We start from the raw sequence: 1,153,433 nt of genomic DNA on the forward strand, positions 1-1,153,433 counted from the left end.
CACGCATAGAAAGAGCAAAATGCCATGGATGATTGTTTATGTGCAGGAAGGTGTCCCTTCATGCATATAAACAATCATTCCAAAATGATGCTTTGGTACTTCTATGTGTGCTCCATTCTGCAGCACACATAGAAGTGCCACGTTGTCATTATAGATTGTTTATGTGCAGGAAGTGGTACCTCCCTACACATAAATAATCTATCCCCTCAACGCAGACACCCTTGCACTATGGCGAAAGAATGCCTGCGTTGGTGCAGGCAGCATAATTCAGCGCAGGCACAGAGGAAAATGAAGAGGTGTGCCGTATTCCTGTAAATACTGTGCATCCCTGAGTTTCTAAAGTGGCGTGACACTGCTATTTTTGGCGCAGCACCATGCTGCACCACTTGGAATAATCCAGGTCCTAAGCCCCAGTGCTCTGGGGCACAGAAAAAGGGAACACATGCACTATTATGTAACATGGCCCCAAAGGATGGTGGCCCTTGACTGGAACATTGGTTGCAACTTGGGCACATTCACGTCTGACACTATTCAATATTTACCTGTATGGGTAAATGAGTGATCATTGCTACTTATGTAGTGCTAAATAGAAGTATATCACCTAACACATTTTCGACCTCCCCAATTAAAACAGAGTCGTTTCTTGAGGTGGTTCACTGTAGATGTTGGTTGCCTTATCCCTAGGTGCGAAGGTGATGGTCTAACGACAGCTTTCCTTTAGCCACTGCCCCAGATACACCTTCAACCAAGATAAAAGCTGATCCAGCAAAGGAACGTCTTATTACCCTAAGGGGCTCCCTTAGCCAGTCATCCCACTGGTCCCAACTGCTCAGAACACTAAGAAATATGAGGTTGAAATAAATACACCAGCGTATGCTGTTCCTTTGAGCTTCCCACAAGCATGACCCCCAAGCACTGCCACCCCCCCTGCATCCATATATCTGAAAAAATGCATTGGTTAAAATGTCTGTTGTGTCACCCATCCTAACTATTATGCAAACAGAAAGAAAGCTAACTGAGCTCATATATCTTGAACATTCAAATTCTAAACACCATTTTAAAGTTGCACAGTCTGTCAGCTTGAGCAACAACAAACAGGGAGAGAACAAATTCCAAACTGAGCCTCCACTGGGCTAAGATTGGCATGGACATGTCCGTCTTTGGCATGGGCTTTGCCGGTTCTACGTCTGCACTACAATTAGGCAACTGGAAATTTGCGAGGCAAGTAGATGTAGCATGAAGATTCTTCGGTGCATAATACAGCCACAAGAACTTGTGTCTACTATTGCCCATCCCTTCAAGGTCAACAGGGCTGTTGGCTGGAGCTGTGTTTGGAGAGGGGAGGCGAAAGAAGACACTTGAAGAGCCTGTCTCCACAGTAGCAGGATCCACGTTTGCTACTTGAGACCTTGGGCTGTATCACATAAAATGAACATTGGCAGAGATAAGGTAAGGCAAAGCTTCTACCACAATTTTGGGCTGAGTGGTGTTATAAGAAGCTGAAGAGCTGGAGCAGTTCTATTTGGTAAATAGTTGCTTGTCACAGGAACTTTCAAGGCATGGTCTACATTTGGCTGAAAACATAGCAGCATATGCTAACATACTTAAGGTATACAACTGAAATGACACATAGTAACATAACAAAACAAACAAAAGATAACACAGCATCCTACAATAGCCAAAACATAACGCAACACAACTTCAGTATAATACAACAAAACCACACAACAGTAACGTACACGCACAAAACATAAGAACCCATCATCACTACAATTAATTCCACACTGAAAGTGCATACAAAGGTTCTTGTCCCACATTACCACCTCCAGATGTTTGACATTAGCAACACAAAGTCCACGCTTCAGGATTCGTTTTTGGTGCAGAAAGGCAAAAATACAGAAAGTAAATACCCAATATGAGATGTCTCTTAATATATGTGAGAGGTGTCTTATTAGCGCTTATGAAGTCGAAGTTAACATGGCAGCGTCTTTAAATCATGACATTTCTGTCGACAGAAGCGTGCTTGAAATCATTAAAACTAAAATTGGTTGCTTCTAGTTGAAAAAATACCACTAGCTTTTGTTTGTTTCTTAATTTTCGTGTTAAATGTTTCAGTAACTATATATAGACCAGCTGTTGCATTGGTAGATTGGTAGACACTGGATACTGTAAGTTTTATCAACTATACTCCAGGGTGACAAGGCCCTGAGTCCCTAACTTTGATATCCTTAAAAAATCTAAGACCTATATCTGCAAACATAGGAATGTCAGTTCCTTATTTCTATTAAAACAGTCTTGCTCAATATATCTGCATGGATGTTACTAAGAAGCATTTCCTACTATGATAAAATATAGATTGCACTCTCGTGTATTGGGGGTGCATGAGGTGACGTTCCAGACACACCCTTGGCAAGTGTGTAGTTGCCCTGATAGTTGAAATGCAAACTAGGTCATTTTGACTGGGAAAATTAAAGTCACGAATGGAGCCGAAGAGACAGAAGCGACCACATAGTTTAAAGTTACGGTTTAGAATATCTATGTATTTGTTGGAATTACTGTTCACATTTTGTGTTTATTTATGTATTCATTAATTTTATTTTGTTATCTTGTTTATCCATTTTACAAGTGCACCACTGCATACTGAGCGAAATAACAGGGAATGTGATACTAAAATGATGTAAAAACGAAGCCTCGTTGTCTCTTGAAAATTCCAAGAGTGAATTGTGATATAATAAATCCTTAAAGTGCATTACAGTGAATCCAACTTCCTTGCTCTGAAAGTTGAATTAATTACTAATGACTTTGTTTATTAATAAGTAAGATTTTGCATAAAGATTAGGAATGTAGGAAATAATGTGGACTTGGAAAATGTGCACACTTGAGTGGCTGTCATTAATTACGTAAATGCTATGAGTGAATGCATATTATTATTAATCATAGTGCACGTGCAGAAGGAGAAATGTAGAAGTATATCACATTAAAAGATTTATGTTATGTATCTGATTTATTGACTGTAGGCCATAAATTGGTGCGGTTTGGCCCTAGCCTGTGAGGCCTAATGTCAAGCCGCAATGTTTAATAAAATAGTGGGAAATGTATGGCCAGAGAATTACTAACTGCATTGTTCACTCTGTGCTGACCAAACAATTTGTAGATGTACTTTCCTTTCTCATGAGAACTGCTTGTAGAATCATGTTGTACTCGAAACAATACAAATGTTAACTTGATGCATGAGACTGAAATGTTCCAAGGAATTAACAATGGATGGACTGACTAGATTAAGGAATGCAACAAAGAAGATACCTGACAAGCCTGACGATGGGAACAGGAGAAGAGGAGCCAATCATTGACGTGTGAAAGACAGTTTAGTTACAGCTTAGATTTGGGTTCTCGTTTCCATTGGATCAACTGTAACTGTCTGATTTTCTGACCAATGATGATGTGGGAAGATGCTTTGGGAAAGCATAACTTAGCCTGACTGCAGACAAAGTTCTGTGCCATTCTTTCACCATTCTCCTTTTGTGCATTGTTTTATTCTGATTTGGGAGCTGAAGAGCTCCTCATGATCTTTTGTTTAATAACCATCCTCATAGAGTAGATTTGTGTTAATGATGATTCCTTAGTTTGCTAAATTTGTAAGTCAGAAGCTTACAGCCCACTATGTCTGAACCATTTTCCTTTCACTGCCCATCACCGAAGCTGACCAGACAGACAGATATCCAACTGACGAAGAGAATCGCAGCTTGCTGATCCTTTCGAGGAGAAGTATAATGAAATGCTATTGTTTGTTTTAGGTTTTGTTCTTTAAATTCCTAGGTACCAACCGCTATTTTGGTAGAGCCATAGTTAGATGTTTTCCAAATTAACTTTTGATGAAAATTGCTTTTGCATGAAGCCCAAACATGCTTTTCTAATTAGAGGGTTAGTGAGAAATCCCAATACTGACTAAAGTGACTAATTGTGAATTCAACTTGTTCACCTGCTGAAGCCAGATGTATGTTATTCCTATTGCCAGTTTTTGTTACTGTTGATTTGTACTGTAACTCTTGAAGGCTTAATTGTGAATGTTTTAGTTAAATTGAGATTCTTTAGAAGATTTGGTCCACCAGTGTTATTCATCTATGTTTATGAATTGGTTTTGAGACTAATATATGTGCTGCTAGCATTGTTAATATAGGGAAATAAACTTTCTACTCCTACTAAAGGGTGTGGTTATTCATGGCCACATAGGGCATGATGCATGGCGTTTACTGACTAAAGTTTGACAAGTCGATTGTGTCTATGTTGTGGGTCCTAAATTGTTCTTGAGGAAGGTTGGATGTAATGATGGTGAGATTCCTTTAAGTGCAGTTAAAAGGTCTATCGAACCTTAACACATCCACGTATAAAAAATGTATAAAAGACCAAATAAGGCCATATGCGCTCACACTGCTACTTACATTCCTTTTTCATCACAGGATGAATCAACCCTGAAGAAAGACAAATTTGCCTGGTCTTAAATTAGAACAAAAAATCTGCCTCCTCATGGAATATACTGCATCAAAATGTATTCACAAACCTTATCTCAATATCCAAGAATGGTTCTGATTACAAATCATTCGGAGCAGATTTTGTGTATGGAATCCCACTCCGTCTGGTTTTGAGTGGGCAGGTTGTCCTTCAACTATTTTTAACTAGTGTTTGAGAACCAGAACCAATTTTTCCAGCCAAATCTGCGTTTTGAACAAAGTCTGTATTCTAAACTTGGGTTCACAAACTCTGTAGCTTTGGAAAGAGTGATAACCTAGCAAATCCTGATTAGTCCATTGTGTAGGTGCGCCCACAGGTGCTCCTTCAACCCATATTCAGCTCCTGAAATACAACTGCAAACTAATGCAGACTGGTTCATTCATCAAACTGGTGAATGACACACTGTTGATAGCCATTTTTGGATTGTGATAAGAAAACCAAAAGCATCCCCCTTCCCCAACCCAGCATGGCAATCTAAATGAGGACAACATTCAACTGGCACTCAACAAAGGGACGCCCCAGAATCAGAGATCATGGCGTAAGCGAGCATGGACGTCGATTCACCAAAATACCATGGGTAGCGGAAATGATATCACACACCCTTTGACCCAAGTACCATCACAGGAAAGTGTTGTCACAAGATTGTTGACACATATGACACGACATGATGGGCCTGATTTATACTTTTTTAGCACTGCATTTGCATAATTTATTTACGCAAAAGCAGGGCAAACTTACAAAATATATTTGAATTTTTTAAGTTTGCGCCACTTTTGCATCAAAAAATGATGCAAATGCTGTGCTAAAAAAGTATAAATCAGGCCCGAAGTGACTTCATTGTAGTTAAAAACAACTGCTGATAATGGACAAAAACGATACTAAAATAGATATAAATGTATTTTAGTTACCAACCACGCATTAACAAAGCTGATGTCATGATTTCACAAGAGTGTAACAACAGAATGCCACGAGGACAGCCATCTTATATAAGGGGACAGGTGCCATATGTGAGAAACAGTCATCATATTTCTAAACATAAATTCATATATAGTCTTATGGTAACCACAACAATCATTTTACTAGGCACAACTACATTATGCCTTAACATGGCCTCAAATGCCTCATTACAGTCTCAAAAGCCCAGCCTTTAAAGCCCAGACGAATATCTGATGCCAAGACAAAACCAGTAAATGTGCAGTCATTACTACATATGACCAGTGCTGCCTCATAAGAGGACACTCATGAAACAGGAGCTGGTCCGGAATGGTGTACATGTGCAGGTTGTACTCTATTGTACAGACCCACACACAGGCACAAATATCCAGTCAAAAAATGCACTACTGAGCTAACAGACTTTTTCAAATTCTGTGCCATTCTCCTCTGACAACGGACTGCATGCACAGGACACCTGCGTGCCTAATCTGCTAAGAACATTTTTAGTTTTATAACTGCTTGGTTTCACATGCATATGGGGTACCCATCATAGGTCAAGGAGAGCTAGACCCATGGCAGAGTTTCTTGAAAAAACACTGACTTTGCAAGTCAGTTGCATTTAGATGAATTCAGTGTACATGTGTGTTTTTTGTGGATGTGGCCATACTGAATATATGTTGTACACCCTTTCATATACTATAGTTGTGTTAGCCCTGTTGAGAGCACATGACAAAAACGGACTTGCCTCTTTGCACTTTAGTAATACGTGTTACCCCAAAGAAAATGTTTAAAAAATTCAAGACTATGGCGGTCATTCTGACCGCGGCGGGCGGCGGTAGCCGCCCGCCATGCGGTCACCGCCATTTGGCTGCTCCGCGGTCAAAAGACCGCGGAGGCCATTCTGGCTTTCCCGCTGGGCCTGCGGGCACCCGCCAAAGGAGCGCCCGCCGGCCCATCGGGAACGGCCCTGCAACACAGAGGCCGGCTCCGAATGGAGCCGGCGGTGTTGCAGGGGTGCGACGGGTGCAGTTGCACCCGTCGCGATTTTCACTGTCTGCTATGCAGACAGTAAAAATCATGCTGGGGCCCTGTTAGGGGGCCCCTTCACTGCCCATGCCAGTGGCATGGGCAGTGCAGGGGCCCCCTGGGGCCCCACGACACCCGTTCCCGCCATCCTGTTCCTGGCGGTCAAAACCGCCAGAAACAGGCTGGCGGGAAGGGGGTCGGAATCCCCATGGCAGTGCTGCTTGCAGCGCCGCCATGGAGATTCAGCCCTGCCAGGGGTATTCCGGCGGGAAACCGCCGGATCCCCTTTTCTGACCGCGGCTTTACCGCCGCGGTCAGAATGGGCAATGAAGCACCGGCAGCCTGTTGGCGGTGCTTCCGTTGCCCGCGGCCCTGGCGGTTTAGGACCGCCAGGGTCTGAATGAGGGCCTATATGTTATATATCTTCCACAACTCATAGCTTGGCTTATGACTTTTTGTCCAAACCCTCCAAGATTTTTGAAGGATTTGCCCTTGGGAGGGAAACCTCAAATATTTGAGGGACTTTTATGTGGAAGGGATAATGGTGAGGTTTGCTAATTTCTGTAAAACATGGGGTTTGGAACAACACATTTTCAGTAATATGCTTTATTAGCGGCGGCAAACAGGCAGCAATGGCCAGCATTTCCACAAGAGCCAGAAGTTAGTGCAGTGAATCAGGTACAATTGGAATTACAGGAAGGGGAGAAATTGATCTCTATGCTAGATATGGTTCTCTTACCAAAAGGGAGAAAGTTGAAAAATTGAAGGCACATTGGAGCAAGGATATTGGGAAGATATTGGCAGAACAGTATTGGTGTAAAGTGTTTCAAACCTGCAGGACAGTGACCTGAAATGCAAAATTGAAATGAATTCATTATTGTTGTGCGCACAGAGTGTATGTCACCCCATATCTATTTCATAAAATAAACCCTGCACTCCCAGAAATATGCCCCAAATGGGGTTCAGGCACAGGGTGGTGGCACATGAAGGGCAATAGCCAGGCAGACAGCATGAGACATGCACTGCAAAGGCATCACATATGAATCCATGAAGGGACAGGAGCAGGATGAGTAGTGCGTAATGCAGGTTGTTGGGGTACTCAGGTAGTGATATGGATTAATTGGCACGAGAGCTCTGTGGCAATAGGGGGCCACAGAATTCAAGGGAAGGTTCACAGATGGGATTACAGACAATAAATCTCAAAGAGTCAAACAAGCTGGGAAGCGGGTCTGGTCAATTCTCCCCTTTGGCAGTAATTTAAAAGACATTTCCTCCCGTCCCTGTCCCTGCCTTGCCTTGCCTTCCTTTAAGACCAATGAGGCTCCTTGCCTCCCCAAGACCTCTCCCTTCCCCTTTAAAAAGTCCCTCTGACTCCTCCTGTTGTTTCTTGTCTAGCCTAACTAGACTTACCTTCTCTTTCTCCTCCACGGTGGGGACTGGAGGGGAATCATTTTGCCTCACGGCGGGTGCGGAGCTCCTCACGGTGGGGTCCCGGCCGTAGCTTCTTCCTGGAGGTGTGCTGGGCTGCCTTGCCGGATGCTGCTTCCAGGACGGCTGAAGGAGTCGGTCGGCTCTGGTGGCTGGGACTCTGCTTCCGGATCTTCGCCTCGTGTCGCTTGCCGAGTTTGCCGGTTGGTTCGTCTTCTCTCTCCCAGTAGGGCGGGTTGTTTAAACCCACCTTTTTCTTCATTTTGATTCATTAGTGTTGGGACTGTGCCACATTTTTATTTGCTGATGGGGGGAGTTTCTCTCCCCTATTTAGCTGGCTGCTGTTTGGGGTAGCATTGGATATTTGGTCATGTCGGTGTAGGGACGTGGAAAGAGACGCCAGATTGTATCTTCCTCTTCATCCTCGGAGAGGGAGGCTGTTGTTGTTCCCGTTCAGCCATCTGGTGGGCGCCAGATTACAATGGGGAATCCTGCCCCTCTCATGTCTAGAGAGGAGGTTCAGGACATGATTTAGGTGGCTGTGTTCAAGGCTCTTCAGACTGGGGCGACCCGCCCTGGGCGTCCTTCTACCTCTCAGCCCTCGGTGGTGGCGAAGAGGTCCTCTTCCTCGGAGGATGACGCTCCTTCTACATCTTCCGGTGGGAAGCATGTCTCCAGGGAGGAGATGTGGGATGTTCTGGCTTATGTTCGTGACAACTTGGGCTTACCTGTTTTTTGCTGGGGCTGACTCCCAAATGTTTCTGCAGTATGTTACTGCTACTCAGTTTGCCATGCCTTTACAGTGCCCGGCTAAGGATATGGTTTTCCGTGAGTGTAAGGAGGTGAACAAGGCCCAGGTTCCTCTATTTCTTCAGAAATTATACTTGCTGGAGGGGAAGGAGACTTTCCTCAATCCGGAGGACTGTATTCCTGCTGATGCCACTGACAGAAAAGTGAATTCTGGTGTGAAGAGGGCCTTTGCTGCAGAAAATTTGGCTCTCAGGGCTGGTATTTTCTCTGCATATTTTGCACAATCTTTGGTTCAGGACTTTGACAAACTTGCGGTGGCAGTACAGGAGGGCTCTGAATGTTTGGAGCTGCTGGCTGTTATGGAACAGCAGGCCAGGTTGTTGACTGATATGTCTTCTGATGTGATACGCACTTCGGCTCTGATGCCTGTGGCCTTGATTGGGGCCCGGAGGTCTATCTTGTTGCGTATGTGGAAGGCTAATCCTGGGAGAAAGCTGCTCTCCTGCGGCTTCCCTTTGAAGGTCAGGCGCTGTTTGGAGATCAATTGCCTTCCATGGTTTCCAAGACTTTTAAGGAGAGGAAGCACACCTTGCCTTATAAGGGTGGTTCCTCGTCGAGTAAAGGTTGGCAGAAGTATTCTCGGTCTTCTCCCAAGTTTGATTCCAAGTCTTTTTCTTCCAGGAAACGCCGTTTTCAGCCCCGTTTTTCTCCTCTGAGGTCTGGTCCTTCTGTTCGGTGTGGCCTCAAGAAGGGCTCCTGACAATAACTGTTGGACTGGAGGTTGGAAGGTTGGGGGTCCGCTGAGACACTCTCTTCCAGTTTGCCAGGGGGATGTCACCGATCGCTGGGTGCTGGACATTGTGGAGAATGGCTATGCCATCGACTCCGATCTGGTTCCTCCAGATACTGGGGTTCGTCCGACGCCCTTGCCTGCAGCCGGTACAAGGAGGGCGGCTTTGATGGAGGGTGTCCGAGACTTGCTGTTGAAAGGGCCATCTCCAGGGTTCCTGTCAGGGAACGGGGTCAGGTTGCTTATTTCCTCTTGTTCTTTGTCCAGAAGGTGTTGGGGGTTTTCGTCCAGTCCTGAATCTAAAATGGGTAAATTCCTGGATCAAGACTGTACACTTCCGGATATTGTCCATTCAGGCGATTGTTCCTCTGATCAGTCTGGGGGATTTCCTTAGGTCTTTGGATCTGCAGGATGCTTACCTGCGCGTACCTGTCACCCTGTCCTCTCAGAGATTCCTCTGCTTTGCAATAGGCCCGGAGCATTTTCAGTTATGTGTTCTTCCATTTGGCCTCAAGTCCTCTCCCAGAAGAGGGTGTTTGTCTATCCGTATTCGGAAGATATTTTGATTCAGACTCCCAGCAGGGAATAGTTGGGGGTTCATGTGTCGAGAGTTTTGCTGATCCTCCAGGGTCATGGGTTCTTGGTAAATTGGGGGAAGTCAGGTTTGGTTCCTTCCCAGGACCTGGTGTTCATTGGAGCCTGGTATCTGACTCTGCGGGGGTTGGTGATGTGTCAGAGAGGAGGCTCTGGGCCTCCTAGCACAGATGATTGCTGTTTTATCATAGGGGACACCAAGGGCTCTTCAGTAGTTATGCCTGCAGGGTCATTTGGCTGCCATGATTTTTCTGGTGCCTTGGGCATGGTTTCATCTTCTTCGTCTGGTCAACTGGTTTCTCTCCTGATGGTCTCCGGATCCGTGCGATCTTCAGACGAGGATTTCTGTGTCAGGGTTCATTTGCAGGGAGTTGGGTTGGTGGCTGGTGCCAGCTCATCTTCAGTTGGGGGTGCCTATGCTCCCTTCGGTGCCTGTGGTGGTGACGACGGATGCCAGTCTCTCCGTTTGGGGCGCATTGATGGGGTTGGAGCAGGTACAAGGGTGTTGGTCTCTCCAAGAGTCAGTCAGGTCCTGGAATTGAAGGGAATTGAAGGCGGTTCTTCTTGCTCTGGTGCATTTTCAGGTGCTCCTGCGGGGCAAGACTGTGCTTCTCCGGACGGACAACTTGGTCACCAAGTGTTACATCGCCTGGTAGGTTGGGACCCGGTCTCTGTTTCGGATTTACGAGGAACATTTTCGTCTGAGCTCAGGGCTGGGTTCTGTCTTTTCAGGCCACGTACATTCAATGGATGGTCAAAGTTCAGGCGGATCAGTTGAGCAGGGTTATTCCTTCCTCACAGGTTTTTTTCCCCCCGGTTGTCTCTGTTGCATCGCCTGGTACAGATGTGGGGCCGTCCAGTGCTGGTTTTGTTTGACTCCCCAGAGAATGCAAAGAAGATATGCTTCTGCTCCCGGTTTCGGTGCCCTCAGGCTTTGGCGGTGGATGGGATGTCTTGTCAGTGGCCACGGGGTCTTCATTATGCATTTTCCCCTTTTCAGTTGCTCCGTGCCTTTCTGGTGCGGGTCCGCCTGCTGGAGGTGAGGGTTGTTTTGATCGGTCCTCGTTGGCCTAAGGAGAATTGGTTTCCGTTGCTTCGGAAGCTGGCCCCCTGTCAGGAGTGGACTCTTCCTCTCCATCCCTCTCCTCTGATGTTTCCTTACTTCTCCCGTGGGTCGTTGCGAACGGTTGGACTTGAAGGCTTGGAGGTTGAACAGTGGGGGTTGATGGGGTTGAGGGTTCCTGGTCCTTTGACTATGACTTGGCTGGCCTCCAGACGTTGTTCTACGTTGTTATCCTATGGTCATCAATGAAAGGTGTTTTCATCTTGGTGTCTGTGTACCAGGTGGATCCTACAGTGGCCTCTCTGTGGTGATGCAGTTTTTGCAGGATGGGGCTCACATGGGGTTGTCTGTTGCTACTCTGCAGGTGCAGTGGGTGGAAATTCAGGCTTTTAGGGGACCTTGGCGTAATCTGTCTGATGAGGGGCATCTGATGCCTACATTTTTTCAAGATCTTCTGAACTTGTTTCCTTGTCCGGTGCATTCTTTTCCTACCTGGAGTCTTCCGTTGGTGTTGGAGGTCTTGTTGGGCCTTCCTTTTGAGCCTCTGGTGGCCTGTGATTTGCATCATCTGATGTTGAAAACCTTTTTTCTGGTTGCCATCACTTCAGCCCAGTGTTTGGGGGAGTTGGGGGCGTTGGCCTGCACTTTTCCTTTTTGCAAGATTTTTCCGGATCAGGTTGTTCTTGTGCCGGGTCCCTCTTTTTTTTTTTTTAAGGTGAATTCGGCATTCCATGCTCATCAGAAGATGATTCTCCCTGCTTTTTGTCCTGACCCTTCCTCAGATGAGGAAGTCCGGTTGCATTCCTTGGATGTGCATCAGGCCTTGTTGGAGTACCTGATGGTGGTTGCTCCATTTCGGAAGGGTGATTCCTTGTTTGTTCGTTTTTGGGCCGCTCGGAAGTGGGAGAAACCGTCTACTGCTTCTTTGAGTCGCTGGGTCTGCTCAATGGTTTTTCTGGCCTATTTTTTTAAGGAGGTGTGCCTCCCCCAGGCATTCAGGGGCATTCTACTCTGGGTATGGCTGCTACAGTGGCTGAGTTGCAGGGTGCCTCTGTGGTGGAAATTTGTAGGGCAGCTACTTGGGCCTCTCCCTCCACCTTTGTTCGTCATTACAGAATTGCGGAATTGGGATGTTTGGAGTTGGTGTTGGGATACCGGGTATTGTCCTCTATGATGTAATAGAGGTGTTCCTTTCTGGTGTCCTGCCTTGTGATTAAATATGTTTTCTGCTGCAACTCAGTGTTCGTCTCCTGTTTTTCTCTTGCTACATCTCATTGGTCTTAAAGAAAGGCGAGGGAGGGATGGGGAGTAATGCGCCGGTAATGGCATTACTGCTAGTCCTACTCCATCACCTTCCTTTCCGTTCCCTCCTGCCCTCATGGAACGGGATACCTGAGTTGCTTTTTTGGGATTGTTTCTGTGCAGGAGGAGTCGGGCAGGGGGACTTTTTAAAGGGGAAGGGATGGGTCTAGGGGAAACAAGGAGCCTCATTGGTCTTAAAGTAAGGCGAGGGAGTAGGACTAGGAGTAATGCCATTACCGGTAAGTAATAGACGCTTTGAAGGGGGTCCTCTAGGGCCTATACTCTTGTCTTAAACTTTACAAGCAAAGACACAGATTTCTTTCTCCACTTTGGGGGTCATTCTGACCCCAGCGGTCTCAGACCGCCGGGGCCAGGGTCGGCGGGAGCACCGCCGACAGACCGGCGGTGCCCCGCAGGGCATTCTGACCGCGGCGGTTTGGCCGCGGTCAGACAAGGAAAACCGGCGGTCTCCCGCCGGTTTTCCGCTGCCCTTGGAATCCCCCATGGGGGATTCTGACACCCCCTACCGCCATCCTGTTCCTGGCGGTTCGCCCGCCAGGAACAGGATGACGGTAGGGGGTGCCGCGGGGCCCCTGGGGGCCCCTGCAGTGCCCATGCCAATGGTATGGGCACTGCAGGGGCCCCCGTAAGAGGGCCCCACTGTGTATTTCAGTGTCTGCAATGCAGACACTGAAATACGCGACGGGTGCAAACTGCACCCGTCGCACATACCCACTCCGCCGGCTCCATTCGGAGCCGGCTTCCTCGTGGGGAGGGGTTTCCCGCTGGGCTGGCGGGCGGCCTCCTGGCGGTCGCCCGCCAGCCCAGCGGGAAAGCCTGAATGGCCTCCGCGGTCTTTCGACCGCGGAGCGGCCATATGGCGGTTCCCGCGAGGCGGGCGGCGGTGGAATCACCCCCTTTGTGTGCAAGAACCCTTAAGGCTAACCTGTGTGAGTGATGAAGTCCCTGTTAATTTTTCACATTTCGTTTCATACTGTTTGGTATATGTGTCCCCTTTTACAACTAGAATTTTCCCTGCTGTTTCTTTAGTTTTCATTTTCCATGCAACATAAGGATCATGTATAAGGTACACTGCAGACTGATGTAAATCTGAGTTTCTGGGTGAGTTCACATGGCACTGTAAGACATGAACTGACAAAAATCACAGTGAGTGACTTTAAATATTTTCCACCATTCCGAAAGTGATATTCTAAATAAAGTGTTGCCAGGTGCTGACCTGTGCATTATAATATCCCAAACAAACCTTCAAACCTGTTGATAAAGTGTGAAATAGCATAATGCTGTAACCTTCCATGAAAGCCACATTTTGTGGAGTTTGTGTGATAAAAAATTTAAATGAACTGGTGGTGAAATTCACAGCTTGTGACTCTGAAGAGGTTTGTAATGTTAAAAGATGAGTCCCGATATAACTACAATCAAGTTTTTCAAATGTGCTCGGTTATATTCTAAAATAAAGCCCTTCTTTGCAAAACGTGAACTGGACTTTTTAAATGTTTTTTTTTTTTTCACTAACTGTACATCTTTCTACAGCAGCTCTTACCGGGGCAGCCACAGGGAAATAGCCAGAAGTTACTTTGAGTCATGGCATGGTGAAGGTGGCTTGGGGTGGAGGGGGCGGTAGGGCAGTGGACGCAGTAGGGTGACCACCCGTCCGTGAATTTCACGGACTGTCCGTAATTTTGCCCTGCTGTCCGTTGTCCGTGATGAAAGCTTTAACGGACGGCATTTGTCCGTAATTTTAGCCTTTCACCTAAAGGGCAAGGGAGGCAGGGCGAAATTACGGGCAGAGGAGTTTCCCCAGCTGGGCTGGAAGGCAGGGGGTCTCCTGTGCTCTGAGGGAGGGGCAGACAGATAAGAAAAGGCCTTCTTTCCAGGGGGTCTCCTTCCCTAAAGACATGCAAATGTGGGCAACTGGTAAATCTGCAAATACAAAGGGGCTTGAAAACCTGCATTGACTTTACTAAAAGGAGTCACTTGAAGTTTTCTGGTGGCAAAGATATTTCTTTCAGAGAGGTATTGTAATGGTGTTCCAAGGTGAGCTGTGGAGTGTGTGGTTTTAATGGAGTGTTATAATTTTTTTTAGCACTAGGTATAAACTGTATATTATTCAAATCTGTATTTGAGAAGCACTTTTTTTTTTATTTAACCGAAATGTATTTGCGCATTTTGTAGCAGCCTTTATTATGATGTAATTGTATTTTTCACAGTTCTTTCAGGTACCTCAGTACCTCATAGTACTAACAAACATTGGCAAAGCCAATAGGTCTCATCTACAAAAGATTTATTGGCTTTGCTAATGTGTTTTAGCCATTAGCCATGTTATACACCAGAGTAGCTGCTGTTCAGCATGGCTTAAAGCTAGTGGCATAGTGGTGTGGAGTGGAGTAGAGTAGCATAGGAGCAGTGGCGTAGAGCCCAGTGGTGCAAAGTACAGTGCAGTGAGTTACAGTGCAGTTGTTTAGAGTGCGTTAGCGTAGAGTGCAGTGGTTTAGAGTGCAGTGGCATGGAGTGGCATGGGACAGAGTAGGGTGGCATAGAGTGCAGTGGAGTAGAGTGGCATACAATAGAGTAGCAGAGAGAGCAGTAGTGTAGAGTGGTGCAGTGGCATAGATTGCAGAGTAGACTCACATTGCAGGGAGTGCAGTGGTGTAGTGTAGAGTGGTGCAGAGTATGGCAAAGTGCTGTAGAGTGGAGTGATGCAGAGTAGAGTGGTATAGAGTGCAGTGGCATAGAATGCAGTAGTACATAGTACATTGGTGTATAGTACGGTGGTGGAGAGTGCAACACTGCAGAGTAGAGTGTCAGTGCAGTGATGTGGAGTGGAGTAGAGTGGCACAGAGCAGTGGCGTAGATTACAGTGGTACAGAGTAGAGGACAGAGGCGTACAGTGCAGTTGTTTAGAGTGCATTGGCGCAGAGTGCAGTGGCATAGAGTGGCATGGGGTACAGTTACATAGAGTGCAGTGGAGTAGAGTGGCATACAATAGAGTAGCAGAGAGTGCAGTAATGCAGAGTGGTGCAGTGTCATAGAATGCAGAGTAGACTGGTGGCATACAGTGTAGTGGTGTAGAGTGGTGCAGAGTGTAGTGGTGTAGAGTGGTGCAGAGTGGAGTATTGTAGAGTGGTGTAGAGTATAGTGCCTAGAGTACAGTGGCATAGAGTAGAGTGGTGTAGAGTGCAGAGTTGCAGAGTAGAGTGTCAGTGCAGTGGTGTAGAGTGGTACAGAGAACAGTGGCATAGAGTACAGTGGTGCTGAGTAAAGGGCAGTGCAGTTGTTTAGAATGCACTGGTGTAGAGTGCAGTTGCATAGAGTGGCATTGGGCAGAGTAGAGTGGCATAGAATGCAGTGGAATAGAGTATATTGGTGCAAAATGCAGTAGTACAGGGCAGATTGGTGTAGAGTATAGTGGCGGCCAGAGCAGTGTTGCAGAGTGTCAGCTTGCAGTGGTGTAGAGTGCATTGAACTAGAGTGCAGTGGTCAGAGTGGTATAGAGTACAGTGGCGTAGAATAGATTGTTTCAGAGTAGAGTGCAGTTGCATAGAGTGGAGAGGTGCAGGGTAGAGTGCAGTAGCATAGAATGCAGTGGCACAGAGTGCGGTGGCATAAAGTAGATTATTTCACAGTAGACTGAGGTGGCTTAGAGTGGAGAAGTGCAGGTTAGAGTGGAGTTGCATAAAGTGGCATAGAGTGTGATGGCATAAAGTAGTGTAGAGTGCTGTGGCATTGAGTGCAGAGGTGCAGAGTAGATTAGAATGATGTACAGTGTATTGATGTAGAGTGCAGGGGCATAGAGTTGAGTGTTACATAGTAAAGTGCATTAGCATAGAGTGTATTAGCTTAGAGTGCAGTGGTGTATAGTGCGCGTTGCAGAGTGGCAGAGAGTGGAGTTGTGCGGATTAGAATGGTGTTGCCTAGACTGGAGTGGTATGGCGTGCAGACGAGCAGAGCGCAGTGGTGTAGAGAGGCGCAAAGTGCGGTGGCTTAGAGTAGATTAGTACAGAGTAGAGAGGCATAGTGTGAAGTAGCATAGAGAGCCGTGGCATAATGTGGAGTGGTTCCGAATGGAGAAGAGAACAGTGGCATGGAGTTGCGTAAAGTGGAGTGATACAGAGTAGGGTGCAATTCTGATATATTCTGAAGTCTATTTAAATGTTGTCATGTGATAGAAAAAACTCTTTCCTAACCCCAGTATCCAGCAAGATTGTTGCATAAATCCTCTCACTTTGAAGTCAGAGAAAGGAAAGTAAACACTAAGGGGGTCATTACAACCCTGGCGGACGGTGTTAAAGCGGCAGTAAGACCGCCAACAGGCTGGCGGTCTTATTTTTGGAATTATGACCATGGCGGTTACCGCCATGGTCATCCGCCGCTTCTCCGTTCCACCCGCCAAGGCGGAGACGACCGCTGGGCTGGAGACCTGGGTCTCGAGCCCGGCGGCCGTGACAATACCGCCGCCGGTATTTTGACCCGGCTTACCGCCGTGGATTTCCAGCGGTAGGAACCGCCATGAAATCCATGGCGGTAAGCACTATCAGTGCCAGGGAATTCCTTCCCTGGCACTGATAGGGGTCTCCGCCACCACCCCACCCCCACCCCGACTCCCTCCCCTACAATACCCACCACCCCTGCCACCCCCCAAAGGTGGCAGGACCCCCGTCCCCACCCCGCCCCGACATTACCTTACACACACACACCCGACACGCATGCAGGCACCACCAACACACATACACACACACACACACCGACACACATGCCAACATCCACACACACAGTCAGACATGTACACCCACATTCACACATTCACGCATACATCCACACAGACATACCTACATACATACACGCACTCATTCCCAAAACACGCAACACCCCCGCAAGCATGCACGCACTCACACCCCCCCTACATACACTGAACATATTAACCGGAACATATTAACTTCCGGTCATTCCTCTGGAGGGACTAGGGGCGGAATATAGGGCTGAGAGTTCCAAAGGCCACTTTTTCAGCTGCTGTAGAGTGGGACAAGGGGCAAGATCTACTTTCTTCTCTTGATGCTTCTTGCTCCCTCTGAGCCAGGGGTCCCAAGGACAATCCCGGGGGGCACAAAGGGCAAGGTAGGCATTGCAGATGTGACGCCTGGCAACCTCTAATTGATGTCCATGTGGGAGAGTGTAACACAGTAGCAATGACCAGATCAAACTGCCTTCTGACTCATTATTTGCCACATTTGGTATGACTTTCTTAACCTGCCTTTTATTACCCTTGGATCCACTGAGACCATTTTATTGCACTCTTGTTCTCCTTAGTAGTAGGTTTGCGTTTAACAAAACTATAAATGAAGTTGAAAAGAACATGAAATCTCCTATCTTCTATGCACCCAGGGCAGCCCAGCTGCCAGCTTCATTACTTTTCTTATTTAAATATCTTTATTGCCATTTTTAAAATATTATCAGTCGTCAATCTGTAATCGGAGGTTGGGTATCCAGAAGGTAACAGGTGTTCATTAGCATACATCAGTTATACTTTGCAGATAACAGACAGATGTGTTGTAACAAGGATAGCAGACAACTATAATGTCAATCCATTACAACTAGCACGCCCGTGCTTCTCATACTTGAGAATAACATAAACTTCTGTTCATTTTATCATAGTTTCCCATTGTGGGCATCCCGCATGAACGGTGAGAGTTAGTTTTCAGACAGTGTAAGAAGTCTTGCATTATGAAAGGGAGTGGAGATACCATTGTCAAAGCCAATAGAACTAAAACAACCTGTGAAACACAGAAAATCAAGATTAAGCAATAAAAGAACTAACGGTAGGTTCTCTGGCTACCAGACCTTAATTAACACCAGGGTAGGAACAGGCAGCGTGTCAGAGAAGAGGCATCCATTTGAATCATTTTGTGTCATCGTGTCCGGTTTCCTGTCTAGTAGTGGGGTCCTTGGGTGCTTCAGGTCCCCAGTAGGAATGATTGTGGGGAAGAACATGTGATGGGCTGCATCGTATCATATAGCCCGTTTAAGTTAAGTGTGGGCTCCTGTTCCTGGTATCTCCCTGACATTAATGTCAGTAGCGCTGCCCTGATCTAAATCAGTGGCTTCAGCAGGGCACTACCAAGTACTCAAGAATTCGCTCCACAGATCAACCTTAAGGGGCCTATGTATCCTCCTATTGTCTTCAGTTTGGAGCATCCCCTCCTCTGCCCCTGCCCACCTCGTGACATCTTACACCCAATCCTCAAATATAGGACCAGCTCTATCCTTCCAGGCCACCATAATACGGTGCTTAGCAAGTGCCAGCGCTAGGTCTAGAAATCTAGTCCCCCCCATCGGGTATCGGGAAGGTGCCCAAAATGCAGGTCTCCATTCCTTGAGGAATATGTTGTCCGATTGCAAGATGCAACCTACACAAAACCACCGTACAGAACACATGGAGAACTGAACAGCTCCAGATCATGTGCAAAAGTCGACATCCAGGTGTCCGCGAGTGTCGTAAGGTCTGAAGTAAAACCCTTTGTCTGCCCCATCCCAAACCAGGTCTCTGAGCAGCACATCTACTTGTTTAAACCAATTAGCAGGGATACTTAGTGGTAGATTTACAAAGTAATACAGGGGGTGCGGAAGAACCAACAGTTTAGATACAGCAACTCGCTCCATCAGTGACAGTTTCAGTAATCTTCAAAAGGAAACATCAACCTGAATGGACTGATACGCCCTTCCAAAGTTTCCTTTGCATAGGACATCTACTGAATGGTAAACATTTATGCCCAAGTATTTAAAGGAAGAGATTTCCCATCTAAGACCTTCTGGCCTGTCCTGGGGCAGGGCATATAAGCGGCATAGGGAAATAGACAGGTCTTAGATTGGTTCAAGCGAAGGCTGGACACTTCCCCAAGCTCCTCAAGCTGTGCCACCGCTCTACTTGCCCCTCACATGCACGGTGCTACATATACCCGAAGATCATTGGCGTAAAGCGATATGATGTGCTGAAATCCGTCCACAAATATTCCCTTCCTATCACCCTCCTTGTGGAGCATTGCTGCTGGGGGTTGTATGGCCAGGGCAAACAGCAGGGGTGACAGAGGGCAGCCATGCCTTGTGCTCCTATAAATGTTATATTTGGAGGATGTTGTATTCCCAATCTGCAGTCTAGCAGTCGGGTCTGTGTAGAGTAGCATGACCCAACTAATCCATGCCTCCCTTAAATTCATTTTTTGCATGACCTTGAGGAAATCCCACCTGATAGAACTGAATGTCTTCTCTAGATCTACTGACATGAGCACAGCCTGGGGTTGAGTTTGCATGTCCTGGTGATACAGGACATGGAATAGCCTTTGTAGGGTAAGGGCCGTGCTCCTGTTTGGGATAAATCTGTTCTGGTCTTCATGCACCAATTTCAGCATGTAAGGTGGAATTCTATTTGCCAAAAGTTTGCTAAGAATTTTGTAATTCATGTTAAGCATTGATAAAGGCCTAAAAGCAGTAGTCCGCATACCTTGGAGTTTGGTCTTGGGAAGCAGTACCACCAGAGCATCCCTGGTAGACTCAGGAAGGTGGCCCACGCGTGGTGCGGTTGTGTAAAAAAGTACTAACTTTAGGCCAGTAGGTCTATGTAGGTCCAGAAGAATTCAACCGGGAGGCTGTCTGGACCTGGCGTTTGACCAGAGGCTAACTCTTTGGCCACCTGTTTTATCTCCTGTATCGTACTGGGTACCCCTAATATTTCTTTAGCCCTGGAAGGCAGTTGTGGTAAGCAGATACATGCAAGGAAGTCAGATTTGCCTGGGCAGATAGGCCATCGGGATGTACACACGAGGTCTCATAATACCACCGAAACTCCTCATTAATGGGCCCCAGGGCATGAATGTGTGACCCAGAGGAAGTGGTCAAATGGGTGATAGGGACACCACCGGACTCCGGGCGTATCAGCCATGCCAGGAGCCGACCTGACTTGCCCTGTTCAGCATGTGCCTTGGTTAGGTAACTTTTGCAATCAACACATTTCAGCCTGTGCAAAATGTAATTGTATCGTTTATGGGTTGCATTAAGTTTTAAGCCAGTGGTTGGATCTGTTTGCTTGCCTGTTTCCAGAGTGTGAATGGGAGTTCCTAACGTATATAATTCTTTGAGTAACTCTCGGCGAATGCCTATGGACTGACTCAGGCATTGTCCTCTAATCACTATTTGAATGCCTCCTATTCCACAAGCAAAGATGAAGCAGTCCCTTGATTCAATTCAAAGTACTCAGTAATCTTTCTGCTCAGTACTTCCCTATACCTGTCATCTTCCAACAAAATGGGTTGGAGTCGCCATTGAGGGGTCGCGGGTATATTGACCAGGGGATGGAATGCTACGAGGAGAGGGCTATGGTCTGAGAGGGTGCGTAAGTGAGCATCACATAGTTACAAAGTCTCTCAGAACAAAACACTCCATCTATTCTGGTGTGCAAATAGTGGGGGTCCAAGTTGTATGAGAAATCGTGCTTCTGACCATTCTGGAGCCGTCATACATCTATTAGTGCCCAGTGGTGTAACCAATCCCTGAACCCCACTGCAAGCTTGTGGGTCAGGGCCTCCCTGAGGGGTGGAGTTGATCGATCCAGAGTGACATCTCCCACACAGTTAAAATTGCCACTGAGTAAAAGATCCCCCTGCATCAACAAGCCCAGCGGTGCCGACAACGAGTGGAGGAAGGCCAGTTAATCCTGATTCGGGCATATATGGAACCAGTAATCACCTTTTTACCCATTAATCTGCCATGAACCAGGACATATTTACCATATTTGTCGATCAGTTCCCTAATGAGTTCAAAGGGGATTCCGGCCCTAATCCAAATCAATACCCCTCGTGCGTATGCTGAATTGGAGGTAGCATATAGTTGCCCATGCCACCTCCATCGGAGACGCTCAATTTCAACTCTCATGAGATGACTCTCCTGCAATATTGCCATTGGACTCCCAGATGTCACAGAAAATGGTGGAACTCATAGCGTTTCATAGCAGACCCCACCTCGCGGACATTCCACGTTATACAGTAGATATCTTGCAGTGAACTCACCATCTAGGTATAAGTCTTCTTGATTTCCATCTCAGGGATGCCATCCCCAACAAGCCTGTTAAAGAGTCACATATCCAATTATCCACTACCTAGAGAGAACCAAAAAAAACATAAACAAACAATTCAAATCCCCAACTATGATCTCCCTCTCCCCAGGGACGAATGGCAACGGCCAACAGCCCAAGCATGATAAGTTCCAAAAAGAAAACAAAGTCAGACTTATGGGTCCACCACACCCTAATAAAAAGTGAGGCGATGGGAGGGTGGTGTGCATGAGCTGTCGAGCATTAAGTCAATTTGGCCCAGTAAATTTACTTATAGCCAGGGCAATGGGCATCGAAGGCACCAAAGATCAGGCCTGCTTCCACTGTCTTCTGGCCTCTGCAAGGTGGCACCCCTGCCCACACCCCACACCAAGGCGGCAGCACAGGGTGTCTCCAGGTCACAGTACTTGAAAGCAGGTGCCTTCTATGAAGTACGGAATTATTTGTGGACCAACAAGCCGGGTGGCAGTGTCACCGTATGATAACCCCAACCAGGGGCATGGGCGAAGAGGACATCAAATCAGGTCATCAATGATTTGGGGGGTCACCGCCGGCAGGTCCTCTTCCCTCAGGGTGGACCGTTCCGTGTCTGAGTCTGTTGCCATTTTGTTAGTGTCCATTCCTGAGTCATGATCTGAGCCCTGATGGGCGGCAAGGTCTGCTGCAGTCCGAATCGCTGCCTCCCTCTCCTCCTCTGCCTGCTTCTTAGTCAGTTTAGGTAGCTGATGTGTGCCTCTGGACTTCCGAGATTTCTTGTTCGGTCGTTGCTGTCTTCCTTTTGATTTGCATTGCCGTCCCTTACAAGGGGTACCAGCCATATAACTCTCAAACCAGTCCCATGCATCTTGAGGGGTTTTACATAAATGTGTTGTCTCATGAACAATAAGTTTCAGTTTAGCAGGGACAATCAGTGAGTATTAAATACCTTTAGCCCTGTGTGTATTTTAACTTCAGCATACGAGGCCCGTTGAGACTGGACAGCCATTGCGTAATCAGGGAACACAGTCACCTTGCCATCCCCAACTTGGTGACGGCCTTCCAGCCTAGCGTGTCGCCCGAGAGGGTCCCGTCGTGGAAGAGGAGCAACTTGATAATCACTGTGCACAGTTGTCTACCAGGTGCAGGTGGCCTCAATGGTACTATGTGGGCTCTTTTTATTGTGAAGAAGAGAGTTTGGTGAGCCTGAACCGTGAGTGATCTGATCCAATTTTCAAGATATGTCACCATCTCTGCCCACTCAATGCTTTTGGGAAGCCCACTATTCGGATGTTGTTCCATCTGTTACGTCCTTTGGCGTCCTCAGCTCGGTGTTCCAAAACATGCACTCTGTCTGTCAGGGAGGTGAGTTGGTACCCAAGATCTTTCTGTGCCGGGCGAACTTCCTCGTATCCCTTTTCCACCCTGTGCAATCTATCAGCCAGCTTTTGGTGTCCAGCACATAGCAGGCCCAGGTCCACAGACACTGCGCTTATGTCTTGCTGAAGACCAGTCTTTGTGTCCACTATAACCCCCAGTATTTTCTTGAATTGGAGCTGCATAGAGGACGGCATAGTGACTGTCTCTCCTGGCAGTTCTGATGCAGGTGTTTGCAGTTTGTGAACTCCCTGATAGGGGCCAGAGACTGTCTGGTCCGGGACGTCCCATACTCATTATAGTGATGTGTTACCTCCTGTTGTGCAGAAGTAGGAGCCGCCAAGTCGTGCTGATCTCTATTAATAGATATGTTCAGGAGGAGTCAGCTGCCCGCAGCAGCCCCCGCAGGCCGGGCGGGCCGTCACCTCTCCAGGGATGCACAAGACCCGCAGCGTGGCAGTCAGTATGCCCCCCCGGAGCGCTTCAAGTGCAGACACGGTCACCCTCCAGATTGTACCAAGTCCAGCAGTGGCGATCCTGGCCAAATGAGTACTAAGTGCTCTCTCTCGTGTCGCAAGCCCAGACACCAGTGCAGCCCCATGCCAGCCCTACCATTCTCCAGGACCGTACTGGCAGTCACAGGCAGTGGGTGGCAGACATCCCCCAGATGGGGTTCAGTCCCCAGCACAGAGAGGGCGTTCCGCAGGAGGTCTTCTAGGTGCTGTCCACACGGCAGTCCCTGCTCCACATGGTTGGGCAGCACCCAGCCTTTCCACACATCTCCCATGGAGCACCATGAGGAGAGGCAGTCCTGCTGGAAGCAATCTCTCCAACCAATCCAGAGATCTCAACACCTGCCTGTTCACCACTGCTCCGCATGATGCACCAGTTCCAGGAACAAAGTGGGGCAAGTGCCTCTGCCCCCTGATCCCCTAACTGCATCAGTGGCAGGTCCTGTTCACATGTCTCCTCCGGCCGTGATTCAAACGGGAGGCCGCTCAGCACGCGGTCCCTCCACAGCAGGCCCAAGTGCCCCCGACCGCATCTGACGGCTGGTTCAGTTCCTCATTGCAACCTAGGGGGGGGGGTGGTCTTCGATCTCCTTGGCTCCCTCGGATGCCCTGCAGCACCCTATCCAATGGAGAAATCCCACCAATCCAGAGATCTCAGCGCCGGCCCTCTCACCACCTGCTCAAAGTCCTTGCAGGGCACTCTGGTTTGGCAACAAGCTGTAGCATGTGACTGGTATTTCGTTTCACAAAGAGTGTTTTTTATTCTTGCATTCAAGGAGGAAAATGTTGTTTCCATTTAACACGTGCATTAGCACTGGAACTGAAGGTTGGAATTTATGTCTCAATGAACTAATAAATACATTGCAGGTATGTGTGTTTGATCTCCCTAGTCACTGATTTGAGTCCCAAAGGGTCCACTTAGCCTTTCATCTTGTCAAGGAAGGTCAGAAAAAATTAGTTGAGTAACAATAAACATATGTTAATTGTTGCCAGGATGCCCACTGGTGATTGTTTGCTTTAAAAATGCTTTATATCAAGGCCCAAAACTGAGGTTCGTACAGTTTCTTCCCTTTGGACCTACAGAGAATTTCGCATTGCATTGTACTTAATCACTTGCATATCGCTTCATAACACTGGCGAGACCCCGCTTTTATTTCTTTTACTACATGGTAAGAGATGACTCAACGAGTTGTGCATAGCTAATAGAATGTATGTTTGTGGTATGTTCTATGTGAAAAGCTCTGGGTGCCGGACAAGAGGGTCAGATGGGTGCTCGAATTGGATTGCTGCAGATTTGTTACATTGCCTATGCATTTCAGTAAAACTTGGGAATGGAAAATAGAAAGAGATACCATTGAACATGTATACCATTATCCTCTGGAATCCCTAGCCTTGTCACTAGGCATCCGTTTTTGAGGCAAGTCTATTTTGAGGGGTGGTCCTGGTTGTGCAGCAGGATCAGGTGGGTGGAAGCCAGGTCTTGTTAGCTCTTCAGAAGTTATGATGGAGCTTAGCATGTGTGGAGCTGAACACTTCTTGCGCGCTTTGACGAGTGACATAGGTGTTGGGCAGATGTAAGTATTTCCAGTGTCTAAGGAAGGAATTTTTTTTCCTAGGTTGCTTCTTCTGGCACAGTAGCCTTTTGATTGACAACATGCCGATGATACATCAACACACTGCACTATCCCAATTCCTGTAACTCATGGGAGCCAATAGCAAGTTGTGTATAGTGGTGTCACCTGGGGTGATACATCCCCGCATGGTTCCATTTTCCTCCGGTTTTAGGAATGCAGGAGGAAAATGTGCCCAGGAAAGGGCCGGTAATCAGAAATCTCCTGTGGTTATATTGCAGGTAATTCTAGCTTGGCATGTTATTCCTCTTGTCCGTCCTAACAGTTCATGATGTCTGGTAAGAGGAGGAGACTCCTTCAGTTACAAGCCATTGTGACATCCTGGGCATACCGCTTCATGCAACTAGTAATAAGATCCCTTGAACTCCACACTAGTTCTCGAAGCAACAAAAACGGTAGAATACATGCAATCATAATGCGTCTTTCAACATATAATACATCATCAAGCTTCACACCTGAGTTTTACTTTGCTGTGACTATAAGATTAAGGGACATATTTATACTCTGTTTGCGACGAATTTCCATCATTTTGTTTAATGCAAATTTGGCGCAAACTTTGAAGTTAGCCCCGTCTAACGTCAAAATATTGGAGTTTGCACCATTTTTTAGATGCGTGAACCTACCTTGCGTCAATGACATGCAAGATAGGCGTTCCCATCTAAAAAATTGTGCTAACTCCATAGCCCCATATTTATCACCATGCTAAAATGCCACACGGGCGGGAGGAGAGGCTCAATAATGGTGCAAAGCTTGCATTACACCATTATTTAACGCCTGGATCAGACCAGGCGTTAGGGGACCTGTGGACCCAATTCCATGGTTAAACAACATGGAATGGGTCCACAGGTGCCCTCCTCAAGCCCAAGAAACATCCCCACCCACCCCAGAGGGTAAGTATAGGTAAGTATTTTTTTTTAATTAAAGTGCCATTGGGGTCCAGCTTTGGGCCCCCTGCATGGCACAGGGTTCAATGGCCATGTCCAGGGGACACTGGTCCCCAGTGCTGGCCAGTGAGGAGGTGGGCATGACTCCTGTCTTTTCTAAGACAGAAATCATGTGATGTGGATGGTTTTGTGTCAGAAAATGACGCTATGCTGGTTAGAGGCATTTTTTTTGCCTCTAATCAGACTAATGTCTTTTTTTGGCGCAAAACCCCCTTCTCCCATACTGCCATCCCCACCCGGCTAATGTCTTTTCTTTTTTTACGCTATCTCACCCTTTGCATCAGCCTGCGCCATTCCATAAATATGGCACCCGGCTGGTGCTCCGGAATAGCGCACAGCCGGTGCTAAACTTTTTGATGCAAAATTGCGTTAGTGCTGTTTTGCATCAAAAAGTGTAAATATGCCCCAAAATATTTCAATGAACAGATCCAAGCAAACTATTGCATACTACAGGATGGGAAGAAGGGGAAGGAGCTCGAGCGTTATGATTTCAATCACATTGTTTTACTTGGAACAGACCTAGTCATGTTCTTCAAAGATCCTCAAAATGTTTGGCTCTATTTCAATAGAAACCATAGTTCAAAGCAGTTCTTCTGGAAGGCGTCTTAAGAGGTGAAGTAAGAGTTTAACAGTGCAGCATGATGCGCAGGCCAACATTTCAGCTTGATTACAGTAAGCTACACATTCCAAAGGTGCCGGTTTTGTTTCCAGAATGCAAATCCAGTTTAACCAGCATCAGATAACGCGCTTACAGAGAGACAGGGCTGCATGACTGGAAAAAACTGGCAATAACAACGATTGCATCTTTTGTATAAATAATAAATTTTTTGTGAACCAACTATTCAGGGACCCGGCGTAGTCTAAGACTCCGGAGTATATTGATAAGTGTATGAGACACTTGGTTTATGTTGTAATTTGCGCGGTTTAGTAGGTCAATCGGGCGTGGTTAACGAGTCGAGTTTGAGTCAAAATGTGTGAGTGAAAACCTTCAATGGAGATTTGGTAAGTTCTAAAATGCACTAGGACGAGTCATTGACAAGTCGAGAGTGAAATTTGCGGGTCAAATTTTGCTTGCGAGTGCAGGATCTGAGAAGGAGAGAGTAGCGGCTGAGGCTTCAAGTGAAATTTCTGTAAAGTTCTGAAGCGATTGTGTTACCCTTCCTGTAGTAAACCGGCGAATTTGAGTTTGTTGTTAAGGTGCTCGCAATATACTGCATTAGGTTGTGTGAATAAAGAGTGAGGAAGACAAGCCATGGGGCTTTGTCAGCTGCAGCGTGTGTGAGTGTGACGTCATTGGAGCAGCGCTGGGATAGGTCAGCTAGTAAGAAGGGTCGCGCAGGGATTGGCACCCGTCCATGAGAGGCAATTGGTTGAGAAGGTAGGCGAAGAGTGTTCTGGGAATTAAAGTCTCTTCCTGATTCAGTTATAAACGAAATAAGAGACGCAAAAAATGAAGTTCTTGAAGGCTCTAAAGAGAGCTTTGAGGGGAGATGTGTACATTACAGCAAGTGTGGAAGAGCCTACACCGCCAGAGGATACTCCGGCTTATGCCGTAGTGGAGGAGAAGGGAGTCATGCCATGTCTTTGGCTAAAGCAATGGTGCAAATTAACAGAGAAAGATGGGTGTTTGGCATTTCCAGAGAATGGAACCTTTAACATAGGGGTTCTAGAGAATTTGCGGAAAGTGTTAAATGAGCAAAAGCCGCCTCCGAGACCAGCTCAGTTTGAGACGTTAGCGATTTGGGAATTAATGGCCATACGACAGAGGCAACAGAAATTCGAGAGGAGAATGAGAAAAGCAGAAAAGACTCTAGCAGAGGCTAGATGGGATAGCGAGACCAGAATGTGGAGAAGGGAAATAATAGACGGAGTTAGGATGTTTCCGGCAATAACTCAAGAGGCCGTTACACAGGGGAGAAAGGCCACTTGTAAAACAGATAAGGGCTCTAGTAAGCAAAAGGAGACTCAGAAGTCTCGGGTAGATGCAGATGATTCAGATGATGATGAGTTTCTCAATCAGTTGTTACATCATCGACCACCACCATATGCCATATATGACAATAGACCGAGTACTAGTGCAGGTACTGTAAGTTTGGCACAGAATCAGGGGATCGCAAATACGGTACAGACAAATAATGTTACCACATCAGCTCCGATACAGAATGGTGCTAGTGTATCCACTGCACCCGAGACGCAAATACAATTGCAGCCACCACCAGTTCAGAGGCTCTACCCTGATGTCCCAGTATTAGAGACGACTACAAATTTGATGGTGTCGCCTGATCCTATACACACGAGATCAAAGTTAGTGCAGATTGAGCCAACTCCACATTTGCTGCCCCAGCCGCAGCAACAGGAGGTTCCGAATTATACTTCGGTCACAGGACCGCAATCAGTTACAGCACATATAATGAATCAAGCTATGGGAGTCAATGCCCCACCGGGATTGGGACACGGACAGGCACCAGCTGCTATATCTTTGCCAATTACTGTTGGTCCGCCAGTACCACTGTATGCGCAGGCGAAGCTTAGTGTGTGTGACCAAGGAGTAATGACTCAAGAGGTGGTAAGAGGAGGGTTCACAGGAAGCTCCCAAGGGATGACACCGTAAGAACAGACAGTGGAGAGGTCTAGGTCCTTGTTGGACTTCAGTCCGATTGGGGTTCCTTTAGAAATAATGAGACAAGCAGGCTTGGGCCTACTGACTCCACAGGTATTGGGTGCAAATACGTCACAAACTCCGATGGTGCAGGCTGGAAATATCTCGTTGCAAGGTTTGACAGCGCAACAATTGAATGAATGGCTAGAAAAGCTTAACACTCCACAGACCACTCCTGTGACAGCAAAGCAATCAGAGAGAGATGAATACCTGAATTTTGTGAGGTTGGGGGTGGAAGCAGCTGAGCTAGTTGAAGGGAGCATGGGAGTGAACAGGTTAGAATCATACACTGAAGCAGAGTTAAGATATCTGTGCCCAAAAATAACCAAAGAAGTGAGTAAGGTACACCAGAGGTTGGCAAACCTAGCAGACAAATATGGCATAGACTTAGACAGTACTAAGCATCTGAAGAGGAGTTATAGGTTAGACTTCGAACCTAAACATTTTGATCATACGAGGTCTACTGGGATGAAGGCACACCTTAAAGAGATACTGCAGAGTGCTCAAGTTTGGGGAGCATTAGACAAGTGGGAAGGCAGATGGGCAAAGAAGAGAGATAAGAGGAAAAGCGACTGCTCAGAACAGCAGCAGGTGAAAGCTGTGCCAGACACGGGAACAATAAGGATGTTACCGATGAGAGAAACAGCTGGAGGGGTTCTAGATCATGTACCATGGTCTAGAGGTGACATTTTTTCATTCACAAATGATTATCCCAGGTTGAGGGAAAAGCCGATAGAATAGTTTAAGCAAACGGACCGGTTTGTGAAGCTTGCGAAATGTCTTTGGGAAGACTTGAATACACTGTTTGAGAGTATAGTTCCAGCTGATTTGTGGCTTGAGTGCAAGAGGAGTGTGGATTGGCCGACAGCTGAACTGCCAAGGGACAGGGCTACAGGAGCACCATCTCCTGAGGTGATGAAGTACTACTATAAGGTGATTGCGTTCTTGAAGCAGAAAGTGTCGCCGAAAGTTACTGACTGGCAGAAAGTTTTTTGAATGGCACAAGAAGGCAAAGATCGATACGTGCTTACTATGAGAGTTTGTTAAAGGCGTTCAAACACTACAGTGGCACAGAGGTCATAGAACCAAAAGACATGAATCACCTTGTGTTCAGGTTCGTTGAAGGACTGAGGCCAGAGATTAGCCAGATGATTAAGAATCATTTGATCTGTTGGCAAGCAAAGCCGATTGATGAGGTATTACAGTATGCAAAATACTGCAGTGATGAGATTGAGTTGAAGCAGAGAAAGCTGAAAGAGAAGGTGATGCAGATTAAGGCAGCTCAAGCAGGGATGCAGGGGAATGGAGTACAGCAGGTGGTGCAGCAACCACAAGGAAACGGAATGTTCCAGCGCAACCGAGAGGCAGAGGTCGGGGAGGTTTTGTGAACCATGGTCCAGACTTGAATACTGTTGTGGTTCAAAATGATGTGCAAGGGATGAAAAAGATGTCACCATGCCATGCGTGCGGGGGCGTGGAACACTGGAAGCGGAAATGTCCGATGATGGTTCAGGATGGTGTTGTTCAACAAAGCAATGATGTCAGAGCATTGCAAAATGTGAGGGGTCCAAGAATGAGGGGTCCAAACCCGAACTTCCAGAATAACATGGTTCAGATGCAGGGTCTCCAGCCCATGCAAGAAATGCAAATGCCACATATTCAACCAGTGCAGGTGCAGCAAGTACAACAGCAGATTCCCATGGTACCTAGACAGCAAATGCAGTTGCCTTTAGCTCCGATGGGACAGCAACAGGTGATGCTTCCTCAACAGGTCACAGGTCAAACAATGAGTCAAAATAATGCAGTACAACAGTTCCCATTGCGTGGTGAGAATGGAATAAATGATGAATGGTCGGATTACTGTTCGGATAGTGAGGAGTGCAGGCTTGCAGCATCCTTAGAAGTAGATCAGAGAGGACCTTCTGTGCAAGGGAAGGTGATGGGTCACAAGGTCTCATTTTTAGTTGACACAGGAGCTACACGCTCTACAGTCAGAAGTGCAGAGGTACCGAAGCTGCCCCTTTCAGGGCGCACTATAAAGGTGGTAGGAGTAGCAAACCAGCTCCTGACTAATCCAATTACAGATCTGGTCCAGGTTGAGATTGGTACCTTCCAGGGATTACATAGGTTTGTAGTCTGTGATTCAAGTCCTGTGTCCCTATTGGGAAGAGGCTTGCTGTGTAAGATGAGGTGTTCAATCACCTGTTCCAATGAAGGAATTGAGGTGCAGACAAACAGTGAAGATGAAGGGGCCTATGGTCAGATCTCAGAGCCTGAGACGGAGACCACAGATGAGGAGTAGCCTTTGATGAGCTTTTTCCTGAGGTTCACCATGACCGATTTGCCAATCGAATTGCAGGGGACAGTAACAGAGAAGGTGTGGGATTTGACAGGAAAGGAAGTGGGACTGATAAAAGGAGTAGAACCAGTCAAAGTAGACGTGAAGCCAAATGCCGTGTTTCCCCAGGTACCAAAGTACCACATGGCACAATATGTCCTTATATAGGTGACGCAGATAATTGCAGACTTTGTGAAGCAAGGGGTCTTAAAGGAAGTGATGAGCAGCCCATGTAATTCGCCAGTAATGGGATTGAGAAAGCCTTGTGGGAATGTTCGAATTGTTCAAGATATGAGCAAAATTAATGAGATAGTGGTAAAATGTTGCCCCATAGTGCCAAATTCAGCCGTGATCATGTTCCAGGTTCCATGTGATGCAGGGAGAGACCCCTGACCTTTTTGGCCGGAGCTCGCTCCCCTGCGCCGGCAGCACCACCTTGCTGTGCCGCTCCCACGACACCCGCCCACGCGGCCGATCGCCGGTTCGAGGCCCTCCTCCACCCGCAGACACCCGTCTGCACCTCATCCCTGGCGTCCAGTGGACACTGGTAAGCACCACTAGGCTCTGCATTGTACTGTGTTTCTCTTTGTGCCTCTCACTGTTTTGTCTTGTTTTTGTCACCGTAGCCTTCTCCTTCCATTTTTATCACCGTAGCCTTTCCTCCTCTGCTTTTGCCACCGTAGCCTTTTTCCCCCTGTTTTTGTCACCGTAGCCTTTTCCTTCTATTTCTATCACCGTAGCCTTTTTCCCCGTTTTTGTCACGATAGCCTTTTCCTTCTATTTCTATCACCGTAGCCTTTTTCCCCCTGTTTTTGTCACGTAGCCTTTTTCCTTCTATTTCTATCACCGTAGCCTTTCCTCCTCTGCTTTTGTCACAGTAGCCTTTTTCCCCCTGTTTTTGTCACGGTAGCCTTTTCCTTCTATTTCTATCACCGTAGCCTTTCCTCCTCTGCTTTTGCCACCGTAGCCTTTTTCCCCCTGTTTTTGTCACCGTAGCTTTTTTCCTTCTATTTCTATCACCGTAGACTTTTTCCCCCTGTTTTGTCACCGTAGCCTTTTCCTTCTATTTCTATCATCGTAGTCTTTTTCCCCCTGTTTTTGTCACCGTAGCCTTTTCCTTCTATTTCTATCATCGTAGCCTTTCCTCCTCTGCTTTTGCCACCGTAGCATTTTTCCCCCTATTTTTCTCACCGTAGCCTTTTCCTTCTATTTCTATCACCGTAGCCTTTTTCCCCCTGTTTTCGTCACCGTAGCCTTTTTCCTTCTATTTCTATCACTGTAGCCTTTCCTCCTCTGCTTTTGCAACTGTAGCCTTTTTCCCCCTGTTTTTGTCACCGTAGCCTTTTTCTTCTATTTTACTGTGATCTTGGGCCATTTCGACCCTTGTGCGCTCCCCCGGCTTCTTTTCCCCGCTGCTGCGTCCCGCGGCCCGCCCCCCTCCCACCCCCATTCGCTCTCCAGTTCCCGCCCGCCTCCCAGCTGATCCTCCCTCCCACCTCCCCCTCTTAATGGCGGTCGCTGCGCGACGCAGGTGAGAGACCCCTGACATTTTTGGCCAGAGCTCGCTCCCCTGCGCCGGCAGCACCACCTTGCTGTGCCGCTCCCACGATCCCCGCCCACGCGGCCGATCGTGGGTTCGAGGCCCTCCTCCACCCGCAGACACCCATCTGCGCCTCATCCCTGGCGTCCAGTGGACACTGGTAAGCACCACTAGGCTCTGCATTGTACTGTGTTTCTCTTTGTGCCTCTCACTGTTTTGTCTTGTTTTTGTCACCGTAGCCTTCTCCTTTCATTTTTATCACCGTAGCCTTTCCTCCTCTGCTTTTGCCACCGTAGCCTTTTTCCCCCTGTTTTTCTCACCGTAGCCTTTTCCTTCTATTTCTATCACCGTAGCCTTTTTCCCCCTGTTTTTGTCACCGTAGCCTTTTCCTTCTATTTCTATCACCGTAGCCTTTTTCTCCCTGTTTTTGTCACCGTAGCCTTTTTCCTTCTATTTCTATCACCGTAGCCTTTCCTCCTCTGCTTTTGTCACAGTAGCCTTTTTCCCCCTGTTTTTGTCACGTAGCCTTTTCCTTCTATTTCTATCACCGTAGCCTTTTCCCCCGGTTTTTGTCACCGTAGCCTTTTTCTTTCTATTTCCATCACCATAGCCTTTCCTCCTCTGCTTTTGCCACCGTAGCCTTTTTCCCCCTGTTTTTGTCACTGTAGCCTTTTCCTTCTATTTCTATCACCGTAGCCTTTTTCCCCCTGTTTTTGTCACCGTAGCCTTTTTTCCTTCTATTTCTATCACCGTAGCCTTTCCTCCTCTGCTTTTGCCACCGTAGCCTTTTTCCCCCTGTTTTTGTGACCGTAGCCTTTTCCTTCTATTTCTATCACCGTAGCCTTTTTCCCCCTGTTTTTGTCACCGTAGCCTTTTTCCTTGTATTTCTATCACCGTAGCCTTTCCTCCTCTGCTTTTGCCACCGCAGCCTTTTTCCCCCTGTTTTTGTCACCGTAGCCTTTTCCTTCTATTTCTATCACCGTAGCCTTTTTCCCCCTGTTTTTGTCATCGTAGCCTTTTTTCTTCTATTTCACCGTGATCTTGGGCCATTTCGACCCTTGTGCGCTCCCCCAGCTTCTTTTCCCCTCCGCTGCGTCCCCGCGGCCTGCCCCCCTATCGCCCCCATTCGCTCTCCCGTTCCCGCCCGCTTCCTGCCTCCCAGCTGATCCTCCCCCTCTTGATGGCGGTCGCTGCACGGCCGCGCCGCTGGCGTGCCAGAGGCAAGCCCGTCTGCGCCCGTCCGTGCCTGGACCGCGCCCAGCGCCAGTCCCCCTGGCCCTCCTAGCCAAACTCCCCCTCGACTACACTACCAGCCCCACTCCCTCAACTCCGGAGCCCGCCCCACCTGCATTCAAACCAACCCCACACACACACACAAGGCCCCTTCTCCTGCCGCACCTGCCTATTCTCCTGCTCCACCTCCCACGTACCCCACACTGAGACCCTACGCAACAACCCCCACACAACAACATCCGCACCCACCAAAAAAACTCACAACCAGCACACGCCCCATGCCAATACCACCTCAAACCACAGCAAAGCCTCCAACACCCCTGCCAACACAAACACACATCACAACAACCACACCATTCGCAACCATCTCAGCTGCCTATTACTAAACACCCGGTCACTACACAAACATGCCATTGAAATCTGGGACCTCATCACATCGCACTCACCGGACATCGTCTTCCTCACAGAAACCTGGACAAACCTCTCATCCAAATCAGATATAGCCACAGCCAACAAACTCCAGCGCAAAGACCGCCTTAACAAACCAGGAGGCGGCATCGCCATCATTCACAGAGACACAATCAAGGTCACCACCAACACCCCCGACACCCTCAACAACGCAGAAAACATGCACTTCCTTATCCACATCAACAACACCACCACCCTCAGAGGCACACTCGTATACAGGCCCCCAGGACCACGCCCCCCCCTTCTGCGACACCATCGCTGACACCATAAGCACGCACGCTCTCATCTCCACAGACTACATACTCCTCAGCGACTTCAACTTTCACCTGGAAAACCATCACGACCACAACTCCTCCTCCCTCCTAGACAACCTCACCAACCTTGGACTCAAACAAATGGTCACAGCCCCCACCCACTCGGCTGGACAAACACTTGACGCAATTTTCACCTCAAGAAAACACATCACCTACACACACACCACCAAACTCCAATGGACGGACCACCACTGCGTCCACTTCTCCTACAACAAACCACCCACACACCACCACCAACACTCCACCCCCTACCGAATGTGGGACAAGATCCCCACAGAGCGCTTAAACTCCCAACTGTCACAAACCCCCCCCAACACCACCGCACACAACCTCAACAGATGGATCACCACCTGTGCAGACTCTCTTGCGCCCCTCAGAAAAAACATCACCACCCGCAACATCAAGAACGCCCTATGGTTCACCACTGAGCTCCAAGAGTCCAAACGCAAATGCCACAAAGCAGAGAAAACATGGAGGCAAGAACCCTCCACCACAAACTTCTCCGCCCACAGAACCACCACACGCAACCACCACCAACTCATACGCACCACCAAAAGAGCACACTACAAGGAACGTATTGACAACAACTCCCAAAACAGCAAAGAACTCTTTACCATCATCAAAGAGCTCTCCAAACCCAAAGCCAGCAACCTAGACCCCACACACACACAGACCCTCTGTAACTCCCTCTCAAATCATTTTCACCGCAAAATCCAGGACATACACAACAGCTTCATACCACACACACCTTCCACACGCAACCCCCATCCACCCAACACCCCCCCACCACACACACCCCCCAACCTACTCACCACCTGGACCCCCACCACCGACGAAGAAACTGAAAAGACTATGAACTCCATTCACTCTGGCTCCCCCTCTGACCCCTGCCCCCATCGAATATATAACAAAGCCAGCCCCACCATTGTCCCTAAACTCCGTGCCATAATCAACAGTTCATTCGAAACCGCCACCTTCTCAGACCCCTGGATACACGCGGAAGTCACCGCTCTCCTAAAAAAGCCCTAAGCCGACCCAGACGACCTCTCCAACTACCGCCCCATCTCCCTCCTCCTTTTCCCAGCCAAGGTCACGGAAAAACTAGTCAACTCCCGCCTATCCCACTTCCTCGAGGCTAACCACACACTCAACCCCTCCCAGTCGGGGTTCCGCAAGAACCACAGCACAGAAACCGCTCTCATCGCATGCACCGACGAAATCAGATCCAGAATCGACATGGGAGAGACCGTTGCACTCATACTCCTGGACCTCTCCGCAGCCTTCGACACTGTCTGCCACCACACACTCCGCACACGCCTCCACAAAGCTGGGATCCGCCACAAAGCCCTTGACTGGCTCACCTCCTTCCTCATCGACAGAACCCAAAAAGTCCGACTCCCACCCTTCCAATCCCCCGCCACCAAAATCACCTGCGGAGTCACACAAGGCTCCTCGCTCAGCCCCACACTCTTCAACATTTACATGGCCCCACTAGCCAACATCCTCAAATCCCACGGTATCACCATCCTCTCAGATGCCGATGACACACAACTCATCTTCTCCCTCACCCGCAACGCCACCACCGTCAAAATCAACCTACACGCTGCACTCCTTGACACCGCTGCATGGATGACAGCCAACCACCTCAAACTCAACTCCAACAAAACCGAGGTAATCATTTTTGGGCCACACAAAAACACTTGGGACTCCTCCTGGTGGGCCACCACGTTAGGCCCCGCGCCCACCCCCGCCAACCACGCATGCAACCTCTGCATCATCCTGGATCCCGCCCTCTCAATGACCCAACAAATCAACGCCATCACCTCCTCATGCTTTAACACACTCCGCACACTGAAAAAAACATTTAAATGGATCCCCACAGAGACCAGAAAGACAGTCACCCACGCACTCATCAGCAGCAGGCTAGACTACGGCAACGCACTCTACGCCGGCACCACACTCAAACTCAAGCGCAAACTACAGCGAATCCAGAACGCAGCAGCACGACACATCATTGACCTCTCCCGCCATGAACACATCTCACCACACCTCAAATCCCTCCACTGGCTCCCCATAGACAAAAGGATCACCTTCAAGATCCTCATCCACGCACACAAATCCCTCCACAACACCGGCCCATCCTACCTTAACGAAAAAGTGACCTTCCACATCCCCACACGCCACCTCCGCTCCGCCGACCTCTCTCTAGCCACAGTCCCCCGCATCAAAAACACCACCACTGGAGGCAGATCTTTCTCTTATCTGGCCCCCAAAGCCTGGAACACCCTCCCCACCCACCTCCGCAAGACCCAAGACCTCCTACTCTTCAGGAAGGGCCTTAAAACCTGGCTTTTCGAACAGTGATCGACCGCCACCTCCTCCCCTCCCCCCAGCGCCTTGAGACCCTCAAGGGTGAGTAGCGTGCTCTATAAGTCTCTTTGATTGATTGATTGATTGAGAGTGGTTCACAGTCGTGGACTTGTCCCAAGGGTTCTTTTCTGTGCCTCTTCCTGAGGATAGCCAATTTATTTTCAGTTTTAAATTCTTGGACAAGGTTTACAGTTGGTCTTGAATTCCTCAAGGGTTTTCGGAATCTCCTTCCATCTTCAATCAGATATTGAAGAAGGACTTGGAATCATCAGAATTGCCTTTTAATTCGACTCTAGTGCAGTACATTGATGATTTGTTGATTGCGTCCAAAACGAAAGATGACTGCAGATATGACACCATTGCCTTACTGAATCATTTGGGAAAGAATGGACATAAAGGGGGTCATTCTGACCCTGGCGATAAAATCCGCCAGGGCCAACGACCGCGGGAGCACCGCCAACAGGCTGGCGGTGCTCCCTTGGGCATTCTGACTGCTGCGGTACAGCCGCGGTCAGAAACGGAAAACCGGCGGTGTACCGCCGGTTTTCCGCTGCTCTGGGGAATCCTCCATGGCGGCGCAGCTTGCTGCGCCGCCATGGGGATTCCGACCCCCATACCGCCATCCTGTTCCTGGCGGTTTTGGCCGCCAGGCACAGGATGGCGGTATGGGGTGTCATGGGGCCCCCGTAACAGGGCCCCACCAAGATTTTCAGTGTCTGCCATGCGGACACTGAAAATCGCGACGGGTGCAACTGCACCCGTCGCACCCCTTCCACTCCGCCGGCTCCATTCGGAGCCGGCATCCTCATGGAAGGGTGTTTCCCACTGGGCTGGCGGGCGGCCTTCTGGCAGTCGCCCGCCAGCCCAGCGGGAAACCCAGAATACCCGCGGCAGTCTTTTGACCGCGCAGCGGTATTCTGGCGGTTCCAACCAGGCCGGCGGCTTCCGCCGCCGGCCGGGGTCAGAATGACCCCCAAAGTGTCCCAAAAGAAGCTGCAGTACTGTCAGAAAGAGGTGAAGTACTTAGGCCACCTGATTGAGAAGGGGTCAAGGAGAATATCCAAAGAAAGAGTGACAGCCATATTACAGATGAGTCCCCCGAAATCCAAGAGAGACGTTAGGATGTTATTGAGAATGGTGGGCTACTGTTGCCAATGGATTCCCAACTTCTCAATTATCTCTAAGCCTTTGGTGAGGTTGACCGTTAAGGAGATTAAGGATGGCCTGGATACCCTAACTATGTCCGAGAAAGAGATGAGGGCATTCATTGAACTGAGAGAATGTATGTGCAGGGCTCCAGCTTTAGGTATGCCTGACTACACAAAGCCTTTTGTCCTGTTTTGTCATGAACGTGATGCTTGTTCTTTGTCTGTCCTGACACAGGTCCATGGAGGTGCAAATCGCCCAGTAGCATATTTTTCAGCTACTTTGGACCCAGTTGCAGCAGCCTTATCGGGTCGCCTGTGTGCAGTTGCAGCAGTTGGTCAAAGCCTCACTAAATGTGAAGGTATAGTGATGGGACATCCCTTAATAGTAATGGTCCCACACTCAGTCGAAATACTACTCACCCGAACTAAGACGCAGCATATAATGAATGCCCGTCTGACCAAATATGAAACGATTATACTGGCGTCACCTAATGTGTCACTAAAAAGCTGTACTGTGTTAAACCCAACAACTTTGCTTCCTAATGAAAATACAGATGTTGATGATGCTGAGGAACTAGAACATGATTGTCTTGAGGTAACAGAACTGTGCACCAAACTGAGACCTGACATTAAAGATATCCAATTGGAAGAAATGATTACATTATCTTTGTTGATGGTTCATGCCTGAGAGACTCAGTAGGAGTACTGAGAGCCGGCTATGCTGTATGTACAATAACTGGTATCCTGGAAGCATCTTGGCTCGAGAGAGTGTACTCTACTCAAGTGGCTGAATTGGTTGCTCTTACTAGGGCATGCCATGCCGCTGACAAATTGAAAGTCACTATCTATACTGATAGCAGATACGGATTTAGAATTGTTCATGATTTTGGCCAGTTATAGTCACAGAGGGGTTTCATTACCTCTTCTGGTTCTCCAGTGAAAAATGGTGAAAGAATAAAGGAGTTGTTGCACGCAATTCAGTTACCTCTTGAAATTGCCGTGGTGAAATGCAATGCTCATGTGAAATCACAAGACTTTGTGTCAATGGGAAACGGATATGCAGATCAAGTCACAAGGTTTGGTGCATTGAACTGTATATCGTTCAAAGATCAGTGGGAATTGTTACCTGAAACAGAAAATGAGACATGCACAGGTTACGCATTGAGAGTGGTTGACACAATGAAAGAATTAATATTGTTACAGGGTCGTGCTAGCAGGGAAGAGAAACACTCTTGGCTTAAAATGCAATGTGTACAAAGACCAGATGATTTGCGGGTTTCAGATGAGGGGAAAATGGTTTTCCCAAACAGTCTCTTGTCACAGTTTGCAAGGTTTTGCCATGGTCAAGCACATATTGGGAGAGACACCATGATCCGGTTGTTCAAAATCGATTGGTTCAATCCAAAATTCAGGCAAGCTGCAGAAGTAATCTGTCACAGGTGCTTCATCTGTCAACAGATGAATGCAGGGAAAGGGACCGTGGTGAATTTGAGCCACATTGGGAGAGCAGGCGGTCCATTTAGCAGAATGCAATTGGATTTTATTGAGATGCCTGTGTGTGGAGGTCTGAGGTACGTGTTGGTAATTGTGTGCATCTTCAGTCACTGGATTGAAGCTTACCCTACATGTAGGAATGACAGTCTCACAGTAGCGAAGTTGCTGCTTAGGGAGTTGATACCACGTTTCGGGTTCCTTATCTCTTTAGAATCAGGTAGAGGAAGTCACTTCAACAATGAGGTGGTTAAGCTCTTGTGTGCCGCACTGAACATTGAACAGAAGTTGCATTGTAGCTACCGTCCTGAAGCCTCAGGACTAGTGGAGCAGATGAATGGTACCTTGAAGTCGAGAATGGTGAAAATGTGCGCAGCTACCAATTTGAAATGACCAGATGTATTGCCCTTAGTGCTAATGTCAATGAGAAACACACCCAACAAGAAAACAGGACTGTCTCCTCATGAGCTATGAGATTGCCCGCAGTGCCTGCAAATGCTCTTGTGAATATCACGGATAATATGGTGTTGGACTACTGCAAGGGTCTGGCTGACGTGGTCCGCTTTTCTCTCACCAGGTGGAAGCAACCACACTGCCACCGATAAATGATCCAGGTCACAATCTGAAAGCCGGTGACTGGGTTGTTGTCAAGAAACATGTGAGGAAGTCGTGTTTGGAGCCACGTTGGAAGGGGTCGTATCAAGTGATACTGACAACTACTACTGCTGTGAAATGTGTGGGAATTCCAAACTGGATCCATGCCAGTCACACAAAGAAGGTGACGTGTCCAACTGATGAGGAACTTGAGTAGGTGAAAATAACAGCCACAGAAAAGGAAGTCTCACGGCTGGAGAGTAATCAAAGGGGAGCTGAGACTGAAGGAGAGCCCGTTGACAACGGCTTGGTCACTCAAACAGCAAACAAGATCCAGAAGGGTGACGGGGAGCCTATCTCAACTGAGGCACCAGGAGGACCAACCCAAAGAGAGGCTCTCCCAGAAGCAGACGGATACAGGTTTGAAGTTGAACCCCTGACAGACCCAGAAGGCGAAGGAGTTGAGGCAGACAACAGTCAAAGTGTTCATACTCCTCCCGAGCCACTTGCAAATCCATCAAGAGAAAACACCATAGCACAAGAGGAGGGCATTGAACAGCAATCTGAAAAGCCGAACAGTAAAAGGACGCTGAGAGGAGATAAGTGTCGAGAGTCACAGGCTGCAAAAGGGAAAGTGGTCATCAATGAAACAATAGAGGAAGAGGTCGATACCACAAGGAAAGAAGATCTGAGTGAAGGAGAATTGCAGGGTGACCGCAAGTTGAAAAGAAAGAGAATAGCAAACAGAAGATACGCAGGTCCTGAATGGGCTTATGCAACATCAGCGGAGTGGCAACAGGAGTTCTTGGCGTTTTATTTTTATCGTGAAGTTCCAGGTCAATATTATGCTACTTGAAGTTGGCAACAAATAAAAGAGACTGTGTTAAGCTGAAATTGAATAAAGGGAAACCTGAGAGAAGAGAGTGATAAATTATCGGATGTGACACTGTTAACCTGAATTGACTTTTGAAAAATCGATTGTGACAAGCTGCTAACTGGATTGACAAAAGACCCTGGGAGTGAATGAGAAAGCTGTAAATACTTGCTGAAGAAAGACCTTTTTGCTTAGCTCTATTGAAAAACAAAAAACAAAAAAAAAGAGAAAGTTATTAACCATCCTCATATTAGTTGATTACATTTATAGTACTTTACTTTCTGATTCTTTATAGATCATGCCTAGGTCAGGAGATGACGTTGAGGGGAATAAGCGCTGTAAATATTTGGGTGTTGCTCTGGGTGTTATGTGTGTGATATTTATTATAGCTTTGTTTGTAGAAATGTGTTTGGTGGATGAGAGTGAAGCTAACAATGCTACAGTTTCTGAGACTGCTACCCTAACACCATGGGAGAGGTTTGAGCAAGATACGAAATATCTGCATGATGAAACTAATACAAAAGGGGAGCTGTCTACTAACGTTTTCTATCGCTTGCTGAGTGAGTATGTTACACTATGGATGCGAAGACGTGTTATGTGTGTGCACAAATTCCTCTTTCAGTCCAAGAGGGAGTTGCATATCACAGCTTGCCATTAACATACGGGATTAGTTGTAGTCTGCTACAACCAGGAAGAAGTGCAATATTTTTACTCAAACTACGAAGTGCCTATCAGAAGATTTGAATAGTGTAGCTAAGTATTATGCTATAAAGCTGATTAAGGGATTTTTCGAGCCTAGAAAGACAATTAGTACTTCATATGCGCACCGCAATAATTTGACATGCTTGCTTACATCCATAGAGAAGAGCTTTCTAGATCACACTGAAGATAGAAGGAGGGTTTTAAAGGGGAAATTAGAAAAGGGCTTGCAGCAACGATCATTTCTTAGTAATAGCAATAACGGGATTAGGGAACAAGGGAAGCTAGCTTTAGATGCGAAACATGTAGGTAGGCTTTGCATTACACGACCAAAATCATATTATGACAATGTGTTTGTGGGAACGAGTGAGTGTAAGCATGTGTTTTTGTTTCAGTATAAATGGACTTTCATGCTAAATGGAATGGATCAAGCGATCCCAGGGGTCTATTATATTTGTGGACTTAGTGCTTATTACCGTCTTTCAAAGGCATGGTATGGGACATGTTATTTAGGAATAGTTTTCCCAAAGATCTATCAACTAGATGATTTAAAGAAATTTCCGAAAGTGACAGAATTACTTTGAGCTAGACAAAAGAGAGAAACTGCTGCTGGTGTAGTAGGAGACATATTTGGAGCAATAATTCCTTCAGTGGGAGTTGTTTTGAACTCCATAAAGATTCGAAAGTTGTCTACTATTGTGGATAACATGCTGACAAACTTCACAGGAGCTATACTCCTGATGGATACTGAACTTGCTGCAGAGAGGGCTATGACTCTTCAAAATAGGCTTGCTTTAGACATTCTTTTAACGAAAAGTGGCGGAGTCTGTAAGATGCTTAATGAGAGGCACTGTTGTGCCTCTATACCTGACAATAGTAATGAGATTAGAAGTATGCTTACTAACCTAACAAGAGATAGCGCAGATTTGAAGGAATTGAAAGAACCAGGAGTCTGGGAAAAGGTTGGAGAGGGATTTGCGCATGTGGGAAGTTGGTTTAGTAGTCTTTGGCATGGGTTCTTGGGAAAATTAATACAGGGAATAGTAATTGTTTTGGCTTGTTTATTTGGATTATGGGTACTGTGCAAAATTTGTGAAAGGGGTAAAGAAAAATTGGCAAAACATAAAGCGAGGAGGGAAGAAAAGAAAAGGGAGAAAATGTTCAGAGCAAAATATGAAAAGGCGAAACAAAAGGAAGAAATTGAGATGAAAGACATGAAAAGGGGAAGGGGTTGTTAAAGAATGGATTTGTGTGATGACAAGTGTCATCAGAGGAGGGATTGTTGGAGTGTAGTTATTATAATAACAAATTAACATGAAATGCTTGCAAATTAATGTATAATGATGTCGCATAGAAAATTGTATTAATGTGCTTTTAACATAGGCGCTTGAAATGTGCCCACGAGGAGTGGCCACCAATGGAGACGATGATAAATGAAATTGACTAATAATGAATCATTGATGTACTATTGTGTGGGTTTGTATTAGTATTAAGAGTTATATGTTAAGATTTTGCTAAAATTAATTACTAGGCCTTAGTTAGCATGAGTCGGTACCTAGCTGCTGGTCTCATATTAAATGTGTTTTTCTAACGTGCAATGTGCTGACTTACTGAAGGACAAGTAGCCGTACTTTTCCAGAAGCTAGAAGATGTGCGTAACTGTAGTAAATTCTTTCTCATGAGACTCGACATGCTCAAGGAGACATTCTTGCCGAATGCAACAGTGTAAACTTGCAACAGATACAAGGTCACCTGAACTGGTAAAGACAATGGAACTACTGACTGGGGCCGCGAGAATAAAAGTTTGTACCTGACATTCTACCTGTTGGAGACGTCAATTACAAGAGCCAATAAACTACTTGAGAACTGTACTAAAGTGAAAATCCTAATGAGGTGACAACCCACTTATTGGTTGGAGATAAGGATGGACCAAAATTTGCCCAATTGGAAATTAGGAGACTGTACAACAGGATTAATATAACCCCGTGTCACAAGGAGAAATCAGCCATTCCGAGCCACTGTTTGCCATTGCCATTACGTGCCATTCTTTGCTAGCACCTAGCCACTTTGTCACTCTGTCTTAAAGACTTGCTGTTTGACTCTTCAAACCATCCTTACCCTTGCCTTGCCCGTTCTATACTTTTCCTCCTTATGAGGGAGGTGTTCCTTATTGCTCGGTCTTGCTGAACTTTGCTGTGTTTCCTGGCTGATGGCAAATCAACTGATGTCCTGAGGACGAAGACTGACTCTGTATGCTGACCCATAACGGAGGGTAACTATATAATAATGAAATTGTAATTGTCTGTTTGCCTTTTCCTTCTAGGTACCAACTGCTTCTTTTGATAGAGACCATAGATAGATGTTTTCTAAATTTGTGTTGCTAAATTGTTTTGCATGAAGCCGAACATGCCAATGCTAATTCGAGCGAGTTAAGGGGTTCACTAAACGGACACAAATAGACAAATGACTGAATCGATGCTTTGTTGAATATATGCGCTAATGATACTCTGCTACAGTTAATCCATGTTGACGTCGTGCTTTGTTCTAATGTTTATGATCTTTGCTCTGATTAAATCTTATTTGAGTTGCCATATTGTGACAGTGCCGATGTGTTTTCTGGTATTGAGATTAATAAACTTGCTAGAAGAGTGTAATCAATAGGGAATAAATATCATAAATCTTACTAAATTTTGTGTGGTTATTTATGGCTGAAAGGCCATGGTGTGTTCCGATTCTTATTAATGTCATTAACTAATTTGATTGATTTGATATTGTGAATATTGATGAGGTTACCGATCTATTGATTGACATGCTGATTTGTTATCTCGCCTTAAGGTATCTCCAATCAGGGTCAAAAGATTCATTGGCCTAAAACGAGTCCCAGACTAAGCAAATTATCTAGGGTGGGACACGTTATCAGTTCCATGGCATCACCGCATTTTGCTGTCATGACCTCCATGCCTAAAACCATCATTACCCTATGGAATGGCATACCTAGGCCTGATGACCTACACGGCGCTCATTGAGTGGTAGCCTCTAGAGAAGACAGAGGTTAATTAATTCATATCGTTAATTGGCAGACAATTTGAGCCATGATAGGAAAAATTGGTACATAAAACGAAGCAAGTCCATTCCACCAAGCGTGCTGCTTGAATAATGAAGAAAGAAGTAGACAGACTTTTCTAAACTTGTCTCAATTATCATCCATAAAGTGTTGAAATGAGGGGGGAAATGAACCCAGTGTTTTTACACTGTTTTTGCTTCTTACCAATTAAGATGAGACTAATGTGAAAAACATTTTCTGTGTTGAAACAGTTTGACCTATTCCATTCAATCAGAACATGAGGCTGAGATGTCCCACAAGGTTGTGTTTTATGTCCTCTTTAATTGTGTCTTTACATGCTTCCTCCTGCGCCCCTATTTCATCTTTAACCACTTTCTTTACATCCATGACGTGCAGTTTAAATCAAAGATTTTGGGTGATTTGAATGAGGTTGCAGCCTGGCTGTTTGAGTGCCTTCCACAGGTGGGGAGCAGGCTGATTTCTTACCATCTAAAGCTTAATGGCGACAAGACGTAGATCCTCTGCCCCTTCAGACCCCCTCCTTTTTAGAATCTCTCTTTTTGGCTTTCTCTGTCTCGTCTAAAGTTCCCTCCGGCTACCAGTGTGAAAAACCTGGATATAAAAATTTACTCTGCCTCATCAATGGCGGAGCAGTTTAAGGACATTGTTAAGACTTGCTTCTTTCAACTACAGACGTTCTAGGGCAACGGTACTCAAAGTACGGCCCGCGGGCCGCCAGCGGCCCCACGGACCTAGCTTGGCGGCCCGCGAGACGCACACCAAACGCCATATCATAATGGCAGCAGTATGTAAACATAGAAGAGGGCCGCGGGAGCATGCTCCTCTATGTTTACATACGGCGGCCATTGTTTATGCCGTTGCCCTAACGATCCTGGAAGCCAAAGCCCCATAAAAGTCAGCGCTTGCAGCTAACTTTTATGGGGCTTTGGTCGTCTGCTTCCTGTCACCGGCTCCACGTCTGCTGCCCGCCTGCCTGCTGTTCCACATTTGTGGCATCTTTACAGTGCTTTGAGTCAGGTAAGGCTCTTTGGTTATTTATTTATTTGTTTTTAATGTAGTGTGTGTTACTGGGGTAGGCGTGAGAGCAGATTGCGCTGTGTGTGTGCGATGTGTGTGTGTGTTACTGGGGTAGGCGTGAGAGCAGATTGCGCTGTGTGTGTGCGCTGTGTGTGTGTGTTACTGGGGTAGGGGTGAGAGCAGATGGCGCTGTGTGTGTGTGTTACTGGGGTGGGGTGAGAGCAGATGGCGCTGTGTGCAGATGGCGCAGTGTGTGTTACTGGGGTAGGGGTGAGAGCAGATGGCGCTGTGTGTGTTACTGGGGTAGGGGTGGGAGCAGATGGCGCTGTGTGCAGATGGCGCAGTGTGTGTTACTGGGGTAGGGGTGAGAGCAGATGGCGCTGTGTGTGTTACTGGGGTAGGGGTGAGAGCAGATGGCGCTGTATGTGTGCGCTGTGTGTGTGTGTTACTGGGGTAGGGGTGAGAGCAGATGGCGCTGTGTGTGTGCGCGCTGTGTGTGTTACTGGGGTAAGGGTGAGAGCAGATGGCGCTGTGTGCAGATGGCGCAGTGTGTGTTACTGGGGTATGGGTGAGAGCAGATGGCGCTGTATGCAGATGGCGCTGTGTGTGTTACTGGGGTAGGGGTGAGAGCAGATGGCGCTGTGTGTGTTACTGGGGTAGGGGTGAGAGCAGATGGCGCTGTATGTGTGCGCGCTGTGTGTGTTACTGGGGTAGGGGCATTGTTTTGAAAAAGGGGGTGGGGTGGTTGTTCCCCCTCTAAGCCCCGCCCCCTCTAAGCCCCGCCCCCCGCTGTCACTTCAGTGCGGCCCTCGGCCGCAAACCATACTGCAATTTTGGCCCCCGAGAAAAAGTTTGTGAGTACCCATGTTCTAGGGCATTCTGTGCTTAGTTCCTTTCTCACGCAAGATCCATATGTTGAAAGCAGTTATATCGCCTGGATAATTGTAACTCAGTCTACCTCGAATTGCAAGCCAATTTGATGCACAAACTGCGTTGAATCAAAACTATGCTGTAAGGCTTACTTTAGGGTTGAAGTTAAGATATCACGGGCCGGATTTATGAAAGTAAGCGCCATTTTAGCGTCATTTTTTTATGCAAAAGCAGTGCAAAGTAAGTTTGCGTCCCTTTTCCATCAAAAAAAGATGCTAAGGCGGCGCTACCTATTCATAAATCAGGCCCCACGTTTTTCCAGCCTTACCTACGTTGCATTGGCGCGCTATAAAAGACCATTTATTTTTAAATCTGAGTGCTTTGTGCGCAGAGCTTTAGGTTCTTCAGGTCTGTCTCCGTTGCGAAAGTGTTTTACTTTGCACCACCATAAAAGAGATCTCAGATTGGATCCATTTTCTTCTAGACATTTTCAGGAATTAGTACACAGCTTTGGTGGTCGGGGCTTTTGCAGATGCGTCTGCAATTAAAATGAATTCTTTACTTCCCCATTTGTTTCAAAGAGGATTTGTGTCTATGCAGGAAAGCTTGAAAGACGTGGGCTATACGCACTGGAAGTTGGGGGTGCAGTGTGCCCCAGCACTACCAAAATAACCAAGCTGGAGTTCTGAAAGTGAATGAGCAGTAAAGATGCTTTTAAATTCAGGTTTTGCCTTTTTACATTCCTTGTGCTTTCAGACACAGAGGTCAAATGCCAGGCTGTCTTCTGACAAATTGCTGCTTTTTCTAGGAAAAATTGAAGTTTTGTGTTGTCTTTCTCTGACTCCAGGCGAGAGGGTTTTGGAAAGTGAACTATGTGAACTTCTTGCTGGGATACAAAGAGTATGAAAGGAAAGTCAGTAAGATGTAATTTTGTCCTACCTCACAACAGCATTTAAATACCTGTAAATTAACTGTAGAAACAATTCACAATGGATGACCATTTAGGAAATCACAAACGAAGCACATTTTTCTGTGATTCTGAAGTGTGATGATTCTATTAAGATCAAAAGAAATCAAGACACTTTATTTGGTGATGAACACATTTTAAATATTCACTGAAACCCAACACCAAACCTTATTGTTTGTGCCCTATATCCTTTTATCAGTAAAACTGCATGCCTGTGCAAATTCTTTGGCGATAATAATGGAAAATGTGCTGACTATAAATAAAAGTGCTCTACCACACCATGCTTTATCAATTTACTTATGGCAATGTGCTCCAAAATGCACCTGCTGAATGGGGGTGATCCATTTACTACACTTGTTCTTTTTGGTGAAGCTTGAATTTTTCACAATGCCTGTGACCTAAGTGATGTAACAGTGATGCAAGCACCTCCATTTTCAAAATTGTTCTAGCACCACTGGGCAGTGGCGTAAAAAAAGCACCCCCCCGCTAGTGTGACCAGAATTGTAAGGCAGAAAACTGGAACATTTCACACAAAATAGAAGAAGGACTACAAGCACACAGAATGACAGATCTCATTAGCACAGAATTACAGAAGAGGAACTAAGAACATAAATAAAATGCAATTTTTAAAGCCAGTATAATGCCTGTTAATTAGATTGCTTTCGGTTAACCCCTGCTAACTATTTAGAAAACAAAAAAATCACCTCCCACAGTTTTCAGGTGACCCTCTCTAAAAACCTGGACGTGAGCTAAATTTCCCGAAATCTACTGCAACAGCTGGTGAAAAAATGGGACAGTCCCGTAAATACGGGATGCTGGTCACTGTACCTCCAGCCCCTGAGTTCCAAGGGCCTCTTCAGCAGAGTACCCTGGCCTAAGAGCTCCATATTGAGTCTGGAGGGGGGCCTCCATGTAATTTGCAAGGGGGCTTCTTAAAGTTTTGTTGTGCCAGTGCCGCTGGACATGGCTGTTTGACAATTTTTATTAATCTCTATTTGTCATTCAGACAGTTACTGTAGATTTCATAATTGCTGATAGTGCTTTAGCACCAAGATACCCTGCTCAGAATGAATGATGTACTCTATAAAAGAACCTAACCTGATGTGATCTAACTCATTAGTAATTAAGAAGAATAGGAGTATATCGTTAATTTCCTTTTTTTCACAGGTGCAAAAAGCATTGTGCAAAAGAGTGTACAATCAAAATGTTGTTTGCCTCATTGTTTATAATGAAATAAGAAAACGTGGTGAAAAATACAGTTTTCTTTTTTTTAACACCAGTGCAGACTGTATTTACCTTCAAATTAGGTTTAGCTTTAGCCAAATGTCACACAGCAGGTCCCGATTACAAATGGTTTCTCCTTGATCCAGTGAGGATAAATGGGTTTATAGACATTGGTCTATCTTTGTCAAGTGTTATGATCTGTAGAAACTCTTTTTAAAAACACCGAGTGAAATGAGTGAAATAAACATATGCATCTTCAGCTAAGGTAAGGGATTGTGCCACTGGTTTGTGACTGCAATTAATTGCAAACCATTGGTCAGTTACTGAGACCAGAAATGGGTCAGTAAGAGATTTGTAAAGTGTATTTCCATCTTTTTAATTGTGACTGCTATGATTGGTGGTAGCATACAGTGTTCCAAGGGACCGCTTTATGCCCCACAGTGTTGCTCCCTGAATTCCAGAATTTATTTTGAAAGCATCTCCTAAGGAAACCTGTTGTCCCTAGCAGCCTTCATGGAGATAGTAAAGGGTCCTCTGTTGATTCACATCAACACACAAGAGTTATTGTGATCTGCAAATGGATAGTTTGTGCTTTGGCTAGTTGGCTAGTTAGTTAACAGGTAAATGCAAAAAGTGGAAAAGTGGGGGTTAATTCTGTATGCAACTAGTTCTCTGCAATAAGACAACCAATCCTTATAGCCCCATAAATCAATCCAGTACATTTAATGCACATAGTTTAATATTGCCACCATCCATAATATCCTTCTGAGCTCCCAGGACCCTGTACTACATTTCTTAGAACAATAACCATCGAAAAACCCTATTATTATCTACATAATTCTCAAACACATCCATATTCTCTTGTCCCATCCAATGGTTTATCTTGTGGGTGTCTAAATTCTTAGTCCATATAACCGTCTACCATAGAAGTAGTCCACCATCACGAGGATCACAACCAAAACCTTCTCAAATTGTTAGTCCTCCTTTCACGTTGCTTGATCACTTATTTTTATCTGTATCAGACTCCTCTAAGTACCGTCAATGCGTTTCGGCTTTATCCAATTATGACATCCTCAGGGCAGAGCAGAAAAACAAGAGGTAATTTGCCTGTAGCAGAATATTGGAAAATTGGAAACACTCAGTCAATCCTCACTACCAGGGCCGTAAAAGCCAGCATGTGCACCATTGTGTGAATTCGCAGTGGAATATTGGTGCCTCCTGCACAAATCCCAACTAAAACCATATATCATATATGGTCCAGTAATGGCTAGTTTATATGAACTTGGTAGTACTGACTGTTATTTTAGTGCTTAAGATCAAACAGACATCTTCCCGATGACTAACACCAAGCTGTTTGTACCCATGACTCAAATCATTACCACCTTGCATCAATAGTCTGTATTCTTTATGGCCCTGCCCAAGACAACAAGGGTTCTATTTGAGTTTTCCACCTTTTACTGCCAACTGGATAGTAATTGGCGCAAACAATCTTTCATATTTATAACAAGGACCAACATCAAGGCCCATATATGTGTTCAGGTATTTGCAAAGAACGCGGAGACTGACATTCAAAAATAAAATAAAGACATCTTTTTAATTGTGCAAATGAAAGCCAAAGTTAACCCTGATGTCACAGTACCAGACACAGAGTGGTAAAGTGTGTCTTTGTGATGTCGTGGAAACAAATGCGGTAGACTCTCTTATGCTCATGTTTGTTTCCAGTGATGTTTCAGTACAGAAGAAGAAAAGTGAAACTATTCTTATGAAATCATATTTCATCATGCTTTGGAAGTTCCACTTCCTTGCTAAATAAACCCGTTCTGTATTTTTTTGTGAGAAACCAGGGTTAACAATTAATGTGGGGGAACTGTAGCTTGTTTCTGTTCCTCGAATTGCGTGACTTCTGAGTGAAATACAAAACTATTCTCTAGCTTGACAAATAAATGAAGGCTCGTGTAATGAGGCGGGCGAGTCAAGGCAGACCCCCACACCCTTCAAAAGTCTGGCTGTGCTCCAGATATGTGGACCAGTTCAAGGATGGGCGGCAGACACGCCTGGGCACCCACTCCCTTCCCCTACTTTGTGCAGTTTTGTAAAGAAAAAAAACATGTATAATCCTAAAAAATTAAAGACATGCAGTCACAAGTATTTTTCAAATCAACGACTAAGCTATGCGGATACTGATCGTATGCAGCACCCAAGTGGTACATCAGGTCCGTGCAACACTTAACCACAAAATTATAACTGGCAACTTAAATGTGTGAGCCAATACTATGAACCATCTGTCAGCACTAGACAGAAAACATAGAGTTTAATTCAACAAAGTTTAGAATGGACATTGACTGGTAAAATCACCTTTTATAAACACATTGGACTGATGTATTAATTTCCTGTTAGTTACATTTTCAGCCAAGTGTGAAAGAGATCAAAGAGACTGGGCCACGTAAAACCCGCAGTCAGTTTGAGAATTTAACTGAGGCAGATCTTGTTCCCTTATTGACGCATTTAAGTAATCAGACAAAATACCTGTCTGCAGAGAGTTCAGTCTTTCATTTTCATACTGCATTTAGTTAATTCCTTGATCACTTATCACTGCAAAAATCTCACATAAGAAGAACATTTCAGCTTCTGTGAAATAAATGGTATTCACTTTGTTTAAACCCAACTAAGGGCAAATTACTATAAGGTGCTACTAGCGGCAAAAGACTGGTTCAAAAATAGGTAAAGATCAAGTTAATTAAGTAAGGTGAAATTATTACCCCCAAAACAACAATCACTTATACGTATAAAACACTCAAAGGCAATACCCACACCGGAGGTCTTGAATGAGGCCAGTAACGACAGCAGCTGTACCGCATATAAGGAAACGATCGCCTACCACCTTCAGGCTTCTTTCCGGAGCAAGTGTGCATAAACCGTTCAACTATAAAAAGTATTTATTGAACCTTAGCTCATACAATGACTTTACTGTCCCCGCTCTTATCATAAAGACATCTGAGTCCTATGTAACTAAGGAACAAATGCAACTACCAACTTTTGCTTTTAGGCCAGTGGAAGTTTCTATGAGAGGGCAGGGGAGCATTCCCCCCTCGCCCTCCCCCCCCCCCCCCCCGCACCTGCTGAGAGCTGCACATGAAAAAATAAAATGGCAATAAAATGACTTAATTGCAATTTTATTTATTACCACACAGCAGTGTCTCAGAAAGAGACATGCTGGGCGTGGCCTCTGCTACCGATTGGCAGCATGGAGGACTGGAGCTGTGGCGGACTGGATGCTCTAAAGAGTGCATGTCAGTTTGGCCTGCTGTCTTTCGACAGCGAGCCAAACATGCCCACTTTGAAGCTCTCCATCACAAGCTGTCTTAGACAGCTGGGTGGAGAGTAAGCACAGGCCACCAAGGCCTCAAGGAGCATCCAGCCAACCCACTCCAACCAATCCTGGTGCGTCTCTGATGCGGTTTAATAGCATCAGAACAGTGTTTTGATTGGTTAGGGGAGCTCCACAGAAGACTGCAGTTTTCAAACACCAAGGAGGACGTGTAGCTGTGGATAAGTACAATTTATTTTAATTTGATTTATTTTACATGTTAGTGTAGTTTTAGTTTGCGCTTCTTGGAGAGAGAGGTTGTTTTATTATGGGCTTTTGGAGTGAGGGGTGCTTTATTTTTGGCTTTTAATGGAAGGGGGTGTTTTATTATGGGGTTTTGGAGGGAGGGGTGTTGTATTTAATATTTTTGGAAACGGTGGGCACTTTGCTTGCCCCACGACTTTCAAAGATTACCAGCTGCCCCAGCTTGAGGCCTGAGATAGAAGCTGTAATCTGTGACTTTGTTAAAACTATGAATTCTACTACCTATCTTTGAGATCTTTCTCACTACATGTTCAACAAATATCACACAGTGAAGCTGGTACCTATGATATCCCACATCATCAAGCAGTCCCTCCTGGAGAGCTAAGTACCTTAGCTCTCTAAACTGTTGGAAATTGCCCTTATGGTTATCACCAGACCTTTTGCCTTCCTCCTCCCCTTTTGGCTAAATCTTTGCCACTGCTAAACAGTGCTAAAGTGCATGTGCTTTCTCCTTAAAACTTGGTAGAATTGGCACATAACCATTTTGCATATTTAATTTACTAACTCCCTAGTAAAGTGCACTACACATGCCCTGGGCCTATAAATTAATGCTACTAGTGGGCCTGCAACACTGATTCTGCCACCCACTTAAACAGCCCTTTAAAAGTGTCTCAGGCCACGCACTGCAGAACCTGTGTGTGCAGTCGTAAATTGCCATGTCGACCTGGCAAAGTTACATTTTGCCAGACCCAAACCTAGACGGTCCCAAGGGCAGGGTGCAGTATATTTAACATGTTGAACATGCTCTTTCAATTGTCATATGTCCTGGTAGTAGAAAACTCTTAAATTCATTTTTCACTACTGCAAGACTGTCTGTCTCTGATCACATGTCTAGGGTGGGGTAACGGCTAGGCTTTGTGTATTCCTACTAGACAGCCAAACACAATGGGAGCTTAGGTGTGAGTTGATGGCCCTTGATAGGCCACCCAGGGCAGGATGAGGGGGAGGAGTTGGGCACAGGCTCATTTACACCAAATCAGACTGTGCCCTGTCCACACACAAAGGTGACCTGGAGCCAGAGCAGAAAGGGCAGGGACTATGTTCATTTCAAATGCATGTCTTTGAAATCCCCCCCACTTCAATGGCCCAACTGTGTATAAGTACTGGACCTCTGACATCACCACTTCAGCACATTTCTGGACCTGTGGGTACTCTGTCAGGGAAGGAGGACTGCTGTGCTGCTGAAGGCCTGCCACTGTGCTGGACTGCTGTTCGCAGGACTCCTGCTTTGCTGTGCTAGCCTGTGCCTGTGCCTCTTATTCCTAAGTCTCAGGGTCATAGAAGCTTTCCAGCCACCCTGCTCCTGGACTCTGCCATCTGTGAGTCTGTCCTGCAAAGTGGTGCCGCCCTAGTCCTGGACCCTTGGAAGTGGGCCCAAGGTGCTTGCTTCAGTGGAACCAACTCATTCACTGCTGCAGGAGCAGAAATGGTGTATTGCCACTAGAGTATGGGGAAAATCAACACATCACTTCTGTTGCATGCGCCGAAACTAGCGCAACTAGGATTGAACAGCAGCTGTACCTCACATCTCAATACCAGTGCATCATCCTCAAAACCAGCACTGTGGTGCTTTTCTTGGCACAAGGTCCTCACATCCCCATTGACGGCAGCCTAGACGGTGATGTCAAAACTCTGCATTGCAGCCTCTGTGCTTATCAGAGCTGATGCATCACCGTGACTGCTGTTGTGTGGGAAAAAGGAGCGCATCCTCTCTACTATTTGGTTCAGAATCAGCGCATCATCACGCAACCCAGATTTAAGGTACTTTTGTTCAGCAGGCCCGAAAGGCTCCCTGTACCCAGCCCGAGCTCCACTGGGGTCAGCCTTAACATTTTACTTTGTCCCAGTCCGGTGCGACCAGCTATCCCGTTTGGTGCTTTTTGCTTCCAACGCTATTTTACAGTTTATGGTTTAAAAATTCATAACTCAAGTTCTAGTTATTGGAATTTTGTCATTTTGGTCTTGTTTTATTTATTAAATTAAGTTCTATTTTTCTAACCTGCTGCGGGATCCTTTTGGTCTGGTGTTTTTTGCTGTTTTACTGTTTGAAGTGTTGCACAAATACGTTACATATTGCCATCAAGTAAAGCCTGACTGTGGCCAAGCTACCAGAGAGTGGGCGCAGCTTATTTTGGAGTTTGCTTGTGCCTTACACTGAGAAGAATTGTGGTTGCTGCTTGACCAGGACTCACACGCCAGTCAGCCAACAACCCAATTTCTCATGTAACCAAGCCATGGAGACATTGTTAGTAAAAGAAGGCATCGGTAGATCCGATAGGCTCAGCTAGATATCGCCCGATAGCTGGAACAAACTACTGGCAAAATTATAAATATGATGTTAACTTTCCATCTTTGTAGTCATATGAAAATCCAGCGTCTATGGGCTCATGGATTTTGGCCTTTCAATCAGACTGAGGTATATGGCAGCTTGATGCTAGAAGATAGCCGCTACAGGCGGCCCAAAATGGTTCAGATGTCCTTTTTGTAATAGTGGACCAGTTAGCCATATTTGATGTGATAGATCATTAAATCTTGCTGGGGCATTTAACAAAAGTGGCTAGGGTGACTGATTCCTCTTTTTAATTTTGTTGCACTATTGGCTGCCAATATGGTATGCCCTGCCACATTGAAGTCCAGGACAGGAATTTACATTTTCAGTGGTGAACATTTTACTATGTAGGAGTTAGAGGAACACATAAATGTTGGCATGATAAGTCTAGAGAAAGAAGACTCTATCAATAACCTTACTAATGATTAGTTAGGTTATTGATAGAATCATCTTTTTCTAGACTTACCCTGCCAACATTTCGGGAGGCTGTCTTCCCTTTCATGTTATGTGTATTTGAAAAGGACACTATCACCCGCTAGGGTATTTTGGCACTGAGCAAGTATTGAGCTATATGATAAAAAAATGACCAAAACCTGAACGTATATATATGAAAATTTGACTCTGACTGTACTTATTAGATTTCTGTCTTAGTGCATTAACATTCCAGAATTGGTCAGAGATGTGGATAGCAGTAGCCAACATGTATCAAGATCTATTGAATAATTTATTATGATGGATGGGCGCATCAATGAAAATGAGCATTGTTCATTACCATGAGTAAGCAATATAGCTCCAGCGGGTAGTGAGAAAAGGGTGACACATCCTAAAATGAATTGAGCTGACAGCATTATGTCTCCCCTAGTGGGTAATTCTCAATAAGTGTTTGTTCTACTCAGAAAAGCTGACAAAGCCACTCAGGCCCTTATACATTGATGGTTGTATAGATGATGAAGGAATACTGATCAATTTGATATGCGAAGGTGAAAAGATGTAGAGGGGGCAGAGGTAAGCCTTGACTGACGCACTAGGCATGCTGTGCCGCACCCGACCTGCTCACAGCTACCTTTGGCCAAACAGGATGCCTCCTAGGGAACCTTTGGGCACTCCACCACCTCTTGCCATCCAGGGATGGGACCGTAGCCTGCCATCAGTGCCTGTGCTGACTCTTCTTCTGGCTGCTCGGAGTGGCCTCCACTTTGCTGTATGGCACTGTTGCACACTGTGGCTGCTCCTCCTGATAGCCCCATAGGACCAGAGCCTTAACGTACAAGGGCTTGCAGGTGCTAGTGCTGCTGGCTGCACATTGCACCAGTAAGCTGCATGCCTTGCTCCTGCATTGCCAAAGTTGGGGAGCTGCCTCCCAGGCCTCTTCACTTTTCCCAACAGCCAAGCACCAGCCTGGACTATCCATTTTCACTTTTGCTGGCTTCATCAGTGGGAGCACTTGGGTGCTGGTGCTACTGAGGGGTAAGGGTGCCACTCCCAGCAAGCCACCTGATTTCCTCCCCTGCCTCACTCACCTCCTTCATTTTCCTGGGGAGTCACCTCAGAATTTCAGCAGCCATTTTGGATTGGAACAGTTGTCCTAACCTGCGGTCTTTCTTCAGCTGACCCTTTGGTCCCAGTTTTCAGCCTCTGAACTTAATGAGACATTACCATTCAAGCCTCCCTGCTGGCTACACCTGCCTCTCCAACTTTCTACTTTGGGGGTCCCCTTTCTTTTCCAGGCAGCCTTTTTGGATTGGGACAGACACATCTGTTGCTTGCGTCTTGCCACATTGCCCTACTCTCACACTTTTTGTGGTCCTGCTACTTGACCTACAAGGGTAATACCCCTCATTGCTATTCTTTCTGTATCAAAAGGTCTATGCCAAAAACCGCTGCCAACGTTCTTCGCCATCTTCTTCTCTCTCAGGCAGTAACAGGCCAACACCCATTTCTGGCTCATGTCCTTTCTCTTGCAATGGATTCAACTACCTTACATGCGATCCTTGCAGAACTAAAGTTTATCAAGGTGGCTGTAACAACAGTGGAGCAGACCACATCAGCGGTGGTCACAGAGCTTAAAAGTCTATTCAAACTGATTCAACTTGTTTCCAATTACAAATTGCTTGCATCAATGCAAAAGGAATGGAATTGGAGGCAAGAATGGATCACCCTCCAGACTTGGACTCACAGCCATAAAGCCTACAATGACGGATGATGAACCTGGAAGATGGTAGCCAGCGCAACAGCGGGGTCCAGTAAAATGCAGAAGGTCCTGATGCCATTCTATTCCTGCCTATCTGGTTGCCAACCCTATTGTATTCCACCTTTGACCCACCGTTGGAGTTTCAGAGGGTGCACTGCCTTAAGATGAGATGAGAACCCATTTCGGATAACACCTATCCAATTATAGCCTGTCTCCTGCGCCATGGCCAAGAACGCACCATCCTTCAAATGCTAATGTCACAATTACAGGGGAATCACAATGGCAGCTAATTACTTCCTTGATATCAGCTACTGGCTCTACGCCCACGACTTAAAGTTAAAGGCCTTCTTGACTCAGCATTCATAATTATTACACATAAAGCTGTTACCTGCGAGTATTCTGTTCCCACCTTTCTGGAACTGTTCATAGACACGATCGAGGACTCCTTGATAGATGCAAAAGGGACTTCCTCTTCTGCACTCTGTGACATACCCAGTGCAAGCCCTCCCCCACTTCTTGGGACATCAGAGGACTACCAATACCCACCTGGGGATCTATATCACCAATGCTCCAGCTCCTCCAGATCCTGCAGGCATAGTGGCCATTTCCAGGGTGACAGGAATAAATGTCCATCCCTGCTGAAATCTAACAGAGACTTCGCCATCGGTGTCCCTTGATTGCTCCGGTGCACCTATGTTGACCAACTTCCTACTTTGTTAGGTGGGAGTGGCTACTACTCACTAACTAAAGTTTACCCAATTGCAATCACCACACCAATCTATGTTACTGGTTTTTATTTCCTTTCATTCGTCCTTGGCTTCAGACTAGTTGTAAGACACGTTCATGGGCCTGCACATCTCTACTTAGGCCACTCGCTTGTTTGGCTGCCTTTGACCAAGCCATGTCAACCTCTGGCTTGACAGTACTCTCTCCCAACACCCAAAGCTTTAATAAATACATCAAATGCAAGAAAGTGCTAGCCTTCATGGCTGCTCATAACCCAGATAAAGTGTTGCTTCATGGAACGCATCAGTGGAAAACTGAATCCCAATAGCTAAAATGAGACTGGGTAGGGACTAGTATGCAGCACATCCTCCAAGATAGGGGGCACTGCTGTAATACTGCACAAAGGATTGGCCAGCAGAGTCATACCAACCTTGTCAGACAAGGAAGGCCACTACATGATTACCAAGTTGGCCGCACAATCATTCCATCTTAGTGTGGTGAGCATTTATGCCCCTAAATGTCCTAAACGCACCTTCTTCTCCCGTCTTCATCGGCTGCTTGCAGTGTCTGGATGGACAGCGGTCCTAGTGGATGGAGACAGGAGCATAGCCCAAGATGCTTGATTGCACAGATCCCCCAGAGCTTAGACCCAGAGAAGACCAAATGGAATTACTGGACCAGCTTATAGATCACTCTCTTTTGGATCACTGGAGGCTTCTACACCAAGAGATTGTGACTACACTTTTTAATCTCACTTGTATGCCTCAGAATCAAATATTGACTTTTTTCATCTTGTAGGTGCATTAAACCCCCAGATTCCAGGTCTGCAGCATTATCCTTGACACTGTCTTGAACCATTCCCTTTTCAGAATGCTTTTGGACCTGGCCATTGTTTGTCCACCCAGTGGCCTCTACAACTTGTTGACATGGAAGTTCAGAGATCCCAAGGCTAAACAAATGCTTTGTGCCCACCTTAAACAGTACTTGTACTTCAATGGTGGGTCTGTGGAATGCAGTCAAACACTGCAGGCAACTGTCTGCCATTTATGTATCGTCAACTAATAAAGGAATCAACATTGCAATTATGCTGAGGTCCTCCACAAAACAATTGTAATGAACAATCCTCTCTTTACAGCAACCTTGCACATGAATCCAACTCAAGACAACCACCAACAACTCACACAGGCCAAGATGGACTCAAACTCATCATACACTTCTCTGAAGGAGAAAGCGCTGGCCAGAGTCAAGCACTGCCATTAGGAGTTTGGTGAAAAAGATGGATGTCTGTTGATGCAACAGCTTAAGCAAGCAGATTCTCAAAGGGCTATCCCAGGCATTAAGGTGGCCTCAGGCACACTTACACATCCCCAACAATTCACAAATCAATTTCTTGCTTTTTCTAAAGAGATCTAAATAGCCCACTGGGGATAGGTGCCTGACCTGACTGAACATGCCTTTTATGATTACATGGCTCTACCCCACCTCAATGAGGAGGCTGCTGAGGCACTGGAAGCTGGAGGCGGAAATCCTAGAGGGTATAAAAGAAATGCCCACCTGTAAAGCATCAGGCAACAACAGTTTCCCTTCTGAATTCTGCAAGATGAACACTATATTCCTGACCCCTCTAATAGCGAAGGTGTTTATGCATATGTTGAAAACCTCCTAGCTTCACCCTGAATTTAATGCAGCAACCATCATCTTATGCCCTAAACCAAATAAGAACTTGCAACTCACCTCACTGAATAATGGAGATACGAAGATCTTAGCAAAGGTCTTAGTCATAAGGGTCTGAAAATGTATCTCCCTACTGATACACAAGTTGTAAGTGGGTTTTGTGCCTCAGAGATCCTCCCCATTTCATATGTGGCTCCTCTCCCATGTCATCTGGCAGGCTCCCAGAAGTGGGGACCAGCAAGTGTTGGTCTCTGTTAATGGTCAAAAAGCATTTGCCCACAATGAATGGCCCTACCTTTTTCACACTCTGGAGAGGGCTGGTTTCCCTGACCGCTTCATCCAACTAGACAAACTTCTTTAAAACTTCCATATGTACGGATCATCAGCAATGGCTTTTTGTTGAACTAGTTTGCCATCACCAAGGGGAGAAGACAGGTTTGTCCCTCTCTCCACTCCTCTTCCTCCTGTGACTTGAGACTCTGGCAATCAAGATTCAAATGGCTGCACAGATCTCAAGCATTGCTGTTGGACAAAATCAAGCTCCTTCTTGATGCAGGAAACATCCTTAAACTTTTGTCAATGGTGGACTCCTCCTTCCTGCCACATAGGGAAATGATGGCTGATTTTGGTCACTTCTCTGGGTACAAGACCAACTGGGCAAAACGTGAGATGTTTCCCCTGAATTACTACACCGCTCCAACCTTGCTAGCCAATTCACAATGTCAATGGGTGACAGACAAATTAACCTCCCTAGGGACCTGAATCAGCAATGATCTCTGTGTTGCCGCACATGAAAACATGAAGCCTTTACTGGTCACCACAGTTCAGGACTTTAGGAAATGGTCCCACCTCCGCTTGTCTCTCTAGGGATGCACCTAGACGATCAAAATGGCTACAGTTCCCTGATTCAATTAAGTGGTTGACATGATTCCTGTGGGTATCCCGAGACACCTACTATATTGAAAAGGCATGGCTCTCTCGGTGGGCGCTATGGCCATCCTGTGATGATGGAAACAGTGACTGCCTGCAAAGCATAAGGACTGGAGGGGCAACAGGGTAGTTGCCACTTCCCAGGAACAGATAATCTACCGACTAAAGGACCGACGGGACACTTTTGTGGACATATATTTCCCTTTCCTCCAAGGTCCACCATGACGTTTATCCCTTTTCACTCTTAGGTAATTTCTGCTCTCCCTCATGGAAGTGTTGTTTAGACCAGGTGCAAAATCACCTTGAATCCCGCATCATTGAGCCTCGCCTTTCAGGTGCTAGCGCAGGTGCTTTATGTGAAATTTATTAATGAGTGTTTATGTAATTTGAATAATGAATTATGTAGAAAATGAATAACGTAGAAAAATAATGCACATGTTTGAAAATGTGACCTCGAAGAATGGCCACCAGTGTTCACGAAATGTACTAACTGATGATTAATACTTAAGAAATATTGAAATGTATTAGACTAATGTAGTAGTATGTCATATTAAAGGATATGAAGTGTGCTCCAGCTTTATTAATTGTAGGCCTTAACTTATCGATTGTCTTGGCCTAGTCTTGCCAGGCCTCATGTCGAAGCTGTATTTCTTAGCGGTTAATAAAAATGCTGACAGAGGGAATTAAACTGTGAAATGTTCATTGTCTTGTTAAAAGTGCTTTACAGAAGCTTTTTGTGAGAACCGACTGCAAGGAGATGATGTACCCGCTAGTGTAACAACTTATGTCTGATGTGTGTGAGATGTACTTTCCCAGGACGAGAACAATGAAGATACCGACTGTAGCTGAAGATGCAACAATATTGTTACCTGACGAGCCGGATGATGAGGACATCGTAAAGTGACCCAATCATCTTAATGTGAAGAGTGAAATATTAGAATTCATAGATTTGGTGTCAAAATGTTATTGGATAAAGTATAAATGTACGATTAACTGACCAATAGGGAATTAGGGGATAGTTTAGGTGGGTTTGATATAACAACACAAGAGAGGAGAATTATTCACAATTACTGTGATTTTGACAGAAGAAGAGACTTTAGGAGAGATTCGAGATTCATTCTGTCATTGGGCTCATACTCCCTGACTAAGAGCCTGATGCCTTGCTGATCGATTGATGACCAGAGGACAAAGACTGATTCTGCTTTGCTTACTCATACCGAGGATAGGTAGATATGATGAAATGTGACTGTTATGCATTTTAAGCCTTTTCTTTCTAGGTACCAACTGCGCTGTTTTGACAGATCCATAGCTAGATGTTTTTCTAATTTTGTGTTCTAAATTGTTTGCATGAAGCCCAACGTGTTGATGCTAATCTGACGTTAGTTAAGGGCACTAAATTTGACTGACAATTACAAGGACTAATGATTGATGAGTTATTCTTTTGAATTCTTTGTATGTTGTTACTTTTACTCTATTATTGATATGCATTGTAGCTGTAGATTGTGTCGTGATTCAAGCTTTGAACAACCAGAATTGTTCATATATGTGTTTCATTTGATTTTGAGATTAATCTACATGACTTTAGCATTGTTAATATAAGGAAAATAAACATACTAAACTTTTACTAAAAGTGTGGTTATTTATGACTGAAAGGTCATGGTGCGTGACATTTACTGACTCCATCGAATATTGATTTTATTGATTACTAATGATTGTTGATTATCGTGTATTAATTATTGACTCATGTACTGGAGCTATGGTAAGAACTTCTTAATACGAGTCAAAAGGTTCATCGACCTATTTGCGTCCCCTGGTAAGTTTACTTATTAAGGTCTGATGCGCTAACACAGGTCAGACGGTGTCATGTTTGTATTTTTTGTGTCATTGCTCCCACTTGTCATTTTCTGGCATTTGTTTGCTATACAGTTCATGTACTTGTGACCCCTGGCTCATTGCACTAGTTTCCTAGTGAGCTGTTTCATGTCCCCTCTTTTCCACCGTTTTCCGACTGTACATTGTGCCACCTTTTTTTGTACTATGTACTCTTTTACATGCCGTCAGCTTTGATTACTATTTTGAGTGTATTTCTTGCTTAACATGAAAATACAATAAAGCATAATTAAAAAAAGAAAAAAAGTGATGTGGAGAGCTCGCCCTATGTCTCATTTAATCTTCAAACCAATCTTACTGAACGTAGCTATGATACCAAAAATGATCAGGTGTGAGCTTAGCCTATCTCTCAGACCCTACAATGATGTTGAATTGGCTGTGATGCAACTGCTCAGACAGTCACAAGCACTGTGCCTATAGAAAGGGACAAAAAGAAGGAAAAGAGAAGGTTTAATTTCCCTTGTGGAGAACTGCTTAACAAATTAAGAGATCTCACTAAGAAGGTGAGGATCTGAATGACTTTGTTAGAGATGCTGGTACAGTGGCTGTCCTGAAGGCTCTGAACTTTGCTGAGCCAGCGCCATGCTAGTTTAAAAGGTTTGTCAAAGGTGTTTTTTTCATTTTTCAGAAACAAAGTCCCAAAGCGGGGAACTAAAAAGACAATGGCCCTAACCTGGTGTGTAGGTTTCTCTTTGCACGCCCAGTCATTGTTTTTTCCCTTCCCTGGGTCACCGTCAGCGCAGCCCGTCCTTTAGGGCGCAGGGGCCACGTCCCCCCACCTTTTGACCCTCATGAAGAGTGTCTGTCAGGCTGAACAAAGGTCAGCCTGACAGACACTCTTCATTTTCAGCTCAGACAGCCAGGAGTGAGACATGCGCGATTTGCGCAGACTCCTGGCTGCCTGAGCTGAACTTGCTGGGCTGAGCAGGTCACAGCTCCTATGGGCGTTACCTCCTCAGCTCAGCAAAGGTGCCTCGAGGCCCTCCCCTGGGTGATGAGGAAAGTGTCACCCATTGACTTCGACCTGGGTGCTTTAGGTTTAAGCCCTGAAGCACCCAGGGCGAGTGTCAATCAGTGACACTTTGTCACAGAGTGGGGTGGGGTCAGCAGTCTCACTGACCCCATCCCACTCTGTGACGAGGCTGGGACTGCTGCCTCGTCACAAGGCTGAAGGTAGCAGTCCCAACCCTCCTGGGACCTCGAGGCTGAAGGTAAGTGTGTGTGATGTTTTAAAATGAATGTTTGGTGCGTGCGTGCATGTTTGAATGTTATGAGTGTTGTTAATGGATGTGCGTGCGTGTGAAAGAATGAGTGTGTGTGATCTTTTAAAATGAATGTTTGGTGCGTGCGTGCATGTTTGAATGTTATGAGTGTTAATGGATGTGTGTGTGTGTGAAAGAATGAGTGTGTGTGTGATGTTTCAAAATGAATTTTTGGTGCGTGCATGCATGTTTGAATGTCATGAGTGTTGTTAATGGATGTGCGTGCATGCGTGTGTGTGTGAAAGAATGAGTGTGTGTGAGTGCTTCCCGCCTGCCCCCCTCCCTCCCTACTGGTCACAGTGTCTTTCATGGTAGTAATAGCCTGGAATCTAATGATGTACACAATCTCCCGGTAGGGTTAGAGAACATTTACTATTAATTGGTGACCCAGTGAGGGATAGACTGCTTGGATAGAGGTTTATGCCAGCAGAGCGAGTTAAGGCTTTGTAGGTGCATTTTCTCCACATCTAAACGAGATGGGGGAACCACTATTTTGGTGGAGTGGGAATGTCACAATTTAACACCAAGGATTCTGCTCTGATAAGCTCCAAATGATGCCCATAGTCCCTGGTTGCTCAAAATAATGCCATTGTTAAGATGCTCAAAAAGTCCCTCGCCTGAGATGATGAAGGAGGTGGTTTTCAAATGCTACAAAGCCGGACGTAGCAGTACTCACCTGATTTGGCCATAGTTGTGATGGGGACTGAGAGCGGTTAATACTTTTCCTACTTCCCTCTTCTAACTCCTTGGTCATATTACCATGTATCATGCTGTTGCGTGGGTGGGCAGGCGATGTCTCTTACACCACAACTTCCCTAGGCTGGCTTGTGGTATTCCAAACGTGCCCGTCTTTCCGTATAGGTGTCTTTGAGCTCTGATTTCCCCATCACGAGGCAGTTTTATAAGATAAATTTTTTGACCTCATTGAATTTCGGCATCTTTTGTGGACTGGTAGTTTTGATGATGCTTTATGCATTCAAAAAACACAAATAGGGGGAAACTGCATTACTTTAGATCCTTTATCTGCCGTCCCAGAAATACCTACAACACCCGTTGTTTATTAAAGCCAACAGTTTTCAAGAAATATTTACTTCTTATTCAATACCTTTACTTTTTTCTAGTTTTTCACTCAGCAGTTAGTTTCTATCTTCAAAATCATTTTTATACCTACCCACATCAGATTTACTTTTTCTATGCTTTAGAACCTTTTGCTCTTATGCATCAACAAGACAGTGCTCACACCATTTTTGGTGCTTTCTATAGTAGCGTAGCCAGTGTATCATGGCCCCTAGTGCAAAGAGTGAAATTGATGCCCTGGCTGCTGTTTGAATGATAAAGTACAGCAACAATCGGGGTTCAGAGGGCATCTCAAGCTCATGGGACCAGGTGCCTCTGCACCTGCTGCACCAATGGAAGGTGTGCCCCTGACTTCCGAGGCGGCACATGCATTAAAGGGTATCTTTTGATTTGAAACCTGGGTGAGACTCACACCTTCAGAAAGTCAATATAAATCTTCCTGTATCAAATCCAGGTATCAAAGGGGCACCGTTTCCACTTCAGGCACCCCCTGTAAATAGTTTGTTAATTTTAGTTTTTGTTGCCTTTTCTTTTCACCCCAGCACACCAGTTACTTACTTTTCAGTTAATAATGCAAGGGAAACATTATACCTACTGAAGGACATCTACACTCTATGTAATGCTCTTTTCGAGGAGATATGCTGAACAGTCACTTGAATGCTAATCCATGTCTAACGTCAGCACCTTTGCATAAATTTGCATAAACAATTTCATCAGGGTCTGCCAAGGCATGATAACAAAAAAACATGATTAATAAATTTTGGAGTGTGTCTTTAACATACTTTGAGTAATGAATTTGCAATATTCGAGTGACCAATGTGGACAAATTTTTCATCCTTTGCAGGAATCAAGGGTGCAACAAGGTCGACAGCCTTTGGACCCGGAAAGATGTGTGGTGAACCATCCACAATATTTAAACCCCCCGAACAATTTAGACACCATGACCAATGTGGCCACAGAAGTAAAAATCTAATCAGGAATAAAGTTGAAAGATTTATTACAAAGACAAGCCTAAAGTAGACAATACACAAAACAAAATCATAAAGATGTATATTCACCAAGCGTTGCCAAAGGTGACAAAATAAATTCAGGTTAACTAACATTAATAAAACAAAGGGGCATATTTATATTCCATTTGCGCCAAATTTGCGTCATTTTCTTGCGCAAATTCAGCGCAAAACTAACTCCATATTTACATTTTGAGGCTAGATCCGTCTAACATCAATATATTGGAGTTTGCACTATTTTTCAGATGTGTGAACCTACCTTGCGTCAATGAGATGCAAGGTAGGCGTTCCCATCTAAAAAATGGTGCTAACCCCATAACCCCATATTTATCCCCCCATGCTACATGATGCATGGGTGGGAGAAGGGCCTAAATAATGGTGAAAAGCTTGATTTGCACCATTATTTATTGCCTCGGTCAGACCAGGGTTTAGGGGACCTGTGGACCCATTTCCATGGTTGAACACCTTGAAATGGGTCCACAGGTGCCCTCCTCAAACACCAGGGAAAACCCCCACCCATACCAGAGGGACATCGGAGGATGGGGGACCCCATCCCAGGTAAGTAGGGTAAGTATAGGTAAGTATTTATATATTTTTTAATTAAAGTGCCATCGGGGGTCCAACTTAGGGCCCCCTCCATGGGACAGGGTTCCATAGCCATGCTCAGGGGACCGTTGTCCCCTGTGCTGGCCATTGGGGTGGTGGGCATGACTCCTGTCTTTTCTAAGATAGGAATCATGTGGTATGGATGGTTTTGCATCAGAAAATGACACTAGGCTGGTTAGAGGTTGTTTTTGCCTCTAGCCAGCCCAATGGCATTTTTTAGTGCAAAACCTCCTTCTCTCATACCGACACCCCCACCCCGCTAACGTCAATTTTTTTACGCTATCCCACCATTTCGCCAGATTGTGTCATTCCATAAATTTAGCACCCGGCTGGCATCCTTGAATGGCACAAGGCGGCGCTATATTTTTTAACACAAAACTGGGCAAACGCAGTTTTTTGTCAAAAAGTATAAATATGGGCCTAAGTATTCAACAAGAATAATACATAAAAGTCAATAAGAATATCTGTGCTACAGATATCACATGATGCTCAGAATGTACAATCATTAGGCAATTCAAATTTAGCAGAGTCAAAACTTTTTGGCAAGGCGCAGGTCAACCCTATAGCTAAATCAGGGAAATACACGTGTGGAGTGGAACACATGCAAGCAAAATGCAAAAAGTTCAAAAAGGACAAAAATAATTTGGAAAAAGATAATCTTGGACTGCAGAACACTTACTAAGTTAGGCAAAAAAAAAGTAGAAAGAGAAAGCGTCAGTATATCAGAAGCTCAGGCACCCGTCTTCTGAAAGAGCAAAATAAAGGATTACTAAATCTACAAAAGTAAATTTCAGGGATAGGGGCAATGGCAGAGAGGTAGATACCTCTCCAGGAGCACAGCATTCAGAGAATTTTCATCAGCAAAGCATCTGATCAGCAAGACATCTGCAAGTGTCAGGAAAGTGTCTGGGGCTGACCAAGATTGCTCAAAGTTTCAATTGTGCATTGATATTTTAAAATGCACATCACAATCTGATTGGTCAATTTACATCAATTCATGTCATGCTGAAGGGGCATCATCCAATTAGAATTCATCACCAGACCCCAAGTAGCAACAGTACGACAAAATCCCAAGCCTGTCATAGGAACATCTTCTTTCCGTGTGACTCCAAATTGATTTGAAACAAATGTATACAATCTCAGTCCATGTTCCTGCACTGTAATAATTGCAAGGACAAATGGGTATGTTTATCCAAGCTTTACCAATGAACTTATTACAATAGGACTTTGCTTTTCATGGGAAACAAATCTGAAAGAAGACTTCACATTATGAAAAAATAATTCAACACTTTTACATGACTGCAAAATGCAAGCTCTGTAGGCCTTACTTATGCTAACATAAGAAAAAATATAAAATGTTTTTAATTAATATGTTTTAGCAAAACACATATACCATGCAAACATATAAATTCAACATTAATAATATTTAATCAGTATGATCAATACATTTCATTTGAAACAAAAAGGCTTTGTTGTTATATTCTATTAAGTATAACAGAGAAGTGCATTTTTCTCATTATGCACACATTTTTAAAGCCATTAATCTTTCATAAATCACAAGAAATTTAACATTGTTTCTATATGCACTGTTAGTCTAAAGTCTAAAATAGCATCAGCAACAGCATCAATTTTAACTAGCAAAGCATGCGATTTAACTCAAAAGCAGCAGCAGCCGCTGCAAATCTCAAGGGGAAAGGCATGGAGAGAATGGTACGGGGTGGAAATAAAATAATATAAAAAAGAAAAAAACTTACCTAATGCATCCGGCCACCTCTATCCTCTTCCTGTGATTATGTAGGTGTCCCAGCATTCCCTGTAACACCAGCACAGTCTCCCCAGCAATCTTGGTGCTGCTCTCATGCTAAACCTAGCATGGGAGCAGTGTCAGGATTGGTCTGAGCGGCTTGTTCTGACACTCAGTCAGTGCATTGTGGACTGCTCATTTTCTCCAACCCGGCTGTGCAACACAGCCAGGTTGGAGAAACCTAAGACGGCTGGCCAAACTGACATGCACACTTAGAGCATACTGACTTCACACCCCTTCGTTCCCCCCCCCCTTCCATGGCCCAGCCCCCCCTTCCTGCACCTGCTGGCTGAGCCAGCAGCTGAAAAATAAAATAATATTAGAATATTGTTCTATTTTTCAGCTGCTGGCTCATCCAGTGGGGCGACCCTCCTTCGCCATTGTGAAGGAGCCGTTCCTGCTCAAATGGCATCTAAGTCGAACTTTGAACTACAAGCAGATTGCACATTTAAATGTATGTCAGTGCAGCTTTCTACGTTAGTTTTTCCACTCTTTTACTTTCATAAGCTAAAACTTCAGTGACACGAGGGACAGCAATCAAATTTACCCTCTATGACCAATTATCTGAAAGTTACATGAATCATTAATAGTGCATGTTGGTTTCGCAGTTGACAGCATGTTGATGTGGTCAGATTTGCATAGACCAGTTTCTCTAGAAAAATATTTCGATTAAAAATGTATCTGTAAAGGTAAATGTCTCAGTGAGGAACTTTCTAGACACAACAAAGTTGTGGAAACCTTAATCTCTCTCCCTCCCTGCACATAACATCTTTAATTGTCGCCACAGAGAGACGTGCACCAGACCAATCCTTCTACCCTTGCTGTGTTTACCCTTACTTCTGCCTCAAACAAGGAGCAGATTGCTGGGTACAGAAATTGCTGAAAATATAACTGTTCCGAGTTGCATTTACTGTTGTTTTTTTTAGGGCATGCATTCTGCTTTGTGTTTCTGTCTTCCACATGTAGTACTTCCTGATCTGATTTCACCAATAAGATTCATGTTGCCTTGCCACACCAGACAGTGTACTGCACCCCTATGCTCCTTCCATGACCTCTTTGACCTTACTTAAAGTCTCTATCCAGGGCAACTTGCTCGACCATATAGACAAAAGGGCAGATAGGTTAAAGAGATTTCCTATGAGGATTTCCCATGTTGGGACTTAGTTTTGTGCCAACACCACTGTCTTCCTCTGGTTTCTTTCCCTGAATGCCACCCCTGCTCACACCAAGTTGAACTTCATACAATACTCCTGATTGACTCAACAGCATCACAATAAGGTTGGCTCTCTGTCACCCTGGGGTGCACCCTAAATAGCACTCTTTTTCCAACAGTGACTTCAATGGGTTTCACTCTTCTGGCTGACTTGATATGCCTAAGTGGACCCCACTGATGCACATCAGCAATGGTTTGCTCGTATGAAACCATCCACCCGAAAGATGGTATGTTTCTGCATGTGCGAGTGCATCACACTCACCACAACACACACCCTGCTTATTCTCTACAACATTTACTTTCACCACATAGTCAAACTTCATTACCTTGCCCCAACAAGTCTCTTACAGGTGCAATTACAAAGCTCACTCTTTGAACCTTTCTCTCCGAAGGGCCCACATGTTTTTGATGCAAATCTGAATGCTTCACAACCTCACCAGCGGTATGAATCCATTTTTAAATAATGCAAGTGGATCACTCATTGGTCTATTTTCTTGTTAATATGGATTTGGCATATCTACATAATTTCCTCTAATCTTAAATACACACAACGAGAGCATAAGTGACTGCTCCCCTCATGGCGATGTTCAGAGGCAGTCAGGTACCCAATTGTGTCCTTTGGACAGATCTTGCATGGAGCAGGGTGCCACTAGACACTGCAGTAAATGCTGTTATCAGGGCACCTTTTTGATTAGTGCACATGGTCAGAGCTATTTCTGATTAAGTGTGCCTCACAGTGCTTAATTTGTAATAAAATAAGTGCCAGGGCCCTCTTTACGAGGCCACTAAAGCTTGCACCACCTATTGCTTCTGCCAGAACAGTCAATGACAGTACCGTCAATACTACTAATCATCGTCCTCCTATAAGTGTGAAAATTCAGACTATTCCAGGAATCCTGAGCCCAAAAAATTGTTTGGGTGGCCGGTATTGATCATTTTAATGTATGATGAATTAATAAACAACTGCTGTTGTGTTCATTTCTAAATTAGACAAAGAGTACCATAATGTGGCAGACTGTCCTCAATGCCGATGTTCACAACTAAGTGCTGGTGCCGAGCACTGGAAACCACTGGAACAAAATAAGCACTGGTTCTTCATAAGCAGGCCACTGAAGTTATGTGAATCTGGAGCCACAACTTCTTTTGCATAATTATGACATTTCTGCAATTGCAATATAATTCATCATCTGATGCATAATCTGCAGATTTTAACAAAAATCAGTTTTGTTTCTAGCTCAAACCGATCAAAAGTTACTGAAAACGCAGCAAAATGTGTTCACATGCAGTGAAAGACCCTTCTCAAAGGTTAAATAGTCGTCTTTCATTTGCTTTTTTCTGTACCTGGTTGTTAAAGCGGTAGTAATGAGGTTACATCTTTTCCCAGACAGTATTGCAATCCGTAAAAATAACAGAAGAATGGAGTAATACTACCAAAAAATGTGCCATATTATGCCGCATAATTTCCCGTTTCTTGCTGTATAATTTAGTCAACCCTGCAGCAGAATTCCAGTAGCTCTGCTCATAAGTAACTACTGGAATGAGGAAAGCGGAGATAATGCCTGGTTTACTTACCAATAATGTCCATTAATCCTAAATCGCTTATTCCTGGTCTCAGTCTTTACATTCTTCACCCACCCTTTCAGATTGGAAACTGATCCAAGAAGAGTCTGAGTATACTGCAGAAGTGTGGCCCACCTTTTTTCCTACACTCACGTTGGGTAGACAGCTCATCCATTAAACAAAAAAGTATCCTGCCTCGAAAGTTGGATTCAGCTTATATGAAAAGTCAGCGACATGGGAGTACAGTAATAGTTGCAATAAAGATTAACAGTACAAGTCGTTAGTGTGAGCGCTGAAATTAACATTAATAATTATTTACATGTATTTGTGCATTTGGTTTTAATATATGAGATGTATTAACGTTGAAAATTAACAGGTGACACATGATTGGTCAGCATCATATGTAAGACCCTGTGTATATGGTCTTTCCCAAATAATGTACTAATATTGTATTGAGAATTCTATTCATTTTTAAATGCATTGCTCTGTTATATTAATGGTTAAATAATATGAGTTTTATTTGTGCTAATGGCAGAGCCTCAAGCAAGCAAGGCCACAGCTAAAGTTGATTGTCTGCCAATGTACTGAAAGATGTAACTTAGGAAATCATTCCATGTCCGTTGTATAACAGAATTCTATTGTTTGAATTGCATTTCTGTCTAGAAGTTGTGCACTAACAAAATGTATTTCTTTTGAGCAACTGACGTGTTTTTGAAGGTTTCTGCAGTCTCGGTAACCACTGTCTTGCAGCATATTTGGAGCGGGATGATACATTTAGTATAGTTTGGAGTTACACAAATGGAGAAGACCCAATCATCACATTGCCAATGATTTGTTGTATCTTTTCTAGTACATTGCCGATATTTAATGTTCCTGTAATTGGATGATCTTTTCTCGCCTGATGTTTCTGACCAATAGCAAACGTGTGTTAGTTTTAATTTAACAACTGTGCGCTGGGAGTTTTAGAGAGACTTCACTTCCAATTCTTATTGTGACCTGTCACTTTGACATTTCATGCCTTGCCAGTCAGTCTACTGATATTCTGGTACTTTATTATTTTCTGAGTTTACTTTGCCTGTTCAATACTGAACTAATGATCTGATGGTTTAGTGATCTTATAATCCAAATTCTAAACTGGCTCCCTTTCCCTGCCTCTTGTCCTGAAGCTGATTCTGCTGACCCACTGATGAAGCTAATGCTGTTTTGCTGATTCCTTAAGGATAGGTAATATGAAAACACTGTGCATTGTTGTTTGTCTTTTGTTTTTCAGGGACCAACTGCTGCTGTTTTGAGAGCATCATAACTAGAAGTTTTCTAAATTAGTGTTACTAAAGGTTTTGCATGCTAATGCCAATCTGAAGTTAGTGCGGTGTTTTCTCGATACCTATGATCTGACATCCTTCTGTAGTTGAACAAATGTATGTTATTTCTCTTGCTCAAATATTACTGCTATTAATTAGTGTTTTCGATATTGAAATTATCGATCTTATTGCTTTGTTTAAATTGAGATTTTTTAGGCGTTTTTCGGGCAACCTGTTATGTTTCTTTACTTGTACCATTTGGTTTTCAGACTAATTTTCGTGACCTTAACATTATTAATATAGTGAAATAAACATTTTAATTAACATCAAAGGTGTGGTTATTCATGGCCAAATGGGTCATGGTGCATTCTTTCCTGACTCTCTAATGATTTGTTTTGTTTGATACTGTTGTGCCTTTCATATAGCTCCTGTATAAATGTAAACAAGCCAGAAGGTTCATCGACCTTGGGGATGTGTCCACTTACTATTAATATAACATGATAGATAAGCCAAGTACGCACTAACAATTTTGGTTGCAGAGCTTGATGGTTATGTCTCTTAAAATGTTATTAGGTGGTGGTTTGATTTCTGTTTGAGAATTTGTTGAATTTATTGATGCAGAATATGGAACAGATGTGTCCCTAAACACCCACGGTGACTTTCCCCAGTCCTTGGAGTTTGTCTATATTTGTGAGGAGAGTTCTCAGTGTTCTAATGACGGGTTGAATGAAGGGGATTATACGCTTGCACAGCTTTTGCAAAACGCAAATGAATTGAATTGTTTATGAGGATTTAGGGAGTTTGCGTACGCCAAATAATTTTATACAAGGGGTTTGCATACTCCGAAGTGTGAGAGTAGGGAAGTCAGCGAACTTCACATGTGTGTGGTCCTTGGTGTTCAAAATTTGTCCACATGGTTGTTGGTATATGGGCCCTGCGAGGTCTAAGACTCCGAAGTATATTAAAAGTGTATTGAGACACTTAGGGGCATTTTTATACCCCACTTGCACCAAATTTACATCATTATTTTACGCAAATTCGACACAAAACTACCTCCATATTTATTTTTTGATGTTAGACCCTTCTAACATCAAAATATTGGAGTTTGCACCATGTTTTAGATCCGTGAACCTACCTTATGTCAATGAGATGAAAAATAGGTGTTCCCATCTAAAAAATGGCGCTAACCCCATAGCCCCATGTTTATCCCCGTGCTAAAATGATGCGCGGGTGGGAGGAAGGGATAAATAATCTAGCAAAGCTTGCTTTGCACCATTAGTTAACACCTAGGTCAGACCAGGCGTTAGGGGACCTGTGGAGCCATTTCCATGGTTGAACACCATGGAATGGGTCCACAGGTGCCGTCCTTAAGCCCCAGGAACACCCCACCCACACCAATGGGACACCGGAGGATGGGGGACCCCATCCAGGTAAGTATATAGGTAAGTATTTTATTTTTTAAATTAAAGTGCCATCGGGCCCAACTTGGGGCCCTCTGCATGGCACAGGGTGCAATGGCCATGCCCAGGGGACACTGGTCCCCTGTGCTGGCCATTGGGGTGGTGGGCATGACTCCTGTCTTCTCTAAGACAGGAGTCATGTGGCATGGATGGTTTTGTGTCAGAAAATGACGCTAGGCTGGTTAGAGGCATTTTTTTGCCTCTAACCAGCCTAACGTCATTTTCTCGGTGTAAAACCCCCTTCTCCCATACCGCCACCCCCACCCGGCTAAAGTCATTTGTTTTTACGCTTGCCTATCCTTTGCACTGGCTTGCACCATTCCATAAATATGGCGCCCAGCTGACGCTCAGGAATGGCGCAAGCCGGTGCTAAACTTTTTGATGCAAAACTGCATTAGTGCAGTTTTGCATCAAAAAGTACGAATGTGCCCCTTGGTTTTTGTTGTAATTTGTCTGTTTAGTAGGCCAATCGGGCGTGGTTGGCAAATTGAGTTTGTGAGTTGAGTTAAGTTAAAGGTCTTTTCAACTGAGATTTGTGGAGTCCTATCTGCACGAGGACAGACCCATTGATCAGTTGAGAGTAAAATATGCGGGTTGAATTTTTCTTGCAAATCTGGGGAACTGAGAAAGAAAGAATAACTGCTACAGTGAAAGCCGTCAGTGAAAAATCCATAAGGCTTCTGAAGCAATTGTATTTACCTACCTGTAGTAAACAGACAAATTGTTTTTTTGGTTTTGTTGATGTGCTCGCAATAATTTTGCATTAGTTTTGAGTGTTTTTGAGTTTAGGAGGTCAAGACTTTGTCAGCCGCTGTGTGTAAGTGTGATGTAATTTTGTGCCGCACTGGGATAGGTTGGTTAGTGAGAAGGGTTGCGCATTGATTGGTGGACAACTGTGAAGGCAATTTGGTTGAGAAGGTAGGCGAAGAGGATTGTGGGATTAAAAGTCACTTCCTGATTATTGATTTTTGACATAAATGTGTGAAAATGAAGTTCCTCAAAGCTTTAAAAAGCGCTCTTATGGGAGATGAATATATTCCAGTTAGGGTAGGAGAAATCTGTCTGCCAGAAGGTACTCTGGCATGTATCGTAATTGAAGATAAAGGTACCGGAGCATGCCTTTGGTTAAAACATTGGTGCAAGATTACAGGAAAAGAAGGAAGCTTAGCGTTTCCTGAAAATGGAACCTTTAATTTGAGAATTTTAGAAAATATGAGACAAGTAATGTATGGTTTAAAACCTCCGCCAAGACCAGCTCAGTTTGAAGCATTAGCAATCTGGGAGCTAGTAGCCAGATAACAACAAGCATTGAGATTTGAGAGAAAAATGAGAAGAGCAGAGAAGACAACAGTGGAAACTAGGTGGGATAGTGAGCAGAGACAATAAAGATTAGAGACCTTGCAGGGTATTATAATGTTTCCTGTGATTTCACAAGACAGCGAGAAAGAAGCAAAGAAAGCTTCTAAGAAATTGAAAGGGAGTTCATATTTAGATGAAGAGCAGAAATCAAAAGAGGCTAAGAAGTCTTTAACTCCTGATGAGGATTCAGACGATGATGAGTTTATTTTACAGTTATTGAGAAATCGTCCGCTACCATATGTGGCACAAGAGGGTCCAAGTACTAGTATGAATCCCTCTGCACTAACACCCGTTAATATGCCACAGAGTCCTGTACAGAGTAACCCTAACATAACTGGATGTTCTGTACAGGTTGATCCTAATGTGATCTGCATCTGCAGTGTAGAATCAAATACCACCACAGAGTACTCCTAGGATTTATCCAGATGTGCCTATTGTAGATGTGGCAGCCAATCTAATAATGCTAACAGGACAGGTTTATCAGAAACCAATGTTGGTTCAGACAGAGCAAACTCCATTATTATTGCCTCAAATACAGCCACAGGCAATTACCAAATACACTCCTATAACAGGCATGCACACGGATATGTCTGTATTAATGAGTCAGAGCACAGGTGTAATGCAGTCTCAGAACACAACTGCTAGACCAAATCCAGATGCTGTGACTGTACCTGTCACTATTGGTCCAGTTATACCATTGTTTGCTCAGGGTAGCAATGGTACAAATGTTCAGGGAACCCTAAATCAGCGTTTGATGGGAGAAGGAATCAGTGAAAATACCAGGCTAGTCTCACCTGTGGGACAGAATTTTGATGGAACAGTGTCATTGTTAGACCTGAGCCCATTCACAGCTCCTTTGAATACTGAAACAGGGATGCACATTGGGACCAACATGAAATTACTGACACCCCAACCTCTGAGTTTAACTGTACAACCGCTGCCTAGTACTCAGTCTAATAAAATCTCATTGCAGGATTTGACAGCTCAACAATTAGCCGAATGGTTAGAAAAGCTGAATACTTCACAAGATGCTTCTGGTGGACGGAATTATTTCAACTGTACTAGGCTTTCATTGGAAGCGGGTGAACTTGTTTAGGGAACTATGGGTGTAAATAAACTAGAGTGTTACACTGAAGTAGAATTGCAATACCTGTGCCCGAGAATTTCAAAAGAAGCGGATAAGGTACATCAAAGGTTAGCAGAGATAGCAGATGAATATGGGAAAAAGTGAAACGTTTGAAAAGAATTTACAGGTTACATTTTGAGGCAAAAGACTTTGATCACATGAGATCTGCAGGAATTAAAACACACCTTAGAGAGTTGCTTCAAGGTATCCAGATATGGAGAGCATTAGACAAATGGGAAGGCAGATGGGTGAAGAAAAGAGACAAACAGAAAAAGGGTCATGGTACTCCCCTTGCAGAGGCGCTGCAGAATAAGGAAGCAGTGAAAGGTTTACCAATGAGAGAGATTCTAGGAGGGAATTTCGCACATGTCCTCTGGAGTAGGAGTGACATTTTGTCATTTAAAAATGATTATCCCAGGCTGAGGGAGAAACCAGTAGAATGGTACCAGCGAACAGACAGGTTTGTGAATCTTGCAAAATGCCTATGGTAGGATCTGAACACTCTTTTAGAGACAGTTGTTCCAGCAGAATTATGGATTGAATGCAAAAGGAGTGTAGATTAGCTAACAAGTGAGCCGCCAAGAGATCCAGCAACAGGTGCACCATCCCGTGAAGTAAGGAAAGCTCACTATAAAGTGATTGAATTTTTGAAAACGAGAATTTTGCCTATGAACATTGATTGTCAACGCATGGACAGGACAGCTCAGGAAGCGAAAGAATCAATTCATACATACTATGAGAGATTGTTAAAAGCATTTAAACATTACATTGGTACAGAATCAATTGAACCGAAAGACATGATTCACTTTGTGTTCAGATTTGTTGCGGGGCTCAAACCAGAAATTAGTCAGATGATTAAGAATCATTTGATTTGTTGGTAAGCCAAGTCGACTGATGAAGTGCTGCAGCATGCAAAATACTATAGTGATGAGATTGAATTGAAACAGAAAAAGTCGAAAGAGAAAGTGATAGTAATGCAGATTAAGGCTGCTTAGACAGTGATTCAACAATGTTTTCAGCTTCAGCAGCTTCAGGAAAACATGCCGTTTCAGACTGTAGGCAGATGGAACAGTCGTGTTGGAATGGGAAGTGTTATTCATGATCCTGATTTGAATACAGTAGTAATACAAGGAGAGCCACAGGGGAAGAGAATGTTCTCATGTCACCCTTGCAGGAACATCGGGCATTGGAAAAACGAGTGTCCGATGGTAATTCAGGGAAGAGTTGTTCAGCAAGTGAATGATGTCAATTCTTCACAGGATGTGAGAGGACCAAGAATGAGAGGTCAAGTTCCAAATTTTCAGAATAATGTAAATCTGTTGCAGAGTTTCCAACCTTTACACCTCATGCAAACTATACAGCCATTACACGTATAAATGCCCCAGTTACAGCAGATGCAGCCACAGGTGCAAATGATGCCTGGACAACACATTCAAATGCCTAGACAGCAAATTCAAATACCTCAAGCCCCTATGGATCAGCAGCAGGTGATGCTTTCTCAGACGGTCACAGGTCAAAGAGTGAATTAGAGTAATAATACTGTACAACAATTTCCACTACACAGTGCGGATAAAATAAATGATGTTTGGGTGTCTGAGAGTTCGGATGAAGAAGAATGTGTGTTGGCTGCTTCTTTAGAAGTAGAACAGAAAGGTCCTTATGTTAAAGAAAAAGTGAATGGTCCTAAAGTCTCATTTTTGGTTGACACTGGAGCTACATACTCGACAGTGAGATCTTCAGAGGTTCCAGACCTGCCTTATCAGAGAAGACAGTTCAGATTGTAGGGGCTGTTAATCTATATTTGACTAAGCCAATTACAGAACCAGTCTTGGTTAAAATTGGCAATTTTAAGTGTTTGCACAAATTTGTGATTTGTGATTCAAGTCCTGTGTCCTTGCTGGGAAGGGATTTATTGTGCATAACAAGATGCTCAATTACCTGCTCAGATGAAGGCATTGAAATTCAAACAAACAGTGATGATGAGGAAGACCCGATACTTACTGTTAACAATTAGTCAGTGACCGAAGAATTTCCTTTGATCCATTTTGATGAGCCAGTGAATGAGGAAGCTCCTTTGATTAGTTTCTTTCCAGCTTTTGCAGTGAAAGATCTTCCTGCTGATTTACAGAAAAGTGTCATGACCAAGGTTTGGGATCTTTCAGGAAAGGACATTGGATTGATAAAAGGAGCTGAGACAGTTAGAGTAGCAGTTAAGCTCAATGCAGTTTTCCGTCAGACTGCAACAATACCCCATGGCAAAATATGCAATTGGGGGTGTGAAACCGTTAATAAGAGAATTTGTGAAGAAAGGAATTTTAAAAGAAGAGTCGAGCAGCCTGTGTAATTTACCAATAATTTGATTGCACAAGCCCTGTGGGAAAATTTGACTTGTGCAATATTTGAGAAACATAAATGATATTGTAGTCAAGTGTTACCCAGTAGTGTCAAATCTAGCTGTGATTAGTTTTCAAATCCCATGCAATGCTGAATGGTTCACTGTGGTGGACCTATGTCAGGCATTCTTTTCTGTGCCTCTTCATGAGGATAGCAGATATCTCTTTTGTTTTAAATTCTCAAACAGGGTCTACTGTTGGTGTAGAATTCCACAAGGGTTTTCAGAGTCACCATCTATTTTTAATCAGATCTTGAAAAAGAATTTGGAATCATTTGTGATTCCTTATCAGTCAACATTGGTGCAATACACTGATGAACTGCTGATTGCCTCCAGGAGAAGAGAAGGGTGCAAATATGATACAATTGCATTGTTGAACTTTTTTGGGAGACAGTGATCATAAAGTATCCCCGGCTAAATTACTATATTGTCAGAAAGAAGTGAAATACTTGGGTCATTTGATTGAGAAAGGAAATAGGAAAATGTCTAGAGAAAGGGTTGCAACTTTTTTGCAAATGCCAGCACCAACTACTCAGAAAGATGTGAGGATGTTTTTGGGAATGGTGGGTTACTGCAGCCAATGGATCCCGAATTTTTCAGTTCTCTCAAAGCCCCTACAGAAGCTGACCCATAAGGATGTTTCCGATCCTTTGGTGCTGGATGAAGACTGTATGAAAGCATCTACTGATTTGAAAGAGAGTTTGTCCCAAGCTCCAGCTTTGGGGATGCCTGATTACACCAAACCTTTTCTGTTGTTTTGTCATGAATGTGATGCATGTCCTTTGTCGATTTTGACTCAAACTCATGGCGGTGAGAATCGCCTAGTGGCATATTTTTTAGCTGCTTTGGATCCGGTCGCAGCAGCTTTACCAGATTGTTTGCAGTCCATTGTAGCAGTTGAGCAGAGCCTCGCTCAGAGTGAGAGTATAGTAATGGGTTATCCTCTTACTATAATGGTTCCCCATTCAATTGAGATTTTGCTTACTCGGTCTAAAACTCAGTATCTGACCAGCTCTAGGATGGCCGGTTATGAGACTGCAACCCTGGGATCACCAAATGTAACAATTAAGAGATGTACAGTGCTGAACCTGGCAACTTTACTTCCAAATGAGAAAGATAATATTGATAAAATGGATGACACTGAACATGACTGTCTGGAAATTCCAGAATTATGCACAAAACCCAGATCTGATATTAGAGATACTTGCCTGGAAGAGAATGACCAAATTATTTTTGTTGATGGTTCTTGCCTGAGAGATAATGTGGACATATTAAGAGCAGGATATGCAGTGTGCACTATCATGGGCATACTGGAAGCTTCATGGCTTCAAGGAGTGTTTTCTGCACAAGTGGTAGAACTGGTGGCCCTTATTAGAGCATGCCACATATCAACTCAACTGAAAGTCGCTATTTACACAGACAGTCACTATGGATTCGGCATTATGCACGACTTTGGCCAGTTGTGGTCACAGAGAGGTTTCTTGACCTCTTCCAGCTCACCAATAAGAATGGGTGAAAGAATACGTGAGTTGTTACAAGCGATTCAAATGACTGAAAAGATTGCTGTGGTAAAATGCAGTACAAATCAGAGATCAAAGGATTACGTGTCAATGGGTAATGCAGATGCAGATCAAGTCGTAAAGTTTTGTGCCTTGAATGGCATGTCCTACAAGGGAGAATGGGAATTGTTGCCTGAAAATTATGAGATTTATACAAATTATGTAATGCACGTTATTGACACTTTGGAGGAGTTAAAAACTCTACAAGATAATGTTTCCAAGGATGAGCGCAGGTACTGGTTAAAAATTAAATGTGTCCAAAGGGACGATGATGTGTGGGTCTTGGGAGAAGGTAAGGTTGTACTGCCCAACAGTCTACTGACTCAGATGGCCAGATACTATCATGTTCAGGCACATGTGGGGAGGGAGGCCATGGTCAGGACTTTAATGCAAACTTGGTTCAATCAAAAATTTAGACAGGTTGCCGAAGCAGTTTGCCACAAGTGTGAGGTGCGTCATCTGCCACCAGATGAACGTGAGCAAAGGAACAGTGGTCAATATGGAACATATTGGCATGGCTGAAGGATCATTCAGAAGAATGCAAATGGATTTCATTGAGATGCCTGCGTGTGCTGGTTTGAAATATGTGTTGGTGACTGTGTGCATCTTTAGTCATTGGGTTGAGGCTTACCCTACATGGAAAAATAACAGTCTCACAGTGGCAAAGTTACTACTTAGGAAGTTAATTCTACGTTTCAGTTTTCCGGTCTCTTTAAAATCAGATATGGAAGCCATGTCAAAAATGAGGTGATTAAGTTGCTATGTTCAGCTTTAAATATTGAGCAGAAGTTTCATTCTTGTTAACGCCCATAAGCCTCAGGAATTGTCGAACAGATGAATGGTACTTTGAAGTAGATTGGCAAAATGTGTGCATCCACAAATCTGAAATGGCCTGATGCTTTGCAGTTGGTTCTAATGTCAATGAGAAGCACCCATGACAAGAAAACAGGATTGTCGACCCATGAAATCCTCATGGGGAGAGCCATGAGATTGCCAGCTGTGCCTGCAAATGCTCTTGTGAACATTACAGATGATATGGTTTTCCACTACTACTAAGGTCTAGCTGATGTGGTTCACTCTTTCTCTCATCAGGAGGAAGTCACCAAACTGCAACCGCCCCAAAGTCAAGGACACAACCTGAAAGCAGTTGATTGAGTTGTGATTCTAAAGCATGTGAGAAAATTGTGTTTGCAGCCTCGGTGGAAGGGTCCTTACCAGGTGGTACTAATCACTACCACAGCTGTGAACTGTGCTGGACTTCTGAACTGGATCCACACATGCCATACTCAGAAGGTGAATAATCCAACAGAACAAGAAGAGGAGCTGTTGAGGTTACCACCACTTAGACGTATTCCAGGGCAAGACAGAAGAAAAAGTGAGCTGGAGACAGTGCCTGAACATATTCCAGTTGACTTGCCCACTCCTGTGACAGACGAAGTGGAAGGAATCCTGGAAGATGAGGATGAGACATCCTCAATGTCCTCAATGAAACAGTAAGAGAACCGGTCCAGACAGAATCTGTCCAGAGAGAACCTGTTCAGAGGAGGGTGTCCTCAGAAGCAAATGGTCTGGGAAACCAGACTGAACAAGTGACTGCCCCCAGTGGGAAAGGAGTTGAGGAAGATCTCAGCCAAAAGGATTTGACTCCTCCTGAACCAGTCGAAGGAGAAGAACTCGTGTCCAATACTGAAAAGAGCATTAACAAGAAAACCTCTGAAAGGTGACAACTGGCCAGAAACAAGATCAAAGACAAAGAAGACAAATCTGGTGCCACCAATTCAGACAGAAGTCGATACCACCAGAAGAGAAGATCTGAGTGATGGTGAATCAAGTGATGGTCGACGATTAAAAAGCAAGAGAGTTGCCAATCAAAGATTTTCAGGTACTGATTGGGCATATGTAGCTACCAAGGAATCGCAAGAATAATTTTAAAAATGTTGTTTTGATGGAGACATTCCCGGTCTATATTTTGGCACATGAAGAAAATTGATGAAACATTTGTTGGGAAAATTGTGAATTTGAAAACTAAATGAAAGAGACTCTGTTGAAAATATTTTGAAAAGACTTTGATAACCTGATTTTGGCAAGCTGATAAACTGAATTTGACAACTTTACTGAGGTTCCTGTATGAATTAAGCTGTGAATATTTTGAAGAAAAAAAATGAAAACAATAGGGAGGGATTAAAGATTGAAGATTGAAGAAGATTGACGATTGAAGACTTGTAAAATATGTTTTTGTTGTTGTTTTTTTAAGTTTTTGACTTTTTTGCTGCATAGCTATATTCTTGTATTTGTTTCTACGTTCTAATTCTTTACCGACCATGGGTAGCCACAACCAGCAGAACACTAAAAATAGATGCTGCAAATATATGGGTATTGGTTTGGTGATTCTTTGTGCAATGTCTGTTTGTTATTGATTGTGGGTGTAACAGTCTTTGATAAGAATGGAGCCAACCATACCATAGCTGTAAAAATAACTGCTACATCTTCAGAGTTAGCGACTACTTTTTCACAATAGATAGATTTAAAATAGATGAGAAATATTTGCATGTGGGTAATACACAGGGAGAACTTTCTTCTAATGTCTTCTATTGCTTATTGTGTGAGTCTGTTGATGCAATGGATGTGAGAGATTGTTATGTTTGCACACAGACTCCAGCCTTGGTTGAGGAGGCAATAGCTTATCACAGTTTGCCACTAACCTACGGCATAAGTTGCAGTATTTTACTAACAAGATTTTATAACCAGGAGTATATCCAGTATTTCTATTCTAATTTTGATGTAGTATTTTCATTTGTTCCTGTAATTAAGGATCTTAATAATATAGCTAAGGACAATATGTAGAAATAATGAGGAATTTCTTTGAGCCTACTGTAACATTTTGAACTGTTTATGCACATAAGAACAATTTAACTTGTTTACTCTCACCCTTAGAAAAGAACTTTTTAGATTACACAGAAGATAGGAGAAGGGCAATGAAGGCTAAGGTAGATAAGGGATTAGTTTCATGTAGATCTGGGAACGACTATGCATTTACTGACATTACTAAACAAGGGAGACTAACTTTAGACACCCAACATGTAGGAAAGCTTTGTATATATAGGCCACAATCTAGGATTGATAAAATATCTGTGGGAACAAGTGGATGCAGACATGTGGTTTTGTTTCAGAATTAGTGGACATTTATGTTGAATGTTCAGGACCCACCAGTGCCCGGAATTTATTACATCTGTGGGAAAAATGCATATTACCTTCCTCCTAAAGGATGGTGTGACATGTGTTATTTGGGAATAGTCTTCCCGAAAATGCACCAACTTGATGACTTGAGTAAACCTCCTAAAATGACTAAATTTCAAAAAAAGAGACAAAAGCAAGAATCAGTTTCTGGCATTGTTGGAGACATATTTGGAGCAATAATTCCTTCAGTGGGAGTCCGAATTCTATAAAAATTCGACAATTGTCTAAAGTTGTGGATAATATGCTGACAGATTTTTCAGGAGCCATTATTCTTTTGTATACAGAGATGGCTGCGGTAAGAGCTATGACTCTTCAGAACGGCTTTGCGTTAGACATCCTCTTAGCAAAAGAGGGCGGAGTTTGTAAATTGCTAGTTCCGCGTAATAGTTGTTCATATATTCCAGACAACAGTAAAGCAGTTAGAGGCTTGATTAACAGTATAACAAAAGATGAAACTGAATTATAAGAACTAACTGAGCTCACTATTTGGGAAAAGGTTGGCAAAGGGATGACTGTTGTGGGAAATTGGCTCAGCAATCTGGGAAAAGGAATGTTAATGAAAATAATACAAGGGGTTTCAGTTATAGTGCTTTGTCTAATTGGAACATGGGGAACGTGCAAATTGTGTAATATGATTAAAAAGAGAAAATTGGAAAAGAAACAGAGGAGAGTAGAATTTCAATTAGAGGGATTATATAGGGAAAATTCGAAGAGAAAGAAAAACTATAAAAATGTGCGGGAATCAAAATTTTAGAAAATCTGCATAGTTAAATAAATAAATGTATTTGAGATGTAAGTGTGATGACATATATAGTCATCACAGGCGGGATTGTGATCTCTGAAATTAACATTCATAATTATTTTCATGTATCCATGCATTTGTTTTTAATATATGAGATGTATTAACATTGAAAATGACACATAATGGGCCCACTTGATTGGCCACGATCATATGTAAGACCCCGTGTATATGGTCTTTCACAAATAATGTACTAATATTGTTTTGAGAATTCTCTTTGTTTTTAAATGCATTGCTCTGTTATATTAATGGTTAAATAATATGAGTTTTATTTGTGCTAATAGCAGAGCCTCAAGCAAGCAGGGTCACATGTAAAGTTGATTGTCTGCCAATGTACTGAAAGATGTAGCTGAGGAAATCATTCCATGTCCTTTGTATAACAGAATTCTATTATTTGAATTGCATATCTGTCTAGAAGTTGTGCACTAACAAAATGTATTTCTTTTGAGGAAATGACGTGTTTTTGAGGGTTTCTGCAGTCTCTGTAACCACTGTCTTGCAACATATTTGGAATGTGCCAAACAAAAAGGGCCTACTGATCGCACACGAAAGGAAGATCGGGAAGATACGTTTTTCTATAGTTTGGAGTTATGCAAATGGAGAAGACCCAATCATCAAATTGCCAATGATTTGTTGTATCTTTTCTAGTGCATTGCCGATATTTAATGTTCTTGTAATTGGATGTTCTTTTCTCGCCTGATGTTTCTGACCAATAGCAAGTGTGTTTTCGTTTTAATTTAACAACTGTGCGCTGAGATTTTTAGAGAGACCTTACATCCAATTCTCATTTTGACCTATCACTTTGACATTTCGTACCTTGCCATTCAGTCTACTGACGTTCTGGTACTTTATTATTTTCTGAGTTTACTTCTCCTGTTCCATACTGAACTAATGATCTGATGGTTTAGTGATCTTATAGTCCAAATTCTAAACTGGCGCCCTTTCCCTGCCCCTTATTCTGATGCTGATGCTGCTGACCCCCTGATGAAGCTAATGCTGTTTTGCTGATTCCTCAAGGATAGGTAATATGAAAACACTGTGCATTATTGCTTGTCTTTGGTATTTCTGGTACCAACTGCTGCTGTTTTGATAGCGCCATAGCTAGCAGTATTCTAAATTAGTGTTACTAAAATATTTGCATGAAGTCCAACATGCTAATGCCAATCTGAAGTTAGTAAGGTGTTTTCTCGATACCTATGATCTGACATCCTTCTATTGTTGAACAAATGTATATTAGTTCTCATGCTCAAATATTGCTGCTATTAATTAGTGTTTTCGCTATTGACATTATCGTTCTTATTGCTTTGTTTAAATTGAGATTTTTTTAGGCATTTCGGGCAACTTGTGATGTTTCTTTACTTGTACCATTTGATTTTGAGACAAATTTTAGTGACCTTAGCATTGTTAACATAGACAAATAAACATTTTAATTGATACTAAAGGTGTGGTTATTTGTGGCCAAATGGACCATGGTGCATTCTTTACTGACTCTCTATTGATTTGTATTGTTTGATACTGTTGTGCCCTATATATAGCTCCTGTAAAAATTTAAACAAGTCAAAAAGTTCATCGACCTTAGGGATGCGTCTGGGATGCGTCCGCTTACTATTAATATCACAAAATATATAAGCCAAGGGGAGCTCACATTAGGACACATCATCAAGATGTTAATGCTTTGCAGACAGAAAGAACAAAAAGAGTGCTGGGCAGTTTGATATTGTGTGAGGGTATTCCAAAGTCATCTTCTGACACCACTTATCTGGAGCTTCTTACAGCTGTTCATAATCTTCATAAATTATATAAACAAACTAAATACAAATTGAAATAATATAATACACATTTGAAAAGGTTTTCTTTTACAACTGATGATTTCTTTAATCCTCTTTCGCTCAGCGAAACCTGCGATTTTATTGGCACAAAGCAGTAGGAAGAGACATATGAAGAGAGACTGACTACATTGTTAGCAGGTTAGATGTGATGTCTGTTGTGTCCACATAGTAGAACTTATTACTTATTACTTCCTTAATTTTAGTAAATATCAAAGGATCTGTGTTTCTCTGGTGATAAAAGTTAATATTATTGCAAGTGGTATGTAAGTGTATGTTCCTCTTTAAAAGGTTTGCATACAATACAGTCCAGTAGTCTCTTCTGTTGTGGAAATCCTAGTTTTACCAGAGACCCAAGACCCGTTGACAAAAGTTCAAAGCAGTGTATTGAAAATTCCCTGCTACTGCCACAGTTTCAAAATATAAATGTGCAATACAGACAGAGCAGAAACTAATTAAAAAGCTGAAAATAAAAACAATTGTCACTTTTTGGGTTAGATTCTTGTGAAAACGGATTCTTTGTGGCATTCACCTCATTGCCATCATTGATGTTAAACTTAAACATAATAATTATAAGAGAATATCAAATTATACAAATGGAGAAATTATTCCAATTCTATATTTATCAAGAATTGATTAAACCATATCCATGCTCACCTAAACATTCATGTGCCCATGCAAACAGAACAATATACCCACTCATATTCCTTTGCACACGGACAAATAGGCCTACAGACAGACACATACTTACACACTTATACCTACAGGCAGTAATGAACCTCATTGACAGCTGCACTAGCATGCCACAATTGTCTGAGGTGGAAATAAACCTCAATCACCAAAATGTGAAATTAGCAGCAAATGCCCATGAAGAAATGGGTGGTCCCAACCAGTAATGACCCACAAAGGTCACATGCTAGGCTCTCAAACTCACTGTCCAGGGAAATGACAGCCACTGATATCCATTTTGACTTGGCTAAGTGTTGAGAGGCACAAAAGGATGATGGACGGAGTGCTAAGCAATGCAAACACTCACCCCCAGTCAAAGATCTGGGTTTAATCCATCATTCTTTTGCTCACTATGCCACCCCAGTTTGGACCCAGCCCTATGCAAATCAGTCTTGACCCTGTTCCTCATGGGAACAGTCCAGCCCAAACTGCCAAGCTAGGTCCTCCCTGGACCGGAAACAAGCATCATGGGATCAGTTTCGAGGTTTCACCCTTCATCAGCCAGGCTAGCTTGAATCCAGTGGCACAGTGAGCAAGGGACCCACGTCTGGGCATAACCTTCCAACTTAGGGCAACTTTAGCAACTCAAAAGGATGATGAACGGAGTGCTGAACAATGCAAACACTCACCCCAGTCAAAGATCTGGGTTTAATCCATCGTCTTTTGCTCACCATGCCACCCCAGTTTGGATCCAGCCATATGCAAATCAGTTTTGACCCTGTTCCTCATGGGAACAGTCCAGCCCGAACTGCCAAGCCAGGTCCTCCCTGGACCGGACACAAGCATCCTGGGACCGTTTTCAGGGTTTCACCCTTCATCAGCCAGGCTAGCTTGAATCCAGTGGCACAGTGAGCAAGGGAAGTGTTGAGAGGGCCGACCCATGGTCTCCAGACAGGATTTTCCTTCTGCCAAGATGTCCTTGCGTAAAAGAGCACTCTAGTAATGTTTGTCATATCATATTGATGGAGATGGCCCTTTTTGAAAGGTCCATCCGTAAACTTTTTGCCTCCTTCATCCTAGTTTGTCTGACCTGTTTTTGTTGGCTTTAGGACTCTGGGCACTTTACCACTGCTAACCAGAGCTAAAGTGCAGATGTTCTCTGTGTAAACTGTATTGTTAATTGGCTTATCCATGATTGGCATATTTGACTTACTAGTAAGACCCTAGTAAAGTGCACTAGAGGTGCCAGGGCCTGTAAATCAAATGCTACTAGTGGAGCTGCAGCACTGGTTGTGCCACCTACATGAGTAGCCCTGTAAACATGGCTCAGACCTGCCACTGCAGTGTCTGTGTGTGCAGTTTTAAGCTACCAATTCAAGTTGGCAAGTGTATCCACTTGCCAGGCCTAAACCTTCCCTTTTTATACATGTAAGGCACCCCCCAAGGTAGGCCCTAGGTAGCCCCATGGGCAGTGTGCAGTGTATGTTAAAGGTGGGACATGTACTGATGTGTGTTACATGTCCTAACAGTAAAATACTGCTAAATTCCGTCTTCACCGTTGCAAGGTCTAGCTCTCTCATAGATTAACATGGGGGGTGCCTTTAAATATTACTAAAGTGCAGATTCCCTTTAAGAACAGATAGAAATGTGGAGTTTGGTGTCTCTGAACTTACAAATTAAAAATACATCTTTTAGTGAAGTTGGTTTTTAGATTGTTCGTTTAAAAATTACACTTTTAGAAAGTAGTCATGTTCTTGCTTAAACCATTCTGTGACTCTGCCTGTTTGTGGATTCCTTGTCTGGGTCAGTTTAACAGTCAGTTTAACAGTTGGGCTGTTTGTGAATCCCCTCTAGACAGGGAGACAAAGGGAGCTGAGGTGTAGCTTGCATATACCGATGAGCCATCTATGCTAGAGTGGAGGGAGGAGTGGTCACTTAAACCTGAATGGGCTTTCCCTGCCCTCTCACAATGCAGTCTCAACCCACTGGTGTGTGTCTGGGGCCTGGCCTGGGAAAGGCAGGATCTTGTGAACAACAGAGACTTTCCTTTGAAGTATGCCTACTTCAAAGGCAGAAAAGGGTATAAGTATTGGACCCAAAGCCCCTGAAAATTATATCACTGCTGGAACTAAGAGGAACCTCTGCCAAGGAGAAGAGCTGAAGAGCTGAGGAGAAGTGCTGTCCTGCATGTGACTGTGCTTTATTGTGCTATCCTACAGTTGCTGCTTCTGCCTGTAAAAGGGGACAAAGACTGGACTTTGTTGTACATTCCTGCTTGAGAAGAATCTCCAAGGGCTTGAACTGAGCTTGCCTCTTGTTTTGAAGCCTCAGGACCATCAAAGACCTCCTCTGCCAGCACCTAGACTCTTTGCTGAGACTCCTGCCCTGCCAAGTGGTGCCCTATCCAGTCCTTGGGCCCTTGAAAGGTGAGGTTGGCAGAACAAGAGCTGAAATCCACGCACAGAATCTACAATGCTGCTGATAAACGATGTGCCACCAGCTTTGCAGCTAAAATTGCTGCTCCCACAGCATCGTATCTGGGAGATCGACTCATCTCGGCTGTAGAAACGGTGCCCAACACCAGCTTGCACCTGCTGATAATGATGCAAACCCCACACAGCGGGGTTTTCACCGTGCGACTGGATTTTCCACACATCGTCCCTGTGCGGCAAAGTCATCCCAACTCTGTGCGGATCTGAGGTGCCCCATCCAGAAATCGACGCATCGCTCTCTTGCGAGGGAGAAAAACAATGCATCGCCGACCCGACCAGAGAAGAAATGACTCATGGCTTCCTTTGTGAGAAAGGAATAGATGCATCGCTGACTTTTCCAACACACGCTTGCCCATATGGCTTTATTTGTTACGCTAACCAGGTACTTTGTACAAAATCATTGTTTCCATTGTTTTCTATGGAGTAAGACTCTTAGGCCCTCATTTCAACCTCGTGGTCTTTTCCAGAGACCGCCGAGGTTCCGTCGGGCCGAAGACCGCCAGTGTTGGCGGTCTTCCGCCAACCATATTATGACTGCTGGCAACCCTCTGCCCTTTTTTGGACGGAGAGCCACTAGCAGCCATACTGGCGGTCGGCGCTGTAGTGGAGGCTGCTCCACCATCACCGCCACGTCATCAGAACACCGCCCACCGAATTACGTCCCAGTATTCGGCATGGTGGTGTTCTGGTGACGGGGTGCTGGCGGCGGAGCAGCCCCCATGGATCCCGTTCCCTCCCGGAGGATCACCCAAACAGGTAAGGTGATTGTCCTTTAGTGGAGGGGAGTGGGGGGTGTTGTGTGGTGTGTGCGTGCATGGGGGTGTGCGTGTGAGTGTGTAGAGGGGTTGCGTGAGTGTGTGTATGTATGCGGGGGTGTGATGTGTGTAGCGGAAATGTAAGGTGTATGTATGTGTGCATGTGTGCATTTATGTGCGCGTGTATGTGTGTGAGTGGTGTGAGCATGCGCAAAGGGGGTGTGGGGGATATGTTTGGGGGGTCTATGAGGGTCTGGGGGTGGATGTGGGGAGAACGTCCTACTAGCTTTGGGGGTTGGTAGGGGGGTCATAGGTGTTGGGGTGGACTCAGGGGAGGGGGAGGGGAACAAATTCCCTGGCATCGATGGTGCATACCGCCATGGATTTCGTGGTGGTTGAAAACCCCATGAAATCCATGGCGGTATGCGGGGTCATGATTCCGCCGGCGGATTAGTGACGGCCGCCGGGCTGGAGACCGTTGTCTCCAGCCCGGCGGTCGTTACCGCCGTGGCAGACGGTGCGGGACATTGCGGTTTGGCATATGCCAAACTGCCAATGTCATAATGGGGCGGTACTGACCGCCGGCCTTTTTGCGGTCTTACCGCCCTTTATGCCCCACCCGCCAGGGTCGTAATGAGGGCCTTATTCTTTTGAAAATTAACATCTTGACTTGTGTATTTTGGACTTTTGTTGTCTTGGTCTTTGATTGATTTAGATAAATATTGCCTATTTTTCTAAACTGGTGTGGTGTCCATTTTGTAGAGTTTTCACTGTATTACTCTGTGTGTTGGTACAAATACTTTATACATTGCTTCTGAGTTAAGCCTTCCTGCTCGTGCCAAGCTACCAAGGGGGTGAGTGGGGATTAACCAGGTGTGTTTCTCCTTTGACCTGACTAGAGTGAGGGTCCTTGCTTGGACAAGGGGTAACCTGACTGCCAACCAAAGGCCCCATTTCTAACACATATCATATCACATAGTATCATATCACATAATTTGAGATCATATCATATTGAGTGTTTGCCTTAGACTGGAAGACAGCATGAGTCAGGGAAGGGGTGCATGTTTATCCATCTGTAAAAAGGTCGGTCAGAGGTCTTAGAGAAAAGCTGGTATGATTTTGCCGAAGGTTTAGAGCAGTGATTTGTACAATACGATCTTGCATTAGGAATGGCTCTGATGTATATGCTGGGCTCACTGACTGAGGAAGAAGTTTGGGGACTCAATTATGGATGCTCAGTTGGTGCCCAGTCCACTGTTCTACCAATAGCACGGAAGACTAGGAGTTCCCAGAGAGGTGGAAAGATGTCAGAGTTCCAACATGCAGAGAAAAACACACAAAGCAGACAGCACAGGGAACATGGAGTGTTTTCAAGCCCTTTGCCAACCAGACAGCAAAAGCAGTTGACTAAAGAACAGCACAAGCTTCTTGCTGGCACAGACAGTCCTGAATACATCCAATGCCAGGCAAGGTGGAGCTGGAGAGGGAACTAACCATGCTAGATGTACCCAAGAAACACACAACTACCTGAAATGTGACTACAGCACCTTACAAAGTTTTCATAAGACAAGAGAGGGCAATTGTTGCATGGTGCTGTGTTGTAAAATAAAGTCTCTGCCAGTGAGGAAGGCAGCAGTCCCAACCAACCTTGGACCTCCGAGGCAGAGCTGCGCAGGTGTGACTTTTTTAAATGTTTGGTGCATATATGAATATATGTTTGGTGGCTACATGTATATGTGTGTGTGTGTGCATGTGTGTGTGAATGCATAGGTATGCACCAATGTTTATATGTGTGTTTGTGTCTCATCCTCCCATCTCCCTGCTATAGGTATTTGCCTCCAGTGAACAAATGTGGGATTCTTCTGTGCTTGTGTCTCAAAGGCACAGTCCCTTCTTTATTTTTAGGTACATAGATATTGGCTAAACTCAACTTTGTCTCAAATGCCTCCTGGCTTCAGCTAGAATCTATTAAAGCTTAGTGTCATCAATGACTATTAATTGGTTTGGCACTCTTGAGTTTAGAATTATGTAAAGATCATACTTGTGTGACTAATGCAAAATTCATTTGTGGCCTGTACTTTGCCACATAAATCTTTCCATTGACAATTCTATATCTGAACATAATATCAGCCCACATGGAACCTAAAAGGTCAATGGCACTACCCTAATATCCTTGAGGTTTGATATATTTAAGATTTAACTTGACCCCTGGTCAAGAGGCCTCAAACACATCCAGTGGTACAATCATGCATAGCGAACCACAGTCTACCATCAAAGCTTCATCTTTGCCTCTCACACAAAATATTCTTCCAAGCATTTTTGTCTTCTCTGTTCATGCCCCTGACCATCAACATTCAGGACTCGTTGACTAAATAGGTTGTTCCCTGCTTCCACAGCTGCCAAGTGTGTCTGCTGTTATCTCTACAGACACAAAAACAATGCCCGTTCCTTCTCCACAATCAGCATACCTTCCTGATAGTGAAGCAGTGTTTCAACGGGCTCCATGATATAGACTCCTTCATCTGCGGTAAAGTCTAGAAGCTGTTTTCATTATAAAGTTACCACTTGTTTCTGTTTTCATTGATAGCATTTTTACTATTTTTTGTAGATCACATTATCCTCGTTGCTTGAATCCTCAGTGACAGCCTCTTCATATTTTTTTCTTAAATCTATTTTATGCATCTCTTGCTGGCAAATTTCAGACTATTCCACTACCTTGGCAATGACTATATTGCTTCCTTCAAAGATGGGTTACTGCCAGCCCATAAACATTCCTTTGATGCTTGTGCACAGCACAATCATCTGATCCTAAATACGCTCATCATTCATTCCCCCAAATTGGCACTGGACAGCCGGTCCTGGAGTCTTGCTACAAACTCGACCACTATTTCATACCTTGCCTTTACAGCTGCAAATAAAATTTATGTCTGGATATGTCCACATTTACAGACTTTGAAAACCTTCCCTTTAGTTTAATTTCAGCCTCTTTGTAAACATTTGTAATGATGACTTTCTGTGATACCACTGATGGCAAACTCTTAAAAACATTCTGGTCCTATTGTAGTTTTTTAACACCTCAATTATTTCTTTCCATTTAATACTTGGTATCCCTGGAGATGGGAGGAAACTGGGTGGAGGTATAATAGCTTGATCTGTATCCATAGTCAATAAAATGGTTACCACAGAGTGTCAGGTCAAAGAGACTTTGGACAAGTGATCGAGGGGGCACTTTTGGGGCAAAAACCTGTGAATGATGTTTCGATATCCATGTACACTATATTTTTTTCATAGACGTTCGTGGAACAGTACTGGCTCTTCAGCATTATTTATTGAAGGGGTGGGCATAATTCGCGTAATTCGGTGTAGCATAACAACGTAGAATTGCATAAAATGTATGCAAGATTGCTCTTTAAATATATGAGAATTCATTATATGAGAATAGCATTCAGTGTTTTTTCTTAAATTGACACCAAACTGCATTTTGCGCTATGTGCAACAGAACCTGAATAGAAAGCACAAGCGGCCGCTCCCGCTTGCTAAATTACTCTTGGGGGTAGGATTTTCCCCTAACTTACTACTGATATTTAGCACTATTTTCTTAGCGTAAAATGCACCCTTTTAGATGCAAGGATGCATTTTATGCTAAGGTACATTGCTAAGCGCCCCAGAACAGAAACAACAAGGATTTTTACCCTTAATTCCTCTTAATTGTGAGAGGAGGAGTAATTGCATAATTATTGGTAATTCCACATCAAAGAGTAAAATGCGAGATTACTGAAATTACTCTATTTACACTGCGTAATAGATATACCACTCAAGTCTAATTATTTAGCCACAAGATAGCAGCAAAGTGTTCAATTAATCTCATGTCTGACCTTACTCATCCAGTTACAACCTCATCAATCCTCCTTGATTTCCATGAATCAGATGCCAATGAACTTGCAGGTCTGATTTGATGGAGGGCAGTTTCTGTGATTTTCTTGTCTCATAATTGCACCCTGGGCTTCAGACCTGTCATGCTAGGACACACCCAGGACTGTGATAGATGTTTGATGGTCAAATGTGGTGGTAAATTCTGTGCCTAAAAGGGAACACAGGGTCACGAGGGCCAGTGCCCTCAGTAAACTAGTAACCAAGTTAGAAAATTGTGCCATCTTTGACCTTAGGGTTATCCTTAAACACTATCAAAAGCACATACTACTGAGAACAGTTTCCCCTTCGTTTTTCAAAATACTCGAAGCTCCAGTCCCCAGAACTTTAATCTTTTCAAAGATATCAGCCTATCTTCTTAATTTGTATTTTAAGGTCAAAGTCTACCTAGCTAATGATTCTTGTGGGCATTCGGAAAATTTTGTGGGAATGCATTCCACCCAATGCTTAACATAGGTTTTGTGGTTTCTATCTCACATTTGCTTGCTTTCTATTTGCTGGCTTTATTTTTTTTAGGAAGTCCGGCTTGGGTTTGTCCCTTCCCTCGTCCGAACCCTGTAGTCTTTGACCAATACTGAATTTCTGTAAATAGGCCTTTGAAAATTGTGCTTATCTTGACACATTTAGTCTACATTCAAATACAGAGGTCAAATGTCAGGCACGTTCTTCCAGAGAGCTTGGTTTTTACTTTTCTTTCTCTGACTTCAAAGTGAGAGGATTTATGTGACAAGCATGCTGGCTGCTTTGGGTGTACTGTACAATGCAATTTTTACTAGCACAGAACAAAATTTAAATGAAGTAAAGGAAATGTGCAGATATTTCAGAATATAGGAAGAACAAATGAAGCAGATTTTTGGAAATTCTGAAGTGTTGTGGAAACAAATACTTTAATATGTTCAAAACAAGTCAATACATTTCCATACGTTATCATTTGTGCTCTGTATTTATCAGTAAAACTGTATGTTGGTGCAAATATAATGCTCATTTCAATTGAAGATGTTATTTTAATGGCAAAGCCTTACCACACTATGCATATTCCACTTTACCACACTCCACTCTAGTCTGCACCACTCCACCCTACCACAATCTACTCAGCACTCTCCACACTGTGCCGTTCCATGCTACTCCAATCACTGTGTCACTGCACTCTACTCTGTAGCACTCCACTCTATGCCACTTCACTAGACTGACATTTACTCTACCCAACTCTACTCTATACCAGTGCACTCTACCACAAACTATTCTACTGTGCACCACTGCACTCTTTGCCACTGCACACCATCCCAATCCACTCTAAACCCCTCAAATCTACTCTGCACCACTGTACTCTACAACCCTTTACTCTACTTTGAAACAATCTACTCTATGCCACTGCGCTCTGCAGCACGCTATTCCAATCTGTGCCATTCTACTGCATGCTACTCCAATCTATACCAGTGAAATCTAACCTGCACCCCATTACTCCATTCTACACTACCCCTCTGCACTCTATGCCACTCTGTTCTGCGCTGCTGCACTATTCACCTCTGCACTCTAAGCCAATGCACTCTAAACCCTTTTACACAAAACCAATACATTCTATGCCACTGCACTCTATGACAATCTATCTTGCACCACTGCACGGTACACCACTATAATCAACTCTATAATTCTCTACCCTACTCCACTGCGCTCTAAACTAATGCACTCCATGCCACTCTAATTTACACCATTGCACTCTACAACATTCTACTGTGCAACACTGCACTGTTTGCCACTGAACTCTCTTCCAATCTACTCTGCACCACAGCACTCTATGCCAATGCATTTATTCTGAAACATTAACTCTACACCACTCTACTGCACTCACCTGTTGGCTGTAGCCGCTCTTTGAAAATCTGACTGACAGTTCTTCCTGTATCATCTCCAATTGGTGTGGGTCACTGCAGTTCATGTGAATATGCAGGTTCTTTGTATAGGGTATGTTGTATTTCAATTTATTGGGGTGGAAGCTGCTTGCATGCAAGATGATATTGTTTGCTAATACTTTTCTAAAAGTTTTAGTATGTATCCTGCCTTGTTCCACATATACTGGGAGGTCTAAGAAATTTACCTGTTGCTAGCTCATCATGGCAGAGAAGTGCAAATTTAAATCATTGTCAATAATTCTCTCCCCAAAGTGGTGTGCCAATTGTTCTGTGCCTTTCCAAATTAGGAAAATATAATCTATGAAACGTGCCCATAGAATGATATAATCAGAGCACTTCTGCTCATAATCCAGGGGTAGCATCTGCTCCTCCCGCCAGCCCATATGCAAATTAGCATAATTGGGGACGAAGCAGGTGCCCATCGCCATTCCTCTCAATTGCTTGAACACATCCTCACCAAATAGGAAGAAAATGTTTTCCATGCACCAACGTACCATAATGATCAACATTTGGGTGTGTTTATACAAAGAGCTCAGTCTAGTGCCAAGAAAGTATTGTAGAGCCCTCAAACCATCACCGTGCTCTATGCTGGATTACAAAGAGGTTATGTCTAAGGTGATCAGAACAAAATCATTCTCCCATCCAACATCATATACTTTTTCTAAAAGTCTCCTATGTCTAAGATATGGGAGGACAAATTTGTAACATACGTTGAAGAAAGAAATCAATATAACGAGAAGTATGCTCAAAGAACCCTCCTCTAGCAGAGATGATAGGTCTGCCCGGTAGATGGCTGGCGTTGTTATGGATTGTGAGTATCAAATATAAAATTCGTAGCATGGGAAAGCCAGTCTTCAGAAACTGGTATTCCCCTTGTGTAATCAAACCTAACCCCCTTCATCCTGGCAGCACTGTCAAATATGCTACATTCACTCTTTTGACTTCACTGTGGTTAGTTCCACAATAACAGTTGACATTATTCAATTGTGGAAGTGCTTCATGTGTGTACATCTCAAAACGCCAAAGAACAATATTGCCTCCCTTGTTTGCCTGTCACACTACTTGTTTGCCTGTCACACTACAACATCTTTTTCTGTTTTTAAGTTTCATCATCAATGCACTATATTTAAATATACCTTCCTCTTGTCATGTTCTATCTCTCTTTCTCATCTCCATTTGCAAATTCTTAAGCTCACAAATCACTGAGAGTCAGAAAAAATATCAATGGAATCTCTAGGCATTGATGGACTAAACTTGGACACCGGCTTAAATAGGGCCCTAGAACTCTCATACACATCCAAACCTTGCTCTTGAAATATTAGCTCCTCAGCAGTGGCCTCTGCACCTATGGCCTCTGCGCCCTCAATCTCTCTCTGTAAGGTGGCCAGTTCCTTTATGACAACGCTATCAGACACCAATAATTTACGTGAGTATCCCTGAGAAGCTGAAGGCAATTTTGTACCAGACCTTGGTTTGCTAGTATAAAATGTTGTTAATTTAAGTTTTTTAAAGAATTTAAATAAATCAATCCTTATTTGACTTTAATTCAACTGAGATGGCAAACAATAGGTGAGGCCCAAAGATAAGACCTGTAGCTCTTCCTCAGTCAAAGACAAATTCAACAAATTGATCACACTTTGCGAGTTCACAGTCATCACTTTCTCAAGGGGGTTTTCTTCAATCTGGAGAGTTTATTTGTTCCTACAATATCTTCATTTTTTCCTTTTTCTGTTCGTATTCCTCCTCCTCATAAATTTCTTTACCGACTTGGAAATGGTATGAGGCTGCAAGTCCAGTCTATACATAAAAAACGAAGCCCATCTTCAACTGCAGGGACATTCTGATTCACTCGACCTTCATCAGCAATCTTTTCCAACTCTGAGATAAACTCTGAGCTGGTATCCCTTTGGACTTGTTTCACTTCACTCAGCACATCATCTGTCTCGGCACATTGTCAAAACGTCGAGAGAAAGTAAAGATTTGACCCCTCATTCCAATTGGGTCTTTTAAATTTTAATGCTTTCCTGTCCTTAATGGATTGTTCGTATTAACCCATTCATTTGTCTCAGGGTTATTAGCCAACTCTCGATTCGGATTTTCTTCCAACATGGCTCGTATTGCCTCTATTTCTTCCATAACCGTGTTACAGTCTATCTCGGCATATTTAGTCAAAATTTCCACCATCCTTTTCGAAGACTCCAAATTGTTTTCTGTCCATTCTTTCAACATATTAGGGTTAGGATTTTCACACGTTGGTGCAATCAGTATACGGATCCCCCTCGGGACTCTTCCTGCATACATATAGCTGCAGAGAGATTTACTCTCCCACCATTTAGAGACCTCTCTTTTTTGGAATCTTTTCAATTGTCTTACGAGATTTCTCACATCACCTTTGGGTGCTCTATGCACTCGTGCCTCGCTCACGGTATCGTCCTCTAGAATATCCTTCTCACAGAAAAAAATTTCATCAGCACTCTTCCTTTCTTTCAGCCAATCCCCTGCTATGACCAACAACAGAATCCACTTTGGCTAGCAATGCTCTGTTGTGCGAACCAATGCCTCTTTCCTCTAGTAACATCCAGTTAAACTCACTTACCGTTGTTCCAGGTGTCCTCTGACACATCGGTCACGCTTGCCTTTCTGCTGATGAATATCTGGCTGGGGGGTGGGAGGAGAGGCACTGCGGTGTGTCCGCATAGACAATCCTCCTCTAATGGGCCAGCAACCACAGTGCTCCAGATTGAGAGGGTGTGTCGTCATCTAGCGCCGGCTTGCCAAAACTGTATTCAGTTAAACGCTCATCAACCAATTATTGTGACGGGCAGAGACACGCTCAGGTGCATGATGCCGCAGAGTTTTATTGTTGAAACATAAACCAAGATGATTAAGGCATTTCAACAGTGTAAGCGGTCTTCATCAAAATCATCTGTAATCACAAAAACAAATTAATTTATAGTCATCTAGTCTCACTCTGATGACATTGTGCCTGACTCATAAACACTGACAAGATACTCACAAATAGGAAAACAAAGTTCACATTTTCCAAAAAACAAACATTCTTCTCACCTATGTAAGTTACATTTCTCATAATTTGCATTTAAATCTCATGTAGACAAGGTAAATAAACCACAATTCTTCACCTTCCATTTTTTAGAAGTCAAACTGTAGGAAAGTGCCCCTTTTGACATGGTTAACCCCCCACGTTTTGCCTGACATGGATGCTGACTTAATTGAGAGTGTGCTGGGATCCTGCTAACGAGGCCCCAGCACTATTGTTCTTTCCCTAAACTGTATCATTGTTCCCACAATTGGCATACCCCTGGCACACAGCTAAGTCCCTTGTGAAAGGTATCAGCAGTACCAAGGGCTCTGTGACCAGGGAGGGTCCCTAAGAGCTACAGCATGTATTGTGCCACCCTAAGGGACTCCTTACCGAGCACATGCACACTGCCATTGCAGATTGTGTGTACTGGTGGGGAGAAAAAGGTAAAGTCGGCATGGCATCCCTCTCAGGGTGCCATGCCCACCAACCACTGCCCGTGGCAATGGTAAGTCATCCCTCTAGCAGACCCTCCAGCCCTAAGGCAGGGTACACTATGCCATAGGTGAGGGCATAACTGCATAAGCAATATGCCCCTACAGTGTCTAAGTCCATTCTAAGACATTATGAGTGCAGTGTGGCCATATTATATACACGGGCTGGGAATTTGTCATTACAAATGCCACAGCTCCATGATAGCTTCAATAAAGCCTGGGAAGTTTGGTATCTGACTTAGAACAATAAACCCAAACTGATGCCAGTTGTGGATTTATTGTACAATGCACCCAGAGGGTATCTTAGAGAGGCTCATGTATTTTAACCAACCCTTTGGTGTAAGGCTGACCAGTCTGTGCTGGCCTGCCACTAAAAGACGAGTTTCTGTCCCCATGGGGTGAGGGCCTTTGTGCCAGCTTGAGTCAGAAACAAAGCCTGCTTTGGGTGGAGGTGCTTCACACCTCCCCCCTGCAGGAACCGCAACACTTGGAGGTGAGCCTCAAAGGTTCAGGCCTCCTGTTACAGTGACCCAGGGCGCTCCAGTTAGTGGAGATGCCCGCCCCGCCCGACGAAACCCCACTTTTGGCAGCCAGTCTGGTGGAAAAATTAGGAAAAACAAGGAGTGACCACTCCAACTAGGACCACCCCTAATGTATCCAGAGCTGAAGGGACCCCCTCCCTGGAGAATCCTCCATATTGGTTTGGAGGACAGGGACCAATAGGAGGAGGGCACAGGAAGGGTACAGCCACTCTCAGGGGCAGTACCCATTGACTACTGCCCTCTGATCCCTGTAAGGCCCCTAAATTTAGGATTTAAGCGCACCCCTGAACCTAGCTCACCAGATTCCTGACGACTTTGAGAATAAAAGAGAGAAGCAAGAAGAAGGACTGCTAAGCCGACCCCAGCAAAGAAGACTCCAGACACCAAAGGGCTTGGCCCCAGCCCTACTGGTCTGTCTGTAGCTTCAGAAGCCATGTTAGAAAAAGGCGATGCATCCAGCAGAACCAGCAACCTCTACTAGCCCCCATAGGACTGCCTGCCCACCACAGGACCAAGAGCTCCAGAGGACAGCAACCCTGTCCACAAGAAACTCCAGAAGGACTCCAGATCCGCCTCGGATTGGCGAGTACTGCCCACTCTGCACCCAAAGCCCACAGCCCAGGTCTAGGTGGCCAATCAGTCCGCAGCAGGTCCACAGGCAATTCTGACCTAGTGTCCACCCTGGGTTGACCCCCCCGACCAACTAAAAAATGCCTGCAGCCTAAATCTGGAGGAGCCTTCTGCCCACAAAAGAACCAGACGAAGATACCCATCACCCAAAGGTACTCCTGCACCCGCTGCCCCCTGGCCTTGGGACATCCAACCAACAGTCCAGCAACATTCAGTTCTCCTCCTTGTCAAGCCTGTAGTTTTCCAAAACCGACCCCCTGGACCGAGCCTGCAGCATCTTTGTGACCTTGAGGTTCCTCCATTGAAAAGCATTGGGATCCCGACACTGTGTTTACACCTAGTACCCAGCCGCCCCTGTGCCACTGAGGATGTGTGTTTGGTGCTAGCCTGTGACCCTCCTAGTGCTTACCCAAACCCCCCAGGTCTGCCCTCCAAAGTCGTGGGTACTTACCTGCCAGCAGATCTGTTTTCGAGTGCCCCCAGGCTCCCTATGATCCCATTCTAAATCAAATACCAACTTTGACCTCTGCACCAGACCGACCCTGTGTTTCTGGTGGTGTATGTTTGGGGTCATTTTGAACCTGGATCAGTGAACATCCTATCCCCGGGAGACTGGAACTGTAAGTCGAGTATTTACCCCAGAACTACACTAACACTTTTCTTCCCCTAGCACTGTTCTGAAAATTGCACTGTCAACTTTTGAAAATGAAAAGTGTTACTTGCCTGTAAACTGTTTTATTTGCCAAACCCAAACCAAGTACATTTGATACATATGCTTGATACATACTTACAACTGTGATACCTGCAACAAGAATCTTTGGGTTCTAGAAATAAAGTAACAAATATATTTTTGCTACATAAAAACAATTGGCCTGGAGTTAGTCATTGAGTGTGTGCCTCATTTTTTGAATGTGTGTACAACAAACGCCTTGCACTACTCTCTGATAAGCCTAGCTGCTCGAACACACTACCACAAAAGAGAACATTAGTATTATCTATTTTTGCCTGTGAAGCCTCTGGGGAACCCCTGGAATCTGTGCACACTATGGCCCTCATAATGAACATGGAGGCAATCACCGCTCCGCCAGCGGTGGTGGTAACTACCGCCAACAATCTGGTGGTCTGGACCGCAAAATAATGAAGCACATGAGAAACAGCCAGCGGGCCATCCACACACCGCCACGATTGGAGTGCCGAAATCGACAGAAGATGCCGCCCACAGAGTGACGGAAAGGCCCCACCTGCCCAACAAATAATGAAGCGCAAGTCCGCCGTCAGTTCCGGGGCAGAACAGAAACTAACCAAATAAAAGGAAACACTCACCGTAGGCACACACAACACACCAAAGCAGACATGGAGAGAGATTTGCAAATAATTCCAGTCCTGCTCCTTGCAATATACCTCCACGACAGTGACCGCCAACGAAGATGACGATGGTAAGTACCGCAACCTAGTAAACAAGGGAAGAAAGGGCACAGTTACATAACCCTGCAACGCACCCTCAACCCGTCACACCATCACAAGCCATACACACCAGAATAAGAGGTACTTACCCCACACAAGGCAAATAAAACCTGCCCAAAGTACACATATGTGCACACCACACCCCCACAATGAAACGATGAACCACACCTCCATATTGTGCCAACAGCACCACTGGGCAAACAAACTTTAATTCAAAACAACATAGGAATGTCCAAATAAGGCCATTGGCTAGTCCATGATAAATAGCCCGAAGGGCCCAAATGGGCTGAACTTGACTCCCACATGTGCACAAGGTACTCCACCGCAAAGGGACATCAATGGGGCTGCCAGGCACCTCGGGGAACAGGGGCAGGGGGTGGCGGGGGTGGGGACTTACAACTGGGAGGGGGGCTTGGGCTTACATTTGGGAGGTGGAGGGGGTTTGGATTTGCCCTTGGAAGGTGGGGGAGGGGGCTTAGACCGGCAGGTGGCAGATGGACCTGGAGCAGCACGGGGCTTCTTCCTGTCTGGGGAAGGGGCATGGGAGTGGGAAGGACAGACTGGGGTGGACTTAGACGAGGAAGGACTGGACAGCGCAAGGAGATGGGCACGTTTAGGGACGAGATAGGGTGGGCCAGTGGGTTCAAAAAGGTCAACACAGGACAGGAAAAGGTTTTAGGGACAGTTGGGGTGGATATGGAGGAAGGTGTGGGAGTGGAGGTAGACGGAGTGTATGTAACAGGTGTAGGTGTGCTGGACGTGGATGCAAATGCCTGTACAGTATGCTAATGTGTGGTGTGTGGTGGATGTGTGTTGAGTGTGTGTCTGTGAACATTTGAGTGTCTTGGGAGGAGGGGGGGTGGACACAGTGGGACAAGACAGGCTGCCAGTGTAAATGGATGTTGTGTGAGTGTGTTGCATGTGTCAGTCAATGTCGTTGTGGTGAGTGCAGGTGTGGTGTCTGGGGTGGATAACTGGATGTCAGATGTTGTGGTGACTGTAAGAATGGGGCCAGTAGCACTGACTGAGGGTGCAGTGGTTGTGGGTGTGCTTGTCGAGGTGACAGACAGGGAGGCAGGAGAGGTGGACGCACTGGGGGAAGTGGATGTTGTCGTGTGTGCCTTTGTATGTTGGCTTTGTGTATGCCTGTGGTGGGAAGTGTGGTGCTTGTGTTTCACTGTGTGCTTCTTGTGTGTTGAGGTGTGTGCATGGCTGTCTGAACATGTGCTTGGGATGGATGATGGAAGTAGGGTGCTTGAAGGGGTAGAGGTGGTTGGAGGGGGGACGGAAAGACCAGGGACACTGGCTGCCTTCAAAGAGGAGGCCAGAGTCTGAAAAGATCTCTGTAGGCCAGACATGGCACTGTGAATGCCTTCCAGGTATGCATTGCACTGCTGCATCGGGGATGCTAGCCCCTGGATGGCATTCACAATGGTTGTCTGCCCTACAGAGATGGTCCTCAGGAGGTCAATAGCCTCCTCCGTGAGGGCAGCAGGGCTGACTGGGGCAGGGGATGAGGTACCTGGGGTGAAGGAGAATCCCACCCTCCTGGGTGAGTGGGCACAGGCAACTGGGTGGGGAGCAACTGGAAGGGCGGTGATGGTATGGGGGTGGTGGAAGATGAAACAGACTGGGTGGACCCATTAGGGTCTGTCACCACCAGGGAGCTCCTATCAGAAGAGGTATTAGAGTCACTACCGCCAGTGGTAGTTGCCTCCCCCATGGTACTCCCCTCGCCCTCCAACCCACTGGTCCCCTTGGTGTCGATCGACTCTGCCTCCTTGGAACCATGGGTTGCTGCATCCCCACTCGCCGGTGCCACTGCTCCCTCGCCAGATGATGCTGATGTACACAAAGAACACAAGAGCACAGGGGTGGGGAGGCAAAACATGAGAGAAACTGTAAATACCAGAATGGAATGACATACTTGGTGCACACACACTCCCATCCAGCTTACACACCTGCACACAGACGTCTTGACTATGGCCCTGGCTAGTGGCCACTATCCCAGTTAAAAAAAACACATTTCCCACATGAAACACAGACCTGATGAACTGTGTGGACTACACACATGGGGGACCATGGCCAGCCAATGCACCCACTAGTCCATGTGCCCACAAAGAACCTTACAGTACAGGAAGATCAATCCCCAAGGGCCTATTGTGACTGTTTAGACCTGCCCCTAACCATTTCTGTGCCCATGGGGGGCAGGATTGCTGGAAGACACCTGTCAGAATGCCTGGCACTAGACAGCATACATAACAGAACACCCAAACACATCCGTCAATGTGGTATGAAACAGTGTTGGTACTCACCCCCTTGTGGCTGCTGTGCTGCCTTCAAGCACCCATCCAAATCCGGATATGCCACCGCCAGAATGCGGGACATTAGGGGGGTCAGGGTCTGACGGGTACCCTTCCTCTTTGGGAGGCCTTCCCCAGCTGGGCCTCACGGGTCTTCCTGGCCCAGCACCGAAGGTCCTCTCACTGCTTCCTGCAGTGGGTGCTCTGCCAGTTGTAGACCCCCAGGGTCCACACCTCCCTGGCGATGGCCTGCCAGAGTCCCCTCTTCTGATGGGAGCTGACCTGTATGGGAAACACAGAGAAGAAAAACAGACGTCAAGATATGCCCATCTGACACAACTGACATGTCGTCCCCAATGGGATGTATACTTCACAGGAACATTTTACCACCTCAATAACAGCACTTGCCACACAATCTACACCTGTGCAGTTACAAATCAACCACACATGCATACAGGCATCTGCCACCACACACACATCCATGCAAGACAACCGCCAATTCACCTGCTCCTCTGGTCGCCCATATAACTTGGCATACAGGGGTAGGACCCAATCCACCAGCTTCTCCAGCTCCTCCGTGGTGAAGGCCAGGGCCCTTTCCCTTGTGACATGTGCCATTGGATAACCATAGTCAGGACACAGCAGCAAACTCGGTGGAGTACTTGCATGCACGGGTTTCGGGAGTCAAGTGAAACTAGGGTGACAACATGGTGTGCGCTCTCTCGGCGGTGTGTACCGTCACTGCAGGCGGCGATCATGATAGGCCCAGTTTCCCTATTGACAACCATGCAAACCAATGAATGGGTGCACAGCGGTGAACACTGCCTTCTGCCATGACAACTATCGCCAGCGGAATGATGCCACTTCCACTTCTTCATATCTGAATGGCAGGAGGCTGCTGGCACCATGTACATATTTCCTGGTCATGGGCCTCATTCAGGGCCTTCAGATCCCAGCCCTTAGTCGCCTGCCCACGTGAGTGTCTTTTCCTCACATCAGTCCAGAGGGATCATTGCATACATGTCCCTAAAGTTGTACTTCATATATTGCTTGTGTGTGTAACCTACGTATTGTACAGCAGTTGTTCATACACAACATGTTTTGCATGTGTATGTGTGTCCCTCATTTGTGTTCTTTACTCCCCCATAGGTACAGACCCATGTGGAGAGGGAGGGCCTCATCTGTGTACAGACCTCTTGTTGATTTGGATACCATGGTGGAACATCACATCATTGTCACCTAGAGACTCAATTGCACAACAATCCAGGACCTATGTGTTTTACTGTACCCTGTACGGAGACTGGGTAATCGGAATGAGCATGCCATCCTTACTGAAGTGCAAGTGCTCTCTGTACTCCATTTCTTGGCTACGGGCTCATTTCAGATGACAGAGGGCATGGGTGCAGGGTTCTCACAGCCAATCTTTAGCCTCGTCCTGTCAAAAGTCCTGGATGCTTTTGTACAACCCATGCAGACATATGTCAAGTTTCCCCAAAGGGCTGAACTCCCTGACATCAAGTCTGAATTTTATGCCTTTGCTAACATTCACCATGTGATAGGTGCCATTGATGGCTCCCACATAGCTCTCATCCCCTCAAGAGTGAATGAACAGGTGTACAGGAACAGACAGAACTTCCACTCAATGAATATACAATTGGTGTGTACTGCTGACCAGTACATATCACATGTAAATGCCAGGTTTCCAGGATCAGTTCATGATTCCTTTGTCCTGAGGAAGAGCAGTGTGCCACACATGATGGAACAAATACAAGGGGACAAAGTATGGCTCATAGATGAATGTGTATGTGCATAGCTGTAAGCAGGCTGTATGCAAGTAGTGGCAGTTTGGTACAGTCCTGTTTCAACCACTTTTGCAGGTGATTCTGGCTACCCCAACTTGCAATGGCTCCTGACACCTGTGAGAAATCCCAGGACAGATGCAGAGAGGAATCATACTGAGGCCCTTAAACGTACTAGGAGGGTGATTGAGCGCACTATAGGTCTCCTGAAGGCTAGATTAGGTTGCCTCCATCTCTCTTGGGGATCCCTGTGCTATGGCCCTGAAAAGGTGTGTAGAATAGTGGTGGCCTGCTGCATGCTACATAACTTGGCTGTGAGGAGAGCTATCCCCCTTCTAGAGAAGGAGGGTGCTGTACATCCAGACCTGCTACCTCTGAGAGGGGACGAGAGTGATGGTGAGGATGAAGAAGGGGAAGATGTCCACTACAGGAACCAGGTGATCCACCTATACTTCCAGTGACTCTGAGGTACTGTTCACTGATAATGTTGTCTGCACTGCATAATGTTTGTCTGACTCATTTGTTTGGGGATGTGGTGTCTGTAGTCATTGACACTGTTACCTGAAGACTAAGGTGGCATGTTCCATGGAAAGACACGTGGTGTAAATTTTGCTTTACTCCAGATGATGTTGTGCGTGGGGTACCATTCCTGCAATAAAGGTATGAATATGGAATTGACTGGCAAATGCATTCACACTCACAATTGAATATTCATAATGACAGGGGACATACGGATTGGTGTAAATGTGTTTTATTATGTGTCACAATTGCATAGGTGTGCTGTACAGTGATAGGGAGTGGGCTCATGGTGGATGTCCATACCAGGTACATGGGCTCAGTGATTGGTGGCAGTGGGTATTGGTCCATATGTCCCTTGCAAGTTGTTATGTTGCTATTGGCGGGTGAGGATGGTAGCACAGTGGCACACATGGGAGACAGTTCATGTCAAAGTCACTTCTTTGTGGGGGCCTTGGTCTCGGCTGGTGTTCCAGTGCCATATCTTGGTCTGAGGACACATATGAGTGTCTGGTGCTGGGCTGCATGGGTAGGGGTGCTGGTCTCTTTCTTGTCCCCTGCCAGTGAAACCAGTTCAGTTGCTGCTACAGATATAGATGGCAGGTCTGTGTCCTGGCCAGTGGTAGGGGCTTCCAGGTTTGTGGGGGTCTCAGGCTGGCTTGGGTAGTGGTGCTGCAGCACCCCTGCAATTGTGGCCATGGTGGCATTGAGTTGTTTCCACTGCCCCATGGTCTCTTGGTGTTGGGCTATCTGCAGCATTTGTCTCTGCCCATCCTGTCTTGGGTATGGTGGTATCCACCCAGGACCTCAGGGATTACCTACTGGGCTACAGCATCTATCCTTTGGCCCCTGTGCCTGTGTCCCCTGCACAGGTCTGGCAGTCCCACTTGCACTGGGGCCATCATCATCCTGCCTGTTAGTTGGTGGTAACTCTGGCCTCTGTATATGTGGTCTGCCAGTCTGTGGCCTGGAGACACTGGTGTGGGGTCATTTGGCCTGAGCTGATGGTGGTGGCTGGGTCGTAGGGGTGTCAGTGGTATCCTGGGTGGGGCTGCTGGAGGGTGACAGCCCAGGACTGTGTGACGGGCCAGGGTAACCCTCACTGTCTATACATCCCTCTCCAGTCTCCTGAGTGGGGCCTCTGTCTCCATGTGGGGGGCTGGCACTCCTTGACCTTTCCGTCAGGGTGGCACGGGTGGTGGTGCCTGTGGGGAGGAATGAACATGTATGTTACATGTACTAATTTGAATAAGGATGCACAGCTCTGCCCTATTTTGTGCTGTTTACCCCCCTGTCAGGCCATGCAGGGACCTATTGTGGGGTTGTCCTTACATTTTGAATGGGATGTGGAGGGGCATTGTGGGTGCCGTAGTGCCATTGTGATACCTTGCAGGGGTAAGTGGCTGTGCATAGGGGGAGGGACGTGGGCCTGTTAGTGGGTTTGTGGGCATGCAGGGTGACTGGATGTAGTGATTGTGGTCTGGGTGGGGTAGTGATCCTGGTGGGAGTTGGAGGGGTGGGGTGGTACATGCATTACAGGTGTGGTGGATATGAAGTAATTGTAGTTGACTGACCCAAGTCCAATCCTCCAGTGAGTCCAGTGAGGCCCTCAGGGTGCAGGATAGCCAGTACCTTCTCCTCCCAGTCAGTGTAGTCAGGGGGTGTAGTTGGGGGTCCTCCTCCAGTCTTCTGGACAGCAATGTTGTGCCTTGATGTCATGGACCTCACCTTCCTGGCGAAAGGTGTGTGCTGGACCTGTGCCCCCAAGATTTGTGGCTCGACCTTCAGTATTTTGTCCACCATTGTTCTTAGCTCCCTATCTGTGAAGCGGGGGTACTTAGGGGGTGCCATTGTATGTGTTTTGGGTGGTGTGTTGTAGGATTATTGATGAGGATGCTGTTGTGTGGTTGGGTGTGTGACTTGTGTGATGTTGAGTTCAGTGTATGCCTGTTGTGTTGTCAATATCTGTGGTGTTGCAAAGGATTGTTGGGGTGTATATTTGAGTGTTTTATAGTGTTGTGGAAGTGTGTCAGGTGTGTGGGTTTCAAACTTGCCAATGTGTGCATTTTTTGCTGTTGGGTCCCATAGCTGGCTGTGTCTGTCCGTACCGCCAATGGTCGTTCGACATCCACTATCCGCCGCGGTGATTTGTGCATCATTATTTGGAGGGGTGGGGATTTGTCTGCTTGGCGGTGGCGGGGTGTACAACCTTTCCGCCAACAAGGGATCTGCAGGTGGCTGGTGGTAGCAGACTTTTTGGAGGTTTCTGTATTGCGCATCATTATATGGCGGTGTGCTGTTCACCGCCAATGGCGGTCCTCTGTTCACCGTCGGCACAGAGGTCGGCGGTGTTTCTCGCCAAGTTCATAATGACCACCTATATCTCATTTTGATAAAGCGTATACAGAGCCATCTTCTTACATTGGTTGAGCAGTGGTGCGGTCTACGACTTTGCATTTGATGGACTACTCAGCCAATATCTGATCACACAACAAAGTTTCAAAATTGCCTTTAGATTCAACTGATTTTTTTGAATCAACAATTTGGCCCTCCTTTTGAACACGGCGGGATTTCCCGCCGTGTTCAGGCTGGCGGTCTTTGCATCGACCGCCAGCCCCCTGGAAAAAACGCCAGCTGTATTATGTTTCCCCCGCCAGGCCGGCGGGCGAAGACAATGTCTCCGCCCGCTGGCCTGGCAGAGAACACGGCTGTAACATTGAGGGCGGCTCCATTAGGAGCCGCCGCTAAGGTTGGTGTGCGTCGGGTGCAGCAGCACCCGTAGCGCATGTCACTGCCTGTAAATTGGGCACTGACATGCGCTACGGGGGCAGTGCAGGGGCCCTCTGCCAGCCTTTTCCTGGCGGGATATTCCGCCAGGAAAAGGCTGGCGGCATATGAAACATTATCCGCAGGGTAGCGCAGCTACCCTGGAGGATGGTGTTTCATCCCGCCGCCAGGCTGCCTGGTGGCGGGAGCATGGCAGTGGGTGACGGCTGCTGTAGCCAGTTCATTATGTAACCAAGTGGTTCGCAGCCTTTTAGAGGGCTTGTGGAACCAGAAGACTGAACAACTCTCATTGGGGAGCTCTCCTTTGGGGACTGTTCACTGGTAAGTGTAGAGATAGGCTCCTCACACTCACTGGGGCAGATGCTGACTCCTATGACCACATGAAGGCTACCCTGATTGAGGACTTTGGATTCACCACTGACGGGTATAGTGTTAGGTTGAGGGGAGGCTCACAAATCCTCAAGCAGTCCTGGGTTGATTTTGTGGACTACACAGTGAAAACACTAGATGGTTGGATAACTAGCAGTGGAGTGCATGACTATGATGGGTGTTATAATTTATTTGTGAAAGAACATCTTTTAAGTAACTGTTTCAATGACAAGTTGCATCAATATCTGATAGACCTAGGCCCAATTTCTCTCCAAGAATTGGGAAAGAAAGCAGACCTTTGGGTCAAGAATAGGGGAACAAGATGTCCCTGGGATGACCAAAAGAAAGGGGTTACAAAGCCTCCACAGGGGAAGGGTAGTGAAACACCTTAGGACAAAAGTAAAGAGTCTTCTCAAGGGCCCCAAAAACCTGCTCAGGAGAGTGGGCCCTGAGCCTCTTCACAATCTTCACATTGATATTAGGGTAAAAACTTTGATCCCAAAAAGACCTAGGCCCTCATTACAACCCTGGCGGCCAGTGTTAAAGTGGCAGTAATACTGCCAACAGGCCGGCGGTAAAAAAAATGAGATCACGACCATGGCGGAAACCCCCAACATAAACAGCCCCTTTAACATTCCGACCGCCACGGCGGTAGAAACAAACACCGCGGCCGTAACCACCAACAGACAGGCGGAAGACAAGGTTCCGCCCACTGTATTACAAGAGGCCTATCTGCCACCTTTTCAAGGGCGGTACCAATGACATCAAAAGCACGGCGGAAACAGTCTGTGGAACGGAAACCACTCACCTTTCAATACCCAACGAGGACCTGTGGTTCTAAAAATTCTGGACCCATGTAATTTACTTTGCCACAGCAGTACGATTTTAGTATCAAAAGACCGATAATGACTAGTACACTAAGCATGAGCATTTTCGCTCAATTCCAACAGCGTTTTCACCTCGAAATCGCCATTTTCGTCCTGCACTCGTGGCTCCCATTTTATACACGGCAGCCATTTTAAAAAGTTGCCCTCACATAGGCTTATAATACAGTCAGATTTGATTCCAAGGACACGTACACCTTGATTGACTTTTCTCTGACCTGGGCAAGCTGGAACCATTGCCTCAGGCCAAACCTGTTTGGTCAGTCCCTCTCCCAGTGGCCGAATCAGATAGCATCAAGGCACACCATGCCATAAAACCCTTATTATCGCTCACACACCCTGCCTAATCTTGCTCACACCTGCACCTGCTCTTTTCTTCTTCTTACTTTACGAGGGGGAGGTGCCCGTTTTTATTGGGGGTCCACACTTATCTGATGTAAAATACTAGGCCTTGCCGGGTAATTTATTATGGGTTGGATGACATGAAATATGAGGTTTCATCATGACACTGTTTTTTCCTTTGTAGTGAAAACATGTGAATGACCAACCAAAATGTCAAGAATGTTTGCCTGAAGCTTAAAAAACCGTATATAAGGAAACCTGACTTTGCATTGACACACAGTCTCCTGAGAACATACAAACCGTGCTGTTGTACTTCTAGGACGCTTGTTACTTGGTTGCAGCCAATAAATTCGATCTTTGACTTCACCTAGAAGACTCTGAGTTTCTGTGGTCTGAATCAGGAAAGTACCCGAGGTCTTTGGGTGTACCCTGGCACTGCTGGGTTACCGGATCAGTACCGGTTCTGAAAAACCCAGTACCTCAGACCCAGGACGTCATGGAGCCCGAGTTACAGGTCCTATCCATGTCGCTTTACCTCCTCTTGTATCAGGAGAAGCAAAGACGCCGGCGATGACCACGGTGAGTACTACACCTAGCACACAGGGGGGGAGGGGAAAGAGTGTGACACACACACGCAATACGCAACACCCCCACCCCCACCCTCACCCACAACACCATACACACAAATACATGCAGCAACATTACATATACAACCCGTCACCCCCTGGAAGAACGCAAGGACAAAAGGAAATGATTGTAACAAGCGTAATCATTGAAAAATCAGATAGGTCAAATTAAAATATCAGTATATACAAATATGTACACCAATTACACAAGTCTGGATATGAATGACATAATTGTCCATGGATCAGTGTCCCAAAATGCATGGGCGAGGCCTACACAAGATACCTGACTCGAAACAGAGAGAACACTGCAGGGGCATCAGATGGAAAATAAACAGGCACCTCAGGGGGAGGGGGGCACCTCAGCCGGATGAACAGACGACGCCACTGCTTAACGAGGGGGCTCCATGCCCACAGTTTGGTCCTGGGGAGTGCAAAGCCACAGTCTCTCAAGTCTCTCCGGTGGGTGGTTTGCCCACTGCTGTATCGTGGGGATTGCAAAGCCACAGTCTCTCAAGTCTCTCCATTGGGATGTTTACCCACTGCTTTATCCTGGGGAGTGCATAGCCACAGTCTCTCAATTCTCTCCAGTGGGTGGTTTGCCCACTGCTGTATCCTGGGGAGTGCAAAGCCACAGTCTCTCAAGTCTCTCCAGTGGGTGGTTTGCCCACTGCTTTATCCTGGGGAGTGCAAAGCCACAGTCTCTCAAGTCTCTCCAGTGGGTGGTTTGCCCACTGCTTTATCCTGGGGAGTGCAAAGGCACAGTCTCTCAAGTGGATGTGATTCTCCACTGGTTCTGGAGGTGGCATTGTGCCCAGAGTGCTTCATCCTGCCAAAGGCAGAGGTAGTGGATGTGATTCTCCTCTGGTTCTGGAGGGGGCATTGTGCCCAGAGTGCTTCATCCTGCCAAGGATTAGGTGAGTGGATGTGATTCTCCACTGGTTCTGGAGGGGGCATTGTGCTCAGAGTGCTTCATCCTGCCAAGGGCAGAGGTAGTGGATGCGATTCTCCGCTGGTTCTGGAGGGGGCATTGTGCCCAGAGTGCTTCATCCTGCCAAGGATTAGGTGATTGGATGTGATTCTCCACTGGTTCTGGAGGGGCATTGTGCACAGAGTGCTTCATCCTGCCAAGGATTATGTGAGTAGATGTGATTCTCCACTGGTTCTGGAGGGGGCATTGTGCCCAGAGTGCTTCATCCTGCCAAGGACAGAGGTAGTGTAAGTGATTCTCCACTGGTTCTGGAGGGGGCATTGTGCCCAGAGTGCTTCACATGCAGTGTGGCAGGTCCCATTCCCTCACCTGGGTGTGTGTGCCATTGAACACCATGGAATGGGTCCACAGGTGCCGTCCTTAAGCCCCAGGAACACCCCACCCACACCAATGGGACACCGGAGGATGGGGGACCCCATCCAGGTAAGTATATAGGTAAGTATTTTATTTTTTAAATTAAAGTGCCATCGGGCCCAACTTGGGGCCCTCTGCATGGCACAGGGTGCAATGGCCATGCCCAGGGGACACTGGTCCCCTGTGCTGGCCATTGGGGTGGTGGGCATGACTCCTGTCTTCTCTAAGACAGGAGTCATGTGGCATGGATGGTTTTGTGTCAGAAAATGACGCTAGGCTGGTTAGAGGCATTTTTTTGCCTCTAACCAGCCTAACGTCATTTTCTCGGTGTAAAACCCCCTTCTCCCATACCGCCACCCCCACCCGGCTAAAGTCATTTGTTTTTACGCTTGCCTATCCTTTGCACTGGCTTGCACCATTCCATAAATATGGCGCCCAGCTGACGCTCAGGAATGGCGCAAGCCGGTGCTAAACTTTTTGATGCAAAACTGCATTAGTGCAGTTTTGCATCAAAAAGTACGAATGTGCCCCTTGGTTTTTGTTGTAATTTGTCTGTTTAGTAGGCCAATCGGGCGTGGTTGGCAAATTGAGTTTGTGAGTTGAGTTAAGTTAAAGGTCTTTTCAACTGAGATTTGTGGAGTCCTATCTGCACGAGGACAGACCCATTGATCAGTTGAGAGTAAAATATGCGGGTTTAATTTTTCTTGCAAATCTGGGGAACTGAGAAAGAAAGAATAACTGCTACAGTGAAAGCCGTCAGTGAAAAATCCATAAGGCTTCTGAAGCAATTGTATTTCCCTACCTGTATTAAACAGACAAATTGTTTTTTTGGTTTTGTTGATGTGCTCGCAATAATTTTGCATTAGTTTTGAGTGTTTTTGAGTTTAGGAGGTCAAGACTTTGTCAGCCGCTGTGTGTAAGTGTGATGTAATTTTGTGCCGCACTGGGATAGGTTGGTTAGTGAGAAGGGTTGCGCATTGATTGGTGGACAACTGTGAAGGCAATTTGGTTGAGAAGGTAGGCGAAGAGGATTGTGGGATTAAAAGTCACTTCCTGATTATTGATTTTTGACATAAATTTGTGAAAATGAAGTTCCTCAAAGCTTTAAAAAGCGCTCTTATGGGAGATGAATATATTCCAGTTAGGGTAGGAGAAATCTGTCTGCCAGAAGGTACTCTGGCATGTATCGTAATTGAAGATAAAGGTACCGGAGCATGCCTTTGGTTAAAACATTGGTGCAAGATTACAGGAAAAGAAGGAAGCTTAGCGTTTCCTGAAAATGGAACCTTTAATTTGAGAATTTTAGAAAATATGAGACAAGTAATGTATGGTTTAAAACCTCCGCCAAGACCAGCTCAGTTTGAAGCATTAGCAATCTGGGAGCTAGTAGCCAGATAACAACAAGCGTTGAGATTTGAGAGAAAAATGAGAAGAGCAGAGAAGACAACAGTGGAAACTAGGTGGGATAGTGAGCAGAGACAATAAAGATTAGAGACCTTGCAGGGTATTAGAATGTTTCCTGTGATTTCACAAGACAGCGAGAAAGAAGCAAAGAAAGCTTCTAAGAAATTGAAAGGGAGTTCATATTTAGATGAAGAGCAGAAATCAAAAGAGGCTAAGAAGTCTTTAACTCCTGATGAGGATTCAGACGATGATGAGTTTATTTTACAGTTATTGAGAAATCGTCCGCTACCATATGTGGCACAAGAGGGTCCAAGTACTAGTATGAATCCCTCTGCACTAACACCCGTTAATATGCCACAGAGTCCTGTACAGAGTAACCATAACATAACTGGATGTTCTGTACAGGTTGATCCTAATGTGACCCAGATCTCAGTACAGACTATTCCTCCTCTTGCGCAAGTACAAATGCAGAGCAGCTTTAGCATGCCCACTGCATCTGCAGTGTAGAATCAAATACCACCACAGAGTACTCCTAGGATTTATCCAGATGTGCCTATTGTAGATGTGGCAGCCAATCTAATAATGCCAACAGGACAGGTTTATCAGAAACCAATGTTGGTTCAGACAGAGCAAACTCCATTATTATTGCCTCAAATACAGCCACAGGCAATTACCAAATACACTCCTATAACAGGCATGCACACGGATATGTCTGTATTAATGAGTCAGAGCACAGGTGTAATGCAGTCTCAGAACACAACTGCTAGACCAAATCCAGATGCTGTGTCTGTACCTGTCACTATTGGTCCAGTTATACCATTGTTTGCTCAGGGTAGCAATGGTACAAATGTTCAGGGAACCCTAAATCAGCGTTTGATGGGAGAAGGAATCAGTGAAAATACCAGGCTAGTCTCACCTGTGGGACAGAATTTTGATGGAACAGTGTCATTGTTAGACCTGAGCCCATTCACAGCTCCTTTGAATACTGAAACAGGGATGCACATTGGGACCAACATGAAATTACTGACACCCCAACCTCTGAGTTTAACTGTACAACCGCTGCCTAGTACTCAGTCTAATAAAATCTCATTGCAGGATTTGACAGCTCAACAATTAGCCGAATGGTTAGAAAAGCTGAATACTTCACAAGATGCTTCTGGTGGACGGAATTATTTCAACTGTACTAGGCTTTCATTGGAAGCGGGTGAACTTGTTTAGGGAACTATGGGTGTAAATAAACTAGAGTGTTACACTGAAGTAGAATTGCAATACCTGTGCCCGAGAATTTCAAAAGAAGCGGATAAGGTACATCAAAGGTTAGCAAAGATAGCAGATGAATATGGGAAAAAGTGAAACGTTTGAAAAGAATTTACAGGTTACATTTTGAGGCAAAAGACTTTGATCACATGAGATCTGCAGGATCTCATTGCAGGATTTGACAGCTCAACAATTAGCCGAATGGTTAGAAAAGCTGAATACTTCACAAGATGCTTCTGGTGGACGGAATTATTTCAACTGTACTAGGCTTTCATTGGAAGCGGGTGAACTTGTTTAGGGAACTATGGGTGTAAATAAACTAGAGTGTTACACTGAAGTAGAATTGCAATACCTGTGCCCGAGAATTTCAAAAGAAGCGGATAAGGTACATCAAAGGTTAGCAGAGATAGCAGATGAATATGGGAAAAAGTGAAACGTTTGAAAAGAATTTACAGGTTACATTTTGAGGCAAAAGACTTTGATCACATGAGATCTGCAGGAATTAAAACACACCTTAGAGAGTTGCTTCAAGGTATCCAGATATGGAGAGCATTAGACAAATGGGAAGGCAGATGGGTGAAGAAAAGAGACAAACAGAAAAAGGGTCATGGTACTCCCCTTGCAGAGGTGCTGCAGAATAAGGAAGCAGTGAAAGGTTTACCAATGAGAGAGATTCTAGGAGGGAATTTCGCACATGTCCTCTGGAGTAGGAGTGACATTTTGTCATTTAAAAATGATTATCCCAGGCTGAGGGAGAAACCAGTAGAATGGTACCAGCGAACAGACAGGTTTGTGAATCTTGCAAAATGCCTATGGTAGGATCTGAACACTCTTTTAGAGACAGTTGTTCCAGCAGAATTATGGATTGAATGCAAAAGGAGTGTAGATTAGCTAACAAGTGAGCCGCCAAGAGATCCAGCAACAGGTGCACCATCCCGTGAAGTAAGGAAAGCTCACTATAAAGTGATTGAATTTTTGAAAACGAGAATTTTGCCTATGAACATTGATTGTCAACGCATGGACAGGACAGCTCAGGAAGCGAAAGAATCAATTCATACATACTATGAGAGATTGTTAAAAGCATTTAAACATTACATTGGTACAGAATCAATTGAACCGAAAGACATGATTCACTTTGTGTTCAGATTTGTTGCGGGGCTCAAACCAGAAATTAGTCAGATGATTAAGAATCATTTGATTTGTTGGTAAGCCAAGTCGACTGATGAAGTGCTGCAGCATGCAAAATACTGTAGTGATGAGATTGAATTGAAACAGAAAAAGTCGAAAGAGAAAGTGATAGTAATGCAGATTAAGGCTGCTTAGACAGTGATTCAACAATGTTTTCAGCTTCAGCAGCTTCAGGAAAACATGCCGTTTCAGACTGTAGGCAGATGGAACAGTCGTGTTGGAATGGGAAGTGTTATTCATGATCCTGATTTGAATACAGTAGTAATACAAGGAGAGCCACAGGGGAAGAGAATGTTCTCATGTCACCCTTGCAGGAACATCGGGCATTGGAAAAACGAGTGTCCGATGGTAATTCAGGGAAGAGTTGTTCAGCAAGTGAATGATGTCAATTCTTCACAGGATGTGAGAGGACCAAGAATGAGAGGTCAAGTTCCAAATTTTCAGAATAATGTAAATCTGTTGCAGAGTTTCCAACCTTTACACCTCATGCAAACTATACAGCCATTACACGTATAAATGCTCCAGTTACAGCAGATGCAGCCACAGGTGCAAATGATGCCTGGACAACACATTCAAATGCCTAGACAGCAAATTCAAATACCTCAAGCCCCTATGGATCAGCAGCAGGTGATGCTTTCTCAGACGGTCACAGGTCAAAGAGTGAATTAGAGTAATAATACTGTACAACAATTTCCACTACACAGTGCGGATAAAATAAATGATGTTTGGGTGTCTGAGAGTTCGGATGAAGAAGAATGTGTGTTGGCTGCTTCTTTAGAAGTAGAACAGAAAGGTCCTTATGTTAAAGAAAAAGTGAATGGTCCTAAAGTCTCATTTTTGGTTGACACTGGAGCTACATACTCGACAGTGAGATCTTCAGAGGTTCCAGACCTGCCTTATCAGAGAAGACAGTTCAGATTGTAGGGGCTGTTAATCTATATTTGACTAAGCCAATTACAGAACCAGTCTTGGTTAAAATTGGCAATTTTAAGTGTTTGCACAAATTTGTGATTTGTGATTCAAGTCCTGTGTCCTTGCTGGGAAGGGATTTATTGTGCATAACAAGATGCTCAATTACCTGCTCAGATGAAGGCATTGAAATTCAAACAAACAGTGATGATGAGGAAGACCCGATACTTACTGTTAACAATTAGTCAGTGACCGAAGAATTTCCTTTGATCCGTTTTGATGAGCCAGTGAATGAGGAAGCTCCTTTGATTAGTTTCTTTCCAGCTTTTGCAGTGAAAGATCTTCCTGCTGATTTACAGAAAAGTGTCATGACCAAGGTTTGGGATCTTTCAGGAAAGGACATTGGATTGATAAAAGGAGCTGAGACAGTTAGAGTAGCAGTTAAGCTCAATGCAGTTTTCCGTCAGACTGCAACAATACCCCATGGCAAAATATGCAATTGGGGGTGTGAAACCGTTAATAAGAGAATTTGTGGAGAAAGGAATTTTAAAAGAAGAGTTGAGCAGCCTGTGTAATTTACCAATAATTTGATTGCACAAGCCCTGTGGGAAAATTTTACTTGTGCAATATTTGAGAAACATAAATGATATTGTAGTCAAGTGTTACCCAGTAGTGTCAAATCTAGCTGTGATTAGTTTTCAAATCCCATGCAATGCTGAATGGTTCACTGTGGTGGACCTATGTCAGGCATTCTTTTCTGTGCCTCTTCATGAGGATAGCAAATATCTCTTTTGTTTTAAATTCTCAAACAGGGTCTACTGTTGGTGTAGAATTCCACAAGGGTTTTCAGAGTCACCATCTATTTTTAATCAGATCTTGAAAAAGAATTTGGAATCATTTGTGATTCCTTATCAGTCAACATTGGTGCAATACACTGATGAACTGCTGATTGCCTCCAGGACAAGAGAAGGGTGCAAATATGATACAATTGCATTGTTGAACTTTTTTGGGAGACAGTGATCATAAAGTATCCCCGGCTAAATTACTATATTGTCAGAAAGAAGTGAAATACTTGGGTCATTTGATTGAGAAAGGAAATAGGAAAATGTCTAGAGAAAGGGTTGCAACTTTTTTGCAAATGCCAGCACCAACTTCTCAGAAAGATGTGAGGATGTTTTTGGGAATGGTGGGTTACTGCAGCCAATGGATCCCGAATTTTTCAGTTCTCTCAAAGCCCCTACAGAAGCTGACCCATAAGGATGTTTCCGATCCTTTGGTGCTGGATGAAGACTGTATGAAAGCATCTACTGATTTGAAAGAGAGTTTGTCCCAAGCTCCAGCTTTGGGGATGCCTGATTACACCAAACCTTTTCTGTTGTTTTGTCATGAATGTGATGCATGTCCTTTGTCGATTTTGACTCAAACTCATGGCGGTGAGAATCGCCTAGTGGCATATTTTTTAGCTGCTTTGGATCCGGTCGCAGCAGCTTTACCAGATTGTTTGCAGTCCATTGTAGCAGTTGAGCAGAGCCTCGCTCAGAGTGAGAGTATAGTAATGGGTTATCCTCTTACTATAGTGGTTCCCCATTCAATTGAGATTTTGCTTACTCAGTCTAAAACTCAGTATTTGACCAGCTCTAGGATGGCCGGTTATGAGACTGCAACCCTGGGATCACCAAATGTAACAATTAAGAGATGTACAGTGCTGAACCTGGCAACTTTACTTCCAAATGAGAAAGATAATATTGATAAAATGGATGACACTGAACATGACTGTCTGGAAATTCCAGAATTATGCACTAAACCCAGATCTGATATTAGAGATACTTGCCTGGAAGAGAATGACCAAATTATTTTTGTTGATGGTTCTTGCCTGAGAGATAATGTGGACATATTAAGAGCAGGATATGCAGTGTGCACTATCATGGGCATACTGGAAGCTTCATGGCTTCAAGGAGTGTTTTCTGCACAAGTGGTAGAACTGGTGGCCCTTATTAGAGCATGCCACATATCAATTCAACTGAAAGTCGCTATTTACACAGACAGTCACTATGGATTCGGCATTATGCACGACTTTGGCCAGTTGTGGTCACAGAGAGGTTTCTTGACCTCTTCCAGCTCACCAATAAGAATGGGTGAAAGAATACGTGAGTTGTTACAAGCGATTCAAATGACTGAAAAGATTGCTGTGGTAAAATGCAGTACACATCAGAGATCATAGGATTACGTGTCAATGGGTAATGCAGATGCAGATCAAGTCGTAAAGTTTTGTGCCTTGAATGGCATGTCCTACAAGGGAGAATGGGAATTGTTGCCTGAAAATTATGAGATTTATACAAATTATGTAATGCACGTTATTGACACTTTGGAGGAGTTAAAAACTCTACAAGATAATGTTTCCAAGGATGAGCGCAGGTACTGGTTAAAAATTAAATGTGTCCAAAGGGACGATGATGTGTGGGTCTTGGGAGAAGGTAAGGTTGTACTGCCCAACAGTCTACTGACTCAGATGGCCAGATACTATCATGTTCAGGCACATGTGGGGAGGGAGGCCATGGTCAGGACTTTAATGCAAACTTGGTTCAATCAAAAATTTAGACAGGTTGCCGAAGCAGTTTGCCACAAGTGTGAGGTGCGTCATCTGCCACCAGATGAACGTGAGCAAAGGAACAGTGGTCAATATGGAACATATTGGCATGGCTGAAGGATCATTCAGAAGAATGCAAATGGATTTCATTGAGATGCCTGCGTGTGCTGGTTTGAAATATGTGTTGGTGACTGTGTGCATCTTTAGTCATTGGGTTGAGGCTTACCCTACATGGAAATATAACAGTCTCACAGTGGCAAAGTTACTACTTAGGAAGTTAATTCTACGTTTCAGTTTTCCGGTTTCTTTAAAATCAGATATGGAAGCCATGTCAAAAATGAGGTGATTAAGTTGCTATGTTCAGCTTTAAATATTGAGCAGAAGTTTCATTCTTGTTAACGCCCAGAAGCCTCAGGAATTGTCGAACAGATGAATGGTACTTTGAAGTAGATTGGCAAAATGTGTGCATCCACAAATCTGAAATGGCCTGATGCTTTGCAGTTGGTTCTAATGTCAATGAGAAGCACCCATGACAAGAAAACAGGATTGTCGACCCATGAAATCCTCATGGGGAGAGCCATGAGATTGCCAGCTGTGCCTGCAAATGCTCTTGTGAACATTACAGATGATATGGTTTTCCACTACTACTAAGGTCTAGCTGATGTGGTTCACTCTTTCTCTCATCAGGAGGAAGTCACCAAACTGCAACCGCCCCAAAGTCAAGGACACAACCTGAAAGCAGTTGATTGAGTTGTGATTCTAAAGCATGTGAGAAAATTGTGTTTGCAGCCTCGGTGGAAGGGTCCTTACCAGGTGGTACTAATCACTACCACAGCTGTGAACTGTGCTGGACTTCTGAACTGGATCCACACATGCCATACTCAGAAGGTGAATAATCCAACAGAACAAGAAGAGGAGCTGTTGAGGTTACCACCACTTAGACGTATTCCAGGGCAAGACAGAAGAAAAAGTGAGCTGGAGACAGTGCCTGAACATATTCCAGTTGACTTGCCCACTCCTGTGACAGACGAAGTGGAAGGAATCCTGGAAGATGAGGATGAGACATCCTCAATGTCCTCAATGAAACAGTAAGAGAACCGGTCCAGACAGAATCTGTCCAGAGAGAACCTGTTCAGAGGAGGGTGTCCTCAGAAGCAAATGGTCTGGGAAACCAGACTGAACAAGTGACTGCCCCCAGTGGGAAAGGAGTTGAGGAAGATCTCAGCCAAAAGGATTTGACTCCTCCTGAACCAGTCGAAGGAGAAGAACTCGTGTCCAATACTGAAAAGAGCATTAACAAGAAAACCTCTGAAAGGTGACAACTGGCCAGAAACAAGATCAAAGACAAAGAAGACAAATCTGGTGCCACCAATTCAGACAGAAGTCGATACCACCAGAAGAGAAGATCTGAGTGATGGTGAATCAAGTGATGGTCGACGATTAAAAAGCAAGAGAGTTGCCAATCAAAGATTTTCAGGTACTGATTGGGCATATGTAGCTACCAAGGAATCGCAAGAATAATTTTAAAAATGTTGTTTTGATGGAGACATTCCCGGTCTATATTTTGGCACATGAAGAAAATTGATGAAACATTTGTTGGGAAAATTGTGAATTTGAAAACTAAATGAAAGAGACTCTGTTGAAAATATTTTGAAAAGACTTTGATAACCTGATTTTGGCAAGCTGATAAACTGAATTTGACAACTTTACTGAGGTTCCTGTATGAATTAAGCTGTGAATATTTTGAAGAAAAAGATTGACGATTGAAGACTTGTAAAATATGTTTTTGTTGTTGTTTTTTTAAGTTTTTGACTTTTTTGCTGCATAGCTATATTCTTGTATTTGTTTCTACGTTCTAATTCTTTACCGACCATGGGTAGCCACAACCAGCAGAACACTAAAAATAGATGCTGCAAATATATGGGTATTGGTTTGGTGATTCTTTGTGCAATGTCTGTTTGTTATTGATTGTGGGTGTAACAGTCTTTGATAAGAATGGAGCCAACCATACCATAGCTGTAAAAATAACTGCTACATCTTCAGAGTTAGCGACTACTTTTTCACAATAGATAGATTTAAAATAGATGAGAAATATTTGCATGTGGGTAATACACAGGGAGAACTTTCTTCTAATGTCTTCTATTGCTTATTGTGTGAGTCTGTTGATGCAATGGATGTGAGAGATTGTTATGTTTGCACACAGACTCCAGCCTTGGTTGAGGAGGCAATAGCTTATCACAGTTTGCCACTAACCTACGGCATAAGTTGCAGTATTTTACTAACAAGATTTTATAACCAGGAGTATATCCAGTATTTCTATTCTAATTTTGATGTAGTATTTTCATTTGTTCCTGTAATTAGGGATCTTAATAATATAGCTAAGGACAATATGTAGAAATAATGAGGAATTTCTTTGAGCCTACTGTAACATTTTGAACTGTTTATGCACATAAGAACAATTTAACTTGTTTACTCTCACCCTTAGAAAAGAACTTTTTAGATTACACAGAAGATAGGAGAAGGGCAATGAAGGCTAAGGTAGATAAGGGATTAGTTTCATGTAGATCTGGGAACGACTATGCATTTACTGACATTACTAAACAAGGGAGACTAACTTTAGACACCCAACATGTAGGAAAGCTTTGTATATATAGGCCACAATCTAGGATTGATAAAATATCTGTGGGAACAAGTGGATGCAGACATGTGGTTTTGTTTCAGAATTAGTGGACATTTATGTTGAATGTTCAGGACCCACCAGTGCCCGGAATTTATTAGATCTGTGGGAAAAATGCATATTACCTTCCTCCTAAAGGATGGTGTGACATGTGTTATTTGGGAATAGTCTTCCCGAAAATGCACCAACTTGATGACTTGAGTAAACCTCCTAAAATGACTAAATTTCAAAAAAAGAGACAAAAGCAAGAATCAGTTTCTGGCATTGTTGGAGACATATTTGGAGCAATAATTCCTTCAGTGGGAGTCCGAATTCTATAAAAATTCGACAATTGTCTAAAGTTGTGGATAATATGCTGACAGATTTTTCAGGAGCCATTATTCTTTTGTATACAGAGATGGCTGCGGTAAGAGCTATGACTCTTCAGAACGGCTTTGCGTTAGACATCCTCTTAGCAAAAGAGGGCGGAGTTTGTAAATTGCTAGTTCCGCGTAATAGTTGTTCATATATTCCAGACAACAGTAAAGCAGATAGAGGCTTGATTAACAGTATAACAAAAGATGAAACTGAATTATAAGAACTAACTGAGCTCACTATTTGGGAAAAGGTTGGCAAAGGGATGACTGTTGTGAGAAATTGGCTCAGCAATCTGGGAAAAGGAATGTTAATGAAAATAATACAAGGGGTTTCAGTTATAGTGCTTTGTCTAATTGGAACATGGGGAACGTGCAAATTGTGTAATATGATTAAAAAGAGAAAATTGGAAAAGAAACAGAGGAGAGTAGAATTTCAATTAGAGGGATTATATAGGGAAAATTCGAAGAGAAAGAAAAACTATAAAAATGTGCGGGAATCAAAATTTTAGAAAATCTGCATAGTTAAATAAATAAATGTATTTGAGATGTAAGTGTGATGACATATATAGTCATCACAGGCGGGATTGTGATCTCTGAAATTAACATTCATAATTATTTTCATGTATCCATGCATTTGTTTTTAATATATGAGATGTATTAACATTGAAAATGACACATAATGGGCCCACTTGATTGGCCACGATCATATGTAAGACCCCGTGTATATGGTCTTTCACAAATAATGTACTAATATTGTTTTGAGAATTCTCTTTGTTTTTAAATGCATTGCTCTGTTATATTAATGGTTAAATAATATGAGTTTTATTTGTGCTAATAGCAGAGCCTCAAGCAAGCAGGGTCACATGTAAAGTTGATTGTCTGCCAATGTACTGAAAGATGTAGCTGAGGAAATCATTCCATGTCCTTTGTATAACAGAATTCTATTATTTGAATTGCATATCTGTCTAGAAGTTGTGCACTAACAAAATGTATTTCTTTTGAGGAAATGACGTGTTTTTGAGGGTTTCTGCAGTCTCTGTAACCACTGTCTTGCAACATATTTGGAATGTGCCAAACAAAAAGGGCCTACTGATCGCACACGAAAGGAAGATCGGGAAGATACGTTTTTCTATAGTTTGGAGTTATGCAAATGGAGAAGACCCAATCATCAAATTGCCAATGATTTGTTGTATCTTTTCTAGTGCATTGCCGATATTTAATGTTCTTGTAATTGGATGTTCTTTTCTCGCCTGATGTTTCTGACCAATAGCAAGTGTGTTTTCGTTTTAATTTAACAACTGTGCGCTGAGATTTTTAGAGAGACCTTACATCCAATTCTCATTTTGACCTATCACTTTGACATTTCGTACCTTGCCATTCAGTCTACTGACGTTCTGGTACTTTATTATTTTCTGAGTTTACTTCTCCTGTTCCATACTGAACTAATGATCTGATGGTTTAGTGATCTTATAGTCCAAATTCTAAACTGGCGCCCTTTCCCTGCCCCTTATTCTGATGCTGATGCTGCTGACCCCCTGATGAAGCTAATGCTGTTTTGCTGATTCCTCAAGGATAGGTAATATGAAAACACTGTGCATTATTGCTTGTCTTTGGTATTTCTGGTACCAACTGCTGCTGTTTTGATAGCGCCATAGCTAGCAGTATTCTAAATTAGTGTTACTAAAATATTTGCATGAAGTCCAACATGCTAATGCCAATCTGAAGTTAGTAAGGTGTTTTCTCGATACCTATGATCTGACATCCTTCTATTGTTGAACAAATGTATATTAGTTCTCATGCTCAAATATTGCTGCTATTAATTAGTGTTTTCGCTATTGACATTATCGTTCTTATTGCTTTGTTTAAATTGAGATTTTTTTTAGGCATTTCGGGCAACTTGTGATGTTTCTTTACTTGTACCATTTGATTTTGAGACAAATTTTAGTGACCTTAGCATTGTTAACATAGGCAAATAAACATTTTAATTGATACTAAAGGTGTGGTTATTTGTGGCCAAATGGACCATGGTGCATTCTTTACTGACTCTCTATTGATTTGTATTGTTTGATACTGTTGTGCCCTATATATAGCTCCTGTAAAAATTTAAACAAGTCAAAAAGTTCATCGACCTTAGGGATGCGTCTGGGATGCGTCCGCTTACTATTAATATCACAAAATATATAAGCCAAGGGGAGCTCACATTAGGACACATCATCAAGATGTTAATGCTTTGCAGACAGAAAGAACGAAAAGAGTGCTGGGCAGTTTGATATTGTGTGAGGGTATTCCAAAGTCATCTTCTGACACCACTTATCTGGAGCTTCTTACAGCTGTTCATAATCTTCATAAGTTATATAAACAAACTAAATACAAATTGAAATAATATAATACACATTTGAAAAGGTTTTCTTTTACAACTGATGATTTCTTTAATCCTCTTTCGCTCAGCGAAACCTGCGATTTTATTGGCACAAAGCAGTAGGAAGAGACATATGAAGAGAGACTGACTACATTGTTAGCAGGTTAGATGTGATGTCTGTTGTGTCCACATAGTAGAACTTATTACTTATTACTTCCTTAATTTTAGTAAATATCAAAGGATCTGTGTTTCTCTGGTGATAAAAGTTAATATTATTGCAAGTGGTATGTAAGTGTATGTTCCTCTTTAAAAGGTTTGCATACAATACAGTCCAGTAGTCTCTTCTGTTGTGGAAATCCTAGTTTTACCAGAGACCCAAGACCCGTTGACAAAAGTTCAAAGCAGTGTATTGAAAATTCCCTGCTACTGCCACAGTTTCAAAATATAAATGTGCAATACAGACAGAGCAGAAACCAATTAAAAAGCTGAAAATAAAAACAATTGTCACTTTTTGGGTTAGATTCTTGTGAAAACGGATTCTTTGTGGCATTCACCTCATTGCCATCATTGATGTTAAACTTAAACATAATAATTATAAGAGAATATCAAATTATACAAATGGAGAAATTATTCCAATTCTATATTTATCAAGAATTGATTAAACCATATCCATGCTCACCTAAACATTCATGTGCCCATGCAAACAGAACAATATACCCACTCATATTCCTTTGCACACGGACAAATAGGCCTACAGACAGACACATACTTACACACATATACCTACAGGCAGTAATGAACCTCATTGACATCTGCACTAGCATGCCACAATTGTCTGAGGTGGAAATAAACCTCAATCACCAAAATGTGAAATTAGCAGCAAATGCCCATGAAGAAATGGGTGGTCCCAACCAGTAATGACCCACAAAGGTCACATGCTAGGCTCTCAAACTCACTGTCCAGGGAAATGACAGCCACTGATATCCATTTTGACTTGGCTAAGTGTTGAGAGGCACAAAAGGATGATGGACGGAGTGCTAAGCAATGCAAACACTCACCCCCAGTCAAAGATCTGGGTTTAATCCATCATTCTTTTGCTCACTATGCCACCCCAGTTTGGACCCAGCCCTATGCAAATCAGTCTTGACCCTGTTCCTCATGGGAACAGTCCAGCCCAAACTGCCAAGCTAGGTCCTCCCTGGACCGGAAACAAGCATCATGGGATCAGTTTCGAGGTTTCACCCTTCATCAGCCAGGCTAGCTTGAATCCAGTGGCACAGTGAGCAAGGGACCCACGTCTGGGCATAACCTTCCAACTTAGGGCAACTTTAGCAACTCAAAAGGATGATGAACGGAGTGCTGAACAATGCAAACACTCACCCCAGTCAAAGATCTGGGTTTAATCCATCGTCTTTTGCTCACCATGCCACCCCAGTTTGGATCCAGCCATATGCAAATCAGTTTTGACCCTGTTCCTCATGGGAACAGTCCAGCCCGAACTGCCAAGCCAGGTCCTCCCTGGACCGGACACAAGCATCCTGGGACCGTTTTCAGGGTTTCACCCTTCATCAGCCAGGCTAGCTTGAATCCAGTGGCACAGTGAGCAAGGGAAGTGTTGAGAGGGCCGACCCATGGTCTCCAGACAGGATTTTCCTTCTGCCAAGATGTCCTTGCGTAAAAGTGCACTCTAGTAATGTTTGTCATATCATATTGATGGAGATGGCCCTTTTTGAAAGGTCCATCCGTAAACTTTTTGCCTCCTTCATCCTAGTTTGTCTGACCTGTTTTTGTTGGCTTTAGGACTCTGGGCACTTTACCACTGCTAACCAGAGCTAAAGTGCAGATGTTCTCTGTGTAAACTGTATTATTAATTGGCTTATCCATGATTGGCATATTTGACTTACTAGTAAGACCCTAGTAAAGTGCACTAGAGGTGCCAGGGCCTGTAAATCAAATGCTACTAGTGGAGCTGCAGCACTGGTTGTGCCACCTACATGAGTAGCCCTGTAAACATGGCTCAGACCTGCCACTGCAGTGTCTGTGTGTGCAGTTTTAAGCTACCAATTCAACTTGGCAAGTGTATCCACTTGCCAGGCCTAAACCTTCCCTTTTTATACATGTAAGGCACCCCCCAAGGTAGGCCCTAGGTAGCCCCATGGGCAGTGTGCAGTGTATGTTAAAGGTGGGACATGTACTGATGTGTGTTACATGTCCTAACAGTAAAATACTGCTAAATTCCGTCTTCACCGTTGCAAGGTCTAGCTCTCTCATAGATTAACATGGGGGGTGCCTTTAAATATTACTAAAGTGCAGATTCCCTTTAAGAACAGATAGAAATTTGGAGTTTGGTGTCTCTGAACTTACAAATTAAAAATACATCTTTTAGTGAAGTTGGTTTTTAGATTGTTCGTTTAAAAATTACACTTTTAGAAAGTAGTCATGTTCTTGCTTAAACCATTCTGTGACTCTGCCTGTTTGTGGATTCCTTGTCTGGGTCAGTTTAACAGTCAGTTTAACAGTTGGGCTGTTTGTGAATCCCCTCTAGACAGGGAGACAAAGGGAGCTGAGGTGTAGCTTGCATATACCGATGAGCCATCTATGATAGAGTGGAGGGAGGAGTGGTCACTTAAACCTGAATGGGCTTTCCCTGCCCTCTCACAATGCAGTCTCAACCCACTGGTGTGTGTCTGGGGCCTGGCCTGGGAAAGGCAGGATCTTGTGAACAACAGAGACTTTCCTTTGAAGTATGCCTACTTCAAAGGCAGAAAAGGGTATAAGTATTGGACCCAAAGCCCCTGAAAATTATATCACTGCTGGAACTAAGAGGAACCTCTGCCAAGGAGAAGAGCTGAAGAGCTGAGGAGAAGTGCTGTCCTGCATGTGACTGTGCTTTATTGTGCTATCCTACAGTTGCTGCTTCTGCCTGTAAAAGGGGACAAAGACTGGACTTTGTTGTACATTCCTGCTTGAGAGGAATCTCCAAGGGCTTGAACTGAGCTTGCCTCTTGTTTTGAAGCCTCAGGACCATCAAAGACCTCCTCTGCCAGCACCTAGACTCTTTGCTGAGACTCCTGCCCTGCCAAGTGGTGCCCTATCCAGTCCTTGGGCCCTTGAAAGGTGAGGTTGGCAGAACAAGAGCTGAAATCCACGCACAGAATCTACAATGCTGCTGATAAACGATGTGCCACCAGCTTTGCAGCTAAAATTGCTGCTCCCACAGCATCGTATCTGGGAGATCGACGCATCTCGGCTGTAGAAACGGTGCCCAACACCAGCTTGCACCTGCTGATAATGATGCAAACCCCACACAGCGGGGTTTTCACCGTGCGACTGGATTTTCCACACATCGTCCCTGTGCGGCAAAGTCATCCCAACTCTGTGCGGATCTGAGGTGCCCCATCCAGAAATCGACGCATCGCTCTCTTGCGAGGGAGAAAAACAATGCATCGCCGACCCGACCAGAGAAGAAATGACTCATGGCTTCCTTTGTGAGAAAGGAATAGATGCATCGCTGACTTTTCCGACACACGCTTGCCCATATGGCTTTATTTGTTACGCTAACCAGGTACTTTGTACAAAATCATTGTTTCCATTGTTTTCTATGGAGTAAGACTCTTAGGCCCTCATTTCAACCTCGTGGTCTTTTCCAGAGACCGCCGAGGTTCCGTCGGGCCGAAGACCGCCAGTGTTGGCGGTCTTCCGCCAACCATATTATGACTGCTGGCAACCCTCTGCCCTTTTTTGGACGGAGAGCCACTAGCAGCCATACTGGCGGTCGGCGCTGTAGTGGAGGCTGCTCCACCATCACCGCCACGTCATCAGAACACCGCCCACCGAATTACGTCCCAGTATTCGGCATGGTGGTGTTCTGGTGACGGGGTGCTGGCGGCGGAGCAGCCCCCATGGATCCCGTTCCCTCCCGGAGGATCACCCAAACAGGTAAGGTGATTGTCCTTTAGTGGAGGGGAGTGGGGGGTGTTGTGTGGTGTGTGCGTGCATGGGGGTGTGCGTGTGAGTGTGTAGAGGGGTTGCGTGAGTGCGTGTATGTATGCGGGGGTGTGATGTGTGTAGCGGAAATGTAAGGTGTATGTATGTGTGCATGTGTGCATTTATGTGCGCGTGTATGTGTGTGAGTGGTGTGAGCGTGCGCAAAGGGGGTGTGGGGGATATGTTTGGGGGGTCTATGAGGGTCTGGGGTGGATGTGGGGAGAACGTCCTACTAGCTTTGGGGGTTGGTAGGGGGGTCATAGGTGTTGGGGTGGACTCAGGGGAGGGGGAGGGGAACAAATTCCCTGGCATCGATGGTGCATACCGCCATGGATTTCGTGGTGGTTGAAAACCCCATGAAATCCATGGCGGTATGCGGGGTCATGATACCGCCGGCGGACTAGTGACGGCCGCCGGGCTGGAGACCATTGTCTCCAGCCCGGCGGTCGTTACCGCCGTGGCAGACGGTGCGGGACATTGCGGTTTGGCATATGCCAAACTGCCAATGTCATAATGGGGCGGTACTGACCGCCGGCCTTTTTGCGGTCTTACCGCCCTTTATGCACCGTCCGCCAGGGTCGTAATGAGGGCCTTATTCTTTTGAAAATTAACATCTTGACTTGTGTATTTTGGACTTTTGTTGTCTTGGTCTTTGATTGATTTAGATAAATATTGCCTATTTTTCTAAACTGGTGTGGTGTCCATTTTGTAGAGTTTTCACTGTATTACTCTGTGTGTTGGTACAAATACTTTATACATTGCTTCTGAGTTAAGCCTTCCTGCTCGTGCCAAGCTACCAAGGGGGTGAGTGGGGATTAACCAGGTGTGTTTCTCCTTTGACCTGACTAGAGTGAGGGTCCTTGCTTGGACAAGGGGTAACCTGACTGCCAACCAAAGGCCCCATTTCTAACACATATCATATCACATAGTATCATATCACATAATTTGAGATCATATCATATTGAGTGTTTGCCTTAGACTGGAAGACAGCATGAGTCAGGGAAGGGGTGCATGTTTATCCATCTGTAAAAAGGTCGGTCAGAGGTCTTAGAGAAAAGCTGGTATGATTTTGCTGAAGGTTTAGAGCAGTGATTTGTACAATACGACCTTGCATTAGGAATGGCTCTGATGTATATGCTGGGCTCACTGACTGAGGAAGAAGTTTGGGGACTCAATTATGGATGCTCAGTTGGTGCCCAGTCCACTGTTCTACCAATAGCACGGAAGACTAGGAGTTCCCAGAGAGGTGGAAAGATGTCAGAGTTCCAACATGCAGAGAAAAACACACAAAGCAGACAGCACAGGGAACATGGAGTGTTTTCAAGCCCTTTGCCAACCAGACAGCAAAAGCAGTTGACTAAAGAACAGCACAAGCTTCTTGCTGGCACAGACAGTCCTGAATACATCCAATGCCAGGCAAGGTGGAGCTGGAGAGGGAACTAACCATGCTAGATGTACCCAAGAAACACACAACTACCTGAAATGTGACTACAGCACCTTACAAAGTTTTCATAAGACAAGAGAGGGCAATTGTTGCATGGTGCTGTGTTGTAAAATAAAGTCTCTGCCAGTGAGGAAGGCAGCAGTCCCAACCAACCTTGGACCTCCGAGGCAGAGCTGCGCAGGTGTGACTTTTTTAAATGTTTGGTGCATATATGAATATATGTTTGGTGGCTACATGTATATGTGTGTGTGTGTGCATGTGTGTGTGAATGCATAGGTATGCACCAATGTTTATATGTGTGTTTGTGTCTCATCCTCCCATCTCCCTGCTATAGGTATTTGCCTCCAGTGAACAAATGTGGGATTCTTCTGTGCTTGTGTCTCAAAGGCACAGTCCCTTCTTTATTTTTAGGTACATAGATATTGGCTAAACTCAACTTTGTCTCAAATGCCTCCTGGCTTCAGCTAGAATCTATTAAAGCTTAGTGTCATCAATGACTATTAATTGGTTTGGCACTCTTGAGTTTAGAATTATGTAAAGATCATACTTGTGTGACTAATGCAAAATTCATTTGTGGCCTGTACTTTGCCACATAAATCTTTCCATTGACAATTCTATATCTGAACATAATATCAGCCCACATGGAACCTAAAAGGTCAATGGCACTACCCTAATATCCTTTAGGTTTGATATATTTAAGATTTAACTTGACCCCTGGTCAAGAGACCTCAAACACATCCAGTGGTACAATCATGCATAGCGAACCACAGTCTACCATCAAAGCTTCATCTTTGCCTCTCACACAAAATATTCTTCCAAGCATTTTTGTCTTCTCTGTTCATGCCCCTGACCATCAACATTCAGGACTCGTTGACTAATTAGGTTGTTCCCTTCTTCCACAGCTGCCAAGTGTGTCTGCTGTTATCTCTACAGACACAAAAACAATGCCCGTTCCTTCTCCACAATCAGCATACCTTCCTGATAGTGAAGCAGTGTTTCAACGGGCTCCATGATATAGACTCCTTCACCTGCGGTAAAGTCTAGAAGCTGTTTTCATTATAAAGTTACCACTTGTTTCTGTTTTCATTGATAGCATTTTTACTATTTTTTGTAGATCACATTATCCTCGTTGCTTGAATCCTCAGTGACAGCCTCTTCATATTTTTTTCTTAAATCAATTTTATGCATCTCTTGCTGGCAAATTTCAGACTATTCCACTACCTTGGCAATGACTATATTGCTTCCTTCAAAGATGGGTTACTGCCAGCCCATAAACATTCCTTTGATGCTTGTGCACAGCACAATCATCTGATCCTAAATACGCTCATCATTCATTCCCCCAAATTGGCACTGGACAGCCGGTCCTGGAGTCTTGCTACAAACTCGACCACTATTTCATACCTTGCCTTTACAGCTGCACATAAAATTTATGTCTGGATATGTCCACATTTACAGACTTTGAAAACCTTCCCTTTAGTTTAATTTCAGCCTCTTTGTAAACATTTGTAATGATGACTTTCTGTGATACCACTGATGGCAAACTCTTAAAAACATTCTGGTCCTATTGTAGTTTTTTAACACCTCAATTATTTCTTTCCATTTAATACTTGGTATCCCTGGAGATGGGAGGAAACTGGGTGGAGGTATAATAGCTTGATCTGTATCCATAGTCAATAAAATGGTTACCACAGAGTGTCAGGTCAAAGAGACTTTGGACAAGTGATCGAGGGGGCACTTTTGGGGCACAAACCTGTGAATGATGTTTCGATATCCATGTACACTATATTTTTTTCATAGACGTTCGTGGAACAGTACTGGCTCTTCAGCATTATTTATTGAAGGGGTGGGCATAATTCGCGTAATTCGGTGTAGCATAACAACGTAGAATTGCATAAAATTTATGCAAGATTGCTCTTTAAATATATGAGAATTCATTATATGAGAATAGCATTCAGTGTTTTTTCTTAAATTGACACCAAACTGCATTTTGCGCTATGTGCAACAGAACCTGAATAGAAAGCACAAGCGGCCGCTCCCGCTTGCTAAATTACTCTTGGGGGTAGGATTTTCCCCTAACTTACTACTGATATTTAGCACTATTTTCTTAGCGTAAAATGCACCCTTTTAGATGCAAGGATGCATTTTATGCTAAGGTACATTGCTAAGCGCCCCAGAACAGAAACAACAAGGATTTTTACCCTTAATTCCTCTTAATTGTGAGAGGAGGAGTAATTGCATAATTATTGGTAATTCCACATCAAAGAGTAAAATGCGAGATTACTGAAATTACTCTATTTACACTGCGTAATAGATATACCACTCAAGTCTAATTATTTAGCCACAAGATAGCAGCAAAGTGTTCAATTAATCTCATGTCTGACCTTACTCATCCAGTTACAACCTCATCAATCCTCCTTGATTTCCATGAATCAGATGCCAATGAACTTGCAGGTCTGATTTGATGGAGGGCAGTTTCTGTGATTTTCTTGTCTCATAATTGCACCCTGGGCTTCAGACCTGTCATGCTAGGACACACCCAGGACTGTGATAGATGTTTGATGGTCAAATGTGGTGGTAAATTCTGTGCCTAAAAGGGAACACAGGGTCACGAGGGCCAGTGCCCTCAGTAAACTAGTAACCAAGTTAGAAAATTGTGCCATCTTTGACCTTAGGGTTATCCTTAAACACTATCAAAAGCACATACTACTGAGAACAGTTTCCCCTTCGTTTTTCAAAATACTCGAAGCTCCAGTCCCCAGAACTTTAATCTTTTCAAAGATATCAGCCTATCTTCTTAATTTGTATTTTAAGGTCAAAGTCTACCTAGCTAATGATTCTTGTGGGCATTCGGAAAATTTTGTGGGAATGCATTCCACCCAATGCTTAACATAGGTTTTGTGGTTTCTATCTCACATTTGCTTGCTTTCTATTTGCTGGCTTTATTTTTTTTAGGAAGTCCGGCTTGGGTTTGTCCCTTCCCTCGTCCGAACCCTGTAGTCTTTGACCAATACTGAATTTCTGTAAATAGGCCTTTGAAAATTGTGCTTATCTTGACACATTTAGTCTACATTCAAATACAGAGGTCAAATGTCAGGCACGTTCTTCCAGAGAGCTTGGTTTTTACTTTTCTTTCTCTGACTTCAAAGTGAGAGGATTTATGTGACAAGCATGCTGGCTGCTTTGGGTGTACTGTACAATGCAATTTTTACTAGCACAGAACAAAATTTAAATGAAGTAAAGGAAATGTGCAGATATTTCAGAATATAGGAAGAACAAATGAAGCAGATTTTTGGAAATTCTGAAGTGTTGTGGAAACAAATACTTTAATATGTTCAAAACAAGTCAATACATTTCCATACGTTATCATTTGTGCTCTGTATTTATCAGTAAAACTGTATGTTGGTGCAAATATAATGCTCATTTCAATTGAAGATGTTATTTTAATGGCAAAGCCTTACCACCCTATGCATATTCCACTTTACCACACTCCACTCTAGTCTGCACCACTCCACCCTACCACAATCTACTCAGCACTCTCCACACTGTGCCGTTCCATGCTACTCCAATCACTGTGTCACTGCACTCTACTCTGTAGCACTCCACTCTATGCCACTTCACTAGACTGACATTTACTCTACCCAACTCTACTCTATACCAGTGCACTCTACCACAAACTATTCTACTGTCCACCACTGCACTCTTTGCCACTGCACACCATCCCAATCCACTCTAAACCCCTCAAATCTACTCTGCACCACTGTACTCTACAACCCTTTACTCTACTTTGAAACAATCTACTCTATGCCACTGCGCTCTGCAGCACGCTATTCCAATCTGTGCCATTCTACTGCATGCTACTCCAATCTATACCAGTGAAATCTAACCTGCACCCCATTACTCCATTCTACACTACCCCTCTGCACTCTATGCCACTCTGTTCTGCGCTGCTGCACTATTCACCTCTGCACTCTAAGCCAATGCACTCTAAACCCTTTTACACAAAACCAATACATTCTATGCCACTGCACTCTATGACAATCTATCTTGCACCACTGCACGGTACACCACTATAATCAACTCTATAATTCTCTACCCTACTCCACTGCGCTCTAAACTAATGCACTCCATGCCACTCTAATTTACACCATTGCACTCTACAACATTCTACTGTGCAACACTGCACTGTTTGCCACTGAACTCTCTTCCAATCTACTCTGCACCACAGCACTCTATGCCAATGCATTTATTCTGAAACATTAACTCTACACCACTCTACTGCACTCACCTGTTGGCTGTAGCCGCTCTTTGAAAATCTGACTGACAGTTCTTCCTGTATCATCTCCAATTGGTGTGGGTCACTGCAGTTCCTGTGAATATGCAGGTTCTTTGTATAGGGTATGTTGTATTTCAATTTATTGGGGTGGAAGCTGCTTGCATGCAAGATGATATTGTTTGCTAATACTTTTCTAAAAGTTTTAGTATGTATCCTGCCTTGTTCCACATATACTGGGAGGTCTAAGAAATTTACCTGTTGCTAGCTCATCATGGCAGAGAAGTGCAAATTTAAATCATTGTCAATAATTCTCTCCCCAAAGTGGTGTGCCAATTGTTCTGTGCCTTTCCAAATTAGGAAAATATAATCTATGAAACGTGCCCATAGAATGATATAATCAGAGCACTTCTGCTCATAATCCAGGGGTAGCATCTGCTCCTCCCGCCAGCCCATATGCAAATTAGCATAATTGGGGACGAAGCAGGTGCCCATCGCCGTTCCTCTCAATTGCTTGAACACATCCTCACCAAATAGGAAGAAAATGTTTTCCATGCACCAACGTACCATAATGATCAACATTTGGGTGTGTTTATACAAAGAGCTCAGTCTAGTGCCAAGAAAGTATTGTAGAGCCCTCAAACCATCACCGTGCTCTATGCTGGATTACAAAGAGGTTATGTCTAAGGTGATCAGAACAAAATCATTCTCCCATCCAACATCATATACTTTTTCTAAAAGTCTCCTATGTCTAAGATATGGGAGGACAAATTTGTAACATACGTTGAAGAAAGAAATCAATATAACGAGAAGTATGCTCAAAGAACCCTCCTCTAGCAGAGATGATAGGTCTGCCCGGTAGATGGCTGGCGTTGTTATGGATTGTGAGTATCAAATATAAAATTTGTAGCATGGGAAAGCCAGTCTTCAGAAACTGGTATTCCCCTTGTGTAATCAAACCTAACCCCCTTCATCCTGGCAGCACTGTCAAATATGCTACATTCACTCTTTTGACTTCACTGTGGTTAGTTCCACAATAACAGTTGACATTATTCAATTGTGGAAGTGCTTCATGTGTGTACATCTCAAAACGCCAAAGAACAATATTGCCTCCCTTGTTTGCCTGTCACACTACTTGTTTGCCTGTCACACTACAACATCTTTTTCTGTTTTTAAGTTTCATCATCAATGCACTATATTTAAATATACCTTCCTCTTGTCATGTTCTATCTCTCTTTCTCATCTCCATTTGCAAATTCTTAAGCTCACAAATCACTGAGAGTCAGAAAAAATATCAATGGAATCTCTAGGCATTGATGGACTAAACTTGGACACCGGCTTAAATAGGGCCCTAGAACTCTCATACACATCCAAACCTTGCTCTTGAAATATTAGCTCCTCAGCAGTGGCCTCTGCACCTATGGCCTCTGCGCCTTCAATCTCTCTCTGTAAGGTGGCCAGTTCCTTTATGACAACGCTATCAGACACCAATAATTTACGTGAGTATCCCTGAGAAGCTGAAGGCAATTTTGTACCAGACCTTGGTTTGCTAGTATAAAATGTTGTTAATTTAAGTTTTTTAAAGAATTTAAATAAATAAATCCGTATTTGACTTTAATTCAACTGAGATGGCAAACAATAGGTGAGGCCCAAAGATAAGACCTGTAGCTCTTCCTCAGTCAAAGACAAATTCAACAAATTGATCACACTTTGCGAGTTCACAGTCATCACTTTCTCAAGGGGGTTTTCTTCAATCTGGAGAGTTTATTTGTTCCTACAATATCTTCATTTTTTCCTTTTTCTGTTCGTATTCCTCCTCCTCATAAATTTCTTTACCGACTTGGCAATGGTATGAGGCTGCAAGTCCAGTCTATACATAAAAAACGAAGCCCATCTTCAACTGCAGGGACATTCTGATTCACTCGACCTTCATCAGCAATCTTTTCCAACTCTGAGATAAACTCTGAGCTGGTATCCCTTTGGACTTGTTTCACTTCACTCAGCACATCATCTGTCTCGGCACATTGTCAAAACGTCGAGAGAAAGTAAAGATTTGACCCCTCATTCCAATTGGGTCTTTTAAATTTTAATGCTTTCCTGTCCTTAATGGATTGTTCGTATTAACCCATTCATTTGTCTCAGGGTTATTAGCCAACTCTCGATTCGGATTTTCTTCCAACATGGCTCGTATTGCCTCTATTTCTTCCATAACCGTGTTACAGTCTATCTCGGCATATTTAGTCAAAATTTCCACCATCCTTTTCGAAGACTCCAAATTGTTTTCTGTCCATTCTTTCAACATATTAGGGTTAGGATTTTCACACGTTGGTGCAATCAGTATACGGATCCCCCTCGGGACTCTTCCTGCATACATATAGCTGCAGAGAGATTTACTCTCCCACCATTTAGAGACCTCTCTTTTTTGGAATCTTTTCAATTGTCTTACGAGATTTCTCACATCACCTTTGGGTGCTCCATGCACTCGTGCCTCGCTCACGGTATCGTCCTCTAGAATATCCTTCTCACAGAAAAAAATTTCATCAGCACTCTTCCTTTCTTTCAGCCAATCCCCTGCTATGACCAACAACAGAATCCACTTTGGCTAGCAATGCTCTGTTGTGCGAACCAATGCCTCTTTCCTCTAGTAACATCCAGTTAAACTCACTTACCGTTGTTCCAGGTGTCCTCTGACACACCGGTCACGCTTGCCTTTCTGCTGATGAATATCTGGCTGGGGGGTGGGAGGAGAGGCACTGCGGTGTGTCCGCATAGACAATCCTCCTCTAATGGGCCAGCAACCACAGTGCTCCAGATTGAGAGGGTGTGTCGTCATCTAGCGCCGGCTTGCCAAAACTGTATTCAGTTAAACGCTCATCAACCAATTATTGTGACGGGCAGAGACACGCTCAGGTGCATGATGCCGCAGAGTTTTATTGTTGAAACATAAACCAAGATGATTAAGGCATTTCAACAGTGTAAGCGGTCTTCATCAAAATCATCTGTAATCACAAAAACAAATTAATTTATAGTCATCTAGTCTCACTCTGATGACATTGTGCCTGACTCATAAACACTGACAAGATACTCACAAATAGGAAAACAAAGTTCACATTTTCCAAAAAACAAACATTCTTCTCACCTATGTAAGTTACATTTCTCATAATTTGCATTTAAATCTCATGTAGACAAGGTAAATAAACCACAATTCTTCACCTTCCATTTTTTAGAAGTCAAACTGTAGGAAAGTGCCCCTTTTGACATGGTTAACCCCCCACGTTTTGCCTGACATGGATGCTGACTTAATTGAGAGTGTGCTGGGATCCTGCTAACGAGGCCCCAGCACTATTGTTCTTTCCCTAAACTGTATCATTGTTCCCACAATTGGCATACCCCTGGCACACAGCTAAGTCCCTTGTGAAAGGTATCAGCAGTACCAAGGGCTCTGTGACCAGGGAGGGTCCCTAAGAGCTACAGCATGTATTGTGCCACCCTAAGGGACTCCTTACCGAGCACATGCACACTGCCATTGCAGATTGTGTGTGCTGGTGGGGAGAAAAAGGTAAAGTCGACATGGCATCCCTCTCAGGGTGCCATGCCCACCAACCACTGCCCGTGGCAATGGTAAGTCATCCCTCTAGCAGACCCTCCAGCCCTAAGGCAGGGTACACTATGCCATAGGTGAGGGCATAACTGCATAAGCAATATGCCCCTACAGTGTCTAAGTCCATTCTAAGACATTATGAGTGCAGTGTGGCCATATTATATACACGGGCTGGGAATTTGTCATTACAAATGCCACAGCTCCATGATAGCTTCAATAAAGCCTGGGAAGTTTGGTATCTGACTTAGAACAATAAACCCAAACTGATGCCAGTTGTGGATTTATTGTACAATGCACCCAGAGGGTATCTTAGAGAGGCTCATATATTTTAACCAACCCTGTGGTGTAAGGCTAACCAGTCTGTGCTGGCCTGCCACTAAAAGACGAGTTTCTGTCCCCATGGGGTGAGGGCCTTTGTGCCAGCTTGAGTCAGAAACAAAGCCTGCTTTGGGTGGAGGTGCTTCACACCTCCCCCTGCAGGAACCGCAACACTTGGAGGTGAGCCTCAAAGGTTCAGGCCTCCTGTTACAGTGACCCAGGGAACTCCAGTTAGTGGAGATGCCCGCCCCGCCCGACGAAACCCCACTTTTGGCAGCCAGTCTGGTGGAAAAATTAGGAAAAACAAGGAGTGACCACTCCAACTAGGACCACCCCTAATGTATCCAGAGCTGAAGGGACCCCCTCCCTGCAGAATCCTCCATATTGGTTAGGAGGACAGGGACCAATAGGAGGAGGGCACAGGAAGGGTACAGCCACTCTCAGGGGCAGTACCCATTGACTACTGCCCTCTGATCCCTGTAAGGCCCCTAAATTTAGGATTTAAGCGCACCCCTGAACCTAGCTCACCAGTTTCCTGACGACTTTGAGAATAAAAGAGAGAAGCAAGAAGAAGGACTGCTAAGCCGACCCCAGCAAAGAAGACTCCAGACACCAAAGGGCTTGGCCCCAGCCCTACTGGTCTGTCTGTAGCTTCAGAAGCCATGTTAGAAAAAGGCGATGCATCCAGCAGAACCAGCAACCTCTACTAGCCCCCATAGGACTGCCTGCCCACCACAGGACCAAGAGCTCCAGAGGACAGCAACCCTGTCCACAAGAAACTCCAGAAGGACTCCAGATCCGCCTCGGATTGGCGAGTACTGCCCACTCTGCACCCAAAGCCCACAGCCCAGGTCTAGGTGGCCAATCAGTCCGCAGCAGGTCCACAGGCAATTCTGACCTAGTGTCCACCCTGGGTTGACCCCCCCGACCAACTCAAAAATGCCTGCAGCCTAAATCTGGAGGAGCCTTCTGCCCACAAAAAAACCAGACGAAGATACCCATCACCCAAAGGTACTCCTGCACCCGCTGCCCCCTGGCCTTGGGACATCCAACCAACAGTCCAGCAACATTCAGTTCTCCTCCTTGTCAAGCCTGTAGTTTTCCAAAACCGACCCCCTGGACCGAGCCTGCAGCATCTTTGTGACCTTGAGGTTCCTCCATTGAAAAGCATTGGGATCCCGACACTGTGTTTACACCTAGTACCCAGCCGCCCCTGTGCCACTGAGGATGTGTGTTTGGTGCTAGCCTGTGACCCTCCTAGTGCTTACCCAAACCCCCCAGGTCTGCCCTCCAAAGTCGTGGGTACTTACCTGCCAGCAGATCTGTTTTCGAGTGCCCCCAGGCTCCCTATGATCCCATTCTAAATCAAATACCAACTTTGACCTCTGCACCAGACCGACCCTGTGTTTCTGGTGGTGTATGTTTGGGGTCATTTTGAACCTGGATCAGTGAACATCCTATCCCCGGGAGACTGGAACTGTAAGTCGAGTATTTACCCCAGAACTACACTAACACTTTTCTTCCCCTAGCACTGTTCTGAAAATTGCACTGTCAACTTTTGAAAATGAAAAGTGTTACTTGCCTGTAAACTGTTTTATTTGCCAAACCCAAACCAAGTACATTTGATACATATGCTTGATACATACTTACAACTGTGATACCTGCAACAAGAATCTTTGGGTTCTAGAAATAAAGTAACAAATATATTTTTGCTACATAAAAACAATTGGCCTGGAGTTAGTCATTGAGTGTGTGCCTCATTTTTTGAATGTGTGTACAACAAACGCCTTGCACTACTCTCTGATAAGCCTAGCTGCTCGACCACACTACCACAAAAGAGAACATTAGTATTATCTATTTAAGCCTGTAAAGCCTCTGGGGAACCCCTGGAATCTGTGCACACTATGGCCCTCATAATGAACATGGAGGCAATCACCGCTCCGCCAGCGGTGGTGGTAACTACCGCCAACAATCTGGTGGTCTGGACCGCAAAATAATGAAGCACATGAGAAACAGCCAGCGGGCCATCCACACACCGCCACGATTGGAGTGCCGAAAACGACGGAAGATGCCGCCCACAGAGTGACGGAAAGGCCCCACCTGCCCAACAAATAATGAAGCGCAAGTCCGCCGTCAGTTCCGGGGCAGAACAGAAACTAACCAAATAAAAGGAAACACTCACCGTAGGCACACACAACACACTAAAGCAGACATGGAGAGAGATTTGCAAATAATTCCAGTCCTGCTCCTTGCAATATACCTCCACGACAGTGACCGCCAACGAAGATGACGATGGTAAGTACCGCAACCTAGTAAACAAGGGAAGAAAGGGCACAGTTACATAACCCTGCAACGCACCCTCAACCCGTCACACCATCACAAGCCATACACACCAGAATAAGAGGTACTTACCCGACACAAGGCAAATAAAACCTGCCCAAAGTACACATATGTGCACACCACACCCCCACAATGAAACGATGAACCACACCTCCATATTGTGCCAACAGCACCACTGGGCAAACAAACGTTAATTCAAAACAACATAGGAATGTCCAAATAAGGCCATTGGCTAGTCCATGATAAATAGCCCGAAGGGCCCAAATGGGCTGAACTTGACTCCCACATGTGCACAAGGTACTCCACCGCAAAGGGACATCAATGGGGCTGCCAGGCACCTCGGGGAACAGGGGCAGGGGGTGGCGGGGGTGGGGACTTACAACTGGGAGGGGGGCTTGGGCTTACATTTGGGAGGTGGAGGGGGTTTGGATTTGCCCTTGGAAGGTGGGGGAGGGGGCTTAGACCGGCAGGTGGCAGATGGACCTGGAGCAGCACGGGGCTTCTTCCTGTCTGGGGAAGGGGCATGGGAGTGGGAAGGACAGACTGGGGTGGACTTAGACGAGGAAGGACTGGACAGCGCAAGGAGATGGGCACGTTTAGGGACGAGATAGGGTGGGCCAGTGGGTTCAAAAAGGTCAACACAGGACAGGAAAAGGTTTTAGGGACAGTTGGGGTGGATATGGAGGAAGGTGTGGGAGTGGAGGTAGACGGAGTGTATGTAACAGGTGTAGGTGTGCTGGACGTGGATGCAAATGCCTGTACAGTATGCTAATGTGTGGTGTGTGGTGGATGTGTGTTGAGTGTGTGTCTGTGAACATTTGAGTGTCTTGGGAGGAGGGGGGGTGGACACAGTGGGACAAGACAGGCTGCCAGTGTAAATGGATGTTGTGTGAGTGTGTTGCATTGTCAGTCAATGTCGTTGTGGTGAGTGCAGGTGTGGTGTCTGGGGTGGATAACTGGATGTCAGATGTTGTGGTGACTGTAAGAATGGGGCCAGTAGCACTGACTGAGGGTGCAGTGCTTGTGGGTGTGCTTGTCGAGGTGACAGACAGGGAGGCAGGAGAGGTGGACGCACTGGGGGAAGTGGATGTTGTCGTGTGTGCCTTTGTATGTTGGCTTTGTGTATGCCTGTGGTGGGAAGTGTGGTGCTTGTGTTTCGCTGTGTGCTTCTTGTGTGTTGAGGTGTGTGCATGGCTGTCTGAACATGTGCTTGGGATGGATGATGGAAGTAGGGTGCTTGAAGGGGTAGAGGTGGTTGGAGGGGGGACGGAAAGACCAGGGACACTGGCTGCCGTCAAAGAGGAGGCCAGAGTCTGAAAAGATCTCTGTAGGCCAGACATGGCACTGTGAATGCCTTCCAGGTATGCATTGCACTGCTGCATCGGGGATGCTAGCCCCTGGATGGCATTCACAATGGTTGTCTGCCCTACAGAGATGGTCCTCAGGAGGTCAATAGCCTCCTCCGTGAGGGCAGCAGGGCTGACTGGGGCAGGGGATGAGGTACCTGGGGTGAAGGAGAATCCCACCCTCCTGGGTGAGTGGGCACAGGCAACTGGGTGGGGAGCAACTGGAAGGGCGGTGATGGTATGGGGGTGGTGGAAGATGAAACAGACTGGGTGGACCCATTAGGGTCTGTCACCACCAGGGAGCTCCTATCAGAAGAGGTATTAGAGTCACTACCGCCAGTGGTAGTTGCCTCCCCCATGGTACTCCCCTCGCCCTCCAACCCACTGGTCCCCTTGGTGTCGATCGACTCTGCCTCCTTGGAACCATGGGTTGCTGCATCCCCACTCGCCGGTGCCACTGCTCCCTCGCCAGATGATGCTGATGTACACAAAGAACACAAGAGCACAGGGGTGGGGAGGCAAAACATGAGAGAAACTGTAAATACCAGAATGGAATGACATACTTGGTGCACACACACTCCCATCCAGCTTACACACCTGCACACAGACGTCTTGACTATGGCCCTGGCTAGTGGCCACTATCCCAGTTAAAAAAAACACATTTCCCACATGAAACACAGACCTGATGAACTGTGTGGACTACACACATGGGGGACCATGGCCAGCCAATGCACCCACTAGTCCATGTGCCCACAAAGAACCTTACAGTACAGGAAGATCAATCCCCAAGGGCCTATTGTGACTGTTTAGACCTGCCCCTAACCATTTCTGTGCCCATGGGGGGCAGGATTGCTGGAAGACACCTGTCAGAATGCCTGGCACTAGACAGCATACATAACAGAACACCCAAACACATCCGTCAATGTGGTATGAAACAGTGTTGGTACTCACCCCCTTGTGGCTGCTGTGATGCCTTCAAGCACCCATCCAAATCCGGATATGCCACCGCCAGAATGCGGGACATTAGGGGGGTCAGGGTCTGACGGGTACCCTTCCTCTTTGGGAGGCCTTCCCCAGCTGGGCCTCACGGGTCTTCCTGGCCCAGCACCGAAGGTCCTCTCACTGCTTCCTGCAGTGGGTGCTCTGCCAGTTGTAGACCCCCAGGGTCCACACCTCCCTGGCGATGGCCTGCCAGAGTCCCCTCTTCTGATGGGAGCTGACCTGTATGGGAAACACAGAGAAGAAAAACAGACGTCAAGATATGCCCATCTGACACAACTGACATGTCGTCCCCAATGGGATGTATACTTCACAGGAACATTTTACCACCTCAATAACAGCACTTGCCACACAATCTACACCTGTGCAGTTACAAATCAACCACACATGCATACAGGCATCTGCCACCACACACACATCCATGCAAGACAACCGTCAATTCACCTGCTTCTCTGGTCGCCCATATAACTTGGCATACAGGGGTAGGACCCAATCCACCAGCTTCTCCAGCTCCTCCGTGGTGAAGGCCAGGGCCCTTTTCCTTGTGACACGTGCCATTGGATAACCATAGTCAGGACACAGCAGCACACTCGGTGGAGTACTTGCATGCACGGGTTTCGGGAGTCAAGTGAAACTAGGGTGACAACATGGTGTGCGCTCTCTCGGCGGTGTGTACCGTCACTGCAGGCGGCGATCATGATAGGCCCAGTTTCCCTATTGACAACCATGCAAACCAATGAATGGGTGCACAGCGGTGAACACTGCCTTCTGCCATGACAACTATCGCCAGCGGAATGATGCCACTTCCACTTCTTCATATCTGAATGGCAGGAGGCTGCTGGCACCATGTACATATTTCCTGGTCATCGGCCTCATTCAGGGCCTTCAGATCCCAGCCCTTAGTCGCCTGCCCACGTGAGTGTCTTTTCCTCACATCAGTCCAGAGGGATCATTGCATACATGTCCCTAAAGTTGTACTTCATATATTGCTTGTGTGTGTAACCTACGTATTGTACAGCAGTTGTTCATACACAACATGTTTTGCATGTGTATGTGTGTCCCTCATTTGTGTTCTTTACTCCCCCATAGGTACAGACCCATGTGGAGAGGGAGGGCCTCATCTGTGTACAGACCTCTTGTTGATTTGGATACCATGGTGGAACATCACATCATTGTCACCTAGAGACTCAATTGCACAACAATCCAGGACCTATGTGTTTTACTGTACCCTGTACGGAGACTGGGTAATCGGAATGAGCATGCCATCCTTACTGAAGTGCAAGTGCTCTCTGTACTCCATTTCTTGGCTACGGGCTCATTTCAGATGACAGAGGGCATGGGTGCAGGGTTCTCACAGCCAATCTTTAGCCTCGTCCTGTCAAAAGTCCTGGATGCTTTTGTACAACCCATGCAGACATATGTCAAGTTTCCCCAAAGGGCTGAACTCCCTGACATCAAGTCTGAATTTTATGCCTTTGCTAACATTCACCATGTGATAGGTGCCATTGATGGCTCCCACATAGCTCTCATCCCCTCAAGAGTGAATGAACAGGTGTACAGGAACAGACAGAACTTCCACTCAATGAATATACAATTGGTGTGTACTGCTGACCAGTACATATCACATGTAAATGCCAGGTTTCCAGGATCAGTTCATGATTCCTTTGTCCTGAGGAAGAGCAGTGTGCCACACATGATGGAACAAATACAAGGGGACAAAGTATGGCTCATAGATGAATGTGTATGTGCATAGCTGTAAGCAGGCTGTATGCAAGTAGTGGCAGTTTGGTACAGTCCTGTTTCAACCACTTTTGCAGGTGATTCTGGCTACCCCAACTTGCAATGGCTCCTGACACCTGTGAGAAATCCCAGGACAGATGCAGAGAGGAATCATACTGAGGCCCTTAAACGTACTAGGAGGGTGATTGAGCGCACTATAGGTCTCCTGAAGGCTAGATTAGGTTGCCTCCATCTCTCTTGGGGATCCCTGTGCTATGGCCCTGAAAAGGTGTGTAGAATAGTGGTGGCCTGCTGCATGCTACATAACTTGGCTGTGAGGAGAGCTATCCCCCTTCTAGAGAAGGAGGGTGCTGTACATCCAGACCTGCTACCTCTGAGAGGGGATGAGAGTGATGGTGAGGATGAAGAAGGGGAAGATGTCCACTACAGGAACCAGGTGATCCACCTATACTTCCAGTGACTCTGAGGTACTGTTCACTGATAATGTTGTCTGCACTGCATAATGTTTGTCTGACTCATTTGTTTGGGGATGTGGTGTCTGTAGTCATTGACACTGTTACCTGAAGACTAAGGTGGCATGTTCCATGGAAAGACACGTGGTGTAAATTTTGCTTTACTCCAGATGATGTTGTGCGTGGGGTACCATTCCTGCAATAAAGGTATGAATATGGAATTGACTGGCAAATGCATTCACACTCACAATTGAATATTCATAATGACAGGGGACATACGGATTGGTGTAAATGTGTTTTATTATGTGTCACAATTGCATAGGTGTGCTGTACAGTGATAGGGAGTGGGCTCATGGTGGATGTCCATACCAGGTACATGGGCTCAGTGATTGGTGGCAGTGGGTATTGGTCCATATGTCCCTTGCAAGTTGTTATGTTGCTATTGGCGGGTGAGGATGGTAGCACAGTGGCACACATGGGAGACAGTTCATGTCAAAGTCACTTCTTTGTGGGGGCCTTGGTCTCGGCAGGTGTTCCAGTGCCATATCTTGGTCTGAGGACACATATGAGTGTCTGGTGCTGGGCTGCATGGGTAGGGGTGCTGGTCTCTTTCTTGTCCCCTGCCAGTGAAACCAGTTCAGTTGCTGCTACAGATATAGATGGCAGGTCTGTGTCCTGGCCAGTGGTAGGGGCTTCCAGGTTTGTGGGGGTCTCAGGCTGGCTTGGGTAGTGGTGCTGCAGCACCCCTGCAATTGTGGCCATGGTGGCATTGAGTTGTTTCCACTGCCCCATGGTCTCTTGGTGTTGGGCTATCTGCAGCATTTGTCTCTGCCCATCCTGTCTTGGGTATGGTGGTATCCACCCAGGACCTCAGGGATTACCTACTGGGCTACAGCATCTATCCTTTGGCCCCCTGTGCCTGTGTCCCCTGCACAGGTCTGGCAGACCCACTTGCACTGGGGCCATCATCATCCTGCCTGTTAGTTGGTGGTAACTCTGGCCTCTGTATATGTGGTCTGCCAGTCTGTGGCCTGGAGACACTGGTGTGGGGTCATTTGGCCTGAGCTGATTGTGGTGGCTGGGTCGTAGGGGTGTCAGTGGTATCCTGGGTGGGGCTGCTGGAGGGTGACAGCCCAGGACTGTGTGACGGGCCAGGGTAACCCTCACTGTCTATACATCCCTCTCCAGTCTCCTGAGTGGGGCCTCTGTCTCCATGTGGGGGGCTGGCACTCCTTGACCTTTCCGTCAGGCTGGCACGGGTGGTGGTGCCTGTGGGGAGGAATGAACATGTATGTTACATGTACTAATTTGAATAAGGATGCACAGCTCTGCCCTATTTTGTGCTGTTTACCCCCCTGTCAGGCCATGCAGGGACCTATTGTGGGGTTGTCCTTACATTTTGAATGGGATGTGGAGGGGCATTGTGGGTGCCGTAGTGCCATTGTGATACCTTGCAGGGGTAAGTGGCTGTGCATAGGGGGAGGGACGTGGGCCTGTTAGTGGGTTTGTGGGCATGCAGGGTGACTGGATGTAGTGATTGTGGTCTGGGTGGGGTAGTGATCCTGGTGGGAGTTGGAGGGGTGGGGTGGTACATGCATTACAGGTGTGGTGGATATGAAGTAATTGTAGTTGACTGACCCAAGTCCAATCCTCCAGTGAGTCCAGTGAGGCCGTCAGGGTGCAGGATAGCCAGTACCTTCTCCTCCCAGTCAGTGTAGTCAGGGGGTGTAGTTGGGGGTCCTCCTCCAGTCTTCTGGACAGCAATGTTGTGCCTTGATGTCATGGACCTCACCTTCCTGGCGAAAGGTGTGTGCTGGACCTGTGCCCCCAAGATTTGTGGCTCGACCTTCAGTATTTTGTCCACCATTGTTCTTAGCTCCCTATCTGTGAAGCGGGGGTACTTAGGGGGTGCCATTGTATGTGTTTTGGGTGGTGTGTTGTAGGATTATTGATGAGGATGCTGTTGTGTGGTTGGGTGTGTGACTTGTGTGATGTTGAGTTCAGTGTATGCCTGTTGTGTTGTCAATATCTGTGGTGTTGCAAAGGATTGTTGGGGTGTATATGTGAGTGTTTTATAGTGTTGTGGAAGTGTGTCAGGTGTGTGGGTTTCAAACTTGCCAATGTGTGCATTTTTTGCTGTTGGGTCCCATAGCTGGCTGTGTCTGTCCGTACCGCCAATGGTCGTTCGACATCCACTATCCGCCGCGGTGATTTGTGCATCATTATTTGGAGGGGTGGGGATTTGTCTGCTTGGCGGTGGCGGGGTGTACAACCTTTCCGCCAACAAGGGATCTGCAGGTGGCTGGTGGTAGCAGACTTTTTGGAGGTTTCTGTATTGCGCATCATTATATGGCGGTGTGCTGTTCACCGCCAATGGCGGTCCTCTGTTCACCGTCGGCACAGAGGTCGGCGGTGTTTCTCGCCAAGTTCATAATGACCACCTATATCTCATTTTGATAAAGCGTATACAGAGCCATCTTCTTACATTGGTTGAGCAGTGGTGCGGTCTACGACTTTGCATTTGATGGACTACTCAGCCAATATCTGATCACACAACAAAGTTTCAAAATTGCCTTTAGATTCAACTGATTTTTTTGAATCAACAATTTGGCCCTCCTTTTGAACACGGCGGGATTTCCCGCTGTGTTCAGGCTGGCGGTCTTTGCATCGACCGCCAGCCCCCTGGAAAAAACGCCAGCTGTATTATGTTTCCCCCGCCAGGCCGGCGGGCGAAGACAATGTCTCCGCCCGCTGGCCTGGCAGAGAACACGGCTGTAACATTGAGGGCGGCTCCATTAGGAGCCGCCGCTAAGGTTGGTGTGCGTCGGGTGCAGCAGCACCCGTAGCGCATGTCACTGCCTATAAATTGGGCACTGACATGCGCTACGGGGGCAGTGCAGGGGCCCTCTGCCAGCCTTTTCCTGGCGGGATATTCCGCCAGGAAAAGGCTGGCGGCATATGAAACATTATCCGCAGGGTAGCGCAGCTACCCTGGAGGATGGTGTTTCATCCCGCCGCCAGGCTGCCTGGTGGCGGGAGCATGGCAGTGGGTGACGGCTGCTGTAGCCAGTTCATTATGTAACCAAGTGGTTCGCAGCCTTTTAGAGGGCTTGCGGAACCAGAAGACTGAACAACTCTCATTGGGGAGCTCTCCTTTGGGGACTGTTCACTGGTAAGTGTAGAGATAGGCTCCTCACACTCACTGGGGCAGATGCTGACTCCTATGACCACATGAAGGCTACCCTGATTGAGGACTTTGGATTCACCACTGACGGGTATAGTATTAGGTTGAGGGGAGGCTCACAAATCCTCAAGCAGTCCTGGGTTGATTTTGTGGACTACACAGTGAAAACACTAGATGGTTGGATAACTAGCAGTGGAGTGCATGACTATGATGGGTGTTATAATTTATTTGTGAAAGAACATCTTTTAAGTAACTGTTTCAATGACAAGTTGCATCAATATCTGATAGACCTAGGCCCAATTTCTCTCCAAGAATTGGGAAAGAAAGCAGACCTTTGGGTCAAGAATAGGGGACCAAGATGTCCCTGGGATGACCAAAAGAAAGGGGTTACAAAGCCTCCACAGGGGAAGGGTAGTGAAACACCTTAGGACAAAAGTAAAGAGTCTTCTCAAGGGCCCCAAAAACCTGCTCAGGAGAGTGGGCCCTGAGCCTCTTCACAATCTTCACATTGATATTAGGGTAAAAACTTTGATCCCAAAAAGACCTAGGCCCTCATTACAACCCTGGCGGCCAGTGTTAAAGTGGCAGTAATACTGCCAACAGGCCGGCGGTAAAAAAAATGAGATCACGACCATGGCGGAAACCCCCAACATAAACAGCCCCTTTAACATTCCTACCGCCACGGCGGTAGAAACAAACACCGCGGCCGTAACCACCAACAGACAGGCGGAAGACAAGGTTCCGCCCACTGTATTACAAGAGGCCTATCTGCCACCTTTTCAAGGGCGGTACCAATGACATCAAAAGCACGGCGGAAACAGTCTGTGGAACGGAAACCACTCACCTTTCAATACCCAACGAGGACCTGTGGTTCTAAAAATTCTGGACCCATGTAATTTACTTTGCCACAGCAGTACGATTTTAGTATCAAAAGACCGATAATGACTAGTACACTAAGCATGAGCATTTTCGCTCAATTCCAACAGCGTTTTCACCTCGAAATCGCCATTTTCGTCCTGCACTCGTGGCTCCCATTTTATACACGGCAGCCATTTTAAAAAGTTGCCCTCACATAGGCTTATAATACAGTCAGATTTGATTCCAAGGACACGTACACCTTGATTGACTTTTCTCTGACCTGGGCAAGCTGGAACCATTGCCTCAGGCCAAACCTGTTTGGTCAGTCCCTCTCCCAGTGGCCGAATCAGATAGCATCAAGGCACACCATGCCATAAAACCCTTATTATCGCTCACACACCCTGCCTAATCTTGCTCACACCTGCACCTGCTCTTTTCTTCTTCTTACTTTACGAGGGGGAGGTGCCTGTTTTTATTGGGGGTCCACACTTATCTGATGTAAAATACTAGGCCTTGCCGGGTAATTTATTTTGGGTTGGATGACATGAAATATGAGGTTTCATCATGACACTGTTTTTTCCTTTGTAGTGAAAACATGTGAATGACCAACCAAAATGTCAAGAATGTTTGCCTGAAGCTTAAAAAACTGTATATAAGGAAACCTGACTTTGCATTGACACACAGTCTCCTGAGAACATACAAACCGTGCTGTTGTACTTCTAGGACGCTTGTTACTTGGTTGCAGCCAATAAATTCGATCTTTGACTTCACCTAGAAGACTCTGAGTTTCTGTGGTCTGAATCAGGAAAGTACCCGAGGTCTTTGGGTGTACCCTGGCACCGCTGGGTTACCGGATCAGTACCGGTTCTGAAAAACCCAGTACCTCAGACCCAGGACGTCATGGAGCCCGAGTTACAGGTCCTATCCATGTCGCTTTACCTCCTCTTGTATCAGGAGAAGCAAAGACGCCGGCGATGACCACGGTGAGTACTACACCTAGCACACAGGGGGGGAGGGGAAAGAGTGTGACACACACACGCAATACGCAACACCCCCACCCCCACCCTCACCCACAACACCATACACACAAATACATGCAGCAACATTACATATACAACCCGTCACCCCCTGGAAGAACGCAAGGACAAAAGGAAATGATTGTAACAAGCGTAATCATTGAAAAATCAGATAGGTCAAATTAAAATATCAGTATATACAAATATGTACACCAATTACACAAGTCTGGATATGAATGACATAATTGTCCATGGATCAGTGTCCCAAAATGCATGGGCGAGGCCTACACAAGATACCTGACTCGAAACAGAGAGAACACTGCAGGGGCATCAGATGGAAAATAAACAGGCACCTCAGGGGGAGGGGGGCACCTCAGCCGGATGAACAGACGACGCCACTGCTTAACGAGGGGGCTCCATGCCCACAGTTTGGTCCTGGGGAGTGCAAAGCCACAGTCTCTCAAGTCTCTCCGGTGGGTGGTTTGCCCACTGCTGTATCCTGGGGATTGCAAAGCCACAGTCTCTCAAGTCTCTCCATTGGGATGTTTACCCACTGCTTTATCCTGGGGAGTGCATAGCCACAGTCTCTCAATTCTCTCCAGTGGGTGGTTTGCCCACTGCTGTATCCTGGGGAGTGCAAAGCCACAGTCTCTCAAGTCTCTCCAGTGGGTGGTTTGCCCACTGATTTATCCTGGGGAGTGCAAAGCCACAGTCTCTCAAGTCTCTCCAGTGGGTGGTTTGCCCACTGCTTTATCCTGGGGAGTGCAAAGGCACAGTCTCTCAAGTGGGTGTGATTCTCCACTGGTTCTGGAGGTGGCATTGTGCCCAGAGTGCTTCATCCTGCCAAAGGCAGAGGTAGTGGATGTGATTCTCCTCTGGTTCTGGAGGGGGCATTGTGCCCAGAGTGCTTCATCCTGCCAAGGATTAGGTGAGTGGATGTGATTCTCCACTGGTTCTGGAGGGGGCATTGTGCTCAGAGTGCTTCATCCTGCTAAGGGCAGAGGTAGTGGATGCGATTCTCCGCTGGTTCTGGAGGGGGCATTGTGCCCAGAGTGCTTCATCCTGCCAAGGATTAGGTGATTGGATGTGATTCTCCACTGGTTCTGGAGGGGCATTGTGCCCAGAGTGCTTCATCCTGCCAAGGATTATGTGAGTAGATGTGATTCTCCACTGGTTCTGGAGGGGGCATTGTGCCCAGAGTGCTTCATCCTGCCAAGGACAGAGGTAGTGTAAGTGATTCTCCACTGGTTCTGGAGGGGGCATTGTGCCCAGAGTGCTTCACATGCAGTGTGGCAGGTCCCATTCCCTCACCTGGGTGTGTGTGCCATTGAACACCATGGAATGGGTCCACAGGTGCCGTCCTTAAGCCCCAGGAACACCCCACCCACACCAATGGGACACCGGAGGATGGGGGACCCCATCCAGGTAAGTATATAGGTAAGTATTTTATTTTTTAAATTAAAGTGCCATCGGGCCCAACTTGGGGCCCTCTGCATGGCACAGGGTGCAATGGCCATGCCCAGGGGACACTGGTCCCCTGTGCTGGCCATTGGGGTGGTGGGCATGACTCCTGTCTTCTCTAAGACAGGAGTCATGTGGCATGGATGGTTTTGTGTCAGAAAATGACGCTAGGCTGGTTAGAGGCATTTTTTTGCCTCTAACCAGCCTAACGTCATTTTCTCGGTGTAAAACCCCCTTCTCCCATACCGCCACCCCCACCCGGCTAAAGTCATTTTTTTTTGCGCTTGCCTATCCTTTGCACTGGCTTGCACCATTCCATAAATATGGCGCCCAGCTGACGCTCAGGAATGGCGCAAGCCGGTGCTAAACTTTTTGATGCAAAACTGCATTAGTGCAGTTTTGCATCAAAAAGTACGAATGTGCCCCTTGGTTTTTGTTGTAATTTGTCTGTTTAGTAGGCCAATCGGGCGTGGTTGGCAAATTGAGTTTGTGAGTTGAGTTAAGTTAAAGGTCTTTTCAACTGAGATTTGTGGAGTCCTATCTGCACGAGGACAGACCCATTGATCAGTTGAGAGTAAAATATGCGGGTTGAATTTTTCTTGCAAATCTGGGGAACTGAGAAAGAAAGAATAACTGCTACAGTGAAAGCCGTCAGTGAAAAATCCAGAAGGCTTCTGAAGCAATTGTATTTCCCTACCTGTAGTAAACAGACAAATTGTTTTTTTGGTTTTGTTGATGTGCTCGCAATAATTTTTCATTAGTTTTGAGTGTTTTTGAGTTTAGGAGGTCAAGACTTTGTCAGCCGCTGTGTGTAAGTGTGATGTAATTTTGTGCCGCACTGGGATAGGTTGGTTAGTGAGAAGGGTTGCGCATTGATTGGTGGACAACTGTGAAGGCAATTTGGTTGAGAAGGTAGGCGAAGAGGATTGTGGGATTAAAAGTCACTTCCTGATTATTGATTTTTGACATAAATTTGTGAAAATGAAGTTCCTCAAAGCTTTAAAAAGCGCTCTTATGGGAGATGAATATATTCCAGTTAGGGTAAGAGAAATCTGTCTGCCAGAAGGTACTCTGGCATGTATCGTAATTGAAGATAAAGGTACCGGAGCATGCCTTTGGTTAAAACATTGGTGCAAGATTACAGGAAAAGAAGGAAGCTTAGCGTTTCCTGAAAATGGAACCTTTAATTTGAGAATTTTAGAAAATATGAGACAAGTAATGTATGGTTTAAAACCTCCGCCAAGACCAGCTCAGTTTGAAGCATTAGCAATCTGGGAGCTAGTAGCCAGATAACAACAAGCGTTGAGATTTGAGAGAAAAATGAGAAGAGCAGAGAAGACAACAGTGGAAACTAGGTGGGATAGTGAGCAGAGACAATAAAGATTAGAGACCTTGCAGGGTATTAGAATGTTTCCTGTGATTTCACAAGACAGCGAGAAAGAAGCAAAGAAAGCTTCTAAGAAATTGAAAGGGAGTTCATATTTAGATGAAGAGCAGAAATCAAAAGAGGCTAAGAAGTCTTTAACTCCTGATGAGGATTCAGACGATGATGAGTTTATTTTACAGTTATTGAGAAATCGTCCGCTACCATATGTGGCACAAGAGGGTCCAAGTACTAGTATGAATCCCTCTGCACTAACACCCGTTAATATGCCACAGAGTCCTGTACAGAGTAACCCTAACATAACTGGATGTTCTGTACAGGTTGATCCTAATGTGACCCAGATCTCAGTACAGACTATTCCTCCTCTTGCGCAAGTACAAATGCAGAGCAGCTTTAGCATGCCCACTGCATCTGCAGTGTAGAATCAAATACCACCACAGAGTACTCCTAGGATTTATCCAGATGTGCCTATTGTAGATGTGGCAGCCAATCTAATAATGCCAACAGGACAGGTTTATCAGAAACCAATGTTGGTTCAGACAGAGCAAACTCCATTATTATTGCCTCAAATACAGCCACAGGCAATTACCAAATACACTCCTATAACAGGCATGCACACGGATATGTCTGTATTAATGAGTCAGAGCACAGGTGTAATGCAGTCTCAGAACACAACTGCTAGACCAAATCCAGATGCTGTGTCTGTACCTGTCACTATTGGTCCAGTTATACCATTGTTTGCTCAGGGTAGCAATGGTACAAATGTTCAGGGAACCCTAAATCAGCGTTTGATGGGAGAAGGAATCAGTGAAAATACCAGGCTAGTCTCACCTGTGGGACAGAATTTTGATGGAACAGTGTCATTGTTAGACCTGAGCCCATTCACGGCTCCTTTGAATACTGAAACAGGGATGCACATTGGGACCAACATGAAATTACTGACACCCCAACCTCTGAGTTTAACTGTACAACCGCTGCCTAGTACTCAGTCTAATAAAATCTCATTGCAGGATTTGACAGCTCAACAATTAGCCGAATGGTTAGAAAAGCTGAATACTTCACAAGATGCTTCTGGTGGACGGAATTATTTCAACTGTACTAGGCTTTCATTGGAAGCGGGTGAACTTGTTTAGGGAACTATGGGTGTAAATAAACTAGAGTGTTACACTGAAGTAGAATTGCAATACCTGTGCCCGAGAATTTCAAAAGAAGCGGATAAGGTACATCAAAGGTTAGCAGAGATAGCAGATGAATATGGGAAAAAGTGAAACGTTTGAAAAGAATTTACAGGTTACATTTTGAGGCAAAAGACTTTGATCACATGAGATCTGCAGGATCTCATTGCAGGATTTGACAGCTCAACAATTAGCCGAATGGTTAGAAAAGCTGAATACTTCACAAGATGCTTCTGGTGGACTGAATTATTTCAACTGTACTAGGCTTTCATTGGAAGCGGGTGAACTTGTTTAGGGAACTATGGGTGTAAATAAACTAGAGTGCTACACTGAAGTAGAATTGCAATACCTGTGCCCGAGAATTTCAAAAGAAGCGGATAAGGTACATCAAAGGTTAGCAGAGATAGCAGATGAATATGGGAAAAAGTGAAACGTTTGAAAAGAATTTACAGGTTACATTTTGAGGCAAAAGACTTTGATCACATGAGATCTGCAGGAATTAAAACACACCTTAGAGAGTTGCTTCAAGGTATCCAGATATGGAGAGCATTAGACAAATGGGAAGGCAGATGGGTGAAGAAAAGAGACAAACAGAAAAAGGGTCATGGTACTCCCCTTGCAGAGGCGCTGCAGAATAAGGAAGCAGTGAAAGGTTTACCAATGAGAGAGATTCTAGGAGGGAATTTCGCACATGTCCTCTGGAGTAGGAGTGACATTTTGTCATTTAAAAATGATTATCCCAGGCTGAGGGAGAAACCAGTAGAATGGTACCAGCGAACAGACAGGTTTGTGAATCTTGCAAAATGCCTATGGTAGGATCTGAACACTCTTTTAGAGACAGTTGTTCCAGCAGAATTATGGATTGAATGCAAAAGGAGTGTAGATTAGCTAACAAGTGAGCCGCCAAGAGATCCAGCAACAGGTGCACCATCCCGTGAAGTAAGGAAAGCTCACTATAAAGTGATTGAATTTTTGAAAACGAGAATTTTGCCTATGAACATTGATTGTCAACGCATGGACAGGACAGCTCAGGAAGCGAAAGAATCAATTCATACATACTATGAGAGATTGTTAAAAGCATTTAAACATTACATTGGTACAGAATCAATTGAACCGAAAGACATGATTCACTTTGTGTTCAGATTTGTTGCGGGGCTCAAACCAGAAATTAGTCAGATGATTAAGAATCATTTGATTTGTTGGTAAGCCAAGTCGACTGATGAAGTGCTGCAGCATGCAAAATACTGTAGTGATGAGATTGAATTGAAACAGAAAAAGTCGAAAGAGAAAGTGATAGTAATGCAGATTAAGGCTGCTTAGACAGTGATTCAACAATGTTTTCAGCTTCAGCAGCTTCAGGAAAACATGCTGTTTCAGACTGTAGGCAGATGGAACAGTCGTGTTGGAATGGGAAGTGTTAATCATGATCCTGATTTGAATACAGTAGTAATACAAGGAGAGCCACAGGGGAAGAGAATGTTCTCATGTCACCCTTGCAGGAACATCGGGCATTGGAAAAACGAGTGTCCGATGGTAATTCAGGGAAGAGTTGTTCAGCAAGTGAATGATGTCAATTCTTCACAGGATGTAAGAGGACCGAGAATGAGAGGTCAAGTTCCAAATTTTCAGAATAATGTAAATCTGTTGCAGAGTTTCCAACCTTTACACCTCATGCAAACTATACAGCCATTACACGTATAAATGCCCCAGTTACAGCAGATGCAGCCACAGGTGCAAATGATGCCTGGACAACACATTCAAATGCCTAGACAGCAAATTCAAATACCTCAAGCCCCTATGGATCAGCAGCAGGTGATGCTTTCTCAGACGGTCACAGGTCAAAGAGTGAATTAGAGTAATAATACTGTACAACAATTTCCACTACACAGTGCGGATAAAATAAATGATGTTTGGGTGTCTGAGAGTTCGGATGAAGAAGAATGTGTGTTGGCTGCTTCTTTAGAAGTAGAACAGAAAGGTCCTTATGTTAAAGAAAAAGTGAATGGTCCTAAAGTCTCATTTTTGGTTGACACTGGAGCTACATACTCGACAGTGAGATCTTCAGAGGTTCCAGACCTGCCTTATCAGAGAAGACAGTTCAGATTGTAGGGGCTGTTAATCTATATTTGACTAAGCCAGTTACAGAACCAGTCTTGGTAAAAATTGGCAATTTTAAGTGTTTGCACAAATTTGTGATTTGTGATTCAAGTCCTGTGTCCTTGCTGGGAAGGGATTTATTGTGCATAACAAGATGCTCAATTACCTGCTCAGATGAAGGCATTGAAATTCAAACAAACAGTGATGATGAGGAAGACCCGATACTTACTGTTAACAATTAGTCAGTGACCGAAGAATTTCCTTTGATCCGTTTTGATGAGCCAGTGAATGAGGAAGCTCCTTTGATTAGTTTCTTTCCAGCTTTTGCAGTGAAAGATCTTCCTGCTGATTTACAGAAAAGTGTCATGACCAAGGTTTGGGATCTTTCAGGAAAGGACATTGGATTGATAAAAGGAGCTGAGACAGTTAGAGTAGCAGTTAAGCTCAATGCAGTTTTCCGTCAGACTGCAACAATACCCCATGGCAAAATATGCAATTGGGGGTGTGAAACCGTTAATAAGAGAATTTGTGGAGAAAGGAATTTTAAAAGAAGAGTTGAGCAGCCTGTGTAATTTACCAATAATTTGATTGCACAAGCCCTGTGGGAAAATTTTACTTGTGCAATATTTGAGAAACATAAATGATATTGTAGTCAAGTGTTACCCAGTAGTGTCAAATCTAGCTGTGATTAGTTTTCAAATCCCATGCAATGCTGAATGGTTCACTGTGGTGGACCTATGTCAGGCATTCTTTTCTGTGCCTCTTCATGAGGATAGCAGATATCTCTTTTGTTTTAAATTCTCAAACAGGGTCTACTGTTGGTGTAGAATTCCACAAGGGTTTTCAGAGTCACCATCTATTTTTAATCAGATCTTGAAAAAGAATTTGGAATCATTTGTGATTCCTTATCAGTCAACATTGGTGCAATACACTGATGAACTGCTGATTGCCTCCAGGACAAGAGAAGGGTGCAAATATGATACAATTGCATTGTTGAACTTTTTTGGGAGACAGTGATCATAAAGTATCCCCGGCTAAATTACTATATTGTCAGAAAGAAGTGAAATACTTGGGTCATTTGATTGAGAAAGGAAATAGGAAAATGTCTAGAGAAAGGGTTGCAACTTTTTTGCAAATGCCAGCACCAACTACTCAGAAAGATGTGAGGATGTTTTTGGGAATGGTGGGTTACTGCAGCCAATGGATCCCGAATTTTTCAGTTCTCTCAAAGCCCCTACAGAAGCTGACCCATAAGGATGTTTCCGATCCTTTGGTGCTGGATGAAGACTGTATGAAAGCATCTACTGATTTGAAAGAGAGTTTGTCCCAAGCTCCAGCTTTGGGGATGCCTGATTACACCAAACCTTTTCTGTTGTTTTGTCATGAATGTGATGCATGTCCTTTGTCGATTTTGACTCAAACTCATGGCGGTGAGAATCGCCTAGTGGCATATTTTTTAGCTGCTTTGGATCCGGTCGCAGCAGCTTTACCAGATTGTTTGCAGTCCATTGTAGCAGTTGAGCAGAGCCTCGCTCAGAGTGAGAGTATAGTAATGGGTTATCCTCTTACTATAATGGTTCCCCATTCAATTGAGATTTTGCTTACTCGGTCTAAAACTCAGTATCTGACCAGCTCTAGGATGGCCGGTTATGAGACTGCATCCCTGGGATCACCAAATGTAACAATTAAGAGATGTACAGTGCTGAACCTGGCAACTTTACTTCCAAATGAGAAAGATAATATTGATAAAATGGATGACACTGAACATGACTGTCTGGAAATTCCAGAATTATGCACAAAACCCAGATCTGATATTAGAGATACTTGCCTGGAAGAGAATGACCAAATTATTTTTGTTGATGGTTCTTGCCTGAGAGATAATGTGGACATATTAAGAGCAGGATATGCAGTGTGCACTATCATGGGCATACTGGAAGCTTCATGGCTTCAAGGAGTGTTTTCTGCACAAGTGGTAGAACTGGTGGCCCTTATTAGAGCATGCCACATATCAACTCAACTGAAAGTCGCTATTTACACAGACAGTCACTATGGATTCGGCATTATGCACGACTTTGGCCAGTTGTGGTCACAGAGAGGTTTCTTGACCTCTTCCAGCTCACCAATAAGAATGGGTGAAAGAATACGTGAGTTGTTACAAGCGATTCAAATGACTGAAAAGATTGCTGTGGTAAAATGCAGTACACATCAGAGATCATAGGATTACGTGCCAATGGGTAATGCAGATGCAGATCAAGTCGTAAAGTTTTGTGCCTTGAATGGCATGTCCTACAAGGGAGAATGGGAATTGTTGCCTGAAAATTATGAGATTTATACAAATTATGTAATGCACGTTATTGACACTTTGGAGGAGTTAAAAACTCTACAAGATAATGTTTCCAAGGATGAGCGCAGGTACTGGTTAAAAATTAAATGTGTCCAAAGGGACGATGATGTGTGGGTCTTGGGAGAAGGTAAGGTTGTACTGCCCAACAGTCTACTGACTCAGATGGCCAGATACTATCATGTTCAGGCACATGTGGGGAGGGAGGCCATGGTCAGGACTTTAATGCAAACTTGGTTCAATCAAAAATTTAGACAGGTTGCCGAAGCAGTTTGCCACAAGTGTGAGGTGCGTCATCTGCCACCAGATGAACGTGAGCAAAGGAACAGTGGTCAATATGGAACATATTGGCATGGCTGAAGGATCATTCAGAAGAATGCAAATGGATTTCATTGAGATGCCTGCGTGTGCTGGTTTGAAATATGTGTTGGTGACTGTGTGCATCTTTAGTCATTGGGTTGAGGCTTACCCTACATGGAAAAATAACAGTCTCACAGTGGCAAAGTTACTACTTAGGAAGTTAATTCTACGTTTCAGTTTTCCGGTCTCTTTAAAATCAGATATGGAAGCCATGTCAAAAATGAGGTGATTAATTTGCTATGTTCAGCTTTAAATATTGAGCAGAAGTTTCATTCTTGTTAACGCCCAGAAGCCTCAGGAATTGTCGAACAGATGAATGGTACTTTGAAGTAGATTGGCAAAATGTGTGCATCCACAAATCTGAAATGGCCTGATGCTTTGCAGTTGGTTCTAGTGTCAATGAGAAGCACCCATGACAAGAAAACAGGATTGTCGACCCATGAAATCCTCATGGGGAGAGCCATGAGATTGCCAGCTGTGCCTGCAAATGCTCTTGTGAACATTACAGATGATATGGTTTTCCACTACTACTAAGGTCTAGCTGATGTGGTTCACTCTTTCTCTCATCAGGAGGAAGTCACCAAACTGCAACCGCCCCAAAGTCAAGGACACAACCTGAAAGCAGTTGATTGAGTTGTGATTCTAAAGCATGTGAGAAAATTGTGTTTGCAGCCTCGGTGGAAGGGTCCTTACCAGGTGGTACTAATCACTACCACAGCTGTGAACTGTGCTGGACTTCTGAACTGGATCCACACATGCCATACTCAGAAGGTGAATAATCCAACAGAACAAGAAGAGGAGCTGTTGAGGTTACCACCACTTAGACGTATTCCAGGGCAAGACAGAAGAAAAAGTGAGCTGGAGACAGTGCCTGAACATATTCCAGTTGACTTGCCCACTCCTGTGACAGACGAAGTGGAAGGAATCCTGGAAGATGAGGATGAGACATCCTCAATGTCCTCAATGAAACAGTAAGAGAACCGGTCCAGACAGAATCTGTCCAGAGAGAACCTGTTCAGAGGAGGGTGTCCTCAGAAGCAAATGGTCTGGGAAACCAGACTGAACAAGTGACTGCCCCCAGTGGGAAAGGAGTTGAGGAAGATCTCAGCCAAAAGGATTTGACTCCTCCTGAACCAGTCGAAGGAGAAGAACTCGTGTCCAATACTGAAAAGAGCATTAACAAGAAAACCTCTGAAAGGTGACAACTGGCCAGAAACAAGATCAAAGACAAAGAAGACAAATCTGGTGCCACCAATTCAGACAGAAGTCGATACCACCAGAAGAGAAGATCTGAGTGATGGTGAATCAAGTGATGGTCGACGATTAAAAAGCAAGAGAGTTGCCAATCAAAGATTTTCAGGTACTGATTGGGCATATGTAGCTACCAAGGAATCGCAAGAATAATTTAAAAAATGTTGTTTTGATGGAAACATTCCCGGTCTATATTTTGGCACATGAAGAAAATTGATGAAACATTTGTTGGGAAAATTGTGAATTTGAAAACTAAATGAAAGAGACTCTGTTGAAAATATTTTGAAAAGACTTTGATAACCTGATTTTGGCAAGCTGATAAACTGAATTTGACAACTTTACTGAGGTTCCTGTATGAATTAAGCTGTGAATATTTTGAAGAAAAAAAATGAAAACAATAGGGAGGGATTAAAGATTGAAGATTGAAGAAGATTGACGATTGAAGACTTGTAAAATATGTTTTTGTTGTTGTTTTTTTAAGTTTTTGACTTTTTTGCTGCATAGCTATATTCTTGTATTTGTTTCTACGTTCTAATTCTTTACCGACCATGGGTAGCCACAACCAGCAGAACACTAAAAATAGATGCTGCAAATATATGGGTATTGGTTTGGTGATTCTTTGTGCAATGTCTGTTTGTTATTGATTGTGGGTGTAACAGTCTTTGATAAGAATGGAGCCAACCATACCATAGCTGTAAAAATAACTGCTACATCTTCAGAGTTAGCGACTACTTTTTCACAATAGATAGATTTAAAATAGATGAGAAATATTTTCATGTGGGTAATACACAGGGAGAACTTTCTTCTAATGTCTTCTATTGCTTATTGTGTGAGTCTGTTGATGCAATGGATGTGAGAGATTGTTATGTTTGCACACAGACTCCAGCCTTGGTTGAGGAGGCAATAGCTTATCACAGTTTGCCACTAACCTACGGCATAAGTTGCAGTATTTTACTAACAAGATTTTATAACCAGGAGTATATCCAGTATTTCTATTCTAATTTTGATGTAGTATTTTCATTTGTTCCTGTAATTAGGGATCTTAATAATATAGCTAAGGACAATATGTAGAAATAATGAGGAATTTCTTTGAGCCTACTGTAACATTTTGAACTGTTTATGCACATAAGAACAATTTAACTTGTTTACTCTCACCCTTAGAAAAGAACTTTTTAGATTACACAGAAGATAGGAGAAGGGCAATGAAGGCTAAGGTAGATAAGGGATTAGTTTCATGTAGATCTGGGAACGACTATGCATTTACTGACATTACTAAACAAGGGAGACTAACTTTAGACACCCAACATGTAGGAAAGCTTTGTATATATAGGCCACAATCTAGGATTGATAAAATATCCGTGGGAACAAGTGGATGCAGACATGTGGTTTTGTTTCAGAATTAGTGGACATATATGTTGAATGTTCAGGACCCACCAGTGCCTGGAATTTATTACATCTGTGGGAAAAATGCATATTACCTTCCTCCTAAAGGATGGTGTGACATGTGTTATTTGGGAATAGTCTTCCCGAAAATGCACCAACTTGATGACTTGAGTAAACCTCCTAAAATGACTAAATTTCAAAAAAAGAGACAAAAGCAAGAATCAGTTTCTGGCATTGTTGGAGACATATTTGGAGCAATAATTCCTTCAGTGGGAGTCCGAATTCTATAAAAATTCGACAATTGTCTAAAGTTGTGGATAATATGCTGACAGATTTTTCAGGAGCCATTATTCTTTTGTATACAGAGATGGCTGCGGTAAGAGCTATGACTCTTCAGAACGGCTTTGCGTTAGACATCCTCTTAGCAAAAGAGGGCGGAGTTTGTAAATTGCTAGTTCCGCGTAATAGTTGTTCATATATTCCAGACAACAGTAAAGCAGTTAGAGGCTTGATTAACAGTATAACAAAAGATGAAACTGAATTATAAGAACTAACTGAGCTCACTATTTGGGAAAAGGTTGGCAAAGGGATGACTGTTGTGGGAAATTGGCTCAGCAATCTGGGAAAAGGAATGTTAATGAAAATAATACAAGGGGTTTCAGTTATAGTGCTTTGTCTAATTGGAACATGGGGAACGTGCAAATTGTGTAATATGATTAAAAAGAGAAAATTGGAAAAGAAACAGAGGAGAGTAGAATTTCAATTAGAGGGATTATATAGGGAAAATTCGAAGAGAAAGAAAAACTATAAAAATGTGCGGGAATCAAAATTTTAGAAAATCTGCATAGTTAAATAAATAAATGTATTTGAGATGTAAGTGTGATGACATATATAGTCATCACAGGCGGGATTGTGATCTCTGAAATTAACATTCATAATTATTTTCATGTATCCATGCATTTGTTTTTAATATATGAGATGTATTAACATTGAAAATGACACATAATGGGCCCACTTGATTGGCCACGATCATATGTAAGACCCCGTGTATATGGTCTTTCACAAATAATGTACTAATATTGTTTTGAGAATTCTCTTTGTTTTTAAATGCATTGCTCTGTTATATTAATGGTTAAATAATATGAGTTTTATTTGTGCTAATAGCAGAGCCTCAAGCAAGCAGGGTCACATGTAAAGTTGATTGTCTGCCAATGTACTGAAAGATGTAGCTGAGGAAATCATTCCATGTCCTTTGTATAACAGAATTCTATTATTTGAATTGCATATCTGTCTAGAAGTTGTGCACTAACAAAATGTATTTCTTTTGAGGAAATGACGTGTTTTTGAGGGTTTCTGCAGTCTCTGTAACCACTGTCTTGCAACATATTTGGAATGTGCCAAACAAAAAGGGCCTACTGATCGCACACGAAAGGAAGATCGGGAAGATACGTTTTTCTATAGTTTGGAGTTATGCAAATGGAGAAGACCCAATCATCAAATTGCCAATGATTTGTTGTATCTTTTCTAGTGCATTGCCGATATTTAATGTTCTTGTAATTGGATGTTCTTTTCTCGCCTGATGTTTCTGACCAATAGCAAGTGTGTTTTCGTTTTAATTTAACAACTGTGCGCTGAGATTTTTAGAGAGACCTTACATCCAATTCTCATTTTGACCTATCACTTTGACATTTCGTACCTTGCCATTCAGTCTACTGACGTTCTGGTACTTTATTATTTTCTGAGTTTACTTCTCCTGTTCCATACTGAACTAATGATCTGATGGTTTAGTGATCTTATAGTCCAAATTCTAAACTGGCGCCCTTTCCCTGCCCCTTATTCTGATGCTGATGCTGCTGACCCCCTGATGAAGCTAATGCTGTTTTGCTGATTCCTCAAGGATAGGTAATATGAAAACACTGTGCATTATTGCTTGTCTTTGGTATTTCTGGTACCAACTGCTGCTGTTTTGATAGCGCCATAGCTAGCAGTATTCTAAATTAGTGTTACTAAAATATTTGCATGAAGTCCAACATGCTAATGCCAATCTGAAGTTAGTAAGGTGTTTTCTCGATACCTATGATCAGACATCCTTCTTTTGTTGAACAAATGTATATTAGTTCTCATGCTCAAATATTGCTGCTATTAATTAGTGTTTTCGCTATTGACATTATCGTTCTTATTGCTTTGTTTAAATTGAGATTTTTTTAGGCATTTCGGGCAACTTGTGATGTTTCTTTACTTGTACCATTTGATTTTGAGACAAATTTTAGTGACCTTAGCATTGTTAACATAGGCAAATAAACATTTTAATTGATACTAAAGGTGTGGTTATTTGTGGCCAAATGGACCATGGTGCATTCTTTACTGACTCTCTATTGATTTGTATTGTTTGATACTGTTGTGCCCTATATATAGCTCCTGTAAAAATTTAAACAAGTCAAAAAGTTCATCGACCTTAGGGATGCGTCTGGGATGCGTCCGCTTACTATTAATATCACAAAATATATAAACCAAGGGGAGCTCACATTAGGACACATCATCAAGATGTTAATGCTTTGCAGACAGAAAGAACGAAAAGAGTGCTGGGCAGTTTGATATTGTGTGAGGGTATTCCAAAGTCATCTTCTGACACCACTTATCTGGAGCTTCTTACAGCTGTTCATAATCTTCATAAATTATATAAACAAACTAAATACAAATTGAAATAATATAATACACATTTGAAAAGGTTTTCTTTTACAACTGATGATTTCTTTAATCCTCTTTCGCTCAGCGAAACCTGCGATTTTATTGGCACAAAGCAGTAGGAAGAGACATATGAAGAGAGACTGACTACATTGTTAGCAGGTTAGATGTGATGTCTGTTGTGTCCACATAGTAGAACTTATTACTTATTACTTCCTTAATTTTAGTAAATATCAAAGGATCTGTGTTTCTCTGGTGATAAAAGTTAATATTATTGCAAGTGGTATGTAAGTGTATGTTCCTCTTTAAAAGGTTTGCATACAATACAGTCCAGTAGTCTCTTCTGTTGTGGAAATCCTAGTTTTACCAGAGACCCAAGACCCGTTGACAAAAGTTCAAAGCAGTGTATTGAAAATTCCCTGCTACTGCCACAGTTTCAAAATATAAATGTGCAATACAGACAGAGCAGAAACCAATTAAAAAGCTGAAAATAAAAACAATTGTCACTTTTTGGGTTAGATTCTTGTGAAAACGGATTCTTTGTGGCATTCACCTCATTGCCATCATTGATGTTAAACTTAAACATAATAATTATAAGAGAATATCAAATTATACAAATGGAGAAATTATTCCAATTCTACATTTATCAAGAATTGATTAAACCATATCCATGCTCACCTAAACATTCATGTGCCCATGCAAACAGAACAATATACCCACTCATATTCCTTTGCACACGGACAAATAGGCCTACAGACAGACACATACTTACACACATATACCTACAGGCAGTAATGAACCTCATTGACATCTGCACTAGCATGCCACAATTGTCTGAGGTGGAAATAAACCTCAATCACCAAAATGTGAAATTAGCAGCAAATGCCCATGAAGAAATGGGTGGTCCCAACCAGTAATGACCCACAAAGGTCACATGCTAGGCTCTCAAACTCACTGTCCAGGGAAATGACAGCTACTGATATCCATTTTGACTTGGCTAAGTGTTGAGAGGCACAAAAGGATGATGGACGGAGTGCTAAGCAATGCAAACACTCACCCCCAGTCAAAGATCTGGGTTTAATCCATCATTCTTTTGCTCACTATGCCACCCCAGTTTGGACCCAGCCATATGCAAATCAGTCTTGACCCTGTTCCTCATGGGAACAGTCCAGCCCAAACTGCCAAGCTAGGTCCTCCCTGGACCGGAAACAAGCATCATGGGATCAGTTTCGAGGTTTCACCCTTCATCAGCCAGGCTAGCTTGAATCCAGTGGCACAGTGAGCAAGGGACCCACGTCTGGGCATAACCTTCCAACTTAGGGCAACTTTAGCAACTCAAAAGGATGATGAACGGAGTGCTGAACAATGCAAACACTCACCCCAGTCAAAGATCTGGGTTTAATCCATCGTCTTTTGCTCACCATGCCACCCCAGTTTGGATCCAGCCATATGCAAATCAGTTTTGACCCTGTTCCTCATGGGAACAGTCCAGCCCGAACTGCCAAGCCAGGTCCTCCCTGGACCGGACACAAGCATCCTGGGACCGTTTTCAGGGTTTCACCCTTCATCAGCCAGGCTAGCTTGAATCCAGTGGCACAGTGAGCAAGGGAAGTGTTGAGAGGGCCGACCCATGGTCTCCAGACAGGATTTTCCTTCTGCCAAGATGTCCTTGCGTAAAAGTGCACTCTAGTAATGTTTGTCATATCATATTGATGGAGATGGCCCTTTTTGAAAGGTCCATCCGTAAACTTTTTGCCTCCTTCATCCTAGTTTGTCTGACGTGTTTTTGTTGGCTTTAGGACTCTGGGCACTTTACCACTGCTAACCAGAGCTAAAGTGCAGATGTTCTCTGTGTAAACTGTATTGTTAATTGGCTTATCCATGATTGGCATATTTGACTTACTAGTAAGACCCTAGTAAAGTGCACTAGAGGTGCCAGGGCCTGTAAATCAAATGCTACTAGTGGAGCTGCAGCACTGGTTGTGCCACCTACATGAGTAGCCCTGTAAACATGGCTCAGACCTGCCACTGCAGTGTCTGTGTGTGCAGTTTTAAACTACCAATTCAACTTGGCAAGTGTATCCACTTGCCAGGCCTAAACCTTCCCTTTTTATACATGTAAGGCACCCCCCAAGGTAGGCCCTAGGTAGCCCCATGGGCAGTGTGCAGTGTATGTTAAAGGTGGGACATGTACTGATGTGTGTTACATGTCCTAACAGTAAAATACTGCTAAATTCCGTCTTCACCGTTGCAAGGTCTAGCTCTCTCATAGATTAACATGGGGGGTGCCTTTAAATATTACTAAAGTGCAGATTCCCTTTAAGAACAGATAGAAATTTGGAGTTTGGTGTCTCTGAACTTACAAATTAAAAATACATCTTTTAGTGAAGTTGGTTTTTAGATTGTTCGTTTAAAAATTACACTTTTAGAAAGTAGTCATGTTCTTGCTTAAACCATTCTGTGACTCTGCCTGTTTGTGGATTCCTTGTCTGGGTCAGTTTAACAGTCAGTTTAACAGTTGGGCTGTTTGTGAATCCCCTCTAGACAGGGAGACAAAGGGAGCTGAGGTGTAGCTTGCATATACCGATGAGCCATCTATGCTAGAGTGGAGGGAGGAGTGGTCACTTAAACCTGAATGGGCTTTCCCTGCCCTCTCACAATGCAGTCTCAACCCACTGGTGTGTGTCTGGGGCCTGGCCTGGGAAAGGCAGGATCTTGTGAACAACAGAGACTTTCCTTTGAAGTATGCCTACTTCAAAGGCAGAAAAGGGTATAAGTATTGGACCCAAAGCCCCTGAAAATTATATCACTGCTGGAACTAAGAGGAACCTCTGCCAAGGAGAAGAGCTGAAGAGCTGAGGAGAAGTGCTGTCCTGCATGTGACTGTGCTTTATTGTGCTATCCTACAGTTGCTGCTTCTGCCTGTAAAAGGGGACAAAGACTGGACTTTGTTGTACATTCCTGCTTGAGAAGAATCTCCAAGGGCTTGAACTGAGCTTGCCTCTTGTTTTGAAGCCTCAGGACCATCAAAGACCTCCTCTGCCAGCACCTAGACTCTTTGCTGAGACTCCTGCCCTGCCAAGTGGTACCCTATCCAGTCCTTGGGCCCTTGAAAGGTGAGGTTGGCAGAACAAGAGCTGAAATCCACGCACAGAATCTACAATGCTGCTGATAAACGATGTGCCACCAGCTTTGCAGCTAAAATTGCTGCTCCCACAGATAATGATGCAAACCCCACACAGCGGGGTTTTCACCGTGCGACTGGATTTTCCACACATCGTCCCTGTGCGGCAAAGTCATCCCAACTCTGTGCGGATCTGAGGTGCCCCATCCAGAAATCGACGCATCGCTCTCTTGCGAGGGAGAAAAACAATGCATCGCCGACCCGACCAGAGAAGAAATGACTCATGGCTTCCTTTGTGAGAAAGGAATAGATGCATCGCTGACTTTTCCGACACACGCTTGCCCATATGGCTTTATTTGTTACGCTAACCAGGTACTTTGTACAAAATCATTGTTTCCATTGTTTTCTATGGAGTAAGACTCTTAGGCCCTCATTTCAACCTCGTGGTCTTTTCCAGAGACCGCCGAGGTTCCGTTGGGCCGAAGACCGCCAGTGTTGGCGGTCTTCCGCCAACCATATTATGACTGCTGGCAACCCTCTGCCCTTTTTTGGACGGAGAGCCACTAGCAGCCATACTGGCGGTCGGCGCTGTAGTGGAGGCTGCTCCACCATCACCGCCACGTCATCAGAACACCGCCCACCGAATTACGTCCCAGTATTCGGCATGGTGGTGTTCTGGTGACGGGGTGCTGGCGGCGGAGCAGCCCCCATGGATCCCGTTCCCTCCCGGAGGATCACCCAAACAGGTAAGGTGATCGTCCTTTAGTGGAGGGGAGTGGGGGGTGTTCTATGGTGTGTGCGTGCATGGGGGTGTGCGTGTGAGTGTGTAGAGGGGTTGCGTGAGTGCGTGTATGTATGCGGGGGTGTGATGTGTGTAGCGGAAATGTAAGGTGTATGTATGTGTGCATGTGTGCATTTATGTGCGCGTGTATGTGTGTGAGTGGTGTGAGCGTGCGCAAAGGGGGTGTGGGGGATATGTTTGGGGGGTCTATGAGGGTCTGGGGGTGGATGTGGGGAGAACGTCCTACTAGCTTTGGGGGTTGGTAGGGGGGTCATAGGTGTTGGGGTGGACTCAGGGGAGGGGGAGGGGAACAAATTCCCTGGCATCGATGGTGCATACCGCCATGGATTTCGTGGTGGTTGAAAACCCCATGAAATCCATGGCGGTGTGCGGGGTCATGATACCGCCGGCGGACTAGTGACGGCCGCCGGGCTGGAGACCGTTGTCTCCAGCCCGGCGGTCGTTACCGCCGTGGCAGACGGTGCGGGACATTGCGGTTTGGCATATGCCAAACTGCCAATGTCATAATGGGGCGGTACTGACCGCCGGCCTTTTTGCGGTCTTACCGCCCTTTATGCACCGTCCGCCAGGGTCGTAATGAGGGCCTTATTCTTTTGAAAATTAACATCTTGACTTGTGTATTTTGGACTTTTGTTGTCTTGGTCTTTGATTGATTTAGATAAATATTGCCTATTTTTCTAAACTGGTGTGGTGTCCATTTTGTAGAGTTTTCACTGTATTACTCTGTGTGTTGGTACAAATACTTTATACATTGCTTCTGAGTTAAGCCTTCCTGCTCGTGCCAAGCTACCAAGGGGGTGAGTGGGGATTAACCAGGTGTGTTTCTCCTTTGACCTGACTAGAGTGAGGGTCCTTGCTTGGACAAGGGGTAACCTGACTGCCAACCAAAGGCCCCATTTCTAACACATATCATATCACATAGTATCATATCACATAATTTGAGATCATATCATATTGAGTGTTTGCCTTAGACTGGAAGACAGCATGAGTCAGGGAAGGGGTGCATGTTTATCCATCTGTAAAAAGGTCGGTCAGAGGTCTTAGAGAAAAGCTGGTATGATTTTGCTGAAGGTTTAGAGCAGTGATTTGTACAATACGACCTTGCATTAGGAATGGCTCTGATGTATATGCTGGGCTCACTGACTGAGGAAGAAGTTTGGGGACTCAATTATGGATGCTCAGTTGGTGCCCAGTCCACTGTTCTACCAATAGCACGGAAGACTAGGAGTTCCCAGAGAGGTGGAAAGATGTCAGAGTTCCAACATGCAGAGAAAAACACACAAAGCAGACAGCACAGGGAACATGGAGTGTTTTCAAGCCCTTTGCCAACCAGACAGCAAAAGCAGTTGACTAAAGAACAGCACAAGCTTCTTGCTGGCACAGACAGTCCTGAATACATCCAATGCCAGGCAAGGTGGAGCTGGAGAGGGAACTAACCATGCTAGATGTACCCAAGAAGCACACAACTACCTGAAATGTGACTACAGCACCTTACAAAGTTTTCATAAGACAAGAGAGGGCAATTGTTGCATGGTGCTGTGTTGTAAAATAAAGTCTCTGCCAGTGAGGAAGGCAGCAGTCCCAACCAACCTTGGACCTCCGAGGCAGAGCTGCGCAGGTGTGACTTTTTTAAATGTTTGGTGCATATATGAATATATGTTTGGTGGCTACATGTATTTGTGTGTGTGTGTGCATGTGTGTGTGAATGCATAGGTATGCACCAATGTTTATATGTGTGTTTGTGTCTCATCCTCCCATCTCCCTGCTATAGGTATTTGCCTCCAGTGAACAAATGTGGGATTCTTCTGTGCTTGTGTCTCAAAGGCACAGTCCCTTCTTTATTTTTAGGTACATAGATATTGGCTAAACTCAACTTTGTCTCAAATGCCTCCTGGCTTCAGCTAGAATCTATTGAAAGCTTAGTGTCATCAATGACTATTAATTGGTTTGGCACTCTTGAGTTTAGAATTATGTAAAGATCATACTTGTGTGACTAATGCAAAATTCATTTGTGGCCTGTACTTTGCCACATAAATCTTTCCATTGACAATTCTATATCTGAACATAATATCAGCCCACATGGAACCTAAAAGGTCAATGGCACTACCCTAATATCCTTTAGGTTTGATATATTTAAGATTTAACTTGACCCCTGGTCAAGAGGCCTCAAACACATCCAGTGGTACAATCATGCATAGCGAACCACAGTCTACCATCAAAGCTTCATCTTTGCCTCTCACACAAAATATTCTTCCAAGCATTTTTGTCTTCTCTGTTCATGCCCCTGACCATCAACATTCAGGACTCGTTGACTAAATAGGTTGTTCCCTTCTTCCACAGCTGCCAAGTGTGTCTGCTGTTATCTCTACAGACACAAAAACAATGCCCGTTCCTTCTCCACAATCAGCATACCTTCCTGATAGTGAAGCAGTGTTTCAACGGGCTCCATGATATAGACTCCTTCACCTGCGGTAAAGTCTAGAAGCTGTTTTCATTATAAAGTTACCACTTGTTTCTGTTTTCATTGATAGCATTTTTACTATTTTTTGTAGATCACATTATCCTCGTTGCTTGAATCCTCAGTGACAGCCTCTTCATATTTTTTTCTTAAATCTATTTTATGCATCTCTTGCTGGCAAATTTCAGACTATTCCACTACCTTGGCAATGACTATATTGCTTCCTTCAAAGATGGGTTACTGCCAGCCCATAAACATTCCTTTGATGCTTGTGCACAGCACAATCATCTGATCCTAAATACGCTCATCATTCATTCCCCCAAATTGGCACTGGACAGCCTGTCCTGGAGTCTTGCTACAAACTCGACCACTATTTCATACCTTGCCTTTACAGCTGCACATAAAATTTATGTCTGGATATGTCCACATTTACAGACTTTGAAAACCTTCCCTTTAGTTTAATTTCAGCCTCTTTGTAAACATTTGTAATGATGACTTTCTGTGATACCACTGATGGCAAACTCTTAAAAACATTCTGGTCCTATTGTAGTTTTTTAACACCTCAATTATTTCTTTCCATGTAATACTTGGTATCCCTGGAGATGGGAGGAAACTGGGTGGAGGTATAATAGCTTGATCTGTATCCATAGTCAATAAAATGGTTACCACAGAGTGTCAGGTCAAAGAGACTTTGGACAAGTGATCGAGGGGGCACTTTTGGGGCACAAACCTGTGAATGATGTTTCGATATCCATGTACACTATATTTTTTTCATAGACGTTCGTGGAACAGTACTGGCTCTTCAGCATTATTTATTGAAGGGGTGGGCATAATTCGCGTAATTCGGTGTAGCATAACAACGTAGAATTGCATAAAATTTATGCAAGATTGCTCTTTAAATATATGAGAATTCATTATATGAGAATAGCATTCAGTGTTTTTTCTTAAATTGACACCAAACTGCATTTTGCGCTATGTGCAACAGAACCTGAATAGAAAGCACAAGCGGCCGCTCCCGCTTGCTAAATTACTCTTGGGGGTAGGATTTTCCCCTAACTTACTACTGATATTTAGCACTATTTTCTTAGCGTAAAATGCACCCTTTTAGATGCAAGGATGCATTTTATGCTAAGGTACATTGCTAAGCGCCCCAGAACAGAAACAACAAGGATTTTTACCCTTAATTCCTCTTAATTGTGAGAGGAGGAGTAATTGCATAATTATTGGTAATTCCACATCAAAGAGTAAAATGCGAGATTACTGAAATTACTCTATTTACACTGCGTAATAGATATACCACTCAAGTCTAATTATTTAGCCACAAGATAGCAGCAAAGTGTTCAATTAATCTCATGTCTGACCTTACTCATCCAGTTACAACCTCATCAATCCTCCTTGATTTCCATGAATCAGATGCCAATGAACTTGCAGGTCTGATTTGATGGAGGGCAGTTTCTGTGATTTTCTTGTCTCATAATTGCACCCTGGGCTTCAGACCTGTCATGCTAGGACACACCCAGGACTGTGATAGATGTTTGATGGTCAAATGTGGTGGTAAATTCTGTGCCTAAAAGGGAACACAGGGTCACGAGGGCCAGTGCCCTCAGTAAATAAGTAACCAAGTTAGAAAATTGTGCCATCTTTGACCTTAGGGTTATCCTTAAACACTATCAAAAGCACATACTACTGAGAACAGTTTCCCCTTCGTTTTTCAAAATACTCGAAGCTCCAGTCCCCAGAACTTTAATCTTTTCAAAGATATCAGCCTATCTTCTTAATTTGTATTTTAAGGTCAAAGTCTACCTAGCTAATGATTCTTGTGGGCATTCGGAAAATTTTGTGGGAATGCATTCCACCCAATGCTTAACATAGGTTTTGTGGTTTCTATCTCACATTTGCTTGCTTTCTATTTGCTGGCTTTATTTTTTTTAGGAAGTCCGGCTTGGGTTTGTCCCTTCCCTCGTCCGAACCCTGTAGTCTTTGACCAATACTGAATTTCTGTAAATAGGCCTTTGAAAATTGTGCTTATCTTGACACATTTAGTCTACATTCAAATACAGAGGTCAAATGTCAGGCACGTTCTTCCAGAGAGCTTGGTTTTTACTTTTCTTTCTCTGACTTCAAAGTGAGAGGATTTATGTGACAAGCATGCTGGCTGCTTTGGGTGTACTGTACAATGCAATTTTTACTAGCACAGAACAAAATTTAAATGAAGTAAAGGAAATGTGCAGATATTTCAGAATATAGGAAGAACAAATGAAGCAGATTTTTGGAAATTCTGAAGTGTTGTGGAAACAAATACTTTAATATGTTCAAAACAAGTCAATACATTTCCATACGTTATCATTTGTGCTCTGTATTTATCAGTAAAACTGTATGTTGGTGCAAATATAATGCTCATTTCAATTGAAGATGTTATTTTAATGGCAAAGCCTTACCACACTATGCATATTCCACTTTACCACACTCCACTCTAGTCTGCACCACTCCACCCTACCACAATCTACTCAGCACTCTCCACACTGTGCCGTTCCATGCTACTCCAATCACTGTGTCACTGCACTCTACTCTGTAGCACTCCACTCTATGCCACTTCACTAGACTGACATTTACTCTACCCAACTCTACTCTATACCAGTGCACTCTACCACAAACTATTCTACTGTGCACCACTGCACTCTTTGCCACTGCACACCATCCCAATCCACTCTAAACCCCTCAAATCTACTCTGCACCACTGTACTCTACAACCCTTTACTCTACTTTGAAACAATCTACTCTATGCCACTGCGCTCTGCAGCACGCTATTCCAATCTGTGCCATTCTACTGCATGCTACTCCAATCTACACCAGTGAAATCTATCCTGCACCCCATTACTCCATTCTACACTACCCCTCTGCACTCTATGCCACTCTGTTCTGCGCTGCTGCACTATTCACCTCTGCACTCTAAGCCAATGCACTCTAAACCCTTTTACACAAAACCAATACATTCTATGCCACTGCACTCTATGACAATCTATCTTGCACCACTGCACGGTACACCACTATAATCAACTCTATAATTCTCTACCCTACTCCACTGCGCTCTAAACTAATGCACTCCATGCCACTCTAATTTACACCATTGCACTCTACAACATTCTACTGTGCAACACTGCACTGTTTGCCACTGAACTCTCTTCCAATCTACTCTGCACCACAGCACTCTATGCCAATGCATTTATTCTGAAACATTAACTCTACACCACTCTACTGCACTCACCTGTTGGCTGTAGCCGCTCTTTGAAAATCTGACTGACAGTTCTTCCTGTATCATCTCCAATTGGTGTGGGTCACTGCAGTTCCTGTGAATATGCAGGTTCTTTGTATAGGGTATGTTGTATTTCAATTTATTGGGGTGGAAGCTGCTTGCATGCAAGATGATATTGTTTGCTAATACTTTTCTAAAAGTTTTAGTATGTATCCTGCCTTGTTCCACATATACTGGGAGGTCTAAGAAATTTACCTGTTGCTAGCTCATCATGGCAGAGACGTGCAAATTTAAATCATTGTCAATAATTCTCTCCCCAAAGTGGTGTGCCAATTGTTCTGTGCCTTTCCAAATTAGGAAAATATAATCTATGAAACGTGCCCATAGAATGATATAATCAGAGCACTTCTGCTCATAATCCAGGGGTAGCATCTGCTCCTCCCGCCAGCCCATATGCAAATTAGCATAATTGGGGACGAAGCAGGTGCCCATCACCGTTCCTCTCAATTGCTTGAACACATCCTCACCAAATAGGAAGAAAATGTTTTCCATGCACCAACGTACCATAATGATCAACATTTGGGTGTGTTTATACAAAGAGCTCAGACTAGTGCCAAGAAAGTATTGTAGAGCCCTCAAACCATCACCGTGCTCTATGCTGGATTACAAAGAGGTTATGTCTAAGGTGATCAGAACAAAATCATTCTCCCATCCAACATCATATACTTTTTCTAAAAGTCTCCTATGTCTAAGATATGGGAGGACAAATTTGTAACATACGTTGAAGAAAGAAATCAATATAACGAGAAGTATGCTCAAAGAACCCTCCTCTAGCAGAGATGATAGGTCTGCCCGGTAGATGGCTGGCGTTGTTATGGATTGTGAGTATCAAATATAAAATTCGTAGCATGGGAAAGCCAGTCTTCAGAAACTGGTATTCCCCTTGTGTAATCAAACCTAACCCCCTTCATCCTGGCAGCACTGTCAAATATGCTACATTCACTCTTTTGACTTCACTGTGGTTAGTTCCACAATAACAGTTGACATTATTCAATTGTGGAAGTGCTTCATGTGTGTACATCTCAAAACGCCAAAGAACAATATTGCCTCCCTTGTTTGCCTGTCACACTACTTGTTTGCCTGTCACACTACAACATCTTTTTCTGTTTTTAAGTTTAATCATCAATGCACTATATTTAAATATACCTTCCTCTTGTCATGTTCTATCTCTCTTTCTCATCTCCATTTGCAAATTCTTAAGCTCACAAATCACTGAGAGTCAGAAAAAATATCAATGGAATCTCTAGGCATTGATGGACTAAACTTGGACACCGACTTAAATAGGGCCCTAGAACTCTCATACACATCCAAACCTTGCTCTTGAAATATTAGCTCCTCAGCAGTGGCCTCTGCACCTATGGCCTCTGCGCCTTCAATCTCTCTCTGTAAGGTGGCCAGTTCCTTTATGACAACGCTATCAGACACCAATAATTTACGTGAGTATCCCTGAGAAGCTGAAGGCAATTTTGTACCAGACCTTGGTTTGCTAGTATAAAATGTTGTTAATTTAAGTTTTTTAAAGAATTTAAATAAATCAATCCTTATTTGACTTTAATTCAACTGAGATGGCAAACAATAGGTGAGGCCCAAAGATAAGACCTGTAGCTCTTCCTCAGTCAAAGACAAATTCAACAAATTGATCACACTTTGCGAGTTCACAGTCATCACTTTCTCAAGGGGGTTTTCTTCAATCTGGAGAGTTTATTTGTTCCTACAATATCTTCATTTTTTCCTTTTTCTGTTCGTATTCCTCCTCCTCATAAATTTTTTTACCGACTTGGCAATGGTATGAGGCTGCAAGTCCAGTCTATACATAAAAAACGAAGCCCATCTTCAACTGCAGGGACATTCTGATTCACTCGACCTTCATCAGCAATCTTTTCCAACTCTGAGATAAACTCTGAGCTGGTATCCCTTTGGACTTGTTTCACTTCACTCAGCACATCATCTGTCTCGGCACATTGTCAAAACGTCGAGAGAAAGTAAAGATTTGACCCCTCATTCCAATTGGGTCTTTTAAATTTTAATGCTTTCCTGTCCTTAATGGATTGTTCGTATTAACCCATTCATTTGTCTCAGGGTTATTATCCAACTCTCGATTCGGATTTTCTTCCAACATGGCTCGTATTGCCTCTATTTCTTCCATAACCGTGTTACAGTCTATCTCGGCATATTTAGTCAAAATTTCCACCATCCTTTTCGAAGACTCCAAATTGTTTTCTGTCCATTCTTTCAACATATTAGGGTTAGGATTTTCACACGTTGGTGCAATCAGTATACGGATCCCCCTCGGGACTCTTCCTGCATACATATAGCTGCAGAGAGATTTACTCTCCCACCATTTAGAGACCTCTCTTTTTTGGAATCTTTTCAATTGTCTTACGAGATTTCTCACATCACCTTTGGGTGCTCCATGCACTCGTGCCTCGCTCACGGTATCGTCCTCTAGAATATCCTTCTCACAGAAAAAAATTTAATCAGCACTCTTCCTTTCTTTCAGCCAATCCCCTGCTATGACCAACAACAGAATCCACTTTGGCTAGCAATGCTCTGTTGTGCGAACCAATGCCTCTTTCCTCTTGTAACATCCAGTTAAACTCACTTACCGTTGTTCCAGGTGTCCTCTGACACACCGGTCACGCTTGCCTTTCTGCTGATGAATATCTGGCTGGGGGGTGGGAGGAGAGGCACTGCGGTGTGTCCGCATAGACAATCCTCCTCTAATGGGCCAGCAACCACAGTGCTCCAGATTGAGAGGGTGTGTCGTCATCTAGCGCCGGCTTGCCAAAACTGTATTCAGTTAAACGCTCATCAACCAATTATTGTGACGGCAGAGACACGCTCAGGTGCATGATGCCGCAGAGTTTTATTGTTGAAACATAAACCAAGATGATTAAGGCATTTCAACAGTGTAAGCGGTCTTCATCAAAATCATCAGTAATCACAAAAACAAATTAATTTATAGTCATCTAGTCTCACTCTGATGACATTGTGCCTGACTCATAAACACTGACAAGATACTCACAAATAGGAAAACAAAGTTCACATTTTCTAAAAAACAAACATTCTTCTCACCTATGTAAGTTACATTTCTCATAATTTGCATTTAAATCTCATGTAGACAAGGTAAATAAACCACAATTCTTCACCTTCCATTTTTTAGAAGTCAAACTGTAGGAAAGTGCCCCTTTTGACATGGTTAACCCCCCACGTTTTGCCTGACATGGATGCTGACTTAATTGAGAGTGTGCTGGGATCCTGCTAACGAGGCCCCAGCACTATTGTTCTTTCCCTAAACTGTATCATTGTTCCCACAATTGGCATACCCCTGGCACACAGCTAAGTCCCTTGTGAAAGGTATCAGCAGTACCAAGGGCTCTGTGACCAGGGAGGGTCCCTAAGAGCTACAGCATGTATTGTGCCACCCTAAGGGACTCCTTACCGAGCACATGCACACTGCCATTGCAGATTGTGTGTGCTGGTGGGGAGAAAAAGGTAAAGTCGGCATGGCATCCCTCTCAGGGTGCCATGCCCACCAACCACTGCCCGTGGCAATGGTAAGTCATCCCTCTAGCAGACCCTCCAGCCCTAAGGCAGGGTACACTATGCCATAGGTGAGGGCATAACTGCATAAGCAATATGCCCCTACAGTGTCTAAGTCCATTCTAAGACATTATGGCCCTCATTCTGACCTTGGCGGGCGGCGGAGGCCGCCCGCCAAAGTCCCGCCGTCAGGTTACCGTTCCGCGGTCGAAAGACCGCGGCGGTAATTCTGACTTTCCCGCTGGGCTGGCGGGCGGTCTCCTTCAGACCGCCAGCCAGCCCAGCGGGAAAGAGGCTTCCACGATGAAGCCGGCTCGGAATCGAGCCGGCGGAGTGGAAGCTGTGCGACGGGTGCAGTTGCACCCGTCGCGTATTTCACTGTCTGCGCAGCAGACAGTGAAATACATTTAGGGGCCCTCTTACGGGGGCCCCTGCAATGCCCATGCCAGTGGCATGGGCACTGCAGGGGCCCCCAGGGGCCCCGCGACCCCCCCTACCGCCATCCGGATCTCGGCGGTCCGACCGCCGGGATCTGGATGGCGGTAGGGGGGGTCAGAATCCCCGCGGCGGTGCAGCAAGCTGCGCCGCCGCGGAGGATTCAATGGGGCCGCGGTACACTGGCGGGACCCCGCCAGTGGTGCCGGTCCGACCGCGGCTTTACCGCCGCGGTCGGAATCCCCATTGAAGCACCGCCGGCTTGTCGGCGGTGCTCCCGCGGTCCTCCGCCCTGGCGGTCAAAGACCGCCAGGGTCAGAATGAGGGCCTATGAGTGCAGTGTGGCCATATTATAAACACGGGCTGGGAATTTGTCATTACAAATGCCACAGCTCCATGATAGCTTCAATAAAGCCTGGGAAGTTTGGTATCTGACTTCTTAGAACAATAAACCCAAACTGATGCCAGTTGTGGATTTATTGTACAATGCACCCAGAGGGTATCTTAGAGAGGCTCATGTATTTTAACCAACCCTTTGGTGTAAGGCTGACCAGTCTGTGCTGGCCTGCCACTAAAAGACGAGTTTCTGTCCCCATGGGGTGAGGGCCTTTGTGCCAGCTTGAGTCAGAAACAAAGCCTGCTTTGGGTGGAGGTGCTTCACACCTCCCCCCTGCAGGAACCGCAACACTTGGAGGTGAGCCTCAAAGGTTCAGGCCTCCTGTTACAGTGACCCAGGGCACTCCAGTTAGTGGAGATGCCCGCCCCGCCCGACGAAACCCCACTTTTGGCAGCCAGTCTGGTGGAAAAATTAGGAAAAACAAGGAGTGACCACTCCAACTAGGACCACCCCTAATGTATCCAGAGCTGAAGGGACCCCCTCCCTGCAGAATCCTCCATATTGGTTTGGAGGACAGGGACCAATAGGAGGAGGGCACAGGAAGGGTACAGCCACTCTCAGGGGCAGTACCCATTGACTACTGCCCTCTGATCCCTGTAAGGCCCCTAAATTTAGGATTTAAGCGCACCCCTGAACCTAGCTCACCAGATTCCTGACGACTTTGAGAATAAAAGAGAGAAGCAAGAAGAAGGACTGCTAAGCCGACCCCAGCAAAGAAGACTCCAGACACCAAAGGGCTTGGCCCCAGCCCTACTGGTCTGTCTGTAGCTTCAGAAGCCATGTTAGAAAAAGGCGATGCATCCAGCAGAACCAGCAACCTCTACTAGCCCCCATAGGACTGCCTGCCCACCACAGGACCAAGAGCTCCAGAGGACAGCAACCCTGTCCACAAGAAACTCCAGAAGGACTCCAGATCCGCCTCGGATTGGCGAGTACTGCCCACTCTGCACCCAAAGCCCACAGCCCAGGTCTAGGTGGCCAATCAGTCCGCAGCAGGTCCACAGGCAATTCTGACCTAGTGTCCACCCTGGGTTGACCCCCCCGACCAACTCAAAAATGCCTGCAGCCTAAATCTGGAGGAGCCTTCTGCCCACAAAAGAACCAGACGAAGATACCCATCACCCAAAGGTACTCCTGCACCCGCTGCCCCCTGGCCTTGGGACATCCAACCAACAGTCCAGCAACATTCAGTTCTCCTCCTTGTCAAGCCTGTAGTTTTCCAAAACCGACCCCCTGGACCGAGCCTGCAGCATCTTTGTGACCTTGAGGTTCCTCCATTGAAAAGCATTGGGATCCCGACTCTGTGTTTACACCTAGTACCCAGCCGCCCCTGTGCCACTGAGGATGTGTGTTTGGTGCTAGCCTGTGACCCTCCTAGTGCTTTCCCAAACCCCCCAGGTCTGCCCTCCAAAGTCGTGGGTACTTACCTGCCAGCAGATCTGTTTTCGAGTGCCCCCAGGCTCCCTATGATCCCATTCTAAATCAAATACCAACTTTGACCTCTGCACCAGACCGACCCTGTGTTTCTGGTGGTGTATGTTTGGGGTCATTTTGAACCTGGATCAGTGAACATCCTATCCCCGGGAGACTGGAACTGTAAGTCGAGTATTTACCCCAGAACTACACTAACACTTTTCTTCCCCTAGCACTGTTCTGAAAATTGCACTGTCAACTTTTGAAAATGAAAAGTGTTACTTGCCTGTAAACTGTTTTATTTGCCAAACCCAAACCAAGTACATTTGATACATATGCTTGATACATACTTACAACTGTGATACCTGCAACAAGAATCTTTGGGTTCTAGAAATAAAGTAACAAATATATTTTTGCTACATAAAAACAATTGGCCTGGAGTTAGTCATTGAGTGTGTGCCTCATTTTTTGAATGTGTGTACAACAAACGCCTTGCACTACTCTCTGATAAGCCTAGCTGCTCGACCACACTACCACAAAAGAGAACATTAGTATTATATATTTTAGCCTGTGAAGCCTCTGGGGAACCCCTGGAATCTGTGCACACTATGGCCCTCATAATGAACATGGAGGCAATCACCGCTCCGCCAGCGGTGGTGGTAACTACCGCCAACAATCTGGTGGTCTGGACCGCAAAATAATGAAGCACATGAGAAACAGCCAGCGGGCCATCCACACACCGCCACGATTGGAGTGCCGAAAACGACGGAAGATGCCGCCCACAGAGTGACGGAAAGGCCCCACCTGCCCAACAAATAATGAAGCGCAAGTCCGCCGTCAGTTCCGGGGCAGAACAGAAACTAACCAAATAAAAGAAAACACTCACCGTAGGCACACACAACACACCAAAGCAGACATGGAGAGAGATTTGCAAATAATTCCAGTCCTGCTCCTTGCAATATACCTCCACGACAGTGACCGCCAACGAAGATGACGATGGTAAGTACCGCAACCTAGTAAACAAGGGAAGAAAGGGCACAGTTACATAACCCTGCAACGCACCCTCAACCCGTCACACCATCACAAGCCATACACACCAGAATAAGAGGTACTTACCCGACACAAGGCAAATAAAACCTGCCCAAAGTACACATATGTGCACACCACACCCCCACAATGAAACGATGAACCACACCTCCATATTGTGCCAACAGCACCACTGGGCAAACAAACTTTAATTCAAAACAACATAGGAATGTCCAAATAAGGCCATTGGCTAGTCCATGATAAATAGCCCGAAATGCCCAAATGGGCTGAACTTGACTCCCACATGTGCACAAGGTACTCCACCGCAAAGGGACATCAATGGGGCTGCCAGGCACCTCGGGGAACAGGGGCAGGGGGTGGCGGGGGTGGGGACTTACAACTGGGAGGGGGGCTTGGGCTTACATTTGGGAGGTGGAGGGGGTTTGGATTTGCCCTTGGAAGGTGGGGGAGGGGGCTTAGACCGGCAGGTGGCAGATGGACCTGGAGCAGCACGGGGCTTCTTCCTGTCTGGGGAAGGGGCATGGGAGTGGGAAGGACAGACTGGGGTGGACTTAGACGAGGAAGGACTGGACAGCGCAAGGAGATGGGCACGTTTAGGGACGAGATAGGGTGGGCCAGTGGGTTCAAAAAGGTCAACACAGGACAGGAAAAGGTTTTAGGGACAGTTGGGGTGGATATGGAGGAAGGTGTGGGAGTGGAGGTAGACGGAGTGTATGTAACAGGTGTAGGTGTGCTGGACGTGGATGCAAATGCCTGTACAGTATGCTAATGTGTGGTGTGTGGTGGATGTGTGTTGAGTGTGTGTCTGTGAACATTTGAGTGTCTTGGGAGGAGGGGGGGTGGACACAGTGGGACAAGACAGGCTGCCAGTGTAAATGGATGTTGTGTGAGTGTGTTGCATGTGTCAGTCAATGTCGTTGTGGTGAGTGCAGGTGTGGTGTCTGGGGTGGATAACTGGATGTCAGATGTTGTGGTGACTGTAAGAATGGGGCCAGTAGCACTGACTGAGGGTGCAGTGCTTGTGGGTGTGCTTGTCGAGGTGACAGACAGGGAGGCAGGAGAGGTGGACGCACTGGGGGAAGTGGATGTTGTCGTGTGTGCCTTTGTATGTTGGCTTTGTGTATGCCTGTGGTGGGAAGTGTGGTGCTTGTGTTTCGCTGTGTGCTTCTTGTGTGTTGAGGTGTGTGCATGGCTGTCTGAACATGTGCTTGGGATGGATGATGGAAGTAGGGTGCTTGAAGGGGTAGAGGTGGTTGGAGGGGGGACGGAAAGACCAGGGACACTGGCTGCCGTCAAAGAGGAGGCCAGAGTCTGAAAAGATCTCTGTAGGCCAGACATGGCACTGTGAATGCCTTCCAGGTATGCATTGCACTGCTGCATCGGGGATGCTAGCCCCTGGATGGCATTCACAATGGTTGTCTGCCCTACAGAGATGGTCCTCAGGAGGTCAATAGCCTCCTCCGTGAGGGCAGCAGGGCTGACTGGGGCAGGGGATGAGGTACCTGGGGTGAAGGAGAATCCCACCCTCCTGGGTGAGTGGGCACAGGCAACTGGGTGGGGAGCAACTGGAAGGGCGGTGATGGTATGGGGGTGGTGGAAGATGAAACAGACTGGGTGGACCCATTAGGGTCTGTCACCACCAGGGAGCTCCTATCAGAAGAGGTATTAGAGTCACTACCGCCAGTGGTAGTTGCCTCCCCCATGGTACTCCCCTCGCCCTCCAACCCACTGGTCCCCGTTGTGTCGATCGACTCTGCCTCCTTGGAACCATGGGTTGCTGCATCCCCACTCGCCGGTGCCACTGCTCCCTCGCCAGATGATGCTGATGTACACAAAGAACACAAGAGCACAGGGGTGGGGAGGCAAAACATGAGAGAAACTGTAAATACCAGAATGGAATGACATACTTGGTGCACACACACTCCCATCCAGCTTACACACCTGCACATAGACGTCTTGACTATGGCCCTGGCTAGTGGCCACTATCCCAGTTAAAAAAAACACATTTCCCACATGAAACACAGACCTGATGAACTGTGTGGACTACACACATGGGGGACCATGGCCAGCCAATGCACCCACTAGTCCATGTGCCCACAAAGAACCTTACAGTACAGGAAGATCAATCCCCAAGGGCCTATTGTGACTGTTTAGACCTGCCCCTAACCATTTCTGTGCCCATGGGGGGCAGGATTGCTGGAAGACACCTGTCAGAATGCCTGGCACTAGACAGCATACATAACAGAACACCCAAACACATCCGTCAATGTGGTATGAAACAGTGTTGGTACTCACCCCCTTGTGGCTGCTGTGCTGCCTTCAAGCACCCATCCAAATCCGGATATGCCACCGCCAGAATGCGGGACATTAGGGGGGTCAGGGTCTGACGGGTACCCTTCCTCTTTGGGAGGCCTTCCCCAGCTGGGCCTCACGGGTCTTCCTGGCCCAGCACCGAAGGTCCTCTCACTGCTTCCTGCAGTGGGTGCTCTGCCAGTTGTAGACCCCCAGGGTCCACACCTCCCTGGCGATGGCCTGCCAGAGTCCCCTCTTCTGATGGGAGCTGACCTGTATGGGAAACACAGAGAAGAAAAACAGACGTCAAGATATGCCCATCTGACACAACTGACATGTCGTCCCCAATGGGATGTATACTTCACAGGAACATTTTACCACCTCAATAACAGCACTTGCCACACAATCTACACCTGTGCAGTTACAAATCAACCACACATGCATACAGGCATCTGCCACCACACACAGATCCATGCAAGACAACCGCCAATTCACCTGCTCCTCTGGTCGCCCATATAACTTGGCATACAGGGGTAGGACCCAATCCACCAGCTTCTCCAGCTCCTCCGTGGTGAAGGCCAGGGCCCTTTCCCTTGTGACACGTGCCATTGGATAACCATAGTCAGGACACAGCAGCACACTCGGTGGAGTACTTGCATGCACGGGTTTCGGGAGTCAAGTGAAACTAGGGTGACAACATGGTGTGCGCTCTCTCGGCGGTGTGTACCGTCACTGCAGGCGGCGATCATGATAGGCCCAGTTTCCCTATTGACAACCATGCAAACCAATGAATGGGTGCACAGCGGTGAACACTGCCTTCTGCCATGACAACTATCGCCAGCGGAATGATGCCACTTCCACTTCTTCATATCTGAATGGCAGGAGGCTGCTGGCACCATGTACATATTTCCTGGTCATGGGCCTCATTCAGGGCCTTCAGATCCCAGCCCTTAGTCGCCTGCCCACGTGAGTGTCTTTTCCTCACATCAGTCCAGAGGGATCATTGCATACATGTCCCTAAAGTTGTACTTCATATATTGCTTGTGTGTGTAACCTACGTATTGTACAGCAGTTGTTCATACACAACATGTTTTGCATGTGTATGTGTGTCCCTCATTTGTGTTCTTTACTCCCCCATAGGTACAGACCCATGTGGAGAGGGAGGGCCTCATCTGTGTACAGACCTCTTGTTGATTTGGATACCATGGTGGAACATCACATCATTGTCACCTAGAGACTCAATTGCACAACAATCCAGGACCTATGTGTTTTACTGTACCCTGTACTGAGACTGGGTAATCGGAATAAGCATGCCATCCTTACTGAAGTGCAAGTGCTCTCTGTACTCCATTTCTTGGCTACGGGCTCATTTCAGATGACAGAGGGCATGGGTGCAGGGTTCTCACAGCCAATCTTTAGCCTCGTCCTGTCAAAAGTCCTGGATGCTTTTGTACAACCCATGCAGACATATGTCAAGTTTCCCCAAAGGGCTGAACTCCCTGACATCAAGTCTGAATTTTATGCCTTTGCTAACATTCACCATGTGATAGGTGCCATTGATGGCTCCCACATAGCTCTCATCCCCTCAAGAGTGAATGAACAGGTGTACAGGAACAGACAGAACTTCCACTCAATGAATATACAATTGGTGTGTACTGCTGACCAGTACATATCACATGTAAATGCCAGGTTTCCAGGATCAGTTCATGATTCCTTTGTCCTGAGGAAGAGCAGTGTGCCACACATGATGGAACAAATACAAGGGGACAAAGTATGGCTCATAGATGAATGTGTATGTGCATAGCTGTAAGCAGGCTGTATGCAAGTAGTGGCAGTTTGGTACAGTCCTGTTTCAACCACTTTTGCAGGTGATTCTGGCTACCCCAACTTGCAATGGCTCCTGACACCTGTGAGAAATCCCAGGACAGATGCAGAGAGGAATCATACTGAGGCCCTTAAACGTACTAGGAGGGTGATTGAGCGCACTATAGGTCTCCTGAAGGCTAGATTAGGTTGCCTCCATCTCTCTTGGGGATCCCTGTGCTATGGCCCTGAAAAGGTGTGTAGAATAGTGGTGGCCTGCTGCATGCTACATAACTTGGCTGTGAGGAGAGCTATCCCCCTTCTAGAGAAGGAGGGTGCTGTACATCCAGACCTGCTACCTCTGAGAGGGGATGAGAGTGATGGTGAGGATGAAGAAGGGGAAGATGTCCACTACAGGAACCAGGTGATCCACCTATACTTCCAGTGACTCTGAGGTACTGTTCACTGATAATGTTGTCTGCACTGCATAATGTTTGTCTGACTCATTTGTTTGGGGATGTGGTGTCTGTAGTCATTGACACTGTTACCTGAAGACTAAGGTGGCATGTTCCATGGAAAGACACGTGGTGTAAATTTTGCTTTACTCCAGATGATGTTGTGCGTGGGGTACCATTCCTGCAATAAAGGTATGAATATGGAATTGACTGGCAAATGCATTCACACTCACAATTGAATATTCATAATGACAGGGGACATACGGATTGGTGTAAATGTGTTTTATTATGTGTCACAATTGCATAGGTGTGCTGTACAGTGATAGGGAGTGGGCTCATGGTGGATGTCCATACCAGGTACATGGGCTCAGTGATTGGTGGCAGTGGGTATTGGTCCATATGTCCCTTGCAAGTTGTTATGTTGCTATTGGCGGGTGAGGATGGTAGCACAGTGGCACACATGGGAGACAGTTCATGTCAAAGTCACTTCTTTGTGGGGGCCTTGGTCTCGGCAGGTGTTCCAGTGCCATATCTTGGTCTGAGGACACATATGAGTGTCTGGTGCTGGGCTGCATGGGTAGGGGTGCTGGTCTCTTTCTTGTCCCCTGCCAGTGAAACCAGTTCAGTTGCTGCTACAGATATAGATGGCAGGTCTGTGTCCTGGCCAGTGGTAGGGGCTTCCAGGTTTGTGGGGGTCTCAGGCTGGCTTGGGTAGTGGTGCTGCAGCACCCCTGCAATTGTGGCCATGGTGGCATTGAGTTGTTTCCACTGCCCCATGGTCTCTTGGTGTTGGGCTATCTGCAGCATTTGTCTCTGCCCATCCTGTCTTGGGTATGGTGGTATCCACCCAGGACCTCAGGGATTACCTACTGGGCTACAGCATCTATCCTTTGGCCCCCTGTGCCTGTGTCCCCTGCACAGGTCTGGCAGTCCCACTTGCACTGGGGCCATCATCATCCTGCCTGTTAGTTGGTGGTAACTCTGGCCTCTGTATATGTGGTCTGCCAGTCTGTGGCCTGGAGACACTGGTGTGGGGTCATTTGGCCTGAGCTGATGGTGGTGGCTGGGTCGTAGGGGTGTCAGTGGTATCCTGGGTGGGGCTGCTGGAGGGTGACAGCCCAGGACTGTGTGACGGGCCAGGGTAACCCTCACTGTCTATACATCCCTCTCCAGTCTCCTGAGTGGGGCCTCTGTCTCCATGTCGGGGGCTGGCACTCCTTGACCTTTCCGTCAGGGTGGCACGGGTGGTGGTGCCTGTGGGGAGGAATGAACATGTATGTTACATGTACTAATTTGAATAAGGATGCACAGCTCTGCCCTATTTTGTGCTGTTTACCCCCCTGTCAGGCCATGCAGGGACCTATTGTGGGGTTGTCCTTACATTTTGAATGGGATGTGGAGGGGCATTGTGGGTGCCGTAGTGCCATTGTGATACCTTGAAGGGGTAAGTGGCTGTGCATAGGGGGAGGGACGTGGGCCTGTTAGTGGGTTTGTGGGCATGCAGGGTGACTGGATGTAGTGATTGTGGTCTGGGTGGGGTAGTGATCCTGGTGGGAGTTGGAGGGGTGGGGTGGTACATGCATTACAGGTGTGGTGGATATGAAGTAATTGTAGTTGACTGACCCAAGTCCAATCCTCCAGTGAGTCCAGTGAGGCCCTCAGGGTGCAGGATAGCCAGTACCTTCTCCTCCCAGTCAGTGTAGTCAGGGGGTGTAGTTGGGGGTCCTCCTCCAGTCTTCTGGACAGCAATGTTGTGCCTTGATGTCATGGACCTCACCTTCCTGGCGAAAGGTGTGTGCTGGACCTGTGCCCCCAAGATTTGTGGCTCGACCTTCAGTATTTTGTCCACCATTGTTCTTAGCTCCCTATCTGTGAAGCGGGGGTACTTAGGGGGTGCCATTGTATGTGTTTTGGGTGGTGTGTTGTAGGATTATTGATGAGGATGCTGTTGTGTGGTTGGGTGTGTGACTTGTGTGATGTTGAGTTCAGTGTATGCCTGTTGTGTTGTCAATATCTGTGGTGTTGCAAAGGATTGTTGGGGTGTATATGTGAGTGTTTTATAGTGTTGTGGAAGTGTGCCAGGTGTGTGGGTTTCAAACTTGCCAATGTGTGCATTTTTTGCTGTTGGGTCCCATAGCTGGCTGTGTCTGTCCGTACCGCAAATGGTCGTTCGACATCCACTATCCGCCGCGGTGATTTGTGCATCATTATTTGGAGGGGTGGGGATTTGTCTGCTTGGCGGTGGCGGGGTGTACAACCTTTCCGCCAACAAGGGATCTGCAGGTGGCTGGTGGTAGCAGACTTTTTGGAGGTTTCTGTATTGCGCATCATTATATGGCGGTGTGCTGTTCACCGCCAATGGCGGTCCTCTGTTCACCGTCGGCACAGAGGTCGGCGGTGTTTCTCGCCAAGTTCATAATGACCACCTATATCTCATTTTGATAAAGCGTATACAGAGCCATCTTCTTACATTGGTTGAGGAGTGGTGCGGTCTACGACTTTGCATTTGATGGACTACTCAACCAATATCTGATCACACAACAAAGTTTCAAAATTGCCTTTAGATTCAACTGATTTTTTTGAATCAACAATTTGGCCCTCCTTTTGAACACGGCGGGATTTCCCGCCGTGTTCAGGCTGGCGGTCTTTGCATCGACCGCCAGCCCCCTGGAAAAAACGCCAGCTGTATTATGTTTCCCCCGCCAGGCCGGCGGGCGAAGACAATGTCTCCGCCCGCTGGCCTGGCAGAGAACACGGCTGTAACATTGAGGGCGGCTCCATTAGGAGCCGCCGCTAAGGTTGGTGTGCGTCGGGTGCAGCAGCACCCGTAGCGCATGTCACTGCCTGTAAATTGGGCACTGACATGCGCTACGGGGGCAGTGCAGGGGCCCTCTGCCAGCCTTTTCCTGGCGGGATATTCCGCCAGGAAAAGGCTGGCGGCATATGAAACATTATCCGCAGGGTAGAGCAGCTACCCTGGAGGATGGTGTTTCATCCCGCCGCCAGGCTGCCTGGTGGCGGGAGCATGGCAGTGGGTGACGGCTGCTGTAGCCAGTTCATTATGTAACCAAGTGGTTTGCAGCCTTTTAGAGGGCTTGTGGAACCAGAAGACTGAACAACTCTCATTGGGGAGCTCTCCTTTGGGGACTGTTCACTGGTAAGTGTAGAGATAGGCTCCTCACACTCACTGGGGCAGATGCTGACTCCTATGACCACATGAAGGCTACCCTGATTGAGGACTTTGGATTCACCACTGACGGGTATAGTATTAGGTTGAGGGGAGGCTCACAAATCCTCAAGCAGTCCTGGGTTGATTTTGTGGACTACACAGTGAAAACACTAGATGGTTGGATAACTAGCAGTGGAGTGCATGACTATGATGGGTGTTATAATTTATTTGTGAAAGAACATCTTTTAAGTAACTGTTTCAATGACAAGTTGTATCAATATCTGATAGACCTAGGCCCAATTTCTCTCCAAGAATTGGGAAAGAAAGCAGACCTTTGGGTCAAGAATAGGGGACCAAGATGTCCATGGGATGACCAAAAGAAAGGGGTTACAAAGCCTCCACAGGGGAAGGGTAGTGAAACACCTTAGTACAAAAGTAAAGAGTCTTCTCAAGGGCCCCAAAAACCTGCTCAGGAGAGTGGGCCCTGAGCCTCTTCACAATCTTCACATTGATATTAGGGTAAAAACTTTGATCCCAAAAAGACCTAGGCCCTCATTACAACCCTGGCGGACAGTGTTAAAGTGGCAGTAATACTGCCAACAGGCCGGCGGTAAAAAAAATGAGATCACGACCATGGCGGAAACCCCCAACATAGACAGCCCCTTTAACATTCCGACCGCCACGGCGGTAGAAACAAACACCGCGGCCGTAACCACCAACAGACAGGCGGAAGACAAGGTTCCGCCCACTGTATTACAAGAGGCCTATCTGCCACCTTTTCAAGGGCGGTACCAATGACATCAAAAGCACGGCGGAAACAGTCTGTGGAACGGAAACCACTCACCTTTCAATACCCAACGAGGACCTGTGGTTCTAAAAATTCTGGACCCATGTAATTTACTTTGCCACAGCAGTACGATTTTAGTATCAAAAGACCGATAATGACTAGTACACTAAGCATGAGCATTTTCGCTCAATTCCAACAGCGTTTTCACCTCGAAATCGCCATTTTCGTCCTGCACTCGTGGCTCCCATTTTATACACGGCAGCCATTTTAAAAAGTTGCCCTCACATAGGCTTATAATACAGTCAGATTTGATTCCAAGGACACGTACACCTTGATTGACTTTTCTCTGACCTGGGCAAGCTGGAACCATTGCCTCAGGCCAAACCTGTTTGGTCAGTCCCTCTCCCAGTGGCCGAATCAGATAGCATCAAGGCACACCATGCCATAAAACCCTTATTATCGCTCACACACCCTGCCTAATCTTGCTCACACCTGCACCTGCTCTTTTCTTCTTCTTACTTTACGAGGGGGAGGTGCCCGTTTTTATTGGGGGTCCACACTTATCTGATGTAAAATACTAGGCCTTGCCGGGTAATTTATTATGGGTTGGATGACATGAAATATGAGGTTTCATCATGACACTGTTTTTTCCTTTGTAGTGAAAACATGTGAATGACCAACCAAAATGTCAAGAATGTTTGCCTGAAGCTTAAAAAACTGTATATAAGGAAACCTGACTTTGCATTGACACATAGGTGGTAATTCTGACCCTGGCGGTCTTTGACCGCCAGGGCGGAGGACCGCGGGAGCACCGCCGACAGGCCGGCGGTGCTCCAATGGGGATTCCGACCGCGGCGGTAAAGCCGCGGTCGGACCGGCACCACTGGCGGGGTCCCGCCAGTGTACCGCGGCCCCATTGAATCCTCCGCGGCGGCGCAGCTTGCTGCACCGCCGCGGGGATTCCGACCCCCCCTACCGCCATCCAGATCCCGGCGGTCGGACCGCCGAGATCCGGATGGCGGTAGGGGGGGTCGCGGGGCCCCTGGGGGCCCCTGCAATGCCCATGCCACTGGCATGGGCATTGCAGGGGCCCCCGTAAGAGGGCCCCTAAATGTATTTCACTGTCTGCTGCGCAGACAGTGAAATACGCGACGGGTGCAACTGCACCCGTCGCACAGCTTCCACTCCGCCGGCTCGATTCCGAGCCGGCTTCATCGTGGAAGCCTCTTTCCCGCTGGGCTGGCTGGCGGTCTGAAGGCGACCGCCCGCCAGCCCAGCGGGAAAGTCAGAATTACCGCCGCGGTCTTTCGACCGCGGAACGGTAACCTGACGGCGGGACTTTGGCGGTCGGCCTCCGCCGCCCGCCAAGGTCAGAATGAGGGCCATAGTCTCCTGAGAACATACAAACCGTGCTGTTGTACTTCTAGGACGCTTGTTACTTGGTTGCAGCCAATAAATTCGATCTTTGACTTCACCTAGAAGACTCTGAGTTTCTGTGGTCTGAATCAGGAAAGTACCCGAGGTCTTTGGGTGTACCCTGGCACCGCTGGGTTACCGGATCAGAACCGGTTCTGAAAAACCCAGTACCTCAGACCCAGGACGTCATGGAGCCCGAGTTACAGGTCCTATCCATGTCGCTTTACCTCCTCTTGTATCAGGAGAAGCAAAGACGCCGGCGATGACCACGGTGAGTACTACACCTAGCACACAGGGGGGGAGGGGAAAGAGTGTGACACACACACGCAATACGCAACACCCCCACCCCCACCCTCACCCACAACACCATACACACAAATACATGCAGCAACATTACATATACAACCCGTCACCCCCTGGAAGAACGCAAGGACAAAAGGAAATGATTGTAACAAGCGTAATCATTGAAAAATCAGATAGGTCAAATTAAAATATCAGTATATACAAATATGTACACCAATTACACAAGTCTGGATATGAATGACATAATTGTCCATGGATCAGTGTCCCAAAATGCATGGGCGAGGCCTACACAAGATACCTGACTCGAAACAGAGAGAACACTGCAGGGGCATCAGATGGAAAATAAACAGGCACCTCAGGGGGAGGGGGGCACCTCAGCCGGATGAACAGACGACGCCACTGCTTAACGAGGGGGCTCCATGCCCACAGTTTGGTCCTGGGGAGTGCAAAGCCACAGTCTCTCAAGTCTCTCCGGTGGGTGGTTTGCCCACTGCTGTATCCTGGGGATTGCAAAGCCACAGTCTCTCAAGTCTCTCCATTGGGATGTTTACCCACTGCTTTATCCTGGGGAGTGCATAGCCACAGTCTCTCAATTCTCTCCAGTGGGTGGTTTGCCCACTGCTGTATCCTGGGGAGTGCAAAGCCACAGTCTCTCAAGTCTCTCCAGTGGGTGGTTTGCCCACTGATTTATCCTGGGGAGTGCAAAGCCACAGTCTCTCAAGTCTCTCCAGTGGGTGGTTTGCCCACTGCTTTATCCTGGGGAGTGCAAAGGCACAGTCTCTCAAGTGGATGTGATTCTCCACTGGTTCTGGAGGTGGCATTGTGCCCAGAGTGCTTCATCCTGCCAAAGGCAGAGGTAGTGGATGTGATTCTCCTCTGGTTCTGGAGGGGGCATTGTGCCCAGAGTGCTTCATCCTGCCAAGGATTAGGTGAGTGGATGTGATTCTCCACTGGTTCTGGAGGGGGCATTGTGCTCAGAGTGCTTCATCCTGCCAAGGGCAGAGGTAGTGGATGCGATTCTCCGCTGGTTCTGGAGGGGGCATTGTGCCCAGAGTGCTTCATCCTGCCAAGGATTAGGTGATTGGATGTGATTCTCCACTGGTTCTGGAGGGGCATTGTGCCCAGAGTGCTTCATCCTGCCAAGGATTATGTGAGTAGATGTGATTCTCCACTGGTTCTGGAGGGGGCATTGTGCCCAGAGTGCTTCATCCTGCCAAGGACAGAGGTAGTGTAAGTGATTCTCCACTGGTTCTGGAGGGGGCATTGTGCCCAGAGTGCTTCACATGCAGTGTGGCAGGTCCCATTCCCTCACCTGGGTGTGTGTGCCACGAGATTGCCTGGGAACAGGTAGCATGATACTCCATGGAGGCAGAGACACACTCCACTCTGCTGCGACTTCGCCTGCCACATGCAGGTACAAACAGTGCTGGGTGTCGTGCCTCATGTACGCTGTGCAGGGTCCAGGATGTCTCCTGCAGCCTCGGACGGCTGCCCACGGGGGATGATAGCCATGTCAGCTGTGGTGGCACTGTATGAGCACGTCGCGGGCTGGTGGCGGTGGTTGCGGCGGAGGTGCTGGCGGTGGTGCATGTGTCAGCACCTGTGGAGAGACACAGCAGGACGTCTCCCGCAGCCTCAGACGGCTGCCCACTGGGAATGATGCTGGGGACTGTTGCTGAGGCAGCAGACGTGCAGGTGGCGGTGCAGGTGGCAGTGTCCACCGGCGTACGGTTTGATGTTCTGGTTGATAGAAGGGGTGATTCTGGTCCCTCAGCCAGAGGCTCCGTGCCCTGTCCTGACTTGCTCTTCACCTTCTGTCCCTTCCTCACCTTTGATGTCACTGCTGGTCCCTTGGTACTGTCCCCTTTTGGCTTGGAGGAGCCCTTGCTTGGTGGTTGGTGCGGCTTCTCCCTCCGGCATGTGGGCACCTTCTTCACCTTGGCAGGTGGCGGAATGGCATGCTCCTTGGCCTCGCTAGGTGGCACACTGGCAGCCCTGATGGGTGCCACCCGCGATGTGATCGGACTTGCTGAGACCACTGTGCTGGATGATTTGGTGGCTGAGGTGCTGGGCTGGGACCTGGACAGCCTGGCCCTAGGGGAAGAACAGGGGGGGGAGGTGTAGGGAAGAGGTCAATGTTAGCCAGGAAGAGGTTCCTAGACACACTGGGATGGGAAGATGGAGGGGCTTTGGGAGTGGAGGAAGAGGTAGTGGTTGTAGGAGGTGTACATCGTCTGAATTTGGGTGAAGGTGCATGGCCCGGAGGCTGTTGTGAGGTGGATGGCTGTTGGGTGGGTGTGTGCCTGTGTTTGTGTACTTTAGGAGGAGGACTCACAGACACACTGGGAGAGGAAACAGGGGATGTGTGCATGGTAGTGGGGGTGGTGATTGCACGTGAGCGGTGTGTGGTGATGGGCGTGCTGGTGATGGAGGTAGTGGATGAAGATGTAGTGCATGCAGGTGTGAGTGGAGATGAGACAGGGAGGGAGGAGGAGGAGGACGTGGAGGAGGGGTCACAGTGGAGGCAGGGGATGTTGGTGTGTCTGCATGGGGATGGTGCTTGTGTGAGTGCCTGTGGGATGTGTGGTGCTTATGTTTGCCATGTCCACTCTTGTGTGTTGATGAGTGTGCATGCTGGTTTGATGGTGTGCTTGGGATAGGCTGAGGTACAGTGGATTGGGTCTGGATAGAGGAAGTTGGAGGGGGGAGGCTGGACACAGGGACAATGGCTGCCATCAGTGCTGAGGCCAGAGACTGAAATGCTCTCTGTTGGACCACAACGTCAGACTAAATGCCCTCCAGGTATGCATTTGTTTGCTGCAAATGCCTCTCAACACCCTGGATGGCATTCAAAATGGTAGATTGCCCAACAGTGAGGGATCTCAGGAGGTCAATAGCCTCCTCACTGAGCGCAGCAGGGCTGACTCGGGCAGGGCATGAGGTGCCTGGGGCGAAGGACATGCTTACCCTTCTGGGTGAGTGGGCACAGGAAACTTGATGAGGGGCTGCTGGGAGGGTAGTGCTGGTAGGGGGGGTGGCGGCTGTACCTGTTGATGCGGTGGGCACAGAGGTGTCCGCCACCGCAATGGAGCTCCCATCAGAGGGAGAGTCGCTGTCGCTGGTGTCTCCTCCTGTCCCCGTTGTGGAGCTCCCCTCGCCCTCCAGCCCACTGGTGCCTTCGGACTTCGTTACTTTACCCTCCAGGGCCCTGTGGGATGCAGCTCCCTCCTGCTCCGGTGCCACTGCTCCTCCGCCAGATGATGCTAATGCACGCAAGGACAGGGTGACAAAACAAAAAGGGGGGGAGACAGAGGAGACACATGGTCAATGCCTGCAACACCACTACCATTGGCAGACACAACACACAGGGAGCAGACCTATGCACTAAGCCATGCACAAACAGGGCAGGGGAAAAGCACATGCCCATGGGGGACTCTGTCTAGACCCATTTCATGCACAGCTGGAACCCATAGGAGCCTGACTAGGTTCGAGGGCAAATACCACCTTTGTGGTTGGAGTGGGACAGAGCCTGCAAATCAATAGATCTACCTTTGCGCGTCTGCCCTGGCCTAGGGGAACCCACAGCCCACCTCCCCCACCCAGACACCTCGTCAAGCGCGCAGAGTCAGCTGAATGAGAGTGTATTCACCCCCTTGTGGCTGCTGTGATGCCCTCAAGCGCCCATCCAACTCAGGATATGCCACCGCCAGGATCCGGTACATCAGGGGGGTCATGGTGCAATGGGCACCCCTTCCCCCTTCAAGCTGGGCCTCCGCCGTCTTCTTGCTCCAGCGGCGCAGTCCCTCCCATCTTTTACGGCAGTGGGTGCTCTGTCTGTGGTGGACCCCCAGGGTTCGCACTTCCTTGGCGATGGCACGCCAAATACCCTTCTTCTGGTGGGCGCTGATCTAGAGGAATTGTGAAGTAAAAATGGATGTTACTCCCCCGTACAGTTCTTCTCACACATTGGCCACAAACCTCCCACCCTGGCCCAGAATAACATACACACACCATTGTCACATGCTGGCCTGTCCCCACCCATCTCTTCCATCCACGACTCTCCATACAATCAAGTGCCATCCACCATGCACACAGCTTACTCACCTGTTTATCTGGAGGACCGTAGAGTTGTGTGTACAGGGGGAGGAACCCATCCACCAGTTTCTCCAACTCCTCCACAGTGAAGGCAGGGGCCCTTTCCCCGGACACTGTAGCCATTGTCGCTTCCAGACGCAGGTCACAGCAGCTCTTGCAGTGCAGGTCCTCTCCTGTTGAAGGTCAGGTATCAAGTAAGGGAACAGATAGAAAATGGCGGTCACGACCGCGGCGGTGCATACCGTCATCACCGGCGTACATTGTCATTGGCTCCTGGAACCCATAGGGCCCAATGATAACCAATGCTGAATTGTGCAGCGTTCTTTGACCGCCTACTGCGACGCTGAACAACGCCAGAGCAGTTACCTCATTTCCTCCTGTCCCACCATACAGGTCAGGCAGACGCCATTTCAGGGTGCCACATGGCAGGCCAAATAACTGCTTCACACCTATTTTGGCCAGGAATACAGACAGACAAAGGCGCATACAGAAAATTTAACAATTGTGCTAAACAGCCTTGTGAACCTAAATGGTGTCTGACCCTCTGCTCACCGTTCTCCTGCATAGGGCATGTCTGCTGGGGCAGGTGATGAGATGGCGGCATCCTCCGGTGTACAGACCCCTGGTGGACCTGTCGACAATGGAAGACAGACACATCATTATCACTTACAGACTTGATCGTGCAACAATCCAGGAACTGTGTGGCCAGTTGGAGCCAGACCTGATGTCAGTTATCCACCATCCCACAGGAATCCCCCCTCTAGTGCAGGTCCTGTCAGTACTCCATTTCCTGGCAAGTGGGTCTTTTCAAACAACAGTAGCCATGGCATCAGTTATGTCAAAGCCAATGTTCTCTAACGTGTTGTCCAGAGTGTTATCTGCTCTGCTGAAACACATGCACAGCTACATCGTTTTCCCTCAGAAGGAGGATCTGCCCACAGTGAAAGGTGACTTTTATGCCCTGGGACATATCCCCAACATAATTGGTGCCATTGATGGTACACAAGTGGCATTTGTCCCCCCCACAGGAATGAACAGGTGTACAGAAAACGGAAAAGCTACCATTCAATGAATGTGCAGATTGTGTGTTTGGCAGACCAGTACATCTCCCATGTCAATGACAAGTATCCAGGCTCTGTGCATGATGCTTACATTTTGAGGAATGGCAACATCCTTTATGTGATGGGGCAACTCCAGAGGCACTGTGTGTGGCTAATAGGTGAGGCCAAGGTCCCCACACAGTTTTATTTGGTGTCTGGGTATGGGAGATTCCCTAATGTTTGAAGGATGTCTAACAGTTGTCCGTCAATATTTACAGGTGACTCTGGTTACCCCAAACTGTCATGGCTACTGACCCCAATGAGCAATCCCAGGACAAGGGCTGAGGAACGCTACAATGAGGCACATGGGCAAACTAGGAGGATAATAAAGCGCACCTTCGGCCTCCTGAAGGCCAGATTCCGGTGCCTCTATCTTACAGGTGGATCCCTATACTACTCACCGAAAAAGGTGTGCCAGATCATCGTGGCCTGCTGTATGTTGTACAACCTGGCTTTGCGACTCCAGGTGCCTTTTCTGCAGGAGGATGGGCCTGATGGTGGTCTTGTGGCAGCTGTGGAGCCTGTGGACAGTAAAGAAGAGGAGGCAGAAAAAAGAAGATGTAGACAACCATAACAACATCATCATGCAATACTTCCAGTGAGACACAGGTAAGAGGATGGCACTGCTTCCTACATCTCATACTATTGTAGGACATAGCATTAATCTGCCTTTTTACCTCTGTGTATGGACCCTGGCTTGTCACTTTGGCTTTCCATTTCACAGATCTGGGTCTCACTTTGTGCCCTCTGCTATGTTTACTGCTGGCCAACAACTGTGTAACATTGGTATGTGAACAAGTACATTGACATTGCTATATTTCAGAGAGGTTGCAGTTACACATTTGTAAAAGCACAGACTGACTCCAGATTGATTTGTGATTCAAGGGTGTTTATTTCTGTGCTAATAAGTGGAGGGTGTGTGCAATGGGCTGGGGTGATGGTGGAGGGATGTCCATGGTTGAGTCCAGTCTCTTGGTCTCACAGGTGCATTGTCCAATGGGGCATAGGAAGGGTAGCAATGGCAGTTTAAGGTGGACAGGGTGACAAAGTGGGACAGAAGGGTGACATTCAGGAGGGTCTTATTTCCTGGCAGGGGTCTTGGCAATGTTCTCTGTCTTGTTCCTGGATCTCAGGGACCGTTTGCGGGGTGTTTCTCCTTCTGTAGGGGGTGGGGTGCTGGTGGCCTGTTGTTCATGTGGCGGTGCCTCCTGTCCACTAGCACCGGCGGAGGGCTGTTCATCGTCTAGGCTAGTGTCAGGGGCCCATTTGTGCGCCACTGTGTCCCCCATGGTGTTGACAAGGTCTGCCAGCACCCCTGCAATGGTGACCAGGGTGGTGTTAATGGACTTCAAGTCCTCCCTAATCCCAAGGTAGTGTTCCTCCTGCAGCCGCTGAGTCTCCTGAAACTTGGCCAGTACCGTGCCCATGGTCTCCTGTGAATGGTAGTATGCTCCCATGATGTTGGAGAGTGACTCAGGGAGAGTCGGTTCCCTGGGCCTGTCCTCCCCCTGTCTCACAGCAGTCCTCCCAGCTTCCCCGTTATCCTGTGCCTCTGTCCCCTGAACCGTGTGCCCAATGCCACTGACCCCAGGCCCCTGTTGTATTTGGGTTGGTGGGTTTGCCTGGGGTCCCTGTAGTGGTGGACACACTTCTGATTGACGTGTCCTGGGGGCAGAGGGATGGGCCCGCTGGGTGGGTGCTGTGGTGGTGTTTCCTGAGGGGGGAGGGTCTGCAGTGTCTTGTGACAGTGGCAGGGTTACCAACTGGCCAGAGGTCCCTGATGGGCCAAGCTGGTCATCTTGATCCAGGCGTGCAGAGCTGCTGTCATCATTGTGGGCCTCTTCTGTGGGGGGGCTGGATATGTCTGGCACCTCCTGTCCGGTGACATTGGGTATGGGTCCTGCTGGGGTGTAAATGCATAGTTTTAGTATCTGTGTGTGCCATCTTGTGCATTGGGTGAGGTACCCTCTACCCCTGTGCTTGCATAATTGTATTTGCCCTTTTGTGATAGTTGGTTTGGGGTCTGTGTGGATATCTGTACTGGACATGCTTTGGTGATGGGGGTCCAGGCATAGGTGTTGCATGCAGGGCCTTGGTATTGGGAGGTGTGGGTTGTGATAGTGGGGCATATGTGAGGTGTTGGAGTGATGGGGGTGAGGGTGAGGGGGTGGGTATGTGATGGCATGTAGGTGGGGTGGGGGATATGGTATATATGATATGACTTCCCAGAGTCCAGTCCTCCTGCTACTCCTGCGAGGCCCTCAGGATGCAGTATTGCCAAGACTTGCTCCTCCCATGTTGTTAGTTGTGGGGGAGGAGGTGGGGGTCCACCACCAGTCCTCTGTACAGCAATCTGGTGTCTGGATACCACTGAACGCACCTTCCCCCGTAGGTCATTCCACCTCTTCCTGACGTCATCCCCTGTTCTTGGATGCTGTCCCACTGCGTTGACCCTGTCGACGATTCTCCACCATCGCTCCATCTTCCTAGCAATGGAGGTGTGCTGCACCTGTGATCCGAAAAGCTGTGGCTCTACCCAGATGATTTCCTCTACCATGACCCTGAGCTCCTCCTCTGAAAACCTGGGGTGTCTTTAAGGTGCCATGATGTTGTGTGGGTGATGTGTGAGGTGCTGTTTATTGTGCTGTGTTGTTTTGGTGTGTGTTCTTTGAGGTGCGTGGATGTTGTATGAGTGATGGTGTTGTGTGTCTGTGGATGCTGGTGTTGTGTTTGCTATTCTCTCTCTCTCAGCTTTTTAATTTTTTTTTCGTTGTAAGGGTTTGTGCGTACTGTGGGTGTGTGTTTTATAGTGGTGTGAGAGTGTGGGTGTGGTGTGTGTATGTGTATCAGGTGTGTGTATTTGGACTTTTCCAATGTAGTTGTGTTTTTGTAAATGTGTGTGTATTTTGAGTGCGGCGGTGTGTACCGCCAATGGATTACCGCGGTTGTAAGACCGCCGCATTGATTCGTGGGTCGTGATAGTGTGGGCGTGTTCTTGTTGTCGTGACGGTGTAGGTTTTGGTATCGTCAGTTTATCAATGACCTTTGGTGTGGCGGACTTGTGTGGGTGTCTATATTGTGGCGTATTCCGAGATGTGGGTTGTAATACCTGTAGCGGAATTCTGACACCGCCACGGTATGTTGGCGGCCTTCAGCATGGCAGAAAGCGGGATTTACCACCAGGGTTGTAATGAGGGCCCTAGTGTTTAAACTGTAAAGAGCATGGACACAAATTTGGAGAATTGGCCTGTCCCAAAAAATCCCCCTAGCACTGCACCAGTTAGCACTGGTATAGCTAGTATCCACATGGGATCAACAGTGTGCCCTTAGCAAATCATGGTCCACACTGAAGCCACTTTAGTTTCTGAGGGTTGGGTAGATGTTGCCACTCTTGCTGTCTGCATCCATAACATGAACTAATACAGACAGAGGCCCTCATTCTGACCTTGGCGGGCGGCGGAGGCCGCCCGCCAAAGTCCCGCCGTCAGGTTACCGTTCCGCGGTCGAAAGACCGCGGCGGTAATTCTGACATTCCCGCTGGGCTGGCGGGCGGCCACCTTCAGGCCGCCCGCCAGCCCAGCGGGAAAGAGGCTTCCACGATGAAGCCGGCTCGGAATCGAGCCGGCGGAGTGGGAGCTGTGCGACGGGTGCAGTTGCACCCGTCGCGTATTTCACTGTCTGCCAAGCAGACAGTGAAATACTTGTAGGGGCCCTCTTACGGGGGCCCCTGCAATGCCCATGCCAGTGGCATGGGCACTGCAGGGGCCCCCAGGGGCCCCGCGACCCCCCCTACCGCCATCCGGTTCCCGGCGGTCGGACCGCCGGGATCTGGATGGCGGTAGGGGGGGTCGGAATCCCCTCGGCGGCGCAGCAAGCTGCGCCGCCTTGGAGGATTCAATGGGGCGGCGGTACACTGGCGGGAGACCGCCAGTGTTGCCGGTCCGACCGCGGCTTTACCGCCGCGGTCGGAATCCCCATTGGAGCACCGCCGGCCTGTCGGCGGTGCTCCCGCGGTCCTCCGCCCTGGCGGTCTTTGACCGCCAGGGTCAGAATGACCGCCAGAATCCCTTGATTAATGGCAACAAACAGATGTCAGGGCACTCAATTTAATCTTGAAATGCAAAATCCATTAGAGCAATAATAACAGTCCTTGGAAATCAATATCCATAATGCAACAACAGCCAACACGTGTTTCGTCCTATGAGACAAATATTCTCAAAGACTTCATCAGGGCTTCCAAAATACTTGAAGGGACTTCAGAGCCAATAAGCTTAATAAGCGCTTCTGGAATCCACATCACAAGCAAACTATAATCAGGTGTCTTTATTTAGAAAAGCAGAGAGCCGCGTTTCTGTCCTCACGCGGCGCTCCTGAGCATATTGTCACGAAGAACACCGGCACTCGGGGAGAACAAACTTTTCCCTTGATTAATGGGACTAAAGTAGAAGCCCTGAGGGATACAGGTATCAGTGTCACCATGATGACAGAAAAACTGGTTTCCCCAGGGCAGAACCTGGCTGGACAAATGTATCTGGTCACCAATGCTGATAATGGGGGTCATTACAACCCTGGCGGATGGCGGAGAACCGGCGGTAAGACCGCCAACAGGCTGGCGGTCTTACCTTGGTGAATTATGACCATGGCGGTTACCGCCATTGTCATCCACCGGTTCTCCGTCCCGCCCGCCAGGGCGGAGATGACCGCCGGGCTGGAGACCTGGGTCTCCAGCCCAGCGGCCGTCAGTATACCGCTGGCGGTATTTGGGCCTGGCTTACCGCTGTGGATTTCATGTGGTTTCAACCGCCATAAAATCCATGGCAGTAAGCACTATCATTGCCAGGGAATTCCTTCCCTGACACTGATAGGGGTCTCCAACATCCCCCACCCCGACTCCCTCCCCTACACCTCCCACCACCCCTGCCACCCCCCAAAGGTGGCAGGGCCCCCCTCCCCACCCCGACCCCCAACATACCATTACTCACACACACCTGACACGCATGCAGGCACCACCAACACACACACGCACACACCCTGACATACATGCCAACATCCACACACACAGTCAGACACGCATACCCACATTCAAACATACACGCACACATCCATACCTACAGCCATACACGCACTCATTCCCATACACACAACACCCCCGCAAGCATACACGCACCCACACACCCCCTCTACATACACACACGCACACCCCCATGCACGCACACAACATACAACACCCCCCACCCCCCTCCCCTAACGGACGATCGACTTACCTGGTCCGTCGAACATCCGGGAGGGGACGGGAGCCATGGGGGCAGCTCCGCCGACACCACACCGCCAACAGAACACCGCCACGGCGAATCACAGGACGTGATTCGCTGGGCAGTGTTCTGTTGGCGTGGCTGTGGAGGTGGAGCAACCTCCACTTCCCTCCACCCGCAAGTATGGCTGTTGGCGGCTCTCCGTCGGAATAACGATGGAGAGCAGCCAACAGTCATAATACGCCGAGCGGCAAACCGCCTCCACAGGCGGTCTTCCGCACAGCGGTCCCTTGGCGGTATTGCAAAAAGACCGCCGAGGTCGTACTGACCCCCAATGTCACTAAAGTCCATCCCATGGCTGTGGTGACCTTTGAATGGGGAGGAGTTACTGGCCTGAAACAGGTAGTGGTCTCTTCTGCTATCCAAGTGGAGTGACTGCTAGGGAATGATCTGGAGTCCTTAGCTTGGGCTGAGGTAGAACTCAAAACCCATGCAATCATGCTGGGAATCCCTGAGATGGTGTGAGTAATAGCTAGAGCACAAACCCGAGCGCAGAGTGAACAAGAAGTGTTGGAGCCTGGAATAACAGTCCAACTTTCCATGAGAAAAGGCAGGAAGACTGAGGGACCAGCTTGTGAGCAGCAAAAGACAAAGGATTCCTCTCCCCTGGGAGGGTGCTTGACATCCCCTGAGGGAACTGAGTCCATGGAACTTGATCCTTATCAGGTAGAGCTCCTGGGCCCAAGGGGACCGTTTAGGGACCAGCTGTGCCAGGGAGAGAGAACCTGTCCCACTCTTGAAGGCCTGAGACAGCAAGCAGCTGCACAGGAGAAGGGAGATGTCAGTGTCCCCCACAGGATTTATTGGGATGCAGGGATCTTTTACACTGAGGATAGAGAACCAAAACTTTTTGCAACCAGGAGAGTGGTAGTGCATCTGCAGTTTAGGGAATTCATCCTCACTTCAGCCCATGATATCCCACTAGCTGGGCATCTGTGCATACTAAATGTGGAATAGGCTTGTCAGCTATTTCTACTGACCAAATATGTCCCAGAAGGTGAAGGAGTTTTCCAGGTCTTGTGTCACCTGCCAACCCAGTAGTAAGGCAGGTGGCCACCCAAACCCCCCTAATTCCACAACCAGTGGTTAGGGTTCCCTTTGAAAGGGTTGGTGAGGACATAGTGGGTCCACTTGAACCACCCACAGCCTCAGGAAACCAATAAATACTGGTAGTAGTGGATCATGATACCAAGGGCCAGATGTAGTTAGGTAAAAATTTGCGAATCGGAAATAGTGATTCCATGGGAATCGCTATTTCCGACTCACAAAACCAAATGCCATAAAGACTCGCCATACCAAATTGCGAGTCGCAGAGGTGTCGCACCGCAATTTGTAACCTCCGTTTTTAGTGAGGTCGCAATTTGCGCAAAGGGTGTGGTCCGGTGTCGCAAATTGCGACTGCCTTGCAAATTGCCTGCAGGTGGAACATAACAGTTGGGAAACCCACTTCCTGGCTCTCGGTGATGACATCAGAACCAGGAAGTCACCAAATAGAACTGGGAGGAGGGAGGAGCACACTCAGCCCAAACTGCAGAGCCACACCCAGGTGAGAGGAGCTGCAGCAGCAATGGAGAAGGAGACAGACAGTGCTGGCAGGAAGAGAAAACTAAAGTTCTCTGACAAGGAGTTGGAGGTACTAACGGAGGAGTGCTGCCTGCACCATGACCAACTCTTTGGCAAGGCAGCAATGAGTTTCCCTGAAACTCAAAAGAAAAACATTTGGGAAGACATCCAGGAAAAAATAAATGCCATTGGGGTAAGCCACCTCACCCTAGATGAAATCAGGAAAAGGTGGTATGACCTTCGCTCCAGGACCAAGGAGAGAGTTGCGGAGCGCATGAGGGAGATGAAGGGCACTGGAGGAGGCCCATCCACTCCACCATTCCACCACCTACAGCCCTGGAAACCATGGTGGAGACAACACTGGAGCCGGAGGCTGTACTGGGCATCGGAGATGTGGACAGTTCAGCGCCTGGAATATCAAAAAGTGAGTACCATGATATATGCTTTGACACCCACAAATGCACTATACACACAATCCCAGTACACAGCTGCAGGCACCACCAGACTAGCTCCATTCCAGTCTTGCAACCTCTAGAATAGTGGATTATGGGCAATGTAGTACAGTAGTCCAAATAATGGCAAATGTTTATTATGAGTCAAAAAACAGATGTGCAAGACTGACAGTGTATCCCCTATGTCCCACAGGTCTCCCACAAAGCCCCCCCATCAGCGAACACGTGCAGGGAGAGGAACATGGGCCAGACCCACAAGAGGAGGCTGCCACTGACACAGCAGGGCACAGCAGGACACCACCACCCATGGAAATGCCACCAGAGTCCATGGAAGATCCTGCGCTGGATACAGAGGCAGCAGTGGTAGCACCAGGGCCATGGCGTACAGAGAGGCACACACAGCCAGCAGCAGGAGCAGTGCGCAGACGCCGCTGCAGAGTGCAGTCTGTGCACAGGGAGGATGTTGCAGACGTTGAGTTTGCAGGACTTGAGGCATCACTAGTACAGGGTCAGCGCCTGCAAAACAGACAGTTGAGGTCAATTAACAGGAACCTTACAAAACTGCAGAGCACTATGACCCATGGGCTGGCTAATGTGGACCATCAGTTCCAAACTATGAACAAACATCTGGGGAACCTGACACAGTCCATCGAATTATTGGTCAGGGAACTGGTGGCTGACAGGGCACAGGCATGGCGCAGGGAGCGCAACACTGCAGCCCGGTTTGACAGGCTTGTAGCATCCATTGGGCGCCTGGCTACAAACACCACCTGCCTGTCAAGGCGCACTGTCAGCCTGCAGGTCGAACTGGGTAATTTTGCTGGTGATGTGGCACAGGGACTTGGACGCATCAGCCATGCGGTTGACATAATGGAGACCAGACAGGATGCAAGGGGCACAGGGGTTACCCCGCAGGACAGCGAGGAGGGCTCTACAATAAGTAGTGTGTCTGCCACTGATGCGCGTGTGCTGCGGAGTAGCAGTGCACGGCAGGGCTCAGGGGACTCACCAGGAGTGAGCCATGGTGGCCGCAGTCGGAGGAGACTGTGAGTCACCGACATGTACTATTACTGAGGCACATGCAATGAGTGTGTCTGATTTGACTGTTTACAATTCCAGACTTTGGCATACTGCGCATTTCTAATGATATCATAGTTTAGCAATAAAAATGTTTTGTTTGTTTCACTACATATCTGGGCTATGTGTGTCTGACATTAGTGAGTGTGCTCACGGTTGCCACGTACGTGCCAAGGTATTGGGTTGCAATGTGGTTCCGTCTCTGTCTGCCCTCATTTGTGATGCTTCGATCCCCAGGCTGTCAGTGTGGTAGCTCTTGCTCCTCATCGTGTCTGTGTCTTCAGGGGTGAGATGTGGCCCACGTCTGGTTGCAATGTTGTGGAGGATGGCACAGGCGGCAACTATCTTGCATGCTGTTTCTGGGGCATACTGGAGTGCACCTCCACTTTTATGGAGGCATTGCGATCTTGCCTTTAACAAGCCAAAGGTCCTCTCGACTACAGTTCTGGTCCGCCGATGTGCAATGTTATGTCACCTCTCGTTCTGATTGCCAGGTGTTAGGTATGGGGTGAGTATCCATGGTCTCAGGGCATATGCACTGTCGTCTGTTTGACAAAAAAGGCAAATTTAGCAGGGCATCACAGGGTTACACAGTGACCTATATGTATGTCTTCAGAGTGTAGTCACCAAAACCTAATAGATATCCATCTCCAAACTCCCCACGTTCTAGGCGTTGGTGTATCCCACTGTGCCTGAATATGTATGAGTCATGTGTACTCCCTGGATATTTAGCCACAATGTCAGTAATGACATTATGGGCATCACATACCACCTGGATGTTTAGTGAGTGGGTACAATTCCGCTTGCGGAACACATATGTCGGATTTGCAGGTGGGCAAATTTGTATATGTGTCCCGTCCACACACCCTATTACATGGGGGAAGTTGGCAATTCTGTAGAAGTCCAACTTGGTGCTGTTGATTTTTGCCTCATTCCTGGGTAGGTATATATATCTGGACATGTGTGCGAGTATGGCATCTAGGAAACGTCTGAAGAATCGTGAGAGGGCACTTTGGGATACCCCACCTGCCACTGCAATCACCCCCTGATAGCCACCCGAGGTTAAGAGGTGCAGTGAGCATAGCACTTGCAAATGTGTGGGGATGGCGCTGCCGCGCATTGTCTGTCGTTCAAGCTGAGGTTTCAGCAGTTCAATTATTTCTAATATAACAGCACTGCTCTGTCTATATTTGTCATAAATCTCCTCCTCAGTTTGTTGGAATAGTGTCTGCCTGGTTCGGTATATCCTCTCCTGTCTCTGCCTCCTCCTCTGCTGGGCAGCCTGGACTCCCCTCCTCCATGCAATCACGTACAGTTCAGCCATTTTGAGTCACCCAGATGCCTTCTGGGTCTCCTTTTATACTTTGGTTCTGGTTACCACCTGCTCTGAATCAGTGGTAATCTGGGTGTGCAAAACGGGCTTTTTGCGACTAGTCGCAATTTGCAACTGGCTTTTACATATGGTTTGAGACTTGCAATTTGCGACTTCCTGATTGCGGGTCGCAAAATCAGGTCGCAATTTTTGCGAGTTGGTGCTGGGTCGCATCGCTATTTGCTATTCGGAAATGGGATTTTTGCATCCCCTCTCAGATTTTGCGGGGTCGCAAATAGCGATTCGGGCCATTTGTGACTCGCACAACTTTGCTACATCTGGCCCCAAGTATCTTGAAGCAATTCCCCTTAGGTCTTCTACAGCCCATGCAAAAAGCCCTTATTGGTATCTTTACCAGGGTAGGGTTGACTAAGGATGTGGTTTCTGACAGAGGTGCCAACTTCATGTTAGCTCACCTAAACCACATATGGAATGATTGTGGTGTGACTTACAAGTTCACCACACCATACCATCCACAAACCAATGGACTTGTTAAAATTGAAATTAAACAAAAACAACTAGTTCTCTATTCAAGTGGGTGACTAATTAAGAGAAATGTTTCACCCAATATAATCTTACTTTGAAAAATACAACTACAGAATTCATATCTAATATATTATTATATGTTCTCATATCTATATATGTTTGTGTGTGTGTTTTAAACTTACCTGCAAAGTATTTATCCTTATCCTCCTTGCCAAGATGTCCAAAGCTGCCACTGGGAATGACCCTGATGCATTTTGGGGATATTTTTTTATTTTACACCTGGTTGCCACTTAATTTGATGCAAGGGTGATAGCATTTCCTAAAAATCCATTTTGCAATTAGGAAATGCTATGTAAGCCTGGGAGTAGAACATGGCTCTGCTGGTGGAGTTTGTGGAATTCAGGCACTTCGCACTATGCAGAATAGGGCAGAGTTCCAAAATTCCACAATCCAGGATGGAGCTGAGTTTGTTTGTGCATGAAAGATTTGGTTTTGGTGCTCTCTTGCGAGCACCACAATACTCTTTGTTCTCCATGCCTCCTCGCTCCTTGTTATAGTCTGACCATGTGGCTCGTGGCGATTTTGTGCATCCAGCCAGTGTCTCTTTGCATAGGTTTGCATGCATTCGTTGTTCTCCATGCCTCCTTGTTTTTTGTTGTTGTTGTTTGACCATGTGGCTGGCAGCCTTTTTGTACATCTATCCTTTTTCTGTTTACCATAAGCTTGCATGTGTTCGTTGTTCCCTATGCCTCCTTGCTCCTTATTTTTGTTTGACCATGTGGCTTGTAGCTATTTTGTGCATCCAGTCAGCGTGTCTTTGCCATAAGCTTGCATGTGTTCTTTGTCCCCATGCTTTTAAATACAAATAATTTTTTCTTGTTTCTGTGGAGGCTCTCCAGGTTGTCTTGAGGTGGGTTTTTAGGTCACATTACATATTCATTTAGGAGGGCAAGCCCAGCCCCTACCTTCCTTGTACTCCCTCTTGTGTTTAAGAGGTTTTTATTTTTTTTACCATGTGGCTGATCGCCATTTTCTGCACTCAGTAAGTATCTCTTTGCCATAGGCTTGCATGTGTTCATTGCTCCTCATTCGTCCTTGTTGTTGTTGTTTGACCATGTGGCGGGCAGCTATTTTGTGCATCCAGCCATTGTCTCTTGAACATAGGCTTTCATGCATTATTTGTTCCCCATGCCTTCTTGATCCTTGTTGTTATAGTCTGACCATGTGGCTGTTGGCTATTTTGTGCATCCAGCCATTGTCCCTTTGCCATAGGCTTGCATGTGCTCAGTTTGCCAGGCCTCCTTGGTCCTTGCTGTTGCTTGACCATGTGGTTGGCAGCCATTTTGTGCATCCAGCCAGTGTGTCTTTACTATAGGCTTTCATGTGTTCTCTTTGCTCATTGTTGTTGTTATTGTTTGCACATGTGACTGGCAGCCATTTTGTGCTTCCAGCCAGTGTCCCTTTTCCATAGGCTCGAATGTGTTCTTTGTTTGCCATCCCTCCATGCTCCTTGTTGTTGTTTGACCATGTGGATGGCATCCATTTTGTGCATCCAGCCAGTGTCCATTTTCTATAGGCTTGAGTGCGTTCTTTGCTTGCCATGCCTTCTTGCTCCTTGTTGTTGTTTGACCATGTGGTTGGCAGCCATTTTTGTGCATCCAGCTAGCGAGTCTTTACCACAGGTTTGCATTTGTTCTCTATTTCACATGCCTCCTTGCTCCTTGTTGTTAGTGTTTGACTCTGTGGGTGGCAGCCATTTCGTTCATTCAGTCAGTGTCCCTTTGCCATAGGCTTGCATGTGTTCTTTGTTTGTCAGGCCTCCTTGCTCCTTGGAATTGTTGTTTAATTGATATTTTATGGTGTGGTTTGACTTTACGGTGTTTGATTCAATTGGTATTTATAAGTAACCAACAACACTAATATTGCATTTGTCTATACTATTCCAATCTGCACAATGCCACATTTTTCACAAACTATATGATTTACTTGCTTGGTTGCTTTTAGGTGCACCAGAGAAGAGACGTCACATCACCAGCAGTACTGCCAAAGAGAAGACCTGTACAGTAAGTCCTCCAATCTCTTCACCTTGTTCAGCTTAGGGCCCCTTTCAACTGAGAGCTTTAAGATGGTCCCAAACAACATTGCTCCCAAGAAAGTGGTCAGTGAGAAGAAGCAGTTTTCCACTAGTGGCGTGCAGACTGCAAACTTTTTCAGGAGACAGATGCCTGCCACACCAGCTTCTGGGGAGGAACCTGGGACCAGCACTCCCGTATCAACAGCACCACACAAACCTAAGCCCAAAACCATGTCTGTCAGTGCAATCATGGTGACCCCAGTGAGCAGTGATGCTGATTTTGATTAGTCCCTTTCGCAAAGCAGTACCCAATCGTTTAAGGAAACAGAGCAAAGTGGACAGCAGCCGCAACTAGCAATAGTAGATCTTCCCGAAGTTGGAGCAGAATAGTAGGTCAAGCTTCCTGATGAGCAAGAACCTTCTCTTTTAGAATCAATGGCTCCCAGATCTCCAGCAAGAAAAAGGAAGGGTACTACTCCACCATCTTCTCCAAATGCCACTTCTGATGATGATAATAGGGACATGGAGTGGACCCAAGCAGAGTCCAGGGGATGCCAGGAGAGGCAAGGGAAAAGAAAAGTTCCAGAAAGCCTTAGAATCATAGAAGGGGATGATGGTGAGGAGGATGATAACAACAAGCCAGTCATTGTGGAAGCTGGCACAGAGGAGTCCAACATTATTACCCACCCTGCTCTGAGAGATCTGGCCTAGGCATCACCGTGAGCTCCCACATTTTTAAGGACCCAGCAGAGACTTGCACCAACCCCTACCTCAGTAGAGGTATGCACTGCAGAGAGGCAATCAATACACCCACCTACCTCCAGTACATTTGCCACATGAGTGTTTGTCGAGGTAAGCCTGGTTCACCTTATGGTACTGGAGGCCAAACTACTCATATGAAAAAAACATTATGCAATCCAGTAGGAGGAAACATCAGCTATAATTGGCCAAATCACGATGGAAGAAAAGGGTGACATCCTCATGGAAAGCAGCCCTTGTTCAAGCAGTGTGCCAGAATTACATGCCTCTGTGACCTCACAATGGCACCGGACTACTCAGAGTCAGATGGAGACACCACTGCATCACGACGTACATTGAGTCTACCACCACCTACTTCTCGAAAGTTGCCTGCGTCAAAGGCCCCAGAAAAGAAGACAATCCAGGCTATTATTACTGTCATGTTTAGGCAGGAGGGGCCCTACGACTGCAACCACTTAATGGCACGTTTGTTCAATGAGAAGTGGCAAAAATGTTAGCCCTGGACCTCTTCCCTTTTTCTTTTGTGGAAGGAGTGGGATTCTTAGAATTTGTGGCAGCCATTTGCCTAAAATGGAAGGTTCCAAGTTGGATCTGTTTTGCCAGACTTGCTGTTCCAGTGCTGCATCACGATGTGCTGCAATTGGTTAGACAAGCTTTGCAGCAAAGTGCTATTCACACTATCCACCTTCTGACAGACATGCGAACCAGTTTTCAGGCTACTGATTACATGTGAATCACTGCACACTGGATCTCTTTTGCGGGAGTAAAGCAAAAGCTATCTGCAGGTCTTTTCCCTGAAGACATTTTTAAGAGGGTTCAGTGGCATGCAACAGTAGCAATGTTTGCCATGGAGAAATCACATACAGCTGCAAACATCTTGGGTGAGTTTAATAGCAAGGGTTCTGAATGGTTGTGACCCAGAGGTCTCCTAATGGGATGTGTTGCCACGGACAATGGCAGTAATATAGCCAAGGTCTTTGCAGACGGGGTTACTTCAGGGTCCTGTGTTTGGTGCACTACATCAACATGGTTGTGTAGGACTTTCTAAAAAAAGAAGACATAGTCAGCAACATACTTACCACCTGCAGACAAATCTGCACTAATTTCAGCAATTCTTTTAAAGCCCAGAAGCAGTTGTGGATTATTCCGCGTGGTAACAGTGTACCAGTTAAAGCCCTGTTACAGGGGTTGCCAACATGTTGGAACTCAACCTATTATATGCTGAAACATCTGTTTTAGCAGTGCAGACCGATCAATGTCTATGTCAGTCTAAGAGGAGGAAATGCAATTGGGAAAGCTATGACTATGGATGCAGACAAATGGGGCCCAGTCAAATGCCTGACAATTATGCTGCTCCTTTTTGAGGTTTTCGTGAGGGAAGTTAGCAAGGAGGACAGTACAAAGGGCCAAGCTATACCGTTGTTGCATCTGCTACAGAAGCAGCTAAAGAAGGTGTCTGAAAGGTTCGCACTTGGAGGTGTGAATAAAAACTCAGAAGCGCATGCCTTGGTTGAGAGCCTGAGCTATCTCTTGACTTGTTATACAAGGCTTCAAAATAACATTATATCATCCAAAGGGCACATCTGTGTCACCCTACTTGATCCACCCTACAATATTTTTTTTATGAAGAGTATGTTTCAAAATTAAAGAGGTGGATTGTTGCGCAAGCTGGGGAACTGGAATAAGAATGGCTAAAACTTAGAGTCCTACTCCTCAGTTCTGGGGTGCCGCCTTCAACTTCTAGAAAGGGCAGTCTTGTCTCACAGCAGCAAACAACAGCAACAAGAACACCAGCAACAACACCATCAGAACAATCAGACCCAACCTCTTCATTCGCTTGGTTTCAAGTGACAGGTCTTAAATCCAGTGCAGAAGCGAAGGCAAAAGAGGTCGAGCACGTGAAAGCACACTTAGGGGCAGTTTTATACTCTGTTTGCGCCGAATGTGCGTCAAAAACTTTGACGCACATTCGGCGCAAACCGTGCACCATATTTAAACTTTGACGCCTGAGCCCGCGGACGTCAAAATTCCTCCATGTGTGTCATTTTTTGGATGCGGGAAACTGCCTTGTGTTAATGACATGCAAGGTAGGCGTTCCCGCCCAAAAAATGACTTTAAGGCCTGTGCACCCTATTCATACTCCCACGTCATTTTGGCGCACAGGAGGGGGTGGGCCCTAAAAACGGTGCACAGCCTGATGTGCGCCATTTTTTAACGCCTGGGTGAGGGCAGGCGTTAAGGGACCTGTGGGCTCACTTCCATGGTCTCTGACCATGGAAGCAGTCAAGAGGTGCCCTTCCCTGTCCCCAGGGACACCCACTGCCACCCTCGCCCACCCCTGGAGGGCACCCATGGATGGGGGACCCATCCCATGTAGGTACAGGTAAGTTGAGGTAAGTATTTTTTTTTATTTTTATAAAGTGGCATAGGGGGGCCTAATTTGGGCCCCCCTACATGCCACTGTGCCCAATAACCATGCCCAGGGGACAGTAGTCCCCTGGGCATGGCCATTGGGCAAGGGGGCATGACTCCTGTCTTTGTTAAGACAGGAGTAATTTCAATGAGGGTTGTGCATCAAAAAATGGTGCAAGTCCGGTTTGAGGCATGATTTTTGCCTCAAACCTGACTTGCACCATTTTTTGACGCACAACCCCCATTTTCCCATACGCCGGGGCTACCGTCATTCCTTAAATAAGGCGCCCGCGTGGCACATAGGAATGGCGTTAGCCGGCGCTGGTTTGCGTCAAAAAGTATAAATATGGGCATTAGTGCTTCAGAGGATATTCCAAGAGAATCTAGATGACACAAAAGAGGTGTATGTGGATTAAAACTCATTGGTGTATTAGTATGGCAAGATGCGCCAATGGCCAAAGCTCAGCAGGCTGGCAATAAAGAACCTGGCTTATCCTGTAGCCAGGTGTCTGCTGAACATGTGTTCAGTGCAACTGGTGCAGTTGTTACAGTTAGAAGGACCATTCTCTCGCCTCTAGACATGGAGAGATTAACCATGATCAAAATGAACCACCATTTTCTATCACCTGATTACACTGTTCCCAAAACACCACAGGAGGAGGAAGAGGGTGATTGGTCACAATCAAGTGTCTTTACTGACCACCATCTGGGTAAACCACCTGAACTGAGTATGAACTGTACTTCCCAGACGAAGGCCCTCATTACGACATTGGCGGTAAATCCCACTTACCTCCACGCTGACTGTTGCCAATATACCACCGGGGACATCCGTTCACCATATTATGACACACACACACCAACAGCCACTATTCAGCCACATACACAATTCCACCACACTAAAGGTCAGTGATAAAGTGGAGGTATCAAAACCCACACTGTTACACCAACAGAACAACGCCGATCACATTATGAGCCACGAATCACCATGGCGGACATTCAATAGCGGTAAACCATTGGCGGTACATACCGCCATGCTTAAAATACACACACACATACAAAACAACACTACATCGGACAATTCAAACTACACACACCTGACTCTCATACACACACCACACCCACACCACTATAAAACACACACCCACATTACCCACAACCCTTTACGATTACAAACCATTGGCACGAGACAGACACCACGACCACAGACAAGACCAGAGCCACACACCACCATCACCTATACACCACCCACGCACCCCACATCACACACCCCAAAACAACACCCTACACACCCTCACCCACACAACTCACAGAACACCCTTGGCACCACAAAGACACCCAAGATTCTCAGAGGAGGAGCTAAGGGTCATGGTGGAGGAAATTATCAGGGTAGAGCCACAGTTATTTGGAGCACAGATGCAGCAGATATCCATTGCAAGGAAGATGGAACTATGGCAGAGGATCGTGGACAGGGTCAACACCGGGGAATAGCACCCAATAACCAGGGATGACATCAGGAAGAGGTGGAACGACCTACGGGGAAGGTATGTTCCACTGCAGCAAGACACCAACTCACTGTACAGAGGACTGGCGGTGGACCTCCACCTCCTCCCTCACAAGTAACAACTTGGGAGGAGCAAGTCTTGGCAATCATGCATCCTGATGGCCTTGCCGGAGTAGGCGGAGGACTGGACTCTGGTAAGTCTACTATCACCTCCTTACCTGCATGCCATTACATACTCCCACCTTCACTCTCACTCTCATCACTCCACCACCTCTCATACACCCCACCATCACATATCACTCACCCCAATGCCAAGCCCTGCATGCCATACCAATGCATGGACACCACTGATGGACCTGCATGAACACCTGTCACCAAAGCATGCACACTAGAGAGAATCAACTAGCCCACCACATACCAACTTACACAAGTGAAAGCTGCCAGGGCAAATACAACCAAAGAGGGCAACCCACCGATGCACAATATGTCACACACAGAAACAATAACACTGCATTTACATCCCACATGTACCTCAGCCAATATCAGTGGCGAAGAGGTGCCAGCACTATCCAGTCCACTAACAGAAGAGGCCCACAGTGATGACAGCAACTCTGGATGCCTGGATCTAGATGACCAACCTGGCCCATCAGGGACCTCTGGACAGTCAGTTACCCAGGCACAGTCACACACCACCACAGAGCCTCCCCCTCAGGAAACACCACCACAGCACCCATCCAGCATACCCATACCTCTGTCCACAGGACACATCAATCAGCAGTGTGTCCACCACTACATGGACCCCAGGGCACAACTCGCCCCCAAGACAATCAGGGACCTGGGGTCAGTGGCAGCAGGCAAACGGTTCAGGGGACAGAGGTACAGGACAACAGGGAAACTGGGAGGACTGCTGTGTGCCAGGGGGAGGACAGGCCCAGGGAACCGATTCTCCAGGAGGCACTCACTGAGATCCTGGGAGCATACCAACATTCCCAGGATACGCTGGGCTAGATCCTGCCCAACGTGCAGGAGAACAGGTGGCTGCAGGAGGGACAGTACCAGGGGATCAGGGAGGACTTGCAGGCCATTAACACCACCCTGGTCTCCATAGCAGGGGTGCTGGCAGACATGGCCAACATTATGAGGGAGGCCGTCTCACAACAGCGGGCCCCTGCCACTAGCCAGTCATCTGAACAGCCTTCCACCTCTGCTGCCGCTAGTGGACAGGAGGCCCAGCTACAGGACCAACAGGCCACCTGCACCCCTCCCCCTGCAGAAGGAGAACCACCCCACAAACGTTCCCTGCGATCCAGGCAGAAGCCAGAGACTATTGTCAAGACCCCGCCAGGAAATTAGACTCTCCTGATTGTCACCCTTGTGTCCCACTCTGCCACCCTGTCAACCTTGAACTGCCATTGCTACACTTCCTATGTCCCCTTGGACAAAGCACCTGTGCTTCAAATAGACTGGAACAATACCCTTGACTTTGCTCCATCATCACCCTATCCCAATGCACTTGCCCCTCTCCTTCTTAGCACTTCAATAAATACCCTTTGAATAAATAAAAGTATGGAGTACGTCAAATGATTTAAGCATGTATTTGTTTAACCAGGTTCAAACATTACAATTCAACTGTACAGTAATGTTCACATATGAAAGACCTGTAGTTGGCTGCAGTGATCACACCAGGAGCAATAGTGGGGCACCAACATCTGCAAAATGAGTTGCCAAAAGGTACACTGAGTGGGCATAGACGTGGGAAATAACAGCATGCTAGTGACAAAGATAAACCATAAAATGACAATGAAAATGAAGTAGCACTGTCTTTCCTGTGTGTCATTGGAAGTATTGTTGAATCACTGAAGTTCTGTTGTCCTCATCCTCTGCCTCCTCATCCTCACTGTCCACAGGGTCCTCTGCTGCCACACAGCCGTCTCCAGCCTCCTCCTTCTGCAGAAAAGGCACATGGCGTCTCAGGGCCTGGTTGTGCAACATTCAGCAAGCCACGATTATTTGGCAGACCTTCTACAGTGAGAAGTACAGGGATCCACCTGTTAGGTGGAGGCACCGAAATCTGGCATTCAGGAGGCCAAAGGTACATTTGATAATCCTTCTTGTTCGCCAATGTGCCTCATTGTAAAGTTATTCTGCCCTTGTCATGGGAGCCCTCACAGGGGTCAGTAGCCATGATAGGTTTGAGTCATCTCAAATATCGAGGGACAACATTTAGCCACACACTATCCCATATGGGGCACACCATACCCATGCTCCAACATCTACTGGGTGGGAACTAGGGCTCACCTATTAGCCACACCCTATGCCTCTGTAGTTGGCCCATCACATTTGGGATGCTGCTATTCCTCAGGATGAAGGCATCATGCACCGACACAGGATACTTAGCATTGACATGGGAGATGTACGCGTCCACCAAGCACACCATCTGGACATTCATTGAGTTAAAACTCTTTTGATTTCTGGACACCTCTTCATTTTGCCGGGGGGGGGATGCAATATGTGTGCCATCAATTGCACCAATGATGTTGGGGACATGTCCCATTGCATAGAAGCCAGCTTTCACTGTGGCCAAATCCTCCACCTGGGGGAAAACAATGTAGCTGCACATGTGTTTAATCAGGGTAGACAGCACTCTGGTCAGTACTATCGAGAACATTGGCTATGACATTCCTGCTGTCAAGCCCACTGTCACTTGGAAAGAACCAGTTGCCAAGAAATCAGCACAGATAGGACTTGCACAAGAGGGGGTATCCCAGTGGGGTGACAGATTGCAGATATTAGGTCAGGCTCCAATTGGGCACACAGCTCTGTGATTGTGGCCCTGTCAAGTCTATAGGTGAGGGTAATGTGCCCGCCCTCCATTGTTGCCAAGTCCACCAGGTGTCTGTATACGGGGGTATGTCTCCATCTCCTATTCATCCGCAGCGGTAGCAATCTATGGGGCAAAAGAGTGAGCAGCCGGTCACAAACTGTACATTGTAGCCACAACAGTACAATACATGATGTTAATTTTTAATGTATAAGTGGCATTTGTCCTGAATGTCCAATTTTGAACTGTGATTATCCAGGGCCAGCCCCCCACCCTGAAATGGCGTCTACCTGTCCTGTGTGGAGGGACAGGTGGAAGTGAGGTAATTCCGCTGACATTGTGCATCATTGCGGTATGTGGTCGGGAACCACTGTGCAACTCCTCACTGGTTATTATTGGGCCCTATGGGGTACAATGGCCAATGGTGATGTACGCCCACAGTGACGTAACCACATTTTTCTATCTGATCACTCACTTGCTACCGGACCTTCAACAGGAGAGGACCTACACTGCATGTGCTGCTGTGACCTGTCTCTGAAACCTACCATAGCTCATGTGACTGGGGAAAGGGCCCCTGCCTTCACCTCGGTGGAGTTGGAGCGACTGGTGGATGGGGTCCTACCCCAGTACAGGCTGCTGTATGGGCCTCCAGACCAACAGGTGAGTACACTTTGAGCACGATGCATGGGGCATTAATGCATGGAGTGGTGTGTGTGAAGGCCTCATGAAGGGGGGGTTGGTGCATGTCCCCTGGGTGGCATGCAGCTTGTGTGCTGGGCCCTGTGTGTGCAAATGGCGATGTGAAGGGGTATGGTGGGCCATAAGGCAGGACGGTCTGACTGATACCTTTTCCTGTGTGTATTTCTCTGCAGGTCAGTGCCCATCAAAAGAAGGGTATATGAAGTGCCATCGCCAAAGATGTGTGGACCCTGGGGGTCTACGGCAGGCGGAGCACCCACTGTCGGAAACGATGGGAGGACCTGAGACGCTGGGCACGGAAGACGGTGGAGGCCCAACTGGGGATGTCCTCCCAACGAGGAAGGGGTGCCCGTCGAACCCTGACACCCCCTGATGGCCCACATACTGGCGGTGGCCTATCTATAGCTGGATGGGAGCTTGAGGACATCACAGCAGCCACAAGGGAGTGAATACAGTTCCCATCATTACAACTTATGCATGGGTGGGGGATGTGTGTCAGTAGGTGCCCCTAGGCCAGGCCTGATATTGCAGAGTAGGTCCCATGTTGGGCAGGGTTCTGAAGTGATAATCCTGCGTCCTAGCTTGTAGGCATCCACTACTGGTCAGGGCTGTGAGGGTACCAGGTGTGCTGCAGTTGGCGGTATGTGCCCCTCCCCATACCCTGGTGGCTAGCATTATTACTGGTAGTGAATTGGGCTGTTCCCTGTGAGTGACAGTGGTGTGTACGCCTAAGGTGGTGTTGGTGCAGCCATTGACCCAATGTATCCTTTGTCTCCCCCCCTTTTTGTTTTGTCATACTGTCCTTATGTGCATTAGCATCATCTGGCTGAGGAGCAGAGGCACCAGTGACAGAGGGAACAGCATCCCACAGGATCCAGGAGGTAGAATCCACCGACGGTGAGGGCACCAGTGGGACGGAGGGCGAGGGGAACACCACGACGGAGACTGGAGGGGACAGTTCTGACACAGATACGTCCTCTCATGGAAGCTCCCTGGTGGTGGCAGATACTTCATTGACCACCCCAGCTACAGGTACAGCTGACACCCCCGTACCACCACCACCTTCCCAGCAACCCGTCAGCGAGTTGCCCGTGTCCCCTCACCCAGGAGGGTGGGCATCTCCTTCACCCCAGCCACCTCAGGCCCTGCCCCAGTTGGCCCTGCTGCCCTGAGTGAGGAGGTTATTGACCTCCTGCGATCCATCTCTTTAGGGCAGTCAACCATTGTGAATGCCATCCAGTGGCTGGCAGCCCAAATGCAACAGACAAATGCATTCCTGGAGGGCATTGACACTGGCCAATCCAGGCTCTGGCCTCCTCTCTGATGGCAGCCATTGTCACTGTTACCACCCCTCAACCCCAACCTATCCAAAGCACAGAGGCAGGCGAGCATGCACACAACACACAAGAGTGGCACAGGCAAACACAAGCACATACATAATCCCACAGGCACTCACACAAACACCATCCAGATGTAGACATACCAACCTCCACTGCTTCCGCTGTGTCTCCCTCCTCCTCCTCCTCCACCTTCCTCCCAGTTGCGTCTACACTCACAACTTCATCCCCTACATCCTCATCCACTACCGCCATCACCACCACACCTAGCAGAACACACACCTCACTGGCAGACACCACCACAACAGCCATGCACATGTCCCCTGTGTCCTCTCCCACTGTGCCTGTCCCCACCCTCCCAAGGTACACAAACGCAAGCACTCAGACACTCAACAGCCATCCACCTCACAACAGCATCCAGCCCATGCACCTGCACCCAAACACAGCAGGCAGACACCTCACACAACCACTCCCTCTTCCTCCACTCCCAAACCTTCTCACTCTTCCTGCCCCAATGTCCATTAGAAGCTTTTCCTCTCCAACATTGACCTCTTCCCTACCCCTCCCCCAGTCCTTCACGTCTCGCCAGGGTGGCAAAAACCCAGGCAAGCACCTCAGCCACCCAGTCCACGGGCCCAGTAGTCTCTACACCCACTCGTGGTGGGAAAGGATCCAGGGCACCAGGCAGCCTCACGGAAAGGGTGCCTGCCCCAGTGCTTCCCGGAAGGCCAAGGAGCCATCCCCAGCTGCTGCTAGGAAGGGCAAGGAGCCTGCCCCAAGTGCTGCCCAGAAGGTCAAGGAGCCTTTCCCAAGTGCTGCCAGGAAGGGCAAGGAGCCATCCCCAGCTGCTGCCAGGAAGGGCAAGGGTCCTGCACCAGCTGCTGCCAGGAAGGGTAAGGAGCCAGCCCAGCAGGCAAGAAGGATAAGGGGCCTGGTGCAGGGACCCAGTCGGAGACCCCACCACCAACCATGGATGTGCAGCCATCCGAGGCTGCATGGAATGGGCAGGAGCCTCCCCCCCCATTACCACCAGTAGCACCACCACCACCAGTGGTAGGCAGCCGTCCGAGGACAGCCATCCCCCTACCACTACCAGCAGCAGCGCTGCATGGGATGGGCTGGAGCCTCCCCCCACCACCACCACCAGCATCAGCACTACCACCACCAGCGGTGGGCAGCCGTCCGAGGCTGCAGAGGATGGGCTGGAGTCTCCACCCACCACCACCAGCAGCAGCAGCACCACCACCACTGAGTAGACGTCACCGCCGTTGGATGGTCTGTAGTCCTGCCTCCATGGGCTGCTGTGCGGCCTGCCGATACAAATCCTGTGGGAATGACACCCAGCTGAGAGACTGTGACCATGCACTCCCCAGGACCAAAAGCACAGGGCACGATGCCCCCTCCAGAACCAGTGGGTATGACACCCACTCACCCTATCCTCCCCAGGATCAGAAGCACAGGTCACAATGCCCCCTCCAGAACCAGTGGGCAAGTCACCTACTTGAGAGACTGTGGCCTTGCACTCCCCAGGACCAAGCACAAGGCATGTTAGCCCCTCCAGAGCTAGTGGGCAAGTCACCACTTGAGAGACTGTGGCCTTGCACTCCCCAGGACCAAACACAGGGCATGTTTCCCCTCCAGAGCATTTGGGCAAGTCACCCACTTGAGAGACTGTATCCGTGCAGTCCCCAGGACCAATCACAGGGCATGTTGCCCCTCCAAAGCCAGTGGGCAAGTCACCCACTTGAGACACTGTGGCCTTGCACTCCCCAGGATCAAGCACAGGGCATGTCCATGGTTGTTTCCTGTGTCTCCAAAGGTGAGTCCATTCCCTTCTGTGTTCTGTTTCCGCCAGGTTTTTGATGTCATTGGTACTGCCCGGAAAAGGTGGTGGATTTGTGTCTCTTAATATGGTGGGCGGTACATTGACTAGCGCCTGGATGTAGGCGGCTACCATCGTGGTGCCTATTGTTTGCACCCTGGCGGTTGGTGTGGTAACGTGGCTGTCTATCTGAGTTCGCACCGCCATGGTCATAATTTGGTAGTAGTTACCGCCAGCCTGTTGGTGGTATTACTGCCACTTTATCACTGACCGCCAGGGTTGTAATGAGGACCTAAGAATGCCAGAGCCACCATTGAACTTTTTCATTATTTCTTGTTGAACCTCTTTCTTTCTTTGCAAAAAAAAAAAAATAGCTAGTGGAACATTGCTTGTGTCACATTAATACTGCCCCACCAGTTTGTAGTCACATATATGACCGGATAGGAGTTGGACCCATATGGAGTGAAAAAGCGCCCACATTCCATTCAGGACATTTGAGACAATGCCTGCCTTCCTCACATGCCTTTGCCCCTCCTTTTTTACTTTTACATCATCTAGACTGGCTACCACAGAAGATCATTGATCAAAAGACTGCCAGTGCCAAAGGCAAATTCTGATGTGTTGCTACCATCAAACAGGAGGTAATATGTTGTATCAACCACTGTGCTTGGATTGGAAGAGGTAACTACTAACTATTGCACCAATGAGTGGTGATATATTGAGTGCTTGTGAGTGATGACTGATGATGTATGTGGTGGGTGACAGTGAGGGAGGGAGTTCAAGAAATTTGTAAACTTCATTTCAATGATTTGTAATTTTTAGGGGCTGATGAGTGATAATTTTTCCTGAAAGTGATTGGCCTTTCAAACTTAGCAAAATTTACCTGCGGGGTCCACTCCTTTTTTCTGGTTCCTCAGAGACTAGACCAGTCACTATAGATACCAAACACAAATTTACACAAAATACTCTAATTCTGTTCTTCGACAGCAGTGCACTACACAGGTCTACCTTGCTCAGTTTGGGACTGGGATGGAGTTACTCAGAATCAGGAGAAGGAGGATGGAAGGACTCAGGGTGGGACTACCTCAACAGCTAGAAGGACAAAGTTATCGGCTTCAAAGAGAAACTGTGATGATAGCTAAGACTCTGTGGCCTACTACTCACTCAGCTCTGTGGACTGGAGAGAGATGAGTTGATGGCTCAAATGTGAAACTTCTCTTTATGTTCTTGCCGTGCCTCTGAGTCTTCATGAAGCTTACCTTGCTTTCTTTTTCTCCTTCTCCTTTGCTCTATAATACAGTTATTGTTTTTCAATATGCAGGCCTTCTCCTAGTGCTCTCCTGCACGACAAAACTTGGTGAAAGCTGAACACTTGCTGAGTCGGATGTAGTGAAAGCAACACCAACTCACTGCATGACCTTCTATTACCTTAGCAATATTTGACACTGGCCACATTAATATCATCATCAAGGCCTTGTATTGTGTGTTGCATAAACGCATAACCTTGTCCAACCAACTGCTGACTCCGAGCCCACTTCTCCTGACTGGAGGATTTCATTTTCTAGGTTTAGTTTTCATTAAATACTAGCTTCCCATTGCTCAGAAGAAGTTGATATTCCTAGTTTTTATCATCATATCATGTATTCTGAATTGTGTGCCAGTCTGGGCTAGTCTTCCTAAAGTTATGATATAATATATAACGGACTAACTCTATTTTCTTTCAATCGAGTTGACAGTGATAGATAATTCTTTGATTAATACTGCAGTTGGAGTTCGCATTGGTGCGAGTGACACCTTGTGTCTCCTGTGTCAGTGTGCTAGCCTGCTACTACAATTATCACCCCCTTAAGATAAGATGCCCCCTCGGGAAAACCCTGCACTAAGAAGACTGAGTTTTCGGCCTTTGCTTCATCTATTCAGGCAAGAGAAGAACTATGGATTCAAGTGAACTTGTTTAGTTAGTAATTCAATTGTACCGAAAAAGATGTTGTTTGTGTGCATCTAGGCATTTGTTGTCCAAATATGCAATGGCAATCATCCCCTATTGGTCACTAGAGTTGCACGGTGCAGTAGAACAATGGCATAGCTAACATACACTTTTTAAAGCAGATTTAAAGAACAGACTACACCAGTGGTTCCCAACCTGTGGGCGGGGACACCTGGGGGTCCGCGAAGCCTCCTCAGGGGGTCCGCGACTGCTTAACAAAAATCATAATATTAGGTCCCAGCTAGCACTAATGAGTCAGTGGGGGTCCCCTGGGTTCCACTAATGATTCAGTGGGGGTCCCTGAGCTCCAAAATTGATAAAATGGGGGTCCACAGAACTCAAAGGGTTGGGAACCACTGGGCTACACTAAAATACAGCAGTACAAACTAAAACAACAAAATAAAGATTTGAGGAATAAATGAAGTAAAATAAATGATCCCCTTTTATTTTTTGCAAATTGAAAACCCACCCTTTCTACCCACAACATGCCCTCCCCTCTCCCAAACGGCCTAGTCCCCAAAAGTCCAACGAACCTCCACAACAAAAGAAACAAAAGTCCACAATGAAAGTTCAAAGAAAAAGTCCAAAGTACAAAAAAGAAAACTGCCACAACTCCCTTTCCTGCCCTCTCCATCCACAAGAAGTGCCCCTCCCACCAAAACATTTTTTTTTTAAAGTCAGAAGAGGATGTTTTCCACGCGAGTCTGGAGATCATCCAGGGTTGCCTCAACATGTGCCACCCACTGGCCCAGGCGCGCAAAGTGTTGCAGGATGCAGCGTTGGGAGCTGCAGTCTGAGCTTGAAGGGTAAACAGTGGTGGGATGAGGATGGGCTGATGACAGCTGACGGCGGTGCTGATGCCGATGCTGAGAGGCTGGAGGCACTGGCGGCCAGTTAGAGATAGGACCGGCATGTATGTTGGCTGCTGTCTGGACCTCATCCTCCTTAGCCTGAAGAGCCACCAGCTGCTGACATTTGTTGCAGATGCCCTCCAGCCTCTACTGCTGCAGGCTGGCTGCTATTTCCAGGTGAGTTGGATGTTCAGCAGGAAAGAAAAAGGAAAATGACAAATTATAAATGGTGCTCTGTGCAAACAATTGTTCTGAAAAAGTAGAGTGGCACAATAGCAGTAAATTGTTGGTTCCCAAGGGCCATTGGGATTTGGTATGGCTGATTACGAGTCACAGCCAGGGCAATTTGTTTGCCCACACATGTCTCACTGTAGTTGACGAATGTCAAAAGATTAAGGGGGTTATTCTAACTTTGGAGGAGTGTTAATCCGTCCCAAAAGTGACGGTAAAGTGACGGATATACCACCAGCCGCATTACGAGTTCCATAGGATATAATGGACTCGTAATACGGCTGGTGGTAAATCCGTCACTTTTCCGTCACTTTTGGGACGGATTAAAACCTCCTCCAAAGTTAGAATAACCCCCTAAAATTTGAACTGGTATGAATGTGTTATGGAAACCATTAAATATTAATCACTTATCCATAAATGTGGCACATGCCAAAAGGGATTTTCACATTGTTATTGGTGTCTGGCACAGAACTTTGGAAAGAATAAAGGACAGAATTACTAGGAGGTGACAAAGTGGTCAACGGGAGGGAAGGGAATCACATTTGGCTTTAAGTTTGCAATTTATTGGTAACTTTGTAAATGCTGCATTAACTGAAGCATTGCACAGACAGCACTATTTTACTGCCAAATTGAGCGACGCTGCTGTTACGTCAAAGTAGCATAGGTAACTAATGGGGAGGAAGGTATAATGATGGGTAGGGTGATACATATCTGCCTTGCTTAACAACTACAGTAAGTTAAAGGAGATGACAGAAAATTAAAATACCACCACTTTGAACCAAAGCTTTGATAACCATGCAAACCAAGCGAAGTAAGTGAACACACGCATCGTTCATTATCATCCCCACCTGAACATCTGTTTACCTATCTACCCTTCACCCACTGAGGCATCCTTTCCCCCCTTTCATCCATCCTTTCACCCACCCATGCATCTCCTATCACTCACCTACGCATCCTTTCCTTTCACCCACACATTCTCTCACTCAGATACCATTTCACCCACTGTTTCTTTTAACTGTCCATCCTTTGTTTGCTGTTCCATCAAGTCATTATTTCGGCATCCATTCATTATGAGCTTTTGTCTGCTGATTTGCAGAAATAAGAAGCCATTAAGAACTCAACACCCTGCTTTAGCTGCTAAACCAGGAGGTTCACAAGCACCGCCCTTGCAGTGAGTATACTAGTAATTGTCAATGAGCAAGAGCAAATATGACTTTCCAACGCCTGTCCCTGCTGCCACCTGTTCTACTCCTTTGGCCGCTGCCACATCTGGTGCACAGATGCTGCCAATGGCCCCTGCACTGTCACTGTGGCTGGAAAAAAGTTACACATTTTAGATTTTAAAAAAAAATACAGCCGCAGTAGATTACTACAGTTATATCTTCTTCTACTTCACTTTGGGAATTTTGCCAGTTAATTATGTTAAAAAGCCAGGTAGACAAATCAACCACAAATGTTTTGTAATGGAGGGGCAAAGCTAGGTCACTGAACCACAACAAAGGGGTAGAATACTTTGGTCAATCCAGGAGGACCTATGGTGAGACCTTAGTTGGCAAATGCAATGAACACGAGCAAGGCAAACAAACCTTCACATACATGCATAGAAAAGCTGGCTTGGGCATGCGATCTTGTAGGTAGTGTACCTGTCCTGACAATTGGTCCTCTTAGTATTAAGGTACCAGTCCACAAGATATATAAGGAGAGAAGGGGAAGATAAGCTTAGTAACAAAGCAGAAGAAAGCTAGTACAGTCAGGTACAGAAACATGAAAAATAGCTAAATGCATGGATAACACGAATAGGACAAGGACAAGAACAAAAAAGGTAGATAGGACCAGTAACAGGAAAATAAAAAAAATTCGAAAAGAGGAGAGGTGAAAGTTAGGGAAATGATACTAATATGATAGGAAGACTTACTGGGGCCAGCATACCAACCAGCTTACACACTGGTGATGGTACTGGTACACTTATGTCCTGCTGAACCTGCCTCAGATGTTGCCCTCTTCTTCCCCTTTGGTACTGAGTTAAGAAACAAAGAAGATAACAAAATAGTGGTACAATTAATGTACCACAAAATATTTTGGCAGGCAGATGCAAACACAGTAACATTGTACTTTTCTAAATCAGATCTCCTCATATCAAATCGGCTTAAGTTGACCTATTGCCTTTACTTTCCTAAATCCTACATCTAAGCCCTACTGCAAATTTCCTAAGGTATATATACAACTACGTACTACTAACAATGCAATCCTTTTGCAATAAATGATCTATGCTGTTCAACCACCTTTTATGGAGCAACTCAGCCTCCATTTTTCAATGCATAGATGTATACTATGATGATATGGACATCACTGGGAGATTGTGATTGGGATACTGATATTACTTATTACTACTACCACTGTCTTATTCTTGGTGACAGGAGGAGTGTTAGTCTGCATGGCTTCTTTAATAATCAGCCCAAACGTGCGCCGATTAGTACAATTAGGAAGAGCTGACTGAGCACCTGGCTAGCTCAACCTGGATCACATAACAAATATTCATTGTAACGTAAACTTAACTTACCTCTGATAGTCAGCAGTGCTATTACTAAAACAAGTAGCACTGTGGAACTCACACAACAAATAAATAGCTATTACTCACCAAGCCCCGGCACCTCTATGCCCAGCAGGTCGAGCGTGTCCTGTTCATGCTCCATTATGTCTGCCCAATTGTGCATTAACTGCTGCTGGGTGCACTGGACCCCAGTGTGGCAATGTACCAACAGGTGCACCCTCCCCTACAGCAGTCGACACTCCCAATGGGCAGAACCGCTCCCAGGCCTGCAGCCTGCTGCCAAAATGGAGGGAAGGTGGTGCTGCACAAAAAAGACAAGTGCTGCCACCTCTACCTTGGTGAAAATTGTGTGGGGCTGCACCCCTTGGAAGTCATCGACATCCACAAGGTAAGAGGTGTACCACTCCGTCTGCTGTGCTCTGCTATGGCACTGGGTAGAAAAAAGAATGGGGAAGATATAGAAGGGAGGGAGGAAGAAAAAATATAAAGAAGTAAAGGGAAAAGCAAAAAAAAATAAAGGCCCTCATTACAACCCTGGCGGTTGGTGTAAAAGTGGCCGTAATACCTCCAACAGGCTGGCGGTAATTACTGTCAAATTCTGACCATGACGGATAGATCTGAGACAGACAGCCACTTTCCACACCGACAGCCATTGTGGAAACAACAGCCACCACGGAGGTAGCCGCCTATAGCCAGACGGAAGCCAATGTTCTGCCCACCATATTAAAACATGCCAATCCGCCACCTTTTCCGGGGCGGTACCAACGACATCACAAGCCTGGTGGAAACTGAGCTCAGAAGGGAAAGGACTCACCATTGGAGACACAGGGAACAACCACACAGCCATGGAGTCCGAGATACATGTCTTCCCCATGCTCTTCTATGTGCTGCTCCACCACGAACACCAACGACCGACGGCGAAGATGACGACGGTTAGTACAGACGCCTAGCACACAAGAGAGGGGGGAGGACAAAGAGAGTGACACACACACGCACAACACACACCTGACATACACACACCTTACACACAACCAGATGCACAAGAAAACAAATTATTTCCCCTAAATCGGCTGAATAATGCAAGGTCAAAATTAATTTACTAAAGTGAGTGTTATAATATCAACACAGTATAAAAATAACTTAGCCAATGTTAAGGATATTTACACTTGTACAGTTCAAGGGACACTGCCCAGTCCTCAGTTTGGTGGGCCACAGGCCAAATTCCAAGGCCCCACTTGTCACCTGCATCAACACGGAGAGAACACTTCAGGCCCATCAGTTGGTAAATAGGCAGGCACCTCAGGGGGACGGGGTGCGGAGAGGCACCTCAGCCAGGAGATGGAACAAGACCACTGGTTCTGGAGGAAGCAACATGCTATGTGCTTGGTCCTTGGGAGTGCAAGGCCACAGTCTCTCAAGTGGGTGACTTGCCAACATGTTCTGGAGGGGGCAACATGCCCTGTGCTTGGTCCTGGGGAGTGCAAGGCCACAGTCTCTCAAGTGGGTGACTTGCCCACATGCTCTGGAGGGGGCATCATGCCCTGCGCTCATGATCGTGGGGAGGCTGTGGTTAGTGGGTGTTGGATATGGCCTTTCTGCAGGGTTATCCCCAGACTTTTTGCCTTCCTCCTTCTCTTTTTCTGACCTCATTTTTGCTGGCTTTAGGACTCTGTGCACTTTACCACTGCTAACCAGTGCTAAAGTGCATATTGATCTCTCCCTTTAAACATGGTAACATTGGATCATACCCAATTGGTCTATTTAATTTACTTATATGTCCCTAGTAGAGTGCACTATATGTGCCCAGGGCCTGTAGATTAAATGCTACTAGGGGCCAGCAGCACTGATTGTGCCACCCACTTCAGTAGCCCCTTTACTTTGTCTCAGGCCTGCCATTGCAAGGCCTGTGTGTGCAGTTTCACTGCCAATTCGACTTGGCATTTAAAAGTACCAGCCAAGCCTAAACCTCCCCTGCTACATATAAGACACCCCTAAGGTATGCCCTAGGTAACACATAGGGCAGGGTGCTGTGTAGGCAAAAGGCAGGACATGTACCTGTGCAGTTTACATGTCCTGGTAGTGAGAAACTCCTAAATTCGTTTTTACACTGCTGTGAGGCCTGCTCCCTTCATAAGCTAACATTGGGGCTGCCCGAGGGCGTGGCTTCGGGCGTCAAGATGGCGGTCGCACTCTGAGAGTGCTCTGGACCCCTCCGTCATCCGCCCAAAGAAGCTGCCAACACAGCACCTAAAAGGCAATCCTAAGTGTTCCCACGGGCTCCTGGACTCCAGAGAACCCTGTGAAACCGGCATCGACGTGCTCCGAGCCATGGACGCCGATGGCGACCGGAGCGGCAAAATCAAGATGGCGGCTGAACCCGCGGCGTCCTGCCGGGCCCGGGGCTGGCCTGTTGACGCGGCCGCCCCGAGCGGGGTCGCTGCGGGCGACGCGGAAGGCGCCTGGGCCGGGCTCCCGGGTCTGAGCCCCTTGCGAGCGGAGGAGGGGTGCTGTCGACGCGGCCGCCTCGGATCGGGTGGCCGCGGGTGGCGCAGAGGGCGCCTGAGCCGGACTCCGGCATCCGGGCCCCCCGGCGGGCTAAGAAACAGTGCGGCCAGCGAGGAAGACCCTCCCGGCGACCCGTGCCCCGCAAATCAGGTATGTGGTGGGCTGGGAGGGAATCAAATCGACAAGGAGAAGTCTGAGTCACAGATAGAAGCGATCGAACGGGGCGCCCGCGCTCCCAGCGGCTGACTCCGGGCGCCTGGGGTGAAACGGGCGGCGACCCTCCCAGAAAACTATCGGGTCCCGGGGCCCAGCGCCGGAGAGGAGTGGCTCTCCCCCAGGAGAGAGGGGAGAGGAGACAAGAGACTTGGCCTCAGAGCAGGAGCATTGAAGATCTAAGGTGCAACGGCGGGCAGGGTGGCTGGACAATCCAGGACCCCCTCCCGTCAAAGAGACAATACACAAAACTTTAATAAACCCGGGCCCCCAAGAATGTCAATCCTGAATGCTGGGGAGAGACTCCTCTGAGCCTCAACCATATCGCTAACCACGCCAGCCAACCCGGCCATAGAGGCAGGTCGAAGAGGTACTGAAGCAGCCATAATGGGGGAAATATTCTGCCTCCTCCTGGAGACGCGAAACAAGACCTGGTACGAGAATAACCAGCCACTTAACGGCGCGGCCCAACGGAGCAGAGTAGACCAGCGGCTGCCGGATGCCGGGGAAGAAACTGAGACAATGACCACCCGTGTGACCTAGGTGAGATCCCACCGACGAACCTCCTCCGAGACTCCCCCCCGGGGAGTGCGCTTAGGGTGCGAAACTTAGACGAGGTGGCTGTAAAAGCCAAATAGGCCACTTCCAACCCCTGAGACAAAATGGGGAAGGACAGAGCGAACATACAACCCCCACCCTCCCAGCAAAAAATCGACCAGTTCACAATGCCAGCAGGCCCCAGGGGAGAAGGGGAGACAACCACTGGAGGCCCAGCACTAGTCGGAGTGCGTGCCATCCTCCAGGCAATTCAATCATCGCAGTCAGCCGTAGAGACTAAAATCGGGGAAGTGCGTGAGGATATGGGCCTCATCAGGCAAGATCTCAGAAACGCGGTGAACCGAATCACTGAAGTAGAAGACCGAGTCTCCCAAACTGAGGATGAACTAGCTGATCTTCGAACCAAAGTGGCCCAGTTGCAGACGCGAACATCCGAGCTACACCGCCGTGCGGAGGATGCAGAAAATCGATCACGACGTAACAACCTGCGCTTTGTTGGATTTCCTGAGGGAGCAGAAGAAGATAAAGCCTCGGACTTCTTGGAGCAATGGATTAAGACTTGGATGCCAGACCAAACTCTTTCACCCTGGTTTGCAGTGGAACGCGCCCACAGGGCCCTTGCTCCACGCCCCCCACCGGTCGGCCCTAGGTGCCCGATGATTGCACGCATCCTCAACTTCAGAGATCGTGACAATATCCTCAAAGAAGCGAGACGTTCGGAGGATCTTCAATGGGAAAACAATAGAATCCTAATATTCCCAGACTACACCCGGGAGGTCCAGACCCGTCGCCGCTCGTATGAACAGGTCAAACAAAAACTTAGAGCCATGCAATTTTCGTACATGCTCCTCTTCCCTGCGCGACTCAAAGTCATTATGGCGGGTAAGGCGCATTTCTTCGAATCCCCGGAGGAGGCATGGGACTGGCTAACCGAGGAGGGCTTGGGGACTCGCAAAAGACTTATGACACGAGGGGGGGAACCCTCCAGTGATGATCCCTCACCTGTTGGGGGGCCCCGGAGGAGCCGTAAACGCACCAGATCTCGAAAGGGAAGACAAAACGACCTGGACACTCCCATGGAGGGGGGAACAGCTGGAGAACCTGGCTCCCAGGGGAAGGGGACGCCTGGCGAGCCCCCAGAGATGCAGAAACAGACACGAACTGGAGATGACGGCTGCTTAAGCCAATCCCCGGTGCTTGGTTGACATGTCACACGAAGCTTCGATTGGTGTGCGGGGGAGGGACCGGAGGGTCTGGGTCGCCCCTGAGAGCCCCCCCTTAGGGGGCTCCACCGGTGATCCGGTTTCTCCTTGGGATTTGCCAAACATGGCCTGACTTCTTGCGAATAATTGTAAGTGATCCGACTAAATGGAGGGGTCCACCACTCCACTCCTATGACAGCTTCACTGGCTGTTTTGTTCTGGTTGGGGACTAGGGCGACAGATGCTTCCTGGGTGGGAGTATGGGGTGCGGGGCGGTTGGGGGATAAGAAGTTTGAGTTGGGGTTAGATAGCTACAGTTTGATAATTGTTTCTTACAACTTTAGTAGTGCACTGTTACGGTTTAAATGGTCATTCCTGTGTCCGCTGGCAAACACCCGACAATGTAAGACTCCCACGCAGTCCACGCCTGGTCCTCACTGACACAAATCATCTCCTGGAATGTGAACGGCCTATTAGATAAGATCAAGAGATCCGCAGTAATTAACACTCTCCGTAGATACTCCCCCTCAGTGGTCCTACTGCAGGAAACCCACCTCCTGGGAACTAAATGCCCTATGCTCGCACAAGGAGGATTCGATAGGGTTTACCACGCGGGCTTCTCTAGAGGCTCCAGAGGACTGGCCATCCTGCTTCACCGCTTGCTACCTATGGTGATTACATCTACATTGTCTGACCCGCAAGGCAGATTTGTAGTTGTCTCAGGGTAACTTCGCGGCTCACCGCTGAACCTCGTTTGCGTGTACGCCCCCCCTGCGGGACTTGACGCCTTTTTACTCACACTCCGCCAGGTAGTAGCGGGACTCCCCCAGGGAACCACGTTAGTAGGAGGGGACTTCAACGCGGTTCTGGACCCCAGACTAGATGTATCCGGGGATGTTACTGCGGGCAGGTCCTCCCGAGCCACGAGCCTTAGTGGCTGGGCTGAAAGCCTTGGCCTGTGTGAAGTGTGGAGAACTTGGCACCCCAAGGAACGTCAATATTCACACACATCGACCGCTCACCGGGCACACTCCAGAATTGATTTAGTATTCATGCCGGCCCTGGATTTCACCGGCGTCACGGGGGCAGAGATACTGCCTCGAGGGGTGTCGGACCACGCACCCGTGCGAATCCGGTTGGGCGGAGTGGACCCCACTAGGCGCCCGGTGTGGCGTCTGAACGCATGGTTCTTGCAAGATAACGACTATACCCTGGAAATTAGGGAACACCTCACACAATATTTTGAGCTGAATGTAGGAACGGTTCAGTCCTCGGGCACATTATGGGCTGCCTGTAAGGCCACCCTAAGAAGGCATGCTAAATGCCTCCTACGGGCGCGCGAGCGTGCTCGCGATTCGCGAGTGAACGAGTTGGAGGCCGAAGCATTAAAGCTGGAGCACCAACAAACGACCTCATCTGAGGCCTCTACAATGAGACAGCTTACCAAGGTCCGAGACGAAATCAAACACTTAGTACTAGAGTCAGCGAAACACATGTGGAGGGCATCATCCGCATGAATCTATGGTTGGGGAGACAAAAATGGGAAGCTCCTCCATTGGTTGGCCACTCGCCCCCTAGCCAACAGAACCATTCCCGAAATTAGGGACGACTCAGGTACCCTCTCCAAAACACCCTTTGAGATTGCTCAGAGCTTCGCTTCCTACTATACGCGCCTGTACGCAGAGCACCCTCGGCCCACTATGGAAAAAGAATCCCCCCTCCTAAACGACATAACCCTAGCCAGAGTTTCCCAGGCGACCAAGCCAAGGATGGATGATGCAATTAGCATCGCAGAAGTAACCAACGTGATTGCCAGCCTGGCATCGGGCAAGACCCCAGGGCCAGACGGGTTCCCAGCGGAGATATACAAGAAATGTAGTGACATTTTAGCTCCATACTTACTTAAGATGTATGAGGAAGCTGAGCAGAAGGGTCATTTCCCTTCTGGGAACGACCTAGCTACAATTGTAATGATCCCTAAAACCCAACCTCCATCGCAAAACTGCTCGGCATACCGGCCCATTTCACTCCTCAACACCGAGATCAAGGTGCTAGCCTCAATCCTTGCCGCCAGACTAAAAGATACAATGCCCACCTTGGTACACCCTGATCAATGTGGCTTCATGCCTGCTCGTAGCACTAGGCACTGCATTAGGCGATTACATCTGGCCCTGGCACACCGCACGACCCTGTCACACACCCCACTGGCGTTGCTATTACTTGACTTCGAGAAAGCTTTTGACACAGTGGATTGGTCCTACCTTGAACACATATTTTAAAAAAACGGATTCAGACCCAAATTCCGGGGCCTGGTGGGACTACTCTACTCTAACCCAACGGCTCATGTCCAACTAAACGGAGTAGTCTTAGATGCATTCCCTATCGGCCGTGGCACTAGACAGGGTTGTCCATTATCCCCCCTGCTCTTTGCACTAACGATAGAACCCCTGGCAAAACTATTACGAGAGGACCCTCTGATAGAGGGCTGGCCTTGGTCTATGTGCCCGGAGGACCGGGTGGCGCTGTACGCGGACGATGTCCTGTTGTACATCTCTAACCTGGCCAAGAGTGGGCCACGCATTTTGCAAATTCTAGATCTCTTCTCAGGGGCCTCAGGAATGACTCTAAACCCCAATAAATCCCTGCTGGTTCCCCTCCATCAATCTCGAGACTGTGTGGACTGGCAGCAAAACATACCTGTGCGGAGGAATAGCTTCAAATACCTGGGGATACATGTCTCAACGCTCCCTGAATTAACATGGGAGCTCAACATCACACCATTAACCAAAAGAATCAAAAACGATCTCCAATGGTGGAAGGACCTCCCCCTCAACCTACTTGGAAGAATCGCACTCTATAAGATGATGGTTCTTCCCAGGCTTCTCTATCTCCTCCAAAACTTCCCACACCCTATCCCCATGAAATGGTTCAAGGAAATGGACTCGCTAGCGCGCCAGTTCTTATGGAGTGGCACCCGGCCCGACTGGTGCTTAAAACTTGCCAGAGAGACGTTTATGAAGGGGGTCTGGGAATGTCCAATATTCATTATTACCACCTTGCGATGCAATTGCTAGTGATCAATGACTGGATGGGGGGGGGATGGACAGATCCGGCGTACCGGCTGGAACTCCAGACATTGAGTTATCCTAGGATCTGTGATGCCCTGTATGGTGGCCCGATCTCGCGTGGGGTCCCGGAGGTGACCGGGGTGGTACTGCAGGGATGGCGGACGGCCCAGAAGGTATCAGGATGGTGGGGGCGCCTTACCCAGCAGACCCCACTATGGCATGGGACATACTTAAAAGAGGTAGCGGGCCTGGAAGGATTCCAGAAATGGGACAACATAGGTATCTCCACACTGGGGGATGTATGGGAGGGCTCACACATGCGTTCCTTTGAAGGCCTCCAGGAAACCTTTTAGCTAAATAAGACGCAATTCCATAAGTACCACCAGGTTCGCCACGCCCTACAGGTGCAGATCGAGACAGGGGACAACATTCCAGAGGGTAGCCCTATGGAGAGGAGGGCATTGATGGGGATTCTGGGTAAGAGAGGCGTCTCCCAGATATATCGCACACTAACCAACACCACTGCCTGTTCCCTGGAGGGACTTCGTCGGAAATGGGAGGAGTGGGTGGGTCCTGTGGAAGAAGTGGACTGGAATGAAGCATTGGCAGCTCTTCACACCTTAACGATGACGACTCGTCTCCGACTAATTCAGAATTACTATCTCCATGCGGCCTACCTTACACCCGCCAAACTGCACAAGGCGGGTCTCCGACCCACAGCTGACTGCCCCCGTTGTATGAGTCCAGATGCCGACTTCTTCCACATGGTATGGACATGCCCAGCTATTAAAACCTATTGGGGGTTATCTCGCGAGAGATCTCAACGGCCTTGCGGGTAGACACGGAGTTGACACCATTGACATTCCTGCTAGGGATCATGGAAGACTCTGGACTAAGAAGAGCAGAGCGAGCCTTCCTAGGGGTGGCGTGCCTGGTAGCCAAAAGAGACATTATGACGGACTGGAAAGCCAATGAAGCACCGGCTCTGACTAAATGGAGACGGGGGTGGATTGGTGTGCTCAATGTGAAAAGCTAGTATACGAGGCTAGAGGTTGTCCGGAAAAATATAATAAGGTCTGGGGGAAGTGGGAGGCCACAACAGCTTACCCCCTCCCCCCAACAAACTGACTGACATACCAAGAGGGTGAGCCGGAACACACACCCCCTCCCCCCCTAATGGGATGAGGTACTTACGAGATATGCCACCGTAGAGATGCACAATCTACTCGCACAAGGTGTCGTCTGGGACATTGGGCTTGACCACTGTTTGGTGCCCGTTGGCGCCTAGTTATCTATATGTATAACTGCCTTATTTATTTGTTTTATCTTTTTGCAAAATCAATAAAATTTCTTTATTAAAAAAAAAAAGGGGGCTGCCCTCATACATTGTTTGAGTGGTAGCTGCTGATCTGAAAGGAGTAGGACGGTCATATCTAGTATGGCCACAATGGTAATATAAAATCCTGCTAACAGGTAAAGTTGGATTTAATATTATTATTATTTTTGAAATGCCACATTTAGAAAGTGAGAATTTCTCTGCACTTAAATCTTTTTGTGCCTTACAATCCACGTCTGGCTCTGTTTAGTTGAGAGCTCCTTGTGCATTCACTCAGTCACACCCCAAACACAGGATATTCAGCCTCACTTGCATACATCTGCATTTTGAATGGGTTTTCCTGGGCTGGGAGGGTGGAGGGCCTGCCCTCACAAAAAGGACTGCCACAAACCCCAACTGGGACCCTGGCAGACAGGATTGAACTGAAAGGGGACCTGGTGCACTTCTAAGCCACTCTTTGAAGTCTCCCCCACTTCAAAGGCACATTTGGGTAAATAAACAGGGTCTCTGCCCGTTCCAACTCAGACACTTCCTGGAGAAGAAACGTGTAACCAGAACCTGCATCCTGCCTGGCTGCCCAAAGGATTCACCTGACTGCTTTCTGTGAAGGACTGCTGCCTTGCTGTTCCCCGGTTATTTTGCTTCTCTCTGGCAGTGGTGAAGAAATGCTCTCCAAGAGCTTGGATAGAGCTTGCCTCCTGTTCCCTGAATTCTCAGGCCCAAAAAGACTTCATCTCTACAAGAAGGACTCCTTGTGCGGCAAAATTCGATGCACAGCCTGCCAGAAATGATGCACAGCCTGCACCGCAGTGAAACTTTCACCGCACGCCGATCCGGAATGATGCAGCCTGACTTTGCAATGAGAAGTGCCAGTGTAGCGACCGGAAATTCGATGCACGGCCCACCGAAACGATGCACAACCGAACCGGAACGACGCAGCCCAACTTCCAGAGAGGAATTGACACAGCGCCTGCCGTGTGGTAGAAACTTCGACGCAAGGCCCACCAAATTGATGCAGCTAATGTGAAACTGGCAGGACATCCACGCATCATCCCCGGGGCATCTGAAAACCCCGCAACCCGAAGAGGATACACAACCGAGTGCCAGAAATCGACACACAGCCTTCCCTGCGTGAAAACAAAACAACACATCGCCGGGTGTGGCCCGAGAAGTCGACGCACACCCCTTTGTTTCCACGCATCTCCTCCTCTGCGGCTCTTTGAGGAGATTTTTCATGTGAACCAGGTACTTTGTGCTTGAAAGAGACTTTGTTTGCTTCTAAAAGACTTAAGACACTTTGGGGGTCATTCCGACCCCGGCGGGCGGCGGGGGCAGCCCGCCGGGCGGAAACCGCCCAAAGACCGCACCGCGGTCAAATGACCGCGGGGGTCATTTCAACTTTCCCACTGGGCCAGCGGGAAAGCCCCTGCAAAGAGGAAGCCGAATGGAGCCGGCGGATTTGCAGGGGTGCGACGGGTGCAGTGGCACCCGTCGCGATTTTCACTGTCTGCTAAGCAGACAGTGAAAATCTTTGTGGGGCATTATTAGGGGGCCCCTGCACTGCCCATGCCAGTGGCATGGGCAGTGCAGGGGCCCCCAGGGGCCCCACGACACCCGTTTCCGCCAGCCTCTTCCTGGCAGTGTAAACCGCCAGGAACAGGCTGGCGGGAAGGGGGTCGGAATCCCCATGGCGGCGCTGCAAGCAGCGCCGCCATGGAGGATTCCCTGGGCCAGGGGAAAACCGGCGGGAAACCGCCGGTTCCCCTTTTCTGACCGTGGCTTTACCGCCGCGGTCAGAATGGCCCGGGAAGCACCGCCAGCCTGTTGGCGGTGCTTCCTCTGCCCTCCACCCTGGCGGTTTGAAACCGCCAGGGTCGGAATGAGGGCCTTTATATAATTTTTCAGTGATATCTCTACATTTAGGCCCTCATTACAACCCTGGCGGTCGGTGTTAAAACGGCGGCAATACCGCCAGCAGGCCGGTGGAAAAAAAATGGAATCACGACCATGGTGGAAACCGCCAACATAGATAGCCACTTTAACACTCCGACCGCAACGGCGGTAGAAACAAACATCGCGGCAGTAACCGCCAACAGACAGGGGAGCACAAAGTACCGTCCACTGTATTTCAAGACATTTAAAGGTCACCTTTTCCGGGGCGGAACCAACGCGATCAAAAGCACAGCAGAAACAGTACACAGAAGGGAAAACACTCACGTCTCGACATCCAACGAAGAACCAGGACGCCATGGAGCCTGAGATACAGGTCCTGCCCATGTTGGTGTATCTTCTCATCTACCAGGAGTACAAAAGGCGGCGGCGACGACCACAGTGAGTACTGCACCTACAACACTGGGGATGGGGGGAAGAGAGTGACACACACACATGCAACACGCAATACCCCCACCACCCCACCCATAACAACATACACACAAATACATGCAGCAACATTACCTATACACCCCCCCAGCCCCTGGAAGAATGCACGGACAAAAGGAAATTATTGTAATGATTGTAATCATGAAAAATCAGATAGTGAAAATTCAAAATTCAGTATATACAAATATGTACACCAACTACACAAGTCCAGATAGTGTACCAATCATTGTCTGTGGACCACTGGGCCTGAAATGCATGGGCGAAGCCCACACTAGATACCTGACTCGAAACGGAGAGAACACTGCTGAGGCATCAGAACGAAAATATACAGGCACCTCACGGGGAGGGGGGCACCTCAGCCAGATGAACGCACTACGCCACTGCTGCACGAGGCGGCTCCATGCCCATTGGTGTATCCTGGGAAGTGCAAAGCCACAGTCTCTCAAGTCTTTCCAGTGGGTTGTTTGCCCACTGCTGTATCCTGGGGAGTGCAAAGCCACAGTCTCTCAAGTCTTTCCAGTGGGTGGTTTGCCCACTGCTGTATCCTGGGGAGTGCAAAGCCACAGTCTCTCAAGTCTCTCCAGTGGGTGGTTTGCCCACTGCTATATCCTGGGGAGTGCAAAGCCACAGTCTCTCAAGTGGATGTCATTCTCCACTGGTTCTGGAGGGGGCCTTGTGCCCAGAGTGCTTCATCCTGCCAAGGACTGAGGTAGTGGATGTCATTCTCCACTGGTTCTGGAGGGGGCATGGTGCCCAGACTGCTTCATCCTGCCAAGGACTGAGGTAGTGGATCTCATTTTCCACTGGTTCTGGAGGGGGCCTTGTGGCCAGAGTGCTTCATCCTGCCAAGGACTGAGGTAGTGGATGTATCTCTCCACTGGTTCTGGAGGGGGCCTTGTGCCCAGAGTGCTTCATCCTGCTAAGGACTGAGGTAGGGAATGTCATTCTCCACTGGATCTGGAGGGGGCATGGTGCCCAGAGTGCTTCATCCTGCCAAGGACTGAGGTAGTGGATGTCATTCTCCACTGATTCTGGAGGGGGCATGGTGCCCAGAGTGCTTGATCCTGCCAAGAGCTGAGGTAGTGGATGTCATTCTCCACTGGTTCTGGAGGGGGCATTGCGCCCAGAGTGCTCCACGTGCAGTGTGGCCGGTACAATTCCCTCACCTGGGTGTGCATGCCACGAAATTGGCGAGGTACAGGTAGCATGATACGCCATGGAGGCAGCGACATACCCCACACTGCTGCGGCTTCGCCTTCCACCTGCAGGTGCAAACAGTGATGGAAGTCATGCCTCATGGAAGCTGCCCAGGGTCCAGGAACTCCCCTCCAGCCTCGGACGACTGACCACTGGGGATGGTAGCCATGTCAGCGATGGTGCCACTGTCCGAGTACGTCGCGGGGCCGGTGGCGGTGCTTGCGGTGGTGTCTGTGGCGGAGGTGCTGGCGGCGGTGTCTGTGGCAGCTGTGCTTGCGGTGGTGTCTGTGGTGGCAGTACTGGCGGCGGTGCATGGGTCAGCACCTGCTGAGGGACACAGCAGGACATCTCCTGCAGCCTCGGACTGCTGCCCACTGGGGAAGAGGCTGGGGACTGTCGCTGAGGCTGTAGACGTACCGGTGGTGGGTGCAGGTGGTGGTGCAGGTGGCAGTTGTGGTGGCGGGGCAGTTAGCGGGTTCGCCGCCGTACAGGTTGGTGTGGTCGTGGACAGAAGGTGTGACACTAGTCCCTCAGTCGGTGGCACCATGCTCTCTCCTGACCTGCTCTTCTGCTTTTGGCCCTTCCCCACATTTGATGGTGCTGCAGTTGTCTTACCACTATCCCCTTTTGTTTTGCTGAGCCCTTGGTGGCTGGTAGTTTTGGCTTCTCCCTCTGGGATGTGGGCACCTTTTTCACCTTGGCAGGTGGCGGAATGTCCTTGCCCTCGCTACGTGGCACACTGGCAGCATTGATGGGTGGCGCACTCGATGAGCCCACAGTTGCTGGCACTATTGTCTCTGGAGATTTGGTGGCTGAGGTGCTGGGTTGGGACCTGGAAAGCCTGGCCCTAGGGGAAGGATGGGGGGGAGGTGTAGGGAAGAGTTCAATGTTAGCCAGGAAGAGTTTTTTAGACACACTGGGACGGGAAGATGGAGGGGGTTTGGGAGTGGAGGAAGAGGTAGTGGTTGTAGGAGGTGTACGTCTGCTGAATTTGGGTGAAGGTGCATGGGCCAGAGGCTGTTGTGAGGTGGATGGCTGTTGGGTGGGTGTGTGCCTGCGTTTGTGTACTTTGGGAGGAGGGCTCACAGACACAAAGGGGAAAGGACACAGGGGATGTGTGAATGGTAGTGGGAGTGGTGATTGCACGTGAGCGGTGTGTGGTAATGGGCGTGCTGGTGATGGAGGTAGTGGCTGAGGATGTAGTGCATGCAGGCGTGAGTGGAGATGAGACAGGGAGGGAGGAGGAGGACATGGAGGAGGGGGACACAGTGGAGGCAGTGGATGTTGCTGTGTCTGCATGGGGATGCTGCTTGTGTGAGTGCCTGTGGGATCTGTGGTGCTTATTTTTGCCTGAGCCACTCTTGTGTGTTGATGTGTGTGAATGCTGGTCTGATGGTGTGCTTGGGATAGGCTGAGGTACAGGGGATTGGGTCTGGGTGGAGGAAGTTAGAGGGGGGAGGCTGGACACAGGGACAATGTCTGACATCAGTGCTGAGGACAGAGCTTGAAATGCTGTCTGTTGTGCCACCTGCCCAGAATGAATGCCCTCCAGGTATGCATTTGTTTGTTGCAAATGCCTCTCAACACCCTGGATGGCATTCAAAATTGTAGCTTGTCCAACAGTGAGGGATCTCAAGAGGCCAATAGCCTCCTCACTGAGGGCAGCAGGGCTGACTGCGGCAGGGCCTGAGGTGCTTAGGGTGAAGGAGAAGCCCACCCTCCTGGGTGAGCAGGCACGGGACACACGCTGAGGGGCTGCTGTGAGGGCAGTGCTGGTAGGGGTGGTGGCGGCTGTACCTGTTGATGCGGTGGGCACAGAGGTGCCCGCCACCGCAAGGGAACTCCCATTAGAGGAGAAGTCGCTGTCACTGGTGTATGCTTCTGTCCCCGTCGTAGAGTTCCCCTCGCCCTCCATCCCACTGGTGGCTTCAGACTCCGTTGCTTCACCCTCCAGGGCCAAGTGGAATGCAGCTCCCTCCTGCTCCGGTGCCAATGCTCCTCCGCCTGATGATGCTATTGCACACAAGAACAGGGAGACCACAAAAAGGGGGGAAAGACAGAAGAAAAACATGTTCAGTGCATGCAAAACCACTACCGTTGGTGGACACAACACACATGGAGCAGCCCTCTGCACTACGACATGTACTAATAGTTCCTAGAAATGTCACCTGACCATGGGGTACGAGGCCTAAGCCCAATTGCTGCACACCTGGAAGTCACAGGAGCCTGACTAGGTGTAGATGACTCTTACTACTAGTGGGGTTTGGGTGCCACATAGCCTGCCTCACAAGGGACCTTGCCTATCAAGTTCGCCCTGGCCTAGGGGAACCCACTGCCCACCTCCCCCACCCAGACACCTTGTTATGCACGCAGAGTCAGCTGAATGAGACTGTACTCACCACCTTTTGGCTGCTGTGATGCCCTCAAGCGCCCATCCAACTCCAGATACGCCACTGCCAGGATCCGGGACATCAGGGGGGTCATGGTGCGACTGGCACCCCTTCCACATTGGGAGGCTATCCCCAGCTGGGCCTCCGCCGTCTTATTGCTCCAGCAGCACAGGTCCTACCATCTTTTACGGCAGTGGGTGCTCCGTCTGTGGCAGACCCCTAGGGTCCGGACGTCCTTGGCGATGGCACGCCAAATACCCTTCTTCTGGTGGGCGCTGACCTACAGGAATGGTACGGGGGAAAGGCAATTACTCACCAGTCTGGCCATCATACTCATTGCCCACCAGTTCCCACCCATGCCCTGACGCACATACACCCACCATCCGCACATGCAGGCCTGAGACCCCCATGTATTTTCCATCCACACCACTCAAAGCATGCATTGCCCATGCAGCATGCTCACAGTGTACTCACCTGTTTGTCTGGAGGACCCTACAGTTGCGTGTACTGGGGGAGGACCCCATCCACTAGTTTCTCCAAGTCCTCTGAAGTGAAAGCAGGGGCCCTTTCTCCAGACACATGAACCATTGTTGTTTCCAGACACAGGTCACAGCAGCACTTGCAGTGTAGGTCCTCTTCTGTTGAAGGTCAGGTATCAAGTGAGTGAACAGACAGAAAATGGCGGTCACATCCGCTGCAGTGCGTACCATCACCGCTGGCGTACATCGTCATTGGCTCCTGGGACCTATAGGGCCCAATGTTAACCAATGCAGAATTGCGCCGCGGTCTTTGACCGCCCACCACGACGGTGTCCAACGCCAGCGCAGTTACCTCATATCCCCTTGTCCTACCTTACAGGTCAGGTAGTCACCATTTCAGGGGACCACATGGGATGGATAATAATTGCGTCACACCTATCTAGGCCGGAAATACAGACAGATACCGGCACATTGCAGATTACTAACGTTTCTGCAAATAACACATTGTGATGCCTCAGTGTTGGATGACTCTCTGCTCGCTGTTCTCCTCCATAGGGCACGTCTGCTGGGGCAGGTGATGAGATGGCGGCATCCTCCGGTGTACAGACCCCTGGTGGACCTGTCGACAATGGAAGAGAGACACATCACAATCACATACAGACTTGATCGTGCAACAATCCTTGAACTGTGTGCCCAGTTGGAGCCAGACCTGATGTCAGCTATCCGCCATCCCACAGGGATACCCCCTCTAGTGCAGGTCCTGTCTGTACTCCATTTCCTGGCCAGTGGCTCTTTTCAAACAACAGTGGTCATGGCATCAGGGATGTCCCAGTCAATGTTCTCTAAAGTGTTGTCCAGAGTGTTGTCTGCCCTGCTGAAACATATGCGCAGCTACATCGTTTTCCCTAAGGTGGAGGATTTGCCCACAATGAAAGGTGACTTCTATGCCCTGGGACATATCCCCAACATCATTGGTTCCATTGATGGGACACATGTGGCATTTGCCGCCCCCACAGGAATGAACAGGTATACAGAAACCGGAAGAGCTACCATTCGATGAATGTGCAGATGGTGTGTTTGGCAGACCAGTACATCTCCCATGTCAATGGCTCTGTGCATGACGCTTACATTTTGAGAAATAGCAGCATTCCTTATGTGATGGGGCAACTCCTGAGGCACCGTGTGTGGCTAGTAGGTGAGGCCAAGGTCCCAATACAGTTGACATAGGTGTCTGGGTATGTGGTTGTCCCTAAGGGTTAGTGTGTGTCTAACAGTTGTCCCTCGACATTTGCAGGTGACTCTGGTTACCCCAACCTGTCATGGCTACTGACCACAGTGAGGAATCCCAGGACAAAGTCAGAGGAACGGTACAATGAGGCACATGGGCGAACTAGGAAGATAATCTAACGCACCTTCGGCCTCCTGAAGGGCAGATTCTGGTGCCTTCATCTGACAGGTGGCTCCCTGTACTACTCACGAAGAAAGTGTGCCAGATAATCATGGCCTGCTGTATGCTGCACAACCTGGCTTTGCGACGCCAGGTGCCTTTTCTGCAGAAGGATGGGCCAGATGTTGGTCTTGTGGAGCCTGTGGACAGTGAAGAAGAGGAGGCAGAAGAAGAGGATATCGACAACCGAAATAACATCATCATGCAATACCTCCAGTGAGACACAGGTAAGAAGATGTCACTGCTTCCCACATCTCATACTATTGTTGGAGCTAGCATACGTCTGTCATTTTCGCTCAGTGTATAGACACTGACTTGTCACTTTGACCTTCCATTTCACAGATCTGGATCCCACTTTGTTCCCTCTGCTATGTATACTCCTGGCCTACAGCTGTGTAACATTGGTATGTGCACACATAAATTGACATTGCTATATTTCAGAGATGTTGCAAATACACATTAGTGAAAGCACAGACTGACTCCAGATTGTTTTGTGATTGAAGTGTATTTATTCCTGTGCAAATAAGTGGAGGGGGTTGTAAAATGCGCTGGGGTGATGGTGGAGGTATGTCCATGGCAGAGTCCAGTCTATGTGTTTCACAGATGCATTGTCCAAAGGGGCATAGGAAGTGGAGCAATGGCAGTTTAAGGATGGACAGGGTGACATAGTGGGACAGAAGGGTGACATTCAGGGGGGTCTTATATCCTGGCGGGGGTCTTGGCAATGTTCTCTGTCTTGTTCCTGGATCTCAGGGACTGTCTGTGGGGTGGTTCTCCACCTACAGGGGGTGGCGTTCTGGTGTCCTGTTGTTCCTATGGCAGTGCCTCCTGTACACTAGCACTGGCAGAGGTGGAGGGCTGTTCGTCGTCCTGGCTAGTGTCAAGGGCCCGTTGGTGTGCCACTGTGTCCCTCCTGGTGTTGAGAAGGTCTGCCAACACCCCTGCAATGGTGACCAGGGTGGTGTTGATGGACTTCAAGTCCTCCCTGATCCCCAGGTAGTGTTCCTCCTGCAGCCGTTGGGTCTCCTGAAACTTGGCCAGTACCGTGCCCATGGTCTCCTGGGAATGGTGGTAAGCTCCCATGATGTTGAAGAGTGCCTCGTGGAGAGTGGGTACCCTGGGCCTGTCCTCCCCCTGTCACACAGCAGTCCTCCCAGCTATCCTGTGCCTCTGTCCCCTGAACTGTGTGCCCACTGCCACTGTCCCCAGATCCCTGATCGTCCTGTGTTAGTGGGTTTGCCTGGGATCCCTGTAGTGGTGGACACACTGCTGATTGACATGTCCTGGGGACAGAGGGATGGGCCCGCTGGGTGGGTGCTGTGGTTGTGTTTCCTGAGGGGGGAGTTTCAGTGGTGGTTTGTGACTGTGTCAGGGGAACCAACTGTCCCGAGGTCCCTGATGGGCTGGGCTGGTCATCTTGAAACAGGCGTGCAAAGCTGCTGTCATCCCTGTGGGTCTCTTCTGTGGGGGGACTGGATATGTCTGGCACCTCCTGTCCGGTGACGTTGGGTATGGGTCCTGTTGGGGTGTAAATGCATAGTTATTGTATCTGTGTGTGCCATCTTGTGCAATGGGTGAGTGACCCTCTACTCCTGTGATTGCATTATTGGCTTGGTCCTTGGTGATTGGTGATTTTGGGGCATGAGTGATTCTCTGTACTGGACATGCTTTGGTGATGGGTGTTCATGCATTGGTTTTACATGCAGGTCTTGGTTTTTGGATGCGTGGATTGTGTTAGTGTGGTATCTGTGGGTTGTTGGGGTGATGGGTGTGAGGGTAACGGTGGGGGTATGTGATGGCATGCAGGTGGGGTGTGGGGGATAGAGTAGTAAAGATTTGACTTACCAGAGTCCAGTCCTCCTGCTACTCCTGCGAGGCCCTCAGGATGCATAATTCCCAAGACTTGCTCCTCCCATGTTGTTAGTTGTGGGGGAGGAGGTGGGGGTCCACCGCCAGTCCTCTGTACAGCAATCTGGTGTCTGGGTACCACAGAATGTATCTTCCCCCGTAGGTCGTTTCACCTCTTACTGATGTCATCCCGTGTTCTTGGATGCTGTCCCACTGCGATAACCCTGTTGACAATTCTGCGCCATAGCTCCATCTTCCTTGCAATGGATGTCTGCTGCACCTGTGATCCGAATAGCTGTGGCTCTAACCGGACGATTTCCTCCACCATGACCCTGAGCTCCTCCTCAGAGAACCTGCGGTGTCTTTGAGGTGCCATGATGTGGTGTGGGTGACGTGTGAGGTGGTGTCTGTTGTGATGTGTGAGGGGATGTGTTGGTGTGTGTTGTTTGAGGTGCCTGGATGTTGTGTAATTGATGGTGTTGTGCGTCTGTGGATGCTGGTGTTGTGTTAGCTAATCTCTCTCTCAGGCCTTCTTTCAAATTTTTGGTTGTAAGGGCTTGTGGGTGATGTGGGTGTGTGCTTTATGTTGGATTGGGTGTGTGGGTGTGGTGTGTGTATGTGTATCAGGTGTGTGTATTTCGAATTGTCCAATGTGGTTGTGTTTTGTAAATGTGTGTGTATTTTGAGTGCAGTGGTGTGTACCGCCAATGGAATACTGCAGTTGAAAGACCGCTGCATTGATTCGTGGGTCGTGATACTGTGGGTGTATTCCTGTTGGCATGACGGTGTTGGTTTTGGTATCGCCAGTTTATCACTGACCTTTGGTGTGGCGGACTTGTGTGGGTGTCTGTATTGTGGCGGATTCCTAGCTGTGGGTCGTAATACCTGTAGCGGAATTTCGAGTCCACAGTTGTATGGTGGCGGTCTTCTGCACGGCCGAAAGCGTGATTTACCACCAGGGTTGTAATGAGGGCCTTAGTTATTGCATCTTTGATAGTTTTGACCTGCATTTATCCATATAAACATTATATATTTTTCTAAACACTGTGGTGTATTTTTGTGGTGCTATATTGTGTAATTGTATGATTTATTGCACAAATACTTTACACATTGCCTTCTAAGTTAAGCTTGATTGCTCAGTGCCAAGCTACCAGAGGGTGGGCACAGGATAATTTGGATTGTGTGTGACTTACCCTGACTAGAGTGAGGGACCTTGCATGGACAGGGGGTAACCTGCCTGCCAACCAAAGACTTGGGGCCAGATGTAGCAAAAATAAAAATTGCGACTCGCATTTTGCGAGTTGATGCGACTCGCAAAATGCGAGTCACAAATTGGAATGTCAGAAAAAAAAGCGATCCGATTTTGCGACTCGCAGCCGGACTCGCAACGCTGTGTGCGAGTCCGCAGTTTGCGAGGTCGCTGTTTGCGAGTGTGCAAAAAACGAACTCGCAATTAGCGAGTGGGTGTCGCAAATTGCGATTACCTTCAAAATTGCTTGCAGGTGCAGCAGAACACTCCAGAAAGCATACCAGAACACTCTGGAATCACTTCCTGGCACATGATGATGACATCACAGCCAGGAAGTTAACAAATAGACTCCATGTGGTTGTTCTTGCTCTTCATCATCAGGATCTGGGTCTGCAGGGGTGAGAGGTAGCCCACGTCGGGTGGCTATGTTGTGGAGGATGGCGCATGCGACCACAATTTTGAAAGCGGTAATGGGGGTGTATTGGAGGGCGCCTCCACTGCGGTGGAGGAATCTGAATCTTGCCTTCAGCAGTCCGAAGGTGCGCTCGATCAGGTTCCTGGTCCTCTTATGCGCACTGTTGTATTGCCTCTCTGATTCAGTTCTGGGTGTTAAAAACGGAGTCATGATCCAAGGCCTGAGAGCATATGCACTGTCACCTGTTGGGCACAAAAGTACACTGTTAGGAAGTCCAGATAGTCATGCACAGTGACCTGTGTGTATGTCTGCAAGTGTCTGTGGCTCTACCTAGGAGGTAACCGTCTCCAAATTCCCCACGTTCCAGGCGTTGATGTATCCCACTATGCCTAAACATGTATGAGTCATGGGTACTGCCAGGAAACTTAGCTACGATGTCCGTGATGACATAATGGGCATCACAAACAACCTGTATGTTGAGTGAGTGGGTACACTTCCTGTTGCGGAAAATGTGTTCCAGATTAGCAGGGGGGCATATTTGAATGTGTGTCCCATCTACACACCCTATGACATGAGGAAAGTGGGCAATGCGGTAAAAGTCCAGCTTGGTGCTGTTAATTTCTGCCTCATTCCTTGGTACGTATATGAAGTTAGACATTTGTGTGACTAAGGCATCTAGGAATGCCCTGAGGAACCTTGACACTGCACTTTGGGATACCCCACCTGCCACGGCAATGACCCCCTGATAGCTCCCTGAGGCCAAGAGGTGCAGTGCGCATAGTACTTGCACATGCGTAGGGATGGCGCAGCCACGCAGAGTCTTGTGTTCTAGCTGTGGTTTCAGTAAATCTATTAATTCTAGAATGGCTGCGCTGCTAAGGCGGTATTTGTCATAGATCTCCTCTTCAGTTTGCTGAAAAAGAGTCTGCCTGGTTCTATATCTCTTCTCCTGTCTGTGGCCCCTCCTCCTCCTCTGCTGGGCTGCGTAGACTCTCCTCCTCACTGCTATCAGGTATATCTCCGCCATCTTGAGTAAGCCAGATGCCTTCTGGGTCCCCTTTTATACTTTGGTAATGGTTACCACCTGCTCTGAGTTAGTGGTAAATGGGACATGCAAACTGGGCTTTTTGCGACTAGTCGCAATTTGCGAGTTGCAATTGCATATGGGTTGCGTCTCGCAAATTGCGACTTGCAATTTGCGGGTCGCAAAATGGGGTCGCACCGGATGCGACTCGCAAACGGGTCCCATCGCTTTTTGCGAGTCGGAAATGGGCTTTTTGCATCCCATTTCCGATTTTGCACTGTCGCAAATTGCGATTCGGCCCGTTTGCGAGTCGCAATCGTTTGCTACATCTGGCCCCTAATTTCTAACATTGGTGATCAGTGGTGGGATAAGACTTGTATTTGTGCAGTGACATACAGTAGCTAAGTATTTCAGTACCTACCCACAGTTGAAGGTCAACTTAATTTTTATCTTTTTCTGCAGTTACATTTTTCCTGTCAATTTTTTTGACTAAAATTCTAATTTAACATACCTCTGTCTGGGTCTCAAGCAGGAGATGGAGATTTTGATATGGCTATGCTGGAGACCTACACTGTTAAACAGCTGAGGGTGTTCTGTAGGGATATGGGTGTACCTACCCAGAAAGTCTCGAGGAAGGAGGGATTCTAAATGGCGCTGAGGGCCTGGGCAGAAGCCCAAACAGAGGAGAATGTTGAGAAAGAGGGTCCAGAGGATGGCCACTCAGAGGATTTTTTGCCATCAGTGGATGAGATTACCGCTGCAATTGTGCCTCCTGCCAAACCAGGGAGCAGTGTCTCTGATCAAGGCCTGACCGCAGAGGAAAGGAGAGAGGAGAAAGAGTTTTAATTGCAGATCGCAAGGCTAAAAATTGAGGCCCAACAGGAGGAAAGGAGAGCAGAGAGAGAAGCCAGTCAGGCTGCAGCTGAGAGAGCCTTGGCTGAAAATAAACTTTTGTTGGCTCATGAACTGAGTCTCAAGGAGCTGGAGATCAAGGCAACACAGTCTGAGTCCAGCAGTGATGGTGGCAGCATACATGCAGGACCTGTTGGAGACAAAAAGGTTCGTATATCCAAGAATGTGGTGCCAAGTTTTGTGGTCGGAAATTACATTGACAAGCGGCTGGCTGCCTATGAAGTTGCACTAAGGGCCCATGGGACCTCTGAGGAGCACTGGGGAGGAGCCTTGTGGTTTTATGTACCAGCAGTGGGGAGGGACACACTTCTTACACTAGCTCCACAGAATAGAAATTACTACTCACACATGAAAGCCGCTTTACTGGCCAAGTTTGGGCTGACCGCTGAGAAATACCATCAGAGGTTCAGGGACAGCACCAAACTTTCAACACAAACTTGGGTAGATTGTTATGATTTCTCCAACAAGGCACTGGATGGATGGGTGCGGAGCAGCAAAGTAGATGATTACACAGGGCTATTTAATTTAATTCTGAGAGAGCATTTGCTCAGTCTTTGTTCTACAGAGTTGCGCCAGCACTTGGTTGACAGTAAGCTGACTGATCCCAGGAAGCTTGCTGAGGAGGCAGACCTCTGGACAAGTACCAGAGTGTCCAAAAAGGTATCTGGGAGAGACCCCAAGAAGAGTGGTTCCGGTTGCCCCAACAGAGTGAGGGGGAGGTTAGAGATGACCCAGACAAGTCCCAGAGAAAGGGAGGAGGAAGGGGTTCCTATGCCCCATCTGAGAAACAGGGTGGTGGTTCTGGTGGGCAGTGGCCCAAAGCATCCCATTCCCAACCCGCTGATTTGAGTGTTCCCAGCTAGGACACAGGAAAGAAGACTCTGTCTGTCCAAAGAAATCACCCACTATTGGGACCTCTACAGGGGTGGCCCATGTGGCTTTATGGTAAAGTAGTCTCCAGGGGCAGGTCGGAGACCATGCCTTCATCTCCTTTAGATGGAGGTGGACTCAGAGGGTAAACTGCTGATCCCTGAGGGTGGGAGTCGTCACTTCCACCAGGTGAGAGTGAATGGGGTCTCGGTCACCGCTCTGAGAGACACAGGGGCTAGTCTTACCATGATGGCGGAGAGACTAATGTCACCAGAGCAGTACACCGGACAGGTGTGCAGAGTGACTCCAACCACTGGGGAGGACTTCTTCTGCCCCATGGCCATGATGTCCCTAGAGTGGGGAGGGGAGGTGACCCAGAGGCAGGTCATAGTTAGTCCCCAGCTGCCCATTGACTGCATTCTGGGGAATGGGTTACCCTTAGTGTCAGGTAAACTGAGAGGGTTGATCCCTAGGGGCTTTCTGACAGTTCAGATGTCTGGCAGTACCACTCCCCAGAGGAGGGTATGTGAGCAGAGATGTGGAGAGAAGGTGAGGAAGGACTCACCCTTCTCATGTGGAGGCTCCAGCCCATCCCCTGCAGCCTCAGATGGCTGCACAACCATGGTTGGTGGTGGGGGCTCCGTCAGAATTCCTGCCCTAAGCCCCTTGCCCTTCCTGCCTGCTGATGCTGGCTCCTTGGCCTTCTTGGAAGCAGCTGGGACATGCTCCTTGGTCTTCCTGGCAGTAGCTGGGGCAGGCTACTTGGTCTTCCTGGCAGCAGCTGGGGCAGGCTCCTTGGTCTTCCTGTAAGCAGCTGGGGCGGGCTCCTTACCCTTCAGGCTGCCTGGTGCAGGCTCCTTCACCCTCAGGACATGTGCCCTGGATCCTTTCCCACCACGAGTTGGTGTGGTGACTACTGGGCCCATGGACTGGGTGACTGAGGTGCTTGGCTGAGTTTTTGCCACCCTGCCCAGATGTGCCGGATGGGGGGCAGGGGTAGGGAAGAGGTCAATGGTGGATAGGAAAAGCTTTTTAGGGACATTGGGGCAGGAAGAGGGAGAAGGTTTGGTAGTGGAGGTAGAGGGAGTGATTGTAGGAGGTGTCTGCTGATTTTGAGTGCAGGTTCATAGGCTGGATGCTGTTGTGAGGTGGATGGCTGTTGGGTGTCTGAGTGGTTGCGTTTCTCTACTTTAAGAGGGGTGACAGACACAGTGGGGGAGGACACAGGGGACGTGTGCATGACTGTTGTGGAAGTGTCTGCCAGTGAGGTGTGTGTTCTGCTAGGTGTGGTGGTGATGCTGGTAGTGGATGAGGATGTAGTGCCTGCAGGTGTGAGTGTAGACAGAACTGGGAGGGAGGTGGAGAAGGAGGGGGAGACAGGGGAAATTTTGGATATTGGTATGTCTACATCTAGATGGTGTTTCTCTGAGTACCTGTGGGATGATGTATGATGCTTGTGTTCACTTGTGCCACTCTTGTGTGTTGTCTTGTGTGCATGCTCGTCTGCTTGTGTGCTTGAGATAGGTTGGGGTTGAGGGGTGGAAACAGTGACAATGGCTGCCATCAGAGAGGAGGCCAGAGCCTGGATTGAGCCAGTGTCAATGCCCTCCAGGAATGCATTTGTCTGTTGTATTTGGGCTGCCAGCCACTGGATGGCATTCACAATGGTTGACTGCCCTAAAGAGATGGATCGCAGGAGGTCAATAGTGTACTCACCTGTTGGTCTGGAGGCCCATACAGGAGTCCGTACTGGGGTAGGACCCCATCTACCAGTCTCTCGAACTCCGCCGAAGTGAAGGAAGGGGCCCTTTCCTCAGTCACACAGGCCATGGTAGGTCCCAGACACAGGTCACAGCAGCACATGCAGTGTAGGTCCTCCCCTGTTGAAGGTCAGGTAGCAAGTGAGGAATATGATAAAAAATAGCGGTTATGTCCACGGCGTACATCACCTTTGGCCACTGTGACCCATAGGGCCCATTGTAAAACAATGAGGAGTTGCACAGCGGTTCTCGACTGCCTCCCGCAAGAGCACACAACGTCAGTGTAATTACCTCACTTCCACCTGTCCAAACAAGACAGGCGGACACCATTTCAGGAGGGTGGGCAGGCCCTGGATAATTACTGCGTCACTGTTTAAATTTGGACATACAGGACAATTCTCACTGACCCATTACAATTTGACAGGACGCATCGTACTGTTGTTGCCCCATTGTTCAGTTTGTGACCAGCTCCTCACTCTTTTGTCCCTTAGATTGCTACCGCTGCAGATGAATAGGGATGGAGACATACCCCTGAATACAGACCCCTGGTGGACTTGGCAACAATGGAGGACAGGCACATCATCCTCACCTATCCGTCACACCACTGGGATGCCCCCGCTTGTGCGGGTTCTATCAGTGCTCCATTTCCTGGCAACTGGTTCTTTCCAAGTGACAGTGGGCTTGGCAGCAGGAATGTCACAGCCAATGTTCTCAATTGTGCTGACCAGAGTGTTGTCTGCCCTGATTAAACACATGTGCAGCTACATTGTATTTCCCCAGGTGGAAGATTTGGCCACAGTGAAGGCTGACTTCTGTGCATTGGGACATATCCCCAACATAATTGGTGCGATTGATGGAAAACATATTGCATTTGTTACCCCCCCTGTAAAAATGAACAGGTGTACAGAAAGAGTTTACACTCAATGAACGTACAAATGGTGTGCTTGGCGGACCAGTACATCTCCCATCTCAATGGGTTGGTGCATGATGCATTTGTCCTGAGGAATACCAGCATCCCAAATGTGATGGCCCAACTACAGAGGCACAGGGTGTGGCTAATAGGTGAGCCCTGGTCCCCACCCAGTATATGTTGGTGTATGGGTATGGTGTGAGCTATATGGGATAGTGTGTGGCTAAATGTTGTCCCTCAATATTTGTAGGTGACTCTGGTTATCCCAACCTATCATGGCTACAGACCCCTGTGAGGAATACCAGGACAAGGGCAGAAGAATGTTATAATGAGGCACATGGGCGAACCAGAAGGATCATAGAAAGAACCTTTGGCCTCCTGAAAGCCAGGTTTCGGTGCCTCCATCTAAAAGGTGGATCCCTATGCTACTCACTCAAAAAGGTCTGCCAGATAATAGTGGCATGCTGCATGTTGCACAGACTTGCCCTGAGACGCCATGTACCTTTTCTACAGGAGGAGGAGGCTGGAGATGCCTGTGTTGCAGCAGTGGACCCTCTGGACAGTGAGGATGAGGAGGATGAGGATGAGGACAACAGAACGGCAGTGATCAGACAATATTTCCAATGACACACAGGTAAGACAGTGTTACTTCTCATTTCATTGTCATTATTTTGAAATTCTTTGGCACTGGCATGCTTCTATTTCCTACTTCTGTGCCCACTTACTGTACCCTATGGCAATTCATTTTACAGATGTTGGTGCATCACAATAGCTCCTGGTGTGATCACTGCAGCCAACTACAGGTCTTTTATATGTGCTCCTTTACTGTACAGTTGAATTACAATGTTTGTACATGGTTAAACGTATACATAATTAAAAAATGTGACATACTCCATACTTCTATTTTTTTCAAGGGTGCTTATTTACGTGCTAAGATATTGAGGGGGAAGTGCAATCGGATGGGGTGATGATGAAGGGAATTCCAGGGTATAGTTCCAGTCTGTAGCACAGGTGCATTGTCCATGGGGACATAGGAAGGGGAGCACTGGCAGTTCAAGGTGGACAAGGTGACAGAGGGGGATACAAGGGTGACAATCAGGAGAGTCTAATTTCCTGGTGGGGGTCTTGGCAATAGTCCCTGGCTTCTGCCTGGATTGCAGGGAACGGTTGTGGGGTGGTTCTCCTTCTGCAGGGGGAGGGGTGCTGGTGGCCTGTGAGTCCTGTGGCAAGGCATCCTGTCCACTAGCTGCAGCAGAGGTGGAAGGCAGTTCAGATGTCTGGCTTGTGGCAGGGGCCCGCTGTTGTGATACTGCCTCCCTCATAATATTGACCATGTCTGCCAGCACCCCTGCTATAGAGATCAGGGTGGTGTTGATGGCCTGCAAGTCCTCCCTGATCCCCTCGTACTGTCCCTCCTGCAGCCACCTGTTCTCTTGCACATTTTCCAGGCTCTGACCCATTGTGTCCTGGGAATGTACGTATGCTCCCAGGATCTCTGCAAGTGCCTCGTGGAGAGTCAGTTCCCTGGGCCTGTCCTACGCCTGGCGCACAGCACTGCTCCCCGTTTCCCTGTTGTCCTGTGCTTCTGTCCCCTGAACCATGTGCCCACTGCCACTGACCCAGGTCCCTGATTGTCATGGGTTTGAGGTGTGCCCTGGGGTCCCTGTAGAGGTGGACACACTGCTGATTGATGTGTCCTGGGGACAGAGGAGTGGGTACGCTGGGTGAGTGCTGTGGTGGTGTTTCCAGTTGGGGGAGGCTCTGTGGTTGTCTGTGACTGGGCTTGGGTAACGGACTGTCCAGAGGTCCCTGATGGGCCAGGTTGGTCATCCAGATCCAGGCGACCAGAGTTGCTGTCATCAATGTGGGCCTCTTCAGTTGGGGGACTGGATATTTCTGGCAGCTCCCCTCCGGTGACATTGGCTGGGATACCTGTGGGGATGTAAAGATGTGTTATTGTTTCTGTGTCTGACCTATTGTGCATTGGTGACTTGCCCTCTTTGGTTGAATTTGCCTGGGCAGCTTTCCCTTGTGTAAGTTGGTATGTGGTGGGCTAGCTGATTCTCTCTAATGTGCATGCCTTAGTTATAGGTGTCCATGCAGGTCTGTGAGTGGTGTCCATGCATTGGTATGGCATGCAGGGCTTGGCATTGAGATGAGTGAGATGTGATGGTGGGGTGTGTGGGATGGAGTGGAGTGATAGGAGTGAGGGTGGGGGTCTGTGATGACATGCAGGTAGGGGGGTAGTAGTAGTAGAGAGTTGACTTACCAGAATCCAGTCCTCCTCCTACTCCGTCCACCCTCAGGATACATGATTGCCAAGACTTGCTCCTCCCATGTTGTTACTTTTGGGAGAGGAGGTGGGGTCCACCACCAGTCTTCTGTACAGCGAGCTGGTGTCTTGCTGCGATGGAACATACCTTCCCCTGTAGGTCGTTCCACCTCTTCCTGATATCATCCCTAGTTCTTGGGTGCTGTCCCATTGCGTTGACCCTGTCCACGATTCTCTGCCATAACTCCATCTTTCTAGCTATAGATATCTGCTGCACCTGTGCTCCAAATAGCTGTAGCTCTACCCTGATGATTTCCTCCACCATGACCCTTAGCTCCTCCTCTAGGAAGCGGGGTGTCTTTGTGGTGCCATGGGTGTTATGTGAGTTGTGTATGTGAGGGTGTGTAGGGTGATGTGTTAGGGTGTGAGATGTGGGGTCCGTGGGTGGTGTATAGGTGTAAGTAGTGTATGGCTCTGGTTTTGTCTGTGGTCATGGTGTCTGTCTCATGCCAATGGTTTGTATTTGTATAGGGTTGTGGGTACTGTGGGGGTGTGTTTTATAGTGGTGTGGGTGTGGTGTGTGTATGGGTGTCAGGAGTGTGTTGTTTGAATTGTCCAATGTGGTGTTGTTTTGTTTGAGTGTGTGAATTTTGAGCGCGGCAGTATGTACCGCCAATGGTTTGCCGACATTCGAGGTCTGCCGTGATGATTCATGGGTCATAATGTGATGGGCGTTGTTCTGCTGGCGTAATGGTGTAGGTTTGGATACCACCAGTTTATCACTGATCCTTGGTGTGGCGGTTTTGTGTCTGTGGCTGAATAGTGACGGATTGGTGTGTGTGTGTCATAATTTGATGAACGGATATCTGCCGTGGCGGAGGTATGTTGGTGGCAGTCAGCTTGGCAGTAAGTGGTATTTACCGCCAATGTCATAATGAGGACCAAAGTATTCAAAAAGTGACAAAAACACACACAAAAATGACAGAAATATATAATACACAAAGACAAATATACACACTGATGAAATAAAGGAAAATGAGGGGTGGATAATTTAGAAAAGGGTGGGATTACTCAGATTTAGGAAGGATAAAAAGTTAGGCAAAGCACCATGCACAAAGAGACAGAGAAAACAAAATGGCCATGCCCGTGCAAACCATGCGGTGCCATTTGTGCAATATTTGCAATGCATGAATGCAAATTTTGCTCCTGGACGTGAAAAAGTTAGTGCAAACTGGTGCATTGAGCAACTCCGCCCGCTGGTGGGATTCCACGGAGCTCACAGAGCTTTTTATCCCCTTTGCTGAATTCCACATCGTGGGACTCCACGAGCTCCCCCGACTCTTTATGCTATGTATTTGCAGTTAGGAAATCACAAATAAGAAATCCATATTTGTGGTTTCCTATTTTGTTAATCGCAAAATACGATCTCTACTGGGTGGAAATCACATTTTGTGGCGCCACGTAGGCATTTGTACATTAGAAAAGGCAGTCTTGCATTTCTTAATGGCCTGAAATTGGGATTTGCTGCTTTAAGAAATGCAAAATCCTTTTGTACATATGGGCCTATGTCACTGCGTTCTACACCTATGGACTCTATACCACATTTTCTCAAAACTAATGCTCTGTGTGCCAATCTACTCTGCAACATTGTACTTTGCACCACTCTACTCTAGTCCACTCTACTTCGCTCCTCCCTATGATACTCCACTCCACAATACTCCACTCTGTGACATACTTATCCATTAAATTCTACTCTACTCTATGACACTCTACTCCCCTTTTTGCCACTCCACAATTCTCTACTCCACACTATAGCAGTCCACAACACTACTCCACAGTATGGCACTTAATACAACTCCCTCAATGCCAATTTACTCCAGTCTGTTCTATGACACACTACTCCACTCTACTCCACTTCTCCACTCTACCCCACTCCACTTTGACACTCTATGCCACTCCACTATATTCTATGCCACTCAACTCTACAACAATCTACTCCACTCTATGTCATTCCACTCTCCTACAGTACTCCACTCTATGACACTCTGCTCTATTACAATCTACTACACTTTATGTCACTCTACTCTACAACACTCTATTCCACTCTATACAACACCCTCTAGACCACTCGACTATGCTCTACACCACTACACGATCCTCTATGCCACTCTATTCTTTGACACTCTATTCTACTCCACTCTGACATTCTACTCCACACCACTCAACCCTACTCCACTCTCTGCCATTCCACTGTATGACTCTCTACTCCCTCCAAGACACTCCACAACAGTCTACGACACTCCACTGTATGCCACTCCATGACACTTCACTTTACTTCACTTCACTCCACTCCACTCAACTGTACTTACAACTCTTTACATCACTTGATGCCACTCTGCGCCATTCCATGACACTCTACACCACCCCATAACCCTCCACTCTAATCCACTCCATTCTCCTTTACCCTACTAACTTTTAGCCATGGTGAACAGCAGCCACGCTGGTGTACAACATTTTCTAAACATGTTGGCAAAGCCAATAGCTCTTGCATAGGTGAGAGAAATTGGCTTTGACAATGCTTGTTTCACAAACAGGTTTGCATTTCCTAGAGCTTATGGCCAATAAATAGTCACTAGTATTTTTGTGGAGTAAAGTCTCCGGAAACTAGTACCATAAGCTTAGTTTTAATGCATGAGCATTGTGGTAATGAGAGTCTGAGGCCTGGTAGCTGCTCCCAACTGAAAGCCTGGAGCCCCATTATTGGCAGTCATGGAACAATTTGAAAGTAAACCTTCTTGGCAGACTAAAAATTAGCACACGCTGCAGAAGGTTTGCAAAGGCCTGTTGCTGAACCATGAGTACAGTGGAAACGTGGAGTGGCAGCTTAGTGGAAAATCAAGTAAAACAGCCAAGCTCAATGGTGAGCACCAGCAGAGTGTGGGAACCTAAGGGTACGCAAATCTGAAGTATTAGGCAAAGAATAAAATTAATATATTCAGCCAGCATTAGCAAAGCCAATAGGTCTTGTCTTTTTTTTGCTACTGGTCTTTTTATTGTTTTTTGTTGATGATGTGAGGATTAAACTAGGCCTGAGTGGAGTTACCAAAAAACTCCTCCGCCCTACACGGAGTTCTGCAAGCAGCGGAGTGAATTAGGTCACGTCATTCACGCTGATTTTTAGCACTGGATGTTGGTCCCGTGCCAAAAAATCAGTACGAACGGCACCACACACAGCGCAAGAGGGCGCTGCTTCTTTTCTGCCACTCGAGTAGATTTTCTACTTGAGCTGCACCTTCTTCAATGCGAATGAAAGGTTTATCAATGTGAGCAGTAGTGACCACCCATGACTGCCTGCATTGATAACTCTTGCTGGGAGGTGGTCCAAGTACGATTTTCCTCACTTGCCAACTTAACGTTGGCAAGCGTGATTGAGGAAAAAAACTCTGCTCCGCTGAGTTTTTCAGAACTCCGCGGTCTAAGCGGAGTGCAGAGTGGGAAAAACTCTGCAAGCAGAGCGGAGTCCACTGCCGACCCCTGGAATAAACAAAAAAAACGAATTAAAAAACACAGGCATAATGGCGAGAATGCATGCATGCTAGAATATATGTCAGGATACTGCTGGAAGTTGTGTCAGAATGTGTGCACATGCATACATGATGACATTCCACATGTATACATAGCTAGGCACACACAAGCATGCAGAATAATTCAGGAACCATTTTATTAACTATACGTAAGATTCCAAGGAGGCAGTGCCACTTGAAGCAGTCAATAAATATTGAATTTTCATGCGCGGAGGTGTGGAGAAAAGTCATTGCTGGGGTGTGAGCAATGCAAAGTGTGCAGTGGAGCAAATGGAGGAACTTGAGGTGGGGTAGTGGGAAGAAAGAGTTTTTTTAAAGTGGTGGAGACAGCAACAAAGAATGGTCTGGGGGAGTGCATGCAAGAGAGAGATCATGAAAACACTCAAATCACCTTGGAGTGCCTAACGTGAATGTGAGGAGTCAAAAGATATATGCCCATTCATAGGGATGATAAATAATATATTCTGCAAGGGAGGGATGAACACAAAAAGAAGAAGGGGAACAATGGAGTACAAAGCATGCAAATGAGTGACATGAAAGTCAACGAGTGATAAGCAGTGGGCTGGGACTCTAAGCTCACTGTAAGGTTCTGGCATGGCCACAAGAGGTCATACGAAAAAAATAGCTAAAAGCTGGATGTAAGTGAGCTCTAAAAGGGGAACTGTATTGAAGGCAAGGCAGTCTTTAGTATAGCTGGCCCTTTGGTTATATGAAAACAATACCTGGTCCAGCAGCATTTTTAAGAAGCCAGTAGGCAGGAAGGACAGGCAGTGGAAACAAGGAGCACACAGAGGAAGGAGATACAATAGGGTGGCGGGCAGGTGAATGGAGGAGAGCAGGGGAATAAGGATGGATGGACAGGACGGTGGAACTAGAGGGTAGTCAGTCATGAACTATGAGTGTACAATTGAAGGAGTGTAGAGCAAGAGGGAATAAAGCAAAACAAAATAGAGCACTGTGCCAGCAGTGAATAAAGAGAGTAATTGTTGCAATTTAGTCACTCTGGCAGTTCAATGGAAGCACTTGAGCGGAGGTGGGAAGGATACACCCAAACAGCCACTAGCATCTAGCATTAAGTGATTGATGAATTATCTGCTGGGTTGACCCAAGGCATAATTCATAAAAGGTGAATACCAATGGGTGAAAGTGGTTTCCCGAAGAAACCTAATGGTTGAAAGGGGGAGACCCGAAATCCACTCTATGTATATTGTAAACAGTAGGTCTGTTTGGCAGCTGTGATGTCAAAACCCAGACAAAAGAGTGGACTCCAAAATACATGTATGCTTATCCTTACATTTGTGCTTGGATCTAAATGACCCATTCAATTGTCAAGCTTAGGAAAATCCGTATAGTGCTGCAAGCATTAAATGCCCTTGTTGGCAACAATGCTATTGTGCCCAAGCTTCCCCTCTCTTTTTAGGCACCAGGAGATATGGCAACATGTGGGTCTTGTTTCTGGGCTATTTGTTTAATTTCCTGATGAGAGTTCCAGTTGGCTGTTTCAAGGTTTCTGAATTTTTGATTGGCTGCAGTTATACTGGCGAGGGCATTTTTATCATTGGCGCAGCATATGCAGTGACACCGGGTGATGGGCCCAATGCAGACAGTTTACAGCTTTCTTCACCCTCCTACTGGGCTGAAGGTGGAGTTTGTTTCCTTGCTTTCATGCAGTAAAAAGCTGAAAACAACTAAGTGGGAGGAAACAAATAATGGGTCTGATTTACTCTGTACCTTTTAGTGCATTTTGTAGCACCACAAAACATATTATAAAATGCTATTCACAAACTATGTGACGAGTTACATCTCCACTGTCTTATATTTAATGTGTGGAAATCTCCGTCGTGACTGCGGAGTCTCTACCAAAAGTATAGAGCCTCTCCCAGTCGTAAAATATGGTTGCAAGTTGCATGCTATAGATTTACAGTTGTAAATTTCAACTGAAGAGTGGAAGCATGTAAGTTACACATTTGTTGGAAATTTACACTCAGAGATTGTGAATGTCAAAAAGTAGTAAACTTACTCAAAAGTGTATACTTCCTAAAAATTGTAAGTTAGCTTGGTTAATCAGGTCCACTATCTTTAACCTCAAACCTGAGCTGTACATTTTCGTGTGTATGTTGCAGTACTCTTTTTTTACACCTCAACAGAGTAAAAGACACATTTAGCAGGAGTAAAAAAAAACCATATAAGCAGCCTTTGCCGTCAGGAAGTCTAGGACCCAAATTGGTCGCCCTTGTTTTAGCTTCATTTTACAGTTCATATTTTATACATTTTAAGAAGACTGCTTTTAGTGATGATTTTTACATATCAGCTTGTGTTTATTGTAGGACACTGAGGAACACACTGCTTGTTTAGTTAACCTTTTCACAAAATAAAATCAGTAATTTCTGTCCAAGGCTAAAGAACACTGTACACAATATGCTAGTCTGTGTTGCCCATTCAAGAGACAGTTTCTACTACCTAGACACAGCAATGCATTGGAAGTGCACTTCTAATATAGTATGGTTTATTATATACACAGTGCACTGATCCACAATGGGCAGATGGCATTCCCGCCACAACTATCCTGGGATGCAACCTGTGTGACATGCAGTCACACAGGCTGGTGCTGATCTGCCAGCCTCCTGAGAGGATTGCCATCTACCAACAGGATGGCTCTGACACTATCTCCAGGTATGGGGGTGGGGCTAATCCCTTAGATTGGGCAAGGTAGAAGGCTACAGCTGCTATGCTCTCAGAAAAGATATAGGGTTAGCTAGGAACTTCTAGAACACCTAGAACCACGCACACCATGGTTGGATTGTTTATCGTCTTTACTATGTTTGTACTGCTGATTACCTTGCTTTGTTTTATCTGCCTGATTATCGCAGCTCACTCTTTATTTTTTTTATCTTTCTTTATTGACATTTGTTAACATATTGGCAGTAAGATACAGTTTTATATCTAGGTCAGCACTTCACAGTTAAAAACTATGCAGTTTGTGAAGTGGCACGGAACAAAATTGGATATGTAAAGGATAATGCCAGTAAAAATACATGTTCTAGAACTATTTCTGGCCCCTCAGATATCTGACTGAAAGAGGGATAGACGAAGTTATGAGCAAGTCTAAGGAGATTACTATGCATATTTTGCATTTATTCTGTCTCAAAAGGTCAGATAAGGAAACATGTTTACCATTTAAAGCATGAACATTAGGGCTACTGAACGATTTATACAAAGAGGCCGGTCGTCAAGCTCCCTTGCGTAGTTGGGAGCATGTGTGTGAGTGTGTAGTTGGGCAGGAAGAGAAAACTGGGGCGGGAGGGATGTTGGGGCCTGCTAAGGTCTGAGTCAGCTTACCTCAGATGTGGGACCTGGCAGCCATATGTTCTGGTCAGTATGGAGGCTCATATGCCAGACTGCGATTGTTTCAATAAAAAGATTGAAAGCTCACCTTGCATCTTTTGTGTCTCACCTTGTCATGCATGAGTAACAATCTGAACGGCGTAAGATCTGTTTCCATGGCTTCCATGGGAAGTCAGAGTGCCATGTTCAGGTTGTCTTAATCACCTTGCATCCCGGTGGGTTTGGGGGTTCAAGTGAGACACTGTGAACTAGCCAGGTGTTAGGGCAACAGTCACCAATTGTGTGGGTACTCAATCTCTAACACTCTGCCGATCTGCTGTCCTATTACCTAAGTAGGAGCCACATAACACTTTTCTCCCAAAATGAACACAATGGAGGCATTTGCTAACTCACCTTAAATATCATGCTGGTGGATTTGCCACTGCAGAAGCGTGAGTTCAGCTGAGCTGATGTTATCACTGCCCAGGAATGTAGAACAAGTGGTGTGTTCTTGGCTCCCTCTGTAAAACAGTAAAAGGCATAAGCAGCTGGCACATGGAGCAGCCCAGCTGAATTCCCAGGTCAGGGCAGATATTCTGCTCCCTAGCAAATTAGCAAGTTAAGACCCAGATTTACTAACAGTTCATGCAACTCAGCAGAGCAAGGTGAGTTGCTGCCCTGCGTTGTGTGAAGGGGACAGAGCTTAACCACACCATATTTACAAAGATATGGGACTGTTCATCTCTTTGCCTGCACTGGGGCACTTGCGGCTGCATAGCACCAACACACGCAGTTTTGCACCATTGTGTGAGGGTGCCTGCATTTAGGCAGGATTGTTTTTGTAAAGGAAGGGATACTTTCCTGCATAAAAAACAATCCTCGGGGTGATATTTATCTTTGTTTATGCACTTCAGAATGTAGGTCCACGCGCAATGTCCTCCTCCAGTCAAGGTATTACTTGTCAATACCGGGACTTGTGCCGTCGTCTATCCCTTCACAGAACAGGACTACAAGCTACAGAATACAAAGTAAAAAACCCTGGACTGGAGCAGCACATCGTGCATGGACCTGGGAAACGTGGTAGATATGCCAGTGCCAATGCAGACCCCCTTGCACCATCACACAATTGTGCTTGTGTTGGGGTCAGGCAGCCAAGAGTGTACTGGAATGTAAAATTAATCAATGTGTCTTTGTATAGGGTCAATGTGTCACCTGAGGGTGTCTCCGGGTGCTGAGGAGATGCATGCATTGCATGTTGTATCACTCAGAGAGTCCGGTGTACAGTTCCTAGTACAAATCCATTTTTGTTGCAGTTGACCTGATGTTCAGGAGGACGTTGTCACAGGTGTAGGCTGCAATGTAGTCTACCTCCTGGCATGATCACATGGATATTGGGAGTGTGGGTGAGAGCAAGTGATGCAGCTTGGAGGTTCATGATGGTTAGTGGAACCGTAGATGGTGTGTGAGATAGGTGGGTCCCTGGTAGTGTAGTGCTTTGTATGTGTAGCTGAGGATCTTGGCCTGCCTGTGTGTCCGAATGGTGAGGCAATGTAATTTTCTGAGGTGACATGTGATGTGCGTGCCGCAAGGTAGGCTGAGTAATAGTCTGGCAGTGGTGTGTTGGATTGTTTGCCCCCTGTGTAGCAGGTGTGGAGAGATACTGTTGTAGAGGTCATTGATGTACTACAGCCAACATTTGATGATTGCATTGGGTGATGGTCGTACAGGTGTCAGGAGGGAGCCATATGAAGAAATGTCTGACCATGCAAATAAAGTGAAAGCAGGGAGAAGGTGAATGAGGCAATTGAAGTCTTGTGGTGAGTTAGGTGACCAGGATAATGGACAGGTATCTGTGGTGGTTGGAGAGTGAGGGTCTCGGGTCTAGTCATGTGGTCAACCAGGGTGAGTATGTTGCAGAATGTCATCATTTCTATCTTGTTAGGTTTAGTATGAGCAACTAATCTCACATACAGGAAGCCATGTTGGTCAGTGGAATAATGGAACTACTGTTGTTGGTGTTGGTGTCTCCTGGGAGTTAGTGAATGATCTGGGTGTCATCAGTGTAAGAGAATATGTACAGTCCCTTAGTCTGAATGGCAGTTGCCAGAGGAGTCATGTAAATGTCCAAGAGAGTAGCGTAGAGTAAAGCAATTTGGTGGACTCTGGAGATGAGCTCCTTCTGAAGGAATGGAGTGAGCATGAGCTGTTGCATACTACCAATTATGAAGGAGGCTATCTATTTCAGATATTCTACTTAGCTATTAGTTTTGTGGAGTCTGGAATTGACTGTGTGTTGATGTGCGTGTTAGAAAACCACAGGGTTCTTCATAACAATTTTGACTATGGCATGCACAGGCCCTTTCCATACATGCAGTGCAGCAAGGTGGCTTGCCGTGTAGTGTTGTGTGAACGTTTGTGAAAGATTAATCGTAGAACCCAAAAATGCACAAATTGAATGTAAGACAGTACAACAAAGCAGCTTTGTGTGTGTTGCTGTGTGAAAGGAAGATTGTGGACTGTTTGAGGTATAACAGTATTTGACATGTCTTGGTCAGGGCTGGGCTGCATGGCTAAAACAAATGCAGGTGCCCTTTCTACATGGTTCAATGGTCTCTGCAGTGGTGCTAAGAAGCCAAATATACAACTCAGCACACAGACAGCAGAAACATGTAAAATGTGGCCCTCTTTTAGGCAGGGCAACAAGCTGAGGAGCTGCATTGTGTTGTCTGACATTTACACAAATCGGCCCCCTAGTGAACACTGAGGTTGTGTGAACAACTTACATGTATTGCCGTGTGAAAAGCAACAATAGTACAACATGGCCATATACACTTGTGGAACATATTTTCCACATATCCCTGTGCACTTAAAAGTGAAGACAAATACTGTCCAAATGTTACAGAAACGACTAATGTCATAATCAATCCTGAAATTCTTATAAAGTATTAACATTTCTTTCCAGAGGGCCAATCAACACCTCCTGGAGATCAACCTGTTCGTGATACTCAACATGCTGAGAACACCATCCTGCTCTCCATGGACAAAGACACCTTTCAACAGCTCCTGGACACTTTAGACAATTCTCCAGAGAAACTGGCATGGGAAGACGATGTTGGTGGGTCTCCAGCTGAATTGAGACACAATGGACATGGACCATCAACCTATGACATCACAGCTGAGGACTCTGAAGACCTCCAAGTTTCTTTTGAAAGGCGATTGGCAGTAGTCCAGCAGCAGATAACTGATGAGGTCCGATTGGGGATTGAGACCATACGGGGCACTTTTGAAGGATTGGTAGGTGGTTTAACCCTGATAAGGGGTTGACAAAGGCTATCACAGACAACCACTCTTGGCTGTATGGGATTGATGAGTCCCAGTTGACATCGCTGGTGGCATGTTGCAGAAGGAAACACAACACCAACACCAGTGAAGTTGCCAGGCAGCTGGGGGCCATTAAAGCATCTATCCAGTCTCTGGAAGCCAAGATAGATAGGTTCATAGCAACAACAAGTGCCCTCAATAACAGCGTGGTTGCTTTGTTGGCTAACCAGCAAACACTTGCCAGGGACTACCATGCTGCTTTACTAGCACTCACAAATGTTGGGAACATGGGAGTAATATCTTTTGCCTCTACTATGTGCATGCCTGAGGCTGAGGCCTCTGACAATGCAACATATATCTACATTGAACACAGTACAATTTGTACATCATGTACTTACCTAACACAATAGTACCAACTTCAGGCAAAGAAATAACGTCCAACAAGAGAACAATGATAAATGTATTAATATGGAAAAAGTATTAATTAACCCTACTTATCCTACACTAACTCTACCTATCCTACACTAAGGCCCACATTATGACTTTGTTGACCGCTGAAGGCCCGCCAGGCACAAGATTGCCAGTGATGGCGGTCATTCAACCGCCATATTATGACTGCTGCAGCTCTCTGCCATAATTTGGGTGGAGAGCTGCCAGCAGCCAAACTGGCGGTTGGCGGTGCAGTGGAGGTTGCTATGCTGGCACTACCATGTCAACACAACACCGCCATGCCTATTACGACTTAGTAGTAGGCGTGGCGGTGTTGTGTTGGCTGGGCACTGGCGGCAGAGCAAGCGCCATGGACCCCGTTCCCTCCTGGACGACCAAACCGACCACCAGGTAAGGTGATCGACTAACAGGGGAGGGGGAGTGGGATGTCGGGTGTTGTGTGCGTGAATGGGGGGGTGTTTTTGTGTGAATGGAGTGAATGTGTGTGTTTGTGTGCATGTGTATGCAAGTGTATGTGTGCATGTGTTAATGCGTGTATGCAGGAGTGGGGGGGTGTTGTTGCTGTGTGTGCATGTATGTGTGTAAATGAGTGTGCGTGTATGTGTGCATGTAGTTATGCATGTGTGATTTGTGCCTGTGTGGATGTACAGGGGTGGGGGGGCTTGGATTGGAGATTGGGGGTGTGGGGTGTCACGGCTTAGGGGCTGGGAAGCTTCAGATGGGGTCGGGGTGGGGGAAGGGTCCTAGTTGGAGGGGGGTTGGGGAGTCCTGCAGTGGCGTCAGGAATGAGCATTCCTGTCACCAGTATTGTTACAGCCAGGGATTCCGTGGCAGGGCTGCTGCCACGGAATCCCTGGTGGTGAGGATGCACAAAATACCACGTGCGGTGTTAGGTGAACCGCCGGGTCGAAGGTGGTCTACCTTCGACCAGGTGGTCCTACCACCCTGGCGGTACATGTGGTGAACTTGCTGCAATACAGCTAGTTCATTACCATTGTCAAAATTTGGCGGGCCTGCACCACCACACTGTTGGTTTCTGGCCATTACTGCTAGCGTGGCAGTGCAGGACCTCCAGGGTCATAATGACCCCCTAAATATCCATAACAGTAGCCTATACTAACTTATCTAAACCTTAACCTATCTTTACCACTATTGATACAAGGCAAGTTAAACACCAAGCCCCACCCCCCACAATACAAACACCAACTATATCTTAAACATATACTAGCTACACATAGAAGTCTAAACCACCCACTTACAAACCTACCATAATAAGAACTTGCTAAAAACTACTACCTAAAAACCTCTTCATTACATGAAATTTACCTAAACTAAACCTACACCTGCACCAAACCCTATCACTATGCCTACAATTTTTTTTTATCAACTGTAAAAAACAGGGAGGGGACTGTTCAGAGAGAGAGAGAGTCAGATCTTTCTGTCAATTAGCTCCAGTGCCTCCCGACATGTCAATAAAATGTCTCTTGTGCTTATCCTTCTCTATGCGAGCCATCCTTCTGTTCATTCTTTGTATCTGTTGGACCAGCAAAACTTTGAAAGTGGAGGGTGCAGCACATCCCTCCCTCTTTTTCCCCTATGCCTTTTAGTTTTGGTCCACTTGAGGGTTCCCGGAGTGGGCTGTGTGCTATCCTGCTGCTGTTTGCCACCCTAAGATCCATATGCTGCAGGAGTCTACTGTGACCCGGACCTGGTTCCTGAACCCCAAATGCCACTAGCCTTCGCCTTCTCGTAGACATGGCTAATTTATCTTTAGCTATGTGCAATCCTTTGAATGTGGCCTTAGCGTGCCCGTCATAGCTTGAAGGTCTTGGCCATGTATATTGCCATATTTGCTAGGGAGTAAATGTAAACACATATTAGCTCAAGTTACAAATATACAGCATGTTTACCACATTTTGTCTGACATTGTCATGCAATCATACGTGCCAGTCCACACCTACACCAAATTTTTAGATAGATAGATGTACAATAGCCCTTCAGAACAATGACATCTCCTAATAAAATTGGCCCTATTCACAAAGGTAAACTTAGACCAAATGTATAAGTTTAGACCAAAAGTCTAACTTTACTTATAGTAAAGTTAGTCTTTTGGTCTAAGTTTAGATTTTTGGTTTAAGTTTAGACTTTTGGTCTAAGTTTAGACCAAAAGTCTAACCTTACTATGAGGAAAGTTAGATTTTAGGTCTAAACTTAGACTTTTGGACTAAGTTTACCTTTGTGAATCGGGCCCAATATGTCAAACTGATCCAAGTGAGGTCAGTGTAGGTGTACAATATATCTATTTAGTCACAATATAATAACATGCGTATCACACATACCAGTGATTTACACTCACTCAGATGAGACAATAGGAAATTGTGGACATGGCTTAGATACGTTGGTCTCGCATCATGTGGTGGTGAGAGTCAAGGTTTTGGCAAAACCTTTGTGAGATGTGATATGTGATAAGGTAAGCGAGACGAGCTTGTGTGACTGCATAAGAAACCTGAAGTTACACAAGGCAGTACACATTGCTGACTTTCCTTACTCTGCAGCAGGGAGCCAGTCTATAGATGGAGGGTGGGTGTCTCACTGCCGCAACACTTTAATTTCGAAGACTTCACCGACTTATCGGATTTATAAACTTGCAAACGTAACGTAATGGTGTACAAAAACCAGCAGAAACTTTAGATTTAGATTTTCCTGTACACTCTATCTCCCTGTGGTGTATTCATTAGCTTACAAAGCAAATGCTAATGGCTTCTGGGTGTGCGTATGCAGGCACGAATTCTCAACAGGCCAAGAACTATGTTGCTACAATGCAGGGCCCCTTGCACTATGATGCAAGGGTGCCTGCGTTGGTGCTAGGCAGGCAAACATACCTCACCAGTAGGAAGGCACAGGAATGTGCTGTATCCTGGTATCACTGTGCATTACTGCATTTTAACTTTTACACAGTGCAGCAAGTTGGCTTCCCGTCTTGCATTGCATGACTGCTTTACAGAAATGCCACAAAGGAGATACACTGGCCATGAAGCTGGCATTAGTATCCCAGCCCATGGGAATTCTAGTGTGTTTGTTCTGCTGGTCACATTTATGCCAATAACAATGTATCCCTATAGTGAGGCCGAGTTGCGCTACATAGGTTTTACACAGTGAAGTACTCACACTGTGCTCTACATAAGCACATTTGACTGAGATATGCAAGCTGACATTAACTTTACAGCTGCTAAACCAGAGAACAAGAACCTAGCCATATGGATATCTACCCTCCCAATTTGCATCAGGTAGGCTGAAAGGTAATGATTTGTACAATGCCATAGATTAATAGAGTAGCAGACCTACATCCCTACAGTCTCCAAGGCATCAGTGTAATTGGTCCTCTGTCACTCCATTTCACACAGCTATGATATGTACAGCTCCGAGAGAGGGTCAGTCACCCGTGAGGCATGATTACAACACCCATACCTCAGGTAAGTGTTCATACTGATGAAATGCCCAGACGTCATGCTTATTACTCACACCCCTGCAGAAACACATGTTCTGATATCAATTGTACCTTTTAATGGGTTTATTTCACAATCCAGAAAAACTTTGGGATGTAACTGCCACATCCCCACCATCTATCAGTAGTGCAATGATTGCAATGTGAAGTCTAAACCGGGTGACACTGTCCTCAATTTCTATTCAAATTGGGTTTGGGTTTGACACACAGGTACAGGAACAGGTATGAGTCCACACCTATATTGACACTACATTCACATTAACATGCCTCCTCGTCAATTCAAAATGCATGTGTGAAAATGTGCTGTTGTGTTGGCACACAGAATGCCATTTCTTACCAGGTCATGAATACCTCCCATACACATTCACTGTTACAACTATCATGGATCACATGCAGACATCACAGAGCTCCAACCATGTACTCATTACACTTTCATGTTGCATCACGATCCTGGAAGCTGCCCACATCTCCAAGCGTGAACTGCACATGTCCACCTGCAAGATATTGTTTTAGAAATTGCATTGCAAATAGTACACCTACATACAGTTCAAATTCAAAACTAAGCAATATGACATCCCTGTGTACTTGCATATTTCAACACCCTTACAAACATTACAAACATATGTATACATTGCCAGAACATGCAGTGCAGCTAGTCACCTTGCAGGGCTGACCTGGATGGGGGTAAAAGGTCAGAGATATCTCACATCACACTGGAATCATGCTTCAGGCATGTGATGTTTTAAGTACTGCTGGTCAGCATCATCACAGTCCGGCTTGCACCATGAAATAAGGGTGCAACGATTGGCACTAGGCAGACAAAAGTGTTCCTGCGATAGGAAAGGACGGGAATGGACTGTGAAGGTTAAAGATAATGCATTTCTGTGCATAATAATAAATGTGACACTTGGTGAATAGATACTAGCCTTGCCACACAGAAATACCTTACACTGTGTGCAGTGTGGATGGTGATATATAATGTGAATCTAGCCATAGGGGGAGTTTGTCTGACAGTATTCAGTGTCAGTGTCATCTGAGTGAGTCAAAACAGCAATACATCATGCATACCGTTACAATGACATGCCAAAATAATCAGTGCAGGTTACCAGTAAATAGTGACCCTCAATTCGGGAAAGGGCTGCTTGGCATTACTTGGCCCCATGAGTGGTTGCTCCATATAATGCAACACAGAGTTTATACCTTGAGTTTTGTGTGTCCCTTTGATACGTTTGCCACTTGGTCTCACTCTCTCTTGTCTTGTGTGTTACAAGGCATCCACACATTGCAGCTACATTTTGTGGTTAACTTTTAGCATGACTAATATAGCAAAATGACTACATGCTGATGGTACATAAATACATACCTATGTGGCCTCCAACCTCCAAACCCAGCAGGTTCACCATATCTACCTCACAGGCTATCATATCTGCCGAAAGATGTTTCAGCTGGGAAACAGTCCGGTCTTCCTTAAACTCCTGGGCCATGTACCAAGGCACCCTATCTCACTGGTCCTTATGATCTTTTGGGGGGTAGCCTTGGCGTACCTTACCCCTGGAAGCCACCATCTGTGGCAGCTAGTGCATGACCATCCATATCAATGCAATGACCTCTACCTTGAAATAGTTCTTGCCTCTACCCTTCCCAGGCAGGGCCCTACCCCTCATTAAAACTCAGAACAAACAAATAACACCCCTTAAACTCCAAACAATGCCAAACTTACAAATATCCTAAGAAAGACAATCACCGGACAATACAAAGATGAATTCAAATACAAATGCAACACTAGAGGCCTGATTTAGAGTTTGATGGATGGAGTTACTCCGTCACAAATGTGATGGATATCCAATCCGCCATATTACGATTCCTGTAGGATATGATGGGATTGTAATATAGTGGACGGGATATCCGTCACATTTATTAAGGAGTAACCCATCCACCAAACTCTAAATCAGGCCCTAGTACACAAAAAGTACACAATATATAGGTAACAGGGACAGACCAGACATAGACTACACCACAAACAACCAAAATCTCCTCAAAATTCTCTACCCATTCCAACAACAACCAGCTCCAACTACCAGACACTAACAGTAAGTGAAGGCAATTTTCACTATTCCTAGTATGCAGCCTGCCACACTCTTTGTGTCACTTCCTGGGTGTAACCAGCACATTTTCGATATAGGCATTGATTTTATGATGCATTGCTATGCAAATGTACATTGCATGATGCACTGCACAGTTGCCCGTATGCAGATACACCAAAGGCTACGCAATGGCAGTGATGTGCCGTTTTGAGCCACACAGCAGGTGCGATATGCCAGTTCGGACCTGTGCAACAGAGGTGACTCGCTTGGTTCCGACCCATGCTGGATCTGGAGCAAATACTTTAGGCCCACTTTCATGAGTCAAGGACTGGGGTTGGCGCCACTTGGCAGGGCAGACTGACAGAGTCCAGGTGCTGATGTTGGGTGGTTGGAAGTCCTTAATGTCCCTGAAACTTCATAACAGGAGGCCAGGCAGATTGCCCTTGGAGTCAATCTGGGATTAAGGCATGGATGTGCAGTCCTTGTCAACCAGGCAGGGGAATAGCAGGGAGCAGGGCAGCACAGCAAGTCAGGAATCCAGAGCTGAATGGTCCCACACCAACCCTTAATATGAGTTACCAGGGTGCACACATGGATGTCATATTCAGTCATATGTGCATGAAAAGGTTGATCCTGGGCTCTATGCCTCAGTCTTTAAGGTTCCAGATTCAGCCCAATCCCCCTCTCCCTGACATATGTCCACGCACCTCCATTATGATGTATCACTGGTACAACACACACTTAGGGAAAGAGAGAAACAGGCTGGTTCTCCCATACTCCAGTCTGTCTCACGCGGCTTGCGGCTTTGCTGGACTATCAAATTCCATCTGGTGGAATTCCTCTTTCCCTTATGGTATTTCAAGGCAGCAGTGATCTTGCCCATAAAAAAGCACCTTTTCACTCAGTGTACAGACAAAATACATTCAGTGACCAGTACTGTAATACATATGTATAATGCTACCACCGGCATACTGGCATGCAGCAAATTCCCTCAGTCTGCATGCACTGTTCAGTACTGCAGCCTGTTTGTACAGTACTAGAGTGTATCACTGTGAACACACACTACCATCACACATACACAAACACACACACACATTAACCACATGCACACAATATCACATTCCAACCTATGTGTTATGTACGTCTTGCACAGACACCTCAATTCTGCACATGATTGTCTCTTGCACACACTTCCAGATCATCCTGATGTTGGGGAAGGGTGTGTGAAACAACAGCAGCATAACTTTAGAAGAGGGGAGTGAGCCACTAGACCTCACTCCAGTGAACCAGGGTTGAATGGTTATATTCACTACTACTGGTCACAACACAGTATGCTACCACACCCATGTTTGCTCTGCTTTACTCTTGGCAAAGGTAGTAGTGTACAACAACTAAGAAGGCTGGTCCAACAAGACTGAAATCCATGACACAGGCCTATGCAATGGCATAGCCACATACTTCATGTTCCCCTATGGGACTATACCAGCATTAGTGATCCAGACAACAATACAGGTGGGCGCTTAGGGCAGGGTACACAACTCTTACAGTGCTGGGAAAATTTCATACCCAACATCTCCAATGCACTATACTTCATACAATTGTGTATGTCTGCATCCATCTGTACTTGTATTGTAACGTATATACTGCACACACTATCCATCTCTGTCTTCCTGAAGTAATGTGATGGTTGGCAAACATCTCCTGTTTTTTCTGATAAATGCCACGTATTGCTACTTCAGCAGTTTGTTATGTTCTGATACCGGTCTTTGAGTCTCCTTGCATTGCTCTGCAAAGCAAGTAAATGTGTATTGTATCTTGTGTGGCCAAGTAGAGCTCACATCAAGCATACCTGGAAAAATGTTAGATGTGTGCTGTTTTGTGGATCCCCGCACATGCATGAATGCATTTTTTGCAAATTTCATTTAGACAGTTACACCAAAGTGCTGCCACTCTACAAGCTAGTTCATATGTTAAACACACGTCAATTGCATCAGTGACTGAATTATTGGGAGACTTGTGATTCATCATGCAGTGAGTGCAACATTTTACACACTTTAATGCAGCAGAGCACAGCAAGACAGCTTACTGTGCTGCACTGAACCGCTTAAGATAGGGAGGACAGGAATGCCCCATATCTAGCTAGATATCTAGACATCTTGCATGTATGTCATATCTTTGAAGCTGTACATGGGTACTTAGTTTTTGCACACTTGTCACCCTATAGTGAAATCTCACACATTACAAAGTCACTTACCTTTGTGAAGTTCAATGAAGCAAATTGTTCTTGTATGCTGCAGCACTGTAAGCTGAAACAACATGGTGTGGTGATGGAATTATATTGGATGTGAGCCATACATTGAGGGTGATGTTTTATATTTTGCTCTTATATATGGCCATGATCACAAATATTTGAGCATTGTGTATCTGATGTCACACATACCGACTTCATTACATTCAGATGTTAGTTTTACAAAATAGCCGAGCATAGCACGTCTGTCAGATATCTCATGAAATATTTTTGATGAGTGTCACGGTGATTAGCTAAACATTTGCAAAATTGAACTAAATGAAACAAACAATTTGTGGTGTCAATGATGAGTTATTTTTAGGAGTAACAACTCATGTATTAGTGTACATTATTTCACTCTATTTTAAGTAAACAAATGTTGTACAATTACATCAGGTCTCTGACGACTGGTCATACTGTGGACGATTTCTCACTCAGAGTTTTCATCCTTTTCCTGGTCATGTGGGATTGGCCCCTCATAGCCCTATGGTACATTAGTCCTTACACAGGTTATATACAATATTTCACAGACTAATGTGATTTTACAGACCATGGCAGTGAATACAGTAGTCTGCCACCTGATGTATTCAGACACCTGAATTGGGCCTTCAGTACTCAAAGCATATTCCACCACATTGCAGGTTTTAGTCAGAGCTGCACTGTATTTCTTCTGTCCATCCAACTGGGGATGTGTGAATGGGGTCATCAGCCATAGCTGTAAATCATATCCCTGGTCACCTGGAAATAGACAACACCACAAGTCAAGGATTGTGTTCTTTGTGACTTCAACACAACTACCTATGTATCATTTGCATGCAGGCATCATGAAACACATTTCATTTTAATTGACACTGACATGTCTTAGTTATTGTTGAACATTTCTTTACACATGCTTGTTGATAAATTTGGGATTATCTGCACATATTGTACAACATGTAAAGGATACAACACATCAACATGATGGTTAGCATGGCTAGACTGTAGAATTTCAAGATAAGCAAGTTTGTATATTTGTATCAGCTAAATCTAATTTGGGAACTTTGTGTGTACAATACCACCAACTTTAGATGAGATTCTCTTGCAGCCATATTGAGATCTATGGGTTGGAATAGTGACAGTAAGTGGGGCACACACAAATAAATGTGACATATTTTCAACTAGGATGTGCTTCATTGCCTACGTGGTAATCCACAGCTTTACTTAGTTAGATATAAATTTGCATGTCTAGTTGTTTATTCAAAGTTTCTATTGTTTGACATCTGTCATAGGTAGTTCACTTTAGAATGATAATCCTTCAGGTATTGCTTTTGCCATGGCAAGTTGCCTGGATGAACTTAGACTGACATATAGGAATAGAAACGGGGCCCCTGTCTGTATGAAACCTAATTATGTTTGAAGGACTGACTTGGTCCAACAGACCTGTACATTCAAGTTTCTGTCAGAAAATGTATGCATGTGAAATTTCAATTTTGATAAATCAGTACTTATAGACCTTGATTCTTACAACATTTCTTAATCATAAGTATGTAGATTTGTTTTTGGTAATTGTATTGTGATACCTTTCCTTCATCTGTATATGACCTATGTTGGCTCCTAGTGAACGACTTCTGAATTAGTCTACTTAATCATTGTGTGACAATTACTTTGATTAAGTGGGATGCAGCAAATATAGGCAAATTGCAGCATGTAGGTAATCATCTATAACATTGATGAAGAATGTCAATGTTCCTTATTATAGATGTGTATGATTTGACATTAAGGCCCTCATTACAATCCTGGCAGTTGATGTAAAAGTGGTGGTAATACCGCCAATAGGCCACGGTAATTACCGTTGAATTATGACTATGGTGTTGTTATCTCCAGTAGACAGCCAATGTACCACACCGACCACCAGGGTGGAAACAACAGGCACAACAGTGGTAGCTGCCTACAGCCAGACGGAAGTCAATGTTCTGCCCACCATATTATGTCTTAGGAAACCACCACCTTTTCCAGGGTGGTACCAATTACATCAAAAGCCTCGCAGAAACAGAGCACAGAAGTGAAAGGACTCACCATTGGAGACACAGGGAACAACCACACCGTCATGGAGCCCGAGCTGCATGTCTTCCCCATGGTCTTCTACGTGCTGCTCCACCACAAACACCAATGACGGCAAAGATGACGACGGTGAGTACAGCCGCCTAGCACTCAAGGGAGAGGGGAGGAAAAAGAGAGTGACACACATACGCACAACACACCCCCCCAACTCAATACTCACAATCAGCTGCATTACTAAAAGATTTTCACCCCGTACCTTGGATAAATAATGCAAGGACAAAACGTTTTAGAAAAAGTGAATGTAATGAGAGCAACACATCAAGATAAATAAGTGAGGCAAGATAATAGATATATACATATGTACATAAAAGGGGCACAGCCCAGTCCACAATGTACATTGTCCACATGGCCACAGGCCAAATTCCAAGGCCACACATGGCACCTGCCTCAACACTGAGAGAACACTGCAGGGGCATCACTTTGTAAATAGGCAGGCACTTCAGGGGGATGGGAGATGGGGGTACTTCAGCCAGCAGATGGAACTGGAGGGGGCAACATGCCCTGTGCTTGGTCCTGGGGAGTGCAAGGCCACAATATCTTAAGTGGGTGACTTGCCCACATGCTCTGGAGGGGGCAACATGCCCTGTGCTTGGTCCTGGGGAGTGCAAGGCCACAGCCTCTTAAGTGGGTGACTTGCCACATGCTCCGGAGGGGGCAACATGTCTTGTGCTTGGTCCTGGGTAGTGCAAGGCCACAGACTCTCAAGTGGGTGACTTGCCCACATGTTCTGGAGGGGGCAAGATGCCCTGTGCTTGGTCCTGGGGAGGCTGGGGTAGGTGGGTGTCTTACCCACTGGTTCTGGAGGGGGTATCGTTCCCTGTGCTCATGATCCTGGGGACACCCACTGGTTCTGGAGGGGGTATTGTGCCCGTGCTCTTGATCCTGGGAAGGCTGGGGTAGGTGGGTGTCTTACCCACTTGTTCTAGAGGGGGCATCGTGCCCTGTGCTCTTGATCCTGGGGAGGCTGGGGTAGGTGGGTGTCTTACCCACTGGTTCTGGAGGGGGCATTGTGACCTGTGCTCTTAATTCTGGGGAGGCTGGGGTAGGTGGGTGTCTTACCCACTGGTTCTGGAGGGGGCGTCGTGCCCCGTGCTCCTGATCCTGGGGAGTGCAAGGTCATAGTCTTTCAAGTGGGTATCAAACCCACTGGATTTGCAGGGGGCAGGCCGCACAGCAGCCCATGGAGGCAGGATTACATACCATCCACCGGTGGTGACGGCAGCTCAATGGTGGTGGTGGTGGTGGTGGTGCTGCTGCTGCTAGGGGGGAGGCTCCTGCTCATCCCCTGCAGCCTCAGGCAGCTGGGCAAAGGTAGTGGTGGTGCTGCTGCTGCTGTTGCTGGGGGAGGGCAGAGGCTCCTGCCCATCCCCTGCAGCCTCGGATGGCTGCTCAATGATGGTGGTGGTGCTGCTGGGGGGGAGGGTGCTGCCCATCCCCTGTAGCCCCAGATGGCTGTTCAATGGTGGTGGTGGTGCTGCTGGGGGGGAGGCTCCTGCCCATCCCCTGAAGCCGCAGAGGGCTGCACAACTATGGTTGGTGGTGTGGGCTCTGTCACAGTTCCTGCCCAGTCCCCTTGCCCTTCCTGCCTGCTGGTGCTGGCTCCTTGATCTTCCTGGCAGCTGGGGTAGGCTCCTCACTCTTCCTGGCAGCAGCTGGGGCAGGCTCCTTTAACTTCTTACCAACAGCTTGGGCAGGCTCCTTTCCCTTCTTGGCAGCCGCTTGGGCAGGCTCCTTTCCCTTTTTGGCAGCAGCTTGGGCAGGCTCCTTTCCCTTCCTTGCAGCAGCTTGGGCAGGCTCCCTCATCCTTTGGACATGTGCCCTGGATCCTTTTCCACCACAAGTGGGTGTTGTGACGACTGGGCCCGTGGACTGGGTGGTTGAGGTGCTTGGCTGGGTTCTTCCCACCCTGGCCAGACGTGCAGGACAGGGGGGAGGGGTAGGGAAGAAGTCAATGGTGAATAAGAACAGTTTTTAGGGACACTGGGGCGGGAAGAGGGAGTAGGTTTGGGAGTGGAGGAAGAGGGAGTGGTTGTTGGAGGTGTCTGTCTGCTGATTTTGGGTGCAGGTGTATGGGCTGGATGCTGTTGTGAGGTGGATGGCTGTTGGGTGTCTGGGTGCTTGCGTTTGTGTACCTTAGGAGGGGGGACAGACACAGTGGAGAGAGGACCCAGGGGACGTGTGCATGGCTGTTGTGGAGGTGTCTGCCAGTGAGGTGTGTGTTCTGCTAGGTGTGGTGGTGATGCTGGTAGTGGATGCAGGTGTGAGTGTAGACGGAACTGGGAGGGAGGTGGTGGAGAAGGAGGAGGGGGAGACAGTGGGAATTGTGGATGTTGGTGTGTTTGCATCTGGATGGTGTTTGTGTGAGTGCCTGTTGGATGAAATGTGGTGCCTGTGTTTGCCTGTGCCACTCTTGTGTGTTGTCTTGTCTGCATGCTCGTCTGCCTGTGTGCTTGGGATAGATTGGGGTTGAGGAGAATGGGATTGGGAAGAGGAAGTTGTAGGGGGGAGGTTAGAAACAGGGACAATGGCTGTCATCAGAGAGGAGGCCAGAGCCTGGATCGATCTCTGTTGTGCCGCCAAGCCAGTGTAAATGCCTTTCAGGGATGCATTAGTCTGTTGCATCTGGGATGCAAGCCCCTGGATGGCATTCACAATGGATGACTGCCCTACAGAGATGGATCTCAGGAGGTCAATAGCCTCTTCACTCAGGGCAGCAGGGATCACTGGGGCAGAGCCTAAGATGCCCGAGGCGAAGGAGATGCCCACCCTCCTGGGTGAGCAGCCATGGGCAACTCGCTGAGGGGCTGCTGGGCTGCTGGGAGGGCGGTGCTGGTATGGCGGTGGTGGTTGTACCTGTAGCTGGGGTGGTCACAGAGGTGTCCGCCCCACCAGGGAGCTCCCATCTGAGGAGGTATCTGTGTCAGAACTGTCACCTCCAGTCTCTGCTGTGGTGCTACCCTCGCCCTCCGTCCCACAGGTACCCTCACCGTTGGTGGACTCTGCCTCCTGGGTCCTGTGGGATGCAGCTCCCTCCATCGCCGGTGCCTCTGCTCCTCCGCCAGAGGATGCTAAGTCACATAAGGACAGGGTGACACAACAACAAGGAGGGGGAGAGAGACAAAGGATACACTTGGTCAGTGGCTGCACCAACACCACCGTTGGCGCACACAGCACCGTCACACACAGGGAACAGCCCTATGCACTATGCATTGCACTACCAGTGATACTGCTAGCCACCAAGGCATAGGGAGGGGCGCACACCGGCAAATGCAGCACACCTGGACCCACGCAGCCCTGACCCGTAGTGGATGCCTAAGAACTAGGTAGCAGAACTATCCCTTCAGAACCCTAGCCACCAGGGGACCTATGCTGCAATGTCAGGCCTGGCCTAGTGGCACCCACTAACACACATCTACCACCCGGATACTACCCCAACAGGCACTAGTAGTAATGATGGGCACTGTACTCACCCCCTTGTGGCAGCTGTGATGCCCTCAAGCGCTCATCCAGCTCTGGATAGGCCACCGCCAGTATGCGGGTCATGAGGGGGGTCAGGGTTTGACGGGCACCCCCACCGTTTCCAACAGTGGGTGCTCCACCTGCCATAGACCCCCAGGGTCTGCACGTCCTTGGTGATGGCACACCATATACCCTTCTTTTGATGGGCGCTGACCAGTAGAGGAAATACACACAGGAAGAAAGTATTAGTCAGACAGTCCTGCCTGTTACACTTAAGGCCCACCATACCCCTTCACATCACCATTTGCACACACATGGCCCAGCACACAACCAATATGCTGCCAAGCGGACATACACCCACCCCCCCTTGTATGATGGCCTTCACACACACCACTCCATGCATTCATGCCACATGAATCGTGCCCACAATGTACACCTGTTGGTCTGGAGGCCCATACAGCTGTCCGTACTGGTGTAGGACCCCATCCACCGGTCTCTCTAACTCTGCCTGAAGTGAAGGCAGGGGCCTTTTCCCCCGTCACATGTGCCATGGTAGGTTCTAGACACAGGTCACAGCAGCCCATGCAGTGTAGGTCCTCTCCTGCTAAAGATCAGGTAGAAAGTGAGGAATCTGATATAAAATGCCGGTGCGTACCGTCACCGCAGGCGTAGATCACCATTGGCCACTGTAACCCGTAGGGCCAATTGTAACCAATGAGGAGTTGCACGACGGTTCCTGACCGTCTCCCGCAACGGAGCACAGCGTCAGCGGAATTACCTCACTTCCACCTGCCCCTCCACACAGGACAGGCGGATGCCACTTCAGAGGTGTGGGGGCAAGCCCTGGATAATTGCTGCATCACTGTTTAAATTTGGACATACTGGACAATTCACACTGACCCATCACAACTTAACAGCATGCAATGTTCTGTTGTAGCCCCATTGTTCAGTTTGTGACCGGCTCCTCACTCTTTTGCCCCATAGATTGCTACCGCTGCGGATGAATAGGAGATAAAGACATACCCCAGTGTACAGACCTTTGGTGAAATTGGCAACAATGAAGGATAGGCACATAATACTCACCTATAGACTGGACAGGGCCACAATCACAGAGCTGCATGCCAAATTGGAGCCTGACCTGGTATCCGATATCCGTCACCCCACTGGGATACCCCCTCCTGTGCAAGTTCTATCTGTGCTCCATTTCCTGGCAACTGGTTCTTTCCAAGTGACAGTGGGCTTGGCAGCAGGAATGTCTCAGTCAATGTTCTCACTAGTGCTGACAAGAGTGTTGTCTTCCCTGATTAAATACTTGTGCAGCTACATTGTATTTCCCCAGGGGGAAGATTTGGACACAGTGAAGGCCGGGTTCTATGTAATGGGACATATCCCCAGCATAATGGGGCGATTGATGGGACACATATTGCATTTGTCCCCCCCGTCAAAATGAACAGGTGTTCAGAAATCGTAAGAGTTTCCACTCTATGAATGTACAGATGGTGTGCTTGGCGTACCAGTACTTCTCCCACTTCAATGCTAAGTATCCTGGGTTGGTGCGTGATGCCTTTGCCCTGAGGAATAGCAGCATTCCAAATGTGATGGACGAACTACAGAGGCACACGGTGTGGCTAATAGGTGAGCCCTGATCCCCACCCAGTATATGTTGGTGAATGGGTATGGTGTGGGCCATATGGGATTGTGTGTGGCTAAATGTTGTCCCTCAATATTTGCAGGGGACTCTGGTTACCCCAACCTATCTTGGCTGCTGACCCCTGAGAGGAATGCCAGGACAAGGGCAGAAGAACGTTACAATGAGGCACATGGACGAACCAGAAGTATTATAGAATGGACCTTTGGCCTCCTGGAGGCCAGGTTCAGGTACCTCCATCTAACAGGTGGATCCCTGTGCTACTCACCCAAGAAAGTCTGCCAGATAATAGTGACATGATGGATGTTACACAACCTTGCCCTGAGACGCCACTTGCCTTTTCTGCAGGAGGAAAAGGCTGGAGATGCCCGTGTGGCAGCAGTGGACCCTGTGGACAGTGAGGATTAGGAGGCAGAGAATGAGGATGAGGACAACAGAACAGGAGTCATCAAACAATACTTCCAATGACACACAGGTAAGACAGTGTTACTTCACATTTCTTTGTAATTATTTTTTATGTCTGTGACACTGGCATGCTATTATTTCCCACTTCTATGCCCTTTGGCAATTCATTTTACAGATGTTGATGCCTCACAATAGTTCCTGGTGTGATCACTGCAGCCAGCTACAGGTCATTAACATATGCTCATTACTGTACAGTTGAATTGCAATGTTTGAACCTGGTTAAATGAATACATATTTGAATAATTTGACATACTCAATATGTCTATTTTTTCCAAGGGTATTTATTGAAGTGCTAAGAAAAAGTGGGGCAAGTGCAATGGGATGGGGTGATGAGGGAGTAAAGTCCAGGGTATTGTTCCAGTCTATTTGTAGCACAGATACATTGTCCAAGGGGACATAGGAAGCGGAGCAATGGCAGTTCAAGGGGGACAGGGTGACACAGTGGGACACAAGGGTGACAATCAGGAGAGTCTAATTTCCTGGCAAGTGTCTTTGGCCTCTGTCTGGATCGCAGGGATCTTTTGTGGGTTGGTTCTCCTTCTGCAGTGGGAGGGGTGCTAGTGGCCTGTTAGTCCTGTGGCGGGGCCTCCTGTCCACTAGCGGCAACGGGGTGGAAGGCAGTTCAGATGTCTAGCTAGTGGCAGAGGCCTGCTGTTGTGAGACTGCCTCCCTCATAATATGGGCCATGTCTGCCAGCACCCCTGCTATGGAGACCAGGGTGATGTTGATGGCCTGCAAATCCTCTCTCATGCCCTGGTACTGTCCCTCCTGCAGCCGCCTGTTCTCCTGCACATTGTCCAGGATCTAGCCCATCGTGTCCTTGTAATGTTGATATGCTCCCAGGATCTCTGTAAGTGCCTCCTGGAGAGTCGGTTCTCTGGGCCTATCCTCCCCTGGCGCACAGCACTCCTCCCAGTTTCCCTGTTGTCCTCTACCTCTGTCCCCTGAACCGTGTGCCCACTGCCACTTACCCCAGGTCCTTGATTGTCTTGGGTATAAGGTGTGCCCGGGAGTCCCTGTAGAGGCGGACACACTGCTGATTGACGTGTCCTGGGGACAGAGGTATGGGTACGCTGGGTAGGTGCCTCGGTGGTGTTTCTTGATGGGGGAGGCTCTGTGGTAGTGTGTGACTCGGCCTGGGTAACCGGCTGTCCTGAGGTCCCTGATGGGCCAGGTTGGTCATCCAGATCCTAAAGACCAGAGTTGCTGTCATCACTGTGGGACTCTTCTGTGGGGGGACTGGATATTGCTGGCACCTCCTCTCCGCTGACATTGCCTGGGGTACTTGTGGGGATGTAATTGATGTGTCATGGTTTCTGTGTCTAACATATTGTGCATCCATGGCTTACCCACTTTGGTTGTATTTGCCCTGGCAGATTTCAGTAGTAGTAGTAGTAGTAGTAGTAGTAGAGAGTTGACTTACCAGAGTCCAGTCCTACTCCGTCCACCCTCAGGATGCATGATTGCCAAAATTTGCTCCTCCCATGTTGTTAGTTGTGGGGGAGGAGGTGGGGGTCCACCGCCAGTCCCCTGTACACCGCCATGGTGGTCTGAGTGGAGAAGTGACAGGTTGGCTGCAGCCAACCCGCCATTCTCATAATGTAGCAGTATGTACTGCCAGCCTGTTGGCTGTACTACCGCCACATTACCACTCACCGCCAGGGTCATAATGACCCCCTAAATGTTTTTTCTTTCTCAACTGATAGCAGATCAATAAGAAGAGTGTATAGGCCCTGGTTTAGGGTATTTAAATGTTCATTTATTCTAAAGCATTGCGTTTTATGAAATAGATTTTAAAAAATCTAATTTTTAACTTGAACACGTTTATAGCACAGAGGTGTGTTTGAGAAACTGAAAACTGAAGAATGTCAAATTTGATTTCACATCTTCTGAGCTGGGGATACGTTTTTCACCAATCTAATATATCATGTTTCAATGTGGGTGCCCTGTTAAGTAATGCACTGATGCTGGCTAGTTTTAAAAAGATACTATACACATCAAAGTACTTAAGGATTTGTGATATTCTAGGTTTGTATTGTACGTATTGCAATTCAAATTCTTATTTATTTCCAAATAGGGATTGATATATTGAAAGGTGAGTGCATATTTATTTACATTTCTAGGATTAGGCCTTTCTAGTACACACACGATTCTTTGCCTAACTATATTTGTAAGATACACACACAAAATGTCATCTCTAATTCTTTGTGATTGTGTGTATATTCCACTGATTACATGCGTATTCTATTTAATCTCACTTAATTGATATATTCTGTTAGGCTAATTCAATAAATTGCTCTAAAAATCAACCTCCGGCAAATCCAATGTCTGGCTTTCATGCAGTAAAAGATACAAATTAATGCATGCACCTATGCTGTGATGGTGATAATTGTAGTGTTGTTAATGATGGTGGTGGTCTTGGTGATAGCTGTGGTGCTTAATGTGATTTTATGATGTTGTTCAATAAATATGTTGGTGGTGATGTAGGCAGTAGAAGTAAATGTCATAGTGATAATGCTTTACAGTTGAGTCAGACAAAAACGTTTACAAATAAAATGCCTACTGTATTAAGGAGAAAAATACCATAAAGGGTTGTCTGTATACATGCATGTATGAGATAAAGGACAGAATGTGTGATGAGTATATGGCTTTTCAGCTGTAAAATAGTCTACCATAAATGCTGTAAAAGCATTCCTTATTAGGTGGAATACACCAATCGGTAAATAGCTTGAGCGAAGGTAGTATTACTCCTCTGGGTGGAGCAAAAGTCTGCTCTCTGTATATGTTAAAGAGTAGGTAATAATACTACGTCAGCACGATTAAGCCGGGCATAAAAAATAAGGAGAAAGATGTTGTAAAATCATCAGAAGTGCAGTTATGAATTTATACCTTGGTGATTTTGCCACCTTTGTAAATCTGCCTCACTCAGAATGGGGGCCTTAGTGTTTCAAATTATTCTCACCTGTGTGGTGGAATTTGTATGCAGTATTTTGAAGATGCCTATAAGATATTTCTTCATGCTTGTACCGCACATGCTTTTCCTTTACTTACCTCTTGTGACAACGTAAAATTCCACATATGGTCACATGAGTTTGGACTGTTTATTCTTGTGGATGATGTGAGTTTACACAAAAACCTAGTGATAGAAAGGCTGGGCTAGGCGGAATCCTTGCTGGATTGGGCTCTATAATATGCTGCATTTGCAAAACTTCCCATTGCATTTAGGTTTAGGTTAAAGTAGACGGTACAATCAATAAGACTAAAGGCCGTATATGAGTTGGTCTGCTCGTTGGACACTTTTTGGAACCGTGCTGATGCAGTATTATTACCTTACACTTTTTACCAGGAGCAAGTGAGTGTGGAAGGGATAGAGCATGATTGAGAATGAGTAAGTGAAACAATGTGAATTAGAGTGAGTAAGAGGGAAGAGAGTGAATGTGAGAGAAAGTGAGAATGAGTGAAAGTGCGTGCGTTTTAGAACTGTGAGTCTGCTTATGGCCGCAGCATACTCAATATAATCATCGGCTTATGATGGCACTCGAGGTTACATGATGAATTTGGCAGATTGGAAATAATTATTCGAATGAATAAGGGCACACCTGGCAACATGCAGGGCTTGATATACTAGAAGTAATTCTTGGCATGGGGTCCCAGTGGGAAACTGCTGGTACTTTCATGCTGGTGAAAATTCTTGACATGGGGCACCTGTGACAAAATGATGGTGCTGGGACATTTCAGGTAATTCTTGGCATAAGGGAGGGTCCCCAAGGAAAAATGTAGACCCTGAAATACTGAAAGTAATACTCAACGTGAGGAAACAACTATGGCAAAATGCTGCTGCTGACATACTGGAGGTAGTTCTTTGCTTTGGAGAGGGCAGTCATTGCCTATTGGGGTGGAGAAGGCAGGTTGGAGGGAAAAAACATAATAGAAAACTGGCTTTGAAATACTGGAGGTAATTTTTGACATACGGGCCACCCATGGTATATTGACACTATGAATGGCAAAATTCTGATACTGGAGTATTGCATATTATTATTTTCACAGGTGGGTGCTTTATTGTGCCAATGCTGGCATTGGTACAATAAAGGTAATTGTTAACAGATGGGGAACGCGCAGACAAACATTGAAAAAATGTGGTAAACTCCTGGCATATATAATGCCAGATCACTTTCAAAGATCACCAGCCACCACTGATCAAATGTTGTCTTTGACATGCCTTGATTCTACAGTGACATTAGAGGGAACCAAGTTAATATTTTCAACAAGATTAATAATATTTTTACCAAAACAAATGTGTCTTTTTTACATTATTTGTTGGTTATTTGTTACATTGAGGCAAAAACAAATTGTTGTTTTTACATGCTTCTAGGGCACAAGGTTTGGCTTTAGAACCTGTAGTGTTCATGTCAAAGGCATAACAGATCTAAGCTGACTTTGCTCATGTTGTAAAAAAGACATGCTATTCTGTATAATGTCAATCACAGATGATACAATGTTATTCAACGTGTAAATACGAGTGGACAATGTATTCATTCCATTAGCAACAACAGCAATGCTTTTTCCAAATTAGCCAGATGAGTTTGCCTTAAAACAGTAACAGTTTCGATTTGAGAAAGCTTTCACATTTCATTACAGATGCTATGAAGAAACCTTTGGAACCTGGTGACAGGGGACCTAAAAGAAATCTTGAAAAACCATTTCATCAGAGAGGAGAGAGAGGTGTTATTTTACTGCAAAGTGGAGTATTGTAACCGTTACTTACATAACTTTCCCACAAAATAAGTAGTGACAACCCCTGAATGCTGGGTCAGGACGTAATGAGAGTCTGGTCTGCTTGCTTTAAAACCCTGTGAAGAGTTTACAAAATGTGCATGACAACCATTTATGTTCACTGGTAACAATAACCACCTGTTTGGTCCTGAAAATGTAGAATTGAATGTACCATTGTGCATCATGTCATTTAGTTGTTTTTCAGTATAATTTACAATGTTTTGCCAATTCTCAAAGTGTGCAATTGATGGAATACTGAACAGTACTCTGCACTGTGCCATTTAGTAAACCATCTGTATTGGAATTAAACAGACTTTAAATAAGGCATTTATGTACTGCACTTACCAATGTATTGTACCCCACACTGATTTTAAATCAGTTGTTTCTTTCCAATATTCACAGAGTTTAATTGCCAGTAGGGAAACAAATGAGCTTCAATAAATTAAGTTTGTCTAGATCAGCGTCTTTTCCTTGCTTTTGTGTGGGTAAGTTTATGTTTTTAATAAGAAATGGGATCTGAGGTACTGGGCCCAGAAAAATATGCAGATTTTTCTAAATATGTTTTGGACTACTCACTGGTGGTGTCAGGCAGTGTTCCCTCTGTGTATATTTAAAAACCGTACACAGACTATTAGCTTTATGTAAGTAGTGGTGGACATAGTGATGGTAACAAAACATTTCACCATAAGTAGCAGAACTCATGTGCATATCCTCACTTTCAAATAAACTATAATATTGAAGTCACTATTTGTATATCTTATTCATCAGAAATAAGACCTGGGTCCTCATTCCGACTTCTTTTTTTGGGCCAAACTGCCATACTAAATGCTGCCACCATACCGCCAGTGGTGGCAGAACAGCAACCACCGTATTACTAGTCACAAAGAACAAACCACTCAAATACAGCCACAAAATCAACACGGCCAGGCCACCCGATGGCGAAATGGTGACTGACCTACCGCCAGGCCTGCCACGCCAACCCCATTACGACTGCCCTATTACGGGTGAGTTTTCAGCACAGCGGAACATGCAAATCAACGCCGGTCTGCACTGCCGTGGTACAAAAAGGCTCCGCCAATAGTAGCGAACATCACTTTGGACAGTATGAATTTCCCACACCTGAAACATATACAGACATCACACAAACCTGTACACTGTAACATATAACATGCCCCCACACACACCCACAATCCCTTGGGACTACCATGAAAAGCCACAGAGCCACGAGCCACAAAGCACACCCCATACTTGACAAACACATGCACATTGCACACCTTGCTCACCCCACCACCACAACACACCAACACCTACATCCAAACACCCCCACACCACCAATCACCCTGGACTGCATCCTAGCCATACAGCACGCCCCCCCCCATCCACAACATGTCACACCGGAAGTACCCACGCTTCACAGAAAATGAGTTGCTGGTCATGGTGGACGATTTCATCAGAGTAGAGCCACAATTGATGAGAGTCCAGCAAATATCAGTGTCCAGGAAAACAGAGTTATGGCAGAGGATCGTTGACAGGGTCAATTCAGTCAGCACCTATCTATGCACAAGGGAGGATATCAGGAAGAGGTGGAACAACCTTAAGGGTACGTTCCATTCCATGGCGTTCATGCACTAGATTGCCCTCAACAAGATGGGCAGCGGGCCCCCCCTCCTACCCTTGACTTAACATCCTGGGAAGAGAAGGTCTTGGAAATCATGCATCTGGAGGGTCCCACTGGTATCAACGGAGGTGTCAACATTGGTAAGTCAACACCACCCCCCCCCCCCCAGGCACCAACCACTCCTACCCAGCATGCCTGCCCACCTCACACCACTAGCCTATCCCCACCCAACCAACACTACTGCAACCCCAAAATCAGCCCACACCCCTCCCCTGCATGCCACACCCCCCCTCTCACACCATCCTCACACACTCCCCCCCAAAGCACGGATAACACTCACATTGTGTAGAATCACTACTCCCACAATGCATCACACCCCACACAGCCAAAATTCACTGTACCACGTCACAGTGGAACACCTGCCTGGACAACCATGTCCCAGCCCACACCTACTGATTGCTACAACTGCTTCCAAACACATGACAATGACAGCAATGCCAACCACCATCCACAACCCACCATGGCACATAGAAACCATGGCACTATACCCATACCCAAATAAATGTCTGTAGTGCTGCAGCTGTCATTGCCATCATTGGGAAGCAAATTGAGCCACTGCATGCACCAAACCATGAAAATGGCAACTACACATCCACATAAAAAGTCTCCCTCTTTCCATTCACAGGTAACCCTGCCACTGCCACCCAGCAGAGGATGCCAGGGATACACAGCCCTCCCCTGATGAAGGCCCCAGTCGATGTCTGGATGGGGACTAGCTACCTGGGCCATCTGAGGTGACTGGTCACTACACTCCCAGCAGCCCCATCCTGGACCCACTGGACTCCCTCTCACATGTGGCTTCAACACCTCAGCCAGCCCCATCTCCCCAAACATGTGTCCCAGAGACCTCACAATCAGAAGTGTGCTACACAGTACAGAGGCCAGAGACAAGGTCACTCACCCTACATAATGAAGGGCCTGGTGCTACTGGGAGTGGGCACACTGTGCCGGGGCACAGGCACAGGGGGCTAGGGGCAGTGGGAGGGGATCAGTGGACCAAGGGTTGGGGCAGCCACAACAAATGACTGCCTCACCCAAATACTGGGTGCATACCACCAAACCCAGGAGACCATGGGCCAGATCCTCGCCACTGTGAAGGAGACCCAGAGGCTGCAGAGTGAATACCACCAGGAGGCCATGCAGCAGTAGCAGACCCACAACACCACCATGGCCTCCATGGCAGGGGTGCTGAAGTAACTCACCCCCATCCTGCTTGAGTCCATCTCCCACCAGCAGGCCCTTTTCATTAGCCACAATGCATCAGAGCCCTCCACGTCAGTGGCAACTAGTGAAATGGAGGCCCTGCCACAGGACCCGCAGGACACCAGCACCCCTATCCCTGTAGCTGACGAGCCCCCACACACGCTAGGACGACCAATCAGACATCCTGCCGTTACTGATGCCAAGACCAAGACCACAGCCAGGAAGTGACCATCTCCTGAACAATCTGCCTTGTGTGTCACTGAGGCACCCTGTTGACTGTCCACTGTCATCTGTCTGTTCTCCCATGGCCACCATACTGGACCTCGACTACTCACAGCTGGGCCAAGTACTCCGATGATCCCACCTGCCATGACCCCACTTATCACCCCTTGCACTTGTACCTCTCAAATACACACCATGAGTGCAGTTACTGCCTATGTCTTTATTGTCCTGAATATGACAGATACAGCCATCATGTGTGCAACAGATAACCCAATATCCTGCAAATGTATGTGTGAGTGGCAGAGAGGGAGCAATATGTAGCAAGGACAACAGTGGAGCAGGCAGTGGCTGGAGAGATGGGTCAAGGGAGGCAACAGGTGAGGCAGGGACCAGAGTGCACCACAACAATGTCCTGAAAATAGAACAAGACAGAGACATCAATGATTATAGCGATCACATATACCAAATCACCACACATGCACTGTAACTACAGGAAGCCAAGGCTGAGATGGCAAGTCAAGTCCAAAAACAGATAGCCAATAACAAACCCACTTTCCCAAAATATACCACCCAAATGGTCCCTCCCTCACAGCAAACAGAGCCACACGTTAGGCAGTGCAAACTGCCACAAACAGTGATGTAGCACCGGCTCCCAATCCCAGATCCCAGGACAGGATGCAATACAGAGGAAGCCACCTAGTGTAGCACACATAATGCACTGGATCTGGCAGTTCAGGGAACAATGCTCGTGCACATATATGTCACATGTGCAGCAACACAACAACTGGATGAGAATAGCACTGTCCTGTGCACATTAAAAACCCAACTCATGCCACATGTAACCCCCCCAACCCACCCAGCCAGAGCTCCAATATCCCCTGTTATTACACACAGCAGGTGGAAGCATGGCACACCGCAGACGGTGGAACAGGGCACATACCATACACATGACACATGACTGTATCTCAATGGAAGTATTGTCATATCAGCTCTGCTCTGGAGGCAGCTGCATCCTTATCATCTTCCTCGTCATCACTCCACATGTCCCCTTCATCAGCCACTGGTACAGCTGCCACCTCCTCTGCATCCAGCAATGGGATGTGACGTTCTAGGGCCAGATTGTGTAGCATGCAGCAAGCAACAATGATCTGGCACATTTTCTGTGGTGTGTAGAGTAGGGCACCTCTAGAGATGTGCAGACACCAGAATATGGCCTTTAGCAGGCCAATAGTCCGCTCAACCAATCGTCTTGTCATACCGTGGGCCTCATTGTAACTGTGTTCTGCAGCTGTAGTCGGATGCCTCATGTGTGTCAGTAGCCAGGGAATGTTTGGATGGCCAGAGTCACTTGTTTGCTCAGAGGTAAGGCCCATGTCAAGACTAGGAGGGTGTAGTGTAGGATACGAAGAGTGTTGAGAGCAGAAGAGCACACATATGTAGGGATACATACCAATGAGCCAGGCCCAGTCCCTCTTTAGTGGGCCATCATGTGTGGGACTGTGCTGTTCAGCAGAATGTAGGAGTCATGCACAGACCCAGGGAACCTGGCCATCACTTTTGTGCTACATTGGACAGCTCCACACACCACCTGCACATTGGACTAGAAGTTCTTACGGTTTCTATACACTTGTTCACTCCTCCTGGGGGGCACGAGGGCAATGTGGGTGCTATCCGTGGACCCATCACATAAGGGACATATGCCAGATCATATAAGACAGCTTTTACAGTGGCCAAATCAGCATGAGGGGAAACCTGATGTAGCTGTGCATATGCTGTAGCAGGGCACATAGGACGGGCCTCAGGACGTTGCTGAACATTGGCTGTGACATTCCTGCCTGTCATCTGGAAGGACCTTGAGAGAAGGAAGTGGAGGACTGACAACACCTGTACTGTGGGAGGGATGGCATTGGGGTGATGAATGGCAGGCAATAGATCCGGCTCCAACTGGGTCACCAGCTCCATGATGGTCTGACGGTTCAGACAATAGGTCTGTATGACATGTTGTTCTTCCAGGATGGCAAGGTCAACTAGGGGGTCTGTACACTGGAGCATTCCTCATCCTCAACCCTCCACTGTACCTGCAGATAGGAGGGAGTAGAAATCATGATGTGCAGCATTGACTGTGTGGACGTTGTTGAACTGTGCACAGTTCTCAAAATGTCACCCACAATGCACCTTAAATGCACCCTCAATACACATTGGTCATGTAAAATGGTAGCCGCCTGTCCTGCACGCACTGGACACATGGAAGTGAGCTCATCAGGCCCACTTAACATGTCATGGCAGTAGGCGGTCTAAACCGCTGTGCAACTCCTCATTTGTTAACATGGTTTCCTATGGGAGACAGGAGCCAATGGTGATCGCCGTCAGTATTGACGGTGATGTCTGCGGTGTCCATGACCACCATTTCATGTGCTCTTGCTCACTTGACTCCTGACAGTCGTGCACAGAAGACCTCCACTGCATGTGCTGCTATGTCCTGACTCTAGTACCCAAGATGCCACGTCCTGCAGGAGAAAGGGCCCAAGCCTTTACCTATGAGGAATTGAAGAAGCTCATGGAGGGGGTCCTACTCCTGTATGGACAGTTGTATGGGGCACTAGAGCAGCAGGTGAGGCCAATGTCATTGTCCTGTCTGTGAATGGTGCGTATGGAGATAGGGACCTTGGGACGAGGCAGAGTGACTGGAGTATGGACCTGAAAGAGGAGTCTGAGCCTATGTGGACTGATGACATGTGACTATGGACGTGAGATGTGTGCTGTCCACTGCTGTCCCTGTTATGCCACTTTACATGACTTGTTCCTTCTGTCTGTGTCACCCATGAAGGTCAGTGCCCATCAGAAGAAGGGGATATGGCGTGCCATCACCAAGCAAGTGCAGAACCTGTGGGTTCATGCCCGGCAAAGCACCCACTGCAGAAAGAGGTGGGAGGACCTAAGACACTGGGCCCGGAAGACTGCGGAGGCCCAGCTGGGGACATCCCCCCAGCATGAGAGGGGCTGCCCTTCGGACCCTGGCCACCCTGATGACCTGCATTTTGGCAGTGACTTACCCTGAAGTGGATGGGTACATAAGGGCAGCACAGCAGCTATGAGAGGGTGAGTACACACTCTCACTTACGATAGGTGTTGCCACAGTGGCTCTGGGTGTGCACTATTGGGAAGCTGAAGCATGGGTACTACGTAGAGTCATTTCCACTATGAGTATTAGACATCCGGGCAGGATTGGCATCATAGATGTGTGGTCATGCAGTCAGTGAATGGAGGGGCAATCAGCCGAATGTGTTATCTGTGTTGTCAGCTACTCTCAAGATGTGTTAGGCGGCACAGGCCAACTGGATCACAGCATCTGTGGTGTCAGGCCTTTGTAGTCAGTTGATGCCAACCATTGTGCCAGGGGTGAATGTTTGGCCCTCAATCTGCTGCCAGGCCATATGTGTAGTGTGTCAAGGTGGGCCAAGATGTCACTGTGCAATTTGACTATGGACTAGTTGGCATGCCAACTTGCCATGCTGGATTCTGTTGGTTCTGTAGTCCAGGATTAGCGTCTCTCTATGGGCATGTGAAGAGGGCAGGTCCTGGGCAGGTGTGGCGGGTATGCCTCTCAACATGTACACGTATGCATCTGTATCTGCTTCAGCTGTATACATGTGCATTGCTGTGGTGACCCCCATGGTGTTCTATTGTTGTAGCATGTGTAGGTGAGGGCATGGCGTGTCATAACATGGCATCAGAAGATAATGTAGTTACTCTTTGTGACTGTTGAAATGGCATTGACCAATTGCACCCTGTCTCTCTCTCTCTCTCTCCCACCCACCCTTCCTCCCTGTCCTCCTCTGTCTTTGTTTGCATCAGCATCATTTAGCAAAGGGGAAGGAGCATCGGCGAGTGGACATGCTGCAGCCCACAGGACCCAGGAGTCTGATACCAGCAGAGCCGAGGGGACTAATGGACAGAGGGCGAGGAGAGTGCCACGGAAGAGACATGATCAACGACTACATCTTTGGATTCCTCCTCTGATATATGCTCCCTGGTGGTGGAGGACCCATCTGGGATCATCCTAGCACCATCCTTGTCCACCAACCCCCTTATCAGCACTGCCCTCCCTGTCGCTCCTCACCCAGTTGCCTGTGCCACTCAGGAGGGTAAGCGTCTCCTTCGCCGCAGGCACCTCCTCCCCATCCCTAGTCAGCCCTGCTGCCCTCAATGAGGAGGATATTGACCACCTGAGATCCATCTCTGTGGGTCAGACAACCATCGTGAATGCCTTCCAGGGACTGTCATCCCGGCTGCAGCAGACCAATGCGTTCCTGGATGGCATTCATGGTGCCCTGTCTGGACTGCAGAAATCGTTTCAGGCTCTGCCCTCCTCTTTGACGGCAGCCAGTGTCCCTTCTTCTTCCGTCCCCCTCCAGCTACCTGTTGCCAAACCCACGCCCCTCTCCCCTCACCGATCTAAGGCACACTTACTGACCCACATTCACCCATATCAACAGACACAGGCCCTATTTACAACCCTGGCTGTAAATCCCGCTGACCGCCAACATACCGCTTCGGCCGCAGAATTCCGCTTCAAGTCCGCCACACCAAAGGTCAGTGATAAACTGGCGATACCGAAACCGACACTGTCACGCCAACAGGAATACCCCCACACTATCACGACCCACGAATCAACGGTGCGGTATTTCAACCGTGGTATTCCATTGGCAGTACAGACCGCCACGCTCGAAATACACACACATTTACAAAACACAACCACATTGGACAGTTCAAAATACACAAACCTGATACACATACACACACCACACCTACACACCCAATCCAAAATAAAGCACACACCCACATCACCCAAAAACCCTTACTACCAAACATTTTTAAGCAGGCCAGAGAGAGAGAGACTACCTAAAACAACACCAGCACCCACAGACACACAACACCATCACTTACACAACATCCACGCACCTCAAACAACACACACCAACACATCCCCTCACACATCACAACAAACACCACCTCACACATCACCCACACCACATCATGGCACCTCAAAGACACCCCAGGTTCTCTGAGGAGGAGCTCAGGGTCATGGTGGAGGAAATCGTCCGGGTAGAGCCACAGCTATTCGGATCACAGGTGCAGCAGACATCCATTGCAAGGAAGAAGGAGCTATGGTGCAGAATTGTCGACAGGGTTAACGCAGTGGGGCAGCATCCAAGAGCTAGGGATGGCATCAGGAAGAGGTGGAACGACCTACGGGGGAAGGTGCGTTCCGTGGTATCCAGACACCAGATTGCTGTACAGAGGACTGGCAGTGGACCCACCTCTTCCCCCACAACTAACTACATGGGAGGAGCAAGTCTTGGCAATTATGCATCTTGAGGGCCTCGCAGGAGTAGCAGGAGGACTGGGCTCTGGTAAGACATATCTTTACTACTTTATCCCCCACACCCCATGCCATCACATACCGCCACTGTTACCCTCACACCCATCACCCCAACAACCCACAGATACCCCACTAACACAACCCACACATCCCAAAGCCAAGCCCTGCATGTAACACCAATGCATGGACACCCATCACCAAAGCATGTCCAGTACAGAGACTCACTCATGCCCCAAAATCACCAATCACACAAGGACCAAGCCAATAATGCAAGCACAGGAGTAGAGGTCACTCACCCATTGAACAAGATGGCACACACAGATACAATAAATATGCATTTATACCCCAACAGGACCCATACCCAACGTCACTGGACAGGAGGTGCCAGACATATCCAGTTCCCCCACAGAAGAGACCCACAATGATGACAGCAGCTCTGCACGCCTGGATCAAGATGACCAGCCCGGCCCATCATGGACCTCAGGACAGTCGGTTCCCCTGCCGCAGTCACAAACCACCATAGAGCTTCCCCCCTCAGGAAACACCAGCACAACACCCACCCAGCGGGCCCATCCCTCTGTCCCTAGGACATGTCAATCAGCAGTGTGTCCACTACTACAGGGAACCCAGGCAACCCCACTAACACAGGATGATCAGGGACCTGGGGGCAGTGGCAGTGGGCACACGGTTCAGGGGAAAGAGGCACAGGATAACAGGGAAGCTGGGAGGACTGCTGTGCGACAGGGGGAGGACAGGCCCAGGGAACCCACTCTCCACGAGGCACTCTCCAACATCATGGGAGCTTACCACCATTCCCAGGAGACCATGGGCACGGTACTGGCCAAGTTTCAGGAGACCCAGCGGCTGCAGGAGGAACACTACCTGGGGATCAGGGAGGACTTGAAGTCCATTAACAACACCCTGGTCACCATTGCAGGGGTGCTGGCAGACCTTCTCAACACCAGGAGGGACACAGTGGCACACCAACAGGCCCCTCACACTAGCCTGGACGATGAACAGCCCTCCACCTCCTCTGGCACTAGTGGACAGGAGGCACCGCCACAGGAACAACAGGACACCAGCACCCCAACCCCTGCAGATGGACAACCATCCCACAAATGGTCCCTGAGATCCAGGAACAAGACAGCGAACATTGCCAAGACCCCCACCAGGAAATAAGACCCCCCGAATGTCACCCTTCTGTCCCACTATGTCACCCTGTCCATCCTTAAACTGCCATTGCTCCACTTCCTATGCTCCTTTGGACAATGCACAGGTGAAACAAATAGACTGGACTCTGCCATGGACATACCTCCACCATCACCCCAGCCCATTTTACAACCCCCTCCACTTATTTGCACCGGAATAAACACACTTCAATCACAAAACAATCTGGAGTCAGTATGTGCTTTCACAAATGTGTAATTGTAATATCTATGGAATATAGCAATGTCAATTTACTTGTTCACATACCAATGTAACACAGCTGTAGGCCAGGAGTAAACACAGCAGAGGGCACAAAGGGGGACCCAGATCTGTGAAATGGAAAGTCAAAGTGGCAAGTCAGTGTCCATACACTGAGTGAAAATGACAGACTTATGCTAGCTCCAACAATAGTATGAGATGTAGGAAGCAGTGACATCTTCTTACCTGTGTCTCACTGGAAGTATTGCATTATGATGTTGTTACGGTTGTCTAAATCTTCTTCTTCTGCCTCCTCTTCTTCACCGTCAACAGGCTCCACAGCTGCCACAAGACCACCATCGGGCCCATCCTCCTGCAGAAAAGACACCTGGCATTGTAAAGCCAGGTTGTGCAGCTTACAGCAGGCCACAATTAACAACACCAATCAGACACCATCATTAAAATTGTCACTTCTCACAGGTGTCTGCTTAGGTGTTTTTAATTTTTCACTAGATTAGCTGGATCCGATCTTTCCAGAACAAAAGTTTATTTATGCACTCCCTCCTGTTCCTTTAACAGTGAGGTTGAGACACCCCAGGTGGCACTGTCCTACCTGAGTGGGGCTAGGTGGACAAATGATGAAGCATGACACTATATAGTGTGTGAGACCACCTAGTCCATAAAAGGAATTCCCCCCCTTTATTTTCCCCCACCCACACACTTCGCAGCTACTTACTGACCTCTCACTGACCTTACCTATCCAAATAGGAACACGTACAACTAAGGGCAACAATTGTGCCCCCAAAGTCTTCTCTATAGAACCCCGTACTTTCTTGTGTGCTTTTGGTTAAAGAATTAGGGAGCTAAGTACGGTTGGGTTCCTTTCAAAATGTCCCCCTTCTCCCTTATACTCTCTCCATGTGTATTGATGTACTGGTCTGCCAAACACACCATCTGTACATTCATCGAATGGTAGCTATTCTGGTTTCTGTACACCTGTTCTTTACTGCGGGGGGACAAATGCCACATGTGTACCATCAATGGCACCAATGATGTTGGGGATATGTCCCGGGGCATAGAAGTCACCTTTCACTGTGGGCAAATCCTCCACCTGAGGGAAGAGGATGTAGCTGCGCATGTGTTTCAGCAGGGCAGAAAACACTCTGGACAACACGTTAGAGAACATTGGCTGGGACATCCCTGATGCCATGGCCACTGTTGTTTGAAAAGACCCACTGGCAAGGAAATGGAGTACAGACAGGACATGCGCTAGAGGGAGTATCCCTGTGGGATGGTGGATAGCTGACATCAGGTCTGGCTACAACTGGGCACACAGTTCCAGGATTGTTGCACAATCAAGTCTGTATCTGATTATGATATGCCTCTCTTCCATTGTCGACAGGTCCACCAGGGGTCTGTACACCGGAGGATGCTGCCATCTCATCACCTGCCCCAGCAGACGTGCCCTATGGAGGAGAACAGCGAGCAGAGAGTCATCCAACACTGAGGTATCACAATGTGCTATTTGCAGAAACGTTATTAATCCGCAATGTGCCGGTATATGTCTGTATTCTCGCCCTAGATAGGTGTGACGCAGTTTTTATCCATCCCATGTGGCCCCCTGAAATGGCGGCTGCCTGACCTGTAAGGTGGGACAAGGGGATATGAGGTAACTGTGCTAGTGTTGTACACTGTCGCGGTGGGCGGTCGGAGACCACAGCACAATTCTGCATTGGTAAACATTGGGCCCTATGGGTCCCAGGAGCCAATGACGATGTACGCCGGCGGTGACAGTACGCATCGCCGCGGACGTGACCACCATTTACTATCTGTTCGTTCACTTGATACCTGACCTTCAACAGGAGAGGAACTACATTGCAAGTGCTGCTGTGACCTGTGTCTGGAAGCAACAATGGCTACAGTGTCTGGTGAAAGGGTCCCTGCCTTCACTTCGGAGGAGTTGGAGAAACTAGTGGATGGGGTCCTTCCCCAGTACACGCAACTGTATGGTCCTCCAGACAAACAGGTGAGTACACTGTGAGCATGCTGCATGGGCAATGCCTGCTTTGAGTGGTGTGGATGGAAGATACTTGGGGGGCTGAGGCCTGCATGTGCGGATGGTGAGTGTATGTGCTTCAGGGCATCGGTGGGAACTGGTGGGCAATGATATGACGGTCCGGAAGGGTGAGCAATTTCCTTTCCCCCTGTACCATTCCTCTCGGTCAGCACCCACCAGAAGAAGGGTATTTGGCGTGCCATCGCCAAGGACATCCGGATTCTCGGGGTCTACCACAGACGGAGCACCCACTGCCGTAAAAGATGGGAGGACCTGCACCGCTGGAGCAAGAAGATGGCGGAGGCCCCGCTGGGGATGGCCTCCGAACATGGAAGGGGTGCCCGTCGCACCACGACCCCCCTGATGTCCCGGATCCTGGCGGTGGCATACCTCGAGTTGGATGGGCACTTGAGGGCATCACAGCAACCACAAGGGGGTGAGTACACTCTCATTCAGCTGACTCTGCGTGCATTACGAGGTGTCTGGGTGGGGGAGGTGGGCAGTGGGTTCCCCTAGGCCAGGGCGAACTTGGTAGGCAAGGTCCCTTGTGAGGCAGGCTATGTGGCACCCCAACCCCACTAGTGGTAAGAGCCATCTACACCTAGTCAGGCTCCTGTGACTTCCAGGTGTGCAGCAATTGGGCTTAGGCCTCGTACCCCATGGTCAGGTGAATTTTTTAGGAACTGTTAGTGCATGGCGTAGTGCTGAGGGCTGCTCCCTGTGTGTTGTGTCCGCCAACGGTAGTGGTGTTGCATGCACTGAACATGTTTTTCTTCTGTCTCCCCCCCCCTTTTTGTGGTCTCCCTGTTCTTGTGTGCAATAGCATCATCAGGTGGAGGAGCATTGGCACCGGAGCAGGAGGGAGCTGCAACCCACTTGTCCCTGGAGGGTGAAGCAACAGAGTCTGAAGCCACCAGTGGGACAGAGGGTACAGCGCCACCCCCTACCAGCACCGTCCTCCCAGCAGCCCCTCAGCGTGTGTCCCGTGCCAGCTCACCCAGGAGGGTGGGCATCTCCTTCGCCCCAGGCACCTCAGGCCCTGCCCCAGTCAGCCCTGCTGCCCTCAGTGAGGAGGCCATTGACCTACTGAGATCCCTCACTGTTGGGCAATCTACCATTTTGAATGCCATCCAGGGTGTTGAGAGGCATTTGCAACAAACAAATGCATACCTGGGGGGCATTCATTCTGGGCAGGTGGCCCAACAGAGAGCATTTCAGGCTCTGGCCTCAGCACTGATGGCAGCCATTGTCCCAATGTCCAGCCTTCCCCCTCCAACTTCCTCCACTGAGACCCAATCCCCTGTAACTCAGCCTATCCCAAGCACACCATCAGACCATCATGCACACACATCAACACACAAGAGTGGACATTGCAAACATAAGCACCACACATCCCACAGGCACTCACACAAGCACCATCCCCATGCAGACACAGCAACATCCACTGCCTCCACTGTGTCCCCCTCCTCCACGTCCTCCTCCTCCCTCCCTGTCTCATCTCTACTCACACCTGCATGCACTACATTCTCAGCCACTACCTCCATCACCAGCACGCCCATCACCACACACTGCTCACATGCAATCACCACCCCACTACCATTCACACATCCCCTGTGTCTTCTCCCAGTGTGTCTGTGAGCCCTCTTCCCAAAGTACACAAACGCAGGCACACACCCACCCTACAGCCATCCACCTCACAACAGCCTCTGGCCCATGCACCTTCACCCAAATTCAGCAGACGTACACCTCCTACAACCACTACCTCTTTCTCCACTCCCAAACCCGCTCCATCTTCCCGTCCCAGTGTGTCTTGTCCTGGCATCCCTTGACCTCTTCCCTTCACCTCCTCCCCGTACCTCCCCTAGGGCCAGGCTTTCAAGGTCCCAGCCCAGCACCCCAGCCACCAAATCCCCAGGTACAGTGGTGCCAGCAACTGCGGGTCATCGAGTGGGTCACCCATCAGGGCTGCCAGTGTGCCACATAGCGAGGGCAAGGTCATTCGGCCACCTGCCAAGGTGAAAAAGGTGCCCACATCCCGGAGGGAGAAGCCGAAACTACCAGCCACCAAGGGCTCAGCAAAAACAAAAGGGGATAGTGGCAAGACAACTGCGGCACCATCAAAGGTGTGGAAGGGACAAAAGCAGAAGAGCAGGTCAGGAGAGGGCAAGGTGGCATCCACTGAGGGACCAGTGTCACACCTTCTGTCCACGACCACACCAACCTGTATGGCGTCGAACACCGCTACCTGCCCCGCCACCACAACCGTCACCTGCACCACCACCTACACAGCCACCTGCACAGCCACCGGCACGTCTACAGCCTCAGCGACAGTCCCCAGCCTCTTCTCCAGTGGGCAGCCGCCCGAGGCAGCAGGAGACTTCCTGTTGTGTCCCTCAGCAGGTGCTGACCCATGCACCACCACCAGCACCACCGCCACAGACACCGTTGCAAGCACCGCCACCAGCCCCGTGACATGCTCGGACAGTGGCACCACCGCTGACATGGCTACTATCCCCAGTGGTCAGTCGTCCGAGGCTGGAGGAGAGTTCCTCGACCCTCGGCAGCTTCCATGAGGCATGACTTCCATCACTGTTTGCACCTGCAGGTGGAAGGCAAAGCCGTAGCAGTGTGGGGTATGTCGCTGCCTCCATGGCGTATCATGTTACCTGTACCTCAGCAATCTTGTGGCACACACACCCAGGTGAGGGAATTGTACTGGCCACAATGCACGTGGAGCACTCTGGGCACCAGGCCCCCTCCAGAACCAGTGGAGAATGACATCCTCTACCTCAGTCCTTGGCAGGATAAAGCACTCTGGGCACCAGGCCCCCTCCAGAACCAGTGGAGAATGACATCCACTACCTCAGTCATTGGCAGGATGAAGCACTCTGGGCACCAGGCCCCCTCCAGAACTAGTGGAGAATGACATCCACTTGAGAGACTGTGGCTTTGCACTCCCCATGATAAATCAGTGGGCAAACCACCAACTGGAGAGACTTGAAAGACTGTGGCTTTGCACTCCCCAGGATAACGCAGTGGGCAAACCACCCACTGGAGAGACTTGTGAGACTGTGCCTTTACACTCACCAGGATACAGCAATGGGCATGGAGCCCCTTCGTGCAGCAGTGCCGTTGTGCATTCATCTGGCTGAGGTGCCCCCACCCCCTGAGGTGTCTGAATATTTTTTGTCTGATGCCCCAGAAGTGTTCTCTCCGTTCCCAGTCAGGTATCTAGTGAGGGCTTCACCCATGCATTTTGGGACCAATGGTCCATGGACAATGATTGGTACACTATCAGGACTTGTGTAGTTGGTGTACATATTTGTTTATACTGAATTTTGATTTTTGACCATCTGATTTTTCATGATTACAATCGTTACAATCATTTCGTTTTGTCCTTGCATTCTTCCAGGGGGTGGGGAAGTGTATATGTAATGTTGTTGCATGTATTTGTGAGTATGTTGTTGTGGGTGAGGGTGGGGGTGGGGATATTGCGTATTGTGTGTGTGTGTCACTCTCTTTCCCCCGTGTTGTAGGTGCAGTACTCACCGTGGTTGTTGCCGCCACCATTCGTACTCCTGGTAGATGAGAAGATACATCAACATGGGCAGGACCTGTATCTCGGGCTCCGTGGCGTCCTGGTTCGTCGTTGGGTGTCGAGAGGTGAGTGTTTTCCCTTCTGTGTACTGTGTCCACTGTGCTTTTAATCGCGTTGGTTCCACACCGGAAAAAGTGGCGGATAGGCGTATTGAAATACAGTGGGCGGTACTTTGTCTTCCACCTGCCTGTTGGCGGTTACCGGCGGGGTGTTTGTTTCTACCGCCGTGGCGGTCGGAGTGTTAAAGTAGCTGTCTATGTTGGTGGTTTCTGCCATGGTCGTGATTCCACCAACTAATGAGGGCCACAGATTGCAAGGACAGACACAAGCACCACACACGTCACCACGACCATGCACACAAACCACATTCATTTTTAGAAATGCCAACATCCACTCCCATCACCAACTCCCCCACCACCTCCCCCTGACAGTCACAACACCACTCACACCTGCAGTCAGCATCTCATCAGTCCCAGATCCTGCCACATGTGCCCTCACTTGCACTGTCACCATAATATCAGACCCCCATACATGCACCCCATACACCACATGCACACACAACATGACTATCAACACCCATACATGCAGCACATCCACCCGACCTGCAGACACCACCCCAACATTCACTCACACATCCCCCTGCCATCTCCCTGCATCTCCCTGCATCTCCTCCCCCTCCTCCTCCCAGTACACCTAAACGTCCACACTCACCCACCCAACAGTCACCCAGCCCACCCACGCACCAGCACCCAAGGCACCTCCACGTACACACCTCACAACCATACCTTCTCCCTCCGCTCCCAAACATCCATTCGATGACCTACTTTGTACCCCTAAGAAACGGTTCCTGACCGAGTTTTCCCTGTTCCCCACCACAATGGTTCCCATACCCCTGTCTTCCACCTCGCAGGCGTCCCCTAGTTATCGCCATGCCCTCCCCAACCTAAGACTTCCACCTCCACCAAGTCCACAGTTGCCTCTCCCAGACCCAAGGCCAAGCCCACTCCCTCCACCACCAAGGCCAAGCCCACTCTGTCCACTTCCAAAGCCAGGCCCACTCTCTCCACTTCCAAAACCAAACCGAACCTCACCCCCTCCCAGCTAAATATATGCCATCCAGGGGCAAGCCGAAAGAGCACCCCTCCAGGCCCAGCCCAAGAGACCTCCCCCTCCAAGCCCAAACTGACCCCCCTACCACCCACGACTCACCCCCTGAGGTGCCTACATGCACCATTGATGCCTCTACCCTGTAGAGTCCAGCACATTGCATTCAGGAGTCAAGTTGGGGGGTGCTACTGTGCCCCATGTGCTCAGGTATTACAGAACTTTGGGACTGGCCCATGGGCCTCTTTGTACATAGCTTTAATGCTATTTTTCATTTAATAATATATCTGCACCATTTCACTGTTGGTGTCAATGGTAACAACGTTGTTGTGGCTTTTGTTCAACGTGTATGTGTGGTGAATGTGCGATTTTGCGTCCTTCCAGTGTGTGCTAGTCTGGTATACTTACGGTTGGTGTGTTGGTTGGCGTCACTGGTCGTGGTGGTCAATGACCAACAGGAGCATTGGGAAGACTTGTAATCCATGTGCCATGGCGCCTGCGGACATGCTTATGTTCCTGAAGGTGAATCTCCCCTCTTATGTTGTTCATTTCCGCCATGTTTTTCGACCACCCCGGAAATCCTGGCGGTGTGCATCCTCGTAATAGGGTTGTTGGAAATTGCCTGACCACCGGCCTAGAGATGTCTACCGCCGGTTGCAGTGGTCCGTCCACACTGGCGGTTCAGACAGAATCCTGGCTGTATTCTGCAGTTGCCTTACCCCTACTCGTAATGTGGCGGTCTTCACAGCCAGGCCCACTACGGTGTGACCACCACATCCACTGCAGCGGTCCACAGACCACCATAATCGTAATGAGGGCCCTAGTGTTATCATGTCATACACTGCTACTTTAAAAACAGGAAGAATTTGCAAAGTTTCCGTAGGACCAGAAATATCCTATGGGTCCCTATCACACAAAATTCCATCACAGACAAGAAAAGCAGAAATGTTCACAAGGGATAGGTTTCTTTGCAATGAAGATCAGTGAAGGTTTCAATACCTTAGCTACAGCACAGCATTCTGGGAGATAATGTCCATTTATTTGCAAGAAAAAATTGTCACAAATCCAATCCACAAAAGCAGGAAAAAAATGAAATGGCAATCCACAAGTAAGACCATGGAGGAATCAGATAAGTGTGTTTCAACCAGCAAGAAAATAATGTACACCATGTAGTAAAATGTAAGAAGAATCAATGGAAAAGTGATCAATGTCAACAAAATAACCAGAAGCAGTCTGTGTGAAGAAAGAAGACTCAACAGGTGTAACGAAACTGATAGGCACCTCCAAAGGTGGTTCATCCTAAACAACCCTCTTGTTTTGAGTATTACTAGAAAAATATAGATTTACATGTGGCATACTTCTTTCATTTGCAGGGGTCACAGGAATCAATAAAAAATAATTCTCCTCCCTCCCTAACTTGGGGGAAACAATACTGCAGTTATTCAATACATGTAGAGGTATTTCCTGTAGGGTAGTTAGAGGAGTTAACTTACTACCCAAGAGTCCTCATGGCCTACTTTGTAGAATGAGCCACACATGATGCATTTGTATTGATCAATTGAAACAAATTTTTGTCTTTACAACCAGAAAGTAGTTGCAAAATTACAGTTCTGGTATCTTGAATGTCGAGGACTGGCACAGGTGCACAGGATGATGGGTCAAACTCCTTCTTTATCGCAATCTTCTCTTGAACTAAATGCTCGACTTTTGGAATCCATCCGGAAGGTGCTGGTTGCTCCTTCACTCCTTCTGTGGCAGAACATTTAAATTCCTTGTTAGCATGCTCATTCGAGAAGTCTTGTAGTTCCTGTAAGACAATGAAAGGCTCATTTATATCAGAAGGTGTATCTGCCGCCACTGCACCAGGACTCTCATGATCTGGAAATAACATCTGAATGCCAAAAAAGGATGTTATAGGGGGTCCAGGCACCCAAAGATTACCTAGGCAGATTGTGTAATGCTCCCTGGACTCCATACAAGTAAGGGATCCAACTTTGATCTGAACCTAATATCAGGTGTTAAGAATTCCTTTAAGTCTCAGTTCTTCCTCTACACAATTGAATTTCCCTCAGGATGATATGGAGAGAAATATGCACTGCTATAATCAATGTTCCCATAGCATCCATGTAAACCTCAGAGGCAAAAGCAGGCCCCTGGTTTGAAAGGAATGAAACTACTGCATATGTCCCGGTGAAGACTTGTAAATCTTTAATAACAGTGCGAGCGTCAGCTGATTTCTGTGGCTACACCCATAGCAAGAATCTAGAGCATGTAGAATGAATTTAGATGCACCATGTAAATTTAAGGGACCACAGTGGTTTAAGAATAAGCAGTGGAGTGATTTGTTCGAAACTAAGAGGGGTGTCTATGGTGGTCAGGTAATGGTTGAACATTTACATTGTTGGCAAATGTCACAACTAAAGACATGTTGTTTTCTCTGTTTCTACAGACCATGCCACCAGTAGTGCTTCTGTAGTAAAGAAACTGTGGCTACCACACCAGCATGGGCAGATGCTGCACCGTATTGAGAAGCTATAATTAGTTCTAGCCTAAGGTCTTCGTTGGGTATCACAAGATCACGATCAAGGATGGTAGCAAAAGGAATGTTTTGGGCACTTAAGTGATGAAATATTTTGATGATTTTTTTTTAGGTAACAGAGTGCCGTGGCACAAAGCATTAATGGCAAAAATAATATCTTCATCTACCCTTGTAGGAGAATGAGCAGCCACAACTACTGTTATAGTCTTGACTGCTAATATGGCTGCTTCATCAGCCAGTGAATTCACAACAATGTGTATTCCAGCACATTAATGACTCACAGTATGAATTACATGAGCCTGTGGCAAACTGTCTTTAAGTTGTGCCACTTTTCTTCAAAGCAATTTAAGCTGCATAGTATTACCTTTTGAGATTCTTAATACATTCAGGTGCCTGCAAAGTAAGTTTGCATTAAAAGACTGGACACAATAATATGAATCACACACTATGAGAGTGGGGAATTCTGGATCTCTATTTTCTAGTGGCATAATCAAGGCTTTCAATTCAGGCAGTTGTGAAGTACAGTGCCCAAGGGATTGCATGAGTGTTTTTTGAGGATGGAATTTTCCATTCTGCATTACACCATCTACTGTGTCGCAAGCGGCAGAGTATTGGTATTTGGTGCACATAGCAGGCTGTGCTGAATCATCAGTATGTATGATATATTTATACTGAATAAAAGGCAATCATTTAGTGGGCATGGTGTATTCGTGACCATATTGGAGAACTTCTTTAGTGTGTAGGGCAGGGTCAAGGACAATCTCTACATCAGTAGCTTTCAGGGATGTAGCCTATTGTATCCTTCTAGGATGTAAGACTTTTGCATTAGGAATGCAGCCTTTGTAACAATTATTTGTTTCCTTGAGCCAAACGTCTTTCCTTTATGTCAGCCATCTGAACTGCGATCATTATTTTTTAAGTGCATGCACAACACATTTCAGCATTAGAATATAAATTAGATTTATATGCAATAGGCGCTGTCTCACCCTCATTAAATGTGACATGTGACATCAATGGCCCCCGCTATTATTTGGATAACCAAATTTGTTTTGTTCACATATGTGTGTAGGTGTTTAGATGCAAGCATGTTATTGTGTAGTGATCTGAGAATCTGTGCATGTTCTAATGTCCAATGTGTACTAGAAAAGTCTGCATGAATTAAATCAAGGAAGCGTTTTATGCGTGGTGTATAATCTGGTATGTATGTTCTGGCAAAATTGAAGAATCCTGACACAAATTGCAATTTTTTCATTCATGGTGTTTGGGGGTTGTAAACATTCTTCTCCGGGTGAAATATGCAAACTATTGACAAGGAGTCACAGATACAATTTCCAGATAAGGAATGCAGGTGGGCCTCAATCTGGCGTAGACACCAGCAAGTACATTTCCAAGTGTTCGGCCTGAAGGGCCTGTGGTTATTGCATGTGCTGTGTGTGCTGTGTCCTGAATGGCTGAATGTAGTTAGATACGTGTGGCACCTGACATTATGGTGTTTTGGAAATGCATGTGTCCCCCAGCTGATTGTGCTTTATTTGGGCCAATCTCCGGGGACTATTGTAGTTGTGCTGTCTATCTGTGGGATCTGATCTGGGCATGTGTGTTTGGCTGTCAGCTAAGTGTTACCCCACCTGTGGCCTGTCAGTCATTAACCTTCAGGCCTGGGCTGGAGAGACTTTTTTACCATGTACCTACGTGTTGGGGTTGACAGAGAGTTCATGACGGGAAATCCAACAGGGATGATATGACTTTGTTCATATATGAAAATGTATCAGTGAACATCAGTGAACAGTCTAAACTCATCAGTAATGTCCTTGTACTGAGCCCAACCAAAATAATCAGCAGCTTTTCTCCTTCGAGCCTGATGCTACAATATTGTTTCCTGGGTGTAGGAACAGTTCAGACAGATCTTCTCCAGGGATGATCAGGGTTGGGATGTGTATGATGACAAGGGAGCAGAGGCCATGTAATTCAGGGACGAGCTCGGTATAAGCAAACTTGTCACACTGCCAGTAGGTGTCCATTGGTGTGGAGGTGCCCCATTGCAAATCCAGAAGGTGCAGTATCATGCCACAATTCTTGTTCATGCTCAGTGGAATGGTTCCTTTGCCTCTGAAACATAGGGAATACAATGTGAGTTTTCATTCAGTTAGAGGTTGCCCCTTCCCTTCTATTCATGTGTACCTGTCTACCTTGTTGCCCCAGATCTCCTGACACTGGGGGCCGAATTTATAGGCCAGTAGCACCACAGGAGCATTACTTTTTGTGACGCTCCTGTGGTGCTAAGCACTGCGCCGTATTTACAAGGTGAGGTTAAGGCACCTTTTGTGGCTTAACGCCACCTTATAAATACGGCCCCTTCCTATGCAGTACTGTGCGTGGAAGGGGTGTGCAATGGGTGTTGCTGTGGGCGTGCCACAGCAGCACCCATTGCACTTTGACGCTGCCTCAGATTTATGAAATTTCATAAACCTGAGGCAGCGCCAAAAACTAACGCCACCCACAGGGGTGGAGTTAGCAGGGCGCAACGAGGAGGAATACTTTTATTCCTCCTCATTTTTTGCATTTGCTATGCGTGCTAGATTCTGCAGCACGCATAGAAAGCGCAAATGCCAGAAATAATTGTTTATGTGTGGGAAGGTGTCCCTTCCTGCGCATAAACAATCATTTGAACATGACACTTTGGTTTGCTGCACTGTGGAGCACATAGAAGTGCCAAAGCGCCATTAGTGATTATTTATGTGCAGGAAGGGACACCTTCCCACACATAAACAATCGCACCCCTCAACACAGACATCCTTGCATGATGGTGCAAGGATGCCTGCGTTGGCAGCTAAATTTAGCGCCAGCGAAGGGGGAATCATAGCGGTGTGCCATTTTCAGTTAAATACAGTGCATTCCTATGTTTCTAAAGTGACACAGCACGGCGCTGCCAATTTTGGTGCAGAACCGTGCTGCGCCACTTTTCAATAAATCTGGCCTTGGGTGTCTATGCTGTTGTTTTCCCCTCCCATTCACGAACCTGTTCCCTTCATGTCATCGGGTTGGATGGCCCTGCACTGAAACTGCATGTCTGGGGTCAATTTGTTGTTAATGAAGACAGCCCCAGACACACTAAGGTTTACCCTGGGACCGCAGATGTTTGTGCTCCAGTTAGGTGGTTTAGCTTCATCCAAGAATCTCTTATCATGAAAATCCAAGGGCCAAACGATGTCCTCTCCTACAGCCTCTTTCATGTGCATCCTAGTTAGCTCAGTTTGGATGTTGCTAGGCTGGTGAGAAGGTATAGGCCCTCATTCCAACCCTGGCGGTCGGTGTTAAAGCCGCGACCATACCGCCGACAGGCTGGCGGTCCAAAAAATGGAATTCTGACCCTGGCGGTTACCGCCAACAGAGACCGCCGCTTCAACACTCTGACCACCACGGCGGTACAAACAAACAGCCTAGCGGTCACCGCCAACAGCCCGGCGGGAGACAATGTACCGCCTACCCGATAACGACCGACCAATCCGCCACCTTTTCCGGGGCGGGAGCCCCGCCGATAAAAACACGGCGGAAACAGACTACGAACGGGAAAACGCTCACCTCCACATACTCCACGCGAGATTCCGGCAGTATGGAACCCGAGTTACAGGTCATCCCCGCACTCCTATACCTGCTCCTGTACCAGGAGCACGCCCGGCGGCGCGGAAGACATCGGTGAGTACTGCACCTACGACACAGGGGAGGGAAAAGATTACCGGCACACACCCACCCACCCACACCCACTACAACACACACATCAATGCATTCCCACAGATCACTGTCACAACCCACAAACCCCCCCCTCCGAAATAAAGCAAAGACCAAAAGAAGAGATCTTAAACGGGCAGATATATTGAAAAATGGACAGCAGTAATCCAAATAAATAAATAAACTATGTACAAAATATATACATCTACTATATGTAGTCCAACCACTGTCCGTGGACCACAGGGGTCCTGAGCAAAGGGGCAAGGCCCAGTCCCACGACAAGAACTCCACGGAGAGAACACTGCAGGGGCATCAGAAAGAAAAAAGGACAGGCACCTCAGGGGGAAGGGAAGGGGGGGCACCTCAGCCACTTGAGTACACGACGCCAGATCCACGAGGGGACTCCATGACCACTGGGCCATCCTGGGGAGAGCAAAGCCACAGTTCATACAGTCCATACAGTGGGTGGCCTGCCCACTGGGCCATCCTGGGGAGTGCAAAGCCACAGTCCATACAGTCCATACAGTGGGTGGCCTGCCCACTGGGCCATCCTGGGGAGTGCAAAGCCACAGTCCATACAGTCCATACAGTGGGTGGCCTGCCCACTGGGCCATCCTGGGGAGTGCAAAGCCACAGTCCATACAGTCCATACAGTGGGTGGCCTGCCCACTGGGCCATCCTGGGGAGAGCAAAGCCACAGTCCATACAGTCCATACAGTGGGTGGCCTGCCCACTGGGCCATCCTGGGGAGTGCAAAGCCACAGTCCATACAGTCCATACAGTGGGTGGCCTGCCCACTGGGCCATCCTGGGGAGTGCAAAGCCACAGTCCATACAGTCCATACAGTGGGTGGCCTGCCCACTGGGCCATCCTGGGGAGTGCAAAGCCACAGTCCATACAGTCCATACAGTGGGTGGCCTGCCCACTGGGCCATCCTGGGGAGTGCAAAGCCACAGTCCATACAGTCCATACAGTGGGTGGCCTGCCCACTGGGCCATCCTGGGGAGAGCAAAGCCACAGTCCATACAGTCCATACAGTGGGTGGCCTGCCCACTGGGCCATCCTGGGGAGTGCAAAGCCACAGTCCATACAGTCCATACAGTGGGTGGCCTGCCCACTGGGCCATCCTGGGGAGTGCAAAGCCACAGTCCATACAGTCCATACAGTGGGTGGCCTGCCCACTGGGCCATCCTGGGGAGAGCAAAGCCACAGTCCATACAGTCCATACAGTGGGTGGCCTGCCCACTGGGCCATCCTGGGGAGTGCAAAGCCACAGTCCATACAGTGGGTGGCCTGCCCACTGGGCCATCCTGGGGAGTGCAAAGCCACAGTCCAAACAGTCCATAACAGACTCCACTGCCACTGGAGGAGGCATGTTGGCCAGAGGACATCCTGCAGCCCTGCCCGAGAAAGATCCTGCCCTGCCACGTCTGCCAAAGGGCCAGCGGTTCTTCCCTTGAAGGGCCCAGTTCAGCGGTTCTTGCCTTGAAGGGCCCAGTTCAGCGGTTCTTGCCTTGAAGGGCCCAGTTCAGCGGTTCTTGAGACGGCGGTCCCCAGCGGAGCGGTGCTGGAGACGGCGGGGCCCAGTTCAGCGGTTCTTGCCTTGAAGGGCCCAGTTCAGCGGTTCTTGCCTTGAAGGGCCCAGTTCAGCGGTTCTTGAGACGGCGGTCCCCAGCGGAGCGGTGCTGGAGACGGCGGCCATTCTATGGCCAACTGCTCATTGCCTGGTGGTGCCCTCCTGGGCAGCGGGGATGGTGCTCCTTCAATGCCCACCTGGGCTGTGGGTGGTGGGGCCCTCCTGGCCAGCTGGGCTGGGTCCTCCCTGGCCAGCGGCTATGGGGGTGGTGGGCTCTCCCTGGGCAGCTGTGACGGTTCCTCCCTGGGCAGCGGCTATGGGGGTGGTGGGCTCTCCCTGGGCAGCTGTGACGGTTCCTCCCTGGGCAGCGGCTATGGGGGTGGTGGGCTCTCCCTGGGCAGCTGTGACGGTTCCTCCCTGGGCAGCGGCTATGGGGGTTGTGGGCTCCTCCTGGGCAGCTGTGACGGGTCCTCCATGGGCAGCAGGCCTGCTGCCTGACTTCTCCGCCTTGCTGCCCTTGCCCTCCTTAGTCGGGAGTCTGTGGCCCTTTCCTCCCTTTGGAGCTGTGGCTGTTGACGGTGGCTGGCTAGTGTCCTGGGGGGATATAGAACCCGGGCTCCTGCGGCGGCCCTTCCGCCTTCTGCTCCTCTTCCCAGGGGGTGGGCTGCCTGTCCCCTTGCTGCTCGGCGAAGATCCAGACATGCGGGCTGGTGGGCTCCAATACCCCTGCACCCTTGTCAAGGGGGCTGCAGGGCTGGTGGTGGCTGAGGTGCTCTTCTTACCCCGACGAGAAGGAGGGGGGGGCTCAGGGTCAGGAAAGAAGTTAGCAGTAGCGAGAAAGATTTTCTTGGGACAATGGAGAGTGGTAGGTACAGTGGGAATGGGAGTGGAGGGAGAGGATGTGGTTGTAGGTGAGTCACGTTTGCTGTCTTTGGGTGCAGGTGCAGGAGGGATAGGCTGTCGTGAGGTGGATGGCTGTTGGGTGGGTGGGTGAATGCGTTTGTGTGGTGTGGAAGAGGGGGTGACAGACACAGTGGGAGAGGACACAGGGGACGTGTAAATGGCAGTGGGGGTGGTGACTGCACGTGTGCGGACTGTACTGGAGGGTGTGCTGGTGATGGAAACACTGGCTGATGGTGAGGTGAATGAAGGTGTGAGTGTAGACGTCACAGGGAGGGAGGAGGGAGACGAGGAGGTGGGGGTCACAGAGGTGGTAGTGACTGTTGGCATGTCTGCATCGGAATGTTGCTTGTGTGAATGTCTGCGTGATCTGTGGTGCTTATGTTTGGATGAGCTGCTCTTGGGTGTTGAGGTGTGTGCAGGCTGGTCTGATGGTGTGGGTGGGACAGGCAGAGGAACAGGAGACTGGGAGGAGGGAGTTAGTAGAGGGAGGCAGGAGACAGGGACAATGGCTGCCGTCAGTGCTGAGGCCAGAGCCTGGAACGATCGCTGATGGGCAGCCTGACCCGAATGAATGCCCTCCAGGTACGCATTGCTGCGATGAACCTCCCTCTCCACCCCCTGGATGGCATTCAAAAGGGTAGACTGCCCAACAATGAGCGTTCGGAGGAGGTCAATGACCTCCTCACTGAGGGCAGCGGGGGTAACAGGGGCAGGGCCTGAGGTGGCAGAGCGGGCACGGGGCGAACGCTGAGGGGCTGCTGGGAGGGCGGAGATGGTGCGCTGGGTGGCGGCTGTACCTGTAATGGCGGGGGGCACGGATGGTGCCACCCCCGCAAGGGAGCTCCCTTCCGAGGACGTGTCCGTGTCGCTGCAGGCTCCAGTCGTCCCCGTTGTGGAGCTCCCCTCGCCCTCCGTCTCACTGGTCCAGTCAGACTCTGTGGCATGGCCCTCCTGGGCCATGTGAGATGCAGCTCCCTCCTGCCCCGATGCCACTTCTCCTCCGCCTGATGATGCTGATGCACACAAGCACAGAAAGACAAACAAAAAGGGGGGGGGGAGAGAAATAAAGAGATTTTGAGTACATGGATCCCCGGTACAGTTAGCGGACATGACAGACACAGATGCCCCCTGCACTAAGTTGCGCACTTGGGTTCCGCTACGCATTCCGTGGAACATGCCCTACACGCCTAGAGTTGACAACTGCACCCATGGATGACACGGCCCAGGGATGGCTGTACTGGCACACTACTGAGGGTGGTGGCTGGGGACACAGGGGCTTACGGGGGGGCCCAGCCTACAGATATCGCCCTGGCCTAGGGGGACCCACAGCCCTCCTCCCCCACCCAGACACCTCCACTGCGCGACAACAGAGTAGATTATGCTTGTACTCACCCCCTTGTGTCTGCTGTGCTGCCCTCACGCGCCCATCCAAATCAGGGTAGGCCACCGCCAGGATCCGGAACATCAGGGGGGTCAGTTGACGGCAGGCACCCCGCCTACGTTGGGAGGCCATCCCCAGCAGAGACTCGGCGGTCTTCTTGGTCCCGCGGCGGATGTCCTCCCACCTCTTGCGGCAGTGGGTGCCCCGTCGCTGGTGGACCCCCAGGGTCCGGACTTCCTTGGCGATGGCACGCCAAATCCCGATCTTCTCATGGGCGCGGACCTATGTGACACGTACAGGGAGGGAGAAATACCACGTTCAAGTTTGTCTGCATTTTCGTTGCCAGTGGCCCAACGCCCCCCATCCCCGCCAGGCCCCCCGCCAGGCCCAACATGCCCCCCATCCCCGCCAGGCCCAACATGCCCCCCATCCCCGCCATGCCCCCCGCCAGGCCCAACATGCCCCCCATCCCCGCCAGGCCCCCGCCATGCCCCCCGCCAGGCCCAACATGCCCCCCATCCCCGCCAGGCCCCCCGCCATGCCCCCCCGCCAGGCCCAACATGCCCCCCATCCCCGCCATGCCCCCGCCAGGCCCAACATGCCCCCCATCCCCGCCAGGCCCCCCGCCATGCCCCCCCGCCAGGCCCAACATTCCCCCCATCCCCGCCATGCCCCCCGCCAGGCCCAACATGCCCCCCATCCCCGCCATGCCCCCCGCCAGGCCCAACATGCCCCCCATCCCCGCCATGCCCCCCGCCAGGCCCAACATGCCCCCCATCCCCGCCAGGCCCCCCGCCAGGCCCAACATGCCCCCCATCCCCGCCATGCCCCCCGCCAGGCCCAACATGCCCCCCATCCCCGCCAGGCCCCCCCGCCAGGCCCAACATGCCCCCCATCCCCGCCATGCCCCCCGCCAGGCCCAACATGCCCCCCATCCCCGCCAGGCCCAACATGCCCCCCATCCCCGCCATGCCCCCCGCCAGGCCCAACATGCCCCCCATCCCCGCCATGCCCCCCGCCAGGCCCAACATGCCCGCCATCCCCGCCAGGCCCCCCGCCAGGCCCAACATTCCCCCCATCCCCGCCATGCCCCCCGCCAGGCCCAACATGCCCGCCATGCCCCCCGCCAGGCCCAACATGCCCCCCATCCCCGCCATGCCCCCCGCCAGGCCCAACATGCCCCCCATCCCCGCCAGGCCCCCCGCCAGGCCCCCCGCCAGGCCCAACATGCCCCCCATCCCCGCCAGGCCCCCCGCCAGGCCCCCCGCCAGGCCCAACATGCCCCCCATCCCCGCCATGCCCCCCGCCAGGCCCAACATGCCCCCCATCCCCGCCAGGCCCCCCGCCAGGCCCAACATGCCCCCCATCCCCGCCAGGCCCCCCGCCAGGCCCCCCGCCAGGCCCAACATGCCCCCCGCCAGGCCCCCAAGCCAGCCAGTGGCCCCAAATCCATATTGAATTAAACTCACTTGTTGGTCTGGAGGACCGTAGAGTAGCGCATACTGGGGGAGGACCCCATCCACAAGTTTCTCCAACTCTTCTCCAGTGAAGGCAGGGGCCCTTTCCCCAGTCGCAGCAGCCATTGTCCCTTCCAGACCGAGGTCACAGCAACACTTGCAGTATAGGTTCTCTCCTGTGAAAGTTCAAGTCGCGAGTGAATAAGTAGATAGAAAATGGCGGTCACGCCCGCGGAGGTGCGTACCGCGGCGGGGCGTACCGCCACCGCCGGCGCACTTCGCCATTGGCTCCTGATACCCATAGGCTTCAATGTTATCCAATGCGGCTTCGCGCCGCGGTCTTCGACCGCCTACCGCCACGGTGTGCCACGCCAGCGCATTGACCTCACATCCCATTGTCACACTTCACAGGTCAGGCAGCCGCCATTTCGAGGGTCCACATGGCTCAATTTCAACTGCGTCACACAGGCCTAGGCCTTGCATAGCCACTCATACACGCCATTCACTGCATAGAGAATCGTTTACTGTGCAAGCTGTGAGTACGTACCTGTGGGTTGCTTGACTGTGTGCTCCATGTTGTCTTTCCTAGGCACCGTCCGCTGGGTTTGGCGAGGAGAAGGAGGAATCCTCCCGTGTACAGACCGCTGGTGGACCTGTCGACAATGGAAGCACGCCACATTATCCTGACCTACCGGCTTGACCGTGCCACTATACATGAACTGTGTGCCCAGCTGGAGCCCGACCTGATGTCCCCCATCCGCCAACCCACAGGGATTCCCCCTCTGGTGCAGGTCCTGTCAGTACTCCATTTCTTGGCAAGTGGGTCATTTCAGACAACAGTGGGAATTGCTTCTGGGATGTCTCAGCCCATTTTTTCGAAGGTGTTATCCAGAGTGTTGTCTGCCCTGATGAAATACATGAGGAGCTACATCCTTTTCCCTGAGGTGGGCGAATTGGCTACAGTGAAGGGGGATTTCTATGCCCTTGGACATATTCCCAACGTCATTGGTGCCATTGATGGGACCCATGTGGCTTTGGTTCCCCCCCAAGAAAGAGAGCAGGTGTACAGGAACAGGAAAAGTTACCATTCTATGAACATCCAGGTGGTGTGTTTGGCTGACCAGTACATCTCCCATGTCAATGCCAAATTCCCTGGGTCAGTGCATGACGCCTACATCCTAAGGAATAGCAGCATCCCTTACGTGATGGAACATTTAGAGAGACACCGTGTATGGCTATTGGGGGACTCTGGGTACCCCAACCTGTCGTGGCTACTGACCCCAGTAAGGAATCCCCGGACCAGGGCAGAGGAACGGTACAATGAGGCCCATGGGCGTACTAGGAGGGTGATCGAACGCACCTTCGGCCTCCTAAAGGCCAGGTTTCGGTGCCTGCATATGACAGGTGGATCCCTAATGTACTCACCTAAGAAGGTGTGTCACATCATCGTGGCCTGCTGCATGCTTCATAACCTGGCTTTGCGCCGCCAGGTGCCTTTCCTGCAGGAGGATGGTCGAGACGGTGGTGTTGTTGCAGCTGTGGAACCTGTGGAGAGTGACGAGGAGGAAGACGACGGGGCTGAAACAGACAACAGGGACAGAATCATTGCACAGTACTTCCAATAGGACACAGGTAACAATTCAAACATAATTTAGTAAATGTAAACTACTCTCCTGCATCTCTGCTGCCTGTCTATTTGCCCCAGTGTATGATGACTGAGTTGTGGCTTTTCCCTCCCTATTTCAGATCTGGGGTCCCCACTACGAGTCCTGTGCTTCGTTTCCCCATGGACTACAGCTTTGTGGCAGCGGTTTGTTGACTTCACTGTGTACAAGGACATATTTGCACTGTCATGTCAATTACAATATTTTGAAATCACAGCCAGACTCCAGATAGTTTTGTGCAAAATAGGTGTTTATTTCAGTGCTCAAAATGGGATGGGTGGTTTCAAGTGGGTGGGGGCTATGGTGAAGGAATGTCCATGGCAGAGTCCAGAGTAACAGTCACACAGGTGCATTGTCCATAGGCCTGTGGAGAGATGGAGCATGGGCAGTTCAGGGATGGACAGGGTGACAATGTGGGACAGTGGGATGACATCAGGTGGTATCCTTTGCTGGCGGGGGTCTTGACATCCTACTCTGTCTTCTTGCGAGATCTCAGGGCCCTCTTGCGGGGTGGTTCTTCTCCTGCAGGAGGTGGGGGTCTGGTGGGCTGCTGTTGTGCGGGGGCCTCCTGTCCACTAGCGCCGGCGGAGGTGGTTGGCTGTTCTTGGTCCAGGCTAGTGGCAGGGGCCCTTTGTTGTTGTTGAGTGTCCGTCCTGGTGTTGATGAGTTCCTGCAGCAGCCCTACCATGGTAACCAGGGTGGAGGTGAGGGCTCTGATGTCCTCCCTGTACCCCCGATAGTGTTCCTCCTGCAGTACCTGGATCTCCTGGAACCTGGCCAGTACCGTCGCCATCGTCTCCTGGGAGCGGTTGTATGCTCCCATGATGGTGGTGAGGGCCTCGTGGAGAGTGGGTTCCCTGGGCCCGTCCCCCCCCTGTCGCACAGCTGCCCTCCCAGTTCCCCTGTTTCCCTGGGCCTCTGCCCCCTGGCCGGTGCGCCCACTACCACTGCCCCCAGGTCCCTGTTGTTGTTGGGGTGGTGGGTTATCCTGGGTGCCCTGTAGTGGTAGACACACCGCTGATTGACGCGCCCTGGAGACAGAGGCATGGGCCCGCTGGGTGGGAGCTGTGCTGGTGTTCCCAGAGGGGTTTGGGTCTGTAGTGGCCTGTGGCTGTCTGAGGGGAACCGACTGTCCAGAGGTCCCCGATGGTCCGGGCTGGTCATCAGTGTCCAGGTCGACAGAGCTGCTGTCATCGCTGACGGCCTCTTGGGTGGGGGGTGTGGAGAATTCTGGGCCCTCCGTGGCGGTGTGTTGGCGGTCGGGTCCTGCAGGGGTATAGAGGTATGGTTATAGTTTCAATGTGTGCCATATGGGTGTATCTGTGGGTTCCCGTGTCCCCAAGTGCTGGGATTCGTGTGAGGGTGGCTTGTGGGGGGGATGTGTATATGCATTGGGCATGCTTTGGTGATGGGTGTCCATGCTTAGTGGACGCATGCAGGCCTAGGTTTTGGGATGTGTGGGTTGTGATGGTGAGACATTGGCAGGGAATAGGTGTGCTGGGGGTGGGGGTGAGGATGGTGGTGGGGGTGAGGATGGTGGTGGGGGTGAGGGTGGGGGTGAGGATGGGGGTGGGGGTGAGGGTGGGGTTCGAGGATGGGGGTGAGGGTTGGGGTATGATTTGGCATGCAGGTGGGGGGGAAGCAGTATTGAAGCTTCAACTTACCAGAATCCATTCCTCCGCCGACTCCTGCGAGGCCGTCAGGATGCAGGATGTTCAAGACTTCCTCCTCCCATGTTGTAAATTGTGGGGGTTGAGGTGGGGGTCCTCCGCCAGTCTTCTGCACGGCGATGTTGTGCCTGGATACCATGGAACGCACCTTCCCCCGTAGGTCGTTCCATCGCTTCCTGATGTCTTCCCGATTTCTGGGGTGCTGTCCCACAGCGTTGACCCTGTCGACAATCCTCTGCCATAGCTCCGTCCTCCGGGCAATGCTGGTGTATTGGACCTGTGTGCCGAAGAGCTGGGGCTCTACCCGAACGATTTCCTCCACCATGACCCTGAGTTCTTCGTCTGAGAAGTGGGGTGCCTTTGGGGTGCCATGGAGTGGTGTGTATGATGTGTGGGGTGGAGTATGTGTAGTTAAGTGTGTTGAGTGTGGTGGTGTGTGTTGTTTTGTGTGTGGATATTGTGTGGGTGATGGTGTAGTGTGCCTCTGTGTGATGGTGTTCTATGATCGCTGCTGTGTCTCTCAGTGCTTCTTTTTGGATTTTGGTCGAAGGGGTTTGTGGGTGATGTGGGTGTGTGTTTTATATTGTATTGTGTGTGTGGGAGTGGTGTGTGTATGTGTATCAGGTGTGTGGAATTCAAATCGTCCAATGTTGCTGAGTTTTGTTCATTTGTGTGTATTCTGACCGCGGCGGTGTGTACCGCCAATGGAAAACCGCGTTTGAAAGACCGCCGCGTGGATTCGTGGGTCAGAATGGCATGGGCGTATTTCTGTTGTCGTGACGGTGGAGGTTTGGTCACCTCCACTTTTCCGCCGACCGCTGGTCTGGCGGTCTGTTGTGGCTGTCGGATTTTTGGCGGTTTGGCTGCTGCGGGTCAGAATGACCGTGGCGGATTGCCGCGACCGCGGCGGAATTATGGAGGATTTCTGACCGGCGGTAAGCGCCTTTTACCGCCGAGGTCAGAATGACCACCATAGTGTTGTAGGATTGGTCTCATAATGGGTCATATTTACTACTATTCTATGGCTCTCTACTCTAGTAGGTTGCATTGTAGCCCTAATTCTATGCAGGTACAGATGGGGGAGGCATTTTGCTTTTTTCAGGGGGTCCCTTTTGGGATAAGTACAATCTATCTGCACCTACTGCATGTGGTATCAGCAAACAGACATAACATGATCCGGCTGAAGTCTTAGCCCCATATTTATACTATTTTAGCACTGCATTTGCGTCATTTTTTTACGCAAAAGCAGCGCAAACGTACAAAATACAACTGTATTTTGTAAGTTTGTGCTGCTTTTGCATTAAAAAGCAGCGTAAAAAAAGTATAAATATGGGCCTTAGGCGGTCATTCTGACCGCCCGCCGCCCGCCATGCGGTTACCGCCGAATGACCGCACCGCGGTCAAAAGACAGCGGCGGTCATTCCAACTTTCCCGCTGGGCCGGCGGGCGACCGCCAAAAGGCCGCCCGCCGGCCCAGCGGGAAAGCCCCTGCAATGAGGAAGCCGGCTCCGAATGGAGCCGGCGGAGTTGCAGGGGTGCGACGGGTGCAGTGGCACCCGTCGCGATTTTCACTGTCTGCAAAGCATCCCTGGGACATCCCTGATGCCATGGCCACTGTTATTTGAAAAGACCCACTGGCTAGGAAATGGAGTACAGACAGGACCTGCACTAGAGGGGGTATCCCTATGGGATGGTGGAAAGCTGACATCAGGTCTGGCTCCAACTGGGTACACAGTTCCAGGATTGTTGCACAATCAAGTCTGTATGTAATTATGATGTGTCTCTATTCCATTGTCGACAGGTCCACCAGGTGTCTGTACACTGGAGGATGCAGCCATCTCATCACGTGCCCCAGCAGACGTGCCCTATGGAGGAGAACAGCGAGCAGAGAGTCATCCAACACTGAGGTATCACAATGTGTTATTTGCAGAAACTTTATTAATCTGCAATGTGCCAGTACCTGTCTGTATTCCTGGCCTAGATAGGTGTGACGCAGTTTTTATCCATCCCATGTGGCCCCCTGAAATGGCGGCTGTCTGGCCTGTAAGGTGGGACAAGGGGATATGAGGTAACTGTGCTGGAGTTGTACACCATCGCGGTGGGCGGTAGAAGACCGTGGCGCAATTCTGCATTGGTTAGCATTGGGCCATATGGGTCCCAGGAGCCAATGACGATGTACCGGTATTGGATGTGACTGGTATTTTCTGCCTGTTCCCTCACTTGATACCTGACCTTCAACAGGAAAGTACCTACACTGCAAGTGCTGCTGTGACCTGTGTCTGGAATCGACGATGTCTACAGTGTCTGGGGAAAGGGTCCCTGCCTTCACTTCGGAGGAGTTGGAGAAACTAGTGTATGGGGTCCTCCACCAGTACACACAACTGTACGGTCTTCCAGACAAACAGGTGAGTACACTGTGAGCATGCCGCATGGGCAATGCCTGCTTTGAGTGGTGTGGATGGAAATTAAATGGGGGGGGCTGAGGCCTGCATGTGCGGATGGTGAGTGTATGTGGGTCAGGGCATGGGTGGGAACTGGTGGGCAATGATATGATGGTCCGGACAGGTGAGTAATTTCCTTTCCCCCTGTACCATTCCTCTAGGTCAGCGCCCACCAGAAGAAGGGTATTTGGCGTGCCATCACCAATGACATCCGGACTCTTGGGGTCTACCACAGACGGAGCACCCACTGCCGTAAAAGATGGGAGGACCTGCGCCGCTGGAGGAAGAAGATGGCGGAGGCCCAGCTGGGGATGGCCTCCGAACATGGAAGGGGTGCCCGTCGCACCATGACCCTCCTGATGTCCCGGATCCTGGCGGTGGCGTATCCCGAGTTGGATGGGCGCCAGAGGGCATCACAGCAGCCACAACGGGGTGAGTACACTCTCATTCAGCTGACTCTGCGTGCATTACGAGGTGTCTGGGTGGGGGAGGTGGGCAGTGGGTTCCCCTAGGCCAGGGCGAACTTGGTAGGCAAGGTCCCTTGTGAGGCAGGCTATGTGGCACCCCAACCCCAACAGTGGTAAGAGCCATCTACATCTAGTCAGGCTCCCGTGACTTCCAGGTGTGCAGCAATTGGTGTTAGGCCTCGTACCCCATGGTCCAGTTAAATTTCTAGGAACTGTTAGCGCATGGGGTAATGCAGAGGGCTGCTCCCTGTGTGTTGTGTCCACCAACGGTAGTGGTGTTGCATGCACTGAACATGTCTTTCTTCTATCTTTCCCCCCTTTTTGTGGTCTCCCTGTTCTTGTGTGCAATAGCTTCATCAGGTGGAGGAGCATTGGCACCGGAGCAGGAGGGAGCTGCAATCCACTTGGCCCTGGAGGGTGAAGCAACGGAGTCGGAAGCCACCAGTGGGACGGAGGGTGAGGGGAGCTCCACGGCGGGCACAGGAGCAGACACCAGTGACAGCGACTCCTCCTCTGATGGGAGCTCCCTTGCGGTGGTGGGCACCTCTGTGCCCACTGCATCAATAGGTACAGCCGCCACCCCCCCACCAGCACCGCCCTCCCAGCAGCCCCTCAGAGTGTGTCCCGTGCCCGCTCACCCAGGAGGGTGGGAATCTCCTTCGCCCCAGGCACCTCTGGCCCTGCCCCAGTCAGCCCTGCTGCCCTCAGTGAGGAGGCTATTGACCTCCTGAGATCCCTCACTGTTGGGCAATCTACCATTTTGAATGCCATCCAGGGTGTTGAGAGGCATTTGCCACAAACAAATGCATACCTGGAGGGCATTCATTCTGGGCAGGCGGCCCAACAGAGAGCATTTTAGGCTCTGGCCTCAGCACTGATGGCAGCCATTGTCCCTGTGTCCACCATCCTCCCTCCAACTTCCTCCACCCAGACCCAATCCCCTGTACCTCAGCCTATCCCAATCACACCATCAGACCAGCATCAACACACATCAACACACAAGAGTGGACATGGCAAACATAAGCACCACACATCCCACAGGCACTCACACAAGCACCATCCCCATGCAGACACAGCAACATCCACTGCCTCCACTGTGTCCCCCTCTTCCACGTCCTCCTCCTCCCTCCCTGTCTCATCTCCACTCACACCTGCATGCACTACATCCTCAGCCACTACCTCCATCACCAGCATGCCCATCACCACACACCAGCTCACGTGCAATCACCACCCCCACTACCATTCACACATCCCCTGTGTCCTCTCCCAGTGTGTCTGTGAGCCCTCCTCCCAAAGTACACAAACACAGGCACACACCCACCCAACAGCCCTCCACCTCACAACTGCCTCCGGCCCATGCACCTTAACCCAAATTCAGCAGACGGACACCTCCTACAACCACTACCTCTTCCTCCACTCCCAAACACTCTCCGTCCTAGTGTGCCTAAAAAACTTTTCCTGGCATCCCTTGACTTCTTCCCTTCACCTCCCCCCCGTCCTTCCCCTAGGGCCAGGCTTTCGAGGTCCCAGCCCAGCACCCCAGCCACCAAATCCTCAGGCACAGTGGTGCCAGCAACTGCAGAGTCATCAACTGCGCCACCCATCAGGGCTGCCAGTGTGCCACGTATCAAGGGCAAGGACATTCCGCCTCCTGCCAAGGTGAAAAAGTTGCCCACATCCCGGAGGGAGAAGCCGAAACTACCAGCCACCAAGGGCTCAGCATAAACAAAAGGGGATAGTGGCAAGATAACTGAGGTACCGTCAAAGGTGGGGAAGGGACAAAAGCAGAAGAGCAGGTCAGGAAAGGGCACAGTGGCACCGACTGAGGGACCAGTGTCCACGACCACACCAACCTATACAGCATCGAACACCGCTAGCTGCCCCGCCACCTGCACCGCCACCTGCACCGCCACCTGCACAGCCACATGCACAGCCACCGGCATGTCTACAGCCTCAGCGACAGTCCCCAGCCTCTTCCCCAGTGGGCAGCCATCCGAAGTAGCAGGAGACGTCCTGCTGTGTCCCTCAGCAGGTGCTGACCCATGCACCACCTCCAGCACCGCCTCCACAGACACCGTCACACGCACCGCCACCAGCCCTACGACGTGCTCGGACAGTGGCACCACCGCTGACATGGCTACCATCCCCAGTGGTTAGTCGTCCGAGGCTGGAGGAGTGTTCCTGGACCCTGGGCAGCTTCCAAGAGGCATGACATCCATGACTGTTTGCACCTGCAGGTGGAAGTCGAAGTCACAGCAGTGTAGGGTATGTGACTGCCTCCATGGGGTATCATGCTACCTGTACCTCAGCAATCTCGTGGCACAAACACCCAGGTGAGGGAATTGTACCGGCTACACTGCACGTGGAACACTCTGGGCACCAGCCCCCCTCCAGAACCAGTGGAGAATGTTATCCACTACCTCAGTACTTGGCAGGATGAAGCATTCTGGACACCAGGCCCCCTCCAGAACCAGTGGAGAATGACATCCACTACCTCAGTCCTTGGCAGGATGAAGCACTCTGGGCACCAGGCCCCCTCCAGAACCAGTGGAGAATGACATCCACTACCTCAGTCCTTGGCAGGATAAAGCACTCTGGGCACCAGGTCCCCTCCAGAACCAGTGGAGAATTACATCTACTACCTCAGTCCTTGGCAGGATGAAGCACTCTGGGCACCAGGCTCCCTCCAGAACCAGTGGAGAATGACATCCACTTGAGAGACTGTGGCTTTGCACTCCCCAGGATAAAGCAGTGGGCAAACCACCCACTGGAGAGACTTGAGAGACTGTGGCTTTGCACTCCCCAGGATAAAGCAGTGGGCAAACTGCCCACTGGAGAGACTTGAGAGACTGTGGCTTTTCACTCCCCAGGATAAAGCAGTGGGAAAACCGCCCACTGGAGAGACTTGAGAGACTGTGGCTTTGAACTCCCCAGGATAAAGCAGTGGGCAAACCACCCACTGGAGAGACTTGTGAGACTGTGCCTTTATACTCCCCAGGATACAGCAGTGGGCATGGAGCCCCCTCGCGCAGCAGTGGCGTCGTGCTTTCATCTGGCTGAGGTTCCCCCCCTCCCCCTGAGGTGCCTGTATATTTTCGGTCTGATGCCCCAGCAGTGTTATCTCAGTTTCCAGTCAGGTATCTAATGTGGGCTTCGCCCATGCATTTTGGGACCAGTGGTCCATGGACAATGATTGGTACACTATCCGGACTTGTGTAGTTGGTGTACATATTTGTATATACTGAATTTTGACTATCTGATTTTTAATGATTACAATCGTTACAATCATTTCCTTTTGTCCTTGCGTTCTTCCAGGGGGCGGGGGGTGTATATGTAATATTGTTGCATGTATTTGTGTGTATGTTGTTGTGGGTAAGGGTCGGGGTATTGCGTGTTGAGTGTGTCACTCTCTTCCCCACCTCCCCTGTGTTGTAGGTGCAGTACTCACCGTGGTCGTCGACACCACCATTCGTACTCCTAGTAGATGAGAAGATACATCAACATGGGCAGGACCTGTAACTCGGGCTCCATGTCATCCTGGTTCCTCGTTGGGTGTCGAGAGGTGAGTGTTTTCCCTTCTGTGTACTGTTGCCGCCGTTCTTTTGATCGCGTTGGTTCCGCCCTGGAAAAGGTGGTGGATAGGCGTCTTGAAATACAGTGGTCAGTACTTTGTCTTCCACCTATGTGTTGGCGGTTACCTTCAGGGTGTTTGTTTCTACCGCCGTGGTGGTCAGAGTGTTAAAGTGGATGTCTATGTTGGCGGTTTCCTCCATGGTCGTGATTCCACCAACTACCAGGGTTGTGATGAGTGCCACAGTATGCAAGGACAGACACAAGCACCACAAACGTCACCACCACCATGCACACAAACCACATTTCTATGCAGAAATGCCAACAACCACTCCCATCACCGACTCTCCACCACCTCCCCCTGACAGTCACAACACCACTCACAGCTGCAGTCAGCACCTCATCAGTCCCAGATCCTGCCATATGTGCCCTCACTTGTACCGTCACCACAATATCAGACCCCCATACATGCACCCCATACACCACATGCACACACACCATGGTTATCAACACCCATATGCAGCACATCCACCCTACCTGCAGACACCACCCCAACATTCACTCACACATCCCCCTGCCATCTCTATGCATTTCCTCCCCCCTCCTCCTCCCAGTACACCTAAACGCCCACACTCACCCACCTAACAGTCACCCATCCCACCCATGCACCTGCAACCAAGGCACCTCCACGTACACACCTCACAACCATACCTTCTCCCTCAACTCCCAAACGTCCTTCCCACGACCTACCTTGTACCCCTAAGAAACGGTTCCTGGCTGAGTTTTCCCTGTTCCCCACCACTGTCCCAGTCCCTGTTCCCCCCAAGCACCCTGCAATGCTTCCCATACCCCTGTCTTCCACCTCGCAGGGCTCCCCTGGTTATCGCCATGCCCTCCCCGCCTAAGACTTCCACCCCCACCAAGTCCACAGTTGCCTCTTCCACACCCAAGGCCAAGCCCACTCCCTCCACCACCAAGGCCAAGCCCACTCTGTCAACTTTCAAAGCCAAGCCCACTCCCTCCACTTCCAAAGCCAAGCCGAACCTCACCCTCTCCCGGCTAAATATATGCCATCCAGTGGCAAGCCAAAAGAGCCCCATCCAGGCCCAGCCCAAGAGACCCCCCCTACAATCCCAAACTGACCACTCAACCCCCCACCACTCACCCCCTGAGGTGCTTGCATGTGCCATTGATGCCCCTACCCTGTGGAGTCCAGAACATTGCATTCAGGAGTCAAGTTGGGGCATGCTACTGTGCCCCATGTGCTCAGGCATTACAGAACTTTAGGGCTGGCCCATGGGCCTCTTGTACATAGCTTTAATACTATTTTTAATTTAATAATATATCTACATCATTGCACTGTTGGTGTCAATGTAACAACCTTGTTGTGGCTTTTGTTCAACGTGTGTGTGTGGTGAATGTGCGATTTTGCGTGTGTGTGTGTGTACTAATGTCCTTCCTTCCGGTGTGTGCTAGGCTGGTATACTTACGGTTGGTGTCTTGGTTGGCGTTACTGGTCCTGGTGGTCAATGACCAACAGGGGCATTGGGAAGACTTGCAATTCGTGTGCAATGGCGCCTGCGGACACGCCTATGTTCCTGAAGGTGAATCTTCCCTCTTATGTTGTTCATTTCCACCATGCTTTTCGTGGTGGTGAGACCACCCCGGAAATCCTGGCGGTGTGCATCATCGTAATAGGGCTGTTTGAAACTGCCTGACTGCCGGCCTGGAGATGCCTGCCGCCGGCTGCGGCGGTCCGTCCACACTGGCGGTTCAGACAGAATCCTGGATGTGTTCTGCAGTTGCCTTACCCCTACTCATAATGTGGTGGTCTTCACAGCCAAGCCCACGATGGTGCGACCACCACCTCCACTGCGGAGGTCCACAGACCACCATAATTGTAATGAGGGACCTAGTGTTATCATGTCATACACTGCTACTTTAAAAACAGGAAGAATTTGCAAAGTTTGCGTAGGACCATAAATATCCTCTGGGTCCCTATCACACAAAATACCATCACAGACAAGAAAAGCAGAAATGTTCACAAGGGATAGGTTTCTTTGTACTGAAGATCAGTGAAGGTTTCAATACCTCAGCTACAGCACAGCATTCTGGGAGACAATGTCCATTTATTAGCAAGAAAAGATTGTCACAAATCCAATCCACAAAAGCAGGGAAAAAAATGAAATGGCAATCCACAAGTAAGACCATGGAGGGATCAGATAAGTGTGTTTCAACCAGCAAGAAAATAATGTACACCATGTAGTGAAATGTAAGAAGAATCAATGGAAAAGTGATCAATGTCAACAAAATAACCAGAAGCAGTCTGTGTGAAGAAAGAAGCCTCAACAGGTGTAAAGAAACTGATAGGCACCTCCAAAGGTGGTTCATCATAAACAACTCTCTTGTTTTGAGTATCACTAGAAAAATGTAGATTTACATGTGGTGTACTTCTTACATTTGGAGCGGTCACAGGAATCAATAAAAAAAATTATCCTCCCTCCCTAATTTGGGGGAAACAATACTGCTGTTATTAAATACATGTAGAGGTATTTCCTCTACGGTAGTAAGAGGAGTTAACATACTACCCAGGAGTCCTCATGGCCTACTGTGTAGAATGGGCCACATGATGCATTTGTATTGATCAATTGAAACAAATGTTTGTCTTTACAAACAACAAGTAGTTGCAAAATTACAGTTCTGGTATCTTGAATGTCGAGGACTGGCACTGGCACTGGGTCAAACTCCTTCTTTACCGCAATCTTCTCTTGAACTAAATGCTCCACTTTTGGAATCCAGCCGGAAGGTGCTGGTTGCACCTTCACTTCTTCTGTGGCAGGAAATTTTTATTCCTCGTTAGCATGCTCATTTGAGAAGTCTTGTAGTTCCTGTAAGACAATGAAATGCTCATTTATATCAGAAGGCATATCTGCCGCCACTGCACCAGGACTCTCATGATCTGGAAAGAACATCTCAATGTCAAAAAAGGACTTTGTAGGGGGTCCAGGCACCCAAAGATTATCTAGGCAGATTGCGTAATGCTCCCTGGACTCCATACAAGTAAGGGATCCAACTTTGATCTGAACCTAATATCAGATGTTAAGAATTCCATTAAGTCTCAGTTCTTCCTCTACACAATAGAATTTCCCTTAGGATGATATGGAGAGAAATATGCACTGCTACACTCAATGTTCCCATAGCATCCATGTAAGCCTCAGAGGCAAAAGCAGGCCCCTGGTTTGAAAGGAATGAAACTATTGCATATGTCCCGGTGAAGACTTGTAAATCTTTAATAACAGTGCGAGCGTCAGCTGATTTCTGTGGCCACACCCATAGCAAGAATCTACAGCGTGTAGAATGAACTTAGATGTACAATGTAAATTTAAGGGACCACAGTGGTTTAGAAATAAGCATTGGAGTGATTTGTTTGAAACTAAGAGGGGTGTCTATGGTGGGCAGGTAATGGTTGAACATTCACTTTGTTGGCAAATGTCAAAACTAAAGACGTTGTTTTCTCTGTTTGTACAGACCATTCCACCAGTAGTGCTTATGTAGTAAATAAACTGTGGCTACCACACCAGCATGGGAAGATGCTGCACCGTATTGAAAAGCTATTATTAGTTCTAGCCTAAGGTCTTCGTTGGGTATCACAAGATCACGATCAAGGATGGTAGCAAAAAGAATGTTATGGGCACTTAAGTGATGAAATATTTTGCTGAATTCATTTTAGGTAACAGAGGGCCGTAGCATGAAGCATTGATGGCAACCATGATATCTTCATCTACCCTTGCAGGAGAATGAGCAGACACAGCTACTGTTATAGTCTTGACTGGTAATATGGCTGCTTCATCAGCCAGTGAATTCGCAACAATGTGTATTCCAACATGACTCACAGTATGAACTACATGAGCCTGTGGCAAACTGTCTTTAAGTTGTACCACCTTTCTCCAAAGCAATTTAAGCTGCATAGTATTACCTTTTGAGATTCTTATTCCATTCATGTGCCTGCAACGTAAGTTTGCATTGAAAGACTGGACACACTAATATGAATCACACACTATGAGAGTGGGGAATTCTGGATCTGCATTTTCTAGTGGCAAAATCAAGGCTTTCAATTCAGGCAGTTGTGTAGTACAGTACCCAAGGGACTTCATGAGTGTTTTTTGAGGATGGAATTTTCCATTCTGCATTACACCATCTACTGTGTTGCAAGCTGCCGAGTATTGGTATTTGGTGCTTATAGCAGGCTGTGCTGAATCATCAGTATATATGATATATTTATTCTGATTAAAAGGCAATCATCTAGTGGGCATGGAGTATTCCTGTTCATATTGGAGAACTTCTTTAGTGTGTAGGGCAGGGTCAAGGACAATCTCTAAATCAGTAGCCTTCAGGGATGTAGCCTATTGTATCCTTCCAGGATGTAAGACTTTTGCATTAGGAATGCTAGCCTTTGTAACAATTATTTGTTTCCCTTTAGCCAAATGTCTTTCTTTTATGTCAGCCATCTGAACTGCAATCATAATTTTTTCAGTGGATGCACAACACATTTCAGTATTAGAATATAAATGTGATTTATGTGCAATAGGCGCTGTCTCACCCTCATTAAATGTGACATGTGACACCAATGGCCCGCTATTATTTGGATAACCAAATTTGTTTTGTTCACATGTGTGTAGGTGTTTAGATGCAAGCATGTCATTTTGTAGTGATCTGAGAATCTGTGCATGTTCTAATGTCCAATGTGTACTAGAAAGGTCTGCATGAATTAAATCAAACAGGCGTTTTATGCGTGGTGTATAATCTGGTATGTATGTTCTGGCAAAATTGAAGAATCCTAACATAAAGTGCTATTTTTTTCATGGTGTTTTGGGGTTGTAAAAGAGCAAATTTCTTTAGGAAATACGGAGACAGGTGGTTTCCCTCACTTGATAACTCGCATCCTAATAATAAGACACTGAGAAAAGCAATTCTTGAAATTAAATTTGCAGCAATGTTCAGCAAATCCCAAAACAAGCGATCTACTCTGGCTAAGTGTACATTTAGCCATCATCCTAGCTACACATTATTGCTCGAATGAGATTTTACCTTAAAAAACAAGAGACCAGAGGCATCTGGCAAAACAGGAAACGGTTTGCTTAATTAAATATTACGGCCGGGAAAGCAGTTACATCACTGGGGTGTGAGGACTATCTCTCATAAAACATTGAAATGACTTATGTTTTATACATCTGTTTGAGAGCAATAAACACATAAACATTCTTCTCCTGGTGAAATTTGCAAACTATTGACAAGGAGTCACAGATACAATTTCCAGATAAGGAATGCACGTGGGCCTCAATCTGGAGTAGACACCATGTGGGCCAGCAAGTACATTTCCAGATGTTCGGCCTGAGGGGCATGTGGTTATTGCATGTGCTGTGTGTGCTGTGTCCTGAATGGCTGAGTGTAGTTAGCTTTTGGGAATGCATGTGTCCCCCAGCTGTTTGTGCTTTATTTGGGCCAATCTCTAGGGACTATTGTAGTGGTGCTGTTTATCTGTGGGATCTGATCTGGGCATGTGTGTTTGGCTGTCAGCTAAGTGTTACTCCACCTGTGGCCTGTCCGTCATTAACCTTCAGTCCTGGGCTGCAGAGCATTTTTGACCATGTACCTACATGTTGGGGTTGACAGAGATTTCATGACGGGAAATCAAACAGGGATAATATGACTTTGTTCATATATGAAAATGTATCAGTGAACATCAGTGAACAGTCTAAACTCATCAGTAATGTCCTTGTACGGAGCCCAACCAAAATAATCAGCAGCTTTTCTCCTTCGAGCCTGATGCTACAATATTGTTTCCTTCTTCAGCGCGTGTTGGAACAGTTCAGTCAGATCTTCTCAAGGGATGATCAGGGTTGGGATGTGTATGATGACAAGGGAGCAGAGGCCATGTAATTCAGGGAGGAGCTCGGTATAAGCAAACTTGTTGCATGCCAGTAGGTGTCCATTGTTGTGGAGGTGCCCCACTGCAAATCCAGAAGGTGCATTATCATGCCACAATTCTTGTTCATGCTCAGTGGAATGGTTCCTTAGCCTCTGAAACATAAGGAATACAATGTGAGTTTTCATACATTTAGAAGTTGCCCCATCCCTTCTATTCATGTGTACCTGTCTACCTTGTTGCCTCAGATCTCCTGACACTGGGGGAGTATTTATAGGCCCCTAGCACCACAGGAGTGTTACTTTTTGTGACGTTCCTGTGGTGCTAAGCACTGCGCCGTATTTACAAGATGACGTTAACGCCACCTTGTAAATACGGCCCCTTCCCATGCAGTACTGTGCATGGAAAGGGTGTGCAATGGGGGTTGCTGTGGGCGTGCCACAGCAGCACCCATTGCATTTTGACGCTGCCTCAGATTTATGACATTTCATAAACCTGAGCAGCACCAAAAACTAACGCCACCCCCAGGGGTGGAATTAGCAGGGGGCAACGAGGAGGAATACTTTTATTTCTCCTCAGTTTTTTCATTTGCTATGAATGCTAGATTCTGCAGCACGCAGAAAGAGCAAAATGCCAGAAATAATTGTTTATGTGCGGGAAGGTGTCCCTTCCTGCACATAAACAATCATTTGAATATGACACTTTGGCAGTTCTGTTTGTGCTGCATTGTGCAGCACACAGAAGTGACAAAGCACCATTAGTGATTGTTTATGTGCAGGAAGGGACACCTTCCCACACATAAACAATCACACCCCTCAACACAGACATCCTTGCATGATGGTGCAAGGATACCTGCGCTGGCAGCTAAATTTAGTGCCAGCGCAGGGGGAATCATAATGGTGTGTCATTTTCAGTTAAATACAGTGCATTCCTATGTTTCTAAAGTGAAGCAGCATGGCGCTGCCAATTTTGGCGCAGCACTGTGCTGCGCCACTTTTCAATAAATCTGGCCCTGGGTGATTATGCTGTCGTTTTCCCCTCCCAGTCGAGAACCTTTTCTCTTCATGACATCGGGTTGGATGGCCCTGCACTGAAATTGCATGTCTAGTGTCAATTTGTTGTTAATGAAGACAGCCCCAGACACGCTAAGGTTCACCCTGGGACCGCAGATGTTTGTGCTCCAGTTAGGTGGTTTAGCTATATCCAAGAGTCTCTTATCATGAAAATCCAAGGGCCAAACAATGTCCTTTCCTACAGCCCCCTTCCTGTGCATCCTAGTTAGCTAATTTTGGATGTTGCTAGGCTGGTGAGAAGGTATAGGGGGTGATTCTAACTTCGGCGGGCGGCGGAGGCCGCCCGCCGAAGTTCCCCCACCAAAATACCGCTCCGCAGTCGAAAGACCGCTGAGGGTATTTTGGGATTTGCCCTGGGCTGGCGGGCGGCCGCCAAAAGGCCGCCCGCCAGCCCAGGGCAAATCAGCCTTCCCACGAGGACGCCGGCTCAGAATTGAGCCGGCGTAGTGGGAAGGTGCGACGGGTGCAGTGGCACCCGTCGCGTATTTCAGTGTCTGCATAGCAGACACTGAAATACTTTGTGGGGCCCTCTTACGGGGGCCCCTGCAGTGCCCATGCCATTGGCATGGGCACTGCAGGGGCCCCCAGGGGCCCCGCGGCACCCCCTACCGCCATCCTGTTCCTGGCGGGAGTCCCGCCAGGAACAGGATGGCGGTAGGGGTGTCAGAATCCCCATGGCGGCGGAGCGCGCTCCGCCGCCATGGAGGATTCTGCTGGGCAGCGGGAAACCAGCGGGAGACTGCCGGTTTCTCGAATCTGTCCGCGCCCGAACCGCTGCGGTTAGAATGCCCTGCGGGGCACCGCCGGTCTGTCGGTTGCATTGTAGCCCTAATTCTATGCAGGTACAGATGGGGGAGGCATTTTGCTTTTTTTAGGGTGTCCCTTTTGGAATAAGTACAATCTATCTGCACCTACTGCATGTGGTATCAGCAAACAGACATAACATGATCTGGCTGAAGTCTTAGGCCCATAATTATACTATTTTAGCACCGCATTTGCGTCATTTTTTTATGCAAAAGTGGCGCAAACGTACAAAATACAACTGTATTTTGTAAGTTGCGCTGCTTTTGCATCAAAAAGCAGCGCTAAAAAAGTATAAATATGGGCCTTAGTGCCTACAGTGATCATGTGCTGATTCCAGGTGTTGTCTAAAAGAGCACTATGTAGTGCCTGTGGGATGCTAGTGTTGGGTGCAGTGTAATTAAAGGTAATGTGAGCGAGGTCATTGCATATGAGTGACAACTCTTGAATAGACTCCATTAGATCAGACTGTTCGCTGAAAATACATGGATGCGGTGGGATCCCCAGCAACTAGCAAATGTATAAATCCAAAATTACACATAACTTAAGCACCATTGTAATTCTTGCTGAGTTTCTGACTGAAATGTCTTTGTGGTTTTCTCAGTAATGGTAACAAATGGTTGTAAGACGGTTGTATGATGGAACCACGCATGCCAGAACAATGCACACCATAACAACGCAGTTGGAACCACAACCGCGTTGTTTTCATGCATACCTATAGCATGCATGTCTTTACAACAAATCTTGTAGTAAAAGCATGCCTAGTAAAGGCATGTGTGGAAATGGCATGCAAAACGGCATGTGTGGTTCTTTCATGCAACCACCTACTCGACTTCAACCCCAAAACTACCCTCACCCCAAAACCTAAACTACCCTGAACACCACCAGCCCTGAGCCCTAAAAAAAAAATTGCTCAAACCCCCAACCCGCCCATAAAAACTAAAGTACCCCGATCCTCCACCCACCCTGACCCTAAAAAAAACTACCACCCCCCCCACCCCTGCCCCATAAAACTAAACTACCCTGACACCCCCACTCACCCTGAGCCCTAAAAAAAACCTATCCCGACCCCCACCCAGCCCTTAAAAACAAAACTACTCTGAGCTGCCCTGAGCCCTAAAAAAAGCTAGCCGACCCCCTACCCCTGCCCCTAAAATCTAAACTACCCTGACACCCCCACTTAACTTGAGCCTTAAAACTTTGCCCCCTAATAAGTAAACTACTCGGACCCTCCCACTCGCCTTGAGCCCTAAAAGAAAACTACCCGACCCCCCACCCTCCTGCCAGTAAAAACAAAATTACACCGACCCCCATCCACAATGAGCACTAAAAAAACAACCCCGAACCCCCACCCATGCTCCTAAAAACTAAAGTACCCCAACACCCCCACCCACCCTAAGACCTAAATCCACCCCAATGCTAAAAACTACACACCAATCCTGCCCCAACCCCACTTACCTCATCACATCCGCTCCTGATCCTTTCTCCTCTTCTCTCCTCCCTCCTTCCACCCTTCCTTAAACCTTACCCAACTCTAAAACATACACTACCCTGCCCCTAAAATAAAAAACCCTCACCTCTCCTCCCACTGACCCCATACCCTTAATCCACCACCCACCCCTAAAAACTACCCCCCCATCCTGCCCCAGCCCCACTTACCTCACCGGGTCCTCTCCCGATCCATTCTGCCTTTTTTTGTGCCTTAACCATGCTTATGCGTAGTTTGGCATATGGTTAAGGCAAAGAAAAAGACAATTGTTGTTCTGGCAAGCATGGTTATGGTTGTGTAGGAAACATCTGCGTTGTTCACAATGAGTTGTGTAGGATGTTTCCATTGTAAAACAGTTCGGAACGAGTTGTTGGGGAAAGGTGTGGTACGGGATCCCGTTGGTGTATGGATGTTAAATTCCTCAGGTGTGTTGTGGCTCTTGATCCTGTTGGACATTCAGGTGTGGCTACCAAGAAGATGGTGATCCAGTGTAGCAGTGGTGCACTTAATAGCTTGACTGCAGACTTGTTGGAAAAGAGTTACGTTTGGGCATTATGAAAGAAAAAACATTGCATATCTGTATGTTGCCACTTGACCTTTACGAATTTCTGTGCTGTCTATGTACTTTGATATTGCACTGGGTGGTGGCCTCAATCGAGTTTCCTAGTTCTGAATGAAAGAAGTTACTTATAAAGCATTTCGGCCCAGATTATGGTGGCCTAGTGTCATTCCAACAGCACATTATTGTCATTTTTTTAATGTTAATGTGGGGTTGGAAGGGCAAAAATGCTGCACCATATTTACAAAGTGGTGCAATGCTTGTATTGCGCCACTTTGTAACCCCTTACGCCACATTATGCCTGCGCCAGGCATAATATATGCAAACAAAGGGGGAGGTCTTGCACTGAATGTTGGTCGGTGAACACAATGTGCCCTGAGGTCACGTGTGCACCCCTCTGGTCTTAGGATGTGGTGCGCCCTGTGATCCTCCCAGGCGGTGCTAGGTGTCCTAACCATGCCCTTTTTCCCGAGGATACCTTTGCGCATTTCCCTGAACCACTGAACATTTACTGTTGTGGGCTGGTGGGGGTCGGAGTGTGGCTCTGTGGCCTCCGTCTCTGATCTGTGAAGGGTGAAATTGGACTTCTTGCTTCCTTCGAGCCTGTGTCACCCTATTGGGTGTGAGTTTACTCCTGCATTCTGCTCGGGCTGCAGCATATGTTTTGGACTCCCTTCCCTGGCACCCCACTCTCCCCTCCTCTCCCTTGGACCACATATTTTTGGGCCTACTATTCCTTGCTGCTATTAAGTAAGCCCTGAGGGTAAGGAGGAGACAAAAGATATTGCTGTGTGGGAGGCTGGAGCAAGGCCGGGAACTTGTTGGAATTTTTACCTGCATTATGGTGATGGACTGGGGTGGCTGGATGTCCTGACAAACCCCCTATCTGATGAATCAATGTTGTGTGGTGCTTCATTGGAGCGCATATGTGAGATGTGAGCGCTATTACTGCCCTGAGTGCACGGAAGGTCTGACTCCCGACACTACAGGACAGCTTTGTTTTGGAGCAAAAATGGGGGCCCCATTTGGCTGGGGGGCCAATATGGACGCTATTGCTGTTGGGGCTGCGGGACAAAGACACTATGGTCCCGGCTGGCGACCTGTGAATGGAGACCTTTTGAACTGGTAATTGGAATCTGTCCCACACTGCTTATGATTTAGAGGACCTTGGGTGCCCAGCCTTTAAGTGGCAGTTAGAGAGCCAACCTCCCCCTTCAGTCAGACTGCCCTTCCCCTAGAGTGTGGCTGGTTAGACCCGCTCTAGAGGACGGCAGCAGAGCGTGCCCCAAGCTCTGGTGGGCCTCCCAAAAATGATGAACTCCAGTGCGGATTCCTGATTAAGAGCCACACAGCAGCCCGGGATTGTGGAATCTAGCAAGGACAGCAAAGCAACAACCCGGAGTGTCCCACGTACAAGTAAAAGCTTGACATCCCAAATGTTACTCTAATTTGCATTTTATTTTAAATCCCACTGCAATGAATTGTAAGGTGCGGTCAAAATGGGGTGCTAAGGCTTACTACGCATTTGGGTTCTGTGTCTGCACAAAAGCATTTTTTCCTCAAATGGTTACCCCGCCCTGTCACGGCAGCAGTCCCGTTAGGTGATGGACCTAGTTCTCCCATTGCAGCTGTAATGCACTGGCCAATTTCCTGACCCCTGCTGCAGTGGTGTGGTAGTGGACTCATTTGTATGCAGCTGAGTGAAAGGTGCTGTTATGTTTCCCTGGGCCTAATTCTGTGGTTGGGAGTTCTGCGGGGGTCTGGCCTTGACTTGTTGACTTCTGCATGTTGATCTAAGCCAGCATCTGTCAGCCATACAGACCATTCTATGGCAGTAGTAGCATTGTATGGGGTTTGGCTGCTGGTTTACATTGCTGGAGCCATTTTGGAACCCTTGCAGGTCCTTCGCCAGATTTCCCTTCATGACTGGTGCAGTTTGCATGCTTTCTGCCGACGGCCTGTTCCTGATTCTCGTTATCTTGCTCTTTCTTGTGGAAGTGCAGTATGTGTGCTTGTATTTCTTCCCAGGGTTTAGTTTCTAGCCCTACTACATTGTCCAGACTGCTTTGTATGTCGGAGGGTAGCCCCTTTTGAGGATGTTATAAAAGAAAGTTACTTGAGGGCCTGTATCTGTCCATGGCTGTTCTGCCTCTTGTCCCCACTATTCTCCTATCCTATATAGGAAGACTATTATGGTCTCCTCAGGTCTTATGGTTTCTGTCATTAACCCACCTAAGCCTGGGCACCCAGGGAATATTTCCCTCTCGGCCGTCCATTTATGGTGTCTATATGAATTTAATTCAGCCTCTTACGCTCTGAGTTGGTCAACAAGACCTTTGGGATGCGAGCGCAGGGGAACACCATGTAGGTCGGCTCACTGCTAATTCTGCTTAGCAAACTCTTAACATCGCTTATCACTAGTGTAATCCCTAGGGTGTTTTTCTAAAAGCATGAGATCCATTTCCCAGTCCCATTCAATTATGGCAGCAGCTTGGCTCATAGCCCCTCTTTATCCATCTGGGCCCATGGCACATAGAGAGTCCCTAACATGCCTTTCTGTAGTAACTGGCATATTCTTGCTCCAGACAACTCTACTGGTTTTCCTTCCATATAATGTTCTCATCTCCTGAGTCACTCCTGCTTGTAAGGGAGGTTCCACTAAGGATCTCCCACTCTGTGCTGGATGCAGTCTTCGGCAATTGCAATGTCCTCTGGTTTGAATGATTCCTCATCCGGCCAGGGTCTATCGTACTGATCACTTCTCCCTGTCCAGCCGGCTAGCAAGTGGAAAAAGGGTCAGGCGAATATTTCACCTTCTTCCCGAGCTACTATGTCCCTTGGTGTTGGTTTACCTGTCCTGCGTGTTCAGTGTGAGTAGCGGACGTCCTCATAACTACTTTTCTTGTGTGCACACAGTGATGCCATTTTGGTCCTCCTGTGTCTAACTTGGGACAGGACCAGGCTGCCTTAGTCCCTAATCTCATAGTCAGCCCCTCTCCTTCACTGGTAATCTGGTGAGATAAGGCCCCCCATCAAAAGTTTTCTCTATCTCAGATTCTTCTGTGACTGGGGCTCCGTACCTACTTCTGCTCTCCTCAGGTGGGGGGCACGCTGCTCTACTGTCTCGCTGGGCTTCCAGGATGTGAGTTCTCTCCCTCTCTCTCCTCAGTTCATGCCTTTCCTCTATCCCCCATCTACACTGTCTCCTTTGCTTGGAGCTATGTGTTGTCCTTTCAAGTCATGACCTGCTCTCATGCTCTCTCTCTGTGGTTTCCACGGGTAACTGAGCATTACCCTGTGGCTCCTTCCATACTGCCAGATCTCGGAGGGCTGGAACCTCTTCCCTCACTCTCACTAGCTGTCTTGCTGTCTAAGATTGCTATAAATCTTCCCTTCACGCGGGCTCATGGCCCAGAACAAGAAGGGGTGTGTGCTCCCTGCTCAGGGATGCTCTGACTGCCAACCATGAAGGATGAGGAGTCGAGCTTTGGGGCTGTGCAGGGAGTGTCAGACCTGTTGGCCTGTTGGTCCACCAGGCTTGGATCTAAATGCCTGCTGTTTGGTAGGATCCCCCAGAGCACCCTCAACTGGGGGGTTAGTGTATTCCAATGCAGGGATAGCAGGCATTGGGGAGAGTAACTACATACTTACATATGGTGTGGGATGTGCGGAAGTCTTGCTTACCTTTGGGGGGAAATGCCTGTTTCCATAGTTCCACCAATGCTACCCTTTTGTCCTTCTTTTGCCAGTTTGTATATATGTTCTTGTGTGCTCAATAGTGTTGGTGTCAAATGTTCCCTCTTTGAGCCAGAGGAATGTGTGTGCTTTGGGGTGCATGTGCAATTCATGGCAGAGCTTGCTAAGCTTTTTGGCATCCATGGGGAATTTACTCTCCCATTGTTCTAAAGGTCATTCCGTAGTGGTTCGGGATAGTCTTTTCAGGAGACAGTTACTCTTCTGGGTTCACAATTCTTTGGAGGATTTCAAGTTACACGTATTCTAGCTTGCTATTTTTATAGGGTTTTCCTCTCATTCAAGTTGCTGACTTTTCTGTTTTTACGGGTTTCTAAATTTTACTCCGGTGACGGGAAATATGTACACGGGTATTACTGGATCTATCTGGTAATGGGAGACTATGTACACAAGGGGTTTACCGAACCTAATCCGGTGGTGGAGAATATACACATGGGGATTCCTAGTGCTGTTAACAGATGCATTAAAATAAACAATTAACAAACAAATGCATGAAGAGACACAACCCTAGGAAAAAAGTGAAACTTTTAGTTTAAAACAGTCTGCAATTTGGAGACAAAATAGCAAGCTTTACTTTGGCATCAAACAACACTTTGCACAAATCAACAATTTTCTTCATGTATACATTAAACAATGACAACAACACAACATTCAACATTTAAGACAAACGTAGGACTACCAGTATTATAATATCAAAACAACACCATTTCAATTGGCAGAGGAAATGCTGACTAGGCCCCAAAAAATCAGGGGAACGGTCTGTCTCCAATACCTTAGCCTTGCCCACTACTAGTACGTTATTCTGTAACCAAGGGAAGCTCTGTGCTGCATGAAGCTAGAGGGTGCTGATAATCTTTGTCAATACCAGCTCGGGGAAAAGATTGGAACAATTTAAGTGGAGAAAGAAAGGACTTACTTCAAGAGATCCTTCTTGACAAAACACAGCTATGCCTAATCTCCGAGATCCCAATTGCTCTAGTGCCCTAGCATCCGAATCTCCTCTATGTCACACCCAGGGGTCCTGTGTACCATCTGTGTCATGCCCAGTGGTCCAAGCGAAGCACAACTCTCACTTCTTTCAAATACTACCAGTATTAAGAAACCAATGGCACTGAGAAAACCAGGACAGCCTAATAAGGTTGAAATGTGGGCCCTATATCACACCCTGAGCCTATCCATACTGACTGTATGCCCAGTGGTCCAAGCGAGGGCACCTCTTAAAACAGAGAGCTGACCCTAAGTCACACCCACAGATTTATGCAGACCATCTGTGTCCCTTCCAGAGGTCCAAGCAGCCCGCAAATCAAATACCATGTATTACACCCTGGGGCCATGTGTACTGACTGTGTTATGCCCAGTGGTGCAGGTGATCACCCTTCTTGATGTTGACAATCGAGAAAGTAACTTTCGGGAATTATACATTTTTTGAGTTTGCCAAATGTTAGTGCTAAGGCTCATATCCTTGTGACAGATTTAGCAGAACTTTCAATCAATTGTGGCTTCTGCTCACCTTTCTAGTTTGCACAAATGGGAATCCATCCTGGTGGGATCTGCTTCCTTTGGTCGCAGTCGAGTTCGAAGAACCAATCAGCCCGCCAAAATGGTGCTCGAATGAGATTTTACCTTAAAAAACAAGAGGCATCTGGCAAAACAGGAAATGGTTCATTTAATTAAACATTATGGCCGTGAGAGCAGTTCGTGTACCAGGGTCTGAGGACTGTCTCTCATAGAACCTAACCTATGTTTTAAACATCTCTTTGAGGGCAAAACAGACATAAACATTCTTCTCCTGGTGAAAATGTGACCTACTGACAAGAAGTCAAAGATACAATTTCCACATAAAGAATGCAGGTGGGCCCGATCTGGCGTGGACACCATGTGGTCCAGCAAGTAAGTGTCCAGATGTCTGACCTGACGTGTGTGTGGTCACTGCATGTGCTGTGTCCTGATAGGCTAGGTGTACCTAGCTACAAGTGGCATCTGACTTTATGGTGCTTTGGGAATGCATGTGTCTCTCTGGCCGTTAGTGCTTTTTGGCGCCAATCTCTAGGGATTATTGTAGTGTTGCTGCTATAGGGGGGACCATCCTAATTAACAAGTGCTTAGTGAGAATTCTATGTTTATCCTGGGGCCCGTAACGGGAAACACGGCTTTAAGCTGCTTTATTTTTGTGTGATCCAGAATGGAATTTTCTCCTGTCTGGTGAGTATTTTACCCATAACAGCATTAATTGTTACAGGACTAATAAGAGGCCAGACAACTATGGCTGCACAGCTTGAACAGCCCTCGCTGGGGCAGTTGTTATTGTATGCATAACAAACTGCATTAGGCATCTGTGTAGTCTCACTAGACCATTGTATACTTGGCATAACTCGGATGCATTGTTGTTGTATATTAGGATATGGTGTGTAGCCGGCTGAGGCTGGCCATGTACACCCCTCAGTGCTGAGGGGACCCAGTCCAACATTTTTGAAAGATTATAAGATCTGCACTGACCTGGTAAGGCAGCTTCAGTGTACGTGTGGAATCTGCTTGTATTAGCATCAACTGCAGGAAAGGTGACCCATGAGTAAAATACTTGTTTTTATAAGCATTGTGAGCCTCAACCATGAAGATAACATCTCCATCCGTATGTTAAGTGTGTTGCAACAGCAGGCCTGCAATTAGCAGGCATATTATTTGCATTCACCATTTTAATGAAAGGAATTCAGAGAGGTAATATAAGTTTGTGGAATATATGTTTAAATGATCAAGCTTGAACAAGATACAGACAAATATAGGTACTTGCTATAATGCTAAGTAGTTATATAGTTCCCACAAAAAAGGAAGAACTATGTATAAGGTGGCAGAAATTCAGGACGAGAGGACTGAGACAGTCTGCATCATCCGGAACTGGCAAACCAATTCCTAGCTAGCTCACAGTGTCTCACCTGAACCCCCATACTTTCCAGGAGTAACAGATGATTACAGCAACCTCGACCGTGACACGCTGACTCCCAAGGAAGTTGTGGAAACAGATCTTACCCTTTAGTTATTTTACTCATGCATGCCCAGGGTAAACACAAGAAAGATATGAATAAAGGTTTCTAACATTTATTGAAGCAATTGTAATCATGCAGAGAAAGAATGAGCTGCAATTATCAAGCAGATGAAACAAAGCACTGTAACTAAAGTTACTAACATCATGAAAAGAATAAACAGTCCCACCATGATATTCTTAATATTTATTTTCCTACCTAGGACTGTCTACAATCTGAGAGCACGATGGGTGTACCCTCTGCCTGTCCCTGATCTAAAAGGATAGCCTGAGACCCCTATACCTAGAGAGCTGAGCCAGGGAGCTGATCTAGAGTGGTTGGCAATCCTTCTTTGCAAGATGGAAGATCAGCATCAGGAGAGGTGCAAGTCAAACACAGGAATCATTCCAGGACAGTAGTGGCTGGAGTGTTCCTCTGAACCCTCTGAGGCAGTGCACCATTTCTATAATCAAACCCACACTGTGTTAGAAGCACAGCTCAGATGCCATGATATATCTAGATGTTAGAAGTTGTTTCTAAGTGGGCAACGCAAGCACTCAGATATCTTGTTCTATGTTCCTAGCCTTGAACAGAGTGTACCGATAACATGTCAAGAAAGACTAACTAAAAACAAGCAGCATGTACAATGTATTCTCGGAATAATATTGGGCAAGCGTAAAGTGTACAAAATGTCATTACTAAAAGTTGATGTTAGCCTAAAACATGTAAAATGTAAAATATAAATGTGAGCTAAACATGGAGAGCCAGAGTGGGCCCACGAAGGCCTCATGACAGTCAGTCATCAGTCCACTAAAACTGTCTGTATTCAGAGTCTGAGTTTGCAGCTCCAGAAAGCAGGAACATAGCCCTATATGTTGACCATGAAAATTGCCAATCACACTCAAGATAGCTGAACTGAGAACATTGGAGAGGAAATTCTCTCTAAACTTACCAGAAATTGTAGAAATGAGCTGATTTACACTGATTAAATTGTAAGTTAATCTAATTAGTTGCAAATAATTACAGTGCTCTAAATTAGTGCACAGATTTGTGTCATGTTTATTACAGTACAGGGGAGTCCTCTGAAGTTTAGATGACGACCCTGATGATCAGAACAGGCAGCCAACACGTGTCTTGCCCCTTCCTAACATAAAAGCCTAGGGATTTTTGAGGGCGTAATTTAGGTAGCCATGAAAAATAGCAAGATGCTTTATATTATTCAGGTCTGAGTAGAAAACCTAGCTAGATGCAATTGTAGGGCGGTCTGAAATGGTTAGGCAAAAGGGCTGCACTTTCCCAAGCATCTCTGAAGTCACAATGTATCTTGCAGTCTGGCAGGAATGTGGTCAGTCTTGGCAATATCTAACATTCAGTTTTCCAGATCCATGAAGTCAGCGTACTCACACAAGAGAGGTAAGAGGTACTAGTGGGTAATACCTTTTCAGGCACAAATGGGCTCTGAAACAAAGAGGTCCTAAAGAAAACCAAAGACCTATCCAGGTGCAAGTAGGCTGAAACATGATGGCCATCTGAAGGACATGTAATTCATTCCCATCACATCACACTGTTTTTAACTTTACCCTATCCGAGTCATAATTGATTAGATATCCACCTGGGAATAGAGGTAACTTTAACTCACTTTCACTTTCACTGCACTTTTCACAGATTCTATAATGTCTCCATAACCAATGGTTACTCCCCTCCTGATGGAGGTAGAAACCCGATGATAAAGCTATTGGCTACTAGTACACCAGAGGCGACAACAAACTACTGGCAGAAACTGGCTGGTGAGGTTCTCAAAGATCTCTTTGAAAGAGACCCTGTTTGAGTATGTGGTGAAGTTTCACTCTCGTTAGCATGTGAAAAACATCAGTCCAATTCAGGCTGAGGAGAGTTCATGGAAATTGTACATTCTAAATTGATCTAGCTTTGTCAATCCCATCTGTAGCTGAAATGGTATAACTGCAAAGTTATGGAATGTACCATTGACATTGTGCAAAGGCATACTCAGTTAAAAAATTATATTATAGGCTTCTTGTCATATGCTTGGACAGTGGTTCACGAGTGGCATTATTGTGTGGAAGCATGGTTAGAATGTGATTGGCCTGATCACAATCTGAGGGGCAAGTTATAATTAGGGGTGAGAATAACTTGTGTAATTTTGTGTAACATAGTGACACTAAATTATCCACAAAATTACACAGGTTAAATGCATCTCACACTCAAAAACAAATTACCTGAACAATCCGTTCAGATAAAAATTAAACTAAAAATTTTATTTTAGAGTTGATTTCTGGTTCCTCACATTCAAAACACTGCTGCTAACATTTGGATTTGTAGTTTTATGCATTAAAAATGTAGGAAAAGCTACACCAATGCAAACCTTTTTTATTTGTGTTTTTACAGTTGCTTTATAAAGTGTGATCTTAGCCCTTGTGGGTTTCAGATCGCTGTTCACTGCATTATGATTTACAGAAGTGCAGTTCAGAGGGCAGTTTAAATTGCATCAATTCATTTCTGTAACATTTTGATTCCATTTCCTCAAAATCATATTTTTTCACAAATGTTAAGCATGAACATACTCTGTATTAAATCTATATTTATAGTTACATAGGGTAGTACTCCAATGTTGACATTTACTTTTCTCTTAATAGGATCATAAATTTTCATTAGCAGGATAACATTTTGAATGTCATTTCATTTATGGTAGCTATATCCAGTATAAGATGTGCATCACTGACTTCATAATAGGGACACAGTAGTCTTGATATATAGTTGGCAGCTTTAGACTGAATAAGAAACAAATAACAGGACTCAACTATCTAGGTATTTGCTTTTTGGGAGGTTGTGAGTTTTTTGTTTAAAACAATTGAGGAGGGTGCATTTTTGAAGTGTGCTGAAATGACATTCCAGGTTTTGGGTGTGTGTTCTGAGAAGGATCTGGATATGGTAGTTCTCTTTTTACATGTGTAGTTTAAAGTATGAGTTTAATTCTGCATCTTGGAAATGTTGATTCTCCTAGGACTTTGTGTATCTCCTAAAAAATGTAGAAATATTAGGAATTCTGACTTTTTTGGTAAAGCAAACTGTTTGAATGAGCAAATGACTCTGTAAAGGAGCTAATTTAGGACTAGCAGTGCAGGAGAGATTTGCCCAGCTTTTTAGTGTTGGTTAGAACATTGGTTGCTGCATTAAAAACAGCTTTTAATTGGGTGTAAGATAAGGGAGCATTTGCTGTATAAACAAGAGATTCCTAAAATTTTGATTAAGGTCTTGGTAAACAAAGATCAATTTGCATTTCTTAATTTCTTTTAGGTAAAATCTTGATGCCATCTCTTGAATGTCATTTTTTAAACAACGTTATTCTTTGCATAGAGAGCACAGGCATTTTGCAAAGGTATCCATTTTGAGTGTAATATTTTCATATTTTATGTCCTTTGTCCTCCATGTATGCACAGAGGTTTTAATTTCACTAGCAGTCATAAGGAAACATTCTATCTTTGCAGTATAAAATGTGGGTGTTTGCTCCATCCAAATGGATATTAGCAAACTGTGATTTTGGATTTTTGACTGTGATTTATCTGCATAATGGTAGAGAGGGGTCCACATATATGTTGACGAGTATTAGTGATAAGTAGATCTCTGAGGAACACCACATGTCACATGAATGGTGTCAGCAAAAGATTTTCCAATTTATACACATAGGGACTTTTTCAAGAGGAAGGATTTGAACCATTTAAGGATGTTTTCATATACTTCCATCTTATTTTCAAGTGTTTTTATGAGGATATCATGGTTTACAATACTGAAAGTTGATTAAAATAAATTGGCATGCAGTAATGTCTTTGATGTTCTAAATGTATTTTCAATTATCTATAGAAATGCACTTTCTGTGCTATGCCCAGGTCTAAAACCAGAATGGTAAGTTCCAAGTCAGCAATTACACTGATTGTGGTCCTCCAGTGGTGAGAAACTATATTTTTCAGTAAAGCTTGCCAATGCAAGTGGGAATCCTAAGGAGGATTTGATATATCCTATTTTTAAAACAATCAGGACTAGGCTATTTTGGGAAAGAAAGTTGTAAGCAGGAAAAAATGTGGCATGTGAGTTTGGCATAGCTCTTTGGCCAAATTATGGGACCTGATCATCAGTGAATGCCAAGGTAAACATATCAGCTATGATAGTAACAAGTGTGTCTTAGTGAGAAATTGTTCCAACTGGTTACGTTATTTGTGGCCGCTGGTTAATGTTTGGCTATATTCTTGTAGTTTGTGAATTATTCTTAGATTTTATTGATCTTGCCAAGAAAAAAGTATCAACATTTGTGGCATTAGGATGATCATGCCCCTGTGGTGCTGAAATTTGTATTTTCTGGTTGGCAATCTGAAAAGGGCTTTTTAGATCTGTTTTGAAAATGTACTTGTTAGTTATGGCAGAGGACTTCAGCTGCTAGTACAATTTCTCCCTATGCTCTTCTTTTTCCTTTCATTCAATTTACAGAAGTGGTTAGAATTGAATCTTTTCCTGCTTTTTTTTCTATTCTCAGTTTCCCTCTATCTGCACTTTGATTGTTGCAGAATCAATTTGGATATTTGCTTTTGTTGGTAGTTTCCTTTTGAGGTGGGCAGTGCTATTTGTGATTACATTAGATAAATGTTAAGCCTGGAAGAGGACTTCTGTGTCATTTGATGAGAGTAAAGAACTCTTCCAACCATATTTATGCTTTTGTTGGCCTTTATTGCCTTAATAACGTGACTCAAAATGTTAAAAGGGAATGGGGAATGGTCAGACCAATGATAGTGGGATGTCTTGTTAATGAACCCTTATTTATAGGCAAATTGGATTCTATTACTTTGACTGACTGAGTTAGGGACATGCACACTTCTGAGTGGGGTAGGCCTTGAGTGCTCACTACATTTCACAGCTTGCCCAAGGCTTGGACAGCCAGGAGGGTTGTGACGCAAGGAGGTGCATATATTGGAAACACAAGATCGGCTGTGCGGGACACACACACTTCTGCGCAGGGCAGTCCTTGAGTGCTTACTACATTTTCCGGCTTGCCTACAGCTGGGACAGCCAGGAGGATTGTGACGCCAGGAGGAGCATATATTGGAAACACGGGATCCGCTGTGAGGAACACGCACACTGCTTAGCGGGGGAGGCCTTGAATGTTCACTACATTTTCCAGCTTGCCCAAGGCTGGGACAGCCAGAAGGATTGTGATGCCAGCAGGGCGTATATTGGAAAAGTAACCCACTGCATGGGACGCACCAGAGCGTGGCCCAGACTAAGACAGGGCTGAGAGCGTGCCAGTCATGGGCCCTTCTGCAGACAGTCACGGCTGGGCCTCCCCTCAATGCTGTCTGTTTCCTGATCCTGACCGCAGGTGGGTGATGGTCCATCTGATTTAGATTCTGAAAAAGTCTGTTTGGTCAGGCTTTAGAGGCAGTTTGTGCTGGTATTCTGGTGATACTCAGGGCTGGTTATGATGGAGAGGAAAAGACAGCTAAGTGTCAGAGACCTGCCAGTGGGCAGCAAGGACCCTATTAGCTCCACCTTTGACTCTTTTCTGGCCCGAGGTGTGGGGGTGGTCTGCAAGGAGATAGGTTTGGCTGAGAGATGGCTCTCTCTTGAGATGAGTGAGTGACAAAGAGTGTCTTCTCATGTGGATGATCCTACTATCACTGGCACTGGTGAATCCATAGTTACTGCATCTCTGGATGATCCATATAGGGGCCCCAATGCTGGAGAATGTTAAGGATCTGACTGGGGGAGTTTCAGAGTTCTGTACGGGTGATGCTATTGATCTTACTGCCACACTTCCTAGCACTGGTAGCCCGCCGATTAAAAGGAAAAGACCATTGAAAAGACCCAGTTAAAAAATAAGAAGACTTTGTCCCTTCAGTGAATGTTGCCCCTCTTTGCTTACATGGGGCCTCTTGCCAGGTTAGGCTCAATTGTTTTGTGTGGACAAATTTCTGGGTAAAATCAAGGAGCTGTTGGAATCTTGTTTGGCACTCTTGAAAGATAAACTTCATTCCTTGGAAACAGCAGTCTCTTTGTTGGCTTCAAGACTGGGGGTTCAGCAGGTCCAGCCACATGATTCTAATTATTTCTGTCCTAACAGTACCTCTTTAGGCAAAGATGCATCTTCGTTTGCTACTTCAACCCCCCAAGAGGACTCGCTATGTCTACCTAGTCAGCTGCCTCATACGGATCAGGGAAACTCTGCCACTCGTACTCATCGCCAACCAGTTGGTGTGACTGTTGGATCTGCTGGGGCCCGCTCACTGAGAATATCACAAATTGTAATATTGGTGGGGCTACTCAGGGGGATTTCCTAGGAGCTAGGGAAGTAAGGGTCGCAAATACACAGTCAGCTCTGCTTCCTCATTTGGACCTAGCACCTGATTGTGCTCCCTAATTTGTAGGCCTTACTAATGTGCCATCCTTATCACCTGGCGCATGAGAAACTACAGCTCCGTTAAAAGATATGTTTGGGCATTGGCTGGCCAAAAACTATGATTTTTATTTAAAGATTTTGAGGATATTTTGCTCGTGAGGCAGATAGGCCTGTTGGTTAAGAGCAGGGGAGGGATTTGTATTGTTCTAAATTGTAGATACCAACGGTTGGTCTACCACCTGATTTCCTCTTGTATGTTAGCCCCCCCCCTCTAGTGATGCAATGTGGCTAGTTCCCATAGTTTTTTTTTATAGGCATACATTCCATCAGGAAGTTCCACGCTTATATGGGGTGCCTAGATTGCACAGTGCCCAGCCTCTACTTTCCCTTAATAACAGATTTTCTGCTTTGTCTAATCTAAACTTACTTATGAGAACGGCCAGTTGCCCTGCTGAAGATGTGGATGTGGATGTACAAAGGGGCCTAAGCTACTTCCTAACTCGGAATTGGCTTCTGATAAGGATTCCAGGTCCTTTTCAACCCTTATTTCTTGGAACATTGTAAAGTATGACACTAAGCTTCAGGATAAGTTTTGGGTGGGGTACATTTCCGGTTTTGATTTTATCCTATTGCAAGAGACATGGTCGGAGGGAGTAGCTGAATGGGTTGGGTTTTAGAGGTTTGCAGTCTGTGCTGCTCGCACTCTTGGTCATCGGCCTAAGGGCGGGCTTGTGACCCTTGTTCGCATTTCTAGGATTTAAAGGGCAGACCATATCAGATGTAGTTACCAGGGCATCTTAATTGTCTGGGTGGTTTTTCCTAACAAATATAATGTTCTAATTGTACATTTTTACAATGCTATATTGGAGTCAGGCGGTCAAATCAAATTACAGCACTTTTTCCTACACTATTTATATTGAAAACTAGAATGGAAACCATTTCGAATGAATTTTTTATTATTGTAGCAGGGGATTTCTATGCCAAGATTGGTGCTTATCCTACCTTAGGTTCTCCATTTGAAAGGGAGGACTGTTTCTCCATTGCTAATGTATCCTGGGACAATAGGGGCGAGAGTTTAATTAATATTTGCAAAACCTGGGGTTAATCATTACTGCCGAATTGGTGTATGATCCAGGGAGATGGGCCCCTACTTTTGTGGTTAGGGGGGCTGACACTGCAATTGATTATGTTTTTGTGACAGCATCATTGAACCAATTTGTTCAGCATGGTGTGTTTCATATGCAGGATTGTAGAAACCACAACCCTGTATTGGCCTTTGACTTGTCTCTTAGCAGGCTTTTGCCTACTGTTTTGGGCCCTCCTGGCTTGGAAGTTAAGGATTAAGGGCTCAGGGTGCATTGGCGCAAGGCTGATATTCCTCAGGTTTTTGAAGCTATGGTAAGATGCAATTTTAAGCTGTTCAAAAGGACTCTCCTGACAGAAACACTCCCTGCTGCAGAGGCTATTGACGTCCTGGCTAGGTTGAATGGCTCTATTAGAACTCTCATTAATTCCACTGGTGGGCCACTTAGAAAGATCCATGGTGGTTGGTTTGATAAATTGTGCTATGCCACAAGGGAACCCTGCGAAAGGAGCTTAAAACCTTGCCCAGAGATAGAAAAAATGTGATTATGGCTAGGACTCAGCACATGCCCTGAAAACCAGGAAGTTGGAGTTAAAAGAACAGATGTGAAGAAATGTAGTGCATGCCTGTCACACTAAAAATACAGGTCTATTTTGGGATATTGTTAATAGGAGAAGATTCTCCACAGGAACTTCAAATGGAATGGGGTATAACATTCCACCCAATAGTTAGATCATTTCCACTGTATTTATTCTTATGAGACCCCCAAGGATGCTGAGATGGATCTGGGTGACTTTGGTCATAGTTTGACCATTAGGTTCAGCCTGGACGAGGTAGTTGTTGCTTTACAGGAGAGTCCAACAAACAAAGCTCCAGGGCCTGATGGTATTCCAATGGACATTAACAAAAGAAATATCAATTTCTGGGCCCCCATTATTATAAATGTTCTTAATGCAGCAGTGGATTTTGGGATTCCTCTTTCATGGAAATCCGCTTATATAGTGCTAGTGTTTAAAAAAGGAAATCGAAGTGACCCTAAGTGTCATTGCCCTATATCACTACCAGATTCTTTGGTGAAGATCTTTGGTTGCATTTTTTGAGGCGCATTGAGAGCTGGGTGGAGGAACAGGATCTAATGAGCTGGGTTCAGTATGGCTTCCTGTGAAGGGTTAGGGACCAAGGAACAATGCCTACATTTGTTACTGCTTATTGATAAATATACAATCCCAAAGAAAGGCAGTCTTTACTTTGCATTCATGGATCTTAGCAGTGCTTTTGGCAGGGTTATTTGTGATAAGCTTTGGGGGTCGCTATCTAAGATGGGGATGCCAGGCTCAATTGTAGATCTCTTGTGAAAGCTCCATTCTGGAACTAATGCCACTGTGAGGTATGGGTTAAAGGGTGAAAGCACAGATCCCGTCATCCTTCATAGAGGGGTGTGGCAGGGATGCATTCACACCCCTATGCTATTCCTTCTCCATACAGATGGATTACATGACTTCCTTGTGGAAAAATGGTAAGGATATTCCTAAAATAAATGGGAAGTGTGTTGCGGATGATGCAGTGCTATTGGCTTGCACTATGAATGGTTTACGAATTGAGGTGAATGTTTTGGTGGAGTTTATGACTCGTCTAGATCTGGAAGTCAATATCGCCAAAACCCATTATATGGTTTGTGGAAAGCCTCAGAGTAAATTGGGCTCTGTATCAATTAACGGTCAAGTTACAAGTCGTGTTCATGAATTCCCTTATCTTGGTGTGACCGTTGATAACAAAGGTCTTTGGGTCCCCTGTATTTCTAGGTGCTGTTCTCTCTTCAATGCCGAAGTTGGTGCCATATTTGATTTTTCATCCAGGGTCGGAAACAAGCCTATTGTACCCCTGGTCGAGTTGTAAAGGTGCAAATGCCTTCCAGTGTTATTGTATCAGGCCTCGGTTTGGGGTTATCGTAGTAGTATGTTGCCGCAAAAGGAAGAGGATCAATTTTGTAGACGGCTTTTAGGTATTGGGCCCAATAGCCCTGGGTTTTGCCTCCATGAGGCGCTGGATCAGGGATACGTAGAACATAGAATTGATTACTCTGCTACTTTTGTGGATTTCTGTTTGGACCAATGAGCACGGTTATGAATAGGAAAGTGATTCTTAAATGTTTGGCATGTGACTTTGGACAGCCCATTCCTTGGTTATGTTATATTAAAAATATTGCCTCTTTTTTTGGGAAGTCCGGAAATTTTTAGTACCCAGCATCTATTAAGGCAATTTGACAAGCGTTGGGTTATGATGGAATTTAATAACCTTGTGCTGGGTAAGAGGGAAGCTATTGCACTGATGAAGCCGTCAGTGCAGGAGTCTGTTATGGGCCCGAACCATATTTATCGTTGGTTAAGAATGTGTGGGAAAAGGTGATCATTGCCAGATTCCCCCTCGGTTCAATTGGATTTCACTCGTGCTTTCCTTTAGGCCAGTTTGACCAAAAGAGTAATATTATAAGCCCTTGTAATGGTGTTCCTCTACAGACCCTGCTACATTTCTATTTTTCTGTGAGTTTTACGTTTCTTTTAGATGCAGGTATTTACTGCCTATTCTGAAAAGTAAGCGTTTTTCACAATGCTGCCCAGCTTATCAATATTTGAGAATAGTACTCGATGAATTCGTTTGTTGTGGAGTTGGGTTTTTTCTTAAATGTGCAATACGGTGGACGTGATTAAGTAAATTGTAACGTTTTTTGCTGTTTTATCTAAGTTTTATGAGTGTTTGCATGTTTTAAGTTTTTATTGTATCTTGATGTGTTTTATGGTTGTATTTGTATAACCAAATAAAGAAGGTGATGATGATGACTGAGTTAGTGGTGCATTGAACATATACAACTGGCTAGTATAGTCAGGGGCCCATTCACAAATACAGTTGCAGTTTTTACATGAACAGACTACATCTAGTCAGCATTATAATTTACCGATTTTTGGTACAAAACCTCCCTGGCTAACTGTTAATTAATTTTACATATACTTTCCATGTCATTTATTATACAAATATGGACAGGGTTTGCCCAAACACAATTGAGCCTTTTGTCGTAGCTTAAGATGTGAAATCAATATTGTGACCATCGTTTGCATCTGCAAGGCTAGAATATTTATGAAATGTAGAATGTTTTGATTACCTTTTTCTTGAAAAATATTTTTCCATAAAATATTTTCACGTCCTGTAAAAATGGTGAATAATGGCACATTTGCCCATACTTTCAGCACCACGCATGCTTTGATATGCTTCGGGCATTCTTGAGTAAGACAGAGGTGACATTATCAGTAGGAAATGCTTTGAAAACACTTTGTGAATATCCAAATATTTTTACTACAAATCTGCACTGTTTTTAAGCAGGCATTTCTACTTATTCACAAGGAACGTATAAGAGAGTGGTGTATGCCTATTTTCCATAATTTATACACTTTTGCTTGTAAAGATTAACTTGATCCATGATTTAATGTTAAGTTCAGTGTGTGACAATTATGAGTTTTCCGTTCACACATAATAAATACCAGGGAAACATGTCAATCGATTTCAGGGGGAGCTACTTAAATCAAAATTGTCTTTTCGATTAGCAAGTGGAAATTCACACCAAATCATACTCTTACACTCAGAATCAGTGAAACTTTATTTGCCAGAAACGAGAAGCAAACATATTCTGAATGTTTTTCTTGCATTTGCAGTTTCATTAAAAAAAACAGCAAACCCTCTACTTTTCAGCGATATAATCTTAGATACTGCTGTTCTTGCCTGCTTTCCAATGTGTCATACTATCATCCATAGAGAGTTGTATTTAGATAGAGGTAAAGTGCATTTATCCATTGGGGGATGTATTTAGATAGAGGTAAAGTACATTTTTTATAAATTGCGATGCATGCATATTATACATTAAACAGGTTACCTGGATGGATTTATATTAAATTGATTCTAAATTGGGCAGGTTTGCAGGGAGCTAAGATCCAGGCAAAATTGTCCCACCCCATGGGCCTGCTTCACAAACTGCATTTTGTTGTACATAAAGAAGTATTGCAGCAGTACTACTTACTACAAAATACAATTAAAAAAGTTGCGACCGCAGACCTCCGCTTCTGCCTTTCCTATCTATTCTGTGCAGAGATCTCTGCCATAGTAACGGAGATCTCCGCACACGAAGATTTAAGTTTTGGTGGTAAATGTGGGAGAGTCAGAGAGGAGAGGGTGGAAAAACAGGAAAACTTGCATATATATAAATGGAAAGGGTTTAGGGAAATTGAGGCAAAGGTTTGGAGGAAATGCTAATACAAAAGCCGTAAGGGTGTGAAAACTAAGTTGTATATATTGTTCAGCCCAGCCCTGGAATACGTCTAGCACAACCCACGGCCAACCACTGGCATGGCAAGGAAGTCCCTTAGAAAACAGTGGGGACAAGGTATTAACACCCCGTAGGGAACCAATGGTGAATTATTTATATTAGTTCAAATTTACTAAATATTAAATAAAAAGTTAGTGAATGTATTTTTAATTGTTGTTTAAAAACTGATATTTAAGAATGCAATTAATACTATCAATAAATTGTATTATGTAATAAGCATTTAATTTGAGAAGTTAATGTGCTGTAAAATTCATTTTTTTTATTTCCAGGTTAATAACAAATATTTTCAAATAATACATTACACATTAAATATATTTTTTACAAAAATATTAAACTCTGTTTCATTTCTCTACACTTTTCCATAAGATAGCTCCATTTTCATGGCAGAGGTCTCCCTTTCTGGTAACGGACATGACTGCAAAGTTGGCAGACCTTTGCGAATCGGGCCCCTTGCATCTCTGAAGCTTTGTATTTAGGAACAGTTGACTACAGATTAACATTGAAGATCAAGTTTTGTTTAAATAGTTCAACTTTTATTTTACATATGTGGATTTAATTTCCACAGTTTCATTAAAGTAATACAACTGTTTTAATTAGTCAGGAGGAATAGTATCTCTGAGAAGAACAGGTATTGGAAAAGGGTGAAATGTGGGCATATTTACAATACATAGGCTTGTTGATGTTAAAAAGTATATGGTTACAATCTTCCTTATAGCAGTATGGTCACCTAATGCCCTTTATGTAAAGGGAAGACACTGAACATGAGTCGGCACCTCAATTGTTTCAAAGAGCAGCCTATCTGCATCTGGCACTGCTGTTGCATCCTTTTGAAGTTTCTTAAAGTAGCGCAGCATTAACATCTTCTTGCGTCTTCCTGTTCCTTGTAGATAAAGAATCGAAGATACATGTTCCTCCCTGAACAACAAAAACGATAAGAAGATAGTTACACTTTAGTATACATCTTTGTTAAACTTTTCAGGTGCTTTTTACTCATGAGGCAATGGCACAAATGACCCGGATCCAAAATTTAAATAGGTAAAATAGACAAACCTGAACTCAGGCGGTTAACAGTTCCAGAGTAAGTAAAGGGGGACAGCAGTATGTAAGGGAAAACACAATCAAGTCACTAAAATGCCAGTGTACATGCCGATGATTTCCTAGAGTTGAATCTTTGTTCCACCTCTAACACCTCAACAACTTACTATTTACTGAAGAGGGGTGAGAAATGGCAGGGAAAGGAAACTACAGAAGGTAAACACGGCTCTTAAATCCCAGTTTAATTTCTATCTCTGCTGCTTTTATGACCCAAAAGACCCCTTTCAGAAAGGATGGTGCCAGTGATATCATTGGGAAAGCGAGGGATCTCACTGGCTTCCACCAGTTGAAATCCATGGTCTTATTTTGTAGTGTGGTTGGTTTTACATATCCTTTGCGCGTTAGCTTTAGGCTTTGGGCCTTTGTGCACTTTGCCCTGGATGTATTTTATTCATTTGCTAGTAGCTTAGAGCCTCTGTGCACTTTGCTCTAAATGCTTTTTATTAGGCTTCGTACTGTTAATTTTCAAATAGCCAGTTCTACGGTGTTGTTTTTCTATTCATATCACACTGTTTTGCCTACTTCAGCACTGGAGTTCTCCATAACATATTCACTCTGCGCTTCAGTCAAGGATACAGTCTGGTACATTGCCGATAGACGTGGTAGGAGTTTAGACTTGGCATTCCTGCGTAGGAACATTTTGTGATCACGCTGACATGTTAGTTATAAAATAACTTCCTTGTCCCAATACACGCAAGAGGGAGATTCTGACCAGGGAACCACAACTAGATGCTGACTGCCTCGTTGCAGATGCTGAACCAAGATCACAGGCCTTTGCTTAGGTATGAGGGCTGATGTCTCCCCAGTGATACAGACAGGCAAGCTAGAAGCTTAACATGCTGTGCTCGAAATAGAACAAGCAGAGGGAGAGTAGAAACTATTGTACACAATGATCGCTTTGTTCTCATGTTTTAATCTCCTAGTAACTATTTCAATCCTACTGTGTTGTATGGTTCTGGTTATTGCAGCTCATGCCTTATTATCTAAAATACAGTTGTTTTATTAAATCATTATATAAAACTTATACTGTCTTTGTCATTTGTATATGAGATCATATTGTAAATGAGAGAGTTGGTTTGGATCTGAGTGACCACGACTTCCCTGAGAAGTTCCAAAGATGTCATGCACTCGGCTGCCCAATCATCTCTTCCCCGTGGGAGAAATGAGGCACTGCTAGTTAGCCGGAGCAAAAACCGGATTTAGGGTGACAGAGTTCCTTACACGTGGGTCAGACTCAGTCCCCCACACCGTTATCGATCCTGCTGCCTAGAAATCCAGTAGTCTCATTTAGGATAATGAGAGCCCACGCGACAATTTTAAGTATGCGTTTTTTGTGAGCAAAGATTTTAAGAACATGCTGTTGGCCCGAGTCTCCAGCAGAGTTTGGCTGTAGTGCAAGCAAGTAATACACAGTCAGTCAGATGTCCAACTGTCTTAGGTCTCTTAAGTCATACAGTTAAGGTCAGTTTGTATCAACATCGAATTCAGGGTGAGGCATGAATCTCTTGCACAGAGATTGCATGAAGGTCTTTCATAAAGAATGCTGCAGCTAATGCTCTTTCTCATTTTCAGTTTTCATGATTCAGAGCACTGTGCCCAGTGGTAGACCCAATGATCATTCATCTTATGACAGAATTATGGGGCCTGAAGGACTGGTCTCAAAAGGCAGGGCAATACTGAAACTATGGCCCCGATTTATACTTTTTGACGCAAACCTGCTTTAGCGCAGGTTTGAGTCAAAATGTTTACCGCCGGCTAGTGCCATTGCTCTACGCCAGGTGGGTGTCATATTTAAGGAATGACGCTAGCCGGCGGTAAGGCCCGATTTGCGTCACAATAAATGACGCTAACCGGGTGGGGGAGACGCAGGGGAAACGTGAGGTTGTGCGTCAAAGAATGGCGCTATTCAGGAAAGAGTCAGCAAAATGACTCTAACCTGACTAGCGTCATTTTTTGACACACAACCCCCATGGACATGACTCCTGTCTTAGTAAAGACATGAGTCATGCCCCCTGCCCAATGGCCATGTAGGGGGAGCCAAGTTAGGACCCCCTATGCCACTTAAAAAAAATAAAAATACTTACCTGGACCTACTGGGATGGGTCCCCCCATCCTTAGGTATCCTCCAGATGTGGATGGAGGTGGGTGGGGATGTCCCTGGATGCAGGGAAGGGCACCTGGGGGCTGTTTCCAAGGTCTCTGACCATGGAAATTGGCCCACAGGTCCCTTAACGCCGCCCTGACCCAGGCATTAAATAATGGCGCGAAGCAGGCTTAGCGCCATTATTTAAGCCCTTCTCCTCCCATGCGTGATTTTTGCACAGGAGGATAAATAAGGCGCAAAGGCCTTAGAGTAATTTTTTGCCCGAGAACACCTACCTTGCATCTCATTGATGCAAGGTAGTTTTCTGCAGGCAAAAAATGATGTTAACTCCAATATTTTGACACTAGATGGGTCTAGCGTCAAAATATAGAGTTAAGTTTGTGCTGCATTTGCGTAAAAAAAATGACGCAGATCTGGTGAAAACAGAGTATAAATATGCCTCTATGATTGCTAAGGGAACCAAGCTGCTGTACTAAAAGTACTACCTTAGGTTTCTGGGATTTGCCTGAGTCTTGTACCCAAAACAGAAACGACCACGAGATGAGATGGTCGTTAAATTTACAGTTTGAACAATATATAGTGGTGGTAGGATAGGTCATGGATTTCAGGTCACTTGGAAGCCATTGATTTTTTACTTGAAGCTCAATGGGGTGGAGGGGACAACAAAAGCATTTTGTGTGAGGGTGATCTAACTCAGAACTCATAAAGAAAGATGAAAGAGTACCTATAAACCTTGACTCCTTTACCACTTAAATGCTGTAGACAAACTGTTCACTGCAGTACCTTTGTAATGTGGTGGAAGTAAATGGTTCATCCACCATAATGGTAAACAAATCCTTCAAGGTGCATGCATCAGAAGGATTTTGTTAAAAAAAGAAATTCAAAAATGAAGGGAGGAGCTTCCCCCATGTCCTGATTTTTTTCTTTTGTTTACAGTGATACACAGCACACACAGCAAGCTGATATCACAGTAACAATAGTGAAAGCAGAATGCGCCTTTTAACATGGTCTGCTTTCACTTTCATTAGTGCTCAGGGTCATACCTCTGTCTCTAAGCACTGATTTATGGGGAAGACGTGCCACTGGAAAGAAGACAAAGTGGGCCAAAAGTGGATCCCTGCTTGGAGATCACCATGCAACTGCAGTCTTAAAGCAGGGACCCAGCAACTAGCACCATGGATACTTTGGGGAGAAGGGAAGGAATTCTAACCCAGGGCACGAGTAAGTCCCCATTTCCACAAAAAAAGAACATTTTTTCTAACTCAACATACAAATGAGGTACAGTTTTCATTCAAAGTAAGGAGATGCTATATGGTAGGAATTTTGTGTTCCCTACAGATTCCAGAATTCTACCTCACAGAAATGTGACAAAGATTTCATGATTTTATCCAAAGTTTGAGTTTTGCAGGGCATTTTGGGTGTTGAAATATCAAAGATCAGTGCAAGTCACACCAACATGAACCTTGGGTGTCTAGTTTTCAGAAATGTCTGGGTTTAATAGGTTCCCCTGTGTTGTGGCTGAGCCTAGGCCGAAATAGAACAGCTACCAACAGCACAAAAAAGAGTACATTTTCATGGTGAAACTATGATGTCTCCGCATTGTGTTTTAGGACTTAGCGTGATGGTGCTGATAAGCACAGCCACACAAGCAGGTTATTGTTTTTATCACAAGAAGTGTAGGAATGCTGGGTAGTAGAAACTCTGCAGATTTGTCATTATTTATTTCTCTCTTTCGTTGGATTCTAAATGTAATACAGTGTGCAAGAAAGTGCACATTTATCAAAATGCCCTCTGACTACATGATAGTATTGGTAACTCCAAATTCAGAGTTGCACAAATAACCACTGATGTTAAACTTCGTATCTTTGGCACATTGTATATATTCAGAAGGTACTCAAACTCAACATGGCTTGTATACTTCTTGAATCCCAGTGCCCAGTGGGGGTGAGCCATGTGTGGCATTTGTGGAGTGCAGGAGCATATCCTTGGAGGCAAACATGGAAGTTGCACTGGGGGAGAAGTGCCTCTACAGTTGACGGCTGCGTGCCCATAATAGCCCGTGACACAGGCCTACTTTTTAGACTCTATTACCATTCCCTGTTCTTGCACAGGGAACCCGCTCACCACAGGTGTGCTTCCATCTAGCTCGCAGAACCCCCTACCCGGCAAGCCACCTCCTGCGGTTAACACAGGGACTGGTGTGACCCATGGCACATATGCAGGCCGATGCAGCACCTCAATATCAGTTGATCCCTCATTTGAAAGTGCTGAATGGGAGAATTCAGACAGGCCCTCGTATTTTAACTGGACCCGATGGGCACATCAGAGTGTAGACCTGAGATCTTGGATTGGGAAACATTGAGAAAGAAATAACTAGGCCTTAGACACGTGATTACATGGGATGGATGATTGTGCTCAAGTTACAGCCCAGAGACTCCTACATTTTTGCAGTTCAATGTGCCACATCTCTGCGTAGTCACTCCAAGTGAGGGTAGAGATTTCTACTGAGGAAGTCCGCCAATTCTCGTGTTACATCAGTGCCCAAATATCAGAAATTACCCTGTGCCACTGGTGCCCCACAGCACAATGGCAAGGGTGGAATACCACCAGATAGAGGAAGGACAAGGGATTTATCCTAGTTAATCCTGCAGTCCCCGAAGATGTGGAGAATATGGAGTAATCTGTCCACCATGAGCAGGGGCTTTATAACATGAATGAGAATGTTCAATATTCTTAGAAAATGCAGCAGCAGGCTACCAATCAATGCACCTAACCCAACATTTCCCTAAGCATAAAAAAAGATTATATTCTTCTTTGTGTGCACTCAAACCAACACCTGCTGCCAAGGTGAAATCCTTTAAACTAAAGGAAAAGCAAAATTTAGAACAATGGTAGTGCAACACCACCAATAATATTTCACTGTCCAATTCTTTGATGTAATATTATGCAAATCTTCTCTTTATTTTCTTCTCTTTTCCAACAATACATAGCCTATAGGGCTAGCTAGGGCCTACCTTAGGGGTGACCTACATGCAGTAAAAGGGGAGTTCTGGGCCTGGCAAGTAGATTTAGACGCCAGGTCCCTGTGGCAGCAAACTGCGCAAGCAGGTCCTGCTCTAGCAGGCCTGAGACAGGTTTGAAAGGCTACTTCAGTGGGTGGCGCAAGCAGTGCTTCAGGCCCACTAGTAGTATTTAATTTAATAGGGATACCACTATACAAGGGACTTACAGGTAAATTAAATGTGCCAATCAGGTATAAGCCAATCATACCAAGTTTACAGGGGAGAGCACATGCACTTTAGCACTGATTAGCAGTGATAAAGTGCCCAGAGTCGTAACGTCCACCAAAAGAGTCAGAAAAATTAAGAGGAGAAGGCACAAATGTTGGGGAATGACCCTGTAGAAAGAGCCAGGTCCAACACCCGCACAGAATGAAATTTGTTCCTCCCAATCCCTCACCCCGCTGATTCCCTGAACCAGAGGATCTTGCTGGATCCAGGCCACTGGGGGCTCCAGTGCCAGAGCAAAAATCATCAGGACAGCGGCCATTCTTGTCTGGTCCCATAGTGTAGAGCAAAAGGACGGGGCATGGCATTGTTCACGCGTACTCTGCCCAGTTTTTGTAAAGCACGGTTACTCGCCCATGAGGGTCTCAAGGATCGGGGGAGGAGCCTTGTCAGAAGACCCACGTCTTGAGGTTCTTCCTCAAGAGGGTCAGAAACAGGCTTTGTCTGAGGTGCAGGGGGTGTTGTTCCAGCTCTTTGCTGTGTTGTAGGTGAAGGATCATCCTCCGGTGGTGGGTTTACAAATGCGAGGGATGGTGGCCAGGGCCAGCTGGGCAGAGCCGAAGGATCTGGCACAGGTGTGAAAGGAGACACAGTGGTTCAGGTAGGCTAGTCCTGCATTGTGTATGGCCTTGTACGTGTGGGTGAGTAGCTTGAAGGTGATTTGTTTCTCGACCGGGAGCCAGTGGACGTTCCTCAGGTGTTGGGAGGTATGACCTCAGCATGGGAAGTCCAGGATGAGTCTGATGTTGGCATTCTGGACGAGATGTCATTTTCTGATGTTTCTAGACGACGTACCAGCATAGAGGGTGTAGCCTTTGTCGAACTTGCTTGTGACTAAGGTATGGGTGACTGTTCTGCATCTGAAGATCTTCTGAAGTTTGTGGAGTGTGTGCCAGTAGGAGGAGGCAACTGAGTTCACCTGGCAGGGCATGGATAGGAAGGAGTCGAGGATGGTGCCTAGGTTGCAGGCATGCTCAGTCAGTGCGGGGGACGGAGGGATGTGGGCCTCCAGGAGTCATCCAAAGCTGAGGTGGCTTTTCCGTAGATGATAAGCTCAATCTTGTCAGAGTTGAGCTTGAGGCAGATTTCTCTCATCCAGGTGGTGACAACTTCCATTCTAGAGTGGAAGTTCCTTCTGGCCATGTCCGGGTCTTCAGTGAGGGAAATGATGAGTTGTGTGTCATCAGCATATGACACAATGTTCATACTGTGGCTTCTGACGATGGCTGTGAGAGGGGCCATGCATATGTTGAACAGTGTGGGCCTCAGAGAGGATCCTTGGGGGACTCCGCAGTTGACTCCTGTGGGGCTGGATTGTAGGGTGGGAATCTGACCCTCTGAGTCCTCCAGGAGAGGAAGGAGCTGATCCATCCCAGGGCTCTTCCGAAGATTCCTATGTCATGTAGTCTGGTGCGTAGAGTGCTGTGGGAGACCACGTTGAAGGCTGCTGAGAGGTCGAGTGGTATGAGCACTGCGGTGTGGCCATGGTCTAGGAGTCATCAGTGGCTGCCAGGAGGGCTGTATCCGTGGTGTAGTTGCTGCAGAAACCAGACTGGGAGATATCCAGGGAGTTGTTGGCCTCGATGAAATTCAGTAGTTGTGTGTGTTGATTGCTGTCTCCAGTACTTTGGGGGGTAGGGTACCAGGGAGATTGGGTGAAGAATCTTTAGTTCTGATGGGTTGGCCGAAGGTTTCTTCAGAAGAGGGCGTATTTCGGTGTGTTTCCAGTCTTTGGGGAAGGTACCAGTGTTGATGGAGCAGTTCATTGTGTTTTGGAGCTTGGGCGATGGACGTGCTGGCACTGATGTAAATGTGGTGTGGGCAGGGGTCCGTGGGGGCTCTGGAGTGGGTGCTCTTTATGATGCTGATTGTTTCCTCCGTGGTGAGGGTGGACCAGCTTTGGATAATCTGGGTGGGTTCTGGGGTGTTGAGCCGGTCGCAGGTTCTGGTGCCAGAATGTTCTGGGAGGAAGCTGTTGTAGATGTCATGGATCTTGCAGTGGAAAAAGGTGACAAATTTGTCGCAGAGGTCCTGTGATGGGGGGATGTGGTGGCTTCAGAGGGGGATTTGTGAACTTGTTGATGACTGATAAGAGTTCCTTAGAGTTGTGTGTGGAGGAGTTGATGCAATCCCGGAGTGCGTCCTTCCTTGATGTTTCGGTGGTGGGCGGCGGTTGCGGCTCTGAAGGACGCAAGGTCTTTGCTGGTTTGGCTGTTCCATTTTTTCTGGAAGCGTCTGCAGGTAAGCTTTGATTCCTGGAGTTCTGTGGTGAGCCAGCTGGCTTCTTAGGTACGCCTTTGGCTGATGTCAGCCGGGGGGGGGCTAGAGTGTCTGCAGATTCGGTGATCCATGTGTTGAGACTGTGCACTGCTGTGTTAGCGTCACCAGAGTGAGGAGGGAGGGATTTGGCGAGAGATGAGGTGAGTTGCTCGTTAGTGATTTGGTTCCATTTCCTGTGGGGAATCCTGGGGTGTGGGTGCGGCTGTTGGGTACGGTGATTGTGAACTGTATGCAACGGTGTTCGGTCCAGTCTTAGGTGGAGATGGTCTTTATGGTTTAACGCCATTGCTTGAGGTGAAGAAGGAGTCCAGTGTGTGTCCTGCAATGTGTGTGGGTGAAGAGACCAGCTGTCTGAGGTCGAGGGTGATGAGGCTGTCGAGTAGAGCAGTAGTGTGTGGGTCGGTGAGGTCCTTCAGGTCGCCGAGGAGGAGGTAGTCATCTAACGCCAGGGCCTGGGGGCCAGCAATGTCTACAATGTTGTCTATGAATGCTGGGCAGGTGCCGGTTGGGCTGTATATCAGGGTGTTGCAGATGGTGAGTTGTTGTTGAAGTGGACCAGGAAGTGAAGGTGTTCCATGGTGGTGCATTATTTTTCTGGGATGGCCTTGACATGTAGTGAAAGCCTTTGTACGATTGCGAGTCCTCCACCTGGGTGGGACGGCCAGTCCCTACTGAGGATGCTGTATCCATCAGGAATGGAGATGGCGATGTCTGGTCCCGAGGTGGGGTTGACCCAGGTCTTCGTAAGGAAGGCGATGTCTGTTCGGGAGGTGTTGATCAGATCCCAGAGTTCAGTGGCGTGTTTGTGGAGGGAGAGGATGTTCAGCAGCAGGCAGTTGATTGGGTAGTGGAGGATGCTGGTATCTCTGTGTGCGGAGAGTACCTTCAACTTGTTGAGGCTGGTGCTGAAGTGCAGTTCCTGCAGGTGAAAGGTCCATGGGTATCCGTGGGGGAGATGGTGCAGCAGTTGCTGAGACATCTGGTGTTGAGGCGGAGGAGGGTCTAGGCGTCGTAGCGGAGGTTGGCCAGAAGGTGATCTAATACAGATCCACGGTTCCTAGCGCTGGGCGTGGTTCGGGTGTTTACAGTTGCAGATGGGCTTGCCATTAGGAAGGGGAGGGGAGGCAGTGGGTGGAGCGGTCAGCTGGGAGGTGGGAGGGCAGGAACGGTGCTTCACGGGGCAGGGCGGCGGGCCGCAGGCGCCAGAGCGGTGTGGGAGCGGGGGCAGAGAAAAAGGAAGCAAGATTGAAGAAAAGGAAAAACAAGTGAGAAAAAGGCAGAAAAAGCAAAAGTGAAAAGAGACAGAGAGGAAAATACTTACTTCTGATGGCCACTAGATCAAAAGGGATGAGGGTCAGGGATGAGCCTGCGGGTGAAGGAGGGCCTCAAACTGAGAGTTGGGAGGCTCTCAGTTCGTCCTAGGTAGAAGGCAGAGGCAGAAGCAGCCAGAAGAGCTGGGGAAGGCAGCACACGCTGACCAGGAGGTCAGTGCAGTTGCCCTCTCACAGCACTGCATCCACCATTAAGAAGGGGAGGGGGGCCGGTGGAGTGTTCAGCTGGGAGACAGGAGGGCGGGAAAGGTTCTTCGCAGGGGGAGAAGGGCAGGGTCGTGGGGGCCTGAGTGGCAGGGGAGGGGAGCAGAGGAAAAGGAAGCGAGATCGAAAAAAGGAAAAACAAGTGAAAAAAGGCAGAACAAGCAAGGGTGAAAAGAGAAAGGCAGAAAAAGCAAGAGTGAAAAGAGAGACAAAGAGAAAAATACTTACTTGTGATGGCCACTAGACCACCAGGGATGAGGTGCAGAGACGAGCCTGTGGGTGGAGGAGGGCCTCAAAGTTAGATTCAGGAGGCTCTCAGTTCATCCCAGGCTGAGGCAGCAGCAGCCAGGGGAGATGGAGGGGGCAGCAAACGCTGACCAGGAGGTCAGTGCAGTTGCCCTCTCACAGCACTACGGCTGCCATTAAGAAGGGGAGGGGACAAGGTGGAGCAGTCACCTTGGAAGCAAGAGGGAGGGAAAGTTGCTTTGTGGGGGGGCGCTGCAGTGAGGGAGCGGTGAGGGAGGGGGGCAGACGAAAAGGAAGCAACACCGAAGAAAAGGAAAAACGAGTGAGAAAAAGGCAGAAAAAGCTAGAGTGAAAACAGAAAGGCAGAAAAAGCAAGAGTGAAAAGAGAGACATAGAGAAAAATACCTACTTGGGATGGCCACTAGACCACCAGGGATGAGGTGCAGGGACGAGCCTGTGGGCGGAGGAATTCCTCGAACTGAGAATCGGGAGGCTCTCAGTTCGTCCCAGGCAGAAGGCAGAGGCAGCCACAGCCAGAGGAGCTGGGGAGGGCAGCAGAGGCTGACCAGTAGGAGTAGTTTGACCCATTCACAGAATTTGGGTCTGAACTCCCCTCTTGTGAGAGCTGCAAAACGGTATCACCATTCCACACTATGGAACGCCATTTTGGCATGTAGCAAGAGCAATACTGCCGATTCAGACTGGCAAGTGGCCATTAATGAGCACTCCATATAGGAACAGGAGGTTCAATCACATACTTCTACAGGGCCTGAAGCTAGATTAATCAGGATGGATAATAGTGGTTTTCACTCTCTGTAGACAAGAAGCAAGTGCCCCAGCCAGCACCTTCATTTCCACACTGAGGAGCGATATCTGATGATATGGCCCACTGTTATCTAGGGGTTTGTTCTTTCTCTGGGACCACAACTATTGAAGCCATTCTTTGGTCTTCCAGCAACCTACCCTCCTTCCGAGCAGCAAGGAACATGCCTAACATGGGGCCAGCCATATTGTCAGTCACATATTTGTATAATTCCACTGGTAGACCATTCAGCCCTACCACCTTCCTGGACTGTACAAATCGGATTGCTCTTTGGAGTTCCTCAGTTGTGAGGTCTGTCTCAAGTGCTTGTCTGTCATCATCTGTCAGGAAAGGGAGGGAGATGTCTTTCCTCAGGTCAGCGCATCCATCCCCTGATCTAAGTGTTCGTAGTAAGTTGTGAATGTATTGGCGATGTCAGCACCAGTAGTATATAGTGCCCCGGCTGCATGTGGGATTTCTAGCACCCAGCCTCGATTCCTGTTGCATTTGCCCAACTAGGCAATTAGCGTGCCTGCCTTTCTCCCACATTGTACAGGAACCACTGAGCGACCAGCGCATAAGCATGGCTCTTGTTCGGCCAAGTCCCACAATTCTGGCTGTTTAAGACAGAGTTGGAGATGTAAATGGGAATCATCTGCCTCCCCTCCTTCCCCCTCTACTGGGAGACATTGAGAGCAACAATCTTGGGCTCCAGTGCCTCCACCTGGAGATTTGTACTCCTTCTTCTTTTATCTGGCTAGGGCCTGGACATGACCACTGGTCACCACTTTGAAGGCTTCCCAAAGGATACAAGGAGATGCTACTATACTTTTGTTTTCTAGGAAGTATAGGTCAGTCTTCTCTATCGAGCAGGCAACTGGGGTGTTCCCATGGGATCTGCCAAGGGTACATTCCACCAGGGAATGATCAGAGATACCACACGCTAGGAGGTAGGTGCCTTTAAAATATGGGGCATGGAGATGAGTTGTGAAAACAATCTAGTCAGAAACTAATACAATGGGCTGTGGAAATATGCGTAAACTGATGGTCAGTGAGATTGTGAGCCTGCCTTAGCTCAAGTAACCCCAGGCCATCCGCAAAGATCCTGAGTGGACCAGGGTCTCCTCCCGATACTTGCATTGGTTCCCTATCCAGGATTGAGTCAATGTGTGTGTTTATGTTGACCCCAAGGTTTAGTATACCCAGTGCCATTTGCAGCAGTGTGGCACTAAGGGCCGGAAGGGTCTCACTGTGTAAACGCTGCTGCACATACATAGAGCATATGTTGAGAACAAATCCCTCCCAAGTGCCTGTGTGAGCCACAAACCTCCCAAATGTATCATGCAATGTAGTGGGCAGGAGAAAAAGGGCTGAAGCTTGGAGTAGGATCCCTACTTCCCTTGAGCTAGAGGTAAACCCTGCATGTGTCACTACCTTATATCCCATTCGGTTTAGGGCAACAGTTTTCCTTAAGGTGTGTCTTCTGTAGGAGAACCAGATCAGGGGCGTGCCTCCAATGGTTTTGCATTACCACTGTCCTTTTAATTTTACTACACAGTCCATTAACATTCCAAGTCAGGATTTTTAAGGTGGGATCAAAATCTGACATGTTACTCCTAAGGTGTAAAAGGGCCCTCCAGGAGGCCTTCGCTTGAAGATATATACAAGATCTTGTGTTGACCCACCTCCCACTGGTGAACCTGTCGAACAGCACTAAACAGCAGGGCAAATTGAAAACGTAAACAAGTCTATCTTAAAAAAAAATACATCTAGAAGAAACCGGCTAAGAAAAAAAACACAACCTTCCCCCACCCTGCTACCCTGTAATGTAGGCTCAAACCTGACCACAACCCCATCCTGCAGAGCATTTGTACTCCCAACCTTGAAATACTAAACATAGGTGTATGGCTGCTCCACCCAATCCAGGCAGCCAAGTTTGTAATGTTAGTACTTTGATCCCCATGTACCAACGATTAAGGTTTCTGATCGCTGCACCACACCAGTTGGAAAAAACAGGACCCCACCACCTATCACCAAGAGAAGGAGCTGAGATCATTATCACACTAAAGCTATAGTCAACTAAGATCGATCATTTGAAGTTACCACTTTCCCGTCATTTGTCCTTGCGGAGTTCAATCTCAGTAGGAGGGTCTTTCTCAGTGGCAAAGAGATTCGGGGGCGGGACCCCGGTTCAAGTCTCACTGGGGCCCCCTAGAGTGCTGCCAGCCAACAGGGCGCCAGCCCTCCAGCCAGGCCCATGCTTCCTAAGGTGAAGTAAAATGCCAGGAATTGCCCTCTGCCACTACTCATAGTCATGCAGAGTACAGCATCATGTATTTCAGCTCCTTTGACCACAGGGTTCCTTGACCTTGTCAAAATTGCAGCGCTGTCTTTGTTCTTGTAGGGTCAAGTTTGGGAACAGTCTCACCACCGTGTTTTCGTAGTGGTCTCCAACTGCTCAGACCACCTGCAAAATGGCATCTCTATCTCGATAAATGAAGACTATGGCTATGATTTACGGGAAGGGTCCCCAGATTAGGCAGAGGCACCGGTGCCCTATGGGCCCACTCAATGGTATGAAATTGGAAAAGGTGTTTAGGTTTGAGAATTTTGAGTATAACATCTTTCAGGAAGAACTCAGCACTCGGGCCTTTGGTCCCCTCGGGAACCCTCCCACCTAATATTTTTCCTGCACCATCTGATCTCTTATGCCTCAGGGGTCAGTGACTGTATGGAGGGAGGAGGGAATCTTGTCCCTTGCACGGGGGAAAGGATGGTGGGCCGCAATGGGGAATACAGCCATTTACTCGCTTTTAGGCCTCTCTCCCTCAGGCAGTCACCATACAGGCCCCATCAGCAGGTCTTAAGCTGTGGCTTGGCCCGACTTCTAGCTGTGGAGAAACATTTACACCTGTCCCCCACAATGTTCAGCGCTGTTTGACTCGGGCCCCATACTTCACTGCAGCCGCCCAAGGTGGATGGGGCTCCGGGGAGTGATTCTTTGTATGCCGGGAGGAGGGCGTCAAGTCATGTGTCCAGGTTATCAAATTAGGGTGAATAGATGTTTCTCCAGGGGCACTGTCTCCTACATTTAATTGGGCCCCTCTAAAGTAGAAAGGTGCAGCCTCGCAGGCATCACTCACCGTCACTGTACAGCTTTGCCACTCAGACTTCGCTGGGGAGAGGACCTCCGATGCTGGCCTCCTCCTCACGTTCGGCGTGTAGGGACACAACTCTTCAAACACTGACACTGTAGGGACGCGTCCCTCAGACACTGCTCAGGGCAAAGATGAGGGCCAGAAAATAGAAGCGGCTGCTATCCCTTGCGGCGACTCCGATGCCAATAATCACACCAAAGGGGTGACTACCGTTCCAGACATGTGCAGCCAGCAGCGCTCCTCAGACTTTCAAAGCCGGGCTGCCATAGGCTTGCGCGGCCTGAGTGTCGCTATAGTGGAGATGGAGGCCGGACAGGCTCCATGCAACCCTCTTGGCCTCCTAGGCCTACTGCAGTTAAAAGGCAACAGGTCGGGGTAGAGTTCCCCAAATGCTCCCACGCACCTCTTTAGGTATGTTGCATGTTGTGATTGTGACAATGGCTCACAGCAGGTGGATGATTAAAACAGATGGAGGGAATTTACAAGACAGCTGCATGGAGCTCTGCTAAGGTGCAGCCATCTTGGGCGGTGTTCGGCCACACCCCCCACATACTTTTTATTTTACAACATAAATTGGACCAATAGTGAGGCAATGCCGATGACACCATCAAGAACCTGAGAGCGCACAGGGTACTCTACTGGCAAGGTGGTTACCATGTAAATTAAAATTTCTCAGCATATTGGTCAGCAGGAACCTTGCCTTTGTGAATAAAGACAATGTAGAGAAGCCATTGAAACAAATGAAAACTGACTTCAGCAAAAGGGACTCTCTGGATCTCTCAGCATAGGGCAGAATGTAGACTGTAAAGATGGTGATAGCACCCCATTCAATTACTTATTTAGCATATTGGGGGTCATTCCGACCCTGGCGGTCGGTGATAAAGCGGCGGCCAACCCGCCAACAGGCTGGCGGTCCAAAAAATTGAATTCTGACCCTGGCAGGAACCGCCAACACAGGCCGCCACTTTACCACTCCGACCGCCACGGCGGGACAGACAAACAGCGCGGCCGTCATCGCCAACAGGCAGGCGGCAGACAAAGTACCGCCCACCCTATCACAACTCACCAATCCGCCACCTCATCCGGGGCGGGAGCCCTGCCGATAAAAACACGGCGGAAACAGACTACGAATGGGAAAACGCTCACCTCTATACACTCCACGAGGACGGAGGACAGCATGGAGCCCGAATTACACATCCTACCCGCTCTCGTCTACCTGCTCATCTACCACGAGTACGAACTCCGGCGCAGACGACAACGGTGAGTACCGCACCTACGACACAGGGGAGGGGGGGAGGAGGAAGGGTTACGGGCACACACATACGCATCACACCCACCCCCCAACTATCTACACACCCATGCAGAGCACCAAGTCAAAGTTACCCCACCTAAACCCCCTGGAATAACGAAAAGATATGATTCAAGTGAGAAACAACATTTATGTACAAAATAGGTTCATTGAAGACATGGCAAAATAGGAAAATGATGGAAATATTATCTAATGTAAACATTGCGTGACCGAGAAATAGAGGCAGAAAGTCCCGCACAGTCACAGAAATTGCAAATGTCCGTGGGCCGAAGTGTATCAACACATGGGCAAAGCCCACAAAGGAGACCTGAGTCCGTTGGAGAGAACACTGCAGGGGCATCACATGACAAAACTACAGGCACCTCAGGGGGAAGGGAAGGGGGGGCACCACAGCCACATGAGTCCACGACGCCAGATCCAAGAAGGGGCCACCATGCCCACCGTCCAATCCTGGGGAGTGCAAAGCCACAGTCTCTCAAGTCTCTACAGTGGGTGGCTTGCCCACTGTCATATCCTGGGGAGTGCAAAGCCACAGTCTCTCAAGTTTCACAAGTGGGTGGCTTGCCCACTGTCATATCCTGGGGAGTGCAAAGCCACAGTCTCTCAAGTCTCTACAGTGGGTGGCTTGCCCACTGTCATATCCTGGGGAGTGCAAAGTCACAGTCCATCAAGTGGATAACAGTCTCCACAGGCAATGGAGGAGGCAGGGTGGGCCGAGTGCAGCGTGAACATTAGCACGACACAGAACCGGCACAGTCATTGGCCCAGCGGTGCATGAGACGGCGGGGCCCAGCGGAGAGGTGCTTGAGACGGCGGGGCCCAGCGGAGCGGTGCCTGAGATGAAGGGCCCAGCGGAGCGGTGCTTGAGACGGCGGGGCCCAGCGGAGCGGTGCTTGAGACGGCGGGGCCCAGCGGAGCGGTGCCTGAGATGAAGCGCCCAGCGGAGCGGTGCTTGAGACGGCGGGGCCCTGCGGAGCGGTGCTTGAGACGGCGGGGCCCAGCGGAGCGGGGCCTGAGATGAAGGGCCCAGCAGAGCGGTGCTTGAGACGGCGGGGCCCAGCGGAGCGGTGCTTGACAGGAAGGGCCCAGCGGAGCGGTGCTTGAGACGGCGGGGCCCAGCGGAGCGGTGCCTGAGATGAAGGGCCCAGCGGAGCGGTGCTTGAGACGGCGGGGCCCAGCGGAGCGGTGCTTGACAGGAAGGGCCCAGCGGAGCGGTGCTTGAGACGGCGGGGCCCAGCGGAGCGGTGCCTGACAGGAAGGGCCCAGCGGAGCGGTGCTTGAGACGGCGGGGCCCAGCGGAGCGGTGCCTGAGATGAAGGGCCCAGCGGAGCGGTGCTTGAGACGGCGGGGCCCAGCGGAGCGGTGCCTGAGATGAAGGGCCCAGCGGAGCGGTGCTTGACAGGAAGGGCCCAGCGGAGCAGTGCGTGAGACGGCGGGGCCCAGTGGAGCGGTGCTTGAGACGGCGGGGCCCAGCGGAGCGGTGCTTGACAGGAAGGGCCCAGCGGAGCGGTGCTTGAGACGGCGGGGCCCAGCGGAGTGGTGCTTGACAGGAAGGGCCCAGCGGAGCAGTGCTTGAGACGGCGGGGCCCAGCGGAGCGGTGCCTGAGATGAAGGGCCCAGCGGAGCGGTGCTTGACAGGAAGGGCCCAGCGGAGCGGTGCTTGAGACGGTGGGGCCCAGCGGAGCGGGGCCTGTCTTGGCGGGGCCCTCTTCAGCAGTGCCTTTCAGGACGGCGGGGCCCTCTTCAGCGGTGCCTTCCTGCACGGCGGGGCCCTCTTCAGCGGTGCCTTTCAGGACGGCGGGGCCCTCTTCAGCGGTGCCTTCCTGCACGGCGGGCCCTCTTCAGCGGTGCCTTTCAGGACGGCGGGGCCCTCTTCAGCGGTGCCTTTCAGGACGGCGGGGCCCTCTTCAGCGGTGCCTTTGAGGACGGCGGGGCCCTCTTCAGTGTTGTCTTCCTGCATGGCGGGGCCCTCTTCAGCGGTGCCTTTCAGGACGGCGGGGCCCTCTTCAGCGGTGCCTTTGAGGACGGCGGGGCCCTCTTCAGCGGTGCCTTTCAGGACGGCGGGGCCCTCTTCAGCGGTGCCTTTCAGGACGGCGGGGCCCTCTTCAGCGGTGCCTTCCTGCATGGCGGGGCCCTCTTCAGCGGTGCCTTTCAGGACGGCGGGGCCCTCTTCAGCAGTGCCTTTCAGGACGGCGGGGCCCTCTTCAGCGGTGCCTTTGAGGACGGCGGGGCCCTCTTCAGCGGTGCCTTTGAGGACGGCAGGTCCCTCTTCAGCGGTGCCTTTGAGGACGGCGGGGCCCTCTTCAGCGGTGCCTTTCAGGACGGCGGGGCCCTCTTCAGCGGTGCCTTTGAGGCCGGCGGGGCCCTCTTCAGCGGTGCCTTTCAGGACGGCGGGGCCCTCTTCAGCGGTGCCTTTCAGGACGGCGGGGCCCTCTTCAGCGGTGTTTGTCCTGTAATTCCAGGGAGTCTGACCTGGGCAGGACTCCCTGCTCAGTCGCCCTCCGACCGTGCAGTTGCTGGACCCTTCGGTGACGGTGTCCTGAGCCCTTGGGTGTCCTCCCTCACACCCGGGATGGGGCTTGTGGGGCCCTCCTGGTCCGCGCTCCTGCTGCCTGACTTCTCCGCCCTGCTGCCCTTGCCCTCCTTCGCTGTGGCTCTCTGGGCCTTGCCTCCCCTGGATGTTGTGGCAGGTGAAGTGTCTGAACTTTGGTCCTTGGGGGCAGCCGTGGCACTCCTCCCGCGGCGGCCCCTCCCTTTCCGGGTCCTCTTTCCAGGGGGTTGGCTGGCTGTCCCCTTGCTGCTGACCGATGTCTCACTGCTGGCAAAGGGGGGACTCCAAAATCCATGGACTACGCTGACATGTGAACCCGGGCTGGTGGTGGCTGAGGTGCTCTTGGGACTCTTAGCAGATGGAGGGGGTGGGTCAGGTGAGGGAAAGAGGTCAAGATTGGAGAGGTAACACTTTTTAGGACCAAGGTAAAAGGTAGGTGCAGTGGTTATGGGAGTGGAGGAAGAGGAGGTGGTTGTAGGAGAGTCAGGTGTGCTGTCCTTGGGTGAAGGTGCATGGACTGGAGGCTGTCGTGAGGTGGTTGGCTGTTGGGTGGGTGGCTGCCTGCGTTTGTGTGTCTTGGAAGAGGGGGTGACAGACACAGTGGGAGAGGACACAGGGGACGTGTAAACGGCAGTGGGGGTGGTGACTGCACGTGTGCGGACTGTAATGGAGGGTGTGCTGGTGATGGGTGTACTGGCTGTTGGTGGTGTGCATGCAGGTGTGAGTGGCGACGTCACAGGGAGGGAGGAGGGAGACGAGGAGGTGGGGGACACAGAGGTGGTAGTGGCTGTTGGCATATCTGCATCTGGGTGTTGCTTGGGTGAATGTTTGTGTGATCTGTGGTGCTTATGTCTGGAAGAGCTGCCCTTGGGTGTTGAGGTGTGTGCAGGCTGGTCTGATGGTGTGGATGGGATAGGCAGATGAACAGGAGACAGAGACAGGGTGGAGGCAGTTAGAAGAGGGAGGCTGGAAACAGGGACAATGGCTGCCATCAGTGCTGAGGCCAGAGAATTGAACGATCGTTGATGGGCAGACTGACCCGAATGAATGCCCTCCAGGTATGCATTGCTACGATGCACCTCCCTCTCTACCCCCTGGATGGCATTCAAAAGGGTAGTCTGCCCAACAATGATGGTCCTCAGGAGGTCAATGACCTCCTCACTGAGGGCAGCAGGGGTAACAGTGGCAGGGCCTGAGGTGCCTGGGGCGAAGGAGACACCCGCCTTCTTGGGCGAGCGGGCACGGAGCGTAGGCTGAGGGGCTGCTGGGAGGGCGGAGCTGGTGCGCTGGGTGGCGGCTGTACCTGTAGAGGCGGGGGGCACGGATGTTGCCACCACCGCTAGGGAGCTCCCTTCCGAGGACGTGTCGGTGTCGCTGGTTTCACCACGGCTCCCCGTTGTGAAGCTCCCCTCGCCCTCCGTATCACTGGTGGCCTCGGTGTCTGTGCCATGGCCCACCGGGGCCTTGTGAGTCGCAGCTCCCTCGTGCTCCGGTGCCAAGTCTCCTCCGCCTGATGATGCTGAAGCACACATGCACAAGAAGATAAAGAAAAAGGGTGGGGGGAGACATAATAAAAGGTTGAGTACATGCATTGTCAACACCGTTGGCGGAGAGGACAGACACAGGAGCCTCATGCACTAAGCCGCGCAATCGGGGTACACTACTGAGTACTTGTGACTGGGCCAACAGGTCTAGGGACAACAAACGCGCACATGGGTGATGCAGGACCATGGCTAGCTGTACCTGGCACCGTACAGAGGTTGGGGGCGGGGGCACAGGGCCATGCCTAAAGGAGGGGACTACACTACAGAAGGCGCCCTGGCCTAATGTCACCCACAGCCCTCCTTCCCCACCCAGACGCCTCCACTGCGTGTAAAGATAGCAGAATGTGCTGGTACTCACCCCCTTGTGTCTGCTGTGATGTCCTCACGCGCCCATCCAAATCGGGGTAGGCCACCGCCAGGATCCGGGACATCAGGGGGGTCAGGGTACGACTGGCACCCCTCCTAGGTTGGGAGGCCATCCCCAGCAGTGACTCGGAGGTCTTCCTGGTCCCGCGGCGGATGTCCTCCCACCTCTTGCGGCAGTGGGTGCCCCGTCTGTTGTGGACCCCCAGGTTCCGGACTTCCTTGGCGATGGCACGCCAAATGTCGATCTTCTGATGGGCGCTGACCTATTTGACATGTACAGGGTGGAAATTGAAATGTCATCAATTTTCCGCATGATAGATGCGATTGGCCCCCCCCTCCCCAACCTTGCCATGTGGCACATGCTCTCATCTGTCGTGCCTTGCACTCCTCATTCGCTCCCCACCCCACCATCTTACATCCACCATACACAACCCAGGCATAGCCCATGCAACGTGCACACAGTGTACTTACCTGTTGGTCTGGAGGACCGTAGAGTCGCGCATACTGGGGCAGGACCCCATCCACAAGTTTCTCCAACTCTTCTGTCGTGAAGGCAGGGGCCCTTTCCCCAGTCGCAGCAGCCATTGTATCTCCCAGACCGAGGTCACAGCAGCACTTGCAGTATAGGTCCTCTCCTGTGGATGATCAGGTCTCGAGTGATTAATCAGATAGAAAATGGCGGTCACGCCCGCGGCGGCGCGTACCGCTGCGGTGCGTTCCGCGACTGCCGGCGCAGCTAGTCATTGGCCCGTGAAACCCATAGGGTTCGATGTTTACCAATGCGGCTTTGCGCCGCGGTCTTCGACCGCCTACCGCCACGGTGTGTCACACCAGCGCATTGACCTCACATCCCATTGTCACACTTCTCAGGTCAGGCAGCCGCCATTACAAGGGACCACAGGGCTTAATTACTACTGCGTCACACAGGCCTAGGCCTTGCATTGCCACTCATACAAGCCATTCAATGCATTGACAATCGTGTACTGTGCAAGCTGTAGTTACGTGCCTGTGGGTTGTTTGACTCTGTGCTCCATGTTGTCCTTCCTAGGCACCGTCCGCTGGGACTTGCGAGGAGAAGGATGAATCCTCCCGTGTACCGACCGCTGGTGGACCTGTCGACAATGGAGGAACGTCATATAATACTTCGATACCGACTTGACCGAGCCACTATACATGAACTGTGTGCCCAGCTGGAGCCAGCACTGATGTCCCCCATCCGCCAACCCACAGGAATTCCCCCTCTGGTGCAGGTTCTGTCAGTCCTCCATTTCTTGGCAAGTGGGTCTTTTCAGACAACAGTGGCCATGTCATCAGGGATGTCTCAGCCTATGTTTTCTAAGATTTTGTCCAGAGTGTTGTCTGCCCTGACGAAATACATGCAGAGCTACATAATTTTCCCTGAGGAGGGTGAATTGGCCACTGTGAAGGCTGACTTCTATGCCCTTGGACATATCCCCAACATCATTGGTGCCATTGATGGGACCCATGTGGCCTTAGTACCCCCAAAAGACGATGAGCAGGTGTACAGAAACAGGAAAAGTTACCATTCTATGAATGTCCAGGTGGTCTGTTTGGCTGACCAGTACATCTCCCATGTAAATGCCAAGTTCCCTGGGTCAGTGCATGACGCGTATGTTATGCGAAATAGCAGCATCCCCTATGTGATGGAACAGCTACAGAGACACTGTGTGTGGCTAATTGGTGACTCTGGTTACCCCAACCTGCTGTGGCTACTAACCCCAGTGAGGAATCCCCGGACCAGGGCAGAGGAACGGTACAATGAGGCCCATGGGCGATCTAGGAGGATCATAGAAAGGACCTTCGGCCTCCTGAAGGCCAGGTTTAGGTGCCTGCATATGACAGGGGGATCCCTCATGTACTCACCAAAGAAGGTGTGCCAGATCATCGTGGCCTGCTGTATGCTTCACAATCTTGCATTGCGACGCCAGGTGCCTTTTCTGCAGGAGGATGGTCCAGATGGTGGTGTCGTAGCAGCTGTGGAGCCTGTGGAGAGTGAAGAGGAGGAAGACGACGGGGACGACACGGACAACAGGGACAGAGTTATACAACAGTATTTTCAGTAGCACCCAGGTAAGAATCCCCCACGTCATTTTACTATTCCTTCTGGCCTCCTGCATCTCTACTTTCTGTGTTTCCCCCCAGTTCCTTTCAACTGAATTGTGACTTTCCCTTGGCTTTTCAGAGCTGTATGACCCACTGCGTGACTTCTGGTTTGTTCGGCAATGGAGTAAAGCAAATTGACATTGGTATGTTGTCATCACAAAGTAACTGCACATTTTTGACCCGTTATGCATAATACATTTGTTAAGAATACAAGCAGACTCCTGAGTGTTTTATGTGCAATAAGTGATTTATTTAAAGTGCTACATATAGGTCCATGATAGTAAAACGGTGATGGGTGGGGGTGGAGTGATGTCCATGGCAGAGTCCAGTTCTCGGTCGCACAGGTGCATTGTCCATATGCCTGTGGAAGGATGGAGCAGGGGCAGTTCAAGGTTGGACAGGGTGACGATGTGGGACAGTGGAATGACATCCGGGGGGATCTTAGGCTGGCGGGGGTCTTGGCATCCTACTCTGTCTTCCTTTGTGATCTCAGGCTCCTCTTGCGGGGTGGTTGATCTTCAGCAGGAGGTGGGGTTCTGGTGGCCCGTCGTTGTGTGGGGGCCTCCTGTCCACTAGCGCCGGCGGAGGTGGTAGGCTGTTCCTGGTCCGGGCTGGGGACAGGGGCCCTTTGGGGTGCCACATGGTCCCGCAATGTGGTGACTATTAGGTTCAGGGCCTGGACGATGTTCCTGAGCTCCTCTCTGTACCCCATGTACCGTTCCTCCTGCTGTGCCTGGATCTCCTGGAACCTGGCCATTACCGTCGCCATCGTCTCCTGGGAGCGGTGGTATGCTCCCATGATGGTGGTGAGGGCCTCTTGGAGAGTCGGTTCCCTGGGCCTGTCCTCCCCCCCCTGTCGCACTGCAGCCCTCCCAGCTGCCCTGTTTCCCCGGGCCTCTGTCCCCTGGACGGTGTGCCCGCTACCACTGCACCCAGGTCCCTGTTGTTGTTGGGGTGTTGGGTCAGCCTGGGTGCCCTGTAGTGGCGGACACACCGCTGATTGACCTGTCCTGGAGACAGAGGCATGGGCCCGCTGGGTGGGAGCGGTGCTGATATTCCCAGAGGGGGTTAGGTCTGCTGTGGCCTGTGTCTGTGTGTGGGGAACCGACTGTCCAGAGGTCCCCGATGGTCCGGGCTGGTCATCAGGTTCCAGGTCGACAGAGCTGCTGTCCTCACTGCGGGCCTGTTCTGGGGGTGGGATGGACATATCTGGACCCTCCTGGCCGGTGTGATGGCGTTCGGGCCCTGCAGGGGTGAAAGAGTATGATTATTGCTTCTGTGTGTTCCATGGTGTGCGATTTGTGGGTGCCCTTGTTCCCCAGTGCTGGCATCCCCTTGTGGCAGGAGTTGTGAGGGTGGTTTGTGGGGGGGATGGGTATGTGCAGTGGTCATGCATAGGTGATGGGTGTCCATGGTTTGTGTTGGCATTCAGGGTTTGGTTTTGGGTTGGGTGGGTTGTGCTGGTGAGACATTGGCAGGGAGGCTGTGTGCTGGGGGGTTGGGGGTGGGGGTGTGGGTTGGCATACTGGTGGTTGGGGGGGGGAGTAGTTGAGACTAGACTTACCAGAGTCCATTCCTCCGCCTACTCCAGCGAGGCCCGCAGGATGCAGGATGTTGAAGACCTCTTGCTCCCATGCTGTGAATTCGGGAGGGGTGGGTGGTGGTCCACCGCCAGTCCTCTGCACAGCGATGTTGTGTCTGGAGACCATCGACCGTACCTTCCCCCGTAGGTCGTTCCAGCGCTTTCTGATGTCTTCCCGGTTTCTGGGATGCTGTCCCACAGCGTTGACCCTGTCGACAATCCTCTGCCATAGCTCCGCCTTCCTGGCTATTGTGGTGTGTTGCACCTGTGTGCCGAAGAGCTGGGGCTCTACCCTTATGATTTCCTCCACCATGACCCGGAGTTCTTGGTCAGAAAACCTGGGGTGTCTTTGGGGTGCCATGGGGTGGTGTGGATGAGGTGTGGGGTGGTGTTTGCGGTGATGTGAGTGGTGGTGTGTGGTGATGTGTGCGTAGATGTGGTGTGGTTGATGATGTTGTGTTCCTGTGTGTGTTGGGGTTTCCGATTGATGTTCTCTCTCTCTCTCTCTCTCTCTCTCTCTCTCTCTCGCCTTCTCTCCGATTTCCAACTAGTGGGGGTTTGTGGGTGATGTGGGTGTGTGTTTTATAGTTGCTTGGATGTGTGGATGTGGTGTTTGTATGTGTATCAGGTGTGTGTATTTCAAATTGTCCAATGTGCCTGGCTTTTGGAGCCTGGGTGTGTATTTTGACCGCGGCGGTGTGTACCGCCAATGGAATACCGCGGCTGAAAGACCGCCGCGTGGATTGGTGGGTCGTAATGGCATGGGCGTGTTTGTGTTGGCGTGGCGGTTTGGTCATCTCCAGTTAATCGCTGCCCGCTGATGAGGCGGCCTTCCGTGGATGTCGGGTTTTTGGCGGCTTGGCAGTTGTTGGTCAGAATGACCGTGGCGGCTTTCCGCGGCCGTGGCGGTAGAATGGCGGTCTTTTGACCGGCGGTATGAGGCTTTTACTGCCGAGGTCAGAATGACCCCCATTATCTTTTCATCTACCACTGTCACTACTACAAAAAATTAAGACACATTTTAGAAATTTGTCAGGGAGTGCACTCAACCTCGACTTGCCTGAAACAGTGATGAAACAGCGCCGCAGTCCCCGCAATGGGGAGGACCCCCAGAGCTCCAGGAGGCCACCTCAGCACAGCTTGCACTGTCCACGGGCAGTGGGCGTCTGGCCTGAGAGCTCCTGACTGGGTCCAGGGAGGTAGGGGGTCCCTCCATGTTGTTTTCAGGAGGACCCCTTCTAGTTTCGTTACGCCACTGCCTCTTTGAAATTGTATGCAGACACCACCTTCCTTGACCACCTACTACAGAGCCATTCATATTTCTCAAGCAGCATACTACATCAAGTGTCACATAGAGCTACTAATGTGTGCTCAGAGCAACAACTGTAGGTGTGAGGGTACCTCACCTTATTTATGGAGGTTCCAAACACCTGCAGATCCCCAAATCTGATTCTGACTGGAATGACATTTTGGACTTCAAAACACAAGATCATAGGAGAGCACAGTATTCTTCATGCAAATGAGCCCATCTGACACAATGCAGCACTTTTGATTGATCATTTATACGTTCCTAGGTGAAACTGAGCTAACACAGAGATAATGACTTTGTGTCCGTTGGTTGAGGTTGGCGTTCTTAAGCTCCATGCCACCCTATCTCATGAGTTCCATCTCCTTCAGAGTCAATTCTTGCAATACCTACAAATGTGACATTGCCTACAAGCCCGGGCTGGGCAATCAACCATAGGGGTGCACCTCGACCATGTTGTCTTTACACACTTATTTGGAGAAAAGAGGATATTATAAGAAGCTGATATCAGGATTATACACTCTCTTGATTGTGAAACTGCTCTCTAAACCAAAGGAAGATCTCTTGTAAGGTAGATGGCAAATGAGAATGTAGCTACAATTTACTGAAGAAGAAGCATATCTCTGAGGAGGAGTTAATCTAAGCCCATTGTTTACCTGGAGGAGTCCTGACATTGACATTGCTGTCCTACAACACCAGGAGAATGCCTATGATGAGGAAAAGAATGATGGGGTTCAGCAGGCTGGGACTTCAAAAAGGACACCAACAATAACAAAGAAATACTATGCTTTGGAATATGTGGTCAGGACGGGAAGAGACATAAACCAATCAGAACTTAAGGCAGGTGGAGTCAAAAACTGTGGGTCAGCTGGAATTGGAAAGGTGAGGATGAGCGCTGAAACCGTGGATGGAGAAGACATCTGATTTCCAAATTGGAACGAGGAAGAAGGAAGGAAAGTACCCAGAGAAGATGACTGCCCTACCTCGACAAAGTCTAGAAGACCTGGACGGAGGACTTGTGGATGCCTTTGAACAACCCACCGCAACTCAGAAGAGTTGCAGCAGAGAGGGTGAGTGATTCGGGGACAAGGTGGAGAAAATTATCTTTTCCCAAGGGGAACCTTGGTCACTGCTATATTGTGGCCTTAAAATTTCCGCACTCCGATTAAAACCGATCATATACTCTGTAGAAAGAGCATGTCAGATATTTGTTTTTGTGAGTTTTCCTTCTTTCTTTTGGTGGGGCTGTTGTTTTCAGCATGTGTGTTTCACTTCCTCTGGAGCTGAAGAGAGAGCTGCACTCCTGAATAGGAGATTAGCAGCACCGGCCACATGCAATGATTTCAAAAGATGTGCACATAAAGCATGAAGGGCAATAATACAAGACTGTTGCCCATGAGTAGGGAAAGGGGTGGAGCTTGAACAATATCAGGTCACCTCTAAGGTTTGCTTGTAATTGTGACAGGTCTGCATGATCCCCTCTATTTTGGAAATATCATCACAGGTGAGGTGAAGGTTCATACACTATTGCAGTGAGCCTGAATTCTATACTTACCACTCAGTCTTTCCTCGCAGAATCCAACTGTGTTATCTCAGCCCGAACACCTGGAAGGAAGAAGAAGGAAAACCCACCAGCGTAGTCCATGGAGGGAGGAAGCGGCGAACATTCCAAGGTACCTTTTCATTACCTTCTCCCAAACCCCAGGATACTTTGCATTCTGGCTCTTTGACTACAATAAAACATCAAAATTCAGAAACCTCTGCAGCCTCTGCATACTTATATCCACCTATCCCTCTTACATTTGGTGTCAGTCAAACCCAGAACCAGGGCACCACCATAGGGAAATTAGCAGATATCCTTGGTCAACAAAGGGGACACACTTATATTCCCTCCATGGTTCTGTACAGGTATGTCACAGGAGAAGATCCATATTTCTTATTATACAATTTTGAGCATATGGCCAAAGCTACTGTATGGCCAGCAGACAGTTGGGGTCAGTACTTGGGTTCCTTTTTGACTGGAGACTTACAGACTGGAAGAATATCTTGCTTCTCTCCATCCTCCGGTCCAGAAGTAGGAAAGCCAGCATGCGCATCTAACCATAGAGAGTGCATTCAAGATCACCAGTGACTTCAACTGGGCTAATGAGGCTCAAAAGTGTTGTGAAGAAACTAACTGGCGAAGCAGTAGCTGTGGGACTGCTAAAACCACTGAGACCATGTTAACATAGAAACCATATATAGTAATGTTTGTGCATACCCCAGTACCTAGGCCTCATCATCTGGGCCCACAGTGTTTTCACTGTGGAGGATTTGTACATATGGCCCATCACTGTCCCCAAAAAGAAGAACCCATGGAGGTCGGAATGGTTAGATCATTATATTGTAAGAAACCTGAGACTCAGGGCTCATATCACTGTCAGATTATGGTAAACGGTGAACCCATAGCAGCCCTGGTGGACACAGGATGTCTTTAAAGTGTTTTGGGGCCTCAATTGCTTTTTGGGGGAGTTAAGAACCCTACAGGAATGGTAACCATTCAGTGTGTTCATAGGGAAAAGATGTACCCTATGACTGAGGTAATTCTTCAGTATCAAATGGATCAGGCAGTTCCCCCAAGGGTAGAGCTCATTCCTAAATTGCCAGAACAATTGACTGTGGGTAATGATTATCCTGACCTGGACTCTTGAATGCAGGAGGTATGGAGGGAAGGCGACTCATGTGGTGAAATTCAATTTTCTCTCAACCGAAGAAAGTGAATGGCCTGTACCCAAGGAACAAAAAAGCAGGAAACAAAGAAGAGAAGAAAACACCCAAAAGGGTGTTTTCTGTGTCTACTGATGAATTTATATGGGACTCTGATTGGAGGTTCCGGGCAGCCCAACAGGAAGATCCTCTGTTTAGAGAGGCCTGGAATACTGAATCAGAACATTAGGACCAACAAGGGTTGTTATACAGAAAAGGCATAAGGACCCAACCTCATCAACTGTTGGTGTCGGACCCCTTTAGAAAAAAAAATATTATTCCTAGCCCACAGCCATTTGCTCGGTGGTGATTCTAGTACAGAAAAGACATAGAAATCCATCCTAGGCCACTTTAATTGGCCAGATGTATATCAACAGGTGAAGAAATACTGTAAGCAATGTCCATATATCAAAAGAATAACCCTTATCAACCCTATAAGGTTCCCCTACATCCTCTCCCAGTAATTGAGGAGCCGTTATTTCAGGTAGACATGGACATCATTGGGCCTCTTATACCATTTCGTAGTGGGTGTTGATACGTACTGGTGGTGGATTATGGTACAAGATATCCTGAAGCTGTAGCTTTATGTTAAGCCAATGTCATGCACATAGGCAAAGCCATGAAAAACATATGTTTCAGAGTAGGATTTCCAAAAGAAATTGTAACTGATCAAGGGATCCCTTTTGTTTCACTCATCATGACACAGGTGTGTCAGAGGCTAAACACCAAACAAATACGTACCTCTGCTTATCACCCCAAATGGATAGCCTCGTTGAGAGTACAACGCAACTCTTAAGAGCACTCTAACAGAATTACCGGGTGTAGAAACTAGAAAGTGGGAGGAAATGCTACCTGTGGCCCTTTTCACCATCAGGTGTAAAGTACAGAAAAGCACTGGATTCTCCCCTTTTGAGATCCTCTTTGGCCATCAGCCTCGCTCTTTGTTGGATGTGGTCAGAGACGAATGGGAACAAGAAAAAGGCTCCATCCCATCCCTCTGGGAAGAAGAAGGAAAGCTCACCAGCATTAACTGGAGAAGAAGGAAGCAGATGAACATTCCAAGATACCTTTTCATTCTCCTGTCCCGACCCACAGAAACACTTTTCATTCTGGTTCTTTGACTACAATAAAACATCAAAATTCAGAAACCTATGCAGCCTCCATGTACTTAAAATTGCCCAGCCCTCCTACAATGACTTAAATTCAATTTTTAAGATCTTACAAGACTAGCATTGTACACCTTACTGGCTACAAAAGGCAAAACTGTCTAATACTGTGGCAAACTGGTGCTATGGCCTGCCTGGGGGTGGAGGGAGACAATTTACATATCCTCTGATCCTGTCTTTTCAGGAATATATAGCTCTCCAGGTTTGCCAGTGGGTTTCAAACTTGTTTCCACACATCCCGTAAGAAGAAAGAAACCACAAAAAATAGGAAGAATTGACTAACATGACTAACACCTAGAAAACCCCCAAAACTTTAGAAATAACTGCGTGTTCCTAAAAGTTGGGATGATGGTGATTGTAGCACAGAAAATATTTGTTGACACAATTTCTAGAACAAAAAAACAAATACTTTCATAGTAAGGTGTGTTATTTTGAAAAGCTGTCACTCTGTCCCCACACCGTACGCTTTCCAGAGGATTGTAGGCTACAGCTTGTATGGTTGGTTGGATACTGCATGGATGTCCTGTGCTGTAAACTTAAAAAAGCGGATGTTATGCATGGGTTATTAGACATGAGCTCTAAACACCTTACTGTGAATACGATGCAGCAACTGAGCAAGCCAATGGCACAGAATGGTGTGTTAGACTGCAGCACCATCTGAAATCATGAATTATTTTCATGGAATGTTGTGCAAAATATGAGAAATTATATGAGATTCAGGGAAGTCTAGAACTCCGACCCAAAAGTGAAAGATTCTGAAAGTTTAATACCTGGAACCACTTAATTCTCAGAAGTGAAATGAGTCACCAGAACTGAAGGTTTCTGATAATTTTCAGTGTCCCAATCAGCTTCCAAAACAGTCTAATGTTAATTGTTGGACGTGAAGGTAAGACGACTTCACAGTGTTTACAGCCAAACTAGCTTTCTACTCTTACCATTGAATGTTTTTTTTCTGGAGAAGACAAATGAGAATCCAATTGCAAATTCTGGGGAATTTGGTGAAATATCACACTGAGAATTAGGGGCTTCGAAGTCTTTTTAGAACATATAAATATTACGATTCTGCTTTTTTTTTTACTAAGAATCACTTTGTGCTTTGTTCAAAAGCAACTTGATTTTCATACATATCAATTAATTTTTGCAACAAATTTATTATGTTTGCCATTAACTCATGATGTACATTTTATTTAGGGGATGCCTCACGATTTGCTGCTAATGAAATTTAATGCTAATTCAGCATAAACTGCTTTTGGGTTAAAAACATTTTCCCCTCCTTAGACAAGAAGGCACAGCATTGCAGCTGTACTGTTAGCCAACAATGTTTTCTTTCCTGGCTATGATACGTTTGCTTAGTTAGAGGAGGCAAACTTGCTGCTTTAATCTTGTGCGTTAGTTTATTCTGCACTCTCTTGGTTTTCTTCCTTTCTCACAGGAAGAACCTTTCAAGTTCTGGACCGCTCTTTTTTGTCAGATATCGTCCCTTCAGCTTGTGGAGTCCCTCAGGGGTCCTCTCTAAGTCCAACTCTCTTTAATATCTACCTATCCTCCTTGGCTAAAGTAGTCGCTGCCTACAATCTTTCAGTGGTCACCTACGCTGATGATACTCAATTAGTGGTTTCTCTCTCCGGTACTGCAAATTCTCCCTCCGTCAACTTATCTGGCTGCATGAGGGATATAGGCGACTGGATGATTCAATCCAAACTCAAATTTAATGATGGTAAATCTGAAGTGCTCATTCTAGGCAATGGCTCTCCTGCCTCCCCTTTAACATGTTATTCAGAGGCCTTCACCAGTCTCCCTCCCCTAAAGGACAGGTAAAAAGCCTAGGTTTTGTATTGGACTCCCGTCTCACGATGGAACTACAAGCTTAGAAAATGTATTCGGTTTGTTTTGGTCTTACCAGATCTCTTAAGAAGATTCTCAATCTTCTTCCCACCTTGTCCAGAAGGATCCTGGTCCAGACACTGATTCTTTCCCACCTGGACTATGGAAATTCCCTTTATCTTAGCTCCCTGGAATACGTGGTAAGGAAGCTGCAGATTGTACAGAACACGCCAGCTAGGGTCCTTACGAACTGCCCCAGACATCTATCTGCCAAGCCGGCTCTTGTAGCTCTCCACTGGCTGCCGGTCAAACAGCGCATACATTTTAAATCCATGTGCATCACTCACAGAGCCATACACAACAAAGGTCCATTTTTTCTCAGAAAACACATCTCCATTCACGCTCCTCTGAGACACCTCAGATCTTCTCTAGCCCGGCAGATTCATATACCCCGCGTCCGTGGAAATTCCTTCACTATCAAGGCGGCCCATCTTTGGAATGCCTTACCTCTTGAGCTTCGCCATGAACCTTCTGAATCTCTTTTTAGGAAGAGATTGAAAACCATGCTCTTTAGCCACTAGTATTCCTTTCATGTTTTCTTCTGGATCTTCCTGTACCTTCAGCGCTGGGATGCCCTAGGGTAGCTACGCGCTTTATAAATGCATCAAACTAAACTAAACTATTCTTCAGCGCAGGTCCACTGGATAGAATGTTTGCAATCCATTTACCTGCATTTGCTAACTGCACACAGTTGAACTGCATTAAGCATTGTTTAACATGTCTAGAGGAAATGCTGTTGCATTCTGCAATGTGATGGCAATCCTTTTTGCACTGTACAAGATGTAGGTATTTATTATTTACTGATGTTCGATTAGTTCAATTAGTTAAAATCATTCCATCTCAACACAATTAACAATTATAAACCATGATGAAAACATTGTTTAAAAAAGAAAAAGTATCAGCTTTGTAGTCCCCGTTTGGAGCTCCAAATACCCGAACCCTGATAGTCCAACATTAGTCATGGAAGCCATAGGGACGCACACTATTCTAAAGTTCTTACTGCTAAAAAGTACTACCTAGTCCATCATTCATGTGGGGGCAAAGTATTGTCCGCCAACCGTGGCCTCTCTCAACTTTTACTCCACAGGCAGATGATGTCCATCATGGCCAGTCTGAGTCTTGGACATTGTCCTTATCTTAAATTCAATTTGACCCCCACTGGTCAAAAGTGCTCTCTACCGTTAAATTGTGGCCATAAAAGTCAAAGTGCTCAATGCGTAAAAGGCAGCCAGGGTAAAAACCATCATAGACGTTTTAGATTACCAGTTTCTGCTTTCATAAACTTTAAAAAGTGCCCAGAGCTGACATGATTTTCTTTAATGTAGGTTAAGACAGCTACCCAACATGTCCTCACAGATGTACATCACATGTATTAAAGACTCTTCTGTTTACCATCTGCATCTCACATTACATTCACCATCCTTGCAACCATACAAACAGAACCATAGGGGGATAAGGCAAAAGTGCTTTCTCATGAGTCAATCAATCAATCAGCATTTATAGAGCACAGCTTATTACCCAGGGGGTCTCAAGGCGCTAGCTGGAAGACACGGGTCAGTCAAAGACCCAAGTCTTGAGGTCCTTCCTGAACTGAGCCAGTGATGGGGACTACCTGAGGTGGAGCTGCATCTAGTTCCAGGTCTGAGCGGTGAGGTAAGAGACGGATCTTCCTCCAGCCATGGTCTTCTGGATCCTGGGGATGGTAGCGAGAAGCAGTTGCGCTGAGTAGAGTTACCTGGAGGGGGTGTAGAAAGAGAGGAGGTTGTTGAGGTAAGCAGGTCCGACGTTGTGAAGGGCCTTGTATGCGTGAGTCAGGAGTTTGAATGTCATGCACTTGATGATGGGGAGCCAGTGTAGATCTCTCAGGTGGGGAGAGATGTGGCTGTGGCTGGGGATATCCAGGATCAGTCTGGCTCTGGCGTTCTGAATTCTCTGGAGTCTTGACTGGAGTTTTTTTGTTGATTCTGGCATAGAGTGCATTGCCGTAGTAGAGTGCCTGGGTGACTGTTCTTTTTGTATTGATGGGGATCCACTTGAACATATTCAGGAGCAGGCAAAGGGTGTGGAAGCATCATGAAGAGACGGCATTGGCTTGGCGGCCATGGACAGTGATGAGTCGAGAATGATGCCGAGGTTGAAGGCGTGGTCAATTGGAGGTGGGGCAGTTCCGAGGCTAAAGGGCCACCAGGAGTCATCCCCGGTGGAAGTGGTGGGCCCAGGGTGAGGAACTCCTTCTTGTCCGAGTTGAGCTTGAGGCGGCTGTCCCCCATCCAGTGTGCGACTGCCTTCATTCCATTATGAAAGTTATTTTTTGCTGCTGATAGTTTGTCGGTGAGGAAGAGAATTAGCTGTGTGTTGTCGGTGTATGAGATGAAGTTCAGCTTGCGGTGTTTGATGATCTCGTCGAGCGGGGTCATGTAGATATTGAAGAGTGTTTGGCTCATTGAAAAGTCTCAGGAAACATTGTATCTGGTTTCTGTCGGCTTCTAGGTGAAGAGTCAGAGCTTGACTCTCTGGGTTCAGTCAGTGAGGAAGGGGCGGATCCGTTCCAGGACTTTGCCATGGATGCCAGTGTTGTGTAGTCTGGTGCACAGGGTGGTGTGGGAGACAGTGTTGAAGGCAGCGGAGAGGTCAAGGAGGATGAGGGCAGCTGTCTCGCTGTAGTCCAATAGGCTGCGGATGCCATCTGTGGCTGCTAGGAGTGTGGTTTTGGTGCTGTGGTTGTACCTGAATCTGGATTGGGAGGGGTGGAGAATGTGGTTGGCTTCGATGAACTCAGTGAGCTGTGCATTGATCGCTTTTTCGATTACCTTGGCTAGAAAAGAGAGCAGTGTGATTGGTCTGTAGTTTTTCAGCCCCGTTGGATCTGTAGAAGGTTTCTTCAGGAGGTGGTTTATCTCCGTATGTCTCGAGACGTCCAGGAAGGTGGTGGATTCAATGGAGCGGTTGATGGTACAGCATAGCTCGGGAGCGATGATGGCTCTCACTTGATTAAAGATGTGGTGGGGCATGGGTCCGAGGTTGCCCCATGATGGGTGGTATTCATGAGCTTGAGGGTGTCTTCAAGGGTGAGGAGGTTCCAGTTCTCTACGGTCAGTTGGTGTGCATGGTGCTGGTGCTGGTATCTTTTCTTGCAAATCCTTAGCAAATGTCCTGAATTTTCCAGTGGAAGAAGGGGCGAGGCTGTTGCAGAGGTCTTGGGAGGATGGGATGTCTGTGGTGTCCGTGCCAGGTTTTGTGAATTCCTTGACTATGGTGAAAAGTTCCTTGCTGTTGTGCGCACTGGAGTTGATTCTCGCCTAAATGGCTGATTTTCTGGTTGATCTGATTTGCCGGTGGTGTGATGTGACAGCGTCTTTGAAGGCTTTGTGGTCTGTTGAGCTCTTACTGCTTCTCCACTTTCTCCTGAGTCGTCTACATGCGCTCTTGGATTCTTGGAGGTCGGGGGAGAACCAGCTGGGTCTCAAGTGGTCTTGGTTGCCAGTGGGTTTCCGTAGAGGGGTGAAGGTGTTAGCGCAGTTGGTGATCCATTGGTGGAGGTTGTGGGCTGAGGCGTTGGTGTCGGCAGTGTCTGGTGGTGGGTAGTGGAAGAGTGAAGTGGTGAACTGGGCTTCGGTGACCTTAGTCCAGTTCCTGCGCTGGGGCGGTGGACACGGTGCTATTCGCCCGTCTTAGTGAAGTAGATGTGGACGCAGTAGTGGTCGGTCCAGTGGAGTTCAGAAATATGTGAGAAGGAGATGTAGTTTCCAGCAGAGAAGACAGGGTCGAGGGTGTGTCCTGCAGAGTGTGTGGCAAAGTTGACCGGTTGCTTGAGTCCGAGTGTGGCAAGGGTCTCCACAAGGCTTGAGGTGTTTGCGTCACTGTGGTTGTCGAAGTGAAAGTTGAGGTCACCAAGGAGTATGTAGTCTGTTGAGGTGAGGGCATGGGGAGCAATGAAGTTGGCCAGTGCTTCGCTGAAGGGTGGGCAGGGTCCGGGGGTCTGTAGATGATCGTTCCACAGAGGATGGAGTTTGGATAAGTCCATATTTGAAAGTGAAGATGTTCGGCAATGAGGGTCCGGCCATCGACGCTGGTCAAGAGGTGGAGTGATTTTTTTATTGATGATGACAACACCCCCTCCTGGTCGGATGACAGTGTCTTGATACATGATCTTAAAGCCATCAGGGATGGCAGTGGCGATGTCAGGAGCTGTGGAGGTGGTGATGCAAGTCCCCCTGAAGAAGGCAACATCAGGGGCGAAAGAGTCGAGGAGGTCCCAAACTTCTATTGTGTGCTTGATGAGAGAGCAAGTGTTGAGTAGTATTTTTCTGAGGTATCCGGGTGGTCTAGCGGAGGGGGTCTTAGAGTGCAGGGGCAGGTGAAGGTGCAGTTGTGGCAGGAGAACGGGGCTTGGGTGTCCTTGTGAGAGGCGTGGTGACAGGCGGTTGAGCCCCCAGTGTTGAGGGTGTGCAGGGTGCTGGTGCCATATCGGTGGATGGAGCAGGAACCAGGGTCCATGGCACTGGCCGCAGTCCAGGCACGGACAGGAGCAGACGGGCTTGCCTTTGGCACACCACTGTGCATCTGCTGCGTGCAGCCACTCAGCAGCCACCATTAAGAAGGGGAGCGAGATGGGAGCGCTGGAAAGACGACGCTGGGAGGGGGGTAGGCCACAGGGGCAGAAGCAGCAGGGGAGGCACAGGGGATCTGAGAATGGAGGAAAAAAGGCAAAAAGAGTTAAAAAGCAGAAGGAAAGGTAACAGAGCAAAAAGGCAGAAAAGGGCACATAAAAAAGTCAAAAGGCAGCAGAGAAAGAGTCAGAAGGCAACTACTAGGCCACCAGGGATGAGGCACAGGCAGGAGCCTGTGGGTGCAGCAGGGTCTCAAACACAACAAGCTAGGCAGGCTTAGAGGCCAAAGGACAGCAGCAGCAACTGGTGGAGCTGCACCAGGGGAGCGATACTAACACTGACCAGAGGTCAGTGAAGGCGGTCCTTTCACTGTGCAGCGACTGCCATTAGGAAGGGGAGGGTAATGGGAGGAGTCGCTCAGCTGGGGGGCAGGAAGGCAGGAAACACGGCACTGGGAAGGGGTGTGGCTGCAGGGGCAGCAGTGACAGGGGAGATGCGGGGAATCAGAGAACAGAGAAAAAAGGCAAAAAACGCAAAACAAGTTGAAAAGCATAAAGAAAGGCAACAGAGCAAAAAGGCAGAAAAGGCCACAGAAAAAGGCAGAAGGCACAGAAAAAGGCAGAGGGCAGCAGAGAAAGAGTATAAGTGTATATAATTTGCATTTTTTGGGAGTGTTAAGTTCAGATATTCAGATAGGGTGTCTGAGATGTAAAGGTTCACGGCCCAACTACCATGAAATTTGTCTCTCAGATCCCTAAAGTCCTGATCCCATGAAGCTATCTTTGCTAACTTCATTTATAGTTTTGCTTTCTTTCTTTGTGGTTAAGGTGTTATTTATTAGATCTTCAGCACCAAAGGCCTGGATAGAGGTTACCAGGAGCTGACCCCATGCAGAGCTGGGTCCTGAACTTTCTCTCAAAGAAGGTGTTTTATTGAGCCAGTTGGAGCCATTCTCAAACTTTGACAGTATGAAACAAATTTCGCCCTCAATACTAGATCTTGCTTTGGTAATTTATATTTCAGTCTTATTTGAGGTTGGCTAGTGCGTTCTGGGAGTGCAAATAGACAGCGATAGCAGATACATTGCCACTCATACAGTTGATCCTTAAACACCATTGCACCATATGTTCTCGTGGCATCAACTTAGTTGCCACCACCGATAGTAGTGCATATGTGTTTTGGCATGCTAGGCGTCTCTTGAGTTCGGCCAACCTATATGTCAGATATTTTGCCACCAGTTACAAGGAGCCTAGCTGGGGTTTTCTGACCCTTCTTTCATCGAACGTAATGTTGAAATATTTAAAACTTGTTACTCTTTCTAATATCCAATGAACCAAGCTTCCCTTTTTTCAATCAGGCACTGTACATTTATTATATCACAGTCAGTTTGCGCTTTTTACTTTCTAATTTTTATACTTTTACAGTGCGAACATGAAGATCTGCTTGAACTTTGCTCACCAGATTAATAATCTTGCAGTTATGATTCTTTTATTTGCACCGTGATTTTATTGTTCCAAAATGATGGTGTTTCTTTTTTCTCTTTTGTTACTTTCAATGACTGCATTTTAGTTTATTTATTGAGATGGTTTTCAATAACCACTGAAAGGTATTACCCCGACCCATTGACGGATTGACACAAGGGCTCAGAGATGATAGGACTGAGTTGGCTTGAAAGTGTACACTGGAGTTAATGGCTGCACAAGATTCTTCCTTTTGAATAAGGGGAAGGAAATTAGAAAACACTTTGGATTGTGGGCAGAAGATACCTAAGGGGATGAAGTCTCCACGACAAGAGCCTTCCTGTATCAGCCAACTTCCATTAGAAAAAGGAGGCTAAGTCTTCACACAGAATCATTGATGAGGGGATTCCACTTACCTGGAAACAGGATTCACTAAGTTCCTAATTAGTTTAAAGATCTCCATGGGGGTATTCCTAGCCATCAGAGCTTTTTGAGGAACAGAGTATTCTAGCCTTCATAATTTCTGTTTTCTGTACGTATTAATTCCAGCAATGGTATTACCAATTAGTTTCACACTGAGAGTGATTAAGCAACCACTCCAGCCTTGCTTCAGCAGCTGAACCATCTGCTATATCTACTTTCGAAACATGGCGAATTTTTGACATTCAACTTCCTGTTCAGCTGTAACAAAACTGTTATGTACCGCACTGCTGTTGTGACTTTTCTAGCACATTCTGCCACTGGTGTGACCTTGTAGCACTGGTGACTTATCCAAAGGTTTACCTGTTAGTGTTGAGGATATCCTTTTGTGAATAGATGGGTGAAGGTGTACCTATGCAAGCCAGTGTCACAGAAGGGTGTGTTATTGGGAAAAAAAACCTGTCAAACTTTCCCCACACCTCAACTTTTCCAAACGATAGCAGGCCACAGCTTGCAAGCGTGATTGAATGGTGCGTGGATGTTGTGTGACGTAAACTTAAAAACCGAGTATTATTAATGAATTACCAGACATGACCTCCAATCACCCAAATATGAACATGATGCAGCAACTAAGTAAGCCAATGGCACAGAATGGTGTGTTAGACTGGAGCACCATCTAAAATCATGAATTGTTTTCATGACATTTAGTGAAAATTATGAGAAATTATATGAATGTCACTTGATGATATCTCACGTCAAAAGTGAGTATGAGGGATTTCACGTTCCAAAATCACACTCCAGGGAGACAGAGGCACATCACAAGACCTTGCCGAAAGACCCCTGGACATTGATGAACAGGCAGGCCCCTCACACAGACCTGGATGCTTACCATGCAGCAGCCCCACTCAGGAAACCACTGTCATCCCTAACACCCAGTCAAGACCAGCAGGCCAGGGGAGGCGTACCCACACCAGTGTACCCAGGGCACAGACAGGTGGAACACAGCTACAGAGGCCACAGTCTCCCACTCCCAACATGCAGGAAGGCGAGGGCCCCAGTACAAGTGGCACGTCAAGACCTGCACAGGGGGCACAGGCACAGGGGGCTAGGGTAAGTTCAAGTGCCCCTGTGGGTCAGGGGGTAGGGCACCGGATAGATGCAGCAGACCAGGACATCATTGCAGACGTATTGGGGGCCTACCAACATACCCAAAACAGGTTGGCACAGATTGTGTCCACCCTGGAGCAAAGTCAGAGGATGCAGCAGTAACAACACCAACAGGCCATGGAGCAGTGGAAAGACCACAATGCGACAATGGCCATCATTGCTGGAGCACTGCTGCAGTGGGTAAACAAACAGTCAGACACCCACACCGGACAAGAGGCCCCCACAACAGCGCTGGACTACCAGCAACAGATAACCCAAGCAGCAGAAACAGCACAGGAAATACCCTCCCAGGAATCACAAGGGCCAACCATGCCATCCCAAGAAGCACCACAGCAGGCACCCAAACGTAGTCTCAGGCCAAGATATGGCACTGGAAACCCAGCTAAGAACAAGCCCCACTCCAACAATTGACACGGCTACTACTGCAAAGCAACCATCCCACCCATTCACCAACAACACTTAGCTGAGGGCAAATTGAAGTACTATACCACAAATAGGACCCACCTATGACATCCAACAGGGCTGCCCCCAAGTTGGTTTTGAGGACACCCAACCCTTGAGATTGCCATCACTGTATATAGCACAATTCACTGTATTCGACCAATAAAGCACATTTCTCACCTGTAGCACTGTCCCCTGTCTTCAATGTTGAACAAAGTGGAGTATGGATGCAACTGGCAGAGAACAACTTTATTGTCAATTTGTGCTTGGTGGTGGTAATGTGTGTTTCAAATTAGGCAAGGAGGGAATGCATATATTGTCTGTCAGTACCATGCAGAAGAGGTCCATGTCTCACCTATCATGACCAATCCCCCCTATATGACCTGGCACACTGACAGTAACAGTCACTAACCACAATTACAGGCTTAGGTCCCAGACAGTTATTGGAAGTAGAGTTGTATCAGTTGGTTCCTGGAATTGACATCTTCCCCTTCCTCATCCTCACCATCACTCTCCTCACCTCTCTGAGGTAGCTGACCAGGACCTATAGCACCCTGCACCTCCAAAAGGGGGATAGAATGTCTCATAGCCACGTTGTGCAGCATGCAGCAGGCCACCACTATTCTACACACCTTATCAGACCTGTAGGCCAGGGAACCCCCTGAGATATGTAGGCACCGGAATCTAGCCTTTAGGAGACCTATAGTACACTCTATCACCCTCCTAGTACGTCCATGGGCCTCATTGTATTTCCTCTCTGCATCCGTCCTGGGATTCCTCACTGGTGTCAGGAGCCAATGCGAGTTTGGATAGCCAGAATCACCTAGAAAAAGGGTGAATACAGAGTCGACATTGTAATATCCCTCAGTCAGACAGGCAGGTTTTCTGCAATGTGTCAGTTAGTGACAGGCAAACTTACCTATGATCCACCCTCTGTCCTCTTGTAGTTGTTCCATCTTCTGTGGCACACTACTGTTCCTCAAAACAAATGAATAATGGACTGAACCCAGAAACATGGCATTCACATGGGAAATGTACTGGTCTGCAGTACATACCAATTGGATGTTCATGGAGTGTCAGTTCTTCCTGTTTCTGTACACCTGTTCACTCACTCTAGGGGAGATGATAGCTATGTGGGTGCCATCGATTGCACCTATGACATGGGGAATGTTTGCAAAGGGACAGAAGTCAGACTTGATGGCAGGGAGGTCAGCACTTTGGGGGAATTGCACATAGGATTGCAGATGTTGTACATATAAATTCAGAAATCTTGTCAGTACCTGGCTGAACATTGGCTGTGAGAAACCAGCACACATGCCCACTGTCACTTGAAATGAGCCTGTGGCCAGGAAATGGAGTGTGGAGAGCATCTGCACCTCAGTTAGAATGGCATGCTGATCACGATTTCCCGGAGTTAGTGCAGGATCCAGTAATGCACATAGGTCCTGAATAGTTGCACATGTGAGTCTGTAAGTGATAATGATCTGATGCTCCACCATGGTCCCCATATCCACAAGTGGTCTGTACACTGATAGTGCCCTTCCTCGCCACAAGGGTCGGTACCTATGAGGGGTTACAAAAATGAGTGATGTGCACACATACATTGGCATATTTGCTAAATACATGCAGTGCAGTGTTCATAGTAGTGTCTGTACAATAACTGCAACATGACAGATGTACATGTACATCACTAGGAGGGAACAGAGTAAATCATGTGTGCTACTGTACACAATGGATAGAGGCCTAGGTGCTCCATGTGGCTAGTAGGCCCTGCATTGTGAGTAGTATGAATTTCAAGATTCGTAGGTGATGGCAAAATGTCTGCCCACTGTAGTTCTGCCCCTTCGTTGTGGAAGTGACCTAATACCGCTAGTGGTTGACGTCACAGCGTACGGTGGTGTTGACCACTGTTCGCACCTTCATTGGCTAACATGGATGCCAATGGGGAATCCTGGCGTATCATGATCGCCGCCGGCGGTGACGGTGCATATCGCCGTGGAACGTACGCATGTTCGTCATCGTTTGATCACTTGACTTCTTGATCTCGTGTGGACAGGTACTTCACTCTGTGTACTGCTGTCGCCTGCCTCTGGCTATGGATGTTCCACGTGTTGCAGGGGAAAGGGCCCGGCCTTCACCCAGGAAGAACTGGAGAAGCTAGTGGAACGGGTCCTGCCCCTGTACGAAAGACTCTACGGATTGCCAGAGGTACAGGTGAGTACGGGTTTGGGGTGCACTGTGTGAGTAATGGATGGAGTGGATTGCACATATGGGTGCTCCTGTGAGCCAGGATGGGCCATGGTGCATGGAATGCTGCGTGCCACTGTCCTGCATGTCTGAGAGTACTGTCAGTCCTATGTTTGACAAACTGCCAGCTGTTCCCATCAAGCAAGTGTCTGACCTCTGTGTTCCATTTCAATATCACCCTACTAGGTCAGCAGCCACCAGAAGAGGGCACATTGGCATGCCATCGCCAAGGAGGTACGGACCCTGGGGATCTACAACCGGCAGAGCACCCACTGTCGAAAGAGGTGGGAGGACGTGTGGCGCTGGGCGCGAAAGATTACTGAGGCCCAGCTGGGGAAGTCCTCCCAACGTAGAAGGGGTGCACTTCGGGCACTGACCCCCCTAATGCATCGGATCCTGGCAGTGGCATACCCAGATCTGGATCGGCGCTTGAAGGCTGCACAGCAGTTACAAGGGGGTGAGTACTCAAAGACCATACTTCAGTCTGGAAGGATGAGTGTGTGTGCAAAAAGGGCTCATGCTGCTTAGAGTAGGCAATTTGACTGGTGTCCATCTACTGTATGTTCCCCAAAGGGTGTAGGGGTGTCCCTGTCAGGTTTCACCTACCTCAGCTCCAATACTATTTAAGGGGATGGGTGTAGGTCAGTATTCTGCTCAGTAGTCAGGGGCATGGCCATGGGCATAGTGCACGGTGCTGCCTGTTGGGTGTGTCTGCTGGGTGGGTGTATGCCTGGCCATTGTGTATCAGCATTCAGCTATTTACAAGTGTCTCTCCAGTTTTGTCTCCCCATCCCTGTTCTCTTGTGTTGGTTTGGTACAGCATCAACATCAGGCGAGGGAGCTGAGCCATTGGCAAGTGGGGAGGCAGCGGCCCATGGATCCTCCGAGGCAGAGACAACGGACGCCCAGGGGACCAGTGGGTGGGAGGGCGAGGGGACTTCCACAGGGGAGACTACTACCATAGGAGGTAGTGACTCTGAGACCTCCTCCGATGGGGGTCCTCCGGCGGTGGTGGACCCTAGTGGACACACCACTACCGTGAGATCTTCTGCCACCCCCATACCGTCACTGCCCTACCTTCTGCTCCCCACCGAGTTGCCCGTGCCCGCCCACCCAGAAAGGTGGGCGTCTCCTTCGCCCCAGGCACCTCCTCCCCTGCCCTAGTCAGCCCTGCTGCCCTCACAGAGGAGGCTATTGACCTCCTGAGAATCATCTCTGTAGGGCAGACAACCATTGTCAATGCCATCCAGGGTCTGGCATCAGAGGTGCAGCAGACCAATGCCTATCTGGATGGCATTCACGGTGCCGTGTCTGCCCTACAGAGATCTTTTCAGGCTCTGGCCGCCTCTCGGACGGCAGCCAGTTTCCCTGGCAATTCCGTCCCCCCTCCAACCTTCTCTACCCCTTCTAGCACCCCACTCCCTTCACCCGTCCAAAGCACACAATCAGGCCCACTTTCAGGCACATCAACCCACAAGAAGCACATCTCCCACCACAAGCATTCACACATCCAACAGACACCTGCACACACAACAATGTCCACTTCCCCCAGTGTGCCCAGCTCTTCAGCCTCCCTGTCTGTCCCCTCTACATCCACACCCTCATGCACTGCACCTTCACTCACTGTTACTGCTCCTCTTCCTCCACTCACCATGATAGCAGACAGCCATACATGCACCCCATACACCACACCTGCACTCACCACCTCTACTGTAGTTGACACATGCAGCACACTCACCAGACTTGCAGACACCCACCCAACATACATCCACACTAGCTGTCTGTCTTCTCCCACTGTGCCCACCCCCCACCTCCCAAAACACACAAACGTTCCAAGACACCCACACATCAGAGATCCGCCACACTACAGCATACTGAGCAGTCACCTGCACCCACTACACGCACACCTACACCCCATAAATCAACTCCCTCTGCCTGCACTCGCACACCCTCATCCACGCCTACCCCAATTGCTCCCAAGAAACTTTTCCTCTCCCGTGCAGACCTGTTCCAATCCACTGGCCCACCCTGTCTTGTCCCTAAACATGCCCACCTCCTTGCCCTTTCTGCTCCTTCCACATCACAGCCCACCCCGGTCCAGCCTTCCCATTCCAGTGCCCCTTCCCCGGTGAAGAAGAAGGCCCGCTCAGAGCCTCGCCCATCCAGCTCCACCCAAGCCAAACAGCCCCCACCCCCTTCAAAGGAGAAGCCCACCCCCCCAACCTCCTCACGCAAGTCAAAGTCACACCCCTGTTCGAAATCACCACCCCCTGCCCCCCTTCCGTGAGGTGCCTGGATCGCCATAGGGTGCCCCGTTCTGTGGAGTACCCAGCACTTGTGGGAGTCAGGTGTGGCCAGTTGTGGCCAAGGACAATGTGAATTTTATGGACTCGCCATTGGCCCTGTTGGCACTGTTTAGCTCAGTGAGCTACTAATTAAAGTTTCTGTGTAGCCTGTGTTTCGGGCTGCACACAGTTCCACCCTGGCGTTTGTTTTAATTTTTCCCGCCCTGGAACTGGCGGTGGAATGGTGGTTCATAATATGATGGGTGGGTTGGGCCTTTCCGACGGCCTGTGGGCGGACTCTGCCATCGTCAGCGGGACTCCTTTCCTGGCGGTGGGTGGTGCGCAGGATGCGTGTGTTTCGTTTGGTTCATTATTTGGCGGTCCGGCCCGCTCCTCTGTTGACGGTTTCTACCGCCGGCAGAGCGGAACGGACCGCCATGTTCATAATGAGGGCCATAATTTGGACCAGGTCTAATGTTTACATAAAAACCTTGCTGAGATCTTGAGTCAATTAGGAAGTGTCACTTATGAATCCTGATAAAGATGTGAGCTCAGGTTTGTACAAGAACCAAGAAAATCCTGGGGGTGTTCCTAGGCACGGCTCGCAGGAGGGAAAAGGGGCTGAGTGGGAAGTAGTGGGGACCAAAAAAAATGTAATAAAAAAAAACTACCTTTTTTTAAAGCACCGCCAACGCCACACCACTCCATTCACTCCGTCTTACATTTGCAGGCACATGCTCCCAGCCTGCCCTGCGCCTAATCCTGATGCTGCTCAGAGCAGTGTTAGGATTGGTTAGTAGCACCCAGCCTGGGCGCTCCCAGGCAGACTGGGAGCCTGTGCCTGCTCTCTCTAGCCCGGCAACACAGTGAAGGAAGAGTTATATTTTGCAGTGTTTATTTGTACAAGGACAGCCTAAATATCTCTGCCGTGCTATTTACCTAATTACTGTATACTTCAGCATACCTAATTTGACAACTTACCTCAGGTCTGGATATGTGCTAACTAATTGCTTCAGATGTTCTTTCATGCTTTCTTCTTCCTTGACACCGACTACTTCAGAAATGAGAGGAATAGCAGGACAAAGCCAGTCGGACTCGGAAACCTGGAAAATATATACATCACAAACGTGCATTCAGTATGTACAAGGATGTCTTAAATAGAACATTTCGTTCTGATTCTAGTAATTTAATCTGCTTCTTGATCCAGTACAGTTTAAAACATGACATTTCAAAAATATTTCAGTGCTATTGCTTTGTAATCTATATATTAGATTAAAAATTATTCTACTGCATTATTTAAATTTGCGTTTGATAAATTCATTGGTTAAGTGAATAATTATTGTTCTGCTAAAATTCTCCGCAATGGAGGTCGTTCTGGGTTTGTCACAAGGAGATCACACTTGTGATGGTATATGCAAATTTTACAGAGAACCCCCGTTTTTCCCGTGCATGCGTTCCTCCAGGTTTTACCTGCAGAAAGGAGCAGGGAAAAAACCTCCAGGTTCTAAAATTTGCAGCTTGTGATATAAAAAATACAATTGGATTTAGTATGCAGTAACACCGAAATCGGAAACCGAAATGGGATGCCCCTTTTCTGCTTGTAGAGATCGGGATGGGGAGGTACAATCTCTCTGGGTGCAAGGTGCAGTACCGTTTTTTCAAAAGAATGATTTTACCTCCTTGTAGTTCAGTGCACCTTGGAATGACGAAAAATGTTGTCTTCTAAATGCAAGATTTCTGGCAAATATTTCTGGTGGGGTGTTCTTTTCGTAGTATAGTGATAATAAGGTAAAGACAAAGGTGTGAAATATAAATTTTATTGGCCAAAAATCTAAATTAATTATTTTTTTGTCTTGGAAAAGTGCTGCGTTTGTGTTATGGGGAAGACACGATTGCACTGGTATTTAAAGAGTTAGGGCTGAGGCTGGAAGTTACAAGGATCATTATGTTAGTTGTTTAAAAGCAAAACTTGCATTTATTGTCGCAGATTACTAGACGCATGACAATGTTGATCCTGGTTCATGCAAACTATTTTTGGTTCACATTGGATGACTGGCCCTTGTGAAATGCGAGTAGACTCTAGTGGGAAAGAACTTGCTCAAGGATACACCCTTAGTGAATTTACCCCGTTTCAATAACTAACTTAATTGTTGATCTTACCACCTGCTTGTTGGGAGTTCATTCACCTTATCCAGCAGCATTTGGTAAAGCAAGCTCTCATGCACTGATCTTCACAGTAATAGCTGAGGCTTGAGCAAATGATGGGAACTGGTGCCTTACTGACATGGCTAGTTCTCAGTTCTCTTCTGAAACATACCCTCTGCAATGGATCAGGGAGTACGGCGGACACCCCATCCTAACTGAAGTGATGCCGGGTTGCAGTAAACAGTTGAGTTTAAAATGTCGTGATACAATAAATAATGGCATACAAGTAGCGAATTCATAATAAAATGTTTGCGGAGACATTAAAGTTGTTAATTGTTGTGCTCTAGTATACTATAAAGTATCACTAATAAGCATGCATAACGTAATTGCATTTAAAATAAGAGAAAATTCACACTAAAAGATGGCTACCACACTTCATGACCGCTTGAAGTGCCCACAGATGTGACAACAGAATCTTGTTTCCTTATTTCTTTACCATCAAATGGCTTTCTTCCTATATGCATAGCACAAAGCGCACTGATATATTTTATAATGAAATATGAATGTCGTTAATCCAGTAATCTAAAATCCCTTTAACCCAGAAACTATTTTTTCACTGTAGTACATTTACATATTGCCTGCATCCTGTGATTAGCTTTGTTTACGATACTGGCATCCAAACGTGTGATTTAAAGAAATAATGAAGCCAGCTGTCTATTTATGCACTGCATCTTTTGCCTCAAGGACATCTCCCATTTTCTCTTTGAGAAGATCATGTCACCTGCTAATTAGCTAAGATTTGCTGAAAGTACCACGTTTCTGCCATGTGTTTGTGCTCTATAGATTTGTAATATGGGAAAAATGTATATGAAGAGACCACACTTTCATGCTTTCTGTAGGCATTTTAGCATTATGTATGCTCCAACTGCGCATTTTTTGGTGAGAGCTCTGTTCGGTCGAAATGACAATAGTCTCTTAGTTATTTCCCTTGCTGCTCATTACTTTTGCATTAAAAGCATGCTAGACTGTTGCCATCTCTAAATGTTGTTTTTTGTGTTATCTTGAACAAAACAAACGAAAAACAGTAGACGACCATAAACAAAAGAAGGGAGGGGCATCAGAAAGCGGTGTGTGGGAGGAACGTTCAGTGGACACGAGTGCAGTGTAAAGGGTGAGGTGAGCGCTACAGCAATTTTTTTTCATGTGGAGGGAACAGACCATCAATGGAGGAAGTCTGGGGTGGACACCTGCTGTGAAAGGACATGATCCGAAAAGTGAGGGACTTGGGGGTAGGCAGCTTCATGATACAGGTACAATGTACAGCTGGGTGTGGGGAGTTCTGTGAAATGTGGACCACCTCCTCTTGTTTTTGCTGGGGTCAATGTCACATGCAGTGCTGGCAACATTTGTGGGTTGGACATTCAGTACCACAAGAGGGCAGCTGTAAATGCAGTGACGTTTGGGGGGGGAGGGTGGCAGGTCAGAACTCTTTAAGCTTCTGTTGGGGAAAATGCTAGGATACCTTTCAGTGTCTCTCACTGACTCCCTGTGCTACTTTTAATCAGTGCTTGAAGTGGAAATAGAAATCTATATATCTATATTCCAGAGCACCTGTTTGAAACTGAGAAGTGCCAGTTCTCCCCATTAAAGGTCCAACATCCCTGCAGAGAATTGCAGGTACTCTGCTTTTAAAATAAAAAGAAATGCAGGTGCTCAGTACCTGTGAGGACCTACCCATTTAAATGTAAAACGCTGCTTTTAACAGGGAAGATCCTACACTTTTCAGCACGACTGTTACACTGTTACTGTTTTTCAAATAATGGCCTACAAAAACTATGAGTGGCTGGAAATTAATGCATGTAGAGACCTGAAGTGGATGAATGCTAATTTCTGATTAGGAAAGAACCACTAACTGCTGATGCTATAAATAGCGGCAAGTTCCATATTCTCCCGGTTGGAAGGAGTCAGTCGTAAGGCACAACCTTTGACCCAAGCAATACTACAAGAGGTGCATTAAATGAATAATTTAGCAGAAACTGCTCTTTAATGGTATGTGGTCTGTGAAGAAAGAATTGGACAGACTGAGAATAGTAAACCATGGCTGATACTTGATCATGAGATGATAAGGAAAGGCTGATAGTGGGTGTTGCTCCTGAGGAGTGTTAGTGTTGCTTTGAGGATTCTGGTGAGGGATCTGGACATATGTTGGAGACGGGGCGGATCACTGTGGAAGGGGGCATAGAAGGGGGCACGGAAGTTGGCAATGGTGGACTGGTACTGAGTGAGGTGAAGATACATATATTTTGAGAAAGGGGGAGGGTTAGCTCAGTGTTGGGAATAATTGGTACTTGAATTTGGCGGAATCAAAGAGTTCTTTTAACAGGACTGGCGTTGTGAAAGCCTGACAATGGAGTACTGGTAATGAGGAAGCTGGTGTAACCATTAAGGGTGGCAATGTGAACAAACAGTGCAGATTTGGGGTATTAATTGGCTTTCATTGCAGATAAAAGAGCGGAGTTAAGAGTTTAAGGAGGTTGGTCCACCTCTCTCTCTCCCACACACACACATAATACACACACATACACGCATTTTCTCTTTCTCCCCTTCTCCTCCTCCCAAATGTCTGTTACCCTTCTCTCTCCTTCTTTCTTTCCCAATTACTGAAAGTACCTCACACACTGCCTTCCATCTATCTTTGCTCTCCTTAATTGTCTGTCCCTACATCTTCCATCTATCTTTCAGTCCCCCTCAACAATTTCTACCTTTTCCCCTCCTTTTCCCCTCCCCCTCCTCCTGCATTTCAAGTTACTATTTATGAAGTCACTATCACTCACCCTTTTTGGATTCACCCTCTGAATTCCGGTACATGTATTCCTTGAGCTGTAATGTGAAATGAAAATCCACGACCACCAGAATGCAAAGGAGATCCATCAACGGATGCAATACTCTTACTGAATCTGGGACAGTTTCAGATGGCTTTTTCATCTGCTCATGTCTTTCTGTACACATCTCATCCTCCCTTCCTGTCATACCTCTTTTCTTTCCCTCTTCTCTTTTTCGTCTCACAGTTGGTTCTCAATCCAAACACACTCTCCCTTCCCTCTACTCTCTCTTTCTAATATCCTACACGCTTTTTTCAATTTCCTCAATTCATGCATCTGTCATTCTCTGTTTGCCGCTTTCATTTCTCCTGCTTTTCCTTTACACCTCTCTCATCATCCTCCATGAGGCAGTCCAGGCACCATTGAATAAAGGGCTGCTGAAAGCATAAACGAAATAAAGCATACTATTGATTTTATGTCATTCATGATTTTGATTTGAGATGTATCAAGGATCACCCCATGGGATCATGACAAATGGTTGCCTTGACAGACCTCCATGTTACTTCATAAGGAAGGGGTGTTCTTGGTAGTAGGAGACAAAAATCGTTCAGTCATGAAAGAGCTTTCTCCTTGACACTGTTAGGAGATTTTTCTCAGTATTCTGGTATTTTGCTTGACTTTGACATCACAGAGAGCTATATTTAGGTGCAGTTTTATCCACTCATTCCAAGTTCTGTCACTGAGTGAGACACAGCACATTGTATCTGAATGGAGTGCCCAATGTCTTACTCTGACCATTTGTCTATTGATACATTTTGCCAGTTTTGTCCCAGAGAATTGTGTCTGGCAGAAGAGGCGGGGTGGCACGCAGGGGGAATTAAAATAAAATTAAAAAATAATTTAAAAAAAACACTTACCTTATCATAGCGAGCGACTCGCTCCTCCAGCTACTCGCTGCAGACACAGGCTCTCAGCCTGCCCTGCGGCCAATCCTGACACTGCTCAAAGCAGCATCTGGATTGGATGGGAGCGCCCAGCCAGGGTGCTCTCAGGCAGACTGGGAGCCTGTGCATGCTCTCTCCAGAGCGGCAACTGTGTGCTGGGATGGAGAAAGCCTACTGTGCATGTGTGTTTGGCCAGCCCGAGAAGGCCGGCCAAACACACACGCGCTCTGAGGGGGAGTGCTGAGCATTCCCCCTCAGTGCTCGTCAACCCCGTCCACCGTCCTGTTGTGTAGCCATTTTAGCTATAGCTCCATGCACGTTATTTTAACACACTAGGCCTGCTGCTGTGCACTTTAGCCTAGATATATTTTATTCTGCTTAATTTTATTATTGTTACAATAGCCACACTTACAATCTTGTTTTATTTTCTGTTTATCTAATTGTTTTTGCCTAGGACAGCATTCTGTTCTCAAACAAGACATTCTTGCTCACTCTGTGCTTCTTCCAAGGCTACAGCAAGATAGGTTGCCGATGAACGTGGTATAAGTTTAGTCTCCAATATTCGTAGAAAACACGCATCTTTACGCAGGGATATTTTCTTAGAACATCAGCTGTTTTATTATAAAAACAATTCCTTTTCCCTTACACATTAGAGGGAGATTCCAGCCGGAGAACCACAACTGTATGCTGATTGCTGAATGCTTCGCTACAGATGCTAATGCAAACTTCAGGCCTTTGCTCAGGTATGGGGGATGAAGTCTTCCCAGGGGAACCTGAAGGGCAGAGTTAGAGCTTAACACGCTTTGCTCTATTATAGCGTAGGTAGGAATTAATCTATTGTCTGTAGTGACAATATGGTAGCGTTATTTTTATGCTTCACTCTCCTTGTCACAATTTTAATACTGTCATGTTGTGTCGTCCTGGTTATTGCAGCTCACGCTTTGCTATCTAAGATGCAGTTGCTTCATTAAAATCATTGTTGAAACATATACTGCCTCTGTCTGTCATTGTATATATGAGACTAATGTAATTGAGAGGAACAGAGGAGATCTGAGTGACCATGGCTTCCCTGAGAAACCTATAATGTCATGGACTCAGCTGCCCAGTCATCCCTGCCCTCGGGTAGAGGTGAGGCACTGCTAGTTGGCCGGAGAAAAACCCGGATTGGAGCAACAGGTGTCACCTGCAGTGGGTCAGACTTAGGCCCTCATTACAACATTGGCGGTAAAAGCCGCTTACCGCAGAAGACCGCCAACACACCGCCGCGGCCGCAGAATTCCGCCACAGCTATTATGACCAACATCTCGGAATCCGCCAAAATTCAGACACCCACACAAGTCCGCCAAACCAAAGGTCAGTGATAAACTGGCGATAACAAAACCGACACCGTCACGCCAACAGAAATACGCCCACACTATCACGACACACGAATCCATGTGGCGGTCTTTCATCCGCGGTATTCCATTGGCGGTACACACCGCTGCGATCAAAATACACACACTCTTACAAAACACATCCACATTGGACAATTCAAAATGCACACACCTGATACACATACACACACCACTCCCACACACCCATTACAATATAAAACACACACCCACATCACCCACAAACCCCTAGAACAAAAAATTCAGAAAGAAGGCCAGAGAGAGACACCACCAGCAAGAACAACAGCATACACAGGCACACAAAACCATCACCCACACAACTTCCACGCACCTCACACAACACACCACTACATATCACCACACTTATCACGACACACTCCACCCCACACATCACCTACACCACCCCATGGCACGGCAAAAACACCCCAGGTTCTCGGAGGAGGAGCTCAGGGTCATGGTGGAGGAAATCGTCCAGGTAGAGCCACAGCTATTCGGAGCACAGGTGCAGCACACCTCAATTGCAAGGAGGATGGAGCTATGGCGAAGAATAGTGGACAAGGTCAACGCAGTGGGACAACACCCAAGAAATCGGGAGGACATCAGGAAAAGGTGGAACGACCTATGGGGGAAGGTGCGTTCCGTGGTCTCAAGACACCACCTGGCGGTTCAGCGGACTGGGGGCGGACCCCCACCTCCTCCCCCACAACTAACAACATGGGAGGAGCAGGTCTTGGCGATTCTGCATCCTGAGGGCCTCGCAGGAGTAGGTGGAGGAATGGACTCTTGTAAGTCAAATCTTAACTATTACATTCCCCACCCTACCTGCATGCCAGCACATACCCCCACCCTCACCCTCACCCCATCACTCTAACTCCTCACAAACCACACATCCCAACACCAAGCCCTGCATGCAACTACAAAGCATGGAAACCCATCACCAAAGCATGCCCACTGCACATACCCATACACCCCCCTAAACCATGATCACACAAGTTCCCACACAGGAATGTTAGCACTGGGGTACACGCTCACCCACCCATTGCACACCATTACACACACAGATTTAACAAACTTTTATACCCCTGCAGGACCCCTACCCAATGTCACCGGACAGGAGGGTCCACACATGTCCACACCACCAACAGAAGAGGCCCACAGTGATGACAGCACCTCTGTCCAACTGGATCTAGATGACCAGCCCGGCCCATCGGGGACCTCTGGACAGTCGGTTCCCCTCACACAGGCACAGGCCACCACAGACCTTCCCCCCTCTGGAAACACCAGCACAGCACCCACCCAGCGGGCCCATACCTCCGTCCCCAGGACACGTCAATCAGCTGTGTGTCCACCACTACAGGGAACCCAGGATAACCCACCACCCCAACAACAACAGGGACCTGGGGGCAGTAGCAATGGGCACACGGTCCAGGGGACGGAGGCCCAGGAACACAGGGGAACTGGGAGGGCTGCCGTGCGACAGGGGGCGGACAGACCAAGGGAAGCCACTCTCCACGAGGCCCTCTCCTCCATCATAGGAGCATACCACCACTCCCAGGAGACAATGGCAACGGTACTGGCCAAGTTTCAGGAGACCCAGCGCATGCAGGAGGAACAGTATATGGGCTTCAGGGAGGAACTCAGAACCATCAGCTCCACCCTGGGCACCATTGTAGGGGTGCTGAAGGAAGTACTCAACACCAGGAGGGACACTGTGGCACTACAAGGGGCCCCTGACACTAGCATGGACGATGAACTGCCCACCCACTCCACCGGCGCAGGTGGACAGGACGCCCCGCCACAGGACCACCACACCAGCACCCCACCCCCTGCAGACGGAGAACCACCCCGCAAACGGTCCCGGAGATCCAGGAACAAGACAAAGAACGATGCCAAGACCCCCGCCAAGAAATGAGACCACACTGATTGTCATCCTACTGTCCCACTTTGTCACCCTGTCCATAATTAAACTGCCCCAGCTCCACTTCCTATGCCCATATGGGCAAAGCACCTGTGAGACTAATAGACTGGACTCTGCCATGGACACTCCTCCGCCATCACCCCTCACCACTTAACTACCCACTTCAATATTTTGCCTTTAAATAAACACACCTAAAGCACAAAATGATCTGGAGTCTGTCTGTGATTTCGAAATAGTGTATTAGCAATTACAGTGACAAAATGTTTTTGAAATAGTAATGTCAACATACCTATGTCACACAGCTCTAGTCAATGAGGAACTTAAGCAGATGTCACACAGTGGGACCCACATCTGTGAAACCATAAGGGAAAGTGACAACTCAGTAACCATACACTGGGTGAAAACGACAGACAGGAGAGAGGTAGTAGTGTAAAAGTACATGTAGTAGGCAGGATTGTATTCTTACCTGTGTTTCACTGGATATATTGCTGGATCACTGAGTGCCTGTTGTGCATGTCTTCTTCCTCTGCTTCCTCCTCATCACTGTCCACAGGCTCCACAGCTGCCGCAACACCACCATCTGGACCATCCTCCTGCAGAATAGACACCTGTCGTCGCAAAGCCAAGTCGTGAAGCATAGAGCATGCCACAATGATCTGGCACACCTTCTTTGGTGAGTAGAATAGGGATCCACCTGTCATATGGAGGCACCTGAACCTGGCCTTCAGGAGGCCGAAGGTCCGCTTGATCACCCTCCTAGTTCGCCCATGGGCCTCATTGTAGCGTTCCTCTGCCCTGGTCCTGGGATTTCTCGCTGGGGTCAGTAGCCATGACAGGTTGGGGTAATCAGAGTCACCTGCAAATGGTGAGGGGCAACTGTTAGACACATACTAACCTGGAGGGATAACCCCAGACCCAGACAACCATTCCCACTGACTTGCTTCCAGGTGCTCACCTAATAGCCACACATGGTGCCTCTGGAGTTGACCCATCACATAAGGGATGCTGCTATTCCACAGGATGTAGGCGTCATGCACTGAGCCAGGGAACATGGCATTCACATGGGAGATCTACTGGTCTGCCAAACATACCATCTGTACATTCATAGAATGATAACTCTTCCGGTTTCTGTACACCTGTTCACTCCTGTGGGGGGCGGGGGGGGGAGAACCAAAGCCACATGGGTCCCCTCAATGGTACCTATGATGTTGGGGATATGTCCCTGGGCATAGAAATCACCTTTCACTGTAGGCAAATCCTCCACCTGAGGGAAAATGATGTAGCTCCGCATGTGTTTCAGAAGGGCAGACAACACTCTGGACAATACGTTGGAAAACATAGGCTGGGACATCCCTGATGCCATGGCCACAGTTGTTTGAAAAGACCCACTTGCAAGGAAATGGAGAACTGACAGTACCTGCACTTGAAGGGGGATTCCTGTGGGATAGTGGATTGCTGACATCAGGTCTGGCTCCAACTGGGTACACAGTTCCTTGATTGTGGCACGGTCTAACCTGTAGGTGATTATCAAATGTCGCTCCTCCATTGTCGACAGGTCCACCAACGGTCGGTACACCGGAGGATGCCGCCATCTCCTCACATGTCCCACCGGACGGTGCCTATGAAGGACAACAGCAAGCACAGAGTCAAACAACTCAGAGGTACGTACCCACAGTTTACACAGAACACCAATCATACACAAAAGATGGCCTGTATGTGTGTTGAGGCTAGGCCTAGGTATGTGTGACGCAGTTGAAAATGAAGCCATGTGGGCCCCTGAAATGGTGGCTGCCTGACCTGTAAAGTGGGACAATGGGATGTGAGGTAACTGCGCTGGCACTGTACACCGTTGCCGTAGGCGGTCGGAGACCGCGGCGCAATGCTGCATTGGTTAACATTGGACCCTATGGGTCCCAGGAGCCAATGACGATGTATGCCGGCGGTGACAGTACGCACCGCCATGGACGTGACAGCCGCGGACGTGACCGCCATTTTCTATCTGTTCAATCACTCGATACCTGATCTTCGACAGGAGAGGACCTACACTGGAAGTGCTGCTGTGACCTCGGTCTGGAAGAGACAATGGCTCGTGCGTCTGGGGAAAGGGCCCCTGCCTTCACATCAGAGGAGTTGGAGAGGCTCGTGGATGGGATCCTCCCCCAGTACACGCTACTCTACGGACCTCCAGACAAACAGATAAGTACACAGGGAGCATGTTGTATGGGCTATGCCTGTGTGGAGAGGGCTGGATGTAAGAAGGAAGGGGGCAGAGTGCTGCGTGCATGAAAGACGGTGAATGCATGTGCCACATGGCAAGGGTAGGGATGGGGGCCAATCACTTTGACGGTGCAGTTGGTAATGACTTCTCTTCTTCCCCTGTACATTTCATGTAGGTCAGCGCCCACCAGAAGAAAGATATTTGGCGTGCCATCGCCAAGGACGTCCGGACCCTGGGGGTCTACCACAGACGGAGCTCCCTCTGCCGGAAAAGATGGGAGGACATTCGCCGCTGGAGCAAGAAGACGGCGGAGGCTCAGCTGGGGATGGCCTCCCAACGTGGGAGGCGTGCCCATCGCACCATGACCCCCCTGATGTTCAGGATCCTGGCGGTGGCCTATCCGGAGTTGGATGGGTGCTTGAGGGCATCACAGCAGACACAAGGGGGTGAGTACACTCTCATTCTGCTGACTTTGTGCGCAGTGGAGTTGTCTGGGTAGGGAAGGAGGGCTGTGGGTTTCCCTAGGCCAGGGCGACTTCCGTAGGCAAGGCCCCTCCGTAAGGCAGGCCATGTGGCACCCCAGCCCACCTCTGTAGAGTGCCAAGTACAGGTATTTATGCCCCTGTGTCATATATGCGTGCAGATGTCGTCCATAGGCTTGTAGGCCATTTCCCAGGACTTGAACAGTGGAGCCCAAGAGCGCAGCGTAGTGCAGGGGGCTTCTGTGTCTGTCTTGTCCGCCAACGGTAGCGGTAATCCATGCACTCAACATGTCTTTCTTCTGTCGTCCCTCCCCCTTTTTGTGGTCTCCCTGTTCTTGTGTGCATTAGCATCATCAGGCGGAGGAGCAGTGGCACCGGAGCACGAGGGAGCTGCATCCAACATGGCCCTGGAGGGCGAGACTATGGACTCGGAATTCACTAGTGGGACGGAGGGCGATGGGAGCTTCACGGCGGGGACTGGAAGTGACACCAGCGACACGGACACATCTTCTGATGGGAGCTCCCTTGTGGTGGCGGCAACATCTGTGCCCCTCGCATCTACAGGTACAGCCGCCACCCCCCCTACCAGCACCGCCCTCCCAGCAGCCCCTCTGCCTTCGCCCCGTGCCCGCTCACCCAGGAGGGTGGGTATCACCTTCGCCCCAGGCACCTCAGGCCCTGCCCCAGTCATCCCTGCTGCCCTCAGTGAGGAGGCCATTGACCTCCTCAGGTCCCTCACTGTTGGGCAGTCTACCATTTTGAATGCCATCCAAGGTGTAGAAAGGCAGTTGCAACAAACTAATGCTTTCCTGGAGGGCATTCATTCTGGTCAGGCTGCCCTTCACCAAGCTTTTCAAACTCTGGCCTCAGCACTGATGGCAGCCATTGTCCCCGTCTCTAGCCTCCCCCCTCCAACGTCCTCAACCCAGACCCAATCCCCTGTACCTCTGCCTATCCCAAGCACACCATCAGACCAGCCTGCACACACCTCACCACACAAGGGAAGCTCAGGCAAACATAAGCACCACACATCACACAGGCACTCACGCAAGCAACACACAGATGCAGACACACCAACATCCACTGCCTCCACTGTGTCCCCTTCCTCGTCGTCTCCCTCCTCCCTCCCAGTCTCGTCTACACTCACACCTGCATGCACTACCTCTACAGCCACTACGTCCCTCACCAGCACACCCACAGCACACCCCGCTCACGTGCAGTTACCACCCCCACTACCATTCACACGTCCCCTGTGTCCTCTCCCAGTGTGGCTGTGACGCCCCCTCCCAAGATACACAAACGCAGGCACACACCCACCCAACAGCCATCCACCTCACGACAGCCTCCAGCGCATGCACCTGCACCCAAAGTCACCAAACGTACACCTCCTACTACCACCATCTCTTCCTCCACTCCCAAAACCCCTCCAGCTACCCGTCCCACTGTGTCCAAGAAATATTTCATGTCCAGCCTTGACCTTTTTCCCACACCTCCCCCACCCCATCCATCTCATAGGTCCAGAAGTAGCACCTCAGCCACAACATCTCCGGGACCAGTGGTGCCTGTAGTCACCGGTGTGTGGAGTGCACCGGCCACCAGGACAGCCAGTGTGGCACGGAGCCACAGCACAGCCAGTCCCCCACCTGTGAAGCATCAGAAGTTGGCCAGTGCCTGGCGGGAGAGGGAGAAGACTCCAGCCACCAAAGCCGCTCCCAGGGGTCCCGGCGGGAGTGTGGAGTCAGCTGTGACACCTCCCAAGGTGGGGAAGGGCCACAAGAAACCTGGCAAGTATAGGAAGAGCTGCACGACGGATAAGACCGCCATCATCCCCGCTGTCCAGGAGGCCACCGCCAGCCCCAGCCCAGCTCCCCAGGAGGCCACCGCCAGCCCCAGCCCAGCTGTCCAGGTCACCGCCAGCCCCAGCCCAGCTGCCCAGGAGGCCACCGCCAGCCCCATCCCAGCTGCCCAGAAGGCCACCGCCAGCCCCATCCCAGCTGCCCAGGAGGCCACCGTCAGCCCCAGCCCAGCTGCCCAGGAGGGCACCGCCAGCCCCAGCCCAGCTGCCCAGGAGGGCACCGACCAGCCCAGCTGATCCCTGAAGGACAGCCAGCACAAGGCCCGCTGGGCCATGAAGGACCGCCAGCACAAGCCCCGCTGAGCCATGAAGGACTGCCAGCACAAGCACCGCTGGGCCATGAAGAACCGCCAGCACAAGCCCTGCTGGGCCATGAAGGACCGCCAGCACAAGCCCCGCTTTGCCATGAAGGACCGCCAGCACAAGCCCCGCTGGGCCATGAAGGACCGCCAGCACAAGCACCGCTGAACAGGGCACCGCCAACTCAAGCACCGCTAGCCCATGAGCAGCAGGGGCACTGACGCAACTGGGTCCGTCACGGGGTGAGTGATGCACTCTGGGCACCAGTCCCCCTCCAGAACCAGTGGAGAGATCCATCCACTACCTCTGTCCTTCACAGGATGAAGCACTCTGGGCACCAGTCCCCCTACAGAAACAGTGGAGACATCCATCCACTACCTCTGTCCTTCACAGGATGAAGCACTCTGGGCACCAGTCCCCCTCCAGAACCAGTGGAGACTGTTATCCACTTGAGAGACTGTGGCTTTGCACTCCCTAGGATTGAACAGTGGGCAACCCACCCACTGTAGAGACTTGAGAGACTGTGGCTTTGCACTCCTCAGGATTGAACAGTGGGCAACCTACCCACTGTAGAGACTTGAGAGACTGTGGCTTTGCACTCCCCAAGATTGAACAGTGGGCAAACCACCCAATGTAGAGACTTGAGAGACTGTGGCTTTGCACTCCCTAAGATTGAACAGTGGGCAACCCACCCACTGTAGAGACTTGAGAGACTGTGGCTTTGCACTCCCCAGGATTGAACAGTGGGCAACCTACCCACTGTAGAGACTTGAGAGACTGTGGCTTTGCACTCCCCAAGATTGAACAGTGGGCAACCACCCACTGTAGAGACTTGAGAGACTGTGGCTTTGCACTCCCCAGGATTGAACAGTGGGCAACCCTCCCACTGTAGAGACTTGAGAGACTGTGGCTTTGCACTCCCCAGGATTGAACAGTGGGCATTGAGCCCCTCGTGGATCTGGCATCGTGCACTCATCTGGCTGAGGTGCCCCCCCTTCCCTTCCCCCTGAGGTGCCTGTTGTATTTCTATCTGATGCCCCTGCAGTGTTCTCTCTGTTTTGATCGGGTATCGAGTGTGGCCCTCGCCCATGCATTTTGGGCCCAGTGGTCCACCGACTATAAATGGTGCAATACCTGGACTTGTATTATTGGTGTATATATTTGTTTATAGTGTAAATATAATTTGGAGTACTGGATTTTAATAGATTGCAATCGTTACAATCATTTCCTTTTGTCTTTGCATTCTTCCGGGGGGCTTGTGGGGTGTAACTGTAATGTATCAACATGTATTAGTGTGTGTGTTGTAGTGGGTGAGGGTGGGGGTGGGGGTGTTGCGTGTGTGTGTCCCTGTTTTTTGCCTCCCCCTTCCCCTGTGTCGTAGGTGCAGTACTCACCGTGGTCTTTGCCGCCGGCGTTCGTGCTCCTGGTAGAGGAGCAGGAAGACTATCGCAGGTAGAATTTGAAGTTCCGGTTCCATGGTGTCCTCGTTCCTCGTGGGGTGTGTAGAGGTGAGCGTTTTCCCTTCGAAATTCCTGTTTCCGCCGTGTTTTTATCCGCGGTGAATCCGCCCCGGAAAAGGTGGCAGATTGGCCTGTCATAATAGTGTGGGCGGTACATTGTCTCCCGTCTGTCTGTTGGCGCGGACCGCCGCGCTGTTTGTTTGCACCGTCGTGGCGGTCTGAATGTTAAAGTGGCTGTCTTTGTTGGCGGTTTCCGCCACAGTCGTAATTGCAATTCTTTTACCGCCGGCCTGTTGGCGGTCTTACCGCCGCTTTAACACCGTCCGCCAGGGTTGTAATGACCACCTTAGTCTCCCACACCGCAGGCAATTCTGCCGCTCAAAATCCGGTAATCTCATTAGAATAAAGAGAGCCTACGCGACATGGCGCATGACGTTTGGTCAGGCTCTAATTTTCAGGTCCTTCTGAGTATCTCTGTCTCATTATATATAACGATACCTCAGTACTATATACGGAGACGTCCATGGTATTGAGGACTTCCTCCTCAGCTAATAAGGGAATCCTATCTGATGTTGGAGGTTGTTCAAGATTGAACTCTAAAAGGAAAAACCCTATTTGGTGTGCCTCCTCTGAACAAATGAACTATCTAATATGGAAAATCCACAACAGGTAGTAATAGCAGTCAATATGAGACAACCTCTGGCTGCGCATTTACTAGCAAATGGCCTAACAGCCCAGGGGGGGTCCAGTCACATTTGTGGTGGACACCCATGCAGCTTATAGAACATAACTTTTCTATTCCTGGGTCACATTTCCAGCAGTTGATGGGAACACAAACACATTCCATCATTATACACTTGCAAACTTACTTGGACAATACAGGGCATATGCATATTTAGAAATACCTTTAACTTATCAAGAACATAATAATTGGCTTGATGGCGCTCTACCCTACACGATTTTACCAGTAAGGTTAGGTCCTTTATGTAATGATGGTCATACCTGGCATTTATTGGCCACCTATACACCTCACCCTGCAGTAGCGACTTTAGCAGTAGCTGAGGTTTGTTGCCTATAAACTGAACTAACAGCGACATATAGACGTTTAGTACAGTTTGTGATGCAAACATTAAATACAAACCCAGTTATAAACCCCACAACTGTACATTCAATTATGGGTAAAGTACCCGCCAAACGAGAGGAAACTCCGTTTGGGTTATCACAAAAAATAAATGCACTGGAAGCAGTATTTCACCACACAAGACCTCAGTATAAACATATAGGGCGCCAGGGCCACCGACCACGGGAGCACCGCCAACAGGCTGGCGGTGCTCCCACGAGCATTCTGACCGCGGTGGTTCAGCCGCGGTCAGAAGCGGAAAGTCGGGGGTCTCCCGCCGACTTCCCGCTGCTCGGGGAAATCCTCCATGGCGGCGGAGCGCGCTCCGCCGCCATGGGGATTCTGACACCCCCTACCGCCATCCTGTTCCTGGCGGGTCTCCCGCCAGGAACCGGATGGCGGTAGGGGGTGCCGCGGGGCCCCTGGGGGCCCCTGCAGTGCCCATGCCAATGGCATGGGCACTGCAGGGGCCCCCGTAAGAGGGCCCCACTGTGTATTTCAGTGTCTGCAATGCAGACACTGAAATACGCGACAGGTGCAAACTGCACCCGTCGCACCCCTGCAACTACGCCGGCACAATTCTGAGCCGGCGTCCTCGTTGCAGGGGCATTTCCTCTGGGCCGGCGGGCGCTCTTTTGTAGAGCGCCCGCCGGCCCAGAGGAAATGTCTGAATGGCCGCCGCGGTCTTTTGACCGCGGTGCGGTCATTTGGTGGCTCCCTCCAGGCGGGCGGCTCCCGCCGCCCGCCGGGCTCAGAATGAGCCCCATAATCTTAACTACGTTCTTGTCATTTGGGATGGTCCCTACAGTGGATAATTTTAATACATGGGGCACTGTATTTTCCGCGCTCTTCACTACCGCACACAGTATCCCAACACTTGCAAACTTGCCAGAAGTGTTGAAACAAATTCAAGATGAATACGGGGCTGCCCCGGTCCTGGACTTGGGGATGCAATTAATGGGCAATTTTGTCACGGTAGCCTCAATTATCTTAAGTAACCTTAAAGGGGAAGCAGTAGCACTTGCGGCGCGCATGCAGCTCCGGGATGTTCCTCAACAAAACCACAATTTCAGGGCAAATCTAATAAAGATTTTCCCAAGAAAATTCCTGAGGGTAATAAGAAACGCTGGGATAAAAAACAACAAACACATAAAAAAGAAAGGGGAGGATCTCCGAGTACAAAGACCCCACAGAATAGATATAATCTCAGAAATAGAGATAATATAAAAATGCCTGCTAGATTTCAATATACTGATACGCGTCAATCTCGTTCCTTTCAGGACTCATCGGAAAAATGCAGTGAGAGAGGTGGGCGATCAGAGCGGAGAACAGAGTACGTGAAACCGAGACAGGAATCACAACGCTTATCAGAGGTTTCAATTAAAAAAGGAAGAGAAACCTCCTCAACAGAAACCCCAATTTCAAAAGGAAAAGGTGGCGGCAGTCGCAGTACGACATGCCAATCAAGAAGAGGGTCCTCTTGAAGAACAGGAAGTGGGCACTAGCGCTGCTAGACAGCACAGCAGAGGTCACATTAGTTCACCGGTGTCTTCCAGGGCATCTGGAGGTGAAAGCAACTGATGACTTTTTACAAGTAGAAACTGCGGACATGCGAGTCTCCACGCCTGATAGGGTGTATAAAGTGATGCTACAGTTAGAAGGAGACATTGAACACATAATAGACACAATCTTTTGGGATCACGTAGTAAATATATATGATGTTTTGATGGCCAAACAAGACTGGCCATCTGAATTTGTCCGTACCTGCCCATATGGAGAAGATGTTATTAAACATTCTTTCTCGCCCTTGTTCCGGAGGAACTTGCTGAATCCTATGTCGTTGATTGGGCATTGGCACAGGCACCTGCGTTATATCGCAATCATGTAGGGTGGGATAAGAAATCCCCCTACCACGTAATTCCCATTAAAAATGAACCTCAACCCGATAAAACATGAAGCAAAAGCACCAGTGAGAGAAATACTCACACAACTAGAGTACCAGGGCGTAATTGAACCCTGTGTCTCCCCAATGAATAATCCTTTATCCCCAGTAGCCAAACGGGACCATTCATATAGACTAGTCTTAGACTACAGACACTTAAACAGTCATACACGCACATATGCTATACAAAATTCACATAGCACAGCATTAATGAACAATATAGTGCGTAAAAAATACAAAACAACACTGGATATTTCCAATGTTTTTTTGTGCCAGAATATAGCGCCTGAGAGTAGAGGCTTAGCAAGTTTCAGTGCACTAGGCTCCCAGAAATTTTGTTGTTGTTTACCTCAGGGGTACAAGAACAGCCCAGGACTGTTCGCAGCTCGTGTCACTGCAATTTTGCATGACATTGACCCTGAAGCATTGTCCTATGTAGATGACATCTATCTTACGGATGATGAATTACTACAACATTTAAGATGGGTAGCCCGCATTGTTATGGGATTTGCTGAATTTGGCTACAAATTTAACTTTAAAAAAAACAAAAATAGCCTTCCCCAGCGTCCTGTTTCTAGGATATGAGCTATTGAGTAAAGGAAAGAGCCTAACGCCACAATTCTTAGAAAAATGTGCAGAACTACAACCTCCAAATATGATTAAAAAACTCCAATCTCTATTGGGCTTTCTAAATTTTGACAGATCTTACATTCCTGACTATGCGCATAAAACCATTATATGACTTAATACATCCAGACTTTTCAAGTAAATTTTGGACAGTCTAACACACACGAATACTTAGGGAACTGCAGACAGACATGCTTGCAGCACAACACCTACACAGGAGGGACAACAAAACACATTTGGTCATCAGAGTAATTGCTGGGGCCATAGGCTTCACTTATGTAACCTTTAATGAAGGTGAGACCGTCCCGATTGCTTACAAATCACATTTGTACTCAATAGCAGAACAACGCTTTGCTCCCACTGAGAAAATTCTGACTGCTGTCATTAAAGAAAGAGCTCTAGCCCAGGGCAAACACATTATTGTTGTTTCTCCCATTCCAGCCCTAGAGGCTGTTACCAAAGCAAGCATTCCTAACGCTAAAGCATTACATCCACGTTGGATACAATGGGCCACGTACTTGACAGCCACTGATGTAGACTACATCTTTTAATTATAAACTCAAGAATTTTTGCAACATGAGGTGGAATACCCAGTTCCAGCAAACACACTGCCTATTGAACAATATCATAGAGTCAGGTACACCGATGACTCTGCACAACCTGCAATTGGCACAAAGCATCAATATTCTGCTGCTTGCGTGGTCGTAAGCGGCTACATGGAGGATAATAAATTCTGTCCAAGCCCTAGGGGATTGCACAGCACAATTAGCAGACCTGAAAGCTCTGGTGATGGCGCTGGAACATACGGATCCGGCACAGTATACACTGATTGTTTGTGATTCGTACTATTGTGTCCAGTCCTTCAATGAATACCTGCAATACTGGCACCAGAATGGGTTCAGAGATTCTAAATGCAACACCATTAAACACAGATTACTGTGGAGGAAAGTAGCGGATCTGAAAGAAACGCTACCAAATGTCCATGTTGTACACACACGTGCACACCAGTGTGTTGGAATACACGTCGCTGGGAATACACTGGCTGTTGAAGCTGCAAAGTCAGCAGTAGCTGTGGCTGCCATTGCTGCAGAAACTCGTTTAAGTATGAAACAGGACGCAGACATAGGGGCTGCCGTGAAAGCTACAGCTGATGGTATGCCCTATCCAAAAGTATTTCCTGACAAAGATTCCTACCGAATGGGAGGCTGCCTGAACGCAGAAGTTAAGATATCAGTCGAGATATTCCCAACAAAGATATAAGACCACAATTGATTAAAGCATTATACGAAGGGGTAGCATCTGCCCATGCTGGTGTGGCGGCTACAATATCAATCTACAAGCCTGTTATTGGTGGCCAGGCCTCTACAAGGAGACCAAGCAGTATGTCCTTTGTTGTGACATCTGCCAACAAATTAAAGTTTCCACTGCCAAACTCCCACCGCAGACACCCCTCTTGATTTCAAATAAACCTGTACAATGTGTGTACTTGGACCACCGGACAGTGCATACAAGTATATTCTGGTTGCTGGTGACTCTTGCTCCGGGTTTCTATGGGTGTGGCCACAATGCTTGGCTGACTCTCGGACTGGTATTAAAGATTTGCGAGCCTTTATCGGTACACATGCAGTTGTGGCTTTCCAATCGGACCAGGGCACTGCTTTCACCTCAAGGGCATTCAGGGATGCCATGGCTTCATTGGGGGTCCAATTCCAGTACTGGTCTCCATTTCATCCCGAGGCAAATAGTGTCGTGGAGAGATTAAACCGTGATTTAAAGCAATCCTTAACAGCCAGAGTCTTAGGTACAGGTCATAGTTGGCTTAATCATCTGTATGGAGTTCAGAGAGCACTTAAAAATCTGCCTAGAAGGTCCCTGGGGGGTCGTGCTTCATATGAGTGCCTTTTTGGAACTCAAATGTATGTTCCAGATCTTGATGGTCCTGCGTGGAGGTGGCGGAAACACCCTTTGAAATAAATGAACGTGTCACTGTCTTACAGGAATTACAACAGTTCTGTGATGACAATTCTTCTATCAGTGCTGCCTCCACAGGAATCATGGATGTACCTGTTACTCCTACCGGCTGGATTCCTAGAGTTGGGGATTTAGTACATGAAAAGGTTGCTGTGACAAAGGAATTTGGCCCTTCTTATCGAGCACCAGTCCTGGGAATACAAGGGAACCAGAACGTTAATTCTACCACCGTTGGCAGGTGCCAAAGTAAATTGTTTTGTCTCCATCGACAATGTCAAACTACACCATGTGGCTGATTCTGAACAGCAGACCAAGAGGAACAACGAGTAGTCCCCGAATCCCTCTCACTACTGGTCAAGAAGTTCCTCTACAAGTTTTGAGTAGCAACACCAACACCTCTCTGAGCCTGGGGAGGATAGAAAATGATCTTGCATTGGTTGCACTAACATCAAATAATATAGAAATGGTTGATTGATTCGATACAGCTTCAACACAAATGGATGGTGCTATTTATCCTGTGCCACTGAGGGAAACACCAACTCCACCAACTAACACTGCTCCAGTCTTTGCACGAACTGCTTCTGGATACTTTGCAGACATCAATGACGACGTCTGAGACTCATTCCCCTCTTCAACACCTGAACTGTCAAAAACACGTAAGCTAATGAACTGGCTTAAAATAACATACTTTGTTCTTCCATGGAATTATCTATGGCTTTCCTTGACTGTACTAGCTTTCCTACTTTGGATTGGTTTTGTTGTCACCTTCTTTTTGTTAATATATGGTCACTTTCTTCCTGAAAAAACAACAGTTAAACTGGTAGATGAGGTGCTCAAACCATAATTTTCATCACACAAGGTCCGAAGAGACTTGTCCTTTGTGAACATTTCCGCAATACCAATTTCTGATGAGATTGTTTGAAATAAAGTAACCTTTGGAATATACGGCCCTACCGAGGTCATTTAAATACCATATGTATTCAAACTTTCAATGAATGATATAATAATACAAGGCATTGTTTCTGATGATTGGGATGTGAAAACAGTTGATTCTATGTTGACTGAATTACAGTATTATACTGTATTTGAGAACGAAGATGTATATCAATCTAAAGAAAATGATGGTGTTATGTTTTGCTATAATTACCAAGGACATCATTTTATACACAGAGCAAGCAGTCCCAAAACTGTTTTCAATTATACACAGTGGGAACATTGTCCGACTCCACCTCAAGGGAGTCCCAAAACGTATTCTGAAATGTTTACATATTTTTCTGGGCATGATGTTACAAATGCTGAGTCGTAATATTTTAAATTACCACCTATGGAAAACATATGCATATTATTGACAAATACAAAATTTATATATTCAGGTTCCTTTGTTTCCCGGTTGACTATAGAAGGCTATGAATATTGGCTGAAGTCGATTGACTTAAAAAGTGTGTGGGGAAACTAGACATTGGCATATAAGAGGGAAGGAAGCTTTATTTAGAGCATGCCTGATACCCGTACAAATGATATTTTAAAATGACACAGAACAACAAACAATCTTTTTAGGCTTAGCGAAGATCAAAGAATTAAACACACCCAGTATACCTGCCCCTGCAAAATGTTATAAATGGCAAAAATATACAAATGCAACTGCAGATTAGCTCGACGAATGGGTCCAGAATGATACATTTAATGTTTCACTGACACATCCTGGCGGGTGGTTACTGTGGTCGGTAGATACCAATGGGTGTCACAAATGTTTTATTAACTCCTCAGGGAGTTTTAGAACTAATAGGCCAGACCCTCGCTATATATCATCTGAACATGCATGTATAGTAATGACATACAGTGTAGGGAAACTATGCCAGCAATGGTTAAAAACTTCCTCACTAGACACGGTTAGAGCAAACCTCAGTCTCCTATCTAATAATACCGATTTACAGGGCTTTCTGTTCAGCCCCAGAAAACATTGCAGAAAGCGTTTCTTATATGAAGTATATAATGAAATTTGGAAGCTTTCCCAACAAGAAGCAGCTGCCCGGTTAAGGCAAATAGACCAGGAAAATCTAAAAAAGGCATTTGCTGTTGCTAATAATGGCATTAATACCCTGTCCAACCGGATATACACTTTAAATAACATTGTCTCTTCTGCTATAGACATTATACAAACAGATATGTCTTCCTTACAACACGGACAGAGTCAGTTAAGGTCCATTATGCAGTTGGGTTGGACAATTCAAACACTGAGGCGGCTCGCGTTCCCTGGCAGCATGTCAGTGCAAGGGAAATATTTTCTTCCTTTAATTTAAAGCAACAGGTCGAACTAATGGCTAATAAAGAAGCGACTTATGTCATGTTAAACATCGAGAAATAGGAAAAATTGCCTTTTACTCTGGCCAAAATACCATCTGCTGAATGGTTAATACACAGGTTCATCAATCTGCCTATTTCCACACTACAATTCACCTCTTGTTTAGAACACATTCCAGTAGGCAGATATGAAAGGCTAGGAGATAGTTACATCCATGAGGTGTGGGAGCTTCCCTTCTCGTACAAATGTCTCAGTGGCATGAAAGAGGTCTTTCTTAGCGGTAGTGAATGCAAGACTTCAGTAAGCCATTCGATAGTTTGTAAACAGCTGTCTTTGCTTGGGCCGTGTAACACGTCTGCAGAAAATTTTGCTTGCTATCTGAATGGAGTTCCTGTCCCCTTGATTAGACCTATGTTCCAGATGCTTTCAAAAGGCAGCTATGGTGAAGACTGTTGTGGGATGCGAGCCGGAATAGTTTATGTTGTTTCGGTCTCTAAGATTGTTACATGCTGCGGGAACATACTGTTTCCTCCCACTAAAATAAGAGGTAGCAGACATCTGGCCTCACATTGCTATCTCTAATGTGAATTTTGACCAGTTGAGTAGACTCAAGGCTTTATTGTTTCAAAAGCATGTGGCCCTTACATCTGCACGCAAGACCTACGCACTTCAGGTGGCAAGGTCGTCAGGAGAGATACAGTCCCTTTTAAGTACAAACTTTCTGAGGCACTTTGGTGAACTCGTGGGACGGATATTTAATGCGTCAAGTACTACTGGAATCGCAAATTGTATTAAGGCTGTTGGTTCTGGTTTCATTCCCACCTTCTGCTCCATATTCGGTTTAATACCATCTGCCATTCATTCAATTTTCTCCAGTATTTTCGGGGGATTTCCGATAACTTTGGCTATAATTGTTGGCGTTTTGCTGTTGCTATTTTGTATGGGCAATGGCTGTCCGACTGCAACAAGGAGGAATTAAATTGCTCCCATCAGCGCAGGTGTGTTATGAATGCATGATGTAGTATTTTGGAGAAACACTCCTGGAGTAATTGGAGTGTGACTGGTCCCTGTCATTCAGACCAGTTTTGCATTGTGTGCAGCCCGTGTTTCGGTGCCTCTAGTGCTCTTACGAACATGCACTAGAAATCTGTCTTTCTACGCAGCGCTTAATTTCATTGAACGCTGATCTGTTGATGTTCTCGCTGAGGGCTCACTACCAGATGTGCGTGTTGAGGTTGCGTTTGTTATGGGAAGCTACTTCTGAGTTGCCCTTCCTGGAGGATGTGGCTTTTGACTCATCATTGGGCACATCACGGAATGCCACCTTGGCTCAGGCTGAGGCTATGGAACACGACTGCTCCTTCGTCCTTTTCGGCGATGCCTTTCCAATTTTAACACTTGCTGAAGTGGAAGATTTCCTGTCCTCTATGGTCCCGGAATCGATTGGAAATTTTAAAAATAACTTTGACTCTTGAAATTTGGCCTTTTTATGCCACATGTTCACATTAGAAATTTTCTTTTTATATGCTCCTGTGTCCCTTCGACTTGTCATGATTGACATAATTTGTTTTATATGTATATCTTAGGTTGAGCTTTTTAGTAGCGATTTTTTATGTAACTAGGCTTTGAACCACCTTCAACCGACAAGGGGAGGGTGTTGTGTAGCCATTTTAGCTATAGCTTCAAGCACGTTATTTTAAGACACTAGGCCGGCCGCTGTGCACTTTAACCTAGATATATTTTATTCGGCTTTATTTTATTATTGTTACAATAGCCACTTTTACGGTCTTGTTTTATTTTCTGTTTATCTAACTGTTTTCGCCTAGGCCAGCACTCTGTTCTCAAACAAGACATTCTTGCTCACTCTGTGCTTCTTCCAAGGCTACAGCAAGATAGGTTGCCGATGAACGTGGTATATGTTTAGTCTCCAATATTCGGAGAAAACACACATCTTTACGCAGGGATGTTTTCTTAGAACATTGGCTGTTTTATTATAAAAACACTTCCTTGTCCCTTACACGTTAGAGGGAGATTCCAACCAGAGATCCACGACTTTATGCTGATTGCTGAATGCTTAGCTATAGATGCTAATGCAGACTTCAGGCCTTTGCTCAGGTATGGGGGTTGATGCCTTCCCAGGGGAACCTGAAGGGCAGAATTAGAGCTTAACACGCTGTGCTCTATTATAGCCTTAGGTAGGAATTAATCTATTGACTGTAGTGCCAATACGGTAGCGTTATTTTTATGCTTCACTCTCCTTGTCATAATTTTATTACTGTCATGTTGTGTCGACCTGGTTATTGCAGCTCACGCGTTGCTATCTAAAATGCAGTCGCTTCATTAAAATCATTATTGAACCATATACTGCCTCCGTCTGTCAATGTATATATGAGACTAATGTAATTGAGAGAAACGGATGAGACCTGAGTGACCACGGCTTCCCTGAGAAACCAATTATGTCATGCGCTCAGCTGCCCAGTTATCCCTGTCCTTGGTTAGAGGTGACGCACTACCAGTTAGCCGGAGCAAAACCCGGATTGGAGCGACAGGTGTCACCTGCAGTGGGTCAGACATAGTCTCCCACACCGTGGGCGATTCTGCCGCTCAAAATCCAGTAGTCTCATTAGAATAATGAGAGCCTACGTGGCAGCCCTTTTACCAAAAAACGATAATGAAAACAGTTTATTATTCTTTTTTGGTAAAAGGTTTGCAGCTGCCACTGCTGGTTGGGGAGCTACGCTCCTCCGCCCTAATAGAGGAGCCACCACTGGATATATGGTATCTAATGTAAAACAAGGAATCCCCATTTGGACGTATACTCTCATTTTTTGTGGGCAGGTTATAAAGACAGGAGGGCTGCATGAAGAATAACTTGATTATCACGTGAAACACTCTATGATTTGAAACTGAAGATGGCCGTATATAATGCTTTTCCCTTTGTTGTCCTATACTTTGTCTCAATGGTATGCAAAGACTAATAAAGAAATTTAAAGAAAAGAAATCTCCCATTTTCATAATAATGGGATTCCCTCAGGAATCACAATGAAGGCCTTACTGTTTCTTCTGGGATAGTGCTTATTTTTAAGCCCCAACAATTTTGAGTTCAGTGGCTTTCTAATTTAAAACTTTGCTGTTTCAAGAGTTAATCGGTGGACACTGCCATGGCAGTTGACAAGCTAGAAAAAGCTTGACTGTCCTTTAAGAAGAAACCTTCAGGCGATTACATTTGTATCTGATTAACAAGGCCTCTTTTTGTTTACCTTTTCATGACCTTAACCGCTTTAGTGCGTGCGTCGGCCACTGGCTGACGCCCACACTACCTCCCTGGTGAGGGTCACGACCAGTAGCCGACACCAGAAAGGGGGTTCCTCCCACACCGCCCCTTTGTGACGTCCTCACCATCTGTTTTCTCCATCGGAACAGAAAACAGCCCCAAACGGCCTTCCCGACATTCGGGAAGGCCTTGTTTGAAAGGGGAGATTCTCCCCTTTCAAACAAGGCCTTCCTGAATGGGTTTCCTGGCCCTTGATCGCTGCACCGCCCCACTAGACACCAGGGATTTCACCCCCGGGGGCATATTTGTTTTTTAAAGGTAGGTTTTCCCCTGGGGGGAACGACTGCACCCCCCCAGGGGTGTACAAAATGATTATTATTATTTTGTTTTTTAAAAACAAAATGAAATGGGCAGGGGATCGCCCGTGGTCAGGACGAACCCCTGTTGGGGGAAATCATTTTTTTTAACAGCTGTATGACTTCCCTGGGGGCCACTACGGCCCCCAAGGAAACCATACAGCTGTTAAAAAAAAAATATCTATATATATATATATATATATATATATATATATAGATAGATCTATATATAGATAGATATATCTATATGTATAGATTTGTCCATATATATATATATATATATATATATAGATAGATATATATATAGATATATCTGTCTATATAGATAGATATATCTACATGTATAGATGTGTCTATAGATATATATATATGTATATATATATATATATATAAATATCCAGAAGAATGGTGTATTTAAATCGCACACCAAGGGCTGCACATCATTCAATACCAGCTGGTAAAATACTCAGAAAACCACTTATTCTCGATAGGTTCATCGGCTGCTGTTTATTGAAAAAAGATTAGATTGCAGGTAAATCACACCAGCAAAAGTTGGTACAACAAGCACAAAAAAAACGGTCGACAATGTGCTCACCATTCAAAAGACACACACGCTGTCCCAATCAAATGTCTACGCGTTTCGGCCGAAGCCTTCAACAGGACATTGGCAGACATTTTACACTCAACTATTTAAACCATATAGTCCTTCTTTGATGTTCATTGCATAGCTCAAGAGAGGTGCAAATGGAGCGGCCATTTTATAACGTCACAATTTTAACTTAAAAATAAGAAACTCCTAATCCTGTGCATGTTTTGAAATAAACTATGAACTAAAAATGTGACATTATATATTTCTCTCCTATTATAATACATTATCACAAATATAGTCTGGTCACCTGTGAACACTAAAAAATTAATTAATTGTAATCACAGTCTACAATTCTTAAATACAAAACAAATCCCATGTATGCTGTTTTTTTCTCTCTCTTCTCTTTCTCAATTATCATTTTTCCTTTTTCCTTTTACTCTTAATGTCCACATATTACCCACTTATAACTAATAATTTTAATTTTGATTTTGATTTCAGTTTTAATTTTAAAGGCCTAATATATAAATGCAATTAATTAATAATATAAATATATAAATATATATAAATATATGTACTGCCAATTGATTGCAATACATCCACTTCATATAAAGGCTATAAATAGATGACAAATGATGACAAATAAATAGAGTAAATTCAGTCAATTCTGAAAATGCAAAATAAGATACAGGTAAAAGCGATTTCAACGTGGAATAAATAAATAAATAAATGGATATTCATCATCATAATTCATTAAATAAGTCATAGTCCTATAAATTAATATATTCTAAAAGGAATCTGAAGAGATTAATTAATAGATCCATATCATAGGTCAAATTGTTATTGATTAGGAAATTATAAATAGACCCCACAAATTAAGCAACAGGAGAATGTATATGTGCGCTGCTATCCTCCCCAAGGACCTATGCAACAGTATAGGAATAAAATAGATGAGTATAACACCCTAAAAGTGAATAAATTATTAGTAAAAAATTATTACCAAAATACACTAAGTATCAATCCGGCAAATGCTACTACTAATAGTAATAACAATAATGGTAAAATCAATCAGTAAGGATCCTAACAAGACACAATATTCTAAAAAAGTCATCAATTTCATTTCATGTTTTCTATTGGACAAAATCTATGTGTGAGAAAATGTAAAAAAATGTGTAAAAAAATGTATGTATATCTCTGTATGGGAAAATCTAAAAACTTACAGATGTACATGAAGCTCTGCGTCCAAGTTGTGACCCCAAGGGTGTTCTGTACCTAAAAGTAAAATAGTTTTGGACTCCATTTGTCTCAAATGTGCAATTCTATTGCCTCCTCGGGGATGGACCGCAATGGTTTTAACACCATAAAATGCTAGGGAACTACAGTTACCTTCATGTACATCCCAAAAGTGTTTAGCTAAAGGATAGGATGGATCATGATTCTTAATGGCTCTGAGATGTTGCAGGAACCTGATTTTCAGTTTGTGAATGGTACTGCCCACATATTTCTTGCGACACCCACATTCAATGATATATACAACGTATTCAGTTTCGCATGTGATACGTTCAGTTATGTCACAAATTTTTCCTTCGAACGTGGTGTATGTCTGAGTATTCTGTGCATACAAACATGATTTGCAATGTCCACATTTCCAAAAGCCCAAGCTTTTTTTGGCCAACCATGACATATTAGTTTTGGGACTCTGAAATAGGCTTCTGGTAAGATGGTTACCCAAAGATTGAGTTTTGCGATATGTGGTACATGGATGTGGACCTATACTGTCCTTGATGGCAGAATCATGTCTCAAAACATGCCAATTTTTCTGTATGATATTATTTAAATGTGAATGTTGAGAATTAAACTCTAAGAATAGTCTAGGTGATGATACCTTATTGTGATCTTGATTATGAATATTATCAGGCTTGAAAAGCAATTTTTCTCGAGACATATTCAAAACCCTCAAGTGTGCATCTTTAAGGATCTTCAAAGGATATCCTCTCTCTAAGAATCTCTGTGTCATCGTCATGATTTCAATCTTGAAGCATTCATCATTAGAACAGATTCTACGGGCCCGTAGAAATTGACTGTATGGAATACTCCATTTCAAAGCTTTTGGATGACCACTATTGCCATGCAAGATTGAATTACAGGCTGTTGGTTTACGAAAAATAGTTGTCTGTAAGACATCTTTTTCAATAGAGATCTGGACATCAAGAAATTCTATAGTTTGTGCACTATATTTCAAGTCTAAGTGAATGTTCAGCTCATTGTTGTTCAAGATATCAACATATTGTTTGAGAGAAATCTCGTCACCATCCCAGATAAGAAAGAGATCATCAATATATCTGACCCATAGTATCACTTGTTCCATGTATTTGCCATTAGAGTCAGACCAAGCTATCTCCTTTTCCCACCAGCCCATGTAAAGGTTGGCATACGTGGGAGCAAATGAAGCTCCCATTGCAGTCCCTTGTTTCTGCAAGTAATGTTGATTGTCAAATAGAAAGGCGTTGTGGGTGAGGCAAAATCTTAACATGCTAATTAGCATGTTAGTATGTTGAAGAAATTCAATTTTACGAGTGCCCAAGAAGTGACAACATGCTTGAATGCCAAATTCATGCTTAATGGAAGTGTATAATGCAGTCACATCCATGGTTACCAATAGATAGTTGGGTTGCCATGGAACATTATGAATCTTAGCAAGAAAGTCATTGGTGTCTCGAAGATAAGACGGCAATTCGGTGACAAAAGGACATAGGAAAAGGTCCAAGAAACGGGAGGTATTTTCTAATAGGGATGAGTTCATACTCACAATAGGTCGACCAGGGGGATGTTTTGTATTTTTATGGATCTTTGGTAGAAAGTAAATACAAGGGATTCTAGGAAACAAGACTTTGAGATAAGAATATTCATTTTGGTCAATTAGCCCTTTAGTGTGCCAGCTATCAAGCATCTCCCAGTAGATGGTTTGATATTCATTAGTGGGATTAATGGTTAGTTTTTGATAATGTTGTTTATTGGAAAGTTGATGATTAGCTTCCTTCATATAGCTATTAATATCCATAATAACAATATTCCCTCCTTTATCGGAGGGTTTGATGATAATGGTGTTATTGGATTTGAGCTCATTTAGATCTTTCCAATCTGTGGCTGAGAAATTCACTCTTTGGGCTTTTTTCATTTTAACCCTTTTCCAATCATTCCGAAACCGATCAACGTCATCAACTACCAATTCATAGAACAAATCAATCATGTTACCAGTCGGTAATTGGGGATTAAATCTGCTGGAGGGCTTAAGCCTGCTGGCCACGGTCTTGTTAGTAACAAATCCCATGTCAATCAAAATGTTGTTCTCTTCACCTGTATCATTGCTGACATCATCCAAACAACCCAACCTGCCAATTTCTACTAAATCAGGAGCTTCATTGACATGAAAACCAGATAAAGTGTCTACATTAATGTTGGAACAAGATGTAGTGGCCTGTGTTGTCTTGGAAAAATATTTCAACAGCCGCAACTTACGTGTATATTTATACAATTCTATTCTGGTGTCAACATAATCCCAATGATTGTCAGGACAAAAACTTAATCCTAAATTTAGAATTCGCTCCTGATTAGAGGTGAGCTGTACTTTAGAGATATTTACAATGATATTGGAATTGTCAGATCGAAAGGTCCTCTCTAGTCTTGATATTTGTGATTTCTGCCTCTTCCCCCTCCGCGTCTTGAACCTCCTCTACTTCGTCCTCGACTTCTGTTTGATTGTGGCGTGATTGATCGTAGTAGTCTCATTTCCCCGTGAAAATCCAATTTATTGGCAGAAGCTTCGTCAGCTGATGAGCTCAAATCCGAGCTGTCTTCTGCTGTATTGGTTGTTATATTGGGACTGTCCATCATCATAACTTTGTCTTGTGCTCTGAGTGTGTTGTATTTACGAGCAAATGTATAAATTCTACCTATTTCATAATCTTTCTTGTCTCTATTGAATTTAGAGGCCTTGCGGAGCTTGATTTCATCTTCTTTTTTGGTTATACGTTCTTCCATCTTCATTAACAATTGTTGTATTTCTGAGGAGGTCCCCATTTTTTCTAGTTCTTTAGTAAGAAGTTCAATTTTATGGGTTTGTTCTTCCATACGACGTTTTGATTGAATAATCAAAGTGTCCATCAATTTGACTGAGCATTCAGATGTATGCGCTCTCCATTGTTCTAGAAGATCGGGATCTATATCACCCAGGGTAGGCAATATTAGAATTCTGAGACCTCGTGGCACACGACCATTTTGTATATATTTGGTCAATGAGGTCATTTCCCACCATTTTTTTAATTCTAAAATTCTTGCCTTTTCTAGTTCAGAAATAATGGTGGTTGCTGTACGTGTAGATAAGTCCGCAGGCATTGAGGTTCCAGAAACATTATCAAATAGAGTAGTGGCAGCTTGTTCCCACAGGGCTTTCCGATTCGCCATAGTGCATTAAACAATTCAAAAACTGAAAAATGAGTCCAAAAAATTGAAAAAATTGAAAAAACTGTCGTCTATTCAGAATCAGTCCCAATACAGAGTTCCAGATAAAAAATAAAAAAAAACGAAGAAGAAGGAAAAATCAACCGCTTCATTCAAAAATTAGAATCCAAAACAAAAATAAATAGTTCAACCAAACTCAAATGCCGGACCGTTACTATAGGGACAGCGTGTGTGAAAAGTTCAAAGAAACACAAAGCACGCCGATGTATGTCAGTGGTTCGTATTTCGCAGCACTGGTTACACAGAAAAAATCTGTGCAATATGACACAGTTCAAATGAATGATTCGGATGTACAACTATACTAGTCTATCCGAGTCGAGCGTCGTAATACATCCAATAAATGAATCTCGGCTACCCCCGGCACCAATCCTCCTTACCTCCAAGGGGGAAAGATTTGCTACGATGGCAACAGCAATCTCTACGGGGGAGCTACAATGTATCCAAGCGACGCGGTGCAGCGTGAAAAATCCTCCTTTGAAAGCAAGTCTGGTAACGTTGTATCACGCGCACTCCAAGCGGCGTGCTAGCCCTACCGCGAACCAGACATAACGCGGAACAAAAATATCCAGAAGAATGGTGTATTTAAATCGCACACCAAGGGCTGCACATCATTCAATACCAGCTGGTAAAATACTCAGAAAACCACTTATTCTCGATAGGTTCATCGGCTGCTGTTTATTGAAAAAAGATTAGATTGCAGGTAAATCACACCAGCAAAAGTTGGTACAACAAGCACAAAAAAAACGGTCGACAATGTGCTCACCATTCAAAAGACACACACGCTGTCCCAACCAAATGTCTACGCGTTTCGGCCGAAGCCTTCAACAGGACATTGGCAGACATTTTACACTCAACTATTTAAACCATATAGTCCTTCTTTGATGTTCATTGCATAGCTCAAGAGAGGTGCAAATGGAGCGGCCATTTTATAACGTCACAATTTTAACTTAAAAATAAGAAACTCCTAATCCTGTGCATGTTTTGAAATAAACTATGAACTAAAAATGTGACATTATATATTTCTCTCATATTATAATACATTATCACAAATATAGTCTGGTCACCTGTGAACACTAAAAAATTAATTAATTGTAATCACAGTCTACAATTCTTAAATACAAAACAAATCCCATGTATGCTGTTTTTTTCTCTCTCTTCTCTTTCTCAATTATCATTTTTCCTTTTTCCTTTTACTCTTAATGTCCACATATTACCCACTTATACCTAATAATTTTAATTTTGATTTCAGTTTTAATTTTAAAGGCCTAATATATAAATGCAATTAATTAATAATATAAATATATAAATATATATAAATATATGTACTGCCAATTGATTGCAATACATCCACTTCATATAAAGGCTATAAATAGATGACAAATGATGACAAATAAATAGAGTAAATTCAGTCAATTCTGAAAATGCAAAATAAGATAGAGGTAAAAGCGATTTCAACGTGGAATAAATAAATAAATAAATGGATATTCATCATCATAATTCATTAAATAAGTCATAGTCCTATAAATTAATATATTCTAAAAGGAATCTGAAGAGATTAATTAATAGATTGTTTTTTAAAGGTAGGTTTTCCCCTGGGGGGAACGACTGCACCCCCCCAGGGGTGTACAAAATGATTATTATTATTTTGTTTTTTAAAAACAAAATGAAATGGGCAGGGGATCGCCCGTGGTCAGGACGAACCCCTGTTGGGGGAAATCATTTTTTTTAACAGCTGTATGACTTCCCTGGGGGCCACTACGGCCCCCAAGGAAACCATACAGCTGTTAAAAAAAAAATATCTATATATATATATATATATATATATATATATATATAGATAGATCTATATATAGATAGATATATCTATATGTATAGATTTGTCCATATATATATATATATATATATATAGATATATATATATATAGATATATCTGTCTATATAGATAGATATATCTACATGTATAGATGTGTCTATAGATATATATATATGTATATATATATATATATATATAGAGAGAGAGAGAGAGAGCTCAATCACTTTTGTCAACGTGTGTGGTTTCCCTGGGGGCAGCGACCGGCCCGCAGGAAAACCACACCCAAGTATAAAAGTGATTTCAATATATATATATATATATATATATATATATATATATATATATATTCGCCACCAGGCACCTGCGTTTTTGGTCCTCGGTTCGGCGGCTATATAGGGAAACATACCAAACCAAGACATTTCTGGAAACTAGACATCTGGGGGAGTCCACAGAGGTGTGACTTGTATGGATTCCCCAATGTTTTCTTTCCCCGAATGCCCTGTAAAGCTGAAATGTTGAATACAAACTCTATTTGTTCTTGCATTTCTGTCACACAAAATACAGGAATAGGCTGGGATCCACAAAATTCCTTCCACCCAGTGTTTCCCCACCTGTCCTGATAAAAACGCTACCGCACTTGAGTGCCTGTACCTAGTGCCTGTGTCAGGAATGGATCACCCCAGGGTCAACGGTTGCCCTCATGTAAGTACCAACATTGACTGATGTGTGATCTATTCCTGTCGCGGGCACTAGGCATACCCACGCAAGTGAGGTACCATTTTTATCGGGAGACTTGGGGGAATGCTGAGTGGAAGGAAATTTGTGGCTCCTCTCAGATTCCAGAACTTTCTATCACCAAAATGTGAGGGAAAGGTGTTTTTTTTGCCAAATATTGAGGTTTGCAAAGGATTCTGGGTAAAAGAACCTGGTGAGAGCCCCATAAGTCACCCCATCTTGGATTCCCCTAGGTGTCTAGTTTTCAAAAATGCACGTTTGGTAGGTTTCCCTAGGTGCCGGCTGAGCTAGAGGCCAAAATCCACAGCTAGGCACTTTACAAAAAAGAGCTGTTTTCTTTGGGAAAATGTGATGTGCCCACGTTGTGTTCTGGGGCATTTCCTGTAACAGGCATTAGGCCTACCTACACAAGTGAGTTACCATTGTTATCGGGAGTGTTGGGGGAACACTGGGTGGAAGGGAATGTGTGGCTCCTCTCAGATTCCAGAACTTTCAGTCACCGAAATGTGAGGATAAAGTGTTTTTTTTGCCAAATGTTGAGGTTTGCAAAGGATTCTGGGTAACAGAACCTGGTGCGAGCTCCATAAGTCACCCCATCTTGGATTCCCCTAGGTGTCAAGTTTTCAAAAATGCACAGGTTTGGTAGGTTTCCTTAGGTGACGGCTGAGCTAGAGGCCAAAATCCACAGCTGTGCACTATGCAAAAAAACTGCTCTGTTTCCTTTGGGAAAATGTGATGTGTCCATGTTGAGTTTTGGGCATATCCTGTCGCAGGCATTAGGCCTACCCACACAAGTGAGGTACCATTTTTATCGGGAGACTTGGGGGAACGCTGGGTGGAAGGAAATTTGTGGCTCTTCCCAGATTCCAGAACTTTCTGTCACCGAAATGTGGGGAAAAGGTGCTTTTTGGCCCAATATTGAGGTTTGCAAAGGATTCTGGGTAACAGAACCTGGTGAAAGCCCCACAAGTCACACCATCTTCGATTCCCCTAGGTGTCTGTTTTCAAAAATGCACAGGTTTGGTAGGTTTCCTTAGGTGGCGGCTGAGCTAGAGGGCAAAATCCACAGCTAGGCACTTTGCAAAAAACAGCTCTGTTTTCTTTGGGAAAATGTTTATGTGTCCACGTTGTGTTTTGGGGCATTTCCTGTAACAGGCATTAGGCCTACCAACACAAGTGAGTTACCATTTTTATAGGAAGTGTTGGGGGAACACTGGGTGGAAGGAAATGTGTGGCTCCTCTCAGATTCCAGAACTTTCTGTCACCGAAATGTGAGGAAAAAGTTATTTGTTTTGCAAAATATTGAGGTTTGCAAAGGATTATGGATAACAGAACCTGGTGAGAGCCCAACATGTCACCCCATCTTTGATTCTCCTATGTGTCTAGTTTTAAAAATCGCACAGGCTTGGTAGGTTTCCTTCGGTGCCGGCTGAGCTAGAGGCCAAAATCCACAGCTAGGTACTTCCCAAAAAACACATCAGTTTTCAATGTAAAAATGTGATGTGTACATGTTACGTTTCCTGTTGCAGGCATTAGGCCTACACACGCAAGTGAGGTACCATTTAACCAAGTGTTATTGCCCCTTGTCTTTCTCTACATTTTTTCCCACCAAATGTAAGCCACTGTGTAAAAATGATGTCTATTTCAGAAATGCCCTGTAATTTACATGCTAGTATGGGAACCCCGGAATTTAGAGATGTGCAAATAACCACTGCTTCTCAACACCTTATCTTGTGCCCATTTTGGAAATACAAAGGTTTTTTTTATACCTATTTTTCACTCTTTATATTTCAGCAAATGAGTTGCTATATACCCGGTATAGAATGAAAACCTATTGCAAGGTGCAGCTCATTTATTGGCTCTGGGTAACTAGGGATCTTGATGAACCTACAAGCCCTATATATCCCCACAACTAGAAGAGTCCAGCAGACGTAAAGGTATATTGATTTTAAAAAACTGACATTGTGGGAAAAAGTTACAGAGTAAAACATGGAGAAAAGTTGCTGCTTTTTTCACCTCAATTTCAATATTATTTTATTTCAGCTGTTATTTTCTGTAGGAAAACCTTGTAGAATCTACACAAATGACCCCTTGCTGAATTTAAAATGTTGGCTTTTTTTCATAAATGGTTAGCTTTCCAGGATCCAGCATTGGTTTCACACCCATTCCTGTCACTAACTGGAAGAAGGCTGAAAGCACATAAAATAGTGAAAATGGGGTGTGTCCCAGTAAAATGCCAAAATTGTGTTGAAAAATGTGGGTTTACTGATTCACATCTGCCTGTTCCTGAAAGCTGGGAAGATGGTGATTTTAGAACTGCAAACCCTTTGTTGATGCCATTATCAGGGAAAACATCACAAGCCTTCATCAACAGCCCTTTTTTCCCATCATTTTGAAAAAAACGAAATGTTTGCTGTATTTTGGCTAATTTCTTGGTCTCCTCAAGGGGAACCCACAAACTCTGGGTACCTTTAGAATGGCTAGGATGTTGGGAGAAAAAGGATGCAAATTTGGTGTGGAAAGCTTATGTGGACAAAAAGTTACAAAGACCTAAGTGCGAACTACCCCTAATTGCCAAAAAAGGGCTCATCACTGGAGGGTGAGGTGGTGGGAGGGCCCAGCAGCTAAGGGGTTAAAGAAGGCATTACATCATCTAAAATGAAAAGACTTTATTGATATTATCACGGTTCCTGTCTGGAGTATAACATCTCTGCTCTCTGAGTCTGTATCTCCGTTTTAAATAAACAGATGCATTCCTATTTCAATAATTAAGTTAAGTGCAGCTTGAAGGATGTTCAGTGAACTAATGCATACTTTTAAAAGAAAACGTGCCCATAGGGGATAGAATTTATGTAGGATATTCATGATCACAAACAAATACCTATTTACAGCTGACATTCGTGTAGCAATAGGGACAATTCATGCACTGGTCACCATTACATTAGGTGATGCCTGATAGGTTTCTCCTTAATTCTCTTCTTCGTTGTACCTCCTCTTCTCTTTCTAAGTGTACACTTCTCTGGCAAGACATTTCAGGAAATAAGAAAAGGCAGGGGATAGAGAGGTAAAGAGAACTGTACAATAAGAGGGGGGAAGCTGAGGGAGGAAGGAGATAGATAGTGATAAGGCAGGGAGCTAAGTTAGGGAGGAAAGGAGATAAGGTAAAGTGAGAAAAATGAGATAACCACAAGAAATGGCAAAAAGAGATAGAAAGTCAAAGGGGTAGGCAGATGAAGAGAGCTAGAATGATAGGTAAGGTTTTAGATTAGGGTAGAGCAGTAGAGTGGCAGTGCTAGAGGTAGGGAGGTGGAGGTGTGTGGTGTACACTAGTGGTTCCCAAACCTTTGATTCCTGAGGGCCCCACTGAATTACTATTGGAAGCAGGGGACCCACACGTAATTTGTACAGTTTAAATGTCAAACATTAGCACAGTAATTCACAAACAAGTACACACCAAATAAATACTCAAATTACTAAAGATTTAATTATTTTATATTGAAATAATATGCAGAAATCAAAAAGGTTTAATGGGAAGGTTGGCTCTGCAACTTGGCAACTAACTTCTAAATGTTTAGTTTTATTTAGGAAAGCTGAATCCTCAGGTCGGATTCTACATTTCCCAAGTGATTTTTTAGGTACATAAAATCTGAGAAAGCTTTTTCTCATAAATATGTGGTGAGGAAAGGAAGTAAAACCATAAGGGCCTCTCATCTCTCCGCAGCCTCTCTGTCACATGTAATTCATTTGTTTTATAGCACCTCTCTGTAGGAAGGTAGCCTCTTTCTAGCCTTGTTACCCCCAATTTTGGCCTGTTTGTGAGTGTATGTCAGGGTGTTTTTACTGTCTCACTGGGATCCTGCTAGCCAGGGCCCAGTGCTCATAGTAAAAACCCTATGTTGTCAGTATGTTTGATATGTGTCACTGGGATCCTGCTAGCCAGGACCCCAGTGCTCATACGTTTATGGCCTATATGTGTTCCCTGTGTGGTGCCTAACTGTATCACTGAGGCTCTGCTAGCCAGAACCTCAGTGTGTATGCTTTCTCTGCTTTTATAATTGTCACTGCAGGCTAGTGACTCATTTTACCAATTCTGTTTGGCACACTGGAACGCCCTTATAATTCCCTAGTATATGGTACCTAGGTACCCAGGGTATTGGGGTTCCAGGAGATCCCTATGGGCTGCAGCTTTTCATTTGCCACCCATAGGGAGCTCAGACAATTCTTACACAGGACTGCCACAGCAGCCTGAGTCAAATAACGTCCACGTTATTTCACAGCCATTTTACACTGCACTTAAGTAACTTATAAGTCACCTATATGTCTAACCCTCACTTAGTGAAGGTTAGGTGCAAAGTTACTTAGTGTGAGGGCACCCTGGCACTAGCCAAGGTGCCCCCACATTGTTCAGGGCAATTTCCCCAGACTTTGTGAGTGCGGGGACACCATCACACTTGTGCACACATATAGGTCAATACCTACATGAAGCGTCACCATGGTAACTCTGAACATAGCCATGTAACATGTCTAGGATCATGAAATTGTCCCCCCAATACCATTCTGGTATTGGGGGGACAATTCCGTGCATCCCCGGGTCTCCATCATAGAGCCCGGGTACTGCCAAACTAACTTTCCGGGGTTTTCACTGCAGCTACCACTGATGCCAACCTTCATACAGGTTTCTGCCCCCCTGGGCCTTGGCAGCCAAGTCCCAGGAAGGCAGAACAAAGGATTTCCTCTGAGAGAGAGTATAACACCCTCTCCCTTTGGAAATAGGTGTGAAGGGCCTCGGAGGAGTAGCCTCTCCTGGCCTCTGGAAATGCTTTGAAGGGCACAGATGGTGCCCTCCTTGCATAAGCCAGTCTACACCGTTTAGGGATCCCCCCAGCCCTGCACTGGCGCGAAACTGGACAAAGGAAAGGGGAGTGACACTCCCCTGACCAGCACCTCCCAGGTGAGGTGCCCAGAGCTCCTCCAGTGTGTCCCAGACCTCTGCCATCTTGGATGCAGAGGTGTGAGGGCACAATGGACAGCTCTGAGTGGCCAGTGCCAGCACGTGATGTCAGAGACTCCTCCTGATAGGTGCTTACCTTTCTCTGTAGCCAATCCTCCTCTGAGGGCTATTTAGGGTCTCTCCTGTGGGTATCTCACCAGATAACAAATGCAAGAGCTCACCAGAGTTCCTCTGCACTTCCCTCTTCGACTTCTGCCAAGGATTCGCCGCTGACTGCTCCAGGACGCCTGCATAACCGCAACAAAGTAGCAAGAAGACTTCCAGCAACATTGTAGCGCCTCATCTTGCCAGCTTTCTCGACTTTTTCCTGGTGGTGCATGCTCTGAGGGCTGTCTGCCTTCACCCTGCACTGGAAGCCAAGATGAAATCTCCCGTGGGTCGACGGAATCTTCCCCCCTGCCAACGCAGGCACCAAACTTCTGCATCACCGGTCCTCTGGGTCCCCTCTCATCCTGACGAGCGTGGTCCCTGGAACACAGGAGCTGGGTCCAACTATCTTCGACAGTCCAGTGGCCCTTCTGTCCAAATTTGGTGAAAGTAAGTCCTTGCCTCCACACGCCAGACAGTAATCCTGTGTACTGCATGAACAGCAGCTGCTCGGGCTTCTGTGCACTTTTCCAAGACTTCCTTTGCGCACAGCCTAGCCCAGGTCCGCAGCACTCCGTCCTGCATTGCCCAACTCGCTGAGTTGGACTCTGGCGTCGTGGGACCCTCTGTTGTTGTTCTGAGTTGACCGTCATCCTCAGATCTTCTAAGTGCCTGTTCAGGTACTTGTGCAGGCGCCACCTGCTTCTGCATGGGCTCTCCGTGTTGCTGAGTGCCCCCTCTGTCTCCTCCTCCAAGGGGCGACCTCCTGGTCCTTCCTAGGACCTAGCAGCCCCCAAAAACCCCAACCGAGACTCTTGCAGATAGCAAGGCTTGTTTGTGGTCTTTCTGAATGGAAACAACTCTGCATCCTTCAGCACGTCGTAGGACATCTTCTGACCAAAGGAGAAGTTCATGGCACCTTCCGTTATTGCAAAATCTTCGGCTTCTTCCACCCAGAGGCAGCCCTTTTGCACCTTCGTCCAAGGTTTAGTGGGCTCCTGCCCCCCCTGGACACTTGCGTGACTCTTGGACTTGGTCCTCTACTTTTACAGGTCCTCAGGTCAAGGAATCCATCTTCAGTGCTTTGCAGTCAGTTGTTGTCCTTGAAGAATCCCCTATCTCGACTATACTGTCTTTCTGGGGTAGTAGGGTAACTTTACTCCTACTTTTCAGGGTCTTGGGGTGGGGTATCTTGGACACCCTTAGTGTTTTCTTACACTCCCAGCGACCCTCTACACACTACACTAGGCCTGGGGTCCATTTGTGGTTCACATTCCACTTTTGGAGTATATGGTTTGTGTTGCCCCAAGGCCTATTGTCTCCTATTGCATTCTATTGTGTTCTACAGTGTTTGCACTACTTTTCAAACTGTTTACTTACCTGATTTGGTTTGTGTGTATATATGTTGTGTATATTACTAAGGGAGTATATCCTCTGAGATACTTTTGGCATATTGTCACTAAAATAAATTACCTTTATTTTTAGTAACTCTGAGTTTTGTGTTTTCTTATGATATAGTGCTGAGTGATATAAGTGGAATAGTAGGAGCTTTGCATGTCTCCTAGTTCAGCCTAAGCTGCTCTGCTATTGCTACCTTTATCAGCCTAAGCTGCTAGAACACCTCTAATCTACTAATAAGGGATAACTGGACCTGGCACAATATGTAAGTACCACAAGGTACCCACTATAAGCCAGGCCAGCCTTCTACGCTCTCATACCAGTTTAGGGTGTCAGAGCACTTTACAGGGCCTGAGCTGGCAGGAAGGCACTTCTCCTCTGGGACCTCTGACAGAAACATGTGCATGCTTTTATATATTACTTCCTTTGTGCAGAAGTTTTAGAAGCACTGCAAAGTTCCTTGTACATCCAGCAGCTTTGTGGCATAAATAAAAGCATCAAGATAACTCTAGTGATTAACACACCTGCTGGAGAGAGATGGGAGTTTTGTCATGTGGCAGTTTTGACTCATCTAAGGAAGCGCAGATGGTTAACATGCCTTCTGCAAAGAACGTGTATTGTGCAAAGAAAAGTATTTTATGTGCATAGCACAGTGGGTTACTGCTTTTGTCACAGAGATTCTTTTGTTACTGTGCAGTTCATAAGTCCCAGAGGAGAAGTGCCTTCCTGCCACCTCAGGCCTTCGGACCCCCTGAGAATATATCACAGACCAATGAGGGGCAGGGAAGCACAGGCTGGGAATCGCTGGTATACACCAATGGGTGAGGCAGAGTCAGCGAAAGAGAGAGGAAAGGCAGGAAAATAGGTCAGTTAGACAAAGGTAGACGCTGAAAGCTTAAGGTAGACAGGTGAACAGGTTGAGGTAAAATTAGAGAGAGGTGAAGGGTAGAATCAGAGGAGCGTAGAGAGAAAGAAAGTGCAATGGAGAAACATAGATGATAAAAGGAAAGAGAGGCAAAGTTGATACAGGGCAAGAGAGAGGAGAGTGAGAGAGAGAGAGAGAGAGAGAGAGAGAGAGAGAGAGTGGTGAAGGGATACAGTTGAGGTGCCGAATTGTATAGTATAGAGAGGGGTGAGGTAGAGAGGATGAGTTGAAACAGAGAAGGAGGTACAGAGACAGATGAGTGAGAAAGCACAGGTAGAAAGGAGTTAGATTACAGAGTCCGAGTAAAGGAGTTATATAGAGAGAAAGGTATGCTAGAAATGTTGCTATGGTAAGGTAGAGAAAGAGTTTGGGTAGAATATAATGAGTTAGTGTGTGAGAGTTGAGGTACACCAATAAGAAGGAGCAGTGAGGTAGAGAAAGATGAGAAGAGAGAGGGGTGATTGAGAGTTGGGGTATGGTGACATGAGACGTATTGATAAAGTATGTGGAGGAGAAATAGAGGGAGGTGAGATGGAAACTGAGCACTTTCTCACTTTTATAACTCTTTGAGCAAACCATGAATCATATCTAATTATGGTGGTTTTCACAATCACATTTTGTACTGCAAATCTTGCCATGTATTCCCTTTTTATTCCAGGTCTGTTACTCGAGTTTGTCATGTCTCTAGGTCACCCAGAGTTATGGGAAGAGCCTGAGCAAAGTTGGAAGGGGATCTCATCAAACATGCAATTTCATAGAGGCTAGGAGATAACCTACAAGGTTGAATAATGTATGTGCACTGAAAGTGCAAAATCAAGTATTATATACAATGGGGTCATTACAAAGTAGCATTTAATTTTCTTGAGTAAGAGATAGGGCGGAAGACCAACATTCTTGGCATTCTTATGCATGCATGTTTAGATGCAGAATGACTATGAACGTAGACTTTTAAAAAATCTATTCTACTTTAAATAAGTTACTTAAAATAGGACCATTGTCTATTATAGCGATTAGCATGGGCAACAAAATAGAGCACTTACCAGGTTTATGAATTTTTTGTTTAAAAGCTCTCCCTCCTGTCTCATTTTGTTAGCTGCTTCGCCACGGTTGGTCCTATTAAGGCGTAATCTATGTTTCATGATCAGTGATATGTACTCCTTGATTAAGTACTTGTGAACTCCACTTAGAAAATCCTAACGATAAAAAGATAAAGTATAGTGTTAGAATAGAACTAGGAAGTACAAGTCTCCTTTTCCATGATCTATGTGGTGGTCTTGCATGTAAGGTCTCATTTAAAGGTGGGTGTAATACAGAAATCCGGCAGAAATCACGACTGCCCACCACTTGTTTTCCTCACCTCATATAGAAGTTTGGAAAGTGACTACTGTATGAAGGCAGAACCTCAGCCGGCCCTGCCTTCAAAAACACATCGCTGGTGAGCCACCCACCGCAGGACCGCTAGTTCCAGGGTGTCCGAATGCCTGCTTTTTTTATGATGTAGCTACCCACCCTGTCAACATCAACAGGCAATGCAATGCAGTCATGAGCAATAAAAAAGGAACACATTTGCCCTTGTCTCATAACATTGCAATTCTTTAAATAAAAACACTTTCCTACAACAGCAGGTCGTGTGATCAAACTATAACAAGAACGCATAAAATACACAAATATTGCAGACCACAAAAATGGAAGGACACGTTTGGAATAAGTTCTAAATGATTTACCAAATAATTATTGTTACTTATCGTTCCCCAGATATTGGAAAAGCGTGTCAATTCTCTCGTGTTCTTCAGTTTTAGTCATTTTTGTTATAAGGCTAAGGACAATTGACTCAGTGCATTTGCAAATATGTGACTAAAATCCGATAACTTTGTGCAGCGCCTGGACTGCAACGAGTGCAACCGTTGTCCCCACAGTAGCAAATATGGAAACAAATTCAATAGATCGAGAGGTTTAACTGTACTGGACTATGTACGAGGATTAAAGAAAGGTAGAAAAGGCAATTGACGAAGTTTGGCAAATGGGTAGTTTCTTACACTGTGTTATGGATCCAAGCACTGAAAACACAACTGACACTGACTGTGAGATGTAATCTTAATGCTATCTATTGTATGCCATTCAATAATACATACATTTCCTACTGCTGCAGCTTAACAATGAACAGTATGGCCCTGATTCTGACCTTGGCGGACGGCGGAGGCCGTCCGCCAAGGTACTGCCGCCAAATGACCGCACAGCGGTCAGAAGACCGCGGCGGCCATTCAAACATTTCCTCTGGGCCGGCGGGCGCTCTCCAAAAGAGCGCCCGCCGGCCCAGAGGAAATGCCCCTGCAACGAGGACGCCGGCTCAGAATTGAGCCGGCGTAGTTGCAGGGGTGCGACGGGTGTAGTTGCACCCGTCGCGTATTTCAGTGTCTGCAAAGCAGACACTGAAATACTTTGCGGGGCCCTCTTACGGGGGCCCCTGCAGTGCCCATGCCATTGGCATGGGTACTGCAGGGGCCCCCAGGGGCCCCGCAGCACCCCCTACCGCCATCCTGTTCACAGGATGGCGGTAGGGGGTGTCAGAATCCCCATGGCGGCGGAGCGCGCTCCGCCGCCATGGAGGATTCCCCCGAGCAGCGGAAAGTCGGCGGGGGACCGCCGACTTTCCGCTTCTGACCGCGGCTGAACCGCCGCGGTCAGAATGCTCGTGGGAGCACCGCCAGCCTGTTGGCGGTGCTCCCGTGGTCGGTGGCCGCCAGGGTCAGAATGACCCCCTATATCTGTATGTGAGTCACCAATATGCCCAATACTCAAATGTTTACCGTTCTACTTTCAAAATTGCTCAATCTCCTCACAACTGTCACAGCTACCATTCTGACCGTTGAAAAATCCGCAGAATTATATATAGCAAACTTGTATTTATTACAAAAGTGAATATGAAAGGCGAATGAAATGTTTGATACCCTACACAAACGTTCTTCACATCCATACACGCATCCTAAGCAAAACACACATATAATATACAAATACAATAGCACACAACATACTCTCTTTGTGATCCTGTGGATGGAAAGGCAAACCCTACAACATGTTGCACCCACTTACCTTCACAAAGAGTGTATATGAGATATCGATTAAGAGTTTCAGTGGCTGGTTTCACCTTTCTCAGGTCTAAATGCTGGCACCTTTTTTCAACTATTGTTATGATCAATATGTTTGATAATGGACTGCCCCACATGAAGGGTTTTACATTATAATTCCTTTGTTCACAAACCTAAATGTTTTTCAGTGGGCCATTCTAAGGTAAACATTTTGAGAGTGTGGTGTTTACTCACATCTCTAATGTTACCAAATATTATGGCTTACTGTCTCAGACCAGGCAGAGGCTCAGAGTCTGCATTATATCCATCTGGGATATAATCACTGTGGATAAAAACAGAGTAGCTACCTTATTACTTCTGGATTTAACTGCTGCATTTGACGCTTTTCACCACCACACGCTACCGCTAAGGCTTCACAATATCGGAATCAGTAAAAATGTGTTTTTGTGGATTGCTTTCCTATCTCATAGACAAAGTGCAGTCTACCTATCCCCTTTCACAGCACCCCACACACACAACACTGTGGCATTCCTCAGGGGTCCATCATATCTTCTCTACTATTCAATATCTACCAAAGCCCCTTACTAAATCTGATTAAATCATACAACTTCACCTGTTAAAACTATGCACATGACACCCAAATCATTTTACAAATGGATAGCCCCACAGAACTCTACAATTCAAAACTCACATATTGTCTTCGTGACATAAACAAATGAAAAATAAATAACCATCTAAACCTCAATACTCAAAAGACAGAGATTATGACATGCAGACAATGGCAAACTAACAGTCTACCACCATAAGGCCTAAAGAACTTGAAGCCCATCTGGCAACATCAAGAGAAGTTAGAAACGAAGCAGTAACTATCAATACAGCCATATCCCTGGTACCATATACTAAAAAGAACACAAAGAGTCCCTTGTATACAATGAAAACACTTAATTGCATCTTCCCATACCTTGAATACCAGCATAAACTGCAAGCCCTCTCAAAACTCTTATCTCCAGCCTTAACTATGCCAACAGCCTATACCTTGGCGCACCAATAATGTTTGTAGCAAAATATGTCCTCAAAAATGTTGCCACAAGGCTTATTATCTGCCTTCACCTAAGAGAACGCATGACACCAGCCCTGCCGTTCCTTCACTGGCTACCTATAGCTACAAGGGAAATGTTCAAGGCACTCTGCATTGTCCACAGAACCTCCCAAGGAAAAGGACTGCTATACCTAAAAGTGAAATCCAAGCAATAAAAGCCAAATAGATCAGTGTGCTGCAGGCTTGCACCACTTATCATCATACCACGTTATATAAGGAATCTGTAGGAGGCACTGCTTTCTCAATATAAGCCACCAATCTCTGGAACTCACTACCAGCCATCATTAGAAAAACCCAGTAGCAGATACACTTCCAAAGGAGTTGAAAATATGGCTATTTGCTAGATAACCGTGCCATCTACATTCAGACAACAGAGTCCAGAAAACAGTCACAATCTCAAGCGCAACCCTCAGCTAACAACCCATGAATTGCGAACAACTCAACCAACAAACTACGTTCATTATGTGGCTATGCAAAAAAAGGGCTGATATATGGATTGCTGTGGTATTATATAGTTTCTTTTGTAACTGTTATGGCCCACAATAATACTAAAGTCATAATACAGAGTGGTCAGCAACAAACTGTGATTCATACCCATTACATTTATGTAACAGATATCTTCTGGGGGGGGGGGGCTTTCCATCACCAGCACTGTACAGTAAATAAAAAGAGCACTGTTAGAGCAGGCATTGAATAAGCAGAGATCTGTTACACATTACTGGACAATTTTGGAGGAATTTAATATAGTCTATTCATGGGAGAACCCAAAGATCTATACAATCTGACTGCTTCTTTAAATCTCACATATACACTCAGATAGGGGGTGATAATAAAAGTGACCTTCCTTACATATTTCTCCACTTCTCTCTCCTTTCAACTATGCCAACTAAGAACCACAACTATACATAAAATAAAAGTCTTGGCAACCCAGTAAAATAACCAGCTAAGCAGACTATGGGGGTAATTTTGAGTTTGGCGTTTTTTTGGGAAGACTGCCACAGTGGCGACTGCTGTATTACGTGTTACACTGTGAACTACACCAAAAACAGCCAAATTTCTGAAACCGCCAGGACACTGGAGGACTGAAAAGAGACAGGCCCACTACCAGCACCTCCAGCCGGACAAAAATTCTCCCCTCATGTTATCATCCACAAATCACGACAGCAGTTCTTGGAAAACCATTGGCGGTGCGAACCGCGGCGGTCTTAACTCACTTCAGACAGAACACAACACTACATTGGATAGTTTGAGTACCCCACACCTGACACACATCCACACACCCAACACACCTACTCACTGCACTATATAACACACCCCTACACAACCCACAATCCCTTTTCATCCAGAAAGCCATTCACATACTTCAGGAAGTTAGCTCTTTTACACTATATGTACACATACACACTTCACTCAGCACTCACCTCACATCAGCACAACATTCACAATACACACATCACTAGCACACATAATCCGCCACAACCATCATCCACTCACTTCATAGCACCTACACCTCACCATTTACCAAGCATTGTTAGTTAATCATAGCACTGCAACTCCCAGAATGCACTATTACATCGTTGTGAAAACCTGGAATGTGCACAAAATATAACGTTGTGCATGTATAACTAATTTACTATCTACACCATCGTGGTTGTTCTGCTGTGGAATAGTACTTGCCAATGGCAGCACTCACACTAGCAACCAAAGCAAAACACAGCTATAACTGAGTGCCCATTTATAATGGTCACAGATTAAAGATATCAAGTTAGAAATAGACTCACCTGTGTTGGAAAGTTAGATGGATGAGTCGATGCATATGCAGTACATCCTGATACTGGTTAATGTCCCTTGCATACTCACATACTGTGTTTCTATAAGGACACCATTGTGCATTGAACAGCTCTTATCTGTGCAGTCTAGCACACCTGGCTGTTCACTAGGTAACAGAGGTGAACATTCATGTCTATAATCAGACAATATCAGATGCCATCTGCAGTACAATCACTACCAACCTAGTCTAACAACTCTTTACATGGAGTATGAAAATCAAGTCACAGAGTTGTATGTACAACTAAGGTATGTTGTGCAGCAGTTGTCAATGTCATTGCAAGGAATCATGTTAAAGCACTGTCTGCATCTCACACAACTGCAACAATACATCCATTTTAACCTGAACTCTGTGTCTCACTCCCTCCACTGGTAACCTTGCAGTCGTCACCATGGAGAGGATACCAGAAAGTGTCACTCCCCCTCTGAATGAAGGCCTCAGTGAGGACAACACCCTTGGATGGCTGGACTGATGAAGAGCCTGGCCCATCTGGGGCATCTGGTCAGTCAACAACTCTCAGCCTTACCCTGCCCACATCAACTCCTCCCAACCCTGCCGCATCAATATCATAAGCAGCCATTCGCCTCTAAACCTGTATCATCTAATGTGTTCCCCATAGTACAGGTACGTGAGTCTAACCTTGCCACCTCTGACAATGATGGACCTGCAACTACTGGGAGTGGGCACACTGTGCCAGGGACACTGGCAGGTGGGGGTAGGCTGCGTCGGAGGGATTCTCTGGGCCAGATGATGGGACCTATCAAAGTCCCCGAGGCATGATGGGCCAAGTCACCACCATATTGGGGAATTCAAATGCTGCAGAGGGACCACCACCAAGAAGTCATGGTGCAGTAGCAGGCACAAAATGCCCACCTGGCCTCCACTGCAAGGGTGCTGAAGCACATGAATACCACCCTGATTAGGTTTTCCACCCAACATCTGGCCCCTTCCACTAGCAATGAAACATCAGCCCCTTCCACATCTGCGGCTGCTAGGGGAATGAAGGTCCTGCCAGGGGAAGGGCATGCCTCAGACATTCCTCCCTATGAAGCTGAACCTCCCCCTCCACAAATGTGGACGTCCACCCAGACATCCAGCAAAAGCAGATTCCAAGACCAAACCCATTGCCAGGAAGTGAACCGCTCCTGACTGGTCCCCTTTGTGTGACACTGATACACCCTGTTGACTGTTCTGAAACTTAACTCCATTTTGCCATGGTACAAGGACAATGGACTTGTGTGTCCACCGGGTGTAGCAGCTACCCTGATGATTTAATCCACCATGACTTCACCCATCACTTTTATGTTCATTCCTTTCCATTCATAGTTACAGATATTCTTTTGATATGCACAATAAATCGCCCTTAAACACAGGTCTTGTGTATGTGTCATTTATCATCCATGTACAATAGTTATGCATGCCAACTCTGGTCTGATTATGTCCCTCTATATTGTACACCCATTGTTATGGACATCAAATGGGGACTTCATCAGCAGGAGACTCATTACAACAGAAATGTAACAGGACAGATTTCAAAGAAGTTGAAATCCACTTCTACACACATTTATAGGTAGAATTGCAAACAGGACATACAGCATGACTGAGAGTAGCATCAGGACGTATACTAAGGTGTCACACAATGTACAAACACAGGATACCAAAGTCAGGGTAATGGTAATCTGCCCACAAAGCAGGAGGCATACTGATAGGTCCTCAGTACCACCTGGTATACCCTTACCATAGCTTCAAATCACATATCGCATGGAACATACAAAGATGATTACTGAAGTACCCAGTCCTGAAACCTTTCACTTAGATTGGTCCCATACGTGTAGGATTGTCACTCACCTATGTCAGTCTATAGTGACATGCACCTTGGTCTGCAAAGTAAGAACACAATGACAGCTTGGTCCAATGTAGATCACAAACAACTCTTTCCACTGTGATGCAGGAGGCTAGGATCCAACATTTACACATAAACCAGACACTTCTCCAGACACAAAATACACAATTTCACAAGCAACTGTACTCAACTGGTGAAATATATGGGAAAACACTTTTCCACTCAAATGTCATGACGATATAACAATCTCAGTTACGCCCCACTTAAACAACACTAATATTACCAGATTTCAGTCAGGTCCACTTCTCATGTCTGTCAGCAATTCCCATCCGCTTCTGACACTGTCTTCCTTTAGCCAAGGTTGCTGAGCCAAACAGAATCTAGGCAAATCTGTGAGTGAAAGGGAAAAGGGATAGGACATAGCAGAATAAATTCCTCACATCAGAGAAGTCATGTCCAGAAGTGCAAATTTGCATCTGCTGTTGCAATACATGATACTGTAGATCACTCTATCCTGTACAAAAAACAGACTTTCAGTCTGCATTCACAACTTACTCATAGGCATTGGAGCTCACTACACCCTCGCAGATGATGCAAGAAAGGAGGTGACATACTAGCCATCAACATCTGGGTGCACAATTACATCACAACAATAGGTCAACTTCACATACCTATTAGTCAATTGAAGTACTGATTGATTAGATCTGCCCTAGAGTCTCTTGCTTCATATTCCTCTGGTTCTTCATCACTTGGCATATCTGCATTTCCATCCACTGATTCGGCTGCCTCCCCCTCATCTGGTAACAATGGTATCTGACACCCCGGGCAAGACTGTGGAGCATGAGCAGGCAACTATTATTTTACATACTTTGGTGAGTAAAGGAAAGCTCCTCCTGATAAATTCAAGCACATAAATCTTGCCTTCAGGAGCCCAAAAGTCCACTCAACTACACACCTTGTCCTCCTGTGGGCCTCATTGTAGCGGACTTCCCCTAGCGTGGTTGGGTACATCACTGGTGTCAACAGCCAAGTATGGTTTGGATAGCCAGAGACACCAGTGAACAAAATGGTTGAACAACACAAACATGTATGTAGAACATGCAACATTCTGATGGCAGGAGACATACATTGCAAACACACATTATAAATGTAACTTACCAACCAGTCAGGCCCTCTCTGTGTAGAGTCATGTCATTAGCAGTGGGACATTGCTGCTCCACATGATGGAGGAATCATTGGCTGATCCTAGATACTTTGCTGTGACTTGTGATATGTACTGGTCTGCCGGACACACCACCTGAACGTTGATTGAGTGATAGTTTTTCCTGTTCTTATACACCTGTTCATTGGCACTAGGGGGGACCAAGGCTACATGGGTGCCATCACTCGCTCCAACCACATGTGGAATGTGTCCCTTATCATAAACGTCAGCCTTCACATAGGCCTAATCCACTTATTGGGGAAACCTGATGTAGCTGTCCAGGTGTTTCAAAAATGCACACAGTACATCCTTCAAACCCAGACTGAACATAGGCTGAGACATCCCTGCTGTCAGAGCCACTGTATTCTGAAAAGAGCCAGTGGCCAGGAAGTGTAGCACTGACAAGACTTGAACGATGGGAGGTATGCTATAGGGGTTGCAAATGACAGACATTAAATCTGACTCCAACTGTTTACAAAGATCCATGATGGTATGATGATTCAGACGACAAGTCTGTATACAATGTCTTCCCTCCATGATGTGCAGGTCTACTAGTGGACGGTACACTGGTGGTTGTCTTCTTCTCTTCATGGCAGGGTAACTATGTGATTAGATGGAAACATAGTATGTGACATGCTGCATGCACACATCAAGTACAGTTAATCAAATTACTCATACATAACAGCTGTAGAGGATGGCTACTACCTCTGACATATACAGTACAACACATAGCTATGTATCCAATGACACCCTCCTTGGTGCACATTGCCTCAACTATGGGAATACACTTATAAATTCAACTGTTACTATTCATGTTTGTAAAACTAATCACTTAGACATGTTTCACACATAATGTTGGACATTATCAACATTTTTGAAACACATAGGAACCTCAGAGTAGTTGTACATTGCTATCACCACATGTCCTCAAACAATGCAATACTTATAGCACAGATACACACAATGTCACTGAAACATGAGGGCAGTACTTACAGATGTACAGCACAATATGGGGTATAGGTAATGATGCAGATTATTAAACAGTTCCATACATGAAATGTGTTCAAAATGGCAACCGGCTGACATGCTGTACTGGAGATGTGGAAGTGACCTAAGTCCGCCGGTGGTAGTCGTCATGGTGGTAGCCGGTCACAAGCGAAGTGTTAATTGCCTTTGGAACACATTGCTGCCTTTGGCGGACTTGGGCCCATGGCGATGTCCGCCGGCAGTGACGGTCATGTACATGGCACCCCTGACCGCCATCTTCTGTAGGATAACTTGATTCCTGACACTGCTGGCAGCAAGAACTCCACGACCTGAGCTGCTGTGTACTGCCTCTGGGAGCTATGATGCCACGTCCTGCAGGTGATAGGGCCCCTACCTTCACCCCTGAAGAGCTGGAGAAGCTAGTGGAGGAGGTCCTACCCCTGTATGACCAGCTATATGATGCACAAGAGGAGCAGGTGAATCCAATGTCATACCAATGCGTGATAGGTGTGATGTATGATGGTGTACCGTTAATGTAAACTTGTGTATGTGTTGATGCATGCAGATGGTATATTGTGAAGGCATGTGAGCTGAGAGGATGAGAATGTGTGCCTACTTGCTGTTACTGATGTGTTCTGTCCACTACTATTGGTATGGTGCATGCGGACATGACTTTCTCCTTTTGTTTGTGTCATCCATGCAGGTCAACGCCTATCAGAAGAAGGGAATCTGGTGTGACATCACCAAGCAAGTGCGGATCCTGGGGGTCCAAAGCTGGCGGAGCTGGAGGAGCACCCACTGTAGGAAGTGGTGGGAGTACCTGAGACCTCGGCCCAGAAGACCACAGAGGCCCAGCTGTGGCTCTCCTCTCAATGAGGGAGGGGTGCCCGTCGGACTTTAACATCCCTAATGTTCCACATCTTGGCATTGGTCGACACTGAGGTGGATGGGCGTGAGGACAGACCAGCAGCCACAAGGGGGTACGTACTGACAGAACCCATGTACATTCTTTTGATAGTTTAGTGTATGCTATCTCAGTATTGCAGCTGTGAAGATGTTGTAGGTGCTACAGGTATGTTGACTCCTTGGAATATATGGCACTCCATTTGCCAATATACAGAAAGAGACGTGGCCACTGTATTGTGCATGGAAACTTGTCAATCCCCTGTTTCTAGCAAATTGTATGACTACATGTGTATATGCACATGTACTGAGTCATATGTGCGACTCTACTCAGCCATATATATTTGTTACCTGCTGTGTCATCCTTCCTACCTAATGTCTTGAAGTCCATTCATCCAAATGGTGTGTTATATAGCTCTGTGTCTGACCACTCATATTTCACTGGATCTGCTCTATGTGCAACATTGGGTCTGACAGATGAGTTACAGGGCCAAGTAATACTGTGTCCTGAAATAGTTGGACTCTTCATGTGAGGCTGTCATTAAATTAGGCTTTTCTTATGGCCAACTTAGTACTGTCCCTATGAGATTTGAGGAGGTGTCCCCATTGTCATGTCATATTCATACAATGAGAAATGTGAAGTTTTATAAGTAAGGATATTCTACAATGGGGTACTCATGTTGTCTATTAGACCTTCACATTTCATGGTTTTTACATTGACATGTGTACAAATAACTTATATAATAATGTGTTTGTTGTAGAGAAGGCAAGTGGCTAGACTGCTTAACCCTTTGCCCAGGTCTATTGGCCATGTTAGATAGGCCAATGTCATACCTATATGAGTGCTACATATGCTATTTGCTGCCTGCATCATGTGTCAATTGATACTTTGTGCCTGATCATGTATTGTAGGCTCCTTTCTCCCAGACTTACCTTAGCTGATCGGAGGCTGTTTGGACAGTTATGGATTTGGCTCTGCTCATTTCTGCCTGCCTTTATGGTGTAGCAGATGTTCCATATCACACACACCTGTTGGGGTTGTAGGATATGCTGTCAATAAAATAGCTTTCATCTAGGTGCATGTGTCATTCATGGGTACATTTGTAATCAGTTGTGTAAGTGTTAAGTCCGGACTTAGGTTGTAGGAATCAAATGTCAGGACTGTTGTTTGTGATGTAGGCTAATATTCAACATGTCTGGTAGAATGGTATGAGCACTTCAAGCACATTGTATGGTGTCCATAGTTTTGTTGCTGTAACTGTGATCCCTGTGGTTTTCTGTGGGTGTATCCTGGGTGCCAGGTAGCCCCCAATTGCAGTACATAGTGTTTTTGTCTATGTGACAATATATCTGATTCGTAGGTGCTGATACTCCAGATTAATCTTTTACTAGTATTTAGATAGATGTTTCCCTGACATGTAATGTAAATTTGTGATGCCCACTATTTGGGAATGCCACATGTAGTGTTTTCATCAGAGATGTTTGCCATTGTGTAAGTTATGTACAGAATGATCAGCTAGGCATGTGATTGGAAGGCAAGGTGCTGTGTCGTATGTGAAGTGAGATGATTTACCTTTCATGGAACATGACTTTTGGTGATGGGCTGGGCAGGTGTGGACTTGGAGTAGGCATGATATTGTGCTATCTGTGACCTGCATTTCCTAAGACTGATGGGATGATGGACAGTGATGAGCTGTATTGGGATAAATGCTTTGGTTTAGCCAAGCCATCATGTGCATGGTGCTTTTGAGTAACAGGGGACTTGACGGGATGGTCAAGTAGTGTTCAGATGGTTGGCTTATGTTGTGAGTGAGACTGATTTCAAATGGGAAAGTTGGAAGTATCTTCTTGTGACAAGATGTAAGCTCTGAAGGGTTTTTAACTGGGAATTTCCTAGCAGGAGATGTATAGCTACTGCTGTGCATGTTGTAATCTTTGTGTGTGTGAAGAATGTGATGACCCTCTCTCTTTGTCTGTGTGCATCAGCATCGACAGGTGAAGGAGACAGGGCAGATGCGAGAGTGGGAAGTTGCTGGCCACTAGCTCCGGAGTGCTGAGACCGCTGACACCGAGAGACCCTGTGGCCCAGAGGGCGAGGGGAGTGCCCAGGGGGAGACAGGATCCACATCATTATCCTTGGAATCCTCCTCTAGTGGACAATCCCTGGAGGTGGAGGAACTCATCTGGGACCACCTCAGCAACATCTTTGTCCACCACTCCCCTTTCTACCACCACCCTCCCTGTAACTCCCCACCCAGTTGGTCATGCCTGCTCACTCAAGAGGGTGGATGTCTCCTTTTCCACAGGCACCTCTGCTCCTTCTTCTGTCAGCCCTGCTGCCCTCAGTGAGGAGGCTACTGACCTCCTGAGGTCGATCTTGGTGGGTAAGTCAACCTTTGTGAATGCCATCCACGGACTTGCAACTCAAGCCCAACAGAGTAATGCGTCCCTGGAGGGCATTCATGGTGCACTGTCTGGCCTAAAGAGATCCTTTCAGGGTCTGGCATCCACACTGACTGCAGCCAGTCATCCTTTGTCTTCCGTTCCCCCTCCACCTTCGTCTTCCCAATCCCAAACCCCTCATCCCCGACCCAGCCAAAGCACACAAATAGACAAGCATGCATCCACCTCAACATCCAAGGCTAGCTCAGACAAACTCAAGCACCACAAGACACACTACTGACATGCACACAAGCAACATACACTTGCAGACACAGCAACAGTCACAACCTACCCTGACACCCCCACCACCCCCAGCATCACAGACACAGCACCTGACACACCTGCAGACACCGCACCAACATTTACAGATCCAGCCACTACACCTATCTTACTCACAGACAGCACCACAGCAGACCCTCAGTCACACATCCGCAGACACCAGAATTACAGACACGCCTACATGCAGCACATCCACCATACCTGCAGTCACTACCCCAACAGAGTCACCTACCCACCATGGCATCTCCCAGCATCGCCACCCTCCCTCCTCCCAAGACATATAAACACCCACACTCACCCACCCACCCAACAGACACCCACCCCCACAAACATACCTCGCACAAACATGCACCCAAGACAGCCACAACAACACCTCAGAGAACCACTCCCTCTCCCTCCACACCCAAACCCTTTTGCTGTGATTGTCCCTGTGTGTCTAAAAAAGCTTTCCTTTTGGAGTTTGCCCTTTTCCCTACTCCTCTCCCACCCCGTGATACCCCTAAACGATCAGTGTCCCTCCCCAAGTCCGGCCCTTCCGCCTCAAAAACCTCCCCTGCCCCCCTGCAAGTACCCATGCCTCTCCCCCCACCAAGAAGCCTACCCCTCGCAAGAGTACCCAACCCTCCCGTAAGCCTAGAACTAAGCCATCCACTCCCAAGCCCAAACCCAAAGGTTCCCCTCCCAATCCAAAGCCCAAACACCCCGCTCCAGGCCCCCATTGCCTGAGGTTCCTGCTTGTCCCCTTGATGCCCCTACCTGTGGAGGTTTACATAGCAGTCAGGAGTCAAGTTTGGGGCACCACGATGTGCATCAAGTGCATGTTGCCCTACTTAAAGTTGGACTGGCCTATGGCATTGGACATTGTTATATTGGTTCCAAATGTTAATATATATGTGGACCAACCAGTTGTTGACTTCAATGTTACATCTTGGTCCTGGATTTCTTTCCTTAGGGCATGTTTGAAAATGGCTGACATTGTATGTGAGTATTTGTATGTCAGTGGTTGTTGTGCTCATTGTTTTGTATGGGCAGCATGTGAGGTTGTGTGCAGTCCATTTGTCCCTCAGTGATGTGCGTGTGTTGAGTGAGGGCAATGTGTATATTGGGGCCATGTTGTTGTGATGGTATTGAGTGGTGTTTGTGTTGACATGTGTTTGTTGCAGTGTTGTGTGCCTTTGTGTGCTTGAACTGTGTGCGTGAGCGTGTGTGGTAATGGTATGTCATATACGTTGTGATGTGTGTTTGCGGGGTATGTCAAATGCTGCGCTGTATGGTTGTGTGATAGTGTGTGTTTTTTCCCTGTTGGTGGTACATTGTGATGTATGTGTGATTTGTCAAAGGGTAGTGTCTATTGTGGGTGCTTGCCAATGCTTTGGTGGTTTGGCGGTTGTGGTGTTTTAGTGTGGTTTGGTGGTGTTGTGTGTGACTGTGCCTTTGCTATGTGTCTGGGGGTAGGTGTGTGTTTTTGATGAGTGTGTATGTGTGATGGTCGTAGTGTGTGTGCTATGTATGTGTGGGTGTGTATGTTGCTGTCTGTGAGTGTGGGAGTCAGTGTGAGGTTACGTGTGTGTGTGTCGCCTTCGCCACCCATTCCCGATTGGTATTTTGTGTGTGCGTATGTACTTTGAAATTTTACAACAGTGACAGGCAAGTGTATGTACTCAAGGTTGCTGTCATCATCGTTGCTGATTCCGAATTGGGCGAGCAGGAAGACGTGTAGCTCTGGTTCCATGGCAGCTACGGACGAGTATGGCTTCCTGAAGGTGAGTATCTCCTTTTATACAGCTGGTTTCCATCTGGGTTTATATGGTGGTGCGACCACGGCAGAAACCTCGGTGGTGTGCTGCATCGTAATTTGACTGGCGGAAACATGGTCTCCTCCGTCCTGCAGGTAGCTACCATCGTCCGTGGCGGCCTGACCACAGTGGCGGTGCTGGCAGTGGTTTGGCTGTATTCTGTTGTGAATACAGCCATGGTCTTAATTTGGCAGTCTTCTCCGCCAGCCTGTTGGCAGTACGATCGCCACTGCCAACATGGCGCTCCTAAGACCGTCAGACTCTTAATGAGGCCCTATATCATATGAAATACCACAAAAGGACATGCAGAGCTGTACAAAGCTAAAAGCATAGAGAAAACCATCAAACCGTGCATCTGCCTTTTACATTTTATCATCCAACACACTGCTATGAGCTGCATCAATAACATGATAACCGCACCTCGTGGTCATCATGCACATCATTGAAACACTTCCCACATAGGATCAAAACAAAAAGAAATCAAACCATACATCCTATATGGTGTAGCATGCTACTCGTGTAGGTAAGTCCATCAGTATCCCACATAGTGATGGTAAGTGCTACATAAATACTGCAATGCAATACAACACAATACATGAGAGGAAAATGTGCTTTCAAATTTTGCTCCATTTTTGCATGGCATTATGTGTAGGGAAAGGTGGTGGAATCCATGCAAGTAAGACTCATCGGATTTCCCTGGGTATTTGGCCTCAGAAATGTCAGAGACTGGTGGAGTCCCACACTGCTGGCCTTCTTTGGGTCTAACTACTGCAACTATCCCCAAGGAACCAACTGAGAGGCATAAAACCCGAGGTCCCTAGGGGTAAGAAGTCTCTCAGTAGTTTGTGAATACCAGGTGGGCAAAAGTTGTTCTCCTTTGGACACAGGAGAAAAAAGATAACTTAGGAGAGCACATTAGGACAGAGTGAAAGGGGAACATAGACACTGCCTTGTAGCCTAGTGCCATTCTTCCTATTATGATGCTGTGTCTTTGTCTATGTGGTGTTGATCCTGATACATACATACTTTAACAAAGGTTAAAGACAACTCACCAGAAAAACAATGGACACACTATTCACATCCCTTTCCTCACTACTAGTTATGATAAGGCTGTACCTGCTTGTCAAGCAAAGAGTGGGGCTTTCATGATTTGAGTTATGCCAGAATATGACATTTTTATTGAGGTTTGGTGAGAGCTGGTATTCAAACAGTGACAAGAGGAATCATGTGATACACATCTGAATATATGTTTACAGGCAAATCAGCAGCATTAAGAGCTGAACAAAAATGTAACTAAAAAAAGACTAAAACACAATAACCAGAATTAGCTACAGAACAAGTGAAATAATATTGTCTAAGCGTATAAAATATCTGCAGGAACCATGCTCATTTAAAAGGCTGTTTGTTTCTTGCCCTTGTAATGGAATGTTTGTGGAAGTAAAAAGAAGTGATTTCTTGCAACCAATGAGATGATGATAAAAGGTCTTCAGCCACCTATCCACGTATCTGGTATTCAGGGGCATATTTATACTCCGTTTGCGCCGAATTAGCGTCGTTTTTTTCGACGCAAAACTAATGCCATATTTATACTTTGGCGTTAGACGCGTCTAGCGCCAAAGTATGAGGAATGAGCGTCATTTTTTTGCGTGAACACCTTCCTTGCGTTAATGAGATGCAAGGTAGGCGTTCCCATCTAAAAAAATGACTGCGACGCAAATGCGTCGTATTTATCCTCCCGGGCAAAAATCACGCCCCTGAGTGGGCGGGGCAAAAAACCCCACATTTGTGCCTCTTTTTAACGCCTGGGTCAGGGCAGGCGTTAAGGGACCTTTGGGCTCAAAATGAGCCCACAGCTGCCCTCCCATGCCCCCAGGGACCCCCCTGCCACCCTTGCCCACCCCAGGAGGACACCCAAGGATGGAGGGACCCATCCCAGGGACATTCAGGTAAGTTCAGGTAAGTATAAATTTTTATTTTTTAAATATTTTTTTTTGGCATAGGGGGGCCTGATTTGTGCCCCCCTACATGCCTCAATGCCCAATGACCATGCCCAGGGGACATAAGTCCCCTGGCCATGGCCATTGGGCAAGGGGGCATGACTCCTGTCTTTACTAAGACAGGAGTCATGTAAATGGCGTCTGGGCGTCGTTAAAAATGGCGCAAATCGGGTGGAGGCGATTTTTTAGCGTCAACCTGACTTGCAACATTTTTAAGACACCCTAACGCCATTTTCCCCAACGCTGGCGCTGCCTGGTGTACGTGGTTTTTTTCCACGCACACCAGGCAGCGCCGGTCTGCTAGCGCCGGCTAACGCCATTCAATAAATACGGCGCCCGCATGGTGCTTCAGAATGGCGTTAGCCGGCGCTAAACTTTTTGACGCTAAACTGCGTTAGCGCAGTTTAGCGTCAAAAAGTATAAATACGGGCCTCAGAGTGCAAATTCAGATATTTGGATCAAGCCCGAGAAAACAGCAGATCTTATAGACACATGTCACATACGTGGCTGTTCTAGTGAAAAACATTTCCCAAAACTTTGCAATGGCACAATAATCTTTAAACATGTGACAGAGATTTCCATTCAGTGCTTTACACCTGGGACATAAGAAAGAGGACCGCAAGCATTGCTCAAGCATCCATCCTAGAGTGTAATATGTACTAAATATGATAGAGAATATTATCATACACTTGTTGGAAAGCTTATAATACATACCATACTCAGTAATAATTTTCTTAGAAAGTGGAATACTTAGCTTCTTAGGTCAATTAGCAGCAGTCTTTTCCAATCCTAAAGAGGTGTTACTGTGAAATAATATTCAAAATGTGTTCTCAAAATAGCTATAGTGATAAAGTTGGATCAGCAAGGGTACCAGAAAGGAAGATTAGAGCATTCCTTCAAGTGTCTATCTTTAAAGATGTGATTGCCGGAAAGAATAACCTGCATATTGACTTCTTGATATGAAAGAAACCACCTGCTTTGTCTTATTTGATCTATTTGGTCAATGCACAAATAGATCCAGCTCTTAAAAAGTTATCAGTAATTGCACAACAAATTAATGCACTGCCCAAGATTTGTGCCTTGTGATCAAGGCTTGGATCCCAGATGCAGTGCTTAATTTGTAAATAAAAAAGGTGCCGGTGCCAAAACTCGCCTCTTAAACACATGGCTGCTGCAGTTAAATGTGCGAACACGGAATACTGAGGCAACGTAATCCTGAAGCCATCCCGGGCCTCTTCAATCCATTTAAAGCCATTCTCTGCTCCTTCAGCTCACTCTTGCAGCTTTCTGCTTTCTCCAATTGTGATGCTTTTTCTTTTTGTCTTCCTCCGTCTTTACCATATGTGTCTTTTATCCGCAGTAAATGTGTGAGGCAGAAAAATAAGTGCTGGTGCGCCGCACCCGTAACAACAAGCACAAATTAAGCACTGCTAAGATGCCTTTAAACTCTCAGTAAAAGCTCTCATTAGAACGAGGGTGCTTTTCGGTCAAACCTATCTGAAGAAATTAGGTTGTTAAAATCTACAAAAGCTGTTTTTCTGTGCTTGATCAGGAGTGAAAAGAAAGTGAATGAACGTGTAAGGTGGGCAGTAAAATATGAGTTTATATTTTTGGCCCATGCAACTTCTAAAGGATGACCAATTGCAACATCTGTTCAGATTCAGAAGACTAGCTAATGTTACCAAATTCTGCTGCTTGTTAGCACTGTGAGGTTGTCTTGTCCTCCAAATAAATTTTTTTATGATCAATTCAAACTTTTCAAAATAATAGTGCCAGACAAAGCAAAGGGTGATATGAAACAGATAAAGGAAAATTAAAGTACTAACAGCTTGACTAAATTAATTTACCCAACAAAAGACAAAGGGGTCATTACAACATTGGCGGTAAAAGGCACTTACCGCCATGCAGAAGACCGCCAATACACCGCTGCGGCCGCGGAATCCCGCCACAGCTATTATGACACACATCTCGGAATCCGCCGAAATTCAGACACCCACACAACTCCGCCACACCAAAGGTCAGTGTTGAACTGGTGAAAACAAATCCTCCACCTCCACGCCAACAGAAACACGCCCATGCTATTACGACCCACGAATCCACGCAGCGGTCTTTCAACCGCGGTATTCCATTGGCGGTACACACCGCCGCGCTCAAAATACACACACATCTCCAAAACACTGCCACATTAGACAATTCAAAATACACACACCTGATACACATACAAACAACACTCCCACACACCCAATCCAATATAAAACACACACCCACATCACCCACAAACCCCTACAACCAGAAATTTAGACGAAGGCCAGAGAGACAGCACAGCAAAGACAACCCCACCATACAGAGGCACACAACACCATCACCCACACAACATCCACGCACAAAACAACACACACCACTACACATCACCACACACATCAACACTCACACCGCCCCACACATCACACACATCACCCCATGGCACGCCAAAGACACCCCCGCTTTTCCGAGGAGGAGCTCAGGGTCATGGTGGAGGAAATTGTCCGGGTAGAGCCACAGCTATTTGGCTCACAGGTGCAGCACACATCCATAGCCAGGAAGATGGAGCTATGGCGAAGAATAGTGGACAGGGTCAATGCTGTGGGACAGCACCCAAGAAAACGGGAGGACATCAGGAAGAGGTGGAACGACCTACGGGGGAAGGTGCGTTCAACAGTCTCCAGGCACAACATTGCGGTTCAGCGGACTGGCGGCGGACCCCCACCTCCTCCCCCACAACTAACAACATGGGAGGAGCAAGTCTTGACCATCATGCATCGTGAGGGCCTCGGAGCAGTCGGTGGAGGAATGGACACTGGTACGTCAAATCTTAACTATCATATCCCCCACCCTACCTGCATGCTATCACACACCCCCACCCTCACACCCTCCCCTATCACCCCAACTCCTCACTAATGTACTAATAACACAAACTACACATCCCAACACCAAGCCCTGCATGACACAACTAAGCATGAACACCCATCACCAAAGCATGCCACTGCACATACCCAGAACAACCCCCTAACCATTATCACACAAGCCCCCACACAGGAATGCTTGCACTGGGGTACATGCACACCCACCCATTGCACACCATCAGACATGCAATAATCATGCTCTTATGCCCCTGCAGGATCACGAAGGACCGTCACCACACCGGAGGGTCCAGACAACTCCACTCCACCCACAGAAGAGGCCCACAGTGACGATAGCAGCTCTGCCCTACTGGAGCCTGATGACCAGCCCGGACCATCGTGGGCCTCGGGAAAGTCGGTTCCCCTTGCACAGGCACAGCCCAACACTGACCTTCCACCCTCTGGTAACACCAGCACAGCACCCACCCAGCGGGCCCAAACCTCCGTACCCAGGACAGGTCAATCAGCGGTGTGTCCACCACTACAGGGAACCCAGGATAACCCACCACTGCAACAACAACCGGGACCAGGGGGCAGTGGTAGTCGACACACGGTCCAGGGGACGGAGGCACAGGAACACAGGGGAACTGGGAGGGCTGCTGTGCGACAGGGGGCGGACAGGCCAAGGGAACCTACTCTCCACGAGGCCCTATCCTCCATCATGGGAGCATACCACCACTCCCAGAAGACGATGGTGACGGTCCTGGTCAAGTTTCAGGAGACCCAGCACCTGCAGGAGGAACAGTATTTGGGGTTCAGGGAGGAGCTCAGGACCATCAGCTCTGCCCTGGGCACCATCTTAGGGGTGCTGAAGGACATACAGCAGACCATGAGGGGCACCGTGGCACTCCAAGGGGCCCCTGACACTAGCATGGACAATGAACTGCCCACCACCTCCGCCGGCGCTAGTGGACAGGACGCCCCGCCACAGGACCACCACACCAGCACCCCAGCCCCTGCAGACGGACAACCACCACGCAAGCGGTCCCTGAGAGCCAGGAATGGGACAGAGCAAGATGGCAAGACCCCCGCCAGGAAATGAGACCACCCTGATTGTCCCCCCACTGTCCCACTTTGTTACCCTGTCCATACTTGAACTGCCCCAGCTCCACTTCCTATGCCCATATGGGCAGTGCACCTGTGAGACTAATAGACTGGACTCTGCCATGGACATTCCTCCGCCATCACCCATCACCATTTTACAACCCCCCTCCATTTTTGAGCACTTCAATACACACCCTTGAAACACAAAACAATCTGGAGTCAGTCTATGATTTGGTAAAATGTAATATCTATGACAGTGTCAAAAGGCGTTGTTAGATGTAAAGGCAACATACCAATGTCACACATCACAAGTCCTTGAAGGATGCAAGCAGATGACACACGTTGGTAACCACACCTGTGAAACCGTAATGGAAAGAAACAACTCAGTTACCAAATAATCCCATGAAATTACACACAGGATAGAGGAGGACGTGTGACAGTGAATGTAATGGTAAAAATGAAAATGTTCTCACCTGTGTGTCACTGGAAATATTGCTGTATGACTGACTCCCTGTTGTCGTTGTCTTCTTCCTCAGCTTCCTCCTCATCACTGTCCACAGGCTCCACAGGCTCCACAGCTGCCACAACACTGTCATCTGGACCATCCTCCTGCAGAAAAGGCACCTAGCATCGCAAAGCAAGATTGTGAAGCATCTAGCAGGCGATGATGATCTGGCACACCTTCTTCGGTGAGTAGAATAGGGAACCACCTGTCATATGGAGGCACCTGAACCTGGCCTTAAGGAGGCCGAAGGTGCGTTCGATAACCCTCCTAGTCCGCCCATAGGACTCATTGTAGCGTTCCTCTGCCCTGGTCCTGGGATTCCTCACTGGGGTCAATAGCCAGGACAGGTTGGGGTAACCAGAGTCCCCTAATAGCCACACACAGTGCCTCTGGAGTTGACCCATCATATCAGGAATGCTGCTATTCCGCAGGATGTAGGCGTCATGCACTGAGCCAGGGAACATAGCATTAACCTGGGAGATGTACTGGTCTGCTAAACATACCATCTGTACATTCATGGAATGATAACTCTTCCTGTTCCTGTACACCTGTTCACTCCTGTGGGGGGGATCAGAGCTACATGGGTCCCATCAACGGCACCTATGACGTTGGGGATATGTCCAAGGGCATAGAAGTCACATTTCACTGTAGCCAAATCTTCCACCTCAGGGAAAATGATGTATCTCCTTACGTGTTTCAGCAGGGCAGACAACGCTCTTGCCAATACGTTGGAAAACATAGGCTGGGACATCCCTGATGCCATGGCCACTGTTGTCTGAAAAGACCCACTTGCAAGGAAATGGAGCACTGATGGCACCTGCACGTCAGGGGGGATTCCAGTGGGATGGCGGATAGGTGACATCAGGTCTGGCTCCAACTGGGTACATAGTTCCTGGATTGTGGCACGGTCAAACCTGTAGGTGACGATTACATGTCGCTCCTCCATTGTCAACAGGTCCACCAGCGGTCGGTACACCGGAGGATTCCGCCATCTTCTCAAATGTCCCAGCTGACGGTGCCTAGAAAGGACAACAGCGACAATCAAGTAAATTTTTTTCCAGGTATGTACCCACAGCTACACAGAAGACGACACTAAAAACAAAACCCTTCCTGTATGTGTGTTGAGTGTAGGCCTAGCTATGTGTGACGCAGAAGTAAATGAAGCCATGTGGGCCCCTGAAATGGCGGCTGCCTGACCTCTAAACTGGGACAATGGGATTGTGGGGTAACTGCGTTGGCGTTGCAGACCGTCGCGGTAGGCGGTCGTAGACCGCGGCGCAATGCTGGATTGGTTAACATAGGACCCTATGGGTCCCAGGAGCCAATGAGCAGGTGCGCCGGCGGTGATGATACGCACCACCGCGGACGTCACCACCGTGGACGTGACCGCCATTTTCTATCTGTTAAATCACTAGATACCTGATCTTCGACAGGAGAGGACCTACACTGCAAGTGCTGCTGTGACCTCGGTCTGGAAGAGACAATGGCTGCTGTGTCTGGGGAAAGGGCCCCTGCCTTCACTGCTCAGGAGTTGGAGAAACTGGTAGACGGGGTCCTCCCCCAGTACACGCTACTCTACGGTCCTCCAGACCAACAGGTTAGTACACAGGGAGCACGTTGTATGGGCTAGGCCTGGGTGGAGAGGGCTGGTTGTAAGAGGGAAGGGGGTAGAGTTCAGGGAACATTAATGCATGTGAATGAATGGGCCACATGGCTAGAGTAGGGAGGGGGGCCACTCACATCGACGGTGCAGTTGATAATGACTTCTCGTCTTCCCTTGTGCATGTCATGTAGGTCAGGCCCACCAGAAGAAGGACATTTGGTGTGCCATCGCCAAGGACGTACGGACCCTGGGGGTCCACCAGAGACGGGGCACCCACTGCCAGAAAAGATGGGAGGACATTCGCCGCTGGAGCAAGAAGACGGCGGAGGCTCAGCTAGGGATGACCTCCCAATGTGGGAGGGGTGCCCGTCACACCATGACCCCCCTGATATTCAGGATCCTGGCGGTGGCATACCCGGAGTTGGATGGGCGCTTGAGGGCATCACAGCAGACACAAGGTGGTGAGTAAACTCTCAATCTGCGGACTTTGGGCGCAGTGGAGGGGTCTGGGTGGGGAAGGAGGCCTGTGGGTGTACCTAGGCCAGGCAGAATAACGTAGACTCGGCCCCTCCGTAATGCAGGCCATGTGGCACTGCACCCCACCGCAGTAGAGTGCAAAGTACAGGTATAGATGCCCCTGTGGCATCCATGTGTGCAGATGTCCACCATAGCCATGTAGGCCAGATCCCAGAAATTGCATCTGCAGAGGCCAGGAGCACGGCATAGTGCAGGGGGCTGCTGTGTCTGTATTGTCCGCCAACGGTAGCGGTATGCCATGCACTCAACCTGTCTATCTTCTGTCTTCCCCCCTCCCTTTTTGTGGTCTCCCTGTTCTTTTTTTTCATCAGCATCATCAGGCGGAGGTACAGTGGCACCGGAGCACGAGGGAGCTGCATCCCACATGGCCATGGAGTGCCACACCACGGACTCAGAATGCACCAGTGGGACGGAGGGCGAGGGGAGCTTCACGTCGGCCACCGGATCACCAAGCAGCGACACGGACTCGTCCGCCGATGGGAGCTCCCTTGTGGTGGCAGCACCATCTGTGCGCCCCACTTCTACAGGTACAGCTGTCACCTCCCCTACCAGCAGCGCCCTCCCAGCAGCCCCTCAGCCTTCGCCCCGTGCCTGCTCACCCAGGAGGGTGGGCATCACCTTCGCCCAAGGCACCTCAGGCCCTGCCCCAGTCACCCCTGCTGCCCTCAGTGAGGAGGCCATTGACCTCCTCAGGTCACTCACTGTTGGGCAGTCTACCATTGTGAATGCCATCCAGGGTGTAGAAAGGGAGTTGCAACACGGTAATGCATTCCTGAAGGGCATTCATTCTGGTCAGGCTGTCCTTCAGCGAACCCTGCAATCTCTGGCCTCAGCACTGATGGCAGCCATTGTCCCTGTGTCTAGCCTCCCCCCTCCAACCTCCTCCACCCAGACCCAATCCCCTGTACCCCAGCCCATCCCAAGCACACCTACAGACCAGCATGCACACAAGTCAACACACAAGGGAAGCTCAGGCAAACATAGGCACCACACAACCCACAGGCACACACACAAGCATCACCCACATGCAGACACAGCAACATCCACTGCCTCCACTGTGTCCCCCTCCTCCTCTTCTCCCTCCTCCCTCCCAGTATCGTCTACACTCTCACCTGCATGCACTACATCTACAGGCACCAGGACTCGCAACAGAACACCCAGCACCACACCCCGCTCACCTGCACTCACCACCTCCACTCCCATTTACACGTCCCTTGTGTCCTCTCCCAGTGTGTCTGTGACGCCCACTCCCAAAGTACACAAACGCAGGCACCCACACACCCAACATCCATCCACCTCACGACAGCCTCCAGTACCTGCACCTGCACCCAAAACACCTAAAGTGACACCTCCTACAACCACCTCCTCTTCCTCCACTCCCAGACCCCCTCCAACTACCCATCCCAGTGTTCGTCAGAAACTGTCCCTGTGTAAAGTTGACCATTTTGCCCCCACCCCCCCACCCTCCAATTCATCAGTCCCGTCGTAGCGCCTCAGCCAAAAAGCCTCTAATACCAGTGGTGCCTGTTCAAGGTATGTGGAGTGCACCGGCCACCAGGGCATGCAGTATGACCCGGAGCCAAGGCGCTGGCAGCCCACCCCCTGTAAAGGCTCTGAAATTGGAAAGTGGCCGACGGGACCCTGTGAAGACTCCTGGAGGCAAAACAACTCACAGGGGTCCCAGGGGGATTGCAGAGTCAGCTGTGACTCCCCCAAAGGTGGGGAAGGGCCAGAGGAAGTCTGCACAGCCTGAGAAGGCGGAGAAGGGCGGCATCCTTCCCGGCGGTCGGGACGCCACCGCCAGCACCATCGTCACTGGTCCGGAGACCACCGTCAGAGTCATTGCCCAGGAGGGCCCAAGTATCGTCACTGGTCAGGAGACCACCGCCGGAGTCAGTGCCCAGGAGGGCCCAAGTATTGTCACTGGTCAGGAGACCACCGCCGGAGTCAGTGCCCAGGAGGGCCCAAGTATCGTCACTGGTCAGGAGACCACCGCCGGAGTCAGTGCCCAGGAGGGCTCAAGTATCGTCACTGCTCAGGAGACCACCGCCAGAGTCAGTGCCCAGGAGGGCCCAAGTATCGTCAATGGTCAGGAGACCACTGCCGGAGTCAGTGCCCAGGAGGGCCCCGGCTGCCACAGCCCCGCTGGGCAATGAGGTAATGTCATGCCACACACCAATGCCCAGTCCAGGGAACATCATGCCACACACCAATGCCCAGTCCAGGGAACGTCATGCCACACAACATTGCCCAGTCAAGGGACCGTCATGCGACACACCAATGCCCGTTCCAGAACACCCATGGCAAAGCACCGCTGAACAGTCCTGAACCCCCATGGCAAAGCACCGCTGAACAGTCCTGAACCACCATGGCAAAACACAGCTGAACAGTCCAAAGACCGCCATGGCAAAGCACCGCTGAACAGTCCTGAACCGCCATGGCAAAGCACCGCTGAACAGTTCTGAACCGCCATGGCAAAGCACCGCTGAACAGTCCTGAACCGCCATGGCAAAGCACCGCTGAACAGTCCAGAGACCGCCATGGCAAAGCACCGCTGAACAGTCCTGAACCGCCATGGCAAAGCACCGCTGAACAATCCAGAGACCGCCATGGCAAAGCACCGCTGAACAGTCCTGAACCGCCATGGCAAAGCACCGCTGAACAGTCCAGAGACTGCCATGGCAAAGCACAGCTGAACAGTCCAGAGACCACCATGGCAAAGCACCGCTGAACAGGGCATGCACCGGGGAAGTATGAAAAGACCGCCACATCAAGCATCGTCATCCCATGTGCAGCTGGGACAGTGACGGGACAGGAACTTTCACAGGGAGACTAATCCAGTCTGGGCACCAGTCCCCCTCCAGAGCCAGTGGAGGCTGTTATCTACTTGCGAAACTGTGGCTTTGCACTCCCCAGGATGGAACAGTGGGCAAACCAACCTCTGTAGGAACTTGAGAGACTGTGGCTTTGCACTCCCCAGGATGGTCCAGTGGGCAAACCACCCACTGTAGAGACTTGAGAGACTGTGGCTTTGCACTCCCCAGGATGGAACAGTGGGCAAACCACCCACTGTAGAGACTTGAGAGACTGTGGCTTTGCACTCCCCAGGATGGAACAGTGGGCAAACCACCCACTGTAGAGACTTGAGAGACTGTGGCTTTGCACTCCCCAGGATGGAACAGTGGGCAACCCACCCACTGTAGGGCCTTGAGAGACTGTGGCTTTGCACTCCCCAGGATCGAACAGTGGGCATACCACCCACTGTAGAGACTTGAGAGACTGTGGCTTTGCACTCCCCAGGATGGAACAGTGGGCAACCCACCCACTGTAGAGACTTGAGAGACTGTGGCTTTGCACTCCCCAGGATGGAACAGTGGGCAAACCACCCACTGTAGAGACTTGAGAGACTGTGGCTTTGCGCTCCCCAGGATGGAACAGTGGGCAACCCATCCACTGTAGAGACTTGAGAGACTGTGGCTTTGCACTCCCCAGGATGGAACAGTGGGCAAACCACCCACTGTAGAGACTTGAGAGACTGTGGCTTTGCACTCCCCAGGATACATCAATGGGCATGGAGCTCCGTCGTGGATCTGGCTTTGTACTCATCCGGCTGAGGTGCCCCCCCTTCACTTCCCCCTGAGGTGCCTGTAGTATTTCTATCTGATGCCCGGCAGTGTTCTCTCCGATTGTGGAGAGGTATCTTTTGTGGGCCTCGCCCATGCATTTTTGGACTAGTGGTGCACGGACATTGATATGTGCATATCTGCACTACTTCTCGTAATGTATATATTTTTGAATGATTTTATAATATATCTGTATATTTTTTAAACATGTATATTGATACATTACAATGTTTGAACTGATTTTGTTTTGTCTTTGCATTCTTCCGGGGGGATTGTGGGTTGTTACTGTGATTTTTTGGAATGCATTGGTGTGTGTGTTGAAATATGTGAGGGTGGGGGTGGGAGTGGGGGTGTTTCGTGTGTGTCCCCCTAACTTTTGCCTCCCCTATGTCGTAGGTGCAGTACTCACGGTTGTCTTCGCCCGCGCCGGCGTTGCTCTTCGTAGATGAGTAGGAATACAAGGGCCAGTAGAATGTGTAATTCCGGCTCCATGGAGTCCTCCTTCCTCGTGGGATGTGTTCAGGTGAGCGTTTTCCCATTGCAGTAACTGTTTCCGCCATGTTTTGATACTATGGGCGGTACATTGTCTTCCGCCTGTCTGTTGGCGGTGACCGCCGCGCTGCTTGTCTGTACCGCCGTGGCGGGCGGTGTGTTAAAGTGGCTGTCTTTGTTGGCGGTTTCCGCCAGGGTCATAATTCCCTTTTTTTGACCGCCGGCCTGTTTGCGGTATTGCCGCACCTTTAACACCGTCCGCCAGGGTCGTAATGACCACCAAAGGTACATTATCCCCTTTTTCAGGTCACAGTTTGTTGTCTAAGAAGAGCTCAAAATTGAATGCCCAAATCGGGCCATAATCTTGATGAGTTTTTACACCCCGATCTCATACTACCACAGGCTGTGATTTATGAAATAGCTATTGAAATTAATTACATGTTGCATCAAAGTTAGATTTATAACCAGAATGCGAGATGAAATATACCATTAAAAATGTATGGAAGGATGGTCAAAAGCTACATCAGCCTTGACATTTGCTTTGTTGTCCATGTGTACCATGATTTTCACTGAACTGTGGATATAGCCAAATGGAGCAATAGCAGCTTAAATTTCAATGGCAGTGAATAGAGGCTGAATACGACTGGAAATACCTGTGGTATTGAGCAAGTATAACAGGTGCCTCGTTGAACGTGGAAAGAAGGTGAACTAGTTAATTGGTACAAAAAGCAGCAACTCGTTGATAATAGTTTATTGGCATACACTATGAGGTATGGGAAAGATTATCCCTCTTTCCATAAAAAGTCCACCAAATACTCGTCGGTGACAGCATACTGAGTAGGGCAAAGGGTCAGGTCATTTCAACTGCTGGCCCATGGGTTTTAAACTTTAAGGGCCAGATGTAGGAAGCCGTTTGCATGGTGCAAACTGCGAAAATCGCAGTTTGCGCCATGCAAACAGCCTAACCCGATGCTCATTCACAATTTGCGAGTCGGTTACCGACTCACAAATCCTGAATGCGACTCGCAAATAGGAAGGGGTGTTCCCTTCCTATTTGCGGCTCACATCGCAATTCGCAGTTACCTCCAGTGTCACACTGGTGGTAACTCATTCGCAAAAGGGAAGGGGTCCCCATGGGACCCTTCCCCTTTGTGAATGTGGGCAATAAGGTTTTTTCAGAGCAGGCAGTGGTCCAATGGACCACTGCCTACACTGAAAAAACGAAACCAAATGGTTTCGTAATTTTATAAACTGCTTTATTTAAAAAGCAGTCACAGACATGGAGATCTGCTGAATTCAGTAGGCCACCATCCCTATGAGTGCAGGGACTCGCTATTGGGTCGCAAAATGCGACCCACCTCATTAATATTAATGAGGTGGGTCTTTGCGACCCCATAGCGAGTCGCAGACGGTGTCTGAGACACCGTTCTGCATCCGATATTGCGACTCGGAAATTGCGAGTCACACCGACTCGCAATTTCCGAGTCGCAATATCGGACTCTGCTACATGTGGCCCTTATTGCTTTAAATGAGGCTACATATTCAGCATCCTAACAAGGTAAATGATGCTCCCTGTATAAGGACTCCGGATTGGAAGCAGCTATATGGTCCTCTTTGTTACTGCAAGCATCAATAGCTCCTCTTTGCATGGCTCCTGTCCCTGGGAGCAAGCACCGGACCAGACCCTGGACTTGAGTCCGAAAGCTAGTGTTTGGTGTTGACCTGAAAATATATTCCAATTTTGTATGCCGAGCAATTGACTGTGGGAAACATAAAGTCCAGTGTGGTGTGTTATTTGTTTATGTGGATGGCGTGAATACCACCTGTAAGCACCTTGAAAGTGATGACAGGACGGGAGTGAGAGAGCGGGAGATAGCACTTACTATTGATATTCAAGTGCTAAGCTTGCATTGCAGAAAGGGGGACTAAGCACAAAGAGACAAAGAACCTTATTATGAGTTTGGCAGTCCACCAAACTCGCTGTGATGGTCAGACCATGCCAATCCTTGCAGTCCAACCACCGGATTACAATCCTGGCAGTTGGACCACCAGGAGCCCGCCACCTCCGCCATGATCAGGGATCCCAACGGGCTGCAGTGGTCAAAATTATGGTCAGCCACAGTGGTACCGAGCTCGGCACTGCTATGCTGATCACAACTTTGTTTTTCACCAGTCTTTTCATGGCAAAAAGGCTGGCAGAAAGGCAGTGCTGAGAGCCACTGGGGGGCCCTGCACTGCCCACGACCCTGTCATGGGCAGTGCAGGCCCCCCTCCACTAGCACCATTGAAGTGTGCACAGACTGCTATTGCAGCCAGTGCGCATTCCGAAGATGCTGAGTGCAACGGCATTGGCCTCGGCTCCCTAAGGGAATGGATGTCAATCCTGTTGCAGTATTTCCACCAGGCTGACTGGCAGAAATCTCGTAATATGACATTTCCGCCAGTTATCCCTGTGGAAACATTGTAATACGGCGCTGGTGAGGCCTGCTGCCTTGACATTCACCGTACGGCCGCCGTATTGGAGTTGTGGTGGTTCAACCGCCCGACTCCTAATCAGGCCATAAGAGGTGGGAGCAGGTTCATAAACTTTAGACAAGTGGCGATGTCAAGATAAACTGACTACATAATTTAATAAAGCTATCCAATCTTGAACAAGAGTCGTACATAAAGTCCACTTTAAGAAGATATGCATTGAAAACAACAAATCTTGCCAATAAAGAGCTAAAGCTGTCTATTTCTGAGACCTAAAGGGAACTACACACAATTTGTTTCATTTCACTAATGCAGTTAACTTCCTAAACAGAAAGCCATGCCTCCATCTGTAAAATATGCTGATCATATTATAGGCTTACGTTTATAAGGTGTTGGGATACAGTATCATTTTAAAAATATCGAAATACAGATATATTGGTGAAAGAATATTGAGAAACAAGAATATTGTGATACAGAAATATTGCTGACCTTAATATTGACTTTTTAGGAAAGGAATATAATTTTACAAAATATCAGTATTTTTTTTAATATTGTTTTCCAATAATATAGTTATAAATAATATCATTTTAATTATTTTAATGTGTTTTGGTAATATATAAATTTTACATGATTGTATAATTGTTAACAATATTTTATAATATAGTTTGTAATTTTGAGATATTTCTCATTTTCAATTAATTTAAAGTGTTTTAGCAGGCTGTGAGGTTTGTAGGGGTTTAGGAAGGGAAGTTCAATAAGCGGTTGATTATGAGTTTGACGGATGGAAGCATCAGTCTGCCAAACTTCCGAAGGGGTGGTAGCGCTGTGCTGGTGACCTGCCCGCTGGCCCCATTATGACTTTCCCACTGTAGTGACTGGTGGAAACCAAGGTTTCCGCCGGTCAGCTAAGTGGTAAAAGTGAGGCAGCACTGTCACCGGCTCATAATAGAGCCAGCTGCAAAGCTGCAGCACACAGGGGGCACCAGCACCCTCAAAATGCACACTTTCTGCACAGCAGACAGTGCGCATATCGAGGGTGCTGGGCGGGGGGACCCCTGCACTGCCCATGCCACAGGCATGGGCAGTGCAAGTGACCCCCTGTGGCCACCTGCACTTGTTCTCCGCCAGACTTTGTATGAAGGTTTGACAGTCATGAAAAGTCTGGTGGAAAACCAGGTTGTAATCAGCAGGATACCGCCCTGGCTGATTATAACCAGGACTTCCGTCAGCCCATATGGAACAATGTTCCTGGCGGATGCAGCAGACTTTTGGTTATCCGAGCGCCAAACACTTAACTCAAAGCCGAGGCAGGCATGACTGTCACCGCAAGTCTGGTGGTCTGTTGACAGGCGGACTTGTAATAAGGCCCTAAGTATAATTAATGAAAAAATATGTACTAATTTATTTAATTACCTATTGCATTGATTATTAATTATGTTAATTATATATTTGTTTAATTATTGAGCTATATGTTAGGTGTGGGTCGCTGAAGCAGTAGGGGAATATAGTGGGAAGATAATTAAGTTGATTTAAATGTGAATTATTTAATATTTTTATACATTTTCTAATTGAATATTAATAATGTTGATCACGCAAGTAATACAGTTTTTGTTATATGCTAGGTTTGTAGGAATAAAGGGTGGGAAGTTAAGTTCAATTAAATAATAATAATTTATTGTTTTTATTATTTGTTTCATTGATTATAAATTATATAAATTGTGTAATTATTATATTATTTAAGTTATAGATTAGGCGTGGGCTGTTAGGTTTGTAGGGGTATAAGGTGGGTCATTAATTAAGTAATAATAATTGTAATAATAATTAAAATGTATTAATAGTTATTTAATCAATTAAAAAATATGTAAATTGTGTAATAATTCTTTTTTTGACATACATTAGGTGCAGGCTGTTGGGTTTGTTGGGATATAGGGTAGGAATTTTATTAAGTAGTAATTAACAAATCATTATTCATTTATCATTGATTGTTTAATTCATAATTAAATATATAAGTTGTATAATTGTCATTTTTAAGTTATATATTAGATGCAAACTGCTGGGTTTGTGCAGGTATGGGAAAGTTAATTATTAATTAATCGATTCATTTTTACATTATTATTTAATATTTAATTGATTATGAATTATGTTTATTGTGTTACATCTATTTATTTTAGATGTAATTATGTTTTATTTTATATATGTTATGGGATTGAAGTGAAGTACTTTCCCTACTGCTGCACAGATTTAAATGGGAATAGTAATTGTGACCCCTCTGAAGGCCAAAACTCTCCCTACTGTTGCACAGACTGGAGCTGGAATAGTAAAGTGTACCTCTTCGGAGTCCAATGCTTTTCCTACTGTTGCACAGGCTGGAGTTGGAATAGTAAATGTTACCCCTCTGAAATCCAACATTTTCCCTACTATTGCACAGACTGGAGTGGGAATAGTAAATTTTACCATTCCAGAGACCAACGCTTTCCCTACTGTTGAACAGATTGTAGTGGGAATAGTAAATTTAACCCCTCCAGAGTCCAACACTTTCCCTACTGTTGCACAGATTGGAGTAGGAATAGTAGATGTAAGTCCTCTGGAGTCCAACACTTTCCCTACTGTTGCACAGACTGCAATGGAAATAGTACATCTTATCCCTCGGTCTACCACTTTCTCTACCTTTGTACACATTGGAGTGGAAATTGTATATCTATTATTCCCAGATTTTACTAATGTTTTAATATTGTTTAAATATATGTAATATCATTATTTATTTATTTGTTTAATTTTATATTATTATATGTATGTATATGTTATTTTTGTATTTTTATATATTATGTTAAGAAAAAGTATTTTTAATTTTTTTACATTTGTTAATGTATTTAATATTTTGCATTTGATTTGTTAATGTTTGTGTTTTATTTATTTAAATATATTTAGATATATGTATACATAAGTTTATAGAGGTGAATTAAAAAACAAAAAATGTAATATACTGTAAAATATATTAATAATAGTGTTTTATGATGTTTATTTTTATATACAGATACAAACATACATATATATGTATTTTATATAAATATATATTTTTTTATAGTATTCAATGTTACTTAACTTTATTTAGTTTACATTATATTAATGTTGTATAATAAAATATTTAAGATTTACTATTTTAAACTATATATATTAATAAAAAGTAATCTTTTCATATGTTTTTAACATTATTAGTCATCAAAGATGTTTTAAATATTTTTGTACTTACCTTAATAAGTATAAGGAAAAGTTACATGTAAGGGAAGTTCCCTTTCTCTTAGGTTACTTTCACTTTGTTCACTATCTGTAACCATAGCAAAACATGCACACTACAGAAACATTGCACATGGAGATAAAATATTAACAGACAAAATGGGAGGGTACAGGGTAGCAGAGAATATAAATAGAGAGAGCACAACATTAACAGCCAACAGCATAATTAACTAGCATGCAAAACACGAAACTATTAGAAGTGATCAATAAAAACTATAGTACCATTGTGTTGTTTTAAATACGTACATTGGAAAATATCAATTGATGTACCGCACTTACCACTTTACAAGTACAGATTGTGGATGTCTCTGGAGGGAGTTCACCATTGATAGGATTCTGAAAAGATTTGAAGTAAATATTATAAGTACATGACATGGGCCAGAGGTCCTAATGCAAGTAGGGTTATATTGGTGAATGTTCATAATTACACTATGGAACTTAAATTTGAGTCAATCCTTATTCAGATACTGATAGGTACTCCAATGTGCCAGCCCCTTTTCTAGGTGTAAATCAGAGTTATGTCAGTCAGGAACAAAGCTATGTTATTGTATCATAAGTATAAAACAGACAGAAGACACTCTAGCTTGTTGCAGTCGATACATTTGCAGTTTTAAACTTAATTTAAATCAATGGGTGTGCATAGGAGGAAGTCTGAGTAATGGCTTCGAAAATCTGATGCTTGCAGTAATGATGGTGGCAATGATGTTGGTAATCTTGAATGTTGGTAGTGGTGGTAATGGTTTTGGTGGTCATAATGGCAGTGATAGTATGTATAGAAGGCATGTACATCATAAAGAACTGAGGGGGTCATTATGACCCCGGCCGTAATGTGGCGGTAGTACAGCCAACAGGATGGCGGTACTTAACGCCACATTATGACATTGGCAGGTTGGCTGAAGCCAACCCGCCAATGTACCACTCCGACCCCCATGGTGGCAACAGCCACCGGGATGGAGATGATCCCGCCTATCGCCATGATTTTTGTGGCGTTCGTAACACCACAAAAACCATGGCGGTAGGCCATATCAGTGACAGGGAATTCCTTCCCTGTCACTGATAGGGGTCTCCCCCCTACGTCTCCAGATACCCGACTACCCCCTACCTCTCCAAACCCCTCACAGCCCCCTCCTACATCCACACCCCCTTTACACACATGCACGTGTACACACATACATACACGCATGCATACATCCAATCACAGACACATCTGCACACACTTCCAAACATACACGCAGACACGCACTCACATTTCACAACATACACACACTCACACATCCGTGCATGCACACATGCATTCAGCACTCAACACACACCCGCATTCACACCCCCCACACACACACAACAACCCCCACCCCCTGTCAGAGACCTGAATTAACTGGATCCAGGGGGGTCCTCCGGCAGGAGACGGGACGGGGCGCTGCTACAGCCAGCAGCGCGTGCCAGCCGAACACCGCCGGGCCGTATTATCATTACTTAATACGTCATAAGTATTTGTCATAATACGGCTGGCGGTGGTCTACTGGCGTGGCATTGCTGGTGGTGGCACCAGCACCTTACAGTCATAACCCAGTATGGCCAGAGCCAGATTTCTGCCATTCTTGTGGCAGAAATCCGGCTGTGGTCATATTATGGAGAACGGCTGGTAGCCGTGGCGACAGTCTTTTCACAGCTGTCGCCGCGGTGGTAGGGCGGTTTTTACCACCAATGTTATAATGAGGCCTGAATGTCTAATTACTGAATGTACTTTTTAGATGTTAAATAGTTCTGCATGCACTGAAATGCAAGCAGTCTATAGAATGTAGAATGCTATGTCAAACAGCGTATAGCATGCATGGAGAGTGTACACTCTATTTATATTATAAAGAATGTATAACAAAGGCTCTGACAAGTATCTAAAGCTTTCCGGAGCGAGACCTAAAATTCACTCAAAAACGAGATTCCTGTAGTTTGTTAACCATAACCAAATAAACTCTATATATTACAGTATGTATGAAGATCACAAGCATGGGATAAGGTGAAGATGCTACAACAGGTTGATTAGTGAATTATATGGACTGGCAAGGATGAGTTATGACATGTCTAAATTTAAGACCTTTTTATGAGTTTGGCGGTCCCACCGCGGAACCAGCAAACTCACAGGTAGGACGACCCCCAGCACATTACAGTATTTTCACCTGGCTGAATGGTAGGAACATTGTAATACGCTGTTCCCACTGGGCTGCCCAGTGGGAACGGTGCTTCAATATTGGTCTCGCATCCCTTAAGGAAGCCGAGGCCAATACCATAGTAGCCAGCACCCTCAGAATGTGCACTGACTGCAAAGCACCCAATGTATGTTGGTCAGGGTGTCCTCTGTACTTCCCCTGCCATGGACATGGGAAAAGAAGGGGTCCCCCTGTGGCCCCCGGTGATGGCTTTCCGCCAGCCTTCTCATTGTGGGGACCCCGCAATGAGAAGGCTGGCAGAAAGCTGAGTAATCAGCCAGGTGACGTTGATCTCACTGCCACCCGGGCTGAGGACAACTCAGACCAACATTGGACCATCAGGAACCACCTTCCAGGTGGAGATGGTGGTCCCCTGGAGGGTCAACCCGCCAAGGTTGTAATTGGAGGATGGACTGCCACAGTTGCGGTGGTCTGACCATCACCACCACCCTCGACCCTCGTAATGAGGCCCATGGTCTGGTATAAGTCCAAATATGTTATAGTTGGCCAAACAAGAGTAAAATTAGTACTTCAGCAAATTTATACTCAGAGAAAACACTTCTCTAGAAAAGTTATGGACTTATTATCCAGTGTACCTTGGCTCTATTGATGTTATCAAAGTCCCAGAGGAGTTTCAGACCAGTTTTATTATACATAGGTGTAACTTGCATATACCACAACAGTCACCTCTTCTGTGAATCAGACTTCACGCCCGGAAAATGAAAACCTTTCCATTATAAAAGCATGGATCAGTCTTAGAGGCTAATTATGATCTGAACTGTGAGACTGCCGGACCGCCAATATGACGGTGGAATCCCTACAGCCGTATTGCGATGTTTCTGCCGGGCTGACTGGAGGAAAAAGTGCAATGGCATTGGCCTTGGCTCTTTGTGAGAGCCTGCCATGGGAGACAGAGCACATTCCGAATGTGCTGATGGGGGGGGGCCCTTGTGGCCCCAACTCTGCCTTTCCACTAGCCTTTTAATGGTGGGGACACCCCCATGAAAAGTCTGGCAGAAAGGAAAGTTGTAATCAGTACGGCGGTGCTGAATTCAGCTTTGCCGTTCGGACCAAGATTTTCACCACCACCAACACATCAGGATCTCTGATCCTGGCGATGGCGGAGGTGTTGTGGTGTAATCTGGCAGAAGGACAGTCAGTGCTTCCATAAAGCTTATTTGAATGGGAACCACCAAAGTATAATCAGTCTTGCCCATTTTCTGAGTTCTTCAGTATTGTTGTACGAAAAGGTGCAGGCACTGCAATTATTGCATTATGTTCTTCCATCAGTAGAAATAGGATATAACGGCTGGAGGACAATTTGAGGGTGGTGCATCAACATTGTCTTTCAACTATTGAGTTTCACCAGTTAAGGTACTGATTTCATTTTTCTAGCAAGTGGTGGTCCTTTTCCCTCAAAAAAGAACATACTAATTTGCTTTGTTTTCCATCCTTTGATGAGCTACCATCTTGATGTTCACAAACAGGAGGGAAACTAGAAGACTGACTTCTGGGGCATTTTTGGATGGATTCCACAATCTCAAGGATGCAGCTCTGGCCATCCATGGGCTATACTTAATAAAAATATACATAGTTTCAAAATTTGTGGCAAGGCAGAGTATGGACCTTTCACATAGCACTTTCCCACAAATGTGGATTAAGCATAGACTAGTCAATCTCCAGAGCAGATTTAGCGCAGTAATTACAGACCCACAATTTGCAACACAACAGGGTCAATGGGCACAAAGTTACTGAAGGAATGGATGAAAATGGGCGTGGCCAAAATAGCAGCCATGAAAGTTGCACAGACTGCCCACACCGAATCATCCTGGGGCTCCCAGAGGGCTCATCGATGACTGAAATCCCGTCTGCTGAACCTGATAACCGACGGCACACTGTGTGAGCCCTCGACCTTCGCATCCAGATCTTGAAAGCCACGGCCAGCTGAGCTGCATGCGGCCAAGGTCCACCACCTTCGGAGCTGTGGTGGGATGCTCCGGGGCCGCACTCAACCTATGCAGCTGAGCAGCATCCATACTTAGCTACTGTCTTACAGGGCTTCTGGAAGGCCAAAGATCTACCTGCAATTCCCCCTGATTGTTCCCCTTGAGGAGAATGAAGAAAGCCTTGGTGGTGCCTGTCAGCGCCTACCTTACCATGCAGAACTGCCTCAGATTGCTGCCGTTGAGGGAAACAGGCACCTGCATCCTATGGTCTTTGGCAGCACTGAGAGCAGCCTAGATGAGAGCGCCGGCTAAGAAAACCAGTGCTCCACCCACTAAGTGAATCACTGGGGGGCCCCAGTGTTGCATCAGCTGGTCCTTTGAGAGGACTGTCGTGTTTTCAGTAATACGAAAGCACCTCCCATTGCCTGGATCTCTATTACCACTTCCCCCCTCTATTTGTTTACTCTGAACTTTGGCTTTCCAAACACAGTGGTCTGATGGGGGGGGGGGGCATGTCCCTGCTGCACTGCCTTCCAGTAGGGCTACCTGATTGCAATGGGGCACTGAGGTAATAATGAGCTATTGCGTGGTTTGCTCCCTTGCCTCTCTTCCTCCACAGCTGCCCAATGCAGCAACAGATACTTTGGGGTATTATGTCAAGTTTCTACAGTGAGAAGACAGGAGTTGGAACCTCAGAGGCAATTGCGAGCCTCTTCAATCCACTGTACCCCTTGTGAAAAGCTCCGGAGCACCTCCTACAGACTAAGATGGGGGTGGCCTCCGCAACCCCCAAGATGCTCTCATGTCAGGGGCCAAGGTGCCAGGATGGAGGGGGAGCTGCAGTGCCCGCAGAGGAAATGCTTGAAGACACATTGGCAACCCGTTCCCGCAGAGTCAACAAAATATTTTCTGCAGTGCTTGAAGTTAAAACCTCCCTTGAACCAAAGATCGATGCCTTGAGGATCATCATGGGTCTCATGAGGAAAGATCACAAAAAATTGAAGGAGCGAGTAGAAACTCTGGAATCCGCTCTGGCTACCCTCAGACCAACAGCCACAGACACTAATACACATCTCAGGGCCTTGCAGAATGAGGTTGGCCACCTCAGGAAGTGAGTTGATGACTAAGAAAAAAGACCCTGATGCAACAATGTATCTTGGGCCTCCCAGAGCACTCTGAAAGCCCTAACATGGCACTTTAACTCAAGGTGTGGTTCACGACCACAATTCTGCAGGGCAGACACTCAACCTTCTTCTCCACAGAACGCACCCACAGGGACTCGGGAAGGGCACTCCCTCTGGGAGCTTCCCCTCAGCCGGTAATCGCCCGCCGCTTCAATTCTAGAGACAGGGATCGCATCCTTCAAGTCACTGAGCGAAAGGCCTGTGGATGGTGGAGAACCCTCAAGTCCACATTTTTCCAGACTACACTGTGGAGGTACAATGTTTCAGGTAGTTATTTCTGGCCATAAAGAGATGTCTCAGAGACCACAACATCAAATATGTTTTGCAGTTTCCTGCTACTCTCAGGATAGCCCATGAGGATAGCAACACATTCTGCGCAACTCCAGAAGGAGGTTTGGGCATGGATAGAATGCAAGATTCTTGCTACTTGCCCATTAGAGAAGACAGACCTCTCCCACTGAGTGGAGGGTGCAACAACGTGCAAACTACACAACGGAAATTGCATGATGTGCCCCTCATAGCAACAAGGTGCCATGGAACGGACCCAGATGGTCGCGAAGGTGGAGCAGCATGTGACGACCCCTTCTCCCCCTGGCTCGGTGGTGAAAAAAGGTTGAGCCCCAGGATTTGTACCTGACATTGGCGGACACTCTGCTGGGGGTGGGGGGCTGGTGGTTAAGCTTCAGACACCTGAAGATATGATTTGACTGCCTGTAACAACCCGGGCTGAACCTGTCTCCACCCATGCCCTGTGAGTAACATGGTATGTAAGATAGGCTGGGGCACAAATTATCTATTACGTCTGAGGGTTGTGAGCTATTTTTCCACGAGACAGTTGCTGATCACGCACAGCGGTTAACCCACATCTCACTAGCGATACAATAACTGACTGTTATTTCAAACTGTTTTGAACTGCATTAGAGTGCTATTGGCAGGACACCCATTGGTGTACCAGCCTGGGATTGGGCATTCAAAGATGACTGTTTACCAATTTTATTTTTTAAGTTCTCTGTTAATCACTGTTTTCATGGGCATGCTGTCAGTTGGGTTGTGGGTGTTGGTGGGTCGTGGGTGGCAGGGTCAGGGTGTTGTGAATGGGACTCCTCCCATGATTAATGCCTATTTGCAGCTCCAGGGGCCACTTTTAGAAATCAGTCCCTGATCCTGTCCTGGAATGTTAGAGGGCTGGCTAGTAATGTAAAAAGATACTGAGTTCATCAATATTTATGCAGATGCAAAATTCATGTAGCGCTCCTCCAGGAGAACTATCTTACTGTCCCAGTCTTGGAGGGGTCCCAATCTTGGAGGGCATGTGGAAGCGCTGGTGGGGCACACTAGTGTGGACTGTGTACTCCTGATATGCTAGTGGTGCCCTTATCAGGGTGGCCCTAGCAGTACCATTAGAAGTGTTACACACCAGAACTGATCCTGAAGGACGATATGTGGTCCTAGAGAGGACGGTAGATGAACTTCCTGTGGCCTTACCTTCGCTGTATGCCCCCAACATAAATCAGGCCCTGTGCCTAAGCACCCTCATCCCCACACTACTACAAGACACACTGGCCCCCTTGCTACTGGGGCTGGGCTTTAACAGTGTCTCCAACTTAACCCTAGATTGCTCCCTCCCACCACTTTTGGGGTCACAATCCACAACCTTTGCTCTTTATTTACAATGCGGGGCCTCCTAAACTCAGGTCATAGACGCCTGGCGTAGTTTATACCCCATGACCAGAGAATATTCATTCTAATCTGGTTTAAATGAACTCCACACAGAATCGACTTCTTTTTATGTAGGCCCGAGACGCTATTGATGGTCTCATGGAGTATCTGGGGCCCACATGATCCGATCATTGCCCCTTACAGCTACAATTGTGGGGATGTGGTTACCAGAGGGAAACATCACTACCAACGCAGTCAATGCAACGCTATGCATTGACCACACTGCCATTACCATGCATATGCGTCTACTACGCATGCGTTTAGAATGAAAGCCTTTACTATGCATATGCATGGTAACGGAAGAGAAAGCAGCCCGGGTGGAACAGGAAGGAGCATCTACCAGAGGAAAGATAAGTAAATGGGGCTGGGTTTGTGGGGGAGGGTTAGGGTGATTTTTAGGACAGGAGCAGGGTAGATTTAAGAACACAGTGGGGAAGGTTTTGGGACTCAGGGTGGGGAGTTCGAGTAGCTTTTAGGACGGGCTGGATAGGTTTTAAGACAGGGTAGGTTTTAGGGTTTAAGGCAGGGTTGGGGGGTCAGGGTAGTTTTTAGGACAGGGCAGGGTAGGTTTTAAGACAAGGCAGGGTAGCTTGTAGGGTTTAGGGTGAATGTGGGGGATCGGGCTAGTTTTTAGGACAGGATGGGGTAGGCTTTAGGGTTTAGCGTGGGGGGTGAGGTTAGCTTTAGGACAAGGTGGGGTAGTTTTCAGGACAGGGTACGTTTTAGGGCTTAGGACGTAATTGGGGTAGTTTTTAGGACAGGGTGGGGTAGGTTGTAGAACAGGGCAAGATAGCTTTTAGGGATTAGGGCAGGGAAGGGGTCGTTTTTAGGATAGGGCAGGTTAGGTTTAGGACAGGGTAGATTTTAGGGTTTAGGACGTGGGGTCAAGTAGATTTTAGGACAGGGTGGGGTAGTTTGTAGGACAAGGTAGGTTCTAGGGTTTAGGGGGTGGGGTAGGTTTTAGGACAGGGCAGGGTAGCTGTTAGGGTTTAGGGCAGGGGTCAGGGTAATTTTTAAGACAGGGCAGGGTAGGTTTTAGGACAGGGCAGCGTAGCTTTCAGGGTCAAGGGTGGGGGTTGCAGTAGATTTTAGGACAGGGCAGGATGGGTTTTAGGTTTCAGGGCAGGGGTCATGGTCGTTCTTAGGACAGGGATAGGTTGCTTTTAGGACAGGGTAGGTTTTACGGTTTAAAGTGGGGGGTCAGGGTCGTTTTTGGGGCAGGGCGGGGTAGGTTTTAGGACAGGGCGGGGTAGCTTTTAGGGTTTAGGGTGGGGGCTGGGGGTCAGTGTAATTTTAAGACAGGGCAGGGTAGGTTCTAGGGCAGGGAGTTGGGGTCGTTTTTAGGACAGGGTGTGGTAGCTTTTAGGACATGGTATATTTAAGGGGTTTAGGGCAGGGTGGGAGGTCAGGGTAGTTTTTAAGACAGGGCGGGGTAGGTTTTAGGACGGGGCAAGGTAGTGATGGGCAGGGGGTGGTAGGGGCAGTTTTAAGGATTTGGGCGGTGATGTATGGTGGCAGGTGCAGGGTGCAGGGGAGAATTTACCACACATGTTCCTTTACCAAACATGGTTTTACAACGAAATTCATTGTAAAGGCATGTGTGGTAAAGGCATGTGTGGTAAAAACGTGGTCGTTGTAGAGACATCATTGTAAAGGCATGCGTGATATACACATGTGTTGTTCCGTCATACATCCATCCATCGCCCAAGTACACCTACATGGCGGTTTGCAACTGACGCCCTGCGAGATACGGTGTTCCGTGTCACCCATATTTCAAAGACAACAAAGGTACAGCTTCGTACACTGGCATAGAGTGGGATGCGTTTAAGACTGTACTTCCCGGACATGCAATTAAGATGGTGCACAGCACCAAAGTGGCATTGCGTGGAGAGCTCAACATCCTAGAAAAGGAATCTCAAAGGTATCAAAGGCGGATGTCCACTGCCCATGCAGCTGTTGCCCTGCTGGCACATGCTCAGCTTCACCACCAGACAATGCTCGAGGCATTAAGCAAAGTGGATTACAGAGAATATTTGATGAGAAAGCATGTGGATGGCGATAAAGTGGGTAAGCTGTTAGCTTTGTTCCTCCGCTCCCCTTTCCCTAGGGTCCCAATCACAGCCATTTGTGACGAGGTGGGCCCTTTGGTACCATACAATGCTTGAGGCATTAGGCAAAGTGGATTACAGAGAATATTTGATGATAAAGCATGTGGATGGTGAAGGGCATTCTTCCTCCCACCGTTCGAGAAGTGAGGCTAGTGGTCAGGCCCAAACCAGATAGGGACACTCTGCAGCTAGGGTTGTATTGTTCCCTCTCTTTACTAAATTTGGACTATAAGATCCTGGGAGAGGAAATGGCCAGGGGGCTGATACCCACAGCACAGCAGGTAGTACATTCCAATCAGAACGGGTTTCTATCCAACAGGAACACGTTTCTGAACTTGCACTGATTATTCCTTTAGATGGACTCGGCGCGATTGTCAGGAATGGACCCCTGGATGGCATTGCTGGACAAAGAGAAGACGTTTGACTCCCTGGGTGGGACTATTTTAAGGAGGTACTTGCGAGATTTGGGATGGGTCACAAGTTTCTCCAACAGATAGCCATACTGTTCAATACCCCACTCACCCAGGTGAAAACTGGACACGTTATATCTGACCCCTTCAATACTGAGCGTGGCACTCGAAAGGGTTGCACTCTGTCTCAAATCATTTTTGCGCTAGCTATGGAGCCCCTTGAATGCGCGCTCTGAATGCGAGCCTCAGAATGGGGGATCATTGTACACAGATGATGCCTTTGTGTACCTTAGGGACAAAGCTACATTGCTCCCTGGACTCATGGGGCTTCTGCATTAATTTCGTGAATTCTCCAGGTTGAAGATGAACTGCGACAAATTTTATTTATTTCCTCTGACATCCTTTCTGAGGCCCACTGGAGAAAACTGCTGAATACCCCGCTCCCTTGATCTTACAACACCTTTAAATAAGCAGGGATACATATTTACCACTTAGACAAAGACCTGGTGGATGGCAGCGTGGGCAGGGCTCTGACAGGGGAGAGGTCCTCCCTCCATTTTGGGACATTCTTACCGGTCGCTATCACCGGTGGGACGGATCACCATTTCCAAAATGCTGATATTGCCTCAGCTGCTGTATGTTTTTTCTGCCATTCCCATTTTCGTTGGCTCGTAGACTGTTCTCGGTTCTAGGCATGCTCCTGACTGAACTGAAATGGATCAAAGGCATGAGACAAGTGGCACTCACTAAGCTATACTCCCCCATAGACAAAGGCAGCCTCAGCACCCCAAACTATGTATACTATCACCCTGCAGCCCAACTGCAATGGCCCACTCGATGGCTTGCAGGGCAGAACATGTCTGCACTAGGACATTGGTTTGGTGGCCATCCCTAGTGCTACGATGGCTACTCGGCGATGGAGATGGTGCCAAGGGATGGAGAGAACGTCCTTATGTGCATGGGTAAGGCCTGATGGAACACATATACAACCAAACATTGCCCCTGCCCCCCATATGCACCAGAATTACCTCTAGGGGCGCTGCTGGACTACTTCGTGCTACTGATGAGACCAGATGCAGCCTCCTGGACTGATGCTGGCCTCACCACATGGCATGACCTTTTCATGGACAAAATCCTTAATACATTTGAGAGGTTGGTGGATGACTATGGTATACCACTGGGCTCCTTCCTTATCTGTGCAGCACTCACACAACAGCCGCACAGGCTTTGGTATAAAACATATGATGAACCAGAGCCCTCATTCCTCCAGGCATTATTGACACATGGGGAGGGTCATTGGTGTGATGTTGAGCCCATGTGGCACTTGACGCTCAGGGGTGTTCCGCACTCTGCGCAGCATAGTCAAATATATTATGACCCCCGTTGTGACGGGAGAAGTGGTCCGCTCCTGACGTAAGGGGCGAGGAGAATAAAGGAGCCTGCAGTTTGGTGCCAAAGGCCTTTGTACCCTACGAGTGCCTGTGGTGTAGTATTCCTCCCGTGATTAAGGCTGGGCCATCACCATGTTCATTATCTGCAGTTCCATTCACAACAAACTAGTGACGAGGTACGGAAACTAACATCGCACCGCTACTGAGTCTGCACGCCGGAGGCATTTGCATTCTATCGGCAAGGTACGCGACTCAGCCGTGTGCATGCTGGAGATTCTGAGCCGGCACAGTACGTGGCACGGTGACCTGCTGTGCGGAACCAAACAAGACCACGCATTCCGGTGGTCGTGGTAGTCTACTCACAGGAAGGAAATCCCGGCAAGGGCCCCGTCTGCGTTTTTGCTGTTTAATCATTTTCCACAACGCAGCATGAGGTGTGAATGATCGACGACGGATGAACTGCCAATAAACACATTCCAACATGGTGAGTCAGCATTTGGTACTGGCTCGACCAACACGTGTGTCTGAAGCGACGGAAAAGCCCCCACAGTACAGTCAGGCGCTACAGGGGGGAGGATAATTCAGAGACACCACAGAACAAACAAAAAAAATCTGAAGCATTTTTTTGTAATTAAAGACCTACCACAAAGACAATTAAACAAGACACTTAAGTGGTAGCCAAGCGTCCTGAGGGGTTGCCCCCCCATCTGGAAGGGTGTGTTTGGTAGTGATTCTGTCAGTGGCTACGTGACTACTGAATCATTTGGTACTGGCTCCACGGCACTATGGCCTCCTTCCCGGCGTTGGAACCTTTCATAGTAGAAGGGCCCCGTCCACCCATGCAGCCAAGTGGAAATCGTGGGTGGATCGTTTGGAGAATTAATTTGACGCCATGGTAGTGGACCCCGACAGAAAATGACCCATGCTTCTACATTTGGGTGGGCCTGCAATCCATAAAGTCAGCAAGTCAGTAGTTGAGGAGGGCCTTCCTTTCTCATACCAGACTTTGAAATGTGCAATCACAGCGTATTTTGAACCGTTAGCGAATCCTGACTATAAGCGGTTCCTCCTCAGGCAGGCAAGACAACTTCCCGAAGAGTCGGTTGACGCATTCTACGCAAGACAGGGATTTAGCCAGCATGTGCACACTACCAGACCCAGGAGACGAGATTTGCACGCAGTTTATTCAAGGGTGTCACTTCATCAAATAGAGGGAACACATTTTGCAAGTCCCTGGTATGTCAATCGCTGACATATTGACAATGGGACGGTCTAAGGAATTATCCCGTGTGCAGGCAGCACACATGGAATCAGCACTTGCCAAAAAAATCAAAGCAGAGCCAGTCAACACAATCTCCGCAGGAGTAACCATCAAAAAGAAAGACAGAAACAAGGTTGCAAATAACAGTCATACCTGTTACATGTGCGGTGGGGCGTATCCGCACCAAGGCAAGTGCCCAGTGGCGGAAAAACAGTGCACCAACTGCCAACGTCTAAATCATTTTGCAAAAGTTTCCATTTCATCAACCAGCAAAAATCCAAGGGTCCAAAGACAGTGCATGCAGCATAAACAATTCACCTGCAGGAAGATGCACCAGATATGGATGATGATGAACCCGAGGGGCTGTATATATTATCCACACCACCCAACCAGGCAATCCATTGAAGAAAAGAATTCCAAAGTGCAGAGTAAAGGTGGCTGGTCATCAGGTAGTAACTCTCATTGACATGGGAGCTTCAATAAACATTATGGCTCAATCTGCATTCAAACAGCTACCGGTTCGCCCTGTCTTGCCACCGTATAAGTATTTGCTTTTGGGTCTACAACTCCAATTCCACTAGCAGGAAGGATCATGACAGAAATCACGCATGAGGCGATCACTACCCATGCCAAAATATATATTGCCAAAGTGGGCACAGGAATGCTGTTAAGCTGTCATACCGCCGAAGAACTTCAACTAGTGGCGTTCGCTTTTAACATCCACCTGGGGGCTCTGGAGACATTGGAAGAAGAATTTGCAGATTTGTTCAAGTGCATAGGTTGTTTGAAGGAACGATTGGTGAAACTACACATTGACAAGTCCATCCAACCAGTGGCATTGAAAAACAGACGAATAGCGTTCCACTTATGTCCTCAAGTGGAAGCGGAACTAAAAAAGCTAGAAGAGGCAGACATCATTGAGCGGGTGGAAGGACCCCTAGTCTCCCCACAAGCAGCCCAGTCACAGATGCTGAGCCCAGGAGAGGCACCGACGGATATAACCTCCGTCCTCAGCCTGCTGCCAATCAGAAACTGAAAGACTACGTATATAAATAGATCTGCACCATTTGGTCTCCCCAATAATCCGTATTTTTATTTTTTCGTTTTATTCGTTTTTTTGATTTTTGTACTCAGCCACGTTCTTATGGTGGAGTGAGTTGAAGTCCAGGATTGTGACATGTTATGCATTTACATGCTAAACTGTGTGGTTAATGTTATTTAAGGTTAAGGAGGAATGTTATGTTGAGCCCATGTGGCACTTGGCGCGCAGGGGTGTTCCGCACTTTGCGCGGCATAGTCAAATATATTATGCCCCCGTTGTGACGGGAGAAGTGGTCCACTCCTGACGTAAAGGGTGAGGAGAATAAAGGAGCCTGTGGTTTGGCACCAAAGGCCTTTGTACCCTACGAGTGCCTGTGGTGTGTTATTCCTCCCGTAATTAAGTCTGGGCAATCACCATGTTCATTATCTGCAGTTCCATTCACAACAATTGGGTTGTCACCTTACTTTAGAGCTCTCTGTGCACTGAAAGGGAAGTGCCTGTCAACTTTCTCCGGCCCTTAGCATTACACTCATGGAAAAACAATGGTCACAGTGCCTAGAGGTACTGAAACTTATCTCCACAAGCACAAGACTAAAATATACACAATATAACTACCTCCGCCATACTTGCCTCACCCTGAAACGACTACCTGCGCTGCCAGACATCTCCCACAGATTTCGCTTGGTTTGGACATGCCGACAGTTGGACACCTACTGGAAAAAGATACTGAGATTTCATTCTGAGGCTTCGGGCTCCCTGTTCCACAGGGACGGAGGGAATTGTTTGCTGGGCATCACCTCCCGCTCTTCAATACGTAAACCTATTAACAAATTCACGACCTAGCTTAGGTTCTGGCTAAACGCAGGATCGCCATGAGCTGGAAATCTGCCCACCCGCCTTCCACACAGTTATGGCTGACAGAATTACGATCTGGCATCCTAGCCAAGCAGCATGCAGTGAGCAACGGTGGATATTGGGGCACGGCACCAGTCAACCACTCGTGATTGGCAAAAGTACTTGACAAAGTTAGAGGCTAAATCCCACGACAGACCACCCAGAACACTTGTTTAGTGCCATACTCGACTCTGTCACCAACACTGAGCCTGTTTCACTACACTAGGCAGGAGGTCATACACTATCGGCTGCTGACTTGGTAGTGACATCATCACATTCATACAATGCTCTCACTAGCATCCCCACATCAACAAACCTACTGAAATCCGTTTCCTCCTCCTCCGTCCCTTCCCGTGTCTCCTCTGCCACCCACCCTCCCTCATCTGGGTCGGAAGTCAGCATGCCTTGGTTTAGATATGTTGTTTTATTGACGACAGATACATCTATGGTTTTCTTTATGTATGCAGCGCCTAAAATGTAAATACTGTGGCCTGTGTGTAGTCATGGAGAATGTTCATATATCAGTACACATTTGCGATTGCTTCAGCACATGTGAGTACATCTCTGTAAACATTAAAATTAAGCCTATTGATATATTATTACTAGATATTGTTACTGTTCTTGTATTTCAAGCTAATAAAGAAATATCCTTTTTTGTAAAATAATGGATGAAAAAGAAACAGTTCCGCATGTTCTTCTCTCTCAAGGTAAGCAAACTCAAAAATCTGCTTTATTGACTCATATACTGTGCACCACATTTTACCTTGTTCAAATTATGCAGTCAAAAAAATCCCAGAGCAATTATATCTCAAGTTACGATTCTCATTGGATGCAAATTGTTGTTTCTACAGAACAGGAGTTTGAGTATAAAATGTAACTATGTCTACCTGCCTAAGGTTGTCCGTCCTGTGCACGTTCATGACCAGGACTCACTGTATAGCACTTGGTCTTGCTTCCTGTTTTTATCATAGAAGACGTTTCCTCTTAGCGCGGGCATCAAAGCAGAAGCCAGTGATGTCATAAAAATGGAAAGGACAGCAAGGGAAACATCTATGTGAACGAGGAACTTCATGAAACATGTCTGTTGCAACTAGAGTCTAGTTCTGCTTTGCTCTTTCTCCTTATTTCCTCATCCAGCATTCTTAACTTTTACCGTGAGACACGGTCCTTTCTGTTTACAGTTCCAGTGCCACAAAGACACACGTTTCTTATTGATTTCATGCTGTGTGGAAGCTTACCCTTGCAGCCGGAAGTCCTAAATATTTGAGATCTTGGGATAATTGGGTCACCTCTTCATCCAACTTCTGGAAAGTTTCGCTGGATGATATCCAGATTCTAGTCAGCAGTTTCAGAAACAGTGGCTGTAAAATTAGACGGGTGCGATATTAGAACCTGTAAAACAATACATATACGCAGTCTCCTAACAGTGACATGTAGGTACATCGTCAAATGCGAAATAAGAGGCTGGCATCTATTATTTGCTTGAGAAAGTCCATTGGACTCATTTCTCACTACGTTAACACATATGTTTTGCTGATACTATAACATATTTTATTTCCATCACTGGGTGCTCTTGTTTCGTTGTGAAACAAACCACAGCTTGGAGATGGAAGTAGAAACTTCACTTTTGATAATAAAGGGAACGTTTTATTATAAATAATGCTGAACGTTTAGCTCATGAAGTGACTCTCCCTCATTGTAAAGTCCCTTTACAACATTTGTGAGCTTACAATGATTTCCAAATCGAACCTATGACCCATTATAACAACCTATGGAGGATAGAAGGCTGATCTGATCTGACCAACTGGAATTCAAATATGGAGGTTCTCCACAATTTCTCTGCAGACTTGCAAATCCACTGAGCCATATTATGAGCTGTAACATTGCAGCATACCAAAGCACAGCAGGTTATTGGATGTGTGGTAAACATATATGTGCGTTATGGAGGTCACTGAATCGAATCCAGACTCAGGCTTTCAAGTATATGAAACGAGAGATACATGTCAATTGATAGAGGCTGTCTGCACCTACCCTAAAATATTGATGACTTTAATTTCCTCATCACAGAAAAGCTGTAGACAGAAAGGCTTTTTTCATCAATACTTAGGCCCTCATTACAACATTGGCGGTAAAAGCCAATTACCGCCGTGCAGAAGACCGCCAACACACCGCTGCGGCTGCGGAATTCTGCCACAGTTATTATGACAAACAGCTCGGAATCCGCCAAAATTCAGACATCCACACAAGTCCGCCACACCAAAGGTCAGTGATAAATTGGCGATAACAAAACCGACACTGTAAGAAAGTAGCCTCTTTCTAGCCTTGTTACCCCCACTTTTGGCCTGTTTGTGAGTATATGTCAGGGTGTTTTCACTGTCTCACTGGGATCCTGCTAGCCAGGGCCCAGTGCTCATAGTGAAAACCCTATGTTTTCAGTATGTTTGTTATGTGTCACTGGGACCCTGCTAGCCAGGACCCCAGTGCTCATAAGTTTGTGGCCTATATGTATGTGTTCCCTGTGTGATGCCTAACTGTCTCACTGAGGCTCCGCTAACCAGAACCTCAGTGGTTATGCTCTCTCTGCTTTACAAATTGTCACTAACAGGCTAGTGACCAATTTTACCAATTCACATTGGCATACTGGAACACCCTTATAATTCCCTAGTATATGGTACTGAGGTACCCAAGGTATTGGGGTTCCAGGAGATCCCTATGGGCTGAAGCATTTCTTTTGCCACCCATAGGGAGCTCTGACAATTCTTACACAGGCCTGCCACTGCAGCCTGAGTGAAATAACGTCCACGTTATTTCACAGCCATTTACCACTGCACTTAAGTAACTTATAAGTCACCTATATGTCTAACCTTCACCTGGTGAAGGTTGGGTGCAAAGTTACTTAGTGTGTGGGCACCCTTGCAATAGCCAATGTGCCCCCACATCGTTCAGGGCAAATTCCCCGGACTTTGTGAGTGTGGGGACACCATTTCACGCGTGCACTATACATAGGTCACTACCTATGTATAGCGTCACAATGGTAACTCCGAACATGGCCATGTAACATGTCTAAGATCATGGAATTCTCACCCCAATGCCATTCTGGCATTGGGGAGACAATTCCATGATCCCCCGAGTATCTAGCACAGACCCAGGTACTGCCAAACTGCCTTTCCCGGGGTTTCACTGCAGCTGCTGCTGCTGCCAACCCCTCAGACAGGTTTCTGCCCTCCTGGGGTCCAGCCAGGCCTGGCCCAGGAAGGCAGAACAAAGGACTTCCTCAGAGAGAGGGTGTTACACCCTCTCCCTTTGGAAAAAGGTGTCAGGGCTGGGGAGGAGTAGCCTCCCCCAGCCTCTGGAAATGCTTTGATGGGCACAGATGGTGTCCATCTCTGCATAAGCCAGTCTACACTGGTTCAGGGATCCCATAGCCTGCTCTGGTGTGAAACTGGACAAAGGAAAGGGGAGTGACCACTCCCCTGACCTGCACCTCCCAGGGGAGGTGCCCAGAGCTCCTCCAGTGTGCTCCAGACCTCTGCCATCTTGGAAACAGAGGTGTTGCTGGCACACTGGACTGCTCTGAGTGGCTAGTGCCATCCGGTGATGTCAGAGACTCCTTCTGTTAGGCTCTTACCTTTCTTACTAGCCTATCCTCCTTCCTAGGTAGCCAAACCTCCTTTTCTGGCTATTTAGGGTCTCTGCTCTGGGGAATTCTTCAGATACCGAATGCAAGAGCTCACCAGATTTCCTCTGCATCTCTCTCTTCACCTTCTGCCAAAGGATCGACTGCTGACTGCTCAGGACGCCTGCAAAACCGCAACAAAGTAGCAAAGACGACTACTGCAACCTTGTATCGCTGATCCTGCCGCTTTCTCTCCTGTTTCCGGGTGGTGCATGCTCTGGGGGTAGCCTGCCTCCTTTCTGCACCAGGAGCTCTGAAGAAATCTCCAGTGGGATGATGGAATCCTCCCCCTGCAACCACAGGCAACAAAAGACTGCGTCACCGGTCCACTGGGTCCCCTCTCAGCACGACGAGCGTGGTCCCTGGAACTCAGCAACTCTATCCAAGTGACTCCCACAGTCCAGTGACTCTTCAGTCCAAGTTTGGTGGAGGTAAGTCCTTGCCTCCCCATGCTAGACTGCATTGCTGGGTACCACATGATTTGCAGCTGCTTCGGCTCCTCTGCACTCTCCCAGGATTTCGTTCTTGCACAGCCAAGCCTGGGTCCCCGACACTCTAACCTGCAGTGCACAACCTTCTGAGTTGTCCTCTGGCGTCGTGGGACTCCCTTTTCTGACTTCGGGTGGACTCCGGTTCACTCCTCCTCTAAGTGCCTGATCTGGTACTTCTGCGGGTGCTGCCTGCTTCTGTTAGGGCTCCCTGACTTGCTGGGCACCCCCTCTGTCTCCTCATCCAAGTGGCAACATCCTGGTCCCTCCTGGGCCACAGCAGCATCCAAAAACCCTAACCGCGACCCTTGTAGCTAGCAAGGCTTGTTTGCGGTCTTTCTGCGTGGGAACACCTCTGCAAGCTTCTTCACGACGTGGGACATCCATCCTCCAAAGGGGAAGTTTCTAACCCTCTTCGTTCTTGCAGAATCCACAGCTTCTACCATCCAGTGGCAGCTTCTTTGCACTCTCAGCTGGCATTTCCTGGGCATCTGCCCACTCTCGACATTGTCGCGACTCTTGGACTTGGTCCCCTTGTTTCACAGGTACTCAGGTCCGGAAATCCACTTTGGTTTCTTCGCTGGTGTTGGTCTTCCTTGCAGAAACCCCCTATCACGACTTCTGTGGTCTCTGGGGGTTATAGGTGCACTTTACACCTACTTTTCAGGGTCTTGGGGTGGGCTATTTTTCTAACCCTCACTGTTTTCTTACAGTCCCAGCGACCCTCTACAAGCTCACATAGGTTTGGGGTCCATTCGTGGTTCGCAGTCCATTTTTGGAGTATATGGTTTGTGTTGCCCCTATACCTATGTGCTCCTATTGCAAATAACTATACATTGCTTGCATTACTTCCTTTTGCTATTACAGCATATTTTTGGTATTGTGTACATATATTTTTTGTATATTTGGCATCCTCATACTGAGGGTACTCACTGAGATACTTTTGGCATATTGTCATAAAAATAAAGTACCTTTATTTTTAGTATATCTGTGTATTGTGTTTTCTTATGATATTGTGCATATGACAGCAGTGGTATAGTAGGAGCTTTGCATGTCTCCTAGTTCAGCCTAAGCTGCTCTGCTATAGCTACCTTCTATCAGCCTAAGCTGCTAGAAACACCTCTTCTACACAGGGATAACTGGACCTGGTACAGAGTGTAAGTACCCCTTGCCTCCTACAGACACCGTCACGCCAACAGAAATATGCCCACACTATCACGACCCACGAATCCACGTGGCGGTCTTTCAACCGCGGTATTCTATTGGCGGTACACACCGCCGCGCTAAAAATACACACACATCTACAAAACACAGCCACATTGGACAAATCGAAATACACACACCTGATACATATACACACACCACTCCCACACACTCAATACAATATAAACACACACCCACATCACCCACAAACCCTTATGACCACAAATCACGAACGAAAGCCAGAGAGAGACACCACCATCAACAACACTAGCATCCACAGGCACACAACACCATCACCCACATAACTTCCACGCACCTCACACAACACACCACTACATATCAGCACACTTATCACCCCACACACCACCCCACACATCACCTACACCACCCCATGACACGGCAAAGACACCCCAGTTTCTCGGAGGAGGAGCTCAGGGTCATGGTGGAGGAAATCGTCCAGGTAGAGCCACAGCTATTCGGATCACAGGTGCAGCACACCTCAATTGCAAGGAAGATGGAGCTATGGCGAAGAATAGTGGACAGGGTCAACGCAGTGGGACAGCACCCAAGAAATCGGGAGGATATCAGGAAGAGGTGGAATGACCTACGGGGGAAGGTGCGTTTCGTGGTCTCCAGACACCACCTGGCGGTTCAGCGGACTGGTGGCGGACCCCCACCTCCTCCCCCACAACTAACAACATCGGAGGAGCAGGTCCTGGCGATTCTGCATCCGGAGGGCCTCGCAGGAGTAGCTGGAGGAATGGACTCTGGTACGTGAAATCTTAACTATTACATCCTCCACTCTACCTGCATGCCAGCACATACCCCCACCCTCACCCTCACCCCATCACTCTAACTCCTCACAAATGTCCCAACATCACAAACCACACATCCTAACACCAAGCCCTGCATGCAACAACAAAGCATGGACACCCATCACTAAAGCATGCCCACTGCACATACCCATACACCCCCCTAAACCATCATCACACAAGGTCTCACACAGGAATGCTAGCACTGGGGTACACAGTCATCCACCCATTGCACACCTTGACACACACAGATGCAATAATCATACTTTTATACCCCTGCAGGGCCCCTACCCAACATCACCGGAGAGTAGGGTCCACACATGTCCACACCACCAACAGAAGAGGCCCACAGTGATGACAGCACCTCTGTACAACTGGATCTAGATGACCAGCCCGGCCCATCGGGGACATCAGGACAGTCGGTTCCCCACACCCAGTCACAGGCCACTACAGAGCTTCCCCCCTCTGGAAACACCAGCACAGCACCCACCCAGCGGGCCCATACCTTCGTCCCCAGGACACGTCAATCAGCAGTGTGTCCACCACTACAGGGAGCCCAGGCTAACCCACCACCCCAACAACACCAGGGACCTGGGAGCAGTGGTAGTGGGCACACGGTCCAGGAGACGGAGGCCCAGGAACACAGGGGAACTGGGAGGGCTCCTGTGCGACAGGGGGCGGACAGGCCCAGGGAACCCACTCTCCACGAGGCCCTATCCTCCATCATGGGAGCCTACCACCACTCCCAGGAGACAATGGCAACGGTACTGGCCAAGTTTCAGGAGACCCAGCCCCTGCAGGAGGAACAGTATTTGGGCTTCAGGGAGGAACTCAGATCCATCAATTCCACCCTGGGCACCATCGTAGGGATGCTGAAGGAAGTACTCAACACCAGGAGGGACACTGTGGTACTACAAGGGGCCCCTGACACTAGCCTGGATGATAAACTGCCCACCACCTCCGCCGGCAATAGTGGACAGGAGGCACCGCCACAGTACCACCACACCAGCACCCCACCCCCTGCAGAGGGAGAACCACCTCGCAAACGGTCCCTGAGATCCAGGACAAAGACAGAGAACGATACCAAGACCCCCGCCAAGAAATGACACCACCCTGATTGTCATCCTACTGTCCCACTTTGTCACCCTGTCCATCCTTTATCTGCCCCAGCTCCACTTCCTATGCCCATTTGGGCAATGCACCTGTGAGACTAATAGACTGGACTCTGCCATGTACATTCCTCCGCCATCACCCCTCACCATTTTACAAACCCCTCCAATATTGAACACTTAAATAAACACCCTTAAAGCACAAAACAATCTGGAGTATGTCTGTGATTTCGGAATACTGTATTAGCAATAACTGTGGCAAAAAGCTTTTTCATTTGTAATGGCAACATACCTATGTCACACAGCTCTAGTCCATGAGGAATCAAAGCAGATGTCACACAGTGGGACCCACATCTGTGAAATTGTAAGGGAAAGTGACAACTCAGTGACCATACAATGGGTGAAAACGACAGACAGTAGAGAGGTAGTAGTGTTTAAGTACATGTAGTAGGCAGGTTTGTATTCTTGCCTGTGTTTTACTGGAAATATTGCTGGATCACTGAGTCCCTGTTGTCCATGTCTTCTTCCTCTGCTTCCTCGTCTTCACTGTCCACAGGCTCCACAGGTGCAACTACACCGCCATCCCGACCACCCTCCTGCACAAAAGGCACATGTCGTTGCAAAGCCAAGTTATTAAGCATACAGCAGGCCACGATAATCTGGCACACCTTCTTTGGTGAGTAGAATAGGGATCCACCTGCCATATGGAGGCACCGGAACCTGGCCTTCAGGAGGCCGAAGGTCCGCTCGATCACCCTCCTAGTTCGCCCATGGGCCTCATTGTAGCGTTCCTCTGCCCTTGTCCTGGGATTCCTCACTGGGGTCAGTAGCCATGACAGGTTGGGGTAACCAGAGTCACCTGCAAATGGAGAGGGACAACTGTTAGACACACACTAACCTGGAGGGATATCCCCAGACCCAGACAACCATTCCCACTGACTAGCTTCCAGGTGCTCACCTAATAGCCACACACGTGCCTCTGGAGTTGACCCATCACATAAGGGATGCTGCTATTCCGCAGGATGTAAGCATCATGCTCTGAGCCAGGGAACATGGCATTCACCTGGGAGATTTACTAGTCTGCCAAACATACCATCTGTACATTCATCGAATGATAACTCTTCTGGTTTCTGTACACCTGTTCACTCCTGTGGGGGGGTACCAAAGCCACATGTGTCCCATCAATGGCACCTATGATGTTGGGGATATGTCCCAGGGCATAGAAGTCACCTTTCACTGTAGGCAAATCCTCCACCTGAGGGAAAACGATGTAGCTCCGCATGTGTTTCAGCAGGGCAGACAACACTCTGGACAACACGTTGGAAAACATAGGCTGGGACATCCCTGATGCTATGGCCACTGATATTTGAAATGACCCACTTGCAAGGAAATGGAGCACTGACAGCACCTGCACTTGAGGGGGGATTCCTGTGGGATGGCGGATAGCTGACATCAGGTCTGGCTCCAACTGGGTACACAGTTCCTGGATTGTGGCACGGTCAAGCCTGTATGTGATTATCACATGTCTTTCCTCCATTGTCAACAGGTCCACCAACGGTCGGTACACCGGAGAATGCCGCCATCGCCTCACATATCCCAGCCAACGGTGCCTATGAAGGACAACAGCGAGAACAGAGTCAAACAACTCAGAGGTACGTACCCACAGTTTACCCAGAACACCAAACATACACAAAATGTGGCCTGTATGTGTGTTGAGTCTAGGCCTAGGTATGTGTGACGCAGTTGAAAATGAAGCCATGTGGGCCCCTGAAATGGCGTCTGCCTGACCTGTAAAGTGGGACAATGGGATGTGAGGTAACTGCGCTGGCGTTGTACACCGTCGCGGTAGGCGGTTGAAGACCGTGACGCAATGCTGCATTGGTTAACATTTGACCCTATGGGTCCCAGGAGCCAATGAAGATGTACGCCTGCGGTGACGGTACGCACCGCCGCGGACGTGACCGCCATTTTCTATCTGTTCAATCACTCGATACCTGATCTTCGACAGGAGAGGACCTACACTGCAAGTGCTGCTGTGACCTCGGTCTGGAAGAGATAATGGCTCGAGTGTCTGGGGAAAGGGCCCTTGCCTTCACATCGGAGGAGTTGGAGAAACTCTTGGACGGGGTCCTCCCCCAGTACACGCTACTCTACGGTCCTCCAGACAAACAGGTAAGTACACAGGGAGCATGATGTATGGGCTATGCCTGTGTGGAGAGGGGTGGATGTAAGAAGGAAGGGGGTAGAGTGCGTCGTGCATGAAACGACTGAGTGCATGTGCCACATGGTAAGGGTAGGGATGGGGGCCAATCACTTTGACGGTGCAGTTGGTAATAACTTTCTCTTCCCCCTGTACAAATCATGGAGGTCAGCGCCCACCTGAAAAAAGATATTTGGCGTGCCATCGCCAAGGACGTCCGGACCCTGGGGGTCTACAACAGATGGAGCACCCACTGCCGGAAAAGATGGGAGGACATTTGCCGCTGGAGCAATAAGCCGGCGGACGCTCAGCTGGGGATCGCCTCCCAACGTGAGAGGGGTGCCCGTCGCACCATGACCCCCCTGATGTTCAGGATCCTGGCGGTGGCATACCCGGAGTTGGATGGGTGCTTGAGGGCATCATAGCAGCCACAACGGGGTGAGTACACTCACATTCTGCTGACTTTGCACGCAGTGGAGGGGTCTGAGTGGGGGAGGTGGGCTGTAGGTTTCCCTAGGCCAAGGCGAGTTCCCTAGTCAACGTCCCTCTGTAAGGCAGGCCATGTGGCACCCCAGCCCACCTCTGTAGAGTGCCAAGTACACCTAGTCATGCCCCTGTGTCATCTGTGTGCAGATGTCGTCCACAGCCTTGTAGGCCATTTCCCAGGAATTGAACAGTGGAGCCCAGGAGCGCGGCGTAGTGCAGGGTGCTTCTGTGTCTGTCGTGTCTGCCAACGTTAGAAGTAATGCATGCACTCAACATGTCTTTCTTCTGTCATCCCCCCCCCTTTTGTGGTCTCCCTGTTCTTGTGTGCATTAGCATCATCAGGCGGAGGAGCAGTGGCACCGGAGCACCAGGGGGCTGCATCCCACATGGCCATGGAGGGCCACACTACGGAATCGGACTTCACCAGTGGGACAGAGGGCGAGGGGAGCTCCACAGCGGGGACAGGAGCTGAGACCAGTGACACAGACTCGTCCTCTGATGGGAGCTCCCTTGTGGTGGCGGCAACATCTGTGCCCCCCCATCTACAGGTACAGCTGCCACCCCCCTTCCAGCACCGCCCTCCCAGCAGCCCCTCAGCCATCGCCCCATGCACGCTCACCCGGGAGGGTGGGCATCACCTTCGCCCCAGGCACCTCAGGCCCTGCCCCAGTCACCCCTGCTGCCCTCAGTGAGGACGCCATTGACCTCCTCAGGTCCCTCACTGTTGGGCAGTCTACCATTTTGAATGCCATCCAGGATGTAGAAAGGCAGTTGCAACAAACAAATGCATTCCTGGAGTGCATTCATTCTGGTTAGGCGGCCCTTCAGCGAGCTTTTCAGACTCTGGCCTCAGCACTGATGGCAGCCATTGTCCCGGTGTCTAGCCTCCCCCCTCCAACTTCCTCCACCCCGCCCCAATCCCCTGTACCTCAGCCTATCCCAAGCACACCTACAGACTAGCATGCACACACGTCAACACACAACGGAAGCTCAGGCAAACATAAGCACCACACATCCCACAGGCACTCATGCAAGCATCACACACATGCAGACATAGCAACATCCACTGCCTCCACTGTGTCCCCCTCCTCCTCGTCTCCCTCCTCCCTCCCTGTCTCGTCTACACTCACACCTGCATGCACTATCTCTACAGCCACTACGTCCCTCTCCAGCACACCCACCACCACACCAGCTCACGTGCAGTCACCACCCCCACTACCATTCATACGTCCCCTGTGTCCTCTCCCAGTGTGTCTGTGACACCCCCTCCGAAGATACACAAACGCAGGCACACACCCACTCAACAGCCATCCACCTCACGACAGCCTCCAGCGCATGCACCTTCACCCAAAGTCAGCAAACACCTCCTACAACCACAACCTCTTCCTCCACTCCCGAACCCCCTCCAGCTACCCATCACAGTGTGACTAAAAACTTTTCCTGTCCAACCTTGTCCTCTTTCCCACACCTCCCCCACCCCGTCCATCTCCTAGGTCCCGAACTAGCACCTCAGCCACAACATCTCCGGGACCAGTGGTGCCTGTAGTCACCGGAATCTGGAGTGCACCGGCCACCAGGACAGCCAGTGTGGCACGGAGTCACAGCACAGACAGTCCCCCACCTGTGAAGCACCAGAAGTTAGCCAGTGCCCGGCGGGAGAGAGGGAAGACACCAGCCACCAAAGCCGCTCCCAGGGGTACAGGTGGGAGTGTGGAGTCAGCTGCGACACCTTCCAAGGTAGGGAAGGGGCACAAGAAGGTCAGCAAGTCTGGGAAGAGCAGCACAGCAGAGAGGACCGCCTTCATCCCAGCTGCCCAGGAGGCCCCCGCCAGCACCAGTCCAGCTGCCCAGGAGGCCCCCGCCAGCACAAGCCCAGATGCCCAGGAGGCCACCGCCAGCACCAGCCCAGCTGCCCAGGAGGCCCCAGCCAGCACAAGCCCAGCTGCCAAGGAGGCCAGCACCAGCACAGCTGCCAAGGAAGCCAGCACCAGCACAGCTGACCAGGAGGCCCCGACCAGCACAAGCTCAGCTGCCCAGGAGGCCACCGCCAGCCCCAGCCCAGCTGCCCAGGAGGCCTCGGCCAGCTCCAGCCCAGCTGCCCAAGAGGCTACCGCCAGCACAAGCCCAGCTGCCCAGGAGGCCACCGCCAGCACCAGCCCAGCTGCCCAGGAGGCCACCGCCAGCACCAGCCCAGCTGCCCGGGAGGCCAGCGCCAGCCCAGCTGCCCAGGAGGCCCCCGCCAGCACAAGCCCAGCTTCCCAGGAGGCCACCGCCAACACAAGCTGAGTCCCTGGAATGGAGACCGCCATCTCAATGCACCGCTGAACAGGGCACCGCCGCCTCAAGCACCGCTGAACAGGCCACCGCCGTCTCAAGCACCGCTGCACAGGGCACCGCCGTCTCAAGCACCGCTGAACAGGGCACGCCGCCTCAAGCACCGCTGAACAGGGCACGCCGCCTCAAGCACCGCTGAACAGCGCACCGCCGTCTCAAGCACCGCTGCACAGGGCACCGCCATCTCATGCACCACTGCACAGGGCAAGGCTGTCTCAAGCACCGCTGCACAGGGCACCGCCGTCCCAATCACCGCTGCACAGGGCACTGCCGTCTCATGCACTGCTGACCCATGAGCACCAAGGGCACTGACGTTACTGAGTCCGTCACAGGCAGAATGAAGCACTCTGGGCACCATGCCTCTCCAGAACCAGTGAAGAGATCCATCCACTACCTCTGTCCTTAGCAGGATGAAGCACTCTGGGCACCATGCCCCCTCCAGAACCAGTGGAGACTGTTATCCACTTGAGAGACTGTGGCTTTGCACTCCCCACGATGGAGCAGTGGTTAACCCACCCACCGTAGAGACTTGAGAGACTGTGGCTTTGCACTCCCCAGGATGGAACAGTGGGCAACCCACCCACTGTAGAGACTTGAGAGACTGTGGCTTTGCACTCCCCAGGATGGAACAGTGGGCAACCCACCTACTGAAGAGACTTGAGAGACTGTGGCTTTGCACTCCCCAGGATTGTACAGTGGGCATGTGGCCCCCTCGTGGATTTGGTGTTGTGCACTCAAGCGGCTGAGGTGCCCCCCCCCTTTCCCTCCCCCTGAGGTGCCTGTTTTGTTGCTCTCTGATGCCCCTGCAGTGTTCTCTCCTTCATGGTCGGGGATCCTGTGTGGACCTCGCCCATACCGTGTGGGCCCAGTGTTCCACGGACTTAATTGGAGCACTACCTGGACTACTATGCTTGGTATATATTTTGTAAAGGGTGTATATATATATTTTTGCCTACTTGATTTTAATATATTACAATGGTTACACTCATTTTCTATTGTCTTTGCATTCTTCCGGGGGGTTTGTGGGGTGTAACTGTGATGTATCAATATGTATCAGTGTGTGTGTTGTAGTGGGTGAGGGTTGGGGTGTTGCGTGTTGCGTGTGTGTGTCACTGTTTTTTGCCTCCCCTGTGTCGTAGGTGCAGTACTCACCGTGGTCTTCGCTGCCGGCGTTCGTTTTCCTGGTAGAGAAGCAGGAAGACTTTCGCAGGGAGAATTTGGAGTTTTGGGTCCATGGTGTCCTCGTTCCTCGTGGGGTGTGTAGAAGTGAGCGTTTTCACTTCGGAATTCCTGTTTCCGCCGTGTTTTTATCCGCGGTGAATCCGCCCCGGAAAAGGTGGCGGATTGGTGGGTTGTAATAGTGTGGGCGGTACATTGTCCCCTGCCTGTCTGTTGGCGGTGACCGCCGCGCTGTTTGTTTGTACCGCCCTGGCGGTCGGAGTGTTAAAGTGGCTGTCTTTGTTGGCGGTTTCCGCCACAGTCGTAATTGCAAATTTTTTACTGCCGGTCTGTTGGCAGTCTTACCTCCGCTTTAACACCGTCCGCCAGGGTTGTAATGACCACCTTAGACACTTATGGGGTCACACCTTTAATAATCTTATCTAGTACCTCAGAAGCAGCGTTGCCCTCCACACTCCCACATATTTCTATTGTTATCCTCAGTACGTCCTTCTCCATTTATATACCTAATCTTTCACATGTGCCCCCGTAATGCATTCGTCCTGTCCCTTTCCCGTTTACCAATCCCACCACCTCCACCTGCACAATAAATGGCTATAAGCACCTATTACTCTTCTCTTATACCAGCAGTCACCTCACGGGTGCTGCTTTTGCTTCATTCCCAGCCACCCCATCATTTTTCACCACAGACAAGGGACTGCATGCCAAAGTGGGGCAAATACAGGTCTGAAGGGAAAATCACCAACAATGAATCCAGAAAGTCATCTCAAAGGCATCAATGCATTTTACATTCCTTGTAGATGACACTGACATCAATGATTCAATTTGGCTGTATTTACATCAATATAGTGACCCACTGCCAATATGAGTATTATCAAACTAGGAAACTGTAACACTGTGTTAATACTTTGATCCTTTAAGAATTTAGCAACAGACACAAGATCCGTATCCAGGCTCATAATATAAAGAAATTACATCAGAACGCAACTGTAATAAGTTAACTAGTTGAGTTCCTACATCACAATGCCTGCTGCTAAAGCCAGCAAGTGAGTGGAAAGGAAGCCAGGTTATGGAACACAATTAAAGCAGCTGTTTAAAGAACAATAAAAACATTGCTTTTCTTTCTTCTGCTCGCTTTTTCTAGTTTTACAGTGACTATTAGAAAATAGATATTCATGGCAACATGCTTATTTTTTTCACACATCAGGTAACTACAGAAAAGTTGGAATCTTTCTGCATTTTTAACTGTGCTTTTAACAAAAGTAACTTGCATTAAACAGATTCTAATCCTTTTACAACAAGTTTCTAACTGGCTTTTAAGTGTTTTATTTTTTCACTAGAAGTTACATTTTTATTCTTCATGTTTGGAAAGATGGCTCCCTCTTTCATACGAAAGCTTTGCACACCACAGATGGTATGATCATGTAATATAAGGAATAAAGTACCCCGTGCCATACATGATAAGGTTACTGTAATTCACTCCGGAGTTCTATCACCTTATGAAGGAACACCATCTTCACCATTGTTCCTCTCCTCTTTGATGGCTGGCAATATCCTTATAATATGTAGCAGGGGCACTTTATCCCATTTATAAAGCGAAATGTACTCCACTCAGTGGGATCTTGATGCTAAAATTGTAAAAAAAAATAGCAGTAGATACTTGCCAGGGCCACAAAAAGATGACTAGCACTTTTGTTCATTAAAGATGAAAGCTGTATTTCCTTGCCTGAAAGACAAGTGATTTTGCAATTGTCTAGGTAGATCGTTCCACAGTTTGGGGCTAGGTATAGAAAATATCTCCCTTTTTGCTACAATGTGTTAATTCTGGAAGCTTGCAAGAGAGACTGAACAGGACTATAGAGATCTTTGAAGACTGAAGAGCTTCAGATGGTGAACCGCACTGGCTAGGAATTGGTTGTGGAAGATTTTATGCGTAAACAGACAGCCAGTGTAATCTCCTTGTTGTTGTTAATACCAAGAAGTATTTCTTTTTTTACAGACCAATCTGATCGCAAAGTGGTAAATGTGCTAGAGTCTAAAAACTTGTACTAATGGCAGTCCTAGGTATAAGGAATTACAGAAGTCCAACCTGGGCTTAGTACATCCAGAAACTACAGCCACATTGGTTTCCATGGGGAGGAAAGGTAGGTTTTCCTGAGCAACTTCAGGCCAAAACTGAAAATAAAGTGCTCAAAGGGCATGCTTTCTTCAAAACTTCTCCCAGTGACTCAACCTTTTTCTTGAAGGCTGGAAAAGAACGGTTCGAGCAACCCTTCTCTCTCCTCAAAAGTAGTAGTTCCATCTTACCAGTGTTACGCTTTAAATATTTGTGATCCATGCATTCCTGGGCAGCCCCTAAGGAATCTTGTGGTTTGTCTTCTGAGTTCAGTGCGAGATGGTTTGGCCTGATCATGATCTATGGGACATCAGCACATGAGTAGGCTACAAAAGCAAATTAGTGGCTAATATGCATCAAACGTGGGACATAAATAATAAATAACACCAGGAAGAGCAAGTGAGGTGTGTGGTAGCCAAGCCTAATGACTTAGGAAGATCAGTCAAATCAGATCAGTCAAATATGACCTAAACCATAAAGCCTTCCTTTTCCTTTTGATCTACTGTATCAAGTGCAGACAGACCTAACAGTGTCTCTCTCACTGCATTGTTTTCTTATAGATTGGTTCTGATGTAGTCTGTCATATTACCTAGAGCAGTCTCTGTGCCCCATACCAGGGAGAAAACCTAATTTAAAGTGGTGCAATTTTTTGTCATCTTCCGTTACACTTAGAATTGTTTGGCCAGCAACTTTTCTAAGTATAAAGAGATTAAAGAGAACCTGGTTGCAAGATGGTCCAAGCTAGTGATTATTTGTATAACCCTATGGACAAACACTGTGACTTAGTTGTGTGACATTTAGCTACCAAATAAGTGGGCGTCCGAGTGCTGCTGATCCCAGTTGCAGGCTTTGAATCCTAGTACTGAAGTAAAACTCTGCATCAGTTTCTTTCCTTTTAGTATGAATTAGGGTTTCATTTTGTATTTTTTATCGCGCTCTTTGCAAGCTTCTTTGTATGTCACACCTTCAATAGCCCCTTTAAAAAAAATCTTTGCTTCACCTCTTTATTTTGCAACTGTCTATGAACATTATATAATAACATTTTATGGACAAGCCACTCAGGGGTTAATTAATGGACAAATAATCTTCACATGATTTTTCTTAAGAAAATCCTTAATTAGTTGGTATTAAATATTATAGATGACAACCTGCTTCCAATGTAGTGTACTAAAATAATTGATGGAGTGACAATATTCATACAAATGTTCACTGTCACAGTGTAATATCTGTTTTAGAATTCCCTTATTTTATGTGTTTTTGATATTGATTAGTTTACTACAATTTCCCATGTGGAGTCTATTACATAATTGAACAAATTCATGGATAATACACTCCAGTGATAATAAGTGGATAAATGTCCATCTCCTGATTTGTTTCTGGAATTCACCAATTAATTGGTTTGTGGTCACAGCATCAATTACAATCTATTGGGCTCTGAAGTGAGAAATGCTTTGGAATCTTGAGAATAAATAAGGTAATTATGAGAAAATTATTTAAGGTGTTACTTATGTTCTATATCCTGAACTACATCTCCCAAAATGCAGCATTAGCAGCATGTGTGGGAGAGTATAAAAGGAAATGGAAAAAGGCCTCTTCTCAGCCATTGAAAAAACCTAAAGGTTGAAATGTGTTGACATCATGGTTTCCCCTACCATAAATAAATTAATTTGTTTTAACTTTTGAGACTCTTGTGTGGTGTATTTCTGCTTTATATATACTAGAAGATGAACATACTAGAAGATGAAGGATAACAAGAAAAGAACAGCCAGCCAGGGCAAAAATCTGGATCCCTAAGGATGCAATGAGTTACAAGAAAATGTAATATCAAAGAAAGAAGTGACTCAGACAGATGATCTCGCCAAAGAACAAAAATATATTTCCACTACAACGTTCCAGCTTCTGCCTTCCTCAGGTAGTACAGCTGACAATGCTGGATTTTCAAAAAGCATCATGAGTGAAGATTCCAATTGGAATGTGGATCAATGCAGTCCTGAGAACTCTTCAGATATGCAGAAATCAAGTGGTATTATCAGTGATGTTCAGTCCATCTGGATGCAGTGATTTTAAACAGTACATCCAGAAGTTATACCTCATGACTATTAAGGAGGAAGTATAAATAGAAATAATACATTGTTCCAACGCATAAATATGCAGGGTAAAGAAGGGTCAGTAATTTCAGGAGAGCCCTCAAACATCCACTAGGATGCCAAGTTTCATCATTGGGCAGTCTCCTCGTCAGACCGGTGCTGCAATGTCTGGCGGACTACCCTACAATGGTGGTGGTACTCTACCGAAAATTGTGTAGCAAAGAATAATTAGGTCTGAAGTTAATACTGACTGTGAGAAAGAATGTAGGAGAGACAAGTGAGTTAAAATTGGCCTGAACCTTTCCCTTATTCATTAAATTATGGTGTTTAAGGCTCAGAGCCAATTTTAACTCACTTGTCTCTCCTACATTCTTTCTCACAGTCAGTATTCACTTCAGACCTAATTATTCTTTGCTACGCAATTTTGTGTTGGGCTAGCAGGAACAATCTTTGGATCACTGGATCATTAGGCTTCTCAAGGCTTTCCTTAGGGCTCAGAGTGCCAAGATGCTGTATTCTATCTGGAAGAATGGGTTAAAGGTTTCATGTCGTCGGAGGCACTTTTCCCATTCTTTTCTATCAAGAGGGCTCATAGGGTCCCATGGTAAATTTGGCATTAGGCACAGCAATCTTACGCCATGCTCTTATGCATTCCCCAATACACCTGGACGAACAATGTTACCCCCCAAATATGTTAGGGCTTTCAATGGTGCTCCTTGTAACTCTTCTGTCTCACCTTCACTTAGCCGTGGTACGAGTATGCCATCCCCAATGTAAAATCTTGCATTTACTTATGTGTCATTTGAAGAGGTAGCCATTTGCTTCCTGGCGTTTACAGTCTTGGCTGTACAGTTTTCTGGTAACCTCAGACACTCACTTCCTTTAGCACCACATCCTGACAGCCAGCTACACCTTGCCTTAAATATTCCTGTGAACACATGGCGCTGGAGTTATATCCCTACTCTTGCACTCTTGTTCCTGCTCCACCATTCAACTCTACCGATGTATCTGGACTTGTGGGGTGCACACTCAGCTGGAAGCAATGCACATTTTACAACTTTAGAATAAGTATACAGCTTTTGGAGCAACATTTACTGAACAGGAACATTTTGTGTGCTGTTGCTGCACTCCGGAGCTTAGTATCATTTCAGGGGTCATTGTCTTTTTTAGTGATGGGAAGAAATGCCCTCTTGAAGATGACCATGTTAATTAGCTTGCTATACTACTTTGGTAAACTGCAAATCACCTCATTGTGTAGTTCTTTCTTGCCCATGACACCCTCCTTGGCAAATACATTTGGTGGACTGGCTGCTGCAGTGTTGCGTTATCCAAGCTTCACCAGCCCATTGACTAAGGATTTTGTGGTATCCCCAGTTTTGGACACTAGCATATTGCTTCCCAGCTCCAGTGACACTGCCACCGTACAAACGCCATGGATTGCAATCAGGTGCTACAGCTCTTGAGTCTGGTGGAACAATCCGTTCGTCCTACCCCCAACTGCTGTAAGTTGCCTTTATCTGCTATCAGAGAGCACTGCGCCCCACAGCCTCAACCCTTCCATTTGCTCTGAGCATCCAACTAATTGACCAAACACGCAATGAACATGCCCAGGCATTTTCAATCTTAAGCAGTGGTGCATTCTAGGACTGAAAACCTTAGGTGACTTGTTTCATGAAAGGTCCTTGGTCATGTTTAAAGAGCTTTGGGACCAGTATAACAACATACATCAGAGCCACTTCCTGACTTCTAATGCACTTACTTGTACATTGCGATGGCGCATAGCAGCTACTGAGCCACCCACGCATAAGGTGGTTCAGTCACTGTACATTACGAGTACTGGTCGGCATATGATCAAATGGCTGAAGAGAGTTAGGTGCACACAGAAACACACACACAATTCCCTTTCGACACCCTGTGAGCTAAGTGGGAGGAGGATCTAGGTAGAGAGCTCAGTGACGTGGATTGGGAACGAGCCCTGTGCCACCCATTCACAGCATGCACCCTTGGCCTGTTCCATTGTCCTAAGAAAACCAAAGCTGTGTCTCCCTTCCTGGATCTGGCCCTTCTATTGGCTCTGCTGTACATAGCGTGCCTCTAGAACGTCCACACTCCCCTGAATGTGGTTATTTGTCATGGAACAGTTGTCTCTTTGGCAGATTCGGAGGGTATGCTGCTTCACAGGGAGGAGGCCAGGGACCTTGGCAAATGACCCCTATCACTGTGCTGGGAAGAGTTCCTCATAATCGTTCATGCCCAGGTGACACCTTTCCCCCAAAAAAACACTGGACTGGAGTTACCTCTTTCTGTGGTGAGTTTCTAGGGCCGAATTTAAGAAAGGTGGAGCTGCACCCAATGCAGCACCACTTTTCTTGCATACCTTAGTGGCCCCCCATCAACGCCACCATGTGTGCACCGTATCTAAGATGGTTAGGGAACTATCATCAAATTTTTGGATGCTAGTTCAGAGCTTTGCAGGATTAGCGTAAACATTTTTTATGCTAATCCTGCAAAGCCCACTGAGGCCCGTTGTAAACAATGGTGTACCTCCTTTTCACGCCTGCTCTGAGCAGGCGTTAAAAGTGGCAAAAAAATAATGACGCAAAGAAGTCTCTTGGATTTCTTTGCATGCTTTTTTCGCCCCCCACCCCATAACAGGGGAAAGCCCCCTTCGCATTCAATATGCCTGGCACAGGCATAATGTAGTGCAAACAGTTGTAAAGTGGTGCAATGCATGCATTGCGCCACTTTGTAAATCTGGCATATCGATTTTGGCCTCGTTGGGGCACATTAGCATTGAAAAAAATTACGCTAATGTGGTGCAAGGAGGCGCTAAGGGGCTGTTAAATCTGCCCCCTAGTGATTCAGCTTTGCCTTCCCCATAAATGGTTGGCTGGCTTGCCCGTTTGACTTTTGTTTCACCCACATAGCGTGCAGGGAAATGGATGATGCATGTAGTTCAGGCAATACACACTTGACTTGGATTGTCCATTTCTGCCCTCCTAGCTTTAAAGCTTGTACGTTATGCTGTCCCTATATACTTACCACGTGCTTTGAATATTCTACCCCTGCAAGTATGACTTTCCTGCCCTGATCTGTCCCAGCTACTTATACAAATGATGTCTGATGCTTCCCGTGGTTTGACTTTTGTTAAAAACTTGCTCTTATAACACGTCCTTTCATATTAAGCATGGACCATCACAGTGGATATATGTGCTACCCAAGCGGCCCAAGTTTGTGCAGTGCTGAAAAAGATGCGGTTATGCACTTTCTCTTTTTCTACTACATTGTGTTCCAATAAAGTTTCTTCCTTGTTGCACCTACTGTATGCCAATATGCAATGTGAATGGAACTTCCATGCATTGAACTACTTCTCCAACCATGTATGCACCTTTCTTGCTATCATATGAAAAACTAGAAAAATCTATACAATATAGCTTTAAAGCAATCAAAACATTATTGCAAATGGCTTTCTTTCGATCTTTCTAACATATTACAGTATGTTCTGAGGAACAGATGCCACACTCATCGTTCACCAGTGACCTGATTAATCCCTCCAGGCCCGTCTTCTCCCCAGGGCTCTTTCCAGGCTCGCTTTCTCCCCCTCAGGATTCATGGCATCAAAATTCACCTGTATTTCAGGGATGCTGGATTGCATCTCAAACTAACCTCATCTCAGCAAAATAGCATCCAGCAATCAATATGGATGCCCAACGCCTATGTGAAAACTAACTACACAAAATATGACTGATTCTCGTCACCGCACCAGCAGATAGCCAATGTGCAAGACAAAATCCTTGGTCTCAAGTGACCTGTTTTTCAAAACTCACACCACAAAGACAACAAATACAACTTGTCACCTACTTCTGCAACAACTCTTGCCTAAGTAAGGTCAAATCCTCAATTTTCCTAGCATATTCAATAACCGCTGTCGAAACATTGGTCCTCTCCTGTCTGTGCGCTACAACACCCTACTCGCTGGAGTCCTTGACCCGACTCTAGCGCTAATAAACAGCTGCCTTCATGTAGCCGCAGACTTCATCAAGGAAACTTGTGGATATCAGAAAACCCTCTAAAAAGTCCCTGGCTTACTCGCTGGAAGCGTGCCACTACAAATATATTCATAGCTGTTTTTGGTTTCAAGTTCCTACTCTGTTAATTACAAAGCAAACTTACCTTGACTCTTAATACATTAAGGGCCAGATGTATGTACATTTTTCTTGTCGCAATCGGGCCATTTGCAACAAGAAAAAAAGCATTTTGGTATGTACAGACCCTATTTTGTGATTCAGTGATCTATTTACTGAAACGCAAAATAGGTTTTTGAGTCACAATTAGGAATGGGCGTTACCTTCCTAATTGCGAGTTGCAGTGCGATGTAGGATTGTTTTGCAACCGTGAATGCGGTCACAAAACACTCACAGTTAGCGCCAATTTCAAATTAGTGCTAACCCATTCGCAAATGGGAAGGGGTCCCCAAGGGACCCCTTCCCTTTTGTGAATAGTGGCGAAAATATTTTTTCAGAGTAGGTAGTGGTCCCACGGACCACTGCCTGCTCTGAAAGAATTAAAAGAAAACTTGTCATTTTTGTTTTTGAAATGCAACCTGTTTTCCTTAGGAAAAGGGGCTGCATTAAAAAAAAAGCTGCTTTATTTAAAAGCAGTCACAGACATGGTGGTTTGCTGTCTCCAGCAGGCCACCATCCCTGTGAGGGCAGCCATTACCAATGGGTACCTCATGAATATTTATGAGGTAGGTCATTTGCAACCCCATTGGGAATCGCAAACAGTGTCATTGACACTGCTGTACATCAGGTTTTGCAAGTCGCAAATTGTGAGTTGCTAAGACTCGCAATTTGCGGGTCGCAAAACCTAATATTTGTACATGTGGCCCTTAGAAACTTAATTAAACAGAAGTTCAGAAAGGATATCAAGCATGAGCGGAGATTTTCTTTCTAATGTTGAGTTACTCTACCATCTACTGGCAATTTATATGAAACACACCCTCTTTCAGTGGTCATTATTTTAAGTTTACTAATCTTTCACTTTATTCACTGTCTTTCAGCTACTTAAAAGGGTTATTTTAATACTGTATGCGATTATTGCTATTATAGGCTAGATGATGGCATCCCCTTTAATATTTACAGAGCCTTTCAATAGTTTCACTGGTTATAATAATGGTTAACTATTTAAACCTAGCATCTTTCCCTACTATCATAATTGTGGTACATGCCCTAGTTTTGCCACAGCTTGTTAGATCGACACTGAAACACTCCCTTGCACCTCTCACAGCCCTTTTTCCAATCTGCAGCATGTCAAATTAAAGGAACCAAAAATGAATAACTGACAGACCTTCACTGGCCTCGCCTCGAAACTAAAATGTATTTCAAGAAGGTTTCTATCATACACAGAAAGTCGTTAACCTTGGAATACCCAGATGCTTGACTGATAAAGTACACTCAACTGGAGGCAAAAGAGATACTGCATACACATTCTGCTAATCTCTATTTTAAAGCATCCTGTTGTTTTCTGTAAAGCCACACCCTGCCCATCCTTTTGGGCCAACACTACATAAATATTCGGTATGATCAATATAACTAGACAACATTTATTACCACAAAAGCAATTGCATAAGTTGTTTCAGTTCTCAGACCGATGTAATTTGAACAATGTAGTGCAGCTTTAGAAGTTAAACTCATTAGTGATGCAGTTCCTTTTCTTGAGTTGATATTCTAGATGTAGTACACTTCCTGAAGTCAAATGTGGCATTTCAATGCTACATTGTGAAAAATGAAGCAGATATATACATCAGATGATAATTAATTATTCTGATTCATATAGGAGAGGAATGGGACTGCCCCACTCAGCACCCTAGATTAAATTGAAGGTGGTAACGGCCATCTTAAATCAATGAATCAGGATGTATACAGCGTGACAAATTGATGTAGGAAGAATAGGAATACATCACATAGAAACAAACATAAGTTCCCAAATCCCAATACAAACATTTTAGGCTAGAGATAGTTGTAAACCAATGTAAGTAGTGAAAGGCTTAATACATGACATGTTAAAAAAGAGAGACTGTGGGTTCAATAGAAAAGGCAGGTCATATTTAGGACAAATAAACACTTATTACTTAGGAAACTTATACACATGCTGCATTGTTACGTTAGCTGTGCTGAAACACACAAGAGGCCCAAGCCACATTAGAATGAGAGTTTTTCTTTAAAGCTGCACCAACTGTAGCTTTCAAAATGTTCACTTAGCATGAACAGGGTGGAACAGAAGGGTGTATCCTTCCTTAGCACAGGGGTCCTAAAAACCACAAGTCATTCATATTGTGTTAAGGGAAACTGTGTAAGGGTCAGATAAGTATTTGCAAGGCAGGGCTACCATGAGCAGCACGCAACATATAGGCCCTCATTCCAATTCTGGCGGGCGGCGGAGGCCGCCCGCCAGAATTCCCCCCTCCAAAATACCGCGCCGCGGTCAAAAGACCGCGGCGGGTATTCTGAGTTTTCCCCTGGGCTGGCGGGCGGCCGCCAAAAGGCCGCCCGCCAGCCCAGGGGAAAACGACCTTCCCACGAGGATGCCGGCTCGTAATCGAGCCGGCGGAGTGGGAAGGTGCGACGGGTGCAGTTGCACCCGTCGCGTATTTCACTGTCTGCCAAGCAGACAGTGAAATACTTTTAGGGGCCCTCTTACGGGGGCCCCTGCAGTGCCCATGCCATTGGTATGGGCACTGCAGGGGCCCCCAGGGGCCCCACGACAATCCCTACCGCCATCCTGTTCCTGGCGGGCGAGCCGCCAGGAACAGGATGGCGGTAGGGATTGTCAGAATCCCCTCGGCGGCGCAGCTCGCTGCGCCGCCTTGGAGGATTCTAAGGGGCAGTGGAAAACCGGCGGGAGACCGCCGGTTTTCCCTTTCTGACCGCGGCCAAAGCGCCGCGGTCAGAATGCCCCGCGGGGCACCGCCAGGCTGTCGGCGGTGCTCCCGCCTACAGCGGCCCTGGCGGTGTTACACCGCCAGGGTCGTAATGAGGGCCATAATCTCTTTTTCTGCAGAAAGATAGATATGGTGAATGACGTCAGTGCGACTTACCCTCCCATGAGGCCAACAAGTGCAAGTGCTTCTTTCCAGAGGCACCTCATTATCTTATCTGTACTGCTTGTAGTTGCTTACGTAAATGCTGAACTCTGACCACAGTTTTTTGTGGTTTTTACAGTATAAATGCTACTGGTGTTTGAACAAGAACTTTGAACTTCAATCATGGCCTCTATGTGAGACTGCCTGTTGTTCGCAGCTGAAAATCGATTAAACCTATATTACTGTGTCAAAATGATTTGTTTTATTTTATTAACAGATTTCCCTCTAACAGAATCACCTTTGAAGGTCTCAAGGCGCTGGAGTTACTAGTTGCTTCACAGTGCTCTGTTCATTCGAACAGCCAGGTCTTGAGTCCTTTCCTGAATTCCCGGAGCGATGAGGTGGTCCTAAGGTGCAGGGGAGGGTCATTCCAGGCTTTAGCTGCCAGGTGAGAGAAGGAGCATCTTCTGCTCTTGTCTTGGTGGATCCAGGGGTGGTCTGCAAGGAAGAGGTAGGCAGATCGTATGGTGTTCCTTCGTTGTGCAGGGCTTTGTATTCATGAGTGAACATCTTGAACTGGCATTTCTTCTGCATGGGAAGCCTTCAATGGACCTTGAGTCAGCAGGAGTTCTGACAAGGAACTACCAAGCCACACTTAACTGATGGCCACGTAAAATCTACCATTATGCTACACAAGAAGTAGCAGCACTCTCTTGGTCTAGCTGCCACTCAAAGATTAGCGCCATGTTGCACCCTGAAAATCCACAAATATATCTGCACTGCAGCACTAATTCCCGAACTTCATAGGTGGCTCTGCGGTTAGCACAATAGCCTTATCTTTTAGATTCCAAACCTAAAATGGGCTTTGTAACTTCAAAAAATGCAATTATTATGAACTCATCATGCAAGATTCATAAAAGGCCTGTATCCAAGAGGGTTTCACTGGCCACAGAGCATGGTCCAGAAATCTGAGCGGATGTGAACACCAACATTTTGTCAATGGTCAAAAATAAGTTCCTAAGATCCCTATTAGGACTTCCAGTAAATATGCCAATGTCTCCAGAGCTTTTGGATCTGGCCTTAATGGGAATCACAAAGGAAATTGAGTGTGGACCTTTGATATACTGGTATCGATTGTGGACCTCAACAGCTCTAGACTCATACTGCGTGGGTCTAAGAGATCTTATGTCTCCTGCATGGGTTTAAAAAACCCCATTGCTGAATTTTGTTAAAATACTATTGGAGAAATTGGGACTCGGAAAATCTGGGTTATAAATTAAGTTCAGTATCGAAAACTGGGCTAAAAGAAATGTATTGGAACTTCATAGCTTCTCAAACTGTCAAGAATTGTAAAGGAACATTGACCATGGAGTTTACAGATTTTAAACCATGCCAAATGTATGAGTCTACTATTGATGAAATTATGCCCCCTCTTGCACGTGAACTGTATACACAATTCAGATACAAATCTCTTCCTACAAAAATATTTTGTAGCAAGTGGGCAGAAGCTGAACCTGGAGGAGTCCTTTGCCCTGCCTGCGTAGTGGTGCCACCCCATAAGTTCACCATCGAACTTCATGCCACTGAGAGACCGAGCACGGTCCTCCCATTATGATTCCTGCTACCCTGAACAGTCCTAGGGCCAAGTGTACTGTGCTGATACGGTGAGACACAGCTGTTTCTCAGGTGTTGCAAGGGCTGTATCTCACTGATTCAATTCTGCCATCACGCTGAGCGTATATCTGCCGGATTCCTTCCACAGGGCTGAGGGACTGCCTGACCAGCCCGACATCACGCGTCTTCTGCCTGCCTACCTCAGAGGGAGCCGTGCACGAACGTGACACAGACCAGGGCTCCATGTGTAAAGCCGCTGACATCCCTGACTCTAATCGGCTGCTTCACCTGCAGTTCAGGAAGCTGCACAGAATTTTGTGTAGAAGCGCACAGGCACTTCCAGTGTTACAGCGCAACCCTGATTCTGAAATGTGCCTTCATTCTTGTTTTCCAGTCACTAAATCTTCGGAGTCCATTACTTTTACTCTGAATAGCAGGGGACCCAGCCAGGATGCCTTTCCCTGCACTCGCGCTGCTAGTTCGAATCGCTACGATGCAATTGACATTCACTGTACCTATCCTAAAGACATCATTGTGGAGTCTTTCTTTGGGGTGCCCATTGTGATTACTATGTGTGTGTTTTCTAAGTTGAGCCTGCCTGCTCTGTGCCAAGATACCAGAGGGTGAGCACAGCTTAATTTAGGTTGTGTATTTGACTTACCTGGTTAGGACTGTGGTCTCTACTTAGGGTGCATACCTCTGACAACAAGAAAGCCAATTTCTAACACTCCCTCAACTTGCTCAGATACATTTTACTTTATTTTTTATTTAACCTTGTATCCTCTTCATGTGATTTTATCCTAATCAATGGCAGTGTATTATTATTTTTCAATCTCAAACATGGGACGAAAAGGCATGTGATATCATTTTGCTACATCTCTACGCAGTCAAGGAGCTTGTGATATCAATTTCATTGCTCATGCATTTCTTGAAATAGCATCAGTGAATCTGAGTTGATGAATTCAGGATACTGCACTCACTACAAGGATGTGAGTTTTCAATTGCTTTTGAAATATCACTACATGTTGTAAAGCAGTTAAAGACCTTTTAAAAGGCACAGTTGGATCCCTGCAAGCGACTAAATGGAGGGATAGCTGCATCATTATATAGAAGACACCCAATCTCACTATTAAAGTACTCGTAATAAGAAAAGGCCAGAAACACTAAGAAGCACATTTACAAGCCCCTAGCACCACTGGAGTGTCACTTTTTGGCGTGCTCCGGTGTCGCTGAGCCCTGTGCCATATTTACAAGGCATCTTGTAAATATGGGCCCCGTGAGGCAGTTTTCTGCAGCAGAAGGGCATGCAATGGGTGTTACTGTGGGAGTACCCACACAACACCCATTGCTTTTTGACACAGCCCCAGATTTACAAAGAAACGTAAATCTGGGGCAGTGCAAAAAACTAATGCCACCCCAGGGGTGGCGTTAGTATGGCACAACAGGGAGAAACACTTTTATTTCTCCTCGTTTTTGCTTTTTCTATGTGTGCTGCATTCCGCAGCACATATAGAAAGAGAAAAAGGCCATTAATGATTGTCTATGTGCAGGAAGCATACCTTCATTGTTAGAAATGGGGTCTTTGGTTTGCAGTCAGGTTATCCCCTGTTCAAGCGAGGACCCTCACTATAGTCAGGGTAAAAGAGACCCTCATCTAGCCCCTGCTTACCCCCTTGGTAGCTTGGCAGAGCAGTAACCTTAACTTCAGAGTGTTAGGTGTAAAGTATTTCTACCAACACACACAGTAACTTAATGAAAACACTACAACAATACACAAGTCAAGTTATCAATTAAAAATCAAAAAGAGTATTTAAGTAGTTTTAAAACACACACTAACATTGTTAGCGTGAAAATGTATCTTGGGTGTGTCAAAAATTACCCCGCACGGGCGAGTGTTCATCAAAAAGGGCTTGAGAAGCATCAATTTAACTCACGAGTGAGAGCTTGCGTCGTTTCTCCTTTCATCAGGTTGGGGCGCGTCATTTCTTCTCTCCGCAGGAGAGTGATGCGTTGATCCAATCAGCACTCTCGGGTCTGGGCAGTCCTTGTGTTGTTTTTACATGCCCAGCAGTGCTTGCGTCAGATATCAAGCCGCACGATGAACGGAAAAACACGCAGCGCGGGTTGTGATCTCCCAGCCTCCGTCAGCGATGCTGTGTGTCGTTTCTCCAGCTCCGTGTATCGATTCTTCGGTCATGTTTCCGGCAAGCGTGGATTTTCAGCCGGGAGCCAGCAGCGCATTGTTTCTTCAGCCGCAGATCAGAGTTGCGTCACTCTTTTCCCCGCACAACGTTCTGTGCGTGGATTTCCTCCTCTTAGGCCGCCAGCTTCTCCTTTCAGGGTCCCAGGAACTGGATGGGCACCACAGGGCAGAGTAGGAGTCTCTCCAGAGACACCAGGTGCTGGCAGAAAGAAGTCTTTGCTGTCCCTGAGACTTCAAACAACAGGAGGCAAGCTCTAAATCAAGCCCTTGGAGATTTCTTCTGAAGATGGAAGACACACAAAGTCCAGTCTTTGCCCTCTTACTCTGGCAGAAGCAGCAACTGCAGGATAGCTCCACAAAGCACAGTCACAGGCTGGGCAGCTCTTCTTCCTCAGCTCTTCAGCTCTTCACCAGGCAGAGGTTCCTCTTGTTTCTAGAAGTCTGTGGTTTTGGGTACCCAATTTCTACTTTGAAGTAGGCCTACTTCAAAGTAAAGTCTCTTTTGAATGTGAAATCCTGCCTTGCCCAGGCCCCAGACACTCACCAGGGGGTTGGAGACTGCTTTGTGTGAGGACAGGCACAGCCCTTTCAGGTGTGAGTGACCACTCCTCCCCTCCCTCCTAGCAAAGATGGCTCATCAGGAAATGCAGACTACACCCCAGCTCCCTTTGTGTCACTGTCTAGTGTGAGGTGCAACCAGCCAAACTGTCAAATTGACAGAGACAGAGAATTCACATAAGTGGGATTTTCAAACACACAATCTTAAAATCAACTTTACTAAAAGATGTATACATAATTGTGAGCTCAGAGACCCCAAACTCCACATGTCCATCAGCTCCCAAAGGAAATCTACACTTTAATCATATTTAAAGGTAGCCCCCATGTTAACCTATGAAAGGGACAGGCCTTGCAACAGTGAAAAATTAATTTAGCAATATTTCACTGTCAGGACATACAAAACACATTACTATGGGGGTCATTACAACTCTGGCGGTCTTTGACCGCCAGGGCTGTTTTGACGGAAGCACCGCCAACAGGCTGGCGGTAATTACGACCGCGGCGGAATCGCCCCGGTCGCACCGCCGGGACCGGCGGTTTCCCGCTACTTTAGTCCCGACAGTGTAAATCCCCCAGGGCAGCGCTGCTTGCCCAGGGGATTATGAGTCCCCCTCCTGCCAGCCTTTTCATGGCGGTTTGAGCCGCCATGAAAAGGCTGGCAGAAAGGGGAGTTGCGGGGCCCTTTGGGGCCCCTGCACTGCCCATCACTGTCTGCATAGCAGACAGTGAAAAGCACGACAGGTGCAACTGCACCCGTCGCACAGCTGCAACACCGCCGGCTCTATTTGGAGCTGGCTCCCGTGTTGTGGCCGAGATCCCCGCAGGGCCGGCGGGCGAAAACCAGGTTTCCGCCGGCCGGCCCAGCGGGGATCTCTAAATAGGACCCGCGGGAGTTCGGCTGCATTGGCGGCCGCCTGGTGGTTTCAACTTGGGGGACGGGGGTTGCCGCCCGCCAAGGTTGATATGAGGGCCTATATGTCCTACCTTAACCATACACTGCACCCTGCCCATGGGGCTATCTAGGGCCTACCTTAGGGGTGTCTGACATGTAAGAAAAGGGAAGGTTTAGGCCTGGCAACCGCACACACAGACACTGGCAGGTCTGAGACATGATTACAGAGCTACTTATGTGGGTGGCACAACCAGTGCTGCAGACCCACTAGTAGCATTTGATTTACAGGCTCTGGCACCACCAGTGCACTTTACTAGGGACTTACTAGTAAATCAAGTATGCCATTCGTGGATAAGCCAATTGCATACACATTTTGTAAAGGAACACTTGCACTTTAGCACTGGTTATCGGCGGCAGAGTGCCCAGAGTAACAAAAACAGCAAAATCAGAGACCAGCACACATCAGCAACTTGGGGAACAGAGGCAAAAAGTTAATGGAGACCACGCCGAGGATGAAAAGTCTAACATTCCTGCACATAGACAATCATCCCACGACAGAGACAGCCTGGCACTATGGTGCAAGGGGTGCCTATGTAGACGCTAGGCAGCTAAATTTAGCACCATCGCTAGTAGAAACACAGGGGTGCACCGTATTTTTGTAAATACAGCATATCCCTGCATTTCTGAAGTGACGCAGCACGTTGTTGCCAATTTTGGCACAGCGCCGCTCTCCGCCTCTTCCTTGTAAATATACCCCAAAGTACTGGTTGCAAAACACTGGTTGCATCATTTCAGATATCATTAGTGATGTCATAAATGATGTCATAGTGATGTCACATGTGAGGTCATAAGCAGTGCCGGGCAGGTGCACAGTATAGTTAGCTCTGCTAATTATAACTGGTGATTTTCTGTGTCTTTTTAATTTCAAAACATTAATGTTATCACTGACGAATTCAATTAAATTCACTTAACTATAACATAATCACTCTGGCAATTAATGTTAAAATCCATTACATGAGAAGTATAGTGCATGAGAGGACTAAAGGGACAGTGGAAAGCGATATGACATCGCATATGAAGGGGTACTAAGTGAGAGAAACAATATATTGTAAAATAATCAACAATTTTGGGGCTTTCTAAACACAAATGAGAATGTCTTTGTGTTTTTGTCAGTGTATGCATGCAAAAATCCCTGGTGAAATCCAACAGACACCTCATTATACTCGTCTGAAAGCACCTGTACCCAACTACTCATCAGAAAATATATTTATTGGTGGGGGGGGTTGTAATACTCCAAACACCACCCTGAAGATATGCACCTGAGTATTAAGTTAATTTCTTACGTTTTAAACAAAAAACACATCTTTTTATCACTTCTAACTATAACGTCCCTGTAACCTTTGTTTTTCTCAGTAAATATGTATATAATATATATATATATACATGTATATATATATATATATATACACACACACACACACACACACATATCCATTAAAAAAAACAAAGGTTACAGGGACGATATAGTTAGGCTCACATTTTAAACTTACAAAACCACAAAATTTCACCTGATATAGTTGGAGTTATCTTAAGTAACTATAGCTCATGCCCTAAGGTATCTATAACTCGTGCCATCGCCATGCACAGTTTTTTTGTCAAACATTTTACTGCAAATATTACACTGATATTATCAATGGTGTTATCAAAGATGTCATGACTGTTGTAATTTGTGGGGTAATTAGCAGTGCATGGCGAGAGCACAAGTAATAGTTACCGTAGGGCGCAAGTTATAGTTACTAGATATAACTCTAACTATAACAGTTGAATTTCTATGGTTTTGTATGTTTAAAATGTGAGCCTAACTATAACATCCCGGTAACCTTTGGCTTTGAATTTCTATGTTTTTTTAAAATTCTATTTCCTAACCATAATGTTCCTGTAACCTTTGTTTTTTGCAGGGAATTTCTGTTTTTTTAACATAAAGCATGATTCACTGCTAAACGTTAATCCAACCACTGCCACACACAATCTTTGGCCCTACGCAGTGGGGGTTGGCTGCCGTGCCTGGTGTGCAGCCATCCCCCCCTAACCACTCAACCCCACTCTGCACCTGGCCTTTAGCTATGTGCAGCAGAAGTAGGCCGCAGGGCCACATGGCCACCCCTGATTTTGCCCAGGAGCCCACTACAATTCCATGAGGGGGTCATGGCCTCCCTCCCCAAGCCCATCTCAGTCCCAGAGACCCCATCCCCTGGGGCCAGGCTCTCAATAAACGGAGGAGTGGAACCGGGCAGTCCCCCAACCCTTGCCCATTTTGGTTCTGGGGACCCCAGAGCCCGGTCTTCTAAAATATTTTTGGGGGGGACGTGGCCACGTGGCCCCTCTCCCCTGGTCAATTTCAATCCCAGGGACCCCATCCCCTGGGGCCCAGCAGTAAAATATTTATTTTTCGTGGGGAGGGGGGGCATGCCTCCTCAGGCTGATCTCGCTCCCGGGGACCCCATTCCCCTGTGACTGGCCCAATGGGGAGGGGGGCCACGCAGTATCCCTCCTCTGGTTGATTTCGGCCCCAGTGACCCCATTCCCCGGGGTTAATATAACTGTTTTTTGGGGAGAGAGGAGCAACGTACCCCCCTTCCCATGCCGATCTCAGCCCTGGGTACCCCAGGGCTCAGTCATCTCTGCTGGGTGCCCCACAGGGTACCCAGTGCAATGAGACCGCAAGCAGGGACACAGAGAAACCAAGGTAGTGTTGCTGTGACTCGGCAGGAGCTAGCAAAGTTCCCACCAGGTAAGAGCAAACAGCTAAGTCCCTGGGGTGGGCCCCCTTCCATATAGCAGAACCTGGCACTGGGGGATGGTGATCCCCAGGGCCATCTATAGCTCCTCGAAGGGGGCCTTGAGGCACACTCCAACTTAAACAGCCCCAGGGAGGTGGTGGTCCCTGTGGCCTGGGGTCTGAGATGGACCCCTTTAATTATTTAAATTAAGCACCCCTCATTCATTCTGAACTATGCCTAAGGGATGGGAGTCCAGGGGGCAGAGGGCTGTGGAGGGGCCATCTGACCCTCCCGCATTCCGTATATCTTAAGCCCTGGGAGGTGGCAGTCCCTGGGACTGCAGGGGGGGGGGGGAACGTGCCCCCCACATTCAAAATGTGTGAGCCCCTTGGATGTGGCGGTCCCTGGGGCTGTGGGAGGACTGTGTGGCCCCCCTTCATTCATTGTGAATTAAGCCCCAGGGAGGTGGAAGCCCCTGGAGTTGCGGGGGCCACGTGGGCCCCCCCACATTTAGCATTTCATTAGCCCCGGGGAGGTAGTGGTCCGTGGGGATGTGGGGGGGGCACATGGCCACCCCACATTTAATGTGAATTAATCCCTGGGAAGCTGGCCATCTCCGGGGCTGCGTGGCCCCAACAGCATTCATCATATCATTAGCCCTGGGGAGGTGGTGGTTCCCAGGGCACAGGTGGGCACAGCGGACTGCCCTTATAATAATAATAAGCTGTGGGGAATTGGTGGTCCCCGGGGCATAAAAATGCCCTATGAAGGGTACTCCAGGAGACCGTGCTTGTTTTTTACTTTTTTAATTATTTTTGCCATGGATTTGCGACCCCATCGCACATTTGAAGAAAAATGTTTTTTAAAGTGCTTTATTGCCATGGGAGTGGGAGGTGTTCCCTCTGGGACCCCAAAACCAGAGCTAAGGGGTCAGGTGCCCCTACCCTGACCCCTTTTCTCATGTTGTACCTTTATTTCTGGGATTTAGCTGAAGCAGAGTCCCCAAGATGGCTGAGAACACTTTCTTGTAGAAGTGTTGTCAGCCAATCAGATTGCAGCACAAGATGGGGGGGGGGGTTTGTGGAGCCTTCACTTTCCTATATATAAAACTTTTGTTTTCCTTTAATATTTCAAAAGCTACAGAATGGATTTATACAAACAAAATGGGCTCTTGCTGGACCAAGCATTAGCTTTTTGTTAAATTTGCTGTAAATCTATCCAGTGGTTCCTCCACTATTCCTGTTATGGAAATTAACATGGAGAAAATACATTTTGGGACCCGCCCTTTTTCTCAGGCCCTGCTTGACGGATCACCCAGAAACTTTTCGGACAGCAGCTGAAAATATAGTGAAGATTCGTCAACCGGCACCAAAGATATAGGCTATAAAAAAAAGAAAGCTTTTTCTATAGAAACTAGGTCCTAACTATAATTACCTAGTGGCGACCACCACCCACTAGGTAATGTAAAATATGCATATATATATATATATATATATATATATATATATATATATATATAGCTCTACTTATGCAGTCCATCTCCCCGGGGCGATTTTAGTCCTAGGAACCACATCTCCCAGATCCCTGCAGTGCTGAAGGTGGGTGCCCTGCACCCACCATACTCTCATTGTGGACTGTGGGGGAAGCCCCAAGACCCGCACAACCCTACAGCCCCCACCAGCTCCCTGAACACAGTGGGAGCCAGCACTGTTTCCCCATACAGGGAGCTGCTCTTAATGCTGCTTCCTCTAGGCAGGAGCAATATTTTCTTTTTCTGTTTCCCTGCCCGCATAGGTGCAGGCAGGGAAACAGTTCAAACGTCCGCTCCCAGCAGGTGGGAGCATTTTTAAGGCTCCTGCCCACTGGGAGTGGACTTAGGCCTGATTTAGAGTTTGGCAGATAGGAAATACCGTCTCCTTTATTACGATCTCCATAGGCTATAATGAGATTGCAATCTGGCAGACGGGATATCCGTCACATTTGTGACAGAGTAACCCCCTCTGCCAAATTCTAAATCAAACCCTACATGTTTGCTCCCGTTTTGCAAGAAATTAAAGATGGACCAGCCAAGCAAGAGCAAACACAGGTTCCCAGAGTTGCTGCAGGTGATAGCTCCTGAGCAGGTTTCAGAGGATGGGGTGCCCGGGGACATTAATGGCTTAGGGAGTGGGGCTGCGTGACACCCTCCCTTAAATTATTTGGCCCTGGGGTGGATCCCCTGGGCCGTTTGACACTTGAGGAGGTGGGTCTTTTAAGGCCTGGAAATGGCGGCCACGTGGCCGCTTCCGCATATTAAGTAATTTTGGCCTTGGGTGGGCTCCACAGGGGCTGCACTGCCAACCCTTCCCATGAAAAGTAATGTCAGACCCAGGGTGTGCTCTTGGGAGGGGGACCATGAACCCCCCTACCCTTCATGAATACAGCCCCAGGCTCCATAGGGCATAAACATAATAAATGCGGCTGGGCCCCTATTTCTTTTCAAGTGGGGTGTCCCTCTGGGTCTTCCCCTCTTGGCCTATGGTGGGCTAAAAATTCAATCCTTGCTTGAAGAGTTCGTGGAGTTTTGCCCACTACGTGATCCACTCGGATTGCAAACACTGCCAGCCGCCACATAGCAGAGTTTTCTGTCGTGCACAGCTCTCCAATGTTAAGTTGGAGAGCAGGAGTGAGCACTTGATTCCCTGAGTGCGATTTTCATGTGCTAGAACACCTCCCAGGGAGATTTCTCAATGAGGGTGGTCACATCCTGTTCGCGTTGAGCACCAGAAAGAAGCAGTGCCCTGTGTCGAGGCACTTGGTGCCATTCATAGCTCAGAAGCAGCTCCTGGCACTAAAAATCTGCACAATTATGTAACTCGGCGGGATATTGAAGAGTGAAATTCTGCATGTTACATTCACCTCTTGCCTAGGGTGTCTGGGTATCCCTACCCTGCCCCCTAGTTTTTTTTTAAAACCAGATTTTATTAAGATTTTCAAGTAATCATTTTATATATCCACATTGTAGTCCACTGTAGGGCTACCCTTAATAACATATTAATAGGGAGAAGTATACTTGTCAAATATTCTGGTGCTCAAATTACTAAGTAATTACTTAACATTCCCCCCTCCCGATCCCACCCCAAACCCTCCCCCTCGAGAACCCTTGTTCAAATGTTAATAGTGTTCGTGGAGTAGCCCATGTCATGTTTATGTGTAGTTTAACAGCTGGGGCAAGTTGTGTCCTGGTTCTTCTCATTTTAGATTCACAATCCCGAGTTCCAGGCTCAGGTTGGGGACCCAATAGCTATGGGTTCTTGTGCCATATACGCCTCTCGAATCGAGTGATCACCAGTGGAATACTCAGGGCAGGGTGTCGGCTCTAAGTGTGTCCATTATCACCTCCCAGCCCTCCGCTACTTCGGGAGTTCTAATCCCTCTTTTGGCCTCACGCTGGAGGATTGTCTCTTCAGTGTTTGCCCAGTTAAGTAATTCACTTTTCCAATGAGGCATTCTATGTCCCCTCTGTTTTTTCCAATTAGATGCAATCTCTTTTTTAGCCAGTGATAAGGCCAAGTCTTAGAATCTATCCGTGACTTTGTGTTTGGCTGAATGAGTAAAACCGTTCAAGAGGCAGTAGGCCATGGAGCAGGGCACATCCTTACTCAGAAGGCGCACCAGGGTCTGGCACACCTCTGACCAGAAAGACTCCAGCAGGGGGCATCCCCAGAACATGTGATTGAACTCCGCACCAATCAACCCACATCTCGGGCAGCACTCTGTTACCTTCCCAAAGTATTTGTTAATGCGTGCTGGAGTCAGGTAAGCTTGGTGCAGCACGTAGAAATTTATGAGCTTAAATCTGGCATTTCGTGTCATTTTGGGGAGGCTCCTCAGAATTCGCCCCCATTCTTCCTCTGGGATATCCCGGTTTAGATCCTTCTCCCAAGTTTGTTTAAGGGAGGTCAGGGGGGTTATTCTGTCCGCTCGTATCAGTCCATATAGGGTTGAGACGACTTTAGATTTACCATTTATGGAAGACAACTAAGTGCAATCCGCCTGTGTGGGAGGCTCTGTCCCTCTCCCTTGCCAGTGTCTACGAACACAGGCCGCTATTGCCCCATATATTAAAAAGTGTCCTGCTGGTAGGCCAAACTTTGTCCCAAGGGTCTCAAAGGACATCAATTTGCTATCCCTAAATAGGGCGCCCACCGTGTTGATCCCAGCCTCCACCCAGTCCCCAAGCTCAACCCAGGTGCCCCCATGTGGTAGGGCCTGTAAAGACAAGAGGGGTAGCTCCGACGAATAAGGTGTCTCCACCTTGATCCTATGCAGAAAGGTCTTAAAACACTGAGTCAGGATCTTTAATTCAGGAGGATCCTGTTTCCCGTCCTCGGGGGTTCTCAGTATAATCTCAAACTGTCTATTTTCCTATGGGGTAAACACCTTCTCGCTCATTCTTGCATCTAATCTATCTGACAGCCAATGCGCCAACCACTGTAGCTGTGCCGCTAAATAGTAGGTCTCGAAGTCAGGAACCGCCATACCTCCATCTGTGGACTGTCGTTGAAGTTTAGCCAGAGCCACCCTCCTCCGTCCCTCCCCCATATGAATGACATTACCATGATGTCTAATTCTTTAAAGATGGCTTTAGGAATCCAAATTGGTAGTACTGTGAAATGGTACAGTAGTCTCGGCAGTACAATCATTTTGAGGACTGCTCTCCGCCCAGCCACCGATAGCGCCAGTATCTGCCAAAATGCTATACAGGCTTTTATTGAGCGCATGGAACTTCCAATGTTACCCTCAAGGATATCTTGGGAATCATGATTGATTTTCACTCCCAGATAAGGGAGTCAGTTCGGCACCCACCTGACCAAACCCAGGTTCGGCAGTGGCGCCCGATGTCCCCCCAATGGGTACAGGGCAGTTTTGTCCCAATTCACTTTTAAGCCTGAATGTCCCTCAAACCTGGAAAGCATCTGCTGTACTCAGGGTAAATCTCTCTGGATATCTTCTAGAAATATTAAAAGATTGTCTGCATAGAGGGCTATACGATGTCTCCTGTCCCCTGCTAGTATACCCGGGCCCCCCTTTCCTGCCCTGGCTGCAGCTGCTAATGGTTCCATTGCCAAGGCAAATAGGAGAGGAGACAATGGGAAACTCTGCCTCGTTCCACGCTCAACCTTATAGCTATTGGATATTGTGTGTTCTGTGCGCACTCTAGCCGTTGGTTTGGTGTATAGTAGTTTTACCCATGAGATGTAATCTGATCCAAGTCCGAGTTTGGCCATTACTGTGTATAAAAATTCACAGTCCAGGCTATCAAAGGCTTTCTCTATGTCTACTGCCAGGACTCCTGTAATTGTAGCAGTAGAGGCCTGGTCTCTCATGATGGCTATTAGTCTACGGATGTTCCCAGCTGTGTTTTGCCCAGGGATGAAACCTGCCTGATCTGGATGTATTAAGGAAGGCATTAGTGGGAGGAGTCTGGTTGCCAGGATCTTACTGAGGATTTTGTAATTGAGGTTCAGCATGGATAAAGGTCTGTAAGCCCCCACCTCTATTGGGTCTTTGCCAGGTTTGAGAAGAGGGACTATGACCGCCTCGCGGGTGGATTCCGGTAATGTGCCCTGTTCCCTGGAGATTTTATATAGGTTTTCTAACCTCGGGGAAAGTATGTCTGTGTAGGTGGTGTAAAATTCAATGGGGAGTCCATCTGTCCCCAGGGATTTCCTCCTAGCTAGACTCCTCATGGCCGCCCCAATTTCAGCTAATGTGATGCGCCCCTCTAGTTGATCTGTGAACTCAGGCAACAGTGATTTCAGATGTAGTTCCGTTAAGTAGTCTTCAGTCGATTCCCAAACGTAATTGGGTCTTTTCTTATTTAAACCTTCGTAGAAGGACATGAAATGTGAGTTAATTTGCTCTTGTTCGTATAAATGGTTCCCTTGGTCAGTGGTTAAGTCCATAATAGGAGGGGACCTGGTGGATTGAGATACCACCCAAGCGAGTAGATGACCTGCCTTGTCCCTCTCTTCATGTACCCGAGTGAGATAATTTTTATAATCAAAGCATCGAAGGCGTTCAGTGCAGTCGGCCACCTCTGTCCTAAGCTCTTGCACAGTATTCTGTAATTGTGGATTCCCAGGTCTGTTTTTCTCAGCCTCCCGCAGCTTGTCCTCAGCCCTTTCCGTGTCTCCTAGCAGGGTCTTACGCACACCCACTATCCCTGCTATACATCTCCCCGCACCACCACCTTAAAAGCATCCCATTCCACCCAGGGGCTAGTGGTGGAGGCCTCATTATCCTCAAAGCACTGAACAACGCTTTGTTGCAGCTCAGCCCGGAAGAGTGCATCCTCCAGAATTTCAGGTTTGAGCCTCCAGGTGGGGATGCGAGGAATGGTGGACACCCATCTCAAGGCCAGCAAAAGAGGATTGTGGTCTGAAATTGTTCTGCATCGGGTATTTGTGAGTATACATCTGCTGAACAGAGGAATGCGTCTAATCTAACATGTAATTCATGTAGGCGGGAGAAGAAAGAGTAATCCGTCACGGCGGGGTGCAACCTACGCCAGGCATCAACTAGTCCCCAGTTAAGTTGCCAGGCAGAGAATTGTCGAGCCACTCTCACCAAGGGAGAGTTATTTCGTGGTGGATGCAATCTGTCCATACTGGGATCCCCCACACAATTGAAGTCACCTCCCAGTACCACTGAAGATTGTAGGTAAGGGGCTAGTAAATTGGATATTCGTATGAAAAACTCTCCCTGGTCGGTGTTGGGTGCATAGATATTAATCAGTGTTAGGTCTCTGCCCTCTAATCTGCCCCGGACTGCCACAAACCGACCCTCAGGATCAATAAGGTTATCCACCATCTGGAAAGGAACTCCAGCTCGGATCCATATCAGGGTGCCCCTTGAGTAGACGGAATAAGAAGTGTAATATGCCAGGCCTCTCCATCTTTTTTGAAGGGCCCTACCTTCCGCCTGTGTTAGATGGGTTTCTTGGAGCATAGCTATCTGAAGTCCCCTTTGCTGTAAATAAGAAAAAAAGTATATCTTTTAACCATCGAGTGCATGCCCCTGATGTTCCACGTGAGGAACTTATAGGATTTTAGCATTGCCACGTTGAAGATTTTCCCCCCAGTTTCGGGCAAGCCCCGGAAGGTAGAAGCTCCCACCTCTTCCCGCCATGTTAGTAGTTTCAAGGGGTAACTCCTTTTTGTCTATAAGGGTTCTTAAGGGCTCAACTAATCCCATATCTACTACCCAACCTGTAATTCCCCAACTCCCCATCCCCAGGACAAAAGTAGGAACGTCTCTCGTCCAAACTAGAAAAAAAAAATTAACCAGTCTATCAATGTAGGGGGTGCTCTGAGGTCAAACCAAGAGTGTACTGTGGCACCATCTCCCCGCATCTCGGGAAAACATAACACAGGGATTTTGTAGCCCCAGTTCTGACATACGCTCAGCCAGATTCAAGATACTGGGTTAGGCGGCGGTCTCATCTCCAATCGTTAATGTAACTGTGGACTTGGCAGATCTCCCTTCCTGGGTTCTTGTGATCCCCGCGGGTGTGTCCATATGATGTTCCATCAGATGATACAGTCCGAGGTACCCGGTGTCACATTGGATGAATGTGAAAACTCAGATTCTTGTTCTGACTCTGAATGTTCTAGCTCTTCTTGAGATTGTTTAGCGGAACCATGGTCCAAGCCGCTCAGGGAGGCAGCCGCCTCCATTGCTTTTTGTCTCTCTTTCAAAATTTTCAGCGGAGACGGACTACCCACCTTACTGGCTTTGTTGTGTCTGATTTTTTCTGTTCGATCTGGGTGAAGATTCTCAGGTCTGCGTTCTCTGTCTTCCGTTGTCTGCGTGTCGATCCATCGCCAGGTCTCCGCTGCTGTGCCGAAGAATTGTGTGCCAGATTTGGTCACTACTCTTAACCTGGCCGGGAACATCATCCTGTATTGGACCCCCATCCTGCGAAGTTTTTGTTTGCCATCTCTAAAGGATGCTCTCTGCTTCTGCACTTCTTTGGAGAAGTCGGGAAAGATACGGATCACATGGTTATCAAGCATGCACTCTCCTTTCTTCCTGCTTTGGCTTAGTAGGTAGTCCCTGTCTCTATAATGAAGCAGCCTGGCTATTACTGGTCTGGGAGGAGCCCCCGGCAGAGGGGTAGCGAGACGGGCCCTGTGGGCTCTCTGAATAGCAAAGAAAGGGGACAGTCCGTCATCCGCTACGTTCTCTCAGCCAGCTCTCAAGGAATTCCACTAGGTTGGATTTTTCGGTTCATTCTGGTAAGCCTATCACGCGGATATTATTTTGCTGCGATCTATTTTCGGCATCTTCGGCTCGTAGTTCTAGTTCTCTGATCTGCTTTTCCATTTGGTGTGTAAGCTTAGTATTGTCTTTTATTTCAGGCCGTAGTTCCTCTAATTGTTTGTCCGTGGCGGTAACTTTTTCAGCTTGCCAACGATGGTCATCCCTGAGCACCGTAAAGCCAGTAGCCAGTCCATCTATTTTCCCTTCCAGGGCTATTCGGGAGGCAGTTATGGCCAACAGCACATCTTGGAGGGTAGGATCGCCTTTCCCCCACCTTGGGTGAAACTCGTGGTGTCCCCCTGTTCGGCCATCTCTTTGGTAGAGGGACCATTGCTGTGGTCCCTGTCACGACGTCGCCCTGTTTTGCCCATATTGTGGGACTTTAAGTGTGTTTGTTGTAAGTGGTTTCTCCTCAGTTCACTGTGATCTACTCCGGCAGAGGGTCAAGGTGAGGAGCTACAGTCACAGCTCACAATCCAAAGCCGTGTTCTCAGAGCCGGGGGGCCACACCAGAGTTCCCAGACACCCCCTCATCGGCATTGGCTCCCACCACCTGGTGCAGGTTCTTGGCTATGGTCCCCACAGGGACCAGGTCAGTCTCATCTCGCCTTGCTGCTTCCCAGGGCCGGGGGTGTATATTTTATTGCCGCAGGGCCTCTCACCTTAACGCCGCAGAGAAACAGGTGCTTCCTCAGCTGCCTCCGGAGGCCCGTGCTTCACATTCCAGGCAGAGGTCCCCAGGTCCTATCCTCAAGGCCTGAAGTCGCGAGGCCCAGCCAAATCTGCCCCCAGCCACTGGGCAGATGTCGCTGGCGTTCCGATTTCTCGCCCCTGGAGGCCCCGGGGGCCGGAGGCGAGCGCAGCTCCTCTCGGTGCGGCGAGTTCAATTGAGCCGGGTCTTCACCAGCGACTCAGCTGTTCCACGGGCTCCACGGCACCCGGGCGCCGGGTCCCGTATCAGGAGGCACACCAGGCACCCTGCACCGCGCGAGGCCGAAAGGCGTCCCCACCCTTCTCTAGGCGGGCGCCGGCTCTGTAGATAAGATGGCGGCTGCCATCTTAGGATCTTTTCCGCAGGTCCGCGTCGCTCCGTCTCGGCGCCCCAGGAGAGGACCACGGGATTCCGGGTCACCCGTTGTTGTGATTGGAAGGGTCTACACACCTTCTGCTCCCCAGCCACTTACTTTTGGGGCTACAGTGGCACAGAAAGCCCGAGGACGGGGAGACTAGGGCGGGAGCCTCACGGAGAGGCTGCAACCGCCATGGCGTCCGGCCACGCCCCCTACCCTGCCCCCTAGTGTTATTTTGTTTCTACCTTCGGGGCAGGGAACTAAGGGGCAGATTTAAGAAAAGTGGCTTTCTTGCACCCCTTAGCGCCCCCTTACCACCACCATGTGTGCTCCGTATTTGAAATACGGCACACCATGGCGCAGGGGAGAGGGCAATAGTATAAAAAGTTTGGACGCTATTAATGTACCTTTCAGGATTAGCACCAAAATGTTGGTGTTATTTCTGAACAGAACATAGGGGCTGATTGTAACCAATGGTGTGCCCCCTTTTAATGTCTGCTCTGAGCAGGCATTAAAAGTAGATGCATAAAACAACGCAGTGGAATCTCATTGATTCCATTGCGCCATTTTTGCGATCCCCCTAACGGGGGAACGCTCCCTTTGCATACATTATGCATGACGCATGCATAATGAGCCGCAAAGGTTTACAAAGTGGCACAATGCATGCATTGCACCACTTTGTAAATATGGCACGACGATTTTTGAAGCCTAACGCCAGGTTAGCGTAAAAAAATGACAGTAATGTGGCGCTAGTGCTTCTTAAATCTGGGCCTCAGTCCTTGAGTCCTGTAATGGCCGCAAGCAACATTTTTCTCATGTTGCTGGAAGCCAAACAGAGTTCTCGTGGGAGTCTTACTCCTGTGGAAGTGAGATGGCCAAAGGGAAATAAACCTCTCTGGGCCAATCGGAATGCTCTGTTTTTAAACTGCTGCTTCTGCGAATCTCTTGAGACTCTCTTGGAGCCAACCGTCCTGATATACAATTATTTTCCAGCCTTAATTTCTCAAAAATTCCTGAACAGATTTACACCAAATCACAAAAAGCTTTGTCTGTGGATCAACATCTAGCTTCCTGTAGATTTTAATGTAATTCTGTTTAGCAGATTTTGCTGTGGCTCCGCCTTAAATGTTTATAGAAAATGCATAGGGATTTTGGCATTTTGGTACCATCTTTTTTGGCCCAAGCTTGATGTATTACCCTGAAACTTTCCATGCACAAACTAGTCGAAAAGTAGCACCTTTTTGGAAAGTTTCATGGCGATTCATCAAATGGTGCCAAAGTTCTTAACAACGCAAAAACACTTTTCCAAAGGAACAGCAGACCTAACTATAACTACCTAGAAGTGAAATTACACATATTGCTAATTAAAACACATTCTCGATTTTCGTGGCTCAAGATCATTAACTAGTAATATTACTCATGCCACATACTTTTATTGTTTACCTTTACTTGCCCTTATCACCCATTTAAAGCGCCGTTGCAAGTATTTGTGTTGTTTTAGGTGAACTGACAATTGGCCCCACCTGCCTCGATACCTCAGGGTAATACTCAATGCTTATGAGGGGTGTTTTATATCCCCTGCTGGTAACATTGTGACCATCCTCCTACTATTGACTTTCCATGAAAATGTCCCTGGTTGTTCCTCATCTCCATGACATTTGTTGTTTACTGGTGTAAGGGCAGCCTTGGCAAATGTATTTCTACTGATGCAACCTAAGGCACCCTTTTACATAGAATTTCTTCTGATGGAATCAATTTTACCTTTCTCTATGCAGTGTGTGTGTTGCAGTCATATAACTAATTGCTTATAAGACAAGTGAACTGGTTCACCCAATGGCATCGTTTATATTTAGTACCAACGACCCACCCTTAAAATTGACTTTAAATCACATCCAAATGCTTTCAATGATACTGACCGAGTACGCTTAAAAACTCACTATAGCCTTTACAAAACAATTCGCCGAGAAGGGAGAAACTCAAAATCGCTGGTCTGAACAAATTATGTATAAACCCACTGCAGTTTTCATTAAATTTACTGTCACGTTCACTTAGGGAATGATGAGGAACTGGAGGAAAAAACAGTGGGTCAGAGTACATTTTTCTGGCTTACATTAGGGCCATGACAACTTTGCAATCCGTGAGCCCAGACCTCACCCTCATATGCCTCCTAACCATTCTATTCTGCCCCCGTGTGACTTGCCTCTATTTTAATAACTGTGTGAGGGGCTCTAATTTTTAAGACTAGGTAAACACAGATTCGCCTTTTTGCCAGCGATCAAGCCAAGCCAAAACAGATGATAGAAAAGACACACTACATTCTCAAACGTGAAAATGTAACTGTAATATAGTTACTCCGTTAAAATCATCTTAAATAAAAAAAATGGAATAGTGAGCATCAAGTGAAAAGGCGAGTCAGAGCGAAATTCTCGATATATATGTGCGCACATATATGGATATTGCTCTCGGGTGTTAATATATTGCACTCTGTGTAAAATATCTACAGTAAATCGTACACCATCATCAGTTTTGCATGTTTGACTCTGTATGGCACTAAAGTAGAATATCGACAATAAAATGTACACTTCTCGCAGATGTGAAAATTATTTAACATTATATCGCGGGTCAATAAATCCGAAAAGAGAGCTATTCGACGTCTGAGGCATGGGGAAGACTACTGAGCAGAGGTTAATACTTGAACTCGTAGCCGGTTGTGAAAATGGGTTGTCATTGTCGCAGACGGCTTGCTGTAAATTATATATTACTCAAAAGTGGCAACCTGATTGTAACATCTCTTCTCAGCGTTTTGAATTGCTCTTTTGATATCAGAAAATAAGTTTGCATTTTACCTGAACCATATTCTTCAATTATTGGTAACAAAGACATTTGCAAATAGAGTTCCTATGCTGACACCTGCTGGCCAATTTAAAATCGTAGTTGATATCTTTGCTAGCAAACGCTGCACGCATATGAGAAGAGGATACCAATAGAAGCACAGAAAAAAAAAATTATAGCATGCCCTGCGTGGTCAGGCATATAGATTTTTGGGGGGCTGGCCCCTTAAAGAAAACAACATAAAAGAAGTAAACAGAGGGTTAGGAGCAACCTTGCATGGGAACTTCAACATGCAGAGATATTTTTTAGACATACTGCTATGTATTTCATTGTGTATTGTATATCTCAATTGTGTTATTATTCTCCTGAGGAATTTGCTTAAAAATATGTGGCAATCGTGGACAACACCAATTATTTTCTATTGAAGTTATAGATTTAGTAATTTGTTCCCCCACAGATGTTTGGTTAAATGCATGCAAATTGTTGCATTTTAATCACATTTGTCAGATATGAATGTAATGCATCTTAATGATAAAAAATAAGTTGGGGTGGCTTTGGGTTTCTTGATTCTCAGCTTGACCAGCAGGCTGTTTGTTTCTGGATGAATCATTTTTATTTCCAGTGACTTAAATTGTTAATATATGGAAATGGATAACAGAAAATGAAAAGATTGTGGTTGCACTTGGTACTGTTCAAATCACAATGCCCTCCCTCTTCCCCCATTCCCAACCTTCTGTTCTCTTTAATCTGGTCTCACCTTGACCCCCATAACAACATTGTTTTATGTACAGGACCTCACGCTTAAGAGACACTTCCTACATAAAAACATAATCATTGCAAAGCCCTCTATAGATTCCTAGAGCTATGTCTGGGCTCTGTCAAATACCTAAAAAACTATGGGGGTGATTCTAACCCTGGCGGTCGGTGATAAAGCGGCGGCCAACCCGCCAACAGGCCGGCGGTCGAAAAAATGGAATTCTGACCCTGGCGGGAACCGCCAACACAGCCCGCCACATTAACACTCCGACCGCCGCGGCGGTGCAGACAAACAGCGTGGCGGTCACCGCCAACAGGCAGGCGGCAGACAATGTACCACCCACACTATCACAACTCACCAATCCGCCACCTTTTCCGGGGCGGGAGCCCTGCCGATAAAAACACGGCGGAAACAGACTACGAACGGGAAAACGCGCACCAAAACACACTCCACGAGGAAGGAGGACAGCATGGAACCCGAATTAAACATCCTACCTGCTCTCGTCTACCTTCTCCTCTACCACGAGTACGAACTCCGGCGCAGACGACAACGTGAGTACTGCACCTACGACACACGGGAGGGGGAGGAGGGAAGCTTACGGCACACACATATGCGACCCTCCCCCCAAACTATGTACACACTAATGCAGAGCAACAATGCACAGTGACACCACCCAAACCCCCCTTAAGAATGCAAAGACAGAAATAAATTGGGACGAAAAATTTATATAAAAAATAGACTCTGATATGGAGCGGTCAACTACGCAAAATATCCATAACAAAATGATACTATATACACTGCCATGGAGAACCGAGGCAATTAGTCCTGTACATGAAAGTTAAATGGAACAGTCCGTGGGCTACAGCGTAGCGACACAAGGGCAAAGCCCACACAGGAGACCTGAGTCCTTTGGAGAGAACACTGCAGGGGCATCTGATGAAAAAATTACAGGCACCTCAGGGGGAAGGGAAGGGGGAGGCACCACAGCCACATGAGTCCACGACGCCAGATCCACAAAGGGGCCACCATGCCCATTGATGTATCCTGGGGAGTGCAAAGCCACAGTCTCTCAAGTCTCTACAGTGGGTGGGTTGCCCACTTCACCATCCTGGGGAGTGCAAAGCCACAGTCTCTCAAGTCTCTCCAGTGGGTGGGTTGCCCACTTCACCATCCTGGGGAGTGCAAAGCCACAGTCTCTCAAGTCTCTACAGTGGGTGGGTTGCCCACTTCACCATCCTGGGGAGTGCAAAGCCACAGTCTCTCAAGTCTCTCCAGTGGGTGGGTTGCCCACTTAACCATCCTGGGGAGTGCAAAGCCACAGTCTCTCAAGTCTCTACAGTGGGTGGGTTGCCCACTTCACCATCCTGGGGAGTGCAAAGCCACAGTCTCTCAAGTCTCCACAGTGGGTGGGTTGCCCACTTCACCATCCTGGGGAGTGCAAAGCCACAGTCTCTCAAGTCTCTACAGTGGGTGGGTTGCCCACTTCACCATCCTGGGGAGTGCAAAGCCACAGTCCATCTGGTGGATGACAGTGTCCACTGCTCAAGGAGGAGGCATGGTGGGCACAGTGAACCATAAACAGTGCTTGACAGGAAGGGCCCAGCGGAGCGGTGCTTGAGACGGCGGGGCCCAGCGGAGCAGTGCTTGAGAGGAAGGGCCCAGCGGAGCAGTGCTTGAGACGGCGGGGCCCAGCAGAGCGGTGCTTGAGGCGGCGGGGCCCAGCGGAGCGGTGCTTGAGAGGAAGGGCCCAGAGGAGCGGTGCTTGAGATGGCGGGGCCCAGCGGAGCGGTGCTTGAGAGGAAGGGCCCAGCGGAGCGGTGCTTGAGACGGCGGGGCCCAGCGGAGCGGTGCTTGAGACGGCGGGGCCCAGCGGAGCGGTGCTTGAGAGGAAGGGCCCAGCGGAGCGGTGCTTGAGACGGCGGGGCCCAGCGGAGCGGTGCTTGAGACGGCGGGGCCCAGCGGAGCGGTGCTTGAGAGGAAGGGCCCAGCGGAGCGGTGCTTGAGACGGCGGGGCCCAGAGGAGCGGTGCTTGAGAGGAAGGGCCCAGCGGAGCGGTGCTTGAGACGGCGGGGCCCAGCGGAGCGGTGCTTGAGACGGCGGGGCCCAGCGGAGCGGTGCTTGAGACGGCGGGGCCCAGCAGAGCGGTGCTTGAGAGGAAGGGCCCAGCGGAGCGGTGCTTGAGACGGCGGGGCCCAGCGGAGCGGTGCTTGAGACGGCGGGGCCCAGCCGAGCGGTGCTTGAGAGGAAGGGCCCAGCGGAGCAGTGCTTGAGACGGCGGGGCCCAGCGGAGCGGTGCTTGAGAGGAAGGGCCCAGCGGAGCAGTGCTTGAGACGGCGGGGCCCAGCGGAGCGGTGCTTGAGAGGAAGGGCCCAGCGGAGCGGTGCTTGAGATGGCGGGGCCCAGCGGAGCAGTGCTTGAGACAGCGGGGCCCAGCGGAGCGGTGCTTGAGACGGCGGGGCCCAGCGGAGCGGTGCTTGAGACGGCGGGGCCCAGCGGAGCGGTGCTTGAGAGGAAGGGCCCAGGGGAGCGGTGCTTGAGACGGCGGGACCCAGCGGAGCGGTGCTTGAGACGGCGGGGCCCAGCGGAGCGGTGCTCTTCAGCACGGCGGGGCCCTGTTCAGCGGTGCTCTTCTGCACGGCGGGGCCCTGTTCAGCGGTGCCTATCTTCACGGCGGGCCCTGTTCAGCGGTGCTCTTCTCCACGGCGGGCCCTGTTCAGCGGTGCCTATCTTCACGGCGGGGCCCTGTTCAGCGGTGCCTATCTTCACGGCGGGCCCTGTTCAGCGGTGCTCTTCTGCATGGCGGGGCCCTGTTCAGCGGTGCCTATCTTCACGGCGGGCCCTGTTCAGCGGTGCTCTTCTCCACGGCGGGCCCTGTTCAGCGGTGCCTATCTTCACGGCGGAGCCCTGTTCAGCGGTGCCTATCTTCACGGCGGGGCCCTGTTCAGCGGTGCCTATCTTCACGGCGGGCCCTGTTCAGCGGTGCTCTTCTGCACGGCGGGGCCCTGTTCAGCGGTGCCTATCTTCACGGCGGGCCCTGTTCAGCGGTGCTCTTCTCCACGGCAGGCCCTGTTCAGCGGTGCCTATCTTCACGGCGGGGCCCTGTTCAGCGGTGCCTATCTTCACGGCGGGCCCTGTTCAGCGGTGCCTATCTTCACGGCGGGCCCTGTTCAGCGGTGCTCTTCTCCACGGCGGGCCCTGTTCAGCGGTGCTCTTCTCCACGGCGGGCCCTGTTCAGCGGTGCCTATCTTCACGGCGGGCCCTGTTCAGCGGTGCTCTTCTGCACGGCGGGCCCTGTTCAGCGGTGCACATCCAGTAGGTCAAGGGAGCCAGACCTGGCCTGGACTCCCTGCTCAGTCGCCCTCCGACCGTGATGCTTCTGGACCCTTCGGGGACGGAGTCCTGGGCCCTTTGGTGTCCTCCTTTCCAGCTGGGATGTGGCATGTGGGGCCCACCTGCTCCGCGCTCCTGCTGCCTGACTTCTCCGCCCTGCTGCCCTTACGCTCCTTAGATGGGGCTCTCGGGCCCTTGCCTCCCCTAGATGATGTGGCTGGTGAAGTGGGCGAAGTTTGCTCCTTGGGGGCAGCCGTGTCAGTCCTCGCACGGCGGCCCTTGTGTTTCCTGGTCCTCTTGCCGGGGGGGGGCTGGATGTGTCCTTGCTGCTGATGGAGGTGTCACTGCTGGCAAAGGGTGGACTCCAGAACCCATGCACAACAGTGACACCCGAAGCTGGGCTGGTGGTGGCTGTGGTGCTCTTGGGACTCTTTGCAGATGGAGGGGGTAGGTCATCGGAGGGAAAGAGGTCAAGATTAGCCAGGAAAACTTTTTTTAGGGCCAAGGTAAAGGGTAGGAGAAGTGGTGATGGGAGTGGACGAAGAGGATGTGGTTGTAGGAGAGTCAGGTGTGCTGTCATTGGGTGAAGGTGCTGGTGCTGTAGGCTGTCGTGAGGTGGATGGCTGTTGGGTGGGTGGCTGCCTGCGTTTGTGTGTCTTGGAAGAGGGGGTGACAGACACAGTGGGAGAGGACACAGGGGACGTGTAAATGGCAGTGGGGGTGGTGACTGCACGCGTGCGGACTGTACAGGAGGGTGTGGTGGTGATGGAAGCACTGGCTGATGTTGGTGTGCATGCAGGTGTGAGTGTAGACATCACAGGGAGGGAGGAGGGAGACGAGGAGGAGGGGGACACAGGGGTGGCAGTGACTGTTGGAATGTCTGCATCTGGGTTTTGCTTGGGTGAGTGTTTGTGGGATCTGTGGTGCTTGTGTCTGGATGAGCTGCCCTTGGGTGTTGAGGTGTGTGCAGGCTGGTCAGATGGTGTGGATGGGATAGGCTGAGGAACAGGAGACAGAGACAGGCTGGAGGCAGTCAGAAGAGGGAGGCTGGAAACAGGGACAATGGCTGCCGTCAGTGCTGAGGCCAGAGCAGTGAACGATTGTTGATGGGCAGCCTGACCCGAATGAATGCCCTCCAGGTAGGCATTGCTCCGATGCACCTCCCTTTCTACCCCCTGGATGGCATTCAAAAGGGTAGTCTGCCCAACAATGAGCGTCCTCACAAGGTCAATGAGCTCCGCACTGAGGGCAGCAGGGGTGACAGGGGCAGGGGCTGAGGTGCCTGGGGCGAAGGAGACGCCCGCCTTCCTGGGCGAGCGGGCACGGAGCGTAGGCTGAGGGGCTGCAGGGAGGGCGGGGCTGGTGCGTTGGGAGGCGGCTGTACCTGTAGAGGCGGGGGTCCCGGATGTTTCCGCCACTGCTAGGGAGCACCCATCCGAGGACGTGTCTGTGTCGCTGCTCTCACCACCGGTCCCCGTTGTGGTGCTCCCCTCGCCCTCCGGATCACTGGTGCCCTCGGTGTCTGTTCCTGGGCCCACTGGGGCCTTGTGACTTGCAGCACCCTCGTGCTCCGATGCCAAATCTCCTCCGCCTGATGATGCTAATGCACACATGCACAAGAAGATGAAGAAGAAGGGGGGGGGAGAAAAAAGAAGACCAGGTTGAGTGCATGCAATGTCAACACCGTTGGCGGAGAGGACAGACACAGGAGCCTCATGCACTAAGCCGCGCATTCGGGGTACACTACTCAGTACTTCTGACTAAGACAACAGGTCAAGAGAGGACAAACGCGCAGATGTGTGAGGCTGGACCATCAATAGCTGTACTTGTCACCCTACAGAGGTGGGGGCCGGGAGCACAGGGCCATGCCTAAGGGAGAGGACTACACTACAGAAAGCGCCCTGGCCTAATGTCACCCACAACCCTCCTCCCCCACCCAGACGCCTCCACTGCGCAGAAAGATAGCAGAATGTGCTGATACTCACCCCCTTGTGTCTGCTGTGATGCTCTCAAGCGCCCATCCAAATCAGGGTAGGCCACCGCCAGGATCCGGGACATCAGGGGGGTCAGGGTACGACTGGCACCCCTCCTAGGTTGGGAGGCCATCCCCAGCAGTGACTCAGCGGTCTTCCTGGTTCCACGGCGGATGTCCTCCCACCTCTTGCGGCAGTGGGCGCCCCGTCTGACGTGGACCCCCAGGGCCCGGACTTCCTTGGCGATGGCACGCCAAATCTCGACTTTCTGATGGGCGCTGACCTATGTGACATGTACAGGGTGGGAAGGAAACATCCATCAACTTACTGCATGTTAGATGTGATTGGCCCCCCCTCCCCAACCTTGCCATATGGCACATGCTCTCATCTGTCGTGCGTTGCACTCCTCATTCGCGTCCCCACCCCACCAACTTACATCCACCCCACTCCACACAGGCATCGCCCATTCCATGTGCACCCGGTGTACTTACCTGTTGGTCTGGAGGACCGTAGAGTAACGCATACTGGGGGAGGACCGCATCCACGAGCTTCTCCAACTCTTCAGACGTGAAGGCAGGGGCCCTTTCCCCAGTCGCAGCAGCCATTGTCACTTCCAGACCGAGGTCACAGCAGCACTTGCAGTATAGGTCCTCTCCTGTGGATGATCAGGTCTCGAGTGATTAGGCAGATAGAAAATGGAGGTCACGCCCGCGGCGGTGCGTACCGCGGCGGTGCGTACCGCTACCGCCGGCGCACATCGTCATTGGCTCCTGAAACCCATAGCATTCAATGTTAACCAATGCGGCTCCGTGTAGCGGTCTTTGACCGCCTACCGCCACGGTGTGCTCCGCCTGCGCATTGACCTCACATCCCATTGTCCCACTTCACAGGTCAGGCAGCCGCCATTTCAAGGGCCCACATGGCATAATTTCTACTGCGACACACAGGCCTAGGCCTTGCATTGCCACACATACACGCCTTTCAAAACATAGATAACTGTGTGCTATACAAGCTGTGGTGAACGTACCAGTGATTGGCTTGACTCTGTGCTCCATGTTGTCATTCCTAGGCACCGTCCGCTGGGACTTGCGAGGAGAAGGATGAATCCTCGCGTGTAGCGACCGCTGGTGGACCTGTCGACAATGGAAGAACGCCACATCATACTACGATACCGACTTGACCGTGCCACTATCCATGAACTGTGTGCCCAGCTGGAGCCAGCCCTGATGTCCCCCATCCGCCAACCCACAGGAATTCCCCCTCTGGTGCAGGTTCTGTCAGTCCTCCATTTTCTTGCAAGTGGCTCATTCCAGACAACAGTGGCCATGTCATCTGGAATGTCTCAGCCTATGTTTTCCAAAGTTTTGTCTAGAGTGTTGTCTGCCCTGACGAAACACATGCGGAGTTACATTATATTCCCTGAGGAGGTTGATTTGGCCACTGTGAAGGGTGATTTTTATGCCCTTGGACATATTCCCAACATCATTGGTGCCATTGATGGGACCCATGTAGCCTTAGTCCCCCCAAAAGACGATGAGCAGGTGTACAGAAACAGGAAAAGTTACCATTCTATGAACGTCCAGGTGGTCTGTTTGGCTGACCAGTACATCTCCCATGTGAATGCCATGTTCCCTGGGTCAGTGCATGACGCGTATGTGATGCGTAATAGCAGCATCCCTTATGTGATGGAACAGCTACAGAGACAACGTGTGTGGCTAATAGGTGACTCTGGTTACCCCAACCTGCCTTGGCTATTGACCCCAGTGAGGAATCCCCGGACCAGGGCTGAGGAACGGTACAATGAGGCCCATGGGCGAACTAGGAGGATCATAGAAAGGACCTTTGGGCTCCTGAAGGCCAGATTTAGGTGCCTGCATATGACAGGGGGATCCCTGATGTACTCACCAAAGAAGGTGTGCCAGATCTTCGTGGCCTGCTGTATGCTTCACAATCTGGCATTGCGACGTCAGGTGCCTTTCCTGCAGGAGGATGGTCCAGATGGTGGTGTTGAAGCAGCTGTGGAGCCTGCGGAGAGTGAAGAGGAGGAAGACTCAGAGGACGACACAGACAACAGGGACAGAGTTATCCAACAGTATTTTCAGTAGCACACAGGTAAGAATCAACCACGCCATTTTACTTTTCCTGCAAGCCTCCTGCTTCTCAACTTTGTCTATGACCCCCCAGTTCTTTTAAACTGATGTTTGATTTTCCCTTCCCTTTTCAGTGCTGTATGACCCACTCCGTGACTACTGCTTGGTTAGCCCATGGACTAATGCTTATTGATCTCCGTATGTGTTCAGCACAAAGTTAACAGAACATAATTGATCGGTAATGTGTTATACATTTGTAAATAATACAGCCTGACTCCTGTTTGATTTCAGTGCATTGAGTGATTTATTTTTTGTGCTAGATAATGGTACATGATATAAACACGGTGATGGGTGGGGGTGGAGTAATGGCCATGGCAGAGTCCAGTTCTCAGTCTCACAGGTGCATTGTCCATATGCCTGTGGAAGGATGAAGCAGGGGCAGTTCAAGGTTGGACAGGGTGGCAATGTGGGACAGTGGGATGACTTCAGGGGGTGTCTCATGCTGGCGGGGGTCTTGACATCCTACTCTGTCGATTTTTTTGATCTCAGGCTCCTCTTGCGGGGTGGTTGTTCTTCAGCAGGAGGTGGGGTTCTGGTGGCCCGTCGTTGTGGTGGGGCCTCCTGTCCACTAGCGCCGGCGGAGGTGGTAGGCTGTTCCTGGCTAGTGACAGGGGCCCTGTGTGGTGCCACACGGTCCCGCAACGTGTCTTCTATCCGGTTGAGGGCCTGGACTATGCTCCCCATAGCGGTAGAGATGTTGGTGAACCCCATGTAGCGTTCCTCCTGCTGTGCCTGGATCTCCTGGAACCTGGCCAGTACCGTCGCCATCGTCTCTTGGGAGTGGTGGTAGGCTGCCATGATGGTGGTGAGGGCCTCTTGGAGAGTGGGTTCCCTGGGCCTCTCCTCCCCCCCCTGTCGCACAGCAGCCCTCCGAGTTGCCCTGTTTCCCCCGGCCTCTGTCCCCTGGACGGTGTGCCCACTACCACTGCCCCCAGGTCCCTGTTGTTGTTGGGGTGGTGGGTTAGCCTGGGTGCCCTGTAGTGGCAGACACACCGCTGATTGACCTGTCCTAGAGACAGAGGCATGGGCCCGCTGGGTGGGAGCTGTGCTGTTGGTCCCAGAGGGGGTTGGGTCTGCTGTGGCCTGTGTGTGGGGAACCGACTGTCCAGAGGTCCCCGATGGTCCGGGCTGGTCATCAGGTTCCAGGTCCGGGGGGGATGGACATTTCTGGACCCTCCTGGCCGGTGTGTTGGCGTTCGGGTCCTGCATGGGGTAAGAGAGTATGGTTATTGTTTCTGTGTGTGCTATTGCATGCCATTGATTGGTGCCCTTGTCCCCCAGTGCTGCCATTCCCTTGGGGGAGGTGTTGTGGGGGTGTTTTTGGGGGGGGTATGTGCAGTGGTCATGCTTGGGTGATGGGTGTCCATAGTTTGTGGGGGCATGCAGGGGTTGGTGTTGGGTGGGTTGTGCTGGAGAGACATTCTCAGGGAGGATGTGTGATGGGGAGTTGGGGGTGAGGGTGGTGGTGGGGGTTAGCATGCTGGGGGGGGGGGTGAAGTAGTTGAGATTGTACTTACCAGAGTCCATTCCTCCGTGTACTCCAGCGAGGCCATCAGGATGCAGGATGTTTAGTACCTCTTGCTCCCATGCTGTGAATTCGGGTGGAGTGGGTGGGGGTCCCCCGCCAGTCTTCTGCACTGCGATGTTGTGTCGCGAGATGATGGGGTGTGTGTTTTATAGTTGTATGGATGTGTGGGAGTGTTGTTGGTATGTGTGTCAGGTGTGTGTATTTCAAATTGCCCAATGTGGCAGTGTTTTGGAGCTGTGTGTGTATTTTGAGCGCTGCGGTGTGTACGCCAATGGAATACCGCGGTTGAAAGACCGCCGCGTGGATTGGTGGGTCAGAATGGCATGGGCGTGTTTGTGTTGGCGTGGCGGTGGAGGTTTGGTCATCTCCAGTTTTCCGCGGCCCGCTGATGAGGCGGCCTTCCTTGGATGTCGGGTTTTTGGCGGATTCACAGTTGGTGGTCAGAATGACCGTGGCGGTTTACCGCGGCCACGGCGGTAGTATGGCGGAGTTCTGACTGGCGGTATGGCCCTTTTACCGCCAAGGTCAGAATGACCCCCTATATTTACTTTGCTAGCTCCCTCTCACATTCTGTTTGACCCCAGTGGAACTTACTGAAGAAATACAGTTCTCACCCTTTTTCAGTCACTCACACTTGAGACTTCCAAAATGGCATACATTTTTTTTGCTAAATCTTTGGTCATTGATGTGTTAAAACAGCCCAAGGGAACTCTTGGCATAGAAGTGACAGACTTGCTCTCACTGGATGATTAACAAGCTTTAAATCAATCAATGTGCACAATATGTGCAGGCTACACAGTCAGATGTGCACAGTGTGCAGCAAGGCCTCTTGTGCATGAACAGTATGCATGCCTCAGATTTATGCAAGTGCGTACACTCTCTGGCATATACACTGTTTACAATAATATATGTCCGCTGTAATACTCTCTGATAAATGCACGGGTTGTGTAGCCTCTGGCCTATAAACAATATGCAGGCCTCTAATATTTATCAGTTGTCTGATAAATGTGTTATTCATTCTTCAGATTGTGTCTGCATATTATAAATATTTCACATAAAATGGCTTAGTGAGTTTACTCTCAGCCCAACATGGGTTGTGATCTGCAGCTGAAAAAGGCCAAGTCCATGTCAACTCCTTCCTAGGTCAATCGAGTGACTACCAGTAAGGTGGATAGTAGGAGCAAGTAGGCTCAAATGGGATATGAAACAACATAAATGAGTAAAATATTACTATATATCGACCACTTGATCACTGACCATGTATCAAAGGCATTCATATCGTTGTGTATTCAAAGTTTCCACACTATAAGTATATCAGATAACTGCACACTTTGCAAATATGAGAGACTGGCTGTATATATCGTCCATGTAAGAATATGCTGGGATACTGTCAGAATGTCTGAAATTGGGCTCTGATATGTGGGCAATATATACGCATATTCAACAGTAGGAAAAAAAGAATTAGAAATAATAGAAAAACATGTCATCCCTCAATTGAAGGAACAAGTGCTACAGACAGACATACTGAGATGAGTACTACATATGTTAATTGTCAGTAAAATCACATTGTATTAGAGTCTGGATTTTACTAACTTGATTTTTCAGTTACACATGTTAAATTCTTGTCAATAAATCTGCAGATGACTGTGTTGTATTCTAATGCAGGCACTAAAAATGAGCATTTATCCTAGTGACTTCATGGCCACCTTTTTCACACTGATCGCAAACAAACAAAACCTCAATCCAGCAAAAGCTACTACCCAGCAGCCACTCTGAAAGAGGCAATTTTTGCCAAACTCATCAACCCAGAAGGCATGGTAAAAACCTACCATCTATCATTAAACATCTTTCTGGGATGGCCAGAAGACCAGTGTTGACAGAAATGAATCAGTTGTCATATCATTACTAAACCTCATCCACTGCCTTTGATTCAGTGCATCGTCCCACATGGGTTCTAAGTCTAGAATATCTTGGAATTTAAGGAACCTTAAAAAGATGGATCTCCTTTTATCACTTCAACAGATGAAGCATAATCTCGTGTCCACTCTAGTCTTTAATTCCTTTCTGCACTAAATAGGGCGACCCATAATGTGTAATAATCTCGCCACACCTCAGCCAACTACTAGAACTCATCTGATCCTTCAATCAGAACTGTTAATGTCACGCAGAAGACACCCAATGCACCATGAAGCTCAAAAACTGACCTATTCTTCTCAGTCCTAGACCACTGCCTCAAATCCGTTAACAAATAATACTAATCAACAGCCTGCAGTTTAACTCATCAAAAACTGTGGGACATTGGAAAATGTTCACCCTATCAGCATCTGGCCTCAGGAACCGGATCACTTTCAATGGCGTGCAAAAAACCTGGGAGTTTTCATGGGCACTGACCTGTCAATAGTGCCACAAGTGAAGAAAATTAAAGAAAGTACCTTCCTCCTCATTGCACCTTGCTAATGCCACCCCTGAGATGGCATTAGATTTTGGCGCTGCCTCAAATGCAACTCTCTGCCACATTGTTTTCACATAAATTTCCCACAAAAAGTCAGCGCCACCATCATCTTGATGCTGTTTCACCTTAGCTAGGCAAACTCACTGTCCGTTCCACCCTTTATGAAAATGTGCATTGGCGGCATATCCTTGTCTCTTCAGTCATCCAATCCCAAGAATTTGCTGCCATTACTGCCATTCAAAGATGTAGCAAAAGCTGACTTTTTATACAAAAAGATACCCCCTTACTGTCTGCACCACTAACCCACACCTTGATTACCTATGCAAAAACAAAATTGGCTGTACACACACAACCATTTCTAACCCAACCTCACTTCACTCGATGATAAAGCGTAGATACAAGTTCACGCTGACTTAAAAAGCCCACCTCTCTGGTCCTCATGTAAAATACAAAAATTCTTCCCACATAAGCAACACTATAATCGCAAACTCTAAGAATTTAGCACAACTAACAGATTTGCAGTAATCGGTTCAAATCCAAGGAAGGCTGACTCAGTTTTTCATCATTATGTGGCCAATAAGCTTAGTAATTGTAGCACCTTCTATTTACAGTGTTTAGAAATATTAGTATATAGAATCAAACTTTTAATATTTATCACTGAGGAAATCTGGTTAAAAAATAAATGTACAAATCACTCCCCCTTTCATGTGGGTTACAATATCCCCCCTCTTTGAAATGTCCCAATGGATCCTCCACCTTTGTAAGGATCTGGTACCTGATCTAAAAGCAGCAGCATTGGCTTTGCATGCTGCTACTGCCAAGGAGATGGTCTTCATTTGTCTTCATGAGGATCGTTTCTCAGCACCTAATAACATGTTTGTGGAGAAGGAAGCAATGCAATGTAGAATCCACTATAGTCGCCTATCAAATGACTATCCATTCAAAAGCATGCAAGTTACATCAGGTACCTGTATCATACACAAACTATCTTCTTATCTTGGGTAAATGCCAAAGTCTAATAACATACTACAGTGCCACTTCCTCTAACTCTGTTCGATACTTCAGCCCATATGTAAAAGAAAATGAGAGAGTGCAACGCTGTGCCAAAATTGGCAGTGCGGCACTCAGTCATTTTAACAACATGGGAATGCGCCTAATTTAGTTGATTATGGTGCATCACTGTGTTGTCCCCTGCCCTGGCACTAAATTATGCTGCCCGCTCCAACACAGGCATCCTTTCACCATCCTGCAAGGATGTCTGTGTTTAGAGGTTTGATTCTTTATGTGTGGGAAGGAGTCCCGTACTGCACATAAACAGTCACTAATGGCGATTTGTCACTTCTGTGTGTGCTGCAGAATGCAGCACACACAGAAGTTCCAAAGGGTCATTTTAAAATGATTGTTTATGTGCTGGAAGGGAAATTTCCCGCACATAAACAATCATGTCTGGCATTTTGCTATTTCTATACGTGCTGCAGAATGCAGCATGCATAGAAAAAGCAAAAAACGAGGAAGAATAAAAGTATTCCTCCTCGTTGGACCTTGCTAATGCCACCCCTGGGGTTGCATTAGATTTTGGCGCTGCCTCAGGTTCATAAAATCTCATAAATCTGAGGCAGCATCAAAATGCAATGGGTGTCGCTGTGGCACGCCCACAGCAACACTAATTACACGCCCATCGGATGCAGAAAACTGGGTTGGAGGGGCACCTCATTGTAAATATGGAGCATAAGTTAGTGCCAATAGAGCGTCACGTAAAGTGACACTCCAGTGGCACTAGGGGCTCCTAAATATGCCCCTAAGTTTATTGACCAGGGCAGCCACCTAACTGAATGTGTTCCGTAAACAATGAAAACATGGTCAGATCTGTAATGATGAGCATTATCCCCTCCCAGAAACTTGAGGATCAACTGAGGTGGTGACCCTTCTGGTTTGCGATTGGGGCACCACTGCTTGTACACTAACTCACAACCATAACAAAAATCAGTCCACTGTTTCCTGACATGTTCAATGGCACAGGGCTATGTAGAGACGTCAATAACCTTGGCAGGTTTATCCAAAAATATCCCTGGACTAGGGTAGGGATTGGTTGCTGAAAAGGTGCACATACGTTTTTGAAAGCTCTTCACCTCAGTCCTCCTTACAGTGGATGAAAGTGGAGGATGCACAGGATTATGAAAGTATTCTTTCCTTCCAAATGATTCTGTTCATTAGGGAAAGTTTTTCTAGCAGCTTAGCAAGTGATAATATGCCTGTGGTTGCCAATGCAGCAAAAATGTTACCTTGTTACACGAGAGCTCACTTTGTGTTCTCTCACTTCATTTCCTGCGTCTGTTGATTTGTCTATTTCTGAATACCGCAGTCACTAAAGAAAGTTGTAAAATCAAACACATCTGGCCTGAGTGTGGATGTAGCGATAGTATTTGTAAACGCACTTTGTGAATAACCAAAGTCACAAACTTAGATTTGTGGTCTAAGTTTAGGCCAAAAGTCTACATTTACCTTTGTGATTCGGGCCCTCACTTTTTTTCAGTCAAAGACCTTTTTTTTCACTTTTATGTTTTTCAACTAAAAGATTTTCAAATTCAATCTTTAAAGTATGATATCTTTCAAACTATTTGTTTTAAACGTTTGATCTCTCTAGGTGCTCAGCATTATGGATAGATTCAGAAGCTGCTCTCCTCCACAATGAGACTACACACTTAGGGGGTCATTCCGACCCCGGCGGGTGGCGGGCGCCCAAACACCGCCCAAACACCGCCCCGCGGTCAGATGACCGCGGGGGCATTCCGACTTTCCCGCTGGGCCGGCGGGCGATCTGCAAAAGATCGCCCGCCGGCCCAGCGGGAAAGCCTCAGCAAAGATGAAGCCGGCGGATTTGCTGCGGTGCGACGGGTGCAGTGGCACCCGTCGCGATTTTCAGTTTCTGCCAAGCAGACACTGAAAATCTTTATGGGGCCCTGTTAGGGGGCTCCTGCACTGCCCATGCCAGTGGCATGGGCAGTGCAGGGGCCCCCAGGAGCCCCACGACACCCGTTCCCGCCAGCCTCTTCCTGGCGGTGTAAACCACCAGGAACAGGCTGGCGGGAAGGAGGTCGGAATCCCCATGGCGGCGCTGCTTGCAGCGCCGCCATGGAGGATTCCTTTGGCCAGGGGAAAACCGGCGGGAAACCGCCGGTTCCCCTTTTCTGACCGCGGCTTTACCGCCACGGTCAGAATTGGCCAGGAAGCACCGACAGCCTGTTGGAGGTGCTTCCACGGTCCCCGGTCCTGGCGGTCATGAACCGCCAGGGTCAGAATGACCCCCTTAATACTATGCATTGGCAGATATTACATCAGAGTACAAAAGTTTTATATTTTACAGTACCTAATAAACCTCTGGTAACAAAATTAAGCATCAAAATTATAAGACACACATTAGCAATCAATTTAATGTCTACATGCATCAGCAACAAAATCAACAGAGCAAACATTGCAATTTCTAATTTCAGGCCATGAATACAACTTGGTCCCATTGAACGGGCTACTCTTTCAGCCAGTCCTAGCTTTTTATGTCTATTCTGAGGCTTCAAATGCAATATTTAGAATGGCAAAAAGTGAACTCTAAGTCCCAGAAAGAATTTCGTTGTTGGCAAAAGGCCCGGACTGGCGAAGGTGCTACATATAACATGGACCTCTGGCGGTTATGAACAATCAAACATGTGGGCACAAGACCACAATAAGAGGCAAAGGAGATTCAGCAACTGTGTTGCTGTGTCATTGGCATGTCCTGGGCAATCACCCTCCACTCCACAACAGACTTATCAAGTGTTAAGTGTAGTATAACTGACAGACCTAATTCACAGACAGTTAGTTGCACACTGAGCCTAAAGAAAGCAAAGGAGAGGCGCTCCAATAACACAACAGAAATGATATTTATGTCTGCAGCTTGGCATCAAGAGCCTAGTATGTATTCTAGTATTGTACTATGGACCTGTTAGTAGTATACTTTAATGTCTTGGGATGACACCTTTTTTAATACATGTACATAACTGTAAATGCTTTTAAAAATGTACTTCTGAAGGTGACAATAATTATTATACATACAGAGAGGTCTTTGGTACAAGCCTTGTACTCAAATTTCAGTGGGCCAAAAATGCTTCCAATCAGGTCACTGACATCAAAATCATGACCCTGAGGGATTATAGACCTGGCAGTAACTACATTTTGATTTTGAAACAGGTCTCTTTCGTGCCACATACTCATGTCCTTAACTTTGCAGGCAAAAACAGTGATTGATTTCTTAATAAAGACTGTGAAAACTCTTAAGATAATCTATGTCATCGATGCAGTCCCTGTTTACAATTGACATATTTCACTTCATGTTACATTCTCTAAGAGTATTTACTTTTTCGAGATGTGTTTCATATGTTTTTTTTATCATGCAACACATAACCTTTGTATTGTGCCTACTCTGAACAAAGTCACCCCCAGGTGTCCCACCAAATTCAGGTTGTGGGTGGGTGTTTATGCTGAAGCTGCAAGCAGTGTGAATTTCTCACTGGCAGTCAGTACATCACACAGGTGCAGACTACATGGACATCCAATCTTTGGCCTCTCTGCAGAGCGTTCATGTCAATTGTCACATATATAGCAAATGCATTTGTCATGCTATGGTAATGTGTGTGGAAGGGTGGTCTGCTGTGGAAATATTGACAACACCAAAAGGAAAGAAAATGAGATCCTCACATGTGAGTGGGTGGTTTATATATGAGGGAAAGATGGCAAAGTGGGGGAGAAAAGACCGCTTCATAGTATGCCTCATAGCTGTAAGTATTGGTACGAGAAAAAAGGATAATCAGATGAATGAAAATTACCAGGCAGTACTTCTATAATTGCATAAAGGAGAGAGTAAAAATGGTGCGGAAGACTATCATGCTTTCCACAGACCTTGGTAATTCAAAGTCATAAATTTTTATTCTTCTTAGTCAGAACAAGATTATTGTTGCCAATTTATTTGATACTGCTAACAGACAGTGGGAAAACTAATAGGTCTGGATTGCCCTTTTCTGTGATCTGTATGTCTGGATGCAGTAGCAGAAGACTCACAAGGAGACACCTATATGTTTGTTAGGTGGCATGTTGTGTGAAGCACAGGCTTTTGGGTTACATGTTTTAGGCACAACCTTAATGACAAAAGAAAGCAATCTTAGTTACATTTCTATGGGCACCTTTATTTAAGAGACCCACCTCACCCCTTTTCCTCCAATTAAAAAAATAAATAAAAATAATTAAAGAGTTGTACTTTGTTGTTTAACCATGCTTAACCTTGAAAGAAAGTTATTGCGTCCAAGCAATTTGGCCTAATATTTAGAAAAACTGTTGTTATTCACTCTCTTCATCTGCAAAGCTATCGTGCATCTATGTGGAGAGCTGTTATCTCAGTCTGCTCAAGTTACATTATAAAAGGGCAAGTTAGCAGATTCTAGAACTACATTATTTGATCCTCCTACCTGCCTCTGCCACACTTCCTCTTTCTTCTTTCCATGTGTAAATCACTGTTGCAGGGGGAGGGAAGAGACAGGGGTGTGGGTGATAATAAACCAGCACTATTGTACCAGCACACTGCTGTATCTGATGATTCACTTAGCATTTCTGCTGCAGTTCCATGTGCACAGTATGGAGCGCAACTAGCAGTCTGCAGAATAGAAGGAAAAGCATGCGAACATGCTCCCGTCATCCCTTGCGACACTACACAGCTCTCCTGCAGATACATACTACACCCTCACTGGAGGTGTGGCACCACACAGGCCGAGCCAAGGAGTCCGTGGCACATTTGTGCGCAGATCTGCTGTTCGGGCCACAAAACAAATGATAAGCAAATGCCACAAGTCCCAGTAATACAGAGGCCCTAGGTTTAGGGGGGACAAACAGAAATGGGATGGCCTGGCCCCACTGCCCCACCCCTGTGACTACAGCCCTGTGCTCTGCTACCAGACTTGGTAATGTCCCTGCATTCTCTGTCAGTTAAACAACATTTAGAGGAAAACGTTCACCCCTGGGCCATAAAACAAGCTCCCATAGCCCAGGTGGAGTGGGAGGGACTCCCAGCCCTTCTGAGGCCTCTCAATATGACTCTTATTAATGTACCTTTTTCTCTTTCTCCAATGTTTTTAAATAGCACATCATGACACTTTTTAGATACGATAGTAATCCACCAGGACTGTTGTATTTTCTGAGAGGCATTGCTTGAGACCAGGACAGGTTTCTAGGTCTCTCTTGTTTTGATTTCATGCAGAAAGATCTTTAAATTAATCCTACATGTTGGTGGGAAGCAAGTACGGCTCTTACAGTTCTCTGTTAGCTTACTATTAACTAGCCCTCAAGTAGAAGTGATCAGGGTGTCATACAGGAATCTGTGTGTCCAAGAACTGGCAGATCTTAGAAGCAGGAGAAGGGGTGACCAGGGAGTTAGCAGTGTTTAATTTGTGTAAGTGGCTGCTATTCATGAGCTCCAGGACTCTTTCGCACAACCCGCAGGCAGCATTCCCAAATCCCAATCTGATCAGTAAACTGCTTTATATCTGTAGTTTGATAGGCTAAGTGAAACTAGTCTGAGCTCCTTCTTGAACAAAAATGTCAACAAGCTTTAACAAAGTGTTAGACTTGGCATCCTGGGCATAGTCTCCCCTAACTTTGTGCCTCTGTTTCCCAGGTTGTTGATGTGTGCTGGACTCTGTTTTTGCTGCTTATGTTACTCTAGGCACTTTACCACTGCTATCCAGTGCTAATGTGCAAGTGCTCCTATGTAAAATGTATGTGTAATCGGCTATCCATGATTGGCATATTTGATTTACTAGTAAGTCTCTAGTACGGTGCACTAGGTGTGCCCACGGCCTGTAAATTAAATGCTTCTAGTGGGCCTGCAGCACTAGTTGTGCCGCCCACATTAGTAGCCCTCTAAACATGGCTCAGACCTGCCACTGCAGTGTCTGTGTGTGCAGTATTAAAACTGCCAATTCGAATTGTCAAGTGTACCCACTTGCCAGGCCCAAACCTCTCCTTTTCTTACATGTAAGGCACTCCTAAGGTAGGCCCTAGGCAGCCCCATGGGCAGGGTGCAGTGTATGTTTAAGGTAGGACATGTTCTAATGTGTTTTATATGTCCTGACAGTGAATTACTGCCAAATTCGGTTTTCACTGTGCAAGCCCTATCTCTCTCATAGGTTAAAATGGGGGCTGCCTTTAAATATCATCAAGGGGCAGATTCCCTTTGGGAGCAGATAGAAATTTGGAGTTTGGGGTCTCTGAACTCACAATTAAAAAATACGTCTTTTGGTAAAGTTTGTTTTTAGATTGTGTGGTTGAAAATGTCACTTTTAGAAAGTAGGCTTTTTTTTGCTTAAACCATTCTGGGACTCTGCCTGTTTGTGGATTTCCTGTCTGGGTCAGTTTGACAGTTCAGCTGTTTGCACCTCTCCTCTAGACAGTGACACAAAGGGAGCTGGGGTGAAGCCTGCATATCCTGATGAGACATGTGTGCTGGAAGGGAGGGAAGGAGTGGTCACTCACACCTGAAAGGGCTATGCCTGCCCTCACACAATACAGTCTCCAACCCCCTGGTGTGTATCTTGGTCCTGGCCTGGGCAAGGCAGGATCTTACAAACAAGAGAGACTTTCCTTCGAAGTTTGCCTACCTCAAAGGCAGAAAGGGGTATAAGTAGGGGACCCAAAACACCTGGAAATTAGATCACTTCTGGAATCAAGAGGAACCTCTGCCAAGGAGAAGAGTTGTAGAGATGAGTGGAAGTGCTGCTCCTGCCTGTGACTGTGCTTTGTTGGGCTAACCTGCAGTTGATGCTTCTGCCTGTGAAAGGGGACAAAGACTGGACTTTGGTGTGTGTTCCTGCTTGAGAAGAATCTCCAGGGGCTTGAATTGAGCTTGCCTCCTGTTGTTGACGTCTCAGGGCCATCAAAGACTTCCCCTGCCAGCACTTGGACTCTCTGCTGAGACTCCTGCCCTGCCAAATGGTGCCCTATCCAGGGCCCTTGAAAGGTGAAGTTGGCAGACAAAAGCTGAAAGTCCACGCTCAGAACACGTGCATGGAAATTTACGATACACCTTCCATGACGCGGCTGCAATCAACGCTCCGCCTGCATTGTAGCTGGGAGATCGACACAACGTGGCTGGGTAAACAACACATAACACCCGCTTACGGAGGCTGATAACAACGCAAACCCCACACAGCGCGGTTTTCTAACACCGTGCGACAGGATTTCCACACATCGTCCCTGGGTGTCCAAGACAACTGGACTCTGCATGGATCCGAGGTGCCCAGTCCGGAAATCAACGCATCGCTCTCTTGAGAGGGAGAAAAACAAAGCATTGCCGACCCGACTGGAGAAGAAAAGGACGCACGGCCTCACTTACGAGTAAGAAATCAACGCATCGCTGACTTTTCCGATGCACGCTTGCCTGTGCTGTTTTATTTTTTTGCTAACCAGGTACTTTGTGCAACAACATCATTCTCACTGTTTTATAAGGATTAAGGGCCATATGTACCAACACATTTTCCCATAGACACAGAACCTTTGATACATCTGGCCCTAATTCTTTTGAAAATTCATATCTTGACTTGTGTATGTTGGGTTTTTTGTCGTTTTGGTCTTGTTTGATTTAGATAAAAATTTACTATGTGTCTAAGCTGTTGTGGTGTCCATTTTGTAGTGTTTTCACTATATTCCCGCATGTGTTGGTTCAAATACTTTACACATTGCCTTTGAGATAAGCCTGACTGCTCGTGCCAAGCTACCAAGGGAGTGAGCAGGGGTTATCTTAAGTGTGTATCTCCATTCCCCTGACTAGAGTGATGGTCCCTGCTTGAACAGAGTGCAAACTGACTGCCAACCAGAGACCCCATTTCTAACCGGCACGGAAAGAGCCCTGCATCATTACCTACAAAAGGTATTTCCAAAGAAGGGAATTATTGAATGGGCTTCATCTCTCAAGGGCCTTGGGACTGGATGGGGCACCACTTGGCAGGGCAAGAGTATCAGCAGAGAGTCCTGGTGCCAACGGAGGAAGTCTTTGATGTCCTTGAGACTTCAGAACAGGAGGCAAGCTCAGTTCAAGCCCTTGGAGATTCTTCTCAAGCAGGAATGCACACCAAAGTCCAGTTTTTGTCCCCTTTCACAGGCAGAAGGATAGCCCAAAAAAGCACAGTCACAGGCAGGTGCAGCACTTCTCTTCAGCTCTTATCCTTGGCAGAGGTTCCTCTTGATTCCAGAAGTTATCTAATTCCCAGGTGTTTTTGGGTCCACTACTTATACCCCTTTCTGCCTTTGAAGTAGGTAAACTTTGACGGAAAGTCTCTCTTGTTTGTAAGATCCTGACTTGCCCAGGTCAGGACTAAGATACACACCAGGGAGTTAGAGACTGCATTGTGTGAGGGCAGGCATAGCCCTTTCAGGTGTGAGTGACCACTCCTACCCTCCCTTCCAGCACAGATGGCTCATCAGGATATGCAGGCTACACCCCAGCTCCCTTTGTGTTACTGTCTAAAGGGGATTCAAAAACAGCCAACCTGCCAATCTGACCCAGACAGGGAGTCCACAAATAGAGTCATAGAGTTTAAGCAAGGCAGGGTTAAGCAAGAACATGCCCACTTTCTAAAAGTGGCATTTTCAAACTGACAATTTATAAAACAACTTTACCAAAATATGTATTTTTAAATTGTGAGTTCAGAGACACCAACCTCCAGATTTCTATCTGCCCCAAAGGAAAACTACACTTAAAAGATATTTAAAGGCAGCCCCCATGGCAACCTATGAGAGAGATAGGCCTTACAACAGAGAAAACTGGATTTGGCAATATTTCACTGTCAGAACATATAAAACACATCAGTACATGCCCACCTTTAACATACACTTCACCCTGCCCATGGGGCTACATAGGGCCTACCTTAGGGGTGCCTTACATGTACAAAAAGGGAACGTTTGTGCCTAGTATATGGGTACACTTGCCTGGTTGAATTGGCAGTTTAAAACTGCATACACGGACACTGCAGTGGCAGGTCTGAGCCATGTTTACAGGGCTACTTATGTGGGTGGAACAACCAGTGCTGCAGGCCCACTAGTATCATTTGATTTACAGGCCCTGTGCACTTCTAATGCATTTTATTAGGTACTTACTATTAAATCAAATGTACCAATCATGGAAAAGCCAATTAAACATACAATTTACACAGAAGCATTTGCACTTTAGCAATGGTCAGCAGTGGTAAAGTGCTCAGAGTACCAAAAACAGCAAAAACAGAGTACAGCACACAGTCACAACAATTGAAGCAGAGGCAAAAAAGACAGGGGAGACCACGCCAAGGATCCCAGGTCTAACTTGTGTCCCCCACCAGCTGAAAGTGGGGAGAACTACCCAACCTCATGGGAGTTCTCATCAATAAGGTGAAAAAATCTGGACAGACCATCAGCATTGACGTGTTCTGTTCCAGGGCGGTGTTCCACCGTAAAGTCCATTCCCTGTAGGGAGATAGACCACCTCAACAGTTTTGGGTTCTCACCCCTCATCTGCAATAACCATCTGAGGGGCCTGTGGTATGTCTGAACCCGGAAGTGAATCCCAAACAAGTAGGGTCTTAGCTTCTTCAGCGCCCTGACCACAGAAAACACTTCACGCTCAATTGCACTCCACTTACGTTCCAGGGGAAGTAACCTACTAATGAAGGCTACGGGCAGTTTTAGGCCCTTTATTTAGTTGTGACAACACTGCTCCCACACCATGCTCTGAAACATAGGTCTGCACGACAAATTCTGCCTTCTGCAGGGCCTCCAACACTTTGCAGAGGTGCTGCAAGTGTTCTTCTGAAGTGGAGCTGAACACAGCAATGTCATCCAGGCAGGCTGCACTGAAATCATCCAGTCCAGCCAACACCTGGTTGACCAGCCTCTGAAAGGTGGCAGGGGCATTCTTCATCCCTAAGGGAATCACCCTAAACTGTTAGTGCCCATCTGAGGTAGAGAATGCAGACCTCTCCTTGCCCCCCTCAGTCAGAGCAATCTGCCAATATCCAGACGTTAAGTCAAACATGCTGAGATATTTGGCAGCCCCTAACTGCATTGAGTCCATGGTAATCTACACAGAACCTGAGTTCTGGAAGTGGCACCAGGAGCAGCAACCTCTGGGCTCAAGACCACAGGCCCAAGGGCTACTGGAAAACTCATTAACCCCTAATGCTAACATCTTGGGCACCTCATCCTTGATGTTAGCCCTGACCATGTCAGTCCCCCTGTAAACTTTGTGTTTTACAGGTGGACTGTCCCCAGTGCCCACATCATGTGTACGCAAATGAGTAACCCCCTGGGACCAAGGAAGACAATGAGGCAAACTGTCCCAACACCTGGTGACAGTCCCGCTGTTGCTCTGGGGTCAAGGAGTGGGAGAGGTTCACACCTTCCACAGACCCATCTTTCTCCTTAGCAGACAGGAGATCATGAAGAGGCTCACTCTCTTCTCTATCCCATTGTCTGTTGCTAGGAGCATTGTCAACTCAGACCTCTCAAAGTGAGGTTTGAGGCGCTTCATATGTAGGACATTCAAAAGGTTCCTGGGAGTCGCCAAGTTCACCAGATAGGTGACATCACTCTTGCTCTCCACCACCTCAAAAGACCCAGTCTACCTGTCCTGGAGCACCCTAGGCTCCACTAGGGCCATCACCCACACTTTCTGGCCAGGCAGAAACTGAACCAGAGTGGCATTTTGATCATACCAGCATTTCATGTCTTCCTGGCTTGCTTCCAGGTTCGCCTGAGCAAGCTTCCTGAAGCCGTCTGTCTCATTCCTAAAAGCCAGCATATAGCTAAATACATCCTGTGGGGGCTTACTGGAGGCCTTCTCTAAGCCTTCCCTAACCAGACTCAGAGGTCCTCTCACAGGGTGTCTATACAACAATTCAAAGGGGCTATAACCAAGTCCCTTTGGTGGCATCTCCCTGTAAGCAAACAGAAGGCATGGCAAGGGGACATCACAACATACCCCTCAAGAGCTCTGACAGGCCCATAATCATGTCTTTCAAGGTGCGGTTGAGTCTCTCAACCAGACCCTTTCCTTGGGGGTGGTAAGGAGGGGTGAACATATACGTCTCCCCACACTCCTTCCATATAGACTTCATATAGGTAGCTATGAAGTTGGTACCCCTATCAGATACCACCTCCTTGGGAAATCCCAAGCGGGTAAAACCCTCCATCAATGCTCGTCCCACCACCGGGGCTAAGAATGATCTCAGAGGTATAGTTTCCAGGTACCGCGTGGCGTGGTTCACCAAGACTAGGATAAACCTGTTGCCCATGGCTGTCTTGGGATCCAGAGGCCCCACAATGTCAATACCCACCCTTTCAAAGGGGGAGCTGACAACAGGAAAAGGTTGGAGGGGGGCCTTACATTTCCCCTCACTCTTGCCACTTGCCTGAGAAGTTTGGCAACACCTACATTATGCATCAGAGTGCCTGAGCATTTGCGGCCAGTAAAAGTGGGTGCCGAGCCTCTCCAAGGTCTTGTCCTGCCCCAAATGTCCCGTCAAAGGCACATCATGAGCCAGACCCAGTAGGAACGCTCTGAAGCACTGGGGTACCACCAGCACACGGGCTGAACCAGGCTCAGCAAACTTAGGCTCGCTATAAAGGAGACAATCCTCCCAATAAAGCAGATGTAACCTGAACTTCTTGCTAGAAGCCATGTCTGTAGCCTGCTGTCACAAACTCTCCAGAGTAGGGCATGTTTTCTGTGCCTCACAGAAAACCTCCATGGTGGTTCCCCCTTTCTGCTTCCACTGAGTCAGCTCAGGGACCTCCCCCAACTCAGCCACCTGTCCCCCTCAGGTTCAGACTCCTCCCAGGCCATGGGAACTTCTGGAGCCGGTTTCCCACACCTCTTGCCCTTTCCTCCTTCTGGCAGTCACCGGGGCCACTCTTTCAGGCTCTAGGGTCTCCTGATCATCCTGATGGGCGGCCATTGACCTGGTAGATACACATAACTACCCAGGCAGACCCAACATCTCCAATTGAGACCTGTGTTCCACCTCCTTTCGAGGGGCATCCTCCAGATCATTGCCAAGCAGACAATCCACAGGCATGGGTGGACTCACAGTTACCCTCAAGGAACCTGAGACCCCGCCACTCTGCACAGGCCCTCAGAGTTGTCTACTGCAACTACTTGGTGAAGTACATGGGGATCTATCTGCTCTTCGGACACCAAGGGGGTCATTTTGACCTTGGCGGACGGCGGAGGCCGTCCGCCAAGGTACCGCCGCTGAATGACCGCACCGCGGTCAAAAGACCGCGGCGGCCATTCAGACATTTCCTCTGGGCCGGCGGGCGCTCTCCAAAAGAGCGCCCGCCGGCCCAGAGGAAATGCCCCTGCAACGAGGACGCCGGCTCAGAATTGAGCCGGCGTAGTTGCAGGGGTGCGACGGGTGCAGTTGCACCCGTTGCGTATTTCAGTGTCTGCTTAGCAGACACTGAAATACTTTGCGGGGCCCTCTTACGGGGGCCCCGCGGCACCCCCTACCGCCATCCTGTTCCTGGCGGGAGACCCGCCAGGAACAGGATGGCGGTAGGGGGTGTCAGAATCCCCATGGCTGCGGAGCGCGCTCCGCAGCCATGGAGGATTCACAAGGGCAGTGGTAAACCGGCGGGAGACCGCCGGTTTACCCTTTCTGGCCGCGGCTGAACCGCCGCAGTCAGAATGCCCTCGGGAGCACCGCCAGCCTGTTGGCGGTGCTCCCGTGGTCAGTGACCCTGGCGGTCACCGGCCGCCAGGGTCAGAATGACCCCCCAAGTGACTTCTCACAGTAGTCACACTGGCTCATGTGTCTCTCAGAGCCTCCACCCTCTGTCCATTGATGGTCACCCACTGTCTGTATTTCTTAGTGTTCTCAGGTATGAGGGCCCTCTGGACCATCTCACTGCCCCCTAGTGAGACAAGGGTCATCTCAGCTGGCTCCCACCCTCCTGGAACCAACTCCTCCCTAAGAGCTACACTGACAAACCCCTGCGACTGAGCACCAGTGGGTGTGTGTGTCCTTTTGGGACATTTGGGATCCCCCCTCATGTGACCCACCTGATCACATCCAAAGCACTTGCAGGGACTCTTCTCTGCAGGTTTCCCTGTAGACACCCATGATTTCTTTTCTGCTGGGGGCTGGGAATCCTTACCCTGGGAACTAGGTTGGGGACCTTAAGAGAACTCCCCCTGTTTACCCTTACCCCCCACTTCCTCTGATGGGCACCCTGCCCACACTTGGCATGGTCTCCCCCATACATTCTCTGGACCCTGGTGCTCTCTTACTGGTCCGTTTCCTGCACAAGCTTTCTGGGTTCAGTCAGCTTGCTGTCAATCAGGTGCTGGCACAGCTCTGGAAACAAAGAATGGACAAATGCTCCCAAGCAATCAGATTGTACAGCCCCTCATAATTTGACACCTTGCTGCCTTTCACCCAAACATCCAATGACCTGCAAAAAGAGTCAAAACATTCCAACCAAATTTGGGATTCCTTCTTTTTGTAGAACTTAAACTTATCCCTGTAACAGCTCAGGGGTGAGACCATATCTTGTGGGTAGGGCATCCTTCATGATAGAGTAGGTGAGTCCCTGAGGATCCCTTAAGGATGTCAGAGTGTCCGTCCCCTCTACCTCAAAGTGTTTCCACAGACCCACCCCCCAATGTGCTTCAGGGACCATGTTCATAAGGAAAGCTGACTCATACCCCTTAAACCACGGATATTTGTAATCATCCCTCTTGTAATACTTTACTAAATCCTTTGCAATGTGTACCATCTTTTCAGGTTGCACTGAGGTACTGCTGCCACCATCTCTGCTAGACTGGCTCCTCTGATCCAGCTCCCTTAAACTGAACTCATGAGCCAATAGTATCCTTTTCTCTTCTATGGACAACCTTCTCTTCTACATCTCCATTTTGAGCTTTTCTAATTGCAACTGGTGCATCCTCTCTGTCTGTCTGTCCTACAACTCCACAGGAGTCAGACCCTTGGATGACACACTGCTATCTGCCCTGGAGACCCTCCCTCAGGCAGAATAGGCACATCCACTACCACATTATGAATACTCTGCACCTCCTCATCCTCCTCCTCAGTGTGCTTCCCAGCCTCCCTGGCTGTCACCCAGGCCCTCAATGCCTTTTGCAGCTCCTCCTTCCTGGTAGAGCTCTTGATTGAGTTGGCAAGATCCTTACAAAATTACTTAAGTTGAGCCACTGAGTACTCCTCCAGTTTCTCCAACTCAAAAACAGCTATTGAAGATACAGCTGGTGCATCCCCAGATTGAGACATGTTGGTAACGTTCACTCACAGATGGAAAGTTCCAAAAAGAACAGAGAGTTCCCAAGAGAAGTTAAAAAAATTGACACCAAACAAATATGGAAGCAGGAAAAAGTCCCAAAAGAGAAAAAGCAAAAAGAAGTAGTATGTGGTCATGTAATGGTCTGCACTGAAAACAGTAGTATACACTTAATCACTGTATGTAAAGTATAAATACAAGTCCAATCCTCACTGCTGATCATCAATGTTAGAAATGGGGTCTCTTTTTGGCAGTCAGTTTGCACTCTGTCCAAGCAGGGACCTTCAATCTAGTCAGGGAAATGGAAATACACACTTAAGATAAACCCTGCTCACCCCTTGGTGGCTTGGCACAAGCAGTCAGGCTTAGCTCAAAGGCAATGTGTAAAGTATTTGTACCAATGCACACAGTAATATAGTGAAAACACTACAAAATGGACACCACACCAGTTTAGAAAAATGGGTAATATTTATCTAAACCACACAAGACCAAAATGATAAAAATCCAACATGCACAAGTCAAGATATGAATTTTCAAAAGAATAAGGGTCTCACTCCATAGAAAACAATGGAAACAAAGATTTTACACAAAATATCTGGTTTGCATCAAAAATAAAGTGGCACAGGCAAGCGTGCATCAGAAAAGTCAGCAATGCATCGATTCCTTACTCGCAAGTGAGGCTGTGCGTAGTTTTCTTCTTCAGTCGGGTCAGCGATGCATTGTTTTTCTCTCCCGCAAGACAGTGATGCGTCAATTTCCAGATAGGGCACATCAGATCCATGCAGGTTCACAATGACTTTGACACCCAGCAACGATACCTGTGAAATCCGGTCGCACAGTGTTGGAAAACCATGCTACGAGGGGTTTGCGTCATTATCAGCAGCCACAAGTGGGTCTTGCACTGTTTCTCCAACCGCAATGCGTCAATCTCCCAGCCGGGATGCAGGTGGAGTGTCAATTTTAGCCATGAAGCGGGTGGCGTGTCGTTTTTTCAGCCACGTTGCAGGTGGTGTTTCGAAGATTTCCCCGCATGGTGTTCTGTGCGTGGATTTCAATCCTTGTTCTGCCCACTTCACCTCTCAAGGGCCCAGGGACTGGTGGGGGCACCACTTAGCAGGGCAGAAGTCTCAGCAGAGAGTCCAGGTACTGGCAGAGGAAGTCTTTGATGGCCCTGAGACTTCAAAACAGGAGGCAAGCTCAGTTCAAGCCCTTGGAGCTTCTTCTCAAACAGGAATGTACAACAAAGTCCAGTCTTTGTTTCTTTCAGGCAGAAGCAGCAACTGCAGGCTAACCCAGCAACACTTCACAGGCAAAGGAGCAGTACTCTCCGTCCAGTTCTTCAGCTTTTCTCCCTGGAATATGTTCCTCTTGATTCTAGAAGTAATCTAAACATTTGGGGTTTTGGGTCTACTACTTATACCCCTTTTTTTCCTTTGAGGTAGGCAAACTTCAAAGGAAAGTCTCTGTTGTTTAGAGGATCCTGCCTTGCCCAGGCCTGGCCCCAGACACACACCAGGGGTTTGTAGATTGCATTGTGTGAGGGCAGGCAGAGCCCACTCAGGTGTAAGTGACAACTCCTCAACTTATTGTGGATTTTTGTTGTTTTGGTCTTGTTTTGTTTAGATAAATATTTCCTATTTTTCTAAACCTGTGTTGTGTCATTTTGTAGTGTTTTCTTTAAGTTACTGTGTGTGTTGGTACAAATACTTTACATCTAACTGAAGTCAAGCCTACTGCTCTGCCAAGCTACCAAGGGGGTAACCAGGGGTTAGCTGAGGGTGATTCTCTTTTACCCTGACTAAAGTGAGGGCCCTTGCTTGACTGTCAACCAAAGACCCCATTTCTAACATTAGGTTTTAAGGCAAATAACTGCAAACATACCAATAGATTCAAACTAATCCTGCCCCTACTCAAAACAGTCCCTCTGTCCAGGCATCATATGGGTTTTGGAGAGATGTTTCCCTATCAATACCCACAAATATCAAAGCCACAGTCTACAGTATTAACCTCCCCAGTTCGCCACCAACTGATCCAGGGCCTCCTGTCCACAGCTCAAGTGGGGCAAAATAACACTTTAGGCCATCGCCTACAACTATTCACGGCAAATCCCTCAATGTTTCATTTCATATCTCCACTGTGGGCCTTTCAAGCATACTTGTTTTTTTTTAGCTTTCACCTGCACAGCGCTTGTGCTGTGCTTGTGAAATCTATTGTATTTAATATGAATAATATAACTTTTATTCGGTATGAAAAAAAAATCATCAATTACAATAAATAATCTCCAATACATTTGTTAAAATTAGCAATAAAACCATAAATAATAAGAACACCCATCAAGAAACAATAAAATAGAAAGATTCATTCTAAAAACTCTACATTGTTACGCCAAGTAAAAGCTCCCTTCAAGAATGATCCCAGCCCTTTCCACACCAATACATCTGAGGCCATCTGCAGCCACATAAAAGCAGGACGATACTGCACAAAACCCTTGTGCCTTCGGAGAGGTAATAAAAAACGAGTTCTGAATGGTGCATAAAAAACACAAAACAAAGTAAAATGGGGCAAAGTCCGTTGGGACACCCCATCACAAGTGCAGGGTCTAATACATTTGTCCCCATACTGACCTAGCGGGAAACACAGGTTACTTCTGATGATCCCCAAACGGAAGCGGGTTATGAGAGACCTTTCCCTCACATCCTTTATCTCTAAGAGATAGCGCTCAGAGCCTACCCACATCTTTAACATGATGAAATCCCTGATCGATTTTTTTCCCTAAGGCCTCCCCCTCCCTCCTATTCTTCTGGATCCTTAAAAAATTCTCCTTAACCCATTTCTTATCACACCTGGTCAGGCCTTCAGGATGATCAACCAGAGCAGGCCGCCCTAAATCACGAGCCAACTTCCTTATGTGCATCAACCAGGGAATATTCTTTACATTGTCACAAGCCAGACAATCCTTTAAGATATCCCTATTCAGAGTGGCATATTCGTTAGTCCAAATTGAGATCCATAGCAGGAGGGGAGCCAACTGAATGGTGTCCTGGACAAACTCAAGCTCCAACTCCAAATGAAAGCTAAAACCAAGGATATTTTGTCCAACTCCCAATAGCCTTCTACAGAAGCAATTTTCTTCCACTGTAAGGGCTCGGGAGTGCCCATAACCCCTAAGTGCAGCACCATACAGCAGGACGGGAAGGCATTTCTGCCTATAAATTTTAAGCAAAGGCTTGATGGGTTTACTACCTACCCTAACAGCAAAGTCAAAAGTCGCGCCAACTGCTGCATGAAAAAGCGCACCCCTTCTGGCAATACAAGGTTTCCAAGATCCTTTCTCATCAAAAATAATCACTAGGTATGGAAACTCATGTACCCTACTAATAATTTGATCCTCCACCCTTAGCTCCCCCACCCTACTCAGGGGTTTTCCACACACCATAAAATGAGATTTCTTAAAATTGACCTCTAAACCCAATGCTGACATATAGGAGGCATAAGCTCTAACTATTTCCCGGAGACCATTCATAGTACGGGCCATGAGGACTGCGTCATCCGCGTACGTTAGCACAGGGATATCAGTACCATTCACCTTTGGAACATCCCTACAATGTTTCATCAGAAAATCAGACAATCCATTTGTATATAGAAGGAACAAAGTAGGATATGAATCTTAAAAGGGGCTTACATCCTGCACTTTTCATTGGTTCCTGTGCTTGACACTTACTTTTCATCTGTTTCTATTGACTGTAGCATACTATTTCCTGTAGTTCCTCTGTGTGTTTCTCCTATCAGTCTCCAATGGCCCAAGTACTGTTTTCATTCGCATTGTGGGACTTTGTTTTTCACGTTTTTGCGTGCACAGCGATTGTTTTTTACTTTCTGCTGAGTGAATGTCTCTCTACAGTTAGTCTCCGTCTCTTATGTTGCTCTCCCACACCTTTTCCCTCCTCCCATGCACTACTTCAATGACAACTATCTAAACACAACCCTGTCTCAGCCCTTGTGAGTGTGCCGCCATCTTGGAGTCAAGCAGCAGTTACGTGAATAAGAAATCAGGAGACTACGCAACTCTACAAGAGATTTTTGGCAGTGCTTTAGCACCACTGGTCATACCGCTGACCCACAATATGCTACTTGAAGGGATAATGGCTGTCCATGCGCTTAATCAGCTGTGATGGAATACATTTCCAGGATGCCTTACTTCTGTAGTGCTTGGGAGAGGAATGGCATCTCCAGCGTGGATTAGACCGATCGAGGGCACCCCCTTAGGACCATGGACTTCATCGGCTGTGATGAAACGCATTGCTACAATGTCTTAATTCCGTAGTGCTTGGAAGAGGCGTGGTGTCTCAAGCGTTGTTTAGGCTGAGTCAGTAAATTACTTTTACTTTCAAACAGTACCCTCTAGGCATAATATTGGTATCCCTGTGGCACTAAGCCCTGTCTGTACCATAGGGCCATACAAGCAGTTAAAGTCCACTTGATGTTGCATCTCAAGTTGTTTCTTGTGACGTGCAATGGTCATATGACATCTGCTCACATGCCTTTCACACAGTTCTGCACTCCAATAGCCAGTGCTTGCACTAGCTGTTTTTAGTCCCTCAATCAATGCTTCACGAACAAAGACGTTACTCTGGCCATGATAATCAGATAGTGAGCATTCAGCTAATATCTTTTTCGGACAAAATAATAATTGCTAAGAAGTCATTAGCGTTTTGGGCTCCAAGCCAATTGGCATAAAGGCACTCACTTCTCTGTTTTGTGTTGGCAAGTATTTCATGTTTTGGGCCCTAGTCCAAGGCACACCACCCATGATTGATCTTCAGAACAGCAAACCTGTTTTGCAGTGGACCTCTTTAAAGGCACACAGACCCCACCAACCTGCTCCCTCTATTTTGCTAGCTGTAGTATTCAGACGCCACTGTAACAACGTCATTTAAAGGGAAAAATACCACCCTTGATACATAGATTAGACAGCTTAAGAGCTGAGATCCATCAGTACCAATTTAAGGCTTCAGTCATTTGTTTTCAATCTCACAGTGTCAGTAAGGTCTCTAACATCCATGATTGTACCATTTTGCGGTTGTATCACTGCTGTTGGATTCCTTTGTGTACATTCACACATTCTTGCGTTAGGATGGTTCTCTGAAGTTTATAGAGTGTGTGTCTATCTGTGTCTGTTTGTGTCATATTTTTGTTAGGCTCTGTGTCTGTCTGTCTGTCTCTGTGTCTGTATGTGCATATAACCCATAACCCAGTTGTGAAGTAGTGGGTGAGCCATCTCTATGAACTCAGTGTGTTTGTGGGTTGCCTAGCTGTGCCGTTGTTGCTGACCTGTCTCTTTGACATGCATTGTGTTTGCATTTGATCAAATAATGCACCTGTGGTTAAGAAACCTACATGAGGTGTTGTGTGCAGGTGGGCAACTTGTGTAGTACATGTTTAGCTGTCTCTCTAAGATCAGTGTACTTACTGTTTGCCTTGTGCTATTTTGGTTAAACTGCCCTTTTCACATTTATTGTGTTCACATTTATTGTGTTTGCATATGTCCATTCATGTTTTGGTTGGTGGTTAAACTATATCTTTGAAGTGCAGTACTTATGTACATAGTCAAGTAAAAGTGGTGGAGCTATAGTATGCCTTCATGTTATCCAGCTGCTTTTCAACTTCACTTATGGATCAGTGTGTTTGCATTTTACTTTGTTGTGCAGTAATGGCTGAGTTGGCACTCTAAGGCCAGTGTGCTTGCAGGTTGTTTAGTTCTGTAGCTGTGGTTAAACTGTCTCTTTGCCATTCATTGTAATTTGCATATGGACTAGTTGTGAAGTTGTGGGTAAGTGATCTTTTTCTTTGTGATGCTGTGTGTTTGCGTGCGGCCCAGTTATGTAGTGGCAGTTGAGCTGTCTCTCTGAAGGCAGTGTGATTGCGGGTTGTCTACCTCTATAATTGTGGGTACGCTGTCTCTTTGAGATACCTTTGGTTGCATACAAGAGAGTGTGTTTAAAAACCTTTCCAAATTAAAGTTTCTCTGAGTTTATGTATTTGCAAGTATAAATGATGTGCCTGAGCAATGCCTCATGCACAGACAGCTGGTGGGATTTTACAATTTGACCTTTGTTTAAGTGGGAATGTATCCAGCCAGTTGTGTAGTTGGTATCAGCTGTAGCTGTTTACCAGATAAAATCAATTGTGGTAACGTCTTACAGAACAATATATTTGTAGGAGGCTGGCCTGGTTTGTAGTGGGTACCTTGGGCCAGTTATCCCTTATTAGTGAAATGTAGTAGTGTTCTAGCAGCTTCGGCTGATAGAGGTAGCTATAGCAGAGCAGCTTAGGCTGAACTAGGAGAAATGCAAAGATCATGCAATACCACTAATAGTTACACAATACTTATGCACAAGTAAAGACAATACTCAGTGTTACCAAAAATAAAAGTATTTATTTGGGTGACACAGTGCCAAAAATATCTTAGAGACAATACTCATTCTGGAGGTAAGTATAATACACAAAATATACACTAGACACCAAAATTAGACAAGTAAATAGTCATAGAACAATGCAAACAGTAGGAAATCCTATAGAATGCAAAGGGAGAAAATAGGTCGAGGGGCAATACAAACCACATACTAAAAAAGTGGAATGTGAATCACGATCTCCCCCCCAGACAAGTGCAGTGTGTGCAGAATCGCTGGGAGAGTAAGAATACAGTAAAGGTAAGTAAATTACCCCACCCCAGAGCCCAGAAAAGCAAGAGTAAAGAACTGCAAGTTTCCTTAGGACACACTACACCTCGTTTTGGGGATTTTGCAGCAGCTAACCAAGTCTGCAAAGAACAACTGCTGGATTATTAGATCTGAAGACCTTCAAAGGAAGGGGACCAAGTCCAGAAGTCGAAAGAAGTTCCAGGAAGGGGACCAAGTCCAGAAGTCAAAAGAAGTTCCAGGAAGGGCAGGAGCCCCTGCCAATCCAGAAGAGGGTGCAAAAGAAGAGTCTCCAGTTAGTAGAAGACTGCAGAAATGCACCCTAGGAAGATGCCAGCGGGTTCCTTCATGATGCAAAAGATGTCACACGGCGTGAAGATCGTTGCATATGAGATTTTGTGTTGGAAGGTGCCAACAAGCCTTGGCTACGACAAAAGTGCATTTTTCATCAAAATGGCACTGAATGGACCCAGGAGGGACCTGGGGGCCCAACTCTGTGTGAGGAGGAAGAGGGGGCTCTCAGCACTTCATCGAGCCCTCATGATGCCAGCCAGCACCCCAGAAGCTGCAAGATCCGGGTTGGAAGGAGGTTCAAAATGCAGTTGATGCAGCACAACCAAAGAAGGTCCCACGCCGCCAGAGAACAACTCAGCGAGTTGAGCATCACAGGTGGGAGTGCTAGGGACCTGGGCCAGGCTGTGCACAAAGGAATTTTGCAAAGAGTGCACAGAGGCCTTAGGAGGTGAAGAAGACACAATACACAGGTGTACCGTCATTCCCGGGAAAGGCAAGGTCCTACCTCCTCCAAATTGCGTCAGCAGGACCTCAGGACAGTCTATGTCGATGATGTTCACCCTCTGTGTCCTTAGGAGCATGCTCCTCGCTGTGAGAGGAGTCCCAGGATACCGGTCGTCACCTTGGAAGGTGCCTGCTTGGAGCAGGGGAGTGACTCCGTCACTCCACTTGAGATTCCTTTGGTTCTTCTGGTGCAGGATGAAGACAGGGAGTCCCCAGAGTGTGCACACCATGGAAACTGTTGCCTTTGCTGACTTGTAGCTGAAGTTGCTGAAGAAAAGTGTCTCTTGTAGACACTTTGTTGCAGTTACAGCATTTCTTGGAGCAGGCTGCGGTTGACCCGAGGTCAGAAGAGTCTGAAGTTGTTGCAGAGGATTCCTGAAGGAAACCTGCAAGCAGAATCTGAAGAGAACCCGCAGGAGAGACCCTAAATAGCCCTGAGAGGGGGATTGGCTACCTTATCAGGTACGGACCTATCAGGAGCGTTCTCTGATGTCACCTGCTGGCACTGGCCACTCAGAGCCCTCCAGAGTGCCCCCACACCTTGCAAAGCAAGAGGGCTGAAATCTGGGACACACTAGAGGAGCTCTGGGCACCACCCCTGGGGTAGTGATGGACAGGGGAGGGGTCACTCTCCTTTCCTTTGTCCAGTGTCCCGCCAGAGCAGGGAAGAAGGGGTACCTGAACCGGTGTAGAGTGGTTTATGCAAGGAGGGCCCAATCTGTGTCCTTCAAAGCATTTCCAGAGGCTGGGGGAGGCTACCCCTCCCCAGCCTGTAACACTTATTTCCAAAGGGAGAGGGTGTAACACCCTGCTCTCAGAGGAAATGCTTTGTTCTGCCTTCCTGGGACTGGGCTGCCCAGACCCCCGGGGGAAGAACCCTGTCTGTGAGGTGGCAGCAGCTGTAGCTCCAGTGCAAGCCTCAGAGAGCTGGTTTGGCAGTACTGGGGGTCCATGGTGGAGCCCCCAGGATGCATGAAATTAGCTCCCCAATACCAGATTTTGAATGAGAGGACATTTCCATGATCTTAAACAGGTTACATGGCCATATTCGGAGTTACCATTGTGAAGCTACATATAGGTATTGACCTATATGTAGTGCACACGTGTAATGGCACCCCGCACTCACAATGTCCGGGGAAATGGCTAGTCCAAGGGTGCCCTCACACTTAGTAACTTTGCACCTAACCCTCAGCAAGCTAAGGTTAAACATATAGGTGACTTATAAGTTACTAAAGTGCAGTGAAAATGGCTGTGAAATAGTGTGTGTACTATTTCACGCAGGCTGCAATGGCAGTCCTGTGTAAGGGTTTGTCTGAGCTCCCTATGGTTGGCAAAAGAAATGCTGCAGCCCATATGGATCTCCTGGAACCCCAATGCCCTGGGTACCCAGGTACCATATACTAAGGACTTATAAGGGGGGTCCAGTGTGCCAATTGAAATTGGTAAATGAAGTCACTGGCCTACAGTGACACATTTAAAAGCAGAGAGAGTATAAGCACTGAGGATCTGATTAGCAGAGCCTCAGTGACACAGTTAGGCACACCACAGGCATACACATTAGGCCATAAACTATGAGCACTGGGGTCCTGATTAGCAGGATCCCAGTGAGACAGGCAAAACACACTGACATATAGGTTTTTATCTATGAGCACTGGGTCCTGGCTAGCAGGATCCCACTGACACAGTAAAAACACACTGACACACACTCACAAACAGGCCAAAAGTGGGGGTAACCATGCTAGAAAGAGGCTACTTTCCTACAATATTACATTTTTGTCAATAAACAAATCATACACTTTAACGGAGTTTCAGTAAATTATATTGCTTAACTACACACCAAGCCCCACAACTTACAACAAAAAATAGATTATTATTATTAATCACAAGGCGAAACCTTTTGCACTTATGAAAGCTTAATTTGTTTGATCAGGCCAATGCATTGTAAACCTGTTCCTCTGCCCCCATGCACAAGCTATATTACGTTCCCAGACCTCCACTCTTGGAAGCCCCACACCAGTCCACTTTCAGATGACATTCCACCTGGCCACCATTATCGCCATGTTGCAGAGCAGGAGGGTGCATTTTTCAAGCTATTGTTCACCTCAGGTGCCTAACATGACAGGCTTTGGGGTGAGGTCTAGTGTGGTATCCGTGACTCCGGACACCCTGTTTCCCATTCCCATCAAGAAGAGATGCAGTTTCAGAAAGTCTCATCCCATGTAAATCAGTGTGCCCTGCATTTCACAACCTCTCGAACACCTGTCCAATGACTCAAATGCCTTGGCTGTGTCTAATGCCGACAGGGTCGCCAGGTCCTGTAAGGGGACCTCCCTGGGCCAAGAATCGGAAGATGCATCTAAGGCTAAATCTAGTGAATCTACACGGCATAAAGCCTTACTGGCTGGGGACCACAATAGTGTGTACAGGCAAATTGCCTGATTTTATGACAGGACAGTGGTCTCAATATTGAGGAGAGAGATAGGCTGATATTACAAGCACATCTCTGGGGATTTGCCCTATTTATGGATCAGAACTATGTCTGCTTGATGAAGATCTGCAGGTAGTACCTGCTGTGAGCATACCTCTGGGTACATCTTATGGAGTGGTGCCACCGCCAGCTGCTTCACACAGAGGAAAAACTCTGCTGGGAACCCATTAGGGCCCAGGAATTTTCCTCCTTTTAACTGCACCAGTGCTTCTGCTATTTCCCCATCCTGCAGGTCTCCTTCAAAGGGCTTTGCTGTCCCAATGTGAAGTTTTGCCAGTGGGTCCACCCAGAGGAACTCACTCAATTTCCTCGATTGACTATTATCCCACCCATGAGTATAGAGGGTTTTCAGATGCTCAGTGAAGGCTTGCACTACCTAAGCGATGTCAACCATGGCCCCACTTGTTGTCTGTATCGTTGGCACCTATATCCAGCTCTCCTCCCTACCCACTAGGCAGGCCGACAATTTCCTAGACCCGTTTCCAACATCCTACTATCTGCGTTGTCTAGCTAAGAACACGGATCTGGCCTCCTGTTGGGCTAAAATGCGATAGGCCTCCCTTGCATCCTTGATAATGGCTGCTAACCTCCTGTCCTTTTGCAGCACATATTAGGCCTCCCTATCTGACTGTTGTTTTATCTCTCTGTAGGCTTGCTCCTTCTTTTGACCTACCATCAGGGCTATCATTTGGCCTCTCACCACTGTTTGTAGGCCTCCCACATTATGATTTCTGATGAGACTGAGCCTGTGTTGTCATCGAAATATGTCTCTGTGACCTCTTTGGAGTAGTATTTGGTGGACCATTCTGCAAAGATCCATGGATCCAGCCTCCATCCCTGGCTTATAAGCCAAACTGAGCTTTCTAAACTCATGATCTATGTACAGTGATCTGAAACCCCTCAAGGCAAGTATCTCACTTGATTTCATCTGCCTAATTGGCCCCTGGAGCAAGAAAATATTCAATTCGAGACAAAGATTGCATTGCATTTGAAATTGGGGGAGAAATGCTTTTGGTCGGGATGTGCAGCACGCCAAGGATCTTGCATCCCTAGGGACCCAAACAGGTTTCTCAGTCTGGCATTGTCCCAGGGGTCCTTCCTGCCTTTGGTCAGCCTGTCAAGATCCCTTTACAGAACCAGGTTCAAATCTCCCTCTACCACCATCAGTGCCTCAGGGATTGAGGTAATCTATTTTGACATTTTGCCTAGGCCTTGCCATTGTAGTCCAGAGGGGAAGTACCAGGATACCACAAACACTTTCTCTCCCTGCCATGTGCCCACAGTAGCCACCCAACAACGCTGAGGATCGACCCATGTCTCCACAACCTGCTATGGCAGGACCTGCGGGCCAGTATACATGTGCCTCGGGAGCCCCTCATGATTCTCAAGTGAGCTAATAGTGTGAATCTACCCTTGCCCAGGAAGTAGAAATTGGTGCTCAGAAAGTAGGTTTCTTGTAGCAGTGTAGTGTTTGTCTTGTCAAATACTACAGGACCATTCCTCATTTGAGTTTGGCACACATACCATTCACATTCCTGGAGAGAAAAGTGAGGACAGCCCCCTCCAGCACTATGTATATGACGTGTCCCTGTTGCATGTGAGCTCACTGGTGCTGGATCCGAGCTCACGGTAAGTTGTGTGCCTCCCCTCCCAACATGTTCCCCCAAACCCACCCTGTTTCTTCATGCAGTGAGAATAGAACCTCCCACCCCCCCCAGTGCTTGAGGCACCTGTCGCCCATACCCCAACACGTCACACATCACCCTGCCGATTATTGCAGTTCTGTGCTGTAGTCTTGCAACCGCCAGACCTCACAGCCCTGCTGTTTGGTCATCTTTGTTCACATTAAGCCCAACAGTCTTGAGCAGCAGTCTTTAGTCTCACCAAGGGGGCCTTCCCTGGAACCAGCACTCACACAATCTCATCAGTTGTCATAGGAGTCACTGAGGGCAGGGAGTGCTCCCCTAGTCCACCCTCGAACCCTTGCAGCTGTCTCTGGAGTCTAGGGAGAGCAGCTCCAGGGCAAACCACCTTGTTGGTAGACCATGTATGGCCCTCCTCTACTGTCTGGACTACCCTCGAGCACTCCTTCAGAGCCTGGTCTTTTGAGAGAGTTCCTTTGTCTCATCTCTCGCTGTGGGATCTCTGCACTCTGCATTCTGGGAGACCATCTTGGTCCGCCGATTCTGGCACCGGGTAACCTTTACGCTTCAACCAGCCCCAGGCTTCACGGGTCTAAGCAAAGAAAGATGCCTTACCCTCCACTGTGATGTGAAGTTTTGCTGGAAAGAGAAGGGCATATCTCAGGTGTTGTTTAACCTTCAAGAAGGTTTCCTTTCATCACTGAACTTTTGGAGTGTAGTTCATTATATATTCTTGAATGTTGTATACAATAGGTTGCCATAAATAGTACAACCACCATTAAGTCAGCCCTAAATCCTATATGCATGTGGTAAGTATATCCAAAGTATTTTTTATAGTGTAAGCTTCAATGCAATGCTTGTTTTTACTCAATCTCAACTATTTCTTAACAGCAGTCAGAAATTTAGTGGGTTAAAATACATCTGTTTTTTGGTGGGCTGATGTTATCATCATTCATTTCAGCGTATGTAGTATATGCACGACACTCACAATGTAAATACAATGTTCACATGGTGATGTGGGGGCTCTAATCTGAAAGTGATGCCTTCAATAGCAGCAGTGAGAGTTAACGAAAAATAAGCCCATACTGAACTCCTGTGGGCATGCCCTTAAAACAAAGGTGGCATGGAGAAAATAAAAAAAGAAGATTTCTCTGCAAAGGAAAAGGGGTAGTATCTCTTATCTCACTTACTGATGTCTCCCTTTTTAAATTTCTTTTTATTAGCATTTTCACAGAAAGTACAAAAAAAAGCAAATGCAAATAATTATTGCAGCATTATCAGATACAAAGACGTATTCAATACAACATTGCATGTGAAATGTCTCAAGCATTCCTCTCTTGGTGAGATCGTTCACACTTAGTTTAACAGCCATAACTTTATTGTACAATTTTCAGCGGGTCCAACGCACGCCTAGTCTGCAAATTCCCCACCCCACACACAAACAGGAGCAAGTAACTCACTTGATGACTGCACTCACCCATATCTAATGAGTCTTGTGTGTCAATGCAGGGTGAGACCGTGGGGGTCCATCGTTCATTGCATCCACCTCACCCAATTGTTCCACCATCTGTCACCAAAGTTCAAGGTCCCATTCTATATTCCCAGTTGTTTGCACTTGCCTCAACCTACATTTCTCTGTCATAGACCACAATCGCTCAGGTCCGAAAACCATCTGTACCTTGGAGGGGGTGTGGGATTTTTCAAATATATTGATATGCATTTTTGGGCCAACACTAACCCCAGTAGCGCACATCTATATCTCATTTTCTTCACTGTTTTTGGGACCCGCAGAAGCCCGAGCAGGTAATGATGTACTGTCCTGTCCAACTTGTTGTCTGTGACCTCCCTAATTGTCTGCACCGCCGCCAACCCAGTAAGCCTCCAATTGTTGAGAGCTCTATGTCATATTGAGAAAATGGGCCAAGGACACATTACATCTAGGACATGTACCTGCATGATCTGGAAAATTCCTATGCAACCGCTGCAGTGTGAGATATGCTTGGTGCAGGTAATTAAAACTGTGTGAGTTTAAAGTGAAGTGTGCATTACTAGAGGTGTCCTCACCTGGGCACAGGCACCCTTCCATTCGGCATCTGTGAGAGAGGTCTTCCAGGTCTGCTGACCAGGAAGCCCCGGATCTATGTATTATAAGCCTTCAGTGCTACATATAACTAGGAAATGAGACCCCTGTTCACTCCCGGATCCCGTATGACACCAAGGTGGTCATTCCAACCCTGGCGGTCCATGACCGCCGGGTTGGAGGACCGCGGGAGCACCGCCGACAGGCCGGCGGTGCTCCAATGGGCATTCCGACCGCGGCGGTAAAGCCGCGGTCGGACCGGCAACACTGGCGGTCACCCGCCAGTGTACCGCCACCCATTGGAATCCTCCAAGGCGGCGCAGCTAGCTGCGCCGCCAAGGGGATTCCGACCCCCCCTACCGCCATCCAGTTCCCGGCGGTCCGCCCGCCGGGAACCGGATGGCAGTAGGGGGGGTCGCGGGGCCCCTGGGGGCCCCTGCAGTGCCCATGCCACTGGCATGGGCACTGCAGGGGCCCCCGTAAGAGGGCCCCTAAATGTATTTCACTGTCTGCTGCGCAGACAGTGAAATACGCGACGGGTGCAACTGCACCCGTCGCACAGCTTTCACTCCGCCGGCTCGATTCCGAGCCGGCTTCATCGTGGAAGCCTCTTTCCCGCTGGGCTGGCGGGCGGCCTGAAGGCAGCCGCCCGCCAGCCCAGCGGGAATGTCAGAATTACCGCCGCGGTCTTTCGACCGCGGAACGGTAACCTGAATGAGGGCCCAAGTGTGTGGGATTCTTCTAGCTTTTCCGGAAAGGTTGTGTGGGAGAGTTTAGCATATTGCAGAAACTGTCCCGGTGCTATCTGGAACAGGGTGGTCGCTTCCACTATTGTAATGAAGTTGCATGATGAAAGATGCCTGCCAATCGACAGCCACAGAGTCATACCCATCAAGGACTGTATGTGCTGGAAAGGCTTCAACCACCAAAGAGGGAGAGGCTGAGCACATGGCGCCCTCCGCAAAACTCGCTCCCAGACCATCGCCACCTGTCTCATAATATGGGGGCAGTCCTCTGGCACACCAGCACCATAGATCAGTAGCCTGGAGACATCTCTGTCATCCACCAAGCTAGTCTCCAGGCATTTTTCTCTATTGGTGCAATCAGCACACCACAATGCAGCGCACTGCAGGAGTCCAGTCATATATTAGAGCTGTAGGTCCAGGAGCCCCAGTCACCCTCTTCAGAGGCCAATTCAAGATGTCCAATTCGTCCCGGCTCCTCTTGTCAGCTCACACCAAGGACACCAGAAGACTACAGAGTTCTGTGAACGTAGCCCTAAACAAGTCACAGAAAGATATCTGCATTGTGTACAGACAGCAGGGTAAAAGCACCATCTTGCTCAGGGCTACCATGCCCATGACTGAGACCCGGAGTGTATACCAGAACTGGACAGAGGTTCATAGACCATCAATCACCCTCCTCATATTCAGGTCCTATTGGGGTCCTGTTAGACTTTTCATCTTTCGCGTGGTCTCCCTTTACTTTTTGCATCTGTTTCCCAGGTTGTTGATGTGTGCTGGACTCTGTTTCTGCTTTTTCTGTTACTCTGGGCACTTCACCACTGCTGACCAGTGCTAAAGTGCAAGTGCTCCTATACAAAATGTGTATGTAATAGGTTCATCCATAATTGGCATATTTGATTTACTAGAAAGTCCCTAGTACAGGACACTAGAGGTGCCCTGGGCCTGTAAATCAAATGCTACTAGTGGGTTTGCAGCACTGGTTGTGCCACCCACATTAGTAGCTCTATAAACATGGGTCAGGCCTGCAACTGCAGTGTCTGTGTGTGCAGTTTTAAACTGTAAATTCGACTTGGCAAGTGTACCCACTTGCCAAGCCTAAACCTTCCCTTTTCTTACATGTAAAACATCCCTAAGGTAGGCTATAGGTAGCCCCAAGGGCAGGGTGCAGTGTATGGTTAAGGTAGGATATATGGTAATGTGTTTTATATGTCCTGACAGTGAAATCCTACAAAATTTGTTTCTCACTGTTGCAAGACCTGTCCCTCTCATTGGTTAACTTGGGGGCTACCTTTAAATATTATTAAAGTGTAGATTCCCTTTGGGAGCGGATAGACATATGGAGTTTGGGGTCTCTGAGCTCACAATTTAAAAACACATATTTTAGTAAAGTTGATTTTAGGATTGTGTGTTTAAAAATGCCACTTTTAGAAAGTGAGCACTTTCTTACTTAAACCATTTCTGTGACTCTGCCTGTTTGTGGATTCCCTGTCTGGGTCAGTTTGACAATTGGGCTGGTTGCACCCCTCACTAGACAGAGACACAAAGGGAGATGGGGTGTAGTCTGCATTTCCTGATGGGCCATCTGTGCTAGGAGGGAGGGGAGGAGTGGTCACTCACACCTGAAAGGGTCATGCCTGCCCTCACACAATGTAGTCTCCAACCCCCTGGTGTGTGTCTGGGGCCTGGCCTAGGCAAGGCAGGATTTCACAAACAAGAGAGACTTTTCTTTGAAGTAGGCCTACTTCAAAGGGCAAAATGGGTGTAAGAAGGGCACCCAAAACCCTATACTTTAGAACACTTCTGGAAACCAAGAGGAACCTCTGCCTGGAGAAGAGTTGAAGAGCTGAGGAAGAGGAGCTGCCCTGTCTGTGACTGTGCTTTGTGGAGCTATCCTGCAGTTGCTGCTTCTGCCTGTGCAAGAGGACAAAGACTGTACTGTGTGTGCCTCCCTTCTTGTGAAGAACTCTCCAAGGGCTTGATTTAGAGCTTGCTTCCTGTTGTTTGAAGTCTCAGGGACAGCAAAGACTTCTCTCTGCCAGCGCCTAGAGCCTCTACTGAAACTCCTATCCTGCCAAGTGGTGCCCATCCAGTTCCTGGGACCCTGAAAGGAGAAGCTGACAGAACAAGAGTAAGAAATCCATGCACTGACTGCCGTGCGGGGAAAAGATCGACGCAACTCCGATCTGCGGCTGAAAAATTGACACGCCCCAGCCTTCGTGGCTGGAAGTCGACACTCGCCTGCAACCGTGAGATCGCAATCCGTGCTGCGTGGTTTTTTGGATCATCGTGCGGCAGGATTTCCAGCGCAAACTTCGCTGGGCATGCAAAAACGATGCAAGGCCTGCCCGGACCCGAGAGCGCGGTTTGAATTGACGCATCGCTCTCCTTCGGAGAGAAGAAACGACGCACGCTGACTCGACTGAAGGAGAAACAACGCACTGTCTCGCTCGTGAGTGATATCGACGCATCGCAAGCCCTTTTTGACGCACACTCGCCATGCAGAGTTTTTTTTGACACACCCAGGTACATTTTCACGCTAAGAGCATTAGCGTTGTGTCTAAAATTACATGAAGACTCTTTTTGGTTTTTAATTGGTAACTTGACTTGTGTATTGTGGATTTTTGTCATTGTGGTCTTGTTTTGTTTCAATAAATATTTTCTATGTTTCTAAACCTGTGTTGTATCATTTTGTAGTGTAAGTTACTGTGTGTGTTGGTACAAATACTTTACATCTAGCACCTAGAAGTTAAGCCTGCCTGCTCATGCCAAGCTACCAAGGGAGTGAGCGGGAGTCAGCTGAGGGTGATTCTCTTTTACCCTGACTAGAGTGAGGGTCCTTGCTTGGACAGGGGGTAACCTGACTGCCAACCAAAGATCCCATTTCTAATAGGTCCTAAGTTGTGCATGACCTGCATGCCCAGGTACCGAACTTTCCCCATCTCCCAAAGCAGACCTACCTTGGGAAACCCCTCTCTCAAATGCACCACCAGATGCGCCCCCAGGTCCGCCAATGGAAAAAGCTCTGTCTTATGTCTATTGACACATAAGCCGGATGTTCTGTCAAAGTCCAACACTTCAGGCAATACCGGAATCGATTCCACGGTCTGCCCAGGTATAGGACAGTATCATCAGCATGCATCAGCACAGTAGGCATCACAGTCCAGATGCGTATACCCCACTCTGCCAGGTCTTGTTGCAGGCACACCGCCAGAGGCTCCATTGCCAGAGTAAAGAGGAGCGGGGACAGGGACATCCCTGACTTGTAGCCCTCCCAACACAAAATGCCTTGGAGACCACCCCGCTGTCCACACCCATGCAGTGGGTTCAGCATAAAGAAGGTACACCCAAGGGGTGTGGCAAAGATGGTGACCGTGCTGGTCGCATAAAATCGGAGCTCCTGGTGGGCCTGGAAATTATCCTGCAATTTAAGCTGGTGTCTGTACCCCGAAGCTCCCCTGAATGGTGTTGCGAACTACTGGGACCTCAGTGGAACTAAAGAGGCCGATTTCGGCCAGTTGAGAGATGGAGAGAGGAGTAGTGGTCAGGCCGGGCACGAGAGGCTGGACCGCCAATGAGGCGTGGCCAAGAGACACGGGCTGAGCCTGGATCCGGGGGTGGAGACTGGCTGACAAGAAGGTGAGCTCCTGCTGCAGTCCTGGGAGCGGAGCAGGACCTCGGCCCCGGTCCTGTGTTTCAAGGGAGGCGCTGTGATCGGCAGAGCCCTAGCTGAGGGGGGTGGTCGGGGAGCCGCTGAGCGTGCCAGACCCGATGGAGAGGGATGGGTCAGTGCGGAGTGGCACCACCGACTATCGGAGCCCGGGTGAGAGACTGGTTGCACGGGCAGACTGAGGCAGGCTGACGGAGAAGGTGAGCTCCTGATACATCCCTCCCGACACATCGGACCTCGGTACTGGCCCCCAGGGCTTTGGAGATGGCGCTTGGATTATCCTGGGTCTAGCTGAAAGGACAGAACAGGAGTTGCTAGGCCCATATAACCCAGTATGGGGAAAATGAGGGGAGACCAACCCCCCCGAGACAATTCAATTAAAAGCTGTGTGAGCAATACCTACAGCGGCGGCCCTGGTAGTGAGAGAGGAATAGAGGGCACAGTGGTAAGTCCTGGAGGAGTGCACATGGCCGGGCTCCCAGGCACGACACTCCGGGAGGATGGAGGAGTGATTCAGAGTTTGTTAATTATCACCAGCATGTGTGCCGCGCATTGGGCCCACTCCTGAATGGCAGTAACTGTACATTACCATATTACGCATGATAACGCCCTGTGAATGACATTGAAACAGTACTTTGTCACCGTGCCTTGCCCTTGACGAATGTCTACCACGACGGGAAAATCTAAGAGAGTTAAACCATCAGCAGCAGGACCAGATGAGGGTCCACACTCTACTAACTTACCGGACTCCACATTGGAGACACTCCGCCATCTTGAAACTACATTGCAGTCCCACTCTGTGCAATTTGACAAAGTACTGCAAGCTATCCTAGATACTAAAACCACTCTTGAGTCTCGGATTGACATAATCACTATAGAAGTGAATCTTCTTCACCCAGATGACCATAAACTGGTAGAACGTGTGGAGGAAGCAGAATTCACCCTCGCTACAGTGCGACCTACAATGCAGGACGTCATCTTCCGGCAGCAGCGAATGGAAGACGTCATAATTGCATTACAACGAAGAGCTGAGGACGCCGAAGGGTGCTCTAGGTGCAATAACATGCGCCTATTGGGTTTCCCGGAGTGTGCTAAGGGTCCCAGCGTAGAACTTTTCCTCAAAGCCTGGCTCACAAAGATGGTATTGGAGGGCAAGCCACCGTAATTCTTTTCCATTGAAAGTGTGCACCGTGTACCAGGTCGCCCTCCGGTGCCTGGAGCACCACCACGACTAATACTCACACGGCTACTTAATTACAGAGACCGCAACTTCATCCTTCAGCGATTCCGAACCAAAGGACCCTGGCACTATGACAATGCTCTGGAAACAGCATACCCGGACTTCACTATGGCAGTGCAAAGGCAATGGAATTCTCACATCAAAGTGCAACAACGCTTAAGAGAGGCAAACTTTAAATATGCCCTCTTGTTTCCAGCTAAGCTTTGAGTGGTAGACAGCGAAGTAAGCCATATCTTCCATTCGCCGGAAGATGTTTGGACCTCGCTACACGCCAAAAATATAGTGATCACATTATCAGAGACTTGGGAACCCGGAAACTGGCTGGCGCCCACACCTAAGACTCAAAAGAGAAGGTCACCCAGAGCCAAACCAACTAGAGACCAGGTGGCCACAGAGCGGGCATGGGCGGTCTCAGAGGCCTCTCTCTCCAACACGAACCCTTATGCGGCCCTGCGCACTGAGAGAGTGACTGAGTCTGGCTCTGACACAAGTGGCTCTCTGTCGCCTAGTACTTCAACCCATGAGGGGCCCCAGTTCACTCCGAGATATGCGGACGACCTGTGAGACTGTTCTTCCAGTATACAATACCCACGCCAGAAGATCCCAAATTGGCTCAGCCTCACAGACATTGATAATATATACAGTCAAGGACCTAGCAACTGTCTTTTGTACTTTAACACAGGCCCACACTTGGGCACCCTGGTCCATTCTTGGCCTTACCCCCAGAGAACTGTTCCGTAAGGACCTGTTTGCCATAAGGCGCTGTTTTGATATTTGCTGTTTTTCTTTATCAAGGTAGGCATGGTGCTGTTACGCACTCAGGCCTGGGGAATGGGTGTTGTTTGTGATGTTTGCATTATAGTAGTTTAGATTACTGTCTGGTGCATAAGACATAAAATATATGCGTATCTCCGCCACAGCCATATCCACTTTGCTTGTATTCAGGAAATCAAAAGTGAACTGGCCAAAGTTTGTAAGCGGTAGGGGGACCAAACCTACCGAACGGGCTATTCATCTTATGCCCGTGGTGTTTTAATTTGGGTGGCGCCAGAGGTTCCATTTATGACCAATAGGGTATTGTCGGACCCTGAAGGTAGATATATAATAGTAAAAGGTATACTGGATGGCTGTACCATATATTTGGTCTCCTTATATGCCCCCAACACCGCCCAGGTTGCCTTCCTGGACACCCTACTCCAGCTAGGCTAAGAAGGCCACAGGTCTAATGGCTATGGGGGGGGAGACTTTAATGGTATACATAATACAGAGTGGGATAGATCATTGCCCCCCCATGCCTGGTACAGCGGGAATCTCAATAACTAAACATTTCCAACAATGGACTGAGAGTATGGACCTACATGATGTTGGAAGACTAGGGCACCCCAATGAAAGGGAATACTCCTACTATGCTCCAGGCCACCAGATACACACATGCCTCCACTATATCCTATGTAATTCTGAGAGCTGGCCACTGATACGTAGTTCTGAATACCTAGGCAGAAAATTATCGGATCATAACCCACTTAAAGTCACGTTTCAATGGGGAAGGCCAAGACCAGCAATGCCCTCATGGCGCCTGCAAGTCGAGGCTTTACAGGACACGGTATACTGCACCACATTAGCCACAACCATTTCTGCTCACTTTCAGGAAAACTCAGGAACAGGGACATCCAGGGGAGTGGAATGGGAGGCCCTTAAAGTGGTTATACAGGGGCACTGTATCTCTACAACATGGGGGGCTTGCTCCACACATATGCGCAAAGTACTGGCATTAGAGCAACTTTTGCATTCGTTAGAGATGGACATAGATACTACACCGAGCGCGTATCCGAAACTGGTGGCCCAATGCTGCCACAACTGGGAGGAACTCAACAGACTAGACAACCTAGATTACAAATCCTACGTGGCCACTCAGCATGCAGAGAGTGACAAGCCAGGGTGTATATTATCTTGGCTGATGAGAACGGAGATGGCTAGACCCATGACAGGAGCCATACGTGACCACACAGGGACTATCTAGAATACTCAGGCAGACATTAATGACGTATTCACAAAATACTATGAACAATTATATACTGCCCCAGAGACTCCCACTTCTTCTGCATTGGCTGATTGGCTTTGCGTTGGGTTGCTTCCCACCCTGTCCACGGAGCAACATCAGGAGCTGGAGCGGCCCCTCCAAAGGGAGGAAGTCACTTCGGCAACTCAGCAAATGGCAAGGGGGTAAAACACCAGGCACCAATGGGTTTCCTTTTGAATACTATGTGACCTTTGGGTCCTCCTTAGTCCCTCATCTCCTTGAAGTCTATAATGAGGCACATAAGGTGGTATTCTGCCTGAATTGGTCAGGGAAGCCTTGATTGTTGTCCTGCCAGAGCCTGGTAAGGACCCCTTAGAGGTGAGCTCCTATAGGCTGTTGTCAATGCTAAATCTGAATTATAAGATTTTAAGCAAAATCCTTACAAATAGGCTTCTCCCTACATTGACTACACTTATTCACGTTGACCAGAGTGGTTTTGTCCTGGGAAGGGCCACGCATTCCAACATCAGATGGCTGTGTCATATTGTGGATGGCCTACATGAAGAAGAGGGTTTACCAGTGGCGGTATTATTAGATTTCGAGAAAATGTTTGACACGCTAGGTTGTGAATACCTGCTACAAATTCTTCAAGCTTTCGGTGTAGGACCCAATATTATTAACTGGGTTAAGCTTCTATACACAGATCCCAGAGCGCACCTTTGCACTGGCCACTACATTTCACGTTCCTTGCCCATAGGACGGGGCACCCGACAGGGCTGCTCTCTATCCCCGGTCCTGTCTGCAATGGCCATGGAACCACTGGCTATAGCACTACGCTCTCGAGGAAAAGACTGGGGCATGGCAATAGGGCCCATTTGGCACATTGTCTCACTGTATGCTCACAATGTACTTATATACTTATGAGCACACATTCTCACTCTGCCTTATTTATATGACTTACTCACGCGTTTTGGTGAGGTTGCTGGCTTAAAGAGAAATTGGGGCAAATCATGTATATTCCCACTGCGGAGGGTGGAATTAGAATATCGTGACCAATTACAGAGAGCACGCCTCCCCTGGGCCTTTGACAACTTTTGTAATTTGGGAGTCAATGTTTTTAATTCACCCAGGGATTTGGTGGGGGGTAATCATGAGCAGACACTGTCATCCCTACGAAATCCATGCACTTCTGGATGTGTTTACTTTTGTCCCCCATGGCTAGAGCATCGATAATTAAGATGCTGGTGCTCCAGCGCCGTTATATATTTTTTGCTGCTCTTCCAGTGATTCCGCCTAGGTCCTTCTTCCAGTCCTTACAGGGTTTGGAGACAGCCCTGGTAGGGGGATCGGCAAGTAAGAGAACCTGTTTGATGATCCTACAGTGACCTTGCTCAGGGGGCAGTCTGAGAATTCCAAATTTTTTACTTTAATTCACTGCAGCGCAGTTACAATGGCCCATGCTCTGACTAGCAGACACTGGAGCTGGGGAGATGTGCTTTATACGAACTGGTCTGTGAGTGGACAGCCTCCTGCTATGGCTGTTTTCCCCGGATGTGCGGGGCTACAAGCCTCGGCTGCTGCTGCACACGGCCAAACTCACCTGGACGCGCTACATTAACACCCGATGAGCACCATTTCCTTATGCACCTGAGTTGCCTTTATGGGACTTGCCGGTTATGCAGGATCTATTGGGCATGCATAACTCCATCTCATGGAGGGGAGCTAATGCACTTAGGCGATCTGTATCAAGACGGGGCCCTACTATCCTTCCTGGACCTTCAGGAGCAATGTGGGGTGGGAGCGGGCCTCTTTCCTGCTTACTCAGCTGTTAGGGCATGGCTTGTTAACAGATGGCCCCCTGGAACATCTGAACCTCAGATACATGCAGGGCTACATTGTATCCTTACACATCGCTTAGACTGTAGAGCTGTATCGCCCTACATAAGGCACTTTATCATGGGAAAGATTGTCCATCATCCCAGAACAAGGTACGCTGGGAAGACGCCTTAAATATGGAGCTCACCACTGCACAATGAGATATGGCCCTCATGTGGATTAAGAAGGCGTCCCGAAACGCACGTCTGAAGTATACACATTTTAATTGTGTTCACCAGACATACCTCACACCCTACCGGCTCAAAACAATGTTTCCAGAGACATTTCCTCACTGCCCCAGATGTAATCTTGAACTTGCTACTTTTATACACCTGGTATGGGAATGTCACCTGCTTTTGCAGGCTGTTGCAGGCTTGAACAGAAGTTATGACACGGATTTCCGAGATTGTAGAGGTCCATATTCCACCGACTTCACTTTCTTGTCTTCTCAGAATACTACCTTGCCCAAAATGCAATAAACACTGCTTGAAATTCACTGATCTTGCAATAGTACTTTACAAGTGCCTAATAACCATGCACTGGAAGGCACCCCAGCCTCCCAAAATAGGTTACTGTCTGCCAGTTACTCACAAATGGGTTTTGGCTGAAGCCAAGGCCATGGATGCTGACTGTCGACAACGGGGTGGGATCTCTATATGATCCGTCTATTGAATAAGTAGCACCCGCCAGATGAAGACTGACATTTTGACATTCCAACACGGTTGACACTGCTCACATCTTGATAATTATGTATGTTCCCCTCAAAGAGGTTTAGCAGAATGGCCATTAACATGGGTAAGCGCATGCCCCAGATAGAAATAAATCTCTTGCTGGGAATACTCCCCTAACCCCGAGGTTCCCCCTCAGCAAATAGAACCACCTCTCTCTCTCACTTTGTTTTTCTCAATCTGTATCTTACTACATTTATTAGGTAAATGTTATATTGTGCTGCCCAGATGGTTTCTTAAGTTTTATGTCATAGTAATGTTGACGTTATGTAATAATGTTTTATTATGAGTTGAGTCTTATCCTGCAATAATACGGATATGTAAGGATTACATATTCCCCTGTAAGCGAAAACCCTTGATGATGTACTGTGCCTTTACATGGCTTCTATGTGTAAGTTGAAGTATGAGTGTAGACAAAATGCCAATAAAGAAATTTAAAAAAAAAAGAATGTGCACCCAGGACAAGAACTCCGGCCCCACTACCATACACCTCAACACCTCCCACAGGTACTCTCAACCCAGGGTGTTGAAGGCTTTCTTGATGTCCAGTGCCACTAGTGCCACTTCCGATTCCATCCTCCGAGTCGAGTGCATCACGTGGGACAGTCATTAAAGTTTCATATGGGTACCCCTCCTCGGCAGAAACCCACATTGATCGTCCTTCCCCAGGCTTGACAAAGCCAGCCACAATCTCGAGGCCAGAACCTTGGATAGGATCATCATATCCACATTCAGCATGGAAGTGTCTGATAAACCCGGGTCACTCAGGTTTTTATCTGGATTAGGAAACATCACAATAAATTCCTCGCGCATAGGCACTGGCAATGAGCCACTGTGTTGAGTCTTTAGGAGTGTCTCTAGTAGTTTGGGCACCAGCACTGATCTCTCCTTGATACGATCACTCATCTTGATCCCACTCCTCTCTCAGAATGTGATCACTGATACTAACCCTAAAACCTTATGCAAATCTGGCTCAATAAACGGATGTCACTTTGGTATTCTGAAAGGCAATTGTCTACAGTATCTCTCCAGCAAGACGTGGGAACAGTGACAACGTAACTACCCAGTTACACTTGTAAGTCGGTATAGCTACCATCTGCCCATTCAAGAAGCAGCAAACAGACTATTGGTGCAGTGATTCCTGCCTTATTTGAATTCCTGGAACCGCTTCCCCTAGGTGTGGGGCACTGGTGTTTCCATCTCATATTAGATCACCCCAGATGTCTCTTCATGGACCCTACAACTGTTGGTTACTATCCACTCAAAAGGTACCCTGAAATTAAGAGAAACAATGCTCCATGATTTAGAGAAAGAGGAAGAATCAAACACTATAGACTTTTTGTAGTGTGTTGTAACAGCAAATGATTGCTATGACATATTTATGTTAGACAGTTCACAGGATACCACTCTAGTGGTCTGATCGCATCACAATCACAAAGTTGGGCTGGTATTATAGTAACACAGTGCTTGGCAGCTCCTTAGCATGCCACCAATAAAGGGCAGTGCTTAATTTAAAAAAAAACTATTTATGGGAGTCCAATTTTTTTTCCTTTGTAACCTACCACCGGTGCCCTCAATTGTCAGGGTTGCTGTATACCACGGCTGCTTCATCTTGTTTGTACCTCATGCCACTTTCTTCCACCACTCTAAGCTTCCTGTCTCTTTACCTCATACTAGCAGATTCTTTTTTTTATTTCTGCTTCCTATCTTTGTCGCTGTTTTTTTACCATTCCATTCCTATTCTTTCCCCCTTTGCTGTCTTTCTGCCCATCTTGCTTTGAGTCAAACTGTGATCATCAAAAAGGATTTCCAGTACCCACCATCGGCACCAACCTGCACAAATTAACCACTGGTAAATGGGTACCAGACTGCTCCTGCAGCATCAAACATGATAACATTGCCCGGGGGAAGGTATCAGCACATTGCCACATTGTCTGAAGCCTTTGGTTGCACTTGTCACAGTAGTGTCATAATACCCTTTCTTGTCCTTCTGCTATTATTTGTGCATACTGTAGGCTGGGATCAAAAGGGTACACTAAAGGGTAACAACCTGTCGTACTTTGGAACGCTGACTTTTGCTTAATCAAATAGTGGTGGATTTCAGGGTATTTAATCTGCGATGTCATGGGAGAGCCATGTAAACAGAGTTTATTTTTGGCGCATATACCAGATTTACACCTGTTAATTTTTCTGGTGAGGAAATAAAAGCTCTGTGGGGACATGCAAAATATTCTGTTGGTGTGTCTGGCAAGGTGTGCAATGGTAGCGTTTCAAAGTGAGCGACAGAATTTTGGTACTCCAACCAGGTGCTCCTTATAATATGCTTCAAGAATGGGACGGTCATGCGAGAGAAAGCACATGACTTTCATTGGAAAACCACTGAAACGATAATAAAAAAAAAATCTTACTTGAGTTTGCTGTTCCAGTTTTTTGAAAAAATACTTTTTTAATTCGTCTGTTGCCAAAGTAATTATGTTTTTCAGTTTGTTGCTCTCTGTAGTATCCGTAGTCTGCAATTTACATCTATAAAGAAAACACATGAGCATTTTCCATTATGTTTCACAAGGCTGTTTCACAACTTGTAAATCATATTATATACACACGCCTTTCTAACAGTGTAGTTGCTGAACTCTTCAATGCGATAGATGTGCATGTCAACAATGGCATACTGGACTTTAAATTGCCACTGCTAATAAATGATATTGATCAGGGCTACTCTGTATATCTCATCGTTTGACTTTGAGCCAGATATTGCTCAGTAACTATCCATACGTTTGTAGGCCAGACTAATATGAACTAGGATCTACAACCCAATCTGTCATCTGACAGAACAGGCGAGTCTTCAAAGTATTTACTATTCATGGACACAGGTGTTTATAGGTAGAGATTCTTGCAATACGTCATACTCTTATTTGCTCCCTTGTTTGTACAGCTTTTTCATTTCAATAATCTATTATTTTATCGAAAATAAGCTAATGCAGACCTTTCAGACCCCAAAATTGGCATGTTAATATCTTTGCTATTACTGAATTCCATGATACTGGAGGAAAAGTTATTGTTTCTTGGACATTTCCAGTGCCTTTGAACTTCACACAATCAGGTACAGACTACAGCACAGAAACGGTCCTTGTGGCAGACATTAATGACATCAAGTTAGCGCTGGATTTGCACACCATCACAGCATTAATTTTACTAGATCTTTCTGTTGATTCAGGCATTGATGATCACTAGTCTCTGTAGCCTGCAACCTAGCTCCAGGGCCAGGAGATGTTTGTATTTTTCTCTGATGTATGTTCACAGGCTTTCTCCCTACCGTCTTTCTGCTCTGATATTAGACTACTCACCTATTGAGACTCACAACGATCGTCTCCTTGTCCAGTACCTATGTGGATCCTCTTGCAGTTCTTGTCAAAAAAATGACGGTGACTATATATGAGTATGTAAAAAATATGCAGTTGCTAGTGAAATTAACCCTTTCTAGCTATCAAGGTCATTTAAAAATAATTCAAGGTGGCTTTGGAGGACTGTAAGTCTAGAAACATTCTTAAATTCCTACTATCTGAACTTCAACTTAAAGCCCAAAGTAACTGGGACATCTTCATCATCCAGCCCAGATGGCTCATAATTTAAGATTTTTATTTGATTCCTTTATTGCTTCGGTCCCTCAGATACATACAGCTGAGTCTATGTGTTATTTGCTCTTCGAGACACTAAATAAAATTCAACCTTTTCTTGATCTCTGATGATTCAGGCTATAATTTTGTTTCACCTGGATTTTGGAAAGGTCTTTTATTTAGTTTTTCCCCAATATCTTCTCAGTAGGGTTCTGATAATTCAATACTCCAATGCCTGTTGGTTCCTTGGCTTACACAAGTCCATGGCATACATGTCCTTGACCATGTCTTCCAATGAATAGATAAACTCATATTGCTGCTGGTAGGCAAAATAGTCTTGTTTAGGACACCTCCTGTGGTTTACCACTCTTCATAGGAAAGATCCTCAGTACCTACAAGAGATATTCAGATGCATCTTTCTGTGTGGATTCTTCACTTTGCTATCTCTGGAGTACTGGCTCAAGCATCTAGGTAGCTGTTCTTTCGCTCATAAGGCAGTGCCTTTTTATTGTAACAAGCTCCTGAATAGAATGCATCTAGTGAAAAACAGTCTTTTATTTCTTAGAAAAATTATAACACACCTATTCACTTCTTAACAACTACTAGATGTTTTTAACGTCAGTGCCAGGACACCATTTGCTAACTGTGTGCTTTACAAATGTTTCATTCAACAAAGGTCTTGTGTCTCAAAATTGGTTTGTGTTGGCATTTGAAGCTGTCAGCAATATTTGCTGCATTGTGCAAAAAGTTTTGTGTCCGGAGTATTTGCATTTGCAATATTGGCTGTATCCAGGGCCACTGGAATTAAGCGTTTTTGGGGCCGGGGTATTTATTTATAGATTTGCCACATTTGCCACATAATCCACTATCTGCTGCATAATCTGCAGATTTAACAAAAAATGATTCCTAATTCAAATAGATCAAATGTTATTAAAAAAAGATGCAACACGTATCGCTGCGCTGAGAAAGGCACTTTGCAAAGGTTGACTTATCTCCCTTCTGTAGCTTATTGCTGTATTTGGGTACTAATGTGGTGGAACCTTTGCCCGTACAGAATTAACTAAGAACGTAATGCTATCACAAAATGAGCTGCTTTACGTGCATAATGTGCCTTTTCTTGCTGCATAACTTAGTTAAATTTGCCTCAAAAATGTGGTTCTCCCCGCAACATAATTCCAGTGGTTCTGGCTGTATCACATAAACAGATTCGGCCTGTTGCGGAATATGTCACATGTAAAAGCTGTTGAAGGTGTTTTAAATTGTTGTGATTTTTATTTCTATGGAAATGACACTGGCAACATGAAAATATATACGATATGAAAAATTATATCGCTAGCAACCAAGCACTGTCAATTTACTAAATGCCAAGTTGAAATGCTGCAAGCAACGTTTATAGCTGACAAATTAACCTACCACCATCTCCAGCCTGCTTGCCTGGTAAGCCAGTGTTGCCAAAAAATTAAAAAACGCACCATCATAAAACTGTTTTCGTGAAATGGATCAAGGTGCTCGATAAAATGGAACAAATGTTTGTTCAGCGTGTCACTCTCAATCCAATGGCACTCATTGTATCTACCTCAGAAGGATGACATGCTGAGTGGACGTAACCATGAAGTGGATGCATTAGTCCCCTGAGCTACCAGTCCTATTGAAACTGTGGAAATAACGTCGTTGACGATAACGTGCAATTTATAACGTTCCCAGACTCCTGCTCACGTGTGTGCTCGGAGTAGGTGGTAAGGAGTCACAGAGGTAAATTTTTAGTTAGGTTGCAATGGTTTTGCCTGGATATGTAGTCAGGTGTTTTGCACAGCGCACAGACTAGAAGCAGCCCAGCCAGGTGCAGCAATAAATGGGGACTATGTGTTGAGTCTTCTGGGATGTGGTGATGCGAAGAACGAGCGATAATCAGAGGCGGGAAAGGAGGCCGCGTCAGCTGTCACCAGCTGTGGTTTAAGTCACCGAGGGATGGCTCTGTAACCAGGGAATCTCGCTTCATGGCAGCTCCTAGATCCTTCTACTCCTTTGTTCCTTGTTAGCGATGTATTTACTTTGTGCCTGAGCCTGCCCTTCAAGTCCCGCTTCTCAATACTTCAACTGACATCCCCTGTCCTTGAGTGACAAGGCTGACACCTGCAGCCCCCTGGAGCTCTGCTGAGCAGCAGCTGCCACGTGCACACCTTGCATGGCGCGAGAGCAACCTCGGTGACCTGCTCCTCTGGCAACAGGCGCAGGAAATGGTACTGGAATACTAAATCATGACTTGCTGGTTGGTGCCCCACGGGATTTTGAGTTAAGCTAAATATAGAGACAACGATTTCTTTAGTTTCTGCGGAATCCTTTTACTAAAAGAAAACGTGCTAGCTATTTCCTACATATAGCATGTTTTGCAATAGTTCTAAAGAATTTCCACTCCTCTTGTACTGTTCGTAATCTGTCAAATACAACAGCACGACTGTCATCTCTAAATATAATATTACTGGAGTTGATTATCAGGATACGTGTTCGCATGCAGTCAGGTTGCTTACGGCAAGATGGCACATCACTTTCCCATCTTAGAGACATTCCCGTCCCAACAGACCTGTATAAGCACTGATTGTTTATTTTCACATTTGCCTAAACGTTGCAGGTGCTTTCCGTCTCGAAGTTGTACTGCAACCCTGTTTCCTTTGCTACATTACGTGTCCCAACAGGTTACGCCCAGAGGATTGGCAACCAGAGCGACTCTGTACAATGCTTTAGCGGGGATAGGACGAGGTACTGTTGTTAGGACTCAGCTCTTATGATAACCTGAAGCCCACGTTATGAAAATGTGAGTTGGAAAAAAATATAGACACACTCCTGCTTCTCCCTGTACTGGGGATACCTTTGTAAAGGAATGCAGCACGATTTTCTTTTGGCCCAACACACACACAATCCGGCTTGAGCTCTAAGGCCTAGGCCAGAAAATGACCACGAGACCCAGGGCCTGACTCCTGGGGTCAGGAGAAGGGTGCCAGAAGCGCTCTTTATAACAGACACAAGGCTACCCTTTGTGTCACCTGGGACATTTACTGTGAGCGGCGGCGGGCGCATTCCGTTTTTGATTCCTAAGTATTGGGCAGGAGTTTTTCCCTGTTTCAAATTCAGAGGGCAATGGCTACAGGTCTTCTCGTGTAAAGTTCCCCTTACATGTCATACCCAGACATGAATATATAATATAATACCTGTCTTCCTAGCCAGAAGATAGGAAGGATAGTGGAACGTCGACTTGAATCTTTAAAAAAAAACATCATCCCAGGATAAAGCCCAATGCAGAAACCTTAGACTTAGAACGAGAAAAGAGATGTTGGAGGAGATAGGAGAACTCGTATTTGTACTGACTGGGGGAATCTCGAAGGACTGAAAAAACACGATCCCACGGCTGAACTGACCATTTATTGGAAAGCTCCAACAACAGTTTGGCTTTATCTTGCTGCAAGATCGACGATGTAAGAGCAGCTACCATTGGTGAAGCAGGGGCAGTGACACTGGGGCCTAAACAAGTATAGCGCCCAAAGAACACTGAGAGTGCTGAAGGTTGCTACCGCAACAGCAGCCAATGGGAGCATTTACTTTGTTTGCCCCAGCCCATGGTGTTCCCAATAATTGTCTAACCATGCTGGTGAGGAACCAACGTTGGTGAGGAGGGAGCATTATCTTCAGGCTGAGAGGATCTGCAAGGGCTAATTGCAGGAGAAGGCTCGGAAAAGCAGGTGTGTTCAGCACAGAAGGAGTGTGACAGGCTGGAGAGCCAGTTTTAGGAGGAAGCCATCCAAGAAAGGAACTAATTCCTTCAGATGCTGAGAGTCAATCGTGAAGATGGCCTGTTGTGTAACTAGCCCAGAAACACCCACTCTTGGGTACAAATCTGACAGTGTCTTCTTTCAACTGTAAGATCTCTAAGCAGGTTGCCATGAGGAATTCTCTCAATCTGACTAGGTAAAAATATACAAGATATAGGAGTCAGAGTGTATGCTTACACTTACAGGACCTATTTTAAATAAATAAAAATATGGTGTATCAGTGTGACATGCCTGGACAGTGGCAGGGTAGTTGGCTAAAACAAAGACACCTACAGTATGGTACAAGCATATAGTTGCCAAAATACTGTCTAGCAATAATATACTGTTTACAAAAATATCACCACATCAGAGTTAATAATATACACCCCAAATAGCAATAATTTTGTAAACCATATTTAGACCATTATATTTACCAACATGGTGAGCAGACATATCATGGTGGTATCCGGAAGACATTTCTTGCCACCTGATCATATCTGGTACATTGGTAGTCACGGTCTGAGTGGTATACTCCTGCACTTAAATTTTCCTAGGAGGACTGCCTCATAAAGTCATAAAATTCCAAGCAGCCTACTTGGAGGGCATGTGCTTGTGAGGAGATTCCGGCTGAGGACTTTACTGCCCAGCCTGTACTGGGCAGAGCAGGTGGATGCAGGACCTTTCTGAACCCATGCATGGTGTGTGCCTGGGACAGGAATGGGCTTGTCTGTGTCCATCAATAGCTGGAAGAGGCTGGGCCACCCTCCTTTCACTTAAGTCTTTGCAGGATGGGTATGTGCAAAATTGGAGAGTCTGGAAAACTTAAGCCAGAGTGAAAGAGTTTCCCCACAGACATTTTTTTGGACCATGCAGTAGTAGTTAGCACAAAGGAGACTGAGCTAGCGGAGAAGTGGCTTTTCACTGAGACTAACAGATCCATTATATCAACCTCAGATACATCTGCTCCTCAAACCTGCTGTGACTCAAAAGAAAATTCTTAACGCCTTCAGTAATGCTCTAATGTTTAATGAGGGGCATGGTATTGATACCTCCCCCTCACATGCTTCAGTATCTGCAGCTAAGTGAAAGAAACAGCCTAATCAGTCTTCGAAACCTTTAGTCAATGTTGGACCTACCCCCATGTAAAATGCTCCCCTTACCAGTAGGGTTGGACACCATAAGGACTTTTTGACATGTTTTATACTATACTTAAAGGTTTGATACAAGAAAGTCGGCTCCCGCTCTACGATCTGTAATGCACCATCGAAGGTTAATTGGAGAGTCTTTCGAAACCAGTCTCTGCCCCTCTCTCAGTGACTTTCACATATCTATCAACCCCCTCCACTTTGGTGCCAGAATGACTGTCTGAGAGTTCTTAGTACCCCAGCTTGTCTGTCTTTTTGTAACAAGAAGTTTATTACTCACAGGTCACATCACGACCCTCAGATGCATCAAATCAGTAATAAAATAGTCTTGGTGGTGTCTATTATCACCAGGAATAGTGAGGTTTTTACCTCAATAACCCATGCTGCTTCATCCAGTCTTAAATTTGCTCTCTGAAGCTTGCGCCTATGTGGGTATACTGGCTAATGTCCCGATTGTATCACCCATAGCTGCTGAATCTAGTGCTGAATCTACTGATCAAATGAAGAATAATGTAGCTCATTGTTTGACTGAGTACTCCGACTTCAAAATAGTAAATTTTAATGAGCTAATATTTGTATGAATAGTGGCTTGGTTAGGGCCCTCACCAAAACTATGTAAGGCTGATTGCATAGTTATAATTTTCAGGCATCCCAACCTGGCCCGCATCCTCTTATCTCAGGTTAGCTGCAGGCCAGCCCACTCTGGTTCAATATGTATTCTACAGTTGATTTTTGTTTAATAAACCTCTTCATCACAGAACATGCACAGGTAGCCGATTTCAGCCTTTTAAGTGGGCCCTATCAAGGCATTGCCTAACAAGGTTAATAGCCCAATTGTTAAAACTGGAAAATGTATTTCCACGAGCCAAGCTGTTAGTAGGCATTGTTTTATTGTCTCGAATGTGATAGGTTGGAATATTGTGGGTATTTCCTCTAAGAGCAACGTCGAAGACTGGCTGAAATTTATAAAGACGTTTGATATTTTCAGGTTGCAGGAGACTTGAGCTACCGATGGCGTTATTTGCAAGGGTTTTAATTGCTTCTCCTTGTTTGAAAAATAAAGGTGGACTTTCTTCTTGGTTTAGGGTGTTGTAAAAGGCCTCAAGAAACCGACAGAAGGCCTACTTTGGTCAACACACAACGTAGAAAACAAATGTGCAGAAGTGTACATGATACATGAAAAGTACAGGCCTTGGTTTGAATACAATTGTCACGTAGGGATGCAGGGACAGAAAGGAGAATGAGGAGAGAGGCCAGGTGCAAGGAAAAAGCAGTCACAGTCCGACCTTGCATGCAATAGACAATTTAGAAGGACGCATATACAAAGGAGAGTCTGAGCCACTTTCTGATAGCGGGGTTAGGAGAAGGGGTAAATCATGACAGGTTGAAAGGGAGACACAGCACTAGATGTTTGTGTTTCAAGGTTGGCAGGGAGTGGGAGACAGACCGCAAAACTTCAAAGTCTAGTAGACATGTAGGGAGGACATATTGATAGAGTTCAAAGGGTAGGATCGAAGGTCTCTGTTTATGTAGGAAGATGTATATATGTATTATACCTGTTATAACTGTATTTATGTAATAACCAGTAAGATAGCTTTTAAAGAATTATGGTCTTTGTTAATTGTAAATGTTATGAAGGAGGTGGAACTTAGGTGCCCACCAAGAGTATAAAAACCGCTGTTAGTAAGAGCTGAGTTGAGTGTGGCTTCAGTTACAGAACTGTGCTGTACTCCCGGCTGTGTTGTATTTACTTATAAATATACTCAGTTATTATTAGAATTGTGTCACTTCTTTATTTCTATAAAAAAACTTGACTATATTTTGGCGAGCGGGAGCCAGGAGCCTGCTACTTCGTCAAGTCCCTGGACGTGGCTGAATGAAGCCGGTGGTGATGCTTGAATAGAACATTGCGCGCAAACCAGATGAGGATTACACCTGTCTGTTCAAGCGGACGGGCAAGATTCCAGAGGCTGCTGTCCTAAAGGGTGAGGAGGGGTTGGGCTTCGAACTCTGATATTTACAAGTGTATAATTCTGTGGTAATTGTAGTATGGGGGAGTAAGTGCATGCAGGATTTGTATGTTTTAAAAAAATTTATAATGTTGATGTAGAAATGAAATGTGAATCCGGGCCAGGCTGGAAGGCACATTAGGTGTATTTGTGGATAACCTAGGAGAATAGCTCCTGGAAGAAACATTAGGTGTATTTGTGGATAGCCTAGGAGAATAGATCCTGGAAGACACATTATGTGTATTTGTGGATAACCTATTAGAATAGCTCCAGGAAGACACGCTATGTGTATTTAAGGATAACCTAGGAGAATAGCTCCTGGAAGACACACTATGGGCCTCATTACAACATTGGCGGACGGCAATCACCGCCCGCCAAGTTGCAACCGCCGGGTGGCCGCCAATGCGGCCGCACTCCCGCCGTACCCATTTTGACATCCCCGCTGGGCCGGCGGGCGGAAACCGAGTTTCCGCCCGCCGGCCCAGCGGGGATGTGGGCCGCAACATGGGAGCCGGCTCCAAATGGAGCCGGCGGTGTTGCGGCCGTGCGATGGGTGCAGTTGCACCCATCCCGCTTTTCAAGCCGCATTGGGCCCTGTCAGGGGGCCCCTGCACTGCCCATGCCAGTGGCATGGACAGTGCAGGGGCCCCCAGGGGCCCCGTGACTCCCCGTACCGTCATCCTTTTCCTGGCGGTTCAATCCGCCAGGAAAAGACTGGGGGTCGGGGACTCGTAATCCCCTGGGCAGCGCTGCAAGCAGCGCTGCCCTGGCAGATTACTACCACCGGGGCCATTGTGGCGGAAAACCGCCGGCCCCGGTGGTGCGATCGCGGCGTTTCCTCCGCGGTCATGATCCCCCAGGAAGCACCGCCAGCCTGTTGGCAGTGCTTCCGTCATTTTAGCCCTGGCGGTACGAGACAATCTATTTTGTCCCCTATAAATGCACCCACACTTGACATTGAGATAGAAGAAGTGCCATTGGTTAGTGAGATTGATAAAAGAACACATACAGAGGAGAGAAAGGACATAAGGAGTGGGTGGTAATAAAGGGTATATAGATATATAGGAAGCATATGTCCCGGGGTAAATCATGGATGCTCCTCAGGAACATATGATAAAAACATTTTCATCTAACAAGAAGAAAATACAGAAATACTGTAAGCAATGGTATAGAGATACCAAAGACCATGCTCAGCCATGGCCTAAGGGACATTTGATGAGGACATAGTTGAACATACATTGATTTACATTAAATCTAAATATCAGAAGAAAAAGAGAAAGAAAAGGGAAGCTATTTTGTCGTTTGGCAGGTTTTCTGCGATACAAATACAAATATAAAATCGACAATGTTAGAAAGGACAGTGACACATGCACAAGAAATATCCACGGAAGGGGCTCTAGAGGGACTTCCCACCGTATGGTCTCTACCCGTTTCAGTCAGCTGCCGGATATCAACATCCAGCACGGGTCGAATTTGAGGAAGGTGAAACAGAGGTGAAGGAGGCAGAGAGAACGCCTATCCCAGTCCCGATAGCTCCTCAGGCAGAGCATGAACAGAAAAGAAAGGGAGGAGCAATACCTAGGGTGCTAAGCACTGGAGAACGGGCAGACAGATTTGAGAATGTTGACCCTCTTCGAGGGCAATGCACTACGGGGCAGATTATTCTCAAATTGGGAGATACATCTGCAAATACATTGAGAGAGGCAGCAGGGGAGTGGATATTGGAGGAAAGAGAGAAGGAAGAAGATATGGAAAGGTCGCAATATGATAGATATTTAGAAGAAACAAGAATGGGAACAGGAGCTGAGGCAGCAGTTGGGGATTGGGATGACAAGTCAGATATGAATGAGGGCGCAGCAGGAAGAGACAGAAGCCTGTATATCTTTCGACCCCGTCCTTTACGAAGGTTACAATTAATAGAGCAAGACTCGGGAGAAATAAAGAGAAAGTCAATTCTAAAAACAACCAAATTAAGGGTGTCACCTTTTGAGACGATAGAACGAGAGGAAGGCAGGTATTTTTGCCAACTCTTTTCAGATGAATTAGCAGAATGGACTGAAAAAGAGGGGAAAAAACCATGGCCCGACAGGGGTCTTTCCAACCCTATCATTGGCTATAGCAGAAGACTGTATATGACAAGGACAGGGTGCCCCGGGCTGGGATTATCCATACATTCAAGAGTGTCTTGCAGTTTGGGAGATGTATGCCGAAGACAAGCTGACTGAAGTGATACGCAATTACAGGCCAGACCCAAAGTTAAGTCATAGGTTAACAGGCTCCCAACATATCACTCAACTGCCTCTCATTTTAAAGGGAGGACAGGCACCAACATACGTGTCTTGGCCACAGATGGACAAAGAAAATTTTGAAAAACATACTGCTGGAGTGAACCTTGCTCTGGGCGATGTCAAGAGTTTGTTGAGTTCTCTGGCAGGAGATGAGGTAAATACTATATTTACGAGAACAGGACTTCCTCAAGTTACGCTGACAAATACAAAGTTTGATGGATCTTCCTTTAATAATGTTCGCCAGCATGTTTGGGATGCGCTGCGGCGGACATATCCATATAGGCCAGATATTGGAGCTCTCATGGCAGAAAGTATTACGGCATTGGAGGACATTGCAGAGTTTATTATGAGAATGAAAAAAACAATGGATACAGAAGGTACAGAAGGTAATTGGGAGAATATGGGAGGAAATGTACTTTTATTTTATAATGTGCTGAAGAGAGGCCTTCCCGCGGAGATACAAGTAAATTTAGATGAAGTAGTGGGAATTGAGGCTAAACCATGGCCAGAAATACAGGCTCACATAATACATTATTTTAAACGTAAACAAGAGAAAGATAGAGATAAAGAAAGAACGGAGCAGGCAGAGAGAGCTACTGCTAAGTTAGTGCAAAAGAAACTTAAGAAACCAAAGAAAAAAGGAGCACTTGTGACAGCACCATCAGCGTCTGTCACAACACCAGTGCAAGGGCAAGTACCAGGAGGACAAGTAGTGAGTGAAATAGTGAGAAGACAAGGAGGTCCGGCAGGAGAACAAGGAGCAATACAGGGGAGAAGGCATGGAGGGTACTGAGGGTGTCGGCCATATTATTATTGCAGCAGGTTGGGTCATTTTGTAAGGGAATGCAGAATTAAAAGGATAGATGAATGTATGCAGGGGTGGCCTCTTGCAAAGACAAGTAGCGAGGCCGCAGCAGATGCAACGGAGACCACAACAATATACAACACAAGAGTGCTCCCAGGCCCCTCAAGCTCAGTGGATGGCACCTCAGGGGCCACTTTAGCAACATGGGCCCCAGGGTGGAAGTAACACCATGGGTGGACAAACACAAGGGCAGGAGGAGTAGTGGTGCAAGGAGGTAACCCCTTTTGCGCACCGCCCCAAGTATCCAGTGGAGCACTGACATCTAATTATGTCCAATGACAAAGCCCACAGATAACAACTATGTGTCCAATACTATTGGTAACCCACAGATCAGAGGAGGAACCCACTGTGACGGTAGCCATAGAAGGTCACCCCTATCAGTTTTGAATTGACTCTGGGGCCACCAAATCTTGTATAAATGAAGGAACATTACCACTCTTCTGCAACTCAATGGACACCAAGGGTTTTATGGGGCTGTCAGACAGGTTCCTTTTACTAATTCTGTAAATATGACTGTGGGTGATGCACAAACTGATGGGCCATTGCTATATTCCCCTGAGTCACCTGTTAAACGTTTGGGAAGAGACCTAATGAGCTAATTGAATATGACCATCTAGTTTTTAGAAGATGGATCGATGGTGTGTTATGCACCTGGTGTTACGCCAGGTAGAATATTATCTCTCATAGCATGTGAAGAATCTAGACAGCAGGTCAGAGCAGTACAAGTAAACAAAGAGGCTTTTTTGAGGGGCATATACGCTCTGATAGTGCATACACCAGCGCTGCAGGGGAAAACAGTGCAGTTACCAAAAGAATTAGTATGTAGACCATGCGAACCCTTAGATCCAATGACAGAACGAGAAATGGTGCTGGATATATCAGTGCTTGAACTAAGGCCAACATATGCAGTGCTCATTACATTTGACAAAGGACAGGGAATGTGGGCATCAATAGTGTTCACTAATCCCGGGTCAAATTAAGCGATATTTCAGATGAGGAATTGTTCAGTGAACAACCTTTAGTTGGAACAAGTGTGTTTGAAACAGATATTTCTCTTAGAATGCAGGTGCAGTACAGGACAGTGTCAAAACATGTGCCAGAGGCAACGATAAAAGAAAGAGATTTGGCTAAGGTACCAGAAGTGTAATGGACACAGGGACCCCATTATGTGGGATTGATTAAAGGAGCTAAGCCTTTTAAAATTACATTGAAACCTGGAGCCATATTGCCCAGGATACGCCAGTTCCCTCTGTCCAAAGAAGCAGAGGAAGGTATTCTAACTACAAGTCAGGCGTTACTTGAGCAAGGAGTGATCTATGAAAGATTGACGCCATGTAATACGCCGATTTTCCCGATAAGAAAATCCAAAGCGGGAACTTGGAGAATGATTCAGGATTTACGCTCTCTGAATGATATTGTTATTTAAGACTACCCTGTAGTACCCGATCCTTCGGTTATATTGACAAATATACCTAAAGATGCCACTTTCTTCTCTGTAATCGATTTGAAGATACACAATATTGCCATAGTAGGCTTCCTCAAGGTTTTTGCGAGTCCCCAAGTATTTTTAATTGGACAGTTAAAAAGGATTTAGTGAACATTCAATGTAAAAGTACGCTTTTACAATATGTGGATGACACTTTGGTTTGTAGTGCCACTGAAAATATATGTAGAGATGATACCATTAGCCTCCTCTGCACGCTTGCAGACAAAGGATACAAGGTGGATAAAAATAAGTTGCAGTACATGCAGAAAGAGATTCATTATTTGGGACAATTGATATCTAAAAATGGGAGGAAGGTGACACCTGACAGAATAGAAAGCATAACAAATATGCCCAAGCCCACCACTACCAAACAGATGCAGCAGTTTTTAGGACTCTGTAATTATGTGAGGCAGTGGGTATTTGAATATGCTAACTTGACAGCATCACTTCTCACTGCATTAAAGGACTGCAAATAAAATACATTTGACAGATGAAGGAGAGACAGCATTTCTTGAGCTAAAGAAAGTGATTATGAATGCTCCAGTGTTAGGTACACCTGATTATAAGAACAAATTCTACCTCTTTTGTCATTGTAATGGAATGACTGTGACCACAGTGTTGACTAAGAAAACATCTATGGGACATAAGCCAATTGCCTACTACAGTGGGCTGCTAGATCCTATCATGAAGGGCCACTATCCATGTAAGCAAGCCTTAGCTACCGCTGTCACGACTCACGTGCTGCTTGCGCCTGGAAACCGCAGATCTAGTGGCGTGGGTCTTGAAGGTTCGGCTTTGGCCCAGAAAGGGGCGACTCTTTCTAGTAGCCACGGTGCTGCAGGCAATGGAACCACCAAGAACAGACCGTGCCCTTTAGAAATAGTGCCAGAGGGAAAAAAACCCTAAAAGGGGAAAAAACCTCCAAACAGTGAATTCCTGAAACAAAAACAAAACCAGGAATCAAAAAGAAACAAAAATGCAGGTAAACACGAATTTGACAAGATTCAGAACCGAAGGCTAAGAATCAGGAGCGAAGACACAATCAGAGCAGATAGTGTTGCAGCGCAAGGAAAGGGAGAAAACAGAGCCCTTATATACCAAGAAACAGGAAATGACCAACAGGAAGTAAAAAGACACCATCTTAGATAGGGAAGAAGTACATAGGACAGAATAGAACAGGAACCATAGAAAATAAGGAACAAGGAATGCTGGGAAGAAAAAGGTAACATGGGAAGGGGGGAAAGACATAAAGAAAGGACAAGAAAAATGCCTCAGAAGGCAAAGAAGAAAAAGAAGAAAAAAGAACAGGTAAGGAGGGGTCAGAGGGAAACAGGGATGCAACAGAAAGCAGAGCGAGGCCCCAAGGAAAATCTGGGGCCTCGCGCCGTACACAGAAGGCTCGGGTGCGCCGCGTCCTGGGGACGCGCGGCGTGGTGCGGCGCGACAGTAGGTCCCCCCCCGAAGGTCCAGGTTTGAAGGGAAACAAACGATGAAAACGAGAAATCAGAAGAGGGGCGTGAACAGAAGATTCATCTTCCCAAGAGCATTCGCTAAGAGGATATCCCTTCCAGTGAATCAAATACTGAAGACGTCGGTGAAAAAGGCGAGAGTCACACATTTCCTGAACCTCATATTCAGGTACATCATTCACCAACACAGGAGGAGGACAAGGAAACTGACGAGAGAAAAGGTCAGGGACATAAGGTTTGAGTTGGGATACATGAAAGACCGGATGAATCTTCCAAGTATGAGGCAAGCGAAGACGAACAGTGATAGGATTGATCAACTGAAGAATACGGAAAGGCCCATAATAGCGAGGCGTGAACTTATTTAGAGAAAGGCGAGAGGGCAAAAATTTGGAAGAAAGCCAGACTTTATCTAGAGGGTGATAATCTGGAGTGGGTCCACGTTTCTTATCTGCGATCTTCTTCATATATCTCTTGGTGTTCAATAAATTAGATCTAATTAGCCTATGGAGTTGCAGGAGACGTTTGGAAAAAGATGTAATTGCAGGTAGAGGAGAGGTAGATTGAGAAGAAGTAGGAAAAGAGGTAGGATGATAGCCATAGGACCAGAAAAAAGGAGTGACCTTGGAGGCACTATGGACAGTATTGTTGTAGGAATATTCGGCAATAGGAAGATAAGTGTTCCAATTGCTTTGGGTGGCATTACAAAAACAGCGAAGGTATTGTTCTAATCCTTGGTTCAAACGCTCGGTTTGTCCATTGGTCTGAGGATGGAAACCGGATGATAGTGCTATATTGATATTTAGGCCCTCATTCTGACCCTGGCGGTCGGCGGAGAGACGGCGGTCGGACCGCGAACAGACCGGCGGTATTAAAAATGGCATTCTGACCGCGGCGGTCCCCGCCGCGACCGACCGCTACTTCTCCACTCCGACCGCCACGGCGGTCATGACCGCGGGGCTGGAGTTTGCGCACTCCGGCCCGGCGGTCGTCCCAAGACCGCCAAGGGTATTATGACCCTGCCTACCGCCGCGGTTTCTTGCGGGCGGGAACCGCCGTGCGAACCATGGCGGTAAGCACTATCGGGGCCAGGGAATTCCTTCCCTGGCACTGATAGGGGTCTCCCCCACCCCCCACTACCCACCGAGTCCTCCCCCCACACCCTCCACCCCCCTGCCACCCCCCAGAGGTGGTACGAACCCCCTCCCCACCCCCACCCCGACATGCACATACATGTACCCCGACATGCACACACCCCCAACATGCACATATACACACCCCCTACACACACATACACAACGGGGACACATACCCGCACACATACATGCCGACATGCGCACCTGCCGAACAGCACACATTACCCATAGACACAGCAGCACCCCCCGCCCGCATACACGCACTCACACACCCCCTCTACACACTCACACGCACACCCCCATGCACGCACACATCACACAACACCCCCCCACCCCCTCCCCTCACGGACGATCAACTTACCTTGTGCGTTGGTCCTCCGGGAGGCGACGGGAGCCATGGGGAGGTGACCGCCAACAGAAGACCGCCAACAGAAGACCGCCACACAGAAATGTGGGTCGTAATTCTGTGGGCGGTGTTCTGCTGGCGTGGTGGTGGAGGTTGACCAGTCTCCACTTTCCCGCCGACCGCCAGTGTGGCTGCTGGCGGTTTTCCGGCGGAACGCTCCCAGCGGTCAGAATGCGCACAGCGGCACACCGCCGCGGTCGGCGGTCTTCACCGCGGCGGTAACTCGGCGGTCTTGCGAAAAGACCGCCAAGGTCAGAATGAGGGCCTTAGTGTCTTGCAAAAATATTTCCAAAACCGGGAAATATACTGAGGTCCCCTGTCAGATACAATGGTATGTGGAAGTCCATGGAGACGGAAAATATGGTCGATAAATATCTGGCTCAATTCTTGGGATGTAGGTAACTTCTTTAGGGCAGTGAAGTGAGCCATTTTAGAGAAAGAATCAACAGTGACCATGATAACCTGGTTTCCAGCTGATGGTGGAAGTGAACACATGAAGTCCGTGGAAATAGTATGCCATGGAGTTGGTGGAACCGGCAAAGGCTGTAGTAATCCTGCAGGTCTGGTACGGGGAATCTTGACTTGAGCACATATGGGACAAGCCTGAACGTATTTTTCGACATCTGATTTCCAGGTAGGCCACCAGAAAGATCGCGAAAGAAGTTCTTGTGTGGCCTTGATGCCTCTATGACCAGCAACCGGTGAATCATGGCACATCTGTAATGCCTTGTCTCGAACTCTGTTAGTAGGGAGGAATAACAGATTCTGATGATAATAGTGTCCTTCTTTCTTGCATAAACAGGTTCTTAATTTCTCTATTTCGCTATTAGACAGGCTAGAGTACTCCAGTTGTACCTCCTCCAGAAAAGATTGAGCAACTCCAATGATCTTACTAGGCTCCAGTAGAAACTGAGACGGGGAAGGAGTACAATCTGGATAACGGCGAGACAGAGCGTCAGCCAGAATGTTTTGAGATCCAGGAATATAGGTGATGTAAAAGTCATACTGACTGAAGAAAAAGGCCCAACGGGCCTGGCGACTATTCTGGCATACAAAATTACGTAGACATTGCAGATTACGGTGATCTGTTCTCACCTCGAAAGGTTCCTTGGAACCCATCAGAAACTGTCTCCATTCGATGCAGGCTGTCTTCAGAGCTAACAACTCTCTTTCTAGTACTGAGTAATGTTGTTCTGCTGAAGAGAGAATATGGGACAAATAGAAAACAGGATGTTCAAGACCATCATCCTCTTGTAGTTGGAGTAAGACAGCTCCAATAGCTCTTTCGGAAGCATCGGTAACTACTATAAACTGTCTGTTGGTATCTGGGTGTCTTAAGATGGGAGCTTGAGTGAAAGCCTTCTTTAAATCTTGAAAAGCTGTTTCAGCCGCCTTAGTCCAGACAAACCCCTGTTTTAGATTTTCCTTCTTTAAAGTATGAGTTATATGGCTGGTCTGTTTAGCAAAGTCTTGAATGAACTGCCGATAAAAATTTGCTAATCCTAGGAAACATTGGGCCTGATTCTAACTTTGGAGGACGGTGTTAAACCGTCCCAAAAGTGGCGGATATACCACCTACCGTATTACGAGTCCATTATATCCTATGGAACTCGTAATACGGTAGGTGGTATATCCTCCACTTTTGGGACGGTTTAACACCGTCCTCCAAAGTTAGAATCAGGCCCATTGTGTTTCTTTAATAGAAGAGGGAGAAGGCCAATCGAGAATTGCTTGTACGTTTTCTTGGTCCATAGCTATGCCGGTGGGACTTAAATGATAACCCAGATATTTGACTTCCGTCTTATCGAACTCACACTTTTCGGGTTTAGAGGATAGTTGATGTGCTCGGAGTCTTTGAAGGACTTGTTTCACATGAGAAGAATGGAGTTCGGGATGTTTGGAAAAAATAAGGATGTCGTCTAAGTAGATTACGACTGTCTGGTTCAGGAGATCGGAAAATATTGAGTCCATGAATCTTTGAAATATTGCAGGGGCATTCGTAAGACCAAAAGGCATGACTTTGTACTCAAAATGACCAAATGGTGTCCTGAATGCTGTTTTCCACTCGTCTCCTTCTTTTATACGTAAAAGGTGGTAAGCACCCCGAAGATCCAACTTGGTAAAACGTTGAGCCCCTCTGACTGCCTCTAGAATATCCTTGATGAGGGGCAAAGGATAACGATCCTTTATAGTTATTTTATTTAGGCCTCGAAAATCCAGGCAAGGACAAAGATCTTTGGTCTTCTTAGGTACAAAAAAGAGAGGAGCCTCTGCCGGAGAAGACGATGGAACAATGAGACCACTCTGTACATTTTCCTCCAGATACTCCTTTAGAACTTCCTTTTCAGGTTCCGTGAGAGAATACATCCTCCCAAAGGGAACGACTGTTCCAGGTTCTAAAGGAATAGCACAATCGTACTCTCGATGTGGAGGTAATACAGGTCTGGATGGTTTTTGGAACACATCTTGAAACTCTAAATAGTGTTCAGGAACTCCTTGGACAGTATTGATGGAATATTCCATAGTACTCTTAATAGGTGTTAATCTGTTCGGTGACCAATATTTGTCGGAAGCAAAGCAGTTCTCTTGACAAAACTGTGAGGACAAGGAAATTGTCCGGGTTACCCAGTTCACATACGGATTATGTCTTGTAAACCATGGAATTCCGAGAATAATGGTATGGTTGGGAGATGAAATTAGATCAAAGGAGATGTGTTCTTGATGATTACCAAACTGTAAATTTAACATCAAGGTCGTAGTATCGACTGGACCTGAGGATATCAAGGATCCATCCACGGTGTGTACTTGTTCAGGAATGTCTTTGGGTTGTGTGGGGATCTGTAGATTAGTGGCCCAAGTCTTATCCATGTATATACCACTAGCACCACAATCTAATAATGCCATAGTTCTTTCTTGGCGGCCATCAGGTAGTTGTAATATGACAGGTAACACGAACAAGTATGTTGTATTGTCATTAAATGAACTGATGGAAGGTATAGCCGATGATCCCGTCCCCTCCCTTCTTACAGAGGACGGGAAGTGGCGTTTCCCGAGGGTCTTGGTGGACGTACAGGACAGGTACGAAGCATGTGACCAGCAGAACCACAGTATAGGCACAATCCTTTCTTCCGTCTGTCTTCCTTCTCACTAGCGGAGAGCGGCCCTCGAGTAGTATCCACTTGCATGGGTTCCCCTTCTATGTCTCTAGCAGGGGGATGAGATTCCTCAGAACGAGGTAGATACATCCGTGAAGTGCTTGGCTGGGAAGATCCTCTACTCCTTCTCTTCTCCATTCGTCGTTCTTGAAGACGATACTCGATGGAAAGTGCTTGATCCATCAGGCCACAAAGATCTTCAACTCTGGTGGAATGTACTAATTCATCCTTTATTTCTTCCTTAAGTCCTCTGCGAAACAAAGTTACCAGGGTACGTTCCACCCAAGTGGTCTCTGCCGCTAACTGGCGGAAACGTGTAATATATTGAAGGACATCTTGGGAACTTTGCTGGATATCACATAATGCTTCCTCTGCTGAGGCTTCCAATCCTGGACGACTAAACATTTGTTTGAAGCGGGTCACGAAGGCAGAATAGTCCGACAATACCGGGTCGTTGGATGACACCATCGGGGTTGCCCAGGCCAAGGCAGGACCGGATAATGCACTGATAAGATATCCCACCTTTGTCCTGTCATGAGAGAATTGGGTAGGTCGGAAGGCGAAGTACACCGCTAATGCATCCAGGAATTCACGCAGTTTAGTTGGTTCACCAGAGAAACGAGGAGTAGAGGCGGAGATAGTCGGAACATCGCCACTGCGGAAGGCCAAAGCCTGTCGTAACACAGCATTCTCATTGCGCAATTGTTGCAATTCCTGAGCTTGTTGTTGAATAGTAGTCAAAAGAGATGGATCAGGATCTGCAGCAGCCGCCACTGTATCATCCATGGTGTCAGAAGACGTCGGAATGGTTGGGCGCTGCAATCTGTCACGACTCACGTGCTGCTTGCGCCTGGAAACCGCAGATCTAGTGGCGTGGGTCTTGAAGGTTCGGCTTTGGCCCAGAAAGGGGCGACTCTTTCTAGTAGCCACGGTGCTGTAGGCAATGGAACCGCCAAGAACAGACCGTGCCCTTTAGAAATAGTGCCAGAGGGAAAAAAAACCTAAAAGGGGAAAAAACCTCCAAACAGTGGATTCCTGAAACAAAAACAAAACCAGGAATGAAAAAGAAACAAAAATGCAGGTAAACACGAATTTGACAAGATTCAGAACCGAAGGCTAAGAATCAGGAGCGAAGACACAATCAGAGCAGATAGTGTTGCAGCGCAAGGAAAGGGAGAAAACAGAGCCCTTATATACCAAGAAACAGGAAATGACCAACAGGAAGTAAAAAGACACCATCTTAGATAGGGAAGAAGTACATTGGACAGAATAGAACAGGAACCATAGAAAATAAGGAACAAGGAATGCTGGGAAGAAAAAGGTAACATGGGAAGAGGGGAAAGACATAAAGAAAGGACAAGAAAAATGCCTCAGAAGGCAAAGAAGAAAAAGAAGAAAAAAGAACCGGTAAGGAGGGGTCAGAGGGAAACAGGGATGCAACAGAAAGCAGAGCGAGGCCCCAAGGAAAATCTGGGGCCTCGCGCCGTACACAGAAGGGTCGGGGTGCGCCGCGTCCTGGGGACGCGCTGCACGGCGCGAGCCGAGCATTCGGCTCGCGCCGCGTGGTGCGGCGCGACAACCGCAGCATTTGCAGTTCAGAAGAGCACTATGATCGTGATGGGATCACCTTTAACACTGTATGTGGAGCATGCCACATTCGCTATTTTGCAAAGAGGCAAAAGCACTCTCACGCCTCAGAGAGTATCTGGGTACGAAGTAATACTTTACCATCTTTGCAGGTGGTTAGATGTCATATAGTTAATACAGCGACATTCTTTGTGTACCCAGTTAATGATGACGAACAAGTACATGACTGTGCCAATTATGTGCCAGAAGAAATGAGTAAGGTGGGAGAAAATCCCATCCTGGGGAGCGTGCTGCTCTTTGTGGATTGATCCTCTTTCATAGACCATGAAACAGGGATTAGACATTCAGGAGCAGCAGTTGTAATAGCCGAACAGCAGGGAGTGATCCATTACCCTCCCCTTTTTCAGCGCAAGCAAGCTGCGGAATTAGTGGCTATTATTGAAGCGTTGCAACATGCTGAGGGGTTAGAAGTAACGATTTATTCAGATTCAGCATATGTTACTACTACTGTGCATTCGAGCATCCATAGGTGGGAGAGGAGAGGATTTTTTAAATCTGATGGGTCTCCAGTGCTGCACAAAGATTTATTGCCAAAACTGATACATGCTTTAACCTTACCATCTAAGGTGGCGGTAATAAAATGTGTGGAACATTCAAACAAAGAAGACCTTGCCTCCAGGGGTAATGCTCTGGCAGACTGGGCAGCCAAGGAGGCAGCTAAAACATCTCCAAATTATAGTGAATCAGAAGAGAACACATTGGAAATGATAAGCAGACAACAGAATAATACTGAATTACTACCCTCGTATATTGAGACAGCACAATTACATTTACGTGAGTTGCAGGAACAGGCCTCGCTACATTAAAGGGAATTGTGGGAACAGCGAGGATGTATACAATCACCTACAGATTTCATCTATAGAAAGGAAAGTACTGGGAAACCGGTTATGCCACAAGTTTTGTTGTATACAGGGCTGGAGCAACTGCATCTCCCTGCGCATACGGCTAAAGAATATCTTCTAGCTACATTTAGATTTCGTTGACATGATCGATAAATGTAATAATTACAGGTACTTGATAGTGGTCGGTCTGTCTCTTTTCAAGGTGGATCAAGGCAGGACCATGTGTACATAATGATGCTAATGCAGCAGCTAATTTTTTGATACAAGAAGTAATACCTAGATGTGGAACTGCAGAAACAATCCACTCAGATAATGGCAGCCATTTTGTTAACGCCCTTTTTTAACACATTTGCACCTCTCTAGGGATAAAGCATAAATTGTCATATGTCTATCATCCCCAAAGTAATGGTATAGTGGAACGCCTTACCGGCCAATTAGAACTGTGTCACTTCTTTATTTCTGACAAAAACTCGACTACAGTGTCCTTAGATGCCACGTAACCAAGTTAATGATGGGACATGCAGGCATTTAGGCCTTTTTGAGAAGATGGCCTGGGAATTAATTTTTTTCTTGATTAATATTATAGCAGTGTTTGCTCCATGGATAACAAATGCACCTTTTTCTCCAATTGGTGAACTTAGAAGTTGTGTTATGCAAATTTCTGGTTGAGGGGAGATCTTAATACTTAAATATGGACCAGAATTACACATACTAATCCTTGTAACTAGAGAAAGCATATCAGTCCGGTTTGTAACTTAATTCATGAGGAGAAAATCTTTATAATTATTCAGTGGAATGTGACTTGCGCAGTTTTGCGAGAGGTCACTGGAAACGTAGTCAGATTTCAACTTTTTTTGGAAGGGAACATGCAAGCTTACAGATAACATTTTTGTACCCCACACCTGTGGAAACTCATCCAAGATAGGTGTACATGGGTAAGTGGACACAGAAACTGCAACCCTCTTGCAGCTATCCTGGTTGCTCCTGAAGTAACCTCGAGTCACTTAAGCCATGGTAAGAGAAGTGCCCTTAATATAACTATCATAGATAAGGGACTAAGGCTGAGCTGGCATTCAACTGACATCTCACAATTACTAACCAAACTGAATAGGGAGAATCCAGCACTTATCACCTTGAGTATATTCCTGGAGAGCAGCCCTGGTGTAGTTATAGATGCTTTGTTATTTTGGGCAGATTTATTAGGAATACCCTCCTGAGAGTATATAGGACTCTTAAGACAAATTCTCCTCATTGGTTTGAAGAAGCGTGTTCACAGGCCAACAGAAGTTTAAGGAAGGCATTCAATATTAAATAGAATGACCAGCATAGGAAGGAAATTGCGAACTGTAGAGCTTTCTATACAAGTATTCTTAACCTGTTGTTCTGTGCTGGGGACTTAATAGTTATGTCCACCGGCACAGTGCTCCTGTGCCCAGGACGTAACCATTACTTCCTTGCACATGAGCTCGGAGGGAGCGTGGGCTTCCATCCCACCCCCCCAAGGCAGGGATAGAAGGGGAAGTCCTTCCCCTTCCACTCCGCCCCCGCACCCCATCCCCCCAATGATATCAGTGCGCGAGCGCGCACTGACATCATTAGAGGGTGCCGGTCGTGCCAGAAGCCATTTGTTTCCAGCACGACCTCGGAGAAACAGGCAAGTTTCTCCTCCGGCGGGAGGGAGGGATTTCACACAAATAGGCATTGGGGGAAAGGAGAGGGTTTTCCTTTCCCCCGATGTTTCTTTGAGCATTCCTGCATCGCAACCGGACAGCAGGAATGCCCACTAGACACCAGGGATTTTCGGCATATTATTTTTAGGCTGATCCGCCCCCAAGGGGGGCAGATACCACTGGAACGCCAGGGATTTTTTTATTTGTTTATTTCTGTGTGGGGGTGCCCCCTTGGGCAAGGGTCACCCCTCAAGGGGGGCATAGAACTGTTGGCCATTTCTGCCCCCCTTGAGGGCAGATCAGCCTATTCTTTTTAGGCCCATCTTCCCCCAAAGGGGGGCAGAAGCTACTTAGGCACCAGTGATAATGTGTGTGTGTTTATTGGATGGGGGACGGCCCCTTTGGCAAGGGTCACTCCCCTTAGGGGGGCATATTATTTATGGCCATTTCTGCCCCCCCTTGGGGACAGAGCAGCCTATTATTTTTAGGCTGATCTGCCCCCACGGGGACAGAAACCACTGGAATGCCAGGGATTTTTTACATTTGTTTATTTCTGTGGAGAGGTGCCCCCTTGGGCAGGGGTCGCCCCTCCAAGGGGGGCACAGGATTGTTGGCCATCGGCCTATTTTTTTTAGGCCCATCTGCCCCCAAGGGGGGCAGAAGCCATGTAGGCACCAGGGAAAATGTGTGTGTGTTATTGGATGGGGGGCGAACCCTTGGGCAAGGGTCGCTCCCCTTAGGGGGGCATATTATTTATGGCCATTTCTGCCTCCCTTGGGGACAGAGCAGCCTATTACTTTTAGGCTGATCTGCCCCCAAGGGGGGCAGAAACCACTGGAATGCCAGGGATTTGTTTTTTTGTGTATTTCTGTGGGGGGACGCCCCCTTGGGCAAGAGCCACCCACCCAAGGGGGCATAGAACTGATGGCCATTTCTGCCCCCCTTGGGGAAGATCAGCCTATTAGGCACCAGGGATAGTGTGTGTGTGTTTTTTTTGTTGTTTTGGGGTGGCCCCTTGGGCAAGGGTCGCTCCCCATGGGGGGACACTACTAAAGCTATTTTCTGACCCCTTGGGGCGGATAGGCCTATTTTTTAGTAGGCCCATCTGCCCCTACGGAGGCCAGAATCCACTTAGGCACCAATTTCTAAATGCTTGATGGTGGGGTGTTTGTCAACTGGTGAAGTAATTGCATTTGTGATGACAGTTTTTTTCTCCTTTTTGTTCTAGTTCAAAGCTTTTGATTCCTTTGCTGTGGCTCCTTGCGGGTTTTAGCAGTGGTTGACCTGCGGCTTGCATAGTGGCATGTTTTAGGTAAGTAAAAACAATTTACTCCAAAGGAGTATTGTTGCCATGCATGAATGACATGTTTGTAGGTGGTGTACTAAATGGAGGTTTGTGTGTGAAATTGTCCTTCGATTTGTGCACAATGTTATTTGTGTTGTCTAATTTCTAATTTGCTTTCCTTTCTTTCTTTTTAGTGAGATATCATTGATGATTCCTGTGTCTGTGCAGAGTAGTTGCTGATGAGTAGGTTTTTCCGGCAAGTGAGCGGTAGCATTTTTCAGTACATAACACTTTGTATAAAGCCACACTTTGTTCATTACTTATCTTACACAGTGATGGTTGTTGGTGGTGCATTTTTCCAGTTACTTTTCGTAGGAAGGATCATGGCTAGCCGCAGGATGACCGCTCAGCAGGTTGTTGGTGTGCTTTTTGAGTCATTGTCTGATCATGAGACTGACTCTGCATCTGAGGCAGAGGAGGAAGTGAGAGATTCTGGCAGTGAAGTTTCTGTCGGAGAGGAATCTTCTGATGAGGAGGCCACTCTCAGTGCAGATGAAGGGCCTGTTTTAAAGGAGGACACTGATGTGCCAATAGTGCAGCAACCTAGAGCTGAAAGGTTTCCCGTTGGAAGACCTGAACCATGGGTAGCCCCAAACATGGAGCGGCTAGAGTTGCCTGCCTTTACTGGTCTCCCAGGGTGTAGGGTCAATACAGAGAACATTTTTGCCTGTCAATTTATTTGAGTTATTTATGGATGATGTGTTTTTGGAAGAGATTGTTGAGCAGACTAATTTGTATGCAGAGCAGTATTTGAGGGACAACTCTGCCAGACTTAGGCCTCACTCTAGAGCTAGCCAGTGGATTCCCACAAATTTGGAAGAGATGAAAAGGTTTTTGGGTTTGACTCTTTTGATGGGGTAGATAAGGAAGCGTCACTGGCTTCTTATTGGTCTACTAGTCCCTTGATGGCAACGGCTATATTTCCTGCAACCATGAGTCGTAATCGGTATTTGCTTCTTCTTAGGATGCTGCATTTTGCTGACAATGCTTTAGCCTTGCCACAAGATCACCCTGATTCTGACCATCTTTTTAAGATTAGGCCTGTCCTTGATTATTTTGTAGATCGGTTCTCAGAGGTCTATGTTCCAGGCAAAGAAATAACTATGGATGAGTCTTTGGTCCTCTTCAAGGGCCATTTGTTTTTTAGGCAGTACATTCCTAGCAAGAGGGCATGATATGGAATTAAATTGTATATGCAGTCTGAAAGTAGTACAGGATATGTGTATAATTGCCAGGTCTACAATGGTAAGGATTCCAGTATTGACCCCCCTGGTTGTCCTCCCACTTTTGGAGTTACTGAGAAAATTGTGTGAGAACTTGGTAGACGACTGTTTAACAAAGGTCACCATTTGTATGTAGATAACTTCTACACTGGAGTGCAGTTGTTCAAGAAATTGTTTAGAGTGGACACTGTTGCTTGTGGCACAATTCGTTGTAACTGGAAAGGCTAGCCAAAGGAGCTTGTCTGTAAAAGACTTGAGAGGGGACAGTGCAGTGCCTTGCAGAATGATGAGCTTCTAGCTTTAAAATTTTCAGACAGGAGGGATGTCTACATGCTAAGTACCATCCATGATGAGAGTACTTCCCCCGTGACTGTTTGGGGCCAGGATGCTGAAGTGCACAAACCTGTGTGCATTTTAGATTATAATAAGCATATGGGAGGTGTAGATAGAGTAGATCAGAGGTTGGAACCTTATACTGCTATTCGTAAGTCTTATGTTTGGTATAAGAAGTTAGCAATTCACCTGTTCCACTTGGCAACTTTTAATGCTTTTATTGTGTTCAAGGATAGGTCTCCAGAGTCAAAGATGACATTTGTGAAATATCAGGAGTCAGTGATAGGGAGCCTTATTGTGGTAGAACAGGCCAGAGTTCCTAGAAAAGCAGTGGTGGAGGATGTGGCTAGACTGAAAGATTGCCATGTTGCTGAGCACATTCCTCCAATGCCCAAAAAAGACTTTCCAGCTAAGAAATGTAGAGTTTGTGCTCAAAGAGGCATCTGGAGAGAGACTTGAATGTACTGCCCAGATTGTCCTTTAAAGCCTGGGCTGTGTGTGGGTGGGTGTTTCAGGAATTACCACACCCAGAAGAATTACTGGGAACTACCATGAGTGCAAACTGCCAATTTTATATTTTCATGTGTTCAGTTTCATGGTTGTCACTTCTGTCATGTACTTAGTTATAGCTTTTGTGTTTGTAGTTTTGTAATTATTTCTAATTAGTTAGTGGTTTCTTTGATAACAAAAAAAAGTTATGCCATTGTGTGTGGAGTGGCATTTGGCTGGTGGTGTATATATTGACTTGCTGTTGGCTACTGCAACACACTGCCAGGCAAACTCCAGTCCACACACACCCATCAGCTGGTGTGATTGCTGTATCAGGCATGTGGGCATATGTAAGTGATGGGCTCTTGAGTGGCTCTGTCTGTCGATGCGAGTGTTGTAATGTGCTGGGCCCGTGGCTAGCGGTGTGAATGGTCTTGTGCATGTCATGTATGAAAGGTGTGTGAAAGGACTGTAAAGCAGTTGGTGTCTTGTCGTGGCTTTACAGCTCCCAAGCTGTGAGTCATTGGTTACGTTTTTTGGCCTTTCAGTTATTAAAAGTGCATTTCATTTTTGTGAAATCTCTTGTTAATAAAATTTGATCTACTAAACCATCACTCACCCTAGTGCCAAATCCAACCAGTATGTGCGGTAAAAATTACAAAACTTGCTCCGCTGTAATCAGGCGTCACAGCACACCCTTGACACGCTAGGTGTCTCGGATGGGACCCCGATGATGAAGCATGCCACCAACTTCGTTGGTGGGTGACGGGTCTTTTTAACATAAACTTTGTGTGTTTCTTTTCACAATTTTAGTGTTTGGAAGATCACATAAGTACCTGGACACATCAAAATGATCTATTGCACAACTACCTGTATTTGGGGGGGAGGGGGCACCAATGTTTTTGGTCCTGGGTGCAGCCTTCATCTAGGGAACCCTACCAAACCCAGACATGTTTTGAAAATCGACACCCCAAGGAGACCAAGGAGGTGTGGCTTGCCTGGATCCCCCAACATTTTCTTACCCAGACTCCTCTGCAAACCTCAAAATTTGCTTAAAAAAGCATATTTTCCTCGCTTTTCTTTGTAGGATCACCGCTCAGGCACACCCAGTGTTCTCCTCAGTCTCCCAAGTAAAATGATACCTCACTTGTGTGGGTCCCCAAAGCAGAGTCAGCCTAAAAGATGTATAAACGAAAAATATGTGCTTATCAACTCGCTGTGCTATCCTCTCAATCTCTACAGGTTTTGGCAACTTTCTGTTGCAGGCTCCTGGACCACCCACATAAGTGAGGTATCATTTTTATCGGGAGACTTGTGGGGAACGCTGGGTGGAAGGAAATTTGTGTCTCCTCTCAGATTCCAGAACTTTCTGTCACCGAAATGAGAGGAAAAAGTTGTTTTTTTTGGCCAAATTTTGAGGTTTGCAAAGGATTCTGGGTAACAGAACCTGATCAGAGTCCCATAAGTCTCCCCATCTTGGATTCCCCTAGGTGTCTATTTTTATAAAATGTGCAGGTTTGCTAGGTTTCCCTAGGTGCTGGCTGAGCTAGAGGCCAAAATCCACCACTAGGTATTTTGCAAAAAACAGCTCTGTTTTCTTTGGGAAAATGTGATGTGTCCACGTTGTGTTTTGGGGCATTTTCTGTCACGGGCTTTAGGCCTACCCACACAAGTGGGGTACTATTTTTATTGGGAGACTTGGGGGAGCACAGAATAGCAAGACAAGTGTTATTGTCCCTTGTCTTTCTCTACATTTTTCCTTCCAAATGTAAGACAGTGTGTAAAAAAGACATCTATTTGAGAAATGCTGTGTAACTAACATGCAAGTATGGGCACCCCAGAATTCAGAGATGTGCAAATAACCACTTTATCATGTGCCCATTTTGGAAATACAAAGGTTTTCTTGATACCTATTTTTTCACTTTTTATATTTCAGCAAATGAATCGCTGTATACCCGGTATAGAATGAAAACCCATTGCAAGGTGCAGCTCGTTTATTCACTCTGCGTACCTAGGGTTCTTGATGAACCTACAAGACCTATATATCCCCCCAACCAGAAGAGTCCAGCAGACGGAGCAGTATATTGCTTTCAAAAATCTGACGTCGCAGGAAAAATGGCTGTTTTTTTCACCTCAATTTCAATATTCTTTTATTTCAGCTGTTATTTTCTGTAGGAAACACTTGTACGATATACACAAATTACCTCTTGCTGAATTCAGAATATTGTCTACTCTTCAGAGGTCTTTAGCCTTCTGGTATCAAGCATTGGTTTCACACCCATTTCTGTCACTAACTGGAAGGAGGCTGAAAGCACAAAATTTGTAAAAATGGTGTATGGCCCAGTAAAATTCCAAAATTGTGTTGAAAAATTGGGTTTCTGATTCAAGTCTGCCTGTTCCTGAAAGCTGGGACAATGGTGATTTTAGCACAGCAAACCTTTTGTTGATGCCGTTTTCAGAGGAAAAACCACAAGCCTTTTTCTGCAGCCCTTTTTTCCCATTTTGTTGAAAAAAAATAACATTTTTGCTGTATTTTGCCTAATTTCTTTGTCTCCTTCAGGGGAACCCACAAAGTCTGGGTACCTCTTGAATCCCTAGGATGTTGGAAAAAAAGGAGGCAAATGTGGCATGGGTAGCTTATGTGAAGAAAAAGTTATGAGGTCCTAAGCGTGAACTGCCCAAATAGCCAAAAAAAGGCTTGGCACAGGAGGGGAAAAGGCCTGGCAGCGAAGGGGCTAAAAAGAAAAAAGGCTGACTAATGGAATCGACTTGGAAAGGATTGGCCGGCTCTTGTAACTTTCAAGGCACCAAATCGCTTTGGAAGGTTGTTAATTCAAATCAGTTTAAAAATGGTCAACCATCAAGATTGGGACTGCATATTATGACTGAAGAGTGGGTGTCCCATTTTGAGAAGATCTAATGCTTCCTGGATGTAGAGGAGCAGACTAATGGAGACCATACCCTAGCATTTCCTATTGCCATTCAGTTCAAATACCATGAAATAGGGTCCACCATTTTAGAAAGTCCATCAAGTAAAAATCCAGGAGCAGATTGGGTCCCAATGAACCTATATCAATCCCAGATTAATTTCAGGTGCCGGTAATTACACATGCTTTATTTTCAGTCTGTAGGATTGTACCTCCCATCTCTTGATAATCTGCTACTATTGTCCCCGTAGTTCGAAAGGGTAGTCACCAAGCTCTACAATACTAAAAAAATATTTTGTTGCTGGACCCTAATGTTAGGATGGTGGGTCGAATTCTGTTACAATAAATTTGATCATGGACAACCAACTGTGAGCTCTTGTCCGAGGTTTAGTTTGTTTTGTTTTAGGGACAATGGAAGGATGTCTCAAGCTTTGCTTAATAGTGAGCAAGTACACAGTAGCTAAGAAGAGCACCAGTATTTAGTGTTAACTGAGAGCGCCATGTATTTAGCGTTCATGGACTTCAGTAGCATATTTGACCGCATGCACCAGTCCAAACTTTGAGAACTATTAATTAGCATGGGTTTGGGCCAATCTTTCTTACATTTTCTTCAGCTACTATATACAGATGTTTCAGCTTCAGTTAGATATGGAGAATTGGGGGAATGTACCAAATCCTTTAAATTGGATTCGGGTGATTATGAAGGAGGTGCTTCTATTCTATTCTTATAGTGCACTGTAAAACTCATTTTTAATAGAACATGGACAGGACTTGCCACTGGTTAAATCTAAACCCTTACCAGCACTTTTATATCCAGATGATGCAGTACTTATGTCCAGTACTGCCAATGGGATTTAACGACTCATTGACAATGTTGTAAGCTTACGCTAAATTAGACTTGGAGGCCAATCTGTCTAAAACATTTTATAAGGCATGCAGCCTGAAGAATATGAATGCTATAGCTATCTGTATTAAAAGAGGGCCAATTGGGAAAATTTGCCAGTTCTCAAGTTTGGGCGTAACATTTGATTCATTGAGCTTTAGTTCCCCTGTCTCTCCCTTAGGTGTCAGAGATTTAGTAAGTTAGTAGGTTGTGCATTTATCATGCTTCAAACTTAGGCAGTAAGCCAATACCCACACTTCTGGAAATACATATAAGAAAATGTCTACCTATCTCAACTTATTGAGCTGCGTTTGGGGCCACAGTCATGAGACTATTCTTCAAGCCAAAGGAAATCACTTTTGCAGGTGTCTTTTAGGTTTGCCACATAATAGCCCACATTTATTTATCCACAGGTAACTGAGACTTAGCTATGTAAATGATTTAATTAATTATACCTTTTGGATCTGTGGCCATCACTCTGGAACAATAAACATGTACCTTAAACAGACAAATTGTTGGGAATTGCTTAGCATGTAACTATGGCCTTAAAATTCCTTGGCTCTGTTACATTAAATATGTAGTAGCAGAGCTAGGCAGACCAGGTCTATTCACTAACCCCTATTTAATTTCTACAAAGGAAAAATCCTGGGTAACGCTCTCATTTGTGGAATGTAGGCATAGCCCAAAGGAAGAAGAGAATTTAAAGAAACTTTAATTGAGACAATATGCCATACTACACAACAGTATGGGCCTGGAACCACATTTAAGTTTGAATTTTCATCCCTTGTGAAGAGCATTTATAACTAGATTCAGATTGGACACATTTTGTAGTTGTCTTTTGTTGCAAAACTAAGACTCTGGCTTAGCTCTACAAAATTTTATTTCACTCCCACGTGTGTCACAAGTGAACTTAGTTCAATACACCAGCAACTGAATGTGAAAGTCAGCTTGTTGTAGCCCAACACAATACCACCCAATACACAGTTGAAGTGCTGCGTGTGTTTTTAGGTTACTAACATTGTCTAAACATGGATCCAGGGATGCATTTGTAACCTAGAAGCCCAATTTCATTCTCTACAATATCACACATAATAACTGCTTTAAGAAAAGACACTTCAACTAAAAAGTGTTTATTTCAGCACGCTCATCCTGTTGTTTATCACATCTAAAATAACCACAAAAAATATAATTAAACCAGACAGTGCAAATGTGTTGAGAACAATGAGAACAAAATGAACATTTAAACCATAGTTAAAATGTCAGCTAGCAATCTCACATCCTAAAACCTAGTTCTATGCAGTTTATTAAGAAAGCATGGAGTAGGGTAACTTATGTCTAGAGTTTCTTAGGGAGCATAAATGTACTACATGCCTGTTTACAGCAAAACATTGTAGTTATTAGTAGTCAGGAGCAAGTGTTCCCTCAGGAGGTTTTCTATTCCCAAATGTGGCTAAGTATCAGCTTTCAGTGGACTATCACAGCAGTCTGAAGATCTTTTAGCACTATCTTGAGTGATTACCTGGTCTGAAGGACCTCTCCTGACAAGTGCTCAATTAGTGAGTGTGTTTTTTTTACTATATCTTGTCTAAGACTGGAATTTCTGACATAACCCTAGGAATGTCTAACATAACCTGTGTGCATCAATATGGTAGTCTTAGACACTGTCTTTTAAACAACTGGGGTAAAAACATGTCAATTTGGGCTACCCTGTTTATGCTATTTTTATTATTTGACCTTGAAACAGAGATGACAAGGCGCAAGTCCCAGAATGATGGTGCAAAATTAATTCTAGCTAGGTCATTATCTGCGCAACAAGTATCTTATTAATATTATTGTCTTAACAACTTGACACATTCATACGTCCTTACAATGATAAAGACAGATGATCTCTGCTTCAAAGGCAGACATGTTAATGAATCTGCAAAAATAGAGAAAATGGAGTCTCTGCCTGCTAAAGATGGGGTTGGGCCTTATGGATTTTACATCGCTTTTTCCTTCAGGACAGTACGATATTGTCTCAAATAGTATTTGCCCTTGCCATTAAATTTTCCCCCAAACCTTGAGACACTTTACTTACTTTTGTAAGTTTTATCAACAGTTCATGTGTCATTTTTTAATTCCAGTCTTGAAGAAACATAGATTTGTTAAATGTTGTTATTGTCTAGTTTAGGTCACTAGTTGATCAGTAGGTAATTTTCTAAAAGCCACAGTTTGCTATTGTAAAGCAGTGCTCTTTTAATTATATGTACATAATTTTATTATTTTTAGTACTGTAATGTTTTTATAAGAAATTTGTGTGACTTATACATTTATGATTATTTTTATAATCAACCAAAGACAATTAGTTGATTGATTGATTGATAGATTGATGACCATCTGGGTTGAGTGTGAGAGAGCTACACCTCTTACCCATACTTTTCATCTTGAAATGTATGGGTTAATATTGATCTTTAGCAAAACATTGAAACAATGGTTACTGGACTTCAAGCTGAATGGCTGCCTTTCATTATAGTTTAGAGCTGGTAATCTACAAACCTACCATAGACGTAAAGTCAGTTACCTGATTCCACAGAATCCATTTATGTAGGTTACAAAATATTTCATGAATAGAGGAAAATGCTTAGTCTGGTCCCAGCTTATAAATTCCTTTACCAACCTAAAACATGAACAAAAGAAATGAGTTACTTTCATGATTATACAAAAAACAATGTACATTTTAATCATAAATGCTGTGTTATGGCCTAAAAGTGGTGCGTATAAGACTAACCTTACCACTTCACAATTGTCAATTCTCTGCTTTCTTATTCGCATTAATATCGACTAGTAGGTGTGGCAGTCAATGTGTGTAGGAAAGTAGCCTCTTTCTAGCTTGGTTACCTCCACTTTTGGCCTGTTTGTCAAAGTGTTTGACTATGTCTACTGGGATCCTGCTAATCCTGCTCTTTCCCTTAAATGTGGTTGTTTGTTACTGTTAACACAGTATTTCCCCCACAACTGGCATGCTGGTGCCCCCCTATGAGTCCCTAGTATATGGTACTTAGGAACCCAGGGCATTGGGGTTCCAAGGGAACCCTGTGGGCTGCAGCTTATATTTTGCCACCCATAGGGAGCCTACGCAAAGGCTTCTGCAGGACTACCATAGCAGCCTGCGTGAAAAGGCGCAAACACCCCTTCACTGTCATTTTCACTGCACCAGGTCATTTATAAGTCACCCCTATAGCAGGCCCTCCAGCCCTGGGGGCAGGGTGCAAAGTACCTGTGTATGAGGGCACCCCTGCACTAGCAGAGGTGCCCCCACAAACTCCAGGACCATTTTCCCGGACTTCGTGAGTGCGGGGACGCCATTTTACACATGTACTGGAAATAGGTCACTACCTATGTCCAGCTACATAATGGTAACTCCGAACATAGGCATGTTTGGCATCAAAGATGTTGGAGTCATACCTCAAGACTTTTGCAAGCATTGGTTGTATGATTCCATGCACTCTGGGGGCTCCTTAGACAACACCTAGTATTGCCATTTCAGCCTTCTGAGGTTTACCAGGCAGCATCAGCTGCTACCACCTCACAGACAGGTTTCTGCCCTCTTGTTGTTTGAAAAGCTTAAGACCAAGAAAGCAGAACAAAGGACTTCCTTTGGGAAAGGGGTGTTGCATCGTCTCCCTTTGGAAATAGGTGTTACAGGCTTGGGAGGAGTAGCCTCCCCAAGCCACTGGAAATGCTTTGAAGGGCACATTTGGTGCCCTCCTTGCATAAACCAGTCTACAGTGGTTCAGGGACAACCAGTCCCTGCTCTGGTGTGAAACTGGACAAAGGAAAGGGGAGTGACCACTTCCCTGTCCATCACCACACCAGGGGTGCTACTCAGAGCTCCTCCGGGGGGGTCCGTGGGTTTTGCCATCTTGGATTCAAGGATGGCAGGGAACTCTGGGAGCATTTGAGTGGCCAGTGCCAGCAGGTGACATCAGAGCCCTCGTCAGGTAGGTGCTTACTTGTTAGGTGACCAATCCCACTTTCAGGGCTATTTAAGGTCTCTCCTTTGGGTGGTTATTTGGATTGCAAGTCTCCAGCAGGAATCCTCTGCATCCTCCACTTCAACTTCTCACTGAAGAAACTGCATCTGGACCTTCCAGGAACTCTGCAAGCTGCAACAAAGAAGCAAGACACTTTCTGCAACATTGCAAATCTGGCTCCAGCCAGAAACTGCAACTGTTTCCTGGTCATGCATCCTCTGAAGACAGCCCATATTCTGCCTGCATCAGAAGGGCGAAGGACTCTCCCTTGGGATGAAGCAGTCACTCCCCTTCTTATGCAGGCACTAAATGCGATGACAACCGGCTGCGTGGATACCCTTTCTTGCTGAGCTGCATGGATCCTGCATCACAGGTGGTAGACTGAAATGGTCCCCATGGTCCTCTCTTCCAGCTGTCCTACTTTGGTGGAGGTAAGACCTTGCCTCCTCATGCAAGACAGTACCCCCGTGCACCACGTCTTTTGCAGCTACCAAGGTTGGTTGGCATCCTTTCTCCAAATCCTTCGTGCATCTTGTAGCTCCGGCTCCCAGGACTCTATCCTGCGACGCACAGCTTCCTGAGTGGTCCTCCAGAAGTGTGGGAGCCTTTGTCATAGTGCCATTTGGGCCTCTTCTACAAATTTCTTGTCCCCATGCTGCGGGACTCCTGTGTGCACTGCCTGGTCTTCTGTGGGCTCTCAGAGTTGCTGAGAGCCCCCTCTGGCTCCCCTCCTGGGTAGAGTCCACCTGGTCCTTCCTGGTCCCGGGAAGCACCATTTACCGATAACCACAAGCTTTGCATGTGTTAAGGCTTGTTTGCGGACTCCCATGACGCAAACACAACTGCAATCCTCCATCCAGCGTTGGACATCTCTTGCGCTCTCCAGGAACCCGACTCCTTCTTCTTTGGAGCAGTGCTTACTTTTCTTCTTCACCGGTGGTTCTCCCTTTGCACCTTCATCCGGATTAGCAGGGGCTCCTGCTCTTCCTGGACTCTTCTGTGCTTCTTGGACTTGGTCCCCTTCTTCCACAGGTCTTCTTAACCAGGAATCCACTGTTGGTGTCTTGCAGTCTCTTCTGGGTTTTGCATAATCCTTCTTCACGTTTCTGCGTGTGTTCTGGGAAAGTTACTGTGATTTACTCCTCCTTTCCTGGTCACTGGTGTGGGTTGTGGTACTTGCCTTTGGGGTTTTCTAGTACTCCCAGCTCCCCTCTAGACACTACACTTGCATAGGTGGGGGACCAACTTTCGCATTCCACTTTCTTAGTATATAGTTTGTGCTCCCCCTAGTCCCATTTCTGACTATTGTGATTTTGATTAATTGCCCTGGTTTCTAACTGTTTTATGCCTATTTATGCATACTAGTGTATATAATTTGTGTATGTCTTACCTCCTAAGGAAGTATAGTCTCTATGGTATTTTTGGTATTTGTGTCACCAAAATAAAGTACCTTTATTTTTGTTACACTGAGTAATTTCTTTCATGTGTGTGAGTACTGTGTGACTACGGTGGTATTGCATGAGCTTTGCATGTCTCCTAGATAAGCCTTGGCTGCTCATCCACAGCTACCTCTACAGAGCCTGGGTTCTAGACACTGCCTACACTACACTAATAAGGGATAACTGGACCTGGTGTAAGGTGTAAGTACCATAATTACCCACCACATACCAGGCCAGCCTCCTAAAATATGCCTATGAATGGAGTGCAGAACTAAAGTCTTAAGCTATTAAAGGTGGTAAGTGTTTGTGGAAAATTTTTCCCAAAAATTATTTCTGGGAGAGAATTGCCATCTAAAGTGTATTTTTTCAGGTCCAAGATGGCGACCGGAGCAGCGGCTTGAATCAGAGCTCTGCACTCTGCTGGGAAAATATCCTGATCCACGACGTTTGCTGGGCCTTTTCACCCACTCGTGCCCATCCCGACCCTCCCTTGCTGACTCGAGACCTGGCCATTGGGTGCTGCGGAGTGGGGGGACCATCGGCTGTTGAACCGGGCCCGAACACGTCCTTACAGCGAGACCTATCAGTCCGCTTTCCAATGACCCAGCCATCCCTGATCGGCTCTGTACCCGGCGGATCGCTGCGGGGGAGCAGTGGAGGTGGGCGAGGCGGTAGGACCACTGGCTGTTTGACCGGGCCCAGGAGTGCCCTCGGGACGCGGTCTGTCAGCCCTTGCGGGGCTTCTTGAAGGAGGACGAGTGAGGGCACCTGGCCCAGGAGGTGAGAAGCTGCGGGGCTCCCCTAAAGTAACGGGGCTCACTGCTCCTACGCCAGTAATCAGATTGGGTGCTCCTATGATCCGGTGAGACCTGACGACGATGGCAGTAATGCATGGTTAAATGGCGCACTGGAGCAGGGTGGTCCTGAGATACGTGGAGGTGCGTTGCCTCGTGCGAATATAGACTATTTCTCTGCAACATCGTACCAGTTACAGCATTGATGCGGGCAAGCTAAACAGAGCCAACTTGTATGACCTGGGAGTTAATTGGAGGCTACCGCCCACATCCTGGCTGTGTCAATTGGTTGTCCCCAGACCACTTACTTGAATCTTGGAGTGTGGTGAGCGACAGGGGGATCGTGGGTGCTCTGGACGCTGGTGCAATCGCTGGGCACGCCGTGTTCCCCTGAGGGTGGACTCTATCATACGCCCTGGGGGTAATCATCCAGTTTGTCATTCTGTGAGTCAGTCGTTGGGGTGGACCCAACTACCAAGTAATCAGATGGGCAAACTGAAATCGACCAGAACGCCCACTGTGGGAATGGCTACCCCAAATACTCCTGCTGTATTGAACGGGACAACATATGCCCTGCAACAAATGGAAGCCACCCTTCAGAATCAGACTTCTCAATTTGACAAAGTGTTACAAACCATATTAGACACTAAAATCTCCCTAGAATCAAAAATTGATGCAGTTACGCAGGACGTTAATTTACTACGTGTGTACCACTGCAAACTGTCCAAAAGGCTTGGAGAAGCTGAATCAGACATAGCGGCATGTTGCCCGGCAATCCAGGAACTGCAGGACCACATGCGACAACTGAGTACAGAGGTGACCTCACTACAGTGCAGAGCTGAAGATTGTGGAAGGGAGACCAAGGCGCAATAATATCCACTTGGTGGGGTTTCCAGTGCGAGTGGAAGGTCCCAACGTTGAGCTGTTTCTGGAAAAATGGCTCATAGAAATGATCTTGCTAGATAAGGTGCTGAAATTCTTTTCAATAGAGCGGGCCCACAGAGTGCCGGGCAGACCGCCTCCACCTGGTGCCCACCCGAGATCGTTGATAGCTCACCTCCTTAATTATCATGACAGAGATCTGGTGCTCCAACTCTTCTGGACACATGGGCCATCGAAAATTCGAAGAAGCGAACATTACTGCCTACCCCAATTTCATGGCGGATGTTAAAAAAAAAACACAGCTACTTCTTTATGGCAAAACAACGTCTCTGTGAACACAACCTCAAGTACACCCTCCTATATCCAGAAAAATTGCGAGTGCAAGATGGTGCAAAAATTCATATATTTACGACCTCAGAAGATACTAGGACCTGGCTCCATGCCAAGGGCCTGGCTGAGCCATCGCATAAGGTGGACACTGTGGAGCAATGGCTGACCCCCAAGAGGAAATGCAAACGTTGCACAGGGATGGGAGCTAAACCCATGCCAGCACAAGTAGTGTAGGAACGGTCTCGGGCTCTCCTTGAGGCTACGCAGTTCACCTCCAACTCATTTGCAACACTTAGGGGGTCCCCAGACTCGGATCCCGAACGGAGAGATCAGAGTGATTCTGAGAACTCTAACCAAGGGCCGCCACTCACTCCTAATTCGGCTGATGACCTCAGAGGCCACATTCTTTTGTTTAAGCTCCAAGTTTGTTGGTACTGTCTATTCAACCTCAAGGAAGAAAGTCTGCACTATATGGAGCCTCAGGTCACGTGCACTGAAATAACTCCTAGGGGAACGCAGGTCCCTACAGGTTGATGGCATTGTTCATTTGTTATGCCACGGACACCCCCATACTATTTCATTGTGGCTGCCTATGGTCTGAGGCATAATCTTGGTGGCTTGCCTGTGGGAACCGGGCTCCATAAACAAGCATGGACTGGTGGGAAGGTCCAGCTCATCATCCGGTGAGCCAAGTGCATGGGCTGGCACGCATCGCACCCATCCCCCTTGAACTATACCGTATGGACCAGTTGACCCTAATGCCTGTTGCCAGGCCACGATGTTATAGTTTAATGTTGCTTTTAAAGTGTTCTCTTTAGTCCTTGTTAGGCCATAATTTGTCCTTATTTCGGTCTGCTGCTTTTACTTTGTTATTGCCACTGTTCAACGCATGTGAATTAAGAGCTGAGAAGGACGGAAGATACATGATTTGGGGTAACGCATCAAATAGAGTGCACATCATCCTCATCAGAATAGAAAAGGGGCGGAGGCAAGTGAACCCAGGACACTCCTGGACTATTATAAACACATGGCTACACAAGCGCAAACATTTACGACACGTGATAACATGGAACGTACAGGGTATGGCAACACCACATCGTATTCATACATACTTGAAACATCATCAAGTACATATATCTGTGGTACAGGAAACACACATATCAGAGGCCACCCATAAGAAGCTGCGCTCCAACTGGAAGGGGCAAGTATTTGGTACTGTGACATCATCCTTTGCGCGAGGCGTGATAATATGGGTTGCACCTGGAGTACCCTATGTGGCGGACCACACACAGGTAGATCCTAATGGTCAGTACGTCTTAACTGAAGGCCATCTAGATGGTACACCTTTGACACTCATAGGAGTTTACATGCCCAATGTCAATCAGGGGAGCTTCCTAAAAACACTGACACCTGGTATGTTTCGAGACCCAGCTGGGGACAGTTTATGGGGTGGTGACTTAAATTGTGTACCTGATTTTATACTAGATCTATCCCTAATCCCACTACCAAGCACGCTTAATAGACAGACAGCCCACGAGTTTGCAGTCTGGAGGTCAGAAAGCAGATTATATGATTTATGGCGGCAGGGACACCCAATGGTTCGCGAATACTCCTTTTATTTCCCGGTCCACGATTTGCACACTAGAATAGACTTGTTGTTGGCACCTGTGGCCACGATTCAAAGAGTACACAGTTCTGCTTACCTGGCTCGCACCATGTCTGATCACTGCCCCTTAAGGGTGGTTCTATGCTGGGGCCGACTGATTTAGAAAAATACCGACTTGACGCTTGCGGTGGAAGCACTGTCGGACCCCCCTTTCCGTAGGGTACTAGCTGAATGCATATCCACATACTTTGCACAGAACAATAACTCAACACCTTACCGTGCCACTGAATGGGATGCACACAAAGTAGTGGTGCGCAGCCACTGCATGGCTGCTTCCTTGGGCATTAGACAGGTACTGCTCCGTGAGGTGTCTACATTGGAAGCTAGGCTGCGTGATAAGGAGGTGGATGTAGTCAATGGGAAGGATGACTCTGAGAGCCTTTGTGAAATACGAGCTAACTACAGGGAAGCAGATGCTCGGCTAGGCACATATGACTACAGGCACTATATGACAAGACAGTACGTGGAGGGAGACAGATTGGGCCACCTACTGGCATGGCTGTTACGTTATACGTCACAGCGCTCCCCCATTGGGGCAATCAGACTAGACTCAGGCACAGTGGTCAATACACAGGGGGCCATAAACACTGCCTTTTACACCTACTATCAATTACTATACGCGGCCACCCCAGCGCCCACACCGGGGCAAATGTTCACCTTTCTAGACACATTACCCCTTCAGCATTTACAGCCAGAGCAAATACATGCATTTGATGGTCCCATTAGTATACAGGAGGTCCGTACTGCTTTAATCCAAATGGCCCGTAACAAAGCTCCGGGCACGGATAGCCTGCCCGTTGAATACTATGCAGCAAATGCGAACCACCTTTTGCAGCCCATGCTTGTTATGTTCAATGAAGCACATGCATCGGTTCATCTACCGGAATCAATGCGTGAGGCCCTCATAGTATTCTTACCGAAGGCTGGCCGTGACCCCCCAGACGTGTTCTCCTATCGCCCACTTTCCCTACTGAATATAGACTGCAAAAGTCTGGGGAAAATACTGCCTAACAGACTTGTCCCCTTAATCCCTCATTTGATACACGAGGACCAGTCTAGCTTCATCCCTGGATGGAGCACCTTCCTGAATATAAGAAGACTTCTTTGCCTCTTCCACAGCTCCACAGGGATAAATCGCCGCAGTCTGGCCATATCCTGGGATATTGAAAAAGCGTGCAACACCTTAAATTGGGACTTTCTCACCACAATCAAACACAAGATGGCCTTTGGACCAGGGTATATGTCCTGGATCACCACTCTATACTCTAACCCGATGGCTCGAGTTAAGACAGGGCAAATGATCTCAGACAAATTTTCTATACACCGGGGCACCAGGCAGGGATGCCTGCTCTCTCCTTTATTGTTCGCAATAGTGATGGGGCCCCTGGCAGCCCAATTACGTTAGAGAGCACATCTGTGGGGCATATCGGAACTTCAAACATTTCACATCATCTCCTTATATGGAATGCAGATGATGCCTTAATATATTTGCGGGACCACACCACCTCAGTCCTGGAGGTTATATCCTTGTTAGACTCCTTTGTCGAAATCTCCGGGTTGAGAGTAAATTGGACTAAGTCCTGTATATTCCCATTATCACCTGTCCCCATGGATAGACAGCCTACTCTTCCAGACTATCTCCTACTGTGGTGCCACACCACCTTTAAATACTTAGGGATACAAATATATCACTCAATGAAAGACCTGAGGGAGGGCAACATTGATCGGGCTATCTGCTCCAAACGAGGCTCACTTTCATTCTGGGGTCACTCCCACTGTTGCCCATGGTAGAGTGGCCATATCCAAAATGCTGATCCTCCCTAAACTATTATATTACTTTGCGGCGTTGCCAATTTTACTTTCTCTATCCTTTTTTAAAATGCTGCAGAGTTTATTAACTGATTTACTATGGGGGAAGGACAGATGGCGCATGGCGTTGACCACGGCGCAGTGCCCACAGGACACCGGTGGCCTGGGTATGCCCAATCTTGAACTCTACTACGCTGCCACACAATTGCAGTGGCCACTCCAATGGTTGCAGGACCATCGCACGGCGGAACAAAGTGTCATATCCAACTTACTAACCCAGACTCCAATATTCACATGGTTGTCTGATAGAACACGGCCCACTCTTCGTGGCAACATCCTGATGGATGCAGCCAAAACATGCTGGCTGAGATACATTCATGGCAATCAGCCCAACATACCGTACTCACCACTGATACCAATCTCCCACCTACCTAAGGCCCCTGTCATGCTTGAACATCACAATATGGCTCAGTGGTGGGTTGCTAATCTCGAGAGGGTAGGAGATTTTTTTTAAACAAACACGCTACTAATGTTTGCTGAAATAAAGGACACTACGGAACTACACTCAGGCGCTTTTCTGACATACTGTGTAATAAGACACCTAATACAGGAAACGTGGAACATGGGGGACACGGAACCACAATCATCCCAGTTACTTACATTGATATTATCAATAACTGAAACCAAAAACATAATATCTAGGCTGTACAGCATCTTGTTAACTGCTGCTTGCCAGAGCTTAGAGACCGCTCAAGCTTGCTGGGATGAGGTATTTACTACCCCCTTGTCGCAGAGTGCCAGGGCCACAGTGCTTTCTACTGTTAAACAAGTCTTACACAACCCTAGGTTCCGTTACACCCTATTCAATTATTTACACCAATCCTATCTTTCTCCATCACAAATTAAGCGCATTTTTCCCAAGATGGAATCTACATGTCCCCGATGTGCAGCACCGGAAGTAAACTTTTATCATATGGTATGGGACTGCCCACCATAATTAACAGCTTGGCGACAAATAATCGAGACTACGGCTGAAATAACTAACCATGCTCTAGTACCCAACCCAGAGCCCTGTCTATTAGGATTACGCCAGCCTGCTAAAGGTGACAAGCAACTTCACAGATTCATTGACCTTGCATTTATAACATTCAAGCGCCTAATTGCTACACATTAGAAAGCGACCTACACTCAAACTCACATGAAATGGCTACAGGACTTATTACAGTGGTCCCATGCGGAGGCGCAGATGTTGGGCCAACTGCAGACCAGAGTCTTAACAAGAGGTAGTTGTGAAATGTGGGATGCTTTCATTATAAAGTTAGAACCAAAAAACGACATGCGATCCCCTTGAGCACGTAAGCGTGCCTAAACTACATCCTGCACATATTATATTAACTCAGTTGGTCAGGTAACCATGGGCCTTTATCTTAATATCTCAAGGTCCCCCACTACCAACAGAGTGATCGGCTGAACAGGACCTAGATTACGAGATATTATTACATACGCTCCCCAAGAACAGCTAGCAATACAGCTTGTTCCCCTGCTTCATGTCTCCCAATGGGTAGATGTTAGTTAGACTTTTCATCCTTGGCGTGGTCTCCCTTAACTTTTTGCCTCTGTTTCCCAGGTTGTTGATGTGTGCTGGACTCTGATTTTGCTGTTTTGTTACTCTGGGAACTTTACCACTGCTAATCAGTGCTAAAGTGCAAGTGCTCCTTTACAAAATGTGTATGTAATTGGCTTATCCGTGATTGGCATATTTGATTTACTAGTAAGTCCCTAGTCAAGTACACTAGAGGTGACCAGGGCCTGTAAACCAAATGCTACTAGTGGGCCTGCAGCACTGGTTGTGCCACCCACATAAGTAGCTCTGTAATCATGTCTCAGACCTGCCAATGCAGTATCTGTGTGTGCAGTTGTAACTGTGAATTCGATTTGGCAAGTGTACACACTTGCCAGGCCTAACCCTTCCCTTTTCTTACATGTCAGACCCCCCTAAGGTAGGCCCTAGCTATCCCTAAGGGCAGAGTGCAGTGTATGGTTAAGGTAGGGCATATAGGTGGTCATTCTGACCCTGGCGGTCTTTGACCGCCAGGGCGGAGGACCGCGGGAGCACCGCCGACAGGCCGGCGGTGCTCCAATGGGGATTCCGACCGCGGCGGTAAAGCCGCGGTCGGACCGGCACCACTGGCGGGGTCCCGCCAGTGTACCGCGGCCCCATTGAATCCTCCGCGGCGGCGCAGCTTGCTGCACCGCCGCGGGGATTCCGACCCCCCCTACCGCCATCCAGATCCCGGCGGTCGGACCGCCGAGATCCGGATGGCGGTAGGGGGGGTCGCGGGGCCCCTGGGGGCCCCTGCAGTGCCCATGCCACTGGCATGGGCATTGCAGGGGCCCCCGTAAGAGGGCCCCTACATGTATTTCACTGTCTGCTGCGCAGACAGTGAAATACGCGACGGGTGCAACTGCACCCGTCGCACAGCTTCCACTCCGCCGGCTCGATTCCGAGCCGGCTTCATCGTGGAAGCCTCTTTCCCGCTGGGCTGGCTGGCGGTCTGAAGGCGACCGCCCGCCAGCCCAGCGGGAAAGTCAGAATTACCGCCGCGGTCTTTCGACCGCGGAACGGTAACCTGACGGCGGGACTTTGGCGGGCGGCCTCCGCCGGCCGCCAAGGTCAGAATGAGGGCCATAGTCCTGACAGTGGAATATTGCTAAATTTGTTTTTCACTGTTGCAAAGCCTGTCCCTCTCATAGGTTAACATGGGGCCTACCTCTAAATCTGATTAAAGCGGATGGACATGTGGAGTTTGGGGTCTCTTAGCTCAAGCTGATTTTAAGATTTTGTGTTTGAAAATGCCACTTTTAGAAAGTGTGCATTTTCTTGCTTATACCATTTCTGTGACTCTGCCTGTTTGTGGATTCCCTGTCTGGGTCAGTTCGACAGTTGGGCTGGTTGCACCTTACACTAGACAGTGACACAAAGGGAGTATGGGTGTAGCCTGCATATCCTGATGAGCCATCTGTGCTAGGAGGGAGGGGACGAGTGGTCACTCACACCAGAAAGGGCTGTACCTCCTCTCAAACAATGCAGTCTCCAACCCCCTGGTGGGTGTCAGGGGCCTGGCCTGGGCAAGGCAGGATTTCACATCCAAGAGAGACTTTGCTTTGAAGTAGGTCTACTTCAAAGGAGAAATCGGGTATAAAAAGGGCACCCAAAACCACAGACTTTAGAACACTTCTGGAAACAAAGAGGAACCTCTGCCTGGAGAAGAGCTGAGGAAGAAGAGCTGCCCTGCTTGTGCCTGTGTTTTGTGGCACTATCCTGCAGTTGCTACTTCTGCCAGAGTAAGAGGGCAAAGACTGGACTTTGTGTGCCTTCCATCTTGTGAAGCTCTCCAAGGGCTTGATTTAGAGCTTGCCTCCTGTTGTTTGAAGTCTCAGGGACAGCAAAGACTTCTCTCTGTCAGCACCTGGAGTCTACTCTGCCCTGTGGTGCCCATCCAGTTCCTGAGACCCTGAAAGGAGAAGCTGGCAGCCTAAGAGGAAGAAATCCACGCACAGAGCTCCATGCGGGGAAAAGATCGACGCGACTCCGATCTGCGGCTGGGAAATCGACGCGCCCCCGGCTTTGCAGCGGAAAATCGACGTTCGCCTGTAACGCGTCCAAAGAATCGATGCACAGAGCTGGAGAAACGACATGCAGCATCTCTGACGGAGACCTGCGTTGCATGGTTTTCGGATCATCGTGCAGCTGGATTTCTGACACAAACACCGCTGGATGTGTAAAAACAACTTAAGGCCTGCCCGGACCCGAGAGCGCTGAACGGATCGACGCACATCTCTTCTGCGGAGAGAAGAAACGACACGCCCGACCTGATGAAAGGAGAAACGACGCAAGGTCTCGCTCGTGAGTGAAATCAACACATCTCAAGCCCTTTCTGACGCACACTTGCCCATGCAGTTATTGTTGACGCACCCAAGGTACATTTTTACACTAACAGTGTTTAAAACTACATGAAGACTCTTTTTGCTTTTTAATTGATAACATGACTTGTGTATTGTGGATTTTTGTTGTTTTGGTCTTGTTTTGTTTAGATAAATATTTTCTATTTTTCTAAACCTGTGTTGTGTCATTTTGTAGTGTTTTCATTAAGTTACTGTGTGTGTTGGTACAAATACTTTACACCTAGCACTCTGAAGTTAAGCCTACTGCTCATGCCAAGCTACCAAGGGGTTAAGCAGGGGTTAAGCACGGGTTGGCTGAGGGTGATTCTCTTTTACCCTGACTAGAGTGAGGGACCTTGCTTGGACAGGGGGTAACCTGACTGCAAACCAAAGACCCCATTTCTAACAGTAGAGATCACGCAGCTCATAATATGCCATTGATGTACACATTATCCTCTCCCCGGATGCATAATTATGTATCCCTGTGACAATTCACTGTTTCTAATACCTCCTCCTAGTGTAGAAGTCTTGGCATAGCGGCATAGTTCAATTTTATCGTTTATTGTATGTCTTCCCTTGTCGTAGCTTATTTTTGCATGTCACTGCATGGGTGAATGAAACCTAATAAAGAGATTTTTAGTGTATTTTTTCACAGATGTATTTCTAGAAAACTGTTTTTCATTTTCTCACATTTCTTTTTTAAAAAACGTCCCTGAAACTTGCATTTTGAGATACTATTGATATTTTGAATATAATGTCACACATTTTCTAGAGGAAAACTATGTAACTCTGTACACTGCACAACATTGGCAACAGTTTGTTTCTCTCCTGTAAAGCTGTTCAGATAGGGGATTATTGTTTACAAACTGCATTCACATTGCGTCATTGTCATCTTCAACTTTTTGTAATTGCATTTTTATTAAACCAAACCAAACCAAATCAAATCAAAAGAAAGCTTTATTTGATTTCTTATTATAAAATCATAAAAGCATACAGTCATAAAAATCCAAATACATAAGTCAAGACATTATATATATTAATGCTAAAAAAGGGATAATTCATTATTATATTATTATAACAATATATAAAACCATCAGTAACTTTCTACAATTCATCACCGCCCACAGACACTTTGCCATACTATAACATATATGAACAACTGTAAAAATAAACATGCAGTTCGGCATTGCCTAAAACAATAATACTTCAGAAGTGGCAGAATCGAATGCTTTATTAAATATTTATATTAATTACAAAATAAAACCCTATGCATTGTGCTTTTTTTTGAGCTATGATCATGGGGCAATTAGATAAATTCATGGACCAATTATTAGTCACCGGAAAGCTAATTAGCCATGAAATATGTCCATCCTAAAACAAATTACAATGAATCTGTGTTGAACGTTATGAACTTATTTTAAATACGGCTGTAAGTCAAAAGTAACCAGTGTTGTTGCATAAGGTTAAACAATCTGCTTTAAGTTGCCTCTCTACTAATATTAATTAAAATCCCTGGTTGGTCAAAATAATCTTGATGCTCGAAATCACTCATAAAATTTTTCACATACTTCAGTCATGTGAGCTAAAAGGCTGCGCCTGGCATTGTGCAATCCATCACAATCTCGCGATTAAGGGCAGCTTGCTCTGTGGTCTAAATCTTATCCCAAAGTAAGATAGGTAGTATTTTGACTAATTCATTTAAGAAGGAAAGGCCCAATTCAGCAAGACACGTACAGGTTGAGCACCTATCGGGCACTGCAAGTAGATATCTTAAAAAAGCATTCTCAGCCACTTGCAACAATAGTCAGAGTCCACCCACACCCCAGCTCCATATATTGCTGTTGATATACATATACATTTCAAGTTGTAAATAGTTCATAACTCCTTCACGGGTTTCCTTCCCAGTTTTCTAGTGAAATTACACAGTGCTGTAATGGTTTTGCTAAATTGAAGCTTCCTAGTGTTAACAGCCTGCCTCCAACCACCCTCCCCTATAAAACATTATGCTCAAATACGAGAATGTTTGTGTAAAGTCAATACTGATACTTTCAATGATCACATTCCTACATATCACTGGCTTTCTCCCCCACTTCATAACAAAGCTTTTCCCCTTATTGACAGAAAGCACTAAATTTTGTGTAAATTTCACAAATGTGGTCACCAACTGTTGCAGTCCAATGGGAGTAAGGCCATTAGTACAGTGTCGTCTTCATAGAGGAGGGCTAGAATTGAGCGGTGCCCAACTTGGGAAAGATCACTTCAATGCTCAGTCAGGACAAGCCCCAGATTATTTATGTAAATTGTAAATAGAAAGGGCCAGATGTAGGAAACACTTTGCGAGTCGCAAACGGCAAAATCTGCCGTTTGCGACTCGCAAATGCGTGTTTCCTATGCAGAAATGCATTTTGCGAGTCGTTACCGACTCGCAAAATGCATTTCCGAATCGCAAATAGGAAGGGGTGTTCCCTTCCTATTTGCGAGTCGCAGTGGTATGCAACTCCATTTGCGACCACGTACGCGGTCGCAAATGGAGTCGCAGTTACCATCCACTTCAAGTGGATGGTAACCCACTCGCAAATTGGAAGGGGTCCCCATGGGACCCCTTCCAGATTGAGACTGGACCCCAAAATATTTTTTCAGGGCAGGGAGTGGTCCAAGGGACCACTCCCTGCCCTGAAAAAACCGAAACAAAAGGTTTCCGATTTTGTTGAAATGCAGCTCGTTTTCCCTTAGGGAAATCGGGCTACATTTAAAAAAAAAAAAAAGCTTTATTGAAAAGGCAGGTCGCTAACATGGAGGCCTGCTGACGTCAGCAGGCCTCCATGTTAGCGAGTGCCTATACTCGCAATGGGGCCGCAATTTGCGACCCACCTCATGAATATTCATGAGGTGGGTCATTGCGACCCCATTGCGAGTTGCAGACGGTGTCTGAGACACCGTACTGCATAGCAATTTGCGACTTGCAAATTGCGAGTCTCAGGGACTCGCAATTTGCAAGTCGCAAATTGCTCTCTTCCTACATCTGGCCCAAAGGGTGGTAGCACGCATTCTTGCCTGACTCCTCTCTCTATGTTGAATTTCTGTGTAGATCCTCCCTTAATCCTATATCTCACCTTGGCCGTACTACCTACATGCAAATGTCTCAGAAAATCAACTAATGGAGGATCCACTTCAATATCATTCATGATGCTCCAAAGCTATTCATGAATCACACAATTGAAAGCTGATGTTAGATCTACAAAAGCCAAATATAAATTACTGTGTTTAATCTGAGTATATTTCCCTAAAAGTAGTGCCAAGTTGAGTCCCTGGTCAATCGTGCCAATGCCAGCTCAAAATCCATTCTGGAGGTCAGAGCTAATTCCCTTAGATTCGACCAATTCCTCTAATCTATTCAACAAAACATGCCCTGCTAACTAATGGGTAAAGTAATGCTATTGGGTGATTGCGATACCAGGCAGGATTAATTTGGTCCCCCTTCTTATATATAGGTACTATAAGAGATTCTGACCAAGTAGGTAAAGATCCTGTGCTAGAACAGGCACGTAAAACTGATGTTAACAGAGGTGCCCACAGAGGAATATTAGCCTTGTAAAGATCCACTGGGACACTATCTGGGCCAAGGGATCTTCCTCCTTTACTAACAACTAATGCTATAGTAACCTTCTCCACTGTAAATGAGATGTTAGAAAGGCTAAGAGGTGGTCTAGCAAGGGGTGATGTGTCAGTATCCAAATAGCTTTCTGCCCCGTGGGTTTTTATAGATGTCTGAAAAATAAGCAACCCACTCACATTCATTTATAGCAATCTCCAACCTAGGGCTATCATCAGATCTCAAAAAGGGGGCCAAAAACATAACAGTAAATACAACATCAGTAAAATCACCATAAACCAATAACTGTCCATAAAATATCAAATTAAATACAAAATTAAAATCTACAGTCCATCATAGCAGATCCTTCGAATTCCTCCGTTTAATAGCGCTAGCAAAAAAAGGTGTCTGATGGAATCAGGTAAGCTGATCTAAAAGCATTTTTAAGTGCAACAAGGCGGGTTTAACCTGAGTAAAGTGCTTCTCTTTTAACAAAAGAATAATACAGTTTTTTCATGCAAATTCAAATAAAAATGACAAAACATTATAACGTGCATAGTATCCTGTTTCAAAACCAGATCATAATTGCGAGGTTCCGGAGAACAATTCTTGTACCAACGCTTAGGGAACGCCAACAAGTGATGTTTCATATTAAGTCTAAATCTAGTCAATCAAAAACATTGATGAGAAGACAGTCCTCGGTTTAAATATGGTCTGAGAGTTGGTGAGGTTGACCCCCATAACGCGAAATCTAAGAAATGGTTTAGGCAACTCTGAACTTTCCCTTATGGACTTGGATAAATCCATGAAAGCTGTCTTTGTCCAAAGCAAGTCCACCTTCACAAACTTATCTGGTTTATTGAAACATTTCTGGTCACTATAATTCACTAAAAGATCTCTTGACAACAGAGAGCCTGGGAATTCTGCTAGATGCATTCAGAGCAAGACAGTCCCTTATTTTCAAGTGGTTTAACTCGGCTTCTGGCTTAAGCCAAACCAGATCCACTGTAAAAAGGGATGCCTTTTCACAATATCAGTAAGGAACCCAACACCCAAATCTTCAATAACTATGAAAGAGGCAAAATTGTTCAGAAGAAACAACAATTTCTTCAAAAGTCGGTTTGTACCCCCAGATATCCCTTCCATAAGTAGCAATAGAGACACATTTTGCTTCATAAATCTTTAAAATAGCTGCTAAAGGTCTATTGTTGAGTTTAGCAGCAAAATTGAGAATAGAAGAAACTGATCTTGTAACAATAATTAATCTAAAAGATCAAATAAATGATCAGGTTCCAGCAAAATCAAATAACAATCTAGATGTGGATCCGAGATAATCTTACTAATAATAGTAGAATTTACCTTACAACTCAAGATTTGGTGCATCTAGGGCCAAACACCATTACATGTGATTTTTTTTCAAATTCTTGATTCCAAAGAATCCATAAAAGGCACTAAGGAATTTAATGAAAGTTGAAAACCCAATGCTGTTCTGGCTAATAAGACTGTATCGTCTGCATACAATAGTGCATGGATGCCATCCGACATAGGACATAGCACGACCACCCTTCACAAAAATACCTTCTAGTTTATTGATATAGGGGGTATGAAAGGGGAGCTAGTCACCTTTTTAGCTTAAACAAAGAAGAGCACACTTCTCCCTCCCCATAACTCACTGAGGCCAATAACGTCTGAAGATCCCGCAAATAGATACAATATACAAAACAACACCTGTGGAGGTCATGATTCTCCACAGCTTGTCTCTATTGACACTGTTGAATGCAGAACTAAGGTCCATAAAGGCTACATGTCCCAATCACTTTGCAACTGTAGTGTATTTCTTAAAAATTAAGTAACGATTTAAGCACTGATTGCTGTCCCTAAGCCTGATCGAAAACCATAATGAATATCAGAAAGCAACTGATTCTTTGGAGCCTACATGGCCAATCTATACAAAACTATGCACTCCATAATCTTAACCTTTGAATCAATCAGGGAGATTGTCCTATAACAACAAGGATCAGTCTTATCACTCCTTTTTATCAACAGGTACTATCAGAGACAGAGACCAAGCATTGGGGAGACCTTTTAACACTGCAAAGTTAATAATATTAGTAAAGAATGGAGCTCAGAGCAAGACTTCTTTTTGAAACAAGCCAACTGGCACACTGTATGGACCAGGAGCATTATTTTAGAGGCATTATTAATCACCTCTGTTACCTCTTCAACCATAATCAGCAGACAGGAATCTACAGATGCACTAAGAGGGATATGATTTCATAGCACACAGCGAGGAAGGTCACATAGCCCTCCAAAGTGACAAACCATTTACCCACAGGAATGTGAGCATACATGATGTTTTCCTGAATGGATGAAAAAAGGGAGCGATTGACAATTTCCAAAAAAAGGGCCGTATTTGTTAAGCCATTGGCATTCCACAACTGTTCCCAAGCCTCTTGCTGAAGGAGTCTTTTCCTAACTTTAACTGCTCATTTATAATTAGCTCACAAGCTGTCACCTCAGACCAAAACCTAAGTTGTCTTTTCAAAGCATGAGACAGATTACAATGCGCTTTTGAATAAGAGTGATCACATCAACAACAAACTGTAGCTTAAATGGGCTTTGGTGGTATACGCAACAACTTCTTCACATTCATACAGACCAGCTTATGAAAATTCAAAATTGCCAGAGGTGTAGAAGAATCACTCAGACAGACCTCAAAATCTGTTGAACAACGAGTCTCTAGTTCTTTGTGGTTTGAGCTGTATGTAACTTTGATCCATCCTAGCCTCAGTCCCTCATCTATGACACTTCCCTCGCTTGAGGCCCACCCGGTGGCCTTACTAGGAGAATAATTCCAGGCCAGGACAACCCTCAGTGGGTTATGATCACTATGAGAGTCCCATATTACATTGTGCTCAGAGATGGAAGGTACAAGTGGTGCTTATTCCAAAATATAATCAACACTGGGAACAGCAGTTCATATAGAACATAGGTGCAAATTAAAATCACCCTCCAAAACCACTGGTATAGAAAAAATAAAAAATTCTCTAAAATCCCTTAGACTTGTGTTCAAAATATTAAAATAATCAGAGTTCTACATCAAGCCATGTGAATTATACAAATTAATGACCATCAATTTGACAGAGTTTGAAAAGGTAAGTAGTATAGCCAGCAAATTGGAAGAGTTAGTATATATTTTCTCAATTTTGCAAATCAAACGAAGATCAATCAATACAGGGAGTGCAGAATTATTAGGCAAATGAGTATTTTGACCACATCATCATCTTTATGCATGTTGTCTTACTCCAAGCTGTATAGGCTCAAAAGCCTACTACCAATTAAGCATATTAGGTGATGTGCATCTCTGTAATGAGAAGGGGTGTGGTCTAATGACATCACCACCCTATATCAGGTGTGCATAATTATTAGGCAACTTCCTTTCCTTTGGCAAAATGGGTCAAAAGAAGGACTTGACAGGCTCAGAAAAGTCAAAAATAGTGAGATATCTTGCAGAGGGATGCAGCACTCTTAAAATTGCAAAGCTTCTGAAGCGTGATCATCGAACAATCAAGCGTTTCATTCAAAATAGTCAACAGGGTCGCAAGAAGCGTGTGGAAAAACCAAGGCGCAAAATAACTGCCCATGAACTGAGAAAAGTAAAGCGTGCAGCTGCCACGATGCCACTTGCCACCAGTTTGGCCATATTTCAGAGCTGCAACATCACTGGAGTGCCCAAAAGCACAAGGTGTGCAATACTCAGAGACATGGCCAAGGTAAGAAAGGCTGAAAGACGACCACCACTAAACAAGACACACAAGCTGAAACGTCAAGACTGGGCCAAGAAATATCTCAAGACTGATTTTCTAAGGTTTTATGGACTGATGAAATGAGAGTGAGTCTTGATGGGCCAGATGGATGGGCCCGTGGCTGGATTGGTAAAGGGCAGAGAGCTCCAGTCCGACTCAGACGCCAGCAAGGTGGAGGTGGAGTACTGGTTTGGGCTGGTATCATCAAAGATGAGCTTGTGGGGCCTTTTCGGGTTGAGGATGGAGTCAAGCTCAACTCCCAGTCCTACTGCCAGTTCCTGGTAGACACCTTCTTCAAGCAGTGGTACAGGAAGAAGTCTGCATCCTTCAAGAAAAACATGATTTTCATGCAGGACAATGCTCCATCACACGCGTCCAAGTACTCCACAGCGTGGCTGGCAAGAAAGGGTATAAAAGAAGGAAATCTAATGACATGGCCTCCTTGTTCACCTGATCTGAACCCCATTGAGAACCTGTGGTCCATCATCAAATGTGAGATTTACAAGGAGGGAAAACAGTACACCTCTCTGAACAGTGTCTGGGAGGCTGTGGTTGCTGCTGCACGCAATGTTGATGGTGAACAGATCAAAACACTGACAGAATCCATGGATGGCAGGCTTTTGAGTGTCCTTGCAAAGAAAGGTGGCTATATTGGTCACTGATTTGTTTTTGTTTTGTTTTTGAATGTCAGACATGTATATTTGTGAATGTTGAGATGTTATATTGGTTTCACTGGTAATAATAAATAATTGAAATGGGTATATATTTGTTTTTTGTTAAGTTGCCTAATAATTATGCACAGTAATAGTCACCTGCACACACAGATATCCCCCTAACATAGCTAAAACTAAAAACAAACTAAAAACTACTTCCAAAAATATTCAGCTTTGATATTAATGAGTTTTTTGGGTTCATTGAGAACATGGTTGTTGTTCAATAATAAAATTAATCCTCAAAAATACAACTTGCCTAATAATTCTGCACTCCCTGTATAAGGAAACCACCACTTGCTCTCCCAAAGGTCCCTGGAGTAGCAGGAGTAAAAATAGAACAAAGAACCCTCCCAATAAAAGGTGTTTGGGCCGGCTAAAGTTTCCTGTAACAAAGGATGCTGTAACCTTTTAAAAAGGAGTGATAGCTCAAACCATCTTTTTGGGCTCAATAACTGCAATATTTCAGCTAGGAATTTCAAAAGCATCTAAGGATTTATCCTTACAAAAATCATCAGACACCACAGATTGAGCCATAGTACAGTCTTACAAACCTCATAAATGGGTGCTAAAAAGCCACATTCTTCAGAGTGCCTGGGGGTTGAAATTGAGTTCTATTTGTACCACCAGGAGCAATCTTCTCCCGTAAATCTGTAACTAAAGAATTCACCTGCATGGTATATTCGTTAAATGAAAGATTAGGCCTATAAAAATAACCTAAAGAAAGCACCTGGATTGGGGTGCAACCAGGTAGCGGAGGGGTGAAACAACCACCATGCAGGCTGATCCAAATATACTAAATATCCTACTACACAACCTCCCTGTAAGGTATCAGACCCTCTCCCAGCCTATGTTACCCTTCTTACCATGTTTATACATTAGAATGAGGGAACTCTGTTAGTTCTGAGGTCAAGCCAATGTAACACTTTGTTTTTCAACAGACAGTAATTTTTTGTACAACCAGGTCTAAGCTGAGGTACGTTTTCAAGGACCTTGACAAACAGGGTAGCATCAGGTGGTAAGTCCAGTGTCCCACTAGGAGGGTAATTATTAGATGAAAAGTGAGGCCCAACACCATTTGCAAAACATCTTTATTTATAGAAGTAGATCAGCCAAGGACCCCTTTAGTAGTGAAGTATATCCCACAATTAGTAACAGCAGTTCTAAAGGGGTTCATGGGAAATGTGTCTAGAGGCACAATTGAAGTCTTTCCACCAGGCATCACTGAGCAGGCAGTTCCAGAAATCGGTTGAGGGCCTACTTAGAAACCAGAAACAGAAGAAGAAATAGATAATAACTCGGGCAAGAATGAGCTCTACTAGTGCCAGTCTGGTTGATAATATGATTTAGCAACACCTGACCCTAGACAGAGCATTTGATTTTGGCCAATCTATAAACAACTATCAAAGGAGTTAGTATTAGAGATTCAGTCTTCCTAAATGACACATCCAACCTAGAATCCCAGTGCAAGACAGTAATCAGAGAGTAAGTCCACTTCCGCCCCCAAACACTTTACAGGTCTAGGTTTCAATACAGAACAAGTTCTTTTATCTTTTTACAGTTAATGAAGATCAATAATACCCTGGGACTCAGTTTGATGGACATCAGCAACAACATTCAAATAATTCCATTTATTTAAAGTGGGTGTACGGCCTTCAATAAATCTATTCTTGGAAGCAATACCTTCCAGTTTTCCCTATGTTTTATTTGGCCAACAGAGGTCTACACAGGACTTCCCCCCTAAACAAGCATCAGTTCAGAACAGCATGCTACTGTTTGCAGACGATAACAGCCCTGCAACATAAAAAAAACAAAATTGCACAGTGCACTTCTGCCCACCTCTCACAAACTCCACTCTCCTTGAAAAAAAAGCCTGCTGAGGCTGCCGCTGATACTCTGGGGTGTTTTTACACCACTTAATGGACATTCACTACTTGGAACCCCCAAAGAAGACCTGGAAACTCACTTAGTGCAGAGGTATTCAGCTCACCTTCAATGCTACCATGTGATATTGGGTCTTCACAGGGTGACCGTGTGAAAGGATGCAATACTGTGAACGTCATGGGTGGCACAGTGTGAGTTAGCATTTCTGCTATTCCCAGGACCCCAGAGCTACCTTGCCACCGTCTTCAACACATTGGACCATGCAGATGACAGAGCAAGGAAGGGGTTAAAATTACTCGGGGTGGGTAAAAGTCAATGTGGTTGGGATTAATGGGAAGCACTAATTCTGCTGAAAAAAGACATGTGAGGAGGTATTGCAGAATTTATTGCTGTCCAAGTTTATAATTATTATGATTGATAGTCTCAAGAAACTTTGTTGGTCCTATAAATTGCTCATTACAACTGCAAATTTATAAAAACAAATTATAAGACACATATTTCTGTTTAGGAGAGATTAGGATCTATTTGTGAAATGTATACTGTAAAAATATACATTAGGAACTGTGAAATAAACACTCACAATCTGAATTCGATTATTATTCCTTTTACATTACCAACTCAAGCTTGCATACAATCACCTCTGTGCTTATTAAAAAATTTGTTTAACTGCTGAAAGAAAATGTATATTGAATTGTGTTAACAACAAAGGATACGTGTGACTACCTATGAATATGTGATAATAAGAGATTACAACTTCTTTGATCGAAGGTAGTCTGGCCAGCTGTTGAAGGCCTGGAAAAAATCCCACTTGAAGAAAAGTTAGCTATGCCCCACTATCTACCTGTCAGTTGGCCCTTCAGTGCTGAGAATAACATTATCCTGCAAAAATCATGCTGTCAAATGAAAGCAGACTATGGTGGACCAACATGTGATAATATGGTGATAATACGGTCAAATGTTAACTAGATGCAAGGACGCTTTCTACAAACCTTGGAATAATTTGTGCCACTTCTTCCAAACAAATGCGAAGAGTTTCATTTTGTAAATATTCTGATATTTTCCCAGATTCAATAACATGCTGTCCAATCATCTGAAAAATATACATGCATAAGCGTTAAATTTATGGTTGTGCAGCATATTGACTTTCATTACGATCGATTATGAAAACCCCTTCCTAAACTCACTGTCTTTCACCACCTAGGAAATTAAGGCTCACATGGAAAGATGCCTTCAATGGTGGGCGACGGAAGATGGTGCAACCTCTGCTAACATACCCATACCGAAGTGCACTTCCTCTGTCTGAGTGCACCATGCCTTCCTATATGTTATTTTACTTTTTCAGGACACATGGGTTCAGTCCCGGAATCGTAAAATAGCTGCCAAACATCTTTCTTTGATGCGAGAGAGCCAATCAGATCTTTTTCTGTTGGTCCTCCTGTACTATCAGGGCCGGCTTTAGAGCGGTGCAGCCGCACTTGGGGCCATATGTATGAACACATTTTTCCATAGACATAGAGTGGGTAAAACCCTTTGATACAACTGGCCCTTGGTGCTGACCTGGATTGGGGGCGCTGTGTTTATCAATGACTTACGAAACTTGAGATTTAATAATACCTGCCTAAAAGTTTGGTGTACATGTAGCCTTCAGGAAACAATTAAATTGTCAAAATACCTCTTGTGATTAATGTTCCTGCCAAGGAGAGAGATGGGAGTTTTGTCTATTGCCAGCTTTAACTCGCCATAAAGTAGCACAGAGGGTTAATATACCTGACGCATAGAAAAGAACAATCTTTTTGTGGATAGCTGAGTGGATAAGTAAAGCCAGCCTTTACAAGCACTTTAAAACAAATGAATGTATGTGAAAGGGTGGCTATGGAGAAATCAGGGGCACATTTGCTGGGTGGTAGTCAGGGAATCCGATGAGGTGCTCATGGGGTGGGGGTGCCAAAAAAGAATGTCGCACAGGGTGCCATCAGCACTAAAGCCAGCCCGTGCACTATCAACACCTGATATAGATATACACTTTAAACCTTACTTTTTCAAAAAATATTGAATGGATTTACATCAAATCACAAATAGCACACTTTCTTGGTAAAGATCTCTCTTATGGCCAACTTTGGTATAATTCAGTTTAGCCCTTTTGGCTGTAGGTGTTTCTAAAGCTCCTGTGGGAAATTGCATGGGGAAGACTAATTTGGGACCCCACTTTTTCTCATCCCATTTAACTAACTGCCCCAAAACTTTCCAGGAAGGAACTGAGTGGATGAGCCTTAATTTGGAAAGAATTTTGAAGATTGATGAATCAGCACCAAAGTTATTAGCAAACCAAAAAAATCTATTTCCTATCTACATATATATAGCTATAGACAGGTTACATAGAAAGTCAGAAGTAATAGTTATACTTATAGTAATACTTATGTTAAGAAACTGTAACTCGTTGCCTAAAGTTACTTTCTGGCACAGGTTATAACTTCTTCAGATAAGCATAATTATAACTATAATTGCTGGATTTCTATGGTTTTGTATGGGTAAAACGTCAACCTAAGTATAACGTCCCTGTAACCTTTGTGTTTTTCAGTGAATTTCTATGTTTTTTTCAACAAAAAGTGATATCATTACTACATGTTAATACACCACCTGCAGAGCACAGCTTATGGCTGTGCGCGGTGGAGGTTGGTTGCAGGGCGCATGGCCTTCGGGTAGGTGCAGCATGGGGTTCAATGCAGGAGGTGTCATTTTTTTCCATCTTTTAGGATCGCAGATCCTGTGCGAGTTTACACTGGGGGGACAAACTGAGCCTTGCAGTGGATCCACGGATCGGCGCAAAAAAAGTGGGTCATTTTGTGCCCATGTGGGGTCCTTAAGGGACCCCTCCATGGGTTCTATGGGATCAGGATATCTGTAACCTGACCCCTTATACTTTTTGCACTCTTTTCTCCCACCCCCGAGCCAACGCGAGAAATAAAATAGCAGCTGCAACTTGTTAATCAGGTTGCGGCCAAGCAATCAGGGCCTTGCTTTTAACCTGGATCCGCAAATCCTCTGAGAGTGGATCCTCAAATACATGTTAATCCAACCACGTCTGCAATCAGCCTTCGGCTGTGTATGCAGGCGGTTGGCCACAAGGCCTGGCCTGCAGCCTGGCCCTGAGGCCAGCCCCCTATCGCACCTAACCTTGCACCATGCACAGCCTATGTTCCTGCGTGGCAGAGATTGGCCGCAAGGCCTGGCCTGCACCCAGTCCCTGCGGCCAACCCACCTAACCAACCAACTCTACTCTGCACACAGCCCTTTGGCCATGCAGAGCGTGAGTTGGCCACAGCCTGTCTCTCTAGGTGTGATAATAGGTGTAAAAGTGTGTATCTGGGGGTGAGACTGGCTGTGAGAGTCTCTGTCTGGGTGTGAGAGTGCATGCATAAGTGTCTTAGTGGGTGCTTCAATAGCTGCACAGGTCTGTGAGTGGGTGCATGAGGGTGTCAGTGGGTGTGTGAGAGTCTGAATTGGTCTGTGAGTGGGTGCATGAGTGTCTGAGTGGGTCTGTGAGTGGGTGCATGAGGGTCGGAATGGGGCTTTGAGTGGATGCATGAGGGTGTCTGTGAGTGGGTGCGTGAGTATCTGAATGAGTTGTGAGTGGGTGCATAAGGGTCTGAGTGGGTGTGTGAGTGGGAGTTGGATGAAGATTGAAAGAAAGAGAGAGAAGGGGAGTGAGAGAGATAAAGAGTTTTTTAGGCTTTGAAGGATGATATACTTAGAATGAGATCTTTCTGGACAAATTGAAAATAAAAATGTATTTCTCAATTGAAAAGTGACATCACCTTTCAGAACGAGCCTTAAACTTTTGAAGTTTAAAAGAAATTAAAGGAGGGAAATGATCACAGACACGCCTGGAGTAGAACCCTCAACTTTAGGTGTGAGGGTCTGACACCTTAACCATTAGGCCAACTTTTTGCTTTATTTTTGCAATTTTTTGTCCTTTATGGGCTATCTGGGACTGTGGTTCCCAGCTGATTGGTATTCTTTTTTTCTTTGTTAGCTATCTGGACCATGGGGGAGCCTAAAGGCATCCTCTGTGGTCCCTGCTGGCTCCTGCCTCCAGCGGAAGTCAGCACTGGTCCAGCAAGCAAGGAGCTGCTTTTAATAGCAGCTCCCTGCTTGGTAAAGCAATGTTTTCATCTGTCTTCCCTGCCCGTAAATTTGCATGCAGGGAATACAGATGAAATCTCTGCTTTTTGACAGTGGGACTTGTTTGGCAGATCCTGCTGTCAGAAAGCAGAGTTATGTTCGCTTTTGCTTGGTGGGAGCTGTTAGCTCCCACCAAAGAAAAGGAACCAGCTATGTCCTGGGGGTGGGCACACCAGAACATAGCAGGAGCCAGCTCTGGGGAGTGTTAGTCCCAAGGGCCATTAGTGGCTTCTCGAAAGGGGGCGTGGGAATCCTGCTCCAATATGGAAATAGCCCTAGGGAGGTGGCGGTCCCCAGGGCTGCGGGGGGCATGCGCAGCCCCCCTGTTACATATAATAAAAGCCCCACGGAGGTGGCAGCCCCCTGGGCTGTGGGGGGGGGACAATTGGTCCCCTATATTACAATGTCCCAGGACTTGAAATACCCAGGGTCTTCATTATTATGAAGCATGGGAGCCCCCTCTTTTTTTTTTTTTCAATTTTCTCTGAATCTGCGGATCCACTGAGAATCGTGGTGAACATTTTTTAAAAAAAATGCTTTGTAGCCCTGGGGGCAGGAGTCCCTTTGGGACCCCAGCACCAGAGCTCAGGAGTCAGGGTGTCTGTGCCCTGGCCCCTTTTCTTTTTTTTACATTTTTTAGTGTGACTTGGCTGAAACCAAATCCCAAGATGTCTGCCAACACTTCCTGGTTTGAAGTGTTGGAAGCCAATCAAAGCTGTGCATTTCCTTGCACAATCTTGTCATTATTTGCAAAGTCATCGCAGCCAGAGATATACAAATGTGGATTTCCTTTAATATCTCAAAAACTACTGGACAGATTTTAAGCCAAATAAGCGAAAACACAATCTGCGTACCAAAAGCTAGCTTTCTGCCAAATTCGGTGTAATACTGTCCAGTGGTTCAGGCTGTAGTAATGTATAAAGATTCTTTGGGAATTAACATGGGAAACACAACTTTTTTGAAACTCCCCCCTTCTTTTTTCTCAGCCCCCCCTCGCTTGACAGATCACCCCAAAACATTTGGGTTTACTTTGCAGCAACATAGTAGGAAAGAAGGGAAAATACACAGACTGGATTGGGTTATGAAGTGTGTTCATGTTTTGGCTAATCTGTCTTTATCCTTAATACAGAGGAAGGCATTAAAATACTGCTACAAAAACAAGGTGAAACATCAAGGTTCAAAGAAGCCCTTTTGGTAGAACCAGCCTTCCTGCCAACAAATAGGATATGAGGTACAACGTCCTCACAGGAGACATAGCACTCACTATAAGCCAAACCAATGCACAAAAGGGCCAAGGGGAATGGACTTTGCAAGCCTTCTAAGGGACTGACATTTATTCATTTGAAAACCTAGAAGGAAGACCAGGTAGACTTAAACTGCAGCTCAAGTCAACTTGGCCAGCTATTCTTCGTTCCTATCAGACCTAGACAAATAAAGGCCACACACCAGCGCAAAAGGGCCAGAGCAGCAAAGGCACCGACAACGTAAATGTAGCAAATGCTTTATAACCCATCCTGCTCTTATGTGGGCCTTTAGATGTGCCTCATATTCTTTACTTTAGGCTCGCATTCTGTAAAGTATGGCTAGAAAGAGAAGTTGTGCTGCTATAATCTTGCTGAAGTCTCAACTCAATTTTCTTTAGAATTTCTCCTATTCCCTTGTTGACTACTTTTCACAGCAATGAGTTTGGGCAAAAATATAGCACTTGGTTAAAAGTATTTATTAACATACTTATTGTATACATTGCTATAGATTATTCAGTTAAACAACTGCATCATTCACATGGACTATATTACCGAATTTGATAAAACTGAAATTGTATTCTTGTATATGGATAGAGATATACAGCATATAAACATTATGTTTGTTCTGAACATACCTCCTGAATGTCAATATACAGCTCGGAAGTATAGATGCCATCCAATATTTCTGTATCTGGTTCATTTTCTCGGTCCCAGTCGTTGTTCTGTATTTGGCAGACATTCTCCATGTATTTCTTAATGGTTGCCTTAATATGCATGAACGAACAATTAGATTATGGTAAGCTAAAATACAAACCGATGATTGTATTTATATTCAGATGTTACATTTTCACATAAAGCAGCATTAGACGAACCGTATGGCCTTCGCCATCTCACATTATTTACATATTACTTAATTTAGCTCTGTTTGCTATTGACAATCATCCCCAATTGATTCCCATTAATACGGCACTAATGCTGTCCTGAATACAAATCTCTTCAATTCAGCAATTGTCATCATTTTTAGGGTTGAGCCTGCGTTGCATGCGCTTGCACATGCTTTTCACTTGCGAGACATTTTGGTAGTTAGAAAAGGGCTCCATATCACGTCAGTGTCTTTAATTGGTTCGTGGACTTGCCATTTAAAATCTGCTTGCTTTCATTATTGGAAGGCATGCATACATCATGCCTTTTCTGGTGGTTAGTGACCAAGTACTGAAAACATACGAGGCTCGCTGTTTCCTGTCCGGTTTGTGGACTACTTTTTATTATTTTTTGCAGCGCGATCTCGCTTGTTCTCCCTTCCATCTCCTTTCCAGGACAACAGAATTCTCATTAGATTTGTTTAACATGGGTAAACAACACCAGCACATAAAAGAAAACTCGCAGCAATAACTTGTGCCAATGAAAACAGGTCAGGGCTGAAGAGATAAATCATTAATTAATTAAAAAGAACGTATCACTGCGTAGTTTTTTTTTTTCGTGCAACACTAATGATAACGCGTCCCAACCTCGGTACTTTATTTACACGGGGACTCGTTTTAGGCCAATTAATCTTTTGACCCTGCTTGGAGACACCTTAAAACGAGATATCTATTCAGCATTGCAGTCAATAAATCAATAATCTCATCAATATTCACAATAACAAATTAATCAATTAGTTATCTACATTAATAATAAACAAAACACACCATGACCTTTCAGCCATGAATAACCACACAACCTATAATAAGATATAAGATATTTATTCCCTATTTGTTACACTCTACTAGCAAGTTCATTAGTCTCAATACCAACAAGCACATTAACAATGTGACAATATGACAACTTGAATAAGGCTTATCAAAGCAAAAATCATGAACATTAGAACAAAGCACAACGTCAACATGAATCAACTTTATCAGAGTATCATTAGCACGTTATTCAACAAGGCAAAGATCCAGTCATTTGTCTATTTGCATCCAATTAGTGAATTCCTTCACTACCCTCTAATTAGCATCAGCATGTTGGGCTTCATGCAAAACAATTTAGCAACATAAATTTGGAAAACATCTAACTATGGCCTCTGTCGAAAGAGCAGTTGGTACCTAGAAAGGAACGGCAAACAGACAATTACAATTTATCATCACATAGTTACCCTCTGTAATGGGTCAGCATACAGAGTCAGTCTTCGTCCTCAGGACAGCAGTTCATTCGCCATCAGATAGGATAGAACAGCAAAGTCTCAACAAGATAGGGTAAAAGGAATTCTTCCCTCATAAGGAGGAGAAGCAAGTATCGGGCAAGGCAAGAAAGGTGAGGATGGTTTAAAGTATCAAACAGCAAAGTCTTAAAGCAGAATATCAGAGTAAGAGCAGAGTGTCCCTCTAATGGCTGATTTCTCCTGGTGCCACGTTGTTAAATTGAATTTGCCAGACAAGTCTCTAATTTCCAATTGGTCAATGTTTGGTGCATCGTTATCTCTGTCCAAAAATCCGTTGATCAACTTACTAGAATTTTCACTTAAAACAGTCCTCATGCAGTTTATTGGCTCCTGTGATTTACTTCTTCAACGGGTAGAATTTCAGGTAAGAAAAGTTACACTCGCCGCTCCAGTCAGTAGTTCCATTGTCTTTACCAGTTTAGGCAACCTTGTACCTGTTGCGAATTACACTGTTGCATTTGGCAAGAATGTCCCCTTGAGCAAGTCGGGTCTCATGAGAAAGAATTTACTACGGTTACACACACATTTCTCTAGCCTCTGGAAAAGTACAGTTCCATGTCCTTCAGGAAGATTGCACGTTAGAAAAACACAGTTAATATGAGACCAGGCAGCTAGGCCCAGACCCTTGCTAACTAAGGCCTAGTGATTAACTTAGCAAAACCTTAATACATAATTCATAAAGCTAGTAAAAAATCATACATGAACACATTATTTATTCATTATTAGTCAAGTTCATTGATCATCGTATACATTGGTGGCCATTCGCCGTGGGCACATTTCAAACGCGTACATTAATCTTTCTTCTATCACGTTTTCTATGCAGCTTCATCATACATTATTTTGCAAGCATTTCATGTTAATATTGAATATAAAAGCTACACTCCAACAATAATTAAATCTCTCTTTGATTAATCCCTGGGGGCCAATCAACTAGAAACTAAACCAACTAATAACCTGCTTGTCAAAATAACTAAACTGAACTCTTTATGGGGCAGCAGTAGGTCTGCAGGCACATTTATATGGTTTTAGTCACTTCTCAATCCCACTCGAAGGAAGAGGGCAACTGTCAATCCAGCAGTGTGGCAATCATTGCAGGGCTGCAGCCAAGCAGAAAAAGGCTGTAACAAACAGGCCATGCTGCCTCCTATGACTCCGTTCATCCTGCGCGCGAAAGTGCCCCGGCCTTCTGGCCTTGCTGAGTGGTAAATCCCCGTGCAATTGTTTGACCCTATTATGAGAACATGATAGGCCCCCCGTCACTCGAAATCGCTGCAACAGTCGTATGCACCGAATCTATCTTTCCAACAGGTAAACCTATGGATAATGTATTTTTATGTGGCTTCCGAGTGGTGTTGACAACGCAAACTGTATTTTCAGGTGGACGGGTTTCATTGCCTTGGCGCCATTGTTAATGAACAGCTGCTGAAAGGAGGCTGCCAAAATGCTGATTGGTCTCCTCTAGCAGACAATCCCTTTATATGACCTCCAGGCCATAAAGCTGTAATGCAGCCTCAGCATATGCATCATTAAAATCAATGTCCAATACTGTAAGCAGTAAATCCACCCGGATTCTCACTTCGACAGGCCTCCCTTCATACCATTCACTTAAAGCCACCATGGGATAACTTCCTTCATCAGATTTAAATATATAGACTGCGTAATAGTCATGGATATTGACATTTCACATTAATTAGATAAATAAAATTTCATTTCTCAGCAATGCTGCATTAGACTAATTGTAGCGAGCAGGGTTTCCAGTCTATTAAAATGTTGAAATTTGGCACAGGCTGTTCTTTTTTTTTTTAAATCTGTTCATTAATTTATTTCATTTGTTTACAGTGAGCTAAACATATCAACAAGTCATTTTATCGAGTCATCTTACATTTGGTATATCTCTACTGACTACATGATGCATCAACAGATCACTCAATCAATATTCAAAAAAGAAAAAGTTAACAGTGAAACGCCATATATAAATTCAATTGCTCATGTATGCTCTCAGCATGTGTCTGATAATGTGGGGAGGAGTAGCAAAGAGGAGGGGTGTGGGCAAGAAAGGAAAAAAGAAGGGGGGAGGTAAGGGGAGGGGGGAGGGAGGGGCAGGAGAGGGTGGAGAGAGAGAGAGGGGGGGAACACGGCGGGCAAGGAGGGGAGCGAAAGCGAGGTGATACATGTGACCTGAGACTGGTTGAGGAGATGGGTTATTCATTTCGGTGTGATCTTAGCGACAAGAGGGAGTGACATGAAGGTATATATACCAATGGAGTAGCCATAGTTCAGGGGGGTCGATGTCATCTTTTTGTGTATGTAGTACTTGTGTTTCTGCTTTAGCCCAATGTAGCATCTCCAATGTCCATTGGTGTATATCTGGGGCGCTGGGCAATTTCCACTGTATGGCTATCAAGCGTTTGAATAAGATGAACGCGAGGTCAGCGCACCTGTGTTTTTGTTTGTCTTTCCCACGCTGTGTGCGCACCCCCAATAGGCAGGACTCCGGGGTAGGGAGTAGGGGTAGTCTCGACCAGGTAGCTGTTTGCGTCGTTGCTTCCTGCCTTATGCGGTGTACCGATGGGCAACTCCAAGTCATATGTAAAAAATCTGCTTCCGGCAACCCGCATCTCAGACATTCTGTGGTAGATTGTGGGAACATACGCTTTATTCTAGCTGGAGTGAGATATGTCTGGTGTAGATAATTGAATTGCATATATCGGAAACGGGCATTTCGCACCAACTCTCATGTATTTGCAAGTGCTGTGTTCGACTTTTGTGTGGGCAGAGGTGTGAGTAAGGCCGCCTCCCATCTAGTTTTTGCTCGTGTCTGAGCCACTTCTGTGTAATTCTGTAGTGTCTTGTATATCCAGGATATATCTGTTTGCGTGCCTGTCCCTAGCAATAATTCATGGAGTACTGGTGAAGTATGAGGTTCGTTATTACCGTTTCCCCATGTATTGCGCACCACTTGCTGTAGCGCCCTGTGTGTGAGGAATTCGCCCCTGCCTAAATTGAACGTGCTTGCTAATGCTTCACGTGGTAGAAAGTGTCCCTCTCCAAATATGTCTCCGATTGTATGTACACCTTTAGTGACCCAGGTTGTTAGTTTAAATTGTCGTGTTATGCTATTTAATTCCGGGGTAGCTAGTAATGGGATTCTGGGTGAGTACGGTGGTGTACGTCCCTTCGTCGGCACGTATCGGCGCCATATCCATTCTGCCACTCCCAGCAAAATGTTGCTGTTGTGTAATGGATTTTCTCAGCCGACGAGCCAATTTAGTACGTTCGATTGTCCCAGCAAGGTGCTCACCATTTGCCCCACCAAGCCGTTTGGGTTACACATCCAGTCCATGATCCAGTGTATTTGTGCCGCTGCGTAGTACAATTCAAACTGGGGTGCACCCATCCCTCCCTTTTCCAGTGGCATATAAGTCTTGGCTTGGGCTGCTCGACGGCGTCCTGTATTCCACGTCAAGTCTGTCAGCAGGCTGGATAGGGGCGCAAAGTAATTCTTGGGGAGTTTGAGCGGCAAGGCCGAGAAATAGTACAAGATCCGAGGTAGAATAATCATTTTAGCTACTGCCACTCTCCCCAGGGGTGAAAGTGGAAGTGAGCACCAGAAGGGCATCGAGCTTCTTATAGATCTAATCGTCCAGTCTAAGTTCCCCTCTCTGATGTCCAGCTCGTCATGATATGTTTGCACCCCTAAATATTTGAAAGTGGTGTGACACCACTGTAAATTGTGTGTGGTGATTATTTCTCTTTGGGGGTTCGGTATTAGTTGCATCGGAAACAGACATGACTTTGACCACTTTACTCGTAGGCCTGATATATCCCCAAATGTACTTAATAAATGTAATAGATCCGGTAAGGATTCCGAATGATTACGCAAGTATATCAGTGTGTCATCCGCATATAGGGAGATGACCTTGTGTACATCCCCATCGAGAATACCCCAGTGTGGCGCTTAATACTGCAATCGTGCTGCGAGTGGTTCAATTGCCAGTGCGAACAGGAGAGGTGAGAGGGGACATCCCTGTCTAGTACCTCTACCTATCTCGAATCTCTCTGATATTATACCGCCTGTCTTCACTCTTGCTTTCGGGACTGCATATAATATTTTTATCCATCATATGAATGTGGTACCGAAACCCATACATTTTAGGGATTTCATCAAATATGGCCAGCCCAGTGTGTCAAATGCCTTTTCTATATCAAATGAAACCGCTGTTCGAGTGTAGTCCGATTCCGGGGTCGCGGCTATTAGTCATAAGAGGCATCTGATGTTAGTGTGAGTGCTGCGGCCGGGTATGAAACCGGATTGATCTGGGTGGATTAATATCGGCATCAGTGGGAGAAGACGATTTGCTAGTACCTTCCCCAACAATTTACAGTCAGAATTTATCAAAGACAGGGGCCGGTAGGACCGAACATCTAATGGGTCGCGCCCTTTTTTGTGGAGGACCACTATAATTGCCTTGCGTTGTGATTCTGGGAGGTGACCTTTTTCAAATACTTCTTGTAGCATTTCCAGATATGGTGCTGCCGTTTGCGTTCCAAAAACCTGATAGTACTCTGCTGGGAGCCAATCCCCCCGGGGCTTTATTATGCACCATTTGTTTCAGCACCTGTTGGATCTTGTCCAGTGTTATGGGCATCTCTAGATCTGACAACTGTGTCTCCGTCAACCTGGCTAATTGGGGTACCCAGAAGAATTCTCTTATTTGCTCCTCAGGCGGGGGTCCCCGCCTTGTACAGAGTGGTGTAATATTGTCTAAAGGCCTCGTTGATCTCCAGCTGTGTATTAACTATGTTACCTTCAGCTAAACAAATAGCATTTATGGCAGAATGTTGTTGTTTGCCTTTCATCAGCCAGGGTAACAACCTGCTGGAGCGGTCTCCTTCGGCATGTAATAGCGCTGTGTAGTGTCGGTAATAAAATTTTAGCAAGCGCACATCAGTTTCGGGCCATTGATTTTTCAGTTCAATCATATTCCCCTCGTCCCCCCGTCCATCCCTATTACCCTCTCCGCCTCCCTTAGCCTCCTCTCAATGTCGTGTAGCTTCTTGTGCAATGTCCGGCGAACTCCGCCTGACATCGACATACACAAACCCCTTATCACCACCTTGTGTCCGTCCCATTGTGCTGCCCTTGACGATGCAGTGTTTGTGTTTATTTTAAAGTATGAGTCTATTCCCTCTGCCAGTTCGGCTCGGAAGGGGGGGGGGGTCACGTAGCAGGGACGGCTGCAAGCGCCAGACAGGATTGTAGGTATGTAGTCTACCCCATCGCACCGTTGCCACTAATGGGCATGGTCTGATATAGTTTTAGCCAGGTATGATGCCTTGACTAATAGTTCAGTGAGTTCGCTCGTACACAATAGCAAATCTATTCAGGTGTGAAGTTGGCGTACCTGGAAAAAAAGTGTACTCTCTGTCCGTGGGGTGCAAGCTCCTCCATACATCAAGTAGTCTCCTGCCTGTCAACCAATTTCGCAGCGCTTGGGAGAGTCTTCTACTCTGGGCGCCCTCGAGCGGGGGATGAGATCTATCCATACTTACGTCTGGTACGCAATTGAAATCTCCCCCCCATATGCTGGGTGTCAGTGGGTTCCATGACAGAGCTGCATAAGTGGACAGTAGAAAATCCCCCTGTTTAATGTTGGGTGCAAATATTCCTGTAATACTCGGTTGTTTCCCATCCAGTTCTCCTCTTAAGTGGACATATCTTCCATCCTTGCCTATTTGCGTGTACTTAACTGTATAGGGGACACTGGGGCTATCCATACTAGCACTCCTCTCGCGTATGCCGATATGTTAGTGCTGTATGTCATTCCTGACCACTTTCTGTCTATTTTGCTCAGTTCATCAGTCGTGAGGTGTGTCTCCTGTAGTATTGCTATGTGTATTGCATGGCGCTTAAGGTAATTATATATTCTGCTACATTTGGAGATATTGGCCATCCCTCTAACATTCCAGGTTAAAATATTGTATGTACCTCCCCTGAACACCCCCTGAGCATGTTAAATGTGACACCTGCTGAGATAGGCGTATTGGCGTAATAAAACTAACAATAACCAAAATCTTATTGAGCTGTGTGGCACAACCGGTGTCATCAAGTACGTTACTTAACCCCAAGTCCATTCGTTAATCCACTTGGATGTGGAGACGTGGTCAGGGAGAATCTGGGTTTACGAGTGTTCGTGGCCCACATGGATGATCCTGTTTCCCCGATCACCTCGGTCGTCCGGTCTCTCATCTACGTCCGGTTCTCTAGAGGCCAGTCTGATCCTGTTTACCGTTTCGGATTTTTGTCTGTTGCTCTCTCATCCAGGAGGGTGTAACATATCTGAGTAATTATTTTTCTGTGTCAACCCTGGTCTTTCCAGGGCCATTTATGTCTTGTGTCATTCTTTTGTGCCTCTGCAGATTTAGGTGGTCATTACAACCCTGGCGGAGGAGGTGTTAAAGCAGCGGTAAGACCGCCAACAGGCCGGCGGTAAAAAATTTGCAATTGCGACCGTGATGGAAACCGCCAGCAAAGACAGCCACTTTAACACTCAGACCACCAGGGTGGTACAAACAAACAGCGCGGCGGTCACCGCCAATAGACAGGCGGGAGACAATGTACCTCCCAAACTATTATGACAGGCCAATCCGCCACCTTTTCCGGGGCAGATTCACTGCGGATAAAAACACGGCGGAAACAGGAATTTCGAAGGGAAAACGCTCACCTCTACACACCCCACGAGGAAGGAGGACACCATGGACCCGGAACTTCAAATTCTACCTGCTATAGTCTTCCTGCTCCTCTACCAGGAGCACGAACCCCGGCGGCGAAGACCGCGGTGAGTACTGCACCTACGACACAGGGGAGGGGGGAGGGAAAAAACAGGGACATACACACGCAACACTCCCACCCCCACCCTCACCCACTACAACACTCACACTAATGCATATTAATACATCACAGTTACACCCCCCAACCACCACGGAAGAATGCAAAGACAATAGAAAATGAGTGTAACCATTGTAATATATTAAAATCAAGTAGGCAAAAAGATATATATATACATATCCACCATTTACAAAATATATACCAAGCATAGTAGTCCAGGTAGTGCTCCAATTAAGTCAGTGGAACACTGGGCCCACACGGTATGGGCGAGGCCCACACGAGATCCCCGACCATGACGGAGAGAACACTGCAGGGGCATCAGACAGCAACTAAACAGGCACCTCAGGGGGAGGGAAAGGGGGGGAACCTCAGCCGCTTGAGTGCACAACGCCAAATCCATGAGGGGGGCACATGCCCACTGTTCAATCCTGGGGAGTGCAAAGCCACAGTCTTTCAAGTCTCTACAGTGGGTGGTCTGCCCAATGTTCAATCCTGGGGAGTGCAAAGCCACAGTCTCTCAAGTCTCTACAGTAGGTGGTTTGCCCACTGTTCAATCCTGGGGAGTGCAAAGCCACAGTCTCTCAAGTTTCTACAGTGGGTGGCTTGCCCACTGTTCAATCCTGGGGAGTGCAAAGCCACAGTCTCTCAAGTGGATAACAGTCTCCACTGGTTCTGGAGGGGGCCTTGTGCCCAGAGTGCTTCATCCTGCTAAGGACAGAGGTAGTGGATGGATCTCTCCACTGGTTCTGGAGGGGGCCTTGTGCCCAGAGTGCTTCATCCTGCTAAGGACAGAGGTAGTGGATGGATCTCTCCACTGGTTCTGGAGGGGGCCTTGTGCCCAGAGTGCTTCATCCTGCTAAGGACAGAGGTAGCGGATGGATCTCTCCACTGGTTCTGGAGGGGGCATGGTGCCCAGAGTGCTTCATCCTGCTAAGGACAGAGGTAGCGGATGTATCTCTCCACTGGTTCTGGAGGGGGCATGGTACCCAGAGTGCTTCATTCTGACCGTGACGGACTTAGTAGCATCAGTGCTCTTGGCGCTCATGGGCCAGTGGTGCTTGAGGCAGCGGTGCCCTGTTCAGCGGTGCTTGAGACGGCGGTGCCCTGTTCAGCAGTGCTTGAGGCGGCGGTGCCCTGTTCAGCGGTGCTTGAAAAGGCGGTGCCCTGTTCAGCGGTGCTTGAGGCGGCGGTGCCCTATTCAGCGGTGCTTGAGACGGCGGTGCCCTGTTCAGCGGTGCTTGAGGCGGCGGTGCCCTGTTCAGCGGTGCTTGAGACGGCGTCTCTATTGCAGGGACTCAGCTGCTGGCGGTCCTTCATGGCCCAGCGGGGCTTGTGCTGGCGGTCCTTCATGGCCCAGCGGGGCTTATGCTGGCCGTCCTTCTTAGCCCAGCGGGGCTTATGCTGGCGGTCCTTCATGTCCCAGCGGGGCTTTTGCTGGCGGTCCTTCATGGCCCAGCGAGCTTATGCTGGCGGTCCTTCATGTCCCAGCGGGGCTTTTGCTGGCGGTCCTTCATGGCCCAGCAGAGCTTTTGCTGGTGGTCCTTCATGGCCCAGCGGGGCTTTTGCTGGCGGTCTTTCATGGCCCAGCGGGGCTTTTGCTGGCGGTGGCCTCCTGGGCAACTGGGCTTGTGCTGGCGGTGGCCTCCTGGGCAGCTGGGCTGGTGCTGGCGGTGGCCTCCTGGGCAGCTGGGCTGGTGCTGGCGGTGGCCTCCTGGGCAGCTGGGCTTGTGCTGGTGGTGGCCTCCTGGGCAGCTGGGCTTGTGCTGGCGGTGGCCTCCTGGGCAGCTGGGCTGGTGCTTGGCGGTGTCCTCCTGGGAAGCTGGGCTTGTGCTGGCGGTGGCCTCCTAGGCAGCTGGGCTGGTGCTGGCGGTGGCCTCCTGGGCAGCGGGGATGATGCTGGCGGTGGCCTCCTGGGCCACACTCCCACCAGGACCCCTGGGAGCGGCTTTGGTGGCTGGAGTCTTCCCCCTCTTCCGCCGGGCACTGGCCAACTTCTGATGCTTCACAGGTGGGGGACTGTCTGTGCTGTGGCTCCGTGCCACACTGGCTGCCCTTGTGGCTGGTGCACTCCAGATTCCGGTGACTACAGGCACGGGTAGCTGGAGGGGGTTTGGGAGTGGAGGAAGAGGTTGTGGTTGTAGGAGGTGTTCGTTTTCTGACTTTGGGTGAAGGTGCATGCGCTGGAGGCTGTCGTGAGGTGGATGGCTGTTGGGTGGGTGTGTGCCTGCGTTTGTGTATCTTCGGAGTGGGCATCACAGACACACTGGGAGAGGACACAGGGAACGTGTGAATGGTAGTGGGGGTGGTGACTGCACGTCAGCGGGGTGTGGTGGTGGGTGTACTGGAGAGGGACGTAGTGGCTGTAGAGGTAGTGCATGCAGGTGTGAGTGTAGACGAGACAGGGAGGGAGGAGGGAGACGAGGAGGAGGGGGACACAGTGGAGGCAGTGGATGTTGGTGTGTCTGCATGTGTGTGATGCTTGCGTGAGTGCCTGTGGGATGTGTGGTGCTTATGTTTGCCTGGCTTCCCTTGTGTGTTGACGTGTGTGCATGCTGGTCTGTAGGTGTGCTTGGGATAGGCTGAGGTACAGGGGATTGGGTCGGGTGGAGTAAGTTGGAGGGGGGAGGCTAGACACAGGGACAATGGCTGCCATCAGTGCTGAGGCCAGAGTCTGAAAATCTCGCTGAAGGGCCGCCTGACCAGAATGAGTGCCCTCCAGGAATGCATTTGTTTGTTGCAACTGCCTTTCTACACCCTGGATGGCATTTAAAATGGTAGACTGCCCAACAGTGAGGGACCTGAGGAGGTCAATGGCCTCCTCACTGAGGGCAGCAGGGGTGACTGGGGCAGGGCCTGAGGTGCCTGGGGCGAAGGTGATGCCCACCCTCCCGGGTGAGCGGGCACGGGGTGAAGGCTGAGGGGCTGCTGGGAAGGCAGTGCTGGAAGGGGGGGGTGGTGGCTCCCCTCGCCCTCCGTCCCACTGGTGAACTCCGAGTCCGTAGTGTGGCCCTCCATGGCCATGTGGGATGCAGCTCCCTCGTGCTCCACTGCCACTGCTCCTCCGCCTGGTGATGCTAATGCACACAAGAACAGGAAGACCGCAAAAAGGGGGGAGACGACAGAAGAAAGACATGTTGAGTGCATGCATTACCGCTACCGTTGGCGGACACGACAGACGCAGAAGCCCCCTACACTACGCCGCACTCTTGGGCTCCACTGTTCAATTCCTGGGAAATGGCCTACAAGGCTATGGACGACATCTGCACACATAGATGACACAGGGGCATGACTAGGTGCACTTGGCACTCTACAGAGGTGGGCTGGGGTGCCACATGGCCTGCCTTACGGAGGGACCTCGCCTACGGAACTCGCCCTGGCCTTGGGAAACCCACAGCCCACCTCCCCCACCCAGACCCCTCCACTGCGAGCAAAGTCAGCAGAATGTGAATGTACTCACACCCTTGTGGATGCTGTGATGCCCTCAAGCGCCCATCCAACTCCTGGTATGCCACTGCCAGGATCATGAACATTAGGGGGGTCATGGTGCGACGGGCACCCCTCCCACGTTGGGAGGCCATTCCCAGCTGAGCCTCTGCCATCTTCTTGCTCCAGCGGCGAATGTCCTCCCATCTTTTCCGGCAGTGGGTGCTCCGTCTGTGGTAGACCCCCAGGGTCTGGACGTCCTTGGCGATGGCACGCCAAATATATTTTTTCTGGTGGGCACTGACCTACATGATTTGTACAGGGGGAAGAGAAAGTTATTACCAACTGCACCGTCAAAGTGATTGGCCCCCATCCCTACCCTTGCCATGTGGCACATGCACTCACCGTCGTTTCATGCACGCCTAAATCTACCCCCCCCCCATCTTTCATCCACCCCACTCCACACAGGCATAGCCCATACAGCATGCTCCCAGTGTACTTACCTGTTTGTCTGGAGGACCGTAGAGTAGCGTGCAGTGGGGGAGGACCCCATCCATGAGTTTCTCCAACTCCTCTGATGTGAAGGCAGGGGACCTTTCCCCAAACACTCGAGCCATTGTCTCTTCCAGACCGAGGTCACAGCAGCACTTGCAGTGGAGATCCTTTCCTATCGAAGATCAGGTATCGAGTGATTAAACAGATAGAAAATGGCGGTCAGGTCCGCGGCGGTGCATACCGTCACCGACGGCGTACATCGTCATTGGCTCCTGGGACCCATAGGGTCCGATGTTAACCAATGCAGCATTGCAACGGTCTTCGACCGCCTACCAAGACGGTGTACAACGCCAGCGCAGTTACCTCACATCCCATTTTCCCACTTTAGAGGTCAGGCAGCCACCATTTCTGGGGCCCACATGGCTCCATTTTCAACTGCATCACACATACCTAGGCCTACACTCAACACACATACAGGCCACTTTTTAGATTATGAATGGTATTCTGTGTAAGCTGTGGGTACGTACCTCTGAGTTGTTTGACTCTGTGCTCGCTGTTGTCCTTCATAGGCACCGTCCGCTGGGACATGTGAGGAGATGGCGGCATCCTCCGGTGTACCGACTGTTGGTGGACCTGTTGACAATGGAGGAAAGACACGTGATAATCACATACAGGCTTGACAGTGCCACAATCCAGGAACTGTGTACCCAGCTGGAGCCAGACCTGATGTCAGCTATCCGCCATCCCACAGGTACCCCCCTCAAGTGCAGGTGCTGTCAGTGCTCCATTTCCTTGCAAGTGGGTCATTTCAAACAACAGTGGCCATAGCATCAGGGATGTCCCAACCTATGTTTTCCAACGTGTTGTCAAGAGTGTTGTCTGCCCTGCTGAAACACATGCAGAGCTACATAGCTTTCCCTCAGGTTGAGGATTTGCCTACAGTGAAAGGTGATTTCTATGCCCTGGGACATATCCCCAACATCATAGGTGCCATTGATGGGACACATGCGGCTTTGGTACCCCCCCACAGGAGTGAACAGGTGTACAGAATCCAGAAGAGTTATCATTTGATGAATGTACAGATGGTATGTTTGGCAGACCAGTACATCTCCCATGTGAATGCCATGTTCCCTGGCTCAGTGCATGACGCTTACATCCTGCGGAATAGCAGCATCCCTTATGTGATGGGTCAACTCCAGAGGCAACGTGTGTGGCTATTAGGTGAGCACCTGGAAGCAAGTCAGTGGGAATGGTTGTCTGGGGATATCCCTACAGGTTAGTGTGTGTCTAACAGTTGTCCCTCGCCATTTGCAGGCGACTCTGGTTACCCCAACCTGTCATGGCTACTGACCCCAGGGAGGAATCCCAGGACAAGGGCAGAGGAACGCTGCAATGAGGCCCATGGGCGAACTAGGAGGGTGATCTAACGCACCTTCGGCCTCCTGAAGGCGAGGTTCAGGTGCCTCCATATCCTTATTCTACTCACCAAATAAGGTGTGCCAGATCATCGTGGCCTGATGTATGCTTCACAACTTGGCTTTGCGACGACAGGTGCCCTTTCTGCAGGAGGATGGTCCAGATGGCGGTGTTGTTGTAGCTGTGGAGCCTGTGGACAGTGAAGATGAGGAAGCAGAGGAAGAAGACATGGATAACAGGGACTCAGTGATCCAGCAATATTTCCAATGAGACACAGGTAAGAATACAAACCTGCCTACTACATGTACTTAAACACTACTACCTCTCTACTGTCTGTCATTTTCACCCAGTGTATGGTCACTGAGTTGTCACTTTCCCTTACGATTTCACAGATGTGGGTCCCACTGTGTGACATCTGCTTTGTTTCCTCATGGACTAGAGCTGTGTGACATAGGTATGTTGACATTACAAATGAAAGAGCTTTTTGCCACAGTTATTGCTAATACAGTATTCCGAAATTACAGACAGACTCCGGATTGTTTTGTGCTTTAAGGGTGTTTATTTTAGTGCTCAAAATTGGAGGGGGTAGCAAAATGGTGAGGGTTGATGGCGGAGGAATGTCCATGGCAGAATCCAGTCTATTAGTCTCACAGGTGCATTGCCCAAATGCGCATAGGAAGTAGAGCTGGGGCAGTTTAAGGATGGACAGGGTGACAAAGTGGGACAGAAGGATGACAATCAGGGTGGTCTCATTTCTTGGCGGGGGTCTTGGCATCATTCTCTGTCTTGTTCCTGGATCTCAGGGTCCGTTTGCGAGGTGGTTCTCCCTCTGCAGGGGGTGGGGTGCTGGTGTGGTGGTCCTGTGGTGGTGCCTCCTGTCCACTAGCGCCGGCGGAGGTGGTGGGCAGTTCATTGTCCAGGCTAGTGTCAGGGGCCCCTTGTAGTGCCACAGTGTCCCTCCTGGTGTTGAGTACTTCCTTCAGCACCCCTACGATGGTGCCCAGGGTGGAATTGATGGTTCTGAGTTCCTCCCTGAAGCCCATATACTGTTCCTCCTGCAGGTGCCGGGCCTCCTGAAACTTGGCCAGTACCGTTGCCATTGTCTCCTGGGAGTGGTGGTAGGCTCCCATGATGGAGGAGAGGGGCTCGTGGAGAGTGGGTTCCCTGGGCCTGTCCGCCCCCTGTCGCACAGCAGCCTTCCCAGTTCCCCTGTGTTCCTGGGCCTCCGTCCCCTGGACTGTGTGCCCACTACCACTGCCCCCAGGTCCCTGGTGTTGTTGGGGTAGTGGGTTAGCCTGGGTTCCCTGTAGTGGTGGACACACTGCTGATTGACGTGTCCTGGGGACGGAGGTATGGGCCCACTGGGTGGGTGCTGTGCTGGTGTTTCCAGAGGGGGGAAGCTCTGTAGTGGCCTGTGACTGTGTGATGGGAACCGACTGTCCCGAGGTCCCCGATGGGCCGGGCTAGTCATCTAGATCCAGTTGGACAGAGGTGCTGTCATCACTGTGGACCTCTTCTGTTGGTGGTGTGGACATGTGTGGACCCTCCTGTCCGGTGACATTGGGTAGGGGTCCTGCAGGGGTATAAAGGCATGATTATTGCATCTGTGTGTGTCAAGGTGTGCAATGGGTGGGTGACCGTGTACCCCAGTGCTTGCATTCCTGTGTGGGACCTTGTGTGATGGTGGTTTAGGAGGGTGTATGGGTATGTGCAGTGGGCATGCTTTAGTGATGGGTGTCCATGCTTTGTATTTGCATGCAGGGCCTGGTGTTGGGATGTGTGGTTTGTGATAGTGGGACATTTGTGAGGAGTAGGAGTGATGGGGGTGAGGGCGAGGGTGGGGGTAGGTGATAGCGTGCAGGTGGGTGGGGGATTAAGTAGTTAAAGGTTTGACTTACCAGAGTCCATTCCTCGACCTACTCCTGCGAGGCCCTCAGGATGCAGAATCGCCAAGACCTGCTCCTCCCATGTTGTTAGTTGTGGGGGAGGAGGTGGGGGTCCGCCGCCAGTCCGCTGAACTGCCAGGTGGTGTCTGGAGACCACGGAACGCACCTTCCCCCGTAGGTCATTCCACCTCTTCCTGATGTCCTCCCGATTTCTTGGGTGTTGCCCCACTGCGTTGACCCTGTCCACTATTATTCGCCATAGCTCCATCTTCCTTGCAATTGAGGTGTGCTGCACCTGTGCTTCGAATAGCTGTGGCTCTACCCGGACGATTTCCTCCACCATGACCCTGAGTACCTCCTCCGAGAACCTAGGGTGTCTTTGCCGTGCCATGGGGTGGTGTAGGTGATGTGTGGGGTGGTGTGTGTGGTGATAAGTGTACTGATACGTAGTGGGGTGTTGTGTGAGGTGCGAGGAAGTTCTGTGGGTGATGGTGTTGTGTGCCTGTGGATGCTAGTGTTGTTGATGGTGGTGTCTCTCTCTGGCTTTCGTTCGTGATTTGTTGTCATAAGTGTTTGTGGGTGATGTGGGTGGGTGTTTTATAGTTTATTGAGTGTGTGGGAGTGGTGTGTGTATGTGTATCAGGTGTGTGTATTTTGAATTGTCCAATGTAGCTGTTTTTTGTAAAAGTGTGTGTATTTTGAGTGTGGCGGTGTGTACCGCCAATGGAATACCGCAGTTGAAAGACCGCCGCGTGGATTCGTGTGTCGTGATAGTGTGGGCGTATTTCTGTTGGCGTAATGGCGGAGGTTTTGTTTTTGCCAGTTTATCACAGACCTTTGGTGTGGCAGACTTGTGTGGGTGTCTGAATTTTGGCAGATTCCGAACTGTGGGTCACAATAGCTGTGGCGGAATTCCGCGGCCGTGTGTTGGCGGTCTTCTGCACGGCGGTAAGTTGCTTTTACAGCCAATGTTGTAATGAGGGCCTTAGTGTTTCTAGTGTTTCCCAGTCTGCCTGCTTAGTTTCATATATCATCAGCCGTGCGTGGTGTCAGGGCGGGACCAAATATAAGTGGCGACGAGGGGGGGCTTAGGCAGCCTCGTGATGAATTTGAGTCTGTGTCCCTGATTTAATTTCTGGTCAATGTTTCCTCCGTCGCGAATATATTTGCTTCTTTAAGGACCTGTGCCTGTGCGTCCGCGGCCTGTAGCTTTGATGGTCGGGTTTTCATCCTGGTGTTGATTTTTTTCTTCCGTCGAGGGCGTTGTTCCTTCCATTCTCCGTTTCCGTCGGGTTCCGTCACTTGGTCAACCAGTCCCTAAGCATGTAACCATGTCCATACGTCCTCTGCGGACAGGAAAAAAAGAGTCCTATCGCCATCTACCACTCTCAGTCGGGCCGGGAGAGAGAGTAAGTGAAGTTCTTGTCTCTGAGTACCTGTTTCATTCTAGTGAAAGTGGCACGCTTGCGCTGGACTTCCATCGTGTAATCAGGGTATGCTGTTATCTCGGTGTTCTCCATGCGGACAGGACATTTATGTCGGAAGTCTTGCAACACTTGGTCTCGATAGTTTAGAAATCTTGCTATCAGCGGGCGGGGCTCCCGGTTGGGGCGGCCCGCCCGGGACCCGGTGTGCTCGCTCTATTTCCAGCATCGGTGGTGCGGCCTGAAGTAACACCGTATCCTTGAGTCATTGCTCCAAGAAATGTTCAGCATTGGGGAGCTCCAGTCGTTCTGGAACACCCAGAAACCTAACATTATTCCTGCATGAACGGCCTTCAGCATCCTCAGCTCTGTGTTGTAGTGATGTTATTTCGTTTTCCATTCGCTGAATTTGAGCCTTCATCTCAGATATTGCCAGTTGGGACGTTTCAAGTTCCGATTCAGTGATCGTAACTCTGTCTGCCAGTTTCCGGTGATCCGCGTGAAGGAGCTTGACTTCCAACACCACTGAGTCTATTTTCCCTTCCAATGAGGCCTTGGTATCCAGTACCGCCTGCAGCACCTTGTCGAATTGCGCTGAGTGAGTGGCCAGGGTTTCAGACATCCTTTGCAGAGCGTCAGCTTGGAGTCCTATTTCTCCTTCAGGGAGGGGGGTCCCAACTTCTGCGTTGGTATGTATCTTCATTAGTTTTGATTTACCCATGGTTGCTCGTGTCATGACTGTGTTGTTTGTTGGATAAGGCATCAGCTGTCCGGGTCTCGCAGCGTATTATGTTTCGCTTGATTGTTGCGTGGAGACACAGGGTCCTTCTCGGGAGCTCTCACCCCGCTTCCTTCCTACATCATCAAAGCCTCTTCTCATCCCGTGCTCTGGTGGGGCTCCTTATGTGCTAGTCAGTAATGCTGTTGACCGTTTGGGGAGATCTTGGGCGATTATGCCAGCGTTATCAGGCGGCAATTTTCAGGGGGTTGTTATACTTGTCTTGTCTTGGCATTGGGGTTCTCTGAGCCTCTCTGTTCTGATCATTGGCCTATGGTTAAAGTGCCGGAGGATGGGGAGACCAGTGTCTCTTTTGGTAGGGCCTTGTTCAGCAACTGTGTTGATATCCTGAAGGAAGAGGGGAAGGGAGATATCCTAGTTCTCCCTCCTGACATAAAGAAAGTCTCATTGGTCCATCTGGGGGGGGGGATCCCCCTCCACACGCCTCTCCTGGATAGTCTTTGTGTCTATCTTTCGATTACCCTGGTGCCAGCACCAGCCTCGCCTGCCTCCTGTGTTCTCTCTTCTTTTTTTTTTTTTTCCTTTTCTCCCCATTTTTTAAGATCCGATCACGCGAGGGGGAATACACCAGCGGGATCTCCTCTCAATGAGGCCGCCCCTCTGTTCCTCCGCCCCGCATTCGATCCAGGGAATTAGCTGTCTCTCCTCGCGTGCGCACCCTCAGCGCACCTGTGCGAGGATCGCTATCGTTCCCCCCGGGTCCTCGCCTGCCGCCTGGCCTCACCTCCTCATCTTGTTTTGACACGGTTGCTCCGGGGCCCGGCTCTATTCACCCCAGTGAGCTCCGCAGTCTCCGTCGGAGGGGAAGCCCTCTCCCCTCGCGTCCGACGCACAGGCCCAACCGGAGTGCGATTTATTTTGCACAGATCACTCTGTGCTTCGGGATGGACGCCAGTCGTTGCTGGAGACTCCCGGTGTCTTCTTGCCACCGAGCCGGGTGTCCGGACGACCACAGGGACAGAGAAAATTGTTAATTAATGGTGGGCCGCGAGCGGAGCTCGGATTACACATCCGCTCCGGCCGCCATTTTGACCATGCCCCGGCACGGGCTGTTCATTCTCACTGCATTCCACCTCATTATCAGATTCTAATACAAGGTTTTAATTGGTAAAGGAGTGAAAAAGTTTTTCAACTCCACTGCCCGGTGCTATGGACATGAGCTCTATGCATCGGATAGAAAGAGTTTAAAAACGGGTTAAATACAACCTTTGCGTGCCTCCAGAGCAGGGTGCCCTGAGAGCGAATGACTTCCAAGTCACCCTCCTGATTGCTGTTTGACCGTACCTTTACAATGTGTGTCATTTAAAGCCCACGGAATCCAATCAATGTGTCAGGTAAATGGTTGCTCATCTGTCGAAATTAAGTGCTCGACTATTACCTCAGATTTAGTAGAAGTCTCAGACACTAGCACATTTTGCTGAAGCCATTAGGAACACCCGGAATCATTCACATTAGTTTAAGTTCTGGCCCCATAAATTCCCAGCCATTAATGATTATTCTGACTCCTCAGGATAAATGGCTTAACGTTTTTGATAATCAAAATATACATCCTGCAGTAGTTCTTTCTTAAACCCACATTACCTTTTAATGTACTTCATGGTTGATAGTAACAGGTGGTGTCATAACTCTTGCTGGGTTTTTTATTGTGCTGTAAAGTATTTAAGATCTGTTGTAGTGTTAATTTCCCCAAAATGTAATGCTGTACTTATTTGGCTGTTTACAAAATACCATTGAGGTCTGGGCATTAATTGGATTTATTCTAATCAAGGCGTTATTATGCGTGACTAGTATTATGTGCTTTACCATGGAAGCTGCTCAATTTGGTAATCTATGTGCTTAAGGGAACAGCAGTCCAGGTCACTGAGTTATTCTGCACAGGATAAAATAATAACCAAAAACACCGGGCTGTGATTGGAGTGCGTCAGATTAGTTATAGCTAAAAGGAATTATTTAAATGTCTAAAATAAATCTTTTCATTACCAGCAAATCCATCTCTTTAAAGTGCTCATTAAGGTGAGGTGTGACAGACCTGGAAAATGAAACACTAATTCTCTTCTCTGAAGCCTGAGTGGATCCTCCCAAGAGCAGCTAGTGTAGGTGTGCTACAATTCAAGGGCGGCCTACAAACAAATACCAGCTCAGATATGCCAAGCAAAATCCTCTTGAAAATACTCAACTTATTAAAAGTGCCACACATAACATGCGGCCACTTGTCTGCAAACTACTGAAAACATACGAGGCTCCATGTTTTCAGCCTGGTTTCTGAACTACTTTATCTTTTTATTTTCCATGCAGCGAGATCGCGCTCAGTTTTACATAGCACAAACGTGTTCGTTTTTTTTCTTTCAATTTATATGCCAAGAAAAGTCTGGTAAGGAGTTTACAGCGGTAACAGCTCTAACTCGAGCAAATGTGAGACCTGCTGCATTTCAAATGCTTGTTATTACCAGTGTTTTTTAGAACGATGATGCTCGGAGCCTCTGCTCCTACTTATAATTGTGGGAAGTCTAAACATGTATTGGCAGAGCAAATAGGTCTCTTCTTGGGGTCATATTCATTTTGCCAATGGTTTTTATCCATTCTGTACAGCCTCCCCCATGCTGTGCGGCATACTAAAGAAAACAATCAAAAAAGGTGCTTGGACACACCAGCCATGTAATGCTGTTGGTGTACTACCACACATGCGTGTATACCCACAAATTGATGTGAGCATTTTTCTTTTTTATTTACTTAGTTGGACCAGTAAATAACAAAACATATAAGTTGAGTAAAAACATTTTTTTTTAAGTGCAAGTGTGGGATCCAACATGGAGGCTGAAGTTGGTCGCAGCAGAAGGGGGATCACAAAGGACACAGGTGGGGGAGCGTTGCAAAGGACCAGGGTGTAAATGTGCTCTGAAAACGTTTATAAATACTCACATACAGGAACCTTTATGGATGCACACAAACGTGGCAAGACATTATTGCCCCTGGAATGCACACGTCCTTCCTCAGGGAAAATTTACTCACAAAATCTTTGTTTTTCACAAGTGTAGATTCAAGTCTGAAGAATCTCAAACATCAAACAACACTTGTGGACCTAAAATGAACATAGTGGCTTTTTGCATTGGCCACATGATTGCAGTGAATCATCATTTAAATTGTAGTGACGGGCACCACTATGTTGTGCTAAATTTCAGTCTATGCTTTCTCCTTATCCCTTGGAACTTATACTACAGGCACCTTGAATGTGAGTGCTTATTGCTTAAAGGTAAACCCCTGCGTCACTCCTTGGTCCCATTCGTCCTACGCCTTTCAAACAATGTCAGGTTACATACCACAAATAATTCATAGACTGATTAATAATCAATGCCTTTCTTTCTTTCTTTCTTTCTTTCTTTCTTTCTTTCTTTCTTTCTTTCTTTCTTTCTTTCTTTCTTTCTTTCTTTCTTTCTTTCTTTCTTTCTTTCTTCCTTTCTTCCTTTCCTTCTTTCTTTCTTTCTTTTGATCTCCTGAAGAAGCCAGTGGTCACATGAACTTCTGACTCCAGTGAAAAAAGTAAATATGTCCTATTTGAAATCCACTTTAAATTTTAAAGATACATGCCAATTTATCTCCAGACCCTTCTAGCCTATAGTTGTTGTGTGGGGCAGAGCTTTTCTGGTAATAAATACATGTTACATACAAGCCAGGCCTGAATATATGTAAAGATGGGCACACTAATACACATTTAGGATATGTATGTATTAAGCTTAGGTCTTAAAACCTGTTTGAAATTGTAATGCTAACAAATATGTTCATAATCACTATGGTTTTATCCATTTTTTTTACAATATTCACATGAACAAGACAGAGAAAGAGTTTTCTAACTCTTGACGCTACATGCGGTGCTTAAAGCCGCAAGGTCATCTCACCTTACAGAATTAGCTTGGAAGGAAGCAAATTTGTAATGTCTATCCCTTCAGTGTGCTTCTGAACGAGATCACTGTTTCTACACAGAAGTAGCAACACATTTGCTGAGCGGGCATACCTCCCTCCTGTCTCCATAGGAAATCACTTGACACTATGATATAAGAGACACCAGAAATGGGAAGGATCAGACACATGGACTAGATAATGAGGGCTGAACATGAATGTATATTGTATTACGATTACAGGCACAGTTGCAATGTGTGGCAACTAATGTGACTTAGCATGCTGTAAATTAGGTGATATGGGGGAAGAATTATAAGGCTGAAAATACTCTTAAATAATAGAAAGGGATTTGGCAATAACAGGAATACGGATTTGTGAGACATGGTTTGGGCTTTATTTGGGTTAGGGAATGTACATAGTATTGTATTTATGATGCAACTGACATTCAAGAAACATAATAGATATAGGGGGTCCTTACAACATTGGCAGTAAAAGACGCTTACCGCCGTGCAGAAGACCGCCAACACACCGCCACTGCTGCGGAATTCCACCACAGCTATTACGACCCACATCTCGGAATCCAACAAAATTCAGACACCCACACAAGTCCGCCACATCGAAGGTCAGTGATAAACTGGCGAAAACAAAACCTCCACCGTCACGCCAACAGAAAAACGCCCATACTATCACAACCCACTAATCCACGCAGCGGTCTTTCAACCGCGGTATTCCATTGGCGGTACACACCGCCGCGCTCAAAATACACACACATCTCCAAAACACAACCACATTGGACAGTTCGAAATACACACACCTGATACACATACACACACCACTCCCACACACCCAATACAATATAAAACACACACCCACATCACCCACAAACCCCTATGACCACAAATCACGACCGAAGGCCACAGAGAGACACCACCATCAACAAACTAGCATCCACAGGCACACAACACCATCACCCACACAACTTCAACGCACCTCAAACAACACACCACTACATATCACCACACTTATCACCACACAATACACCCCACACATCACCTACACCATCCCATGGCACGGCAAAGACAGCCCAGGTTCTCGCAGGAGGAGCTCAGGGACATGGTGGAGGAAATCGCCCAGGTAGAGCCACATCTATTTGGATCACAGGTGCAGCACACCTCAATTGCAAGGAAGATGGAGCTATGGCGAAGAATAGTCGACAGGGTCAACGCATTGGGACAACACCCAAGAAATCGGGAGGACATCAGGAAGAGGTGGAACGACCTACGGGGGAAGGTGCGTTCCGTGGTCTCAAGACACCACCAGGCGGTTCAGTGGACTGGCGGCAGACCCCCACCTCCTCCCCCACAACTAACAACATGGGAGGAGCAGGTCTTGACGATTCTGCATCCTGAGGGCCTCGCAGGAGTAGCTGGAGGAATGGACTCTGGTAAGTCAAATCTTAACTATTACATCCCCCAATCTACCTGCATGCCATCACATACCCCCACCCTCGCCCTCACCCCTATCACTCCAACTCCTCACAAATGTACCAATATCACAAACCACATATCCCAACACCAAGCCCTGCATGCAACAACAACGCATGGACACCCATCACTAAAGCATGCCCACTGCACATACCCATATACCCCCCCTGAACCATCATCACACAAGCTCACACACAGGAATGCCAGCACTGGGGTACACGGTCACCCACCCATTGCACACCATGACACACACAGATGCAATAATCATGCTTTTCCCCCCCTGCATGACCACTACCCAACGTCACCAGACAAGAGGGTCCAGACATGTCCACTCCACCCACAGAAGAGGCCCACAGTGATGACAGCACCTCTGTCCACCTGGATCCAGATGACCAGCCCAGACCATCGTGGGCCTCGGGACAGTCGGTTCCCCTCACACAGGCACAGGCCACCACAGACCTTCCCCCCTCAGGAAACACCAGCACAGCACCCACCCAGCGGGCCCATACCTCCGTCTCCAGGACATGTCAATCAGCGTGTGTCCACCACTACAGGGAACCCAGGATAACCCACCACCCCAACAACAACAGGGACCTGGGGGCAGTGGCAGTGGGCACCCGGTCCAGGGGACAGAGGCCCAGGAACACAGGGGAACTGGGAGGGCTGCTGTGCGACAGGGGGCGGACAGGCCAAGGGAACCCACTCTCCACGAGGCCCTCTCCTCCATCATGGGAGCATACCACCACTCCCAGGGGACAATGACAACGGTACTGGCAAAGTTTCAGGAGACCCAGCGGATGCAGGAGGAACAGTATTTGGGGTTCAGGTAGGAACTCAGAACCATCAGCTCCACCTTGGGCACCATTGTAGGGGTGCTGAAGGAAGTACTCAACACCAGGAGGGACACTGTGGCACTACAAGGGGCCCCTGACACTAGCATGGACGATGAACTGCCCACCACCTCCGCCGGCGCTAGGGGATAGGAAGCACCACCACAGGACCACCACACCAGCACCTCACCCCCTGCAGACAGAGAACCACCCCGCAAATTTTCCCTGAGATCCAGGAACAAAACAGAGCACGATGCCAAGACCCCCGCCAAGAAATGAGACCACCCTGATTGTCATCCCACTGTCCCACTTTGTCACCCTGTCCATAATTAAACTGCCCCAGCTCCACTTCCTATGCCCATATGGGCAATTCACCTGTGAGACTAATAGACTGGACTCTGCCATGGACACTCCTCCGCCATCACCCCTCACCATTTAACTTCCCCCTCCAATATCTTTTAATTTAAATAAACACACCTAAAGCACCAAAAGATCTGGAGTCTGTCTGTGATTTCGAAATAGTGTATTTGCAATTACAGTGACAAAATGTTCTTGAAATAGTAATGTCAACATACCTATGTCACACAGCTCTAGTCCATGAGGAATCTAAGCAGATGACACACGTTGGGACCCACACCTGTGAAACCGTAAGGGAAAGTGACAACTCAGTGACCATACACTGGGTGAAAACGACAGACAGGATAGAGGTAGAAGTGTAAAAGTTCATGTAGTAGGCAGGAATGTATTCTCACCTGTTTTTCACTGGAAATATTGCTGGATCACTGAGTCCCTGTTCTGCATGTCTTCTTCCTTTTCTTCCTCCTCATCACTGTCCACAGGCTCCACAGCTCCCACAACACCGCCATCTGGACCATCCTCCTGCAGAAAAGGCACCTGTCGTCGCAAAGCCAAGTTGTGAAGCATACAGCAGGCCACGATGATCTGGCACACCTTCTTTGGTGAGTAGAATAGGGATCCACCTGTCATATGCACACACCTGAACCTGGCCATCAGGAGGCCGAAGTTCCACTCAATCACCCTCCTAGTTCGCCCATGGGCCTCATTGTAGCGTTCCTCTGCCCTTGTCCTGGGATTCCTCACTGGGGTCAGTAGCCATGACAGGTTGGGGTAACCAGAGTCACCTAATAGCCACACACGGTGCCCCTGGAGTTGACCCATCACATAAGGGATGATGCTATTCCGCAGGATGTAGGCGTCATGCACTGAGCCAGGGAACATGGCATTCACATGGGAGATGTACTGGTCTGCCAAACATACCATCTGTACATTCATGGAATGATAACTCTTCTGGTTCCTGTACACCTGTTCGCTCCTGTGGGGGGGGACCAAAGCCACATGGGTACCATCAATGGCACCTATGATGTTGGGGATATGTCCAAGGGCATAGAAGTCACCTTTCACTGTAGGAAAATCCTCCACCTGAGGGAAAACGATGTAGCTCTGCATGTGTTTCAGCAGGGCAGACAACACTCTGGACAATAGATTGGAAAACATAGGCTGGGACATCCCTGATGCCATGGCCACAGTTGTTTGAAAATACCCACTTGCAAGTAAATGGAGCACTGATAGCACCTGCACTTGAGGGGGGATTCCTGCGGGATGGCGGATTGCTGACATCAGGTCAGGCTCCAACTGTGTACACAGTTCCTGGATTGTGGCACGGTCAAACCTGTAGGTGATAATCAAATTTCTTTCCTCCATTGTCGACAGCTCCACCAGCGGTCGGTACACCGGAAGATTCCGCCATCTCCTCACATGTCCCAGCGGACGGTGCCTACGAAGGACAACAGCGAGCACAGAGTCAAACAACTCAGAGGTATGTACCCACAGTCTACACAGAACACCAATCATACACAAAATGTGGCCTGTATGTGTGTTGAGACTAGGCCTAGGAATGTGTGACGCAGTTGGTAATTAGGCCATGTGGGCCCCTGAAATGGCGGCTGCCTGACCTGTAAAGTGGGACAATGGGATGTGAGGTAACTGCGCTGGCGTTGTACACCGTCGCGGTAGGCGGTTGAAGACCGCGGCGCAATGCTGCATTGGTTAACATTGGACCCTATAGGTCCCAGGAGCCAATGACGATGTACGCCGGCGGTGATGGTACGCACCGCCGCGGACGTGACCGCCATTTTCTATCTGTATAATTACTCGATACCTGATCTTTGACAGGAGAGGACCTACACTGCAAGTGCTGCTGTGACCTCGGTCTGGAAGAGACAATGGCTCGTGCGTCTGTGGAAAGGGCCCCTGCCTTCACATCGGAGGAGTTGGAGAAGCTCGTCGATGGGGTCCTCCCCCAGTACACGCTACTCTACGGTCCTCCAGACCAACAGGTAAGTACACAGGGAGCATGTTGTATGGGCTACTCCTGTGTGGAGAGGACTGGTTGTAAGAAGGAAGGGGGCAGAGTTCTGCGCGCATGAAAGACGGTGGGTGCATGTGCCACATGGCAAGGGTAGGGATGGGGGCCACTCACTTTGACGGCGCAGTTGGTAATGACTTCTCTTCCCCTGTACATTTCATGTAGGTCAGCGCCCACCAGAAGAAGGATATTTAGCGTGCCATCGCCAAGGATGTCCGGACCCTGGGGGTCCACCACAGACGGAGCACCCACTGCCAGAAAAGATGGGAGGACATTCGCCTCTGGAGCAAGAAGACGGCGGAGTCTCAGCTGGGGATGGCCTTCCAACGTGGAGGTGTGCCTACCTGGAGTTGGATGGGCGCTTGAGGGCATCACAGCAGACACAAAGGGGTGTGTACACTCTCATTCAGCGGACTTTGCGCGCAGTGGAGGTGTCTGAGTGAGGGAGGAGGGCTGTGGGTTTCCCTAGGCCAGGGCGAGTTCCGTAGGCTAGGCCCCTCCGTAAGGCATGGCCCTGTAGCCCCCCACCCCACCTCTGTAGAGTGCCAAGTACAGCTATTCATGCACCTGTGTCATCTATGTGTGCAGATGTCGTCCATAGCCTTGTAGGCCATTTCCCATGAATTGTACTGTAGAGCCCAAGAGCGCGATGTAGTGCAGGGGACTTCTCTGGCTGTCTTGTCCGCCAACAGTAGTGGTAATCCATGCACTCAACATGTCTTTCTTCTGTTTCCCACCCCTTTTTTGTGGTCTCCATGTTCTTGTGTGCATTAGCATCATCAGGCGGAGGAGCAGTGGCACCGGAGCACGAGGGAGCTGCATCCTACATGGCCATGGAGGGCCACACTACGGACTCAGAATACACTAGTGGGACGGAGGGCGAGGGGAACACCACAGCGGGGACAGGAGCTGAAACCAGCGACACGGACTCGTCCTCCGATGGCAGCTCCCTTGTGGTGGCGGCAACATCTGTGCCCCCTGCATCTACAGGTACAGCCGCCACCCCCCCTACCAGCACCACCCACCCAGCAGCCCCTCAGCCTTTGCCCCGTGCCCGCTCACCCAGGAGGGTGGGCATCACCTTTGCCCCAGGCACCTCAGCCCCTGCCCCTGTCACCCCTGCTGCCCTCAGTGAGGAGGCCATTGACAACCTCAGGTACCTCACTGTTAGTCAGTCTACCATTTTAAATGCCATCCAGAGTGTAGAAAGGCAGTTGCAACAAACCAATGCATTCCTGGTGGGCTTTCATTCTGGTCAGGCGGCCCTTCACCAATCCTTTCAAACTCTGGCCTCAGCACTGATGGCAGCCATTGTCCCTGTGTCAAGCCTCCCCCCTCCAACTTCCTCCACCCAGACCCAATCCCCTGTACCTCTGCCTATCCCAAGCACACCATCAGACCAGCCTGCACACACCTCACCACACAAGGGAAGCTCAGGCAAACATAAGCACCACACATTCCACAGGCCCTCAAACAAGCATCACACACATACAGACACACCAACATCCACTGCCTCCACTGTGTCCCCCTCCTCGTCATCTCCCTCCTCCCTCCCAGTCTCGTCTACACTCACACCTGCATGCACTACCTCTACAGCCACTACGTCCCGCACCAGCACACCCTCCAGCACACTCCGCTCACGTGCAGTCACCACCCCCACTACCATACACACGTCCCCTGTGTCCTCTCCCAGTGTGTCTGTGACGCCCCCTCAGAAGATACACAAACGCAGGCACACAACCTCACGACAGCCTCCAGTGCATGCACCTGCACCCAAAGCCACAAAACGTACACCTCCTACAACCACCACCTCTTCCTCCACTCCCACACCCCCTCCAGCTACCCGTCCCAGTGTGTCCAAACAACTTTTCCTGTCCAGCCTTGACCTATTTCCCCCCCCGTCCAACTCATAGGTCCTGAACTTGCACCTCAGCCACAACATCTCCGGGACCAGTGGTGCCTGTAGTCACAGGTATGTGGAGTGCACCAGCCACCAGGACAGCCAGTGTGGCACGGAGCCACAGCATTGCCAGTCCCCCCCTGTGAAGCACCAGAAGTTGGCCAGTGCCCGGCGGGAGAGGGGGAAGACTCCAGCCACCCAAGCCGCTCCCAGGGGTCCCGGTGGGAGTGTGGACTCAGCTGTGGCTCCATCCAAGGTGGGGAAGGGCCACAAGAAATCCGGCAAGTCTGGGAGGAGCAGCACTGCGGAGAAGACCGCCATCATCCCTGCTGCCCAGGAGGGCCCCGCCAGCCCCATCCTCGCTGCCCAGGAGGCCACCACCAGCCCCATCCTCGCTGCACAGGAGGGCCCTGCCAGCCACAGCCCAGCTGCCCAGGAGGCCAATGCCAGCCCCATCCTCGCTGCCCAGGAGGCCACCGCCAGCCCCATCCTCGCTGCACAGGAGGCAACCGCCAGCCCCATCCTCGCTGCCTAGGAGGGCCCCGCCAGCCACAGCCCAGCTGCCCAGGAGGCCACCGCCAGCCCCATCCTCGCTGCCACGGAGGGCCCCTCCAGCCACAGCCCAGCTGCCCAGGAGGGCCCCGCCAGCCACAGCCCAGCTGCCCAGGAGGGCCCCGCCAGACACAGCCCAGCTGCCCAGGAGGGCCCCGCCAGCCACAGCCCAGCTGCCCAATGAAGGACCGCCAGCCCCAGCCCAGCTGGACAATGAAGGACTGCCAACTCAGGCACCGCTGAACAGGGCACCGCCAACTCAAGCACCGCTGAACAGGGCACCGCCAACTCAAGCACCGATGAACAGGGCACCGCCAACTCAAGCACCGCTAAACAGGGCACCGCCAACTCAAGCACCGCTGAACAGGGCACCGCCAACTCAAGCACCGATGAACAGGGCACCGCCGACTCAAGCACCGCTGAACAGGGCACTGCCGACTTAAGCACCGCTGAACAGGGCACCGGCAACTCAAGCACCGATAGCCCATGAGCGGCAGGGGCACTGACGCAACTGGGACTGTCACGGGGTGCGTGATGCACTCTGGGCACCAGTCCCCCTCCAGAACCAGTGGAGACATGCATCCACTACCTCTGTCCTTCACAGGATGAAGCACTCTGGGCACCAGTCCCCATCCAGAACCAGTGGAGACATGCATCCACTACCTCTGTCCGCACTCTGGGCACCAGTCCCCCTCCAGAACCAGTGGAGACATGCATCCACTACCTCTGTCCTTCACAGGATGAAGCACTCTGGGCACCAGTCCCCCTCCAGAACCAGTGGAGACATGCATCCACTATCTCTGTCCTTCACAGGATGAAGCACTCTGGGCACCAGTCCCCGTCCAGAACCAGTGGAGACATGCATCCACTACCTCTGTCCTTCATAGGATGAAGCACTCTGGGCACAAGGCCCCCTCCAGAACCAGTGGAGAGATACATCCACTACCTCTGTCCTTGGCAGGATGAAGCACTCTGGGCACAAGGCCTCCTCCAGAACCAGTGGAGAAAGGCATCTACCTGAGAGACTGTGGCTTTGCACTCCCCAGGATGAAGCAGTGGGCAACCCACCCACTGTAGAGACTTGAGAGACAGTGGCTTTGCACTCCCCAGGATTGAACAGTGGGCAAACCACCCACTGTAGAGACTTGAGAGACTGTGGCTTTGCACTCCCCAGGATTGAACAGTGGGCAAACCACCCACTGCAGAGACTTGAGAGACTGTGGCTTTGCACTCCCCAGGATGGAACAGTGGGCAAACCACCCACTGCAGAGACTTGAGAGACTGAGGCTTTGCACTCCCCAGGATGTAACAGTGGGCAAACCACCCACTGTAGAGACTTGAGAGACTGTGGCTTTGCACTCCCCAGGATTGAACAGTGGGCAAACCACCCACTGTAGAGACTTGGGAGACTGTGGCTTTGCACTTCCCAGGATTGAACACAGGGCAAATCACCCACTGTAGAGACTTGAGAGACAGTGGCTTTGCACTCCCCAGGATGTAACAGTGGGCAAACCACCCACTGTAGAGACCTGAGAGACTGGCTTTGCACTCCCCAGGATTGAACAGTGGGCAAACCACCCACTGTAGAGACTTGAGAGACTGTGGCTTTGCACTCCCTAGGATGGAACAGTGGGCAATGGCTTTGCACTCCCCAGGATGGAACAGTGGGCAAACCACCCACTGTAGAGACTTGAGAGACTGTAGCTTTGCACTCCCCAGGATTGAACAGTGGGCAAACCACCCACTGTATGGACTTGAGAGACTGTGGCTTTGCACTCCCCAGGATACATCATTGGGCATGGAGCCCCCTCGTGGATCTGGCGTCGTGCACTCATCCGGCTGAGGTGCCCCCCCTTCCCTTCCCCCTGAGGTGTCTGTTGTATTTCTATCTGATGCCCCTGCAGTGTTCTCTCTGTTTTGATCTGGTATCGTGTGTGGGCCTCGCCCATGCATTTTGGGCCCAGTGGTCCACGGACTATAAATGGTGCAATACCTGGACTACTATTCTTGGTGTATATTTTGTTAATAGTGCTTATATGTATATTTTTGCGTACTGCATTTTAATATATTCCAATGGTTACACTCATTTCCTTTTGTCTTTGCATTCTTCCGGGGGGGGGGGAGTGTTACTATAATATATAGATATGTATTAGTGTGTGTGTTGTAGTGGGTAAGGGTGGGGGTGGGGGTGTTGCGTGTGAGTGTCCCGGTTTTTTGCCTCCCCCCTCCCCTGTGTTATAGGTGCAGTACTCACCGTGGTCTTCGCCGCTGGCATTGGTGCTCCTGCTACAGGAGCAGGAAGACTATCGCAGGTAGGATTTGGAGTTCCGGGTCCATGGTGTCGTCGTTCCTCGTGGAGTGTGTAGAGGTGAGCGTTTTCCCTTCGAAATTCCTGTTTCCGCCGTGTTTTTACCCGCGGTGATTCTGCCCCGGAAAAGGTGGCGGATTGGTAGGTTGTGATACTGTGGGAGGTACTTTGTCTTCCGCCTGTCTGTTGGCGGTGACCGCCAAGCTGTTTGTCTGTACCGCCGTGGCGGTCGGAGTGTTAAAGTGGCTGTCTTTGTTGGTGGTTTCCGCCACGGTCGTAATTCAATTTTTTTTACCGCCGGCCTGTTGGCGGTCTTACCGCCGCTTTAACACCGACCGCCAGGGTTGTAATGACCACCATAGTATGTTTTTTACTCATTCAAAGTATAGTCCCTGAATCATATTACTTGACCACGCAATTTGAAGAACTCAAACCAGCCTTGCAAGATTGCCATAAGGGTATTTTTAGAATGAATGATTGAGTTACTGCAAGATCATTTCAGTGCAGTTTCAGACGACAACAAGTATATATATATCATGTCCATTTGTGGTGCTGACGTCAAAATTTTCCCCATCGGAGCCAAGGAAGCAGCAGATAATGACACACTTGACTCCAATAGGGAAAATAGTATGAAAAAGGCCTCACCAGCTTTTAGGAAAGCCTTGTTTAAAAGTGGAGAGTCTTCCCTTTCAAACGAGTCCTTACTAAAAGGGTCTCCTGGCCATGGATCGCAGCTGTTCCTCAATCTGCAGCCAGGAAACCCCACTAGGCCACCAGGGATTTGATCTGAGGGCTTGGCCCTCGAGAAAGTGACATTATTTTTGAAATTAATAAGTTGGTTTTACCCCTGGGGTGCGAGAAAACTCTCTTATATATTTATATATGTATATTACCTAGTGGCGGCTGCCACTAGGTAGTTATAGTTAGACCTAGTTTCTATATAAAAAGCATTTTTTTACTTGCCTTTCTCTTTGGTGTGGCTATTTGCCAGTCAGGTCTGCTCCTGTCTGGAAAGTTTGTGGGTGATCCATCAGGGAATTCCACCATATTTGGCACAAAGGTAGGTCCTGGTCCAGAAGGAGGTTTTTTTTGTTTTGTTGTAATTCTATTCAGTAGTTTTTGAGAAATTAAGGGCAAAACAAATTTGTATACCTAGGGATGTGAAGGATTCACGACCCCTCCTGATATCGTGCTGAGATCTGATTGTCTGACAGCACTTCAACAAGGAAGCTGTTGAAGTGTTGTCAGCTATATTGGGACTCTGCTTCAGCCTAGTCTGAGAAAAAAAGTAAAAAACAAAGAAAAGGGGCCATGGTATAAACATCCTGACCCCTTATATCTGGTGATGGACCCCCCAAACCCCCCAGGGCTAAAAAGCATTGTTTTAAATTTTATGGCTGGAGTCACAGTGGATCCGCGGATTTGCTGTTTATTAAGCCACCGGGTGGGCCAAGTCTGGGCATTTGTACAATAATGCAGGGGGGGACCTTCCTGCCCCCTCCCACTGCCCCAGGGACCACCACCTCCCCAGGGCGAAATGGAAATTATATGAATGGGGCTACAGGGCCCCCAGCCCCGGTGATCACCAACTCCCTGGGGCTATATCTTGTTGGAGGGGGGCAATGTGGCCCCCCTTTTTGGATCCACTGATGGCTCGTAGGACCTCCGCCCCCCCCAAGGCTGGCTCCTGCTATGTCCCGGGGTGTCTAACCCTGAGACATAGCTGTTTGCTGTGGCTTGGCTGCAGCTTGCAGCCAAGCCACAGTAAACACTTTGTTTTCTGGCAGTGGGACCTGTCAAACAGATCCCGCTGTCAAAAAACAAATCTTTCATCTCTGTCACCCTGCACACATGCAGGGGACAGTGATGAAATGCTTCAGCAAGCAGGGAGCTGCTGTTAAAGCAGCTCCATGCTTGTTGAAGCAATGGCACCCCGAGGAAAGTCTTAAGGCTTCTGTAGCCACTTTAGCTATAGCTCCATGCATGTTATTTTAACACACTAGGCCAAGCCGCTGTGCACTCTAACCTGCAGTGGGTCAGATTCAGTCTCCCACACCGCGGGTGATTCTGACGCTCAAAATCCAGTAGTCTCATTAGAATAATGAGAGTCTACGCGACAACCCTGCAATGCCAGATAGCTGTAAAGGGTATTTTTTTAAATTAAATAAAAAAAATAAAAATAATATGTAGGGAGCGTGAAGGAGCCCTTGAGAGCTCTCCCACAGTCCCTAAAAGCCCATTAAGGACTGAAAAAAAAAAAAAAGAGAAAACGAGTAGCTCAGTGTGAAGGTCACAGACAACACTGAGCGTTGAGGGTGCGAGTCCAGCCAGATTCGTTCCCCTCTTTTTTTATTTTTACTACAACTCTTTAAGGCTCATACTGAAAGGTAATATTACTCTTTTTAAATGACAAATACATTTTTCTGTTTCATTTGCCCAGAAATACCTCATTCTAAGTACCTAAGTATGTCATATATCAAAGCCTAAAAAACTGTCCCTCTCAATCTCGGTCTCTCTCTCTCTCTTTCTCTCTATCTCTTCCAATCTTTCTCCCACTCACACACTCACTCAGACACGTACAAACCCACTAACGGACCCACTCAGACACTAACGCACCCACTCACAGAACCACTCAGACCCTCGTGCACCCACTCACAGCCCCATTCAGACCCTCATGTACCCACTCACAGACCCACTCAGTTATGCACCCACTCACAGACCTACTCAAACTGTCACACACCCATTCACAGACCCACTAAAACCTCAGGCACCCACTCACAGACCTGTGCATACACTGAAGCACCCATTAAAACACTGATAAATGCACTTTCACACCTAGACAGGCAATCTGACAGCCACTCTCACCCCCCAGATAGACTATCTTGCACTTGTCCTCAAACCCATAGAGGCCCCAGCCAACTTACCCTTTGCACGCTCAAAGGGCCATGTACAGCATGGGGGTGGGTGGTTAGGGGTGCTGGCAGCAGGGTCTGGCTGCAGATCAATCTTGCGGGCAGCCTCCCCTGCACATGGGTGAAGGCAGTGCACGGTGCAATGTTGGGTACTTATAGGGGGTTGGCCTCAGGGCCTGGCTGATAAAAAACTGTCAACATGTCCTCAACAACTACTACTGATCACAATGGTATGGTGTCACATTATTAATTTACTAGAATTATAACATCTCACGGTTACTATCAAAATCAAGCAGTTAATTCAACACTAAGGCCCTCATTACAACCCTGGCGGTAAATCCCGCTTTCCGCCGTGCAGAAGACCGCCAACATACCGTTGTGGCAGCGGAATTCTGCTACAGGTATTACGACCCACAGCTCGGAATCCTCCACAATACAGACACCCACACAAGTCTGCCACACCAAAGGTCAGTGATAAAATGTCGATACCAAAACCTACACTGTCACGCCAACAGGAATCCGCCCACAGTATCACGACCCACGAATCAACGCAGCGGTCTTTCAACCGCGGTAAACCATTGGCGGTACACACCGCTGCGCTCAAAATACACATACACTAACAAAACACAACCACATTGGACAATTCAAAATACACACACCTGATACACATACACACTACACACCCACACACCCAATCCAATATAAAGCACACACCCACAAACCCTTACAACCAGAAATTTGAAAGAAGGCCAGAGAAGAGAGACTACCTAACACAACACCAGCATCCACAGACACACAACACTATCACTCATACAACATCCACGCACCTCAAACAACACACACCAACACATCCCCTAACACATCACAACAGACACCACCTCACACATCACCCACACCACATCATGGCACCTCAAAGACACCCCAGGTTTTCAGAGGAGGAGCTCAGGGTCATGGTGGAGAAAATAGTCTGGGTAGAGCCACAGCTATTCGTATCACAGGTGCAGCAGACATCCATTATAAGGAAGATGGAGCTATGGCGCAGAATTGTCGACAGGGTCAACGCAGTGGGACAACATCCAAGAACACGAGATGACATCAGAAAGAGGTGGAACGACCTACGGGGGAAGGTATGTTCCGTGGTATCCAGACACCAGATTGCTGTACAGAGGACTGGCGGTGGACCTCCACCTCCTCCCCCACAACTAACAACATGGGAGGAGCAAGTCTTGGCAATTATGCATCCTGAGGGCCTGGCAGGAGTAGCAGGAGGACTGGACTCTGGTAAGGCAAATTTTTACTACTTTATCCCCTCCACCCTACCTGCATGCCATCACATACTCTCACCCTCACCCTCAGACCCATCACCCCAACAACCCACAGATAACCCACTAACACAACCCACACATCCCAAAACCAAGCCCTGCATGTAACACCAATGCATGGACACCCATCACCAAAGCATGCCCAGTAGAGAGACTCACTCAGGCCCCAAAATCACCAATCACACAAGGGCCAAGCCAATAATGCAAGCACAGGAGTAGAGGGTAACTCACCCATTGCACAAGATGGCACACACACATACAATAACTATGCATTTACACCCCAACTGGACCCCTAACCAACGTCACCAGACAAGAGGTGCCAGACAAATCCAGCCCCCCACAGAAGAGGCCCACAGTGACAACAGCAGCTCTGCACGCCTGGATCAAGATGACCAGCCCGGCCCATCATGGACCTCGGGACAGTCGGTTCCCCTGACACAGTCACAAACTACCACTGAACCTCCACCCTCAGGAAACACCACCACAGCACCCACCCAGCGGGCCCATCCCTCTGTCCCTAGGACACGTCAATCAGCAGTGTGCTCACCACTACAGGGAACCCAAGCAACCCCACTAACAGAGGACGATCAGGGACCTAGGGTCACTGGCAGTGGGGACACGGTTCAGAGGACAGAGGCACAGGATAACAGGGAAGCTGGGAGGACTGCTGTGCGACAGGGGGAGGAGAGGCCCAGGGAACCGACACTCCATGAGGCACTCCCCAACATCATGGGAGCGTACCACCATTCCCAGGAGACCATGGGCACGGTACTGGCCAACTTTCAGGAGACCCAGTGGCTGCAGGAGGAACACTACCTGGGTATCAGGAAGGACTTGAAATCCATCAACAACACCCTGGTGACCATTGCAGCAGGGCAGCCAGTGTGCCAAGGAGCCAGACCACGGACAGTGCCCCACCTCAAAAGCACAAAAAGTTGCCCACTGCCTGGCGGGAGAGAGGCAAAACATCTACCACCAAAGCCTCTCCCAGGAGTACAGTTGGGAGTGGGAAGACAGCTGCGCCACCATCCAAGGTGGGGAAGGGGCACAGAAAAACAGGCAAGTCGCCGAAAACCTGCACGACGGACAAGACCGCCACCAGCACTGCTGAACAGGACACCGCCACCACCAGCACCGCTGAACAGGACACCGCCGCCACCAGCACCTCTGAACAGGACACCGCCGCCACAAGCACCGCTGAACAGGACACCGCCGCCACGAGCACTGCTGAACAGGACACCCCGCCACAAGCACTGCTGCCAAGGACACCGCCACCACCAGCACCGCTGAACAGGACACCGCCGCCACCAGCACCGCTGAACAGGTCTCCGCCGCCCCTAGCACCGCTGAACAGGACACCGCTGCCACCAGCACCGCTGAACAGGACTCCGCCGCCACCAGCACCGCAGGCCAATAAGCGCCAAAAGCTCTGAGGCTACTGGGGCCGCCACCAGCAGGATGAAGCCCTCTGGGCACCAAGCCCCCTCCAGAACCAGTGGAGAAAGGCATCCACTACCTCAGTCTTTGGCAGGATGAAGCACTCTGGGCACCAAGCCCCCTCCAGTACCAGTGGACAAAGGCATCCACTACCTCAGTCCTTGGCAGGATGAAGCACTCTGGGCACCAAGCCCCCTCCAGAACCAGTGGAGACTGTTATCCACTTGAGAGACTGTGGCTTTGCACCCCCAGGATACAGCAGTGGGCAAATCACCCACTGTAAAGACTTGTGAGACTGTGGCTTTGCACTCCCCAGGATCCAGCAGTGGGCAAACCACCCACTGTAAAGACTTGTGAGACTGTGGCTTTTTTACTCCGCAGGATACAGCAGTGGGCATGGAGCCCCCTCGTGGATCTGGCGTTGTGCACTCATCCGGCTGAGGTGCTCCCCCTTCCCCTCTCCCTGAGGTGCCTGTTGTATTTCTATCTGATGCCCCAGCAGTGTTCTCTCCGTTTTGATTGGGTATCGAGTGTGAGCCTTGCCCATGCATTTTGGGCCCAGTGGTCCACAAACTTTAATGGTGGAATACCTTGGACTGTATTCTTGGTGTATATATTTGTTTATAGTGTGTATATATATTTTTGATTACTGTATTTTAATAGATTACAAACATTCAACTCATTTCCTTTTGTCCTTGCATTCTTCCAGGGGGGGTTGAGGGTTGTAAATGTAATGTATCAACATGTACTTGTGTGTGTGTTGTAGTGAGTGAGGGTGGGGGTGGGAGTGTTGCGTGTGTGTGTGTCACTCTTTTTTCCCTCCCCCCCTCCCCTGTGTCATAGGTGCAGTACTCACCGTGGTCTTCACCACCGTCTTTGCTGTTCCTGGTAGAGGAGCAGGAAAACAAAGGCTGGGAGTATCTGGAACTCGGGTTCCATGGCGTCCTGGTTCCTCGTGGGGTGTGTAGAGGTGAGCGTTTTCCCTTCCAAGTCCTGTTTCGCAGTGTTTTTGTTTGCGGTGAATCCGCCCCGGAAAAGGTGGCGGATTGGACTGTTGTAATACAGTGGGCGGAACCTTGTGTTCCGCCTGTCTGTTGGCGGTTACCGCCGCGGTGTTTGTACTGCCGTGGCAGTCGGAGTGTTAAAGTGGCTGTCTATGTTGGCGGTTTCCGCCACAGTCGTGATTCCATTTTTTTTACCTCCGGCCTGCTGGCGGTTTTACCGCCGCTTTAACACCGACCGTCAGGGTTGTAATGAGGGATATAGTGTTGAATTAAGTGCTTGATTTTGATAGTAACCATGAGATGCAATAATTCTAGTAAATTAATAATGTGACACCATACCATTGTGATCAGTAGTAGTTGTTGAGGAGCAGGAAGACAAAGGCTGGGAGTATCTGGAACTCAGGTTCCATGGCGCCCTGGTTCCTCGTGGGGTGTGTAGAGGTGAGCGTTTTCCCTTCCAAGTCCTGTTTCCGCAGTGTTTTTGTTTGCGGTGAATCCGCCCCGGAAAAGGTGGCGGATTGGACTGTTGTAATACAGTGGGCGGAACCTTGTGTTCCGCCTGTCTGTTGGCGGTTACCGCCGCGGTGTTTGTACTGCCGTGGCAGTCGGAGTGTTAAAGTGGCTGTCTATGTTGGCGGTTTCCGCCACAGTCGTGATTCCATTTTTTTTACCTCCGGCCTGCTGACGGTTTTACCGCCGCTTTAACACCGACCGCCAGGGTTGTAATGAGGGATATAGGCCCTCATTCTGACCTTGGCGGGCGGCGGAGGCCGCCCGCCAAAGTTCCGCCGTCAGGTTACCGTTCCGCGGTCGAAAGACCGCGGCGGTAATTCTGACATTCCCGCTGGGCTGGCGGGCGGCCGCCTTCAGGCCGCCCGCCAGCCCAGCGGGAAAGAGGCTTCCACGATGAAGCCGGCTCGGAATCGAGCCGGCGGAGTGGAAGCTGTGCGACGGGTGCAGTTGCACCCGTCGCGTATTTCACTGTCTGCGCAGCAGACAGTGAAATACATTTAGGGGCCCTCTTACGGGGGCCCCTGCAGTGCCCATGCCAGTGGCATGGGCACTGCAGGGGCCCCCAGGGGCCCCGCGACCCCCCCTACCGCCATCCGGTTCCCGGCGGGCGGACCGCCGGGAACTGGATGGCGGTAGGGGGGGTCGGAATCCCCTCGGCGGCGCATCTAGCTGCGCCGCCTTGGAGGATTCCAATGGGCGGCGGTACACTGGCGGGAGACCGCCAGTGTTGCCGGTCCGACCGCGGCTTTACCGCCACGGTCGGAATGCCCATTGGAGCACCGCCAGCCTGTCGGCGGTGCTCCCGCGGTCCTCCAACCCGGCGGTCATGGACCGCCAGGGTTGGACTGACCACCATAGTGTTGAATTAAGTGCTTGATTTTGATAGTAACCATGAGATGCAATAATTCTAGTAAATTAATAATGTGACAGCATACCATTGTGATCAGTAGTAGTTGTTGAGGACATGCTGACAGTTTTTTTATAAAATTACAATTATAATATTTGATAATCCACATATTATCTATAATGTAAATAGCAGATTACATGAGATAGAAGTTGTTTTGAAAAAACAACAATAAGAGATAAGATATGTGAAGTATAAAAATGTATACTCAACTGCAAGAAAAACATGTTTAAAAATGGCCGCCATATTTTCAATAAGAACTGTAGAGCGTTTATTGAGTTGGTGGAGGGTATTTAGAGAAATGAAAGTATGGACTAAATTGCTCGTGATCAAGGGAGCTTTGATTCCTGAAATGCGTTGGGTGTTTGTTTTGCCATAATAAATTGGAATTGGGGACATCGAGTGAGAGAGGCGGCTTTTTTCTGCCTTTTGGCATAGGGTTTGCGACCCTGCCTCTGTCTGCCGTGAGGGCGCTGATTTATGCGATTAAGTGAGGAATCTTATATAAATATATATATATATATATATATATATATATATATATATATATATATATTTATATATTTATATATATGGTCTTTTTGATATAGGTTTTCATGCATAGTGTATAATGGACCCTTATAACCATAAAGCATGTCAGATACGGTGAAAATTACCCCCAGAAATGCATTGGATATCTCCCTTTTGTGAAATAATATTGTGAAACATAACATAAGGTGTTATTGATAACAAGCGCATGAAGAAATTTGGGGTAAAAGATAAACATAAACACATAAACATAGCTTATGGGTGGCAACTACTAAATCCACAATGCAATGGGAAACACAGTGCTCACTCATGGTTAATTTTGATTTGTTATTACATGTTTTTTAGGGTTTAGAAAGCAATTTATTTGCCTAATGTGTAATCTCTATAAACGTGCATATACAAATTTAGGTTGAAAAGAGGAGTGTTGAGCATGTTTAAATTCGAAATTGTGGATATAAAAATGGAAGTAAGGGGCCATAACCGAAAATGCCTGTGAACAAGGTCTTGGCAGACCGAAATGCGTAAGGCAGCATTAATTGCATGTAATCGAATTGAAGCCCAGAAAATAAAGAAGCAGCATATACGGCAACTTTGGAGTGCGGTTTATTCCTTCAATTTGATAAAGGAATCTGTGTTTCATATATATATATATATATATATATATATAAATATATATATATATGTATATATATATATATATATATATATATATATATATATATATATATATATATATATATATATGGTTAGGACCATGTGTCCATAGAAAAAGTGCTTTTTGACTTGCCTGTATCTTTGTCGCCTTTGCTTTTTGATGGATTTTCATGAATTTTTTTAAAAAGTGTGTTGGTAATTCTTGATGCACATGGAAAGTTTTGGGTTGATCCGTCAAATGGGGGCTGAGAAAAAGAGGGGGGTGTTTTAAAAAAATGGGGTTTCGCATGTTAATTCCCATAGGCCTTCTGAACACGACTACAGCCCAAACTGTGCTGGACAGAATTACACCAAATTTGGCAGAAAGCTAGGTTTTGTTCAACAAATTGGGCTTTTTATTATTTTATATAAATCCATTGAGTAGTTGTTGAGAATTGTAAGGCTATCCAAATCTGTATATCTAGGGCACAGTTCCTCCACAACTACTACATGAAGAATAACAAGCTTGTGAGGGGTTACTGCAGAACTCTGATTGTCTCCCAACACTTCAACCAGGAAGTGCTGGCAGCTATCTTGGTACTGGGTTTCAGCTGAGACCCACAAAAACAGAAAAAAGAACAGCGCGCTGGGTAAGAATACCCTGACCCCAATCCTTGGTCTTGGGATCCCAAAGGGACCCCAGCAGAGCAAAAATAAATTTTTTCTAAAACAAATTTGCAGCAAATTCGCAATATTTGGGGCAAAAAAGTTAAAAAAACAAGTGCTGGCTTGTTTTAATTGTATCCCCGGATGGACCAGGTCCATGGGCATTGTTTTAAAATACGAGGGGGCACACAGGGTCCTCCTCCTAAGGCTCATGGAGCCCCAGAATCCATCACGTCCCCTGGGCTTCATTTATAAATAAGGAGGGGGCACATGGGGCTCCTGTCCTGAGGCTTTATAAGCCCCAGGGTCCACCTCCTCCCCAGAGATAAGTTAAATATGAAGTGGGGCAGCACAGACCCCCACGCCCCGAGGACCACCACCTTCCTAGGGCCTTCTTTTTTTAAATAAAAATGGAGGGGACCACACGGCTCCCCTCCAGGGCCGTTTTTGGCTCCAGGGACCACCAACTCCTCAGGGCAATCCATGTAAATAAAAGGAGTGGCATACTGTGGACTACCACCCCCAACAGCCGGCTCTTGATATGTCCCAGGGTGACCACCCACTGGACATAGCAGTTTGTTTTCGCTTGGTGGGAGCTTTGACATCTCCTACCAAGCAAAAGCAAACACTCCAGTTCCAGCGGGCGGGAGCTGTCAAAGTGCTCCCACTCGCATGAAGCAGCGGTTTGATGTAGGGGAGGGAAAGAGATGAAACAATTGCCCTTGGACACAAGAAACTCAATTTCCAACAGCTCCCTATGTGTAATAGCAATGCTGGCTCCCCAGGATGCAGGGAGCCAGCTGGGACCGTGGAGGCCTTGAGGCTTCCCCCATTGTCTTGATGCTGCACTCTGGGTGCCAAAGGGCACCCAGGAGTGATGGCCACGCCACAGGGATATGGTACCCAGGGCCCCAGGAGGGGGCAGCTTGGTTTCCTTCCCCTATTTGTTCTTGGTCGGGCCACGGGGATGGGGTCCCCAGGGCAGAAATCGGCCCTCAGAAGGAAGCCGCTCAGCCCCCTCTGCCCCATTAAGTGTGTTTTCTCAGCAATTTCATATTGAAAAATGATCTGACATCCTTCTTGGAGGTTAATGCATCGTTTTGAAGCGCAATCTGTACCAGACTGTGACAAGTGGGTTCTTTCTTGTCCTCTCCTGGTGAGAGCAGAGTCCAGGGTTTTCCCTTTAAATTGCTATAACTATGCAAATATGCAAATCACCTGGAAGATCTGCCCAATTGGCCCAGCACCATCCACCTTAGTAGTATGCAGAGGTCTTTCAGCCTTTTGCCAGGAGGATGGACAGCTTACCACAGGGCACTCCAGGGCCTTCCCCACTGATTTTGGTGGCACGTTCTTGAATCTGAGGAATATGAGGACATCTCCACAAAACAAAGAAGCACTTACATTATACAGATAACAGGAAGGACCCTGGTTTGGTGGAGATTTACATCTTTGTCGTCTTGTTGGCCTCTCTGTTTGAGGATTCATGTTATCACATATTTCTGATTAATGACACACCAGGAACAATCATATTGTCAAAAATTACACAAGGTCACTCGTGATACTTCCTTGTGCTCTATTGTGCAGCTGTAGTGTAGAATAAATATTGGATATTTACCCAAATAGGCAGAAAGAACTCCACTTGGGTAAATATTTTGTGCAAAACTGTGGACTCTTGTTGGATGAGAGGGCAGGTGAAGTTCCTTTGAGGCCGAATCAGTCACACAAATACTGACACACTCACAGAGACACTCACACACCCACTCAAAGATGCACACAGACACTCACTCAGACAGTCATGCAGCCACTCTAAACCCAATCAGACATTCATGCACCCACTCACAGACCCAAGCAGAGACTAATGCACCCACTCACAGGCCCACTCAGAGACTCATGCACTCACTCACAGACACACTCAGAAAGTCATGCAATCACTCACAGACACACTCAGAGACTCATGTACCCACTCACAGACCTACTCAGACACTCATGCACCCACTCACAGACCCAGTTAGACACTCACACACCCACTCACAGACCCACTCAAAGACTCACAGACCCACTCACAGACTCACGCACCCAATCACAGACCCACTCAGAGACTCATGAACTCATTCACAGACCCAATCAGACACTAATGCACCCAATTACAGACCCACTCAGACAATCATGTACCTATGCACAGACCCACTCAGACAGTCATACATCCACTCATAGACCTACTCAAAGAGTCAAACCCTAAAGTAACTATAACTTGTGCACTGCCATGCACTGCTAATTACCTAACATTACATCACTCATGACATCTTTGATAACATCATTGATAATATCAATGTAACATTTGCAGTAAAATTATTTAGGGGAAAACTTTGCATGGAGAGGGCTATAACATCCCTGCAACCTTTGTTTTTTTAAGTGAATATATATATATTTTTATACACACAAATATATATAACCTACTGGTGGTCGCCAGGAGGTAGTTATAGTCAGGACCCAGTTTCCACAGGGAAAGCATTTTTTGACTTGCCTATATCTTTGGCACTGTTTGACAAAAGTTTTTTTGAAAAAAGTGTCCTATAGGGTCTTGTTGCACATGGAAAGTTTTAAGATGGTCCGTCAAGCGGACATTAATGCTTTAATTAATTAATTAAGGTATTAATGCTCGGTGGTAGTGAGGGAATCCTAGGAGGAGGTCATGGGAGGGCTCAAAAAGATTGTCGCACTGGGCGCCACCAGCACTAAAGGCTGTGATGATGTGGATGTTACAAGGTGGAGTAATAGTGTGTCTTTTTTGTTTGTTTTTCAGTTTCTTTGGAGAACCTAGTGATGGAGGAAAGAAGAGAAGGTAAGGTGACCAATGTTATTAACTGTTGTAAGCATCACTCACACCCACCAACACATAGCATAGAGGCACCCTAGGGCCTCATTCTAGGACACGCCAATGGATTCCCACTTTACTGGAGGAGTTGAAGATATTTTTGGGCCTTATGCTCAAAATGGTGTTACTGCAGAAACCAACCTTGCAGTCCTACTTGTATACTCGCATGGTTTGGGTAACACCCATCTTCACACAGTACATGAGCAGAGATTGTTTTTTGCTATTGCAGCGTATGCTGCATTTCAATTACAATTCTGCTGCATTGCCCTGGGACCATTCAGACCAAGACAGGTTGTTCAAATTTCAGCCTGTCATGGAACATTTGTCTGCTAAGTTTCTGGAGATTTATACTCCTAGACAGAATATAGCTATTGATGAGTCCTTGATCCTGTACAAAGGGCGGCTGCTGTTCAGGCAGTACATTGCGACCAAAAGAGCTCCCTATGGCATCAAGCCTTACATGCTGTGTGAGAGCTCTACTGGCTATGTGTACAGCTTGAGAGTGTACACAGGGAAGGGGTCACTCTAAACCCTGTAGGTTGCCCTCCCACACCAGGGGCCACAGAATGATTGTGTGGAAGCTTGATGAGCCACTCCTTTACAAAGGTTATGACCATTATGGAGACAGTTTCTATATGGGAATAGAGCTGTTCAGTGAGCTCAACAAAGCTAGCACTGTGTCCTGTGAGACAGTTTGTTCTTGCCGTAGAGGATTCCCGCAGGAGCTTGTTTACAAGAAGCTCCAGAAATCCCAGACCACTGCGTTGCGTTCCAAAGAACTGCTCGCAGTCAAGGCGTGATGACGTCCACAAGCCCACCTGTATACTTGATTAAAAAACATAGGCGGAGTGGACAACAACACCATGTTCTTCAGCCATACAATGCGAATCATAAAACTTGCACTTGGTACAAGAAACTGTTTACCTGCCTGATGCAGATGGCAACATACAATGTGTATGTTGTTTATCATCAGGAAGACTAATGTCTTTCCTTGACTTTGAGTTGTTTGTGATTGAAAATCTCACTGCTATAGAAGCAGCAGCCTCCACTTTATATGTTCTGGAGAATGTGGCAAGGCTGCAGGAGCGACATTCTTCTGATTGCATTCCTAACACACCCAAAAAGGGTCGACCATGTCGTCGTTGTAAAGTGTGCTCGAAGCAGGGAAAGAGGATGGAGAGTCGTGTTGTTTACTGTCCCCAGTGCCCATCTTAGCCAGGCCAGTGTTTTCCTACTTGCTTTATCTTGTATCATACTAAAGCGAACTTCTGGGAAATTGGCTGAGGTGGAGCGGCTGTTAGGTAAACCTTTTAGTCGCTGTGCATGGATACCTACATTCATGGGCCACTGCTACGCTGGGCAGGCAGCCACAGAATTTTAGCTCCTCTACTTCAGGAAATCATGGACTTCCTTATGGGCTGATCAACACCTTTATTTGGCATTATAATGTGGTAGGTGTTCTATTTGCCGATTGACTAATACGTTATAGCCCCCAAACTGTACCTACTAGTGGACAGAACATATGCCACGTTGCCACAGATTACCCTCTGTGGCAAAATGTTAAAGGCTTGACTGGATTTTGAAGCGCTTGTTAGGGAACTTATGTATACTACACACGGACCAACCTGATTGCCCACAAAAACCTGAGTAAGTATAATAAGGCAAACAAATGCCCTGTGGGACTAATTCACCAACATTCATACTTGCTTTGAAAGTGTGCATACTCAATTAGTAACTTGTATCATAACCAATGTGATTGAAAAGGGGTACAGGACACAATATCTTGTATGAAGATTGTTCTCACATCTTTTGTATAAGATGTGAAAACAATCATCATACATGATTTTTGTGTCTTGTTTCGTTTTGGAATACCATTGGGTATGACAGAAGTTAGTAATTAAGTTTTCACACTGTCAAAGCAAAAGTAGATGTGTCAGTGAATGAGTCCCACAGGATATTTGTTTGGCTTATTACTTTAGGGAACTTAGGCCGTATTCCTCAGCATGTTTGCCTTAGTTTTAACTCTAAATATGCTTGCTCAGTTTAAGGAATAGGTCTTGCAAGGCATCCTCGGACCCCCCCAACTTGCATACACAAATTGGAAAGAGTTGGATTTAACACGTTCAGTGCGCTGATGGCGCATGAAAGACATGTTTTCTTGAGCTTCAAGTAGCTAGGGATGGAAGGCATTAGTATAGGTTCACTTGGCAATTATGCAGGATTAGTCAGGACACTGATGAGGACAGAGAACTTTCCATCACGATCAGTTTTCAGTGGAAAAATGCACTGCATCCATGTTGCATTTTGGGCCGTTTCCTGCCATGGGCACTAGGACTACCCACACAAGTGAGGTACCATTTTTATTGGGAGACTTGTGGGAGCACAGAATAGTAGAACATTTGTTATTACCTATTGGATTTCGGTGCAGTTGTGCCTGTCAAATGCAAACCAGTGTATAAGAAAGAAGGCATTTTGAAAAATACCCTCCAAATAATACACTACTTTGGTACCCACAAATTCAGATATGTAAAAATAACTACTGCTCCTAAACTCCAAATCTTGTGCCCATTTCAGAAATGCATACGTTTCCTTGATAGCTATTTTTCACTTCGCCTATTTTGCAGTAAGAATAGGTGTATACTCGGCACTCAATGAAAAAACATTGTATGGTGCAGTTCTGTTTTTAGGTCTAGACACCCTGGGTTCTTGGAAAACCTAAAAACCCTATTTATCCCTGCAACCAGAAGATATTGGTATATTGCTTTTGTTAATCTGCCATTGTGACAAAAAGTTACAGATGAAAATGTCACAAATGCAGTTTTTTTTAGCTCATTATAAATATTTATTTCAACAATTACTTTCCTTGGCAAAACCTTCAGGAATCTACACATATGACCCCTTGCTGAATTTTGTCTGTTTCTCAGAAATCAATAGCGCTTTTCTGATTCACGCAGGGGTTTAATACTGGTTTGCACAACAAACTGGAAGTAGATTGAGAGCACAGAAAAATAGGGAAAGTAGGCTACCTCTTAGAAAAATGCCAAAAATGTGACACAAAATCAGGTTTTTTGGATTCAGCTCTGCATGTTCCTGAAAACTGGAAAGATTGTGACTTTAGTACAGCAAATCATTTGTGGGTGACATTTTAGGGAAAAAACAAACACTTTTCTCTGGAGCACCTTTTCCCTATTTTTCTCAAAAAACTCAAAAGTTAGTTATATTTTGCCCATTCTCTCGGTTCCCTCCAGGGGAATCCACAAACTTTGGATACCTCTAGAATCCCCAGGATGTTGGGAAAAAGGGACACAAATTTGGCAAGCATACCCTATGTGGAAAAAAGTTATGGAGCTCTAAGAACAAACTACACCAAATAGCCAAAACGTGGCTCAACACGGTGTTGGGGGGAGGGAGGGCAGCAGATAAGGGGTTAAGGCATGGACTCAAATTAATTGTTTTGATGGTAATGCTCGGGAATGGTGCATGAGTGTTATCTTTTTTTTTTTAATTCTTCATTTTGACAGTGTTGGTTTAAAAAAGGCAGATAATGAACTTTCTGCCTCTCTGAGAAAAGGGTACTGCTTAAAGCCACAAGCCATCTATCTTCGTATAGAAGTATATTGAAAATAGGCAAAGGTGTTACATAACTGCCTTTATCCTCTCCTGCCGTTCAGGAGTCCATGGTTCACGTGCACCAAATGCGCTGAGAAGGAGTGTTTCCTTTTCCTCCAGTAATAAATGTGCTGAGAGGGAGTGTCTCCTTTTCCTCTAATAAGCTGGAGTGTAAAGAGAAGGCAGAAAAGAGAGGGGTTAGACACACAAACCGGTTGTCGAGGGGGACATACTGAAAGATCCCATTCTCACTGTTTGCACAACAACAAAGTAAGGCATGCAGGGAAACTTACATGGGCTAAAATAATCTATCTGGATGTGGCCTCCAAAGAGGAAGTTTCATGGCATGGCCATTTGAAGTTGTGCGCCACTTGAATACGTGATTAGGGGTTCAGGCCACCATACATTCAGTGCACAGATTCCTAGGAAAAAACAAAAGTTGTTCCACATTCTTTCACGGATCGACTCGAAGTCAATATGTATTCTATATCACAGGCAATTGTTGAATGGGGTAGGTTCAGTGTGAGTCTGATTATCCTAGTAGAGCAGAGACATCCTGTCATTTTTCCAAGGAGAATGAACATTTCATATGAAAGTGTGCTGTATAATTGTACAAAGTCCTGCACCCTGTGTACTTGTGAGCTCTCACGTTCTGCCACATTCTTGAGATGACCATTTTTTCGTGCATGTATTTTAAAAAGGAATAGTAAAAATATATTGCTCGATTTTAAAATAAGTTGGAAATTGATACCTGCATGTTTTTAAGAATTCGTAATAATATTCCATATTATGCGTGGATATCTGGAAATCGGGGCTAGCCTTTATCGGAATTTCAATAATCAATTCTACAGCACTCTGATACAATTTGGGTCTGATTTGCTTATGTGTCAATCAAGAAGATGTAATTATGCTGCAGTAATTTGGCACCAGATATTACAAATACCGCGGATATCAGTAATTCTAGTGTGAAAAGTAGCAAAGGAATACATGTAAGACCATGTAAATGACAATCGAAAATACATCACCCCTTGTTGCTCCCTAGCAGGGCCCTCCCAATCACAACAGTGAGAAGGACGGGGACTTTAGACTGTAGACTTAAAAAGCCTTTTAATGATTAGAAAAACACTATCTGTGTGAGAAAGAAAGCTATGACATTACTCTGCAGGAAAAATCACAACTGATCAGACTGATGACTTGTGCCTGAGGGAAAGCGTGTCTGCAGTGCCACCAATTTGAGTCTGTATGTATGCAGGGTCCTTATTTATCAACACATTTCTCCATGGACATGAAATGGGGGAAACCCTTTAATACATCACGCCCCTAAGTGTTTACACTGCAAAAACTAGCTAAAGGCAATAAGATGGCAGAGTATCCTAGCCTAGAAATAATACATATAGGCCCTCATTACGTCATTGGCGGTAATGACCGCCTACCGCCGCGGCGACGGCCACCAAAACACCGTCGCCGCGGCTACCTACCGTCCCCCATATTATGACCATAGCCGGAATTCCGCCAGAAGGCTGGCAGAATTCTGACTACAGTCATGGCGGCGAACGGTGGAAACATGGCGTTGCTGCCAGGTGCAGCACCACGCCAGAAGACCGCCGCAGAAAAGTTTTATGACCCATGGTACGGCCTGGCGGTGTTCTGCTGGCGGACGCTGCTGCTAGCAGCAGCGCCACATCCCGACTCCTGCTGGAGGACCCCCTGCAAGCAGGTAAGTCGGGTGCTCTGACAGGAGAGGGGGGTGGGGGGTGTTGTGTGTGTGTGTGGTGGGGTGTGTATGTTTGTGTGTACGTGCATGCGGGTGTGTGGCGTGTGGCATGCATGTGTGCATGAATGGGTGCATGTGTGCATGAATGGGTGCGTGTATGTTGTGTTAAGTGAATGTGTGGGTACTTGTATGTATGTCAGTGTGTGTGGTTGTTTGTGTGAATTTATGTATGTGTGGGTGAATGTGGGTATGAGTGTGTGTATGCGTGTGTATTTTGGTGCGTGAATGTGCGTGTATGTTGTGGGGGGGTAGGGAGGGAGAGGATGGAGGAGGACTCTGGGGAGGGGGTTGGGGGAGACCCCTATCAGTGTCAGGGAAGGAATTCCCTGGCACTGACAGTGCCTACCGCCATGGTTTTCATGGTGATAAGAAAGCCACGAAAACCATGGCGGTATGCAGGGTCATAATTCCACAGGTGGGACAGTGACGGCCGCCTGGCTAGAGACTGAAGTCTCCAGACCGGCAAATGTTACCGCCCTGGCAGACGGAGTGGTACATTGGCGCTTTGGCTTGACCCAAACCGCCAATGTCATATTTTGGGGAGAGGTACAGCCAGCCTGTTGGCAGTACCTTTCTCCAAAATCCGCCAGGGTTGTAATGAGGGCCATAGTGTCGTAAATATCATTTAGATAAATATTGCCCCACTGGAGATAATCATAGAAAATATACAACTAATGGAGCGATATGTTTGCAAAACGATAATTCGTCCATAATAGTTGTCAGGAAATATTTTTGTTATTAATATTCTGACACACAACCAGAACTCCAATGTGTGGTTAAATCATCAAGTAGTGATCTTGTTGTCCAGAAAACTGCCAACTACGTGAAGTGGGACGAATCTCAAGAGTAAGCAGGGCGTTGAGATACATCCTATGCCTTTTGTGTACAATCTGGTTCAGTGTAGTCCACTCAAATGATGCATTCATTCTTTACCCAGGCTGATACCAAACCTTGTTGGAGAAGTGACCACCTCAAAATGCACATGTTCACAGGGCCACCTCTTTCCAGTGCATCCAGGACATGAGACCTATTTTCAACATGTCAGAATACTTTGCCCTGCTGATATCTACATGGCACGTATTCACGAACTGCACTAGCCAAATATGGTCCAGTCCAGGGTACGTCTTGTATATACCTAGAGATCGACAGTTTCTCATTACAATGCTACCACTTACTGTTAGCAGTCCAACCTCTATTTCATTCCTAGATGGAATCCTTTTGGCCTTGAGGAAGTTCCATGGTAATGGACAAAACACATGTTGGATGTGTATGTGACTCATCTAACAACTACCACCACACGATTTCATAACCAATGCAAGGTTCAGCTATTAACATATAATACTTAAAGGTACTGTGACACTCTGCAACACTATAACATCTTGTGGATATAACTTCCAAGTCACGTTTTAAAACCAACTTCTCTGAGAAAATGTGTTCTAAAATACACAATTGTTCCGCGCATATTGCACAATGTTCTCAAGAGGAGAAGGAACCCAGTAGAAACTACATCCTGGATGGGAAGAACTGGACCCGCTTCCCTTCCTTGATTGTTCAGTGCAATTTCTCCTAGTTGTTTGGTCTAAACCAACACACATCAGCTGGAATGCATCCAATAATCCTTTTAATTTTTCACATTTTAATGACCTCTGTAATTCAATGTAATGTGGATGCATACAATGCATGGATCCAAAACATAAAACACTAGGAAACCTTAGCCAGCTTGTGCTGGTGGTAACACAGAGATGATTTCTCTCATCTCAGGGATATTTCTGCAAACCCTTTTCATAGCTGAAAGATGAAGCACACCTAACAATGTCTTACCTTCAAAGTTATGAGATAGTCACTCTGTAATTTATCCAGAACATCAGCATCTAACAAGGGACCGAGACTTTCAGTTTTGAATTCCGGCTTCAGATCAGAATTACCCATGAGGTTTTCACTAAAAATAAGGGAAAAGATAAATCAAGAGTAGCCTTTTCATATGAATGGTAAAGCAATCAGAGATAATGTACTTGATTTGTTCTCAGTGCTTTCAGACTGTATTTTGATCGATCTCTGACAACTGAACTTCTCCCCTTCTGGTTACACGCGGAGTTTAAAAGATGTCGGTAGTAAAAAAAACAGTGGGATCCCTTTAAAAGCACCTGCTTGCTTTCTTCCTGTTTTAGTGGCATTATCCCTACCCACAGGACAGAATTCTAATGGCAAAGACGCTCCTTGCCCATGGGTACAGATTAACTTACACGAAACTCGAATAGTGAGCAAATCCTTTCACGAGTACAAAAAAAGAATTTCAACGGCGTCTATTGGATTTTAGTGGCAAAACGTACATATGCAAATGCCATTGTGAATCGGGCTTAGAGTCTTATTGCAAACTGGGTGAAAACGTGGGTGAAAATGTGCAGCTCGAAATTCGGGAAATATGCACCATTTATGTTTTCCTTCCCTTAGGGGTAAAGAGTTCAAGAAGCTGTGATATTATTGCCCATGGTAAAAAGCAAACCTGCCGTTATTAGTATTTAAAGGGTACAGTTGTACAGCGCCAAATGACGGGACAATGGAATGAGGCCCTCGTGTTGTAAAACACACTGTTAATGGCGTTTAATATAAATTATGGTTTTGTTAGTGCAAAGGCCTTTTTCTATGTTCTGTGACGGAATCCCTAAAACAACAATATTGTGATACTGGCATATGGGGGCAAAAATACTGTCTCCAAAAATGTACAGTTTGTACAGGTTGTAGATAAACTACCAAAATATAGAGTCGAACATGTTACAAAAATATACAGAATATCTTTATACAAAGTGCATAAAAAAATAGATATGTATGATATTGTATCCAATGTATTTGACGTATAATCATACAAAACGATAAAATTAAAAATATTTTTATTTAGCAATATAAAATAAATATTTAAATTTACATCTCTAAAAATATAAAAACAATATTTAAACAATGTTAAAAAATATTTTATTAATGAATATTAATAAAAAATTAAACCGAGCTAATGAAATCGTTTTAAAAAAAACAATAATGTAAAAATTAACAAACGTGCACAATAAAACATATGAGACTCAATTTTAAAAATAAGATTAATATAAAAAATTTATTTGGTTAATAATATGAACGACACATCAAGAACAAATTAAAAATAACTCAAAAAGTTAAACTTGAATTAATATTATTGCCTCTGCTTTCTTTGTCATCAGTGTTAGGACTTCTATATTTTAGAGATGCCTGAAAGTGACCATCTGCCAACCCTAACAAACTTATAGTAGGATTTACCTCGAGCAGATCAACTGGCTCATTCTGGATATGGCTCCATCCATAATAATTTGAGGAGGATACAATGCAATACAAGAAATGCTGAGACCTTCATAGCATGGAAAACATCAGGCAGCACCAAGTTATTTAAAGATAAATTCCTGAGGTTCGCAGTACCACAAAGCACACTAAAGCACTGGACGGAAATTATTTCAACACTGCAAGTTGCATTGTCAAGAGACACTAAATATTAGGATACCACAGACTCTGCTCAAAGGTTTGCCCTGGATCTAAAGAACCAAAAAGCACAGTTTATGAAAATAAAAGGGATCTTACAAAATGGAAGTAATGATCCAACAACTTGCACATTCTACAAAGATTAAAAGTAGATTACAAAAAAAACTTTAGGAAGAAAAAAAGCAGAAAAATCAAAATTAAATGACAGTTTATTTTCAAGCTTTCAAAGCACAAGGATCAAACCAAGTTTTGGAATTATATCAGTAGGATTGAAGGGAATGAGCATTGTCAGAGAAAAAAGGAGTAAGGGCCTCATTACAAGTTTGGAAGTCCTATGACCTCCATGTTGGCTGTGGCGGTCTGACCGCCAACGGTCTGGCAGAGCAGACCGGTTGTACAAACAGAAGACCGCCAGTGGTCCGCCGGCACTCTGAGGCAGTATAGACCACCATGGTCACAAGAAAGCACAAACAGACCGCCAGAGAAAGTGTTTCCGACAGACCCATTACGAAGGTGCACACTGCCAATGTGACCATGGTGGTCCAACCACCATGTACAAGCTGGCGGAAAGGTCAAAACGGAAAAAATTGTCCCAAGGACCCCCTGGGTGCCAAGATATGGAATCCCAGTGGTCCCAAAGGATGGGAGACTTGAAAACTCTCAGACCCTCCAACACACTGAACAATAATAATCTATATCTATGCAAAAAATATATATATAATTTTATTCAAATAGTGACAGTATAATTCTTCATATAGGATCCAACCATATCAAAGGGTATATACAACCTGATTTACCTCCTAATTTTGCATCCTGGAGTAAGCCAAACATTAAAAAAAATCCATGCATGCATTCATTCATACTAAACCATTCACAACATTTAAAAAGGGAAATCCAGGAGGACTAAATATCTAATACAGAGCCAATCCTGGCTGAATCTAAAGGAAGGCAGACATAACATGGTATCCGTTCGTGTCCTATAACCTGCCTCCTAATAAATCCACATCTGTAAGATGAGCATAACCTTAATCCTAGAATTTCAAATGTCACTTCACAGAGAGAGGCCTAGGCTCCCGGATGCTCTGGATTCTAAGTCTAACTTGGAGTTAGTCCTCTTATAAAATAGCAACACAGTTCTTGTAGGCTCCAAGTCTTTGATTTTTCCTCATTGTAGATCAACCATTAGAGAAAAACCACAACTGACTTTTTCTGATGTCCCCAATTGATGTTAACTTTGTGGGTTGAAATGCCAACGTACGTTTTGGTGGAACTGCGATCACAGGCGATCGCCCACCTTCTTCAGGGCACTAGTCTCTGTATATTGACCCAAATTTCCAGGGAGCAATTAGAAAAACTGGATATATCTATCTGAAAAAACAAATAAAGTGTATCTGTAGTCCAGAAGTCCCATCCTATAAAACCACACACACAAAATACATGTACATAAAACATAACACAGACTTGAATAACTAAGAAATAAAAAGAAAAAGAGATATGTGTAAACCTTAATCCAAGGAAAGATAAGGAAAAGAAAAGGAAATAAATAATAAATATAATTCATATTTGTGCCCAAAGCTCCGCCAAATGAAAAAGGCTTTAAGAATATAGTGTATAGTAGTGGGCATAGAGGTGAATTACATGCTAAACTAGGTGTCTTCTTCTTCCTAAAGGACGCTTTGCCCGTATGTGCCTACATTCCTTTTCCTTCTTTCAAATTTTGTTGTATCCCCTCGCAATAGTATACAGATAGACACTACGTTGTTACCTCAACGTTTTTCAGACGAACAAAGATTTCTCAAATTGAGAGGGGGATTAAAAGCCAGTTCGAAGACTCATGTAGAGCAATATCTATAATAAAGGAAGCAAAGGATACTCACTATTTTTCTCCTTAGTTAGTAATGCAGTAATTGCTACCTTCTAACTTCCAATACTCAGTCTAGTCATGCCAGATAGCTGAAAGTTAACTAAAGGAACATTCTAAGTCTCAACCAGGGGCTCCTACCTGATGAAGAACATCCGTGCACAGCGTAGCAAAGGTTCTCAGAGTCACGCCGCAGTAAAGGGCGTCACAATGACAATGCACTCCAATGCGGGGCAAAAACCCCGAAAAAACTCAATTTCCACCTCGACGGGGCAACTACACGGCACCCGGGTGGACATACTTCCAGAGAGCGTCAGCTCAAAAAAAGAGAAGGGGAGACCCCACAAATGGTGCAAAGAGGCCAGCACAGACAGCCAAGCAAATGGCCAGCATTCGGTATATACCAGAAGGTTCTGGAGCCATCTTCATAGACAAAGGACTAAATTGTTTGGAACACAACGATCCAAATTGCTACTGAGGCCACCATTTTGAAGAGTGGGTGAATGAATGTATGTATGTAACCATTATAAGGAGAAGAAATGGAAAATGGAATACAATCTGTTGGTAGCAATCACGGTCTAAATACCTGACATGTGTATCCATATGAACTAAGCAGACGGATGGCAACAAATTGTACCTGTATGTGAACCTGGGAAAAAGTTGTTCCAGCGAGTAGTTACTTACCCAAGACATAGTTCGAGAAGAAATAAATGAAGCCAAGGGCGCCATCTTGGACTATATAACAGATATATATATTTCTTTGTTGTTCATCACTCATAATCTAATAAAAAGAATTTTCCCATGGAATGTGCTCATTTAAGCCCTTTTGTACTGTGTCCAACCAGAAAATCCAAAAAACTTCTCTTTTTTTCCTAAGTTTCTCTAGTTCTTCCGATGTTGAATTGATTTTTTCCAATATTATCCATTTTAATTCTTGTTCCTGGTGTTGTTTTTCTATACAGTGATTTACCAATGGGGCCATAAGGCGTTTACTTCTGACTGCCGATTTGTGTTCAGTAAAGCGTACCTTGAACTGTCGTCCCGACACTCCTATATATGCCAACTGGCACGGACATAAAATGCAATAAATGATGTTACAGATCTGACAATTTGTCATATTTTTCAATTTTATAGTCTTGTTGTTATATTCAAACATGTCCGAAATTATGGCCTGGGCACAAGCATAGCAAGTGGCACAGCGGTGATTGCCTAATATAGGTTGTGTCCCCGTAATGCTCTTTTCAATGAATTTATTGGGACTTTGACACAAGAATGGACCAGTTTATCACTCAGGATTGCATTTATTCTAAACACAAACATGGGTCTGGGTATAGGGGAATCCCCACTGTTGGTATTTAAGATGTTCCAACTGGTATTGATGATCCCTTGGATCTTGCTGTTTATGTTTGAATGTTTAATGACACATACCATCCTATCCTGTTCTTCATGGTGTTGGTAACTGGTATCTAGTAAGTGTTCTCGATTGTAGTATTTGGCCCTTTTGCACGCATCTCTTCCAACTCTCTGAGGGTACCCTCTCTGGAGAAAATGATCTCTCATTTTGATGGCATTTTTATCAAATTCAATGAGATTGCTGCAATTTCTAAGGATTCTGAGAAATTGACTAAAAGGGATGCTTTGTCTCTGACTCATGGGATGGTAACTGTTGAAATGCAAAAGAGTGTTCTTGGCTGTGGGCTTAGTATAGAGAGTAACTTGCAGATGTCTATTACTTTCAAAAATTAAAATGTCTAGAAATTCGATCCTCTGATTGCTATGAAAGGAAGTAAATTTGAGACCTCTCTAGTGAGAAAAGACGGAGATCTTTCTTCAATTTGTCTGTTTTTCTCAAGCTGGCGGAAACGGACAGTATAAATATAGACATTCACCTGCAGGCAGCTTTACATGTCTGAGGCCGCCATAGAGCCATTCACAAACATAAGGCTACTGCTGCTTCTTGTCGAAAGACCACAAATTTAACATTGACATGGACACCATCAACCATAAGTGTATCATCAACCTACTTGTATCACCAAACTTTAAAAACAACATGTACCACCGGCGAACACATCATGGGGGTACGCCATGGGCAGAAGCGCAAGTCTCATACAATACACAGACAAGTACACACACAATACACACACTCTGGTCAGCACACTCACACTGCACTGCAACACTAAACAAATACACACAGCCACACAGCCTGGGAACAGGGACACTGAAGGCTACACAACATTGTCACACACAGCAACAACAGCACATATATAATCACAGCTCACAACCACATTCCACACTGGCCAGGGACTGCCCACACATACAAAATACATATGTAATGATGTGTCATACAACACAAAAAACACCACTAGTAAACAGCCCTGGCAAGAGACACATCACATCACAATGGAATGCATAAAACACACAAAGACAAATAACCAAGATCAACATAACAACTGTACCTACACAATTGGGATGGCCCATCTGGGACACACAGGGTAAAAGACTGCACTGGGACTTATGACACTTTGAACAGGACCATCAAACAACATTTACACAGGAAATGGCCCAACATGTGTCTCAGGGACAAACAATACAAAAACCAATTATCATGCACATCTAAACAATGGGGAATGGAAAGTCAACAAAGCACATACAACTCCTACTGCATGGGATAGACTTCTACAGGAACCATTTGCAAGGGACACACACCTAAATGGACACATGCACAGACAAATGCAAACAAAGTTAGCAAATTCAACACACTCCATGTCTGCACACACAAAACTCAAGATGACAAACATCTCCTGAATATATACACCAGAGCAGGAGGACAGGTTTAACACCATACATGCTCACATTGGACATCACAATAAGAAATACTTACCATAACAAGCAGTGCACAATGCCATGACACCACCATTGCATTCACACACACATGCTTATACACACAACATATACCCTTCTCCTGGGGACAACAGCACTGCACACAAACTCACATACTGCAAACAACAGCAGTTGGAGCATCAAGCAGGCTCAAACACACACAACTGCAGGCACACAACCAAAGTCACTCAGGGATAACAGAAAGCTAGAAAAGGCATTGCAGGACAAAGGTGTACCCAAAATAAAAGAACTGTTGGGTTTATTTACACCAAAAATTAAGATTGTCCAAAGGCCATTGGCCAGTCCATGAATTGGTGCCAATAATGGCACACTGTTCTGACGTAACTTGACTCCTGTCTGCCATGCAACCTTCACAAGAAGGGGCATCAATGGGGAAGGCAGGCACCTCAGGAATTATTGGGGGATTGGATTTGGGAGGAAGGTGTTTGTGCAGGGGGGTAAACTTCTATTTGGGAGGGGGGTTACTTTTTGGGAGTGGTGGGCTTCTTCGTGAGGAGGAATGGCTACTTGCAGGGAGGGCAGGGGAGGGCTTGGAGGTGGAAGGGATAGACTGGGAGCTGGGTGGATTCCTCCTCGGTGTGGTTTGGTGGGGGAGAACAGAGATAAGGTCAAGGTGGCACAAGAACACTTTTTTGGAAACACAGAGATGGTTATCAGAAGGGGGACGGGATTTGGAGGTTAAGGGAGTGGTTGTAGTCTGTGTAGGTGAGGATGTCCTGGGTGCGTGCTTATAGGAGTTATGCTTTTGTGTGGTGGATGTCTGTTGGGTGGGTGAGTGAGGACGTTTCTGTGTCTTGGGCTTAGGGGATGTGGAGGTGCTGGGGGATGCCATGGTGGGTAGGTGGGTGTTTGTTGGGGTGCTGACTGCAGGTATGGTGGGTGTGGTGGATGTAGGTGTGTCAGTAGTTGTGGTGTCTGTGAGTGTGGTGTTTGTGGTGGGTGTGGTGTTTGTGGTGGGTGTCTGAGAGTCTACTGGGGTGGTGTCTGCAGGCAGGATAGGTGTGGTGGATGTGTCAGTAACTGTTGCAAGGGTGTCTGTAGGTAAGCTTGATGTTGTGTGTGTGATGATGGGGGTGTCAGGGGCAGTTGTGAGTGTTGCTTTATCTGTGGGTGGATGTAGTTTCTGTGCATACCAGTGTGTCTTGTGGTGCTTGTGTTTGTGAGCGCTACGTTTGTCTGTTGAGGTGAAGGCATGAGGATCTGTTTGTGTACTTTGGGTAGGTAGGGGAAGGGGGATTTGGATTGGGAAGAGGGAGGTGAAGGGGAGACAGAAGCTGGGGGGTGACTGGCTGCCATCAGTGTGGAGGCCAGAGTCTGAAATTATTTCTGTAGGCCAGACATTGCACCATGGGTGCCTTACAGAAATGCATTAGTCTGTTGTAGCTGACTTGCTAATCCCTGGATGGCATTCGCAATGGCATCTGACCCACAGAGATCATTCTTAGGAGGTCAATAGCCTCCCCACTGAGAGCTGGAGCAGAGGTGCCTGCGGCAAAGGAGACGTCCACCCTCTTGGGTGAGTGGGAACAGCCAACTGGGTGGGGAGCAACAGGGAGGGTGGTGACATAATGGGGGTGGGAGACAAGGATGGTACTGGGGGGTCCTCAATGGTCCGCCACCACTAGGGAGTGGCAACTGGAGGACGAATCCATTGATGAGGATGCAGATCCCATCTCCCCCGTGGCATTCCCCCTGGCCTCCAGGCAACTGGGTCCCTCTGTGTCAATGGTACCTTGACCCGAGGTCCCGTGGCCAGTTGATTCCCCAGTCAGATGTGCCCCGTCTCGTTAGTCTGCCTGTGCTGATGCTCCAACAAAATGAGAAATAGGGTCATAACATATACATGAGAATACCTCAATCACAACTCTGATTGACAAACAATATCATCATGTCACGTAGGCTCCATCAAAGTATTTCATCAAAGTGGCATTTTCATGTGCCATACCAGATGCCTGCATGCCATCTGAAGTTACCAAAGTTAATCACAGGCTAATCTGGATCCCAGACAACCAAAAGTCCATGGTTGAAGTCTTTCAAACACAATGACTATACAACAACTACGTGACCTCTCCATCCTCACAGCTGTGCCACATGCAGCAGACCTTAGTTCACTTGTAGCCAACAATACAGTCCCTTGGTAAAGTAACTTCCCATATTTCACACACACGTTTATGCACACATCTATTTTGCACATACATGATTTACCAATGAATTAAGATGATGCCAATGGAATCCAGCTATCTCAGAAATATCCTGCAGAATTTGCAATTGAAATACCCATGTCACAGTGAACACACTTCAACAATGTACAGCTCAAAAGGTGACTCCTGTCCCCATAGGGTCAAGGGGGTAGTATCAATGTCACTCAGTTAGGCCTCACATGTATCATTGGGATGGACAACATTGACGTCAGGTCCAATATGCCAGGGAGAAATGTCTCCAGAATAGACACAACAATGAATCAGTCAGTCCCAGGATAATCACCACTAAAGTCTGACACCCATTACAATGACATTGTCTAAGTGTGTCTGTGCTCCACATCTGTACCTTGCATGTTGGAGAGACACAGAACTTGCACGGAGAAATAGAAGAACCCCAGCCTGTTGTCCAAAGAGAAGCAACATCACTATCCACGTGTTAGACCTGCCAACCCTGGTATCTGTCTGTGGATGAAAGACTGAACCCACACATATGCGATGTCAACATCATTGCAAGTCACTCCATGACGCGTGACAATAGTCAGGGAACAATCCTCAATCATTCAATATGTGCAGTGCACTTTTCCACAAGATGCCACATCGAGGGTATAGATAGACATAGTGGTTCCACAATCTGGGCCTGAATGTCATGTCCCGCATTGCAATCGCAGTCCAACATGACAAATGACATACTATGACACATGAAGGTATCAGTCAGACAATAAACAATGCTCACACTCTCCTCCTGTCTGTGACACAACATGGAATCGACCAGCGTTGTAAATGTGCTAATCCACTAAAGGTTTTACATGCGCATATATGTGGGGTAATACAGACATCATCTCATCAACATGAGTCGAACATGCATGAAATTGCAGAATAAAGATGTTTCTTAAAGAGAAAAGGACATCACCTTGAAGACTTTACGACGCATCTTCCCCCACCTCGGATTTCCACACAAGGTGCAAGCTACTATCTCGCTTGTACTATCCAAACTGGATTATGCCAATGGCCTCTACCATGGATCATGTCTATCTATTATGAAAAAACTACAACGTATCCAGAATTCCGCAGCCAGGCTACTATTACATGCAAAGCCGCAAGCCCACATTTCCCCTGCCTTGAGAACACTACACTGGTTACCCGTTGCCAGAAGATGCACTTGCAAACTGCTTTGTATCACCCACAAAGCTATACATGGAACAGGACTGCTTGTTATCAGAAACAAAATAACCAAATACATCCAACAAAGAAACCTCAGCTCAAGATTGGCACCCCGCCTTAGAACACCACCATACAAGAAAAAGATTATAGGTGGTACATCCTTCTCCGTTCAAGCAGCCAAACTATGGAATTCATTACCCCCAACTATAAGAGCCACAGATAACTTTCTTGTCTTCAGAAAACTACTCAAGAGTTAGCTCTTTCCTTCAGAACCACCATATTCAAACAACTATGGACCGCATATGCCTATGTTAAATATTTTTTTCAGATTATGTGTATATTTCCAGTTATGTATAGTTCTTTAGAAAATATGTATCGCTACTATGTCAGAACAATAAAATACACACACACTCTTTAAACCTGTTTGACTAAGTATATTTTACCCATGGTTCTAATTATGTATTGTATGTGCATATGTGTGTGTATTCATGTGTATATATATATATATATATATATATATATATATATATATATATATATATATATGTATATATATGATCAGCAGAAAAAACCGACTTATTGAGACTCACTTGCGACGGTCTTGATATGGGATTGGGAATCCCATCTATATTAATCAGATTTTCTCTCCCAAAGAAAAGAAGTCAAGACACAAAAACGGACAGTTCAAAAGCTATATTAAAGAAAAATGGTCCTCTTCCCAACGCATTTTGGCCGTAGCCTTGTTCACGGATGGGGGAATGCTACATACAACCAGTATAAATACAAAAACATAAACATAGAAAAAGGACTTAGTTACCATACAAACAAATATCCAGATGCAATAATATGCGCCATCTTGTAACGGTTATAGTGATCAAAAATATCTCAGAAATTGTCTCCATATATGGTTTAGCTGACTTTAAATATGTACAGATACATAGAAATGTATTATCAATTCGTCAATTATCACTACATAACTATATATATTGTACTTGAATATCTTATTATATTCCATGCCTATATCAGAGATAGATATCATATACCTCAAACACCCCCAAACAGAAAAACGTTGTACCAAATGTGTAATAAGATCAAAATAAATTAACAAAATAATTCATAAATATCCTAAAAGCCTTAAAAGGATAAGAGAAAGCTTGCAAAGAAAATCAGAAAATCCAATATCTAATTGATTAATTACCAAGATGAGTGTTTATCTCTTCACTTAAATTTAACCCATTAGGAAACAGAGTCATGAATTTAATAATGTATTTGGATTCAAGAACCCGTAACATTTTCTGTCTGTCACCACCTCGTGAGTTAAGCTTGATCTGATCACAGACCAAATATGTCAGTTGTTTTTCATCACCTTGATGTACATCATGAAAGTGTCGCGCTACAGGGTAATTACGATCAAAATTGCAGATCGCTCTTACATGTTCCAGCATTCTCTTTTTTGCTTTATGGATCGTACTGCCCACATATATTTTGTCACATGGACATCGTAAACAGTACACACAGAAATCTGTGTTGCATGTAAAGAAACCCTTGATGGCATATTCGTTTTTTACCAGCGCCCCATGTTACATTCTTGCAGTCCTTACTGTATCTACATGCTTTACATTGGTGACAACAATAGAACCCTAGGATTCCAGATTTGCCACTTTCAGGTTTGACATTACTAAGTACTATATTAGGGCTAAGATTATCTCTGAACGACCTACCTCTACGAAAAGTTACTGAAGGACTGTTCCACACAAACTCCCACAAATCCGGATCTGTTTGTAGAATGTGCCAGCTTTTAGTAAGTGCTCGCCTTAAATTGAATGTTTGGTTAGAATAGGTAGTTATAAACCTGATCTTATCATCAGGTGTATTATGTTGTTGTGTGCGATATAATGCTTCTGATCTTGCTACTCCCTCAACTTTTTTTGCAGCCTGCCGAATGATATTATCACTGTATCCTCTTTCACTGAATGTTGCACACATTGTCTTACATTCCTGCTGATACTTCTCATCAGTACTACATATTCGTCTTGCTCTTAGAAGTTCCCCATATGGTATACTCCTGATTAGATTAGGAGGATGGGCACTTTTGGCATTAAGCAAACTATTGCCCGCTGTTTTTTTCTGTATAGCCTGGTCTGTACCAAGTTATTTTCAACATTCAATTCCACATCAAGGAACTGGATAGAAGTACCGCTATGCTGCTCACTCAGCTTGAGGTTGTATTGATTGTCATTCAAGGTTGTCACAAAGCTGAGTGCCGAATCCTCATCACCTCTCCAAATGATGAAGATATCGTCTATATATCGACACCATAAGACCACATTATCCTCATAGTTGGCTATATTGGAGGATATCTGTTCCTCCCACCAACCCATAAATAGGTTCGCGTAGCTTGGAGCAAAGCATGTACCCATCGCAGTTCCCTGGGTTTATTTATATATTTGATCATCAAACAAAAATAAGTTATTAGTAAGGCAGTACAGTACCATGTCACAAATCATTTCAGTGTGCATGAGATACGATAAAGATCTTGCTCTCAAATAATGTCTAACTGCTTTAAGGCCTAATTCATGTTGTATACAGGTATACAGGCTGGTTACATCTAAAGTCAGAAATAGGAAATCCTCCTCCCAACCTAAATCATCCATCATCCTTATAAATTGTGTGGTATCCTTCACATAGGAAGGTAAACATTCCACAAAGGGTCTAAGAAAAAAGTCAATATATCGTGAGGTATTTTCCAACAATTAACCAATTGCAGACACAATTGGTCTACCAGGAGGATTTTGTTTGTCTTTATGTAATTTAGGCAAAAGATACAATACTGGGATCCTAGGGTGATCGCATTTTAGAAAAAGATATTCATCCCATTCTAATAGACCACTGTCTCTCCAGTCAGCCAATTTTTCATAAAAAAGGAGACTAGACATTTTCAAGTCTGCCTGATTAGCATAGACATAACAATTAAGATCACTTAATTGACGTATTCCTTCCCCCAAGTATTGCATCTTACTGAGAACAACTACATTGCCCCCTTTATCAGATTCCCGAATAACACTATCTGGATCTTTCCTTAAGCTATCAAGAGCCATTTTTTGTTTTTTTAGAGAGGTTATCATATTCAACATTTGTAAGACCATATCTCATCTTCTTAAATTGGCTTATCATATCTCTCTCCAATACTTGAATGGCATCATTTTGAATAGCTGGCAAGAAAATTGATTTCGGTCTAAAGGGACTAGGACATGATAACTCTGTCTCTATGCCCAAATTAGATAAATTTAAATATGGATCATCATGCGCATTAGTACAATCATCTAACACAGATAGTGTGTGTAACAAATCAATATCCGAGATGCATAATTTGCTAACGTTATCAGATCTTCCCAAGCAAGTTTCAGCCATTACTTTATTTTTATACCATTTTTTCAGTTTTAGTTTTCTTGTAAAGTGAAAAAGATCAATCCGAGTTTGTACATAGTCAAAATTATTTGTGGGACAGAAAGACAAGCCTAGGGCCAGGAGGCTTTCTTCCTCACTCGTTAGCACTCTATTGGACAGATTGACTACAGTCATTGTGGAACTCTGCGTGCTCTTGTAGTCATTGTTGTTGTTATAGGAATTTATTTTCTTTCTTCGCGCCTTCGCTGCACGGTTCCTCTTCCTCTGCCTCTCTGTCCCCGTCCCCTGCCCCTGGGTTGAAAATCCTTCCTTTGTTCTGTCCTTCCTTGATTTAAGAGGCGAAACTGTTTTAAAAAAATAGATCTACTGGTGAGAGTATCCACATCCTGATTTTTGTCAGCTATAATCTCTGGTGCATCTGAAAGATTCTCATCAGATACATCACTCTCCTCCGTTAGTCCCAAATTGATACCAGGACTCCCAGCAACACCCACCGGTGTCGGATCCTTATACTCTTCTGTGTACATATGATCGTATTTATGATGGAAAGTGAGGATCCTCCCAGCCTGGTAATCTTTAAAATCACGTATAAATTTTCTCTGTTTTTTCATAGTAAGCTCTTCCTCAAATTTGGAAAGTTTGTTATCCAAATGACCTTTTACTTCTTCATAAGCACTTTGTGATACCACAGTAAGAATACTTTTGATGGTTTTATCAATCTCCTCCATGATTTTACCCCGATCACGTGATGCATATTTAATCAAAATCTTCATCATATTGAGGGAACTGGTCTTAGAGTTCTCAGCCCATTCCTCCAATAGTTCCGGGTCAGGATCTTCATAAGAGGGAATTGTATAAATACGTAAGCCTCTTGGTACCCGTTCTACCTCAATATATTGTTGGAGGGATTCAATCTCCCACCATTTCGATAGTTCTTTCCTCATGAGTTTCTCCAATTTATCATACATAAGTTGGATTTGCAAACCTGAACTTGTACTGGATGCTCCTTGTGACCCATCTCTTTCATGAATCTGCTGAGTGAAAAACAACTTGCTGGATTTCTCCTTTCTTTGAGCTTCCAATGAGGAAGCCATTATTTCTTTGTCTAATTGGCAAAAGGATTTTTAATTAAAAAAACCTTTGACAAAAGATTTTCCTAGTATTGAGAACTGTCCATCTGTGGGCATCAGTCAGAATATGATAAAATATAATATTCAAAAACAACCCACTCCGCAACCACACACCATCTGTCCGTATACACAATAGATGTTATTTCACTCCAAATAATGCAATAAATTTGCTTAGTAAAAGCTTTCTCAATTTGAATGTGTGCGCATACAGTTATTTTGCAGCCCCGTAGTTAACCTCTTGGCACCTAATAGAGAAACACCGTACTGCAAAAGCAATCTATAAGCGCCCGTTATTAGTTGTTTGCATTGCTTAATTTAGTTATTGCTGATTAATATGTATATATATATGTATATGTGTATATTGTTTCTGTGCTTGGCATGTTCGTGGGTCATTGCATGGCTCCTGGGTGGGTTGTTATACTAGATATCTCTATCAAACTATCCTCCATTCTCACTCTGACTCATCCCAAATCCTTTCTACTACTTTCATCTCCTAAATAACTCTGCCTAAGCTCTTCCCTTCGCTTCCACATCTAACTCGCCAAACCTCACTCTACCACCGTGACCTCCCACACAACCCTACTAAATTCTCCCACATATATCTCACCCTGCTACTATGCTCTCCCTAACCCTTCCACATACTCTTCCCTCCTCCTTCCACATACTCTTCCCTCCTCCATCCCCCCTTTACTCATCCCAAGCCTTTAGGTTGAGTAAATGAAGGATATACTCCCACAATTAACACTTCTAGATTTCTTTCCTCCTCCACCCCTCCACTACTCCAGTCAATCTAACTAACAAACTCTCATATCCGTGGCTCAAATTAACTCATAATAATACTAAAACTGTACTCATTATTTCCCGATACTAATTCTTGTTGGGTTCCAGAGTAGCGTGCTACTCTCCGAAAAGCGCTTCAACGCCTCGTCAGGGGTAGTAAGCGCTATATAAATACAATAAAAATACAAAAAAAAAATACATGCTGACATGTAGGCACAAGGAATGTTGGCTACAGTCATGGGACATAATTCTAATAAATGGACATTCCCCACTTACCACAGGAAAGTGGTTTGCTACATCTGCAAACCATTAACCATGTACGCCATGTCACATCCCTGCTGGGCACAAAAACATCACAGACTGCAGAGAGGCACAAGCACACATCATACACTGAAGAAAACTTGCTTCTGGGTGGCAGATGCCTACATACACATATGCCCAGACAAATGGCAGAGGACAGTGATTTATAACCCACTTACCTTTTGTCTGTGACTTTCAAGGGAAGTGGTCTGTGGGTCGGAAATTACACTCACTACTACAACAAAAAGTACATGAAAGATCACTGTACACAGCCATTTGGGAACCCTGCAGAGAAATGTGTTTGAGGATTTCCCCCAGGTCTGTACCAGATTCCAGGTTCAGAAGGCAAGGAGGGCCAGTTTGATACACAAGATATGTCAACACAAACAATCTCCCATCTACTGTATGACACATGGATCATCCCTCATTGTTAGGGGGAGCAGTCAGTATCCTACTTAATCACCTGACAAAAGGACTGGCAGGAATTTGTTGTCTACTCACACCCCTTGTGGCTACTGTGCTGCCCTCATATGCCCATTCAGCTCCGGTTGGCCACCACCAGGATGTAAGCCATTAGGGGGTCACTGTCCAATGAGCACCCTGGCCAGGTTGGGAAGACAGCTGTAGCTGGGCCTCCACGATCTTCCAGGTCCACTGTCTCAGGTCCTCCCATCTCTTTCTGCAATGGGCGCTGCACTGCCTGTGGACCCCGACGGTCCGCATCTTCTTGGCGATGGCTTTCCAAATCCCTTTCTTCTGATGGATGTTGACCTGCATGGATGCGAAAGAAAAGACAAGAAATGATGTCCACCAGTCCCATCCAAAATGGCTGAGTCACATACATGTCAGTACTCAAAGCTATGAACATCCTTTTTTGACCAAACTGCTCAAGTGTGCCACATACCAGCCACTGAATACAGGCACATGACTACAAAAACTTTCCAATCTGCAGACCTACCCACCACCCTGCTCAGACCCTCCACTGACTAGATAGGCCAACTGATATCTTGTGGTGGTACATGGCCTAGCAATCTGACTGAGAGCTAAGGAACCATGGGACACATCACATCTCTGTGGCTTCTGAGAGGTACCACCCTGCAATAAAGTAGGGACCAGCAACCCAGTGAGGGTCACTTTACTGACTGGCTGCTAACTCCCCAACCGTACGTCACAGCTGGACCCAATGACACTAAAACAACCTTCAAAGAGAAACCCTGCAAGTCTCCCAAGTTTGGTGGCACTGCACCCTCTAGTGGCCGAACTGTACCAATACCTTGGGTACTGGTCAGCTGACATCAGACACCAGGAACACCAGTCCGCCCTGGGCTGAAAAAGGACCAGAAGGAATCCCCAGTCAAGGGACTTCAGGAACACCCCAGACCTCCCAACAGAGTGCCCCCTTTGTGCTGCAAGCGACCCTTAAAGTGACTTACCTCCAGGTCCCAAGGGCATCTTTGAGCACTGCTCCTGATGCACAAATTTGATCTGCACCCAGCCGCCCAGTGCCCTGCAATGAAGAACGTGCTGTGCCCTAAGAGCCCCTCACCCATTGCGACCTTGTCACTCCAAGGGGACCCCAAGGAACCACCTCTAAACTTGCCTGCATAGCCCTTTTCCAAGTGGTCCCCTACAGTGGCCCTGCATCAGCTCCAGAAACCTTTCACCGCTGCTCCTGCCAGAACTGGGAGCCACACAAACATCTCCAGCTGGCACAGTATGCCCATCAATGACTTCGGCTAACCTGCAAAAGAAGAACTTGGTAAAGCAACTGTGTGATTTTATATGTATTTTTAAAGGTGACTTTCCATTGATTTCTTTGGTGCGTAATTACAAACAGAAAGACTATTTTCTTTAAACTTTAAAAATCCATATCTCCAAAAGTACTTAACCAATTTTGATAATCTTGGTCTTACAATTCATTTAAAAATCTGAAGTATTTTTATAAATTGGTTTCAGGTCATTCCTTTGAATGTGTGAGTTGCATTATTGATACTGTGAGTACAACAAATGTTTTGCACTTCTCCAAGATTGGCCTAACTGCTTGACCAAGTTACCATAAAAATTAGAGCAATAGGTAATCTAGGGCCAGATGTATCATCACGGCCCTCTGCAAGTCGGAAATAGCGATTCGCACCGTTTGCGAGTGCAAATAAATTTCATACATCTGGCCTCTAGTTTTGCGTGGTTGCCTGGATCTCTGCACAGTGTGCCTAGCTTTGCACACTACATAGAGGGCCAGCCGCCTACAGTATTTTCCTGTAATGTGGGTCTTCGAATTGTACACCATTTGTATGCATTGCTTGACATGTGGCAACGGGCTTAGTGGCACAGACCCTCACCCCCCACCCCAGGTAATTTAAGACTTGGGACAAAAAGTCACAGTCCAAGTGGCAAGTATTATGCACAAATTCTTGCTGTCCAGATAGATGATGTATACACATTTGTGGCAAAGCAAGGGGGGAAACATGTTGAGCTTGTGTCATTGACAGTGGTGATGTGTACTGTGTATCATCTCCTCAACCTGTGCCATACCTTGTCACAGTTTGTCATTGACATGCCTAATGTATGTTGCAAGGGGCAAATTGAGTGATGGCTAAACACATTACTTGTCCTACACTAGGTACCGAGGGAGGGGAAGGATCAGACATTCTCCTGTCTAACGTCCACTGCCCGACCTTCAGGCCATGGAAGAAAGACACATTATTCAGATCTATCGTCTGAATCAGCAAACAATTTTGGATCTCTGTCGTCAGTTGGAGCCAGATCTGATGCCTGCCATCCGTCATCCAAATAGCATACTACCTATTACACAAGTCATGGTAGTGTGGCACTACCTAGCCAGAGGGTCCTTCCAGAATACGGTGGCCGTATCTTCTGTGATGTCTCAGCCTATGTTCAGAGTTTTATTGAAGGATGTACTCTTAGCAATGTTAAAACACATGGACATCGATATCCTGTTTCGGGGGCGTGGCCAAGAAGCCGAAGATGGCACCCGCATAATCCCCTCGCTCCGGAGGGGCTTGTAATTCTCCATACATTCTGAGCCGCCCCCGGGGCAATCAGCGCTAGTGCTGGGGTGGAGACCCGCAGGGGCCTGCCGGGTGGCCGCGGAACCCTGTTTGGGCCCTGCTGCGAGGACCTGTGTCGTGCTTGCGGACTTGGGGGCCTGCGGCCTGCCCCTCCGTTGGAGCCGGGGATCCGCGTGGAAGTGCGGTCCGGCGCGCAGCTGGAGCTCGTGCTCCAAGAGAGATCCGGAGTAGCTCTGACCACTGAGCTCCGCGGTTGGGGTGGAGAGGTGTGCCCCCTGTCGGCCTGGGGCCCCATGGAGGGCCGGCGGCCCTCAAAAGAGCGCTGCTGCGGCGGAGAGTGCCGCAAGGTACCGTGCAGCAGTGACTTCCCGGAGACCGGGACAGGCGGAGGTGGCGCGGGACCGTCTTGGGTGGAGCCCGGGCAGCGGACAAACCTTCTGGACACCGGGGGGGTGCTGGATGCCCGGGGCCGCTGCCGGGCATACACGCGCTGTCCCGAGCTGTGGGGCGAGTCTGGAAGCCCCGCGGCCGTGGAGCTCAACGGAGGCAGCGGCCAGGGGGCTAGGACGCGGTGACCTGTGGAGTCCGGGTGGATTCTAGCGTGCCGGGCGCATACCCTGGGTAGCACCAGTACTTCATGGGATGAAACCGGGCCAGTGCAGAGGCCTAACGGTGAATGGAAAAAGATGGAGGTCCCCAACTGCCCAAGGCAAAGGATTAATAATGGCGACCTCCTGGTGAGCAGCGAAGTCTGTGTGAATATTCCGCCCTAGAAGTGCGGCGGCCTGGGGCTCAGTGACTCGCCCCTGCGGACACTGAACGGGGAGACGCCGAGGTCTATCCAGCTCCCTCCGGAGTAGGGGAGACCCTGGAGTGGGCCTGGCGGGAGTACAGTCTTCCGGGTGATGGCGCAAGTGAATTGATACTGGATCGAAAGTGGGGAGCAGTAGTGCCATGTTTCATGGTGCCTCGCTGGGAGTATACGAGCTACCCAACGGGATCCGCCCGTCGAAGACAGATGGGAAGGGATCAGGGGACCACACGCTGAGGCCTGAAAAGAGGTAACCTGCTGCGGGCACAGTGAATGTTCAGGCTGGGCCGGGCCCTGAAGCAGTGATCGCCCATGGTCGCATAGTGTCGAACCTCCCACCCCGGTGAAGCACACATCGAGCCCACATCGAGCCCACTGGAAGTCAGCGATTACGTGCACAAATTCCCAGGGACTACTGGGAGACTACCTGGGAGCCCTTGCGGGCCCTGATCTGGGCTAAAGACGGAGGCCTTGGGTGGTGGTGACCTCGCAATAACAGTCTGGACCCCGCCTTGTCCCTGAGGGAACGGCCACTCGTGTACCCAATGTCCCCCAAGAACCAGCACAAGACCAGAATCATGGACAGTGCAACACCCTCTGGGCATAAAGGGGGGGACCTGCAGGACCCACCGCAAATCAAAGTACAGGACACTCTGGACAAAATATTAGGTGCAAATTGAAGACACCAAGTTAACGCTGAAGCACAACATCAATCAGGTTGCGGTCGAACTGGGCCTCCTGAGGGCAGACCACCACAAATTGTCGGACAGAGTCAAAGAGACGTAGTCCATGCTGGCGGAAATTGCACCAAAACAAAAAAGACTTACAGGCCAAAATGACACACCTCAGGGACAGAGTGGCACGCCTAGAGCAAAGGGCGGAGGACGCAGAGGGGAGAAGCCGGCGGAACAACGTACGAGTGGTGGGCCTCCCGGAGGGGGCAGAGGGTTCGAATATGGTGGAATTCCTCGAGAAATGGCTGGGCACAGTGGTGGCACCGGACCGCCTGACCCCCTTCTACATACTGGAACGAGCACATCGGGTGCCCTCTAGACCCCTTGCTCCGGGCAGAACCCCGAGTAGTGATTGCAAGATTATTACACTACAGAGAAAGGGACATCCTGTTGTAGCGAGCACAAGAGGTGGGCCCGTTTAAGGTGGCGAATGGTGAGGACACACTGTTCCCAGATTTTACATTGGAGGTACAGAACAAGCGTGCTTCATACATGGCAGTTAAGAGGACCCTAAGGGAAGAAGGTATTCAATACTTTCTGCTTTATCCGGCTAGACTGAAAGTGATACTAGACGGCAAAACAACATTTCTTCAATCCCCCGAAGAGGCATGGGAGTGGCTGGAGGCCCGTGGTATCCAGCCGGGGGGGCATGCAAGAGAGGGTCCAGCTGGGGGCGGTTCTCGCCGGGCCCCTAGAGGGCGACGTTCCCAGAGCCCCACCCGCTTGGTGCCATCCCAGAATCAAAAAGAGAAGGGCAGGAAGGCAGCATTGGAAGCAGCGGCCCGCATGAGCAGAGAGGGGTCACCCCCGGAGTGCTCTGGAGGAGAGTCGGACGAGACAGTGATGTCATCGGCTGGGGGCTCGGGCTGCTCGGCGCGGGCCCCAAGGGTGACTCCGCAGACCGCGGGCGACCTTTGATAACTAAAAACTGGCGGGAGTACCCCGGGGCAAGGTGAAACTGTTGAACGTGTGGCCCCTCCAGGCAAGGCCTATCCCCAACCGGAATCTCGCCCGTTCAGACAGACTGGTGAGAACTGCAATTAAAAGTTGGTATAAGTTGCACTGTTGCACAGTTTTTTGGGCAACCTACTGTTCGAGAGGCGTCCTGGGGAGGGGGAGTTGGGATAGGCATTTACAAGTTAAGATGGCACTGTGGGAGATGTGGTCGACTTATATCAGAGGTCCGATAGAATGCAGGGGGACACCGATAGCTAGGAAAGCAAGGGGAAGTTACCATAAATCTGAAGCACCAACATGACAGAATACAATTTCCTAACTTGGAATGTCAGGGGGATGGGCTCACTGACTAAAAGGCATAGAATACTGTCTTACCTAAAGAGGAGGAGTATACAAGTGGCAATGCTGCAGGAGACCCACTTAGCAGCTGGTGAAGTTGAGAGACTGAGATGCAGATGGAGGGGGCAGGTGTTTGCAACGGAGTACTCAGCATACGCAAGGGGAGCAATTATCTGGGTCCGAGCAGGGGTCCCCCTTGAGGTAGAATCTTCCAACATGGACCGAGGGCAGGTTTGTGATCCTGGAGGGGAAGTTACACGGCACACTGATTGTCCTGTGCTGTGTGTATGCCCCCAATCAGGATCAGATCCCCTTTATGACGTGACTATCGAGCCACCTCACCCACCAGAGGAGTGGAGAACTCCTAGTTGGGGATGACTTCAACAGTGTATTGGACATAGACTTGGATAGATCCACACCACCGCTACAGGGTGCAGTGACAAGCAAGATAGCCAGGAAGCTTAGTGAGTGGTTGAACTCTTGGGGGCTGGTGGATATCTGGCGGGAACAACATTTGTACGACAAAGACTACTCATACTACTCGGGACTTCACCGGGTTCACACCAGAATTGACAGGGTGGTATGTACAGCAGCTCTTGCACGGGGAACGACCCACTCAGAATATCTTGGAAGTACACTGTCCGACCATAACCCCCTACTATTAACATGGAGGGTGACGGAGGACAGGCCCCTCATCCTGACTTGGAGACTGTCCCCTGTGGCGCTTGAGGACCCGGCATATAGAGATGCCCTGAGACTGCACCTGACAGACCATATTAAGTCCAATGGAGGATCTACCTCCTCTAGATCAACGGAATGGGAAACACTTAAAGTGGTGACAAGAGGTTATTGTCTGGGACAGTCGGTTGGGGTGGGGACCTGACCAACCTAGAGAGGAAACTACATGAGCGGGAACTGAGACAGGGAATGGACACACAAGAGAATGAGGAATATATCCAAGCAAGGAGAGACCATTCCCAGGTCGAAGAACAACTCAGATGCCATAATATGCAAAAATATTTCGCCTCCTTACAGTCGGAGGAAGGTAGATCTGGGAAAATGCTAGCTTGGTTGGTGAGGCCGGGGGGGGGGGACGGCGAGCCCATCACAAGTGTGATGGATAAGGAAGGGGTGCATAGAAGTAGGCCGGGCCCTATAAATGACGCATTCAAGGAATATTACACCCACCTGTATGGGAGGCCTGGTGAAATTAGTGCGGAGGTCTTTGATAATTACCTACAACAGATCCCACTGACGACATTGGTGACCGAAGACAGGGATGGACTGGGGGGCCCAGTGACGTTACTAGAGGTCAGCGAATCTATAGCACAGCTAGCCCCTGGGAAGACCCCGGGAACGGACGGACTCCCTATGGACCTTTATAAAAAATTTGAGGCACAGTTGGCCCCCCAGTTAGTAGAAATGTATACGGAAGCACTACAAAATGGGATGATGCCGCGCTCCATGAGGGAGGCTCTGGTGGTCCCGCTCCCCAAGACAAAATCCAAGGAGGCTTCAATGACCAACTTCCGCCCCTTGTCAATGTTGAACAGTGATTTTAAAATACTCAGTAAGATCATGGCCAACCATTTGCTTAGCCACATACCCACTCTTGTACATGCGGACCAGAACGGTTTTGTCCCGAATCGTAGCACCTCCTTGAACCTGAGGCGTCTTTTCGCGGTCCTACATATGCCCAATGGCAAGAAACCCACATCAGGGGTGTAGCTCGCGGTGGACTTGAGAAGGCTTTTGACTCAATCAGATGGGATTATTTGAGGGCAGTGATGCTCCGTATGGGAATGGGTGAGGGATGGGTAAAATGGGTGGACTTATTATACGTGTCTCCACTGGCAAGAGTAAAGACAGGCAGGACAGTGTCCGACACCTACCCAATACACAGGGGAACCAGACAGGGATGCCCCTTGTCCCCACTATTATTCGCTCTGGCCATTGAGCCCCTAGCGTCCCAGTTGCGACGGGATGGCGTGGGCATGGGTGTGGAATGGGGACATTCTGAACATATCATCTCATTATACGCCAACGATATACTCATTTACCTTAGGGACGGGGAGAGTGGTCTCCCATGGGCTCTTAGGAATCTGAAAGATTTCGGGACTCTGTCGGGACTACGCCTCAACCGTGGCAAAACATTTGTGTTCCCCATATCGCCGTGTTGCGAGCATCCGGCAGCATGCTAGGGGTGTGATTTGGGCCCCACGTACCTTCAAGTACCTGGGCATACAAGTATTTCATGACATGACAGATCTTCACGAGGGTAGCCTGGGTAGAGCACTCCGCTCCCTGAGGGCCTCTGTCGGGTTCTGGCATTCTTTGAAATTAAGGCTAATGGCCAGAATAGCATTATCTAAAATGATCATGCTCCCCCGTCTCCTCTACTACTTCGCTAATTTGCCCCTCCTGATCCCAGCAGCGTGGTTCTGCGAACTAAACACCCTGGTCAGGGAACTCATATGGGATGTTGGTCGGAGACGCACTTCACTCTCGATACTTTGCAGGCCAACCTGCCTGGGTGGCCTGGGTGCCCCAGACTTCGAAGCCTATTACATAACATCCCAATTACAGTGGGTGGCCGGTTAGTTCGCCGGTAGGGGACAGTTAGACAGGTGCACCATCCACGAAGAAGAAGACATAGCTCGGATCATTGCGCGCATGACAAATAAGAAACTCACTCCCCACACGGACAGCCTGATGACAAGAGTGGCGGCGACGTGCTGGAGGAGATGTGCGAAGAGGGTGGGAGTGGGCCCTCCATACTCCCCGGCACTACCGTTATCGGTTCTTGCGTTTGAAGCGGGGGGAAGAATCCGGGGGGCACGAGACTGGGACCATGGAAGAGAGCAGGAATAGAAACAATTGGGGATCTGTTCCGAGAAGGAGTGCTGAGAGCCTTTGCTGATCTTGTTGACGGTGGAGTCCCCCAGGGACAGTTCCTACTATTTCGTAAACTGGTACATACCCTGAAAGAGCACTGGGTTACGATTAATGCAGAGCCAGCCACCCACAGGGTGTTACATCTCCTGTTGACATCCGGAGAGGAGGCCCACCTAATCACTAAACTATACCGGGTCCAGATTGAGGATGCTTTAGACCCCCTGCGGCCTCTGAGAGAGAGATGGGGAAGAACAGTCGGTAGGGAACTGTCAGACGTGGAATGGAATAGAGCACTAGCTTACCCCCGGACGGTATCTCGCAACACACGACTGCGATACATACAATACAATTATCTTCATAGGACGTACCTCACCCCACACCGTCGGTCGCTAATATATGGGGGAGCTCCCAAGACATGCCCTTGATGTGAGGATATAGATGCAGACTTTGGCCACATGGTATGGAGCTGTCCGGAGATCTGGCTGGGATGGGTCGTGGTAACGGCTGACCTGTCGAGATTATTTGAGATGGACCTGACTCCGAAACCCGCTGTATGCTTACTGGGCCTCGGGTGGATCTGCCGCGGGGGAGGGTGGGGGGCCGCTTCCTGAACCCAACCTTAGTTCTTTACAGGAGACTGATCACGAAGGGCTGGAAGGACCCGGGTCATCCCCCACTGACTGAATGGAGACGAGATGTGACGACATGGTCCAGAGCCGAGCTGCAGGTCCTGAAGAGTGAAGAGGTGAGAGGCCTGCGTCATCACCCCATTGCCCCAGAATGGGAGGTCACAGTGACGAGATGGGACAATATAGCGAGGGGGATGGGGGCACGCACGGATGAACCAGCAGTGGTGGAAGTCTAAGAGGACAGTAGGAAGGGATGGATGATACTACACCTACTAGACTAAACTGATGGTCAGTGAGGCTGAGTGTGAATCTGGGACAGTGATAACAATTGGACTTAGCCAAGGGCACTGGGGAGTGGACAGGCTGGACATGGAAGGCAGCCCACCCAGCGAGGATTATGTGAAGTCAGTGAATAGCGTCACCCCATACATTGGAGAAGCCCGAGTGTGGCTTACCCCAGCATATGTAATTATCTTCCCACATGGTGCCATCATGTTTAAGTACTGTTTAATTACTGTTTTAATACAAGTTAAGTCTGTTGTGTAGTCTTAAGAACAAAATGGTAATACAATGCCCGTATGGGTGGATAGTCCAAGCAAGTAGAGTTAACACACTTATTCTGATCCAGTATAAGTCTGAATCGTAAACTGAATGCATAATGTGATGAAACTCCCAAGCTTAGAACAGACAGCTGTGATATTAACACTGTTAAATATGAACAAGATGAATACATGATTATGCCATAACCAAATTTGTGTCTGTAAAACAGCGATATGTTAATAAAAATATATTTAAAAAAAAAAAGACATTGATATCCTGTTTCCTCAGCGTGAGGATTTCGTCCCTGTGAATTTTGACTTCTATGTTTTGGCACACATCCCACATGTTGTAAGAGCCATTGATGGTACACATGTTGCCGTGGTTCCATCACATGGCAATGAACAAGTCTAGCATAACCCGAAGAACTTCCATTCCATCAACGTTCAAGTTGTTTGTCTGGCAGACCTCTACATATAGTAGGTCTGTGCCCTTTGTCCGGATTCAGTCCAAGATGTCTTCCTCATGCGGAGCAGCGCAATTCCACAGCTGATGTCACAACTGTAGCCAGAGAGGGCCTGGCTGGTTGATAAGTCACATATGTCCTGTTGGTTTGTATGCAATGTCTGCAGCAAAAATTCAGATGAGAGGGACTCAAAGTTGCACATATGTCCCATTGCATTACAGGGAACTCTGCATACCCAAACTGTCCATGGTTGTTGACACCGGTGAGGAACACAACTATGTCAGGGGAAGTCTGCTTGAACTATGCTCATGGAAGAACACAGCCTGTCATGGAGCGGGCTCTTAGGCTCATGAGATCCTGATTTAGGTGTCTGGACAAGACAGGTGGAGCACTCCTTGACTCACCCAAAAAAGTATGTAAGATCATTGTGGTCTGCTGCATGCTCCACAACATTGCCCTGAGGAGAGATATCCCATATATTCCAGATGAGGGGGAGCTAGCAGTACCACAAGGTGAGAATCCAGAAATGCCAAGTGAGGAGGGAAGTGATGAAGAGGAAGGTGAAGGCTTGCGGGCAGATCTCATCAACCACTACTTCAATTGAGTATGTAATGTTCTGTGATTACTGTGACTGTATAGGGAACTGCAGGGGTCAGGATGTATTGAGTAGGGTATTTGTTTCCAATAGACAGGGGATATCAAGCTATGCAGTACACAGCCAAGGTTTGCTTGGTAAGTCAGACTTGGAAAGGTTGCTACCTTGATGCTTTGCTTTGTTTGTGTCAATCTCATTGCAATGTGAGTGGATCTGCTGAAGTTTGACATGATGTTTGGGTCATATGTATGAATTTTCATGAATAAACTCCTTGTTTTGTGTTTTATTCAGGTCTCTTCACCATGCCATCCTCATGTGGGCATTTCAGAGTTGTGACATGGGTAGATAGTTGTTGCTGTTCTGAAATTTTAACTGCCTATGTGCTGTACTGTGCAATAAAATGTTTGTTGTGACCCGACACTTGAGTCGTTGTGTTGCTAATTCTCCTCAGCATGACATTACCTGAGACATATCCCTCCTTCCCTTACTATCTTATGTCTTCCTCATGTGCATCACATGGGTTTACAATTCAACCTTTCAAAATAGAGGAAAATTGGAGTAGGCAGTGTTTTTGTGATAGGTGTGTTTATTTACATATGTACAGTACATAATTGTGAGACACAACAAACCAGTAAAGTAATGGGATCAGTCATGGTGGATGAACTCAAATTAGTCAATGCCACAACATTTGAAGTCCAGTGTCTTACAACCATGGAAAATGGAAAGTGTTTAAAGAGCAATCAACAGAGTGAATCTGTGGCACACAAAGGAGATACTTCAGGAAGATGTCACTTGCTGGCAATGGTTGATGTCTTGCCATCCGCACCTTCGGGAGTCCGGAGTCTTGGGTGGATGTCCCGGTTTTCAGGGAGATCTGTTGCTACTGAGGTAGGGGTGTCTGAGGTGTGTGCTTTCCCGGACAGGGCCTCTGTTCCAGTGGCGGCCAAAGATGTTGAAGGGGCTTGTGTTGCGTGGCAAAGGAAGGGGTGTGTGTTGCTCATGGTCCCTGTTCAGGGTTCTACTGATCTCCCTGAATGTCCCTGTTAAGGAGGCCACAATGGTGTTGGTGGTCTCCCATTTTTCCAGAGACTCAAAATGGAAGTCCCTCTGCAGCTGCTTCATCTCCCTGAGTTCGGCAAGTACCTGGCCTATCATGCCTTGGGATTGTGGGTAGGCTCCTAAGACTTGGCTGATGGTGTACCGGCCAGGGTCATCCCCAGAAGCTTCATTCTGAAGGCCCACACCATCCATCCCAAGCACCCAATTCCCACATGCCTGTGCCCCTGGCAAAGCTTGGCCCTCACCACTGGTTCCAGGACCATCATTGTAGAGGTGTTTTGCTGAGACTTAGGATCCTGGACTGGGGTGCACAAGATGGTAGTCACAGTCCTCGGGACACAAGTTTGGGGGCAACAGGCTGTCTGAGATGTTAAAGTAATGGGGCTGGGAGGAGTCGATGTGGTCACGGTGAGGCTCACTGGTGTCATCTGACCAGGTTGCCTGAATGGGCCAGAACCGCCCTCAACATCCAAATGTTCAGGAGTGGTGTCCTCACGGAAGGCCTCATCCATGGGGTAGTGGCAGTCTCTTCAGTGGGCTCGGTATTCGCAGTGGCAGCTAGACCTCTTGATGTGAGAGATACAATGTTAAAGGTCCTATTGTGACATCTAGCTCCAATAGTTAACAGAGACATTTGGATAAGGCCATATACCCAGTTTATTTGCAGATTTCCCCTATGTGACAGGTACACATGCTATCAGTTGTATTGACCTGACGTTTGGGTAGCATACCAATTCCATTTCAGTCAACTAGCTTCAGAATGCCTGAGTTTCAGAACTCTTGGAAGGATGGTCATAGACTAATTTGTTGCCAGCAGTGCAGACGAAACAGTGGCTGGGAAGGATGTGGTTTAGGTCATTTTAAGACCTGGTTGACTGTTATGCTGGCAGATCCAGAACATTGTTGTATACGGGATAGTTGTCATCATGTGGTCAGTGCATTGTGAATGTGTCTTTTGCCCATACCATTCATTTGATACATCTTGGGGCCTTTGGTCTGTCTCAAATTGGTTGGGCACACTGGTTGAGCTGTCCTTCCTGTCCACAACATTTTAATCTTGTCATAACTGCTCAAAATGGATATAGGTTATTGGCCACATCACAGAGAGTACCCTGATCTGTAGCTTCGTCCCTCCCAGGTGGTTAAACTTCATTTGTGAGTTCACAGACAGAAGCACAATTTCATATGAACACTTGCCTGGTTATTGAAGTTACGGGGCTTGGCCCTCATGGGATCTACATTCATGTTACTCCAAGTACAACATACAGTTTTCAGATGTCATCCTCTCAGGTGAGTACAGTTCAAAGGCTGAGTAGAGAGAGAAGTGTCCCTGGAGCAGAGGACACTATGGTGGCTGAGTGGAGTGGAAATAGTAGTGCCTCCTGGCATTCGCATTCATATCAGTACTTGTCCTACCCACACAGTAACCTGATGGCATCCTCTCAGGTGTGTACATACTAATGTGGAGGTGACAGTTGTTAAAAATGGGGTCTCTAGTAGGCAGAGATATACTCCCTTGTCCAAGTAGGGACCACAAACCTAGTCAGGGTAAGTCGCACACAATCCAAATTATCCTGTGCCCACCGTCTGGTAGTGTGGCACTGAGTAGTCAGGCTTATCTTGGAAGGCAATGTGCAAAGTTATTTGTGCAATAAATCATACAGTAACAACGAAAACACCACAAAAATACGCCACACAGGATTAGAAAAAAAGATGATATTTATCTGAATAAAATAAGGTCAAAACAACAAAGATTCAATAAGCACAAGTTGAAATATTACTTTTGCAAGTTTTAAAAGAGTCGTAAATCTTAGAAATCAATAGTTGTCTCTTGGTTACACAAAGTGCCTGGTTTGCGTAAAAAAATAACACACACGTAGAACACAGAGGAGGAGATGCGTGGAAAAATAAGGTGTGCGTCGGATTTTCTGACGTGGCACACACTTAGCGCTGTTTCTTTCCACGCTACAAGGGGCTTGCATCATTTTTCGGTGCTCAGTCTTGGTTGCTAACTGAGATGCAGGGATTTTTTTGACACCCAGGGACAAAGTGGGGAAATCCTGGACTCGCTGGAAGAATACACAGGCATTTCGTCGATCCGATAGACGATGCAATTAATTTTCCATTGCAAGGCAGGTGCTGTGTCAAATTTCTACTCTGGAAGTCGGCCTATGTTGTTTCCGGTTAGGCTGTGCAGCAATTTCTAGGTCGTAAGCCAGGCTTTGTTTCGATTTTTGGCGCACAAGGAGTTCCCTGTAGAGATTAAGGCCCTCATTACAACCCTGGAGGTTGGTGATAAAGGTGGAAACAGGGACAATGGCTGCCATCGAGAGGAGGCCAGAGCCTAGATTGATCTCTGTTGGGCTGCCAAGCCAGTGTGAATGCCCTCCAGAAATGCATTGGACTGTTGCATTTGGGCTGCCAGCCCCTGTATGGCATTCACAATGGTTGACTGCCCAACAGAGATGGATCTCAGGAGGTCAATAGCCTCCTCACTCAGGGCTGCAGGGCTAACTGGGGCAGGGCCTGAGGTGCCTGGGGCGAAGGAGATGTCCACCCTCCGGGGTGAGCGGGCACGGGCAACTCGCTGAGGGGCTACTGGGAGGGTGGTGCTGGTACAGGGGTGGCAGCTGTACCTGTAGCTCGGGTGGGCACAGAGGTGTCTGCCACCACCAGGGAGCTTCAATCAGAGGAAGTATCTGTGTCTTAACTGTCTCCTCCAGTCTCCACCATGGTGCTCCCCTCGCCCTCCATCCCACTGGTGCCCTCCCCGTCGGTGGAATCTGCCTCCTGGGTCCTGTGGGATGCAGCTCCCTCCGTCACCGGTGCCTCTGCTCCTCCGCCAGATGATGCTAATGCACATAAGGGCAGGATGACAAAACAAAAAGGGGGGGAGAGACAAAGGATACCCTTGATCAATGGCGGCACCAACACCACTGTTGGCGTACAGAACACACTCACACACAGGGAACAGCTCTACACACTAAGCAATGCACTACCAGTCACAATGCTAGTCACCAGACTGTGGGTAGGGACAGATACCTCAAACTGTAGCATTCCTAGGACCCACACACCCCTGCCAGGAGTGGATGCCTACTAGCTACGTTGGAGGAATTTCACATCAGAACCCTGCCCAACTTGGGACCTACTCTGCAATGTCAGGCCTGGCCTAGGGGCACCCACAGGCCCACATCCGCCACCTGGATACCACCCTACCAGGCATAAGTAGTAATGAAGGGCACTGTACTCACCCCCTTGTTGCTGCTGTGATGCCCCCAAGCACCCATCCAGCTCCGGTTAGGCCACCACCAGTATGTGGGCCATATGGGGGGTCAGGGTACGATGGGCATCACTTCCTCGTTGGGAGGCCATCCCCACCTGGGCCTTCACCGTCTTCTGTGCCCAGCGTCTCAGGTCCTCCCACCGTTTGCGAAAGTGGGTTCTCTGTCTGCCGTAGAACCTCAGGGTCCGCACAGCCTTGGCGATGCACACCATATACCCTTCTTTTGATAGTGCTGACCTGCAAAGGAAATAGACACAGGGAAAGATATTAGTCAGACCATCCTGCCTGTTACACTCATGGCCCACCATGCCCCTTACCATCCCCATTAGCACAGACATGCCCCAGCATACATGCCGCACACTGCTCAGGGCCCATCCACCAACCCCCCCTACATGAGGCCTTCACACACAGCACTCCATGCCTTCATGCCCCATGCATCATACTCACAGTGTACTCACCTGTTGGTCTGGAGGCCCATACAGAAGTCAGTACTGGGGTAAGACCTCATCCCCCAGTCTCTACAACTCTGCCGAGGTGAAGGCAGGGGCCTTTTCCCCAGTCACATGGGCAATGGTAGGTTCCAGACACAGGTCACAGCAGCATATGCAGTGTAGTTCCTCTCCTGTTGAAGGTCAGGTAGCAAGTGAGTGAAAAGATACAAAATAGCAGTGACGTCCACGGCGGTGCATATCGTCATTGACGGCGTACATCACCATTGGCCACTGTACCCCACAGGGCCCAATGATAACCAATGAGGAGGTGCAAGTTGGTTCCTGAACACCTTCTGCAATGGCGCACAATGTCAGCGGAATTACCTCATTTCCACCTGTCCCTCCATACGGGAAAGGTGGACGCCATTTCAAGGGGGTGGTGGGCAGGCCATGGATCTTAACGGCGTCACAGTTCACAATTTCACATTCTGGGCATATGCCACCAAAATATTGTAACAATCACAATATGCATTGTACTATAGTGGTTACAATGTACAGTTAATGACCAGCTGCTCACTCTTTTGCCCCATAGATTGCAACCGCTGTGAATGAATAGAAGATGGAGACATCCCCCGTGTACAGACCCCTTGTGGACTTGGCAACAATGGAGGACAGGTACATTATCCCCACCTACAGACTTGACAGGGCCACAATCATAGAGCTGTGTGCCCAATTGGAGTCTGACCTGATATCTGCTATCCGTCAACCCACTGGGATCCCCCCTCTTGTGCAAGTGCTATCAGTGCTCCATGTTTTGGCAACAGGTTCTTTCCAAGTGACAGTGGGCTTGGCAGCAGGAATGCCACAGCCAATGTTCTCAATAGTGCTGACCAGAGTGTTGTCTGCCCTGATTTAACACATGTGCAGCTACATCGTTTTCCCCCAGGTGGAGGATTTGGCCACAGTGAAGGCTGACTTCTATGCTATGCGACATATCCCCAACATCATTGGTGCGATTGATGGGACACATATTGCATTTGCCCCCACACGGAAAAATGGACAGGTCTTCAGAAATCGAAAAAGTTATCAATCGATGAATGTGCAGATGGTGTGTTTGGCGGACCAGTACATCTCCCATGTCAATTCTAAGTATCCTGGGTCGGTGCATGATGCTTTTATCCTGAGGAATAGCAGCATCCCAAATGTGATGGCCCAACTACAGAGGCACAGGGTGTGGCTAATAGGAGATCCCTGGTTCCCACCCTGTGAATGTTGGTGTATGGGTATGGTGTGGGCCATAAGGGTTAGTGTGTGACTAACAGTTGTCCCTAGGTATTTGCAGTTGACTCAGGTTACCCAAACCTACTGACCCGTGTGAGGAATCCCAGGACAAAGGCTGAGGAACGTTACAATGAGTCACATGGGCGAACAAGAAGGATTATTGAACGTACCTTCGGCCTCCTGAAAGCCAGGATTCGGTGCCTCCATCTAACAGGTGGATCCCTGTGATACTCACCCAAGAAGGTCTGCCAGATAATTGTGGCATGCTGCATGTTGCACAACCTTGCCTTGAGGCGCCAGGAGGAGGAGGCTGGAGATGGCCATGTGACAGGAGTGGACCCTGTGGACAGTGAAGATGAGGAGGCAGAGGATAAAGATGAGGACAACAGAAGTGCAGTCATTTGTCAATACTTCCAATGACACACAGGTAAGACAGTGTTATTTCACATTTCACTGATAGTTTGATGTGTAACATTGTCACTGGCAGGCTGTGAATTCCTACTTCTATGCCCACTCACTGTACCCACTGGCATCTCTTTTTGCAGATGTTGGTGTGTTCACTGTAGCCAACTACAGGTCTTTCCTATGTTAACATTACTGTAGGAAATAGGCGGTCCGACCACCTTTTTTAGATTTCCTATCTAATTGATTAATTACCAAGATTAGTGTTTATCTCTTCACTTAAATTTAACCCATTAGGAAACAGAGTCATGAATTTAATAATGTATTTGGATTCAAGAACCCGTAACATTTTCTGTCTGTCACCACCTCGTGAGTTAAGCTTGATCTGATCACAGACCAAATATGTCAGTTGTTTTTCATCACCTTGATGTACATCATGAAAGTGTCGCGCTACAGGGTAATTACGATCAAAATTGCAGATCGCTCTTACATGTTCCAGCATTCTCTTTTTTGCTTTATGGATCGTACTGCCCACATATATTTTGTCACATGGACATCGTAAACAGTACACACAGAAATCTGTGTTGCATGTAAAGAAACCCTTGATGGCATATTCGTTTTTTACCAGCGCCCCATGTTACATTCTTGCAGTCCTTACTGTATCTACATGCTTTACATTGGTGACAACAATAGAACCCTAGGATTCCAGATTTGCCACTTTCAGGTTTGACATTACTAAGTACTATATTAGGGCTAAGATTATCTCTGAACGACCTACCTCTACGAAAAGTTACTGAAGGACTGTTCCACACAAACTCCCACAAATCCGGATCTGTTTGTAGAATGTGCCAGCTTTTAGTAAGTGCTCGCCTTAAATTGAATGTTTGGTTAGAATAGGTAGTTATAAACCTGATCTTATCATCAGGTGTATTATGTTGTTGTGTGCGATATAATGCTTCTGATCTTGCTACTCCCTCAACTTTTTTTGCAGCCTGCCGAATGATATTATCACTGTATCCTCTTTCACTGAATGTTGCACACATTGTCTTACATTCCTGCTGATACTTCTCATCAGTACTACATATTCGTCTTGCTCTTAGAAGTTCCCCATATGGTATACTCCTGATTAGATTAGGAGGATGGGCACTTTTGGCATTAAGCAAACTATTGCCCGCTGTTTTTTTCTGTATAGCCTGGTCTGTACCAAGTTATTTTCAACATTCAATTCCACATCAAGGAACTGGATAGAAGTACCGCTATGCTGCTCACTCAGCTTGAGGTTGTATTGATTGTCATTCAAGGTTGTCACAAAGCTGAGTGCCGAATCCTCATCACCTCTCCAAATGATGAAGATATCGTCTATATATCGACACCATAAGACCACATTATCCTCATAGTTGGCTATATTGGAGGATATCTGTTCCTCCCACCAACCCATAAATAGGTTCGCGTAGCTTGGAGCAAAGCATGTACCCATCGCAGTTCCCTGGGTTTATTTATATATTTGATCATCAAACAAAAATAAGTTATTAGTAAGGCAGTACAGTACCATGTCACAAATCATTTCAGTGTGCATGAGATACGATAAAGATCTTGCTCTCAAATAATGTCTAACTGCTTTAAGGCCTAATTCATGTTGTATACAGGTATACAGGCTGGTTACATCTAAAGTCAGAAATAGGAAATCCTCCTCCCAACCTAAATCATCCATCATCCTTATAAATTGTGTGGTATCCTTCACATAGGAAGGTAAACATTCCACAAAGGGTCTAAGAAAAAAGTCAATATATCGTGAGGTATTTTCCAACAATTAACCAATTGCAGACACAATTGGTCTACCAGGAGGATTTTGTTTGTCTTTATGTAATTTAGGCAAAAGATACAATACTGGGATCCTAGGGTGATCGCATTTTAGAAAAAGATATTCATCCCATTCTAATAGACCACTGTCTCTCCAGTCAGCCAATTTTTCATAAAAAAGGAGACTAGACATTTTCAAGTCTGCCTGATTAGCATAGACATAACAATTAAGATCACTTAATTGACGTATTCCTTCCCCCAAGTATTGCATCTTACTGAGAACAACTACATTGCCCCCTTTATCAGATTCCCGAATAACACTATCTGGATCTTTCCTTAAGCTATCAAGAGCCATTTTTTGTTTTTTTAGAGAGGTTATCATATTCAACATTTGTAAGACCATATCTCATCTTCTTAAATTGGCTTATCATATCTCTCTCAAATACTTGAATGGCATCATTTTGAATAGCTGGCAAGAAAATTGATTTCGGTCTAAAGGGACTAGGACATGATAACTCTGTCTCTATGCCCAAATTAGATAAATTTAAATATGGATCATCATGCGCATTAGTACAATCATCTAACACAGATAGTGTGTGTAACAAATCAATATCCGAGATGCATAATTTGCTAACGTTATCAGATCTTCCCAAGCAAGTTTCAGCCATTACTTTATTTTTATACCATTTTTTCAGTTTTAGTTTTCTTGTAAAGTGAAAAAGATCAATCCGAGTTTGTACATAGTCAAAATTATTTGTGGGACAGAAAGACAAGCCTAGGGCCAGGAGGCTTTCTTCCTCACTCGTTAGCACTCTATTGGACAGATTGACTACAGTCATTGTGGAACTCTGCGTGCTCTTGTAGTCATTGTTGTTGTTATAGGAATTTATTTTCTTTCTTCGCGCCTTCGCTGCACGGTTCCTCTTCCTCTGCCTCTCTGTCCCCGTCCCCTGCCCCTGGGTTGAAAATCCTTCCTTTGTTCTGTCCTTCCTTGATTTAAGAGGCGAAACTGTTTTAAAAAAATAGATCTACTGGTGAGAGTATCCACATCCTGATTTTTGTCAGCTATAATCTCTGGTGCATCTGAAAGATTCTCATCAGATACATCACTCTCCTCCGTTAGTCCCAAATTGATACCAGGACTCCCAGCAACACCCACCGGTGTCGGATCCTTATACTCTTCTGTGTACATATGATCGTATTTATGATGGAAAGTGAGGATCCTCCCAGCCTGGTAATCTTTAAAATCACGTATAAATTTTCTCTGTTTTTTCATAGTAAGCTCTTCCTCAAATTTGGAAAGTTTGTTATCCAAATGACCTTTTACTTCTTCATAAGCACTTTGTGATACCACAGTAAGAATACTTTTGATGGTTTTATCAATCTCCTCCATGATTTTACTCCGATCACGTGATGCATATTTAATCAAAATCTTCATCATATTGAGGGAACTGGTCTTAGAGTTCTCAGCCCATTCCTCCAATAGTTCCGGGTCAGGATCTTCATAAGAGGGAATTGTATAAATACGTAAGCCTCTTGGTACCCGTTCTACCTCAATATATTGTTGGAGGGATTCAATCTCCCACCATTTCGATAGTTCTTTCCTCATGAGTTTCTCCAATTTATCATACATAAGTTGGATTTGCAAACCTGAACTTGTACTGGATGCTCCTTGTGACCCATCTCTTTCATGAATCTGCTGAGTGAAAAACAACTTGCTGGATTTCTCCTTTCTTTGAGCTTCCAATGAGGAAGCCATTATTTATTTGTCTAATTGGCAAAAGGATTTTTAATTAAAAAAACCTTTGACAAAAGATTTTCCTAGTATTGAGAACTGTCCATCTGTGGGCATCAGTCAGAATATGATAAAATATAATATTCAAAAACAACCCACTCCGCAACCACACACCATCTGTCCGTATACACAATAGATGTTATTTCACTCCAAATAATGCAATAAATTTGCTTAGTAAAAGCTTTCTCAATTTGAATGTGTGCGCATACAGTTATTTTGCAGCCCCGTAGTTAACCTCTTGGCACCTAATAGAGAAACACTGTACTGCAAAAGCAATCTATAAGCGCCCGTTATTAGTTGTTTGCATTGCTTAATTTAGTTATTGCTGATTAATATGTATATATATATGTATATGTGTATGTTGTTTCTGTGCTTGGCATGTTCGTGGGTCATTGCATGGCTCCTGGGTGGGTTGTTATACTAGATATCTCTATCAAACTATCCTCCATTCTCACTCTGACTCATCCCAAATCCTTTCTACTACTTTCATCTCCTAAATAACTCTGCCTAAGCTCTTCCCTTCGCTTCCACATCTAACTCGCCAAACCTCACTCTACCACCGTGACCTCCCACACAACCCTACTAAATTCTCCCACATATATCTCACCCTGCTACTATGCTCTCCCTAACCCTTCCACATACTCTTCCCTCCTCCTTCCACATACTCTTCCCTCCTCCATCCCCCCTTTACTCATCCCAAGCCTTTAGGTTGAGTAAATGAAGGATATACTCCCACAATTAACACTTCTAGATTTCTTTCCTCCTCCACCCCTCCACTACTCCAGTCAATCTAACTAACAAACTCTCATATCCGTGGCTCAAATTAACTCATAATAATACTAAAACTGTACTCATTATTTCCCGATACTAATTCTTGTTGGGTTCCAGAGTAGCGTGCTACTCTCCGAAAAGCGCTTCAACGCCTCGTCAGGGGTAGTAAGCGCTATATAAATACAATAAAAATACAAAAAAAAAATACATGCTGACATGTAGGCACAAGGAATGTTGGCTACAGTCATGGGACATAATTCTAATAAATGGACATTCCCCACTTACCACAGGAAAGTGGTTTGCTACATCTGCAAACCATTAACCATGTACGCCATGTCACATCCCTGCTGGGCACAAAAACATCACATACTGCAGAGAGGCACAAGCACACATCATACACTGAAGAAAACTTGCTTCTGGGTGGCAGATGCCTACATACACATATGCCCAGACAAATGGCAGAGGACAGTGATTTATAACCCACTTACCTTTTGTCTGTGACTTTCAAGGGAAGTGGTCTGTGGGTCGGAAATTACACTCACTACTACAACAAAAAGTACATGAAAGATCACTGTACACAGCCATTTGGGAACCCTGCAGAGAAATGTGTTTGAGGATTTCCCCCAGGTCTGTACCAGATTCCAGGTTCAGAAGGCAAGGAGGGCCAGTTTGATACACAAGATATGTCAACACAAACAATCTCCCATCTACTGTATGACACATGGATCATCCCTCATTGTTAGGGGGAGCAGTCAGTATCCTACTTAATCACCTGACAAAAGGACTGGCAGGAATTTGTTGTCTACTCACACCCCTTGTGGCTACTGTGCTGCCCTCATATGCCCATTCAGCTCCGGTTGGCCACCACCAGGATGTAAGCCATTAGGGGGTCACTGTCCAATGAGCACCCTGGCCAGGTTGGGAAGACAGCTGTAGCTGGGCCTCCACGATCTTCCAGGTCCACTGTCTCAGGTCCTCCCATCTCTTTCTGCAATGGGCGCTGCACTGCCTGTGGACCCCGACGGTCCGCATCTTCTTGGCGATGGCTTTCCAAATCCCTTTCTTCTGATGGATGTTGACCTGCATGGATGTGAAAGAAAAGACAAGAAATGATGTCCACCAGTCCCATCCAAAATGGCTGAGTCACATACATGTCAGTACTCAAAGCTATGAACATCCTTTTTTGACCAAACTGCTCAAGTGTGCCACATACCAGCCACTGAATACAGGCACATGACTACAAAAACTTTCCAATCTGCAGACCTACCCACCACCCTGCTCAGACCCTCCACTGACTAGATAGGCCAACTGATATCTTGTGGTGGTACATGGCCTAGCAATCTGACTGAGAGCTAAGGAACCATGGGACACATCACATCTCTGTGGCTTCTGAGAGGTACCACCCTGCAATAAAGTAGGGACCAGCAACCCAGTGAGGGTCACTTTACTGACTGGCTGCTAACTCCCCAACCGTACGTCACAGCTGGACCCAATGACACTAAAACAACCTTCAAAGAGAAACCCTGCAAGTCTCCCAAGTTTGGTGGCACTGCACCCTCTAGTGGCCGAACTGTACCAATACCTTGGGTACTGGTCAGCTGACATCAGACACCAGGAACACCAGTCCGCCCTGGGCTGAAAAAGGACCAGAAGGAATCCCCAGTCAAGGGACTTCAGGAACACCCCAGACCTCCCAACAGAGTGCCCCCTTTGTGCTGCAAGCGACCCTTAAAGTGACTTACCTCCAGGTTCCAAGGGCATCTTTGAGCACTGCTCCTGATGCACAAATTTGATCTGCACCCAGCCGCCCAGTGCCCTGCAATGAAGAACGTGCTGTGCCCTAAGAGCCCCTCACCCATTGCGACCTTGTCACTCCAAGGGGACCCCAAGGAACCACCTCTAAACTTGCCTGCATAGCCCTTTTCCAAGTGGTCCCCTACAGTGGCCCTGCATCAGCTCCAGAAACCTTTCACCGCTGCTCCTGCCAGAACTGGGAGCCACACAAACATCTCCAGCTGGCACAGTATGCCCATCAATGACTTCGGCTAACCTGCAAAAGAAGAACTTGGTAAAGCAACTGTGTGATTTTATATGTATTTTTAAAGGTGACTTTCCATTGATTTCTTTGGTGCGTAATTACAAACAGAAAGACTATTTTCTTTAAACTTTAAAAATCCATATCTCCAAAAGTACTTAACCAATTTTGATAATCTTGGTCTTACAATTCATTTAAAAATCTGAAGTATTTTTATAAATTGGTTTCAGGTCATTCCTTTGAATGTGTGAGTTGCATTATTGATACTGTGAGTACAACAAATGTTTTGCACTTCTCCAAGATTGGCCTAACTGCTTGACCAAGTTACCATAAAAATTAGAGCAATAGGTAATCTAGGGCCAGATGTATCATCACGGCCCTCTGCAAGTCGGAAATAGCGATTCGCACCGTTTGCGAGTGCAAATAAATTTCATACATCTGGCCTCTAGTTTTGCGTGGTTGCCTGGATCTCTGCACAGTGTGCCTAGCTTTGCACACTACATAGAGGGCCAGCCGCCTACAGTATTTTCCTGTAATGTGGGTCTTCGAATTGTACACCATTTGTATGCATTGCTTGACATGTGGCAACGGGCTTAGTGGCACAGACCCTCACCCCCCACCCCAGGTAATTTAAGACTTGGGACAAAAAGTCACAGTCCAAGTGGCAAGTATTATGCACAAATTCTTGCTGTCCAGATAGATGATGTATACACATTTGTGGCAAAGCAAGGGGGGAAACATGTTGAGCTTGTGTCATTGACAGTGGTGATGTGTACTGTGTATCATCTCCTCAACCTGTGACATACCTTGTCACAGTTTGTCATTGACATGCCTAATGTATGTTGCAAGGGGCAAATTGAGTGATGGCTAAACACATTACTTGTCCTACACTAGGTACCGAGGGAGGGGAAGGATCAGACATTCTCCTGTCTAACGTCCACTGCCCGACCTTCAGGCCATGGAAGAAAGACACATTATTCAGATCTATCGTCTGAATCAGCAAACAATTTTGGATCTCTGTCGTCAGTTGGAGCCAGATCTGATGCCTGCCATCCGTCATCCAAATAGCATACTACCTATTACACAAGTCATGGTAGTGTGGCACTACCTAGCCAGAGGGTCCTTCCAGAATACGGTGGCCGTATCTTCTGTGATGTCTCAGCCTATGTTCAGAGTTTTATTGAAGGATGTACTCTTAGCAATGTTAAAACACATGGACATCGATATCCTGTTTCAGGGGCGTGGCCAAGAAGCCGAAGATGGCACCCGCATAATCCCCTCGCTCCGGAGGGGCTTGTAATTCTCCATACATTCTGAGCCGCCCCCGGGGCAATCAGCGCTAGTGCTGGGGTGGAGACCCGCAGGGGCCTGCCGGGTGGCCGCGGAACCCTGTTTGGGCCCTGCTGCGAGGACCTGTGTCGTGCTTGCGGACTTGGGGGCCTGCGGCCTGCCCCTCCATTGGAGCCGGGGATCCGCGTGGAAGTGCGGTCCGGCGCGCAGCTGGAGCTCGTGCTCCAAGAGAGATCCGGAGTAGCTCTGACCACTGAGCTCCGCGGTTGGGGTGGAGAGGTGTGCCCCCTGTCGGCCTGGGGCCCCGTGGAGGGCCGGCGGCCCTCAAAAGAGCGCTGCTGCGGCGGAGAGTGCCGCAAGGTACCGTGCAGCAGTGACTTCCCGGAGACCGGGACAGGCGGAGGCGGCGCGGGACCGTCTTGGGTGGAGCCCGGGCAGCGGACAAACCTTCTGGACACCGGGGGGGTGCTGGATGCCCGGGGCCGCTGCCGGGCATACACGCGCTGTCCCGAGCTGTGGGGCGAGTCTGGAAGCCCCGCGGCCGTGGAGCTCAACGGAGGCAGCGGCCTGGGGGCTAGGACGCGGTGACCTGTGGAGCCCGGGTGGATTCTAGCGTGCCGGGCGCATACCCTGGGTAGCACCAGTACTTCATGGGATGAAACCGGGCCAGTGCAGAGGCCTAACGGTGAATGGAAAAAGATGGAGGTCCCCAACTGCCCAAGGCAAAGGATTAATAATGGCGACCTCCTGGTGAGCAGCGAAGTCTGTGTGAATATTCCGCCCTAGAAGTGCGGCGGCCTGGGGCTCAGTGACTCGCTCCTGCGGACACTGAACGGGGAGACGCCGAGGTCTATCCAGCTCCCTCCGGAGTAGGGGAGACCCTGGAGTGGGCCTGGCGGGAGTACAGTCTTCCGGGTGATGGCGCAAGTGAATTGATACTGGATCGAAAGTGGGGAGCAGTAGTGCCATGTTTCATGGTGCCTCGCTGGGAGTATACGAGCTACCCAACGGGATCCGCCCGTCGAAGACAGATGGGAAGGGATCAGGGGACCACACGCTGAGGCCTGAAAAGAGGTAACCTGCTGCGGGCACAGTGAATGTTCAGGCTGGGCCGGGCCCTGAAGCAGTGATCGCCCATGGTCGCATAGTGTCGAACCTCCCACCCCGGTGAAGCACACATCGAGCCCACATCGAGCCCACTGGAAGTCAGCGATTACGTGCACAAATTCCCAGGGACTACTGGGAGACTACCTGGGAGCCCTTGCGGGCCCTGATCTGGGCTAAAGACGGAGGCCTTGGGTGGTGGTGACCTCGCAATAACAGTCTGGACCCCGCCTTGTCCCTGAGGGAACGGCCACTCGTGTACCCAATGTCCCCCAAGAACCAGCACAAGACCAGAATCATGGACAGTGCAACACCCTCTGGGCATAAAGGGGGGGACCTGCAGGACCCACCGCAAATCAAAGTACAGGACACTCTGGACAAAATATTAGGTGCAAATTGAAGACACCAAGTTAACGCTGAAGCACAACATCAATCAGGTTGCGGTCGAACTGGGCCTCCTGAGGGCAGACCACCACAAATTGTCGGACAGAGTCAAAGAGACGTAGTCCATGCTGGTGGAAATTGCACCAAAACAAAAAAGACTTACAGGCCAAAATGACACACCTCAGGGACAGAGTGGCACGCCTAGAGCAAAGGGCGGAGGACGCAGAGGGGAGAAGCCGGCGGAACAACGTACGAGTGGTGGGCCTCCCGGAGGGGGCAGAGGGTTCGAATATGGTGGAATTCCTCGAGAAATGGCTGGGCACAGTGGTGGCACCGGACCGCCTGACCCCCTTCTACATACTGGAACGAGCACATCGGGTGCCCTCTAGACCCCTTGCTCCGGGCAGAACCCCGAGTAGTGATTGCAAGATTATTACACTACAGAGAAAGGGACATCCTGTTGTAGCGAGCACAAGAGGTGGGCCCGTTTAAGGTGGCGAATGGTGAGGACACACTGTTCCCAGATTTTACATTGGAGGTACAGAACAAGCGTGCTTCATACATGGCAGTTAAGAGGACCCTAAGGGAAGAAGGTATTCAATACTTTCTGCTTTATCCGGCTAGACTGAAAGTGATACTAGACGGCAAAACAACATTTCTTCAATCCCCCGAAGAGGCATGGGAGTGGCTGGAGGCCCGTGGTATCCAGCCGGGGGGGCATGCAAGAGAGGGTCCAGCTGGGGGCGGTTCTCGCCGGGCCCCTAGAGGGCGACGTTCCCAGAGCCCCACCCGCTTGGTGCCATCCCAGAATCAAAAAGAGAAGGGCAGGAAGGCAGCATTGGAAGCAGCGGCCCGCATGAGCAGAGAGGGGTCACCCCCGGAGTGCTCTGGAGGAGAGTCGGACGAGACAGTGATGTCATCGGCTGGGGGCTCGGGCTGCTCGGCGCGGGCCCCAAGGGTGACTCCGCAGACCGCGGGCGACCTTTGATAACTAAAAACTGGCGGGAGTACCCCGGGGCAAGGTGAAACTGTTGAACGTGTGGCCCCTCCAGGCAAGGCCTATCCCCAACCGGAATCTCGCCCGTTCAGACAGACTGGTGAGAACTGCAATTAAAAGTTGGTATAAGTTGCACTGTTGCACAGTTTTTTGGGCAACCTACTGTTCGAGAGGCGTCCTGGGGAGGGGGAGTTGGGATAGGCATTTACAAGTTAAGATGGCACTGTGGGAGATGTGGTCGACTTATATCAGAGGTCCGATAGAATGCAGGGGGACACCGATAGCTAGGAAAGCAAGGGGAAGTTACCATAAATCTGAAGCACCAACATGACAGAATACAATTTCCTAACTTGGAATGTCAGGGGGATGGGCTCACTGACTAAAAGGCATAGAATACTGTCTTACCTAAAGAGGAGGAGTATACAAGTGGCAATGCTGCAGGAGACCCACTTAGCAGCTGGTGAAGTTGAGAGACTGAGATGCAGATGGAGGGGGCAGGTGTTTGCAACGGAGTACTCAGCATACGCAAGGGGAGCAATTATCTGGGTCCGAGCAGGGGTCCCCCTTGAGGTAGAATCTTCCAACATGGACCGAGGGCAGGTTTGTGATCCTGGAGGGGAAGTTACACGGCACACTGATTGTCCTGTGCTGTGTGTATGCCCCCAATCAGGATCAGATCCCCTTTATGACGTGACTATCGAGCCACCTCACCCACCAGAGGAGTGGAGAACTCCTAGTTGGGGATGACTTCAACAGTGTATTGGACATAGACTTGGATAGATCCACACCACCGCTACAGGGTGCAGTGACAAGCAAGATAGCCAGGAAGCTTAGTGAGTGGTTGAACTCTTGGGGGCTGGTGGATATCTGGCGGGAACAACATTTGTACGACAAAGACTACTCATACTACTCGGGACTTCACCGGGTTCACACCAGAATTGACAGGGTGGTATGTACAGCAGCTCTTGCACGGGGAACGACCCACTCAGAATATCTTGGAAGTACACTGTCCGACCATAACCCCCTACTATTAACATGGAGGGTGACGGAGGACAGGCCCCTCATCCTGACTTGGAGACTGTCCCCTGTGGCGCTTGAGGACCCGGCATATAGAGATGCCCTGAGACTGCACCTGACAGACCATATTAAGTCCAATGGAGGATCTACCTCCTCTAGATCAACGGAATGGGAAACACTTAAAGTGGTGACAAGAGGTTATTGTCTGGGACAGTCGGTTGGGGTGGGGACCTGACCAACCTAGAGAGGAAACTACATGAGCGGGAACTGAGACAGGGAATGGACACACAAGAGAATGAGGAATATATCCAGGCAAGGAGAGACCATTCCCAGGTCGAAGAACAACTCAGATGCCATAATATGCAAAAATATTTCGCCTCCTTACAGTCGGAGGAAGGTAGATCTGGGAAAATGCTAGCTTGGTTGGTGAGGCCGGGGGGGGGGACGGCGAGCCCATCACAAGTGTGATGGATAAGGAAGGGGTGCATAGAAGTAGGCCGGGCCCTATAAATGACGCATTCAAGGAATATTACACCCACCTGTATGGGAGGCCTGGTGAAATTAGTGTGGAGGTCTTTGATAATTACCTACAACAGATCCCACTGACGACATTGGTGACCGAAGACAGGGATGGACTGGGGGGCCCAGTGACGTTACTAGAGGTCAGCGAATCTATAGCACAGCTAGCCCCTGGGAAGACCCCGGGAACGGACGGACTCCCTATGGACCTTTATAAAAAATTTGAGGCACAGTTGGCCCCCCAGTTAGTAGAAATGTATACGGAAGCACTACAAAATGGGATGATGCCGCGCTCCATGAGGGAGGCTCTGGTGGTCCCGCTCCCCAAGACAAAATCCAAGGAGGCTTCAATGACCAACTTCCGCCCCTTGTCAATGTTGAACAGTGATTTTAAAATACTCAGTAAGATCATGGCCAACCATTTGCTTAGCCACATACCCACTCTTGTACATGCGGACCAGAACGGTTTTGTCCCGAATCGTAGCACCTCCTTGAACCTGAGGCGTCTTTTCGCGGTCCTACATATGCCCAATGGCAAGAAACCCACATCAGGGGTGTAGCTCGCGGTGGACTTGAGAAGGCTTTTGACTCAATCAGATGGGATTATTTGAGGGCAGTGATGCTCCGTATGGGAATGGGTGAGGGATGGGTAAAATGGGTGGACTTATTATACGTGTCTCCACTGGCAAGAGTAAAGACAGGCAGGACAGTGTCCGACACCTACCCAATACACAGGGGAACCAGACAGGGATGCCCCTTGTCCCCACTATTATTCGCTCTGGCCATTGAGCCCCTAGCGTCCCAGTTGCGACGGGATGGCGTGGGCATGGGTGTGGAATGGGGACATTCTGAACATATCATCTCATTATACGCCAACGATATACTCATTTACCTTAGGGACGGGGAGAGTGGTCTCCCATGGGCTCTTAGGAATCTGAAAGATTTCGGGACTCTGTCGGGACTACGCCTCAACCGTGGCAAAACATTTGTGTTCCCCATATCGCCGTGTTGCGAGCATCCGGCAGCATGCTAGGGGTGTGATTTGGGCCCCACGTACCTCAAGTACCTGGGCATACAAGTATTTCATGACATGACAGATCTTCACGAGGGTAGCCTGGGTAGAGCACTCCGCTCCCTGAGGGCCTCTGTCGGGTTCTGGCATTCTTTGAAATTAAGGCTAATGGCCAGAATAGCATTATCTAAAATGATCATGCTCCCCCGTCTCCTCTACTACTTCGCTAATTTGCCCCTCCTGATCCCAGCAGCGTGGTTCTGCGAACTAAACACCCTGGTCAGGGAACTCATATGGGATGTTGGTCGGAGACGCACTTCACTCTCGATACTTTGCAGGCCAACCTGCCTGGGTGGCCTGGGTGCCCCAGACTTCGAAGCCTATTACATAACATCCCAATTACAGTGGGTGGCCGGTTAGTTCGCCGGTAGGGGACAGTTAGACAGGTGCACCATCCACGAAGAAGAAGACATAGCTCGGATCATTGCGCGCATGACAAATAAGAAACTCACTCCCCACACGGACAGCCTGATGACAAGAGTGGCGGCGACGTGCTGGAGGAGATGTGCGAAGAGGGTGGGAGTGGGCCCTCCATACTCCCCGGCACTACCGTTATCGGTTCTTGCGTTTGAAGCGGGGGGAAGAATCCGGGGGGCACGAGACTGGGACCATGGAAGAGAGCAGGAATAGAAACAATTGGGGATCTGTTCCGAGAAGGAGTGCTGAGAGCCTTTGCTGATCTTGTTGACGGAGGAGTCCCCCAGGGACAGTTCCTACTATTTCGTAAACTGGTACATACCCTGAAAGAGCACTGGGTTACGATTAATGCAGAGCCAGCCACCCACAGGGTGTTACATCTCCTGTTGACATCCGGAGAGGAGGCCCACCTAATCACTAAACTATACCGGGTCCAGATTGAGGATGCTTTAGACCCCCTGCGGCCTCTGAGAGAGAGATGGGGAAGAACAGTCGGTAGGGAACTGTCAGACGTGGAATGGAATAGAGCACTAGCTTACCCCCGGACGGTATCTCGCAACACACGACTGCGATACATACAATACAATTATCTTCATAGGACGTACCTCACCCCACACCGTCGGTCGCTAATATATGGGGGAGCTCCCAAGACATGCCCTTGATGTGAGGATATAGATGCAGACTTTGGCCACATGGTATGGAGCTGTCCGGAGATCTGGCTGGGATGGGTCGTGGTAACGGCTGACCTGTCGAGATTATTTGAGATGGACCTGACTCCGAAACCCGCTGTATGCTTACTGGGCCTCGGGTGGATCTGCCGCGGGGGAGGGTGGGGGGCCGCTTCCTGAACCCAACCTTAGTTCTTTACAGGAGACTGATCACGAAGGGCTGGAAGGACCCGGGTCATCCCCCACTGACTGAATGGAGACGAGATGTGACGACATGGTCCAGAGCCGAGCTGCAGGTCCTGAAGAGTGAAGAGGTGAGAGGCCTGCGTCATCACCCCATTGCCCCAGAATGGGAGGTCACAGTGACGAGATGGGACAATATAGCGAGGGGGATGGGGGCACGCACGGATGAACCAGCAGTGGTGGAAGTCTAAGAGGACAGTAGGAAGGGAGGGATGATACTACACCTACTAGACTAAACTGATGGTCAGTGAGGCTGAGTGTGAATCTGGGACAGTGATAACAATTGGACTTAGCCAAGGGCACTGGGGAGTGGACAGGCTGGACATGGAAGGCAGCCCACCCAGCGAGGATTATGTGAAGTCAGTGAATAGCGTCACCCCATACATTGGAGAAGCCCGAGTGTGGCTTACCCCAGCATATGTAATTATCTTCCCACATGGTGCCATCATGTTTAAGTACTGTTTAATTACTGTTTTAATACAAGTTAAGTCTGTTGTGTAGTCTTAAGAACAAAATGGTAATACAATGCCCGTATGGGTGGATAGTCCAAGCAAGTAGAGTTAACACACTTATTCTGATCCAGTATAAGTCTGAATCGTAAACTGAATGCATAATGTGATGAAACTCCCAAGCTTAGAACAGACAGCTGTGATATTAACACTGTTAAATATGAACAAGATGAATACATGATTATGCCATAACCAAATTTGTGTCTGTAAAACAGCGATATGTTAATAAAAATATATTTAAAAAAAAAAAGACATTGATATCCTGTTTCCTCAGCGTGAGGATTTCGTCCATGTGAATTTTGACTTCTATGTTTTGGCACACATCCCACATGTTGTAAGAGCCATTGATGGTACACATGTTGCCGTGGTTCCATCACATGGCAATGAACAAGTCTAGCATAACCCGAAGAACTTCCATTCCATCAACGTTCAAGTTGTTTGTCTGGCAGACCTCTACATATAGTAGGTCTGTGCCCTTTGTCCGGATTCAGTCCAAGATGTCTTCCTCATGCGGAGCAGCGCAATTCCACAGCTGATGTCACAACTGTAGCCAGAGAGGGCCTGGCTGGTTGATAAGTCACATATGTCCTGTTGGTTTGTATGCAATGTCTGCAGCAAAAATTCAGATGAGAGGGACTCAAAGTTGCACATATGTCCCATTGCATTACAGGGAACTCTGCATACCCAAACTGTCCATGGTTGTTGACACCGGTGAGGAACACAACTATGTCAGGGGAAGTCTGCTTGAACTATGCTCATGGAAGAACACAGCCTGTCATGGAGCGGGCTCTTAGGCTCATGAGATCCTGATTTAGGTGTCTGGACAAGACAGGTGGAGCACTCCTTGACTCACCCAAAAAAGTATGTAAGATCATTGTGGTCTGCTGCATGCTCCACAACATTGCCCTGAGGAGAGATATCCCATATATTCCAGATGAGGGGGAGCTAGCAGTACCACAAGGTGAGAATCCAGAAATGCCAAGTGAGGAGGGAAGTGATGAAGAGGAAGGTGAAGGCTTGCGGGCAGATCTCATCAACCACTACTTCAATTGAGTATGTAATGTTCTGTTATTACTGTGACTGTATAGGGAACTGCAGGGGTCAGGATGTATTGAGTAGGGTATTTGTTTCCAATAGACAGGGGATATCAAGCTATGCAGTACACAGCCAAGGTTTGCTTGGTAAGTCAGACTTGGAAAGGTTGCTACCTTGATGCTTTGCTTTGTTTGTGTCAATCTCATTGCAATGTGAGTGGATCTGCTGAAGTTTGACATGATGTTTGGGTCATATGTATGAATTTTCATGAATAAACTCCTTGTTTTGTGTTTTATTCAGGTCTCTTCACCATGCCATCCTCATGTGGGCATTTCAGAGTTGTGACATGGGTAGATAGTTGTTGCTGTTCTGAAATTTTAACTGCCTATGTGCTGTACTGTGCAATAAAATGTTTGTTGTGACCCGACACTTGAGTCGTTGTGTTGCTAATTCTCCTCAGCATGACATTACCTGAGACATATCCCTCCGTCCCTTACTATCTTATGTCTTCCTCATGTGCATCACATGGGTTTACAATTCAACCTTTCAAAATAGAGGAAAATTGGAGTAGGCAGTGTTTTTGTGATAGGTGTGTTTATTTACATATGTACAGTACATAATTGTGAGACACAACAAACCAGTAAAGTAATGGGATCAGTCATGGTGGATGAACTCAAATTAGTCAATGCCACAACATTTGAAGTCCAGTGTCTTACAACCATGGAAAATGGAAAGTGTTTAAAGAGCAATCAACAGAGTGAATCTGTGGCACACAAAGGAGATACTTCAGGAAGATGTCACTTGCTGGCAATGGTTGATGTCTTGCCATCCGCACCTTCGGGAGTCCGGAGTCTTGGGTGGATGTCCCGGTTTTCAGGGAGATCTGTTGCTACTGAGGTAGGGATGTCTGAGGTGTGTGCTTTCCCGGACAGGGCCTCTGTTCCAGTGGCGGCCAAAGATGTTGAAGGGGCTTGTGTTGCGTGGCAAAGGAAGGGGTGTGTGTTGCTCATGGTCCCTGTTCAGGGTTCTACTGATCTCCCTGAATGTCCCTGTTAAGGAGGCCACAATGGTGTTGGTGGTCTCCCATTTTTCCAGAGACTCAAAATGGAAGTCCCTCTGCAGCTGCTTCATCTCCCTGAGTTCGGCAAGTACCTGGCCTATCATGCCTTGGGATTGTGGGTAGGCTCCTAAGACTTGGCTGATGGTGTACCGGCCAGGGTCATCCCCAGAAGCTTCATTCTGAAGGCCCACACCATCCCTCCCAAGCACCCAATTCCCACATGCCTGTGCCCCTGGCAAAGCTTGGCCCTCACCACTGGTTCCAGGACCATCATTGTAGAGGTGTTTTGCTGAGACTTAGGATCCTGGACTGGGGTGCACAAGATGGTAGTCACAGTCCTCGGGACACAAGTTTGGGGGCAACAGGCTGTCTGAGATGTTAAAGTAATGGGGCTGGGAGGAGTCGATGTGGTCACGGTGAGGCTCACTGGTGTCATCTGACCAGGTTGCCTGAATGGGCCAGAACCGCCCTCAACATCCAAATGTTCAGGAGTGGTGTCCTCACGGAAGGCCTCATCCATGGGGTAGTGGCAGTCTCTTCAGTGGGCTCGGTATTCGCAGTGGCAGCTAGACCTCTTGATGTGAGAGATACAATGTTAAAGGTCCTATTGTGACATCTAGCTCCAATAGTTAACAGAGACATTTGGATAAGGCCATATACCCAGTTTATTTGCAGATTTCCCCTATGTGACAGGTACACATGCTATCAGTTGTATTGACCTGACGTTTGGGTAGCATACCAATTCCATTTCAGTCAACTAGCTTCAGAATGCCTGAGTTTCAGAACTCTTGGAAGGATGGTCATAGACTAATTTGTTGCCAGCAGTGCAGACGAAACAGTGGCTGGGAAGGATGTGGTTTAGGTCATTTTAAGACCTGGTTGACTGTTATGCTGGCAGATCCAGAACATTGTTGTATACGGGATAGTTGTCATCATGTGGTCAGTGCATTGTGAATGTGTCTTTTGCCCATACCATTCATTTGATACATCTTGGGGCCTTTGGTCTGTCTCAAATTGGTTGGGCACACTGGTTGAGCTGTCCTTCCTGTCCACAACATTTTAATCTTGTCATAACTGCTCAAAATGGATATAGGTTATTGGCCACATCACAGAGAGTACCCTGATCTGTAGCTTCGTCCCTCCCAGGTGGTTAAACTTCATTTGTGAGTTCACAGACAGAAGCACAATTTCATATGAACACTTGCCTGGTTATTGAAGTTACGGGGCTTGGCCCTCATGGGATCTACATTCATGTTACTCCAAGTACAACATACAGTTTTCAGATGTCATCCTCTCAGGTGAGTACAGTTCAAAGGCTGAGTAGAGAGAGAAGTGTCCCTGGAGCAGAGGACACTATGGTGGCTGAGTGGAGTGGAAATAGTAGTGCCTCCTGGCATTCGCATTCATATCAGTACTTGTCCTACCCACACAGTAACCTGATGGCATCCTCTCAGGTGTGTACATACTAATGTGGAGGTGACAGTTGTTAAAAATGGGGTCTCTAGTAGGCAGAGATATACTCCCTTGTCCAAGTAGGGACCACAAACCTAGTCAGGGTAAGTCGCACACAATCCAAATTATCCTGTGCCCACCGTCTGGTAGTGTGGCACTGAGTAGTCAGGCTTATCTTGGAAGGCAATGTGCAAAGTTATTTGTGCAATAAATCATACAGTAACAACGAAAACACCACAAAAATACGCCACACAGGATTAGAAAAAAAGATGATATTTATCTGAATAAAATAAGGTCAAAACAACAAAGATTCAATAAGCACAAGTTGAAATATTACTTTTGCAAGTTTTAAAAGAGTCGTAAATCTTAGAAATCAATAGTTGTCTCTTGGTTACACAAAGTGCCTGGTTTGCGTAAAAAAATAACACACACGTAGAACACAGAGGAGGAGATGCGTGGAAAAATAAGGTGTGCGTCGGATTTTCTGACGTGGCACACACTTAGCGCTGTTTCTTTCCACGCTACAAGGGGCTTGCATCATTTTTCGGTGCTCAGTCTTGGTTGCTAACTGAGATGCAGGGATTTTTTTGACACCCAGGGACAAAGTGGGGAAATCCTGGACTCGCTGGAAGAATACACAGGCATTTCGTCGATCCGATAGACGATGCAATTAATTTTCCATTGCAAGGCAGGTGCTGTGTCAAATTTCTACTCTGGAAGTCGGCCTATGTTGTTTCCGGTTAGGCTGTGCAGCAATTTCTAGGTCGTAAGCCAGGCTTTGTTTCGATTTTTGGCGCACAAGGAGTTCCCTGTAGAGATTAAGGCCCTCATTACAACCCTGGAGGTTGGTGATAAAGGTGGAAACAGGGACAATGGCTGCCATCGAGAGGAGGCCAGAGCCTAGATTGATCTCTGTTGGGCTGCCAAGCCAGTGTGAATGCCCTCCAGAAATGCATTGGACTGTTGCATTTGGGCTGCCAGCCCCTGGATGGCATTCACAATGGTTGACTGCCCAACAGAGATGGATCTCAGGAGGTCAATAGCCTCCTCACTCAGGGCTGCAGGGCTAACTGGGGCAGGGCCTGAGGCGCCTGGGGCGAAGGAGATGTCCACCCTCCGGGGTGAGCGGGCACGGGCAACTCGCTGAGGGGCTACTGGGAGGGTGGTGCTGGTACAGGGGTGGCAGCTGTACCTGTAGCTCGGGTGGGCACAGAGGTGTCTGCCACCACCAGGGAGCTTCAATCAGAGGAAGTATCTGTGTCTTAACTGTCTCCTCCAGTCTCCACCATGGTGCTCCCCTCGCCCTCCATCCCACTGGTGCCCTCCCCGTCGGTGGAATCTGCCTCCTGGGTCCTGTGGGATGCAGCTCCCTCCGTCACCGGTGCCTCTGCTCCTCCGCCAGATGATGCTAATGCACATAAGGGCAGGATGACAAAACAAAAAGGGGGGGAGAGACAAAGGATACCCTTGATCAATGGCGGCACCAACACCACTGTTGGCGTACAGAACACACTCACACACAGGGAACAGCTCTACACACTAAGCAATGCACTACCAGTCACAATGCTAGTCACCAGACTGTGGGTAGGGACAGATACCTCAAACTGTAGCATTCCTAGGACCCACACACCCCTGCCAGGAGTGGATGCCTACTAGCTACGTTGGAGGAATTTCACATCAGAACCCTGCCCAACTTGGGACCTACTCTGCAATGTCAGGCCTGGCCTAGGGGCACCCACAGGCCCACATCCGCCACCTGGATACCACCCTACCAGGCATAAGTAGTAATGAAGGGCACTGTACTCACCCCCTTGTTGCTGCTGTGATGCCCCCAAGCACCCATCCAGCTCCGGTTAGGCCACCACCAGTATGTGGGCCATATGGGGGGTCAGGGTACGATGGGCATCACTTCCTCGTTGGGAGGCCATCCCCACCTGGGCCTTCACCGTCTTCTGTGCCCAGCGTCTCAGGTCCTCCCACCGTTTGCGAAAGTGGGTTCTCTGTCTGCCGTAGAACCTCAGGGTCCGCACAGCCTTGGCGATGCACACCATATACCCTTCTTTTGATAGTGCTGACCTGCAAAGGAAATAGACACAGGGAAAGATATTAGTCAGACCATCCTGCCTGTTACACTCATGGCCCACCATGCCCCTTACCATCCCCATTAGCACAGACATGCCCCAGCATACATGCCGCACACTGCTCAGGGCCCATCCACCAACCCCCCCTACATGAGGCCTTCACACACAGCACTCCATGCCTTCATGCCCCATGCATCATACTCACAGTGTACTCACCTGTTGGTCTGGAGGCCCATACAGAAGTCAGTACTGGGGTAAGACCTCATCCCCCAGTCTCTACAACTCTGCCGAGGTGAAGGCAGGGGCCTTTTCCCCAGTCACATGGGCAATGGTAGGTTCCAGACACAGGTCACAGCAGCATATGCAGTGTAGTTCCTCTCCTGTTGAAGGTCAGGTAGCAAGTGAGTGAAAAGATACAAAATAGCAGTGACGTCCACGGCGGTGCATATCGTCATTGACGGCGTACATCACCATTGGCCACTGTACCCCACAGGGCCCAATGATAACCAATGAGGAGGTGCAAGTTGGTTCCTGAACACCTTCTGCAATGGCGCACAATGTCAGCGGAATTACCTCATTTCCACCTGTCCCTCCATACGGGAAAGGTGGACGCCATTTCAAGGGGGTGGTGGGCAGGCCATGGATCTTAACGGCGTCACAGTTCACAATTTCACATTCTGGGCATATGCCACCAAAATATTGTAACAATCACAATATGCATTGTACTATAGTGGTTACAATGTACAGTTAATGACCAGCTGCTCACTCTTTTGCCCCATAGATTGCAACCGCTGTGAATGAATAGAAGATGGAGACATCCCCCGTGTACAGACCCCTTGTGGACTTGGCAACAATGGAGGACAGGTACATTATCCCCACCTACAGACTTGACAGGGCCACAATCATAGAGCTGTGTGCCCAATTGGAGTCTGACCTGATATCTGCTATCCGTCACCCCACTGGGATCCCCCCTCTTGTGCAAGTGCTATCAGTGCTCCATGTTTTGGCAACAGGTTCTTTCCAAGTGACAGTGGGCTTGGCAGCAGGAATGCCACAGCCAATGTTCTCAATAGTGCTGACCAGAGTGTTGTCTGCCCTGATTTAACACATGTGCAGCTACATCGTTTTCCCCCAGGTGGAGGATTTGGCCACAGTGAAGGCTGACTTCTATGCTATGCGACATATCCCCAACATCATTGGTGCGATTGATGGGACACATATTGCATTTGCCCCCACACGGAAAAATGGACAGGTCTTCAGAAATTGAAAAAGTTATCAATCGATGAATGTGCAGATGGTGTGTTTGGCGGACCAGTACATCTCCCATGTCAATTCTAAGTATCCTGGGTCGGTGCATGATGCTTTTATCCTGAGGAATAGCAGCATCCCAAATGTGATGGCCCAACTACAGAGGCACAGGGTGTGGCTAATAGGAGATCCCTGGTTCCCACCCTGTGAATGTTGGTGTATGGGTATGGTGTGGGCCATAAGGGTTAGTGTGTGACTAACAGTTGTCCCTAGGTATTTGCAGTTGACTCAGGTTACCCAAACCTACTGACCCGTGTGAGGAATCCCAGGACAAAGGCTGAGGAACGTTACAATGAGTCACATGGGCGAACAAGAAGGATTATTGAACGTACCTTCGGCCTCCTGAAAGCCAGGATTCGGTGCCTCCATCTAACAGGTGGATCCCTGTGATACTCACCCAAGAAGGTCTGCCAGATAATTGTGGCATGCTGCATGTTGCACAACCTTGCCTTGAGGCGCCAGGAGGAGGAGGCTGGAGATGGCCATGTGACAGGAGTGGACCCTGTGGACAGTGAAGATGAGGAGGCAGAGGATAAAGATGAGGACAACAGAAGTGCAGTCATTTGTCAATACTTCCAATGACACACAGGTAAGACAGTGTTATTTCACATTTCACTGATAGTTTGATGTGTAACATTGTCACTGGCAGGCTGTGAATTCCTACTTCTATGCCCACTCACTGTACCCACTGGCATCTCTTTTTGCAGATGTTGGTGTGTTCACTGTAGCCAACTACAGGTCTTTCCTATGTTAACATTACTGTACAGTTGAATTGCAATGTTTAAATCTTGTTAAACGAATACACACTTAAATCATTTGACATACTCAAAACTTGTATTTTTTCTAAGTGTGTTTATTGCAGTGCTCTGGCAAAAAGGAGGAAGTGCTATGGGCTGGGGTTATGATGGAGGAAAGTCCAGGTTAAAGTCCAGTCTATTTATAGCACAGGTGCATTGTCCAAGGGGGCATAGGAAGGGGAGCAATGGTAGTTCAAGGTAGACAGGGTGACAGAGTGGGACACAATGGTGACTATCAGGAGAATATTATTTCCTGGCAGGTTCTTGGCAATAGTCTCTGGCTTCTGCCTGGATCACAGGGACAGTTTGCTGGGTGGTTCTCCTTCTGCAGGGGGAGGGGTGCTGGTGGCATCTTGGTCCTGTGGTGGGCCTCCAGTCCACTAGCAGCAGCGGAGGTGGAGGGCTGTTCAGTAGTCTGGCTAGTGTCAGGGGCCCGCTGGTGTGCCATTGCCTCCCTCATACTGTTGGCCATGTCTGCCAGCACCCATGCAATGGAGACCAGGGTGGTGTTAATGGACTTCCAGTCCTCCCTGATCGACAGATACTGTCCCTCCTGCTGCCACATGTTCTCCTGCATCTTGTCCAGGATCTGGCCCAGGGTATCCTGGGAATGTTGGTATGCTCCCAGGATCATGGAGAGTGCCTCATGGAGAGTCGGTTCCCTGGGCCTGTCCTCCCAGGTTCCCTGTTGTCCTGTGCCTCTGTCACCTAAACCATGTGCCCACTGCCACTGACCCCAGGTCCCTGATTGTCCTTGGTTTGTGGGGTGCCCTGGGGTCCCTGTGGTGGTGAACACTCTGCTGATCAACATGTCCTGGGGACAGAGGTATGGGCCCGCAGGGTGGGTGCTGTGGTGGTGTTTCCAGAGGCGGGAGGCTCGGTGGTGGTGTGAGACTGTGGCTGGGTAACCTACTGTCCGGAGGTCCCTGATGAGCCAGGTTGGTCATCCAGATCCAGGCGACCAGAGCTGCTGTCATCACTGTGGGCCTCTACTGTGGGTGGACTGGATGTTGCTGGCACCTCTTCTCTGGTGACATTGGCTGGGATACCGGCTGGGATGTAAATGCAGTGTTATTGTTTCTGTGTGTGACATAGTGTCCATGGATGGGTTGCCCTGTATGGTTGTTATTGCCCTGGCAGCTTTGCCTTCTGTGAGTTATTTGGTGGGCTAGCTGATTGTCTCTAGTGTACATGCAGTAGTGATAGGTCTCCATGCAGGGCTGTGAGTGGTCTCCTTGCATAGGTATGGCATGTAGGGCTTGGCATTGGGATGAGTGGGTTGTAATGGTGGGGTATGTGGGAAGTGGTGGAGTGATGGGAGTGAGGGTAAGGGTGGGGGTATGTGATGTCATGCAGGTGGGAGCGTGATAGTAATAGCGAGTTGACTTACCAGAGTCCAGTCCTCTTCCTACTGCTGCCAGGCCATCAGGATGCATGATTGCCAAGACTTGCTCCTCCAATGTTGTTAGTTGAGGGGGAGTCCACTGCCAGTCCTCTGTACTGCGAGCTGGTGTCTTGTTGCAATGGAACGCACCTTCCCCCGTAGGTCGTTCCACCTCTTCCTGATGTCATCCCTTGTTCTGGGGTGCTGTCCCACGGCATTGAGCCTGTCCACTATTCTCTGCCATAGCTCCAATGGTTTACCGCCAATGAATGTCTGCCATGGTGATTCGTGGGTCATAATGTTGTGGGCGTTGTTCTGTTGGTGTAACGGTGTGGGTTTTGATACCATCAATTTATCACTTACCTTTGGGCTGGCAGATTTGTGTGTGTGGCTGTATAGTGACAGATTGGTGTGTGTGATTCATAATATGGTTAGCGGATATCCGGGGCGGCGGCGGTATGTTGGCGGCAATCAGCATGGCAGTAAGTGGGATTTAGCGCCAATGTCATAATGGGGGCCTAAGTCTTTTTGGTCCTGAGACTACAGAAAACAGGAGGCAAGCTCAATCCAAGCCCTTGGAGAGCACTTCTCAGCAAAGTCTGAGGCCAGCAGGTCAGCAGGGCAACAGCAGGGCGGCAGTCCTTCTCAACAAAGCAGTCCAGATGAGTACTTTGGTCAGCTAGGCAGTTCCTCTTGACAGGTTGCAGGTTTTGGTCCAGAAGAGTCTGAGTTGGTGGTGTCAGAGATCCAGTTTATATACCCAAAAATGCCTTTGAAGTGGGGGAGACTTCAAGGAGAGGTGTTGAAGTGCACAAGTTTCCCTTTCGGTACAGGCCTGTCTGCCAGGGTCCCAGTAGAGGGTTTGGCAGTTCATTGTGTGAGGGTAGGCTACCAGCCTTTGAAATGTAAGTATCAGGCCCTCCAACCTTCCAGCCCAGGAAGACCCATTCAGTATGCAGATAAGTGCAGGTGTGACTGAGTGTCCTGTGTTTGTGTTGTCTGGGTGAAATGCACAAGGAAGCTGTCAACCAGCCTAGCCCAGACGTTGACTGGAGACAGGCTATAAGGTACAGATGATGTTTAAGTACAGAGTAATGCTCACTTTCTAAAAGTGGCATTTCTAAAATAGTAATATAAAATCCAACCTCACCCATAAGCTGGATTTTCTATTACTGTTCTATTACCACTCTGGCCATACTAAATATGACCTGATTACCCCTTTCTGATCAGAATCTATCACTCAAAAAATATATGAGAGCAGTCCTAATGCTAGTCTATGAAAGGAGCAGGCCTCACAGTAGTGGAAACAAGTTTAGGGTTTTTTGACTAACAGGAAAAATAAGACACATATGTACATGTCCTGCCTTTTACCTACATAGCACCCTGTCCTATGGGTTACCTAGGACCTACCTTAGAGGTGACTTATATGTAGAAAAAGGGGAGTTTAAGGCTTGGCAAGTACTTTTAAATAACAAGTCAAAGTGCCAGTGAACTGCACACACAGGCCTTGCAATGGCAGGCCTGAGACATGGTTAGGGGCTACTTATATAGGAGGCAAATCAGTGCTGCAGGCCCACTAGTAGCATTTAATTCACAGGCCCTGGGCACATGTAGTGCACTTTACTAGGGACTTATGAGTAAATTAAATATGCCAATTGGGTATGAACCAATGTTACCATGTTTAAGGGAGAGAGCATATGCACTTTACCACTGGTTAGCAGTGGCAAAGTGCACAGTGTCCTAAAACCAACAGAAAAGTGGAGGGAGGATGGCAAAAAGTTGGAGGATGACCACCCTAAGGCTGTCAGTTCTAACAACAATCAAGATACTTTCGGTTAGGATACATTGTTCAGGTTTTTGTAATGGTTGAGCAGTGCCTGCTGTGAATTGTGGTGATGTTAATCCTTGTACTACACACACTATACAGAGTTCTTGTTGTCCCAGGTGCATCTAATTCACATGTTGGAGGCCAGACAGGGGTCTATGGACAGGTGGACACTGGGCTGTTGAGTGGTTTGACGGTGAAATTGGGAAAAGGTGATCAATGAGCAACCATGACAATATAATTTGCTAAAATTTTGTTGTTGTGACTTACCCAACTCCACTCCCCCAGGTATTCCTGTCAAGCCCTCAGGATGGAAGATGGCCAAGACCTTCTACTCCCAGGATATGAGTTGTAAGGGAGGAGGTGGTGGCCCACCAGCAGTCTTCTGGACATGCAGCTGGTGTCTGAATGTCATGGAAGGGACCTTCCCCCTGAGGTTGTTCCACCTCTTCCAGATGTCACCCCTTGTACGTGAGGTGGGGCCTATAGCATTCACTCTTTTCCACATTTCTATTGTCCTGGCTATAGTAGAATGCTGGACCTGGGCTCCAAATAGATGTGACTCTATTCTAATGATTTCATCCATCATAACTCTTAACTCATCATCAGTGAAACGGGGATTTTTCTGGGGTGACATGGTGGTGATAATAAAGATTTGATAGGTGGTGGGAATTAAACAGGTGACGGGGAGTAAATGGAGTAGTGTGGTACAAAGGAATGTGATAGGAGTGTATTGAGGGTGTAGGATATATGCTTAATGTAAGTTTGTGTGGTGCCTATTCTATAGTTTTACCTTTTTTAATCATGCACTCTGGCTACTATGCTTGGCTCTATGGATGCGAAGGATTGTGGTGTGTGAAGGGGTGTGTTTTATAGTGTGCTTTGCAGGTGTGTCAGGTGTGGCAATGTGTTACAGCTGTGTTGTTTTCAAATCCATACAATGTGGTGTTGTGTTTTACTTTGTTGACCGTGAACCGCTGTGGTTCGGACCGCCATGGCTGACCACCTCTGTGACTTTCTATTTGCAAAAGGTTCTGTGGTTAGTTGATGGGCTGTCGGTTCTGGTGGTCGGACCGCCTATTTCCTGCACTCCAAAGTACTGGTGGTGATGGATTTTTGGATGACTTTTGTTGGTCCTGCCTGTGTGACTCATAATACGGCTGTCTGTATGAGTGCCAACATCGCAGACTTTTGGCAGCCGCCACTATCGCAGCCAAACTTGTAATCATGCCCTAAGCCCTGACAACTGGGAGAATTTTATCCTGCAACTTTACCAAAGCAAATGTGCTGTTCTGGAAAATTCATCAGAACATACCCTCTACCTAGTTCAATTCTATAATAAAACTATACAACAGGAAGAACTGTGTAATCACATTATTAATTCAAGAAGGTATTTAGTATAAAAAAAAAACAAGTGCAATCAGGACTCCAGGACCCAATGGAATATCAAGCTGCCTTTTTCAAATCAGTCATAGAATACTGGGAGTCCTGGATGACACCTCTGTTTAGGGCTTAGTTCCTCATGTGTATTGTTGTGTCACGATTTGTTTCATGCACTCTCATGCCCACCAACAGGGGGCCGAATTGTGGAATTTTCCAGTGTCCTAATAACCTTCCGAACATTTCCCTTTATGTATATACTGACATCCAGACATCTGGACTTTATTCTAAAATTCCCATCCATTCCAGATCCATGCTGGGTTTTGTGGAAACCAGCCTGCTCTTGCAAAAAACTCTGACACCTACAATTCCCTGCTTTGTGCTGCAGCTCCACCCCTGCAGGTCTAGGATGGGAGGAGGAATTCAGCACACCTATGGATGGCAGTTGCTAGCTTACTCGTGTCTGAGGCACTGAGCTCTTTTATGCCCCAGTTATTTTCAACCCAGCGTTGTTCATTATAGCAGTGTTCCTGTTTGACTGACCCCTTATTTCTTGAGCTTTTGCTACACTTGTTTCCACAGTTCCTGAGCTATAGTTCAAGCTTGTTTCCAGTTCCTGGGCTGTTGCTAATTATTTTGCTCCTGAACTAACACTACCTGCAATGCTGTCTTGATTCCTTCATTGCTGAGACAGCACTAATTTAGTACACCCATGAAGTCTCACCCCTTTTGTATTTACATTTTCCCAGTCCCTGCCTTTCTTCCCATATACCTTTGTTCCAGTTTCTAGTTTGCTGTCTTCCTCTACCCTTGCCATTACTGCCTTGCATGTCCCCATTTGATCACCAGGATCCGTGGGCACAGCTGACAACCTAGGTGTTTTTTCTTGTACACAGTGAGTATTGTATTTGAGTTACTTTTATAACATCACCATAGACATCAGCTCCACAGAACCTGCCTTTGCATGTATATCCCATAAATGGGTATCTGCAGTCCATATCTGTAACGGCAATTGTGGGTGAGGGTCTCACTGAGCTTCCGTCTTCCCATGTGGAGCTCCTAAGTGCTTAACCCACAGTCCATTTATCATTAACGTTAGTATTTATATGCCTTGCACGTCCTTCTTGGGTGTTAGTCTGAATGCCAAACTGCCTCTTGAGTGTCCACACTATCTGAGCCTTAACTCTCTTGCTCCCTTGCACAGAGCCTCTTTTTTTGGATCTCTTTTCTTCTCTGAAGCTCTGTGTGATCTTGGGCAGCTCTGTACCCAATATTCTGCCTGTGTTGCCTTTCCTGCCACTAGTTATTGCCAAGGTTCTTGACAAGTTGTTGATTCTTGCTATGGATCTATTTTAAGTCCTGTTTTTTCTTTTTTAGAAAAGGCAGTAGATCAGATCCCTCCAGATATTGTCTAATAGTATTGTTGGACATTAATGGTAAAGCATATGCCAGGATCTTACAATATCAGCTTAAACAATGCTCAGATATTAACACCATTCCCTTCTTCCAAACAGGTTTTAGACCCAACTGCATTACCATGGAAAGTATCATGACATTATCAATTTTAGCCCAACGTACCATCAAGCAGAAAGAGGCCTTATTATTTGCATGATTTATTGATTATGCAGCAGCTTTTGACAAGTTTGATTGTTGAACTCTGTTGGGCAAACTGATGACCTGGAGTATCCCATCCTTCCTACTTTATACTCTAAAACCTGGGCATTAGTGAAAGTTGGTTACCGCTTCACCGTTTTAGAGAAAATGCGCACTGACCAGGGTTTGAAGCAAGGTTATCGACTTGCCTGTCTGTCATCAGTCTCTATACAGCTGATGTCAGTGCATCACTAGAAAAAGACAGTTTATTCCCTACAATGATACAAAATCACCTTCTGTTAAATCCTGCAGAATGCAAGATGATATTGTTATATTGGATCATACTTATATTGGCTTGCAAAGGACAGTGAATGAGCTACATACATTCAACCTTAAAAAAGGAATTAAAATCATCAGCCAGTCCAAATCAAAGGTCATGACCTTTGGACAACATGAGAAAAAATGGAAAGAGTATCGTACTCCAGTACCTCCATTTTGAGATATTCTGTGGCCTATAAATATGTGAAATTTGGCTCACAGAAAAAGACACACAGAGATACCAACTAGTGAAAATGAAACATAGAGTAGCCGCAATAGTATATAGCTTATTGAGACTCAGTGCAAGCTTACAAAATCCATCATCCAGTGTGATATTGAAGGTAACAAAATCAAAACTACAACCATCAGTAATACAGGGTCAATAAGGCTTCCTAGGATGCTTCGCATCAACACTAGAGTTAATACAATGCAATACCTCTTGAAAGTTTTTCCACTTACCAAGGCATTCTTCAAGATCACAAATTTCATTTGAATTCAGGGTTAGTCTGTCAAGATTGCACATGTAAAATAAACTTTTTGTCGTAATGCTTACAGGTCCACAAAGATAACAAGGAGGCATTGAAAGAAGTCATTAAGCCAATTATTGACAATGGATGGTTTGCGGGGAACCCTTCGGCCACATACCTTTTCAGTTCTATCAGGGACATGGAAGCAAACTATCTGTAAAGCTAATATCTTGTGTGCATTGTTCAAACCAGCTTTAAAAACAAACACAAACCATGCTGCTTAGTCACACAGCTGACATCTGAGATCTGTCAAAAAGCAAACACTTGCACTACACTTTAGATTCAAAACCATGACCACTCAGCAAGAAACAATACATAAAACAGGAAGCTTCTCTATCGTTCAAATGTGGTTTATGCTGTTCCCAATAAAAGAACTCAGACTATCTTGGCCCAACTACACATTCTCAAATCCCAGATGCAGCATGTGTGACTATGAAAGGGAATCTATATTGCACTTTCTCTGCTGTTGCCCCGGCGTAAAGTGTGAAAGGCAAATATTTATCAAACATATTTTTCTGAAACAACATTAGATATTGTAAGGAAACCTCAAAACTCTACCTCAACTCACATAATATTTCTGAACTTTGCAGAGCAGGTACTTTTATCAAAGAGGTTTCCAAAAAGCCAGTTTTAACTACACAATAATAGTAAACTCGGGCATTGGTCTATCAGTAATTTTTATTTTTTATACTAGTACTGCGAATGGGGTGTTGACATGAATTTAAATGTTTGTTTTAGGCTCAAGGTGATTAGACTGTGAAAAACTTTTAATATTTTCATCTTAGATTGGTGTTATGGATTTTAATCGACTGCTCAACTTAAGTTAAGTGAAATGTAAATAGCAATATATTTATTTTGGAATACTGGACATAGATATTTGTATCTGTTCTTTCTGTGATGTACATAATTTGATTAATCAAAATTATCAAATTATTATTCACTAAAATGTATTAACAAAAACATATATCACATTTAATTAAAAATACAATTACTATAAAAACAAAAATGAAATGTAAATAAAAATTACATTTTTTTCTATAACATCATAAAAAGTAACAGCAATCAAAAATAAATATTACTAACAAAAGTGTTGGACTTCAAAGGAATCAGGTTTAATATTCCTACTCTAATTTAGGCAATTAGCAGGGAAAGTGTAGGACTTTGGAGGGGTTAGATCTACTAGCCCGACTCCAACGCAAGCAACCGTTGGGTGTTGAAAAGCTCAGAATTACTATTCCCTTTCAAATTTAATCAAAAGTAACGAAAGTGTTGGACTATGGAGGGGTTAAATTTACTATTCCCACTCCAGTTATGTGTATTTGAAAAGTGCACTATCGCCCGCGAGGGTATTCTGGTGCTGAACAGGTATATGTGGCTACACCTGCCTATGGAAATTTTGTTAATTGAAAAGTCAGGTCTCCAGCTTCTTGTATGCTTTAGGAGAAATGCAAGGGAATGCCCATCCTCCTGATCTAGTTCTGTGTATGCGTGGAATGTGTGTGAGTAGGAGTCTTGTGCGGAGTTATGTGGGTGGCTCCTGGAGGAAGATGAGACTGTTAAGGTAGGTGGGGCCTGGGTTGTGCTATGCCTTGAATGTGTATGTGAGGAGTTTGAATTGAGCATGCAAGAAAAATCAAGGCAAATGCTGAACTTTCGAATGGTTAGTTATACCATTTATAACATTTAAATACCTAACAAAAAATACTGAAACATGTTTAAAATAAATAAACATGTAATACATATTATAAGCATAAAGTAACATTTAATTAAAAAAATAAAAGGTAATAACACAAATATTTTAAAAGATATAAAGTACAATAAATACATTTAAAATAAATACACTGCCTAACACTAACTGAAAAAACTTTAAGAGATATTTAAAAATAAAATATTCAAAATATTAAAGCAGTAATTAGTTCAAACAAATATATATAAAATTCAAATTAAAAAGTTTATAATAAAATACACTTACCACTAATTACTGAGTAACGATGTAATCAATATTTTGAATTAAAAAATTAATTAGAAAAATTAAAAAATGATAATTTAAATTACCTCCCACCATATTCCCTTAAAAATATAGCAACCCACTACTAAACAGAAATTGGTAATTAAACTATAGAAAATTTAAATTACATTTTAAATTTCACAAAGTGTACTTGAATAATAAAAATACTAATCAATCAATAATGTAATTTACATAATTGATTACAATTAAATATTATGGAACAATAAAATATAGCTTAAAGCACAAAGACAATAATTTATCATTTAAATAACTTCCCACCCTACTCCCCTTACATACCCCACTAATAGTCTATAAATTCCTAATTAAATTAAAATAATTACACATTAAAACTTACAAATTTGACTAAATAAGCAATTATTATACAACCATTACAGTAAACAATGCTATAAACAATATTTTATGCATATAAAACAATATTCTCGCTTACTATATTCTGTTCCACGATATTGACTTGGTAATATTTTTACAGTATATTCTTGCAACTAAATATTTTTAAAACAACATTTGTGTTATTTACTTTTTTCTAACTCAGTGCTCCACATCACTATCATGGAGGCAGTTTAAATTGTGGTATTTCCCTTCCACAAGTCTTGAACGTTTCTAAAAACAATCTGAATGTTATAAAGCTTGTGCAGTTTACAAAGAAAACATAAATTGAGGGGTTTCAATTCTCAAATTGATAGACTGGAATGCCCACTGACAAACTTCTTCTGCAACATTGTATACAAAAATGAAACAATGGATTGCAAAAGCAGCTTAAAAAAGCAGTCATCATCGTGAACCAGGATGTCTGCAACTGAGGATCATATGGGGGTAGGCTTTGATAATAGAAGTACAGTTTGTGAATGCCGCTGGTTGGAAAGTCAAGGATGCTTCAATAAGATCAGAATCAACCACTTGGAATTAGATTGAATTGGAATCCCTTTATCTGATGTTTTTGGTGATATCAACACCACTGTCCAGCAAGAAGGATTAGATGATAATGCTAAAAGTCAGTCTTCAAGATTTGATATTCAAACGGATAGATACCTGTATCTACCAACAATTGGCTATGGATTTTATTCTTTAATCTTTGCAGTGAAAAAGGCGGTGAGTGGATTACATTTGTTTCTAGAGTCAAAGAATGGAAAAAGTCAGTTCCAGCAAGTCACCTCAAAATGGGGAGAATGCAGCACATTGTTCAGCGTTTCAGACTAGCAGAATTCAGATGTCTGTTCATTTACAGGGCCACAATGACCTCATTCTGCTCCTGTCACATTTTCGTACTATTCTCCGGATTGCATTTGCAGACAGCTCTTCCAGTTCTAAAAGCTTCTGCTTTGCTCTGAAAAAACCTCATGGCTCCACCAATAGTGTATAATCTTCTGTGGGCGTACATCAGGAGGGATTCCGCGGCAGCTATACTTGGATGTCTGATTGGTGCATCATGGTTGAGTAATCAGCCAGTATAAATCTCCTCTAATTGTGTCCCAGGGAATGAACCTGAAAATGACTATATTCTCAAGAGCTGGAGGGGTAAGCTTTCTGACAAAGCCCTGAATTAGGACAATGCAGAGTAATCTTTAATGATCTTATCGAAGAGGAAGTTCTAAAGCAAGTAAGGATCACAATACAAGGCCACATGCCAGGGGTGTTTCTAATATTATGACACTCAGATTCCACAGCAACCCATAAGTCAGACTGCTACTGTGTTTTAATATTTCAGGACTTCAAAGTCTCAAAACGCACACAGCAAGGAATCTCTGCTAGTAATTTTGGTGGTGTTTTGTAAAAGAGCAATGATCAACAGGAGTATGTTTGGATACCCCACTGTCATTTAGTGTTGCCTCAGATGCCACAGGAACAGGCTTTTTGTGAGTAGCTGGATTTACAGAAGCCCACTGTAGACTGCCAGAAGTGGACTGCCATTCATTTAATTGGCTAAAGCTGGCTAGTATTTGACAGAGCATGCCAGTCTTTCAAGGTATACATAAACCATCAAGGGGAGCCAGAAGTCTCACAGCCTTTCAATTCTGGTAGTCTGGATCTTACAGTGGTTTGAGGCAATCCAATTGTCATTTAAACCAATGGTGAAAAAAGTGAAGCAGCCAACCACCTCAATATTGTACCTCCCCATCTCAGGACTTCTGACACTCATGTGCAATTTTCTAAATCATCTGTTATGGTTTTGGCATCCAGTTTTACAACCCTTTGTATTGTAGGACAGCTGGACAGTGTCATATTTTATTTTGTGAGACATTCTCGTATGGCATTGGAAGTGGATTCCCTGGCAGGACATTGGCACAAGTGCCTTTTGTATGTCTTTCCTCCCCTTATCCTCATTCGGAGGTCACTGACTATTTTTTTAAGGGAACTGGTTGACAGCATTTGGTAATCCCATATAGAATAGGTTGGCCTATATACCACTTCCCACATTACAATCTATATATCTAGGTTTGGCATAGAAATTGAATTTGTGTCCTCTGTGTTAACTTTTTTAGTCAAGGCTACAATATTTTGGCTTGGAGATTGAGAGAATATAATTGCAGAAACAGAGTTTGTTGACAGACATGGCACAGATCATGAAGCATCAACACAGCTAATAAGTAATTATTACTGAGTCACATTTCAGGTATTGTGCGCAAGTTAACAGTTTGTTTCCCTGTTATTTTCTATTCTGAAAGATTTAGACTTTTATTGAAAAATATTTTTTGGAATGGTCTGATTCCCAACACACGGAAAGTCCAATGGGTTGCAATGCAGTGTTTTCATCAATGATAAGAAACATGGCATGTAATCTATTCTGACCCGATTAATTAATGCTTTTGTACTTAATCCTCCCTGATATTTACCACTATTTTTTTAAATGATACAAGATTCAACCTTTGAGCTTTGAGAGGAGGCTTCTATGGCCCTTATTGCATATAAGTTACGGTTTGTGGTGACACGTCTAGGATATGGTTGAAGATCTACTTTATCTGAAAGGGACTGAGCGTATGTCTTGATTTTATAAAACATTATTCTTGTTCCTTATTTCTTCCCAAAGATCTGTCTCCCTTTTTACCTAAATTAGGAACTTGTTCTTCTTGGTTTATCTGACTGTCCATTACTCAGGAGCAGACAGGGTGAGATATAAGCAGATCACTTTTGTATAGCAGGGTTTAGAACTCATCTTCATTTGTGAATTTAACAGCAAATGGGAGGGCCAAGCACTTGTAATACTTTCTAATCACTAATGTGTATCACATAGCGTAGATTGATTTTAATCCATGATCAAATGCTGTCCAGCAAGGGGGGGTGGCTGCCTCCTTGGGAGCTGCAGCAGCAATGCCATGGATAGATATTTTCGGTGCAACGAAGTATACTTTGCTGCTCACCATGCTACCCCTATCACTTGCAGGTTGTGAATGCTGATGCATCATAAGGCAGCTGGCCAGGTTTGCAACCAGTGCCATTGTGATGCTACTCAACTGGAAGGTCAAGCAGAAAAGTTCAAGGGTGCTGAATTCATATGTGAGTTGGGGATATTCTAATTTCACACCCAATAAGTGTGTTTAGGCTTTGGCAGTGCTTAATGTTAGCCAGTGGTTGCTGGTGTAGCCCACCAGCTCTCATTTATGGGGGCCAACACTTATTTTTCTGCATCAGATATTTTACGAGAGCAGGAGAGGGAAAATCGCCCAAGGTAGGAGAAAGAGGTGGAAAAACTGTTGCAAAAGGGAAAAGTAGTAACATGCAAGAGTGAGATAAAGGGGCAGAAAGTGTCTCATAGTGGATTAAAAAGACATGAGGTAGATTCAAGAGAACCCAGCCTTGGAATTTGCCGAGCCGGCACTTAATTGCACCAGACACAGGCTCCTGAGCAGAGCTTTTAGCACTGACATTCATTTTTTTTCTCCGGAAATTAACTAGTGATCATGGGCATCTCCTTCTAATGTAAGGAAAGGGGTGGAAGAGCAAGACTGGACTGCAATGCACAGATGTCGGTGGATAACAGGAACCATACTGCACCTTTCTTTGCTTTGGTTAGGGAGTCTTTATTTAGTTAAAAAGGAAGGGATCTAGGATTGAAAGGCATTATGGTACACAAACGAGTGACTCTTGTCACGGGGAACTGTCTGCAGCATGCCTCATAATGTGAATAATGTGATGAGACAGCAGTGCTTAATTTGTAAAAATGTAAGTGTCTCATTAGACCGCTGCAGCCCACCCACCCATTGCCCCTACCAGTGCTGCCAATTACGGTACCAACCCAACTACTAATCATTGCACTCTACAGGTGTGACAATTTATACTATTCCAACCCACCCAAACCTATATTAATGGCATAAACAGCAGGTATTATTAATTTTTAATATATATTGACTTAATAAGCACACTTGCTGTGCTTATCTAAAAAAATAGACAACAGCCCCACCATGTGGCAGACTGTCAGTAGAGCCGGTGCTAACAATTGAGTGCCGGTTCCCCATACTGGAAACCACCTTCCCAAATTAAGCACTGAGAGAGGGAGACTAGACACAGTGGTGCAACATAAGCCTCCAGAGTCCCTGTGGTGCACAGGGGCCCCCGAGCTCCAGAGGGCCCCTTCAGCAATAGTTTTAGGTGGCGGGCCAGGGAGAAGAGGTACCCTGGGAGGCCTCTTCCATGTACTTTGCAGGGGGACCCTCTCAGGTTTCATTATGCCACTAACTAGACGAAGGCCCTCGTTTCAAGTAGCACATTTTCTCTGGGAGTGATATATCCGGGAAGAATTACGCCACTGGAAATTACCAGTGTCTCTGAGCAGAAATGATAGGTTGGGCAAACTAATGCTTGATAACTCCAGGACTAGAGATACTTTGCTGTTTTCAACATCAGTCGGAATAGCTGAGGCCCACATCGACTCCTGCACTTCCACTCCACACCCTCACACTCCAGTGCCCCTACCACGGAAGCGTTCAGAGTGGGAGGAAAATGTCTGAAGTTTACTCCCCCGAAATGTGGACATAATGCACTGTAAAGGACCCAGGTATTTCTGAGTCCGTGCAGTTATTCTCTATTCTGGGGAGAAAACACAGGCTAGATGATATTTGGTGCAGGGATATTGGCTGGAATGGGAGATTCCGGCCATCAGGATTTCAATACCAAACTCCGGCAAGCTTACAATGAAAACATAGAGGATATTTCGATACCATAGAGAAACTCAGATTGTTCTGAATTTATTAGGAGGTAATCAAACCTCAGTGTCAATAGAAAATGAATTTCGAAAACATGCATCGAAAAAGTACAAATTAACTATTTTGGAAATGATGCTTGTTCTAGTAAACGGTATTACTTTTGTGCATTCTGAATGGTTTGTACACACTATCATCTTCCACTGAACTCCAATTGAGACATTGCTATAGGGCGCAACAGACGTGACTCGAAGCATCATGGCCAGCAATAACATTTTATGCTTACCTGTGGTATGTTTTGGTAACCCATGCAAGCACTGAGTATAAATCTTTGAATTCCAGATTTCTGCTTAAAAGACTGTCTGCTATGTGACTTGAAACCATGCCGTGGAACGCATTCATGTATGTGTCGCATACTTCAAAGTCCTCCGTGTAACATGCTTTCACATAAAGTTTGACTTTCATGAGGTCCTCAATGACGCGTTTGGTAAGATGCGTTAAATGCAGAGCGAAGCACAAGTTCTCCTCCGATGGCGGCAAAACGCTATTTATCCTTTCTCTTACGCTCTCCTGAACACTTGCCTTCCAGACTTCTTTCCATTTCCTGGGTGATTCAAGAGTATCAGAATGAGATCTGGGCAAATGCTGGTGGTCAGTCCAGTGTCCCTCTTCTTCACTAATGACATTCACAACAGCCATCAATAGTTTTTCTTCTATGGCCTCCTTGCCAAGGGTGTTTTTAATGACAGACCTCATCTTTTCCACCAGATGCTTATACAAATATTCCACGTCCCTCACTCTCCTGTCATGGTCCGAGCAGCTGCTGCTGCTTGCTTCTGGAGTGCCTTGTTCTGAAAGCTCTTTTTCCATAGTTTTTATGATTGAATAGGCCTCCTGAAGCTGTCTCTGTTTGATGAGATCATTCACTTCCATCACTAAGGAATAAAGTGTAGGAAGTTAGAAGGTTCATCCAAGAGACGCGTTCACATTTACAAAGCAGCATTTCATTATATACAGCAGCAAGGTTTACCATGCAAATTCCAAGTGACCTGGTTCATTAAAGTACTATTGTAAATATGCTAAACCTGATTGCAGCAATGCCACATGTACTTACAATGCAATGAACATACGGACAATTCGTAAATGCAGTCACAGTGCAATGCTAATTTAGAAAAAAGCTGCAAATGAAATGAAAATCAAATGCCATGTGGATTTAACATTATATAGTATGTATGAGTCTTTTCTTGATTACATCACAATTCCAGCAGTGAGGCTACTGTATGTAAAATTTAGGCATGGCACACTTCCTCTAAAATCCTTTTGTGCAAACTGGAAATCTAAATTAGACCAGAATATGGCTTGTCCGGTATGCCAGTATGCTAATGAGAACTTGCAGTACTTGTTCTTTTTCTGTCCTGGGTACAATAAACCTAGGTCAAGGTAGATCCTGCCCATTTATAAACAGTTGGTAGTTAGGCAATTTATGGTGTGTCTAAGGATGTTGAGAGCAGAGACCAAGGAGTCTATAGTTTGTGCAGTTGCCAAGTATCTCCACTGGAGTTGGAGTGTAGGAAGCTGGGTTTTAGTTGCAGAACCCTCCCACTTTTTGCCTTGTTTTTTAAACAACTTTGACTGAAGTGTATTGGATTCCTGCTAACCAGGTCCCCAGTGTCAGTGTTCCTTCCCAGAACAAGACACCCAGTCACTTGATCCCCAAGTGGCCAGGCCCTTTAGTACCTCTGTAAGTGTCTTGTAAATGGTACCACTGGTACCTATGACATAAGTACTGAAGATGGGTCCTAAGAGCTGCAGCACAACTTGTGCCACTCTGAGAACCAGGACCAACCTCATGCAGACTACCATTGTAGGCTGCATGGCAAGATGCTCCCTAAATGTGAAAGCACGACGTGGCACACAGTCTGTGTGCCATTTCCCCTAAACACTGCATGTAATATTTGTAAGTCACCCCTACAGCAGGCCTTACATCCCTAAGGCAGGGTGCATTATACTACATGTGTGGATATATTTGCAAGAGCAGATGTGCCCCTACTATGTTGTTGTTGATTCTTAGATAGAGTGATTAGAGAAGCCATTTTAAGTACATGTGCTGGACACTGATCAATATGAGTTCCCCAGCTACATGATAGCTTCACTGAAAATAGGGATTTTTAGTATCAAACATCTCATATTAATAAACCCTCACTGACTTCAGTGATGTATTTATTGATGCATGCACCCAGAGGACACTTCAGAGGTTCCCCCTGAAAACCTTGGTAGGCTCACTGACTAGTTCTAACCAGTTTGCCATCAACAGATTAGAATCTCACCCTGGAGGTCAGAAATAAGGCCTGGTCTGGGAGAGGTATTTACACACTCCTCCCAGCAGGATGACCTGCAAATCTCCATTCCAAGGCAGGAAGCTTCGAGGAAGCCCACTGCCTTTGGTATGCAGAACTGGCCTTCCTCAAAGGGAGATGCCGACCCTCTTGCCCCAGGGCCCATGTGGCACCTTGACAGATGGGAAAGTTAGCTATGCAGAAGGTGTGCTGCATCTCCAGGCTGGACACACCCCTAGGGTGACCAGCCTGAAACAAACACAGCCTCTGGAAGTTTGCTATCTTATGTGTGGTGGCATTAGGAATTCTGGGACAGGATGATGTCCACTTCCCAATTCTATGGGGTATAGTAATCCCAAGGGTAAGTAACCCCTTGGCTCTCCTTCGCTCCCCTTAACGCCCCCTCAATTGAGTATTTAGGAGACCCCCCTGATACCAGGACTTCAGGTCTTCGCTAAACACAAAAGAAGGAGAGGACAAGAAGCTTGCTGAACCCGAGAACTGAGGAGCACTACTGACTTGGCACCAACCCTGCCAGCCTGCCTGCTTCACCCAGCCCTTGAGTAGCAACAGACTTGTCCTGCCGCTGCAGCCTCCAAGAAACTGGGAGAGCTACCAGTGCTTCGCAAATCACCAAGCAGAACTTCCTTGGAGAAGAGGAACTGGTTCCCTGCATCTTCAGGCAACTCAAGAAAGAACTGTGAGGACCAGGCCTGCCAAAAAGCTGATGCCGGAAAGCACACTGGAACCAAGCTGCCTAGCTGGAGCTGAAGGGGGCCAACATAGTTATCAGACCCTCCAGAGATGAAGCCCACCCTATGCCTGCCCACTGTGGCCTTCCCAACGGCTTCTGCATACTGTTTCTGCAGACCCCCCACCAACCCTAGGTAACTTCAGCACAGAGCCCCACAGCCCAAGGAGGAGTGGACCAGCAGTATCCCTACGTGCCCGAGGATGTCAAGGGTTGAGCCCCCTGTGGGTTCCCCAAGATTGACTTTCCGGCCCAGTTTGCAGTAACTTTGTGACCGGACCATTTTCTGCTGAAGTGAATGAGACACCCGACGCTGTAACACACTTCTACATCAGGATGCACCAGAGCCCCCGAGGTGAACTGTTGGTGTGGCCTTGGACCTTGCCCCAAACTAACCTCAAGTCCAGAAGAATAGTCAAGTTCCCTTATGCAGTGCCTGTTTCTTTCCCATAGGATAACATTGGGCACCCAATGCTGAAAAGCACCCAGAGGCCCCAGTGCCTTCTGAAGTGTTAGTGCTGCCTTGGACCTTGCCCCATATGTATCTTAAGTCCAGGAGATTAGTCCCATAAGTCTGTGTGAAATGCCTGAATGCTGTACATGTTTTTCCCCCAAAGGATAACATTGGGCACCCAATGCTGAAAAGCACCTCTGCACCTGGACGCCACAGTGCCTCTCAAAGTGACCTGTTAGTGCTGCCTTGGACCTTGCCCCATATGTACAATTATGCAGCATATGTTTTTCCACCACATGATAGCATTACCACTCCAAACATTGCTCTGTCAACTTTCGAAAACTGTAAAAATTAATCACTCGAAAAGTACTCACCCAATTACAATGATCACAGTATGACAATGTATATATAAGTATGTATTATTTTTATAAATTGATGCCTATGTGTGTGCGATACATACTTAGCACTACCCTCTGATATGCATAACTGCTCCCCCACACTACCACAAAAGAGAGCATTTGGGGAGTCATTTGTGCCTCTGTAATTCCTTTGGGGTTTGCTTGGACTCTTTACACAGTGTACCTCTTTCTGGTCCACTATATAAAGAGCCAACTTCCTAGATGGAGCATCATATCTGATGTGCTGAGACAATATTTAGGTACCCCAAACAATCTGTGGAGGCCTAGCTTAGGTTACAGGTATGTACATTAGTAACTCAAAAAATTCAGTTCTCATTTTTATGATTTAGGGATTTTGGTCCTACAACCCCTAGGATAAACTAAATATAGACACCAGCGGTGTCAGTGATGGGCCCGGGCTTTAATTGTGGGTACTATAAAGGTAGTGTAAGTGCAGTTAAAAGCAGAAAGAATGTTTGCTCTTTGCAATAGGATCACATTTTACTTGCTTTTTAGTATTGATATGTTTTTAATTTGTATTTGAGAGCTTATTACAGATTGTATATTACCTAGGCAAAACCTGTGTTTTACTGATGGTCTTTGATAATATGTGTTTTTATTGTACCTTTTTAATTATGTATTTGTTTTGTGCTGTGCTTCAATGGCTTATATGCCAATTAAAGTATTTATGGTTTCTAAATTTGAAAATCACAGCACAGACTGACAAATGTCCCCAAAATGCAAACATTTAGATGTGAATCAAAAGTATGAAAACACTGCACTAACTCAGATTAGATGCAAAGAAGATGTAATGTATGACAAGCATTAGCTTAGTCAGTAGCTCTTGCCTGTGACACAGGGGGACATACCTACTGGCTTGCCAACACACTTTGCCATATTTTTGGCAACAATCATTGTAACATAGCAACCCTGGATAGGACACCATCAGCCACCATCTTGGAATAATTTTTCCTAAGAAAACAATTCCAACAAGGTCACTTTGTGTAGGTACTTGTGCAGGTATGCACAAGTATGGGAAGCCATTTTGGGACAGTTTAAAAATCATTCCAAGATGTCAATTCACTGACACAGCAACAGGTGGCAGACAAAGTGCAATGGGGACAGCAAGCCCTTGGAGGGGGAGACAGTTTTAAAAAAAATTGAGAGTCTGGGTGGAGAAAGAGGAAAGAGGAGGACAGAGAAAAAGGAAAGACAGAGAACGGGAGGGGGAGAATATAGTCGCTAATGCACTGCAATGCAAGGTCCTCATGTCAGGAGGTTAAGGATAAACTCATCCAATCAAAACACAGTGAGTTCAAAATGTTCCTTTGGTGGGACAAACATAAAAATAGAGAGAAAAGCTAGTGAATCATGAACTGCCATTGCAACTTGAGGTATGGGTGAACCACCCCATTTTAAGTCTGTAATGGATATTATGATCTGTTGCTAACAGACAGCTGTTAACGCGTCCCTTTATGTCAACTTTATACACATTAGGACTCGTTTTAGGCCGATGAATCTTTTGACCCAGTGGTGAGACACCGTAGAACGAGATAACTGATCAATATGTCAAGCAATATGTCAATGACGTTATCAACATATATTACCATGATATACTTTACTTTAGATTAAAACATTTATTAAACTATTTGCGCAACCATGACCTTTCAGTCATGAATAACCACACCTTTATTGAAGTTTTTGTGAATTGTATTCCCTATTGATTACAATCTAATAATAGAAGCGTCAATCTCAAAACCAAGAAGCATATGAGCAAAGTCATCACACGACAGCTATGATAAGATTTCAATAATGCAAGGATTACAAACATAAAGGTGCCAACATAAGATTTGCATAGGTTAGTGTGCAAAGAATACCATATACATCTCAGTTCAGCATAGCATAATGTCAGTCACGTCTATCTGCGTCAGTCAAAGTGATTACCTAGCCTAACTACTAATTAGCATCAGCATGTTGGGCTTCATGCAAAATAATTTGGAACACAAATTTGGAAAACATCTGACTAAGGTCTCTATTAAAAAATACAGCAGTTGGTACCTAGAAAGGAAAAGCAAACAGATAAATTACAATTGCATTGTCATAATTACCCTCCTCAGAATAAGTCAGCATACAGGATCAGTCTTCGTCTTCAGGACATCAGTTAGTACTTCATCTAAAAGACAGGGGACTCTTCCCTCATAAGAAGGAGAAGTGTAAAAGGGGCAGTCTATGGATAAATATGGTTTTGTCTAAGTCTCAAATCACCAAACAGAGTGACAGAGTTTCTAGATGCAATCAATATCATTCCCTACCTAATTCTCTCGACTGTTCTATGTCATGAGTTTTTATCCCTTTTTCACAATACATTCCCCAAAATTCTATTGGATAATCGCTATACCCCACTATCTTTAGCCTATCATATTATACATTAGGTAATCCAAATTGTCACCCCACGATAATTTATAACGTTTTGATTGGTCTTCATACACGTTTTGATTGGTCTTCATAATTGACGTCTTCGTAGGTGGCACATCCGGGGTTACTTCATTACTTGGCACGTTCTTCAGGTCAAAAGTTCTCTTTTCCAGGGTAATACGTCTTTGAAGGTTTCTATATTTGTTGCAAAATGTATAAAACCTATACTAAGGCAGCTAGCATGTGGATGGGAATAAAACATAACTTGCAACATAAAACAAAGGAAAAGAACACATGCTGGGTCATGGCCTTTTGCGAGTCAGCACACTGGAAAACAGAAAATATGCTTTAATATGAGCTACACGGCTAAAACTTTAACTCAAGCTAATTTATGGCCTATGGTTCTAATGCAATCTTCGTATGTTAACATTTTCAATTAATCTTAATGCAAGCAATTATTTCTTACAGTCGACATTAGTTTATGTGCACAATAGTAACTTCACACTTATAATCATGTTAAGAATGCATTTAAGCAAATAATATTTTATGATCGTTTGTGTGCCGCATTGTTAGGTATAAGCATTTCACATCTAATAGGTAATATTTAAACTACACTTTCTCACAGCAAGAGTTGTCTTAAGGCCGGGCCTAAAATTCATCCAGAATACAGCATGCACCACCACACAAACAAACAATGGCTATGCTTTACATGGTGATGAGCAAACCAATACCGGCTGCAGACATTAAGAGAAGAATGTGACGACGGAAGGACAGAATTTGCCACTTAAGTGTCACTGTGCTAGACAGAGAGGCAGAAATTTGCCGGGAAGATGATATATGACTTAATGGTTGAGTTACATCCAAAAATGATGAATAACATCCACAGCGGGTAGGCATGAACCAGTAATGTACATATACTTTCTTCTGGATATTATCAGTCTACAGTGCTCATGCCAAGTTGCATATCAGAAAATGCACTGTCACATTTATTCAACCAATTCCTCAGTTTTACTCCCGTCAACATACCTTTTCCTTGACACTCCTTGACACTCTGAAAGAAGGGTCTATAATATAGTCCAACGGTGTTCATGCACTGATAGAACTCATAGGCTGCTATACCCACTAGCTGCTAAACAGAAGATATATAACAAAAGGAAAGGCCAACATTATTTTTGTGACTCTAAGTATATGATGGCAAGATTTGCAACACGATATATAAGCAGTACCCAAGAAAGAAGGCTCACTGGTAAGGAGGAATATGAAAAATGTTGTATAAGGTAGCCTGTAAAATATTTAACACTCTTTGCAAACCATGTTTTCCTGAACAGGTGACAGTGTATATGGCCTATGTGGGTGGATCCTAACACCTTACACAAAACCTACTACTTGCAGGAAGCTACGTTTTAACATGGCTCTTTTCAGTGCAATGTGTTAGTTGGAGTTTATCTTCACGATCCCAACATCATGATAAAGGTGTATGCAAAAATCTGGGTGAGAAACGCTAAATGTTGCAAAGTCATTGCCATATGTGTAATGTTACATCACATTGAGGAAGCGGATGACATGAATGATGAGAATCCTTGTCACAGTGAACCACTAAACTCACTAAATGAACATAAGCTCAAGCGCCTGGTAGCTACGGCACAACGCAGACAAGCTTAGCTTAAAGGTCATGTGTAAAGCATTTATGCAATAGTATAACATTAATAAAGACTAGGAGTGGGTGTAATGTTTAATCCCGTCCATGAAATAGGCAGAATTTGGCGACTCTGTGTTACTCTTGTAACATGAAATTCCAGCTAAACTCTGCCAATCACCCTGTGGTGAATTGTTTTACTGCAATGCTCCAGGAATGTGAGCTGGCGAGTCCAATCAAGATTTGGCATCCCTTGAGTGATTTTCTAAGCAGTGTGAGCGGGCGCAGTCTGAGGATTGCCTCTCAAATAGATCTGCTGGCATGGTGCCATTCGTGCTGATTTTTTCTGCGCTATTTGCATTACCAGTGCTAAACTGCAGTGTGGGTAGGGCAACATGCATATTTTCAAGCCACTGGTGGAACTCCATTGAATCTCGCAGAGTTTTTATATAACTACTTGGAATTCCACACAGAGTACAGTTTAATAATCAAATTGACACGAAATTCCAATAAGCTGAACTAGAGATATCATTTTTTAAAGTTTTCAGTAGAAATAGCCCCAAGAAGCACAAATTAACAACAATAGTCAATGGTAGGGATAGAACAAACCTATGCGCAATTTGACACTGACCACAAAGGAGCACAGGTCACATAGACTAACCAGGTCAAGGATTTTACCATCCACCTTTAGTCCCTTAAGTCCCAATCCATCACAGGAGTAAGGGCCAGATGTAGCAAGATTCCAAATTGCGAGTTGCAATTTGCGAGTCCCAGCAACTCGCAAATTGCAACTCGCAATTTGGAATGCAGAGAGGTGTCTCAGACACCTTCTGCGACTCGCTATGGGGTCGCAAAGACCCACCTCATTAATATTAATGTGGTGGGTCGCAATTTGCAACCCCATAGCAAGTCAGGGCACTCACGGGGATGTTGGCCTGCTGGAGACAGCAGACCACCATGTCCGTAACTGCTTTTAAATAAAGCAGTCTTTTTTTTTCAAAGTGCAACCCGTTTTCCTTAAAGGAAAACGAGCTGGACTTTGAAAAAAAAAAACGAAACCTTTAGTTTCGGTATTTTTCAGGGCAGGTAGTGGTCCATTGGACCACTGCCTGCCCTGAAAAATTATATTTTTTTCCAAACACAAAAGGGAAGGGTTCCCATGGGGACCCCTTCCCGTTTGCGCCTGGGTTACCATCCACTTCGAGTGGATGGTAACTGCGCTTTCATTTGCGCCCGCAATCGCAGTAGCAAATGAAAATGCATAGCATTGCGAGTCGCAAATAGGAAGGGAACACCCCTTCCTATTTGCGAGTCGGAAATGCATTTTGCAAGACGGATCCAACTCGCAAAATGCATTTCTACATAGCAAAGTGGCTTTTGCGACTCGCAAACAGCGTTTTTCACCGTTTGCGACTCGCAAAACCCTTGCTACTTCTGGCCCTAAGCTTCTAAAGCCTCCCAGGACACCAGGAGAAGCACCTAGGCGTCTTGGCAGGCAGTGTCCAGTCCCGGTTCAGCTGCCACTGGCCAGTGGGTTTGTTGTATCCCTGTACCTTGAACCAGAGGTGAGCCTTATGACCCTTGAAGTCCACTACTTTGTCATGGTTCCGAGCGACAGCAGGTCCAGTCCCCCAGGATTCTTCTCAGGTTACAGAGAGCAGGTTCACCCCTCTTTTGATCTTCCACAGATCCAAGAGTGTTCTGAAGTTGGTGCATGTAGATGCTACATGTATGCACAGTCTAAGGGGAGTGTCTGTTCAATAAAATGGAGGCTAGGAATGAGCAGTGCACACGTTACTTATTATTTAAGTTTAGTAAATGTATGCTAATTTGAAGAGTCTCAAGTGCTTCAAGAGGGTACACAAGGCCACCAAATCACCTGTACAATTTGAAATTCCACGATACAATAATTCTCTCTTGAACACTCAAATTAATAAATTAAATATCCAGTCATAACTTAGGGACAGGTGTCCTCTTGCTGCCAAGGCCAAAAGTTCTATATTACACCTTCCTTTCAATGCCTCTCATTTCCCGAGTCCTAGCAAAGATTCAGATGGAGAAGGCAGAGGTGATAAAAGTTCTACCCTCAATCAATCAATAATGGATTTATAGAGCGTGACAAATCACCCGTAAGGGTATCCCAGTGCTGAGAGAATAGCTGCTCAGTGGTTCAGTTGAACTGCCAGGTCTTGAATCCTTTTCTGAATTACAGAAGACAGGATGTCTATTCCTTCGACCCTTAAGACTGAGGTGTTGTGTTTTTTGGAAAATGTATGATCTCCCTCGAGCACCTCGTCTCTTTTTAATACTCTTCATCCTTACTCCCCCTACTTTTATTGTACCCATCTGAGACATAGCCCCTTTTTGCCTAGGTCCCCATGATGACTGCTAGGGGTCTCTCAATGAAGTCTGTTAGGGCTCTCTTCTACCATGCCTCCTTCTCAACTCCAGGCTACAACTGTTCTTTTCTGTAAGGTGACTATGAGCAATCATACTTTATTTTTTAAGGGGAAAATTGACTGTCAGGTGTCTCCTCTGAGCAATCACTCAAAGTTGTCCTACCCTACTTTGTTTTTTTTTTTTAAATTAACACTTGTCATTCAGCCATCTTTTTTCAGTATTTTTAGCTTCGATTTTTAACTGTGTAGTGAATCCTTATTAGCTTTTATTGGGACTCAGGAGATTAGCTTAGCCCTTTGGCTTGCAGGCCTGTGCCCACCTAGTGACTTTTAACCTACTTAGTCTGCTCTGTTTTAGTCCATTTATTTTATTATTTCTTTTAAGAAGGTTGCCATTGTTTATAGTTATAAAAATGTTTTGATGTCAGTGCCACTCTGTAAAGGAGTCAATATCAGCATCATATTCAAGTGATGTACGTGAGTATTCGCATCGTGTCCCTTTCTCACTTACGTGTGACAAGAACATAATGTTCATTTGTTAGAGATTGTTTACATAATTGCTGCCACAAGTCTGCCTCCTTATCAATTGTCTGGGAACATACTTGTGTCAGGGGTCCTACATGATCTGTATAAATACATCTCACACAGACAAGATTATCAGAGGCACTCCTTCCAGATGCCATCTATACTGCACATCACCTTGCAGGAATCAGCTTTGTGTCACCACAGAGTCTGACCTAGAGACCTCGTTCCAAGGTAAAAAGGGTTGGGGGGTCTTTCTTTTGGACATGGTACTGGCAGATTAGTTTCATCATACCTAGCTCTCATTAGGTTAGAGATTAGGTTTTTCATTTTAGGGATTTTACATTTCATGTGTATTACAAGATGGTGGGGGTCTTTGTGTTCATGATTCTCATCTTCACAAGTATGCTACTGTTTGGAACTGTAATTATCTGCATTTCCCTGAGCTGGTCATGTAAGGCGTGAATCTGTGCAGGCATGGGGGACATAAACAAAGGAGTGGGACATTGATGACATCAGGCTCTCGTCAATAAACCTTCATCACTCAAGACAGTGTCAATGCGTAGTAGAGCAGCAGGGTTGAATTACACAAAGTGCCCTGGGAGTCGCTACAGGTGTGTGTACCTGCTTTGTCACACCCAGGGCACATTGGCATTACCGTAGAGCCCACAGGCACTTGTTTGACCCATTCTGTAATACTGGTTGTGCTGGCGCACATATAGAGGCAGAGCTATCACCTTTTTGTGGCACAGTATCAGTGCGCCACCCAAATATGCCTGTGCATTGACATCTCAGTTATGGTAGAAGTACCATGCAAATGAGGGAATGCCCACTGAAGATGGCACTGTCACTATATGTGTGCCAGCGCTATCAGTATTACACAAGAGGACACGCAAGCACCTGCCGTCCCTTCCGTACGATTGTACTTTGGAGATTAACAAAGTGGGTGCACGTGCCCGTGGAGCCCACAGGGCACAAAGTGTAATAAAGCCCCAGGTGTGCACTTGCTGATCTAATAAGTAAGGTGGGCGGGCCAACAAAAGTGAGTTCAGGACTTCTGCTCATTATATGGCCTTCCCCTGCCCTTATTGGGTCATTATGCTCCTGGTAAACGTGCTGGTGTGGGTTTGTGAATCTGTTCGTTTAACTTTAAGTGGAATATACTGCAATTAGCGGCTTCCAAGCTCGCGAATTTTGATTAATAATGCCTTGACAAAAATAACTGTACATATACTAATTATGTTTAAAAATGACAAATGTTTTGATTAATTAAAGAAAACGTAGTGAACATTTAAAGGTGCTGATTGAACGTTACAAATTAGATGAAAAATGATGACGACAACGCACTTTCTTTACTCTTTCATTTCTTTTCTTATAATCTACTCTCCACCACATCCCTTTGTGTTCAAGAACTTACAGCATAACAATGTAAATTACACGGTATTGAGAACTGGAGAGAAGTGCATTTGTGTCCCAAAGGACGATCAAACTGTTCTGAGCTCAGGAACACTGGTATCTCAGCCTAACCCCAGCAGAGGGGACCCGGTCCTCTCTGCACTTTTCTCTGAAATGTGACACTTTAGATAATTGCTCTGTAAAGCTATCGACCCAACTTCTCAAAGGGACACCAATATTTCTGAGAGTTAATGATATCATCCATGCCTGTCAGATGCCGTATGACTTCTTTTGGCATCCTCATTCTTTTTCACTTGTAAGTATTTATTTTCTTAATCCTATATATATATATATATATACATATATATATATAAACACACATATGTGTATGTACATTTATATATATATATATATATATATATATATATATATATATATATATATATATATGCTTTAAAAAATAAAGGTTACAGACAGGTTATAGTTAGGAAATAGAATTAAAAAATCTTTGAAATTCACTTAAAAACCAAAGGTTACAGGGAGGTCATGACTGATGTAATATTTGGGGTAAATAGCAGTGCATGGCGAGGGTGCAATTTAAAGTTACCTCTCTTGAGATAAATGAAACTATAACTGCTGAATTTCTATGGTTTTGTGTGAGTCAAATCTGAACCTAACTATAATTTTGGTGTAACCTCTGGCTTTTTAGTGAATTTCTAATTTGGTTTTATGGGTCTGTGAGTGGATGTGCCAGCATGTGAATGGGTGTGAGCGACTGTGTGAGTGGGTCTGTGAGAGGGTGTGTTTTTTTTTTTTTTAATTGGGTTCTGATCCACAGATCCATCACTGAATCACATGGGGGGCATTGAAATCCGTGGAGGCTCTGCAGATCCTTGCAACCCCCCAAAAAAACAACCCCAGACATGCAGCCAACCCCACACTGTGGGTCTGTGAGTGGGTGATATATGAGTGTGTGACTGGGTGTGTGTGGTTGTGTGGGTGTGTAAGTGGATGTATGAGTGTATGAGTGAGAGTATGAGTATTGTGTATGAGTGGCCACGTGTGTCTGTGAGTGAGTGGGATTATGGGTCTGCGAGTGGGTGTGTGATTGGCTGTATGGGCATGTAAATGGGGGTGTGAGTGGTTGTGTGGGTGTATAAGTTGGTGTGTGTGGCTGTCTGGGTGTATCAGTAGGTGTGTGCATGGTTGTGTGGGTGTGTGATGCATGAGTGGGCGTGTGAGTGGGTGTGTGAGTGGCCAAGTTGGGGTATCTGACTGGGTGTGTGAGTGGTTTTGTGGTTCTGTGAGTGAGTGTGTGAGTGTGTGTATGTGAGTGGATGTATGAGTGGCTGTATGAGTTTGTGAGTGAGTGTGGGAGTGGTTCTCTGGGACTGTGAGCAGCTGAATGGCTGTGAGTGGTTGCATGAGTGGCTGTGTGGGTCTGTGTCTGGGTGTGGTAGGGGTTTTCTGGGTCTATGAGTGGATGTGTGAATGGGTCTGTGAGTGAGTGTATTTTTTAAAATTGGGTGCTGATCCATGGATCCGTTGTAGATTCATATGAGGGGATAACACTGAGCACAGCATGAAAAGGCTGGCAGAAAGCCAGTGGCGGGGGCCTATGGCATGGTCAGTGAAGAGGCCCCCTTGGTCGGCCCTCTTTGTGCTATTGTATAGGATTTGGCTCCCTTAAGCGGATATATTGTAGCACTGTTCCTGGTCAGCCCAGCAGGAACATTTTAATAGCATGGGGGCTCCACCAGTATGGCGGTGGTGTCGTCCCTGCGGCATTGCCCAATGTTGTAGTGAGTCCTTTAATGTGGTGGATCCGCGTCTATAGATATACATAAATCTTTTTTTCTTCAATAACTCCAAAACTACAGAACACTACAAAACTACAAAATACACTTGGTCTGGAATAAAGATCTAGCTTTCTGTAAAATTTGGTGTAATTCCATTCAGAGGTTCGGGCTGTAGTTGTGTCTAAAATCCCTATGGGAAATTGCACGGGGAAAATGCCCTTTTCTCAGCCCCCGCTTGACAAATCACCCCAAAAAATTCCAGACAGCAGCTGAAGTGTGTGGCAAACTAGTATTGAGCATTTCGTGGTGATTCTTCAAACTGCACCAAATTTATTAGCAAAACAAAAAACATTTTTCCTATGGAAATTAATCCTCACTATAAATTCCTATTGGCGGTCACCAGTAGGTAATAAAGAAATTAGATTATTCGTTAAGGGGGGTAAAAATCCCACGCAAGTAACGATCACAATCCATGTCATGGTGAACAGCAAAAGTCACTAAATTAACCTTTGCTTAATGCTGTGGGAGCTTGGCACAAACTTAGAGGCAATGCACAAACTATTTATGCTGCACACAAGCAGTAATAAAATGAAAATCCAACACAAGAAAAATCTCAAAAGCAATTTAAAAAGATAGAATATCGTTTAATAAATAAAATGACACAAAATGAATTACATCCAATCAGTAGAACTGGTGATATGCAATTTCAAAGTTTTAGGTAGAGGGGGACCCTAAAAGCACACAGTTAGTCCTGTTGAAAAAGTTAGCTTCTCAAAGTCTGACGTGAAAAGTCCAGTTCACAGTGGAGGATGCCACAAGGTATAGGGAGCGTATTGCAGATTGTCATCACTGTGGCATGAAGAACTGGCCCCTGGTGTCACGGACAGTTGTCACTATGACACGAAGATCTAGTCAAGCATCGCAGATGGTAGTTGTTGGAGCTTTGCATTGGCATGCACCGTGGGGTGTCATGGCTGTAGCTGGAAGTGCAGATCTCTCTTTGCCGGTCGTCGCTGGCGGATGGTGTAGTGCTGAGTTGGGCTAACCAGAGCTTCACATTGGCAGTCGTCATGGGCGGAGGAATCTTGGCATGAAAAGGTCTGTTTGGAGTCATGAACAGCCCCAAACCTAGTGATTTCATCATCTTTCTTCACAAAGGAGTGCACTTTGATGCCAGCCGAGGGTCCACAACTGGGGAGGCACCTTTTGAGGATCAGGGACTCACTGTAACGGAGGCCAGCAGGGCACAGGCAGGTCCAGTTGCAGATGAGGTGAAGTCCAATTGCAGCAGGTCATCTGGGAAGTGGTTGTGTCATTCTGGCTTAAACAGGAGGTAAGCCAACTGACCCTTTGGAGTCACCACTGGAGATCCTGGGGTCAAGGCAAGCAGGGCAAGCCTACCTTTTCAGACAACAGAGTAGTCTTTCCTCTGAATTGTCCCCACAGATCCCTGAGGGTTCTGATAAGAAGTTCTGAAGATACTGTTTTTATACTCAGTGCCAGCTTGTGGGTGGGGGAGGAGAGTCACCCTTTTGTCTAACCTTCCCCCTCTCTGGGTTTGGCTCTAATCGGCTTTACCATTAAAGGGGATTTTACATTACAATCAATTCAAGTGAGTGAAAGAAGTGTTTCTCTATCTGTTCTCAAGCTAAAGTTATAATTTATTAAGTGTAATAAGGTACAAAAGTGTTAATCAATGGGATAGATAGACTTTCCATTGTGATAGATGATTTTATGGGTTTAAGACATATAGAACATACATACATATGTCCTACTTCCTACTTTTTAAATACCATGCACCCTGTCCCATGAGTGGTTAGGGCATAACTTAGGGGTAACTTATATGTATGTAAAAGGAAGTTGTAGGCCAAGCAAATGTCTTATTTTGACAGACTGAAATGGCAGTTTAAAACTGCACCACAGGCTGCAGTGGTGCAGGCTACTTTAGTAAGTGGCACAATGAGTGCCTCAGCCCAATAGCTGCATTTAATTTACAGGCCTTGGGTACATGTATTACCATTTACTAGGGATGTATAAGTAAATTGAATGTTCTGATTAGATGTAGGCCAATTTTACCAAGTTTAAGTAAGAGGGAACAAGCACTTTACCAATGGTTAGCTGAGGTAAAGTGCACAGCGTACTAATGCCAACAAAAAAACGGATTAGCAAAAACTGGGAAATTAAGGCAAAAAGTCTTGGGGAATACCATGCCAGGGATGCAAGTTCAAACAATTATCAAATTATGGTACAGGCTCTACAAATGTATTTCACTACAGGTAATCTTAAAGATTACCCTAGTAGGCAAGAGTTTTGGTGTTGGTCACCCACTCTGAAAAGCTGTGGAAGTAGAATTTCACTGTGACGATTCTTCTTAGGCTCTGTTGAGAGGTGGTGTACATTGTTTTGTCAACTGTAATATTGTACATATTTGTAATTTTATAAATGCATGTCTGATGGTTGTCAGTTTATGTACACTTCAATAGGCCTGGGCTGAATATAGTGTCAAGCTACTAGTAAAGGTTAGGGGTCTTTTTGGTCCACTGGGAAAATATTTCTTGGATGTGATCTGCTTATAATAAAAAGTTATGACAAAGCAAGCAGGCTTTTTTTACCTATTGTGAAAAACATGTGCTAAACCCAATAAGCTTTTAAAGAGTGGTAGTTACTACAAAGTGATAAAGCCTGTAGATAGATATTTTGTTACATGGAGCCTCACAGATAGGCAAAGGTTTGGATGTTGGTGACCCTACCCTCTTGAAGAAACCATGGGGATAAACATTTAGACAATATCAATAACTGTTTTATATTGTTTGGCAACTGTATTTGGTACATACTTGTAATTTTAATATGGAATAGTTAGCAGCTGCCTTATGGCAAGGTTTTAAAACAATCACTGAATATCTGAATGGTTATGATGAGTAGCCAATGATAAAGGCTGTAAGCCTAATTGTTTATAATGAAAAGTTATAACAAAGGCACTAGGTCTGATAGATTGAGTGTGAAAAGCATATGTTAAAGTCAAATTACATTTAATGGTATTATTGTTATCAGGAAGTCACTTTAGAGGAGGCCAGCAGGGCTCAGGCAGGTCCAGTCAAGTCCAATTGCAGCAGGTCAGTTGGACAGTTACAAGAAGGCCTCTGGAGCTTGTTGTGTACTTGAAGCTCTGAAGAGGAGGTCAGCCAACTGAACGTTCGAATCACTCAGGTTAGCCTGGGATTAAGGGAGTAGGTCCAGTCTTCCTTCTCACAGGGCAGGGCAGTTAGAACAAGGCAGGTCTCAAGAAGCAGGGCTGTCCTCTGGGGAACAAGTCAGTCCTTTTTCTGTAGTCCACTGGTCTAGGAGTGTACTGAAGAGGTGGTTCAGGAGGTCCAATATTTATACAGGGGTGTGGAATTCCTATAGCATGATGACCAGGACATATTGTTTGGGGTCAAGGACAGCAAGCTTTCAGGTTTAATTTGTCCTTGGTACAAGTAGGACCAGCCCCCTGCAGGACAAACCCTTTGACAATTTACAGTACTACATTACGGAGCAGGGAAAGGATTTGTCTGCAATTGAAGTAATATTTTTGTCGATATATTAATGCTATTCAAACTTGTATTTATGGTTCATTAATGCAAAGCCTTTATTATTATGCTGAGTGTTCTAAATAAATGTTGTAAGCTCGAACTGCACTACTGAGAGTGGTTCCAATAAGAAAATGTGTACATGTTTGCAAAATGTTAAAATTTGAGGGTACCTGTCAAGCTCCAAGAATGTTCTGTGATTAAATGCAAATATTTGCGAAAGACTGAATACAAGATTAATGATTTTTTGCTTTCAAAATAAAATGTTCACAATAAATGTAACTAGGAAAAAAACATTCTGCTAAACTACTGAAACAGTTTATGGCCATTTTTTTCCAAATAATATTCAGAATTGGAAGTCACCAGTTACCAGTTTCAGCAAGATTTTGGGAAACATGATTATATACAAGCATTGGCAAAGCCAATAGGTCGACATGGTGATTAGTCTTTTGGTTCTCTCAATGTATGTCTTGTTTTGACATGGCTTTTGTAAAACTTTAATGTTGTGGGACCTGCTGAGCCCTCAACATTGTAACAAATATTTGCGAAAAGCAAAAATATATTTTGGTCTCAAAAAGCACACATTGCCACAGTAGTTCCTGTCACTGAACAAAACTACTTTATACGCCAATATGCTCCCTGTGAAAAAGCAGTTTTCTATCGTTGTAATGTAGCATGGATTTGTACAGTGAGGAACTTGTCACCCATGAGGGTATCAAGGTGCTGAGTAGGAGTGGTTTCTGCAAGTAGTATCAGTCACAGTGAAGTCAGCCGATAGATGGATAGAGAAAGAAATAGAATTTTATTAAAACAAACGGTCTTAGTTAATGCCAGACTTAATTAGGTCCCAATTCTTAAAGAAGGTCACAAAAGTGCACCCATAGTATATGTTTTTGCATTAGTGCAGAATTGTGTATTTCATGAATTCACAAAATTCCACAGAAGTAGATTAGGAAATCATACTCCTAGAAAATATTTGTGAAGTGCATTTTAGCACGAGCAAATATGCAGGTGTAGATTTGCTCATGCGAAAATTTGCTGAGAGTTTAGCAGTTCACTTTCACTTTAACCACTTTTTCCCCAACCCTGGAAGAAGTTTTACTTCTGACCCTTGTCAGGAGTAATTTTCCAACCTTTCTCAGGATGGAAAATGAGGAGGGAAGATCTGATGAAAACCCATAAAACATGCAAGCGAGTAGGCTTTCACAGACTCAAAAGGATATTGCAACCCTTGAAGTATTGCTCACTTCTATCTCCAGCCCCAGTATGTAGATCTGCAAAAAGGTGTCAAAATCAGGGAATTGCTAGTATTCATGCCTCACTATAGTATTAGCTCTGGCATAATCAGAGAGGGTATTATCAGAGTTCTTATATAATCAGATTAGTGTCATAACTTGTTGTCGCACTATATGGCACCAAAGAGACAAGTGGATTTTTGTCCAGGGCAAGTAAATATATGAACCACCTGTGCCATGGGCAAGTAGATATTTTATTAAATTCCACCACCCTGTTTATACCTGGTGTGCCAGCCTTCGAAGCCTTTGAAGTTGGGGTGACATCCTGCCTACCCTTTCTCTAATTCTGGAAAGTTCATCCCCTCCCCTGTCAAGGCTCCAATAAGTCTGGGGTGACAAAAGACTGGTGTGAGGTTCCTTTGTATGTGCTTGAGGCAGTACTTTGGAATGTAAGTGAGGCAGGGTACAGCTTTGCCCCACCCATTCCATTTTTCTCACTGTTTGGGAAGAATACACAAAGACCAAATGCCAAGACATTCACAGTCTTGAGACCCAGGACAAAGGTTGCAGGCACCAAATGGTTAGGACAAGCACATGCCAAGTTTTCAAAGTGCCATTTTCAAAATTGTGATTTTAAATCGTTTTTTACCATTAAAGAGGATTTTAAATTACAATTCATTTGCAGGGGCAGCTCCTCCGCTATGGCGAAAGAGCATTGCCCCACTGGCTGTGCCAGTAGCAGAGAAATAAAACAATGGATTGTTTTATTTTTCTGCTTCTGGCACAGTCAGCAGTGCAGGGAGGGGCAGGGCTGGGCCATGGGAGGTGTGAGGGAGGAGGAGGGGAAAAGTGCACCTAAGTGTGCATATAAATGTTTGGACAGCAGTCTGAGGCCAGCCAAACACACATGCGCACTTAGGTTTCTCCAGCCTAGCTGTGCACACTGCCAGGCTGGAGAAACTGCACAGACTCCAGGACTGAGTCTAAGCGGCAGTCACTGCTGCTCAGACCAATCCTGGAGCTGCTTTCATGCAAGATTTTGTATGAAAACAGCACCAGGATTGCTGCGGAGCCTGTGGTTGTGTACCAGCAGTGAATGCTGGGACACCAGAAGAAGAAGAGTGGGAGGTGGCAGGAGGCGGCAGGGACAGAGACAAGGTAAGTTCTTTTTTTTAAAACATTACCTTATCTTCGTTCCCCCTCCCTTTACTCCACCCTTCCCCTTGTGTTATGTGGCAGCCGGCGCCATTCATTTGATTCCAAACTCGTACTTCTTATCTGTTCCTAATCAAAAGTTAGCATTTATTATAGGTAATAAGGTAACTCAATGTTAACCAATGGGTAAGATAGGCCTTACAGTAGTGAAAATATAAAACTCAAAAACATAAATACAATGCACCCTGCCCCATGGACTGTTTAAGGACTACCATAGGAGAGCCTTACATGTTTTAAATAAGACAGTTAAGGCCTGGCAAGCGGTTTATTTTGCCAGGTCGAATTGGCAGTTTTAAAATTGTACTACAGGCTGCACCAGCAGTCCTGAGACATTATTAAGTGCTACTAAGTGGGTGGCTCAATGAGGGCGGCAGGCCTACTAGTAGCATTTATTTTACAGGGTCCGGGTACATGTAATACCCTACACTAGAGACTTAAAAATCGATTAAATATGCCAAAAAGGTGTATGCCAATCATCAAAAAGTTTTGGAGAAGACGGCACCAAGGATGACAGATCTACCATATATCATACACACTTTATTAGTTTGATTAATAAAAAATAATTACAAATTGAATTCCTGGTTTCAATATATGTTTCATAACATACATCAATGTTTGTAGTATCCTCTAACTGTGCCATTAAAAGATGACAACTTACTTTGTTATCAGTGTAAAACTAAAATCTCTACATCAAACACCTAAATGTACATGGTATGGTGTTCTATTTTCACAATCAGATGTTATTTTAAATCTTCTTGACTGATATACAGTACTTATCCCCTCCCCTGATCATATGGATTTCACAGAGTCTCCGCATATTTTATTTAAGCAAATGCTAACAATAAAACATTATTTTCTACTGGCTGGTAGTCAGTCGACTACCAAAATGCAATATTAAGCATGAAACGTTTGCGGAAAAGGTCCTACTGCTTGACATTTAGGGGGTCATTCTGACCTCGGCGGTAAAATGCCCTTACCGCCGGTCATAAGACCGCCATAACACCGCCGCGGCCAACCGCCACGGTCATTCTGACCCACAACGGCCAAACCTCCAAAAATCCGTCCTCCACTGCAGCCCGCCACATCGGCGGGCAGCGATAAACTGGAGATGACCAAACCTCCACCGTCACGCCAACAGAAATACGCCCATGCCATTACGACCCACAAATCCACACGGCGGTCATTCAAACGCGGTATTCCATTGGCGCTACACACCGCCGCGGTCAGAATACACACACATCACCAAAACACAGCCACATTGGACAATTTGAAATACACACACCTGATACACATACACACACCACTCCCACACAATCAACCAACTATAAAACACACACCCACATCACCCACAAACCCCTGCGACCCTAATTACTGAGAGAAGGAGAGAGAGACACAGCAGACAATCCATAGCAAGACACACTGAGGCACACTACACCATCACACACCACATAGTAGCACAAAGCACCACTCACCAACACACTCCTCATCACATACACCACCCCACACCTCACCCACACCACCCCATGGCACCCCAAAGGCACCCACGCTTTTCGGACCAAGAACTCCGGGTCATGGTGGAGGAAATCCTAAGAGTGGAACCCCAGCTCTTCGGCTCGCAGGTGCAGCACACCAGTATAGCCAGGAAGGCGGAGCTATGGCAGCGGATCGTGGACAGGGTCAACGCGGTGGGACAGCATCCCAGGAATAGGGAGGACATCCGCAAAAGATGGAACGACCTACGGGGGAAGGTCCGATCGATGGTCTCCAGGCACAACATCACGGTCCAGAAGACTGGCGGCGGACCCCCACCCACCCCTCCCAAATTTACATCGTGGGAGCAAGAGGTCTTGACCATCCTGCATCCTCAGGGCCTCGCTGGAGTAGCCGGAGGAATGGACTCTGGTAAGTCCCATCTCAACTACTATATCCCCCCCACCCCACCAGCATGCCAACCCACACCCCCACCCTCACCCCCAACCCCCCAGCACACATCCTCCCTGACAATGTCTCACCAGCACAACCCACCCATCCCAACACCAACTCCTGCATGCCAACACAAATCATGGGCACCCATCACCTAAGCATGACCACTGCACTAACCCCTCCCCCCCACTAACTACCCTCACAACACCTCCCTCCAGGGAATGCCTGCACTGGGGGACAAGGGCACCCATAACACGCATGCTATTGCACACACAGAAACAATAACCAAACTCTCTTACCCCATGCAGGACCCGAACGACAACACACCAGCCAGGAGGGTCCAGAAGTGTCCATCCCACCACCGGAACAGGCCCACACTGAGGATAGCAGCTCTGTCGACAGTGAACCTGATGACCAGCCCGGACCATCGGGGACCTCTGGGCAGTCGGTTCCCCTCAGGCAGCCACAGGCCACACCAGACCCGACCCCCTCTGCCGACACCAGCACAGCTCCCACCCAGCGGGCCCATGCCTCTGTCTCTAGGACAGCTCAATCAGCGGTGTGTCTGCCACTACAGGGCACCCAGGCTACCCCAACACCCCAACAACAACAGGGACCTGGGGGCAGTGGTAGCGGGCACACCGTCCAGGGGACAGAGGCCGGGGGAAACCGGGCAGCTCGGAGGGCTGCTGTGCGACAGGGGGGGGAGGAGAGGCCCAGGGAACCCACTCTCCAAGAGGCCCTCACCACCATCATGGGGGCATACCACCACTCCCAAGAGACGATGGCGACGGTACTGGCCAGGTTCACGGAGATCCAGGCACAGCAGGAGGAACGCTACATGGGGTTCAGGGAGGAGCTAAGAATCATCGGGACCGCAATGGGGACCATCGTCCTGGCCCTCAACAGGATAGAAGAGGCGTTGCGGGACCATGTGGCACCACACAGGGCCCCTGTCACTAGCCCGGACCAGGAACAGCCTACCACCTCCGCCGGCGCTAGTGGACAGGAGGCCCCAACACCACGGCAGGCCACCAGAACCCCACCTCCTGCTGAAGAACAACCACCCCGTAAGAGGAGCCTGAGATCCAAAAAAAAGACAGAGTAGGATATAAAGACCCCCGCCAGCAGGACATACCCCCTGAACTCTTCCCACTGTTCCACATTGCCACCCTGTCCAACCATGAACTGCCTCTGCTCCATCCTTCCACAGGCAAAAGGACAATGCACCTGTGAGACTGAGAACTGGACTCTGCCATGGACATTACTCCACCCCCACCCATCACCCTTATAATCACATGTACCAATATCTAGCCCTGTAAATAAATCACATATTGCACACAAATCAGTTTGGAGTCATGCTGTATTATTAGCAAATGTATTACATATTACTGTTCAATATCTGTTCTGTCAATTAGTGATGACAACATACCAATGTCAATACGCTGTAGTTCATGGGCAAACCAAGCAGAAGTCAGGCACTGCGTCATACAGCACTGAGAAGGGAAGGGAAAATCAAAAATTACCCAAAAATATCTGGTGGGAACTACAGAAAGTACAGATGCAGGAGGCTAGAAGCAATTGGGAAATGGCGTGGGTGATTCTTACCTGGGTGTTACTGGAAATACTGTTGTATCACTCTGTCCCTATTGTCTGTGTCGTCCTCTGAGTCTTCCTCCTCTTCACTCTCCACAGGCTCCACGGCTTCTACAACACCACCATCTGGACCATCCTCCTGCAGGAAAGGCACCTGGCGTCGCAAAGCCAGGTTGTGAAGCATACAGCACGCCACGATGATATGGCACACCTTCTTTGGTGAGTACATTAGGGATCCACCTGTCATATGCAGGCACCTAAACCTGGCCTTCAGGAGGCCAAAGGTTCGCTCAATCACCCTCCTAGTATGCCCATGGGCCTCATTGTAGCGTTCCTCTGCCCTTGTCCGGGGATTCCTCACTGGGGTCAGTAGCCACGGCAGGTTGGGGTAACCAGAGTCACCTATTAGCCACACACGTTGTCTCTGTAGCTGCTCCATCACATAGGGGATGCTGCTATTTCGCATCACATACGCGTCATGCACTGACCCTGGGAACTTGGCCTTTTTCATGGGAGATGTACTGGTCAGCCAAACAGACCACCTGGACATTCATCGAATGATAATTTTTTCTGTTTCGGTACACCTGCTCATCGTCTTTTGGGGGTACCAAAGCCACATGGGTCCCATCAATGGCACCAATGATGTTGGGGATATGTCCAAGGGCATAGAAATCACCCTTCACTGTAGGCAAGTCACCCTCCTCGGGGAAAATGATGTAGCTCCGCATGAGTTTCATCAGGGCAGACAACACTCTGCTCAAAATCTTAGAAAACATAGGCTGAGACATTCCAGATGACATGGCCACTGTGGTCTGGAATGACCCACTGGCCAAAAAATGGAGGACTGACAAAACCTGCACCAGAGGGGGAATCCCTGTGGGTTGGCGGATGGGGGACATCAGGGCTGGGCACACAGTTCATGGATAGTGGCACGGTCAAGTCTGTATCGAAGTATTATATGGCGTTCTTCCATTGTCGACAGGTCCACCAGCGGTCGGTACACGCGAGGATTCCTCCTTCTCATCGCAAGTCCCAGCGGACGGTGCCTAGGAAGGACAACATGGAGCACAGAGTCAGCCAAACCACAGGTACGTACAGACAGCTTGCACAGTTAAAGAATGGCAATGGGTTGAAAGGCGTGTATGTGTGGCAATGCAAGGCCTAGGCCTGTGTGTCGCAGTCAAAATTAAGCCATGTAGGCCCTTGAAATGGCGGCTGCCTGACCTGTGAAGTGGGACAATGGGATGTGAGGTCAATGCGCTGGCGGGGCACACCGTGGCGGTAGGCGGTCGAAGACCGCGGCGCAAAGCCGCATTGGTTAACATTGAAGCCTATGGGTTTCAGGAGCCAATAACGAAGTGCGCCGGCGGTCGCGGTACGCACCGCCGCGGTACGCACCGCCGCGGGCGTGACCGCCATTTTCTATCTGCTTAATCACTCGAGACCTGATCATCCACAGGAGAGGACCTATATTGCAAGTGCTGCTGTGACCTCGGTCTGGAAGATACAATGGCTGCTGCGACTGGGGAAAGGGCCCCTGCCTTCACGTCTGAAGAGTTGGAGAAGCTCGTGGATGGGGTCCTCCCCCAGTATGTGCTACTCTACGGTCCTCCAGACCAACAAGTGAGTACACCGGGTGCACATGGAATGGGCTATGCCTGTGTGGATTGGGGTGGATGTAAGTTGGTGGGGTGGGGGGCGAATGAGGAGTGCAACGCCCGACAGATGAGAGCATGTGCCATATGGCAAAGTGGGTGGGGGGGGCCAATTACATCTAACATGCAGGTCATTGATGATTTCCTCCTTTCCACCCTGTACATGTCTAATAGGTCAGCGCCCATCAGAAGATCGAGATTTGGCGTGCCATCGCCAAGGAAGTCCGGACCTTGGGGGTCCACAACAGACGGGGCACCCACTGCCGCAAGAGGTGGGAGGACATCCGCCGCGGAACAAGGAAGACCGCAGAAACACTGCTGGGGATGGCCTCCCAACCTAGGAGGGGTGCCAGTCGCACCATGACCCCCCTGATGTCCCGGATCCTGGCGGTGGCCTACCCTGAATTGGATGGGCGCTTTAAGACATCACAGCAGACACAAGGGGGTGAGTATCAGCACATTCTCCTATCTTTCTGCGCAGTGGAGGCGTCTGGGTGGGGGAGGAGGGCTGTGGGTGACATTAGGCCAGGGCGCTTTCTGTAGTGTAGTCCTCTCCCTTAGGCATGGCCCTGTGCCCCCGGCCCCCACCTCGGTCGGGTGACAAGTACGGCCATTGAAGGTCCAGCATCTCCCATGTGCGCGTTTGACGTCTCTTGGCCTGTTGTCTTAGTCAGTAGTACTGAGTAGTGTACCCCGAATGCGCGGCTTAGTGCATTAGGCACCTGTGTCTGTCCTCTCCACCAACGGTGTTGACATTGCATGCACTCAACCTGGTCTTCTTTTTTCTCCCCCCACCCTTTCTCTTCATCTTCTTGTGCATGTGTGCATTAGCATCATCAGGCGGAGGAGATATGGCATCGGAGCACGAGGGAGCTGCAGGACACAAGGCCCCGGTGGGCCCAGGAACAGACACCGAGGGCACCAGTGATCCGGAGGGCGAGGGGAGCACCACGACGGGGACCGCTGGTGAGAGCAGCGAAAGCGACACGTCCTCGGATGGGAGCTCCCTAGGGGTGGCGGCAACATCCGTGCCCCCCGCCTCTACAGGTACAGCCGCCACCCAGCGCACCAGCCCCGCCCTCCCAGCAGCCCCTCAGTCTTCGCTCCGTGCCGGTTCGCCCAGGAAGGCGCGCGTCTCCTTCGCCCCAGGCACCTCAGCCCCTGCCCCTGTTGCCCCTGCTGCCCTCAGTGCGGAGCTCATTGACCTGGTAAGGACGCTCAATGTTGGGCAGACGACCCTTTTGAATGCTATCCAGGGTGTGCAAAGGGAGGTGCAACAGAGCAATGCGTACCTGGAGGGCATTCATATGGGTCAGGCTGCCCATCAACGAGCGTTCACTGCTCTGGCCTCAGCACTGACGGCAGCCATTGTCCCTGTTTCCAGCCTCCCTCTTCTGACTGCCTCCAGCCTGTCTCTGTCTCCTGTTCCTCAGCCTATCCCATCCACACCATCAGACCAGCCTGCACACACCTCAACACCCAAGAGCAGCTCATCCAAACACAAGCACCACAGATCCCGCAAACACTCACCCGAGCAACACCCAGATGCAGACATGCCAACAGCCACTGCCACCCCTGTGTCCCCCTCCTCCTCGTCTCCCTCCTCCCTCCCTGTGACGTCTACACTCACACCTGCATGCACCCCAACATCAGCCAGTGCTTCCATCACCACCTCACCCTCCAGTACAGTCCACACTCGTGCAGTCACCACCCCCACTGCCATGTACACGTCCCCTGTGTCCTCTCCCACTGTGTCTGTCACCCCCTCTTCCAAGACACACAAACGCAGGCAGCCACCCACCCAACAGCCATCCACCTCACGACAGCCTACAGCACCAGCACCTTCACCCAATGACAGCACACCTGACTCTCCTACAACCACCTCCTCTACCTCCACTTCCATCTCCACTTCTCCTACCCTTTACCTTGGCCCTAAAAAACTTTTCCTGGCTAACCTTAACCTCTTTCCCCCTGATGAGCTCCCCCATCCATCTTCAAAGAGTCCCAAGAGCACCGCAGCCACCACCAGCCCAGCTTCGGGTGTCACTGTTGTGCCTGGGTTCTGGAGCCCACCCTTTGCCAGCAGTGACACATCGATCAGCAGCAAGGACACGTCCAGCCCCCCCCCCGGCAAGAGGACCCGCAAAAACAAGGACCGCCGTGCGAGGACCGACAGGGCTGCCCCCAAGGAGCAATGTGCGGCCACTTCACCACCCACACCATCTAGGGGAGGCAAGGGCCCGAGAGCCCCATCAAAGGAGCGGAAGGGCAGCAGGAGCGCGGAGAAGGTAGACCCCACATGCCACATCCCAGCTGGGAAGGAGGACACTAAGGAGGCCAGGAGTCCGTCCCCGAAGGGTCCAGAAACGTCACGGTCCGAGGGCGACTGAGCAGGGAGTCGAGGCCAGGTCTGGCTCCCTTGACCTGCTGGATGAGCACCGCTGAACAGGGCCCGCGGTGCAGAAGAGCACCGCTGAACAGGGCCCCGCCGTGGAGATAGGCACCGCTGAACCGGGCCACGCCGTGGAGAAGAGCACCGCTGAACAGGGCCCGCCGTGGAGATAGGCACCGCTGAACCGGGCCCCGCCGTGGAGAAGAGCACCGATGAACAGGGCCCGCCGTGGAGATAGGCACCGCTGAACCGGGCCCCGCCGTGGAGATAGGCACCGCTGAACAGGGCCCCGCCGTGGAGAAGAGCACCGCTGAACAGGGCCCCGCCGTGGAGATAGGCACCGCTGAACAGGGCCCCGCCGTGGAGAAGAGCACCGCTGAACAGGGCCCGCGGTGCAGAAGAGCACCGCTGAACAGGGCCCCGCCGTGGAGATAGGCACCGCTGAACCGGGCCCGCGGTGCAGAAGAGCACCGCTGAACAGGGCCCCGCCGTGGAGATAGGCACCGCTGAACAGGGCCCCGCCGTGGAGAAGAGCACCGCTGAACAGGGCCCGCGGTGCAGAAGAGCACCGCTGAACAGGGCCCCGCCGTGGAGATAGGCACCGCTGAACCGGGCCCGCGGTGCAGAAGAGCACCGCTGAACAGGGCCCCGCCGTGGAGATAGGCACCGCTGAACAGGGCCCCGCCGTGGAGAAGAGCACCGCTGAACAGGGCCCGCGGTGCAGAAGAGCACCGCTGAACAGGGCCCCGCCGTGGAGATAGGCACCGCTGAACCGGGCCCGCGGTGCAGAAGAGCACCGCTGAACAGGGCCCCGCCGTGGAGATAGGCACCGCTGAACAGGGCCCCGCCGTGGAGAAGAGCACCGCTGAACAGGGCCCGCGGTGCAGAAGAGCACCGCTGAACAGGGCCCGCCGTGGAGATAGGCACCGCTGAACCGGGCCCCGCCGTGGAGAAGAGCACCGCTGAACAGGGCCCGCCGTGGAGATAGGCACCGCTGAACCGGGCCCCGCTGTGGAGAAGAGCACCGCTGAACAGGGCCCCGCCGTCTCAAGCACCGCTCCGCTGGGCCCTTCCTCTCAAGCACCGCTCCGCTGGGCACCGCCGTCTCAAGCACCGCTCCGCTGGGCCCTTCCTCTGAGGCACCGCTCCGCTGGGCCCTTCCTCTCAAGCACCGCTCCGCTGGGCACCGCCGTCTCAAGCACCGCTCCGCTGGGCCCTTCCTCTGAGGCACCGCTCCGCTGGGCCCTTCCTCTCAAGCACCGCTCCGCTGGGCACCGCCGTCTCAAGCACCGCTCCGCTGGGCCCTTCCTCTGAGGCACCGCTCCGCTGGGCCCTTCCTCTCAAGCACCGCTCCGCTGGGCACCGCCGTCTCAAGCACCGCTCCGCTGGGCACCGCCGTCTCAAGCACCGTTTATGGTTCACTGTGCCCACCATGCCTCCTCCTTGACCAGTGGAGACTGGCATCCACCTGATGGACTGTGGCTTTGCACTTCCCAGGATGGTCCAGTGGGCAGCCCACCCACTGTAGAGACATTGAGAGACTGTGGCTTTGCACTCCCCAGGATGGTCCAGTGGGCAATCCACCCACTGCAGAGACTTGAGAGACTGTGGCTTTGCACTCCCCAGGATGGTCCAGTGGGCAGCCCACCCACTGTAGAGACATTGAGAGACTGTGGCTTTGCACTCCCCAGGATGGTCCAGTGGGCAGCCCACCCACTGTAGAGACATTGAGAGACTGTGGCTTTGCACTCCCCAGGATGGTCCAGTGGGCAGCCCACCCACTGTAGAGACATTGAGAGACTGTGGCTTTGCACTCCCCAGGATGGTCCAGTGGGCATGGTGGCTCCTCGTGGATCTGGCGTCGTGGACTCATGTGGCTGTGGTGCCCCCCCTTCCCTTCCCCCTGAGGTGCCTGTAGTTTTTACATCTGATGCCCCTGCAGTGTTCTCTCCAAAGGACTCAGGTCTCCTGTGTGGGCTTTGCCCTTGTTTCTCAAGACTTTGGCCCACGGACATGCTGAATTCGTAGGATGTGCAGGACTTGGTACTTCAGTTATACACTGATGTGTATGTCATTAGTTTTGTTGTGAATATCTTTCATGGTTGTACGCTAATTTTCTGGAGCTTTTTGGTACATAAATATTTATTCCAAATATGATTATGTCCTAGCATTTTTCAGGGGTGTTTGGGTGGTGTCACTGTGACTTGGTGCTCTGCATTGGTGAGTACATAGTTGGGGGGGGGGGTCGCATATGTGTGTGCCCGTAACCTTTCGTCCTCCCCCTCCCGTGTGTCGTAGGTGCAGTACTCACCGTTGTCGTCTGCGCCGGACTTCGTACTCGTGGTAGATGAGAAGGTAGACGAGAGCAGGTAGGATGTTTAATTCGGGTTCCATGCTGTCCTCCTTCCTCCTGGAGTGCGTAGTGGTGAGCGTTTTCCCGTCCGTAGTCTGTTTCCGCCGTGTTTTTATCGGCGGTGCTCCCGCCCCGGAAAAGGTGGCGTATTGGTGAGTTGTAATAGTGTGGGCGGTACATTGTCTGCCGCCTGTCTGTTGGCGGTGACCGCCGCGCTGTTTGTTTGTACCGCCGTGGCGGTCGGAGTGTTAAGGTGGCTGTCTGTGTTGGCGGTTCCCGCCAGGCTCAGAATCCCATTTTTTTTACCGCCAGCCTGTTGGCGGGTTGGCCGCCGCTTTAACACCGACCGCCAGGGTTAGAATCACCCCCTTAGTGATTGAAGTGCAGTGCAATTTCTAATCATAGGGTTGATTAGTAATAGTTTAATGACTAATTGCTACCATTAATCATTCAACTTTCATTCCGTCCTCTGACCTCAAAGGAACTGCATTTTCTTCAGCACACTGAAACGGCCTTGGCAGATTTGAGGACTGACCAAAGTTCAACGCAGAAACGGAAGCATGACAGCAAACTCCTACATAGCCCTTTGTGGGTAAAGTGCAGAGCAATCTCTAGTCATATGAGAAAGCAGTATAATCCATGGGCATTTACTTAATACTGCTAACAGAGAGTTGAGGCAAAGAGAAAAAAGAAGTGAAAATAGGAAATAATGGGATTTATATTTGGGCAGATGGGATATTCCCTCATGGACCAACCCTCTACCGAAATCTAAATCAGGTCCTAAATCATAAATCAAATAAACTAAGATATGAACACATTTCACATTGACAATGCCAAAGCAAATCATGATTCCAAGTTTAGGAGTTCATAATATGTTTAGTAACCGTTGGTCTGTTCAAGGCCCATACTAGCCTACAGCATGTGCCGTGGACAATGGGTCAGCCCGATTCTGCCACTGGCACTCTTCAATGGGAATCTGCCTAAAATGTAGTGGGGCTCAAGGTTAGGGTTGAAAGGCCAGTCCCTGCTTTAATTTCTATGTTAATTTCATGTTTGGTTTAGTATTACAGTGGGAGATGTATGCTTCCTTTTCTTCAGGGATATGCACTCACTAATAGATGGTGGCATGTTTACTTTTTAAATATTTTTACATGTTTAATGCCTATACAATATATCTACTAAAAGAAATACATTGAAATACAAAGGAGGCTTGTCAAGGCCAACACAATTGGCTTCACTAATGCTCAAATTAATATTCATTGAAGTAATTTCTTAACCTCCATTTCACCATGTGTAAAAGTATGTATACAAAATATTAGACCTGACAGCCTTACAGCGGTCTTCCCCCAACATTTTGCCTGCCTCCCTCCATTTTCTCATCTCCTTTTTGCTGGTTTTAGGACTCTGTACACTCTACCACTGCTGACCAGTGCTAAAGTGCTTGTGCTCTCTCCCCTAAACATGGTAACATTGTCTCACACCCTATTGGCATATTTAATGTACCTTTAAGTCCCTAGTAAAGTGCACTAGATGTGCCCAGGGCCTGTAAATTAAATGCTACTTGTGGACCTGCAGCACTGATTTTGCCACCCACACACGTAGCCCCTTAACCATGTCTCAGGTCTGCCATTGCTAGGACTGTGTGTGCAGTTTTACTGCCACTTCGACTTGGCATTTAAAACCATTAGATTCCCCCTTTCTTCTATAAAAGTCACTCCTAAGGTAAGCCCTAGGTAACCCATAGGGCAGGGTGCTATGTAAGTAAAAGGCAGGACATGTACTTATAAGTTTTACATGTCCTGGTAGTAAAAAACTCCTAAAATCATTTTTCACTACTGTGAAGCCTGCTACTCTTAAAGGCCAGCATTAGAGATTCTCCTATATGAATGCTTTTAAGTGGTAATTTCTGATCTGAGATGAATAGGCTTGTCATATTTGGTATGTTTGGAATGGTCGTAAGAGATCCTACTTACTGGCGAAGTTGGATTCTACAGTACTATTTCTGAAATGGCACTTTTGGAAAGTAGGCATTTCTCTGCACTCACTTCCATCTGTGCCTTACAGCCTGTCTACAATCCACGCCTGGTTTGTGCTGGTTGATAGCTCGCCTTGTGCATTCCACCCAGACAGCCATAAACTCAGGACAATAAGCTGTATCTGCATGCATATGGGTTTCCCTGGGCAGGAAGGGCGGAGGAGCTTTCTCTTACACTTCAAAGGCCAGTGATCTGCCCTCACACAAAAGACTGATAAGCCCCACAGGGCTCCTGGCAGACAGGGCTGGGTTGAAAGGGAAATGTATGTACTACAAAACCACTCTTTGAAGTTTCCTCCACTTCAAAGGCACTTTTGGATCTCTCTCTCTCTCTCTCTCTCTCTATATATATATATATATATATATATATATATATATATATATATATATATATATATATATATACTGGGTCTGTGAACCCACCAAATCAGACACTTCTGGACCTACAAATGGACTCTGTCAGAGGGACTTGATGGCTGCTCTAAGGACTCATCTGGACTGCTTTGCTGGAAGGACTGCTGGACTGCTTGTTGCCTTGCTGCCTGCTGACCCCTAACGATGCTTGAAGGACTTTGCCTACCTCCTCAAGTGCTCTTCAAGGGCTTTGATTGAGCTTGCCTCCTGCTCTGAGTTCTCAGAGCTATCAAAGACTTCAACAAAGAAGAGAAAATCTAGTGTGTTGGAAAATTGACGCAACCCCTGCAAAATTCGACACAACGTCAATGCTGGATCGACTCAGCACCTGCTCTGTAGTTGAAAAATCACTGCATCGCCTGCTGGATTGATGCAGCACCTGTTCCCTCCCCTCTGCTCAACGCATTCTGAGATTTCCATGCATCGTCCCTGAGCGTCAAAAGATCCCTGCATTGCAGTGAGGAACCAAGGCTGTGCTCCTGGAAACTGATGCATCCCCTTGCAGCATTGTAAGAAACGACGCATCGCCTTTGCTTTGCTGGAAAAATCAACGCATCGCTTTACTTTTCAACACATCTCTGCTCTTATGCCCCTCTGCATTGTTATTTTTGACACATTCCAGGTACTGTGTGTTAAAAGGATACAACAACTGATTCTTATTGATTCAGACTCATTTAAACCTTTAAAGATTGATAGCTTGACTTGTGCATATTGGATTTTTGCCATTTTGGTCTTATTATATATTCTAATAAATATTATCTATTTTCCTAAACTGGCGAGGATTACTTTTTGTGGTGTTTGTACTGTGTTACCGTATGAGATATTGCACAAATACTTTACATATTGCCTTCTAAGTTAAGTCTGCCTGCTCTGTGCCAAGCTACCGGAGGGTGAGCACCGATTTTTTAGGTTGTGTTGTGACTTACCCTGACTAAGATTGTGGTCCTGAGGTTTACAGGATGCATAACTCTGCCAACTAGAGACCCAATTTAGGAAGGGATTGTAATAAACAAAAAATATACCCTTAATTACACCGTATAAAATACTACTGATTCACAAAGCGTTTGCTGCAAAGTTTATTCCAAATTCTCAAAGGGACAAATTTAGGGAAATTACACACTCATGTATATTTAATGCACGTATAGACTTGCCAAGATTTGAAAAGTAATTTGAAGTGTCAAGAAAATAAAATGCAAATTAGATGAGCATTCATACAGCCTTGTCTTAGCAATACGTTTTTTTACATTTACATCTAGGCTCTAAGTGAAAAGTATAGGTTTTAGAAGAAAATGTCTATTAAAAAAGCGAAATGCTTCTACCTTATCCTATGTGTGGGTGTAGGACCCAATGCATTGAGTATGCACAGGTGGTTGGGAGAAACAGGTGGAAATCACCATTCCATGTACATACACAAGTAATTTAAAACCAGGAATACTAACATGCTCATGAAAGTGTATACTGTTTTTGCAGCAGTATTACACTTATACACCATGACCAGTGAAGGAGTGAACCTCACATGTAATAATTCACACATAGGGTACATATATTGAAAAGTAGTGCAAGGCTACCCATCACCCTATCTTGTATTATATTATGTCTTGTCATTTTATGATATGTCATGTAATGTTATATAAGTGGATTTTGTAGCACACTAATATCACATTCTAGGGGGTATCCCAGCTCAGGGGGCTCACATAATGATGAAACCAAGCAGTCCCTGGAAGACACATCCAAAAAAGTCAGGTTTTAAGTAGTTTTTAAGAAACGTTTTAAGTAGGTAAGTAGTTGTATGTTGCAGTTGTGTAACCAGGTTGTCACGGGCCCTGAAGCAAGCAAACAGAAGCAGTCCACTTCCTCTTCCTGGAAGACAGACCAAAGGTGTCTTGGCCACCAGCATTACAACACAAACTTACAAGCTTAAACTGAAACAACCGCCCTTACACTCCCAGGCGCAGGCAGTATGGTATTTGAACACACATCTGCCTATAGTGACAGGACGTTCATGTTTAAATTAGTCTACACACGTACGAAAATAACTGTATGCTAACAGCGATATGAATAGTGTGTCTAGAGTTGTATGCCAAGGGTGACACATTGATTCACTACAGAAATGGCCTGTCTGACACACTGTAACAGGAGCTGTACCGTTATTGGCTGCCACCTGCCCAGCTTATGTGAATGGCCTGGTTGTAAACACAGTACCAAACACATTATGAAGATGCCTGTGGTGTTACTGTTGTCTCTACTTCTCAAATTACTTGCATGGCTATAATGGTGACTTGAATGTTGTGACAAGGTCCCTATGTCTTTGTGTGACTAAATGTCAATTGATTGTGATATTTAATGCAATGAAAAAAGTATTTTTATTAAGCAATGTGTCAACAACTACAATGGAGGTCTCTATTAGCAGGGGGACCTAAGAAAATGTCCTGTGTGCATCTACTTCTGTTTTCTTTCATAAGCTGCAGCAACATGTCATTTTTTAAAGAAAATTAGTTGCAGAGAACCGTTTGAGCAAGTGACAGAACAAAGTTAAGTGATATGTTAGGCATGTTCAAGAAGTCCTGTTTCTTCTTTTAATTGTGGTGTTTGTAGTTTTTAATTGAATGATAAAAGCAAAATTACAAGTCCCAGAATGAAAAGGAAAAATGTGGACTGTATGTGATACTCGCACTTATCACGGGGCAAATGGAGATTTCTTAGAAAGGGGATACACAATTACATTTGTAAGTAACGCTTTTACACTAGTCAGTTGATAGGTGCTATGAGTGTATGGAATAGAGTTGGCAGTTATTGCTAGCTAGAGGGATGAAGGCAATGGCAAAATGGTTATGCAACTGAACTGGAGTCTAGGGTTCTCAGATTACCAGTCACTCCGTTGCCAAATGCTTTTCCTACACTGCATTGTGGGATTGATGGTTTTGTTTTTACTATTAAGTAGGGTCTTTGCAATTCCAGCAATGGTTAACTGGAGGTGTCAGACATGAAATGGGTGTGCTTAGCAACTGTGCATGCAGTTATAACTTTGCATGCTGAAGTTTTTAAATCCATACTTACAAATGTAATAAACATTGGCAAAGCCAATAGGTCTTGCTTATGAAAGAGCTAATGGTGTTGCAAATGTGTTTAACAATGTTTTACACTAGCGTGGTTGCTGTTTGCTGTTCAGCGTGGCAAAAAAGTTAGTGGCATAGGAGAGTGGCATATAGTGAAGTAGAGTAGAGTGAAGTGATGTAGTTTGGTGGGGCACAGCATGACGTGGAGTGTTATTAAGTGTTGTAGAGTGCCATAGAGTATTGTGGAGTGTTGTAGAGTGGAGTGGAGTAGAGTAGAGTAGACTAATGTACACTACAGTAGAGTAGAGTGGAGTGAGGAAGAGTAGTGATAAAGCATTCTCCAATTATGCTTTGAATGAGGTCAATGTGTCTTTTCACCCAGCATAACAGGGTAGAGAACTCAGGCATCAAATCTCAAGCAACACAATTGGTTAATTGCTTAATAAGGTTAAGGATTTTATTACAGACACATGCTCAATTTCATGCAAATGATTCTCAAGACAAAACTATGAAGATACATAATCACCATGGATTGACCAAGATGCTGAATACAGTTTAGGTGAACTAACATCAAAAGCACTCAACACTCGACAATAGCAATACAAAACATCAATAGAATTATCTGATGGTTGGAAAATAAATGTTGTTCAGTTCTTTTAAGCATAAAGGCAATGTAAGAGTCACCTAAATGTAGCTAACTAGGACAAAGATGAAATACTAAAAACTTGCAAATTTTAACTTAACATGTGCTGAGCTACAACACATGAGGGCAAAAAGTAGCAAGCATTTGCAATGCATTGAGTCTTGCATTTGCTCAAGTTAGAGCTATTAGTGTTGTAAACTCGTAACCGGATTTTAATTGCCACATAAATTGAAAATGAAAAGTAAAACAGTTTCACATAAAAGCGACTGTGTGGAAGTCATGGGCCGTCCAAAATAAACATTTCTATTTACATTTACTGTGGGGTGGTTGGGGGAATGACACACTATTGTACAGATATTCGCAGGTCTCTAAAACAGTAAACATCGAGGAAACAGAAGTTGGCTCTGAGTCTACTCCTTTCTGGTCCAGAAAGGGGTAGGATGTGGTATCAAGTGTAAAGAATGCAAGAACTCTAAGGACATCAGTAAGATGAATCCTCAATCAGAAAGGCAAATTCAGAGCCCTTGAGGTTTTCAGAATTAATTAGAATTAGCACTGATTTGCACATTTAATAAAATTAGAGGAAGTGACATCACCACAGCATTTCAGGGAGTGACAACACCGATACCCACAGAGAACACACATTTCATAAAATACATTTCTTCATAAGCCATGTTGCCTAATTTTCACTGAGTGAATGCCTGCACCAGGATTAAATGTGTAAAATATAACATCCCTCCGGTCCCAGACAATGATAGTATGCAGTATGCACATTAATGCCACAGACTTCAATGATAACATTGTGTCAGGCATTAACCACCATTAAAGTCCTGGACAACAATGAGCACGACTGATCCCACGCAGCATGCACATTACCAGTCTTAGGATGCATTGCACAGCTCTAGAGTAGTGATGAACATTATTTGACCCCAATAGTAATAAATTGTATTGATCCTAAGCAGGAGGAGCAATATTTGATATGGAACAGTGCTTACTTTGTAAGGAAAGCGTGCTGGTGCAAAAAGCTCTGCTCTGAAACACGCAGCCTGTGCAATTAAATGCACGCACAGAATACCAGAGCTGCATACTCCTAGATCTACTGCAAACCTCTTTAATCCATTAACAGACATTCCTTTCCTCTTTAGCTCACTCTTTCAGTTTCCTGCTTTGTTCCTTTACAACAGTTTTTTAGGGTTGAGTCTGCGTTGCATGTGCTCGCGCATGCTTATTGCAGCGAGACACTTTAGTGTTTAGAAAAGGGCTCGGAGCCCTGTCGACGTCACGTCAGTGTTTTTCATTGGTTCGTGGGCTTGCCTAATAAAATCTGCTTGCTTTCATTAGTCGAAGGCACGCATACGTCATGCCTTTTCCGGTGGCTAGCCCTCCTCGAGTGCAGCGACCAAGTACAGAAAACATGCGAGGCTCACTGTTTTCCATCGGGCACTGTGGACTACTTTTTCTCGAATTTACTTGCGCGATCTCACGCTTTACATAGCTAATTGCACTTTTTCAGGTTACGTATATAAATGCACTTTTGCTGATAGGTGAAAAGTCGGGTTAGGAGTTTACAATGCTATCAGCTCTAACATGATCAAACACGAGACCCGTTGCATTGCAAATGCTTGTCTGTCTTTGTCTTCATCTGTCTTTCCAGTTTGTGTGTTTTTCACTCTCTTGATGCAGATAAATAAGTGCTGGTGCTCTCCACCAGCAAACACTTGCTAAAATTAAGCACTTACCCCGAATATGTCGATGATTCTGATTTAAGGCAGTAAACAACTGTAATAGCACAACAATAATAAGCACCGTTTAGTCCAGGCAGTATGAGCAATACGGCCCCTGGAATGTATCGAGCAGCCTTGAAGCAATGTAATAATGAGAATTAATGGCCCCAATATTAATGAACGCTATTGATCCCAGGGCAGATAAGCAATACTGGCTCACAATTAATTTAACAGTGTTAGTCTCAGGCAGGAGAGCGACCACCACCGCATGGATTCACATCCAGGACAACAACAGGGATACTTTCTGAACAAATTCTTCACTCCGGCCCCCAAACCGCCATCTCCTCAATTCTTACAGTGCTTATAAATAATTTGCCAAACTTGAGGCACTAAGAAAGCATGGACAGAGAGTGCTTTGATGCTCTACTGGTGCTTTTAAGAGGAGTTCGGTAGTTTATTTGATGAAAGCTCATCATGGATGGTCCTATTATGCACCAAACAAAGTACAGTGACATTTCTACTCTGTTCTGCCAAACTCAGAGCTTCTGCTCTTAACCAACATATTTAGTCTAGGGAACGATGCAAGCAAGCCCCAGGTGCTCGTATACTTATTTTATTCATGAATCAGTAGCAAGCTTCAAAGAACAGTTGTTACAACAGACTTATTGCATCTTCCCCCCACTGTTTCTTAATGACTGTTCACTTTGCAGCGTATATATTGTGAAATCAGCAAAGCATTTGTCAGTAATTACCTTGAACATGTTTTCATTTCTGTAATTTTAGAAAGCACGATATTGTTAAAAAAGAAACCATAGAGATTGCATGCAGTAAACGAGTTAAAGCTATTAGCATTGTAAACTTCTAACCAGACATTTCTTGCCGCATAAACTTAAATTAAAAAGTAAAACAGTTTCACATAAGCGAGCCGACGGCCACCATGAGCACAAAGCAGACACACAAAAGGAAACAGAAGTTTGCTCGTAGTGAAACATATCAGCAAAAGAGCAATTATCCATGTAACAGCGGCAATGTCATGCAAAGCGCCCGTCTACTGCCCAACGAGATTGCACTGCCTAAGAACGAAAAACACAAAGTAGTCCAGAAATCATATGGAAAACATAGAGCCTCACATGTTTTCAGTACTTTACTGGTGCGCTTGAGGATGGCTAAACACCAGAAAAGGCATGACATATGCATGCCTTCCACTAACTAAATCAAGCAAATTTTAAAAGGCAAGCCCACGAACCAACCAAACTCATGGGAGTGACATAGGCGTGGATAAAAGCCCACAGAGAGATTACAGCAGGGGCTAGAGTGCTTGCATGCGCTCGACCCCTAACATGGAAATAAGAAAAAGAACTTGGAAAAATGACATTTGGGGCAAAAGGTTACTAACCAAAGTCTGCAAAAAGTAAGTAAAAAGATAAAGTGTCAACATTTCAGAAGGTCAGTCAAGAGTCTTCTCCTTGGATTAAGGGAAAAGTTTCTGAATCTCAGAAAATCATTGAAAATGAAGGGTAAGAGTGGAGAGGTCTGTACCTCTCAGAATCCAAGTGGATCCAGGAAAGCAAAATGCTGCTAATCAAGTTGGGGAATGGTACATTAAAGTCTAGAGTGACTGATGATTCGTCCATCAGCTGCATGACATTAATCAGAAGATTTCACTGTTGAATCAAAGTTCATCATGCGACATGGAACTGCAACATAAGAACATATTCCCATGTCCATCATGAGAAAGGCATCCGTTTTACCTAATCTGTACGATTTTAAACCATTGTATAAAGTCCATATCAGTTCCTCAATATACTGGGTTCAAGGAAACTTTCTTAGGCTCACTATGTGTAAAACAAAAGGAAATCTAACCCTAAAAGAAACATGATATTACCAAGAATGACTAAATATTTTTCCACACGTTTCTTGAAAAAGGGCCTTGCAGGCCTCACATGGGCTAAGTAAAGTGAAATAAAGTAGCACACTAATTTATCAAGCAATGCGCATACAACATTAAAATTTATGAAATCATCATTAATAAGCTTTGTCATGGTTCATGTTATAGTAGATTTAAAACGAAAAAACTCAATGCATTCCATTAGGTATAATGCAGAAACATATTCTCAGCATTTGCATGTAACATTTAAAATATTTATTTTTAGAAATTAATTATCGTTTTAGTTCAAACTATTAATTGACATCATAAAGAAACACATGAAATCAAAACAAATTATTATACTTAAAGTTTTAGGGCCATACTACATCACTTAAAATCACTACTCTACAGTGAAAGCACCTTAAAATAGGCTTTCAGTGCACCACTTTACAGTTCATATGTTAATACTTCAAATAACAAAATTAAAAGACTGTCAGATGATTACTGTGACATCAAAGATAGCAATAACATTTCTGCTACATCAATCCCCGTCTACTGACGAATCGAGCTATCACATCAGATTACAATCTTTCATATCAGTGAGACAAATCAAAATCTTTGAGGTCGATCTAAGAAAGATCTCTGTACTCCTCTAACTGCTTAATGTCACTGTAATAGATATTTCACACGGTCAATGTCTTCCTTTGTTTTTCCTCTCTTTGCTCTCATCTCTCTCAGCTCCTTGTATAACTTGTTTAGATCAAATGCAGATACGGCAAACACAGCTATTATCAATATAGGTCTCAGGATACTGCCAACGATTCCTCTCCCTAAACTTCCAAACCACTTTCCAACTGCAGAAAAAAAACATTCCCTAATAATTCCCAGGAACCTGTTGTCTCTAACTCTTTCAAATCCTTTTTCAGGTTTGTCATATCCATAGTGTACTTTCTCAGCTCTTTACTATTGTCTGGTATGTAGGTACAACATTGTTGAACCTACAACATCTTTGTAGACTCTGCCCTCTTTCGCAAGAAGTATATCTAAAGCAACTCCATTTTGCAATACCATTGCTCTTACCATTTCTGTGTGTACTAACAAAAAGGCACCTGCAGTATCTGTAAATAACTGATCTACAATTGTTGGCAATGCCCTTATCCTGTGATCACTCAAGATTACTCCAACAGATGGAATAATGGCACCAAAAATATCTCCTACAAACTCTGAAGCACTGACACACCTCTTAACTCAAGTGTTAGACTTCTCATTCCAAACAGAATCATTGAAATGACCTACATGATAAATGTTTGGAAAGACTACTCCTAGATAACATGGTCCATACCATCCTTATAATAAGCGTTTTTAACACAGACAAAATAAACTGCTCTTATGGCAAGGTCCTGTCCAGTTTGCATGAATCTTCACACATTCTTAAAGAAAAACAGATGTCTACATCCACTAGTCCCTACAAAATTTGCATCAGTCTTGATATAGGTATGTGTATATATATATACATGTATATATATATATATATATATATATATATATACACCTACACAGTTTCCATATATGTTGCCAATTTAGGCAAGGGATACTTGATTTCCTGCTAATGAATGAGCTTCTTTTCTACTCGAACTATGTAGTCCTACTCACTTCTCTACCTTAGCTTTCCTTGCACTTCTGTCTTAAACTTGTCTTAATAACTCCTTATCTACAGAGTTGAGAACACAGGTCAGATTGTTTCTATGGGCATAGACTGTACCAAGTGTCAAGGTACGTTCAAAGAAACCTCCCACTGTGTTAATGTTTTTAGCTTTGCCAATGTTGCTCAGATGTTTCATGATGGGGACAAATGAGAAAACTAGATCATAAGTAGGGTGATAATACTGGAAATACTCTTACTGATACAAATGAGTCAACAACAAGAAATTCTACAGGTCAAGGGAATACTATGATAAGTGTTTCCCTCACTAACTGATTAATGCAATTGATAGCAAACACAGCAATATTTAACTTCTATGGGATTAACATACTCATACAATAATTTATAATATACATTTGTAGACAGACCACCTATGGAATCATCTGCATGTAAATCCTTCTCATTGAAGAAAGTCGTTTTATTTGCTATAGGGCTTGTAGAACTCAGGGCATGTGTGGATTTAACGTTTTCTGATCTAATAGGTGTGGGTAAACTCAATCTAATAAGCAACAAAACAATCATAATTGTCGAAACTACCACTCCTATGCATAAGTACTTTTGCTTAATACTTTTTTTCTATTTGACTCAATGGGTTCTCTAATATCAGACCAAAACTCAAAAATGAAAAATGAAAAATGCGAAAAATGGAAAAATGAAAATTGCTACAGCAAAAATATCAACTGTCTCATTCACTCTTTTTTTAATTTGTGAGCAAAGCAAATAGGAGAATTGTCACTTTAGCAACATTTAATTTTAATTGCACAAATCTTGTAGATCGTCTATAAAATTCATCAAGTTTTTCTACCAGATGTTCAAAAAGCCTCTAATTAATGCACAGATCAAAAATCACCAATAATCACATCCAGGATATAATGTCTCAGTTGAGCAAGTGGCAACAAGATTTCAAAGTTCAGTTTTGCTACAAGAGCAAATTCAAGAATGTTCAACTATATACATACTGTTTAATACAAAAGGATGTAAATTCCTTCTCCCAGTCATTTGCTGCAAAGTATGTCCATTCAGGTGATTCTACTTCTGACAAGGAACTCTCTTTCTCTTTGATCTTCGAGCTATTGGTCTGTCTGTATTACTGTTGTTCTGACTAGATTCTTAAGTTTGTTCTGAAAGCACTACTGGAACAATTAGGTCATTTGACCATTTCTCTCTGGGTACAACTATTTTTGCTACAGCATTAGGTCCTTCATCAGCATCTGAGCTTTGAGGAGCCAACCGTTTCTGTCTTTCTGACCCTTCTATACCAACCACTGCTGTTGATTCACTCAGACCCACTCAGACCGCAATTGCACTGTATGAGTTACTTGTGCATCCCCAACAGGTTGATTAACCTGTTCCTTCCATCTCAGTGTAACTCACCCTTCAATGGCAGGTGCTGTATCATCAAGATGACCTGGAACTTGCACGTATTAACCGCATGTACCCAATTGGGGTGACCAGCACACTTCACAGCTGTCATAGTCATCAGCATGACCTTGTGAGGCCACTTCCACCGCGGTTGTAAGCAGGACTGTTATTTTTTCACCGGGACATAAGTCATGACAGAACCACATCATTTATTCCTTTGCAATAATCTAGTACCAACTCATCTGTGATTTTAACAAGTGTATTTGCAGGTACAGCTGGCAATTTTATGGTACGCCCCTTGACAATCTCATGTGGGGACAGGCCAGTTTTTCTGTCTGGAGTACTGCACAAACTCATCAAAACAAGAGGCAGTGCATCAGACCATTTCAGAGAGGTGGAGGCACACACTTTTGCCAGTCTGGACTTCAAAGTCCCATTAAGTTGCTCCACCAATCCACAAGCCTCAGGCCTGTAACTGCAATATAGTCTTTGACTAACTTGTAATGCGGCACATAATAATTTCAGGACTTCACTGTTGAAGTGTGTCCCTTGGGCTGACTCTAGTGAAGTTGGAAAGCCAAACCTTGGAATCAGCTATTTAAGTAACAGTTTTCCTACTGTAAGACTATAATTTCTCATAGCCAGTTAAGCCTCAACCCAACAAGAGAAATTGCAAACAATGACCAAGATGTATCTCAGTCCATTGCATATGGGTAGCTCAATAAAATCAAGCTGCATTCTGTTGGGAGATCCTCCTGATCTGCCAATGTGACTCAGTGTAACTGCTGTACATTTGCTTATATTAATCTGCTGACATGTGACACACCTATGACAAAGGGCCTCTAATATTAAGCTGAATCTGGGGTTAAACCATGTTCTTGAATATCCTAATGATAGCATCATGATCATTATGAGCCAGTCCATGGTAATGTCTAGCCATGAGTGATAACAAACTCTTAGACATCACAATTCTTCCACTACTTGAAACCCAAACATCATCTTCATTTCTTTTGACACAACCTGCTCTAACCCAACTCTGTAGTTCTTCCTCTGACATTTCTTCCGGCAAACACTTAACTTTCTTCCAGGTAGCTATTGCTGCCAACAGAAGATTGTGACTTGTCTCATCATTTGACTCATTTAAGGCAGTACAATTCAGTGCACAGTATCTTGCCACCTCCTTAGCATAGCTGTTCCAGAGAGTTACATAATCAGTAGCTTTGAGGTGTGCTGAGCTTTTTAGAACCTCAATTTGGGCAGGCAACCGTAATGCACTCAACAAATTAGACACTTTGGCGGTCATTCCAACCTCGGCGGTAAAAGGCGCTTACCGCCGGTCAGAAGACCGCCATAACACTGCCGCCGCCGCGGTAAACCGCCACGGTCACTCTGACCCACAACAGGCAAACCGCAAAAATACCGACATCCGCAAAAGTCCGCCACACCAAAGGGCAGCGAGAAACTGGCGATGACCAAACCTCCACCGTCACGCCAACAGAAATACGCCCATACCATTACGACCCACGAATCCACGCGGCGGTCTTTCAACCGCGGTATTCCATTGGCGGTACACACCGCCGCGCTCAAAATACACACACACATACAAAACACAGCCACATTGGACAATTCTCAATACACACACCTGATACACATACACACACCACTCCCACACACTCAATACAAAATAAAACACACACCCACATCACCCACAAACCCCTACGACCAAAAATTCCGACAGAAGGCTAGAGAGAGACACCACCAGCAAGTACAACAGCATTCACAGGCACATAACACCATCACCCACACAACATCCACGCACAAAACACCACACACCACCACACTCACCACACTCATAACCACAAACACCACCCCACACCTCATCCACACCACCCCATGGCACCGCAAAGACACCCCAGGTTTTCTGACGCTGAACTCAGGGTCATGGTGGAGGAAATAGTACGGTGTAGAGCCACAGCTCTTCGGGACACAGGTGCAGCACACCACCATTGCCAGGAAGATGTAGCTATGGAGCAGAATAGTGGACAGGGTCAACGCTGTGGGACAGCACCCAAGAAATCAGGACGACATCAGGAAGCGGTGTAATGACCTACGGGGGAAGGTGCGTTCCATGGTATCCAGGCACAACATCACGGTGCAGCGGACTGGCGGCGGACCGCCACCTCAACCCCCAGAATTTACAACATGGGAGGAGCAGGTCTTGGCGATCCTGCATCCTGAGCGCCTCGCAGGAGTAGGCGGAGGAATGGACTCTGGTAAGTCAAATCTCAACTACTTCATCCCCCCCACCCACCAGCATGCCAACTCATACCCCCACCCTCCCCCCCAACCCCATCACACCTCCTCCTTGCAAATGTCTCACCATCACAACCCACCCATCCCAACACCAAGCCCTGCATGCGACCACAAACCATGGACACCCATCACCTAAGCATGGCCACTGCACATACCCATCCCCCCCCCAAACCACTGTCACAACAGCCCCCACAAGGGAATGCCAGCACTGGGGTACACGGGCACCCACCCATTGCACGCTATGGCACACACAGAAGCAATAACCATACTCTTATACCCCTGCAGGACCCGAACGCCATGTCACCGTGCAGGAGGGTCCACAAAGGTCCACTCCACCCCCAGAAGAGGCCCACAGTGATGACAGCAGCTCTGTCTCCCTGGATCTGGATGACCAGCCCGGCCCATCGGGGACCTCAGGACAGTCGGTTCCCCTCAGACAGCCACAGGCCACAGCAGACCTACCCCCCTCTGGGAACACCAGCACAGCACCCACCCAGCGGGCCCATACCTCTGTCCCCAGGACACGTCAAGCAGCGGTGTGTCCACCACTACAGGGCACCCAGGTTAACCCACCACCCCAACGACAACAGGGACCTGGGGGCAGTGGTAGTGGGCACACGGTCCAAGGGACAGAGGCCCAGGGAAACAGGGGAACTGGGAGGGCTGCTGTGCGACAGGGGGGGGACAGGCCCAGGGAACCCACTCTCCACGAGGCCCTATCCTCCATCATGGGAGCATACCACCACTCCCAGGAGACAATGGCGACGGTCCTGGCCAGGTTTCAGGAGATCCAGCTTCAGACACTGTGGCACCACAAAGGGCCCCTGTCACTAGCATGGACCAAGAAATGCCTACCACCTCTGCCGGCGCTAGTGGACAGGAGGCCCCGACACAAGAACAACAGGCTACCAGAACCCCACCCCCTGCAGAAGGAGAACCACCCCGCAAGCGGGCCCTGAGATCCAGGAAGAAGACAGAGTAAGATGTCAAGACCCCCACCAGGAATGGATACCACCCTGATTGTCATCCCACTGTCCCATATTGTCACCCTGTCCAACCTTAAACTGCCCCTGCTCCACTTTCCACAGGCATTTGGACAATGCACCTGTGAGACTGATAATCTGGACTCTGCCATGGACATTCCTCCATCATCACCCCTCACTGAATGGCAAACACTTACCAATTTAAAGCACTTTAATAAACACACTTATTGCACAAAACAATCTGGAGTCAGGCTGTATTTTTGAACAAATATATTAGACATAACCGTGGCAAAATGTTCATTTACATTGTGATGACAACATACCACTGTCACACAGCTGTAGTCCATGGGGAAACAAAGCAGATGTCACGCAGTGGGGCCCACATCTCTGAAATCGGAAGGGAAAGTCACAACTCAGTTACCATACACTGGGGGAAAAGGTCAGACAGTAGAGAGGTAGTAGTCTTTAAGTAAATGTAATATACCGGGGTGGATTCTTACCTGTGTGTCATTGAAAATACTGCTGTATTGCTGTGTTCCTGTTGTCTATGTCGTCCTCTTCGACTTCCTCCTCTTCATTCTCCACAGGCTCCACAGCTGCTACAACACCACCATCTGGACCATCCTCCTGCAGAAAAGGCACCTGGCGTCGCAAAGCCAGGTTGTGAAGCATACAGCAGGCCACGATGATCTGGCACACCTTCTTTGGTGAGTACATCAGGGATCCACCTGTCATGTGGAGGCACCTAAACCTGGCCTTCAGAAGGCCGAAGGTCCGCTCGATCACCCTCCTAGTACGCCCATGGGCCTCATTGTACCTTTCCTCTGCCCTTGTCCTGGGATTCCTCACTGGGGTCAGTAGCCGTGACAGGTTGGGGTAACCAGAGTCACCAATTAGCCACACACAGTGCCTCTGGAGTTGACCCATCACATAAGGGATGCTGCTATTCCGCATGATGTACGCGTCATGCACTGACCCTGGGAACTTGGCATTAACATGGGAGATGTACTGGTCAGCCAAACAGACCATCTGGACATTCATGGAATGATAACTTTTCCTGTTCCTGTACACCTGTTCACTCCTGCTGGGGGGGACCAAAGCAACATGTGTCCCATCAATTGCACCTATGATGTTGGGGATATGTCCAAGGGCATAGAAATCACCCTTCACGGTAGGCAATTCCCCCACCTCAGGGAAAACTATGTAGCTCTGCATGTATTTCAGTAGGGCAGACAACACTCTGGACAACACCTTTGAAAACATAGGCTGAGACATCCCTGATGAAATGGCCACTGTTGTTTGAAATGACCCACTTGCTAGGAAATGGAGTACTGACAGCACCTGCACTAGAGGGGGGATCCCTGTGGGTTGGCGGATGGGTGACATCAGGTCTGGCTCCAGCTGGGCACACAGTTCCTGTATAGTGGTCGGTCAAGCCTGTATGTCACTATGACATGTCGTTCCTCCATTGTCGACAGGTCCACTAGCGGTCTGTAGACGGGAAGATTTCTCCATCTCCTCGCATGTCCCAGCGGACGGTGCCTATGAAGGACAACAGCGAGCACCGAGTCAATCAACCCACAGGTACGTAACTACAGCTTGCACATAACACGATTCCCAATGCATTGAAAGGTCTGTATGAGTGTTGATGCAAGGCCTAGGTATGTGTGACGCAGTAGAAATTAAGCAATGTGGGCCATTGAAATGGCGGCTGCTTGACCTGTGAAGTGCGACAGTGGGATGTGAGGTCAATGCGCTGGCGTGGCACACCGTGGCGGTAGGCGGTCGAAGACCGCGGCACAAAGCCGCATTGGTTAACATTGAACCCTATGGGTTTCTGGAGCCAATGACGATGTGTGCTGGCGGTCACGGTACGCACCGCCGCGGTACGCACTGCCGCGGGTGTGACCGCCATTTTCTATCTGTTTAATCACTCGATACCTGATCTTCCACAGGAGAGGACCTACACTGCAAGGGCTGCTGTGACCTCGGTCTGGAAGAGACAATGGCTCATGCGACTGGGGAAAGGGCCCCTGCCTTCACTGCAGAGGAGTTGGAAAAACTTGTGGATGGGGTCCTCCCCCAGTATGCGCTACTCTACGGTCCTCCAAACCAACAGGTAAGTACACTGGGACCATGCTTAATGGGCAATTCCTGTGTTGAGTGGGGTGGATGAAAGATGGGGGGGAGGGGACCGATTGAGGCATGCATCAAACGACAGATGAGAGCATGTGCCACATGGCAAGGGTGGGGATGGGGGGCCACTCACATCGAGCATGCAGTAGTTGTTGACTTTTTTTCTTCCCTTGTACATGTCACATAGGTCAGCGCCCACCAGAAAGTCGCTATTTGGCGTGCCATCGCCAAGGACGTCCGGACCCTGGGGGTTCACAACAAACGGGGCACCCACTGCCGGAAGAGATGGGAGGACATCCGACGCTGGAGCAGGAAGACGGCGGAGGCTCAGCTGGGGATGGCCTCCCAACGTGGGAGGGGTGCCAGTCGTACTTTGACCCCCTGATGTCCCGGATCCTGGCGATGGCCTACCCCGATTTGGATGGGCGCGTGAGGACATCACAGCAGACACAAGGGGGTGAGTACACTATCATTCTGCTGACTTTGCGCGCAGTGGAGGTGTCTGGGTGGGGGAAGAGGGCTGTGGGTATCCCTAGGCCAGGGCGATTTCTGTAGGCTAGGCCCCTCCGTAAGGCATGGCCCTGTGCCCCCCACCTCTGTAGGGTGCCAAGTACAGGTATCCATGGCCCTGTGTCATCTATGTGTGCAGTAGTCATCCAAAGGCTTGTAGGCCATGTCCCACGGATTGCGTAGTGGACCCCAAGTGTGCGGCGTAGTGCAGGGGGCATCTGTGTCTGTCCTCTCCGCCAACGGTGTCGCCAATGCATGCACTCAACATGTCTTTATTTCTCCCCCTCCCTTTTTTGTGGTCTTCCTGTTCATGTGTGCATTAGCATCATCAGGCGGAGGAGAAGTGGCATCGGAGCACGGGGGAGCTGCATCCCACATGGCCCTGGAGGGCCATGCAACGGAGTCCGAATACACCAGTGGGACGGAGGGCGAGGGGAGCTCCACAGCGGGGACTCGTGCAGACATTAGTGACAGCGACTCGTCCTCTGAAGGGAGCTCCCTTGTGGTGGCGGCAACATCCGTGCCCCCCGCAACAACAGGTACAGCCACCACCCAGCGGACCAGCACTGCCCTCCCAGCAGCCCCTCAGCGTTTGCCCCGTGCCCGCTCACCCAGGAAGGTGGGCATCTCCTTCGCCCCAGGCACCTCAGGCCCTGCCCCAGTCACCCCTGCTGCCCTCAGTGAGGAGATCATTGACCTCCTGAGGACCATCATTGTTGGACAGTCTACCCTTTTGAATGCCATCCAGGGTGTAGAAAGGGAGGTGCACCAGAGTAATGCATACCTGGAGGGCATTCATTCTGGTCAGGCTGCCCATCAGCGATCGTTCAACGCTCTGGCCTCAGCACTGACGGCAGCCATTGTCCCTGTCTCTAGCCTCCCCCCTCCAACTTCCTCCACCCACACCCTATCTCCTGTACCTCTGCCTATCCCAGACACACCATCAGACCAGCCTGCACACACCTCAACACCCAAGGGAAGCTCAGCCAGACATAAGCACCACACATCACACAAGCATTCACACAAGCAACATCCACATGCAGACATACCAACACCCACTGCCTCCACTGTGTCCCCGTCCTCCTCGTCTCCCTTCTCCCTCCCTGTGACGTCTCCACTCACACCTGCATGCACAACATCTTCAGCCACTACGTCCATCACCAGCACACCCACCAGAACACTCCGCACACGTGCAGTCACCACCCCCACTACCATTTACACGTCCCCTGTGTCCTCTCCCAGTGTGTCTGTCACCCCCTCTTCCAAGCTACACAAACGCAGGAAGCCACCCACCCAACAGCCATCTACCTCACGACAGCCTCCAGCCCAAGCACCTGCACCCAAGGACACCAGACTTCACACTCCTACAACCACATCCTCTTCCTCCACTCCCATACCCACTACACCTACCCGTCCCTCTCTTTCTAAATTGCTTTTCCTTTCCAAACTTGACCTCTTTCCAACAACTCCCCCACCCCGTCCATCTTATAGGACTCCAGTCTGCACCTCAGCCACCACAAAACCGGGACCTGTAAAGACTGTTTGCCATGGACTGTGGAGTCCCCCACCCTCAAGAGCAGCCAGTTCAGCTAGAAGCCAAGGCACGGCCAGCCCACCCCCGGTAAAGCATCCGAAAATTGCCAGTGCCCGGCGCGAGAGGCCAAAGACACCAGGGACCAAAATCCCTACCTTGGCTCCGGCAGGAAGTGGGGTGCCACCTGGCACACCGCCAAAGTTTGGAAAGGGCCACAGGCGTACAGGGAAGGGTGGGAAGGGCAGCACGCCCGACAAGTCCGGCAGCAGGCCAGCTGGCCAGGAGGGCCCCACCAGCCCCATCCCAGGTGTGCAGGAGGACACCCACAGGCCCGGTACTGCAGCCCAGGAGGGCCCCGCAAGCCACATCCCAGGTGGGCAAGAGGACACCCACAGGCCCGGTACTGCAGCCCAGGAGGGCCCCGCAAGCCATCCGACAGATGGGCAGGAAGGCCCCGCCAGCCACATGTCAGGTGGCGAATGACCTCCATGCCATGGCCGGATCCGCAGACCTGGACACTCATCTCAAGCACCGCTGAACTGGGCCCTTCATCTCAAGCACCGCTGAACTGGGCCCTTCATCTCAAGCACCGCTGAACAGGGCACCGCCATCTCAAGCACCGCTGAACTGGGCCCTTCATCTCAAGCACTGCTGAACAGGGCACCGCCGTCTCAAGCACCGCTGAACAGGGCACCGCCGTCTCAAGCACCGCTGAACTGGGCCCTTCATCTCAAGCACCGCTGAACTGGGCCCTTCATCTCAAGCACCGCTGAACAGGGCACCGCCGTCTCAAGCACCCCTGAACAGGGCCCTTCATCTCAAGCACCGCTGAACTGGGCCCTTTATCTCAAGCACCGCTGAACTGGGCACCGCCGTCTCAAGCACCGCTGAACTTGGCACCGCCGTCTCAAGCACCGCTGAACAGGGCCCTTTATCTTAAGCACCGCTGAACTGGGCACCGTCGTCTCAAGCACCGCTGAACTGGGCACCGCCGACTCAAGCACCGCTGAACTGGGCCCTTCATCTCAAGCACCGCTGAACTGGGCCCTTCATCTCAAGCACCGCTGAACAGGGCACCGCCGTCTCAAGCACCGCTGAACAGGACACCGCCGTCTCAAGCACCGCTGAACTGGGCCCTTCATCTCAAGCACCGCTGAACTGGGCCCTTCATCTCAAGCACCGCTGAACAGGGCACCGCCGTCTCAAGCACCCCTGAACAGGGCCCTTCATCTCAAGCACCGCTGAACTGGGCCCTTTATCTCAAGCACCGCTGAACTGGGCACCGCCGTCTCAAGCACCGCTGAACTGGGCACCGCCGTCTCAAGCACCGCTGAACAGGGCCCTTTATCTTAAGCACCGCTGAACTGGGCACCGTCGTCTCAAGCACCGCTGAACTGGGCACCGCCGACTCAAGCACCGCTGAACTGGGCCCTTCATCTTAAGCACCGCTGAACTGGGCCCTTCATCTCAAGCACCGCTGAACAGGGCACCGCCGTCTCAAGCACCGCTGAACAGGGAACCGCCGTCTCAAGCACCGCTGGCCCATTGGCAGAAGGGGCAGGCCCGCATCTGTGTCGGGCAGGGCTGCACGAAGCACTCTGGGCACCAAGCCCCCTCCAGAACCAGTGGAGACTGTCATCCACTTGTGAGACTGTGGCTTTGCACTCCCCAGGATGTAACAGTGGGCAAACCACCCACTGTAGGGACTTGTGAGACTGTGGCTTTGCACTCCCAGGATGTAACAGTGGCCAAACCACCCACTGTAGGGACTTGGGAGACTGTGGCTTTGCACTCCCCAGGATGTAACAGTGGGCATACCACCCACTGTAGAGACTTGAGAGACTGTGGCTTTGCACTCCCCAGGATGTAACAGTGGGCGACCCACCCACTGTAGGGACTTGAGAGACTGTGGCTTTGCACTCCCCAGGATGTAACAGTGGGCGACCCACCCACTGTAGAGACTTGAGAGACTGTGGCTTTGCACTCCCCAGGAAGGAACAGTGGCCATGGAGGCCCATCGTGGATCTGGCATCGTGGACTCATCTGGCTGAGGTGCCCCCCCTTCCCTTCCCCCTGAGGTGCCTGTAGTTTTGCTATCTGATGCCCCTGCAGTGTTCTCTCCGTTGGAGTCAGGTATCCTGTGTGGGCTTTGCCCATGTGATTTGGGCCCAGTGGTCCACGGACAATGCCTGCAGAAATTATCGGACTTTTAATATTTATGTATATAATAGTTTTAGATGTGTGATATATTTATAAGCCAGTGATACAATATATTCGACTGTTTTTGATCATTTCCTTTAGTCTTTGCATTCTTCCGGGGGGGATTGGGGGGTGTAACTGTGATGTATTGCTATGCATTGATGTGTGTGTTGTAGTGGGTGAGGGTGGGGGTGGGTGTGTGGCGTATGTGTGTACCCGTAATTTTTTTCCTCCCCCCTCCCCTGTGTCGTAGGTGCAGTACTCACCGTAGTCTTCTGCGCCGGCGTTCGTGCTCCTGGTAGAGGAGCAGGAAGACAATAGCTGGGAGGATGTGGAGTTCGGGTTCCATGCTGTCCAGATTCCTCATGGGGTGTATGGAGGTGAGCGTTTTCCGTTCGAAATGGCTGTTTCCGCCGTGTTTTTATCGCCGGGGCTACCGCCCCGGAAAAGGTGGCAGATTGGTGGGTTGTGATAGGGTGGGCGGTACATTGTCTCCCGCCTGTCTGTTGGCGGTGACCGCCGCGCTGTTTGTTTGTCCCGCCGTGGCGGTCGGAGTGTTGAAGTGGCGGTCTCTGTTGGCGGTTTCCACCAGGGTCGGAATTCCATTTTTTTAACCGCCAGCCTGTTGGCGGGTTAGCCGCCGCTTTAACACCGATCGCAAGGGTTGGAATGACCCCCTTTATCTCCATTTCAAATGGGTGAACCAGAAGAGGTCATAAAACCTCTCTGGGATCACAAGTGGCCAAAGTCGTGAACCACAACCGGCCAAAATTGTGAACAACACCAAAGCCATATTGACTATCAGTGAAAATAGTCACCATTAGCTGTTCAGAAACACAGTGTGCTCTGGTAAGAGCAACTAATTCAGCTACTTGGGCAGAAAAGACTCCTTGAAGCCTGAGCTTTGACTACACCTGAGACTGTACAGACTGCATAACCAGCGCTCCGGATACCATTACTGTCTCTTAAACAGGAGCCATCAACAAACATCACATAATCAGATTCAGGTAGGGGAATATCTTGAATATGGTCTTGGCATGGTGAAGATTTCAGTGTTATCTAGACAGTCGTGCTCAATTTAATCAACACAATCATTCACATCTTTATCATTCACAGGAGACTGCAACAAATTTGCTGGATTCAAATTGTTGCAGCGTTTAAGAGAAATGTTCTGCGTAGCCATTATGACCTGATCATAGCATATTAGACATACATTGGCCAAATGCTGTGTTTTGGTGTGTGTTAACAACATTTTCAAGGAATGAGGGACAAAATCATTCAAAGGATGACCCATAACAAGGTTTTCAAAGTATTCACACTGACTGTAGCATGGCTTTAAGGCAACCGGGCAAAGCCAAAGCTACAGGATCAAGAGGGACAGAAAAATATGCCACAGGTCTGTAGGCATTTCCATGTATTTGAGTCAATACTGAGAGAGGCATCCCTCCCTCTCACAGCAGTACAAAGTAAAACATTTATTGTAATCAGGCATTCCCAGAGAAGGGGCACAACATAGATTTTCTCTCAGCTATGTGAGGGCACGTTTGCAGTTGTCATCCAACAGTATTAGGTCAGACACATCCTTGTCTGTCAGCCTTTGTAAAGGCTTGGCCAAAAGAGAAAGGTTTGGAATCCACTGGCGACAGTAGCCAACCATTCCCAAAACATCCTGAATTCTTCCTGCGTCTTTGGGGAATTCACCTTTAACAATGCTGAGATTCTTTCTTGTAACACCTTCCTTGTACCTTCCTTAATATGGTGTCCTAAGTACAAGACTTCCTTCTTACAATACTGCAATTTATTCAAGGAAACTTTATGTCCATTCTCAGCTAAGTGGTTCAACAGAGCAATTATATCTCTCCTACATGCTTCCTGAGTATTTCATGCCACTAGTAAGTCATCAATATACTGAACCAGGATTGAATGACAGGGCAAATAAAGTGACTCTAGCTTCTTTTTCAAGATCTGGTTAAAGATGGAAGGGCTCTCAGTATACCTTTCTGGGACTCTGCACCATGCCAAAACACGAAAACCAAACCAAAACACGAAGAGAAACTGGCTCTTCTCATGCAATGGTATGAACAAAAACGCTTGGCACAAGTCAGTCATGGTGAACCACTCTGATTCACAGGGAATTTGAAATACAACCACTGCTGGATTCGGTACGACTGGGCAAAAATGAACGACTATTTCATTCACCTTTCTAAGGTCATGGACTATGCAGTATTATCCACTGTATTTCCCCAGTCCCATAATGGGGGAGTTACATGGACTTCCCACCATCTCTCTTAGAATTCCCCTTTTTATAGAGGACTCAATCAATGGGGTGATTCCTGCAATCAGTTCAGGTGCCATGTTGGATGGAGGAATTCTCAGGTATACAGCATTTGGTTTCCTTTAATGAGTCCTATCTCTTTTCCTGAGAAGTCCCAGACTTCCGGGGACACAGTGGGGGTTATTCTAACTTTGGAGGAGTGTTAATCCGTCCCAAAAGTGACGGTAAAGTGACGGATATACCACCAGCCGTATTACGAGTTCCATAGGATATAATGGACTCGTAATACGGCTGGTGGTAAATCCGTCACTTTTCCGTCACTTTTGGGACGGATTAACACCTCCTCCAAAGTTAGAATAACCCCCAGTATCTTTTAAGTCTTTGAGTAAGTCATTACAAGTTAACATTGGGTATAATGTGACATTCTGGGTTTGATTCATAATTTTAAATGTTCCATCTTCATCATTTGTAGGGGTCTCAATACCATGTGGGGTATAACTAAATTCAGGTCTAAGCAGATTTACAGAACTTGAGTCAAATACCACAAATTGATGTTTATCTTCAAAGGAACCTATTTTTATGGGGAGAGATTCTGTTACTGGGTTGGGCAATTGTTTATTTGTAACTCCTACAACTTGAATTCTCTTTTCTGAAACTGGCAGGTTAGGTATTTCTGCTGTTCTCACAGTAGCGCGTCTGACACCTCTGTCTACTGAAAATGACACATGGTGACCATTTACATCATCATCCATATATGGACTATGCTGATCCACATCTAAGGAAGCACCAAGTATGCACTCCTCTTCGTCCTTTGGGACATCTTAACTGAAAAATATGAAACAAATCATCATCACTAAGATCAATTAAAGGAAACTGTGCTGTCAACTGACTTGCATTTACATTTGTAACCTGATTAAAATTCTGCTGGGAAACATTTGTCTGTTGCTAGGACAGTGAGCTTGTGAAACTTGCATTTGCTGTCTCTGGGATACATTTGAACTCTTCTTTTATGTCTCTGCACTCCCTGTATTTGAAACTGATTATTGTCTTGCACTTGTACAACTCCATTACACTGTACCTGATTATTTGCACCATTAAGTGGACACTCCCTCCTCCAATAGCCCAAATGGCCACATAGGTTAGTTCTTTTCAAAGTTGCCACATCCACAACTTCATTCTGATCTGAAGGAACACCACACCCTCTACCTTGCTGCTGGCAATTATTAACTCCCTGTTGTTGCAATCCATGTATACTACCAGTATTCCCTACAAACCGTTGATTTGGGCTAGCGTTCTGTGCAGCTTTCAATTGCATCACCATTACTTTCTACTTTAGCTGTTTCTGCTTTAATTCCAGTTCATTGCTGCAGTCTTATGCATACCGCAGGATCTCATCAATCGGTTTGTTCTGCCAACAAATCAAATGCTGCTGAATCATGTTAATTACATTTGGCTTCAATCCCTGCACACAAAATGACCCATATCTTCAGCCTCTATGGTTTCGACACCATTGAAATGCATGAAAACCTTCAACAATCTTTCATAATAGTAAATCATCAACTCCTTAGATTCCTGAGTCGTTCTGTCAATTCGCAACCAATCGATATCTTTAGGTGATACCTTGTTTTTCATAAAGCCAATCACTTTATGGTACTTTTTCATCACCTCTTAAGATGGCATATTTGTCACTGGATCTCTTGGAGTTTCACTGTTAGGCCACTCGACCGAACCGTACACTTAGTCCACAAATCAGTCGGAATCACAGTGTCAAACTATGGAGCAGGTTTATGAAAAGTGGCGCTGCACCTAGTGCAGCGCCACTTTCTTTGCACCCCTTAGAGCCCCTAATGCCAACATGTGTGCACCGTATTTAGTATACAGTGCAGCATGGCGGCAGTTAGAGAACTAGCGTCAAAATTTGTGACTCTAGTTCAGCGCTTTGCAGGATTAGTGTAAATTATTTTGACTCTAATCCTGCAAAGCACCCAGAGGCCAATTGAAACCAATGGAAGCCTCCTTTTAATGCCTGCTTTTAGGAGGCGTTAAAAATCCTGGAAAAAATTATGCAAAGAAATCTGCTCGATTTCTTTGTGCCATTTTTAGGGGCCCTCTAAAAGGGCATCGCCCCATTTGCATACATTATGCTTGGCGCAGGCATAATGTAGCGCAAAGGGTTACAAAGTAGTGCAGTGCATGTATTGCGCCATTTTGTAAATATGATGCGCCATTTTGGGCCTTCTAATGCCTCATTAGCATAAAAAAATGACATTAATGTGGTCATTGGAATGTCACTAGTTTCTCTTAAATCTGGGCCTATGTATTCAAATCTTCCCACATGCATTTGGAATTTTTTACAAATTGGTCTGTCTGCTTATACCATTCCACTAGTTCCTCTCTCAATTTCAGATAATCATTTGTGAAGGACAAAATATGACTCCTATTCCAAGGTACATGAACATATCCTCCAGCAGGAATTTCTCTCATGGGTAGCATCTTCACATTTCCCTCAACTTGAATTGATCTTGCTGGAGCCAAAACTATTGTTGCTTTCTTCTGATCTCTTTTCTTTGCCCATCTTCCTTTCCACTTGTCTAATGCTCCCCATTTGTGAATGTAACAAATTACATCTCTAATCTGTAATCTCATTCCAGGAGATCTCATGTTCAATATATCTTTGTCACTGAAGCCTAATCTGTAATTCCTCTTCAAAGGTTTTGATTTCTACAAATCAACATTATGGGGGTCATTATGACCCTAGCGGTCTTCTGACCGCCAGGGCAAAGGTGGCTGCCTCACCGCCAAAAGGCTGGCAGTGAAGACTGCCACATTATGAGTGTGGCGGGTTGGCCTCTGCCAACCTGCCACATCTCCACTCATACCACCATGGAGGTCAGAGCCGCTGGGCTGGAGATGTGCATATCTGATCCAGTGGTCCACAGAAGACCGCCGGCAGTATTAGGAGCCACCTTTCCACCATGGTTTCCGCTGCAGTAGCACTGCCACGAAAACCCTGGCGGAAAGGCTACCAGTGACAGGGAATTTCTTACCTGCCACTGGTAGACTACCTCCCCAGCAAGCACTAAACCTCCCCACCCCCCCAGACCCAGTGCCCCCCACCCCCACCCCCCTCCAGACACAGCAACCTCCACCCCCCTCCAGACACAGCAACCACCAACTCTCCAGACACAGCACCCCTACCCTTCTCCCCTTCCCTTCATACATGCACATGCACACAGACACCCACATGCACCAGGCAGACACTCATTCACCTACACTTACATACATGCATTCACTCACACGCATCCATACTCGCATCCACCTCAGCACTCATACATGCATTCAACCATGCATACTCACACCCATCCAAACACACATACTCACACCCATCCAAACATGCATACTCACATCCGTCTAAACACACATACTCACACACAGACAAACATGCATACTCACACGCAGACAAACATGCACTCACCACAACACTCATACTTGCATACACACTTGCATACACACTTACATACATACATGCTCTCCCTTCTACATTCAGACATGCATACAACCACACATACCCACATTCATGCACACATGCAGACAACAACACAGGCACACACACCACCCCCCACCTTCCCACCCCCCTCCCCTGTTGGACGATCAACTTACCTGATCCAGGGAGGAGATCATCTGGCAGGGAACAGCCGCTTTCACCTCCAGCAACGCCCAGCCAGCAGGACACCGCCAGGCCGTATTATTGCACATCATATGGTGGGCAGTGTCTTTCTGGCGGGGTGGGGCCAGTGGTGGAACCACCACACGCTTCCACCTGCCAGCACGACTACTGCTGGATTTCTGCCAAAAGTGTGGCTTGTCCTGGGCGTTTTATAATGTCTTTGCACAGAAACCACAGCTCATCTTCAGTGTAAACATCTAATTGGACTGTATCTACTTTTCCCAATATAGTCATTTAATTTTAATTTCAATCTGGGTATATCTAATGGTCTGTCTCTTTCTGGTGTGTGTTCTGCTCTTACACTGCAATTCATTCCTCCTGTTGCACCTGCACGACTCAAGTTATTCAGCCAATCATTTAATTGCTGGGCAGTAAAAACTCGCAAACTTATGGGAGCATTCGACAATGCTTCTGCTCTTGAAGAACCTGCAACTTCATGATCTGGGGTATTGGCAATTGGCATGTCTTCTCAATTGTTATAGGGTAGTTAAGTTGAAACTCTGTACGGGCCGACTCAAATCAAAATTCTGAGCTGGCTGATTCACATTAGGACTCTGCAATTACTGATTTGTGGTACATCTCTGAACCGGTTGATTTGTGTTGGGAGTCTGTCCTACTGAACTCACATTTAGATGTGGCACTATCTGGTTAGGGGGCTGATCAACCGGTGCAGTAGGTACATCAAAGGTCACATTTGTTGCTGCTTCATCTGTCACTCCTATCTGCTCATAATTGCATGGAGGTGGATGATTTAAAAATAGCTAATATAAAATCATCATCCGAATCACTTTCATAAGTTTCAGCTTTCTTCTCAGTATCTGTTGTCTATTCTGCTTTTTCTGTCTTTTTCTTCCTCGTTGGCTGAGTGATATCTCCTTCTTCATTAGTAATCTGTATACCCAGGGACACCTTTCATCCCTTCCCCCTAATAGTCAAAACAAGCGTTGAAGGTTGGCCAGCCCTTCAAGGCTGTCTCTCCCAAGGCTGGCTAGAGAAAAACACAAAATATGCGCTTCCTTATCATGATTAGTGTTCGGTGAGAGAATCTACGAAAAACACAACTCATCTGCAATGTCTCAACTGCAATGTCTAGCGCCACGTTAAAGCCAATAGGCAGCTAAACTGATTACAAAATGTCTAATGCCACATTAAAGCCAATAGGCAGCTAGACAGAATACAAAATGTAATGTGCTACTGGTGAACATTGATATGCACAGTGGTGAAACACAAAGTCAGTGGTCAAACGTACTTATTTTCACTACAACAACCTAGCTCCTTCAATGATGTCTGCTCTGCAAGCTTTTTGCTAATTATCCCATCTTGCCTCTGCAGCTGTCGTTATAGGTTTTTCTTCATTCCACTCTAGTACTTATATCTCTGTTTCTGATGAGCTATGTATTTCCAAGTATCAAGAGCTTCAAATTGTGCAGATCTTGGAGGTGATTTCATCTAATGAAGCAGTCGCTTGATGTTCTCAATAATTCCTAAATTAAATGTTCCATAGTGAGGAAATGCTAATACACCTCTTTTCTCTGTAATCTTATGCCTTTCTTAAAGCCACAAACATGCATGAAGACCTTTTTCAGACAAAACATGATGACTGGGAGTACCTTCAGATGGGGTCTCTATTCCCTCTCTAACTGGGATAAATACATCTCCTTTCATCAGACTTTTCAATGTTTCAAAGAACTTCATTTTCAGTCAATAATGCAAACATTCACAATTCACTAACTCTGTTCCCACTATAGCCTTTTCAATGATTAATACCTATTAGCATTGTGACACTCTGTGATGTAGTCCACCAATATCAGCACAGCTTCACACTAACTGACCTATGCTAGCGCATCGCAAGATAACGTCAATCTCACTCCTCGCAGCAGCTCACCCTCCTTTATAATTTCTCTCACTCTTCACATAAATCTAATGCAAAATATTGCAAGCAACAGCAAACAACCTGTGTGCTTAATACAGGATAGAGTACCCAAACACTTCAAAAGCAGTATGGAGCTACACTTTACTTTCCGACTATGCTTTCACAATTACACAATGAATGAGACTCAACCAGCAAATCTCCCTCTGGTTGATACAGTTCCTCCAAGTGCATTCATCATTCACTTAATATCAACCACCCACCCTCATACAAGGAAAACTTTTGGCACTGTCGACAACACCTCACATCAAACCCCTTACACTGCAGACAATAAATTAACCAAGTGTCTTCTACACTTGTGCGTTGTCTTGGGATCTTAGACAACGGCAGACCCTTTAACCAACACAGCTTTTTTGCAGAAAGTGCCACAATCACACAAAAACTTCAAACACTTTGCAAAACATTTAACAGCATCACATTTCACGGCAATGTTTAGCCACAGCAACGCAAGCACAACCCCTATCAATACACAACCATCCACTCCAAAGGAACAACGCTGAAACTCCATCAATCTTCAGAACGAACCATGGGGCAAACATTTTCATGGTGGGCCATTTGCATGACAGATAATCCTAATTCCTGGAATTAGGAAGCTACCTCTATGCCTATCTACTTCTCCCACCTCATGGGAGAAACCACTACTCTGCTACCAGATTTGGAAAAGCATTTTTCCAATTATGCTTCTAATAAGGTCAAGTAGTTTTTTCACCCAGCATAAGGGGTAGAGAAATTAGGCATCAAATCTCAAGCAACACAATTTATATGACAGTATGACCCATGTGTCCACACAAGGAAAACTCCAATTGGGAATAAAGGTAAGGGTTTTATTACAGATTATGCTCAAATTCATGTAAACGATTCTCAAGACAAAACTATAAAGATACATAATCACTATGGGTTGACCTAGGTATGGAAAAAGGTTTAGGTGACTAACGTAAAAAAGGACTAAACACTCAACAATAGCAATACAAAACATCAATAGGATTATCTGATGGGTTGAGAATAAGTGTTGTTCAGTTCATTTAAGCATGAAGGCAATTTAAGAGTCGTCTAAGTTTAGCTAGAAAGGACAAAGGGGAACCCCTACAAATATGCACATTTCAAGTTACAACACATGAGGGCAAAAAGTAAAAAGCAAATAAAGGACAAAAACAGGATGGAAAAATACCATATGAGCCAAAGGTCCGCAAGTAAAAAGGGGAAAAGTCGGTCAAGGATCTTCTCCTTAGGTCATGGGAAAAGTGTCTAAGTCTCAGCAAAGCATTAAAATGAAAGGTAAGTCTGTACCCCTCGGAGTCCAAGGGGATCCAGGAAAGAAAATTGCCAGGGCCAGAATGCTGCTAATCCATCTGGGGAATAGTATATTAAAGTCCAAAGTAACTGATGAAACATCTATCAGCTGCATGACATCCATCAGAAGATTTCACTGTCCAATCAAACTTCATCACGCAACATGGAACTACAACAGAGAGACATATTCCAAAGTCCATCATGAGCATCTTAGCTCATCTGTATGGTTTGAACAATAGCATAAAGTCCATTTCCAGAGCTGCTCAATGCACTGAGTTCCAGGTTACTTTTTCAGGGTCACTATGCGTAAAATATTAGGACATCTATTTCCAAGCTAGTATTCCACGGGAACGGAACCTAAAAGAAACATTACATTAGCAAGAAAGACTAAACATTTTTCTACACATTTTATTAAAGATCACCTTTCAAGCCTCACATGGGATAACTAAAGTGAATTAAAATGGCTTCATTTATCAAGCAAGGCACATATAACATTCAAAATTATGAATGCATTATTAAGGAGTCTTGGCATTGTTCATGTTACATTAGATTTAAAATCAAATAAATCTGGTAACATTTCATTAGGTATAATGCAGAACTGCATTTTTGACAGTTGTATGTAACATTAAAAAAAAAATCTTGTTAGAATCAGTGAAAACTATTAATTAATACCATATAGACACACATGAAATCAAAATGAACGATTATAACGTTTTAGGGCTATACCACATTACTTAAAATCACTAGTCTATAGCGATTGCCCCTTAATATAGGCTTTCAGTGCACCACTTTACAGTGTAGAGTAGAGAGGCACAGATTGGAGAGGTGTGGAGTGAAGGGACAGAGTGGAGAAGAGTATCATAGAGTGGTACAGAGTGGAGGGGTGTAGAGTGGAACAGTATAAAGTGGAGAGTTGTACAGTGAAGTGTTTTAGAATGGTGTGCACAGGCATAGATGGAGTAGAGTGTAATAGAGTGGATTGGCATATAGGCCCTCATTACAACCCTGGCGGTCGGTGATAAAGCGGCGGTAATACCGCCAACAGGCCGGCGGTAAAAAAAATGGAATCACGACCATGGTGGATACCGCCAACACAGAGAGACACTTTAACACTCCGACCACCACTCCGACCACCACAGCGGTAGAAACAAACACCGCGGCGATAACCGCCAACAGACAGGCGGAAGGCAATGTACCGCCCACACTATTGCAAGGAACCAATCTGCCATCTTTTCCACAGCGGTACCAACGCCATCAAAAGCACAGCGGAAACAGTCTTTGGAAGGGAAACCACTCACCTCTTGACACCCAACGAGGAACCAGGATGCCATGGAGCCCGAGTTACAGGTCCTGCCATGTTGTTTTACCTCCTCATCTACAAGGAACATCAAACACGGCAGCGACGACCATGGTTAGTACTGCACCTAGTACACAGGGGAGGGGGGAAAAGAGAGTGACACACACACGCAACATGCAACACCCCCACCCACAACAACATTCACACACACACATCCAATAACATCACAGATACACCCCGTCACCCCCAGGAAGAACGCAAGGACCAAATGAAATGAGTTGAACGAATGTAATAATTTAACAATCAGGTAGCCTAAGATAACTTTAAATCATCAGTATATACAAATATTTACAGCAAGTACACAAGTCCGTATACTGTCCCATTAAATGTCCGTGGACCAGTGGTCCCGAAAAGCATGGGCGAAGCCCACACATGACACCTGCCTCAAAACAGAGAGAACACTTGCAGGGGCATCAGGTAAAAAAAAACACAGGCACCTCTGGCTGAAGGGGAAGGGGGGCACCTCAGCCGGATGATGGGACAACACCACTGCTCCTTGAGGGGGCTCCATTCCCACTGCATGGTCCAGGGGAGTGCAAAGCCACAGTCTCTCAAATCTCTCAAGTGGCTTCACTGCCCAGTGCTTGCTCCTGGGGAGTGCAAAGCCACAGTCTCTCAAGTCTCTCAAGTGGGTTCACTGCCTACTGCTTGCTCCTGGGGAGTGCACAGCCACAGTCTCTCAAGTGGGTTCACTGCCCACTACTTGCTCCAGGGGAGTGCAAATCCACAGTCTCTCAAGTGGGTTCACTGCCCACTGCTTGCTCCAGGGGAGTGCAAAGCCACAGTCTCTCTAGCGGATGCTGTTCTCCACTGGTTCTGGAGGGGGCTTTGTGCCCAGTGTTCTTCATCCGGCCAAGGATAGGGTGAGTGGATGCTGTTCTCCACTGGTTCTGGAGGGGGCTTTGTGCCCAGTGTGCTTCATCCGGCCAAGGATAGGGTGAGTGGATGCTGTTCTCCACTGGTTCTGGAGGGGGTTTTGTGCCCAGAGTGCTTCATCCTGCCAAGGATAGGGTGAGTGGATGCTGTCCTCCACTGGTTCTGGAGGGGGCTTTGTGCCCAGAGTGCTTCATCCTGCCAAGGTCTGGTGTAGTGGATGCTGTTCTCCACTGGTTCTGGAGGGGGCCTGGTGCCCAGAGTGCTTCATTCGGCCAAAGACTGGGGTAGTGGATGCTGTTCTCCACTGGTTCTGGAGGGGGCATGGTGCCTAGAGTGCTTCATCCAGCCAAGGATTGGGGTAGTGGATGCTGTTCTCCACTGGTTCTGGAGGGGGCTTTGTGCCCAGAGTGCTTCATCCTGCCAAGGACTGGGGTAGTGGATGCTGTTTTCCACTGGTTCTGGAGGAGGCATGGTCCCCAGAGTGCTGCATCGTGCCAAGGACTGGGGTAGTGGATGCTGTTCTCCACTGGTTCTGGAGGGGGCATGGTGCCCAGTGATGCAGCAGCAGCGGTGTGGCAGTTCCCATTCCCTCACATGGGAGTCTGAGCCACGAGATTTACCATGGAGGCAGAAACACACTCCTCCTTGCGACGACTAAGGCTGCAAACTGCTGGAAGTGCCAGTGCTGGTGGTGGTGCTGCATGTAGTCTGTGCAGGGTCCAGGATGTCTCCTGCTGCCTCGGACGCCTGCCCACTGGGGATGCTGCTGATGACCGCTGTAGTGGCACTGGCTGGGCACATCGCAGGGCAGGTGGCGGTGGCTGCGGCGGTGTCTGCGGCAGAGTTGCTGCCGGCGGTGCAGGTGTCTGCACTTGTGGAGGGAGACACCAGGCCGTCTCCTGAAGCCTCGGAAGGCTGCCCACTGGGTATGATGCTGGTGACTGTAGTAGAGGCAGTAGCCGTGCAGGTGGCGGTGCAGATGGTGGTGCAGGTGGCGGGCGTTGCGGTGGTGCCCCCCACTGTACAGGTTGCTGGGCTGTCTTGCAAAAGGGGTGACACCAGTCCCTCACCCGGAGGCTCCGTGCCGTGAGCTGACTTCCCTTTGCCCTTGTGTCCCTTCCCCACCTTGGAAGTCGCTGCTGGGACCTTGGCACTGTCCTCTTTGGTTCTGGAAGTGGCCTTGCTGGGTGGTTGTTGCGGCTTTTCTTTACCTTGGCAGGTGGTGGAATAGGGTGGTCCTTGGCTTGACTAGGTGACACACTGGCAGCCCTGATGGGTGCCCCCTTCGATGTTCCCGGACTAGTAGGGACCACACTGGAGGAGGATTTGGTGGCTGAGGTGCTGGTTTGGGCTCGAGACAACCTGGCCCTTGGGGAAGGACGGAGGGGTGTAGGGAAGAGGTCAGTGCTAGCCAGGAAAAGTTTCTTAGACATACTGGGATGGGAAGATGGAGGGGGTTTAGGAGTGGAGGAAGAGGTAGTGATTGTAGGAGGTGTATGTCTGCTGAGTTTGGGTGACAGTGCATGGGTTGAAGGCTGTTGTGAGGTGGATGGCTGTTGAGTGGGTGTGTGCCGGCGTTTGTGTACTTTGGGAGGAGGGCTCACAGACACACTGGGAGAGGACACAGGGGATGTGTGCATGGTAGTGGGGGTGGTGATTGCACGTGAGCAGTGTGAGGTGACGGGCGTGCTGGTGATGGAGGTAGTGGCTGAGGAAGTAGTGCATGCAGGTGTGAGTGGAGACAAGACTGGGAGGGAGGTGGAAGACGTGGAGGAGGGGGACACAGTGGAGGCAGTGGATGTTGGTGTGTCTGCATGGGTATGGTGCTTGTGTAAGTGCCTGTGGGATGTGTGGTGCTTATGTTTGTCTGAGCCACTTTTGTGTGTTGATGTGTGTGCATGCTGGTCTGATGGTGTGCTTGGGATAGGCTGAGGTAGAGGGGATTGGTTCTGAGTAGTGGAGGTTGGAGGGGGGAGGCTGGACACAGGGACAATGCTCTGCCATCTGTGCTGAGGCCAGAGCCTGAAATGCTCTCTGTTGGGCCGCCACGCCAGAATGAATGCCCTCCACTTATGCATTTGTTTGCTGCAAATGCCTCTCGACACCCTGGATGGCATTCAAAATGGTTGACTGCCCAACAGTGAGGGATCTCAGGAGATCAATAGCCTCCTCACTGAGGGCAGCAGGGCTGACTGGGACAGGGCCTGAGGCGAAAGAGATGCCCACCCTCCTGGGTGAGCAGGCACAGGAATCACGCTGGGGGCTGCTGGGAGGGAGGTGCTGCTAGGGGGGGTGGCGGCTATACCTGTTGTTGCGGGGGCCATAGATGTGCCCGCCACTGCAAGGGAGCTCCCATCAGAGGAGGAGTCGCTGTCGCTGGTGTCCCCTCCTGTCACCGTCGTGGAGCTCCCCTCGCCCTCCGTCCCACTGGTGCTTTCAGACTCCGTACATTCACCCTCCTGGGCCATGTGGGTTGCAGCTCCCTCCTGCTCCAGTGCCAATGCTCCTCCGCCAGATGATGCTAATGCACACAAGGACAGGGTGACAAAACAAAAAGGGGGGGAATAGACAGAGGACACACATGGTCAATGCCATCAACACCACTACCGTTGGCGGACACAACACACAGGGAGCAGCCCTATGCACTGGCCCATGCACTAACAGTTCTTAGGAATATCGCCTGCCCATGGGTGACTATGCCTAACCCCATTTGCTTCACACCTGGAACCCACAGGAGCCTAACTAGTTGTAAATGGCCACTACCACTATTGGGGTTGGAGTGCCACAGAGCCTGCCTAACAAGGGACCTACCCTAGCAAGTTTGCCCTGGCCTAGGGGAACCCACAGCCCACACCCCCCACTCAGACACCTCGTAAAGCACGCAGAGTCAGCGGAATGAGACTGTGCTCACCCCCTTGTGGCTGCTGTGATGCCCTTAAGCGCCCATCCAACTCCGGATATGCCTCCGCCAGGATCCGGAACATCAGGGGAGTCATGGTGCAACGGGCACCCCTTCCACGTCGGGAGGCCATCTCCAGCTGGGCCTCCGCCATCTTGCACCAGCGGCGCAGGTCCTCCCATCTCTTGCGGCAGTGTGTGCTCCGTTTATAATAGACCCCCAGGGTCCGCACTTCCTTGGCAATGGCACGCCAAATACCCTTCTTCTGGTGGGTGCTGACCCAGAGGAAAGGTAAAGTAAGAATGGAACTTACTCCCCCGTCCTGTTCTTCTTACTCATTGGCCACCACTTCCCACCCATGCCCTGAAACACATACACTGACCATCCTCACATGCAGGCCACAACCCCCCACATGTATCTTCCATCCAGAACACTCCATACATTCATGACCCATCCATCATGCTCACAGTGTACTCACCTGTTTGTCTGGAGGACCGTAGAGTAGCGTGTACTAGGGGAGGACCCTATCCACCAGTTTGTCCAACTCCTCCGCGGTGAAGGCAGGGGCCCTTTCCCCAGACACTCGAGCCATTGTCGCTTACAGACTCAGGTCACAGCAGCACTTGCAGTGTAGGTCCTCTCCTGCTGAAGATCAGGTATCAAGTGAGTAAATAGAAAATGGCGGTCACGTCTGCGGCGGTGCGTACCGCCACCGCACATCGTCATTGGTTCCTGGAACCCATAGGGCCCAAGGATAACCAATGCAGAATTGCGTGGCGGTCTTTGACCGCCTACCGCGACGCTGCACAACGCCAGCGCAGGTACCTCATTTCCCCTTGTCCCTCCTTACAGGTCAGGCAGCCGCCATTTCACTGGGGCACATGGCAGGGCACTAACTGCATCACAGCACATTTGAGCAGGAATACGGACAGACAGTGCCACACACCGATGAAATCACATTAGTGCAAAACACCCTTGTGCAACCTATGTGGTATTTGACCTTCTGCTCACCATTCTCCTCCATAGGGCACATCCACTGGGGCAGAAGATGAGATGGCATCATCCTGCGGTGTACAGACCTCTGGTGGACCTGTCGACAATGGAAGAAAGACACATCATTATCACCTACAGACTTGATCGTGCCACAAACCAAGAACTGTGGGCTCAATTGGAGCCTGACCTGAGATCAGCTATTCGCCATCCCACGGGTATCCCCCCTCTAGTGCAGGTCCTGTCAGTGCTCCAGTTCCTGGCCAGTGGTTCCTTTCAAACAACAGTGGCCATGGCATCAGGGATGTCACAGCCAATGTTCTCTAACGTGTTGTCTGGAGTGTTGTCTGCCCTGCTGAAACACATGCCCAGGTACATATTTTTCCCCCAGGTGGAGGATTTACCCACAGTGAAAGGTGACTTCTATTCCCTGGGACATATCCCCAACATCATTGGTGCCATTGATGGTACACATGTGGCATTTGTCTCCCCTCCCGCAGGGATGAACAGGTGTATAGAAAATCGAAAACGTTACCATTCAATGAATGTGCAGATGGTGTGTTTGGCAGACCAGTACATCTCTCATGTGAATGCCAAGTATCCTGGCTCTGTGCATGACGCTTACATTTTGAGGAATAGCAGCATCCCTTATGTGATGGGCCAACTCCAGAGGCACCGTGTGTGGCTAATAGGTGAGCCCAAGGTCCCCATACAGTATGAATAGGTGTCTGGGTATGGGAGAGTCCCTAAGGGTTGGTGTATGTCTAACAGATATCCTTCGATATTTGCAGGTGACTCTGGTTATCCCAACCTATCATGGCTACTGACCCCAGTGATGAATCCCAGGACAAGGGCAGAGGAATGCTACAATGAGGCACATGGGCGAACTAGGGGGATTATAGAGCGGACTTTCGGCATCCTGAAGGCCAGATTCCGGTGCCTCCACCTAACAGGTGTCTCCCTATACTACTCACCGAAGAAGGTGTGCCAGATAATAGTGGCATGCTGTATGTTGCACACCCTGGCTTTGCGACACCAGGTGCCTTTTCTGCAGGAGGATGGGCCTGATGTTGGTCTTGTGGTAGCTGTGGAGCCTGTGGACAGTGAAGAAGAGGAGGCAGAAGAAGAAGATATTGACAACCGAAACATCATCATGCAATACTTCCAGTGAGACACAGGTAAGAGACTGGCACTGCTCCTCTCATATCAGACTACTGTAGGACATTGTAAACGTCTGCTTTTTTACCTCTGTGTATGGACCCTGACAGTTCACTTTGCCTTTACTTTTCACCGATCTGGGTACCACATTCTGCCTTCAGCTATGTTCACTGCTGCCCAACAACTCTCATACTTTGGTATGTGCAAATGAAACTTCACATTGATATTTGTCTGAGAGGTTGTAATAACACATTTGTGAAAGAACAGACTGACTCTAGATAGTTTTGTGATTCAAGGGTGTTTATTTCAGTGCTAATAAGTGGAGGGGGATGTGCAATGGGCTGGGGTGATGGCGGAGGAATATCCATGGTAGAGTTCAGTCTCTTTGTATCACAGGTGCATTGTCCAAGGGGGCATAGGAAGTGGAGCAATGGCAGTTCAACGTGGTCAGGGTGACATAGTGGGACAGAAGGGTGACAATCAGGAGAGTCTTATTTCCTGGTGGGGGTCCCTGTCTTGTGCCTGTATCTCAGGGACCGTTTGCGAGGTGGTTCTCCTTCTGCAGGGGGTGGGGTGCTGGTGGCCTGTTGCTCCTGTGGTGGCACCTCCTGTCCACTAGCGCCGGCGGATGTGGAGGGCTGCTCATCGTTCAGGCTAGTGTCAGGGGCATGTTGGTGTGCCACTGTCTCCCTCATGGTGTTGGCCATGTCTGCCAGCACACCTGCTATGGTGACCAGGGTGGTGTTAATGGACCTCAAGTCCTCCCTGATCCCCAGGTACTGTTCCTCCTGCAGCCACTGGGTCTCCTGAAACTTGCCCAGTACCGTGCCCATGGTCTCCTGGGAATGGTGGTATGCTCCCATGATGTTGCAGAGTGCCGCATGGAGAGTAGATTCCCTGGGCCTGTCCTCCCCCTGTCGCATAGCAGTCTTCCCAGCCTCTCTGTTGTCCTGTACCTCTGTCCCCTGAACCATATGCCCACTGCCACTGTCCCCAGGTCCCTGATCGTCCTGGGTTAGTGGGGTTGCCTGGGGTCCCTGTAGTGGTGGACACACTGCTGATTGACGTGTCCTGAGGGACAGCGGCATGGACCCGCTGAGTGGGTGCTGTGGTGGTGTTTCCTGAGAGGGAGGTTCAGTGGTGGTTTGCGAGTGTGGCAGGGTAACCCACTGTCCAGAGGTCCCTCATGGGCCGGGCTGGTCATCTTGATCCAGCCGTGCTGAGCTGCTGTCATCACTGGGGGGACTGGATGTTGGTGGCACCTCCTCCCCAGTGACATTGAGTGGGGGTCCTGTGGGGATCTAAATGCATTGTTATTGTATCTGCTTGTGCCATCATGTGCATGGGTGTGTTTCCCTGTATGGTTGTGATTGCCCTGTCAGCTTTGCCTTGTGTGAGTTGTGATTTTGTGGGCTAGGTGATTCTCTGTAATGTGCATGCTTTAGTGATGGGTGTCCATGCAGGTCTGTGATGGGTGTTCATGCATTGGTGTTGCATGCAGGACTTGGTTTTGGGATGGGTGGATTGTGATAGTGGGGTATATGTGAGGTGGTTGAGTGATGGGGGTGAGGGTAGGGGTAGGAGTGTATGATGGCATGCAGGTAGGGTGGGGGATATAATAGTAAAGATTTGACTTACCAGAGTCCAGTCCTCCTGCTACTCCTGCGAGGCCCTCAGGATGCATGATCGCCGAGACTTGCTCCTCCCATGTTGTTGGTCGTGGGGGAGGAGGTGGGGGTCTACCGCCAGTCCTCTGTACGGCTACCTGGTGTCTGGATACCACGGAATACACCTTCCCCCGTAGGTCGTTCCACCTCTTCCTGATGTCATTTCATGTTCTTGGGTGCTGTCCCACTGTGTTGACCCTGTCGATAATTCACCGCCATAGCTCCATCTTCCTTGAAATGGATGTCTGCTGCACCTGTGATCTGAATAGCTGTAGCTCTACCCGGATGATTTCCTCCACCATGACCCTGAGCTCCTCTTCAGAAAACCTGGGGTGTCTTTGAGGTGCCATGATGTGGTGTGGGTGATGTGTGAGGTGATGTTTGTTGTGATGTGTGCTGTGATGTTTTGGGGTGTGTTCTTTGAGGTGCATGGATGGTATATGAGTGATGGTGTTGTGTGCCTCTGGATGCTGGTGTTTTCTTTGCTATTCTCTCTCTCTGCTTCTTCCAAAATTTTTGTTGTAAGTGGTTGTGGATAATGTGTGTGGGTGTTTTATAGTGTTGTGGGTGTGTAGGTGTGTGTACGTGTGTCAGGTGTGTGTATTTTGAATTGTCCAATGTGGTGGTGTTTAGTGAATGTGTGTATTTTGAGCGCGGCGGTGTGTACCGCCAATGGTTTACCGCGGTTGAAAGACCGCTGCGTTGATTCATGGGTCGTGATACTGTGGGCGTATTCCTGTTGGCGTAACGGTGTCGGTTTTGCTATCGCCAGTTTATCACTGCCCTTTGGTGTGGCTGACTTGTGTGGGTGTCTGTATTGTGGCAGATTTCTAAATGTGGGTCATAATACCTGTAGCTGGATTCCACCGCGGCCACGGTATGTTGGCGGCCGTCAGCACGGCGGCCAGCGGCCTTTAATGCCAGGGTTGTAATGAGGCCCATAGTGTCATAGAGTGGAGTGACATAGAATGGAAGGGTTGGGTGTAGTAAAGGTGTTTTAAGGCATGGTCAAAGTGAGCAATTGCCCAGAGCCCCCACCTTCCAAGGCCTCCCTGGGAAATGTAACTTTCTCTTTATTAAACCTCTGTCTATTCAATTTCTGCCACTAAATCTCTCTCCCTTCCAGTTGACATGTACCTCTGACTTTTTTTCTCTCCACCCAACATCATCTTAAGTATTTTAGGGGTCTCTAGCAAGACATATTTCAACTGTGAAATTTAGTATTATTTAGCATCATGTTGACTCAAATTAGCAGGTAAAGAGTAATAAAATTCAAATGTGTTCCATACAAGGGCCCCCAAAATATGTCTTGCCCGTACCCTCAAAATACTTAACATGAAACTGTGGTGTAGATTGGAGTGGCGTAGAGTGGCATAACTGTAGAGTGTCATAGAGTGTCATAGAGTGGACTGGCATAGGGTGTTGTGGAGTGACATAGAGTGGTGTGTCGTAGGATGGAATTGCAGAGTGATGTAGAGTAGCCTAGAGTGAAGTGGTGTAGGGTGGCGGAGAGTTGTAAAGAATGGAGTAGAGTGTCATAGAGTGACACAGAGTGCAATATTGTGGAATAGAGTGAAGTGGAGTAGAGCAGAATAGAGTAGAGTGGAGTGGGTACAGTGGAGTAGATTTAGAGTGAAGTGGTGAAGGCGTGCATAGAGTGTTGTGAAGTGGTGTGGCATACAGTGGAGAAGAGTGTCATAGAGTGGATTAACATAGAGTGGAGTAGATTGTCACAGAGTGGAGTGAAATAGAGTGTCAGAGTGGTTAGGGATTTAGAGTAGAGGAGTGTTGTAGAGTGTCATGGAGTGGAGTATTGTGAAGTAGAGGGGAGGATAGTGTAGTGGAGGAGAGTGGAGTGGAGTGGAGTAGAGTGGAGTGGAGAAGAATGGAATGGGTAGAGTGCAGTACAGTGAGGTAGAGTGAAGGGGTATAGAGAAGCATAGAGTGTTGTAAAGTGTTGTGGAGTGGCATGACATGAGGTGGAGTAGAGTGTGATAAAGTGGAGTGGATTGTCAAAGAATGAGAGAAGCAGAGTTCCACAGAGTGGAGTGGGATAGATAGAAGGGGCATACAGAGAAGTATTGTAAAGTAAGTGGCATATAGCGGAGTGGCAGAGAGTGGAGTGGAGTGGCTGAGTTTGAAGCAGAATGATGTAGAGAGATGTAAAGTGGAGTAGACTTGAGTAGAGTAGGGTGGGATAGAGTGGCTTAGAATGGAGTAGAGTATTGTGGGGTTGTGTAGAGTGTTGTGAAGTGGTGTAGAGACTCGTGGAGTTGACTGGCTTAAAGTCTCATGGAGTGGCATAGAGCAGAGTGGAATAGCATAGAGGGGAGCAGAGTGTCATCATGTTTGTGGAGTAGAGGTGTTGGTAGCATAATGCCATTACAAATAACACATTTTCTGTTGAAATGGCCATTACATTTGCACAAACATACGCGTTTACTACTAAAGTTATGCAGAGCACAAACAATAATGTGTGAAAAGGCCATCACCTAGAGTAGTGATTTGTTTTGATCGTATTAAAATATTTGTTTCCACCACACTTCAGATTTACAAACACTTGCTTTACAAAAGGTTTCCTAATTATGATATATTCTCAAATATTTGTACAGGTCATTTACATCCATTTAAATTTTGTTGTCTGCGAGAAAAAAATAACACCATACAGACTTGCTCCATCACATATGCCCAGTACCCAGCAGGATTGTCACATAAGTTCTCTCAACTCGACGTCAGAGAAAGAAAAGTAACCTTCATGCTCCTTTGGAAGACAGAGCCCGACATTTGACCTATGCGTTTGAATGCACAGCAAATGTGACAAGATAAAAACAAAAGGCAAAGGCGTGTTTACAGAAAGCGAACACTCGTGGAATAATGCAAGACTTCCTGATAAACAGCCCATGCTTACCAGGAGGGACTAACACAAGCTGAACACCTGGAAAAATATAAAGCCTAAAAAAAGAAAACAAGCAACTATGAGTTACAAAACACAAAGCCAATGGTAAGCAATGGGCAGAATGCACTCCATGGGAAGCTTTCAGAACATTCCCAAGAAGACTTTAGCAAACCAGACAGCTGTGTTGTCAGCTGTTCATCATAGCTGAACATTAGTGGCATGGAGGAAAATGGCAGAGTGGAGTGGCGTGGAGTGGAGTAGAGTAGAGTAAAGGGACCTAGGGTGGACTGGAGTTGAGTGGAGTGGTATAGCATGGAATGGAGTGGAATGGTGTATCGTAGAGTGGAGAAGCATAGACTGGAGTCGAGTAGAGTGGAGTGGCACATAATGGAATGGTTTAGAGTGAAGTAGAGTAGAGTGGCCTATTTACAAAAAGCAAACACTTGTGTAAGAATAGAGTGGTATGCTCCACGGGAGGGACAAAGACATCCTGGATAGCCTAACACAAATAAAAAAAGCTAATATAAAGAAAGCAAATGTGAGTTACAAGCCACAAAGAACATGGTACACAATGTGCGGAATGCATTCATAGGTCAGCTTTCAGAATGTCTCCAAGATGTCTTTGCAAACCAGACAGCTAAAACAGACCTAAAAAAGGTACCAGAGTCACAGTGTGAAATATATTGTTGGCCACAAGCGGCTGAAGGTGTCACACATCATAATTAGCCAGTTTGCAGCTATGAAAAGGTCAAAAGCAGTTTGGCCTTCATGATTAATAATGAATAATCTTGTGACGATGTGATGATTGCATTGCTCCTTTAAGCAGTCTAATCAAGAAGGCATGTGTTAGAAATTGGGTCTCTAATTGGCAGATGTATATACCCTTGACCAAGTAGGGACCACAATCCTAGTTAGGGTAAGTCACTACACAACCTAAATTATCCTGTGCTCACCCTCTGGTAGCTTGGCACAGTGTAGGCAGGTCTAACTTAGAAGGCAACTTGTAAAGTATTTGTGCAATAACTCACACAGTAACACAGTAATTTTTAAGATTTAGGTGAAAATAGTGCATAGAAGCATAAAGCGCAAATTGTGGGTATCTGGTCGTGCTGGACCGGGAAAAAGTCACAACTTCAAGCCGACCGGAATGGAGCACGGGCTGGCTACAGGGTCACACTTCGGCCCACTGAGCACAGTACGTTAAGCCCTGGTGTACTGCCTGCGGTGTGACTTTGCGAGGCTTTGCGTCGTCCGGCGTGGATTCAGAGAAGCTGTGCAGCAAGGCTTTGCAGGGCTTGGTGTCGCTTTGTGTTGATCCCAGGAAGCTGTGCAGCAAGGCTTTGCAAGGCTTGGCGTTGCTTTGTGTCGATCCTGGGGAGCTGTGTGGTGACACTTTGCAGGGCTTGGCGTTGCTGTGCGTCGGTTCCGATGGGGTGGAAACTGTGCAGCGGAGCTTTGTGGGGCTTCGAGCCACCCAGAGTTAAGTCCAGTGAGGCTAGCAGCAGCGTGGCAAAGTTTTGCGATGCATCACGGCATTTCCGATGAACACCACAGAAGGTAAAGCACCTTAGGCCCACTTCCAAGGCAGGGAAGACTCACAGCTTGTAGAGTCCAGGTGCAGATGGTTCAAGTGTTAGATGTCCCTGAGAATTGGGAACAGGATGCAAGCTCAATCCAAGCCCTTGTAGAGCACTTGTGGCAGAAGGCAGAGTCCTTCCAACAGAGTCAGGGACGAGCAGGTGGCAGGGCAACAAGCAGGCCAGCAGTCCTTCCAGCGAAGCAGTCCAGATGAGTCCTTTCGGCAGCCAGGCAGTCCCTCTGACAGAGTGCAGTTGTAGGTCTAGAAGTGTCTGATTTGGTGGGATCAGAGACCCAGTATATATACCCAAAAGTGCCTTTGAAGTGGGAGAAACTTCATAGAGTGGTTTTGAAGTGCACAAGTACCCCTTTCAGCCCAGCTCTGTCTGCCAGGAGCCCTGTGGGGGTTGATCAGTCCTTTGTGTGTGGGCAGGCCACTGACCTTTGAAGTGTAAGTGAGAGCCCCTCCACCTTCCTGCTAAAAAAACAATCTATACGCAGATTAATGCAGATGCAGCTGAGTGTGCTGTGTGGGTGGAATGCACAAGGGGAGCTGTCAACCAGCACAGACTAGACGTGGATTGGAGACAGGCTGTTAGGCACAGATAGCAGTAAGTGCAGGGAAATGCCTACTTTCTAGAAGTGACATTTCTGAAATAGTAATGTAAAGACCAGCTTGACCACTAAGTAGGATTTCTTACTACCATACCAAACATGACAAGCCAACTCCACTCAGAACTGAATTTACCACTTAAAAGTATATAAGGGAATTTCCTCTGTTGGCCTATGAGAGGAACAGACTTCATAGTAATGAAAACAACTTTGGGAGTTTTTCACTACCAGGACATGTAAAGCTTATAAGCATATGTCCTGACTTTTACCCACATAGCACGCTGCCCTATGGGTTACCTAGGGCCTATCTTTTGAGTGACTTATATGTAAGAAAGGGGACAGGTAGTTTTAAATGCCGAGTCAAAATGGAAGTAAAACTGCACACCCAGGCCTTGCAGTGGCAGACTTAAGACATGGTTATTGGACTATTTATGTGGGTGGCACCATCAGTGCTGCAGGCCCACTAGTAGCATTTACAGTAATTTACAGGCCGTGGGCACATCTAGTGCACTTTACTAGGAATGTATCAGTAAATGAAATATGCCAGTTGGGTATGAGCCAATGTTACCATGTTTAAGAGAGAGAGAGCACATGCACATGCACATTAGCACTGGTTAGCAGTTGTAGAGTGCCCAGAGACCTAAAACCAACAAAACCAAGGCCCAAAAAAGAAGAGGAGGAAGGCAAAACATTTGGGCTAACCCTTCAGAGAGGGCCATTTTCCAACAGCACGTTTACCTAATGGAAGCAGTAATTGTAGAGCCCACTTCCTGAAGGGTAATTGCTAGTTCACCATTGTCCCTGCACATTTTTACATTTCAAAGTGTCTGTTTTTTGTGCATGTTCTAGCTCTATGGTTCTTCTGCATACGAAGGAAGTGAGTCTTTAAGCCCTGAGTTTTGCTTTGTGTTCTGCCATATAAAGCTTTGGTTTGTAAAGTGCGAAATGCTTTATGACCTACTAACCTGAAAGTGGTGTGAAGTCACCCATTGGAATTCTTTGTTTGCTGTTTTTCAGGGTCAGTCTAGGACAAAAATAGGCCAGGACACCAAGATAAAAGAGGCCCCGTTAGCGAACCAGATAGCTAAAAAGTGGGACACTTTTGCAAATCAGGCCAGTTTAAAACTTAAAAAAAGACACATTGTATAAGAGACTGCATGCATTTATGTTTGCTGCAGGCAATGCTTGTGGTAATATCAGGGAAATCAACACTACAACCCAGCCACAATGGCCATAAAACAGGTCGTCATACTGCTAAAGAAACAGCCCACACACTGGTCTCTCAGACCAGCCTTTCGGGCACTGTCTGATTGCCCTATAGCCAGTCCATGTCTGCTGTTTTGCCAAGTCTTAGGATGTTTGTGTAGTGCTGGCATGCCGCATTTCGGCTGCTTCAGAGGACTGTGGAATATAATAGGTGATTATAACTAAATAGCAATAACGAGTTTACATTAACAGCTGCTTGAAAGTTGCAACTTTCGTTATCTGCTAATTGTCCTTTAGCCTGTCTGGCTTTGTTCCCAACAACATTTTCCAATCTTTGGTATTTAAGGTCATGATTTTAATCATAATTATATAACTACAAATGCCAGATTTCAAAGCCCTGTTGGCTAAGATGCAAGAACTGGGTAAAACTGGCAAGTTTGAAAGAAAATAAGCACAATCCTGATTTAATTTATGGGGTGGAGGATGTAAGCAATGATGTACCACCATCAGCAAGGAAGAACAAGTGGCTATCCGACCCTAGCTGGAGAGGCTGTAACTACGGTAGTGCTTGCAGTGAGAGATGGTGATGGAGATGCCTGGAATTAAAGAGCCCACCAGCAAAGAAGCTCCATACAACGTGCAACATCTTCAGTTATCCCAGGATTAAATGCCTACATCACTTTACATGCTGGAGTTTTTCAGTCCATGCCTGAAATGTTAAAAGCAAGACATGTCCTATAATGCAACTGTCTGTTGGTTTAAATGTCAGGATGTAAAGACGATGGCAGTCATGGCATGGGGTTACCAGTCAACCATTTAAGAAAGTGAAATCTGACAAGACCCCATATTATCCACCCTCCCCTTCCTCCATGACATCAACCAGTGAGTGGGTAGCACCTTGACATAACTGCAGCTACCCTTATGCTGAGTTTTATAAATTATAGAGGCATAAAGATAGTCACTAGAATTAGATGGAGAACCACGGCACACTTGCTTAAAAAATATGGCAATGTTAGGCGTTGGCATGTGTTAAAATCTAAAGTCTCCCCAAGGAAGTGAGAGAGAGTAGTTTAAATATTATATATATTAGACGTGAAATGCTTATACCTAACAATGCTGCATACAAAAACGATCACAAAATATTATCCACTTGAATGTATTCTTAACGCAATTATAAATGTGAAGCTGCTATTGTACTTATAAACTAATATCGATTATAAGAAATAATTACTTGCATTATGATTAATTAAATATGTTTACATCTATAAGGATTACGTTTATTAGAATCCATGAGTCTTGAGTTAGCGTGAGTTGAAAACTTAGTCGTGTAGATCTCACATTAAAGCATATTTTTCTGTTCCTTCAGTGTGCTGACTCGCAAAAGGCCATGACCCAGCATTTGTTCTTTTCTCCGCTTATTGTATCAATAACAGTTGTATTCCCATCAGCTTGCTAGATGTTTTAGTATAAGTTTTATACGCTTTGCAACAATTATGGAAACTTCCAAGGACATTCGACCATGGACAAAGGAACTTTTGACCTGATGAGGATGTGCCACCTACGAAAAACGTCAATTATGAAGACCAATCAAAGTATTATAATTATCATAAAATTACAAATGCATTACTTAATGTATAATTTGATAGGTTGAAGATAGTGGGGTGTAGTGACTATCCAATAGAATTTTGGGGGAATGTATTATGAAAAAGGGATAAAAACTCATGACACAGAAGACTCGAGAGCATTAGGTAGGGAATGATATTGATTGCATCCAGAAACTGTGTCACTCTATTTGGTGATTTGAGACTTAGACAAAGCCATCCTCACCCATAGACTGCCCCATTTACACTTTCCTCCTTATGAGGGAAGTGTCCCCTGTCCTTAGATGAGATAGACTGTTGGCGCTCTTACTGATGTCCTGAAGACGAAGACTGATCCTGTATGCTGACTCATTCTGAGGAGGGTAACTATGACAATTGCTATCGTAATTTGTCTAAATGCTTTTCCTTTCTAGGTACCAACTGCTGTATTTTTGGTTAGAAACCCTAGTTAGATGTTTTCCAAATTGGTGTTCTAAATTGTTTTGCATGAAGTCCAACATGCTGATGCCAATTAGCGGTTAGATTAGGTATTCACTTTGACTGACACCAACAGACGTGACTGACATTGTGCTATGTTGAACTAAGCGTATATAATGTTCTATGCATTCTGATCTACGTGCCTCATATATCAATGTCTTATGTTTGTGATCTTTGCGTTGTCAAAATCTTATCACAGTTGCTATATCGTGACTATGCTCTTTGCTTCATGGTTTTGAGATTAAAATTCTTGCTATTAGATTGTAATCAATAGGGAATAAAATTCACAAAACTCTAATAAAGGTGTGGTTATTCATGACTGAAAGGTCATGGTTGCGTCAGTAGTTTAACCAATGTCTAAAGTGAAATATATTGTGGTGATATATGTTGATAACATCATTGACATATTGCTTGACATATTGATCAGTTATCTCATTCTACGGTGTCTCACCACTGGGTCAAAAGATTCATCGGCCTAAAACGAGTCCTGATGTGTATAAATTAACATAGAGGGACGCGTTAGCAGTTCTGGTAGCAGAGCGACGGTTTGGCCCTTGGGGGTCCTAGGACGGAGATTCATTGTTTAATTTGTTTTTCTATGATAATGCAATTTGGAGGTATGATGGGTTTCTAAGTTCGCCATTGGCTTTCCCGGGATCTCGGAGCCTGCCTAAATGAGTTGGGAATGGTCTCAGCGCCATAGTATGCGTGGTTAGGGTCTTTGCGCTTGCCTAAAGCTTATGCATCTTGCAGGTGGTTGTGGAAAATTGTGTGTATTTAGGCCAAATTAAGTGTTGTTTAGAAGGAGTGGGAGTACTCCACAGTATGAGAGTAGGGAAGTCGGCGTACTTCATGTGAATGTAGCGCTTGTTGCTCAAAATTATCCACATGGTTGGTTGTTGTGTACGGACCTGTTGAGGTCTAAGACTCCGGAGTATGAAAATAAATGTGGTTTGTGTTGTAATCTGTGCGGTTTAATAGGTCAATCGGGCGTGGTTGACAAGTCGAGTTTGAGCTATAATGTGTGTATGAAACCTTCGATGGAGATTTGACAAATTCTAAAGTGCACTAGAAGGAGTCATTGACAAATCGAGAGTAGAATTTGCGGGTTGAATTCTGCTAGCGTATGCACGAACGGATAAGCGGAGAGTAGCGGCTGAGGCTTCAAGTGAAATCCCTGTAAAGTTCTGAAGCGAATGTGTTACCCTTCCTGTAGTAAACCGACAGATTTGTGTTGTCATTTTAAGGTGCTCGCAATAATTTGCATTAGTTTATGTGAGTTGTAGAGGTTTAGTGAGGAGCGGACAAGCCGCAAGACTTTGTCAGCTGCAGTGTGTGTAAGTGTGATGTCAGTGGTGCCGCGCTGAGATAGGTCAGATGTCGAGAGGGGTCGCACACGGATTGGCTGCTGTCCGTGAATGGCAATAGGTTGAGAAAGGGTGGGCGAAGAGTGTCCTGGGAACTAAGCCATTTCTGATTAAATACAAAATAAGAGAATCGCAAAAAATGAATTTTGTCAAGCATTTAAGAGCGCTCTAAAGGGAGATGTATACATTGTCGCAACCAATGGGGAACCTACACCACCTGAGGGTACTCCAGCTTATACAGTTATGGAAGAAAAGGGTGTTGCACCTTGTTTATGGATGAAACAATGGCGCAAATTAACAGAGAAAGAGGGGTGTCTAGCGTTCCCAGAACATGGGACATTTAATCCAAAAGTACTAGAAAATTTGAGGTGGATGTTAAGTACGCAGAAACCACCTCCGAGACCGGCACAATACGAGGCTTTGGCGATCTGGGATTTGATGGCTCTTAAACATAGACAAGAAAGGTTTCAGAGAAGACTGAGAAGGGCAGAGAAATCCTATGCAGAGGCTAGATGGGACAATGAGAGCAAAATGTGGAGACGGGGAATTGTAGATGGGTTAAAGTTATTCCCAGCAATAACACAGGGAGAAGAGACCCAGGGAAAGAAAGCCTCCTGTAAAACTGACAAGGACTCAGGCAAAACTAAAGAAAATAAAAGGTCCTGGGAAGAGGAAGATGATTCGGACGATGAGGAATTTATGGATAGATTGTTACATGATCGTCCGCCACCATATGCGGTGAGCGATAGTGCTCCAAGTACTAGCTTGGATTCTGGGAACCAGACGCAAGAAAAGGGAGTTACTGATACAGCACAGACTAGCAATACAGCTTTGATACAAAATAGTGTCAGTGTACCCACTGCACCAGACTTACCGATACAGTTGCAGCCTCCACCGCAGATAAAGAGAATCTACCCTGATGTTCCAGTACTTGAGACTACTACAAATTTGATAGTGCCGCCAGACCCGATATACACAAAGCCAAAGTTAATACAGATTGAATCGAATCCGAAATTAATGTCTCAACCACCACCACAGCTGATACCAGGGTATAACCCTGTAGCGGGACCACCGTTAATACCTGTTCTGGGTACATTGGAACAGACCTATGGTGTTGAAGCTCCAAGAAGTCTGGGTCCAGGTCAGGCACCTGCTGCTATATCGTTACCCATTACTGTTGGTCCCCCCGTACCACTGTATGCACAAGGTAAAACAGGGGTGTGTGATCAGGGAGTGATGACACAGGAAGCGATAAGAGGAGGGTCTATGGGAATTCCACAGATAATGGCTCCTGGAGAACAAGTAAATGAACAGCCCAGGCCCTTAATGGACCTTAGTCCAGTGGGGGCACCTCTCGAAGCAATGCGTCAAGCAGGATTGGGAGTTTTAACTCCCCAAACCATGAGTACAAATACCTCACACTCCCCAATGATACATGCAGGGAATATTTCACTGCAGGGTTTTAGAGTACAGCAGTTAAACGAATGGTTAGAGAAAACTTATACCTCACAAAAGACTGCAGTGGCTACAATTGAACCTGAGAAAGAAAAACAAGGTGAATACCTGAATTTTATACGACTAAGGGCAGAAGCTGCCGAGTTAGTGGAAGGGACAATGGGAGTGAATAGATTGGAGTCCTACACTGAGGCAGAATTGAGATACTTATGCCCCAAGATTACCAAAGAGGTAGGCAAAGTACATCAGAGATTAGCGAACTTGGCAGACAAATACAATATTGATATCGGAAACACTAAGCATTTGAAAAGGAGTTACAGGCTAGATTTTGACTCAAAAGATTTTGAACACATGAGGTCTGCAGGCATGAAGACACATCTGAGAGAACTGTTGCAGAGTGCACAAATTTGGGGTGCGTTAGAAAAATGGGAAGGCCGATGGGCAAAGAAAAGGGATAAAGGAAAGGGTGATAGCCCAGGGTCTAATCAAGCCAAGACCTCGCCTGATCTAGAATCGGTGAAAATATTGCCTATGAGAGAAACAGCTGGCGGTGTTTTAGTGCATGTGCCGTGGTCTAGAGGAGATATTTTGTCTTTTACGAATGATTATCCTAGATTGAGAGAGAAGCCGATTGAGTGGTATCAACAAACGGACAGGTTTGTGAAACTTGCAAAGTGTCTCTGGGAAGACTTGAATACTTTGTTTGAGATCATTGTTCCGCCTGATTTGTGGCTCGAGTGCAAGAGAGGGGTAGATTGGCCAACGAAGGAGCCGGCAAGGGACAAAGTGACTGGAGCACCTTCAGAAGAGGTGATGAAATATTATCATAAAGTAATTGAGTTTTTGAAACAAAAGGTGTCACCGAAGGTTACCGATTGGCAGAAAATCGACCGGACCTCTCAAGAGGTTAAAAAGTCAATACATGCTTATTATGAGAGATTGTTAAAAGCGTTCAAACATTACAGTGGTACTGAGACTATTGAACCGAAGGATATGAATCACCTTGTGTTTAGCTTCGTCAAAGGGTTGAGACCAGAGGTTAGCCAAATGATTAAGAATCATTTTATTTGTTGGCAAGCTAAACCGATTGATGAGGTATTGCGGTATGCAAAGTACTGTAGTGATGAGATCGAGTTGAAGCAGAAAAAGCTGAAGGAAAAGGTGATGGTGATGCAGATAAGAGCTGCACAGGCTGGAATACAGGGAAATGGAGTTCAACAGATGATACAGCTTCATCCACAAATGAATGGTGTGTTTCAGGCACAGCCGAGAGGCCGAGGTCGAGGGTTTGTGAACCGCGGTTCGGACATAAATAATGTTGCTGTCCAAAATGATGTTCAAGGGGTGAAAAAGATGTCACCATGTCACGCGTGCGGGGGCGTGGGGCATTGCAAACGGGAGTGTCCGAATATGGTGCAGGATGGTGCAGTTTAGCAAAGCACTAATGTTGGTATCTTACAAAATTCACGAGGCCCAAGAATAAGACATCAAAACCCGAAGTTTCAGAATAATCAGGTACAAATGCAAGGGGTACAGCCCATGCAGCAGATGCAAATGCCACGTTTCCAAACAATACCAATACAACCAGTGCAGGAGCAGATTCCTATGGTGCCTAGACAGCAAATGCAATTACCAATGGCTCCGATGGGACAGCAACAGGTGATGCTTCCTCAGCAGGTCACAGGTCAGGTAACAAATCAAAACAATACTGTGCAACAATTCCCACTACGAGGTGAAAATGGCATGAATGAGGACTGGTCAGATGATAGCTCAGACAGTGAGGAGTGCAGGCTTGCAGCATCCCTAGAGGTAGATCAGAGAGGCCCATATGTAGAAGGGAAGGTGATGGGCTATAAGGCCTCATTCCTGGTTGACACAGGAGCTACGCGCTCCACAGTTAGAAGTGCAGAAGTTCCAAGATTACCTCTCTCAGGACGAACTATACGAGTGGTTGGAGTAGCAAATCAGTACCTGACTAACCCGATTACTGATCCGGTGCAAGTTGAAATTGGCAACTTCCAAGGGCTGCATAGATTTGTTGTATGCGATTCAAGTCCAGTATCCTTACTAGGAAGGGACTTACTGTGTAAGACAAAATGCTCAATTACCTGTTCCAATGATGGAATTGAAGTACAGACGAATAGCGACGATGAAGGAGATGAAAGTCAATTTATAGAGGAGGAAGCAGGGACAAATGAAGACTATCCATTGATTACCTTATACCCAATGCATACATTGATCGACCTACCTGTCGACTTGCAAGGAACAGTGACAGAGAAAGTGTGGGATTTGACCGGAAAGGAAGTGGGATTAATAAAAGGAGTAGAACTAGTCAAAGTTCAGATCAAACCAAATGCAGTGCTCCCACAAGTATCACAATATCAGATGTCCTTATTGAGGTGTCACAAATAATAGCAGATTTTCTTAGACAAGGAGTTCTGAAAGAAGTCTTAAGCAGTCCGTGTAACTCTCCCATCATGGGTTTAAAGAAGCCCTGTGAAAAAGTTTGAATTGTGCAAGACTTGCGAAAAATAAATGAAATCATGATAAAATGTTGTCCTGTGGTACCCAACCCAGCAGTAATAATGTTTCAGGTTCCCTGTGATGCTGAATGGTTTACCGTAGTAGACCTATCACAAGCTTTCTTTTCAATACCTCTTCATGAGGATAGCCAATTTTTGTTCAGTTTCAAATTCCTGGATAAAGTGTACAGTTGGTGCAGAATTCCTCAGGGGTTTTCAGAGTCACCATCCATCTTCAATCAGATACTGAAAAAGGACTTGGGACCCCTTGTGCTGTCTTTTAATTCAACTCTTGTGCAGTACATCGACGATTTGCTAATTGCATCCAAAACCAGAGACAGTTGTAAATACGACACCATTGCATTACTGAATCATCTGGGAAAGAATGAACACAAGGTGTCACCCAGAAAATTACAATATTGTCAGAAAGAAGTGAAATACCTGGGACATTTGATTGAGAAAATGTCCAGAAGGATATCAAAAGAAAGGATAACAGCTGTCTTGCAAATGAATCCCCCAACAACAAAAAGACATGTCAGGATGTTTTTGGGAATGGTGGGCTACTGTCATCAGTGGATACCCAACTTCTCAATCATTTCAAAGCCATTAATAAAACTGACAGGAAAGGAAATCAAAGATGAGCCATATACTATAACCTTATCAAAAGAAGAACTTGAGTCATTTTTGGAATTAAGAGAATGCATGTGCAGGGCACCAGCATTGGGAATGCCAGACTATGAGAAACCTTTTCTGTTGTTTTGTCATGAACGTGATGCTTGTTCTTTGTCTGTCTTAACACAGGTACACGGAGATGCAAATCGCCCTGTAGCATACTTTTCAGCTACTTTGGACCCTGTCGCAGCAGCCTTACCAGGTTGTTTGCGTGCAGTTGCAGCAGTTGGTCAGAGCCTTTTACAATGTGAAGGCATAGTCATGGGATACCCTCTGACAGTAATGGTCCCACATTCAGTTGAAATTCTGTTGACACGAACTTGAAGACTCAACACATGACAAATGCACGTCTCACTAGGTATGAGACAACCATACTGGGGTCACCTAATGTCACTCTCAAAAGATGCACTGTACTGAACCCGCAACTTTACTTCCTAATGAAAGTACTGAGATCAAAGATGGGAAAGAATTTGAACATGACTGTCTTGAGGTGACTGAACTGTGCACCAAACCTCGCCCAGACGTACAAGATACCCAGTTAAAAGAAAATGACTGCATTATGTTTGTTGATGGGTCCTGTCTAAGAGATTCTGCAGGAAAACTGAGAGCTGGTTATGTAGTATGTACTATAACTGGCATTGTCGAAGCCTCCTGGCTCGACAAAGTGTTCTCTGCACAAGTGGCAAAATTGGTTGCTCTTACAAAAGCATGCCACGCAGCTGTAAATTTGAAAGTTACTATCTATACTGACAGTAGATATGGATTTGGAATTGTGCATGATTTTGGTCAACTCTGGTCACAGAGGGGTTTTATGACTTCCTCTGGTTCCCCTGTAAAAAACGGTGAACAGATAAGAGATTTGTTACACGCGATTCAGTTACCTCTCGAAATTGCTGTGGTAAAGTGCAGTGCTCACACCAGATCACAAGATTTTGGGCCTCATTATGACCCTGGCGGGCGGCGGAGGCCGCCCGCCAGGATCCCGCCCTCCAAATTACCGCGCTGCGGTCAAAAGACCGCGGCGGGTATTACGAGTTTTCCCCTGGGCTGGCGGGCGGTTCCAGTTAAACCGCCCGCCAGCCCAGGGGAAAACGACCTTCCCACGAGGATGCCGGCTCGTAATCGAGCCGGCGGAGTGGGAAGGTGCGACGGGTGCTACTGCACCCGTCGCGTATTTCACTGTCTGCAAGGCAGACAGTGAAATAAATTTTGGGGCCCTCTTACGGGGGCCCCTGCCGTGCCCATGCCATTGGCATGGGCACGGCAGGGGCCCCCAGGGGCCCCGCGACCCCCCCTACCGCCATCCTGTTCATGGCGGCTTTCCCGCCATGAACTGGATGGCGGTAGGGGGGGTCAGAATCCTCATGGCTGCGGAGCGCGCTCCGCAGCCATGGAGGATTCCAATGAGCAGCGGAAAGTCAGCGGGAGACCGCTGACTTTCCGCTTCTGACCGCGGCTGAACCGCCGCGGTCAGAATGCTCATTGGAGCACCGCCAGCCTGTTGCCGGTGCTCCCGTGGTCGGTGGCCCTGGCGGCCACCGGCCGCCAGGGTCAGAATGACCCTCTTTGTGTCTATGGGAAACAGCTTTGCAAGATTTTGTGCATTAAACTGTATATCGTTTAAGGAGCAATGGGAATTGTTACCACAAACTGAAAACGACACAAGTTTAAATATAGCATTACGAGTGGTTGATACCTTAGAAGAACTGAAAACATTACAAGGTCGTGCTAGCAAGGAAGAAAAACGCTCCTGGCAAAGAATGCAATGTGTACAAAGAGCTGATGATCTATGGGTTTCAGACGAGGGAAACTTGGTCTTGCCAAATAGCCTTTTGTCACAGTTTGCCCGGCTCTATCATGGGCAGGCACATCTGGGAAGGGATGCCATGATCAGGTCCTTTAAAATTGATTGGTTTAACCCAAAATTCAGACATGCCGCGGAAATCATTTGCCACAGGTGCGTCATCTGTCAACAGATGAACGCCGGAAAACGAACTGTGGTAACTTTGAGCCACATTGGGAGAGCTGGAGGTCCCTTCAACAAAATGCAAATGGATTTTATTGAAATGCCTGTTTGTGGAGGATTGAAGTACGTGTTGGTGATTGTGTGTGTTTTCAGTCATTGGGTTGAGGCATATCCCACACGTAGGAATGACAGTCTTACAGTTGCAAAGCTACTACTCAGGGAACTGATACCCAGGTTTGGGTTTCCGGTTTCTATAGAATCAGATAGGGGAAGACACTTCGACAATGAGGTGATTAAACTCTTGTGTGCCGCACTTAACATTGAACAGAAGCTGCATTGTAGCTATTGTCCTGAAGCATCAGGACTAGTAGAGCAGATGAATGGTACTTTGAAATCACGAATGGCAAAAATGTGTGCAGCAACTAATATGAAGTGGCCAGATGCCTTACCTCTAGTGCTGATGTCAATGAGAAACACACCAGACAAGAAGACAGGACTGTCCCCACATGAAATCCTCATGGGCAGAGCTATGAGATTACCAGCAGTACCTGCAAATGCACTAGTGAATATTACAGATGATATGGTGTTGGATTACTGCAAAGGTTTGGCTGACGTGATCCGCTCTTTTTCCCACCAGGTGGAAGCTAACACGTTGCCGCCGATTGGCGATCCAGGCCACTCTCTACAAGCCGGTGATTGGGTGGTTGTCAAGAAGCACGTAAGAAAATCGTGTCTAGAACCACGTTGGAAAGGACCATATCAAGTAATATTAATGACTACTACTGCTGTGAAGTGTGCCGGGGTTCCCAACTGGATACATGCCAGTCACACGAAAAGGATAACGTGTCCTGTTGAAGAGGAACTTGAAGTTTCCGGTACAGCAACCTTGGAGGGAGGTGCCTCAGGGTCAGAGAACAGTCTAGAAGGAACTGAAATTAATGGAGAGCCCACTGAGAACAGCCTTGGCCCTCAAACAGTCAATGAGTTCGAGAGAGGTAACAGAGTGCCTATCTCAGTAGAGGCAGCAGGAGAACTAAGTCAAGGAGAGGTTCTCCCAGAAGTAGACGAATACGGGTTAGAGCCCGAACCCAACTTAGAATCGGAAGAAGAAAGAGAAGGAAAAACTGTAAATACAAACGTGTCAGAGTTTCCCGAACCAGTTGCAGGTCCGTCAAGAGAAAACACCATAACACAAGAGGAGGGTGCTGTCCAACGTCCTGAAGGAAAACATCGAACCAAGACACATAGAGGCGATAATTGGCCAGACAAGTCGCATCCTAAGATAAGGGAGGTATTAAATGACACCATAATAGAAGAGAGTGATACCTCACAAGCAGATGATTTAAGTGAGGGAGAACAACAAGGTGAACGAAGATTAAAAAGAAAAAGAATAGCAAACAGAAGATATACAGGTCCCGAATGGGCATATGCTACAACCTCTGAATGGCAACAGGAGTTCCTAGCATTTTGTTTTGATCGAGAAGTACCAGGCCAATACTACGGCACCTGAATAAGTTCAAGAAAATCGTTTGGCTAAATTGAAAACTAGAAAGGAAAAGAGACTTAGAAATTACCAGATGTGACACTGAAAACCTGATTTGACTTTTTAGAGAAAACCTGATTACGACAAGCTGCTAACCTGAATTGACGAAAAGGGTCCTGGAGTGAGTGAAGACGCTGTAATATACGCAGAAGAATTTTTTTTTCTCCTCGAGTTGATTGTTGATCTGCTATTCTGATTCTATAGAAACATGGCTTACAATAGAAATAGTAGCAAGGGAAGTAAGGTCTGTGGTTGGTTAGGTCTTGTAATAGGTGTTGTGTGTGCAGTGATAATTGTGGGAGTGATTGTAGGAATGCCATGGATAGAAAAAGAAACTATTAACGCTACTTCAAAACCTGAAACTACTACTAAGTTAACACCATGGGAGAGATTTGAGCAGGATGCAAGACATATGCATGAGGGAACTAATGCAAAAGGGGAACTTTCTACTAACATCTTCTATCGCTTACTAAATGAGTATGTGGAAACTATGGATGCGAAAGATTGTTATGTATGTACAAAAATTCCTTCATCTGTGCAGGAGGGGGTCACTTATCATAGCCTCCCTCTTACTTATGGAATTAGTTGCAGCTTGCTACTAACAAGATTCTGTAATCAAGAGCATGTGCAATACTTTTATTCAAATTTGGATGTTGTGTTTTCTTTTGTGCCTGTGATTGAGTTCTTAAATAAATTAGCTAAAGAGCACGATATAACGATAGTTAGAGGATTCTTTGAGCCAACACTTACATTTGGCACTGCCTATGCACACCGCAATAATTTGACTTGCTTACTATCGCCTGTAGAGAAAAGCTTTTTAGATCACACAGATGATAGACGCAAAGCACTGAAAGAAAGATTAGAAAAAGGATTAGAGAAACGTACATATGCAAATGATTATGCTTACACTGCAATCAAGACACAAGGCAAATTAGCTATAGATGCATTACATGTAGGTAGGCTTTGTATATATAGGCCAAAATCTGAACAGGATAATTTGTTTGTAGGAACGAGTGAATGCAGACATGTGTTTTTGTTTCAGAGTAAATGGACCTTTATGTTAAATGGACAAGATCCAGCGATTCCTGGAATGTATTACATCTGTGGGCTAAATGCTTATTACCGTCTCCCTAAGGGATGGTATGGGACATGTTATTTGGGAATAGTATTCCCAAAGATATACCAAATTGATGACTTAAAACAAATACCTAAAACGTCTGAATTACAACATCCTAGACAAAAACGAGAATCAGTGGCGGCTGTCATTGGTGATATATTTGGAGCTATAATCCCATCAGTAGGGGTTATCTTGAATTCCATGAAAATCCAAAAGTTGTCTACTATAGTGGATAACATGTTGACAAATTTTACAGGAGCTATACTCCTGATGGATACTGAACTTGCTGCAGAAAGAGCTATGACTCTTCAAAATCGGCTTGCTTTAGACATTCTTTTAGCAAAGAGTGGAGGAGTCTGCAAAATGCTTAATGAGCGTCATTGTTGCTCATTTATACCTGATAACAGTAAGAAAATTAGAAGCATGCTTACTAACCTTACTAGAGATAGTACAGATTTGAAAGATCTAAAAGAACTTGGTGTTTGGGAGAAATTTGGAAAGGGAATTGCCCGAGTCGGAAGCTGGTTTACCAACATTTGGAATGGGGTACTTGCAAAAATTCTCATGGGTTTACTGATTGTTTTGATTTGTCTATTAGGATTATGGGGGGCAGGTAAAATTAATGACAAAGTAAAAAGAAATTGGACCAAAAGAGCCAGAAGAAATTAAGAAAGTGAAAGAGAGAAAATGTTCAATGAAATATGGGAAAGCTCACATAAAGGGCAAGATGTTGAAATGCGTATTATGCGCAAGGTGAAAAATTAAGATTGAAAAGAAATTTGTGTGATGACGAGCGTCATCAGAGGAGGGACTGAGAGAGCATAGTTTAAATATTATATATATTAGACGTGAAATGCTTATACCTAACAATGCTGCATACAAAAACGATCACAAAATATTATCCACTTGAATGTATTCTTAACACAATTATAAATGTGAAGCTGCTATTGTACTTATATACTAAAATCGATTATAAGAAATAATTACTTGCATTATGATTAATTGAATATGTTAACATCTATGAGGATTACGTTTATTAGAATCCATGAGTCTTAAGTTAGCGTGAGTTGAAAACGTAGTCGTGTAGATCTCACATTAAAGCATATTTTTCTGTTCCTTCAGTGTGCTGACTCGCAAAAGGCCATGACCCAGCATTTGTTCATTTCTCCGCTTATTGTATCAATAACAGTTGTATTCCCATCCGCTTGCAAGATGTTTTAGTATAAGTTTTATACGCTTTGCAACAATTATGGAAACTTCCAAGGACATTTGACCATGGACAAAGGAACTTTTGACCTGATGAACGTGCCAGAAAATGAAGTAACCCCGGATGTGCCACCTACGAAAAACGTCAATTATGAAGACCAATCAAAGTATTATAATTATCATAAAATTACAAATGCATTACTTAATGTATAATTTGATAGGTTGAAGATAGTGGGGTGTAGTGACTATCCAATAGAATTTTGGGGGAATGTATTATGAAAAAGGGATAAAAACTCATGACACAGAAGACTCGAGAGCATTAGGTAGGGAATGATATTGATTGCATCCAGAAACTGTGTCACTCTATTTGGTGATTTGAGACTTAGACAAAGCCATCCTCACCCATAGACTGCCCCATTTACACTTTCCTCCTTATGAGCGAAGTGTCCCCTGTTCTTAGATGAGATAGACTGTTGGCGCTCTTACTAATGTCCTGAAGACGAAGACTGATCCTGTATGCTGACTCATTCTGAGGAGGGTAACTATGACAATTGCTATCGTAATTTGTCTAAATGCTTTTCCTTTCTAGGTACTAACTGCTGTATTTTTGGTTAGAAACCCTAGTTAGATGTTTTCCAAATTGGTGTTCTAAATTGTTTTGCATGAAGTCCAACATGCTGATGCCAACTAGCGGTTAGATTAGGTATTCACTTTGTCTGACACCAACAGACGTGACTGACATTGTGCTATGTTGAACTAAGCATATATACTGTAATGTTCTATGCATTCTGATCTACGTGCCTCATATATCGATGTCTTATGTTTGTGATCTTTGCGTTGTCAAAATCTTATCACAGTTGCTATATCGTGACTATGCTCTTTGCTTCATGGTTTTGAGATTAAAATTCTTGCTATTAGATTGTAATCAATAGGGAATAAAATTCACAAAACTCTAATAAAGGTGTGGTTATTCATGACTGAAAGGTCATGGTTGCGTCAGTAGTTTAACCAATGTCTAAAGTGAAATATATTGTGGTGATATATGTTGATATCATCATTGACATATTGCTTGACATATTGATCAGTTATCTCGTTCTACGGTGTCTCACCACTGGGTCAAAAGATTCATCGGCCTAAAACGAGTCCTGATGTGTATAAATTAACATAGAGGGACGCGTTAGCAGAAGCACAGTCCTTCCTTGAAAAAAAAGGGATTTTTGTGAGAGATGACATTAGACAACTCTAGCATCCAGCATTAGTTGAGATTGGAGAACAGCAAAGTTATGGCTGTGCTGTTTACGGGAAATACTATGGGGGTCATTTCGACCCTGGCGGACGGCGGTGAAGCGGCGGTAAGACCGCCAACAGGCTGACGGTCTAAAAAATGAGATTTTGACCATGGCGGTTACCGCCATGGCCAAACGCCGCTTCACCGTTCCGCCCGCCAGGGTGGAGACGACCGCCGGGCTGGAGACCTGGTTCTCCAGCCCGGTGGTCGTCACTATACCGCCGGCGGTATCACAACCCGCCTGACCCGGCTTACCGCCATGGATTTCATGCAGTTTGGGACCGCCATGAAATCCATGGCGGTAAGCTCTATCAGTGCCATGGAATCCCTTCACTGGCACTGATAGGGGTCACCCCCGCCCCCCACCCACACCCCAACTCCCTCCCCTACCCCTCCCACCACCCCTGCCAGCCCCCAAAGGTGGCAGGATCCCCCTCCCCACCCCGATCCCCAACATTTCTACACACATACACGCACGCATTCATGCACGCACTCATTCACATACACACAACACCCCGCATTCATGCACGCACTCATTCACATACACACAACACCCCGCATTCATGCACGCACTCACACGCCCCCTCAACATACACACACGCACACCCCCATGCATGCACACAACGCCCCCCCACCCCCCTTCCCTAACGGAAGATCACCTTACCTGTTCCGGTGAGCCTCCGGGAGGGAACGGGACCCATGGGGGCAGCTCCGCCGACACCGCCACGCCAACAGAACACCGCCACAACGAATCACAGGACGTGATTCACTGGGCGGTGTTCTGTTGGCGTGGCGGTGGAGGTGGAGCTACCTCCACTTCCCAGCCTGCCGCCAGTATGGCTGTTGGCGGCTCTCCGTCTGTAAAAGGACAGAGCGCTGCCAACGGTCATAATGGCCCGTGCAGAAGACCGCCAGCACTGGCGGTCTTCCGTACGGCGGTCCCTCGGCGGTCTTCAGAAAAGACCGCCGAGGTCGTAATGACCACCTATATATTCAGCCAAGAAGTAATAGAATTAAGCAAGTGCTTGGCGCAATGCGCTGCTGTGACATATTGAAAATCACATTTTGAACAGAAACATTAGTAACCAGCACCCGTGCCAGGCCTCTCTTCTCTCTTCACTACTACCAATACCAGCCATTGGACCATTAGAAACGAAAGGAAACTAAGCTGGACCCATTTCATAGAGAAACCTAAAGTGTCAAAATTGCAAAGAGAAGAAATTAGTGTACACTTCCAACTGAAAATGGAAACCAGAAAGTGAAAATTCGTTGTTTATAATGACAAATAATAGCAAAGGGCATGACTTCTTTGTTTGTAAAATGACATCTAAAAAAATTAGTGGCATAGCCAATATGCCAGGCATATAAATGAAAGTGCCTTTTGTGTCACTTATGGGTTTAAGCACTAAATAAGTCATTATGCATGCATTCTGTCACTTATCTTTGCACGCATGTATCCATTCATCCATCCACTGGCTCATTCTTACATTCACCCTCTGACACAACCATAATAAAACATACAAACTCAACAACATATGCAAGATAAATTAAAGAATAAAAGTACAAAAAAGAAACATGCTGCCATCTAAACATGGCGGACATATGCTTGCAATAATGAAACTAACATAGGAGCAGGTGTCCGTCTTGTAAGGATATTGTAAATAGTCTATTGTTTTAAAGTTCAATCATGGCACTACATTTAGAACCAATATGATTGCCATCTTGTAATGGTAAAACCATAATACCCTATGGACAACAACATTCCATAATAGTATCCTGGTGCAGTACCCCCTTAAGAAACAAATAAATTAAAAAGCGGAGAAGCAAAAAATGAAAGGGGAACTATGAAACTAGAAAATTTAAAACAAAAAGACTTGGCAACCAGCCCTGATACTGAAGCACACTAATTTTCAGGCGGCTGTTCATATGTGATCATAAAATGTTGTCATTCACAGGGCAAGAGACAAGACAGCCAGTGAATGATGTGGACTGAACCATTACCCCATGCAGTTTGCTGTCATGAATGGAAGTAGAGTGTTAAGGACTCTCAGACAGACCAGTGGCAGAACAGATCTGACTCATAGGCCCTCTATGTATCTATATGAATATATTATATATATTTATGGAGATAAGAAGAGATTTCAGCAAGAATAATTACAGTGCAAGTTTTCTCCCCCCCTGGTTTGTCAGAGGCAATAACCAACACCAACATATTTTCCTACAAAGGTACTTTGACAATTTGTGTATTGAAATACCTATCTGTAGGCTTTAGTACAGGGAAATGACAATCCCCATCCTTAAATGCCTACTGATTTTAACATATGCTTTTCACAATCGGTATGTCAGGCCTAATGCATTTATCATAAATGTTTCATAACAAACTGATCTGCCATAAGGTAATAGAAATAGGTTTTCCTAGTTAACCAATCAGAACTGTAGCTGTAATTGCTGGCACAGCACCATTACCAAATGAGGCATCCTGTACTGATCAACAGCTTTCCCGCAAGGCAACCATCAGGCATACATTCATAAAATCACATAGTATACAAAATTACAGTAGATAAAGCAAAATAAATCTCTCCTTAGGGGTCTTAACTAGGATTGTGCCCACAGAAATCATCTACACCTACAGCTTCAGTTTGTAAATGGGTAACTAGCGCTAAAAACCCTGAGCCCTGCGCTTTCTGTGACATTCCATGTAACAACATTCTATCTGTAGACTTTAATACAGAGTAATAACAAACTACTATTAAATTGATATTGACTTTAATATATGCTTTTCACATGCAATGTGGCAGACCTAATGCCTTTATTATAACTTTTTATTAGAAGCAATTAGGTTTGCAGCCTTTTTCATTGGCTTGTCATCATAATCATTCAGTCATACAGCGTTGGTTCTAAAACCTTCCCACAAGGCAACCATCAGGTATGCTATAATAAAATTGCAAATATGTACCAAATGCAGTTGTCAGAACAATATAAAATCTTCATTGATAGAACCTAATTGTTTATACCCACGGTTTGTTCAAGAGGGTGGGGTCACCAACTTCAAAACCTTTGCCTACTGAAAATATCTGTAAGACTCTAAGGGCCACAACAGTGAAAGACTTATTGTTTAGCATTTGTTTTTAACAATTAATAAACTAGACCGAATATCTCTGTGTGTTTGTGGGTAATGTTCCATAAATAAACAGGCCAGACCCATAGCAACGGACATAACGATTCCAGTGCACCAAACAGGAATACATAGCTTGTGCTTACCATAGCCAACACAAGCCTACAGGTTGGAGTGTACACCTTTCAAAAGGCAACTGTAGTAGACTCTTGTAATAGTAACAAAACTGCTGGATTTCGGGTGGCAGCACCACTGAGTAAGGGGGACCGATGCTGATCCCACACCATGTGACAGCTTTCAGGCTAGCTAGCAGCACCTCACCAATACCAAAGGTAAGAGTGATTTGTGACAGCCTATCGCATGGCACTCACACGCCTGAGGGAAGCTTTGGTGGAACAGATCGTATTCCTTTCTCTCAGTTATACAAGCCTCCTACAGAAGCAGGATCTTGGTTCACTATATATTTTAATGTTTATGTTTATGTTATATTTTATGCTCTGCGTATAAAAGGAATGAATTGTGATTTTGAGGATAATGAAACACAGCGTTATCACAGCAGTAACCAGGAAAGTAAAAACAGGAAGAGTCTGTAGGAAAGTACCCTTTTTCTTGGCATGGTTACCCCCTTTTTCTGCCTGATGTCAGTGTGCTTGACTGTGTTGACAGGGATCCTGTTAACCAGGATCCCCGTGATTATGCTTTCTCCCCCGAAACCCTGTATTTCACCCACAATTCGCATACTGGTGCCCACTTATAAGTCCCTAGCATGTGGTACCTAGGTAACCAGGGCATTAGGGTTCCAGGGGATCCCTATGGGCTGCAGCTTATATTTTGCCACCCATAGGGAGCCGGTGCAAAGGCTTCTGCAGGACTGCCATTGCAGCCTGCGTGAAAAGGTGCAAGAACCCATTCACTGCTATTTAAACTGCACCAGGTCACTTATAAGCCACCCCTATAACAGGCCCTTCAGCCCTGAGGGAAGGGTGAAAAGTACCTGTGTGTGAGGGCACCCCTGCACTAGCAGATGTTCCCCCATAACCTCCCAGACTTCATGAGTGCAGGGACACCATTTTATGCGTATACTTGACACAGGTTCCTACCTATGTCCTTCTAGATAATGGTAACCCTGAACATAGGCATGTTTAGTATCAAACATGTTGGAATCATACCCCAAGGGTTTTCCAAGCATTGGTTGTATGATTCCATGCACTCTGGGGGCTCCTTAGAGGACCCCCAGTATTGCCATTGCAGCCTTCTGAGGTTTTCCAGGCAGCCTCAGCTGCTACCACCTCACAGACAGATGTCTGCCATCCTGTTGCTTGAAAAGCCCGAGCCCAGGAAGGCAGAAGAAAGGATTTCTTTTGGGAGAGGGTCTGGGGAGGGGTAGCCTCCCCAAGCCACTGGAAATGTTTTGAAGGACACATTTGGTGCCCTCCTTGCATAAACCAGTCTACACCAGTTCAGGGACCCCCAATCCCTGCTCTGGCATGAAACTGGACAAAGGGAAGGTGAGTGACCACTCCCCTGTCCATCACCACCCCAAGGGTGGTGCTCAGAGCTCCTCCAGAGGGTCTCTGGGTTTTGCTATCTTGGATTCAAGGTTGGCAGGGAACTCTGGGAGCATCTGAGTAGCCAGTGCCAGCAGGTGACGTCAGAGCCCTCCCCTGATAGGTGCTTACCTAGTTAGGTGACCAAGCTCCCTTTCAGGTCTTTTTAGGGTCTCTCCTTTGGGTGGTTCCTCAGATTCGGAGTGGGAGACTCCAGCAGGAATCCTCTGCATCTGCCACTTCAACTTCTTACTGAAGAAACTGCATCTGGACCCTCTAGGAACTCTACAAGCTGCAACAAAGAAGCGAGATGCCTTCTGCAACATTGTGTCTCCGGCTTCTTCCAGCAACTGCAACTGTTTCCCAGTTGTGCATCCTCTGAGGACAGCCCATCTTCAGCCGGCACCGAAGAGCGAAGGAATCTCCCTTGGGGTGAAGGAGTCACTCCCCTGCTTCTGCAGGCACCAACTACAACCGGGTGCGTGGATCCCCTCTCCTGCTGAGCTGTGTGGATCCTTCCTCACGGGTGGGGGGTGGAGGTCATCCTGTCAGTCCTCTCTTCCAACTGTCCAACTTTGCTGGAGGTAGGAACTTGCCTCCCTATGCAAGACAGTATACCCATGCATTGCCTAGTTTGCATCTGCAAAGGCTTGTTGGCATACTTCCTCCAAGTCCTTAATGCATCTTGTAGTTCCAGGCCCCAGCACTCTATCCTGCGATGCACAGCTTCCTGAGTGGTTCTCTAGCAGCATGGGAGCCTTTGTCATAGTGCTGCGTGGGCCTCTTTTGCACCTTCCTTGTCCTCATGCTGTGGGACTCCTGTGTGCTCTGCCTGGTCTTCTGTGAGCTCTTTGAGTTGCTGAGGGCCCCCTCTGTCTCCCCCTCATGGGTAGAGTCCACCTGGTCCCAGGCAGCACCATTTTCCGCAAACGGCGATCTTTGCGCGTGCCAAGGCTTGTTGGTGGACTCCAAGGACGCAAACCCAATTACAATCCTTCATCCGGCTTGAGACATCACTTGCACTCCCCAGGAACCCGGCTTCGTTTTCTTGGGTGCAGTGCTGACTTTTCTTTTTCACCAGAGGTTCTCCTTTTGCACCTTCATCCGAGTTAGCAGGGGCTCCTGTTCTTCCTGGACTCTTCTGGGTTTCTTGGACTTGATCCCCTTCTTCCACAGGTCTTCTTGTCCAGGAATCCACTGTTGGTGCCTTGCAGTCTCTTTTGGATTTTGCATAATTCTTCTGGTTTTTGTGTATGTTCTAGAAAACTTAGGGCCAGATGTAGCAAAGCGTTTGCGACTCGCAAACGGTCGCAAAAGCCTCACCATAATGCAGAAATGCATTTTGCGAGTCGGATCCGACTCGCAAAATGCATTTCCGGCTCGCAAATAGGAAGGGGTGTTCCCTTCCTATTTGCGACTCGCAATGCTATGCAATTCCATTTGCGACCGCAAAAGCGGTCGCAAATGGAATCGCAGTTACCATCCACTTGAAGTGGATGGTAACCCAGTCGCAAACGGGAAGGAGTCCCCATGGGACCCCTTCCCCTTTGTGACTGGACATAAAAATATTTTTTCAGAGCAGGCAGTGGTCCAAGGGACCACTACCTGCCCTGAAAAAATCCGAAACAAAAGGTTTCGTTTTTTTTTTTCTAAGTGCAGCTCGTTTTCCTTTAAGGAAAACGGGCTACACTTTGAAAAAAAAAACTGCTTTATTTAGAACCAGTCACGGACATGGTGGTCTGCTGTCTCCAGCAGGCCACCATCCCCGTGAGTGCCCAGACTTGCTATGGGGTCGCAAAGTGCGACCCACCTCATTAATATTAATGAGGTGGGTCTTTGCAACCCCATAGCGAGTCGCAGAAGGTGTCTGAGACACCTTTCTGCATGTGGTTTTGCGAGTTGCAATTTGTGAGTCGCTATGACTCGCAAATTGCAAGTCGCAAAACCATACTTACCTACATCTGGCCCTTACTGTGATTTACTCCTGCTTTCCTGGTCACTAGGGTGGGTTCTGGTACTTTCCTATGGGCTTTCTAAGTACACTCAGCTCCCCTCTACACACTACATTTGCCTAGGTGAGAGACTGACTTTCGCATTACACTTTCTTAGTATATGGTTTGCGCTTCCACAGACACATTTCTAACTATTGTGATTTTCATTAATTGCACTGTTTTCTAACTGTTTTATGCCTATTTCTGCATACTAGTGTATATCATTTTGTAGTACTTACCTCCAAAGGAGGAATAGCCTCTATGGTATTTTTGGTATTTGTGTCACCAAAATAAAGTAACTTTATTTTTCTAACACTGAGTACTTTCTTTCATGTGTGTGAGTACTGTGTGACTACAGTAGTATTGCATGAGTTGTGCATGTCTCCTAGATAAGCCTTGGCTGCTCATCCACAGCTACCTCTAGAGCGCCTGGCTCTTAGACACTGCCTACTCTACACTAATAAGGGATAATTGGACCTGGTATAAGGTGTAAGTACCATAGGTACCCACCACACACCATGCCAGCCTCCTACAGAGTCCCACCATATTGTCACAATAGTGTCCCTGATACCCTTACCTACACTACTAAGTTTCTACATGAGAGCAAATAGCAGTGGTAGCCCTAATCCATCCTTCTGGACCAGGGAAGGAAGCCCAACCCTCATATCTGTGTTCAGAGGTGAAGAAGGGTCTGTTAGTCTGCTGGGAGTCCTGCTACATAGACAAAGAAGAACCAAAAGGTTTCTGCAGAAACTGCGATGATGTGCAGCATGAGATGGCAAAGTGGCTGGAATGTCCCCTCTACCCTGGTGTGGGCAGTGTGATGTTTTATAACAACATATCTGTTATGCTGAGTACTGACCTGACGTGACAACACATATTTTTCTGTGTAGGGCAGACAGTGTATTCTTTGGACTGGCAATACCCAGTAAACATTGTGTACAGCCTTGGGTTGAGCCCAGGATGCAAATGCTGTGCAAAGAAATGAACAACAAATTCTGCATGGAAGGGCAAATGACAAAAGAATGAAAAACTAAAATTAAACTTTGCTAAAATAATAAAAGGAATTAAAGCAAAATGTAACTAGGTGAAAAGGCATATGCCTCAAGCCCAGGACTAAATAATGTGCCAGTGTAAATGCTAAATTAACCTCATGACACCCTCCCCATTGTCGGTTCAAAGGTGCAGAGGTCTGTAATAAAACCGAATACTAAAATCATCTCTCCTACATTAATCGCTAAACGCAAGTTAAAATATACTGAATGAGATAAAATGTCTGTGTCAAGAAAGCAAAACACACCAAATGTATGCCAAATAGAAAGGGTCAATTTTGAAAATTGCTAAAATCTCGAACATCAATTAAGGCCAAATGTTAGCAAAATGATAATAATAAAGATCTTTCAAAAAATTTCCAGTATCTTCAATTGTTATTGACTCCAGGAAAGACACCACTTCAGCAGATTATAAAGGTATCAGTTTCTTGACAAGGAAAACTAGGGAGCACTCATGTTCCATTGCCTCAGCCATAGCTCCATAACAGGCGGCAGTTTCCTGCACAGTGCCTGATGTTATGGCACCAAGAGCCACTTTATCTACAAAGGGCAGCTCATAGCAAGCTTCCCATAGCAAACGCGATCTCAATGTTCATGTCTGGTAATGAACCCTCATCAAGGACACCCACAGACCAGTGTCCAAAGAAGGTATGCACTGCATGGTAAGACACACTTCCGGTGCATGCTTGAATGGGCACCACAAACGTCAAATGATGGACAGTATGCAATTCAGAACCGGTCTGAAAGACAAAGACCAGTTGGACCCCAGTTCTTCCAGGAGTGGTGCTCCAAAATACTTCATCATGTAGTCACAACACAGTTGAACTAGTGGAAGCACCATCAGTCATCCTTGTTGAGATGTGGCAGCTATTTTGAATGAAAAGAAGCAACAGAAAATTCGGCCAATTATCGTCAAAGTAACAGTTAATCTCCTAAAGGCACTTGGAAATATACAGTGTATGGCTGAAGGTAATATGCCAAATATAGAGGAGAGGGTGCTGACAAAAACCAGAACCCACAGCCTTAAAGTAGTGAACAATCCCAGCGGTGTTAGAAGCATTAAAAATGCGACCTATGAGTATATGGAAATGTCTTGGGAAGTTTGTATTTAAAATGGACTGTATCTCTGGGGAGGACCTCACACTTGGAGAGCATAGGTTTTGCGGGCAGATGTAAGAGTCATGTGTGTTTGAAACAAAAGTGCCTTTAGTCTGCTCAGCTTGTCAAAATTTACATTTGAAGTAGCAATATGAGGCAAAATTCTGCTATGTTTATCTCTTGCAAGGGGGGGAAGCACACTTCCACAACATGTAACCATTTCGGAGATTGAAACTACTAAGGCAATTCCGGATCCCATACCACAACAGCTGATTTCATTCAGCATCACATAACTTCCATTCAAGAGCACCTGGAGCACCAGTCAAATCAAAGCGACAGGGACCCCCTTCAGATAACATGCTAATTTAGCAGCTGAAGCATTACATGCTCTGTGCAAGGACAGCTGTTTACAAATCATCTAATGACTTACAGAAGTCTCACATTTGCTTCCGCTAAGAAAGACCTCCTTCATGACATTGAAACATTTGTACGTAAAGGGTAGCTACCACACCTTATGGACATAACTATCTCACAGCTTTTCAAATCTGCCAACAGGAATGTATTTCAAACATGAGGAGAACTGAAGTGTTGAAATGGGAAGATTAATAACCCTGTGACCTAACCAAACTGCAGATGATATTTCTACCACAGTGAAAGGCAACTTTTCAATGTTTAGCAAAATGCATGTTGTTTCTTTCTTAGCCAATATTTGTTGCTGTCACGTCAGGTTAAACACGGCAAACAATTCCTGGAGCTGACGTGTTGCCAGGACGCTCAACCACTTTTCAGAACTTGTAACGTCCAACCTAACTGCATAATGGACCTAAGCTGACTCCATTCATGTTGTAAAAATAACATGTCATTTTTTATGATGCCAATTGCAGATGAAACAGTGTTATTTAGGGTATAAATGTGGTTAGATAATGTGTTCATACCATTATATATAACGGCTAGAGCTTTCTGTAAGTTTTCCTGATCTATTTGCCTTAACCGGGCAGCGGCTTTTTTTTGTGAAAGGTTCCATATTTTGTTATATATTGCATAAAAGAAGCACTTTGTGCATGGTTTTCTTGGACCTAACAAGAATTCTTGTAATTCTGTGTTTTCTGACAGGAGACTAAGGTGGTCTTTAACAGCTGTTAATGTGAAAGATTTCAACCATTGTTGACATAATTTGCCCATGTTATATGTGGTGACCATATCGGAGTGCTGTGATGATATGCAACCAGGGTCAGGTGGGCTTGCCACTTGGGAGAGGAGACAGAGGGGGGCTCTCAGCAACGTGGAGAGCCCACACACAGGCAGAAAGCACCCACACAATTCCTTGAACACGGGTTCAAGAAGTCTGAACAAGGCAGTCGTCTCAACACTGCAAAAGGAGGTCCCACGACACCGGAGATCAACTCATGGAGCTGAGCATCGCAGGACCGAGTGCTGGGGACCTAGGCTCAGCTGTGCATGCAGGATTTAATGGAAATGTGCACAGAAGCCCTTGTAGCTGCAGTTCATGCAGTGCACAGGATTACTGTCTGGAAAGGGGAGGCAAGGACTTACCTCCTCCAAATTTGGACAGTTGGACCACTGGACAGTCTGGGTCACTTGGGTCCACCACCTGTATTCCAGGGGCCACACTCGTCAGGATGAGTGGGGTCCCAGAGTATCTGTGAAGCTGAAGTTTGGTGCCTGCTGAAGCAGGGGGAAGATTCCGTCAACCCACGGGAGATTTCTTCATGTCTTCCAGTGCAGGATGAAGGCAGGCAGCCCTCAAAGCATGCACCACCAGGAAACAGTCAAGAAAGCCGGCAGGATTAGGCGTTACAATGTCGCTGGCAGTCTTCTTGCTACTTTGTTGCAAATTTTGCAGGTGTCCTGGAACAGTCAGTGGTGGATCCTTGGCAGAGGTCAAAGAGAGAGGTGCAGAGGAACTTTGGTGAATTCTTGCAAGTCGTTAACTGAGGAAAAGCCCACTGGAGAGACCCTAAATAGCCCTCAGAAGAGGATTGGCCACCTAGTCAGGTAAGCACCTATCAGGAGGGGTCTCTGATGTCACCTGCTGGCACTGGCCACTCAGAGGCCTCTAGAGTGCCCCACACCTCTATAAACAAGATGGCAGAGGGCTGGGACTCACTGGAGGAGCTCTGGGCACCACCCCTGGGGTGGTGATGGACAGAGGAGTGGTCACTCCCCTTTCCTTTGTCCAGTTTCGCACCAGAGCAGGGACTGGGGTGTTCCCTAAACTGGTGTAGACTGGCTTATGTAAGGAGGGCACCATCTGTGCCCTTCAAAGCATTTCCAGAGGCTGGCAGAGACTACCCCTCCCCAGCCTTTAACAACTATTTCCAAAGGGAGAGGGTGTAACACTCTCTCTCAGAGGAAATTCTTTGTTCTGCCTTCCTGGGACTGGGCTGCCCAGACCCCAGGAGGGCAGAATCCTGTTAGTGCAGTGGCAGCAGCGGTAGCTGCAGAGAAAACCCCAGAGAGCTGGTGTGGCAGTACCTGGGGTCCACAGTGGAGCCCCGGGGATGCATGGAATTGGCTCCTCAATACCAGATTTGGAATGAAGGGACAATTCCATGATTTTAGACATGTTACATGGCCATATTCAGAGTTACCATTGTGAAGCTATTGTAATGGTGTCCCCGAACTCACAAAGCTCGAGGAAATAGCCCTGAACGATATGGGGGCACCTTTGCTAGTGCAACGGTGCCCTCACACTTAGTAACTTTGCACCTAACCGTCAGCGAGTGAAGGTTAGACATATAGGTGACTTATAAGTTACTTAAGTACAGTGAAAATGGCTGTGAGATAACGTGTGCGTTATTTCACTCAGGCTGCAGTGGCAGTCTAGTGTAAAGGTTTGCCACCTATGGGTGGCAAAATAAATGCTGCAGCCCATAGGGATCTCCTGGAACCCCAATACCCTGGGTACCTTATACTAGGGAATTATAAGGGTGTTCCAGTGTGCCAATTGACATTGGTAAAAGTGGTCACTAGCCTATAGCGACAAATTTAAAGGCAGAGAGAGCATAAGCACTGAGGTTCTGATTAGCAGAGCCTCAGTGACACAGTTAGTCACTACACAGGTATACACATCCAGGCCACAAACTATGAGCACTAGGGTCCTGGCTAGCAGGATCCCAGTGACACAGGCAAAAACAAACTTACATACATGTAAAAATGGGGGTAACATGCCAGGGAAGATGGTACCTTCCTACACAATGCAAATGAGTTTTCATCACACAACTGTTGTATTTCCTGCAAGACACTGACACGTTCATTTATTTGTGTCTGCAGTTTCTGCACCAGGGCCATCAAGATCCGTGACACACACAGGTATTCCAAACAGAAACTCATATGGGATGCGCCCTCCCAAGGACTGTCTGGGCAGATTAGTAACTGCCCTCTGGACTCCATACAGGTAGTTAGGCCAACTATGAACTGAATCTATTAATCTTGCTGTTAAGGATTGCGTTAAGTCTCAGTTCTTCCACTCCACAACAGTGTTTCCCTCAGGTTGACATGGAGAAGAGAAATACAGTTGAGCCCCCCCATTGTCGCCATGGTGTTCCTGAATACCCTGCAGGCAAGGATAAGGTCATGGTCCGCATTGAAAGCTGCAACTACATATGTCCTGATGAAGACATGCAAATCTTTAATAGCAGTTTAAACATCAGCTGATCATTATGATCATACCCATAGATTTCTGCAGCAAGAATCAACAGCGACTAAGATGTATTTGTATGCACCATCAGGTGTTAGGGGACCACAATGGTCCAGGTACACACAATGTAGTAGTTTGCTGGAAATTAGGAGGGGTGTCTGTGGTGGGCGTTTAACCGTGGACTCTCTTATTTGTTGTCAGATGTCACAACAAAGGGCATACTGTTTGGTCTGTTTGTATAGACCTGGTCAAAAACATCATTTCTGCAATAATGTAATTGTAGCTTCCACACCTACATGGGCAGAAGCAACCCCTTCATGCTCTGCTTTTATTAGATATAATCTTTGGTCTTGGTTAAGGATCACATGATCACCCACTCCTGTTATTGTTATGAATGAAACATTTTTGGCAAAAAATGGTAGGAATACTTGGCAGGATATGTTTTTGGCAAGGGCTGGTTGTCATGTCGAAGCTTTCATAGCATTCAGTGCTTCATTATCAAACCTCGTCTCAGACCTTGTAATCGCAGCAACAGAAGCTGTGGCTACTGCTAACTTGGCTGCTTCATCAGCCAAAGTGTTTCCTGCAAAGTGTATTCCTACATGTTGATGGCCCACTGTATGTACTACATGGGGATTTGGTAGCATCTCTTTCAGATCTGCTACCTTCCTCCACAGGAGTCTGTGTTTGATGATGTTCCCTTTTGAATCTCTGAACCCATTCTCCTTCCAGTATGTTTATTTAGGATAAGGAACTTATAATGAGGTCCACATAAAAGTCGAAAGAAAAATAAATTAAACACATACATTAAAAAAACAATTGAATCACCCAATTAACTGGATCATGTTTAAAATCCATATACTTGATATAAGAGTAAAACACACTTAAAAAGATTAATAATTCTAAGTCAGAACAATTCCATAAAAAAATTCGTATAAGAAATAAGAAAACTTCCCAAACGACCCCCTCTCCCTTGCACTATGAAATCCCAAGTCACCCCTCACCCCACAAACATTAGAGCCAGCACACAAAATACAACAGCTTTAAATTTCATATACTTAATATAGATGTAAAAAATACATAGAAAAATTTAAAATACTAAACTAGAAGAATTCATTGGAGGATCATACAGGATTCAAGAAACTCTGGTACAGACAGAATAGAGAGCTGGAGACAAATAGGTCAAGCAAGCCATAGTACAACCCCTGCTAAGCCCTGAGCAAACACACTTCTTAAACCCATCTCCAACCTTAAGGCCGCCACAGAGGTAGCCAGGTTAACAGAAGTCAATTTTCTAAGGATTTTACCTTCCATCAAATTCAAAACCCCCATTTGGAGTTATCAATCAATTCAGATCCATATAGGAGGGATGCTGGAATTTGTGCATGATAGACCGCTAGAATATGTGCAAAATGCCTCCTCCCAGTAGCCCTATACAAGGCCCCTAAACCTCTAGCTTGATAGTCATCTTTACATTTATTATTTTCCATGAGCGCCTTGTCGCTAAGATTCCCGCAAATTATCTTCTCAAAGAAAATATATGAGTTCACAATTTAAAGCTTTTGAACCCCTAGGGACCAACAAAAATTAGAGAACTTCATTTTTTTGTTTTCATGGAAGCACATAATCTTGCTTTAAGAAGCATTAACCTTTAACAAATGGGCCTCCGTATACTGTGACAAAAACTGGAGGCTATTATTTAAGCCTTTAGGTGTTAAATCGAAAATTATAATATAATTTGCGTATAATAGGCAGCCTACAGATTTAACACTGATTTGCGGGGCAAAGCCCTCATTCTGAGAGAGGTAAGAGGGAAGATCTGAGATATATAAAGAGAAGAGCAAAGGCGCCAAGAGACACCCGTTTTAATCCATTAAAGGTGGGTATCTCTTGGGATAAACTTTTATCCCCCTTAATAATATTCTACACGAAGTAGAAGAGTGAAGCGCAATCAGTAGCTCAAGAAAAATATTTGGCATACCCAAGTTAGCAAGCTTTCCCCACAACAAGTCTCTATCCACTTTGTTGAAAGCTGTTGACAAATAAATAAAAGCAGCATAGACCACTCAACCTCTTACTTTTATGTACTTTTCGTTGATTACCTGAAGAGCTGCAATATTGTCCATAGTGCTATGTGTACGCCTAAACCAGAAGGGCAATCTGCCAGTAGTAGATCGCCCTTCTTAAATAAAGGCACAATGATATTTTTGACCCAAGAAGGAGGTAAAGTTGTCTTTAAGAAACACATTCTAAAAACAACAAATAAAACCTTACTCCATGAACACATATCCTGCTTTATTACAGAGATGGTTAATTCATCAGGACACTATGCGGCAGAGAGGTGCATAGTTCGGATGGCCAGCTCTATCTCCTTTACTGAGGGAAAAACACAAGATTGAGACCTCTCACTTTCTGGAGGCCGATTCGACTCTACCCCATTTAATACATAAAGCTATGGCTGCAGGGGAAAGACGCACTCTTGACCCACAAACTTCACCAACCAAAGAGAAAAAATGTCTAGCCTGACCCTTTACCGCTGCTTCCCTCACATGAATTCAGAGCCTATCCCAAGAGTCCCTTGCGAGACAGGCCTTCAAACGAATTACCTTATGTCTACTTTTAGAGGATCTTATAGAACAGCTGCTTCATAAACTTAGCAAAGTGTTCCAATTCATTCCCCTCCCAGTTATCCAGCTTCACAACAGCATATTCTATAATCTTTAACACTCCTGAGATCCGTCTATGATTCCACTTGGCCCTCTCTGTGTTTTTATCAAAAATAGGGACTAGCCCGACCAACTCCATGTTCAGATTGAGTGAGAAAATGAGCAAATTATGGTCATTAAAATGGGTATTCATCATCTTTAAGTGTCTTAACAACAAAAATGAGGTATAACCTAGCACCAGATAATCTAATTTTGCATTTCCCCATGGAGAGACGTGTATATGTAGCTGGCGAATCCAAGGGAGACCTCCCATTTGCTATGATACAGTCATTTCTCCTGAGGAGATCAAGTAGGCGTTTCCCTCTCTTATTTGTTCTTATCGAAGGGGGAAAAACACTGTGCTGGATTTACAGGGCTTCCTCCCTCTCAACCTTGCGACCTTGACGCAGGGCGTGAATGGATATGTTGCAATTTAAATCTCCTACTAGAACAACATAGTGGTGTTACTCGTTATCAAGAGCGTCATTTATATAGGTGAAAACATTCTGCAACAGAGCATCATAGACCGCTTCAGGGGTGATATAAGCATTGACCAGCAACAGGGGGGTAAAGCCCCGGATCTTATAATGAACCTGAAAGGCTAAGGCCATAAAATGATTGCTAGGATCTTTATAACAATCATACTTCCACTTGAGTTTAGTTTATAACAGACAGGCGACTCCCTCTTTAGCATGCCCCCTTCTAGAAGGAGTGGCCCTACAATCTATAATAGTAATCATCCCACAGCAAATCCCTGTCAGACCATGTATCCTGGAGACAAATCAAGTCATGACTTAAAGGACTGAGAAGAAGTATCTTCTCCCTACAATATTTTAGCGTTGCTGCATTCCACAAGACAATTTTTAGGCCAAAGCTAGTTGTAGGTTGAAACAAGAACCTAGACCCCAGCACCTGGTTTAAGGCACTTAGGAGCCAGCCCCATCCTTCCAAACCATTAATGCTTTTTTGATCGGAAGCAATTGATGCTTCTCGCACCGGCCTACCATTCCCTTCTAAAAAGAACCTGTCACGTCCTGCAAATCTATTGAGGGCCCATACTCATACTGGTTGTTAGAGTCGGGGGACTCAAGTGACATATAACATTCTTTATCCCTTTCCACTAACGTCCCTCCACTAGCACCATTTTGTTTCATACCCAGAGAGGGAACAAAAACAGTACCGCAACACTGCAAATAATCAGCATTTTGTAGGACCAGATTGGCCAAGCGCTTGGAACAAAAGGAAATCATTGACTTAAAACCTACTTTAGAATACAATAAAGAAACAAGTCAATGTTGCAGCTTTGAATTGACCTCAAAGAACCAGACTCCAAAAAACACTGCGTATCTATTCAAGATTAATCCTAAGTCAAAGATTGGGATAAAGTCTACTATACATGAATCCACATTGCAACCAGTTGTGGGAATACCTTCCAAAGGAGCAAAGCCATTAGAGTCTCCCTTCAGAATGGGGAATGTAAATGTCGGGCTGTAGGTTTCAATGCGAGAAGCGGCCCAGAAAGGTGATCACTGAAGGGCTCAATCTCGGTCTCCCTCAATAACTCCCTGGCGACTGCTCCAATAGTATCAGATGTGATCCCTGCCACCAAGGGGGAGGGGGTAATCATGCAAGAAACCTCCATGCATTTTTGCGGGGGATCTATCGCCTCAGAAAAGTGCGCTTTCCTTCTGCCTTTCTTAGTGATACTTCAAACTGGTCCTTTCAACCCTTTCGATTTTTTCCTCTTGTTTTTCTTTCCCACTATTGCCAGAGGAATGGGAGATGTCACAGAACTTTTCTTCTGACTAGACAGTGCTTTGAATATTAGGAATACCTCCTGTTTAGTCGGGATAGTCTTTGCCAACTGCTTACTCTTAACCAAGGAGAAATAAAAAATAAAACCTATGAAGTTCACTGGGCTTTCAACCAGAGCTCCTTTTGCGGTAGACTCTTTACACTGGGATTTACCTGCCTGCGTACTAGCTTCCACATATGAACGCACAATTATGTTCTCTGGCTCTTTCAATGACAATGGGGGGCTACCGATGACCCTGAGAGGCCTTGGTTTGAACTCACAATTTTGTTCTCTTTAGACAAGTCCTTCAAGATGCCAGTAACAGAATCAAGAATACAATCAGACCCTCCTACAAATTTCTCCATAGTTTTGAAACTGAAGAAAGCAGGTTTTCCAGGCTAACTAGGGAAGTGGACAACCTAACCTGATCTGGAGGTTGACTAGACAAATTACCACTTAAATCCAAAGCTGTAGTCACAGATAGGTGAGAGTACACAGAGTCATGAATGGAGGTGGTGCTGCTGAACAAATGCAGACCTGTCGGTGGAAGCATAGACATAGGATCCCCAGGTGGCGAGGGATAATCCTTAACCTGATACCCATATCTCTTACATAGATCTAAATCCAAGTGGGGCAAGGTAAAGTCTCAAAGCCCAATATCTGGGGTCCCTGCAGCCCTCCATTGGGAAGAGATCTCCTTGGCAGAATTAACCATTCCTACATTTGTCACTGAAAAAGGTGGTGGGAGGAGGATGATGAAGGATACAGGAGCGCCCCATGCGGGTTCTGGACACTCTGTAAAAGGGCCTCCTGGGGACTGTATCCTCTGCTCTCCCCTCACCATTCTATTGTCAATGGAGTAGGGCTCCTTTGAAACCCCTGGACAGGATTCCTTTTGGCTCCATGCCGGATGTCATGCTGGGAGGTATGACATGATTCTGCTCCTCCTGAGGGATCTTTTATTATTCCCACAAAGTAAAAATTTGATTCTGACCCTTCACCCGTAAGGTTGGATTGGACTTATTCTGTAGGGGATTAGATTTAGCATTTATGCATGTCCTTCCTGGGAGCAAGTGCCCTGAGCACAATTTCTTGAAGGTCATTGTTTTGGCCTTTCCTCCAATCCACCAGATTCAAGTCGAGTTAGGGGAGTGACAAAGTATTTTTTCACCTTGATCTATGGCAGTCGCCTATAGGGCTTTTGGAGCCTGTTGAACCAGGGGAAGCCTGGCATCCTGGGGTACTGTAGACTGCCCTGTAATAAACGTTCTTGTCACTTGGTACTTGGTCTGCGGCCCACGATTCACAGGTCCTCTTCTCTTCTACAGTCTAGTCCAAACTCGCTATTCCCTGAGTAATGAAACAAACCACTTCCAGAGCATTTCCGGGGCTCTCAGCAGCCTCGTATCTGTGGACAGCTGGGGTCAAGCGGAGCAGGACAGCTATGTGTGACAAGACACACTGGTCTAACACCAGCTGCTTCTGCTCCTAGCAAGCTGCCTGCAGCCTAGTACATCCCGCCTGCCTCAGGCACTCCAGGCACAAGTGCTCTCACCCGAAGTTTTCACCGGGAGCCGATTTCTTTCTGTTTTCCAGCCAATTTTCAACCCATGCCTATGGCCACTGATGAAAGCGGGGCTGGACACTGGTAGAAGTGCACTGTTGGTCTGGCTGTAATGTCCACCAATGCCACAGGCCCGCTGACCCCCACTCCACTCCCTTATGCCACTACATGGGGAGGAAGGGGTTGGGCAGTTTAATTAAAAGAACCAGGGGGCTCCGAAAGCTATTGCGGCAGTTATGGCAGTGGGGGCAACTACAGGTGAAGGTGACCAGCAGCAGACGCAACTCGCCCGGAGCAACTTGGGCAAAGTAACTCAGCCAACGCTCCTCCTCCCTTCTCTTCCTGGCAACCTCTGCAGCAGCTCAACACACTTCTGCAGTTTCTCATCATAAGATCAGCTTATGCACATCGAACACTACTCATTTGGCACCAGTAATGCATTAAAGGACTGGACACAATAATATGAATCACACACAATCAGTGTTAGGAGATCAGGATCTGTGTGCCAATAATAGAGTCTTAACCTCTGCCAATTGTACAGTGCAGTCCCCTAAGGTCTGCATATATGAGTCATGAATTCACTCACAGCTGCGCAAGTGGAGGAGTATTATTGTTTTGTTCCTACTGCTGGTTGTGCCGAACCGTCAGTGTAAATAATCATTTGATATTGATGAAGAGGCAAAATGTTTGTAGGTGTTGGTATTCAAGTTTATATTGAAGGAACTCTTGTGTCTGGGGTTTTGTATCAGAAACTTAATCAACTTCAGTGTCAGTCAGAGAGGTGGCCCATTTAATCCAATGTAGATGTAATGCTTTTGTGTTTCAAACTTTGGCTTTTGTCACAGTCTCTAATGCTGGTATTGGGGTCATGGAAACATTTTGTTTCCCCTGGGCTACAGGTCTCTCTTTTAGGACAGCCATCTGTACAGCAGTGAGAATTTTCTCATCAGGAGCAAAGCGTTATTCAGCTGTTGAATAAAAACGTAATTTGTATGCTATAGGGACGGTTTCACCTTCATTGAAAGTTACATAGGTGAACTCAATGGCACCGACGATTACTCTGATGACCAAGTTTGTTTTGTTATCACGTGTGCAAGTGTTTTACTTCAAGCATGTCCTGTTGTAAAGTTCTAAGAATGCATCTGTGTTCAAATGTCCAATATTTACTTGAGAAATCTGTACATATCAGCTCTTAAAGTGGGTTTATGCGTTGTGCATAATTTGGAATGTATGTTCTGCCAAAATTGAAAAGGCCCAATAATGACTGTAGCGTTTTGATGGTGTTTGGTGGTTGTAACTGTGCACACTTTTCCAGAAAATGAGGCGCCAGGCTTTATCTTTCATCTGATAACTCGTATACCAAAATCAGGACACTGAAAAAAGGCAAATTGTATTTTCTTGAAATTAAATTTGTACCCTATTTCAGCAAAACCCACCACAATACGGTCCACCCGTCTTTGGTGTGTGACCAGGTCATCTGTTAGGTAGATGTCAGCTACATAGGACAACGTCTCAGGGTCAATGTTGTGTAGTATGGATGTTACACGTGTTAAGAACAATCCAGGACTGTTCTTCTACCCTTGTGGGAGTCAACATTTTCTCTGCAAGCGCAATGCACTGAAGGTGGTCAAAGCCCTTGTTTCAAGTGCTATATTTTGACCAAAAAAAATGTTGGAAATATCCAAGGTTGTTTTGCATTTTTTGCACACTATTTATATTCCATTTGCACAGAATTTGCGTTATTTTTTTTAATGCAAATTCGGCACAAAACTCCAGATTGATATTTTGATGTTAGATCCGTCTAACATCGAAATCTTGAGTTTTCACCATTTTTTAGATGTGTGAACCTATCTTGTGTCAATGAGATGCAAGGTAGGCATTCCCATCTAAAAAATGGTGCTAACCTCAAAACCTCATATTTGTCCCCGTGCTAAAATGATGCACAGGTGGGAGGAGGGGATAAATAATGGAGCAAAGCTTGCTTTGCACTGTTATTTAACACCTAGGACAGACCAAGCGTTTGGGGACTTCTTGACCCATTTCTATGGTTGAACACCACGGAATGGGTTCATAGGCGCCCTCCCCAAGCCCCAGGAGCAACCCCACCCACACCAGAGGGACAACAGAGGATGGGGGACCCCATCCCAGGTAAGTAGGGTAAGTATAGGTAAGTATTTTTTATTTTAAATTAAAGAGCCATCGGGGCTCAACTTGGGTCCCCCTGCATGGCACAGGGTGCAATGGCCATGCCCAGGGGACACTGGTCCCCTGTGCTGGCCATTGGGGTCATGGGCATGACTCCTGTCTTTTCTAAGACAGAAGTCATGTGGTATTGATGGTTTTGCGTCAGAAAATTATGCTAGGCTGGTTACAGGCATTTTTTGTGCCTCTAACCTGCCTAATGTCATTTTTTGATACAAAACCCCCTTCTCCCATACCACCACCCCCACCTGGCTAATGTAATTTTTTCTTATGCTAGCCCATCCTTTGCACTGGCTTGCTGCATTCTTCAGAACATGGACAGAGAAAGATGGCACAATGACATTTTCCCCTAGTGGGAGTTTACGACAAATTCTGGGGACCAATCTTTTTCTACCAATAGGATGTGATAACATAATATTAGTTTTTCCCAGAATATAACTTTAATTGTGCGCTCCATGTCTCCCCCTAATTTGTAATTTCACTTTGTAAACCCTATCTGGGGGAGACACTCGTATGTACACGGTTTCAACTTCTAAAAGGTTGTTAGCTGCTGTTACCTCCAGAAGCTCTTGAAGATTCCAGTGAACTATTGTGACCTCTGCCGCACTGTCTAGCAGAGACAGTGCCCATGTCCTGCTCTTCTATAAAGTTCTCATTATGTGTGGCATTTCTAGCTGAAATTGCTGCCACTTTTTTCTTTTTAAATTGTGTTTTCTGTCGTGGAAGTTTCTTTTTCTTTTATATGGAAGGTTCAGATGAATGTTGTGAATCTTTTCTTGTTTTCACATACTCATTTTGTTTGAATGCCCGCCTCTCTCATAGCATTTACCCAGTGAGTATGAAAGGAACAAGATTGGAGTGTATCCATATATTGGTCTCTATCAGGGTTTTTTAAACTATCTCTATTTCTCAAATTGTAGCATTTCTCAGAGGTCTCAGAACGTGGAGAGTCACCTCTTTGTTTTGTATTTATTTTGTTTTTCTGTATCCTATCCTTTTTAAGAACCCTCTGTTGCCTGTGGTAGAATCCTTATCGGATTTACCTTGTAGTTGTGGTTTACTTGGTCTGACCTCCAGACTATCCCGTCCTATACTAGAATAGGTCTCAGTGATAATCTTTCATAGCTCGCGCTCCTCATCCTGTACGGGAACATCCTGGAGCCTCTGGCACACTGCCAATGCTACTGCTTCCCCTTTAAGGTCAAGCAATATGATAGAGGATACTGTGGTAAAATTGGCCATTAATTGCGTCCCCAGATCTAGGTCCGGGGCAGCCCCATATTCATCCTGAATTAGTTTTATTCACATGTGCAGTAGTGTCAAGTGTAGCATACACTGCACCCCAAATGGCACAGCCGTCCACTGAGGGAACCATCACAAATGGTAAGCACATTGTGAGAATTTAGACAAGTTTAACTTGGGGTCCAGTATGGGGAAATACTGCTCCCAAGGAGCTATATTTTTGTGCTAGCCAAAATGTAATTTCTTCACGTTTGGTGAGTACTTTACCCATAATTGAATGCGCAGTAGCAGGGTTAAGGCCTGCTGTGGCCACATGTGGTACGCTGGAGCAGCCCTTGTTGGGGCGGTATTCAACATTAACATTACAAATTGTATTAATCACCTATATATCTCTACTAAATTAGTGCAAAGGTGGCGTACGTCTGCTACCTCCATTGTAACTATGTTAGGATGTGATATATAGAAAGCCAGCTCTGGCCATATAGTTCCTTCACTACTTAAAGCACTGCGCCCAACATTTTGTGGAACATGGGATAGGGTGCCATCAAGCCAACTGCGGTGCTCTTGATAAGATAACTGTATTTCTAAGAATGCATATGGTCTGTATTGTGTGGGTGCATTCGCAGGAGTGTAGTGATGAAATGTGTGTGTATTCCTATTTGCTGCTGGAAAAGTGACCCAAGAATATGCGCTATGAGCCTCAATGACAAATGTAATCACTTCTCTATCATCTGTGAGGCCACTATTTAATAGATGTGTTGTGAGAAGGAGTCTCATGTTTGCTACAATTACAACCCTGTTTTGGTCCACCACTTATTTAAAGTGGAATTTAATTGTTAAGAGATAGAAACACCAAATGGGGAATCCTTTGAAGAGTTAAGCTTGAACAACCTACAGCGTCAAATAGGTACTACCTATCTAGTTGAGGAGGATATTCCCTAACAACACAGACATCTCCAAATAATGTAGTTAGGGTGCCTTTGCATGAAATGAGACAGAGATACTTGGGAGATTCATAAAAGTAGTGCCTAACCAACGCTAGTGGTGAAATGTCATTCACTCTTGTGATAGTAAAGAGACTACTGGATTTTGTGCAACAGCACCACTGAGTATGGTGGGGCTGAATCTTATCCCACACCCTGTGACAGCTGTTAGCCTAACCCTTCCGGCTACCTAGCAGCACCTCACCAAAACCAAAGGTAAGTGTGATTTGTGGCAGCCTATCGTATGGCACTCAGACTCCTTAAGGAAGTTGTGGTAGAACAAATCATATCCCTTTCTCTAAATTATACAAGTCTCATACGTGCAAAGACAAACATAAGCAGGATCTTGGTTCAATATATATTTTATTGAAGCAACTGCGTTCTAAGTAAAAAGGCATGAATTGTGATTATGAGGATAATGAAACACAGTGTTATCACAGCAGTGACCAGGAAAGTGAAACACAAGAAGAGTCCCACCATATTGTCACAATAGTGTCCCTAATATCCCTACCTAGCTACACTACTCAGTTTCCACACAACAGCAATTAGCAGTGGTATCCCTAATACACACTTCTGGTCCCTGGAAGGAAGCCAACGCCCATACCTGCATTCAGAGGCAAAGAAGGGGTCTGTTTGTCTGCTGGGAGTCCTCCAATGTAGAGGAAGAAGAACCAAAATGTTTCTTCAGAATCTGTAATGAAATGTGGCATGAGATGGCAAGCTGGCTAGAATGTCCCCTCTACCCTGGTGTGGGCAGCGTGATGTTTCATGATACATTATCTGTTACCTTAAGAACTTCCCTGATGTACTCTTTGGACTGGCAATACATGGTAAATAGTGTGTCCAGCCTTGGGTTGAACACAAGATTAAAATGTTCTGCAAAGAAATGAACAACAAATTCAGCATAGAAGAGTGACTGATAAAAGAATGAAAACCATCTCCACTAAAATTAAGCTTTGCTAAAATAATAAAAGGAATAAAAGCGAAATGTAACTAGGTGAGAGGGATTAGGCCTGAGGTGCAGGACTAAATAATGTGCCTGTGTAAATGCTAAAATATCCTCAAACCATCAGGCACACAATCATAATATCCGAAAGGCATACAACATTACAGTTGTATAAGCAAAATACTATGGCCCTCTTTGTGACATTGGTGGTAAAAACCGGCTATCGCCGCAGCGACAGCTGCCAAAAGACCATGGTTGTGGATACCCTCCGTCCGCCATAATATGACCACAGCCAGATTTACACCACAAGAAGGGCGGAATTCCGGCTGTGGTCATACTGGCGGATGGCGGTAAGGTGGTGCTGCTACAACCAGCAGCGCCACCCCAGTAGACTGCCGCCAGCCATATTATGACAAATAATACGGCCTGTCGGTGTTCTGCTGGTGGGCGGTGCTGGCGGTAGCAGCGCCATGTCCTGTCCCCTGCCAGAAGACCCCCTGGATCCAGGTAAGTCAGGTCTCTGACAGGGGAGGGGATGGGGGGTGTTGTGTGTGTGGGTGTGTGTGTATGTATGTGTGGGTGTATGCATGAATGCGAGTGTGTGTGTACTGTTGTTTGCGTGCGTGTATGAATGTGTGTGAGTGCGTGTATGTATGGTAATGTGTCTGCGTGTCGGTGTGATGTTATGATGTGTGTGCGGATGTGTGCGTGAATTAATGAATGCATGCGTGTATTTATGTGTGGATGAGTGTGTGTCTGCGCTTGTGTGTTTTGGGTGGCCGTGGATATAGGGGAGAGTGGGGGGGGTCTGAGGAGGTTTGGGGGAGAGGGCCTCCTATCAGTGACAGGGAAAGAATTCCCTGTCACTGAAAGGGCCAACCACCATGGTTTTCGTGGCGTTACAAACGCCATGAAAACCATGGCGGTAGGTAGGGACATAATACTGCCGGCGTCACAATGGTGGCTGCCGGGCTGGAGATTCTCATCTCCAGCCTGGCCGCTGCTACCGCCATGGTGGTCGGAGTGCTACATTGGCGGGTTGCAACCCGTCAATGTCATAATGTGGCGGTAAGTACGGCCAGCCTGTTGGCAGTACTACCGCCACATTAGCACCGACCGCCGGGGTCTTAATGACTCCCTATCTCTCTTAATACAGCCTAACAGGAATTCTGAAAAGAGAAAACCTTTTATATCAGACTGGGTGACCAACACCAAAACTATTACACAATATCTCTCTGTATGCTTTAATATAGAGTATTAACAACCCACAATTAAAGGTCTATCAACTTTAACATATGCTTTTCACAATAAACATGTTGGGCTGAGAAACTTTATTATAACATTTCATAATAAACAGATCAAGTATTTAGTTATAATCATTGACTTGCCGTCATAACTAACTCAGTCATGCTGTATCAAGAATAATCTTTGCCACAAGCCAAAAATGAGCAATACAAGCAGTCTTTTTAGGGAAAGAACACAAATTTGTCCCATGTAGGTGGAACATACACCCCTCTCTCAGTAGTACCCTAAAGCTCCTTTTCTTAAAATCAAATACGGGCAGGAGACAGTTGCACTGCCAATCCAGATGTAAAAATCCAAGTAGATTAGTGTAGCACTGGGCTCTCATACACAAAACCACACTCTAAAGTTAATGACTGCTCTCCTCTAATTTGTGCTGCTCCCAGTGGAAAACAAACACTGTAAAATATCTAGTTATCTCAGACACTTTAATACCATTACAGTGTAATGGGTGTGACACTGAAGTTTTAAACCCAGCCAGCCTTAATCCTTCTTGCTCAGGCAGCTGGATAACTAAACAAAATTATTACAGCTGTATGGAAAGCAATCACTTTTTGTGGAAGCACACAACCTCTGTGGCCAATCAAAACATTTACTCCTGGCTACCTACAAGTGAACAGAGCCAAAGTCTCTCACCTAGTAGCACTTCTTAATAGCCTATTTTAGGTTGATCACATAATGCCTGGCAACAGGTGTTCTGTCAATCCAGACTATGGCCCTCATTATGAGGCTGGAGGTCTTAAGACCGCCAACCTCGCGATGGCGGTTGTACCGCCGCAGACAGTGCAGCCCGACCGCCCCATAATTACCCTGGCTGATCCGCCACGGTCATACCGCTGACTGCTGCAGTCTGGCGGTCGCAGCACTTGTACAGGGGGCCCCATGCACAGCCCCACCGCACATTTCACTGCCGGAATTATGGGCAGTGAAATGCACGACGGGTGCTGCTGCACCTGATGCACCTCAACATTGCTGCCGGCTCGATTATGAGCCGGTTTCAATGTTGTGGTGAGTTTTCCGCTTGGGCAGTGGGTGAAAACACTGTTTTTTTCCAGTGGCCAAGCGGAAAACTCATACTAGGGCGGCAATCATACCGCCAGGCAGTATGATGGCACCCGCGGCTTCGGCAGTCTTTGAAAATGACCGCCAAAGTATTAATGAGGGCCCTAGTATTTAGCAAAGGTGAGATTTACAATAGCAAGTATATTGTTGCTATTTCTGATCACATTTGAGATTAAGATACAGACTAAAAGCTAAATTAAATTTTTCTTAATAATTATTTTTAAGCAGCAACCTTTTAAAATTATAAGACTCGTTTGCCAATAAAGGTTAAAATAAACATATTTACAATGGCAAAAATAAAATGCAAGGCTAATACTGTCCATGCTGTCAGAAAAACATGCAGATAAGAAAATTAAGGTCCTGCCTGTTCATAAAGATGCTGAAACTGGAATAAATTTAAAGATGAAAAACACTAAAATGTTATAGGTTAGTAGTAGTAGAGTAGTTTTGAGATGGCGCCACAGGATAAGCAGCATTTCCCTGTGGCAATAGGTAGGCCCACAGGTATCACAACCTGTGCTGTCCAACAGGATGAGTTTCCATTTTTGAGTGTGAATGACTGGGGACAAAAGCTGGTGTTTTGGAACTCAATTGTCCCAAGCCACAGAAAGAGCAGAAGGTCGTTTTTTTGGGGCATTGCAGTTTCAAGAACTTTTATCTTCTGTGGCGAAGGATGCATGCTGGTGTTTTGGGACTCAATTGGGGCTTTTCTGGGCATCGTGCTTTCAAGCGTTTCATCCCCCACAGTGTGGGACGTACCTGGGAACCCATCACCAGGTGAAGAATGGGGCAATAGCGGGTCAGTCTACACCCATCCATGTCTGGACAAGGCGGAGCTGGGCACCCCCTCTTGATGTGTGGTTTGTGGGACGAGAACTACTGAATACTGGACATATACAGGTACTGTTTTTTTAAGGTGTATATGTGGCCATTCTGTCTCTTTTTTACCAAGGTCTATGAAATCATTTGGTCTGAAAGAAGGGTAAAAGAAAATCGAAGAGAGAACGGGGCTCTACGAGTCTGGTCTGGGTTTTATTCCCAACTATTTGACTTCTGTCATGGGAGCATTCAAAATTGAAATCAGTCTGGAGGAAGATCAAATTGACTATGCCGGAAGGCAATCATTAACACCAGCCTTACAACCTCCATACATTGTTGACTCATCCGGGGAATCAGACATATAGATTTTTGTTAATACCATTGCTTCAAGAACTGACAAATAATTGGTACAACAGTTCAGTTGCCGCCTCTAAATAAAGGAACCCCTTAAGCAATATTTGGCTACGGAGAAAGATTCTGCAACAGGGCTGTATGCATCTTTAATTCACCCCTGAATTAAAAGAAGAAACAAGATCCCTCTTGATAATCAAAGAGAAGTGGGAGGGTAAATGCAATCCAGCCTCAGCTACAAAATAAATTTATGTCAAGAACACCTGGAAAAAAAACGCTAATGCAAGAAAAATGGTTCCGAAGAATAAGCCTGATATTGATCAAAGAGGTTTAGACTATTGCTTCCAGCACTTTGCTAACCTTGAAGAAAAGATAGACGAGTTCTGCAATTCTCAGAGAAACTAAGGGTCATAGACACTAAAGTAAGTGAGTTCGTATGTCCGACCCAAAAGGTCAACGAATCTTCAATTTCTTCATCCAGATAGCCCCCTTGATATAGTAAGCTGGCCTCATCTACACTATCCTTCTAAAAACCGCAGCAGGCTGATACAGCCGATCCTGCATCTAGTCAATCCTTACAAAAGGTTATTTTGTTGGCTCTTGGTAAAGGTTATTTATTTAATAATGATAGACCGTAATCGAACTGCTCAGAAGGCACCCAATAAAGCCCAAAAATGACTGTCTCCAACTATGATTTAGCTCCAGTCGTCCTGTGGTTGGGTGTACATGGAAAGGAATCCCCAGGGGACTGTGTAATCAGTAACTTTATATTGCTACAGACTGCTTACTCCACCTGTAATAAATACAATTTTCCCTTACAATCAGAGGATCCTCAACACTGAGACAAGGAACAGATTTGTGGTTTTATCTTCTGTAGATACCCAGGACTGACTTGAACCTACTATAATACATAAGCCATATGTGGACCAATGTTCAAAGGGAAACATAGGGGAAGCGGCTATTCCACAATCAGCAGTATACCTTACCACTGAAGAACTGATTCCCATCACACCCATAATAAATCATTGTATTAAGGTGTTGCCTTGAAATGTTGCAGGCATTAGTTCACAATTTTCTAAGCAGGACTGGCTAGTAGTCATATGAGACTACGATATGCTATGTGTCCAGGAGGTCTGGATGCAAAATTCATTTAGCATTAATGGTTTTTATTGCTTGCATATTCCAGCTATTCCATCGAGAGCAGGTAGAGTTAAAGGGGTCTAATAACCCTAGTTTCAGTCAAATTTACCAAACAGTTAAAGTAAATCAGATTACCTCATTTTATCAAATGATGCTGATAAAGATTACGTTTTATTTTGATATTTTGTTGATTAGTTGCTATTGTAACCTTTTTGACATTAATTCTACTAAAGTTATTGATGATATAGATGAGACTAAGGTGAATGTTCTTGATGGAAAACATAAGGAGGTTTTATTTCTATGGGTTGGGGCTTTCAACCGAAGTCTGTACACATCAGGGAATTGTATGCAGTGTGGTTTAAGAAATAAAGATGGAGATGATCTGTTGCATTTAAGCATGCCCTATATGAGAAGGCAATAAATGGGATCATAACCCACACGAATCTGTTTTTTGCAAGGGATTATCGATTTACAGATGCCCCTTGCCCCTCCTCTAACTTTGAAGAAAATGGGAATTGTAGAGAAATGTATTTCATGATTCTATCCTCTGATCTGATACCCCTGATGAGGGATTACAAGGTGGTAGCGTGTTGTATTAGTGACCATAATCCACTCACTGCTACCCTGGCTTAATTCTAACAGATAATTCTAAATATCCAGATGGTCAGAAGATACAATACACAGAAAATAAAGCAATTAGAATTAAATGCGGATGAGTCGATAAAGAACATTTCCTGGAAGATCTAGTCAGGGATTACCACTTTGACTTCAGGATTATGAGCTCAGCTGAGAAAGTACCACAGAATATCATAGAAGACCTTAATCAGATCTGTACTTCCATCTCCTTGAAACTGCTCTAAACAAATATCGGAAAATGGAATCCTAAGCATGGTTGGTTTAACCACGCTTGTACAGTATCCCATAAACAATTATAAAGAGCTCTGCAGAGTAATCCACATTTAAGGGATTAAATAATTTAGACTAGGAGATCCTACAATAAACTACTAGATATTAGAAAAGTCAAGATTAGAGCCAAAGCCTGTGAAGAGATAAAAAGCCAAGAAACTCAAAGGACAGCATAGTCTTCTGGAAAGTTGTTCACCACAATTAACGTTCTTGCTACCAAAAACTGTGATTGAATCCCTTATTCCATAAACTGGGTTGACCATTTCAATCATGTTTTTAACCAGCCAACACTATATCGAATTTTCTTAGTACAGATGAAACATTTTGTGATCAAGAGGCCTTACTTTTATTGAGCATTCCATAAAAGTTTAGGATGTTATTCATGCAATTAATGCTAGTCCAGAAAGAAAAGCCCTGGGCCTAGCCTGAGTCCCTATAGACATTTATAAGGAAAAGATTTTCTTCTGGGACCCTGTACTGACAAATGATATAAAAGCATCAATAAAGGGCATTCAGGGGCATATTTATACTTTTTGCAGCAAAACTGTGCAAACGCAGTTTTGCGGCAAAAAAGTATAGCGCCGGCTAGCGCCATTCCACAGTGTCGCCCGGATGCCATATTAAAGGAATGGCGCAAGCCGGTGCTACACTTGGGCTAGAGTCTTAAAAGAAGATACTAGCCGGTGGGGGTGGTGGTAGGGAAGGAGGGGGTTGTGTGTCAAAAAATTACGCTAGCCTGGTTAGAGGCAAAAAAAGCCTCTAACCAGTTAGCGCCATTTCCTAGCGCACAACCACTAACAACATGACTCCTGTCTTAGGAATGAAAGGAGTCATGCCCACCACTCCAATGGCCAGCACAGGGGACAAGTGTCCCCTAGGCATGGCCATTGCACCCTGTGCCATGCAGGGGGCCCCGAGTTAGGGCCTCCAATGGCACTATAAACAAAGAAAATACTTACCTATACTTAATCTACTCACCTGGGGTGGGGTCCCCCATCCTCTGGGGTCCCTCTGGTGTGGGTGGGGGTGTTCCTGGGGCTTACGGAGGGCACCTGTGGACCCATTCCATGGTGTTTAACCATAGAAATGGGTCCACAGGTCCCCCAACGCCCGGTCTGAAATAGGTGTTAAATAATGGTGCAAAGCAAGCTTTGCACCATTATTTGACCCCTCCTCCCACCTATGTGTCATATTAGCATGGGGGATAAATACAATTTTTTTAGATGGGAATGCCTACCTAGCATCTCATTGACGCAAGGTAGGTGCACGCATCCAAAAAATGGTGCAAACTCTTATATTTTGACGCTAGATGTATCTAACGTCAAAATATAAATATGGAGTTAGGTTTGTGCCGAATTTGTGTCAAACAAATGACGCAAATTCAGTGCAAACAGAGTATAAATATACCCCTTAGTGCCTTCATGAAGTGAGGCATTAGTGGTCCCAGTTTTTAAAAAAGGGGATTACAGATTTGCAATGCTGCTATTGTCCCATTTCCCTTATAGATAGTTGCTTAAAGATTTTAGGAAGAATTTTAGATTCCAAATTAGTAACTTGAGTGGTGGATAAAAGATTCTTTGCATGATACAGTTTTAATTTTGCCTTGGAATAGGTAAAGTAGAATAGACCCTCAATCTCCAGTTAATCCTAGGGAAGTACGTCATGGCCAGGAGAGATTCAGTACTTCTAGAATTTATGGACCTTTCTTGTGCCTTTGTCAACCTACTGAAACTCGGGCCATTCTGAAGGAGTACATTTTTTGATTTTGCTATGACAGACATGCATCACTGGATCCAACAGGACAGTAGTGGTGAAATTTGTTTTGGAGTAGATTGCTAAACTCTCCCCTAAAATAGGTTCTACGTTAGCAGTCCATCAGTGGTATATTTTGGACCTTTTGCTTTTCTTTTTATTGGTAAATGGCCTGGATAAGCATATTTTCCTTTCTGGAAAATACATGCCTCAACTGGGAAGCCAGCCAACATCAGTCATGCTATATGCAGACTAGGCAGTAATTACATCAAGAACTGCAAATGGCCTTCAAACACCTTTAAATGCTTTTAATTGGTCTATGGAAAAATTAGGTCTTAAAACCAACTTATCAAAATCATTTATTATGAAATAGGGCCAAACAAAACACAAAAACAAGGACATTTCAAAGGGGGGTTGAGATAACCAAGGTTCAAAACGTTGCATATTTGGACATCAACCTGGACTACAACCCACATTGGGAGTTTTTATTAAAATCCAGGGCCCTACAACTTCAGTGATTCATTGAGTCTATTTTCAATTTTATTGGAAAGTTGGGTCAAAAACCAGTGAAGGAAGTTATAAGTGTATAGAAAAGTAAGTGTGTGGAAATTAGGTGTCATGAGGCAGGTGTATGGGTGGAAAATAAACTTTTATGTAGACTACTGGAAGTCCCAAAATCCACTCCATGCTTTGTGAATCACTCTGAAATGGCTGGATTTTGTGGCACAATGTTATTGGAATAAGCCCATTGTTACTGTGGCTAAGGGTGAGGAAAACTCCTGAAGCAAGTTTCAATAAGGAGCTTTTATTAGTCTGTCTCTCTTTAGATAGTGTACCATCTATTCCTTGGCTGGGCTACATAAAATTTGTCTTTCATTTGCAGGGAATCTCTGAGTTATTTTCAAACCCTGATAGTATAAAACCAGATGCAAAATGTTTGACAAAAATAATATTATATTTTAACTTGCGACCTCAGTCACGCCTTAGGGAATTCCAGGCTTCACAAGCTGGTGTAAGTTATTCTCTTTTAAAAGCAGCTTCTGGTCCGAGATCTATTTGCATAATTTTCTTAATTCTGTGTATAAATTCTATTTGACTAGATTTCGCTTCAATACCTTTCATTTTTTGGTTGCAGGCCCAAAGCAGGGATTCTGGTTGCCATCATGGCCCTACTGTCCCTGTGATAATGCCCCTAAGCAAAGTAAAGTGCATGTTACGCTCCTTTGTCCTCTGTACGGTTATCCTCAGAAGCGTTTGCTACTCCCAATTTTGCGGGAAGCCAATATTAAGCAACTTAAATTAGCCTTTATATTCCTGGCAAAAAATGGCTCAGGGCGTATCAAGCATGCAGTTATTCATTTGTTAAGATGCCCTCTGGTCATTAAGAAGAGATGTAGTTACTCCGCTGGATGAACTAAGGGCCTGATTTATACTTTTTTAGTGCCGGATTTGCGTAATTCTTTGACGCAAAAGTGGCGCAAACTTACAAAATATAATTGAATTTTGTAAGTTAGCGCCACTTTCATGTCAAAAAATGACGCAGGTGCGGTGTAAAAAAGTATAAATCAGGTCCTAAGTCTGTTGTTTTTATTTCCATTGTTTTCACATATGGAGGACATTGCAACATTATTTTATAAGTAAAACACATTGCACTTTAGCTCTTTTAGATAATCTTTTGTATGTTTTTGTTGAATACTGATCTGATTATCAAATTCTCATCGTTAATATTGTATTAAGAGTTTTATTTTTTTCTCCTTTTAGAGATGTTTATGGTATATGTTTTATTTTTTGCTTTGCTTTTATGGGTAAACATAGCCGAATAAAGATCGACTGACTTAGTGACTCAGTAGTTTTCCCTTCTCCCTGCATTAAATAAAGTAACATTATTATAAATGCCATTACAGCTGAGGAGGGCAACTATCCTGAAGCACAAATACAACAAAGCCAACGAATGAAGAGGGATATAGACGGATCCATTCAGGATGAAAACACTTAGGATAGTTACTGAAAAGGTGGGACTTTGAGTTTTTAAATATTTACTAGTTTTTAACATTTGCAGAACAGTTCGTGAGGGGCATTTCATAGTTTTGTGTTCTAGGTGTAAGTCTGACAGATGACTGGAAACATAGCAACACTCTAACGAAATGTTTATTACATCTGAAAATTTTACAAATTAGGTGCTACACATATTTTGCTAAATTACCAAGGTCTGAATGTATGCATTATTTTTGCTAGCGGTAGGCTGGTACAAGCAGAAAATGTCTTGCAAGGCCATTTGAACTCGAGGTATTCCACTGAATGTTCACACAATACCAGCAAGAACATTTTGTCAAAGTTCACGTACCTTCAAATAATTTACACACAATTTAATGGAAAAAAAAATCACAATTTCACCCACCTCTAGTTTACACCTGACTCACAGAAAATTATCTACTCATTCGTATTTTAAGTATGCTTCTACAGCCATACAGTTTTTGTAATGAGTTAAGATGATCGGCCATTTTCAGAGGTTTATCAGGAAACTAGTAAGGGAATTCAGATGACAATGACATGAACACCAAGGCTGTGAGAAGTTGGAAAATGTTTTTCCCTGAACTTTACACGTTTCTCGAAAATGCTACCAAAATAAAGAAAGGTCGTGGAATTTGTCTTTCATTCACTTTAAAAAGCTGAGCAAGCTTTGTTTTCATACGAAGTCGGCAACTGAGTGAGATGAAGCATCTCTGCGATCTAGGGCCTGCTGACCTATGTCATGAAACTCAAATTTGGAAAATGAGAGTTGCTTGAACAACTTGCATTAATGTCAGGATGGTGTAGGTGATTAAGGGTTTAGCTGAAGGGGAAATGGAGCCTGCTGTAAATAAACATTGTTCCCACCACATCAAATCTGTGCTTAACTATTCCAACACAGAGCTAGGGAAACTGGCATGTTTCTGTCAGGATAAGCTGAGTTTGCTTTCTCTATAGAAACCAGTGACCAATCGCCCATCCACCAGAGGGGCGCTGTGTCGTCCTCTATAAAGCCAGGCTTCTGCCACTGATTATTTCCTGCTTTAACCCACCACATGAGGCCTGGCGAAGTCAGGCTGCAAACTAGGATGATTTCCCTGTTCCACAAGGAGATGGCACTATGGGGGTCATTACAACCCTGGCGGATGGCGGAGAACCGGTGGTAAGACCGCCAACAGGCTGGCGGTCTTACCTTGGTGAATTATGACCATGGCGGTTACCGCCATGGTCAACCGCCGGTTCTCCGTCCCGCCAGCCAGGGCGGAGATGACCGCCGGGCTGGAGACCTGGGTCTCCAGCCCGGTGGCCGTCAGTATACCGCTGGCGGTATTTGGACCCGGCTTACCGCCGTGGATTTCCAGCGGTTTCAACCGCCATGAAATCCATGGCAGTAAGCACTATCAGTGCCAGGGAATTCCTTCCCTGGCACTGATAGGGGTCTCCCCCACCCACCACCCCCACCACGACTCCCTCCCCTGCACCCCCCACCACCCCCCAAAGGTGGCAGGGCCCCCCTCCCCACCCCGACCCCCAACATCACAGAACTCACACACACCTGACACGCATGCAGGCACCACCAACACACACACGCACACACCCCGACATACATGCCTACATCCACACACACAGTCAGACACGCACACCCACATTCAAACATACACGCACACATCCATACAGCCATACCCACAGCCATACACACACTCATTCCCATACACACAACACCCCCGCAAGCATACACGCACCCACACACCCCCTCTACATACACACACGCACACCCCCATGCAAGCATACAACACACAACACCCCCCCAACCCCCTCCCCTAACGGACGATCGACTTACCAGGTCCGTCGATCCTCCAGGAGGGGACGGGAGCCATGGGGGCAGCTCCGCCGACACCACACCGCCAACAGAACACCGCCACGGCGAATCACAGGACGTGATTCGCTGGGCGGTGTTCTGTTGGCGTGGCGGTGGAGGTGGAGCAACCTCCACTTCTCCGCCGCCCGCAAGTATGGCTGATGGCGGCTCTCCGGCGGAATAATGATGGAGAGCAGCCAACAGTCATAATACGTCGAGCAGCAAACTGCCTGCACAGGCGGTCTTCCACATGGCGGTCCCTCGGCGGTCTTGCAAAAAGACCGCCGAGGTCGTAATGACCCCCTATGTTCTTTTTTCTGTCTCAGCAGAAAATAAATGAATTTTTTTTTTGGTGAGATACAAAATAAATTCTGAGTAGGCTGCACCAACCTGGCTGCCTAATCGGTAGTCGGTGCTCTGCAAGAGCATTACAAGTATGGGCAAATGCAAGTTGGGGAGAGAGATCCCTACCAAGCAGTGATCTCTATATAGGGGGACAGCCCTCCCTGGAGGGCAGAGGTGAAGGCCTCAACCCAGACATTTAATAAGAAAACCACCAACAAAATACAAAGGTTATAAAAATCAACTGCAGGAAATTATTCATGTGCAAAGTATTTCCAGATTTCCAGAATTTAGAAGTTCTTCCTTAAACGTTTGCATCAATCACCTGTGAGTGAAATACCACCCCATGGAGTGATCCATCTATGGTATACTATGTTATCTAAAACAGGGGTCCAATTTTTGTGCTTGAGGCTTGCCTTTGGTTTGTGGTAAATAAAGTCAGGAGAAAAAAAGACTATGTAGGTGACATCCACACAGCTGTGGTGTTGACTTGTTTTATAATAATGAGCTCCCACTGTATCATATTGGGAATAATGAGGCTGTAATCACTGTTATCACATAAATACTCATAGCAAAGTAGTTGCTACAATGTTTTTTCTTCAAGGATCTTGTGTAAATTGTCTTTTTTGTAGTTTTTTGACACATTCTCATACCTTGTTTGCTGGAAAAAAAATCAACAGTTCATCTAAGTAAAACCACATTAAGATTATCTGCAACTCTAGCACTTTCCAATCTAATGTACCTTTAGTAACATTCGCATTACGCTATTTTTAGAGAAACATAATATTTTACCACAAAATAGTAGCACAGGGGGCGCAGTGCTGCTTCGGGAACCAAAATGGAATAAACTACTTAACATCTTGCAAACATTTACAGAGAAAACATAAAGGAATAATGAGTCTTGCACAAATATAGAAGAGTATTACTACAGGGTGCAGTTTTGCATTAGAAAGAGTGGGAGGAATATAGCACCAGTTCTTGCTACTGCACCTCAGGAGACTCTGCAAACCAGAACTGGTAGAAATTTGCATAGAGGGAGCAACAAAAAGTTGCCAATCAAACAGAAGCAGACTGGTTTTGATCAAACTGATCCATATTTTGCAAAGAGCCTGTAATTGAAGCCAGTGAGCCTCGTCACCTTTAGAGAGGTGGTTTGAATGGGCGTGAGTGTGCTTACTTTGTACAGGCTGTGCAGGTGGTGGGCACTGTCTGTCATTTTTAGAGAACGGGACTTGTTTTTCGTTATCAAACTTTAACCTAGCGCAAGAGAGAGCGAAAGATAGGAAATGGAAAAGAGAAAGGTAAGAAAACAGTGACAACGGAGAGAGTATGGATGAAAAAACCTGCAAGAATAAGTTAATGAAGCATAAAGTGTAAAGTAAGACGGTCATGAGGTGGAATTAAATCAATGCAACTGTAGTATTCGGTAAAGCAGCACAGGCAGAGGATTCCCACGCAGTGGGCTCAAGGTGAACTAGTGAAGTGTGAGGAGGCACAGAGGCGTGACAGAACCATTTCACCAACATTATGGCTGTCTTAATACTCAACACCATTATCACCTCCAGCATCCTTGCTATACCTTTATTTCCCCAGTGCTGCTACTTTAAAAGCATCAGGTAAAATGACCCAATTTGCATATGCAAACACAACAACCTTGGTGCTGGAGAAAACTAAATATGCACAATAAAATAAGGTAATGTTTCTGTGGGGCTGGAAGCAAATACGCCCTTCGGACTGAGTGAACTAACACTCTGTTTCTTCTCCAGTGTTCAGGAAAGGGACAGTGTGTAATTATGGATTTTCCTCTGCGCTGCTGCCATAGTCCATCTGGGACACGTCTCACTGTACAACGAGTTACGATGTGGTGTAAAAAGTAGAGCCGAAGAGCGGTATTCCCTTACTTTAAGTAATGTGCGCTTTTTTCATCGTTCTTGCTCACATGTTTAATCCATCTGCAGTTTGCTGCAAATGTCAATTGCGTATTTGCTTTTGCATCCCGAAATAATATTTTGCAGTAGATAGGCAAATCCTTCCATTTCATGCAATATCATGTAGTGATATAAACTGTCGGCTTGTTCAGGAAGATGTGTAAAAATAAGTTCTGTCTAAACAGTCACAGATCTAAGAAAATTGCCAAGTATCGAAGTTACCAGGGACACATGTGGCACTTGCATGATTAAAGAGGTTCTCTTTGCAGAAGCGCCATAGAACGCCAAGTGTAAGTTGGTCAGCCTATGCATGGACGGCCAGCGTTCTGCTTCATGACCCATGGCCATGAAACAAAAAAATCGCATAGGGAGAGCACAGTTTCTGAGTATCCGGTGTATGTCCACCCTTGCAAAGAGAATTCGTTAAGTACAGTGCAGTAGCTGGCATGTGCCATTTGAGGTCTGCTGCACTTGGGGGCACCAAGCCAAGTGGGTGTAAGAATTAACCAATGTGTCGCCTATGGTTTACCTGCAGTGAGGTAGAATGCTCACAAGTGAAACAAGGTGCAGCAAGGTCACGGTGACAGAACATCTCTTTTTCAAATAAAGTTGCAGAGGTAGGTAGACAATACGCATTATATCGGCATATCACCACATTTTGTACAACCTTGAAACAGCCCATCAATGACCAAAAACTGTGCTTCGTTTGTGGAGGTGGTTCCGGTGGTGGACTCTGGCGGCTAGGACTTCTTTTTTGTCGTCAGGCTTTTAAGTACAGCAAGAGAGAGAAAAGAAGCAAAGGCAGAAAGCAGCAATATAACCATAGGTGACAGACAAAGGTGGGATGAAAAACAACCTTCCACAGAGAAAAAAAGAGAAGTGTGGAGTGGTGGCAAAAAGAATCCCGAATCAAGACTGGGCAGTTTCGGTATTCGTGGTGTGGTACCATACCATACCATTGCTGAAACAGATGTCTAAATTAGAAATGTATTAATGGGTGTTTACGTATTTTGAATAATGACTTATGTAGAAAACGAATAACGCAGGAAAAATAATGTGCACGTTTGAAATTGTGACCTCGAAGAATGACCCCCAGTGTTCACGGAATGTACTAAATAATTATTAGTATGTATGAAATACTGAAAATGTATTATATTAATGTAGTAATATGTCATATTTAGAGTTATGAAGTATGCTTAGTTATTAATTGTAGGCCTTAAAATTAGCGAGTGTCTTGGCTAAGTTTGCCAGGCCTCATGCAGAAGCTGTATTTCTTAGTGTTTAACAGAAAATGCTGACAGAGTGAACTAACTGTGAAATGTTCATTGTCTTGTTAAAAATGCTTAGCAGAGGCTTTTTATGAGAACCCACTAACAGGAGACAGTGTCCTTAAAAGTGTAGCAACTGTATGTAAAATGTGCAAGAGGTTCTTTTCCAGGACGTGAAAAATGAAGACACTGACTGGAGAGGAAGATGCAACAAATTTGATACCTGATGATCCAGATGATGAGAACATCATAAAGCAGACCAATCAACGACGTGTGAAGTGTGAAATACTAGAATTTATAGATTTGGTATATGAAAGTTATTGGACAGAGTAATTAAGTACGATTATTTGACCAATTGGGAATTAGGGGATAGTTTGAGTGACTTTGATATAACACAACAGTGTGAACTTAGACAAATTGCTAGACTAGAGATCTAGAGTGACGGTGGGAGAAGAAGAGATTTGAGATTCTGTCACTGGGCACATACTCTGACTGAAAGCCTGATGCTTTGCTGATTGATTGATGACCTGAGGATGAAGACTGATTCTGCTTGCTGACCCATACCGTGGATAGTTAGATATGACAATGTGACTGAATTGAATTTTATGCCTTTCTTTCTAGGTACCAACTGCGATGTGTTGTGATAGTTTCTTAGTTAGATGTTTTTCCAAAACTTGTGTTCTAAATTGTTTTGCATGAAGCCCCACATGCTGATGCTAATTTGGGTTAGTTGAGGTTGTATACGTGCCGACTGACATTTTACAGAGACAAATGGTTGACAAATTATTTTGCCGAACCCTATGGAATATGCAGTTCTATTGAAGCTGACTTTACTAATGATTTGTACTGATGCTTTAGAATGCATTGTGATTCAAGCTTTCATTAGCTTATGTTTCTTGCACCTTTTTTGGTTAACCAATATTTTTAATTGTGTTTGATTTAATTTGGTGATTAATCTACATGACTTTAGTATAGTTGATATAAGGGAAATAAACTTACTAAACTTTTACGAAAGGTGTGGTTATTCATGACTGAAAAGTCAAGGTGTGTGACAATTAATGATTCCATTGATTATTGATTAATCAATTTGACTAATGATTATTGATTATTGAGTCTTGATTAGTGTTTCTGTTCTGGAGTTATGGTAAGAACATCCTAAACGAGTCAAAAGGTTCATCGACCTATACGCGTCCCCTTGTAAGTTTACTTATTAAGGTCCGACGCGCTAACACCATTGTCAGAATTTTGTCTGGCATAAGTATTGCAGCATTGGAGGTAATCTACACCAAAAGTACAGCATTCATTTTAGGACATCCTCATTCCTCACTCCTCATCCCTACTTCTCAACCCTGCTTCTCATCCATCATCCCTACTTCTCATCCATCATACATCATCCCTACTTCTCATCCATCATCCCTGCTTCTCTTTTATCATCCCTACTTCTCATCCATCATCCCTACTTCTCATCCATCATATATCATCCATACTTCTCATTCATCATCCCTACTTCTCATCCATCATCCCTGCTTCTCTTCCATCATCTCTACTTCTCATCCATCATCCCTACTTCTCATCCATCATATATCATCCCTACGTCTCATCCATCATACATAATCCCTACTTCTTATCCATCACCCCTACTTCTCATCCATCATCCCTGATTCTCTTCCATCATCCCTACTTCTCATCCATCAAACATCATCCCTACTTCTCACTTCTCATCCATCATCCCTACTTCTCATCCATCAAACATCATCCTTACTTCTCATCCATCATCCCTGCTTCTCATCCATCATCCCTACTTCTCATCCATCATCCCCGCTTCTCTTCCATCATCCCTACTCCTCATCCCTGCTTCTCATCCCTACTTCTCTTCCATCATCCCTACTTCTCTTCCATCATCCCTACTTCTAATCCCTCATCCCTGCTTCTCATCCCTACTTCTCATCAATCATTCCTACTTCTCATGCCTTAGCCATCATCCCTACTCATCATCCATCACCCCTACTCCTCATTCCTCATCCCTCAGTCATACCAACACATTTTCAGTTTTGTGAAACACACTTTCACACTGATTGATTGGGAACAGCCACTCAGAGTTATGAGAGAGAGCTGCATTCTATTTCAATGAAAAACAGCCTCCTTATTGCACATGGTGGGTGAAGAGGGAGGAGAGGAAATGCAACTGTGTGTTTGTTTCCAGTGAATTCAAGGCTACACAATATTTCATTTTATTTAGCTCAGTGTTTTTCTGTTTGCACAGGCCTCTGCAGAAAGCTCTGCTGGTTTGGGAAATACAAGGAGAGCACAGCTTGGGCCATAAATCAGCTCTTGCAGAAAGAGTTATACAGGTCATCTACAGTTCAACCGAAAACCTTTCTGGTTTCAGTTTTATACATAGAAAGAAAATGTTTAAAATCAAATCTGGTGACAGTGCAATCCAATTTATCCAAACCTTTTCTGGTTTCATTTTTATTATAACAAATAAAATGTTTAAATCTGAGCCTGTTTTTTATTTGTAACAAATAACAAGTTTACATCAGAGGCTTCTTTTATCTCTGAGAGCTGTTTTTTTTCTTTTCTGAAACCAGAAAGATTTTTTATGAATTGTATAACCCTTTCTCCAAGAGCTGATTTATGGCGCTAGCTGTGGGCTCCTTGTATTTCCCAAACCAGCAGAGCTGTAAGAATGCAGCTCTCTCTCATAACTCTGATTGGCTGTTCCTAACCAATCAGTGTGAAGGTGTGTTTCACAAAACTGAAAATGTGTGGGTATGACTGAGGGATGAGGAATGGGGAGTAGGGATGATGAATGAGGAGTATGGATGATGGCTGAGGCATGAGAAGTAGGAATGATGGAAGATGGATGAGAGGTAGGGATGAGAAGCAGGGGTGAGGGATGAGAAGTAGGGATGATGGAAGAGAAGTAGGGATGAGAAGCAGGGATGAGGAGTAGGGATGATGGAAGAGAAGCAGGGATGATGGATGAGAAGTAGGGATGATGGATGAGAAGTAGGGATGATGTATGATGGATGAGAAGTAGGGATGATGGATGAGAAGCAGGGATGATGTATGATGAATGAGAAGTAGGGATGATGTATGATGTATGAGAAGCAGGGATGAGGGATGAGCAGTAAGGATGATGGATGAGAAGCAGGAATGATGACTGAGAAGCAGGGTTGATGGATGAGAAGTAGGGGTGATGGATGAGAAGTAGAGATGATGTATGATGGATGAGGGGTAGGGATGATGGATGAGAAGTAGGGATGATATAAAATGGATGAGAAGTAGGGATGATGGATGAGAAGTAGAGATGATGGAAGAGAAATAGGGATGATGGAAGAGAAGCAGGGATGATGGATAAGAAGTAGGGATGATGGATAAGAACAGGGATGAGACGCAGGGATGAGAAGAAGGGATGATGGATGAGAAGTAGGGATAATATAGGATGGAAGAGAAGTAGGGATGATGGATGAGAAGTAGGGATAATATAGGATGGGTGAGAAGTAGGGATGATGGATGAGAAGTAGAGATGAGGAGTGAGGAATGAGAATGTCCTAAAATGGATGCTGTCCAAAAGGGATATTTTTTATAAATGATATTTAATAGATACAATATTGATTATGCAAGACCGTATTTCTGCACATGATATTCTGACATACAATCATATTGGGCACCAATGTCGTTAGGCAACACCAGCAGTGTGTTCCAAAAAATCTTTGGGCACCTGCACTTATGTTTTTACAAATTAAGACCTGACAAAAACAGCAGAATCTGCTTCGGACACTCTGCTGATTGCCGAGTCAACCTGATATATTGAAGTGTTCAAGTCATTAAATCACTTGACAGGATTGAGGCCAGCTGCTCGTGCAGTGACTATGCTTGCTTGAAATTGATATGTTGTTTGATGTGTATAGAAGGTTGTATGGCGTTTGTTCATCTTACCTGAATATATTTTCAAATATGACGATCCTACGTCAGAATAATTTTCAGTGTTTTCTCTTGATCCATTGGTTTCCCCACTGTCCCTCTTCGAAGGAAGACATGGATCACTTTTTCCGCGGTTTTTCCTTTTAAAGCTTCCACCGACCCGTCGAATGAAACTGTCTTTATGTTTTCCCTGAATTTTCGCCCCCTCAGCATCTTTGTCATGTCCCTTTTTTTCATTACCCCGATTACTGCCCTTGAAACTCCTTTGTGCCCTATCCCCCCATTTCAAACCGGTATCCATATGCTTGCTCCTTTGTAAATCTGTGCCATCCATCGCGATGTTGGTCTGCTCACTGTGAATGCTGACCATGCCAGACAGCGTCCCTTCTGAGGCCGGCAGTTTTACTTCCATATCATTTATCTGAGCCAATGGTTCCAGACAGCTTCCTGAAAAGAACAAACAAAAAACAACGTTAACAGAAAGACAATAACACATACATTGAGCAGACTTTCAAATGGTGACCGAGCACAAAGCCTAGGTTGCACAGGAAAAAAAAAACATATCAGTGTTTCCCCCTAGAACTGCTGCACATCCTACTTACTGAGTTATATTGCTTTAAGCATTTGTTGTCGAAATGTTCTAATGTGCACAAACAAATAAACAGTGCATTTTACAATACTAATGGAGAACAGAATGTGTTTTCTATGCATTTGTTTTGATTTTAACTATTTAGGTGTGATGTGAGCTAAGGATTATTTTCTGTTTGTATGGATTTTGTGAATCTGAAACTAGTAATTGGCTGACTGGTTTATAGCACTAAAAATGCAAACATTGCAACTGTAGTGAAAATAAGTCAATAAAATTATAAAAATATAAATCAAATCAGATACTACCTTTCAACATTGACTGTTTTCTAAATAACTGTATAAGCTGCCAGAACTTTCAACTAATGTTGTTTCTTTATATGCCTGGGAACGTGTGCAAAGATATATTTAATAGTATGTTCGTTATCTCTCAGCACACAGACACTGCAGGTACTACTATGTTTTATTTGACTTACAAACAGGACACAGCAATCCAGTGCTTAAGCTGTAAAAGAGGGAGTGCTGTTGTCCAAAGCTCTACTCAGAAGCCCACAGCAAGTGCAATTACACCTCGGCATACTCAACACCAAGACTGTGTGGCATTCAATGCACCTCATACCCCTTTAATCCACAATCAGACACACCAGACAGGATCCTGCTTTCTTCCTTTAAGATGTTTTTTCTGTCTTTCTCTTCTGTCTTTCTGCTTTGTCTGTTTTACCCTCTCTTGGTCTTGGTAAATGTCTAATGCAGAGAAATACGTGTCAGTCCCCAAACATGAGTGCTGGAAGCCTCCGCCAGTAAACATCGGCTTACATTAAATATTGGACACATCAAACCGAGGAGGTGCAAGGTACAGGGTTTGGATTCACATTGACTTATTCATGTGGCAGTACTAGGAAATGTCTTACAGCATTGTTAGAAATGGCAAATTCGATGTGGGATAGTTTAATCTGTTCACGCTACTTACTATCACAGGAATTGACCAATGAAGCCACAAATTAGAAATCCACCTTTTGGGGAATATGTGGTAGAAGAGCAGCCAGAGATGTGTATATGTCCTCCAGCTAAGCTCCCAGAAAACTTATGCCAAAATGGCTCCACTGAGGCAAACCAAAGATCTTTCTGAATTATGTTGTAATCATTCATTAGTAGTTTGGGCAAGCACACAACTTTCTATAAGAGAAGAAGGAGGATTCATGGATCAACAATTAAAAAATACAGGTGTAAGAATACATAATGCAGGTCTAAATCAAGATTTTAAAGATAACAACTATTTACTAATACTACTAAGATTTCAGTTGGGCTAAACAATATTATGGAAGCCAAAAGAATTAAGCCAGAGGAAAATTATTGAAAAGGCAGAAATTCTTACTGGTGTCACCACAAGGGTAAAAAACAAAAGAGAGTCGTTGGTCAGTAGGGCTCAAGATATATGAAGGCCAGTAAGTCTTTTTTTATAGTTTTTTTAAAAGTTCAACAGCTTTTCTATGTGCATATCTTGGCCATTCCTCCTGGGCAATAGGCGTTATGAAATGACATTAGGACGCTAAGTGTTTTCTGGTGACTCGGGGTGCCACCTCACACAACATGAAACTGTAATATTAGACAAAAGTGACATTTTGAGACAGGTCGAATTGGCATTTGGTTCCATGACACGGATAGCATAAAATACAAGGCATAATTATTATTTTGACCGAAGGCTAGATAGGAGGAGGTGCAATATTGTTTGGTAGTACTTCAGATTTGAAATTGTAGTTTTTCTCAGGAACTGTATGTTCCAAAATAGGACATTGGCTGATTCAGTCCCGCACTGTCCCTTTGCAAGACTGTTTTTATGTTTTTTCTTTTGTCTTCCATCATACATATCAGTATCACGATAAATAAAACACCTGGTTATATACATTTATGAAAAACTAAAGACAGTCTCATATGTGAGTGTGCCCGGAGCTGAAGGACAGCGAAAAATCTCAGCGCTCACGACAGACGAAGAGCATTCACCGAGGTCGGAACAAAGAGCTGTGCACATGTATTCACCACAATCTAAAGTATTTAACCAAGTCTAAATCAGGCCGAACATTTTAAAGTGTATCTTTTTTAACAGGGTATTAAGTAAGTCTGTTTTTTTTAATGTAAAATAAAGAATAACAACAAACCATTTGGATAGAAATCAATGTATAACATTTAAAGAAAAGTGGGGATGTAAAAGAGAGAACAGCTTTTTTGTATTTAGATGAGCTGGTTCTTCTTTACGGCGCCGAAATGAATGTGTCTAGCACAGTTGAATCTGCGAGGCCTTGAGCACTGTAGGACCTGATGATGGCATGTTTAAAATACGAATCAGTCCTTCCTGGAAGGTTTTGAGACCATACTTAGGAGGCAAGGTTGGTTCATCTTTTACTCTATGTAAGAGCACCTCTGCAGATATATTCGAGTGGCAGCTTACGGATTTTAAAACTGGGAAGGGGCAGAAATTTGGCAATAGAGTATAATGGACGAGTGTAGTGAGCGAGGCAGAACTATCTGCTTTCTTCCTCCTTTTCTTGTACCCACACGCTGACAAAACCACCACCCATATACAATATACATACAACATACAATGACACGTTTTACCATATCGTACCATATCATGCTATACAACGATAAGGCCAAAGCATACCATGTTATACGAAAGGCCACACCATACCATATCATACAATACAGTGACAGTCCATAGTATACCAGCAACATTACTAAAAAACATTGTTAAAGCCAATAGATCTCATATAGACAAAACCTACTGACTTTGCCAATGCTTGCCAAATGAAAGGTGGGTGAGCCAACAAATTAATAGGAAGAGCTGAGCCAAGGGTTGTCTCTAAATCTAATAGCCCATCCACGAGCTGAGCCTTGAAAGAATATGATGAGGTGTTTTCAAAATTCACAAAAGTGTATTTCTTTAACACACTGAAGCGTTCCACCTCAGTACTTCAGGGCCTACACCTGGACTCAGAAGTATTTCTTAAAAGTGAGAATTTTAAGCTAAAACTGAGAAACAAACATTCCTGCCCCCATCTTGAGACAATGCTATCAGTAAACTAAAAGACAAGTCAGTCCTTGTGTGTACACTGTATTTTGGCCTATTTTCATATTACACATGGAAGAACATTAAACTTGGCTACTAAATCAAACACAAGAGAGGTTTTGTACAGCTCGCGTTTTTATAAATGTGTTCTCATATATGGAAATGGACAAAAATGAGACAGTGAAATACAGTATACCTATGCTTAGGATCCCACAATTTGCTCTCGCAAGAAATCCAGGAATTAGCCCTGATTTTCCGGTTTCAGACTGCACAATTTAGCCACTAAAATGCCTATCTCTTTCTGACATCGATAATGTTGCTTTTTTCTTAACTACTACAGGATGAGTTTACAGAATAGGTGACAGCAATCTTTTTGTATTTTTAGGCAGTTTTAAATGGCGCAAACCTTTCACAAGAGGAGCACTTGACAACAGATGAAAACTTAAAAAATACACGTCAAATAGCTATTGGCAGTGCTTGCCGAAGGCGAACGGGGAGGATAAAGGCCAAACTTAGGTTACTTACTGTAAAACTGAGCTGTCCTCCGTGGCTGCTGTGCTGGCTGAGGCTGGCAAATGGCAGGCCTGTCCTGGCAGGGACCAGCAGCGTCAGCTCGGGCAGCAGTCACTGACTACAGCAAAGTTACAAACTGAAGAGACTTTCTAGCTCATCCAGACTGCTGGATTCTCCACGAGGCCGCAGGCTAGGGCTTTTATATTCCTTGGAAAAACCAGAATGGAGGAGGGGACGAAGGAGATAGGGGACTGGACTGTCAGCGAATACGACGCACAATTAAACAAGCATTTCCAATGCAATGGGTCTCGTAGTAGCTCGAGGTAGAGCTATTAGCCTTGTAAATTCCTAACTGGACTTTTCTTGCCTCGTAAATTGAAAATGAAAAGTAAAACAGTTGAAATAAGCGAGCCGGCCATGAGCGCTAAGAGAGAGACAAAAGGAAAAAGAAGTTCGCTGGCAGTCAAAGTTATCGGCAAAAGTGCAATTATCCATGTAACAGGGTTGTAGTGATGTATTGGTTTGTATGTAAAAGAAGAATGCTATGACATCAGGGGCAGTGGAATGTTGGGGCAGGCTGTGACTGGGGATTGGAATGTTTTCATATGAAAGGTTGGAGTTGTGCCGGTTTGGGGATGGCGAGCACATGTATCTCTGTCTGTACATTATAACTGGAAATAAACTTGTAAGGAAAGAACAAGAAGAGCCAGTGTACTTACTTCACATGGCAACGAGGATGGGATCGTAAAGCAGCAAGCATTGGACTAAGAAAACTGTATTGGAAGGCAACGCTACAGACATCAGACTGAGGATTGGAGAGCAGCTATTTTCGGACCTGCTTTGTTAAAGGCAACTTATTTTAAGCAAGTGAGGGAAGTTTTTTTTATTATTATTTATTTATTTTTATTTTTCTCTTTCTCTAATACAGTTGCCGTTTGTTTATTTTGTTTGAGGCGCGTGTGTACTGCTCAAACGTTAGATTTTTCATCGCGTCGGTCCTCGCGTGCACCCACGCATGCTTACTGGTTGCCTGGACAACATAATGCTTAATAACAATGTCTTGTGAATGTGCTGGTTCTTGCGCTGGAAGTTACATAGGAGCAGGAACAGCGCCCTTTTAATGTTAATTAGTACCAAGTACATGGTATTATTTTTACTATTCTTAACTTTTTAGCAACTTCATTGCTGAAGTTTATCCGGCACAAAGGAAAACTAACAGAAATTATTATAACAGAGATACATGTCTTGCTGAAGAAGTAAGCTAAAGAGTTATATTTTACAGCTATAATTTTTAGTACACTATGTCTTCGAGTGGAGATTCTTCTGGTACAGGGACGTCGCTTTCTTTGCAGTTGAGTACACCAAAGGAATTTTTAGCATCTCCTGGTGAACCAGCTGTACAATGGAAGGAGTGGAAGGAATATTTTTTGAATTACATAGCAAACTTAGAAGATTGCAATGGTTTAATCTCTGCTGAAAGAAAAAAAAGGATCTTAATGCACTGTTTAGGCCCTGAAGGTCTTCGTATTTACAATCAACTACAAAAACATGATAAAGGCGATGAAGATGTGTTTCAAAGTGCTATTTTGGATTTAAATGATCATTTTTCTCCTGCTGTTTGCATTGCGGTTACTCGTCACGCATTTTTCCATAGGAAACAAGAGAAACACGAGGACATAGAGAGCTACGTTTCTGCTTTAAAACATTTAGCTAGCTCATGTAGGTTTGCTGGTCTACATTATGAACTGGTACGGGACCAGATTGTAATGTATACTAAAAACAAATCTATTCAAGAGAGGTTGTGGATTGAAGGCGAATCCAGTCTAAAGGATATTATTGCTTTAGTGAAGAAAGCGGAATTATCCGAAAGATGTGCGAAAATCACTTTGGCACAGGATAAGAACTTTGAAGAAGTTGTTGCCAAAGTTAGTGATCGCAAGCACAACAAATGGTCCATGGATAAGCGGGATAATGACTTTAAAAAAGAGAAAAATCAAACTTTTGCAAAGAATAAAAAATATAACATGTCTGATCGATCCAGAAATGAGTGTTTCCGTTGCGGGAGTTCCTTTCATTCTGCAAAATTTGATGGGTGTCCAGCTAAAAATGCTAAGTGTTTGGAATGTGGAATTGTAGGCCATTTTGTTAGGGTGTGCAAGAAGAAACAAATGAAGAAAGTAAACAATAAAGTGGCCTGCATTAAGGAAGTGGTGGAAGACTGTTCTGATGACAGTGATGAAGACGTAAATTATAAACTGAGGGGTCACAAAACTGTGGTTTTGAACATTTCAGGACAAACGTCAAACAAACCCTTGTGTTGGGTATCATTTGGGGGAGTTATGCTGCAGGTGGCAGCAGACTCTGGTTCCCCATACAGTATTGTTTCAGAATGCACATGGCAAAAGCATTTTGTACATAGTTTAGGAGAACATTTAGAAACCTCTGACATTTCGCCTGAAAGTTATACTGGTGATAGAATAGATATTATTGGTTTTAGATTGCTGGTATTCAAATTTAGGCAAAGACAAGCCGTATGTAAATTATATGTGGCTAAGGATGGTCCGTCGGTATTAGGCTGGAAAGACCAAAAGAAACTGCATATTGTGCTTGATCCTAACAGTGTAGAGCAAGTCTTAGTAATGTGTGATGAAGAAGACACAAAAAAATGGGTCACACAAGAGTTTCCAGGAGTGTTCAATGGGCAAGTAGGTCAACTGAAAGGCTTTATACATCAGATTAGACTCAAAAAGGATGCCAAACCAAAAATTCATAAGGTACGGAATATTCCGTTTATTGTCAGGGAAGAGGTAAAAAAAGAGTTGGACAGGTTACAAAATTCACAGATTATAGAACCAGTTGAAGCTTCTGAGTGGGTTTCACCTTTGGTTGTTGCGCGTAAAGCTAATGGCAAAGTGCGTTTGTGTGTGGATTTGAGAGGTTTGAACAATAATATCATAGTAGATCAGTTTCCTTTGCCTCGTATTGATGAGATGTTGTCTGCCACGAGAGATGCTAAATGGTTTTCCACTTTGGACTTGTCGTCTGCTTACCACCAGGTTAGGTTGGACTATCATAGCAGACATCTTACAACTTTTTGTACACCATGGGGTTGTTTTCGTTTCAAACGTATGCCATTTGGTTTGGCGTCGGCGGCTGCCGTCTTTCAAAGGTTGATGGCGCAGTTATTTGGACATTTGCCTAATGTTACATTCTTTCAGGATGATATTTTAGTTATGGGAAGTAGCAAGAAACATCATGATAAGGAATTGAGGAATGTTTTGAACATCTTACAAGAAAAAGGTCTGACCGCAGAGATCAGTAAATGTAGGTTTGCACAGAGAAAAGTAACGTATTTAGGACATGAGATTGACCATGAAGGCATAAGACCTAAAAAAAAGTTGGTGGAAGCTATTAAGAATGCCCCATGCCCCACATCTAAAGATGATTTGAGATCCTTTTTAGGTCTAGCCGAGTTTTATTCGAAATTTGTAGAAAATTTTTCAGCTAAAACCTACCAAATGAGACTGTTACTAAAAAACAAAGTGAAATTTGAATGGAATGTAAGTTGTCAGAAAGCTTTTCAGGAAATTAAGAATGCAATTGTGAGTGCTCCAATGTTGCATGGGTACGATCCAAAAGCTTGTTCTATTATCACTACGGATGCAAGTGGTAAGGGCCTTGGTAGTGTATTAACACAGAGTGACAATGTGGGTAAAGAATATGTGGTTGCATTTGCATCCCGTTCTTTGTCTCCCACAGAGGAAAAATACTCTGTAATAGAGAGAGAAACTTTGGCATGTGTATGGGCATTAGAACACTTTCGGAAATTTGTTTGGGGGCAAAAATGCATCATACGGACTGACCATAAGCCTCTTACTAAATTGTTAACTACAGAAGGTTTATGTAGAGCATCTGCGAGAATAGCTAGACTATCTATGAGACTACAAGATTTCTTATATGAAGTGCAGTATGTTCCTGGGGTAAAAAAATTTACTGTAGATTTTTTAAGTAGAATGTCCTTACCTTTAAGAGAGTTGGATCAACATCCATGGAATGACTGGTGTGTAGCTGGTGTGTTTGATGAGAATACTTTAAGCTCATTGCAAAAAGAAGAATGGATCATGGAGTATGAGAAAGACGAAGTGTTGAAAGAAGTTAAAAACAAAGTGATGTTCGGCTGGTATAATGACAAGAAAGTCAAAAGCAGTGATATGTTAAGAGCTTTTTGGGAAGTGAGAGATGAATTGAGTATTGAAGGTGATTTTGTGTGTAGAGGTGGGAAGATTATTCCCCCCTGTGGTATTAGAAATAAACTTATCGCTATTGGACATGAAGGTCATTCAGGAATATCTCGCACCAAAAGAGGAATTAAAGTACTTTATTGGTGGCCAAAAATTGAAGTAGAAATTGAGAGATATGTACGTGACTGCATGGAGTGTGAGAATAGTGACAAATCTCAAAAGACACTTAACCCGCCAATTTCTTCTTCAAGTTGTCCTAATATACCATGGGAAGAAGTTGCTTTAGACATTATGGGTCCTATTACGTGGCATGATGGGTCTTCAAAGTTTATTGTGGTTTTAGTTGATTTGTTTTCAAGGTGGATTGAATTTTCTGTGTTACAAAAAATTGATACCAAGGCAGTGATTCATTTTTTGGAGGAAATATTTTTGAGGGAAGGATTTCCCAGAATTTTATTGACGGACAATGGTGTTCAATTTAAATCTGAGGAAATGAAAACTTTTGCAAAAATGACTGGTATTGAACAAAGGTTTACAGCTTTATATCATCCCAGGGGGAATGCTGTAGTGGAACGTATAAATAGGATTTTCAAGGGCATCATTCAAATTGCAAAGCATGGAAACAAAAGTAATATAGATTCTGAGTTAAGGAAAATGTTATGGGCTTATAGAGTGACACCTCATGAGACAATAGGTCAAAGTCCGTTTGATATAATGCGAGGTAGAATTCCATTTTCGAAGATTAACCCTGGTTGGATGCAAAGAAGCAGACAAGTACTTTGGAGCAAAGAACATGTAAGAAAGTGCATAAAGAGTTCACAAGAAAAGAACAAGAAATATTTTAATAATAAATATGGTACTAAAGAAGCACATTTGAATGTGGGAGATTGGGTGAGAGTGAAATCCGTAAGGAAAGTGGCTAAAGGTGAGAGCAAGTTTGGCAAGCCTATAAGAATTAAGAAAGTGATGAGAAATACTGTCATTTTGGATGATGGCAGTGTATGTCACATGAGTCGCGTTGCTATTGCTAAGCCTTGCAAACAACAATTTGTGCAGTATGATTTGCTGGAAGGTAATAACAACAAATATTGGTGGTTGGAGTGTGATATTGATGGTAACAAAGATTCTAGAGTTATTGGGGAATTGGGAGCTAGGGGCTGTCAGGAAGGTGTCCAGACTCGTATTAATATGGTAGAATTTGAATGTAATGTGAATGAGCGTGAACAGAATAAAAATGTAGCTTGTGGTGAAGTGAAGAAAAGTTGTTTCGGCAGGGTTTTGAGAAAACCTAAGGTATTAGAAAATTTTGTGTGTGATTAAATAAAAATATATATATTTATTTATATACATATTATAAATTTTTTTTCTTGTTTTTTTTAAATTTATTTTTTAAGGGAAGGGGATGTGTAGTGATGTATTGGTTTGTATGTAAAAGAAGAATGCTATGACATCAGGGGCAGTGGAATGTTGGGGCAGGCTGTGACTGGGGATTGGAATGTTTTCATATGAAAGGTTGGAGTTGTGCCGGTTTGGGGATGGCGAGCACATGTATCTCTGTCTGTACATTATAACTGGAAATAAACTTGTAAGGAAAGAACAAGAAGAGCCAGTGTACTTACTTCAAGGGTCCATGGCGAAGGCGGTAACAAAACCGGCCTAAGGAGGGACAAATGTAAAGCATTTACCAACGAAAACAAAGGGATTTTAAAAGGCAATCCCATGCACGAGTGATAGTGATGAGCGTGCGGTGGGCATGGTTAAAAGCCCAGATACATATCAACACATCGGAAACGCAGTGCACTCTCTCTCACATAACCAGACTTTCACCCGCAAGCACTCACACAACATACATTTAATAGCATTTTTTACTTACCTCAGCTTCCATGGAAGGACATATCCCAGCTAATTACACTCCATTTTTATTACACTAGTAGTGAATAATTTATAATTATTCACTACTAGTGTAATAAAAAATTGACAGAAAATAAAGAGAGTGGAGCTCCATCTGATGTCCAAGAGGAAAGCTGCCATTGTATTCCTGGCCCTGAATTTGCCACCTCTGGGGTCAGGAGTCGCACGGGCAGTGCCAGAGGTAGCAAAGGGCAAGACAGGGGTCGCAGCTGCAACCCCTGGCGGCACCCAAATGATGACCATGCTGCTCCATGCTGAACCTTCAATTTGGGAAAAAGTAAAACCACTACACCTCTCTGCTCTGGCCCAGGGCCTCATTGTAAGGTGCATTCGACTCCTCTCCCTGCCCCAGCCCACCTATCACAATCTAAAGTAGTAAAGAACAACAGTAGTTGCTCAGTGACAATGAAAGAGGCAGAGCCCAGTGATACACCCACTCCATTGTCCCCTTAAGCCAGCCCCACCCTCGTCCATTTAGGTGAAAAGAAGTATTACTATCCAGCCCTAGGCCATTGTAAATAGCGCTATATAAAAGCCTATGCCTCGACCATGAAATCCACCACACCCACAACTTGTCATCACTGGCCATTTATGCCTCCAGGGCGAGGAAGAGCTCAACCAGCCATGATATGCACCAAGAGCACCCTCGCAGCATTCCTCCAATCCCTTCCCAGAAAAGAAAACAGATTCAATTTGGTTTGTGACTGAGCAGCAAGTGCGAAATGTTGGTTCACTGCCTAACTCACACCAAGCATTGTCTATGTCCCTCTAACCATTCCCACATCTGGATCCGTCCCCTCTCAGTGTCCACATCCAATAAAAAGCAGCTCTGGGTTATCCTGCCAATTGTTGTGAACAAAGACCCAAAGCAGAGGAAAGCATATACATGCATAAATCAGTATAAGCTCATTGATGTTTTTAAACTGCGATCTTCTCTCCCATCCGTAATGCTGGTGGATTCCATGGGCCATACTTTAAGCTTTGTAGCAGGTTGTCAAAGTTTTTACTTCAAGAAGTACCAAAGCAGCTAACACGATTGAGGCCCCTCCAACTTCCAACCCCTGGGCTACTGTAGAGGCTGCACCAATGGTAGCTAATTCCCTAACCAACACGGCCAACCATGCTGTGTCCCTCACTTCTTTAAGGTGGAATCAGAAATGGAGAGTGTACAGAAACTCTTCTTTTTCAAAGAAATCTTTTAACTGTCTGACTTACATCAGTGCATTCTAATAAGGAGCATCTCATGGCTTGCGATTCAATGGTTTCTTCTTGTTCAAAAGTGCTACAGTTTTAATGGGCACAACTGACCACTTTATGTGGAAAAACTCTGGTACCTATGAACAAACTGCACTTTGTCCTACGTTTAATACTACTACTAATACTACTCAATTACTACTAAATGCTATTGACTAATCTACATGTGGATGTCTACACTGACATCTCTCCTATCTTTTCTATTCAAAGATTTCTGCCTGGATTGCAGAGATCTCTGCACACATACGGCACACATAATTTTAATTACAAACCACTCACCTCACTATATAGCCAATTTCCCTAAATAATTATATGAATTGGTATGCTTCTTTCTGATAACTACTCGAAATTGATGATAACTGGCCAGATGGCAGAGAGCGGCTCCACCTACATGTGAAAAGTTACTAGTAGTAGCTTTACACTTATAGATCTGGCTCCACACCCTGTTGCTAAGTGTTTCGTGGTGACAAAGCGTGCCACATAAAAAATGTAACTGTAATATTGGGCACATATGACAGTTCAAGGCAGGTTGAATTGACATTTGATTGCATGGCATAAGCTGCACAAAATACAGCTTTGTATTACGTATTTTGTCCAAAGGGTAGATATGAGGGGATGCAATATTGTTTGTCAGTAGAGGTGAGGCTTTCTTTCTAGAATTATATGCTCCAAAACAGGGCAATGGCTGCTTCAGGCCTGCACTCTGTTTCTGAAAATTATTTCTTCTTTCTTCCTTTCATCTTCCTTGATGCATATCAGTACCACGCTAAATCATACACTTTGATATGAACATTTATATAAATCTAAAGACAATCTAGTAGGTGAGTGTGACTGGAGCTGAAGGGTAGCAAGATATCTCAGCTCTCTCGACACTTGAGGGGAACTTCCACGATTTCAGAATAAAGAGGGATGTACACATATATTTACCTCTCTCTAAGGTACTTAACCAAGTTCAAGTCAAATGTAACATTTTCAAGTGTATCCATTCCAGCAGCATATTTATTGTCATTGTTAAAAATGTAAGATAATGAACAATAAACCATTGGGTCAGAAATCAATATACAATATTTAAAGAAAAGAGAGAATCTAAAGATAGAACTACATTTTAATATACAAATGAGGTAGTTCCACTTTATCGCGCTGAAATATGTCTATATTTTTTAGTAACTTTACACCCAGAAATAGTGAATAGCCAGAAATAGCCAAAAATAATGATGTTACTACATAATAGTAGACTAAATTTACTCCTGAGTAAATCTACACCTGCAAAATTATTTTTGTGAATAAGGATTTGTGAATCTGTAGCTGGATTTTTCAAGCCTTTGGGCCCAGTTCACAAACTGAATTGTGCAGTGTTTATGGTAGTACTACAGTTGTACTACTTACTAGGAGTGTAAACCACCAGCTACACCTGTCCTGTCTTTCTATGGGGCAATCCTCACACATATAAATTTACGACTTAGAAGTAAATGTGGGAGGGAAATGGGGAGTGGCTGCAAAAAGGGGCAGGCTTACTGTTGAATGGAAAAGGTTCAGGGAGGAGGAAGGACGGTCATGAAGGATTAGGCGGGGTTTAGGGAAAGATATGTACCCACCCGCAAAAGAGTAAGCCCACTGCTATTCCCAAACTGCACTTCTAAACTTACTGCAGCCGGAAAGGACCCAAATAAGTAGAAAAATTACTCCAGCTCAGAGCTGGAGTAAGTGAGCATTACACATTGTGAACCACTGGTACTGTGAGAAAATGTACATAAACTTAACCATACACCGTAACTGCTAGCCATCTGTTTATCTTTATTATGTTGCCATGACCTCAACAAACCTCCTGAACTTTGATGATTGACCTTGTGCTCGCAGCCTTGGGCTGCCATCTGCTTATCGCTGTAATTTACTTGTTCTAACCGTAGTTCTGAGAATTTTTGTGCTTAATCAGTAACTGCCAGAACAGGTTCGTACAGGTTGTTGCCACCTCCTGCCAGCTGCATCTGTACCTTCTCCCACCACACGTGTATCCCTGAAATATTCTGAAGGCCGCAGAGGACCTTGAATACGCTAGGGGTGGAGTTGTCCTCTGACTAAGCAGTTTTGTGGGTATATAAGGTTGGGTGCCCCAGAGTGAAGGGATAGTCACTTGACTGTCCTGGGATTCTGTATTAGCTCGAGCTATAACAAATATAATAAACTTCTCTTTATTCCTCCAGTTGGTGACTCCATCTGATTTGTGTACTCTCTGCTAAACAGACCCTGAGGACAAGGGTGTCCCTCCACCGCTGGGAAGAGGACGCCAGGTGGGGGCCTAATCTTTCCTGGTTCCTCAGTTGGTGCCCAAACAGGGACCCGAGTCAGGCATCCAGGGGACCGAACAGGTGACGGAGGACTCACGATTGGACTTCCAAGGGAGGCGCCCCACACCAGATTCTGAGCTTCGTTCTCTGTCGTGGACCTGCGGATCTCCACTGTGTGTCTCCCAGCCGGCTCAACTTCTCCTGGCGCTGTCTGAATTCGGGTCTTTGTTTTCCGTGAACTACTGGAGTCCCCAACTGTCGGACTATAACAGAAGTGTCAGGTAAGGACGGGAGTTGAAAGATTCCTGTCTAAAAATAGGTCTGTGAGTATTGTACGGTTTCTATCGCTCTTTGCAAAGATCGACATCAGTGGTAAGACTGACCTCAGTTGTCATTTAAGTATATAGGAAGCAAAGGGCATACTTGCCACTCATTTGGTGTATTCAAACCACTGGTGTAAGAATTTTTTTTTTTTTAATACTGGAAGAATGCCAGCGTTCAGTTGTTTTAGGAAATTGTGTTGTTGTCTTTGCAGTACGGACTCCCGCCTGGAGGAAACATGCCCCGCTCCTCCGGTTGGGACTCCGAATCATGATATATATGTTAAATATGGCATAGGTCCGATTATCTGGTCTGATATATGGAGAAAAAGAACCAAAGGTAGTTCTGATTTACAATGGCCTATTCACGGGACATTTGATAAAGATAAATTAGACTATTTACAGGAACGTTTGTTTGTGACAAAAGTAGACCAGGGATGTTTGACTCACTACGGACTTGGCAGAAAGAAGCAGACCAAAGACGTAGGAAGGCAGAGAAAGAATTACAGAGACATAAGACCAGGACGGTGACTGAAAAGGTATATGACTCTGAAGTAGCTGAACATCAACAGAAAATTTTAAAAAATGACCTGAAGGCTTCACTTACAAACTGATAAGTGTTACCCTTCCAGGACAGTAGTGGATAAGCCACAAGAGGAAGACCCCCTTTTAAACAATATGTTAGATAAACCCCCGTTATATACTCCACCAATATATCCTACACTACATCCTCAACCTGCACTAGGTGACCCTATTGTGCCACCCCCAGTTGGATCTCAGGCGAGTGCTCTGCCACCCACCACCACCGTTCCTATCACCAGACCTATAGAGGATACACCCCGCCCGACTGTACCCACCCCTCGACTGGCCCCTGTTTGGCCCACCCCTGACTCCTGTTTAGACACCACACATACCCCCCGTCCCATGACCCCGCGAAAGCGCACCCTCCGCGAACACTTGTTCTCTAATTCACAAGAGGAAGATGTCATTGGAGAAATGACTCGGAGGTGGATGACTAATTGCAATGAATATGGGGTCAGGGACATTGTTCACACTATGAAACAATGGGATAGTCTAGTTCAGCTACATGCAGCTACCCTTATGTGCAACATTATATTACAAGAATATGAGGATGATGGTTCCACATCTCCCGCGGGACTGGTGGACCTCCGAAAACGCGCCTCTACTGGACTGCCTTTTGGTTCTGGTCTACATGATTATTTTGTTACTATCCTCGCATATAGGGACCGTCTGTGGATGTGTAGTCCTTCTGTAAAGGCATCCATGTTTCCCATGTGAGAGGTTCTGCCGGTTTGGCGAGAGCCGGTGATGGATGGCGCTGGAAAAGTTATTACAGCAGGGCATTTTCAACAAATGTGGGTACACACCCCATGGAAAAGATCTGAAACATATACCCTAAAAGCCGCCTTACCTGACCCCTGTAAGAATCCTGCGGGATATTATAAAGAATTGCAACAAATTCTTGAATCCTGTAATATGAAGTTGTCCGATATTGACATGTTAATGGCAGCAGTAGTCCCGCAGGAAGTATGGTCAAAAGTACGGAGGTGCGACCATGCTTAACTGGGGGGCACGTGGAACTACCACGCAACAGGTCCTCCTTGCTACTCGAACAGCAGTTAAAGTCGAGGGAGCTAAGAATTGGATACATGCATCCCACTGTAAGAAAGTACCCCTGTTCGTACCCTCTGATGAAATAAAAAGTGGTGACCACCTGACGAGTAAGGACAGTTTCAGCAACACTACGCAGAGTGATAAAGAACAGAACGACAGTGCGCTGCAGGAGGTTCCCTCAGATTTTGGTCACACTGAACAATTGTTTCCTGACCATACCGTACCACAGTCAAAAACTAAGTCTACTAAGTCATACTAAGTCTGACGATAGCTGCAGAGCCGTGATTTTGTCTGTCGGGGCGGACCAGAGTGTGTCAATAGGACTGCTGGAATCACCCCACAGTGAAGCAACCACCAGTCATGGGCAGCACCTAGGTTGGACTGAACTGCTAGTGGGACAAGCAATAAAGAGAAATGGGTGTTATACAAGAAGACAAGAGGAAAAAGAAGAAAATAAGTAATTTAAAAAGACTATTAGGCCCACGTATCGCTTGTCTCACCATAACAGTACTATTTCTGGTACTCCTGTCTTGCATTTGGTGGGTAATACATGATTCTAACTCAGAGGTCTCACCAACTACGCCACCGCCTTCAGAACACAGCCATGTTTCCTTACCACCCCATGAGGAAGGACGACGCAAGGAATATGAAAAGAATACCTTCATATCTATGTTACATCAACATCAGCTGGCTGTAAATAGAACAAATTGTTGGATATGTGGCTTGCTACCAAGTTCTGTGCAAAAAGGGTTGCCATATATTTCATTCCCTTTTTCTTTCGATGGCTCCTGCAGCGCCTGGGATGAATTATCAGCCATTTGGGCTACCTCAATGAATGCTACTAATTCTGGACTATTGGTCACCGACCTATACCGGTTATGCTGGCCCAGAGTCTATGGAACAAAGGAAGAAAAGTCAGAATATGCTGACCGACGAAATAGGTCTACTGACATATATTTTTTATCCTTTAATACCACACCCCGGATTGGCCGAAGATTTTTTGTAACACAGGTCAAAGCTCCACTTTGTTTTCAGAAAAGTGGTAATAGAAGTGTAGGTGCCAGTAACTGTAATGCTACAGTAATATTGAATGGAACTAATTGGCCTATCATGATACCATCACGAAACTCGTATTTTGTTTGTGGTAATAATGCCTACACCTCCTTGGTACCCACCTGGACCGGCACGTGTTACATTGCTTGGTTTCTACCACCAACTTACACAGCTGGCCCTCAACACCACAGGACTCGGAGAGGGGTAATATCGGCAGAAGATACCTCAGCACAAGAAGCATTGGACTACTTTAAAGGAGTCCTTCCATTTTGGGGCCCTATGATGAACAGTAGGGATATCAGACATCTCACACGAGTCGTGGAAGCAACAATGAATGAAACAGCAGGAGCTCTGAGTAACGTCACTGCAGAGCTCGCTGCTGACCGCCTTGTTACTCTTCAAAACAGAATGGTTCTTGACATCATCTTGGCGGACCGTGGTTGAGTTTGTACTTTGATGGGATCGAGCTGCTGCGTTTATATACCGGACAATGCCCCTTCAGTGTATAAAGCTATTCAAAGGTTGCATACAATAGCTTCCACAATACACCAAGACGAAGGAACATGGTCCTTGACCGACTGGTTTTGGGGCTTGATTTCCCAATGGGGCTGGAAGATACTAATATTCCTTTTTGTGCGTGCTGCTGTATTCATCACCTGTTGTCTTTGTGTACAGTGCCTACCTGCTTTGTGCGGTTGCTGTATGGTATCCCTTGCCCCCTGGCCTGTTCGCCCTCTTCAACACACGGCTATGCTGTCCCTTGAGCAGGAGATAAAAGACCTTATGTCCATTAACATAGACCCTGAATGAAGTTCAAACTTGCCTCACAATGGCAAAAGGAGGGATTGAGAAAATGTACATAAACTTAATCATACACCATAGCTGCTAGGCATCTGTTTATCTTTATTATGTTGCCATGTGCTCGACAAACCTCCTGAACTTTTATGATTAACCTTGTGCTCGCAGCCTTGGGCTGCAATCTGCTTATCGCTGTAATTTACTTGTTCTAACTGTAGTTCCGAGAATTTTTGTGCTTAATCAGTAACTGCCAGAACAGGTTCGTACAGGTAGTTGCCACCTCCTGCCAGCTGCATCTGTACCTTCTCCCACCACACGTGTATCCCTGAAATATTCTGAAGGCCGCAGAGGACCTTGAATACGCTAGGGGTGGAGTGGTCCTCTGACTAAGCAGTTTTGTGTGTATATAAGGTTGGGTGCCCCAGAGTGAAGGGGCAGCCTCCGTAGGATGGTCACTTGACTGTCCTGGGACTCTGTATTAGCTCGAGCTATAACAAATATAATAAACGTCTCTTTATTCCTCCAGTTGGTGACTCCGTCTGATTTGTGTACTCTCTGCTAAACAGACCCTGAGGACAAGTGTGTCCCTCCACCGCTGGGAAGGAGACCCCGGGTGGGGGTCTAATCTTTCCTGGTTCCTCAACTGCAAAGCCCTCCCATACAAATAATGGAGGTAGGTACTTAAAATAAAACCCAACAAAAAACAATATTATATCACATTATATTATTTAACATATTTACAGATATAAATAAATGTAATTTAATGTTAAACAAATGATCTCAAATAAAATATATTTATTATTCGACTTCAACATATTTTTATAACTTTTTCATTATTTTTTTTTAAAACTCTTTTTATTAAAAAGTTGCTCAATTAACAGTAATACAGCAACAAACAGTACAAGATATTGAACATGATATGGCATAGAAAACAACAGTCGTCAAGGCATAGCGCGTGTAGACTTTTATCTCTCAATTTCTCCTAGAAGGCCAAGGTATACATGAAAAATATAGTTACACTACCCCAGACTTCTTATTGATCACATGCCCCAGTGGTTGCTCGAACCAGCCTAGACCTTTTCATATTTGTGTGGACAGCTCCTGCTGAGGTATACTGCGTGTTCAGCCCTTTGGCATCAATCATGACCCGCCTCCCAATCATTTACGCATGGGGGAGTGGGGCCCGCACAGTGTTACGTTTTGCCACTGCCGCTGCTAGCACCAGCCAGATCCTTTGGCACCTGGGCCACTTTACCTTACCTGTAATATTGAGGAGACCCATGTGGCCTCCAGAGGGACTTCCACACCTTGACCTGGGCCATGATGCGTGTCACCCTCTACTAGAAGTTTTGGATTTTGTGGCACCCCTACAGTACATGCAAAAAAGATCCCTTCTGCCTGCACTGCCTTAGATATAGAGTGGTGGTTGCTCTCCCCATTCGGTGTAGGGTTGTTCAGGAATAGCGGGCCCGATGTACAACACAATTATGCAGCCGCAAAAGGCGAACTTTGGCTTTTGCGACCACATAATGGCCTTTCCGAATGGACAACCCCTATTTTGCGAGCTGGCATGCAAATACTTACTCGCAAAATAGGGTCTGGGACTCACAATTAGGAAGTGGCGTGCCAAGGGAGTCCCTCTCTAATTGTGAGTCACGGGGCTGTATGATTGTTTTGTGACCTCAATTGTGGTCACAAAACAATCGCAGTTACAACTATTTCGAATTGTTGGCAAACCATTCGCAAACTGGAAGGGGTTCCCATGGGATGCCTTCCCCTTTGTGAATGGATGCGAAAATATTTTTTCAGATCAGGTGGTGGACCCAAGGACCACTGCCTACTTTGAAAAAATGAAAACTTTTCATTTTTTTGTTTGAAATGCATCCCGTTTTCCTTTAAGGAAAACAGGCTGCATTTTAAAATAAAGCTGCTTTATTTAAAAATCAGTCACAGACATGGTGGTCTGCTGTCCCCAGCAGGCCACCATCCTTGTGAGTGCAGCCATTCCCAATGGGGTCGCAAATTGAGACCTACCTTATGAACAATAGTGAGGTAGGTCATGTGCAAAACATTGGCAATCACAAAAAGTGAGAGTTACACTGTTGTGCATTTGGTTTTGCGACTTGCAAATGAGTTGCAAAACGTGAGTTGCAAAACTTGTGGTTGTACATCTGGGCCGGTATGTCATGTGTAGGATCTTTAGTTGAACTAGTCTAAAGTGAGTTGGTATTGCAACTGTATTGCCTCACACCATTCCTTATCCTCAAGTGCTCCTAAGTCCTTTTTCCATGCTACCCTCAGGGTTACTAGCGGATCTGGGGAATTAAACATCAGCTTCCTGTAGATAATAGAAATGGCTTTGTCTGTCAGAGGATCTGATAATAAGCGGTCTTCCAATGGGGCAGCTGAAGGAAACTGTTCTCCCTCCAATATATGGCATTGCAATGCATGCCCCAGCTGCAAATGGCGGAACCACTCTGGAGCTCCCATTTCAAAGTCCCTTTGTAAAGTTGCAAATGTTATAAATGCCTGGCCCTCCATATATTTCCCAAGTCTTAGAGAATGATCCATGGCCATTTTGTAAAACCTCTAAGGCCACCTTCTTCACCCAGCATGTTGCAATCCTATAGCTGGGCAAATTCTGTCAGTTTGCCCTCCCAGCACAAGTATTTAATGACTTCTCTCCATGCCCTCACCACTGACTGGGTGTATGAGGGTAAAGCACATTCTAGCTTTTTCTGGTTAAGGACAGGCAGGTAGCCTCAAGTGCCTATGGCCATTCTACCTACGCAGTAAATGGGTTCTGTCCGATCAGTAAATACTCAGTCATTGACCGCTACCATTTGGGCAGCCCAGTAATACTTCAGTATATTCGGGACAGCTAATCCTCCCTTGTATACTCCCCTCTGCAATTTACACAGAGCTATGGATGAGGTACCCCTCTCCCAGAGAGGTTGGCGTAGTTCCTGGTTTAGTTTTTGGAAAACGTCTGATGGGATTCTATAGGGTATATTTTGTAAAGTATACAAGAGTCGTGAGAGGGTCATCATTTTGTAAATGACAGAGCGTCCCATTAGGAGACCAGCAGTGCCCGACAATGAGGGGCATCCTGACAAACTCTTTATAGTTTTGGGAGTAAGGGCCAGATGTACCAAAAATCCAAATTGCAACTTGCAATTTGCGAGTCCCTGCGACTCGCAAATTGCAAGTCGCAATTTGGAATGCAGAAAGGTGTCTCAGACACCTTCTGCAACTCGCAATGGGGTCGCAAAGACCCACTTCATTAATATTAATGAGGTGGGTCGCAGTTTGCGACCCTATTGCGAGTAGGGGCACTCACAGGGATGGTGGCCTGCTGGAGACAGCAGACCACCATGTCCGTGACTGCTTTTTAATAAAGCAGTTTTTTTTTTTAAGTGCAGCCCGTTTTCCTTAAAGGAAAACGAGCTGCACTTTGAAAAAAAACCCGAAACCTTTAGTTTCAGGTTTTTTCAGGGCAGGTAGTGGTCCATTGGTCCACTGCCTGCTCTGAAAAAAGATTTTCTATTCCAGTCACAAAGGGGTCCCATGGGAACCCCTTCCCGTTTGCGACTGGGTTACCATCCACTTGAAGTGGATGGTAACTGCGATTCCATTTGCGACCGCTTTCGCAGCCACAAATGGAATTGAATCGCATTGCGAGTAGCAAATAGGAAGGGAACACCCCTTCCCATTTGCGAGTCGGAAATTCATTTTGCGAGTCGGATGCGACTCGCAAAATGCATTTCTGCATAGCAAAGAGGCATTTGCGCCTCGCAAATGGCGATTTTCCCTATTTGCGAGGCGCTATCTCTTTGCTACATCTGGCCCTAAGTTCCTGTCTAAAAAATCTCTGGGTTCTCTCGTAACGTAGATGCACAAACTAGTTGAAGCTATTTAGCACTACTGGGGCCGTACACCTTGGTTGTAGCTGTACACTCCCTCTCACTAGTGGGAATATGAGGGACTTCTGCCAATTAATGCGATAGCCAGAGTGATCTCCAAATATTTTGAAGATTTGCATGATTTTATCAATTGAGAGCTGTGGCAGCGTCACGTACAGCAGAGCATAGTGCATGGAGAGGGAGATCATTTTGTCCCTCTCTTGACCTACTGGAATACCCGATATGAGGGGTTCTGGCCAGACACAGGCAGCCAGGTGTTCAAGTGCTAGTGCAAAGATCAAAAGGGATAGTGGACATCCTTGTCTCGTTCCCTTCTGAAGAGCAAAGACCTGTGATATTGTATTGTTAACTCACACCTGCGCCAGTGGATCCTTATAAAGTAGTCTGACCCAGCCAAGAAAATGGGGACTAAAGCCCAGCTTTTCCAGTGCAGCAAATAGATAGGTCCATTTAACACTGTCAAATGCCATCTTTGAGTCCAGTGACAGCAGTGCGGCCTGTTCAGGGAAGGAGTCTTCAGTTACCTGCAATATACCTTATAGATGACGGAGGTTTAGTTGCATCCCTCTGAGTGGCCTAAATCCGGATTAGTCTGGGAGGACGCCGCGGAGATCACTGCCCCTAATCTAGTCACCAAGGCCTTTGCTAGGACCTTCAATTCAAAAGTAAGCAGGGAGATGGGTCCTTATGACCGACACTCATTTGTTGGCCTACCCTTCTTAGGGATAACAACTACTGTAGCAGTTTAGGTCTTCGGGGATGCTCCTCTCTTCTCTGTCTGTCAGGAGCATCTGAAAAAGGTGCTCCCCAATTTTGTCCTTCATACATTTATACAATTCGACTGGCAGACTGTTTGGACCGGCTGCCTTGCCAGACTGAAGGGCCCGTATTGCCCTGGTTATTTCTTCAACCATCAGGTCCTGACCCAGTGTGATTCGGTCCTCCCCTGCGAGCATCAGGAGGGTAAGTCTCTCAAGATGTCAGTGCTGTCCTTGCTCCTCATAGCAGATGAGGAGGTATATAGAGCCTCGTAATACGGAGCAAAAGTCTCAGCTATATTTTCACCTGATGTCTGCAGTGTCCCCTCGTGGTCAACGATCTCAAGGACTCAACTGCGACCCTCATCATGCCGCTCTAACCATGCAAGCAGCTTAAAAACTTTGCCCCCATTGTTATATAGTTGCCAGCACGTGAGCAGGGGCTTTATCCTCAGCCAATCCCCTCAAAATATGCTGTTTCAGACTCAGTTGCAGATATAGAGGGGGAGAGGCAGATACTCCCAATACAAGACAGGTCTCTAAAGAGGCACAGTCATGCTCCAGAGCCTCACATTTCAGCTTTTACTCCTTTATCAAGCCCTCAATTAGGGCCTGCCCTGCCACATAGGACTGCCTTAAAGGACTCCCATTGCACACAGGCCAAGACCACCAGTTCCTTGTTATCCTGAAAATATTGAGCCACTCATTAAAAATGTCTTGTCCTTAAGGTACCAGGGATCAAATCTAAGGGGTAATTCGTAGTTTCTACTAGGACCACTGAGCACCACCTCCACAGGTGAATGATCAGATAACCCCTGCGCTTTAAGTGTTGTAGCCCAAAGTGGGCAACATGCATTGTTTGGGTAAGGAGGTAGTCCATCCATGTTAGACCACTGTGTGATGCAGATAGATGTGTGTCCTGTTGCACAGTTGGATTGTGTGCCTGTCAAATGTCCATCGGTCCCATAGCTGTGATAAAGTCTTGCAATGGACCAGTACCCTCATTGTCACTGTCCTAGATTGTCTATCACATCATTCATATCTACCCCCCCCAGAATCAACATCTCAGGCTGCAGTTGAAGGAGCACAGTACCCAATGACATACCTGTCTGTGTGTGCATCCTGGAGGGGTATGAAAAGAAAACAGACATTTAGGGTGAGTCCTTCCTGTCTCCGTGTCAGCGCTACATATCTACCAAACTAAGGGGATCCACCCTTAACTGTTCAGGGATAAAGGACCCAGATTTCTTGCACAGAATACCATCTCCTTTGGAGTCAGTCGAGGACCCAGTACGTGCCAGTAGTGTAGCCTAAGCCAAAGTCCAAAGCCTTATAATGATTCCCTTTCAGATGAGTTTCCTATAGAAGGATTAGATCTGGGAGGTGTCTGTGAATATATTGGAGCACTATGGTCCACTTAATCTTACTTCTAAGACCATTGACATTCAAAGTCCAGATTTTTAAACCCCTTAAGTGTGGGCATCGGCCACTGGCCGACGCCCGCACTACCTCCCTGGTGCGGGTCACGACCAGTGGCCGACACAGGGGAGGCAGTTTGAAAATTTCTTCTTTTTTTTTTATCCCCGGGAGACATGGAAGAGCTTCCGTGTCTCCCCCCGCCCCCCACCCGCCCCTTTGTGACATTGCGCGCTGACGTCACACTGTTGTTTTCCCCAATGGAGCAGGAAGCGGCTGAAGGGCCGCTTCCTGCTCCGATGGGGAAAACGGCCCCAAGCGGCCTTCCCCACGTTCGGGAAGGCCTCGTATGAAAGGGGGGACTCTCCCCTTTCATACGAGGCCTTCCTGAACGCATTTCCTTGTCCCCGATCGCAGCACAGCTGCGATCGGGGCCAGGAAACACCACTAGAAGCCAGCAATTTCACTAGGGGGGGTCGGCCCACCTAGGAAAATGGGCCATATTTGAAATATTTAATGTTGGGGCCCCCTGGGGGGCGCGATCGTGAGCGATCGCGCCACCCCAGGGGCTATTTAAAAAAATATATATATACTAAAAATAAGGACACTGACAGGGGGGCCATATTTTTTATTGTTGATGTTGAGACCCCTGGGGGGGCGCGATTGAGCCACCCCCAGGGGGCTAATTTAACAAAAACATTTTTTTTTAAACAAAATTGACAGGGGGTCGCCCCGTAGGCAGGGCGACCCCCTGTGGGGGCAATTTTTTTTAGGAGTTGTAGGGTTTCCCTGGGGGCCATTTTGGCCCAAGGGAAACCCTACAACTACCTAAAAAAAATACAGATATATATATATATATATACATATATATATATATATATATGTATATATATATATATAGATAGATAGATAGATAGATAGATAGATAGATAGATAGATAGATAGATAGATAGATAGATAGATAGATAGATATATCAATCCATGTGGATAGATATGTCTATCTACAAGGATATATGTATAGATAGACCTATATATATATATATATATATATAGATCTATAGATAGATCCATGTATATATATATACATCACTTTTGTCAGTGCATGTGTGGTTTCCCTGGGGCTGCAATCGGCCCCCAGGAAAACCAGACCCACGTATAAAAGTGATCTTTATATATATATATATCATATATATGTATATATATATATAAAGAAGTCAAGCAAGTCTTGTGATTATGTTTCTGCTACAAAAGTATCAGACTTTTGTCTAGTGGCAGTTTTAGTGCCATAAAGAAGCGCAGAAGGTTTATATGACTACTGCAAAGAGCAAATCTGTATTTTAAGTAAATAGCTGAGTACGTTCGTAAAGTCAGCCACTACCTGCGCTATAATACAAATGAAATGTATGTGCGGGGTGGGGGTGGCAATGGAGAGATGAAGAGCACATTTGCTGGGTGGTAATGAGGGAATCCGAGGAGGAGGACATGGGAGTGGGAGCACCAATAATGATTGTTGGACTGGGCGCAGGAGGTGCTGAAGACTATGACGAATGGTATGTGACAAGGTGTTTGAGTTTCTTGAAAGAACGTGATGATTGAGGGAAGAAGCGCAGGTAAGGTGGCCTCTACTTTTGCACGTATCACACACACACACCAGCAATTTTGTGACTGTCTATGTAGGCTAGGGTTTTAGAGCAACAGTTTAGCCAATAGCAGAGATGGCATCTTGATGAATGACTGCTGCTGACGTCACTCTGGTTATAGAGGACAGCTCTGACATAGGATCAGAGACTGAGACAGCAGATACTGAGACAGCATCTGAGGGATAGGACAATGGCGCAGACTCTGGGATTTTTTTTTTAGTTGGAGGAGTCCCATTGGATAAATCCTTCCAGTAAATTGTGAGGGAGGTGATGAGGGCAGTCCTGTTGTCCCTTCGCAAGCACAGTCTGTGCAACAGAGCAATAGTGGGTTAGCCCAACCCAGAGAGCAGGTGAATGCGGGGGCAAGCACAGAAAGAGTGCTCTCTTGGGAGCTCCCCAATTAGGTTCAACCCCGAATTCCACTGCCCAAATTGTATTGTGGAGACATCAAAATTATCTATCACAAAAGAAACTGGTTTTGTAAGGCAGGCACCTGTGTTTTTGATCCTGGGTTCGGCGGCTATATAGGGAAACATACTAAACCCAAACATTTCTGGAAACTAGACATCCGGGGGAGTCCACATAGGTGTGACTTGTGTGGATTCCCCATAGTTTTCTTACCCAGAATACCCTGCAAAGCTGAAATGCTGAATAAAAACTCTATTTTTCTTGCATTTCTGTCACACAAACTACAGGAATATGCTGAGATCCACGAAATTCCTAACACCCAGTGATTCCTCACCTGTCCTGATAAAAACACTACCCCACTTGAGTGGCTATACCTAGGGCCTGCGTAAGGAATGGATCACCCCAGGGTCAACAGTTGCCTCATGTAAGTACCAACATTGACCATTGTGCGATCTATTCCTGTCGCAGGCACTAGGCCTACCCCCACAAGTGAGGTATCATTTTTATCGGGAGACTTGGGGAACTCTGGGTGGAAGGAAATTTGTGGCTCCTCTCAGATTCCAGAACTTTCTGTCACCGAAATGTGAGGAAAAAGTGTTTTTTGGCCACATTTTGAGGTTTGCAAAGGATTCTGGGTAACAGAAACTGATCAGAGCCCCACAAGTCAGCCCATCCTGGATTCCCCTGGGTGTCTAGTTTTCAAAAATGTGCAGGGTTTGTAGGTTTCCCTAGGTGCCGGCTGAGCTAGAGGCCAAAATCTACAGCTAGGCACTTTGCAAAAAATAAGTCAGATTTCAATGTAAAAATGTGATGTGTCCATGTTGCCTTTCCTGTCACGTGCATTAGGCCTACCCACACAAGTGAGGTACCATTTTTATCGGGAGACTTGGGGGAACACAGAATAGCACAACAAGTGTTATTGCCCCTTGTCTTTCTCTACATTTTTTCCTTCCAAATGTAAGACAGTGTGTAAAAAAGACGTCTATTTGAGAAATGGCCTGTAATTCACATGCTAGTATGGGCACATTCAGAGATGGGCAAATAACCACTGATGCTCAATACCTTATCCTATGCCCATTTTGGAAATACAAAGGTTTTCTTGGTACCTATTTTTCACTCTTTATATTTCAGCAAATGAATTGATGTATACCCGGCATAGAATAAAAACCCATTGCAAGGTGCAGCTCATTTATTGGCTCTGGGTACCTAGGGATCTTGATGAACCTACATGCCATATATATCCCTGCAACCAGAAGAGTCCAGCACATGTAACGGTATATTGCTTTAAAAAATCTGACATTGCAGGAAAAAGTTACAGAGTAAAACGTGGAGAAAAATGGCTGTTTTTTTCAGCTCAATTTCAATATTTATTTTTTCAGCTGTTATTTTCTGTAGGAAAACCTTGTAAGATCTGCACAAATGACTCCTTGCTGAATTCAGAATTTTGTCTACTTTTCAGAAATGCTTAGCTTTCCGGGATCCAGTATTGGTTTCACACCCATTCCTGTCACTACCTGGAAGGAGGCTGAAAGCACCAAAAATAGTAAAAATGGGGTATGTCCCAGTAAAATGCCAAAATTGTGTTTAAAAATTTGGTTTTCTGATTCAAGGCTGTCTGTTCCTGAAAGCTGGGAAGATGGTGATTTTAGCACCACAAACCTTTTGTTGATGCCATTTTCAGGGAAAAACCACAAGCCTTCTTCGGCAGCCCTTTTTGCCCATTTTTTACAAAAAAAGAACATTTTATGTGTATTTTGGCTAATTTCTTGGTCTCCTCCGGGGAACCCAGAAACTCTGGGTACCTTTAGAATCCCTAGGATGTTGGAAAAAAAGGACGCAAATTTGGCATGGATAGCTTATGTGGACAAAAAGTTATGAAGGCCTAAGCGCGAACTACCCCAAATAGCCAAAAAAGGGCTCAGCACTGGGGGGGGGGAAAGGCCCAGCAGCTAAGAGGTTAAGGTATTATGCTATAGTGGTCCCATATGGTGTTATATGAAATACCTGCTTGTCCTCTGATGTGTCCCTTGTGTGTCCATGCCCTCCTCCTCCCATGCCCACTCCCCCAAGCGACAATTCCATTTGGCTGTACTGCAACTGAGCATGTTGAAAACATAGATCAACTTTAACATCAGAAAGCATAAACTCCTAACTAAGATACTCCCCTCACCCTGCTACTTTTCTATGCAGGATCCAAACCACCCACCACCCTGACCTGCAGAGTGCCTGTCACCCAAACGGTGTCATGCAAGGAACAAACAAACAGACGGTTGCCAGCAGTGGCGGCTCCTCCGTATGGAAGGAGAAGCGTCACCCCCCTGCCAACAGCGGCAGCTGCAAACCCTTTTAACAAAACAATAGTTTATTAGCGTTTTGTTTAAAAGGGGGCGGCCACGGGGGTGACATGCACTATGGGGAGTGCTCAGCACTCCTCCTCAGAGCACATGTATCTTTGGCTGGCCGTCTCGGGCTGGCCAAACACACATGCGCAGTAGGATGTCTCCAGCCCGGCCACTGTGTTGCCAGGCTGGAAAGAGTCTGCACAAGCTCCCAGTCTGCCTGGGAGGGCCCAACCAGGGCACTCCCAGCCAATCCTGATGCTACTTTGGGCAGCACCAGGATTGGCCGCAGGGCAGGCTAGAAGGCTGTTCCTGTGCAGCCAGAAAGGAAGAGATGCGGAGCGGCGATGCGCGGGACCGCGTCAAAAAAGGTAAGTGCTGTTTTTTTAAAAAAATGTAATTTAATTTTAGATGCCCCGCCGTGCCTCCTCCCCGCCCCACCCCTTCCGTGGCCCGCGAGACGCTACTGGTTGGAAGGTTCCACCATATATGACCAACGGATTCTAAATAAAACCATAGTATTGCACCCCTTTGTCCAAAACAATCTTATGTACATATCCAAAGGCATCATTCCAGCTTCAAAGTAGTTCGCCCTTCCTCATCAGAAGCAGGGCCCCACTTGAGCCCATATTTTGAAATGTGTGACTCCGAGCCCATTGTTTACAGTTCCCCCTAGCTCAAGAAGAGCCCCTTCAACCTCCAACTTTGCTTATGTTTGGAGGTTAGTTGGCTTTAGGCAATGATCTAGTGTTCATACATCTTTTGGAGCTCGCTCTGTAGCCCTTGGGTCTGGAGGATCATCAGCATCTTTATCCAAGTGTCCATCCCATTGTTCATTCTTGCCCCCCCCGGCCATTCCGCCGTCTAGTTGTACACAAGTCCTCCAGCCACTTTCAGGTCTCCTCAGGCGACATAAAATGCCATGTCTTACCTTCTGCAATCACTCACAGCTTGGCGGCATGGAGTATCATGTATTTAAGGTCACGCACCCTAAGTTCTTTCTTCACTGTCTTGAAGCTGCACCTTTGGCATTGGACTTGTAGGGTGAAGTCTAGGGAAAAACAGATGATGGTGTTTTCATATTTGAGGTTTCCATGTGTGCAGGCTGCTTGGAGTATCACGTCTCTGTCCCAGTAGTTAAAAATGCAGGCTGTAATAGTTTGTGGGGGAGCACTAGGTTTAGGAGGAGATATTGGTGCTCTATGTCTCCTCTCAACAAATGAAAAGAACTTTGACAGCCACTTGGGGTGAAGGGTGCGGACCATAAGATCCTCCAAGAATAAGTCCACGCACTGGCCCTCGGCCTCTGCCCGAACCCCCACCACCCTGATGTTATTGTGCCTCGCTCTGCCCTCCTGATCTTCGAGCTTTGCTGCCATAGCCATGGCCTGCTTCGTGACAAACTGCACCTGGGACTCAAGTCTTTTGGAGGTAGATTGAAGATGAGTAATGTGTGATTCCGTTGTTGCCACTTTTTCACGTATTTTCTGAATGTCAGCTCGCAGGAGGGCAACATCAAAAATCACTGTATCTAGCTTAGGTTCCAGTGTGCCCTTAAGATCTTGAATCACAGCTATAAGGACCCCAAGGAGGGCTCAGCAGCAGGCACAGGCTCTCTCCCTCATACATCGTTTTGGGCCTGCTCCCTCTTGACCACATAGTTGTCCATTTTTTTAGCTTGCGGCATGACATGCCACTTGGGGTTCATCATGGTAGACCCCCTGTGAGGGAGCACTACCCCCAGGAGGTAACAGGCAGGGCCTCGCCTCCGCACCGTCTCACAGGAGCACCAGGAACAGTTCCAGTATGCCACGGGTAATGTAGAGCAGGTTTATTGCAGCTTCCAAAGGCACTCAAGTGGCAGATCAGCTACACCTGCAGTCACTGCATACTGTGGGGGCCTCCGATTGCCTCAGGTTGTGGAGATTGGATCGGATAGTGGGGATGTTATGGCAGCCGCCGTAGTGCTCTTTCAATGTGCTTCCATCCTGGCTAGTGCCAAGCCACGCCCCCTCCCCCCCTTAAATTTAAAAATTACTTTACCAGTGCAGACTTAGGGCCTGATTTAGAGTTAGGTAGAAGGGTCCTCCATCACAAACATGATGGATATCCCATCCACCTTATTACAAGTGTCATAGGATATAATGGACTTGTAATTAGGTAAATGAGATATCTGTCAAATTTGTGACTAAGTAACCCATCCACCAAACTCCAAAGCAGCTCTTAGTCTCCAACTGCTTTGAAAGCTTCCTCTTGTCAGCCTTGCAGCAACAAGCCCCTTAGGGCAGGATTCTGAGGATCAGGTCTTTCTCTACATAAGTTTCCTGCATGGTCTAGTCCTTTTCAGTCATCTGGACCCTCTTGGTGTTAGTAGTCTGTCTGCTTTTTTGTGTCCCAAAGCAGGAGGCCCATCACTTGATACTTGGAGAGAAATTGCAGGCCCTATGCGCCTGCAGGATTCAGAAATCCTGAGTCTAGCCCTTTGATACCTGGGTTCCTCTTCCTTCTGATTCAGATGAAGGCTTCCCAGATCCAAGAATGTACTGAGGGGATGTGGATGAGGTACCATATTTATTGTGTGCACTAGCAATGATTGGAGAAAATCTACTACCCAGTCCTAAGTACTTTTTGCACAGTCTCCAAACTCCTTTTGCAGCACTTCCTCTTTGCCTTACTGTAAGATTAACTAAGAGCCCCGGTTTCAAAATAGCAGGACCCATCTAACACCAGGCAGGCCTATCCTCAGCTTCATGACCACTCTCCTAACAGACAAGGTCTAAACTAATTTTTTCTCCTACTGTGACTAGAGACTGTCTAGGAGGTTGCTGAGAATACCCTCCTTGGTATCTCCAGGTCAAAAGAGATGGTGCTAAAGCTATCCGTTAATCTGCCACCTGCTCCTGCCAAACTGCCCATAGATAATCTCTGCTAAGTGGTCAGCAGTTAGGACTCATTGGTCATTCTTGGGCTCACAGACAAGCCAAGAATAAAAATATTCAAATTTAAATATTTTTAAATGCAACCTCTTTGTGACCAATTTAATACATCAGAACAGATTTACTGTTATGTTTGTCCTTGTTGCCAATTTCTTTGGCAGGGCTTTAAAAAAACGGATAAAGTTGACTGTCAAACTCCGCCACTCGTGACTTTATCCCATTTACGCTGCCAGTCCTTGACACCCAACTTATGGGTCCCATACTAAATATATTTCCAATTGCAGCACTAACCCTGATCAAAATGTTTTATGCTGTTGTTTCTGCATGCCCTGATGCCCTGACTGCTATACAGTGATGCCTCTCCTAAACCACACTTTCTGATTGCCATGAACACATTAAAAATTAACTGTCTGTAATTGTCTGTGGCACTGTACACAGACTGTGGGTGCTTGGAAAGTCCCAGTTTCAGAGCCAGGTGATAGTTTTAGCAGCTTTCTTCGTCAATAGCCCCTAAGTTTGCAGACATGGTTATAAAACAACCAGTTACCAGTGTGTCGTGTTACAGCAGGGGGTTTGCCTCGAAGTGTTAGAGCAGCATTGTTCAATGGTAACATCCAGAAGGAGTCAAGGAAGCCAGTCTCCTCTCTGAGAGGCTGATATTGCCAATGCAGAGCAGTTTCACCTCACCTGTGATATTGAGGAGGATCCATGTGACTTCCAGAGGGACTTTCAGACCTGTGGCCTAGGCCAGGATTCATGTCAACCCCTCCCAGAAGTTTGGGACAGTGATTTATGATCTATTGAAAGGTTGTTGTCTTTCTCTTTCACTTTCATAGCTCATTCCTGCCAGGGCACAGCACTGGAGAAAGAACAGTAACATGAAACCACAGAGGAAATCAGTAAACACATTCCACCTTGTAAAATAATATATTGCTCAAATCCACATAAAACAGTCAACCAAGGACATTAAATAACTAATCTGTAAGGTACCGTATTTTATATATGAGTGCCCTGCACTTGCCGGTACAAGGCACAATTTATGGGTGAATTATGAATATTTATATAAATATATGAAAAGGCTTTTCCTACACAGCAGAGGCATTTTCACAAGTTAATTTAAACAGCAGCCCATGCAGAGCACAGTAGTGCTCATGACAGATATATTTTTGTAATTTATGTAGGTAATGTAAATATGTGCACTGAAGACACCATTTACATTGGACGTTGAGGAAGTTAAAAAACAAATAGTAAGTTTCAATGTACATAATGTTTTAGAAAGGAAACACAGGTTTTTTCTAATGATTAGCACCTCACAGAGTCAAAAAAACTGAGCTGAGAAAAGGGCCAAAAATCTGATGTGACCATGCAGAAAAGCTGGATTTGCTACAAGTGGACTTGGTCCACTACTTTTGTTCAAAAATGACTGCAATCAGACAGACTCTAAATAAACCTCTACACTCTGGGGTGGACTCTGCCAGATCCTTAGAATTCAGTGCTACATCACCCACGCAGTTCACTCCTTTTGGAACAAACCCTCTCTGCAGGGTCATCCTAACCGTTTTACCATCATCCCTTCTGTTTTCAGAACATGTTTTTGCTGGCTTTTAGGACTTTGTGCACTTTACCACTGCTAACAAATGTAAATCTGTGTGTGCTCTCTTCTTTAAACATGGTAACCGTGGCTTACACCAAATTGGCATATTTAATTTACTTGTAACTTCATAGTAAAGTGGTATACCGTATACCCAGGGCTGGTAAAATAAATGCAACTAGTGGGCCTGCATCATTTATTCTACCACCCACTTAAGCAGCCCTTTGCCTTTGAAAACATGTGTCAGGCCTGCAATTGCAATCTGTGTGTGCAATTTTAAACTGCCATTTCGATCTAGCAAAAAAACTTTTACCAGGTCTAAAGCTCCCTTTTTAACACATATAAGTCACCCCTAGGGTAGTCCCTAAACAGCTCATAAGGTACTGTGCAGTCTGTTTACAAAGATGGCCATGTACTTTTAAGTTTTGCATGTCTCCTGATCTGTGCAGGAAATGAGAGAGATCCAGCCAGGTCCTAGATCAAACAGATATCATTGAGCCGGATCTGGAAAATGGACTGACCCCAATGAAATATACTGAATTTGACCTGGTGTAATTAACCAACACTAGGATACATTGAGCAATGTCTGCACATTGTCTGCTTTTTAGTCAAGCCACAAGCTGCAGGTGGAGAAGGGACATTTTTATCTTCACTTCCATCTGGGCCCAAAAGAAAGGCCTGACTTAAAGGGCCACTAGCCCTCCTTTTGTTTGAGTATTACCATTGCTGGGAGCTGTTTGGTGCCTAACACCTACTTGCCAATTCTATGGAGGAAAACAAAGGCCCACAACTTATCACTTTACAATTGCTTAAAAGAAACTATGATTTGAAGGCAGGTTTTTACTTTCCTCAGAAAAGAGAAATGCATGCAGTGTAAGAATGTCAGATGTGTTGGTCTGCATGAGTAATTACACAAATAATCACTTAATAATTTATTTGTGATTTTTTTTATAGTGCTAGTGCTCCCAGAATAGGGTGTCAAAGCACTTCCCATCACATACACACACTGTAGAGAGACAATATATCATACAAATGTGTACATCGATAGAGAGGATATGTTAAATAAGACAAAGTGTTAGGAGTCACATATCAACCTCTGTAATATACATTAAGAGTGTATTGTTGTGAGAATACAAGTTCAGGATTTAAATGTAACATAGTTGGGGTTGTCTGAAATAATAACACTTTGTTGCTACCAAAAAGAACCCTTTTTATCAGCTTTACTGTCATGACAGATTGAGAAAGAAAGCAGGCCCAGCTCTAGAATGTTTTGTTTGGGAGGGCTGTGAAGAAGCAGGGGTGGGCCATGAAGATGAATAGGTACTGGCCAAAAAACAACAAAGTATTTAATGATCTGATATTTTAGGTATTGTCATCTGTCCATTTTTTTTACATTTTTAACACAAGGATCAGCACTCAAGGAGCTACATTCTTTGCTTTCTCTGATGTGGTTTGGCTTTGGGGAAGGGGAGGGAAACTGCTTGACAGACCTTTAAAATGCAGAACTTTGACAGCAGCCTGCTCCTCCTGGTCATGTGCAGCAGCAGAAATGTTTCTGCTGCCATCCAGGACCAGATTACAGCTTTTCATGTTTTTAAAAAACGTTGCCAGCTTTTTACTTTGCAAAGCATTGAAGTTTACAAATACACTGCATTAAGCCGAAAATTGTAATTCAATTTTCAGGATATCGGTGCTGGTGGTTTGTGCATCCTGGTAGCAGCTACTAAACTCTGCTGACTGCACACCTCTCCCCATGGCCTGAAAGTGTCCTACGTCAATGGTACTAACCATTAAAATAAACGATAAGGGGGAGTCCATGGAGATGCACGCCCATTTGAAACATTAAGGTGAAAAACCTTTGTTTTTCAGTTTTGGTGGCCTTGGGTAGGCCAGAGTAATCCTTGGGTGGGCCTGGCCCACCCTCTAGAACTGGGTCTGAAAGAAAGCAATAAGCTCTAAACCCATGCCTTGCAGTTTGCAAGCTGCTTCTTGATGCTTGCTCATAGCTCGCTGAGCTATACTAGAAGGATTTCAACTTATGAACTGCAAGTAACTAAAGGATTTCTCTGTCAAAAACAGTAACCCCTTATATGTCTACATAACATAAAAATCTGTGATCTGCGTGTTACACTGTGTGCTTTGCAAAAGGCACATTAATGCAATGCTCTATGCTATTGTTTGAGTTAAAACTGAGACTAAACTAAATACAGATCTCTCCAGCAAGCGCATAAACCACCAAAGTCATGGTGCCATTTTTACTACCTCCCCCCAAATTTGCTGGGTACTCAAAAATATCTGCGGTAGGTGCCTTAACCTCGTAAAATATGTTGAAATGCAGCCTCTTTATGACCAATTAGGTAAACCAGATCACCTGCCTGTCAGGTTTGTCTGTTGCCAACTTTATTGTCGTAGAGTTTAAAAAAAAAAAAAAACAATAACAATAATAAATAAATGGGTTTTAGGCTCAACACCTCGTAACTCCACCTCCTGTCCGCTGCCTCACACTGACCCCCAATGTATTGGTTCTGGGAGTCATGTTTTACTAATTCCAGCGCTGGCTCTGATGAAAATGCTACAAACATATCACGTTATACAGCGACAGCCCCTCACAGACCCCTCTTTCCGACGGGACATGAACAAAATACGATGTACCTGTCTGTAATCGTCCGCGGCGCTGTACACAGCCGGCCGGAGCTTGGAAAGTCCCAGTTTCAGAGGCAGCTGGCCGTTTTAGCAGCCCCTTTTGTCAGGGCCCCCTAAATGTCCCAGACTCGAAAACAGTCCAACTGGTTCCGAATGAGCCTCGGTACAGCGGGGGGTTCTGCTAGGCGCGTTACATCAGCATGGTTCGATAGTAACAATCCCGAAGGGTGGAAGGAAGGCAGCCAGTCTCCTCTCTAAGGAAATGATATTCCCAGCACAGAGCTGCTCTCACCTTTGATTTACGATCGATTGAAAGGCGGTTGTCTTTCTCTTTCTCTTTCGCTTTCGCTGGTCACACCTGCCTGCGAAGGTGTTGAACAAAGGACAGTAACATGAAACCATAGAGGAAATCTTCACAACCAATGTGGACACGATAAACACTGTAAACACACGCCTCCTTGTAAAACTTCCCCTGGTAAAACCCACATGAACCACTTACAACAAATAACTAGTCATTAGGGTCAGATGAAAGCTTTCTTTGCTTGTTAAAAAACATATAGCAGGGCTCTATAATCTAACGTTTGAGTATTAAGCCTTGAAATGAACTTTATTAACACTTAAATGGTGGTTGACCTTGAAGATTTTGCACTGTTTATATGTTGACTGCGAATAAGTTTAAAATAAAAGTACAGCATTGTACAATATGGCATTTTGAAAACTAAAGTCGTATCACATTTATGTATAAGAATGCGAGGAAATTAAACACAATAATCTGAGAACTGAGTGAACCAGCACACCGCACTTTCACAAATTTGCCAGTAACAGCACCCTGGCTGCCACTGTAGTAGGCATGTTCTACACAAGAGCACGTATTACGAGAGACAGTCCTGTTTTTTTTTTTTTTTTGAGGGGGGGCGGGTGCTATACAGCAGGGGTTCCCAACCTTTTGATTTCTGTGGACCCCCACTTTATCAATACTGGAACCTCTGGACCCCCACTGAATCATTATTAGAATCCGAGGACCCCCCACTGAGTCATTACTGAAAGCTGGAGACCTAATCTGTTAATATTATTTTATTTTCTGAACAGTAGCGGCAGACCCCAGGGGTCCCTGTACCACAGGTTGGGAACCACTGTATATGTGGAGTACATTTTCTTCTTCTAACTTCCTCAAAACATTATCTTCAATACAGTTGGAAACTTATACCAGTGAACTGTGTCTCTGAGCTCGGGCTTTTATCTGCAGGAATTAATTGATCAATACCATTAACCTGTGATTGTAACTCTGTCACTAAGGCAGACTTGGTTAGCAGGCTTCAGTGCAAAGTTTCCCTGGGTACAAGCACTATTTCATGCTCATTTATAATTTGCTTATCCATAGAGTCCTCATTTGTAGTGATAATTACACAGACACAGCACACACATGCACATCTTGCATTATTCATTTCTTTTGTAAATTATTAATATTTGGCACACCCATAAATTATTACTTCCTGCACAGTTCCTAATTAAGGAGTAAATAGGAGTTAACATCAAAACACAGATTCCTGTACAGATGCCTGTTCAAAGCGCAGTGTGTTATATTAGGAATGCAACTAACTAAATGATGTCCATGTAAAAAGCAGTAACACACTTACCTACCTACATAAAATACAACCTGTGATCTGTGCTTTACATGATATGCTTTGCAGCAGGGACTTTAATCTTGTATGCTATTTTAAGCAGTCACTACTGCGAGTAGACAAAACCCAGATCGACGAGTGTATTAACGACCAGAGTTACCTTCAGAGACGTTTTAAGGCATGGGCAATTTCTCAGGGCCCTCATCCTCCAAGGGGCGCCTTGGGGAAGTGAACTCTGTCTAACTCGCACCTCAGTCTATTTCTCAATGTTACACCTCTCGTTCTTGCTTCCTTTGCACCTGACTCTTTATCCTCAATGTATCTAACGATTTTGAGGCCCCCGGAAAGACATAATTCAATTGTTTTTGATTTACTCCCATTCATGAAATATTGTGTGGCATCACGTGGGCTCTAATTAGCTGAAAATGGATAATAACGTTTAAAGTTGTTCTAAAGGAGGACCCCAAAATCTGTCTTGCCCAGAGCCACAAATGTCCATAAGATGAAACTGGGTATTTTACCATTATTATTATCCACTGAACTTTGCTGGGCACCCAAAGATCGCTGACGCATGTGTCTAAACCTCTTAAGATATTTTGAAATGCACCCTCTTTCTATTCAATTAAGTAAGACAGAAAACGATTTACTGCTACATTGTCCTTATTTCCAATTTCTTCTAGACAGTTTAAAAAAAAAGGAAATACATGTATAAGTTAACTCTCAGACTCCTCCCCTTATGACTCCACCCTTTTTCTTCTGCCACACCATGACCCTAATTTATTGGTTAGGGGAATACATTTTTTCCAACTTCACCACATACTCTGATCAAAATGTTTATACCGCTGCTGTAAAAAAATATTCAGTAGAAATGCCCTGACTACTATACAGCGACAGCTCTCACAGACCATTTTTCTGACTGGACATGGACACATGGAAGAAAACCCATCTATAATTATCAGTGCCACAGGATACAGCCCACAGGTGCTTAAAAATTTCCATTTTCAGAGGGAGGCAGCAGTTTCGGCAACTCTCTTTGTCAGAAGCCTTTAATAGGCAATTACTTAATCGTGGTCTTCATTACTCAAAGTCAACGACTTCTCCACCTCAGTCTTTACACATTGAGCAAGCACTTCTCCCACCAGAAAGATCAACAATTAAAATGAACAAGCATTTGCAATGCATCGGGTCTCGCATTACGTTGAGTTAGAGCTATTAGCGCTGTAAATGCCTAACAGGACTTTTCTTGCACATTAAATTACAAAAAAAAATGAGCACGATCGCGCTGCGAAATAAAGTGAAAAAGTAGTCCAGAAATCACACGGAAAACATGGAGCCTCGTATATTTCTAGTAATTTACCGGTGCTCTTGAGGAGGGCTAAACTCAGGAAAAGGCATGATGTACGCATGCCTTTTAGAAATGAAAACAAGGAGATTTTTAAAGACAAGCCCACGAACTAATGAAAGTGACTGACGTAACATGGGTGTGGTTAAAATCCCCCTAAAGAGAGATTAGAAGAGGGCCAGAGCACTTTCCGCTCGCCCCTAAAAATGTTTCCCATGCCTCCCAGAAGGCCAATCACTACTTCCAGTCACAAGGTTTACGCATTAAGCACACTGACCTTACATCCTGTTAACTTCTAGGGAAGAGAGGGAAACCAAACTGTGAGCATTAAGCACACTGACCTTACATCCTGTTAACTTCTAGGGAAGAGAGGGAAACCAAACTGTGATGGGGAAGTTGTTGACTCGAAGAAATGAAGATTACTGATAAGTAACCAGCTACTACCACTTTGTCTAACTTTCCCTTTACAGTCTTGTGCTTCTTGAGCTGATAACCAAGCACATAAGTAGCTTTACTAACCAAACTTTACTCAAGCTTGATACTACATGTTTGCTACATTAAATCAATAATATGAACCATGATTAACCTTTTCAAATGATTCTCAGAATCTCCTCAAGAGGGCCAAGGGGCATGCAGTTACTAATGGGCCCAACGTTGGCGGTTGAAGTCCAATCTACTATGCCTCCTAAGAAACTGTCCCAAGTACCCCTTCTGCACTTGACTCTCAGTGGTAGATATGATTGAGCAGTCTAAGGCCCCCTCAGGAGGGAGGGAGGTATGGTTACAGATTAGTGAACACAGCTCATAACTTAAAAAGCGTGCATCAGCAACAATAAATCACTGCCCAGCTAAATACTTACTTATATATCCCAAGTATTTAATTTCTTAACAGATCAGGTCCTGCTCAGGAGAGTTGGCTGCACATAGTCTTAGCTGCAGCACTCGGCAAACGCAAGCTCTCTCGTTAGCGTACAAAGTTGTGCTCTACAAGCGATCAGAGGTGTTTCCGCACTTCTCCTGCGAGGTATGTTTCTACACTCCCAAAGGGGTGAGGGGATGATTCTGTTGTTCCTGATCTCGATCCCACTGAGTTGGCGATGGTTCCACAGCACCCTCACTCAGTCCACAAGGTTGGGTCAATTGCTCTCATAGCTCCTGGTGTCCTACTGGTCACCTCTGATCACAGTTCATTGGCTCCTGCCGGATCCACCTAGGAGAATTATTCCTGTATGGCAGTCCTTGCCACAGAAACCCCTTCTAGAATATTGGGTCACCGCTACAGAGTCATGCCGACTTCGGCATGGATCACAAGGCAGTCTTTTTCACAGCGGCCCGTCATGAGGTCACTGCAAGGGTGCCACACATACTTCCATCCTTACCACACAGCAATCTTTTTACTAGGCTTTCTTCACTGCATCTTCACAGCATCTTTCTGCTGGCATACAGGGGTAACCAACTAAGTTCTGCACACAGGAAATGACCCAATTGGTGCAACAGTGATCTCTTGACACCTCGCACAGTGAGTCCTCTTGACAGGGCTCCCCACTGGACCTCGCTAAGTGAAAGCTCTCCTCTTCCTCAGGGCACACTGGTTTTGGGAAGCAGGCAGGCAATTGTGCTCCAGGCTACTGAGCAAGAGGTCTTGGTTTCCCTGGGGGATGTCTCCTCACCCAGCAGGGAGACAAGCAGGCCTTGGCCCTCAGTTGTCGAAACAGGCAGAAGTCTTGCACACACAACCCGACTGGCAGATGACAGTTTTGGGGGTCTCAACCTCCCCTTCTTATAGTCTGTTTCCAGACACCAAATTTGGTTTAGGTTCTGGGTCTTTGAAGTTTTATGCTGGGGTTCTCCCTCTTATAAAGTACATACTTCTTTTCTGCTTAAAAAGCCATCTGCCGCAGAAGGGGAGAGTCCTACAATGGAGGCCATGGGAGTGACTAGAGGTCACACCTGGATGTCAGCCATAGTGAAATGTTCTTCAAAAGGTTAATCTCAGGCTCCGCACCCTAGTCCTTATGATTAACTTATCAGCCCATCTCTTTCCTGGGATCTGTCCAGACCCCTTCTTTGTGATCTCTCCTTGACACAAAGAGCACACTTTGGGAACCTGGGGGAACCTCGCCTACAGTTCCGTTTCGCTTTCCATCCTCCAGTGTGTCTCATCCAGCTCATAGCAATGTAGCAACACAACTCTCTCTGGGGGATTCCTCTACCTCCTCATGCCTTCACCGGGCAGGCCTGCGTCTTCCAAAATAGAGCCAAGGGTCCCCCATGTAATGCACCATTACAGGCATACTTGCATTCAGTGTATCTACACAGCGCACACTGTCCATCACTGATAACCCCATGTATAATGCCACCTCAGGCACACATACACTTAGCACACACATTTACTCTGAGCACACTGCTTTGTACTGTATCCTTTCTGTATTGTGCTACTTGCTGTTGGACCTACAGCCAGTGCTCACATTCACCATGCGTGCTCTGCACAACACTACACCTTGCATGTTCTCTACACCCTGCAGGTGCACATATACCCAATATATGCACTCACCATGCACAACCTGCATAGGAATAGATATTTCATGTACTGTGCTCCTCACAGTTACACATACATCCAGTACGTGCATGCATCATGCACACACTGCAAAGCACTGCTCTATTCCGGTACAGTTCCCAGGCACACACATAACCAGTGCAAAGTTATCACTCCTGTACTGCATAGCAGTGCACATCTAACTGATGTAAGATAAGAGTGACTTAATCACACAGCAGCAGAACTTTAACAATTGAGTTTCCCTGTAAGCTTCCCTCCAGTGACACAGGCTAAAAGGGACCTGTACACTCCTATTGATCACTACATGATTCGGTGCCACCACCGCACTTGTGATGCTTAACTCCTGGTGAAGGCAGTGAACTTCCACCACTATGAGGGTAATACTTTGGGTGCCCCTCCTAGTCCAACAAGACTGCAATCCATGATATAGGTCTATGTCATGGCGCACATGCATCATCCATGTTTGCCTAAAACAACAAAAATCATCATTAAGGATCCAGGCAACAGTAGGGTTTGGCACTCAGGAAGGGGTACACATCCATTACCATGCAGAGGACATTTCCATCCCAACAATAATGCTTCTGGAAATTCAGAACAGAAACACAAAACACTGAGTAAGTATACATCCCACAAATAATCTAGTAATGAGTCATAAAGGTGTTTGGGCAAGCCCAAATTGCAGTTTTGCAAACCTCTGCCACCGAAGCTCCTTTAAATAATGCACAGGTGGCTGCAATACCTCTTGTTGACCTCCCCTGGACCACATTTGAAAACATTTTTCCATTTGCCTTATAGGCTGCAATGATGGCCAACTTCACACAGCTACTCAAAGTCCCATTAGTGGGTTTCAATCATTTTCCTGCTATGCCAAACGTTACAAACAAAAAAACTGATGGATTAAGCCAGATCTGTGACTGGGGGTGAATGTTTGATTTGGTCTACATTCCGTCCATCAACTGTTCTTTTTAGCAATTGTCGCCCCAAGTGGGAAGGCTATGCCCAGACGTGGTCACTATGCCACCAGATGCAAGCAAGCCTGGCTGAAGAGGGGTGATACCCCAAAACCGGTCCCAGGATGCTTGTTTCTGGTTAAGGGAGGACCTGGCCTAGCAGTTTGGGCTGGACTGTTCCCATGGGGAACAAGGTCAAGAATAATTTGCATATGGCTGGGTCCAAACTGGATTGACATGGTGAGCAAAAAAAAACGATGGATTAAACCCAGATCTGTGGCTGGGGGTGAATGTTTGATTTGGACTGCATTCCACCCATCAACTGTTCTTTTTCGCAAAGGTTACAAAGCATCCACTTTTCTAAACTCCACTGTCCTAGCTAGATAAATTTGCAATGCTTTTTTCATACCCAGAGTATAGAGGATCTTCTCATCCTGAGAACCAGATTAGAAACAGAAGTACCCGATCCTCCAAACAATGATAGTATGATGGTTACATTGGTATAAACTGAGGTCCTTGTTATAGAAATACCCTAGAGAGGGTTCAGAACACAGAAACACAGAAGAACTACTACTTCTCTCACTCTCCTAAGGGAAGTGTTAGCAACGAAAAATACCACGTTAACTATAAGAAACGTTTAAGTTACCTAATTAGATGGTTGAAAGGGTGCATACTGCAAACCCTGTAAAACCAAAGAGAAGTCCCAAAGTGAAACTGGAGATCAAAAAAATGTTTTTTTGAGAAAAAAAAACTTTCATTAATAATGTAAATAGATGAGCTAATGATTGATACAGTGGGTTTCTGAAGGCCATCACTGCTGCCCATTAAGTCCATACGGAAGAAAAGCCTGACTCATCATTGAGACCCTCTTTCAGGAATTCAATATTTTTGACTTTATTAATTAGCAATCCAGATAACTCATTTCTGACATGCCACTAATCAAAAGAATGTCAATGTCTAGAGTAAGCTCTCAATCTTGCAGGATGGCAGGAATGCTGAATGAAGAGAGCAATGTCTGGAGAGCATCTTCTAACCTCAAGGTTTAGTCTCTCAACGTCCAATGGAGAGTATGACACTGGATAGGGATCCTGCGGAATCTTCCAGTTTGGAACCATTGTCTTTTGGAGAAGCATAGAGAACCATGGGTGACAATTCCAGCATGGAACCACTAACAGAACTATCACCTGACCCTGTTTTATCTTTATGAATACTCTCTAAATTAATGAGTTAATAGGGAATGCATGAGTTAATTCTTTTGACCACATGAACGACATTGCATCCGGTCTTCAAGCTTTGGTGGAGGACATAACTGTAGAGATTTGTGGTAACAGAGCATTCACTCCCAAAGGAAATAGATCTATCTGAGGCTTGCCAGATCTCTTCTCTATCTCCCGCAAAACCTGCTTCCTCAATTACATTGATTACAACACTGGGAAAACTTTGCTCTACTGATCTGCTTAAATATTCTGTTTCCCTGCAAGATGAATTGCTTTCAGGAATAACAAATTCAACTCTACCCACTGGCAAATCTCCTACACAAATGATTTCAAACTGTGAGTTTGATGTTTCAAATAACAGACTACCGCCCTGTTGGCTGACCCCACTTGAACCTCTTGTTGAAAAATATGCGAAAAAAACGAATTAATGCCAACCGAACTGCCCTCAGCTCCCTCCTATTGGATGATAAATTCTCTTCTTGGTTTGCAAATTGAGTTGTTTTTTGACCCAGAACTGCCCCCAAATCCAGCTCGCTGACATGTGCATTTAGCACCACCACCACCACAAACAGGGATGAGAAAGGGGACCCTTTCGTGAAACTATCTCCCTCCAACCACGACTGCATGAGTTGAAATATCTCTAACCCCATTAGAATGGTATGCATGCAGTTCACTGAACTTGGACTCCATTGGTCTCCATTTTGCAAAGAGGTGGTTTGCAAATTGATACATATGGAGTCTGGCTCAAGGAAGAATCATAACTGTAGATTACACTAGCCCTTGAACTCTTGGTCATTGTCTGGCTGTGAGGCTTTGATTAGACAGAAGCAGTGTCAATTCTGCTCTCAAGGTCTTTCCTTTTTATGGAGACAAAAACACCAAACCCAGATCTCCCTTGAAATGACTGCCAGTGAACTGCAGATCATATGATGTAAATGGGTGAGACATCTTGTAATTCATCAGCAGTACTTTATGTTCCAGCACATTGCACATTTCTTTGTTCTGTAGTTACGTCTAGGAAAAAGAAGAAGCAATTGAATCAAATGTTCCTCAAGTGGTGACATTATAAATTAATCAAAGAAGGAGCTATCAAATATACATATGTGTATGAAGCAGAGGCAGGGCTGGTGTGTATTGTAAAATCATTTATCTAGGTTTCAAAAAAACAAGGGTCCACCAATACTAAAACTCATGATACAGCGACCTTGTGATCAGCTGATTAAGCTTGGGTTTATAAAGAACATAGATCAATGTATCTAAATTCACTCTGAAAGTTCATGTAAGCAGTCCTTTTACATAAATTCAATCACAATTAGGATGATGATTCAACAATAATTAAATCACAGAGGTGGATGAAACATCAACGTTTCAGTCTCCATGTGTACACGTGAGACCATCCTTAGGACTGTGACAATCAAAGAAGATTTCCCGTAGACCATCAAACAAGACCTGATATCTGGACAGTATCTGGACAATGAGCTTCAGAATAATCTATCAAGCTTGGTGAGCAAAACTTGTATAGAAGAAACAATTTAATGAAGATTCACAATTAGTGAGCTTCTATCAACTTAATTAGCGTTGCTGATAGTTATTAGTTTAGCGGCACAATCGGAAATCATGCCTCATGATTTCTGATTGTGCCAGTAAATGAATGTCAACGTTGACTTGAAAATATTGGCAAAAGCACTTGATAAACTGTTGTGTAAGGTGATCCCACAATGTATTCATGAGTCATGGGTGGGCTTTGCCCCAGGCTGTAGCTCTCGAGAACTCTAGCACACTTCCTCTGGCACACGAAGAATGATTTGGAGCACAAATTGGCCTTTTTATTGGATACCAAGAAGGCATTTGATCGTGTGGAATGGCCCTATTTGTTTTGGGGGATGATCACGATGTTGCTTGGGGGCTTCATTACCAAAGTCAGATTAGTGTATGACTCTCCCACAGCAGATGTCAACTGCATGCCTCCCTGTCATGTACCTGGCAATTCATTGAGACACCTACTAGGGATGTCCCCTATCTCAGCTCCTCTTCCTTCTGGCCCTTGAACCCATATCTCTGGTGGTACATTACTCCTCAGAGATGGAGGGCATTCGGTTGAGTGACAGTAAAGTGAAAACGTTACTTTACACTGATGATACTCTCCTCCTGCTGTCTAATCTGGAGTCCTCCATTCTGGCAGTGATGTTCATCATTCATCACTTCTCACGTCTTTCCGGTTATAAGATTAACTGGACTAAATGTGAGGCACTCTCTATGCCGAAGGTTACCAAAAGTGAATGCATACAGGCCTATGACATGTGGTGGGTCCTTAAGGGCCATTCATATCTTGGTATCCATATTACTAGAGAGAGCTCACTCGTATGGTGGAAGACAATGTCCTTTCACTGATAGAGAGGTCTAGATGTTATTTTCTCAAGAGGAGAACCTCTATATTTTTGCTGCCAAGGAGGTTGCAGATGGTGGTGGCTCCTGCTACAACTATATGCTGGGAATGCTACCCCTCCAAGCACCCAATGCTCTCCTCCAGAGGATAGAAGCAAATATTAGATTGTATGTCTGGAGCAGGTGAAGGCAACAGCTCTGTGCACCTTGATTATGGGTGGACACCACAGCAAGGCCTACTTCTCCCTCTCATGACATTATACAGTTTGGCCTTCCATCCTTCACAATTTTTCCTTTATTTGTATGTTAGACAGGACACCCTAATATGGGTCCACTTTGAACTCCACATCTTAGGATGCCCCGACACCTAGATGCTGGTGTACTTATCTACATGACACTGCCCTCTGGCAGAAAACCTGATTCTCAATGCCTCAGCAGCAACATGGCTTTCCACACATAAGCTTCTAGGGATAGCCCCATTCCTGCATAGCAAAATACTGCTGTGGCACAATTGTGCCCTACACATAGCCAATGTTCCCTTCTATTGGGCTTCTCAGCGTCACAGATGGGTGGGATACACGGACCAGCTATATCAGGATGGTCTCCTTAGGTAGTATCAGACATTGGTAGGGGTGCGGGAGAGAAATTTACCCTTCCTGTCACGGGTCATTGGAGATACGGATAAGTAACCAACTGACTTCGGGGCTTTTGGGATCTTCACCAGTGGCCCTACAAGCATCCCACATTCAACCATATCTGAAGTAATGAGGTCAATTCAAAGCTGTGGATTCTAGGCTTTAGGGGGTTCTAATTAAAACTCTCCACTCAGGTCCATTCCTTACCACAACTAGACTTCACTAGCAGGTACTTCTGGGCAAGGAATATCCACTGGAGAACTGGACAACATTGTTTGTAGAACATGACAGAGTCCTTCAAGAATCCAAGTTGAAATTCCTTTACTTTAAGATCCTCAATGACTGGTTTTGGACACTCCAGAAGTTTTAGGGGGCACAACTATTGCCCCATGGTCTGTTTTGGAACTGTGAGGATGGTAACTGTAATTTCAATTAAAGTCTATGGTCCTATTTGACTTTTCAAGTTTATTGGGCGGTGATGTAGGCCCACTTGTGACTCCACATCCTCCTGACATTAGTTCTGTCACCTAATATTGTGCTTCTTTGCAATACTACCGATAGCTTCGATATTGATTCCCATGCCCACAGTTGGCTGGCTACACCTTTGGAAATTACTAAGTCATGAATCCTCTTCCACTGGCATCAGACACCACAACTCGCATGGGCCAAGAGTGGCGTATGGAATTACACAGGGTAGAACTTTATGAATGCACTATGTACAAACCTAATGGTAAACTGGACGCCTCTGACAGGGTCTTGGGAATGTTCCTTTCGTCTTTCCTGGGGGATACTCCACATACTTAATTTCTCACTGTCCTGACACCTTCCTCTCACTTTTGACCTACCTCTTATAGTCCTTTGCAAAAAACTGCCTCACAGTTACGTCTAATGGTCTGACAGAGTTGGACTACAAACGCTGAAAATCACAGACCAATTAATATTAAAATCTAGAAACACCTACTTAACTGCATATTAATGAATGAGGCGTGCATAGGAAATGAAGCGGACAACAGTGCACATTAATACACTTTATTCGTACAGTAAGCAATATCATGAACGAAGCTTCTATTTTTCAGATTTTTCTGAAATGGGAAAACACACATTGAAACATATCCATGTGGGGAGTGCTTGTTCACATAAAAGTGTGCCTTCTTTCTACAAATGTGAAATTATGTCAATACAAGCTGTTTGAGGGACGGTGATGTTAAATTAAAGACATCTAAATTTAGCATTGTTTTCTAATTAATAAAAACACTCTCACAACTACATACAGGAAATCCCAAAGACAGCCAATGTGGACATGATCATTACTGTAAACAACTCCTGCCTTATACAAATTCTGATGATTAAACACACATGAACCTGTCGACGGATTGCATAAAATACAAAGTCAGTAATGTCAGCCTGGAGTTTGCTCTGATTGTAAAAAATAGATAGCAGAGTGCTCTTAGTCTATTTTTTGAGTCGCAGGTCTTAATATATGGCCCACTAACACTAAAATGGTAGTTCAACTTGAAGATATTGCACTGATAATATTTTGACTACCAATATGTGTAAAATGAAAGGCCCAACATTGTAAAAGATGGTATTTTGAAAGTTTTATTACATTTATTAGCAGAATAGCTGGAAATTAAAAAATGATAATCTGAGGCCAAAATCGTCGCTCCAAATTTACAAAGTGGCACAATGCATGCATTGTTGTGAGAATCTAATGCCATCTCTGAGGTGGCGTTAGATTTTGGCGCTGCCTCAGGTTTACGAAAACACGTAAATCTGGGGCAGCGTCAAAAAATGCAATGGGTGTTGCTGTGGCACGCTCACAACAAATTCCTTTGCACAGCCTTCCACGCAAAGTGTTTAGTGTGAAGCAGCCGTATTTACATGGTGGTGTAAAGCCACAAAAAGTGGCTTAACGCCACCTTGTAAATATGGTGCAGTGCATTGCACCACCGGAGCGTTCCTAAAAGTGACACTCCGGTGGCGCTCAGGGCTCTTAAGTATGCCCCTTAGCATCATCAATATTTTGACTTTGATATTTAGTACTCACACATTCCTTATATAGAATTCTATACTGCTGCATTCAAACCCAATACATATATTCAATTGCCCCAATATACACAAATCAAAGCTGCCTATTATATTCAATGACAATGTGGTCAAATAGATACGTCAAATAAAGTTTTTATTTTCTGGCTGCTGGAAGACAAATATGTTTTTTGCCTTTGCCTACATTTTTACCATTTTTGATCTATGCTGAAGTCTACAGCTTCTAAATTCCACACCAACACCTGTATGCTTCTGTACAGGTTTTCAATAGCATTGTCAAAGAAGAGATTACTTGGCTGAAACGTTTTTTTTGCTGTGTGACTTATCACCATGCACACAGAAATTGCAATGTCAATTTTTTGCCAGTAATACTGTGTCTGGCACTATTCCCAATTTTTTGGGCCCAATGAATCTTTTTCTAAGATCTGAAGAGTGAAGAAAAAATGCATTTTACCATTCAACATAAATTTACAGTGTAACCCATTTGGTCACATTTTAAATCTCAGAAGCAAATCGAAAAGTCAAATGCTTTAGTGCAAATTAAAACCACACTTATGTAAATTAATCTCAAAGACATCCTATACAGATATGAGACCAAAGGTGAGGTAAAGCGTCTGACAAAATTGAAATGCACCACCATCAAACAAACCAAGACTTCAGTAGCAATGATACAGAAAATAAGGAATAGCAATTAGGGGTCGATTATGACTTCGGTGGATGGATAAGGCCATCTGCCGAAGTCCCGATGAGAAGGTTACTGCCAGTGCGGCTGCCTCCCCGCGGGCCCCATAATGAGTTTTCCGCTGGTTCAGTTGGCGGAAACAGAGTTCCTGCCTGATCGCTCAGTGGGAAACTGCCTACAGTGTTGTCTCCGGCTCTTAATAGAGCTGGTGGTAATGCCGTAGTGTGTAGGGTGCACCAGACAGGCAGACAGTGAACATCACGACGAGGCTGGCCAGGAGCCCCCCTGCACCCTGTCTCCACCAGCCATTTCATGGTGGTGCTACTGCCATGAAACCGCTAGAGGAGAAGAGAGTGATATTCCCCAGGGCAGAGCTGCTTGCAGAGCTGTCCTGGCGGATTAAGACCGTCAGCACCTCCAGTCCTTCCTGTGGCAGAAAAGTGGCGGTGATGGCAGTCTGACCTCTGCACTACCACCATGGTCATAATGTGGCGGTTCGACCGCCATGGTGGTAATGAGGTACTTAGTGATTTTAGTTCAAGGCTTGGTTCTCCTGTATAACCAGTGAGCCTACACCTACCCAACTCCAACTCCTCTAATAGTCTAAAGGGAACTCAGAGATATAAGTTGCAAGGACTGAGATAAGTAAAGTGTCAGCACAGCAGAAGTTTCAGTAGAAGTTTCTACAAGAGAGATGTGCGTAACATAAAGCCACTTCAGCCAAGCAATAAGGAAACAGAGATCTGTGCCTCTCTAAATTTCTAAAGGTCTGCTCCAATCAAAGGTCAAAAGGGGTGTGCATCTCTAACTAACTAAAACACTCTTTTCACCATCAATCTTCAGATAGCTGACATTGCCACTAGTAACTTTCCGTAGTCTGTGCAGAGTTGGGAATGGTATCCTTGAAATAGACCTTTCACCTCTCAACTCCACCATCAAGACAACCTTGGATTTGTTCTCTTCAGGAATCCTGAGGGGCGTTCTTCTGCTCAGCTCTTCATTAACACTCCTGTCCTTGGCAACCTGTCTCCTCATACTCCCTTATCTATTGCTAGCAAAAAGCTTTTCATTTATGATAGTTTTCATGGATACACCTGCAGCAAAGAAATACATGCAAAGCAAAACATTCATGTTGAAAATTAAACATAAGAAAACAATTTCAGGCCATTTCCCCAACTTACTTTAGCCTTATTCTTAATGCACATTCAAATACATGATTATATGGGTATTTCACCTAAACAGTATAGATGAAGTATTACTCTGAAAATGTCAAATAACTAAGAAATAATAATAGTCATTCATGAAATAAAATAGCATATTTTTGATTTGTATTTAATCAGTCAGGGTCTCTACTGATAAATGCACTTCAGTTGACAACTTGTCTCCCCCTCATTCTCCACCCCCCAGAACCACCCCCATCCGCCAGGCTAAGGCTTTATTTGGCTATTTGGGGTAGTTTGCGCTTAGGTCTTCATACGTTTTTTGTTCAGAGAAAGTATCTACACCAAATTTGCATCCTTTTTTCTCATCATCCTGGGTATTCTATAGGTTCCCAGGGTTTGTGGATTCATCCTCGAGGGGATAAGAAATTAGCCAAAATACAGCTAAATTTTGGGTTTATGGGGAAAAAATGGGACAAAAGTGCTGCAGAAAGAAACAGCTATTTTTTCCACTGAAACTGACATCAATAAATGGTTTGAAATGCTAAAATCACTATCTTCCCAGGTATGAGGAACAGGCAGAAAACCAAAATTTTCAACACGGTTTTGGCATTTTACTGGGAAATAGCCCATTTTTTTCTATGTTTTGTGCTTTCAACCTCCTTCCAGTTAGTGGTGGGAATAGGTATCAAATAAATGGTGGACCCTAGACAGCTATACATTTCTGAAAAGCAGACATAATTCTGAATTTAGCAAGGGGACACTTGAGTAGATCCTCAAGATTTACCTATAGAAAGTAACAGTTGCAATTAAAGAAAATTTCAACTGAGTCGAAAAAGAAGCCTGTGTCTATGTTTTCATCTGTATGATTTTCGAAAGCATATAAAATTACTTCCGCTGGACCCTTTTGGTTGCAGGGATTATATAGAGCTTGTAGGTTCACCAAGAAACCTGAGGTACCCAGAGCCAATAACTGAACTCCACCTTACAATAGTTTTTCGTTGTGTACATGGTATACGTCAATACAATTTGTAAAATATTAGGAGTGAAAAAGAGGTATCAATAAAACCTATGCATTTCCAAAATGGGCACATGATATGGAGTTTAAAAGCAGTGGTTATTTGCACAACTCTGAATTTGTGGGCACCCATACTAGCATGTGAATTATACAGCATTTCTCAAAATTACTTCTGTTTTTACACACTGCCTTACATTTAGAAGGCACATATGCAGAGGAAGACAATTGGCAATAACATCTGATCTGCTATTCTGTGTTCCTTTAAGTATCCCAATAAAATTGGTTCCTCACTTGTGTAGGGAGACTTAGGGCCTCATTCCGAGGCCGGTGGGCGGCGGTCGCCGCCCGCCTGGCGGGAACCGCCATATGGCCGCTCCGCGGTCAAAAGACCGTGGAGGCCATTCTGGCTTTCCTGCTGGGCTGGCGGGCGACCGCCAGAAGGCCGCCCGCCAGCCCAGCGGGAAACCCCTTCCCACGAGGAAGCCGGCTCCGAATGGAGCCGGCGGAGTGGGAAGTGTGCGACGGGTGCAGTAGCACCCATCGCGAATTTCAGTGTCTGCTAAGCAGACACTGAAATTCAAAGTGGGGCCCTCTTACGGGGGCCCCTACAGTGCCCATGCCGTTGGCATGGGCACTGCAGGGGCCCCCAGGGGCCTCACAACACCCCTCACCGCCATCCTGTTCCTGGCGGTCGGAACCGCCAGGAACAGGATGGCGGTGAGGGGGTCAGAATCCCCCATGGCGGCGCAGCAAGCTGCGCCGCCATGGGGGATTCCTCAGGGCAGCGGAAAACCGGCGGGACACCGCCGGTTTTCCTGTTCTGACCGCGGCCATACCGCCCCGGTCAGAATGCCCTGCGGAGCACCGCCAGCCTGTTGGCGTTGCTCCCGCCGACCCCGGGCCCGTAGTGCCTGCAACAGGAAACGGCCCAAAACACAACGTGGACGCATTCAATTTTTCCACTGAAAACGGACCCTTTTTTAGCAATGTGCCTAGCTGTGGAGTTTGGGACCTAGCTAAGACGGCACCTAGGGAAACCTAGCAAACCTGTACATTTTTCAAAACTAGACACAGAGGGAATTTAGAATTATGTGACTTGTGTGGCTTTCACCTGGTTCTGTTACTTAGAATCTCTTTGAAACCTCAAAATGTGTCTAAAAAACAAATTTTCCTCACCTTTCTGTAATGGAAAATTCTGGAATATGAGCGGAGCCGCAAACGTCCTTCCACCCAGCATTCCCCCAAATCTCCTGAGAAAAATGGTACCTCGCTTATGTGGGTAGGCCTAATGCCCGTGATAGGAAACAGCCTAAAACGCAACGTGGAAATATAACATTTTTCCACTGAAAACAGACCCTTTCTTTGCAATGTGCCCAGCTGTGGCTTATGGGCCCTAGTTCAGCCGGCACCTAGGAAAACCTAGCAGACCTGTGCATTTTTTAAAACAAGACACCGAGGAAAATTCAGGATGAGGTGCCTTGTGTGGATCACACCAGGTTCTGTTACCAAGAATCCCTTGTACACCTCAAAATATGTCTAAAAAAAACATTTTTCTCACATTTCTGTGATGAAAAGTTCTGGAATCTGAGGCGAGTCACAAACTTTCTTCCACCCAGCATTTTTACAAGTCTCCTGATAAAAATTGTACCTCACTTGTGTGGGTAGGTCTACTGTCAAAGACAGGAATCGGACGAAAAGGCAACATGGACACATTAAATTTTTCCACTGAAAGCGGACCCTTTTTTGTAATGAAATTAGCTCTGGAGTTTGGGCCCTAGCTCAGCCGGCAAATAGGGAAACCTAGAAAACCTGGGCATTTTTTAAAACTAGATCCCCAGGGGAATTCAGGATGAGGTGACTTGTGTGGCTTGCACCAGGTTCTGTTACCCAGAATCCCTTGCAAACCTCAAAATGTGTCTATCAATACACATTTTCCTCACATTTCTGTGATGGAAAGTTTTGGAATCTGAGATGAGCCACAAGCTTCCTTCCACCCAGCATTCCCCCAAGTCTCCCGATAACAGTGGTACCTCAGCTGTGTGGTTAGGCCTAGTGCCTATGATAGGAAACTGCCCAAAATGCAGTGTGGACACCTCACATTTTTCCACTGAAAACTGACCCTTTTTTTAAATGTGCCTAGCTGTTGTTTTTGGGCCCTATCTCAGCCGGCACCTAGGTAAACATAGCAAACCTGTGCTTTTTTTAAAACTATGCACCCAGGACAATCCAGTATGAGGTGATTTGTGTGGCTCCCACCAGGTTCTGTTACCCAGAGTCCCTTGCACATCTCAAAATGTGTATAAAATAACACATTTTCCTCACTCTTCTGTGATGGAAAGTTCAGGAATCTGAGGGGAGCCACAATTGTCCTTCCACCCAATCAATCAATCAATCAATTTATAAAGCACGCTACTCACCCGTCAGGGTCTCAAGGTGCTGGGGGGGTGAGCTACTGGTCGAATAGCCATGTCTTGAGGCGTTTTATGAAGGTCAGGAGGTCTTGGGTCTGGTGTAGTTGGAGCGGTAGGGAGTTCCAGGTCTTGGCGGCAAGGTGAGAGAAGGATCTTCCTCCGGTGGTGGTGTGGTGAATGCGGGGGACGGAGGGGAGGGCGAGGCTGGCGGAGCGGAGCTGGCGGACGGGGGTATGGAAGGTGGGTCTGTCATTGAGGTAGGCTGGACCTGTGTTGTGGAGGGCTTTGTGTGCGTGGGTGAGTAGTTTGAAGGTAATCCTCTTTGATACGGGTAGCCAGTGTAGTTCTCTGAGGTGGGCAGAGATGTGGCTGCGGCGTCAAGGATGAGTCGGGCGGAAGCATTTTGGATACGTTGCATTTTCTTTTGTAGTTTGGCCGTGGTTCCTGCATAAAGTGCATTTGCCGAAGTCCAGTCGGCTGCTGACTAAGGCGTGGGTGACTGTATTTCTGGTTTCAACAAGAATCCACTTGAAGATCTTGCAGAGGGTGTTGTAACAGGAAGAGGAGACTGCGTTGACCTGCTGAGTCATGCTGAGTCGAGGATGATGCCCAGGTTCCGTACTTGGGTGGTTGGGGTGGGGGCGGCTCCGAGGGAGGTAGGCCACCAGGAGTCGTTCCAGGCAGAGGGGTTGCTGCTGAGGATGAGGACCTCTGTTTTGTCTGTGTTTAGCTTGAGGCGGCTTGACTCCATCCAGTTGGCGATGGCGTGAAGTCCCTTGTGGAGGTTGTTTCTTGCTGTTGTGGGGTCTTTCGCGAGGGAGATGATCAGCTGGGTGTCGTCTGCGTAGGATACTATGTTGATGTGGTGGGATTGTGCGATGTTGGTGAGGGGAGCCATGTAAACGTTGAAAAGTGGTGGGCTGAGGGAGGATCCCTGTGGGACGCCACAGATGGTTTTGGAGGATTCGGACAGGTAGGGCGGAAGGCGGACTCCCGGTGTTGTGGAGGCGTGTTCGAAGGGTGTGGTGACAGACGGTGTTGAAAGCTGCGGAAAGGTCCAGGAGGATGAGCGTTGCGGTTTCGCCTTTGTCGAGCATGGTCCTGATGTCATCTGTGGCAGCAATGAGTGCAGTCTTCGTGCTGTGGTTCTTGAGAAATCCGGATTGGGAGGTATCCAGCGCTTTGCTGTCTTCCAGCTAGCAGGATAGTTGGCTGTTCATGATTTTTTCAATGACCTTCGCTGGGAGGAGGGAGATGGGCCGGTAGGTTTTGGGGTCATCTGGATCTACTTTGGGTTTCTTCAACAGGGCGTTGACGTCAGTGTGTTTCCATCTCTCCGGGAAGGTGGCTGTCTCGAAGGAGCTGTTGATGATGGTGCAGAGGTGGGGTGCGATGATGTTGCTGGCTTTGTTGATGATCTGGTGCGGGCAGGGGTCAGAGGAGGAGCCGGAGTGGATGGAGGCCATGGTGTTGATGGTGTCTTCATTGTTGACGTGGGTCCAGGAGCATAGAGGGTTGGTGTTGTTTGATGCGTTGGGTTCGTGGTTGTCTGTGGTTGGCTGATGGGTCTGGGGTTTGAAGCTGTTGTGGATGCCTTCGATCTTACAACAGAAGTGAGTGGCGAGGGAGTTGCAGAGTTCCTGTGATGGCGAGGGTTCGTGGGAGCAGGTCCTGGGGTTGGAGAGTTCTTTGGTGATGCTGAAGAGCTCTTTGTTGTTGTGGGCGTTGGTGTCTATTCGGCTTTTGTAGTAGGTTCTTTTGGTAGTGCGGATCAGCTGGTGATGTTTGCGGATGGCAGTCTTGGGGGCGGTGTGGTTGGAGTCGGTGGGTGCAAGGCACCAGGTCTTCTCCATTCATCGACATTCCCGTTTGGAGGCCTGCAGGTCGGGCGTGAACCAGCTGGCCTTGGGTCTGTGGTGGGTGTCTGAGGGTTGTTTGAGTGGTGCAAGGGTGTTGGCGCAGTCTTCTATTAATTTATGCAGGTAGGTGGCGGCTGTGCTGGGGTCCTGGGAGGTGGTGCCTGGATGAGGGTGGAGATCAGCTGTTCTGTTGAGATTCTGTTCCAGTAGCGGCGGGGGTTTTAGTGGTGAGGTGGTGAGTGACCGGCTTCTGAAAGGAGAAATGGATGCAGCGATGGTCGGTCCAGAGGAGTTCGGTGGTGTGGCTGAGGAGATGGGGTCGAGTGTGTGTCCTGCGGTGTGGGTGGGCGACGTGACGAGTTGCTTGAGGCTGAGGTTGGCGAGGTTGGCGATTAGGTTGGTGGTGTTGATATCGTTGTTGTTTTCTAGGTGGAAGTTCAGGTCGCCGAGGAGGATGTAGTCCATTGAGGCGAGGGCTTGTCGTTGCAGAACTGCGGTCTGGGGCCTGGGGGTCTGTAGACCAGTGTGCCTCTGAGGGTGGTGTTGGCGTTGATGTGGATTTTGAAATGGAGGTTTCCCCAGCATTCCCCCAAGTCTCCTGATAAAAATGGTACCTCACTTGTGAGGGCAGACCTAGTGTCCATGATAGGAAACGACCCAAAACAAATTGTGGGCACATCACATTCTTCCACTGAAAACTGACCCTTTTTTTTAGCAATGTACTTAGTTGTGGATTTTCTGTCCTAGCTCAGCCGGCACTTAGGGAAACCTAGAAAACCTGTACATTTTTAAAAATTAGACACCCAGTGAATCCAGGTTGGGGTGACGTGTGGCTCTCACCAGGTTCTGTTACCCAGAATCCTTAGCAAACCTCAACATTTGTGTAAATTTTTTTTTTTTATCACATTTCTGTGATGGAAAGTTCTGGAATCTGTGGGGAGCCACAAACTTTCACCCACCCATCATTCCCCCATACACCTCACTTGTGTAGGTAGGTCTAGTGCTCGTGTCAGGAAACGGCCCAAAACATATTATGGAGACATCAAAATAATCACAAAAGAACCTGGTTTTGCAAGGGGGTAACCTGTGTTTTTGGTCCCGGATTCGGCAGCCATCTAGGGAAATCTATGAAACCCCAGATATTTCATACTTAGAATTCCCTGAAAACCTCAAATTTAGCTACAGAATCATATTTACCTCACATTTCTATGTGGGATCACCGCACCAGCACAAATTTCCTAACACCCATATTTCCCCTTGGTCTCCTGATAAAAATGATACCTCACTTGTGTGGGTGGGCCAAGTGCCTGCGACAGGGAAGGGGCAAAAACATGTAGTGATTGAGGGGACACCAAAGTGTGTTGATGAGCACAGTATGAGCATGAGTATACGTGTTAGACTTGGCATCCTTGGCGTGGTCTCCCCTACTTTTTTGCCTCTGTTTCCCAGGTTGTTGATGTATGCTGGACTCTGTTTTTGCTGTTCTTGTTACTCTGGGCAATTTACCACTGCTATCCAGTGCTAAAGTGCAAGTGCTCCTATGTAAAATGTATGTGTAATTGGATTTTTATGATTGGCATATTTGATTCACTAGTAAGTCCCTAGTACAGTGCACTAGAGGTGCCAGGGGCTGTAAATCAAATACTACTTGTGGCCCTGCAGCACTGGTTGTGCCACCCACCTTGGTAGCCCTGTTAACATGGCTCAGATCTGCCACTGCAGTGTCTGTGTATGCAGATTTTAACTGACAATTCGACTTGGCATGTGTACCCACTTGCCAGGCCTAAAACTTCCCTTTTCTTACATGTAAGGCACCCCTACGGTAGGCCCTAGGTAGCCTCATGGGCAGGGTACAGTGTATGTTTAAGGTAGGACATATAGGGGGTCATTACAACATTAGCGGTATAAGGCGCCTACCGCCGTGCAGAAGACCGCCAATACACCGTCGCGGCCGCTTTAGACCACCACAGCTATTATGACACACATCACGGAATCCGCCGAAATTCAGACACCCACACAATCCCGCCACACCAAAGGTCAGCGATAAACATGCGGAAACAAATCCTCCACCTCCACGCCAACAGAAACACGCCCATGCTATTACGACCCACGAATCCACGCAGCGGTCTTTCAACCGCTGTATTACATTGGCGGTACACACCGCCGCGCTCAAAATACACACACAGCTCCAAAACACCGCCACATTGGACAAATCAAAATACACACACCTGTTACACATACAAACAACACTCCCACACACCCAACACAATATAAAACACACACCCACATCACCCACAAACCCCTACGACCAGAAATTAGAGAGAAGGCCAGAGAGAGACAGCACAGAATAGAGAACCCCATCACACAGAGGCACACTACACCATCAACCACACAACATCCACGCACAAAACACCACATACCACTACACTCACCACACTCATCACCACATACACCACCTCACACATCACACACACCACCCCATGGCACGCCAAAGAAACCCCTGCTTTTCCGAAGAGGAGCTCAGGGTCATGGTGGAGGAAATCGTACGCGTAGAACAACAGCTATTTGGCTCACATGTACAGCACACATCCATAGCCAGGAAGATGGAGCTATGGCAAATAATAGTCGACAGGGTCAACGCTGTGGGACAGCATCCAAGAAATAGGGAGGACATCAGGAAGAGGTGGAACGACCTACGGGAGAAGGTGCGTTCCACGGTATCCAGGCACCACATCGCGGTTCAGCGGACTGGCGGCGGACCCCCACCTCCTCCCCCACAACTAACAACATGGGAGGAGCAAGTCTTGTCCATCTTAGATCCTGAGGGCCTCGCAGGAGTCGTTGGAGGAACGAACACTGGTAAGTCAAATCTTAACTATGATATCCCCCACCTTACCTGCATGCTATCACACCCCCCCACCCTCACACCCTCCCCTATCACCCTAACTCCTCACTAATGTACCCATAACACCAACCACCCATCCCAACACCAAGACCTGCATGACACAACTAAGCATGGATACCCATCACTAAAGCATGCCCACTGCACATACCCAGAACACCCCCCAACCATCAGCACACAAGCCCCCACACAGGAATGCCCAACCATTGCACACCATGAAACACACACAGATGCAATAATCATGTACTTATACCCCCTCAGGAACCCGAAGGAACGTCACCACACCAGAGGGTCCAGACAACACCACTCCACCCCCAGAAGAGGCCCACAGTGACGACAGCAGCTCTGCCCTACTGGATCTTGATGACCAGCCCGGACCATCGTGGGCCTCAGGACAGTCGGTTCCCCTTGCCCAGCCACAGCCCAGCACTGAACTTCCACCCTCTGGTAACACCAGCACAGCACCCACCCAGCGGGCCCATACCCCCCTACCCAGGACAGGTCAATCAGCGGTGTGTCCGCCACTACAGGGCACCCAGGATAACCCACCACCCCAACAACAACAGGGACCTGGGGGCAGTGGTAGTGGGCACACGGTCCAGGGGACAGAGGGAGGACAGGCCAAGGGAACCTACTCTCAACGAGGCCCTCTCCTCTATCATGGGAGCATACCACCACTCCCAGGAGACGATGGCAACGGTCCTGGATAAGTTGCAGGAGACCCTGCGTCTGCAGGAGGAGCAGTATTTGGGGTTCAGGGAGAAGCTCAGGACCATCAGCTCCGCCGTGGGCAGCATTGTAGGGGTGCTGACGGACATTCAAAAGACCTTGAGGGACACCGTGGCACTCCAAAGGGCCCCTGACACTAGCCAGGATGATGAAATGCCCACCACCTCCGCCGGCGCTAGTGGACAGGACGACCCGCCACAGGACCAACACACCAGCACCCCACCCCCTGCAGACGGACAACCATCACGAAAGCGGTCCCTGAGATCCAGGAACAGGACAGAGCAAGATGGCAAGACCCCCGCCAGGAAATAAGACCACCCTGATTGTCCCCCCACTGTACCACTTTGTTACCCTGTCCAAATCGGAACTGCCCCAGCTCCACTTCCAATGGCCAGATGTGCAATGTACCTGTGAGACTAATGGACTGGACTCTGCCATGGACATTCTTCCACCATAACCCATCCCCATTTCACAACCCCCCTTCATTGTTATGCACTTAAATAAACACTGTTGAAACACTAATAAAACTGGAGTCAGTCAATGATTTTGAACTTTGTATAGTCAATTACAGTGTCAAAAATGGTTACCCATTGGAAGTCCAACATACCAATGTCACACATCACAAGCCTTTCGAGGGTGCAAGCTGTTGACACATAGGTTACCACATTTGTGAAACTGAAATGTACTCACCTGTGTCTCACTGGAAATATTGCTGTATGACTGACTCCCTGTTGTCGTTTTCTTCTTCATCAGCTTCATCCTCATCACTGTCCACAGGCTTCACAGGCTCCACCGCTGCTACAACACCGTCATCTGGATCATCCTCCTGCAGAAAAGGCACCTGGCGTCGCAATGCCAAATTATGGAGCATGGAGCAGGCGATGATGATGTCGCACACCTTCTTCGGTGAGTAGAATAGGGACCCACCTGTCATATGGAGGCACCGGAACCTCGCCTTCAGGAGGCCGAAGGTGCGTTCGATCACCCTCCTAGTCCGCCCATGGGCCTCATTGTACTGTTCCTCTGCCCTGTTCCTGGGATTCCTCACTGGGGTCAATAGCCAGGACAGGTTGGGGTAACCAGAGCCCCCCAATAGCCATACACAGTGCCTCTGGAGTTGAGCCATCATATCAGGGATGCTGCTATTCCGCAGGAATTCAGGCGTTCCCCTGAGCCAGGGAACATAGCATTTACCTGCGAGATGTACTGGTCTGCCAAACAGACCATCTGGACATTCATGGAATGATAACTCTTCCTGTTCCTGTACACCAGTTCACTCCTGCAGGGGGGACCAGAGCTACATGGGTCCCATCAATGGCACCTATGACGTTCGGGATATGTCCAAGGGCATAGAAGTCACCTTTCACTGTAGGCAAATCCTCCACCTCAGGGAAAATGATGTATCTCCTTCCGTGTTGCAGCAGGGCAGACAACACTCTGGACAACACGTTGGAAAACATAGGCTGGGACATCCCTGATGCCATGGCCACAGTAGTCTGAAATGACCCACTTGCAAGGAAATGGAGCACTGACAGCACCTGAACGTCAGGGGGGATTCCAGTCGGATGGCGGATTGGTGACATCAGGTCTGGCTCCAACTGGGTACATAGTTCCTGTATTGTGGCACGGTCGAACCGGTAGGTCACGATCAAATGTCTCTCTTCCATTGTCAACAGGTCCACCAGTGGTCGGTACACCGGCGGATTCCGCCATCTTCCAATATGTCCCAACTGACGGTGCCTAAGAAGGACAACAGCGAAGAAACTGTCACCATACCTTCAGGTATGTACCCACAGTCACATACACAAGACTGCAACAGACAATTAACCCATCCGGGAAATGTTTTGAGTGTAGGCCTCGGTATGTGTGACGCAGTAGTAAATGAAGCCATGTGGGCCCCTGAAATGGCGGCTGCCTGACCTCTAAACTGGGACAATGGAATTGTGGGGTAACTGCGCTGGCATTGGACACTGTCGCGGTAGGCGGTCGCAGAGCGCGGCGCAATGCTGCATTGGTTAACATTGGACCCTATGGGTCCCAGGAGCCAATGAACAGGTGCGCTGGCGGTGATGATGCGCCCCGCCGTGGACGTCACCGCCACGGACGACACCGCCGCGGACGTCACCACCATTTTCTATGTCTTCAATCACTAGATACCTGACCTTCGACAGGAGAGGACCTACACTGCTAGTGCTGCTGTGACCTCGGTCTGGACGCGACGATGGCTGCTGCGTCTGGGGAAAGGGCCCCTGCCTTCACTGCACAGGAGTTGGAGAAACTTGTGGATGGGGTCCTCCAGACCAACAGGTTAGTACACAGGGAGCACGTTGTATGGGCTAGGCCTGGGTGGACAGGGCTGGGTGGGAGAGGGTAGAGGGCAGAGTTCTTACAACAGAAATGCATGGGGATGAATGGGCCACATGGACAGAGTTGGGAGGGGGCCACTCACATTGACGGTGCAGTAGGTAATGACTGTTCCTCTTTCCTTGTGCATGTCATGTAGGTCAGCGCCCACCAGAAGAGGGACATTTGGCGTGCCATCGCAAATGAAGTCCGGACCCTGGGGGCCCACCAGAGATGGGGCACCCACTGCCGGAAGAGATGGAAGGACATTTGCCGCTGCAGCAAGAAGACGGCGGAGGCTCAGCTGGGGATGGCCTCCCAACGTGGGAGGGGTGCCCGTCGCACCATGACCCCACTGATGTTCCGGATCCTGGCGGTGGCCTACCCGGAGTTGGATGGGCACTTAAGGACATCACAGCAGACACAAGGGGGTGAGTACAACCTCATTCTGTGGACTTTGCGTGCAGTGGAGGTGTCTGGGTGGGGGAGGTGGGCTGTGGGTGTCCCTAGGCCAGGGCGAGTTAGGTAGGCAAGGCCCCTCCGTAATGTAGGCCATGTGGGACTCTACCCCAGCTCAGAACAGAGGCAAGTTGATGTATAGTTGCCCCTTTGCCATCCATGTGCGCAGATTTCTACCATTGCCATGTAGGCCATATCCCAGAAATTGCATGTGCAGAGGGCAGGAGCACGGCGTAATGCCTGGGACTGCTGCGTCTGTCTTGTCCGCCAACGGTAGCGGTATGCCATGCACTAAAACTCTCTTTCTTCTGTCTCCCCCCCTTTTCCTGCTCTCCGTGTCCGTTTGTACATCAGCATCATCAGGCGGAGGTACAGTGGCACCGGAGCACGAGGGAGCTGCATCCCACATGGCCATGGAGGGCCACACCACAGACTCTGAGTGCACCAGTGGGATGGAGGGCGAGGGGAGCCTCACGTCGGCCACAGGATCACCAACCAGCGACACGGACTCGTCCGCCGATGTGAGCTCCCCTGTGGTGGCGGCACCATCTGTGCGCCCCACTTCTACAGGTACAGCCGCCACCTCCCCTACATGCCCCCCCCTCCCAGCAGCCCCTCAGCGTTCGCCCCGTGCTCGCTCACCCAGGAGGGTGGGCATCACCTTCGCCCCAGGCACCTCAGGCCCTGCCCCAGTTACCCCTGCTGCCCTCAGTGAGGAGGCCATTGACCTCCTCAGGTCACTCACTGTTGGGCAGTCTACCATTGTGAATGCCATCCAGGGTGTAGAACGAGAGTTGAAACATGGTAATGCATTCCTGGAAGGCATTCATTCTGGTCAGGCTGTCCTTCAGCGAACCCTGCAATCTCTGGCCTCAGCACTGATGGCAGCCATTGTCCCTGTGTCCAGCCTCCCCCCTCCAACTTCCTCCACCCAGACCCAATCCCCTGTACCCCAGCCCATCCCAAGCACACCTACAGACCAGCAGGCACACAAGTCAACACCCAAAAGTAGCTCAAGCAAACATAGGCACCACACACACCACAGGCACTCACACAAGCATCACACCCATACAGACACAGCAACATCCACTGTGTCCCCCTCCTCCTCTTCTCCCTCCTCCCTCCCAGTCTCGTCTACACACACACCTGCATGCACCACATCTACAGGCACTAGGACTCGCACCAGGACACCCAGCACCACAAGCCGCTCACCTGCACTCACCACCTCCACTGCCATTTACACGTCCCCTGTGTCCTCTCCCAGTGTGTCTGTGACGCCCCCTCCCAAAGTACCCAAACACCGGCAATCACTCACCCAACATCCATCCACCTCACGACAGCCTCCAGTACCTGCACCTGCACCCAAAACACCTAAAGTGACACCTCCTACAACCACCTCCTCTACCTCCACTCCCAGACCCCCTCCAGCTACCCATCCCAGTGTCCGTCAGAAACTGTCCCTATGTCAAATTGACCTGTTTGCCCCCACCCCCCCTTCAGTTCATCAGTCCCATCGTAGCACCTCAGCCAAAAAGCCTCCAGTACCAGTGGTGCATGTTCCAGGTTTTTGGAGTGCACCGTCCACCAGGGCAGGCAGTAGGACCCGGAGCCAAGGAACTGGCAGCCCACCCCCTGTAAAGGCTCTGAAATTGGAGAGTGGACGACAAGACCGTGTCAAGACTCCTGGTGGGACAACAACTGAAATGGGATTGAAGGCGACTGGTGAGTCAGCTGTAACTCCAAAGAAGGTGGGGAAGGTCCCGAGGAAGTCTGCCCAGCCTGTTATGAGTGTCACGGCGGAGAAGTGCGCCATCATTTCCGGCGGTCCAGACACAACCGCCAGCACCGTTGTTACTGGTCAGGAGACCACCGCCAGAGTCACAGCCCAGGAGGGCCCAAGTATCGTTACTGGTCAGGAGACCACCCCCAGAGTCACAGCCCAGGAGGGCCCAAGTATCGTTACTGGTCAGGAGACCACCGCCGGAGTCACAGCCCAGGAGGGACCAGGATCCCACAGCCCCGCTGGGCAATGATGGAACATCAAGCCACACACCAATGTCCAGTGTGGAGATCGTCATGCCACACACCAATGTCCAGTGTGTAGATCGTCATGCCACACACCAATGTCAGTATCTGAACCGCCATGTCAGAGCCCCGCTGAACAGGGCAAAGACTGCCATGGTGAAGACCGCTGATCAGGGCAAAGACTGCCATGGCTAAGCACCGCTGAACAGGGCAAAGACCGCCATGGTGAAGACCGCTGAACAGGGCAAAGACTGCCATGGCTAAGCACCGCTGAACAGAGCAAATACGCCCATGGTGAAGACCGCTGAACAGGGCAAAGACTGCCATGGCTAAGCACCGCTGAATAGGGCAAAGACCACCATGGTGAAGACCGCTGAACAGGGCAAAGACTGCCATGGCTAAGCACCGCTGAACAGGGCAAAGACGCCCATGGTGAAGACCGCTGAACAGGGCAAAGACTGACATGGCTAAGCACCGCTGAATAGGGCAAAGACCGCCATGGTGAAGACCGCTGAACAGGGCAAAGACTGCCATGGCTAAGCACCGCTGAACAGGGCAAAGACTGCCATGGCTAAGCACCGCTGAACAGGGCAAAGACCGCCATGGTGAAGACCGCTGAACAGGGCAAAGACTGCCATGGCTAAGCACCGCTGAACAGGGCAAAGATTCCCATGGCTAAGCACCGCTGAACAGGGCAAAGACCGACATGGTGAAGACCGCTGAACAGGGCAAAGACTGCCATGGCTAAGCACCGCTGAACAGGGCAAAGACCATCATGGTGAAGACCGCTGAACAGGGCAAAGACTGCCATGGCTAAGCACCGCTGAACAGGGCAAAGACCACCATGGTGAAGACCGCTGAACAGGGCAAAGACTGCCATGGCTAAGCACCGCTGAACAGGGCAAAGACTGCCATGGCTAAGCACCGCTGAACAGGGCAAAGACCGCCATGGTGAAGACCGCTGAACAGGGCAAAGACCGTGAAGACCGCTGAACAGGGCAAAGACCGCTGAACAAGGCAAACACCGTGTGGGTATGAATAGGCCGCCACATCAGGCATCCTTATCCCATGTGCAGCTGGGACAGTGACAGGACATGAACTTTCACTGGGAGACTCATCCTGTCTGGGCACCAGTCCCACCCAGTACCAGTAGAGAACTGCAGATACTTGCGAAAATGTAGCTTTGCATTCCCCAGGATGGTCTAGTGGGCAACCCACCCACTGTAAAGACTTGTGAGACCGTGGCTTTGCACTCCCCAGGATGTAACAGTGGGCAACCCACCCACTGTAGAGACTTGTGAGACTGTGGCTTTGCACTCCCCAGGATGTAACAGTGGGCAACCCACCCACTGTAGAGACTTGAGAGACTGTGGCTTTGCACTCCCCAGGATGTAACAATGGGCAACCCACCCACTGTAGAGACTTGTGAGACTGTGGCTTTGCACTCCCCAGGATGGCACAGTGGGCAAGCCACCCACTTTAGAGACTTGAGAGACTGTGGCTTTGCACTCCCCAGGATACATCAATGGGCATGGAGCCCCGTCGTAAATCTGGCTTTGCATTCATCTGGCTGAGGTGCCCCCCCCTTCCTTCCCCCTGAGGTGCCTGTAGTGTTTCTATCTGATGCCCCGGCAGTGTTCTCTCGGATTTTGGTCCGGTATCTATTGTGGGCCTTGCCCATGCATTTTTGGACTGTTGGTGCACGGACATTGTTGTGTACATATCTGCACTATTTCTTGTATTGTATATATAATTATGACAGATTTCGAGATATATATCAGTATTTTTTTGTATGACATGTATATTGGCACATTACAATGTTTGACCGAAATTTGCTTTGTCTTTGCATTCTTCCGGGGGGATCGTGGGTTGTTCATGTGATTTTTGTAAATGCATTGGTGTATATGTTGTGATATGCGAGAGTGGGGGTGGGGGTGTTTGGTGGGTGTCCCCCTAACTTTTGCCTCCCCCCTCCCCGTGTCATAGATGCAGTACTCACCGGTATCTTCTGTGCCGACGTCGCTGTTGGTCGTAGAGGAGCAGAAAGACAAAGGCAGGTAGGATTTGGAGTTCCGGCTCCATGGAATCGTCCTTCCTCATGGGATGTGTAGAAGGTGAGCGTTTTCCCATAGCAAAAGCTGTTTCCGCCGTGTTTTTATCCACGGTGAATCCGCCCTGGAAAAGGTGGCGGATTGGCATGTTGTGATACTGTGGGCGGTACATTGCCTCCCACCTGTCTGTTGGCGGTAACCGCTGCGCTGTTTGTCTGTACCGCTGTGGCGATGTGTTAAAGTGGCTGTCTTTGTTGGCGGTTTCCGCCAGGGTCGTAATTCCCTTTTTTTGTCCGCCGGCCTGTTTGCGGTATTTCCGCAGCTTTAACACCGTCCGCCAGGGTTGTAATGACCACCATACTAATGTGTTTTATATGTCCTGATAGTAAAATCCTGCCAAATTCATTTTTCACTGTTGCTAGGCCTATCTCTCATAGGTTAACATTGGGCTGCCTTTAAAAATGTTTAAAGCGTGAATTCCCTTTGGGAGCAGACATGTGGAGTTTGGGGTCTCTGAGCTCATAATTTAAAAATACATCTTTTAGTAAAGTTAGTATTGAGATTGTGGGGCATATTTATACTCCGTTTGCGCCGAATTTGCGTAATTTTTTTAGATGCAAATTCGACGCAAAACTAACTCCATATTTATACTTTGGCGTTAGACGCGTCTAGCGCCAAAGTTCATGGAGTTAGCGTCATTTTTTTGCGTGAACACCTTCCTTGCGTTAATGATATGCAAGGTAGGCGTTCCCGTCTTAAAAAATGACTCCGATGCATATGCGTCGTATTTATACTCCCGGGCAAAAATGACGCCTGGGAGTGGGCGGGTCTAAAAAACCCGCATTAGCGCCGGATTTTAGCGCCTGGGTCAGGGCAGGCGTTAAGGGACCTGTGGGCTCAGAATGAGCCCAGAGGTGCCCTCCCCTGCCCCCAGGGACACCCCCTGCCACCCCAGGAGGACACCCAAGGATGGAGGGACCCACCACAGGGACATTAAGGTAAGTCCAGGTAAGTATTTTGTTTAATTTTTTTTGTGGCATAGGGGGGCCTGATTTGTGCCCCCCTACATGCCACTATGCCCAATGACCATGCCCAGGGGACAGAAGTCCCCTGGGCATGGCCATTGGGCAAGGGGGCATGACTCCTGTCTTTGCTAAGACAGGAGTCATTTCAATGGGGGTTGGGCGTTGTAAAAAAATGGCGCAAATTGGGTTAAGGCGATTTTTTTGCCTCAGCCTGACTTGCACCATATGTGGACGCCCATACGCCATTTTCCCCCTACGCCGGCGCTGCCTGGTGTACGTCGTTTTTTTTAACGCACACCAGACAGCGCCGGCGGCTAACGCCGGCTAACGTCATTGAATAAATACGGCGCCCAAACGGCGCTTCAGAATGGCGTTAGCCGGCGCTATTTTTTTTGGCGCAAAACTGCGTTAGCGCAGTTTTGCGTCAAAAAGTATAAATATGGCCCTGTGTGTTTGAAAATGCCACTTTTAGAAAGTGGGCCTTTTCTTGCTTACACCATTCTGTTACTCTGCCTGTTTGTGGATTCCCTGTCTGGGTCAGTTTGACAGTTGGGCTGTTTGCACCTCTCTCTAGACAGCGACACAAAGGGGGCATGGGTGTAGCCTACATATCATGATGAGCCATCTGTGCTAGGAGGGAGTGGAGGAGTGGTCACTTACACCTGAAAGGGCTGTGCCTGCCCTCACACAATGCAGTCTCTAACCCCCTGGTGTGTGTCTGGGGCCTGGCCTTGGCAAGGCAGGATTTCACAAACAAGAGAGACTTTCCTTTGAAGTAAGCCTACTTCAAAGGCCAAAATGGATATGAGAAGAGCACACAAAACCACAGACTTTAGATCACTTCTGGAAATCAAGAGGAACCTCTGCCAAGGAGAAGAGCTGAAGAGCTGAGGAGAATTGCTGTCCTGCCTGTGACTGTGCTTTTTGGAGCTACCCTGCAGTTGCTGCTTCTGCCTGTGAAAGGGGACAAAGACTGGACTTTGTTGTGCATTTCTGCTTGTGAAGAAATCTCCAAGGGCTTGACCTGAGCTTGCCTCCTGTTGTTGAAGTCTCAGGGCAATCAAAGACTTCCCCTGCCAGCACCTGTACTCTCTGCTGAGACTCCTGCCTTGCCAAGTGGTGCCCTATCGAGTTCCTGGGGCCTTGAAAGGTGAAGCTGGCAGCCAAAGCCTGAAAATCCACGCACAGACCGCCGTGCAGGGAAAAGTTTGATGCACCTTCTAAGACGTGGCTGAGAAATAACACGCCGCAGACTTCACAGCTGAAATCTAAGCTCCACGTGCATCACGGCTGGAAGATCTACGCAACGCAGCTGGAGAAACAATGCGCAACACCCGCTGACAGAGGCTGTTAACGTCGCAACCCCACATAGCGTGGTTTTCTGATACCCTGCAACCGGATGTTTGACGCAAACCTCGCTGGGTGCGTAAAACTAACGCTAAGTGTGCCCTGACCCGGGGTGCCTGTCCAGCTCGACACAGCGCTCTCCTGCAGAGAGGAAAAATGACGCATGCCGACCCAACCAGAGGAGGAACAATACACGGTCTCGCATGCGAGTGATATATCGACGCATCGCTGGCCTTTTCCAACGCACACTTGCCCGTGCGGTGTTATTTTGACGCAACCCAGGTACTTTTTCATGCTAACAGTGCTAGTACTGTTTTCTAAGGATTTAAGACTCTTTTTGCTTTTTAATTCATAACTTGACTTGTGTATGGTGGATTTTTGTCGTTTTGGTCTTGTTTTGTTTAGATACATTTTACCTATTTTTCTAAACATGTGTCGTGTCATTTTGAAGTGTTTTCACTGAGTTACTGTGTGTGTTGGTACAAATACTTTACACCTAGACTCTGAAGTAAAGCCTCCCTGCTTGAGCCAAACTACCAAGGGGGTGAGCGGGGTTTAACTGAGGGTGATTCTCCGTTACCCTGACTAGAGTGAGGGTCCCTGCTTGGATAGGGGATAACCTGGCTGCCAACCAAAGACCCCTTTTCTAACAAAAGGTTTTTAGGCTGACTAGTCTTTGGGCAAACCCACAAGTGTGGTATTATTTTTGTTGAGAGACAAAGGGAAACACTGAGTGAAAGGAAATTTGTGCAGGCGTGGTGATCCCACACAGAAATGTCTGCAGAGCCTGGGATCAAAAACAGGTCATTTGTGATAGATGGGGGGCACCTGCATTTTGGGTCCCAGGCTTTGCGGCCATCCAGGGAAACCCACCAAACCCAGACATGTCTGAAAACTAGACACCTGGGGAGTCCAGAAAGATGTGGCTTGCTTTGATCCCCCAATGTTTTCTTACCCAGAATCTCCTGCCAACCTTACATTCCTGTGCAGAAACGTTGTAGGATCACTGTGCCGGCACAAATTTCCTTCCACCCAGCCTTCCCCCTGGTCTCCCAATAAAAAATATATGTCACTTCTGTGGTTGGGCCAAACGCCTGTCACAGGGAAGAAACGGGCAAAATGTCTGCCTGAAAAAAAGGGGAGCGACCTTTGCCTATGGGGCCACTCCCTGACATGCCCTTAAACATATTCCTGGTGCCTAGTGGGCTTTCTGCCACCCCATGGGGGCAGATCAGTGGCTCTTGCCCATATCAGCCATCTGGGGGGGTGGGCAGAAAGACTGTGCCCCTTTTTTGAGGAGCTGTGGGAGCATGAGAATGCCCATTCTGGGCAACTCCCCCCCTACTCTGGTGAAAGAAAATACTCCCAGGGGCCTAATGGACTTTCTTCCCCCCTAGGGGTGCATATCAGGGGCTATTGCCCCCATCTGCCCCCTGGGGCAGAAAGACTGTGCTCATTTTTTCAGGGGTAGGGGCATTGCCAAGCCCATTCTGGGCAGCTTCTCCCCCTACTCTGGCTACAAAAAATACTCCCTGGTGCCTAGTGGGCCTCCTGCCCCCCTCCCCCCCGGGGGGGGCAGATCGAAGGGGTTGCACCATGGGGCAGATTGAGGCTATTTCACCACCCAGCAGGGTCATAAAGACTGACTTGGCTGAAAAATGTTGGGGGAACAAAAGCCCTTGCCCAATGGGCCACTCCGGCCTCCTTGGTGTCTAGTTGGTGGACCCCTGGTTGTGAATCATCCTCCTGTGGTGATCCCTAAGCAGAGATCCACTAGGGAAGGGTACCATTAGAAGGCAGAGATTCTCTCCTTTCCAATTATATGCCTCCCGTCTGCCTGGGTGCTCCTGAGATAGCCCCTTGAGCACCAAGGCAGAGAAAGTGAAATGAGGCAATCAGCTCATTTCACTTTTGTTTTTACTGAAATGATGTCAGTTCACTGTGCCCGTTGCTCGTCATTTCAGTAAAAACTAAAAACAGCCTCAGGAGCAGGGAAAACTCTTTCCCAGCTACCAAGGCTGTTTTTAGAAAAATCAAATCCATCTGTTGTAAGCAGCAGAGGGATTTGATGGTCATGTGCAGAGGAGAAAACGGTTACGTCTTCAGCACACAACCATTGGTGCTCGTGAAAGAACCATTCCATCATTAGCACAGAAGGGGTTAAACACACATTATGTATTGTTGAATGCATTTTGTTTTCCCCTTCTGAACATTGATAAATCTTTAGCATTGAGCAGACCATGGGTTTTATCGCAACCGTCTCAGTATTCCCAAGCAACAAAGAATTTGTTGTGCTAGTAGCTAATTTGATCAATATTGTAGACAACTTTCTAATCTTCAAGTCATTTAAAATCACCCCTACAGTTGGAATTAATGCATCAAACATACCTCCCATTATTTCTGCAGCACTTACAAAGAATACGTGAATAGGCTGATGGACCTTTTGACTGTGCTTCGAGTTTCTCCCACCATATAACCCTGTACCAACACAAAAAACAATCATTGACATCAATAATCAATAGGAGTCAGTAATTTCCACACCCCATGACCTTGCAGTCATGAATAACCACACCTTTATGTAAAAGTTAGAATGTTTATTTCCCTAGTTTAACAATGCTAATGTCACATTACTCAGTCTCAAAATCAAATGATAAACACACAGAGATAACACTGGCTGACCAAAGCAGAGAAAGAATCGCAATCTAATCAAAGCTTGGGCTACTATTCATTCTAAGGTAACAGTACAAATTAATAACAAGAATAAATGCGCAAATGATATTACATACATTTAATTTCCAGCAAAGAAAAGACATCAACTGTTATGACATGTAGTGAACTTCATCAGTGAGAACCCTAACCAACACCAGATTAGAATAGCATGTTGTACTTCATTCAAAACAATTTAGTCACACAAATTTGGAAAAACATCTAATTATGGCTCTGTCAAAATAGCGGTTGGTTCCTAGAAACAAAAGTAGATAGACATAACAATCAGTAACTTTTCAGTATGCCTTTCCTCAATATGGTTCAGCAAGCTGTGACACTCTTCATCAATAGGACCAGTTCGTTCAGCAAGACATCAGGATTCAGCATCAAAGTTCAGAATAAGCAAAGTCTCCCTAAGCAGTAAAGTTAAACACGTCTCTTCTCAGGACGGTCAAGAAAATAATGGACTAAACCCTCAAGAAGAATAGGGTCCTCTACGTGCAGTCTGGCTAAGTTAGATTTCCTAAAACTACTTCCCACATCCTACTTGTTCAGGGGATCGCATGTTTACATCTAGTCCAATGAAACTAAACCCTCAAATCTACAATTTTACTAATACATGGTTCACATGTCAATGATTGGCTCCTCTTCTCCCATTCTCGTCATTCGGCTTGTCAGGTATCAATTTTGTTGCAGCTTAAACTCCTGTCAGTGCATCCATTGTCTTCTCCTGGGAAGGGCAGTCTTACACACATTACAATATACATTGCATCAGTAGCAAGTACGCATCTTCTAGCAAGCAGTTTCTCAAGAGAACTAACTTCAGCTACAAGCACTTGGTCAGCACAATGGAAAATCACATTTAATTCTCTAAGCATCCATTTTATTAGTTGCCTAAGAAATGCAGCTTGACATGAGGCTGTGAAACTAGGCAAAGACCTCGCTAAGGTAAGGCCTACTATTAATAAACCTAATAAATAATGCGAAAACCTTAATATGACATATTACTACATTAATAAAATATAAGCTCAACATTTCATATTAATAAGCCATTAAAAAGTACACTTCGTGAAGATTGATGGCCACTCTGGTGGGTGCACCTTCAAATGCGTGCATTATTTTTCTGTAAGTTAATACATTTTCTACGCAAATACAACACTCAGATTACATAAATATTCATTAATAAAACTCATGAATAAACTCAGCGTTAACAACATCAAAAACATGTTCACAATAACTCTTCCCTAAAAACAATGGGTCTATGTAACTCTGATCAATGTTTATGCATAATTTCCATTTGCGTTGCCGGTCGAAAGTCTAAGCTGGCAAATTTCCTTGCACTTGATGTTCAATCTCCTCCTTCATTCACCTGTGTGCTCTCAGATCTGTTTCTGTTTTGGACTTAGATTCTAATTCCCTTCTTCTGTCATAAGATTCAAACATTTCTTTTCTAAATCAGTCATGGAACAGGTCAAATTGTGTCTGTGTGCATAAGCAGTATCTAAAGGTTTTAGAGGTACAAAATATTTCCCTGCTACTTCTGCACATTTAAAATAAGGGTTCTTGTACAGATGCTTGAAAAAAGGGACTTGTGGCAACATCAGGTCATAATCAGAAAAATGATACCTGAAACTTCCCTCATTGTAAAATAGGCTAAACAAAAGACTACAAGAAATCCCATAAGTTAATGGAATATGATGGTACGTGATTCCTTTTGACACAGAAACAGGTAACTGTGTGGAAACATGAAAGTCCCTAGCATTCATTGTGTTAATACACTCATACAACAACTTAAAATATACCTTTGCAGAATAATCTCCTTTTGACTCATCTAAGTGTAAAGCTTTCTCATCTAAAATATAAAGGTTATTATGTTTTGGGCTTAGTGTTTGCAGGGAAACACTAGAAGGTAACTATTTCTGTCGAAAAATAGGAGGGATGGGGAGGTATTGTGGTCCAGTGAATATCCTCCCAAGTAATACGTCAAAAATATATAATACACTGTTCCAAATGTGTGAGAGGAGACTAGAGGATACCGTAGAGGGGGTCCTAAATTTTAGGAGCAAGGCACCTCACACATCCCAAGGGATGTCATGCTTCATCATCGGAGCTGCTCCTCGTCAGACCGGCGCTGCAATGTCTGACGGGCACCACCCCGAAAGGGGAGGGCTCTTTGCCGGAGATCTTTTATAGTGGTGAAGCCGTGACCCCAAATGTGGGAGAATGTATAGAAGGAGATAAAAAAAAAAAAAAAAAAAAAATGATGGTTAAAATTGGCTCTCTAAATCGGCACAGGGTAACTACTTTATTAACCGAATGCAAAGAAAAAGGGGCCAATGTTAAAAGCGGTCACAGGAGTGAAGCCAAAATAATGTTCAGTCACTCTGTATCAAACTAATCAAAGAAAGGGTGGGGGAACCATCCCTATCGTGGGTCAACATGTTTCGCATCCTGGTGGTCCATACGGATCCAGTGATGCTTCATCAGGACCAATAAACAGCTATGAGTATCTCCTAGATATGAAAAGGGAGAGGTGTGGAAATATATTTAGATATTATCATAAAGGTATCCAGTCACTTACATCAAAAAGGAAATTTTTCTTAACCGTCGCCCAACCCAATTAGGGAAACGCGCTTCATAGGGCCACACAGACCTTTGGTCGAGCGCAAAAAGAATTTGTTTTTGCTGCCGTCGCCGCTGGTACATCTACCCGGGTCCGTGTTCCCAGGGAACACGGATGTTGTTCCCCTGACGAGGAGCAGCTCCGATGATGAAGCATGACATCCCTTGGGATGTGTGAGGTGCCTTGCTCCTAAAATTTAGGACCCCCTCTACGGTATCCTCTAGTCTCCTCTCACACATTTGGAACAGTGTATTATATATTTTTGAGGTAACTATTTCTGTACAGAAGATGGAGGTGGAAATGCTCCTATTAACAAATGCACTAGTATTACAAGGAAAATAAGCAATATGGCACCTACTATGTACCTACATTTGCCTCTCCGAGTTGGCTCCAATACTTCCCCAAAATCAGATCTACTATTGATTAAAATTCAGCAGCAGAATTATTTCTTCATTCCTGTCACTGATGCAAACAGTAAAGAAAGTTAAAATCTTCAAATGTTCATCAATAACATCTATACAAATCTTCATGAGATGTCCCTAGCCCTACTCCGTGTTCTTCTAAAAGACATCCCTTTCTTCTATTCGGGCCTAGGTATCCTTCTCAATTCCCTATCCCAATCAACATAAATGTCTCTTATGATTACACAAATCAGACTTATTGATGGCACTGAAAACTCAAGGTGTAGTTCAACCCCAATGTTCAGTTCATGGAGGTTCAATCAGACTTGTATGTTGACTTCAATATTCCCAAAACTCTTTATCTACGTCATCTGTAAAGTAGGTCTATTCAGGTGAGGAGTACCTTCGACCTGGCAACACACTTGTCTTCACTTTCACTCAAATCATAGTTTTCAGTCTCTTCAGCAATTGTCTGTGACACACATTCTTTAGGCAGGCTCACTTTCTTTCTTTCTTGTCTTGTGGACCATCGGTCTCCAGCTTTAACTCACCTTCTTCCAAAACCAGGTCCTTTGTCAAGGCCTGCATCTGAGTTCAACTTGTTAACCACAACAGAACAAGATTCAGGTGGTTCTGTTTCAGTTTAGTTTATGGCTCGTTCAAGACCCCCCTTAGAGTGATTGAGTGCTGGTTCAGGCTCAATTTGGTCCCCAACAGCTTGACTGACCTGCTCCTGTTGCCTTTCTCTCAACACTAGTTCTTCTGAAAAGGTGCTGCTGTATAAAGGGGGCATTAAACTTTACAAGTATGGGAAGCATGAGTCTAGTTCTGGAGACCAAAAATTTCACAGCGATTGTGGTGACTAAGATGACTTGGTAGGGGCCAGGCCAATGAGGCTCCAAACATGTCTTCTTTTCATGTTTCTTCACCAGGACCCAGTTGCCGGGACTGAGGTTGTGGCACTTTTCTTGATGCATGGGGGCTGTAGCTGCTCCAACTTGATGAGACACAGAACGCACCATGTCAGCAAGTCCCTAGCAATAATCAAGGACCATATCACTGAAATTTTCACAAGTGCATTTGCAGGAATCGCTGGCAGGCTCATCACCATCCCCACAGTGATCTTGTGGGGTCAGTCCAGTCTTTCAATCAGGTACACTCTGAAGACCCATCAGCATAAGAGGCAACGAGTCAAGCCATTTCAAAGACATCGAAGCACACACTTTTGCCAGTCTGGATTTCAGAGTGCCATTCATTTGCTCCACAAGACCTGAAGCCTCAGTTTTATAGCTGAAGTGTAGTCTCTGTTCCATTTGCAATGCAACACCCAACAGCTTTAAGACCTCATTATTGAAATGAGTCCGGAGATCTGATTCCAAAGAAGCTGGGAAGCCAAATCGAGGTCTAAGCTCCCTTAATAGCAATTTTGGTACAGCAAAACTATTGTTCCTTCTAGTTGGATATGCCTCAAACCAATGGGAAAAGATGCACCCAGTGAACATAATATAACTCAATCCATTGCACACAGGCATCCTGATAAAGCCATCTGCATCCTATTAAAAGGCCCTCCTGATCTTCCTATATGACTCAATGTGACCACAGTACTCTTCCCAACATTGTTCTATTGACAAACAATAGCCCTATGACACAACACTTCAGCCATCAGTCTAAACTTAGCATTGAACCAGGTCTGCCTTAACAACCTCACCATAGCGTCCATGCCAAAATGAGCTGGACCGTGGAAATGTCTAGCCATTGGAGGTAACAGACTATCGGGCAATAGTGACCTCCCATCCATTGCCCAAATATCATCTTCTCTATTGACACATACTGCTATGTTCCAACTCTGCTTTTCCTCCTCTTGAAGTCTCTTTACTTCATCCCAGGTATCAGCTGAAGTCAACACAAGGTTGTAGTTAGTCTGAATTTAGGATTGAAACAGGTCTGCCTAAACAACCTCACCATAGCATCCATGCCAACATGAGCTGGACTGTGGAAATGTCTAACCATTGGAGGTAACAGACAATCGGGCAATAGTGACCTCCCATCCATTGCCCAAATATCCTCTTCTCTCTTGACACATACTGCTATGATCCAACTCTGCTGTTCTTCCACTTGAAGTCTCTTTACTTCATCCCAGGTATCAGCTGAAGTCAACAAAAGGTTGTAGTTAGTCTCATCCATTCCTTCATTCGTAGACTCCCCATTAAAGGTACAAACATTGTGAGCACAATACTTTTCAAGTTCATCTGCACATCTGTTGCCTAATGTCACATGACCATCTACAGATTGATGTGCAGGGCACTTGACCACTGCCACTTGCTCAGGAAACTGTAATGCATCAAGGAGATTTCTCACTTGTTTACCATTCTGGATCGGAGATCCAGAGGACATCATAAACCCCTGCCTGGGACCATAGTAGTCCAAAGTCATGAACAACATCAAAGCCGTTTTGACTATCTGTAAAGATTGTCATTCTCAATTGATCAGAGGCACAACATGCTCTAGTAAGAGTAATTAACTCGGCCACTTTTCCCGCATATATGCTTTGAAGCCAGCAAGCTTTAACAACTCCAGAAAGAGTACAGGCAGCAAAGGCCCACTATCTCGCAAGCATGAACCATCAACATAAAGGACAATATCAGATCTCATCTGCCTCAACGGCTCTAAAAGCACTTAACTGGCTGCCAGTACACAACAAGAGGGTCTTCTTCAAAACTCTCTTGATGACATATAAAGCTTACAAAACCATTGGGCCAAAATATTTATCACAATATAAATTTAAATATAAACTATACAAGCAGAACCCTGAGATCCTCTCATGCCAACTTGCTTACGCCCTTTAAACCTGTTCTTTTCAGACTAAGAACTAGAGGGGCACATGCTTTGCATTTCTAGGCAACAAGGCCTGGAACCACCTCCCTAGTCTTTCAGGATTGACTCAGAAGCAACCTTTAGAAAGCAGCTGATGGTGTGATTTTTGCAGCCCCCGATACACTATGCTATCATCTTCTCCTTTGAGGTAGTTGATCTTGAACATATTGAGTAGCATGATCTTCCGCAAGAGTGTCAGGATGCTCCTCTGGGAGTGGTAGTGCGCTTCACAAGTACTCATTAATTAATTAATTCATTCATTCAGTCATCTGAGTTTAAGGTTTGGTTTTCCTGTCTAACCATTGAGCCTATACCCACCCAACTCCTCTAATAGCCGAAAGGGAACTCCAAAGATTTGATTTGCAAGGCCTGAAATAGGTAAAGTGTCAGCACAGCAGAAAATTCAGTAGAAGTTTCTACCAAAGAGATGTTTGTAGCATTAAGCCACTTCCGCCAAGCAGTAAGGAAAGAGAGGTCTATACCTCTTTGAGAGTTACATGTACATAGACATTTTCTAGTCGCAAGTGGTCCGATTGACAGAATCAGCCCATTTTCGACTAGAAAAATGCTTTTGGGATGTACACAGCACAAATTGCGGGTGGGTAACTTGTTACCCACCCGCAATTTGGATGTTACAATTGGTATTAGGAAGAAGCATGTTGAGGGCGTCCCTTCCTAATACTGAATCTGAAAGGTATGTACAAATGCTTTGTGACCAAATTGCAGTCACAAAACATTTGCGGTTTACTACTAATAGACAGTTGGTAGTAACCCTTTTGCAAACGAAAATGACAATGGTTTGGAATGTGTTTTAAGAGCAGGTAGTGGTCCCATAGACTTTCTTTTAAATGCATCCTGTTTTCCTTTAAGAGAATGGGCTTCATTAAAAAAAAAAAGATTGCTTTATTTGAAAAGCAATCACAGACATGGTGGTCTGTTGAGCCCAGCAGGCCACCATCCCTGTGATGGCTGTGAAACCTAGTGGGTCACAAATTGCAACCTACCTCATTAATAGTAATGCGGTAGGTCGCAATTTGTGACCCATAAGGGTTCTCTTTGCGACCCACTACAAATCAGAAATGAAACTCTAAAGGTTTTCATTCATTTGAATTAAGCGGTTTCCTAATTGCGTCTTGCATGAAATTGCAATTAGGAAATCGTACATGTGGTCATACGTTTTTAAAAGTCTACTCAAATCAAAGGTCAAAAAGGGTCCAAATCTCGAACTTACTAAAGCACTCTTATTGCCGCAAGCTTCAGATAGTTAACATCACCACCAGTAACTTTCCATAGTTGCACAGTTGTAAATGGTATCCTTTAATTAGACCTTTCATATCTCGACTCGACCATCAAGACGACCTTGGATTTGTTCTTGTCTTCAGGAATCCGGAAGGGAGTTCTTCTGCAGAGCTCTTCGTTAACACTCCTGTCCTTGACAACCTATCTCCTCATACCCCTTTATCTATTGCTAACCAAAAAAAATCATTAAAGAAGGCTTCCATGGATACACTTGCAGCAAAGAAATACACAGCAAAGCAAAACATTCGCATTGAAAATTTAACATAAGGAAACAATTTCTGGCCTCTTCCCCAGCTTACTTTAGCCTGACTCATAATGCACATTTAAATACATGATTCTACTGGTATTTCACCTTAACAGTATAAATGAAGAATAACTATGCAAATATTGATTAACAAAGAAATCATAAAAATCATTAATGTAATAATATTGCATACATTTGATTTACATATAATCATTCTATGTCTCTACTGATAAATGTGCTTCAGTTTCTACGTTAACATGATTACATTTGAAAACACATTATATATTGTCAAATGCATTTAGTTTCTCCTTCTGAAATGCATAATGGCACAGCGAAGTTATGCTCTCTGAGCACTATTTGCCTTTTTAATTGAGGTTCTAAATACCTTTGAATTCTGATGTATTTATAGTACAGTTATCCCACATTACACTATCATTACTTTAAACAATGTTATTGAACTCAATGCAGCAGTGCAAGGTATTACATTAAATCATTTCCATAGCACTTTCTGAACCTCTTGACAAGGCCTCAAAGTGCTCGCCTAGTGGGCGACAAGGTAAAAACTAAGCATCTAGTGCATGAATGGCTTTTGGGTGTGGTGCCAACTAAAGCATATAGACTCAGATTTACAGTTTGGTGGACGGGTTACTCCATCACAAACGTGATGGATATCCCATCCACCATACTACAATCTCTATAGGCTATAATGGAATTGTAATATGGCGGATGGCATATCCGTCACATTGGTGATGGAGTAACCCCATCTGCAAACTCTAAATTAGGCCTACTGTTTTTATGTTGTGTCTGATGCACATAGAGTGTGCTCCAAACATATTGCAGCACTGTTAGAAATGGTGTCTTTTGGTTGGCAGTCAGGTTGCCCCCTGTACAAGCAAGGACCCTCACTCTAGTCAGGGTAAAGGAGAATCACCCTCAGCTAACCCCCGCTCACTCCCTTGGTAGCTTGGCACGAGCAGGCAGGCTTCACTTCAGAGTGCTAGGTGTAAAGTATTGGTACCAACAGACACAGTAACTCAATGAAAACACTACAAAATGACAGAACTCAGGTTTGAAAAATGTAAAATATTTATCTAAACAAAACAAGACAAAAATGACAAAAATCCACAATACACAAGACAAGCTATCAATAAAAATACAAAAAGAGTCTTCATGTAATTTTAAACACAACGCTAACACTGTGAGTGTGAAAATGTACCTTGGGAGTTTTTTCTTCTCTCCACAGGAGAGTGATGCGTCGATCTGGTCAGCACTCTCAGGTCCGGACAGGCCTTGCGTCGTTTTTACTCGCCCAGCGGTGTTTGCGTCAGAAATCCAGCCACACGATGATCCGAAAACCACGCAGCGCGGGTTGCAATCTCACCAGCCTCCGTCAGCGATGCTGTTCGTAGTTTCTCTAGCCGCAGGCGTTGATCTTCTGGTCGTGTTGCAGGCGAGTGTCGATTTTCAGCCTCGAAGTCGGCAGCATGTCGATTTTTTAGCCGCAGATTGGAGTTGCGTCGATCTTTTCCCCACACGTCGGTCAGTACGTGGATTTCTCACTCTTGGGCTGCCAGCTTCTCCTTTCAGTGTCCCAGGAAATGGATGGGCACCACTTGGCAGAGTAGAAGTCTTAACAGAGGTCTTTGCTGTCCCTGAGACTTCCAAAAACAGTAGGCAAGCTCTAAATCAAGCCCTTGGAGAGTTCTTTACAGGAATGAAGGCACACAAAGTCCAGTCTTTGTCCTCTAGCACAGACAGAAGCAGCAACTGCAGGATAGCTCCACAAAGCACAGTCACAGGCAGGGCAGCTCTTCTTCCTCAGCTCTTCAGCTCTTCTCCAGGCAGAGGTTCCTCTTAGTTTCCAGAAGTGTACTAAAGTCTGTAGTTTTAGGTGCCCTTCTTATACACATTTTGCCCTATGAAGTAGGCTTACTTCAAAGCAAAGTCTTTCTTGTTTGTGAAATCCTGCCTTGCCCAGGCCAGGCCCCAGACACACACCAGGAGGTTGGAGATTGCATTGTGTGAGGGCAGGCACAGCCTTTCAGGTGTGAGTGACCACACCTCCTCTCCCTCCTAGCCCAGATGGCTCATCAGGAAATGCAGACTACACCCAAGCTCCCTTTGTGTCACTGTCTAGTGAGAGGTGCAACCACCCCAACTGTCAAACTGACCCAGACAGGGAATCCACAAACAGGCAAAGTTACAGAAATGGTTTAAGCAAGAAAATGCTCACTTTCTAAAAGTGGCATTTTCAAACACACAATCTCAAAATCAACTTTATTAAAAGATGTATTTTTAAAATGTGAGCTCAGAGACCCCAAACTCCATATATCTATCCTCTCCCAAAGGGAATCTACACTTTAATCATATTTCAAGGTAGCCCCCATGTTAACCTATTAGAGGTACAGGCTTTGCAACAGTGAAAAACGAATTTAGCGGTATTTCACTGTCAGGACATATAAAACACATTACTAGGGGGGTGATTCTGACCGCGGCGGACGGCGGTCGCCGCCCGCCAAAAGACCGCTCCGCGGTCAAAAGACCGCGGCGGTCATTCTGGCTTTCCCACTGGGCTGGCGGGCGACCGCCGAAAGTCCGCCCGCCAGCCCAGCGGGAAACACCCTTCCCACGAGGAGGCCGGCTCAGAATGGAGCCGGCGGAGTGGGAAGGTGCGACGGGTGCAGTTGCACCTGTCGCGAATTTCAGTGTCTGCAAAGCAGACACTGAAATTCTTTGTGGGGCCCTGTTACGGGGGCCCCTGCAGTGCCCATGCCATTGGCATGGGCACTGCAGGGGCCCCCAGGGGCCCCACGACACCCCATACCACCATCCTGTTCATGGCGGGTGAACCGCCAGGAACAGGATGGCGGTATGGGCTGTCAGAATCCCCATGGCGGCGCAGCAAGCTGCGCCGCCATGGCGGATTCCCATGGGCAGCGGAAAGTCGGCGGTACACCGCCGGCTTTCCGCTTCTGGCCGTGGCTGTACCGCCGCGGTCAGAATGCCTGGCGGAGCACCGCCAGCCTGTTGGCGGTGCTACCGCCAACCTCCGCCATGGCGGTAATTAGCGCCAGGGTCAGAATGACCCCCTATATGTCTTACCTTAACCATACACTGCACCCTGCCCTTGGGGCTACCTAAGGCCTAGCTTAGGGGTGTCTTCCATGTTAGAAAAGGGAAGGTTTAGGCCTGGCAAGTTGGTACATTTGCCAAGTCGAATTTACAGTTACAAACTGCACACAAAGACACTGCAGTGGCAGGCCTGAGACATAATTACAGGGCTACTAATGTGGGTGGCACAACCAGTGCTGCAGGCCCACTAGTAGCATTTAATTTACAGGCCCTTGGCACCTCTAGTGCACTTTACTAGGGACTTACTAGTAAATGAAATATGCCAATCATGGATAAACCAATCAACAATACAATTTACACAGAGAGTATATGCACTTTAGCACTGGTTAGCAGTGGTAAAGTGCTAAGAGGTCAAAAGCCAACAGCAAAAGGTCAGAAAAAAATAGGAGGCAGGGGATAAAAAGATTGAGGATGACCCTGCAGAAGGGAAAATTCCAACATGACCCCCTACAGACCTAAAGCCAGGGGAAAACAATCAATACCTTGGTGTACTTCCCTGATTGGGGCGATAGAACAAGGACCCAGGCCCACAACAGCAGGGGCATGCTCCAGTTCTACGCCTTCCTGACTCCAGTTGGATCCCTCTGTCCATACTCTCAGGGCCCACTAAGCTAACCCATGGGGGACCTTTCTCCACATCTGCAGATACCATCTATGCAGCACCTAATTTTACTTTGCTCACAGATGTATCCCAGTGGGCAGATACTACCACCAGGGGCAACACAGTGGTGTTGCACACTCCACCCCCGGGGTGTGACTCTCCCCCCCCACCCCCCAGGAGCAATTCTTTCCACCAGGACAGCAAGCCACAGTAACCCCTGACAACTGTCAGGGATGAGATCCCGACCTCAGGCCTCTCCAACCAGTGTGACTGTCGAGAGTGGGGGGCGGTAGCCCAAGGTGCCAAGCACCCTTTGACCACTCTCCCTTCCACCAGGTCAGGGATGACAGGCTGAACCTGGTCCTCCCCTCTGGGGCTCTGTACCCTCTCTCCAGGAGTGGCACCCCCAGAGTTCAACATTGTCAGGGTGCTTGTAGAAGCAGTCCTGTACAATTCTCCCACCAGTGCAGGGATGTTCACCTGCAACTGGTCTTCCAACCTGGGGTCTGTACCTTCAGGTTGGACCAGGGCCAGGGGTGGGGCTTCCGTCCCCCTGCCCTCCCTTCTGGGGTCCTGCACCCCCCAACTAGGAGTGGCCCCCCCAGAAGACAACATGGTAGGGGCACTGTTAGCAGTAGCCCCTCCCTCCAGGTCTGGGGGAACACACTGAACCTGGCCTTCCAATCCAGGGTCTGTAGCCTTAGATTGCACTGGGTTCAGGGGTGCGTCTCTCCCTCCCCTGCCCCTACTCTCAGGGATCTGCACCCCCCCCCAGGGAGAGTATCCCCTAGAAATGAAATCGGGGGGGTGGTTGGGCAAACCACCCCCTTTCAGGTCAGGGTTTACCCCTGCACCTGATCCTCCAGTCCAGGGTCTGTGCCCTCAGACTGGATCACTGCCTGGCAACCCAGGACTTCATGGGGGGCACACCTACCCCCCACCAGGTCAGAGTTTACCCTCTGAACCCCTTCTCAACCCGCTGTCTGGACTTCTGCACCCCCTCACTAGGAGTGGTACTGTCAGACAGCAGAACTGGTAGGACGCTGGCTACAGCCGCCCCCCAAGTTCTCCTGACACTGTGGGGTCTCCCTCAGCAGATGGCCCTATGGTACAGGCTAGGCTCCCTTCCTGGTGTTCCCTCATGGAACCCTCCAGGACCTGGGACCGGATCTCGGTCACCTTGGGCCTCAGCCCATCCCCATTTCCTCTCCTCTGAAACTGGACATGTGGTCCCTCACCCATCCCACTACACTGGGACCTACCTGGGACACTGTAATCCTTCCCTACCTCACCTGGTTGGAAAATACCTAGACCACTCCCCTTAGGAGCACCCCCAAATGCCTCTTCAGACTCGCTGGTACTCACCCAGAGGTCTGCCTCCAATGCAGGTTCCCTGGGGTCAGAGAACTCACACTCCACCTGGTGTTGGCGTAGCTTTGGAAAACAAGAACTAGACATATGGTCTCCAGCAATCACATCACTCAGACCCTCACATGAATTTACCAAACTACCCTTCACCCAACCATCCAGTGACTCAGCCTTGAAACAGCACCCCACATCACCCTCCTGAGCCTGGTGAGACAGTACCTGACTGCCCCTGACACTCAACCCATACTCCTCTGGGATGTCTTCACACTCCATAACCAGGACTTCTACCTGGTGGGAACCCCTCTCCCTGTCACGCTCACCTAGAGTCAGTAGAGTGTCCCTGCCCCCAGTAGGAATATGATTCCCCATGCCAGTTCCCCAATCTACCTCAGAGACCCTGTGCATCACTGGAGCTACCTCATACCCCTGATCCTCCTGGTGTGTGTTAACCCCCTCCTTCAAGTAGGGCACCACATCTCTGTGCATGTGCACTTCTTCAGCAGCACTGAATATAGATTTTTTGCTGCCACCATTCCAGCTGGACTCAGCCCTCATGACTTCCAGCTCTTTCAGTTTTAGCTCGTAAGCCAAAATCATCTTTTTTTATCTCTAAGTCCCTCCTCTTCTCTTCCATTTTCCTTCTCCACTCCTCTAACTCCAACTGGTGAGCCCTCTCTGCCTGTCTGTCCTGTAACTCTTCAGGAGTCAGACCCTTGGATGACACCCTGCTACAACTCCTGGGGACCCTCCCCCCAGGTGTAATAGGTTCCTCCACTACACCACTGTGTATCATCTGCACTTCCAGATCCATATGTGTAGGAAAGTACCATCTTACCTTGCATGTTACCCCCATATTTCATTGTATGTATGTTGTTTTAGCCGTTGTGTCACTGGGATCCTGCCAGGCATGACCCCAGTGCTCATGGTATGTGCCCTATATGTGTTCCCTGTGTAGTGCCTAACTGCATCTCTGAGGCTCTGCAAACCAGAACCTCAGTGTTTATAATCTCTCTGCTTTCTAAATTTGTCACTGCAGGCTAGTGACTACATTTACCAATTCTCATTGCCACACTGGTACACCCATATAATTCCCTTGTATATGGTACTGAGGTACCCATGGTATTGGGGTTCCAGGAGATCCCTATGGGCTGCAGCATTTCTTTTGCACCCATAGGGAGCTCTGACAATTCTTACACAGGCCTGCCACTGCAGCTTGGGTGAAATAACATCCACAATATTTCACAGCCATTTACCACTGCACATAAGTAACTTATAAGTCACCTATATGTCTAACCTTTACTTAGTGAAGGTTGGGTGCCAAGTTACTTAGTGTGTGGGCACCCTCGCACTAGCCAAGGTGCCCCCACATCGTTCAGGGCAAATTCCCCGGACCTTGTGAGTGTGGGGACACCATTACACACGTGCACTATACATAGGTCACTACCTATGCACAGCGTCCCAATGGTAACTCCGAACATGGCCATGTAACATGTCTAAGATCATGGAATTGTCACCCCGATACCATTCTGGTATTGGGGTGACAATTCCATGATCCCCCGGGTCTCTAGCACAGAACCCGGGTACTGCCAAACTGCCTTTCCCGGGGTTTCCACTGCAGCTGCTGCAAACCCCTCAGACAGGTTTCTGCCCTCCTGGGGTCCAGGCAGCCCTGCCCCAGGAAGGCAGAACAAAGGATTTCTTCTGAGAGAGGGTGTTACACCCTCTCCCTTTGGAAATAGGTGTGAAGGGCTGGGGAGGAGTAGCCTCCCCCAGCCTCTGGAAATGCTTTGATGGGCACAGATGGTGCCCATCTCTGCATAAGCCAGTTTACACCGGTTCAGGGATCCCCCAGCCCTGCTCTGGTATGAAACTGGACAAAGGAAAGGGGAGTGACCACTCCCCTGACCAGTACCTCCCACGGGAGGTCCTCAGAGCTCCTCCAGTGTGTCCCAGACCTCTGCCATCTTGGAAACAGAGGTGTTGGGGGCACACTGGACTGCTCTGAGTGGCCAGTGCCAACAGGTGACGTCAGAGACCCCCTCTGATAGGCTCTTACCTTTCTTGGTAGCCAATCCTTCTTTCTTGGTAGCCAAACCTCCTTTTCTGGCTATTTAGGGTCTCTACTTTGGGGAATTCTTCAGATAACGAATGCAAGAGCTCACCAGAGTTCCTCTGCATCTCCCTCTTCGACTTCTACCAAGGATCGACTGCTGACTTCTCCAGGACGCCTGCAAACCCGCAACAAAGTAGCAAGACGACTACCAGCAACATTGTAGCACCTAATCCTGCTGGTTTTCTCGACTGTTCCCTGGTGGTGCATGCCCTGGGGGTCGCCTGCCTTCACCCTGCACCAGAAACACAGAAGAAATCTCCCGTGGGTCGACGGAATCTTCCCCCTGCTAACGCAGGCACCAAAAGACTGCATCACTGGTCCTCTGGGTCCCCTTTCATCCTGATGAGCGTGGTCCCTGGAACACAGGAACTCTATCCAAGGGACTCCCACAGTCCAGTGATCCTTCAGTCCAAGTTTGGTGGAGGTAAGTCCTTGCCTCCCCAAGCTAGACTGCAAATCTGTATACTGCGTGATTTGCAGATGCTCTGGCTCCTGTGCACTCTTCCAGGATTTCCTTCATGCACAGCCTAGCCTGGGTCCCCAGCACTCCATCCTGCAGTGCTCAACCCTCTGAGTTGGCCTCCGACGTCGTGGGACCCTCTTTTATAACTCTGCATTGACTCTGGTTCACAAATCTTCTAAGTGCCTGTTGGGGTACTTCTGCGGGTGTTGCCTGCTTCTGTGAGGGATCTCTGAGTTGCTGAGTGCCCCCTCTGTCTCCTCTACCAAAAGGCGACACCCTGGTCCTTCCTGGTCCCCAGCAGCACCCAAAAACCTCTACTGCGACCCTTGCAGCTAGCAAGGCTTGTCTGCGGTATTTCTGTGTGGGAACACCTCTGCAAGCTTCATCACGACGTGGGATATCTTCCATCCAAAGGAGAAGTTCCTAGTCCTCTTCGTTCTTGCAGAACTCTAAGCTTCTTCCATCCGGAGGCAGCTTCCTTGCACCTTCAATCTGGGGTTTTTTGGGCTCCTGCCCCCCCGGATACTATTGCGACTATTGGACTTGGTCCCCTTGCTTTGCAGGTCCTCAGGTCCAGGAATCCGTTTTCAGTGCACTGCTGGTGTTTGTTGTTCTTGCAGAATCCCCCTATCACGACTATTGTGCTCTTTTGGGGCAGTAGGTGTACTTTACTCCTACTTTTCAGGGTCTTGGGGTGGGGTATCTTGGAGACCCTGACTATTTTCTTACAGTCCCAGTGACCCTCTACAAGCTCCCATAGGTCTGGGGTCCATTCGTGATTCGCATTCCACTTTTGGAGTATATGGTTTGCGTTGCCCCTAGACCTATGCTCACCTCTTGCAACCTATTGTAATTCTACACTGTTTGCATTACTTCTGACTCTTACTTACCTGTTTTGGGTTTGTGTACAGACCACTTGTGTATATTACTTACCTTCTTACTGAGGGTACTCACTGAGATATAGTGGCATATTGTGATTAAAATAAAGTACCTTTATTTTTAGTAACTCTGTGTATTTTGTTTTCTTACGATATTGTGCTTATGATATAAGTGGTATAGTAGGAGCTTTGCATGTCTCCTAGTTCAGTCTTAGCTGCTTTTCCATAGCTACCTTCTATCAGTCTAAGCTGCTAGAAACACCTCTTTTCTACTAATAAGGGATAACTGGACCTGGCACAAGTTGTAAGTACCTTTGGTACCCACTACAAGCCAGGCCAGCCTCCTACAATATCCTTCCCCTCTGTGTGCCCCAGCCTCCTTGAATGTCACCCATGCCCTCTGTGCCTTTCGCAGCTCCCCCTTCCTGGTGGAGCTCTTAATGGGACAGACAAGATCTTTAAGGAACTGTTTCAATTGAGCAACTGAACACTCTTTCTGTTTCTCTACTTCAAACATAACTCCAGCTGATGCATCTCCAGATTGAGACATGATGGTCACAAGTGCAATGTTCCAAAGGCAGAAAACAGTTCCCAATGAAGTTCAAAGACAAGTCACTCAAGGGATCAGCAAACGCATGGAAGTAGAACAAAAAGGAGTCCCAAAGAGAAAAGCAAAAATCACAAGACAAGTAGAATGTTGTCACATAGTAGTCTGCACTCAAAACAGTAGTGTACACTTAATTACTGTATGTCAAGTACAAATACAAGTCCAATCCCAACCGCTGATCACCAATGTTAGAAATGGGGTCTTTGGTTGGCAGTCAGGTTGCCCCCTGTCCAAGCACGGACCCTCACTCTAGTCAGGGTAAAGGAGAATCACCCTCAGCTAACCCCCGCTCATCCCCTTGGTAGTTTGGGACGAGCAGGCCGGCTTAACTTCAGAGTGCTAGGAGTAAACACACACAGTAACTCAATGAAAACACTACAAAATGACAAACACAGGTTTAGAAAAATATAAAATATTTATCTAAACAAAACAAGACCAAAATGACAAAAATCCACAAAGCACAAGTCAAGTTAACAATAAAAATGCAAAAAGAGTCTTCATGTAATTTTAAACACAGAGCTAACACTGTTAGCATGAAAATGTACCTTGGGTGTGTCAAAAATAACTCTGCACGGGCAAAGTGTGCGTCAAAAAGGGCTTGCGATGCGTCAGTATCACTCACGAGCAAGATCTTGTGTCATTTCTCCTTCAGTCGGGTCAGCCTGCGTCGTTTCTTCTTTCCACAGGAGCGCAATGCATCGATCTGGTCAGCACTCTCGGGTCCGGGCAGGCCTTGCGTTGTTTTTACACGTGTAGCGGTGTTTGTGTCAGAAATCCAGCCGCACGATGATCCGAAAACCACACAGCGCGGGTTGTGATCTCACCAGCCTCTGTCAGCGATGCTGCATGTCGTTTCTCCAGCCACGGGCATCGATCTTCCGGTCACGTTGCAGGCGAGCGTCGATTTTCAGCCTCGAAGCCGGCAGCACGTCGATTTTTCAGCCGCAGATCGGAGATGTGTCGATCTTTTCCCCGCACAGCGGTCGGTGCATGGATTTCTCACTCTTGGGCTGCCAGCTTCTCCTTTCAGTGTCCCAGGAAATGGATGGGCACCACTTGGCAGAGTAGAAGTCTTAACAGAGGTCTTTGCTGTCCCTGAGACTTCCAAAAACAGTAGGCAAGCTCTAAATCAAGCCCTTGGAGAGTTCTTTACAGGAATGAAGGCACACAAAGTCCAGTCTTTGTCCTCTAGCACAGACAGAAGCAGCAACTGCAGGATAGCTCCACAAAGCACAGTCACAGGCAGGGCAGCTCTTCTTCCTCAGCTCTTCAGCTCTTCTCCAGGCAGAGGTTCCTCTTAGTTTCCAGAAGTGTACTAAAGTCTGTGGTTTTTGGTGCCCTTCTTATACCCATTTTGCCCTTTGAAGTAGGCTTACTTCAAAGCAAAGTCTCTCTTGTTCGTGAAATCCTGCCTTGCCCAGGCCAGGCCCCAGACACACACCAGGGGGTTGGAGACTGCATTATTTGAGGGCAGGCACAGCCCTTTCAGGTGTGAGTGACCACTCTTCCTCTCCCTCAGGAAATGCAGATTACACCCCAGCTCCCTTTGTGTCACTGTCTAGTGAGATGTGCAACCAGCCCAACTGTCAAATTGACCCAGACAGGCAGAGTCACAGAAATGGTTTAAGCAAGAAAATGCTCACTTTCTAAAAGTGGCATTTTCAAACACACAATCTCAAAATCAACTTTACTAAAATATGTATTTTTAAATTGTGAGCTCAGAGACCCCAAACTCCACATATCTATTTGCTCCCAAAGTGGATCTACACTTTAATCATATTTAAAGGTAGCCCTCATGTTAACCTATGAGAGGGACCGGCCTTGCAACAGTGAAAAGCAAATTTTGCAGTATTTCACTGTCAGGACATGTAAAACACATCACTATGGGGGTGATTCTGACCCCGGCGGTCTTAGACCGCCGGGGCCAGGGTCGGCGGGAGCACCGCCGACAGGCCGGCGGTGCCCCGCAGGGCATTCTGACCGCGGCGGTAAAGCAGCGGTCAGACCGGCAACACTGGCGGTCTCCCGCCAGTGTACCGCTGCCCTGTTGAATCCTCCAAGGCGGCGCAGCTAGCTGCGCCGCCGAGGGGATTCCGACCCCCCCTACCGCCATCCAGTTCCCGGCGGTCCGCCCGCCGGGAACCGGATGGCGGTAGGGGGGGTCACGGGGCCCCTGAGGGTCCCTGCAGTGCCCATGCCACTGGCATGGGCACTGCAGGGGCCCCCGAAAGAGGGCCCCTACAAGTATTTCACTGTCTGCTTAGCAGACAGTGAAATACGCGACGGGTGCAAATGCACCCGTCGCACCTTCCCTCTCCGCCGGCTCGATTACGAGCCGGCATCCTCGTGGGAAGGTCGTTTTCCCCTGGGCTGGCGGGCGGCCTTTTGGCGGCCGCCCGCCAGCCCAGGGGAAAACCTGAAATACCCGCCGCGGTCTTTTGACCGCGGCGCGGTATTTTGGGGGCGGAATTCTGGCGGGCGGCCTCCGCCGCCCGCCAGAATCAGAATCACCCCCTATATGTCCTACCTTCACTGTACACTGCACCCTGCCCTTGGGGCTACCTAGGGCCTACCTTAGGGGTGTCTTACATGTGAGAAAAGGGAAGGTTTAGGCCTGGCAAGTGGGTACATTTGCCAAGTCGAATTTACAGTTAAAAACTGCACACACAGACACTGCAGTGGCAGGCCTGAGACATGATTACAGGGCTACTAATGTGGGTGGGAGTAATAGGATCCCTAAGTATGGCAGCACAGTTGGACCACCATTTATCCAGTTTATGGAGTCAACCAAAGAACAATTTAAGACCTAAATCAGGGAGGCACTTTTAAAACACTGTTACACCACTGTCTCTAGTCCACCTGGGAGTGATAGAAAGTGTTAACCATGAACGCATTGTTAAACTACTAGTTTAACACTTTGTCCTATCCTCTTAGGAGTGACAGATGGCCAACACCTGGTTAAATCTCTAGCAAACCAAACCCCTGGTTAGATCCCAGTAGACAGACCACTGTATGGAGTGCTTTAAGCAGCAGGTGATCCATACCATGGAGCCACTGTTAAATCACTAGTAAATACCTTTATAGAGTCTAGTGCCATCTTACATCTTTTCAAGGTGGCAAGGCACCCTTCAACCACTTGAGAATGTGAGTACTTATTCTCTGATTGAACACGTGGTGAAAAGTATGATTGTAGTCTCATTTATTTGTGTCGAGTTTTGGTGTGATGCAAGAGGCCAAGAGAGTGTGCTTTAGACTTGGTGAAGTGACCTGCATACGCATATGATGCATAACGCTGAAGGCCAAGGGAGTGTGAGGGATCAATATGCAGACAACTTTCACAAATCACTGTGACTTTTAGCTAGTTGTGTTCAAATGGAAATGAATGACAGCAGTCTGGGAGTTAATTATATGGCATGGTGGAACTGCAGGCCTTGGTTGAATAGGGAAAACACACCATTTAGTGAGCTGAAAGCAGAGGCATCAATTATCCTTCTGATGGTGCACTGGTATCTACTCCTCAATCTCTTGCTAAAATCATCAAATATATCTCCCCGTTAGTAGTATGGACCTTTGTTAGTTGACTCTAAGCTCTGTTAAGGAGTACACATTAAAAATATATTTCCAATTTGTGAGGCCAATATGACTCCACAATAATGACCAAGAGTCAATAATTTGGATTAAATGAGTTTATTTTAGGATAATAATCCATCCAGTATATATGCATAGAAAAAAATAAGTTTACAAGATACAGCATTATAGTTTGAAAGCTAAAATGCCCCAGTAAGTTACATCTGTAATAAAATGAGATACAGAATAGTAACAGCCACAAAGCAAATAAAGTAGATTGTCACAATAAGGAGGTCCATAAACACACTTCCCTCTTGTAATCTAAACCTAAGTTAAAGACAGGATTAGTTAATGGGGATTTCTATCTGGGGAGCATAGAAGGTGTCAGCATAGAATAGAACTTCTGTAGAAGTTCAAGGAAATAAGAGACATGTTCAGAATGAAGCTTCACAGTCAGGGACAGTCCAGCAGACAGAATGAGATCTGTTCTTTCCCAGAGTCAAGGGAAAGTCTGTCTAACTAGCTATGGAAACACCAATTAAAAATAAAGGTAACTTCAGAAACATCCATATCTCCTTCTCACCATCAAGAACCAACCACACTGCTGAATGTGAGGCGTCAACATACTCCCTGAGTTCATATCTCATGGAAACTGGGACCTGAGCACCCCTCTATCCTGGTAGGTGAAAAACAGAAGGCCTCCTGTGGCCAATATTTCTCTGAGTTTGTTGCCAACTTCCTCCAATCAGCCCTCACTATCAGTTGTCTAATACAAACAGAATGTCTTTCTCTAGCTAACCAGAAGCATGGCATTGCACTTGCAAAAGGAACATTTAACACACTAGTAAATTAAAGAAAGCATTTAATTAAAGGCTGCATTTTAAGTTAAGCCTTTCAGAACCAAAATGGATGTGAATTACTATTTGAAACACACACAAAGTGAGCACAACTATCAATGTTAAATGTAAATATGCATAACATGATTACAGCAGTTAATTGATCCACTTAATACACTCACATATATATAGCTTTAGTGTTTGCAATGCTTACTGATTTGTTTAAATGTAACACCCACTTTAATTAAATGAAACCACACATTGAAGATAAATGTTGAATATGAGTATGCAAATGTATAATAATGACATATCAAGGGTGGAGCCTAAATTATGCTGTTCCAATTCAAAGTTCGAACCCCTGAAATAAATTCTATTGAAATGTCTGCTATCAAAAATGTTCCATTGTGAGCGCCTTCATCCTAGGCCAACACCCAAAGAGACTAATCATCTAACTAAGGAGGTGATACCTCTGTTGCTGCCACTGGGAGAAGATAATTTGGGGCACTACTTTTCACAAACATCTTTTGCTGAGCCTCCATGTGCTCCCACAAAATTGCTGAAGTTAAACTATTTAAACAGCAGGTTCAAAGTTGTGTTCTGAACCAAAGGGTGTTCTCTTCTTCTGCCTCTTTTAATAGACCCTCTGTTACCGGAAGGAAGAATGGAATATCACACGCAAGTTAAAAAATCATAGGGAACAATGCTTGCGAGGTTCAGGAATTAGTTATTAGAATAAGGGAACTTTTCTGTAGTCTGACCTTCTGGAGGACCCTTTGGATCATTGAAAATGGAGGGAAGGCGTAAGCCTTAATTCCTTTCCATGATTGTAGGAATGCGTTCACTGCTAGCACACCTGGGTCCGGCATCCAACTGTAATTATTTCTTCAGTTGAAAGGTAAGTTTGCTTGCGAAGAGATCTATCTCTAACGGGCCCCAAAAGTGCAATATTTGACTGAAACATAACTCGTTCAGTTTCTAATCGCTGTAGTCCTTTAAAAATCTTGAATTCCAGTCTGCAGAAACATTCACCTTCTCGGGTATATATTCTGCTCTTAGGTGGTCATGTGCTCTAAACTAAATAGCCAAAGATTTTTTCGCTAATATAGCTAGATCTCTGGACCTAGTACCTCCTAATCAATTGATATAATCTACTGCAGGGTGTTAGAAATGGGGTCTTTGGTTGGCAGTCAGGTTACCCCCTGTCCAAGCAAGGGCGCTCACTCTAGTCAGGCTTAACTTAGGAGGCAATGTGTAAAGTATTTGTGCAATAAATCATAACACAGTATAGCACCACAAAAATACACCACACAGTATTTAGAAAAATATATAATATGTATCTGATAAGATGCAGGTCAAAACGATCACTGTAAAAGTGATAGAAAGTGTCTTTAGTCTTTGAAAAGCAATAAATGTCTCTTTCAAGAACAAAGTACCTGGTTTGGGTTCAAAATCTCCACAAAGAACCGCAGAGGTGGAGGTGCATGGAAAACAGGGAGGTGTGCGTTGATTTCTCAGGCCACACATGGCGATGCGTCATTTCGTTTTCACACGGGGACAGCTGTGTGTCGATTTCCAGAGCTCGGTCTTGGATCCTCTTCAGGTTGCGGGGTTTTCGGACGCCCCTGGGGACGATGCGTGGACTTCCAGCGCTGACAGGATGAAGTCACAGGTGCTGCATCGATCCGGTGGGCGTTGCGTGGAAATTTCTACTGCACGGCAGGAACTGCGTTGATTCCTCTCAGGAAGTTGGGCTGCGTCGTTCTGGCTAGGCTGTGCAACTATCCAGTGGGCAGTGCGTTGAATTTCCGGTCGATACGCTGGCACTGCGTCTTCTTGTTGCGTAGTCGGGCTGCATCGTTCGGTTTCAGCGTGTGGTGAATTTTTTACCGCAGTGCAGACTGTGCATCATTTCTGGCAGGCTGTGCATTGATTTTCACCACACAAGGAGTCCTTCTTGTAGAGATGAAGTCTTTTTGGTCCTGAGACTTCAGGGAACAGAAGGCAAGCTCTATCCAAACCCTTGGAGAGCACTTCTCACCACAGCCAGAGACCAGCAAGGCAGCAGGGCAACAAAAAGCAGTCAGGTGAGTCCTTTGGGCAGCCAGGCAGTTCTTATTGGCAGGATGCAGGTTCTGGTTCAGGTTCTCTTCACCAAGAAGTGTCTGAGTTGGTAGGGGCAGCGGCCCTGTTTAAATACCCAAATGTGCCTTTGAAGTGGGGGAGACTTCAAAGAGTGGCTTTGAAGTGCTCACGTTCCCCTTTCAGTTCAATCATGTCTGCCAGGGTCCCAGTAGGGGGTGTGGCAGTCCTTTGTGTGAGGGCAGGCTACTGTCCTTTGACATGTAAGTGTCAGACCATCCACCTTCCCAGCCCAGGAAGACCAATTCAAAATGCAGATGTATGCAAGTGAGGCTGAGTATCCTGTGTTTGGGGTATGTCTGAGTGAATGCACAAGGGAGCTGTCAACTGAACCCAGCCAGACGTGGATTGTAAGGCACAGAAGGATTTAAGTGCAGAGAAATGCTCACTTTCTAAAAGTAGCATTTATAAAATAGTAATATTAAATCCAACTTCACCATTCAGCAGAATGTTTTATCACCATTCTGGCCATACTAAATATGACCTTCCTACTCCTTTCAGATCAGCAGCTACCACTCAAACAGTATACGAGGGTAGCCCCAATGTTAGCCTATGAAGAGAGCAGGTCTCACAGCAGTGTAAAAACGAATTTAGAAGTTTTACACTGCCAGGACATGTAAACTAAACAGGTACATGTCCTGCCTTTTGCCTACACAGCACTGTGCCCTATGGGTTACCTAGGGCATACCTTAGGGATGACTTTTATGTAGAAAAAGGGGAGCTTTAGGCTTGGCAAGTACTTTTAAATGCCAAGTCGAATTGGCAGTGAACCTGTACACACAGGCTTTGCAATGACAGGCCTGAGACAAGTTTAAGGAGCTACTTAAGTGGGTGGCACAATCAGTGCTGCAGGCCCACTAGTAGCATTTAATCTGCAGGCCCTGGGCACGAATAGTGCACTTTACTAGGGACTTATAAGTAAATTAAATAATCCAATTGGGTATGATCCAATGTTATCATGTTTAAAGGGAGAGAGCATATGCACTTTAGTACTGGTTAGCAGTAGTAAAGTGCACAGAGTCTTAAAATCAGCAAAAACAGTATCTAAAAAGTGGAGGGAGGCAGGCAGAAAGTTAGGGGTGACCACCCTAAGGCTGTCATGTCTAACATGTGTCCCCCAAGCTGAAAATGGGGAGAGCTACCCAACCTCCAGGGAGCTCTCATCACTAAGGCGAAAGTATCTGGAGAGCCCATCAGCGTTGGTGTGGTCAATCCCTGGGCGATTCTCCACCGTAACGTCCATCCCGTGTAGAGAAATGGACCACCTCAAGAGTTTAGGATTCTCACCCCTCATATGCATGAGCCATCTGAGGGGCCTGTGATCTGTCTGAACCCAGAAGTGAGTCCCAAACAGGTATGGCCTCTCTCAATAGCACTCCACCTCTGTTCCCTTGGTAATAGTCTTCTGCTAATAAAGACTACTGGTTGGTCTAGGCCCTTCTCATTTAGCTGTGCTAGAACAGCCCCTATGCCATGCTCTGAAGTGTCTCTCTGCACAATAAATTCCTGGGAGTAGTCAGGGGCCTTGAGGACGGGGTCCGTCCACATGGCTTCCTTCAGGGAGTCAAAGGCTTTCTGATAAGCCTCTGTCCAATTCACCAACCTAGGTTGCTTTTTGGAAATAAGTTCTGTCAATGGTGTCACAATGGATCCATAGCCCTTGACAAACCTACGGTAGTAACCAGTGAGGCCTAAGAAGGCTTTCACTTCTGTCTGTGTTCTAGGTGGTTGCCAGGCCTTGATAGTTTCAATCTTGGCCTGGAGTGGCTGCACCTTGCCACCACCTACTAGGTGTTCCTAGTACACCACGGAACCCTGCCCAATCTGGCACTTACTAGCCTTGATGGTCAGGCCTGCCTGTTGCAGAGCCTGAAGCCCCTCCTTGAGGTGGAGCAGGTGTTCCTTCCAGCTGGAACTATAGACGGTTATGTCATCAAGGTAGGCTGTGCAGAAGGCATCCTTGCCAGCTAGGATCCTGTTGACCATCCATTGGAAGGTAGCAGGGGCATTATGCAACCCAAAGGGCATCACCCAGAATTGGTAATGGCCCTCAGGTGTGTGTAGGAAAGTACCACCTTGCCTGGCATGTTACCCCCATATTTCACTGTATATATGTTGTTTTAGTCTATGTGTCACTGGGACCCTGCCAGGCAGGGCCCCAGTGCTTATAAGTATGTGCCCTGTATGTGTTCCCTGTGTGATGCCTAACTGTCTCACTGAGGCTCTGCTAACCAGAACCTCAGTGGTTATGCTCTCTCTGCTTTCCAAATTTGTCACTAACAGGCTAGTGACTACATTTACCAATTCACATTGGCATACTGGTACACCCATATAATTCACAAGTATATGGTACTGAGGTACCCAGGGTATTGGGGTTCCAGGCGATCCCTATGGGCTGCAGCATTTCTTTTGCCACCCATAGGGAGTTCTGACAATTCTTACACAGGCCTGCCACTGCAGCCTGCGTGAAATAACGCCCACGTTATTTCACAGCCAGTTACCACTGCACTTAAGTAACTTATAAGTCACCTATATGTCTAACCTTCACCTGGTGCAGGTTGGGTGCAAAGTTACTTAGTGTGTGGGCACCCTGGCACTAGCCAAGGTGCCCCCACATCGTTCAGGGCAAATTCCCCGGACTTTGTGAGTGCGGGGACACCATTACACGCGTGCACTGTACATAGGTCACTACCTATGTACAGCATCACAATGGTAACTCCGAACATGGCCATGTAACATGTCTAAGATCATGGAATTGTCCCCCAATGCCATTCTGGCATTGGGGGGACAATTCCATGATCCCCCGGGTCTCTAGCACAGAACCCGGGTACTGCTAAACTGACTTTCCGGGGTCTCCACTGCAGCTGCTGCTGCTGCCAACCCCTCAGACAGGTTTCTGCCCTCCTGGGGTCCAGGCAGCCCTGGCCCAGGAAGGCAGAACAAAGGATTTCCTCTGAGAGAGGGTGTAACACCCTCTCCCTTTGGATGGAATTAGGTGTGAAGGCTGGGGAGGAGTAGCCTCCCCCAGCCTCTGGAAATGCTTTGATGGGCACAGATGGTGCCCATCTCTGCATAAGCCAGTCTACACCGGTTCAGGGATTCCCCAGCTCTGCTCTGGCGCAAAACTGGACAAAGGAAAGGGGAGTGACCACTCCCCTGACCTGCACCTCCCAGGGGAGGTGCCCAGAGCTCCTCCAGTGTGTCCCAGACCTCTGCCATCTTGGAAACAGAGTTGTCTGTGGCACACTGGACTGCTCTGAGTGGCCAGTGCCAGCAGGTGACGTCAGAGGCTCCTTCTGATAGGCTCTTACCTCCCTTGGTAGCCAATCCTCCTTCCTAGGTAGCCAAACCTCCTTTTCTGGCTATTTAGAGTCTCTGCTTTGGGGATCTCACCAGATAACGAATGCAAGAGCTCATCAGAGTTCCTCTGCATCTCCCTCTCCACCTTCTGCCAAAGGATTGATCGCTGACTGCTCAGGACGCCTGCAAAAATGCAACAAAGTAGCAAGACGACTACTAGCAACCTTGTATCGCTTCATCCTGCCAGCTTTCTCGACTGTTTCCAGGTGGTGCATGCTCTGGGGGTAGCCTGCCTCCTCTCTGCACCAGAAGCTCTGAAGAAATCTCCTGTGGGTCGACAGAATCTTCCCCCTGCAACCGCAGGCACTAAAAGACTTCGTCACTGGTCCTCTGGGTCCCCTCTCAGCATGATGAGCGTGGTCCCTGGAACTCAGCAACTCTGTCCAAGTGACTCCCACAGTCCAGTGACTCTTCAGTCCAGGTTTGGTGGAGGTAAGTCCTTGCCTCCCCACACTAGACTGAATTGCTGGGTACCGCATGATTTGCAGTTGCCCCCTCTCCTGTGCACTCTTCTAGGATTTCCTTCGTGCACAGCCAAACCTGGGTCCCTGACACTCTAACCTGCAGTGCAAAACCTTCTGAGTTGTCCTCCGGCGTCGTGGGACTCCCTTTTGTGACTTCGCATGGACTCCGGTTCACTCTTCTTCCAAGTGCCTGTTCAGGTACTTCTGCGGGTGTGCCTGCTTCTGTGAGGGCTCCCTGACTTGCTGGGTGCCCCCTCTGTCTCCTCCTCCAAGTGGCGACATCCTGGTCCCTCCTGGGCCACAGCAGCACCCAAAAACCTTTACCGTGACCCTTGCAGCTAGCAAGGCTTGTTTGTAGTCTTTCTGTGTGGGAACACCTCTGCAAGCTTCATCACGAAGTGGGACATCCATCCTCCAAAGGAGAAGTTCCTAGTCCTATTCTTCCTTGCAGAACTCCAAGCTTCTTCCAACAGATGGCAGCTTCCTTGCACCCTCAGTTGGCATTTCCTGGGCTCCTGCCCACTCTCGACACTGTCGCGACTATTGGACTTGGTCCCCTTGTCTTACAGGTACTCAGGCCCAGATATCCACTGTTGTTCAATTGCTGGTGTTTGTTCTTCCTGCAGAATCCCCCTATCACGACTTCTGTGCTCTCTGGGGGTAGTAGGTGCACTTTACACCTACCTTTCAGGGTCTTGGGGTGGGCTATTTTTCTAACCCTCACTGTTTTCTTACAGTCCCAGCGACCCTCTACAAGCTCACATAGGTTTGGGGTCCATTTGTGGTTCGCATTCCACTTTTGGAGTATATGGTTTGTGTTGCCCCTATACCTCTGTACTCCTATTGCAATCTATTGTAACTTTACACTGCTTGCATTACTTTTCTTGCTATTACCTGCATAATTTTGGTTTGTGTACATATATCTTGTGTATATAACTTATCCTCATACTGAGGGTACTCACAGAGATACTTTTGGCATATTGTCATAAAAATAAAGTACCTTTATTTTTAGTACTTCTGTGTATTGTGTTTTCTTATGATTTTGTGCATATGACACCCGTAGTATAGTAGGAGCTTTACATGTCTCCAAGTTCAGCCTAAGCTGCTTTGCCATAGCTACCTTCTATCAGCCTAAGCTGCTAGAAACACCTCTTCTACACTAATAAGGGATAACTGGACCTGGCACAAGGTGTAAGTACCTCTGGTACCCACTACAAGCCAGGCCAGCCTCCTACAGTGTGGAAAATGCAGATCTTTCTTTAGCTCCCTCAGTCAAGGAGATCTGCCAGTACCCTGATGTGAGATCAAAAGTACTGAGGAATTTGGCAGCGCCTAGTCTGTCTACGAGCTCATCAGCTCGGGGGATGGGGTGAGCGTCAGTCCGTTTGACTTAGTTGAGACCCCAGTACCTCACACAGAACCGGAGTTCTGGCTTGGCACCGGGTGCAGCAGCCTTGGATACATCACCACAGGGCTGGCCCAGGGACTGCTGGACTTCTCAATAACTCATAGCACCAACATCTTGGCAACTTCCTCCTTGATGCTGGCCGTCACCTTATAAGACAACCTGTAACTTTTGTTCTTTACAGGGCGTCTGTCTCCCGTGTCAATATCGTGGACACACAGGTGCGTGAGTCCCGGAGCAAGGGAAAACAGGGAAGAGAACTGCTCCAACAACTCATAGCAGGCTCCTCTCTGATTGAGAGTCAGGGAGTCAGAGAGATTGACACCCTCCACTGACCCATCACCTTCTTTGGCAGAGAGGAGGTCGGGGAGAGGTTCAGTCTCCTCTTCCATGCCCCCATCTGTCACAAGGAGCATACTGACTTCAGACCTCTCAAAATAAAGCTTGAGTCGGTTGTGGTGGAGACCCCTTAGGTCTCTCTAGGTGTCTTGAGGTCCACTAGGTAAGTGCCCCCCCCCTTCCACTCCTTGATCTCAAATGGGCCAGTCCAGGGGTCCTGGAGAGCTCCAGGCTCCACTGGCTCCATTACCCAAACCTTGTTGCCAGGTGAGAATTCGACCAGAGTGGCCGTCCAGTCATACCACTCCTTCATCACCTCTTGACTGGCCTCAAGGTTACTTTTGGCCTGCTTCCAGAAGTGTTGGGTTTGGTTGCGAAGGGCCAGCATGTAGCTGACCACATCCTGGGGAGGTGTCTTGGGAGCTTTCTCCCAGCTCTCTTTCACTATGCTTAGCGGTCCCCTGATAGGGTGACCATAGAGAAGCTCAAAGGGGCTGAACCCCACCCTTTTCTGGGGCACCTCCTTACAAGCAAAGAGAAGGCATGGCAAGAGGACATCCCACTTACGCATCATGGCCTCAGGTGGGCCAGTATTCATGCCTCTGAGGGTCTTGTTGAATCTCTCAACAAGCCCATTGGATTGAGGATGATAAGGGGTAGTAAACCGGTAGGTCACCCCACACTCATCCCACATGGACTTCATGTATGCAGACATGAAGTTTGTGCCTCTGTCAGACACAACTTCCTTAGGGAATCCCACACAGGCAAATATTCCGATCAGGGCTCTGGTCACCACCGGTGCAGTCACTTTTCTCAGAGGGATTGCCACTGGATAGCAGGTGTCATGGTCCACCAAAACCAGGATAAACCTGTTGCCCAAGGCAGTTTTGGGATCCAAGGGACAAATGACATTGATGCCCACCCTTTCAAAGGGGGTGCCAACAACGGGGAGTGGGATCGGGGGGGCTTAAGCTTTTTCCCTGTCTTCCCACTAGCCTGGCAGGTGGGGCAGGCCCTGCAGAAACTATCTGAGGCTACCCGCATTCTAGGCCAATGGAAGTGGGTGACAAGCCTGGCAAAGGTCTTGTCTTGGTCCAAATGTCCTGCTATGGGGATGTCGTGAGCCAGACCCAGTAGGAAGGACCGGAAACACTGGGGGACCACCAGCACATGTGCTGCCTAATTGGCCGGAGCCTTAGGCTCACTGTCAAGGAGATCATTCTCCCAGTAGATATGGTGATCACCAGAGCCTTCACCAGCTGCTTGGGATGTGACTTATTGCCTCAGACCCTCAAGGGTGGGGCATTCTTTTTGCACCTTGCAGAATTCTGCCCTGGTTGGCCCACCCTCTACTTGTCAGTCAGAAAGTTCAGGCCCGTTGCCCAGGTCAGCAATATCCCCTCCAGTTGGCTCAGGGCCTCCTCCTCAGGGACCCCGTCCATCCACCGTGGGAATATCTGAGGTGGGTTTCCCGTGCCTCTTGCCCATCCACTGTGCAGCTGTCTGGGCCATTGTTCCAGGCTCCAGACGCCCTTGACTCTCTTCCCGGGCAGCCACGGACCTTGTGGTCATGCAGATCCACTCAGGCAAACCTAACATCTCCAGGTGGGATCTGAGCTCTACCTCCAGGCATGGCAGGACTCACAGCTACTTTTAGAGTACCAGAACCCCCCCCCACTCAAAGGGAACCAGAGCCACCGGTAGCTAACTCTCGCGATTGTCAGCGACTATGACCTGTTGGAATGTATTAGGGACTATCTGCTCTGCTACCACCAGCTGACTCTTGACAGTAGTCATACTGGCTCCTGTGTCACGCAGAGCCTCCACCCTTTGCCCATAAATGGTGACCCACTGCCTGTACTTGGAAGTATTGGCAGGCATGTGGGCTTTTGGCACCATCTCCTTATCTCCCACAGATACTAGGGACACCTCCATCTGCCCCCCAAAGCTAACTGGGACTGTCTCCCCCGAGAGCTACACTAGCCAACCCAGGTGTCTGCCCTCCAGGGGTGGGCTGTGCTCTCTTGGAACACTGGGAGTCCGCCTTAGAGTGTCCATGCTGGTAGCACTCTAAGCACTTGGGGATGAACTTACGTTTCTTCTTATTGAAGTACCCGGGTTTCTTCCCAAACTTAGATGAGGAATGGTTACTATCCCCACTTGGGAATTGTTTTGGGGGCCTTTTGAGAGTTCCTTATTTTTATGTTTTTCTCCCCCCTCTTTCTTCGGTTGGGAACCCTGACCACCTTTGTAGGTGTCCCCCCTAGACACCTTTATGTACACTCTGGTGCTAACCCAGAGGTCCGCCTCCTCAGGAAGCTTCCTGGGATCAGTCAGCTTACTGTCTACCAAGTGCTGGTGCAACTCTTTAAAACAAATACTGAGTACATGCTCTATCAGAATCAAATCATATAAGCCTTTGTATTCATTTACTTTGCTGCCCCGCACCCATCCATTTAGTGCCTTATTGGAGAAATCATGACAATCTACCCAAGTCTGTGTTGAGAGTTTGGTGCGGTCCCTGAACCTCTGATGGTATCTCTCACTCAGGGGTCAGCCCAAACTTGGCCAGTAAAGCGGCTTTCATGGGTGCATAGAAATGTCTATCTTGTGGAGCTAGTGTGAGAAGTGTGTCCCTCCCCACTGCTGGTACATAAAACCACAAAGCCCCCCCCCCCCAATGCTCCTCAGAGGTCCCATGGGCCCTTAGTGTAACTTCATAGGCAGCCAGCCACTTGTCAATGTCATCTCCCCCACAAAACTTGGCACCACATTCATGGGTACACAAACCTTTTTCTCCCCATCAGGTCCTGCATGTATGCTGCCACCATCACTGCTGGACTCAGACTGTCTCGCCTTGATCTCCAGCTCCTTGAGACTCAGTTCATGAGCCAACAAACGTTTCCTCTTAGCCAAGGCTCTCCCAGCTGCAGCCTCAGCTTGTTTGGCTGCTCTTTCAGCTTCAGCCTCAGCTCTCCTCTCCTCTGCTGCTCTTTGAGCTCTCCTTTCCTCTGCTTCCATGTTTAACTTTGTCAATTGCAAACGAAATTCTCTTTCCTACCTCATTTCCTCTGCGGTCAGGCCACGGTCAGAGACACTGCTCCCTGGTTTGGCAGGGTGCACAATTACAGTGGAGGTAACATCCTCCACTGATGGTACAAAATACTCTGAGGGGCCATCCTCTGGACCCTCCTCCTCCTCAATCTCTTCCTCTGATTGGGCTTCTGCCCAGGCCCTCAGAACTGTCTAAAATTCCTCCTTTCTGGAGGCACTTTGGGTGGGTACTCCCATATCCCTGCAGAACCCTTTCAGCTGCTTAACAGTGTAGGCATGGCCAGAACACAATCTTCTTCTCCTGCTTGAGTTGCAGCCAGAGACATGTTGAGTGAGGACTTTAGTTAAACAATGTCAAGTAGAAAAACAAAATTGCAGAAAAAGCAAACAAATCAAGTTGACCTCCAACTGTGGGTAGGTAGTGAACGCATAGCTATTGTATGCCACTGCACAAATACTAGTCCTGTCCTCACCGCTCATCCCCAATGTTAGAAATGGTGTATTTAGTTGGAAGTCAGGTTACCCCCCCCGTCCAAACAAGGACCCTCACTCTAATCAGGGTAAGTCACACACATTCCAAATCATCCTGTGCCCACCCTCTGGTAGCTTGGCATTAAGCAGTCAGGATTACCTTAGAAGGCAATGTGTAAAGTATTTGTGCAATAAATCATGCAATAACATAGTAGAGCACCACAAAAATACACCACACAGTGTTTAGAAAAATATATAATATTTATCTGATAAGATACAGGTCAAAACGATTAAAATGCAATAAGTATATGTTGAGATATCACTGTAAAGGTGATAAAAAGTGTCTTTAGTCTTTTAAAAGCAATAAATGTCTCTTTCAAGCAAAAAGTACATGGTTTGCATTCAAAATCTCTGCAAAGAACTGTAGAGGAGGAGATGCGTATAAAACAGGGAGGTGTGCATCGATTTCTTGGGCTGCACACGGCGATGCGTCATTTAGTTTTCACGCAGGGACGGCGGTGCGTCGATTTCCAGTGCTCGGTTGTGGATCCTCTTCGGGTTGGCGGGTTTTTGGACGCCCCAGGGATGGTGCGTGGATTTCCAGCGCTGACAGGACGAAGTCACAGAGGCTGCGTCAATCCGGTGGGTGTTGCGTGGAAATTTCTACCGCACGTCAGGTGCTGCGTCGATTCCTCTCTGGAAGTTGGGCTGCGTCGTTCCGGCTCGGCTGTGCATCAATCCAGTGGGCTGTGCCGCACAAGGAGTCCTTCTTGTAGAGATTAAGGCGGTCATTCTGACCCTGGCGGTTGAAAACCGCCGGGGCAGAGTGCCGCGGAAGCACCGCCAACAGGCTGGCGGTGCTTCTGGGGCAATTCTGACCGCAGCGGTAAGGCCGCGGTCAGAAAAGGGAAACCGGCGGTTTCCCGCCGGTTTCCGGCTGCCCCAGGGAATCCTCCATGGCGGCGCTGCAAGCAGCGCCGCCATGGGGATTCCGACCCCCTTCCCGCCAGCCTGTTTCTGGTGGTTTTCACCACCAGAAACAGGATGGCGGGAACGGGTGTCGTGGGGCCCCTGGGGGCCCCTGCAGTGCCCATGCCCCCTAAGTCTTTTTGGTCCTGAGACTTCAGGGAACAGGAGGCAAGCTCTATCCAGACCGTGGAGAGCACTTCTTTCTCACCACAGCCAGAGAGCAGCAAGGAAGCAGTCTGGTTCAGGGATTCTTCTCCAATGGTATCTTGTCCAGACGTTTCTGAGTTGGTAGGGTCAGGGGCCCTGCTTAAATACCCAAATGTGCCTTTGAAGTGGGGGAGACTTCAAAGAGTGGCTAAGAAGTGCACCAGGTCCCCTTTCAGTTCAATCCTGTCTGCCAGGGTCCCAGTAGGGGGTGTGGCAGTCCTTTGTGTGAGAGCAGGCCCTCCACCCTCCCAGCCCAGGAAGGCCCATTCAAAATGCAGATGCATGCAGGTGAGGCTGAGTATCCTGTGTTTGGGGTGTGTCTGAGTGAATGCACAAGGGAGCTGTCAACTGAACCCAGCCAGACGTGGATTGTACGGTACAGAAGGATTTAAGTGCAGAGAAATGCTCACTTTCTAAAAGTGACATTTCTAAAATAGTAATATTAAATCCAACTTCACCAGTCAGCAGGATTTTGTATCACCATTCTGGCCCTACTAAATATGACTTTCCTACTCCTTTCAGATCAGCAGCTACCACTCAAACAGTATATGAAGGTAGCCCCAATGTTAGTCTATGACGGGAGCAGGCCTCATAGCAGTGTAAAAACGAATTTAGGAGTTTTACGCTAGCAGGGCATGTAAACTACACAGGTGCATGTCCTGCCTTTTGCCTACACAGAACCATGCCCTATGGGTTACCTAGGGAATACCTTAGGGGTGACGTATACGTGGAAAAAGGGAAGTTTTTGGCTTGGGAAGTACTTTTAAATGCCAAGTCGAATTGGCAGTGAAACTGCACACACAGGCCTTGCAATGGCAGGCCTGAGACAAGTTTAAGGATCTACTTAAGTGGGCGGCACAATCAGTGCTGCAGGCCCACTAGTAGCATTTAATCTACAGACCCTGGGCACGAATAGTGCACTTTACTAAGGACTTATAAATAAATTAAATAATCCAATTGGGTATGATCCAAAGTTATCATGTTTAAAGGGAGAGAGCAAATGCACTTTAGCACTGGTTAGCAGTGGTAAAGTGCGCACAGTCTTTAAACCAGCATAAACAGTATCTAAAAAGTGGAGGGAGGCAGGCAAAAAGTTAGGGGTGACCACCATAAGGCTGTCAGGTCTAACACAGGAACATTGTCCATTTTCAATAGTACTGCTCTGTCTTGTAGGTGATTTTTGAAACTCATGAGAACATATAGTCCTGCAGTCAAATCTAAATAGTTTATATGATGCAGCTTCTCTAGATTTAACCATAAACCACCAGTCTCTTGAGCACTCATACGCGCACCCCTTCCAGTCATATATGCGTCCGTTTCCAATACAAAAATCTGGTGAACAACTAAAAATTGCTCGGCCATTCCAAGCATCCAAATTCTCGAGCCACCAATACTACTCCTCTGTCGTTGCCTGATCTAGGAAAACCTTGTCCCCATACCAAATACTGAACAGAGAGCTTTTGCTTTTATCCGTTGAATAGCTCTGTAGTTCAAAGGGCCCGGAAATATTGCTTGTATTGAGGAAGGAAATAATCCCAAGAGTCTTGTTAGTTCTCTCAGAGATAAGGAGTCTCTGCTGAGAACATCTCTTATTTCCTTCCTGATCTTCCTTACCTTCTTTACAGGAATGAGTAGTAATACTTTCATGGTTTCTATAGTGAACCCTAGGAACTCTAATGTATGAGAAGGAGTAAGAAGTGATTTCTCTTTGTTTATTATAAAACCCATATCCTCCAAAATGAAAATTATCAACTTCAAGTCCTTTAGTATCTGTTGATAACTTTGTGATACTATCAGAATGTCGTCTAGGTATATGATCAATTTGACGCCTCTTTCCCTTAAATAGGAAGCTACTGGTCTCTGTACTTTGGTGAAGCACCACGGTGCTGATGACAGTCCTAATGGTAGTGAGCAAAATTGATAAAGGCATTTCTGCCAAAAAAACGGAAGGTATCGCTGAGAATCTAGCATCATTGGATCATGAAGCATGCGTCCTTCAGGTCTAACTTTACTCGCCAGTCGTCTTTTGGTAATAGATCTCCTACTAGGTGAATACTTTCCATTTTGAAGTGGCTGTAAAATAGAAACTTCTTGTAGGTTTATGACAGGTCTCCATCCCTTGTCCTTCTTTTCTACCAGAAAAAGAGTACTTGTAAAAACCCTCTCTTCTAATCCCACCTCTCAGATGGCACCTTTCAAAAGCATAAATTCTATCTCTTTCTTTACAATCTCCTGTTGTTCTTTCTTGAGTACCATTTCCCGTGCATAGGTTAATTGTGAGGGAATTCTAAAAATTCTATTCTGAATCCTTGAACAGTTTCTAATACCCAGGTGTCGAGTAATAGTTTTGCAGTTTCTTACAAAAAGTTTGAGACGTCCCCCCACTCTTTCTTGGGAAGAGAAATGGGTTGGATTGATAACACTCACTTTGGAGAGTTGGAGTTTGCCCATGGATCTCTGCTTCCTCTATCTCTTTGGAACCATCCCCTTAATGGGTAGAAATTGGATTGGGCGCCAAATTGATATTCCCTGGCATATCCTCCTCCTGTTCTTGATAAATTATGCTGGGACCTTTGTTGGTATCTGCCGACAGAAAGTCCCCTTATGCCGGCCCTTCCAAAAACTGGATTAAATACCTTGTGCATAATAAGCGCTGTGAATGTGGCTACATATTTGCCTATGCTCTTTACCAAGTTTTTGCTGAAGAGTAGTCCCTTAGGGTTCTCAGAACCTTCTTTTTCTGCTAGATCACCAAGTTTAGTATTGATCTTGAGCAGTAACGCCTTACGTCTTTCAGTGTTCAGGCCAGCGTTCGTGTTTCCTAAAGTCACCATGGCTCGTTGACTCCAGCCCCGGAGAAGCTGTAGATCTATTGGCAGGCCTTTCACATATGCCTCTTCTGACATGTCAATTATTCTTGCCAGAGGACCGACAAGATCCAAAAGACGGTCCTAGCATAGTTTTAGAGACCTCTCTAGGCCTTTCCTTGGGTTGTGTCCCATCTTAAACAAAAATGTAATCAACTCAGGATCAAGATTGGGAGTGAGGCATACTTTCTCTTCAATTATCGGTTGTGGGCATTCTGTTCTGAGTGCCTCCTTTTCAAGTGGCTTTCTAATTCACTTCCTAATAAATTCACTCATATGCTCCATAGGCCACCACTATGAGCTTTTGGGTTTCTGATGTTCTTTGGCGGGAACAACTCTTCTCACAAAGGGTTTATGATTGTGTCTTTGTTAGACGGGGATGATATATCATCAAAAAGATCATCTGTGTCCAAGTTTCGGAGTTCCAAATCAAGTATATATTCATCATAGGATTTCTCCTTTGGGTCTTGAGCCCCAAACTCTAAGGGGGTCATTATGACCCTGTCGGTGAGTGTTAATGTGGCGGTGGTACAGCCAACAGGCTGGCGGTACATACTGCCACATTATGAGAATGGCACTTTCCACTCATACCGCCATGGCGTTATCAGCCCCCGGCCGGAGGTGTAAATCTCCAGCACAGCAGCCGGCACAGTACCTCCGGCGGCATTATGAGTCTGCTTACCACTTTGGTTTTCATGGTGTTAGCAATGCCAGGAAAACCATGGCGGTAGGCCCTACCGGTGACAGGGAATTCCTTCCCTGTCACCGGTAGGCAGCTCCCCCACCCCCCTAACACTCACCAGATGCCCCCCAAACCCCTCCATCCAAACTCCCCCACCCCCTCTGATCAACACACATGCCCCCCTCCAATCCACAAACACACACAACCACCCCCTCCGATCCACAAACACCCCCGCCCCCTCTGATCCACAAACAAACCCCACCCCCCATAAACGCACACACCAGCAGATACGCACACACCACACAACTGACACCACAGCTAAACACACACACATCACGCCCCTCCCCGCCCCACAGTCACAGCGCCCCTCACCCCACACCCTCCTCCCTGCATACACGCACACACTCACACGCACCATGCATACACTCATTCACTAACACTGCCATACACGCATTCATACTCACACTGCATACATGCATTCATACACGAATACTTACAGACTTACACGCATACTTACAGACATACTTACACACATTCTTACACAATCACACTGACATGCTGACACGCACTCACTTCACCATTCTTACATACATTCACTCCCACGCATACAAACATGCAAACTGCACAACACACACAGATGCATTCACACATGTACTTACACACTCAGACAAACACACACAACACCCCCAACCTCCCCTGTCGGACCCCCGACTTACCTTGTCCGGCGAGGAGGTCGTCCAGCAGGTAACGGGAAGGGGCACTGCTACCGCCAGCAGTGCCCCGCTAGCAGAACACCGACAGGCCGTATGAATTGTCATAATACGGCTGGCGGCGTTCTACTGGTGTGGCGGTGCTGGTGGTAGCAGCGCCAGCTTACCACCATCCACCAGCATGATCACTGCCAGATTTCCATCCTTTTTGTAGCGGAAGTCCGCCAGTGATCATAATATGGCGGATGGATGGTAGTCGTGGTGACGGTATTTTGGCGCCGTCACCGCAGCAGTTGGCAGTTTTTACCGCCAATGTCAAAATGACCACCTAAGTCTAGAGTCTCAAACCAATCTTTTTGCACCGCTAGGGACACCTCTATTTTTTGTGCCATAAGGGACACCACTCCTCTGTGAGGTGCTTGGACTTCCAATCGTTCTGAAGGTGTCTATCTTCCATCGCAGATGAGAGTATAACTTCCTCACTAATTTTGATTTTCTATTCTTCTTTCCGCCTTTAAAATCAGAAATTTCACAGTCATCACCAGATATGGAACGTGTATCACAATCAGGGTTTCTAGACTGCCTCTTATTGCTGATAACTTGATTTATTGTCTCATGAATGCATGTGCGCATTTCGTGTTGTGTGAGCTTTTTAATTAGCTCCGCATTCATTCTGCCCTTTGGTATGACTTGGTGATTCTCAGAGTCAGACATATTTTGTAGTATATAGTTATATATTTATATAATTTATTTTCCTCTTTATATTTTCTTTTTTAAATAAATTGATTGCATGTATACATTGTAAATATATTTTAAGAGTAAGATAGAGGCATTAGTTCACTGATACCAGTTAAAGGGTGAAGTAAGCTGTCATGTGTTTCCTCTAACGAAGCGCGAGGTGAGCGATCAACTGTCAACTTACAGCTGATTTTCCATTTGCATTGCGCTATCGTACATAGAATTAAAGAAAGGGCAATTAGCCCAAAGGAAAATGGCTCCTTCTCTCGTGTTATCCAGCGAGAATTTACCAAGCAGAGGGCATGATGGTTGTAGGGGCAAAACTTAGGAACCCGACTGAACAGGCAGTCAGAACCCCGCAATGCCACACAGTGGCAGCTATTCGGTCCTCGAGGGTAAGTGGTCCCTTGTGCGGTTTACCAGAAATGACCATGGTAGCTGCGCCAGCCACACACAAACTGTGCGAGACTGACTTGCCCTGCTCTTATTCGCATACAAACCCCATGTCGCGTCAGTCCTAAATATAGAGACCCATCGATCGGTGCAGTGAATGCAGACTGCTTCGTCAGCTAAGCACGGACGCTCGCGGCCTGCACTCTGGTAATTAGTCAACTGCCATGAAAAACCAGTACCTGAGCCTTCACTCTACTGAAAGTAGTCTAAACTGATCGTGTTAGCAAGAAATAACATTTCCATAACTCCTGAACACAGTAAGCATTTAACACTATACATATTTTTTGGTATGTTATTAAAGATGTTACAGTTAACTAAACGTGTATCTCCATAAATTGGAATTCGAGATAAGAGGGAACACACAAAACCTACAAGAGTTTTTAGGCCAAAGAATCTTTTGACCTAGTTGAGAGACACCTTAGGACGAGATAACTAATCAACATGTCTATCAATACATCAATAATATCATCAATATTTATTACAATAATGCATTTCACTTTAGTTAAAGACATTAATCAACTGAGAACACCACCATGACCTTACAGTCATGAACAACCACATCAGTTTAGTATGAATTTCAGTGATATTTATTCCCTATTTGTTACAATACTACTAGCAAGTTTATTAATCTCAAAACCAATAAGCACAATAACATGTCAAAATATGGCAACTCTGATAAGATTTCATCAAAGCAAGAATCACAAACATCAGAACATAGCAAAGTGTGAACATAGGCTATCCTTATTAGAGTATTGTCAACAAAGCATTGATTCAGTCATTTGTCTATTTGCGTCAGTTTAGTGAACCCCTCTCAACTAACCTGTAATTAGCATTGGCATGTTGGGCTTCATGCAAAACAATTTAGTAACACAAATTTGGAAAAAACATCTAGCTATGGTCTCTGTCAAAAGAAAAGCAGTTGGTACCTAGAAAGGAAAAGCAAACCGACATCACAATTTCATTGTCATATAGTTACCCTCCAAGGTTTGGGTCAGCTCTCAGGTTCGGTCTTCGTCTTCAGGACATCAGTTGATTCGCCATCAGTCAGGAACTCAGCTCTCAGGCAAGGGGCACTTCCCTCATAAGGAGGTAAAGTGTAAATGGGCAATCTAAGGGCAAGGACGGTTCTAAATAAATCAGCAAGTCACCAATTAAAGTGACAAAGTCTCTGGATCATAATACATAGCATCAGCATCTCCCCCTCTCCTAGCCTCCTACTCCCTAATTCTAATTTACTTTCTGGTGACAGGGGTTTCTATCCCCTTTTCGTTGTACATTCCCCTAAAATCTGGTTGGACAAAGGTTGCACCCCACTTTCTTTAACCAATTAAAAACACATTATGTCATTAAATCTTTCACCCCGCATCAGTTCTCAGGCATTTTATTGGTCCATATGAATGACGCCTTTAGAGGTAGAATGTCCGGTATGATTTCATCCTTTTGTAATTCTTTGCGCATCTTCGGTCAGTAGCTCCATTGTCTGTACCGGTTTGAGCGACCTTGTATTTAATATTAATCTACACTGTTGCATTTAGCTAGTACATTTCTACAAGCAATATGAATTTCATGAGAACAGATCTACTATAGTTACATTAATCTTCTGGTTTGAAGGAAAAAAACAAGAGTTCATGTCCTTTAGCAAGTCAGCACACTGCACGTTAGGAAAAACACATTTAATATGAGAGCCAGGCAGCTAGGTCTCGACTCATGCTAACTAAGGCCTAAAAGATTTATTAACATAACTTTAATAACATAATCATTAATAATTAGTATAAAACCATTTCAATGCAATAATTCATAAACATTAGTCATTTTCATTAGTCCCCGTAAACATTGGCGGCCACTCCCCGTGGGCACATTTCAAATGCACGTTTTAGCAAAACATATTAATACAGTTTCTATGCGGCATTATTATACATTAGTTCAAAAACATTTCATGTAAATATAGATTATATAAGCTACGCTCTCTCACTATACATATTTTTGGTATGTTATTAAAGATGTTACAGTTAACTAAACGTGTATCTCCATAAATTGGAATTGGAGATAAGAGGGAACACACAAAACCTACAAGAGTTAAAATGTAACACAGTTTATTTGCGTTTTTTTATGTGGATAAGGGAAATAGAAAGTGCTTCTTAGCTGGTTGAGGAGCAGCATTCAAAAGAGGATGATTGTTTCATGCACGGGCCTTTTATTGGTTGCTATGGTGCTGTTCTTGATTGTTTATATTATGATGTAATGTTAAAGTGCTGCAGGAGTGGCATTAGCAGAAGTGGCATTCAAAGGATACATACATAATAGAAGCCTCCAGTCCTGTAATGAAATTGAAAAAAGGTTACATGTTCTCCCTGGAACTCTTTTATGGTATTGATAGAACAATTAAACTATTCAAGTCCTCTTAGGCAGGGAGGGAATGGGCATATTAGCACACAGAACGAGGAATTATTCAGTGGCCTTGTTTATATACAGCATATTACAATTACATCTGTTGGACACAAAGTAGTTGAGATGGATTTATGCTGACCATGGGGCTCTCATCTCATTACAAGTGGCCCATAAATTCTGCTGGGTCCTGTATTGGTAAATCTGGGGCGGTGAAATGTTGGGACTGTTTCTGTGTCACTTGTATTCGAGGTCTACTAGTGGATATGTTCTGAGTGTGATTGTTATACATACATTTTCAACTAAAAGTGCAACTGCATTAACATTTTTGCGCGGAATTGGGATGTGCAATCTCCTCATGAGTTTACTGTTCAAAAACTGTTGTGCCTTGAAAACAGTTGTATGCTAGCTATGTTCTTTACATTTCTGTAGTTGTTTTCCAACTGTTTTTTGCAGCCTTAATTTTTGAAGGATTTGTGCAAGAATGGGCACTGTAAAACATATTTTGCAACTTTAATTCTAGAAAATGATACAGTAACATTTTGAACCCGGTAGAATGACCATACAGAGGTGCAAGAATTGTACTCACTCCACAAAGGTGGAAACGTCCTCCTTCCCTTTTACTGACTCGTTTCTCGTTTTTGATGACTTGCTGTTTGTGATTTTGTTCCTGGAAGAAAAGGATGAGGCCAATGTTGGCTGTCCACATTTTAAGGAGAATCAGTTAATTTCTTGTACATGTGTACGATTTCTTTTGACTGGTGGTGGATACATAAGTGGTACTCATTGTATATTTCTCTTTTTTCAGTTTATTTTATTTTTTGCTTGTTGATGGACAGCTGTATGTATGCATACAGGCAAAAACATGAACATTGCCATTCTATTGGTTCCTGCCAAGTGTTTGCCACGACCGCTGGAATTGCAATGTTCATATTGTATTGCATTACTATTTTTCTACTGCAGACTCAGAGCTACTATTGCTTTCTTAGTACAATTCTTAAAGGAACTTCCGTCAGAGTCCTTGTTATTTTTCATACTTATGGGATTTTGCAAAATGTTAGTCCATATATGGGTCTATTATCTACTGGTGCTAAGATTCTGGGCATTTTGCTGCTGTGTGGCTTGCATCCATTTTATCTACTGTGCTTTTCTGCATGTGGTTGCTTGACCGAGTATCCATTTTGTCAAAAAATATACTATTCGTGTGTGATGTTCGGCCAGGGAGTAATTTTGTTGACCATAATAATTCACATGAGTGCTGCTGGGAAAGGCAGCTAATTTGTTTACTAAGCTATTATGTATATGTTTGATGAGCTTGGCAACTGACTGGTTTACCATGGAAGGTCTGTACTTATATATGGACTTGCATTCATTTTGGATAAAGTGCCGCATTATATATGGTTACAGGGCCAAGCAGCATTTCAAAATCAAGGTGTTGTGTATTGTTTAAGAATTTTCGCCCTTTTCTCCCGATTTATCTGGCATTGCCCTATGTCAGCTGGGTCTATTACCGGCTTTGAGTTGGAATCAGATATTTCCCAGATTGTACTGCCTCCTTTCCCATGTGTCTACTGGAACTGTGACTGTGTTTGAAGCCTTGGGGCAGCCACACACTTTATTTTCTGCCACACACAATGTGTATTTAGGGGCAGATTTATGGAATTTGGCGCTGCACCAAGTGTAGCGCCACTTTCCCTGTGCCCCCTAGCGCCCCCCTACTGCCACCATGTGTGCGCCGTATTTAAAATATGGCGCTCCATGGCTCAGAGTAAGGGCAATTGCGTCATTATTTTTGATGCAATTGATGTACTTTGCAGGAGTAGTGCCAAACTGTTGCGCTACTCCTGCAGAGTACATAGGGGCCCTCATAGTTCGACTTTGCCCTCATCATGTTGGCAAGGTGACAGCATTACTTTTAAGACATGCAAGCCACACCTAAGGTAGACCTCCTAGGTCCAGGACATAGGATGCAGTATATTAAGGGTGTGGACATATAAGTGCAAGCTTAAATGTGCCTAAAGTAGTCTTTTTCATTAAAGTATACTATAAGTGGTTGGCTGGGCCTCCCGAGGTTGCCAGCCCCATGCTGGCTCTGCTGAAGTATGTCATGTTGGTATCAAATAACTTGTCTCACTAAACCTGACTTTATTCTAAAGTCAGATTTAGTGTGACATTCACCCAGATGGCTACCTTAGAGTTGCCCACTTGGTTGCTCCAGCCTTTTATGTGCCTGGAATGGCAGCCTGCAGTGGCTGCAGCCGACTCAGAAATCTGAAAACCTGCAAGGAAATGTGAACACTTCCAGGAGTCAGAAACAGAAGCCTGCCTGGGTGGGAGGTGCTACCTCCATCCCTGATGGGATGGCTAGTGAAGTGCCACACCAAGGCAGTGAGCTCCAAAGCATTAACTGCCTCTGATTTGAAATCAGGTGGTCTCCCAAAGGAGGACAATGCTGTCCCCTTCCCCAGGCAGAGTTGCACCAGGGCAGATGGGAAAATAATGTGGTCGGGAGGCGTACAACCCCAGAAGGCTATCCACATTCCTAGGGTGGGCTACCTAGTCTGTACAACTGAGGATGGGTTCTGCCACTTTGAAAAGTGGTAGAATAGAGGGTTCTGGGTAGGAAAGGTGGCACACAACCTCAGATGTGGTCATCTCAGGGGCGGATTAACTACTGGGGCTAGTAGCCCATTGGCCACTAGCACCCACACCCATAACGCCCTTAAATCTAGGAGTTAAGGAGCACCCCTTGATGGCAGAACCTCAGATTTGATTAAACTTGCAAAGAAGGACAAAGAAGAGACCCAGGTCTGCAACTTCAGGACCTGCACAAAGAAAAGGTGCAAAAATCTGCACCTGTGGCAACCACTTTGCAACTGCATGAATGCAATTCGTCCTGGACCAGAGACCAGTTCCAAAATGAAGAGAAACTTCTCTGAGCAACAAATGCAACTCCAGAGCTTCCTTGGACTAGCAGTAAAATTCCCCTGCAACCTGCAGGCACCGACCGCTCTTGGAACAAAAGAATTACTGGCCATCACGCCCAACAAGGGAATGTAGAAAATTAGATGATGCATTGAATTGTGGTAAATGTAGTCCTGACTTCCAGCAAGTTTCAAGTGGCTACTGCTTTTCCCCGGACGCCAACACGTCAAAGTAACTGCATGCTGTGTTTGCCACTGCCAAGGCTTATTGGTGGCCAGTCCATCTACCACCAACTTTGTTTGATGCTGCAACTCGATGGAACTCCACAGCAACTTCAACTACCCACCTCAGTGGCTTTCTTGTGGAGTATTTGCATCTATTTCCTCACCTGAACCTTCTACGTGGTAAAACAAGCACCAGCAGCTCTCAAGTTCATCACCAAGGACAGCCAGCACCACGCTGCACTTGGCTCATACAAGCAGGGTCAAGTTGGACTGCCTAGTCTAGCCTAGACTTGGCCTCCAGCTTAACCTCCAGTGGGTTCCCCTGAACTAGATCTGCTAGTGACCGAATGTCACTAGTGTGATTTTCAGCACCCATGGCTCCCTCTTTCAGCACCAAGGACAACCAGGAAAACTCTGTATCCGGGCCCTAGGAGCAAAGTAAAATCGTAGTGACTGCTGAATCCTGGTCCTAGGACCTGCATCAGCTTAACCCCCGGTTCTTTCCGCTGGGGCTCGACCGGCAAGTGACCGTTTGTCATTAGCTGAATTTCCCATGTTGCAGTTTGACAGCTGTGTATTCCACTGATTTATTCTACCTTAAAAAAAAACATAACTCCTTTTAAACATATCTGTTTGTATTTGTTTTGTTGTCTAAAATTAGATTAAAATCTGCTCTATTTTTATAAATTAATGCTGGATTTCTTTTGAATTGTGCCTTTTAATAAACATCAATTTTGATGCTCTGAAATGCTTAACATGTTCCTCTAGGAAAGCCTGACTGCTTAGTGCCATGGTACCAGGAGGGAGCAAGGGATTTATTAGTTGAATCCATAGGACCCAGGTTTGGGTATTGTGAGAGTATTGCACAATGAGACCTAACCACTTACTGCACAATACTCCACTTTCCTACACATGCTTTTGTGACTTGGTGTAAATCCGTTCCGCAAGTTTTGAATAATAAAGGTTCAAGATTTATGTATATCTAGATGGTTGGGTTTATAGGATTATCGCTGAGGTCCAGCGAGTATACAACTTTTTAATAATTCAGCAATTTGATTGGGCAAGAGGGGCTCTTTTCCACCAGCTGTCTTGCTCCATCGGGAGCAAGAAGCTCAGAGAGTCAGCCGGGATCTGATTTTCTAATTGACTGGCCGTAACATTAAGATAAATATTACAACTGTCATTTAATGACACAGGAACTTGGCCACACACTGCAGGGGGTGGTCACCCATGTTCAGCTAGGCCTTGCACCCCAACCCTGCGCCAAGCATAGCCAAAGGCTGTGACCACTGGATATTTTGCTGCAGCAGATGTTTGGATGCCAGGTCCTGCAGCCAACCCCACACCGTGCAAGGCCCTGCAGTCAACTCACCAACGAGAAAAGCCTAAGGCCATGTGGGGAGGCCGTATGCAGGGGTCTGTGGGCAGGGCATCCCCACAGGCCAGGCCCTGTGGCAAACTCCACTCTGTGCACTACCAATGACCATGTATTGCGAATGTTGGGGTCATGTATGGTGATAAAAAAAATTCTTTACATTAAAAAATATCAAGAAATTAACTGAAAAAACAAAAGCTCAAGTGACTTTATAGTTAGGTATGGTAATAATATCTTACTTTGTATTTGAAAAAACTCACAGAAAAAAACAAAGGTTAAACTGATGTTAATGTTAGGTGAACATGTCAGTTTCAATTTAAAATTTTAAACTGAAAAACAAGGAAATTCATTAGTTATATCTATTTCATGTAGCTATAACTTGCACCCTCGCCATGCACTGCTTATTACCCCACATATTACATCACTCGTAACATGTTATATAACATCATTTATAAAATCACTGATGATGTCTGAAATGACTTCATTTACAATACCACAGTGGATTGCGGGGACAATATTAACTGTTGGTTGAGCACAACTTTTAGAGTTATACCCAAGATGGTTGGCATGATTCTGGATGGAGTTGCAACGCTCCTGCAAGGCATGCAGCTCTCCCCAAGTTCGATGAGACCATTGCCTCTTAAAATCTCCTGTGTACTACTTTGGTAGAGGAACTAGCAGCCTTCATTGCCTTCTTAAATACCTGGGTATGTGCGTGTGGAGGCTGGTAGGGCAGGAAAACAAGGGGAACTATTGTGAGGTTCAAAGAGCTGAGATCAAAGGTGCAGCAAAGGGAAGTGGCAATTGTCAAATACTGTCATGGGCTTCACCACTTGCACAGTAGTAGCCTGCTTTCCCCTGGGTTCCTCAGACTCAAATCACCTAATTCATGGCAGGCATGTAGTACTGATGAGGCCTCTTCTCTTCCAGGGAAAACCACAAGCCTAAACATCTTCCTGACACTGGCATATGTTTAAGGTGCTAAAATACATCTTCCTCCTGAAAATACTGCTGTAATGGAAAACAAACATACAAAAATTCAAGAAAACAGTAAAACAGCCGGGTAGGGAAAAAAAGATTGAACAAAAAAAAGAAAATAATGATGGTGGAATAGAAAGAACTAAACGCCCAAGTGTTACACTGGGTCAGGGAAGGAGATGTGATCAGTTCCACAGTAATCAGGCAAAATCTAAAGCAGGATTCTTTCTGTTGGTTTTATTAAAACTTTCTATGAACATTTTGAGGGTTGAAACGTATGGACACAACTGGAAAAGGGACCAACAGGGAAAACAATTACTATGCTATGTTAGGCTAATTCATTAAAAGACTACCACTGCTTACCTGTGCAGAAGGATTCCCCCGCCTGTTCTTTCTAGTTATGAGTGCACATAAAGTTTTATGTAAGCAATGGTACACTAGCTATATATATATATGTGGAACACTGAAGTGGTATTTATAAATCCTGTTTGCAAATTTTCTCCAAGAAAACTGCCTGATATTTGAGCTACTCCGAATTTGTGTTGAAGGATAATCACCAATTGTAAGGCACATATGTTATGTGATGTGGTACTTCAGTGTTGTTTACTCTTTTTTAGATATTTATTTTGTGTTTGATAGTTTCTTCTGTAATAAAGTTGTCTTTTGTATATGGCAATTACACACTCAACTACAAAATGGTGTTATCAAAGTTAACATGAAACTAATGGATTAAGGGCCAGATGTACGACTATTTACTTTTGCGACTTGCAAATTCAGAATTTTTGCAACTCGCAATTACGAGCCACAAAAGGAAATGCACTAATGTGTCACAGACACATTTAGTGATTCCCAATGGGGTCACAATTGACCTGCCTCATCAATATTCATGGCAGGTCACAATTTGTGACCCATTGGGGAGGGGCAATAACACAGGTATGGTGCCTACTGGGGACAGCATACCGCTGTGTCTGTATTTCTTTTTAAATAAAGCAATTTTTTAAAAATTGCAGACCGTTTTCCTTAAAGTAATACAGGATGTGTTTCAAAGAGAAAATGAAAACGTTTCTGTTTCATATTATAAGGGTAGGCAGGGTCTGTGGGATTTTCGCTACCATTCACAAAGGGGAATGAGTCCTCAGTTTGCGACTGGCTTACCACCAACTTGAAGTTGGCGGTAAACTGCGATTGTTTTACAACCGGTCGTAAAACAATCGCACATCCCCCTGCGAATTGCTATTAGGAAGGGATGCCCCCTTGGCATGCCCCTTCTTAATAGCGACTCACAATCCCTATTTTGCGAGCTGGTAATAGGTTACTGACTCGTAAAATAGGGTTTATACATGCAATAGGCCATTTTTGCTGTCGCAAATGGGCTGAATCTATGTTTGCGACCCCTAAAAACGGTCATACATCTGGCCCTAAATCCTGCTTGGATCAAGTGGCTGTTTTCGAATCCAAATCCATGGAGTAACCCCCTTTTGTTTGGTGATTGCTATAATAAGTGGTCAAGCTTCACAAGGATGCTCGGCCATCCCTGTTTGAGATTTTTGATTTACAGCAGCCAGGTAGTCAGAAGCAAAATAAAATGCTTGCATGTTTTTAATGCCTTCAGCGTGTAATAATGTTTGCATACTTTTTTCACAAATGACTCTGGAGGACATCAAAGCCCTTTGTAAACACAATGTATGCAAAATTAGCACTAGTGTAAATACAATTTGCATGTACCCAGCCCAGTGAAAAAAGATATCTGAAACACATTTCTGACAGGGGAAAGCTCTGTATGGTGGATTTATGTCAATCATTGCAAAAATCCAGATTTTTAAGAAAAGCCTTAAAGCTGAAAAAAAAAAGCCACAAAGTTTGCATGATTTGCAAAGTTTTCAAGGGGCCTTAGTGACGTACATTTACATTTCTCATAGTATCTGTAGTGATTATCCCTGGCATTGAAAGTCTTGCTTGGGTAGTGCAACTTTTCCCGAGCGGGTTGCCAATGTCATTAAGCCACCAACTCTCATGGGGTCCTGGAAACAATAAAGTGACCCCTCCTGTATGCGGTACCGCTTTTAGCCTCAGGCCTCCAGCGACTTCCCACCAAGATTTGAAGAAAAAAACACTACCTGGTTAAACTAACATCAAAAATAACACTGTTGAGGGATTTCGTCAGGTGCTCAAATGGTGTAAATTGTAGGCCTGAAACACTAGACTCGAGTCCCTCAAAACGAAGAATCATGCTCCTGAAACAATTTAGAAGTATGAAGGCTTTAAACAAAGTTTTTAAACCTTTGGGGTAGCTAGGGTACCCTGGGCGTTATTTCAAGTATGAAGAATTGCCCCTTTGTCAACATCCGTTAGGTAGTTAAAAATTTGCCGTAGAAAATAGTGGTGTGAAAAATGTGCACAATTTGTATATGCGCAAAAAAGGAAAATATAAGGAAAATTATGCAAATTAGGCAGCAATTACAACAAGTGCTGCAACAGCAGCCACGCGCGATCTGTACATTGTTGTTGTTCCCGTGCACCCTCGCTACATTTTTACCATGAACAATCTTTGATTATGTGGTCTGGCATAATAGCATAATTTCAAGAATTTCTCATAACAAGCATAATGTAAAATGATGTAAATTATCTGAGATTACACTGGTGTAACAGACATTTCACTCAGGCCTACTAAAACGGGTGCAGCAAGCCCCTCACACCCCTACGCAGGGTTCACACTACACCAACTGAATTAATGATACCAACATCACTTTTCCACATTAAGGTAAAATACAACCATAAAGAGTTAGACAGTACCATCAAGAAGAGACAAAAATATTCAGTTCTTAGGTGTCAAGGAAATACCTGCACAAATTGACACATAATTCAGGCACACATATTAATAACATGCCTCACCTGTGAAAAGCTCTAATAATCCAGGCACTATTATGTTCTCTTTTCTTGTAAAGGGATGCGAGGGCCTTTATGAGGTTTCAGTCAATGAACTAAGACTGATAGTGCTGCTCTTTAGACGTGCAGTTGTGCCGCAGTACCCTACTCCGTGTAGAAATATAATATCAGGTGATGGAGAAATGTCCTCTCTGAAGGGTCACCCCAAATTTTTTGTCTTCCTCCTCTGCTTTTTCTGACCTCATTTTTATTGGCTTTAGGACTCAGGGCACTTTACCACTCCTAACCAGTGCTAAAGTGCATGTGCTCTCTTCCTAAAAAATGGTAGCCTTAGCTCATACCCAGTTGGCATATTTAATTGACTTGGAAGCCCCTAGTAAAGTGCAGTAAATGTGCCCAGGGTCTGTAAATTAAATGCTACTAGTAAATCTGCAGCTCTGTTTATGCCACCCACATAAGTAGCCCCTTAGGTCCCATATAGGGATATACCGCTTCCAGTGCATTTCTTTTTTTGTGCTAACCAGAATAGTTTCCTCTCGTTTGGCGGGTACTTTCCCATAATTGAATGTACAGTTGCAGGGTTAATACCTGGCGTCACTGCATGTGGTTGCGCTGGAGCAGCACAAGCTGGGTTTGTGTTCAATGTTTGCATTACAAACTGTACTAATCGTCTGTATGTTGCCATCAATTCATGTATAAGCGACAAACCTCAGCTACTGCTAAATTTGCTACTGAAGGATGAGGTGTTTAAGGGGCCAATAAAGGCCAGGTAGGACCACCATTACTTAGAGGACCTAACCGAACTGGTAAGATCGTGTGGGGTAGGGCGCATCAATCCAATTATTATATTCATGATAAGCTAGAAGTATTTCTAAATATGCATATGCTCTGTATTGTCCAGGTACGTTTGCAAGTGTATTGTGATGAAATGTGTTTGTGTTCCCATCAACTGCTGGAAATGTGACCCAAGAATAAAATAGTTCTGTTCTATAAGCTGCATCTGCGTTAAAAAGCAAATGTGATTGGACCCCCCTGGATCGTTATGCCATTTGCCAATAAATGTGCAGTCAGGGGTTGTCTCATATTTACTGCAATTGCTACCTGTTGTGGATTCGCCATAATAGATGATAATTTTGTTCAGAGAAGGCATGCCAAATGGTGATTATCCTTTTAGAGTTCAGGCTTGAACAACCTCCAGCATCAGATAGGATGTCCTACTTAGCTGAGGAGGAAATCCTCAATGCCACAGACGTCTCCGAATATAGTACAGAGGTGTCATCGTATATGGTGAGACAGAGATACTCAGAAGGACCCGAAAATTAGAGCCTGACGAAACGTTGGCGGCGCCATGTCGCGTAGGCTCTCATTATTCTAATGAGAGTACTGGATTTCGAGTGGCAGAATCGCATGCGGTGTGGGAGACTGAGTCTAACCCTCTACAGGCGACACCTGTCGCTCCAATCCGGGTTCTTCTCTGGCTAACTAGCAGTGCCTCATCTCTACCCAAGGGCAGGGATGATTGGGCAGCCGAGCACATGACATAACTGGTTTCTCAGGGAAGCCCTGGTCACTCAGGTCTCATCCGTTTCTCTCAGTTACATTAGTCTCACATACACAATGACAAACAGAGGTAGTATATATTTCAATAATACTTTAATAAAGCGACTGCATCTTAGATAGCAAAGCATGGACTGCAATAACCAGGACGATACAGCATGACAAGATTCAAATTGTGACAAGGAGAGTAAAACATAAAAATAATGCTACCACATTGTCACTAGAATCAACAGACTAATTCCTACCTAGACTATGATAGAGTACAGCGTGTTAAGCTCTAATTCTGCCCTTTAGGTTTCCCTGAGAAGACATCATTCCCCCACACTGAGCAAAGGCCTGAAGTCTGTAAAGACAGCTGTAGCGCAGCATTTGGCAATCAGCATACAGTCGTGGTCCTCTGGCTGGAATCTCCCTCTAACATGTAAGGGACAGGGAAGTGTTTTTTTAATAAAAAGCTGGTGTTCTAGGAAAATGTCCCTACGTAAGGATGTGTATTTTCTATGAAGGTCAGAGACTAAACTTATACCAAGTTCACCAGCAACCTATCTTGCTGTAGCCTTGAAAGAAGCACAGAGTGAGCAAGAATGTCTTGTTTGAGAACAGAGTGCTGGCCTAGGCAGAAACAGTTGGATAAACTGAAAATAAAACAAGACTGTAAAAGTGGCTATTGTAACAATAATAAAGCAAAGCCAAATAAAATATATCTAGGTTAAAGTGCACAGCGGCAGGCCTAGTATGGTAAAATAACGGGCATGCAGCTATAACTAAAATGTCTACACAACAATCTCAGGCCTGCCATTACAAGACCTGTGCTTGCAGTTTCACTGCCACTTTGACTTGCCATTTAAAACTACTTGCCTAGCCTTAAACTACCCTTTTATTACATATAAGTCATCCTTAAGGAAGGCTTAGGTAGCCCATAGGGCAGGGTGCTTTGTAAGTAAAAGTCAGTACATGTACTTATACGTTTTAAATGTCCTGGTAGTGAAAAACTCCCAAAGTTGTTTTTCACTATTGTGAAGGATGCTCCTCTTATAGGCCAGTATTGGAAATTCCCTTATATACTTTTAAGTGGTAATTTCTGATCTGAAAGGAGTGGCATTGTAATGTTTGGTGTAGTTGGAATGTTAGTAAGAAATCCTGCTTACTGGTGAATTTGGATTTGACATTACTATTTTAGAAATGCCATTTTTAGAAAATAGGCATTTCTCTGCACTTACTGCTCTCTGTGCTTTACATCCTGTCTCCAATCCAAGTCTGGTCTGTACCGGTTAACAGCGCCCCTTGGCATTCCACCCAGACAGCCATAAACACAGGACACTCACCTGCATCCGCATTTATTTGCACACTGATGAGTTTTCCTGGGCAGGAAGGGTGGAGGGGCTCTCACTTACACTTCAAAGGCCTGTGGTCTGACCTCACACAATGGACTGATAACCCCCCAGGGAACTGGTGCACTTCAAAACACTCTTTGAAGTTTCCCCCACTTAAGAGGGGACCCCGATCAAATCAGACACTTATGGACCTACAACTGGACTCTGTCAGAAGGACTGCCATGCTGCCCAAAATGATCATCTGGACTGGTTTTCTGGAAGGACTGCTCTCCTGCTTGCTGCCCTGCTGCTGCCTGACTCTGCTGGAAGGACTCTGGTGCAGAGTAGAGCTGTGTAGAATGGAGTGGAGCAGCGTAGGCTGCAGTGGCATAGAGTGGAGTTGCACAGGGCATAGTGGCACAGAGTGGAGTTGCACAGATTCAGTGGCACAGGGTACAGTGGTGTGGAGTGCAGTGACGTAGAGTAGCTTGCTTCAGAGTAGAGTGAAGTGGCATAGAGTGGAGTGGTGCAAGGTAGGGTGGCGTGTTGCATGGTAGAATGCAGAGGTGTAAAGTAGAATGGAATAGAGTGCTGTGTTGTAGAGTGCAGTGTTGCACATTAGATTAGAGTGGGGCAGGTTGCAGTGGTGTATGTGCAGTAGTGTAGTAGAATGATGATGAGTAGAGTGGCATGTAATGGTGTATAGTGTAGTGGCATAGAGTGCAGTGGTGTAAAATCGACTGGTATAGAGTTCAGTAGCAGAGAGTGCAGTGCTGCAGAGTAGAGTGTCATAGAGTGCAATGGTGTACAGTAGAGCAATGTGGAGGGCAGTGGTGTAGAGTGCAGTGGTATAGAGTAGAGTGGTGTATAGTAGAATGGTGCAGAGCAGTGGGATAGAGAGCAGTGGTGCACAGTAGAACAGAGTGGAACAGAGTGCAGTGGAGCAAAGTGCAATGGCGTAGAGTAGAGTGGTGAAGAGTGCAGTGGCATACAATGCAGTAGAATAGAGTGTTGCAGAGTAGAATACAGTGGTTTAGAGTGCAGTGGTGCAGAGTAGATTGTTATAGGATCCAGTGATAAAGAGTGCATTGGTTCTGAGTAAAGTGGTATAGAATGCATTCACATAGAGTACAGTGGCATGGAGTGCAGTGATTTACAGTAGAGTGGCATAGAGTAGAGTGGTGCAGAATAGAGGAGTGCAGAATAGAGTTGAGTAGAGTGTAGTGGCATAGCATACATTGCAGTGGACACAGTGGAGTGGCTAGCGTGGAGTGGCGCAGAGTTGAGTAGGGTGGCAGAGAGTGTAGTGTTGTAAAGTGCAGTGGCATAGAGTAGATTAATTCAGTGTAGAGTGAAGTAGAATAGAGTGGAGTGGTACAGAACACGGTGGAGTACTGTAGGGTACAGTGCATTGGTGTAGAGAAGAGTGGAATAGAAGGCAGTGGCATAGAGTATAGTGACATAGAGTTCATTGTCATAGGATGCATTGGTGCAGAGTAGATTAGAGTGGCTTAGAGTGGATTGGTCTAGAATCCAGTGGTGCAGAGTGCAGTGACAGAGTGGAGTGATACATAGTAGAGTGGTGTAGGGTGCAGTGGTGTACAGTACATCAGCATAGAGTGAAGTAAAGTGGCATAGAGTAGAGTAGTGCAGAGTAGAGTGCAGTGGGTTAGAGTGCATTGGCATGGAGTGCAGTAGGGGCAAGTAGAGTGGCATAGAGGTCAGTGGCAGAGAATTCAGTTTTGCAGAGTAGAGTGTCGTAGAGTGGAGTGCTGTAGATTAGAGTGGCATAGATTGCATTTGTGTGGAGTGCAGTGGCATGGTGTAGAGTGGTACAGAGTAGAGTGGCAGAGAGAGCAGTGATATACAGTACATTGATGCAGAGTAAAACAGAGTGACGTAGACTGCAATATTGTGTAGAGTGGCATAGATTGTGGTGAAATAGATTAGTGTGTTACAGAGTAGGGCATAGGGGTATACAGTGCAGTTGTGTATAATGCATTGGCATAAGGTGCAGTGGCATAGAGCGCAGTGGTTAGAGTAGAGTGGTGCAGAATGCAGTGGTTTAGAGTAGAGTGCTGCAGAGTAGTGTAGAGTGGCATACAGTAGAGTGATGCACCCTATACTGCAGTTGTGCAGAGTGCAGGACATAGGGTGAGGTGGCATAGTGTGTAGTGGCATAAATTGTTTTAAAGTAGAGTCAAGTGGCGTAAAGTGGGGTGGAGTTGTGCAGCAAAGAGTGCAGTGGCATAGAGTGGCAGAGTGTAGTGGTGATGATTAGAGTGGCTTAGGAACAGTGGTGCTGAGTAGATAGAGTGGATTGGCATAGAGTGCATTGGCAAGAGTGGGGTGGTACAGAGTATAATACATGGGCATAGAGTGCAGTGTTGCAGATTGGAATGGCATAGAGGGTAGTGGCATAGAATGGAGTGGTGCAAAATAGAGTGGAGTGGCTTAGACTGGAGTGGTGTGGAGTGGAGTGGCAAGGAGTGCAGTGGTGCATAGTAGAGTAAAGGGGTGTGGACTGCATTGGCATAATCAATCAATCAATCAATCAATGCATTTATAGAGTGCGCTACTCATGTCTTGAGGCGTTTCCTGAAGGCAAGATGGTCCTGGGTAGTTCTTAGGTGTGCAGGGAGGGAGTTCCATGCTTTGGCTGCCAGGTAAGTGAATGACCTTACTCCTGCGGTGGTTCTGCGGACACGTGCGATGGTGGCGAGGGCAAGGCTGGCTAAGCGAAGCTGACGGGTGGGCGTGTAGAACGAGAGGCGACTGTTGAGGTATTCGGGGCCCATGTTGTGGAGTGCTTTGTGTGCGTGGGTGAGGAGCCTGAAGGTGATCCTCTTGTTGACGGGGAGCCAGTGCAGGTGTTTCAGGTGGGCGGATATGTGGCTGTGGCGAGGGATGTCGAGGATGAGGAGTGCGGAGGCATTCTGTATGCGTTGTAGACGTTTCTGTAGCTTTGGGGTGGTCCCTGCATATAGGGTGTTTCCGTAGTCCAGACGGCTTGTTACGAGGGCATGGGTAACTGTAGTTCTGGTTTCGGCGGGGATCCATCTGAAGATTTTTCGGAGCATGCGTAGGGTGTTGAAGCATGATGACGAGACGGCGTTGACTTGCTTCGTCATAGTGAGGAGGGGGTCCATGATGAATCCGAGGTTGCGTGCGTGGTCCGATGGGGTTGGTGCGGTGCCCAGAGCCGTGGGCCACCAGGAGTCGTCCCAGGCGGACGGGGATTGTCCGAGGATGAGGACCTCCGTCTTGTCTGAGTTCAGCTTTAGGCGGCTGAGCTTCATCCATTCCGCGACGTCTTTCATTCCTTCCTGTAGGTTGATTTTGGCGGTGGTTGGGTCTTTGGTGAGGGAGAGTATCAGCTGGGTGTCGTCGGCGTAGGAGATGATGTTGTGTTTGCGTGTGATGTCGGCGAGGGGGCTCATGTAGATATTGAAGATGGTTGGGCTGAGCGAGGAACCTTGGGGCACGCCGCAGATGATCTTGGTGGGTTCTGAGCGGAAGGGAGGGAGGTGGACTCTCTGGGTTCTGTCGGAGAGGAACAAGATGATCAAGTCAATGGCCTGTCCTAGGATTCCAGTGGTGCGGAGGCGGGTTATTAGGGTGCGATGGCACATGGTGTCGAAGGCAGCCGAGAGGTCCAGGAGGTTGAGGGCGGTTGTTTCTCCGTTGTCCATCAGAGTTCTGATGTCGTCGGTGACTGCGATGAGGGTGGTTTCTGTGCTGTGGTTTGCCCGAAAATCCTGATTGGGAAGGGTCGAGCGAATTGTTAGCTTCAAGAAAATCGGTCAGCTGCTTGTTGACGGTCTTCTCGATGACCTTGGCCGGGAAGGGGAGAAGAGAGATGGGGCGGAAGTTCTTCAGGTCATTAGGGTCAGCCGAGGTTTTTTTTCAGGAGGGCGTTGACTTCTGCATGTTTCCAGCTCTCGGGGAAGGCGGCTGATGAGAACGAGCTGTTGGTGATGCTCCGGAGATAGGGGGCGATGACGGAGTTGGCTTTGTTGAAGATGTGATGGGGGCACGGGTACGAGGGGGAGCCGAAGTGGATGGTGTTCATGGTGATTCTGGTCTCTTCAGAGCTGATGGGGGTCCAGATGTTGAGTGTAGTGGTGGGGGCTGTTGGTTCGGTGGTGGGGGGCGGGGTCGGTGGTCCGAAGCTGTTGTGTAGGTCTGTGATCATTCGGTGGAAGGACATAGCGAGGGAGTTGCAGAGTTCTTGTGAGGGCGTGATGACATTGGAGCTGGCGCTGAGGTTGGAGAGCTCTTTGACGATGTTGAAGAGTTCTTTGCTGTTGTGAGTGTTGTTGTCTAGTCGCTCTTTGAATGATGTCCTTTTGGTGGAGAGGATCAGCTGGTGGTGTTCACGGGTGGCGATTTTGAGGGCTGTCATGTTTTCTGTGGTGCGTTCCCTGCGCCAAGTTTTTTCGAGGATATGGCAGGATTTCTTGGATTCTTTGAGGGTGTCCGTGAACCACGGGGGTTTCCTGATGCTGGTCCCGCTTGGGTGGCTTTTAAGTGGTGCGAGGTTTTCGGCACAGTTGGTGATCCACTGTGTGAGGCTGTGGGCTGCGTTGTTGGCGTCAGTGGTGATGGCTGGTGGGTTTTGGTTCAGTGTTGAGAGGAGCTGCTCTGTGGAGATTTTGCTCCAGCGTCTCCGGGGGATTTGTTGTGTGCGATGGTGGTGAGTCTCCCGTTTGAAGGTGAAGTTGTTTTTCTCCAGGTGGAAGTTCAGGTCCCCGAGGAGGATGTAGTCTGGTGAGGCTAGGGTGTGAATGCTGATGAAATCTGTGATGGTTTTGCTGAATTGGGCGCGTGGGCCCGAGGGTCTGTAGACGAGAGTTCCTCTGAGGGTGGTTCTGGGGTCGGTGTGGATCTGGAAGTGTACGTGTTCGGCGGTGAGGGGGGTATCTTCGGTGGTGGTCGTGATGTTGATGGAGTTCCTGTAGATGATGGCGATTCCTCCTCTGATTTGGTTGATGCGGTCCTTCCGGGCGATCTTGTAGCCGTCGGGGATGGATATGGTGATGTCAGGAGCCGAGGAGGCGTTCATCCAGGTTTCTGTGATGAAGGCGACGTTTGGTGCTGTTGTGTCCAGGAGGTCCCATAGTTCGATGGCGTGCTTGTGGATGGAGCGTGTGTTGAGGAGGATGCACTTAAGGTGGTTGTTGGTGCGAGGGCCGGTGGGAGGTCTGCAGGTTCGGTGGAATGTGTGCTTGCAGGCTTGACAGGTGAAGGGTCCATGAGTTCATTTAGGGCTGGCTTGGTAGCAGGTGGCTGTTCGTCCGGGGTTGAGGGCGTTGAGGGAGACGGCGTTGTATCTTAGTCGGGTGTTTTGAGTGCGGTGGGGGCCTGGGGTTCTTGCGCTAGGCGCTGTCCAGGCGCGGATGGGCGCAGACGGGCTTGCCTTTGGTGCGCCTTTGGCACGCCAGCGGCACGGCCGCGCAGCGGCCGCCATAATAGGGAAGGGGGGAGGAGGGGCCAGCAGGGAGGTGGGAGGCGGGAGGGAGGACAGCGAATGGGAGCAGGGGGGGCAGGGCCGCACGGGTGGCAGCGGCAGGAAAAGCGTGGAAAGCGGGAAAGCGCATGGAAAAGAGAAATTGGAAAGAAACAGTGGAAAGTCAAGAGCAAAAGAGAAATGGAAAGAAACAGTGGAAAGTCAAGAGCAAAAGAGAAATGGAAAGAAACAGTGAAAAGTCAAGAGCAAAAGAGAAATGGAAAGAAACAGTGGAATGCCAAGAGCAAAAGTGAAATGGCAAGAAACAGTAGAAAGCCAAGAGCAAAAGAGAAATGGAAAGAAACACTGGAAAGTCAAGAGAACTACCTGAAATACCTGAAAAACCCTTAAAAAGGCGTGGCAGGGGCCTGGGCAGGCGGAGCTGCAGCGGCGGGGAAGCGACCTACCCGAGGGTCAAGGGTTGCTTTCTCTGCCGCGCAGCGGGCGCCATAAGAGGGAAGGGGGGGACAGCTGGGAGGCGGGAGGCAGGAGGGAGGTCAGCGAATGGGAGTGGGGGCGGGGCCGCACAGGTGGCAGCGGCGGGAAAAGCGGGGAAAGCGTGAAAGCGCACGGAAAAGGGAAATTGGAAAGAAACAGTGGAAAGTCAAGAGCAAAAGAGAAATGGAAAGAAACAGTGGAAACTCAAGAGCAAAAGAGAAATGGAAAGAAACAGTGGAAAGTCAAGAGCAAAAGAGAAATGGAAAGAAACAGTAGAAAGCCAAGAGCAAAACAGAAATGGAAAGAAACAGTGGAATGTCAAGAGCAAAAGAGAAATGGCAAGAAACAGTAGAAAGCCAAGAGCAAAAGAGAAATGGAAAGAAACAGTGGAAAGTCAAGAGAACTACCTGAAATACCTGAAAAACCCTTAAAAAGGCAAGGCAGGGGCCTGGGCAGGCAGAGCTGCAGCGGCGGGGAAGCGACCTACCCAAGGGTCATGGGTCCAAGGCATACATTAAAGTGCTGAAGAATAGAGCAGAGAAGCATGAAATGCAGTTACATGGAATGGTGCAGGGTAGAGTACAGTTGCATGAAGTGGTGCAGCTTAGAGTGGAGTGGAGTAAAGTGGAGTATGCACTGTTTGGTAGTGCACTGCTATTGCAGATAACACATTTTGAATTTAAATGACCATTACGTTTGAACAGACATACACAGTTTTACTGATAAAACTACACAGCACACAAACGATAATGTGTGGAAATGTCATCGCCTAGTGCACTGATTTGTTTTGATTGTATTAAAATATTTGCTTCCACCACACTTCATAATTACCAAAATTGTGCTCCATTTGTGCATTTCTAATTCAGTTATATTCTGAAACATCTACACAGTTAATTTACAGACATTTACATTTTGTTGTGTGCTAGGAAAAAAATACCATTGTACAGACTTCTTCTATCACACTCCAAGTATCCAGCATCATTGTCACATAAATCATCTCACTTTGAAGACAGAGAAAGAAAACACCAAGCTTCCTTGAAGGCAGAGCCTGACATTTGACCTCTATCTCTGAAGGTACAGCCATTGTGTCAAAATAAGAACACAATGTAAAGGCCTGTTTACTGAAAGCCGTGGTGGAATAATACAAGGTTCCCCTGTAAACATGCTATGATCCACGAACGAGACAAGTTCAAGATGGACAGCCTAAAACAAATAAAGCCAGAAAATCAAAAGCAAGCAAATGTGAGTTATGAATCATACAGCCAATGGTAGGGAAGGGGCAGAATGCATTCCCACGGTAGCTTTCTGAACGTCTCCAAGATGTCATTAGCAAACCAGACAGCTTAGCTGTCTGGTAGACTTCAACTTAAAAATGGCTTTATTTTGTATCTCCTGCTTAAAATTGCCTCTTTTACAATGTTAGCCAGTGAGGAAAATACATTCTGAAATGTCCAAAATGTTGCCTAAGGGGAGGTTGGACAGCTGGGTGAGTTGTAATTCCTGAGGATAAAAGTAATGAGGCCTTGTACTGTCCACTGGGCTCAGGACCAGAACTCATGTCCCTGTAGTATGAGAAAGGGCCTCTTTTGACATGGTTAGCCCTCAATTATTGCCTGGTTTTGATGTGGTTTCGAAGTTGTTAGTGCCCAGGGCCCCTGCTAACCAGGTTCCTTGGGCCAGATTTCTTTCTCAAAAAGGTTGTGATGCATTGGCACAATTGGAAAAACCTTTAGGTGTCACTATAAGTCCCTAGTAAATGGTACTAAGGTACCCAGGGCATGAGGTACTAAGAGCAGGCCCCTGAAGGCAGCAGCACAGATTGTGCCACGCTCAGGGACCATGCATCCAAGTGAACACAGCCTTGCTGTTGCAGGCTGAGTGTCCTGATGCATTCTTAAAATGCAAAACTGACATGGCCCACAGCTGTGTGCCCTGTCCACTACACACTGCATGCAATATAGGTTAGTAACCCCTCTGGCAGGCCTTCTAGCCGTAAGGCAGGGTGCACTATACTGTGTGGGCATAGGTGCATGAGCAAAATGCCCATATTGTGTCCCTGCCAAACCTGGGACATAGTAATTGAACAGAGAAGCCATTTTACATGCATGTGCTGAACACTGGTCAGTACGAGTTTCACAGCTACATGATGGCCACTCTGCACCCTGGGTTGTTTGGTATCAAACAACTCAGAATGATAGATCTAAACCGGTAAGAGTATTGGATGTATTGCAAAATGTACCCAGGGGCCACATTAGAGGTGCCCCCTGCAAAAGCTAACTACCCTGGCATGATTGCTGGCCGGTCACAACTAGCCTGCCACCACCAGACAAGATACCGGAACCCTGGGGTCAGAGCCTGTGCTTTCTAGGTCCAGAGAACAAAGCCTTTTCTGGGCAGAGGTTTTACACCTCCCCAAGGAATGTGCACAACCCTGCCTATGAGCTTCAAAGGGCTCACAGCCCTTGAAACTTGACCCCCAGCCCTGCTGCTTACAGCAGAAGGCTGCCCCCAATGCAAATCCCCACTTTTGGTGAGAGCAACGCTGGGAGAAGGCACGTCCCCTAAGGTGTTGCATGCAAGATGACCTACATTTCATTTTCCTCCATCTTGCATGGTAGGAAAATAGCCTATCAGGGATAGGGAAGTGACCTCTGCTCACAGGAAGTGGTCACTTAGTGGGTATAATCATCCTAAATAGATGACCCATTGGTCACTACTAGGTATTCCCTTAAATGCCCATTTAATGCAATATTTAGTGGGCTCTCGTAGACCTGCAGATCAGATTCGAGGGACACAAGAAGACCAGTAACAAAGAAGACCCAGGACTCAAAAACTGCATTCCTGCTGCAAAAGTAAATAGGGCCAAACCCTGCCTGCTGCACTCAGGACTTGACAATTGCTACTGAGGGGTTGCTCGGACATCAGACAGACTCCAAACATCCCCAGAGGACCTCCACTCTTCTGAAAATTGCCCTCCAGGGTGAAAGCATCACTCTTTTGCAACAAAGATCCAAAGACCAGTGAAGTCCAGTTCACTGACCGGCTGCTGACCAAGGAACCAATGCAACAGCCAGTACAACTTTGCCCAATGGACTCAAAGGACAAACCCTGCAAGTGTGCCAAGTACGGTGGCACTGCACTCTCTAGTGGCTGAACCGTGCAATAGCCTGGAGTGCTGGTCACTCAATATCGGATACCAAGAAGAAAAGTCCACACCAGACTACAAAAGAACCTGAAGGAAGCCCTGGTCGAGGGACTTCAGAAACCATAAAAAACACCCTCCTTAGTGGCCCTGCTGACCTGCAGGTGACCCTCAAAGTGACCTCCCTCCTGCTTCCAAGGGTACCTTTGTGCACAGCTCTTGGCTCATCTATCTGCTCTGCACACAACCTCCCTGGGCCCTACACCGGAGAACCAGCTGTGCTCTAAGGGTCCCCCACCCCTTGTGACCTCTACATTCCAAGGTGACCCACCGGACTCACTTTGAAGTCCACCTGTGCATTGTTTTTACAAGTGGACCCCCACAGTGGTCCTGCACCAGCTCCAAGGTCTTTTCAACAGCTCTTCCTTCCAAAAACCATGAATCACCCGGACTCCTCCGGCTGGCCCACAGGACTTCTTGATGACCTTGACCTAAGAGCAAAGGGAGGCATTGGTAAACGCATTGTCTAATTTTATGTGCATTTTTTAAGTTTTCTCCCACTGATTCCTATGGTGCGTAATTACGCAAAAAAAGACTATTTTTGCTAAACTTTGAACATTCATAACTTTAAAAAGTACTTACGCATTTTTAATGATCTTGGTCTTAAAAATGTTTTACAAATCTTAGAAGTTTTGTAAATCGGTCTTGAGGTGTTCCTTTGAGTGTGTGTCTTGCTTTACTGATACTCTTAGAGTACAACAAATGCTTTGCACTTCTCCAAGATTGGCCTAACTGCTCGACCAAGCTACCATACAAATTAGAGCATTAGGTGGTCTAGTTTTTACCTCTGTAAACCAACGTATGTTTGCCACCAGGACTCTTAGCACAGTGTGCCTGATTTTGCACACTACATAGAGATCCAGCCTTCTACATGCAGCCCCTGCAGTGCAGAGATGCCTCAAACCCTACAGGGGCCACAACCCTTCAAGGGGCCCCACATTCAGCCCAAGGACAATACATATTTGTGATTTATTGGAGACTGCAGGGCCCCCTAGGGGGGCAATAATTGTTCATTACCTGGCTCGACCTACCTCACTGGTAAAAAGTATTTTTCTAACTCCTTTCTGACATATTTGGGGCCTTGTTGGATAGTACTTTTAGGTTAGGGTCAACACATTTGTAGGGAGACATTATGTAACGTCAGCCTTTTAATAGTCTTACAGGAAAGTTACACATAGGTCCAGATGTGCCATTTTTCTTGCGTCACCTCTGCCCCATCTAACGACACCATGGTTGTGCTGTATTAACATTACAGCGCACCACGGTGGTCGTTAGGACAATAGCGTCAACATTTTTTACACTATTGTGATGCTTTGCTGCACTAGCGTCGAAAGTATTGTTGCTAGTGCAGCAAAGCACAGGGAGGCCCATTGATTAAAATGGGTGCGTCATTTTAACGCATGCTCTGAGCAGGCATTACAAATGATGGAAAAAGTGACGCAGTGAAATGTTGTAAATTCCACTGCACCATTTTTACGGGCATCCCTGCGTCAGAATGCCCCCTTGCATACATTGTGCCTGGCGCAGGCATACTGTAGAGAATGGGTTTACAAAGTGGCGCAATGCAAGCATTGTGCCTCTTTGTAAATACGGCGCAGGACTCAACCTAAAAAAATAAATGACGCTAGTGCGGTCCAGGGTAGCTCTATGAGCGTGTAAATATGCCCCCTTGTTCTCACGTGCTACCCCTCATACAGCACCACTGTGGTTTATTAGGTCATCGAAAGACACGTGTTACAAGAAACCATCTTAATTTACCAGATTTGGAAGGATGGAACTTTGATTTAGTTATGTCGAGATTCGAATTCCTGACCTACAGTTTAAAACAGAGGTCAATGGCGAGCTTCACTCGCTGAGGCGTCTTTCATATGACGCTAAATACCACGTTTTAAAGAAACGTGTAGAACACTTCCTTTTTCATTCACGTTAGATCTCTATTCCCCACGAAGCAACCACTACTTAGGAGAGTTGTCATCCTATCAAATCCATTATAAATGAACATTTCTCCAATAGCGATCGGTGTTTCGCTTCCTAATCTCATGTGCCATCTACTGGTGAATTGAACACGCTATAGTGTTAATCCTCCATTACTTAGTATACATACTTTCATAGTCATTACTTTAATACAACTTGGACACGCTTCCCTGCACAAACACTAGTTCATCAGGGTTACTCATATCAAAAGGAGCACCCTTAAGCACGGCACCCAAATATTTCAGGATTCGACGTTTCAATTACAGCATAATCCAGGACACAGATAGCTACAGAATGATTTACCTATTTTCAAAAACGTTAACAAGCTAACTTGAATACTAATGACCGCCTTGCTTGTACATTACAAACAAAACACACAAGTGGAAAAACTTAAAGGTCAATTTAATCTAAAAGCGACAACGAAATATGGACCCCAATCCCACAATACTCAATATCCGACCCATTCCCACTCCACCACCAACCACACCGTGACATGCATTTTACAATTTTGCAGCACTAAAAAAGTAGCACAATTGTATTTATGCTACAATTTTATTGAGTGAAATATGTTTATTGTACTAATTTTTAAGGTGAGTGTTATTCTACTCCCGAACCCAATGTCAGTGGTTAACTCAGTGCTTAATTTGTAAGAAAGTTGGGGGCATATTTATACCCTATTTGTGCTGAATTAGCGTATTTTTTTTACGTTAATTCCGCGCAAACATAACTCCATATCTATATTATGGCGCTAGACATGTCTAGCGCCAAAATATTGGAGTTAAAATCATTTTTTACCTGCAGAAAAACTACCTTGCGTCAATGAGATGCAAGGTGGGCGTTCCCGGGCTAAAAATGACTCTAAGGTCCTAGTGCCTCATTTATTCTCCTGTGCAAAAATGTTGCACGGGAGGGAGGTGGTCTAAATAATGGTGCTAAGCTTGCTTAGCACCATTATTTAAAGCCTGGGTTAGGGCAGGCGTTAGGGGACCTCTGGGCCCATTTCCATGGTGGAACGCCATGGAATAAGGAGCAGGTGCCCTCCCCAGGCCATAGGGACACCCCACCCACACCAAAGGGACAGCGGAGGATGGGGGACCCCATCCCAGGTAAGTACCGGTAAGTAGAGGTAAGTATTTACCTTTTTCTTTTAAGTGCTATGGGGGGTCTAACTTGGGCCCCCCTTCATGGCACTGTGCCCAATGGCCATGCCCAGGGGACCGAAGTCCCCTGGGCATAGGTATTGGGCTGGGGGCATGATTCCTGTTTTTACTTAGACAGGAGTCATGTCCATGGGGGTTGTGGGTCTAACAATGGTGCTAGTCAGTTTAGAGTAATTATTTTGACTCTAATCTGACTAGCGCCATTCTTTCACACACAACCTCTAGTTTTCCCTACACCCCACCACCCAGTTAGCGCCATGTATTCTGACTCTAACCGGGCCTTAGCGCCGGCTTGCGCCATTCCTTAAATATGGCACCTGGCTGGTGCCCTGCAATGGCGCTAGCCGGCACTATACATTTTGACGAAAGCTGCACTATTGCAGGTTTTTGTCAAAAAGTAAAAATCATGGCCTAAGTGCCAGGGCTTTTCCCAGGAGGCCACTGCAGCATACACCACCCATTGCCCCTGCCAGTGCTACCTCTGACAGTACCATCACAACTAGATATTATTGCACTCTACAAGTGTGACAATTTATACTATTCCAGGCCACCCAAAGCTATAAGAATGGCGTGAGCAGAAGGTACTATTGATTTTAATGACTTAATACATGGTTGTTAGTCTCATCTGAAAATTAGACAACAGTGCCACCATGTGGTGGATTGTCAGTGGCTGACAATGAAGCTTCTGGTGCCAAGCAACGGAAACCCTCAGCCTGAATTAATCACTAGGTTAATTTACTGTTTTTAGATTAATGTGTTTAGTCTTGATTTTTCAGATTAAATCATTGTTACCCCAGTTTGTTTGCAGTGGAATCAGAATGAGTTTGATTTCATAGCTAGTAGGTTGAGGTATATATATATATATATATATATATGTATATATATATATATATATATATATATGTATATGTTAGATCAGTGGTTCCCAACCTGTAGTCTGGGGACCCCTTGGGGTCCGCAAAGACTCCTCAGGGGGTCACTGACTGCTTAGAAAATTAAATATTAACAGAATAATAAAGTATATAGAAATAAAGTAATTAAATGTACAACTGAACATTTTTAAACGTACTGTCAATGGCAAGGAATTTTAAAATGGAGGCTAAAAATTAAATTAGTAACCTCGGATTGATTCGCTGGAGCAGTGCAGGGTGCATCAAACAGAATACAGTATGGGCAATATGTAGCTTTAATTGAATTTAGAAAAGCCCCAACCATCCGATTAAAATTAATTTTTTTATTGTTTTATTTATGTTTGTAAATCAAATAAAATGTGTTTTTTTATTCGTGTATTTTTTTGATGAATACTTGTTTCTGTATGTTTTGTGTATTTTTTGCGGTTCAAATCATGGACAATGTTTTGGCCGTAGTTTGCGACTTCCAGTAATGACTGTGGGGGTCCCCAGGTCCCAGTAATGATAAAAGGTTGGGAACCACTGTATTAGATCAAGCAAATCACCAGGGGATGAATAGATAGAGTGGTGAGGTCTCTCACAAGGGTGTTCGATGTCAATGCTAATGGGGTTAGGCAAGTTACTTTATGTGAACAATTAGCGGGGTGAATGTAAAGGATAGAGGGAACTTAGAAGATCCGGAGATTGTAGGCAAGTGATTAGTTTGTGAGAGACGAGTGGGTTATGGGCTATGGGTCAAGACAGTACAATTTACACAAGTGCATGTAAAAAAGGAAGGCAGAAGACATTTATATTTGTGCAATAGTCAAATAAGGGCATACCATTCGGATTAGAAGTCAAATAAGAGGTGAAAGCCATAAATGTTTGATGGGCATTAATCAGAGTCATTTTTTTGTCTTGTGCAAGGATTATGCAAATCATTGGGAGGAAAGTTGTTGGAAGTCATGCAGTTTTAAACTGGTGAAAAATAGAAAATACCTAGGTATTTTCATTTTTTAGAGTACCTTTCATTTATATGTAACCATACAGTGACTGGATGAACGGAGCATCTTTTGACAGGTAGGATTGACTAACTTCTTGCATAGTTGACAAGGGATACTGACTTTGGGCAGAACAGGCTTGATTCTTGTTGCATGTCCTTTTTGTGGAATATGTTACATCAGGGGATCCATTATGATCAGGTTGGAAATAGCTAGATGGTTGACAGTAGTTCTTTTTTTTTTTTAAAGAGTGGAGATCAATAATTTGGCAGCCTATACAGGAACGGCAGGAAAATTGACTGTTTTTGTTTTGTTTAGGGTGGATTATTATTTGTGGTGCTAGTCTGAACCATTAATTACTAGGTTGGGAGTATATGTCAAATTTCTTTTGAAGAGATTTAGGACATTTAAGCCCTGATTTATACTTTTTGATGCAAACCTGCGTTAGCGCAGGTTTGCGTCAAAAAGTTTACAGCCGGCTAGCTCCACTCCTGGAGCATCTTTTTTTGACACACAACCCCCCTGGACATGACTCCTGTCTTAGTAAAGACAGGAGTAATCCCCCCGCCTAATGGCCATGCCCAGGGGACTTATGTCCCCTGGGCATGGCCACTGGGCACAGTGCCATGTAGGAGGGCCGGAGTTAGCCCTCCATGCCACTTAAAAAAAAAAAAAAAAACTTTCCTGGACTTGCCTGGGATGGGTCTCCCCATCCTTAGGTGTCCTCCAGGTGTGGGTGTTCAGGGTGCAGGGAAAGGCAGGGAAGGGTCCCCTAACACCTGCCCTGACCCAGGCGTTAAACAATGGCACTAAACAGGCTTAGCAAAATTATTTAAGGCCCTCCTCCTCCCGTGCGTGATTTTTGCACGGGAGGATAAACAAGGCACAAAGGACTTAGGGGGTCATTCGAACCCTGGCGGTCCGAGACCGCCAGGGCTAAAATGACGGAAGCACCGCCAACAGGCTGGCGGTGCTTCCTGGGCCATTCTGACCGTGGCGGTAAAGCCGCGGTCAGAAAACCGGGTCCGGCGGTTTCCCGCCGGATTTCCCCCGGTTGCCCAAATCCGCCATAGCGGCGCTACAAGCAGCGCCGCCATGGGGATTCTGACCCCCTTTCCGCCAGCCTGTTTCTGGCGGTTTTTACCGCCAGGAACAGGCTGGCGGGAACGGGTGTCCTGGGGCCCCTGCACTGCCCATGCCACTGGCATGGGCAGTGCAGGGGCCCCCTAACAGGGCCCCAGTATGCTTTTCACTGTCTGCCTAGTAGACAGTGAAAAGCGCGACGGGTGCAACTGCACCCGTCGCACACCTGCAACACCGCCGGCTCCATTCGGAGCCGGCTTCAGTGTTGCAGGCCCCTTTCCCGCTGGGCCGGCCGGCGCTATATTGGCTAGCGCCCGCCGGCCCAGCGGGAAAGTCAGAATGGCCCCAGGGGTCTTTTGACCGCGGAGCGGCCATATGGCGGTTACTGCATGGCGCGGTTGGAATGACCGCCTTAGAGTCATTTTTTGCCTGGGAACACCTACCTTGAATCTCACTGATGCAAGGAAGTTTTCCACAGGCAAAAAATGATGGTAACTCCAATATTTTGACGCTAGACTGGTCTACCGTCAAAATATAAATATGGAGATAAGTTTGCGCCGGATTTGCGTAAAAAAATGATGCAAATCCGGCACAAACAAAGTATAGATATGCCCCTTATTTTGCATTGCCTTGTGAATGATACATAGTTTATTAAATGAATATCTTCCTGTGACAGGTAACTAGTTGAGAAGTTGTAAGCTTGGAGATGTGTGTACATGACTTTAGATGTAAAAGTAATCTGGTGGCTGACTTCTAAAGTTTTTTGGAGTCATCTCATGGCTTAAAGAAGAATCCATGATGCATACCATTTGCATAATCTAATCAACTTTTGAGAGGATGAGTGATCATGTTACTTGAAATGTTTGCAGAAATCCAAGAAGGGAGATGTAACAGAGTGATTTCATAGTGTAGAAGGCCAGCTAGGTTAGTTTGTCCACTTGGAATTTTATTGAAAGTGCATAGCCCATGACATTGCCAAGGTTTCGTACTGTGGAACTCATTTACAAAGACCTGTGCTGCAGGGCGTTGCTGGGAAGAGTAGTGGGAATTTGGAAAAGTTATAGTATCAGGGTAGGGATGAAAGGAGGGCAGGAGCAGTTTGTAGCAGCGATTGACAATGGTGAAAAATAGAGGGTGTATAGGTTTGGGGGTGGTTATAGATTGGATGAAAATTTGCAATGATGGATAGTTGAAGAAATCTATGAGGATGAGCATGGGTAGATGAATGTGTAGGAATGGGGAAGTGTTGTGGGGTGATAAGATTATGAAGAAGGAGAGGAATGTATGTCATATGGAGAGTAATGTGGTTCACCGGGATCTGTGTAGAAGTCCCATACAGAGCTTCAAATTCACTGACATTATTTCTGCATTTGCATTCTCCAATGCACAGGTGTTTATGCTGCTTCCAACTCTTCAATCGTATAGCTCTCATCATTTGTGCCCTACGGCTACCCCACCTCTTCCAAGAGTCCCATACCATGTTTCATGCACTCCATCACTTTCAAAACACTCATTTACCTTGGTAGCCTGCTAATTCAACCCCTTAAAAAAACCATGCTGATGCCCTTCTACCCCTTACACATTTTCCAAAACACCTGTATGCATTGTGTCTTGTCTCCCTTACAGAAAACACACACGTGATTCTATCTCCTTTCCTGCCATCGATCACCTCTCCACTTTCACTCAAATATTTGACATTTAGCCCATATTATCACCCCACACACATATATTGGCCCAAGTTACAGTTTGGGTGCACAATTCCCTTCTTCAGTCTTAACTGGTTACACCAAGAGTAGACCAGAAGAGTGTCCACAATTACAAAACTGTGTGGTTCACAGTGTGGAAGTTTTTATGAAATGTGCAGCTTTGGGTAACGATTAATTTTGAATATTAATGAGTTTTGTTAAGAATTTTGGAATTGCAAATTTTCTGCTGAAAATGAATTAAAATAAATATTTAGAAGTGTGCCTATCAGGGTCTTTGTGGCCAACCCCTATAATAACCCAACAGCGCATGGTCCCTCCTCCTCAGTCTGATATATTCCCCAAGGACTCCATCCCCCTGGGGCCCAGCGTACATATTGTTTTTTGGGGGGGGGTGGGGCTACATGCCCCCCAGTCTGATTGCGGCCCCATCCCATTGGACCCCATCCTCTGGGACCTGGCCTAAACATTAAAAAAATAAATTTGGGGGGGGGGGGGGTCGCACACCTGCGTCCCTAGGCCAATCTAACTCCAGGGACCCCATCCACCAGAATCCAGCCTAAACATAAAAAAATTTGGGGGGGACGGGGCCCCCTTCCCCAGGCTTATCTGAGCCCTGCGGACCCCATCCCTCGGGGTCTGGCCTAACATAGAATAGTCCTGGGGAGATGGTAGTCCCTGGAGCTGTGGGGGTCCACTACAGACCCCTTTCTATTTTTTATACTTTGCCCTGGGGAGGTGGTGGTCACTGGGGCTGTGAGGGGGGTCCATGCAGCGCCCGCATATAATTACATTAAAGCCCTGGGAAGGTAGTGGTCCCCAGGGCTGGAGGGAGGCCATGTGGTCACCCTGCTGACAATTACATTAAAGCCTCAGGGAAGTGGTGGTCCCCGGGGCTGAGGGGTGCTACACCCCCCCAACATATTTCTTTAATGCCCCGGGGAGGTGGTGGTCCCTGTGGCAGCAGGGGGGCACGCAGACCCAGCATCAATGGAATGAAAGCCCTGGGGAGGTGGCGGGCCTTGGGGCACGAGGGGGCTGGGCGGCCCCTGTCATATTTATTTACCGCCCCAGGGATGTGGTGGTCCCCATGACAGCGGGGGGCAGACGGCCACCCCTCCATTAAAATAGCGATGCCCCTGGCACCTGGCACACATGGGGGATTATTAAAAACAAGTGCAGGAGACCACACTTGTTTTTCTTTTACATTTTCAACAGATCCGCTGATCCATCGTGATGTCTGCTGAAAATGTTAAAAAATGTGCTTTTTTGACCATGCTCCCTTGTTGAAGTGTTGGCAGCCAATCAGATCTCTGCAGGAGATTGGGAGTGGTCATGAATCCCTCGCGTCCTTAGAGATAAAAATTTGGCTTTCCTTTATTTTCTCAAAAACTTCTGAATGGATTTACGCCAAACAACAAAAAGGGCTCTTTCTGCACCAAGAGCTACCTTTCTGCCAAATTTGGAGTAATTCCGTCCAGTGGTTCAAGTGCTATAGCTGTTCAAAATTTCCTATGGGTATTAACTTTGGAAACGCTCCTTTTTTCACCCCCCTTTATCTTTACCCACACTGGACGGATCACCCTGAAACTTTCCAGAGAGCAGCTGATATGACGTCAAATTTTCTTTAGAAAATTTTGTGAAGATTCGTCAAGCAGTGCCAAAGATGTAGGCAAGTAAAAAGTAGCTTTTTTTACAAAAACTAGTTTCTACCTATAACTACCTAGTGGCAACCGCAATTAGGTAATATCAAAACCAAACACTCGCAAGTTAGCGTGGTGCATAAGTTATGCAAATCAAAGATAGGACGTCTGGATAATTCCCCAGTGAGCTGTAAAAGCAGCAATCCCATTTGCCATTTTTTACAGCAAAGTTTTTAAGCATAGGATTAGCTACTGCTATCCCTAGCTTTGTTTTCTGTATCCTACGAAGTGTCCAACCAATAAACGAAACACTGCATGCACTCTATGCACAAATATGAGGGTTGGGCCTCCTACAACTGAGTTCACAAGTGTAAGATCACCTCTAGTAACTATGCACATGTAGTTAAAGCTCTCCATGCACCATGGCAGATATCTCCTTGTGGAAAAGTATGAGGACAAATATTAAAGTTTTTTATATCAAAGAAAATAACACCAGAATAATTTATTGTATAATATGATTTAGTGAAGGTTCTCCGAGTCCTAAGATGGCAGTCACAATATTTCCTCAGGTTGCAGACAACCAATGTGATCCCATGCTTGGGCTCGCTGATCCATGGATCCATCATGAAAAATTCCTTTCAACCAATCAGAGTGCAACATGATCTGCAAGGTCTCCATAATGGATCAAGGAATTGTCTGTAGAATGAAATATTACAGTTTTTGAACCTTAATTTCTCAAAAACTATTGAACAGATTTACACCAAATCACAAAGCACTAGCTTTCTGCGAAATTTGGTGTAAATTCCTTCAGCCATTTTAGCTGTGTTTAATTTTTATTTTCCCTATGGAATAATTAATGGGGAAAAGGGGTTTTGTGACTCCCTCCGTTTTCCCAGCCCCTGCTTGATGGATCACCCTGAAACTTTCCAGAAAGGAGGTGAGATGGATGAAACTCTTTTTTTGAAAATGGGGAAAAGCAAATTAAAAAAAACTGTTCCTATGGAATCGTGGTTCTAACTATAACTACCCAGTGTCAACCTTGACTGGGAAATATAGGTTTATATATATATGTATATATATATAGATATATATATATATATATATAGAGAGAGAGAGAGTGGGATACATATTCACACTCACATATCCATTATATATACATCAATATTTGAAAGCGCTTGCCTGTCCTTGCAAGATATACCCGTACTCACAGAGCTGTCAGAAAATCGCATTTCTAACAAGATCTGAAGTGTGCACATCTATGCCTTTCAGCTTTCAAGAATCCTTGGTGACTTCAGGAGCAAGATCCTCAGAGTGTGTGTGTGTGTGTATATATATATATATATATATATATATATATATATATATATAGGTAGTTATATTAAGGACCTAGTGTAGGAAGCTGGCTCTGTATATACTATATCAAATATCATAATGAGATATAGGGGGTCATTTTGACCCCGGCGGGCGGCGGTCGCCGCCCGCCTGGAGGGAACCGCCATATGGCCGCTCCGCGGTCGAAAGACCGCGGAGGCCATTCTGGCTTTCCCGCTGGGCTGGCGGGCGACCGCCAGAAGGCCGCCCGCCAGCCCAGCGGGAAACCCCTCCCCACGAGGAAGCCGGCTCCGAATGGAGCCGGCGGAGTGGGCATGTGCGACGGGTGCAGTTTGCACCCGTCGCGTATTTCAGTGTCTGCTAGGCAGACACTGAAATACACAGTGGGGCCCTCTTACGGGGGCCCCGCGGCACCCCCTACCGCCATCCTGTTCCTGGCGGGCGAACCGCCAGGAACAGGATGGCGGTAGGGGGTGTCAGAATCCCCCATGGCGGCGCAGCAAGCTGCGCCGCCATGGGGGATTCCAAGGGCAGCGGTAAACCGGCGGGAGACCGCCGGTTTACCCTTTCTGGCCGCGGCAGAACCGACGCGGTCAGAATGCCCTTTGGAGCACCGCCGGTCTGTCGGCGGTGCTCCCGTGGCCGGTGACCCTGGCGGTCACCGGCCGCCAGGGTCTGAATCAGGCCCATAGTGTGCACAGAGTCCAGGGGTTCCCCATAGGCTTAACAGAGGCTAAAGTAGATAATACTAATGATAGGTTGCTGGGTGGACCAGCTGGACATGGGCCGTGGGCGTCAGGTGCACAGAGGTCAGGACTCACGCATTCTGAGTGAGGAGGGAGTCCTTGGTTGTTGGTTTTTCTTAGACAGAGCCGCTGTCCTTGGGGGTTCTTGGACCTTTTGGATGCAGGGCAGTCCTCTGGAGTTGGGCAGAGGTCTCTGGTCCTGCTGGATGCGTCACTGGTCTTTTGCAGGTTCTTTGAAGCAGGAGACAGGGCAGGAGGGCTGGGGCCAAAGCAGTTGTCATCTTCCTTCTTCTCTGCTGGAGATTTCAGCTAAGCAGTTGTTCTTGTCAGGACACCAGGAATCTGGTGAGCTGGGTTCCGGGGTCAGAGGGTAGTAGCCAATGGTTACTGTCTCTGAGGGTGGCTACACATTCCTAGTGCCCACTCCCTTTGAGGAGGGAGGCACAAAAGTAACCCTATTGGTCCCTGTCCTCCAAACCAAGATTGAGGATTCCTAAGGGAAGGGGTCACCTCAGCTCTGGACACCTTAGGGGTGGTCCCGGCTGGAGTGGGCACTCCTTCCTGTTTTCCCTAATTTTCCCACCAGACTTGCAGCCAAAAGTGAGGCTTTATCCGGGGGGCGGGTATCTCCACTGGCTAGAGTGCCCTGGGGCACTGTAATCCGAGCTTGAGGCTTTGAGGCTCACCACCAGGTGTTACAGTTCCTGTAGGGGGAGGTGTGAAGCACCTCCACCCAGGACAGGCTTTGTTTCTGACCACAAAGTGCACAAAGGCACTCACCCATGTAGTAAGAAATGTGTCTAAAAGTGGCAGGCTAGCACAGACCGATCAGTCCTACACTAGCAGTTTGACTAACATACAGGGTGCATCTTTACGATGCCCTCTGTGTGCATTTTTCAATAAATCCCACACTGGCATCAGTGTGGGTTTATTGTGCTGATCCCAGTACTTCCAAAGTCTTAAACTATCTTATTTTTATAATGTCACCCCTCAGTGTGTACCCTAAGTGTCCCGAGGGTTGGATGCTGTATAACTATAAGCAGGGACCTTATAACAATTATTTCGTTCGTTCGTTACTTTATTTCGGCAAATATTGCCATAAAAGTCAAGACAGGAAATAAATACGACATACATAAATACATTATACAATAAAATATAAGATACAATACATACAGTTGGCAAGAAGTATATGGATGTCCCCATGGTTAAGCAGTATCATTAGGCGTATAAAAATATAAATAACAATTTATAAAATAATTAAAAGCCAGAACTAAAAGAAAAAAAAAATTAATTAACTTGTCGATAAAACAGTGCATCATATACCTTTGCAAGGAGGGGGATGAGCGGGCCACCTGACAAAGCGTTACAATTTGTGACCAAGTCGATTCCTGATAAGGTACACATTATATAGGAATCTGCTTGTGCCAAACACCACTAATTGTGAAGTATTGGACTGAAATATGCGCACTGCTTCTTTATAGGATCTGACCCCCACATATTTACAAACGGGTTTGATCCACCGATCCCTTGGTTTCTTGTATACTGGGCAAAAGAAGAGTAAATGAACAACGTCTTCTTTAGCCCCTAAGGTACAGAGAGTGCAGAGTTCACAACCTTTTACCCCTCCCCAATTGCATGTGTAAGCATTAATCTGTAAGACCCCGTACCTAAACTGTAAATAAAGTGTTTTTGCCAGAGGAGGGCCGACCTCATCTAAAAATTGTTCGAATTTAGGTGTATCTTTTATGTTTAAAAAATTCAAAGTCAGAGTACCAATCGATGAACTATGCAGTAGCTCTCCGTTGACATAAGACCAAAAAGTGTCCTTTACATTTTTCCTGGTACATGTTGTCATATTCTGTGGAGCTTCCCATAGGTGTGATAAACCTAATCACTCGTACCACTTAGATACATATTTTAACCAAGGGGTATTCATATGTCCATCTATCTGAGTTAGTTCAGTCAATCCGTTCTTGTAATCACTCAACTCCGGGGTTACCCATAGCCTGACCCAATACAGCAATGGTCTTAATAATGCTTGATAGTCTGCTCTTTTAAGATTAATATCAAGGAAAACAGGGACTAGGGGGGTTCTTGTCGGTATTTTAAGTAGCCTACGTACAAAATGGTTTTCCGTTTTTCCAAAGTTGTTATTGCAATGGAAGCCCCAGAGTTCAGCACCATAAAGGGCGGTCGATTGGGCCTTTGCTTTATATACTTCCAGTGCTGGTGAGATTGCTTTAGAGTAACTGGCTCCGTGTATTTTTAAAATAGGCATTGAGTTTTGTTTAAGGGCTAGAATGCTTTTGTCCATCTGCCCTTTCCAGGACAGGTTACTATCCAGCGTCATCCCCAGATAATTGAAACTCCCTACCTGTTCCAGTTTTTGGTTATCCAAGGACAGATTATTCCTGAGGGATTTCTTGGAGTTTATTGACATATACTTTGTTTTGGTAGGATTTATTTCTAGCCCCTTCCCCACGCAATACTTCTGGAAAGAATCCACCAAATTCTGTAAACCTCTCGGAGTTTGAGAAATGAGGATGGTGTCATCGGCAAATAGTAATGCCGTAACCGGCTCGCCACCTAGCTTCGGTGAGTCATGTACACAATCCCTTAAATAGATTGGAATATCATTAACATATAGTGAGAAGAGTGTAGGAGCTAACACGCAGCCTTGGCGCACACCACGGTCTACAGGTATGGCCCTTGAGGTCTCACCTTCTTTTCCCCACCTAATTTTTGCATAGTTCCCTGTGTGAAGCTTGATAAGTTCTTTAAGTAGTTCCCCAATTATTTTATAAGCCCTGGTGAGGTAAAATAGCCCTCACTGTAGTGAATGGACTCAATAGGCTAACATTGGGAGACTTTATTTTAATTAATAGAGTCCCAGTAGGAGCCAGATATTTCAAGTTTGGTATCAAACTGATTGTTATAATAAATCCTACCACTTGCCATTGTTGGATTTAATCTAACTAGTTCAGGGAAGGAGTTTTAGAACTCTACCTGAAAGTAGCCAACTTCAGCTCTTTAGTGCCCTTCTCTGATTTGCCAGCCTCTAGCAGCCTGTTCAGGCTGCCTCGATGAGGTGTGAAGTAGACTGGGCTGAACACAAAGCATGTGCCTAGGGGAGGAGATCTGCATCAGCAGATGGTGAAACAGGGTGGGGGATGAGCAGCCAAACTGGTCTTCAAAGCAGCTAAGGACCTCCCCCATTTCCTGCAATACCGGACAACCATATGCCATCTTAATTAGATTAGGAGAAGGCAGGAGAGGGGTGTTAAAAATGTTTGTAGCCACACCAGTGGGTGGGCTTAGTCAGAGCTTACCTCCAAAATTAAGTTTCTGCCATTTTGGATTTTTAAGGAATGTTTGTCCCTGGGACTGATTTTTGACACACTTCCCAGGAAGTGCTCACTCAAAAGGGTAGTGACTTGTTTGTGATTGTACAGCTGCCCCCCCTTGTTTTTCACCCCAGGAGAAAGGATACATATGGCAGAGCTGCACCCAAATCTCAGATCCCTACAAGGAACAACATCAGAAGAAAAAGGACTGCCCTGCTGGACCCCTGACCTGTACCTGGAAACTGCACCCTGAAGGAATGCACCAGCTGCACTATTGGACTTCACGACTAAAAGGACTTTGCCTGTCTTCAGCTGGTCCAAGAACAGGCTCCCTGATTGCTACAGGTGAAAAATAGCTACCCAGAGTCCCCTGCATCAAAACCTGAAGGAACTGACCAGCTGACCATTGGCTAGTGGTAATTTTTGGATTTGAACATGTTGCATTCTGGGAGTTGGAGTCCTAGCCCTCAAGGAGCAACTCAGAGCTTCTGGAACCTTGGGGTGAGCTGTGGACTCCTAAAGGACCTTCAAAGAACATTTGGAATAAGATATAGAATTTTGGAGAAAATTGGAGAACTTTTGGTAAAAAGATCCATAAAAGAACTGACCGGTCGTCGAGAGACAAGCCAGCTTACGTCGACCACAACCCGGCCTGACTTGCAGGTTCAGCCTGCTGAAAAGCTCCAGAGCCCCAGACTTCCCGAATTTCACCAGGGGCTCCTGGAAAGGCAATCCAATGACGTCAACTGAAAAATGGATTGCTGTGGAGGGTCGTCCAATGATGGAGAGAAAAAGCTTTAAAAAGTGACAAAGTCCAAATGTAAACAATTGACCAGGACTTCCCGCGCAGCATATCAGAGGAGGGCTCCAGGGACGTTGGATCAAGATTCAGCCTTGGTCCGGACCAAGATTCCATCCTAAAAAATCATCTAAGTCTGAAGGTAGAATTCTACACTGAGATCTCCTGTGCCGCATATCCAATGAGGGCTCCAGGGAGGTCGGCTCGGATTGGTGACTTCATCCCGCTGAAGAAAATCTTCAAGAAAAAGCCTAAGTCCGAAGGTACACTTTTGACCTAGGCCTTCTGCTTACTGTAGCCGAGCAGGGCTCCATTACGGTTGGCCTCAAATTTTGACTTTACCTGGGTCTAGTGCGCCAGATGACCAGATTGGCGATTTTAGTTTCTATGCGCTAGAAAACATGAATTCTTTAAAAGATCATATCTCCGGTCTCCCCAGAGCAAAAAAGCATTTTTTTAAAAACATTTCTGTGTGAGACGCCGAGGACCTGCAGATCGGCTGAAAATGTAAAAAAACAAAAAAACAAGCACGAGCTCCTGTGCTTCTTTAAATGCAGCCCCCAAGTGGGCCAGGTCCCAAGGGCATTGAAATTTTAAATGTGGGGGGGTCGTCTACCCCTCCCGCAGCCCTGCAGAATGCCACCACCAGTGGCACAATTATAAATGACATGCAGCTGGGGCTGCCTGCCCCCCACAGTTCTGGGGAACACCACCTTCCCAGAGCTCATGTTTTTTAAAATGCAGAGGGGGCACTCGTCCTACCCACAGCCCCAGGGACCTCCACCTCCCTGGGGCTATTTTTTTCTTTTAAATGCAGGGGGTTTAGGGGTGTTGGCTGTGGGGTCTGGCTGCATTCCAGGTTTTGTGGGCAACCTCCGCTGCGCACGGGTGAAGGTCATGCACAGTACAAGGTTTGGACTCAGCCCTGGCTGCAGGCCATGCGCAGTGGTGATTAGATTAACGTATAATAATGAAAATTACTATATGTTAAAAAAATATTGAAATTCACTGAAAAAAACAAAGGTTACAGGGATATATAGTAAGGACATAGAATTTTAAAAAACATAGAAATTCACTTAAAAAGCCAAAGGTTATAGGGAAGTTATAGTTAGCCTTACATTGTAAATATAGAAACCATAGAAATTCACCAGTTATAGTTAGAGTTACCTCAAGTAACTATTAATCACTCCCTCGCCATGCACTCCTAATTTCCCCACAAATTACAGCACTCATGACATCTTTGATAACATCATTGACAACATGAATGTAGTGTTTGCAGTAAAGATTTTGACAAAAAAACTGTGGGTAGTGGGGGCATGAGTTATAGTTACCTTAGGGCACAAGTTATAGTTCCTGAGATATGGGAGAAGTCAGCCATAAATTATGTGTTGCAACTTCAGCTGCATTGAGGCATATCTATATTCTTAAGGTACTGTGGATTATTTGAGTGGGCAGCTGGACCTGTGCTTGTACCACCGTGACAGGACTACAGAGCACCGGCATTGTTTGTGTATGGCTTATGAGCTCACATATTATATCACTGATGACATGGTCAGTGTCATCACTGATGAGATCACTAATGACATCATCTAGTCAGTGTGAGGTTTTTTTACACGTTTGTGAGATTGTAACGTATATAATAATGTACTACATAAGTTAAATTACTATTTGTAGTATAATAGAAATAAGTGATAGCAATTGTAAGATAAGTTATGTGAGTGGCTGTGCAGTTGTCTGTATGGGCGGGTGAGTTGATGTCTGTTATTGCATTAGTGTGAAAGTGGGTGTGTGATTACCTCTTTGATTGCATAACTGGATTTGTGAGTAGCTGTATAGGGCTGTAAATGGTTATGTAAGTGACTATAAATGTTTTTTTGTTTATATGTAATTAAGTCAGTGAATGTATAGGTTGTATTTGGTACTATGGGTGTATGAATTGGTGTGTGAGTTGTATCTTAGTGTGTGAATGGGTATGTAATTAGTTATGACAGATTGTGAGCTAGGCTTTCGGAAGTTGTGTAGGTGTGTGAGTGGGTGTGTAAGAGGTTGTATCAAGGTGTGAATTATTTTGAGTATATGGGTGCGTGAGTTGTGTAAGACTGATTATTTGAGTAAGTGACTGGGTGTCTGACTATTTGAGTGTATCAGTGGGTGTGTAGGTGGTTATTTAAGTGCATAAGTAGATGTTGAAGTGAATGTGTGGCTGTCTTAGTTGGTATGTGGCTGTTTGCCTGCATGAGTCAGTGGGTGTGAGAGTAGTTTTATTGGTTTTTGAGTGTCTGTATAAGTGCTTGTATGGTTGTGTGAATGAATGTACAGGCTGCTGTTTCTGTATATAACCGGGTGAGTAACTAGAATTGTGCATGTGTGAGTTGTTCGTTAGGTGTTTTACAGGGTGTGTAAGTGGCTATGTGGTTTTGTGAGTGGGTGTGTCAGTAGTACTGTGCATGATGTCATGAGTGATGTGATGAGCAATGTCATTTGAGATGTCATAAGCGATGTCATCAGTGATATCACTGACCATGTCCTGAGTGATATAATTTGTGAGGTGACAAGCAGTGGTTTGCGGGGGCATACGTTATAGACTAGGTGAACTATCTATACCTCTGAATTACTATGGTTTTGTGTGTTTGAAATGTCAGCCTAACTGTAACGTCCCTATAACCTTTGTTTTTTCTGTGAATTTCTAAAGTTTTTAAATTCTATCTCCTAACTATAAAGTCCCCATAACCTTTGTTTTTTCAGTGATTTTCTTTGGTTTTTCATATGCAGTGGAGAGTTGACCGCAGGGCCTGGCCTGCGGCCAACACCCATATGCTTGCAACCGCACACTATCATGGAAAAAGCAAGCAGTAGGCACTTACACAATGTGGGGAAAAGCAAGAAAAAAGCTGTGAACACCAGGAGAAAGCAAGGAGAAGGCACAGAACAAAATGAGGGAAAAAGCAAAGCGAAAGTACTGTAAATTTCAGAAAAGGAAGGAGAGGGCACAAAAAATACAGGGGGAAAAAGCAAATAGAAAGTAATAATAACAAGGGAAAATTGTGAAAAAATGGATCAAAACCCAGGACAAAAGAAGTGAAAACGAGGGGAAAGCAAAGTGAAGGCACTCAAGAAATGTTGAAAAAGCAAGGAGAGAGCAGAAAGAATGAGGGAAAAGCAAGGAGAAGGCATGACAAAAATAGAGAAGATGCAAGGAATAGGCAGTGAAAAAAATGGCAGATATAGGAAGGAAAAAGCAGCAACAAACAGAGTAAAGGAAGGAGACCGTTGTAAAAAATGGTTGAAAAGGAAAACGAAAGTAGTGAGCCTATATATTTATAAATTTATTAACATTATTCTTTTTTCAAAACCATTTTTTAGGAGCTTCTGCAGAACCACAAACATAGACGGGATGCACTCTATGATTTTTGTTGTGATCAGAATGCATCAACAAATTCAGGTTTGTGGATTCACTGAAATAAAAAAATATATATTTTAAGTTTATAGAGGCCTCTCCTTTGAATTATAGCACAGCATAACGGTGAACATGTTTGAAACCTTATAAACAATACTGTATATTTTTTTTTGTAAAGAAATTAGGACCAGATGTAGCAAAATTTTGCGAGTGGCAAATGAGCCGAATCGCTATTTGTGACCCCGCAAAATCGGAAATGGGATGCAAAAACCCCATTTCCGAATTGCAAATAGCGACGCGAGCCAATACCAACTCGCAAAATTGGCGACCCCATTGTGCGACCCGCAAATAGGAAGTCGCAATTTGCGAGTCGCAAACCATATGAAAAAGCCACTCTCAAATTGCGACTAGTCGCAAAAAGCCCATTTTGCACACCCAATTTACCACTAACTCAGAGCAGGTGGTAACCAGAACCAAAGTATAAAAGGAGACCCAGAAGGCATCTGGGTTTCTCAAGATGGCGGAGATCTATGTGATAGCAAGGAGGAGGAGAGTCCACGCCGCACAGCAGAGGAGGAGCCAAAGACAGAAGATATACAGAACCAGGCAGACACTTTTCCAACAAACTGAGGAGGAGATTTATGATACATACAGACTCAGCAGTGCAGCAATATTAGAATTAATAGATTTACTCAATCCGCAGATTCAACGCCAGACTATGCACGGCAGCGCCATCCCCACACATGTGCAAGTGCTATGCGCACTGCACCTTTGGCCTCAGGTAGCTATCAGGGGGTCATTGCTGTGGCAGGTGGGGTATCCCAAAGTGCACTCTCACGGTTTTTCAGATGCTTCTTAGATGCCATACTCACACACATGTCCAGATACATTTACCTACCCAGGAATGAGGCAGAAATCAACAGCACCAAGTTGGAATTCTACAGGATTGCCAACTTCCCTCATGTAATAGGGTGTGTAGACGGGACACATATACAAATATGTCCTCCTGCAAATCTGGAATATCTGTTCCGCAACCGGAAGTGTACCCACTCACTGAACATCCAGGTGGTATGTGACGCCCATTATGTCATCACTGACATGGTAGCCAAATTTCCAGGGAGTACACATGACTCTTACATTTTCAGGCACAGTGGGATACACCAACGCCTAGAACGTGGGGAGTTTGGAGACGGATATCTCCTAGGTATAGCTGAATACAACTTGAAGACATACACACAGGTCAATGTGGAAACCATCCATGCCCTGCTAACATTGTTCATTTTTGCCAAACAGTTGACAGTGCATATGCGCTACGAACATGGATACTTACCCCGTACTTAACACCCAGCAATGAGACTGAGAGACGATACAACAGTGCACATAGGAGAACCCGAAATGTTATAGAGAGGACCTTTGGACTGTTGAAGGCAAGAGTCTGATGCCTCCACAGAAGTGGAGGTGCCCTCCAGTATGCCCCAATAACAGCATTCAAGATTGTTGGCGCATGCGCTATACTGCACAACATTGCCACCAGAAGTGGTCTTCATCTCACCCCAGAAGACCCAGATTCGGAGGATTACGAGCAAGAGCTACCACATCGCCACCATGGGGATAGAAGCATTGGAAATCAAGGCAGACAGAAACAGGACCACATGGCAAACCAATACTTTGGAAGGTATGTGCTGCCTGTCACCACACACACGAATGTCACACACAAAGAGCCCAGGTGTGAAGTGAAACAAACCAGAACTTTTATTAAGTGAACCAAATAACTATAGAACTGAACTGTTGGTCAGGGGCTGTAAATGTCCACCTGCTATGAGGACACATTAACCTCATGTGCCTCAATTGTCCGTCAGTGCGTGGCTCAACACCTACGCCTGGGACGCCCAGCATGGCTAGTGCCTGGAGTGTCAGCAGATCCCTGCCGTGCACTGCCACTCCTCAATACCCTGGTGTCCGTGGCAGATGCACTACTGATAGTGGAGCCCTCCTCACTATCTTGAGGCGTGTCTGCCGTGCCCCTAGCCACCTGTCTTGCCTCCATCATGTCCACAGCGTGGCTTATCCATCCCAGGCTGCGAGCCACATCGCCTGCAAAGTGGCCCATGTCTACTTGTAAACTGACTGTCCGGGGTGACAGCCCTGTTGTATTCACAGCCAGGTGGACGATTGAGGCAGCCATGCGGTCCAAACGGTGGATGAGTTGCCGTTCACGGCGCCTTGCACTCTTTCTCTCTGTAACAAGGTCAGTCACTAGTTGCCTGATGGAGAGTGCAAGGTCACCTACATAACTGTTTAGGTTTTGGAAGTCTGTGGGGACCTGTGCCAGCCCTTTTGTGAAGTTTCTCTCCATTCGCTGCATGGCCCCTGATATCACTCTCATCTGCCTTGTTTGCAGGTGCTGACCTCTGATGAGAGCTGCCTTGGCGGCGGACATGGAGGAGTCCCCTAAATCTCCCTGGGACACTGCAGAGACATGGACACATCGTCTGCGACGCAGTGGAGCATCAGGGTCCTGTTGGCTGGCAATGTGGCTGGGACCGGGTGCTGGGTCAATTACCACAATGTCAAATGGTGCATCTGGAGGGGACTGTGGTTGGGTGGTGCAGGGCCCTGTGGTAGCTGCTCCTGGGTCTTGTGCTGCCTGTTGGCTGACCTCTGCACCCTGGATGGACTGGCTGGTGGGGATGTCTTGTGGGAGACCTGTGGGACATAGGGAACACACTGTCAGTATCTAACATCTGTTGTATGCTTCCTAATAAACTGTTGCCTATCAGCTCACTCCTGGAATACATTGCCAATAATGCACCATTCTGGTGGTTGCTACTCTGAAATGGAGCTCATTTGGTTGTGCATGCTGCTGTGTACTGGGTGGGTGGGGGTATGGCAGATATGGGTGTACATGCATGCTTCATGGTACTCACTTGTTGATGGTCCTGGCGCTGACGTGTCCAGCTCTCCTATTCCAGCCACTGCCTCTGGCTCCAGGGTCTGTTGCACTCGTTCCTCCATGGGTGTGGGTGGTGGGACGGTAGATGTGCCTCCTCCTGTGCCCCTCATCTCCCGGAGGGTCTCTTCCACCCTCTCCTTGGTCCTGGAGCGCAGGTCGTACCATCTTTTCTTCAGATCTTCTATGCTCTTGTGGCTCACCCCGATTGCATTCAACTTCTCCTGGATGTCAGTCCAAATCCTCCTTTTGTCAGACTCTGGCACACTGACGGCAGCCCTTCCAAATAGTTGGTCATGGTGCTGGCAGCATTCATCTGTCAGCACCTCCAGTTCCTTCTCTGAGAATCTGAGTTTCCTCTTCCTGCCTGAGTCCTCCATTGTTGCTGCTGTTCCTCCTGGTGGTTGTTCAGCAGTTGGAAATGGGTGTGGTCCTCGCTCCTCCCAGGTGTACTTGTAAACTTCCTGGCTGTGATGTCATCAGCAAGAGCCATGAAGTGTTTTCCAGAGTGTTCTGCTGGACCTGCATGCAATTTGCGGCACAGTAGCAATTTGCGACACCCACTCGCAATTTGCGTGTTCGTTTTTAGCGAGGTTGCAAAAAGCAACCTTGCAAACAGCGGACTCGCAATCTGCGGTGCGACTTCATTTGCGAGTCGCTAAATGAAGTCGCTTCTTCTTGTTGGATACCTGTTTGCGAGTCGGAAATTGCGAGTCGCAAAGACTCGCAATTTCCGACTCGCAAATTTTTGGCTACCTACATCTGGCCCTTAGTTTATTTACGATTTTGGTGACTTTGCAAATCTGCGGCCAAGATCTATGGAGTTGTGTGATATCAAAAAGAAAATGTCCCTGTTTTATTGGTTACTGCTGTTTAACCACACCCATCTTTTAATATGACCAATTCCCAAATCAGTTATGTTTCTGCTACCCATTCTTGGAGAAGGATTGGTGATCCAGATTTCCTGGCTTCGAAATGGCAAAATGAAATGCTCTACCTCCATCTGCATAACCAGAAGAAGATCCAGATGTTGAAGAACAGCCATCCAGGACTAGGAAGGAGAGTGAAGTTTGGCATTGGTTCACAATCCCTTGAGGGGGAAAAAAGATCAGTGCACGGTTTGTGCAATTCAAACTTTGTGGAAAGCAATTGTCCTGTGGAACTGCCAAAAAATACAGCCACAGGACCTCCAGAAAATGGAAGCTCATCAAGATGATGCACAAACATGCATATCTTTGTATGGTGAGAGAGAAGGAAACATCTTCTGGAAATGCTGCAGGTGCCTCAACCTCCACGCAACCTCCAACTATTACTCAAATTACAATAGCAGCTACCTGCACTGTTAGAAGGCCTGGGGACACACAATTTAAAGTGTCACCAACTTGTGGCTGTTAAAATTTGTAATTTTAGCAATTGTTTGGATGCTATTAAAAAACATAATTCCTAGTTATTTTGTGTTATATTTTGCTATTGGTGTTCCAGCACACTGTTCACCTTCACAGTGCAGTATTTTTTCATTCAGTTTATTTGTTTGCATTCTTTTGCATTTTGCTAACATTTCCCATTAAAAAATAAGAAAAAGTGCAAAAAAAGTTGTTTAAAAAAATATTTGTAAAACACGCTTCTTGTTAAACCCAGCATTTAATCAATCTAAGAGCTGTGTCTGTCTCTTTATTATTGTAGTGTATGCTTTTCAATCTGTTATTAGGTGTATGATTGTATACCTTGTTAGTGCATGCATCAGTGTGTGCCTGAGTGTCTCAATGTATGTATCAGTGCATGCCTGGGTGTGTCAGCGTATACATCCGTGTGTGCCTGGGTGTATTAGTGTATGCATGAGTGTATGCCTGAGTATGTTTGTGCATGAAACAGTGTGTGCTGGGATGTGTCAAAGTATGTATCAGTGTGTCCCTAGATGTGATAGTGTATGCATGAGTATATGCCTGGGTATGTTAGTGTATGATCAGTGTGTGCCTGGATGTGTTAGTGTATGCATGAATGTCTGCCTGGGTATGATGGTGGTTGTATCAGTGTGTGCCTAGGTGTGTTATTATATGTATCTGTGTGTCCCTTGGCGTGTTAGTGTATGCATGGGTGTGTGTCTGGGTATGTCAGTTTGTGATCAGTGTGCTTGGGTGTGTTAGTGCATGCATTAGTGCGTTCTCAGGTATGTTAGTGTATGTATCAGTGTGTGCTTGTGTGTGTTAATGCTTGTGACAGTGTGTGCCTGAATGTGTCAGTCTATGCATCAGTATATGCCTGGGGGATCCAGCGTATGTATCAGTGTTTGCCTGGGTGTGTCAGTGTATGTATCAGTGTATGCCTGTGTGTGTGTCATGTATGCATCAGTGTCTGCCTGGGTACGTTAGTGTTTCTCATCACTGTGTGCCTGGGTGTGTCTGTGTATGCACCTGTTTGTGCCTAGGTGTGTTGGTGTACGCATCACTGTGTGCCTGGGTGTATTAGTGCATTCATCAGTGTGTACCTGGGTGTGTCAGTGTATGTGTCTGCGTGTGCCTGGGTGTGTCAGTATATGTATCTTTGGGTATGATAATGAATGCATGAGTATGTACCTGGGTATGTTAGTGTATGATCAGTGTGTATCTGGGTGTGTCAGTGTATGTATCAGTGTGTCCCTGTGTGTGTTACTGTATGCATGAGTATGTGCCTGGGTATGTTACTCTGTAATCAGTGTGTGCCTGGGTGTGTTAGAATTTGTATCACTGCAGTGTGTGTGCCTAGGTATGTTAGTGCATACTTCAGTGTGTGGCTGAGTTTGTTAGTGTATGATCAGTGTGTCCCTTGGTGTGTTGGTGTATGCATGAGTGTATGCCTGGGTACGTTAGTGTATGATCAGTGTGTCCCTGGGTGTCTGAGTGTATGTATCAGTGTGTGCTTTGATACGCTAATGTATGTATCAGTGTGTGCCTGGGTGTGTTAATGTATGCACAAGTGTGTGCCTGGGTATGTTAGTGTATGTACCAGCGTGTGACTGGGTATGTCAGTATATGTATCAGTGCGTCTTTGAGTGTGATAGTGAAAGCATGAGTGTGTGCCTGGGTATGTTAGTGTGTGATCAGTGTGTAATTGGGTGTGTCAGTGTATGTCTCAGTGTGTCCCTGGGTGTGTTACTGTATGCACGTGTATGCACCTGGGTATGTTAGTGTATGTATACGTATCAGTATGTGCCTGTGTGTGTCAGTGTGAGAAAACAGGGCTGATTGCAGAGGACGTTTTGCCCCCATTTTTCACTTTTTGCTGGTGTATTCCTGACTGGTGCCATGGGTACTGCTAACCAGTCCAAGGGCCTGTGCTCTGCATAAAATGAGTATGCAAATTGGGCTAATTATAATTGGCTATGCCAACCTTCCTATAAGTCCCTAGTATATAGTAGGGCATGTATGTTTAGGGACCCCAGCATAAGTGGGGTGGGGTGCCCAGTGTCATTTTAAAGGCAGGCCTGCCTTGTTGGCTGCTTTTAAATTAAAGTTACATGCAAATTCAACTTTTTAATTCCAAAGTCTTAAACTAACTTATTTATACATATAAGTCACCCCTAGGTGTGCCTTAGTGCCATGTAACTATAAGCAGGGACCTTATAAAAAGAGTTTTATATGCCCTGGTGAGATAAAACAGCCAAAATTGGTTTTCCCTCATTGTTGTGAATGCCTCCATAGGCTATAAATGGGAGACTTTACTTTCCCCTAAAGTGTCAGATTCCTTAAGTTTGGTATCAAATGAATTGTTATAATAAATCTCATAACTTACAATTGTTGGATTTAATATAACTTGTTCAGGTAAAGAGTTTTAAACTTTACCTAAAAAGTTGCCAAGTTCAGCCCTGCAGTGCTTTACTCTGATTGGCCAGCCTCTGGCAGCCTGGCCAGGCTGCCTTGATGAGGTGTGAAGTAGCCTGGGCTGAACAACACAAAGGAATGTGACTGTGGGAGGAGATCTTCCTTCAACAGATGGGGAAGCAGGAAGGGGGGAGGGCTGCCAAACTGGTCTTCAAAGGCAGAGAAGGACATTTGGAGTAGCCCAGCACCTCCCTCACATCCTGCAAACCCAGACAATTAGGTACCTTCTGATTCAATTAGGAGAGGGCAGGAGAAGGGTATTTTAAAGATTTTTAGCCACACCAGTGGATGGGCTCAGCCAGATGTAACCTCCAAAAATCACTTTCAGCTATGATTGATTTTTGAGAAATGTTGCTCCCTGGGATTTATTTTTGCCACACTTCCCAGGAAGTTGTCATCACAGGGGGAAGGACCCTGCACCTGATAGGAGAATCAGGACCCCCTGTTATTCACCCAGGAGCAAGGATAAAACTGGCAAACCTGTGCCCACACATCTGATCCCTACCAGATTCCAACAAGGAAGAAGTACATAAGAAGAAGGACTGCCCTTCTGGACTCCTTCCTGACCTGCACCTGGACACTGCACTCTGAACACTCTTGGACACTGTACCAGCTGCACACTTGGGCTTCACCACAAGAAGGACTTTGCCTGGCTTTAACTGGGTAACTAGGGACTCCCTGTTTGCTACAGGTAAAAAATTGCTAACCAGAGTCCCCTGCACCAACTCCTAAAGAAACTGACCACTGTCCAGTGGCCAATTTGGAGTTTGCACAAGATGCATTCTGGGAGTTGTAGTCCGCACCCTCAAGGAGCATCGAAGAGCTACTGGAACCTTGGGGTGAACTGTGGACCTCAAAAGAACCTTAAAAGAACATCTGGAAGAAGGTCCAGAAGTATGGAGAAGTTTGGAGAGCTTTTGGAAAAAGCTCCATAAAGGGACCGACCCGCCGCAGCAACTCTAGCTGGCTTGCCTCAACCGTGACCCGACCTGACTTGCAGGTTCATCCTGGTGAAGGAAATCTCAAAAAAAGTGACTAAGTCAGAATGTAGAAAGTTGACCAGACCTCCCAGGCAGTGTATCCAAAGAGGGCCCCAGGGACGTCGGAAACAAGATTGAGGTTTGCCCCGGTCAAAGGATTTTCACCTCAAAAAGACGACTAAGTACGAAGGTAAAAATCTCCACCAAGGGCTCCCGCAATGCGTATCCGAGGAAGAGTTTGAGGAGGTCGGAATCGTCTAGCGGCTTGATCCCACTGAAGAAAATCTTTGAGAAAACAACAAAGTCCGAAGGTAAACCTTTGACCGAGGCCTCCTGTGGACTGTAGCCAAGCAGGGCTTTCATCACGGTCGGCCTTAAACTTTGACTTTGTCCCGGTCAAGGTGTGACCAGATGACCTGATGGGCGCTATTCGTTTCTAAGTGCTAAAAAACATGAATTCTTTAAAAATTCATATCTCCGGTTCCCCTTATCCAATTTTAATCGTTTTGGTGTAATTTTAAAGATAAAAAAGTAATCTATTTTTTATAAATTGGTGTTGGATTTTTATTATGTTTTGTGTTTTACCTATTTACTGTTTTGTGATTTTTAAATGCTTTACACTTTTGTCTCCTAGGTTAAGCCTTTTCACTCATTACCAAGCTACCAAGGGTTGAGATGGGTTTAATTTATTGAGACCTAACTAGACCTAAGAGGAGGTTTGTGGCCTGTTGCTAAGTGTAGGGACTTACCTGCCCTTACCAATAATCCATTTTCCTACAGTCAGTGTATGCATCAGTGTATGTCTGGGTGTGACAGGGTGCATGTTATTGTGTGCCTCGGTGTGTTAGTGAATGCATGAGTGTGTGCCTGAGCATGTGAGTGTATGTATCAGTGTCTGCCTGGGTTTGTCAGTGCATATATCCAGGTGTCCCTGGGTGTGTTATTGTATGAATGAGTATATGTCCGGGTATGTTACCGTATCATCAATGTGTCCCTGGGTGTTTTAGTGTATGTATAAGTGTGTGCTTTGGTATGTTAATGTATTTATTAGTTTGCGCCTGGGTGTGTCTGTGAATGTATCAGTGTGTGCCTGAGTGCGTAAAGAGTGTGTAACTGGGTATGTTATTGTATGTATCAGTATGTGCCTGGGTGTGTCAGTGTATGTATCTGTGTGACTTTGGGTGTGTTAGTGTATGCATGAGTATATGGCTGGGTATGATAGAGTATGATCAGTGTGTGCTTGGGTGTGTTAGTGTATGTCTGAATGTGTGCCTTGGCCTGTCAGTGTATGTATCAGTGTGCCCCTGGGTGTGCTAGTTTATGCATGAGTATATGCCTGGGCATGTTAGTGTATGATCAGTGTGTGACTGGGTGTTTCAGTGTATGTATCTGTGTATCCCTGGATGTGTTAGTGTATGCATGAGTATGTGCCTGGGTATGTTAGTGTGTGATCAGTGTGTGCCTGGGTGTGTGAGTATATTCATGAGTGTGTGCCAGGGTATGGTAGTGTATGTATCAGTGTCTGCCTGGGTATGTCAGCGTATGTATCAGCATTTGCTTGGGTGGGTCAGTGTAAGTATCAGTGTATGATTGTGTGTCAGCATATGTATTAGTGTCTGCCTGGGTGTGTTAGTGTGTGCATCAGTGTGTACCTGAGCATGTGAGTGTATGTATCAGTGTCTGCCTGGGTTTTTCAGTGCATATATCCAGGTGTCCCTGGGTGTGTTATTGTATGCATGAGTATATGTCCGGGTATGTTACCGTATGATCAATGTGTCCCTGGGTGTTTTAGTGTATGTATAAGTGTGTGCTTTGGTATGTTAATGTATTTATTAGTTTGCGCCTGGATGTGTCAGTGAATGTATCAGTGTGTGCCTGAGTGCGTAAGTGTATGCAAGAGTGTGTAACTGGGTATGTTATTGTATGTATCAGTATGTGCCTGGGTGTGTCAGTGTATGTATCTGTGTGACTTTGGGTGTGTTAGTGTATGCATGAGTATGTGCCTGGGTATGATAGAATATGATCAGTGTGTGCCTGGATGTGTGAGTATATGCATGAGTGTGTGCCAGGGTATGGTAGTGTATGTATCAGTTTCTGCCTGGGTATGTCAGCGTATGTATCAGCATTTGCTTGGGTGGGTCAATGTAAGTATCAGTGTATGCGTGTGTGTCAGCATATGTATTAGTGTCGGCCTGGGTGTGTTAGTGTGTGCATCAGTGTGTGCCTGGGTGTCTCACCGTAAACACCAACTTGTGTCTGTGAGTGTTAGTGTATGCATGCATCACTGAGTGCCAGGGTCTGTTAGTTCATGCATTAATGTGTGCCTGGGTGTGTCAGTGCATGTATCAGTGTGGGCCTGGGTGTTTTAGTGTATGCATGAGTTTGTGCCTGGATTTGATAATGTATGCATCAGTATGTGCGTGGATATGTTAGTGCATACATCAGTGTGTGCCTGGGTATGTCAGTGTATACATCAGCTTGTGCCTGGGTGTGTTAATGTATGCATCACTGTGTGTCGGGTTATGTTAGTGTATGTATCAGTGTGTGCTTGTGTGTCAGTATATGCCTATATGTGTCAGCCTATGTATCGGTGTGTGCCTGGGTGTGTCAGTGTATGTATCAGTGTTTGCCTGGGTGTGTTAGTGTGTGGATCACTATGTGCCTGTGTGTGTCAGTATATATGTCACTGTGTGTCGGGGTGTGTTAGTGCATGCATAAGTGTGTGCCTGGGTGTGTCAGTATATGTATCACTGTGTCTTTGGGTATGTTAGTGTATGCATGAGTATATGCCTCAGCATGTTAGGGTATGATCAGTGTGTGCCTGGGTGTGTTTGTGTATGTATCCGTGTGTGTCTGTGTGTGTAAGTGTGTCCCTGGGGGTGTTACTGTATGCATGAGTATGGCCCTGAGTATGCTAGTGTATGATCAGGGTGTGTCTGGGTGTGTTAGCGTATGCATTAGTGTCTTCCTGTTTGTCTTAGTGTATGCATCAATGTGTGCCTGGGAATGTTAGTAAAGGCATATGTGTATCTGGATATATTAGTGTTTTCCTCTGCGTGTATTAGTGTGTCACTGTAAGCACAATGGTGTTCATTACAACATTGACGGTAAAAGCTGCTTACCGCCGTGCAGAAGACCGCCAACATACCGCCGCGGCTGCGGCATTCCGCCACAGCTATTATGACCCACATCTCGAAATCCGACAAAATTCAGACACCCACACAAGTCCGCCACACCAAAGGTCAGTGATAAACTGGCGAAGACAAAACATCCACCGTCACGCCAACAGAAATACGCCCACACTACCACGACACACGAATCCACGCAGCGGTCTTTCAACCGCGGTATTCCATTGGCGGTACACACCGCTGCGCTCAAAATACACACACACATACAAAACACCGCCACATTGGACAATTCGAAATACACACACCTGAGACACATACACACACCACTCCCACACACCCATTACAATATAAAACACACACCCACATCACCCACAAACCCCTACGACCACTATTACAGAGAGAAGGCCAGAGAGAGACACCACCATCCACAAACTAGCAGCCATAGGCACTTAACACCATCACCCACACAACTTCCACGCACAAAACACCACACACCACTACATATCACCACAACTATCACCATACACATCACCCCACACATCACCTACACCACCCCATGGCACGGCAAAGACACCCCAGGTTCTCGGAGGAGGAGCTCAGGGTCATGGTGGAGGAAATCGTCCGGGTAGAGCCACAGCTATTTGGAGCACAGGTGCAGCACACCTCAATTGCAAGGAAGATGGAGCTATGGAGAAGAATAGTCGACAGGGTCAACGCAGTGGGACAACACCCAAGAAATCGGGACAACATCAGGAAGAGGTGGAACGACCTACGAGGGAAGGTGCGTTCCGTGGTCTCAAGACACCACTTGGCGGTTCAGCGGACTGGCGGAGGACCCCCACCTCCTCCCCCACAACTAACAACATGGGAGGAGCAGGTCTTGGCGATTCTGCTTCCTGAGGGCCTCGCAGGAGTCAGTGGAGGAATGGACTCTGGTATGTCAAACCTTTACTAATATCTAACCCACCCTTCCTGCATGCCATCACACACTCCTACCCGTACCCTCACCCTCAGCACTCCACCAACTCACATATACCCCACTATCACAAACCACCCATCCCAACACCAAGCCCTGCATGCATCCCCAACGCATGGACACCCATCACTAAAGCATGCCCACTGCACATACCCATACAACCCCCTAACCCATCATCACACAAGTCCCCACATAGGAATGCAAGCACTGGGGTACACCGGTCACCCACACATTGCCCACCATGACACACACAGATGCAATAATTAAGCTTTTACACCCCTGCAGGACCACTACTCAACTTCACCAGACAGGAGGGTCCAGACATCTCCACCCCACTCACAGAAGAGGCCAACAGTGATGACAGAAGCTCTGTCCAACTGGATCCAGATGACCAGCCCGGACCATCGTGGGCCTCGGGACAGTCGGTTCCCCTGGCACAGGCCACCACAGACCTTCCACCCTCTGGTAACACCTGCACAGCACCCACCCAGCGGGCCCATACCTCTGTACCCAGGACACGTCAATCAGCTGTGTGTCCACCACTACAGGGAACCCAGGATAATCCACCACCCCAACAACAACAGGGACCTGGGGGCAGTGGGCATACGGTCCAGGGGACGGAGGCCCAGGAACACAGGGGAACTGGGAGGCTGCTGTGCGACAGGGGGCGGACAGGCCAAGGGAACCCACTCTCCACAAGGCCCTCTCCTCCATCATGGGAGCATACCACCACTCCCAGGAAACTATGGCAACAGTCCTGGCCAAGTTTCAGGAGACCCAGCGCATGCAGGAGGAACAGTATCTGGGCTTCAGGGAGGAACTCAGAACCATCAGCTCCGCCCTGGGCACCATCGTAGGGGTGCTGAAGGAAATACTAAACACCAGGAGGGACACTGTGGCACTCCAAGGGGCCCCTGACACTAGCATGGACGATGAACTGCCCACCACCTCCGCCGGCGCTAGTGGACAGGAGGCACCACCACAGGACCACCACACCAGCACCCCACCCCCTGCAGATGGAGAACCACCCCGCAAGCGGTCCCTGAGATCCAGGAACAAGACAGAGCACGATGCCAAGACCCCCACCAAGAAATGAGACCACCCTGATTGTCAACCCACTGTCCCACTTTGTCACCCTGTCCATATTGGAACTGCCCCCAGCTCCACTTCCTATGCCCATACGGGCAATGCACCTATGAGACAAATAGACTGGACTCTGCCATGGACACTCCTCCGCCATCACCCCTCACCATTTAATTTCCCCCTCCAATATTTTGCATTTAAATAAACACACCTTAAGCACCAAGATCTGGAGTCTGTCTGTGATTTTGAAATAGTGTATTTGCAATTACATTGACAAAATTTCCAGGAATTAGTAAAGTCAACCTACCTATGTCACACAGCTCTAGTCCATGAGGAATCAAAGCAGATGACACACGTTGGGACCCACACCTGTGCAACCGTAAGGGAAAGTGACAACTCAGTGACCATACACTGGGTGAAATCGACAGACAGGATAGAGGTAGAAGTGTAAAAGTACTTGTAGTAGGCAGGAAGGTATTCTCACCTGTGTTTCACTGGAAATATTGCTGGATGACTGAGTCCCTGTTGTCAATGTCTTCTTCCTCTGCTTCCTCCTCATCACTGTCCACAGGCTCCACAGCTGCCACAACACCGCCATCTGGACCATCCTCCTGCAGAAAAGGCACCTGTCGACGCAAAGCCAAATTATGAAGCATACAGCAGGCCACGATGATCTGACACACCTTCTTTGGTGAGTAAAATAGGGATCCACCTGTCATATGGAGGCACCAGATCCTGGCCTTCAGGAGGCCGAAGGTGCGTTCGATCACCCTCCTAGTCCGCCCATGGGCCTCATTGTAGCGTTCCTCTGCCCTGGTCCTGGGATTCCTCACTGGGGTCAGTAGCCATGACAGGTTGGGGTAACCAGAGTCCCCTAATAGCCACACCCGGTGCCTCTGTAGTTGACCCATCACATAAGGATGCTGCTATTCCGCAGGATGTAGGTGTCATGCACTGAGCAGGGCATGGGAGATGTACTGGTCTGCCAAACATACCATCTGTACATTCATCGAATGATAACTCTTCCGGTTCCTGTACACCTGTTCACTCCTGTGGGGGGGGGGGGGGGCAAAGCCACATGGGTCCCATCAATGGCACCTATGATGTTGGGGATATGTCCAAGGGCATAGAAGTCACCTTTCACTGTAGCCAAATCTTCCACCTCAGGGAAAATGATGTATCTCCTTACGTGTTTCAGCAGGGCAGACAAAAGTCTGGACAGCACGTTTGAAAACATAAGCTTGGACATCCCTGATCCTATGGCCACTGTTGTCTGAAAAGACCCACTTGCAAGGAAATGGAGCACTGACAGCACCTGCACGTCAGGGGGGATTCCAGTGGGATGGCGGATTGGTGATATCAGGTCTGGCTCCAACTGGGTACATAGTTCCTGGATAGTGGCACGGTCAAATCTGTAGGTGACGATTAAATGTTGCTCCTCCATTGTCAACAGGTCCACCAGCGGTCGGTACACCGGAGGATTCCGCCATCTTCTCACATGTCCCAGCTGACGGTGCCTAGGAAGGACAACAGCGACGATCGAGTCAATTTTTTTCAAGGTATGTACCCACAGTTACACAGCAGGCGACACCAAACACAAAACCATTCCTGTATGTGTTTTGAGTGTAGGCCTAGCTATGTGTGACGCAGAAGTAAATGAAGCCATGTGGGCCCCTGAAATGGCGGCTGCCTGACCTCTAAACTGGGACAATGGGATTGTGGGGTAACTGCGTTGCCGTTGCACACCGTCACGGTAGGCGGTCGTAGACCGCGGCGCAATGCTGCATTGGTTAACATTGGACCCTATGGGTCCCAGGAGCCAATGAACAAGTGCGCCGGCGGTGATGATACGCACCGCCGCGGACGTCACCGCCATTTTCTATCTGTTCAATCACTATATACCTGATCTTCGACAGGAGAGGACCTACACTGCAAGTGCTGCTGTGACCTCGGTCTGGAAGCGACGATGGCTGCTGCGTCTGGGGAAAGGGCCCCTGCCTTCACTGCTCAGGAGTTGGAGAAACTGGTAGATGGGGTCCTCCCCAGTACACGCTACTCTACGGTCCTCCGGACCAACAGGTTAGTACACAGGTAGCACATTGTATGGGCTAGGCCTGGGTGGAGAGGGCTGGTTGTAAGAGGGAAGGGGGCAGAGTTCAGGGAACATGAATGCATGTGAATGAATGTGCCACATGGCTAGGGTAGGGAGGGGGCCACTCACATCGACGGTGCAGTTGGTAATGACTTTGCTTCTTCCCTTGTGCATGTCATGTAGGTCAGCGCCACCAGAAGAAGGACATTTGGCGTGCCATCGCCAAGGACGTCCGGACCCTGGGGGTCCACTAGAGACGGGGCACCCTCTACCGGAAAAGATGGGAGGACTTTCGCCGCTGGAGCAAGAAGACGGCGGAGGCTCAGCTGGGGATGGCCTCCCAACGTGGGAGGGGTGCCCGTCGCCCCATGACCCCCCTGATGTTCCGGATCCTGGCGGTGGCCTACCCTGAGTTGGATGGGCGCTTGAGGGCATCACAGCAGACACAAGGGGGTGAGTACTCTCTCATTCTGCTGAATTTGCGCGCAGTGGAGGGGTCTGGGTGGGGGAGGAGGCCTGTGGGTGTACCTAGGCCAGGACGAGTTCCATAGGCTATGCCCCTCCGTAATGCAGGCCATGTGGCACTCTACCCCACCGCAGTAGAGTGCCAAGTACAGGTATAGATGCCCCTGTGGCATCCATGTGTGCAGATGTCCACCATAGCCATGTAGGCCAGATCCCAGAAATTGCATCTGCAGAGGACAGGAGCACGGCGTAGTGCAGGAGGCTGCTGTGTCGGTATTGTCCGCCAAAGGTAGCGGTATGCCATGCACTCAACCTCTTTCTTCTGTCGCCCCCGCCCACCTTTTTGTGCTCTCCATGTTCTTGTGTGCATCAGCATCATCAGGAGGAGGTACAGTGGCACCGGAGCACGAGGGAGCTGCATCCCACATGGCCATGGAGGGCCACACCACCGACTCAGAAAGCAACAGTGGGACGGAGGGCGAGGGGAGCTTCACGTCGGCCACCGGATCACCAAGCAGCGACACGGACTCATCCGCCGATGGGAGCTCCCTTGTGGTGGCAGCGCCATCTGTGTGCCCCACTTCTACAGGTACAGCCGCCACCTCCCCTAACAGCACCGCCCTCCCAGCAGCCCCTCAGCGTTCGCCCCGTGCCCGCTCACCCAGGAGGGTGGGCATCACCTTTGCCCCAGGCACCTCAGGCCCTGCCGCAGTCACCCCTGCTGCCCTCAGTGAGGAGGCCATTAACCTCCTCAGGTCCCTCACTGTTGTGCAGTCTACCATTGTGAATGCCATCCAGGGTGTAGAAAGGGAGTTGCAACACGGTAATGCATTCCTGGAGGGCATTCATTGTGGTCAGGCTGTCCTTCAGCGAACCCTGCAATCTCTGGCCTCAACACTGATGGCAGCCATTGTCCCTGTGTCTAGCCTCCCCCTCCAACCTCCAACCTCCTCCACCCAGACCCAATCCCCTGTACCCCAGCCCATCCCAGGCACACCTACAGACCAGCATGCACACACGTCAACACACAAGGGAAGCTCAGGCAAACATAGGCACCACACAACCCACAGGCACACACACAAGCATCACACACATGCAGACACAGCAACATCCACTGCCTCCACTGTGTCCCCCTCGTCGTCGTCTGCCTCCTCCCTCCCAATGTCGTCTACACTTTCACCTGCATGCACTACATCTACAGGCACAAGGAGTCGCAACAGAACACCCAGCACCACACCCCGCTCACCTGCAATTACCACCTCCACTCCCATTTACACGTCCCCTGGGTCCTCTCCCAGTGTGTCTGTGACGCCCCCTCCCAAAGTACACAAACGTGGGCACCCACACACCCAACATCCATCTACCTCACGACAGCCTCCAGTACCTGCACCTGCACCCAAAACACCTAAAGTGACACCTCCTACAACCACCTTCTCTTCCTCCACTCCCAGACCCCCTCCAACTACCCATCCCAGTGTTCGTCAGAAACTGTCCCTCTGTAAAGTTGACCTTTTTGCCCCCCCTCCAATTCATCAGTCCCGTCGTAGCGCCTCAGCCAAAAAGCCTCCAATACCAGTGGTGCCTGTTCAAGGTGTGTGGAATGCACCGGCCACCAGGGCAGGCAGTGTGACCCGGAGCCAAGGCACTGGCAGCCCACCCCCTATAGAGGCTCTGAAATTGGAAAGTGGCCGACGGGATCCTGTGAAGACTCCTGGAGGCAAAACAACTCACAGGGGTCCCAGGGGGATTGCAGAGTCAGCTGTGACTCCTCCAAAGGTGGGGAAGGGCCAGAGGAAGTCTGCACAGCCTGGTGTGACCATCACGGCGGAGAAGGGCGGCATCCTTCCCGGCGGTCGGGACGCCACCGCCAGCACCGTCGTCACTGGTCCAGAGACCACCGCCAGAGTCATTGCCCAGGAGGGCCCAAGTATCGTCACTGGTCCGGAGACCACCGCCAGAGTCATTGCCCAGGAGGGCCCCAGTATCGTCACTGGTCCGGAGACCACCGCCAGAGTCAGTGCCCAGGAGGGCCCAAGTATCGTCACTGGTCAGGAGACCACCGCCACCGCCAGAGTCAGTGCCCAGGAGGGCCCAGGTATCGTCACTGGTCCGGAGACCACTGCCAGAGTCAGTGCCCAGGAGGTCCCAAGTATCGTCACTGGTCAGGAGACCACCGCCACCGCCGGAGTCAGTGCCCAGGAGGGCCCAAGTATCGTCACTGGTCAGGAGACCACCGCCAGAGTCAGTGCCCAGGAGGGCCCAAGTATCGTCACTGGTCAGGAGAACACCGCCACCACCAGAGTCAGTGCCCAGGAGGGCCCAAGTATCGTCACTGGTCCGGAGACCACCGCCAGAGTCAGTGCCCAGGAGGGCCCAAGTATTGTCACTGGTCCGGAGACCACTGCCAGAGTCATTGCCCAGGAGGGCCCAAGTATCGTCACTGGTCCAGTGACGACCGCCAGAGTCAGTGCCCAGGAGGGCCCAAGTATCGTCACTGGTCAGGAGACCACCGCCAGAGTCAGTGCCCAGGAGGGCCCAAGTATCGTCACTGGTCCGGAGACCACCGCCAGAGTCAGTGCCCAGGAGGGCCCAAGTATCGTCACTGGTCAGGAGACCACCGCCACCGCCAGAGTCAGTGCCCAGGAGGGCCCAAGTATTGTCACTGGTCCGGAGACCACCGCCATAGTCAGTGCCCAGGAGGGCCCAAGTATCGTCACTGGTCCGGAGACCACCGCCAGAGTCAGTGTCCAGGAGGGCCCAAGTATCGTCACTGGTCAGGAGACCACCGCCACCGCCGGAGTCAGTGCCCAGGAGGGCCCAAGTATCGTCACTGGTCAGGAGACCACCGCCACCGCCAGAGTCAGTGCCCAGGAGGGCCCAAGTATCGTCACTGGTCTGGAGACCACCGCCACCGCCGGAGTCAGTGCCCAGGAGGGCCCCGGCTGCCACAGCCCCGCTGGGCAATGAGGGAACATCATGCCACACACCAATGCCCAGTCCAAAGAACGTCATGCCACACACCAATGCCCAGTCCAGAGAACGTCATACCACACACCAATGCCCAGTCCAGAGAACGTCATGCCACACACCAATACCAAGTCCAGAACCGCCATGGCAAAGCATCGCTGAACAGTGCCGAACCGCCATGGCAAAGCACCGCTGAACATGCCAGAACCGCCATGGCAAAGCATCGCTGAACAGGGCATGCACCGCCATTGGCAAAGCACCGCTGAACAGGGCAAGCACCGCTGAACAGTCCAGAGACCGCCATGGCAAAGCACCGCTGAACATGCCAGAACCGCCATGGCAATGCACCGCTGAACACGGCAAGCACCGCTGAACAGGGCAAGCACCGCTGAACAGTCCAGAGACCGCCATGGCAAAGCACCGCTGAACAGTCCAGAACCGCCATGGCAAAGCACCGCTGAACAGGGAAAGCACCGCTGAACAGTCCAGAACCGCCATGGCAAAGCACCGCTGAACAGTCCAGAACCGCCATGGCAAAGCACCGCTGAACAGGGCATGCACCGCCATTGGCAAAGCACCGCTGAACAGGGCATGCATTGGGGAAGAATGAAAAGACCGCCACATCAAGCATTGTTATCCCATGTGCAGCTGGGACAGTGACGGGACAGGAACTTTCACGGGGAGACTAATCCAGTCTTGGCACCAGTCCCCCTCCAGAACCAGTGGAGGCTGTTATCTACCACCCACTGTAGAGACTTGAGAGACTGTGGCTTTGCACTCCCCAGGATGTAACAGTGGGCAAGCCACCCACTGTAGAGACTTGAGAGACTGTGGCTTTGCACTCCCCAGGATACATCAATGGGCATGGAGCCCCGTTGTGGATCGGGCTTTGCACTCATCCGGCTGAGGTGCCCCCCCCTTCCCTTCCCCCTGAGGTGCCTGTAGTATTTCGATCTGATGCCCCAGCAGTGTTCTCTCCGTTTGTGGACAGGTATCTTTTGTGGGCCTCGCCCATGCATTTTTGGACTAGTGGTGCACGGACATTGAGATGTGCATATCTGCACTACTTCTCGTACTGTATATACTTTTGAATGATTTTATAATATATCTGTATATTTTCGAGACATGTATATTGATACATTACAATGTTTTAACTGATTTTGTTTAGTCTTTGCATTCTTCCGGGGGGGTTGTGGGTTGTTACTGTGATTTTTGTGAATGCATTGGTGTGTGTGTTGTAATATGCGAGGGTGGGGGTGTTTCGTGTGTGTCCCCCTAACTTTTGCCTCCCCCCTTTCCCTATGTCGTAGGTGCAGTACTCACTGTTGTCTTCGCCGGCGCCGGCGTTGCTCTTCGTAGATGAGTAGGAATACAAGGGCCGGTAGGATTTGTAATTCGGGCTCCATGGAGTCCTCCTTCCTCGTGGGATGTGTTCAGGTGAGCGTTTTCCCATTGCAGTAACTGTTTCCGCCGTGTTTTTATCCACGGTGAATCCGCCCCGGAAAAGGTGGCGGATTGGTAGGTTGTGATACTATGGGTGGTACATTGTCTTCCGCCTGTCTGTTGGCGGTGACCGCCGCGCTGCTTGTCTGTACCGCCGTGGCGGGCGGTGTGTTAAAGTGGCTGTCTTTGTTGGCGGTTTCCGCCAGGGTCATGATTCCCTTTTTTTGTCCGCCGGCCTGTTTGCGGTCTTACCGCACCTTTAACACCGTCCGCCAGGGTTGTAATGACCCCCTTTGTCTTTTTTATATTTGATTGTGCAAACCAGATGAGAGCAACATTTGCATAATGGTTGACTTCAGAGGGATTTCACAGCTGGTAACCAATAGTATCATGGTAACTCTTAGTATTTTTTTCTTCAAAACTTCATTATTGTCTTTGTTGTATTTTTTTCTCAGGGACATCACTATGAACCTTCAAAACCTTTCGAATTGCCAAGCCTATATGTTTTTCACACACCAGATACTGTTCTAAATGAGGAGTATAAACACTTCTCAAATGGTTAAACTCTTTGACATAACTTGAATCAGAATTTTCTTTACTGTCATCAAAGTCCATGAGATGTAAACTAGACAAAGTTCTAGCCAGTGATAATGCTACATATGACACACTTTCCTTAAACACTGTACTACGTATGTTAATGAATGCTGAATCTACACTTAAACCTTGATATTTAGGAATTGTTAGAGCATGTGCTATTACAACTGGAAATTGCTTTCTCTAAACATACAAATCTTTTACAAGCAAGAAATGTGCAACATACCTTGCTACTTGTTTTACTCCTTCAAGTTGATCAAGTTTAATTGCTAAATGTTCAACCTCACTCCTGTTTGGAAACAAAACAAAATCAATTATTTTACCTATGCCATCATTAACTAAACCTTCCTCAACATTTAAATTACCCAGAAAAATTACCCTATAGTTTTTTCCAACATGTAAATACTTTTCTAATCTCGCAGTTTTGGAAACAGACCTCTCCAATGAATCCAAATGTTGATTGCAGTTTTTCAGTTCACTGTACTATCACCTCCTGGTGCTCTATTTTATCAATTGCTGTCAGGTCCAAACTTTCTTCCATTACTATCTGTAGTAATTATTCATTAAAAGTGGAGCACTCCTGAAAATTAGGCACACAATGGATTTCCTTTATTCAATAAAATTGAACATTAGCTCTGCTATAGACTTCTTTGCAGGAAACAAGTTCTTTGTAAGTCAACTTTCTAAGCAACATTTGCTGTCTTTTCTGAGAGCTCCTACTCTAATAGCCTTGAGAACTTTTCCATATTTCATGTCAGAGACTTGACACATATTCTTAAGTAGTTCCTTGTACTGGAAGTTTAACCAAATGTTTACATTGCCAATACTTCCCAAAGAATTTTGTTTTTCTTCACGTAGAGGTGTCTTGAACACAGGCTGTCCTTTCAAAGGGGTAAGCTGTAGTAGCTCACCGAATACAACTACATGCTTTCCTCCAAACAACACATCATACCCTGTCTTCAGAACCTGTTGCATTCTTAAGTGGACAAAGGCAAGCAATACGTTTTAGACCATGCTTACCCCATTGGTGATTAAAAGTGTCAATTTCTTCAGTTCTCTGGAAATTTCACGGCCAGCTTCTCCAGATAACTTTTGGTATTCCAGTTGGTGGTTATGTTCAATAGGTAGCATAAGTAGTCAATGCAAAGTAATGCATTTAATACTGTGTGCAGCTAACCCAGTTGGTGCTGTTACTACACACAGCAAATTTGAGTTTGTACTCTTCTCTAGGTAAGTGGTGAGAACTTCAATTGAAAAGCTTTCCCCACTGCCAGCTTGCCTGCTGACTTGTAATACAATTGGTTTGAAGTTGTACATTTGCATTCATTCTTTTGATGAAGGAATCCATGTTCTATGTTCTCTTTTACCTCCATATATATTTCTTTCTACTTGCCGTGTGTGAGAAAACAGGGGTGATTGCAGAGGCTCCCTAACTTTTTGCCCCCATTTTCCACTTTTTGCTGGTGTTTTCTTGACTCTGATGGTGCCCTGGGTACTGCTAACCAGTCCCAGGGCCTGTGCTCTGTGTAAAATCAATATGCAAATTAGGCTAATTATAATTGACTAAGTTAGCCTACCCATAAGTCCCTAGTATATGGTAGGGCATGTAGGTTTAGGGACCATAGCATAGATAGTGCACCCATAGGTGCACTGCTGAGGTGCCCAGTGTCATTTTAAAGGCAGGCCTGCCTTGCTGGCTACTTTTAAATTAAAGTTATACGCAAATTCGACTTTGGAATTAAAAGTAGTTCCAAAGTCCTAAACTACCTTATTTTTACATATAAGCCACCCCTAAGGTGTGCCCCATGTGCCCCTAGGGCTGGGTGCCATATAACTATAAGCAGGGACCTTATAAAAATAGTTTTATAAGCCCTGGTGAGGTAAAAACAGCCACATTCGTTTTTCCCTCATTGTAGTGAATGGCCTGCATAGGCTAGAATGGGGAGACTTTATTTTAATTTAAAAAATCCCCTAAGTGACAGATACAAAGAGTTTGGTATCAAATTAATTGTTATAATAAATCCCACAACTTCCAGTTGTGGGATTTAATATAACTTGTTCAGGTAAAGAGTTTTAAACTTTACCTGAAAAGTTGCCAATTTCAGCCCTGCATTGTTTTTGCTGCTGTGGTCTGATTGGCCAGCCTCTGGCAGCCTGGCCAGGCTGCCTTGATGAGGTGTGAATTGGCCTGGCTTCACACAAAGAGATATGCCTGTGGGAGGGAATTTCCCCTCAGCAGATAGCGAGGCAGGAAGGGGGAGGGCTGCCAAACTGGTCTTCAAAGGCAGAGAAGGACATTTGGAGCACACCAGCAACACCCCCACATCCTGCAACCCCAGACAACTAGCTGCCCCCTTGATTAGATTAGGAGAGGGCAGGAGGGGGGGTGTTTATAATTTTTAGCCAGTGGGTGGGCTCAGCCAGATGTAACCTCCAAAAATCAGATTCAGCCATGATGGATTTTTGAAGAATGTTGCCTCCTGGGATTGATTTTTTCCCCACTTCCCATGAAGTGGTCATCACAGAGGGAAGGGCCCTGCACCTGATTGGAGAATCAGGACCCCCCTGTTTTTCACCCAGGAGCTAGGATAAAACTGGCAGACCTGCACCCACACCTGAGTCCCCTACCACATCCCTTCCAGGAAGAACTACAGAAGAAGAAGGACTGCCCTGCTGGACCCCTGGCCTGCACCTGGAACCTGCACTCAGAAGGACTGCACCAGCTGCACACTTGGGCTTCACAACAAGAAGGACTTTGGCGGTCATTCTGACCCTGGCGGTCATGGACCGCCAGGGCCGGGGACCGCGGGAGCACCGCCAACAGGCTGGCGGTGCTCCCAATGGCATTCTGACCGCGGCGGTACAGCCGCGGTCAGAAGCGGAAAACCGGAGGTGTACCGCCGGTTTTCCGCTGCCCTGGGGAATCCTCCATGGCGGCGCAGCTTGCTGCGACGCCATGGGGATTCCGACCCCCATACCGCCATCCTGTTCCTGGCGGTTTTGGCCACCAGGAACAGGATTGCGGTATGGGGTGTCGTGGGGCCCCTGGGGGCCCCTGCAGTGCCCATGCCAATGGCATGGGCACTGCAGGGGCCCCCGTAACAGGGCCCCACCAAGATTTTCAGTGTCTGCCATGCAGACACTGAAAATCGCGACAGGTGCAACTGCACCCGTCGCACCCCTTCCACTCCGCCGGCTCCATTCGGAGCCGGCATCCTTGTGGAAGGGTGTTTCCCACTGGGCTGGCGGGCGGCCTTCTGGCGGTCGCCCGCCAGCCCAGCTGGAAACCCAGAATACCCGCGGCGGTCTTATGACCGCGCAGCGGTATTCTGGCGGCTCCCGCCGGCCCTGCGGTTACCGCGGCCGGCGGGAGTCAAAGTGACCCCCTTTGCCTGGCTTCAACTGGTTCAAGGAGGGACTCCCTGTTTGCTACAGGTGAAAAATTGCTAACCAGAGTCCCCTGCACCAACTCCTGAAGAAATCAACCAGTTGACCACTGCCCAGTGGCCAAAAAGGAGTTTGCGCCAGGTGCATTCTGGGAGTTGCAGTCCACACCCCCAAGGATCATCTCAGAACTTCTGGACCCCTGGGGTGAGCTGTGGACCCCAAAAGAACCTTAAAAGAACATCTAGGAGAAGCCCCAGAGGTTTGGAGAAGTTTGGAGAACTTTTGAAAAAAAGCTCCATAGAGGGATCGACCTGCAGCAGCAACTCTAGCCGGCTTGCCTCAGCTGCGACCAAGCCTGATTTGCAGGTTCGTCCCGGTGAAAAAAATCTCCAAAAAAGAGACTAAGCCCCTCATTCTAACTTCGGCGGGCGGCGGGCGCTGCCCACCGGGCGTGAACCGCCACTTGGCCGCTCCACGGTCAAAACACTGCGGAGGCCATTCTGGCTTTCCCGCTGGGCTGGCGGGCGCCCGCCAAAGGAGCGCCCGCCGGCCTAGCGGGAAAGGCCCTGCAACAATGAAGCCGGCTCCGAATGGAGCCAGCGGAGTTACAGGGGTGTGACGGGTGCAGTTGCACCCGTCGCAATTTTCACTGTCTGCTAAGCAGACAGTGAAAATCTTTATGGGGCCCTCTTAGGGGGCTCCTGCACTGCCCATGCCAGTGGCATGGGCAGTGCAGGGGCCCCCAGGGGCCCCACGACACCCGTTCCCGCCATCCTGTTTCTGCCGGGAAGGGGGTCGGAATCCCCATGGCGGCGCTGCAAGCAGCGCTGCCATGGAGGATTCCCCCAGCCGGGGGAAATCCGTCGGGAAACCGCCGGACCCGGCTGGGCGACCGCGGCTTCACAGCCGCGGTCGGAATACCTAAGGAAGCACCGCCAGCCTGTTGGCGGTGCTTCCGTGGTCGTCGACCCTGGCGGTCGATGACCGCCAGGGTCAGAATGACCCCCTAAGTCCGAACCTAGAAAGTTGACCGGAACCTCCCACCCAGCGTATCCGAGTAGGGCTCCAGGAACGTCAGATCAAGATCCAGGTTTGCCCTGGTCGAAGTATTTTCAACTCGAAAAAACGACTAAGTCCGAAGGTAAAAGTCTCCACCGAGGACTCCTGCGACACGTATCCGGAGAAGAGTTCCAGGAGGACGGATTGAACTGGCAGGTTCGTCCCGCTGAAGAAAATCTTCAGAAAAGAGACTAAGTCCGAAGGTAAATTTTTGACCGAGGCCTCCCGCAAGCTGAGGCCGAGCAGGGCTCCATCGCGGTCAGCCTTAAAGTTTGACTTTGCCCCGGTCGAGGTGCGACCAGATGACCAGATTGGCGCTTTTTGTTTCTAGGCGCTAGAAAACAATAATTCTTTAAAAAATCATATCTCCGGTTCCCCTTATCCGATTTTATTCGTTTGTGTGTCATTTTAAAGATAAAAATATAATCTATGTTTATAAATTGGTTTTGGATTTTTGATCTGTTTCCTGTGTTTTATTTAATTACTGTCTTGTGATATTTGAATGCTTTACACTCTGTCTCCTAAGGTAAGTCTTGTCGCTCGTTGCCAAGCTACCAAGTGTTGAGCTGGGTTTAATTTACTGAGACCTAACTAGACCTAAGTGGAGGTTAGTGGCCTATTGCTAAGTGTCGGTACCTACCTGCCCCTACCAATAACCCATTTTCCAACACCGTGCAGATGTCCAACTAACTTTCTAAATCAATACTTTCTTGTCTTGCTTGTTACATTGCAGTCTCCACCTCCTTAATGGCTATGGCAACTTCATTTTCAATTATTTGTTGTCCAAGTGGCTCTTGACTTAGAGGTGCTGAACTTTGGCTTCTTTGTGAACTGTTCTTTGCTACCTCAGCAGCAATTGTTTCTGTCTGTTCAGTCTCAGCATTTATCATTTTCAGGTAGTTGGGAAAGGCTGCACACTGAATGCTGTCTTTCACTGTGTTTAAAAAATCTTCGTAGCTGTCATACTGTCTGAGTAACTCTGTTTCAGAACGCCAAGTCGTGAACAGTTGCAGAAGTGCTAAATAATCAGCCAGGTGGCGCTGAGTTCAGCACCGCCCTGGCTAACTACAACCAAGGCCACCGTCAGTCCATCAGAAACAATGTTCCTGGTGGGGACGGTGGTCCCCTGATAGGTCTGCCTACCAGGGATTTTATTTGGCAATTGGACCCCCTGGAGTGTAGTGGTCTGATCGCCAATGCAAGTGTGGCAGTCCTTGGATTAAAAAACCTGTAAACGTTAGCAGGATCCAATGAGCAAAGTTCTCCTGATTTCTTCAAATGAATCTCCCTAATGTTACAATTTGCTTCTCTTTGAAACTCAAGTAAATCATCTCACGCATAATCTGCGCAACTCAATGTCACAAACTAAGTAGGTGCGCATAACTTTTTGAACATAAGCTCTCTATGACAGAGATATCAATACTCGTTGGTATCATGTTGACATGCCATCAAATAAATCAAGTTGCACTCCAGCCTTTCATCTTTAAATTGAACTTTTGCCAACAAACTCCCTTGCAAAGAACGTTTGCATGTTAACTCCTGTCTTTAGAATGTGGTTTACTGCATAAGATAGTCCTGACAACTTACTCTCAAATAATAAATGGACTATATATAGGGAATACACTGGCAAAAGCTAAGGTCTTCTGAATATAGTCTAGTTGACCTATACTCAGCTGCTGGTATTTGTACAGGCCAGTTATCATACCGGCCACTTACTCCAGTGGGAAATAGGTGTAGAAAACTGTGAGCCTCTAAACCTTTTTCCCACACACTTAATGGAGCTCTTTTTGCTTGTTGCATTTGAAAGAGATCAATAGGAACATCAATAGCTTTTTTGGAATGAAGTGAATGGATACTGTGGTGCTCATATATTTCTTCTGACTTCCCTTTACCCACTTTTTCAATCTGTCCACTTGATGGTAATATTTCATCATCGATACAACTTACATCTCCAATAATATTAACATTTTTGTAAAAAACATTTTTTTCTTTCAAGTATAATGTGGCTTTTCTGACGTTAGAAACACCAACTAACTCTTGCCAGTTTTTGTTTTTGGCCCGTTTGCTACAATGATGAGCAGTTTATTAATATGTATCTCTACACCCACAGTCTACACATTCTGTTTAAAATCTAATAGTACGTAGAAAACTCTTCTTTTAAGTCCTCTCTGAAGCTCTGTTGGTAGGAATTTTGGTTCCATGCGAATTTTTGCTTGAAAAGGGTGTATAGGTTTGTATAAAGATTGATTCATACATATTTAATTGTTGGAATTCACATGGGATTGATAGCAATTCTAGTCTGTTATGTATTGCTCTTGCTGGCATTTTATTGTCCTCCAGCTTATCATAACAATACTTACATATATTTTCCTCTGTTGCAAATCAAAGTGTTCCTCTACAAATAAATATGCACCAAATTTCTGCCATGTATTTCTATTTTCTTGCTCACTTTTGGAAAATATGACTACCTTGTGATTTTGGCTTTTTTAGAGAGTGCGGTGACAACAAATACAAGCACAGTTTTGTTTCCCAGAAGAACCTGTGTTAAACTTTGCTATCTCTTGTGCAAATTTTCCAATAGTAATCTCTGCGCCCTGCTACTCTACACTACCAGTCACCAACTTCTCATTTCCCATACTCTCCTCTTCAGGACCGGAAAAACAACTTCTTCACACATTTTTCCACCACTGCAAGAGTACTCCCATGCAATAGAGCTCTATTCATCTCTCCCAAATATAAAGCTGAAGTTTTCACATAGTAAAGTCTCCTAACTAATTTTCACATTTCAAAGTGATGCAAAGTGCTTCTGAATACTTTCTTTGATAGACATGACATGGACTTCCCTTGTAAGTTAGTGTATTTTCTTAATTAGCCTGGATCTGGTCCTTGCAACATTACAATTTTCTGTTTCAGGCTTTTGCATGAAAATTGGCTTAGGAAAGTACTCAATTTATCAGTTAATTCCTGATGAACACTGCAAATACTGATACAATTTCACTTGTATGTAGGGGCCTGTCTACACCTTCCTTGTACCTCTTCAGCTATTACTTTCTCTGCATTCCTACAAACTATCTCTTCTTTTGTAATGGAACTACCGTCTTTTATTTCATAGAAACAACCAGTTATATCAACTACATGCAAAAATGTGTTCTCTCGTAAGTAAATCTCTTCATTAAAAACAGCTCTGTACTAGATGTGTTCTTCCTCACCTTTACATTTTTTTACTAAAGTTACTTTTATTAATAAATCTTTTTTTAAGGTTCCTTTCCTCATACTCAATTCTGTTTTGTCTAGTGTCATTATTCTGTTTTATATTATGAAAAGCTTCCTCTTCACAGCAAATGCTTTCACAGTTATAGTCTCAATATGTTGCTTTTGCTAAAGTTCAGCACTTCTCTTTTTATACTTCTTTATCTTCTTTTGCAAATTCGGTATTATTCTAGGTGAAAACATTTTTCCTCTTATCTCCTTAAACTGTTATTGTCTCGAAGTCAAATTTTCTGATTTCTTATTACACTTTTTACTTTTAAAAGCATTTGCTGTTTAACAGTTGATTTCAAACTTTGTTTTTTACTGGACAATTTTCTTTCATTTTGCTATTTTTGACATACTTTTTTTCAGAAACTCCTAAGTGCTCTTACCAGTTGCTTCTTTTTTCTTTTCCACATTCGCCACCTTACCTATCGTTTTATTCAGTTTGAATTAAGAAGTACGGTTTCCTCTTTTCCTTTTTTCTTTGTCTCTTATCAGGCATTGTGATTTTTCTTTTTTTAAATGCAAGTGGATATCTGCAAATCAAAGGAAGAATACATTTTCCTTTACAGAACAAATTATTAAAGTGCATACTATGAGCAATTAGGTGTATCGCAGTCTGCAATAGTGTTTGCTAGGTGTGTCAGCACCTTTTTTCATGTGCAATTTGTGGTCAATAGCTGTATTAGTATTGTATGGATGTGTCAATGTATACATACATGTTTCCTTCCATCTGTCACAATTTGCATTCATATGTTACTGAATGGCTTATCTGTTGCTTCATAGTATGCCTTTGTGACCGTGGCTGTACTGGTGTTTTCATGAGTTTGACAGTGTATGAAAATGTGTGAATGGGTCTGCAAGTCTCTTCATTAGAGTATGACTGTGTGTGTGAGTGTCTCCATCAGTGACTGTTTTGCTATGTCGCTAGCTTTATCACTATTTACTGGATCTGGCAGTAGCTCTAACAATATATTCCTGAATATGTCACTACCTGCAACAATTCATGTATACCTGGATATTAGTGTATGCACCAGTGTGTGCTTGGGTATCTGAGTGTGTGCGCTTCTGTGTACTTGGGTGTGTTATTATATGTATAAGTGTGTTTCAGTGTGTTAGTGTACACATTATGGCCTTCATTAAGACATTGGCGGTAACTGCTGCCTACCGCCATGGTGACGACCGCCAACATACCGTTGCCGTGGCTACCAGCCGCCCACCCACATTATGACCCTTGACGGAAATCCGCCAGAAGGCTGGCGGAATACTGCCGACGGTCATGGTGGCGAATGGCGGTAAGGTGGTGCTGCTGTCAGCAGCAGTGCCACAGCAGCAAAACACCGCCTACCGTATCACAAGCAATGATACGGCATGGCAGTGTTTAGCTGGTGGACACTGCTGCTGACAGCAGTGCAGCGTCCCGTCTCCAGCCGGAGAACCCCCCTGCACGCAGATAAGTCAGGTGGTCTGACAGGAAAGGGGAGTGTGGGTGTTGTGTGCATATGTGGGGGTGTTGTGTGTGTAGGGGGGTGTTGTGTGTGTGTGGGGGTGTCTGTTTATGACTGCGTGCATGCGGTGTGAGTCGTGTTGAATGAGTGCGTGAATGCCTCAATGTGAGTGTACGTGTATGTTTTGTGTTGTGAATGCATTTGTGCGGCAAAGTATGTTGGTGTGTGTGTTGCGGTGTGTGGGTATGTATGCGTGCATGGATGGGTGGATGTGGGTATGCATGTGTGTATGTGTGTGCTTGTGTGTAAATGTGTGGGGACAGGAGTGGGAGGGGGAATGTGGGGGAGGACTCTGGGGAGCGGGAGGGGGTGGGGGAGACCCCTATCAGTGCCAGGGAAGGAATTCCCTGGCACTGATAGTGCCTACCGCCATGGTTTTCATGGCGGTATGCTTGCCAGGAAAACCATGGTGGTAGGCGGGGTCATAATCCCGAGGGTGGGATTGTGACAGCCGCCGGGCTGGAGAATGAAGTCTCCAGCCAGCTGCCGTTACCACCCTGGCGGACGGAGTGGTACATTGGCGGTTTGGCTTGAGCCAAACCGCCAATGTCATAATTTGGTAAAAGGTACCACCAGCCTGTTGGCATTACCTTTACCCAAATTACCGCCGACCGTCGGGGTCGTAATGAGGGCCTACATGTCTCTGAGTTTGTTAGTGTAAGTATAAGTGCATGCGAGGATGTATCCATGTATAGATGAGTTGCTTTGTATTTTTATCTATGTGTATGCACCTGTGTGTGCCTGGATGTGTTAGTGTATGCATCAGTGTGTGCCTGGGTGTATCAGTGTCTGTACTGGTGTGTCTATGGGTATGTCAGTTTCCGTATCAGTGTGTGATTGGGTGTGTTATTGAATGCATTATTGTTTGACTGGGAGTGTCAGTGTCTGCATTGGTATGTGCCTGGGAGTCTCAGTGTATGCATGTATGTATGCCTGGGTGTATTATTGGATGCATCAGTATTTGATTGATTGTGCCAGTGTCTGCATCAGTGTGTGACTGGGTGTGTCAGTGTCTGTATTAGTGAGTGTTAGAAATGGGGTCTCTAGTTGACAGTGGTTCGCACCCTGTCCAATTAAGGACCCTCAATCTAGTCAAGTCAGGGAGCGACAAAGCTGAGATAACTCCTGCTCACCCCCTTGGTAGCTTGGCTCATGCAGTCAGGCTTATCTCAGAGGCAATGTGTAAAGTAGTTGTACACACACACATAGTAACACAGTGAAAACATCACAAAGGCACTCCACACCAATTTAGAAAAATAGCCAATATTTATCTCAGTAAAACAAGACCAAAATGACAAAAATCCACATACACAAGCAAATCTATCACTTTTAAAAGACTTTAGGCCCTCATTATGACATTGGCGGTAAATCCCACTTACCGCAGTGCAGACGGCCGCCAACATAACGCGGCGGCGGCGGATAACCACCAACCATATTATGACGCACAAATACAATCCGTCACTATACAGCCACACACACAAGTCCGCCAGCCCAAAGGTCAGTGATAAACTGGCAGTATCAAAATTCACACTGTTACGCCAACAGAACAACGTCCACCACATTATGACCCACGAATCACTGCGGCGGACATTCAATGGCGGTAAACCATTGGCGGTACACACCACCATGCTCAAATTACACACACACACATACAAAACAACACCACATTTGTCAATTCAAACTACACATAACTGTCATCCATACACACACCACACCCACACATCCAAACCACTATAAAACACACACGCACATTACCCACAACCCTTTACGACTACAAACAATTGGCAACAGAGAGAGACACAGCAAGAGCACCCACACAACCAGAGCCATACCACCATCACCTATACACCACATACGCCCCTTACATCACACACCCCAACACATCACCCCACACACCCTCACCCACACCACTCACACTACACCCATGGCACTACATCGGCACCCCAGGTTCTTAGAGGAAGAGCTAAGGGTCATGGTGGAGGAAATCATCCGGGTAGGGCCACAGCTATTTGGATCACAGGTGGAGCAGATATCCATTGCTAGGAAGATGGAGCTATGGTGGAGAATCATGGACAGGGTCAACGACGTGGAACAGCACCCCAGAACAAGGGATGACATCAGGAAGAGGTGGAACAACCTACGGGTAAGGTACGTTCCATTGCAGCTCGCAGTACAGAGGACTGGTGGTGGACCCCCACAACTTACAACATAGGAGGAGCAAGTCTTGGCAATCATGCATCTTGAGTGCCTGGCAGGAGTAGGAGGAGGACTGGACTCTGGTAAGTCAAATCTCTATTACTATCAACCCCTCCTACCTGCATGCCATCACATACCCCCACCCTCATCCTCACTCCCATTACTCCACCACCTCCCACATACCCCACCATCACAACCCACTCATCCCAATACCAAGCCCTGCATGCAACACCAAGGCATGGACACCACTCACAGACCTGCATGGATACCTATCACCACTGAATGCACACTGGAGAGAATCATCTAGCCCACCAAATAACAACTCACACAAGGAAAAGCTGGCAGGGCAAAAACAACCATAGAGGGCAACACATCCATGCACAATATGTCACACGCAGAAACAATAACACTGCAATTACATCCCCACAGGTATCCCAGCCAATGTCACCGGAGAGGAGGTGCCAGCAACTTCCAGTCCACCCCCAGAAGAGGCCCACAGTGATGACAGCAGCTCTGGATGCCTGGATCTGGATAACCAACCTGGCTCATCAGGGATCTCCGGACAGTCGATTACCCAGGCACAGTCCCACGCAACCACAGAGGCTCCCCCTCAGGAAATACCAGCACAGTACCCACCCAGCGGGCCCATACCTCTGTCCCCAGGACAAGTCCACCACTAAAGGGACCCCAGGCCACCCCACAAACACAGGACGATCAGGGACCTGGGGTCAGTGGCAGTGGGCACACGGTTTAGGGAACAGAGGCACAGGACAACAGGGAAGCTGGGAGGACTGCTGTGCAACAGGGGGAGGACATGCCCAGGGAACTAACTCTCCAGGAGGCACTCACCGCAATCCTGGGAGCATGCCAACATTCCCAGGTAACGCTGGGCCAGATTCTGGACAAGTTGCAGGGTAACATGCAGCTGCAGGAGGGACAGTACCTGGCGATGAGGGAGGACTTGAAGGACATCAGCACCACCCTGGTCTCCATTACACGGGTGCTGGCAGACATGGCCAACACTATGAGGGAGGCAGTGGCACACCACCGCACCCTGACACTAGCTAAACTGCCGAACAGTCCTCCACCTCCCCTGCTGCTAGTTGACAGAAGGCCCCGCCACGGGAACAACAGGCCACAAGCACCCCTCCCCCGCAGAAGGATAACCACCCCGCAAACATTCCCTGCAATCCAGGCAGAAGCCAGAGACTATTGCCAAGACCCCCACCAGGAAAAAAGACTCACCTGATTGTTACCCTTGTGTCCCACTCTGTCACCCTGTCCACCTTGAACTGCCATTGCTCCCCTTCCTATGCCCTCTTGGACAATGCACCTGTGATACAAATAGACTGAACTCTATCCTGGACTTTCCACCATCATCACTGCAGCCCATTGCACTTCCACCACTACTTCTTAGTACTTAAATAAACACCCTTTGTAAAAATACAAGTATGGAATATGTCAAATGATTTAAGTATGTATTCGTTTAACAAGGTTTAAACATTGCAATTCAACTGTACAGTAATGTATACATAGGAAAGACCTGTAGTTGGCTGCAGTGATTACACCAGGAGTGATAGTGGGGCACCAACATCTGCAAAAAGAGTTGCCAAAGGGTACAGTGAGTGGCCATGGAAGTGGGAAATCACAGCCTGCCAGTGACAATGTCAAACACAAAACTGTCAATTAAATGTGAAGTTACACTGTCTTACCTGTGTGAAATTGGAAGTATTGACAAATAATTGTACTTCTGTTGTCCTCATTTTCATCCTCTGCCTCCTCATCTTCACTGTCCAAAGGGTCCACTGCTGCCACATAGCCGTCTCCAGCCTCCTCCTCCTGCAGAAACGGCACCTGGTGACGCAAGGCAAGGTTGTGCAACATACAGCATGCCACGATGTTCTGGCAGATCTTCTTAGGTGAGTAGCACAGGGATCCGCCTGTTAGATGGAGGCAAGAAAACCTGGTCTTCAAGAGGCCAAAGGTCCTCTCTATAATTCGTCTTGTTCCTCATTGTAATGTTCCTCTGCCCTCATCCTGGGATTCCTCAGAGGGGTCAGTAGCCATGAGAGGTTGGGGTAACCAGAGTCACTGCAAATATCAAGGGACAAAATTTAGCCACACACTATCCCATATGGGCCACACCATACCCATACCCCAACATATACTGGGTGGGAACCAGGGCTCACCTATTAGCCACACCCTGTGCCTCTGGAGTTGAGCCATCACATTTGTGATGCTGCTATTCCTCAGGATAAAGTCATCATGCACAGACTCAGGATATTTTGCATTGACATGGGAGATGTACTGGTCCACCAGGCACAGCATCTACACATTCATGGAATGAAAGCTCTTTCGATTTCTGAACACCTATTCATTTTGCCGGGGGGGGGACACATGCAATATGTGTTCCATCAGTAGCCCCAATAATGTTGGGGATATGTCCCATTGCATAGAAATCAGCTTTTACTGTGGCCAAATCCTCCACCTGGGGGAAAACGATGTAGCTGCATATGTGTTTAATCAGGGCAGACAACACTCTGGTCAGCATTATTCAGAACATTGGCTGAGACATTCTTGCTGCCAAGCCCCATGTCACTTGGAAGGAGCCAACTGCCAGGAAATGGAGCACTGACAGCACTTGCACAAGAAGGGGGATCCCGGTGCGGATAGCAAAGATTAGGTCAGGCTCCAATTGGCCACACAGCTCCGTGATTGTGGAACTGTCAAGTTTATAGGTGAGGATAATGTGCCTGTCCTCGATTGATGCCAAGTCCACCAGGGGTATGTACACAGGGGGATGTCTCCATCTCCTATTCATCCGCAGCGGTTGCAAACTGTGGGGTAAAATAGTGAGCACCTGGTCATTATTTCAACATTCCAACCACTACACTTCAATGCATGTTGTGATTGTAACAGTATTTTGTTGGAGATGTACAAACAGTGCATTTGTGTACTGTGATGCAGTTAGGATCCATAGTTTGCACCCCCCTCAAATGGCGTCCGCCTGTCCTGTATGGAGGGACAGGTGGGAAGAGGTAATTCCACTGCCATTGTACGCCATTGCGGGAGGCGTTTGAGAACCGCCAGGCAAATCCTCATTGGTTAACATTGGGCCCTATGGGGTACAGTGGCCAGTGGTGATGTACGCCGGTGGTGACGGAATACACCACTGCGGACTTCACCGCCATGTTCCATCTGATTCCTCGCTTGCTACCTGACCTTCAACAGGAGAGGACTTACACTGCATGTGCTGCTGTGACCTGGGTCTGGAACTGACTATGACTCGTGTGATTAGGGAAAGGGCCCCTGCCTTCACCTCTGTGGAGTTGGAGCGACTGGTGGATGGGGTCCTACACCAGTAACAACTGTTGTATGGGCCTCCAGACCAACAGGTGAGTATACCGTGATTACGATGCATGGGGCGTGAATGCATGGAGTGCTGTGTGTGAATGCCTCATGTAAGGGGTGGGTGGTGGATGGGGCCTGGGCTGCGTGCAGCATGTATGGTCGGCCATGTCTGTGATAATGGGGATAGGAAGGGGCATGGTGGGCCATGAGTGTAACAGGCAGGACGGTCGGACTAATACCTTTCCCTGTGTTTATTTCCCTGTAGGTCAGCGCCCATCAAAAGAAGAGTATATGGCGTGCCATCGCCAAGGATGTGCAGACCCTGGAGGTCTACGGCAGGCAGAGCACCCACTGTTGGAAACGGTGGGAGGACCTGAGGCGCTGGGCACAGAAGACGGTGGAGGCCCAGCTGGGGATGGGCTCCCAACGAGGAAGGGGTGCCCGTCAATCCATGATGGACCGCATACTGGCAGTGGCCTATCCAGCGCTAGGTGGGCACTTGGGGGCATCACAGCAGCCACAAGGGGGTGAGTATAGTGCCCTAATATACAACTTGAATCTGTTGGGGTGGTATCTGGGTGGGGGGTGTGGGCCCTATGGGTGCATCTAGCCCAGGCCTGGCATTGCAGGGTAGGGCCCATTTTGGGCAGAGTTCTGATCTGAAAGTACTCCAACTAAGCATCCACTACTGGGCAGGGGTCAGTGGATCTCAGGTATGCTGCAATTGGCATTAGGTGTCCCTATCCGTGGGCTGGTGACTAGCATTGTGACTGGCAGTGCTTTGCCTAGTGCGTAGGGCTGTTCCCTGTGTGTGAGTGTGTCGTGTACGCCAACGGTGGTGTTGTTGGAGCCACTGACCAAGTGTATCCTTTGTCTCTTCCCCCCTTTTTGTTGTGTCACCCTGTCCTTATCTGCATTAGCATCATCTGGTGGAGGAGCAGAGGCTTCGGCGACGGAGGGAGTTGCATCCCACAAGACCCAGGAGGCCAAATCCACCGACGGTGAGGGCACCAGTGGCACGGAGGGCAAGGGGAGCACCACGGCGGAGACAGGAGGGGACAGTTCGGACATGGACACCTCTTCCGATGGGAGCTCCCTGGTGGTGGCAGACACTTCTGTGACCACCCCAGCTACAGGTTTAGCAACCACCCTCTGTACCAGCACCGCCCTCCCAGCAGTCCCTCAGCGAGTTTCCCATGCCGGCTCACCCAGGAGGGTGGTCATCTCCTTCGCCCCAGGCACCTCAGGCCCTGCCCCAATTAGCCCTGCTGCCCTGAGGGAGGAGGCTATTGACCTCCTGTGATCTAGCTCTGTTGGGCAGTCAACCATTGTGAATGCCCTCCAGGGGCTGGTAGCCCAAATGCAACAGACAAATGCATTCCTGGAGGGCATTCACACTGGCTTGGCATCCCAACATAGATCAATCCAGACTCTGGCCCCCTCTCTGATGGCAGCCATTGTCCCTTTTTCCAGCCTCCCCCTCCAACTTCCTCTTCCCAATCCCATTCCCCTCAACCCCAACCTATCCCAAGCACACAGTCAGACAAGCATGCACCCAGGACAACACACAAGAGTGGGCATGGCAAACACAAGCGCCACACTTCATCCCATAGGCACTCACACAAACACCATCCAGAAGCAGACATACCAACATCCACTGCCTCCACTGTGGCTCCCTCCTCCTCCTCGTCCACCTCCTTTTCAGTAGCATCTACACTCACACCTGCATGCACTACATCCTCATCCACTACCAACATCACCAGCGCACCTAACAGTACACGCCCCTCACTGTCAATCACCACCCCCACATCCATGCACACATCCCCTGTGTCCTCTCCCACTGTGTCTGTGCCCCCTCCTCCCAAAGTACACAAACACAAGTACTCAGACACCCAACAGGCATCCGCCTCACAACAGCATCCAGCCCATGCACCTGCACCCAAACACAGCAGACAGACACCTCCTACCACCACTCCCTCTTCCTCCACTCCCAAACCATCTCCCTCTTCCCACCCCAATGTCCCTAAGAAGCTTTTCCTCTCCACCATTGACCTCTTCCCTAGTCCTCCCCGTCCCTCACATCAGGCCAGGGCAGTCAAAACCCAGGGCAGCACCTCAGCTACCCAGTCCACGGGCACAGTAGTGTCCCCAATTACTCAAGGTGGGAAAGGATCCTGGCCACCAGCCAGCCAGACGGACAGGGTGCCAGCCCCAAGTGCGTCAAGGAAGGGCAAGGAGTCAGCCCCAGCTGCAGGAAGGAAGGGCAAGGAGGAAGCCCTAGTTTCAGGACGGAAGGGCGAGGAGTCAGCCCCAGCTACAGGAAGGAAGGGCAAGGAGGCAGCCCTAGCTGCAGGTCGGAAGGGCAAGGAGGCAGCCCCAGCTGCAGGACAGAAGGGCAAGGACGTAGCCCCAGCTGCAGGACGGAAGGGCAAGGAGGCACCCCCAGCTGGAGGAAGGAGGGGCAAGGGGCCTGCAACAGCAGGCTGTAGACACAAGGGGCCTGGTGCAGGGACTCAGTTGGAGCCCCCACCACCAACCATGGTGGTACAGCTGTCCAAGACTGCAGGGGATAGGCTGGAGCCTCCCCCCACCACTGCCAGCACCACCACCAGCACCGCCACCAGCAGCAGCAGCCCCAGTGGGCAGCTGTCTGAGGCTGCAGGGGATGGGCTGGAGCCTCCCCCCACCACTGCCAGCACCACCACCAGCACCGCCACCAGCACCAGCAGCAGCAGCGCCAGTGGGCAGCCGTCCGAGGCTGCAGGGGATGGGCTGGAGCCTCCCCCACCACTGCCAGCACTGCCACCAGCACTGTCACCAGCAGCAGCAGCCCCAGTGGGCAGGCATCCGAGGCTGCAGGGGATGGGCTGGAGCCTCCCCCCACCACTGCCAGCACCGCCACCAGAAGCAGCAGCCTCAGTGGGCAGCCGTCCGAGGCTGCAGGGGATGGGCTGGAGCCTCCCCCCACCACTGCCAGCACCGCCACCAGCACCGCTACCAGCAGCAGCAGCCCCAGTGGGCAGGCGTCCGAGGCTGCAGGGGATGGGCTGGAGCCTTCCCCCACCACTGCCAGCACCACCAGCAGCACCACCACCAGCAGCAGCAGCCCCAGTGGACAGGTGTCCGAGGCTGCAGGTGGTGGGATGGAGCCTCCCCCAACTACTGCCAGCAACGCCACTAGCACAGCCACCAGCAGCCCCAGTGAGCAGCCTTCCAGGGTTGCAGGAGATGGGCTGGAGCCTCCCACCACCAGTGCCAGCTCCACCAGCAGCACCACCACTGCCACCACTGAGAAGCCACCACCGCCAGCGGACAGTGTGTAGTCCTGCGTCCATGGGCTGTTGTGCAGCCTGGCCCCTGCAAATCCTGTGGGTCTGACACCCAGGTGAGAGACTGTGACCTTGCACTCCCCAGTATCTGCATCACAGGGCACAATGCCCCCTCCAGAACCAGTGGAGAAGAAAATCACTCACCCCATCCTCCACAGGATGAACCTCACTGGGCACAATGCCCCCTCCAGAACCAGTGGAGAACCCATCCACTCACCCCATCCTCCTCAGGATGAAGGTCACTGGGTACAATGCCCCCTCCAGAACCAGTGGAAGAAGCCATCCACTTGAGAGACTGTGACCTTGCACTCCCCAGGACCAATCACAGGGAATGTTGCCCTCTCCAGAGCCAGTGGGCAAGTCACCCACTTGAGATACTGTGGCCTTGAACTCCCCAGGACCAGGCACAGGGCATGGTGCCCCCTCCAGAGCCAGTGGGCAAATCACCCACTCGAGAGACTGTGGCCTTGCACTCCCCAGGACAGAGTAATGGGCATGTTGCCCCCTCCAGGACCAGTGGCATTGTATCATCTTTCAGCTGAGGTGCCCCCCCATTCCCCGTCCCCCTGAAGTGCCTGTCTATTTTAGACCTGATGCCCTGCAGTGCTCCCTCCATCTTGTTGCAGGAGTGAGGTGGGGCCTTGGACTATGTGATGTGGCCCTGTGGCCCACGGACATTGAGGACTGGACAGTGCCCCTACATTTGTAAATATGTATATACTTGTTGATTTGGATGCACGTATTTATACTATTTTATCTTTTTACACTCACTTTAATAAATTCATTTTGTCCTTGCATTCTTCCTGAGGGGTACGGAGTGAATATGTAATGTTATTGCATCTGCTTGTGTGTAAGGTGTTGGGGGTGGGGGTGTTGCGTGTGTCACTCTCTTTTTCCTCCCCCCTCCCCTGTGTGCTAGGAGGCAGTACTCACCGTGGTCGTCTTCGCCGGTGTTCGTAGTGGAGCAGAACGTAGAAGAGCTTGGGGAACACAAGGAGAACTCGGGCTCCATGGCGACGTGGTTCTTCCTTAAGTCTCCAGAGGTGAGTTTCCCTTCTGTGCAGTGTTTCCGCTAGGTTTTTGATGTCGTTGGTACCGCCCTGGAAAAGGTGGCGGATTGGTGTCTCATAATACAGTGGGCGGAACATTGTCTCCCACCTGGCTGTAGGCGGTTACCGCCGTGGTGCCTGTTGCTTTCGCCCTGGCAGTCAGTGTGTTAAAGTGTCTGTCTGTCTGAGCGGTTTCCGCTGTGGTCATCATTTCATATTTATTACCGCCGGCCTGTTGGCGGTATTACCGCCAGTATATCACCGACGGCCAGGGTTGTAATGAGGGTCTAAATGTAATTGTAGTTCCTTGAAATCAATGAAGCGCTTGATTGAGGCAAAGTGCCTGAGATGCGTCACAAACAAAGATGATTCAGGCCACAGGGGAGGTGATGCGTTGGAAAAGCCAGAGATGAGTTGGTTCCTTACTGTTGCAGGGGAGGTGATGTGTTGGTTCCTTACTGCTAGGCAGGGGAGATGTTGCATTAGTTACTTACTGCCACAGGAATGGTCATGCATTGTTTGAGGCACAAATCGTCAGTTCTTTACTGTGGTGTAGTGTTGATGAAGGAAATGGCACCCATGGATGATGCGTCGGTGATGCGTTGAAAGTCAAGCCATGAAATATTGATCTCATAGCAATAAAGCAGGCGCTGAGTTGGAGTCAGGGCGGTGAGTCACAGAATTCAGTGATGCAGTGCTTTAAACTCATGCAGTGGTGGTTCTTGTGATGCACTCCAATGGAAGGCTGGAGCCTGCCTTGAAAACTATGGTCGATGCATGAAGCGGGGCTCCACTATCCAGCATGGGCAACAGCAATGCGTCAAATCCTTACAGCGATGCATCGGTTCAGAATGACACTGTGATTCGATGTGTGTATTTTCTTCTTGTATCACCAAAAACCTCCTTTAAGGGCACAGAACTTGATTTGGTACCACTTAACAGGACATGGCTCTCAGCAGAGGAACCCAGGTGCTGGCAGATGACATCTTTAATGTACCTTGGACTTCTTAACTAGAGGCAAGCTCAATTCAAGCCCTTAGAGAACCTTGGAAAGCAGGATGTAGAAAGCAAAGTCCAGTACTTTCACTCCCAGGACAGGAGCAGAAAGCAGCAGGCTAGAACAATGAAGCAACAGGCAGAATGGCAGTCTCTCCTATAGCATCCAGCTCTTCTTCTTGACAAAATGTCTTCAGCTCAGAAGTGTTCCAACTATGAGGTGTCAGTGGTCCAGTACTTATACCCATTTCTGTCTTGAAGTAGAAAAACTTCAAAGAGAAGTCTTTGTGGTGCACAAGGCACTGCTGTTCCCTACCCTGGCCGCAGACACACTCCAGTGGGTTGGAGACTGCTTTGTGTGAGGACAAGCACAGCCCTATTCAGGTACAAGTGTCAGCTCCTCCCACCACTCTAGCCCAGGGCCCAGGAAGACCCATCAGGAAGTGCAGGGCACACCTCGGCTCCCTGTCTAGAGTGAATTTACAACCAGCTCAACTGTCATCCTGACTCAGACGTATGTTACACAGACAGGCAGAGACACAAAATGGCTAAGCAAGGAAATGCACAATTTCTAAATTTTTCAAACTTACAATTCAAAAACCAACCTCACCAAAAGTTGTGTTTTAAAATTGTGAGTTCAGAGACCCCAAACTCCACACCTCTACCTGCTCCCAATGGGAAAATACACTTAAAATATATTTCAAGGCACTCCTCATGTTACCCTATGGGAGAGTTAGGCCTTACAATAGTGAAAACTGAATTTAGCAGTATTTCACTACCAGGAAATGTAAAACATACCACTACTCGTGACATGTAAAACATACCACTACATGTCCTACCTTTTAAATTCACTGCACCCTGGCCATGGGTCTGCCTTGGGCCAACTTTAGAGGTTGACTAGTGAAAGCGAAGGTTTGGGCCTAGCAATTGGGTGCATTTGCTATGTCAAAATCGCAGTTTACAACTGCCCATACAGATACTACAGTGGCAGGTCTGAGTCATGTTTACAGGGCTACTCATGTGGGTGGCACAATCAGTGCAGCAGGCCCACTAGTAGCATTAGTTTTACAGGGCCTGACCACATATGGTGCACTATACTAGGGACTTACTAGTAAATCAACTATGCCAATGATGGATAAACCAATCACCAATACAACTTAGAGAGCACTTGCACTTTAGCACTGGCCAGCAGTGGTAAAGTGCCCAGAGACCTGAAGCCAGCAAAAACAAAATTCAGCACTGGTTCAAAACCATGAGGTCAGAAGCAAAAAGTCTGGGGAAACCACACCAAGAGCTGACAGGTCCAACAGTGAATGTATAGGTATGTGAGTTTCTGTGTCAGTGTCTGCCTGGTTATGTGAAAGGTTGTATGTGTGTATGCCTGGCTGTCTTTGCACATGCATGTATGAGTGTATGCTTCAGTGTCTCAGTGTATGCATCAGTATGTGCATAGGTGTCTTATTGACTACACTAGTGTGTACCTGGGTGTGTCAGTGTATGCTTTTGTGTGTGCCTGAGTGTTTCAGTGTATGCATTAGAGTCTGCCTGGTTGTGTCACTCTATGCATGGCTGATTTCTATCTATCTCACTCTATTCATTATTGTGTACCTTGTTGACTCACAGTATAAATTAGTGTATATTCTGATGTATCTGTGTATGCAAGTGCGTGCCTGAGTGTGTCAGTGATTTCAGAGTATGAATGAGAGTCTGCCTGGTTGTGTTGTTGCATGCATGGCTGATTTTCTATCTGTCTCACTATGCGCATTAGTGTGTACCTCAGCATCTCACAGTATACATTAGTGTGTGTCCTGATGTGTCTGTGTACGCAAGGGGTATGCCTGGGTGTGTCAGACTATGCATTAGTGCGTAGCTGGGTGTCTTAGAATATGAATACGTGTCTCCCTGTATTACTTAGAATATGCATTAATGTGTGTCTGGGTGTGTCAGTATATATATATATGATGGTATGCCTGGTTGGATGCATTACAGTTTCAGTAGTTGTGTCAGTGTCAGCATGGGTGTAAACCTGGGTGGTGTTACTCTTTACAAATTCAAATTCCTTCTTTAGTGATCATTCTACTTTTCTTCATTTTTATCACAAACCCTCCATTTATATTCCCTTTTACTGTTTATCAACATGCTACTCACTGTCATTCACCTTATATACACTCATACAAGACAAACTTTAATGGCAACCTTTTCAACTTTGCTTTCAATGTTACTCAATCAGAAAACCAATCACAATCTCCCTTTTACATTTAACCTATGTTATACTGCTTCTAAGTGGCCACTATAGTTAACCCTTTCTAACAATCCTCAAAAGAAAGCCCCATTTGGTTGGGGTTTACGGTGGATCAGAGGATCCACTGCGATGCTCAATGTGGCCCCCTGTGTAACTTTGCGGCAGATCCGTGAATCCACATGGGAGCCAGAGAATCCTTTTCATAATCTTTCCATACTCCGGGTCATTTATACTTCATTTCGTATAAATGACTACATTTGCACCCACTCTTTCTTCAGCAGTTTTTCTATTACTACTGTGTCTTCACATTGACATTCTAATCCTTTTTCACCCCTTCCCACCATGCTCCTGTAGTTCTGTAACCATGGTAACCAATTTTGAAACATTCTCTGCTAGCACTAGGTCACAAGTTCACAAGACTTTCAAAGAGCAGCATACTAACTTCTACACCAGTCATAGCAGGTATGATAGAATGTTTTGAATTATAAGTATACCCCAAACATAATTACTTTTTTGTTATTTCTCCAAACCCAATCACACATCTACATACTTTTATGTCAATGAAACTACGTACCTTTAGGTACCAGTATATTTACAGCATCCAATCAAATATCATCTTTTACATTTTAGTTAGCAAGCTCCATTTAAACTTTTATTTGAAATCTGCCTCATTCAGCTGCAGCCTTCTCTTGTGTATATTTAAAAATGATGAAGTTCACCTGAGAGAGAAAATGCCTCCAGAACTTGAAAGATTGCATCATGTTTCAGTGTAGTTCTCATATACACATAATAAACAAAAAGGCTCTTTTCAGAGCCAATCCTTTTTCCATAGACATATATATTCACTTTTAAATTCTTAGCTTTTTTAAATCTAATTCGGATCCACAGATCAATCATGGATTCACAAACCAAAAGGACTCATCCAATACAATCAGCAACACTAAAGTAAGTGTAAGTGAATGTGTAATGCTTTTATGTGAGTGAGTGTAAGAGTATCTGTTTACATGTGAGGGTGGGTGAGAGTGTGTATGAGTGTGAGACTCGGTGTGAGAGTGTGACCCTTGGTGTCACAGTGGGCGTGAAAGTGTCTGCCAGGGAGTGAGAGTGGGTGCTAGAGTGTCTGTCTGGGTGTCACAGTGGGTGTCAGAGTGTCTCTCTGGATGTGAGAGTAGGTGTGAGAGTGTTTGTATGGGTGTGTGACTGGGTGTGAGACTGTCTGCCTGATCATCTCATTGGGTGTGAGAGTGTTTGGGTGTGTGGGTGGATGTGAGTGTCGTAAGGGTGTCTGGGTGGGTTTGTGAGTATATATATATATACATAAAAATAAAATATATATAGATATATATATATAGATATATATGTTTCCCGAAATCCATGGATATACCCGCAATTTTACATCGGGAGCTGCGTTGAGCCGCGTGGGTGGATCTGTGGATTTCAGAAAATGTAAAAAAAAAATGTATTTTATTATTTTGCTACATTTATATCAAGCGCTTGGAATCAGGGAACCTCTAGCTTGACCCTTTCATATGCATTGCATCCCACATTTCAGGCCCGGTGATGTTTCCCTAGTCAACAAAATGGTGACCACAACTTCCCTAATAGGTTGCGGCCAGGCGTGAGAGTGGGTGTGTGAGTGGGTGTGAGAGTGTCTGGGTGTGGAGTAGGTGTGAGAGTGTCTGTCTGGGTGTGTGAGTGGGTGTGAGAGTGTCTGGGTGTGTGAGTGGGGGTGAAAGTGTCTGGGTGTGTGAGTGGGAGGGGAGAGATTCTGTCGGGGTATGTGAGTGGGTGGGAGGGTGTCTATCGGGGTGTGTGAGTGGATGTGAGAGTGTCGTACAGGGTGTGTGAATGGGGTGAGATAATATGTCTGTGTGTGTTAGTGGGTGTGAGAGTGTCTGTCTGGGTGTTTGAGTAGACGTGAGAGTGTCTGGGTATGTGAGTGGGTGAGAGATTGTGTAGGTGTGAGAGTGGGGGTGAGAGTGTCTTTCTGGGTGTGTGAGTGGCAGTGAGAGCGCCTGGATGTTTGAATGGGTGTGAAAGTGTCTTTCTGGGTGTGAGAGTGGGTGTGATAGTGTCTGTCTTGTTGTCAAAGTGGGGGGAATAAATATATATATATATATATATATATATATATACACATATATTTTGTGTTTCCCCAAATCCATGAGTCTACCCACTAATTTACACAGGGGATCTGCGGATGTCAGGAAGTATCAAAAAAATGTTTTTAATCATTTCCTGCTCATTATTTATTATTTTACCACATGTATATCAACCACATGGAGTCAGGGACCATCTACCCTGACCCTTTCATATGCTTTGCAGCCCACTTTAAGCCCTGGAGACCGTTTCTCAATACAAAAAATGGAGAATGCAACTTCCCTGTCCGATTGCGGCCAGCCAATCACATTCTTGCATTGGTAGGTGAATCCGCCGATCCACCGCGGATGGATGCACAGAGGATCTGTGTTCCTACATACTATATATTTTATCCCTTTATTATCTTCAAAACTACTTAATGGATTTACACCAAATCACCAAAGCATACTTTCTGGGCCAACAGCTATCTTTCTGACAAATTTGGAGTAATTCCGTCCAGCAATTCAGGCTGTAGTCATGTTCAAAATCTCTATAGGAATTAACATGGGAAACACACTTTTTTGTCCACCCTTATTCTCAGCCCCTGCTTGACAAATTACCCTGAAACTTACCATGCACAATAGGACACAGCAGAACACTTTTTTAAAAATAATTTCGTGAAGATTTGTCAAATGGGTGCCAAGTTATAGGCAAGTCAAAAAATGATTTTCCTACTGAAACTAGGTCCTAACTATAACTACCTATTGGCGACCACCAGTAGGTTAGATACATTTATATAAATATGTTCACTGAAAAAACGAAAGGTTACAGGGACATTATAGTTAGGACAAATAATTTTTTTTTAAACTATTGGCATTCACTTACAAAGCCAAGGGCCTGATCTAAGAAAAGTGACACCATCACATTCCTTGCACCTCTTAGCGCCACCCTAATGCCACCATGTGTGTGCCGTATCTAAGATATGGAGCATCATGGCGGTAGTCAGGAAACTAGTGACAGAATGTTTGATGCTAGTTCGGAGCTTTGCAGGATTAACGTCAAAATTTTTTACGCTAATCCTACAAAGCCCATTGAGGCCCATTGTAAACAATGGTGTGCCTCCTTTTAACACCTGCTCTGAACAGGCGTTAAACATGTAGAAAAAATGATGCAAAGAAATCTCTTAGATTTCATTGCACCATTTTTGTCTCCCCCTAACAGGGGAATGCCCCCTTTTCATACATTATGCCTGGTACAGGCATAATGTAGCTCAAAGGGTTTCAAAGTGCTTTTTCAATCTGGTGCTACAATTTTGGCCTTGCCTTGTTGGGCCACATTAGCATTAAAAAAATGATGCTAAAGTGGCACAAGGAAGTGCTAGAGGCTCTTAAATCTGCCCCTAAGGGTTACAAGAAAGTTATAATTAGGCCTCACATTTTAAACATACAAAACCATAGAAATTCACCAGTTACAGTTAGAGTTATCTCAAGTAACTATAACACATGCCCTAAGGTAACTTTAACTCACGCCCCCGCCGAACACAGTTTTTTTGTAGAAAATGTTACTGCAAATATTACATTGAAATCATCAATGATATTTTGAAAGATCTCATGAGTGCCGCAAATTTGTGGGGTAATTAATAGTGCATGGCCAGGGCGCGAGTTATAGTTACTTGCGATAACTCTAACTATAACTGGTGAGTTTCTATGGTTTTGTATGTTTAAAATGTGAGACTTATTATAACGTCCCTGCAGCCTTTGTTTTTTTCAGTGAATTTCTATGTTGTTTCAAATTCCATTTCCAAGTTACAACCTACCTGTAACCTTTGTTTTTTTTAGTTAATTTCTATATTTCTTTTAACATATAGTAATTTTCATTGCTATACATTAATCCAACCACCACCTCGAATGGCCTTCGGCTGTGGTGGCAGCAGTTGGCCACAGGACCTGGCCTGCGGCCAGGACCTTAGGCCAACCCCCTATAAGCACCCAACCTTGCACTGTGCGCAGCGGAGGATGCCTGCAAAACCTGGCCTGCACTTAGACCCTGCGGCCAACCACTGTAACTACCCAACCCAGTGCTTCACATGGCCCTATTGCCGTGTGTGGCTGGAGTTGACCACTGCCTCTCTGGGTGTGAGAATAGGTGTGAGAAAGTGTATCTGGGGTGAGAGTGGCTGTGAGAGTGTCTGTCTGGGTGTGAGAGTGGTACATCAGAGTTTTAGTGGGTGTGTCAGTGGGTGTGTGGGTGCATCAGGGTTTCAGTGGGTCTGTGAGTATGTGTGTGAGAGTCTGAGTGGTTCTGTGAGTGAGTGCATGAGTGTCTGAGTGGGTCTGTGAGTGGGTGTGTGAGGGTCTGACTGGGGATGTGAGTGTGTGCACGAGAGTCTGAGTGGGACTGTAAGTGGGTGCTTGAGTGTCTGAGTGGGTAAGTGAGTGGGTGCGTCAGTGTCTGAGCGGATCCATGAGTGGATGTGCCAGTGTCTGTGTGGATCTGTGAGTGGGTGCATGAGGATCTGAGTGGGTCAGTGAGTGGTCCATCAGTGACTGAGTGGGTCTGTGAGTGGATGTGTCAGTGTCTAACTGGGTCTGTGAGTAGGTGTGTGAGGGTCTAAGTGGGTCTGTGATTGGGTGTGTGAGGGTCTGAGTGCATCTGTGAGTGTGTGCATGCGGGTCTGAGTGGGTCTGTGAGCAGGTGCATGAGTCTCTGAGTGGGTCTGTGAGTGTGTGCATTAGGGTCTGAATGGGTCTGTTAGTGGGTGCATGACTCTCTGAGTGAGTTTGTGAGTGGGTGCCTCAGTGCCTGAGTGGGTCTGTGAGTGGATGTTTCAGTGTCTGTGTGGGCTGTGAGTGTGTGTATCAATGTCTGAGTCGGTCTGTAAGTGGCTGCATCAGAGTCTCAGTGGGTCTCCGACTGGGTGTGTCACTGTCTGAGTGGATGACTGTAATTTTCTTTTTTTGTCTCTGATATTCATGAAGGCATTGTGACATTCCACAGGGGGGCCGCACTGAGCATCACATGGTATTTACAATTATCACAACACTAAAAAAATAAATATTTTAAGGTCATAATTTGACCACCATAGTGTCCTTTATAACAGCCCTGGGGTCAGGATAGCTCCCCCTTAACCCCTTATCCCCCTTTCCATCTCATATTTCAGTCCCGGGGACCAAAACACAATCCCTGGGATGGTGGCCACAACCTTCGAGACAGCTCAACGCCAGCCAATCACAGTATCTCTGTTGTCACGGGCATTCGCAAATATGTTGTGATCATCGCAAAATCATTGTAAGCCCAGATATTCAAATTTGTTTTCCCTTTAATAAATCCTAAAGTACTGGAAAGATTTTCACCAAATAAGCAAAACTGTAATGTTCATACCGAAAGCTAGCTTTCTGCCACATTTGGTGTAATTCCGTCCAGTGGTTTGGGCTGTAGCCTTGTTCAAAGATCCTATGGGAAATAACATGGGAAATGCAACTTTTTTGAACTCCCCCCTTTTTCTTGGCCCCCGCTTGACAGATCCCCCCGAAACTGTCCTTGCACAACAAAAATCACACAGGTCAAACAGTGCCAAAGATATAGGCAAGTCAAAAAACACTTTTTTTATGGAAACATGGTCCTAACTATAACTACCTAATGGCGACCGCCACTAGGTGAGATATGTATATATATATATATATATATATATATATATATATATATATATATATATATATATATATTGATTACCTAGGGGTGGTCGCCACTTGGTAGTTATAGTTAGCTACATGTACATATACATTTATACATGTGCACTCCAGGAGAGTTTTATTGCTTCTATTCAAGAAAAAGGTAAGAAGACACCACCAACGCGTTTCAACCTCTCGGTCTTGATCACAGTTTACAAAAAAGCCTTCCCATGAGTCTCTATTTATAGTTAGTTTTCCTACCTAAAAAAAAAAAAAACGGATACTTGAACACATCAGGGCTGTGCAAAACAAGGATGTCAACTATGCTCTGGCTAAACATTTAGTCACACATGAAGGAAAAACTTGGTTAAATATGAAGTTCTTCGGGATCGCGACCATTGAGCAAAATGAAAGAGGAGAGGATCGTGAGCTCAGGCTTAGACAGTTGGAGTCTAGACTGATAGTACAACTTAAAACAAAGACTCAGAGGGGATTAAATGGTGATGAAGAACTTCATTACCATTTATGATGACTTGTGGCTATAAAAGCAATCAGTGCAATTAGAGGCCATCCAATGTGGTGACATTATGAAGGATGAATAAACATTTAGGCCCTCATTCTGACTTTGTCGGGCGGCGGAGGCCGCCCGCCAAAGTTCCGCCGTCAGAATACCGCTGCGCGGTCAAAAGACCGCAGCGGTTATTCTGAGTTTACCCCTGGGCTGGCGGGCGACCGCCAGAAGGCCGCCCGCCAGCCCAGCGGGAAACCCCCTTCCATGAGGATGCCGGCTCCGAATGGAGCCGGCGGAGTGGAAGGGGTGCGACGGGTGCAGTTGCACCCGTCGTGATTTTCAGTGTCTGCTTGGCAGACACTGAAAATCATAGTGGGGCCCTGTTAGGGGGCCCCTGCACTGCAGGGGCCCCCAGGGGCCCCACGACACCCGTTACCGCCATCCGGTTCCTGGCGGCGAACACCGCCAGGAACAGGATGGCGGTAAGGGGGTCGGAATCCCCATGGCGGCGCTGCTAGCAGCGCCGCCGTGGAGGATTCCCCAGGGCAGCGGGAAACCGGCGGGACACTGCCGGTTTCCCGTTTCTGACCGCGGCTGTACCGCCTCGGTCAGAATGCCACGGAAGCACCGCCAGCCTGTTGGCGGTGCTTCCTCTGCCCTCTGCCCTGGCGGTGAGACACCGACAGGGTCAGAATGAGGGCCTATGTCTAGATGAGAGATATATATGAAGCAAAGAATATGAGGCTTCAAATATTATACCAGGTATACAGAGTAGATTGATAGACACAAGGAAGATAAATGTTCTGAGAATTGGGGGAACATTATTAATCTTATAATGTGAATATTGCTAACAATATACTGTTCATAAGATCTAGTTATCAGCCCAACATCCCACTGACATGACAAATATGGTAACATCAACCTCACAATCGTTATTTATTTCTCTGTATATATGTAAACTATCATTAATCTGCCTTGGACTTGGAAAAATTTCAATATTTAATCATTCAACTTCTTTTTTGATGTTTAGTAGTAATAGTGAAGTTTAGTGAATTCTGATTATGTTGTAATTGTTATGTTTTTATAGGGGACTACGTGTCCCATAATGCACTTGGGTGGTGGTAGGAAAATGAACTATAAATAGAGACTCATGGGAAGGCTTTTTTGTAAACTGTGATCAAGACCGAGAGGTTGAAACGCGTTGGTGGTGTCTTCTTACACTTTTCTTGAATAGAAGCAATAAAACTCTCCTGGAGTGCATACAAATCCATTGTTTTGCAATTGTTGGTGTTGGAGATTGTGGAGGAATGGTCCTTTCCTTACGTTTGCACCCGTGAAATCTGCGCACCACAAGGTGGACCTGTGGATGGTGTAAATACATATATACATATACATACATGTATACATATACATATGGTCACAGTGGGTCCGTCTTAAATTAAAAAACAAACAAAAATGGAGTGCGGGCTCCGCCGCTTTGCCTTTTTTAAGCCCCCGGGTGGGTCAAGTACTGGGGGCTTTGGCTATTTGTAACTTGGGGCTGTCTGCTCCCTCCCTCCATAGCCCCAGGGACCATCACCTCCCCTGGGCAATGTAGAAAATATGTGCAGGGGGCACGCGCCTCCCCCGCCCCAGAAACCACCACCTCCTTGTGGCTATATTTAAATTGTGTGGGAGAAGCCCATAGGCCCCCTGAAGCCCCGGGGGCCACCAACTCCTCAGGGCAAATAGTAAAAAATGTAAAGGGGGTCAGTTTTGGATGACCCAAGTCCAGGGGGCCTCCACCTTTCTGGGGCTCTTTTGATTAGAAGGGGGCCTCCAGGAGCCACTGATGGCCCTGGAGCTCACCATCTCCCAGGGCTGGCTCCTGCTGTGTCCCAGGGTGCCCACCCGCCTGGACATAGATACTTGCTGTGGCTTGGCTGCAGCCTTGATAGCTGCAGCCAAGTCACAGCAAACATAACCCCGCTTTCTGACTGCGGGAACTGTCAAACAGGTCCCACTGTCAGAAAGTGGAGTTTTCATCTGTCTTCCCTGCAAACAGATATGTGTGCAGGGAAGACAAATGAAATCATTGCCCTACCAACCAGGGATCTGCTATAAAAGAGCAGCTCCTTGCTTGCAGGAGCAATGGCACTGTGTGGGAGGCCTTGAGGCTCCCCCTGTGGTCTTAGATAGTCCGTAAAGGGCGAAAAATAAAAAAATAAAAAAATCGTCAGGGACCACTGGGGAGGCCTTGAGGCTCACCCTGAAGTCCCAGATAGCCTTTAAAGGGCCACTCCACTTTTTTTTAATGGGGCGGAACCGCAGGGAAAGCCTTGAGTTCCTCTCCACCCCGTGGTCCCAGACAGCCTGTAAAGGGCAGGGAAAATAGTTTAGAAATGAAAAAGAAATTATAGCGTAACGGTGAAGGTGACAGACCTTCACCATGAGAGTTGAAGGTTTGACTCCAGCTGTAGTAATTTCCCTCCTTCAATTTCTTTTCAACTGCTAATTTTTAAGGCTCATACTAAGAGGTGATCTTATTATTTCAAACTGACAAATACATTTTTTTTCATATTGTGCAGAAATATCTCATTCTAAGTATATCATACATCAAAGCCTAATTTTTGTATCTCTCTTCCTCTCATTCTCTTTCTCTCCCTCTGTCGCTCTCTTTCAATCTTTCTCCCATTCACACACCCACTCAGCCACTTACACAACCACTCACTGACCCACTCAGACACTCACACACCCACTCACAGACCCACTCAGACCCTTGTGTACCCCCTCACAGCCCCAATCAGACCCTCACACACCCACTCACAGACCCACTCAGACACTCACGCACCCACTTACAGACCCACTGAAACCCTCATACAACCACTCACAAACCTGTGCTCACACTGATGCACCCATTAAAACACTGATGTATGCACTCTCACACTCAGACAGAAACTCTCACAGCCACTCTCACCTCCAGGTACAATCTCTCACACCAGTTCTCACACCCAGAGAGGCTGCAGCGAAATCCCACTGTGCATGGCCGAGGACCATGCATAGCGCAGGGTTGGGTGGTTGGCTGCAGGGTCTGGCTGCAGGCCAGGTCTTGCAGGCAGCCTCCGATGCGCACGGGCAAAGGCTGTGCATGGTTGGGTGCTTTTAGGGGGTTGGCCTACCACCACCACCCAGAGCCGAAGGCGCGTCAGTGGTTGGATTTACGTATTGTACTGAAACTTACTGTACCTAAAAAAAAAAAAAGAAATTCACGAAAAAACTAATGTTACAGGGACGCTACAGTTAGGAAATAACATTTAAAAAACAATAGAAATTCACTGAAAAAACAAAACATACATGCGCAGTGAGGGGGAGTGCTGAGCACTCCCACTCATTGCTCGTCACCCCGTGTCCCTGCCTCTTTTCCTCAAAAACAATGATAAACACAGTTTATTATCCCTTTTGGGGAAAAGGTTTACAGCTGCCGCTGCAGGCAGGGGGGTGGGGTGACGCTCCTCCGCCCTTATGGAGAAGCCACTCCTGGTTATATGGGGTACACTTGTGCTGTAGGTAAATCGTTGCAATTTCTCACAGCTGCAGGAGAAAGCACTTCTATTGCTGCTAATTCTTCTGACAGAGGCTGTTGTGTTCCTGCAAATTGAGGACTTGCTTGGTGCATTCCCACATTTACTTTGCAGTTTCTCCAGTGTGCGAAGAAAGATGACAGATGTTTTTGTCTTTTCATATTATTTTAGGACGTGGCAAGTGTGAGCATCTAACGCTTTCACAAACTAACAGGATTATAACGAATGCACTGTTACTTCCTATTCTGGGCTTTCCCCGCACCCCTCTCTCTCCCGTCACCCTGTCTCTATCACTCTCTCGCTTTGTCTCTTTGAATCACTTATCCTCTCTCTCTAACTTACTTCATTATTTAGTGCTCTTTCTCTCTCTTCTCACTCTTCCTTTCCTCCTCCTCTCTCTTAGTTCATATCTCTCTCTCTCACCATTTTCTTCTCTCTCCTCTTTACTCTCGCACCTCGTTTTCGATAGCTCGTTCACTCCCTTTTCCACCCCTCTTTTCCCTTGCCCGATCTCTCTTTTCTACTATTTCTATATATATCCTCCATCTTCTGTCTCTCTCTCTATCACCCATACTTCCTTTGTTTGTCTCTTTTCCATTTCAGCTCTGCATCAGGCTCTTCTCTCTCTCTCTCACTATTCTTTCCATCATTCTCTCTCTCTCTCTCTGTCTTCTATCATTCTTTCTCCATTTCCACTCTCCCTTTCTCTCTCCCATCTCACATCTTTGTTTTTCTCTCGTGCCATGTTTTCATTTCTTTTTACCTGTCATTTTTCATCCCCGTTCAGCCCACCCTCTCCCACCTTCTCTCTTTCTTCTCTTTTTCCTTATTCGCTTTCCTCTCTATGTATCCCTCTCTTTTCTTACACAGTGAATCTTGGACTAACAGGAGTAAAGAGAGAGAGAGAGAGAGAGAGAGAGAGAGAGAGAGAGAAAGAGAGAGAGAGAGAGAGAGAGAGCGCGCGTGTGTGCATCTCTGCCTGTGTATGATTTAGATCCTGTAATTTGATGTCTAGTGGATACTATGCTAGGCTTCTGTTGCTATAACTTGTGCAAGTATTGTGGGGAGTCATTCGAAAATGACCACAAGACCTGATCTATTTATAACTTATTTCTGGTATTGCTGTTAAGGACACATACTGATATTTCTTCCTTGCCAACCATTCACGCAAATCCTTGCTGTATGATAAAAGCTCCACTGAAAATAACTCTCACCAACTCAAAAATTAAAAAAATACTCAAATCTCCGTGGGATTCAAATACTTGTCAAATTGATTTTGTGAGAAGGAAATAAAGAACGTAGAATACTTTGAAAAAGCATTCACACATAGGTCATTGATAATTTAGGTAAGATTTCTCAGGTAAAGCTGAAGGCCCGGTTGCAGCAGCAACAGGTCCGGAGTGTACTACCTCACACAATTTCACACTGCACTGATAAGTGGACCAGTAGCATCATATTTGCTGTGACATATGGCGTCTTTCTTGCTATAACAGTTATCAAGGAGAGCGAGTCGCCCATACCTCCACTAAAGCCATAGAGTTGGAGATTAGCGAGGGGCGTTAGTCGGCAATCACCATAACTCCACTAAAGCCATAAGAGCTGGAAATAACACAGATGCTACTTAGACCGCAAAGATACCAAATATATCAAAGCCTCCTTATGCAACTAAATCACCACTTACAACTAGTGACTGCCAACTCAGTTTTGATTTGGAAAGAGCAACGTCCTAATCATTTTTACAACTTAAAATGCAATGTATCAAAGTAGGTTGGGGGATATATGATATATAAACACCAATTTCCACTGTGCTGGGAGCTTTAGACATCCTAGTAAAAGGTTTTAGCCTGACTGCTGAATACTGTTGTTTGCCTCTCAGGGCTAGAATGGCCCATCATTAAGCAGTTGAGAACAACCACAAAACTAACTATGTCTTTTTCGCTTTCTCCCATTCATGCTATTGCCACGGGGCATAAGAAACAAATGCAGATTTATGATGATTGAGGTAGACTATTCCCTGCCTCCACAATCTGCAAACAAAATCCCTCAAAACTCAAAGACAGATCTCAGAGTTACTGCAAGAAAAAATTCAAATACTTTTGCTAACAGTGTCTCGGCAAGAGAAACATTTTGTGGCCTGTTTGTGTAATTTTACAAATGTTCTCATTTTGAATCATTGAGCCACAACAGATATTATGAATACCCCATGCACTGTGCCAGGCGAAATAAAGCTATCAAGAATTATGTGTTTTGGTAAAGTAATAAACAACAAGATGCCGCATTGTGCCACATCAATTTAGTCAAAAAGAACAGATGAGGGACTGAATGTTAAACATTGCAAACATTCACCCCCAGTCACAAAGATCTGGGTGTAATTCATTGTTTTTTTGCTCACCAAGCCACCCCAGTTTTGACCCAGCCATATGCAAATCAGTCTTGACCCTGTTCCCCATGGGAACAGTCCAGCCCAAACTGCCAGGCCAGATCCTCTCTGACTGAAATCAAGCATCCTGGGACCAGTTTCAGTGATCACTCGTCATTAGTCAGGCTAGCTTGAAGTCAGCGGCACAGTGAGCAAGGGATCCATGGCTGGGCGTATGCTTCCCACTTAGAGCGACAAAAGCAAAGAGAAGAGATGGTGGATGTAATGCTGAACAATGCAAACATTCAGCCGTAATCACAAAGATCTGAGTTTAATCCATTGTTTTTATACCCACAATGCCACCACAGTTTGGACCTAGCCATATGCAAATCAGTCTTGATCCTGTTCCCCATGGGAACAGTCCAGCCCAAACTGCCAGGCCAGGTCTGCTCTGTACCAGAATCAAGCAGCCTGGGAGTGGTTTCGGGGTATCACTCCTCATCAGTCAGGCTAGCTTGACTCCAGTGGTACAGTGAGCACTGGACCCACGTCTGGGCATACCCTAGTCACTTAGGGCGCACAAGGCAACATCACAAAATAAAATGATGGATGGAGTGTTGAAACTTTTCAAACACTCACCCCCAGTTGTTATTTGGGTTTAATGCTGTACAAAAAGTGTTTTTTCTGTACCAAATCTGATGGTTTACAACTGTTCAAACACCTTATACATCAGGCCCCTATGTACGTGTCCTGGTTGTTGACCTGTTGTGTGGCCTATGTCCTTTGCATTGCTAGTGTGTTTGAACCAGAAATGGGAGTGACACTGCCAAGAGTGTGCACATTGAATATACCCCTCCATCCTATATTTGGGTAAGGAGTACCTTTCCACATTTGTCACGTGAGCTTCTCCCTGTCCTTTGCTTCATTTGATTGTGTTACAACAGTACTGTTCCTCAATGGATGGATCCAGAGGTCAGCCCTTGCCCCTGAAATATACCCAGGATTGTGTGTTATAATATTGTGGCCAAGAATGTTGACCTGCACATGTATCAACTCCAGAATTTCAACAACTAATATGCAGTGAAAGTAAGCATGCACAGAAAGTGTGGTACTAGAATGTCTTTGTCAGAATGTCATCTCACATAATTACTGTGCCTTACATATCTTCTGCAAAAATATAACCCCTCTGGAGTTAATGACAGAAAATCAAATAGGATGCTATTTATGTACACAATATTTAGTACACAATATTTATGTTAGCCATTATTTCTGATATCCTGAAACACAAACTATAGAGGAGTATAGATGTTCCTTGACCTTATGCTGGTAGTCGATATTGCAAAACAAAATAAAATGTCTCTGTTGTGGTAGAATACCATAATTGATGAAGCATCTCCTTTCCTATATTACTGCTTTCTCAAACTTTGAGTTCCTGTTAAGGTTGCTAAGTTGTCATTGTTTTTTGTATTCAAATGAACACACAAAGTACAAAGACAACAGGAAGATAAATAGTAAAAGATTGAGAACAAACCAGTGTAAGATTAAGGGACTGACATCAAGAAGGCCTTCTTAGGAGCAACATCTCCCTACTGAAGCTTGCCTTTGGACTCGTTTGTACTGCCTTTGTTTCCACTGTCATAAGAAGTTGGGAAAACAGTGGCAGGAATGGAAACATTCCAAGCACTGTGTACTTCCTGTAGTTTTGACTTCTTCCTACTTCCCTGGAGTCTCAGGAGCAAATAGGGTAGACTGTTGATGAACAGAGGATGGATCAAGCAGTCAAATGTGTGTTGTCATCAGGGGATCAAATGATGCATACAGGAAATTCATGATTTGAATTCGTGAATCTGTGAGAGAAGAAAGGAGAGCGAGAGGCAGAAGGGAGAATATAGTAGGAGTGGAGACCTGGACCATAAAGAGGGTAACCATAACAATGTCAGGACAGGCAGGAGTGTGTTCACAGCAAAGAGATTTATTAGGGATATGCAGTATGTTAGAAATGGGGTTTCTGGTTGGCAGTCAGGTTACCCTCTGTCCAAGCAAAAGCCCTCACTCTAGTCAGGGTAAGTCACACACTATCCAAGATTATCCTGTGCCCACCCTCTGGTAGCTTGGCACGAGCAGTCAGGCTTAACTTAGAAGGCAATGTGTAAAGTATTTGTGCAATAAGTCATACAATACCACCATATAACACCACAAAAATACACCACACAGTGTTTAGAAAAATATATAATATTTATCAGGATAATTGTAGGTCAAAAAGAATAAAGATGCAATGGAAAATTGTAGAACTATCACAGGAAAGTGATATAAAGTGTCTTAAGTCTTTAGAATGCAATACAGTGTCTTTCAAGCACAAAGTACCTGGTTTCTGGTGGAAAATCTCCTCAGAGGGCCACAGGAAAAGGGATGCGTGGAAAAAGGGTGTGTGCGTCGATTTCTCCTCAGCACACAAAGACTTGCGTCGTTCTTTTCCACGCGGGGAAGTCGGGCGTCGTTTTCCGGCGCGCAGACAGTCTCTTTTTGTGGATTGCGGGGATTACCAGATGTCCCGGGTCTGTGCGTGGATTCTCCTGCTTGTTTTCCGGCTGCGCGTCGTTCTGCGGGGCTGTGCGTCGAAGTTTCGATCTCACGGTAGGCGTCGCGTCGATTTCTCCTTGGAAGTCGGGCGGCGTTGTCCTTGCGAGGCCGTGCGTCGAAAGTTTGGTCTCACGGCAGGCGTCGCGTCGATTTCTCCTTGGAAGTCGGGCGGCGTTGTCCTTGCGAGGCCGTGCGTCAAAGTTTCGCACTCACGGTAGGCGTCGCGTCGATTTCTCCTGGAAAGTCGGGCGGCTTTGTCCTTGCGAGGTTGTGCGTCGAAGTCTCGATCGTCCCGAGGGCATCGCGTCGATCAGCGTCGGTGTGCGGCGTTTTTCTCGCCGCGAAACAAGCTGTGCGTCGAAATTTTCGGCGCACGGAGCGTCCAAGTGAAAGGAAGAAGTCTTTTTGGTCCTGAGACTTCAAGGAACAGGAGGCAAGCTCTATCCAAGCCCTTGGAGAGCACTTTCACAGCCAGACAAGAGTTCAGCAAGGCAGCAGGGCAACAGCAAGACAGCAGTCCTTTGTAGAAAGCAGACAGGTGAGTCCTTTGAGCAGCCAGGCAGTTCTTCTTGGCAGGATGTAGTTTCTGGTTCCGGTTTCTTCTCCAGCAAGTGTCTGATGAGGTAGGGCAGAGGCCCTGTTTTATACCCAAATGTGCCTTTGAAGTGGGGGAGACTTCAAAGAGTGGCTAAGAAGTGCACCAGGTCCCCTTTCAGTTCAATCCTGTCTGCCAGGGTCCCAGTAGGGGGTGTGGCAGTCCTTTGTGTGAGGGTAGGCCCTCCACCCTCCCAGCCCAGGAAGACCCATTCAAAATGCAGATGTATGCAAGTGAGGCTGAGTACCCTGTGTTTGGGGTGTGTCTGAGTGAATGCACAAGGAGCTGTCAACTAAACCTAGTCAGACGTGGATTGTAAGGCACAGAAGGATTTAAGTGCAAAGAAATGCTCACTTTCTAAAAGTGGCATTTCTAGAATAGCAATATTAAATCCGACTTCACCAGTCAGTAGGATTTTGTATTACCATTCTGGCCATACTAAATATGACCTCCCTGCTCCTTTCAGATCAGCAGCTGCCATTTCAACAGTGTATGAGGGCAGCCCCAATGTTAGCCTATGAAGGGAGCAGGCCTCACAGCAGTGCAAAAACGAATTGAAGGTTTTTTACACTACCAGGACATATAACTACACAGGTACATGTCCTGCCTTTTACCTACACAGCACCCTGCTCTAGGGGATACCCAGGGCACACATTAAGGGTGACTTATATGTAGAAAAAGGGGAGCTCTATGCTTGGCAGGTACTTTTAAATGCCAAGTCGAGGTGGCAGTGAAACTGCCCACACAGGCCTAGCAATGGTAGGCCTGAGACAAGGAAAAGGGGCTACTTAAGTGGGTGGCACAATCCGTGCTGCAGGTCCACTAGTAGCATTTAATCTATAGGCCCTAGGCACCTGGAGTGCACATTACTGGGGACTTATAAGTAGATTAAATAGTCCAATCAGGTATGATCCAAAGTTACCATGTTTACAGAGAGAGAGCATATGCACTTTAGCACTGGTTAGCAGTGGTAAAGTGCGCAGAGTCTAAAAACCAGCAAAAACAGTATCCACAAAGTGGAGGGAGGCAGGCAAAAAGTTAGGGGTGACTACCCTAAGGCTGTCAGGTCTAACATGTGTCCCCCCCAGCTGAAAGTGGGGAGAGCTACCCGACCTCTTGGGAGCTCTCATCGCTAAGGCGGAAGTACCTGGAGAGACCATCAGCATTGGCGTGGTCAACCCCTGGGCGATGTTCCACCGTAAAGTCCATCCCCTGTAGGGAAATGGACCACCTCAAGAGTTTTGGATTCTCACCCCTCATCTGCATGAGCCATCTGAGGGGCCTGTGGTCTGTCTGAACTAGGAAGTGAGTCCCAAACAGGTAGGGTCTCAGCTTCTTCAGTGCCCAGACCACAGCAAAAGCTTCTCTTTCAATAGCACTCCACCTCTGTTCCCGTGGTAATAGTCTTCTGCTAATAAAGACTACCGGTTGATCTCTGCCCTCCTCATTTAGCTGTGCTAGAACTGCCCCTATGCCATGCTCTGAAGCGTCTGTCTGCACGATAAATTCCTGGGAGTAGTCAGGGGCCTTGAGCACGGGGGCCGTGCACATGGCTTCCTTCAGGGCGTCAAAGGCTTTCTGACAAGCCTCTGTCCAATTCACCAACCTAGGTTGCTTCTTGGAAGTGAGTTCTGTCAAGGGTGTTGCAATGGTACCATAGCCCTTGACAAATCGGCGGTAGTATCCTGTGAGGCCTAGAAAGGCTCTCACCTCCGTCTGTGTTCGGGGTGGTTGCCAGGCCTTGATAGTTTCAATCTTGGCCTGGAGTGGCTGCACCTTGCCACCACCCACTAGGTGTCCTAAGTACACCACGGAACCCTGCCCAATCTGGCACTTACTGGCCTTGATGGTCAGGCCTGCCTGTTGCAGGGCCTGAAGCACCTCCTTGAGGTGAAGCAGGTGTTCCTCCCAGCTGGAACTGTAGACAGCTATGTCATCCAGGTAGGCTGCACAGAAGGCATCCTTGCCAGCTAGGACCCCGTTAACCAACCGTTGGAAGGTAGCGGGGGCATTTTTCAACCCAAACGGCATCACCCGGAACTGGTAATGGCCATCCGGGGTTGAAAATGCGGATCTTTCCTTGGCCCCCTCAGTTAGGCCGATCTGCCAGTACCCTGAAGTAAGATCAAACGTACTCAGGAACTTGGCAGCGCCTAGCCTGTCCACAAGCTCATCAGCTCGGGGAATGGGGTGAGCATCAGTCCGTGTGACTGAGTTGAGACCCCGGTAGTCCACACAGAACCGGAGTTCTGGCTTCGCACCTGGGGCAGTAGCCTTAGGGACCAATACCACTGGGCTGGCCCAGGGACTACTGGATTTCTCAATGACCCCTAGAGTCAACATCTTGGAGACCTCCTCCTTGATGCTGGCCTTCACCTTATCCGACAACCTGTAAATTTTGTTTTTCACAGGGAGACTGTCACCGGTGTCAATATCATGAACACAGAGGTGGGTCAGCCCAGGAGTAAGGGAGAACAGGGGGGAGAACTGCTCCAACAGCTCATAACAGTCTCCTTTCTGATTTAGAGTCAGGGAGTCAGACAGAATGACCCCGCTTACTGACCCATCACCTTCTTGTGCAGAGAGGAGGTCGGGGAGAGGTTCACTCTCCTCTTCCGTTCCTTCATCTGTGACCAGAAGCATGTTGATCTCCGACCTCTCACAATGAGCTTTTAGTCGGTTCACATGGAGCACCCTTAGGGGATTCCTAGGGGTTTTGAGGTCCACTAGGTAAGTGGCCTCCCCTTTCCGCTCCTTTATTTCAAATGGGCCAGACCAGCGGTCCTGGAGAGCTCTGGGCTCTACTGGCTCCATTACCCACACTTTGTCTCCAGGTTGAAACTCTACCAGGGTGGCCTTCTGGTCATACCATTGTTTCATCACCTCTTGACTGGCCTCAAGGTTATCTTGGGCTTCTTTCCAGAAGCGGGTCATCTGGTTGCGGAGGGCCAACATATAGCTGACCACATCCTGAGGGGGTGTCTTTGGAGCTTTCTCCAATCCCTCCTGGACAATGCTTAAGGGTCCCCTGACAGGGTACCCATAGAGAAGTTCAAAGGGACTGAACCCTACCCCTCTCTGGGGGACCTCCCTGTAAGCAAAGAGAAGGCATGGTAAGAGGACGTCCCACTTACGCCTCATGGCCTCAGGAAGGCCACCAATCATGCCTTTCAGGGTCTTGTTGAATCTCTCCACAAGACCGTTCGTCTGGGGGTGATAGGGTGTGGTGAACTTGTAGGTTACCCCACACGCATCCCACAGAGACTTCATGTATGCCGACATGAAGTTAGTGCCTCTGTCAGACACTATTTCCTTGGGGAATCCCACACGGGTAAATATCCCCATCAGGGTTCTGGCCACCACCGGTGCAGTTACTGTCCTTAGAGGGATTGCCTCTGGGTAACGGGTGGCATGGTCCACCAAAACCAGGATGAACCTGTTGCCTAAGGCAGTTTTGGGGTCCAAGGGACCAACAATGTCGATGCCCACCCTTTCAAAGGGGGTGCCAACGACAGGAAGTGGAATCAGGGGGGTTTTAATCCTTTTTCCTGCTTTACCACTGGCCTGGCAGGTAGGACAGGATCTGCAGAATTTGTCTGAGTGTGTCCTCATTTTGGGCCAATAAAAGTGGGTGACAAGCCTGTTAAAGGTCTTGCCCTGCCCCAAATGTCCTGCCAGGGGAATGTCGTGAGCCAGACCCAGTAGGAAGGTTCGGTAACATTGGGGGACCACCAGCATACGTGCTGCCCCAAAGCCCGGAACCCTAGGCTCACTGTAGAGGAGATCATTCTCCCAATATAGGTGGTGATCGCCAGAGGCGTCGCCGGCTGCCTGGTTTGAGGCTTGTTTCCTCAAACCTTCTAGAGTGGGACATTCTTTCTGCGCCTTGCAGAATTCCTCCCTGGTGGGTCCACCCTCAACTTGCCAGCCAGCAAGCTCAGGTAAGTCACCTAGGGCGGCGATGTCTTCCCCAGTTGGCTCGGAAGCCTCCTCCTCAGGAGCCCCGTCAGCCACTGTGGGAACAGCGGGGGCCGGTTTCCCGCACCCCTGGTCCCTCCTCCTGGCAGCTCTCTGGGCCATCGTTCCAGGCTCCAGATGCCCTTGACTTCCCTCTCGGTCAGCCATGGACCGTGTGGTCATGCAGACCCACTCAGGTAACCCTAACATCTCCAGGTGAGACCTGAGCTCCACTTCTTTCCAGGCAGTGTACTCAAGGTCATTGCCTAACAGACAATCTACAGGCATGGCAGGACTCACAGCTACTTTCAGAGTACCAGAGACCCCCCCCCACTCAAAGGGAACCAGAGCCACCGGTAGGTGACTCTCGCGATTGTCAGCGACTCTGACCTGGTGGAATGCATTAGGTACTATCTGCTCTGCTGACACCAGCTGACTCTTGATAGTAGTCATACTGGCTCCTGTGTCACGCAGAGCCTCCACCCTCTGCCCATCAATGGTGACCCACTGCCGGTACTTGGAAGCATTTCTGGGCATGTGGGCCTTGGGCACCATTTCTCCTTCTCCCAGGGACACTAGGGAAATCTCTACCTGCTCCCAAAGCTAGTTGGGTCCATCTCCCCCCCGAGTGCTACACTAGTCAACCCAGGTGCCTGTCCGGTAGTGGACGGTGCCCTCTTGGGGCACTGTGGATCGCCTTTGTAGTGACCATATTGGTAACACTCCATGCATTTGGGGCTAGATTTTCCTGACCTGTCAAATGTCCCTGGCTTTTTCCCAAATTTGGAAAAGGAAGGGTTGCCACCCCCTCCCTGGGAATTCTTTTGGGGGCCTTTAGAGAGTTCCTTATCTGTAAGTTTATCTCCCCCCTCTTTCTTCTGTTGGGAACCCTGACCACCTTTGTGGGAGTCCCCCCCAGGTACCTTTTTGGACACTCTGGTGCTAACCCAGAGGTCCGCCTCCTCAGCAAGCTTCCTGGGATCAGTCAGCTTACTATCCACTAGGTGCTGGCGCAAATCTGTATAAGTAACATTAAGCATATGCTCTCTCAGGATCAAGTCATATAAACCTTTATAATCTGCTACTTTGTTGCCCCGCACCCATCCATTCAGTGCCTTACTAGAGAAATCAAAGAAATCTACCCATGTTTGTGTGGTTTGTTTGGTGCTGTCCCTGAACCTCTGACGGTATCCCTCAGGGGTCAGCCCAAACTTGGCAAGTAAAGTGGCTTTCTGGAGTGGGTATGTGTTTTGATCCGGTGGATCCAATGTGAGAAGTGTGTCCCTCCCCAATGGCGGCACATAACCCCACATAGCTACCCCCCATTGCCCTTCAGGAACCTCATGAGCCCTTAGTGCAACTTCATACGCAGCTAACCATTTATCTATGTCATCTCCCACCACAAAACTGGGCACCACATTTTTGGGTATACGAACCTTCTTTTCTCCAGCAGGTCCTGTCTGTATGCTGCCACCATTATTGCTGGATTCAGACTGTCTTGCCTTGATCTCCAGCTCCTTGAGACTCAGTTCATGAGCTAACAATAGTTTCTTTTCAGCCAAAGCTCTTTCAGCTTCCACTTGTTTGGCTGCTCTTTCAGCTTCTGCTTGTTTGGCTGCCCTTTCAGCTTCTGCTTGAATCTGTTTGGCTGTCCTTTCAGCTTCAATCTGTTTGGCTGCTCTTTCAGCCTCAGCTTGTTTGGCTTCTCTTTCTGCCCGCCTCTCCTCCTGTTGTGCCTCAATTTTCAGTTTTGCCATTTGCAATTGGAACTCCCTTTCCTCTCTCCTTTCCTCTGCGGTCAGGCTTTGCATGGAGACACTGCTCCCTGGTCTGGAAGGGTGCACAATTGCAGTGGTAACACCATCCATAGATAGTGAAAATCCTTCTGAGGGGCCATTTTCTGGCTCCTCTTCCTCCTCATCCTCTAAATGGGCTTCTGCCCAGGCCCTCAGCGCCACTTGAAAGTCCTCCTTTCTGGAGGCCCCTTGGGTGGGTACCCTTAATGCCCTGCAGAATCCTCTTAGTTGTTTGACCGTGTATGTATCCAACTGGACTAGGTCAAAGTCCCCTGTCTGAGACCCAGTCAGAGACATGTTGAGTGAGGATTTAGTTTTTGAAAATTGTCAGGAAAAAACGGATTTTCAAAAAGAGATAAAAACCAAGTTGACCTTCAACTGTGGGTAGGTAGTGAAATACTTAGCTACTGTATGTCACTGCACAAATACAAGTCCTATCCTCACCGCTGATCACCAATGTTAGAAATGGGGTTTCTGGTTGGCAGTCAGGTTACCCTCTGTCCAAGCAAAAGCCCTCACTCTAGTCAGGGTAAGTCACACACTATCCAAGATTATCCTGTGCCCACCCTCTGGTAGCTTGGCACGAGCAGTCAGGCTTAACTTAGAAGGCAATGTGTAAAGAATTTGTGCAATAAGTCATACAATACCACCATATAACACCACAAAAATACACCACACAGTGTTTAGAAAAATATATAATATTTATCAGGATAATTGTAGGTCAAAAAGAATAAAGATGCAATGGAAAATTGTAGAACTATCACAGGAAAGTGATATAAAGTGTCTTAAGTCTTTAGAATGCAATACAGTGTCTTTCAAGCACAAAGTACCTGGTTTCTGGTGGAAAATCTCCTCAGAGGGCCACAGGAAAAGGGATGCGTGGAAAAAGGGTGTGTGCGTCGATTTCTCCTCAGCACACAAAGACTTGCGTCGTTCTTTTCCACGCGGGGAAGTCGGGCGTCGTTTTCCGGCGCGCAGACAGTCTCTTTTTGTGGATCGCGGGGATTACCAGATGTCCCGGGTCTGTGCGTGGATTCTCCTGCTTGTTTTCCGGCTGCGCGTCGTTCTGCGGGGCTGCGCGTCGAAGTTTCGATCTCACGGTAGGCGTCGCGTCGATTTCTCCTTGGAAGTCGGGCGGCGTTGTCCTTGCGAGGCCGTGCGTCGAAAGTTTGGTCTCACGGCAGGCGTCGCGTCGATTTCTCCTTGGAAGTCGGGCGGCGTTGTCCTTGCGAGGCCGTGCGTCAAAGTTTCGCACTCACGGTAGGCGTCGCGTCGATTTCTCCTGGAAAGTCGGGCGGCTTTGTCCTTGCGAGGTTGTGCGTCGAAGTCTCGATCGTCCCGAGGGCGTCGCGTCGATCAGCGTCGGTGTGCGGCGTTTTTCTCGCCGCGAAACAAGCTGTGCGTCGAAATTTTCGGCGCACGGAGCGTCCAAGTGAAAGGAAGAAGTCTTTTTGGTCCTGAGACTTCAAGGAACAGGAGGCAAGCTCTATCCAAGCCCTTGGAGAGCACTTTCACAGCCAGACAAGAGTTCAGCAAGGCAGCAGGGCAACAGCAAGACAGCAGTCCTTTGTAGAAAGCAGACAGGTGAGTCCTTTGAGCAGCCAGGCAGTTCTTCTTGGCAGGATGTAGTTTCTGGTTCCGGTTTCTTCTCCAGCAAGTGTCTGATGAGGTAGGGCAGAGGCCCTGTTTTATACCCAAATGTGCCTTTGAAGTGGGGGAGACTTCAAAGAGTGGCTAAGAAGTACACCAGGTCCCCTTTCAGTTCAATCCTGTCTGCCAGGGTCCCAGTAGGGGGTGTGGCAGTCCTTTGTGTGAGGGTAGGCCCTCCACCCTCCCAGCCCAGGAAGACCCATTCAAAATGCAGATGTATGCAAGTGAGGCTGAGTACCCTGTGTTTGGGGTGTGTCTGAGTGAATGCACAAGGAGCTGTCAACTAAACCTAGTCAGACGTGGATTGTAAGGCACAGAAGGATTTAAGTGCAAAGAAATGCTCACTTTCTAAAAGTGGCATTTCTAGAATAGCAATATTAAATCCGACTTCACCAGTCAGTAGGATTTTGTATTACCATTCTGGCCATACTAAATATGACCTCCCTGCACCTTTCAGATCAGCAGCTGCCATTTCAACAGTGTATGAGGGCAGCCCCAATGTTAGCCTATGAAGGGAGCAGGCCTCACAGCAGTGCAAAAACGAATTGAAGGTTTTTTACACTACCAGGACATATAACTACACAGGTACATGTCCTGCCTTTTACCTACACAGCACCCTGCTCTAGGGGATACCCAGGGCACACATTAAGGGTGACTTATATGTAGAAAAAGGGGAGCTCTATGCTTGGCAGGTACTTTTAAATGCCAAGTCGAGGTGGCAGTGAAACTGCCCACACAGGCCTAGCAATGGTAGGCCTGAGACAAGGAAAAGGGGCTACTTAAGTGGGTGGCACAATCCGTGCTGCAGGTCCACTAGTAGCATTTAATCTATAGGCCCTAGGCACCTGGAGTGCACATTACTGGGGACTTATAAGTAGATTAAATAGTCCAATCAGGTATGATCCAAAGTTACCATGTTTACAGAGAGAGAGCATATGCACTTTAGCACTGGTTAGCAGTGGTAAAGTGCGCAGAGTCTAAAAACCAGCAAAAACAGTATCCACAAAGTGGAGGGAGGCAGGCAAAAAGTTAGGGGTGACTACCCTAAGGCTGTCAGGTCTAACACAGTAGTAGTATTGGAGTACTATGGTGATTCATGGTGGTTTGCAGATCTCATATGGAAAAACCCTGATGAAGGGCAGATTGATGTAGTGTGATACCCCAGACAAGATTTTACATACTGGTCAGCCGAGCAACTTAGAATTTGAGCCTCAGCAGCGATATATTGTCTTGCCTGGCATAAACATGGAACATTCCCCTGGTGTACCTGATCCTTGCAGGCAGGTCGCTTCCTCCTCACCACTGCTCCGGTAAGTGCTGCCATTGTTTTGGGCTTGTTTGGGCTTGTCTGGGCTTGTTTGGGCTTGTTTGGGCTTCTTGACTTCTCCTCTCCCGGAAGGCCCCGCCCCCCTCCCTCCTCCTCAGAGCTCTTCCCGCTCCTGACTCCTGCTGCCCCCGCCGCCGCACTCCCATTGGAGGTTTCCCTCCCTCCTGCCAGCTGCCACTCCCTCCCACCTCCCCTTTTATGCCGGCTGCAGCACGAGGTTAGAAGTGACCTCTGACCCTGCATCCTTGCAGGCAGGTCGCTTCCTCCTCACCACTGCTCCGGTAAGTGCTGCCATTGTTTTGGGCTTGTTTGGGCTTGTCTGGGCTTGTTTGGGCTTCTTGGCTTCTCCTCTCCTGGAAGGCCCCGCCACCCTCCCTCCTCCTCGGAGCTCTTCCCGCTCCTGACTCCTGCTGCCCCCCCCACTCCCATTGGAGGTTTCCCTACCTCCTCCCAGCTGCCACTCCCTCCCACCTCCCCTCTTATGCCGGCCACAGCGTGAGGTTAGAAGTGACCTCTGACCCTGCATCCTTGCAGGTAGGTCGCTTCCTCCTCACCACTGCTCCAGTAAGTGCTGCCATTATTTTGGGCTTGTTTGGGCTTGTCTGGGCTTGTCTGGGCTTGTTTTGGCTTGTTTGGGCTTCTTGGCTTCTCCTCTCCCGGAAGGCCCCGGCCCCCTCCCTCCTACTCGGAGCTCTTCCCGTTCCTGACTCCTGCTGCCCCTGCCCCCGCACTCCCATTGGAGGTTTCCCTCCCTCCTCCCAGCTGCCACTCCCTCCCACCTCCCCTCTTATGCCGGCCGCAGCGCGAACGCGCCGCTGGCGCACCGAAGGCGCGCCAAAGGCAAGCCCGTCTGCGCCCGTCCGTGTCAAGACCGCGCCCAGCGCCAGACCTCCTGGCCAATGCGCCTCCCACGCCACCAAACACCTTTACACTGCCAACGAACTCCACGCCCTTAATCCAGGATGCTCCTCCATCTGCTTCCAGTCCACACCGACGCGCACCAAAGGACCCTTCTCCTGCAAAGCCTGCAATTTCACCTGCTACCTAACCTCCAAACTCCAAATCAAAACAGACAACCGCCTAAGAGGCATCCTACTGAACACCCGTTCCGTCCACAAACATGCAATTGAACTCTGGGACCTCCTGACCACATACTCGCCCGACGTCGCATTCCTCAGTGAAACCTGGATGAATTCGGCCTCAGAACCAGACGTAGCCATAGCTATACCAGAAAACTACAAGATCACTAGAAGAGACCGAATCAACAGACCAGGAGGAGGAATCGCCATAGTCCACAAAAACACCATAAGAGTCTCCACCAACTCCCACAACACCATCAACTCTGCCGAGGACCTCCACTTCAAAATCCACATCAACGCCAACAACACACTCAGAGGAACACTGGTCTACAGACCCCCTGGACCCAAACCGCGGTTCTGTGGCGACATCGCTGATGTCATGAGCTCCTAAGCCCTCGCCTCAACAGACTACATGATCCTTGGTGAACTAAACTTCCACCTAGAAAATAACAACGATATCAACACCAGCAACCTAATCGACAACCTCGCCAACTTCAGTCTCAAGCAACTCGTCACTACACCAACCCACTCCGCAGGCCACACACTTGACCCCATCTTCTCAGCCAGCAACCACATCTCTTTCAGCCACACCACCGAACTCAGTTGGACAGACCACTGCTGCATCCACTTCTCCTACCAAAAACCAGTCACTCACCACCACCGCACACAACCCCGCCGACGCAACTGGAGCAAATATCAATGGATCAGCTGATCTCCACTCTCGCCCGGGCCCCACCCCCTGGGACCCCGGACCCCGGACCCCAACATAGCCATCACCAACCTGCATCGCTGGATAGAAGATTGCGGCAACACCCTCGCACCGCTCAAAAAAAAACCAAACACCTCCCACAGAATCAAGGCCAGCTGGTTCACCCCAGAACTACAGGAATCCAAATGGCTATGTCACAGAATGGAAAAAACTTGGCACCTTGACCCTACCAACTCCAACCACATCGCTTTCAAGGATGCCCTACGCAAACATCACCAACTGATCCGCACCACCAAAAGGACCCAATTCAAAAACCGCATCAACGCCAACACTCACAACAGTAAAGAGCTCTTCGGCATCGTCAATGAGCTCTCCACCCCCAGGACCTGCTCCAATGAACCCCCGCCATCACAGGAGTTCTGCAACTCACTGGCAACCCACTTCCGTCGAAAGATAGAAGAAATCCACAATAGCTTCAAACCCCAGACCCACCTGCTGACTACAAACATCCAAGAACCCAACGCTCCAAGCAACACCCACCTCCTCCACACTAGGATCCCCGTCAACATAGAGGACACCGCCACCACCATGGCCTCCATCCACTCCGGATCACCATCGGACCCCTGCTCACACCATATCTTCAATAAGGCAAACATCATCATCACCCACCACCTCTGCAACACCATCAACAGCTCCTTTGAGTCAGCCACCTTCCCAGAAAGATGGAAGCACGCAGAAATCAACTCCCTGCTAAAGAAACTAAAGGCAGACCCAAACGACCCCAAGAACTACCGGCCGATCTCCCTCCTCCCCTTCCCATCCAAGGTCATCGAAAACGTTTACATGGCCCCCTCGCCAACATCGCATGAACCCCACACATCAACATAGTTTCCTACGCAGACGACACTCAGCTCATCCTCTCCCTCATGAAAGACCCTACAACTGCAAAGAACAACCTCCACAACGGACTTCACGCCATCGCCAGCTGGATGGAATCAAGCCACCTCAAGTTAAACACAGACAAGACAGAAATCCTCATCTTTGGCACCAACCCCTCAACTTGGAATGACTCTTGGTGGCCCACCTCCCTAGGAACCGCACCCTCACCCACCACCCACGGACGCAACCTAGGCTTCATCTTGGACTCCACACTCAGCATGACTCAGCAGGTCAATGCCATCTCCTCTTCCTGCTACAACACTCTCCGCATGCTCCGCAAAATCTTCAAGTGGATTCCTGTTGAAACCAGGAAAACTGTCACCCACGCCCTGGTCAGCAGCCAGTTGGACTACGGAAATTCCCTATATGCAGGAATAACAACCAAACTCCTAACAAAACTACCAAGAATCCAGAATGCATCCGCCCGCCTCATTCTGGACATCCCTCGCCGTGACCACATTTCCCCCCACCTCAGAGACCTTCACTGGCTACCAGTATCAAAGAGGATCACCTTCAAACTCCTCATCCACGCACACAAGGCCCTCCAAAACACAGGCCCAGCCTACCTCAATGACAGACTCACCTTCCACACCCCCACCCGCAATCTTCGCTCCACCAGCCTCGCCCTCGCCTCCATCCCCAACATCCGCCGCACCACCGCCAGAGGAAGTTCCTTCTCTCACCTAGCCGCCAAGACCTGGAACTCCCTACCGCTCCACCTTCGCCAGACCCAAGACCTCTTGACATTCAGGAAACGCCTCAAGACATGGCTCTACGACCTGTAGCTCCCCCCCCCCCCAGCTCCTTGAGACCCTAACGGGTGATTAGTGCGCTCTATAAATCCTTGATTGATTGATTGATTGATTGATACTGAGATGAAAGACATCTCCATACCAGGAATATTTGATTTGGAAAAGGAACCACAATATCAGTAAATTGTATTTTGGAAGGGGAAGAGTGGAAAGAATCTATTGTATGTTGTAGAGAAAGGGTGCACTGGGTAAGTGAATCATGACTCCTGCCATCAGGCACGAAGCAAGGGGCATGGGACACTATGGCCCGTCATCACAACATTGGTGGTAAAAGACCCTTACTGCCGTGCAGAAGACCGCCAACACACTGCTGCGGCCATGGAATTCCGCCACAGCTATTATGACCCACATCTCGGAATCCGCCAAAATCTAGACACCCACACAAGTCCGCCACACCAAAGGTCAGTGATAAACTGGCGAAAACAAAACCTCTACCGTCACGGCAACAGAAATACGCCCACACTATCACGACACACGAATCCACGCGGCGGTCTTTCAACCGCGTATTCCATTGGCGGTACACACCATCGCGCTCAAAATACACACACACTTACAAAACACAGCCACATTGGACAATTCGAAATACACACACCTGAGACACATACACACACCACTCCCACACATCCAATACTATATAAAACACACACCCACATCACCCACAAACCCTTACGACAACAAATCACGAATGAAGGCCAGAGAGAGACACCACCATCAACAATACAAGCATCCACAGGCACACAACACCATCACCCACAGAACTTCCACGCACCGCACACTACACACCACTACATATCAGCACACTTATCACCCCACACACCACCCCACACATCACCCACACCACCCCATGGCACGGCAACGACACCCCAGGTTCTTGGAAGAGGAGCTCAGGGTCATGGTGGAGGAAATCATCCGGGTAGAGCCACAGCTATTTGGATCACAGGTGCTGCACACCTCAATTGCAAGGAAGATGGAGCTATGGCGAAGAATAGTTGACAGGGTCAACGCAGTGGGACAGCACCCAAGCAATCGGGAGAACATCAGGAAGAGGTGGAACGACCTACGGGGGAAGGTGCGTTCCGTGGTCTCAAGACACCACCTGGAGGTTCAGCGGACTGGCGGCAGACCCCCACCTCCTCCCCCACAACAAACAACATGGGAGGAGCAGGTCTTTGCGATTCTGCATCCTGAGGGCCTCGCAGGAGTAGGTGGAGGAATGGACTCTGGTAAGTCAAATCCTAACTATTACATTCCCCACCCTACCTGCATGCCAGCACATACCCCCGCCCTCATCCTCACCCCCATCACTCTAACTCCTCACAAATGTCCCAACATCACAAACCACACATCCCAAGACCAAGCCCTGCATGCAACAACAAAGCATGGAGACCCATCACTAAAGCATGCCCACTGCACATACCCATACACCCCCCTAAACCATCATCACACAAGGTCCCACACAGGAATGCAAGCACTGAGGTACACGGTCACCCACCCATTGCACACCATGCCACACCCAGATGTAATAAACATCCTTTTATACCCCTGCAGGACCCCTATCCAACATCACCGGACAGGAGGGGCCACACATGTCCACACCACCAACCGAAGAGGCCCACAGTGATGACAGCACCTCTGTCCAACTGGATCTAGATGACCAGCCCGGCCCATCGGGAACCTCTGGACAGTCGGTTCCCATCACCCAGTCACAGGCCACCACAGACCTTCCCCCCTCTGGAAATAACCAGCACAGCACCCACCCAGCAGGCCCATACCTCCGTCCCCAGGACACGTCAATCAGCAGTGTGTCCACCACTACAGGGAACCCAGGCTATCCCACCACCCCAACAACAACAGGGACCTAGGGGCAGTGGTAGTGGGCACACAGACCAGGGGACAGAGGCCTAGGAACACAGGGGACCTGGGAGGACTGCTGTGCGACAGGGGGCGGACAGGCCCAGGGAACCCACTCTCCACGAGGCCCTTTCCTCCATCATGGGAGCCTACCACCACTCCCAGGAGACGATGGCAACGGTACTGGGCAAGTTTCAGGAGACTCAGCGTCTGCAGGAGGAACAGTACCTGGGCTTCAGGGAGGAACTCAGAACCATCAATTCCACCCTGGGCACCATCGTAGGGGTGTTGAAGGAAGTACTCAACACCAGGAGGGACACTGTGGCACTACAAGGGGCCCCTGACACTAGCATTGACGATGAACTGGCCACCTACAACAAAAACACCGCACACCACCTCAGCCGCCAACCCCCCCGCCGCAACTGGGGCAAAGTCACAGAAGAACAACTTCTCAGCACCCTCTCCCAGAACCCACCGAACGAGCCCACCGACCCAAACACCGCGGCCTGCAACTTCAGACAATGGATCAACAACTGGGCCAACATCCTCGCCCCACTGAAGAAACCCCCCAGCAACCTCGCCAGCAAGAAAGCCTCCTGGTTCACCGACGAACTCCTGGCCTCCAAACGCGCCTGCAGGAAACTGGAGAAGAAATGGCTCCAAGAATGCTCACCGGACAACCACGTAACCCTCAAAGATGCTACCCGCCAACACCACCACCTCATCAGGACCACCAAGAGGTCCTCCTTCAAAGACCGCCTAGACAACAACGCACACGACAGCAAAGAGCTCTTCCGCATCGTAAAGGAACTGTCCGCCCCCAGCGCCAACGTCAACGACATCCCGCCCTCTCAGGAACTTTGTGACTCCCTCGCCGCTTTTTTCCACAGCAAGATCGCCGACATCCACAGCAACTTCAACACCCCGACCACGCCCACCTCTGTCACGACCTCGAACCCAAGCATCGCCAACCCCATCACCGCCTGGTCCAACGTCGATGACAACACAACACGCAAAATCATGAACTCCATCCACTCAGGATCACCGACTGACCCCTGCCCCCACCACATCTTCAACAAAGCCGACTCTATCATCGCGCCCCAACTCCGCAAGATCATCAACGCCTCCTTCGAAACAGGCACCTTCCCGGAAAGCTGGAAGCACGCAGACATCAACGCCCTCCTCAAGAAACCCAAAGCCGACCCCAAGGACCTCAAGAACTTCCGCCCCATCTCCCTCCTCCCCTACCCAGCAAAAGTCGCAGAAAAGATCGTCAACCTTCAACTGACACGCCACATCGAAGACAACAACGTCCTCGACCCCTCACAAACCGGATTTAGACGCAGCCACAGCACCGAGACCGCCCTCATCGCCGCCACAGATGACATCAGAAGCCAACTCGACCACCGCGAGACCTCCGCCCTCATCCTCCTAGACCTCTCAGCGGCCTTCGACACGGTCTGCCACCGCACCCTACTATCACGCCTCCAAGAAGCCGGCATCCAGGAAAAAGCCCTAGCCTGGACCTCATCCTTCCTCTCCGGCAGAACACAGACCGTCCGCCTCCCAACCTTCCACTCAGAAGCCAACAACATCATCTGCGGTGTCCCCCACGGCTCCTCCCTGAGCCCAACGCTGTTCAACATTTACGTGGCCCCCCTCGCACAAGTGGCCCGCAGTCACGACCTCAACATCATCACCTACGCCGACAACACCCAGCTCATCCTCTCCCTCACCAACGACCCCGCCACCGCCAACGCCAACCTTCACGAAGGAATGAAAGCAGTCGCCGACTGGATGAGAAATAGCCACCTGAAACTCAACACCGACAAGACAGAAATCCTCATCCTCGGGACATCCCCCTCCACCTGGGACGACTTGTGGTGGCCCACCACCCTTGGAACGGCTCCGACGCCCACCGACCACGCCGCAACTTGGGATTCATCCTCGACTCCGCACTCTCCATGGACAGACAAGTCAGCGCTGTCACCTCCTCCTGCTACAACACCCTCCGCACCCTCCGCAGGATCTCCAAGTGGATCCCGACCGACACCAGGAAGACGGTGACCCACGCCCTCGTCAGCAGCAGATTGGACTACGGCAACGCACTCTATGCAGGAATCCCAGAAAAACACCTCCAACGGCTCCAACGCATCCAAAACGCCTCAGCCCAACTCATCACCAACGCACCCTGCCACAGCCACATCACCCCTCACCTCAAAGAACTCCACTGGCTTCCCGTCGACAAAAGGGTCACCTTCAAGCTCCTTACCCACGCACACAAAGCACTCCACAACGTCGGCCCCACCTACCTCAACGAGAGACTCAATTTCTACACACCGACCCGCCAACGGCGATCCGCGAGCCTCGCCCTCGCCACCGTCCCCCGCATCCAACGAACCACCTCCGGCGGCAGATCCTTCTCCTACCTCACCGCCAAGACCTGGAACACGCTCCCTACCTACCTCCGACAGACTCAAGACCTACTCGCCTTCAGAAGACTCCTCCAGACCTGGCTCTTCAAGCACTAGCAGTCTCCACCCCTCCCCCCCCCTCATCGCCTTGGAACCCTAACGGGTAAGTAGCGCGCTCTATAAATGTCTGTGATTGATTGATTGATTGACCACCTCTGACGGCGCTAGTGGACAGGAGGCACCGCCACAGGTCCACCACACCAGCACCCCACTTCCTGCAGAGGGAGAACCACCTCGCAAATGGTTCCTGAGATCCAGGAACAAGACAGAGAACGATGCCAAGACTCCCGCCAAGAAATGAGACCACCCTGATTGTCCTCCTACTGCCCCACTTTGTCACCCTGTCCATCCTTAAACTGCCCCAGCTCAACTTCCTATGCCCATTTGGGCAATGCACCTGTGAGACTAATAGACTGGACTCTGCCATGGACATTCCTCCGCCATCACCCCTCACCATTTTACAACCCTCTCCAATATTGAGCACTTAAATGAACACCCTTAAAGCACAAAACAATCTGGAGTCAGTCTGTGATTTCGGACTACTGTATTAGCAATAAATGTGGCAAAAAGCTCTTTCATTTGTAAGGTCAACATACCTATGTCACACAGCTGTATTCCATGAGGAATCAAAGCAGATGTCACACTGTGGAACCCAGATCTGTGAAATTGGAAGGGAAAGTGACAACTCAGTGACCGTACACTGGGTGAAAACGACAGACAAGAGAGAGGTAGTAGTGTCAAAGTACATGTAGTAGGCAGGTCTGTATTCTTACCTGTGTTTCACTGGAAATATTGCTGGATCACTGAGTCCCTGTTGTCCATGTCTTCTTCCTCTGCTTCCTCGTCTTCACTGTCCACAGGCTCCACAGCTGCAACAACACCGCCATCTGGACCATCCTCCTGCAGAAAAGGCACCTGTCGTCGCAAAGCCAAGTTGTGAAGCATACAGCAGGCCACGATGATCTGGCACACCTTCTTTGGTGAGTAGAATAGGGATCCACCTGTCATATGGAGGCACCTGAACCTGGCCTTCAGGAGGCCGAAGGTCCGCTCGATCACCCTCCTAGTTCGCCCATGGGCCTCATTGTAGCGTTCCTCTGCCCTTGTCCTGGGATTCCTCACTGGGGTCAGTAGCCATGACAGGTTGGGGTAACCAGAGTCACCTGCAAATGGCGAGGGACAACTGTTAGACACACACTAACCTGGAGGGATATCCCCAGACCCAGACAACCTTTCCCATTGACTTGCTTCCAGGTACTCACCTAATAGCCACACACGGTGCCTCTGGAGTTGAACCATCACATAAGGGATGCTGCTACTCCGCAGGATGTAAGCGTCATGCACTGAGCCAGGGAACATGGCATTCACATGGGAGATGTACTGGTCTGCCAAACATACCATCTGTACATTCATTGAATGATAACTCTTCCGGTTTCTGTACACCTGTTCACTCCTGTGGGGGGGTACCAAAGCCACCTGGGTCCCATCAATGGCACCTATGATGTTGGGGATATGTCCCAGGCATAGAAATCACCTTTCACTGTAGGCAAATCCTCCACCTGAGGGAAAACGATGTAGCTCTGCATGCATTTCAGCAGGGCAGACAACACTCTGGACATCACGTTGGAAAACATAGGCTGGGACATCCCTGATGCTATGGCCACTGTTGTTTGAAATGACCAACTTGCAAAGAAATGGAGCACTGACAGCACCTGCACTTGAGGGGGGATTCCTGTGGGATGGCGGATAGCTGACATCATGTCTGGCTCCAACTGGGTACACAGTTCCTTGATTGTGGCACAGTCAAGCCTGTATGTGATAATCACATGTCTTTCCTCCATTGTCGACAGGTCCACCAACGGTCGGTACACCGGAGGATGCCGCCATCTCCTCACATGTCCCAGCGGACGGTGCCTATGAAGGACAACAGCGAGCACAGAGTCAAACAACTCAGAGGTACGTACCCACTGCTTACACAGAACACCATTTATAATCTAAAAAGTGTCCTGTATGTGTGTTGAGTCTAGGTATGTGTGACGCAGTTGAAAATGAAGTCATGTGGGCCCCTGAAATGGCGGCTGCCTGACCTGTAAAGTGGGACAATGGGATGTGAGGTAACTGCGCTGGCGTTGTACACCGTCGCGGTAGGCGGTCGAAGACCGCGGAGCAATGCTGCATTGGTTAACATTGGACCCTATGGGTCCTAGGAGCCAATGACGATGTACGCCGGCGGTGATGGTACGCACCGCCGCGGACGTGACCGCCATTTTCTATCTGTTCAATCACTTGATACCTGATCTTCGACAGGAGAGGACCTACACTGCAAGTGCTGCTGTGACCTCGGTCTGGAAGAGACAATGGCTCGAGTGTCTGTGGAAAGGGCCCCTGCCTTCACATCGGAGGAGTTGGAGAAACTCGTGGATGGGGTCCTCCCCAGTACACGCTACTCTACGGTCCTCCAGACAAACAGGTAAGTACACTGGGAGCATGCTGTATGGGCTATGCCTGTGTGGAGAGGGGTGGATGTAAGAAGGAAGGGGGGAGAGTGTGGCGTGCATGAAATGATGGTGAGTGCATGTGCCACATGGCAAAGGTAGGGATGGGGGCAAATCACTTTGACGGTGCAGTTGGTAATAACTTTCTCTTCCCCCTGTACAAATCATGTAGGTCAGCGCCCACCAGAAAAAATATATTTGGCGTGCCATCGCCAAGGATGTCCGGATCCTGGGGGTCTACCACAGACGGAGCACCCACTGCCAGAAAAGATGGGAGGACATTCGCCGCTGGAGCAAGAAGACGGCAGAGGCTCAGCTGGGGATGGCCTCCCAATGTGGGAGGGGTGCCCGTCGCACCATGACCCCCCTGATGTTTAGGATCCTGGTGGTGGCGTACCCGGATTTGGATGGGCGCTTGAGGGCATCACAGCAGCCACAAGGGGGTGAGTACATTCGCATTCTGCTGATTTTGCGTGCAGTGGAGGTGTCTGGGTGGGGGAGGTGGGCTGTGGGTTTCCCTAGTCCAGGGCGAGTTCCGTACGCAAGGTCCCTACGTAAGGCAGGACATGTGGCACCCCACCGCACCTCTGTAGAGTGCCAAGTACACCTAGTCATGCCCCTGTGTCATCCATGTGTGCAGATGTCGTCCATAGCCTAGTAGGCCATTTCCCAGGAATTGAACAGTGGAGCCCAAGAGCGCGGCGTAGTGCAGGGGGCTTCTGTGTCTGTCGTGTCCACCAACGGTAGCGGTCATGCATGCACTCAACATGTCTTTCTTCTGTCGTCGTCCCCCTTTTTGTCCTTTTTGTGGTCTCCCTGTTCTTGTGTGCATTAGCATCATCAGGCGGAGGAGCAGTGGCACCGGAGCACGAGGGGGACACGGACTCGTCCTCTGATGGGAGCTCCCTTGTGGTGGCGGCAACATCTGTGCCCCCCATCTACAGTCGCCACCCCTCCTTCCAGTACCGCCCTCCCAGCAGCCCCTCAGCCTTCGCCCCGTGCCCGCTCACCCGGGAGGGTGGGTATCACCTTCGCCCCAGGCACCTCAGGCCCTGCCTTAGTCACCACTGCTGCCCTCAGTGAGGAGGCCATTGACCTCCTCAGGTCCCTCACTGTTGGGTAGTCTACCATTTTGAATACCATCCAGGGTGTAGAAAGGAAGTTGCAACAAACCAATGCATTCCTGAGTGCATTCATTCTGGTCAGGTGGCCTTTCAGCGAGCTTTTCAGACTCTGGCCTCAGCACTGATGGCAGCCATTGTCCCTGTGTCTAGCCTCCCCCCTCCACCTTCCTCCACCCAGACCCAATCCCCTGTACCCCAGCCTATCCCAAGCACATCTACAGGCCAGCATGCACACACGTCAACACCCAAGGGAAGCTCAGGCAAACATAAGCACCACACATCCCACAGGCACTCACGCAAGCATCACACACATGCAGACACACCAACATCCACTGCCTCCACTGTGTCCCCCTCCTCCTCATCTCCCTCCTCCCTCCCAGTCTCGTCTACACTCACACCTGCATGCACTACCTCTACAGCCACTACTACCATCACCAGCACACCTACCACCACACCCCGCTCACGTGCAGTCACCACCCCCACTACCATTCACACGTCCCCTGTGTCCTCTCCCAGTGTGTCTGTGACGCCCCCTCCCAAGATACACAAACGCAGGCACACACCCACCCAACAGCCATCCACCTCACGACAGCCTCCAGCGCATGCACCTTCACCCAAAGTCAGCAAACGAACACCTCCTACAACCACAACCTCTTCCTCCACTCCCAAACCCCCTCAGCTACCCGTCCCAGTGTCTCCCAAAAACTTTTCCTGTCCAACCTTGACCTATTTCCCACACCTCCCCCAACCCGTCCGTTTCCTAGGTCCCGAACTAGCACCTCAGCCACAACATCTCCCGGAGCAGTGGTGCCTGTAGTCACCGGAATCTGGAGTGCACCGGCCACCAGGGCAGCCAGTGTGGCATGGAACCACAGCACAGACAGTCCCCCACCTGTGAAGCATCAGATGTTGGCTAGTGCCCGGCGGGAGAGGGGGAAGACTCCGGCCACCAAAACCAGGGGTACAGGTGGGAGTGTGGAGTCAGCTGCGACACCTTCCAAGGTGGGGAAGGGGCAAAAGAAAGTCAGCAAGTCTGGGAAGAGCAGCATGGCGGAGAAGACCGCCATCATCTCCGCTGCCCAGGAGGCCAGCACCAGCCCAGCTACCCAGGAGGCCTCCGCCAGCACCAGCTCAGGTGCCCAGTAGGCCACTGCCAGCACCAGCCCAGCTGCCCAGGAGGTCACCGCCAGCACCAGCCCTGCTGTTCAGGATGCCACCGCCAGCACCAGGCCCAGCTGCCCAGGAGGCCACTGCCAACACCAGCCCAGCTGCTCAGGAGGCCACCACCAGCACAAGCCCTGCTGGGCCATGAAGGACCGCCAGCAGCTTAGTCACTGCAAAGGAGACCACCGCTCCAAGTACCGCTGAACAGGGCACCGCCGCATCAAGCACCGCTGAACAGGGCACCGCCACCTCAAGCACCGCTAAGCACCGATGAACTGGGCACCGCCGCCTCAAGCACCACTGAGCAGGTCACCACCGCCTCAAGCACCGCTGAGCAGGGCACTGCCGCCTCAAGCACCGCTGAACAGGGCACCGCCGCATCAAGCACCGCTGAACAGGGCACTGCCGGCTCAAGCACCGCTGAACAGGGCACCGCCGCCTCAAGCACCGCTGAACAGGGCACCGCTGCCTCAAGCACCGCTGAAGAGGGCACCGCCGCATCAAGCACCGCTGAACAGGGCATGGCCGCATCAAGCACCGCTGAACAGGGCACTGCCGCATCAAGCACTGCTGAACAGGGCACCGCCGCCTCAAGAACCGCTGAACAGATCACCGCCGCATCAAGCACCGCTGAACAGGGCACCGCCACATCAAGCAACGCTGGCCCATGAGCGCCAGGGGCACTGACGCTACTGAGTCCGTCACGGGCAGAATGAAGCACTCTGGGCACCATGCCCCCTCCAGAACCAGTGGAGAGATCCATCCACTACCTCTGTCCTTAGCAGGACGAAACACTCTGGGCACCATGCCCCCTCCAGAACCAGTGGAGACTGTCATCCACTACCTCTGTCCTTAGCAGGATGAAGCACTCTGGGCACCATGCCACCTCCAGAACCAGTGGAGAGATACATCCAGTACCTCTGTCGTTAGCAGGATGAAGCACTCTGGGCACCATGCCCCCTCCCGAACCAGTGGAGACTGTTATTCACTTGAGAGACTGTGGCTTTGCACTCCCCAGGATTGCACAGTGGGCAACCCACCCACTGTAGAGACTTGAGAGACTGCGGCTTTGCACTCCCTAGGATGCAGCAGTGGGCAAACCACCCACTGTAGAGACTTGATAGACTGTGGCTTTGCACTCCCCAGGATGGAAGAGTGGGCAACCCACCCACTGTAGAGACTTGATAGACTGTGGCTTTGCACTCCCCAGGATGGAAGAGTGGGCAACCCACCCACTGTAGAGACTTGAGAGACTGTGGCTTTGCACTCCCCAGGACAACACAGTGGGCAAACCACCCACTTGAGAGACTTGAGAGACTGTGGCTTTGCACTCCCCAGGATGCAGCAGTAGGCAAACCACCCACTGTAGAGACTTGATAGACTGTGGCTTTGCACTCCCCAGGATGGAAGAGTGGGCAACCCACCCACTGTAGAGACTTGAGAGACTGTGGCTTTGTACTCCCCAGGACAACACAGTGGGCAAACCACCCACTGGAGAGACTTGAGAGACTGTGGCTTTGTACTCCCCAGGATAAAGCAGTGGGCAAACCACCCACTGGAGAGACGTGAGAGACTGTGGCTTTGCACTCCCCAGGGTGGAAGAGTGGGCAACCCACCCACTGTGGAGACTTGAGAGACTGTGGCTCTGCACTCCCCAGGATTGCACAGTGGGCATGTGGCCCTCTCGTGGATTTGGCGTCGTGCACTCAAGCGGCTGAGGTGCCCCCCCTTTCCCTCCCCCTGAGGTGCCTGTTTTATTGGTATCTGATGCCCCTGCAGTGTTCTCTCCGTCATGGTCGGGGATCTTGTGTGGGCCTCGCCCATACCGTGTGGGCCCAGTGTTCCACAGACTTAATTGGAGCACTACCTGGACTACTATGCTTGGTATATATTTTGTACATTGTGTATATATATATATATATATATATATACATATATATATATATATATTTGCCTACTTGATTTTAATATATTACAATGGTTACACTCATTTTCTGTTGTCTTTGCATTCTTCCAGGTGGGTTGGGGGGTGTAACTGTGATGTATCAATATGTATTAGTGTGTGTGTTGCAGTGGGTGAGGGTGGGGGTGTTGCGTGTGTGTGTGTCCCTGTTTTTTGCCTCCCCCCTCCCCTGTGTCGTAGGTGCAGTACTCACCGTGGTCTTCGCCGCCGGCATTCGTGCTCCTGGTAGAGGAGCAGGAAGACAATCGCAGGGAGAATTTTGAGTTCCGGGTCCATGGTGTCCTCGTGGGGTGTGTAGAGGTGAGCGTTTTCCCTTTGAAATCCTGTTTCCTCCGTGTTTTTATCCGTGGTGAATCCGTCCCGGAAAAGGTGGCGGATTGGCCTGTTGTGATACTGTGGGCGGTACATTGTCCTCCGCCTGTCTGTTGGCAGTGACCGCCGCGCTGTTTGTTTGTACCGCCGTGGCGGTCGGAGTGTTAAAGTGGCTGTCTTTGTTGGCGGTTTCCGTCACGGTTGTAATTGCAAAACGTTTACCGCCGGCCTGTTGGCGGTCTTACCGCCGCTTTAACACCAACCGCCAGGGTTGTAATGACCATCTATATTTTATAATGAAGCTTCTTCCTGAGTCATTTTCACTTGCACTATTATCTGAGGTAGTAAGCTAACTTCTAGACAACCTTTCAGAAGCGCAGATAACCATGTGTTCTTAAAATGTAGTGATTTCATTCTTGAAAAATATTTTCAGCACCATATCTGTGAAGCATCTGCCACATGTCTCACCCTAACATAGCCTGTCTGCTCAGGTTTTATAACTGATGGTATAAAAAGCCCATTGGCATGATGGTGTTTTACCAAAACAATAAGATGGGCATACTGTCCTACTATAATATTGTTACCTTTATATCGTAATATCCAAACATTCGTCATCTGGGATATCGAAGAAAATAATATAATTTTTAGTGTTGTATTTATTATCACTGCTCAAAATATTGTTGTATATAGTATACATGTACATAGCATCTTTATAAATTATATTTTTAAATTGAAATCTCAAAAACGTTTTACGTAATTTATTTATTTTATTTTTATTTATTTCTCTTTATTTGTTTGGTAAGTTAGTGTAATTTAAAACGTTTAATTTTTATTTTTAGCGGTATGATTTATAGTTTATAGGTGAAAAGAGTAAGAAGTGTTTTAAAATTTGTTTTCCCACATTTTTGTTTTGGGTTTATTGAGCAGAGTAAGGAAATATCAATACATCAAGGTTGAGCTTATGAAGCAATAAATGTACAATACAGTACGACAATCCAATCCAATACTGATTCTTTGTCTATTGGCATCAACAACCCACTTGTATAATACATGTAGATCAGGAAAAAGTAATAAAAGTGCTAAGGCTTAAAGTGTATCTGTGGCACAAAAGTGCTAAAGCGAACAGTATATTAAAAAATGCTACAGTGCATCAACCCATAGCATGTACAACAAAGTTGGGCATTTAACAAAACATTCTGCAATACACTACGACAATCCAATACAGTACTACTTCTTTGTCCATTGGGATCTGGAACTCAGTTCAATACCGAATGTACATTAGAGAAAGTGGTAAAGTGCAAAAGCTTAAAGTGCCATATAGTTTATAGGTGAAAAGAGTGAGAAGTGTTTTAAAGTTTGTTTTCAAAATGTTTTTAAAATATATATTTGGCAATATAACGTTATTTTCTTTATATACATGTTTATATATAATTTTTAAATGTAAAAAGTTATGATGAGAATTATCTACTATTTAATTTTTGTGTTTTTTTATTTTGATATTGTTAGTTGTTTAGAAAATGAATGTTAAATGTAACATATATTCCAGTGGAAATAGTAATATTTCCCTCCTGAACATCTGAACCTTTCCCAATCTAGCACATGCGGAGATAATACAATTTTGGACACAAATAGATCGTTTGGAAACCTCTGAAATCTCTCTGTCATGTAAAAAGGAGATATTGCAAAGGGAGCCATCCTGGGCCTGTGGAGTTAGAGGAGTATCCAAACATGTGCTAGGGAATTAAAAATAACTGTTGTAGAGGGTACTGACCCAACAGGAGTGACTAAGGTGGAGCTGAAAAGAATAACAGGCAGGTTTCAAGGGATGAGGATCTCATTTACCTGAGGAAGAAGCAGTCTGTTTCCCACTTGTTAAGTTTATGGATGAACAGTGAGACCTTTCCCTATCTGGAGAGACTTTCGAATATTAGGATGTGTCAAAGTCTCCTGAGATTTAGATGTGGGTTAAATCAAATTTTAATGTCAGGGAATCATGATATCCTGCTGAATGAAGGGAAAATCTGTCAGTGTGGCCATAACAGAAAAGGGAATTCAATGCATGTCCTTGTGGATTGTCTGTGGTTTTTACCCCAACAGAAGATCTTTTTAAAACCTATTTTTTTAAATATCGTATTAAGCATAGGGGACAAGCAATTAAATTATTGGTTGGAATTAGATTTCTTGATGTGACGTGTGCCATGGAGAGATTTTTATTGTCTGTTGACACGTTTTTTACAGTCAAACTGTGATAAATTAATCAACCTGAGTGGAGCTTTACTTTTAATGCACAACAATGTTTTAGAATATATGCATTTTATCTTGAACAAATTGTGTTTTATTGTATTTCATAGTTGTGTTTTATTTTAATTGTTTGTACCACATTATATCGTGTCATTGTGTTTCAAGAATCTGTTTAAAAGACTAAGGTCTAAATAAACATATGTTTGACTTACTGATTGACAATGTAGCTTACTTTGAATAGGTGTCAAAAAGTGGGTTTTTGGCTGACTGAGATGTGATCCCTGGTCAAGGAGCAACAACAATTCTTGTCAGGGTAAGGCACAAGCAAACCCCAAGTGAATCTGTGCTCACCCTCCTGTAGCTTGGCACAGAACAGTCAGGCTTAACTTGAAGGTAATGTTTAAAGTATTTGTGCAACACCTCAAACACTAAAACAGTGAAAACACCACATGAAAGGAACCCACACCATGTTAGAAAACAGAGCTTAATTTAATTAATAAAACAAGACTAAAATGACAAAAATCCAATTAGTAGAACTTGAGTTTTGAGTTTTAAAACATCAAACTGAAAAGTAGTGCTTAGAAACATAAAGTGACAATTGGGATTATCTGGTGGCGCCAGACTGGGACCAAGTCAAAAGTTCAGGCCAACCGCGATGGAGGGTGGGCAGACTACAGGGACCCAGTTAAGCTCTCTAAACAAAGTACTTTAAATTTTGGTTGCAACGCATTGTATGGATCTGAGCAAAGATGTGTTGTGCAGCTGAGGCAATGTGTTGGTTCCAAGATACGGTGACGATGTGGTCTAAGATCCTGTTGAGTAGATGTCAAGGATCCCATCGACAGGACTTGTGATGCAAAGGCCGGTGCTGGGGATGCGCTGTGCAGTTGAGATGAAGCGTCAGTTCTGATGAGTGGTGAAGCTGCAAAGCAGAGCTTTGGTGTCGTCGTCGAGGCTGCTGTTGATGAGAGATGTGAGGTCCTGTTCCAGGGCAGCATTGCACAGCAGCAGATTCTTAGGTGATGCATCTGTTTTTCTAGTAAGCACGTTACGTTCCCTTCCAAAGGTCCAGTACTGGGTTGGCACCAACTGGCAGAATAAACTAACAGATGGCAGAGACCAGGTTCAGAAGCAGGTAAGTTGGAAGTCTCTTATGTCCCTGACACTTCATATCAGGAAGTCAGCCAACTAGCCCATGAAGACACTGGGTTCTGGGTTAAAGAGATGTGGGTCTAGTCCTTCTCACTCCTAGGCAAGAGGGCAGCAGGCAACAGGCCAGCACAACAAAGCAGGAGTCCAGCAGAGTGCCGTCGAGCAGAGTGCCAGTCCTTTCAGCAGCACAGCAGTCCTTCTTCCTGGCAGAGTATCTACAGGTCCAGGAGTGTATCAATCAATCAATCAATCAATCAATCAATCATCAGTCTTATAGAGTGCACACCTACTTGGTGATTATTCCAGCTATTTAGGCCTGTAGACAGATCAAGGACAACAGGTTAATCTTAATGCATTTTCAAAAAGCCAAGTCTTCAAGTGGTGATTAAAGGAGAGTTCATCCTCAATTGAGTAAGCAGCAGAAGAAGAGAGCTCTAGGAAGTTGCTCTGAAAAACTAAAATGAAGAACCAGCCCACTTTCTCCTCTTTGTCCTAGGTACCACTGCTAGCAGCACATCTGAAGAGCACAGAGGGCAGGCCGGATGATACTGCTTTACCCTTTCTATAAGGTATCGAGGCCCAGAGTGGTAGAAGGCTCTGTGAGTCAGGATCAGACCCTTAAAATTCACTCTCTCTTTGATGGTAAGCCAGTGTAGCTCTTTAAGACACTGCTGCATATAACATCTTCTATGCACTTTTAAAAGAAGCTGAGCTGCTGTGTCCTGAATGACCTGCATTCTTTATAGTTGGTATGCTTGTAGGTCCCAGTGAAGGGTATTTGCATAGTCAAGTTGAGATGTGATGAGGGCATGGACTATCATTTTCGGATAATGCCTAGGTAAATGTAGGGACATTTATTCAAGGATTTTAGAAGGTTGTAACACATGCATACAACAGCCATGACATGTGTGTTAAAAAAGATTTTATTATCAAGGTTTACCTGCAACAGTGGTGGGGGCAAATGATGGAGGAACATGACATGACCAACAATACCCATCCCATGTTGGAGGGGGGCTGAAATGTAATACCTCGGTTTTACTAGTGTTACACTGAAAATTGCTCCTGCACATCAATTAGAACACAACGGAAAAGCATGCCTTTAAATTAATTAGGAAATTGGGGAGTCCTGTGTGAGGAGAATCTGAGTGTCATCCGTGTATGACACCACTTTCCCACCAAAGGTGTCAATTAGCGTGGAAAGAGGTGTCATGTACACGTTAAACAAAGTTGGGCTCATAGTCAATCCTTGGGGAATGCTGAACACTAGGGGAATAGGTTCGGACGAGTACGGCACCATCTATACCACCAGACTACTGTCCGAAATTGATGCAATAGTGTGGCATGGGACCCAGTATTAAAAGCAGCTGATAGATCCAGGAGCGACAATGCCATTTGCTTCTCCTGGTCCACAGCCAACGTAATGGTATCTAAAACCTCAACTAGAGTGGATTCTGCACTGAAACCTGCTCTAAAGCTAGATTGGAAGGGGTGTAGTAACTGATGTTGTTCCAGATTTTCGGAGAGTTGTTTGTTAACCCACTTGTCCAGACTCTTGGAGCAGGCCAGTTACTATGAGACAAGACGGAAATTAGCCAATACCAACTTATCTGCTGATGGTTTCTTCTGAAGTGGAAGAAATGTTGCCTGTTTCCAACAGCTAGGTAATTTGGCCAAGCTAAGGGAACCATTTAGGAGAAGGTTGAGGGTGGGGTTAATCGTTTTACAGTTGGCCCCTAAACATTGTGGTGGGCACGGATCATCTGGTGATCTGGATTTATAAGCTCTTAGTGTTTGTTCCAAATCGGACAGTGAAAAGGGTCTGAACTCAGGAAGGAAGCAGGCAAAGGCTTGAAAGGCGGTAGGCATCTGGTCTACCATCCTTGGCAACTCGAAGGGGCTATTTGTTTTTGAGAGTGCATCCACAGTGCCACTGATTTTATTGCCAAAGAAGCCTGATAGCTGAGAGCAAAGCTTTGGGAAAGGTTATACGGGTATTTGAAGTGTATCTGGGTAAGTGCGTTTTGGTGCCTGCAGCCTGTCTCAGTATGCCACCTTCCTGGCACAGAGGTCAACTTGCGTCCTTTTAATCGTCAGATGATAATCTTTCAGTGCACATTTGTAACATTTTTTGTCTGATGGTTGGGAGGCTTTCCTCCAACTTCTTTCAAGTCTCTTACTGAACTTACGCTGATTCCTAAGTTCATCATTGAACCAAGGGGCAGGTAAGCATCTGCTCTCAGCTGTGCCTGAACTTACTTTCAGTGGTGCCACCATGTTAGCCGTATGTTGTAACCAATCATTCAACATCTGACAGTCAGCCTCAATAACCCCGCATACCTCTAGAGATACTGGAGCAGAGAGTGGCTGTCATTTGTTTGGTAGAAATTTCAGACCAGTTTCTGTAGGGGAAGGAAGGAATAGTTCTTCGTTCTAAGAAATGCTGTTCTACCGTCTATGCCAAAAGGACAGTTGAATGGTCAGTCCAATGATTTGAAAAAATGTCAAGAACTTCTATCTGACCATTAGTGAAGATAGAGTCAAGAACATGACCAGCAGTGTGGGTAGCACAGCTTACCAACTAGTTCATATTCCTAGAGGAAATCGTTTCAACCAGCTGTGTGGATCCAAGGGATTATCTAGGTGCAAGTTCAAGTCTACCAACAGCACAAATTTATAATGTTTCAGAAGGTACTTAGATAGCCATTTATCTATGTACGCTAAGAATTCTCTGGGTAACATAGGGCCAGATGTAGCAACCAGTTTGCGAGTCGCAAACTGCAAAAATCGCCGTTTGCGAGTCGCAAACCGGAGTTTGCTCTGCAGAAATGCATTTTGCGAGTCGGGACCGACTCGCAAAATGCATTTCAGAGTCGCAAATAGGAAGGGGTGTTCCCTTCCTATTTGCGACTCGCAGTGGTATGCAACTCCATTTTGCGACCGCGTGGAGTCGCAGTTACCATCCACTTGAAATGGATGGTAACCCACTCGCAAATTGGAAGGGGTCCCCTTTGTGAGTGGACCCACCAATATTTTTTCAGAGTAGGCACTACCTGCCACTACCTGCCCTGAAAAAATCCGAAACTAAAGGTTTCGTTTTTTTTTTTTTAAGTGCAGCTCGTTTTCCTTTAAGGAAAACGGGCTACACTTGAAAAAAAAAAAACTGCTTTATTTCAAAGCAGTCACGGACATGGAGGTCTGCTGGTCCCAGCAGGCCTCCATACCAGTGAGTGCCCATAGTCGCTATGGGGTCGCAAAGACCCACCTCATTAATATTAATGAGGTGGGACCTCCATGTCCGTGACTGCTTTGAAATAAAGCATTTTTTTTTTTTTCAAGTTTTTTTTCAGTCTAACGCCAAAGTATAAATATGGCGTTAGTTTTGCGCCGAATTTGCGTCGAAAAAAACGACGCTAATTCGGCACAAACGGAGTATAAATATGCCCCCTAATGTCTTCAATGTCCAACACATTTTTCTGAATGTAGCTTAGATTGGTGTTAGAATAGTAAGTCTAACCACTTCAGTGTCCAACACTGTTCCAACTATATGATGCTCTGTGTAACTAGGGTCTTTATGTTAAATGCCGCTAGTGGACTGCAGCACTGAATGTGTCACCACTACAGTGACACATTGAAAACACAAATTTTGGCCTGCCACTGCAGCCTAGCTAGTTTTAAAACTGCCAATTCTACCTCTCAAAATAACCCTTATGGCAGCCCTTAACCTTCCTTTTTGAAACTTTGTCACCCTTAAGGTAGAGCTGTAAGGACCAGATGTATCAGATATATCATTATCCCGGTTTGCATTTCCTAAATAATGATTTTTAAGAAATCACTATTTAAGAAATGCAAAAAGGCGATGTATGAGAATAGCAATTCAGTTATAGCAATTTCTTAAAAGTCGCAAGCGCTATTACCGAATCAGGGAATGGGACTCCAATCATCCCTATAGGCCTGCAGGCCCATAGGTGCAAATTGTTTTGCATTTCCGAATTTGCGAATTCCCCAAAAAACATATCAGTGGACATGTGAAGCGCACACATGCCACAGGGGCATGTGTGCCCTACATGTATTTTAAAAAAATACATTTTTAATGCATTTTTAAAATTGCACATGGTTACCACCAAATTGGATTTGGTGGTAATTGCATTTCCTAAATGCCCATTCGCATTTAAGAAATGCGTGATACATGTGCTTTGGAAATCGCAAATAGGAATTCCCTATTTGCGATTGCCTATTTAGAGAATCGCAATTTGCGATTCCCTAAATGGAATTGCAAGTTTAAGGAATCTCTATTTTTGGGATTCCTTAAAATTGCACTGCGAATTCCTTTCATAAATCATGAAAGACGATTTTGCATTCACAAATGGTGGAATATTGTGATTTGCAAAATCCTTTGATACATCTGGCCCCAAGTGCCTATACTCCAGGGTGCGTGGTCTTCAAAAAGGAAGACATGTGTTTACATGTCCTGAAAGTAAACAAAATTCAAAGTAATTTTTCACTGTGGCAAGGCTGACTTTCCCATAGAAAAGCACTGGATTATAATATAACACCTTATAATGTATAACTTTGGTTTGGGAATAGCTAGAAGCATGATTCAAGACATTAAATCAATGGGAAATGAAAATGCAATCTGATGGTACAGTCCGACCCTAAATTAATATTTTGAAAATGCCACTCTTAGAAAATTGGCATTTTCCTACCTAAAGCATTTAATAGCCTTTTCTGCAGTAATTCCCATCTGTTAGCCTAATGGAAGGTGTAACTTTACTCTCCAGAAATTGAATGAACGGGTTTTGATTGGGAGTAAGTGTAACCGCCTCCTGAGAGGATGGCCTGAGAGGATGTGGCCACCAACTGTACAAGCTTCAAAGGGGCAACCTGTGTCACAGGCACATGTAACCCACACCTAGGCCTATCCTTGCCATTGTCAAAGTAACCAGAGTGGCACCAAGTCAAGTGGGGGGAAAACACGTCTCCCTGTAACTGGTTTTGCAGGGGGAGTCTGTCATATCCGTAGACACACCTCAAAGGGTGATCCTGAAGTTCTGACCAGGGAAAGAAATATTCTACCATGTTGGAGTTTGGCAGAGCAGGGCACTGTGGGATTGTTTACAGCCAAAGCCCCAGGAAATTATGTCAAAGCGGGTAGAGTCGCCCTGAGGAACTTATTCATTATTGGTTGCTGAGTCAGCACCAATCACACAATCAGGTTAGGCATGAATGTGGCACCCCTTCTTTAGAACACTGTTGGAACTGTGGAAAACAAAAGAAGCACTGCACCTGTTATTAAGTTCTAGGAGCACAACAGCTGAAGCAAGCGTGCAAGAAAAAAGAGCCAATCTGACCAGTGCAAGCTGGATTTGTCTTCGACCATGCTGGTGACTTCTGCAAGACAGAACCATAATTCATCAAGTGGTGCCCAAAAGGTCCTGGAACCTTGGCAGGTGTAAGATTGTACTCTCCCACTCAAGATTTCAAAAGACACCACTTACAAAAGTTTTATGAACTTTTTTCTAAAAGAACCAGAGACTACCGCTGGACAGCCACTTAATTACAGCTGCCATCACTGCAACACCCATCGGATTGAACTTGCTGGTTTGCCCCACAGAGACGTTTCTACATCCCACTGTGGAGTATTTCACCGGGACCAATACCAAGCAGCACCCTGCCATCATCAAGCCCTCTGCTGGATTCAGCAGGCAGCCTGCCCCCGATGAGATAATTCCTCAAGATAAAAGGCTAACGGCCTGGTTTCATTTTCGATGGATGGGTTACTCTGTCACAATGGTGACAGATTTCCCATCCACCAAAATTAAAATTTATAGAATATAATGAGATTTGTATATCGGCAGACAGGATATCTGTCACCGTTGTAACAGAGTAACCTATCCGCTGAGATGTAAATCAGGCCCTAAGTCAAAACTTAAACTTAATACTAGGACAAACCTGGTCCCTGTAGCTGACCCGTGCTCCGCCGCCTTTGACCTTAACTTTTGACTTTGACTCAGTCTAGCACAATCAGATATCCATGATTGGAGCTTTGCACTTTTTGGCTATGGAAAACTCTGAAACTCCTAAAACTCATATCTCTGGTTCCTCTGATTCGATTTTTGTTGTTTGGTGTCTATTTGCTCATGAAAAGGCATACTATTTTTATCAATTAGAATGGGCTTTTCATTCATTGTGCTTTCAAATTATTAACTGTTTTGATACTGATAAATGCTTTACAATTGTGTACTCTGAATTGTGCCTGGATGTTCTGTGTCACCACTACCCAGGACTGAGCTAAGGTTTAAATTAAGGAAACCTAACTGGACCTGATGCAGAATAGTGACATGAGGTTCACAACCATCACAACTAATAATATATGTTAGAAATTGAGTTGTTGATTTTGTTGGTTTACTGGTGTGTGAGCCATGGTCAAGCAACAGAAACAATCCCTTGCTGGGTGAACAAACAGTCACTAAATTAACCTGTGCTAACCCTGATTAGCTTGAGGCTTAACTTTGAGGCAATGAATGAAGTATTTATGCAGGACACAAACAGTAATAAACTGAAAACACAACACAAGAAAAATCCCAATCCAATATACATTTTAATAAATTAATTTGACACCAAAATGATAAAAATCCAATCAGGAGAAATTAAGTTATGAATTTTTTTATTTTTTTGTTGTAAAAACTAGTGCCTAAAGGATCAAAGCACCAACCGTGGACAATTAGTCAAACTCGAAAAGTATGTCTGATACATAAAGTGGATTGGCCCTGTCAGAGCTTAACTTTGGACTTAGAAGAAATTCTGAGAAAAAGTGTTGGACAAGGAAAAGATCAATGGAGCAAGGCTGAAGGAGGAATCATCATTGTCGAATTGGCTTGGGTCAAAACAGCAGTAAAGATTTGTATGTTCAGACTTAGGGTCCCATTGTGAGTCTGGCAGTCTGAACACCTGACTGCCAGACTCGCGGTGAGGAGACCGCCACGGTGCTGGACGCTCCCCACCAGACCCATTATGAGTTTTCTACTGGGCTGACCAGGGAAAACCAAGGTTTCCGCAGGTCAACCCGGTGCAAAACATGCAGCGGCATTGGATGTGGTTCAATGCAGTTGCACAAGGGGGCCAGCAAGCACCATCGGAATGTGCACTGTCTGCAGTGCGTATTCCCATGGTGCTGGGCAGCGGGGCCCATGCACTGCCCATGACATGGGTATGGGCAGTGGAGGAGCCCCCCCTCTGGTCCCCAGCATTGGCTTTCCACCAGTCATTTCATGGCAGTCAGACCACCATGAAAAAGCTGGCAGAAAAAAGGGACTTCAGCGCCGCCACGGCTGGTTACAATCCTGACCTCCATTGGGATCTTGAATCCTGGCAAGATGGCAGTCTGTTGACGGGTCCGTCCACCAATCTTGGAATGTGACAGTTGGACTGCCATAGGCACGGTGGTCCAACCCGACTGCCACTGTGAGTCTGGCGGTCTCGTGACCGCCAGACTTGTAATCAGGCCCTCAGTCTCTGAAATGGAAGTCGAAAATCACCAGCGGGACAAAGCAGAAGGCTATAGCTGAAGATAGCTCCACAAAGCTGGATACCCCTTTGGTGAAGAACCACTGAAAAGAATTTGCTGCTGCGGAGAAGAATGTAGCAGGAGAAGTGGCAGAGTCAATCCAACTGGCGCGCACTTCAGGTGGATAGTTGAGCAGGTTGGTCCTGGTCTCCACCTGGTTCTCATAGCACTTTTTAGCCAAATTGTTTCTAAATCCTCAGTTTGGATTTTGGCTATCTGAGCACCTTTTGTACCACTTCCAAGGGCTCAGGACTTGGGGGGCATTACTTGGAGGATCAGGGCTCACTCCGGCTGGGTTCAAGATGGAGGAAACCTTTGGTGTCCCTATGGCTTTGAGCAAGAGGCCAGCAACCTAGCCCATGTGAGTCACTCTGGTGGTCTTGGAACAGATGAAGATCCTTTCCTAATACCCAGGCAGAAGGCAGCAGAACAGCAGGGCAACAGGCCAGCAATCCAGCAGGGCAGCGGTCCTTTAGAGCAGCACTCCAGCAGAGTGGAAGTCCTCCCAGCAGCACTAAAGTGTATTGAAGACTTGGTGTCTGAGGTCCTATTTTTATATTCTGGTGCCCTCCTTCTGGAAGGTGGGAGATATTCCTAGACAGTGACTTTGAAGTCAATGTAATTCCCTGCCTCACCGGCCATGACTACAAGTTGGTTGCAGTGGCAATATGGGGTCATTAGGCCCCTTGTGTGAAGACACAGCACAGGCTATGCAGTTGCAATTGGGGCTTTGGTCAGCTCTGCCACCTCATCCTGTCTGCAGATGGTCCATTCAGATACACCTAATCCCTCTATTGTGTAACTGCCTGAGAGGAAGTCACAAAGTCTGTCAGTTACAGCCAGTCATGTGACCCAGGCCAGGCTGTAGGCAGAAAAAGAGCAGAAAAATGCCAACTTCTAAAAGTGTAATTTTCAAAATTGCGATCAAAAGCTCAACTTTTCCATTAAATTGGGCTTTTCACCACAATTCAAAAGACACCAAACGTGAGATAGATACCAGCTCCCAACTTGAAATTACAGCTAATTAAATGTAATAATGAATCTCCATTGTTATCCTATGGGGGTAGGCCTCACAGTGAAATACACATTTAGGACTTTTCCACCACGGGACATGTAAAACCTAAAAGGTCATGCCCAACCTTTTCATTACACACGACCATGCCCCATGGTCTACTAATAGCCTACCTTAGGGGTGACTTAAATTTAATGAAAGGGGAGTTTAAGGGTTGGCAAGTGGGGTTTTAATGCAAATTCAACATGGCAGTTTAAAACTGCATTCCGGCTGCAATGGCTGAAATGAATCATGTTTTAAGGTGCTACTGAAGTGGGTTGCACAATATGCACTGTAGGCCCATTGATAACATTTAATTTTCAGACCCTGGGTATTTGGTATACCACTCTACAAGGGAATTACAAGTAAATTAGATATGCTAATTGGGTATAAGTGAATGTAACCATGTTTCAGAGGAGTGAGCACAAGTACTTTAGCCCTGGTTAGCAGTGGCAAAGTGCACGGAGTCCTAAGGCCACGAAAGATAAGTACAGCAAAAAGAAGGTGAGGCAAAAAGGGCAGGGAATGACAACCCTAAGGCTGACAGCATTAGCAATATACTTTTGCACAAATAGTACATTGAAGCCCTTCAATATCGAATGGTGTCCTCAATGTACCTAAAAGTGAGTCTAGTAAATCTAAACCCTTCAGTGCCCAACACATTCCCAAATGGAGCTTATATTAGAGTGGGAATAGCAAATCTATTCTCTTCCATGTCCAACACTTTCCCCAAATAGCCTTAATTGGAGTGGAAATAGTAAATGCAACCCTTGCAATGCCCACCACTTTCCTCAATGTAGCTTTAATTACAGTGGGAATGGTAAATCTGAAACCTTCCATGTCCAATTAGATTGGAGAGAAAGAAGTACATCTACCCCTATTAAAGTCTAACACATTCTGCACTGTGTCTTAGGTTGGAGTGGGAATAGTAAATTTAACCCTTTAATTTCCCAGCACTATTCCCAAAGTAGCTTAGATTGAAGTGGGGATAATGCATTTAATCCCTTCTATGTTCAACACTTTTCCCAATGTAGCTTAGATTAGAGTGGGAATAGTGAATATAACCTCTTTAATGTCCAACAACTTCTGCAATGTAGCTTAGATTTGAGTGGGGAAAGTAAAAGAGACCACTACAATGTCCAGTCTTTTCCCAGATGTAGGTTAGATTAGAGTGGAAATAGTAAATATATCCCTATTAAAGTCCAGCACTGTTCTACAATGTAGTTTAGATTTGAGTTGGAATAGTAAATTCACACTCCTTCTAAAGTGAAACATTTCCGATTTAGGTAAGGATGATGTAATGTTCTAAAAATTTATTGTGATGGATTTTTAGGTCATTTTTATTTGTATATTTATAATTTTGTTACAGACATTATTATATTTTGAATACTTTCTTAAACACTTTATTCTCTATTACTTTTTTCACAATTATTTTAACATTCATTGTTAAAAATAAATATGTTTACATTTTATTTTATATTGTTGTTACATAATAGTATGCTCAACAGTTGGGTGCACCGTGCCTAATATCCCAGCATGCAATCAGCCCCAATGCATCATAATAAATGCAGTTCAAATTCTGTCTCACTTCATTAAATTGTTGTACTATATTAAATAGTCTGTAGTATTTCAGTAGGTGCAGCCAGTGTTGTATAATTTCATTCATCTCTGGACACGTGTTTCTGGGTTCATCCCTTCATCAGCAGAGAGCAGTAGGTTAATCTCTGGGGTGCAGGAAATGCGGCCATAACTCATCTCAGGTTTCAATACCTCTCACTGGCATTCTAGTGCTACAACCTGAGCTCGTCAGCTCGTTGGCTCGAGGGAGCCTTTTTAAATGCACAACAGTAGGGATCACCCTGCCTTACATCCCAGCATGCAATCAGCCCCATTACATCATGATAAATGTAGTTAAAATTCTGTCTTACTTCATTAAATTGTCATACTTCATTAAATAGTCTGTAGTATTTCATCTCAGTAGGTGCAGCCAGAGTTGAATAATTCCATTTATCTTTGGACACGTGTTTCTGGGTTCATCAGTGGAGAGTAGTAGGTTTTTACTTTTTAAAGAAAATATTTCACTTTTTTTTTTTACCTTTTAACGTATTATAGAAATTGTCTAAAACATTTTTACAATACCTTTTTTATTAAACTAGATTTATTTTTTACCAAAACATTTTCATATAACATTTTTACAAACATGTTATTTTTTTACATAGTATTGAGTACTATAAATTAATAAACATAATCATGTCAGAACTTTGTAACATATTTGTACTTTTGTAAAGTTTCACAATTTTTGATAATATTTGTCAACCTTTTTAAAACGCATTCTTTTTATTAAAGTTTATTATTTATTTCCCATAGTTTTCAATAGGTAAGTATCTTTTTTTTAATAATGTTCGTTTAGCTGCCATTTATTTATTGCTTCCTTTATTTCTAAGTCTATCAATCTTGTTTTGGGTCAGTCCAGCTTCTGTGCAGTTTTGGTTCCCTGTTGCTGCTTCCATATCAGCTAAGAGTAATTTTGAGTTATTTTGGGGATTTTGTATTTAGGGTGGATGTGTTTATGGTTGGAATAGATTACTGTTTCATTGTGGTCTAGTGGTAAAGTGTTAGGTTGCAGTTTTAGTTTGGGTCATGTATTACAGCAGGCCTTAAAGAATGATACCAATTTAATAATTTAATGTGTTCTGCGTATTATGTATATGGTATTTTACAATTAATGTTATTTTATTCTTAATTTTTAAAAGGTTATTTGTGTTTTATGTTTTTAAAGGTTATTCATTGGACTTTCTGTAGTTTCTGGATCACTTTTACTATAGAGGAAATAATATTGATTATATGTTAATCAATATAATTTATAATTTATTTTATATTTTGGTTTTCCTGAATTGTTTTTTTACTTAATTTTTCTGTTTTTTGGATGGATGCTGAGAAGTAAAAAAAAATTCCATGGATATACTTTTTATAATTTGATTGTTTACAGTTTTTGAAAATCCACATTAGCAACTAAACTGTAAGTCATACTTTTTTAGTTTTTAGTGGTAGGAAATGATAATTTCTTTTAAAGTGTATTTCTTTTAAAGTTGTTTCTTTAACATATTAGTTTATTATGTGCTGTGTCTTATTGATTTCTAGCTAATTGTTTTTAGGTGTTGTTCTTTTAATGAGGGTTATTTATTTGGCTCACTGTATAATAATGTACTTAATATTTATTATAGGGATTTTTACTTTTTAGGGTGGATTTTGTATTTAGTACAATGTACCATTATGACTGAGCAGTACAATTATTAAAATAATACTTATATATAAATTGGTTTTGTAAATGTGTGTTATTTACACTCATAGTTCTGTTTTATTTGGAATATTTGGATTTTTAGTGTAGTGTTCTTGCTCTGCATTCTAGGTAGAGAAAGCCTTTGTTGTTAGCCTGTGTTTGTACTTTGCATTGCAGTATTTCATACAATTCTTTGGTTTGTTTTGATAGTTTAGGTTTTAGCTGGGTTATAGAGTGTTATAGAGTGCTCTATTCTATGTTATAGGTAGCTTTCTTAGTTTTTAAAAATATTTCTAGTAACTGGCAGAGTGTAGGGTGATTTCTACCTATTATGTCGTGGAAGGCTTTGTGCTGTTGTAGAGGATCTCATTATCCTAATGAGAGTACTGGATTTGGGCAGCAGAATCACTTGCACTGTGGGGGACTGAGTCTAATCCCACACCAGGTGACACCTGTTGGCCCAATCCGGGTTTTGTTCCAGCTAACTAGCAGTGCTTCATCTCCACCCAAGAGAAGTGATGATTGAGCAACTGACAACATGACACAATTGACTCCTCAGGGAAACCATGGTCACTCAGAGGCAGAATATAGTTCAATAAGGTTTTATTGAAGTAACTGCATCTTAGATAATAAGCATGTAAAGCAATAACTAGGACGATGAAGCATGACTGGATTAAAACTGTGACAAGGAGAGTAAAGCATAAAAATGACGTTGCCACATTGTCACCACGATCGTTAAGAATAGTCCTACCTAGGCTATGTTAGAGCACAGCATGTTAAGCTCTAATTCTGCCCTTTAGCTTACCCTGGGAAGACATCATCCCTTATATCTGAGCAAGAGGCCTGTAGTCTACATAAGCAGCTGCAGCTAAGCACTCAGCAATCAGCATACAGTCGTGGTCATCTGGCTGGAATATCCCTCTAATGTACATGGGTCAAAGTAGTGTTTTTATAATAAAACAGCTGATCTTCCAAGAAAGGATCCCCACGTAAGAGTGTGTATGTTTCTGTGAACATTAGAGACAAAGCATACCACTTTTGCCGGCAACCTATCTTTACTGCAGCCTTGAGAAAAGCACAGAGTGAGAGAAATGTCCTGTTTAAGAATGCAGTGCTGGCCAAGGCAAAGAACAGCTAGATAGAGAAAATAAAACAAGACTGCAAATTTGGCTATTGTTAAAATAATAAAAACAAAGCTGAATGAAATATGTCTAGGTTGAAGTGCACAGCGGCAGGCCTAGTTTGCTAAAATAAAATGTAAAACTATAGCTAAAATGGCTACACAACACCCTCCCCTTGCCGGTTTAAAGGTGGATCAAAGCCTAATTATGTAGAAAAGCTACTAAAATTCAACCTAAGGCAGATGTATAAGAATGTAAAAGTTTAAAGGACACTTGAGCATGTATTAGAAGGACAATTTAAAATATTAAGTGGTGTGCCAAAAAAGGCTGAATTTCAAAAGTGAGAGTCATTTGGGAAGTTGCCAATTGAATCCGGGATAATTGAAGACAGGACATCTTCTGCTTCGGCAGGTGGTAAAGTAGGAAGTTCCTCGCCAAGGAAAACCAAGGAGCATTCGTGTTCTAAAGCCTGAGCTCCAGCCAAGCCATCCATGGTGTGCCAAACAGTGAGTTTAGAGCTGCATAATACACAAAGGGCCACTCATAAGCAGCTCCCCCTAGGAAACACACCCTCAACGTGCATATCTGACCCCTCAGTGAGAACATCAACAGATCAGCATCCAATGAAAGCAAGCACTGCGTAGAAAAACAAACATTGAGTGCATGTTCGAGCGAGGACCAGAGGCACCGAAACAGGGGCTGAATGACAGAGACCAGTCACACTCCAATTGCTCCAGGAGTGATGCTCCAAAGTACAGCATCATGCATTCACGACACAGCTGCGCTGGTGGAAGCGATTTCAGTCCTCCTTGTGACAGGACAGCCATTGTGCAGAAAAAGTATCAATAGCAAAATGCCACCAATTATAGCCAGAGTTATCGAAAATCCCCTGAAAATACTAGAGAATATTGAGTGGATGGCTGAAGGTATTGAGCCGAATAAAGAGAAGAAGGTGTGAACGAAACCAGAACCAACAGCCTTTAAGAAATTTGTGATTCCAGTAGTACTGGACGCATTAAATATTAAATATTCGTCCTACAAACTCACCAAAGTGCCTCAGAAAGTTGGTATTTAAAAGGGACTGTATCTCTGCTGATGACCTTGCAACCTGAAGTGCATAGGTCTCGTGTGCAGATGTGAACGCCATATGTTTTTGAAACAATAATGCCTTGAGTCTGCTCTACTTGTAAAAATTCACATTTGAGGTAGCGATATGTGGCATAATCACAGCTACTTCCCACTGTTGTGTAGGAGGAAAAAGTATGTTCCCGCAACATGTAACGATCTTAGAGACCGAAATTACATAAGCTATTCCGGCTCGCATCCCACAACAGTTTTCACTATTGAGGAGGACATAGCTGCCATTCGAGAGCACCTGGAATGCAGGTCTAATCAAGGGGACTGGGACTCCCTTCAGATAAGACAAGTTTGCTGCTGTAGCATTGCACACCCTGTGCAAGGACAGCTGTTTACAAACCATTGAATGGCTGACAGAAGTCTTGCATTCACTACCGCTAAGAAAGACCTCTGTCATGCCACTGAGACATTTGTATGAGAAGGGTAGCTCCCACACCTCATGGATGTAACTATCTCCTAGCCTTTCATATCTGCCCACTGGAATGTGTTTTAAGCAGGATGTGAATTGAAGTGTTGAAATAGGCAGAATAAAGACCCAGTGTATTAACCACTCAGCAGATGGTATTTCCGCCACAGTAAAAGGCAATTTTTCTAATTTTTCAATATTTAACATGACATGAGTCGCTTCTTTCTTAGCCATTAGTTGTTGATGTCGTGTTACATTGAATGTGGAAAATAAGTCCCTTGTGCTAACGTATTGCCAGGGAATGCGACCTGCCTTCAGTGTTTGTAGTGTCCAACCTAACTGCACAATGGACCTTAGCTGAGTCTGTCCATGGTGTAAAGAGGACCTGTCACTTTGTATTATGTCTATGGCAGAAGAAACAATATTGTTTAAG

The 1,153,433-nt window shown here is 46.7% G+C and overlaps 1 protein-coding gene across 2 annotated transcripts; it reads right to left on the bottom strand.

Annotated features, from left to right (window-relative positions):
• Positions 1-352,449: 352,449 nt before the first annotated feature.
• Positions 352,450-937,256, bottom strand: EXOC3L4 (exocyst complex component 3 like 4). 2 transcript variants are annotated; one of them, XM_069207294.1, is made up of 13 exons: positions 936,948-937,256; positions 901,641-902,072; positions 767,147-767,795; positions 697,446-697,563; positions 646,194-646,322; positions 641,122-641,222; positions 617,823-617,918; positions 584,939-585,053; positions 487,224-487,346; positions 472,106-472,162; positions 438,897-439,049; positions 396,634-396,755; positions 352,450-352,853 (listed from the first exon to the last, which is right to left on the bottom strand). In XM_069207294.1, the coding sequence occupies exons 2-13, from the start codon at positions 902,035-902,037 to the stop codon at positions 352,676-352,678; spliced, it is 2,238 nt and encodes a 745-aa protein (XP_069063395.1). In that variant the 5' UTR covers positions 902,038-902,072; positions 936,948-937,256; the 3' UTR covers positions 352,450-352,675. The 2 variants fall into 2 exon arrangements, with proteins under 2 accessions (XP_069063395.1, XP_069063396.1); XM_069207295.1 differs by lacking the exon at positions 396,634-396,755.
• Between the last annotated feature and the right edge of the window lie 216,177 nt (positions 937,257-1,153,433).

This window comes from Pleurodeles waltl, chromosome 9 (genome assembly GCF_031143425.1).
Source record: "Pleurodeles waltl isolate 20211129_DDA chromosome 9, aPleWal1.hap1.20221129, whole genome shotgun sequence".
Taxonomy (NCBI): domain Eukaryota; kingdom Metazoa; phylum Chordata; class Amphibia; order Caudata; family Salamandridae; genus Pleurodeles; species Pleurodeles waltl.

Bases quoted from the DNA above. Each gene is read 5' to 3' on its own strand.
- EXOC3L4 (XM_069207294.1), bottom strand. From the start codon at position 902,037: ATGGAAGTAAAACTGCCGGCCTCAGAAGGGACGCTGTCTGGCATGGTC. The intron at 439,050-472,105 runs GTAAGTGCGGTA...TTTTATCGTTAG, and splicing joins CAATCTGTACTTGTAAAGTG to GATTTTCTAAGTGGAGTTCA. The intron at 352,854-396,633 runs GTAAGTTGTCAA...TTTGTTGTTCAG, and splicing joins AGCACATATCCAGACCTGAG to GGAGGAACATGTATCTTCGA.